Raw genomic sequence first — 1,023,234 nt, forward strand, 5'->3', positions numbered from 1 at the left:
GAGAAAGTTTGTGAGACGGTTGTATTTTGCTAAAAATCCAGCAATAAAGTTAGATGAATTGAATAGGGCTCTGTTCCGTGGATCGGTATCAGATGTAGAGAAGGTTACTGATGAAATTCAGTTTTGTTACTTTGGTCCAGAACAAGAAAGTGCAGAAAAGGACACAGTAAATGAGGAAGAAGTGGAAGAGAATGTAGAACCCTCTGTAAGTAAGGCATTTAATGATCACATAACAAAATTTGCAATAATCTCTAATGAAAGACCAAATATTACTTGTATTTGTTGCCGCAGAACTCATTATAGAAAACAAACCAGGAATGTTGATCTCTACAGAAAAAGTGAAAATGAAGATAATTATAAGTGGAAGGATTTTGCCACATATATATTTCTTGAAAATTGTTTTGAATTGGGTGAAGATCAGCGTATTTGTAAATACTGTTACAACAAGTTAGAGGAAAATAGAATGCCGACCAGAGCTGTACATAATAATTTAGAATTGGATGCTATTCCTGCCAAACTTTCTGAATTAAATACATATGAGTCTATACTTATTCAATGTGTTCATCCTTTCCAGACCATAGTACGTATGGAGCCCAAAACTGGTAAATTACCTCCTTCAGATTTACTGAGAGGTTTAAAAGGTAGAGTGGTGTATTTGCCCTTGGATTTGAAAAAAAATATGGAAACTATTGATGCAGATACTTTGGAAACTGAGCCATTAGTTATTTTGGTTAATGGTGTACCTATAAAGAATAAGAAGATTTGGCAGGAGCTGGTAGATGTACGGAAAGTACAAAGAGCAAATTTGTATTTGAAAAGGAATAACAAATAGTATGAATCAATTTATATAGAAGAAGAAGAAGAAGATTTACAAGAAGACACAGAAACACCAACTGGACAAATTGAAAAAGTGGACAAGTCAAAGGAAGAAGAAATTTATGAACATTTTAGCATACATCCTCTTCATTCAAAAGAAGTTATGGGAGACAATATTGATCTGTTTCAGATGAAGAAAGCAAAAGGAACTCCCGTGAGTGTATGGGAGGAGAGCTTGGAAGCTCGATGTTTTCCCCAGCTGTTTCCTACAGGAAAAGGAGGACGATACGATGAACGTCCAGAACAGATTCCAGCTTCTGAGTATCGAACTACAAGACTATATGCAGAAGATCCCAGATTTCGACAAAGTATTCCTTATTTGTTCCATCTTTTATTTGAAAGCGACTTGTCTGCATTATCATATGCAGTAAATCACATTTTAAAAAGTGGAGTACATTTACAAAATGTGTCTGCTAAGGATTTTATGGAGAAAGTGCAGCACCGAGATGATCATTTGGAAACACAACTGATCAATCTGATGGCTTGTCAGCGTGGGACAAATGAATATTGGTAGCGACGCCATGGTGAATTAAAATGCATGTTACGGAATTTAGGAACACCAACATGGTTCCTTACCCTAAGCTGTGCTGAGTACGCTTGGGATGATTTACTGGATTTTCTACGAGAGGCAAATTCAAACATTAAAAACATCGAATACAAGACAGCAGGAGAACTGTGCTCATTGGATCCGGTTAATGTTTGCAGATATTTCAATCATAGATTTGAGGCTATGATGTCCTTCATCTGCAATAAAAAAAATCCACCTCTTGGAGAAGTAGTGGATTTCTTTTGGAGAAAAGAGTACCAGGCAAGAGGTGCTCCTCATATTCATATGCTGTTCTGGATCAAGGATGCCCCAAAGTTTGGAACAGATACTGATGAAGCAGTGTTATCTTTCATTGAAGAATATGCAACATGTGCTATACCAAAAAGCACAGAAGAGAAAAAGTTAAAGGAGCAAGTTTTACGTTTCCAAAGTCAACGGTGTGGAAAATACTGTCGACGGAAATACAAGAGCAAAGATAAATACTACACTAAATGTCGATTTGGATTTCCTAGACCTGTTCTTTCAAATGGAAGAGTAAACAGTTTTATGTCATCTGTGAGACATACTATTACAAGAAAATCACCTAAGAATACCTACAACCTTAAAAGAAAAGAAGAATCAAAAAATATAAATGACTACAACCCAGTCATTTTATCCATGTGGAATGCTAACATGGATATACAGTATGTAGCTGACAATTCCATTGCTGTTGCTCGATATGTAACGTCTTACATTACTAAATCAGAAAAAACTGAATTGAAAGAAATGTGGGAAGAGATTTCTCACGAGAAGACTGTCAGTAAGAAGCTGTACAGTTTCAGTTTAAAGATGTTATCGCATCGAGAAATTGGATCCTACGAATGTTCAGATAGGTTATCTTCTGCAAGTCTCTACTCGAAATCAAGAAGAATAATTTGGGTAGTTTAGGCCTTGCAGCAATGATAAATCGGGTACTGAAATGTGTTGGAGAAATTGAATATTTGGCCGAGAATGACCCAGAAAGTACAGATATTTTGAAATCAAACATGTTGGACACATATTATCCCAAGAGAAGTCTTCATCTTGAGAACATGTGTCTCTATGAAGTGCTGCAGAACTACATTTATTCACGGAAAGCCACAGAAGACATCAACAATGGAAAATATAAAGTCATTGGTGAGGAAGGATGTTTGGTGAAGCAAACAAAAGGAAGTTTGATAAATCACAGGAAGCTGAGTTGCGACACTACTGACAAAAAGGAATTTTACTACTTGGCTCTTTTACAGCTGTTTAAACCATGGCGTACAGAGGATGAACTACTGGGAGAATTTCAAAGCTATGAAGATTCCTTTAATGCTTGCAAAGACAGCATAGAATGCAGTACTTTCACAAATTATGTGCAAATGTTAAATGAAGAAATTGAACAGGAAACTACAATTGCAGCTGAAGTAGCTAGAGACAGTTCTCAAGACAGCCAAAATTCAGGAACACTCAGTCAAGATCCCCTAGGACAACCAATCGTTGAAAATGAAGCTGCAAAAGCCATGAATGAAGTGGAAACGGCTATGAATCAAGCTCAAGAAGAATTTATAGACTTACCAAATTTGGAAAGACAACTGAATGAAGAGCAGCAACAAATTTATGAAGAGATCAGAAACAAAATTGATCACGGATTACTACATGAAAAAATAGTGCTCATGCACATCATTTCATCCAATCAGGATGTATGTAAGCGGACAAGCTGGAACTGGAAAAAGTTTCTTAATAAAAGTCATCAGAAGCTACCTACAGCAAAAAACGGATTCAACTTTGTCTTGTGTGGTTACTGCTCCAACTGGGTTAGCAGCATATAACATAAAAGGAATCACCTTACATCGTTTGCTAATGTTACCAGTGGAGCATGAGAACAAAATACAATACCACAAGCTAACTGGAGAAGCATGCTTGGAAGTTTCAAGAGTATTGAAGAAGATGCAAGTTCTCATTATTGATGAGGTGAGCATGGTATCAAACTTAATGCTTGCCTTTGTGCATTTAAGAATGCATCAAATTCTAAGGACAGACTATGACATGTTATTTGGTGGAAAACATGTCATAGTTTTTGGGGATCTTCTACAGCATACTCCAGTTAAAGGACAACCAGTGTTTAATACTGTGACACATGAAGACACAAAGAAGTCATTGGGAAGCATTGGTAATGCAAATATTTGGTCCTTCTTTGAGTACAAGGAACTTACTACTAATATGAGGCAAGCAAACGATGAAGAATATGGAAGTATTCTGAAAGATATCAGAATTGGACTACTCACTGAAGCTGGCACAAAAGCATTACAGAGTCGGTTGCTACATAATTTATTTCCAAAGGAAGAAATAGTTGCAGAGAAGATATACAAGAACATTGCAGAAAAGAAAAGTGTCATCTGCTTAATGCCAACTCTACGTGAATGCTCAATATTCAACGAGGAGCTTTTGAAATTGGAAAAGGAAGAGATTAGGAAATTGCAAGCAGTTGACAAAATTCAGGATGGAAGAATTACTATCACATTAACAGGCAAACTGAAAAATAAATTGGATTCACTAGAGAAGAACATTTCCAAAACTGCTGGATTAGAAAAAAATCTATATGTTTGCATGAACTGTAGAGTATTTTTAAGGAGAAATTTGGATGTTGAAAAAGGCTTAGTAAATGGAGCTATGGGAAGAGTTGTGGGTTTTATTAATTATCAGAAAAAAGATGGAATTGAATGTTTAAAAATAAAATTTGATCAGATAGAAGAAGTTATAGACATTTGTCGTTGTACAGTTCGTTTCATGCTTGTGAAAGACTTATATGTACAAAGGAAACAGTTTCCGTTTTCTCTAGCATATGCTGTAACTATTCACAAGTCTCAAGGATTGACTGTAGATTGTGCATTTGTAAACATTGGTTCAACTGTGTTCAAAGAAGGTATGGCTTATGTAGCTTTGTCACGAGTGAAAACATTATCTGGTTTATTCATGATAGACTTTGATGATTCAAAAGTTAGTGCTGATACAAACTGTGTAAAGGAGTATAATAGATTAAGAAGAACCTATGCTCCTCATTTAGGTCAGTATCCTGTGTTGGAGAAACGTGTAGTTTCTCGAAAAAGGAGAATTGAGAATATCTGTAATGAGGATATAGAGAGGAGGAAAAAAAAGAGGAGTGAAAAAATTGCAAGCAAAAAGAAAAAGGAAAATGTTGAAGAGGTTGTAGGTTGTCATTTTGAAAATAGCTCCGGTGTCAACTGCTACGCTAATGTAGTGCTGAATGTTGCATTTTATCTGGAAAGTTTGCAAGAGCAGATAATAGTAAATCAGACAAAAAGATTCTGTTCTGAGTTGAGTCTCCTTTTTCAAAAGCTGAGTAATGATAAAACTCAAATAGAAAGTGCTACTGAAATTAGAAAACTTTTAGATGTATGTTCAGGACGAACACAGTTTTCTCAAAATGTACAGCAAGACGCACAGGAATTCTTGATGTATTTTCTTCAGGTACTGGAAGAAGAAGGGGTGCCAATTGAAAATATGTTTGGTGTCTCTTATAAATGGGAACATAGTTGTGAAAACTGTTTCAATACATGTGGCTCTAATGTTGATTCTGAAAGGTTTATTTATTTAACATTGCCAGACAGTAAAACAGTCACTTTTGCTAAATTAGTTAAAGATGCTAATCATAGCATGGAATGCGGTGAGTGTAAATCTGACATGTTTTCAACGTTAATTTTAAAGGAATACGGACAGTATGTAATTTTAATGATGCAACGATGTAAAGCTGATGGTTCAAAATTGGATACTTTAATAAAGAAGTTTATAGGACAGCAATTATCAATTTCAGGAAAAACTTTTGTAACAGTTGCAATAATTTTCCATGAAGGACCTACTGTAACTTCTGGACATTACACAGTTTATCTTAAATGTGAAAAAGGCTGGACACTGTGTAATGATTCCCAATTGATTTTCAAGCAACGTTTGCCTTTTGATTTAGCAAATTCCTATCTAATCTTCCTGAAACCTAAATTTTAGAGAGACTTGGCAAGATCTGTACAAAACAATTTTACCATTTTATTGGATTACCATTGGAATTTACAAATAAAAAGATTTTTCAAATTACCATTTGGCCTAAAGGAAAGGTAACCAATTGTATTGTGGACTTATTTAATTCCTAATTAATCTTTCGGAAACCAAAAATTTTAGAGAGAATCGGTAACATCTGTACAATTTAAATTTTGGAATTTTATTGGATTACCATTGGAAATTTCATCAAAAAAGATTTTTAAAAATACCATTTGGCCTAAAGGAAAGGTAATCAATTGTATTGTGGACTTATTTAATTCCTAATTAATCTTTCGGAAACCAAAATTTTAGAGAGAATCGGTAACATCTGTCCAATTTAAATTTTGGAATTTTATTGGATTACCATTGGAAATTTAATCAAAAAAGAATTTTAAATTACCATTTGGCCTAAAGGAAAGGTAACCAGATGTATTGTGGAGTTATTTGAGATATATTATTTTTGTGATTATGCTTCTGTAACAAAATTGTCAGACGGTATTTTAAAGAAATAGTTATTGTTATTAGATGAAATTTTTTTTGAATATTTTGCATTTCTATAATGTTATGTTTTAGTGAGAAGAGATTCTGGGCTTTTTTAAAACAATCTTTGAGATTGTTAATTTTTTTTTGCCCGCTGTTAAGTGATGAATGCAATTGCTTTCACGATTTATAGTAACATGCAATATATTCTGAAAACAGCAAAAAAAAGGCAAAAAATTGTTTTTTGGAAAATATGTAAATACGTGTACTGTATTATAAAATGTTTTATTAAATATTAATACTTTTTTCTTTTTTTCCAGATTGAGAAAGAACATTTTCGAAAAATAAAGCCATTTTTATAAGCAATTTCAATTAAATTTAAAATTAAACTAAAATTTTTGGGTGGGTCAGGTAAGTCAGAAATTAGATGGTCCCTTTCTTCCACTTCTCCTCAAACAGATTTTCAGTATTTAGTTATTAACCCTCAAGGACCTTGTAATGTGATAATTGTTTTTTAGTGTTTTTTTTAAACACGCGTACGGTAAAAAAAAAAAAAAAGTTTTTAAGAATTTTTTTTTAAAAGTTGAGAGGTAAGGTTGGCTCTTAAAAGAGCCGTTGTGTTCATGCAGGGACAGAGGAAAGGAAGAATGGGAACATTAGCTGGTAGGACAAATGTGCTGGTCTATTTTGTTGTTAATGAGGGGAAGACTGGTCTCCCTATGAACAATTAGACCATGGCAAAATGAACACCGCATAGTAACCCTCGCAAACCGATGGTTAGTTTCCACAGGACCAGAAAGAGGTGAATCTGCCCCCACAGATGAAGGGCTCTGCTGAGCTTCCGAAGAAGGACTCGGCTGAGCTGCTGTGGATGTGCTTGCTCGACTTACTGAAGGGTTGCCTCTAGTATGTCGTGCATGTGTCCTAGGATGTACATCCTCAAGGTGTCTCAACATAGTGTGATTCCCGAAGGAATACTTCTTGTTGGGATTACCTCTCGAAAGTACACGCTGGCACAGCTTGCAAGTCACCAAGGCAGCATTGACTTTTTTCTCGCCCTCATGAAAAGTAAAATACTCCCATATAAAAGAGCTCTTCTGTTTCCTCTTTCTCTGCCTGATGGTGGTGCTGCTAGCCTCACTCTCAGCAGAAGAGTGCTGGTCTGCCATTGTATCCCAAAGACAAGTCAGCTCCTTCTCCTAAGGGATCACAAACAGAAATGAGGGGAATGGGTGTGGTGTAGGAGAGTTCTAGAACTGAAACTACTTTGAACCAATCAAAAGATTTGTTTCTTGATCACATGACCCACCGTGCGCGTACGTTACGCTTACGGTGCGCTTACGGAGCGCTTACGGAGCGCTTACGGAGCGCTTACGGTAAAAGTACGCATGCGCGTAAAAAAGACACGCGCTCGCGCGCATGCGCATAACGGGCACGCCCCAACACTTCCGCATAACGTGAGCGTGTAGCATACACGCTTACGCGCCACGTACGCAGTACGCACGGCTACGTAAATTGCGTAACCATACGCAAAAAGAGTAGAAAAATTACGAACATTACGCAAACCGTACGCTTACCGTAAGCTTACCGTACGCGCACTTAAAAAAACAAAAAAAAAAGGAAAAAAAGAATCTCTATGTTATACTAATATATCTTACCTGTTTGGAAAAAAAAATGAGAAAAATTAATATATTGCAGAAGTTTTTTAAAATTAAGCATAGTGTTTTAAGAGAATATAAAGTAAAAAAAAAAACAAAAAAAAACACTTGCAAATTAAAAAAAAAACACGTTTAATATAAGAATTTGTAAAAAAAAAAACATAAAAAATCAATGAAAAAACCATGGGAATCACACATGTTATAGGTAAGAATTAGCATTTAAAAAACCATACAAATTCACTGAAAAAACCATGAGTTTCACACACGTTATAGTTAGGAATTAGCATTTAAAAAACCTTGCAAATTCACTGAAAAAACCATAGGTTTCACACACGTTATAGTTAGGATTTAGCATTTAAAAAACCTTGCAAATTCAGTGAAAAAACCATAGGTTTCACGCACGTTATAGTTAGCGGACATTTCACTCATAAAAAACCATTGAAATTCCCCCGTTATAGTTAGTTAAGCTAACTATAACTCGCGCACTCGCAATCCACTGCTGATGACGTAACATATTACATCACTCATGACATGGTCAGTGACATCACTCATGACATCACTGATGACATCTCAAATGACATCACTGATGACATCATCCTTGTGACAGAGTGGTAGACCTCCTCTCACCCTAATATAACCTTTGATACAAACATTCAAAAATAGAGACTGAAATTTTCAAAAAAATGGACATACCAATATCAGTTACAACAACCTATTCAGTAATTCTAAGATCCACATACACATCCACTCATTCACCAACAGTCCTGTACAGTCACTCATACATGTACTCACTCATCATATGTACTCATACACCTATACATCCTGTTACACATTGTCACTCATCCATAGAGTTACTCACACACATAGTCACTCATGCTAATAAAGAGTCAAACATCCATTTACTTGCATATTCAGTTATACACACACCTCATCACGTACTTCTACAGAAACTTACACATACTTACTCTTTTAAATAATCACTAATAAAAAAACATACTTATTCATACAGGAACTCTTTCAATCTCTCACTCTCACATATACTCACTTATATACACCAATAGTCACATATACTAGTTTAAAACATATGTAGTTACTCATAAAGACACTATTGAGACAGCCATTCACTCACTAACACACCCATACACACACTCTTCCACCCATACAGTCCTGCACATATGCTGTCTTCAACACATACAAACAGTGAGTCACTCATTCATGCACCTATGCACTACGTAATACCCCCCACCAAACCATATAGACACTGATACTCAAAAAACCAACTAATAACCTATATAGACACTCATGTAGCTACTCACCAACCCATGCAGCCACTTATACACAAAGTGAGAGACTGATACAGATATTTACATATTTAAACATTACTCACTAAGCCATGTATTCACTATGATACACTTAATCAGTCAGTTACACAATCAATTTTTCAAAAACAAATCATCCATTTAGACACTTATATACCCATTTATTCTTCCATCGACCTTGAGATATACATATATAAAACATATTTAATTTTCAGAAAAACACACATTCACTGGATGATGTCATGAGTGATGTCATGAGTGATGTCATTTGAGATGTCATCAGTGATGTCATCAGTGATGTCACTGACCATGTCATGAGTGATGTAATATGTGACGTCATCAGCAGTGCATTGCGGGCGCGTGAGTTATAGTTAGCTTAACTAACTATAACGGGGAAATTTCATTGGTTTTTTACGAGTGAAATGTCCAGCTAACTATAACGTGTGTGAAACCTATGGTTTTTTCACTGAATTTGCGAGGTTTTTTAAATGCTAATTCCTAACTATAACATGTGTGAAACCTATGGTTTTTTCAGTGAATTTGCAAGGTTTTTTAAATGCTAATCCCTAACGGTTGTGAATACTGTGCATGATTCCACAGGATAACCAGCTGGCTGTGTGCTAAGAGTCTGCTTCTGCATACAAAAAAATGGCTCCCCCTTTCCATCTAATACAAATGTAAAATCACCAGAGCAATACGCAATAAATCTCTGCCTGTAATTCCTATTTACACACAGAGTCATGTTTTCACATTAGTCACAAAACGAAATTTCTTTGCCAATTTGAAAGCACACTTACTACTCTTTTTTTTGGCAAGTGATAAACACTTTTACAGACTGACACATTATGAATCCACTTTTCAGATTCTGATAAAAGCACATGTCCAAACTGCTTTTTCAGACCAGCACCATGTGTAACCTGGGTGACTGACTACACTCCTGCAAGGGCAACCAGCCTTAGTGATGCTCAATGTATTTGCATTACTGACTGAAACCTCAAACCCCACTCGGTTGTGATACTATCCATGATTCCACAGGATAACCAGCTGGCTGTGTGCTAAGAGTCTGCTTCTGCACAAAAAAATGGCTCCCCCTTTCCATCTAATACAAATGTAAAATCACCAGAGCAATACGCAATAAATCTCTGCCTGTAATTCCTGTTTACACACAGAGACATGTTTTCACATTAGTCACAAAACGAAATTTCTTTGCCAATTTGAAAGCACACTTACTACTCTTTTTTTTGGCAAGTGATAAACACCTTTACAGACTGACACATTATGAATCCACTTTTCAGATTCTGATAAAAGCACATGTCCAAACAGCTTTTTTCAGACCAGCACCATGTGTAACCTGGGTGACTGACTACACTCCAGCAAGGGCAACCAGCCTTAGTGATGCTGAATGTATTTGCATTACTGACTGAAACCTCAAACCCCACTCGGTTGTAAATACTATGCATGATTCCACAGGATAAGCAGCTGGCTGTGTGCTAAGAGTCTGCTTCTGCATACAAAAAAATGGCTCCCCCTTTACATCTAATGCAAATGTAAAATCACCAGAGCAATACGCAATAAATCTCTGCCTGTAATTCCTATTTGCACACAGAGTCATGTTTTCACAATAGTCACAAAACGAAATTTCTTTGCCAATTTGAAAGCACACTTACTACTCTTTTTTTTGGCAAGTGATAAACACTTTTACAGACTGACACATTATGAATCCACTTTTCAGATTCTGATAAAAGCACATGTCCAAACTGCTTTTTCAGACCAGCACCATGTGTAACCTGGGTGACTGACTACACTCCAGCAAGGGCAACCAGCCTTAGTGATGCTGAATGTATTTGCATTACTGACTGAAACCTCAAACCCCACTCGGTTGTAAATACTATGCATGATTCCACAGGATAAGCAGCTGGCTGTGTGCTAAGAGTCTGCTTCTGCATACAAAAAAATGGCTCCCCCTTTCCATCTAATGCAAATGTAAAATCACCAGAGCAATACGCAATAAATCTCTGCCTGTAATTCCTATTTGCACACAGAGTCATGTTTTCATATTAGTCACAAAACGAAATTTCTTTGCCAATTTGAAAGCACACTTACTACTCTTTTTTTTGGCAAGTGATAAACACTTTTACAGACTGACACATTTTGAATCCACTTTTCAGATTCTGAAAACAGCACATGTCCAAACTGCTTTTTGAAACCAGCACCATGTGTAACCTGGGTGACTGACTACACTCCAGCAAGGGCAACCAGCCTTAGTAATGCTGAATGTATTTGCATTACTAACTGAAACCTCAAACCCCACTCGGTTGTGAATACTATCCATGATTCCACAGGATAACCAGCTGGCTGTGTGCTAAGAGTCTGCTTCTGCATAAAAAAAACCTCCCCCTTTCCATCTAATGCAAATGTAAAATCACCAGAGCAATACCAAACAGCTTTCTGAGACCAGCAACATGTGTAACCTGGGTGACTCACTACACTCCAGCAAGGGCAACCAGCCTCACTGATGCTGAATGTATTTGCATTACTGAGTGCAACCTCAAACCCTTAAAGTATTCCTTATTTTTACCAGTACACCTTAAATTTTCGTGAAAACATAGTCCATATTATTTTACATGTTCCTCACATTTAAATTTCTCCCAAAACAGAAAATAATAAACACAACTTCAACAAAAGGAATTCCAATTCTATTATTCATTTCTTAATTTACCATATACATCCCCTCTCAAACTCTAAACTCACCTTTAAAATTAGTTAGTTGTGAAAGAAATGTGGCACTCAAACAGCAGATTATCAGAGCCAGGATCTCTCTTCTGTACACCTCTCTCCTCTAAGCAGAACCAGATAATGGCAAACTTTCCCTCTCTTTTTCCACACATATACATGTTAATTTCAAATCTCAGTGCTTCCCCCTTTTTTTCAAATGTAATCACACATTTCTATTGGTTTAAAACCAACCCTTTTCCAAAAGTACCCTTCCCCCAACTTGACTTCTGCCTAGTACCCTTCCCCCAACTTGACTTCTGCCTGCTACCATAGCAACAGCTCTTGAAACACTGCTGTGTAGAGTCAGGTCAGAAGTTCACCAAACAATGTTTCATTTCCAAAGAGCAGGAGTGCTTGACTTTTCAAACCTAACAGCAAATCCATAGTACTGTTCTTTGGTAACACATTTTTCTGTACCAATACAAAACATGCTTCTATAAATTTACACATACAGCCTAGTTTTTATTCTAGAATGGTATGAAACAGCCAATCAGTTTAAAAAAAAAAAATATCTGTATGCCTCCATTTCCAAACTGTCTTTCATTTCTTTTTACCATTCTACTGAATTACATCTCCTGAGTGCATCCAGTTCTCCTTTGAAGATGTTCACAGTGTGGATTGTAGGGCACAGCTATGTCTTCTGGAGTGAAAAGTATGCAGAGAAAACAGATATGGTGAGAGACCTTGCTTTGCCAAATGTAGACATTAAATGGATTGGTCAGAGAGGGTTAAAGTGGCACCAATTGATGCCATTGGTGAAATCCTTCATGCAAATCCAACACCCTGACCTCATAATAGTGCACTGTGGTGGCAATGACCTAGGCACTTTGACTGGGGTAGGTCTGGAAATGCTTATGAAGGAGACCTTTGCACAACTGTTTTCACTTTTCCCTAAAACTGCCTTTGTGTTTTCTAACATATGCCAAAGGCAAAAATGGAACTGGTCCAATCATTTCTGTCCACAGATTGACAAAGCAAGAAAGCACGTCAACAAATCTGTTTCTGCTTTCCTCCGAGACTATGGTATGGGTTCCATTTACCACAACAACTTGCGTTACGACATGCAAGACATTTATAGAGGAGATGGTGTGCACTTCAATGATGAAGGGAACAGAGTTTACCTCTTGAACCTTAGACTCTGCATCGGTACTTACTTGTAGGTACCACTAAAAAATCACTTCATAAACACAACGGCTCTTTTTAGAGCCCCCTAATATCTAAACACTTAAATCTGAATTTTATTTCTTTTTTTATTTTTTTTTTCTACCGTACGCATACGGTAAGCTTACGGTAAGCTTACCGTATGCGTACCCCGCGATTTTTAAAAAAAATTAATAAATGTTTTTTTTGTACTTTTCTGTCCTTCTTTGACCCCCTTTCAAATGTTAGGGGGTCTGTAACTCTCCTCCTTGCCCCCTTTTCAAGTTATCACCCTTTTTTTTCTGTGTGAAACACACAAAATGGCGGCCGCCGCTTCCTGGTTTCGACCGATTCGAATGTTTACTAAGATCTAACAGCCAATCAGAATCGCGCTCGCGCACGTCACCGTACGCGTACGGTAAGCTTACCGTAAGCGCACCGTAAGCGCACCGTAAGCTGCCACAGATATATATATTGATTTAAATGCTATTTTCTCAGGAACTACTGAACAGATTTACACCAGACCTACAAGAGGCACTTCCTTGACCTGAGGACAACCTCTCTGCCAAATTTCAAGAAACTCTGTTCAGCCGTTCGGGCTGTAGCTGTGTCTAAAGGTCCTATGGAAAAATGCATGGGAAAAACGCGTTTTGGGACCCCCCTTTTATCTCAGCCCCCGCTTGACGAATCCCCCCGAGACTTTCAGGGTAGGAGCGGAGCGTAGCGCCCCACCTATTTTGAAAAATTCGCGAGGATTCGTCAACCGGCGCCAAAGTTATTTAAAATAGAATGTTGCGGTTTTCCTATGGAAACAGGGTCCTAACTAAAACTACCTACTGGCGACTGCCAGTAGGTAATATATATATATATATATATATAATTCACTGAAAAAACCATACGTTTCACACATGTTATAGTTAGCTGGACATTTTACTGATAAAAAAACAATGAAATTCCCCCGTTATAGTTAGTGCAGGCAACTATAACTCACGCAACCGCAATCCTCTACTGATGTTAATACTGTATTTAGACACTTATTTGCCCATGTCTTCTTCCATAAAATTTTAGCTATACATATATTACAAATATTTTTTTTTCATAAAGACACATATGTCATCAGCAGAGGATTGCGGTTGCGTGAGTTATAGTTGCCTGCACTAACTATAACGGGGGAATTTCATTGGTTTTTTTATCAGTAAAATGTCCAGCTAACTATAACATGTGTGAAACCTATGGTTTTTTCAGTGAATTTGCAAGGTTTTTTAAATGCTAATTCCTAACTATAACGTGTGTGAAACCTATGGTTTTTTCAGTGAATTTGTACGGTTTTTTGAATGGTAAGTTACTTTACGCCATTCGCGGCGTGCGCGCCCAGTTAACGCAGTTCGTTCCGTGCGCGCACGGTGCGCTTCGCGCACCGTGCGCGCACAGTGAGCACGCGGTGCGCTTCGCGCACTGCGCGCCCACTTTACGCAGTTAGTGCCGTGCACGCACGGCGGTCACGCTGTGCGCTGCACGCACCGCGTGCCCACGTTACGCGGGATGGGCCATGTACGCACGATGCGCTTCGCGCACCGTGCGCACATGGAGGACATATTATGCGCTTCGTTGTGAAAGGTAATCTTTCAGATTTTTTGGTTAGTGATATGCCATGCACAAATAAGGCCCTTCGGGCATCATTTGCACACGGGGTGGGGATAGTGTGGATAGTTTTTTTTTTTTAATTAATTTTTACCGTACGCGTACGGTAAGCGTAATCGGCGATTTTTCGAAAAAAATTCAAATTGAATTTTTGGTCTTGGGGGTTCTTTGGGGACAACTACATCAATGCTAGGTGGGTAGGAACTGAATACACTGCCCTTTTAGATGTTTATTTCCTTTGTTTTTGCAGCCCCACTCAGAGTGTGAGAGAGAAAATGGCGGACGCCGCTTCCTGGTTTCGACCGATTCGAATGTTTACTTAGATCTAACAGCCAATCAGAAGCGCGCTCGCGCACGGCACCGTACGCGTATGGTAAGCTTACCGTAAGCGCACGGTAAGCGCACCGTAAGCTGGCTCAGATATATATATTGATTTAAATGCTATTTTCTCAGGATCTACTGAACAGATTTACACCAAACCTACAAAAGGCACTTCCTTGACCTGAGGACTACCTCTCTGCCAAATTTCAAGTAACTCTGTTCAGCCGTTCGGGCTGTAGCTGTGTCTAAAGGTCCTATGGAAAAATGCATGGGAAAAACGCGTTTTGGGACCCCCCTTTTTTCTCAGCCCCCGCTTGACGAATCCCCCCGAGACTTTCAGTGTAGGAGCGGAGCGTAGCGCCCCACCTATTTTGAAAATTTCGCGAGGATTCGTCGACCGGCGCCAAAGTTATTCCAAATAGAATGTTGCGGATTTCCTATGGAAACAGGGTCCTAACTATAACTATCTACTGGCGACCGCCAGTAGATAATATATATATATATATATATATATATATATATATATATATATATATATATATATATATATATATTATCTACTGGCGGTCACCAGTAGATAGTTCTAGTTAGGACCTATTTTCCATAGGAAATCCGCAACATTCTATTCCCAATAAGTCTGGCGCCGATTGACGAATCTTCGCGAAATTTTCCAAACTTTTGGCCAGCTTCGCTCCGCCCCTATCCTGAAAGTTTTGTGGTGATTCGTCAAGCGGGGGCCGAGAAAAAAGGGGGGTCCTAAAACATGTTTTCCCCATGCAATTTCCTATAGGATCTGTTGTCGCAGCTACAGCCCGAACCGCTGAACGGAATGACACCACATTTGGCAAAGAGGTAGTCCTCAGTTCAGACTCGTGCCTTTTGCATAAATGGTGTGAATCTGTTCAGTAGTTCCTGAGAAAATTAAGGTAAAAAAGTTAGTGATATCTATGGCCACGGAGGATCCGCGGACCGTACATGCACCGTAAGCACACCCTCCCCGAACCAAGCGCGCACCCTCCCAATCGCGTGCTGAATGCTAATTGGCTGTCAAGTGTCTCTCTACATTCGAAACCAGGAACTGTTGGCTGCCATTTTCTACCTCGGTAGAAGCGAGGCTGAAGAAGCAAGGGGAATAAGTGTGTAAAACATATAAAGGGGGAAGAGTGGAAATACTCTGACACTCTACAGGTGCTTAGGGGGTCCCAGAAGGACCCCCAGGGGCCCCCTTTTAGAAAAAAAAAACGGCAAAATGGGCGCACGGTGCGCGCATCCTAACGCGTTGGGTGCACGGATTCTCACGCGGTGGGTGCGCAGATCCACGGCAATGTTTTTTGAAAAGGGAGAAGAAATCATTGGTTGTATGACTACTTTCTACACTGAAAGGTAGGGTGTATATTTCTGTTTTTTAAGGTATGTTTCTTATTGGTTAACAAAAACAGATTGTACGGAACATTATATATGATAAGCTGATATGTTGAAAAGTCAAGCACACTTCCTGTCTTGTTTAGTAATATTGTGTGCTGAACTTGTGACCTGTGAGCTCAGTGCAGTGTTCCATGACCTGTTTCTATGGTAACAGGCAGAAGGCAGATTGGGGGAAGGGTTGAAATGTATTTCAGTTGGAAAGGGTTGAAATGTTTAACCAATAGAAATGTGTGTTTGCTTTTGAGATTATGTGTGAAGGATTGTGATTTGATGTTTACATGTATATGTGTGGAAAATGAAAGGGAAACTTTTCCATTCTTTGTTTTTGCTGAGTGGTGAACAGTGCAGAGATTCTGTAAAAGAAAATATGGTGAGTGATTGATATACTTCTTAATCTACAAAAGAACTTGAAAGATGAGTTATTTAATTGTGAGGGGATGTATGTAGACTATTTTGATTTTAATCAGACTAATGTATTTCTCCTGCTAAAGTGTAGGGTGTACTTTTTTTCTCTACAATGTGTGTGCATGTAGAAACCATTCTGTGATAAGCATTTGTATTTTTCATGTGTTTGTAGACAGATAACTGTGCTGTTTTTATATTTTGGTAGAATTAGAAACCAGTCATTGTTTATGAATTTGTGAAATGAGTTATGTTATGTTTCTATACTAAAATGTAGTACTACTTCTAGATGAAGATATGTGTTTTGGTATACTGCAAGGGATAGTGTTGTTTGTTTAGAATCACACAGTGAGTCTATGTGCATTTGGGAACCACTGTGAGAGAAGCATTTGGTAACATTGTGAATTTGCTGACAGATAACTGTTTTAACTTGTCATGTTGTGAAGTTTTAGTAGGATTAGAAGACAGTTATGGCTTATGATTTGACTAAATGAGTCAGGCTTTGACAGAAAAGTGCAGTCCTGAAATATGTAGATTGTGTGCAGTTCCCTTACCACTTGCACTGTAGTGAATGAGTTTTGGTAAACTCCTAGGGATAGTGGTGCTTGTCTAGAATCACACTGTGAGTCTGTGTGCATTTGGGAACCACTGTGAAAGAAGCATTTGGTAACATTGTGTATTTGTTGACAGATAACTTTTTTAAAACCTGTCATGTTGTGAAGTTTTAGTAGCATTAGAATCCAGTCTTTGCTTATGCGTTGATTAAATGAGTCATGCTTTGACACTGATGTGCTGTACTTAAATATGTAGATTGTGTTCAGTACCAGTAACTCTTCTAGACTAGTGAATGAGGTTTGGTAAACTCCTAGGATAGTGTTGATTGTCTAAAATCACACAGTGAGTCTGTGTGCATTTGGGTAAGGATTGTGAGAGAAGCATTTGGTAACATTGTGCATTTGCTGGCAGATAACTGTTTAAAACCGGTCATGTTGTCAAGTTTTAGTAGCGTTAGAAGCCAGTCTTTGTTTATGCTTTGATTATATGAGTCAGGCTTTGACATAAAAATGCAGTCCTGAAATATGAAGATTGTGTACAGTTCCCTTACCACTTCCACAGTAGTGAATGATTTTTGGTAAACTCCTAGGTATAGTGGTTGTTGTCTAGAATCACACTGTGAGTCTGTGTGCATTTGTGAACCACTGTGAGAGAAGCATTTGGTAACATCGTGTATTTTCTGACAGATAACTAATTTAAAACCTCTCATGTTGTCAAGTTTTAGTAGCATTGGAAGCTAGTCTTTGCTTATGCATTGATAAAAATGCGTCGGGGTTTGACACTAAGGTGCAGTACCATGTACTATTCTGTTCACTGTGGCAGAACTGAAAATGTAAAAGTTTTACCTAAGCATTGTCCTAGAAGTAGTCTGATTATTTAATCAGTTTCTAAGTACCAAATAGATTGCTTCAAATGTCTATGCAGTATGCATGTAGTGTTCTAACATACTATACACTTGTCTTTTACACCTTCAATTCCCTAGTCAGTATCCATACACTTCCAGGAAACATCCTGTCACTTCCTTTGCAGTCCTCTAGAGACCCATTCAACAGCATGTACTAATCCATTCACTGTGCCAAAACCCAAACACTTATAAATTCACCAAGACACTCTCTTTCCAGTGTTCTAATGATTCAGTCACTGCCTAAGTATTCATGCACTGAGCCAGGTCTTAGCACATGGACTTCTTCAAACCCCTATCCACTATGCATGCAGTCCTCTAACCACCTACACACTCGTCTTTCACACCTTCAATTCCCCAGTCAGTATCCGTTCACTTCCAGCAAACACCCTGTCACTGCCGTTGCACTCCTCTAGTGACCCATTCAGCATCATGTACTAATCCATTCACTGCACCAAACCCTAATAAATTCACCCAGGCACTCTCCTTGCAGTACTCTAATCATTCAGTCAGTACCCAAGTACTCATCCAGTGACCCAGGCCTTAGTATATGGACTGCTTCAAACCCTTACCCACTATGCATGCAGTCCTCTAACCACGTACACAATTGTCTTTCACACCTTCAATTCCCTAGTCAGTATCCATACACTTCCAGGAAATACCCTGTCACTCCCTTTGCAGTCCTCTAGTGACCCATTCAGCACCATGTACTAATCCATTCACTGTGCTAAAACCCAAACACTTATAAATTCACCAAGATACTATCTTTGCAGTACTCTAATCATTTAGTCAGTGCCTAAGTATTCATACACTGAGCCAGGCCTTAGCACATGGACTGCTTCAAACCCCTATGCACTATGCATGCAGTCTTCTAACCACCTAGACACTTGTCTTTCACATTTTCAATTTCCTAGTCAGTATCCATACAGTCCAGCACTTGTCACTGCCTTTGCACTCCTCTAGTGACCCATTCAGTACCAAGTACTAATCCATTCCCTGTGCGAAAAGCCTAGCACTTATAAATTCACCAAGGCACTCTCCTTGCTGTACTCTAATCATTCAGTCAGTACCCAAGTAGTCATGCAGTGAGCCAGGCCTTAGCACATGGACTGCTTTAAATGCCTATGCAGTATGGATGCAGTCCTCTAATCACCTACACAGTTGTGTTTCACACCTTCTATTCCCTAGTTAGTATTCATAATGTTCTAGCAAACACCCTGTCACTCACCCAGTGTGTCTCCTTATAGTACTGTAATCATTTAGTCAGTTATCATGTAGTCTTTTAGTGAGGTAGGCTTTAGGGCATGAACTGCTTCAAAGTAGTATGCACTATGCATGTAGTGTTTTAACGATCGTCACACTTGTGGTTCAGGGCTATAGTTTCTTAGTCAGTTTCTATATAAAATGTGTTTGTACAGTAATGGAATAGTATAAATTTGAAAGTTATTAATATACATGTATTTGTGATTCTTTTTTACAGATACAGAACAGGAGTGTTTCTCATCTGTTTGCACTCTTCTCGTGCAAGATTGTTTGGATGAAGGGTCCTTAGGTGTTTCATCATACTTGCTGTGCCGCACGAGTATTTTTTGTTAGGATCCCCTTGTAACAGAACTCTTTGGCAAATCTTGTGAGTGACGAAGGTGGCATTGGTCTTTGTTTGCCCCTTGGGAAAAGTTAAAAATGTCCTCACCACTGAAGAAAAACGTTGTGGGCATGGTGCCTTCTGCAAAAAAAAATCCTCAGATTCGGTAAATATTTTAAAGCGGCAACATTTACAGTTTTTGTAAGTTAAACTTATAAAATGTTGTTAGCTCTATGCATTTTATATATCTGTGATTTGTTTCTTGTGGTATTTTGTTGAGAATACCATGTTGTTTTTTTTTTAACAATCTTTCTGATTTTCCAGGTCTGTCGTCGACATCCATGGTCTCCACAGGAGTGTTCCGCCTTGCTGTTTTATATTATTGTTGTTACATTTTGTTTATTAGTTTATTGTTCATATATATGTTAATAAAAAAATAAAGTTTGAAAATAGTTTATCGTTTATGTATTTATTATTATAAAAAATAAAGTTTGGAAAAAAAATTAATAACGTTTTTGGTTGTTCTCTTAACTGCTGTGTGACTCTGTCTTGTTCTTATTACTGTTCTTTGATGGAGTCCACCATGGTGTTAAATTTTGGGGCACTTATCGATGGAATACTGGTGATATCTGTAGTTTGCACCAACTTCTGAATAGTGTGTTAGATTTATCTCAACTTTACTTCCGTTAAAGTGCTGATAATGAAATGGAGAGTAGCCGTTCCCGTGCAAAAAGACACAAGGTGCACCTTTCCGATTTATTCTAAATACTAAAATCCTGTATTGAATTGCACTGAGGTATTGGCTGCACTTACAGTGTACACACAAAATCTATTAAGAAATCTCATTGTATTTATATTGATTGGGAATAGTGTGTCAGGTGCTGGATCTTGATGAGATACACTGCTCAGTTCGTATATTGTTCTGCACACGAAAAAAATCACATCACAACTTTCACACCAATTGCAATACGAAACAAATTCCGGCGATAAGACATGTTAGCACCAGGGATTTTACACCTGCTTTCTGCTGGTGTTAAGCAGGACAACTACCTGCACCATGAAAGGGAAGACAGCCAAGAGCCACACCAGAACACCCACAGGTGCCATAGAATCAATGATCATGATACAGGGATACCCATGAGGGCCAGAAGACTCATCTCAACAACTCCAGGACCGCCAATGCCCCCCAAACCCACATCTTAGTAAGTGTGTCCCTGTGGTCATTGTCTTAGCATGATAGGCACGAGCCCTGCAACATCACAGTGTGCTGTCACCTCAGCGTTGGCAGTGAGCCTGCATGTGTAGATATGTACGCATCCTCCTGCATGCACAACTGGCTTGTGCTGGTCTGGAGTTCCCCGGTCAGTGCAGTGGTGTGCCTATCTGGCAAGGGAAACGGGGTGTCTCGGACATGTCCGTGTACAGGAAGTGCGGTAAGTGTGTCTCTGTGTTCTGGTGTGGCCTGCTACAAGAGCCACAGCAGTCGATGTTATAAAGTGGCATGCACCACCTTCAAAAGGCACTGTGATGTTGTAGTTGGAATGTAGCAGGACATGCGCAAATAGGCATTACAATGGTGTGCCGTACGAGTGCACGAGATACAACAGCGCACCGTACAAAAGTGTGGGGGCTCGTGGGAGGGAGGAGCAGCCATTTGGCAACATAACACACAGTGAACTCGACCATGTGCCACATGCTGGGCATCTCATCCATGATGACCACGGTCGCAGACAAACCACAACACCAACGACTGGCCTTTGTACACATCCTGTATGAATGCAGTGTGGTTTTCACTTCTATGCTCGTTCAGTGGTGTGATTTTGGCGGGTTGTGTGACTTGTGCTCCTTGTTGGTGTGTTTTATTTTGGCCATTGTTAGTCTATATGTGTGTTGTACTTAATTGTGCATGTGTGCCATTCTGCCCATCTCCCCCCTCCCCCACTCCCTGCTTCTTCCTCTTCCTAGTGCTGTTGTGTCTATAATTTTGTTGCTGCACACATAAATACATGTAAAGAATAAATTAGAATAGTTCCTTGATTCTTTTAGGTTTCAAAACTTCTCTATTTGTTTCTTTTTAATTTTCCATATGAACCGTTTTTTTAATATTCAACAACACATAGAAGTCAGAAGTGCAACGTATTCTATCAACACACTTTCTAGAACATTCTACAACACGTGCAGGTTAAAAGTTCATCAATTTTTTAAAACTTAACTATAGTTTTTTGTAACATTTTCTTGAACATTTAACGACACATGCAGGTTAAAAGTTCACGATTGTTTTAAGTTCGAACAGTGCCTTCCAAATGCAAGGTTGAGCTGAGCAAATTTTATCCTATGATATGTACTCCACGTTGAAACTGCTTTTTCTTAACCAATCACAAAGATGCTTTTCCACAAAACTAATGTGCACCCTACTTTAAAAAAAGAATGCTTTTCATGATATCTTTAGAGATAAGTTATAGATAGGAATTAGCATTTAAAAAACCTTTGAAATTCACTGAAAAAAACATAGGTTTCATGCACGTTATAGTTAGGAATTGGCATTTAAAAAACCTTTGAAATTCACTGAAAAAACCATAGGTTTCAGGCACGTTATAGCTAGGAATTAGCATTTAAAAAACCTTAGAAATTCCCTGAAAAAACCATAGGTTTCAGGTGCGTTATAGTTAGCTGGACATTTCCCTCGTACAAAACCCTAGAAATTCCCATGTTATAGTTATTTCAGCTAACTATAACTCGCGCCCCCACAATGCACTGCTGATGACGTCACAGATTACATCACTCATGACATGGTCAGTGACATCACTGATGACATCACTGATGACATCTCAAATGACATCACCAATGACATCACTGATGACGTGATCTATGTGATAAATTAGTGCATCTTCTCACACCCTAATATAAACTTTGATACACCGACTCAAAATTTCAGATGGCCATTTTGAAAACCATAGATACTCCAATACGAATAACTACATACCCACTCATTAACTCTTAGGTCTACATACACCTCCACTCACTCACCTGTACAGTCACTCATTCTTACAGTCACTCCGTACAAGACTATCATATGCATTTATACACCTACATAGACACTCACACACCACCAATCATCCATAGAGGTACTCTCACACCTAGTCAGTCATGCAAATAATTAATCACACTCCCATTTACTCACCTACGCAGTTATACACACTCAAGTTCACTTACTCATAAAAATAGTACCACATTCTTACGCTCTTATACAATCATTGATACAAGCACACGCTCATCCATACAGCCACTCTCACAATCACACACTCACATATACCTTCTTATATACTCTTACACGCATATATACTGCCTTTCACATATGTAGTTAGTCACACATGTACCACTGAGATATACATTCAATCCCTAACACACCCATACATACAGTCACTCAACCATACAGTTCATCACAGATGCACTCTTAAAACCAATCAATCAATCAATCAATTATATCATTTGCATAGCGCGCTACTCACCCGGAAGGGTCTCAAGGCGCTGGGGGAGAGGGGTCCGTTACTGCTCGAAGAGCCAGGTCTTGAGTTGCTTCCTGAAGGAGAGATGGCCCTGGGTTAGCCGAAGGTGGAAGGGGAGGGAGTTCCAAGTCTTGGCTGCCAGGTAGGAGAAGGATCTTCCTCCGGCGGTGGCTCTGCGGATGCGTGGTACGGTGGCGAGGGCGAGGCTGGTCGATCGTAGCTGGTGGGTGGGCGTGTAGAAGGTCAGGCGGTTGTTGAGGTACATGGGGCCCAGGTCGCGGAGAGCCTTGTGTGCATGGGTGAGGAGCCTGAACTTAATCCTCTTGCTGACGGGGAGCCAGTGCAGGTCTCTCAGGTGGCCGGAGATGTGGCTGTGTCGGGGGATGTCCAGGACTAGTTGTGCAGAGGCGTTCTGGATGCGTTGGAGTCTTTTCTGAAGTTTGGCTGTGGTTCCGGCATAGAGGGTGTTCCCGTAGTCCAGTCGGCTGGTGACGAGTGCCTGGGTGACCGTCCTCCTGGTTTCGGTGGGGATACATCGGAAGATCTTACGGAGCATGCGCAGGGTATTGAAGTATGATGATGAGACGGCATTGACTTGTCTGGTCATCGAGAGGGAGGAGTCCAGGATGAAGCCCAGGTTGCGTGCGTGGTCCGTTGGCTTGGGAGTGGTGCCCAGGGCAGGGAGCCACCAGGAGTCGTCCCAGGCGGAGGTCGATGATCCCAGGATGAGGACTTCCGTCTTGTCTGAGTTCAGTTTTAGGCGGCTGTTCTTCATCCATTCGGCGACGTCTTTCATCCCTTCCTGGAGTCTGGTTCTGCCAGTGGTGGGGTCGTTGGTGAGGGAGAGGATCAGCTGGGTGTCGTCGGCATAGGAGATGATGTTGAGGTTGTGTGGGCGTGCGATCGCTGCGAGGAGGCTCATGTAGATGTTGAAGAGGGTAGGGCTGAGTGATGATCCTTGTGGTGCGCCGCAGATGACTTCGGTGGCGTCGGATCTGAATGGGGAGGCACCCATAGAATCACCCACTCACACATCTATGCATAGAGTCACACACACCCTACCCACACAAACACTCAGGCACCCATACAGATACTCAGACAACCAATCAATAACCCATATAGACACTCATATAGCTATTTACAAAACCATGCAGCCACTTATACTCCTACACACAGACACATACAGACATTCACACAGTTTCGTCACCAGTCTGCAGTAAGATACATTTAAAGACTCACTTATAGAGTCAGTTACGCACTTAGAAAATCATCCATTCACACACTTGTACACCCACTCATTCTTCCACAGGCCTTTCACTATAAATATATAAAACATATTTAAACTTTACAGAAACACACAGTCACTGGATGACGTCCTCAGTGATGTCATCAGTGATGTCATTTGAGATGTCATCAGTGATGTCACTGACCATGTCATGAGTGATGTAATATGTGACGTCATCAGCAGTGCATTGCGGGGGCGCGAGTTATAGTTAGCTGAACTAACTATAACAGGGGAATTTCTAGGGTTTTGTACGAGGGAAATGTCCAGCTAACTATAACGCCCTTGAAACCTATGGTTTTTTCAGTGAATTTCTAAGGTTTTTTAAATGCTAATTCCTAACTATAATGTGCCTGAAACCTATGGTTTTTTCAGTGAATTTCAAAGGTTTTTTAAATGCCAATTCCTAACTATAACGTGCATGAAACCTATGGTTTTTTCAGTGAATATATATATGGATAACATCTTCGCTCACCCAGGCTTGTCGAACACTTGGCGGGTGCTTCCAATGGTGGGGGTGGACCGCATCTGTTACACAACTACTACGAATCGCGGAGCACTTTTGGGAGTTTAAGGAGATTTTATTGCACAAATGCATTTCAGCATAGGCCTTCTTCAGTGCATAAAATCATTTCAATTTGGCACAGCTTGCGTTCTTCTTTTAAGTTTTCATATGTTCCCTATTGGTGGAGTTTGGACCAATCATAGGGCGGCATTCCTGTGTGTGGAAAATATCTATGGCAACCTGGAAAGGCATCAATGTCCCATAATGCAATGTTATTGTTCAATCATGTTCCACATTGGTATGCTGTGCTTATTGCTATTTCCCATTGTTAAATATTTTGCCGCCTCTGTAGTCACTCCCATCTGCTCGCTGCACCTATCTTCCTCGCCTGCAGGTAATATATACATACGTATATATCACCCACTGTCGGTCGCCAGTAGGTAATTATGAAAGTGTTTTTTCTTTTGCATATATCCTTGGCGCCGTTTGCCGAATCTTCGCAAAATTTTGAAACTGATGGGGCGCTCCGGTCAGCTCCTGTCTTGAAAGTTTCAAGGAGATTTGTCTAGCAGGGGCCGAGGGAAAGGGGGGCCCTAAAACGCATTTTCTCCATGTTAAATTCCATAGTAAACTTTAGACAAGGCTACAGCCCAAACTGCTGAACAGAAATACACCAAATTTGCCAAAAAAGGTAGCTCTTGGTTCAGAAAGTGACCTTTTTTTTTAAATGGTGTAAATCCGTTCAGTAGTTCCTGGCAAATTCATATTTAAAAAAACATTAGTATCTGGTGACCGTGGTGTTTCCATGAACCTTCCCGATCACAACCTTGACTCTGATTGACTGCCAACACTCAAAACCAGGAAGTGTTGGCAGCCATCTTGTGACTCGTGTGAAGCGAGTCACAAGAAAAGAGGTGAAAAAAGAAGAAAAGGGGGCAGGGTAGAAACACCGTGACCCCCTAGTCCTGCTCAGGGGTTCCCACAGGGACCCCGAGGGCCAAAAAAGCATATTTAAAAAAAAAACTCAGCAGGATTCATGTAAGGTCCACAAATTTATCTGAAAATGAAAAAAAAACGAAGTGCAGTCTAGCGAACTTTGTTTTCTTGAAGCCCCCGGTGGGCCAGGTCCCCGGGGCATTACCAAATTGTGATGCGGGGCACTGCTGGGCCCCTGCAGCCCCAGGGGCCACCACTACCCCGGGCTTTTTAGTAAAAAAAAGCCTGGACTGCTCCTACCCCCCACGCTGCCCAGGCACCATCACCACCCCGGGGCATTCTATAATTATGGTTGGGGGGCCTCGTGCCCCCTGCAGCCCCGGGGACTGCCACCTCCCCAGGGCTTCAATTTCTAAAATTAAGTGTGCCCCCTCACACTGCCCTAGGGACCACCACCTCCCTGAGGCATTGATTAATTAAAATGTGGGGGTCCGTAGCGGACCCCCAGCTCCGGGGACCACCACCTCCCCAGGGCTTTGAAGGTGTTGGGAGGGGGCCGAGAGGCCCACCTCCAGCAGCCCTCCTTGGCCCTGGGGACTGCCACCCCCCAGGGCTGGCTCCAACAATGTCCTGGTGTGCCCACCCCGGGACACTGCAGTTTGCTATGGCAGGGCGGGAGTGCTCCCACCCTTCCATAGCAAGCGTCTGCTTTGCTTCATGGAAGCTGGAGCAGAAAAACTGCTCTTGCTTTCGTCAAGCGAAGCAAATTTGCTTTTGGGCAAAGGGAGCCGCATGTTAGCAACTCCCTTTGCCCAAAAGAAATACCGGCTCCCGCAGGAGGCGGGAAGCCGGCAGGGACCGCAGGGGCATTGGGGCTCCTCCCCTGGACCCCAATGGTAGGACATGCCCTGGGGAATGGGGTCCCCGAGGCCAAAAGTGACCCGAGAGGGGGGCCACTCGCTCTCCTCCCTTTTTAAATCTTTTATTACTTAAAGAACGTAAGGTAGGCCCCTGGGGATGTGGTCCCTAGAGCCAAAATAGGCTTCAGGAGGGGGCCATACGGCTACCCTCCAAATTCATTTTTAAAAAGGCTAGACAGGCTCAGGGGGATGGGGTCCAAGGGGCTAAAAGTGGCCCAGGGAAGGGGGGGCCACACAGCCCCCTTCCATAAAAAACATACAAAGAAAGAAAATGGCCCAGGGACCATCCCCTCCCGGGGAGGGGGGGCCACTTGCCCCCTCCCTATTTATAAAAAAAATGCATCAGGCCCTGGGAGATGGGGTCCCCGGGGACTAAAAGGGAAAGGAGCGAACCACACAGCCCCACTTCCTAAAATAAAAAAAATAAAAAGAAACTGGCAATGCGACGGAGGCCCCACCCCCTCCCTGCACAACTCTACAAACGCACCTCCTGGCATGCTCTGGGTTGGGAGATGAAGTCCCCTTTGATCCTAAGGGACCTTAGGGGCCAACTAGCTTACCAGGGACCTCGAGTAAACCCCACACAGCGGGATTGCTGAGAGGCGGTAGGAGGCCACGCCCCTTTTTTATACCACTCTGCAAACACACCTCTTGGTGAACTGCTTGTGGGGTGATGAGGTCCCCTTGTGTCCTGAGGACCTCTGGACTAAAGTGGACTAAATACCCCAAGCAGAGTGGTGTAAAAAGGGTGCGTGGCCTCTGACCACTCCCAGCAATCCAGCTGTGTGGGGCTTAATAGAGGTAACAGAAGAGCTAGTTGGCCCCCAGGGACCCTCAGGGGCAAGGAAACTTCATCCCCCAACTAAGAGCGTGCCAGGAGGTGTGTTTGCAGAGTGGTGGAGAAAGGGGGCATGGCCTGTGTCCACCTCGCAGCAATCCCACTGTGGGGGGCTTACTGGAGGTAACAGGTAGGCTAGTAGGCCCCTAAGGACCCCCAGCAGCAAAGGGGACTTCAATCCCCATCCAAGAGCTCACCAGAGAACACGTTTGCAGAGTGGTGGGAAAAGGAGGTGTGGCATGCTATGAGAACTTAGCAATCTTGCTGTGTGGGACTTACTGGAGGTAATAGGAGGGGTAGTTTGCCCCCAAGGATGTCCCTAGGGGTAACCTACCCCTCCTGTTACCTCTAGTAAGTCCAACACAGTGGTATTGCTAAGAGGTCATCGGAGGGCCTGCCCCCCTTTCTCCACCACTCTGCAAATGCGCCCCCTGCACCCTACTGGTTGGGGGATGAAGTCCACTTTACCGCTGAGGGACTTTGGGGCCAAGAAGCCATCCTGGTACCTCCTGTAAATGCTATGTAGCGGAATTCCTGAGCGCTGGTCAGAGGTCCAGCCTCTTTTCTCCAACACTCTGCAAACACGACTATTAGTTAAAGAAGCATATGGAATGTAATAGGTGTAGGAGAGTAGGGGCTGCTTTCTATGTTCACCCCCACTTTTTGCTTTTTGCTTTACTGGTTTTCGACTTAGATGGGGCTGTGGGCCTGCTAATCAGACCCACAGCCCTGCTGTTCTCTCTCTAAATTAATACTATGTACTTTAGGTGCATAACCCAATTGGATAGGATCACCTTATTGGCCCCTGTACAGTGTACCTTAGGTACCCAGGGCATAGGTGTACCCTAGGCCTACCAGGGGCTGCAGCATGTATTATGCCACCCCTGGCCTGGCCTTCTATTATGACACAACTGGCTGATCACTCAGCTGGGGCAAGGTCGTGTAATCACCCCTTGCTTAGGTGTAGTATTCCTATACCTACCTTATATATAGACACATGTGTACCTATCAGCCACTCCTATGGCAGGCCTTAACAATCCTGGAGGCAGAGTGCTTGGTAACATGTGAGATAGTGCTCTAGCATGAGCTGAGCCTGTCTGCAGCTTTCGGAACCATGTCCTTATAGCTGTTCTATGATATAGCCTACCATAGACTCTTAAAGTGCCTTATAATCTTAAACGGTTATGGTAACTATGGTTTGGCTTTATCAAAACATGTCGTGTAAGGTGCCTAACACTTTGGAATAATACCCCCATCCCATTTCTGGTGATGAGGATATTATCCCTTCCTTCTAGAGGGAGAAGACATGTTGCAACCTACTTACCCGGTTAAAGTTAACCAGAGCCCTAGCATCACAAAATGGATGCTGCTGCCACGACACAAGTCTGACCTCCTGCTGCTGGGAGTGATCCCGGCACGGGAGGCTTGGACAATAGGTTTCCTGCCTAGGGAGGTGCGAGCACCACCCCAGACAGGTCTTAGTGTATTGGGGCAGGGAGGGATGAAAGAAACGAGACACTGCCTGGGGCACACAAGGTGTCCTATGCATAGTCCAGTTCAAACCGGTGCTGGGGCACTCCAGCCCCAGTCCTGGCGCGAAACTGGACAAAGGGAAGGGGGTGTAACCACCCCCCTCCCAGGTCCCACCCATAAGGCGTGACCTAGCAGGCAACCCAGCCCCCCAGATTAGTATAAGTGTGGTAGCTGGGCCCCAGGAGATTAGATTATCCTGAACCTGCATCTTGAACAGAAACTCTGGACCTTCGACATTCGACGAAAGAAGAAGACTGAAGAATCTCCCTTGTGGCCAAGGAGTGGCCACCCTGTGCAAACAGGCACCATCAAGAGACTTACCCTTTGCTTTGCTGAAGTTCTACGAGCGACCGACTGCAGAGCCCGTCCAGAGCCTTGACTTCCAGACTTCTCCAACCCTGATCCACATCCACAGCCGAGCTGAGATCCGTGGAGTCGACGAGAGACGTGGGACCGGCTACCTGGGAAAAGTGGCGAGTATCTTCCATCGCAGCTTCTGAGGCACCCTCGAAGTTGTGCACTGGGGATTGAGAAGCCCCAACCCCAAGCACCATCTGCACCGAAGATCAGCCCCCCATACTCCACGAGTCTTGCGTGGGGCCCTTCTGCATTTTCCTGCTTGCCGCGTCTGTCCGGTTGCTTGCCCGCTGGCTAGTAACCTTTGTGACGACACACCTTCAATTTTCCACTGCTGGTTTGGCTCCTCCAGACTGTCTCCCGCTCCTCTGCAAAAGAGAAGCACCCCAGACCTTCCTGGTCGGCACCAGAAGCAAGTCCTCCTTTCTGCGTGGGTTCCGCTTACCAAGGCTTGGTGAGTCCTAGTTCGACTTCGACGCCGCCGACAGCACGAGCCTTTGTGGGACAGCTCGCCTCCTGGTCCTGGTCGTCCTCGACATCTCCTGGTACCCGTGGCTGCTGCGACAAGCTTCACCTCTTCACCTGCAATCTCCCGACATCGCCTGGTTCCTTTCTGGTTCCACGTGGTCACTGGCTAGTGACCCAGACTCTGTCCCTTCTGCTTGCAGGTATCCTTCCTTCTTGATCCCGGCCTTGGGATCCACCGGACACTCTCAACTGACTGCCTGTCAGCATCTTTCCTTCAGGCATCCATAGGAGTCAATGAAGAAACCCGACGCAAGTTCACACCTATGCACCCGCAGCCCGTGGGCTAGGTAACTCGGGTACTCCGGTGCTCATCAGGGTATTGACTATCCTAGTGTCTAGTTTTCAAGTCTCGACTTCCTAGTTACTCCAGAAGTGTCCTAAATCTTAATAATCCTAAACTGTACTATTTCTATCGATTATACGCATCACGCGTGAGTGTTTCCACTCTGCACCTGAATCCCGTGGGCCTCCCACTTCCTAACTGTTGGTAGTGTAGTGTAGCCCCAGCGATTCCCTAGGCCTAGGCCTATCCTATTTCCGTGACAGTGGTCCTTATACCACTTATTTAATATATGGTTTGCATGGCCCCTAGGGCCTAACTGTATTACTTACCTGTGTGATTTAATGTATGCATAATTAAGACTGTGTTGTACTTACCTCGAATCTCATAAAGAGTGCTGAGGGTTTGACTAGAATAAATACATTCTATTTGTTGGACAGGCCACACGAAGGGCTTGCTCCCTCCCCGCACGACAGGGCCCGAGCTCCGGCCCACCAGGCACAACCCACGAAAAGCACCTGTACCCCGTCTCCCGACGGATCTTCTGCCCTCGGACCTCTACTCATCACGGGGCCCAGCCCCACCGGCTCCCCCGGCCGGTTCAAGCCGCCATCTTGGGCCCTGCACCACGAGGCCGCGTGGCCTCGGCCCGACCCTAACCCCGGGCCTGGCCGGCCCCGACATCCCGGCACCACCCTCCACCCAGGAGGTGAGCGGACCACTTGGCAGGTCAATGGGAGAACGAAGTGTCAAGAGCTCTTCCCCCGCCAGGTGCCGATCGCCTCCAGCTCCCCCAGGCGCTGGCTCCACCCCCTGCTGGGTGTCTGGACACCTTCATCCCGGGCCCTCCGACCTCCAAGTGCGAGGGTCCGGACATCAAAGGGCGCCTGCCCTATAACTGGGGAAACTCCGGAGCAGGAAGGCAGTTGTATCCTGGAGTCGAGAGACACCGAGAGAACTCAGCCTTGACGGACTACTGGCGCTGCCGTAGCCCGCTCTTGTGAACCATCGTCCTGCCTGCTGGCGCTGCCGCGGCCTTCTGCAACATCCATCCTCATCGGGACCTGCTGGCGCTGCCGCGGCCCGTTGTAACGACCATCCTCGTCGGGACCTGCTGGCGCTGCCGCGGCCCGTTGTAACGACCATCCTCACCGGGACCTGCTGGCGCTGCCGCGGACCGTACATCGACCATCTTTCCGGGACCTGCTGGCGCTGCCGCGGACCGTGTACCGACCATCTCAACCGGGACCTGCTGGCGCTGCCGCGGCCCGTACCAACTAAACCACCAAGCTCGAGGATTGTGAGCTAGTCATCATCTCATCCGAACTACCTGACTGGTAGACAGACTGTCCCGCTACCCCTTACCCTGCTTTGAGAGACTTGAATCGAGGGGACCCCTGAGTCCAGACCTCCTTGTACCATTCAACCGTACCTTAAGAAGTGCTTATAAAGAACACTGAACCTTATCCGTGTGTGGTATCTGTCTGTGGGGGGGAAGTTACTTGTCTGTACGATCGCTGGAGACGGCTCTCCCCGGAGACCTCTCCTCCTGACCCCGGCCGACCCTCCCGGTCCGTCTACCCTTTCTAACATTGGTGGCCAGCGGCACGATCCGAATCAACGCGTAATCGTACAGAGAGTAGCTCACCCCACGACAAAAACACGATGTCAGCCAAAGATAGCAGCTCCACCGAGAAATTCCAAATGGATAAATTAGAAGAATACAACCACCGCGAACTGAGACAATTCTGCATAGAACTTGGCTTTGCTACCACCGGCCTGAGTACCAAGGATGATCTAAAGCACGCCCTAGAGTCGTGGACAGAAACTGGGGTCGCCGGACCCTCCGACCAAAGCAGCATCACACCAGAGGGGAACGCCACGGCTCCCGAGGAGCGGGGAACGGGCCTCTCGCAGGAGGAGATCCGAGAAAGAGAAAGAACCAGATTGCACGAGTTGGAAATGGCACGACTCAAGATGGATGGGGAACTCAAGTTAGCTGAACAGAAACTCAACCTCGAGCATATGCGGCTCCGAGATGAACGAGAAGAGAAGCAGAGACAGAGAGAGCTGGAGGAGAAAAAAATAACGCTCGAGCACGAGCGCCAACTAGCGGAGATAGAACTTCGGAAACAGAATAAAGAACTGGGGGTGCCTGAGCGACCACACACCCCGGGGCCAATCGAGAAAAAGGTCCACATCCCCAAGGATGTTGTCCGCGAGTATGTCCGAGAAGACGACATACAACAGTGGTTTAAGGCCTACGAGATCGCCATGACCTCCCACCGGATCGACCGGAGTGATTGGGGAGCCGGACTTTGGGGGAGGTTTATCAACGAGGGTCGCGATGCCCTACTGCAGCTCCCAGATCACCAAATGTCGTCCTACGACCACATGAAGGCTGCCCTCCTCACCCGCTACGGCCTCACACCCGAGATGTACCGCCAGAGGTTCAGAGATTGCACCCGGATCCCAGGTACAACTTGGGTAGAACACGTGAACTATTTCAGCCGTGCCTTCGAGGGTTGGATAAAGGGGAGCCATGTCACCACCTACGAACAACTCTTTAACCTTATGGTATGGGAGCACCTGTCAAACAACTGTTTCGTCGAGCTCAGGCAGCACCTCCTCGACAGTAAGCTGACTGACCCCCGGCAGCTCGCCGCCGAAGCTGACCGATGGGAAAGCACCCGAGTGGGCCGGAGGGGGCCACACGAACAGAACAGAAGCAACCAAGGCCAGCACCGTCCTCGGGGAGGAGGAGGGGGCCAGGGGCGAGGGAGAGACGCCTTGCCAGCAACACCCGTGGTCAGCACCCCGCCTCCGGCCGGCCGGGGACACCCCCCGTGGCGTCCTGGGGTCCGAGCCAACGTCACGTGCCACCGATGCCAGCGAGTCGGCCACTACGCCAATGACCCGAGCTGCCCGCAGAACCAAACACCCAAGCCCCGCCAGGTAGCTGCCGCCGCCCTGGGGGAAGAGCGATCATCGGAGGAACCAGAAGAGTATGAGCCGGCCCAGCAAGAGTGGGAACCGGCCGCCATGGTCCTGGCGTGCTTAGGGGGAAGAGACATGGTCCCGCGGGCTCCCCTACCCGCTAACACCAGGAAATACGGTCAGTGGGTGACCATTAATGGACAGCGAGCCGAGGCCTTGCGTGACACAGGCGCCAGTGTGACGGCCGTCCGCTGTCACCTGGTGAAGCCCGAGCAGATCCTGCCGAACATTCTCTGCCCCGTCCGCTCGGCAGACAACTCTGAAAGTATGTGTCAAATGGCCTGCGTCCCATTCGAATGGGGAGGGGTCTCCGGCCTGTTGAAGGTGACGGTCCGGGACGATGCCCCCGTGGACTGCCTCCTGGGGAATGACCTCGAGAGTTCCCCGTGGGCCACCATTGAGAGAAGAGAGCACCTGGGGATGCTGGGCCTCCCGGACTGGGCCTGCATAACCACCCGGTCCATGGCCGCCCGTGCCGTCCCTCGATCAGAAGAACCGGAATGGCCAGCACCTCCGCCCCCGGTCGCCCCAGTAGAAGACAACGACGAGGCCAGCCTCCCAGACCCGACGACCGAAGGGGACGCGCAACCCCAGGACCTTCCTGACCTGGCTCAGTGGCGTCAAGAAGGGGGGCCCACCCAAGAACAGTTCCGCCAGGAACAAAAGACCTGTCCCTCCCTCGAGGGACTCCGCCAACAAGCCAGCGCCCACAACGCAGGGGACTCCACCGGAACTCACTGGGTCTACTGGGATAACAACCTGCTATACAGCGAGCCAAGAATCGCCGAGCTGGGGGCCGGTCGAGTACTGGTGGTACCTCTCCGCTTCAGAGACTTTCTGCTCAATCTGGCCCACGATGTCCCCCTGGCTGGACACCTGGGCCAGGACAAAACGTACAGCCGCCTAGTGACCCACTTTTTCTGGCCGAAAATGAGGAACGACGTCCTGAACCACTGCCGATCTTGCCCCACATGCCAAGCCAGCGGGAAGAGTGGTCGGAAGCTGAAAGCCCCTCTGCAACCCTTCCCTGTGGTCACCACCCCGTTCGAGAGGGTGGGGATAGACATTGTGGGGCCTCTGGACCCCCGCACGGCACAAGGACACAGGTTCATCTTAGTACTGGTGGACCATGCCACCCGCTACCCCGAGGCGGTGCCCCTACGGACCGTGACAGCTCCGGTGGTTGGCCGGGCCCTAATGGGGATCTTCTCCCGGGTAGGCTTCCCCCGAGAAGTCGTCAGCGACCGAGGCACGAACTTTATATCCAAATACATGAAGTCCCTCTGGCAACAATGCGGGGTCACCTACAGATTCACGACCCCCTATCACCCCCAAGGGAACGGACTAGTGGAGCGTTTTAACCGCACTCTCAAAGGGATGATTGGGGGATTGGAAGAGCCCCTCCGTCGCCAGTGGGATGTACTCCTCCCGTGCCTCCTCTTCGCCTACCGAGAAGTTCCCCAGAAGTCCCTCGGTTTTAGCCCTTTCGAACTCCTGTACGGGCACCCTGTGCGAGGGCCCCTCAGCCTAGTAAAAGAAGGTTGGGAGATGGCCCCCCTAAAGACCCCTCCAGACGTCTTCAAATACATCCTGGCCCTACGCAATCAGACCCGGCGCTTCAGAGAGATGGCCAAGGCGAACCTCGAGGCCAGCCAGGAGGACATGAAGAGGTGGTATGATCACAATGCCTCCTCCGTTGAGTTCGAGCCTGGACAACAAGTATGGGTGATGTCCCCCACCGAACCATGTGCCTTGCAAGATAAGTGGACGGGGCCCTTCAAAGTGGTCGAGCGCAAAAGCCCCGTCACTTACCTCATCGACCTGGGGACCTCCCGGAACCCCCTCCGGGTCCTCCACACCAACCGACTCAAACCACACTTTGTGCGCTCAGAACTCAGCCTCCTGATGGCTACGGACAGTGGGGCAGAGGAAGACTCCGAACCCCTCCCGGATCTTCTGAAGACTCAGGAGAATGACGGCTCCGTGGACGGGGTCCGGCTCTCTGACGCCCTCACTTCGGAGCAACGCCAGGGCTGCCGGAACCTCCTGCTGCAGTTCGCTACCCTGTTCTCCCTCACCCCCGGGGTCACCCCTTGGTGTTTGCACGACGTGGACACCGGGGACAGTCCCCCTGTCCGACACCGGGCCTACCGCGTACCAGATCGGGTACGGGCCTGCATACAGGAGGAAGTGGCCAAGATGCTCACAATCGGGGTCATCGAGCCCTCGGACAGTCCCTGGGCCAGTCCGGTTGTATTGGTTCCCAAAGCCGCTGCCCCCGGCACCGCACCTGAACTGAGATTCTGCGTCGACTACCGGGGCTTGAACGCTGTCACCCGGACCGACGCTCATCCGATTCCCCGAGCAGACGAGCTGATCGACCGGCTGGGGGCCGCCCGCTACCTTAGTATCTTCGACCTAACAGCGGGCTACTGGCAGATCGGCCTCACACCCAGGGCTCAGGAACGGTCAGCCTTCTCTACCCCCGATGGCCACTACCAATTCAAGGTCATGCCTTTCGGCATGAAGAATGCCCCCGCCACGTTTCAACGCCTCGTGAACCAGGTCTTGGCGGGGCTCGAAGAGTTCAGCGCTGCCTACCTGGACGATATCGCTGTATACAGCCGCTACTGGCCCGACCACCTCCGTCACCTCCAAAAGGTCCTACAGGCCCTCCAGCGGGCCGGCCTCACAATTAAGGCCGGCAAGTGCCAAATTGGCCAAGGGTCTGTGACCTACCTTGGGCACCAAGTGGGAAGCGGGCTGGTGGCCCCGCTACAACTTAAGATTGCTGCCATCCAGTCCTGGCAGCCCCCCGTCACCCAGACCGAGGTCCGAGCCTTCTTGGGGCTCACCGGCTACTACCGGCGGTTCGTGAAAGACTACGGCAGCATCGTGGGGCCCCTCACGGGTCTCACGTCCAAGAACCAGCCGAAGCGGATTAACTGGACCCCCGATTGTCAAGCGGCCTTCGAGAAGCTGAAGGCCGCCCTGTGCACCGCCCCTGTGCTCCAGGCCCCCGATTACAGTCGGGAATTCGTGGTACAGACCGACGCCTCCGACCACGGCATCGGAGCCGTCCTTTCTCAGTTAAACCCCGAGGGTCATGACCAGCCGGTGGCCTTCATCAGTCGACGTCTCCTGGCCCGAGAACAGCGCTGGAGCACCATCGAGAGGGAGGCCTTCGCAGTGGTGTGGGCCCTCAAAAAGCTCCGGCCCTATCTCTTCGGTACCCACTTCCGGGTACAAACCGACCATCGACCCCTGCAGTGGCTGATGCAGATGCGGGGGGAGAACCCAAAACTCTTGCGCTGGTCCATTTCCCTGCAGGGAATGGACTTCACTGTGGAGCACCGACCAGGCCAAGACCACGCCAACGCGGATGGCCTGTCCCGCTTTTTCCGCCTCGACGAAGAGAGTCCCCAAGGAGATGGGTGACTCTCCCCGCCTTCAGCTGGGGGGGACGCATGTTGGACAGGCCACACAAAGGGCTTGCTCCCTCCCCGCACGACAGGGCCCGAGCTCTGGCCCACCAGGCACAACCCACGAAAAGCACCTGTACCCCGTCTCCCGACGGATCTTCTGCCCTCGGACCTCTACTCATCACGGGGCCCAGCCCCACCGGCTCCCCCGGCCGGTTCAAGCCGCCATCTTGGGCCCTGCACCACGAGGCCGCGTGGCCTCGGCCCAACCCTAACCCCGGGCCTGGCCGGCCCCGACATCCCGGCACCACCCTCCACCCAGGAGGTGAGCGGACCACTTGGCAGGTCAATGGGAGAACGAAGTGTCAAGAGCTCTTCCCCCGCCAGGTGCCGATCGCCTCCAGCTCCCCCAGGCGCTGGCTCCACCCCCTGCTGGGTGTCTGGACACCTTCATCCCGGGCCCTCCGACCTCCAAGTGCGAGGGTCCGGACATCAAAGGGCGCCTGCCCTATAACTGGGGCAACTCCGGAGCAGGAAGGCAGTTGTATCCTGGAGTCGAGAGACACCGAGAGAACTCAGCCTTGACGGACTACTGGCGCTGCCGTAGCCCGCTCTTGTGAACCATCGTCCTGCCTGCTGGCGCTGCCGCGGCCTTCTGCAACATCCATCCTCGTCGGGACCTGCTGGCGCTGCCGCGGCCCATTGTAACGACCATCCTCGTCGGGACCTGCTGGCGCTGCCGCGGCCCGTTGTAACGACCATCCTCACCGGGACCTGCTGGCGCTGCCGCGGACCGTACATCGACCATCTTTCCGGGACCTGCTGGCGCTGCCGCGGACCGTGTACCGACCATCTCAACCGGGACCTGCTGGCGCTGCCGCGGCCCGTACCAACTAAACCACCAAGCTCGAGGATTGTGAGCTAGTCATCATCTCATCCGAACTACCTGACTGGTAGACAGACTGTCCCGCTACCCCTTACCCTGCTTTGAGAGACTTGAATCGAGGGGACCCCTGAGTCCAGACCTCCTTGTACCATTCAACCGTACCTTAAGAAGTGCTTATAAAGAACACTGAACCTTATCCGTGTGTGGTGTCTGTCTGTGGGGGGGAAGTTACTTGTCTGTACGATCGCTGGAGACGGCTCTCCCCGGAGACCTCTCCTCCTGACCCCGGCCGACCCTCCCGGTCCGTCTACCCTTTCTAACACTATTTTTATATATATCTGTTGTGGTGTCCTTTCATTTGGTATTCAAGGGGTTACATATGGTATAACAGCTGGCTTCACATGCCATTCAGAGTTTAGCCTAAGACTGCTCTTGTCCATGCTACCACTAGGATAGCTGGTCTATAAGGTTGACTTTACAACCAATCACCATAAGGGTTGTTTGGACTGATACAAGGTGTACACTAGAACTAGTGACATCATATATCAGGCCAACTTCTCACAATAGGTCTCACATTTGCGAAAGTTAGATCTGTTGGTGTTGTAAATGTAAAAGTTTTGTACTAATGATTTTTTGGAGTGCAGTGGATGTACGTTGTGTGTAGTGGAATTATGTGGTATGTTGTGCAGTGAAATTATGTGGATAGAGTATGTGGTATTTAGTGTATAGGATTTATGTAGAGTGGGGTGTGGAGTAGTAACCTCAGGTTTAGTCTTTCTTGTTTCCATTGAAGCTAAGATATAAACTCAATGAGACAAAAAAAGAAGGAACCACTGAGGAGCACTTCTGGACCTAGTCAGAGAGATGAGCAGGGCCACTGGAATCATGTGACTGTTTGACTTCACTGATTTTTGCATAATTAGACATTTTCCGCATTTGCCACACAATCCATCACCTGCTGCATAATCTGCAGATTTGAACCAAAAAAATCTTTTTTCTTGCTCAAACCGCTCAAACTTTATCAAAAATGCAGCGACAAGTGTTACAGGGAGGTTGAAGGCCATTTGCAAACCTGGAATCGTCACCTGTTACTTATGGCTAAATGTGGGTGTTAAATTAGTACTAATGGTAAACAAACCACTCTTGCTTGTTTCTGTGCCTCTCTTGCCTCTGTCTGTAGTTCTCTTCCTTCTTTGTGCACCTTTCTTTCTTTTTCTGTACCTCTCTTGCCTCTTGCTCCACATCTTTTCTGCTTTCTGCACCTCCCTTCTTTATGTACCTCTCTTGCTCCTTTCTTCTGCATCTCTCTTGCCTCTTTCTGCACCTCTGTTGCTTCTTTATTCACTTCTCTTACCTCTTTCTGTACCCCCTTCCCTCTTTCTGCACCTCTCTTGCCTCTTTCTGCTATTGTCTTCCCTCTTTCTGCATTTCTGTTGCTTCTTTCCGCCCTTCTCTTGCTTATTTCTACACCTCTGTTGCATCTTTCTGCACATCTCTTGCTTCTTTCTGCACCTCTATTGCTTCTTTCTACAACCCTATTGCTTCTTTCTGCACTCCTCCTGCCTATTTCTGCACCCCTCTTCCCTTTCTGCACCTCTGTTGCCTTTTTCTGCACCTCTCTTGCCTCTTTCTGCAGTTCTCTTGCCTCTCTCTGCACCTCTGTTGCTTCATTTTGCACTTCACTTGCCTCTTTTTGCACTCCTCTTGTCTCCTTCTGCACCTCCATTGGTTCTTTCTGATCTTCTCCTGCTTTTTTCTGCATCTCACCTGCTTCTTTCTACACCCCTCTTACCTCTTTATGTACCCCTCTTTCATCTTTCTGCACCTCTCTGCCCTGTTTCTGCAACTCTTTTGCATCTTTCTGCAGTTTTCTGCCTCCTTCTCCACCTCTGCTGCTTCTTTCTGCACTTGTCTTGCCACTTTCTGCACCCCTCTTGCCTGTTTCTGCACCTCACTTGCCTCTTTCTGTACCTCTTTTGCCTCTTTCTGAACTTCTCTTGCCTCTTTCTGCACCTCACATGCCTCTTTCTGCACTTCTATTGCTTTTTTCTGCATCTCCCTTGTTGTTGTCTGCAACTCTTTTGTCTCTTTCATCACTTCTCAAGCTTCTTTCTACACCTCTGTTGCTACTTTCAGCACTTTCCTTGCCCCTCTCTGCCCTTTTCTTGCCTGTTTCTGCACCTGTCTTGCCTCTTTCTGCAACTCTGTTGCCTCTTTCTGTACCTCACTTGCTTCTTTCTGCACCCCTCTTGCCTCTTTCTGCACCACTTTTTCCTCTTTCTTTACCTCTCTTGCCTCTTTCTGCAACCCTGTTCCCTATTTCTGTACCTCTCCTGCCTGTCTCTGTACATCTGTATCTTCTTTCTGCACCTCTCTTGCCTCTTTCTGCACACCTATTGCTCCATTCTGTACTTCTCTTGGCTATTTCTGCACCCCTCTTCCCCCTTTCTGCACCTCAGTTGCTTCCTACTGCGCTTCTTTTGCTTCTTTCTGCATCACTGTTGCTTCTATTTGCACATTTCTTCCCTCCTTCTGTACCTCTGATGCTTCTTTCTGCACTTCTCTTGCTTCTCTCTGCACCTCTCTTGCTTCTTTCTGCACACCTCTTCCCTCTTTGTGCCCCTCTCTTGCCTCTTTCTGAACCTCTCTTTCATCTTTCTGCAGTTCTCTTGCCTCTTTCTGCACATCTTTTGCATCTTGCTGCACTTCTGTTGCATCTTTCTGTACCTCTCTTGCCTCTTTCTGCACCCCTGATCCCTATTTCTGCACCTCTCCTGCCTGTCTCTGTAAACCTGTATCTTCTTTCTGTACTTCTCTTGCCTCTTTCTGCACCCCTCTTCCCGCACATCGGTTGCTTCTTTCTGCACTTCTCTTGCTTCTTTCTGCACCCCTGTTGCTTCTATTTGCACTTCTCTTGCCTCTCTCTGCACCTCTCTTGCTTCTTTCTGCACCTTTCTTCACCTCTGACGCTTTTTTCAGCACTTCTCTTGCTTCTCTTTATACCTCTCTTTCTTCTTTCTGCACACCTCTTGCCTCTTTCTGCACCCTCCTTCCCTCTTTGTGCCCCTCTCTTGCCTCTTTCTGCACCTCTCTTTCTTCTTTCTGCAGTTCTCTTGCCTCTTTCTGCACCCCTCTTGCCTGTTTCTGCACATCACTTGCCGCTTTCTGCACCTCTTTTGCCTCTTTCTGTACTTCTCTTGCCTCTTTCTGCACCTCACGTGCCTCTTTCTGCACTTCTGTTGCTTTTTTCTGCATCTCCCTTGTTTTTGTCTGCAACTCTTTTGTCTCTTTCATCACTTCTCAAGCTTCTTTCTACACCTCTGTTGCTACTTTCAGCACTTTCCTTGCCCCTTTCTGCACATTTCTTGCCTGTTTCTGCACCTGTCTTCCCAACTCTGTTTCCTCTTTCTGTACCTCACATGCTTCTTCCTGCACTCCTCTTGCCTCTTTCTGCACCTCTCTTTCCTCTTTCTTTACCTCTTTTGCCTCTTTCTGCAACCCTGTTCCCTATTTCTATACCTCTCATGCCTGTCTCTGTACATCTGTATCTTCTTTCTGCACCTCTCTTGCCTCTTTCTACAGACCTATTGCTTCATTCTGTACTTCTCTTGGCTATTTCTGCACCCCTCTTCCCTCTTTCTGCACCTCAGTTGCTTCCTACTGCACTTCTTTTGCTTCTTTCTGCATCACTGTTGCTTCTATTTGCACCTTTCTTCCCTCCTCCTGTACCTCCGATGCTTCTTTCTGCACTTCTCTTGCTTCTCTCTGCACCTCTCTTGCTTCTTTCTGCACCCCTCTTCCCTCTTTGTGCCCCTCTCTTGCCTCTTTCTGAACCTCTCTTTCATCTTTCTGCAGTTCTCTTGCCTCTTTCTACACATCTTTTGCATCTTTCTGTGCTTCTGTTACATCTTTTTGTACCTCTCTTGCCTCTTTCTGCACCCCTGTTCCCTATTTCTGTACCTCTCCTGCCTGTCTCTGTAAACCTGTATCTTCTTTCTGTACTTCTCTTGCCTCTTTCTGCACCCCTCTTCCCACACCTCTGTTGCTTCTATTTGCACTTCTCTTGCCTCTCTCTGCACCTCTCTTCCTTCTTTCTGTACCTTTCTTCATCTCTGACGCTTCTTTCTGCACTTCTCTTGCTTCTCTTTATACCTCTCTTTCTTCTTTCTGCACTTCTCTTGCCTCTCTCTGCACCTCTCTTGCTTCTTTCTGCACCTTTCATCACTCTTTCGGCACCTCTGATGCTTCTTTCTGCACTTCTCTTGCTTCTCTCCGTACCTCTGTTGCTTCGATTTGCACTTCTCTTGCCTCTCTCTGCACCTCTCTTGCTTCTTTCTGCACCTTTCTTCCCTATTTCTGCACCTCTGATGCTTCTTTCTGCACTTCTCTTACTTCTCTCTGTACCTCTCTTGCCTCTTTCTGCAAACTCCTTCCCTCTTTGTGCCTCCCTCTTGCCTCTTTCTGCACCTCTCTTTCTTCTTTCTGCAGTTCTCTTGCCTCTTTCTGCACATCTTTTGCATCTTTCTGCACTTCTGTTGCATCTTTCTGCACACCTATTGCCGTTTCTGCAGCTCTATTGGCTCTTTCAGCACTGCCCTTGCTTTTTTCTGCACCCCTCTTCCTTCTTTCTGCACCTCTCTTGCCTCTGTCTGTACCCCTGTTCTCTCTTTCTGCACCTCTTTTGCCTGTTTCTGCAACGCTCTTGCCTCTTTCTGCAGTTTTCTAGTGTCTTTCTGTACTTCTCTTGCCTCTTTCTGCACCCCTCTTGCCTCTTTCTATACCTCTGTTGGTTCTTTCTGTACCTCTTTTGCTTCTTTATACAACCCTTGCCTCTTTCTGCACCACTCTTTCCCCTTTCTGCACCTCCCTTGCCTCTTTCTGCAGTTCTCTTGTCTCCTTCTGCACTTCTGTTGCTCTTTCTGCAATTCTCTTGCCTCTTTCTGCACCCCTCTTGACTGTTTCTGCACCTCACTTGCCCCTTTCTGCACCTATATTCCCTCTTTCTGCACCTCACCTGCCTCTTTCTGCACTTCTCTTGCTTTGTTGTGCCCCTATCTTCTTTCTTTATGCAACTCTCAAGTCTCTTTTTGCAGACCTTATGTCTCTTTCATCAGTTCTTTTGCTTCTTTCTACACCTCTGTTGCTTCCTCTAGCACTTCTCTTGCCTCTTTCTGCACTTCTCTTGCCTGTTTCTGTACCTTTCTTGCCTCTTTCTGCACCACAATTGCTTCTTTCTGCACCCCTCTTGCTTCTTTCTTCATGTTTTTTTGGTTCTTTCTGCACTTCTCTTGCTTCTTTCTGTACCTCTATCGCTTCTTTCTGCACCCTCTTGCCTCTTTCTGCACCGCTCTTCCATCTTTTGGTACTTCTCTTGCTTCTTTATGTACTTATCTAGCTTCTTTCTGCACTTCTCTTGCCTGTTTTTGTACATGCCATGCCTCTTTCTGAACCTCTGTTGCCTCTCTCTGCACCTCACTTGCTTCTTTTTGCTCCCCTCTTGCCTCTTCCTGCACCACTCTTTCCTCTTTCTGCACCTCTGTTCCCTCTTTCTCCACCTCTCCTGCCTGTCTCTGCACATCTGTATTTGCACCCTTCTCTTGCCTCTTTCTGTACCACTGTTGCTTCTTTCTGCACTTCTCTTGCCTCTTTCTGCACCTCTCTTCCCTCTTTCGGCACCTCCGATGCTTCTTTCTGCACTTCTCTTGATTCTCGCTGTACCTCTCTTGCTTCTTTCTGCACCCCTCTTGCCTCTTTCTGCACCCTTCTTCCCTCTTTCTGCACCTCTCTTTTTTCTATCTGCAGTTCTCTTGCCTCTTTCTGTACCTCTTTTGCATCTTTCCACTCTTCTGTCGCCTCTTTCTGCACCTCTCTTGCCTCTGTTGCACCCCTGTTCTCTCTTTCTGCACCTATTTTGCCTGTTTCTGCAACTCTCTTACCTCTTTCTGCAGTTCTCTAGCATCTTTCTGTACTTCTCTTGCCTCTTTCTGTACCCCTCTTCCCGCACATCGGTTGCTTCTTTCTGCACTTCTCTTGCTTCTTTCTGCACACCTGTTGCTTCTATTTGCACTTCTCTTGCCTCTCTCTGCACCTCTCTTGCTTCTTTCTGCACCTTTCTTCACCTCTGACGCTTTTTTCTGCACTTCTCTTGCTTCTCTTTATACCTCTCTTTCTTCTTTCTGCACACCTCTTGCCTCTTTCTGCACCCTCCTTCCCTCTTTGTGCCCCTCTCTTGCCTCTTTCTGCACCTCTCTTTCTTCTTTCTGCGCTTCTCTTGCCTCTTTCTGCACCCCTCTTCCTGCACCTCTGTTGCTTCTTTCTGCACTTCTCTTGCCTCTTTCTGCACCTTTCTTTCTTCTTTCTGCACTTCTCTTGACTCTCTCTGCACCTCTCTTACTTCTTTCTGCACCTTTCTTCCCTCTTTCTGCACCTCTGATGCTTCATTCTGCACTTCTCTCTGTACCTCTGTTGCTTTGATTTGCACTTCTCTTGCCTCTCAATGCACCTCTCTTACTTCTTTCTGCACCTTTCTTCCATCTTTCTGCACCTCTGAGGCTTCTTTCTGCACTTCTCTTACTTCTCTCTGTACCTCTCTTGCCTCTTTCTGCAAACTCCTTCCCTCTTTGTGCCCCCTCTTGCCTCTTTCTGCACCTCTCTTTCTTCTTTCTGCAGTTCTCTTGCCTCCTTCTGCACCCCTCTTGCCTGTTTCTGCACATCACTTGCCGCTTTCTGCACCTCTTTTGCCTCTTTCTGTACTTCTCTTGCCTCTTTCTGCACCTCACATGCCTCTTTCTGCACTTCTGTTGCTTTTTTCTGCATCTCCCTTGTTTTTGTCTGCAACTCTTTTGTCTCTTTCATCACTTCTCAAGCTTCTTTCTACACCTCTGTTGCTACTTGCAGCACTTTCCTTGCCCCTCTCTGCACATTTCTTGCCTGTTTCTGCACCTGTCTTGCCTCTTTCTGCAACTCTGTTTCCTCTTTCTGTACCTCACATGCTTCTTTCTGCACCCCTCTTGCCTCTTTCTGCACCACTCTTTCCTCTTTCTTTACCTCTTTTGCCTCTTTCTGCAACCCTGTTCCCTATGTCTATACCTCTCATGCCTGTCTCTGTACATCTGTATCTTCTTTCTGCACCTCTCCTGCCTCTTTCTGCACACCTATTGCTTCATTCTGTACTTCTCTTGGCTATTTCTGCACCCCTCTTCCCTCTTTCTGCACCTCAGTTGCTTCCTACTGCACTTCTTTTGCTTCTTTCTGCATCACTGTTGCTTCTATTTGCACCTTTCTTCCCTCCTCCTGTACCTCTGATGCTTCTTTCCGTACTTCTCTTGCTTCTCTCTGCACCTCTCTTGCTTCTTTCTGCACCCCTCTTCCCTCTTTGTGCCCCTCTCTTGCCTCTTTCTGAACCTCTCTTTCATCTTTCTGCAGTTCTCTTGCCTCTTTCTGCACATCTTTTGCATCTTTCTGCACTTCTGTTGCATCTTTTTGTACCTCTCTTGCCTCTTTCTGCACCCCTGTTCCCTATTTCTGCACCTCTCCTGCCTGTCTCTGTAAACCTGTATCTTCTTTCTGTACTTCTCTTGCCTCTTTCTGCACCCCTCTTCCCACACCTCTGTTGCTTCTTTCTGCACTTCTCTTGCTTCTTTCTGCACCCCTGTTGCTTCTATTTGCACTTCTCTTGCCTCTCTCTGCACCTCTCTTGCTTCTTTCTGTACCTTTCTTCACCTCTGACGCTTCTTTCTGCACTTCTCTTGCTTCTCTTTATACCTCTCTTTCTTCTTTCTCTCTGCACCTCTCTTGCTTCTTTCTGCACCTTTCTTCACTCTTTCGGCACCTCTGATGCTTCTTTCTGCACTTCTCTTGCTTCTCTCTGTACCTCTGTTGCTTCGATTTGCACTTCTCTTGCCTCTCTCTGCACCTCTCTTGCTTATTTCTGCACCTTTCTTCCCTCTTTCTGCACCTCTGATGCTTCTTTCTGCACTTCTCTTACTTCTCTCTGTACCTCTCTTGCCTCTTTCTGCAAACTCCTTCCCTCTTTGTGCCCCCCTCTTGCCTCTTTCTGCACCTCTCTTTCTTCTTTCTGCAGTTCTCTTGCCTCTTTCTGCACATCTTTTGCATCTTTCTGCACTTCTGTTGCATCTTTCTGCACACCTATTGCCGTTTCTGCAGCTCTATTGGCTCTTTCAGCACTGCCCTTGCTTTTTTCTGCACCCCTCTTCCTTCTTTCTGCACCTCTCTTGCCTCTGTGTGTACCCCTGTTCTCTCTTTCTGCACCTCTTTTGCCTGTTTCTGCAACGCTCTTGCCTCTTTCTGCAGTTTTCTAGTGTCTTTCTGTACTTCTCTTGCCTCTTTCTGCACCCCTCTTGCCTCTTTCTATACCTCCGTTGGTTCTTTCTGTACCTCTTTTGCTTCTTTATACAACCCTTGCCTCTTTCTGCACCACTCTTTCCCCTTTCTGCACCTCCCTTGCCTCTTTCTGCAGTTCTCTTGTCTCCTTCTGCACTTCTGTTGCTCTTTCTGCAATTCTCTTGCCTCTTTCTGCACCCCTCTTGACTGTTTCTGCACCTCACTTGCCCCTTTCTGCACCTTTATTGCCTCTTTCTGCACCTCACTTGCCTCTTTCTGCACTTCTCTTGCTTTGTTGTGCCCCTATCTTCTTTCTTTCTGCAACTCTCAAGTCTCTTTTTGCAGACCTTATGTCTCTTTCAATAGTTCTTTTGCTTCTTTCTACACCTCTGTTGCTTCCTCTAGCACTCCTCTTGCCTCTTTCTGCACTTCTCTTGCCTGTTTCTGTACCTTTCTTGCCTCTTTCTGCACCACAATTGCTTCTTTCTGCACCCCTCTTGCTTCTTTCTTCATCTTTTTTTGGTTCTTTCTGCACTTCTCTTGCTTCTTTCTGTACCTGTATCGCTTCTTTCTGCACCCTCTTGCCTCTTTCTGCACCGCTCTTCCATCTTTTGGTACTTCTCTTGCTTCTTTATGTACTTATCTAGCTTCTTTCTGCACTTCTCTTGCCTGTTTTTGTACATGCCATGCCTCTTTCTGAACCTCTGTTGCCTCTCTCTGCACCTCACTTGCTTCTTTTTGCTCCCCTCTTGCCTCTTCCTGCACCACTCTTTCCTCTTTCTGCACCTCTGTTCCCTCTTTCTCCACCTCTCCTGCCTGTCTCTGCACATCTGTATTTGCACCCTTCTCTTGCCTCTTTCTGTACCACTGTTGCTTCTTTCTGCACTTCTCTTGCCTCTTTCTGCACCTCTCTTCCCTCTTTCGGCACCTCCGATGCTTCTTTCTGCACTTCTCTTGATTCTCGCTGTACCTCTCTTGCTTCTTTCTGCACCCCTCTTGCCTCTTTCTGCACCCTTCTTCCCTCTTTCTGCACCTCTCTTTTTTCTATCTGCAGTTCTCTTGCCTCTTTCTGTACCTCTTTTGCATCTTTCCACTCTTCTGTCGCCTCCTTCTGCACCTCTCTTGCCTCTGTTTGCACCCCTGTTCTCTCTTTCTGCACCTATTTGGCCTGTTTCTGCAACTCTCTTACCTCTTTCTGCAGTTCTCTAGCATCTTTCTGTACTTCTCTTGCCTCTTTCTGTACCCCTCTTGCCTCTTTCTGCACCTCTGTTGTTTCTTTCTGTACCTCTCTTGCTTCTATATGCCCCCTTGCCTGTTTCTGCACCCCTCTTTCCCCTTTCTACACCTCCCATGCCTCTTTCTGCAGTTCTCTTATTTCCTTCTGTATCTCTGATGCTTCTTTCTTCAATTCTCTTGCATCTTTCTGCACCCTTCTTGACTGTTCCTGCACCTCACTTGCCCCTTTCTGCAACTCTCATGTCTCTTTTACCAGTTCTATTGCTTCTTTCTACACTTCTGTTGCTTCTTTTAGCACTTCTCTTGCATCTTTCTGCACTTCTCTTGCCTGTTTATGTACCCTTCTTGCCTCTTTCTGTACCTCTCTTGCATCTTTCTGCACCACAATTGCTTCATTCTGCACCCCTCATGCCTCTTTCTGCACCACTCTTCCCTCTTTGGTACTTCTCTTGCCTCTTTCTGCACTTCTCTTGCCTCTTCCTGCACTGTTCTTGCCTCTTTCTGTACCTCACTTACCTCTTTCTGCACTTCTCTGGCTTTTTTATGCACCTCTCTTGTTTCTTTCTGCTACTCTCATGTCTCTTTCATCAGTTCTCTTGCACCTTTCTACACTTCTGTTGCTTCTTTTAGCACTTCTGTTGCCTCTTTCTGCACTTCTCTTGCCTGTTTCTGTACCTTTCCTGTCCCTTTCGGCACCTCTATTGCCTCTTTCTGTACCACAATTGCTTCTTTCTGCACCCCTCTTGCCTCTTTGTGTACCCCTCTTCCCTCTTCTGGTAACTCTCTTGCCTTTTTCTGCACCCCTCTTCCTGCACCTTTCCTGCCTGTTTCTGCACCTCTCTTGCCTGTTTCTGCACCTCTGTTGCCTCTTGCTGCACTTCTTTTGCTTCTTTCTGCACCTCTATTGCTTCTTTCTGCACCACGCTTGGATCTTTCTGCATCCCTCTTCCCTCTTTCTGTACCTCTGTTGCTTCTTTCTGCACTTCTCTTGCCCCTTTCTGAACCTAACTTGCTTCTTTCTGCACTTCTCTTGCTTTTTTCTGCAGCCCTCTTGTTTCTTTTTGCAGACCTTATGTCTCTTTGATCAGTTCTTTTGCTTCTTTCTACACCTCTGTTGCTTCATCTAGCACTTCTCTGGCCTCTTTCTGCACTTATCCTGCCTGTTTATGTACAATTCTCTCCTCTTGCTGCACCACAATTGCTTCTTTCTGCACCCCTCTTGCCTCTTTCTTCACCTCTTTTGGTTCTTTCTGCACTGCCCATGCTTCTTTCTCCACCTCTGTGGCAAATTTCTGCACCTCTCTTGCTAATTTCTGCACCCCTCTTCCCTCTTTCTGCACCTCTCTCACCTCTGTCTACACCCCTGTTCCCCATTTTTGCACTTCGCCTACCTGTCTGTACACCTCTGTTGCCTCTTTCTACACTTCTCTGGCCTCTTCCTGCACCACTGTTTCTTCTTTCTGCACTTTTCTTGCCACTTTCTGCACCCCTGTTCCCTCTTTATGCACCTCGCCTGCCTGTCTGTGCGCCTCTGTTGCCTCTTTCTGCACTTTTCTGGCCCTTTCTGCACCTCTGTTGCTTCTTTCTGCACTTCTCTTGTGAATTTCTGCACCCTTTCTTCCCTCTTTCTGCATCTATTTTGCTTCTTTCTACACTTCTCGTTCCTCTTTCTGTACCCCTCATCTTGAACATCTGTTGCTTCTTTCTGCACCTCTCTTGCTTCTTTCTAAACCATCTTTTCTCTTTCTGAACCCTTCTTCCCTCTTTGTTCACCTCTTTGCATCTCTCTTCCTCTTTCTGTAGTTCTCTTGCTCTTTCTGCACATCTTTTGCTGCGTTCTGCACTTGTGTTGCATCTTTCTGCACCCCTCTTGCCTCTTTCTGCAGCTCTGTTGCTTCTTTCTGTACCGCTGTTGCTTCTTTCTCCGCCCCTCTTCCCTCTGTCTGCACCTCTATTGCCTCTGTCTGCATCCATGTTCTCTCTTTCTTTACCTCTTTTGCCAGTTTCTTCAACTCCCTTGCCTCTTTCTGCAGTTCTCTTGCCTCTTTCTGCACCTCTGTTGCTTCTTTCTGCAATTCTCTTCCCTCTTTCTGCACCCCTCTGTAGGAGAGTAGGATCTGCCTCTTATGGTTACCCCCACTTTTTGCTGCTGTAACACTGTTTTTCGACTTTAGTCTGGCTGGGTCCCTGCTATTCAGGACCCTGATAAATGCTGTCCACTAGTTCTAGTGGGCTCCTTGAATCAGTCCAAACAACCCTTATGGGGAATTGGTTAAAGACAACATTTATTGAAAGCTATCCTAGTGGTAGCTATGGAGAGCAGCCTTCAGGCTAAGTCTTGAAGGAATGTAAAGCAGCATGTTTTACCAGACTATAATCTCTTGAATGATCAAATGAAAGGACAACCACACCAGGTATATATTTTAAATATATGTATTTAAGATAACACACACCCCTCTAGTCTCTTTATGAGACTGGAGTTCAAAGTACTTAATTTACAAGTTAGCAATCAACGGTAATAGCACAAATACACATTTGGGTCCTAGGGGCCTACCAAACCATATACCAAAAAAGTGGTATAAGAACCACGACTGAACTAGACACAAGGCCTAGAGCCTGTAGAATCGCTGGGACCCCAAGGAACCACCCAAGGTAGTGACACAGGGGACCCACGGAGGCCGTGTGCAGTGTTTAAACACAACCGTGGGTTCCCGTTAGCTTCTATGGGCAATGTCACGGTCAGAAATTTAAAGATTAGGGACACTTAGAATCGAGTCAGGACAAAACCCTTTTGGACTTAAGAAGTTCTAGGGCTAGCACCCACGGAAGCACTGGAGTACTCGAGTTACCTCACCCAGGGAAGCCGGGTGTATAGGTGTGGACCTATGCCCACAGATATCGGGTGCTTCAGGTGAGTTGATGGGTGTCTGGACTCTTCAGCCACGAGGTCCAGGAGGCATCGACAAAGTCCTCGAGCTGGATTCTAGCTGCTCCACAAAATGTCTGTCGAGTGCTGCGATGTCAGCGACCAGATTGGACCCAACAAGTCTTGGCAACGGCAAGTCTTGTGGAAAGAGAAGAAGGATGTCGGTGCAGTCCAGCAAGGTCTGAGGGACTCACCCAGCGAGGGTAAGTCAGGGCACGTCTGGAGCAAACAGGAAAGCCCAAGCAGAAGAGGAGTTGCCTTCGTGGGGACCTACTAGCCAACAGGCTAGCGATCGCGAAGGAGCCTCGAGCGGTCACGCTTGAAACTGGCCCACGGGTCACTCGTGGAGTGGAGACCAGCAATCTTCAGTGCAGGAGGTGCGCAAGGCTGGGGCTACTCGGAATCCAAAGCACAACTTCAAGGAAGTTCCAGAAGATAGTGTTGCTGCAAAAGTTCACGGTCTCCAGGGGTCACGGTTCCACGTCACCCATGATAGCCACGGGCCTCAGCTTTGCTGTGGACTCAGAGTAGCCTCGGGAAGTCTGGAAATCTACCTCTGGTGATGCAAAGACTTTGGCATCCGGCTGGAGCTTCAGTGATGCAGACCGGTCAGTTGCTTCTTTGGTGCCTGCCAAGCAGGGGAGTCACTCCTTGACCCCAAGGGAGGTTTCTTCCATCTTCTTGTCGAGATAGAAAGTCGAAGGTCCAGGATATATGTTGCAGAGTTTCGTCCAGGGTAATCTAAAGTCGCAGGGACTGGGTTCCCATACTTATACTAAGTTTGGGGGTTGAACATACTCTAGGGACCCACCTATGGGAGGGTTTGGAAAGAGGGGTGGTTACACCCTTTTCCTTTGTCCAGTTTCACACCAGAGCAGTGGCAGGTAGCCCCTGCAACCGGTTTGAACTGGACTGTCCACAGGGACACCAAGTGTGCCCCCAGTGCAGGACTTCAAAGCACCAGTGAGTGCTCCCGCCCAGACCCAATACACATCTGCCTGTCTGGGGAGGCAGTTACACCTCCCTCGGACAGGAAACCTATTGTCCAGGCCTCCCCTGCCGGAGTTTCGGTCAGCAGCAGTAGGCCAGAACCGTGTCTGTGGCAGAGACATCCATTTTGTGATGCCAGGGCTCAAGAAAGTCCTACCGGGTTAGACCAGTGTGAACATGTCTCTCCCTCTAGAAGGGTGGAATGCTACCCCCGCCACCAGAACTGGCGGGGGGTAGTATTCCAAAGCGGTTGACACCAAACACGACATAGCATATAGATATCCCGGCACTCCAAAGTGATACCCTCTTTCGACCTGTATACAACCATTATAAGCAAACTGTATTTGATTTTTATCAGTGTCTCACTGGCAACACACAGAAATGGTTTTATACAAAAATATTCCTCTTAATATAGAAAATGCATCATATCGAAATCACAGTTTTACAAAATAGGACCATAAAAACTTTAGTAATACTTCCCCTGAGGCGGAAGCCGGGGGCTCTAGCTTTTCCTCTTGTTAAGTGAATGAAAATAGTTAATTTGGTGGTGTAGCTATTTTAAAATTGTATATATTTTACCTTGCCTTTTTAAAACGACCGGATATTCAGGTGCGTGATACGAGCTGAGACGAGGCTCCTGCACTCGATTCCTCACTCCCGCCTCAGCAGATTGGTGCTGACGCCATAGGGTCAAAGGGCGCTAGCCGCCACCTTACTGGGATTAAACGGGTTGCGGTCCAGCTCTAGGACGCTTCCCGCACTCCCAGGATACTTAAGGGACGTGTACCTCTTAGTGTGCAAACTTTAGTAATACTTCCCCTGAGGCGGAAGCCGGGGGCTCTAGCTTTTCCTCTTGTTAAGTGAATGAAAATAGTGAATTTGGTGGTGTATCTATTTTAAAATTGTATATATTTTAACTTGCCTTTTTAAAACGACCGGATATTCAGGTGCGTGATACGAGCTGAGACGAGGCTCCTGCACTCGATTCCTCCCTCCCGCCTCAGCAGATTGGTGCTGACGCCGTGGGGTCAAAGGGCGCTAGCCGTCACCTTACTGGGATTAAACGGGTTGCGGTCCAGCTCTAGGACGCTTCCCGCCCTCCTCTGCACAGTATAAATTTCCATGCCTTCCCGACCGCGCAGCGGGCGGGGGCAGCGGGCACGCCGTCAGCGCGCCGAAGGCGCCCCTAAGGCAAGCCCGTCTGCGCCCGTCCGCGCCGGGTTCCGGCCGTGAGCCAGACCCCCTGGTTCAAGCTTGCAAGGGACCCAGATCACTTATTCTTCGGACTCCTTGCACCAGCTCAGAACCGGATACACTAACGGGTGTTCCCTCTACGATCCCGAGTTGGTGATTGGAGATGCTGTCATTAGATGTCCAGAATGTAAGTGCATCTCACCATTCAGAAGTAATATAAGACATGGAAGGGCTGGAAAAGAGACTAAAAATATCGTTGTGGCATTAATTAACGCACGATCAGCTGGTAGGCAGAGACAAGAAATAGCGGAACTAATCCAGGATAATAGTATAGATATTTTATTTATGACAGAAACTTGGTTGGACGATACTTCTGATCCGGACTTAGTGATTGCAGTCCCACCGGATTACTCCATCCAGAGAATGGATAGGCGAGGAAAGAAAGGTGGTGGCGTAGCCATAAAAGCACGGTCTGAGTTCCCCATAAGAACTAATCCCATTCTCTCCTCATCCTGTGAAGCTCTACATTTTAACATCTTGCTCACACCTACATTTAATCTTAAAGGCATACTTCTATACCGGCCACCGGGCCCCCGCAATGATTTTCTGTCCAATTTTAGCTCATTGTTGGAAACCTTAGCTGTGGAAGATTCCTGTATGATATTAGGGGATTGGAATTTCCATTTAGACAAAACTGACGAAATAGACACGCAAACACTACTGGCAAACCTGGATGTTTTTGGCCTTTCTCGGGAGATCACCACATCTACACATGAGGCTGGCCACATTCTGGATGCTATTTTTTCTAATATCAATGGGCTAAGAGTTTATGATATTCTGCCACTTACGTGGTCCGACCATCATGCCATCTTGGCCAGGATTATCGTTAATTCTGTACATGGTAGGAAGCACATGCCCAGAAATCAAGAGTATTTTAAAATTTGGAAGGATCTAGATTATGTCGCTTTCAAGGAGCATTTAGAAATTTCACGCCCTAAGATTTCCCAAGAATCTAACACTGCTGCCAATCAGTACACCTTCTGGATTGGAAATGCAATTGATACCCTTGTACCCATAAAATCTATATCAAAAAACAGAACGACACCTTCTGCCCCATGGTTTAATGAGGAATTAAGAATAAAAAAGCAGCAATGTAGAACTCAGGAACGTCGCTGGCGTAGATCCTATGACAATGAGAGCAGAAGGAAATACACAGACATTTTACACTGTTATAAAAAAATGATTAACGAGGCAAAAACAAAGTTCTATGCTCAACAAATAGAGAATGCTAAGAACTCGAGCAAACAATTGTTTGGAGTAGTACAGCAGTTGGCAGGTAAAGCAGTAGATCTAGTTCCTCCCTCCTCGCAGAGTTTTTGCGACTCTTTAGCTAAATTCTTTTTTACTAAAGTAAATGATATCTACGTAGAGTTCGCTTCCAAGGATAAGGTAGATATTAATTTTTTTAATCACGGTCGGTTGAACTGTTCCTTGGACCAATTCAAAGATATAGATACTGCACTCATGAGGACCATCATCCACCAAATAAAATCAGGATCGGCATTGGATCCTTGTCCCCCAAAAATTATTCTTCCAGTCCTGGAAACAATTATAGAGACTGTTACCTTAGTCTGTAACACTGTATTCAGAACAGGGATCTATCCAGACAGCCTAAAAAACACAACCATCAAACCTCTTCTTAAGAAACCCTCGCTGGATAAAGAGGAGCTGAAAAACTACAGACCAATTGCTGGGCTACCATTCCTCGCAAAAATCTTGGAAAAAGCTATAAACTACCAGCTGGCAGAATATATTGAACAACATAAATTGCTGGATAACACACAATTTGGTTTCCGTAAGTTTCATGGCACGGAGACAGCCCTAATTAAAGCCGCAGATGACATTAGAGTCATCAAAGATCAAGGTGGGACAGCAGTATTAATACTGCTGGACCTCTCGGCGGCTTTCGACACGGTCAATCATTCTATTTTGATTGACCGTGTCGGATATCTAGGCATTCAAGAAAAAGCCAAGAATCTGCTTGCCTCCTTCCTATCAGGCAGGACACAGGTAGTGACGCTAGGCCCTTTTAAATCTGCTAATCTGGTGTTACCTTGTGGGGTTCCACAGGGCTCGTCTCTAAGTCCGACACTCTTTAATATCTATGTGTCGGACTTAGCTAGGGTTATTAAACAACACCAGATGAGCCTGACCTCTTATGCGGATGATACCCAGCTTGTGCTTGCCATTAAGAATGATGGGGAGGAGGTAGCGGCAAGGTTCCAGGTCGGTATGTTGGCAGTTAGAGATTGGATGGCAGAGAATTGCCTAAAATTAAACTCTGAGAAGACCGAGGTGATCATCTTTGGGAAATTGTTCCCAGAGTGGTCATCCGTCTGGTGGCCTCCAACCATGGGAACGGTGCCGACTCCGGTATCTAAAGTCAGGAATCTAGGTATTGTCTTTGATGACAAACTTAATTTCGCCTCTCATGCAAATCGGATGGCCTCAACTGCATTTCAGAAATTAAGGATTGTCAAAAAGGTCATCCCGTTCCTGCCTGAAAAGGCTGCTAAAACAGTGGTAAGTACTTTAGTTCTCTCGTCTCTAGACTATTGTAATGGCCTTTTTGCAAATGCCCAAACTTGGGTGATAGCGAAAATGCAGTCAATCCAGAATGCGGCGGCAAGATTGCTTTCAAAAACTCCCAAGTTTGCTTCTATCAGTCAAACCATCAGGGATTATCATTGGTTTACTGTCAAGAATAGGATTAAATTCAAGACCTTATGTCTCACCTTCAAAGCACTAAACAAACAAGGCCCACAAGTTTTTCAAGATCAACTAACTTTATCTTATCTTATCTTATCTTATCTTATCTTAAATGCAGCTTGTAAAGCGCGCTGACACCAAAGGCTTCCTGGCGCTGTTAAGACAGAAAGAGCGAGAGACGAGTAAGGCGAGAGTCACTTAGGTTAGACTCAAAGAGTGAAGAGGTGAGTTTTTAGTAACTTCCTGAAGTTCAAGAGGGAGGGAGTGGATTTGATGAAGAGAGGAAGAGGGTTCCAGAGATTGGGAGCCAAGTGAGAAAAGCGGCGGCCACCGAATTTCTTTGTTTTAATTTTAGGGGTGACAAGTAGGTGGCGATAAGCAGATCGAAGGTTGCGTGTTGGGTGATGAGGGATGATTAAAGATTTGAGGAACGCGGGGCCGGGACAGTGGAGAGCTTTGAATGTGAGGCAGGCCACCTTAAAGGCTACTCTCTGGCCTATTGGTAGCCAGTGTAATTTATGAAGTAAAGGTTTGGCCGATTGCCATCTGGGGGTTTTGTAAATGAGACGGGCCGCTTGATTCTGAGCTACCTGAAGCCGATGTAACAGAGATTGAGGGAGGCCATGATAGAGGGAATTCGAGAAGTCCAGCCGGGAAAGCACAAGTGAAATGACGACTTGGGTGAGTGCGGCAGGTGGAAGTAGATGACGAACTTTACGAATCTTCCGGAGCTGATACATGCATGATGAAATGACCGCACCCACTTGATTTTTAAGGGATAATTCGGAGTCAATAATCACTCCCAGGCTCTTCACTGATTTGACCGGGGCTGGAGGGAGACCAAGCTCCGAAGGCCAAAACAGTGGGCCCCAGTGGATGTGACTGAGTCCAGGGAGGAGAAGCTCAGTTTTTCCGGGATTTAGCTTCAATTGATTCTGGTTCATCCAGGATTGAATATGGATCATCACGGAATGAAATGTTTTGATGTCGTGGGGGGAATTAAGAGAAAAGATAATCTGAAGATCATCGGCATAGTTGTAGACAACTGCGTCCCATTTCTGAAGGGATTGAATCAGGGGCCTAAGGTATAAATTAAACAAGAGCGGTGAGTGGGAGGAGCCCTGAGGGACTCCACAAACCACGGGCGTTTTGGTTGCAGTGTAAGGGCCTAAGCGGACGGCCTGAGTTCTGCCAGTCTGAAAGGACTCAACCCACTTAAGGGCGGAGCCCTGGATGCCCGCTTGCCTGACACGGTGGAGAAGGATGTCATGGTCCACCGTGTCAAATGCGGCGGACAGATCCAGAAGTACAAGGGCCTGAGAGACTCCTGCATCTGCGTTCCTCCTGAGAGTCTCCAAGACTGCCAAAATGACAGCCTCAGTAGAGTGGGCAGGCCTGAAGCCGGCCTGATTAGGCGCAAGATAACCAGAAGATTCAATAAAATTGGAGAGGCAGCAAGTGACATGAGCCTCCAAGAGTTTTGAGAAATAGGGGAGAAGGGAAATGGGACGATAGTTCGACGGTTGTGCAGAATCAGCACCGGGTTTCTTAAGGAGGGGCAAGAGGGTAGCCTCCTTAAAAGAACTGGGGACAATGCCTCTGTTGAGCGAGCCATTTAGCAGGGGTAAAACACAGTCAGGTAAGCTGAGACAGATACTCCGCAATACGGAAGGTGGACATCTGTCGTTAGGAGAGCCTGATTTCACACGGATAGCGAGTTCCGCCAGTGAGGGTGCGTCCAAGGTAGGGAAAGTAGAGAACGTGAGGGAATTGTCCGAGGGAAAGTTCAATGTGAGTGACTTGGGTGGAGAAGGTATAGAGTTTTTAATTTTTTCGATCTTTTCCCTAAAATAGATATTGAGGGTGTCACAGGCTTCTTGTGTGGGGGTTTGGGCTGGGAGAGTCCTGTCGTCGGTAGTGAGTTCGTTCATTACCTTGAACACCTCTTTTGATTTATTTACTGCGGACGAAATCCTGATAGAGAAGTGTTCTGTTTTTGCTGCAATGATGGCCGATTTATATTCCCTACGTGCAGTCATATAGGACTGCCTGGCTACGTTGGAATAATCACGTCTCCAGATACGTTCCAGCTGACGGGTTTTTGTTTTCTGTTGCTTAAGGTCAACAGAAAACCACCGGTGGGAATTGTGATGTCTAGTGGGGGGGAATTTGGTTAAGGGGGCATAAAGGTCACTGGCTGACTTCAGCCAGGAACCGATGTCTTGTTCTATTCCTTCGATGTTATCAGGGGAGTTAAAAGCTGGCCGAGTGTCGGCCAAGGTTGTGAGAAAGCCCTGAGAGTCGAAGGTACTCCATTTGCGTGAGGAGCCGCCGGCCATCAGGGGAGCAAGAGTCCGGCCAGCAATAGTAATGATGGTATTTACTAAGTGGTGATCTGACCAAACACAAGAAGAAATAACTGGCTGGGACAGGGCCAGATTACAAGTCCAGATCTGATCCAAAATATGGCCCTTAATATGGGTGGATTGGGTGACCTGTTGAGTGAGGTTTAGGCTAGTAAGAGTCTCAAAAAGCTCTAAAGCATGAGGTCCGGCACTGATGTCATTGAACCAGTAATTTAGGTCACCTAGAAGGGCAAAACTGGAATGCTCCGTTAAGAGGTTGGAGAGGTGTTCACTCAGAATAGTGGAGAAAAATGGCATAGGGTGTGGAGGCCGGTATAACAGGAGGAAAGTGAAGGCACCAGTACCGGTTTCCACGCTAATAAGTAGATTGTCTACCTCTGGGAGTGGGAGGGAAAGGGATGAGATGGTGTCCAAACGCTTAGATATAATGGCTGCCACCCCGCCGCCGGGCCGGCCATCGGGGCGGTCGGCATGATGGATATAATAATCAGGGGGGAGGGCGGCCAAGATATCAGGGAGAGACTCAGACGTGAGCCAAGTTTCTGTAAGCAGAAGTATATCGGGTCTATTATCCGTCAACAAGATAAAAATATCTTCAGCATGTTTCACTAAGGAACGAGTGTTCAAATAGGACATACTGATAGATGTAACATTTTTAGCCGGATTTGCTGTGTTTGTGTCTCGACCTGGAGAAGGTAGACCAGGGCGCATAAGGCCGGCAGTATGTGCACGACGGCTAGTGGTAGGGGACAGTGGGGGAGCAAAAGGCTGTAATTTTTTAAGCTCGTCGAGCGAGTACGTAATAAGGTGACTAGCGAGGTGTGCCCTAGGGCCCGGCCTGGCGCGGACGGGCGCAGACGGGCTTACCTTGGGCGCACCTTTGGCGCGCAGACGGCGCGCCCGCTGCGCTCGTCCGCTGCGCGTCCGGGGAATGCACATTATATAGGGGCGTGAAGGGGCGGCGTCAGGGGCGTCGCCTCAGAAAGGGGCGTGGCCTCCGTCCTCGCCGGGATGGCGAAATGAGCAAGTTTGCAGGTTCTCGGTCAGCGGCAGCGCTGTGGAAACAGCGTGACAGCAGGTAAGCACCAAGAGTGCGAGTACAACACAATTAGTAAAATTACAATACAAGTGTTTTTTAAAAAGTCGAACACAAGACGCTCTCGGCTTCCGCCTCAAGAGCTCAGGTCTGTCTAACACGCGGTGCTGGTTGGCAGTATTATTTATAGGGGCGGCGTCAGGGGCGTCGCCTCAGAAAGGGGCGTGGCCTCCGTCCTCGCCGGGATGGCGAAATGAGCAAGTTTGCAGGTTCTCGGTCAGCGGCAGCGCTGTGGAAACAGCGTGACAGCAGGTAAGCACCAAGAGTGCGAGTACAACACAATTAGTAAAATTACAATACAAGTGTTTTTTAAAAAGTCGAACACAAGACGCTCTCGGCTTCCGCCTCAAGAGCTCAGGTCTGTCTAACGCGCGGTGCTGGTTGGCAGTATTATTTATAGGGGCGGCGTCAGGGGCGTCGCCTCAGAGAGGGGCGTGGCCTCCGTCCTCGCCGGGATGGCGGAATGAGCAAGTTTGCAGGTTCTCGGTCAGCGGCAGCGCTGTGGAAACAGCGTGACAGCAGGTAAGCACCAAGAGTGCGAGTACAACACAATTAGTAAAATTACAATACAAGTGTTTTTTAAAAAGTCGAACACAAGACGCTCTCGGCTTCCGCCTCAAGAGCTCAGGTCTGTCTAACGCGCGGTGCTGGTTGGCAGTATTATTTATAGGGGCGGCGTCAGGGGCGTCGCCTCAGAAAGGGGCGTGGCCTCCGTCCTCGCCGGGATGGCGGAATGAGCAAGTTTGCAGGTTCTCGGTCAGCGGCAGCGCTGTAGAAACAGCGTGACAGCAGGTAAGCACCAAGAGTGCGAGTACAACACAATTAGTAAAATTACAATACAAGTGTTTTTTAAAAAGTCGAACACAAGACGCTCTCGGCTTCCGCCTCAAGAGCTCAGGTCTGTCTAACGCGCGGTGCTGGTTGGCAGTATTATTTATAGGGGCGGCGTCAGGGGCGTCGCCTCAGAAAGGGGCGTGGCCTCCGTCCTCGCCGGGATGGCGGAATGAGCAAGTTTGCAGGTTCTCGGTCAGCGGCAGCGCTGTGGAAACAGCGTGACAGCAGGTAAGCACCAAGAGTGCGAGTACAACACAATTAGTAAAATTACAATACAAGTGTTTTTTAAAAAGTCGAACACAAGACGCTCTCGGCTTCCGCCTCAAGAGCTCAGGTCTGTCTAACGCGCGGTGCTGGTTGGCAGTATTATTTATAGGGGCGGCGTCAGGGGCGTCGCCTCAGAAAGGGGCGTGGCCTCCGTCCTCGCCGGGATGGCGAAATGAGCAAGTTTGCAGGTTCTCGGTCAGCGGCAGCGCTGTGGAAACAGCGTGACAGCAGGTAAGCACCAAGAGTGCGAGTACAACACAATTAGTAAAATTACAATACAAGTGTTTTTTAAAAAGTCGAACACAAGACGCTCTCGGCTTCCGCCTCAAGAGCTCAGGTCTGTCTAACGCGCGGTGCTGGTTGGCAGTATTATTTATAGGGGCGGCAACAGGGGCGTCGCCTCAGAAAGGGGCGTGGCCTCCGTCCTCGCCGGGATGGCGGAATGAGCAAGTTTGCAGGTTCTCGGTCAGCGGCAGCGCTGTGGAAACAGCGTGACAGCAGGTAAGCACCAAGAGTGCGAGTACAACACAATTAGTAAAATTACAATACAAGTGTTTTATCAACCCACCAGATCTTTAAGATCCGCGACTAATTTACAAATCACTGTTCCACGCACAAAAACGGTGTCTTGGGGAGACAGACGTTTTGTGGTATCAGCTGCTAAAATGTGGAATATGCTCCCTCCACATATCAAATTAAGTCAATCCCTTTATCAATGCAGAAAATTACTAAAAACTTGGTGGTTTAACCAATAATCATGCCTACTGTATCTGCTATATTTTCATTCTCTTTATTACTGAAAGTTATAGCGCCAAGACGCCCACGTGTTGTAATTTGAAACGACGATGTGATTAAGCATTTACTAAAGACATGAATTCTCCTCCTCAGAACATGTCTCTTTTGTTATGTTGACTAAAGTCTGGACTCCATTTTGTATTGTCATGTCTCCACGTGCTCAACACAAGAAGAGTCCTATCTTTGTGTTAGTTGCTCTTGCAATCTGCCTAGTAACAGTCTACAAATAGCTCCTTTGTCCGTCTGGCGCATGCCCAGGCTTGACCACATCTGTTATCAGTTAGTCCTTGCTTGACCATGTTTTCGCGGGCTCAAGGAGTGTGTCAGCTCCGCCCACATATTGATCTTGTATCGAAAATGTCCATAAAAGGTAATATTCTTTGCCTCATGTTGTATCCACCCACTTATGAGCCCCTCTGTTGTGTATAAAAGGGGACCGTGTACGCAAGTTCTGGGTGCTACTCTATGCAATACTGAAGGGTGCTGTATGGATTGTAGGACCACCCTTAAGGGTTAATAAACTTTGTCTTTGTACTTTGCAGTTTCCGTGCCAACTTCCTTATAGATTCCATTGCAGGAGAGCGAACCCTTGTGTCCTCCGGGCCTAGCTGGGGCCTGTATTCGTCAATTGGCGCCCGTCACGTGGGGCTCATCGGCGACTCGGATGCTCGAAGGACTGGTCGCGACGAAGGTGAGGAATTTGGCCGGGGACGTGATCACTGCCAGAGGCACTTTAGTCCTGGCATCCCGAGGTTTTCTTCCTTCCCTTCCGAGCTGACCATCTGGGTGGCGCCGGTCCTCGACTGAGACCTCTTCTGTCGGTCCTGCCGTGACAGCCGTTTGGGCGAATTTTGGAGCTTGGCAGTTGGAATCTGGACCCTTGATTGGTAAGAACCGTTGTACGGTACTTGCTCCGAGTTTTTGAAGCCTGGTTTGGCTATTTGAGTTTGATTTGTGATGACCGGTCATATCTTGTATTGGCTATTGTGAGAATATATGCGTTGCAACACATATAGGCAGGTAATGTGGAGATATTTCTCCGGAACTGTGTAACTTTGAACGGCACAAAGTTTAAGTGACATTTCTGATAATACTGCATATTTTGCATTATTTTTGAGCATGCCTGCTTTTAGCGCACTCCGTAAGTGGTGCTGCTGTTTTGGAAACCGGTTAAACCTCGAGGAATCTGCCCCAGCCCCCCCAGAGGGGACTCCTAATAGGGATATGTATGTGAAGCATGGTCTTTCCTCTATAATGTACAGCACGATATGGAGGAAATACACCAAGAAGGATCCTGAGTTGCGATGGCCTTTGTATGGATCGTTTGATATGCGTAAGATTGAGTATGTGGAACAGTGTATGTGTAAACGGCGTGCTCGTCAAGACATGTTTGAATGTGTGCGATTATGGGTGAAGGAAGTGCGTGAGCGAGAGAAACGTGAGAAAGCGCTGTTTGATAAAGAGCAACGGAAGAATGATCATGTGCGAGCACAGGAAGCGAAGCGTCGGGAGGAAAGAGAACAGACGGAGAGACAGGAGAAAGAGCGTAGGTTGCAAGTTTCGGGTCAATATGCTGTCCGTCAGTCACTTTATCCTGTCCTTAATAATCCTGACGATGATTTTTATTTACTAGATCGCTCTCCGCCCCCTTATATTGGAGCGTCTGCCCCAGGACCACCGGATTCTGGATCGGTGTCGGGTAAGGTAGACACGCGGTCCATGTTATCGGCTGACCGAATGGGTGAGCTTCGGCAAGTTTCCTATCGTGCACTTAAGGGCAAGGTATCCCTTGCTGAGTTGTTGAATTCTTGGGAGAAGTGGCAGGATAGAGAGAAGTTGTATTTTTTGGGCCACTTTTCTGATGAAGTGATTGCTGCTTTCCGGAAATATTCCAGTGTCTTTGAGCCTGACGATGTGGTATCAGATGCTAAAGCATTGCGTAATGGTGTTTTCTCTCCCTCTACGGCGCCTGATGCGGTTCGGCGGCTGTTTGCATTGCGGGACGCGGTGAGGGACCTTAAAGAGAAAGCACGCCAACAAGCTGAAGAGGAGAAGCAGTCGGATTCGCATACCGGAGATGGCCACTCATCCACCTCCCAGTCAGATAAGAGCGACCTAGTGCATGCTAAACCAATGCGAGAGGCGGCACCTTTGTATGTTCCTCCTAAAGGAGCGGGGACTAGTTCGGATATTACCCCCGCCGATGCTAAGGGATATTTTGTGTACAATTGGGTTTATACTCCCTGGCATAGGGCTGATGTCATGGCATTAAAAAATGCATTGCCTGATCCCCGCAAGAATCCAGCGGCCTTCTACGAAGAAGTGGAGGGGGCCCTGAATTCTTGTACTATGACCTTAGCAGATATAGATCTGTTCTTTGGGCTTATTTTACCACCAGATATGTGGCGATCTGTGCGGAAGGTGGACGATGTTGCCGCTTTTAAAGCCCGGTGGTCTGAGCTGGAGGATGAGGATAGGGAGAGGAAGCCCGCGCAGAAACCACCTCAGCTTATCTTAGATCTCCCTGCTGCTATTCTGACTAAGTTGAAGACAATCATCCCCCCTAAAAAGATTGACTGGAATATGCTAGCTTCGTGTAAGCAGAAAGTTGACGAATCAGTTGCAGATTTCTTTACGCGCTTTGAGGAGACGTTTCATGATTTTAGTGGTCAGTCACTTGCGGATGATACGGGTCGGCACCTCTTTGCTGATAAATATGTGGCGAATTTATTACCGACGATCACAGCCCGCTTAAAAGCGAGTGAAAGTTCTTGGTCCACTGCGACCCCGACAGCCCTCCTGACTATAGCTCAGTATTATGAGCGCCAGGAGCAAGAAGCGAAGGGACAGGAGGAGAAGAAATCGAAGGATTTAAAGACGAAGGTGATGTTAGCGCAAGTATATGGTCCGCCCCGTCGGGGTGTCAATAGAGGTAGGAGAGGATTTTATGGTCCTCCCTCGGGCCGATCTGATTTGAACAGGAATCAATGTGCGTATTGTAAGCAATCGGGACACTGGGCCAGAGATTGCCCGGCGTTGCATGCTTCGCGTCAGGGACATAATCAGGGTGGCCCGAGAGGTAGAGGGGGTTTCTCGAATTTTAGAGGGAATGCTAATGATCACGCTCGTTTTGACCCTGCCGGGCAGCAACGAGATAGGCCTAATGTTTTCGATCGACAAAACCAGTATCAAGTGTCGGGGATTGACCGTTCTGGGTACCATGATTCTCAGCATGCATAGGAACGCGTTGGATGGGGGTTAGAATCAGTTGAGGTGCCGGTTGATCAGAAGGGTCCTTACGTATTAGCTGAGGTTTTGGGTTCTACTGATCAGTTCCTAGTGGATACAGGAGCGACTCGTAGTGCGCTGTCTAAACAATTGGTTCCGAGGGCTCCCCCATCTGGCTTAATGGTTACATCGGTAGGGTTTGACGGTACACTCTCCCGAAACCCTCTTTCGCGGCCCCTCACATTTCAGGTTGATTCTTTTTCTGCACCCTGTCCGTTTTTGCTTGCCCCGAACACGCCGGACAACATTATGGGCCTTGATATTTTAAAGCACTTCAGAGCTACAATCCGCTGCTCCCCTGCTGGAGTGCGGGTGATATTAAATGACAATTACCCTCGGTCTGAACGGATGTGTGTGGTTGCAGAGGATGCTGCGTTAGCTACTCTCCCTCGCGCTTTGTGGGCCACCTCGGATACTGATGTGGGACAGATGGTGATTCCGCCTGTTCACATTAGTGTCCAGGAGGGGGCGGTGTTACCACGCCTCCCACAGTATCGTATTTCCCAGGAGGGGGAAGAGGCTCTTATACAGATTGTGCAGGATTTGATTAAGGTGGGAGTAGTGGAGGAAGTTCCCTACAACGTCTGTAATAGCCCGATTCTACCCATTTTGAAAAAGGATACGGATGCCAAAGTCTATCGGTTTATAATTGATTTGAGAGAAGTAAACAAGATCGTGATACTTCAGTACCCAGTGGTTTCTGATATCACGACGTTGCTTACTTTGGTCCCACCTACGGGGACCACGTTTTCAGTTATTGATTTGAAAAATGCTTTCTTTTCGATTCCTATTCACCCCGATAGCCGATACCTTTTTGGTTTCACTCTAAATAATAGGTCTTATCGATTTTGTAGAATCCCTCAGGGCTACACGGAAAGCCCTAGCATTTACAGTCAAGCTTTGAAAAGACAATTGGACTCCTTTGTTCTTCCCGAGGGTGTCGCCCTCATTCAATATGTCGATGACATCTTGCTGGCGGCCGACACTCCGGAGTTGTGTGAAACGAGTACGTTGTCCTTGCTTTCCTTTTTGGCATCCCACAATCACAAAGTATCTCGGAAGAAATTGCAGTTCTGTAGACCAAAGGTGACTTATCTGGGTCACCTTTTGTCTAAGGAGGGGCGTGCACTCACACCAGATCGTATTCAAGTAATTTTGGACACGCCAGTGCCTTCCACGCAGAAGGACGTGCGTGCATTTTTGGGTCTTGTTTCTTTTTGTAGGCAATGGATACTAGGGTTTTCACACATAGCCAAGCCATTGTTAGCCCTTTTGACAAAAGACACACCTATTCCGCTTCCTTGGTCAAATGAGTGTGACACTGCCTTCCAGAAATTGGGACAGGCCCTTTGTTCAGCACCAGTGTTAGGGACTCCTGATTATACAAAACCTTTTTCGCTGTATGTGCATGAAAAAGATGGATGTGCATTATCAGTTTTAGTGCAGATGCACGGCGACAAGCAGCGCCCTTGTGCATATTTCTCGGCTGTACTTGACCCTGTTGCCCGAGCGTTGCCTGGTTGCTTTCGCTCGGTTGCGGCGACAGCCGTGTCAATACGCCAAAGCGAGGGAATTGTGTTATCTCATAAGTTGTTGGTATTAGTCCCCCATGCTGTTGATGCCCTGCTTAATCAGACAAAGACGCAGCATTTGACCAGCGCCCGTTTAACGGGATATGAGCTGACGCTCTTGGCTCCTCATATTACGTTAAAGAGGTGCGTAACGTTAAATCCGGCCACATTGTTGCCATACCCCGAGATTCAGTCTGAAGCACAGAAAGCACATGATTGTATTCTTCTGACTGAAGAACAAACAAAGGGTCGTATTGATCTCCAGGATACGCCCTTTCCAGATGTGGATGGAGAACTGTGGGTGGACGGGTCATGCCTGAAGCTACCAGATGGTACGACTTCAGCAGCGTATGCAATTACCACATTGCAAACAATAGTGGAGACAGCACGCATTCCACAGAAATCAGCTCAAGCAGCGGAACTGATAGCATTAACACGAGCATGTGAGCTCAGTACAGGATTGTGTGTGAATGTTTATACAGATAGCCGGTATGCCTTCGGAGTAGCGCACGATTTCGGCCTGCTCTGGAAGGAGAGAGGGTTTTTAACATCACATGGAGTACAAATAATGCATGGGGAGTTAGTTCACAATCTTTTAACTGCATTGACATATCCGAAGAAAATTGCCATCGTTAAATGTAGCGCCCATAGGAGAGTAGTCGATAAAGTTGGAGAAGGGAATGCGTTAGCAGACCGGGTGGCACGGGAGACTGCGATGCAGCCCGGTGCTACTGCCATGTATGTAGTGAAGTCGCAAGTAGAAAGATGGCACGATGCGAAGGAAGAAGTGCGAGAAATACAGAGGACCGCTTCTGATAAAGAACGGGAGCAATGGTCCAGTGAGGGAGAATTGGACAATGAGGGTTGCTGGAGAAATAAGCAGATGGATAGATGGAAATTACCCACGGCTTTTGTACAACCTATGGTTCAGATGGCACATGGGCTAGCACATGTTGGAGCTTCCGCAATTGTAAAATTGCTTACCCAAGTCTGGGAGCATCCAGAGATTGCTAGCACGGCAAAGAGGGTGGTGCAGACCTGTATGTTCTGCCTGAGGTACAACCCAGGAAAGGGTACTCGAACTCCAGCAGGAGGATTTGTAACACCTACTGCACCCTTTGAGGTTTTGCAGATGGATTACATCCAGCTTGAGCACTGTAACAATTTCAAGTATGTTCTAGTAGTGGTTTGTGCCTTTAGCAAATGGGTTGAGGCATACCCTACGAAAGACAATACTGCAATGACTACCGCCAAGATGCTGTTGAAGGAGTTCTTCCCTCGATATGGCGTTTGTAGACTTCTGTGGAGTGATAACGGACCCCACTTTATAGCGGATGTTATAAAGTATGTTTTGAAGGGTCTGGGCATCACCCAGAAGTTCCACGCAGTGTTTCACCCTCAATCTGCGGGACTAGTCGAGAAGTATAATGGTACACTGAAGCTCAAGATCGCTAAAATCCAAGCTTCGACGTCTTTGACTTGGCCAGATGCTTTACCGCTGGCGTTATTGTCAATTAGATCGGTACCGCACTCTCGAACCGGTCTTACACCGTACGAGATTGTCTTTGGACGCCCAATGAATATTTGGGGTCCACCAAAACCTAAGACTGTGTATGATGTACCTTGTGTAATGATGAATGATTATCTGGCGCAGTTAACGGATAACTTGGTTTCTATTCATCAACAGGTCCGGGAGGCGCTCCCAGATCGGTCCACCGGTGAAGGACATAGTCTCCGGCCTGGCGACTATGTCATGGTGAAGATCTTTGACAGGACGAACAGCTTGGAGCCGAGATGGGTTGGTCCTGAGCAGGTCCTACTTGCAACGAGGACAGCTGTGCGAGTGTCCAACAGAAAGAATTGGATCCATTCCCTGCACTGCCGCAAAGTACCGCCCGGATTGGTGGAGTCTGCTGTATTGACCGATCAACGAGAAATTCTGGCTGCAGAGAAAGGCCGTGCTGGGGAACAGAACGACACTAAGGAGCTCTTCCCGGACCACGCGACTCCTGGAGGAAAGCGATATCATCTCAGGCCAAGGAAGTGAATTCTTCAGTACCGGGACATGTTGTCAGAACGGCCCTTGGGTTAGTGAAACGGAGAGCCAATGAGGCAAGGGGGGGGATCAGCCCTGCATTAGTGTAGCGACACCCGTCTTGGCCCGTTGGTGAAGAAATCGACCGCTGCCTAAGGGGAAGAGTTCTGACAAACCTTTTAGTTTCAGGAAGATATTGATTCTTATTTCTGACATGGAGAAGAAGAAAATCCTTTGTGCAACAGGTTTTATGCTTACAGTAGCTATTGTGGGGATAACCACATGGTTCGTGGAGGATGTGACTCCTGCTCGAAAGTTACTTGTGTTGACTACTCCCGTGCCTGAGGAGCACTACTTCTATACCCTTTCGTATCAAGAATTGAAGCATCGTCAGTCTTATTTGAATAACACTTTCATCCAGATGTTGCATCATACCCACGTTGCCACGAATGCTACGAACTGTTGGATATGTGGTATGATGCCAGCTCACCAGAAGAAAGGAGGAACGCCATTCATACCTCTTCCTTTCTCTCATAATGGCTCTTGTAGAGCATGGTACACTTTGCTTTTTGCCACCCGGAAGCCCACAGTGGGACGATTACTCTTCAGACTCAATAAAGAATGTCATCAGGATAAAGATGGATATCCGCAAGCGAATGGGACAATTTGGGAATGGGAAGAGTATCGACCAGACAATGAATCGATTCCTTATATTTTCACGAACACCAGAGACACTGTGGGAAAAGACAGATTTGTGATTCAAGTGGCACAAGCTCAAGCGGACCTGTGTGTCCAGAGTGTGGGTTATATTCCTGTTGGTGTTAGTGATTGCATTACCATATTAAACATCGATGGGTTGAATAACAGTACCTTTTTAGCATCCCATAATACATACTTCGTATGTGGAAATAAAGGTTATTACCGTTTGCAAGCCGGTTGGTCTGGGGTATGTTATGTAGCCTTCCTATTGCCCCCTGTATTTTTGGCACCTGCATCTTATCATAAGGATTTGAAGTTGTTAAATAATGTGACTGTAAATAGGTATAAACGTACTCTATCAATTGATGATGTGGATCAGACTGACACTAGTCTGCAGCAGTATATTGATTTTAATTTAGGATTGTTTTTCTTCGTTGGAGCTGCCCTAAATAGTAGGAAAGTTCGAAGGTTAACAAGAGTGGTAGAGGCCGTGACAAACCAAACCGCTGCTGCTCTTGGGAATCTTACGGAAGAATTACAGATTACTAGAATTGTTGCATTGCAGAATCGTATGGTGCTAGATGTTATGTTAGCCGACCGAGGTGGAGCTTGTAAAATTATCGGAAGTAGTTGTTGTGTGTTTATCCCTGACCACACGCCGTCACTTTATAATGCTATCAACAGGTTACATAAAATTGCAGCTGAAATCCATACAGAAAACGGCACTTGGTCCTTTTCTGGATGGTTTTGGGCATTGATCACTGCTTGGGGGTGGAAGGTTGTAACTGGTCTTGGTATAATCGTAGCAGTTCTGTTTTCTTGTTGCATCTGTGTCCAATGTGGTCCCTTGCTCTGTTCCTTATGTGTATCATTCTGTATTCCCGATAAGAAAGCTATTGCCGATGTCACTTATCAGAAACATTTAGCTAAAGAAGTAAAAGAAATGATGACAATTGACATATATGATGATTATCCTAACAAACCGGATGTCTTCAGTAAATGCTGAAAGGGTCGTCTGTTGTAAATTGAAACGACGATGTGATTAAGAATTTACTAAAGACATGAATTCTCCTCCTCAGAACATGCCTCTTTTGATATGTTGACTAAAGTCTGGACTCCATTTTGTATTGTCATGTCTCCACGTGCTCAACACAAGAAGAGTCCTATCTTCGTGTTAGTTGCTCTTGCAATCTGCCTAGTAACAGTCTATAAATAGCTCCTTTGTCCGTCTGGCGCATGCCCAGGCTTGACCACATCTGTTATCAGTTAGTCCTTGCTTGACCATGTTTTCGCGGGCTCAAGGAGTGTGTCAGCTCCGCCCACATATTGATCTTGTATCGAAAATGTCCATAAAAGGTAATATTCTTTGCCTCATGTTGTATCCACCCACTTATGAGCCCCTCTGTTGTGTATAAAAGGGGACCGTGTACGCAAGTTCTGGGTGCTACTCTATGCAATACTGAAGGGTGTTGTATGGATTGTAGGACCACCCTTAAGGGTTATTAAACTTTGTCTTTGTACTTTGCAGTTTCCGTGCCAACTTCCTTATAGATTCCATTGCAGGAGAGCGAACCCTTGTGTCCTCCGGGCCTAGCTGGGGCCTGTATTCGTCACACGGGCAATCGCTACGCTTAATAAATTGTAAAAATAAATAAATAAATAAATAACCCAACAAACATAATATTTAAAGGACTGTTTTTAAACGATGTCTGTGGCTTTATGGTCTTGGTCCACATGCGCAACAGCCGACACGTGTTTCGTCACACCAGGTGACTTTCTCAAGGCTGTAAAGAAATAACATATTCTCATATATGTTGTTCTGATTAGTATATAAAACATAACCCCATTTGTCGGGTATTAGTTCCACCATAGGACTCTTAAAAGTCTTTAGGTACAATAAGCATTCGTGTCAAGAGCAAGAAGAAAGTGCTCCAGAGTGAAAAAGAGAGAAATTGTATTCCCCAGGAGGCACCGAATTGTGATTTCCCTATCCAAATGAAAGAAGTGACCACAAAGAAGAAACAAAGACCCACTATGTTACTGTAAAGAAAATTCAAAGTGACTATAAACTCCCACTGATCACCAGTGCATAAAATTTGGAATGGCTGACCTTTTAGAACAATATTCCTTTTAGTGATTATGCTGTTTCTATTCCTGCGAGAAGAATTTGCGTGATCCCAATCCGACCAATAGTCTGTGAAAAGATAATCACAGCACCAAAAAAGTATCTTTAACGAATGTTACATACCCAAATCCTTGGTATTGAAGATTTTCCATTGAATATGCCAAGTAAACTCACTTCCTAATTTATCAAGGATGTTCATATATCCATGTATTTAGGATATCAGAGATTTACCTAAAATGGTGGTTCCAAAAATATGTCCCATATGACTCTGATTGACGAAAAAGAAGAGGTACAATTTGAACCACCCATCCAGAATGTGTACATATTATAACAATCCGATTCATGAGATCTTATCGTACCTGTTTATGTGCTCGTTTTATTCCTTCTCTACAACTGACATGTGTATACAAAGACCAGAGGACAGAATCCGAGATGTGTTGATGCCTTTCGTAATTTCCACGTGCCGTACATTAGTTTATAAAGGTATATGTGACCCACTAAAGTTTTAAAACGTAGTGGCCAAGCAATATATAAATAATCGTACCTAGTGTAGTAATAACTGCTGACCTCCCCCAATTGGAGATCCACTTACTTTGGGATAACTCGTATAGAACAGCCATTTATTTAGAATGTCTTGCAGGCTATAATAGGCCCCTGAAAAGATGTGACAAAAAATAATGAATCATAAACAAATGGCCACATATAGGTTGAGAGAAGATAAGTATAATAACATATAGATCAAAACAGAAGGTTGCTTATGGGAAAACTTGTTTTGTTTCATAATTGCCATTGTCTTTTTTGTGTGAAATGCTCTTAGTTAACCGCTACATGTACAAAGAATCCCCTGTCAGCTAAGAAGCAACAAGAGTTGCATATCGTTTGTCAAACAGTACCCGTTTTTCTTTTTGGAATTTTTTTTGGCAACGATGTTCCTAATTATAAGGACCATCAGCTGTCAATCCGAAGTACAAAATAAGAATATGTTGGTAACCCGATAGATGTCTAACCATTTCGCCTATTCAAACTAAGATGCCAGTACCCAACCGTGAGCCAAAACGGATGAGAGCAGATCAATATCCGTGATACATTAGAGTCAAACACCACCAAATGCCGTTAAGACCGTTTACCGATCGTAAGTATGATAGTATTGGTCATATTGTATTTAATGGAAATTCATATTTCCCGGCAGTGTTGTGGCAACTCACCGTATCTTCAAATTGTAAATCAGAAGGCGTAGACCTCGCGGTGGGCGTTTCGTGCAAGGAAATGCGGGGTTTGGCGTTCCCTATATACTTAGAAAAGACCGGAAGTGAATTCGAGTGGTGACTGTTAGTCCCCTTAACTATTTCTCTTCTCTCATTTGCTACCTACATTGTATGTGGCGGCCATATGTAAAGAGAAAGTAATTCCAAAAAGTATATTTGGAGTAGCAGTTGTTGTACTCGTATTGACTCATAGAAGTTTTTTTTTAGAGTCAAAACCTGTTTCGTATAATTAATAAAGATGTAAACTGAACAAATTATGGTTATTGATACTAAACATTCTTTTTATGCATATTATGTACTATGTACTACATTTTAGTTGACCAATGCAGGAAATGCTATTCAATAAAGGCACCTAATATAATTGTTTTTTTTAAAACTGTGTTTTTAAGAAGCGAAATGAGCCAAGAGAGAGATCCCTCCACCCTTGTATTTATCAAGGAAGAAAGATAGAAGTATATAAAGTAAGATGAAGGGGAAAGTCATATTAACGACTATAGGCTGTTTCAATGTTCTTTCCTTATATCAGCAAATATTTTGAATTTCTGATATTGTGCAAAGTGTGGCTTTCATTGAAGTGTACCGCAAAGGGGTAGCTGCAATTGTTGTTGCATACTGCCCTAATGTGTTCCTGTATCCTCTCTCTCAGAGGTCGTATAGTGCTCCCCACATAAATGAAGAGTTAAGAACAATGGTTCAAGTATGGCCCAAAAGGGTCCAATAGAAAAGGTGACCCAGGCAGGGTCACTCATAGGGAGCAGGAGACAAAGTACGCAAAGGGTCATGTAGGTCAAAAGATAGCAGGTATTTATTTAAACAAAGTCAATTTTAGAATGCTCACAAAATAAGAAAAGCGTGGTGTGAAATAGTGATAGTAGTTTTAAAAAGACATCGCATTGACAACAATATAGTAGTTGAATTCCATAATTGATCTTTACATGTTATAAGGAATTCATTTTGTGGGGTGGTCGACGGCGTTTCGAACCCAATTATTGGGGTTCATCTTCAGGACAGTGGTGTGCATGTATTTTGAAGTTAAACTGCCCGTAAAGTTCCTAGAGTCTCCAAAGTGGGAGGCAGGGGCTTCAAAGGTTAATTATTTGAAAACAAGCAGCTTGGCAGTACATAGATCCGCCTGGAGAATGTAATTTTCTTTAGAGGGGCGACAGGGCAATGAATGGGAGCCTGAGGCCGAGCAGTCAGAGACGTCCATTCATCAGCCAGCCCCAACAGCTGCAGGACGTCTCTGACTGCTCGGCCTCAGGCTACAGTTTCTTTTGAGTCTTGTCATTTCCCCTAAGGGAATGGAATTTATTTGGGATTTTGGATGAGCCCTGCTTACATGCAGCACTGAGTTGCAGGCTGTAGGTTTCCTAAATAGTCTTGATACAATCTTGTTTTCTTTTATGTATAAGACAACATCCAAGAATTCCATTTCTGATTTGCTGATCTTGTGAGTAAATTTTAAGTTGTATGTGTTGTTGTTTAGATGTTCCAACAACTCACGGAGACGTTGGTCACTACCCAACCAGATGATAAAAATATCGTCGATGTAACGACCCCAATACATTATATTTTCTGTGAGCTTGATGTTTGACATTTTCCATAAATGCTGCTGTTAAAAAAAAACATATATAGGTTAGCATAGGACGGAGAACATTTCAATCCCATGACTACTCCTATATCTTGTCTGTACCAAGTGTCCTGGTGTAGAAAGACATTGTTCTCTAAGATCAGACGGGTTAGATCTAGTAACATCTGAGTGTGTTGGTAAAATGTAGTGTTCCTACATGAGAGGCATTCTGTTAAGGCCTGTAGACCCTTTCCCAAAGGTATACAGGTATACAGTGAACAGACATCCATAGTAACAAATGAAACATCACTAGTCCAATCCACATCTTCCAATTTACTCAGAAGATCCCCCGTGTCTCTTATGTAAGAGGGAAGATTATATACTAGGGGTTGCATAAACAAATCTATATATTCCGAGATGTGCTCAGAAGGTGACCCGATCCTGGACACTATTGGACGTCCCTGTGGAAAGATACCTGGTTTATGTATTTTGGGTAAAATGTATAGACATGGTGATCTAGGTGTCTGATTGTAAAGATATCTAAATTCGGTCTCCGTGATTTGGCCTTGTTCTCTCCACTCTGTGAGTCTAGTGCATGGGTACTCGTAGTACGGCCCAGCAAGCCTTCCTTGGAGACCCGCGGACCTTGCAGACATCATACCTGTGTTTTTTAAATCGCCGGTTGCAGCAGCGCGGAGCTATGGGGGCCGGGCGATTCTTTTAAAGACCATTCACTTGTTAATGAGGCTTTGTTGTATTTCACCTCTTCTTAGCACCCCTGCATCTCCACTCTGATTGAGTGGAGTGGAGATGCAGGGGTGCTAAGAAGAGGTGAAATACAACAAAGCCTCATTAACAAGTGAATGCTCTTTAAAAGACCTGTGAATTACTTGGGTGCGGCGGCTGTGTGTGTTCCCGGGAAGCTGTCTCAGTGCGGGTTGAGGTGACAGCAGGTGACGAGGACAGCAGGGTGAGGTGACGGAAGGCAGCAGGGAGAGAGAGCAGCGGGTGAGGTGACAGCGGGAGAAAGACAGAGTGCAACAGAGGGAGGAAGACAGAGGGAGGGAGAGAGAGAGGGAGGAAGACAGAGGGAGGGAGAGAGAGAGGGAGGAAGACAGAGGGAGGGAGAGAGAGAGGGAGAGGGACACAGGGAGGGAGGGAGTGTGGGAGACAGAGAGAGAGGGACACAGGGAGTGTGGGAGACAGAGAGAGAGGGACACAGGGAGTGTGGGAGACAGAGAGAGAGGGACACAGGGAGTGTGGGAGACAGAGAGAGAGGGACACAGGGAGTGTGGGAGACAGAGAGAGAGGGAGTGTGGGAGACAGAGAGAGAGGGAGACAGGGAGGGAGGGAGTGTGGGAGACAGAGAGAGAGGGAGACAGGGAGGGAGGGAGTGTGGGAGACAGAGAGAGAGGGAGACAGGGAGGGAGGGAGTGTGGGAGACAGAGAGAGAGGGAGACAGGGAGGGAGGGAGTGTGGGAGACAGAGAGAGAGGGAGACAGGGAGGGAGGGAGTGTGGGAGACAGAGAGAGAGGGAGACAGGGAGGGAGGGAGTGTGGGAGACAGGGAGGGAGGGAGTGTGGGAGACAGGGAGGGAGGGAGTGTGGGAGACAGGGAGGGAGGGAGTGTGGGAGACAGAGAGAGAGGGAGACAGGGAGGGAGGGAGTGTGGGAGACAGAGAGAGAGGGAGACAGGGAGGGAGGGAGTGTGGGAGACAGGGAGAGAGGGAGACAGGGAGGGAGGGAGTGTGGGAGACAGGGAGGGAGGGAGTGTGGGAGACAGAGAGAGAGGGAGACAGGGAGGGAGGGAGTGTGGGAGACAGAGAGAGAGGGAGACAGGGAGGGAGGGAGTGTGGGAGACAGAGAGAGAGGGAGACAGGGAGGGAGGGAGTGTGGGAGACAGAGAGAGAGGGAGACAGGGAGGGAGGGAGTGTGGGAGACAGAGAGAGAGGGAGACAGGGAGGGAGGGAGTGTGGGAGACAGAGAGAGAGGGAGACAGGGAGGGAGGGAGTGTGGGAGACAGAGAGAGAGGGAGACAGGGAGGGAGGGAGTGTGGGAGACAGAGAGAGAGGGAGACAGGGAGGGAGGGAGTGTGGGAGACAGAGAGAGAGGGAGACAGGGAGGGAGGGAGTGTGGGAGACAGAGAGAGAGGGAGACAGGGAGGGAGGGAGTGTGGGAGACAGAGAGAGAGGGAGACAGGGAGGGAGGGAGTGTGGGAGACAGAGAGAGAGGGAGACAGGGAGGGAGGGAGTGTGGGAGACAGAGAGAGAGGGAGACAGGGAGGGAGGGAGTGTGGGAGACAGAGAGAGAGGGAGACAGGGAGGGAGGGAGTGTGGGAGACAGAGAGAGAGGGAGACAAACAGAGAGAAAGTGAGACCGAGACCGAGAGATAGATAGATAGATAGATAGATAGATAGATAGATAGATAGATAGATAGATAGATAGATAGATAGATAGATAGATAGATAGATAGATAGATAGATAGATAGATAGATAGATAGATAGATAGATAGATAGATAGATAGATAGATAGATAGATAGATAGATAGATAGATAGATAGATAGATAGATAGATAGATAGATAGATAGATAGATAGATAGATAGATAGATAGATAGATAGATAGATAGATAGATAGATAGATAGATAGATAGATAGATAGATAGATAGATAGATAGATAGATAGATAGATAGATAGATAGATAGATAGATAGATAGATAGATAGATAGATAGATAGATAGATAGATAGATAGATAGATAGATAGATAGATAGATAGATAGATAGATAGATAGATAGATAGAGTGATGTGTGAATGCCGGGTCTGGTGGCTCAGTGGATGAAGGCGTCCGCTGCAGGGGCCTGTGTTCAACCTCATGGTCATAGTTTTTTTTCTCTAGCCCCTCCCCCACTGCCCCCGCCCCCACCGGTGCGGCCCTCAGCCACAAACCAGACTGTAAATTTGGCCCCCGAGAGAAAGTTTGTGAGTACCCACGGTCTAGTGTGTATCAATGATGTGATTTCCTTTAATGGATTAGATTTAAGTCTAATATAAGACTGATCTCCAATTAATTGTCTCTCAATTTCCTTTATGTCATCAGCATCTCTCATAATGACTATGTTTCCTCCCTTATCTGCTTCCTTGAAAATCACATTTGGTTGAGCAGCTAGATTTTTTAAAGCTTTGTTTTCTGCTTTGTAAAAAGTGTCCACTAGATTGTCAGATTGTAGCGTTGGAGTGAACACGGATTTGCGTTTAAGTCCACTATCTAAATTTATATCTGGCATCATGTAGGAGAGTAGGATCTGCACTCATGTTGCCCCCACTTTTTTCCTGATGTATACACTGGTTTCTGGCCCTAGTCTGGCTGGGTCCCTGCTAATCAGGGCCCCAGTCTCTCTGTTCTCTCTAAACGACTTGGTGTGCATATTAGATGCACTAGTGATTGGATACTGTGGTACCTTATGAGCCCCTAGTATATGGTACCTTAGGTACCTAGGGCATTGGTACTTCACAGGCCTACCAGGGGCTGAAGCATATATTATGCCACCCCTGGGAAGCAGACTCAATCTGACACCATAGACCTGCTACTGCAGCCTGTGTGAGGTAGTGTTAGCACTCCTCACAGAGGTATAGGTTCCTATATCTCACCATACACACACATATAAACCTATCAGCAACCCCTATGGCAGGCCCTATCAATCCTGAGGGCAGGGTGCTTGGTTTACTATGTGAGGGGGTACCTCTGCATGAGCAGGACCCCTTGCAGCTACTAGAGTCTATTCTCTATGGCTGCTTGTGGATGCGGTTAAACCATATACTCTTAAGTGCATTATAACCTTGCGGTAAATGCTAACTTTGGAGGACTGCATCAAAACATGTTGTGTTTGGTGTCAAACAACTTGGAATCATACCCCCACACCAGTAACTGGTGTGGGAGTATGATCCCACCCTTCTAGAGGGGATGACATGTACCCACAGTACTAAACAACAGAAATCTGAAAGAGCCCTGGCATCACAAAATGGATGCCACCAGCACAGACACTGGGCTGCCCTCCTGCTGCTGACTGAAACTCGCAGTGGAGGGAGCCCAACAAAAGGCATCCTGTCACAGGGAGGTGTCACCACCTTCCAGACAGGATTTAGTGTCTTGGGGCTGGGAGGGTGCACTCCTAGAGTGCTTTGAAGTCCTGCACTGGGGGAGCCTTAGGCTCCTCTGTGCATATGCCAGCTCAAACCGGTTCAGGGGCAACCTGCCCCTGCTCTGGCGCAAAACTGGACAAAGGGAAGTGGGTGTAACCACCCCCTACCCTGACCCTCCTAGAGCAGTGGCCATAGAGCTAGTCCCTCCCCTATCTTCACTATATGATAGCAAGCATTGCCATTGCAATTCAGATAACCCTGGACGACGCTCTACAAAGAAGAATCCTGGCCCTTTGATGTTCCACTACCTTTGGAAGATGAAGAATCTCCCTTGGAGTCAAGGAGTGACTCCCCTGCTTGGCAGGCACCAAAAACCTTAATCAATGGTTGCAAACTTTCCCGCTCCCGCCAGAGTTCCAAGTCCCTGCTGCCCCGGAATTAGATTTCCTAACTTCTCGACAGCCATTGTGAGTTCCCAGCGAAGCTGTGGTGAGTGGACCCCACAAGTGATGAGGAAAAGCAATACCCGGGGACCGTGCACTTTTGTCGAGTGAAAACCCTGAACAACGTTCTATGAACTTGTGCATTGGACAATTTGTGGCCCAAGCCTCCAGCAGGTCTTGCACCAAAAATCAGCAGCCTACCCCATCCCGAGTGACCGTGGGCTCCTGTGAAGCATTTCCTGAAGAGGCGTCTTTGCGATCAATTGCCCATTAGCTAGTGGGTCCCCCGAAGACTTTTCTATCAACTCAAAGGGCTCCCCTGGTTGCTCCAGGCCTGGTCTCACTTACCTTTGCTGGGTGAGTCCCTCAAACCTTGCCGGTCTGCACCACCGACTTTCTTCAGTCTACACGAGACTTGCAGGTGCCAAGGCTTGTTGGCTCCAATCCAGTTGCTGACACCGCCATCAGCCGCAGACATCATGAGACACTCCGAATCCAGCCGTTGGTCATCGTCGAACAATCCTGGACCTCGTGAGCGAAGAGTCAAAACACCATCGATGACCTGAAATCACCCGACATCCGTGGTCATCCATCTTCCTGGCCACCGGTCACTGGCAAGTGACTTTGAACACTGTCCCTTCAATTTTCAGGTCTTCTCCATCTTGAATCCAGGCTTGGATTCCACCGGACACTTCTTCAGTCGATGCAAGCGGCAAGTATTCTTTGGTCTCCATAGAAAACAGTGACGCAACGTGACCCGGCACCAAAAGACACCTATGCACCCGGCTTTCCTGGGTGAGGTAACTCGTGCACTCTGGTGCCCTAGTGTGTGTTGGCCTTCGAAGTACTTACCTTGTAAGTGGCTTGCTTGTAGTCTTCCTCGAAGTACCCTAGAACTTTAAAAATCAAACCGCGACTTGCGCCATTGTAATCAATAGGGAGCCCGCGGCTGTGTTCACACACTGCACGCGTCTCCCGTGGGCCTGTTACTTACCTGCTAACACTGCAGTAGTGATGCCCCAGTGATTTGCCAGGCCCTAGGCCTTGTCATTTTGCAAGTCGACATCCTTATACCATTTTCTTAGTATATGGTCTGGTACGCCCCTAGGGCTCCAGCCATATTTGTACTTAATTTATTGTGAAACGTTGACATTTGAATGTGTACCTGGTTTCTAATCTCATAAAGAGATTAGTAGAGTGTTTCTAGTAATAAATACATATATATTTGATATATATACATGTGTGGTGTCCTTTCATTTGGTAATTCAAGAGATTATAAGGTAAAACAAGCTGCTTTACATTCCTCTGAGACTTAGCCTGAAGGCTGCTCTCCACAGCTACCACTAGGATAGCTTTCTTTAAAAGGTTGTCTTAAACCTATCTACCATAAGAGTCGAATTGGACTGGTGCAAGGTGGCCACTATAACTAGTGACCAGCATATGCCAGGCCAACTTCTCACATTGGTGGGCAGCGTGTGGGATTCCAGCTTGCCATTGTTTTACCAGAAAATCTCTATTTGAATTACTAACTGAAAACCACTAAAGGTACTCAAGGTACATATAAAGTCAAGCTTAGTATCAATATGTTCTACTGAACTTAGAGCTGTTTGTGAAGGGATAAGCACACCCTTGCTACAGCTCAAGTTAGGTTCAGTAGGCCACAGACTAGTGTAGGTAGTACAACACTGCACAACACTAGAATGTCCTTAAAAGGTGGATCCAGTGGGTCCACCCAGCCTCAGTACAAGGCCATGACCTACTTTGACTTGAAGGCCATGTGTGTTGAAAAACACCTGAAGCAAGGACAGAGTCCCTCCACACAACACCTGATAAATCTACTAGTAGCAGATGATCTTAGACTGGCTCTAGAAGCTGGTGGATCTGGATCAGGGGGTGGGTCAGCCATAGTCTCTGGGTCTGATGATAAAAATCAAGATGACCTGGAGTCTGTGATTGAAGGGCCAGACCCAGAAAGGTCTGAACAGGACAGGGGAATCCTCCCTAAGAGGGCTGATAGAGTGGAAGAAAGGCCTAGGTCCCCTTCAAGGGAATCTGACCATTCATATCACTCTAACAGAGAATCTGTCCTTCAGAGGAACTCATACTTACATAGAGAGACCTCCTCTGAAAGAAGGTACAAGATGCTCCAGTATGAGGAAGCTAGGCTTGCCCTCAGAACCAAGCAATTGGCCTTAGATAGAGAAGCCTTTAAGCTCCAGAGAACTTCTAGAAAAGAGGGGTTAGATACCCCTGGTGGCAGCAACAGTGTCCCTAGAGGCAGAGATTACATTCCAGACCATGGGAACCTGTCCAAGGTTGTTCCTCCCTACCAGAGTGGGGATGATATCCACAAATGGATAACTGCTATGGAGAGGGCCTGTAAAGTTCAACAGGTCCCACAGAAACAGTGGGCAGCAATCTTGTGGCTCTCCTTTTCAGATAAAGGTAGAGATAAGCTCCTCACTGTAAGAGAAGAGGATGCTGATGACTATGAAGCCCTGAAGAGTGCATTAATAGATGGGTTTGGCTTAACCACTGAACAGTACAGCTTGAAGTTCAGAGATACCCAGAAAGCACAGACTCGGGATTGGACTGACTTTGTTGATTGTGCAACCAAGGCTCTAGAAGGTTGGCTGGTTGGTAGTAGAGTTACTGATTTTAAGGGATTGTATAATCTTATAATGAGAGAACAGATCCTTAATAATTGCCAAAACTAGTTGTTGCATCAGTACCTGGTGGACTCTGATCTGACCTCTCCCCAAGAATTGGGAAAGAAGGCAGACAAATGGGTCAGAACCAGGGTGAGGCAGAAAACCCAGAACCAATGGGGTGACACCAAGAAGCAAGATCCTAAAGGCTCAGATAAAGGTGGGGATCAGTCAAAAGACCAGAAGTCTTCACAAGGGACCCACAATCTGCAACTGGTGGGGATTCACAGTCTAGAAAGGGAAAAGGCCAAAAGAAGCCCTTGGGCAATTTCTGTCCAAAGACCAAACCACCACCACTCCAGCCCCTAAGGCAAATGTTCCCCCTAGTGCAGTCATTGGTGGAGGTAATAATCAGAATAAGGGTGTAGTAGGGTTGACCCTGGGCTCTGATGTGGACTCTGGCCTAGTCAGAGTACCAACACAGGCATTGCTAGTTTGTGAGGGAGACTTTGGTATGTCCTTCCTAGGGAGCCCCAGTAATCTGGGAAAGTATAAACAGCAGCCTATCATAAATGGCAAAAAAGCTTTGGCATTCCGGGACACAGGTGCTAGTGTCAACATGGTGGCAGAGGATCTAGAGGACCCTGCACAGACCATCCTGGGTGAAATGTACCAGGTGATCAATGCAAGCAATGTCAGGACCAACCTTAGTCTGGCAGTTGTGAACTTCTCCTGGGGAGAGGTAACTGGCCTCAAAAAGGTAGTAGTGCTGGGAGTGCTAGTGGGTCCCATAAAGTTTATTGGGATGAGGGGCTCCTATATTCTGAGGCTAGAGATCCTACCCCTGGAGCCACCAGGAGGTTGGTAATACCTCAGAAGTTTAGGGGGTTCCTCTTGACCCTACCACATGACATCCCATTGGCAGGACACTTGGGCCAAAACAAGAACTGGGACAGGCTTGTCCCTCATTTTCATTGGCCACACATGTCTGAGGACACCAAGGAGTTTTGTCGCTCCTGTGTCGCTTGCCAAGCCAGTGGCAAGTCAGGTGGCACAACAAAGGCCCCCCTGATACCACTACCTGTGGTGGGGGTTCCCTTTGAAAGGGTAGGGATTGACATAGTTGGTCTCCTTGACCCTCCAACTGCATCTGGACACAGATTTATACTGGTGGTAGTGGATCATGCCACCAGGTATCCAGAAGCTATACCCCTCAGGACTACCACATCCCCTGTGGTAGCAAGAGCCCTCATTGGAGTTTTCTCCAGAGTGGGTTTCCCTAAGGAGGTCATATCTGACAGAGCTACAAACTTTATGTCAGGATATCTAAAAGCAATGTGGAAGGAGTGTGGTGTCAATTACACATTCACTACTCCCTATCACTCACAATGCAATGGGTTAGTTAAGAGATTCAACAGAACCCTAAAGGAAATGATTAAAGGCCTCCCAGAAAAGCTTAGTCGAAAATGGGACCTTTTACTTTCCTGCCTTCTGTTTGCATACAGGGAGGTTCCACAGAAGGGGGTTGGCTACAGCCCTTTTGAACTTCTGTTTGGGCACCCTGTAAGAGGACCCTTATGTCTGGTGAAGGAGGGATGGGAGTTACCTCTCAAACCTCCCAAACAGGATGTGATGGACTATGTACTTGGTCTCCGCTCCCGGATGGCAGAGTACATAAAGAAGGCAACTAAAAACCTTGAGGCTAGCCAAGAATTACAAAAAGCTTGGCATGACCAAAAGGCTGTCCTGACTGTTTATCAGCCAGGCCAGAAAGTGTGGGTGTTGGAGCCTGTGGGCCTACAGCTCTCCAGGACAAATGGAGTGGCCCCCATACAATTGTTGAGAAAAAGGGAGAAGTCACCTACTTGGTGGATATTGGAACTCCCAGGAGCCCCCTTAGGGTGCTCCATGTCAACAGACTTAAGTCATATGTGGACAGGGCTGACATGGGCTTGTTCATGGAAACTGATGAGGACCAGGAGGAGGAGAGTGACCCTCTCCCTGACCTGCTCTCACAGAACCCTGATGATGGGTCAGAGAGGGAATAGAAGTAAGGCATCCTTCGTGTTTTTGTCACCAGGAATTCTGCTTCAGTCTTTGAAATCCAGTTGTTAGTTTCAGCCTCATCGACCATTAGTGTGATGGTTCTTTGTAATCGCATTGTGGGATCTATAGTAATTACCTGATAGAATTTTTCATCAGAAAGTAGTTCAATGCATTGTTGGTCATATCCTTCTTTGCTGAGCAGTACGATCCCTCCACCCTTATCAGCAGGTTTTATTACTAGTTCTCCGTTCTTCCGTAGTGTGTCTAGTGCTAGTTGTTCTGAGTTTGAGATGTTCATAAAGGGTTTCCTTGTTTGGTCTTTAAAACCCTCTACTTCTTTCATTATTGCTTGTTCAAAAGCCAACATCTTCACTGGGGCTTGATGGTTCATTGGACAGAAGTTGGACCTACGAAGTAGTGTAGTATCGCCGTCTTTAGTTAGCTCTTCTTGATTGTTGAAGAAGGCTTTAAGTTTGATCTTCCTGCAAAATTCAGCCATTTCGCATTGGAGTTTGAAGATATCCAAGGGTGGTGTTGGAACGTAGCTGAGACCTTTATTCAGGATGTCTTCTTGTTCTCTTGTCAATATGATATTGGTTAGGTTGAAAACGAGGTTGTCGCGCTGGTCCCTGGTTTTGCACTCGTCACGCTTCTGGTGTGGACCTGTCGCAGTTGGTCTATCCAGGTCACTCCTTTCCGTATTGTTCTATGGTTGGTCTGGCCTCTCCCTAAAAAAGGTGGCCTGTGTGTATAGTTCTGACCCATATCTGGCGGTATTGGTGTCCCCATCGGTGGTGGTCCTGGGTAAAAAGAGTTCGCCCAGCCCTGAAGATTTGGGTTGAAAGCTTGGAAGGGTACTGATTGTGGTTGTGTGCCAAAGTAGGGCATGTACCATGTGTTAGGTCTCCTTCTATTCTGGCGTCTATACTGTCCTCTGTTTCTCCTTGGTGTCTAGAACTCATCTCCACTCCAATCTGAACCATTTGTTGAGGAACCTATACTGGAGTTACTAGAATTATTATCAAAGGTATCATCTGGAACTTTGTAATCATCTGAGCTGTAAGGGTGCATACGTTCCATCGATAACTTTTTGAGATCTTTCCCAAGTTTCTGTATTTTATTCTGTGTAATGTAGTCTCTAGTTTCGTTCATCTCTTTGTTTATTTCTTCTAGTCTTTTCTTGTATACGGTACGATGAACCGTATTCTTGAGTTTGGCTTCACTCATTTGAATTTTGATTGTGAGTTCCTCGGTCAGTCTTGTGGCTGTTTTTATTATCAAAACTAAATAGTCTCTTGTGCACTTCCAGGAGATGGAGGACCAGTCTTTCCGGAAGACTAGATCTTGGAGGAAGATACGAGGGGCATTATTCACCCAGAGTCCTTTTGGTGCCGCATTGGCACGAAGGTACTCTGTCATTATCACGCCATGAATGGCTGTGCGTACCTGTTCTTTTTTTATCTCTGATAGTTCATCCCAGTCAGTGGTTTGAGCTAGGGTTTTCGTCAGATGTTTATCTTGCAACAGTGAGGGAAGAGACAAGATAGCATTTATTTCCTCCGTCGAATAACTCAGGCCTAGATTCTCGGCCATGGTACTTTCCTTATTTAGGGGGAGGGGGCATATATTAATGCCCAAAAACTTTCGAAGAAGTAAAAAGTTTGAAGAGAACTCCCACAGCTGTACGCTGCTAAGACTCAGTTATAATCGAATGGGAGGGAGAAAGAAGAGCATGTGACCCACTCAGCTTCTTTTCTCAAATGTCAAAAAATTTAGGTGGAGAGTGGATCACTAGTCCTGAAAAAAACAGGGTTTGCAGTGTCAGTACAGTGTACCGTTAAGAAGCCCTCATTCACGTTTAACAGGTGGATTAAAGCGGTATATTTCGATTCTCCGCTCTGTTGTTATCAACGTGACAGCATCATCATTGGGCTAATTAATATGCTTCCTCCACCCGGAGGTTATCCCACTGGTTATTTCAGTAGTGATCTTAAAAATTGTGTGGTGAGGTGACGTGAAGTGATATATTATTTAAAAAAAATTTGATTTACCATAACAGAGCGAAATGATTACTGTTAAAAGTTGCCATTTTCTAGTTGTTGTACCGTTTGATGCTTTTAATTTATTTTATTTTATTAGCATTGATACAGCAAATGTACAAACTAAACAAAGTTTGTCCTTTCTTACTTCCTTCCCCCCCCCCTCCTTTTCATCAACGTAGGTTCAAATTGAACGAAGACAGGTGGAATAATCGTCCCACCTACTCACTGGAGACCCTACTAAGATAAGGGCCCCCTTCACTTTGCTAGGTCCTGAAGAAAGCCCACTTGACCCTTAGGGGCATTACAGAGGGCTGAAACATGTCGACCTTTTTATGGACACTTCACAGTGCACTAGACCATAATTAGTCTACTTTGTGCACGCCAAGCATTTTTTAACTATCTCGAACCCAGTCTAATTAAAAGTGCATACTGGTTTTACGAGTTTTTTTATAATATATCACTTCACGTCACCTCACCACACACAATTTGTAAGATCACTACTGAAATAACCAGTGGGATAACCTCCGGGTGGAGGAAGCATATTATTAACCCAATGATGATGCTGTCACGTTGATAACAACAGAGCGGAGAATCGAAATATACCACTTTACCTGTTAAACGTGAATGAGGATTTCTTAACCGTACACGGTACTGACACTGCAAACCCTGGTTTTTTCAGGACTAGTGATCCACTCTCCACCTGATTTTTTGACATTTGAGAAAAGAAGCTGAGTGGGTCACATGCGCTTCTTTCTCCCTCCCATTTGATTATAACTGGGCCATTGTGAGTCCCCAGCGAAGCTGTGGCAAGTGGATCCCACGAGTGATGAGGAACAGCAATACCCGGGGACCGTGCACTATTGTCAAGTGCAAACCCTAAACAACGTTCTACGAATGTGTGCATTGGACCATTTGTGGCCCAAGCCTCCAGCAGGCCTTGCACCAAACATCAGCAGCCTACCCCGTCCCGAGTGACCGCGGGCTCCTGTGAAGCATTTCCTGAAGAGGCGTCTTTGCGATCACTTGCCTATTGGCTAGTGTGTCCCCCAAAGACTTTTCTATCAACTCAAAGGGCTCCCCTGGTTGCTCCAGACCTGCCCTCACATACCTTTGCTGGGTGAGTCCCTCAGACCTTGCTGGTCTGCACCATCGTCTTTCTTTAGTCAACACGAGACTTGCAGTTGCCAAGGCTTGTTGGCTCCAATCCGTTTACCGACACCGCCATCAGCCGCAGACTTTGTGGGACATTCCGAATCCAGCCATTGGTTATCGTCGAACACTCCTGGACCTCGTGAGCAAAGAGTTAAAACACCATTGACGACCTGAAATCACCCGACATCCGTGGTCATCCATCTTCCTGGCCACCGGTCACTGGCAAGTGACTTTGAACACTGTCCCTTCAATTTTCAGGTCTTCTCCATCTTGAATGCAGGCTTGGATTCCACCGGACACTTCTTCAGTCGACGCAAGCAGCAAGTCTTCTTTGGTCTCCATAGAAAACAGCAACGCGATCGGACACCAAAAGACACCTGGGTCCCCTGGGTGAGGTAACTCGTGCACTCCGGTGCCCTAGTGTGTGTTGGCCCTCGAAGTACTTAACTTGTGAGTGGCTTGCTTGTAGTCTTCCTAGAACTTTAAAAATCAAACAGCGACTTGCGCCATTGTAATCAATAGGGAACCCGCGGCTGTGTTCACACACTGCACGCGTCTCCCGTGGGCCTGTTACTTACCTGCTAACACTGCACTAGTGAAGCACCAGCGATTCCCCAGGCCCTAGGCCTTGTCATTTTGCAAGTCAACATCCTTATACCATTTTCTTAGTATATGGTCTGGTACGCCCCTAGGGCTCCAGCCATATTTGTGCTTAATTTATTGTGAAACGTTGACATTTGAATGTGTACCTGGTTTCTAATCTCATAAAGAGATTAGTAGAGTGTGTCTAGTAATAAATACATATATATTTGATATATATACCTGTGTGGTGTCCTTTCATTTGGTAATTCAAGAGATTATAAGGTAAAACAAGCTGCTTTACATTCCTCTGAGACTTAGCCTGAAGGCTGCTCTCCACAGCTACCACTAGGATAGCTTTCTTTAAAAGGTTGTCTTAAACCTATCTACCATAAGAGTCGAATTGGACTGGTGCATGGTGGCCACTATAACTAGTGACCAGCATATGCCAGGCCAACTTCTCACACATTATGTCCAGATCTGTAAGAATATCTGTCATAGAAGGAGGTACATTGGAGCAATCATCTAAAGATAACAGTAGATGTATATCCTGTATTTCTTTTATTGTGTGTTTACAGGGTATAGAAACAGGGATTCTTGAATACAAGGGCACAGATTGATTTTCAAAAAACTTTTTCAATTCTAATTGCCGAACAAATTTAAATAGATCAACATGTACACCCATAAAGTCTGGTAATTTTGTGGGACAAAAGCTTAACCCCTTGCTGAGTACATTGATATAATTTCCAGAAAGAACAAAATCAGACAAATTTACAATAGAAACGTTATCCATAACAGAGGTTGACTGTACCATTTTTCTTGGTTCACAGGCCAAACTCAGTTCTTCAGATTCCGTGACACTGACCGGGTGGTGGCCCCTGTCCTTACGTTTATGTTTTGATCGCCCCCTCCTGTTTTTTTTGTATTTTGTTGGCCATAGTTGGTTCGATTGCCCTTTCGGAATCGTGCCATTTCCTCTAAAAAAGAGGAAGAGTTGGCTTTTGAGGATGGGCCTACAACGGCTGGTTCTGTGTCATCCTCATTCATAATTTCACTTTGTATACTGGAAACATCCGACTCACTGGTTGATGGTATGACAGTCGGCGTAGTTTTTGTCTTAGTCGGCATTGTCTGTTTCATCTGAGTGTCATCATATTTTTTTTGCAAAAGTGAACACTCTGCCACTTTTGTAATCGTTTTCATCTCTCTGTAGTTTCCTCATTTTTTCTCCTTAATATAGAGTTGGTGTGCACTCAATATATCTCTCAAAATCTTGTAATTCTTTGTTGTCGCTTCCTCTAAATTTAGACTTTTAATTTCTGACTCCAATTTTTCTAATTTCGTAATAGGATTTCCCTCTTCCTATCTGCGTGTCTTATTAATATATCCATCATGTTGTAAAAGGATGAGAAGATTAACTCCTCCCATTCCTTTAGTAAATCTGGGTCTAGATCTTCGAATGTGGGGAAAATTATAATCCATAGGCCACGCGGGACCTGTTTGATGTCTATATATCTTTTAAGGATTGTGGAGTCCCACCAACGTGACGCCTCCTGTTTGCGTGCTCGTTCTAATTTAATAAACTTTTGTTTAAGACCTTCTTGTTCAGCAGTATGACTCTTTTTGGGAACCCGCTCTGTAGAGCCAGTGAAAAGTTCCTGAAGCAATGCATTTCTTTCATCGTCCAAAGTATCCATTACCTCAAGGTGGTAATGTGTAGTTTCGAGAGAAAATATGTGTAGCCCTTCCGTTTAGTATCCTCAATCTGAAGAACTGAGTGACGACCTTTACATAAGTTGATTAAAAGAACACGAGAAAGGTAGTAATGTATGGCTAGTCGCACTTCAGAAAACAATGTACAATCAGATTGGGTAGTTCAAATGTTTTTTGTTATGGTGCCACTCAGGATAAGAATGTACCCTACTACCTTAGGTACAAACACAGATCCTGCGAACAGTCACTATATAGAACAATATAGCATATAGATATCCCGACACTCCAAAGTGATACCCTATTTCGACCTGTATACAACCATTATAAGCAAACTGTATTTGATTTTTATCAGTGTCTCACTGGCAACACACAGAAATGGGTTTATACAAAAATATTCCTTTTAATATAGAAAATGCATCATATCGAAATCACAATTTTTACAAAATAGGACCATAAAAACCCAACAAACATAATATTGAAAGGACTGTTTTTAAACGATGTCCGTGGCTTTATGGTCTTGATCCACATGTGCAACAGCCGACACGTGTTTCGTCACACCAGGTGACTTTCTCAAGGCTGTAAAGAAATAACATATTCTCATATATGTTGTTCCCATTAGTATATAAAACATAACCCCATTTGTCGGGTATTAGTTCCACCATAGGACTCTTAAAAGTCTTTAGGTACAATAAACATTTGTGTCAAGAGCAAGAAGAAAGTGCTCCAGAGGCAAAAATAGAGAAATTGTATTCCCCAGGAGGCACCGAATTGTGATTTCCCTATCCAAATGAAAGAAGTGACCACAAAGAAGAAACAAAGACCCACTATGTTACTGTAAAGAAAATTCAAAGTGACTATAAACTCCCACTGATCTCCAGTACATAAAATTTGGAACGGCTGACCTTTTAGAACAATATTCCTTTTAGTGATTATGCGGTTTCTATTCCTGCGAGAAGAATTTGCGTGATCCCAATCCGACCAAAAGTCTGTGAAAAGATATTCACGGCACCAAAAAATTATCTTTAAGGAATGTTACATATCCAAATCCTTGGTATTGAAGATTTTCCATTGAATATGCCAAGTAAACTCACTTCCTAAGTTATCAAGGATGTCCATATATCCATGTATTTAGGATATCAGAGATTCACCTAAAATGGTGGTTCCAAAAATATGTCCCATATAACTCTGATTGACGAAAAAGAAGAGGTACAATTTGAACCACCCATCCGGAATGTATACATATTATAACAATCCTATTCATGAGATCTTCTCATAACTGTTTATATGCTTGTTTTATTCCTTCTCTATAACTGACATGTGTATACAAAGACCAGAGGACAGAATCCGAGATGTGTTGATACCTTTCGTAATTTCCTCGTGCAGTACATTAGTTTATAAAGGTATATGTGACCCTGTAAAGTTTAAAATCGTAGTGGTCAAGCAATATATAAATAATCGTGCCTAGTGTAGTAATAACTGCTGACCTCCCCCAATTGGAGATCCACTTACTTTGGGATAACTCGTATAGAAGAGCCATTTATTTAGAATGTCTTGCAGGCTATAATAGGCCCCTGAAAAGATGTGACAAAAAATAATAAATCATAAACAAATGGCCACATATAGGTTGAGAGAAGACAAGTATAATAACATATAGATGAAAACAACAGGTTTCTTATCGGAAAACTTGTTTTGTTTCATAATTGCTATTGTCTTTTTTTTGTGAAATGCTCTTAGTTAACCGCTACATGTACAAAGAACCCCCCGTCAGCTAAGAAGCAACAAGAGGTGCATATCGTTTGTCAAACAGTACCCGTTATTCTTTTTTGAAAACATTTTGGTAACGATGTTCCCTAATTATAAGGGATGTGATTAAACAAAGAAGACTAGCTTAAGTTGACCAAAGTGATGCAGTACTCAAAGTAGTTCTGTCACAGACACCTTGTAGGTGTATTCATGAAGCCCTCACCCACCAACCTAGTTGGTGGCATGCTTCATCATCGTGCCCACCCAGTGACACCTAGTATGTCCCGGGTGTGCTACGACGCCTGATTACAGCGGAGCTGGTATATTGCTGAGAGTGCAGTGAGGTTGGGTGAATTGTGATTTAAAACGGCTTGGTGGTGGTCCCAGTACCCAAGGGTAAATTAAATTTTAATAACTGGGCCGACACCAGCGGTTAAAAGTAAGGCTACAGGACGTGTAAGGGTGGAGAGTTACTGCCCCCTGCGTCCTTCAGATGGTCGACATGTTTCAGCCAGTGCCTTAGAGTATTCTGGCTTTCCTCAGGACCGTTTTTAAAAGGGTGTGGTGAAAATAAAACAGACTTAGTGTTGTGGTACAGACTATGTGATACACTCACTAAGGCGTTTTTCTATGTGTGAGAGGGGGATTCCCTTCTCATGCATACCTGTACAAACAAACATTAAAAACAAGGACAAAACATTTGTAGAGAGAGTCAGTAGTCAATTTAGACATCCGGTCAACAATGCTTAGGTGGCCGGCACTATAGTGCATGGTGAGAGGACTATAGTCGGCTAGGTGTGATGGTACTGGTGGTGCCATCAGAGTGAAAGTACGCAACTAATTAAGAGCATGGTGTGGCTAAAACACGGAAATCACACTGAAGGCAGGTGACTTAGTGTAGCAGGGCGCAAGGAAAATGTTCTTACGCTTTGGGTTATTAGCCAAGGCTTCCTGGAGGGAAGCGGTAAGGGGAGGACCCTATGAGAGAAAAAGAGATAGGCTGTGGGAGTTAGGGACCTGTGAGGGAAGAAGCGCTTACCCAGTTTGTTGTTTGGAGGCTTGTCAGGATTGTCATACTCACAGTCTTTCTGGTCAGTGCCTGCCTTGTACCTGTTGTCCCGCCGTCGTCCTCCGGTAGAAAGAGCCTCTCGGCGTGTGGGCTTTTTATACTGAGGTTAACGAGGTAGCACCGCCCCTAGATGTAGTTGCTGCTCATGCTCGTAGTTTGCACACTAGTCTCTCGTGCATGCTCAGTGTAACAGCGGGTTATTGCTCATGCTCATAAATTGCACACTAGTTCCTCGCACATGCTCAGTGTGAGTGCTTGATTTACAATGTAGGAGATTTGCACACTAGTCTCTCATGCATGCTCAGTGTATCAGCGGGTTGTTGCTCATGCTCATGAATTGCACACTAGTTTCTCGCACATGCTCAGTGTGAGTGCATGATTTATAATGTAGGAGATTTGTACTCCTGCCTTTGGCATAAGCTCAGTTTGATAGCGCGATTGCGTGAAGGTATATGTAAAAACTAGATTATGAAAAAACTACAATATGCCGCCAATGATACGGGGTAGGGGGCAACACCAGTGTTAGGTGTGGCGTGGTCTGTGTGCGTTAATGCTGGGAAAACATGCCTGCGGGACGCGCCGCCTCCCAGAGTGGTTCGGCCCATGAATTACTGTTAAGTGCGCGCAGTGCGCTAAGGTTGACATGGCAGAATGGGTGCGGTTGAAGCATGTGCCCAAGATGTTGGCAGTTTGGTGGTACACACAAGAGGGAGCATGATCAATAATTGTGTCCAGGGGGACTATGGCACGGGGGCAACTGCGCACAGGCCAGGTGATGTGTGGGTTTAGGGTGTGACTGAGTTCCACGGTATGGCATCGTTGAGGCCATTGGTTTGGGTGGAAAGACGATATATCCAACGTTGTTCCTTGCTGAGTAATTTCTTCTCATTATCCACTGCCAGTTCCGGTAGTTGTTCAATGATGGTCCAGGTCAGGTCATTGGGAGTGTGTCCCTGGGTGATGAAATGACTGGTCAGTTTGCTAATGTTCTTCTTGCACCTGATTGTGCTCCTGTGTTCTGTTATTCTAGTTCTTATTTTTCGGGCGGTCATCCCAATGTATCGGAGGCCGCAGCTGCATGTAAGTAGGTAGATCACGTTACGTGAATTACAGTTTGTGTAGCTGCGTTGAGTCCACACTTTGTCTGGTTCTAATATCAGTGTTTTCGTATGGCTGGTGAGATGGCACACGCTACAATCATTGCATGGGTAGTGTCCAGAGATCTTAGGTAGGCCCCACGCATTCAGGATAGTATTGGGTTCTCTGTTGGTCAGGGGTCTGGGGCGGGTGCTCACAAGTTGGTCTTTCAGGTTGTTGCACCTTTTGTAGGCAAACCTGGGGGTTTCCCATTGTCGTTGTCCAGAGTTTAGAATTTTCCAGTTTTTGCGTATGAGTTTCGCCACCTCATTGGAAGCTGTGTTGAATGTGGTGACACACGTGATGGCTTGGTCACTTTTGTCCTTGGGTACCGTTTCCAGGAGAGCCTCCCTATTTTGGTTCCTGGCTCTTTTCTTGGTTTTGTTGATGATGGCACGGGGGTAGCCTCTTTCCTCCAGTTTCTTAGACAAGTCTGCCGACTGATTTTTGTAGTCAGTTACTTGAGTGCAATTTCTGCGTATACGCAGGAATTGCCCAAATGGTAGGTTTTCCCTTAGAGGGCGGGGATGGAAACTTGTGTAATGAAGGAGTGAGTTCCTTGAGGTAGGCTTGTAATAGGTCGTAGTGATCAGTTGGCCATCTTTGGCCCATATGTTCAGATCAAGGAATGCCAGGTGGCTTGCACTCGAGGTGCTTGTGAATTTCAGGTATGGGTCTCTTTCATTGAGCCAAGTGAGGAAAAGTTGTAGAGTTGTTTCTGATCCCTGCCAGATCATAAGGATGTCGTCTATATATCGACGCCAGGTGAGAATATTCCTGGTATAGGGATTGGTATTGGGAGTGATGTGGGTCTGCTCAAAGAGGTGGACATAGAGTCCTGCCACGCTAGGAGCGAAAACGCTGCCCATAGATGTTCCGTTGGTTTGGAGGTACAGGCTTCCTTCATACTCGAAATAGTTTTCCTTTAGTGCTATTGTGGCACATTGGAGGATAAAGTCTCTAGGTGTGCGGTGCGGCCATGGGGACTCCATAAGTACCTGTCTCAGGACTTGGATGGTGGCGTCCTGGGGGATACTGGTGTAAAGACTTTCGATGTCCAGGCCCACCAGGAGTTGGGTTTCAGGGTTGAATTCGATGTTGTTGATGACTTGTAGTAAGTGTTTCGTGTCCTGGATGTAACTAGGTGTTTGCTGGACCAGTGGGTTAAGAAAGAAATCGCAGTAGCGAGAGAGAGGTTCCAAAAGGGAGTTGATGCCAGACACTATAGGTCTGCCCGGGGGGGGGGGGGAGAATGCCTTTGTGTATTTTTGGTACAGTGTAAAAGTATGGTACTTTTATCTTTTGAGGGCAGAGGTACTCTGCTTCTTGTTTGGAGATATGTTCCGCCTGGTGGGCGGTATTCACTAGGGCCTGAATAGTGCCTTGTAGTGAGTTGGTTGGGTCATGTTCTAGTTTCTTGTAGTTTCTTTGGTCGCTCAGTAGTCGGCGGCATTCGGTGTCATAGTCCTGCTTGTCTAAGAGCACAATGCCTCCTCCCTTGTCGGCAGGTTTTATTATGATAGAGGGATTGTTTTTGAGTTCCTGGATGGTTTCTCTGTCTTCCTTCGACAGGTTGTTGAAATGGTTGGTTGGTTCTAGATTCTCGACATCATTGTAAACAGCCAGTTCAAAAGTGGTGATCTCAGGGGGCACTGTGGATGGTGGCGGGGTGAAGGTGGATTTGGTCCTCAGGCCTGTGATGTTAGGGTTTTCCGTGGGGATTGAGTCATCCCTCGAGGATTTCTCGAAGAAGGCCTTGAGTTTTAGTTTCCTCATGAACTCCGCCAGTTCCACGTGCAATTTAAATTTGTCCAATCTAGTAGTGGGTACGAAGGATAGTCCCTTTTCTAGTACTGAGACCTGTTTAGGTGTCAGTGAGATGCTTGAAAGGTTAAACACCATGGACTCATGGGTTGCTTGATTCATGGTTTGCTGGTTCCCGGTTGGCTGGGTGCCTTCTGGCGAGTGTTCGCGCTCACTGGGTTGCCGTCTTCGGCCCAGTGTACTTGTGGTTGTGGGTTGTGTCTTCTCCTTCCGCGTGTTCTTCTACCCTGTCCTAAAAAAGGAGGCCTGTGGGGTCCATGGTTTCCTGGGAATAGGGGCATGGGGCCAGGTGTATACGCTTGTTGGTATCCGAAGTAGGGGTTTTGCATTGGGCCAAAGTTAGTTGGAGGCCCGAAGTAATATCCAGGTGGTCCTCCCTGCCAGTTGTTTTGCCAGCGTTGTCCGCGGCGGCCTCTGCCACCCCGTTTGTGTGAGCTATTGCTAGAGTCACTAGATGCGGAACTGTCATCTGCTGAGGAGTCTGAGGCACTGGAATTATTGGCTGGTGGGGTGAAGTCTTCTTCAGAGTATGGAAAGACTTTGGCATAACTGAATTTTTTGAGGTCTTTCTCAAATTTCTTGATTTTAGCTTGTCAGGTACTCCTTGTACTCGTTAATTTCTTTATTTTGATCATCTAATTTCTTTTTGTAAGCTGTCAGGGTTGTTTTGAAGTGGCTTTCTGATAGTTGGATTTCAATTACAATAGCTTCTGAAAGACGTTTGGCAGTTTTTATAATTAGTATCATCCAGTCCCTGGTGCAATGCCAGGCGATCTGGGCCCAATCCTTCCTGAAGGTGGGGTCATCTAAGAAGATCCTGGGTGCGTTGGTGACAATCAGACCTCTTGGGGCCGTGTTGGTTTTGACATATTGGGCTAGGATCACTCCATGGAGGATGGTGCGGATCCTGTTTCTCTTTTTCTCAGTGAGGGTCTCCCAGTCAGTTGTTTGGGCTATGGAATTAGCGATGTTAAAATCAACTTGAAAAGAGGGGTCTGCGAGAATGTCGTTGACCTCCTCCTCCGTAAAGGTAAGGCCATGGTTCTCAGACATGGTGATGTGGTTAAACTCTTGCAGCTGTGCGCTGCCTATATATGCGTGTAACAAGAGGGAGAGAGAGGACTAGAAAGCTAGTCCATGTCCCCGAGGGATTTATATGTGATTAAACAAAGAAGACTAGCTTAAGTTGACCAAAGTGATGCAGTACTCAAAGTAGTTCTGTCACAGACACCTTGTAGGTGTATTCATGAAGCCCTCACCCACCAACCTAGTTGGTGGCATGCTTCATCATCAGGCCCACCCAGTGACACCTAGTATGTCCCGGGTGTGCTACGACGCCTGATTACAGCAGAGCTGGTATATTGCTGAGAGTGCAGTGAGGTTGGGTGAATTGTGATTTAAAACGGCTTGGTGGTGGTCCCAGTACCCAAGGGTAAATTAAATTTTAATAACTGGGCCGACACCAGCGGTTAAAAGTAAGGCTACAGGACGTGTAAGGGTGGAGAGTTACTGCCCCCTGCGTCCTTCAGATGGTCGACATGTTTCAGCCAGTGCCTTAGAGTATTCTGGCTTTCCTCAGGACCATTTTTAAAAGGGTGTGGTGAAAATAAAACAGACTTAGTGTTGTGGTACAGACTATGTGATACACTCACTAAGGCGTTTTTCTATGTGTGAGAGGGGGATTCCCTTCTCATGCATACCTGTACAAACAAACATTAAAAACAAGGACAAAACATTTGTAGAGAGAGTCAGTAGTCAATTTAGACATCCGGTCAACAATGCTTAGGTGGCCGGCACTATAGTGCATGGTGAGAGGACTATAGTCGGCTAGGTGTGATGGTACTGGTGGTGCCATCAGAGTGAAAGTACGCAACTAATTAAGAGCGTGGTGTGGCTAAAACACGGAAATCACACTGAAGGCAGGTGACTTAGTGTAGCAGGGCGCAAGGAAAATGTTCTTACGCTTTGGGTTATTAGCCAAGGCTTCCTGGAGGGAAGCGGTAAGGGGATGACCCTATGAGAGAAAAAGAGATAGGCTGTGGGAGTTAGGGACCTGTGAGGGAAGAAGCGCTTACCCAATTTGTTGTTTGGAGGCTTGTCAGGATTGTCATACTCACAGTCTTTCTGGTCAGTGCCTGCCTTGTACCTGTTGTCCCGCCGTCGTCCTCCGGTAGAAAGAGCCTCTCGGCGTGTGGGCTTTTTATACTGAGGTTAACGAGGTAGCACCGCCCCTAGATGTAGTTGCTGCTCATGCTCGTAGTTTGCACACTAGTCTCTCGTGCATGCTCAGTGTAACAGCGGGTTATTGCTCATGCTCATGAATTGCACACTAGTTCCTCGCACATGCTCAGTGTGAGTGCTTGATTTACAATGTAGGAGATTTGCACACTAGTCTCTCATGCATGCTCAGTGTATCAGCGGGTTGTTGCTCATGCTCATGAATTGCACACTAGTTTCTCGCACATGCTCAGTGTGAGTGCATGATTTATAATGTAGGAGATTTGTACTCCTGCCTTTGGCATAAGCTCAGTTTGATAGCGCGATTGCGTGAAGGTATATGTAAAAACTAGATTATGAAAAAACTACAATATGCCGCCAATGATACGGGGTAGGGGGCACGGAAAACCCTAACATCACAGGCCTGAGGACCAAATCCACCTTCACCCCGCCACCATCCACAGTGCCCCCTGAGATCACCACTTTTGAACTGGCTGTTTACAATGATGTCGAGAATCTAGAACCAACCAACCATTTCAACAACCTGTCGAAGGAAGACAGAGAAACCATCCAGGAACTCAAAAACAATCCCTCTATCATAATAAAACCTGCCGACAAGGGAGGAGGCATTGTGCTCTTAGACAAGCAGGACTATGACACCGAATGCCGCCGACTACTGAGCGACCAAAGAAACTACAAGAAACTAGAACATGACCCAACCAACTCACTACAAGGCACTATTCAGGCCCAACACCACCAAATGCCGTTAAGACCGTTTACCGATCGTAACTATGATAGTATTGGTCATATTGTATTTAATGGAAATTCATATTTCCCGGCAGTGTTGTGGCAACTCACCGTATGTTCAAATTGTAAATCATAAGGCGTAGACCTCGCGGTGGGCGTTTCGTGCAAGGAAATGCGGAGTTCGGCGTTCCCTATATACACGGTTTACTTAGAAAAGACCAGAAGTGAATTCGAGTGGAGACTGTTAGTCCCCTTAACTATTTCTCTTCTCTCATATGCTACCTACGTTGTATGTGGCGGCCATATTTAAAGAGAAAGTAATTCCAAAAAATGTATTTGGAGTAGCAGTTGTTGTAGTCGTATTGACTCATAGAAGTTAATTTTTAGAGTCAAAACCTGTTTCGTATAATTAATAAAGATGTAAACGGAACAAATTATGGTTATTGATACTAAACATTCTTTTTATGCATATTATGTACTACATTTTAGTTGACCAATGCAGGAAATGTCATTCAATAAAGGCACCTAATATAAAAAATAAAAAAAACTGTGTTTTTAAGAAGCGTAATGAGCCAAGAGAGAGATCTCTCCACCCTTGTATTTATCAAGGAAGAAAGATAGAAGTATATAAAGTAAGATGAAGGGGAAAGTCATATTACCGACTATAGGCTGTTTCAATGTCCTTTCCTTATATCAGCAAATATTTTGTATTTCCAATATCATTCAAAGTGTGGCTTTCATTGAAGTGTACCGCAAAGGGGTAGCTGCAATTGTTGTTGCATACTGCCCTAATGTGTTCCTGTATCCTCTCTCTTAGAGGTTGTATAGTGCTCCCCACATAAATGAGTCCACAACAACAAACAATATAATAAACCACATAGTTGGTATTACAATTCATAAATTGTTTAATACGATGTTTAACTGTCGTATTGTATTGAAAATCCAAGATCTTGTTCGCTGCGAACTGACAAATGTTGCAATTAGAAGATTTAAAAAAGCCTAATGGTTTAGACGGTAACCAAGTAGCCACTTGTTCTTTAGGAGGTAGATAGCTTGGACACAAAAGTTCTCTCAAAGTTGTGCCCCTCCTGTGTGACACGATGGGTTTGTTGGCAATATATTTTTCTACTGTTTTGTCTAGCTTCAGGATGTGCCAATGTTTCAGAAAAATATTGTAAATTTGGTGACTATGTGTATTGTAATCCGTTACTAAGGCAATTTTTCGCTCTTTATTTTTTTTCCTATCTCTCTTTCCTGATTTAAGTAGACATGATCTTGATTTTTTCTGTATTTTGGTTTTGGCACAATCCAATGTAGCCTGTGAATATCCTCTGCTTTGGAATCTCAGCTCCAATTTTTGCAGTTCCATGAGAAAGATCGAATCTTCGCTACAGTTTCTTTTGAGTCTTGTCATTTCCCCTAAGGGAATGGAATTTATTTGGGATGTTGGATGAGCACTGCTTGCATGCAGCACTGAGTTGCAGGCTGTAGGTTTCCTAAATAGTCTTGATACAATCTTGTTTTCTTTTATGTATAAGACAACATCCAAGAATTCCATTTCTGATTTGCTGATCTTGTGAGTAAATTTTAAGTTGTATGTGTTGTTGTTTAGATGTTCCAATAACTCACGGAGACTTTGGTCACTACCCGACCAGATGATAAAAATATCGTTGATGTAACGACCCCAATACACTATATGTTCTGTGAGCTTGATGTTTGACATTTTCCATAAATGCTGCTGTTAAAAAAAAAACATATATAGGTTAGCATAGGACGGAAAAAATTTCAATCCCATGGCTACTCCTATATCTTGTCTATACCAAGTGTCCTGGTTTAGAAAGACATTGTTCTCTAAGATCAGACGGGTTAGATCTAGTAACATCTGAGTGTGTTGGTAAAATGTAGCGTCCCTACATGAGAGGCATTCTGTTAAGGCCTGTAGACCCTTTCCCAAAGGTATACAGGTATACAGTGAACAGACATCCATAGTAACAAATGAAACATCACTAGTCCAATCCACATCTTCCAATTTACTCAGAAGATCCCCCGTTTCTCTTATGTAAGAGGGAAGATTACATACTAGGGGTTGCATAAACAAATCTATATATTCAGAGATATGCTCAGTAGGTTACCCGATCCCGGACACTATTGGACGTCCCTGTGGAAAGATACCTGGTTTATGTATTTTGGGTAAAATGTATAGACATGGTGATCTAGGTGTCGGATTGTAAAGATATCTAAATTTGGTCTCCGTGATTTGGCCTTGTTCTCTCCACTCTGTGAGTCTAGTGTGTATCAATGATGTGATTTCCTTTAATGGATCAGATTTAAGTCTAATATAATACTGATCTCCAATTAATTGTCTCTCAATTTCCTTTTTGTAGTCAGCATGTCTCATAATGACTATGTTTCCTCCCTTATCTGCTTCCTTGAAAATCACATTTGGTTGAGCAGCTAGATTTTTTAAAGTTTTGTCTTCCTCCCTAGAAAGGTTGTAGTGTATGTGGCCAGGATTGAGATTGTATCTGTCCTCTAGTTTGTATAAATCCAACGTTACTGCTTTGTAAAAAGTGTTCACTAGATTGTCAGATTGTAGCATTGGAGTGAACACGGATTTGCGTTTAAGGCCACTATCTAAATTGATATCTGGCATTGTGACCAGATCTGTAAGAATATCTGTCATAGAGGGAGGTACATTGGAGCAATCATCTAAAGATAACAGTAGATGTATATGTTCCTGTGCAGCCATCCCAAAGTTAGCATTTACTGCAAGGTTATAATGCACTTAAGAGCATATGGTCAGGCTACACCACAAACAGCATCAGAGGAGGTACTCCGAATGCTGCAGAGGGGTTCTGCTCATGCAGGGGCACCCACTCACATAAAAACCAAGAAATCTGCCTTCCGGATTGTTAAGGCCTGCCATAGGAGTGACTTATAGGTTTTATATGTTTGTGCAATGATAGTGATATAGGTAGCCTATACCACAGTAAGGGGTGCAAGCACACCCTAACCCAGGCTGCAGTAGCAGACCTGCGGTGCCATTTTGGAGTGCTTCCCAGGGGTGGCATAATACATGCTTTAGCCCATGGTAGGCCTCTGAGGTACCTATGCCCTAGGTACATAGTAGACCATATACTAGGGGCTTCTAAGGCACTCCAGAATCCAATTAGATATGTACCTAATGTACATGCAAACCATTTTAGAGAGGAAGCAGCTAAGCTGTGGTCCTGATTAGCAGGACCACAGCCAGACTAAGGTTGAAAAACAGTAAAACACCAGCAAAAAGTGGGGCTACCCATGTGAAGCAGATCCTACTCTCCTACACCCAGCCTAGCTGCTTCCTCTCTAAATTGATTCCATGTACTTTAGGTACACTCCAGATTGGATTCTGTGGTACCCTTGTGAGTCCCTAGTATATGGTATACTATGTACCCAGGGCAAAGGTACCCCAGAGGCCTACCAGGGGCTGAAGCATGTATTATGCCACCCCTGGGAAGCCCTCCAAAATGACACCACAGGTCTGGTACTGCAGCCTGGGTAAGGTAGTTCATGCACCCCTTACTGAGGTATAGGTTCACTATACCACACCTATCACTGCACATAGAAACCTATCAGTCACCCCTATGGCAGGCCTTATCAATCCTAAAGGCAAGGTGCTTAGTTATATGTAAGAGGGTGCCCAGACATGATCTGAGCCCCTCTGCAGCCTTCGGAATCTATCATCCGGGGTTGTCAGTGGTGCAGCCTGACCATATACTCTTAAGTGCATTTTAACCCACCGGTAAATGCTAACTTTGGACTTGCTGCACGGAAACATTTCGTGTTTGGTGTCAAGCACCTTGGAATCATACCCCCACACCAGTAACTGGTGTGGGAGTATGATTCCACCCTTCTAGAGGGAGAGACATGCCAGCACCGGTATACCCGGTACCAACTTTAAAGAGCCCTGGCATCACAAAATGGATGCTGCAGCCACAGACACAGGTCTGGCCTCCTGCTGCTGACCAAAACTGGGGTGGCATGGTGAGCAAAAGAATGATGGATTTAACCCAGATCTCTTGACTGGGGGTGAATGTTTTGATTTGTTCTGCATTTCGTCCATCAATTGTGTGTCTTTTGCTTTCTCGACCGAAACTCCGGCAGGGGAGGCCTGGACAATAGGTTTCCTGTCGCAGGGAGGAGCACTCTCAGAGTGCTTTGAAGTCCTGACCTGGGGGTACATTTGGTGTCCTTGTGCATAGTCCAGCTCAAACCGACTCAGGGGCTACCAGCCCCTGCTCTGGTGCGAAACTGGACAAAGGAAATGGGTGTAGCCACCCCTCTTTCCAAACCCTCCCATAGGTGGGTCCCCTGGCTTAGTCCAATCCCTTTCTTAGGTATAAGTAAGGAGCACCTGGAAACAGGACTTTAGATATCCCTGGACGAAACTCTGCAACTGAATCCTGGAACTTCAACGCTCTACTCAAGACTAGAGGACTGAAGAAATCTCCCTTGGGGTCAAAGAGTTACTCCCCTGCTTGGCAGGCACCAGTTAAGCAATTCCCGGTCTGCATCTTCGAAGCTCCCGCCGGACTCCGAAATATCTGCAGCCCAGGAAGAGGATTTCCAGACTTCTCAGAGGCCGACACGAGCCCCAGCAAAGCTGAGACCCGCAGCACTCGTGAGTAACGTGGAACCCCAATTCCTGGTCACCATGCACATTTGCAAGTGCATTGACTTCCCGAAATTTCTTGAAGACGTGCTTTAGGTTACTTGTAGCCCAAGCCCTGAGCACCATCTGCACCAAAGATTGTGGACCTACACTCCACGAGTGTTCTGTGAGCCCGCCTCTTGCATTTCCGCACGAGGCTCCTTCACAATCCCTGGTCCGTAAACTGGTGAGTCCCTGTGAATGCAACTCTGATTTCCTTGGGGCTTCCCTGGTTGCTCCAGATGTGCCCTGAGTCCCCACCACGTGGTGAGTCCCTCAGACCTTGCTGGTCTGCACCGAAGCATCTTTCTCCTTTCTGCGTGGGTTGCTGTTGCCAAGGCTTGTTGTATCCAATCCAGGCACTGACGCTGCAGCACTCGACATCCTTTGTGGGACAGCTCTAATCCAGCTCCTGGTTGTCCTCGACACCTCCTGGTTCTCGTGGCTGAAGAGTCAAGCTTCACCTTCTTCACCTGAAATCACCCGACATCGGTGGGCATTCGCCTATCGTGCCCCTGGTCACTGGCTAGTGACCCAGACTCTGTCCACACTGCTTTCAGGTTCTTCTCATCTTCAATCCAGGCTTGGATCTCTTCGGACACTTCGCATCTTCCTGGCAGCAGCACTTCTTCGCCAGCTCCCATTGAAAACAACCACGCAACCCGACACCATTTGAATCCTATGCACCCGGCTTCCCTGGGTGAGGAAACTCGAGTACTCTGGTGCTCCTGTGGGTGTTGACCCTAGAACTTCCTAAGTCCAAAAGGGTTTGGTCCTAGCTCATCTCTAAGTGTCCCTAATCTGTAAAAATCTAACCGCAACTTTCCCCATAGAAGCTAACGGGAGCTCGCGGCTGTGTTCTCACACTGCACACGGCCCCCGTGGGTCCCCTGTGTCACTACCTTGGGTGGTTCCTTGGGTCCCAGTGATTCTACATGCTCTAGGCCTGGTGTCAAGCTAAGTCGTGGTTCTTATACCACTATTTTAGTATATGGTTTGGCTCGCCCCTAGGGCCTAGTGAGAAGTTGGCCTGGTATATGCTATCCACTAATTATAGTGGGCAGCCTGTACCAGTCCAAACAACCCCTTATTGATGATAGGTTAAAGACAACCTTTATTGAAAGCTATCCTAGTGGTAGCTACGGAGAGCAGCCTTCAGGCAAAGTCTTGTAGGAATGTATAACAGCTTGTTTTACCAGTCTATAATCTCTTGAATGGCTAAATGAAAGACAACCACACCAGGTATATATATATAAAATATGTGTATTTATTCCTAAACACACCCTCGTAGTCTCTTTATGAGACTAGAGGTCAAAACACATAAGTTACACTTCAAATAGGACTATAAAATAGCACAAATACACATCAGCCCCTAGGGGCTAGCCAAACCATATGCTAAAATAGTGGTATAAGAACCACGACTTAACTAGACACAAGGCCTAGAGCCTGTAGAATCACTGGGACCCCGAGGAACCACCCAAGTTAGTGACACATGCGACCCACGGGGGTCGTGTGCAGTGTGAGAACACAGCCGCGAGCTCCCGTTAGCTTCTATGGGGAAAGTCGTGGTTATATTTTTAAAGATTAGAGACACTTAGAAATGAGTCAGGACCAAACCCTTTGGGACTTAGGAAGTTCTAGAGTCAACACCCACGGGAGCACTGGAGTACTCGTGTTACCTCACCCAGGGAAGCCAGGTGCACAGGTGTCAAATGGTGTTGGGTCGTGTCATCGTTTTCAATGGGAGCTGGCAAAGAAGTGCTGCTGCCGGGAAGATGAGAAGTGTCCGAAGAGATCCAAGCCTGGATCAAAGATGTGAAGAACCTGAAAGCAGAGGGGACAGAGTCTGGGTCACTTGCCAGTGACCAGGGGCACGATAGACGAATGCCCACCGATGTCGGGTGTTTCAGGTGAAGAAGGTGAAGCTTGACTCTTTAGCCACGAGGACCAGGAGGCGTTGAGGATGACCAGGAGGTGGATTTGGGCTGTCCCATGAAGGATGTCAAGTACTGCAGCGTTGGTGCCCGGATTAGACACAACAAGCCTTGGCAACAGCAACCCACGCAGAAAGGAGAAAGATGCTTCGGTGCAGACCAGCAAGATCTGATGGACTTACCACTTGGTAGGGAGTCAGGGCATGTCTGGAGCAACCAGGGAAGTCCAAGGAAAATCAAAGTTGCCTTCTCAGGAACCCACCAGTCGATGGACCAGGGATCGCGAAAAAGCCTTGAGAGGAAACACAGAATGGTGGCCCACAGGTCACTCAGGGTGACTAGGCTGACAATCTTCAGTGGATCCTCCGCTCAAGATAGGGGATACAAGTAACACCAAGCACGACTTCAAGAGACGTCGAGAAGTCAATGCACTTGGAAAAGTGCACGGTGACCAGGAGTTCCGGTTCTAAAATACTCGTGAGAGCTGCAGGTCTCAGCTTTGCTGGGGACTCGGGTCGGCCTCTGAGATGTCTGGAAATCCTCTTCCTGGGCTGCAGATACTTTGGAGTCTGGCGGGAGCTTCGGAGATGCAGACCGGCAAAATGCTTCGTTTGGTGCCTGCCAAGCAGGGGAGTCACTCCTTGACCCCAAGGGAGATTTCTTCAGTCCTCTAGTCTTTAGTAGAGCATCAAAGTTCCAGGATTCAGCTTCAAAGTTTCTTTCAGGGATATCTAAAGTCCTGTTGCCAGGGGTTCCTTACTTATACCTAAGGAAGGGGTTGGACAAGCTCTGGGGACCCACCTATGGGAGGGTTTGGAAAGAGGGGTGGCTACACCCATTTCCTTTGTCCAGTTTCAAGCCAGAGCAGGGGCTGCAAGCCCCTGAACCGGTTTGAGCTGGACTATGCACAGGGACATCCAATGTGCCCCCGTGCAGGACTTCAAAGCATTCTGAGAGTGCTCCCACCCAGCCCCAATACACATCAGCCTGTCTGGGAGGTGGTTACACCTCCCTGTGACAGGAAACCTATTGTCCAGACCTCCCCTGCCAGAGCTTTGGTCAGCAGGAGGAGGCCAGGTCAGTGGCTGTGGCTGTAGCATCCATTTTGTGATGCCAGGGCTCTGTTAAGTTTCTACCGGGTATACCAGTACTGCCATGTCACTCCCTCTAGAAGGGTGGGATCATATTCTCACATCAGGAATTGATGTGGGGGTTTGATTCCAAGGTGTTTGACACCAAACACGACATGTTTCCGTGCAGCCAATCCAAAGTTAGCATTAACCATTTTAGTTATAATGCACTTAAAAGTATATGGTCAGGCTGCACCACTGACAACACCAGAGAAGAGATTCTGAAGGCTGCAGAGGGGCTCAGCTAATGCCTGGGCACCCTCTCACATATAACCAACCACCCTGCCTTAAGGATTGATAAGGCCTGCCATAGGGGTGACGATAGGTTACTATGTGTAGTGATAGGTGAGGTATAGTGAACCACTTTACTCAGGCTGCAGTAGCAGACCTGTGGTGTCATTTTGGAGGGTTTTCCATGGGTGGCATAATACATGCTTAAGACCCTGGTAGGCCTCTGGGGTACCTATGCCCTGGGTACATAGTATACCATATAATAGTGACTCACAAGGGTACCCCAGAATCCAATCTGGAGTGTACCTAAAGGAGATGGAATCAATTTAGAGAGGAAGCAGCTAGGCTGGGGCCCTGAATAGCAGGGTCCTAGCCAGACTTATGTCGAAAAACAGTGAAACACCACCAAAAAGTGGGGGTAACCATGTGAAGCAGATCCTACTCTCCTACAGGCCTACCGTGTATTTTTGATATTTTACTGTAATATTTGAAGTGTAACATATTTGCTTTGAACTCTAGCCTCAAAAAGAGACTAGTAGGGTGTGTTTAGAAATAAATACATATTTTTTATATATATACCTGGTGTGGTTGTCTTTCATTTAGCCATTCAAGAGATTAAAGACTGGTAAAACAAGCTGCTTTACATTCCTTTGAGACTTATCCTGAAGGCTGCTATCCATAGCTACCACTAGGATAGCTTTCAATAAAGGTTGTATTTAACCTATCATCAATAAGGGGTTGTTTGAACTGGTGCAAGGTGCCCACTATAGCTAGTGGATAGCATATACCAGGCCAACTTCTCACACCCTCTTTCCTCTTTCTGCACCTCTGCTGGTTCTTTCTGCACCCCTCCTGCCTTTTTCTGCACCCCTCTTTCTTCTTTCTGAACCTCTCTTGCCTCTTTCTGCAGTTCTCTTGTCTTCTTCTGCATCTCTGTTGCTTCTTTCTGCACATCTCTTGCCTCTTTCTGCACACCTCTTGCCTGTTTCTGCACCTAACTTGCCTCTTTCTGCACCTCTATTGCCTCTTTCTACACTTCTCGCACCTCTTTCTACACCTCACTTGCCTATTTCTGCACCCCTCTTGTCTCTTTCTGCACCACTCTTCCCCCTTTCTGTACCTCTCTTGCCTCTTTCTGTACCCCTGTTCCCTCTTTCTGCACCTCCCCTGCCTGTCTCTGCTCCTCTGTATCTTCTTTCTGCACTTCTCTTTGCTCTTTCTGCACCCCTGTTGCTTCTTTCTACACTTCTCTGGCATCTTTCTGCACCCTTCTTCCCTCTTTGTACACCTCTGATGCTTCGTTCTGCACTACTCTTGATTCTTTCTGCACCCCTCTTGCCTCTTTCTGCACCCTTCTTCCATCGTTTTGTACAACTTTTTTCTTTCTGCAATTCTCTTGCCTCTTTCTGCACCTCCTTTTCATCTTTCTGCAGTTCTCTTGCCTCATTCTGCATCTCTTTTGCTTCTTTCTGCACTTCTGTTGCCTCTTTCTACACACCTATTGACTCTATTAGTACCTCTGTTGGCTCTTTCTGCACTGTTCCTGCTTCTTTCTGCACCCCTCTTCCCTCTTTCTGTACCTCTCTTGCCTCTGTCTGCACCCTCTTCTCTCTTTCTGCAACTCCCTTGCCTCTTTCTGCAGTTCTCTTGCCTCTTTCTACTCCTTTGTTGCTTCTTCCTGCACTTCTTTCCTTCTGCACCACGCTTGGCTCTTTGTGCATCTCTCTTGCCTCTTTCTGCAGTTCTCTTGCCTGTTTGTGCACATCTTTTGTTTCTTTCTGTACTTCTCTTGCCTATTTCTGAACCCTTCTTGCCTCTTTCTTCACCTCTTTTGGTTCTTTCTAAAATGCTCTTGCTTTTTTCTGCACCTCACTTGCTTATTTGTGCACCACTCTTGCCTCTTTCTGTACCCCTCTTCCCTCTTTCTGTACATCTCTTGCCTCTTTCTCCACCTCTTTTGCCTGTTTCTGCAACTCTCTTGCCTGTTTCTGTAGTTCTCTTGCCTCCTTCTGCACCTCTGTTGCTTCTTTCTGCACTTCTCTTGCCACTTTCTGCATTTTTCTTGCCTTTTTCTGCACCTCTTTTGTTTCTGTCTGCAATTCTCATGTCTCTTTCATCAGCTCTCTTGCTTCTTTCTACACCTCTGTTGTTTCTTTTAGCACTTCTCTGGCCTCTTTCTGCACTTCTCTTTCCTGTACCATTCTTGCCTCTTTCTGCACCACAATTGCTTCTTTCTGTACCCCTGTGGCAAATTTCTGCACCCCTCTTGTAAATTTCTGCACCCCTCTTCACCTCTTTTGTTTCTTTCTGCGCTGGTCTTGCTTCTTTCTGCACCCCTGTGGTAAATTTCTGCACTCCTCTTGTAAATTTCTGCACTCCTCTTCCCTCTTTCTGCACCTCTCTTGCCTCTGTCTACACCCCTCTTCCTCCTTTTTGCACGTCGCCTGCCTGTCTGTGCACCTCTGTTGCCTCTTTCTGCACTTCTCTGGCCTCTTTCTGCACCTCTGTTGCTTCTTTCTGCACTTCTCTTGCCACTTTCTGCATCCCTGTTCCCTCTTTATGCACCTCGCCTGCCTGTCTGTGCACCTCTGTTGCCTATTCCTGCACTTCTCTGGCCTCTTTCTGCACCTCTGTTGCTTCTTTCTGCACTTCTCTTGCCACTTTGTGCACCCTCTCTTCCCTCTTTCTGCACCCCTGTTGCTTCTTTCTGCACTTCTTTTGCTTCTTTCTGCACCTCTATTGCCTCTTTGTGTACCCCTCTTCCCTCTTTCTGAACATCAGTTGCTTCTTTCTGCACTTCTCTTGCTTCTTTCTACACTCCTCTTTTCTCTTTCTACACCCTTATTCCCTCTTTTTCCACCTCTTTGCATCTCTCTTTCCTCTTTCTGCAGTTCTCTTGCCTCTTTCTGCACATCTTTTGCTGCGTTCTGCACTTGTGTTGCGTCTTTCTGCACCCCTCTTGCCTCTTTCTGCAGCTCTGTTGCTTCTTTCTTCACTTCTCTTGCTTCTTTCTGCACCTCTATTGCTTCTTTCTGCACTTCTCTTGCCTCTTTGTGTACCCCTCTTCCCTCTTTCTGAACATCAGTTGCTTCTTTCTGCACTTCTCTTGCTTCTTTCTGCACCTCTCTTGCTTCTTTCTACACTCCTCCTTTCTCTTTCTGCACCCTTTTCCCCTCTTTTTCCACATCTTGGCATCTCTCTTTCTTCTTTCTGCAGTTCTCTTGCCTCTTTCTGCACATCTTTTGCTGCATTCTGCACTTGTGTTACGTCTTTCTGCACCGCTCTTGCCTCTTTCTGCAGCTCCGTTGCTTCTTTCTGCACAGCTCTTCCCTCTTTCTGCACCTCTATTGCCAATGTCTGCATCCATGTTCTCTCTTTCTTGACCTCTTTTGCCAGTTTCTTCAACTCCATTGCCTATTTCTGCAGTTCTCTTGCCTCTTTCTGCACCTCTGTTGCTTCTTTCTGCAATTCTCTTCCCTCTTTCTGCACCCCTCTGTAGGGGAGTAGGATCTGCCTCTTATGGCTACCCCCACTTTTTGCTGCTGTAACACTGTTTTTCGACTTTAGTCTGGCTGAGACCCTGCTATTCAGGACCCCAGTGTGAAAAGGTGGGCTGATATATGCTGTCCACTAGTTCTAGTGGGCACCTTGTATTAGTCCAAACAACCCCTTATGGTGAATTGGTTAAAGACAACCTTTATTGAAAGCTATCCTAGTGGTAGCTATGGAGAGCAACCTTCAGGCTAAGTCTTGAAGGAATGTAAAGCAGCATGTTTTACCAGACTATAATCTCTTGAATGACCAAATGAAAGGACAACCACACCAGGTATATATTTAAAATATATGTATTTAAGATAACACACACCCCTCTAGTCTCTTTATGAGACTTGAGTTTGAAGTACTTAATTTACAAGTTAGCAATCAACAGTAATAGCACAAATACACGTTTGGGCCCTAGGGGCGTAGCAAACCGTATACCAAAAAAGTGGTATAAGAACCACGACTGAACTAGACACAAGGCCTAGAGCCTGTAGAATCGTAGGGACCCCAAAGAACCACCCAAGGTAGTGACACAGGGGACCCACGAGGGGCGTGTGCAGTGTATAAACACAACCGTGGGTTCCCCATTAGCTTCTATGGGCAATGTCGCGGTTGGAAATTTAAAGATTAGGGACCCTTAGAATCGAGTCAGGACCAAACCCTTTGGACTTAGGAATTTCTAGGGCTAGCACCCACGGGAGCACTGGAGTACTCGAGTTACCTCACCCAGGGAAGCCAGGTATATAGGTGTCTGTCTTTTGGTGTCGGGTCGCGTCGTCGATTACAATGGAAGCTGGCGAAGAACTGCTGCTGCCGTGAAGAGGAGAAGTGTCCGAAGAGATCCAAGCATGGATCTAGGATGGAAGGAACCTGAAAGCAGAGGGGACAGAGTCTGGGTCACTAGCCAGTGACTGAGGGCAGGATGGCCCATTGCCCACAGATGTCGGGTGCTTCAGGTGAGTTGACGGGTGTCTTGATTCTTGAGCCATGAGGTCCAGGAGGCGTCGATGAAGTCCACGAACCGGATTCGAGCTGCCCCATGAAGTCTGTCGAGTGCTGCGGTGTCGGCGACCAGATTGGACCCAACAAGCCTTGGCAACGACAAGTCTTGTGGAAAGAGAAGAAGGATGTAGGTGCAGACCATCAAGGTCTGAGGGACTCACCCAGTGAGGGAAAGTCAGGGCACATCTGGTGCAACCAGGAAAGCCCAAGCAGAAGAGGAGTTGCCTTCTTGGGGACCCACTAGCCAACAGGCTAGCGATCGCGAAGGAGCCTCAAGGCTGGGGCTACTCTGAGCCCAAAGCACAGCTTCGAGGAAGTCCCAGAAGATAGTGCTGCAAAAGTTCACGGTGTCCAGGGGTCATGGTTCCACGTCACCCGTGATAGCCACGGGCCTCAGCTTTGCTATGGATTCAGAGTAGCCTCGGGGAAGTCTGGAAATCCACCTCTGGTGATGCAAAGAATTTGGCGTCCAGCGGGAGCTTCAGCGATGCAGACCGGTCAGTTGCTTCTTTGGTGCCTGCCAAGCAGGGGAGTCACTCCTTGACCCCAAGGGAGATTTCTTCCGTCTTCTACTCGAGATAGAAAGTCGAAGGTCCAGGATATATGTTGCAGAGTTTCGTCCACGATAAATAAAGTCGCAGGGACTGGGTTCCCATACTTATACTAAGTTTGGGTGTTGGACATACTCTAGGGACCCACCTATGGGAGGGTTTGGAAAGAGGGGTGGTTACACCCATTTCCTTTGTCCAGTTTCGCACCAGAGCAGGGGCAGGTAGCCCCTGCAACCAGTTTGAACTGGACTATGCACAGGGATACCAAGTGTGCCCCCAGTGCAGGACTTCAAAGCACCAGGGAGTGCTCCCGCCCGCCCCCAATACACATCTGCCTGTCTGGGGAGGTGGTTACACCTGCCTGGGACAGGAAACCTATTGTCCAGGCCTCCCCTGCCAGAGTTTCGGTCAGCAGCAGGTGGCTGTCTGTGGCAGAGGCATCCATTTTGTGATGCCAGGGCTCAAGAAAGTCCTACCGGGTTATACCAGTGTAAACATGTCTCTCCCTCTTGAAGGGTGGAATACTACCCCTGCTGCCAGAACTGGCGGGGGGTAGTATTCCAAAGCGTTTGACACCAAACACAACATGTTTCCGTGCAGCCATCCCAAAGTTAGCATTTACCGCGAGATTATAATGCACTTAAGAGCATATGGTCAGGCTGCACCACAAACAGCATCAGAGGAGGTACTCTGAACGCTGCAGAGGGGCTCTGCTCATGCAGGGGCACCCTCTCACATAAAAACCAAGCACTCTGCCTTCAGGATTGTTAAGGCCTGCCATAGAAGTGACTTATAGGTTTTATATGTGTGTGAAATGATAGTGATATAGGTAGCCTATACCACAGTAAGGGGTGCAAGCACATCCTTACCCAGGCTGCAGTAGCAGACCTGCGGTGCCATTTTGGAGTGCTTCCCAACTTTACCTGCATTCAGCCCCTGGTAGGCCTCTGAGGTACCTATGCCCTAGGTACATAGTAGACCATATACTGGGGGCTTAGAAGGCACTCCAGAATCCAATTAGATATGTACCTAATGTACATGCAATCCATTTTAGAGCGGAAGCATCTAGGCTGTGGTCCCGATTAGCAGGGCCACAGCCAGACTAAGGTCGAAAAAGAGTGAAGCACCAGCAAAAAGTGGGGGTACCCATGTGAAGCAGATCCTACTCACCTACACAACCCCCCCAAACGCAGGGACATTAAACTAACCGTGACTAGTTGAGTCTTCATGTTCTAAGTGGAAATACATAGAGAGTCCATCTGCATTGGCATGGTTACTCCCAGGTCTATGTTCCACTGTAAAGTCCATCCCCTGTAGGGAAATGGACCACCTAAGCAGTTTGGGGTTTTCACCCTTCATTTGTTTTAGCCATAAGAGGGGCATATGGTCTGTCTGAACAAGGAAGGGAGTACCAAACAAGTATGGCCTCAACTTCTTCAGAGCTCAAACCACTGCAAAGGCCTCCCTCTCAATGGCTGACCAACGTTTCTCTCTAGGGGTCAGTCTTCCGCTTATGAATGCTACTGACTGATCCTGACCTTCATCATTCAATTGCGACAGTACAGCCCCTACCCCCAATTCAGATGCATCTGTTTGGACAATGAACTTCTTGGAGTAGTCAGGACTCTGCAGAATGGGAGCAGTGCACATGGCCTTCTTTAGGTCATCAAATGCCTTTTGACAGCTAGCTGTCCACTGAACCTTTTTGGGCATCTTTTTAGAGGTTAAGTCATTCAGGGGTGTCACTATTGATCCATACCCCTTGACAAATCTCCTATAGTACCCAGTCAGGCCTAAGAAGGCTCTCAACTGAGTCTGGGTGGTTAGAGCAATCCATTCCATTATGGTTTGGATTTTGCTCTGCAATGGTTGAACCTGGCCTCCACCTACAAGTTGGCCCAGGTACACAACCTGACTCTGCCCTATCTGGCACTTAGTAGCCTTGATAGTTAGGCCTGCTTTTTGCAGGGCCTCCAGAACATTCATCAGGTGGACCAGGTGATCCTCCCAGGTGGAGCTCAAGACAGCAATATCATCTAGATATGCTGCACTGAAGTCTTCCAGGCCTGTAAGGACTTGATTCACCAACCTTTGGAAAGTGGCAGGTGCATTCTTCAAACCAAAGGGCATTACCACAAATTGATAGTGCCCACTAGGGGTAGAAAATGCTGTCTTTGGCTTTGCAACATCAGCTAGTCTGATCTGCCAGTATCCAGCTGTCAGGTCAAATGTGCTAAGAAACTTGGCTGAGGCAACGTATCTATTAGCTCATCTGCCCTCGGGATGGGATGGGCATCAGTCCTAGTGACTGCATTGAGACCCCTTTAGTCTACACAAAACCTCATCTCTCTTTCCACCACTGGTGTGAGGTTTAGGTACCAGGACTACTGGACTAGCCCGAGGGCTAACTGAGGGTTCAATCACACCCAAATCCAACATCTTTTGGACTTCTGCCCTTATACAGTCCCTGACATGGTCAGGTTACCTATAGATCTTATTCTTCACAGGTACACTGTCCCAAGTGTCCACTTCATGAGTGCACCAGGTGGTCTGACGTAGAGTCAGTGAAAACATATGTCTAAACTGGCTGAGAAGGTTTCTGCAGTCAGTTTGCTGCTTAGCAGTGAGGCTGCCTGCCAAGGCTACACCATCAACTGACCCATCATCAGGGTTCTGAGAAAGCAGGTCAGGGAGTGGGTCACTCTCTTCCTCCTGTCCTTCATCAGTAGCCATGAGCAAGCCCATGTCTGCCCTGTCAACATATGGTTTAAGTCTGTTGACATGAAGTACCCTATGGGGACTCCTAGGGGTTCCCAGGTCTACCAAGTAGGTATGGGGGCCACTCCATTTGTCCTGGAGGGCTGCTGGGGCCACAGGCTCCAACACCCACACTTTCTGTCCTGGCTGGTAAACACTCAGTACAGCCTTTTGGTCATGCCAGGCGTTTTGCAGTTCCTGGCTAGCCTCAAGATTTTTGTTTGCCTTTTTCATGTACTCAGCCATCCTGGAGCGGAGACCAAGTACATACTCCACTATGTCTTGCTTTGGAGGCTCGAGAGGTAACTCCCATCCTGCCTTCACCAAACACAATGGACCCCTGACAGGGTGACCAAACAAAAGTTCAAATGGGCCGTAACCAACCCCCTTTTGAGGCACCACCCTGTATGCAAATAAAAGGTAGGGCAAGAGTAGGTCCCATTTTCGCCTTAGCTTCTCTGGGAGTCCTTTAATCATGCCCTTTAAGGTTTTGTTTAATCTCTCAACTAAACCATTGCATTTTGAGTGATAGGATGTGGTGAACTTGTAGTTCACTCCACACTCCTTCCACATAGCAGTCAAGTAACTAGACATGAAGTTTGTACCCCTGTCAGATACTACGTCCTTAGGAAAGCCTTCTCTTGAGAACACACTCAAGAGAGCTCTTGCCACTACAGGTGCTGTAGTGGTCCTTAGGGGAATTGCCTCTAGGTACCTGGTGGCATGATCCACCACCACCAGTATAAATCTGTGCCCAGATGCTGTTTGGGGATCCATGGGACCAACAATGTCAATCCCTACCCTTTCAAAGGGCATCCCCACCACAGGTAGTGGTATCAGGGGTCCTTTGTAGTGCCACCTGCCTTGCCACTGGCTTGGCAGGTTACACAGGAGCGACAAAACTCCTTCGTGTCCTCAGACATGTGGGGCCTGTGAAAGTGAGGGACAATTCTGTCCCAAGTCTTGTTCTGGCCTAGGTGTCCTGCTAGGGGAATATCATGGGCTAGTGTCAATAGGAAACCCCTAAACTTCAGAGGTATAACCAACCTCCTGGATGCACCAGGCTTGGGGTCTCTACTCTGTGAGTATAGGAGTCCATCATCCAAATAAACTTTATGCATTCCCAGCAGCCTCATCAGCAGCATGCTTTCTGAGGGGTTCAAGAGAGGGGCAGGTTTTCTGCTCCTGGCTCAGATCAGACCTGGAAGGGCCCCCTGTCCACAATAACTTAACCTGGTCAGGTTCAAGCTCCTCTGGGACAGTTCCTTCTTCAGGCTCAAGATCATCTCCCTGAGGAGACTGATCAGCACTCTGAGCCAGGTGGGAAGGCTCTGCCTTAACTCTACTGCTCCTCCTCTTGTGAGGCACCTGGTCCATTATTCCAGACTCCAGGGCCTGTCCAGCTTTAGACATGTTGGCCTGTGACCTTGTCACAGCAAAGACATGAGCAGGGATCCCTAACATTTCTGAATGTGTCCTGAGCTCCACTTCAGCCCAAGCTGAAGTCTCTAAATTATTGCCAAGCAAGCACTGTACTGGTACGTCTGCACTTACCACAACCTTCTTAAGGCCAGTTACCCCTCCCCAGGAGAAGTTAACAACTGTCAGAGAATGGTCTGTTCTGACATTGCTAGCATTGGTCACTTGGTACATTTCACCAAGTATAATCTGCCCAGGACCCACAAGATCTTTTGTCACCATTGTGACACTTGCTCCTGTGTCCCTGATTGCCCAAGCTTCTACTCCATTTATCAAAGGCTGTTGTCTGTATTTGCCCAGATTACTGGGATTCACACAGGGGGACATATCCATGCCCCCATCACAGAGAATCACAGCCTGAGTTGGAACTCTGACTAGGCCAGAGTCCATCTCAGAACCCAGGGTCAACCCTACTACACCTTTATTCTGAACATTGCCACCACCTATTGTAGCTGTACTAGGGGTAACAGTTGCCTTAGGGGCAATGGTGGCTGGAGTAGATTCCTTGGCCTTGGTGCAGTCACTGGTCCAGTGAGTTTTCTGCTTACAGATTTTGCACCAAGGTTTCTTTTGGCCTTTACCTTTACTTGACTGTGACTCCCCATTAGAAGAAGATTTTTGGGGACCTTGAGAAGACTTCTGGTCTTTACCCTTGTCCCCACCCTTGTCAGTGTTCTTAGAATCCTGCTTCTTTGGGTCACCACCTTGGTTCTGTACCTTCTGCCTCACCCGGGTTCTGACCCATTTGTCTGCCTTCTTTCCCAATTCTTGGGGAGAGGTCAGATCAGAGTCTATCAGGTACTGGTGCAACAGCTGATTTTGACAGTTATTAAGAATCTGCTCTCTCATTATCAGATTGTACAATCCTATGAAGTCACACACTTTACTGCCTAATAACCAACATTCCGGAGCCTTAGCAGCACAGTCAACAAAGTCTTGATTTTGTGCTTTTTGGGTATCTCTGAACTTTCACCTGTAGTGTTCAGTGGTTAGGCCAAACCCATCTATCAGTGCACTTTTCAAGAACTGGTAATCATCAGCATCCTCTTCTCTTACAGTGAGGAGCTTATCTCTACCTTTGTCTGCAAAGGAGAGCCATAAGATTGCTGCCCACTGACCTTGAGGGACCTTCTGTACTTTACAGGTCCTCTCCAAGGCAGATATCCATTTGTGGATGTCATCCCCACTCTGGTAGGGAGGGTCAATCTTACTTAGGTTTCTATGGTCATAAGACCTCTCCCTATCTCTAGGGAAATTGCTGCCACCAAGGGACTCTAGTCCCTCCTTTTTACTAGCTCTGTAGAGTTCTAGGGCTTCCCTATCTAAGGCCATCTGCTGCTTTCTGAGGTTGAACTTGTCTTGCTCATACTTCAGCAGTCTCTCCCTCTCCTCTCCTGGGAGGTTTCCCTTCCTCTGTGGGAAGAGACAGAGGTCCCTATAGAAGAGTTAGACTTTACAGATCCCCTTGACAGAGATCTATCCCTTCTAGCCCTACTTTCAGTTCTACCTGGAGGAATAAAGCAGGAAGCATTGTTGTCATCCTCCTCATTCTCATCCAGGAGAGCTGGGTTCACCAGATTCTGGTCATTGTCACCAGTCTGGTTAGCATTAGAGGTAGGGTCAGGGGAATTGCTACCCCTACCCCCACCCTCACCTGCTGCCCTACCCACACTGCCTACTCCATCAGAACCACTAGGTCCTGGGAGATCATCCAGCTTGAGTATCTTTATGAGATGCTGGGTGGTTGGGCGTTTGCCTGTCTTCAGCTTCCTAATGGAACATAAGGCCCTAAGCTGAGCAAAGGAGAGATCCTCATATCTCTAGGGGAAGAGCTCACTGGCTCCTGGCAGGGACCCACTGGTTCCTGGCTGACTAGACATTACTAATGTGGTGTGGTGTATTGCACTACCTACACTAGTGTGGCCTACTAAACTCTCTTGAGTTGTAGAAAGGGTGTGCTATCCCTTAACAGACAACTCTAAGTTCAGTAGAACTTACTGTAGCTAAACTTGATATTATATGTACCTTAGGTACCTTTAGTGGTTTTCAGATGATCAATTCAATTGAGATTATCTGGTAAAACAATAGCAAACTGGAATCCCACACGCTCCACACCAATGTGAGAAGGTGGCCTGATATATGCTGTCCACTAGTTCTAGTGGGCACCTTGTATCAGTTCAAACAACCCCTTATGGTGAATTGGTTAAAGAAAACCTTTATTGAAAGCTACCCTAGTGGTAGCTATGGAGAGCAGCCTTCAGGCTAAGTCTTGAAGGAATGTACAGCAGCTTGTTTTACCAGTCTATAATCTCTTGAATTATCAAATGAAAGGACAACCACACCAGGTATATATTTAAAATATATGTATTTAAGATAACACTCACCCCTCTAGTCTCTTTATGAGACAGGAGTTCGAAGTACTGTAGTAATCAAGACGAAGGTGAGTAGAGTTGAATTGAGGTTTATTAGAACAAAACTGCACAGCAGACAAGAGCCAGGACAACTGCCTCCCACACCAACCGCTTCTCCTCTCTTCTCAACTCCCCACAGTTCTATCCCTCGTAACTAGGCAACCCAACATTCCACACTATTAATACAGGCAAAGATAAACAGCTGTAAACAGGTGATAGATACAGGTGTAGAGTATAACATATCCTCCTTTCTCAATAATAACAAAATATACATTGTACTCAAGAACAGACATACCACAATCAACCCAGAAAACAAAAGGGAAAAAGAAAAGGGAAAAAAGGAAACCAAAAAAAACACAGAAAATTAATACAATTAGTACTACATTCCCATTTCTTCAAAAAAACGATAGTTCCATATAATTCTATCCATAGAGGAGATAACAGAAAATTTCTAAAATATTACACTTAAAGCGATATATAGAGTCTCTGAAAGAAAGAACAAAACATTACACAGCAGTACGGTATCTCATGGGAATCACCCTAGGTCTTGATCTTCTCCTCAGAGCAAAAGAAGAAGAAACAGCACTCTTGCCATTACCTAAACCAGCAGGAGTAATACTCCCACCGCTGCTGTAAGAATGTGTACCAGTAGAAGAAACATCATGAGTAATTCTAACTTTAACAATTTTGCTGGCATTCCACCATTTACCTCCTTCCACTTGCACAGAGTTCCTACCCAACCTAGTGACAGATATAGGAGAACCGAATTTGCTTTCCCCCTTTCTTACGTGCACTGGCGATCTAACACGAACAAGATCACCAACCTTTAGAGGCACACTTTTCACACCTCTCTTGCTGTCGAACCAAGATTTTTGTTTGGACTGAGAGTTGGAAACGTTCTCTTTGACTAACAACATGAGACTGTCAATATCCGGCACAGTTTTAATCCACTTGTTCATCCAAGCTGGCTTAAAACTAGTATTAGGCTTCCTTCCTCTCAGTAGGTCGAAAGGAGACACTTTAGTCGTTGAATGCGGAGTGGTCCTGTAGAACCACAACATACTATTAAGGGAATTCAATATATCACAGTTACTTGACTTAGCCCATTTGATGCAATCACCCAAAACCCTGTTCAGTCTCTCAACCAAACCATTCGACTGGGGATGATAAAGTGAGCTCCTAGTGTGTTGAATGTTGCACGATTTTAGAAAAGAATCAAATTCACTGCTAGTGAATTGTGAACCATTATCTGTAACCATACAACCAGGAAAACCCTCCCTCAAAAACAAATCCTTCAAAAATAGAATAATGTTCTTGGTGGAAGCTTCTTTAACCAGTTTTATCTCAGGCCATTTCGAAGCATAATCAACAAGGACCAGGATAAAACGACATCCACCAGGAAGAATTTCTAGAGGTCCCATAACGTCTAAGCCAACCTTGGACCAAGGTTCTGATGGACATTCAATAGGCAAAAGAGGAGGAGTAAAAGTTTTTAAACCTTTGTCAGCAGACCTACAAATGTGACAGTGACTGACCACACTATCAATATCGCTATCCATAGCGGGCCACCAAAAAAAATCACGAACACGTCTTTTCGTGAGAGTGGAACCCAAATGTCCCTCATGAGCCTTAAGAACAATGTCATTCCTAAGACTTTGAGGAGCTATAAGCTTCTGCCCCCTTAACAAAATACCACCTTCAAGAGAAATCTCTGTTTCAATTTTCCAAAAGGGCTGTAAAGAATAAGGAAGAGACCGTTCCTTAGGCCAACCTGATTTAACAAAACCACACACACGTTGGAGGATATCGTCATCTGAAAGAGCTCTAATCCAACTTTCAGCAGATTGAACCCCATGTTCAACTAAATCAAGTGAGGCTACTAAGCAATCGTCGGAATCTTCTTCACCAATTTCAATAGAAGACTTCTCATGTTCCACATCTTTAACAGGGAAACGAGAGAAAAAAAATCTGCTCTGAGATTCCTACCTCCAGCGATATGTACCACATCAAAATGGTACTGCATAAGACGTGAAACCATACGGAGGATCCTCGGGGAACAACATTTATTACTTCCACCCCCGAGAATAGAAATAAGCGGTTTATGGTCAGTTCTCAATAGGAACCGCTTACCCCAAATATATGTTCGAAATTTTTCGATTGCCCACAAACAAGCTAACAGTTCTTTCTCTATAACTGAATACTGGAGCTCGCCATCTCTCAAAACCCTTGAAGCAAAGGCGATAGTGTTCTCCCCTTTTGAACTATTCTGTGTGAGCACAGCGCCTAGACCAACTTGACTGGCGTCGACCGTGATACAAGAGGATAACACCGGGTCAAAAGGCTTCAAAGCATTACTCTTAACGAGGGATTCCTTTACAAACTGTAAAGCCGTTTCACATTGAGGCGACCATTCGAAAGAACAACCTTTTGAAAGTAAGGAACTGATGGGCCTAACAATGGTCGCATAATCTGGTATAAACTTTGAGTAAAATTCCAACAAACCAAGAAGCGACTTTACACCACTTTTATCACACGGCGTTGGAGCGTTACTTATAGCATCAAGCAATCCTTGTCTTGGTTTGATCCCCTCACCTGAAATGAGATGACCTAGATATTCAATTTCCTCAGTAAGGAACATGCACTTCTCTGGCTTGACAACAACACCATGATTTTGGAAAGTCAACAATACCTTTTCAAGAATAGAGTTGTGAGTTATACTGTCTTTAGAATGTATCAGGACGTCGTCCTGAAAAACAAGTACACCGGATATCCCTCCTAACATGTTCTGCATGACCCGCTGAAAGACTGAAGCCGCAGAGGCCAGACCAAAGGGCTTTCGTTTGTACTGAAAAGTACCTAGTGGAGATACAAACGCAGTAAGTGGACGAGATTCAGGTTCCAATTCAACCTGGTGGTAAGCACTTGCTAGATCTAGTTTCGAGAAAAACTTGGACCCTCTAACACTAGCAAACAGATCAGAGATCTTAGGTAACGGGTGAGAATCAACCCATATTTCTTTGTTAAGGGATCTCAAGTCAATGCACACACGCAGTTTCCCACATCTCTTGCGTGCAACGACCAAAGGCGAAAGCCAAAGAGACGATTCAGTGGGCTCGATGATTCCATGATCGCACAATGACTTAAGTTCCCTCTCAAGATCTTCTCTCACACTGAAGGGCACACCTCTTAACTTATGTTTGATAGGTAGTGCACCATCTTTTACTAAAATCTTGTGCCTGAACCCTTTAATAGTACCTAATCCCCCACTAAAAACCGAGGGAAAACGTTTACTCCATTGACACAATTGTGTATCATCAGACACCAGGAGCACTTGCTCAGAAGCACCAGGCCTGAGCATCATCTTAAAAAGACCCTGATGGTACCACCCTAAAATATTGAGACCATTTACTGCCACATACACCTTTCCGGTAATTGACCTATCTTTGAATACCAAGTCATCCTCAAAAAACCCCAAGAGATCTATTTTCCGTCCCTCATAAGAGACAGGTGAACGGTCTGGAGGTTGTAGAGGTCTTTCTCCCCAAGTTTGAAGAAAAAGATCTTGCGTGATCATGGTAATTTTTGCACCAGAATCGACTAAGAGATTGAGTGTTTTTCCCCCCACAATGATTTCAGCAATAGGATCTACACATTCCATTGATTCATCAATGGTGCCTACAAATTCATTAATGACGGATACCACAGATACAACTTCAGGATCTGAGTCTTGATCTGACTCCATAACACAAGCAACTGACCTTCTGCTAAATTTACGCTTCATGCATACTTTTGCGAAGTGTCCAATCTTCTTGCAATAGTTGCAAGTTACATTAGCTCCGGGACACTTAGCACCCTTAATGTGGGGTGGATTACCACAACGATAGCACATATGTTTTTGATTTTGAAAATCAACATTACTTTTACCAGAATTTTGAAGTTTTTGAGCACTGCTCTTGGGCTTATTATCAATAGTTTTGACTTTACTATTAGAAGAAACAACATTAACAGCATCAGTGGGTTTATCTTCTAGCTCCTTCAAAGATGTTTGCGAAGTTTCAATGCTCTTCGCAATCTTCACTGTCTCATCCAGAGAAGGATTAGCTAACGAGAGTAGCTTTTGACGAATTTGCTTGTCTCTACAGTGGCAGACAAATTGATCACGTATGAGTTGATCAGTGAATGCTTCAAACTGGCAAACGGAAGCAAGTCTGCGTAAAGCAGAGATATAAGAGTCAACGTCTTCACCTTCATTTTGGTACCTTTTCAGAAACTTATGACGTAGAACCATTAAACTGGGTTGTTTGTCGAATCTTGTCTTTAACTTTGTTAATGCATCTTGATAAACATCGACTGGTTCATCAGGCACATAAACAATTTCTGGCAAGTGTTTGAAGATGGAGCGCCCCTCAAAACCAAGTGAATGAAGCAATAGCCATTTTTTCCGATCATTGCTAAATCTTGAAGCACCTATTGCTCCTAAATACGTTTCAAACGCATCAAACCAAATTTCCCATCTTACTGGTGGTTCCCCTGGAGATTCAAGGAAAGAGGGAGGAGGAGCAACAGATTGCATGGTGAAAACAGTGAATAAAAAAAAATAAATAAAATAAAATAACTTTGAGCTAAATGCTGATCTGAAATGTAAACGAAGGTGAAATCACCAATGCTTAAAGAGGAGAAAACTAGGAACTAGATTCAGCGCGTGTAGGTATATATAAAAAAAAAATAAAAAAAATAACCCTGAGCACTATCGCACTTAAATGAATACTTGTTTACTAGATTGTGAATTGTAAGAAAGGTGTGCGAATCACCGTAGATCGGTTAACCCACAACGAAATGTCTTAGTGTTGTAGAAAGGTGTGTGAATCACCGTAGATCGGTTCACCCACAACAAAATGTCTTGGGATTGTAGAAAGGTGTGTGAATCACCGTAGATGGGTTCACCCACAACAAAATGTCTCACGATTGTAAACGTAGACACAAAGATCAGCTGAGCGTTGAGTTGAAGAGATGTTGCCTGGTAGAACTGTGACTCTATTGAACAAAACGTGGTTGGCAAAACCCTCGGGGATGGCAACTGTCTGTAAAAACAAAATGGCGGCACGTTAAGCACGTCGTACCGGGTGGCTCTCGGCACGCAGAAACAGCTCGAAGAACAAACAGCAGCAGAGAGGAATGCACGGACTGATGCGGAGGACGCGATGCGTTGTCAGGCAACCACAAGAGTAACTCAGCGGTGAGGAATGCACGGACTGAAAGGATTCTTTGGAAGGACGTGATGCGTTGTCAGGCAACCACAAGAGTAACTCTGCGCATGCACCTGCGCGTGATGTTGATACGTTTAAATATGAAAACTCCTTAAAACAATAATAAATGACTTATATCTGCACCGATGGGACTGCTGGCGCTTCTGCGAGACATAAGGGCATGTACAAACGAGAAAAAAAACAGAGTTCTTGCGATGAGACGTGAAACACCCTTTTCGTCCAAACGGAACAGATTTAACTTTTTTTCCGAGAAAGACGCGTACAGCAGCTGATTTCCGTTTAGATTAAAACGAAAAACTTGAACAGTCTTACCGCCAGGCAGGTTGAAAACGAGGGTAAATGGCCTTCAAAGCTTGCGTTGCACGCAGGGTAGAGCGTGTTGCTGTGCAGTAGAAACGATCGTCGCCAATAAATTGTAGTAATCAAGACGAAGGTGAGTAGAGTTGAATTGAGGTTTATTAGAACAAAACTGCACAGCAGACAAGAGCCAGGACAACTGCCTCCCACACCAACCGCTTCTCCTCTCTTCTCAACTCCCCACAGTTCTATCCCTCGTAACTAGGCAACCCAACATTCCACACTATTAATACAGGCAAAGATAAACAGCTGTAAACAGGTGATAGATACAGGTGTAGAGTATAACAAGTACTTAATTTACAAGTTTGCAATCAACAGTAATAGCACAAATACACGTTTGGGCCCAAGGGGCGTACCAAACCATATACCCAAAAAGTGGTATAAGAACCACAACTGAACTAGACACAAGGCCTAGAGCCTGTAGAATTGCTGGGACCCCAAGGAACCACCCAAGGTAGTGACACAGGGGACCCACGGGGGCCGTGTGCAGTGTGTAAACACAACCGTGGGTTCCTATTAGGTTCTATGGGCAATGTTGCGGTTGGAAATTTAAAGATTAGGGACACTTAGAATTGAGTCAGGACCAAACCCTTTTGGACTTAAGAAGTTCTAGGGCTAGCACCCAAGGGAGCACTGGAGTACTTGAGTTACCTCACCCAGGGAAGCCGGGTGCATAGGTGTCTTTTGGTGTCGAGTCGCGTCGTCGATTACAATGGAAGCTGGAGAAGAACTGCTGCTTCTGTGAAGAGGAGAAGAGATACAAGCCTGGATCTAGGATGGAAGGAACCTGAAAGCAGAGGAGACAGAGTCTGGGTCACTAGCCAGTGACCGAGGGCAGGATGGACCAATGCCCACAGATATCGGGGGCTTCAGGTGAGTTGATTGGTGTCTTGACTCTTCAGCCATGAGGTCCAGGAGGCATCGACAAAGTCCACGACTTGATTCGAGATGTTCCACAAAGTCTGTCGAGTGCTGCTTGTTGGGTCCATATTGGACCCAACAAGCCTTGGCAACGGCAAGTCTTGTGGAAAGAGAAGAAGGATGTCGGTGCAGACCAGCAAGGTCTGAGGGACTCACTCAGCGAGGGTAAGTCAGGGCACGTCTGGAGCAACCAGGAAAGCCCAAGCAGAAGAGGAGTTACCTTCGTGGGGACCTACCAGCCAACAGGCTAGCGATCGTGAAGGAGCCTCGAGCGGTCGCGCTTTAAACTGGCCCATGGGTCACTCGTGGAGTGGAGGCCAGCAATCTTCAGTGCAGGAGGTGCTCAAGGCTGGGGGCTACTCGGAGTCCAAAGCACAACTTCAAGCAAGTCCCAGAAGATATTGTTGCTGCAAAAGTTCACGGTGTCCAGGGGTCACGGTTCCACGTCACCCACGATAACCACGGGCCTCAGCTTTGCTGTGGACTTAGAGTAGCCTCCGGAAGTCTGGAAATCCACATCTGGTGATGCAAAGACTTTGGGGTCCGGCGGGAGCTTCAGCGATGCAGACCGGTCAGTTGCTTCTTTGGTGCCTGCCAAGCAGGGGAGTCACTCCTTGACCCCAAGGGAGATTTCTTCCATCTTCTAGTCGAGATAGAAAGTCGAAGGTCCAGGATATATGTTGCAGAGTTTCGTCCAGGGTAATCTAAATTCGCAGGGACTGCGTTCCCATACTTATACTAAGTTTGGGGGTTAAACATACTCTAGGGACCCACCTATGGGAGGGTTTGGAAAGAGGGGTGGTTACACCCATTTCCTTTGTCCAGTTTCGCACCAGAGCAGTGGCAGGTAGCCCCTGCAACCGGTTAGAACTGGACTATGCACAGGGACACCAAGTGTGCCCCCAGTACAGGACTTCAAAGCACCAGGGAGTGCTCCCGCCCAGCCCCAATACACATCTGCCTGTCTGGGGAGGTAGTTAAACCTCCCTGGGACAGGAAACCTATTGTCCAGGCCTCCCCTGCTGAAGTTTCGGTCAGCAGCAGGATTCCAGACCAGTGTCTGTGGCAGAGGCATCCATTTTGTGATGCCAGGGCTCAACAAGGTCCTACCGGGTTAGACCAGTGTGAACATGTCTCTCCCTCTAGAAGGGTGGAATGCTACCCTCGCCACCAGAACTGGCAGGGAGGGTAGTATTCCAAAGCATTTGACACCAAACACGACATGTTTCCGTGCAGCCATCCCAAAGTTAGCATTTACCGCAAGGTTATAATGCACTTAAGAGCATATGGTCAGGCTGCACCACAAACCGCATCAGAGGAGGTACTCCGAATGCTGCAGAAGGGCTCTGCTCATGCAAGGGCGCCCTCTCACATAAAAACCCAGCACTCTGCCTTCAGGATTGTTAAGGCCTGCCATAGGAGTGACTTATAGGTTTTATATGTGTGTGCAATGATAGTGATATAGGTAGCCTATACCACAGTAAGGGGTGCAAGCACACCCTTACCCAGGCTGCAGTAGCAGACCTGCGGTACCATTTTGGAGTGCTTCCCAGGGTTGGCATAATACATGCTTCAGCCCCTGGTAGGCCTCTGAGGTACCTATGCCCTAGGTACATAGTAGACCATATACTAGGGGCTTATAAGGCACTCCAGAATCCAATTAGATATGTACCTAATGTACATGCAAACCATTTTAGAGAGGAAGCAGCTAAGCTGTGGTCCTGATTAGCAGGACCACAGCCAGACGAAGGTCGAAAAACAGTGAAACACCAGCAAAAAGTGGGGGTACCCATGTGAAGCAGATCCTACTCTCCTACATCCAGCCTAGCTGCTTCCTCTCTAAATTGATTCCATGTACTTTAGCTACACTCCAGATTGGATTCTGGGGTACCCTTGTGAGTTCCTACTATATGGTATACTATGTACCTAGGGCATAGGTACCCCAGAGGCCTACCAGGGGCTGAAGCATGTATTATGCCACCCCTGGAAAGCCCTCCAAAATGACACCACAAGTCTGCTACTGCAGCCTGGGTAAGGTAGTTCATGCACCCCTTACTGAGGTATAGGTTCACTGTACCTCACCTATCACTGCACATAGAAACCTATCAGTCACCCCTCTGGCAGGCCTTATCAATCCTAAAAGCAAGGTGCTTGGTTATATGTGAGAGGGTGCCCAGCCATGAGCTGAGCCCCTCTGCAGCCTTCGGAATCTATCCTCCGAGGTTCTCAGTGGTGTAGCCTAACCCTATAATCTTAAGTGCATTTTAACCCAACGGTAATTGCTAACTTTGGACTTGCTGCTCGGAAACATGTCGTGTTTGGTGTCAAACACCTTGGAATCATACCCCCACACCAGTAACTGGTGTGGGAGTATGATCCCACCCTTCTAGAGGGAGAGACATGCCAGCACCGGTATACCCGGTACCAACTTAAAAGAGCCCTGGCATCACAAAATGGATGCTTCAGCCACAGACACAGGTCTGGCCTCCTGCTGCTGACCAAAACTGGGGTGGCATGGTGAGCAAAAGAATGATGGATTTAACCCAGATCTATTGACTGGGGGTGAATGTTTTGATTTGTTCTGCATTCCGTCCATCAATTGTGTGTCTTTTGCTTTCTCGACCGAAACTCCGGCAGGGGAGACCTGGACAATAGGTTTCCTGTCGCAGGGAGGTGTAACCACCTCCCAGACAGCCTGATGTGTATTGGGGCTGGGTGGGAGCACTCTCAGAGTGCTTTTAAGTCCTGCCCTGGGGGCACATTTGGTGTCCCTGTGCATAGTCCAGCTCAAACCGGCTAAGGGGCTACCAGCCCCTGCTCTGGCGCGAAACTGGACAAAGGAAATGGGTGTAGCCACCCCTCTTTCCAAATCCTCCCATAGGTGGGTCCCCTGGGTTAGTCCAACCGCTTTCTTAGGTATAAGTAATGAGCACCTGGAAACAGGACTTTAGATATCCCTGGACGAAACTCTGCAACTGAATCCTGGAACTTCGACACTCTACTCAAGACTAGAGGACTAAAGAAATCTCCCTTGGGGTCAAAGAGTTACTCCCCTGCTTGACAGGCACCAGCGTAGCAATTGCCGGTCTGCATCTTCGAAGCTCCCGCCGGACTCCGAAGTATCTGCAGCCAAGGAAGACAATTTCCAGACTTCTCAGAGACCTAAACGAGCCCCCTCAAAGCTCTCGTGAGTAACGTGGAACCGCAATTCCTGGTCACCATGCACATTTGCAAGTCATTGACTTCCCGACATTTCTTGAAGACGTGCTTTGGATTACTTGTAGCCCAAGCCCCGAGCACCATCTGCACCAAAGATTGTGGACCTACACTCCACGAGTGATCCGTGAGCCCGCTTCTTGCATTTCCGCTCGAGGCTCCTTCGCGATCCCTGGTCCGTCGACTGGTGGATCCCTGTGAAGGCAACTCTGATTTCCTTTGGGCTTCCCTGGTTGCTCCAGACATGCCCTGAGTCCCCACCATGTGGTGAGTCCCTCAGGCCTTGCTGGTCTGCACCGAAGCCTTTCTCCTTTCTGCGTGGGTTGCGGTTGCCAAGGCTTGTTGTGTCTAATCCGGGCACTGACTTTGCAGCACTCGACATCCTTTGTGGGACAGCTCAAATCCAGCTCCTGGTTGTCCTCAACAACTCCTGGTCCTCGTGGCTGAAGAGTCAGGCTTCACCTTCTTCACCTGAAATCACCCGACATCAGTGGGCATTCGCCTATCGTGCCCCTGGTCACTGGCTAGTGACCCAGACTATGTCCCCTCTGCTTTCAGGTTCTTCTCATCTTTGATCCAGGCTTGGATCTCTTCGGACAATTCGCATCTTCCTGGCAGCAGCACTTCTTTGCCAGATCCAATTTAAAACAACGACGCAACCCGACACCATTTGACACCTATGCACCCAGCTTCCCTGGGTGAGGTAACTCGAGTACTCTGGTGCTCCCATGGGTGTTGACCCTAGAACTTCCTAAATCCAAAAGGGTTTGGTCCTAGCTCATCTCTAAGTGTCTATAATATGTAAAAATCTAACCGCGACTTTCCCTATAGAAGCTAACGGGAGCTCGCGGCTGTGTTCTCACACTGCACACGGCCCCCGTGGGTCCCCTGTGTCACTACCTTGGGTGGTTCCTTGGGTCCCAGCGATTCTACAGGCTCTAGGCCTTGTGTCAAGCTAAGTCGTGGTTCTTATACCACTATTTTAGTATATGGTTTGGCTCGCTCCTAGGGCCTTGTGAAAAGTTGGCCTGGTATATGTTATGTTATGTTATGTTATGTTACTGATTTTTGTACCGCGCACAGCTGCCCCAGCCAAGGGGCGTCCTGGCGCCAAGAAAGGTGAACACAACAACACAGAATGCAGCAGGGTTAGTTAATTTTGTTAAAAAGAAACGTTTTGATGACACCTCTGAACCTGGTTAAATCTTCCACAGCACGGATGTCGGAAGGAAGAGCGTTCCAGAGCTTGGCGGCTACAACTCGAAAGGAGCGGCCACCCGTCCTGTTCAACAGAAAACGGGGAACAACCGCTAAGTTCTGGCCCAACGATCTCAAAGAGCGAGAAGGGATGTACGGAGTGAGGAGATTCGTGAGAATAGGTGGAGCCAAGCCTTTCAGGATTTTAAAGGCCAGGCAAAGCACCTTAAACTCAATACGCCGCGCAACAGGCAGCCAGTGGAGAGTATGCAGTACTCCGGACACTGAGCGACATTTGGGCAACCCAAATATTGCTCTAGCGGCGGCATTCTGCACCCGTTGTAGCCGCAAGAGTTCAGCCTTGTTCGTGCCTGCAAGCAGAGCACTGGCATAGTCTATCCTAGATAATACCGAGGCCTGGACCACCAGCTGTCTAGTACTGGCATCCAAAAATTTGAGCACCGGCCTAATGCTCCTAATAATGCCGAAGCAGGAGGCGGCCACCTTCTTAGTATGGCAGGTGAAATTTAGTGAAGGGTCCAGCCAAACCTCAAGGTTCTTTAACTCCATTGCAGGAGAGGGGATCATTCCTAGCTCGGGGGGCCACCAGCTATCATTCCAACATCCAGGAAGCTTACCAAACACCATCACCTCTGTCTTCTTTGTGTTCAATTGGAGACAGTTCTGATTCATCCAATTGGCCACCGAGCGCAACCCCTCACAGAAGTTGAGGGCATCCATAGCTGAGTCCCCACTTAGTGTGACCGCCAGCTGCGTGTCATCCGCGTAGGAAACCATTGTCAGGCCCCAGCTTTTGACTACAGCAGCCAGCGGCCTCACGTAGAGATTAAAAAGAGTGGGGCTCAGAGATGAGCCCTGAGGAACCCCCAACGTGAGCGGGTGAGAGGTGGACTTACCGGGTGGTATCGCAACCTGAAAAGATCTGTTGGAAAGAAAGGAGCGGAACCAGCCTAATGCCAACCCCCTAACCCCAGCATCCTCTAACCGCCGCATCAGGATGTCATGGGACACCGTATCAAAGGCGGCACTCAGGTCTAACAAGAGGAGTGCCGCTGTCTGTCCGGAGTCCAGCACGGAGCGCAGGTGTTCAGCCATATATAGCAGGGCAGTCTCCGTGCTGTGGGCTTTACGGAAACCATTTTGCGTGGGGTCCAAGATGTTAGCTTTATCAAGATGATCCGCCAGGATCCCATTCACGTGGGTTTTGATGACTTTAGCAGCCCACGGCAGCAAGGAGATGGGGCGATAGTTCTCAGGTTTAGTGGGGTCGAGGGTAGGCTTTTTCAGGATGGGAGTGACTACCGCTTGCTTCCACTTGGTAGGAACGGTCCCTGAACCCAGAGACATATTGATAAGGGAAAGCAAGGGAGCACGACATGTGTCCTGCATGTTTTTAAATAGGGCCGGTTTGAGGGGGTCTGCCGGGGAGCCAGATTTAATTTTTTGGCTCAAGAGATCAAAACCCTCCTCCGATAGGGGGGACAGACAATCCAGGATCCTATCCTTGAACTCAGGACAATCAACTGGATTCGAGCAGTGCACGGCAGTAGGGAAGGTGTGGTAAATAGCTTGCACCTTCTGAACAAAGAACAAGGCCAGGCGCTCGCAATGAGAGTCTGTGCAAATTTCAGCCGCAGAGGTCCTCTTAGTTATGAGGTCCTTTAGGACCTTGAAGATTAATTTGGAGGGGTTCGGGCTGTTCCGGAACTCCTGCGCATAGAAAGCGGCACGTGTACGGCACACCGCTCTGTGATATGCCTTGGATATAGTGAGGTAGCAGATCTTAAGCGCGGGATCATAGGCTTTCCTCCATCGCCTTTCCGCTTGCCTACACTCTCTCTTGAGAGACGCCAGTGTCTCATCATACCACGGGCTATGAGCCTTGGTCCGGCACTTGGAACGTACACAGGGGATAAGAGAGTCCAAGGCCGTGCCAATCCAAGTGCAGAATGCATCATACCCACCGTCCACATCAGAGAGGAGGGGTAGGGGTGTTTTTCCTAATAAAAGGTAAAAATCTTCAAGTTTTAATTTACCCCACTGGCGGGACAGAGATGTTTTATTCAGTGCCACGAAAAGAGGATCTGCCACAGGGACAACTGCTTTCACCAGCATATGATCTGTCCAAGACAGCTGAACAGGGTGGCATAAAGTAATCTCCTCTAAGGAGGTAAAAAACGGGTCCAGTATGTGACCACCGGAATGGGAGGGGGACATCACTCTCTGTGTGAGCTGTAAAGCTTCCAGATCTGCTAGACAGCTCTTAATAGAAGATTGGGAAGGACAGTCAAAGTGCAAATTGAGGTCACCGACCACATTAAAATTAGCACAGCCAAGAGCTTCTATACTAATGACGTCCGGGAGAGCAGCCCTAAAGGCCGCATCGCAGCCCGGAGGCCGATATATTAAAAGACCTGAGAAGCTAAAGCAATGAGACAGAGAGATTCTAAAACGAGCACATTCACAACCTGGAAGTTTTAATTCTTTCCATTCACAAGGAAAGCGACGTTTCACCGCCATTGCAATTCCACCACCTCTCGAACCGCGATTGAGAGTTACCACGGTATAGTCAGGGGGGAAGGCAAGGTTTAAAATCGCAGTGTCAGCGTCTTGTAGCCATGTCTCAGTCATAAAAAACACATCAGGGGAGTCATTGGTGACCCTATCAAAGATCTCCGCCTGATGTTTGACCAGAGACCTGACATTTAGGCTATATATGCTGGCCGCATTCCCCTCCGACGCGCTGAACTGCCGAGATGGAATATGGCTGGAGCGAACGCGAGAAGGGGGCGGCAGGTGCCAGCAGCAACAAGTGCACCGATAAGGGCCCCTTAGTGGTGCTACAGGCGGGAGTGGACAGACAAAGCAAAGGTCACGTACGGCCAGTAAGTCAGCTCTACCGTACCTGTAAGACGGAGTAGCCATAGTGAAGATGTAAGATTCTGCCGCACCCCGCACTTCCTTAGCGCTGACGGGCGCAGACGGGCAGACTCTGGCTTGACTCAGGCGCGAGTCAGGCGAGTATATGCTATCCACTAATTATAGTGGGCAGCCTGTACCAGTCCAAACAACCCCTTATTGATGATCGGTTAAAGACAACCTTTATTGAAAGCTATCCTAGTGGTAGCTATGGAAAGCAGCCTTCAGGCTAAGTCTTGTAGGAATGTAAAGCAGCTTGTTTTACCAGTCTATAATCTCTTGAATGGCTAAATGAAAGACAACCACACCAGGTATATATATAAAATATATGTATTTATTCCTAAACACACTCTCCTAGTCTCTTTATGAGGCTAGAGGTCAAAACACATAAGTTACACTTCAAATATGCCTATTAAATAGCACAAATACACATCAGGCCCTAGGGGCTAGCCAAACCATATACTAAAATAGTGGTATAAGAACCACGACTTAACTAGACACAAGGCCTACAGCCTGTAGAATCGCTGGGACCCCAAGGAACCATCCAGGTTAGTGACACATGGGATCCACGGGGCCGTGTGCAGTGTGAGAACACAGCCGCGAGCTCCCGTTAGCTTCTCTGGGAAAAGTCGTGGTTATATTTTTAAAGATTAGAGACACTTAGAAATGAGTCAGGACCAAACCCTTTGTGACTTAGGAAGTTCTAGGGTCAACACCCACGGGAGTACTCGTGTTACCTCACCCAGGGAAGCCGGGTGCATAGGTGTCAAATGGTGTTGGGTCGTGTCGTCGTTTTCAATGGGAGCTGGCAAAGAAGTGGGTGGCTTCACCCATTTCCTTTGTCCAGTTTCACGCCAGAGCAGGGGCTGGAAGCTCTCCCACCCAGCCCCAATACACATCAGCCTGTCTGGGAGGTGGTTACACCTCCCTGTGACAGGAAACCTATTGTCCAGGCCTCCCCTGCCAGAGTTTTGGTCAGCAGCAGGAGGCCAGATCTGTGGCTGTGGCTGTCGCATCTATTTTGTGATGCCAGGGCTCTGTTAAGTTTCTACCGGGTATACCAGTACTGCCATGTCTCTCCCTCTAGAAGGGTGGGATCATATTCTCACATCAGGAATTGATGTGGGGGTTTGATTCCAAGGTGTTTGACACCAAACACGACATGTTTCCGTGCAGCCAGTCCAAAGTTAGCATTAACCGTTTTAGTTATAATGCACTGAAGAGTATATGGTCAGGCTGCACCACTGACAACACCAGAGAAGAGATTCCGAAGGCTGCAGAGGGGCTCAGCTAATGCCTGGGCACCCTCTCACATATAACCAAGCACCCTGCCTTAAGGATTGATAAGGCCTGCCATAGGGGTGACTGATAGGTTACTATGTGTAGTGATAGGTGAGGTATAGTGAGCCTATACCTCAGTAAGGGGTGCATGCACCAACTTACTCAGGCTGCTGCAGCAGACCAGTGGTGTCATTTTAGAGGATTTTCCATGGGTGGCATAATACATGCTTCAGCCCCTGGAAGGCCTCTGGGGTACCTATGCCCTGGGTACATAGTATACCATATAATAGTGACTCACAAGGGTACCCCAGAATCCAATCTGGAGTGTACCTAAAGTAGATGGAATCAATTTAGAGAGGAAGCAGCTAGGCTGGGGCCCTGAATAGCAGGGTCCCAGCCAGACAAAAGTTGAAAAACAGTGAAACACCACCAAAAAGTGGGGGTAACCATGTGAAGCAGATCCTACTCTCCTACAGGCCTGCCGTGTATTTTTGCTATTTTACTGTAATATTTGAAGTGTAACATATGTGCTTTGAACTCTAGCCTCAAAAAGAGACTAGTAGGGTGTGTTTAGAAATAAATACATACATTTTATATATATACCTGGTGTGGTTGTCTTTCATTTAGCCATTCAAGAGATTAAAGACTGGTAAAACAAGCTGCTTTACATTCCTTTAAGACTTAGCCTGAAGGCTGCTATCCATAGCTACCACTAGGATAGCTTTCAATACAGGTTGTCTTTAACCTATCATCAATAAGGGGTTGTTTGGACTGGTGCAAGGTGCCCACTATAGCTAGTGGATAGCATATACCAGGCCAACTTCTCACACCCTCCTGCCTCTTTCTGCACCCCTCTTTCTTCTTTCTGAACCTACCTTGCCTCTTTCTGCAGTTCTCTTGTCTCCTTCTGCATCTCTGTTGCTTCTTTCTACACTTCTCTTGCCTCTTCCTGCACACCTCTTGCCTGTGTCTGCACCTAACTTGCCTCTTTCTGCACCTCTATTGCCTCTTTCTACACTTCTCGTGCCTCTTTCTGCACCTCACTTGCCTATTTCTGCACCCCTCTTGTCTCGTTCTGCACCACTCTTCCCTCTTTCTGTACCTCTCTTGCCTCTTTCTGTATCCTTGTTCCCTCTTTCTGCACCTAATCTGACACCGGACGCACCTTTTCCCTCCTGAGGCGGAAGCCGGGAGGTCTTCTGTCTTTCCCTTTATTTTTAATCTGTTTTTAACAGCGTTTGTACTCGCCATCTGTCATTCTCCACACCTGACCCTAGAGGTGTGTTGAGATCCCCCAGCGCCCAGCTGCACCCAGAATCCATTCTTACCCGTCCCTGCTGCTCCGGGGCTCGCTCTCGGCTGAGAGCACCGGGCGCCGGTTTTGGCGGCCATCTTGGGTCGGGTTGGGTTGGGGAGGCCATTGATAGCATTATAAAAGGCGCCAGGTGCAGGTAATCGGCAAATCTGACACCGGACGCACCTTTTCCCTCCTGAGGCGGAAGCCGGGAGGTCTTCTGACTTTCCCTTTATTTTTAATCTGTTTTTAACAGCGTTTGTACTCGCCATCTGTCATTCTCCACACCTGACCCTAGAGGTGTGTTGAGATCCCCCAGCGCCCAGCTGCACCCAGAATCCATTCTTACCCGTCCCTGCTGCTCCGGGGCTCGCTCTCGGCTGAGAGCACCGGGCGCCGGTTTTGGCGGCCATCTTGGGTCGGGTTGGGTTGGGGAGGCCATTGATAGCATTATAAAAGGCGCCAGGTGCAGGTAATCGGCAAATCTGACACCGGACGCACCTTTTCCCTCCTGAGGCGGAAGCCGGGAGGTCTTTTGTCTTTCCCTTTATTTTTAATCTGTTTTTAACAGCGTTTGTACTCGCCATCTGTCATTCTCCACACCTGACCCTAGAGGTGTGTTGAGATCCCCCAGCGCCCAGCTGCACCCAGAATCCATTCTTACCCGTCCCTGCTGCTCCGGGGCTCGCTCTCGGCTGAGAGCACCGGGCGCCGGTTTTGGCGGCCATCTTGGGTCGGGTTGGGTTGGGGAGGCCATTGATAGCATTATAAAAGGCGCCAGGTGCAGGTAATCGGCAAATCTGACACCGGACGCACCTTTTCCCTCCTGAGGCGGAAGCCGGGAGGTCTTCTGTCTTTCCCTTTATTTTTAATCTGTTTTTAACAGCGTTTGTACTCGCCATCTGTCATTCTCCACACCTGACCCTAGAGGTGTGTTGAGATCCCCCAGCGCCCAGCTGCACCCAGAATCCATTCTTACCCGTCCCTGCTGCTCCGGGGCTCGCTCTCGGCTGAGAGCACCGGGCGCCGGTTTTGGCGGCCATCTTGGGTCGGGTTGGGTTGGGGAGGCCATTGATAGCATTATAACAACAGACAGTGATGGCTCCGCGCAGCGGACGCGACCAGCGGACGCGCCGGACCTGCGCCGGAGTCGTGCCAGAGTCCTGCCCGTCTGCGCCCGTCCGCGACACGGCAGCGGACGGCGCGGCGGCAGGCTCTGGCCATAGGCTTACTTACTCTGCAGCGGATCTACTCTCATTTAACCTTAATACCGCTACCTGTCGGTATGTCTTTCCTGGCCGATTCAAAGGTAAATGCTGCTGTCCAGGTTGTGGATGGTATCCCAACATATACCGGGCTTCTGAGGGTTCCCGTCCACTCCCTCATAAACAGTTTAAGTGCTTATTGCTTAACACCCGTTCATTACATAGGCACGCTTTGGACATCTTTGAGCTACTTACCTCTGAGAATCCACTCTGTCTCTTGCTCACAGAAACATGGCTCTGCGAGTCGTCTAATCCTGACATCGCAGCAGCCTTTCCGCCAGATTATATTGTTTACAGACAGGATAGGACAGTGGGTAAAGGTGGTGGTGTTGCACTTGCAGTTCTAAGATCTTTTGCCTGCACAATTATTCCATCTCTGCCTATTTCTGGCTGTGAATCCCTCGCCTTTTCCATTGCACTCTCCCCGCATCAATCTTTTTCTGGGCTTCTTGTCTACAGACCTCCGGGTCTGCGGGGTTCCTTCTTCGATGACCTTCAATCTGCTATCACTGCTCTTTGCTTGAAGGTGGAAAATTGCATAATGTTAGGGGACTTTAACATCCATATGGACGTTGAGTTGGACAGTGAAGCGGTCAAAATCAAGGACATCACTGTTCCTCTTGGTCTAACTCCTTACATCTCAAGTGCGACTCATGATAAGGGTCACACGCTTGACCAAGTGTTCTCCACCTTTCCCCTTATTATGTCCCATCCCACCCCTGTTCTCTGGTCTGACCATTCTTTGATTAGTTTTTTAATTCAGGGCAGAAGTAAAACATCTTATATTAACTCAGACCACCTTGGGCACCCCAGAAGACCTTTGCATAAAATTACCCCTGAGAATCTTGCTCAAGCGCTTCACGAATATCCCTGTATCCTATCCGGCCATCTGGAGAGGGACCTTGAAACTTTCCAGGAATGGTTAGTTGAAAGGCTTGATGATCTTGCTCCTCTTTCTACCCCCTCTTCATCTGTCAAGCGCAGTTCGGCTCCTTGGTTCTCTAAGTCACTTGCTCTGGCACGGCGTAACTGTAAGTTAGCCGAAAGACTCTGGCGGAAGCAATATGACCAAGAAGCTAAGTCTGCCTATAAACTATCTATTAAATCTTACCACTCTGACATTCTTGAGGCCAAAAAGAACTATTTTGCAAATAGAATTGAGTCTGCGTCAAATTCCAGTAAAGAAATTTTTACCATTGTCAAAGAGTTTATCTCTCCCAAATCTAGCATAGTCCAGCATAAGTTCTCCGAATCTTGGGTAAAGGAGCTGGCCATCTTCTTTAATACGAAAATCAAATTGATTCAAGAATCTTTTCCACCAGCTGCCCCAAATGCATCATTGCATGACTCCAATCTGACGACTTTACCTTCTGATTCCTGCCCCATTCTATCGGAGTTTCCTCCTTTATTGGAATCTAATTCTCTGGATCTTTTACTCAGGATTAAATCTGGCTCTCCGCTTGACCCGTGCCCGGCGAGCTTTTTAGCCAGGACTGCCAAGATTCTGAATTCCTTAATTTCTCCTGTTTTGAACCTATCTCTGTCCTGCGGCATTGTTCCGCCAGCCTGGAAGAAGGCAATGGTCGCTCCCCTTCTAAAAAAACCAGGCCTTGACCCAGAGATACATGCTAACTATAGGCCCATTTCTCTCCTGCCCAGTTTGGCTAAGATCGTCGAGAAGCACGTCCACTCTGTGCTTTCTTCCTTCCTTGAAGACCATGGGTTACTCCACTCCACCCAATCTGGCTTCCGCTCCAATTTGAGCACTGAGACCGCTCTTTTGGAAGTTAATGAAGCCATTAAGGAAGTTCTCGACACAGGTGGAAGAGCAATGCTGGTGATGTTGGATCTGTCGGCGGCCTTCGACACCGTCCCGCATGAGGCCCTCTTGAGAAGACTTCACGAGATCGGTCTCAGAGGGACGGTGTTGAGCTGGCTGAGATCTTACCTAGCGGGTCGTCGACAAGTGGTCTGGGCCCCCCCGTACTCCGCCGAGGTGCCGCCTATGGATGTCGGAGTCCCACAAGGGTCGGTGCTGAGCCCGACCCTTTTTAACATCTTCATGACTCCATTGGCGGTACTGGCGGAGTCGATGGGTGCCCAGATCATATCATACGCTGACGACACCCAGCTCCTCTTCACCTGCAAGAAGGGCATGGAGTTCGACGGGGAGAGCATCCGTGGTTGCCTTGGGGCTGTCTTCAACTGGTTTCAGCGGAGCAGCCTCAAGTGCAACCCTGATAAATCCGAGGTGCTCTTCTTCGGCTGTCAGGCAGAACCGCCCTGGCAGGAATGGTGGCCGGTTTGCATGTCCCCCCTTCCTCTTCCTCTTTGGTCGCTAAAAACCTTGGGGTCAAAATCGATAACACCCTGGCTTTGAAAACACAGATCACAGGTCTCACGGGTACCTGTTTTGGTCTGCTAAAAATGATGCGTAAATTCCTTCCTTTGCTCCCTTTAGCCCATAGGAAGCTGACAGTACAAGCTCTGATTTGTTCCAGGCTTGATTATTCAAATGTCCTCTACCTGGGTTTGCCGGATTATCTCTTGCACAAACTCCAGGTTGTACATAATTCTGCGGCAAGAGCCATCTTCGGCCTACCCCGGCAAGCCAGATCATCTGAGTTGCTTTCCTCCCTTCACTGGCTTCCGATCAAGAAGCGAATCACATTCAAAGCTCTTACACTGGCCCATAAGGCACTCCATTTGGTGGGGGCCTCCTACATTCAGAAACGGCTTTCTTTCTACAAACCCACCAGATCTCTCCGGTCGGAAAGTCTTGGCCTGGCAATGGTGCCTCCCATTAGGAAAGTCAGAATAGGTGGACGTTCCTCTAAATATCTCGCCCCCAAACTATGGAACTCCCTTCATGTTGATCTCCGCCGCATTCCCAACCTGTTTGCCTTTAGAAAGGCCTTGAAAACCTGGCTTTTTAATCAGTAATTCTGTTATGTTTCTGTTGTCTTTTCTCCTTTTCTCAGTAATGGGTCAGAAAGCGCCGGGACACTCCTTGGAGTAGCCGTGCGCTATATAAGTCACCCATTAACATAACATAACATAACCTCTCCTGCCTGTCTCTGCCCCTCTTTATCTTCTTTCTGCACTTCTCTTTGCTCTTTCTGCACCCCTGTTGCTTCTTTCTACACTTCTCTGGCATCTTTCTGCACCCTTCTTCCCTCTTTCTGCACCTCTGATGCTTCTTTCTGCACTTCTCTTGATTCTTTCTGCACCCCTCTTGCCTCTTTCTGCACCCTTCTTTCCTCATTATGCACATCTTTTTTCTTTCTGCAATTCTCTTGCCTCTTTCTGCACCTCTTTTTCATCTTTCTGCAGTTCTCTTGCCTCATTCTGCATCTCTTTTGTTTCTTTCTGCACTTTTGTTACCTCTTTCTGCACACCTATTGACTCTTTCTCCACCTCTGTTGGCTCTTTCTGCACTACTCCTGCTTTTTTCTGCACCCTCTTCCCTTTTTCTGTACATCTCTTGCCTCTGTCTGCACCCTCTTCTCTCATTCTGCACCTCTTCTGCCTGTTTCTGCAACTCTCTTTCCTCTTTCTGCAGTTCTCTTGTATCTTTCTGTACTTCTCTTGCCTCTTTCTGCACCCCTCTTGCCTCTTTCTGCACCTCCATTGGTTTTTATGCACCTCTCTTGCTTCTTTATACACCCCTTGCCTCATTCTGCAGTTATCTTCCCTCTTTCTGCACCTTTGATGCTATTTCCTGCACTTCTCTTCCCAATGTTCCCCCTTTTCTGCACCTCTTTTGCCTGTTTCTGCAACTCTCTTGCCACTTTCTGCAGTTCCATTATCTCTTTCTACACCTTTATTGCTTCTTCCTGCACTTTTCTTCCATCTTTCTGCACCACTGTTGCCTCTTTCTGCACCCTTCTTCCCTCTTTCGGTACCTCTCTAGCCTCTTTCTGCACACCTGTTCCTTCTTTCCGTACCTCTCCTGCCTGTTTTTGCACCTCTCTTGCCTCTTTCTGAACCCCAGTTACTTCTTTCTGCACTTCTTTTGCTTCCCTCTGCACCTCTCTTGCTTCATTCTGCATCACGCTTGGCTCTTTCTGCACCCTTCTTCCCTCTTTCTGTACCTCTCTTGCCTCTTTCTGCATCTCTCTTGCCTCTTTCTGCAGTTCTCTTGCCTCTTTGTGCACCTCTTTTGCTTCTTTCTGTACTTCTCTTGCCTCTTTCTGAACCCTTCTTGCCTCTTTCTGCACCTCTGTTGCTTCTTTATGCACTTATGTTGCCCCTTTCTGTACCTCACTTGCTTATTTCTGCACTTCCCTTGCTTCTTTCTGTACCTCTCCTGCTTCTTTCTGCACTCCTATTCCCTCATTCTGCACCTCTAGTGCCTCTTTCTGCACCTTTCTTGTCCATTTCTGACCTGTTGTACCGCTTTCTGCATGTCTCTTGCCTCTTTCTGAGGTTCCCTTGCCTTTTTCTGCGTTTCTTTTCCCTCTTTCTGTACTGCTTTCCTCCTTTCTGCACCTCTGTTGCTTCTTTCTTCACTTCTCTTTCTTCTTTCTGCACCTCTATTGCTTCTTTCTGTACCCATCTTGCCTCTTTCTGCACCCCTCTTCCCTTTTTCTGTGCCTCTTTAGCCTGTTTCTGCAACTCTCTTGCCTCTTTCGGCACCCCTTCTGCCTCTTTCTGCACCTCCATTGGTTCTTTCTGCACTGCTCTTGCTTCTTTAGGCACCTCTCATGCACATGTTTGCACCTATCTTGCCTCTTTCCGCATTCCTCTTCCCTCTTTCTGCACCTCTCTTGCCTCTAAATGCACCCGTTCCCTTTTTATGCACCTCTTTTGCCTTGTTCTGCAACTCTGTTGCCTCTTTCTGCAGTTCTCTTGCCTCCTTCTGCACCTCTGTTGCTTCTTTCTGCACTTCTCTTGCCCCTTTATGCACCCCTTGAGCCTCTTGTTGCACCCCTGTTGCTTTTTCTGTACTTCTCTTGCCTCTTTTTGCATTTCTCTTGCTTCTTTCTGTACTTCTATTGCCTCTTGATATACTCAACTGGAAAGTGCAAGCTGTCAAGTTTAAAGGTCTGTGTGCTCTCGTGACTGAGGTATATGTCTACTTGTATATGTATTCTCACATGTGTTATGCATCTGAAGATGGTAGCTTAAAAAGCGGGTAGCTTGTCCTATAGGTGGTTAAATGTTCTCAGTTCTGCTCTGTCATTTGGTTGCACAGGCAGACATGTCTTATGTATATAGGTTTTATAGAGCCCCTCAAATATACTATTGAATACCCATGTTCCCTTTATTAAGAGCAGAAAGAAATACATACACCTTTTTTTACACAAATTTACAGAGTATGCTGTTTGAATCGCAGGTATTCAAGTATTTGTATGTTTCTTTTTATGTAAAATGTCACTAGGTAAAACCAGAGACACACGCATGCATACCTTCACAAGCTTGGTCAGATTTACAACAGTGATATGGTTAGGATTGCTGTTTTATATTTGGTAGGCCTAACATTCTGATCAGTCGATGAATAGTGAAACTTCAAGAGAAAAGTGAGGTTTACTACATCTTGGGAGAAGGATTAGTGATTAGACTACTTTGTATGAGTCTGTGGTAAGATACAGTCAAAGTAGGCCTCTTTCTGCGCCTCAATTGCTTCTTTCTGTACCTCTCTTGCATCTTTTTGCACCTTATTTCCTCTTTCTGCAACTCTCTTGCATCATTCTGCACTTCTCATGCTTCTTTCTGCGCCTTTCTTCCTCTTTCTATACATGTCCTACCTATGTAGGCATAGTTAAAAATTTGCATTTAAAAAAACCTTAGAAAGTAAGTGAAAAAACAGAGGTTTCAGGGATGTTATAGTTAGGACTTAGCATTTCGGCTGTCATTTGACTCATACAAAACCAGAGAAATTCAGCCGTTATAGTTAGCTGAGGTAATTATAACTCATGCCCCTGCAATGCACTGCTGATGACATCACATGTATCCTCACTCTTGACATGGTCAGTGACATCACTGATGACATCACTGATGACATATCAAACATCACTGATGACATCACTAATGATATCATCCACTTAACATCTGATACACCTCCTCACACCCTAGTATAACATTTCATACATCCACTCTAAAATACAGACTACAATTCTCAAACCAGAGACACACCAATACCAGTTATTCATAGGCCTACACACATCCACTCCCTCACCCATACAGTCACTCATACATGCAGTCACTCATCAATACAGCCACTTATATATGCACTCATACACCCATACAGACACTCACATACCACCACTCACCCATAGAGTTACTCACACACCTAGTCAGTCACCCAAAGAATCAATCACACTGGCATTTACTCACCTATACAGTTATACACACGCCACCTCCTTTATTCTCTAACCTGCCATCTCATTCGGAGGGGGCTCCAGGATTAATGACTGGGCACCACAAGATGGTACAAGAGCTTGGAGAGTGCACATGACTAACACACATTAGTTTTACGAATCCCTCTGCAAAGAAGAGGGATGTCAAACAACGGGCCTCACAGTTATGGAGGAGGCTTGTATACTTTCTCTTTTTCACTTTAACTACTTTTTGCAGAGTGACTTGATAATATGGGTCCTGACGAACGCCTTTTGGAAGAAACATGTTGACCTTATGAACTAGGGTATATCTGTTGAATTCCTAACCCTCTGGCATTTTAACCATGTCACTGTGACCACCAAATAAACTTTCAGTGGACTCAGATATTTTTACATCACTCTTTATCACAACTTTCTGCACTCTGCCCCTCATTCATCTCTACTTCTATGCTCACCTTCTGAGAAAACACCTCTGCTCCTCGGGGAGTCGTAGCCCACAATACGGTGTGAGGAGGGAATGCATATGATGAAGCATGCCACCTTATGGTGAGTGAGGGTTTTTGTCCTGAGGGAACTCTCCCCCCTCTGTTCCTACATAGCACTCGTTCTTCATTTTCACTCCCCCTTTTTTTCCACTGACACATACTCAGATGTACTTCTATGTGAATAGTGCTCTCTCAAGGGATCAGTACCCTCTGGCTTTCACAGATCCCCAGAGATCCTAAGGGTGTATATGGCTAATTTCTATTTTACCTGCATATACATTTCTTTATGTTCATTGTTCAGTTGTCCAACTAACTCTTCCTAATCAACACGTTCCTGTCTCGCGTGTTGCTTTGTACTTTCAATCACAGTCATGGCTATTGCAGCTTCATTTTCAAGAATTAGTTGTCCAAGAGGATCTTGACTCAGTGGTCCTGAACTTTGGCTGCTTTGTGAACTCTCCTTAGATATCTCAGCAGCAATTGTTTCTTCCTGTTCATTCTCATCCTTTAGCATTTATAAATTGTTTGGAAAGACTGAACACTGAATGCTGTGTTTAAAAGGGTTGAAAGAAACTTCGGACCAGTCATAGTTTTAAAGTTATTTCGATTCAGAATGCCAAGACTTCAAGAGTTATAAAAGTGCTAAATAGAAAAACTCTCTTTTGTCTGAAGTTTGGCAAGTACATTTTCTGTGGTTAATAAGATTTCCTTTTGTATGTCTGACCAAACAACAGTCACAACCAACTACTTGTATTTCCCTTCTTCTACATTTTCTGTTATGTTGCTTCTATATCTGTAGTACTGAAGTATTTCATAAAGGCACATGTTTTCTAGGTATGGACTCCTTCTAGAATAGTATGTATCTAACATATTTGATTTCACAATGTCTGTACTTTTTGGGTCAAACTCTGCTAGGTACTGAATTTCAGGGAAAGACTTAAACACTCTATGTTATGTGCTAGCAAGGCCTAGACTTACCCAAACAATTCCCCTTGACTTTGAGTACAAACTGGCTGAGCTCAACCAATACCAGCATTATTAGGAGCCCATCTCTCTATGGAAAAGCGTTTTCAAGCTGAAACTGTACAATTCCTTGGTAGAGTCTTTTCTGCAGAAATCTCCTCCCACATCTCCTTTATCTCTGTCTTCTCTGATTTTGTAACATATGAAGTGTTGGAACGAGCAACAGTGATGGAGTTATCTGCAACACATTCTATATCTATATTAGCATTCCACGTTTTGAGACTCACAGGGTTATAGTCAATAATATAATTGGAGCTCTCTGTTCCTTTCAGATTGTATGCGTTTTTCTGTGATTTTCTTTTCAGTGTATATCTGACTGCAGATAAAAAGCTGTTCACTCTTCCATGGGAAATGACAGAACGTGGAAATCCAAAACAACACCTTGTGTAAAATCTTCCTTTACATCTGTATTTCCAATGACAGTACTTGCCACATTCATATGTTTGAAAGCGCAAAACTTGGTGTCTTAGACCTTTTTCACCAATGGTTTTGGAAAGGAGCATGTCACATACTATTCTATGAAAGAAACTACCGGCTCATATGTGTCTTTTATAGAGTTTGGTGCATCTTCAATAATTAATATAAGGAGCACCTCTTCCTTGGTACTCATCACGCCAAAATAAATCAGTCATCTTGCCAAGAGGAGGATTTGTTTTGTTGCAGATTAAAGATAGTATGACTTGAAACCTGTGGTTAAAATATATACAAACATTAGCAGGATCAATAAAGCACAGTTCTCCCACTGGTTTTACATTGATGTCCTCAATGTTTTAATTTGCTTCTCTCAAAATCTCAAGTTAGTCAACTCACGCATACTTTGCACAACTGAGTGTTAGACACCATAGTAGGTGCACCTAGGTTTTTCAATCTACATGTCAGTTCTCCATGATGACAACACCAATACTCGTTGGCACGCCATCACATTGATCAAATTGTATTCCAACTTCCCATCCTTCCCATTAACTTTGTAAGCAAATTCCTTTGCAGAGAGATTTTGTAGAATAACTCCTGTCTTCAGTATATGGAAACTAAGACACAAAGAGGATTGAGGCAATGATCCTGCACCTGTCACTAAGAGTGGCTTAACAGTATGGTGATGGAGCTAAAAACCAGGAAGTGCACCCCTCTCCACTTCCTATTGGGTTCGACCCCAAAAACAATCACGGAAAAAATGGAATTAGCACACATCAATTATAAATCTTATTTAAAGTTCATTAGAACATCGAGTATCTGTGATGATTTGAAGAAAAAGCAGGTCCAGATTATTCGTATGATCGCAAAAATGTTTCTTTATTGATAAATATGTTCAGTTGTTAAAATCCAATATTAAAAAAATTCATTTAGCCAATGCGTTTCGTCTTAGGAGAGACTTCTTCAGGGCTCAGAATTATATACATGTTGTTTATTCGTATTGTAGGACACAAATAAATATAGTGCCAAGGTAATCATCTTAGTATGATGAAGATAATGCAGACGGTAGACTTGTTTGTGTATCCATCATTGTCTGTTTGGTGTCTTAGTGTATATGTCAGTGTATGCCTTGGTGTGCTACTGTATGCATCAAAGTGTACCTGGATGTGCCTGCATATATATCACTGTCTGCCTGGGTGTGTCAGTGTATGGATCAGTACGTGCCTGGGGGTCTTAGTGTATGGATCAGTGTGTGACTTGGTGTGTTAGTGTGCGCAACAGTGTATGCCTGGGTGTGTCAGAGTATGCATTAGTATATGTGTGGCATTGTTACTGTATGCTTTACTGTGTGCCTGGATGTGTCAGCGTATGCATAAGTGTGTTCCTGGATGTGTCAGTGTATGCATCAGTGTGTGCCTGAGTGTATCAATATGTGATAATGTGTCTTCCTGGATGTCTTACTGTATGTATCAGTGTGTGCTAAGGTATATTAATGTACACATGAGTGTGTGCCTCAGTATGTTAGTGTATGCATCATTGTGTGCCTAGGTGTGCTACTGTATGCATTAGTGTGTGTCTGGGTGTGTCAGTGTACGCATCAGTGTATGTCTATAACCTGCATTAGTCTATGGCCTACCCTAGAGGTCACTTATATCTAGAAAAAAGGAAGTTTAAGGCTTGGCAAGGGATATTGAAGGCCTACTCAACCTATCAGTTAAAATGCACACACAGTCTCTACAGTAGCAGGCCCAGCACATGTTTAAAGGGAAACTTGTCTGCATGGGTCATTAGCTGTATCAGTACTTCAGTACTGATACATCTTACGGATTGCTTACAGCCTGTATCAGTGAGTCTAGGGATATGAAACTGTGTGTGCAACTGGCTCTGCTACTGCTAGAAACATAAGTGCTGTATGGGCATGTGATTGAATGTCTCAGTGCCTCTGCCTGACTGGCTGGATGAGTGTCAATATGTTTTTTTAAATACATATGTGGGTTGCAGAATAAGTTAGACACTGGGGGGCAGATCTACTAGGAAGCCCTTTGGCAGCACCATGCTTCAGCACTTCCGAAGCACAGGAATGCGACATATTTACAATAATATGTCAGGTTCCTGTGCTGTCCCCTGCACTGGCGCACAAACTGCAGCCATGCGCTGGTGCAGGCACCCTTGCACCATGGTGCAAGGATGCCTGCATCATGGGGAGATTGTTTTTGTGTAGGAACGGCCACCTTCGTGCACAAAAACAATCACAAGGGGCTTTTTCCTCTTTCAATGCGTGCTGTAAATTGCAGCACACTTTGATAGAGGAAAAAACGAGGAGAACTGAAAACATTTCTCCTCGTTGCGCCTCGCTACACCTCCCCTTGGGAGGCATAGCATTGACACGCATTTCCAGATTTACGATTCCTCGTAAATCTGGAAATGTGTCTTGTTCCATGGGTGTTGTGTGGGAACACCCACAGCAACACCCATGGAACACCACTTACACGCAAAGTGATGCGTGAGAAGGGGCCATATTTACAAGGAGAGGAAAAGTCACACAGGGTGGCTTTTCCTCTCCTTGTAAATATGGAGAAGTGAACTGCGCCTCCAGTACATCACAAAAGGTGATGTACTGGTAGCGCAGGGGGCTTGTAAATCTGCCCCTGGATGATTACCTGGGCATGTGGGTCTATCTTGAGTTACGCATCTGACTCACTGAAACGTCTAAGTACATGTCTTAACTTTTAAGCACATAGCATCCTGCCCTGTGACCTACATACACCCTACCTTAGGGGTGACTTATATGTAGTACATGGGAAGTTTAAATCTTGTCAATGAGTTTTAAATGCCAACTCAACCTAGCAGTAAAAATACTCACACAGGCTCTCAAGCAGACCCAACACATGTTTAAAGGTCTACTTGTCTGCTTGGGTGATTAGCAGTATCAGTACTTCAGTACATAATTGACTGTATAGGTTGCTTAAAGGCTGTATTAGTGAGTCTAGGGTATGTAACTGTGTGTGCAACTGGCTCTGTTACTGCTGGAGACATAAGTGCTATATGAGTGTTTGACTGAATATATCAGTGCCTCATTCTCTGTCCGACTGGCTGGGTGAGTGCCTCTCTGCTTTTTATAATATGTATGTGAGTTGCACTATGGTCGGGACACTGGATGTTTAACTGAGCATATGGGTCTGGAAGTGCACATATGACTCACTGAAACTTCTAAGTACATGTCTTACCTTTTAAGCACACAGCAAGCTGCCCTATGGCCAATGTATACCGTACCTTAGGGGCAATTTATATGTAGTACAAGGGAAGTTTAACGCCTAGCAAGGAGTTTTAAATGGCAATTTAACCTAGCAGTAAAAATGCACACAGAGGCTCTGCGGCAGCAGGCCCAACACACGCGTAGAAGGCTGCTTGTCTGCATGAGAGATTAGCAGTATAAGTACTTCAGTATATATCTATAAAACAGTATCTGAACCTCTCTGGGTGTATCACTGCATATGTAAGAGACTATTTCTATATATGCCTAACTGTCTTAGTATTTCTATGGGTTTCTATATGTGTATGTAACTGGCTGTATGAATTGCTTACTGGCCATATTAGTGAGTGTTGGGGTATATAACTGTGTGTGGAACTGGCTGTTATCGCAGGATACATTAGTGCTGTATGGGCATGTGACTGATTGAGTAAGTGTTTCTGTCTCTATCTAACTGGATGTGTGAGTAGCTCTATGTTTTTGTTAATCTGTATGTGAGTAACAGTATGGGTGGAAAATTGGATGTTTAACTGTATATATAGTTCTACAACCGTGCATGTCACTCACAGAAACCTCTAAGTACATATCTTACCTTTTAAAAACATAGCACTCTGCCATATGGCCTACCTAAATCCTACATTAGGGCTGACTTATATGTAGTTGAAGGGAAGTTTAAACCTGGCAAGGATTGTTAAATGTCAACTCGAACTGCCAGCAAAAAATGCAGACACAGGCTCTGCAATAACAGACCAAACACGTTTGAAGGATTATTAGTCTGGATGGCTGACTGTGAATATCCAATCGACAGTATAAATCCAAATACGTGTTTCAGTCCCTCTCTGGGTGTGTGGCTGGACGTGTAAGTAACTCTGAGGCTTTATGACTAACTGGCCTGATACATGTTTAAAGGATTTCTCCTCACACACCTACACTCAGACCCAGAGAGACCCTCACACACTCGCTCATACTTCTACAGAGACACTCACATACCCATTCATAAACCCACAAAAACACTTACACATCCACTCACAAATCCCCACATATGCTATCAATACTTTTGTATATATCATACACACTTTCATCTACCTTATGGGCAAACATATCTTTTCAACCACATTTGTTAAGCTACGCTGTAATTCACATACCTGTTAATTGAGTTGGTTGGTCAGTAATCTCTTTTGACGTTATCAGTTACACTGTACTCCCACAGAAAATGTGAAAAAAAAGCATTAGAATTGTACACCACTCTCTTATAAAGCAACAATTAAACGCAGCCGTTTCCACTTATGCTCTCAGTGACACCGTGGTAGTTAGCAAATGAATGCGTCCCCTTCATATTTTACTTTTGTTATTCTACTGTCAGGACTGTCAGACCTCTTTGCAGGAAAAGACCGTCAGTGAACACCGTAGTGGTTGAAACTAGAGGAAGAATCAGGAAGGCTAAGGGGCAATGCAAATTACTGGCAAATACAGATTCAAAGATGGCCGCCAAGAGTCAACAGTTAGGTCAGCAGGTTAGCGCTCTAGCGCTCGCTCTCAATCATGAAGATCCAGGTGAAGCGCCCATGCTGTGGCGCACTTCACCTGAGAACTGAGGAGGAGAGAAGTTGTTTCTGAGGAGCACCGCGAAAGATAGTTAGAGAAAAACTTCGTCGTGCATCACAAACCTTGAAATTGGGCAAGTTCGGAATTCCTGTGGAAGACGTCTGTGAAGCGCTGGAAGACTGTTCCGTGAGAAGTATTTGAGGGGCATGTGCAAGGAGATACTTGGAAGTGTCGCGTGTGCGGTCATGCGCATTTATTAGAAAAATACTGAGAGGCTTAGAACGTGCACACTGTAGAACCACAATAGTTTTTTTTCTGAGAGAGAGAAAAGCAGAGTCAGCACAGGTTTCGAGTTAACCCATAACAGTGCTGGTAGACTTCTAAATACCAATAAAGAACAGATACTGAGAGAATTATTACTGAGTAAACATACCGGCTGGTAGAAAATTTATAGGAAAGAGTTGAGTAATCCAATTAACAAGTTCTTATTGGAGTTAGTAATACCAAGGCAGAATAGAACTAAACTAACATAGAATTATATACCTCAAGTAAGGTGAAGCAAGACTTGATATAATTGATACTTACCTACACAGAATCCAAATATACGCCCCAGCTGTTTCCCTGAATAGGTGAGGAAGCTGTAAAAGAAAAAGATAATATAAGAAAGGGAGAACAACAACCAAGTATTAACACAATATAACCTTTAGTTACAGCACACAGAAGCAAGAATAAATACAAATAGAAGAGAGGCAAAGGTCACACCAAGACGGGGTAGGTGTACAAGTTTAGATCAAGTTAGTTTGGATGAATAGCAGATAGGGTACATAATTAACAAGTGTCATTTATCTTACAGTCTTTAAGAATTCGTGTTAGCCTGAAGAAGACAAGAAGAAGATCAGAAGCAGTGTGACTGTCTCTTCTCTGTTCCATCCCCTTTCCCCCCTGGGGTTTGTTTAGTATACACGCTACAACTTGCATGTTGCTGGAGAACCCTGGTGAGGCATTGGGAACTTGCGACATTCTGCTCCTGTGCATTGAATCGAGCGTGGTTTGACATCTACTTCTCAATGGTCAGTGTTTCTTAACCTTTTCTTGCACTTCTGTAAAGAAGCTTAATATCGTAGTGTTTTGGGCGTATTCCTGAATTTGTTGTAAACCCTCAGCGCGAACACCCATGTAACTTTGCGACGAATTTGAGAATACTTATGGGAGTCTGAAAAACTATTAGGTATTCTACACTTAATAATTTAAAACAACAATAAACTTTATAACATAGGCCCTGATTTCAATGGTGGTCAGTCGGACCACCGCCCGCTATTGCAGCAGTCAGGAGACTGCCCGACCAGCAGGCGGTGGTCTAACTGATGCATTTCAATTTGACCACTGCTCTGGCAATCGGAAAGTGCTCCGTATCATGCAGCTTGTGCTGCTGCCATGTAATAAGGAACGTAACACAAGCCGCTGAGAAAAAGAGCACCTCCTACTCGCCCATGGACCATGTGTCATGCACCATGTTGTGCATGGCACATGGTGCATGGAGGCCCCCAGGGTCATTTTGCAGTGGCCCACAATGGATGGGTGCCCTGTTTGGGGCCCCCAAAATCCCTCTTCGATAGCCTTTACATGGCAGTGTTTCGGCCATGAACAGGCTGTGGAAAGGGATATCCAAATCTCAAAGGCGGAGCCTGGCTCAGCGCCATTCAGGGCCACTACTCCGACCGCCGCCCCTTTGGAATCGAAGATCCTGGCAAAGGCAGCAGTATAGAATCCGACCGGTGCAGTTGACCGCCAGCATTGAAATGCATTAGTCAGACAGAAGGGTTGTCAGCGGTTGGATTGTCACTGACAACCTGTCGGTGGTCATCCAACTGTCATCATAATGAGACCCATAGTTCTGGTTAAGAAAATGAACCCTCCTTAATTAGTAGTGACTCTAAAACTACTCTAACTTTGACTAATCGACTACAGTCTGCTTAATGCCCTTACCCTCACAGTCTCTTAGCTGAGTTTCCATAGCAACACGCTCTAGAACACACTCTCTTCAACCAGTAGTTCAAAAGTTCACAAAACATTCTGTAAGGAGCATACTAGCTTCAAAATCAAGTGCAGTAGGTTTGGTTGACTGCTTGAATGAAAAGAATATCCAACATTCCATTTATTTTGTATTTTTACCATAACCAATCACAGATCTACTTACTTCCCCTTAAAAATCATTACCTAATTATAGATACTTGCATATTTCTACCATCCAATCAAATATCACCTTTTTTAAACCACACCCTGTCCTCCATTTTAACTGCCTTTCATTTTTAAAATTGTCTCATTCAGCCACAACCTTCACCTGTGTGCTCCTCCTCCTTGCCTTCAAAACGGTTAGAGTGTGGATTATGGGTCATAGCTTTGTGTTTTGGGCTAGAAAGTGTACTAGAAAGAGTGGCATTGACAGGGACTTGGGTTTGCCTACTTTGGACATTACATGGGTTGGCTAGAGAGGGTTTAAGTGTCATCAATTGCGGCCTTTGGTTGAAAGCATTATTGATTGCCAACATCCAGACCTCATGATTGTGCACTGTGCTGGCAATGACCTAGGCACACTTACTGGGGTAGGACTGGAAATCCTAATGAAGGATACCTTTGCTCAGGTAATGATACTTTTACCTTATACTTCCTTTGTTTCTCCAAAATATGCCAAAGGCAGAAATGGAAGTTGTCAAACAAAATCTGTCCACAGGTAGACAAAGCCAGGAAACATGTCAAATAAACTGTTTCTGCATTCCTCAGACACCATAACATGGGTTCTATCTATAACAAACGTACCCTTTGACATGGATTGTATCTTCAGAAGTGATGGAGTTCATTTCACAGAGAAAGGCACAGGGTGTTCCTCAACAACTTGAAACATTGCATCATGTTTTATGTGTAGTTATCATCTGCACACAATAATCACAAAGGTTCGTCTCTGATCCACCCTATTTACCAAACACTGGTTCATTTTCTTTTAAAATCCCTTTTTTCAAATTTGCAGGTGTGTTGCAAATACGCAAAACAAAGGGAACCATTCAATAAACACCAGCACATTTTAAACTCTCAACTGTATAAGTCACTCATTGCATCTGAGTGGGGTCGTCAGTGTCTGAATGGGTCTATGAGTGGATGCATGAGCCTCTGAGTGGATGAGTGACTGTGTGCAAGAGTATTTGAGTTGGTCTATGAGTCAGTGTTTAAGTGAATGAGTGGGTCTCTGAGTGAGTCCATGAGTGTCTGAGTGGGTCTGTGATTGGGTGCCTAATTGTCTGGGTGGGTCTGAGTGTGTCCATGGGTGTCTGAATGGGTATGTGAATGGATTCATGAGTCTCTGAGTGGGTGAGCTAGGGGATGCATGAGTGTCTGAGTGGGTCTGTGAGTAGGTGCATAAGTGTCTGATTAGATCTGTGAGTGGGTGTGTGAATGTCTCAGAGTTTATGTGAGTCGGTGATTGTATCACTGTGTGCTTCTCTGAGTGTATGCATGAGTGTCTGAGTGGATCTGTGAATGGATGCATGAGTCTGTGAATGGGCCTGTGAGTGGATGTGTCAGTGTCTGAGTGGGTGCATGAGTGTCTCAGTTGGTATGTGAGTAGTTGTTTTTGTCTCTGAGTGTGCCTATGAGTGAGTGCATGAGTGTCTAAGTGGGTCTGTAAGTGTGTGCATGAGTGTCTGAGTGGGTCTGTGACTGGGTGCATAAGTGTCTGATAGGGTCTGCGAGTGGGTGTTTGTGTGCCCTGAGTGGCTCTCTGAGTGAGTTTATGACTGTCTGACTGGGTGAGTGTCTCAGTGGAAATGGGATTAGGTGTTTGTGTCTCTGAGTGTATCTGTGAGTGACTGTGTGAGTGTCTGACCTGGTTTGTGAGTAGGTGTGTGTGTGTGTGAGTGAGTCCATGAGAGGGTGTATGAGTGTCTGAGTGGGTCTATGAGTGGATGCATAAGTGTATATGTGGGTTTGTGAGTAAGTGCATGAGTGTCTAACTTAGTGAGTTTTTGAGTGTGTCTGTGAGTTGGTGTGTGAGTGTCTCAATGGGTAGGTGGGAAGGTGCAAGTGTCTCTCAGTGGGTCTACAAGTGGTTGCATGAGTGTCTATGTGGTTCTGTGAGTAGGTGCATCAGTGTCTCAGTGTGCATGTGAGTGGATACATAAGTGTCTGAGTAGGTCTGTTAGTTGGCATAAGAGTGTCTGAGTGGATCCATGAATTGGTATGTGAGTGTCTGAGTGAGTGTCTGTCTGAGTAGCTGTATGGGGTACGTGAGTGGATGTGTGAGTGCCTGTATAGGTGAGTGAGAGGCTGGGTGAGTCTCTGTATGGTCGAGTGAGTGGCTTTGTCAGTGACCACATGGGTGAGGAAGTGAGTGTTCAACTGAATGTATGGGTGAATGTGTACCTGTGACAGTGACTGTAGGTGAGTGAGTATATGTTTTAGTATCTGTATGACTAAGTGAGTGGGTCTGTGGGTATCTGTGTGGGTGAGTGAGGGATTGTGTTAGTGGTTATACGAGTGTGTGAGTGGGGGTGTAATTAGCTGTATTGGTGAGTAAGTCAGTGCGTGGCTGGCTGTAAATCTATATGACTGGGTGTTTGATTGGCTGTATTGGTGAGTGGATGAGTATGTGGGTCGCTGTATAGGAGAATGAGTGAGGATAATATTAGCTGTATAGATAACTGTGTGGCTGTCTGAATGGCTCTATGGGTGTATACATTGTTGTGTGAATAATTGTATGGGTGAATAAATGGTTGTATGACTGGCTGTATGAGTTAGTGAATATGTGTATGAGTGCCTGTAACAATCAGTAAGTGGTTTTGTGAGTACTCATATGGTTATGAGAATGGGTATGTGAGTAGTTGTGTAAGTGTGTAAGTGGGTGTCTGAGATGTTTATATGGGGGTGTGGGGAAGGTGTGAGTCATTAGGCAGATGATGTTAATAGTGATGTCATTTGAGATGTCACGAGTGATGTCAATGCCATGTCATGATTGACGTAATATGTGAGATCATAAGCAGTGCATTGCAGGGGTTTAATTTAAAGTTATCTGAGCCTAACTATAACATCCCTGTAACCTTTGTTTATTCAGTGAAATTCAAGGTTTTTTAATTCTATTTCCTAAGTATAAGGATGTCATTCAACAAGTCCCCCTGAGGAGAGTGTTCAAAATGAATTCCCCTCACACGGGGACAACCAAGATCGACTAACATTACTACCCTGTGATCTCCACATTAGTGGATGTTGAAGTCCCCAGCAATCATAAGGTTTTAGAGAGCAGCATTACAGTGATGCCTTATGAAAGAGCCTAACATGGTGATATCACACACACCCTTAGAACTACGCACCCGTCTTGATCATGGTGAGACCGCGGCGCTTATTCTTTTAGATTTAAGCGCCGCATTCGACACGGTCTCACACCCTATTCTTCTGAGAGCCCTGAGAACGGCTGGAGTGACTGGCCCTGCTCTTGCTTGGCTGGCCTCTTTCTTAAATCACCGCACCTTTCAGGTTGTTTCTTCCGGATCTTCTTCCTCTGTTCGCTCATCTGCGTATGGTGTCCCGCAGGGGTCTTCACTGAGCCCTATGCTCTTTAATATCTTTGTGAGACCCCTAGCTACCATCGTGGAAGACTCAGGCCTCTCCCTCTACTCATACGCCGATGACACTCAGATTCTTTTTTCCCTCTCCTCGGCCGCAGCAAACGCTCCATCTGCTCTTAAACTAGGATTTAGCCGAGTGGCAGAGTGGATGCAGGCGAACCTCCTGAAATTTAACGGAGATAAGACGGAGGGGCTCATTCTGGGCAAGCAAAAGCATCTCTGGAGCCCCGCACACTGGCCGTCAGAAATGGGCCCACCACCCCTTCCAGTGACCCAGGTTCGCAATCTTGGCTTTGTCCTGGATGATTCGCTTTCCATGCGACATCAAGTGGTTAAGGTGGCAGCCACTTGCTTCTCCATCCTGGGGTGGCTCCGAAAAATGTTATGGATGCTCCCAGTATGGACTAGACGCTCGGTGGTCCAGGCTTTAATCACCTCTCGCCTGGACTACAGCAATGTGCTTTACCTAGGAGTTACCCTAGAGCTTCAGAGGAGACTTCAGCTTGTACAGAATTCAGCCGCTCGCCTCCTCTGTAAGGTCCCGTGGAGATCTCCTATTTCACCTTTTCTTAGAGACCTTCACTGGCTCCGTATTGTTAACCGTGTCAAATTTAAGGCCCTTTGCTTTCTGCATAAAATCAAGCAAGGGTCGGCCCCAGGTTAACTTAAGGCTCTTGTCCAACAATACTCTCCATCCTGCCCCCTCAGGACATCTTCTCATGGCAACTTTCTGATTCCGCGCTTCAAACTGATGAGAATGGGCGGATGCTCTTTCTCTTGCGTTGCCCCCAGGTTGTGGAACTCTCTCCCGGCTACGCTGAAACTTGAACCATCTCTGCTAAAATTTCGCAAAGACCTTAAAATCTGGCTCTTCTCTCACTAACAACTGCAATGCGTAATCATTAACTCTATTGGCGCCGAGAGACCCTGTGTGGGTAGCTGCGCGCCCTATAAATTCAATTACAAATACAAATACAAATGGTGAATTGCAAAACTTAATGCAACCCAGTTTGTTAGACCCCTAACTTAGTACCAAGGACTGTATACACAAACTAAATGTGGGCAAGACCTCTATCATGCCTTCCACAGCTAGAGATATATAAATTGCAAGACCAGCCTTTGGTCTGCCTGCCAAGGAGGGGGATGCTGAAACAAAAAAAGACCTTTATCCCTCTACAAAGAAACTACAGTCCATCAGCCATGTTTCCTGCAAACATATCACACAAAATTGCTTCAGAAATGTGATCCACAATGGATACGAAAACTTATTAGCTAGACCTGCAACATTCCATGATATAAAGTTGTTAACATGTTCACCCAAACACCCCTGGCTTTGCTGTGAAAAAGCCAGCTGATAGTTGAATTTCTCTAAGTCCATGGAAGAGGGGCCACCAAGTCAGTCAAAGGCATCCGTCACGGAGAGCGGGTTAAAACGATTTGACAGCTCCTGAGAGGGTAGACCAAAATCCTATCATCTTAATCGCATCTGATTCAGGTGGGCTAAGGTGGAAGGCAGATCCAAGTTAGCATTCCTGATGGGTCAATCTAACGACAGCAATCTGTTAAATGGAGCCATGTTGACGTTATTAACTTTATTCAAATGGTTACGCCCCATTGACTCTGGTTTATAAAAGAAGCCAAGGCGTAAGGCCATGATGGTCGACTTGTGACTGGAGGGAGAAAGGTGTAAATCTGTAACTAGGATCCTATCTGCGATCTGGGATCTGTTAAAATGTATAATAACACAGTCACTCGTAGGTTTTAAAGAGCTGCCGATCCAGTTGACCCTTTGCACCATGTTAATATTTTTCTTCATCCTCAATCCTATGGTGGTGTTATAAGACAACCAATGTAAGACTTTGTTCTTTAGTCGGGAAACATCCTCCTTTGTACCCAGGGGGAGAGTTGGCACATTCCCCAATATTACAATGTAGGGAGTAGATTCAGCTGACAAATGGATGACTGGTAGATTCTCCATAGGGGCGTTCCATCCCCCTTTGTGAATGCCCCCCTGATAGATGGTTCTCCGACGCCAACTGTTCCCATGTGGCCAGCCTGTCCGTATAGCCATCGTTGACCCCTGAGGCGGGCACTAGGCGGCTATTGGGTACCTCTCCCCCTGCCAGCTGTGGATTTCCCCTGGTGTGTATAAGTGGACCTATTGGGATGGGTCTCTCTGAAATTAGAGGGACCACTGGGGGACCTGGTTCTAAAATAGCAGCTACTTCTCCTGTTGATACAGTGTTTGAGATCAAATAAACCTTTTTCAATCGAGTTCAAATATTGGGTTAGCGAACCCAATTTGGAGTCCAATAAAATCCCCATTGACTCCCGAAAAGCTTCCAGAGCGACCGTCAATTCTGCCTTAGTCAGTGTTTGTGTGGACGACGACTCAAGAGGTATCAGATTGGGTCTTGATCTTTTGGCCTCCCCCCCGTAGATTGATTTTACCTTTTTATAACTGTCTCTGAGCTGCCCGGCTAAGCCACTATTGAACTCCATTGTGTTGCAGAGCCAGCGACTTTCAAGTTAACTGGATGCTTGCTGAGAGTAACTACCCTGTGCCATTGATTTGAGGGAACGTTACCGTCCTCCTGGTTGTGAATTGTAATTAGGGCTTCCGGTTTTATGGTATTTATATTTTTACCATTTCCATCTGTATTTATCCAGATTTATTTTTGTCCCAAGCAAGTGAAGATGCTGCAGCTGGTATTTTTTCACATTTATGCGAGAGGGGCTATGGAGAGATTGTAATGGCTCCACGCACATAGAAAATTACTAAACAAAAATGAAAACACTGGAAGACAGAACATTCTATTTTAAACAAAAAGTGTGCATTTATTGTAATGACTTCTGAGGAAGATTAAGCAGGTATCCTTTAACAGATCGTTCTAAGAGGGAGTGATGTTGGGTGCAGCCTCTCTGTTGGCAATGTTTGAAATAGTTGTTATTGTGGTGGCATCAAGCACGCACTGTGGTACAAAATCTCTCCTGAAAGTTACCTGCAACATGTTCTAACCCTTTGTGATGCAGAGAGCAAGCACAGCATTAATGAGGAAGATTTGAAAAGGAATGAAAAAGGCATGAGAGCTTTGGAAATTACTTTGACAAAGGCAACATCAAAAAAGGAAAGACTGTGAGCCACACCGCTCAATGGAGATGGCTAATTGCACAAAGGCAGCTGGCATTCCACATGTAAATAGTTTAAAACAATTGTGTTTTCTTTAAACGGGGTCTCCATAATGTTTGTACACTGGCAGTATGTTAATTTTTTAATTCCTCAAAGTCTGCCACCTGCTGTTGCGCACACCACTACCTGCTAACAGGCCTCTCTGCCTTGTGCCACTGATAGCATTCACAGGCTACCTTATTAGCGCTGACCCCATCAGGCCCCGCCAGATCATGCCTAAATTTCTCTCAGTGAGCCGGCCTCCTAATGCACAGATTAACACCTCATGCTTGGCTATTAGGCATTACTAGAATGGACACAGTGCTGCTTTAAAGGTCAAGTACTTGCATTTCTTACAGTGTCCCCACCCGTTTAACATGCAACACCTACTACCACCTGCTGTTTTGTGATTCTACCTTAGCAGTTCTCTTAAAGGAGTCTAAGTGGTGTAGATTAGTAAGAGGAGTGTGGCGAGGTAACCCTGGGCAGGAGTGAGGCTGCGGCGTACAGTTTGTCAGTAATTTTCCGTTTATAAGCTATAAATACAAAGGAAAAATAGTTTTCCGTCTGTATTTATATGTAAAAATCAGTTTAAACAGAAAACCGGGAGCCCTAATTATAATGGCCGGGGGAAAAATGTAGCTGTTGGGATAAAGGATGGCTGTTTGTCCCAGTTAAATTCTGTGTGGTCTCTCGCAGCCCAGACATGTTTGATAGATCCCCATCAGCTCTAGCCAAAGACGAATGAGAGTTTGTGGGCAAGAGGGGTGGAGAATGACAGGGGACCTGGAGAGACATCGATTTACCAATTTAATCTCCTTGTCCAACATGGCTGCAGCTCGTTGGAGGAACAAGTCCATGGTTACCACTGGGGCTGTGGTTCCTGCCGGAGTCCTCCCAGGAGCTAAGGTCGCCTTGCGCCTCACCATGTTAAGTCCAGATTAATGAGCTTAATAGCAGCGCTGAGGACTCAAGACCAAAAGCTGTTTAAAACTACAGTTGATTGACTTAATTGGCTTATATGAGTTAAAAAGGTGTCTTTGAGAAATCGAGGTGCCGAAACCCCCAGCTGACAGACACGCCTCGTACTTGATACCAAGATCAGTACAGTACAGGAAAGGCAAACTGTCTTCCTACCTTATCCTTGTCCACTGCAAATATCACTGAGGAACAGGCTGTAAGGTGCTCGGGGCGTTGAGTCAGGGCACAAAGGTATCCAAGTGAAGTGGTGACGGATATCCAGTGGCAAAACCAAGGGTATATGCCCAGTCCAGCCTCGTGCAGTCACGGACGGGAGCCAGCGCCTGTTTTTAAAGTGCCTCCAGGTGCTGGGGATTACGTGGGCATCAGCAGGCCCCCTGAAAGTCTGGAGCTTGTAGTCCCAGGCAGCAGAAGTGGTGCAGCAATGAAAATGGGCTTCCTGCGCTGTGGGAGCCTGCATCGTTTTTAAAGCACCTCCAGACGCTGGCGATTACGTGTGCATCAGCAGGCCCCCTGAAAGTCTGAAGCTTGTAGTCCCAGGCAGCAAACGTGGTGCAGAAATGAAAATGGGCTTCCTGGGCTGCGGGATTTTGCGCCGGTTTTAAAACGCCTCAAGGCGCTGGCGATTATGTGGGCGTCAGCAATCCCCCTGGAAGTCTGGAGCTTGTAGTCCCTGGCAGCAAAAGTGGTGCAGCAATGAAAACGGGCTTCCCGCGCTTCGGGAGCCTGTGCTGCTTTTTAGGTCTCGGCTCGAAGGCTGCGCTTGCGCAGTCTCGATCCGAGATTTAATGACTTGGAGAAGAGGGGCTTGAACCCGCCCCTCTTCTCCCCTGTTCTCCATTGGCTGGCCTCTTCAATGCTGGCCAGCCAATGGAGAAGAGGTCCCGTCACTCCGATCAGGCCCCGTCCTTTTCGGATCGGGGGCGTGTTTTTTTCAGAAAGTCTAATTATCTCCTCCAGCCAATGGCAAGAGGAGATAACAGCAAAACACGCCCCCGAATCCGAAAACGCCGCTGCGTTTCTCCGAGGCATTTCTGCTCTGCCTCGGAGAAAGGCAGTGGTGTGCTTGTCCTCTCCCCCTGCTCTCGGCTCCTGCCCTTTAAATCTGAGACCACAGTATCAGAAGCAGTCAGCTGTGCTCTACATTTCTCCCCGCAGGCTTTGAAAGGACCTTCAGAAGCAGGTACCTATTTTAAAGAGCTCGCCACATTTCTCACATCGCCACAAGCGCGTTCGGCTCGGCTGCTAAAAGAACAGCAGGCTGTTACCATAGAACGCAGATGTTTCGTGGCAGGAGCGGAGCAGGGCGATAATTCTGTATTTTTACGTGGCGCCGTGGCATTGTAAAGTGCAGGCACTTAAAGTACTTATTAACCTTCTTGGTAGAACAACTGCCATTGTGCTTTCCATGAACTCAACAACATGGCGGAAATGCTGCTGTTCTTGCCCAGCTTGCGAGAGTGCCAGGAGAATGCGGCTTTGTCGAAGAACCTAGCCGATATTTTGTTTGGCCCTGTAGAAGGTTCGCCCTGTGAACAATGTACCATCAAACGTGTAAAATCCTTACAAGTTTCGTGGTTGTAAATAAGGTATTGGGCCCTCTAACGGGGAGTCTACTAAATGGTGAGAGTACTGTACGTTTGTGCCGCCCCCGGTGCTGCAGTCAACCCCCACCCTGCCCCAGCCACGGTCCTGCACCCACCCTGCACCATGCTCCCTGCATCGAACCTGAGCCAGTGCCGGGCATGCACCGCGCATGCGTAGAGAAATTACAGCCTGGTGCGAGAAGAAAACAGGATACACCACCAACCGGAAACTGTTTATGTGCGCTTCGGACCGAGCATGCCTCAGTGAGTAGTGTCTTTCCCCGGAGCATCATCAGCCGTAATTATCCTCCAACCCCTCCCACCCCCGTCTGCTGCCATCCACCTATGTGCACTTATGACCCCTGACAACGCACCACCATGCGCGCCGCTGCCTTTTAGCTAAGCATACATACATACAACATGCATGATCTCCATGGTTTCACCCCGCAGAGTGCCTGTATCATAATATCCAGCCCCAGTCCCGCGAGGTTCGCCCTGCCCCCCTCCCCCCTCCTTTCATTCCTGCACCTTGCCCCGGCCTGCATCAGTCCTTATCCAGTGCCGGTTATTGCACCGCCCCCGGTGCTGCAGTCAACCCCCACCCTGCCCCAGCCCCGGTCCTGCACCCACCCTGCACCATGCCCCCTGCATCGAACCTGAGCCAGTGCCGGCCATGCACCGGCACCGTTAGCTGCACTCAGCCCCCATCCTACACCATGCCCCCTGCACCAGCCCTGCACCGCCCCCGGTGCTGCACTCAACCCCCACCCTGCACCGTCCCCGGGCCTGCCCCCCAACAACAATAGGCCTGGTTTGGTATTCCAATACATAAAACTGGGAATTAAATTAATTATAGCTATTATTTTCGTAGAGCGGAGAATCGTAGTTAAGTATCGCCGTTCTCCTGCTTTGGAGACTCCGTGTCAGAGGACATAGTGCGCGAAAATACACCTGCACGCGAAGAATTTCTAAGTGGATCGGAAGAACTATGAGCAGTCAGGAGTCAAAGAAGGTGAGTAATCCTCTCTAATTCTCTGTAAACAATTTATAGGGAATATTGTGTTCTCGTGCGGGCCCAGGCCCAAAGGGATTACACCGTCTGCAACCTGCACCTTTAACTCTTCATCTGTTTTGTGTTGGTTACTGTCTCCAGTCAAGTAGCCCAGGCTTAGATTTAGTGTTCTGAGTGCTGATGCCACCTCCTTCTCGTAATAGATGTTGCAGAAAATACATACCTGTTAACTTTTCAGAATCAAATTGAACAATATATTTACGTGGCGCAATTAATCCGTATTGCAGGTGGACCTAGTAATGGCGAGGCCCTAGATAGAATTTTTGGAAGAAATATGTATTTTAAAGCACAATGGGCACACATGGTTATTGTGTTATATTGCATTGGTGCATAAGTATAGTACTTGATACCCATTGCCACTGGAATTATGCAATTCTGTAGCCGCTGCTTATCTCTCATAGTTATGGATTTACTGGATGCGCCGTATAATACTTCATCTGCTCCATAATCTGTAGATTTTAACAACAACAAAAATAGTTTCCAGCTGAAATGGATCAAAAGTTACTAAAAATGCATTGAAATGTGCTTTGCGCGCATTTGAAACTCTTTCACAGAGGTTAGCTGCTCATCTTTCAGTTGCTTGTTTCTGTATTTGGTTGAAAACTGGTACAAATAAAGGTGAACTCTTTATCCAGACAGTATTACCATGTGTAAACGTTACAAAATAATGCAGTAATACTATCAAAACTGGTGCTGCAATATGCCACATAATTTGCCTTTTCTTGCAGCATAATTTAGTCGACTCTACCACATAATTCCAGTGGCCCTGTTCTTACCACAGCCAAGGACGGAAAGTGCTTTGATTTGCATTGGCTTCTTAGGCACCCTTTTGGTGTGTATGGTTGGAAAGATTTTGCATATATAATATTCAGTATCGGTAATGCTTGAAATAAAAAAAGTTACTTGAGGGATGCCACACGTTTGGCCTTAAGTCGTGGAATCAGAAAGAGTGCGGTTTATGATGAGTGGAATCTGATAGCCATCATATGCATTTTTTTTTAAACTCTGTTTCCCAAAAATGGACATGATAGCAAATCTTGTTCTGACTCACTTAATTGCCACAAACATACTGCATTTTAAAATTATGTATGTGTTAAGGCACTGTCCTTGATAAATAAATCAACGTGTCCTTTTTGGTGTTGTGCATTCCGCACTTGTTAAGGGCATCTGACGGTTTGTACAGCGCCTTCGACGCACACAGGGCCGGCTTTAGTGCTGGTGGTGCCATGTGCGACAATGCTTCAGCGCATCCCCCCCCAAACCTTTCCTTCTTCCCTCTCTTTCTGTCTAGCAGCTCTTCTCTTACTGAAAACCTTGACTTCAAGATAGGGTTCTCACCAGCAGCGATCCGTGGAGGGAGTTCTGTGGGGCGGAAAGGCAGGGCGGGGGAGGGGCAGGGTGGGGGGTACTAAACACCGGAACATGGATAATTGGAGGTAAGTAAACAATTAAATAAATAAAACGAATTTCGTAGTGCGCGCTGCACCGCATTTTGTGATGCAGGGCGCGCTACGAAATTCGTTTTATTTATTTAATTGTTTACTTACCTCCAATTATCCATGATCCGGTGTTTAGTACCCCCCACCCTGCCCCTCCCCCGCCCCGCCTCTCCGCCCCACGGAACTCCCTCCACGGACCGCTGCTGGTTCTCACTCTCTTTCCTCTACTTTCTTTTATTTGCTCCCCTGTGAAATGGATCCAAAAAAGAACATCTTTTTTGTTGGAAATGTCATATTTTAATTCTAAGGTGCAGCATCTGGAATAAAAGGTTAAAAATATGAAAAATAAATAAATAAAGTAAGACAGAGTGGTAGCAAACTGGCCAGATTGATTTTATTCACACCCAAACACATTAGCGCCACTTTTACAGAGTTTGCCAGTGAAGCGCTATTTTTGTTGTCTTGTCTTTGTTTTCCCTGGGCTTGCATCTAGTGCACCATTCCAGGAGGTACTGCAAAGTGTGGATCGGAAAACCAAAATGTGTACTGCGGCTCTGCGTCCAGGGATGTGGTCTTTTTACCATACTGCTAACGTTTTGTAAGGATATCAGCAATGGACATTGAAATGGGACCATTCAAGGCCCCTTTCAGGCAAAAGCACTCACTGATTTCCGAATAGTGAGTGTAAAAGCGTTAAGGTTACAATGTTGTTCCTGCTTGCATTTCACATGGTTTGCTAAATTTTGCATTCCCCTATGAGTGTTTGCTTTTTCCAGGATGATGTTACTTTTTTTTGTAGGCCGCATATTGCTCTTGTCTATTGCGTCATTTAAATTGAGCCTCATCCAGGTGTTTATAGCCGGCAGCAATTGGGTTGTAGTGGAAGGCAGTGTGAGTTTTTCTCAGTGGGACAGTATGGTGTTCAGTGGGGGAGAGGATGTGGCCCTATGGCCACAGCTGCTGAATTTGGAACTGTGTCCTCATAAATTGTGTATGGGAGGCTCTATGTGTGTGTGGGTGGCTCTGTGTGGGTGGCTTTTTTTGTAGGTGACTCTATGCGTGGGTGGCTCTGTCTGTGTGTGGGTAACTGTGTGTGTAGGTGGCTCTGTGTGGATGGCTCTATTTGTGTGTGGGTTGCTCTATGTGAATAGCTCTGTGTAGGTGGCTCTGTGTGGGTGGCTCTGTGTGTGTGGGTGGCTCTGTGTGTGTGGGTGGCTTTGTGTGTGTGGCTTTGTGTGTGGGTGCAAATGCAATAGGTCTCGCATTTGGGAGAGATTCAGCTATTGACATTGTAAATAACAATGCTGTTTCTTTAAATGTTTTAAAAACAAAAACATAAACAAAAATAATGTCATGAGCAATGCCAATAGCTCTAACTTTAACAATGCCGAGACCATTGCATTGCAAATGCTTGTTAAAGTGCCTCCAGGTGCTGGCAATTATGTGGGCGTCAGCAGGCCCCCTGGAATTCTGTAGCTTGTAGTCCCGGCAGCAAAAGTGGTGCAGCAATGAAAACGGGCTTCCCCAGTTCAGAATCCTCACAATGAAGTTAAACTATTGTACCGTGGCGACACCATTGTCAAACAGAAGAACCTGTTCGTGGAGGTAGCTTTTTCTGTTTATCTCCAAGATTGGGAGCAGATGTACGACCATTCCTTTTTGCGAGTCGCAAATTGCGAGACATTGCAACTCGCAATTTTCAACTCGCAAAAATGAATGTACAACAGTGTCTCAGACACTGACGATTCCCCATGGGGTCTCAAATTGCATGCCTCATTAATATTCCTGAGGCTGTCGCAATTTGAGACTCCATTGGGAATGGCTGGCCCTCCCAGGTATGGTGGCCTGCTTGGCTCAGCAGACCTCCATGTCTGGGACTGCTTTTAAATAAAGCTATTTTTTTTAATGCAGCCCTTTTTCCTTAAAGGAAAACGGTATGGAGACGTGGGGGCGCGCTGCTGACTCCCGTTGCTTGTCCTACCGGCTGTTCTGGTCTGCTGCTCATCTGTCCTCCGCCGCCGCCAACACCAACGCGGCCGCAGAGTGGGGACTACAATTCCCAGCTGCCTGTGCGGCCGGAACCCGTCGACAGCGTTTCCCGCGCCAGGAGGCGTTTAAAAATCAGGCACTCCCCCGGCAGAGCGGGCTGTTTGTCTGGAGATGTGGGGGCGCGCTGCTGAATCCCGTTGCTTGTCCTACCGGCTGTTCTGGTCTGCTGCTCATCTGTCCTCCGCCGCCGCCAACACCAACGCGGCCGCAGAGTGGGGACTACAATTCCCAGCTGCCTGTGCGGCCGGAACCCGTCGACAGCGTTTCCCGCGCCAGGAGGTGTTTAAAAATCAGGCACTCCCCCCGCGACGCGGGACGCGCGCGGGCGACGCCGGGCTAAGCCCGGGCAAAGGGCGGGCCCTCTGAGGCCCTCAGAGGTCACCAGTGGTCGGGCGGGCCACCCTTCTAAGATGAACTATCGGGTGATCACCAGGTGAGAGAAACGGAAAATGTCTGTCAGTGGGAAGTGTTCTGCAAACCAAATTGGCAAATTGGCATTGACACATCCCATCATACCTTCATCATTAGAAAGCATGTTGGATAATGCCTTTAATATTGTCGCAAATGAAATTGCGAGCACAGAGAGACGGATGTCATTGGGGCTCCTACGCACACATTCTGAGCCCGGGGACTCCAGTACAGACTACTCATTACCCTTATCCCCAACTGTTATAGTTACTAAGCCCAATACGTTTCATCCACCATCTACTACCCCTGAGGAGGAAGGTGACACCATTATCCTTGATTCTCAGCTTGACGTCACTGAATACGTCCCTATCCCCCAGGCATCTTCGAAAACCAAACCTACTGGAGGGACAAGGAAAAAAGGCCCCCCAAAACAGTCAACTAACAAAAGGAAACCAGCCACATGCAATAAGGATCAACCCACACCACAGAGTATGTGGACTAGAGGGAAACAAAAAACAATAGAGGGTAGTAATGCCAGGACTGAACAAGTGCACTTGGCTGAAGGACCCTTGAATACTACCCCCCTCAGAAACTGTATAAACTGTACATGTACACAGACTGATCCTGTTAGTGAAAGTTCCACACTTAACAAGTCAAATGTAAATTTTATGGAAACTATAGTGGACACCATTTTTAAACAGTTAGAATCTCAAATGATCAAACAGTTTAATAATATTTTTAAAAGATTAGATCGTATTGAAACCATGATTAAAAATGAAGACGTAAAAAGGAAGGGGGCCATTAGCCTTGACCTAACAAGAGGTGAGCGCTTTATTAAAGACCTAGAAGCTGCAAATAGGGGCACTTTGATTGAAAGACAAAATGCTTCTAACAAAACGATCACCCCTAGTACCGCACCCAGAGGCGTTAACAAAGCTACAGAATCAACACGCCACATTAGTCAGGGCAGTAATACGTTAAATGATGCTCCCACTCTGTCTTCCATAGGGAGGAAGGCAGATTCAACACGCCATATTAGTCAGGTTAGTAATATGTCTAATGATGCCCCCACCTTGTCACCTATAGGGAGGAAGGCACCTACTACCACTGGACTAGATAAGGGCCACACAACTACTATTAGGCCAATAATGCATTCAGGGCCCGTACTTCATCTGCCCCCCGACGCCTGCCCCTATGTAATAATCTTGGCAGGCGTACCACAGTTAAGGGAGGGGCAGAGCGAGTCATGGATGCAACTAAACAACAAATGTACAGACTGGCTATGCAAACATAAAGGGGTAGGCCCTAACATTATGAGAGAAATCTTGACCACTAGACGGGTGAGTTGGGTTGGGCCATCACCCAAGAATATAGAAGGGTATTGTATTGTCATCAATTTTAGGAATCCCTCTACAGTCAAATTTATCCTTGGTAGTATTAACATGCGTTTCCCCCTTCCCAGTGACATAACCTCTTTACCATTGGGCTATTTTTATAGACCGCATCATAGATTACCTAGCCTTACTTTACCACCTCTTCCCTTACACAATAGGTACAGTGCATTGTCTGACCTGGGTACTCTGGACTGACCATCAACTATCTTTCCTGACCCACTGAGCAGAAACCAATCCAATATACCTGATCCAGCAGGGGATCTATCTTTGGATCCAACCAAAACAACTGCTAATGCTGCCAAGGCGGTTAAGGGTAAGAGTTATGTTCCCCCCTTGGTAACACCTATTAATAACCTGACAATCCTGAGCTGGAATATAGCAGGTTTAAATCCCAAAGTAACAAATGGGGATTGGGTGGACTGGGTCAAGAAACCTGGTGCACCACTCCTTTGTTTTTTGATGGATATAGTTGCTTCAACCAAACCGCACCAATTCCTGTGTTGGGCAGACCTAATGGGGGATTATCCATATGGGTTAAAATAGGCGCAGACATCAAAATTGAACCATTGGAAACACATGACAGGAACTTCCAGGCATTGCTTCACATCAGTAGTGTTAGAATATGTTTAATAAATTTTTATAATAATGATTTTAAAACACATCCCAATATGAATTTTATCAGGTTGTTTAATTTTATCGATGACATTTTAGAAGGACAAAAGTGCGGTAAACTTGATGGGATATGTGTAGGAGGAGATTTCAATGCACACATTCACCGTCAAACCCCTCCCTGTAAAAGAGGCATAGAATTATCCAATCATTTGGCCACAAGGGACTTAATTAATGTTATGGAAAAGGTCAACATCATGGAAAATAACTGTCCCGTGGCCACCTATGTCGGGCATGGGAGTGCATCTACAATTGACTATGTATTCATGACCTCCGCACTTGTGGATCTTTTATTAGAGGCTAAAGTAGCTAGGTCTGTACACAGTGACCATCACCCGATTTTATCCACTCTGAAACTTCCCCACAAGAGGGTGAATCGGATTGAAATAGGGGCAAAAAACCTAGTCGCATCAACTGACAAACTCAGGGTGGTCTGGAAGGGGATTGACAACAAGGGGGTGTTAGCTCGAGTCATCAAATCCGAATCCAGATTAGTATTCACCTGTTTATCTTTCGAGTGCCCTGATCATGCGATTATTGAAGCATTCACGGAGCTGTGTAAGACCATAAAAAAGGAGATATCTAAGCCAGTTATAATCAACTCTGATATTAATCCCAGATGGTTCGATAACTCCTGCTCTAGAGCAAATAGAGATCTGAGAGCTGCTCTAAAAGCTGATTCACCCAATCAAGCATTGGTGAGGTCTCTGAGGATTAGCTATAAACTAACCTTAAGAAGACGATCTGAAGAGCTACTAAAAACTCATTGGGATTCACTTGTACGTACTGCAGCAACAAAGGATGTTGCTGGGTTTTGGAACGAGGTCAAAAACTTGAAGTCATTTGGTTCCAATATTACTCCCATAAATTGCAGTATATCAGGGGATGTATGGGTGAAGCACTTCACTAATATCTATATGGCATCGACTCCTCCCACTGAAAACCGCCAACCTTTTAAGTTCCCGAATATTTTAATAACAGAAGTGGAGGACGCAATCTTTCAAAGCGCAGGAAACAAGGCGCCAGGGCCTGATGGAGTATCCATCGACTTAATAAAATCAGAGCCCGACCTATGGTCCCCATTACTGTGTAATGTTTTTAACAATTTGTCCACCACCTCATTGCCCGATACCTGGTCAAACAGTACAATCGTCCCTATTTTTAAAAAAGGTGACAGACTCGACCCTGGCTGCTATCGCCCAATATCACTGATTGATAATACACTGAAGATTTTGGGCAGGGTTATTTTTAATAAGATCAGTACTTGGGCCGAGGAAAACAAAATTTTACACCCTTGCCAGCTAGGCTTTAGAAATAACGTAGGGACGGTTGAGCAGTGCTTAAACCTAAACCTAGTTTTAGATAAATATATCATAGCAAAAAAATCCCCACTTTACCTAGGTTTTATGGATTTAAGCTCCGCTTTTGACTTTGTCAACCGATCTCGTCTATGGACAGCCTTGCTGAGCTATGGTTTAGATGAATCTTTGGTCCAATTTCTGGCCCACCTACACAGAGATTTAAAGGCTCGTGTTCGCATTAACAACGATGGTGAGGTTTCGGACGAGATTTTAATTGGCAGGGGTGTAAGACAGGGTTGCGTCCTGGCTCCCCTACTTTTTATTTTATATATAAATGAATTAAGTTCATCACTAGACAAACTAACTACCGATGTCCCGCTCGTCAATGGCAATTCTTTACCCGTACTTCTTTATGCCGACGATGCGGTACTCATAGGCCGTACACCCAATGCACTCCGCACTTTAATTTCAGGCTTTGTTTCTTTTATGGCCGATCTCGACTTATGTACAAATTTTAAAAAATCTTATATAATGTCTTGTGGGCCAAAGAAACATAAAATTCGCCATATAATGGCAGGGAATAATACTCTAGACAGCACTTGCACTTTCCCTTATTTGGGCTTGCTGTTCTCTGATTTTGGATCCTGGCAACCACATGTTGCCAGAGGGAGGAACAAACTGGGTAAAGCCATTAATTCCTTAATTACTTTACGCAAACCAAGGCACGCCGAGGTCACCTCATCACTTTTACAAATTTATAAAACCCAGTGCGTCCCTACAGGAACTTATGGCGCCGAGGTGTGGGGATACTCAAGTTGCACCAATATTCAGGTAGAAGAAAATAAATTCTGTAGGAAGGTACTGGGGGGGGTCATTTCGGCTCCGTCATATGTATGCCACAGAGAACTGAACCTCCCCTACATAGAAGATTTTATAAAATCAAGACCCGCTTTATTTTGGTTAAAAATCTGGCGTAACCAAGCTGCTTCATTGACCCGCGACATAATTCTAGATTGCTTAAAATGTGAGCGGGTAAATTACATCCCTTGGCTTAAAGCGGTACAGACGAGCTTAGAAAGTGTAGAAATGGGGCATCTTTTCTCAGCACCTGACACAATAAACCCATCACATAAGCTCATAGTGAAAAGGGCCTTATTTGATTTGTATCGAACGAATAGAGAAAACACTGAATTTAGAAAGCCAGCCATCCTTGGGTACCTACACATACAAGAACATTGTACTAGGCCACCTAACAAACCCCAAGGTTATTTGTGCAAGGTACTGGGCAGATGGAATAGGAGTTTGTTGTTTAGATTTAGGGATGGGAGCGTGGTAAATTTACTCTGTTTCCCCTTAGGTTACTCCTATAATTTAAGAAATTTACCCTGTCCATGCAACCAAGGTGGTAAGCAAAGTTTGATGCATTTCACATTGTTTTGCGGCTTCTATAAAAAATATACTAAACATTTTCTCATTCCTTATTTTAAAGTCAATGCCCTGACAGATTTCAAAGAGGCCTTTAGAATTTTGCGGACACCAAGCAATGAGGATGTAATTTATAGAGTCAGTCATTTTCTCCAAACTGCTGTCCGCTCCCGTGCCTCAATGAATACGACTTGAAGTATGTCTATACATACTTGTATAATGTCTGTTTATATATTATAATGAATGTGGCCTGATAGTCTGTTTATTATCTGTATGTTGCATTTCTGTTCATTAGGTGTACGACAATATGTGTCGAATATATGTTTTATTTTTTATTGTTCATTGGGATGATCTTTTTATATATTTTAACGATGTATTTTATTGAGCTTCTGACGTGAACAAAATGGATTTGGCCTGTTAGCTTTTAGAAGTATCCTTTGCATATTTGCACATTGACTTTGCACTTTTGTATAAAAATGCATGAAATAACTTGTATGTACTTTTATGGATGTTTTAAATATATCCGAATAAAGATCATTTGATTTGATTGATTGAAAACAAAAATAAAACCTTTTTGTTTTATTTTTTAAGGGCAGTTAGTGGTCCCTAGGACCACTGCCTGCCCATAAAAAATATTTTTAGAGCCAGTCACAAAGGGCAAGGGGTCCCCCGGGAACCCCTTCCCGTTTGTGAGTGGTTTACGACCCTTCTGTGAAGGGTGGTAAACTGCAACTGTTTTGCGACCGCAATTGCGGTTGCAAAACAGTCATACATGGCATTTGGGATCGCTATTAGGAAGGGAATGCCCCTTCCTAATAACGAGTCGCAAATCCTAATTAGTGAGTCGCAAATAAATTGCGACTCGCTAAAAAGGGTTTCTAAATGGCCCTATACGTTTTTGCATGCGCAAATGGGTCGCAAACCCGTTTGTGGATGCATAAACAGGTTATACATCTGCCCCTTGGTTCTTTCAGTTTTTTCATTCCATTATTAATGTTAATGTTAATCGTGGTTTCATATATGTTACAGGACGGTTAATTTGATACAAAGATATAGGAATTGCACCCACACACATCACGAATTTGGGAGGAAGCACTTATAACATTACAATTAAAACTGGCTTTTTTGTGAGTGATGGGGAGGTTTCATCTGGATCACAACTCCACATACAAGAAATAGGAATACAGGTATACTTCAAATGAATGACTTTGTTAGCCAATCATACTTTGATGGAAGTTCATTTTACTCTGCACTAGCAAGATTCTTTTTAGAAACAATTGTACATATGTGGGCAAACAACTCTTCTCCCCGAATTTTTGTACTTAATTAACCTAACCGGAAAAATGTATCCATGAACATCATTTCCCCTTAGCTTTTATTGCCTGATTGATCACAAACATATCTGCTTGGGGCAATGTACCAATGGCATTGTGTCATGTATTGGTTTTTAAAGTGTATATTTTGTGTGTTTTGTATCCCTGAAGAAGCCCTTATGGGCAAAAGGTCTTGGCTGCAGCAAAATAAGTGAAGAAGTTAAAATGAAAGTATGATGAATAATGAAGTCAACTTTTTAGAAAAAAGATTTTGGGAGTCTGCATTATGTGACTTTAGTACGATTCAAATTCAAATTGTTTATTGACTTGTGCATCACTAAGCATGTTGAATTTGAGTGTGTGCTGAGTCATATTCTTGTAAACATTGATGGAGTTTCTCCGGTTCGGAAGACTAAGATGGCTGGTCGTCTAGACTTGTGCACCACTGTGCTTAGAATATAATCACAACCCAGTAAATTGATAATTGCGATTTCTTTGCGCCTCAGACTCTTCTTTGTAAATTGCAAAATGATCAAATATGTTTTATAAAGATTTGATCTGTAATCCTGTACAGGGATTCTAGGCATCTCCCACATTATAATGGCTATTTGCCATAATTGGTTATTTAAATTGCAACAGTCTTTTTAAGTATTTTTCAGTCTTTTATTGTTTTTAGCAATAATTTTCATGAGGACAATTGTTTTTCTTTTTTATCATTGCCCCTCTTCTGCCTATTAGTGGCATGACTTTGTTCTGATGGAGTTGGTGCAGCTGCTGCTGTTGTTGCAGAGGCATCTGTTGGTGATGTTGCAGATGTTGGCACTGCGGTTGCACCAGCTGCTTACTGTCCTAGGGCATGTCTTGGTGATATTTCTTTAGTCTTTTGCTAGTTCATAATTTACATTTTGCAGGAGCCATGAAAAATAGACCTGAGGCACATATATCTGGATTTCTGTATGGTATGAAATTAGTATGTTGAATATTCAAATTATCTAACCAAAATATCACATTAACATACATCAATGCATGATAGTTAAATAAACTAACAGAAAATATTATGATTTCTGAATATTTACCTGAGTCCTTTAACCCCTTCAGTGCCACGCCCTTTACCCCTCCTGTGCCGGGCGTTGCATTAGTGGGTGGGGTTCATGACGAGATAGTCTCGTCATGGGCACAGTGCAACTGTGCTCCATGACGAGACTATCTCGTCATGGGCACAGAAGAGGTTAATATTATATAATATTTTGACTACTGGTGTGCTATTTGAAGGATGATACACATCTCTACACAAATTTGCCAGTTGTGTAATGTCCTTATGAAGGACTTACTGTGAAGTTGAGTCTCTATGACTCATCCTTTGTAAAATAATATTTATCACTTTTCAAGTTGACAAACAGAAAAATATAAAATTGAAAAACAAATTATAGCCATAGTTCAGTATGTTCTCTATCTTTAACCTAGTGTTGTACTTGAAATGTTTTTTTACATTTTAGTATGCTTAAAGCAATGCACAAAACTAATGTGTCTCTCTGTTTTATGTTAGATTATTACTTAACCTATATCCATGGCCTATTGCAACATTTGGTATCTTGCTTTGCACCATAAAAAAATACTTACTTATATCTTTTATAAATGCAGAACACACCATGTATATAAGTCGATTAATAGTGTCCATAATGTGTTGGAATTATTAGCGTAAACATTCTCAGTTGTTTAAAAGTAGTCAATAACAGTTGTCCCTTTATTCAAGTTTTGCATAAGATACAGTGGATGTGCACTAACTTGTGGGACATTGATAGGACATGCATTGCTTGTTGTTCTTATAAAGTGAATGGCAGTCTGATAGTCAAGCATACCTCACTTTATAATATTTTATTTGTTTTAGTCTGAATGTTTGACCCTGAGACCATCCCCACACTGATATAGCCAAAAATGGCTGTTTCTGTATCGATATATAATGAAACATAGTACTGTGGAGTTCCCATCACTTTAGACATGCAAAGGACACACCTAACATATGTTAAGGATGGAGTATGTATATTTATTTTGTTTTTGTGATTGATAAGTTGGGATAACATTTGTAAAGATGCTTTATGCACTGATAACGTAAGATCAGTAACCAATTTATAAACTCATTAAAGTGTGCCATCGACTACATCCTTAAATCATTTACATCATATTGATATGTGCTTGACAGCTGTAATTATGGTAAAAACATATGAATCACTCTGAGCTGAGCATCTATAAAACATGCAGTTGTAAGAACTGTTTATGTTCATTGAAATGTTACTTTGATTTCATGTATGTAACAAGGATATTGATGCTTTTTTTGAACTCTAAAGAAACTTGTGAGTAATACAAGTCCACGGGAAAAAAAGATTAAAACTTTGAGTAAAACATTTTGATTGTGTAAAAGACGATTTTTGAAAACAATTGCATATCATAAATAGTAGTGCATTCCTGAGTCCAGCAGGCAGGTTAGCAGGCTGGCCCCCCCCTTGAGTTATGTTCAGGTGTGATAAGGTACACACCATCAGACACAGCACACTGATCGAAATCTTTTTGAATAAAATAAGGATATTATTTGTCAGAATAGGAGTGCGTAGACCACCCGTCATTTTTTTAACATTCATTGTCGACATGGGATTTCCACAAAAAACATGGGTGGTTGTATGGGAATGCCCAGGTACCAGCCATGGAATGACCCCTTGCAAAGTAACAGAAGGCAGTACATTATGCACATTTGAGTTACTTTGGGTTACTTTCCAACACTAATTAAGATTTGGGTTGGATATTAACACTTTGCAGTGTATTTGGGTAACAAAGGTAAGGAAAAGGCAACGCAAAGTATTGTTAAATGTAGGCCTGAATTCTAAAACTCAAACAGCATTTAGGCCTTGTACAATCGGCATTTTTTGTGTGAGCAGAAAAAAACCCAATAACAATTATACAATGTAATAATGCATACTTCAGAGCTATACTCAACAAGTGAGGATGGATCATTAAACGTAAAATGTCTTCCTCTGCAAAAAGGAGAGAGATACCTATAAGAATATTAACACACCATCAGAGTGATATAACAAATACAATATCCAATCACTTACATAGTTTTAATCACATTGAGCTATCATTATTACACAACACTAAATGTCCAGTTTAATGATAATACTTGCTGTAATAGAAAAAATAAAACATAGAATTAAAATAAATAACATATCATTAAAAATATATAATAAAAACTTAACACTTGCCCATCAATTTCTATTTCTATATGTTGCAGCAGGTCTGCCACTAAGGACAACATAACTGCCCACCGATGATGTGTATGCTGCACTGTTCGGTCTAAATTGGCACTTCAGTTAGGTGGCATCTCACACTCTTCCCACCTTCGGCATTTCTCTTACGTCATATAGCTGTGTCCCACATAGCCACTAGCAGCAAGCCTATGCTGCAGGTAAACCACCACAAGTCAGACTAGAACACCTACCTACCTCCTTCTCCTTGAAATTAGCTTGTTTGCCCTTACCCATCATCTTGTCTGTCCTACAATGAATAGCGCTTTCCCACATGGCCATCAGCAGCAATAATATGTGTCAGGTAGTGCACCACAAGCTAAACTAAAGCACCTACATCACTCTCCTCAAAATTACCTTGTCTATCCTTACTCATCATCTTAACCCTTAAAACTAGCCCCAACTACACAAACTAACTTGTTTAAGGTATTCGAACAAATGTTACACAAATAAAGACAACCAGATAACTTACAGGAAAATAACAATAACACACTCATTAAAAGACAAAATGCAGACAAACTTACACACTCACAGGCATAATCACAAGACACAGGCATTCACTACTCCTACAAACACTGGCAGCATCACCAAAACACCGCCCTACAAACCAACAATTGAAACATCCAAAGAAAAACATGAACGCACCCTTTTCGGATAGTGTTATGATGTTTTACGACCTACTGTGTGACCTTTGCTATGCAAATATATGCAAAATGTAGATGCACAATGATCTGTAAAAAATTGAGCATCTTGTATTTACCAAAATATTTTTTTATGTGTGGCAACCTGTACATTACATTTGTTAGGCTATATGTGCATGCACTTGACTATTGGTATGAATATTTTTGCATTACCCATTATAAAATGATTACGTAAAAGTTATTTTTTATTTTAACAATTGTATTTAAACAATAAAAAGTAACTATATATATTGAACATCCACTATTTCATCTAACTATGAAAATACATTTTATATAATTTTTCAACAATATTGCTTACATTAAACAAAATATGAACAGATGATGGGGGATATTTACTAAGACATTGCGCTGTGTTTGCGTCACAAAAGTTACGCAAATTGGAGCAAAATCTATTTTTTTCCAATTTTTTCCAGCGCTAAACTTCTTTAGCGCTAGTAAAGTAATGCGAAGCAGCGCATAGCACCACTTTACAGTTCCCATGCAACCATCCAAGGTTTCTCACGCTAATTTAATAAGTTAAGTAGATTGGGTTTAACGTGAGAAAACTGTGTCCTTTTCAAGTAGGCGCAAGGACGGAGAAATGCTTACATTTCTCTTCCTTTTCCGACATTGCATGTGTGCTGCACTGTACAGCACCCATACAAAGAGGGAAAAGGTTTGAAGTGAGTCTTAGCATAGTATTTTAAACTGGAAGGTTACCTTTCCAGTACAAAACCTATGCTAGACTCCCGGAGACACCCTTGACCATGGCGCAAAGGTGTCTACGTGGCGCACAGCAGCTGATTTCAGCGCCAGCGCTAGTGAGAGGGGAGGAGAGTTCCTTATTTTAGTAAATAGGGCACTCTTCTCCTCTCTCCTTTACACGTAACGCAGAGCAGCATTTGCGGGTGCTGCAGTGTGCTACGTGAAAGGTTAGTAAATCTCCCCCGAGGTCTTGCAAATGTCTTTTGTAGTTCAGTTCGCTTTCCTGGGTACAAGTAGGTGCAGGTCTAGCAATTCAAGTATATTAACATATCTGAAACAGCAGGTGCAGTTGTTTTTACGTTGGTCTACAGGTCCCAAATGTTCAGAAACTGGTGTGTTGGTGTGCCACTTTTATGCATGACAAAAAGCTGTGGAAGTGGACGACGTATGGTCTATACCTAATCATTGTACTAGTATTTTCAAAGGGTAAGCTTACACATTAAAACAAAAAAAAGAAATCATGTGTGCCTCCTGCTAAAGTAGGCCCATAATCACTATACCAAAGAGGTAGAAAGCCTTTGATCCTTGTGATGAGCCTGTGTGCCCAAAATGAGGTGTGGGCAGGTTAATCATCAGACAATTCTCTATGGTCAGTCAAAACAATTTGGGGATACAGCTTTCACACAACTGCTGTTTTGGAAGCATGAGTTTTGTTACAAAGGAAGGTCACAGTTCAGGTGTCATTGCATATCTGCTTGTGACAGGAGATGCCCCTTGTTGTAAAAATAAGTGCCTTGCTACAGTCACACTGGTCTTCTTGCCTGATAAAGTAAATGAAAACTCCAAACCATGCCCATTTTATGTATGCACATACACACACAAACACATGCATTTTTTTCACTGAAAAAAACAAAGGTTAAAGGGAAGTTATAGTTAGAGTCGGATTTGCTGAGCAGTAGCAATCTCAGTTTAACTGCTAGCAAGAGCACCGACAGGGAAATAAATGTGTGCACCCACCCAGCAGGAGCTTTTTTGCAGCTCCTACTGAGTGGCAGCACACATTTTTTCCCTGCCCGCGCTGTTTTGGGTAGGGGAACTGTATCCTATGTTTGGGCTTCCTGGAGCTCAACAACAGAGTCATCCCTTGGGAATGGGTTCCCCTGGGCCTTAGGAGGCTCAGGGGGACAGGTGCCCTCCCCTTTTACATAATTACGGTCCTTAAGGCTGGCGTCCCCGGGGGCCTTTGTAGTCTTGGGGAGGGGGGCTGAACACCAGCCTCCTCTCCTATATTTTGAGTTGCTTTAGTGTGCTACTTAATGTAGTGTTTTACATGTTGATGTCAAATGCCTATACATTTCCTACTTTAAAATATATTGTTTCCTGGGTTGTGGGCTATATGGCATATATAGTGTTATTCATTCAATATGAAAAGAAGAAGGTCACATGACAAAAAGGTTAATTATTTCTGGTTTAGCTGCGGAGTTAATACCCCAGCAGCCAGATTACAGTGTGGGAGTCAGAGTAGTGTTTTTCTTGTAACATTAGTGGATGGTAAAGTAGTGCTGTACTCCACATATCAATCAATCAATCATTTGTAAAGCGCACTACATACCAGCGAGGGTCTCAAGGCGCTGGGGGGGGGCCGCTACTGATCGGACAGCCAGGTCTTGAGAATCCTCCTGAAGGTCAGCAGGTCTTGGGTCTGTCGTAGGCACAGTGGGAGGATGTTCCATGTCTTGGCAGCGAGGTGGGAGAAGGATCTCCCACTGGTGGTTGTTCTGTGGATGTGCGGGACGGTGGCGAGTGAGAGGTCGGCAGAGCATAGCTGGCAGTTGGGGATGTAGAAGGAGAGCCGTCTGTTGAGGTAGGCTGGGCCGGTCTTGTGGAGTGTGGATGAGGAGCTTGAAGGATATCCTTTTGTTGACGGGGAGTCAGTGCAGGTTTCTCAAGTGGGGGTGATGTGGCCGTATCGTGGTATGTCGAGGCATTTTGGATGCATTGTAGTCATTTGATGAGCTTGGTCGGGGCTCCCGCGTAGAGGGCGTTTCTGTAGTCGAGTCTGCTGCTGACAAGGGCCTGGGTGACTGTCTTTCTTGTATCTGTCGGGATCCATCTGTAGATCTTGCGGAGCATGCGGAGGGTGTTGAAGCAGGAGGAGGAGACGGCGTTGACTTGCTTGGTCATTGAGAGCGTTGAGTCGAGGAGGATTCCCAGGTTGCGGGTGTGGTCGGTGGGTGTCGGGGCTGCCCCCAGTGCTGTAGGCCACCAGGAGTCATCCCAGGCTGAGGGGTTGGAGACGAGGATGAGGACCTCCGTCTTGTCCGAGTTCAGCTTCAGGCAGCTGATCTTCATCCAGTCGGCGACAGCCTTCATTCCTTCGTGGAGGTTGGCTTTGGCGGTGATGGGGTCCTTGGTGAGGGAGAGGATCAGTTGAGTGTCGTCTGCATAGGAGATTATTTTGAGGTCGTGCTGTCGGGCGACGTGTGCGAGCGGGGCCATGTAAATGTTGAACAGTGCTGAGGGAGGATCCCTGGGGTACGCCGCAGATGATCTTGGAGGCTTTGGAACGGAATGGGGGAGGCGGACACTCTGGGTACTGCCGGAGAGGAAGGAGGTGAGCCATTCCAGAGCCTTGTCTCGGATCCCTGCGGTGTGGAGACGTGCGCGTAGTGTGCGGTGGCAGACGGTGTCGAAGGCGGCGGAGAGGTCTAGGAGGATGAGTGCTGCAGTCTCACCGTTGTCCAGCAGGGTCCTGATGTCATCGGTGACGGCGATGAGGGCAGTCTCGGTGCTGTGGTTGCTGCGGAACCCTGACTGGGAAGGGTCCAGGATTCTGTTTTCTTTGAGGTATCGGGTTAGCTGTCTGTTGACGATTTTCTCGATGACCTTGGCCGGGAAGGGGAGTAGAGAGATGGGCTGGAAGTTCTTGAGGTATCTTGGGTCTGCCTTAGGTTTTTTGAGTAGGGCGTTTATCTCAGCGCGTTTCCGGCTCTCTGGGAAGGTCACAGTCTTGAGGGAGAGGTTGATGAGGTTGCGCAGGTGGGGTGCGATGGAACTGCTTGCTTTGTTGAAGACGTGGTGCGGGAATGGGTCTGATGGAGAGCCGGAGTGGATTGTGCTCATGGTCTTGATGATGTCATCGACGCTCACGCTGGCCCAGGCTAGCAGAGGGTTGTGGTCGATAGTGTGTGGAGGGTCTGTTGTGTTGCTGTCTGTTGGGGCTGTCTGGATGTTGAAGCTGTTGTGGTTGTCTGCTATCTTGCCGTGGAAGAAGGTGGCGAGGGAGTCACACAGGGCTTGCGATGGTGGGATGTCATTGGTGTTGGAGCTGGGGTTGGAGAGTTCGTTTACGATGTTAAAGAGCTCCTTGCAATTGTGTGTGTTGTTGTCGAGGTGGTCTTTGAAGGAGGTCCTCTTGGCTGCCCTGATGAGGTGGTGGTGGGTGTGGATGGCGTCTTTGTGTGCTGCGTGGCTGTCCGGAGTTTGTTCACTGTGCCATTCCTTCTCTAGTTTCCGGCAGGCTTGCTTGGAGGCAAGGAGTTCTGGGGTGAACCAGCTGGCCCTCTTGCTGGTGTCTCTGTGGGGTGGTTTCTTCAGTGGAGTGAGGGTGTTGGCACAGTCCTCGATCCAGCGTCTGAGGCTGTGGGCAGCGTCGTCGGCGTTGGAGGGTTCGGTGGGTGGGCTGAGAGCGAGGTTTGCATGTAGTTGGTCTTCGATGATTTTGCTCCAGCAGCGGCGGGGGATCTTTTGGGTGCGGTGGTGTGTGGTAGGTTTCTGGAAGGCAAAGTGGATGCAGCGGTGGTCGGTCCAGAGGAGTTCGGTGGTGTGCCTGACAGAGACGTGCGGGCTTGAGAAGACGGGGCCGAGTGTGTGGACGGCAGAGTGGGTGGGCGTTGTGACGAGTTGCTTCAGTCCGAGGTTGGCGAGGTTATCGATCAGGGTTGTGGAGTTGTTGTCTCAAGGTGAAAGTTCAGGTCTCCGAGGAGAATGTAGTCGGTGGAGGTCATGGCGTGCGTGCTGATGAAGTCGGCGATGGAGTCGCTGAACTGGGGATGGGGTCTGGGTGGTCGGTAGACGAGGGTGCCTCTGAGGGTGGAGTTAGGGTCTGTGTGGATCTGGAAGTGCATGTGTTCGGCGGTGCTGAGCGCGTCGTCGGTGCTAGTGGAGACCCTGATGCTGTTCTTGTGGACGATGGCGATTCCTCCTCCGACTCCATTGGTGCGGTCTCTGCGGGGGATCTTGTAGCCGTCTGGGATGGCTATGGCGATGTCGGATGCGCAGGAGTCGTTCAGCCAGGTCTCTGTCAGGGAGGCGACATTCGGGGATGTTGTGTTGAGCAGGTCCCAGAGCTCGACGGCGTGTTTGTGTGTGGAGCGGGTGTTCAGTAGTATGCAACGGCGGTGGTTGGGGTCTTTCTTGGCAGGTGGTTCGTCGGCTCTGAGGCTGGTGTAGCTGCAGTTCCGGCAGGTGAAGGGACCGTGTGTGCATTTCGGGGCGGCCTTGAAGCAGGTGTGGGTCCGTCCGGAGTTGAGAGCATGCAGAGTGCTGGCGTCGTAGTGGCGGTGGTCATCGTGGCGGGTGCGGGGGCCAGGGGTTCTGGCGCTGGGTGCGTTCCAGGCACGGACGGACGCAGACGTGCCTGCCCTAGGCACGCTTTCGGCGCGGCCGCACAGTGGCTGGCACATATGTGGAGGTGGGAGGGAGGAGCAGCTGGGAGGCGGGGGCAGCGAATGGGCAGTGGGCAGTCAGGGGGGCTGGGCCGCAGGGGACACAGCGGCAGGGGCGGTGAGGGACAATGAAGGGAACAAAAGGCAAAAGGGCACAAAAAACGAGGGAAAACGAGTGTCACAGAGGGCAAGATGGCACAGAAATACAGGAAAAACAAGTGGCACAGAAGGCAAAAAGGGCAGAGAAATACAGGAAAAACAAGTGTCACAGAAGGCAAGAGGGCAGAGAAATACAGGAAAAACGAGTGCCAGAGAAGGCAAAAAGGGCAGAGAAATACAGGAAAACGAGTGTCACATAGGGCAAGAGGGCCCAGAAATACAGGAAAAACGAGTGTCACAGAAAGGCAAAAAGGGCAGAGAAATACAGGAAAAACGAGTGTCACAGAAGGCAAAAAGGGCAGAACTTGTCTGTTATGAAAAATACTATGCCATTATATCAACATTAATTATGACAATTACAAATGAGAGAACGTAGATTTGTTTTTGGGCTCACAACAGAGGAACAGTGCCACACTGGGCAAAGTGTAAATAAGCCACTGGATCGAAGAGGCCCTTTCTCACAAGCAAATAATTAATTGTGTGATATAAATGTTTTCTCACACAAATAAAATTGTACATTTACATACACTATTTCAAAGTCAATTCTTAAACTGACAATGACAACCGAATTAACATGACTTTCATGCCTTATGATGCATTTGTCTATTTTGTATTATTAACATTCTAATGTCAATTTTGTTAGTTTAAATATGATTTTTAATAATTAACGAAGCAGGTAGTTAAAATCAACCAAAAATTTGAATAGATACAAAAGAAAAGCAACGGGCCATATGTACAACCATTTTATTTTGCGAGTCTCTAATTGCGATTTTTTGCAACTCGTAATTCGGGACTGGCAAAATTAAATGTACTAATGTGTCTCAAACACATTTTGCAATTCCCAATGGGGTCGCAATTGACCTGCCTCATCAATATTCATGGGAATGGCCTATAATCACAGGGATGGTGACCTATTGGGGTGAGCAGAACACCTTGTCGGTGATTGCTTTTTAAATAAATAATTTTTTTAAAATGCAGCCTGTTTTCCTTTAAGGAGAACGGGCTGCAGGCTGTATTTTAAAAAGAAAAATGAAAAGCTAGCTTTTTATTTTTTAAGAGTAGACAGTGGTTCGTGGGACTACTTCCCGCTCTTAAAAAATTTTGTCATCCACATTCACAAAGGAAAGAGGTCCTTTGAGGCCCCTTTCACATTTGTAAATGGGTTACCACCTCCTTCAAGGAGTTGGTAAAACATGAATGTTTTTCACATTCTGGTCCCAAAAGATCATACAGGCCCATGTGACTCAGTATTAGGAAGGGATGTCCTTGGCACACCCATTCCTAATACCAACTCGCAAACCCTGTTTTGTAAGTCGATACTAGGTTACCGATTCACAAAATAGAGTTAGTACATGCTGGAAGTTGTTTTAGCAGTTGCAAGCGACCCGATATTCCATTTGCAACTTCTAATAACGCTCATACATGTGCCCCAATATCCTTAATTTGTAAAACATTACATCTATGTTGGCTTGTGTATTATGTAACTTATGTGTTTAATACATTCACTCATGTTAGAACTTTAGAGCAATTTGTAAAAAAGTTTGGACAGATGTTAAAGTAAGTTAAAATAAGGTTGCTTTCAGCTGAAGGAGGATCACAGAGTAAATAAAATAATTTACATTATAAAATGGTTATGACGTCATCAATGATATCTTTAAACAAGTTGTAAGTGATCTGGTATGGGAGGCCTTAAGTAGTGCATGAAGGGATCAAAGATTGTAGTTAGTTCACTAAACAGACATATGTCTAGTTTAGAGATTATTCAAAGAGATTATTACAGATCAACGTACACCATTGTATGATAATAGTGAAACATATCTGCCATATGTTAGGGGTTCACCAAAGGTAAACATCAGTCTTTCACCCACAAGTAGCTGGGTTGGTAGAACATTCTAATTGTACCACTAAGGCAACACTAAAGAAATTAAAATATGACCGAATGTGTAATTGGGACAGGATGCATTGAGCATGTCTCCAGGGCATTTTCCTTATGTGAACCAATTTTTGGCCAAAAATAAACAGAACTCTGCTAGATATGTCAAGAGAAGAATAGAAAGAACAGTTTACAAAATTTAAAGCCACATCTCACCAAAATAAATGAGGGAAAGGCACAAAATTGTCAACAAGCATGCTACTACCAGGGAACAAAGTAATGATTGGGCACTGCAATTCTTCACCTCGCATGGCAATAAAATGTTAGCTAGATGGTAAGACCATCTAGTCGACATGTCCTAAAGTGAGTACAGATTTCACCTACCGGAGCACATCAGGAAAATGAAAAGAAGGCACTGTATGTTCAAGGCCACCAGAATCCTGCAATTCTGCAAGCTTTGTGCTTTCTTCAGTTATGGATTTGCAGCTTTTGAAACATAATCCATCATCTAGTGCATTTTAACGAACAAATATTGGGACTTATTTACACCCCAGTGCACAATTGAGTTTCCAGTGGCGTACAGTGCAGACCAATATCTATACCTGCATTGCTTTTAATGGCCTTGTAGATATGGTGTACGGTACGCAGTGCAGGTCAATGAGTAGCCCCGCAATGTCTCTGGAAGCCATGCTATAGGCAGGGGTGGGTGCTCCCACTCAACACCCATGGTTTTCAAAACATTTCCAGATTTACAACATAGCATAAAATTGGGAATATGTCAAAATCCTGCGCCTCCCTAGGGGTGGCATAAAGGTTTTTCTGTGTGAAGGAAGGTGTCCCTTCCTGCACAAAAACAACCTGACTTCAGTCAGCTTCCTCCACGGTGCAAGGGTGCCTACATTGGCTTTAGGTAGCCATTTGTGCATTAGTGCAGAATAAGAGGACAGGAATGTGCCATATCTCATAGAAACAGCGTATTCCTGCCCTTTTCTTTTGACACAGGGCAGCACAGCAAAGTGATGTGCAGCAGTGCCCTGTGTCAAATTGTTGGAAATTAGTCCCTTTGTGTCCAGCTCAAATGGATCAAAAGTTAATAAAAACATGGCAACACAAGGTGTGTTGCATAGTGGAAGGCCTTTGGCAAAAGTGTTCTAGTCATCTTTCAGGTGCTTATTGTATTATTCGAATGTTATACTGTCACTAATGATGTGGAACCTTTGCCCAGCAGTGCTAACTTGGAGAAAAGATAATGCAGTTGTACAGTCACAAAATGTGCTGTATTATTTGCTTTTTCTTGCTGCATAATTTAGGCAAGCTTGGGGTATAATTTGGTTCTCCCCTGTTGCATAATTATGGGGCCTTTGTGTATATCGCATTGATCTCATGCAAAAATGGGATAGGCCAGATCCATTACACTTAGTGCAAAGACATTGACAGGTGTTATACTCTGCCAGAAAAAGACACAAGTATTCCAGTTCCAGTGGGCCACTTTTTACTGGGCCACTAAAAGTGCTGGAGTAACAGCATAAATTCATGTTATTGGACTTATGCTGTTACTCCAACACTTTCCACATCTGTTTTCAGATGCTGTAGGTCATGCCACATTAAACCATCAATACAAAATAACAGAGCCTAAGAAGGTAATATATCAAACACAATATACACAATCCAAGTAGCCTTTAGTACAAAAGGCAGGCAGATAGAGGTGAAGACCAAACAATGGCAGACATGGGCATCACAGAACCATCCACAAGAGAAGGGAACTGGCATATAGTAGTGACATGAAATACTGACGGCAGTACAAGATCATGTATTGACTTCAGAAGATTTAATCATTTCTCCCAATTTGACTGCAATCCCACGCCCAGAATTCAGGAAGTGATGGAGAAGTTAAGAAAATAAGTGTATTTGTTGATTTTAAATTAACAAAGGGATATTCACAAATACCTTTCGTAGGGATGCAGAAGACTTATGCATGCCCGACTGTACTGAAGTCTGGATACCTAATACTGATTTTTGCTGTCACAGGCAAACACGGATCATGCGTGTGCGCCATGACGTGCGCCTGTCTCATGGATTGTGGTCTTGTTGGACCACTAGGGGTACCCAAAGAGATACCCTTATAGTGGTGGAAGGCTACTACCTTCACCAGGAGTTAGGCAGCACAAGCACGGTGGTGACAGCATACTGTTATGTGATCAGTAGGAGTGAACAGGTCCGTTTTAACCTATCACGGAAGTGGGGCCTGGAGCAGTTCGGGTTCCTCAATTTCCCTCTACTTCCACGGACAGAATGATTTCTCAGTCACACACACACACACACACATCATACGGTGGTGGGGCCCATAACACCAACATTCATTCTATCAAACTATCCGTGCCTACAAAGGGACATCAGCTCCGAACCAAACTGCTTTCCTTGATGGAAGAACCACTTTCCCTGAATCACCCTAACGACTCCTCCATCAATAGGTCGATCGAATCATTTAGTTGTTATTTAGTTCAATGATACCTTAACACTCTAAATCAATAAACATTTCAAAGAAATAATCACCCGACACATTAATTCAAATAATGATTTTCTTTTATCTAATTTAAATGCAGGTTAAATCTTAAATAATGCAATATTATCTTTTGTCATATTTACCTATTCTGGCTAATTGTCGTTTTCTAAGTCAGAACTGGTCCTCAGTAAATTCATCAGAGTTCTGTTCAATCATATAGAGTCACCGTCCTCTTCGTCAGCATATGGATCTCTGATCATCGGTTCTCCGTCAGTAGCTTCTTTTACCTCTCTAATCTACCAATATTTATACTAAAATTTACATATCAAATGTTACATTTCTCATTTCACAGGAATATGATTGGCTGAATTCAAATACATCTCGGCACATCAGGAAACATTTTTCGATTTTCCCATGCGGGAAAAGTCTCAAAGAGAATGTATGGGAAAGAGTAATCCGTGGTCCTAAATGTATCCGTTCGTTGAGAACAGGTCAGGTTCAACAGTTCATATTCTCAATTGTAACATTTTCTTCACGTTCAGGGGCATTGGCACCTCGCCCAGGGTAGTCTTCATGGGCATGGCCTGACAGGTCACACAGGGGACACGGTCGAAGTCAGTGCAGGCGCCTTTCTCCATTGTTCAAATGGTGAAGTAATGTACTTTAGTTAGGCTTCAGTCGGCGGCCATCTTTTGGTAGGCCAGAATAGTCAACTTAAGCAAAGAAACACAAAATCGTAATTAATACGTGGAAATGATTAAAACAGTGTTATTCCCTTGCTAATACCCTTATGTGTGTGCATTTATCTAGCCATATGCAACATCCAAAGCCGTTAATGCTGATTTTTTTAAGCACAAAACACAATAACATTACTCAAGCAACGTTTATCATTTTAATATGCATACAAACTTAGTTCACTTATTATTTTAGCCATGTAAATGCATTCCCACATGTATTCTTTCTGTTAATAAGGTTGGTTTAGTTCTTTCACATCAAACTATTAATTATTATAATTATTCATTAATCGTTTTAATATAAACATATATAAATGGATTGGGTATATAAAAAGAAAACATTTTACCCGCTCCATCAATCCCCCTTTGGTGATTTTATCACCAACAAAACCCACAAAATCAATTTATTTTCCCCTTTTATGGAAATTTGAAATGTTTTCTTGCTCAATTATAATTCTGTTTCCCCTTCATCTTCTCTTTTTGTTTTGTCATACATACTCTCCTTCCATTCTTCTAATTCTATTTCTTCAAAATCTCTTTCTTGTTTCTTTTCCTTCTTTTTAATAATTTCTCGTCTGATTTTCTTTTTATTTCTTTTGTGTCTGCAACACATACATCCTAGTCTAAGTATTAATAATATGAAAATTACACACGTTAATGGAAATAATATTTTCCCTAATATAATACTACCTAATTTCCCTAAGAGAGTCTTAATAGCAACCATTTTATTACTAATTTTAGTCCAGATACTTTCAACCTCCAGTGGTACTATTTCATCATGCAGTTCTGTAATATTCTTGATATAAACCTTTAGATCTTTACTTTCATCAGGAATGTAAGTGCAACAATGTTGAACTTTCAGCATTCCACAGACTCCATCCTCTTTTGCCAATAAGATATCAAGGGCAAGTCGATTTTGCATAATCATAGCACGCATAGCAACCATTTCGGTGTTTACCAAAAGAAATCCTCCAGCGGTGCTTGTTGACAAGCGATCCACTATGGTTGACAATTTCCGAATATTATTTGCATTCAAAGATATTCCCACTGCTGGTATCAAGGCTCCAAAAATATCGCCTACAATTTCTAACCAAGTTTCTCTTCTATTACGCATTAGTAGGTTATGTGATCCACTATTTTCTACTCTATCCATGTGAAAGATCTTTGGAAAGACCAGGCCAACATAACATGTGCCATACCAATGGTCGGGCAACCTGTAATAAGCCTTGTTCCCACAAATGTAGTATAATCCAGGAAAAACTGGATCTTCTCCGCCTCTAAATCCCCATCCAGATGCAATAAAATATGTATCATGACACTCACTTGTCCCTATATAATAATAATCATATTGGGATCTTTCCCTCATAATACATAATTAGCCTTTCTGTGGTGAATAAATAGATATTGTTGGTCTAACTTCACCCTTTGTCTCCTTTTTCCCGTCTATGTCCCAAACATTTTCCCCTACCTCATGTCCTTCTGCCTTTTTATGCATCTTCAATCTCCTTTTTTCAACCATGTCTAGAAATGTTTTCTCTTCTTTCTTCAAACTGCAAGTTAAATTGTTTCTAAAAATGTATTCTAATGTTAGTTCCTTAGTTTCTATAAAAAATCTCACCTAATACATTAGCAGTTTTAGCTGGATTCAATTCATTATTCATGGGCAATTGTCCAAGAATGTTATCTATATTAAACAGATTATATTCTAATTTCCCTACTTGATAATATATGCTTGTTAAAACGCTACATGTTATTCCATAAGTTGCTGGGAGGTGATGATAAGTCACCCCTTCTGAAACAGAGGCAGGTAACTGCATACATACGTAGCAAACCCTTACATCCATGGTTTTTACATATTCATACAATAATTTTGAAAATACATTGCTAGAAAAATCAGTTATAGACCTATCCTTATGTATATGTTCAGTGCTTGTTTTAAATGGAACTACTTTTGGTGAACTCTTCACTATGTTAGTCATATTCTCTGTATGCCCTTCTAGTGTATCTAAAGTTACCTTGAAAGAGATCAAAAGAGCGAGTACGCTCCATAGAAGCATTAATAATCCTGTACAGCAACAACACATATTGCACCATCTTGTCATAAAAGTACATCTACTCTTGTTATCATCTATGTTAGCCATCTTGTTAAATTGACCGTGTCTTTTGACTTAGCCTCTTCTACTCCACTCCTTGCTCCTTCACCTGAAAGAGCAAAGCACCTATCAGGTTAACCCAGTTCTTCAATTTCTTATTAAATCCTTTATATTTTCCACAATGATCTTCTTGAAATTACTCAGTTTGGCATCTCATCGTTTTTCACTTCCTTCTCATCGTCCACATACAGAAATTCCTGAATTTCCGCTTCTTCTCCAATATAAGATAGGATAACTCTCAGGATTTCCGCTGTTTCTTCTTCCTCCACCACTTTCAGTAAAGTCTCCTCTGGATTTCCTTGACTATCTACCTCTTCTCCTTGTTCAGGCAGTGCCACATACGTTCATTCAGGTGACTTATACTTCTGGTTGGGTTTTCTTGATCGTTTGTTTTCTTCAGACACCTCTGTCTCTCCCTCTTTTTCTTTGAGCTGACTAGTCACTTCATTCACTTGATCAGCTTTTGTGGGTTTGACTCATGTCAATCGGTATCTCAGTCTCTTTATTTTATTTGGCCAAAGGTCTCCTTTAGCATTTCTTCTTAGTTTACCTTCTTTACTGTTTCTTTCCTCGATTAAAGTTCTCTTTCTCAGAACTCGACCCTCTGGTATTTCAGTTTCACTGTCTTCAGATTCTGTCTCATTTGGCTTTTCCTTTTCAACAGTTTCTTTTTCCACCTCTTGTGTTCGCCCTACTTCTGTCCCTCCTCGGGTCTCCGACATGCAATCTTTCTGCTTGCTGCTTGTCCCTTCACCTAACTCAGTGTTGGATGTCCCTACACCTCCTCGGGGGTCTTCCGCAGAAATCTGTCCCTCTCTCTCTATTTCTGTCCCTTCTTCTCCTTCAAGAATTTTCTCCGGTGGAACTTCTCCTACTCTTTCATCTGGTGTGAATGTTACTTCTGTTGAGACGTTCTTTTCTTTTCTTTTCTTCTTTCTGTGCTCGCCACTGGCGTTTTGCTCGCCTCCAGAATCTGAACTCTCTGAAATCTGCAATCTCTTCCTCAGGATTTCTTCTCTTGGAGTTAGAACTAGTCTTGGCTCCTTCTCCCCCCTTTCGGGATTTTCTTTTGTATTTGAATTCTCATCATCTGAATCAGCACTTGATTCCGAAGCATCAAAATATTCTTTTCCAATGCTATCTGCTGGATTTGGAACTCTCAAAGTGTGACTTGCATGTATCCAATTTTTCAGTCCAGCACACTTCACAGCAGTTGTTGTGGTCAGGATAACTTGCCTTGGCCTTCCCCACCTTGGAACCAAGCAATTCCTTCTTCTGTGGACTTTTATTCTCACCCATTCACCTGAGCTCAGGTCATGGGCTGGTTTTCTCTCAAGGGTGGTGGCATCCGCTCCAACCTGGTGAAACACAGAATGGACTGCGTCAGCCAGGCCTTTACAGTAATCCAAAATCATGTCATCAGTTATTGTCATCAATTTGTTGACTGGAACAAATATGTGTCTCATGGCTCGTCCCATGATAATTTCGTGGGGACTCAAACCTGTAGTTCTGTCTGGAGCAGATCTGATTGTCATCAAGACTAGAGGCAAGACATCAGGCCATTTCATTCCTGTGGCTAAACACATTTTCCCTATTCTGTTTTTGATCGTACCATTCATTTGTTCAACCACACCAGAAGCCTCTGGTCGATAGGCACAATGTAGTTTTTGCTGTACACCCAATGCTTCACAAATCAAACTCATGATCTCATTGTAAAAGTGTCCTCCTCTGTCTGATTCAATGGTTACTGGGAACCCGAATCTCGGGATGAATTCCCTTAGCAATAGCTTGGCCACTGTGATTCCATCATTTCTTCTTGTTGGGTATGCCTCCACCCACCTGGAGAACAGACAAACTACCACCAGAACATACCTTAACTTGTTATAAGGGGGCATTTCAATGAAATCTATTTGCATTCTGGTGAAAGGTCCTCCCTCTCGGCCTATTGTGCCTAGGCTCACCACTGTTTTCCTTCCAGGATTGTATTGCTGACATATCAGGCATCTTTGACAGAGACTCTCTGCTATCAACCTGAATTTTGCATTGTACCAGGTCTGCTTAAAGGCCCTTATCATGGCATCCCTCCCTAGGTGCCCTTGGCCATGATACATCCATGCCATGATTGACATCATGCTATCAGGCATTACTGGTCTTCCATCCCGATAGACCCACACATGATCTTTCTCCCTTGGGGCACAACCTGCTTTTACCCACTGTTTCATTTCTTCATCTCCTGCTTCATCCTGCAACTGTCTCACTTCTTCCCATGTTCCCACAACGTTAGTAAACTTTATGGAGCAAGAAGACATTTCCTTTTCCTTGGCCCTATTGATTGAATACTTGTTTCGGGCACAATACTGAGCCATGTCGTTTGCGTATCGGTTCCCAGTAGTGATGTAATCACTACCTTGACTATGAGCAGCACATTTCACAACAGCCAGTTCTTTAGGCAACTGTATTGCTTCAAGCAATTTTCCAACCACTTCTGCATTCTTTAAAGGAGTTCCACTTGAGGTCAGGAAACCTCTCTGTAGCCAAAGTTGGCTAAAGTCATGGACAACTCCAAAGCCATACTGGCTGTCAGTTATCACAGTCACTCTCACATTCTTCCCAATTTTGCATGCCTTTGTCAGCGCCACTGGTTCTGCTACTTGAGCGGATTTAACTCCTTTCAAGTGTGATGCTTCCACGACTGCAGCAACTGTGCATATTGCATATGCTGCACTCAACAATCCTTCATCCGTTCTCAAACAAGATCCATCCACAAACATCACATAATCACTTTCTGGCAATGGTAAATCTTTTATGTCTGGTCTGGGTTTCGTGCAAAAATCAAGCACATCCAAGCAATCATGATCAACATCATCTCTTACCTCCACTCTCTCTGCATCTGGTAATAGTGTAGCTGGATTCACATTCACACATCTCTCCAGACTCACATTAGTTGCACCTAGAATGACTTTCTCATACTTAGTCAGCCGACTATGTGACATGAACTGTGATCGGCTCCTTGTTAAAAGGATCGCTACAGCATGAGTTACAAACACTCTTACTGGATATCCCATCACTATTCCTACACTTTGCTCCAGACTTCGACATGTAGCAGCTACTGCTTTCAGACATCCTGGCAGACTCACCGCTACTGGATCTAGCATTGATGAGAAATATGCAACTGGTCTCCTTAATCTTCCATGTTTCTGTATTAACACCGAGAGTGCACATCCGTTTCTCTCACTGCAGTACAACACAAACTCTTTCTCATAGTCTGGCATATCCAGAGCTGGGGCTTCACAAAGTTTGTCCTTCAATTGTCTGAAGGCTGCCAATTCTTCTTTGTTCAATTCAAGAGGATCTTTAACCTCACTTTTTGTCAATTTTACCAAGGGTTTGGCAATTAGGGAAAAGTTACTTATCCACTGACGACAGTAGCCAACCATCCCTAGGAACATTCTCACTTCTCTCTGGGTCATTGGGGCTCTCATCCCTCTGATAATTTTGATTCGGTCTATTGTCACTTTTCTCAGCCCTTTTCGATGTTATGTCCTAGGTATTGTACTTCCTTTTTGCAGAATTGCAATTTTGTCGGAGATTCTTTTAGTCCTCCATCTGCCAAATGATTCAGCAAAGCTATGGTATCTGTTTCACAAGCTTCACGCGTTTTCGATGCCACCAGTAGGTCATCGATGTACTGGACTAAAACTGAATTTTCAGGCATAGTTAAGCTTTCCAGAGATTTCTTCAGTAACTGATTAAATATTGAGGGGCTCTCTGTGTACCCCTGTGGGATTCGGCACCATGCCAAAATACGCTCTCCAAACCGAAATGCAAATATCGGCTGGCTGTCATGATGCAACAGAATGGAAAAGAAAGCATGACACAAATCAATTACTGTGTACCATTCTGCATCATGGGGAATCTGATACAAAATCACTGATGGATTTGGAACAATGGGACAGCAGGACACAACAATTTTGTTAATTTTTCTCAAATCCTGCACTATTCTGAACTTTACATTAGGCTTCTTCAGTCCCATTATAGGTGAGTTAAATGGGCTGCTCATGATTTCCCTCAAAACTCCTTGTTGAATCATTTTCTCAATTAAAGGTGTCACTCCTTCAATGATTTCAGGTGTCAGTCTGTATTGTGGAATGTTTGGATAAACTACTCCTTCTTTTAATATAATTTTTACTGGATCTATATTTCTCATGAGGCCTACATCTTCTCCAGTAAAATCCCAGACTCCTGCTTTCACAGACTGCTTCAATTCTTTGGGTAACTCATCAGGGTTGAATACTGCATAAGTTCCTATAACTTCATGCTCTTGATTAGCTATTGTCATTTTATACAGTACATCCTCATCTGGTGTCTCGAATGCTATTCCATCTGGGGTACAGAATATAGTGCAATTCATCTTGCACAACAAATCCCTTCCTAACAAATTCACAGGACTGGTATCACACACCACAAAGCGGTGCATGTCTGTGAATTTCCCTATTTTAACCTTTACGGGTTCCGTAAGGTATGTCCTAATCTGGGTGTTTGATACACCAACTACTTGGATTGTTTCATCCGAAAGAGGAAGATTCTTTACATCTGCTGACCTGACAGTTGATCGTGTAGCTCCAGTGTCTACTAGAAAAGTAATGTTTTCATCATTAACTTTCCCATCCACAAATGGTCCTGTCTGATCTATTTCTAGAGTTGCGCCAAGCACGCACTCTTCTTCCTCCCTTCGGCACCGTCAATAATTCTCCTCTAAATCACTCTCTTCATTTCGCAGCCAATATTGTGGAACAGCGCTTGCGCGTTGCGGCTTGTTTACCTGTTCTTCATTGTAGAATCCCACTTCTTTATTATATCTCTGGGTATTTCTGCTTTGTGGTAGTGGCGGTTTTGGCACCTGATTCTGTGGATTAACAGCCTTCTGCTGTTGCTGCGGCTGGCCACCCACCTCACACTGCACCTGTGGATTCAATGATGGATTTTCATTATTAGTGCTTGGTGGATATTTACACTCGGGTTTCCAATGCCCTAACCTACCGCAATTGTGGCATGGAAACTTCTTTTTAGCTTCTTCTATATTACCTTTTCCCTTTCCTGGGCCAAATCTCGGTTTGATTCCTGGGTTATTTGCTTGTTCGACTAGCTGAGCTTCCTGTCTTTCTGCGACTTTCACTTGTGCCCACATTGCCTTTTCTTTTAGTTTTCGCTGCTTTGCCTCAATCTCATCACTAAAGTATTTGTCATGCCTCAAGATCTCATCTATTTTCTTGCTTTGCCAATCTACAGTGTGCTGCTTGATCATTTCACTAATTTCGGGACGTAAACCATACACAAATCTGTACACAAAATGACTTAGATCCTTTTCTCCCAGATTTTCATCTCCACTAAACTGTTTGAAAGCTAGTATTAGCCTTTCATAGTAAGCATGAACTGATTCTTTCACTTCCTGATGCGTTCGATCTATTTTAACGCAATCTGTTTCTTTGGGAGGCACTTTGTTTTTCAAAAATACCATAACCTGTTCGTATTTCTTCATTACCTCGGGGTCTGGTGCTCCTGTTTCGGGATCTCTCGGGTATTCTTTAGCTGGCCAATCAATGACTATTTTGCATTCTGCCCATAAGTCTGCTGGCACTATTATATCAAATAGGCTATTTAAATCAATCCACAGTACTTTTGACAGCTTAACAAATCTGTCCACCTGTCTGTACCACTCGACGGGCTTTTCCCGCAATCGAGGGAAGTCATTTGTAAATGACAAAATGTCCTGTCTTGTCCACGGGACATGCACATATCCCCCTCCTGGAATCTCTCTCATGGGAAACTCTGTCACTACCTTTTCCTTTTCTCTCACAGGAAATGCTGGGAAAGTTCTGTCTGAGGTATCATCCCGCTTTCTATACCACCTGCTTTTCCATTTGTCCACATCTCCCCATTTCCTTAACAATGTGATTATATCCTTAATCTGCCCTATTCGTCCTGCAGTGTTCAGATTTTCAATATCCTTTTCCGTGAAATCCACTCGGTAAGGCTTCTGTAAAGCTTTTACCTCATCCATGTCAATTCCCATTTCACTTGCTATTTCTTCTAGCCTGTCATGTAAATTCTTTGCTCTCCAAGTGACACTTTTACATAAAAACAGTAGCTCCTCATCCTGGTAATTTTTCAGGTTTTCCATGGGGATTGTCCCTACTATTAATTCTTCTAACACCATTCGTAATTTTGCCACATCAATAGTTTGAGGTTATTTCTCTTTTCCCTGCAAACTCTTCAACCATTCGCTCAATTCATCTGTAGTTATACCTACTGATTTTTCCACATTGCTTGGTTCTGTCATTCTTTGTGGTTCTAATATTTGTCCTCCTACTATTCTGTCTCTTTCTACAGAAACAGGACTATAAAATGGGTTATTTGACATATTTAGTCCACCTTCACTCATTGTATGTCTCCAAGGATTCTCCCTTGCTCTCAGGGGGGGGTTGTTCCACTTGTCTATTGCTTACATACGGAACTGTTAGACTATGCTCGCTTTCTTTCTGCTTCTCAAAAATGGGCGTAACCGGACCTATGGTTACAGGGACTGTAACTGCTTCTAGATTCTTGGTCAATTCTCTTATTTTCTCTGTTAATTCTAACGTGGTTTTTTCTAATTCTTTTGAATTTTCACTTTCAGCCTTGTTTTCCATCTCTCTTTCCCTAAGGGAATTTCTCCTCTTTAGCTCTGGAGTCACAACCTCTGTCTTAATGATTCATAAGGTTTCCCTCACTGGAGTATCTGGGGTTAATATCTCTGATTCCTGTCTGTACGGAGGTGGGTTTTTGTAAAACATATCATCTAGGACATCGTCCTCGGATTCATTTGTTCCATACCTTCTAGGTTCTACATTATGTTTTTTCTCTACACATTTCCTTCCTTCATTTTCTCCTGCAGCTCTTACGGGAAACAGTCCTTCAGTCATACTTGCGTCTCGCCACCTTCTCATTCGATCACAATGAGTTTCACGATCATTTGGCCGTCCAAACATATATCTATACCTACTGCCATTTCTCTGTTTTTCTCGCTCATGCATCTCATCTTCCCACTCAGTCAATGCCTAAAATTGTGTAGGTCTGGGTCGGGGATCTAATCCCATCATCCTTTCACGTAGGTTCCTTAAAATCGCCAAATTAAATGAACCATGTTCTGGAAATGCTAAAACTCCGTCTTCCCTTGTGTACTTTGCCCAATTGTCTAACCAAATGCAAGTATGGTATCCATATTTCACAACCATGAAGGATGCGGGTGTCTTCGTCGGAGGAAGTAACTGTCCTTCCCTCGTCACAATCTCTTTGTCTTTCACAAACCACCCGTTTATTTTACTAAACAGGGAGTTTTTCTTCTTCTCAGCTGTATGGTAATACATCTTCCTTTCTTCCGTGAATCCCTAGTCTTTTCTACAACTGTACGATCTTTAGTCCAATAGCAGCGCGACTCTCACTTAAGCACCAATCCTGGAGCGTCTACGTCACTGTTACAATCCACAAATCCCAGCACGACTCACACTAACGCACCAATCCTGGAGCGTCTACGTCACCCTGTACTTCTTCCAATCCTTTCGCGGCACACACTAACGCACCAATCAGGGCGTTTCTGCTGTTCTGACCCACTGTCCAATCCCAGCGCAGTCTTTCTGACGTCAACAGTCGCTGCAGTAGCTCCTGCTCCTGTCTCCTGTCTCCTGTCTACCCCTCCTTTACAAAACTACTCGGTAGACTTTGTTTCAATTTTACGATACTGTTAGTCACAACATATAAACATCTCCATTGTCTGCTTCGCTAACCACAAAATAGCAATAGACCTTTCTCACGAGAATTCTGCCTTTCCTGAGAGCAGTGCTTACCTCTGCCCTACTACAGAATCATTACTTCCGTTGATATAGTAGCACATCCCTCTACTTCACCTTCTATCAAGCATCAATAAACTGTTTCTCCAGTTTTTAAGACACATAGTTGGAAACGCAATGCTCCTGAGAAATAAACCCAGAGTTTCACAATTAATCCGAATGCTATTTCATTCACGCACTTTCACACATGGGAAAAATGTAGTACATTCACACAGAATCCTGTCTTTTCCAAGAACAGCAAACAGTCTGTCCTACTACAGAATTATGACATACGTTAACAAAGCAGCGCTTACCTCTACTTTGTCCTTCACTCAAGCTCAGAGAACACCTGCTACCTTTTCAGTGATAAGCGTTATCAGTATGCCAATTGTTTTCCTGGTACTTAAAGACCAAAATTTCACAGGTACCCTTCGCTATCATACGCACTTCTTTCACACAGAAAATGTCTCTAATGGCAACACATGGCGATGTCACCGAATCGAACCCAGACAATGCGACGCGCAACTTCAATTGTTACACGTTTTTCCCTGTGTACCTACAGGTCCAACAATCCCGCCTTTCCCGAGAGCAGCGCTTCCCTCTGCCCTACTACGGAACTGTCACCGACTTCTTACATCCCAGAAGTCGTACAGACTACATAAAACTCAATACGACTTCAACATATAGTGTTAGTACACATATCAATACCAATCAATAATCAATAAGCTATATACAGGCAAAAATCATTAAACCTAACAATAAAAAACATCTCTAGCTACCAGAAAAACTGGTGCAGTTCGGGTTCCTCAATTTCCCTCTACTTCCACGGACAGAATGATTTCTCAGTCACACACACACACACACATCATACGGTGGTGGGGCCCATAACACCAACATTCATTCTATCAAACTATCCGTGCCTACAAAGGGACATCAGATCCGAACCAAACTGCTTTCCTTGATGGAAGAACCACTTTCCCTGAATCACCCTAACGACTCCTCCATCAATAGGTCGATCGAATCATTTAGTTGTTATTTAGTTCAATGATACCTTAACACTCTAAATCAATAAACATTTCAAAGAAATAATCACCCGACACATTAATTCAAATAATGATTTTCTTTTATCTAATTTAAATGCAGGTTAAATCTTAAATAATGCAATATTATCTTTTGTCATATTTACCTATTCTGGCTAATTGTCGTTTTCTAAGTCAGAACTGGTCCTCAGTAAATTCATCAGAGTTCTGTTCTATCATATAGAGTCACCGTCCTCTCCGTCAGCATATGGATCTCTGATCATCGGTTCTCCGTCAGTAGCTTCTTTTACCTCTCTAGTCTACCAATATTTATACTAAAATTTACATATCAAATGTTACATTTCTCATTTCACAGGAATATGATTGGCTGAATTCAAATACATCTCGGCACATCAGGAAACATTTTTCGATTTTCCCATGCGGGAAAAGTCTCAAAGCGAATGTATGGGAAAGAGTAATCCGTGGTCCTAAATGTATCAGTTCGTTGAGAACAGGTCAGGTTCAACAGTTCATATTCTCAATTGTAACATTTTCTTCATGTTCAGGGGCATTGGCACCTCGCCCAGGGTAGTCTTCATGGGCATGGTCTGACAGGTCACACAGGGGACACGGTCGAAGTCAGTGCAGGCGCCTTTCTCCATTGTTCAAATGGTGAAGTAATGTACTTTAGTTAGGCTTCAGTCGGCGGCCATCTTTTGGTAGGCCAGAATAGTCAACTTAAGCAAAGAAACACAAAATCGTAATTAATACGTTGAAATGATTAAAACAGTGTTATTCCCTTGCTAATACCCTTATGTGTGTACATTTATCTAGCCATATGCAACATCCTAACCTGTTAATGCTGATTTTTTAAAGCGCAAAACACAATAACATTACTCAAGCAACGTTTATCATTTTAATATGCATACAAACTTAGTTCACTTATTATTTTAGCCATGCAAATGCATTCCCACGTGTATTCTTTCTGTTAATAAGGTTGGTTTAGTTCTTTCACATCAAACTATTAATTATTATAATTATTCATTAATCGTTTTAATATAAACATATATAAATGGATTGGGTATATAAAAAGAAAACATTTTACCCGCACCACCAGGCCTACAGACTCACTCATTTTTAAAGTTCCTCTGATGTGTGCTTAACTCACCCTTAACCTACGACCGTTTGGTGTGATGTGCTTCACAGCGCAGGAGTGGTGTATCTGCACTGGGTGTATGTGTACCTGTGAGTAGTTCAAAACATGAAGGGTGCAGTGTTTGCCTATTAAATGCATGCACTAGATATATGTGTGACTAAGAGTGGTACAGAACATAAAGGATACAGTGCTGTGTGCAGTGCGTGCATGTTAAATGCAGCTGCTGGATGTATGTGAGACTATGAGTGGTACAGTACATGGAGGATACAGTACTGTGCAGTGTGTGTATGCTGTATACAAGTACTGGGTGTATGTGTGCCTGTGGACGGTTGAATACGTGGAGGGTTCTGGGTTTTATTTGGGAAGACCACGACCTGCATGGTAAAACATGGAGAGGAGGTAGAGATATCCCTCAAACAGATATGTGTACTGCTGCATTACTCTAAGCTGGGTGGGACACACTCTGGGGAGGGGAAGGACAGGCTTCCCTGTACACTTTAAAGGTGCTCTTAGATTCAGTGACAGGGCACAAGGAAAGTGCCTGGGCACAACTCAAGAAGAAGATGAAGCTGATAAGCGTATCACAAAGGGTAGGGCTGGGGCCATGGGCTAACCTTTTGATGAGCACATCACTGTGGCTGACATCCAGTTGTGAACTCAAGTCACTTACAAAGACTGTGTTGTGGTACTGTCAGCTTTGGAGTCACTCCTGCTGTCACATACTGCTTTTCAAGAGGAACAGAAAACAGAGATGTGGACACTTCAAAAGAAGCACAACCCCAAAATAAAACTTCAAAGTCCGAGATCCTAAATCACATTTGGTGTTTGGAAATAAACTATAAGAAGAGGAGTTTAAAAGCCCAAAAAGTTTCATCTGCCAAGCTGCTAGACATTCTGTGTGACGAGGGTAGAGGTGCAAGACTTCTGTTTGTGACTAGGACTTGGGGCTAAAGCCTGCTTTTCACCCTGCTGGGTGAGAGGACCTTACTCAGGAAAAAGCAATACCACCTGAAGACTGGGGCACGAGTGCCTGCCTGATTGCCAAGACCAGTGTGCCCAGTGAGAAATAAGAGAGGTTTAGAGGGAGGGAGGTCCAGTGGAAAGCCTTCTGGAGTGGATTCTCTGTGCCAGCCGTGAGGAAACAGTTGCAGCGCTGTTGTGTAGTTTCCACCAATCAGTAGGAACTGCACATTTGCATACGGCATAAAATTAGGATTGTGCCAGACTGATTCCATGCACCCCCATAGGATGTGTTATCCCTTAAATCAGCTATTTCACAGTGCCACTGTTAGCCCCCTTAAACCTGAGCACGGAGCGAACAGTTCTGGCAACCACTGAAAACGACAACTCTGTTCCCTCGAGAAACCCTGGTGACAGACTTCAAACTTTTCACTCAGTCGCTCGTGCCTCTTTACAAATATACAAAGAATACAGAGGGGAGTTTTCAATATTTATTGAACTGTATTTATAATTGCATAGAAATATGGGCTGCGAGGATTAATAGACAGAAACAGACAAAACGTATACTAAATGAATAGTTCTACCATTTTGTTGAGCCAACTTATAAATGCATACATATATGGTTATATAACTATGTACTGTACTCCTACGATGCAGAACCCTAACCTACGAGTCTAGGGTGCAGATTTATGTTTTGCCAAGAAACCCCTTTCTAGATGATCCAACCTCATTACTTGGTGGTTAAGAGTGTAGGTCTCCGTCTTGGTCGTGAACTGGACACCCCTCACAGAGATGTTGTTCAACTGCTAGGTGAAAACTTCAGCATGCAGAGACACCTCGAAGTCAGCAGAATTGTCTCCTCTGATTATGTTAGGAAACAAAGATTATATATAGAAAACTGTTTCCTTGCCCTGGGCCGAGATTGTGATTGGACTATCATTGTGTGTGTTTCACAGATAGCTTTGACACCATATGGACGTAATCACAAACCCTTTTGTGCCACGCACGTGAGGGCCTTGTCCCTAATGCCAAGGCAGTATGATAGTGTTCCATGCCAGCAAGGTCGGTGTTTCCAAGAAACTAATCCAAGAGTCACGAATGCAAATGTGTGTCAAAAATTGATGTGGCAAAGAGAAGCAACTTTAGAAATGTATCATGTACATGTAAAATGGCACTAATTCCTACCGGGCCTATCTCGGACACATGACAGCACCAATAAGGTTGCTGCCCATGTGTAGGACGGAGTTGACGACCCCCGTAAACCAGGAGAGGGCCACTGTTAACGGAGCAATGAGTGGCGCTGATCGATCAGGCTGGAGCACGTGGATAATGGCAAGTCAGCTACCCCGTGTGCTAGAGGGGGCCACTGTGAAACTGCCCTGTGGTTCGTAGCCTTTTATGGTAGTGGGTGGTGACCTCACATGCCTGCAGGGGCTGCCGCCAAAAATACTGCTATGCGGTAAGGGCCGTAGCTTAGTGCAGTACCAGGAGGTGACTCTATCTGCCAAGAAGGGTCGCCATGAAGGACTTCCCTGTGCCAATCAGGCAGGAGCTCTAGCACTGTGAGATACAGTGACCCGTATGCCAGAGGGGGTAACTGGGAGCATCAAGAACTGCAACCTGATCTGTGGGCTCCCACTGGAGAAGTTAGGATGCAGTGGGAGCACCTATACATCATCATCCAGAGGAGAGACCCAAGACTGTATCGTCGCAGGCACCTCTCACTTGGAGAGGAAGTGACATTTACCCCGCATGAGGAGCCACAGAGAGCCACTGGTCGCTTTGGGAGTGCGAGTGAGAAGCTCTGCACATGTTGAGTGTAGCCTGGGCCGTATTCGGCCGGCATACTTGAATTAAGCTGACGTGAATGGGGAAGACTCAGGAACTCCAGACACTTCACACCTGCTGGTGCGGGTAAGCTTGGTTTCAGGCCCATCAGCCCCAGGGGAACTTGTTGCTAAGTTAGCACGGTAGTGCTGGATTACTATTAACTTTAGATTAGAGTTAAAGAGGACTCTTTAGACTCGGACTGCTACTGGGGCATACCTTGGATGGTACAACTAGTGAATGGGGAATAACCACTATCATTAATGCAAGGAGGGAGTGGGGCCGGGAATCAACACAGAAACACTAGTGCCCCTACCTGAAGGGGACTGTGAAATTGTTTGTGTCATATTTCTTCTTTATGCTGGTAGCGGTAGGAAACAAAATACTTCTCCATTTTCATAAAAGTGAGTATTTGGCTGCACAATATTTTATTGATGGTGCTGTTACATGCCTTTTGAATTGTGTGCGGTGTTCACTGTCCTATATCTACACCTCACCCGAGGGAGCCTTAGACTTCTCGGACCATGCTATCTACAGAGTCAAGTGCAAAAGTGGTACTTGGCCATGTAGCAAGAAGGCGTTACGGGGCCCAACCGTGGGTGTTGAGGCCTTTTACTCCTGATGTTCCAGTGCCCGACTTACTATGGATTCTGAGTAACTTACTCCAAATCCATAGTAAGTGGGGCACTGGGCCATCAAGAGTAAAAGGCCTCAACACCCACGGTTGGGCCCCGTAACGCCTTCTTGCCCCATGGCCCTCTGAAATGGGTCATGACACATTTTAATCTAGCTGCATTTTCTAGTAAAAGTGGCTTATATCATTTAGAAAACCTAGCCTGGTGCCTTTATTAAGCCCTCATTTCCACTCCCCCAGTAAAAGAGTCACTCCATTCATTTTTAGGCCCTATCGATTATCAAAGCATGCTTATCGCTAACATTTCTAACCTGGATAGGTTCCCATACTGGTTTACTGTTCAAACACCAAGTTACCACACGTTTCTAAACACATATGAAGAAGGTGTCCATGCCTTTCATGATCTAAACCAGACTCTGTGTACTTAATCAGTGATAAACTGTTCACATTTTTCCAAAGTATTTCACCTGCAAATCGATTCATTCAGAGGTGGGAATGAGGGCAGTATTATCTCAGCCCAATGAAGAAAGTACAGCTCAAGCTATCTCAACAGTAGTTGCTAAATTCTTGTTGTGCCTGCAGGCAAGAGAAAGTAGTAGTGCAGTAATCCCTGGCAAAACAGTAAAAAAATACAATGTAGTGATAGATCAATGGTACCCAGAAATCAATGCAAAACAGTATACACAAAAACAATTCAGGTCCAGCAGGTATACACCTACAAATTAAAGAATAAACTGCCAGGATCTACTGTGTTTCAAATACATTATTGCATACCATCATCCTGTCCCCTACATCCTGCTTTTTGTTAACTACAGGAGATGATGCAAAAAAGAAAAAATACTGGATTTCTTTATTCTGAAACAGGACAGTCGCCGTACTCTTGATTTATTTTACTTGTTCAAGAAAATAACCCAAAAAATGGATGCTATCCTGATACAGAACCCTACCCCTGCTTCAGGCCACCAGCTACAGAAAATGAAGAAAAAGAACAAAAAGGAAATATTGAATTTTCCACAGGCTGACACCGACTTCCATTACCACTCACCCTGCCCCAGTCCAGCTGCCAGTGTGTTTTTTTTTTGCTGTGATCTGAAGCACGTGGTTGAGCAATACTTCCACTGGAGGACGATACTAAGGCAATCTTCCGATGCTGCTTCTATATGAACTTTGCGATGAGGGTGGTGGTGTTGTTACTATGCATTGCCCTCACCAGCACTGATGCTGGCTTTGGTTTTCGCCTGTAGGAAAATTAAAATACTATTGCAAACATTAACTAGCAGAGAGCACTTATTTGGTTCTCCTGCTACTCGTGGCAAATTGGTATGATCCTGAGTAGGTGTCATGTCCCCAGCAACACCTCCAAGATGGCTTTTACTCTAAAGAGGTTCTCCATTTTGCCTTTTCTCTCACTCAGCTGGTGCACACTCTGCAGCATCAAGTCACGGTCTTGCTGCAAACATAATGTCTTCTAACATGAGACAAGGATGAAGAGGTAGTTCACTTCCTCCTGAGATAACCAATAACTTTTCTGGTTGTTCTTCCTAGTCATCTTTTCTCTGGGAAGGCTTAGGCTTCAAAATGAGAAAAGCAAACAATAAAGACCTAAAGAAAAAGCAATCACGGGTAGGTACTAAGGAGTGTGCTATTGGACAGAGTCGGACTGGAACAGAAAATAGACCAGGTCATCAAAGTAAAAGTAGTCCTGTTTGTTAATAAGATAGATAAAAAAAGTAGCTCACGTTTGCAAACTTGTAAAGACATATTGTATAGGTTTTTTGCAAGGTATAGGAGACTGCATCCAAGTGTGCTTGCTACAGGAAATGTTTGTGGAAATATCAGGGAAATCAACAGTAAAAACAGGCCCACTAGACCAGAAAACAGGCCCACAACCCTTAAAAAAATGGCCCACACATTGACCTGTCAGACCAACCCATCGGGCACTGCCTGATTGCCCTGTAGGCCAGTCTGAGCATTACAGAGAGGCACAAATGGTCTCTAAGAGACACTCTCGGACACCTGGCAAAGGGAGACAGACTGACAGAAGTCTGTGTGAAATCTGCTGCAGGCCGGTGTGAGCGACTCTTCCTGCTGTCCAAGTAAATGGTAGGCAAAGAGCAAAAACTCACTCCATCGTGCCTAAGAGTTACAATGAATCAAAGCCTGTTTAATGTGGGCTGCCCAATATGTGAATTTAGCTTACAAACAAGCATTGGCAAAGGTCTGATATTGTTCCATCTTACTTTCCGTGTGTTCTGCATGCTCCTGCTTATGAATATGATGGTGCATGGAAAGTTGCTGTGTCGCCTGGAGAGTTGGTCTTGCAGTTGTATGAGTTAGGACCAGAAGCTAAGCAGAAAGTGCCATGTTCTTGGTGGGGTGGTAAATATACACCTGGAGCTGAGCCTGAAGCCTTGGATCTATCCTGGTGAAGAAATAAACAAGATACCCGTTTGTAGGTGGAGTCCAGAGTGGTTACTGCATAAAGGGACATTGCAACTGCTGATTTGCATTTCCAGTTTCAAGTCAAACTGTATGGGTAATAAGAGTACAAGCTTCATTCAGGCAAATCGGGAATAAAAAGTAATCAACAGTTTCACATAGTGAATCAGCTGCAACATTAGGGCATACTCGACAGCAACCTCTCTCAAGATGGCACTCTTATTCAAAATGGAAGAAATTGCATCACAGAGCAACCAGTGTTGGGAAAACAACAATCCATTCTTCAAAAAAGGTCTCCAGGACTGATGACAAGAAGGAAGGAAGTTGTACTCACCAGAATGGAGTTAGATAGTGAATGTCAGGAGAGAGGTAAGCTGACATATATTGCAGTGGAGTTCACGAGCAGATGAAATAAGAGGAAAGCCCAGCCAAGGCAAGGACGCCTACACAAAACATGTCTCAGATCCATGACCAGAGGTACCTCGGACTTTTCAGGGCAGCTTCTAAAGTGGTCGTGACAATCCACACCGGAGTCGGGATAATACTCAGTGCTCTTTCCTGTACCAGATAATGTTTCTAGCAGTAGCGGTCCGTGGAGGGAGTTCCGTGGGGCAGTGAGGCGGGGCGGGGGAATGTAAACACCGGAATATGGATGAACGGAGGTAAGTACACATTTAAATAAATAAAACGAATTTCGTTGCGCGCGCTGCATCGCATTTTGCGATGCAGCGCGCGCAAAGGAATTCGTTTGATTTATTTAAATATGTTCTTACCTTCGTTTGATACCAGCAAGTAGGCCAGCAAGATGAAAAGCCATGCTGTCAGAGTCTTTCTTAATTCGATAAGAAACGAGGTGGCTCTGATTTGTTGTGCAAAGTCATTCCATGATATAAGAGTGATGCACAGAAAGGCCTGACACTACCAATTCCCTGCTATGTTGTGTGAAGTGGCCCTTAGTTATCAAAGTTAACCAACACGTGTTTTGACCAGAAGAATGAATATATTTTTCCACGGCAGGTAAGTAAAAGAATCAGAAATTAGCTTGAAACACTGCTCACTTAAGCATGAGCTAACTCAGTTATCTTTCATCAATATAAGGAAAAATAAAATCTATAATGCTAGGTCAGTTGTTTTGAAGGGAGATGGGAAAATGTACAATTTTCCAGTAATAGTATTTAAGCAGCAAGGGACTGTGTGTCGATAAAGAGGTCAAGTTCTACAAACCAAAACAAGTGTAAAATGTATTTAAGTCTTGTAACTTGAAATTCTTCATCAAGCTGCTGAACACCTCACCTGCAGCTCAGTTCCCAAAGTACTGCAGAGTGACACACAATTTCCCCAGGTCCCTCCTGTCCTCGTGTCTTTCATAGTACTTATTGGTATGAAGGGGATGAGAACAACGATAACCGGAGAAAATTACCGGTAATTAATAAGACATTAGAACATTGTGGAGCTCTGGTAACATTGAGCCATCAGCAGATGACAACCTGACATGGGACCCTGGGGAATTATTTCACACTAATGCAACCTACTGGTGGACATCCTGGGGAATGTCACATTGGGATACACCCCCGATGAGAGGAAGATTTGGACAGAGAATTTAGCAATGCAGATTGGGAAAGGATGAGAAAGCACGTGGCCCAATACTCCAGAAAAGATAGATTTAAATTGATACAGTTTAATTATCTTCACCACAGTCTTATCATGGCATTGAGACTATGTAGAATATTCAGGACAACATCATGAGCCTGCCCTAGGTGCCACCCCCCTAACACAGCCTTCTTTGATATGGAATGAGATTGCGCACTGCTGACCAGATACTGGGACAAAATTGTCTATCGGGTTAATTCAGCTATAAAAAAAAAGCGAAAACAAAATTAGAGATGCACCACTTTGCAACAATATTTAGAAAAGTCCTTCGAATAATAATTCACTAAGGATCCACGCAGTCATTGTACACTAGTCAAGTTTTTCTTTTCCTTTATTTAATTCTTTAAAACGCAAACAGCCAACACGTTTCGTCTTAAAAACCAGGACTTCTTCAGGGTTGTAGATTAAAACATATAAAAGTTACTTTAACAATACAATACAAACATTAGTTCAAATGTATTCAACATTTGAAACGACATAGAAATACATAAAATCTGCTTTAACAATACAATACAAACATTAGTTCAAACTTATTCCGCATTTGAAACAACATAGAAACACATAAAATCATGAACAATATTCAACAGAGGTCACATATCTGACTTTACAGGAGAAGGAAAGGGAAAAACACACGTTCTGTGGCTGCAGTAGGCCCAGACATTTCGGACAACATACAACAGCTTATTAATAGACTTTTCCTGATTTTGAGTGTTATAGAAACACCGTCAACAAACTTTGATACATTGAATCATTAGATAACAATAGGTCAAGAAAGACCCAATCATCTCTAATATATCACTTATACAACATGATAAAATATGCGAGTACAAAGGCCCCATGTGACATATAACCCGCACCGTGCCCAAAAGGCAAAACACTATAGTAGATATATGAAAAAATTATGATAACGTTACCTACCAATGTTGGAAAATAGACGGCGGGTTTGGCGTAACTTTTGGACTCTACTGAACTTTTCAATGATCTTTATTGCAGCAACTTGGCCTAACAGATTATGTACAATCCGGAGACTTTCAAAGCGGACAGCATCACCATGTGTCCATCAGCAACAAATGTCTACATGTTGCACAGGGCAGCAAGGAATCACTGTCTTTTCTGGCCCAGTTTAATTGGGTTAGCACAAAGTCTGAATGACTGGAAGGAAAACTAACAATTGTCTTTTACTGCTGCCTAAAGGAGCAGGAGGAGTTAAAGGAGAGCCTTGGACAGGTCGCAAACCACCTCACGATTTATTGGGTTGAATCAATAGAGTTCTGAAGCTGGATCTTCCTTTTACTAAGCTCAGTGGTCAGAAAATGGGGCTCAGATCAACAGTGTTGACTAGAGAGGTTTTGCACAGAAACCTCTCTACAGAATTTCGATTCGTGTCCTGGGCCAATGCAGAACCTTTAGCTTTGTTTTGGGTTAAATGGGTAACAAGGTACAATCTGTTACTAAGTGGCCCAGAGCACTGAGTATAAAGATGCCAATAACTTTATTGGAAAATTGTCCCAACACAAAACATTGAGTAGTAATGTGATTAAGCGGTTTAGCTGTCCTGGTCAGTAAGAAAATAGACAGATCGGTACCCCTTCAACAATATGTACCCTGATCCATCCCAGCTGATTATGCAGGAGTCTGGCGAATCAGCCTAAATCTTGGGGGGCATGTTGTTCCAGAGGTATAAAACTACTTTTCAGGGCATCTGGTAGCCCATTACTCTGTCATATTAACCAATACAGAATGAAGCTTCACTATAACGATCCCCTGGCATTACGTAACCTATGCACAACCAACTGAGCAATACTGCATAGAAGGTGTTTGATGACAACGACCAGTCCCTTAAGATGAGCTCAGGAACAAAGTGGAAATCCAAACACTCTTTCTTTAAGGAATAACACACCGAAATAGCAACAAAATAAACAGGGTATGTATTTTAAAAACTATATATATATTTTAAAATCCTCATTAGTGCATAGTACATGAATGGTAACCCAACAGAAAATATTAGTAAAGTAACAAAGTAGGTTATGAGTAATGAAAACAATAAGAAAAAAACTAGCATTGTTGTTCTATAGTCCTAACATCCTGTTAAGGTTTCCTAGCTCTAAGCTTTAGCCAAATCTGTAAATTATAATTCTTGAGGTTCGGATGTGGTGTGCACCAGGAACTGTTGTAATGTTCTGGAACATCAAGCTTGCTATCTCCTGTCGCAGTTGTGCAGCGCTGGAACATAAATAGCGACTGGTGAAGGCCACTTCTCTCACTGTCGCCTTCAATTAAAGTGGGTGCTGCACTGGTGGGCCCTCGTCTGCGATAGCCCTGTTCCTAAGTTCCCCTCTAATATATAGGATAATACTGGGGTTTTTATAGGATCTACTCAGAGATCTTGTTGAAATGCCTTTAGTTCCAACAATAGAGAGTGGTTTAGTTGGAAGCACTTTAGATTAAACAATAAACACCAAAAGCTTTAGATATTATGTTGCTTTTGATAATAGTAAAACATGATGGACATCGCAGAAAATATTTTTGAAAATAAGAAGGTGTTATATATAATCCATTCGGCATATAGGATACATAATGCGGATGTGAATGCATCAGCTTGATTATCATGTTTGATACATTTATCAGATTAAAATATTCCTGAAAAGCAGCTCCACTGGATGCAAGCATGATCGAACATTTCCTAATTATCTATTAACATGCATTTTATATAAGAATTAAAAGTAGCTAAAAGTAATAAGCTCAGGGTTTACCTTAGAGGCAGCAGCTGTAGACCATTCAAAAACTGGCTTTCATGACGTTAGCCCTCCGGGGAAATGCCTGCACGGATACACAGCCAATCCGGCCCTGCAGGCCTTAAGAGCACAGCTGTTACTGCAGTCATGCACGGACTTTGAATTTATCGTCAGGTGTCATCACAGAAAGAGTATTGGGAGACCCGATTCTTTAAGCTGTTTACCGACCACTGTGAGTCTTCTGCTATGGTCGAGTCCCCTTCTGCTCTTCCATTTACAAGAATAGTCAATGCACGGACGTGCATGCAGACATCGCAGCCCAGAGCTGTGGATCACTCTATGTGGGTGCCCAAGCCCATGCCAAACACATCAATCGTCCTTCTAGCTTCAAGCCCCGTGTGGCGCAGGGGTGCAGGGTGCCTCTACAGAGACAATGACAGCACACATCCTGCTGCACTGCCATTGTCTCCTTAGGACAGTCACAGGCCTCCTTTTGGAAGGGTTCACAGGCTCACTCCCACGGAAGTCACTGGGACTCCCTGTGCCTCCTACAAAAGGTTGAGCTGGGAGCAGAACGGTCTGTGTGAAGCACAGTTAACGTATCTCTCAAGACCTCTGTGTGTATCTGTTGGAGGGTTGGTTTCTTTCTTTCTTTATTTCTTTATTTCGGCCTATTAGGCCATAAAAGATAAAATAAAATAATGTAATTCAACATAAAAACATCCACTTATATTAAGACCATTCCATAAAAATTGTAAAAATTCATTTGCATGGGGGTTCTAATCACGGGAGGGAATTACAGTTCATATCATCAACATTCAGTCTTTTAGTAATTTTCTCCTTATCTGCCAAATGGCCATTATGAATTTGGCAACTGCAAAAACTATATGGGGGAGGGTACTTGTTTTCAATATTCTGTACGAGTACAAGTGGCTCCTTATACCCAGGTTTCTGCATAGTGGCGCTAGCCAATATTTCCTTGGTCTGTTGTAAGCTGGGCAGAAGAACAGTACATGGATTTCCTCCTCATCATGATTACTACACCCTGGACAGATTTTATCATCCCTCTTTGTCCATTTGCAGGTAAAAGTTTTAATAGGCAAAGTGCCTAACCTCCATTGAATGAACAATTTTCTTGCTAAAATGGGGAAAATAATGTCCATAAAACCTTCAAAATGATAGGAATTTTTGGAGTCCAGGAATCGATCAGTTAGAATACCATTGTTGGATGCAGAGACCAGAGAAGCTAGACTTTTCTTCTTGTATATCTCCACAAGTCTTTTTCGAGGGACCCTTTGGCAGCCTTGTTCAGGAAGCTCCCATAGCTCAGGGAGTCTCAACCGATACAGTTCTTTCTTTATAAAGGCCAACCACGGGATTCTATCACGCTGGTTCAAGTTCATTACATGGATGAGCTCTTGCCTATAGTGTACAAGCTCGCCAGTGGACCAGAGCCTGTGCCAAAATCTTAATGGCATTAGTTCCAAATCCTCTCCTATAGAGGGAAGACCCATATCCAATCTTAAGGGGAACAGGGGTGTGCCACGAGGAAGGGCCAGGAGACATCTGAGGAAATTATTTTCTACAGTGACAAGTTCTGCCCCTGCTTTATACCCCCATAGCTCACCACCATAAGATGCGGCCGCTTTAGCTTGGGTTTTGTACTACTGCCGGACTGATGGGTTTAAAAGTAGAAGTGTTTACAACCTTCCAAATTGCCCCAGACAATTGAGACAACTTAAGCCGACATCTTGCTATTTGGGGTTCCCAAGATAGGTTCTCATGTAGGGTTACCCCCAAGTACTGGAAAGTTTTTACCCTCTCCAGTCTTACTGAACTCAGTGATGGGTTAGGTCTGGTTTTGGGTGAGGGGTTAACTATCATGAACTTGGTCTTCTCTGTATGGATCTCTAGACCATATTGACGACAGAAAAGACTAAATCCATCTAGAATCCGTTGAATCCCCATCGGGGATTTTGAGAGCAGGAGGGTATCGTCCGCAAACATGATGGCCGGTACCCTCCTGCCCGCCAAAAAGGGAGCGTCATTGTCCCCAACATTGTCAAGATGAGATATGACAATGTTAACATAGAGGCAAAACAGGGTTGGCACCAAAACGCAACCCTGTCTTACCCCTCTAAGGACTGGAAACCTAGATGACAGCGCTCAATCCCTCCCACACCTAACCTGAGCAAAGTTGTTGTCATGAAGCCTAATTATGGCGTATAATAGATGGGTAGGAACACCCAGCTCCTTTAGGACCTCCCATAATTTCTTGCGGGGGACCAGGTCAAAGGCTGACCTCAGGTCCACGAACACCATGTACAGCCTCCCCCCCTCGATCCTCACAGTTTTCCAGTAGAGGAGAACGAGGCGGAAAATCTGATCCATGGTGGACGTGTTTTTCCTGAAGCCAGCCTGGAGGGGGCTAAGGATTTCATTTTCCTCCATCCAGTCTAAAAGGTGGTCCAGGAGGAGGCGAGAGAATAGTTTTTGGGGAACATCTATGAGGCTGATCGGCCTGTAGTTGGCTGAGAGAAGAAGAGAGCCCTTTTTAAAAATAGGTACTATCTCCGCACCCAGCCAAGTACAGGGGATCTCCATACCTCCCACGATGGAATTAAAAAGAATGAGGAGGTAAGGGCCCCAGATCTCTGAGTGATGTCGAAAGATGTCACCGGGCAATCTATCGAGTCCCAGGGCCTTCCACATCGCCAGACCCTCTATTGCACTGACCACCTCGCCGAGGGTAAATTCCAATCCAGCTACAGGATTGGATATAGCATCGGAAGCCACATCATTAGCAAATTCAGAGGTTTCATGGTACAATTTGCCAAAGTGGGCCTCCCAAACAAAAGCTGCAATGTTTGGCTCCACTGCAGCTTTAGGTTCACCTGTGCCAGTATTTACCAAAGACCAAAATCTTCTCGAATCCCTCGCTTCTAATGCTAGGGAGAGGTCCTGCCATCTATTCCAATCCCATTCCGATCTTGCTAATGCCATGGCTTTCCTGTATTTCCGCCTGAGCTCAATGACCTTGTACTTGTCAGAACCTACTTTTATTGTGTTTATTAGATCTGTCTTGATCTTTTTACAGGAGGAGTTGTACCAGGTTGGGGTTCGAGTCTTTTTCTTCCGTGGTGGTACCACTGGGTAGAAAACTTCACCTAAGGTTCCCACTAAGTCTTCGTGGATTTGGGCTAGCTTCTCGTTAAATTCTAAGGGTCTGGGCTGGTTAATTAATACATCCAATTCTTTTAGCTTAGGGAGTGCTAGCTGATAAATTTTGCTTATACTCTCTTCTGAATTTACCAATTTCCCCCATTTTACCCTGCGTCTGTTGGAACTAAGAACCAAATTCCCTAGGTCCTCACTGGGCTCAACGGGGAGTGATCCAACAGCACATGCGGGTTGCACCATATCCAGTAGGAGTGTGTTGTGGTCACTGTCCGTTCTTACAATTACTCTAAAATCCTGGACCTTGGACCACAGACCAATGTCTACAAAAATGTAGTCCAGCCGCGATTCATGATCCTTCCTATTGAAGGTACATAATGAGGGAATGTCAGAAGGAGTGCGTCCATTGCAGGCCCTTAGCGCAAAGTTTAGTGTTAGGGACATAATTTGTACTGCGAGAGGGGACCAAGATTTGGGGTGGGGGGATTGACATGGCGGAACACCCCAAAAGTCATCTTCAGCAGTAAGGGCACCTTCCTTTAGACCTTCCAGGGGTTCGAAGTGACAATTAAAATCACCGCCCATCACTATCTTACAATCGTTTGGAAGTTGGCCCAGAAAAGACGAGAGATCATCTAGTGTGGGTGATTCCATAGCCGCACTGACTGGGCGAGAGTACACATTAATGATTGCCAGATTTAAAGCATTGGGCCACTTGAGTAGAACACACTGTATGTCCTGCGAGAGCGTAAGTACATTCTCCGCATTACACCCAATGTGACTAGCTACCCAAACCGCCAAACCACCTGAAGGCCTCCCTTTACCAGTCCAACTGGCTTTAATTTCAAAAACTGCATATCCTACTCTACACAGCGGTTCCCTGGCCCAGGTCTCTTGAAAAAGGCAGATGTCACTGTTGCCTACTAGTGAGTCCCAGTCATTTGTATATAATTTATTGGCAATACCCGCCACATTCCAAGTGAGAACCTTCAGGATTTCAACTGGAGGTTTTAATCCCAATCCCCCAGTTTTCTCAGGTGCGATGTCCAGTGATGAGACTAAGGGCCCTTGCAGTGATATTTCCAAAATGGATGGGGCAGTAGATGTTACATTGGGACCAGGCGGGACTATCGATGTTAAGTTGTGACCAGGTGGACTCTGAAGTAAATTGATTACTTGGCCCCGGGAGCTAATAAGAGTTAAACTCTCCCGACGGGGTGCATCAAATTCTCGGGTGATAGTATCTATATCACCTCTCACGGTCCCCTGTCCTAAAGGTTTACTAGTAATACCTTGGGTATGCCGTGAGGATGCCCCCTTATATAGTCAATCAACCTGGTCAAGAGAACTATACCTATTAGGGTGTATATAGTTGCCGTGAGCAGTGATAACATTACGGGTGGGCCTGTATCTAGACCCATCAACAGCAGATCCCACCCTTGTCCAGCCATCGTCCCTCATCGTAGTCAAGTCACGTGCGTTGGGGTAAAAATATGACAGATGGACCAATTCGATGGATGTGGCTCCTACACTCCCAAGCCAATTACAAATATAAGGCGCAACCTGCGGACTCTTAAAGCTTACAATTATACAATCCCCGACACTTTTCTTGACGGTGTACCCGACCCATGGAACCCTTCTAACCATAAGAATTTCTCCTCTTAGATTAGGTGGTAGAGGCCTTTGGATGTTTAACCAGCTAGTAACCTTATTACGTAGGGAATCATAGGATTCCACCACGTTGTCGGAGAGCTCTGGTACCCCCTTCAAAATCACAGTGTAGGTTGCCGCCTCTGGGGGCAAGTTAACTGTTTTTCGCCAGTTATGAGGACTAACTGACCGGGATGGGCAGTAAACTGTGTCATTTGCTGGTCTCTCCTGGCCTGGTGTAGAGGCCGGAGCAGACAGCTTCGACCTCCTGGCAGTTGGTGCCGGAGGCAGTTGCCTAGGGAGAGGTACAGGGGCAAGTTGTGGCAAGGGGACTATAGTGGTGTTTTCCCGGGAGGTAGCTGTTGGTAAAATAGGAGCCACAGTGATTGAATCAGTTGAGGTGTGAGGAGTCCCAGCATTTGTCCCATGGGCTCCGTGTGTACTTGCTCTTGGCCCTAGCTGATCACCACCCCCACTACCTAATCTTTCTATAGCTAGAAGTCTGGCCTCTATTGAGTCTAATTTGAGGGAGAGAGGATCCAGCAGGCTTTTGAGGATACCAGTAAATGAGCGGATAATGTGCTCTGAGATGTTGGGGGCAGCACCACCAAAAATAAATGGGCCGGTGTGCATGGGTATGGAGGTGGGGGGGGGGTCCTCACCGTTTCCGTGTCGTTCCCCGTGGTGGATGTTACAGGGGTATCCGGGCTATCTACAGTAACATTCATTATGGGATCAACTTTAGCCCTTTTGGTGCCTTTGGACTTCCTAGATCTCTTCCTTTTCGGGGAAGCGTCTTCTCTATGTCCCATACATTCCACTGGTGTGGCACCGTCCCCCAGAGCCCTAGATGGCACTAACTCAGCAATGGGGGGGGTTCCACCTCATCAATAATACGTACTGAGTCTCTGTCCCTATGAGAATTAGATGGTGACCTTATTTGATGTAGGACCGACTCTATGGTTTGATCAATGCTGTCCATGAGCGATAAGTGCGTGGCATCAAGTAGTAGCGATGATCCAACAGTGGACGGTGTCCCTGATGAAGCCGGATGCGAGTTTTCCAAACCCTCCGCAATTTGCTTTCCCAACACAGGGAGTCTCTTATTGACCACTGTATTAGCCTTAACCAGAAAATTATCCAAAGTACCTGAAACCATGGAAACAGTCTTACTTCTAGTTTCTCTAGTGGCCATTTTATTGAATCCAAGCTTCTTGACAACCAAGCGGAACTGTAGAGGCAACCTTGAAGGTAGGGCGTTTAGGAAACTGACCCAATCCGACCCAGCCTCCAACGGCCTCCAACGGCCTTTGCCCGGGCTTGGTCCTGCGCGCGTCCCGCGCGGGTGGCTGATGGATTAAATAGGAGATGTGGGCGGGAAGAGGGCGTGTAGCAGGCCAGATGCGTCAGTGTTCCTAGCACTGGCCTGTGGTCCTCGCAGTCCCTATGCCCTCCGGAACTCCTTCGGCGTTTCCCTCAGCGGTAAAATAAATAAGAGATGTGGGCGGGAAGAGGGCGTGTAGCAGGCCAGATGCATCAGGAGCTCCTCGCACTGGCCTGTGGTCCTCGCAGTCCCTGTATCCTCTGGAACTCCTTCGATGCTTGCCTCAGCGGTAAAATAATCCTTCCTTTGGCCCCCCCCCAAGTTTCTCAGGCTGCGTGGGTGCCAACGCACCGTGCCGCCCCCTCTCAGCACCGGCGGCGCCCCCAGCACGGCCTCGCCACCCCGGTTTCCCCCCAGCTGGCAGGTCCGGTGCGCGGGAGGATTCCGTCTGCCCGACTCAGTGCGCACAGAAGTCCGACTTTACAAAGAGGGGGTCCGTAGGTCCGTAGGTCAGGCTAGGGAGCAGGGAACAGCGCATAGGCCACAAAACAGCCGGGGACTCACTTAGCACCGTCCCGGGGCTCAATCCTTCACAGGCCAGTCCAACAGGGCACCCGGAGCACCGCTGACAATTCCACAGGTCCAGCAAAATCACTCTCGGGGGCCGGCGACACCACAAGCCGTTCCCCAGTGGCCAATACAGGGCTCCTCAGGATTCAGGAAGCGGGCGGACCCTCAGGGGTGGTTTCACTGCAGAGCACCTACAGTCCATCATAGCAGGAGGCAAAGAACCCCACTGTTCTGTGGTACAGTCTGCTGGAAGCCAATCAGACCCACTCTGCCTTCTTCCTGAGGTTGAACTCAGCTGCTCTAGCCGTGTGTCACCTTCTGGGTGGCAGCTGTAAGCGGGTCTCTCTGTAGCCTTTGTTCTCCTTGTGAGCCCACGGCGATGCTGCTGAATGCTGAGGTTACTGAATACCAAGGCTGTCCAATACCAACGTTGCATAGTCTTGATTCCACCACATGCCGTTCTCCCACCACTCTATACTTCCTGCTACTTCCTGTCTCGTTGGCTCACTTTTGTAGGTTCTTTTTTATCCCGGCTTTCTCACTTTGTCACTGTTTTCCAATCTTATTCTTTCTTATTTGTCGCTTCACAGTTTTTTATTTTTTATTTTTGCTTTGCGTCAAAGCATAAGGATAAAAATAAGTCCGGATGCCCTAATATGCGATCTGCTGCCCACCACCTGAAACCACAAATATAAATTAAGAACAGAAACCATGCCCCCGCAAATGAAAGAAACCCTCTTCTAGGGAAAAATATGAATTAACGTTTAATTAATATTTCTGTATCTGTAAGTGATGCAGTGTTTGAATCCACCTAACATCCCAAATTAAAAAATATGCAATCCCAAATTACATTCATTTTAGAAAAAGATATAGCAGTATATGATACCAGTGCACAGCTTCTACACAAATATGGATTGAGGGGCCTACAATACGCCACTGTGTTATTGAATATGGAAGTGTATAAGACATCACACCGTGTTCAAGATCACCGATTGAACCCTGAGGCCCACACAAGGGTGGCTGTGTAACAGGGACGGCACCTACCCTCATACCACCATCTCTGGGCTCAAACACAGTGGTACCCATACGTGGCACACACTGTGTAATGGTGCTCAAATCCTACTGTACATAAATCGAGGGGGCATTGCTGTTTAGGCCTGGCATACAATAACCCAGAGTAAATATTATGTAACATGGCTGCCGGTGCTGACGTTGTTACATTCTCATGAATTAACCCGGCGTAATACCTAAACATGGCTGTTTGCCCAATATCTGATAGTCCTGTGATAAGGACTTGCTTTGCAGACTGAATCATAGTGCGGGGCAATGAACTGCCTCTTCCACTGCAAATTTGAGTGTCTGTGGTGAACTTTACTATCACTTAATGCAAGCTTGTGCTTTCTGAAGCAAGAACAAAGGTTATTTACGTTTTTACGTCAGGATCATGGGACATGTCATATATATATTGCAGACTATGAAGGTCAGATAAGATACCAGGCCTTGTTAGAAGTACTGCCTGTGGCAGAGTTGTTTACTTCAGGGGCCAAATCAGGGCCTGAACACGAGGGGCTCGTTCAAATCTGACCTGCTCTAAACCTCTGTTTTACGCACAGGTCGGAATTACGAGTTGAAAGCTATTTAATGCATCCCGATTATAAATACCTCAAGCTTCGGTAAATTTTGGCAGGTCAAATCTCCCGAAGTTTTACAGGGGAAATGTGTACGTTATTTACCATACCACGTGATTTTTGGTGCATTAACCACCAAAATCCGCATGTTATTCCCCACAAACTTTGAAGTGGTGCTATTTATAATACCCGATAAATAACGTAAACCATTTTATCAGTATTTATCAGGTGCGATAAATAGCACCTACACTCGTAATCAGGGTATAAAAGTGCTAACTTAAGACCTGGGAATGTGTGGCAGAGTGAGCACTGGAATCCCTAGTTTAAGGACAGAGACCAGGGGCTGAGTCACAACATTATTTTGACTGGCACAATTAAGTTACTGCTTGGTCCAAACACCTTTTACAATTGTATTATGAAACAGAATTCAAGAGGTGATAATGTGTGACAAGAACTTTTGGTCATATTTACTGTGTGGCATTTTGTTGTGCTGGTGATGTGTTCTCTTATTTGTGCAGCTGTCTTTTAGGGATCAAGCCTGTGAGAGCATGTGCTAGCACATGCGTCTCTTTTGTGAGATACTGTTGTTAACAAATATGACTTGGAGCCCAACCATTGCTTACTATTTGTTGGCTTGCATGCAGTTGCGGCTGGCGTGACTCGAGGGAAGGAAGTCGTGTGGGGGAGGGCGTTATGGTTTAAATCTGTTTATTGATTTCAAGCAAACAGTGAACAAAAAAAAACACCCTCGATTCCAGAGGCACAATACCAATGAGGCAACGAGGTTGCCTAGCTTGTCAATACTACGGGCAATAGACATCAACTGAGGCCAAAAGATAAAAATAAAAACACATAATAAAATCATACAAACCCAAATGATACCTCCCCCCTCCCTTTCCCTCGTCCGTAAACTGATCAGGTGAGGACAGCCTCTAAGGATCAACGCCGCCGCTTGCGGCGATTCTGGGAAGTGGCGTTTGGGATCTGCGTGTCCGCTAGGCGCAATAACAGAAGATAGCGGGGACAGGTCAGCTCACGAAATTCAGACACCAATAGGGTGAGAAAGGGCCTCCATAGTTCTGGGAAGTCGGATCCTCTACCAGCTAAAGTGAGAGTAAGTTTCTCCATACCCAACACCACCCAGAGTCTCTGGAGCCATCCAGAGTGTGTCGGGAGCTGGGCCGAGCGCCAGTCTACTAGTATGTTTTGTGTCGCTGCGCCTAAGGCGATGGCAATCAGCCTGCCCCTCCGGGATTTGAGTGGGTATGTCAGCGGGTTGGGCAAGCCCAGGAGAACGTACGCGGGGAAGCGCGGGAGCTCTGTCTCGAAGTGTAGGTCAATTTCGTCCAAAACTTGGGACCAATATGGTTGTATACAGGTACAACTCCAGAGAACATGTTCTAGGGTGCCCACTTCTCCACAGTCTCTCCAACAAAACGCACTTTGGCGAGAGTCAAAGCGATGCAAGCGCTCCGGCGTATAATACCAGTAAGTGGCAATTTTGGTCAGAGTCTCTGTGAGTCCCATGTGGTATGCAGAGTGCCGTGCTCTATGATAGATACCTTCCCATTCCTTGTGGCTTAAGGATCGGCCCTTTCCCACCGAGCCTGACCTGCGTTATATGTGTGTGTGGTAGTGTCCAGGAGCATTTTGTAGAGGTCAGAGATTATTTTCTTATTGGACGTGCGCGTCATCAGCCATTTTTCATAAGGGGTCAGGAGACGCTGCGCCTGAGGCCTAACATGTTGGTGTAGCGCCCAATGTCTGACTTGTAAATACGGCATGCGCTCTGATTCCGGGAGGCCATAATGTTCCTTGAGCTGCTGAAATGTGATTATGCCATCAAAATCGAAGAGATGACCCAAGGATCTACAAGAGGAGGAGCGCCAGGTGCGAAAGGTCTGGGCGTCCGCGCCAGGACGGAACTCTGGATTGTCAAATATTGGGGTGAGAGGTGACGGAAAGGAGGTCAGTCGGTGGGCAAGGTTAGTGCGATCCCAGGAGTCCAGTCCAGTACCGTACTTGTGATATAGGAAGCGTAGAGATTGGGTGGCCTATGCTGTTTACGCAGGAAGGGGATGCCCTGCAGCGGTCAGGCCGCCACCGCTTGGTCTTGGAACAGCCAATGTTTCTCCGATTCCAATTGGTGCCATTCCACCAAGTATCGAAGCTGAGAAGCATGGTAATAAAGTTGAAGGTCAGGCACCCCTACCCCCCCCCCCCGTTCCGGTGGGAGAGTCGCTACTGCATTTCGGAATCGGGGTTTGCGGCCGTGCCAGATAAAGCGCGCTAGATCCGTCTGGGTTTGTTGGATCCAGCCGGACGGGGGGCGGAGGGGAAGAGTTTGGAAGAGGTACAAGATCTGCGGGAGGACCGTCATCTTGGCGGCCGCAATCCTGCCCAGCCAAGAGAGTGTGTAAGTTTTCCATCTGTTCAGTTCTGTACGAATGCGGGAGCGGAGGATAGAGTAATTAATGTCCGCAGTGGCCTGAAGGGTTGGGGCTAGGTGAATGCCTAAATAGGGGATCGAGGCAGATGCCCAGCTCAGAGTGTGCTCTTCCTGGATATGGGCCAGAGTGTGCGGGGAGAGTGAGATGTTAAGTGCTATGGATTTTTCCAAATTGATTTTGAACCCCGACCCTCGCGCAAAGCCATACAGTTCGATGAAAAGAGCACGCAGAGCCGGTATTGGATCCGATAGGGAGAGCAGAATATCATCCGCATAGAGACTAATGGTGTGGATGTCTCCTCCAAATTTAATCCCGGTGATGAGGGGATGACGCCGCACCCGTAGAGCCAAAGGCTCCATGTAGAGTGCGAACAGGAGGGGTGACAGGGGGCACCCCTGCCTAGTACCCCTCCCAATGGGGAAGCGGGAGGAGGTATAGCCATTCACTCGGACCGTCGCCATGGGGGAACGATAGCAGTTTAAGATCCTGGTACGTAGCTTCTCCCCGAACCCAGCGCTCACCAGGACCATCTCTAGATACGGCCAGTGCACTCTGTCGAAGGCCTTCTCTGCATCGATGGCCAGGAGCATGTATTCTCCTTGCGTACGGGATGCCTTTTCGATCAGATGTAAAATGCGCTTAGTGTTGTCACTTGTTTGCCGCTGTGGAATAAAACCCGCCTGATCAGGTTCAACCAGGCTGGCCATATGCGGCGCCAATCGAGGCACGATAATGCTAGTGTATAATTTAATGTCTATGTTCAACAGAGAGATGGGTCTGTAAGCGCTGCAAGGTGTCCGATCCTTCCCTGATTTGGGGATAACCACTATCGCGGCCTCTAGCATTTCACTCGGAATAGTTCCCGCTTGGTCGAAGGTATTAAATAAACTCGTCAGGAGAGGGGCCACTTGGTTGCAAAAAGTCTTATAAAAGGGAGCTGTGTAGCCATCCGGGCCCGGCGATTTACCCGGCTTAAGGCGTGAGATCGCCGAGACAACCTCCTCCGTCCGAATATCCCTCTCCAAGAGGTCTGCCTGCGCTGAGGTTAAGGAGGGCATGTGGGCCCCCGCTATGTAATCAGCGCTGACCTGGGTCTCCAGGGGGTCCCCGGTGTAGAGGTCCGCATAAAAGTCACAGAATGCCTCTGCTATATCTGCGTCGTCAGTTACAGACTCCCCCCCTGGTGTCCGGACCATGCGGACTCCCTGCTTTTGTCTGGTCTCCCGCAGTTTGTTTGCCAGCAGGCGGCCGCACCTATCTCCTCCAGTATAGTATGCGTGTCGGAGCCGGATTGCGGCGAACTCGGCCCTGTCCTGGTCCAGGGCTGCAAGCTGCTTTCTTTCTATGCAGAGCTGCCGCCAGGCCCGGGAGGCGCCGGTCCTCTGATGCATTTGTTCAAGCTCCGAGACACGTCTGGAGAGTTCCGCCCGTTTGCGGCTGCGCTCGCGGTTGTGGGCAGAGGATATGGCTATAAATTCCCCCCGTAGGACAGCCTTCAGCGCCAGCCACTGCGTCGCTAGAGTCGTATCCGGATTAGCATTGAGAGTGAGGAAGTTCGTGATGGCTTTCTGAAGCTGTTCGATGACAGAGGGGTGGTGTAGCAGTGTGTCACGCAGGCGCCAGTGTCGGAGAGGCTGCAAGGATGGCGGGAGCTGGAAGGTGGCCAGAACTGGGGAGTGGTCGGAGAAGGAGGCCGGTAAGATGTCAGTGCTCAATGCGTGTGCCTGAAGTGATGGGGAGCTAAGGAAGTAATCTAAGCGTGCATACGTTTTGTGTGCCCCGGAATAAAAGGTGTAGCCTCGATTGGTCGGGTGAAAGTGGCGCCACAGGTCCGATAGCCCCAGGTCTCGAAGGCGAGCTCGCCCGACAGCTGTAAGAACACCCGCCTGACCAGTTCTCTGACAGGAACGGTCCAGTGTGTTGTCAAAAACAATATTGAGATCGCCGCCCAGCAGCAGACCGCGGCTCGAAGCAGCGGCCGCTTCATCAAGGAGGAACGCAATCTGCCCTTCATTGGGTGCATAGATGGAGCCAGCCCCCAGGGTCACCCCTCCCAATACAAACTGATAGGTGAGTAGTCGACCCTTAATCTCTGCCCCTTTTTGTAAAACCCTGCCCGTGAAGGAGCGGGAAACCAAAATGGCCACTCCAGCTGTCTTGGAGTTGGCAGAAGAAAATATCTGTGTTGGGAAAGCTCGGGATTTCAATCTGTGTTGGTCCTTGGCCAAAAGGTGGGTCTCTTGTAGAAGGCATATATCTGCTTTCGAATGTTCCAGATAACTAAGGACTGTCCTTCGTTTGACGGGATTATTCAGCCCCCGCACATTTAGCGTAAAGACTTTAAGGGGGGTGTGTGGCATCTATGGTCCAGTGAGAAAGAAGGAGTCGCTGTAGGACGCTAGCTATCCTAAGCAAGTGCAAGTGACAACTCAGACCCTCTAAGCCAGTGTGCAGCAACCGTCGGGGTGCAGCAGGGGAAAGTGGACGAGGGAACCCATACCCAACAAAGAACCCCAAAACCCCCTGCAAAACAAATGTTCCAGTGAGAACAACACTGGCAAAAACCAACAACAAAGTCAAGATCCAGGAGCCAGGAGAACGTCGGCGTGGGGGCCATAGTGTGACCAAAAGGGGGAGTATCGGTTCCCCCCGCCGCCCGCCTCCCACCGGAGACCCCTGGACTAGGTGCGTGAAGCCACCGGTGTCCGCTGCTCACTCAGCACCGGAAGGCGCCCCGGCCAGTGCGTCCGTCGCCGAGGCCAACGCGTCCCGCTGGCTCTTAGCTATGTCTGTTTTGTAGGGCTTCCAGCCCCATCTGCTCCCTCCTTGTCGCCGCCATCCTGACGCCGAGGGCCCTGGCCCCGAGTCCGCAGCTCGACAGTCCTCCTCCCCACTCGGCGGCGCCAGGTCCAACACTCCGCAAGCCTCGGAGAGCGAGCGCAGCTGGTGGAGTTTGCCATCGAGGCGGAAGATGAGGCGGAATGGGTGACCCCACGAATATGGAATGCCCTTCTGCCGCAGATGGTCCGTGACAGGGCGGAACTGTCGCCGGCGTTGCAAAGTAATCAGGGCCAAGTCCTGGTAGAGCACCGGAAAGTGCCCCCGGTAAGAGACGGGGTGGAGGGCCCTTGCTTTCGCGAGGATAGCTTCTTTGGTTTTAAAGTCTTGGACACACACCAGTGTGTCCGCCGGAGGGCTGTTGGATGCCCGGGGTGGACCGACCCTATGTACTCTGTCCAGGACGATCTCAGCGCCATCCGGTGCTGCCAAGATGTGGCGGAAGAGGCCCACGACGAAGGCAGAGAGATCTGTGGTGTCGTCCGAGGCTTTCACTCCTCGAATCCGGATGTTATGTCTGCGGGACCTATTCTCCAAGTCCTCCAGATGGGTCTGGACATCGAGCTGCCGGTCCCGCAGGCGGAGGATCTCCTGCTGGATCGTATTCATGTCCGACACAGTAGCGTCACTCCTTTCTTCCAGTGTCGCTACTCACTCCCCTACTTCCTCCACGTCCCTGCGGATTTCTTTTATCTCTGCGGTGAGATCGGCCTTCACCGTCTGCAGGTCAGCCCGCAGAGTGTGGAAGAGGGATTCCGTGAACGCATTGGTGACCGGTTCCTCCCCAGCGCTAGGAGATTGTTGCGGGGCCGCCATCTTGGGGTCCGCGCCTGGATTGCTGGGGACAGGCTGAGTGCACCCGAATATGTCCTTTAGAGGCTTTGGTTTCCTCGTCTTGGATACGGGGATAGCGTAGTGTCCCACTGAATGACCAGCGCCGAGAGGCGCGTCGATGCCGCCACCGGGTGCCGGGGAGCACCAGGATATGAGGTCCAACAGAGGCAGGCACGCTCCTGAGCCGGTCGTGAGTTATCCTCTGCCGCTACCCAGCAGGCCCAGTGGTAGTGGCCCGGGGGGGTGCCAGTCCAGCAAGCACAGCACTCAGCAAAGGTCATGGGGGGGGGGAGCCACGTGCGTCTACAGGCCAACGGCTGGTCGTGGCCTACCTTCTATGTCGCTGGCAGTTCACTGGTTTTCCCCTCAGCTCCCGGGATTCGCCCCAGACGAGGGCCAGCTCGGTCTCCCCTCCAGGCGACACCTCTCCACATCGCGGGCCGGAGTCACCCCCCAGGCCCACCAGTGTCTCACCTCGGTCCGGCTCCGGCGCTCCTCAGGCTCTCCCCCTCCAGAGCAACCTCCTCGACTCCAGGCCGGGGCCGCGCTCCTGCACGCAGGGCGAACAGGCAGGCCTCAACTCGCCCCCAGCACAGCGTCGCATCTCGTCTCGCCGCCCGTATCACTCTGGGAGCAGAAGGAACTCAGCGCGGGAGCAGATCACCGGGTCCGGGCCGTGCCAGCGGTGTGCTCCAGCCGGGATCCGGACTAGGTCCAACCTCAGGAGGTCCAGTCCCAGCGCCCTCCAGCGCAGGGCAGCCTTCAATGCCGATGCAGGCATCGCCCACCCGGGGCCAGAGAGAGGTCCCGCTCTAGCGTGAGCAAGGCCCGGGACTCAGGCCCCGGAGTGTCCCAGGAGCCGCGCTGCAGGCCAGGTCCACCTCTCCTCCGCCGCCTGGGCCTCCGTAGTTTCCAGCGCCCAGCGAGGGCCGCCCGCAATCAGGGCGGCAGGTCGCCAGGCAGAGGCCGGTATCAGGGTAGCTGGCCTCGACAGACCTCACTCAAGGCCGCCGCATTGGTGAAGCCTCCACCGAGCGCCATCCGCCACAGGCTGGGTCGCCTCCCGAACTCCGTCACCGGGTCGCTAGCTGTGGCCGACCGTCGCCGCTCCTCACGCCAGTCGAGGCCAGCGGGTCACCGGGGCAGCCCTCCGCCGGTGTCGGCAGTCCTCCATGGGTCTCTCGGAGGCTATTAGAAGCTCTTTTCTGCGGGCGGCGGGCAGGAGCTCCGAATTGCGCGTCCTACCTCGCCGCCATCTTGGCCACGCCCTCCCGAGGGCGTTGAATTTTAAATACATTTAAAAAAAAATGTAACTTACTTTCGAGGACTTCCGGTCCTGTTCCTGCATCGCCCGCGTCCTCTCCTCCACACAGGAAGCAGGCAGTCTCCTTCCCCTCCCCTAAGCTAATCAAAAAGCTGCAATGGCAGTGTTGTGATTGACTGGGACGCCGACCGCCCAGGCATCAATGGGGAGGCTATTTTCTCCATGTAGGCTGCATGCAGCTGACATGGAAAAAAGGGCAGAGTGTGTATGACTGGTTTGGTTGGACCCTGGGCCAACCAAACAGTCGGGGCCAACAACAGTGGGCAAAGCCCCTCCTCCCCTGCCCTGGAGCAGGACCACCCACCCACCCGCTCGCCCCCAACCAAACCCTTCCACTTTCTCACAGTGCAAGAAGCAGAAACATAAAATGGTATTTATAATACCATTTGATGTTTCTGCTTCTCTTCCTGGGAGAAAACAGTGGGGTGACACTCCTTCGCCCACATGGAGGAGCCGCCCCTACTTGCATGCTTTGAAGAACAAAGGTCCCATACAGTTTAAACAGAAGCAATATCACAATTTAAGAAATCAAAATTGGACTTGTAAACGTAACAAAACCCCATTCTTTATTTTGTTACATTTACAAGTCCAATTTTGATTTCTTAAATTGTGATATTGCTTCTATTTAAATTGTATGGGACCTTTGTTCTTCAAAGCATATGTTCACCCTTGGTCCCGTCTGACCGATTGGGTCTCCTTGTTTTTTCATAATAGCCCCTGCTTGCATGGCATATTTCTTAACAGTCTCGTAATTCGTCAAGGCAGGCCTGACATTATTTCTGTTCCTCTCTGTGGATGAGAGACCAAGCATTGATTGATTCAACTCAATCAGAGCCCGTCCTCTGAGGTTTAGACTGAGGTACTATTTTATTCTGTTGAACTTTAGTGCTCTGCAAACAAAAGGCATGTGACAGGTAGAAGTGTAACCAGCAGGACAAACAAAATTGCAAAGATTAATTTTCTATGGTTAACTTTCTTCTATTTTGCCACGTTTTCTTTTCTCCCTTTGCACCCATGTTTTATTTTGTTTTTGCTCGTGGGCCCTGTTCTCAAAAGATGAGAAATATCTTATTCCAAAGCAAAATTGTTTTTCCTTTAAGAAATTTCTGAAATAATGCTTTAACTCATAATCGTGCAGTATGCCCAAATACACCCTACTCCAATCCACCCTCCTCCAATCCGCCCCACGCCTTTCCACCCAACCTCACCCCACACCAATCTACCCCACTCAATCCAATCCACCCCAGACCAATTCAATCCACGCTACTCCAATCGAAACAACTTACCTAATCCAATCCACTCCAATCCTCCCAACCCACCGCACTCCAATCTGCCTCATTCCAATTTGCCACACTCCAAAACACAGTTTGCCCCACTCCAATTGTATGCACTCTAATCTGCCCCACTACAATACAAAACAATCTGTCCCACACAAAAACAATCTGCCCCACTCCAATACAAAACAATCTGCCCCACTTCAACACTTCAATCTGCCCAACTCCAATCCACCCCACTCCAATACAAAACAACTTGTCCAACTCAATCCATCCCTCTTCAATTTTCCCCACCCAAATCTAAAACAATCTTCCCCACTCTAATTTGCCCCAACCCAGTCCACCCAACTCCAATCCAAAACAGTCTGCCCCACTCTAATCCACCCCACTTCGATCTTCCCCACTCCTATCCAAAACAATTTGCCCACTTCAATGTGCACCACTCCAAACCAAAACAATCGGCCCTACTCCAAACCAACAATCTGACCCACTCAAATCCAAAATAATCTGCCCCACTATAATCTAAAACAACCTGCACAACTCCAATCCAAAACAGTCTGCCACGCTCCAATAAAAAGCATTCTCTCGCACTCCGATACAAGACAATCTGCCCCAATCCAAAGTGCCCCACTACAATACAAAACAATCTGCCCCACTCCAATTAGCCCCATTCCAATCCATCCCACTCCAATCCAAAACAATCTGCCCCACTCTAATCCACCCCACTACAATCTGTCCCACTCCAATCCAAAACAATCCACCCCACTCCAATCCTTCCCACTCAAATTTGCCCAACTCCGATCAAAAAATAATCTGCCCCACTCAATCCATCCCACTCCAATCTGCCCCACTCCAATCTGCCCCACTCCAATCCACCCCACTCCAATCCAAAGCAGTCAGCCCACTTCAATTCAAAACAATTGGACCCACTCCAGTACATCCCACTCCAATCTTCCCCTCTCCAGTCCACAACAATCTGCCCCACTTCAGTCTGCCTCACTCTAGTCTGCCCCACTCCAATCTGCCCACTCCAATCTGCCCACTCCAATCCACTACAACCTGCTCCACACCAATCCACCCCACTCCAATTTGCTCAACTAGAATCCACCCCACTCCAATCCACCCCAAAGCCGTCTGCCCCACTCCAATCCAAAAAGATCTTCCTTACTCAATGCAAAACAATCTGCCCCATTACAATCTTCACCACTCTAATCTTCTCCACTCTAGTCTGCCCCACTCCAGTTGGCCCCACTCCAATCCAAAGCAATCTTCCAGACTCAAACCTAAAAATGTTTGCCCCACTCGAATCCAAAACAGTCCATCCCATTCCAGTCTAAAAAGCCCCACACAATCCAAAACAATCTGCCCCACTCCAATATGAGCCACTCATATCTGCCCCACTCTAATTCAAAGTAGTCTGCCCCACTCAACCCATCCCACTCCAATCTGGCCCACTCCAATCCCAAACAATCTGCCCTACTCCAATCCAAAGGAGTCTGCACTCTCCAGTCCAATACAATCTGCCCCACTCCAAACTAAACCAATCTGCCCTACTCAATGCAAAACAATCTACCCCACTCCCACAAAATACAATCTGCTCCACTCAGATCTGCCCCACTCTAATCTGCCCCACTTCAATCTGCCCAACTCCGATCCTCCCCACTCCAATCCAAAACAATATGCTCAATTCTAATCTGCCCCACTACAATATGCCCCGCTCATATCTAAAACAGTCTGTCCACTCCAATCTGCCCCACTCCAATCCCAAACTATCTGTCCAATCCAAATGTCAACTCCAATTTGCCCTACTCCAAGACGATCATCCCCACTCCAATTGGCCTAACTCCAATCCACCCACTTGAATCCAAAACAGTCTTCCCCACTCTAATCCCCCGCACTCCAATATGCTTCACTCCAATCAAAAACAATCTGCCACACTCCAATCAAAAACAATTGACCCCACTCCAAATCATCCCTCTTCAATCTTCCCCATTCCAATCCAAAATAATCTGCCCCACTCCAATCCAAAATAATCTGCTCCACTCCAATCAGATACAATCTGCTCCAATCCAATCTGACCTATTCCAATCTGCCCCACTTCAAAACAAAACAATCTGCCCCACTCTCATCCGCCCCACTCCTATCCAAATAATCTCCCCACTCCCATCCGCCCCACTCAATGCATCCCACTCCAATCTGCTCCACTCCAAACCAAAGCAGTTTTCCCCACTGTAATCTGCCTCACTCCAATCTGCCCTACTCCAATCAAAACAATCTGCCCTTTCCAATCTGCCAATTCCAATCCAAAACAATTGGCCTCACTCCAACACATCCCATTTCAAACTTCCCCACTCCAATCCAAAACAATCTGCCTGACTTCAATCTGCCTCACCCCAGTCTGCCCCACTACAATCTGCCCCACTCCAATCCGCCCCACTCCAATCTGCCCCGCTCTAATCCAGCCCCCCTTTAATCTGCTCAACTCCAATCCATCCCAATCCAATTTGCCCCACTGCAATCCACCCACTTCATCCCCATTCCCCACAATCCACCACACTCCAATCCAATGCACACCACACCAATCCAATACACCCCACTCACTCCTCAATCCACCCCACTCCAATCCAATCCACTCCAATCCAAAACAATCTGCCCCACTCCAATCTGCCTCACACCAATCTACCCTACTCCAATGCAAAACATTCTGCCCAACTCCAATCCACCCTGCTCCAATCCAATCCACCACACCCCAATCTAACCCACCCCACCCCAATCTATTTCACCCTACCCCAATCCAATGCACCCCAATGCAGCCAAATCCAATCTACCCCTCTCCAATCCACCCACCTCACTCCAATTCACCCTTCTCCAAGTATTCCACCTTAATCCAATCCACCCAATCAACCCAATCCACCTCACTCCAATCCAATCTACCTCACTCCAATCCAATCTACCCCACTACAATCTAATCTGCTCCACTCCACTCTAATCCATCCCACCCCACACCACTACAATTCACCCACTCCGTTCCACCCCATCCCACTCCATTCCTCTCCACTCCATTCCATCCCACTCCATCCAACTCACTCCATTCCACCCCACTGCATTCCACCCCACTCCAGTCCAGTTCACCTCACTCCAGTCCACCCCAGCCCAATCCAATCTAACCCACCCCGCTCAATATCAGTCCACACCACTCCAATCTAATCCATGGCACAAAGGTGCATGGATTGGTTCTAGGCTGCTGAAACTGTGCCAGAGAAAGGGGAAAAGACAGGAATGTACCATACTGGATAAATATGGTGCATTACTGCCCTTTCCCTGTGACGCAGGGCAGCGCAGTAAGATAACTTGCTGCGCTGTCCTGCGCCACAATACCCATAAATATGCCCTCCAGTCTACGACACTCTACTCTCCCAACTCCACTCAAGGATACTCCATGCCACTAACGTTTAGTCAAAAAAGCACATGCCTTGAAAGGTCCTATGACAAGCAACAATGTAACACTTTCTAAGGGGCATATTATCAAGGACCTTATCTCCGCTTTTTTGGCTTTAAAAGCCAAAAAGCGGAGATAATGTTTTCGCCCTATTTACAAGGCAGTGCTGGCATGCATTAGCGCATGTTTGCAGCCTTTTTACCGACGCCTCGCTTTGCATCTCTAATGAGATGCAAAGTGGGCGTTTCCACACATAACATGTAAAATATCGCTGACTTCACATCGTGATATTTACAAGCATTGCCCCGACACACATAGCGATGATAATATCCACGCTAACCGCAGTTATCGCCGTAAGCTAACGTCTGATAATTTTCAGACTTAGCTATCTTTATTAAGGGGGGCGGATTGTCATGCTAGGACCACCAGGGGATATTTACAAGGTTTTCCCTATCGCTACAGGAATTTCACTGGATTTCCAGCGATATTCCTGCATATCGCAGCTATTGCTGAAATTTATATCGCCTTGGAGAAACGCGTTGCTAATAACGCGCTATCCAGGCGATACATTCCAGCAATGGCCAGCGATAAGTGAAATAGCGCTAAGCGCGTTTAGCGATATTTTTCTCCGTTTGTTGGTAATATGGCCCTAAGTTAGTAAAATAGCACTGCTCCAACTTTTCAATCACTTAAAAAAATAGTCAGCTAAAAACTATGGCTGCCGTTAGTGCTAACTTCAGGTTATACGGGCCGGAGCAAGTAAAGCAAGCACTGAAAGCACTAAATTAGGACAGCGCTCTCCACAGTTTTGAACTGATTGGTGCTTTAAATATTTGAAGAGCTGGAGCAGCAGTATTTTACCCCCTTAGACAATGGTTTGTCACTGAAACTTTAAAACGTTTTTGCCACAGATTACTACCTCCACAAATCTGCTTTTATAGTATAGAGTAAAGATGTTTACACAAAGCGCTACATTACTCACGACCACAGACATGTAATAGTACAAGTTAAAAAGGTTTTCTGATCTCAAGCAGACCATAAAATACAGTTTATCACATATCAGATCCTGTCACGTTTGTTTCTGCAAACTATTTCCAAAATTGGTCCTGCGGTCGGTAATTTCAAAGATCTGTGAATGCAGGTTTGCCTCACCCTAAGTGTTTTGTGCGCAAAGAGCACATGGTGCTATTCGCCCTAGAGAGGACATCATTTGGTGTAGGATAATCTTCTCTAAGGTCCGTTCTCTAGTACTTAATGCAGGCCATGTATTCCAAGTGCATGTTGATTGAGCTCACCAAATGAAGCAACCCCCTCTTCCTATGCACCTACTTTCATAACTGGACCGTGCAGATGGTCAAAGAGGCCCTGGAGAATGCACGGAATATCCTCTACACGGAGGATCATTTGGAAGCCATAATGCAGGCTTCCTTCAGGGGCGAGGAGAAGACTTCAGGGGCAGATCTAAATGGAGATTTGGGCTATTCTAATAGGATGTGTGCATGCACATCTTGCATACAGGCTGTTTGGCGTGGCCTTTGGAGCCTGTCATCAGTGGGTGCAGCCTCTTGCCGCGGCTCCTAAAGGAGGCCTTCAACCCCTACTCATTATTTGAGGAAGCTGTCAGCACTCAGTCAGCAAATGATGGAGAATATTTCACCTGCTGATCCATGATGGTCCAATATATGTTACTGCGTGGAGGCGCCCACGGTTTCTCAGCACACCTGCACACGAGAATGTGATTTGTTTGTGTTAGATGAGTTCAGATACTCAGTGTGTAGGCTGCACTACCAGTGGCTGGTCCCCCACTATGTAAATAAGGTTCCTTACATGCTTTGAAATGCATGGGGTAGCCTACAATGATAATAGTAGATTTTGATCCTAGACCTTGTAGGGGGTTACTTAAAGTTTTTGTGCTTTTTATGATTGCACAAAAATAAATACTACTGCATTCACACATATATGAATCCCAACTCACACTTAAGAGTGTCAGTGTATCGTCAATGCCACCAAACAGCGGATCGCACTGCATTCAGAGAAGGACTGGGTCATTGCTGTACATTCAGCAAATATAGAAACGACAGGATTCTCATAGATCTAATGTTAAGAACATTGGATTACATAAATCCAAGATGGTCACTAGTTGCTCCATCTGGACTGTGCATATATAAAAGAGGCCATCTTGTGCGCTTTTGTTTTGTCACACCGCTGGATATAGCCAGTTAGCCAACTAAACCACACCGTGGTTAGCATAGCTAGAGTCTAATAAAATACCACAATCGTCAGTGTCTTCTGGAGCCAAGATGGCAGCCATTCTGGTGTCTGAGAGATATCACAGCTTCAGTGAAGCATTCTTCTCAGTGTGCTGTGCTTGCTTTTCTTACAGTCAGTGATAGAACAAAAATAAAGGGCAATCCTGCCAGTAAATTCAGCTGCTGTGCCCCAAAAAAGAATTTGCCCCTGTTTTGATGCAGTTGTTCAAGTATGAGGGGTGGGTGGCTTGAGTCGTTTCACAACTGTGTTACTTTTTCGTCATCTTTCACTTGGTGGGGAAGCACACTTTTAGGACAGAAGCACCAAAGGTGAGATGGGGACCTGAGAGTCCCAACATGGCGGCCAGCTGCGACCCACAAAAAGAAACCTTGAGTGGTCCTCCAGCCCTCATCATTAAAAAACACGAAAACAAGTAACAGGATGGAACCCATGAAAGCACGAGGAACAAACAGGCAGGGAGATGAAAATGAGCAAAATGTGTGGCTGAGGAGCATACGGAGTACCCTGTTTAGACATAATAGAAACACTCAGGGGCCAGTGCAGAGCTTTGGAGCGTCACTGGCAATGGTTTGCAAGAGTGCATTTCCTACACTGACGTCACCCAAAACAGGCTTCATTGTGCGAAAGTGCTGAAAATCGTGACAGAAACTTTGCCGTTTTATTTGAAAATATCAAATGTGAAGCCATCAATGGGTCAATTAGGATTTAATTGTTTACTTATCAGCAATACTGCTATGGTGAGTCGGTTGCTGCTCTAGAAATATACTATTTCCATAACCTTGGACCCTCTTACACAGGGGCAGGGAGAAAGGAAAATCGCATAGAGGGCCTCATGGGATGGTTAAAGTCCAAACCGTTTTTATGAGAATAGTTTTAAAGGAGCAAAACAGAAACTAATAATCAAGGCACTAAGGTGTATTTATACACTGCTGCCAAACAAACAGCATAAACTGTTACTTTGAAATATGTTCTAACTATACTACCTGGAGAGCATTACAGGAATATCTTCCAAGAAAGAGCTATTTCTTCTTTATCAAATGGACCAAAGGTAAAGCTAATAAAAGTGTCCTAATTTACGTTTGTTTTTTACAACATGCCATAAAATTACTTGAAAGGCTGAGTGTATTAGAATCATTTTCCTACATATAATTAGTCACCTATTTCCCACTGTGTGAAGAGAACAAGGGGAGTTTATTTTATAGAAAACAAAATCAGAAACTCGATGTAAAGACTGAGCAGGGCAAAGGCACAGAAAACATGATCTCTTACTAAGTAGGTTTAGATGCAGAAGATTATAAACCCATTTGAGGTTAACCCAGAATATCCATGTCCCTTGGATCAAAGAAAAGAGTTGAGCAGCTCTGCAAACCATACACTGAAGATATCGGAAAGCGCGACCGCTCTAGATGTTCGAAACTCCAAAACACTTAAAAAGGCATGGTTTGAGTGAGCACAACGAACTGGTCCAAAAGGAAAAACGCAAAACAAAAATTAAATTGAAGATCAGATGCCCATCCAGCAGTTTATTAAAGTTGGTGTTTTTTTTAAGGCAAATGGTAACAAATTTCAACAACGCTTTCAGCCATCCTAAAAATGAGCTCCTCTTAAGCCAAATATGTAAGTTAAGAACTATGGAGATCACGGTAGACATGAGCATTTCACAAGTTAGTAATGTTTGAGTTTAAAATAGTTAGTAAAAGCCCTACCACTGTGCAGTGCCTAACAGAAGCAAGGAAGAGTGGTGTTCATCTCAAATAGTTGAGGGCTAACTTCTGGATATTTCAGAAGATACATTACGTAGAAATTCGCTAAATGTCAATCTGTTACATAGTAAACTTGGCGTGACTGAAGCCATCTAATGTACGCCGTGGATTTACTTCTGTAAATGTGTGGCTCTAACACCCACAAAACTTGCAGTTTCCTTGCTGTAATTTGAGTCAGGGGAACCATCAGGTTAACAAAAGGTGGAACATCTGCTAGCTCCACCAGAGATAATTCATGACTTTTTGGCCCATCTGCCAAAGGGCGGCTAGGTCACAGTGGCAGTCGCCCTCCCCTATTGTAGGCAGGCTGATTGTTACTGATTTTCCCTGCTTGCGTCCACCATGCAAAGCTTCATGAACGCTGACAGACAAATTAGAGAATTGACCACACGAGCAGTAAGAAACCTCGCTGCCTGCTCTTTTTGGCCTGACTATGTAAATATGTAATCCCTATAAAATAAAAACACTTCATACTCGAGCTTGGAATACTCTCTAAAAGAATATCTGTCAGGTCTACTGATATATAAGCCAATATGCTTATAAAAGTAAATACATTTATATTTGCAAAGGGGCACACCAGAGTTCAAGAATAACTCACACATTTGAACGTCTGGGTCGAAGTTGTCCCTGACTCGCTTAGCTAAGCTTTGAAGGTTATCTCTTAGAAGAGAGGGAACTGAGTAAAACATTAATAAGTTCCTAGAATAAGCATGTGCAGTCATAGATGACCTGTGGCAATGTCAACAATACCACATCAAAGAGAACAAAACCAGAAGAGCTGTACGGCAAAGAAATACAACCCTCAAAGAGAAGCAAAAACATGTCAGTCACAAGCATTGACAATTGGATTTTTCTACAAAGGCAAAATGAATACCAATATTCAGAGATGTCACTCAAAGGCATGTATCTTTAGCAACACTTTAAGTAGAACTAATGCAGCAGTAATCCACCACCCACACATTTCTTTCAAAATAATCAGTTATTGCATGTCTGTCACTTGCGCATAAATGTATATCACAGCAACTGCCTCTAAAAAAATCTGTTATCTCTTCTCATTGTACAAATATATTTCTTGCCATATGTATGAATGTTATCTCTGAGCCAGTGTTCCTGCCAAATATGTGATCTTGTAGGGCAATGCTCGGTGCATGGGTAGATGATCCTTTAATAGGCTGCCATCCGCAGTCAACAATTTAATCTGAAATCTCTGATGCCATCTCAACCCTTGGTGGAGGGTAGAGATGGCAGAAGTTATTGCTATATTACCTCAAATATTTGCTGTAACAGCCTACTTATTTATAATTTTGTTACAGACTTGATTGTGTATTAAAGGATGTGTTAAAGTGCAGCAGGGTGCCAAGTAATGCATTTGGTTGAAAAACACACTTTCTTTCACGAAGAAGCTTGAGTCTATAATTTCAGCAGGGTCAGACTCGCCTATAGGAGCAATCAGGAAGTGCCCGATAGGCTGGTCTGGCCGATCAGTGTGTGGGCCAGGATTTTAGCAGTTTTGGGCCGGTTTTATTTCCAGGTAGAATATTTTTACTGCTAATTTCCTATATATTGCCATTTTTTAAACTATATTGTTTGGTAAAGTGGGCCACTGTTATTTTGTTGCCTGGGCCTATTTTGTCCCAGTCAGTGTAAAGGGTTGGGACACTAGGCCCCCATATAGTAATAATTAAGACACAGAGTTAGGGTACCTGGAACTAGTTCAGGGCCCCTGCCCGCCCCCTTTTATTAGCAGGGTCACATGTCCTGTGACACCTTTGATGGATGGGTTTGGGGTGGTAATGTAAGCCAGCCTTCGGGGAGTGGCTACCAACAATTGGGAACACTGCAACAGTGACCAGCCAGTCACTACATCCCTTCAAAACTTTATTAAAATGGAACAACAAGTGCAATCTGTGGGAGAGAACAAAACAACAACAGAAAACTCCACAGAGTCTATTCGGCTGTTTTCCAGACAGAATGAGTGTACAATTGCAGCTGTGATCACCAATTCTTATTGGCACAGCTCAGCGGTGCACTATAGATCCTGCCAAACATGGACTCAATGCATGGAAGTCTATAACCACTGTCTAAATATACAGGTTACTGTGACAGTGCATGTGGAGCGATAGTGAAGTCTGTGGATGTTACACTTTCAAAATACGTCCTGACTCCATGAACATCTAGCATCCTAAGATGGATGACACCCTGGGTCATTTTTGACGAGTCTTCCTCAGATGCCACAGTGCATCCAGCTGCATGATGTTGGAGTAATTTCCGACATCCTTCTCTCACCAGAATTCCCCTTTCATACTAGCATTCCCCTCTCACGGGATTCCCCTGAGGCCCTCTTCACCAAGCTTCCACGGGACTGTGTGGACTTCGCTATGTTGCTCCAATGCCAACCTATAGGCCCCTGGAGGAATCACACAAAGTCCCCCCTTTTAACTCACTCAATCTGCCGTGAGGGTAGTTTTTTCCAGATTGGATTACTCTTGCTTTCCAGACTCTGGTGCACCGACATTCACACAACTGTCTTTGGAGGAACCAGCTTCCGACAAGAGATCTTCTTGCCTCCTGGGACCTGCAGGGGAGCTGCTGCAGACACAGCTCTCATGTCGGGATTCCACTCTCTCCAGTAATCCCTGAGGCCCTTGCCCCCGGACTGCCACGGTCTGGTGTGGATTGGTCAGATCCTCTTCTAGACCCCATGATTGAGGTAATTCAGGATGACTGAGGTAAGTCAGGACATCTGAGCAGGACCACAATCCTTTCTCACGTGCGACCCCAAAGGTACTTGGTACAAATGTTCCAGCTTGCTCTGTTCCGCGGGCTTCAGGTTTGCTTGGTGTAACCGAAGACTTCTAGGCAGCCAGCTTCTCACGGTGCTACGGATACATTACTGACCTCTGGGTGTTACATAGGTGCAGTTCTTCACTCAAGATGTCCAACAGCTCCGGATTTGTTCTTGGATATGCACTTGAACTCAACAGCACTCACAGTAGGATGTGTGGGGGTGTCTATCACACACTGCTACCTTCTTCTTTCTTTGGAGTGATTACATGGTGACCTCATGCCACACTTCTTACTTTTCCTCTTCTGTTTGGTTTGGTCCCATTGTTTCTTACTCTTCTTCATCTTTTCTGACCAGGCCTCTCCATGTGTCGTGCACTTCACATGGGTCTCCCTGACCGTGTCCTGCCCTAGGACAATGCTTTCTCCTAGTCCAGTGACCAGACCTCTCGTTGTGACCTTCTCCATTTCACAATCTTCTTCCTGACCCCTCACAGGTCTTCCTCTCTGACCTCTCACAGATCTTCTCCGACCTCTCACAGTTCTCTTCTCTTGAGGACACACTCCTTGCGCCTCAATGCTATGCTGACATGACGCACTCTTCAGCCTCCCCTCAGGCAGGCTTTGCAGAGCCTATTACACCCTGCAACAACATGGGCCCTCTTCCTCGCAGGGCTCTCACTCTAGGGGCTCCAGCCCTTGCAGTCAGTGTCTCTAGTGCGAACTTTGGCACTCTTTTGTCCTTGCACCTTCTGTCCTTCACTTGAGGGTGCTTCTTCTGCTGGTACCTTTCACACCCTGTTCCTCGTCTTGTGGTGGCAACCTTTTGCCACCAGGGCACACATTCTTCTGTCCCTCGTAGACTTGCAGCTTACAGAATTGCTGTTTAGGTATTCTTGCCATCAGCAGACTCTTGCCTTCTTTCCTTGGCTTGCAACCTTGAACTTCTTTCTTGGTATTCTCTACCTTGGGCCTTTTACAGTAACTCACCCCTACAGAGCTCAGGCTCCTTTGTGCAGCCACCATTCCCTTGGCAGTTTTCCTTTTTTGGGCTCTTTTGAGCATCTTCTTCTTCTGGGGAACACAGTCCGTCCCTTCTTTCTCTCTGCACACAGCCCTTCAGGGCCACAGTATCCCCTCTTTATGCTGCAGGCCATGTCCTCCGTTCCAGGACAATGATTACTGCTGCAGTGACCATCTATGGCCACTAGGAGCCACTGCAGCCCTCCTCGTAGGTCCTGGCAACCTTGAGCTTATTGGTGTTTCCTTGAATTTGGACCCAAAGTCTTTCTCCCTTCTACGGACAGCCAGCCCCCCAGTATCATGTGGTGCCTTTTAGCATTTTCCTCTTATCACCGATGAGGCAGTCCCATTGCACACTTGTGCCATCTGGGGGTTTATTTTGAAAGCGGGGAAAAGGCTGCAGTTTGGGCTGCCCATTCATCTCATGCTGGGGCTGTCACTTTCCTTCAATTGACCTTTAGACTACAGCAGCCTTCCTCGTGCGGCAGGCCCTCTTTCTGTGCACTGTCTTCGGGCGCTGTGACTCCAATTGGCCAGTAGGTGGCAGTGCAGCACTATTCCCAGCACAGGCCCAGGCTGCGTTCCTGACGCTGCTGCCTCGCGCTGTCACCACTACAGAGACTGCGCATTCTTAGTCACAGTTCCAGCTGGGTGCTCTGATGCCACAATTCCTCACTCCAACACGGAGCCGACGCAGGTTAGACACATGGTCAGCAGTCGCAGCCTCACTTTGCATGCTGTTAGGCATGCTTCAGACAGAAACTTCTGCCTGTCCCCGCTGAAATACGTATATGGTTGCCGTGGTGTATTGCCCTCAAAACCTCATAAGCAGGAGCCGGGGCAGCACTTTTTCTGAGGCGGTGTTGTACTTTAACACATACCCCACAGCAGCCAGCCTGCTCCCTGGCACTTCAAATTCACCTTCTGCTCTGGCAGTCTCAACTTACCCCGGGACACACGGGGCTCTCGCAACCTGCAGGCACTGCCTCACACTGTTCCTCACACTTGCGGCAATTTCTTCCTCTACACCATTAGGTAAAACCTCTTTTTGCATCTCACATGTGTGGGGTGGGAATCAACTTCGGCACCTGGGGACAGTTTCCCTTACCCACGTGGGCACTTCCAAAGGCCCAACTGCTTACTGCTCAGACCCTCGGGCTCACCATCTCACCCGTCGTGTCGCTCAGGTCCCCTCAAGGTCTGCCACTGCTTCTCCGCTGCAGGTGGGGGTGCCCCCAGGCGCAGCTCAGATTTCCCCTATCCCACACAGCATATTGGGGCTACACCGCTCCTGCGCACGGGGCGGTTCCCGCTGGTTGCCAATGTAAACGGTTGGGGACCTAGGCTCCCATATAGTAATAATTAAGACACAGACACAGTGTTAGGGTATCTGGAGCTGCCCCAGGGCACGTGCGCCCGGACCCCTTTTATTAGCAAGGTCACATGTTCTGTGACACCTGTGATGGATGGGTGTGGGTGGTAATGTAAGCCAGCCCTCGTGGAGTGGCTGGTATAAACCAACCAATAGGAACACTAGAACAGTGATCAACCGGTCACTGCAGTCAGATCCTGAATTTCAGTAAGCAGGGCCAAATCTTGGTGTATCCAGCCCTCACAAACATTCAGGTATGTATTGTGGAAATGTATTTTGTTAGCAGTGAGAAAGTGTGGTAGTTTTGTATTGGCTGGTGAAACTTTTGCCTTCAGTCTGAGGGCCAATTATAAGCCTGTGTTTTCCTCTAAACTATCACAGAGCAGCAGGGAGGAGTGTGCTGTCACTGTGAAACATATCATCAGGTGATAGAGTGAGCAAGGACATTTTAAGGATTTTCGGGGCCCTGGGGCGAATTTATTTTGGGATCCCCTGTTCAAAACAGCTTTGAATTTATGATCCCAAATGAGCTCTTTCAAGCCCTCATTGGCCAGGTCACTGGCAATGCACAGACACACTCATCCCAATTCTAAATGTGTTTGCCTCTAATATTCATAGAAAGTGATGCGTTTTTCAAATATTGTATCACAGCGGCAGCTCACTAATATTACTGCAAATAATCTCTGTGATGCACTCCCTTTTCTCATATCTGAGATCCTGTTTTTATGCAAAAGAAACTTTTTTAACGGATGTTGCATGTAATATAAACACAACATTGTTCTGCAAAATGTCCATAATAGACTCAGACATCACCCACATTAAAAATAAATAAAGTGAAAAACGGTAGCTAAAAAAATCTGTTCAAGAAGAATTATTTAAGATCATCAGGGCAAACTCTCTGCAGATCAGAGCTGGTTCTATCAAGGGCCCCTCTGAAGGGCTGCGGCCCTGTGCCAGAGCCCGGTTTGCCCATGCCTTAAAACATCTCTGAGAGTGAGCACAAGGGGTCCATGGCTACTAGTTAATGGAACAAAGGCAACTGTATCTATGTTGCAATGTATCCACCCTCTATTTTCCTAAGTTGTGTCAGAACGAGTGAGAGTACCCCACACTGGTGCCCCTTCTTGACCAGCACTCATTATTGTATTGTATTGTATTGCAGCATTTATATAACTCTGACTACCCCTATATGGGGAACTGAAGCATTTGCCTTCATGAGTAGCAAACTACACCATGTAAGGTGTGTGGTTGGAAGAATGTTCCCTCGAGATACCAGCTGCATCAACAACTTCGTCTTCAACTACTTGTTTTTCTTCTCCATCTTCTCTTTTTCTTCATTTTCCCTGTGTTCATAATACTGTGCCATACTTAATATCACTGATGGGGAGGAGGTAGTCCAAGTCCTCTCCGAAGCCTGCAACTGAGTCGTGATCTCGGGAAGCAGGTTCGTAAGAAATCTGTTAACGAACAGTCGGACACCTCCCTCCATTGACAAGTCCTGTCCACTGAAGTCCAAGAACACACCTTCAAACCTAGTAAAAAAAAAATCAGACACACTCATCTTTATTCTGACGACATGCTGTTAACTCGTCCCAATCTACTCTTCTAGGTGAAATTAGAGAGTGCATGTAGGTAATAATGTGACCTGGCATAGCTAGTATCTCAGCCTTGGGCTACTCACCAGGCTTCCTCTCTTTATCCCATGCCATGGTCTCATCCCAAGTGCCACCCAACTCCACAACATGGTCCAATGTGTGCACCTGTCGCCAAGTATCAACAGGCACCAATAAACCGAAGAACATCTCAATGTCTGCCAATAACATCACCGTCGACGACGCAGCCTCTGTTACTTCTTTATAATATGCAGTTGGATTTTTCCTAGGGTCGGGTAACTGAGTCTTAAGAGACAAAACCTCACTCCTTTTCCAAGGACTATAAATCCATTGTTCCTAGAAACAGGCCTCTACTCGCTGTTTGACGACAGCATCCTGCTGATCTCGCAGCTCCGGTATCTCAGGGTGGAAAATAGGATGTACTTCCCTCATCGGAAACTGGGACACTGTTGTCGGGCTCTTCTGGTGCAACCTGCCTCGGTATCCAATCAACATTGCAACATTACTAAAGACGTTGTTAGGGGCCATGTCAGCGCAAACACACGGACCTGGATGTCATAAATAATCTGGGGTGTGACACCATTGAAATACTGCTCCCACAACCCAATCAGAGTAGCCGACATATGCTTGAGGGCATGCTGCTGGACAAATGGCTCACACTCTTTCAACACACTCCATACATCCTCCACACTGTAAATCGGATTCCAGGCCCACTGGGCAGCCTGGTTAGTTACCATCTTCATCTCTGAATCTCCCACATCAGACAGAATCAACACCCACCCCATTCGCACCAGCACAGTCACTCAGTCCCAGTCCCCCAGTCCACGCACCGGCGTTCCAATGCTCAACAAGGTCGGGGAGAGGAGATGTGGGGAAGGCACAACAGTCAAAGGGGAAGGCACCATAGTTATTAATGACTGTGTCGTAGGTGTAAGCAATGGAGAGAGGGAATAAGTTGAAACAATAGGTGTAGCAGGGAGACCTGCACTCGCTGCATGCACGACAGGTGAAGCCGAAGAAGAAAGAGGAGGCGCCGTAGCCGAGGCAGCCAGGTCAATAGCAGGAGAATCAGAGGCAGGGGCAGGAGAGGCAAAAGACTGGGGCTGTGGCACAGCAGGATATAGCCTCTGCGGAGTATATGGCGGCAGGGTCGGGTATCTAACAGACCCTCCACAAAAGTATCGCCTTTTTCTCAGTCAACATAAGATTTATCACATTGCAACAGAAAATTTCTATCGGCACCCTCTATACACTTCTCCATCTTTTCTCTATCGTACGCTACTGCTTTCTGGGTTACTGTCTGCATCTTTTCCCTTCAGGCCTCTTTTTCTGCTCTCATTTGTCTTTGCTTAGCTTCCTTTTGCCATACCTGGAGATAATCAAATATCAACTGCCTACTTCATTTTGCAAACAATTTATCCTGCAGGAAATTCAATTTTTGCTCATCAAAGGTACCTGTTAGCGGCCACTACAACTTGGCTTTGTCCCTCGTATATTTGTGCCATAGTGTTCTAAACATAATTTATTTATTTATTTATTTATAAAGTTTTATATAGCGCGAACAAGATCCCAAGGGATATCAGAGCGCTTTACAATCAAACTAGAACTGGAAACAACCACAAGTTAAAAACACAAATGAACCATAAAGTGCACGAAAATTCACATGGAAGTTATGTTAAACAAAGTACAGTGTAGCGAGAGAGGAACACAATATAACAAAAAAAAAAAAGTATAGTAATAAATGTTAGGGCCAAGGCCGTGCTTAACATACATATCGAAGTTTGGTGTGCCTTTCAGAGGCGCAGGCTGCCTCTCTTCCAATCGAGTATCAGCAGAACAACAACGGCACCCTAAATAACACAACTTGCTCCCGCCTGGCATTTTAAAAGGAAACAAGTTCACTATTCATGCCAGACGAATAATTTGCATATATCTTTTGAAAGATTGATCTTCAGACCGTGTAAAAACAAAGAAAACGAATAGCCTGTTCTTAGACTGCACCAAAGAGACAAACCAGAGTTGACACCACAAAGCCAAAAACCAGCCAGATCCCAGGCATTTTCAAAAGTAAGCCAAATCCATTACGTTGCCTGGCAGAGTGTCCGAAGACACTCTTTACCCAAATCGGTCCGGAGACCTACCAAGTGCAAATCGGTCCGCAGACCTACCAAGTATTATTCAAAGGGCGCCATATTCACAAAGAACCAAAGCGAACTCCCCTGGTGCACACAGGTCGGACACATTTATTCTCTACTGCCGACTCTTTGGACCAAACGGTCAGATCCAGGGGTTTTGCCTATTCAGGACCCCATCCAGGCTGACCTCTGGACGAGGCACCGCCGGGTCAGACAGGTAGGGCAGCTGGGATTACCAGGATCTATTGTGCATGGATCCCCGATCCGCCCATCCAACCCAACTTGGCCCCGTCCTCCACACCCGACTGCGGGCGGAGATGGTCACCCGATGGAGTCCCTGTTCGGGCGCCTACTGAAGGAAGTGTCCCGAATAGGGTCACCTGGGTCACTCGTGAACACATCTCGGCCTACCAAATAAATGAAAAGTCGGTCAGACAGTAGAGAATATTAACCTAAGTTATTTATTAGTATTGTGCTGCAACGGAGCCCATTCTGACCAGCCTCACGAGATGGCTGCCGAGGGACTGCCTTCCTCCAACATAACATCCAAAATTATACATTTCCAATTCCCTAAGAACACGCCCAGCCTGGAAATTTCCAGTCCAGGCACTAGCAAACAAAGGAGATACAGAAGGATGTGCTACAGTCCTGGCATTGGGTACATGTTATCTCTGCTCCAAGGTTACTCTGGCCATGCCCGCCATTCTAGAAGGTGGGAACAAGCCTATCTAACAGCAAAGGTATGCCATAATAGAGAGTACATTCATTAGTGCAGCTAAACTCGGCCTTGGAGAAAAACAAAGAAAGATGCATGGAGGCAGTTTTCTGTAGAGGCAAGCAGTATGAGGCAGGAGTTAGCTTCGATCATAGAACAAAAATGGCGGCTACTAATAAAATGGCGCCATGAATGCTAACTTAATACAGAACGAAATACTAGCAACGAGACAATAACATTTTCAATTCTAACAGATGCTTGTTTCAGGTCCAGGGAGGACCTGGCTTGGCAGTTCGGGCTGGAATGTTCCCACAAGGGACAGGGTCAAGACTTTTTTGCATATGGCCCGGTCCAAACTGGGGTGGCATGGTGAGCAAAAAATGATGGATTTAACTCAGATCTCTTGACTGGTGGTGAGTGTTTTGATTTGTTCTGAATTCTGTCCATCAATTGTCTGTCTTTTGCTTTCAGGATAAAAAGAGCAACATTAAAACACACTAGATCATCATTTCAAGTAAGCAGAAAATTCATAGCCACTTTATAATTCCTAATACTCTGGGCAACAAAAATACTGTTACCGGACTGGGGTGGTGAGGCGGGGGGAGGGGATATTTTTTTTTTAAAGGACTTACTTGAGAATAGCCAGCCACCGCCTCTCCTCCGTCCTCTTCTATCTTCCTTATTCCTGTCTCCAGTCCCGGGGGGCAGCAGGAAGCACCCAGGCAATGCAGCGTTGTGATTGGTCTGAGCGCCATGGTTCAGCACTCAGACGGGGACAGGTAGCCTGTGCATGTGCCTACCCAGGCTGTGCATTACAGCCTGGTGGGGAACATGCAAAGCGCGCATGAGAGTTTGGCCAGCCCAAGAGGGCTGGCCGAACAGTCATGCACACTTAGGGAGTAAACAATGCTACTTCCTCTGCTCTGGCCAGCCCCGCCCCGCCACTGACTGGAATAGGAAAATAAAATGATAATAACAATATGTTATTATCATTTTACTTTTCATTTTGAGCAGTGGGATGGCGGTCCTCCACCTTAGCTTGGAAGCTGCCACTGCAAAAATAGGTTTAAGGTAGTAGTGCCTATAGTCTGAATATAAACTACAGAATAGGATAAAGTGCAACATGCTCTGCTTACTCATACCATTGCATGGGCCGAGTCAACTCATTTGGACACAACTTAATTGTGGGAAAGGCTACCAGACGGTAAACAATACCAAACATGAACCTTATCAACACATATCGATGTTGATTGTTAGTAACTCAAGACTTAGAATGTTGGTAACCCTCCTCCAAAGAGAGAGACACGGACATGCCAACTGTCGATTTCCTCATCTCAGATTCCATACGATAATCTGTCCTGTGCCCAAGAAAAATACCTTTAATCAATTTATTAGTAAGTGACTGAACCTTAGAAGCATTGTCCCAAATTGACAAATTGAAAAAAGAACTAAAAGGGGAATTTAAATATGTCAGCCACAGAATGCTGCCTATATTAACCTAGGGTTAAACAATCTAAAAATAATTGATTTAGTAAAACTAGTTTCCCCTTTGGACCAGATGGGAAACTAAAGTAACAAAGGTCTAACCAATAGCAATGCCTCTAAATATTGTAGGCCAAGCTCATAATGGGCAATGCAATTTGAAGCAGAGGCAGGTAAACAGAGCATTTTAAACAACTATTTTCCTCAATTTGTAGTTGCTTACTGCAGGTGTAACCCCACAGGTTGACCCCATAGGAGGTAGAAGTCACCCCTCTAGCCTTAAATATCTTCACCATTTCATTTATCGGCCAGCTGCCCAATTTAGAAGAAAACCTAAAAACTCCATTGACATTTTTGGCCAGTTTAGATTTTGCATTAAGCACATGTTGGGCCCAACAGCCATTACTCGTGAATACAACTCCCAGATTACAAAACGAATTTGCTCTCATAATAGGTGTGTTATCAATTAAAAAAGACCTGACTTTTTTAGATTTCCGCCCACATAGCATTGTGTACGTTTTGGATTAATTAATCACCATATTCTTAGATATCATAAACTCCCCAAAGCCACTCATCATTTTATGTAGGCTCACTTGGGTCCTAGATAAGAACAAAGCGCCATTAGCATATAATAACACTGGTATAGGACGCCCAGCAATGCAGGTAGCATCAGCTTGTCTCGCCTGCAGGAAATTGTCTACCCCATTCATAAAAAGTGAAAATGATAGCAGGGCCAAAACACAGCCCACCTATAACATCGGCATTGAACACCCTGGTCAAAATAGGCCCCCATAATTCCTTAACGTTTTAAAAGCATCTACTGGCCTGAGGCCCTTCCTCCACACTATCATGCAAAGCTAGCATCACCGCTTCAATAGAGATATATAAATGAAGAAGGTTAGGCTTGAGCATCGCCCCACATGTCTCTATACCGCATTCCTCATGCTTACGGTGGAAGATGATTCACCCATGCTTCACATGAAACATGAGAAGTAAACTCAGGGGCATCATCGTTCATTAAAAAAAGGGTCATTAAGCGTATCCCAAAAACAGTTTATTATTGGTGGATTCAGCGACTCAAATCAACCTAGACCATGCCTCCTCCTGAAGCTTCTTTGTCCTAGCAGTAATAGCCTGCTTATATTCAAAACAAAGATTTTTAATAAATGTTTTATCCCTAGGGGAACTATGTAAAGCCATCTTCAAGGCAGGGATGCCAATGTGCATGGATGATCAAACCATTCCTTTTCTTGATCTGGGAAGGGTTCCCTTTACGCGTGAATAGTGGATTCATTGTATCAACTATATGGGTAAAATTATCCAATGACCTAGAGGCATTCAGTTCATTGCTTAGGCAATAACATTTCTAGTTCAGGCATCATAAATAAGGCTATTGGGGTCAATTCCTGCCCATTTAATTCTGACCCCATTGGGCCTTGTGGGGATAATATCATTAGCTGTTGAAAATATACAATTGTTCTTGCCCCAAAATAGAAACGGCAGCATAACAGAGTAATTATCACTTAATATGGACTGGACAATACTAGGAGTACCACACTTACAACATGCTGGGGGCAGACACCAATGCATGGCCAATAACTGTAGCAGCATTTCTTTCCCTAAAAGTAGGGATTTGTTCCACATTATCTCCTCGTTCACAGATCAATAACTGCAGATCATGTTTAGCAATGATTAAATTTAGTGCATCCCCATACTCACTATACAAAAATGTGGGGATCCCACCCCTACCTAGTCAGAGCATCAGCACACAGATGTTGCTTCAAAGGGGCGGGTCTGGCTATTAAAATCTCCTGCCCATAGTATTATAAAATTGAAGCGGATGGGACGAAGGAAAGCTCCCAGGCCAAGAGCGGGAGCATTGGCCACCATGCTAAGAGTAGGATCATACACATTATTGTAAAAATGTATTACCACCAAGTCACACGCTCCCTTGATGGATAACCACAATAACTAGGAGTGGGGTCCTAAAATGATGTATTTTTAATAGTTATGGGGGACTTATTATAAATAAGGATCTGGTGTTCCCTTTTAGACAGCCCAGCAAAAGAGGATATAGTGCATAGAAAGTACATAGAGAACCCTTCAACACGTATAGGGGTCACACACGATGTTTCCTGAATACAAAATATATCTAAATCAGATATAGTGCATGCCCACTTCTTATTTCCTATCTTATTTGATAGCCCTCCTACATTCCATGTTGCAAATATAAAACAACCATCCATGACTTGGTAGTAGAGCTGTAGGGTTCAAGCTCATTTCCCTAGAAGTGGCTACATTATTAATATTATTGATAGTACCATAAAACCTTGAGTTTTCATTATTGTTACAAACCCTCTCCCATGCTAAATCATGGTTAGACAAATCCATACCACCGTTAGGCCCAGTTCCACCAAACGTATTGTTGTGTTGGAATGTATTAGAATGATATTTGGCTGTTGTCCCTTCTCTGCCTCCTTAGTAGTAGAACCTTGGTTAAGTGTTTATGATGTATAATCGAATGCCGAGGCAGAGAAGGGAGAGAACTGCGAGAGCTACTGGTACGCTGTTGGCTGGGGTCATATTTCCATAATAAATCTCTGGCTTAAATTCAATTGAGTGGATCGTTTTCACTACAGGTATCAACGCTACCTGACATTACATTAAACTTGCAATACTTCTGTCAATCATTGCCTTGTAGGGAACTCAGGACTGAGAACCTATTGGTCATAACCAGAGGGGAATACAAGCTAAGGTTATGACTAGACATTCCCTGGGTATTATGATTCCCATAATAAGTTAGATCAGGGCTGGGTATATGACAATTCAAAAAACCCAATGGGAAAAGGATCATATATCTGACAAAAGCTGTATGCAATGATGAGTGGCCCAGGAGGAATCATCCAAGGAAGCAAAGTAGTCATCGGCCTTCTGACAAGTCGTTGCGGTAGATGCAGTTAGATATGGACTAGCAGCTGCCACCCTTCTGGACTTTCCCTTATGTTTGGCCACTGGTAAATGAGTCGGCGGAGTTGGGGCTAAGGGAGGGGAAACCATTTCAAGTTCCAAAGGCAACTCCTAAGAGGTATGATCTTCTAGGGCCACATGTTTCCCATTGATCAAACCCATTACTATTTCCCCTCCAAAGCCCAATCAATGTTCCCGATATCCTCCACATGTCCACATGGCCCAGTCATACCCAGGGATAAGAGGCATTCAGCTAAATCAATTTCTTTAAAGATGACACCCACTGCTCAAGCTAAAAGGAGTCAATAGTTGTACATTTATATCAACTGCCACCTTCAGGTTCCAAGCCATATGCTTGCCAATGGTTCCAAGAGGTCCACAGAAACCCTTGAGTTAAATAAATAAATCCCCCCACAATAAAGCTTCAACTAAAAAGGATTCACTTACTTTGTGCAGAAAGTCCAACAGCATACAATGGAATAGGTTGATAATTATGTACACCATATCAAGGGCCAAGAGAATGGGGCCCAGTCCAGCCTCGACAGGTCGCAGACTGGCGCTGCGGGATGCCTCATTCTAATTTATGGCTCTCTGACGCCTTTGGGCTGATGCAGCAACTGAATAAGCTGGTGGGATGTGGTCTCCTGCCGCAGCATGGTCCCGACAAAATCTGGAAGGCAGCATTGCAGGGCAGCAATGAATGTGTCACAATGGTGAAGGCAAGCAGAGGTCTTCGCTGGTCACGCCAATATGATAGAGGGAAAATGTTGTAGAATCCTGTTGTCCTATGATGCTGTTCTTCGAGCAAAGAGGCAACCAGGTCAACTCCTTCATTTTTGTGTGGAATGTCAGTGGAAAAACCACCAAGATCCGCTGCAGGCCTGTTGTTGTGCAGCCGCCTCTCTCTCTAGAGGCTCCAATGCGTAATTACCACTCAGTCAAGGCCAGATGCCGGAGCTCTTCGGCGCTTCCTCAGTTGCCAGCACAGGCCCAGTGCCCATGGCAGGCCACCACAGCAGTCAGGGCCCAGACCTTCGGTCAGGGTGCTGCAAGCATAGTTGGTGAGTCTGAGGCACCATGCTGCTGGTGGCGCCTCCACTGGTACTTCCTGTCTGGGCTCCAACACTCGTAACAGTTCCAATGTGGACTTAGTCGATAACTCCAGGTGATGGTCCGAGTTCCTCTACCGGGGCACCTAACCCCCATTTTTAGATAGAGGCCAACCCATGCCCCCAGGGAGATGGAGACTTCAATACTGGTTCAGCACACCGGGCAACAGGCAAACGCTGCAGAAGCATTACCATTGGGGGCACCAATAAACACCAAACAGCAATAAACATGAGGATTCCAACCAACCCATCTACGGGTGTCTATTAGACAACATGTATGGGAATAATTGATTTCCCAGTTTATTACTGACATGTTAAGTTGAAGGACCTCTGTTCCTTTATAGCAGACAGATTACTGGAGCGCATATGGTCCCTAGACCAGGAGGTCTACAAAGCCAAATCCCATGCAGAGGGTGAGAAGGCTGGACATCTCTTATTGTAGATAACTAGACCACCTAACCCGCAAGCAAACATCACGGCAGTCACAAACTGGGAGGAGGTAAAGGTAAAAAAGCAGAACAAGATTAACCAAGTCTTCCAGGTCCATTACGCATAATTATACTCGGCAACCCACAATGGCGGTAACGCCTCGGTTGCTACCTTCTTGCAGGACATGATCTTTACAGAGGAATCTGCAGAGGCAGTCGCAGTCTTGGTCACCCCTCTTACAGAACAGGAAATAAAAGGAGCAATCAGAGAACTTGCATGAGCAAAACGTTCACCACAGATGGCATCCCTAGGGAATTTTATGACCGACACACAGCCCTTTTGGCAGCAAAACTCTCAAAAGTGTACCTGGTGTTCCTGGTTGCGGAGGGCTGTCAACATGTATGACCAAAGCATTGGTTACTTCCCTCCTCAAACCATGTCGGGACCCATTGGCACTGTCCTCTTATAAACCAACCTCTATTCTCAATGCAGAATATAAAATTTTCTAAATGAATTGCTAGAAGACGGATGCCTGCAATTGTTACTGAGCCTCATACATGAAGACCAAAACTATTTTATCCCTCAACACTGTACGTCCCTCAACATACAGCACTTCTATCAAGTGTTGGAAGCGGCATGCCAAATGTGTCCTCAGACTGCCTGTCTCTCCCAATACCTAGAATATGCTTTTGATACCCTTGATTGCCAGTACCTGTTAGAGATCCAAACTCCGGCTTTTAATTGATCTAGCCCCTATACACATCACCGCGGGCACAAGTAAAAACTGGCAGACATATCTCCGAGACCTATCAAATAGCACAGGGCAAGTTGCAAGGGTGCCACTTATCCCCACTATTATCAACACTAGCCATAAAACCACTAGCCATAAAGCTTAGACTGAAGGGCCGTGGCTGGGTCCTCATGATAGATGGACACATGCATATAATTTCACTTCACACAGACTACCTGTTACTATATGATCGACTTACCACAAAAGGCCTTAACCCGTTCTGAACCATCCTGCAGGAATTTGGAGTGGCATTCAGTCACAAGTTCATTCACTCCATATCATACATCTTTCTCTTTTCGAGGGTCACACCGACAACCTCGGTGACCCTGGGATGCTAATAGGTACAGTGGGCCACACTCACATTTAGCTACCTGGTCACCCAAATGTATTATACTTATGTTATGTTATGTTAGGGTAGCTTATATAGCGCATGGCTACCCCAGCAACGGGGCGTCCCAGCGCTTGCAGACAAACCAGATACGCAGCAACCAAGCCAGGTGTGGGAAGAACTACAGAAAGCCGGGCCTAAGCAGTGGTAAATAGCCAAGTTTTAATTTTCTTTCTGAAAGACAAATGATTCGTGATAGCATGAGCTTCAAGCGGGATTGTATTCCACAATTTCGGGGCCAATTATCTGAAGGATCGGCCTCCCGCTCTTCTCCTCTGAATCATGGGAATGTGGGCCAGAAACAGATCTGCAGAACGGAGAGCCCGAGTAGGGACATATAGAAAACTTAGATTTTGCAGAATTTTGGGGCCCGAGGAATAGAGAATTTTATGGATGAGGCAAAGTGCCTTAAATTGAATAGGCTGCTTTACAGGCAGCCAGTGCAGATGGTGAAGGATGGGGGAGATGTGACAATTCTTTGGCAAACCAAACAGACTGCGTGCGGCCGCATTCTGAGCTCTTTGCAGTCTGTAAATCGTGGATTGATTGGAGCCCAGCATGAGGACATTGCAATAGTCAATGTTTGACAGTACCATGGCCTGAATGATCATCTGTCGGACATGGGGTTCGAAAAAAACCAAAATGGGTCTCAAAGACCGTAGACGGCCATAGCACATGCCTGCCACCTTTTTGGCGTGGGAGTCAAGGTCTAGTCGGTTATCGACCACAATACCCAAGTTTTTGACTTCCTTCTTAGGGGTGGATGCAGGTCCCAATGCAGATGGCCACCACTGGTCATCCCATTTTTGAATCTCCTTACCAACCAGTAATACCTCCGTCTTGGATGAATTAAGCTGGAGACGATTTTCAGTCATCCAGTTTGCAATGGCCGATAGATCTTCCTGGAATTTAATTTTGTCGGCGTTGGTATCACTGGAGAAGGAGAAGATAAACTGTGTGTCGTCCGCGTAAAATGTTAATTTGATGTTACGAGCTCTGGCCAATACGGCCAGAGGGCGGACGTACACATTAAATAGCGTGGGGCTAAGTGCGGACCCCTGGGGGACGCCACAGTGCAGCGGAAACCTTCCTGATTTATACGGTGGAGCATGGACCTGGAAGGAGCGGTCCGTCAAAAATGAAACGAACCACTCTAGGGCTCCATCTCGGACCCCGATCTCCCACAGTCTTCTTAAGAGGATCTCATGGGAGACCGTGTCGAATGCTGCACTCAGGTCCAACAGGACTAGTGCCGCTGTACCACCACGGTCCTGTACCTCCCTCAGTTGTTCTGTGATGGCTAATAGGGCTGATTCAGTACTATGATTCGCCCGAAAACCATTTTGGGAGTCATCCAAAATTCCATTGACCTCTAAATAGTTGATCAAAATGAAATTTACATGAGATTCCGCTATCTTGGATAGATAAGGTAGCAAGGATATCGGTCGGAAATATTCCGGCTTGGAGGGATCCAAAGTGGGTTTTTTTAATAGAGGGACGACCTTAGCATGCTTCCAGGATCTAGGTATTGTGGTTGATTCCAGGGTTTTATTGATCAGATTCAGACCTTCTAACAGGATGGGATCCTTATGAAGTCACGCCATTTCGGGTTTTACAGGATCCTCAGGGGAGCCGGATTTAATTTTAACAATCAGCCTATCCATATGGTCCGCAGAATTAGATGGAAGGGTGCAAAGAGCATGGGGAAGATCTTGTAGTGTCTCGACTATGGTAGAGTCGGGGCTTGCGACATTCGAGGGAAAGGACTTATAAATACCCTGTACTTTATTTATAAAGAAGGTGGCAATCTCGTTACAGTGGGCATTGGAAGTAATCGTATTACTAGGGCCTTCTGGAAGCTTAGTCATGTCTTTCACCATAGAAAATATTGTTTTAGATTGATTAGCACTTGACAGAATCATGTCAGTATAATATCTAGCCTTAGCTTTTTTTATTAGTTTATGGTACATTTTGGTTGCAGACCTAAATGTAATTTTGGCTTGGGGGTCGTAGGATTTTCTCCATGCGCGTTCAAGCAGCTTACATTGCTTTTTTTGTTCAGCAAGTGTCTTTGAGTACCAGAGATGAGGTTGTCCACGTTTGGATTTAGACAGTGTTACGGGAATCAGCTGGTCTAGCGATTTGTTAATCCACTCTCTGTACGCAGCATCTGCTTCCTCCAGATTCACCGACCAGACAGGGCACGTGGTCTTCAGGTTGTCTATAAACAGACTGCTGTCTAGTTTGTGCCATGGGCGCCTTGGGATAGGAGGGGGGGGCTGTCTTTTAAAATTAACAGCTACCTGGATGGAAATATGAACCAAAAAATGGTCCGTCCAGCTGAGAGGATTTGGAAGAAAGGCAATAATGGCCGGAATGTTTGAAAAAAACTGGGTCCAATAAGTGGCCTGCTGCATGGGAGGGCCCTTTAACAAGTTGTGTAAGTTGGCATGCTTCTAAATCATCTAGGAGACTGTTAAATAGTGGATTCTTCCATCAAAGATGAGATGAGAAGTTGATAGTTTCCACAGGTTCTTTATTTATAAGATTGTGAGTTTAACAGCTCAGCCACCCAACTGCCTCTCACTCTGAGATCTTTATTGAGATCCTTCTTAATCTCCTTGACACACTCAAGAGAGTGTTCAATTCTTTTGGCTACCACCAAAACTTCATCAAGAGAAGGCTCATCTTTGAGCCATAGTTCATCACAAATTTTTTCTGAAACACAGCCCAACATAAATTGGTCTCTAATTCTTTCCTCAATCAATGTATTAAATTTACACGTTGACGCTAATCGTCTAAGGTCAGTGACATAATTCTCAATACTCTCGCCTTCTTTTTGCATACGTCTACCGAAATGGTAACGCTCTAAAATAGTACTGACCTTAGGCAAATAGTGAGCATCGAGTTTGTAAATACAAATTTCAAATTCATTGAGACCAGTTGCAGCACTGTCGGGGACATCAGGAAGATGATCAAAAACATCTTGACCTTCTGATCCCAGGCAATGCATAAGTAACGCAGTTTTCCTCTCTACGCTGAGAGAAGTACCACACACACGGGCATACCGTTCGAAAACCTTTTTCCATTTGGACCATTTTATGGGAGGATCTCCTGGTGACTGTAAGAAAAACGGAGCTGCTGTAACATTTTGCATATCTGAAATTGGTGCCTACAACAACTTGGTACAATAAAAGGCAACAATAAGCCTAAAATTTCATTAAAAAAAAAAAATGTTACATTCAGCAATAAAAGAATGACTAGAGATTTGACAAATAGCTATGAGATAGGAAAATAAATAAATAAATACATTTCCAAATAATAACAATAATAATAGCACTTCACACTTGTAGAAATTTCAAATGTACAGCCAAGATTTAAGCACTGCGTATCAGCGTCGTGAATTTCACTGTGCCCAATCAAGTTCTAAAGCAATTTCACGCTGATGAAAACGAGCTGAAAAAATAAATAAATAACTAAATGTTAATAGAAGCACTTCACACTTATAGGAGTCTTCAAATGTACAGCCAAGGTTTGAGCTGTGCGTATCAACGTGGTTTTAACACACACAGAGTAAAAGAGAAAAACAATGTGTCAGCAGGATCACAACACAGTAAGATAGCATTGAGGGTCTCTGTGCTACACAGTACATCAAACACGCTAAAAATATACAAAAACTGTGCGTGTCAGCGTCGTGAGTTTCACTGTGCACAATGAAGTCCCAAATCAATTTCACGCAGATGAAAACGAGCTGTGCGCGTCAGCGTCACTAAAGAAGGTAAACAATTCCAACACTGGTCAATTCCAGTGTACGACGCGCCGTTGAAACATAGGCTTTGCGCGTCAGCGTTACCAAGTAACTTTGGAGAGGACGTCACCCAATAAACACACAGATGACAAACTCGTGTATGAGCTGAAAAAAAACGTCTCCTTGTCAGTGTGATCTCGCGTTCCAGTGACGATGTGAACACCGAGAAAACGTCAACCAATGTACGCTCAGATTACAAGCTTGCGCATAACTTGAGGAAAAGACGTCTTCTTGCTAGCATGACGCTGCGTTTCAGTGACGATTTAAACAATGGGGAGATGTCATCAGAGGCTCACGAGTATGCAACCACGCGCGTGAGGCAGAGGTAATTTAAACAAAAATAACTTCAACCGTTACCCGTTCCGTAGCGAAAACGGCATGAAAGTAACAACTTGGTTATCTAGCAGTCAAAAAACGGAAATAATGATATTCAATGAGGTTACTGTCTCATATCATCGCCGAGTGGAATCTGAAAAGCGCGTTTGAAATGAAGTAAAAAGTCTTACTTGATAGTCTTGGTAGTCTTGTATAAATACTGGATTCTAGGCGTAGATTACCTCTGCATTCGGCATCTCTGATGACGCTTTAGTGTGCAAGTAACTTTCCCCTTAATACGATGTAAAATCTTGGTTGAAACGGAGATTTTCAGGGTTGGAGTTGAGCTGCTTTCCCAGTCGTCGCCAGTGTTAAATAGTGGATTCTTCCATCAAAGATGAGATGAGAAGTTGATAGTTTCCACAGGTTCTTTATTTATAAGATTGTGAGTTTAACAGCTCAGCCACCCAACTGCCTCTCACTCCTCGCTTCAAGATTCTCCTTCTCCAGCCCACAGCGCTGACCCATTCTAGAACCCTCAGATGTCACCACAGCTAAGAAACACAGCTGACAATCTGACACATTCAATCTAATGAACAAAAAAATGGAAAATAGAAAGTATATGACTTTACAACAGAGACCTCTCACCGTGGGGGTCTCACTGCATTCAAAGTGAAGGTTTAAGTCTCCCAGTAGGCTAAAATTAGCGGAATTCAGAGTCATAGTGGAGACAGTGGCCACCAGAGATTCCCGAAAGCAACTTGCAGGGCCAGGAGGGTGGTAAATCAGAAGCCCGGTTAGAGTAAAGGTGTCCAGGATCTTGATCTTAAAAAGAGAGCTCTCACAGTCCACAATATTAGCCGGAGAGAGCGAGCAGGAAAAAGAGGATTTAAAAATCACTGCTAGACCACCCCCTCTCTTTACAGGTCTGTTCTGAATTTGTATTAAGTATCCTGGTGGGAGAGACAGAGTGGGGATGGCTAAAGTATCTTTAGTTAGCCATGTCTCCGTAAGAAACAATAGGTCAGGAGTCTGGTCAGCTAGAAGATCGTAAATATCCTCATAATGACTGACCAGGGACCTACAGTTCAAACTAAACACCTTAAGGTGTGTTAACTTATCAGGGGGTAAGGAGGTCTCAGTAGTCACGAAGCCACAGTGAGGGCATTGTACCACAGGAGAGCCAGGATGAAAGAGGTAGGGGGTGCAAACTGATTGATCCCGATAGGAGAGAAGCCCCTCCTGTGTATATGTTGGCATATTAGAGATAGACACACAGGGGGACTGGCAGCGTGCAGCGGACTTAGCGCGGACGGGCGCAGACGGGCTTGCCTTTGGCGCGCCACTGCGCGCGTCCGCGCCCTCGGTCAGATTAAATAGTGAGGGGGCGTGCGAGGCGTGCGAAGCTAGAACGCTAGCCTGCGATGTCCGGTACAGCCGGAAGTGAGTATTAGCCCCGACGACCCTCCGCTCAATCGGCACCAGCCGTGGCGGAACGGGGTCAGGGGCGGCGAAGCAGGCGAGGCAGCAGTTAGCAGAGAAGCAAACAGTATGAGGTAAAAACGATTTAGGATGATGTGCAAATATGGCATAAATCAAACATGTGCAAAAAAACTAAGTTAAAATATCACGAGCAGGAACAACAATTTAACAATTTAAAATAGAGCTTTCCACAGGTAAACTGGCTGAAGGAGACCAAATATCTAGCAGTGGCCCCGTATACTAAGCAACGCTGCGCTCGTCCGCGCCCTCGGTCAGATTAAATAGTGAGGGGGCGTGCGAGGCGTGCGAAGCTAGAACGCTAGCCTGCGATGTCCGGTACAGCCGGAAGTGAGTATTAGCCCCGACGACCCTCCGCTCAATCGGCACCAGCCGTGGCGGAACGGCGTCAGGGGCAGCGAAGCAGGCGAGGCAGCAGTTAGCAGAGAAGCAAACAGTATGAGGTAAAAACGATTTAGGATGATGTGCAAATATGGCATAAATTAAACATGTGCAAAAAAGCTAAGTTAAAATATCACGAGCAGGAACAACAATTTAACAATTTAAAATAGAGCTTTCCACAGGTAAACTGGCTGAAGGAGACCAAATATCTAGCAGTGGCCCCGTATACTAAGCAACGCTGCGCTCGTCCGCGCCCTCGGTCAGATTAAATAGTGAGGGGGCGTGCGAGGCGTGCGAAGCTAGAACGCTAGCCTGCGATGTCCGGTACAGCCGGAAGTGAGTATTAGCCCCGACGACCCTCCGCTCAATCGGCACCAGCCGTGGCGGAACGGCGTCAGGGGCAGCGAAGCAGGCGAGGCAGCAGTTAGCAGAGAAGCAAACAGTATGAGGTAAAAACGATTTAGGATGATGTGCAAATATGGCATAAATTAAACATGTGCAAAAAAGCTAAGTTAAAATATCACGAGCAGGAACAACAATTTAACAATTTAAAATAGAGCTTTCCACAGGTAAACTGGCTGAAGGAGACCAAATATCTAGCAGTGGCCTCGTATACTAAGCAACGCTGATTAGTTGGAAGGGATGGGGGGCAAGGTGGACCTTCCTGCCTCCTACAACCCCGGGATGCACAGCAGTGGCTAAAATGGTGATGTTCCCTCGTCCTTTTGAACTAATTTGTGAACCTACCACTACTCATACCAACATTCTACTTCTGACGTCTTGACCCATTATTGGTCGAGTTTATTTGTGCTTCAGGGAGACACATGATTAGCTTAGCCAAGCTGAAACTCCTGACTAACAGAGGAGGGATGAGAGCTCTAGACATTTGGTGCTATTATTACTCATCACAACTCTAATGGGTGGCACACTAGCAATTTTTCACCAGGGAGAAACACAACGTACTGCATTCTAATTCAGGAGAGGACATTTGCATAAACTACGTTTGCCATCAGTTACACCCCAGGCCCACACCATTCCCTTGTTTCTGAAAACAGCCTTAACAGTTCTAAACCACTGCATTCCGGATATACAAAATCAGTAGTACAATATGCCCCAACCATCCCTCTTTTGGGCCTCCTGATAGTGAATGGCTCACTCAATAATGCAACTTTTAGACAATGGAGAGCGGCAGGAATTACAACACTGGCCGATCTATATAAAGGTGGCATTCTCCAACCATTTGGAACCTTAACCGACATGATGGGCTTACTTGGGGCCCTGGTTCTGCTATATGGCAGGATAGTGTACACACTTGACCAGCTGTGGAAGGGAACAAGGGATAACCTTTTACCCATGCACTGATGGAGACCTTATACAATCATCATAATAACTTTTTTTCCATCTCCAGGATCATAAAAGTACAGACAAAACCTAAATTCATCACCATATCATACAGATGAATAAAACTAAAGATTAAAGGCCAGTAGTAGATAGTTATTTACATATTACACTCCAGTAATGCAAAACAAGGTTTATTTGACAAGGGGCTCCAAAATTTGACATTTGCAAGTTCAGATAGTTTATGCAATCCAATCGTAAATCAATTGCTAAGCTAAATGGTTGTTTATGATTCAGCAGACACTACCAGCCTTCCCCCAAAAAAGTATTTCGCTGAATTTTGGCATACTTATTAAAAGAATAACGTCATGTTGGGTTCCAGTTAAAACCCTATAAGAGCAAATGCATGATAAATTAGTTATCAAGGAACACAGAAACAAATTACAAACTGGACAAGTGCAGGCCTCCATCAGCTTTGGGTTGCAAATTAAAAAAAAATCAAGGATTTCAACATTTTTGTAACTTACATGATAAGTATAGCATGACGATATTTTTGACATCAATATTTATGTCACAATATTTTTGTATATCAGTGAACCACAACACCTCAGAAGACGCCATAGTTAACTCTAAATTTAGGAACCCTTTTGCTCAGATGGTCATGCTGTTTGGCATTTCACAGACACACAATATGCCCAGTATCCTTCAAGAGCAAGGCTAAAAATACAATATTCAACACGTACATATGGAATTAGATCAACTTTTGCAACACATTATAAAAGCTCGAATGCAATGACTGGTAAAATACAGTAATTTCAGAACTGCACCTGTGTATGTGCTAACTCAATTAAAAGAACCAAACATTGATAGAAGCAATATACAATTCCTACAAGTACACAGTTCCTATTAATTCTGGATACTTACAAGAAAACATAAGTGATGCTCGGTGTATAAACAAGCATTGGCAGAGCAAATAGGTCTAACCTTTAGCACCTATTGTCCTTGCCAATAGTTTTAGACATGTAGGCATGCACCAAACATGCATACAGCTATAAAATGGAGCAAGCATTTCTTTTTCATTTTGTTTATCGATCTTTGTTGATCATAGAAGAAAAAAGTAGCATGAGCAGGTAGGGTGAAATTACGCACGTGGGCAAAAGACATAGGTAAAAGAAGCAACACAGAAGGCTGGAGGAGAAACACAGGGGTACATAGGGGAAGTAACAGAATGTTCTGGTAAGGAAGCAAACCGATACAGAGCAATTTGAAAGTGAACCAACAAGGATGAGTGAAAAATTGAGCTAAAGCGCACACCTCAAAGGACAAAACTGTACAAAAGTAAAAGCATACATAAGCGAGGCTCGAATGGCAAAGCTGTTGAAAATGAATTTTTTATAATGCTATGAAAAGAAATGTGGAGAATGAAGCAGGCACACACGCCAAATGGTAAAAACACATGAACTGTAATGGAATGCTTAAGAAAAGGGTGGAATACGTTTCTTAAATAATGAAACGTGGGGGACCAAGGAGTACAAGATAGGGGTCAAGCTTTAGCGAGGCTTCCACTGCCCGCCATCCATCCATCCATCTATCTGTCCATCCACATCCTGCCTGACAGCTCTAGGTGCAGCAAACCTTGCTGGGCTCCAGACATGGAGCATGCCTCCACCGCCTTCCTGAAGTTCCTAAAGTTCAGGCGAGGTGGCTGGACCCACGCCGCAGAGTCCAACGTGTGAGCTGCTGGGACCAAAATGGCAACCGCCTCCGAGAAGCTCGCCTGCAGCCTGAGGTAAGCCGAACAGCGTGTTTCTTGGCTGACCGGCCTTAGAGGCTGGACCCTCTGGACATCGAGGGATCAGGACAGTGCCAGTGAGTGGACCCTCGACTTGCCGGGAGGAGCATCAGACCAGTGGGGGCACCCATGCGGCCTGGGATGGAGGTGGGAGCTGCAGGGTGGTGCAGTTACCCCCGCAGCGGATGACAGGAGTGGTGATTGGGAGCCCATCCCCCCGGTGGCGGTAAGGTGGGTTCTGTTCCCTGGGTCCCACTGGGAGCCTTGTCCTTTTGCTCTGCCGACTGAGGGGGTGGAGGCCGCGTTCCCGCACATGGTGGCAACCGCACACATGGTGCTGGATTTCCGGCCTGCTGATTAACTTCAAAGGGCCCTTCCATTCAAATCCTGGAGGCCCTGAACCCTGTGGCACTTGTAACTGAGTTGCGCCTTCAATACTTTGCTCCTTGCAGGCTACTGGCCGGTAGATCCCCCGGAACCATGTGGGGGTGCACGTTTGATGTTGGAGCTGCCCTTAAATTCAGGTCCCCAACTGAGGGCACTGGGTACCTCTTGAGACCGGCTGGCAGGCGGACTTGCTAAGTAAGTTGCGTGGGACATTGGAGCATCGCGCTCTGATGGGGGGACCAAGCCCCTGGGGGGGGTTGAGGGCTCCCCAATCCCACTTTTGCCATCCTCTATTAACGGCGAGGCATACATGTTCTGCGGATACCCTGCACCTGCTCTTCACTGTGCACTACATAACCCTAACGGACGACACCTGCATGTTTTTATAACCTGGATGCACTGTACTCCTTAGAGAGGTGCCTCAGTTGCTGGACTCCTACATCACTGCGAGTCAGGTATCATTGGGGGTGCCTGCGAGTATGCTGCCCAGGCACTGCTCGGAATGGGCCATGGAGAGCTGATTGATGTGAGTCGGCAAACTGGGGGAGCGCCGGGACATGGAGACACAGAGACCCGCCCCACTGCCGCTCCTGTAGCAGAAGTCCAAGAAGGGACACTTGTGATTGTAGTGTCGCGGTCTAGTGGACGCGCACTACATAGGCACGGAAATGCGCGTAGCGGCCATATTGGACGCTCCTGCGCATGCGCGAGACGCGCGAGGCGAATTAGAGCGATCGGAGCAGTTTGCCCGGCGCTCTCTTGAGTGTTAACGCTAAAATTAATAAAGTAGGGTTGAAACCTCTTCCTGACTGCATCTCTTCACTGGGGGAACCTAACCAACATTACAGTGGCGACGAGGGTGGGATGAATCGACCCTGAAGGACACCCAGAGGAGGAGAGACCCCCACCAGCAGGAGAGCCGGAGGGGACAACGCCCTACTGGAGCAGGTACACCAGGAGGTCACAGAAGAGACACCAGGACACCACGAGAGAGCGCGGCAGTGGCAGACGGAAGCCAGAGGGAGGCACGAGGAAAGCAAGGGTGCCAACCAGTCGCGAGGAAGCGTAAGCAAGCAGATCGGAGCAAGACATAGAGGAGGCCCTGGCGGAATCAGGGAGGAACAGCGCAGAAGGCACCGAAGAGGCCCGGACGACCCGAAATAGAGGAGAAGGGACGGAAGCGCCAGGCAGTCCTAGAAAACAAGCAGGAGAGAACAGGGAGCGAGCCAAAATGTGCACACAGGCGTCAGCACTAACAACACCAGTCCCGTTCCTACCAAGGCCAGGGGAGCCTCAAATGAAATGGGAGGACTGGAGAGAATATTTCAAAAATTACCTCGAAGCATTGGAAGACGAGAATGAAGAGGCGTTTTCCAGCAGCCAGAGGAAGAGGATACTCTTACATAATCTGGGACCAGAAGGCATACGAGTATTCCAAAACTTAACACTGGTCACCCGACCAGCAGCAGACGATGATGTGTTCAAACACGCCATCGAAGACTTAGACAACCACTACCGCCCCGCAGTATGCACATCTATCGACCGCTACAATTTCCAGCAGAGGAAACAAGAAGCGGGAGAAACGATAGACGACTACGTCGCAGCACTAAGGAAGCTAGCGATAACGTGTAAATTCGGAGCTCTACACGACGAATTTATAAAGGACCAAATAGTAATGCACACAACAAGCAAGACGGTGCAGGATAAATTGTGGGCAAGTGGAGATGCGACGCTAAAAGACGTAATAGCCATCGTAAAAAGGGTGGAACTAACCAAGCGCTGCGCAAACGCTGCGAAGAGAGAACAAGTCCCGAGACCCACGATAAACAAGGTGGAGGACGCCGACCAATATGGAAGAGGAAAACCGGCGCAAGGAGAAAACAAGGGAACACACAAAGGGAAAGGAAAACCAGGACAAACGTGGAAACAAGACAAAGAAGGAACGTCGAAGTGCTACAGGTGTGGGAGCCCGAACCATGCAGCACATGACAAACGATGTCCCGCCTTCAGAGCAAAGTGCGCGTTCTGCGGCCGGGTAGGTCACTATGAGAACGTGTGTCGAAGGACGTGGAAACAGCGCGCAGTGAAATACGTGGCACAAGACCCAGGAGAGGAAGAAGAGGGTCAAGAGGAAGAAGACGACGACGTCCTTTGCGTGGAAGACCAGGTGCTAGGCATTGACGGCAGAAGGTCTCACAAACCCCAGTGCGACATTCATATCGGAGGAGTGGAAATCACTATAGTAGCGGATTCGGGGTCCCCATACACGATCGTCCAAAGATCAGTGTGGAATGCGAAATTTGAACCTAAAGTAGGCCCACATCTGGAACCTCCAGACATACGACCGGTCACATACACGGGGGAACCTATCCCAATGGTAGGATTCCGAAGACTGCTCTTTCAGTTCAAAGAACGCAGCGCCCAGTGCAAATTGTACGTTGCAGAGAAAGGACCCTCGGTTCTAGGGTGGATGGACCAAGGAGAATTGGGAATGCAACTGAATCCGGGAGGAGACACCCAAGTATTAGTAACGTTGGAAGGAAAATGGTCTAAAGCAGCGGGACTGCGAAGCGAATACCCAAAAATATTTGGTGACAAGATAGGGAAATTGGGAAAATTTACCCACAAAATTGTGCTCAAGGAGAATGCCCACCCTGTGACACACAAAGTGAGAAACATACCGATCGCAGTGAGAGAGGCAGTGCAACAGGAGCTACACCGACTGGAGGAAGAAGGAATTATTGAACCCATCGACAGCGCGGAATGGTTGGCACCATTGGTGGTGGCCATGAAACTGACGGGCAAGGTGCGCTTATGTGTGGATCTCAGAGAACTCAATAAATGTATTGTGGTGGAGAAGTTCCCGCTACCACGCATAGAGGAAATGCTTGCACGAACAAAAGGAGTGAAATGGTTCTCCACCATCGATCTAAAGTTGGCATATCACCAGTTAGTCCTGCACCCCACGAGTAAGAAACTGACGTTATTCATAACACCATTTGGGTGCTATCAGTTCTGCCGCATGCCCTTCGGTCTGGCTTCCGCAGCAGCAGTCTTTCAAAAGCTAATGGCCCGTCTGTTCAGAGACATAGAGGGAGTACAATGCTTCCAGGACGACATTCTAGTGATGGGGAAGGAACAAGAAGACCACGACGAGAAGCTGGATGTGGTACTTAGGATCCTGGAGGAAAACGGACTAACAGCAGAGTTGGAGAAGTGCATGTCATCAGTCAGCTACCTGGGGCATGAAATTGGAGAACAGGGAATAACACCAAAAAAAGCGAATGTGACAGCCATCTGCGATGCTCCTCCGCCCACCACCAAGGAAGAAGTCAGATCCTTCCTAGGGATGGCGGAATACTACAGTAAGTTCGTCCAGCACTTTGCCACGAAAACACACCACATGAGGCAGCTCACGAGGGAGAAAACAGCGTTTGCATGGACGGAAGACACACAGGAAGAGTTTGACACGGTTAAAAGAGAAATCAGCCAGGCTATCCCGGTACAAGGGTACGATCCCCTAGGGAAATCTATATTGATGACGGACGCCAGCAAAAAAAGGGTTAGGAGCAGTGCTCATGCAAGAGAGACAAGACGGCATGAAGGAGATGATCAGCTTCGCGTCCAGGTCACTAACGAATTCAGAACAAAAGTTCAGCGTGATCGAGAAAGAGATGTTGGCAGTAGTATGGGCCATGGGGAAGTATCGCCAGTTCCTGTGGGGCACGAGATTCCTACTGAAAACGGACCACAAACCATTAGTGAAAGTACTAACGTCAAGCGGACATGCCAGCGCGACACCCCGCATAGCGAAAATGACGCTGAAGCTCTTGGAATATCGTTATGATGTGGAATACATCCCAGGCTCAAGAAACAAGATAGCAGATTATCTCAGCAGAGCGTCCGCAATGGAAAGTGCCACCAACGGCACAGAAGAAGAGGATGTGATGGTGGCCTTGACAGAAGATTCGGAACGGGCAATAAGCAGACGAGAATGGAGGGACGCGTATGAAGCAGATAGAGACCTGGAAGAAATCAAGAAATGCATAGTTCGAGGGTGGCCCGATAGGAAACAACAGACTCCTCAACTTCGACAATTCTACGAGGTCAGGGACGAGTTGTCGGTGGGAAATGATGGAGTGTTTGTGTACCGAGGAAACATGTGGTCCCACCAGCGGATGTAATACCATATCTTTTGACAATAATACATGAAGGGCACCTGGGAATCGTGAAGACTAAAGCAAGAACCAAAGAAACGTATTGGTGGCCAGGAATGGATCTACAGGTGGAGAGACATGTAAGAAACTGTGTGCAATGCCAAGGAGCTGACAAAATCCTGAAACCAATGAGACCCGCTCTAGGAAGGTTCACAAACCCCAGTAATCCCTGGGAAGAAGTGGCAGTGGACATCTTGGGGCCAGTACTTGACAACCAGGGAATCCCCAAGTACATATGTGTTATAGTGGACAAATACTCAAAGTGGCCAGAGGTACACATTCAAGAAGAAATGGACACTGACACAATTCTCCGATGTCTCACAACGGCATTCCTCAGGGAAGGCATCCCCAGAGCCATAATTAGTGACAACGGACCCCAATTTACTTCGGACAAATGGACCAGATTTGCAGAGAGGAATGGCATTCTACTCAAACACACGTCAGTATATCACCCTGCCAGCAACGGTCAAGTAGAACGCTTCAACAGGGTGATAATGGGCTCCATACAGGCAGCCATCTCCAGGGGCAAAGACTGGGAAAAGGAAGTACAAAGCACGGTATGGGCCTACCGCATCACCCTCACTAGCACGGGGTACTGCCCGTTTCAAATTCTACGAGGAAGGCAACCATTCACCAAAGACAATGTCGCATGGAAGGAGAAGACAATCACGAGAAAATGGTCTCCAGCAGTGGTGCAACACAACCTGGAGAAAGCACAGAGGATATATACATAACATTACAACCGCAGAAAAAACGTGAAAGAGACAACCTTAGAAAAAGGGGAGTGGGTCAGAGTAAAGTTGGCAGTACTCAAAAGAAAGGGAGACAGCAAATACTCCCCACCCCTAAGAGTGGAAGAGGTGTATGACCGAGCGGCGTTGTTAAGTGATGGAAATGTGTGGTCCCAGGACCGTATGGCCAAATGCAACAAAATCCTACAGTGGCCCGCGAGGACAAGGAAGGAACGACATCGCCAGAGGACACGAGAAATGAAATAGAAACCCCTCATGGAGAGAATGAACAGAGTGTTCCGGAAGACCTGAACAGCGAGAGGAAAGTACGAGAAGGACCAACAACGGAGGAAAGGACCAGGGAAGCGGGCGAGAATGGAGACAGAGAAGGAAAAGGTACCCAAGAAGGAAGAAAGGGGAGCCCAGTCGTAGAAGGGGGTCGAGAAGGACACACTACCCCAGTAAGATGCACCCGAGTTGGTCGAGCTGTGGTGAGACCCTCCAAGTTTAAAGACCATGAACTGGAATAAAGCTCACAGTTATGTAATTAGTTTTGTGTGGTATAAAAGGGGGAGATACGTAGTGTCGCGGTCTAGTGGACGCGCACTATGTAGGCACGCAAATGCACGTAGCAGCCATATTGGACGCTACTGCGCATGCGCGAGACGCACAAGGCGAATTAGAGCGATCGGTGCAGTTTGCCCAGCGCTCTCTTGAGTGTTAACGCTAAAATTAATAAAGTAAGGTTGAAACCTCTTCCTGACTGCATCTCTTCACTGGGGGAACCTAACCTACATTACAGTGATCTTGGTGAACGAGGACAGGTCGACAAGAGAAGGGCACATCGGGGTGGATTCAGCAGTGGTGGTACTGGATGAGATCCTTACGGATACCCTGTAGCTATTTTGCTCCCTGGATGAAATTTCCGCCTCATCGGCATGACTTGCACAAACTGTCTGAACAAAGGGTGATGGCCCCTAAAGGCACATGTCCAGTTGAGGTCATTTGAGTTGCTGGTACGAGATGCGAAATGGACCCTGTCTGTGTGAGGGGGGGGAATGAGATGTGTGTGTTCCATTAAGACTTTTGAAAAGTGTGTTGAGCCTTATGACTAAGTGTGCATTCTATTTGCTGGGAACTATCTAACCAAATTACTCTCTGAACACTGTCAGGCATAGTATCCGTCTTATGGGTGTGCACACTTCTTCGGAGTCCCCTGTGTGCTTTCTACTTGTGTTTTCTTTCATTTCCTTGTTATAGCTATGCCTCGGTTTGGGGCCACAGATGCTTCATGAGGAAGAGTATGGGGTGAGGGGAGTAGGGGGGAGGGACTTATGTCGGTCCTGATGGGATTATTTCTTTGTTATTACTTTTCAGGTTTTTACTCAAAGTGCCCATCAAGGTGATACCGTTGTTATTTTTAACTGTGCTTGGGGTTTCCTGGGCTGGGACCATTCAGGCCCTTAGAGATTCCCCAACTGTACTATCGCCATCACACCACACACTAACATGATCATGATACGCTCTTGGAATACCAATGGTCTCTTAGACCGCATCAAGACATCTGCTGTTTTGCTCTATATCAAACTAAACAAGCCAGATATAGTCCTGGTGCAGGAAACCTACCTGTTACGCACCCACTGGTCCTTTCTCGGCCACTTTGATTATGATAGGGATTTTCATTTGGGCTTTCCTAGAAGTTGCAGGAGGGTGGGCCTCCTATTGCATAAATCCCTTCAGTTGACAATAACCAAGATCCAGGAGGATCCCCAGGGGAGGTATGTAGGGGTTGAGTGCTGTATGGCCGCTGGACAGGACAACTTTGTCTTGTGTTACACCCCCCACTTCTGCTGCAGTTCACCCTCCAGGCTCTCTGATCCTTATTGGGGGCCCTTCCCCCAGAGAACAATCTAGTGGGAGGAGATTTTAATGCCATCCCGGACCCTGAACGGGATAGCTCTGCTGCTCCCCGCTCGTGGGACTCACTCGGCATGTCTGTTGACCTGGGCCGGCTCTGTGGGCCTATGTGATGCATGGCGTTCCTGGCACCCGTCGCTGAGGGCGTACACACACCGGTTTTCAGCTCACAATACTGAGTCTCGGACTGATTTGCTGTGGCTACCAGTGACGGACCTCCTCTCGCTGTATTCCATGTGAAGCCTCCCTCGTGACATATCTGACCACGCCCACCTACTGGCAAAGACTCTACATGCTATCTGGAGATTTGGTGCTTGGTATCTGAAGGCTCCTGAATGTGCCTTCTTTGTAGAGGGGGAGTTGCAGGCCTTCTTTCAAGCTAATGAAGGTTCTGCGTTATCGATGATGATGCTGTGGGCATTAAGCAAACCCTCCTTGATGGGACTGTTGAATGGCTATGTGAGGGGGCAAGAATCTGTGCAACAAGAGCGGGTGACTGACCTCGCAACCCAAATCCTTTATGTGGAGCACCGCTCCCAACAATCTGGCCATCGTAAAAAGGGTGGAACTAACCAAGCGCTGCGCAAACGCTGCGAAGAGAGAACAAGTCCCGAGACCCACGATAAACAAGGTGGAGGACGCCGACCAATATGGAAGAGGAAAACCGGCGCAAGGAGAAAACAAGGGAACACACAAAGGGAAAGGAAAACCAGGACAAACGTGGAAACAAGACAAAGAAGGAACGTCGAAGTGCTACAGGTGTGGGAGCCCGAACCATGCAGCACATGACAAACGATGTCCCGCCTTCAGAGCAAAGTGCGCGTTCTGCGGCCGGGTAGGTCACTATGAGAACGTGTGTCGAAGGACGTGGAAACAGCGCGCAGTGAAATACGTGGCACAAGACCCAGGAGAGGAAGAAGAGGGTCAAGAGGAAGAAGACGACGACGTCCTTTGCGTGGAAGACCAGGTGCTAGGCATTGACGGCAGAAGGTCTCGCAAACCCCAGTGCGACATTCATATCGGAGGAGTGGAAATCACTATAGTAGCGGATTCGGGGTCCCCATACACGATCGTCAAAAGATCAGTGTGGAATGCGAAATTTGAACCTAAAGTAGGCCCACATCTGGAACCTCCAGACATACGACCGGTCACATACACGGGGGAACCTATCCCAATGGTAGGATTCCGAAGACTGCTCTTTCAGTTCAAAGAACGCAGCGCCCAGTGCAAATTGTACGTTGCAGAGAAAGGACCCTCGGTTCTAGGGTGGATGGACCAAGGAGAATTGGGAATGCAACTGAATCCGGGAGGAGACACCCAAGTATTAGTAACGTTGGAAGGAAAATGGTCTAAGGCAGCGGGACTGCGAAGCGAATACCCAAAAATATTTGGTGACAAGATAGGGAAATTGGGAAAATTTACCCACAAAATTGTGCTCAAGGAGAATGCCCACCCTGTGACACACAAAGTGAGAAACATACCGATCGCAGTGAGAGAGGCAGTGCAACAGGAGCTACACCGACTGGAGGAAGAAGGAATTATTGAACCCATCGACAGCGCGGAATGGTTGGCACCATTGGTGGTGGCCATGAAACTGACGGGCAAGGTGCGCTTATGTGTGGATCTCAGAGAACTCAATAAATGTATTGTGGCGGAGAAGCTCCCGCTACCACGCATAGAGGAAATGCTTGCACGAACAAAAGGAGTGAAATGGTTCTCCACCATCGATCTAAAGTTGGCATATCACCAGTTAGTCCTGCACCCCACGAGTAAGAAACTGACGTTATTCATAACACCATTTGGGTGCTATCAGTTCTGCCGCATGCCCTTCGGTCTGGCTTCCGCAGCAGCAGTCTTTCAAAAGCTAATGGTCCGTCTGTTCAGAGACATAGAGGGAGTACAATGCTTCCAGGACGACATTCTAGTGATGGGGAAGGAACAAGAAGACCACGACGAGAAGCTGGATGTGGTACTTAGGATCCTGGAGGAAAAACGGACTAACAGCAGAGTTGGAGAAGTGCATGTCATCAGTCAGCTACCTGGGGCATGAAATTGGAGAACAGGGAATAACACCAAAAAAAGCGAATGTGACAGCCATCTGCGATGCTCCTCCGCCCACCACCAAGGAAGAAGTCAGATCCTTCCTAGGGATGGCGGAATACTACAGTAAGTTCGTCCAGCACTTTGCCACGAAAACACACCACATGAGGCAGCTCACGAGGGAGAAAACAGCGTTTGCATGGACGGAAGACACACAGGAAGAGTTTGACACGGTTAAAAGAGAAATCAGCCAGGCTATCCCGGTACAAGGGTACGATCCCCTAGGGAAATCTATATTGATGACGGACGCCAGCAAAAAAAGGGTTAGGAGCAGTGCTCATGCAAGAGAGACAAGACGGCATGAAGGAGATGATCAGCTTCGCGTCCAGGTCACTAACGAATTCAGAACAAAAGTTCAGCGTGATCGAGAAAGAGATGTTGGCAGTAGTATGGGCCATGGGGAAGTATCGCCAGTTCCTGTGGGGCACGAGATTCCTACTGAAAACGGACCACAAACCATTAGTGAAAGTACTAACGTCAAGCGGACATGCCAGCGCGACACCCCGCATAGCGAAAATGACGCTGAAGCTCTTGGAATATCGTTATGATGTGGAATACATCCCAGGCTCAAGAAACAAGATAGCAGATTATCTCAGCAGAGCGTCCGCAATGGAAAGTGCCACCAACGGCACAGAAGAAGAGGATGTGATGGTGGCCTTGACAGAAGATTCGGAACGGGCAATAAGCAGACGAGAATGGAGGGACGCGTATGAAGCAGATAGAGACCTGGAAGAAATCAAGAAATGCATAGTTCGAGGGTGGCCCGATAGGAAACAACAGACTCCTCAACTTCGACAATTCTACGAGGTCAGGGACGAGTTGTCGGTGGGAAATGATGGAGTGTTTGTGTACCGAGGAAACATGTGGTCCCACCAGCGAATGTAATACCATATCTTTTGACAATAATACATGAAGGGCACCTGGGAATCGTGAAGACTAAAGCAAGAACCAAAGAAACGTATTGGTGGCCAGGAATGGATCTACAGGTGGAGAGACATGTAAGAAACTGTGTGCAATGCCAAGGAGCTGACAAAATCCTGAAACCAATGAGACCCGCTCTAGGAAGGTTCACAAACCCCAGTAATCCCTGGGAAGAAGTGGCAGTGGACATCTTGGGGCCAGTACTTGACAACCAGGGAATCCCCAAGTACATATGTGTTATAGTGGACAAATACTCAAAGTGGCCAGAGGTACACATTCAAGAAGAAATGGACACTGACACAATTCTCCGATGTCTCACAACGGCATTCCTCAGGGAAGGCATCCCCAGAGCCATAATTAGTGACAACGGACCCCAATTTACTTCGGACAAATGGACCAGATTTGCAGAGAGGAATGGCATTCTACTCAAACACACGTCAGTATATCACCCTGCCAGCAACGGTCAAGTAGAACGCTTCAACAGGGTGATAATGGGCTCCATACAGGCAGCCATCTCCAGGGGCAAAGACTGGGAAAAGGAAGTACAAAGCACGGTATGGGCCTACCGCATCACCCTCACTAGCACGGGGTACTGCCCGTTTCAAATTCTACGAGGAAGGCAACCATTCACCAAAGACAATGTCGCATGGAAGGAGAAGACAATCACGAGAAAATGGTTTTCAGCAGTGGTGCAACACAACCTGGAGAAAGCACAGAGGATATATACATAACATTACAACCGCAGAAAAAACGTGAAAGAGACAACCTTAGAAAAAGGGGAGTGGGTCAGAGTAAAGTTGGCAGTACTCAAAAGAAAGGGAGACAGCAAATACTCCCCACCCCTAAGAGTGGAAGAGGTGTATGACCGAGCGGCGTTGTTAAGTGATGGAAATGTGTGGTCCCAGGACCGTATGGCCAAATGCAACAAAATCCTACAGTGGCCCGCGAGGACAAGGAAGGAACGACATCGCCAGAGGACACGAGAAATGAAATAGAAACCCCTCATGGAGAGAATGAACAGAGTGTTCCGGAAGACCTGAACAGCGAGAGGAAAGTACGAGAAGGACCAACAACGGAGGAAAGGACCAGGGAAGCGGGCGAGAATGGAGACAGAGAAGGAAAAGGTACCCAAGAAGGAAGAAAGGGGAGCCCAGTCGTAGAAGGGGGTCGAGAAGGACACACTACCCCAGTAAGATGCACCCGAGTTGGTCGAGCTGTGGTGAGACCCTCCAAGTTTAAAGACCATGAACTGGAATAAAGCTCACAGTTATGTAATTAGTTTTGTGTGGTATAAAAGGGGGAGATATGTAGTGTCGCGGTCTAGTGGACGCGCACTATGTAGGCACGCAAATGCACGTAGCAGCCATATTGGACGCTACTGCGCATGCGCGAGACGCACAAGGCGAATTAGAGCGATCGGTGCAGTTTGCCCAGCGCTCTCTTGAGTGTTAACGCTAAAATTAATAAAGTAAGGTTGAAACCTCTTCCTGACTGCATCTCTTCACTGGGGGAACCTAACCTACATTACAGTGATCTTGGTGAACGAGGACAGGTCGACAAGAGAAGGGCACATCGGGGTGGATTCAGCAGTGGTGGTACTGGATGAGATCCTTACGGATACCCTGTAGCTATTTTGCTCCCTGGATGAAATTTCCGCCTCATCGGCATGACTTGCACAAACTGTCTGAACAAAGGGTGATGGCCCCTAAAGGCACATGTCCAGTTGAGGTCACTTGAGTTGCTGGTACGAGATGCGAAATGGACCCTGTCTGTGTGAGGGTGGGGAATGAGATGTGTGTGTTCCATTAAGACTTTTGAAAAGTGTGTTGAGCCTTATGACTAAGTGTGCATTCTATTTGCTGGGAACTATCTAACCAAATTACTCTCTGAACACTGTCAGGCATAGTATCCGTCTTATGGGTGTGCACACTTCTTCGGAGTCCCCTGTGTGCTTTCTACTTGTGTTTTCTTTCATTTCCTTGTTATAGCTATGCCTCGGTTTGGGGCCACAGATGCTTCATGAGGAAGAGTATGGGGTGAGGGGAGTAGGGGGGAGGGACTTATGTCGGTCCTGATGGGATTATTTCTTTGTTATTACTTTTCAGGTTTTTACTCAAAGTGCCCATCAAGGTGATACCGTTGTTATTTTTAACTGTGCTTGGGGTTTCCTGGGCTGGGACCATTCAGGCCCTTAGAGATTCCCCAACTGTACTATCGCCATCACACCACACACTAACATGATCATGATACGCTCTTGGAATACCAATGGTCTCTTAGACCGCATCAAGACATCTGCTGTTTTGCTCTATATCAAACTAAACAAGCCAGATATAGTCCTGGTGCAGGAAACCTACCTGTTACGCACCCACTGGTCCTTTCTCGGCCACTTTGATTATGATAGGGATTTTCATTTGGGCTTTCCTAGAAGTTGCAGGAGGGTGGGCCTCCTATTGCATAAATCCCTTCAGTTGACAATAACCAAGATCCAGGAGGATCCCCAGGGGAGGTATGTAGGGGTTGAGTGCTGTATGGCCGCTGGACAGGACAACTTTGTCTTGTGTTACACCCCCCACTTCTGCTGCAGTTCACCCTCCAGGCTCTCTGATCCTTATTGGGGGCCCTTCCCCCAGAGAACAATCTAGTGGGAGGAGATTTTAATGCCATCCCGGACCCTGAACGGGATAGCTCTGCTGCTCCCCGCTCGTGGGACTCACTCGGCATGTCTGTTGACCTGGGCCGGCTCTGTGGGCCTATGTGATGCATGGCGTTCCTGGCACCCGTCGCTGAGGGCGTACACACACCGGTTTTCAGCTCACAATACTGAGTCTCGGACTGATTTGCTGTGGCTACCAGTGACGGACCTCCTCTCGCTGTATTCCATGTGAAGCCTCCCTCGTGACATATCTGACCACGCCCACCTACTGGCAAAGACTCTACATGCTATCTGGAGATTTGGTGCTTGGTATCTGAAGGCTCCTGAATGTGCCTTCTTTGTAGAGGGGGAGTTGCAGGCCTTCTTTCAAGCTAATGAAGGTTCTGCGTTATCGATGATGATGCTGTGGGCATTAAGCAAACCCTCCTTGATGGGACTGTTGAATGGCTATGTGAGGGGGCAAGAATCTGTGCAACAAGAGCGGGTGACTGACCTCGCAACCCAAATCCTTTATGTGGAGCACCGCTCCCAACAATCTGGCCATCGTAAAAAGGGTGGAACTAACCAAGCGCTGCGCAAACGCTGCGAAGAGAGAACAAGTCCCGAGACCCACGATAAACAAGGTGGAGGACGCCGACCAATATGGAAGAGGAAAACCGGCGCAAGGAGAAAACAAGGGAACACACAAAGGGAAAGGAAAACCAGGACAAACGTGGAAACAAGACAAAGAAGGAACGTCGAAGTGCTACAGGTGTGGGAGCCCGAACCATGCAGCACATGACAAACGATGTCCCGCCTTCAGAGCAAAGTGCGCGTTCTGCGGCCGGGTAGGTCACTATGAGAACGTGTGTCGAAGGACGTGGAAACAGCGCGCAGTGAAATACGTGGCACAAGACCCAGGAGAGGAAGAAGAGGGTCAAGAGGAAGAAGACGACGACGTCCTTTGCGTGGAAGACCAGGTGCTAGGCATTGACGGCAGAAGGTCTCGCAAACCCCAGTGCGACATTCATATCGGAGGAGTGGAAATCACTATAGTAGCGGATTCGGGGTCCCCATACACGATCGTCCAAAGATCAGTGTGGAATGCGAAATTTGAACCTAAAGTAGGCCCACATCTGGAACCTCCAGACATACGACCGGTCACATACACGGGGGAACCTATCCCAATGGTAGGATTCCGAAGACTGCTCTTTCAGTTCAAAGAACGCAGCGCCCAGTGCAAATTGTACGTTGCAGAGAAAGGACCCTCGGTTCTAGGGTGGATGGACCAAGGAGAATTGGGAATGCAACTGAATCCGGGAGGAGACACCCAAGTATTAGTAACGTTGGAAGGAAAATGGTCTAAGGCAGCGGGACTGCGAAGCGAATACCCAAAAATATTTGGTGACAAGATAGGGAAATAGGGAAAATTTACCCACAAAATTGTGCTCAAGGAGAATGCCCACCCTGTGACACACAAAGTGAGAAACATACCGATCGCAGTGAGAGAGGCAGTGCAACAGGAGCTACACCGACTGGAGGAAGAAGGAATTATTGAACCCATCGACAGCGCGGAATGGTTGGCACCATTGGTGGTGGCCATGAAACTGACGGGCAAGGTGCGCTTATGTGTGGATCTCAGAGAACTCAATAAATGTATTGTGGCGGAGAAGTTCCCGCTACCACGCATAGAGGAAATGCTTGCACGAACAAAAGGAGTGAAATGGTTCTCCACCATCGATCTAAAGTTGGCATATCACCAGTTAGTCCTGCACCCCACGAGTAAGAAACTGACGTTATTCATAACACCATTTGGGTGCTATCAGTTCTGCCGCATGCCCTTCGGTCTGGCTTCCGCAGCAGCAGTCTTTCAAAAGCTAATGGTCCGTCTGTTCAGAGACATAGAGGGAGTACAATGCTTCCAGGACGACATTCTAGTGATGGGGAAGGAACAAGAAGACCACGACGAGAAGCTGGATGTGGTACTTAGGATCCTGGAGGAAAAACGGACTAACAGCAGAGTTGGAGAAGTGCATGTCATCAGTCAGCTACCTGGGGCATGAAATTGGAGAACAGGGAATAACACCAAAAAAAGCGAATGTGACAGCCATCTGCGATGCTCCTCCGCCCACCACCAAGGAAGAAGTCAGATCCTTCCTAGGGATGGCGGAATACTACAGTAAGTTCGTCCAGCACTTTGCCACGAAAACACACCACATGAGGCAGCTCACGAGGGAGAAAACAGCGTTTGCATGGACGGAAGACACACAGGAAGAGTTTGACACGGTTAAAAGAGAAATCAGCCAGGCTATCCCGGTACAAGGGTACGATCCCCTAGGGAAATCTATATTGATGACGGACGCCAGCAAAAAAAGGGTTAGGAGCAGTGCTCATGCAAGAGAGACAAGACGGCATGAAGGAGATGATCAGCTTCGCGTCCAGGTCACTAACGAATTCAGAACAAAAGTTCAGCGTGATCGAGAAAGAGATGTTGGCAGTAGTATGGGCCATGGGGAAGTATCGCCAGTTCCTGTGGGGCACGAGATTCCTACTGAAAACGGACCACAAACCATTAGTGAAAGTACTAACGTCAAGCGGACATGCCAGCGCGACACCCCGCATAGCGAAAATGACGCTGAAGCTCTTGGAATATCGTTATGATGTGGAATACATCCCAGGCTCAAGAAACAAGATAGCAGATTATCTCAGCAGAGCGTCCGCAATGGAAAGTGCCACCAACGGCACAGAAGAAGAGGATGTGATGGTGGCCTTGACAGAAGATTCGGAACGGGCAATAAGCAGACGAGAATGGAGGGACGCGTATGAAGCAGATAGAGACCTGGAAGAAATCAAGAAATGCATAGTTCGAGGGTGGCCCGATAGGAAACAACAGACTCCTCAACTTCGACAATTCTACGAGGTCAGGGACGAGTTGTCGGTGGGAAATGATGGAGTGTTTGTGTACCGAGGAAACATGTGGTCCCACCAGCGAATGTAATACCATATCTTTTGACAATAATACATGAAGGGCACCTGGGAATCGTGAAGACTAAAGCAAGAACCAAAGAAACGTATTGGTGGCCAGGAATGGATCTACAGGTGGAGAGACATGTAAGAAACTGTGTGCAATGCCAAGGAGCTGACAAAATCCTGAAACCAATGAGACCCGCTCTAGGAAGGTTCACAAACCCCAGTAATCCCTGGGAAGAAGTGGCAGTGGACATCTTGGGGCCAGTACTTGACAACCAGGGAATCCCCAAGTACATATGTGTTATAGTGGACAAATACTCAAAGTGGCCAGAGGTACACATTCAAGAAGAAATGGACACTGACACAATTCTCCGATGTCTCACAACGGCATTCCTCAGGGAAGGCATCCCCAGAGCCATAATTAGTGACAACGGACCCCAATTTACTTCGGACAAATGGACCAGATTTGCAGAGAGGAATGGCATTCTACTCAAACACACGTCAGTATATCACCCTGCCAGCAACGGTCAAGTAGAACGCTTCAACAGGGTGATAATGGGCTCCATACAGGCAGCCATCTCCAGGGGCAAAGACTGGGAAAAGGAAGTACAAAGCACGGTATGGGCCTACCGCATCACCCTCACTAGCACGGGGTACTGCCCGTTTCAAATTCTACGAGGAAGGCAACCATTCACCAAAGACAATGTCGCATGGAAGGAGAAGACAATCACGAGAAAATGGTCTCCAGCAGTGGTGCAACACAACCTGGAGAAAGCACAGAGGATATATACATAACATTACAACCGCAGAAAAAACGTGAAAGAGACAACCTTAGAAAAAGGGGAGTGGGTCAGAGTAAAGTTGGCAGTACTCAAAAGAAAGGGAGACAGCAAATACTCCCCACCCCTAAGAGTGGAAGAGGTGTATGACCGAGCGGCGTTGTTAAGTGATGGAAATGTGTGGTCCCAGGACCGTATGGCCAAATGCAACAAAATCCTACAGTGGCCCGCGAGGACAAGGAAGGAACGACATCGCCAGAGGACACGAGAAATGAAATAGAAACCCCTCATGGAGAGAATGAACAGAGTGTTCCGGAAGACCTGAACAGCGAGAGGAAAGTACGAGAAGGACCAACAACGGAGGAAAGGACCAGGGAAGCGGGCGAGAATGGAGACAGAGAAGGAAAAGGTACCCAAGAAGGAAGAAAGGGGAGCCCAGTCGTAGAAGGGGGTCGAGAAGGACACACTACCCCAGTAAGATGCACCCGAGTTGGTCGAGCTGTGGTGAGACCCTCCAAGTTTAAAGACCATGAACTGGAATAAAGCTCACAGTTATGTAATTAGTTTTGTGTGGTATAAAAGGGGGAGATATGTAGTGTCGCGGTCTAGTGGACGCGCACTATGTAGGCACGCAAATGCACGTAGCAGCCATATTGGACGCTACTGCGCATGCGCGAGACGCACAAGGCGAATTAGAGCGATCGGTGCAGTTTGCCCGGCGCTCTCTTGAGTGTTAACGCTAAAATTAATAAAGTAAGGTTGAAACCTCTTCCTGACTGCATCTCTTCACTGGGGGAACCTAACCTACATTACAGTGATCTTGGTGAACGAGGACAGGTCGACAAGAGAAGGGCACATCGGGGTGGATTCAGCAGTGGTGGTACTGGATGAGATCCTTACGGATACCCTGTAGCTATTTTGCTCCCTGGATGAAATTTCCGCCTCATCGGCATGACTTGCACAAACTGTCTGAACAAAGGGTGATGGCCCCTAAAGGCACATGTCCAGTTGAGGTCACTTGAGTTGCTGGTACGAGATGCGAAATGGACCCTGTCTGTGTGAGGGTGGGGAATGAGATGTGTGTGTTCCATTAAGACTTTTGAAAAGTGTGTTGAGCCTTATGACTAAGTGTGCATTCTATTTGCTGGGAACTATCTAACCAAATTACTCTCTGAACACTGTCAGGCATAGTATCCGTCTTATGGGTGTGCACACTTCTTCGGAGTCCCCTGTGTGCTTTCTACTTGTGTTTTCTTTCATTTCCTTGTTATAGCTATGCCTCGGTTTGGGGCCACAGATGCTTCATGAGGAAGAGTATGGGGTGAGGGGAGTAGGGGGGAGGGACTTATGTCGGTCCTGATGGGATTATTTCTTTGTTATTACTTTTCAGGTTTTTACTCAAAGTGCCCATCAAGGTGATACCGTTGTTATTTTTAACTGTGCTTGGGGTTTCCTGGGCTGGGACCATTCAGGCCCTTAGAGATTCCCCAACTGTACTATCGCCATCACACCACACACTAACATGATCATGATACGCTCTTGGAATACCAATGGTCTCTTAGACCGCATCAAGACATCTGCTGTTTTGCTCTATATCAAACTAAACAAGCCAGATATAGTCCTGGTGCAGGAAACCTACCTGTTACGCACCCACTGGTCCTTTCTTGGCCACTTTGATTATGATAGGGATTTTCATTTGGGCTTTCCTAGAAGTTGCAGGAGGGTGGGCCTCCTATTGCATAAATCCCTTCAGTTGACAATAACCAAGATCCAGGAGGATCCCCAGGGGAGGTATGTAGGGGTTGAGTGCTGTATGGCCGCTGGACAGGACAACTTTGTCTTGTGTTACACCCCCCACTTCTGCTGCAGTTCACCCTCCAGGCTCTCTGATCCTTATTGGGGGCCCTTCCCCCAGAGAACAATCTAGTGGGAGGAGATTTTAATGCCATCCCGGACCCTGAACGGGATAGCTCTGCTGCTCCCCGCTCGTCGGACTCACTCGGCATGTCTGTTGACCTGGGCCGGCTCTGTGGGCCTATGTGATGCATGGCGTTCTTGGCACCCGTCGCTGAGGGCGTACACACACCGGTTTTCAGCTCACAATACTGAGTCTCGGACTGATTTGCTGTGGCTACCAGTGACGGACCTCCTCTCGCTGTATTCCATGTGAAGCCTCCCTCGTGACATATCTGACCACGCCCACCTACTGGCAAAGACTCTACATGCTATCTGGAGATTTGGTGCTTGGTATCTGAAGGCTCCTGAATGTGCCTTCTTTGTAGAGGGGGAGTTGCAGGCCTTCTTTCAAGCTAATGAAGGTTCTGTGTTATCGATGATGATGCTGTGGGCATTAAGCAAACCCTCCTTGATGGGACTGTTGAATGGCTATGTGAGGGGGCAAGAATCTGTGCAACAAGAGCGGGTGACTGACCTCGCAACCCAAATCCTTTATTTGGAGCACCGCTCCCAACAATCTGGCACAGAGGAGACACAGCATCTCCTAAATCTGTCACGAGCAGAGCTGCGGCAGTTTACCAATCTATGAGGCAAAGCAGTGGTGAAGGGCCTCAACCCAGAGAGTTTTTGAATCTGGAGACACATCGGGAAAATTATTGTACTGGCTGGTGACTCGCATATCTTCACCAGAGTGGTGCACACCATTAGTGACTCAGCTGGCGTTCTCCAGGAGGAGTTGCCAGCATTTGCCCAGATCTTTGCGACATTCTACTGCGACCTCTACGCACAATGTACCATGCCCCATTCAGAGATAGAGAATCCTATTGTCAGAGATATTCCGCTGCCCTCCATTCCATCTTCTTTGGCTCATGAATTAGACCAGCCTCTAACTGAGGAAGAGGTCGACCATGCCATATCTGGACTTCCGACTAGGAAGACCTCAGGCCTAGAAAGCTACCCTATTGAATATTATAAGAAGCTCAGTACCATTTTAATATCCCACTTGCTGAACTTCTATGCTGAGATGATACATCGAAGTTTGTTCCCCCCTGACCTAGACTGTGCCACCATTGTTGTTATCCCCAAGGAGGTCCTGCGTCCGGACCGATACTCCTCTTACCATCCAATCTAGCTTATTAATGCAGACATTATGATATTTGCTAAAGTTCTGGTGGCTCCGCTGTCTCGTACCCTCCAACATCTAGTTCACCCGAATCAAGAGGGTTCATTCAGGGCAGAAGCACATGTCACTGCATTAGTCAAGTGCAGACACTCTCTCCCAGTCAAAGGACCTGGATAGTACCTTGGCCCTTATCCACTTTTGTAAGGCCTTTGACATGGTCTCCTTGGAATGTGAGTAAATCAGTATTGGTGGAGGTAAAGGACACAATTGAGGGGCAAAGCTGGTGCCCAGCTGCCCCCGGACGGCGGAATTTGTTTAAATATTTAGGAATTCACATCTCTGTCCTTCTGTACCTGGCCTGGACTCTTAATTTTAAACACTTAGCCTCGGCCCTTGATAGGAACCTGTGTCGCTGGAATAGGCCACCTTTTAACCCCATGGGGTGTAGCGTGCTGCTTAAGATGTGTCTCCCTCACTATTTGTGTCTCTTAGTGAATTTCCTGTATCTCATACCCCGAAGAGGGTTATGATCTCTGACCTCCAAAGTCACCACCTTTGTTTAGGCAGGTGAGCACCACAAAGTGGCATTTAACTCTGCACAGAAATCACCCTTCGATGGGGGTCTGGGTGTGCTGGACATCTATGTGTACTACTGGGAAGCACAATTGGTGGCCATCAATGATTGGTTTACTGGAGATTGAGATTACCCTGCCTACTGCTTGGAACTCCACTTGAGTTTTGAGAAGCTTCTCAGCCAGCTCTGTGGAGGCCAAGTGCCCCCAAAGATGCCCTCATGTACACGAGTGGCTGTGCATTGCTGGAAAGCGGACTTGCGCCTTATTCGTTGAGACCAACGTTTATGGAACTGACCCACCTGTGGCAGGGCAAATGGCTTGAACAGGCCTCCAAATTAGAGAGCTTTCACTAGTGGGATCAAATAGGGATTACATATCTGAGACATATGTACAAGGGTAGTAACCTGTTGTCCTACCAAGATTTAAAAGATCAGAGAACCCACGCTAGCACTCAATATTTCTGCTTCCTTCAACTGAGGCACACCCTAAGGTCACATCTCCCTCTGGATACTCAACTTCCTAAATACATCCCCCTTGAGACCAAGCTCTTAATGGAGCACCTGGGGAAGGGAGCGATATCTCAGATCTACCATTCCACGATTATCCATGCCCCCACCCACCCACCCAGCCCGCCAAATATGCCTTTGGCATATGATTGTAGGGAGGCCTACCTTATCATGCAGGGGAATTACCTACACACGACCTATTTATCCCTGTGTAACATGCAACTGATGTTTTCTGCTGCTCCTGCTGCCTCTGCAGGCTGCACACTCCCTGCTGCTGACTTTTATCAAATGGCGTGGGACTGCCCAGCGCTACGATCCTTTTGTACTGAGGTGGAGCATTAGATCTTGCCAGTACTGGAGCGTCCGACCGAATTAGGTCCCCGAGCTGTTGTATTATTGGGACTTGTGGAGGAGTTGGGGGTCCACAATCTGAAAGGCTCTTTATAGCGGTGGCCTGTCTGGTAGCCAAAACGCATGTTGCCCAGCTGTGGAAGCAACCTACAACCCCATCGATGCAGCAGTGGCGAGCAGGAGTTGATTGGTGCGCCCAGCATGAGGCTGCCCTCATAAGCATTATAAAGTGTGGGGAAAGAGGTAGTCTTATTATGGGCTGTCCTCATGGAAGGGTTGGCTTCTAGCGGGGCCGTCTTGTCTACTGTTGTGACTGAACGCACAGTTTTTACTGCTTGCAATGTCTCATTGTGCCTTTGTATAAACAAAATAAAGTTGGGTATAACAAGAAATAATGAAATCTGTATGTAGAATTATGCGAGAGGCCCTAAATGAAATGATTTGGAATTTATAGTGCACAGGAGTGCAAGTAAAAGGGCGAAACTCTATAAAACTGCAAGCACACTGAGAGCTGCCCGAAGGAAAAAGGTGTTTAAAGTAGAACTTTTTAAATGTTATTAAGAAATGGGCTGAGAGGCGAGAAAAAACAAAGAACAGAGAAACACGTGTACTCAGAGTACTTTTAGAAAAGGAAAACAAATATTCTATCAAAACAGACACTTGTGTAAGACTAATAGGAGCTAAATAGCGAGAAAGTAAACATGCCATGCTCCATGGGAGGGATAAAGACTACATAGAAAAGCTAAAGCAATTAAAACCATTTAATGGAAAGCAAGAAAATAGTGACAAACCGAAAAGCAAACGAAAGACAATCAGCAGACCTGCTTTTCAGGTCAGCTATCCACCTGCACCAAGAAGTACTTTGCAACCAGACAGCTGTGCTGTTTGCCAGACTTAAAAATAAAAGATGAATGATGCATTGGAATTGTTCTAGAAACTACTATTTTTATTTCGCTAAAACAAATAAATTACACTTCACAATTCTGAAGATCCTATGGGGGTTCAGACAAAACAAAATGGTTACTTTTCGAAGAAGGGGTTTAGATGCATTCTGAAAATATTGATTTCTGTTTTTAGAGCATATTAAGATAGATTGTAGTCTTTCTTGTACAAATATTGTAATTACTTTTAGCATTTCGTCTACTCCGTATTGCACAGGTGTATAGGGGTAATATAACGCCTGCATTATCAGATGCAGGAGTGGGAACATGAATGCAGGAAGCACAGCAGAGGGAACGTAGCTGCCAGCAAACTTTTGTTGCATTATTCAACAGCTCGTAAAACAAAGAAATCCAGGTTACTGTCTGCGCAAAGCCCAGTTTTACGGTCTCTCTAGCGTTGCAGCGCGCATGCGTTGCTCCCTCTGTGAGACATATTGTGGTAGAGGAGATTTCAGGAGGAGACTTGGAGCCCCGCCCATTATTTTCCTTGGCTGGCGTCATCGTTTATGCTAAACGGTGGCCTCCGATTGAAAATTAGGCTTCTTTGATACCGCCCTGTTTCCTTTATGGACGGCCCATCCAGACTGGATCATTTGCTTGACGGCTGTCGTGAGGGTACTTCTTATCTAAAGTAGGCGTGTAGTGACGGATCATGTTTCCGAAGTCTTGTTACGACCGGAGTCTGCACAAGGAAGCATGCGAGAAGACACAATGCGCTCTCAATGCCTGGCTGCGGACCAGTGTCCTCACACAGCGCCTTACTCCGAATTTCCGATGGCTGATCGCCGCACCAGTTTAGCATTCCCAGAAAATTATACGAGCGGTGCTTTGATAAAAAATAAAGATTCTTCTCCGCGATTTATTGGTGAGTCGTGGCCTTTGTCCAGAACCTGACCCCATGAGTCAGTATTCTATACCGATGTCGCGCTCGCACACCAATACAGAAAAATTGACCAAGGGAGTGCCTCAGGGCTCGTGTTTGAGCCCAACTATGTTCAACATCTACGTTGCCCCCTTGGCCACACTGTTAAGGAGCCACAGGTTTGTCCCGATATCCTATGCAGACGACACCCAACTCACCTTCTCCTTTAATAAATCATCTCAAACAGCCCAAGCCTCCTTTTCCTCCGGCATGCTAGCCATCTCACAATGGATGAGTAACAACTTTTTACAACTGAATGCCAGTAAGACGGAACTCATGCTTTTCAGAGAAGCTCCGCTTCTATGGGCACCAAGCTGGTGGCCTAAAGAGTTGGGAACTTTTCCTGTCCCAAAAACTACAGCAAAAAATCTAGGGGTGCGTCTCGACCAGACTCTAACAATGAAGGAACATGTTACCCACACTGTTGGTGCATGCTTCCATGTGTTGGGCCTTCTGAGAAGAGTACTCCCCTACCTCCTGGACTCCTCACAAAAGACTCTTGTACAAGCCCTGGTACTGAGTAAACTAGATTACTGTAACGCTCTACTGATTGCAGCCAACGACTCTGCCTTAAATCGCCTACAGGTGGTACAAAACACCGCAGCACGCCTAGTTGCAAATGCACCTTAAAGGTCAGCCTCACTCCCTCTTCTACAACAACTGCACTGGCTTCCTGTATGGAAACGGGTGAAGTGTAAACTCTGCTGCCTGACACACAAGGCATTATGGGGAAACGGTCCCTCCTACTTGGCAGAGAGGCTCCAACAATATATCCCTCCAAGGGACCGGAGATCTCTGTCAAAATCCCTGCTCATAATCCCTAGGATAAAAAAAACACGAACAAGAGGAAAAGCCTATTCTTATCAGGCACCTCTAATATGGAATCAAATCCCTTTGGCCTTAAGACAATGCCCTGATTACCTGAAATTCAGAAAGGCCCTGAAAACCACCCTTTTTTAGTATAGCATACCATCACATTTCCTTCTGCTATTCCGCAAGTGCCGTGATACCCCTCTGGGGGTGATTCATGCACTATATAAGCTAAATAACATCACAACATAACATAACACCAGAGGGCACCCACAACACTTCCGGGGTGGGAGGGGCATACACACAAATTTGAAGACATGCGCACACACGCTTGATGACCGTGCTTGGGAAAATTAGATATTTGCCTGTATTTACATTAATTGTTTTCAAGTTTTTCTAGGCGCTTACTTCACCCGAAGGCAACATACGCCACAGATAAAAAGAAAACATTAAAATGTGGCTCCAGTTGGAACAGCAAGCACACTCACATTCAATCTGTGAGTCCATTCCAGTAATAAACATTAAAAGCGGCATCATTTGCGCAGTGCACAAGTGGCAGTCTTGCTGCAATGCAGATGCATTAGATGTACAAAGAAATGTCAAACGGGGGGAACGTCCGGCCAAGGGGCCTTGTATTGTGAAATGTGTGTTTACTGAGCTGAAGGCGGGCAGGGCGCAGTGACTTGAGGTCACACGCGGCTGTTTGTAAATGTATTGTTTATAAACACGAGGAGGGAGGTATTCTGAGGGCTCAGGGCTTGTTGGGGAGGGATCTCTGAAGCCCACAGCAGACTCCACACAGCACAGCGGCGGCTTCAGTGAGGATGTCATCACTGTAATGCAGGAGCATGCCACTACAATGCACTGTAATAAGTTACAAACCGTACAATTGTGTACGCTATAAAATAAAGTATAATATGGCCTGCCCTGAACAAAACAAAAGCAGTGGCATTCATTCTTCTGAGTCAACATATGGCTGCCTCGCACACACATAGTGGTCAAGAGCAACGCTGTCAGAGGGGAACGTTGTCTATAGGCACACATCAGTTACAAGCAGCCCAGTAAGTTCACAAGCTGAAACACAGTTGTGTGCGTTACAGTCCAGCACAGTCTATTACAAGCCTGATCCACACTTTAAGACACCCTTCGACTATATACTTCATAGCTACTGTTGCTTGCATGTTTGAAGCAACTCCACTGCCGACAGCGACATCACCAAATATTCATTGGAAGTGTTTGACATTGTGTGTGAGTTTATATGTGGTGTGTTTTCTCTGTGTAATTGTGTGTATGGTGTTTGTGTGCATTGTGTGTGCAATATGTGAGGGGGATGTGCGCTGTGTGTGCGTGTTAATAAAGGCTGGGCCTGGTGTGTTCATTTGTTGTACAACTTTGTGAGCGTGTGTGTGTGTCGTGTTTATGTAGTGTGTACATCGTGCGGGTTCTTGCGTGTGGTACGTGTGTGTTTACTTGTGGTGTTTATGTTTTGTTCCTGGTGTGTGTCTGTGATGGTCAGTATGTACGTGTAGTTAATGTGTGTGTTATGTGGCGTGTGGGTGCATGGTGTTTGAGCATGTGTTTGCATGTGTCTGTGTGCATGTATAAGTCTCTACAGATTGTGACTGTACGTGTGTTATCATCACTAGTTACTACAACCTGCTGATAGTTCCTTGCCTCGTGCTCCGTGACGTCGGTAAGCGCCTTATTTGAGCTCAGGGCATGGGTTATTTTCCTGTAACCCGCTAATATAACTGTGCCTCTGATAACGCAGGTGAAGCATCGAGGCAAACACACGTTGCAGCATATTTGCATACAGAGTATGTGCGTACAGGATCGAAGGAGAAATGGTCTACCTTCTATGTAACTTCTTTACCTAATTTACAACTGCAGAGTTCAGGAAAGATCGCTCTCCTCGCTATACATAGAATTCAAAATATTGCTGAAGTTTGGAAAAGTTGTAGGATAAACTTTGACATGAACCGTAACTCGTTTAGAGTGTTTGCGGGAGACAGAACTAGAGATTGGGGGTCTAATGTTCATTCAAGACACCAGGAAGTGTGCACAGGTCCCTTCATTTTGTGACAAACTATGTCTGCTTTCAGGTGAAGTTGCTGTCCGTTCAGTATTCTGAGGTGCTTTCAGCTGCGCCAGTCGGGGTGTTTGCTCTTTTACCTGAAATATCTAAAGCGCCCTTTCTGTTGGTATAGATGGTGAGGTTCATTACATTTTTAAAGCTATTAGTACTGTAAATAATAATGCCTTGTGTTTATGTTTTAAAACCCAAAACATAATTACAAGGCATTGTCATTTACAATGCCAATAGCTCAAAATTGTGTAAATGCGAGACCTATTGCATTGCAAATGCTTGTTTTCTGAAGTGTTGAAGGCCAGAGAGAGGGGCCATGAACTCATCCGTGTGACCTCAATCATTATCAGAAGATCAAAGGATGTCATGAGTATAGTTAGGAAATTAATCTTTAGTATGCGATAAGGATAGTTTTTGAACAATTTTTTAACTAAGCTTGTTGAATGAGAGGCTTAGGAAAATAATTGCTTTCATTTTCGATCAACTGTAGAAAATGCTTGAAAATGAGATGCAGAATAGACTTTAGTTTACAAAATAAGTAAACTGTAAAAACTGCAGTTGAAAAAGAACGTGCACTTTAGCAATTATGATCTGCACTTAATACACCACCCACCCAGCAAGGAAAACATTACTAATCAACAATTACAAAATAGAACAGAAACTTGGCGAAATGTAGGAATCTGGTTTTTTATGTAGTGTACCAAAACTAGGAACACTATGTAGAAAGTCCTGACGACCCTTATTTGTTTGCAGGGCTTAAATTAATAATCCCAAATGCTCTCTTTTGTGTTGGTGTGGGTGAGCAGTTTAGGCTTAGCAGTTTAGGCTTATTAGAGCTGTCAATAAATGAGACACACATTCAAGAAGACACTCCAGACCAATTTAGAAAAATAGCAATATATATATATATATATATATATATATATATATATATATATATATATATATATTCACTGAAAAAACCATAGGTTTCAGGGGTGTTATAGTTAGCTGGACTTTTCACTTGTACAAAACCATTGAAATTCCCCCGTTATAGTTAGTTCAGCTAACTATAACTCGCGCGCCCGCAATGCACTGCTGATGACGTCACATATTACATCACTCATGACATGGTCAGTGACATCACTCATGACATCACTGATGACATCTCAAATGACATCACTGATGACATCATCCAGTGAATGTGTGTTTTTCTGAAAATTAAATATGTTTTATATCTGTATCTCTCAAGGTCGATGGAAGAATAAATGGGTATATAAGTGTCTAAATGGATGATTTGTTTTTGAAAAATTGATTGTGTAACTGACTGATTAAGTGTATCATAGTGAATACATGGCTTAGTGAGTAATGTTTAAATATGTAAATATCTGTATCAGTCTCTCACTTTGTGTATAAGTGGCTGCATGGGTTGGTGAGTAGCTACATGGGTGTCTATATAGGTTATTAGTTGGTTTTTTGAGTATCAGTCTGAGTGTCTGCATGGTTCGGTGGGGGGTATTACGTAGTGCATAGGTGCGTGAATGAGTGACTCACTCTTTGTATGTGTTGAAGACAGCATGTGTGCAGGACTGTATGGGTGGATGAGTGTGTGTATGGGTGTGTTAGTGAGTGAATGACTGTCTCAATAGTGTCTTTATGAGTAACTACATATGTTTTAAACTAGTATATGTGACTATTGGTGTATATAAGTGAGTATATGTGAGAGTGAGAGATTGAAAGAGTTCCTGTATGAATAAGTATGTGTTTCTATAAGTGATTGTTTAAAAGACTAAGTATGTGTAAGTTTCCGTAGAAGTAAGTGTGGTGGTGTGTATAACTGTATATGCAAATAAATGTATGTTTGATTCTTTATTAGCATGAGTGACTATGTGTGTGAGTAACTCTATGGATGAGTGGCATTGTGTAACAGGATGTATAGGTGTATGAGTACATATGATGAGTGAATACATGTATGAGTGACTGTATAGGACTGTTGGTGAATGAGTGGATGTGTATGTGGATCTTAGAATTACTGAAGAGGTTGTTGTAACTGGTATTGGTATGTCCATTGTTTTGAAAAGTTTAGTCTCTATTTTTGAATGTGTGTATCAAAGGTTATATTAGGGTGAGAGGAGGTCTGCCACTCTATCACAAGGATGATGTCATCAGTGATGTCATCAGTGATGTCATTTGAGATGTCATCAGTGATGTCATGAGTGATGTCACTGACCATGTCATGAGTGACGTAATATGTGACGTCATCAGCAGTGCATTGCGGGCGCGCGAGTTATAGTTAGCTGAGCTAACTATAACGGGGGAGTTTCAATGGTTGTGTACAAGTGAAAAGTCCAGCTAACTATAACACCCCTGAAACCTATGGTTTTTTCAGTGAATTTCTGAGGTTTTTTAATTGCTAATTCCTAACTATAACGTGCCTGAAACCTATGGTTTTTTCTGTGAATTTCAAAGGTTTTTTAAATGCTAATTTCTAACTATGCCTACAGAGATAGGACATGTGAAGAAAGAAGAAAAAATGCACAGAAAGAAAAAAAAGAAGTGCAGAAAGAAGCAACAGAAGTCCTCAAAGACGAAGAAAAGTGCAGGAAGAAGGATAACGTGCAGAAAGAACAAAAAGAAAAGCAGAAAGAAGCCTTGTTGCAAAATCATCCTGTACCCTCAACTTTTTCAGACGGATACTGGTGGTAACTGAGTCTGACTAACCAGTCCTAGAGCCAGTTCTATGTTAAAAGACACTCAGAATACAGTGAAAACACCTACATACACTAGGGAACATTATGCGTTGGGGTCCCCCTGTGATTAGCATGACCTCCTCTGTAAACCCCTAGTATATAATAGGGCAGGGGGATTAAAACTACCTCTTAAAACAGGCCACAGGGCGTTTTTGCACACGTTAACTCAGGCCCCGCCCCTCCCTTCACCACTGTGTAAACACGCCCTGTGTCCGTTTTTAGTTGGGAGATTAAGTTCATTTGAATCCTGAGGGTCCCTAGGGTCCAACTAGCCCACTAGGTACCTCCAGTAAATGCCACAGAGCTGCGTTGCAGAGAGGTGTAAAAAGTGGCACGGACTGGACCACCTCTCTGCAATGCAGCTCAGTGGCGCTTACTGGAAGCACTTGGTGGGCTAGTTAGCCCCCAGGGGCCCTCAGTATTGAAGGAAAATTATATCCCCAATTTAAAACGTGCCATAGTGCGTGTTTGCACACGTCAACTCAGGCCCCGTCCCCTCCCTTCACCACTGTGTAAACGCGCCCTGTGGCTGTTCTAAGTTGAAAGATTAAGTCCCCCTGAAGCCTAAGGGTCCCTAGGGTCAAACTAGACCACTAGGTACCTCCAGTAAGCGCCACAGAGCTGCGTTGCAGAGAGGTGTAAAAAGGGGCTTGGCCTCAGAACACCTGTCTGCAGCGTAGCTCCCTGGTGCATACTGGAGATGCCTGTTGGGCTAGTTGGCCCTCAGGGACCCTCAGTATTGAAGAGGAATTAATTCCCCAACTTGCAACTCGCCAGGGGGCGCGTTTGCAGAGTGCTGCAAGGAGGGGGCGTGGCCTCCGGCACGATGCCAGTCTTTTATTTATTTTAATTTTTTAAGAAGGCGGGCTGTGTAGTTCCCCTTCTTATTCTAATTTATTGGCCCTGATGACCCCATCCCCCAGGGCCTGTCTCCTAATTATATTTTTTTGACCCCAATCCCCAGGGCCGGCCACTGTTTTTTATTATTTTTAAAAAATATATATTTATAGACACACCTAGGACATGCTGGACAAACCGTACGTACCTATCACCATGACGATTTGCGTGATATTCATTAAAAGGTGACTATGCATACAATGAATCCACGTGGAATGTATTTACACCACTGATGAAGCTCTGATATGTCTGATGCCCCACCGTGTCTAATCCCAGTAGACACCCTTGTCGTTTATTTATACAAACATGGGTAGCTATTGACGGGCACATTTAATACACATGCAACCAAGCCATTCAAAGGGGATTCGACAAAAATTCGACCAAAACTATGCAAGAAACCCCCCTCACGGTTAATAAAACACACATCCACTGCCGGATGTGTAATACTTTTTATTTTACTCTCTGGAAAGGGGACGAACATCACTTGAGAGTCACAGCGCGCTCCTGGCAGAGCCCAATGCTGTGTTACACCCACCATTGCCTGCTGAGTGCCACACACCTCTGTGTTGTATTCTACTAGCTAGTGCATATGCTATGACACTCTCTAGCCCATGTGCACTGTAACACCACCCCGTGAATATGTCATGCCACACTTGTCTTCGCACGGGTTATATTGCCCCATCTAACGTGCTTTCCTCGATGCCTATGTTATAACGCACAGTGCTATGCCATACATATTACAATCTGGGATCCATATCTTTGTCACAGTGCATATGCAACGTTACACTGGCCAGCACATATTTTATATTACAACTTTAGAGACTAGTTAGGTTACACAACACTGCCCTGTGCATATTACACTCCAAGGCACATATCGCATAGCACGCGCTAGTGCCTGTGCTATCTCACGCTCTCCAATGAATCTGTCATTGCGCACAATGTATTGCATATCATATTTCACGCCCGGTTCATCTTATATCACACTTTTTGGTGCACAGTTTATACCATACACTATATCTAGTTTTCATTTTCAATCGTGCTCTCAGGACTATGTTCTATATAACACTGTGTTCACCTACCCTTTTCACGGGCATTACATTTTGCGATAGGGGGTGGAGGGTCAGGGGGTGTTTCTGCCAAGTGAGCCCGGAGTCACAGTCACAAACGTCCTCTTCTTCCTGAATAAAAGTGAGATTATGCTGCATACTTGTTCATATTTTAAGTAGTTCGCACAGACACACGTTTTAAAAACAATAAAGTTCCTAATACCCGCCTTCTCTGAACAGTTAGCTTGCTGCCCCATCCCCCTCCTCCCTATCCTCTGTTGTGTGAATCCATGGACTAGCCTCCTCCCTCCTGCCATGCATGGTCTGATGTGCTGCCACTGCCCTCAATTTAGTATGATGTACCAGTCCACTCCTCCTGTCCTCCATTGCCCAATTCTATGCCCCATCATTGACCTCCTGCTTAAACTCAGTGCTTAGCTTGCTGCCCCTATTCTCCTTCCCCCTGCCCTCCGATGTCTTTGTGTATGCCCCTGCTCCATCCTTTTTGCCCACCATGTTCCATGGACCTGCCACTCCTATTTACTCTGAGTGTTCTGTTGAGCTGCCACTCCCCTCCCACCTGCCTAGCATTGTCAGATGACTGTAACCTGTCCCTGCCACCTCCACCCTGCCTGTCCACATGCCATGCCCCTATCCTCTTCCTCCTGTCCTACATGGTCCATTGTACTGCCACACCCTTCTGCCCTCCCTGGTCTGTTGTGCTGCAACTGCTCCTCCTGCTTGCCCCGTGCGGTCTGTTGTGAGGCCCCTTCCCCTGAACTTTCTTGTCTGTGCACAGGTCCTGACCCTCCCTTCTATCCTCCATCGTCCTTTGTGCATGCCCCTGCACCCTCCTTCTTGCCCATCATAGCCATTGTGCTACCACTAACCGTCCCACTTGCCATGCATGGTCTTCTATGCTGCCATGGCCCCTCCCACCTTCCCTGTGTGGTCAGTTAGCTGCCCCTGAACCCCTCCCACCTTCCCTCCATGGTCTGTGTGTATGCCATCACAGTCTCACTGTTGCTCTTCATGGTGTGTCTTGCTTCTAGTGCCCATCCTGCCTGACCTCCATGGCTATCTTGCTGCTCCTGCCCTGCCCCCTTGCCCCCAGCCCTCTGTTTACATGTGCAGACCCCTACTCCCTCCCTTCTGGCCTGTCTGTTCCATTGTAATGCCCCTGATCCATCCCTCCTGCCCTTTATGGTCTGTTATGCTGCAGCTTTCTCTCCTGTCTGTCCATTATGGTCCTGCCTCTTGCCCCTCTGTTCTCTGTTGTCCATGTGCATGGTCCTGTCCCCTCCCTCTTGCTTTCTATGGATTGTTGTGCTGCACTCCCATCCCGCATGCCCTGTGTGGTGTATTGTGCTGCTGCAAACCCTGATGCCTGCCCTGCAGGGTCCGTTTGGTGCACCTCTCCATGTCCCTCGTGTCCTCTGTTATCCAAGTCCATGTCCCTACCCCATTTCCTTCCATGATCCAATGTACCATACTTGCGAACATTTTGAACTTGGTAAGAGGGAGATTTTGAAAAACAACTGGGGTATTGATTTTCCCCTTTGAGTTACATTGAAAAAGAGGAGATTGTAGACAGGAGACAGATAAAATAAAGCCCATTTGAGCTTAAAAACATTGGACGTTTCCTGGCTGAATCGGGTCTCTTGGAATGTATGGTTGTACTACCATTGCCTCTTCCTTCTGCCCACAATGGTCTATCACATTGCCACAGCCTCTCTTGCAAGTCCTGTATTGTTGGTTTATTGCCCCTGCCCCCCTTTCCACTGCCCTCCATAGTCTGTTGTGCTGCCACGGCCCTTCCTGCCTGCTCAGTGTGGTTAAATTGTAGCCTTTGCACCCTCCTACCTGCCTTCAATTTTCAGAGTCCGTGCCCCTGGCCTCTGCCTCTCAACAGTATCCTAATGAACAACTAGATTGCTAACATTCCATATTTATTACAAAAGTGTGGGACGCCTGACGTCATCTTGATGTAATCAAAACTGTAATACCTAGAGCATTTCCTTTAGAAATTACATATATGAGAGGGTCTTATCGGCATCAAAATTATGGTTAGTGCTCTAAAAGACTAAAATAAGGACATATATTGTCTGAGTTTTCAAATAGCGAGAAAGCACTTTTAAATTATTTGTTACCTTTATGTTTTTTTATCCAGTTGACCACTTGATTAAATGTTGCACTTAGGGGAGAGGATGTGGTGTTACTTCCAGAACTGCAGACTTTGCAACTGGGGAACCAGGTTGGAGTTTCTGCTTCAGCTCGACATTCTGTGATTCTGGTCAAATCACTTAGTCTCCCCATGTCTACAACCAAAATGAATTTGTTCTTGTGTGATGTAACCAATGCTCACGTAAAGCACTCCAATACCTGACAAGTCTGCACTATATAACACTGCAAAAACACAAAATAATAAGTGTTTTGCACACTTCTGTCATTGGGCTATATTTGGGCTACATCTAGGTGATTTTGGGCTACATTTGGGCTCTTTTGTCTCCGGTGGCCATCTTGGGAGATTTATTTGTTATGAAGTTTCCTAATTTCCTCATGTACTGCAGTCTCCTCAGTAGGAAATGCTTTCAGGTTTTTTACTTTGATTCCATCATGAAGGTATTCAGATATGTCACACATTTGCCATAAATTCTGAATGTTAGCACTCTAGTTGCTCATTAGATCACTCTAGTAAAACTACCGTTCACCATGGAAGTCTGCTTCTGGTATTAAAAGTGCATGTTTCAGTCTGCATGTCAGAATATTTTAATGAAATAGAAGAGGATTTGAGAAGTCACTCAAAATGTGCCCTCATTTTCTTTCTTCAGCATTAATCATAATTTCTATGGCAAAATGAACCCCCTCATTGTGTTCCTTTTTAAATGAAATGTTTTACATTTTACCAGTTTATACCAATCAAGATGGCTTCAGGTGTGCCATACTTTTGTCATAATGAAGACAGTAAGCGCTCTAGTTGTTTTTAAGAACACTCTGGGACATTCTGTCATTGGGCTATACTTGGGCTACATCTGGGTGATATTTGGGCTACATTTGGGCTCTTTTGTCTCTGGTGGCCATCTTGGCAGGCTTATTTGTTATGAAGTTTCCTAATTTCCTCATTTACTGCAGTCTCCTCAGTAGGAAATACTTTCAGTTTTTTACTTTGATTCCAAAGGCATTCAGATGTGTCACACATTTGCCATAAATTCAGAATGTTAGCACTCTTTTTGCTCATTAGATCACTGTAGTAAAGCTACTGTTCACCAGGGAAAACTGCTGCTGGTATTGAAAGTGCATGTTTCAGTCTGCATGTCAGAATTTTTTAATGAAATAGAAGAGGATTTGAGAAGTCACTCAAAATGTGCCCTAATTTTTCTTTCTGCAGCACTAATCATACTTTTTATGGAAAAATGAACCCCCTCAAGGTGTTCCTTTTTAAATTAAATGTTTTAAGAGTTACCACTTTAATCAAAGCAAGATGGCTTCAGGTGTGCCATACGTTTATCATAAGTAGGACTGTTAGCGCTCTAGTTGTTCTTTGGAATACTCTGGGAAGCTGCAGTAGAACACAAAGGAATCAACTGACAGTCTCTGCCCTTGTTAGATGTACATGTTTTACTGAGAATGTCAGACTTCATTCTCACATGACTGAGAAAGATAATGTGAATTTGCAGAAAATAAGCTCTCAGTTTAGCTTATAGATCACCTTCCAAACCTCTGTGGGAAAAGCATGAGAAAATATTTTTCTCTCAATCATGATATCCCAGCAGAAGGCTTTTTCACATGGTGAAATCACCTTAGAACATACCACAATTCCTAAAATGAGTATGGTACCATCAACAAATGATTTATAATGTAACTAAAGTCTTAAAACCTTCTATTAACTGCAATGCTTTTTAATGAGGTGCTATCATGTATATTGGTCCCAAGATGGCTGCCAAAACTTCTTGGATGAAGTGCTGACAGCCAATCAGATCTCAGGATGAGATGTGTGGTTAGGCTCCGCCCACATATATATATGATTTTACTTTTGATTTTCTCAGGAACTACTGAACAGATTGACACCAGACCTGCAAAAGGCACATCCCTGACCTGAGGACTACCTCTCTGCCAAATTTCAAGTAATTCTGTTCAGCCGTTCGGGCTGTACCTTGGACTAAAGGTCCCTATGGAAAATTGCATGGGGAAAACGCGTTTTGGGACCCCCCTTTTTTCTCAGCCCCCGCTTGACGAATCCCCCCGAGACTTTCAGGGTAGGAGCGGAGCGGAGCGCCCCACCTATTTTGAAAATTTCACGAGGATTCGTCAACCGGCGCCAAAGTTATTCCAAATAGAATGTTGCGGATTTCCTATGGAAACACGGTCCTAACTATAACTATCTACTGGCGACCGCCAGTAGATAATATATATATATATATATATATTATCTACTGGCGGTCGCCAGTAGATAGTTATAGTTAGGACCCTGTTTCCATAGGAAATCCGCAACATTCTATTTGGAATAACTTTGGCGCCGGTCGATGAATCCTCGCGAAATTTTCAAAATAAGTGGGGCGCTACGCTCCGCTCCTACCCTGAAAGTCTCGGGGGGGATTCGTCAAGCGGGGGCTGAGAAAAAAGGGGGGTCCCAAAACGCGTTTTTCCCATGCATTTTTCCATAGGACCTTTAGACACAGCTACAGCCCGAACGGCTGAACAGAGTTACTTGAAATTTGGCAGAGAGGTAGTCCTCAGGTCAAGGAAGTGCCTTTTGTAGGTCTGGTGTAAATCTGTTCAGTAGTTCCTGAGAAAATAGCATTTAAATCAATATATATATGTGGGCGGAGCCTAACCACACATCTCATCCTGAGATCTGATTGGCTGTCAGCACTTCATCCAAGAAGTGTTGGCAGCCATCTTGGGACCAATATACATGATAGCACCTCATTAAAAAGCATTGCAGTTAATAGAAGATTTTAAGACTTTAGTTACATTATAAATCATTTGTTGATGGTACCATACTCATTTTAGGAATTGTGGTATGTTCTAAGGTGATTTCACCATGTGAAAAAGCCTTCTGCTGGGATATCATGATTGAGAGAAAAATATTTTCTCATGCTTTTACCACAGAGGTTTGGAAGGTGATCTATAAGCTAAACTGAGAGCTTATTTTCTGTAAATTCACATTATCTTTCTCAGTCATGTGAGAATGAAGTCTGACATTCTCAGTAAAACATGTACATCCAACAAGGGCAGAGACTGTCAGTTGATTCCTTTGTGTTCTATTGCAGCTTTCCAGAGTGTTCCAAAGAACTACTAGAGCGCTAACCGTCCTACTTATGATAAATGTATGGCACACCTGAAGCCATCTTGCTTGGATTAAAGTGGTAACTCTTAAAACATTTAATTTAAAAAGGAACAAAATGAGGGGGTTCATTTTTCCATAAAAAGTATGATTAGTGCTGCAGAAAGAAAAATTAGGGCACATTTTGAGTGACTTCTCAAATCCTGACATGCAGACTGAAACATGCACTTTCAATACCAGCAGCAGTTTTCCCTGGTGAGCAGTAGCTTTACTACAGTGATCTAATGAGCAAAAAGAGTGCTAACATTCTGATTTTATGGCAAATGTGTGACACATTTGAATGCCTTCTTGATGGAATCAAAGTAAAAAACTGAAAGTATTTCCTACTGAGGAGACTGCAGTAAATGAGGAAATTAGGAAACTTCATAACAAATAAGTCTCCCAAGATGGCCACCAGAGACAAAAGAGCCCAAATGTAGCCCAAATATCACCCAGATGTAGCCCAAGTATAGCCCAATGACAGAATGTCCAAGAATGTTCTTAAAAACAACTAGAGCACTTACTGTCTTCATTATGACAAAAGTATGGCACACCTGAAGCCATCTTGATTGGAATAAACTGGTAACACTTAAAACATTTAATTTAAAAAGGAACACAATGAGGGGGTTCATTTTGCCATAGAAATTATGATTAATGCTGAAGAAAGAAAATGGGGGCACATTTTGAGTGACTTCTCAAATCCTCTTCTATTTCATTAAAAAATTCTGACATGCAGACTGAAACATGCACTTTTAATACCAGGAGCAGACTTCCATAGTGAACAGTAGTTTTACTACAGTGATCTAATGAGCAACTAGAGTGCTAACATTCAGAATTCATGGCAAATGTGTGACATATCTAAATACCTTCATGATTGAATCAAAGTAAAAAACTGAAAGCATTTCCGACTGAGGAGACTGCAGTACATGAGGAAATTAGGAAACTTCATAACAAATAAATCTCCCAAGATGGCCACCGGAGACAAAAGAGCCCAAATGTAGCCCAAAATCACCCAGATATAGCCCAAATATAGCCCAATGACAGAAGTGTGCAAAACACTTATTATTTTGTGTTTTTGCAGTGTTATATAGTGCAGACTTGTCAGGTATTGGAGTGCTTTACATGAGCATTGGTTACATCACACAAGAACAAATTCATTTTGGTTGTAGACATGGGGAGACTAAGTTATTTGACCAGAATCACAGAATGTCGAGCTGAAGCAGAAACTTCAACCTGGTTCCCCAGTTGCAAAGTCTGCAGTTCTGGAAGTAACACCACATCCTCTCCCCTAAGTGCAACATTTAATCAAGTTGTCAACTAGATAAAAAAACATAAAGATAACAAATAATTTAAAAGTGCTTTGTCGCTATTTGAAAACTCAGAAAATATGTCCTTATTATAGTCTTTTAGAGCACTAACCATAATTTTGATGCCAATAAGACCCTCTCATATATGCAATTTCTAAAGGAATGCTCTAGGTATTACAGTTTTGATTACATCAAGATGATGTCAGGCGTTCCACACTTTTGTAATAAATATAGAATGTTAGCAATCTAGTTGTTCATTAGGATACTGTTGAGAGGCAGAGGCCAGGGGCACGGACTCTGAAAATTGAAGGCAGGTAGGAGGGTGCAAAGGCAACAATTTAACCACACTGAGCAGGCAGGAAGGGCCGTGGAAGCACAACAGACTATGGAGGGCAGTGGAAAGGGGGGCAGGGGCAACAAACCAACAATACAGGACTTGCAAGAGAGGCTGTTGGAGGGAAGATCTATTACGGGTCAAGGAAGCTAGGGGCAGTCCCCAGAGCCCCGGGAGCCACCACAGAACTGAGCAGGAGAGTGAGTCAGGGACAAAAGGGGCACCTTAATTTGAGCCGGGGTGCCTAGGAACGCTTGCTCCAAAAATGAAGAAAACAGACATATGAGACATGGAATTGGAGGCAGAATACAATGGCAGTTTAATGAGAAGATGCAACTTCAAAGAAACCGCAGAATAGAGACATAAAGTACAAAATACAGAATCCAGATAATCATACAGCTGTCATGATATTCTCTGTATCTCAATTAATGGACTGACAAAGAGAGAGAGAAAACACATCTATAAATGCATCATGAGAAACAAGTTACACCAAGGAAAATGTTACCTAGGGACACTCACATTTACTCTTAGAGCAAGCATTCCTGCAATTACAATACAACATCTTTTAAATGCAAAAGTAAAGAGAACAATGATTAAACATAACATGACATTTCATATAGGTAAAATAGAATAAGATACTTCAAGCAAAGCAGAGCAAGACATTTTAAGCAAAGGAAGACAAGAGCTCCCAGTTCTTGGGGAAAACCTGCACAGCCTGTTAACCTACATACAGACGGCGAGGTTGTCCGTCGATATCTGTGGGTGCTCCCTTTTTATATCATTTTGTGGGCTCCTTTGCACGCTACATCTACCTACGTATGCTACCCAAAAGCTTCGTCTGCAGATTTTACCAGACATTTCGTCATTTACCCACTTAATGCTGACAATGGACTGGGTGAAAAGGTCAGTCTCTCAGGCCAATCGCTTATCGTAAGTTCCATAGAGCAAGCAGAAAATAATGGGTATTGTACAGGAATTCAATATATTCATGTATAAAATCTCCTCAGTTCTCCTAACTTGACGCTCTGCGGTTGCCACTTCCTTAAAAGCGGGAAACCTGCCCAGGAAGCAAGTACCAGTCCAGGATGCAGCCTACTGTATGTCGACAGCTTCAGGGGGATGTTGAACTTTGATACCGAGCACGGAGCACTCGGGTAGGGTGGGGGCTACTAGTTTGGAGCAGAAGGCCTCGCAGACCTGCCTTCAGACTGCTATACACTAAAATTGCAGAGCTATGGTCAATTTAACAAAGAGGCCTACATATTGAACAGAAGGGCCTACACAGGGGTTTTATGCTGGCTGAGTGGTAAGGATGTCTCAGGATAATTATATAGCAACACAGGACCCGCTGGTCAATTTAATACGGCCTACAAATGCGGCTGGCAGGGCAAGGACAAGGGTCTCATACTTCAGGTGTGGACAGAACGGGCCAGGGGCCCCCTGTGATACAAAATCTACCCTCCTTCAAGGCTGTGGCAATGTAATAGACCATTGTGGGCAGAAGGAAGAGGCAATGGTAGTACAACCATACATGCCAACAGACCCGATTCAGCCAGGAAACGTCCAATGTTTTTAAGCTCAAATGGGCTTTATTTGATCTGTCTCCTGTCTACAATATCCTCTTTTTCAATGTAACTCAAAGGGGAAAATCAATACCCCAGTTTTTTTTCAAAATCTCCCTCTTACCAAGTTCAAAATGTTCGCAAGTATGGTACATTGGATCATGGAAGGAAATGGGATAGGGACATGGACTTGGATAACAGAGGACAGGAGAGACATGGAGAGGTGCACCAAACTGACCCTGCAGGGCAGGCATCAGGGTTTGCAGCAGCACAATACACCACACAGGGCATGCAGGACGGGAGTGCAGCACAACAATCCATAGAAAGCAAGAGGGAGGGGACAGGACCATGCACATGGACAACAGAGAACAGAGGGGCAAGAGGCAATGGTAGCTAGCTGACCATAATGGACAGACAGGAGAGAAGGCTGCAGCATAACAGACCATAAAGGGCAGGAGGGACGGATCAGGGGCATTACAATGGAACAGACAAGCCAGGAGGGAGGGAGTAGGGGTCTGCACATGTAAACAGAGGGCTGGGGGCAAGGGGGCAGGGCAGGAGCAGCAAGATAGCCATGGAGGTCAGGCAGGATGGGCACTAGAAGCAAGACACAACATGAAGAGCAACAGTGAGACTGTGATGGCATACACACAGACCATGGAGGGAAGGTGGGAGGGGGTCAGGGGCAGCTAACTGACCACACAGGGAAGGTGGGAGGGGCCATGGCAGCACAGAAGACCATGCATGGCAAGTGGGAGGGTTAGTGGCAGCACAATGGCTATGATGGGCAAGAAGGAGGGTGCAGGGGCATGCACAAAGGACGATGGAGGATAGAAGGGAGGGTCAGGACCTGTGCACAGACAAGAAAGTTCAGGGGAAGGGGCCTCACAACAGACCACACGGGGCAGGCAGGAGGAGCAGTTGCAGCACAACAGACCAGGGAGGGCAGAAGGGTGTGGCAGTACAATGGACCATGTAGGACAGGAGGAAGAGGATAGAGGCATGGCATGTGGACAGGCAGGGTGGAGGTGGCAGGGACAGGTTACAGTCATCTGACAATGCTAGGCAGGTGGGAGGGGAGTGGCAGCTCAACAGAACACTCAGAGTAGATAGGAGTGGCAGGTCCATGGGACATGGTGGGCAAAAAGGATGGAGCAGGGGCATGCACAAAGACATCGGAGGGCAGGGGGAAGGAGAATAGGGGCAGCAAGCTAAGCACAAAGTTTAAGCAGGAGGTCAATGATGGGGCATAGAATTGGGCAATGGAGGGCAGGAGGAGTGGACTGGTACATCATACTAAATTGAGGGCAGTGGCATCACATCAGACCATGCATGGCAGGAGGGAGGAGGCTAGTCCATGGATTCACACAACAGAGGATAGGGAGGAGGGGGATGGGGCAGCAAGCTAACTGTTCAGAGAAGGCGGGTATTAGAAACTTTATTGTGTTTAAAACATTTTGTCTGTGCAAACTACTTAAAATATGAACAAGTATGCAGCATAATCTCACTTTTATTCAGGAAGAAGAAGACGTTAGTGACTGTGACTCCGGGCTCACTTGGCAAAAACACCCCCTGACCCTCCACCCCCTATCGCAAAATGTAATGCCCGTGAAAAGGGTAGGTGAACACAGTGTTATATAGAACATAGTCCTGAGAGCACGATTGAAAATGAAAACTAGATATAGTGTATGGTATAAACTATGCACCAAAAAGTGTGATATAAGATGAACCGGGCGTGAAATATAATATGCAATACATTGTGCGCAATGACAGATTCATTGGAGAGCGCGAGATAGCACAGGCACTAGCGCGTGCTATGCGATATGCGCCTTGGAGTGTAATATGCACAGGGCAGTGTTGTGTAACCTAACTAGTCTCTAAAGTTGTAATATAAAATATGTGCTGGGGAGTGTAACGTTGCATATGCACTGTGACAAAGATATGGATCCCAGATTGTAATATGTATGGCATAGCACTGTGCGTTATAACATAGGCATCGAGGAAAGCACGTTAGATGGGGCAATATAACCCGTGCGAAGACAAGTGTGGCATGACATATTCACGGGGTGGTGTTACAGTGCACATGGGCTAGAGAGTGTCATAGCATATGCACTAGCTAGTAGAATACAACACAGAGGTGTGTGGCACTCAGCAGGCAATGGTGGGTGTAACACAGCATTGGGCTCTGCCAGGAGCGCGCTGTGACTCTCAAGTGATGTTCGTCCCCTTTCCAGAGAGTAAAATAAAAAGTATTACACATCCGGCAGTGGATGTGTGTTTTATTAACCGTGAGGGGGGTTTCTTGCATAGTTTTGGTCGAATTTTTGTCGAATCCCCTTTGAATGGCTTGGTGTGCATGTGTATTAAATGTGCCCGTCAATAGCTACCCATGTTTGTATAAATAAACGACAAGGGTGTCTACCGGGATTAGGCACGGTAGAGCATCAGACATGTCAGAGCTTCACTAGTGGTGTAAATACATTCCACGTGGATTAATTGCATGCATAGTCGCCTTTTAATGAATATCACGCAAATCGTCATGGTGATAGGTACGTACGGTTTGTCCAGCATGTCCTAGGTGTGTCTATAAATATAGATTTTTTAAAAATAATAAAAAACAGTGGCCGGCCCTGGGGATTGGGGTCAAAAAAATATAATTAGGAGACAGGCCCTGGGGGATGGGGTCATCAGGGCCAATAAATTAGAATAAGAAGGGGAACCACACAGCCCCCCTTCTTAAAATAAATAAAAGACTGGCATCGTGCCGGAGGCCATGCCCTCTCCATGCAGCACTCTGCAAACGCGCCCCCAACAGGCATCTCCAGTATGCGCCAGGGAGCTGCGCTGCAGACAGGTGTTCTGAGGCCAAGCCCCTTTTTACACCTCTCTGCAACGCAGCTCTGTGGCGCTTACTGGAGGTACCTAGTGGTCTAGTGTGACCCTAGGGACCCTTAGGATTCAAGGGGACTTAATCTCTCAACTTAGAACAGCCACAGGGCGCGTTTACACAGTGGTGAAGGGAGGGGACGGGGCCTGAGGTGACGTGTGCAAACACGCACCATGGCACGTTTTAAATTGGGGATATAATTTCCCTTCAATACTGAGGGCCCCTGGGGGCTAACTAGCCCACCAAGTGCTTCCAGTAAGCGCCACTGAGCTGCATTGCAGAGAGGTGGTCCAGGCCGTGCCACTTTTTACACCTCTCTGCAACGCAGCTCTGTGGCACTTACTGGCGGTACCTAGTGGGCTAGTTGGACCCTAGGGACCCTCAGGACTCAAATGAACTTAATCTCCCAACTAAAAACGGACACAGGGCGTGTTTACACAATGGTGAAAGGAGGGGACGGGGCCTGAGTTAACGTGTGCAAAAACGCCCTGTGGCCTGTTTTAAGAGGTAGTTTTAATCCCCATGCCCTATTATATACTAGGGGCTTATAGAGGAGGTAAGGCTAATCACAGGGGGACCCCAACGCATAATGTTCCCTAGTGTATGTAGGTGTTTTCACTGTATTCTAAGTGTCTTTTAACATAGCACTGGCTCTAGGACTGGTTAGTCAGACTCAGTTACCACCAGTATCCGTCTGAAAAAGTTGAGGGTACAGGATGATTTTGCAACAAGGCTTCTTTCTGCTCTTCTTTTTGTTCTTTCTGCACGTTATCCTTCTTCCTGCACTTATCTTCGTATTTGAGGACTTCTGTTGCTTCTTTCTGCACTTCTTTTGTTTCTTTCTGTGCATTTTTTCTTCTTTCTTCACATGTCCTATCTCTGTAGGCATAGTTAGAAATTAGCATTTAAAAAACCTTTGAAATTAACAGAAAAAACCATAGGTTTCAGGCACGTTATAGTTAGGAATTAGCATTTAAAAAACCTCAGAAATTCACTGAAAAAACCATAGGTTTCAGGGGTGTTATAGTTAGCTGGACTTTTCACTTGTACAAAACCATTGAAATTCCCCCGTTATAGTTAGTTCAGCTAACTATAACTCGCGCACCCGCAATGCACTGCTGATGACGTCACATATTACATCACTCATGACATGGTCAGTGACATCACTCATGACATCACTGATGACATCTCAAATGACATCACTGATGACATCACTGATGACATCATCCTTGTGATAGAGTGGCAGACCTCCTCTCACCCTAATATAACCTTTGATACACACATTCAAAAATAGAGACTAAAATTTTCAAAACAATGGACATACCAATACCAGTTACAACAACCTCTTCAGTAATTCTAAGATCCACATACACATCCACTCATTCACCAACAGTCCAATACAGTCACTCATACATGTACTCACTCATCATATGTACTCATACACCTATACATCCTGTTACACAATGCCACTCATCCATAGAGTTACTCACACACATAGTCACTCATGCTAATAAAGAATCAAACATACATTTACTTGCATATACAGTTATACACACACCACCACACTTACTTCTACGGAAACTTACACATACTTAGTCTTTTAAACAATCACTTATAGAAACACATACTTATTCATACAGGAACTCTTTCAATCTCTCACTCTCACATATACTCACATATATACACCAATAGTCACATATACTAGTTTAAAACATATGTAGTTACTCATAAAGACACTATTGAGACAGTCATTCACTCACTAACACACCCATACACACACTCATCCACCTATACAGTCCTGCACACACTGTGTTCAACACATACAAACAGTGAGTCACTCATTCATGCACCTATGCACTACGTAATACCCCCACCGAACCATGCAGACACTCAGACTGATACTCAAAAAACCAACTAATAACCTATATAGACACCCATGTAGCTACTCACCAACCCATGCAGCCACTTATACACAAAGTGAGAGACTGATACAGATATTTACATATTTAAACATTACTCACTAAGCCATGTATTCACTATGATACACTTAATCAGTCAGTTACACAATCAATTTTTCAAAAACAAATCATCCATTTAGACACTTATATACCCATTTATTCTTCCATCGACCTTGAGATATACATATATAAAACATATTTAATTTTCAGAATAACACACATTCACTGGATGATGTCATCAGTGATGTCATCAGTGATGTCATTTGAGATGTCATCAGTGATGTCATGAGTGATGTCACTGACCATGTCATGAGTGATGTAATATGTGACGTCATCAGCAGTGCATTGCGGGCGCGCGAGTTATAGTTAGCTGAACTAACTATAACGGGGGAATTTCAATGGTTTTGTACAAGTGAAAAGTCCAGCTAACTATAACACCCCTGAAACCTATGGTTTTTTCAGTGAATATATACATATTTATATATTAACACTAAGAAATTTGTATTTGGGTATGTTTTTTGAAATGTCAATGTTTACAGGCAAGTAAAATGTTAGCACAAATGAATTTTTACGCGGTAATGCTTTCCTATGGAGAAAAAGGCATATACTGCATACAGGTACTTGTAATTGTATTCCAGTGGTCCCTTTTAGGAGTTAAGGTGCTAGGGGGGCCATGGTCCACAGTACCACCAGCAGTTCGAGTTTACCTGCCCTAGAGTGTCGGGTGCAGAAGTGCTGGACAATTTAGTAGGCTGCGCGCTACACCGTAGGCAAAGAGGGGGCTACCTAAAAACAGGCTGCAGAGGGGGACAAGTCCGGGAGCTCCCACAGGGGAGACTAGTTTGGTGAGGGTCCAAGGAGCAGAGGGGCATTGCTGGTTGTCGTGGACACGGGCCGGGGAGCTCAGTGCAAAGGGTTTTGGTTGGCTGGGAACCTGAGCCAAAGGCACTCACGGATCTCGGTCGGGCCAGCTGAAAGGGACAACACTGGTCAGCTGGGCTACTCTAGGTGCTGGCCTCTGCAATTCTGATGTCCCTGGTCAGTTGTTTCGGCATAGCAGTCCGGATGGGACTCAAACAAGCATTGGCTGCTGCAAGGGTTCCGGTACCCTGTGTACACTTGATGGGGATACTGATCGCCTCACCACCTGGAGCACGTGATCTCCTGGGTTACTGCTGTGTGCGTGGACCTGATGAACAGCAGAATGGTGAACCGGACTTTTCAGTCGGTGCCTGCAGGCTGCTTGGTGAAGTGCTGGAGGCCCTCTAAGGCTTTTGGAGGATGCACAGCTGCGAAGTGTGTCCACCAGCAGTCCGCAGTTCTTACTTCTTCTGCTCTTCTTCGTCCTTCGTCTTGTTCGTCAGGGGAATGTGAGTTCCTGGTATCAGTGGGCCACCTAAATAGTGATTTAAAGGGTGTTAAGGAGAGAGAAGGGTAGTAGCCAATGGGCTACATACCCTTGGGGTCAATATGCCCCCTATATGAGCACTTCCTGTGGGAAGGGGGCATGACTCTGTCACAAAGCTCCTAACTGCTCCAAAATCAAGGTGGTGGAATCCTTCTTTCATGGGACACATCAGGTAGCCCACCTTAGGGGCGTGACTGGCCTGGTAGTGTACCGCGCCTTCTTGCAAAGCTAATTTTCTGCTTGTCCTGGTGCCAAATAGGTCCCAGTCCAGGGGTGGCATCTCCTGGGCCTAGGGGAAGTCAGGTCGCATATCAAAGGTGGCAGGGGCTTTAAAGTCCCTGGCCTTGGTATGCAGATTCACTAGGCATCCTGCTGGAGGAGGTGTAAACACCTTCCTCTGGAGCAGGCATTGTTTCTAGCTTCAGAGAGTATGGGCTATCACCTGCAGGGGGTCAGAAATATGTCTTTGGTGGCAGGCTGGACGAGACCAGTCAGCCAGAAAACTAAGAGATCTATTAAAAGTCTGGCGGTCCGAGGATCACCAGACTTGTGGGGCGCGGAAGTGGCGAACTGCCACAGCCCGCCACAGCCACCAGGGAACTGCCATTCCCTGGTGGTGTTGCGGTGGTAAAGAGGCACCCATATGCTTGGCGGGACCGCTATGGTCCTGCCAAGTATATTATGAGTTTCCTCTACGCCAGGGTTTACATGGAGGTTTTTACTCCATGATAACCCTGGCGGAGAGGAAACAAAGTCCCTACAGAGCCCCCTGTGCCTCTGAGCTCTGTGTATGCACACATGGAGGCACAACATGTGCCCCCTGTGTGCATGCACTCCACATCCTGCATGCCATGGACATTTCAGTCCATGCTGTGCAGGAACTGTTTTTGACGTTCCCATAGCAGTGCCTGTTTTTAAAGGCACCACTGTGGGAATGCCAAAAAAAGCCCACCAGACTGGAGGAAACTCCTAATCTGGTGGGCAGCCTCACCACGGGTTCGGCGGTGTGGTAGCAGGGCAGACCCGGCACCACACCACCAAACTCTTAATCGGGCACTAAGAGGCTGGTTGGTTTTCAGGGAGCACCTCTAAGGTGCCATCTGGGTGCATGTTTTAATAAATCCACTACTGGTATCAGTAGGGATTTATTAAGACTAGGTGTACCAAATACCATAGGTCTAAGGGAAGCCATCATGTAGCTGAGGAACTCATAATGACCAGTGCTCAGGCCATACACTCAAGATGGCTTCCCTGTTCACTTGCATTATCTAGCAATTGGACTAGACATCACAAGGGCATATCTGCTTATGCAGATATGCCCTCACATACAATATAACGCACCCTGCCTTAGGGCTATAAGGCCTGCTGTAGGGGTGTCTCGTATATTGCATGCAGTTTCTGTGGGTATTGCATACAGAGTGTGTGCCATGTTGTGTTTTCACTTTTGTCTGCATCATTTCACGCAGGATGCAATGGCAATCTGCATGGGTTTGGTGGTGGATCCCTTCAGGTGGCATAATACATGCTGCAGCCATTAGGGACCCTCTTAAGAACCCCTACCCTAGGTACCAGGGGTACTGTTTACTAGTGACTTACATGGGTGCTAAAGGTCTTGAAAATTAGGGAGCAATTGAACATTTACCTTGTTTTAGGGAAAGAGCCCTGACACTGGGGACCTGGTAGCAGGAACCCAGTGCACGTCAGTGCATCAAATACGAGGCAAAAAGTAGGGGGTGACCATGTCAAAAAGGGGCATTTTCCTACAAGGAAGAAATGACAAAATCCCATCTTAGAATGCTAATAGGTGCTGGAATGAAAATACATTTAGAACAATGGTGGAGGAAATTTACTAAGGATTTGCGCTCATGAGACACGAAGCTACTCAAAGCATTGTGTCTATTTTCTTACTATTTTAAGACTGTAGGCATAGTGCAAAAATGTGCAGGGCCGCACAGGTGTCCATGTGACTGTTAGCAAATCTAGTCCTTTGAGTTTTACAGAACTTCAATACAGAAGGCCATAAATAAACCAATCTTCAAGCCTGGCAGTCATGTCTGTGAATTTCCAAAATGGTCCCAACTTATGCACGGAGCACAGAAAGCAATGGGTTGCCACCTACAATATCTTTTGCAAAAACAACAGTTGATGGACAGAATGCAGAACAATGTCATACATTCACCCCAGTACAGAGATCTGGGCCATTGTTTTTCTGCTCACCATGCCATTACAGTTTGAACCCAGCCATATGCAAATCAGTCTTGACCCTGTGCCTCATGGGAACAGTCCAGCCCGAACTGCCAAGCCAGGTCCTCCCTGGTCTGGAAACAAGCATCCTAGGACCGGTTTCGGGGTTTCACCCCTCTTCAGCCAGGATAGCTTGATTCCAGTGGCATGGAGAGGACGGGACCCACGTCTGGGCATACCCGGTGAACCCCCGAAACCGGTCCTAGGATGCTTGTTTCCGGTCCAGGGAGGGCCTGGCTGGACTGTGCCCATGAGGTACAGGGTCAAGACTGATTTGCATATGGCCAGGTCTAAACTGGGGTGGCATGGTGAGCAAAAGAATGATGGATATAACCCAGATGTCTTGACTGGGGGTGAATGTTTTGATTTGTTCTGCATTCTATCCATTGATTGTGTGTCTTTTACCAACAATATCTTGGCAGGGTTTCATGAGAGGATATAATATCTAGCCACTTAATTGCAAACATTGGAAATAGGGGTCAGATGTATAAAGCTTTTTTGCAGTTGCAATTGGCCAGTTTTGCAGAATAGGGCAATTTGTGGCCGCTTAAAAAACATTTTTTAATGTTCAAGGCCCTCTTTGCGATTTTGGTAACCTTGTACCGAATCGCAAAATGGGTTTGCATTTTGGTTTTAGGAAGGGGGGTGTTTAGGGCGTCCCTTCCTAATATTGAATCGCAGTGGTATGTGTGAATGATTTGCGACCAAAATGTGGTCGCAAAACATTTGCATTTTACCATCTACTTCAAGTAGGTTGGAACCCATTCACAAAAGGGAGGGGGTTCCTAAGGGACACCTTCCCCTTTGTGACAGTTTGTAAAAACATTTTTTAAGAGCAGACTGTAGTTCCATGTACCACTGCCTACTCTATGGGCTACATTTATAACTAAAAAAAAAATATTGCTTTATTGAAAAGCAATCACCGACATGGTGGTCTACTGACCCCAGCAGGCAACCATCCCTGTGACTTTTGCGATTTCCATTGGGTCGCAAACCGAAACCCACCTAATGAATATTAATGAGGTAGGTCTTTTTGGGAACCCACTGGGAATCACAGAAAGCGTAAAGCGCACTTTCGTACATTGGTGTTTCTGATTACTAAATAGTGAATCTCAAAGATTTGCTGTTTGGTAATCGTAAACCTTTTTTCCTGCGTACATCTGGCCCTAGAAGATATAGGCTTAAATCCTGTATTCCCCATGTGATCCAATTTTTGTGATCTTTGGAAATTTAATTTTTACCTCTGTATCAGTTCAAGTATCTATAAAAAAAATTAAATGCTCACAAGCAATGCAATGTGTCCTGTAGAAGGAAATTATAGTGTGCACAATGAGGAAGTTCAAAACTTTCCAAGAAAGCTCCTCTTGTCCCAGTTTGGAATTGAGTAGTTCTTAGATCCTGATTATTAGGTCTGGCACAGAGACAGTGTTACGGTCTCTCCAAGCTCATATTGGCTTTTAAAATAGTATATTTTTTAATACATTAAAGAAACTCAGTCAGCTCTCAATTTTCATTTTTGCTTCTGCCCACCACAGCATACAGCATAGGGCAATGGGTTATTGCACAATATAGACTTTTCCTGCTCATATGCACACAAGCCGCAGAAAAAGTGTGCAATTCACTGCCAGGGCTGCATGTCTTTTTCTTTATTTTATAAACTGTTGCAATGTTTTTGTATATTGCATGTGTGTGCATAAACCACTTCCCAAGGCCATATGTATTGGTTTTGCCAGTGCTTATTACTATTCTTAGTATTTTAGTACGTCTTTGGTTTTTTCCATCCTTAAATACAGGGTTTCACACACCAGAATGCAAAGACGTAGCCAGGTCTGAAGGAGATAGTACCAGTGTGCACTGGGCATTTTGATGGTTCTGATATTCCAACTCCCCAGCACAGGGAGAAAGCCTGTCTGCCTACCTCACTGTAGACAATATTAGTCTCATACAGTCTAATTAATCTGTGAGTACAGTTTACAATGTTGCAAGGCAGCTGCAATCACGACCTATTCATTGAAACTAATTTTGCCCGATGACTCCACATCATCAGGGACACTTTGTTACAGTTTCATACATACATTTAACAATTTCATTCTTGAGGTTGCAACTCCGGCAAATTTGGTTCACCACAACTAAACAAACTGGACCACACTTTTAGATGAGCAAATTATTAAACAAAAATGTGAATATGCTGACAATAATAGTATGTAGTCATCTTAGACCTTACATATAGTAGATAAGAATGAAAAGAAAGTGTTTTTACGAAATGACAACCATACTAGTACTCGGGTAAGCATCAATTGCTGACATCTACATGACCTGCAGGTTTTAAGTTCAAATCTCATCATGGTCAACCTGTCCTTTCATCCTTTCAGTCCAGGAAATTAAGTGTTATGAAAGTGGGGAATATTAACATATGTTACTTACAAGACGTTCAAATGTCAAAAACTGTAGTATTAAAAAACAACCTAGACCTTATGTTACCTCTGGAAATGCTTCTAGAGTCAGAACCAAAAGGGTTTCATTACGGTGAGAATTTGGCCAGTTACACATGTAATATGACTATGGGGTGCGGAGTTCTGCCCCATCAATAGTTGGAAATCACCTGCACCGCTGGGTCTTACATTGGTTTGTTACATCCTTAGCTCTAAACAATGCAAAGATACAGTAGTCCTCTCTCCAGGGTTCACAAGGTTGTATAAAGAACAAATGCTGGAAATGCATCAAAGTATTATTATTTTCGTCAGCATAAAGGCGCCTCTTAAGAAGAACGTGATTTAAGCTGTGGCACTATAGATTGTCTGGAATAAATAGCATCATAAAAACTGCAGTCTATTCCAGTTCCTCTCATAACACTCAATACTGGGTTATTTTCTTGGCAAGGAGACAATTTGTTGGCTCAGGAGGTGCTTGTTAGAGTGTTAGATGGTAGCAGAGACTACATGGGGTGGGGGAGGGGGTGGATTGAATCAAGGGATGAGGCACCCTGCCACAATTTCTGTCCTAGGTAATGTGTAAAAAGCCAGAATACCTCTATCTGTTTGAGTTCTGTTGGTGGACAGCAAGGTTTATATAAAGTCTTGGGGGGGAAGTCACTGCTCCAAATGTCGCAGCATGCACTGAAGAACTGGGCAGCCCAGCCTAGAGCAATCATTTCTCATGTCTGTATCAGTGGAGCCACAAATGGAGTACCCACTGAGCCCAGAGTCCTGATCATGACCAGTTATGAGAGCAAGGCAAGTGTTCAACAACCTGTGCACACGCATTCTGGCCACAGCACCAGGAAGGTGCCAGTCTTGATATTCTGTCACGCAGTTTTAGTCAGACTGATTCAAGTGAGCAATTGTACAACCCACTCCTAATAGTTGGCACCAAGGTCCGCACAACAACAGTAGAATAGCAGCAGCACTCATGCCAACCCAAGTCAAGGATCATACTCCGGTTCTCAGAACCTTGTCACCACCCTACCATCACCATGCCATGGTCTAGCACCACCCTGGTGGCCCAGCAAGGCAGCAGTCAGGACAGCAACAACAGCAGGAGGCTCAACTTGTACACAAACCTTAGAGTATCCTTGTCAACTGAGACATAACAGTCTGATGCCCCAGTCGAACAAGCATTTGCTGCATAAGAGTCCTACAGAGCCTGGCTCATCAGAGAATCTGCACCGAGATTCTGGGTGGGCAGGATTTTGCGGAAGCAATTGTGAGCTTCTCCAACCTGATCAAGGGTGACACAGACAGCACACGTAACGTTGAAAAAAAATCTCAAATAGGCACAGCAACTTGGTGAGTGAAAGCAAGACCTTCTTGTTTGAGGAGTCAAAAAGTATGAGCTTCACCCAGAAGTGTCTTCTAAACACTTGACAAAACCAGAAGCCAAAATATCCTATTTGAACTCGGCAGTACCTTCTCAGCACTTAAAAAAATCGAGCAGTTTGAGCATCTTCTAGGGCTGTTTTCTCACTGATAAAGACTCCTCCCATCCAGAGCAAGAGCTTTATCAGTGGCTTCTCAGTGCTTTTGCAATGCCAAGTATAACAGCTTTCCAATGTAGTGCCTTCTTACTGCTAGAAGTCTCCAGGAGTATTACTTTCCAGAGAAAAGGAGTGTGCTCTTCCTCTAATGTTGATTTCTTGTGACTTTTGGTTAGAATATAGCACCAACTGCCTACCGCAGTTGGTCTCCAGCAGTGCTTTCTCAGTGAAATAACAGCAGCAGTGTGACATTTATTCAATAATGCCTTTGCTTTAATTTTAGTATCTGCCAGCTTTCCTTTTTTTAAGTTTAAAAGCTTTATTTGAACAATAACAAAAAATACAGAAGACCAGCAATACAAAGTAAAGCATATTAAAAAACATAACAAAATAATGGCTAGTACAAAAACAGAAGAGAAAGCTGTTTAAACTTTAAGGAAATAAGGGGAGGGAGGGGGAATGGAGGGGAGAGAAAGGGGGGTAAAGTACAAATTAATAACATGAGAAAATGCACATCTACAAAGGATGTGAGAGATAATCCTAATCAAACTAAGATATACAATAAGCCAATAAAGGTACAAAGCAAGGAACAGAGAAGATAAACATTCAAGGAGGTTTAACATTTTCAGCATTTAAACGAGAATTATCTGTTAACGCTAGAATATCTACATAAGTAGTAAGAGGTAACCAAAAGAGATCTCTATTAACAATTGGCCTACAGGAGGAGGCAAAAGCAATAGCAAGTCAATGAAAATGGCAAAGACTATTCCACTAGTGTTGTATAGAAAGTTTTGTAAGTTGTTTCCAGTTGAGAGTTATGTGTTGGAAAGCTAAAGCAAGCATAAGGTCAAAGAGAGCATTTTTGTGGGAGGGAAGATCTAAGTAATCGGATAGACTTCCAGAGAAAAGAAGTGGAATGGGATAAGGAATTAAAATATTAAAAAGGCGAGAAATATAGGACCAAACTTTCCCCCAGAAGGTAGAAACTGAAGGGAAAAGGAAGAGAAAGTGTAGAAGATCAGCATTAGCAGAGCCAGAGGTCCAACAGGTTGTATCAGTAGAATGAGAAAAACTAGCTATAGAGGCAGGGGTAAGATAAAGTCTATGGTAGAGGAAAAACATACATTGAGTGAGAAAAGCAGAACGATAGATTTTGAGAGAACGGGACCAAAGTTAGTCCCAGAAAATGATGGTCCATTCACATCCCAGGTTAGATTCCCAAGAAAGTTCCAATTTAGATTTAGTACTTTTTGGATTAGGAGCGGAGAAGTGTTTATAGATAAGAGAAGCTTTGGGTAGAAGAAGGATCTTAAGAAAATAATTTTGAACAGAGGGAAGAGAGTAAAAAGTATCAAGAATAACTGCCATTAGAATAGTGAATTTCTGTAGGAAGAAGCGGGGGCAATGAAATGTAGCTTGAAATTGGGGAAAGGAGCATGGAGACAAGCCATCAAAAAGGTTTTTAACCCAAATTAAACCCTTTAATCTCCAGGATTTCCAAATAATGGTTCTGTTATTGATAGTAATAAGGTAATTATGCCAAATAGGAGAATCTAAAAAGGATTCTCTAGAAAAAGACTTTGGTTGGATCAAAGGCTTCAATAAGGAACAGGTGTGTTTAAACGAGGGGAGAGAGGTATGAGGGGTTTTGGCAGAAAAGGCTAGAGCTTCCTTTAAAGAGAAGGGTAATAATAAGGCTCGTTCAATAGAAAGCCAAAGGGGAGTGAGAGGGGAAGGTTCAGAGAGGAGCCATTTCATGGCCTGGCGAAGGTGGAATGATTTATGATAAAGGCGAAAATCAGGAAAGTTCACACCTCCATTAGATCTTGTCTTGCGACGAAAAGATAAAGAAATCCTGGCCCTTTTGTTCTTCCAGAGAAATTTAGAGAGGCGAGAATCAATTTATTTAAAATAATAGGCAGGAATATGGACGGGAAGCATGGAAAGAGCATAAATCAGAATAGGGGTAATCATCATCCTAATTGAGTCTAAGCGACCCCACCATGAAAGAAAGAGAGGATTCCAGGAGGAAAGTAGTTTGTCAATCCGAGACAAGACCGCAGTCATATTTAATTTAATAGAAGAGGCAATAGAGTTGGAGAACCACATACCTAAATATTTGATTTTTGAACCATTCCATGCAAAACCACTGGAAGAAAAGGAATGTGGAAGACAAAGTTTAGTGAGAGGTAGAATTTCAGTTTTATCTGAATTGATTTTATAACCGGAGACAAGGGAAAAGGAAGTGAATTCATGTAATAAAGAGGGAATAGAGACTTCGGGAGCAGAATTAAAAAGTAGGATGTCATCCACAAAAGCGGAAAGTTTTAAATGTTGGTCACCATAAGAAAAACCAGATATAGAATCATTATTACGGTCTGAGGATAAGAAGGGGGGAGAGGGGGCAACCTTGACAGACACCGGGTTGAAGAGGAAAATAGGATGAAACACAACCATTAACCAGTACCGAGGCTCTGGGGGCAGAATATAATAAACAAATAAGTGAGATCAAGTTGGGCCCAAAACCATGCCACTTCAAAGATGCAAATAAAAAGGACCAATCAACTCTATCAAATGCTTTTTCAGCATCGACAGAAATGGCCGCTAAGGATGTGGAAAGGGAAGGAATTTTGTTTCAAACATTAAGAAAGAGGCGAGAATTATCTGAAGTCAATCTACCCTTGACAAAACCACACTGCTCTTTACCAACCAAATGAGGCATAAGAGGGTCTAAACGTAAAGCAAGTGTTTTGGCAAATAGTTTATCGTCTACATTGACCAGGGAAATTGGCCTATAGTTTTTACAAAACATAGGATCTCGTCCAGTGCTTAATTTGTAAAATATTAAGTGCCAGGGCTCTGACAAAGAGGCCACTGCAGGATTACACCACCTATTGCCCTTGTCATCACTGCCAAAACAACTGCTAATCATCTCTCTTGCATGAATATGCGACAGTTCAGAATATTCCAGGTCCCCAAAGTTAAAGGAATGGCTGGGGAGGCAGGTATTAGCAATTTTAATGTATATTGCATTCCTAAACTACAGTTATTCTGCTCATCTCTAAATTAGATGAACAGCGCCACCATGTGGTGGACTGTTCTAAGTATGGTGTTTACAATTAGGTGCCGGTGCTGAGCCTCGGAAACCAATTAGGTGCCGGTGCTTAGCACCGGAAAAGCCCCGGCTCAAATTAAGCACTGATCTCGTCCTTCTTTATGTATAAGGCAAATTGTGGCCTCCTGAAAGGTACCCTCTGTTTTACCGGAGATAAAGAATGAATGGAAAAGATTTAAGAGTTTAGGAAGTAATAAGTTAGAAAAATGTAAATAAAATTCTACTGAAAAACCATCCGGACCTGGAGCTTTCCCTTTCTTTAAAGCGTTTAAAGCAGAGATTAATTCATTAAGGGATAGGTCTGACTCAAGATCAGAAAGATTGAGATGAAAGTTAGATGGGGTTGGAAGGTTATTAAGATAGGATTGGATAAGGGAACTGGATGGATGAGAGTCTGGGGTGTGAAGATCTTTATAAAATAGTTTAAATTCGTTAAGAATGTCCTGATCTTTGTGAAGGACAGAACCAGTCAATCAGAGTAGGGTCTTCACGTGTTTTGAGATAGTTGGCTAAGAGTTTGCCGACTTTATTTCGACCACCGTAGTAACGAGCACTACTACCGAGAAGTATAGAAGACGCATTGTCAGTTGTAGTTTTATTAAATGTTAATTTGGCACGTATCAGAGCTGGTAGGACCGAATCCGCCGATGAAGTATAGAATTTATGTTCTAAGGCCTTAATATGTGCCAGGGTAGCTTTATGCTGTTGAAGAAAGCGTTTCTTTTATTTTTTAAACAAAGTCTATGATGAAACCTCTCATGGTAGCTTTAAAGAAGTCCCTTAATATATGGGGGGAGGAGGTGGGGGCACTGTTGAGGTTGAAATATTTGTTTGCAAAAGTGATGAAAGAGGAAGAGAAAAGGGGGTCAAGAAGAAGAGAGTTATTGAAACGCCAACGGGAGGACCTGGGATGTGGAGGGAGCAAGTCAAGGTCAGTTATAATTGGGGCATGGTCAGAGATGACAATAGGTTCAATAGAAGAGGATAACAGATTTTGAGATAAGGATTGAGAGAGAAAAATATAATCTAAACGGGAGAGGGAGTTGTGAGTAGGAGAGAAAAAAGTGAAGTCAAGAGTATCGGGGTGAGAGAGTCTCCAAGAATCAACTAGGTGTGTTTGGGAGATATTATCAAGAAAATGTATATGGGTTTTGTGAGGAGTGAAGCGAACCTGAGATTGACAGTCAAGAAAGGGGTCAACAACTTGATTGCAATCACCTCCTAGTATAAAGTAGTCACCCCTAAACTGCATACATTCCTGTGTAATCAGAGGCCAAAAGGAACAGTCAGGATGAGTCGGCCCATAAACATTAACAACAGTCAAAGAAATGTTATTAATTAATAACTTAGCTAACAACCATCTTCCTTCTGTGTCAATTTCTTGTGATATAATTTTACAGTTCAATTTCTTATGACATAAAATTATAACACCGTTTTTCTTATTGGAAGTAGGAGAGAATAAAACTGAACCCACCCAACCTCTCTTTAATTTGAATGCCTCAGCTTCTGTAAGGTGGGTTTCTTGTAAAAGAACCACATCAGGGTTATAAGAGGCAAGATGTGATAATATTCTCTGTCTCTTAATTGGGTTAATAAAACCGTTCACATTCCAGGAAATAATTCTGAATGCAGAACCATAATAAATGCATACAGAACAAAATATGCAATAGTAGAAAAGTGAAGTAAGCGATAAAGAGATAAAAGGGGAAGAAAATAGAAAACCACCGAGAAGGAAAATAATGTAAGTCAATTAAGGGGAAAAAGAGCATAGATACGACAAGGAGGGGAAGAAAGAGTAAGAACAAGAAGAGAAAGTACATGTCAAGACTATGACTGTAATACGTACCTTACTGGGAACAAAGGGATGGAATGAGAGGCGGCAAGGGACAACGGAAACAGCACACCCAACAAGGGGCAACACACCATACCAGGACATCAAATAAACACGAGCAGGAGCGGGAACATGGAACATGGAGAGAAGCATAGTAAATTATCAATGAACCTGTAAAAGGCAATAAAGAGTTATGTAAATAAGACAAGAAAGAACAGTGGAGTCCAAATATCAAGCTATAACATCAAAGTCAATGTAGTAGTATAACAAAGGAACACTTCAGTGAAGATCTAGAAGGAGGAGCTGTCTTCGATCGAAGCAGTAGAGTGAGAATGAATATATCTTCTGAGATCAGCCGGATCCTCAAAGGTGGAAGTCTTGTTGAGGAAGGTGACCTTGAAGAGGCAAGGATGGAACAAACCATATCTTGCGCCCTAGGAGCGAAGAGCCGGACGAAGATCCAGAAATTCTTTTCGCCGCTTGGCAGTCGCAGAAGAAACATTCTGGGAAATAAACACTTTTGTACCATGTCAGGATAGATGCTTTTTGGATTTAGCAGCATTCAGTACCAGCAGAAGGTCAGTAAATTGTAGGAATAGAAGAATTAAACCCCGAGGATTAGATGGAGCAACTGAGGAAGACAGACGAGGACTCAATCTATGTGCTCATTGTATGTTCAATTTGGTTGTAGAAGGGAGACCTAAAAACTGCGGCAAGAAAGAAGTAAAGTATGCAACCGGGTCATCTCCTTCAAGTCCCTCAGGAAGACCGTAAATGCGTAGATTATTGCGGTGATTCCTATTTTCCAAATCTTCGTCGCTCTTCTCAGTTGTAAGACTTCCTTTTCCAAAGAAGAAATCTTAGACTATGAATCCTTTACTTCCGTGAGGCGTTGTTCCACTACAGTGAGGCGGGATTGCATAGTCGACCATTTAGTGTCCAGGGTTTGTAGGCGAGCACTGGTTTCCTCAATGAAGGGTCGAAGGGCACGTATCTCCTTCAAAACAATGTCTAAGGAAACCAGAGAGACAGACTTAGGAGGAGAGGGAGGATCTTGTTTAAGTCTCTTTCTGGTAGTCGGAGATAATTGCGATTTAGATGCCATATTTGTAAAGTACTGTGCACTAGTATGACAGACCCCGTGCAACGGTAACTCAGATAAGTATGAGATTTTGTCAGGGGGAATGACATGGTGCCACAAGCAGTAGGAGCGTTCAACTTCAATTTTCTGTTGTGGTGAAGAAGGCATTTGCTCCTACCCATGTAGTATTAAATGGAAGGCACAGGAAAGAATTAGCATCATAGAAGAGAATGAATAAAAGTTACCTCATAAAAGACCCGCAAAATCAACAAATATTGAAAATCTCTACTGTTGAATAAAGTTATTCAGAGAATAAATGTGAAAATGCAGGAAAGGATGAAAAAATCATCTTGCAGGGTGCCAAATGAGTAAATATGAGGATAAAAACAGCTGAGAGAAAAACAAAATGGCGGCTGTAACAAAAAAGAATCACCTGCAAAATTCTATAATTCCTTCATGGAATAACAGGACAAAAGTGATAACATCTTGTAGAGCATATATTCCAATTCAGGAATATGCCATCATGCTGCGAGGAAGGGCATTGGTACCGCTTGAAAAGAAAACACGAAGTCCGGCGCAATGCGGAGCCCCATCATCAGGTGGCCATTTTAGGTTGTGGTTCACGCGACTCCATCAGCCAGCTTTTCTTTTCACTGTTTTACTTTTAAAACCTGTGGGTTTAAAGTTAACATGTTAGAGTGAATTTAAGGGTTTCCATAGCAAGGTCAGTGCTAATTTGAGATTAAATGGGATTTTCTCCTCGAGAATATCCCTAAAACCCCCAGAGCTGTAATGTCTCCTAAGCTCATGTGCATGTAGCGCTTCACCCATGCGGTACAGGTGATCAATTAATTACTGTGTGGGGTGTCAGGTGGTGGAGTAATGTTGATTGTGCTGTAGCTACTGCCTGCACCATAATCTATTGCAATTTCTGTGCTCCCCTCCAAAGTGGGGAAACACGTGCGACCAATTGCACAGCAACAGTCATTGGCCATTTTTTTCTTGTATGTACCAGAGTGGCACAAGTGAACGGGTAGATACAGAAATGTGTACACACATTACAGCCCAACCCAGCTGATCCCACCTTTAAATTAAGATCAATCAACAGGAAGTGGTATGTAGGCCACCAAGTAGCTTAGCCTATCTACTCACCAGACAGAAATTCACAGTTTGAATGGTGGCGTGACAGAACTAAAAGCATGACTGACTCGGTTTTGAACGTGCAAGTGCAAACAACGGGAAGTCCATACCAAAAAATTATTGGTGATAGTAATAGTGATGGTAATGGTGGCTAAAGGCAGTGGTAATTCTGGTGGTGGTAATAGTGGTGATAATGGGGATGGTGGAGGTGGTAATGGGGAAATTGGAGGTAGTGGTGGTGGTTATGTTGCCAATGATCGTGGTGGTGGCAATGTGGTAATATCGGTGGTGAGAATAATAATAAAAGTAACAGAAGTAATGGTAGAGATGGTAACGTTGATAGTGGTGATGGCTCTGGTAATTACAGAGGAAAACAGAAATGTGATGAGTGGAATGTGTGGATTAATCTCAGCCTCTGCTAATTACTACTACATTCCAGTCCATCATTTTTTTGCTCACTAAACGATCTCAGACAGTACCCAGCATAATGTAAATCAGTCTTGGTCTTGCTCCAGTAAGAACAGTCCAGCCCAAACTGCCACGTAATGGTGATGGTAGCCCTAATGCTTTTCTTAAGGGTGATAGAGGCTGTGATAATGATGGTAGCGGTAATGGTGGCAGTGGTCGTTTTGGCGGTAGTAATGATAACTGTGTTACATATTGAGATAATGGCAGTAGTGTAAATGTTGATAAAAAGCAACGGGTTTGGGAGTAACAGTGGTGGTGGTATTGGTGTTGATGGTGGTAATTTTGGTAGTGATAATAATGGAGGTATAGGTTGTGGTGGTAATGCTGACTAAAAATGTTTCTGGTGGTGGTAGTGGCAACCGCTTTGTAATTGTGGTCATACTGATAATGGAGTTGGCGGTGATAATGGTGGTAATAGTAATGGTGACAATGGTGGTGTAGGTAATGGTATGGTATTTGTGGTGGCAATTATTGTAGTGGCAACTTTTGCGGTTAATGGTTTAGGGCTATTGTGGTAATGATGGTGTTAGTTGCAATAGGGGTTATGTAATAATGGTGGTGACAATGACTGTAGAGGCAATAGCAGTAGTATATGTGGGAGGAAGAGGTAGTAAAAGTGGTGATTATAATGATGGTGGTGATGATAGTGATACGAATAATGGTAGTTTTTGATGCTAATTGTGGGATGGTCGTGGAAATGGTCATGGTAAATGTGCTGGTAATGGTAATTAAATTGGTAATGTGGGTGGTAAGGTTGGCTAAGGAGAGGGAGATGAGGTAAGGATGAAAGATAAATCAGTGAGTGGAAGCAGAGAGATGGGGAGAAAAGAACTGTGTCTAACGAGGCGCTGAGGGAGGGTGCCAATCCGAGAAAAACAGGAGCACGTGGACTCAAACAAATTGCTTCCACAAACAAAAGAAGCGCTTTCAAGCCGAGCAATTGGAAGTGTATACAAGCGCATAGCAGGACCACAATCCCCAAGCATAACAGGAGTTGCCACGTGATCTGACAAAGCACACAGAAGCCAGCAGCTGGAGAAGAACCTCAACCACTGTTAAAAGAAAGGCGAGTTTGAGCAAGAACCAGCATCTTCGCAGAAGGAATGGATATTTTGGGTCAGGCTGTCCCCATGTATAAATACAAAAAAGCAATTAGGTAGCCATCTTATGGTCAGGCTTCCAATGGAGTCCTGGAAAAAAAATTATACCAAAGACTAGAGGAGACAAATAAATTGCATATAAGGATTTCTTTCTTTATACAATGCACGTAAGAGGTAAAGAACAGAATGTGGGCTGATTGAGTGTATTTTTCATTCATAATATTGTTCCTCATATATTGAAATAGAAGCAATGCAAAGCACTACAATGATATACTGAAATACCAATGGCATGTGGTGCAAGGGTAATACTGCTCTGTATGTGTATTTTGTTTTGCCGAACATATTTTTAGTTGCGTTCAGAAAATTAAGAAAAGGTAATATCATACGATGTCATGTGGTTAAAGACACAAAATGTATACAAGAACACAAATAACCATCGTTTCCCTTTCTAACTGAGCAGTTTCTACAAAAACACAACCCCCCCAAACAACCCGACACAGATCCCACATCATGTGAGAAGTCATAAGTCATCCCAAAATTATTTCCGCAGGTACAGCCCTCTAGCAGTTCCTTGGAAAGCTTCCTGCCATGCTAAATCTTAGTAACTCAAGAGTCTCCATCTTGGAAGTTGCATAAGTGATAGTGTGCCAGTAGCAAAATATTGTTATAGCAGACCACACTGTTCTTAAAAGGCAAGAAGATGATCCCTGACCAAATTTTACATAACTAATATTGCCCGTGTTCTGGGAAACAACTGTGATATCAATGGTGGTTTGGTCTTTTTTCCATTGGAAGTTCATCACCAATTTCTTTGCTCCTAGGCACTATAGAGACTTATCCCATTCTAAATTAGTAACATGCTTTTGTTATGTGGTCTCAGTCCCAGAATGAATACCTTTGGATGAAAAGGCAGACATAATCCAATAGCCCCTTCTAGCATTTTCCACACCTTCACCCAGTATGTTGTTAGTTGTGCGCATTCACACCATTTATGTAGCATTTCACCAATTGCAATACACCCTCGCCAATAGACCTGAGAGGCCTTAGGAAACATCAGATTATTTTTTACTAGAGTATAGTGCCAACCATATTTTAATGTATATTAGAGCTTATATGGATGTCTCTCCTTAACATCCCCCTACTCTCTTTTGAGGAGAAGGGCCATCCAAGTTTTCCCTCCACATGTGTCCACTGTATGAAATTGGGCTTACTGGTTGAGGGGGGTGAAACCATACCTAAGTAGCAACCACAATTCTTGTCAAAGTGAAACCCAAGCAAATGCCAAAACAACCGCTGCTTAACTCTGATACTTTGACACAAAGTCAGGCATAACTTAGAGGCAATATGCAAATTATTTATGGAGGACATCAAGCAATAATCAAGCAAAAAACACAACACATGAATAATCCCACACCAATTTAGAAGGATAGCGAAAAATGTAATACATTATTTGAGATCAAAACGACAAAAATTCAAACTGGAGATATGCAGTTTTAAAGACGTAAGTGAAATCAGTGCTAAGAAGCACAAAGCGCCAACTGTGGTTATCTGGTACTGCTGGACCAAGACAAACTTATTAGTTCAGACCAAAAGAGAAGGAGCGAAGGCCGGATACAGAGACCAAGTTAGGACCAACAAACACCTTAAATCTGGGTTGCGGAGGGTAACAAAGTCATATGTTAAGGTAGCGTCGTACAGCCACGGCTGAAAGGTCCTTCGTTGAGGATGCATTGCGCAGCTGGGGTTCCAAGAAGCTGCGGGGCTGCAATGTGCAGCCCTGCATTGAGGATCCATCAGACAGCGGGATTCAGAGGAGCTGCCGGCTGCTGTGTTGGGGATGTGTTTTGCAAAGGTGGTATTGATGCAGGGCTATGCGGCAATACGTCCACAGCTCGGCTGCCTGAGCACCTTCAGGCCCAGTTCCAAGGGCCCAGGACTGGGGTGGCACCCCTTGGGGGACACGACTCACAACAGGCAGAGTACAGGTGCTGGGTTCAAGGTGGTTGGAGCCTTTTCTGTCCCTGAGGCTCTGATCAGGAGGCCAGCCAACATGCCCTTAGCTTCACTCTCTTGGTCCTGGGTTCAAGATGCAGGTCCATTCCTTCTCACTCGGGTAGCAGGGCAGCAGAGTAGCAGTCTTTTTTGCAGAGCAGCACAGCAGTCCTTCTGGGTCTTCCACAGACCCAGAGGTGTACTGAAGAGTTGGGTCTGAGGGTCTACTATTTATACCATGTGCGCACTTTGAAATAGGAGAAAGTTCTGGAGGTTTTCACCCCAGAGATGTTTGAAACTTCATGCCTCCCTGCCTTGGCCCAGCTTGCCTGAGCACAAAAGACTAATGTCAATACCTTTGTGCGTTTGCTCAGGCAGAGGCTTTGTGATGTGCAAATGTGGTAGGTGACGGCTCCTCCCCCTCTTCAACTCAGACATGGCCCATCCTGCCGAGACATATTCCCCCTTTGTCTTACTGTCTGTGAGCAATAACCAAAGACTAACTGCCAACTACACCTATTCATGTGACCCAGGATACACGCTGCAGGCACCAAACAGTAAAGAAAAGAAAATGCAAAGTTTCTAATAGTGGTGTTTTAAGAATTGTGAATTTACCATAAAAGAGTGTTTTAAATTACAGTTCTTTAGACACCACACTCGACATTCCCTACCTGCTCCTAAGTGAAAGTTATCACTTATGTACAAAATAACCCAATGTTATCTTATGGGAGTCGTAGGCCTCACAGTAATGAAAGACGAAATTTGGAGTTTTTCACTATCAGGACATGTAAAACTTAAAAGTACATGACCATCTTTTTAAATAGACTACAGCCTACCCTATTGGCTGTTTACAGCCTACCCTGTCGATGACTTATATGTGCTAACAAGCATTTGCAATGCAATAGGTCTCGCATTTACGCGAGTTTTAACTAATGGCATTGTAAATGACAATGCCTTTTATTTATGTTTTAAAAACCAAAACATAAATAGAAGGCACTGTCATTTACAATGCCAATAGCTCAAAGTCATATCAACGCGAGATTTATTGTATTGCAAATGCTTGTTACGTGTGGTGTGAGCCAAGAACTTTTGATTTTGCTAAATTTAATTTCTATAAGCTTCTATATCCAAGTATATTAAATATATATATATATATATTACCTACTGGTGGTCGCCAGTAGGTAGTTATAGTTAGGACCTAGGAAATCAGCAACATTCTATTCCCAATAACTTTGGCGCCGATTGATGAATCTTCGCGAAATTTTCAAAACTTTTGGCCAGCTCCGGTCCGCTCCTATCCTGAAAGTCTTGGGATGATTCGTGTAGCAGGGGCCCGAGAAAAAAGGGGGGTCCCAAAACGTGTTTTCCTCATGCAATTTCCCATAGGACCTTTAGCCGCAGCTACAGCCCGAACGGCTGAACGGAATTACACCAAATTTGGCAAAGAGGTAGTCCTCAGTTCAGACTCGTGCCTTTTGCTTAAATTGTGTCAATCTGTTCTGTAGTTCCTGAGAAAATCAAAATCAAAATCACATATATATCTGGGCGGAGCTTAACCACACATCTCATCGTGAGATCTGATTGGCTGTCAGCACTTCATCCAAGAAGTGTTGGCATCTTGGGACCAATATACATGATAGCACCTCATTAAAAAGCATTGCAGTTAATAGAAGGTTTTTTGCGAAAAAGCCTTCTGCTTGGATATCATGAATCATGTTTGAGAGAAAACTATTTTCTCATGCTTTTCCCACGGAGGTTTGGAAGGTGATCTGTAAGCTAACCTGAGAGCATATTTTCTGTAAATTCACATTATCTTTCTCAGTCATGTGAGAATGAAGTCTGACATTCTCAGTACAACATGTACATCCAACAAGGGCAGAGACTGTCAGTTGATTCCTTTGTGTTCTACTGCAGCTTCCCAGAGTGTTCTAAAGAACAACTAGAGCGCTAACAGTCCTACTGATGACAAACGTATGGCACACCTGAAACCATCTTGATTGGAATAAAGTGGTAAACATTTCATTTAAAAAGGAGCAAAATGAGGGGGTTCATTTTGCCATAGAAAGTATGATTAGTGCTGCAGAAAGAAAAATTAGGGCACATTTTGAGTGACTTCTCAAATCCTCTTCTATTTCATTAAAAGATTCTGACATGTAGACTGAAACATGCACTTTGAATACCAGCAGCAGACTTCCCTGGTGAGCAGTAACTTTGCTACAGTGATCTAATGAGCAACTAGAGTGCTACCACTCAAATTTATAGCAAATGTGTGATACATCTGAATGCCTTCTTGATGGAACCAAAGTAAACAAGCATTGAAAATGCAATAGGTCTCGCCCTTGTTTAAGTTAAAGCAATTCTGTTTGTAATTAGGTGGCTTTTTAGCTTTGCTTCTATTAGTGTTGGACAGTGACTCCTTAACCAGCGAGGTTTCATCGGATAATGAGAGTATTACCAGCATGGTAGTTATCGGTCAAAAGAAGATCCTTAATTTGGGAGAAGAGGTTGATTTTTAGCATTCGATCGACGCCAAACCCTGAGGCCGCGGAATCTGAACAAAAAACCAGAGCAAGGGAAAATGCACGCAGAAGGGAGTGGCGCAAGAAACGAAAGAGCGCCATTGAGAAAACCATATTGGCGCAGAAAATAAACACTGTTGACAATACTATTATCAACCTTTCTACTTTTACTTTATCACAAGCGGAGGAACAACTACTTAGCCTGGGACTATCTTTATGTCAGGTAAGTGACTTTAACTATTCACAAACTAAGGTGGACATATTCAGTTTTATTAGAAAGTTAAAACTAAAAAAGTTTTTTGTTATAAAGGAGGGGCTGAAAGAGATGCAGACCAGTGACATTGACAATGATGACAGTGGAAAAGTGCCCACTATTGAGTTAGAGGCATCAGACGCAACTGTATTGCGAGACTTATAACATCTAAATAATGAGGCCAGTATGGGGCTTGGAGTAGAAGGAGAGCTATGCTCCACGCAGGAAGGGCTGTATACCGAGAATATAACACAATTGGGAGCCGGTATCAGTCCATTCAAATCCAAATCCAAGTTTATGCCCATTATGCCTAAGGACGCAATCGATATCTATCATGAAGTAGTAATAGAAGATATCAAGAAATTATACCATTGCACAAACCATAGATAGCGTTATAAGAGCAAGAAGGAAGTGGAATATGCCAAGTTGATTAAAAAACTGGGCAGTAAACATGAGATCATTGTAAAACAATCTGATAAAGGGGGCAACATGGTCATTTGGCCCCAGAAAGAGTATATTACAGAGGCAAATAGACACTTAGAAGACAAAGAATGCTATGAGAAGTCCTCCCATACCAAATATAATGTGGCAAGACAAACTTTGAAAAAGTTATTAATGGCCTGGAAAAGGGAAGGGGTGATATCGATGGAGGAATTTAAATTCTTGAATATAGAACATCCAGTTTTAGCAAAACTTTATTTCATCCCTAAAGTCCACAAAAAACCTACACCGGTTCCTGGCAGGCCAATTGAACAAGTTACTTACCTTCGGTAACGATGTATCTGTAAGAAACATTAGTTAGTTGGATTCCTCACCTTAGAATATCCCCAGGCGTCAGACTGGATCCGGAAGATTTTTCGTCAGCAATACCCCTTGCGCGTCGCTAGGCGTCGTCTGCGGCTCCGTGTCCGTCGTCAGCGTCGTGCGCCGGAATGACGTCGTCGGAGTACTTAGACGCCGCCCTCGCGCGCTGACGTCAGTTCTTGTACACAGCTTTCCGCGCCAGGAACGCAGAGCCATGCAAAGACCGACACTGGTGCCAAAAATAAAATCTAGGGGCCTGAAAAGGACAACCTTAAAACTAGATGTCAGTTCGCAGAACGGGGAGGATGGGTGGGTCGGTGAGGAATCTAACTAACTAATGTTTCTTACAGATACATCGTTACCGAAGGTAAGTAACTTGTTCATCTGAAAGAAACACGTTAGTTAGATTCCTCACCTTAGAATAGATACCCAAGCAATACCATCCCCGGTGGTGGGTCTGCGAACCAAGATCACACCAGAAAGTCCTGGAGGACAGAACGGCCAAAGAAGCCATCCCTCCGGACTTGGCTGTCAAGGCAATAATGCCTGGCAAACGTGTGTAGCGAAGCCCACGTCGCCGCCTGACAGATGTCCTGCAAAGGGACACCCCGTCCCAAAGCAGTAGTAGCCGCTGTGGCCCGAGTAGAATGGGCGCGCAGCCCACAGGAGGGTCCTTTTTTGCCAAGGAATAACAAATTTTGATGCACAAAACGACCCACCGAGAGATGGTCCGTTTGTGCACGGCTTTCCCCTTCTTAGCACCCACGTATCCAACAAAAAGTTGGTCGTCCACCCGGAACTGCTTTGTGCGGTCCAGATAAAAGGAGAGCGCACGTTTTGGGTCCAGACGGTGGAGCCTCTCTTCCTCTTTGGAAGGATGCGGAGGCGGAAAGAAGGTGGGCAAGGTGACAGACTGCCCAAGATGAAAGGGGGTCACCACTTTCGGAAGAAAGGAGGGACGAGGCCGAAGGACAACCTTGTCCGGATGAACAGAGAGAAAAGGAGGCTTTGATGATAAAGCCTGGAGCTCACTCACCCGTCTAGCCGAGGTGATGGCTACCAGAAAAGCAGTCTTAAGCGTCAGCAGATGAAGAGGACAATTATGAAGAGGCTCAAAGGGAGCGCACATTAGAAATGTGAGAACAAGATTCAAGTCCCACTGAGGCATTACAAAAGGGACAGGAGGGAACGTGTGAGTAATGCCTTTTAGAAAGCGTGTAACTACAGGGGACTTGAAAAGAGAAGGCTGATCAGGAAGCCGCAAGAAGGCAGAGATGGCAGCAAGATAACCTTTCAAGGTGCCCAGGGCAGAGCCCTGCCGGGCCAAAGAAAGAAGAAAGAGGAGAACCTCAGAAAGAGGGGTGGAAAGGGGATCCACAGCCTTTGCTGTGCACCATGCCACAAATTTGTTCCACCGGCAGGCGTATACCGTCTTTGTGGAGGGACGCCTGGCTGCCAGAATGATATCACAGACTTCAGGAGGCAAGTCAAATGGCATCAACTGCCGCCGCTCAATCTCCACGCATGGAGATGGAGGCTGGACAGGTTCGGGTGGAGGACCGTCCCCTGCTGCTGCTGCGACAGAAGATCCTCCCGAAGGGGCAGATGTATCGGAGGATCGGTCAACATACTGAGTAGCTCGGGATACCAGTACCTTCGTGCCCAATCCGGAGCCACCAAGATGACTTTGGCCCGGTCGTGCCTGATCTTCTTCAGCACTCTGGGCAGAAGTGGTATAGGCGGAAAGGCGTACAACAGACCGCAACTCCACTTGTGACGAAAAGCGTCGCCGAGCGAGTGCCGCCTTGGAAATTCCAACGCGCAGAACTGCTGACATTGCGCGTTCTCTTCGGTGGCGAATAGATCTAACCAAGGCTCTCCCCACTGCTGAAAGAGACCTTGCGCCACTTCGGAGTTCAGACGCCATTCGTGATCCATCATGCACCGGCGGCTGCGTTCAGAGAGCCCGCCAGATGTTGAACCACTAGGGTGACGCCCTGGTGTTCCAGCCATGTCCAGAGGCGCAGAGCCTCCTGACAAAGGGTCCACGACCCCACCCCGCCTTGTTTGTTGCAATACCACATGGCGGTGGTGTTGTCCGTGAGCACGACACTTCCGCTGACAGAGGGAAGGAAGGCTTCCAGTGCAAGTCGGATCGCTCTCAACTCCAACAGGTTGATGTGGAGGTGAGACTCCGCCGGAGACCAGAGGCCTCTGATCTCCGCCTCTCCCATATGGCCACCCCATCCCAGGAGGGACGCACCCGTCACTACGACATGCTCCGGTTGGGGAAGGGAGAGGCTCTTGCCCGTGACCGAATCGCGGTCCGTGAGCCACCACTGCAACTGCTGTGCAGTGCCCTCCGAGATCAAGACATGGTCGGGCAGGTTGCCGTGATGCTGGGCCCACTGAAACTTCAGGTCCCACTGCAGAGCCCGCATGCGCTGCCTGGCGTGATGCACTAGTAGGATGCAGGAGGCCATCAGCCCCAGAAGCCGCAACACTAGCCTGACCGAAACCCAGGATAGAGGCCGAAAGATGGGAATCAGGGCCTGAATATCCCGGACCCGCTGTTCCGGTGGATGGACCCGGAACTGCGCCGAATCAAGAACCGCTCCAATGAAGAGGAGCTTCTGAGAGGGACTCAGGTGTGACTTCGGCACGTTGATGGAAAACCCCAGCAAATGCAGGAGATCTGCCGTAGTCTGGAGGTGGGAGACGACTGCCTGGGGCGAGCCCGCCTTCAACAACCAGTCGTCGAGATAGGGGAAGACTGGAACCCCTGATCTGCGCTGATGAGCTGCGACCACCGCCATCACTTTCGTGAACACCCGAGGGGCACTGGTGAGGCCGAAGGGGAGCACGGTAAACTGAAAGTGCTCTTGACCCACCGTGAACCGCAGGTAACGCCGGTGGGCCGGCAGGACGGGGATGTGGAAATATGCGTCCTGCAAGTCCAACGCTACCATCCAGTCTCCCGGGTCTAGGGCAGCTAGAACCTGAGCCAAAGTTAACATCTTGAACCTTTCCTTCCGGAGGAAGGCATTGACGTTCCGGAGGTCCAAGATAGGGCGTAGGCCCCCTTTGCCCTTCTTGGGAACCAGAAAGTAGTGGGAATAACAACCACGACCTACTTCTGGGCCTGGAACGCGCGCGACGGCCACCTTGGCCAAGAGGGCCAAAACTTCCTCGTGGAGAAGATTCAAATGATCCCCCGAGATACGGTGGTGCTGCGGTGGCATGGCTGGAGGGGTCGTCTCCAAGGGGAGGGAGTAGCCCCTTCGGACGATTTGCAGCACCCACCTGTCCGATGTGATGGACCGCCAGTGGAGCAGGTGATGGCGAACTCTGCCGCCCACTGGCGTGGAATGGGCCTGAAAGCTCGGACTAGGAAGGCTTTGAGGCGGATGCTGCCGGGGTGGATGTGGGCTGAACGCGTCGTCCTCCAGAACCGCCTCGGCGGAAACCACGTCCGTAACCGCGCGCAGGTTGGTTCTGCGGCTGGTGGCTAGGCGTAGGTGAGGAGGCACCCCTTCCTTGGACATGAAAGGGGCGAAAAGCAGAAGTTTGAGACCGCGGGGCCGAGAGGCCCAAGGACTTGGCCGTAGCCCGGGAGTCCTTAAAGCGATTCAGCGCACTGTCCGCTCTCTCACCAAAAAGGCGAGTGCCATCAAAGGGCATGTCCATGAGAGTGCTCTGGACATCACCCGAAAAGGACGTGGACCGCAGCCAGGCGTGACATCTAAGCGCCACCGTGGTAGAAATCTCCCTACCCAGCGAGTCCGTAGTGTCAAGCCCACATCGGATAGCATGCCGTGCTGCATCCCTCCCATTGGCCAGAGCCTGGGTAAGTCGTGTCTGGACCTCCTCCGGACACAGGGGCAGCACGTCCTCCACCGTATCCCACAGAGAGTGGGAATAACGGTCCAAGAGACAGGCGGTGTTCAAAGACCGCAGGCCCAAACTAAGGGAGGAGAACAGCTTTTTGCCAAACTGTTCCAGTCTCTTGGAATCCCGGTCCGGTGGGGCGGTTGGGAAGGAGGATTGGGAGGTAGAGGCCTGGATAACCAGGCTCTCGGGAGTAGGGTGTTGGGACAGAAAACTGGGGTCGCCCGGAGCAAGGCGGTGGCGCCTGGCGACGTTCCTGTCCACAGGAGGGACTGTGGAGGGCTTGGACCAGGCGCCCTGCAGAAAGTCAATGAGGGCCTCATTGAATTGCAGCAGAGGCTCAGTGGAGCTTGCTGCAGACTGAAGCACCTCAGTGAGGACGTTAGTCCTCACAGCCACGGCAGGTAGCTCGAGCCCAAGGGCTGCGGCCGCCTTGCGCAGCACCACAGAGAAAGCAGCACCCTCCTCCAAAGCCACAGTCGGAGGAGAGATGAATCCAGTGTCTGGAGAGGTATCCAGACCACTGGCCTCCCCCAGTTCATCTGCCCAGTCCTGTGACAGCTGAGCCTGAACGGCCATAGGATCCTCGGATCCCTCCCATCCGCCCCCGTCATCCGATTCCTGGTATGCAGGAGGAAGGATCGGAGCCGGGCGATAGACATAATGTGTCTCCAGCGGCGCCGAACGCGGCGTTCATCGACGCCGTAACGGTGCCGGGCCCGGAGTGGGGCTGAACCGGGGCTCGACGCCGAGCGGAGCCGGCGTCGGGGGTGGTACCGGTGTCGACGCCGGCGGAGGAGGCGTGACGAGGTCGACCGGCGTCGGCGGGGACTCGGGAACGGGTCCCTCGGGCACTTTTGGCATCGAGGCCGGAGCCGCCGGCAGGCAAGGTTACCCAGTCGGGTCCGCGGGGCCCGAAGGCGTGCCAGCGGGCGTCGACGGCGGAGCCAGGTTCCTCATGGCCGAGAGGAAGGCACTGACTTCTGCCGGCGTCGCGTCAGTCCTAGGGACCGGCGGGTATGGGGACTTGCGCGGCGCCTGCGGCTCCGTCGGAGCCGCGGGGGTGGAACCACCCTGACCCTCGGCCAAGTCGCGCGACCGGCGAGGGGAGTCCGAAGAGCGGTGTCGCCTCTTGGACTTCTTGGAGTGCTTCGACTTACCCGAAGACTTGGAGCCAGACGACCGATGATGACGTCGGCTGCGGCTCCGCGACCTATCCTTGGACCTCCTCCTGGACCGGGATCGAGAGGGGCGCGGAGCCGAGTGGCGAAGCTCGAGAAGCTTACGGGACCGCTCCCGTCTAGCCTTCGAGGTCAGGGCCTTGCAGTCCGAACACGACTCCGCATCGTGGTCGAGGCCCAAGCAGTAAAGGCACCGGCGGTGATGGCCCGTAACCGACATCAAGCGGTTGCAGTCAGCACAGGCTTTAAAACCAGGCATCCTACCGGCAACGGAGTCGAGACAAGATCAAAAAGGATCAAAAAAGTTAGTCAAAAAAGACTAAAAGGGGTAGCTCTCCCGGATCTGCGCTTACTGGCGCGGAAAAAAGAAGAACTGACGTCAGCGCGCGAGGGCGGCGTCTAAGTACTCCGACGACGTCATTCCGGCGCACGACGCCGACGACGGACGCGGAGCCTCAGACGACGCCTAGCGACGCGCAAGGGGTATTGCTGACGAAAAATCTTCCGGATCCAGTCTGACGCCTGGGGATATTCTAAGGTGAGGAATCTAACTAACGTGTTTCTTTCAGATATATCGGCCATTAACAGTCTAGGTGAAAACATTACTCAGTATGTGGACTTTTTTCTCCAGGATTTTGTCAAGAAATTGCCTAGCTATGTGAAGGAGACTGGTGATTTTTTAGGAAAGGTACAAGGTATTACATGGTCTGAGGATTTACTTTTTATCACGTTGGACATCGAATCCTTGTACACCAGCATTGATCATGTCACAGGTCTTAAGGCCATTAAGCATTTTTTAGATTCTAGGCCAATATAAATTTATCAACATAACAAGATGCTTTTAAATTTGATCTCATGGTGCTTGCACAATAATTATTTCTTATTTGGAAATGATATCTATTTACAGAAGAGAGGTGTTGCGATGGGGGCTTGCTTCTCCCCCAGCTAAGCATGCTTGCATGTAGGCTGGTGGGAGGAGCAGGTCCTCAAAGTTTTACATGCCACCATTTTTAATGAAAATGTTTTGTATTGGCTGCGTTACATTGATGATGTTTTTATTGTATGGCGGGTCAGTGAATCAAGTGCATCTGAATTTATAAAGCAGATAAACATCAACACTGCAAACCTTAAATTCACCTCAAATATTAGTAAGAGCAGCATTGATTTTTTGGACGTCAGGGTGTACCAAAATGAGGGGCAAATGTGTACCACTCTGTATGGAAAGAACACTGCTGGCAACGTAACTTTACATGCCAGCAGTGCTCATCCCAAGCACACGACTGACAATATTCCATCCGGAGAATTCCTACGTCTTAAAAGGATTTGTAATAATAACGAGGATCTAAATAGATGCACTGAGGAGGCCTATCAATAATTCAGACAAAGGGGCTACAGTGAGAGGATCCTCAGGTCGGCCATTAATAAAACCAAGGATCGATCTAGGGAATCCTTGCTCACAAATAAAGTAGAGGCAATAGTTAAGGAAGATTCTGCCTCAAGATTGATCACTGCTTTCAGCAAACAAGAGAGAAAAGTACGTGCCATTGTCAAACGCCACTGGCCGATCGTCTTGACAGACGGTGTGTTGTCGGCGAGATTACCAACTCAACCTATTGTCACCTATAGGAAGGGCATCTTAATGCGCACACAGATTGGGAAATCTTGCCCGGAGTTGGCAGCCGCTAAAACCTGGCTGCAACCCAAGAATGGCTTTACTAAATGCTCTACTTGTAGAACCTGTAAGTTTGGGAAGAATACTACACACTTATCTTCACCTTTCAGCCCAAACGAAATAGCCATCAGGGGCAATTTTTCATGTAGAACTGAGTTTGTAGTATATATCCTGACATGCACCTGCAGACTTAAATATGTGGGTAGCACCAAATTGCAGGTGCATGTCAGGATATTGCAACACCTGCGTGCCATAGTGAACAACGACCCCACCTACCCTGTAGATCGCCACTTTAAACAAACACACAACAATGATCTCAGTTGTTTGAGTTAATTTGTGGCAGCTGCCATCCCCAAACTACGACGTGGAGGGGATCGTGAAAAAGTCCTGAGACAGTTGTAGTCTAAAATGATTTTAGAGCTAGATACCAAATTTCCATATGGCTTTAATAATACGGAAGATCTGTATAACTTTCTATAGATATCTGGTTGGGATCAACCGATATCGTGTTTTAGTGTTTGCCCCTGTGCACCCACATTGTAATTCATGGATCCGTTTGTAAATAGGCATTAACCTGAGCAGCTGGCCGTTTTTACTTGGGTGCAATGAAGATTGGATTTTATTCAGTTTTTCTTGCACTCAATTAATAGTGGCCTAGATTTTGAGAACGTTTTTAGCATGTATATATTATATTTATGGTCAAAACACTTAAGCCATTTGCACTTTAATATTATCATTGATTTGCGCATGTAATATGCACTTTACACATTCGCACTTTAGGTCCAGTCTATAGTAAGGTACTGTTGTGTCCTGATTTTTTATTTTTTTTAAAGACGATTGGTGGAGTAGGTCGCAGTAGTGGTTGGGATTTACCTTACATTCATGCAGGCATTGGAGAGCAGCTCAAGGTGATCAATATCACTCACCTTTATTTAAGTGGAGAATCCAAATGAATATTCATTTTTTGGAGAATGTATATACACATAGTTTTAAATATATTATGTGATGCAGTGGTGATATTTTGCACAAACTGTGATGTTAAAGAACTGATCAATACATTTTCATATATTTATGTATTTATATATAGTTATTTATATTATATTTATATTATCCAAAATTATAGAGAAAAATGGCAATATTTATCGAAAGGATGTATTTATAAGGCCAAAGAAATCATTGGGACCTATCACCTTTTTATGGAGTAAGAAACAACGAGGATTGTATTATATATATCTTATGGACACAAAATTGACAAAGATGGAAAAAGAAAAAGAAAAAAGGAAAAAAGAGAAAAAAAAAAACAAGATAAAAAAAGAAAGACTGTGAGCCCTGACAGATATGTGTAGTTTATTGGCGGTGTTTGATCACGTGGTTGAAGCATTTCAAAAAATAGCGTTTTCACTCTTTGTTTGTAAGAACACGGGCAAGTGGTGCCTGAAACGCGTAACCAGGTGGAAACAGCAATAAATTATTGATTTGCCTGCATTTTGGTGGTTCGTGGTTCCTTTGTGGCAGAAGCGAGCGCTAACAACGCTGCGAGCAGATGAAGGATCTCTGGTGATTTGCATATATATATATGTGCATATGTGTGCATGTAGAGAGAGGTAGAGAGGTAGAGGGGTAGAGGTAGAGAGTAGTAGAGAGAGATGTAGAGAGGTACAGAGTAGAGGAAGAGTAATAGAGAGTAGAGAGTGAGTAGTAGAGAGTAGTAGAGAGAGTAGCAAAGAGTGAGTAGTAGAGAGAGTAGTAGAGAGAGTAGTAGAGAGTGAGTAGTAGAGAGTAGTAGAGTGAGTAGTAGAGAGTAGTAGAGAGTGGGTAGTAGAGAGTGGGTAGTAGAGAGTGAGTAGTAGAGAGGAGTAGAGAGGAGTAGAGAGTGAGTTGTGGAGTGAGTAGTAGAGAGTAGTAGAGAGTGAGTAGTAGAGAGTTAGTAGCAGAGAGAGTAGTAGATAGTGAGTAGTAGAGTGAGTAGTAGAGAGTAGTAGAGAGTGAGTAGTAGAGTGAGTAGTAGAGAGGGAGCAGTAGAGAGTGAGTAGTAGAGAGTGAGTAGTAGAGAGTAGTAGGGAGTAGTGGAGAGTGAGTAGTAGAGAGTAGTAGAGTGAGTAGTAGAGAGTAGTAGAGTGAGTAGTAGAGAGTAGTAGAGAGTAAGTAGTAGAGAGGAGTAGAGAGTAGTAGAGAGTGAGTTGTGCAGTGAGTAGTAGAGAGTGAGCAGTAGAGAGTGGGTAGTAGAGCGCGAGTAGCAGAGAGTAGTAGAGAGTGAGTAGTAGAGAGTGAATAGTAGAGAGTAGTAGAGAGTGAGTAGTAGAGAGTAGTAGAGAGTAGTAGAGAGAGAGTAGTAGAGAGTGAGTAGTAGAGAGAGAGTAGTAGAGAGAGTAGTAGGAAGTACTAGAGAGTGAGTAGTAGAGAGTGAGTAGTAGAGGGTAGTGGAGTAGTGAAGAGTGAGTAGTAGAGAGTAGTAGAGAGTGAGTAGTAGAGTGAGTAGTAGGGAGTAGTAGAGAGTGAGTAGTAGAGAGAGAGTAGTAGGGAGCAGTAGAGTAGTACAGAGTGAGTAGTAGAGAGTGAGTAGTAGAGGGTAGGGGAGTAGTGGAGACTGAGTAGTAGAGAGTAGTAGAGAGTGAGTAGTAGACTGAGTAGTAGGGAGTAGTAGAGAGTGAGTAGTAGAGAGTAGTAGAGAGCGAGTAGTAGAAAACAAGTAGTAGAGAGTGAGTAGTAGTAGGGGGTAGTACAGTAGTAGAGAGTGAGTAGTGGAGGATAGTGGAGTAGTGGAGACTGAGTAGTAGAGAGTGAGTAGTAGAGTGAGTAGTAGAGTGAGTAGTAGATAGTGAGTAGTAGAGCGAGTAGTAGAGAGTGAGTAGTAGAGAGAGAAGTAGAGAAGTAGAGACGGTGAAGTAGAGAGTGAGTAGTAGAGAGTAGTAGAGAGCGAGTAGTAGAGAGTAGTAGTGAGTGAGTAGTAGAGAGAGTAGTAGAGAGTGAATAGTAGAGAGTAGTAGAGTGAGTAGTAGAGAGTGAGTAGTAGAGAGAGTGTAGTAGAGAGTAGTAGAGAGTGAGTAGTAGAGAGTAGTAGAGTAGTAGAGACTGAGTAGTAGAGAGAGTAGTAGAGAGTAGTAGAGAGTGAGTAGTAGAGTGAGTAGTAGAGAGTAGCAGAGAGTGAGTATTAGAGAGTGAGTAGTAGAGAGAGTAGTAGAGAGCGAGTAGTAGAGAGTGAGTAGTGGAGAGTGAGTGGTAGAGAGTAGTAGAGAGTGAGTAGTAGAGTGAGTAGTAGAGAGAGAGTAGTAGAGAGTGAGTAGTAGAGAGTAGTAGAGTGAGTAGTAGAGAGGGAGTAGTAGAGAGAGAGTAGTAGAGAGAGAGTAGTAGAGAGTAGTAGAGTGAGTAGTAGAGTAGTGGAGAGTAGTAGAGAGTGAGTAGTAGAGAGTGAGTAGTAGAGAGTAGTAGCGAGTGAGTAGTAGAGAGTCAGTAGTTTAATTTAAAAGGAACACAATGAGGGGGTTCATTTTGCCATAGAAATTATGATTAGTGCTGAAAAAAGATAAATTAGGGCGCATTTTGATTGACTTCTCAAATCCTCTTCTATTTCATTAAAAAATTCTGACATGCAGACTGAAACATGCACTTTCAATACCAGCAGCATACTTCCCTGGTGTGCAGTAGCTTTACTACAGTGATCTAATAATCAACTAGAGTGCTAACATTCCGAATTTATGGCAAATGTGTGACACATCTGAATGCCTTCTTGATGGAATCAAAGTAAAAAACAAAGTATTTCCTACTGAGTAGACTGTAGTAAATGAGGAAATTAGGAAACTTCATAACAAAAAAGTCTCCCAAGATGGCCACCAGAGACAAAAGAGACCAAATGTAGCACAAATATCACCCAGATGTAGCCCAAGTATAACCCAATGACAAAATGTCCCAGAGTGTTCTAAATAACAACTAGAGCACTAACAGTCTTACTTATGACAAAAGTATGGCACACCTGAAGCCATCTTGAGTGGAATAAAGTGGTAACACTTAAAATATTTAATTTGCAAAGGAACAAAATGAGGGGGTTCATTTTGCCATACAAATTATGATTAATGCTGCAGAAAGAAAAATTAGGGCACATTTTGACTTCTCAAATCCTCTTCTATTTCATTAAAAAATTCTGACATGCAGACTGAAACATGCACTTTGAATACCAGCAGCAGACTTCCCTGGTTAGCAGAAGCTTTACTACAGTGATCTAATGAGCAACTAGAGTGCTACCATTCAGAATATATGGCAAATGTGTGATACATCTGAATGCCTTCTTGATGGAACCAAAGTAAACAAGCATTGAAAATGCAATAGGTCTCGCCCTCGTTTAAGTTAAAGCAATTCTGTTTGTAAATAGGTGGCTTTTTAGCTTTGCTTGTATTAGTGTTTTTCAAACTTTCATGTATATAACATGCATATGTATGCATATATGTATATGTATATGTATGCATGCATTTATATTTGTGTTTATATAGATATGCAGATTATATATATGTTTATATATCTATGTATAAATATATACACACACAAACATACATATATAAATGCATATGCATATATATGTGCATATGTGTGCGTGTAGAGAAAGGTAGAGGTGTAGAGGTAGAGGTAGAGAGGTAGAGAGATAGAGAGTAGTAGAAAGAGAGGTAGAGTGAGGTAGCAGGGTAGAGAGTGGAGAGAGAGTAATAGAGAGTAGAGAGTGAGTAGTAGAGAGTAGTAGAGTGTAGTAGAGAGAGTAGCAGAAAGTGAGTAGTAGAGATAAGTAGAAAGAGGAGTAGAGAGTGGTAGAGTGAGTAGTAGAGAGTGAGTAGTAGAGTGAGTAGTAGAGAGTAGTAGAGAGTGAATAGTAGAGAGTAGTAGAGAGTAGTAGAGCGTGAGTAGTAGAGTGAGTAGCAGAGAATGAGTAGTAGAGAGTAATAAAGAGGGAGTAGTAGAGAGTGAGTAGTAGTGTGAGTAGTAGAGTGAGTAGTAGAGAGGGAGTAGTAGAGATTAGTAGAGTAGTAGTAGAGAGTGAGTAGTAGAGAGTAGTAGAGAGAGAGTAGTGAGTGAGTAGTAGAGAGTAGTAGAGTGAGTATTAGACAGTAGTAGTGAGTAGTAGAGAACAAGTAGTAGAGAGCGTGTAGTAGATGGTGAGTAGTAGAGTAGTAAAGATTGAGTAATAGAGCGAGTAGTAGAGAGTAGTTGAGGGTGAGTAGTAGAGAGTGAGTAGTAGAGAATAGTAGAGTGAGTAGTAGAGAGTGAGTAGTAGAGAGAGTAGTACAGAGTGAGTAGTAGAGAGTAGTATAGTGAGTAGTAGAGAGAGTAGTAGAGAGTAGTAGAGTAGTAGAGAGTGAGTAGTAGAGAGTGAGTAGTAGAGAGCGAGTAGTAGAGAGTAGTGGAGAGCGAGTAGTAGAGAGTAGTAGAGAGCGAGTTGTAGAGAGTGAGTAGTAGAGTGAATAGTAGAGAGCGAGTAGTAGAGAGTGAGTAGCAGAGAGTGAGTAGTAGAGAGTAGTAGAGAGAGTAGTAGAGAGTGAGTAGTAGAGTAGTAGAGAGTGAGAAGTGGAGAGTAGTAGAGAGTAAGTCATAGAGAGTGAGTAGTAGAGAGTAGTAGAGAGTGAGTAGAGAGAGAGTAGTAGAGAGTGAGTAGTAGAGTAGTAGAGAGCAGTCAGTCAGTGTCAGTCAGTGTCAGTCAGTCAGTGTCAGTCAATCAGTGTCAGTCAATCAGTGTCAGTGCCAGTCAGTCAGTGTCAGTGTCAGTCAGTCAGTCAGTGTCAGTCAGTGTCAGTCAGTCAGTGTCAATCAGTGTCAGTCATTGTCAGTCAGTGTCTTGTCAATCAGTGTCAGTGTCAGGCAGTGTCTGTCAGTCAGTCAGTGTCAGCTAGAGCAGCTCTGCTGACCTGGTTCTCTGGCTCTACAACAGCTCTGCTGACCTGGTTCTCTGGCTCTAAAGCAGCTCTGCTGACCTGGTTCTATGGCTCTAAAGCAGTTCTGCTGACATGGTTCTCTGGCTCTAGAGCAGCTCTGCTGACCTGGTTCTCTCCCTCTGGAGCAGCTCTGCTGACCTGGTTCTCTCCCTCCAAAGCAGCTCTACTGACCTGGTTTCTCTGGCTCTACAGCGGCTCTGCTGACCTGGTTCTCTGGCTCTAGAGCAGCTCTGCTGACCTGGTTCTTAGGCTCTGGAGCAGCTCTGCTGACCTGGTTCTCTGGCTCTAAAGCAGCTCTGCTGGCCTAGTTCTCTGGCTCTAAAGCAGCTCTGCTGGCCTGGTTCTCTCCCTCTAAAGCAGCTCTGCTGACCTGGTTTCTCTGGCTCTACAGCAGTTCTGCTGACCTGGTTCTCTGGCTCTAGAGCAGCTCTGCTGACCTGATTTCTCTGGCTCTACAGCAGCTCTGCTGACCTGGTTCTCGGCCTCTAGAGCAGCTCTGCTGACCTGGGTCTCTGGCTCTAAAGCAGCTCTGATGATCTGGTTCTCTGGCTCTAGAGCAGCTCTGCTGACTTGGTTCTCTGGCTCTAAAGCAGCTCTGCTGACCTGGTTCTCTCCCTCTAAATCAGCTCTGCTAACCTGGTTCTCTGGCTCTAGAGCAGCTCTGCTGACCTAGTTCTCTGCCTCTAAAGCAGCTCTGCTGAGCTGGTTCTCTGGCTCTAGAGCAGCTCTGCTGACCTGGTTCTCTGCCTCTAAAGCAGCTCTGCTGAGCTGGTTCTCTGGCTCTAGAGCAGCTCTGCTGACCTGGTTCTCTGGCTCTAAAGCAGCTCTGCTGACCTGGTTCTCTGGCTCTAAAGCAGTTCTGCTGACCTGGTTCTCTCCCTCTAAAGCAGCTCTGCTGACCTGGTTTCTCTGGCTCTACAACAGCTCTGCTGACCTGGTTCTCTGCCTCTAGAGCAGCTCTGCTGACCTGGGTCTCTGGCTCTAAAGCAGCTTTGCTGACCTGGGTCTCTGATTCAAGAGCAGCTCTGCTGACCTGATTCTTAGGCTCTAGAGCAGCTATGCTGACCTGGTTCTCTGGCTCTACAACGGCTCTGCTGACCTGGTTTCTCTGGCTCTACAGCACCTCTGCTGACCTGGTTCTCTGCACTCACGATGCACACACCCGACTTCGCGAAAATATATTTAAAAAGTTTAATATAAGTACAAATATGTTATTTTTATGACTATCTTAGATAATCTCTTGCCCTAATATGTATATTAAAGACACATACATATCATTTTGGAACATAACATTTTTTTGCGGGAGTTGCGCACCCAGAGCGCCCCAGCACGTATATGACATCACGCGGGACCCGCTACCGCGCAAGCATCTCGTACCGTAATGCGCATGTGTCGTGAATGCGCGGGAGCAGGAGTCGCAGACTGGTCACATACCAATCGCGCCCATCACGTAATATTAAATGTATATGATGTAACTAAAAAACACGCAGCCGTCGCACACCGTATGCGGATCCTTCCCGACTTTTCTAAAATAGCAGCTAGAATCCGCGCACCCACCGTGATGTGTACTCTTTGAGTGCGCGACTCCGAATTTTTTGGGGGAAAAAACATTTTTTTAAAGAAAATATAAATATATTAAAATACTTTTTTTTTGTTGCAATTTTCAGAAAAATATATAATGTTATTTAATTAATAAAATATTTATAATTGAACAGTTAAAAAACTGTAGAAAATCAGTACAAAAAAATAGGTATAACTATCACACTTAAAAATGAGCATTTAAAAAACCTTTGAAATTCACTGAAAAAAAACATAGGTTTCAGAGACGTTATAGTTCGAAATTAGCATTTAAAAAACCTTAGAAATTCACAGAAAAAAATGAAGGTTTCAGGGGTGTTATAGTTAGCTGGCCATTTCACTTGTACAAAACCATAGAAATTCCTCCGTTATAGTTAGTTCTGCTAACTATAACTCGTGCGCCCACAATGCACTGCTGATGATGTCACATATTGCATCATTCATGACACGGTCAGTGACATCACTGATGACATCATTCATGTGACAATCTGATACACCTCATCATACACTAGTACAACCTTTCATCACTCACTGTAAAATACAGAGTACCATATTTGAAACCATTGACACACCAATACCAGTTACTACATACCCACTCACTGATTCCTAAGTCTACACACACAACTACCCATTCAACAACAGAATGATTTATACATGCAGTCACTAATTAATAGAACACTATCAAATGCACTTATACACATATATAGACATTGACACATCAGCAGTCATCTTAGTCGGCTATGCAGTCATCCTACTCACTCATGAAAAAAATTAATCACACTTACATTTACTCACTTACACAATTATCCAACAACACCTCATTTATTCAAACACATAGTTAATATGTTAAAAAATCACCATTACAATTATACACTCATTCATATAGTTACTCTCACAATCACTGACTCTTACACATACTTATTTATATACACCAACTCTCACATACAATGCCTTTTATTTTTTTACTGTGTTGAAGATGTACACCTAAAACATATATTCGCTCACCAACACACAAAAACACTCAGTCACCCAAACAACTGTTTCCACATGCACTCTTAAACCTATACACCTAGTCAATCAACCATTCACACATATATGCATAGAGTTACACACACCCCATCCAACAACACACACACTCAGTGTCCCATACAAATACTCACCCAACTAATCAATAACTAATATACACAATCATGTAGTTAGTGACCAACTGATACAGCATGTTATACAACAACAGACAGTGATGCACACATTCACATAATTTAGTTACTAATCCATGTATTAAGTGAGACACTTTTAATTACTCACTTAAACAGACAGTCAGACAGCTACTAAATTCTCCATCCAGACAGTTATATATCCACTCAATCTTCAATACAGATTGGTATATATATATATATAATACATATTTAAATTTCAAACTAAACTACATTCACTGTATGATGTCATCAGTGATGTCATCAGTGATGTCACTGACCATGTCATGAATGATGCAATATGTGACATCATCAGCAGTGCATTGCGGGCGCGCGAGTTATAGTTAGCAGAACTAACTATAACGAAGGAATTTCTATGGTTTTGTACGATTGAAATGGCCAGCTAACTATAACACCCCTGAAACTTTCGTTTTTTTCTGTGAATTTCTAAGGTTTTTTAAATGCTAATTTCTAACTATAACGTCTCTGAAACCTATGTTTTTTCAGTAAATATATATATATATATATACTTGGATATAGAAGCTTATAGCCAGCCCTCTGTATCCATTGGTCTATTGTTGGGTCAATCATATTTTACTTTTGCCACTGATAACATACAGCATGGGGAAGTAGAACAGCACACTTCAGCCATTTGCTAACCACTGCAAGTGACCGCATTCAGTTTTTCACAAGAGCACATCTGTACACATAGCAGCACATCCACACACAAAGTAGTTTCCTTCATTATAAGAGTTTACTGCAGTAATGTGTGCTGAGACCAAAAATATGTTTGCTTTCAGCTATTTTTCATATTGGCCAATTTAGTTTTCATATAAATTGACGCGGGCCCAGCATCATCCCAACTATAAAGAGTCAAAAACGCGACTACCCCACAAGAAACCAACGGTCCTCCGATGGCCACGATAGAAAGATGCAACCAAATAGCTTCCTTCTTTCACAAGAAAGTGACAGATATTTATGGTCTCTTCCAGAACACCACTCAGCCCGCTCAAGAAGAGCCCCACGTGAACAGCGTGCCAGTCTCTGCCCTTAGTCTAACACATTTTCCTTGGCTTGAGAAGGAAGCTACCCTTAAGCTGCTCAAGTCCATCAAATCAGGCTCCCCATTAGACTCCGCGACCACGCACGCTTTCTCAAGGTGACTGAGGCTATTCTTTTACCCCTAGTGAAGATTCTTAATAAGTCACTTGAGTCAGGGTCGGTCCCTCGAGCCTGGAAGCATGCCATAATAAGGCCTATTCTAAAAAAAATCCCATCTGGATCCAGACATACTCGGTATCCTACGACCTATTCCGTTTCTCCCCCTCCTTGGCAAACTCCTAGAAAGGCATGTCAATCAGACTTTAGTCAACTATCTGGAGGAGAACAAGCTACTCCACCTCACGCAGATGGGTTTCTGCACCCTTCATAGCACAGAAACAGTGCGCTTGGTAGTCACCGAGGAACTTACAGCCATACTAGACAACGGAGACTCAGCCGCCATAATATTGCTCGATCTTAGTGCAGCATTTTATACCGTCAATCATGCCATACTAAAAAACAGACTAAGGGAAATAGGTATCAGGGACAAAGCGATGGAGTGGCTGAGCTCCTTTCTTGACGACCGGTCCCTCCAAGTGATGGATCAAGACCATCTTTTGGATAGCCTGCCTATTAAATTTGGAGTGCCACAGGGCTCCTCCCTGAGCCTCACTCTTTTTAATATATATGTAAGAGAGCTGGCCACCATCATGCAGGAGTTTGGCATTTTAGGAGTATTGTATGCTGACGACACCCAGTTGATCGTCTCTCTGTCCCAAGATCACCACCAAGGCAATATTTAATTGGGGCCCTGCCTAAACAAACTGTCCCAGTGGATGTCAAACTGTTACCTAAAATTGAATGTCGAAAAGAATGAACTCATGATTCTAGGCAACAGGGTCATTCCCGGGCCACTAAATAACTGGCCATCTTGTATGGGCAACCCACCGGTTCCCAAACCGGTGGTAAAAAATTTAGGCATCTGGCTGGATTGCTCCCTTTCAATGAGCCAACAGGCCAACAAACTGTCTGGTATCTGCTTCGGACTGCTGAGAATGCTCAGAAAGATACTGGAACTTATACCAAAGCAGCTTAGGAAAACCGTCCTGCAGTCTTTGATAGTCTCATGTCCGGACTAGTGGAACTCTCTCTACTTGGGTTCTCCCAAGTATGTGATTAAGAGCCTCCAGACGGCGCAGAATGTGGCGGCTAGGCTCCTGCTTAATCTCCACAGACACACTTCAGCACGAGAATCCCTATAACAGCTTCACTGGCTACCAGTAGCTGCGAGAATAAAGTTCAAATCCCTGTGCATCGCTCACAGGGCAGTAAATAATAAAGGCACAGGAAAACTCAGACTTCTGATTGCGGCGCATGTACCCATCAGACTACTAAGGTCTTCCCATTTACACCTCCTCTGCACCACCCGAATTAAAAAATCCATATGGGGAGGCAGATCTTTTTCACACCGGATTCCAAAACTGTGGAATGAGTTACCTCTGGACCTAAGAGGGCTGCAAAGTGAAGTGGCATTTAGAAAGAAACTGAAGACCTGACTATTTCCTTTAAACCACTAATGGCTCCATCTCTTACCACAGCTTTCATCGCCAGCGACGGGAAGCCTTCGGTTAGCCATGCGCTATATAAATCCCCTAATCAAATCAAATCACATCAAGGCGTACAAACAAAAAACACTGACAAAGCTAAAAGGTAGGCAGCCAAAACCTGACCTACTAGCTTTGCCAATGCTTGTTTTGCTTATGTAACCTTCATGGACTATTAGTATGTATCCTTAGGGCTTTAAGTTGGCCGGGTCCCTCCGAGTCTCAGAAACCGAAGCAATTACAAATGGACATTAAAACAAGTCCCTAGCGGGCCCTATGTTCATTTCCATACTTTATTGGCAAAAGCACTGATGGATCTCTGAACACTGAAGGTAAAATACTTTACTTAATCTTGCATTCCCAAAGAGTGTTAGCTATTTCCAAGATGATTTTGTTTTTGTATTTTGTATCATTTAGTATTTTTTGCTTATGAAGTGCATACTTTGAACTGAGTCACCTCGAAGTGGTTATAACAGGACGGGTTTGAAAGTTCCAGGTTGAGGCTGGAGGCAGTGCAGGTTTCTCACAGTACCAGTCAGTGGGTCAAAAAAGATGTTCAGAATACATGATCATCCTATCTTTGACCTCCGTGCAGCACACAGAGCAATGCTGGTCAAGTATTCCAGTTGCAGTTGCGATTGTGTGCAAATGTGTGTGTGAAGGAGGTACACAGCTGTCAAAATATTGACAAGGCGATAGTGAACAAAAATGCAGTGCTTACAAGTGCGTGGGTGCGTTGTGTTTTTGATGGGTGATGAAGGGAATTACATGGCAGTGTGTTCAGGAGAGAGAAAAAAGATTGTGCTGAAGAGGAAAGAGATGGGGGTTAACATATGCTTACAAGTGTGTGGGTGCGTTGTGTGTTTGGTAGGTGATGAAGTGAAGGAAATACATGGAAGTGTGTTCAGTAGAGAGAGAAAAGAGGGTGATGAAGGAAATTATGGGATTTAAGATATGGCTGAGAAGTGAAGAGCAAAAGGGCTTATATATCTAACATAGAGGGAACATAACAGAACTAGTGAGGCACTTCCGAAGACCACTACCCCCTCCATAGGCCTCAGTAATGTTTAATTCACAGTCTCATCATTTCAGAATGGAAACATTTTCAATATTATTTACATTTAAATCATTGTTGGAACTCATTTATCTTAAACAGCTAACACCTACTGACAAAGCCAATAGTCCTGGCTGGTTTTAGCTGTATTTTAGTTGTTATATGTATAGCTGCAATAAAAGAACGCTCAGAGAGGAACCAAAATACTGATCGGGACATGGGTGGCACACTGTGGAAATCACAGAAACATGGCTTATGTGTTTAAGCCATGTCCTTGATTACATAGGTCATGTCCCTTTTAAAGCCTCACCTCCCCCAACTTTTTTCATCTCTCTTAAAGCCCTGGTGGCCTTCAGTTGTTCGAGCAGAGTGAGGATCCAGACAGCCCTACTGCCCCTTTAACTTGCTGCATCCCGTGCCGGGGAGAACTCCGCCGAGTACGTACTTGAATCTTCTCTAAAATGCCCTCTGCCCGCTCCAGGTAGGCACAGCAACTCTGCTGTGGGTTGCTAAGTGGCAGGTGACAGAAGCTGGAGTCTGGGAGATGCTAAATCAAATAACAAAGATGTGGGGTCCTTCTTCCAGGTAGGCCGCTCCCCCTCCGCACAGCACCGCCTGTGTGTCCCTGCCCCAGCTGCTGAGGAAGTTCGAGGTCCTCCTCCACCCGCAGGCTACCACCTGCGCCTCATCCCTGGTGGCCAGTGGTAGGCCGTAGGTTTGCTCATCTTCCATTGTACTGCCTGTATTTTTCATTGCTCTCGTTTCACTGCCTGTATTTTTTTCATTGCTCTCGTTGTAGTGCCTGCATTTTCGTTGTTGTGTCTGTGACTGCTGTTGTCTGTCTCCCCCGCTGCCTGTACGTGGTCTGTGCCCATTCTCTCCCTCTGTTCCCCTCGCTGCCCCCGTATCTCTCTTCCCGTTTTTGCCTTCTGTTGATTAGCTACCCCTGCATTTCTGTGACCTTTTGCCTTCTGTGCCACTCGTTTCCCCCCGATTTTTGTGACCTCTGTGCCCTTTCTTGTGACCTTTTGCCTTCTGTGCCACTCGTTTCCCCCCATTTTTTGTGACCTTTTGCCTTCTGTGCTACTCATTTCCCCCCGATTTTTGTGACCTCTTTGCCCTTTATTGTGACCTTTTTGCCTCTGTGCCACTCGTTTCCCCTGATTTTTGTGACCTCTTTGCCCTTTCTTGTGACCTTTTGCCTTCTATGCCACTCGTTTCCCCCATTTTTTGTGACCTTTTTGCCTTCTGTGCCACTCGTTTCCCCCCGATTTTTGTGACCTCTTTGCACTTTCTTGTGACCTTTTTGCCTTCTGTGCCACTTGTTTCCCGTTTTTTGTGACCTCTTTGACCTTTCTTGTGACCTTTTTGCCTTCTGTGCCACTCGTTTCCCCCTCAATTGTTGTGCCCTTTTGCCTTCTGTTTCCTTCGTCGCCCCTCACCGCCCCCGCCGCTGCATCCCTGCCCCCCTGACTGCACATTCGCTGCCCCCGCCTCCCAGCTGCTCCTCCCTCCCACTTCCCCATATATGCCAGCCGCTGAGCAGCTGTGCCGCTGGCGCGCCTAAGGCAAGCCCGTCTGCGCCCGTCCACGCATGGACCGTGCCAGAAACCCTGGCCCCCGCCACTATGACGCCAGCACTCTGCACGCTCACACCTGCTTCAAGGTCGCCCCGAAACGCATTCTCAAAAAAAAGAGAGTTTCCCAGGGACCAGAAAGGACTGGGTGTCAGATATTTTATTTTTCATAGGAAAACACTTATATTCAATAAAATCATATTTTAAAATTGCATTCAATATATACTCTGATTGGGTGCTCTGGTACACTCTTATATATGCTATCTAACAATTCCGTATTACGGTATCTATCTCAGAGTCACACACAGTTCAAATCATGTACTTTCAAAATTGCAAATTAAATACTACACAAATACATTTCATATGCTTTAAAAAGTCCCACTGTCGACGCGTTTCGGTGCATAGGTTACAATAGTAGCACCTTCCTCAGGACGGACGAGAATTTAAAACCAAAGTTTTGTTCTTCTTTTTTAAGTGTAGGTGTTGAAGTCCTTCTGTGGGTGTTCAGGACGACTTTATCACCTCTCAACTTTTGTGATTTTAGACCACTTGCATCATAGTCAGTGGAGTCATAGAATTTTTTAAAAAGTCACGTTGACACATGTTCAATGGTGTCTTAAAGCAGGTACGTCTTTCGATATGCACCGCCTGTATTCAGTTGTTTAGCTGTGCCAATAGGTTTTTCGCCTAATGTTTAAGTTCAGGCTGTCCTTCCCTGCACCTTTTCAAGTGGTGTCCTGATACCAGTTAGAGCCTGCAATATCTTGTGGCAGCCTGAATCTTGACAACGCTGTCTTCTTTTCTTTAAGCGCTGTCAGCCACACTGTAGGTTTTCTTGGGGGTGTTTTTACTTTTACTTTTACTCCCAACCTTTAAAAATCGGCGAGCCTGCTTGTCACAACGTCCTTCTTCCACCGCCCCGAAACGCACACACGGTCCCTTCACCTGCCCGAACTGCAGCTACACCAGAGCCGAGGAACCACCCGCCAAAAAAGACCTCAACCATCTCCGATGCATACTACTGAATACCCGCTCGGCACGCAAACACGCCGTTGAGCTCTGGGACCTGCTCAACACAACCTCTCTGGACGTCGCCTTCCTGACAGAGACCTAGTTGAACAACTCCTCCGCACCAGACATCGCCATAGTCATCCCAGACGGCTACAAAATCACCCGCAGACACCGCACCAACGGAGTCGGAGGAGGAACTCCATCATCCACAAGAACAGCATCAGGGTCTCGACCACCACCGACAATGCGCTCAGCACCACCGAACACATGCATTTCCAGATCCACACAGACCCCAACTCCACCCTCAGAGGCACCCTCGTCTACCGACCCCCCGGACCGCACCCCCAGTTCAGCGACTCCATCGCCGACTTCATTAGCATGCACGCCCTGACCTCCACCGACTACAACCTTCTCGGAGACCTGAACTTTCACCTTGAGAACAACAACGACAGCAACTCCACAACCCTGATCGATAACCTCGCCAACCTCAGACTAAGACAATGTGTCACAACGCCCACCCACTCCGCCGGCCACATGCTCGAGCCGGCCACACGCTCGACCCAGTCTTCTCCTCAAGCCCGGATGTCTCCGTCAACCACACCACCAAACTCCTCTGGACTGACCACCGCTGCATTATCCCCCACCGCTGCTGGAGCAAAATCACCGAAGACCAACTACATGCAAACCTCGCTCTCAGCCCACCCACCGAACCCTCCAAGACCGACGACGCCGTCCACAACCTCAGATGCTGGACCGAGGACTGTGCCAACACCCTCGACCCACTGAAGGACCCCCCCCCACCGAGACACCAGCAAGATGGCCAGCTGGTTCACCCCAGAACTCCTAGCCTCCAAGCAAGCCTGCCGGAAACTAGAGAAGAAATGGCACAGTGAACAAACTCCGGACAGCCACGCAGCACACAAGGACGCTGTCTGCAACCACCACCACCTCATCAGTGCTGCCAAGAAGACATCCCTCAAAGACCGCCTCGACAACAACCCACACGACAGCAAGGAGCTCTTCAACATCGTGAAGGAACGCTCCAACCTCAGCTCCAACACCAACGACATCCCGCGGTCGCAAGCCCTGTGCGACTCCCTCGCCACCTTCTTCCACCGCAAGATAGCAGACATCCACGACAGCTTCAACACCCAGATATCCCCAACAGACAGCAACACAACAGACCCTCCGCAAACCATCGAGCACGTCCCCTTGCTAGCCTGGACCAGTGTGAGCGTTGATGACACCATCAAGACCATGAGCACAATCCACTCCGGCTCTCCGTCAGACCCATCCCCGCACCACGTCTTCAACAAAGCAAGCAGCTCCATCGCACCCCACCTGCACGTCATCATCAATCTCTCCCTCGAGATCGCGACCTTCCCAGAGAGCTTGAAACACGCCGAGATCAACGCCCTACTCAAAAAACCCAAGGCAGACCCAAGAAACCTCAAGAACTTCCGGCCCATCTCTCTGCTCCTCTTCCTGGCCAAGGTTATCGAGAAAATCGTCAACAGACAGCTAACCCAATACATCGAAGAGAACAGAATCCTGGACCCTTCCCAGTCTGGGTTCCGCAGCAACCACAGCACCGAGACCGCCCTCCTGCTTGAACATCCTCCGCATGTTCCGCAAGATCTACAGATGGACCCCGACAGATGCAAGAAAGACAGTAACCCAGGCCCTCGTCAGCGGCAGACTCGACTACGGAAACGACCTCTACGCAGGAGCCCCGACCAAGCTCATCAATCGACTACAACGCATCCAAAACGCCTCGGCACGACTGATCCTCGATGTACCACGACACGGCCACATCACCCCCCACTTAAGAAACCTGCACTGGCTCCCTGTTAACAAGAGGATATCCTTAAAGCTCCTCATCCACCCACACAAGGCACTCCACAAGACCGGCCCAGCCTACCTCAACAGACGGCTCTCCTTCTACACCCCCAACCGCCAGCTACGCTCCGCCGACCTCTCACTCGCCACCGTCCCGCACATCCGAAAAACAACCAGCGGCAGGAGATCCTTCTCCCACCTCGCCGCCAAGTCATGGAACACCCTCCCACTGATCAGACGACAGTCCCAAGACCTGCTGACCTTCAGGAGGACACTGAAGACTGGCTGTTCGATCAGTAGCGGCCCCACCTCCCCCCAGCGCCTTGAGACCCTCGCGGGTATGTAGTGCACTTAACAAATGACTGATTGATTGATTGATTGATTGATTCTTTGCAATTCAAGTGCATGCGTCTGGAGGAAGGGAGGAGACTCACACTGGCGAGTTAGCTCAGTGGGTCAATTGTTCGATGTTGAGGGGACTGTGTATCCTGCTCTAAGAGATCTGTTGAGCTAGCTAGCTTTTTTGTGTCTGACTGTAAGTACAGTGTTCATGTGAAGGCCCGGGGGCCAGAACAAAGCCAGGATTTTAACAGAAGATATATTTACAAATAGCGGATCTACATATCTATCAATTATATAGCCAGCATTTATCTGGCCAGTCTTGGAATAACCCGACACCTCTGGACCTTGGTTGGAAGCCTTTGTGCTAGAATGTGTTTGGTACACTGATGCTTTCATTATACACATACACGCTATGCTCTTCTATGTGATATTTCTAATTGATTATAGATGCTTTTACTAAACCGACATCCCTCCCTTACAAGACCTCTGCGACAAACTCAGCACCTTTTTCCACCACAAAATCAAGAGCATCTACGACAACTTCGACAAAGACAACCAACACACTGAACCTCGCCAACCACCCCTGACACCCTGAAGCCAGCGATCAACAACTGACAGCCCTCACCACCGAAGAGACACTGAAGACGATGAAGTCAACCCGCTCCAGGGCCCCCACGGACCCCTGCCCCCTCCACATTTTCAACGGAGCCGCAGACACCATCGCACCCATGCTCTGCCACACCATCAACCGCTCCCTGACAACCGCCTCGTTCCCTGACAACTGGAAACATGCTGATATCAATCCCCTCCTGAAGAAACCCTTGGCAGACCCCACCGACCTCAAAAACTACAGACTCATCTCCCATCTCCCGTTCCCAGCGAAAGTCATCGAGAAAGCCATCAACAGCCAACTCACCACATTCATCGAAGAGCACAACATCCTCGACTCCTCCCAATCCGGCTTCAGAAGAAACCACAGTAGGGAAACCGTCCTCCTCGCCGCAACAGACGACATCCGTACCTTACTGGACAAAGGAGAAACAGCAGCCCTCATCCTCCCCGACCTCTCAGTGGCGTTCGACACAGTCTCTCACCGCACCCTAACACTCAGACTCCACGACGCAGGGATCCAAGACAAGGCCCTTGACTGGATCCGCTCCTTCCTCTCCGGCAGAACGCAGCGGGTCAGACTCCCCCCTTTCCCCTCAGACCCTACACCTACCACCTGCGGAGTCCCCCAGGGGTCCTCCCTCAGCCCTATGCTCTTCAACATCTACATGGCTCCACTCGCCCCCATCATCAGAACCTACCGGCTCAACATTGTGTCATACGCAGACGACACCCAACTCATCCTCTCCCTATCCAACGAACCCAACACCGGCAGACACAACTTTCGAGAAGGCATGGAAGCCGTCGCCAAATGGATGAAAAACAGCTGCCTACAACTAAATACCAACTCATCAGTACTCATCATGGGCCCAAACCCAGACACCTGGAATGACACCTGGTGGCCCCCAGCCCTCGGAAGCCTGACTACCCCCACGGACCACGCACACAACCTGGGATTCATCCTGGACTCAGAGCTCAAAATGTACCGCCAGATCAACTCCGTCTCATCCTCCTGCTCCACACCCTCCGCCTCCTACGTAAGATCTTCAAATGGATCCCCCTCAAACACAGAAAGACCGTCATTCACGCCCTGGTCACCAGCAGGCTCGACCACGGCAATGCACTCTGTGCCGGAATAAACAAAAACCTCACCCGCAAGCTACAGAACAACCAAAACGCCACAGCAAGACTGGTCTTCAACCTGCCAAGACACTGCCACATCTCCCAGCACCTGCAAACACTCCACTGGCTCCCCATCGAAGCTAGAGTCACCCTCAAGATGCTAACCCACGCTCACAAGGCCCTCCACGACACCGGACCAGCATACCTGACCAGCCGACTCAAATTCCACGTACCCCAAAGGACCCTACGATCAGCCCAGCTCTCCTACGTAGTGGTCCCCCGCACCAGAAAGACCAGAACCGGAGGTCGCACATTCTCCTTCCTCGTGGCCAGAGCCTGGAACGACCTTCCGCTCCCCCTCAGACAGATAACGTCGCTCCCTATCTTCGAAAGAAACCTCAAAACCTGGCTCTTCGACAGACCCCCTCCTTGATGGACTGGAACCTGCGAACCCCGCCCCACACCCCCAGCGCCTTGAGACCCTTACGGGTGAGTAGTCGCACTTAACAAACACCTGATTTGATTTGATTTAATGTTTGAATCTTTCGCAGTAGAATTATATTGGTCTCGCTCTTCTTCCACCGGCCCATGGTGTCAATCATTTCACATCACACCATTTCATCCTGCGTCAAATGCTGAAGCAGACGGCGTGTTAGTTATTTCCATGGAGAAGACTGAAGACACAAAAGTGCATCAATCAATCTTTTGTGGCGATGGTGTAAGAGGAAACAACATTTGCTAAATCACCCATGTGTTCTCAAAGGCATGCCATTTATATCCGCATTCAGGGATGTCCAGACAAGGGTTGGGTGGCCGGTGGCCCCTCCGATGAAGGGTTGTGCTCTGCCTGTTGGTGAAAGGCCTCCCTTCTCTGCGCGTTTTGTAGCAAAAACATCAGGCCTCGTGATCCTTGTGTAGTTGATCAGGCGCCGCTTCGCGTCTGTCAACTTTCGGGGCTGGTCTAATTTGCAGTATTGGGCCTGGTGCCACGCGGCCGCGCCTATTAAAAAAAAAGCATGGACACCGCTGTGGTGATTACTCTGCTGGCGTGTGTCTGCTCTGATGCAGAGACCGCACCCACAGCCATTTATTGTGCACGTCCCGCGCTAGGCGGAACAAACTAAACTTACAACGTAAGCGGGAGAGTTTGCCTCCCACCCCTGGGAAATGGCTATACCAGTGGACTGTTGCACATGGTATCGCGAGACACGACATAACATTCCTCCTAAACAATAAACAAAGCAAAAACAATCATCCTACATGAGTATATCATGTTATCATGGAGAAAACACGCTTTAACTACTCACGACCTTCCCACCAGCTTTCCAGCCCACATCAGCATTAGTTCAGCAGTGAAAGTCTCGAAGTTGACTGGAGGGTGCTGGATTTCTTCGCAGACTGTATTGAGTGTGTTCACCTCTGCACTTGACACTGTCCTTCGAAACAGCTGATGGTACTTCCATGTTGGGCTGTGATGCCCCCTCGATTCTTAATTGACCCTCGGAGGTCTTGGGGGACATCTCAGCATCTCTGGGACTTGGCAGGAGTGATTCACTCCCAGTCCATTCTTCCCATTGATGTTCCCCATCCTCAGACGTTTCTCTTTCCTGGGTATTGTACAGAGTCTTATGATAATTCTTGAAAACCGTGATATTTCTGGTAACCAGTTCCAATCCCTTCTTAGACGTGACCTGTGTACCTTGAATGCAAATGATGCGTCATGGGTCTTTCTCAAAAGATAGCTGGAATTTGCTTCCAGGATGTCTATTTTGAACCAGGACCATATACCCCACTCTCAGACTCGACGTCTTGGCCCACCGTCTTGTGCTTACTTGATCATTGGCATGCCTTTGCTGGCATTCCACGGCATTGTCATTGATCTCTTCGGGAGTCCATTGTGGGTGATGAGGAATGGAGTCGGTCATGACCCTCCCCATAGATAGATGTCCTGGAGCACGCATGGTGGTCATGTGGGGCGTCTGCCGGTAATCACGTAAGAACAAATATATCGACTGTTCTACCAGATCCCCACTAGCTACGGTAATGCGGATGACCTTGTTTAATGTCCTCATAAACCTTCGTCCTCTCCATTCGCCTGAAGCTACTTCGAGGTAATTCTCTGATGGATGATTCCTTGCGAGGTCATGTAGGGTGGGCCATTGTCAGTTCTGATTTCTTTGATCAATCCATGTGTCGCCATTACCTTTTCCAGTTTGGGAATTACCTCCCCTGCAGTTAACGAGGATAGCACCTCAATCTCTGGATATTTTGAATAGTCATCTATGACCACCATGGAGTGTCTTTCATCAGGGAGACTTCCAAAATCCATACTCACTCGCACCCAAGGGCCCTCCGCACGCAGCTCTGTTATGATGGGTGCTGGGGAATTCAGTTCACTGGTCACCTGACACCACCTACAAGACCTTACCACTTCCTCGACTTTGCTATCCATAAAAGGAAACCAAACTTTAGTCCGCAACCTGCCTTTCGTTTTAACCATCCCTTGGTGGCCGGCATGGGCCAGCACAACCACACGGTCCACCAAGGAGTTCGGAATCACCAGCTGGTGACCCCAAAGAAGGCACCCATTTGGGTTGACACCAAGTTCATTCCTCACTAGGTAGAGACTTTCAATCACCTTCCTTGCTTCCGGAGTAAGCCTTGCCTCTGAGTCCATGAGCGGATGCCATTTGTTCACCCTCACAGCCTCTAATACCTTCTGCAGACAGGCATCTTGACTGGTGGCTCGGCAAAGGTCATTTATGGAAATAGGACTTGGACGTGATCTGTCTAATATATACCTCACGTATTCTTCAGTCTCTTCAGCCTCATTCATTTCACTCCGCGTGGCAGCACAAGTATGTCGAGATAGATAGTCTGCAGGGTTACTGGACCCCGGTTGATACTCAATCTTGCAATTGTAGTTCTGCAATTGCAGCATCCACTTTTCGATATGAGGTGGTGGTTTGGATGCAGTCCCGGCAAATAATGGGGTGAGTGGCTTGTGATCTGTGGTGACCAAGAACGGTTTCCCGTAGACATACAGATGAAAATGTCAGCACCCCCAATGAACAGCAATATCCTCCTTCTCTTTTTGGGAGTACCATTGTTCAGTGTCCGTCAGGGACCGGCTCGCAAAAGCAACGGGAGCCCACTCATCCTCATCCGTATTTCGTTGCAAAAGGACAGCTCCTAGCCCTTTTGGCCCTGCATCAACTGCGACTTGAGTTTGTATTTGTGGATCGAAATATCTTAAGGTGGTAGAGCTTGAAAGAGCTTCTTTGGTGTTTTGAAACGCAGCTTGTTGTTCCTGGGCCCCAGACCCATGGGACAGCTGCCTTGGTCAGTTCTCTCAACGGTATTGTGAACTTTGACAGGTCTTTGATGAAACAACCACAATAGTTGATCATGCCTAGGAAACTGCGCATTTCAGTCACATTGGTTGGAGTGGGAGCCTCTTTGATGTCTCTGACCTTTTTGGGATCCGGAGTGATCCCCTCAGCTGAGAATGGTTACCTGAAGAATTGCAGTCTGCTTTGGAGGAATTCAGACTTTTCCTTGTGAAGTGTAGGTCCAGAGTCTTAAATTCGTTGGAGTACTTGTCTCAGTCGGCTGTTGTGTTCAGAGATTGACTTTGCATGGATCAAAATATCGTCACTCACATTGACGACTCCTGGGAGATCAACCAGAGGTTCTCTATGGTGTTCTGAAATGCCTCAGCGGCACTCGATATACCGAAGCTCAATCTTCATTAATGCCTCATTTCTACATTTGTCGAAAACGTCGTTATGTACCTGGATAGTTCATCTAGGACCAGTTGATGATATCCAGCCCTAAGATCCAACTTCGAAAACCAGCAAGCCTCGCTCAGCTCCCCTATGAGATCATCGATCCTCGGAGTCAGGTGCCGCTCTCGTTTGATTGCTGCATTGGGCATCCTCATGTCCACACAGATTCTTACCTCCCCCGGTTGTTTGGGTTTTCGGGCGACAACGATAGGTGACACCCAGGGAATCGGACCTTTTACTTTCTTCCAGCATCTTCAAGTTTCTGTAGTTCCTTTTCGACCAGGGGCCTCAGATGGAATGCGACTCGCCTGGGAAATCACAATACCAGTGGACTGTTCCACATGTTATCGCGAGACACGACATAACAATCCTGACACCACTTTAAGATGAAATGGCTAAATCTACAGTTACTGCAATCTCATCCAAAATGACACTTGGAAGAAAAAAACACTCCTGGTCAAAGCTGAGAGAATATCAACAAAGATAGGAGTATGCAGTTCCTAAGGAGGCTAACAGTGACTTTAAGGAATGAGTGCAAGTGATTAGCTACCAAGAAGGAGGATGGGAATTCCTCCTTTCGGAATTAGGGCCCTCACACACCCAGCCCGCTGGGTGTCATGCTTCATCATTCGGCATGTCCCTCGTCGGGTCGGCGCTGCAATACCTGACGGGCACCCTCAGTGTGGGCTCTTTGGCGGAGATCTTTTTTCCTTGCCATTTTGTGAGTGCGTGTAAGGGGCTCAGAAGTGTAGAAGTGTAGTGTTGTGGTTTCTAAAAAGACCAAGGGCCATATGTAGGTAGCCTAATACCGGTCGGTAACGGCCGATTTTCGGTAAAAATCCCGTTACCGACCAGTATTCAGGCTTTTGGTATGTAGGGGGGACATTTCAGGATTCGGTAATTTACCGAATCGGTAAAATTACCGATTTGGTAATTTTACCGATTTGGTAAATACCGAATCCTGAAATGAGATGTAGGGGGAGTGTGTGGGTGTTGTGTGGATTCGTTATTTACCACCAACTAAAAGTTGGTGGTAAATGACGAATGGCTTAGAAAAAGCAGTTTTTTGGCACTTAGAAGTGTGCAATGTGGCAGACATACATGGCCTTGTATGTGTGCCACATGTGCACACATGCAGGAATCAGGGGTGCAACAGGGTGTCACTGTGACACCCTGCCACCCTTGATTGTGCTCCCCCCATTACCGAATCGGTATTTACCGATTCGGTAATGGTAACTGGCTTCCCATTGATTCCTATGGGCCTCCTGGCCCATAGGAATCAATGGGAAGCCAGTTACCAATACCGAATCGGTAAATACCGATTCTAAATTACCGACCAATTCCGATTCGGTAATTTTTACCGACTGATTACCTACATAGCATTTACCACTTCATAAATACCGAATCGGTAAAATTCGGTTTTTATGAAGTGGTAAATGTTAGGCTACCTACATAAGGTCCCAAGTGAGTTAAAACAAGGAGAGGGAGGATCAGAGCAACAAATTTAATAATCCTGTCTCCCACCTTGATTAAAAGGAGTGATGGCGACTGTCTATAGTGATGTCATAGACACTTGCTCTATGCTTCAGGCAGTCAACATATTTCTTGCCCTAGTTGTCCCAAGAAGGATCAGGCGGCAGTTCTTCAGGATCTAATATGGGAGATAGAATTTACACTAAGTGGCTGATAATGAGGTATAATGACCTAGATATTACCAGTCTGGAGACGCCTGTGGCGTACGATGTCCGTGGGTGTGGTAGCCAATCTATAATATATTCAAGAATGGCCCCATCGGGTAGCGGCATCAAGTGGACACGTTCACTTAACATGCTCAAAGAACTTGCGCCCACTCGGCGGAGGACCTAACCTGCAGTGCCGGTTCTTGGAAGGTTCCTGACACCACTTTAAGATGAAACGGCTAAATCTACAGTTACTTCAATCTCATCCAAAATGACACTTGGAAGAAAAAAACACTCCTGGTCAATGCTGAGAGAACACAACAAATGGTCCTGCCACTGTTCACGTGAAAATAAAATAAATGTTTCTAACTTCTAGCCCCTTTTTCGAAATTTGGGAGGCATTGGTAGCGAGTGTTCCTGTTGTTAATTTATATCTTACCTTTTGTAAGATGCCAGCTTTCACACCCTTAGCTCCCCCTCCCCCACTCTCTGACATACTGATACTCAAACCCTTCGCCCTGCATCTGCCACCCTTATAGCAGGCTCCAAGGTCTCTGCGCACACCGGCCACAATACCTTTGTGTCCGGTTGATGCTATATAAAACTAAAAAAAAAAAGCCTGACCTCCAAAAGCCAGATGGGAGAAGGGAAGAAAGGCCATCACATGCTGTACTGTGTGATGGCCAACTAAAATGCTCTCTGACTGAAATCGCCGGAAAGATAGCTAAACACTCAAAGGAGGGACTTTTACAGAAATGCACCAGTAAGAAGCCAGCATTTCTGAGTGCCACACAGCGTCGGATTGGTAACGCGGGCACTCGGGCAATGCCCGAAGGGCCGGTATGCGAATTCCAGCCGTGGGCTGCTTTTAAAGAAAATCAGACTGGAGGGCCGATTTGGGCGGTTTCTACGTTGTTCGGATACCGCCAGCAGCCCAGTGGGTGCCTGAGTGGCCTTTCTGGAGGTAGATAGGCATCTGTTACCTCCCTTTCATCAACGGGCAGAGGTGTCACTCCCTTTCTCTTGCTGGGCCGGCCCATTAATATAAGCATATTGAGACGGGGGCAGGGGGCCTGACCATAGGTGGCCTCACTTTTCAGGTGTGTTTCACCAGTTTAAAATAATCCGTGGATTCACCCCCCCGCCACTTTTTTTTTAGCATTCCCGGGCCGATTTTCAATCCCAATCCAACCCTGATAGTAATCAATGGCAATTGGTGGGTTTGCCAAACCCCACAAAACAGATATAACAGGTGGTTTAGGCCTGGCAAAAGGTTTATTTTGCCAGGTCGAAATGGCAGTTTAAAACTGCACACACAGGCTGCAATGGCACACCTGAGACATGTTTAAAAGGCTACTTAAGGGAGTGGCACAATGAGTGCTGCAGGCCCAGTAAAAGCATTTCATGTAAAGGCTCTGAGTACATGGACTGCCACTTTACTAGGAACATGCAAGTACATTTAATGTGCTAATTGGGTGTAAGCCAATGTTACCAAGTTTTAGGGAGAGAGAACAAGCACTTTAGCACTGATTAGCAGTGGTGAAATGAGCAGAGTCCTAAAGCCAGCTAAAATGAAGTAAGCAAAAACAGGAGGATGGAGGCTAAAAAGTTGGTGGAAAACCACACCAAGCATGTCAAGTCCAAAAGCCACTCTTCGTGTGGGGTGGTTTCCATCAGCAGCGCATACAATCTGGAAATCATGTGTTTAATGCCAAAGAGTTTACCAAACACCTTTTCGAAGGGGATCTTTTCTCTGATGGCCGCTGATTTGTTTGATGGGTGAAGGTCCCTGTGGCACAACTGCCCATAGTGTAGTCTCTCACGTTCCTCCACGTGGAATTCTTTCTTGCATTGTTCAAAGGATTTGATGTCTGAGTTTTAAAAATGTTCCAAAATAATTTTGCACCCCCTGCTTTCTTCACTGGTCAAAGGGCCTGAGATCATGGCAGGTGTGAAATTCCTATTGAAACTTATCAGTCCAAATGTGATGGGAAAGTTGTGAGGATGTGATTCTTCTTTCTCTGATGTGATTTCTAATGCCTAACTATTTAATATACTTCCAGAACCAACAAAACATGAATTGAGCTTTGAGTACTTGGACTGGAGGAGCTGTTCAAGTCAGGGTCAGACTTTCAGATGTATCCATTTTAAGTTTATATCTAGAAACTACCTCACGGTTTTGAATGTACTATACCAAAAGCATGTAGGGTGGGCTCCAGGTCTCTTAATCTAAGTAGAACATTGTCTGCATAGAGTGTTATTTTATGTTTGTCTGGGCCAAACTCTATTCTTTATATTGCATCACAGGAGCAAAAGATTCTATACACACCACAAATGGGAAAGCCCTGGCAGGTCCTTCTCAAGGCAAATGGCCTGGATTAAGGACAGTATAACGAAGTTGTGTCTATGGCTCTTCCATAAATGGCCATCACTATTTACATATAGTGTTTTTGAAGCTAATGGACAATCATTTCTGAGAGAGAAATAATCCATCCACCTAGTTGAGAGCCTTCTCCTCACCAGGAGAGACTAGTTTTGCAGGTTCTTCTTTGTACTTTTTTGACTAGGTGGATCACTCATCTAGTATTATCATGTGTTTGACTCATGATAAAGTCAGACTGGACAGTGTGAATTAAACTAGCCACATTTTATCATACCTGTCTGCCAGTATTTTAGCAGGGTTTAGCATCTATATTAAGAAGGTCTATAGGCCTATATGTGGCAGAAGATTGAGGGAATCAGCCTTACTTAGTATATTATTGTGATGACAGCTCCAATTTGGTTATATGATTAAAAAGTATTTCAACGTTTTGGAGTGATTATTCTTAAACGGATTTTACAGAAGCCTTCTATAAACAGTCTGGTCCTGGGGCCATATTTCTTTTTAGATTTTTAACTGCTCAAGAGAATTCTTCCTTCGTGATTGTTGTCTTCAAAGTATTTCGATATGTGTCAGGGACTGTCATTGGGAAAGCATTTTGTAGGTATCTCTCATGTTGTTAGCGTAAATGGTTCTCAGCTGCCCTGATATTGTTTGAAATACAAGCTAGCAATAAAGGTTTTTGACTGTATTGTTTTTTCAGCACCCCCAACACCGGCTCCTGAGCTTCCCCTAATTTGTGCCATGAATGCCAGATAGTAACCCACAGTAACCGCTTTAAAAGCTTTAATGTGGTGAGCGAACCATTGATGGCCAAAGCATTGTATTGTTCGCGCAGTGCACATCAACGCTTAGTCCACCACTCTAAAGGAGAACACTTCATTTTAAACAAGCATTTGCAATGCAACAGGTCTCGCATTAGTTAGAGTTAGAGATTTTGGCATTGTTTATATTTTGCTGGATTTGTTTGTTGTTTTGTGTACTAACTACAGTTTTGCATGTATCTGTAGAGTAAGTATGTGTATTATACCTTTCGCACTGAATATTTGCTGGTGTAATATAATATTATGAACTAGTCCATACAAAACCACCAGCCGCTACAGATGACAACCAACTGACACTATGGGGCCACCAACGACCAACTGGACATTACCCCTGTGGCGATTGCGTATCATGCCAATTCACGGCCACCACAAAAGAAGTGGACATAGGTACTGAGCGACCATGGACTCAGAAGAACTTCTCTAACTGCAGCACAGAAAATGTAGTGTACCTACTCAAATGCCCTTGCCAACTCATGTATGTAGGCATGACTACTAGGCGTGTAAAGATCAGAATTAGTGAGCACCGGAGCACTATCAGAAGGAAGAAAGATAACACCAAATTAACAAAACACTTCCTTGAGAAAGAACACTCTGATAAAGATCTAAGATGGACGGTACTGGAAGTAGTACAGAAGCGCAATGGCTGCCTCTCACATGTCTTACATGTTAGAGAACAGCGCTGGGTGTTTCGCCTTGGGACATGGAAAAACGGATTGAACGATGATATCCCATGGCTACAAATGAAGTAACTTCCCTTAGCGCTCACTAAAACATACACTCTAACAGTACCCATTATAAAGACAAAAACACAAACAATAGACACAGTAATACATGTGAATAGAGCTATACGTAGTTTCCCTTACTCTCTAAAACTAGAATCATCTTGATCAGCAATCATGCGGTAGCTGTAAAATCAACTTGTGCACTAATTGTGGGTTTAACCACACCGTCACCCTGACTGTAAACAATCTGGGTTTGTTTTCTCTTCCTTTCTTCTGTGTAAATACTCGAAACTGCTCCCGTCATGAAATAATACTCATGAGCAGGGCACATGTTCCCCATATTTCTATATAAAGTGTCTACACACGTTAAATCACTCCCTTGTATCTCCAGAAACTATGGCAGGTGCTTTCATTGGACCACAGCTGGTCCCGCCCCACCCCAGGCAATCATCTGAGGTAAAGACGGGACACAGGAAGCGGTGTGTCATAGAGCAGCGCCATGTGCTTACACACCCCCACGAGGGTCAGGCAACAAACAGGCAACGTGCAGTCCTTTCTGTATGCTTCGCTCAGGACACAGGAAATGCAGCATCATCACTGTGCGCCACGCTCACCTGAAACCCATATCGCATGCCACGATCCCACCCAACAGTATAAAAGCTTGCTGCGCACTACACTTAATGTCACCGGGGAGGAGGCTGGACGCATGCAGCACTAGGTTTTCAAGCGGGGAGTACGCCTTGAACTGTAAGTCGTTGTTCTGATTTCTTCTTCCAACAGGTTGAAACTATAGTAGACCAAGCACGCCCTGACGGTTTTTTCTGCTAACTAATTCAGTATCTTTGATATACCTTCCCAACCAGTCTGGTTTTTAACCCTTTTGTCTTCATCCTTTATCGTCTCCCACCAGAATGTGGCCACAAGGATTTCCCCCCTACCCCTTCCATGGGGCAAATAGGTTTTTCCAATAGGGTAAGACTTCTATATTTTTTTCACATGAATGTCAGAGTGAACACAGATGCCTGACACTCATATACATTTTTCACCTTTTTCACTTTAGGAGAGAGCAGTAAGTATGGTGCGTGACTGTGACACATCAAGGTCTACCGAATGACAACCATTTTGAGTATTATATGTTTGTCTCACCCCCTCTCTCTTACAGGTTTCTCTAAACAGGTGGCAGCTGGCTATAGGCCTACGCCCCCAGTGGTAAGATTGGAGCCCAATACTTAAGGTCCTGATGAATGACACGTACCCAAGTGGACAATACAGGCAGAAACATGTTGACCCCCTATTAACAATCACTGATTCACAGCGGCGACGGGATGATAAGGTCCCCACTCACCGCACTTATATATTTTAATCCCACATAGTAACCCCATAGAATAAAAATTGTTCAGGTATACTATGATGGTTTTTAAATTCACTCACTCCTTTTTTTGTTTGGGCCCCCACTTAGTTTAGAAGTGCATCCCTGTCTTCAGGTGTATGCCCGCCCTCTATCAAACGCGGTTTTTAGAGGGCGAGGACTGGCAGATGATGAAGCATGACACCTGGTGGTGTGTGATGCCAGTCCGTCAATTTTTTGCCCCCACTAAATTGGGCATCTCTTAGACACTACTAGGGACGGTCCTTTCTGTGGTTCACATCGTAATATTACATGTAGCATTAGCTTGGTTACAATAATGTGTATTTGTAGTTGTGTTCTAGTATTATTTGTAGATAGTGTTGTGTTGTGAAATTGGTATGTGTTTGTGTTAATTAGTAGGTAGTGTAGTATATGTTTTTAAGCATTGTAAGCATAAGGGTTGCATAAATATGTCCAGCACAAATGTTGTGTTTTTATCATTTTTTTATTAGACATAAATTTTTGCTGCAATCAAGTAAATATTAGTAAATAGTTTCTGAATTATTTTAGAGACAGTTTTTATTATTAGCGGTACATTATATTTGCTCAATAATTTCTGTAATACATCCACGAAGAGAAACACACACAGAGACAGAGACAGAGACCAGAAAGACAGAGACTGAGACAGAGAAATACAGAGACAATGAGACATAGAAAGAGAGAGACACAGAGACAGAAACACATACACAGAAAAGAACACACGCAGACAGAGACACGCACACAGAGACAGAGACGTGCACACAGAGACAGAAATGCACATACAGAGACAGAGATGTATACATAAAGAGAGACGTACACACAGAGACATAGACACACAGAGAGACAGAGACACACACACAGAGACACACACACAGACTGAGACACACAGATACATACCGAGACACGTAGATACAGACACACAGACAGATACACTGAAACACATAGAGACACAGAGACAGAGATACACAGAAAGAGACATACAGACAGAGTCACAGAAACAGACAGAGACAGATACACACATAGAGAGAGAATAGGAAAAGGGGCTGGGGAAGGGTCCATCCATCCGGACTGCTGGTGAAGAGGCCAATGCGAGTGTCCAGCGAGACGTGCTCGACAAACGGGTGGCTTTCTGACTGAGCATTCACCCCAAAAACAAGCACAGGAGCAGCACAGTTTTGTTTAAAGACCAGAGTAATGGCGATATTAGCAGTTCAGAAACACCGAGCTTCTATTGCGCATGCATACTTCCTAAACATATGGTCGTAACATGTACTGCTCGGGGTACACATATAAGCCAGCAGATGTTGCCCTGTGGATAATTTATCGACCATGCAACTAAGGATCAAGAGTTCTAATCCCGGATTACCCGTTCTGTGATTCTGGTCAAACCACCTTATCTCCCCTTATCACCTCTGTTTCCTCATCTGGCAGACGCCGACTTTGACAGGTATAATTAAATAGTTTTTTCCTCTATCTGGATGAAGTGTTTTATATACATCTCGAAAGCAAGGTCTGTTTGTGGTGCCAGTCTATAAACATGTAACCCACTACCATTTTCTTTCCAGAGAGCCTGTGACAGCACCGGTGTAAGGGCTAATGGCACCCTGGGCAGGGCTGCGGACCGGCACACGTTCCACCAACTTGCAAGATCCCATCAGACGCGGGGCAAGCCCATGCGCTGCCCATCTCTGGGCATTAAGAAGAGACATTAATGCCACTGATCTCTTCCACGGCCTCCTCCCCTTCACCCACTGCGCGCGCAACACGTTTACTGCTGATATAGGCGTGAGAAATGAAAGGGAGTAAGACAATAGGGGCACATTGTGCGCCCCTCTTTCACACTGCTAATATGGTTTAGACATCCCGCCTACCCATCTCCACTGGGCTCCGCGCGGTGTGTGGCAGCGGAGTGAGTCAAGAGGTGTGTGGAAGCGGGGGCGCAGAGTAAAAGGAAAGAGGGCTCTTGTTCCCGGGTTTACCGGGCCTCTGTTCCACTGCATGCAAATGAGACAGTGTATGCTCGGGCTCTCCACAAATATTTACTGGTAAAACATGCCACCTGTTATGCTACCGCCTCGCAAGCGTTTGAGGGTAAATGTATCCCTCATACCTGCGCCCAGGTGGATGTGTTTAAAGAAACGGGGGGAGGAGGGGGGGGGGGGCTATAGACCATCTTTTGAAAACTGTTTGACCAAAGGCTGACCAGTGTCCTCCAGGCAGGTGCGAGATGCTGTTGGCGTTTCTCAAAGCATTGGATAATTCTTCAAAGGGGTGGGGGGGGGGAGGAATCTGACTTTAAGCCAAGTGGCGCAGCCTTGCAGGAACTGCCATGACACAGAGTTACACTGCACGCATCTACACAAGGTGATAGGGTGACGAAACCCAAATCTATGTTTATGCTTTGGCTAAAACACAATAAAAAGCCCATGCCATGTTTTATTCAAAGTCCCCTTAAAAGTATTCCTTGCTTAAACATGAGGCTCACTGTCAGGTAAACACCCTGCCCTTTCTGCAGACAATCCCAGCTTTTGGCAGGTGCCAAGTGCACCCAAACGTTAAATATATGGTGGACAGCGAGCCCACCATCACGGACAGCTTTGTAAGGCTGAGTGACAGATGATCCATACCGGTTATAAACCATCAGGCGTGTCGAGGAGGTCATATCCACCTTAACACACTGGTTACTCCGGGGGAAGGTCGAAATAAAGCCAATGAGCACCTCGGCTGTCTGCTTGTAGTGCCAGCAGCACACCTACCTGCTGTGGAAGCCTAACCCACCCTGCCTCTCACATGCCCGGGTCAGCATCAGTGCACCGGGCTGAGGTGTGGGGGCGATGGGCTTGTGGAGTTTGCTTTGGGACTTCCTGTGGACTCCCTGTAGCACAGCTGGACCTGCGGGGGGCCTCGGGAGGGGGCATCCCACAAGCGTGAAAAATGGGTCCCGGGAGACCTCGTCTGAAAACCGCAAAGACTGCAGCAGAACCGAAGAATAGAAGCCAGAAATGAGGGTTTTCACTTTGGCGCGGGGGACAGCAGAGTCAGGCTGAGAGGGGTGCGAGGGAGATATGGCTGCCTCTCACATGTCTTACATGTTAGAGAACAGCGCTGGGTGTTTCGCCTTGGGACATGGAAAAACGGATTGAACGATGATATCCCATGGCTACAAATGAAGTAACTTCCCTTAGCGCTCACTAAAACATACACTCTAACAGTACCCATTATAAAGACAAAAACACAAACAATAGACACAGTAATACATGTGAATAGAGCTATACGTAGTTTCCCTTACTCTCTAAAACTAGAATCATCTTGATCAGCAATCATGCGGTAGCTGTAAAATCAACTTGTGCACTAATTGTGGGTTTAACCACACCGTCACCCTGACTGTAAACAATCTGGGTTTGTTTTCTCTTCCTTTCTTCTGTGTAAATACTCGAAACTGCTCCCGTCATGAAATAATACTCATGAGCAGGGCACATGTTCCCCATATTTCTATATAAAGTGTCTACACACGTTAAATCACTCCCTTGTATCTCCAGAAACTATGGCAGGTGCTTTCATTGGACCACAGCTGGTCCCGCCCCACCCCAGGCAATCATCTGAGGTAAAGACGGGACACAGGAAGCGGTGTGTCATAGAGCAGCGCCATGTGCTTACACACCCCCACGAGGGTCAGGCAACAAACAGGCAACGTGCAGTCCTTTCTGTATGCTTCGCTCAGGACACAGGAAATGCAGCATCATCACTGTGCGCCACGCTCACCTGAAACCCATATCGCATGCCACGATCCCACCCAACAGTATAAAAGCTTGCTGCGCACTACACTTAATGTCACCGGGGAGGAGGCTGGACGCATGCAGCACTAGGTTTTCAAGCGGGGAGTACGCCTTGAACTGTAAGTCGTTGTTCTGATTTCTTCTTCCAACAGGTTGAAACTATAGTAGACCAAGCACGCCCTGACGGTTTTTTCTGCTAACTAATTCAGTATCTTTGATATACCTTCCCAACCAGTCTGGTTTTTAACCCTTTTGTCTTCATCCTTTATCGTCTCCCACCAGAATGTGGCCACAAGGATTTCCCCCCTACCCCTTCCATGGGGCAAATAGGTTTTTCCAATAGGGTAAGACTTCTATATTTTTTTCACATGAATGTCAGAGTGAACACAGATGCCTGACACTCATATACATTTTTCACCTTTTTCACTTTAGGAGAGAGCAGTAAGTATGGTGCGTGACTGTGACACATCAAGGTCTACCGAATGACAACCATTTTGAGTATTATATGTTTGTCTCACCCCCTCTCTCTTACAGGTTTCTCTAAACAGGTGGCAGCTGGCTATAGGCCTACGCCCCCAGTGGTAAGATTGGAGCCCAATACTTAAGGTCCTGATGAATGACACGTACCCAAGTGGACAATACAGGCAGAAACATGTTGACCCCCTATTAACAATCACTGATTCACAGCGGCGACGGGATGATAAGGTCCCCACTCACCGCACTTATATATTTTAATCCCACATAGTAACCCCATAGAATAAAAATTGTTCAGGTATACTATGATGGTTTTTAAATTCACTCACTCCTTTTTTTGTTTGGGCCCCCACTTAGTTTAGAAGTGCATCCCTGTCTTCAGGTGTATGCCCGCCCTCTATCAAACGCGGTTTTTAGAGGGCGAGGACTGGCAGATGATGAAGCATGACACCTGGTGGTGTGTGATGCCAGTCCGTCAATTTTTTGCCCCCACTAAATTGGGCATCTCTTAGACACTACTAGGGACGGTCCTTTCTGTGGTTCACATCGTAATATTACATGTAGCATTAGCTTGGTTACAATAATGTGTATTTGTAGTTGTGTTCTAGTATTATTTGTAGATAGTGTTGTGTTGTGAAATTGGTATGTGTTTGTGTTAATTAGTAGGTAGTGTAGTATATGTTTTTAAGCATTGTAAGCATAAGGGTTGCATAAATATGTCCAGCACAAATGTTGTGTTTTTATCATTTTTTTATTAGACATAAATTTTTGCTGCAATCAAGTAAATATTAGTAAATAGTTTCTGAATTATTTTAGAGACAGTTTTTATTATTAGCGGTACATTATATTTGCTCAATAATTTCTGTAATACATCCACGAAGAGAAACACACACAGAGACAGAGACCAGAAAGACAGAGACTGAGACAGAGAAATACAGAGACAATGAGACATAGAAAGAGAGAGACACAGAGACAGAAACACATACACAGAAAAGAACACACGCAGACAGAGACACGCACACAGAGACAGAGACGTGCACACAGAGACAGAAATGCACATACAGAGACAGAGATGTATACATAAAGAGAGACGTACACACAGAGACATAGACACACAGAGAGACAGAGACACACACACAGAGACACACACACAGACTGAGACACACAGATACATACCGAGACACGTAGATACAGACACACAGACAGATACACTGAAACACATAGAGACACAGAGACAGAGATACACAGAAAGAGACATACAGACAGAGTCACAGAAACAGACAGAGACAGATACACACATAGAGAGAGAATAGGAAAAGGGGCTGGGGAAGGGTCCATCCATCCGGACTGCTGGTGAAGAGGCCAATGCGAGTGTCCAGCGAGACGTGCTCGACAAACGGGTGGCTTTCTGACTGAGCATCCACCCCAAAAACAAGCACAGGAGCAGCACAGTTTTGTTTAAAGACCAGAGTAATGGCGATATTAGCAGTTCAGAAACACCGAGCTTCTATTGCGCATGCATACTTCCTAAACATATGGTCGTAACATGTACTGCTCGGGGTACACATATAAGCCAGCAGATGTTGCCCTGTGGATAATTTATCGACCATGCAACTAAGGATCAAGAGTTCTAATCCCGGATTACCCGTTCTGTGATTCTGGTCAAACCACCTTATCTCCCCTTATCACCTCTGTTTCCTCATCTGGCAGACGCCGACTTTGACAGGTATAATTAAATAGTTTTTTCCTCTATCTGGATGAAGTGTTTTATATACATCTCGAAAGCAAGGTCTGTTTGTGGTGCCAGTCTATAAACATGTAACCCACTACCATTTTCTTTCCAGAGAGCCTGTGACAGCACCGGTGTAAGGGCTAATGGCACCCTGGGCAGGGCTGCGGACCGGCACACGTTCCACCAACTTGCAAGATCCCATCAGACGCGGGGCAAGCCCATGCGCTGCCCATCTCTGGGCATTAAGAAGAGACATTAATGCCACTGATCTCTTCCACGGCCTCCTCCCCTTCACCCACTGCGCGCGCAACACGTTTACTGCTGATATAGGCGTGAGAAATGAAAGGGAGTAAGACAATAGGGGCACATTGTGCGCCCCTCTTTCACACTGCTAATATGGTTTAGACATCCCGCCTACCCATCTCCACTGGGCTCCGCGCGGTGTGTGGCAGCGGAGTGAGTCAAGAGGTGTGTGGAAGCGGGGGCGCAGAGTAAAAGGAAAGAGGGCTCTTGTTCCCGGGTTTACCGGGCCTCTGTTCCACTGCATGCAAATGAGACAGTGTATGCTCGGGCTCTCCACAAATATTTACTGGTAAAACATGCCACCTGTTATGCTACCGCCTCGCAAGCGTTTGAGGGTAAATGTATCCCTCATACCTGCGCCCAGGTGGATGTGTTTAAAGAAACGGGGGGAGGAAGGGGGGGGGGGGGGCTATAGACCATCTTTTGAAAACTGTTTGACCAAAGGCTGACCAGTGTCCTCCAGGCAGGTGCGAGATGCTGTTGGCGTTTCTCAAAGCATTGGATAATTCTTCAAAGGGGTGGGGGGGGGGAGGAATCTGACTTTAAGCCAAGTGGCGCAGCCTTGCAGGAACTGCCATGACACAGAGTTACACTGCACGCATCTACACAAGGTGATAGGGTGACGAAACCCAAATCTATGTTTATGCTTTGGCTAAAACACAATAAAAAGCCCATGCCATGTTTTATTCAAAGTCCCCTTAAAAGTATTCCTTGCTTAAACATGAGGCTCACTGTCAGGTAAACACCCTGCCCTTTCTGCAGACAATCCCAGCTTTTGGCAGGTGCCAAGTGCACCCAAACGTTAAATATATGGTGGACAGCGAGCCCACCATCACGGACAGCTTTGTAAGGCTGAGTGACAGATGATCCATACCGGTTATAAACCATCAGGCGTGTCGAGGAGGTCATATCCACCTTAACACACTGGTTACTCCGGGGGAAGGTCGAAATAAAGCCAATGAGCACCTCGGCTGTCTGCTTGTAGTGCCAGCAGCACACCTACCTGCTGTGGAAGCCTAACCCACCCTGCCTCTCACATGCCCGGGTCAGCATCAGTGCACCGGGCTGAGGTGTGGGGGCGATGGGCTTGTGGAGTTTGCTTTGGGACTTCCTGTGGACTCCCTGTAGCACAGCTGGACCTGCGGGGGGCCTCGGGAGGGGGCATCCCACAAGCGTGAAAAATGGGTCCCGGGAGACCTCGTCTGAAAACCGCAAAGACTGCAGCGGAACCGAAGAATAGAAGCCAGAAATGAGGGTTTTCACTTCGGCGCGGGGGACAGCAGAGTCAGGCTGGGAGTGGTGCGAGGGAGATAGAAGTAATAAACAAGCCCACGAGTGGTGCACGCGCCACAGCGAGACATGTGCTTTCAATTATCGTGCCCATGTCTGGGCACGATAATTGAAACCACATGACGGCCGGTGCGCGTAATAGACACCAATAGGCCATAGGCGGAGCAACGCGCCCGCATTTGGCCTATTGAGTGCTCTCTTAATAAACAAGCATTTGCAATGCAATAGGTCTCGCATTTACGAGAGTTTGAGCTATTGGCATTGTAAATGACAATGCCTTTTATTTATGTGTTGTTTTTTAAACAGATAAATAAAAGGCATTGTCATTTACAATGCCAATAGCTTAAACTCTCGCAAATGTGAGGCTGATTGTATTGCAAATGCCAGCGCCCATGCTATAAAAAAAATTAAAAAGCATTAGGAGAGAGCATGTCCTGCACTTTTTCTCGACAGTCTGAATTTTAGGACGGAGAAGGCAAGAAATGTGTATCTGTTGCCTGAACTGTATGTACTCTTTGTGGGGATTGCAAGGATGGGATACGAGTCTGAAATTGTTGTAGGCCACAAAGCACGGCTAGGATTGTGGCGTAATTTCGACTGAAATGTCATGCGCTGCAGCTTCTGACCCAGGCTGCAGCGATGGGTGCATGACGTAGCATTTAGTGCTGGAATCCGTCGCGCAGGCAGAAAGAAAGGCTTGTATGTATATTTACATAGCGCAACAACTATCAGTTACTTGTATATCTTGGCGCTTAATGAGGGGCTCGACTAATTTCAGTGGAGGCTCTCCATTGGTGCACTTTGGACCAGAACTGCGCTGGTGTAGATGGGTAGGTTGTAGTTTGCAGGCTGTCCTCGCGGAAGTGACCACATGAGAGGCCCGGTTCACAAATACCTTTGGATTACTACTGACGTGGTCCAGTGTTATTGTGAAATGACTGGGGCGGGCCGTGCTAGATACGAACATAACAAGCCTTGTCTGCTGTGCCTTTTCTTATCTTTTCACACCAATCAAGGAGGTGAGGAGCACAACAGTGATGCCATCTAATTACCTCCACGGCCCCCTCCCCCCCCCCCCCTGTTCCTGCAGACCCCTAGCCCTTTAATGGCCTCCTGCTCTTAAGCCGAATCCCCCCTCCCGCTGTTCCCGGGAAAGCACATCTGGCAAACTCGGTGGCTTGTGAGAAACATGGGGGAGAGCAGAAGTGGTGTTTGTGTGGGAAGGGGGTGTCAGAAGCCTGGTGATGGGAGAGAAAGCAGAAACAGGGAATACAATGCTTTGCTGACTAAGTGTATTTCACGTATGGCTGTTGACTCTCCTAGTCTCATAATAAGGGCTTTCGGACAGTACTGGTTTTAGAGAAAACCAAAGCATCCTGGGAATTGTAGTGTAATCATTCCTATTGGTAGCGTTGACAGTTCTCGAATAAACCAAGACTGTCTAAATCACATCCTTGTGACCTGCGGCCTCATTACCAGTCACACACACACACACACTTCTAGGCTGAGCAGAAATCCTTGTGTGCAGTCATGGAATATACCCTATATAAACAATAGGACAAGTCCTTCTGCAAGGCTCATATGTTGTAATGGGCTACGAGGCCCAGGCGGTGTAAGCCCTCGGATCTGTGTTTCAAAATATGTTTGTGTAAACTCTAAACTCTGACAAAACAAATGGATGTAGGTTGTGGCCCTGCATACATACACCCGGAAACATGCACAACTTCACGAGTTTGTGGGTATTCATAACCGTATTGGGGCCCTAGCGTGAAGATGTGTGCTAGAACTAGACAACGCAGAGCAGACCGCCTGTATTCAGCGTCTTCACGAAGGCACATACATTTAACTCGGAATTTCTCTAAGTTAATGTATGGGCTGCAGTGACAGTGAAGCTCAGACTCAGACAGAGGCTTTCGCTGCCTTCTGTTTCCGAGTTGTGTTCCCTGCATTTCGTGCACTAATTCGGTGAAATTATGAGTTAAATGTATGCACTTGGGAAACTACAAGAGGAAAAACAGACGAGCGCCCATCACTGGACTGTTCAGCACAGCTGTTTATGATCAAACCTTTGAAGATGTTTCCCACCCTGGAGATGCACGTAAATCTTCGGAAAAATGTAGAAGGCCCTTCCTTTCCAGGTGGAAAGGGGAAGGAAGCATGGACGTATTACATGGGCTTCTAGTTCTAGGCAAAATGATTTCTCAACAGGAGAACAGGGCAGTGTTACCAACAGCCATGCTGCGTCGGCACAGAGATGAATGCTTGTTTTGTTGAAATAGCAGGGCAAAAGGCTTGCACATTGAACTCGGAATTTCACGGATTTGGCGCATGAGTTCCACATATCACTGCTCAGATGGAGAGAGAGGCAATTACTGTGCGCTGTTTCTAAAGACAGAAAACGTCCGCGTTAAACAGGGGCACTTTAGACACTGCAAACGCAAAATAAAATGAGGCGCTATGCTCTGAGCCAGCACAGGTGTTGGTGATAATCTGAGGTGTTTCTCTTGCGGAGAGAAAAACAAATATGACCTGAGTTAAGCACCTTACTGCCAGGTTTAATCCAGTGAATTGTCTGAAGTGTTGACAATTATGAGGAAATTGCATTCTCTTTCCTAGGTGTGCGTAAATCGATGCCTGCAGGGCGGGAGGGGTGCACAGGGGATCTTTGCCGCAGCCTGGCTAAGGATTTCAAAACATAAGGGGAGAAAGTGCATTGTGCGTTGTCTGAAATTGTAACACTTGCGAATGGACAAATTCCTTTGAAAGCGGGCAAAGCAAACGTGTTCCATGCAAAACAAGCTAATTAAAACAAGTAGCAGGCGGCAGCGAAAGCGATTTTGCGATCGCTATTGTTGGTACTGGGGAGCCATGGACCAATCTCGGCGTCAGCTCAAAAGCCTGTGATTCTGGGCGAATCCCTTAATCTCCCAATGCCTAGAAATAACAAACACACGAAAAGAACAAGTGCGCACTGAAGCTGACGAAGTGGGAGGGGGAGTGGGGGCGGGCACGCAGGCTGCCAAATGGTGCGATGAATCACGGCTAAAGTGAAAGCAAACAAGTGGTTGCAGGACTCCAAATGGTGCGCGCGCCCGGACGGGTCACATGCACTGTAGTTGGAGGCCTGCAAAGCCACTGTTTGCACTTCCAAAACGCGCTTACTATAAGTCTCGCCAGAGCCAGCGCTAAAGCGCTGGTCAGGCGAGACCTAAAAAGACTACTGCAAACGCCAATACCATGGACCAAAAGGAATCGCACACGCACGAGCGTGTGCGATTCCAGGCTCCATTTTGGAACCCTCCACAAAAGGACTCTCGCTGCACGAGCAGTGCTTTGCACTGCATCTTTATCATGAGACCTAAAAATGATATTGAAACATGAGGCAAGAGCTTTCCTTGCGACTCAATATATTTTTTTTATTCAGTGTGACCTGCAACATGCTGATATTACACTGACTTAAAGCGAAAACAGTCCACTCGTAAAAAAGGGGAGGGGCAGCCCATATAGGCATGAAGCCGTGCCTTCACTTTATAAAAGTAACAAGCATTTGCAATGCAATAGGTCTCGCATTCACACGATTTCGAGCTATTGGCATTGTAAATGACAATGCCTTTTGTTTATGTTTCGGTTTTAAAACATAAATACATGGCATTGTTATTTACAATACTCATAGCTTAAACTATACCAACAGAAAGGGCGCTTCAGATATATTCAGGTCAAAGAGCAAACACCCCGACTGGCACAGATGAAAGCACCTTAGAATAGTGAACAGCAACTTCACCTGAACGCAGACATCGTTTGTCACAAAATGAAGGGACCCATGCACTGGCAGTATTTCATCTCAATGGAAGAAACAGGAGCTGTTAATAAAGTGCACAAACAGCAGCTGCTCTTCACACAGTTGTGCTGGTGCTTTTATTGGCAGCACTGGCAGGGGCAATAGGTGGTGCAATCTGCAGTGGCCTCCTGACGAGGGCCCTGTAAAACTGCACATTCTAAGCTGTACTCTATAACACACAAGCTGCTGCCGTTGGCTCTGCAGTAAAGCTTGAAACCTCTACCCTTCCCATAGCCAACACAATTAATGCCCAGCTCCCATAGCACAGTGTCTGGACACCCTCTGCAACTAAGGCACAAGAGGCAGTAAAATAGCAAAAGAAAAAAAACATGGGGAATAGCAAGGCAGGAAAGACAAGAAATCTTGAAAAATAAAAAGAATGAACACACTGGTTCTTCTCACCAACAGAAAATGTGATTGACACACACATACGTTCGTCTCATAGACGGGTGAGTTAATCTTTGTGAACAAGTAAATACATCCCTACTGATAACACAGATGCTGTAGATTCTTCATCACAGGCAAATCAGTTAATCTTCACAGATACACAAGCACATCCTCACACATATGCAAGTGCATCCTCACAGAGACATAAGTGCATCCCCACAGGCGCGTATGTACATCCATAGATACACATGTGCATTCTCACAGACACAATATGTAATTAATACAAGTGCACAAATTCATCCCTGTTGTCGTAGTATATAATCATCACATGCACACGTGTTTGCTACCACACACCTACAGTTTTTCTATCATATATTCACCTTTGTAGACACACGAGTTCATCATCAGAGATGCACAAAGTTCGCTTCTATGCACGCAGGTTCATCCTTGCAGACATTCCTTGGCACGGTCACAGAGAAGCACACACGAGTCCACTGTAATGGGTCATCCAGCTCTGCTCGAGACAGATACTTGTCTTCAATGCACTGTATGTTATCCTCACAAGCAGGAATTCAGTCTCAGAAATGCTTTACTTCACAGATGCTCACGAAAACCGGCCATACGTGGGCAAGCACAGCGTCTGCCTATCTAATATGTGAAAATACAGTACAGTAGCACGGCACAATTGTGTACCACCATAACACAACCTGCACTGCACTGGGTAGTGGTGTCCCTTGGGGGGTGGGGCAGATGGGGGCCCTTCCCCATAAGCATTGCTCGCTGAACAGCCCCAGCCAATCGGAAAGAGCAAACCCATAAACAAGCAACACAAGCATTTACAATGCAACTGTCTCGGCATTGTTAAAGTTAGAGCTATTGGCATTGCTCATGACAATGCCGTTTCTTTACATGTTTTAAAAACAAAAACATAAACAAAAATAATGTCATGAGCAATGCCAATAGCTCTAACTTTACCAATGCCGAGACCATTGCATTGTAAATGCTTGTTTTTGAACGTCAGGGTCCCCGGGCCGCTGGATCTGTATTGCCAGGGCTGGTGTGCGTTCGTAGTCCGGCCCTGTGAGAATGAAAGAGGACTATCGGGAAAAATGCAGGGAATAGGGGGAGGGCGATGACAAGGGGAGGGTGAGTAAGGTTGGAAGTGTGAGCGAGTAGAGGAAGAGGGAGTCCAGGAGAAGGACAGAGGAAGAGGGACTGCAGAGGAAAGAGAAAGTGCTGCCTTACGAAGCTGTTGCTAAGGTAACCATCTGGACCGCACGAACATACTGAAAACCCAGATGTTCTCTGCTGGGGAGTCCCTTTCAGTACCCGGTGCTGTTCACTCACCCATCTTATGTTTCACTTTAGAGGGTTGTGTTTGCTAAGAGACCTCCACATGTGAGTTTACTAAATTAGTGCAGCAGAACCTCATCAGTGCTACATACATCAAAAGTCCGTTTGCACAGCTATCTATACACGTAACTCACTGCAATGGTTTTTGCAGGAGTAAACTCATTTTATTTTCATACTAACCTACATGAATCAGTAAACTGACATTTAAAAGTTTCTGCTAGCCAAACACGGGGATAAATGGGAATCCCAAAACCGTACGAGGGTACTCAGATTAATTAAGCGCTTAGGTGCCATAAGCAATGGTAAAAGATGTTTTGCAAATGTCGATGACATCATTTGTTTCCATTGGTGGAATCTCACTCATCCTTCCATACCTGAGCCCCCAAGCCCTCCGCTTGCCAACCTCGCAAGGACGACTCAAGGAGCGCGCATGTGCCCCTCTGGCACAGGACACACTGCTGTGCGCCAGCAACAAAACACCTACCAACACACAGACCTGTTTAGCACTCTACCCTATGAGTCCCCGCAACTCACAAACACACACACACCCAAAACATAGACACAGATATCAGTGAATCCGTCCGTGTCTGACTTGCAGAAATGTACTGCAGATCGAAAATACACCCCACTTCGGATGCACCGAGCGCACATAAAGTCTTCAAGATCTATACGTAACAAAAATGTGACTGCGGGAGCTGTTATGTATTTGTTTTTGAAAAACACACACACAGTAGGAACCATAACTTTCTCTATCAGGAAGGAGAGCCGAGCCGCACGAGCTGTTAAATGCATTAGGCAATTTACAATTAATATAGAAGTCATTTCAGAGATATCTAGCCGAGAGTACAACAGGGCAATTAACCCGCTTAACTCTTTAAATTGATCCAAAAAACAGTAATCTGGCCAGCAATTTAAAACAAGAAGGGCTGGGCGAGAAGGGAGGGGGGAATGCCAGCAACAGAGGAGCCCGCGAAAGTGAAAGTGATCGTGATTACGATCGCTAGGGAGGAAAGACACATGGCGCTGCGCGCGTGCACGTTCACGTGCACTGTAGCTTTAGGCCACGGCAGCACTTTGAAAAACCCAGATATAAAATGTCTCTTTGAGCCTTTGGCTCACAAGACCTAAAAAGAACAGAGGATGGACGTTTTGCTGAACAAATCACCCCAGTCACAGATCTGGGTTTAATACATCCTTTTTGTACTCACCACGCCACCCCAGTTTGGACCCAGCCATATGCAAATCAGTCTTGACCATGCTTCCCATGGGAACAGTCCATCCCAAACTGCCAGGCCAGGTTCTCCCTGGACCAGAAATAAGCATCCTAGGACCGGTTTCGGGGAATTACCCATCATTAGCCAGTCTAGCATGAATCCAGTGGCACAGTGAGTACGGGACAGTTTAATACTCTTACCCATGAAGAACTGATGCACACTGTGACACATTCTCCTTCTGCATAGACATGTTATATGATATTTACAATTTTTAGAGGTTCTTTACTGCTATTTTCAAAACAATCTACTTTCTACATCTTATGATGAATTGTTTCTTTTGTTGAATCTTTAATTATGAGAGGTGGCTACCTATCTTGTTTTAAGCTTTTTTCTTTTTGCTATTGTATTATATTGTTGAGGTCTAAATCAATTTTATACAAAATCTAACTGAAAAACGTACAGCGCAGTGTTGGTTTCTCTGTTGGCCCCTACATGAAGCAGTCCTCTTTTCTTCTATTTAAAAAAAAATCTATTATGCAGAGCCACGCGGGAAGGTTCAGAGATTTCCCTCCATTTAGGGGTTAATATTCAATCTCCATGGGGGCGTGGCTTGGACGCCGAACAAGATGGCCGCCTGACTCCGGAGCTCCGCTGCACCGAGACGGACTTCTCTTCCGTTCCTGCTGTTTTCCGGCCGTTCCTGTTGACTTCTTTCGGCTGCCGCCTACGGACCGTGGTGTGCCTCCGATGTGACCGCCAGACTCGACCTTTGTGCGGTAATGCTCCGTTTTTTGGCTGGAACCGTAGATGCCTCAGCGCGTCCGCCATTTTGAGGCTGGCGTGACTTTCGCGCGCGGCCAATCTGTGTAATTTCTCCTCACACGGAGAATAGTTGATAGCGCCTGATGGCTCCTCCTACTCTCGCCCACTGCCTCTGAACATTTGCACCTCCTTTTACCTATATTTTTGATAGCTGCTTCTTACTCTTTCTCACGATATGCTGCAGCTTGTCTCCCTCACCAGCCATCATTCCCCCCTCATGGGTGACTTCTGCCTTTCTGCCCCAAGTATGAATACGAAGTTTCAGACTCTCCCGCTTTAGTTAATAAACAAATATATTCGGCATGGCTCCTGGATGTCCGCATGTCATTTTTGCTACTCTTTGAAGGTCAGCTCATCGTTGGTTGGGACTTCCTCTGATACCAGGTGTGCTGCTGCCTCTCAGTAAATATATCCGCTGGTTTTCCACACATCTCTATGGACCGTTATTGAGCTTTACCACACATAGTTGAACACTGTTGCTCCATTTTTTGAACTTTGTCATTTGTGGTATACGACGCTCGCCAGGGTCCTTTTCACTCTGTTTTTCTGCACGTTTGGGCTCTATGGGCAAGCTACGCAATCCAAAGTTCGTCTTTGTGCCCTCGAAGTCTTCTCCTACGCCCTCTTCCTCTTCTTCCTCAACAGCGGATCATTCTTCACTTACAGAGACAATGGCGGCAGCGGCTCCCAATCGCCCTTCTCCACCATCATCAGCCTCTAATAAAGCGTCTCCTTCTGCTACTTCTTCTAAACGCTTGAAACAGGACTCTCCTCCTCCCGATAAACCTTCGTCTCCTATCTCTATGGAACTACTGCTGGAGGAAATTCGCGCTTTACGCCCGTTTGTGGAAGAGACCAATGCGAAAATGCAACTTTTTGAGGCAAGATGGGCGACTATGGACACCCGAGTATCCTCCGTGGAGCAGCAGATTACAGATATCCATACTAACTCTCAATGTATTTCCTTGCTGGAAAAGTCTGTTCTCACACTTCAACAACACACTGAGGACTTGGAAAATAGAAACAGGAGGAATAACCTACGTATTTATGGTCTGCCGGAATCTTTGGAGGGAGATGACCCTGTTGCATTTTTCTCTTCTTTTCTTTTGAAACTTTTGGACATCCCTTCTACTACTTCTCTTAGTATTCAGAGAGCACATAGACTTGGTCCTCGTTCCTCAGGCTCAACTAAACCACGAGGAGTCATCATCCTATTTCTGAAGTTTACTGATCTCCTTCTGGTCCTTTCTGCAGCTCGATCCAAACGCCAAGTCTCCTGGATGGGCCAGAGGGTGTTCTTCTCGCAAGATGTCTCTAACGCTACTGCTGCGAGAAGAAAGGAATTTTTGAGTCTTCGACCTTCTCTACACTCTCTGGGTGCTAGGTATGGTTTATTCCATCCCTGCCTCTTCAAGGTGACCCATCAGAATCAGACGTGGACTTTTCATGACCCTGCCGAACTTAAAAATTTCATTCATATTCAGACTAATGCTGGCATGGATACCTCCAATTCTGCTAATGGTTGACTATTTTAACCTCTTTTCTTCTCTTGCAGGTTTTTTCGGTTAATGTTCTGGTGTGGGCTTTCCTTTGTCGCTTTTGTCGTTGTTTTTTATTAGCTGCTGGATTGTGTTTTTCGTTTCCTATGTATATTTCCTGCTTTCGTATTGTTGTTTTTTAGTCTAACTGTCTCCATTATCTTTTTCCTTCCCTAGATTGGCTGGTGTATTATTACTCTCCATCCCATGTGGTTCGTTTTGTTCCTTCCCCGTCCTGGTGCAGATGGCTCTCCTGGCTTTGGGTGGTCATCCTTGTCGAATCCTTCCATAACCCCATTATCTCCCCTTTTTCCCTCTCAGGTATGTCTCTTTCAGTCATCCTTTTTGGATATGTACTGTCTCTTCTTGCACTTTCTTCTTCCTGCCCTTCCTCTTCTTCCCCTTCTTTTTCGCTTCTCCTATTATTTATTCCTATTTTTCCTCTGCCTGCTCTATTATTACATCTTTTTTCTTATTCCCTTTTAACTGCACCTTTCATTCTTCTTTTTCCTTCTTCTCTTCATATGTATTTACTGGCATCTTTTTCTTATTTTCTGTTATTGTGGCTTTCTTTCCATGTTCATTAAGTTGAAAGCTGGGTGGGCACGGTTTTATTCTCTCCCTCTTCTAATAAAAAGAATGGTGTTGCTATTTTATGCCATAAAAGGTTAAAATGTAAAGTTGTTTCCCAAGATTCTGACACTGATGGTCGATGGGTATTAGCTAAGTTGTTAATCAATTCTGTATCTCTAACTGTTCTTAATGTTTATGGCCCTACTCACCCTGATTGTAATTTTTGGCCTGTAATTACCTCGAAATGTTTTCAGCATAAAGATACCATGTTTGTTTTAGGAGGTGATTGCAATCAGATTGTTGATCCGTTTCTTGACCGCAAATCTTCTGTCCGCTTTAACCCTCACAAATCACACAAACAATTTCTCGACACCATTTCGCAGTCGCACCTCATTGATTCATGGAGACTTTCACACCCTGACACCCTTGATTACTCCTTCTTCTCGCCTTCTCATGCCTCCCTCTCCCGCCTTGATTATATCTTTCTTTCTCAACCCCTTTCTCAGAACCTCTTATCCTCTTCTATCGAACCCATAGTTATTTCTGATCATGCCCCTATTGTCACGACCTTCGATCTTCTCCCTGCACCTCCTAAGCCTTCCCGCTGGCGATTTAACAATTCCCTCCTCACAGATCCTCTTTTCTCTTCCTCTTTTCTTTCCTTTGCTAATGAATTCTTCTTACTTAATTCTGACCCCTCTCTGGCCCCTCATGTTATTTGGGATTCTTTTAAGGCGACTGCACGGGGCTTTGTTATTGATTTTGTCTCTAAAAAGAAGAAGCACTTTCTTAAAAAGCAGGAAAGCGTGTTGGCTCATATTAAATCTTTAGAGCATAAATTCTATACTTCCTCTAGCAAGTCTGTTTTGCCAGACCTTATACGTGCAAAAATGGATTTTAACAAAACCACGACTGACAATGCCTCTTCAATTTTGCTTCGGAGTAGTGCTCGTTACTATGGGGGTCGCAATAAATCAGGTAAGCTTCTAGCTAACTATCTTAAAACCCGCAAAGAGCGTACCTCTATAGACTCCATATACTCTTCGGATAACCTACTTCTTCATAAGGAACAGGAGATTCTTAACCAATTCCAACTCTTTTATCAGTCCCTCTATACACCCGAGTCTCCTCCTTCCCCTTCTCTTCTTCAATCCTATTTTGAAAAGCTCCCTGCCCCCTCCACCTCCCATCTTAATTTCCCTGATCTTGAGCATGACCTTTCTATCATGGAATTGGATAGTGCCTTAAGGACTCTCACCAAAGGCAAAGCGCCGGGCCCCGATGGTTTCTCTGTTGAGTTTTACATGCATTTCTCTGACCTTTTGCTTCCTAAACTTCTATCACTTTTCCAATAATTTTTTCTCTCCGGCTCTGCAGCTGGCTCTTTCCATGAGGCCACGATCTGCCTTATCCCCAAGGAAGGTCGTGATCCCCAACTATGTAAAAATTACCGTCCAATATCTTTAGTCAACGTAGACTATAAATTATTTGCCAAACTCCTTGCCCTGCGTCTGGATCCTCTTATGCCCCATCTTATTGGGAAGGAACAGTGTGGTTTTGTCAAAGGTAGACTCACTTCGGACAACTCTCGCATTTTCCTTAACGTTTTAAATAAAGTCGCGTCTCTTTCCATTCCTCTTGCTGCTATCTCTGTTGATGCTGAGAAAGCTTTCGATAGGGTGGATTGGTCCTTTTTGTTTGCCGCTTTGCGTTGGCATGGCTTTGGTCCTAAATTTATTTCCCTTATCTCCTTGCTTTACTCGGCCCCTAAGGCATCTGTTCTTGTCAACGGCCATCTCTCTTCGTATTTCCCTCTCCAACGTGGTGTCCGTCAAGGTTGTCCTTTATCCCCGCTTCTTTTTGTTCTTGCCCTCGAACCATTTTTGACGTCTATTTGGAATAATGTTTCTATCTCTGGCTTTCTGTATGGCAAGACGCATCTGAAACTCTCCGCATATGCTGATGACATTCTTTTATTTATCTCTACCCCTGAACAATCTATTCCAGCTCTACTTTCTGAGTTTACCTCATTCTCACAAGTCTCTGGATATAAGATCAACTCTGATAAAACTGAGACTCTTCCCCTTACAAAATATTGTCTTCCACATCAGTTTTCTTCTACTGGTTTTGCATGGAACTCCTCTAAAATTAAATATCTTGGCATATGGTTCTCAAATTCCATCGCCGCGTCCATTCAATTGAATATGTCTATAGTTCTTTCCCGTATTGATAAATTATTATCATCCTGGAACCCTCTTTATCTTTCATGGTGGGGTCGGCTTGACTCGATTAAGATGATGGTATCTCCCATTCTCATATACACTTTATCCATGCTCCCTGTACACATTCCAGATGTCCATTTTAAACGCATTGATTCCTGTCTTTCTAAGTTTCTGTGGAGGAATAGGAGGTCCAGGATTGCTTTAGCCTTCCTTCGTAAACCTAAACCGAACGGTGGAGTTAACTTTCCAGATTTCCGTCTCTACCATAAGGCTTTCTCTCTGCGTCAGGCCTCTAGATGGCTTATCTCACAACCCTCTCCTTTTGACCCTCTTTGGCTTTCTATTGAGCGCTCACTACTCTCTCCGTTTTCTCCTCTTGAAACCATACATTTCTCTGTTAAAAATCCATTCACTTCTCTTCCCTTATTCAGATATACCTCCTCCCTTCTACATTCTCTTGTCTGCTCTACTCCTATTACTCGTGAATCCTTTTTAGAATCCCCTATTTGGTATAATTCACTTATCCTCTTAAATAGTAGACCTATTTATTGGTCTTCTTGGAGGTCAAAAGGTCTCGTATGGGTTAAACAGTTTTTTGATGGACTTATCCCATGCTCCTTTCCTAACTTTCGTCTTTTATTTCACTGTCCTCAGTCTTTCTTGCGCAAATTCACTGTTCTCATGACTCTCCTTCTCGATGTTTACTATTCCCTTCCTCCTTCATCAACTCCTATCTCCCAGCCTCCTCTCCTCCAAATCTTGCTCAATCTACCCAAAGCTTCTCTTATTTATAAATCCTTCTCGTCCCCTCCTCTGAACCGCTCCAAATCTAAGCTGGAGTGTGCTTGGGAGTTAGATCTAGGTTGTGACTGGTCGATTGCTCTTTGGGATAAAATCTGGTCCAGGTCATTGAAAACGTCTTGTTCTGCTTCCCTGACTCAGTCTTTATTTTTTCTTTATCACAGACTATATCTCTCCCTGGTTTCGATTTCTCGTTTCTCCCCTACTCATGGTTCTAATTGTTGGACCTGTGGTTCCTCTGATGCTGATCTTCTTCACCTTCTCTTTCTTTGCCCTTCTGTTGCTACTTTGTGGAGTGAGGTTTGGTCTTATGTTTCTCGACTATTTTCCATCTCTCTCCCCTACTCTATCCCTCTTCTTTTCTTAGGCAGCCTTTCTGATTCCTTAGATATCCCCTCAGACTGCTCTGGTCTATTAGATCTTATGCTTGCCCTGGCATTCCAACACATAGCCTTTAACTGGAAATCTCTCACTAATCTATCCATAAAATGCTGGTGGAACTCTCTTTGTCATCATCATAGGCTTGATGTACGCTTTGCTGCCTCCTCCACTCCCTCTCTTAATAGGGACTTGTTTTGGTTGCCCCTCACAACATACCTTGATCGCATGGCGTCGAGGCGCATTTCACACTGCTATTCTGAGAATTTTAAACCTCCATGAATGATTGATTGTTTCTGCTCTGTCCTCCTTATCATATCTCCCATATTGTTTATTTTCTCCTTTACTCAACTGACAATCGCTTTTTGACTTCTTTATCTGCTTGTTCTATTTGCCATGTTTGCTTCCTACCATCTTCATATTGTTTCCCTTTCTTTCTTCTTTTCTTCTGTTCTCCTTCTTCCTCTTTTCCTTTTCCTTTCTTTCTTTCTTTCTTTCTTTCTTCTTTCCCTCCCGTCTCATCCATAAAACCTTATAAAATGCTTTTTGTTTACTTATTAGATAGTATTGGCCTATTGTTCCTTTCATTCATCATCGTTAAGATCATACGTATTGGTCAGTATTTCTGTATTCTTTCAAGTTATCTCAATAAAGCATTTCAAACTGAAAAATATTCAATCTCCATCTCTTTTTAGTTTGGGCTACCTTTGCACCAAGGTCTGGCTGACAGCTTTCCCTCATTATGCTGTTTTTTAATTGGGTCAAAAAAGTTCGGCCAATACTCTATGTCTTATCTCCTCATATTTCTAGCCATTCTTTTACTATTTTCATCTTGAATTACTGCTTCTTTCCCTAAATTTTTAAAAATGTTTTATACTATGAAATATTATGTCTATTTTGCATATAATGCTATAGGCATAATAGGAGGAATACATTTTGAAATTCAAACGTTAGTCCTTTTGTTATATACAGTTTTTTAAACATTATAGAAGTCCTATCTTCAACAATTTTGAAGACAAAGGTGTTGTGTTGCTGGCTGATGCTTTATGGGGTGGCTGAGCCAGTGCTGATGAGGAGGTAAGACTGAAAGCCAATACAAAGACCTCCTAGGTCTTGATCTCCCTCACAAGATTTTATGTGCTCTAAACATAATGTAAAGAAATATACACAGAAAAAATATATTGTGTTAGAAAATGCCTGTGCTGTGACACCCTGCCCACCAAACTTTGTAAATTTTGCTGAGCTCCTAATCACCCAAAAATATGGTTGACTTTGAGTTCAATAAAGTGCACCCTGGTCTGCTTCAAAGCTATTTGCCTTGATGCTCCGCTCTTATTTTTGGTTGAACCGGGATGAGATTGGGCAATCAAAATCCCATTCTTAACCTAACCAAAATCAAACACATGCAACCTGCTACCCAGTTAAATACTGGTCTCTTCTCGGTGAGCTTTCACATGTTTAAAGAAGAATCTGTAAATATTTTAATAGACAAAAAAGGGGAATTCTGACATACCATAGAATGACACTACTTGCTCCCCATTCACAATGGTCTACTTTACACATGTTATTTTGGCCACACACCATTTCGAGAGCGGAAATGCAGGAGAAATCCTGTAAATTCCCTGTTATTAGCATTTCTGTTTCTTAAAGATATGATTTTTTTCCTTGCAATCTACAACGTTCCCTCAGCCTCGCATCATGATCCCTGCCAAAAGCCTGGCTGCCAGTATGCCCTGCCAGTATGCCACCTACTTCCTTCTGTGATCTTACCAAATCATGCACCATAGCAGTGTATTAACAGATAGATATAAAGACATTATTTATTTTGGTGAGAAGTAATCATTTTAGTCACTCTAGAAAACATACTTACAAAAACTAAAATTTTCATTGTTAGACATGCAAATACAAGGAATTCATTTTGCTTTCCAAACAAAATTGTGATTTGTTTTAACGTCTGATATTCCAGAACTCCAATGTATCCCAACCTTAAAAAACAAAGCAATCCAAAATATCCATAAATGAGGCAGAGAGTTAAAAACAATACAGTAATTCTTAATCAAAGAAGATTTAATGTTGTCAATTTTAAGTTCAGCGGAACCACCAACTATCGGGTGTTACTGTTTAATCCATTTAGTAGCTGATGTAACACTGCTAGGGATTATGCTCCAATGCGGTCACTTAAGTAAGCACTGCTTAAGAGCAAAATGGCATTACATCATTAATCTGGAAGCAAGATGTAGGTGGCATCAACGAGGAGAAAGGCACAGCTCATAAGTAGGTGGTATGTTGCCCAAACCACTCACTACAGGAGTGAGGTCAATGTCCTCAGGATCAACAATAGATTTCAAGTTGAAGTTCTGAAGGATGGTAGTAAAGAAGAGAAACAGTTCCATCCGGGCCAAGCCTTCTCCAACACACATCCTTTTCCCTATGAAACGGAGAAGTTCAGATTAGGAAAGTTTTTATGCACAACAAAGAGGAAAACCATAATCACTTTCTAATGGCAAGCCCCAAATCCTGAAAAAGGTATTGTCTAAAATGAAGGAGACTGTACTGCAAATAAAGACAGTTGGTGGTTGATTTTTCTCAAGTTAGAGTTCAGCTTCCATTTTCAGTCTCTCTCTCTCTCCCTCCATCTCTTTTTTGTTTTACTTTACACTTCAAGAAGCATTCAATCTCAGTATATTTGATTAATTATAAACGATTAGAACCAATACAAAAAAGATAAGACATATTAAAATAAGACAATCGGCCGCTTGATTAGATTCCAAAATCCAACTAACCACAAATGAAAGAAGCTAAAATGATATTACCCACAGTGGGAGTGAAAAACATCAAAACGAGACATAATATGTAAAGTAACTATAGTTCAGCAAATATATTTCGGATTCTCAGCTATTTCACTACTCAATTTCATGATTAAAAGTTCTATAAAATATTTTGTAAAATTTAAATTATAATGAATTGGAAGAGTGCATTCCCAGCATTCCGCTCATGAACTCTGTTTCCCACTGGCTTAAATGAGGAAGCTACAAAAAGAATTCTGCCAGCTGCAGAAATGTAATGAACTTGACAACTAATTTTGGCACTTTTTCATTGAAATGTAAATTAATTGCTTCCTTGCAGGTGGTAGAGGCTAACCTGAAAAAAGCCAAGTCCTCCAGAAGGAATGCAGCACATGTGGAGACAACAAGAATCAGAGATTTGTTTTCGATAGCCAAGAAGCGTGCGCGTCATGCTAACTCCTAGCTTCGATACTTGAATGAGCTCCTTCATATCTGGCAGCCCAAATTTTGCTCAGATAAAAAATTTTAGGAAACCACTTAGCTTATTAGCAGCATATGTAAGGAGTACCAAGGTTTTGCAAATCCAACATTGTCCTAATTAATGAATACCTTTTCATCCTGGTTATTAACTTCCTGTGTAAAATGGTTAATAGTGGAGGCCCTAGAATTCCAACATGCTCTAACATTAGAAGAGCCAATGAGTTCTCTATCATACTCTCATCATTTGCGGGAAGGGGCAGTGGATTCAAGGTGTTGTCTGTGTGCATTAGGCCTGTTCCTTAATACATTTTCCATGTTTTTGATCGGTTGCGAGTGTCACAATTTCCTGGACAACTTTTGCGGGGACCTTTGCTTTCCCACTGGGGGCTGCTTTGTAAATCAGTTAATGATGAAACAAGAGCAAGTAAGTTTGTCTAATTGTGATGGCAATATTAGAACATGTGGTGACCACAGTGTCAGTTGGGTTCAATGTCATTCAATGATTATGCACGGTCCATCTAAATCTGATTAGATTCCTGATGTATTTCAAACTAGAACAGTAAGTATTGCCAGGAACACGATGCCTAATTCCATACACAGCTCTGTGTGCTTTGATAACTCATTCACCATATGAATCGCACAGCTATCTCTAACCCTTTGTGAATCTGTGGAATGGAAGGCCGATTTCTGTTGAGCTCTCCCAAGCCAGTAGCTGTGCCAACTTTTGTATATGCAACAGGGTGGCATAGTGGGCATAATAGCAATATGATCAGAAAGAGCAACCAATACAAAGATTTACAAACAAAATATGGCTACAAAAACAAATACTACATGCACTTTATCAATATAAATTTACCAGAAGAGGGAGGTGATTTTCCGGGGTATCTTGGGGAAGTAGCAGGTGAGGAGCTATACGACATGGAAGGTACTGGCATACTAGATGGCAAGTCACCTAGGGGAGCATGGTGTTGTAAGAAGCATACAAATGGCATACACTATTTACTGCAGCTTAGAACTTTTTAGGAAAAAACAAAAGATTTTCAATGCCTTTTAAAAAAAAAAAAAAAGGAAGACAGAACTGTGAGACTACACTTAAGCATAAAAACACAACCAGAGAAACCACAGAGGGAAAAACAAGAAATTATATTAATAAAATATGCTTTTAAAAACGTATTTCTAAAGGGGTGTTTGAGAATAGATATTATTATATTTATCTTTTGAAGCAATAGTAGAATGAGTAAAGCAAAACGTTTGGGGGAAAAACCATATGTTCAAAAACGTTGCATTGTCCTGTATTCCCCTGGTATGGCTGTGTGTATGTGAATAGTGGAGATTTAAGACAAAATCTACTATGGTGTGTGAACTGAGCAGGATGTCGGATCTGGCAACAACATTTTCTACATGTCTGCTGAAGATTGAAGTGGATGCCACAATTGTGTCCCGGGGGACCCAACATCCTCAGGTACACTTTAAAACGACATTCTTCCTTAATGTAGCAGATTGCTGAATGAAAAGGTGCTGGCTGGCCTGGTGGATATGCTGTCCTGTTGGAAGACAGAGTCTCAGAGGAACCTAAGCCAGTGAGAGGTGGAATCCCTGTGCTCTAAGTAATGATTTCAATTTATATCTCACCCAAAACTGGCTTGATAAATTCAAGCTTCAATCCCGCATTTTCACTTTATCTTGATGAAGGCTATAAAGTTGGTTAATCTGAAATGTCTGATTCAGAAACAACAACGTGTATTCAAATTCAAGCTTTAGAAAAACCTTGAAAATAACTCAGCTGCCACATTGACCAAGGTCCTGTAAAAGCAAACGACCAATGCGGGTCTTCTGGATATGTCTGCGTTATAGTATCACTGACATTAATGTGACAGAATGGTTCAGATGGGACGTGAGACTTCTGAACACAAAAATGGTTACTTGTTTGAAACATTGTATCACTCTTATTTGAACATATGTATTTGTAATCAATAGTTAAAAAAAAAAAGAAAGAAGTTATGCAGGCGATTAATCAAAATGAAACAGCATTGTGAGATGTGTTAATATATAATGTCCTGTCTCATCAATAACCGTGTTAGTGGGAGAAATGTGAAGTCTAAAGTTCCATATGAGAGAGAGAGAGAGAAAAGTGTTTGTCCCTCTCGTGCTTTTCCCTTGTGATGATTATGTGTATGATTATGTATATGTCCATGTTCAACAGCTCAGCAGATAGTGCTAATGTAAGACAGAAATGACAGATGTCATTGTGTATTTCTGTCAATTATCCAGAGATACAAACTAGTCTGATGGACCCTGAATGTAGAGGATATCCAACCTGCAGGATATATCTTGTATACCTATAGTATTTATAAACTTGGTTTTCGCAGTACATGTATATTCAAACAACAAGGGAGTGAGAAGTATACAAGTTTGCTCCACTTCTGACTATATCAAATCCAATCATCAAAAGAAAGAGAACTCTTTTTAAAAATGTCTTTCTAGTCTCCCTACTGAAAAGAGCAGTGTGGGGTATCCCTATTTATTTGAAAGAACCCTCAGCCACTACCTAGTCATACTAGTGCTGTACGGCTTATACTTTCCAAAGTAAAAGTGTGCGTTTGCTGGACAACATAAACATCAGGATTGTGCAAGACTGATTCTATGCACACCATCAGGATATATACGGGAAAGTCCTGCCACCTCACAGCGCACCATCTGACCCCCTAACCTGACAAGGTAACAAATGGATTATGTAACCTCAGAACATGTCAACTCTCCAAGAAAAATCAAGTTAACAGATCTAGTAAATTTTCCTTTGGTACTCATGCATACCCAAAGACATACACAAGAAACACTCAGCAAGGCGTTTCAATATTTATTGAAGCATTATGATTCTTGTATAAAAGACATGCACTGCAACAATCAGTAGAAGGAAACATAATAGCATAATTGACATTATGAGAATGGTGAAAAAGATGAACAATTCAACCATTGTGCTATAACAGCAAATATATGCTGACATATAAGTACTATAATATATTGTACTCCTACCTAACCTAGTATGGGCATTCTCTAACTTAGTATGTCGAGCGTGGGTGAATCTACAAAATCACTGTAGGGTGATCCCACTCCCCATTACCTGTGGGTAAGTGTCATCAGGGTGCCTGTCTTGGTGTAGAGCTGGTGGGCATCCTGCAATCAGATGGGCTGGAACCCCAGTATGTAGCGACCTCGCAGTATCAGTAAAATGCTCCTCTAACTAAACAAGGAAGTGATGCTGCTTATATAATAAACATCACCCATGCTGCCATGCTGAAACTCCTGTCACTCCGTTATTGTTTATACTATTGTGATAGCTCTGTCGCCGAGCAGACAAAAATAAGTGACATCATTTTGCGTAGTGAACTTAGCCCTTTTACAGAATGTTCAAGGTGGTTGATAATATGCCTATGAAGTGGGAATGTAAGTAGAGCCAGTTCAGAGAATATTATCCTGTACAGGCATGCAATGAAATGTGTGTCAAATGTCAATGTACAGTTTTCAAGAAAAGATGTCAAGTTATTGTGAACATGTAAAATGGTGGCGTTCTCACTCGATTGGAATGTGACTGCATGACAATAGTTGCATGCTTCATCATTGGTTTTTCACCGAGGATACCTAACATATCTGGGTGGGCTCTACACTATGAGACAGCAGAGCTCTTAGGGGGAGATTTACTAAGCTTTTGCGTCGTGTTTGCGTCACAAAGTTACTGCAAAACGACTCAAACTCTTTTTTTGTAATTTACTTTCTAGCGCTACTTGTTTAGCACTGGAAATAACGTAAAAGTAATTCCAAGCAGCGCATTGCGTTGCTTTGCATTACTTTGTGCCATGGGGGCGTACCAAGGGTAGTGCATGGGCGTTCCCATGCAACCACCCAAAGTTTCTCACGCTAAACCCAATTTACTAAAACCAGCAGATTGGGTTTAGTGTGAGAAAACTGCGCCCTTTTCAACTAGGCACAAGGAAGGAGAAATGTTTTAATTTCTCCTTCCTTTTCCAACTTTGCATGCGTGCTGCATTGTGCAGCACGCATATAAAGTGGGAAAAGCTTTCCCTTGTGTCGAGCGTAGTATTTTGCACAGGAAGGATACCCTTCCTGTACAAAATCTATGCTGGACTCGTGCACACACCCTAGCGCTGCGGCACTAAGGTGTGTGCATGGCGCAAGGCAGCTGTAATCAGCTCCGGCACAAGGGAAAGGGGAGGAGAGAGCCATGTCTTTGAAGATATGGTGCTTCCCTGGTCCCTCCCTGTCGTGCAACGCAGCACAACTTCGCGGGAAGCTGCGCAACTTTTTTGTAAATCTCCCCCCAAGTTTGCATTATTAAGGGTTCAGTTCAGTTCAAATAACTTTATTCGATTGTAAAATTTAACAATCATAAAAGCACAATACATGGATAAACATTTCACAAATAAATTGTTTAAAAAAGCTGTCCAATACTTATGTATGATGGGCGAACTATGTAAACAATATGAGTAAAGGCATCAAGCAGGATAATCAGGTTAAGAATATAAATAATTTGTACAAAGTTAAAAATCGTTAGGGAATAGGACAATAAAAACAACATAATTATCCCTCCATACTTTTCCTGAAAGTAATAGCTAGTTTTAAAAAACTGCTTACATATAAAGTACAATCGCAGTTCAAAAGTTGAAGGAAATAAAGTGCTGGTTTAATCTGTGTGAATTTTAGTTTCTTTAAACAAGGCTTTAGATATAGCCTTCGAGGTACTGAATAATAAGGACAAAAAAATAAAAAGTGCTCCAAATCTTGCGGAGACTTTCCGTCGCAGCTGCAAGCAGGTAGCACTTGTCCACGATGGGACCCTCTTGGTACTGCCAGTAGGAGGTGGAACAGGTCAAATCGGAACCTGGTCAACAAAAATCGGTCGTAGCCAGATATAGGCCATGAGAGATATGGTTCCAAATGTAAGCATGTTTTAAGTAGAGCGTGTTTCCTGACACTGCATTTCACAAACTCGGCCTCCTCCCGGGCAAGGTACCTGGTTGTAAAAAATGCTTTTTTCACAAATGTGACATCAGCTTTTGTTATAGTGGATGGGGTTAAAAACAGGGCTGGCCGTCCAAGTTCAGTAAGGCAATCTTTTATATATTTCAGCCATGGGACCTTGAATCTACCGTCCCAGGTTAAGGCTTCTCTTAATATATCGTTGGTAAGGGGTATGTCATTATTCAACCACGAATTCAACCAACAAAGTATGGGATTTGCGGCTAGTCTATCGCTTAGAAAGGGCACACCGAACTCCTCGTGAACCGAGAAGTTGCCGGTGCCTCTAGGCAGCCTTAGGATCTTCTTTAAAAAAAAATTTTCTGTGACCTCTAGGTCTCGCGTCTGGCTATAGCCCCAGAGTTCACTACCATAACAGGCAACTGCAATGCTCTTTGCTTGGTATAATTTAAGCAAGGCCGCCACCGGGCTGTTGCCCATTTTTCTCGCAAATCCTAATATGGCTGCGTTGACCCGAGTCATTTCGTCCTTTTTTTTATGGACTGCTGGGCCCCAAGATAATTCGTCATCAAGAAGAATTCCAAGATATGAGAAAGTTTTAGATGTTGGAATTTTTTCCCCATTTATAGTAAAGGAATTTGGTTTTCGCGAACCATGGCCAATTTTCATGACAAACGACTTAGAGTTATTGATACTGAGGCCTCGAGACTCCATAAAAAGATAAAATGAATTTAAAAGTGTCTGGAGACCATTCGCTGTCCTTGAAATCAGGACGGCGTCATCTGCATAAAGCAGAACCGGAACTCCTCTTAGACCTACATGAGGATAATCCGTACCTGATCTCAACAAGTAGTCCTCTAACTCGTTGATATACAGGTTAAATAGGAATGGGGCCAAGATACATCCTTGTCTAACACCCCGATTAATTCTTATGTCCCCAGTCACTTTCAAATCTTGGGTGTAACGAACGTTCGCTCTTGTGTCAGAATGCAAATCAGCCAATAGATGGATTAGGTTTTGCTCGACACCCATCTTTAACATATTATCCCATAGTTTACCCCTATCCACGCAATCAAAAGCGGACGATAGGTCCATAAAAGCATTATTAAGGGATCTAGAGGCCATATGTACAAAAGTATGTGTGCGACCGCAAACAGCATGATTTGCAGAATCAGGCCATTTCCAAACGCAAAAATGCTTTTTTATATGTACAAAACACAAATTGCGATTGGGTAACATGTTAACGGATCACAGTTTGGGTTTAAATATTGAATGGCGGTGCCATGTATGAATGTTCTGTGACTGAATTTCGGTCAGAAAACATTCATTTTTTTACCGACACCTCAAGGGTGGTGGTAACCATTCGCAAAAAGGAAGGGGTCTCCTCGGACATATTCCCACTCGTGAATATTGAAACATATATTTTTTAAGAGTAGGCAGTGGTTTTCCTTTAAGAAAAGGGTGCTACATTCAATTAAAAGAAAAACATTGTTTATTAAAAAGCAATCACAGACGTGGTGGTCTGCTGACTCGAATAGGCCACCATCCCTGTGATGGCTGCAATTCCTAGTGGGTTGCGCACTGCAACCTACCTGATTAATATTCATGAGGTTGGTCTATTTGCGACCCCAATCGGAACCACAATTTAGGAAGTCTGTATTTTGCACATTTGGAATTGTGATTTCCTACCTGCGATTCGGTAAGAAGCCTAATTAGGTAATTGCAATCCCTAAATTCTGTTCATATGGCTCCTAATTTTAAAATTGCCTGCAGGTACGCCTTTGCTTCCGAATTTTACTAGGGGAACCCATGGCAAGCTTTAAAGCATAGATGTGAATATAACCAGAGTTACACTGAGCTCCCACATCAAGAAGGTCTATGGGCCGGATGTACAAAGAATAGGAATAGCGTTTTCCAAATAGCGATTTTATCCGAATAGCTATGAACTTTTTTGTTTCATACTTGCAGTTCCTAGTGGGTCACAAATCAACCTACCTCATGAATATTTTTAATGAGGTAGGTCGCTGTGTGTAACCCATTAGGAATTTCAGCCATCACAGGGATGGTGGCCTCCTGCGGTCAGCAGACCACCACGTCTGGGATTGCCTTTGAATACATTTTTTTGTTGTTGAAATGCATCACGTTTTCCCTAAAGGAATATGGGATGCGTTTAAACAATGAAAAATCAAATGTTTTGTTATAATTTTTTAAGAGCAGGCAGTGGACCGAAAGCAGTGGCCCGAAGGACCACTGCCGGGTCTCAGAAAAAATATTTACCCAACATTCACAAAGGGGAAGGGATCCCATGGGAACCCCTTCCAATTTGCAAATGCATTACCTCCAACTTTGAGTTGGTGGAAAAGTGCAAATGCTTTGCAACCGCATTTCGGTCACAAAACATTCGTAAATACCAATGAGATTTAGTATTTGAAATGGACGCCCTAAACACGCCCCTTCCAAATATTGGAACCGCAAAACCCAAATTGCGATTTGTTAACAAGTTATCGAATCTCAATTTGGGCATTGTAAATTTCAAAAAGCACTTTCCGGTTGCAAATGGGCCAATTCCGCAATTTGGCCCGTTTGCGACTGGAAAAATACTTCTTACATATGGCTCTTAATGTTTCAGCCATAAATGTTTGCCAAGTAGGTCAGATGGCTTTCTTCAGGACCACTAAGTTATATAGATCCCTAGTTGATTTATGTCCAAAAGTAAACAGTACTGATGCAATCTTAGCATGTTTGAGCACATATTAATTCTTGGTATTATCTGCATGCCTTACAGTTCAAGATCCATCATAAGGAACTTCCTCAATCACATATTTCCTTGTTTAGACTCTATTGCCCCATAGAGTCTAAGAGACGGACAGCCCCTATTGACACACTTCAAAACAAATAGGGATATCCCCACTGCTCCTTTCACTAGGGAGACTAGAGAGACGTTTTTATAATGAGTTCTCTCTCTTGTGATGATTGAATATCCCAGTAAATGCCCTATCGACACATTTGGATAGTTCCCCCTCTAAGTGGGTCTGACTGGAGCAACCTGTACAGGAGCTGGGGCATTATCTGGACTGTACGTTAAAAATACTATAGGGATAAGATATAATTAGGAGTACATCCAAGCATCTACATTCCAAGAAAATCCCTCAAGTTCACTAACAACCCCATTCACAACAGGTTGAGCTTGCTACAAGCATACACTTGGATATAGGTACAGAATCAAACGAATCCTCACTCACACTCCACTCCTCTCCATTCAGGTGCTCCAGCAACCAAGTGATATTTAATTCTTTCGGCAAAAAAACACAATCCCCATAGTCCGTTCATTTAGCCTCTTCCTTACTGTATATTTCTTCATAGTGCCCACATCACCTGGAACTACCTGCTAATATAAAATAATTTGTATCTGTTTCATAATTTACTTCAAGAGATCAATCCATTAAGGGCATCTTAGACTTAACTCTACCTCAAGCTCAATCAGCATCCTGTAAGCTATTCATCTTATCATCTAATGGGGCTCCAGATACTGCTTTACATTAGTTTGTTAATTACCAACACCAGTTCCATATATACCTTTTAGGAAAATCAGAGTACAGTGAAATGCTGGTCCTCTGACAACAACCTGGATAAGGACCACTCTCAGGGACTTATCTTAGCTTTGGTGGGCAGCACCTATCTTGGACACCAGATGCAAATCTGAACTTCTTGAGAACCACTTCTTTTTGCTCAACTCCGTTACTCAGCTCTGCTCAGGCTTACCTAGTGTGCATATAGACAGGACACCTTACAAGACTATTGATGATGCCTCCTAAACTAAACTGCAGGGGAAACATTTAAGGGTCCAGCTTGCTTCAAGGGCTTAGCGCAGAAAAGCACTGACTGGCATGTTTAGGTCCCAGCATTTTCTTATGTAAATATATCTAATTTAGACTATAAATACCTCTGAGTTGGCAACAGAAATGTCTATCTTGATTATGCAAATATACTTGCTAGGGTACAAGAATGAGATTTAAGTGGTGTGCGATACATTTTTGGTGACATTTAATTAGCTATAATGAAAGTCATGTGTGATCACATTTCTCAGGGAGGGAGCCCCAAACCCACTCAAAAAGAGTTTGCCTTATTTCTTTCACTATCCAGTAATCTGTAGACTGGTAAGAATGCTAAAATTATCTGACAAAAATATGGTAATTGCACAGTTTTCTACTTCAAGGCCAGCTACGCTAAAACATGCAGATTCCATTCTCATTTTACGGTGTTTTTATATCGACAGAATGGGATATAATATGTTATTAGCTTATTGCTCAAAAAAATAAATACGAGGCTCAAACCTGAAGAGAACGGAATGAAGGACTCATTCTTCTTGAAAGCTCCGGCTTCATCCAGAAAATGGCCAGGATCAAACTTTCTTGGGTTAGGAAACGATTCAGGGTCATTGAGGACTGTGGTAAGCAAGAGGAACACCGTGGTGTCCTGAAAACAGAAGAGAACAGCATGAACACATACAATACTAAATTGGCAGTGAAACTATCGAGAAAAACCTGGGAAAGAAGCAGGTACTTGCATATGAACCAGCATTAACAAAGCCAATAGGTCTGCTTGCATTTTGAGTCCAGACTAAAACAAAAAATCATTCTGTGCTGAAAAAACAAAAAAGTGATTGCTTTCTAAATATAATGCATCTATGAGAAAAATAAAGTAATTTTTGATGATTCTATATACTTTTAAAATGTAAAATGATACCTCATACATTGTATTGCAAGCAATTCATAGGATGCAGCGTAATAGACAATACCAACAGAATGGGGTGAAAGAGGTAAATACTCCTCTGAGTGGAGCCTAACCACTCTGTGTATATTTTAAAGAGCTGTAAAGAATGGACCATTTTAGTAAATGTGCAGGAAACAAGCAATGTTTTGAAGAGGTTTATTACCATGCTACATGAAAAGGAGCCAGAAAGGCAACAGCCAGCTCCAACAGAAACAGCTTCAAGAGTGAACACATATACATTCTAATGTTCCCAAGCAACAAGGAAAATTCTAAATAGAACATAAGTAATACATTTAATAGAAAAGCTTAAAGAAACAAGCTGCAAATGAAATAACACAACATAACATACTACATTACCTTTCCTTCTTCTTAAAAAAACATACAAAAAAATGTATTCTATGTACCTTGTAGGCTTAACAATCACCCGGGCACTCCTCTTAAGATTATCCTGTAGTGGATCTGTATTGGTAGTGACAACATTTTTGTTGTTAATTGAAAAAGAATGTGAGATATTTTGTCGAACTTTGGCAACTTTGCTCAAGTTCCACCAAAACCCACCGTCTACTTGCACAGTGTTCCCCACAATCTTTATAACCTTGACAGGTCTACCAAATTTACTTTCACCTTAGTTGACATGATACGACTTCCTTATCCTGATCATATCTCCAACCTCCAAAGGAGAAGTTTTGGAACCCTTCTAGGACTCATACCATGGCTTTTGCTTAGACTGTGTGGAAGACATATTCTCTTTAACAATGGACATCAACTTTGAAATATCAGACTCAGACTTTATCCACTTTGACATCCATCCAGGTCTGAAAGATGTATTAGCCTTCCTACCCCTCATTAGCTCGAATCGTGAGACTTTTGTAGAAGAATGAGAAGTGGTTCTATAAAAACAAACCATGCTATTCAAAGCACCACAAAAATCATGGTTGCTAGCTTTTGCCCACATCACACAATCACCAACAACGTGGTTCATCCTCTCTACAAGTCCGTTTTCTTGAGGATGATACAAGGAACTTTTGACATGTCTCACACCTGAAACAGATAAGAAAGATTGAAACTCATTACTGACAAACTGTTTGCCATTGTCCAAAGCCAGGACTTCGGGAAAACCCTCCCTCGACCAAACATCACTCAGAAAGTCAATAACGCTTTTAGTGTTAGGCTCCCTGACTAGCTTAATCTCTGGCCATTTGGAGGCATAGTCCATAAGCACCAAAACATATTTGGACCCACCTGCAAGCATCTCATAAGGCCCCATAATATCCACGTTTTACGCAAGGACCATCAGGACACTCAATAGGTATCAGGGGTGGTACAGAAACTTTGGGGCATGCATCAAAAGTTTTTGCGAGCGCAGGTGGTGCGATTCGCAAAATTCGGCCGTTTGCAATCACGAAATGGCCTTTTGCGATGCATCAAAGTGTTGGGAACGCGCAATTTAGGTAATCGTAATTTTTTGCGCTTTCTAAATTGCGATTGCATTAAAGTAATCGCAATTTGCGATTCCTTAAATGCAATGCAAGAACCACTTTTAAATATCGATTTTGCTATTTGGGGCAGCAAATTACAGAGCAATTAAACTGGTCGGTAATTTGCAAAAACTTTAAAAAATGCACTAAAGCGCATTTTTCAAAGTTTCATGTTGCACAGACACGTGCCCTTGGGGCATGTGTGTGCGCAACATGGGTGCACATCACAATTTCAGGGGTGCGACAGGGTGTCCTTTTGACACCCTTGCACCCTTTAAATTGCATGCGCAATTTGCAGTACCTATTGGCACTCGCAAATTGCGCATGCAATTTCCCATTCATTCCTATGGGCCTGTAGGCCCATAGGAATGAATGGGGAGCCATTCCTTAATTGCGACTCGCAATTTGCGAGTCACAATTAAGGAATGTTCAGGAATCACAATTTATATAGTGATTCCTACATGCATAGGCTTTTGAGAGTCCTTAATTGCGATTGCTTAATAATCGCAATTAAGGATTCGCAAAATCTTACCTTGATGTATGCACCTGTTAAAGAGTTTTGTCTGCTGCACTGCAAACACAACAAGTAGCAACAACATCATCAATTTTTGAATCCATACTGGGCCACCAAAAGGTATCACAAACACAATGTTTGGTGGGAGAAGATCCTAAATGTCCTTCATGGGCCCTTTCAGCAATCCCTCTCATGAAACCATGCGGAGGAATGAGCTTATCACTCCGCAAAAGTAGACCATCTTCCAAGGAAATTTCCCTCTCAACTTTCGAAAATGGCTGTAACATAGGAGATAAAAACTTTTTCTCTGGGCCATCCATTCCTGACAAGGGTACAGACTTCTTGGAGAACATTATCATCATGAAAAGCAGACCTCCACTCATTTTTTGAACAAAACTTTAACTCAGGTATTTCCATGGCTGCAACTAGACAGTCCTCACAATCTTCATCAATAAGATCCGCAAAGGTAAACCGATCATCTTTATCCACTTTGGCAGGGAAACGAGAGAGAAAGTCTGCCCTACCATTACTACCTCCAGAAATGTGTTTGACATTGAACTGGTACTGTAAAACCTTACTGACCATCCTCATTTTCCTAGGAGTACAACATTCACTCATGCTGCTACCCAAGATGTTAATTAAAGGTTTGTGATCCGTTTGTAGAAATACATGTTTTCCCCAAATGTATGGACAAAGCTTTTGAATCTCCCAAGAACAAGCTAAGAGTTCTTTCTCAGTCACTGAATACTGTAACTCGGCAGCCCTTAAAACTCTGGATGCAAACCCAATGGTATTTTCCACTCCATCCTCCACCTGCGTCAAAGTTGCTCCTAAACCCTACTTGGCTGGCATCAACAGTGAGACAGCACGATAGACTGGGGTCAAAGGTTTGAGGACAGCACTCTTTCCCAACAACAACTTAACTTGACTAAAGGCTGCCACACACTCATTGCACCATTCAAATTTAACCCTCTTCGTTAGGAGATTGCTGATAGGACGAACAATAGTAGCATAGTGAGGAATAAATCTCGAATAATATTCACACAAACCTAGTAGGGATTTAACCCCAGTCTTATCTGTAGGTGTAGAGGCATTGGCAATTGCTTCAAGTAGACCAGGTCTGGGACTAACCCCTTATTGAGTGAGAATATGACCCAAGTACTCCACTTCAGTACAACACAACGCCATATTCTTGAAACAATATAAGATGTTAGTGGAGTATGCAACCATGTGAATTGACATTTTTGGCGAAAATTAGAACATCGTCTTGAAACACCAAGACGCCGTCAACTCCTTTAAGAATGTTACTCATCACCCTCTGGAATACCGACGCTGCTGATGCTAAACCAAACGGCATCCATCGATATTGAAAGGTACCCAGAGGTGAAACAAAAGCGGTGAGATGACGGGAATCCGGATGCAGCTCCACCTGGTGGTATGCACTGGCGAGGTCGAACCCCATTAAATCTATTTTATGACCTTCATGTGATACAGGAGAGCGATCAGGAGGACACAATGGTTGGGAACCACTCCATGTCTCTTCGAATAACTTTTGGGTGATCATTGTTATCGTGGCACCAGAGTCAACCAACAATTTGATACACTTGTCTCCCATGGTAATGTCAACAATGGGATCAACACACGACGAAGGATCACCTTGAACTACATCTTGTATGAGAGTGGGATCAACGAAATTAGAATTGCTATTAGTGACAACTGAGACTACTTCCGTGTCTGAAGAGGAATCAGACTCAACAACACATACAACTGGTTTCTTTTGCCCTCTCCTTTTTAAACAAATTTTGTCAAAATGCCCCACCTATTTACAATAGTCGCAGGTAACATTAACTGCAGGGCATCTGGATCCCTTGGAATGAGGAGGATTACCACATCTAAGTCATAAATTCGAACCCATATTAAATGTGGCTTCAGGTTTGATGGACTTGGTAGGAGCATTTCCACTGCCTTTCACTGATTTCTTGTGTGGTTTGACAGAAGAATTAGTGTTAATAGCGTTGACGGAATCTAACACCTTGTCATCCAATTCCTTTAAAGAAACCATAAAAGTTTCTATGCTCTTAGCTAATTTGATAGTATCTCCTCAGGATGGATCACTCATGGTCAATAGTTTTTGCCTAATGTTCTTATCTTTACAGTGACATATGAATTGATCCCCAATGAGTTGGTCTGTAAAATATTTGAATTTGCAATCAGATGCCATCCTGCGCAAAACAGAAATGTAGGAATCAACGTCTTCTGCTTCAGATTACTCCCTTTTAAAAAACGTATGCCTGAGGACCATCAGACTGGGTTGTCTCTGAAATCTAAGCTTACGTTTGAGTACTGTTTCTCTATACTCATCATTTTTTACGCCTTCCTCTTGTGGTAAATCAGGTACGTGTTTGAATATAGACCTACCTTCAAACCCATGAGAATGCTAAAGTAAACATTTCTTTCTATCAGCACTGAATCTGGATGTGGCAATGGCCCCTAGGTAAGTTTCAAAGGCATCATGCCAAACCTCCCACCTAACAGAGGGTTCTACTGGAGTGTCAAGAAACACAGGAGGAGGATTAACAGATTGTAAGGCGCACATGGTGAAAATCCACAGTAATGATTAAGGACAAATTAAACAAAAATAAAGAGCAAAATTAGGATGCTTAAAAAAATGAAAGAACACTACACAGTACTGATGAGACACAATGGATGTCAAGGTGTGCACATCACCGCATAATGAGCACCAGCAAAATCCAAGGAGTTTTCAATTATTTGGCAAAATGACCACTGTACTGATCAGACAAAATAAAAGTTAAGGTGTGCACACCACCGCGTGATGAGCACAAGAAAAATACAAAATGGTTTTAACTGTGAAAGAGTGAAAGTGTGCACATCACCGCGTGATGAGCACCAGCAAAATCCAAGGATTTGTCAGTTATTTAGCAAATGCCCACTGAACTGATGAGACAAAATAAAAATCAAGGTGTGCACATCACCGCGTGATGGGCACAAAGAAAATCGGAAGTGGTTGTAACTGTGAAAGAGTCAAGGTGTGCGCATCACCGTGTGATGAGCACCAAACACAGGTATAACACGTTTGCCAATAAGTGGTTACAATGTAAACCACTAGGTTGATGAAGACGTGAGAATATAAACAAATCTTTATTAAAAAAAAAAATGAGTGCTGCCTTATGTTAATAAAAGTGAGCCCAAACAGTAATGGCCGCTGACGTGATAAGCTATTCCGGTATCACGTGACAGGTGAATATGAAGCGGGACGTCAGTAACGCAAAGATTAAGTCTCCACTGCCGCCAGGAACCATGAAGCTGCGCACGAGGTAATGGATTGTGTAGAGTGCACGCGAGGTACCAGCCAAGATGAAGCCCCTTCTGTCGTACACAGGACAGGAACAATGAAGGTGCGCGTGCAGACACGGCACAAGCCGTGTACTTGTGCGGTCTCAGTGCGTGATGCCAGGAGACTGTAACAATGGAGCTGCGTGAGGAGTCAGAGCGAGGTAGAGGCGCATGAGACCAGCACCAGAGTGGCAGTTAGAAGGACAGCGCAGGTAGTGATAAAAAAACATAAGGACAACAAAAACTCGGTACCTTGGTAGACTAGTAGGTTCTTGAGTATCAGGCAGGTATGCGGCTGATAAGAAGATTAACGGATCTGCTTGGTTCATGATGGCTTGAAGTTGTAGATGCGTAGATAGGCTTAAAACAAGTGCACGCTGGGTAGGTCCATGTAGCCAAGATTGTCGCCAATAAAATGTAGTAAATGCGCAGGAAACAAGCAATGTCTTGAAGAGGTTTATTACCAGACTACATGGAAAGGAGCCAGCAAGGAAACTGCCAGCTCCAACAGAAACAGCTTCAAGAGTGAACACATATACATTCTAATGTTCCCAAACAATGAGGAACATTCTAAATAGCATCAACTTGGGGCTGTCTTTTAGCCCCAAACAAGTGGCACTGCCAATGTTGCATTTGCAAATGTTCTCATTACTTTAACAATTTTTACTTCTATTAATTCCATGTTTCCTCCTTTTTTTTAAACGCTGTAAACCATTCAAAATCCGCATGCAAGGAGATGCAATTTTCTAAGTTTATCATGTTTCAGTGGGCCATCCGAACCTCTTCTCCAAAAACACGTACAAAAGCAAAGTTCATCAAAAAGCAGTTTATTAACACCCAATGCATTTCGGGCCTCTGGGGGCCCTTCGTCAGGGGTAACTGAAAGTGACAATAGGACATATATTAAAAACCTGCAGTGTATTTACACACAATCTGATTCAACTATGCTTATGGTACAAGTTGCACTCCTCTAAAAAGGACACCTTAAAACATCCGTAATGTTATTGGCTCTGTTCTGAGCCAATTGATTCTTTTCATTGATCAGCATACCTTCACTTTTCCCATAAGTGTATTACTCCCAGCCACTTGATCAAGGTCACCCTTCCGATAACTTCATTATCCTAATCGACCCCCATCACGTACTTCCATTTTTATGGTACAGGACCCTCCCGGTATATTATTCACTCGCCTCCAACCTCCCCTTCCTTAACAACCCTCATTCATATCCCTTCATCCCATTTCTTACTCTTTTCCACCCCACTAACTTCCTTCTTACTCAAGTTGTCAATTATCACACTTCGTAAAAATATCTTGCTGCCTAATTTTTCCTCTCCCTTAATGAGACTTTCACAGTCACCCCTCTCATGTTACCAAACAGCCTATCCTATTTTTCTTTCTCGCATACCTGCTGTTAAGTATTCATCCTCCTCATTTCTGCGCCAAAGAGATTTAACTTTACGTTTATCGCCGCCCAAATTTAAACTCAAACAACCTCCCCTCCCCCTTCTACCATGTGACATTTTACTCCTGAATCTATCTTCATCATCAAGCCTGCCTAGAGCACTCTAACTCCCAAAATGCACTCGAACTATGTGCTCAAAACATTACCCTGTTAAGTGTACTGATACATATAATAATCACTTCAACTTTGTTACAAATCCGTACCACAGCCATTTAAATACGAGCGATATAAATTGATAGTGCATTTGTCCAAAACTTTTTTCAGTGTTCATCTGACTTCCAGAACATAATAATAAGCATGCTTGATGAACTATGTTGTTCCGCCCTGCATGGGAAAAGAAATAACGATTTTTACAATGTTCTTTTTGATAACTCATTCTTTTATGTGGGTGCTGACCCGGTAGGGCAAAAACCATTGACAACATCATGAAGAAATGGGTTGCACACCTCGTGTTAAACCGATATTCTTTGTGTATTAAATGTCCAAATCCACTTTATGCGTGCTTAACACTGGTGACGTGCCTCGCCCAAACGCTCGTGTGAACTAAACAACATCAACTTGGGGCTGTCTTTTAGCCCCAAACCAGTGGCACTGCCAATGTTGCATTTGCAAATGTTCTCATCACTTTAACAATTTTTACTTCTATTAATTCCATGTTTCCTCCTTTTTTTTAAAAGCTGTAAACCATTCAAAATCCGCATGCAAGGAGATGCAATTTTCTAAGTTTCTCATGTTTCAGTGGGCCATCTGAACCTCTTCTCCAAAAACACGTACAAAAGCGAAGTTCATCAAAAAGCAGTTTATTAACACCCAATGCATTTCGGGCCTCTGGGGGCCCTTCGTCAGGGGTAACTGAAAGTGACAATAGGACATATATTAAAAACCTGCAGTGTATTTACACACAATCTGATTCAACTATGCTTATGGTACTGAGTTGCACTCCTCTAAAAAGGACACCTTAAAACATCCGTAATGTTATTGGCTCTGTTCTGAACCAACTGATTCTTTTCATTGATCAGCATACCTTCACTTTTCCCATAAGTGTATTACTCCCAGCCACTTGATCAAGGTCACCCTTCCGATAACTTCATTACCCTAATCGACCCCCATCACGTACTTCCATTTTTATGGTGCAGGACCCTCCCGGTATATTATTCACTCGTCTCCAACCTCCCCTTCCTTAACAACCCTCATTCATATCCCTTCATCCCATTTCTTACTCTTTTCCACCCCGCTGACTTCCTTCTTACTCAAGTTGTCAATTATCACACTTCGTAAAAATATCTTGCTGCCTAATTTTTCCTCTCCCTTAATGAGACTTTCACAGTCACCCCTCTCACGTTACCAAACAGCCTATCCTATTTTTCTTTCTCGAGTACCTGCTGTTAAGTATTCATCCTCCTCATTCCTGCGCCAAAGAGATTTAACTTTACGTTTATCGCCGCCCAAATTTAAACTGGTGGGGGAGGGGAGGTTGTTTGAGTTTAAATTTGGGCGGCGATAAACGTAAAGTTAAATCTCTTTGGTGCAGGAATGAGGAGGATGAATACTTAACAGCAGGTACGCGAGAAAGAAAAATAGGATAGGCTGTTTGGTAACGTGAGAGGGGTGACTGTGAAAGTCTCATTAAGGGAGAGGAAAAATTAGGCAGCAAGATATTTTTACGAAGTGTGATAATTGACAACTTGAGTAAGAAGGAAGTCAGCGGGGTGGAAAAGAGTAAGAAATGGGATGAAGGGATATGAATGAGGGTTGTTAAGGAAGGGGAGGTTGGAGACGAGTGAATAATATACCGGGAGGGTCCTGCACCATAAAAATGGAAGTACGTTATGGGGGTCGATTAGGATAATGAAGTTATCGGAACGGTGACCTTGATCAAGTGGCTGGGAGTAATACACTTATGGGAAAAGTGAAGGTATGCTGATCAATGAAAAGAATCAGTTGGTTCAGAACAGAGCCAATTACGTTACGGATGTTTTAAGGTGTCCTTTTTAGAGGAGTGCAACTTGTACCATAAGCATAGTTGAATGAGATTGTGTGTAAATACACTGCAGGTTTTTAATATATGTCCTATTGTCACTTTCAGTTACCCCTGACGAAGGGCCCCCAGTGGCCCGAAATGCATTGGGTGTTAATAAACTGCTTTTTGATGAACTTCGCTTTTGTACGTGTTTTTGGAGAAGAGGTTCGGATGGCCCACTGAAACACGAGAAACTTAGAAAATTGCATCTCCTTGCATGCGGATTTTGAATGGTTTACAGCGTTTAAAAAAAAGGAGGAAACAGGGAATTAATAGAAGTAAAAATTGTTAAAGTAATGAGAACATTTGCAAATGCAACATTGGCAGTGCCACTGGTTTGGGGCTAAAAGACAGCCCCAAGTTGATGTTGTTTAGTTCACACGTGCGTTTGGGCGAGGCACGTCACCAGTGTTAAGCACGCATAAAGTGGATTTGGACATTTAATACACAAAGAACATCGGTTTAACACGAGGTGTGCAACCCATTTCTTCATGATGTTGAACATTCTAAATAGAACATATGTAATACATTTAATAGAAAAGCTTAAAGAAACAAGATGCAAATGAGATAACACAACATAAAATACTACAGCCATGACGACAGCTTCACTGTGAGGATAGATCGCGGCAGGTGGCCCCATTAGCAAAGCTTAACCCCATATGAGAGCCTACGTGGTCTAAGAAAAAGAAATACAAGCCAAACAACTTCAAATACTGTGTTATGTGATCAATATAAAGGAAGAACTGGCAATCCAATGAGGTCTCTATAATCCACTCACATTGCTTTTTAACTCAGTTCATGTAGGTGGGACAACTTAATAGAAAATTATTCCACCAGTGGCGTAGCTACCAGAGGTGCAGCCAGCACAATGCACCAGGGCCCCAGGTGGGAGGTGGGAGGGAGGGGACCAAACTACAACAGCACATTGAGCACGGAGAGCTCACCTAAATAATCATGACTTTAAATGTTGTTTTTATATTGTCACATTTGCTGTGCGTGCAAAGACAAAGGTCAAATGTCAGTCTCGTCTTCTGACAAATTACTAATTATTTTAACATGGAGACTGGCGTTTCTCTGGCTTACTGCAAAGTGTGCAGATATTGTAAAGGGAATAATGTGAAACTCTTGCTGGTGTGAAGGAAAGGCTATAAAATATTGTTTTCTTCTAACACACAACAACATGTAAATAGCTGTAAATGAACTGCACCAATATTTTAAAATAAATATACAGGAAGGTACAAATTAAGTGTTTTTTTCCAATTCCAAAGTGTGATGGTGGAAACAAAGGTTTACTAAAGTCAAAAGAAATCAACACACTTTACTTGGTGATGCACAAATGACAAATATTCACTGACGTACATTTTCACTTGTGCTATATAGTTTCATCATTAAAATTGTCTGTGCTAAAGTAGTGCTCCTTTCAATGGAAAATGAGCTGTCTGTAAACTACAGTGGCTATCACACCATGCTTTAATAACATGTTTGTGACAGTGTGCTCCTAAATGCAACATCAGCTTCATACTACACCTGTACCATTCTCCCGGTGAATTGATGTAGCTCATTTGCGACACTTGTTCTTTGTGTGATGCTTGTTCTTTGTGTGATGCTTGGAGATCCTTATACATTCAGTGATGTAACATTGAGGTGTTGGACCTGGACATTTTTGCAGGGTTATCCCTAAACCTTTTACCTTCCTCCTGTATGTTTCTGATACTCTTTTTATTGGCTTTATGACTCTGGGCACCTTAGCACTGCTAACCAGTGCTAAACTGCATATGCTCTCTCCCTAAAATGTAATGGTAAATTGTTTTCTACATGATTGGCATATTTAATTTACTGGCAGGTCCCTAGTACAGTGCACCCTGTGTGCCCAGGGCCTGTAAATAAAATGCTATTAGTGGGCCTGCAGCACTGATTGTGCCATCCATATGAGTAGCCTGCAAACATGTCCCAGATCTGTCACTGCAGTGTCAGTGTCAGTGTATGCATTTTAAACTGCCATGTTGACCTGGCAACTGCACCAAATTGCCAGGACCAAGCCTTCCCTTTTATTACATGTAAGGCACCCCTAAAGTAGGCCCAAGATAGCCCCATGGGCAGGGTGAAGTGTATTTAAAAGTTAGGACATGTACTGTTGTGCTTTACATGCCCTGGTAGTGATATACTGCTAATTTCATTTTTCATTACAGCAAGGCCTATCTCTCCCATATGTTAGTATTGCAGCTGCCTTATACTATTTTACAAGGGTATCTGCCAAGTGGGAACTGGTAAAAAATTAGAGTTTAGTGTATTAGGACAATTTACAAATACATATTTTAGTGAAGTTAGTTTCTAAATTGCAGGTCTGAAAAAAACACTTTTATAAAGTTGGATTTTTCTTACTTTACCCATTCCGTGCCTCTGCCTGCCTCCAAATACACATTCGGGTCTGGATGACAGTTGAGCTGTTTGTACATTCACTCTAGACAGTAACACAAAGGGAGCAGTGGTGTGCCCTGCATATCCAAATGACCCATCACCAGGTTGATGGATCTTCCTGAGCTAGAGTGGTAGAAGGAGGTGATACTGACACCTGAAAAGGGCTGTGCCTGTCCTCACACAAATAAGTCTCCACCCCCTGTAGTGTGTCTGGAGCCAGGGCAAGGAAAGGCAGGGTCTGGTGCACTACAAAGACTTTTCTTTGAAGTTTGCCTACTTCAAAGGCTGAAACGGGTATAAGTACTGGACTGGAGACACTAAATACTCAGAAGAAGAGCGGGATAGCTGTCAGGCGGGCTAGACACTTAGCTGTTTGCTTTGTTGTGTTGGCCTGCTGCTTCGCTGCTTCTATCCTGGACGTGAAAGGACTGGACTTTGCTTTCTACATCCTGCTTCAAGTTTCTCCAAGGGCTTGAGTTGAGCTTGCCTCCTGTTAGGAAGTCTCATGGCTGTCAAAGATTTTACCTGCCAGTACCTGGCTCTTCTGTTGAGAGTCCTGACTTGCCAAGTGATGCCAAATCCAGTTCCTGGGCCCTTGTGAGTGAATTCTTGTGATTTCAAGGAGAAAATCCTCGCATCGACTCCCATTCCTTTACGATGCATCACTGCAAAATTCAATGCATCACCGCTGCCAGTGCTGAAGCGTGGTCCCCGCTTGATCCAAGGAGAGGTTTCTGTGTTTATTTCTGGTAATTCCCTGCTCTCCTCTCCCTTTACCCAGAACCTCAGGGACCCTCTTCAGTTTTTTGAGACCCCGCTTGACCCAACAACAGCAGCTTACAAAGCAGACTCCAGCTTTCTGTCGCAGCATGTCAGAAAAAATGCAGCTGCATGAGTTTACCGCATCACCGAAGTCTGTGATGCACTGCTCCGACTCGTATGCAGCTTTGTCGCCGTGGAATCGAAGCAGCGTGCATGGATTTTCGACACATTGTCCCTGGTTGCCGATTTCTTCATTGACATCGCAGAACAGTAAGTAACCAACACATCGTGTCCACAAACAACACATTACCTCCCCTGCAATAGTAAAGAACCGACGTATCACCTCCTCTGCCTAGCAGTAAGGAACCGACGCCTCACCTACGCTGTATCAGTAAGGAACTGACACACCAACTGCATATTGGACGCTTCACCTCCCCTGCACCTCGCATCGTCCTTGATTTTTGATGCATCTAAGGTACTCATTATCAGTGAAAATGCTCTCCCACCCTCGCACCTCCACCATTAAGTGAGGTCTCCCCCGAGTCCCCGCACTCTCGAGTGTTGGTGTTCGAGGCCCTCCTCCACCCGCAGGTTTACCTGCGTCTCATCCCTGGTGGTCCAGTGGACCTTTGAGTCCTTTCTGTCGCTCCGCTTTCCGCTCCCACTCATTTTTACCCTCTTTTTTAATCTCTTCTCTGCTTTGCTGCACTTTTCTGCTTTTTTCCACTTTTATTTCCTTTTATTCTTTTATTCCTCCTTATTCTCCTTATTCCTTCTTTCCCGTTCCCGCCTGTTTTCCCCGCCGCTGCTGCCCCCGTGGCCCCTCCTTCACCAGCACGACCGGCCCAATCCAGCTCCCCTCCCCTCTCCTGCCTCGCAGCTGTCCAGCCCTCCCCAACCCCTACTTATTGGCGTCTGCGTGCACACCTACAGCACCGCCAGGAACACGGACCCAGCACAACCCGACCACAAGAACACTCCTGAGGCGAAGACCCTGCAATGCATCCTCCTTAACGTCAGATCACTCCACAAACACGCCACCGAAATCTGGGACCTCCTCGACAGCACCGCCCCGGACCTAGCATTCCTCACCGAAACCTGGACCAACACCACCTCTGGACCGGACATTGCCATCGCCATTCCCCAAGGATACAAGATCTCCAGGAAAGACCGCCCCACCCACCCGGGAGGAGGAATCATCATCATCCACAAATCCACCCTCTGCCTGAGCACACTCCCCGCGAGACCACGAACCTGATGGAACACCTTCACTTCAAGATACCGGCCAGCCCTACCACTACCCTTTGAGGAACCCTCATCTACCGTCCCCCTGGACCCCGCAGACCATTCGCCAACTCCATCACGGACATCATCTCCCCGCATGCCATCTTATCCACAAACTACACCCTGCTGGGAGACTTCCACTTCCACCTTGACAACCAACTGGACCCCAACACCACATCCCTCCTGGACAACCTCCACAACATTGGACTCCGCCAGATCGTGACCAAACTCACACTCAGCAGGCCACACCCTCGACAACAGGAAACTCCATCACTTTCAGCCACACCACCGAACTCCTGTGGACAGACCACCGATGCATCCATTTCACCTTCAGAACACCCACCATCCACAGACACCAGCACCTGCTCCCTCGAAGAAACAGGAATAAAATCATCGACGACCAGCTCACCTCCTCACTCAGAAACTCTACCCCAACCATCGCCTGAAGACGACGACCCGAACACCACATCCCGAACTCTGCACAGATGGATCTCCGACAGCGCCAACACCATAGCCCCCTCAAGAAAAATAACAATCACGCCAAGAAAGCCAAATGATTTACCACAGAACTTTGAGAGTCCAGACGCAAGTGCCGCCGCCTTGAAAAGACCTGGAGGAACTCCAAATCCACAGAGGCCCACAACGACTGCAGAGCCGCCACCAACGCCCACCACCAACTCATAAAAAAAACGAGAAAAAAAGCAATTGAAAGCAGAATCTCCACACACGCGCGCAACAGCAAAGAACTCTTCAGCATCATCAAGGATTTTGCCCAACCCACCAGCGAGTCTACTGACATTCCTCCCTCACAAGACCTCTGCAACAAACTCAGCACCTTCTTCCACCTCAAAATCAAGTACATTTACAACAACTTCGATGAAGACAACCAACACACTGAACCATCACCAGCCACCCCAACACCCTGAAGCCAACGACTGATAACTGGACAGCCCTCACCACCGAAGACACACTAAAGACAATGAAGTCAATCCACTCCGGGGCCCCCATGGACCCCTGCCCTACCACATCTGCAACAGAGCCGCCGACACCATCGCACCCATGCTCCGCCACACCATCAACCGCTCCCTGACAAACGCCTCGTTTCCCGACGACTGGAAACACGCCGGGATCAACCCCCTCCTGAAGAAGCCCTAGGCGGACCCCACCGACCTCGAGAACTACAGACCCATCTCCCTGCCCCTGTTCCAAGCGAAAGTCATTGAAAAAGCCAGCAACAGCCAACTTGCCACCTTCATCGAAGAGCACAACATCCACGACTCCTCCCAATCCGGCTTCAGAAAAAACCAAAGCACAGAAACGACCCTCCTCGCCTCAACAGACGACATCCGCTCCCAACTGGACAGAGAAGAAACAGTAGCCCTCATCAACCTCGACCTCTCAGGGGCGTTCAACAGTCTCTCACTGCACCCTAATACACAGACTCCACGACGCAGGGATCCAGGACAAGGCCCTCAATTGGAACCACTCCTTCCTCCCTGGCAGAATGCAGCAGGTCAGACTACCCACTTTCCTCTCTGACCCTACACCTACCACCTGCGGAGTCCTCCAGGGGTTCTCCCTCAGCCCCACGCTCTTAAACATCTACATGGCTCCGCTCGCCCCCATCGTCAGAACCTATGGACTCAACATTGTGTTGTACGTAGATGACACCCAACACATCCTTTCCTTATCCAACGAACCCAACACCGTCAGACACAACTTTCAAGAATTAGAACAAACAGGGTTTGGACTCTTAATCAGCAAGGCAGAGCCTCAATATGAACGATAAACAACAAGATGCCAATACTGATTTTTCTTTTATACCTTATTTTCAATACGTCACAACGAGACAAAACAAAGTGACAAATAAAGTTTTTTTCTTTTTTCAATTAATGAATAAATCAATATTTATTTAAGCAACCAAATCAATTCATATCCTATTAAAAAATCCTAGTAATCCTTTTACATATCACATAGCTCCCATATTTCATTTTTACACAATTCTCTCATACTACCACTCATACGTTGAACACCTTTCTTAATTCAATTCACACTCAATCTTCACACATGACCACATTTAAACTAACAGCCACAATACCCCTTCATTCATACAAACCCTCATCACATACTACAAAAACGGATTTTATACATCACGACAATTTGGAAAAATATTACTTGAGAACAACAAGACCTAAAGTGAAAACATTTCAAATAAATTTTCCACAACTCCAAAGTATTTCACACTTAAAACACTCAAAAGGTCCGAAATCCAACCGGTCGACGCATTTCGAACACCCCAATTTAATTATTGGTGTTCTCCTCAGGACCGACAAGGCTTAGCTTATTTCAAGTTAATAGATCAGCCGATCTATTTCTCTGTAGAATGATTAGCACTTTTATTTATGCTGTTTCTTTTAAATTCTTCTACGACATTCTTAGAGCCCTTCCTTCAATAGTGCAAAAGTTCTCGCTTTAACGTCTACTCTAGAGTGGTTTGAACTGTAAATGAACTCTTCGCGGTTCCGTTCTTGCTACTTCCCACAACTTTCAAGAAGGCATGGAAGCCGTTGCCAAATGGATGAAAAGCAGCCGCCTACAACTCAACACCGACAAAACAGAAGTACTCATCTTGGGCCCAAACCCCGATGCCTGGAATGACACCTGGTGGCCCCCCACCCTCAAAAGCCCACCCACCCCCACGGACAACGCACGCACGCAACCTTGGAATCATCCTGGACTTTGAGCTCAAAATGGACCGCCAGATCAACTACGTTGCATTCTCCTGCTTCCACAACCTCCACCTCCTACATAAAACCTTCAAATCGATCCCCCTCGAGCACAGAAAGACCATCACTCACGCCCTCGTCAGACTCGACTACGGCAACGCACTCTACACCGGAATAAACAAAAACCTCACCCGCCAGCTACAAAACATCCAGAACGCCGCCGCAAGACTGGTCCTCAACCTGCCAAGACATTGCCACATCTCCCAGCACCTGCACACACTCCACTCGCTCCCCATCAAGGCTAGAATCACCTTCAAGATTCTCACCCATGCACACAAGGCACTCCATGACACTGGACCAGCATATCTGAACAGCCAACTCAAATTCCACACACCCCAAAGGACCCTACGATCAGCCCAGCTTTCCTACGCCATGGTCCCCCGCACCAGAAAGACCAGATCGGGAGGCCGCTCCTTCTCCTTCCTTGCAGCCACAACCTGGAACGCCGTCCCGCTCCACCTCAGACAGACATCGCTCCCAATCCTTGCGAGAAACCTCAAAACCTGGCTCTTTGACAGACCCCCCTCCTTGATGGTCTGGAACCTGCACCTCCCTCCTCCCCCAGCGCCTTGAGACCCTCACAGGTGAGTAGTCGCGCTTTAACAAACATTTGATTGATTGATTGTCCTAAACAAGTGCATCTATGGATTTCTATGGACTAAACTTACTTAACCTTTTTAAAATGATATTTTGACTTGTGTATGTTGGATTTTTTAAATCGGTTTGGTCCTGTTTTATTCAGACAAATATTAGCTATTTTTCTAAACTGATGTGGACTCCTGTTGTAGTGTTTTCACTGTATGTGAGTTCAAATTCTTTATACATTGCCTCTAAGATTAGTCTGACTGCCTGTACCAAGCTACCAAGTGGGTGAGCAGGGGTTATCTTAGCTGTATGACTCCCTAACCCGGACAAAAGTTAGGATCCCTACTTGGACAGGGTGCAAACCACTGCCAACTAGAGAGCTCATTTCTAACATGATGGCAGCACTACTAGTCTGAAAATTGTTCCAGCATCTCTCTCTACTAGGGCCAGAGGAGCTCTTACAGCTGTGGGAGCTTACTGTTAGCTCTGTCTGATTCCCTTAGCTGCAGGAATCAGACTCCGAGCAGCAGAATCTCCTGAAACTCTTGCGGGGGTATTGTAAAGACCTTATTGCATGCACACTGAATGGCGGAACAGTGCGGATGCTCACTATTGTAAATGCAGAGTGCTCAATTCGGTCCTGGCTGCCTGACACCAGCAGAGGTCAAAGAAAAAGTTATGCCCATGCTTCTCTGTAGCTTCTGAAGACAAGACAATAACAGTAATCACTGAATTCAGCCTGACGGGAGGTGGGTAGATGATCACAGTTTGGAAAAGAACATAGACTTTCATAGGACAGAGTACTGGAACTGGGAAAATGAATGATTTTAGCGTTGTTTGTTTCATTTTATGCTCAAACAAAAGCACCAGTAGCCAACATCTTGGAGTCGCTAATGCGCAATTCTACTTTTTTCAACCAGAAGTTGGAATATTTATCCTTCTGAGGGCTGCGGAAACTGATGAGAATGTTGGAAAACAAGATATTGCTCCTTAGGGTGAGACACCAAGAGAGGTGGAGCTTGAGTAACTGTAATGCACAGTACTGTAGTAGAGTGGGGCAAGTCAACAAATTAAAAGGGAGAGCGGAGTTAAGGTTCTGTCTTGACCCCAGCAGCCTGTCTTTGCTCTAGGAGCCCAGGCATGAGCTGAACCATGGACCATTTGGTATAGAAATCGTGCAATAAATATTATGATAAAAAGGGATACAGTGCATTTAAAATTCAACAAAAATATTTTTTGGACAAGCGTTTCACCTTAGTACATCAGATATCACTGCATTCAAAGGTAATCAGTTTTTAAATATTTATGCCCCCACCCCTCACTCTGCTGATAAATCAATTAGTGAACTCAGCAGCAAGTCGGTGGTTATGTGCACCCTGTGTTTGGGCAGCATTTTTATTGTACACGGCGCAACATTATAGTCCATTAAGTCAAACACAAGAGAGATTTTTTACAGCACTCATTCTCACGTATGTAAATTTTTCTCATATGCACCAATAAATAAATATAAGGCAGGTTAAAAAAAATTGCCTAGGATCGCTCATTTTGGTCAAAAGGTCAAGCCAGGCTTTAGGTCAAAAGGGCAAGCCAGGATTGATCAAAAGTTTTCTGCCTCACATTGTTTAATTCAGCCACTAGATTGGTATCCCTTTCTTGCTCCTGTTTGATAACAAAGTTTGATGCTTTATCTTTTATTCTTAGAGCATGAGGTTAAAGCAAGGGTAGAAGGCAGAAGCCAGAAGCTCATTTGGTGCATGCAGGCTCAAGAGGACTTTAAGCTGAACCTGAGACTAGCATCCGTCCTTGAGCCTCCAGTGGCTCAACCACTTCTAAACTTTAATCTGTTCCTGAATTACTCTTAGATGCTTGTGCCAGTGTGATACCCATTTTGTTTGTGAAGATATATCGCAGCTTGCACCGCTGATGTCCATCTTGTACCAGTGCTCCATGTGAGGGGAGCATACAGTGTGTGTAGACTTGGACTGCTGCTGTTGCTGTTAAGTTCTGTGCATGTGAGCAAAGCCTGCATTGTTTCTAACCACCTTGGTATGTGCTCTATGGATGTGAGGGAAGCATATACTCTGGTACAGTGCTGTACCATTTTTATGAGCAGAAATCTTGCTATGCGTGTGATTCAAGCTTGCACACCCATACCCCAGAGCTGTTCCTTATACTTGTATCAGATCTGATATGCTGCTTGTTGGAAGGTATTAAATGGTGCTGCCCAGTGCCACGCATGTTCCAAGCTTTAAAGAAAGCTTACAGTGGCCCTGCAATACAACACATGCTCCATGCCTTTAAAGGAAGGTTGAAAAGGCTGGCCTGGCAGTACCACATTTGTTCCATCTCTTTGAAGCAAGCTTGCACTGTCCGTGAGTACCCCACGTTTCATGTCTTTCAAGGTAACTTGCACTGGCTCTGCATTGCCACACTGGTTCCACATCTTTGAATGAAGCTTGCACAGGCCCTACAATACTACATTTGTTTCATGACTTTGAAGGAAGCTTGCACTTGCTGGCACTGCAGTACCACACTTGTTCCATGTCTTTAAAGGAAACTTCCACTGTCCTGCAGTACCACTCGTTTTATGTCTTTCAAGGAAGATTGTGGTGCTCTTGACCAGACCTTCATTTATTTTGGGAGTGAACTAAGGCCCCCCTGTCTCCTGCACCCTGTGCTCTATCAATTTCTGTGTGTTTTAAGTCTCAACAAAAGGCTGTTTTAGCTCTCTCAAGCCTCGTGTTTTCTTACAAATTATACATAACTTTGCTGAAAGAAAATGGGCTTTAGGTAATCCCACTTCAGATGTTCATCAGACAGACTGACAGTCACATATTAGTTCAGCCCTACAGAACAGCATACATACATTCGGGCAATGAATCAAACCTCTTCAGCCATTGGCTTTGCTGCCAATGTTTTCCTCTGCCTAGCAGATTAACGCTGGTCTTAAGGATATCAGGGAGTCTGAGAAACAGTATATTGCTAGCTTACTCTGTGCTGCTCTGCACATACAGAAGTCCGATCTCAGGAGTTATATCTTTTAGTTCATCCCTCAATAGCTCACCATCAAATACAGACCAGTGCTAGTTGAAACATGAGAGTACTAGCAGCTTCGCTGCAATTGCAACCAGACCACAACTGTCTTATGCAGAACACCAGGCATCACTGCTGTAAGCTTCAAAACCATGCCACTATCTTGAAACGGTATTCTGCACACTGTATCAGTTTTTAATATTCCAAGATGGCAGACCAATGCAAAGCTTTCATTAAGAAACAAATTTCAGCATTCCCTTATTTATTTCATAAATTTAACAGGAAACACTGCAATAGATTTTATATGGGTAACACTTTACATAACAGGTGGGATGTGAGGTGAGAGCGACTACATCTCACGGGTAATGCCTGAGTGATCACATAGTGGAGACGGCTATACATCTCTATTATTAAATTTATTTTATTGAAGTACTTGCCCTCCACATTTAGACATTGTTCTGCATTTTGGTCATCAATAGTTGTTTTTGCATTTGTCACCCCGAGTGGAACGGGTATGCCTAGACGTGGGTCCCGTGCTCTCCATGCCACTAGAGTCAAGCTATCCTAGCTGATGAGGGCTGAAAGACCGAGACCGGTCCTAGGATGCTTGTTTCCAGTCCAGGGAGGACCTGGCCTGGCAGTTCGGGCTGGACTGTTCCCATTGGGTGCAGGGTCAAGACTGATTTGCATATGGCTGGGTACAAACTGGAATGGTATGGTGAGCAAGAAACGATGGATTTAGGCCCAGATCTTTGTACTGGGGTGAATGTATGACATTGTTCTGCATTCTGTCCATCAATTGTTGTTTTTGCATTTGTCACCCCGAGCGGGACGGGTATGCCCAGACGTGGGTCTTGTGCTCTTCATTCCATTAGAGTCAAGCTATCCTGGCAGCTGAGGGCTGAAAGCCCACAACTGGACCTAGGATGCTTGTTTCCAGTCCAGGGAGGTCCTGGCCTGGCAGTTCGGGCTGGACTGTTCCCATTGGGCGCAGGGACAAGACTGATTTGCATATGGCTGTGTCCAAACTGGAATGGCATGGTGAGCAAAAAAACGATGGATTTAGGCGCAGATCTCTGCACTGTGGTGAATGTATGACATTGTTCTGCATTCTGTCCATCAATTGTTTTTGCACTCCACATTCAGATGGCATATTTTTTTCTTTTGTTTCTCTATATTTGTATCTTTATTTTCTTTTAGCATATGTTTTCACCAGAAGGAAACACCTGTTTTCTAGAGGACAGATGGAACTAGTATTTGATGTCTAGACTCTTCCGGGCTAAAAATCTACAAAGAACAGGCTCATATAGTTTGCGGTGCTGTTCCAGGTGTGGCTATGCCAACGTCTGTCCAAACTCTGCTCCATCCTAGTGAGTTGTGTTCCTGTGTGGGAGCAGTGTGCTCGTGTGAGTCCAAGAAAGCCACCATCTTTTGTGAGTGCATTGTGAGGGATGTGCCTGTGTGAATGCAGGATTAGCATTATCTTTTATGAGTGCGGGGTAAGTGGTCTAAAGTTTGAATGTTGTGCCTGTGTGAGTGCGGAGTGAGGCATATGCCTGGGTGAGTGCAGCATGAAGGATGTGCCTATGTGAGGGTAGCAGTGTTAGTGTGGGGTCCCTGTATATTATGTCTTTGTGTGAGTGTGCTTTACATGTCTCTTTCCAAACTGTAAGAAATTCATTTTTGTGATCCCAAGCTTATGTTAAGGTGTTAATGAAAAGTCAATACTATAGCCTTACAGCCCACTGCCAAAGAAGCAACTGGCTGCTAAAAGCCGTGAACGCTATTTATATGTCCAAGCTGCACGTGGGGCCCTATAACGAGGGAGAAGGCCTTAACAACTGGTACAGCCTGAGGCCAAAGTGCTATTGGAACAATTCACCCAATGAGGGTAGAATGTACTCATTTTAACAAGCAGAAATAGAGAAACAAAGCAAGAAACAATGGAATGTTTGAGCTGAAGGCCTATACCAGCCAGTAATTGGCCCTTCAATGGACCTTCCAACATTCCAGTGTTCTAATATAGGTTATCACTAACATGTAAAGCATTACAGTCATGGTGATTTTCAAAGCGATCTTCAGTTGGCCAACAGATTCCTTTTATGGAAAGCTGCTAAATCCAAAGCAGCAGCTTTCTATGTCAGTTTCTTAATAATTTTTAAAATAATGATAACCATGAGGCAAAGTGCCTAGGTGGCGGAAGGATGTCTCATGTGAAATCTGTGCATTGGGCAATAACAGCCATCAAAAAGATTCATTCAAAAATTAATGCACAAAATCAACCATATAAAGAAAAAAACAGAAAGTGCACAATGGACATGTACAATGTATAACAGTTTCAGCAATAGCCTTGTGTTCAAGTCCAATAACAATAGATTTACTTTACAGTCACACTACCTGACAATTTGTCCAAATTTCCTGAACTCCGTCTGCTGTCGCTAGATCACTTTCACTGCACCAATGACTGTGCAATTTTGCACTGGTGACCAGGTATTTTTGTTCTGTCTTTCCAGTAACTTGCTAGCGCAAAATTACATTGGAGCTGACCAATTATTGCAACAGGCTGAAAATGCAATTTTACATTGGTCAATCAGTGCAAATGCCAGTGCAAAATTGCTTGTCCACTGCTACAATGCAAGTAATCCAGTGACAAGATAGTGATTGATCTAAACAGTGAATTAAAATAGGATGCCAGGAAGACCAAGGTGTATATCAAGACCGGATCATCCAACCACCTAACAACAGTAAGAGGAAGCAAAGAAAAGAATGACAATCATTTATGCAAATAAAATGTCATGGTGATGCATCTCTTTTAAGAATGTACATTCCAATCTCAGCCTCCCTTATAGAAATCTATGCTGTAGCGGAGAAACTGAATCTATGTAATGTCCCCAGAAGACATTTTGTAGAACTGTCGAATAATTGACCAGGAGGATGCTGTGTTTGAAGAGAGATGTATTGATAACACCACAGTCACAGCAGAGGCACAGCTCTTTACTGGGGGAACACTCTCCTGATAGTTGGAATGTCTTGTTGAACGTTCTAAGGAACAGAGGGGAGCACAGGCAATGGGAGGAACCACTATGGAGGACACCACATATCCCTCTTTCATCACCGAACAAGATGCAAGGGTTAAAGGGAGAGGGAATGAGGAAGAAGGGAGGGGATGGCCCACACTGTGAACCAGAAGGATCGAAAGAAGGGATAGTCCTGAGATTAAACACAGATGGTGGCATAATACAATACAAAACAGGTGAGTAAACTTTTATATAAGATACAACTTGTGGGATACAAGGTACAAATGATAATACCTTTTATAATCCCAGGCATAATCTTGTGAACATATGTATAAAGTATGGGATCTAACACACTCAATGAAAGTTCCATTTTAATCCTGGACACAGTCTTTGAAGTATCTTGGTGGTCTGATGGGAGGACGTGTCCGTACTCTGCAAGGGAAACTCCCATTGGTATGATTGTTGTAAGCAGTATTCAATATCCCATTCCCTCTGCCAGGAGGAGTGTCGTTGCTCGAGTCTCCTCCTGCTGGCTGATGGTTGACATCCTTTCTGAAGATAGGGTGACTGAGTTTCGCCACCCTCCCCAAATTCCATATTCTAATATTGTCAGTCTTTATGTCATTGTGAAACAGTTGGATTATTTCATGGCTTTTGAAAACTTGGAGTCTTTGACACCTCCACTCAGAGACTTAGGGACCGATTACGATGTCAGTTGGGAAGCCTCTGACTGCTAGTCCGAAGCTTTCTAGCCGGAGTCAGAGGCTTTCCGACTGGCACGGTCAGCTTGGGGTCCGACCGCCCGATTCTGATGTTGATGCTCGGAACGTAAACCGGCCGGCCATTCCGACTCGGTTCCAATCGGCTCTTGGGAGTTTTCCAGCCGGTCGGAACCGCACCGTAATCCCCTATGGACGGCGTTTCCGCCGTCGGGATTACGATGTCGACTTCCCACAGCCTTTCCGTACCAGGCTTTCTGACATGGAAAGGCTGCCAGAAAGTGACTTTAGGGCCCCTAGTAGGGCCCCCTTCACCTTTCAGCCTACGGTTAGTGGTCGAGTGGGTACCTAGGGTACTCCCCCTGTAAAACCCTGCACTGTGTGGCAGGCTCGATGGGGAAAATGAGAAGGGAATTTGACCCAGTAACCCAGAGTAGAAACAAACTTTTGTGTAGCCTGGTTTATGACATTTGGTGTAGCCCTTTTAAGTAAGGATGGGTGAAATATTTAGTAAAAAAGAAAAGGTGTTATTTTTTTTAAATTCACCTGTGGAGCAAACTGGGCTGAAAGAAAGGGTCTAGAAAATTCGGAGCGGTCCTTGGAATGCTGGACAATTGTTTGCTACAGTATGACTTCTCATTTAGTTCATTGTAGGGAGAGGCGAGTATCATGAAAATGACAACTTGGCATCAGGATTCACATGTGCATACCAAGATCCAAGCACTGGTATCACACAAATATACCACAGTGCCTGAATCCTGACCTACAGGAATCCTCACTGTCCCACAATTTTTACCCACACACAGCTCTGAGGTAGAGAATACTATTGGTTAATATCACCATGTCTGACTATTCGTACGCCTTGCTTTCCCTTTACTGAAAAGTACTTACATGAAGGGATGAATGAGTTTATTAATCATGATGCAGTTAATTAAAACCATACTTGATGAAAATAGTATGGGTAAGAACAAAAAGTCAGATAAAAACAATAAGCAATAGGCTACGTGCCTAGTCAAAGGAGAACTTTTAAAAGCATGTTATATCAGATCTCTTCAAACTGTGCAAGATGTCTGAAAATACCAAAGAGGCCATTGTGACAGCTGATTATGCGTTCCAGAGAGCACTGCTGCCATTGTACCATTGCGGTGAATATTCAATGAAGGTGCAGTGCCACACAATTAAAGAGTGCAAAACCTATGGCACTTGTGGACACTGCTCTGAAATTTCACCTTTATTGTTACCACATGATAAGTCACAGGGACACAGTTGTTCTTGTCCTGGGCTACTGTCACCACTTCAGTGCATTCTGGGACTTGTAGTCACAGTTTATATCACTTGATCAGGCAAGGGAGTGATTGTAATGACGCCAGCCTTATTGGCATACTTTTGCTTTATGTAATTTTGAGTAATTACCCAAAATACCTGATAATGTGCGGTTGTGTAACAAGACTTCTGTTTTGGGCGAAATCCTATTACAAGATGTAGGGAGACACTTGTCACAAACACCATCTTCCCAACACAAACAGACGTTCTTTAATGCATGCAGTCAACCCAATCATTTCATGTAGATTTTTTAGCTGACAAAACCCTTTAGGTAATTTTTGAGTGTCAAACTACATTTCCAAATGTGAGCGCCAATGTTTTTAAAGTGAGCAATTGAAAAATCAACTCGAAAATACATGTTCGAGTCAATTTCAACACTAACGGACCGTTCGGGTAATATTAGAGCGCGAAAAGCATTTTTTTGTTTTTAAATAGGATCTAACAAAAAGAAATCCTTAAAAGGAGATTTAGCTTGCCATTACTTCCCATCCGTCTGCATTGAGAGAGCGTCACAGGTGTTAAGATTTGTAGGGGTGCACCATATTCACTGTTAGTCAGCACCCGTATATAACTCAAGAGTGTTTAGAATTATCATAGAAATATATTCGTTGATATAGAGATGTAGAAATGTAATCAGGCCTTGAAAGAAATAGTGGCCATCAGTTATTATGAAATGTATTTGTATTACGTTTAATGTTTTAGCTCTGCAATGATGTGATGAATTAAGTAATTGTAGGCCATGTTAAAAGTTAGAATGTAGGTTGCTCACGTATAGGTATGCTGAAATAATGATTGTAATGCGTTTTATTTTGCAAGGCCTAATTGTCTATGTAAAAGAGAAGGCCTCTTCGTTCCTTATTTTAGCTATGCTTATTAGGCTGACAGGGCTTTTAGTAAAGCTTAAATTGCAGTGAAATGTAAAACTTCATGATGTGTGGGTTTTTCCGTTCCTTGTTTTTGTTGCAGGTGCAAGGACATTTAGCTCATTAGTTAGAATAAGTCTTTGTTGTAGGAGTTGAGACAGAAGGAGTAGACTGGAGGGGAGTGAATTGGAATGTGAAATCGCAACTCCTAGTACGGAAGGAGCCTGGGACTCAAGGTCGAATTAATGAACAAAGAAACATGAAAAAGTCTGGATGGAAAATCACAGAAGGAATACCTGCTTGAAGGGGTGTGCTGAAGGGCGGGTACAAGGATTTTGGGGTTTCGTATTAGGGACAGTGCCCCGTGGGTTGGGCAGACGAGACTTAGGAGGGAGGCTAGAAGGAGCACCAGAGATCGAGCTCTCATTAAGTGAAGACTTCTTAGGAAGTTTCACTGCTGACACCTTTTATGCTTTTCTCACCTGAAAGGGAATGTTGTGTAGGGAAGTCACTTTAGAAAAGAGTAGGGACAGAAATGTTTTGATTAATGACTTTAAAATTTGACATCACGATAGCCATTTTGTACCTGATGCTTTTAGAAGCTGTAATCCTTTTTATCTTTAGTCGAATGCGGATACTTCGTAGAGTAGCATTTGTGTTAGTTCCCATTTATCTTTTGTACCTTGTATTGAGGTGCCTATATATTCAGATGTTCTTGCTGATAATAAAAGGTCAACTTCCCAGACTTTGAGTCATCCTTTACGAAGAATGTCAAATTGCGGTAAATACGTTCTGATAATTGTGTTTCTTCCCTCTACGCTATTAAGCAAGCAAAAAGATCCTGGCGACCTGAGTGGGTTCTTGTAGATCATTGGGTAGAATGAGAATCCGGCTTTCTCAGCATCATTATTACTTTTCTTAACTAATTTCTGATTCAGCAGCGTCTCCCAGGCGCCAGATCCTGCATCACTTCCGTTCCTTATACAAATTGATTTCTCTTAATTAGTGCCTGCCGGCTGCTCATGCAGTGACTGAGGTACTAGTTCTTCTCTTTTTAACAATTATTACGACCGAGTGATACTGGAGCACTTTACATGAGCACAAGTTAAATTGAACAAGGTCACATTCATTCTTTTAGCGTGTGCTTTTGGCTGCAGAGTTCCTGGGGCTTTATCCTTCAAAGCAATTGTGTAAGGACGACTCCTTGTGTTTGTATGCATTTGTCTTGTCCTTCTTTCCATGCCACTTCATTCCACTCTAATCTACTCCACTCCATTCCAATCCACTCCCTCCTAACCCACTCCACTCTTATCACTCCACTCTAATCTAGTCCACTCTAATCCACTCCATTGTAATTCACTCCACTGTTATCCACTCCAATCCACTCCATTTTAATCCACTCCAGTCTAATCCACAAATCTCCACTCTAATACACTCCAGTCCACTCTAACTCACTCCAATCTATTCCACCCTAATCCACTCCACTATAATCCACTCCACGCTACTCCCAATCCACTCTAATCAATCCACTCCAGTCTAATACACTCCATGCCACACTACTCTAAGTCACTATAATTCACTCCACTCCAATCCACCCTACTCTAATCCACTCCACCCAAATCCACACCACAACACCACAACCATTCCACTACACTCTTATCCATTCTACTCTATGCCACTCCAATAGCCCCTACCCCACTCCATGACACTCCACTATACGACTCTCCAATACTCTAAAATACTCTACTCCCCTCTATGCCACTCCACTTTACAACACTATACCACTCCACTTTACAACACAACACTCTACAACACTCCATTCTATAATGCTCCACCGCAGGACACTCTATGCCACTCTACGATAATCCCTTACACTCCTCTCCACCCAAATCCACTCCACAACACCACATCCATCCCACTACACTCTAATCCATTCTCCTCTATGCCACTCCAATACCCTCTACCCCACTCCATGACACTCCACAATACGACACTCCTATACTCTAAAATACTCTACTCCCCTCTATGCCACTCCACTCTACAACACTATACCACTACACTTTCCGCCAGAACATCTATGACACTCCACTCTATGACGCTCCACCGCAGGACACTCTATGCCACTCTAAGAGACTCTACTCCACAAACCTCCATGCCACTAACTTTTAGCCATGCTGAACAGCTGCCACACTGGTGTACAACAGGGCTAAAACACATTGCTAAAGCCAACAGCTCACGCATAAGCTTGACCTATTGGTTTTGCCAATGCTGGTTTTTAGGGGGTCTACCCAAGTAAGTTCAATGCAGCACTTTGGAAAACGTTTGTTGTTTTGTAGGAGGGTATGCACCAATACTTTTCTTCTTTTTTGTGCTTTTTTGGTTTTGTATTATTGTCGGTGGGTACGGGTCCATGTTGGATTAACCTTTTTTCAAGGGAAAATGTTTGCACATTTTTTGGATGGTTGAATCCCAAGGTTAAATATACCTTTTTGTTTATTTTCTTGTGTTTTTTTGTGAATTTTGTACTGACTTGTTTATCATTTTACAGTGATGTTGTTGGTTTTCTGTTTGGGGCATAATCTGCCCTACACTAGGCTCTTGGTGTACTTTTTATGTAGTTTCACATTTCTCACTGTTGCTGTGCTATATGTTTTTTAAAACATGTAGGAGCATGTGGATAGTCTTGCACTGAATGATTTATTTTTGTCTGCACGTACCAAATGGTGGCTATGGTGAGTTGGCTGCTAAAGTCCAGGCCCATGTAGGCAGATACCTTTGTTGTCAGCTACCTTCTTCCAAATGTGCTTGCCCACCGTGTGTGTGTGTGCGAGACATGGTGATATATTGTGTTTTACTTTTGTTCAGCCAAATGTAAAATTATTTTGCTGGGGTAATTCATGATGCGTTGGGTTGTTTGAGGTTGGGGAAATTTTAAAGTTAATTTAATTTTCGTTTTCGGCATTGCTAATTAAATAGATTTTTTTTTTGGGGGGGGGGGGGTCTCCAGGCAGGAGAGGGCAACTGTGCACTTTGTTCTCCATGTCTCCTTTGCTGACCATGCAGCGGTGGCCATTTTATGTAGTCTGTGCGTGTGTTCGCCATAGGCATCCCTCTGTTCTTCGTTTTTCATGCCTCCTCCTTTGCTGCCCATGTGGCGGTGGCCATTTTGTGTAGCCAGTGTGTGCGTTTCCATAAGCAGCCATGTGTTGGTGGTCATACGGCCCTGGCCATTTTGTGTAGCCAGTGAGTAAATGAATGGGTATGGCGGGCAAATTATTTGTTTTCCACACCTCCCTCTTCTGTGGTTATGTGGATTATGAGCTACCTTCCATTATTTTGTGTGCAGCCATTGTGAGTTTCAATCTTTTAGTCCACTTTAAAAGCCATTTTCTCGGAACATTGACGAAAGACCCCTATGAGGTTTCGGTTCATTTTTTAAATTTTTTTTTCCGATAAATGTATTTATGCTTGTAGCCGATTGTAGAAAATGTTGTGTTTTATTCATATATTTGATTTTTGCCTGCCCTCCCCATGCCCCTATAAAGAGCTTATGGGCACTGGATGGACATCAGCAATTATTTTGTTGATTTATTTGATGTTTCCCTGCATCACCTGCCTCCCTTAGGGGTCCCAAGGCCTTGGATGGACACCAACAATTATTTAATTTCTTGATTAAATTTTCCCCTGCACAGCCTTGCCTCTCCATGATGTTCCTGGGGGCTCTGCAAGGACACAAACAATTATTTAATTAATTATAAGATTTTTCCAGCACTCCCTGCCTTCTATAGGGTCCCATGAGCCCTGAATGGACACCAGCAATTATTTCATTCATTTATTTGATTATGCTCCGCACCCCCTGCCTCCCTTGGGTCCCAGGAGCACTATAGGGAGACAAACTAACCTATGTCTCTATAATTTGATGAGAAAAATATTTAGTATATGGATGGATTGTGTACACTATTCATTTTTCAATAACCACATTTTAGTAGGTCTAGTGTTACAAGGCATCATCCACCAATATTCATACATCACCATCACAGCAGCGTCAGAATACACTATTAAAGAATCACAATCAAGTCACATTTCTGATTACAACGGTAGCCAATGATATGCCCACCACCCACCCCATATCTTATTGTGCTTTTGGGGGCAGCCCATCATCTCATATATTGATTTTTCTTGGCATGTACAACAATGAACTCCTTTCCTCCGAGCCTCAAGAGAAGGAGACTCTGGCCGTTTGCAATTGCGCTCTTAGCCACTAAAGAGGCCACTCCTATGAAGATTCTTTCGCCTCTCATCCCCCCAGTTTCCTCCAGGAGACCCAACAGGGCCATCTGGGCACCCAGGTCAATGCGGTGTCCCAGCGCTTTGGAAATCGCAACTGAAGGTTTTAAAACAATTGCATGTGGCAGAAGCTATAGTGGTCTTGCAGTTCCTGAAAGGACATCAATGTCCCCTCTTGGCGAACATCACACAAGTATGTGATCACCATCTGGTCCCATAGGGCTAACCACGTAAGACTTGACACTTGCCCAAGCCAGGTACTCTTCCACAACTGTGTCATGTCCGTAAGGCGCCGATCCAATTGGATAAGGGGCAGAGTTGCTCTCCAACAAAGCAGAGACATCAGGGTACAGGTGGGAGCTGTTGGAGGCAGAGTACTATAGAACATGCCAAGAAGACAATCAAATCCCATGAGGGTCAGCTCGAGCTAATATGCAGGATCATCCCGCCCCCTGTAAACCACTTATTAATTGGAATGTGCTGCGAGGTTATAGCAATATACATCAGTCATGCCGAGGGGACCTCCATGCAGAGGCAAAGGCCATTCAATGTCACTAACCTGCCCTTACGAAGGCCGTCAATTTTGAAGTCAGGGATCGAAACCAAATTCAAGGGATTGGATGTGGAAAATATTTCCGTATATAAAGGTACCAGGGAAGACACCTCATCTTGAAGACTGCGATGCGACCCATCGGGTTCAGCAGCAGGTCGGTTGACCTACGTAGGTCCCTATCTAAAGTTGAGTCAAGAAGTTAAAAATTAAGGGATTAGGCCAGATCCAGGAGGCAGGAGAAAAAAAAATAGGTTTTTAAAGGAATTTTGTCACACCGGGGCACTAGTGCTGTCCAGAGGAATCTCCATACACTCCAGAGAGCGATTTGCGCACATTGATATGCAAGCCGGAGGCCTCACCATACAGATGGACGATTACAAGACATCTAGGGCCTGAGGACTGTGGGTCACCAAGGAGGAGCAGAACATCGTTTGCATAAACAGAAATGCGGTCCTTCACCCTAACCTCCAACTGCCATCCCAGAATACAAGAATGACATCTTAGCAGGCGCGCCAGCAGCTCTATGGCTACTGCAAACAATAGGGGGGGAAACGGACAACTCGATGCGTGCCTCTGAGGATGCGGAAGGGTTGAGAGAGGACACTTGACCCAGACCTGGGTGGCAGGGGTGTTAGACAGAAGGTCCACCAATCTGTGGAAGGAGGTTCTGAAGACTGCTTTGTGGAGCACGGCTTCCAAGAACAGCCAGGAAACTGTGTTGAAAGCCTTTTGGAAATCGACAAGAAGGAGTTCCAAGGGTTGGCTTAGGTGGTGTGATTGAGAAAGGGCCAGCTGCACCCTCCGAATGCAATGTCCGGTGCTTCTGCCCAGCAGAAAGTCACACTGGTGTGGGTGGATTAAATAAGAAAGTGTCTGGCTCAATCTGGTGGCCAATGCCGTAGTAAAGATCTTGATGTCCACATTAATGAGGGAGATCGGTCGGTATGAGAAGTATTGGTCTGCGGGCAGGCCCGCGTTAGATATAAACACAATACTGGTGTTATCAAGATCGGGGGGGGCCACACCCCAACGCTTTCTATAGTATTTAACGAATTTGATGGGGGACACGTCTGGTCCAGAGGTCTTGCCAGATTGGAAGTCAGCTATTGCAAATCCTACCTCCTCTGCCATAAGAGGCTGATCGAGCTCTCAGGCCAAAGAGTCAGAGATAGAGGGCAGAGGGATATCCTAAAAGAGGAGGAGCCTGGATCCCGCATTGTGGGCCGGGAGCGTTGTTTAGAGATCTTGGTAGAATGCCTCGATAGTTTGAACAATCGCTGGCAGGCCCTCACAGAGAGTCGCAGTCTCTAATAGCTGGCACAATCTTGCTAATGACCGGCCGAGTGAGGGGTAGGACAGACGCCGGTCCTCCACCTGGGGTTCCGACACTACACCTTAGTGTCTACACCGGCCGGTACTGTTGCGGCCCACAGCTGACCCTAACTGGGTTGTTGCTTTTTCTTAAACGCAGGTACCACCACTTTTTAGGGTGCTGTAACGGTGGTCACCACTCACAAACTACTGTTAGTGACCACTACCAAAAAGTGTAGGTAGTACTTCATAGGTCCTGAAGAATTGCCATCTACTTGATGTAAGGGCAAGAAACAGGTCGACCGCCATTCCTAGCGTAGAACCTCACACCATAGAGTGAACATACGCGCATTTACCTTTTTAATTAGGGAAGTGGCCATCTTCATTAACCTCTTCAGTGCCCATGACGAGATAGTCTCGTCATGGAGCACGGTTGCGCTGTGCCCATGACGAGACTATCTCGTCATGAACCCCACCCACTAGTGCAACGCCCAGCACAGGAGGGGGAAAGGGCGTGGCACTGAAGGGGTTAAAATTATCTTGAATGGACCATCTCTACCTATTTTATTCCACATTTCCCTACATATCACCTTCACCTACACTGCTCTAGGGCCCCCACACGCACATCACAGTACGGCTTCAGGAATAAAGATCTCTGCTAAGTAGGCCCCATCACGGGCACCTGATCGGGTATTGCAGCGCCGACCCGAGTAGGAGCAGACCCGATGATGAAGCAAGACACCTAGCTGGCTGGGTATGTGAGGGCCTTTTTCCGAAAAAAGAGAACACTCTCCACAGTTTCCACTCCATTTGGAGTATCTCTATTTTCACCAACAATCTGTTCTTACATTAGGAACTGCATACCAGTATTGTTTAGATGTATCTTAGGGCATGTATGCTGGACCTGGATAAACAATAGCCCTCCCCTTCCCCTGTTTGGTTCAACAATCCTGCTAGAGACATCACTGGTCACCAGCCAGTACAACAATTTGTCAGACTTATTCCCCGAGTCATACATCCACTGGGTCAACGCTCTCCAGCACTGCTTCACCTATTCCAGGACGACATGCCACAGTCTAGACAATGGCAGTGCCAGGCATTAGTCGACTGGACAATAATTTGAGCCTCTAGATCCGCCACATGTGCCACTTGGCAAGGTTCCTTTCTCCTCACATACTATTTAAGCAGGCCTGCTGGGTATACTTGCTCGCCGCCCATAAGTCCCAGCAGAGGATACCAAACCGTGTTTGGTTCGCAAGAAGGCCTGGAGTTCTTCCTCTATGATTTCGACATATTCCTGATCCATCAGGTGCCATGCATTAATTCTCCACATTGAACGGAGGGAGTTCAGCTGAGTACCCCATTCGAGAAGGAGAGGTGCATGATCAGATATGCCCCACGGCAGCATCTGAACAGTCTGCAGTGGGAGCAAGTCACAGGCTGGCAGCCAAAGGAGGTTAATTTTGGATTCAGTATTGTGGGCTGCGGACATGTGTCTATAGGACAGCTGCACGGGATCCCAAGAATGCGATACATCACAGAGACCAATGGAATCAGCCCAGGAGGTCAATCACGCAGAATGTGTCCCATGAGGCGTCTGGGACCGGATTGAAGTCACCATCTAACAAGTACGTCCCTACGGGAAAGGCTATCACCAGGGGCTGGAGCACCTGCAGAGTCGATTGCAAGAGATGCTGGGGAAAACAGCATGAGACAAAGGTATACTGTTTGGCTGCCAGGTGCCCTTCAATGTTCATGTATCTTCCCTGGTGATCTTCATGGACAGCAGACACCTCCAAAGGAAAGGAGATATGTAAGAGAATTGCGATCCCATAGAGAACCCTGCATGAAAGATGTAATCGTACCCAAACAGGCAGAGGAAAGGGCAGCTAGAGGTGCGTCTCTCGGAGCAAGACCATATCTGGTCTGCATCTCTTGGTAAAGCGCAAATCCACTACTCATTTGATACGGTCCAAATGACCATTCACATTCTAGGAGAAGACTAACCATCTGGTGGGGGGGGCTAAAGAGTGACGGAGCAGTCCAGGAAGGCCCACGGAAGCAGGGGCAGGTCAGTATACCATATAATGGAGTCTGGTGCCTGGCTAGGAACATTCACAGTGGAGAGCACTCGTAATATATGGCTAAAAAGAAAACATAGCAAAACATAACCCAATGCAAAACAACATACTTCTTTCCTAAATCCCCCCACCTCATACTTCCTACTTCGAAGCATGTGTTGCCCATAAAAATAATATAATACAAATAAATCAGGGGGAACAATTCGGTCAGGATCCCCAGTCACCCATGGAAAGGATAACAATGCCTGACACCAGTATCTAACAACTGAGATAGGAAATAGTAGGTTTGACAACAACATGAAGATCATCCCTATGCCTCTCCACTATTCCAACAGTCAAGGGAGCATCTCACCAGGAAGAGGTCTTTACAGTTCTAGGAGGTCAGATCAGTCTCCCTGGTAAATTTGGAGACACCAGGCCCCCCAGGAGTCGCCCAGCACCAATACCCTAGCTACCTGAGCATTTGGCACAACCAAGGCTTGTTGTGTGTCCAGTGCTGGCACCTTTGACGTTGAAACTGACCTGCCGACAAAGGACTTCAGGATCACCGAGGCCAACACCGAGAGTGGCCCTGCTGTCCTGTTTTCTCTACCTCTCCAGGTCACCAAAGCCAAGAGAAAGTCTCTAACCACAGTGAATCACCGACCAGAGTCCCTCAACCTAGGGTCACAGAAAGCAACTGTGTCCCTATGCTCCAGAGACCCTCAAGAGGCGAGCCCCCTTTTGGGTTCTGCTGCACTTATCCCCAAGTCCCCATTTGCAGCCTTTCATTTGTAGGTACCTTTGTCATTGATTTTACCTCATTGCCCAACTCTGCACCTGGACTCACCAGGGAAAGTAAACACGGACTTCTGGTGGATTCTTGGACCTTGTCCTCTAAACACCTTAAGTCTCTAACTGTATCCTTCAAAACTGCTTGCAAGTGTATCTATGCAGTGTATGTTTCCCCATAGTATAACATTACTACATTTGAGGCTATTACCTCAAAACCGTTATTTGAATATTTTCTATGACTGTAAAAATTCATATCTCCGAAAGTACTTACCTGATATTAGTGATCGTGGTGTCTAAAATTATATCGAAATCTGTGTTCGTTTTCTAAATTGGTCTTGGATTTTCTTCTTTACTGTGTGTCTCATTTATTTACTCTGTTTGTACAACAAATGCTTAACACTACCCTCTGATCAGCCTACGCTGCGTGACCACACTACCACACATAGTGCACTTGGGATTAGTAATTTAAACCCTCCAAACCAATAAGGTTCGTCAGAACTTTTTGCATGGTGTGCCCTTAGATTGGCTCTACTACAGAAAAAGCCAGCTTCCTACATTGGTGGATCAAAGTGGGGTACACAACTTTGCGTTTGCTGATACCACTTGGTCAATAGGTGTTTCCACGAATTTACATTAGTCAAAGCTATTTTGTTGCCTTTTTTTCTTTTTCAAAATTTTCTAACCTGATTTGTAAGGGCCTTGGGTTAAGTACCCCAATCCCTTACTGTAGAAATTCAAAAAGTATGATAGTATAATAGGCACTAAAAGTGTTTTAGAATTTTTTGTCAATTTCCTATGAAGGTCCCAACTATACTAAAAATGTCTGGCACAGAGGAGGTAGTCCAGGAACTTAACCTGACCCATTATCTTCATCTTAGTATGACGCAGTTAAGGAACCTCTGTGCAGCCAGCAAAATCTAAACCGACTCAAATCCTCCAAAAACACAGCTCCAAGAGCTCCTTGCAGAGTGTTATGCAACCCATCTAACAGAGGGTCCAAACACCCCTTTAGATGAGGAAGTGGACAGTGACCATAACAGTGGGGACAGTATTCCAGGAGATTGTCCCCCTAAATTGCACCAGAGAAGGTGATGATATACTCCCTCACCTCTACCCTAAGACTGTACCTCAAGCACCTTCCACTACTGAGGGTAGGTTATCAATTCAAGGTTCAGAGAAGAGCTAAATGAAGAAGCAATTCTTGAGAGGCTAGCCAGAAGAGCAGCCCTTGAAGCCAAAATCCTGGCTATAAAAAAGGAAAGGGCTGAGATGGGTTTAGAACCCTTGAGTGGTGGCAGCAACAGGCTAAATAGGGAGAGAGAGGAAACTTTTGACCCCAAAATCCCCAAAGGGATTGGCCCCAATATGTTGAGGTTGATGATATCGCAAAGTGGTTTACAGCCTTTGAGTGGACATGTAAGGTGAGGAAATTACACTAGAGACTCTGGGTCTCTCTACTGTGGGAGTTATTTTCAAGAAAGTGCAGGGATAGACTCTGGACACTGAATGAGGAAGATTCAGAGTCCTATGACCTCTTGAGAATACCCTATTGAGGGCTTTGGACTCACCACTGAGGAGTGCAGGATTACATTCAGGGATACTCACAAAACCTTGAGTCAGTCCTGGGTAGATTTTGTTGACTTCTCAGTTAAAACACTACCAGGCTGGATGAAGGGCAGTAAGGTGAATGATTATGAAGGACTCTATAATTTGATAATGAAAAAGCATCAGTTGAGTAACTGTACTTCTGAAAAACCGCATCAGTACCTAGTGGATTTTGGGTTATGGACTTAGGGTTAGGCTCTTCTCAAGAGTTGGGGAAGAAGGCTGACTTCTTGGTCAAAATGAGTGTGCCCAAATAGACCACGGTGGGTATGACCAAAGGAAAGGGGGTTACGACCCCCCCCCACCACCACCAAGGGAAAAGATGTGAGGCACAAAGGGGAAAAACCAAAAGAGTTTTCCAAAAGGCACCTAAAAATCTGTTCAGAAGGGTAGGGCCTGAGACTCTTCCCAATCTAAGGGTGGGTACCAGGGTAAGAACTGGGATCTCACGAAGGCATGGTCGCCAACCTGGGGGTTCTGACTGTCCGAAAAAGGTTACGTGTAGTCAAGCACCCAATAGGATTGCTAGTCTCCAGGTGGGATCTTGGTGTACGCCTGACCAGGTCAGAGAGTACAATGAAGCTAATTGAATCTCAGAGGGTGTGGTTGATATGGCTACCATGGCTGTCTGGACCAGTAACCTGGAGAAATACAGAGAAAAGCATCATATCGGCTTATATCGATGGGGTTAAAGTAGAAGCACTGAGGGATACAGGTGCAAGTTTCATCATGGTGACAGAAAAAATTATGTCCCCAGAGCAGTATACAACTGGACAAACATATCCAGTTATCACTGGGGAGGAGTTACTAGGCAAAAGAAGGTGGTCGTGTCCTCTGCAATTCCAGTGGAATGTCTACTTGGTAATGATCTGGAGATAGAGATGAGAACCCATGCAGATATGGGGGGGGAATACTTTAATGGGTGTGTGTGGAAACTAGAGCACAAAGCAAAGCCCAGGGTGAACAAAAGGCATTGGAGCCTGGAATAATGGCCCATTCCTCCAAGAGAAAAGGCAAGAAAACTGGGAAACCAACTTCTGAAAAGACACAAGTTAAGGTTCCCTCTCCTCAGGGAGGAGACCTTTCAGCCCATGAGGGAACTGAGCCTCAGGATCTTGGGCCTTAACTGGCAGAGCTCCTAGGACTAGGGGGGCCCTCAAGGGAAGATCTGTGCCAGGGACAGAGAACCTATCACAATTATGAGGCAGCAAGTGTGCTGCACAAGAAAGTGGGTATGTCAGTGGTTCCCACAGGACCATATTTCTATGTCGCCGGGAACACAAAAAATAAATGGCAGGCGCCGTACTTAGATAACCCTTCTAGGACGGCATGGTGTACTTGGCATATATTCTCTTTGAAATATCAGGAGAGGATCAGATGTAGAAGAACTATTGAATACTGCAGACCTGTGGGGCATATGTATTTATGTGAAAACGGTGCCAGGATTTAATTTATTCTCTGTAGTACCCACGGTTGACTTGAAGTGGAAGTACCATTTCTGAGATCAATTGATGAGGATATTGCAGACTACCACAACTTGCTTGTGACGAATTACATTTCTTACAATGTTCCTCTGATGCACACCATATCTTTTTGCCCTGATGAAGCCTTGTTAGGTGAAACACGTTGGCTCAGCTCCCCTGAACAAACATAAAATAGTGATCAAGATTGATTTCAACAATAAAGAACTACGAGTATTAACTCAATGCGGAATATGTATTATTCATTGTATTCTAAATGAGATATATGTGTTGCCTCTCAAACAATTCTTGTGTATAACTATTTCTTATTGGATGGTCAACAGGTAGCTGGCCATTGAGGTGGGAAGCACGTCTTTTTTTAATCAATTGAAGTGACTATTTCAGGCAGTGCAGCTTTAAATTCCCTGGCTGCCTTTTTCTTTTGTGTCTAGCCTATTGGGAGGATGAACTCCTTTACACTGAGGCCAGGGTTCCCAAACCTGATGCTACTAGGAGAGTGTTAGTGCCTCAGCAGTATAGTGTGTTCTTACTCACATTGGCCCATGACATCCCCCTAGCCGGGCATCTTGGCCAGCCTAAGACATGGAGTAGGTTGGTTGCCCACTTCTACAAGCCCAATATGTCCCACTAAGTCGGGCGCCTCCGCGTACTGGGTCCCCTCCGTCACTCGGTGTGCATGAGTTCCCAGAAAGAGGGGTAGCCTTCCTCCGGATTACTAGGGGCAGGGTATGCCGGGACACCCCTCCCGGGCTGGCGGTTCTCAGCCGGGGACCAGATGGGCTGGGCCCGGACCACACTTCCCCATCGTCCGGGGCTCCCTCCTCCGGCCTGTGGCACAGCAAAGTGCCTGAGACAGGCTCCATCTGTCCCAGGCAGTACTCCCCCGGGCGTTCAGGCCCCAGGAGCTCCTGCGGGCCTCCCCGTGCCTGAGACCCAGCCGGGGTCTCTGAGCCCCTGGGAAGCAGAGCCCCTGAGCCCTCCAAAGGGCAGGTGGGAGCCCTACCACGAAGGCTCGGGCGGGCATATGGGCATCCTTCAGTCCCGGCCATCTGGTCACGCCTTTTCCTCCTCGGCTCATTTGCCTCCCCAATCCGAGCCAGGGCTCCCGGAGGTCAGGCGCGTCCGCGCCTAGGTTCCCCTCAGTCTCGCGGTGCGCACGGGTTACCAGAAAGGGGGTAGTCTTTCCCCGGATTACTAGGGGCAGGGTATGCCGGAACACACCTCTTGTGCTGGCCCTCCGAGCCTGGGAGCCCCGGCTGGTTTCAGGGGCCCACCGGACCCCGGACCCCGGGACGGGTGCTCCAGCCCTGGGCTCCATCCCCCGGCTTGCAGTTCCGCCAAGGGCCCGGGACAGGGGTCCGTCGGTCCTGTGCAGGCCTCCCCCGCTTTGCTTACTTGTCAAGGTGTCTGCGGGTCCCGGTCCCGAGTCGGAGGGCCCGTCGGCTCCCCCTCGCAGCCCCCATGGCTGATGCCGTGCTGGGGCCCCGGGCCTAAGCCCTGCCACGCCACAGCGCCCGCTCACTCTTTCGTTGGGACACAGAGCGACCAGATGGCCTCCCTTTCGAGCCCAGCCATCTGGTCGCACCTATCCCCTCGGCCATCTGGTTGCACGCAATGCTTCCTATTGGGCGACCAGATGGCCGGGCTTCCCTGGAAGTCCCGATGAGGGCTCATTTGTCTCCCCGATCCCAGCAAGGGGCTCCAGGATGTCGGGTACATTCGCGCCATGGGTCCCCTTGTGTGCACGTATTACAGGAAAGGGGGGTAATTTTCCCTCCGGATTACTAGGGAGAAGGTCAGTCAGACCTCCGTGAGGTCCGGCAAGTCTGAAACAGGGGAAGGCAGAACCCGGGCCTGCCCGTTGGGGCCCCCAGGCGCCCGGGTATGCACCTGCCTCTCGGCCCCCTTCCTATGGTCCTTTCCTCTGAGCCTGCTCAGTCAAACCTCCGTGAGGTCCGGTGATTCTGAAACAGGGGAAAGCAGCACCCATGCCCGCCCGTCGGGGCCCCCAGGTACCCGGGTATGCACCTGCCTCTCAGCCCCTTCTCGATGGGCCTTTTCTCTGAGCCAGCTCGCCCCGGGAGCAGGCAGGGACACAAAGCCGGCATCCCCCTGCACAGGGTGGCCTGCCAGGGGATGCCCCGGCCATACTCTGATCGATTGGGCACTTAGTCTGTTTAGGGATGGATTGTTTGGCCATTCCCAGCTGATGATTCAAGGAAGGAGCTTCCACCCCACATGGTCCGTCTGACTCGAGGGCCTGCTGCCTGGCGGAAGGCCCTTCACCCTACCAGGCAGAGCGAAGGCCGAGTGGCCCTAGCAGCTCGTGCCCACCCAGTGGTCCGACCCGAGCGGAAGGGGTCAGGTGGCGACAGGCCCTCGGATGCTGCTGCCCAGCAGGTGCGTAGGCCCCGTGCCCCACGCCTTCACCCCTCTCCGCCCAGCACATTTCCATAGCAGCTCCGAACGACCGTTCCGAGGAGTGCCGCTTCCAGGCTCCGGCACCCCTGCGTCTCGCTCAGGCTGCGCCTCGGCCCACCTCTCCCTTCACGCCCGCCGGTGCCTATGCAACTACACTTCTCCACACCCCTCCAGCGAGCCCGACTGCCCAGATGGCCCTGCGGGCCGGGCAACCAAGTGGCCCTGTGGGCCAGATGACCAGATGGCCCTGTGGGCCGGGCGACCAGATGGCCCTGCGGGCCGGGTGACCAGATGGCCCTGCGGGCCGGGTGACCAGATGGCCCTGCGGGCCGGGTGACCAGATGGCACTGCGAGCTGGGTGATCAGATGGCCCTGCGGGCGGGCTAACTACAACTTTTGTCCTTCCCCAGAGTTCTGTAAGCCCCCACTACGTGGGAATAGTCGATAAACAAGGGCTCCCTGGGCGGGCCGGCGGGGAGAGGAAGTGGCCTGGGCTTAACCCTCCTTAGTTCCAGCCGAGGGTCTGGGCGCTGGGGACAGGGGTCCACTAGGGCCTGGGAAGGCTCTCCCCTGGCTAGGGCTCAGAAGCTGGGACCAAGCCCGGGGCTTGAGTTTCGTCCGGCAGGCCCCGTGGTGCTGGAGCCCCCCGTCCTGCAAGCCAGCCGAGGGTCCGTGCGCTGGGGATGGAGGTTCATCAGGGCCCAGGGAGGCTCTCCCCGGCCTGGCTAGGGTTTGGAAGCTGGGACGGGCCTGAGGCTTGAGCTCCATCCGGCTGCCCCGGGTGCAGGAGCGCCCTGTCCTGCAAGCCAGCTGAGGGTTCGGGCGCTGGAGACGGGGGTGACCCGGGGAGGCTCTCCCTAGCCTGGCTAGGGCTCAGAAGCTGGGGCCAGGCCCGGGACTTGAGCTCAATCCGGCGGGCCCCGGGGCACGGCAGCTCCCGTTTTGCAAGCCAGCCGAGGGTTCGGGCACTGGGGACAGGGGTTTATCAGGGCCCATGGAGGCTCTCCCCGGCCTGGCTAGGGTTTGGCAGCGGGGACAGGCCTGGGGCTTGAGCTCCATCTAGCAGACCCCGAAGCGCAGGAGCCCGCCGTCCTGCAAGCCAGCCGAGGGTCCGGGCGCTGGGGACGGGGGTCCACCGGGACCTGGGGAGGCTGTCCCCAGCCTAACTAGGGTTTAGAAGCTGGGACCGGGCCTGGGGATTGAGCTTCGTCCAGCAGGCCTCGGGGCGCGGGACGCCTCCAGCCCTGCAAGCCAGCCGAGGGTCCGGGTGCTGGGGAAGGGGGTTCCATCGGGGCCTGGGGAGACTCTCCCCTGGCCTGGCTAGGGTTCGGAAGCTGGGACCGGGTCCTGGGCTTGAGCTCCGTCCGGCAGGCCCTGGGGTGCAGGAGCCCCCCCTTCCTGCAAGCCAGCCGTGGGTCCGGTTGCTGGGGGTCCATAGGGGCCTGGGGCGGCTCTCCCTGGCCTGGCTAGGGTTCAGAAGCTGGGACCGGGCCCGGGGCTTTAGCTCCGTCCGGCGGGCCGCTTGGCGTGGGAGCCCCCGTCTTACAAGCTAGCCGAGGGTTCGGGGCCTGGGGAGGCTCTCCCTGGCCTGGCTAAGGTTCAGAAGCTGAGCCCGCCAAGAGCAGGCGGGATCCCTTCCGTTAAGGCGGCGGTTGGGCAGATGCGAGCGGGTGAGTGGATTTGTCGAGCCCTGGTTCAGCATGGTTCAGCATGTCTTGATGATATTGCTGGCTTTAGCTCAACCTGTCAGGATCACCTGATCCACATTGGAAAGCTCCTTGAGGCCCTGCAGAAAGCAGGACTCACTATCAAGGTAACCAAGTGCCATATAGGGAAGGGCTCAATTGTATACTTGGGTCACCTTCTTGGACTATTCTGGACTGGGAGGCTCCAACAAACCAGACCCAACTCAGGGCATTTCTTGGCTTGACTGGGTACTAAAGGAGGTTTGTGAATAGGTATGGTACTATTGTGGCACCCCCCACAGAACTGACCTCCAAGAACCAAAGAAAGTCAACTGAACAGTGAGCTATCAAACGGCCTTTGACACCCTGAAGGCAGCAATGTGATCAGCACCCATTCTAAAAACTTCAGATTATTCAAAGCAGTTCATAGTGCAGACAGATGCCTCTGAACATGGGAAAGGAGCGGTTCTATTCCAGACCTTTGATGATGGCCAGGACCAGCCTGTTGCTTTCATTAGCAGGAAGTTACTCCCCAGAAAACAATTGAGAGGGAAGCCTTCACTGTGGTTTGGTCCCTGTTTGGTTCTCACCTCCTTGTTCAAACTGACCACAGACCTCTCAGAAAGCTCATGCAAATGAAAGGAGAAAACCCATAACTGTTGAGGGGGGTCCATCTCCCTATAGGAAAAGGACTTTACAGTGGAACACAGAACTGGGACTGACCGTATCAAAGCAGATGGTCTTCCCAGGTTCTTCCACTTACAAATGACAATTATTTTGGGAAAGGTTAGCCTCATTCCCTTTTGTTTGAGCGGGGTGTAGTAAAGTGCCCTTTTTTGACATGGTAACCTGCACTTTTTGCCCTAGTACTGATGCTTTATGACTGACTTCGCACTGGGTCCTTGCTAACCAGGTCCTAGTGCCAGTGCCCTTTACCTAAAACAAGGGAAACGTTCAATTGTGACCCAATTGGCAAGTTCTTTAGAACCCCTGCAAGTCTCTAGTAAATGGTACCTATGGTAACCAGGGCATGGGTACTAAAGAGGGTCCTTAAGGGCTACAGCATGTATTAGGCACGTTAAGGGACCCACATAGAAAATACATGCAGACTGCCATTGCAGGCTCCATGAAATGGTGCCAAACATTCTAAAAACACAAAATGGCACACTCCCTGAGGGCCATGCCAATGTACACTGCATATACTATATGTAAGTCACCCAACAGCAGGCCTTAGAGCCTTAAGGCAGGGTGTATCATATTATATGTGAGGACATATCTGCATGAGCTGATATGCCCCTAAGGTGTCTAGTACCATTGCAAGATAATGCAAGTGATCAGGCAGCCATCTGAAGTATATTTAATGGGCACTGGTCATTAAGAGTTACACAGCTACATGATGGCTACACTGAAACTAATGGTGTCTGGTATCAAACACCTCGTCATAATAAATCTGTACTGATGCCAGTACTAGATGTATTATTACATGCACCCAGAGGGCTCCTTAGAGATGTCCCATGGAATCTACTACTCCTCTAAGGTGCTGGCTGACTGGTATCATCCAGCCTGCCACCACAGAAGAGTTTGTGACAACCTGGAGGTGGGAGCCCAGAGTCTCAGAGGCCACAAACAATGCCATCAGGATAGAGAGTGAAAACAGCATATCAGGGTTAGTGGCTTCAAAGCCCCTGCCTCTTTTGATATGCAACCCTGGCTTTCCCCAGTCCTGAAGAAAGCCACCCCATGCCCTGAAGCCCATTTGGCACCTGAGCAGGCAGGGAAATTACGAAGACGTGTCACACTTACAGGCTGGGCACACCCTTAAGGAGGACCACCTGAAGTAGATATTCAAAGAAGGGATTCACCATTTTGTTTTTGATGAAACAGGAAACTCTGGGTCAGGATTATTCCCACTCTCCACAAGAAGTGATCATATAGGGGTGTAGTCACCCCAGGGGTAAGTAGCCTATTGGCTATAACCATACACTCACCTTAATGGCCCTAGTGACAACCTGGAGGTGAGAGCCCAGAGTCTCAGAGGCCAGAAACAATGCCATCAGGATGGCTAGTGAAAACAGCATATCAGGGTTAGTGGCTTCAAAGCCCCTGCCTCTTTTGATATGCAACCCTGGCTTTCCCCAGTCCTGAAGAAAGCCACCCCATGCCCTGAAGCCCATTTGGCACCAGAGCAGGAGGGGAAATTACGAAGACGTGTCACACTTACAGGCTGGGCACACCCTTAAGGAGGACCACCTGAAGTAGATATTCAAAGAAGGGATTTACCATTTTGTTTTTGATGAAACAGGAAACTCTGGGTCAGGATTATTCTTACTCTCCACAAGAAGTGATCATATAGGGCTGTAGTCACCCCAGGGGTAAGTAGCCTATTGGCTATAACCATACACTCACCTTAATGGCCCTAGTGACAACCTGGAGGTGAGAGCCCAGAGTCTCAGAGGCCAGAAACAATGCCATCAGGATGGCTAGTGAAAACAGCATATCAGGGTTAGTGGCTTCAAAGCCCCTGCCTCTTTTGATATGCAACCCTGGCTTTCCCCAGTCCTGAAGAAAGCCACCCCATGCCCTGAAGCCCATTTGGCACCAGAGCAGGCGGAGAAATTACGAAGACGTGTCACACTTACAGGCTGGGCACACCCTTAAGGAGGACCACCTGAAGTGGATATTCAAAGAAGGGATTCACCATTTTGTTTTGATGAAACAGGAAACTCTGGGTCAGGATTATTCCCACTCTCCACAAGAAGTGATCATATAGGGGTGTAGTCACCCCAGGGGTAAGTAGCCTATTGGCTATAACCATACACTCACCTTAATGGCCCTAGTGACAACCTGGAGGTGGGAGCCCAGAGTCTCAGAGGCCAGAAACAATGCCATCAGGATTGCTAGTGAAAACAGCATATCAGGGTTAGTGGCTTCAAAGCCCCTGCCTCTTTTGATATGCAACCCTGGCTTTCCCCAGTCCTGAAGAAAGCCACCCCATGCCCTGAAGCCCATTTGGCACCAGAGCAGGCGGGGAAATTACGAAGACGTGTCACACTTACAGGCTGGGCACACCCTTAAGGAGGACCACCTGAAGTGGATATTCAAAGAAGGGATTCACCATTTTGTTTTTGATGAAACAGGAAACTCTGGGTCAGGATTATTCCCACTCTCCACAAGAAGTGATCATATAGGGGTGTAGTCACCCCAGGGGTAAGTAGCCTATTGGCTATAACCATACACTCACCTTACTGGCCCTAAATTCAGTATTTAGATGTCTCCCTGACACCAGAAACTCAGATTCGTCTACCTAGGAATGGAAGAACAGAAGAGAGCAGTCACCATGAGGACTTACCCTGAAATTGGCACCAAATCCTGCTTACCTGCTGGTACCTTGACAATTGCACTAACCAAGCTTGTCCAAAAGCTGTGCATCCTCCCAAGACTGTGGAGGACAGTCCAGCTCTTAAACAACCAAGCATCATCTCCTTTGGGATGGAGGAGCCATCCCCCTGGAGCTGAAGGGATGTACTGCACTTGCCCTGTACCTTGACGTGCAGACCACTGGATCCACCGAAGAAGCATCTCATTAGGAATATGTCTTTGCTGCTCTAGGAGGTCAGAACTATATCCCTGCTGAGTTTGGTGACGCCACGCCATCCAGGAGTGGCCCAGCACCAATACCTTGAGTACCGGAACATTTGCCGCAACCATGGCTTGTTGTGTGTCAAGTATGGACTTTACTGATGCCGAAACCGACCTGACGACAAGGGATTTCAGGATCACCGGGGCCAACACAGAGAGTGTCCCTGCTGTCCTGTTTTCTCGTCCTCTACAGGTCACCTAATTCAAGTGACAGCCTCTAACCACACTGACCCGCCGGCCAAAACACCTCTGCACCTGAGCCCCCTAGCCCGGGTTTACGGAAACTGACTGTGTCCCTGTGCTTCAGAGACCCTTAAGAGCTGAGCCCTCCTTCGGGTTCTGCTGAACTAGTCTCCAAGTCCCCACTTGCCGTCTTTCGTTTGCAGGTACCTTAGCCCGTGAGGCTATCAAGACGACCAGCACCTATGCATCCGGATTTACCAGGGCAGGTAAACCCGAACTGCTGGTGGTTTCTTGGCCCCTAAACACCTTAAGTCTCTATAGGTATCCTTCAAAACCGGTCATAAGTGTATCAATATATTTTATTAATGATTAAGATTTGGAACTCCTATGAGGTCCACATAAAAGTCCATCCATATTATTACATAAAATATTAAAACATAACGAAAACTCATTCCACGGACCATCATGAGTTATCAAAGGCCTGCTTAGCAGGGCTAGAATTCACTTGCATAACATTAGTCAATATTGTCCATTAACCTAATAGGCAAAATAACTAACGTTTTCAGCAATAATAATACCATTTAGCTCATAGGCAGAAACAGAGGCCCAAAGACCTCTACCAGAGGAGGTAGCGTATGTTTAGAACCATATTAAACAATAGCAGCTTAATTTAAATATAAAATAATATGCATCACCTCAGAGCTTGAATAAAAAAAAAAAAAAAAAAAAATTCAAACATTTGGGCAGCAGCATATGACCGCTTCGGCAGGAGATGGCGTTTGGGGTTAGCAACAGAAGGATTGGAGTTACAAAGTATATCGTAGAATGTGCAAAGGGCAATAAGTAGCAGCCAGTTCATGTACAAAATAGAGTCCAAAATTCAGCTTCGGCAGAAAATTCAATTTGAAATTAGCAGCAAGAAAAAGAAATAACAGAGCATAGCCTAACCTGTGCAGAAAGCAATTCAGTAGCAGCCAGTTCATGTGTAAAATACAATCCAAAATCCCACTTTAATTTAGTTTTGAAGTTAACAACAAAAGGAAAAGTGGGAGACGAGCACAGCATGTCCCTATTGTGCACAAAGAGCAGTAAACAGCAGCCAATCAATGTGCAAAATACAATCTGACAATGGAGAAAATATTAATACTCCGTATGAAGGTGACAGACAGGGGGGTTAACATCCCATTTAAAAGAATATATAAAAAATTTAAAATATACACATAAACTCCTTAAAATAATTAAATAGTTTTAGACACACAGCTTCATTTTTTGGGCAAAAGAGAAAATTACGGGCTGAAGCTACATTTTTAACACAATTTTGTAGAAACATCGGCCGAAGCCAGCGACGACAACTCAAGACCAAAGCTGGACAGGCAAACAAGACATGGTCCAGGGTCTGAATGCTCAGCTTACAGAAATTACAAGTTTTTCCAATTTTCAAATTCTGGGACCAGTTTGCTGTTAAGTCGTTTAAAGGTAAAAGATTCATATCACATAAAGTGAGCAATTGTCGAGTTCCATGTTCTAAATTCCAGAATAAATATTTTTGTGAAATTCTCGGTGAGTTTGTCCTGGCTATTAGCTTTAACCTCTCTTTAGAATTACAAAATGTAATATCTCTATTATAACTAATCTTGCCACTTAAGGTTTTTAAAAAAGATTTAAGTTCTAATGGTGGGAGGGTAATCATTGATTCTTCTTGTACACAATTTTTTTTAGTGCCAATGAGAAATCACGATTTCCAGCAAGGAAAAGTAAGAGCACCCCCACCATTTTCTCCAAGAGCCCCTTCTGATGATTTGGGAATGGATTGGACCCCGATCGAGTCTGAGGTGAAAAGAAAATGTTACTTACCCAGTAAGCATCTGTTTGACGCATGTATGGTTGTAGATTCACATGCTTAGCATAATCATGCCATCTAGTGCTGGGCTCGGGTGTGTGCAAGTTGCTTTTCTCATGTAGTACATGAGTGCTCCTTTAAGGTCTCATGTGTACAAAGCCCTTTCTGCAAGTGAGTCAGGTTGGGGGAAAAAGAAGTCATTAGGGTGGAAATGTGAGACCACCTTTGGAAGAAATTTGGGGTTGATGCGAAGTACAGCCCTGTCCCTATGTATTTGGAAGAAAGGTTCCTCTAACGTTAGTGCTTGAAGTTCACTGACATGTCTAAGCGAAGTGATAGCGACCAGGAATGTTACCTTCCACAATAAAAGCTAGAGGGGGAAGGAGTGGAGGGACTCAAATGAAGGGCCCATTATTCTTGTTCATACAATATTGAGATTCCATGTGAGAGCTGGTGGCACCCAAGCAGGAATTACTCTTTTGAGACCTTCCAGGAAGGTTTTGATGACTGGAGTTCTGAGTAGGGAAGTGTTTTGTCTATTTTGTAGGTATGCAGCAACCGTTGCAAGATGGAGCCTTATAGATGTGAAGGCTCAACCTGATCTGTGCAAATGAAATAAGTAGCAGACAATGTCTTGTATATTGGCTGCTAAAGGATTAATGTGTTTGAAATGACAATAGTGTAAGAATATTTTCCTTTTAGCAGCATAACCAGCCAGGGTAGTTGGTCTGCGTGCTTCCTTGAGAATGTCCATACATTATTGTGAGAGAAACATCGAACGGCTCATTAAATCAGTTATGGTTCCTTTTTTGTTAAGTTTTAAAAAGGCAATTTTATCAAATTGAAAAATACAACAAAATGTCATAGACAACATGTGGTTCTAATATCAAAAAGAAGGGAAGGGATAAATAGAAGACTAACAAAATCTGGTAAGCTGTACTAATTTACAACCATATATGTACCTTGGACAAACGCAGTTATTAGCGGTTATACAATTCGGAATGTTAAGGAGGCTTCAAAACTTCTTGTTCCATAGGAGTACGCATATCATAACGTTTCGCATTGATTTCATGGAATTGTGTGACAGAGGACCATAATAATAAACGCTTCATGGTGACAGATGCAAGGTAAACATAAGCTGTGTCTAATATGTGGTTGTGATAAAATGCATACCACCAAACCTGGAAAGATAGTTTAGACAGATCTTTCAAATTTTGGGTGATTTGTTGAAACGCGACTGCTATAAGTAAGTCCAGAATTCGTATACTTGAGGTATAATTGTCCCAGTCATCTGATAAGGAACCTAGAAAAATATTAGAGGAGGAAAAAGGAGCTGTGTAGACTAAAATTACAGTTATCTGATTCCAAACCTTTTCCCAGAAATCATGATCAAAACGACATGTGAAAAGTAAAGGTCTTAAATCAGCCTCTGCCAGAGAGCAGGACTAACAAGCATCTGATATATATCACTGTTCGTCCTATGTATGGTCATGGGGGAACGAAGGAGCCTATTATATATAAAGAAGAGTGCCTGAGTATTTGTAGGGAAGAAGGATCTGCTTCTTATGGTTACCCTCACTTTTTGCTTCATGGGATACTGTTTTTGACTAATCTGACTGGGATCCTGCTAATCAGGATCCCAGTCTATCTGCTTTCTCCCTAAATTGGTGATGTCATGTACTTAGGTACACTACAGATTGTTTACTGGGGTACCCTTGTCAGTCACTAATATATGGTACCCATGTACCCAGGGCATAGGTACCCCAGAGGCCTCCCATGGGCTGAAGCATGTATTATGCCACCCATGAGAGGCCGTGCACAATGGAACCTACAGGCCTGCCATTGCAGCCTGTGTTAGTTGGTACATGCATCACTTAAGATATAGGTTTACTTTATCTAAGGGTCACTACACTTAAAACCTATAAGTCACCCCTATAGCAGGCTTTAACAATCCTGAAGGCAGGGTGCTTGGTTTTAAGTGAGAGGGTGCCACTGCATGAGCAGGACACCCCTGCAGTCTATGGAGTCCATTCTCCCTGGTTGTTAGTGCTGCAGCCATTTACGACATATAGAGTAGCATTATGCGACTGTGTGATGACCAACTCTAAAATGGCTGAAAGTAACCCTATCGTGTTTGGTGTCAAACATTGTCGAATCATACCCCCACACTGGTAACTGGTGTGGAAGGTATGATTCCACCCCTCAAAACCGAGTTTCGGGAGGTCCCTGGTGTTCTCGGTACCAGCCTTCTAGTCCCAGGCAGCCCAAAAGGGTTGCTGCCGAACAGAGACACATTTCTGTTCTCCTGCTGCTGAGCCAAGCTCGGGGAAAAGACAGAACAATAGGCATCCTGTCACAGGGTGGTGTGACTACCTCCTAGACAGGATTTGGGGCCAGATGTACAACCATTTTTGCAGGCGCAAACGGGTTTGCGGACCCATTTGCACATGCAAAAACAGCATGGGGAATGTACAAACCCTATTTTGTGAGTCGCAGTTTTTTGAGACTCACAAAATAGGGTTTTGTGACTTGCCATTAGGAAATGGCGTTCCCTTCCTAATAGCGAGCGCAACCCTATGTAAGAATGTTCTGTGTCCGCAAAACACTCACAATTTACCACCCTCTTCAAGAGGGTGATAATGGGCTCGCAAAAGGGAAGGGGTCCCCAGGGACCACTGCCTGCCCTTGAAAAATGAAAAAGAAAACGTTTCATTTTTTTCTTTTTTCAATGCATCCCGTTTCCCTTTAAGGAAAGCTGGCTGCATTAAAAAAAAAAACCTGTGGTCTGCTGAGGCCAGCAGGCCACCATTCCTGGGAGAGCCTGCCATTCCCAATGGGATCGCAAATTGCAAGAGGCTCATTATTATTCATGAGCCTCTCAATATGCGACCCCAAAGGGAATCGCTAACAGTGTGTTACACGACGTGGTACATCCTAAATAGCATCTCGCAATTTGCGAGGTGCTATTTTGGCCATCCTACATCTGGCCCTTGGTGAATTAGGACTGTGTGGGTGTGCTTGCCACTGACCGAAAGTCTGTATGAGGGGCACATTTGGTGCCCCTGTGCATAGTCCAGTGAGAACCAGTCCTGGGAGCTGTTGACTCCTGCTCTGGCGCAAAACTGGACAAAGGACATGGGAGTAACCTCCCCACTGTCCAAACCCTCCCTTGGGAGGGTCCCCATAACCTGTCCAACCCTCTCCTGTGGGTACTTAAAGGCTTACCTGACTGTAGGACCCCAGATTGGATGTGGACAAGATTCTGATCAAGAAACCACTGAACTTCGACCGTCTGGACACTCTGAAGTTCATTTGCGCCCGACTTCGTCTCCCTCTCAGTTAAAAGTAACGTCTGTGCCCGTGCACCATACAAGCTCTGTGCAGGACCTGTGGAGCATTAAGGACAACCGAAGATATCTTCCTTGGAGTGAAGGAGTCACTTCCCTGCAACCGCTGACCAGTCTGCTGCTCCTGAGCTCCTACGGACTCCGAAGGGTCCAGCAACCAGGAGGTGGGTTTCCAAGTCCCTTGAGGTCCGAGCTGCCCCCTCATCAAGTTTGAGGTCAGAATACCTTGTGGGCCTGCAATACCCGTACCCCTGTGCACCACGTTCATTTACAAGTGCATATGTTTGTTGGCGTTTCCAGAACAAGTGCACTGGGCTCCGAGTAGTCCCAACCTCTGGCACCATCTCCTCCAAAGAACTCCGGCATCCTCGCACCGAGTGCTCCGTGGGCTATTGCTTTGTGAAAGTGCTCTAGGTCCCCTCGCGACCCCTGTGCCTCCAGCTTGTTGGTCCTCTTGATGGTCAACACTGCTTTTCTTGGGCTTGTCTGGTTGCTCCAGGCTTTCTCTGACTCCCCTGCGTTTGGTGAGTCTCCTGGACCTTGCTGGTCCGAACCGTAACCTTCCTTGACCTTCTGCCAGGGTTGCCGTTGCCAAGGCTTGTTGATGGTAATGCCGGATAACGACCCCTCAGCACTCAACATCATTTCTGCCACAGCTCCTATCTGTCTCTTGGTCATCCTCGACAACTCCTGGTCCCTGGGGCTGCAGAGTCAAGAACCACCTCAACGCACCTAAAGCACCCAACATCGGGGGCATTCATCTACCGAGCCCCTGGTCACTCCAGAGTGACCCAGACTCTGATTTTAGGTACCCTGCAACAAGAATCCACCTTTGGATTCCAACTGACACTTTTATCCCTTCCAGCAGCGGCTCTTCTTCAAAGTACTCTATTGAGTTAGAGAGCAGTTTCCGACGCCACTTCAGACCTATGCACCCAGCTTCCCTGGGATAGCTAACTCTGATACTAAGGTATTCTCGGGTGGGCTGGCTCTCCAACCTCCTAAGTTCTATGGGGTTTTGTCGAAATCCACTGGAAAGGGTCCTTAAGCTTTAAAACTTCAACCGCGACTGCCCCATAGAATTGTACATAGCACACGGTCGTGTTCCCACATTGCACCCGTTCTCCGTGGGGTCCCTACTTACTCACCTTGGGTGGTTCCTTGGTGTCCCAGCGATTCTATGTCCTCTAGACATTGTTTTGACTCATGTCATGGTTCTTATACCACTATTTTAGTATATGGTTTGGTCTCCCCCTGGAGCCCACTGTGTATTAGTGCTGCTTGCTATTGTTTCTGTGCTACAGTATTGTGTGCTTTGTGATTATCTTCGTGTAGAAGATACTTTTTTATACTAGAGAGGGTTATATTAATAAATAAATATTTTTTATAACTACTGTGTGGTTGCCCTTTCGTTTAACCAATACTATATAAGGTTGTACTCTGGTAAAACAAGCTGCTTAACTTTCCTTCAAGACTAAGCCTGAAGGCTGCTCTCTACAGCTACCACTTGGATAGCATTCTAAGGTTATCTTTGAACTCTTAAATCACCATAAGGTTTGTTTGGACTGGTGCAGGTTGCCCACTTTAATTAGTGGACAGCATATACCAGGCCGACTTCTCACAGCAGTGTTAGGTGCTCTGGAGGTTTTGCAGATTTTTGACCATATTCTATTCCAGATGGGGACTGACCATTCCTTACCAAAATCCTGTTTCCAGGTTAATTCTACATTTGATCACTCCATCTGTTACTTGGATAACTATGGTAATTCTAGAGCTAATACATGCCAACGATCGCTGACCTCCAGGAATGCGTGCATTTATTAGACCAAGACCGGGCTCACCCAGCCACTTTGGTGACTTTAGATACCCTCAGGCCTATTGGATGTCCCAGTGACTGCGGCGATACATTCCGATGTCTCCCCTATCAACTTTCGATGGTACTTTCTGTGCCTACCATGGTGACAATGGGAACGGGGAATCGGGGTTCAATTTCGGAGTGGGATCCTGAGAAACAGCTACCACATGGGTACTCACAAACTTTCTCTCGGGGGCCAAATTTACAGCGTGGTTTGCGGCCGAGGGCCGCACCGGTGGGGACGGGGTCAGTGGGGGAGGGGACGGGCTAGAGCAAAACAAAATTTGACCATGAGGTTGAACACAGTCCCCTGCAGCAGATGCCTTTGTCCCCTGAGCCAACAGACCCGGCATACACACATCTCTCTCTCTCTCTCTCTCTCTCTCTCTCTATCTCTCCCTCCCTCGCTCTATCTCTCCCTCCCTCTCTCTATGTCTCTGTCTCCCTCCCTCTCTCTATCTCTCTCTCCCACCCTCTTTCCCATTCTCTCTCTCTCTCTCTCCCTCTCTGTCTTCCTCCGTGTCTCCCTCTCTCTCTCCCTCCCTGTCTCTCTCCGTCTTCCTCCCTTTCTCTCTCTGTCTCCCTCTCTCTCTCTCTCTCTCTCTCTCTGTCTGTCTCCCTCCCTCCCTCTCTCTCCCTCTGTCTCCCTCTGTCTGTGTCTGTCTATCTCCCTTTGTCTATCGCCCTCTTCACTCTGTCTCCCTCTGTCTCACTCCCTCTGTCTCCCTCTCCGTCTCTCGGTCTGTCTCTGCCTCTATCTGTCTGCCCCTGTCTCTATCTGTCTCTGTCTCTATCTCTGTCTGTCTCTGTCTCTGCCTCTCTCTGTCCCTGCCTCTATCTCGGTCTCTTTCTCTTTCTCCCTCTGTCTCTCTCTCCGTCTCTCTGTCTCTGTCTGTCAGCCCCTGCCCTGTCTGTGTCTGTCCCTGTCTGTGTCTATCTCTGCCTATATCTGTGTCTGCCTCTATCTATCCCTGTCTCTATATCTGTCTCTCTCTCTGTCGATGTCTGTCTCTGTCTCTCTGCACCTCTATCTGTCTGTGCCTCCATCTGTCTCTGCTTCTGTCTCTGCCAGTCTTGTCCCTGTCTCTGCCTCTATCTAGCTCTCTCTGCCCCTGTCTCTATCTGCCTCTACCTGTCTCTGCCTCTATATGTCTCTATCTGTCTTTGCCTCTATCTGTCTCTGTCTCTATCTGTCTCTGTCTCTATCTGTCAGTCTGTCCCTATCTCTGTCTCTTTCCGTCTGTTTCTGTCCCTATCTCTGTCTCTTTCCGTCTGTTTCTGTCTCTATCTGTCTCTGTGCCTCGGGCAGTGCACACATACTGTGTCTACACGTCCCTGTCACCAGCCCAGAGACAGCCCCCCCGCTCTCCCTTCTCCCTGTGTAATGTAAAAGCCAGCCTGTTTTCTGAATTTGCTGCTTCGCGGGTTTTGTGTCCAACCACTGGGCCTGGGGTCACATCTGTCGCTGGCTTTAATTCTGACTCTCACCCCGAGCTGTCAGATCAAAGCCCCCCTTTGGCGCCAGTCACCCGTCCTTGTAGGTAAGCATGCATCAATTATATATAGCGCCAACCTGGCAGTGAGCATTTGTGCGCTGTGCTGCGAGAGCGGAGGCCAGGCCTGAGCTCCCTGGCCTTGGCTCAACCCTCTGACTACAGGCTGGCGGTAAACATCAAATCACAGGCTCTTAATGCACACCTCATCCGGCTCTCACTCCCTGCTGCCCTCCGTCACCTCACCCGGCTCTCACTCCCTGCTGCCCTCCGTCACCTCACCCGGCTCTCACACCCTGCTTTCCTCTGTCACCTCACCCGGCTCTCACACCCTGCTGTCCTCTATCACCCTGTAATTTCACAGCTTGGATCAAAGCGCATATAATTAATTGTCTTAAAACACAGGACTTATGTTTGTGTTCGTTTTCAAATTCTACACACCATTATCTTCATGTTCCAATTGGCGATTGCTATGTCTGTGATCGTGTTACTTGTTGCTGTTGATGGGCTGTAACTGGAAAACAAACTTTTATCTCTCTCTCTAACTCTCTCTCTCTCATTCTGTTTCTCATTCTCTCTTCTGCTATCTCTTTTCTTTTCATCTGTGTCCCTCTTTCTCTTTTCCTTATTTTCCTGCCTGTGACTGTGTTGCTCCATTTATTGTCTCTTTTCTAGATTTTGCTCTATCCTCCCCATCATTTTTAACAGGACACACTGACAGCTTGCATGACTCTTTTTAATGGACAATCCCAGTGAAATGCAGGGCCACATGGAGCATCACCTAGTTGGCTTTGACAATGTAATGATTATTCCATGTTTACTTTCTGACACACTTAATACGAAGTTAGCAATTTACCCCATCATTATACAGCAGCCCCGATTTCCTTTGCAGTTTGCCATCCACTTTCACTCTCTGTCACCTCACCCTGCGTGTGTGTCAGCCCGGGCTGAGACAGCTTCCCGGGAGCACACACAGCTGCACCCAAGTACTTCACAGGTCTTTAAAAGACCATTTACTGCTAACGAGGCTTTGTTGTATTTCACCTCTTAGCGCCCCTGCATCTCCACTCTATTGCGGGAATCGCCCAGCCCGCATAGAGCAGAGTCTCTTGGAGTCTGCGCTGCTGCAACCGGCGGTGTTTGCTGACACTATTTAAAAAAAAAAAAAAAACACAGGTACTATGTCTGCAAGGTTCGCGGGCCGCCAAGGAAGGCTTTCCAGGCCGCTGGTGGCCCGCGGGCCGTACTATGAGTACCCGTGAGCTATCACATCCACGGACAGCAGCAGGCGCGCAAATTACCCAGCCTTGACTTGGTGAGGTATCGACGAAAAATAACAATACAGGACTCTTGAGGCCCTGTAATTGGAAAGAGTACACTTTAAATCCTTTAACGAGGATCCATTGGTGGGCAAGTCTGGTGCCAGCAGCAATGTAATTCCAGCTCCACTAGTGTATATTAAAGTTGCTGCAGTTAAAAACCTCATAGTTGGATCTAGGGATCGAGTTGGCGGTCCACCGCCTGTCCCAGTCCCAGCCTCTCGGCGCCCCTTGATGCACTTGACTGAGTGTCCTAGGGTCTGAAGCATTTACTGAGAAAAAATCTGAATGTTCAAAGCAGGCCGTTCACCTGAACACTTCAGCTAGGAATAATGGAATAAGATTCCATTAATCAAGAACGGAAGTCGGAGATTAGAAGATGATCAGTTACCGTCGTAGTTCTGACCACAAACGATGCCGACTAGGAATCCAACGGCGTTATTCCCATTACCCACAGAGCAGCTTCTGAAAAACCAAAGTATTTGGGTTCCGGGGGTATGGCTGAAAAGCTGAAACTTAAAGGAATTGACAGAAGGGCATCACCTGGAGTGGAGCTTGCAGCTTAATTTGACTCAAAACTGGAAAACTCACCCAGACCAGACACGAAAAGGATTGACAGATTGATAGCTCTTTCTCGGTTCTGTGGGTGGCGATGCATGGTCGTTTTTAGTTGGTGAAGCAATTAGTCTGGCCAATTCCAATATTAAACAAGACTTCTCCATGCTACCTATTCACACGACCCCCAGAGGTCGGCGTTCGACTTCTTAGAGGATCAAGTGGTGTTCAGCCATTCAAGATCAAGCAATAACAGGTCTGCGATGACCTTAGATGCACAAATGTCTCTGGCTGCAGGGGAAGCTTTTCCCCGGCTCCTGATGCTGAAAAATAAAAAAGGAAATCTCTTGGCTGTAAACAGCAAGAGGGATCTCCTGAACGTGTGCAGAAGACAGAACGGTTCTGTCCTTCGCACATGCCCATCGTGCTGGAGGACAGAATCTTTCTGTCCTCCGCACAGAGGGGGTTAAAGAAAACTCTATGTTTCTAATCTGGTGTGGGATTCTTTTGCAGTGTGTTTTGACTACGTTACTGGTTGAAATGTTGCACACATACTTTACACATTGCCTCCAAGTTAAGCCCGACTGCTCTGTGGCAAGCACACACACACAGGGTTGAGCAGAGGTTCACTTAGGGTATGTCTCTGACTAGGATTGTGGTTGCCGCTTGACCAGGGCTCCCACCCCAGTCAACCAGCAACCCAATTTCGTATTTCAGTCATTATCCCGAGTAGCCAATAAAAATGTCCTTAAATACATGGATCCATTTAAATTCATCAGAGCACAGCCATTCTTATTTGTTGAAAGCCCTGTTGTTTCAGTCTTATTAACAGTCTCTTGATCAATCTGACTTGGCCTCCGTGATTTAGCAGATTTGATTGCTGAGAGGTTCATAAGTAAGGCTGAAGCATCCAGGACTTTCTTCACAGCTTTTCGGTCTAGATAGGTGTGGGTTGGCTTATTAGGGGAATTAGGCATGAGAACAAAGATAATCCCGCCACAGAACTCGCAGTGGGAACTCTAGCAATATTTTGGAACCTGAAAATGGCGGATCCTTTTGGAATCAACAACCATTAACCATTCTTAAGGAGAGGTTACTATCAACCCTTACCGGGCCACACCACATCCACAGGTGTTGTATGGTCTGAGCCAATTATTGTCAGAGGTCAAACAGGCAGTTATCAAATTACTTACTTTCAAAGTGCCTATAAAATGAATCAGTTGCAGAGGAAAAGGTAAATAGGCTAGACCATTTAGTTTATACTGACTTTGGGTATTCTTTGTTCACTAATTGTATTCTGATTGGTATAGTGTTTACTTTCCTAACAACCACATATCGCTTTTCATACAGCAGGAATTTATTAAATAAACAATGAAGCTATCCTCCACAGACATCAGTAAAGTATTAATCAGATATAGTCATCTGTCCTCGAGGAGGCTATCACATTTCTTGCAAAAAGGAGAATTAGTGGCCGCTAGTGAGAAATTAAACATTTTGCGATAAAAGTGTCTCCTTCAAAGAAGCCTTAATAGAATCATCAGGATGTATTTAGGTAAGAGTAAGGAGATAGCTTTCTCCGCAATCTCCTCGCCTGTCTGAACAGGCACGTTCACAAGTGAGTGCTACCCAGTCCGTAGCTCTTTAGCATGCGATTCCCCTTTCACATGTCCAGATTTTAGGAAGGACGACCAGGTCTTGGAGATGAGGGGAAAATACTATTGTCTGTGATAGGAACAGGGCAGATAAAAAAGGAAAGTTAAACACATGAAACTCTTCAGGTGCTGAGACATAATGAAGTCAGCAGTTTTCAGCAGTACTTGTCAGCATAGTAAAGGGAACAAAATAACAAAACATGTAAAGACAATCAGCAGATGGCATCAAAATCCTTTTCACTCCCCAAGAGCAGTCTGCATAGGCAAACAGCAGCCACCATTCAGTCTGCACAGGCAAGCAGAAGCCACCATGGCGTGGTCAATCACTCTACACAGAATCCCTGGTTTATAAACGCCCAACTCTTTGGCAATCTGTCCATACATCTGGCTAAAGCACAAATGCCCTACCGGACAGGGCACACTGTTTCATCCCTAGCTATCTCACTGACCCTAAATGTTCAATAATGAAAGGCACCCACATTTGTATTCAATACTGGTTAGTAAGTGTCAAAATGTCATAGCTTGTCACCTTCTAAACCTTTCGTTTTTTTTCTATATTCCTTATGATTTTGACTATTATTTTTAATATCTAGAAATCAGTAATAAACAAAACTCAGATTTTTGCTGGATCCCGGTGTATTATACTTTTTTGAACAGGTTCAAGAGGTTCTATAGTTAAAGACCCTTAGAAGCACTGGGTTCTGAGCTGCCCAATGAGACGTGTGGAAATTTGCAGCATCCAGCCTTAGCTACAAATGGGAACACCGAAGAAGATATGTTCAGAACAGGGCCTTTAAGGGGCCCAACAAGGATGAAGGCTAGTGTGGCCAGCAACAATTTCGAGCATAGGAAATATATCCCAACCAGTAATAATTAGCCAAACATCTCGCATAGCAAGCATATTTTTAGATGTAGAAACAAATAAAAAAAAGTCATTAAACAACCAGTATGTTGTGAAATGTAGTCTTGTGACAAAGAAGGTAATCTGGCCAAAAACTTGAAAACAAACATCTGAACATTATCCAAATGTTCAAGATAGTTTTATCGCACCACTATAATACAGCAATGGTTTAAAGAAAACTCCTATGTTTTAATAATGTTGTTACATTCCTTAGTAAGTTATGATTTACATGACTACTTTTGTGCAAAAATATTTAACTATAAAATTTAATAAAAGGTCATTTATTAGGTCTCGCCTACGCAGCGCGCATGCGTTGCATAGTAAAAAGACCTCATGTAATCGATTCAGTTTTGGCCCCAGAAACGTGCACGTGTTGCATTGCTTTCAATGACAGCACGTTTGGCGATTCCCATGCAGGAGCGATCTTTGAAACCATATGGTTCCTGCTCGCTCCCGCAAGGGAAACAGGCGCAGGCCCCCTCCTCTCTCCCCTCCCCGTTGCCGCCTCCTCTCCTCGTCAGCACGAGGCACGAGACTTCATTGGTGCGAGATTCTTAGTAAATTTAGCTGAATCGCTCAACATTCACACTTTGCCGTGCTGCAGATTTTCAGGAACAACTTTTAGTTAATTTGAGTCATAATTTCTTCACATTACCGCATTATTTTATGTGACATTTTTTTTCATTGCATTTACTTCCATTTCCTCCTGAGCTGCTGACCTTGAAGGAACTTACGTTTTTCCCTGTTTCTCAGTGCTCAAGTTGCTTTCGCGACAGTATCATTTGTAGTTTCTAAGAAAATGCATTTGCATACTCAGCCCATTCCACTTGCCGCATGACTGAAGGATGTGACAAATTTTACATGTACTTTAAGATCAGCCTGTCCAACAGGGAAGGAGTTAGTGACAGTTCACGTGCTTCTTACCAATTGTTTGCTCAGGTTTCGTAATCCTGTTGTTGCTTTATACCTGAATGCCCGCTGTAACGACATTGCCTTTTCGACTGCTTTCCCTGAAAGACTTATCTTTAGGCGTTTCTTGTATTTTTTTTCTTTTTACTAGGCGATTACAGTTAAAGGTGGCCGCTATTGGATACACTCTGACGTGCTCCTGTTACCATGGAAGCTGACCGACCGGAACATTGACTCCGGGTTCATTCCTTAAGGCGCCTTCGGAAAAGTACACTTGGCCCAAGACCGGAAAACGAGAACACGGATGGCATGAAAATTGGTATGTTGGCCTGCAGCTCTGCTTTGAGAGTTTTTCACAGCTTCACACAAACATTTTTGTCTTTGTAGCGCGCTGCCACAGCTGCTGTTTCTCTTTTTTTTAGTTTCCTCTCCTACAGCCGGCATTAAAAAAAATGTCAAGTGATGCCAAAAAATGTAAAAATCCCCCAAAGTTACATGCAACCTTTGTTACATTTTCTCTGATGCTGCCAACTCGACTAAATACGAAGGCACTAGCTATGTTTTCAATAATTACGAGATTTAGTCAAATTAACTTTTAATAAATCACATTTTCTTGCAATATATTTTAAATTTACTTCACTGCTTTTTATTTTAATTAATTATTGTCTCCTGTGGGACAGTGCAAGAGATGCAGCTGAATTTCCAGAGTAGCATTTGCACTTTGGAATTTCCAGAGGACACTTTTCAGGGGCGCACCCGAAGATATTGCCTGTAGCAAATACTTCACAGATTCAAGCCGTGGAAAAAAGAACATTCTCTCTTGAAACACAAAACTGAATTTAACCACCAAACTTCATGTTCTAACTGTTGCGTTACACTAGTGTTTTCTTAAGGTTTAACCTCTATTGAAATTGGGAAACACCGAAAGACCTCATACTTAGCTCAAATTAAATGAATGTTTGCCTTTCCTTAAAGGCTCACCTTTTACGAAATCTCTGTGTTCCCAGCGGCGGGTTCTTCCATAAACATGCAGTGCTTCTTGCCTCCGGTTTGAACCCGAGAGCCGCCTGGAGACGCTTCACCAACAGCCGAACATATTTATTTTATATTGTTGGCATCGGTCTCTCAGTCCCAAGGCTCTGGACAGTGTGCCTAACTACCTTCACCAGCATTTGGCTGCATAGAAGCGACAAAAAACCGTCTGATCTATGACTTGTTTGCTATTAACATAAAATAAGCTCTTTTTTTTTGAGGATTTAACCAGCACTTGATTACTTGCTCACATTGACCTTCAGCTTTTTCATTAAACTGTTTCTAGGATGTAAACTATTTACGTCACCTTTGGCAAAGTCTAATTCCGTTACTGTTAGTATTTGACTGTTCCTTCCAAAATCAACTGCTGAACTTGGAGGGCAGATGTTTGTGTTGTGAGAAGATAACACTTCAGAAAGTCTATGCACTGGTGACGTGTCGAGAGTGCTTAATTTGTAAAAAAATTAAAAAATAAGTGCAGGAGGCCACTTTTTTAAAGGACTTCTTCCAACACCGTTTTATGACGTGGCTGCTGATTGTAAGGCAGCCTTGTCTTGATTCCACCTCATGCTTATTTCTTCTACCACCTAGTACTTCCGGTCTCTTTTATCTCACTCTTTCAGGTTACTTTTCATTCCTGCTTTCTCCCAGTGTCACACTTTACAATATTTCCTTTCCTCTAGGTGTCTTTTTTGTTTTCTCAGACTTGCTCTGAGAAAAGTCTGATGATAAAAGATATGTCCACGTCTCCAAAAATAACTTCCAGTGCCCACCACCTGAAACGACCAATACAAACAAGCACTGGCATAGCCAATAGGTCTCCCCTTTGGGACCTTATAAGTGTTTAGTTATCCAGCACAATATCCTTGGTGCAACAACATTAACCGTGGCATGGCGAAACACTTATAAGGTCCCAAAGGCGAGACCTATTGGCTATGCCAATGCTTGTTTAATACGGCTGCTTACAATTCCCATAGTTAAAGAGTAAGATTTATCACTGAGTACCATTAATAATGAAAAATATACATACAGCAAAAGTCATACCTTAGGAATGAAGTATCCTTGGAACCAGATATCTTTAGTTGTACAGTGCGGGAGGCCTCCAGGGACTATATCAGCGAAACGCTGGATCTCATGGATCACAGCATCTGTGTACGGCATCTTTCCTCTGTCTTCCATTGCAGGGATCCGGTCTCGCCCAATCACACGGTCAATCTCCTCATGCATTTTTTCTGAAAAGAGGATACATTCAATATGCCGCTTTCTTTTAGTGTTCTAACACGCTATGGGTATATTTTGTTTCATCTCATCTTCAGCTTTGTACACCAAACCTTGTGTACTAACTTTTGGGTCATAAATACTCACTGACAAAGTTGTAGATATTTTTAAAATCAAATTCAGAAGCAAATATCTTCTAATGAGATCATACTTAAAAATGTAGCAATAGGGTGCTTACATCTGGTTCTTTGCTTCACCCAATACCGTTTAGTCATGGATGTACATTTTGCTTGAAAAACACCTAGTACGAGTTTCTACCTTTTATCAATTCCAACATACAGCTTTCCTTTTTTGTTACAGTAAATTTTGGGGAAAAAACAAAAACTACGGTTGTAAAATATACGGGACCACGTTCAACAGGACTCTTTGTAGCCCCTCTTGCATTCTTAAATTAATAAACAAAAAGTTTTAGACGATGCTTACTTCGTCAATAATTATAATTTTCTCATATCTTAATATATCACCGAATTGCTGACAAGCTTCTCCAGTTAATTTATGGTATTCCACCTTGTATGTAAAATCGGTGACATCCACAGGCAATGTTACGCCTTTTACTTTAAATGCTAATAGTCCAGAAAGAGCTATTACGAAATAGGAGAGTACTAGGCTAGCAATAGTATGGATAAAAGTAGTTAGTTCTATGGTAAGGAAAACTTGTTTTCTGGCCTTCATTAGTCAACTTGTGTGAGGGCTACAAACTACCACTTTGTATAGAAACCCCACGGAGCGTAACACACTCTTGAAATACAGCTCTAATCATCCAAGTGTTTTCAGAGATGGATTGCATTTTGATCATTTTTTCCATATACAGAGAAATTGCGAAAGGAAAAAGATTACTTTACTCAAGCAGAAATTCTGCTAAAAGAAAGTTCTGGCAAGGAGATACCCTTATCATTAGTGAAACATTCCATGAAAATTGGTTAATATAACCCCCAAAAGGACTTGATTACTCCCCTAAAAAAAAATACAGATAGAATTCTTCCTGATACTACTTCAAGTCCAAAAATCAACAAAATTGTTAAGGTAATAAAACTGATCATATTGAGGGCAAGTGAATTAGCATGAAGCCCATCATGTTTGCATTCAAAGGTGGAGCAGAGTGATCACATTTTTGCGTCCCCAAGAATCCAACTAATGCTTCTTGCTGAAGTTTATCCAGTAGTACGGAGCGCACTTCAAATGTGGAACCTATATGTGTTGCCCATTTACATACCACTAAACTTACAGACAATAAAAACAAGAATCAGTCAACAAAGCAGTTGGAAAATATACCATTTTACCAATGACCATCTTGTCACTCATTTTCTGGATGCGAATCATAGTGAAAGTGATGTTCGGGGACAAATAAGAGACACCATTCAAAAGAATCAAAGGGAATGCAATGAACACAAAGAGTAAATGTGATTGCAAACTTTCAAAACAGGCATGCCCCCTGCCTGGTGAACAGTTGTGTACCCCTGACCTGAGGGCCTGACTGCTCAAGAAACTAGTATACAGACTTTTCATTGGACCCTTCATTACAAGAATCTAGTATGTGCACTCAGAGGCCTATGCTTGTTCTTGGTAATGCAAAGCCAAGCAGCTCTTCTGTGACCTGGATGGGTCCCTGTACTTGGTGAATCACAAAGAGGGGGTTGAAGTGTACATAGTTTTTTTAATCATTTGTGTCACCAGACATTCTTCTCAGTGTCATAGAGAAGGTAGTTTATTGACCCCTCACGTAAATGTTCACTCTGATATGAACCTCAGACCACTGCGCTGACCTTCCCTCAGTTTGTTGAGTGCGTGTATGTGCAGCTAGTATGTAGCATATGTATGGTAGTAGGACTCCATTCAGCAGAAACATCTGAGTACTGCGACCAGTGGTATCCATTAGAGAAGGCTCATGTTTTAGCATGGCACAAGTGGAGGGTGGATAGAGCTTTCCCAGAGACTAGAAGTGTATTACTACATTGTAAGTTGCTGGAGGGTGGAGATCCAGATACTCAAGTGGTGAGGATGGAGACAAGCATTCCCTTATAAATACAGTGAGGACATTTGAGCAAAAGGCTACAGATTAGTTCTTCCTGAGCACTGCCCCAAGGTAGATGCCAGGGGTGAGAGGCGGGACTGCAGATTCTAATGTTCAGGGTATAAAAAGGTCTAGGTAGGACTGTCCTTTTGTCTTTTTACTACTTTAGAAGGCTCATGACAGCCAGGTGCAGAGATCTCACTCTTGTTTGTGCCCTTATTGCTACCTGCTATGAAAGCCATCACCAAGCACAAAGGCGGAGTCTGAAGGAAAGCCACAAAATGAGACTTGAAAGAGAACTACCCCAATTTAGGTCTGAAACCTTACACAGTGGTTCCACATCCTGTCTAGAGTATAAAAGTGGGATATAAACTAACCACGTTGTTTCAGTTCCAAGTTCTTCATGACAAAGAAAGCCGTTTAAAGTTCTTCACTGCTAAGGGAGGCAGTGCTTTAAAAAAGAACCTGAAGGAGGGCTGTGGCACCAGGACTGGTGTCTTTATGGCAGCTATTCTCCCAGTGGTATAGGGACATGCCCTTTCTGATGGACGAGTCTACATACCAGTCTGGCTGCTGAGAGAGGCTGTCCAGAACGAGAAGCCCAGTAAAGTCCAGTGGTGGGGGAACAAGACAGAGAAAGCATGACTGCGAGGGCATGAAGCCATGAGTGACCAGTATGTGAAAATTCATACCCTGTTAACCTGAATGGTTCTGGTTGGAAATTAAATGAAGACGTCTGTAGATATCAAGCATCAAGTGAAAACAGCAGTCCATGTTGACTGAGGGACTGGTGTTGCTGAAACGGACGTTGGAGTCCTACCAGGGACGGACTGGTCGTAGTGGGCACCTTGCATTTCCTCGGTGGGGAACCAGGGTGGGGGCCGGTTTTAAGCCCTGTTCTTTTACCATTTTTACCAGGGGCTGGCAATATCGGCCCCCTGTAACAAAATCGGCTGAAACAGGCCCTAGCAAACCGCTTGGCCAAACACCTCTCCTCCCACCAGGGGGGCCGGCTGAGCAGTTTGCCATGGCCGGTTTCAGTTCCAAATCCGGCCCTGAGTCCTACTGTTTCTTCAAAGCAGAGGTGGGAGTTTTTTCAGTCCAGAGGCAGCACTTGCCATACCACTGTCCCATCTGCATTTGGCCTAGGGAGGTCATAACTGCAGAAAACAAGAACTGCTGCAGGAACTGCGGTGCTGAGAACTATAAGTCGCTCAGTTCTAAATGAGGTTGTAGATGCGACCATGACAGCTCAAGAGTAGAAGCACAGGAGCAAAACAGCTGCATGTGTCCTGCTCCTGCACTCACCACCCTGGACTGCAGCTACAAGAATCAGGCAACCACAGAGCTTGAGAACTATGCGAGAATGAGAGACTAAATCATAGACAGAGGTCTGAATAGTGAACATAAGATATTGAGTAAATAATCATCTCAAGGTAAACTGGAACTGAACTATAGGGCCCTTCTGTGATTTGGGGTGATTTGAGAATACTGCACCTTTCACTAGTCCGTGTCTTGTGCCACATTTTATAGGTGGGGGGCACAAAATGTGATTGTTAATATATCTTATTTTTATTGGTATGGGGTAGATTTTTTATGTCTTTTGAATTATATTGTATGGCATATTATATTTTGGTCTTGTGTATGAATTGATCTGTATTTGATTTAATGAGGTTGTAGTAGAGCTTAGGGACCCATTGTCGACATTTGCTAACTTAGCATGAGCTTCGCTGCCCTGAGGCTGCTTTTGCGCACAACACAGCAAGCATATATTTCACAAGACTCTGTTTGTGCCCCATTCACATGAGAACTGTCTGCTTTTCGTGTTCTCTGCTGTGCTGAGGTTTAGTCTGCACAGGCTGTACAAGGTCGATCAACAATGCCCGTTGTTATTCTGTTCTGATCAGTCCCTCGCACCTAGACATAACATACTACTCACAGCTGCACTACTTGAAATTGTGTGCTTTAATATCACAAACGAAACACGTTTTTACACACTTGGAGAGACACCTTTCCAGAGAGAAGAGCTGTGCTTGTCCTGTGATGTGAACATAATATCATCTAGGCCTTGAGGTATGGGGGTCTGCTGACAAAGCCCAGAGGTCTTCCTTTTTATAATAAACTATTTCTTACAACAGGGGGGTGGTTAGGTCTCTTAGTCCCTTTTCCACTATCTTTATAACATGATATCCCCGTTTGCATTCTATGGAATTGTAACAATAATGACTATATTGTATTTATGCATTTTTCTGCTAGTAATGGCACGTGTACTGTACCATAGAGCGCGTTAGTTAAAATAAACATTTTAAACTAAACCGCGTCTCTGTTTATTCGTGTTGTGGACAAGTATGAGTGAGTGCGCGAAAGAGTTGTCTGGCTCCCACAATTCCCAAGATAGAGTGATGTGTTCTGGGTTGTCTCATCATTGGTAGGTTCTCTGTAGATGGAGAATGAATGAGACACTATAGCTAGTCGGTTTGGGATTTTGGGTACTAATGTGGTAGGCTGGTTCACCCCTATTCACGGAGGTTCAGTTTTCCTGTGCATAGTTCTGTATATGTGCAGAATCTATGCAACATGGTGCCACCAACGTTTGGTCTGGTTCTTATCTGTGAGACGCTTGAGTAGTGCTTGTCCACAATACCCTCACTTCTGCCTCCGGAGACGAGAAACAACCTTTACAACGCAGTCATTACATCGCACTACCTTTACATAGCAGTCATTACATCATAACATCGCATGTCATTACAACCCAGCCATTACATAGCATGTCACTACAACGCATGTCATTACAACGCAGGAAATACATCGCAAGTCATTACAACGCATAGTACCCTTCCACTATCCAACACTTACCCTACTGTTGCACTCACTGGAGTTAGAATAGTAATTTTTACCCCTACACTATCCAACACTTACCCTACTATTGCACTCACTGGAGTTAAAATAGTAATTTTTACCCCTACACTATCCACCACTTACCCTACTGTTGCACTCACTGGAGTTAGAATAGTAATTATTACCCCTATACTATCCAACACTTACCTTAAATGCAATGTAATGGTATGCATTGTAATGGTATAATGCGATGTAATGGAATGCATTGCAAAGGTAGTTTCTAAAAATGTGATGTAATGGCATGTGATGTAAAAGAATGCATTGTCAATGTATGCGTTGTAACGGCATAAATTCTCCAGAGACAGCTGTGACAGTTTAACCACCTATATTGACGTTTTTATAGGTTCTTTCAAGCTTGAAGTTTTAAAAAAGGTTTCTCTCTATACTTTTGGCCCTTGTTGTACTGACGAAATTTAAGTTGTACTCTTTACTTTTCTTGATGGGACATAACATTGCCGCACACAATCGTTCTCCACTCACTGATTTTTTATGACTTCATGGAGTCCCTGATGATGGGCTGGACCTGATTTTTGTAGTAGAAGCGGATCCAGCATACCGTTTCGAAGTCTTTTACTCCTGAGATACCTTTCCGGCAGTAGACGGGACTGATAACTTGTTCCATGAATACACTGCCACTGCTGTTCCGATTGCGTATCAGCCCTATCGGACCCTTGAGGTTCCCCTCACAGCTTGGCAACATCGTATTTAGTTTAATGGCGTCCTTCCACACTTGTTCACGCTGGTCCATTTAGGTCCTTTGTCTATTGACGGGCCACTTGGCTGGTGTTGGCTAGGCATACCCCTCACCCACGTGCATTAACGGCAGCTACACTGCCCGAACTACATTTGTTATATACTTCACTGATAACAGTAAATAGATCTGTTATTCAGTTCATGCCACACAATTACCAGGTGGCTCCACCTGCAGTTGTTGCGCAGCCTGCGGGACCTGGTGGTGTAACTATCAGTCCTGTCATGGTTAATTTGGTGATGGGCAAGCGACCGACAAATAAGAATGAATTACCTTATTGGACAGCTAGAAGCTGTTTTTCCTAATACATCTCCTGTAGAAAAACACCAGATTTTGACAATTAGTTTTCCTAAAGACTTAATTCCAGAGTTAGATAATTTTAACACCTGGGGCAAGCGGTTCGCAGCTGTGTTTTCGAAGTGTTTCGGCACTCCCTCTGGTAGTGTTCAACATGGTGGCTGATCTGATCCTTGCCAATGTCAAGGGCGATGCAGTAAGCTTTCAGGTCGCTAACAGCTTGGCGGCAATTCCTGAAGTAGACCACGCAAACTACCGATAATTATTGCAAAGGCTTATGCAACCACTGGCCGCAATAGTTTGAGGCTTACACCTTTTGCTCAGACACAAACACAGTCTCAAACACAACAGAAAGCTCAATCTGATACAGATGGGCATCTATTATTTTGTAAAAAGAACTGGAAGACTAAAAAGTGGGGGCAACAAAAGCAAGGGTCGCATGCTGGGTCACGACACCTGAAGCTTCTGAGCGTACTTATGACTTGCGCGACTGCACGAAAATTAAGACTCCTGATAGATTTAAGGTCCCTGATCAGCGTTCTCCTAGTTCTTCGCAGGACTCATCTGGCTTACAGATCGGGGCGGGGGGAGCGCCAGGATCGTGGTAAAAGTCATCCTGTGCCACAGGGACGTGATCAGCCTCATCAATTTGACGGCAAGGGGAAACAGGAGGAACAACCACGCTACGGTGCCCCCTTTCAAAAGAAAAAGGTTGCCGTTTGACAGCGAGATATGTCTCAGACGGTGAGAAGCCGACTGCTGGACTGGACTTGAGCAGTAACCCTGCTAGACAGGGCAGCGAAAGTTACAATAATGCGGAAGGCACTCCGTCCTTGTCTGGAGGCGACAGCAACTGAAACTTTCATTACTGTAAAAATGGCTGACACCCGGGTTGACCCCCGGATCGGCTGTATGATATGGTTTTGCGCACTGAGGGTGACATTGTACGTGTCGTCACAGGGATTTTTTGACCGCTTCATATGACATTATGTTAGCGGAGGCAAATTGCCCCCACCTTTTGTTCTAGCCACAGCGCGGGGGGGGGCGATGTGATTCTTCCAAGTTTTTTGCGTTACATCCTCAAATAACAGGCAGACGCTTTTGCAGCTGGGTGGGCTTTAGCCTTGGCTCCAGCACTGTACCATAGAGATTCACAGCCACACGAGATTCCATTGCGGTCTATGACTCAACCTCAACCCCGATATTCCATCCAGAGGGAAGCCAAAGGTCCCGTTTCTGATATTCTGGCTCAGTTAGAGTATTAAAGAGTCATTGAGACATGTGTGTCGCATATGAATAATCCTCTTTTTCCTGTATCGAAACCCGATGGGTCCTACCGCATAGTTTTGGATTATAGACATTTGAACTCACATTGTCGTACATTTGCAATACAGAATACCCATAGCTCTGCTCTTGTAGACGGATTAGTTCGCAAAAAATATAAAACAACACTAGACATTTCCAATGGCTTTTATAGCCACAACCTGTCCCCTGAATGAAGTCAATGAACCACCCTCACGTCCGGTGGAAATCAAAAAAAATAATTCCGGCATTGGGGTACAAGAATAGCCCTGGGGTTTTTGCCGCACGTGTTGTCTCTTTGTTAGACAGCATTGACCCAATGTGTATTCGTATGTTGATGACATTTATCTCACGGACGACGAATTATGGCCACATCTATGCCGTGTTGACCGCATAATTCTTGAGTTTGCGGACTACGGATATAAATGTAATTTTGCAAAATCACACATCGCATGGTATGCGGTGCTCTTTTTGGGCTATGAGCTCAATAACAAAGGTCGGGCTTAGCGCCTCACTTCCTGGTGAAATGTGCACGTTTGCAGTCTCCTACCACACTTAAAAAAACGTCAGTCTTTGCTGGGATTTTTGAATTTCGGTCGATCGTACATTCCCGAATATGCCCAGTGTATCAAGCCTCTCTATGCCTTGATACAACCAACCTTTTCAAAAGCCAGCTGGCTCCCGGAACATTCAGCTATTTTGCATTCTTTACAATCTGATTTGCTAGAATCTAAGTACTTATTGACATGTGATAACCACACAAACCTGGTGATACGAATCGTACCAGGCACGGAGGGTTTTCACTTACTTGACTTACAACGAAGGAGACACAGTACCTATCGCATACATGTCACTCTTATACACTTCTGCCGAGATGTGGTTTTCGACTGTTGAGAAAATTCTGACAGCTGTACAGATGGGGGTCCTGAAGGAACGCGCACTGGCACAGGGGAAACGCATTTTAGTGGTTACGCCTTACCATGCTTTAGAAGCAGTGATAAAGGCAAGTGTGCCAAACTCCAAAGCATTACATCCACATTGGATACAATGGTCTACTTCCTTGACATCTCCGGATGTCACGTTTATTTTTGACCCCTCTCTACAGACACAGGAGTTCTTGTAGTATGAACACGTTCATCCGCCTCCTCTGTCTTTGCTTTCTTTGGAGGAGTATGCATTTATCATCTATACCGATGGTTCGGCGCAACCGGTCACGGATTCTAAACATGCCTATTTGGTAGCTTATGCTTTTGTGGTTGGTACAATGGTGAATGGAGAGTTCAAGTCTAATATAGTGTATACACAGGCAATAGGTGACTGTACCGCTCAATTGGCTGAACTGCGCTTTCTGATTCTTGCTCTCCAGTTTGCAGATCCGAAGGTGTCGACTCTAAATTATATGTGACTCGTATTACTGTGTGCAGTCTTTCAATGACAACTTATTATTTTGGTCTCAATATGATTATCGAGATTCTAAAGGCAGCACAATTAAGCATAAAATGTTTTGGGTTCGAGTGGCGGATCTTAAAGCACATCTGCCACTCACATGTTAGCCATACTCTTGGCCACCCGCGTGTGGGAGCACACGCTGTTGGCAATTGTTTGGCTGATGAAGCGGCCAAGTCTGCAGTAGCCACGTGTTCCGTTGCAGCCGTTACAAGGTCCAAGACTAAGATTGCTAAGGATATTTTGGCAGCAATTGCTGCAACTTCAGAGGGCTCTAATTATCCACAGGGATTCCCTTCCAAGTATTCTTATCAGTTATCTCCCAAACAAGTTCCTTTTGCTAGTATACCTTACGTTGGAGATCGGCTGATTCCCAACGCAGACCACAGACACACTTTAATCAAAACTGCACACGAAGGCATGGCTTCGGCACATGCCGGAGTGTCTGCGACTGTTTCTATCTTGCAACAACGTTACTGGTGGCGTGGTTTATATAAACAAACCCGTGATTATGTACTTTTTTGTGACATCTGTCAGCAAATTAAGCCTTCTACGGTAACACGACCACCACAAACACCGCTTTGCATTGCCAAACACCCTTTTGCTTGTGTGTACCTAAACCACTGCGGTCCATTTTATTCTGATACTGCATATAAATACATTTTGGTTGCAGTTGATTTGTACACTAGATTCCTTTGGGTATGGCCACAACGCAGTGCTGATGCTCTAAATGTAATCAGGGATTTGCGTATCTTTGTAGGGGTTTTTGCCTGTAGCACCTTTTATTCTGACCAAGGTCAAGGGTTCACCACTAAGGCGTAGAAGGATGCGATGAAGTCTTTGTGGATGCTGGTGCAGTTTTCGTCTCCATACAGGCCTGAGGGCAACTCAATTGAGGAGCGAATGAACCGTGACTTTAAGCAATCCTTGACAGCTAGAGTCCTAGGTACTGGCAGGAACTGGTTAGCCCATTTGTATGGAGTCCAACGTGCACTTAATAATCTCCCTAGAAGACCTCTGGGTGGGCGGACCCCATACGAGATTTTCTTTGGCATTAAAATGTTTGTGCTAGACCTTGATGGTCTAGACGTTGCGGCGGCTGCCACGACCTTTCACATAGATAATCATTCTACTATGTTACAGAATCTACAAGAGACCCATGCCAGTCTTGCTACTTATTATTTTTCCTCAGCAACTGATGCAGCACTCTTGAATCCGGTTGGCTGGTTTCCTAAAGTTGGAGATCTAGTACGAGAAAAGGTGGAGAACAAAAAAGAATGGGGTCCCTCTTATCAGGCACCGGTTCCAGTGCTTGGCCTAAAGGGTACTCGAACAGTGATTTTACCTCCTCTTCCAGGTCGCAAAGACAACAGATACATTTCAGTAGACAACGCCTGCTAATTCATGCCCCACAATTACAAGAATTCATGAAAGTGGCCAGTACTGTATAACAGAAGGGTGTGCAGTTCCTAGAGGGGAAGGGAAGGTCTCTTCTTTCGTGATGCCCTCACACACCCTGAAGGATGTCATGCTTCATCATTGGGCCAAGCTCCTCGTCGGGCTGGCGCTGCAATGCCCGACGGGCTCTTTGGCGGAGATCTTTTGAAGAAGCCATAGGGTGAATGCGGGTGTGAGGGCAGAGTAGTGCACAGGGTAGTGAGATAAAGTAAGTCAAGATCTGTCCTATTCTTGTATGTCTTTATTAATGTGGTATCTCAGGCTTAAATAAAAGGTATTGAAGCCCCATATGGATGTAATGTACCTAAAGGGCTGTCAAGGTGTAGTGGGTCGACATGTTTCATGCCTGTTATGCCCCTAGCGGGTCAAGTGGCACTTCATCAGGACCATGGAAAATTAAAGGTGAGTGGTGCACTAACTAAAATGTCTGGAACTCCTAAATGCGGTTGATGACCAGACAGGGTGGAAGGTACCCTAGTAGACTATTACCAGGGTAGGAGACCTGCTGAAAAAGGGGGAAAAAGGGAGGGGGGGGGGACAAGGGAGGAAAACAACCAAGAGGATGTTAGGTGAGTCAGTAAATCATGTAGGTGCTAGGTAGATATAAGTACAGTCAAGTGGACTACAGACTCGAAGTGGTGAGCAGGGCACATGCATGTCCGGTTAGAAAGTAGCAGGGCCCCAGTGTGTAGTGGATGATCAAGGGATAAACTACGTGTGCCGTGAGGTATTCACTGAGATAGAAATTGGCACACCAGGTCGTGAGACCATCCAAGTATCCTAGACCCTAGGCTTAACCTGGTGCCATAATGATCGGTGAAATAAGGCGGGATGTCATAAGTATATAAAAAAATTATATAAAAAAATGTGTAGGCAGGAGGAGTGAGTAGTAACTAAAAACCAGTGAGTGCCGATAAAGGAGGCAACGGTTGCTAGCACTGGTAGCACGCAAGTTAGGCGTAAGCTAGTAGGTGTTCAGTTTGAAGTTACAGAAAACTGGTGCCCAAAGCCACATCAAAGCAAGAAACGGGTGGGGTCAGCAATTATACAAAGTGGGGAGACTATGCGTCATGGCGGTCGGCAAGATTAAAAAGCACTAGACAAGATGCGTGCTAGTCGGTGCAAGGTTTTCATTAAAGCAGGCGGGATGGCTAGAATTGAACGTGAGCTGGAATGGGCGCATGCTCGTGGGTGTCTAAATCAGAAAAGACAGAAGGCTGATGCCCAAAAGTGAAACTCACAACATAAGTGACACAAGTTAACAACAAGCGGATTGCGCATTCACCAAAATAGGCTGTTGGTAGTCAAACTGGAGCGCAGCCGTGGCGGCATTAAGGTAACTCACCCAAGGTAAAGTAGTCTACAGCTGACGGGGAAGGCAGAGCACATTGTTGCTCTGTAGCTGTAAGAACAATCAGAGGTCAAGGCAAGCAGGGGTTACGAAGCTTACCGGTATCAACGCGGTGTGGCAGCATCGGTGTACTCACTTGTGGGTGGCAGCCGGAATGCGTCTTTCCTTCCCTGCTCTGGGCCCCGTAGTGATGACTTCCAGTTGCAGAGCTTAAGTACTTGGTGAAGTGACCTCCGCTTGCCGGCACTAGAAAGTTAACCGTGGCGGCCAGGTTGGGAGTAATTTGTTAGGAACTAAACTTTATTGTTCGTGTTGGGAGAACACTAGCTGTAGACGGTAGTAGGTACAGTTAAGGGCCATGTCACGAATTGAATTGCAAAGGTGGGGGGGAGGGGGCGTGGGCAACCATCTAACATTGGAGCAGCTGCAGAGAGACGCAACAAATTTTACATGAGTGGCTGCTATGATCGGGCCAAGTGAAAAATGCATACATGAAGGCTAAAATTAGGGGGCAACCACCTACCATTGGTAAAAGTGAAGTAGCATGGATGCACAAGGAGGGTAATGTGCGTTAGGTGTAGCATTGAAGCCTACACTAGTGGTGGCTGTATGGGTAAGCCATATGCACTGCTGTCTGACTAGCACTGGTAGACACAGGCATGTGACGTTCCCAGAGACAAGAATGGGAAGAGGGGCAAAACCTACTTGGTGAGTCAAGATGGGCCTGGTGGAGATCGAACTAGATCAGCGTGGTGCAGCACTCTTGCTGGGGGCGGGGATTGGAGAGATGGTAGGTTTACATCAGAGAGGGCTATTGTGGGAGGTGAATAACCGTTAGTATAAGCCATGATCCCTGGGTGCGAGGGGCGATTGCCAGTGGTGAGTAGCCGCTGGTATGGCTGGTTGTGCCGTGATGCCTAGGTGCGAGGGGTGGTAGCCCAAAGGTGGAAGGATGGTACATGGCCTCATCTGTGGCGATTAAGTTCAGCCCACGGGATGTCGTCATTGAGGCCCCAGGAGACAGATGAAAGTTTAAAAGCCCAGTTTTGTTCCTTCCTGATTAAAGCTTCCTTTGTTATGTTGGGGAAGGCTTCCAAAATGGTCCACTGAAAGTCATTGGGATTATGGTTGTTTTCTACATAGTATGCACACATCTTAGTATTGGTCTTTCTGCATCTGATGTTGCTCCTATGTCCAATCATCCTAGTTTTAGCTGGACGGGTCGTCATACCTATATATTGTAGGTGACAGGGGCAGGTGATGAGGTAGATACAGTTGTGTGTGTTGCAGTTAGTATACCTGTTTTGCCTCCATGTCCTTGTTTCTGTTAGTGAGATTGTTTAGGTGGCTTTGGTAAGGGGACAGACTACACATTGTCCGCAGGGGTAGTGACCTGTTACTGGCGGAAGGTTCCACAGTGTGTTGGTAGGTGCTGTTGTAGTCTTTTTTGGTCTGGTGTTGATGAGTAAGTCTTTTATGTTAGAAGTGCGTTTGAAGGCAAACCTGGGTTTACAAAGGGGCTGTTCTCCTACCTGGAGGATTCTCCAGTGTTTATTGAAAACCTTTTTTATCATGTTTGATTCAGATGTGTAGGTGGTAACACATGTGATTAAGTCAGATTTAGGTTTGGGGTGTGTCTCAAGCAAGGCTGCTCTGTTGTTGTTACAGGCTCTTTTCTGTGAATTTGTTATTTTTCTGATGGGGTATTGTCTGTTTGCCAGGTGTGAGCAGAGCTCAGAGGCTTGTCTTTAAAAATCCTCTAAGGTTCTACAGTTTCTACGTAAACGTAAAAACTGACCATATGGGAGGTTTTCCCTCAGAGCTTTTGGGTGAAAGCTTTTGTAGAGCAATAGGCAGTGGCTGTCACTTGGTTTTCTATAGGCGACGTTCTCCAATCTGTCGTGTTTTTTCATGATCATGAGGTCGAGAAAAGGTAGATCTTGTGAGCTGTTGGCAGTAAAATTGAGATAAGGGTTAAGACCGTTTATCCAGGTTAGGAAGGCGTCAATGTCCCCTTTCCAAAACACCAGGACATCGTCTATGTAGAGACACCATAGTTGGACATTGTCCAAGAAGGGGTTGGATTCAGTGAGCACGTGGTTGCACTCAAAGTCTGACATGTAAAGACACGCCAGACTTGGGGCAAATGTGCTGCCCATAGAGGTACCCTGGGTCTGGTGGAAGAGACGTTCCTCAAATTGAAAGAAATGCTCTGTTAATGCTATATGGGCATATTCCATGACGAAACTGTGGAAATATGGATTTTTCTGGTCAGTTATGTCCACTATCTTGGACCCCAACGGTTCTATGTGCATGTTACAAGTACATGTATGTTCCCTCCAGTTCCAGTTATGAAGACGCAAATACATGTGCGTCCACCGTTAACATGTCCTCTGTCAGATCCGCCATGAATAGGCCGGATATTCCATTCCTAAGTATGAAAGGCCACCGGCTTTATATGGTTCACTTATGCCATTTTACAGTCCAGGCAAGTAGGCCCTGATTCTGTCATCAAACTCTTCTTGCCTTCTGCCTCTGAAAGCTCCAGTCTGAGCCTGCATCTGTGACCATGAACTTTGTCTCATTCCCTGCGCGGCTCACGAAGCCTGACATCAGCTTGCTGCCTGCCAAGAACTGTATTTCACCTTCGAAAATTATCTGCTCCGCTCCCTGCCCAATGCATTCCTGTCTAGTAGTTTAAGTAAACATTCTGCCAGCTACCGAGCAAACATCTAGTATAGACACTTAGACGCTTGTACACGCACTAACAGTCAGTATAGTCAGTATAGAATAAGATTCTACTCGAAGAGACCTCTCTTTTGGATAACTTAGTTCTTTAAACATAGGATGTTAGATATGATTTGGGATTAGGTTGACTTGACCCTCCAGACTTCTGTCGCCACATGTAGAGCTAAATGTCAAGTCCCCTTCACCCCCTAGTTGCACGTCAATTACACGTCATGCTGCTGCGCGCGCATATCTGTCAAGTATTTCTGCTGACATTGCGAAATTCTTTCATGTAACCGCCCTCTTATGACATCACATCTGGTGACGTTCTTTAAAATCACTCCCAGTTACGCCTATTTCTGCTACACATGTGAAATGTTATCTTTGCTATCAATTGTTACGCCTTTTGCATTGGCCTCACTGTAATGCCTATTGTATAAAAGTAATTGATTGTCAATAACGTATGTACTTCACTTCCTGAACCTTCGTGGTGATGGAACCTGGAGCAACCGATTATAATCGACCACTGGAATAAAGCCCATTCCGAACCTCTAATACCACGGATTCTGCCTCTTATTTACTGAGCTATTTTATTATGTTTCTGTATCAAATTAAGTCCCGGTAATTAAATTATTTACCACATGAATGGCGCCCGAACAGGGACACTTTCTCATCTCACGCGCCGGCGGTGCGTTGCAGGCCCGGTCTCCTGCCACAGCTGGACGGACAATAACGCGTACCAGCAGGATTTCCTGTATCTCCCTCCGGTCAAGCGGGGGCGACTGAGGCTGCGATCAACACCCAGACGAGGCGGTGAGAAGTGCGAAGTATCCCGACCAGAGCCTAGCTGAGAGAGCAAGATCCGAGGTATACAGAGGCCCACCAGTTTTCCGAAGTCCCAAGTCGAGTCCAGTGTCCGAAGTGTTCGAGTCGAGTTCAGTCCGGTTCAAGTTCAGTTCAGTTTCCGAGGCCTTCCGTTCCGAGCTACCCGGTGAGTACCATTACTGGGGAGGCGTTCTGGCGTGCACATAAGTTGTGCCGGTCCAGACGGGTTTGGGTACACAAATCCGGTCTGCACTGTTTCAGCAGTGTATCTGTACTGTTTAGCAGTATATCTAGTATATCAAGTATATAAATTCAGAATAATTCAGTTCAAGTCGAGTATTATGTTTAGTGATTAAGTTTTTCTTAGATCGTCATCATCATCGTTGCTCAGTTAAATGTTAAATGTTAAATGTTTTAAATACGTTCTGCATATTGTGGTGTGAATGACTGTTCATTATTGTGTTTAATGTATTAAGTTTGTTCAAAATCAAGTATCAGATCAGTTTTCAATATGCCGCTCTTTTCGAAATTAAGACAGATCACAACAAGAAAAGGGGTACTCGAAGAAGCCGTTCCTATTCCTCCTAGGGACACTCCAGGGCACTTCATGTATCATAAACATGGCTTAGACGCTATATTATTTCTTGATTTATGGGTAGACTACACTAAGGAATTACCAGAAAGTCAGAGGTGGCCCGCGGCTGGGACCTGGGATGCAGAGTGCATCGTGAAAGTAGAGGAAGAATTATGGAAAAGGAAAGCTAGACAATCACAGAAAGACGCCATTGAATTATGGCGTAAAGAATCGTATAGACGTACAGAAAAAGCACGTAGACAGGAAGAGAAGAGTAAAGAGAATTCAAATGAAGTCCGAGAAAATCTGTTAATTGAAGAAGGTGCACGAGTGAAATCAGAACAAGTAGACAGACAAAGAAATGCCCTTATGAATGGTATGTATCCCCTTCTGGCTGAAGGATTACCTAAGGCTACTCCAGGGATACCAAAAGACTTGCCAACCCCATTATTTCCAATAAAGGTACATCCTAAGGGGCATCCTAGAACCGCAGAAGATGTTTTTCTTTCCTCATATTTAGATGACGCAGCTCCCGAGTATGCTAATCCCGCCCCACATAGACCGCCTGCCAGGGAGGTTCAACGCCAAGATCCAGTACCCGTATCCCTACAGCAACAAGTTCTGACACAAGTTCCGGCAAGCACATCTGTTTCTGCATCTGTTCCTACAGCTACTTCTATAGCTGTATCCACACCTATAGTTGCTGTATCACGTTCAACGAATCCTTTCACACCCGATACCCCAGACGGGGCTACCGGAGGTGCTACCAATATCTTTTCTACGCCACCTAGAATAAATAAACTTACCTTTCAAGAGTCAGCACATTCACGTACCCCCAAACTCATAAATGCCCGTACGCTTAAGGAACTTCTTATAGATTGTAGATATGACCCTGTGCCCGGAAAAGAGGACGAAATGACCCTAGCATCATTACGTATCAGACGAGCCGCGGTGTATTTAGGGAAGTTACCAGGAATGACTGCGCATCTAGATAATATATACCATTTTGTCCAAACAGGGCGAGATTCTGAATGTATTAACAGAGCTATGGAATACCAGAAAGTGGAAATACAGGGGGAACTGTTACGTTTCCTCATAAATTGTGTGATCAGAAATCAAGACCGACCGGGGGTAGACCCGGAAGCAATGCAGATTCTTACCAGATGGAGCCAGAATATATCAGAAGGGAGACATGATAAGCAAAACTGTATAATAGCCATGTGCCGAAAGATCCGTAAAGAAATAGAACGCCTACACGAAGAAAGATTAGCGGTAGACCAGTTCGAACAAAGCGAGGAAGAAGCATCAGGACTGCCCACAGGACAGTCAGAAACTATAGCCTATGTAGGTAGAGGAAGATCTTGTAATAGTACTAGATGTCTTACTGATCCGATACGTCCGATATGTCTAGAAAATAACAGGAATTTTCAAACACCAATAATAAATATAAGGTCTAACGAGCATTCATTCCAAGCCGCTGACAAATTACTGCGAGAACGAAGGGGTTATCATTTTCTCGATTCTATGGATGAACAAGAATTAGCCAGGTCAGCTGTTCATTGGATTGACAGTCCCGGAAAGTATGATGATGATACAGTAGCACACACATTTTTGAATCTCCCCCCAGATGAACAGCGTTTAGCTGGGATTTATATGATTCAACAACTTCTTATACTATATAAAAGCCAACATTCAGATCCTGGTCCCTTACCTGATATATTGACTGAATTACTCAAGAATAGATGGAGAGGTTCAGGTACTAAGTTAATTAAAGAAATACTAGAATCAAGAAAGCAGTACATTCTTTTTATATGCCCAGAACATGTCTCACTGCCCATTAAGGAAAGAACCACGTATTACATGGACAGACAGAATCCCTTACGAGAAGTGCACCCAATAAAGGGCGAGGACAATCAGTTTAAACGTGTATATGTATATACGCCCATATCAAAAATAGAATTGTTAGAAATGAAGAAAGTGGTACCCAGTCATGACAAAGACCCAGCGGGTTTCCACCGAGAAATTAAAGACATGTTACTCATGGGAGAGTATACCTATCCCGACATTATGACAATATTAAAGGTATTAATGCCTGCTGGCATTTATGAAAAACTCAAGGAAAAAGAGTGGGAGGTGGGAGACCAAAAGATAGATTGGACAGCATTAGAAAATGAAGAAAAGGCCCGAGGTCCAGGTTCGGGGCTTGGGGACAAAACTAAAGCACTACCAGGTTTACTAGTACAGGTACTGCCACGTTTATTAACCACGAAAAAGGAAGACTGGGGTGCAATTTCAGCCTGTAAACAAAAGCAAGATGAAGACACTAGTGATTTCTATGCACGATTTGAAAAATGTTTCGGTATAAATAGTGGCATAAAAGCAAGTAGCGAATCATACCCACATCTGTTTGTGACAAAATTAGTTGAAAATTCCTTGCCCCAAGTGAAGAATAGAGTATTAAAATTCGAGAGTACCTGGCAAGGTAACACTCCATCACAAATGTTACAAATGTTACAGTATCATCACAATAGAATTAGAGAGGAACAAGATCATGAACAAAGACGCATGAAAGACACGAAAATGAAAATGCTAGTCTCCCAGACAGTTCCAGCTGAAGGACATAAAAAGGGTACGACACATTCTGGCGATTTAGCAGGACCTGTAAAAGGGACATGCAACTATTGTAAACAACTAGGTCATCATGTACACGATTGTCCAGTCCTGAAGCGTAATATCGCCACGGGTATTACAAAAGAAAGACCACGGCCACTTAGACAGGATCAGAATGAACAAGGAGCCTTGCAGCACGCACAGTCCATGCCAGCTCCACAACAGTCTATACAGTTTGTGCCAGCTGCACCAGCGCTGCCTGTTGCTGCCACGCAAACCACGACACGACAACTGTACCAGACCGCACAGTATGACTATCCTGATTATCAACGATATGCATGAACCAGCCTAGAGAGGGAAGTTGACTTACCCCTTATCGAGATCCCTGTAGATCAAGAAGGACCTTATGTACATAGTGAATTATTAGGCCAAGACAGAAAATTTTTACTCGATACAGGGGCAAGTCGAACAACTATAAAACGTAGTGAAGTTCCAGGGGCACCCCTCTCAGGCTCACAGAATATTTCCCTTGGTTTTTCAGGAAAACCTATTGTTAATGAAGTGTCACAACCTCTTCCACTTACGATAGGACCTTTGACCCGAACTACAGATTTATTGCTTACTAAATCATGTCCAGAAAACCTGTTAGGAATAAAGACATTGAAAGCTCTAGGAGCTATAATATGTTGTTCTCCGGAAGGAGTAAGATTGTTTTTACGTGATTTTAAAGGTCATTATGTGTCTAGAGACATGGATCCCCGATTACAGACTTTACCTACACATCTATGGGCACAAGGCCCTACTGATGTTGGTTGCATGAATATTACACCATATCGAGTTACACTAAAGGCAGGAGTGGTACTACCACGAATGCGACAATACAAGTTACCACCAGATGCTGTAGTGGCTTTACTACAAATCATTGACGAGCTCATTGCCCAAGGAGTGGTTGTAGAAACAGACTCCAATGTATGTAATTCACCGATAATTCCGATTCTCAAACGAACAGATCCGAAGGCCCCGCCAGTATATCGATTGGTTATTGATCTGCGCGAATTAAACAAGTGTATTGTGCCACAATTCCCTGTGGTCCCCGATATCTCATCATTACTGACAGCTATTGATTCCGAAGCAACATTCTTTACTGTAATTGATCTCAAAAATGCCTTTTTCAGCGTCCCAATAGATCCGGAAAGCCAATATTTGTTCGGATTTAGTTTAAATGGACGTAGCTTCAAATTCTCACGCGCACCTCAAGGATTTACAGAAAGCCCCAGCATCTATAGCCAAGCACTGAAACGAGAACTCGACAGTATTCACATGCCAGTTAACACTGCCTTGCTTCAATATGTCGAAGATCTGCTGATCACCGCTAGAAGCGAACCCGAATGTGAGAAAGCATCACTGACAGTTTTACGATTTCTAGCCGAAAAGGGGCACAAGGTGTCCCCTTCTAAGCTGCAATTCTGTGTCCAGCGAGTTGTTTATCTTGGACACTCGCTGTCCAAGGAGGGAAGGCAGCTTACACCCGACCGCATTCAGTTAATAGCTAACATGCCAATACCCAAGACACAAAAGGAGGTGCGGGCTTTTATAGGCCTCACTTCATATTGTAGGCAGTGGATCCCTCAGTATGCATTTCTAGCAAAACCACTCATTCAGTTGACAACACAGGAGGCAGCCACATTGACTGTTCTCCCTTGGACTCAGGAACATACACAAGCTTTTGAAAGCTTAAAGAAAGCTTTATGTCAAGCACCTGTTTTAGCAACACCATGTTACAGTAAACAGTTTACACTCTTTATTACAGAACGCGAAGGTACTGCCTTGTCAGTACTCACACAGGAACAAGCAGGAGCACACAAACCATGTGCTTATTTTTCTAGTACATTAGATCCCGTAGCTCAGGCTCTGCCTGCGTGCCTGAAATCAGTGGCAGCGACAGCTTTAGCAATCAGACAAAGCGATGCCATAGTGTTAGGACATCCATTGACAGTACAAGTACCACATGCAGTGGAGGTTCTTGTGAATCGAACGCAAACACAACATTTGACTATAGCAAGACTTACAGGGTATGAACTAACACTGTTTCAGCCACATATAGAAATCAGACGTTGTAACACTTTGAATCCTGCCACACTTTTACCTGTGAATGGAACAGACCCACTAGCCCATGACTGTATTGAAGTTATTACAATCACGACGAAACCCAGACAAGATTTAACCGATGTCCCATTATTAGACCCAGACCTGACGTTGTATGTAGATGGTTCATGTATGAGAAAAGGTACAGGAGAACTAGTGGCCGCTTACGCAGTCACAACAGACACTGAAATCATTGAAACAAATTGCATAAATACCTTGTCCGCTCAAGCAGCAGAGCTCGTCGCTCTGACACAAGCCTGTATTCAAGCCACAAATAAAAAAGTCAACATATACACTGATTCACGTTATGCATTCGGAGTCGTACATGACTTCGGCGTGCTGTGGCGAGAGAGAGGTTATTTAACTTCTCACGGTGCCCACATTCAGCACAGACCCCTCATTCATGCTTTATTAGATGCAATACATCTACCCACTGCAATATCAATTATGAAATGTAAAGCTCATACGAAAGTTACTGATATCATTTCTCAAGGCAATGATTTAGCTGATAGAACAGCTAAACAGACTGCTCAAACTCAAACATCCGACATGACAAAGACAATAGTCCCGACGCCAACACATTGTATGACGGTTAAAGATCCTACTCTTGACGTAATTGACATACAGACACATGCTACACCAGACGAAATAAAGAAATGGACTGAATTAGGAGGGATCCAAACCAATCAAGGATGGATGATGAAGGAAAAGTCTGTGTGGTTCCTTCCTGATTCAATGGTCCAAGTTATAATTAACACTGTACATAGTCCGGCACATCTAGGAGAAAAAGCTATGCTAGATAGCATTCAACACATTTGGTTTAATAAACATTTACGAGCTGCAGCCAAACAAAAAGTTCGTACCTGTATGATCTGTTGCCAGTTCAACCCAGGAAAAAGCGTTCCCGTAGAACAGGGTGGATTTCATCCTCCTGATCATCCTTTTGAAGTCCTCCAGATGGATTATATCCAGATGGAACGATGTAGAGGATTCAAATATGTTCTCGTAGTTGTGTGTGCTCTTTCCCGTTGGACGGAGGCATACCCGGTTTCAGATTACACTGCCCCGACTACTGCCAAACAGTTGGTTCGAGAATTCTTCCCACGATACGGTTTACCACGTGTTGTTCACTCAGATAACGGCCAGCCGTTCTCATCCGAATTAATGAAGCACGTTTCACTTTTGTTAGGCTATCAGTGGAAATTCCACTGTGTCCGACACCCCGAAGCAGCAGGTCTCGTAGAAAGACATAATCAGACTCTGAAAATAAGATTATCCAAAATATGCAGAGAGAAAGGTGTCGACTGGGTAGTAGCATTACCAGTTGCACTCTTTTACACAAGAATGGTAGCACACTCTCGAACAGGGCTATCCCCGTATGAAGTGATCTTCGGCAGACCACCAAATATGTGGGGGACGCCTATACCACGTAAAATAACTGATATTGACTGTAACATGCTGACAGATTACTTGGCTTCCTTGATGTCTGCACTACAATCTTGTCGTTCACAGGTAGCTGCAGCTTTTCCTGACAACACTGAGGTGAAACCCCATGACGTGGTTCCGGGAGACTTGGTCCTCGTGAGGAACTTTGATCGAAAGACTCAGCTGGAACCTAGGTGGAGTGTGGAAATGTGGATTTTCCTGATCAGTTATGTCCCCTATCTTGGACCCCAACGGTTCTATATGCATGTTACAAGTACATGTATGTTCCCTCCAGTTCCAGTTTCTAAGACGCAAACATATGTGTGTCTACCGTCGACATGTTCTCTGTCAGATCCGCCATCGATGGGCTGGATATTCGATTCCTAAGTATGAAAGGCCACCGACTTTATATGGCTAAGTTACTACATTTTTACAGTTCAGGCAAGTAGGCCCGATTCTGTCCTCAAAGCCTTTCCCTGCTCTCTGTCTCTGACAGCTTCAGCTTGAGCTCGCATCTGTATCCATGAACTTTGTCCTACTCCCTGTGCAGCTAACGGTGCCTGCCTCGGCTAGTTTTCGCCTGCCTGCCAAGAAGCTGTATTTCACCTTCGAATTATCTATTTTGCTCTTCAGCCGATGCATTCCTGTCTAGTGATTTAGGTAAACATTTCCTTTAGCTCACAGGCAAAGGACTCAGCCTTTCCGTCCTCCTGCAAGTGATTCATAGCCCTGCTGCCATGGAAAGTTTTCTGCCCCTCGCATCTCATATAGACACTTAGACGTTTGTGCACGCACACAGTCAGTATAGACTAGATTCTGTCCGAGAGTCCTTCCTTGTGGATAACATAGTTCTCTAAACATAGGATGTTAGATATGATTTGGGATTAGGTTGACTTGACCCCCCAGACTTCTCGTCTCCACATGTAGAGCTAAATGTCAAGTCCCCTTCACCCCCTAGTTGCACGTTACTCACACGTCATGCTGCTGCGCGCGCATCTATGCCAAGTATTATCTTATAGATCCACCTATGTCTGATAATCCTAACCAATCATGTTTCTTTTATTCCTTATTACGCCTAGTTTCGATTACGCACCTGTCATGTCACTTTTCTTATCAAATGTTACGCCTTCTACATTCGTTTCATTGTAATGTACTTATTATAAAAATGCATGTCTGTCAATAAAGTATTGTACTTCACTTCCTGAACCCTCGTGGTGACGGAACCTGAAGGCCGCGACTCGAGTCGGCCATTTTGAATGGAATAAAGCCCATTTAGAAAATCTCTTATACCACGGATTCTGCCTCTTGTTATTTTGAGCTATTTTACTTTATTTTAAGATTCCGTATGAAATTCAGTCCGGTATTTTATTTACCACATAATGGCGCCCGAACAGGGACACTTTCACATCTCACGCGCCGGCGGTGCGTTGCAGGCCCGGTCTCCTGCCACAGCTGGACGGACCATAAACGCGTACCAGCAGGATTTCCTGTAAGCTCCCTCCGGTCAAGCGGGGGCGACTGAGGCTGCGATCAACCCAGACGAGGCGGTGAGAAGTGCGAAGTATCCCGACCAGAGCCTAGCTGAGAGAGCAAGATCCGAGGTATACAGAGGCCCACCAGATATTTCGAAATCCCGATGTCCAGAGGGTCCGCTGTCCGCAGTCATCGAGTCCTGTCCATTCTCTGAGGCCTTCCGTTTCAAGGAGCTACTCGGTGAGTACCATCGCCGGGGAGGCGTGTTGACGCGCACATAGGTTGTGCCGGTCAAGACGGATTTGGGTACACAAATCCGGTCTGCACTGTTTAGCAGTGTATATGTACTGTTTAGCAGTATATCAAGTATTCCGAAGTATGCAGTTATTGTCAAGAATTCAGCGTGGTGATTAGTTAGGCAGACTGTCATCATTGTCGGTCGTTGTTAAAATGTTTAATGTTTAATGTTTAAAGTGTTCAAAATATTGTGGTATGAATGAGTGTTCATTGTTCACTGTTCATTATTCTGTTTTTTCGTATTAAGTGAGTTCAAGAGTAAGTATCAGATCAGTTGTCAATATGCCGCTCTTCTCGAAGTTAAGACAGATTACTACCAGAAAAGGGGTGCTTGAAGAAGCAGTTCCTATTCCTCCTAGGGACACTCCAGGGCATTTCATGTACCATAAGCATGGCTTAGATGCCATATTGTTTCTTGATCTATGGGTAGATTATACCAAGGGATTGCCGGAAAGTCAAAGGTGGCCCGCAGCGGGAACCTGGGATGCAGAGTGCATCATGAAAGTAGAGGAAGAGTTATGGAAAAGAAAGGTCAGACAGTCACAGAAAGACGCTGTTGAGTTATGGCGTAAAGAATCTCATAGACGTACAGAAAAAGCACGTAGACAAGAAGAGAGGAGTAAAGAAAGTTCAAATAAAGTTCAAGAAAATCTATTAATTAAGGAAGGTATCCGAGTGAAATCAGAACAAGTAAATAGACAAAGAAATGCTCTTATGAATGGTATGTATCCCCTTCTAGCCGAAGGACTACCTAAGGCTGCTCCAGAGATGCCAAAAGACTTGCCACCCCCATTATTTCCAATTAAGGTACATCCAAAAGGGCATCCCAGAACCGCAGAAGATGTTTTTCTTTCCTCATATCTAGACGACGCAGCTCCCGAGTATGCTAACGCCGCACCACATAGACCGTCTGGTGTAGGGGTTCAACGTCAGGATCAGGTATCTGTCCCTGTGCAACAGCAAGTCCCGACACAAGCTTCGGCAAGCACATCTGTTTCCGCATCTGTCTCCGCAGTCGACTCTACAGAGGTATCGACACCCATAGTTGCTGTGTCACGTTCAACGAACCCATTCACACCCGACGCCCCAGATGGGGCCACGGGAGGTGCTAGCATTACCTTTACACCACCTAGAATAAATAAACTTGTCTTTCAAGAGTCAGCACATTCACGTACACCTAAATTCGTAAGTGAACGTACGCTTAAGGAACTCCTTGTAAATTGTAGATATGACCCGGTGGTTGGTAAAGAGGATGAAATGGTCCTGGCATCATTACGTATCAGGCGAGCCGCAGAGTATTTAGCAAGGTTACCAGGAATGACTACGCATCTAGATAACATATATCATTTTGTTCAAACAGGACGAGATCCAGGATGTATTAACAGAGCTATGGAATTCCAGAAAGTAGAGATACAAGGGGAACTGTTACGTTTCCTCATAAATTGTGTGATCAGAAATCAAGACCGTCCGGGGATAGACCCGAATACAATGCTTATTCTTACAAGATGGAGTCAGAATATATCAGAAGGGAGACACGATAAGAAAAATTGTATAATAGCCATGTGCCGAAAAATCCGTAAAGAAATAGAGCGTATTCATGAAGAGAGATTGGGAACAGACGAGTTTGAGCAAGATGAAGTGTCCGAATCAGGGAATTCCGCAAGACAGTCAGAGACCATAGCCTATGTAGGCAGAGGAAGATCCTGTGAAAATACTAGATGTTTTTCTGATCCCATACACTCAGTATGCCCAAATAATAGCAGAACGTATCCGACGCCTATAATAAATCTGAAGTCTCCTGAACATTCGTTTCAAGCCGCAGATAAAATACTACGAGAACGAAGGGGTTACCACCTCCTCGATTCCATGGATGAGCAAGAATTAGCCAGATCAGCCGTTCACTGGATTGACAGTCCTGAAAAATACGGTGATGAGACCGTAGCACACACGTTTCTTAATCTCAGTACAGATGAACAACGTTTAGCTGGAATATATATGATTCAGCAACTCCTCATATTATATAAGAGCCAACATGCTGACCCTGGTCCTTTACCTGATATATTAACGGAACTACTCACGAACAGATGGAGAGGTTCTAGTAACAAGCTAATTAAAGAGATATTAGTGTCACGTAAGCAGTATGTCCTTTTTGTAAGTCCGGATTCTCTCTCGCTGCCCCGCAGAGAGAGAGCGCCGTACTATATGGATAGACAAAATCCTTTACGAGAAGTGCACCCAATAAAAGGCGAAGACAATGAGTTTCACCGTGTATTTGTTTACACACCCATATCAAAAATGGAATTATTGGAAATGAAGAAAGTAGTACCTAGTCATGACAAAGACCCAGCGGGTTTCCACCGAGAAATTAAAGACATGTTACTGATGGGAGAGTACACCTTTCCTGATATTATGACGATATTAAAGGTGCTTTTGCCTGCTGGCATTTATGAAAAACTGAAAGAAAAAGAGTGGGAAGTGGGTGACCAAAAGATAGACTGGACAGCATTAGCAGAGGAAGAAAGGGGCCGAACTGCAGGTTCAGGGCTCGGGGATAAAGTTAAACTGTTACCAGGTTTACTAGTACAGGTACTGCCACGTTTATTAACTACAAAAAAGGAAGATTGGGGTGCAATCACAGCCTGCAAACAAAAGCAAGATGAAGACACAAGCGATTATTATGCTCGATTTGAAAAATGTTTTGGTATAAATAGTGGTATAAAAGCAAGTAGTGACTCATATCCACATTTATTTGTGACAAAATTAGTGGAAAATGCATTGCCTCCAGTAAAGAATAGAATATTGAAATTCGAGAGTACCTGGCAAAGTAACACTCCGTCGCAAATGCTACAAATGTTACAGTATCATCACAATAGAATTAGGGATGAACAAGAACACGAGCATAGACGCATGAAGGATACAAAAATGAAAATGCTAGTTTCTCAGACAGTACCAGCAGATGGTCACAAAAAGGGTGTGACACATTCTGGTGATTCTGCAGTTCCTGTAAAAGGAACCTGCAATTACTGTAAACAACTAGGCCATTATGTACACGATTGTCCAGTCCTGAAACGTAATATAGCTACAGGCATTGCAAAGGAGAGACCACGATTAGTTAGACAAGATCAGAATGAACTAGGAACTATGCAGCATGGACAGTCCATGCCAGTTCAACAACAGTCCATGCCAGCCTCACAGCAACCCATACAGTTTGTGCCAGCTGCACCACCGTTGCCTGCTACTGCCACACAAACCACAACACGACAAATGTATCAGACTGCACAGTATGAATACCCTGAGTATCAGCGTTACGCATGAACAAGCCTAGAGAGGGAAGTTGACTTACCGCTTATCGAGATTCCTGTAGATCAAGAAGGACCTTATGTACATAGTGAATTATTAGGTCAAGATAGAAAATTCTTACTCGATACAGGGGCAAGTCGAACAACCATAAAACGTAGTGAAGTTCCAGGGGCACCCCTCTCAGGCTCTCAAAATGTTTCCCTTGGTTTTTCAGGAAAACCTATTGTTAATGAAGTATCACAGCCTCTACCACTTACGATAGGACCTTTGACACGAACTACAGATTTATTGCTTACTAAATCATGCCCAGAAAACCTGTTAGGAATTAAAACTCTGAAAGCACTAGGAGCCATAATATGTTGTTCTCCGGAAGGAGTAAGGTTGTTTTTACGTGATTTCAAAGGTCACTATGTGTCTAGAGACATGGATCCCCGACTACAGACTTTACCAGTACATCTATGGGCACAAGGCCCTACGGATGTTGGCTGCATGAACATTACACCCTATCGAGTCACACTGAAAGCAGGAGTGGTACTACCACGAATGCGACAATACAAGTTACCGCATGATGCTGTAGTGGCTTTGCTGAAAATCATTGATGAGCTGATTGCCCAGGGAGTAGTTGTAGAAACAGACTCCAATGTATGTAATTCACCGATAATTCCGATTCTTAAACGAACTGATCCTACTGCCCCACCAGTGTACCGATTGGTTATTGATTTGCGTGAACTAAACAAGTGCATTGTACCACAATTCCCTGTGGTCCCTGATATATCATCATTGTTGACAGCAATTGATTCCGAAGCAACATTCTTTACTGTAATCGATCTCAAGAATGCCTTTTTCAGCGTCCCAATAGATCCGGAAAGCCAATACTTGTTCGGATTCAGTTTAAATGGGCGCAGCTTTAAATTCTCACGCGCTCCCCAAGGATTCACAGAAAGCCCCAGCATCTACAGCCAAGCACTGAAACGAGAACTTGACAGTATCCACATGCCAGTCAATACTGCACTGCTTCAATATGTCGATGATCTGCTGATCACAGCGAGAAGCGAGCCAGAATGTGAAAAAGCTTCTCTGACAGTTTTACATTTTCTAGCCGACAAGGGGCACAAGGTGTCTCCTTCTAAGCTGCAATTCTGTGTCCAGCGAGTTATTTATCTTGGTCACTCGCTGTCCAAGGAGGGAAGGCAGCTTACACCAGATCGTATCCAGTTAATTGCTAACATGTCAATACCCCAGACACAAAAGGAGGTGCGAGCTTTCATAGGCCTCACTTCATATTGTAGGCAGTGGATCCCTCAGTACGCATTTCTAGCAAAACCACTCATTCAGTTAACCACACAGGAGGCAGCCACATCGACTGTTCTCCCTTGGACTCAGGAACATACACAAGCTTTTGAAAGCCTAAAGGAAGCTTTATGTCAAGCACCTGTTTTAGCAACACCATGTTATAGCAAACATTTTACACTCTTTGTTACAGAACGCGAAGGTACTGCCTTGTCAGTACTCACTCAGGATCAAGCAGGATTACGCAAGCCATGTGCTTATTTTTCCAGTACATTAGATCCCGTAGCTCAGGCTTTGCCTGCATGCCTGAAATCAGTGGCAGCGACAGCTTTAGCAATCAGACAAAGCGATGCCATAGTATTAGGACACCCATTGACAGTACAAGTACCACATGCAGTAGAGGTTCTTGTGAACCGAACACAAACACAACACTTGACCATAGCAAGACTTACCGGTTATGAACTGACATTGTTTCAACCACACATAGAGATCCGACGGTGTAATACATTGAATCCTGCTACACTATTACCCGTAATTGGAACAGACCCACTAGCTCATGATTGTGTTGAAATCATTGAAATAAAGACGAAACCTAGACAAGACTTGACAGACGTTCCATTGTTAGATCCAGACCTGACGTTGTATGTAGACGGATCGTGCATGAGAACAAGTACAGGAGATTTAGTGGCCGCGTATGCAGTCACAACAGACACTGAAGTTATTGAGACAAATTGTATAGATACTTTGTCAGCCCAAGCAGCAGAACTTATTGCTCTAACACAAGCCTGTATTCAAGCCACAAATAAGAAAGTTAATGTATACACTGACTCACGTTATGCATTCGGAGTTGTACACGACTTCGGCGTGCTGTGGCGAGAGAGAGGTTATTTAACTTCCCATGGTGCCCACATTCAGCACGGACCCCTCATTCATGCTTTGTTAGACGCAATACATCTACCCACTGCTATATCGATTATGAAATGTAAAGCACACACGAAGGTTACTGATACCATTTCTCAAGGCAATGATTTAGCTGACAGAACAGCTAAACAGACTGCTCAGAATCGCACATTAGACATGACAAAGCCAATAGTTCAGACACCAACACAGTGTATGACAATTAAGGATCCCGCACTTGACGTAATTGACATACAGACACATGCCACAGCAGAAGAAATAAAGAAGTGGACTGAACTAGGAGGGATCCAGACAGATCAAGGATGGATGACAAAGGAGAAATCTGTATGGTTTCTCCCTGATTCCATGGTTCAAGCCATTATAGCTACAGTTCACAGTCCAGCACATTTAGGAGAGAAGGCTATGCTAGACAGCATTCAGCACATTTGGTTCAACAAACATTTACGAGCAGCAGCTAAACAAAAAGTTCGTACCTGTATGATATGTTGTCAGTTTAATCCAGGAAAGAGTGTTCCCGTAGAGCAGGGTGGATTTCAGCCTCCTGACCATCCTTTTGAAGTCCTCCAGATGGATTATATTCAGATGGAACGTTGTCGAGGATTCAAATATGTTCTCGTAGTTGTCTGCGCTCTCTCCCGTTGGACAGAGGCGTATCCCGTATCAGATTACACTGCCCCGACTACTGCCAAGCAGCTAGTTCGAGAATTCTTCCCACGGTACGGTTTACCACGTGTTGTATATTCAGATAACGGCCAGCCTTTCTCATCCGAATTAATGAGACATGTCTCGCTTTTGTTGGGATATCAGTGGAAATTCCACTGTGTCCGACACCCCGAGGCAGCAGGTCTCGTGGAACGACATAATCAACTTTTAAAAATCAGATTGTCTAAAATATGTCAGGAAAAAGGTGTGGACTGGATAGTAGCTTTACCAGTTGCGCTATTTTACATGAGGATGGTAGCACACTCTCGAACAGGGCTATCCCCTTATGAAGTGATCTTTGGTAGACCACCGAATATGTGGGGGACGCCTATACCCCGTAAAATAACTGATGTTGACTGTAATATGCTGACAGATTACCTGGCTTCCTTGATGTCTGCACTACAATCTTGTCGTTCACAGGTAGTCGCAGCTTTTCCCGACAACACCGAGGTGAAACCTCATGACGTAATTCCCGGTGATTATGTTCTCGTCAGGAATTTTGATCGGAAAACCCAACTGGAGCCAAGGTGGAGACTTCCTAAGTTGGTCCTGCTGACGACCAGAACAGCTGTGAAGATCGAAGGGAGAAAAGGCTGGGTGCATTCCAGCCATATAAAGAAATTTCATGGACTTCCTCCTGACACAAACAGTACTCCCCGTGTGTCTTCCCCCATTGACTCAAAGCTACCTTTGGCTGAGGCCAGTAGCACCGAACTCTATAAGCAGAAACTCAGGTCCAGATCCAAACTGTCGGACGATTTGATTGTTTAAGTCCTCTCCAAGGTGAAGCGGTTGAATCTGTCCCGACATGTATCCCTTAGGTCTGAATGATGTAGAGTCCAGAATCATAATGAAACGACATGCTTATTGTAAATTACTGCGTAACCACTGTATTGTGACTTTATTAATTTTGTTTTCCTTGAGTTTTTTAATAGTTACTGCAAGTATATTGTTGCATATGTATTATCCTGTTTCTAAACGTGCTTTCAATATAACTGATGAACATTCTTTTAGTGAATTACCCCCACATGAGTTGTCCTATAGACTTGCGCTGCGCAACAACACCTTCATTAGTATGTTACATCATTCCCATCAGACTAGTAATGCCACCAATTGTTGGGTGTGTGGCCGACTCCCTCCCTATCAGAATAACAAAGGAGTTCTGCCTTTCTTTCCACATCCGTTCACACACAATGGCTCCTGTGGAGCATGGTTTAGTTTATTAAATTCCATAGACCCAGACACAGCAGTTTATCAACAACATTGGATATGGGGAAATCTGAATCTAGTTTTATTCAAAGTCTGTCACCCTAATAAGGAGGGTCACCCCAGTAGAACAGGAACTGATTTAGAAAATGAAGTGTATAAATTAGGTAATTTTACGCCTAATCTTATGATTTTGAATGTCAAATCCGAAGTTGAACTAATTCTGCCCACTATGTCAGTATTTCCAGTTAAGGGTGAATTATGTGTAAGAAAAGTTGGTTCCATACATATGGGCCATAGCCAATGCGTTACTACAGTAGAATATAGTGATCAAGGTAAATCTTCATTTAGAGCTTCTCGCCATTCTTACTTTATATGTGGTCAGACTGCATATATGCGTCTGCCTCTAGATTGGGATGGTACCTGTTACATAGCATTCCTTTTGCCACCTGTTTTCCTAGCTCCCCCTGATTATTATCGAAATGTTCATTTAGTACACAATAGAGAGCGAAGAGATCTCCCAGTTGTCGATTATACTGAGACGGCATGGGACAAGTATGCAGATTTCAATAAAGGTATCTTTCCCTATATAGGTACCATATCAAATAGTAAGCTGATACGCAGACTCACCAAGACTCTTGAAGCTGTAGTAAACGAGACTATAGCCGCCCTAGGCAATCTGACAGAGGAACAATCAGTGATGAGAATTGTTGTTCTCCAGAATCGTCTTGTCCTTGACGTCATCCTGGCCGATAGGGGCGGAGCTTGCAGGGTCATCGGATCCAGCTGCTGCATATTTATACCAGAAAATTCGCCATCTGTATATAAAGCTATAACACGCCTTCATAAGATTGTAAGCCAGATACACGAGAATCCAGGCACTTGGACGTGGTCCGAGTGGTTTTGGAGTGTGATATCAGCCTGGGGATGGAGAGTTCTATCCTTCCTAGGTATTGGCCTTCTTATGCTCTTCAGTTGTTGTTTATGCCTGCAATGTGGACCAGCGATTTGTGGTCTGTGTGCAACATCATGCATTCCATATCACAGTTCTCGTTCAAAATACCGGAAGAAGAAGGAAGAAGAAATGATGCTCCATGAGCAAATCGATGGAATGATGAAGATTGATATCTCTTGAAGGGCAAGTAGGGGACAAGGAGGGAATGTGGAAATGTGGATTTTCCTGATCAGTTATGTCCCCTATCTTGGACCCCAACGGTTCTATATGCATGTTACAAGTACATGTATGTTCCCTCCAGTTCCAGTTTCTAAGACGCAAACATATGTGTGTCTACCGTCGACATGTTCTCTGTCAGATCCGCCATCGATGGGCTGGATATTCGATTCCTAAGTATGAAAGGCCACCGACTTTATATGGCTAAGTTACTACATTTTTACAGTTCAGGCAAGTAGGCCCGATTCTGTCCTCAAAGCCTTTCCCTGCTCTCTGTCTCTGACAGCTTCAGCTTGAGCTCGCATCTGTATCCATGAACTTTGTCCTACTCCCTGTGCAGCTAACGGTGCCTGCCTCGGCTAGTTTTCGCCTGCCTGCCAAGAAGCTGTATTTCACCTTCGAATTATCTATTTTGCTCTTCAGCCGATGCATTCCTGTCTAGTGATTTAGGTAAACATTTCCTTTAGCTCACAGGCAAAGGACTCAGCCTTTCCGTCCTCCTGCAAGTGATTCATAGCCCTGCTGCCATGGAAAGTTTTCTGCCCCTCGCATCTCATATAGACACTTAGACGTTTGTGCACGCACACAGTCAGTATAGACTAGATTCTGTCCGAGAGTCCTTCCTTGTGGATAACATAGTTCTCTAAACATAGGATGTTAGATATGATTTGGGATTAGGTTGACTTGACCCCCCAGACTTCTCGTCTCCACATGTAGAGCTAAATGTCAAGTCCCCTTCACCCCCTAGTTGCACGTTACTCACACGTCATGCTGCTGCGCGCGCATCTATGCCAAGTATTATCTTATAGATCCACCTATGTCTGATAATCCTAACCAATCATGTTTCTTTTATTCCTTATTACGCCTAGTTTCGATTACGCACCTGTCATGTCACTTTTCTTATCAAATGTTACGCCTTCTACATTCGTTTCATTGTAATGTACTTATTATAAAAATGCATGTCTGTCAATAAAGTATTGTACTTCACTTCCTGAACCCTCGTGGTGACGGAACCTGAAGGCCGCGACTCGAGTCGGCCATTTTGAATGGAATAAAGCCCATTTAGAAAATCTCTTATACCACGGATTCTGCCTCTTGTTATTTTGAGCTATTTTACTTTATTTTAAGATTCCGTATGAAATTCAGTCCGGTATTTTATTTACCACAGGAGGTCACCTCAGCTGGTGTTGCTCACCACAAGAACAGCCGTGAAGATCGAAGGCAGAAAAGGATGGATTCATTCAAGTCATATCAAGAAATTTCATGGACTAAAATCAGATGTGAATACCTCACCTTTTGTGTCTTCACCCATTGACTCAAAACTTCCTTTTGTGGAAAAAAGTGATTCCGAACATTATAAATTAAAGCTCAGGCCCAATCAGTCGAGCAATTTGATTGTTTAAGTCCTCTCCAAGGTGAAGCGGTTGAATTGTCTCTGACATGTATCCCTTGGACCTGAATAGAGAAAGCACCCGAAAAATGTTGAAACGACAGGCGTACTGTAAATCACTGCGTAGTCATTGCATAGTGACGTTATTAATTTTATTTTTCTCAAGTCTTTTAATAATTACTGCAAGTATATTGTTGCACATATATTATCCTATTTCTAGACATGTTTACAATGTTACTGCTGAACATTCTTTTAGTGAATTACCTCCGCTTGAGTTGTCTTATAGATTTGCACTGCGCAATAACACGTTTATTAGTATGTTGCATCATTCCCATCAGGTTAGCAATGCTACAAATTGTTGGATATGTGGCCGACTCCCTCCCTATCAGAACTATAAAGGAATTCTACCTCTCTTTCCATACCCGTTCACACACAACGGCTCCTGTGGAGCATGGTTTAGTTTAATTAATTCTCTAGATTCGAATTCTGCAGTTTATCAAGATAACTGGGTATGGGGAAATCTGAACTTAGTTTTGCTTAAAGTCTGCCACCCTAACAAGGAGGGACTTCCCCAGAGAACAGGAACTGATCTAGAAAATGAAGTGTATGGATTAGGTAATTTTACGCTCAATCTTATGATCCTAAATGTCGAATCAGAAGCTACTTCAATTTTGCCCGCTATGTCAATATTTCCAGTAAAAGGTGAATTATGTATAAGAAAGAATGGTTCCATACACATGGGCCATAGTAAATGCACCACTGTAGTAGAATTTAGTGATCAAGGCAAGTCTACATTTAGAGCTTCCCGCCATTCCTATTTCATATGTGGTCAGACGGCATATGTACGTTTACCTCTAGATTGGGATGGTACTTGCTATATTGGATTCCTTTTGCCACCTGTTTTTCTAGCTCCTCCTGATTATCACAGAAATATTCATTTAGTATATAATAGAGTAAGGAGAGATCTCCCGATAGTCGATTACACTGAAACAGCATGGGAAAAATACACAGATTTCAATAAAGGTCTCTTTCCCTATATAGGTACCGTTACTAATAGTAAGCTGATACGTAGATTAACTAGAACCCTTGAAGCAGTAGTGAACGAAACTATTTCCGCCTTAGGCAATTTAACAGAAGAGCAGTCTGCTATGCGGATTGTTGTGCTTCAAAATCGTCTTGTCCTTGACGTCATTCTGGCCGATAGGGGCGGAGCTTGTAGGGTCATCGGATCAAGCTGTTGCATTTTCATACCAGAAAATTCGCCATCTGTATATAAAGCCATAACTCGTCTTCATAAGATTGTAAGCCAGATACACCAGAATCCAGGCACCTGGACTTGGTCCGGTTGGTTTTGGAGTGTATTATCTACCTTTGGATGGAAGGTCCTATCTTTCCTAGGTATTGGCCTTCTCATACTATTCAGTTGCTGTCTATGTCTACAATGTGGACCAGCGATTTGTGGTCTGTGTGCCACATCGTGCATTCCACATCAAGATTTTCATTCAAGATCCCGGAAGAAGAAAGAAGAACAAATGATGCTATATGAACAGATCAATGGATTAATGAAGATTGATATCTCTTGACGGGCAAGTAGGGGACAAGGAGGGAATGTGGAAATATGGATTTTTCTGGTCAGTTATGTCCCCTATCTTGGACCCCAACGGTTCTATGTGCATGTTACAAGTACATGTATGTTCCCTCCAGTTCCAGTTATGAAGACGCAAATACATGTGCGTCCACCGTTAACATGTCCTCTGTCAGATCCGCCATGAATAGGCCGGATATTCCATTCCTAAGTATGAAAGGCCACCGGCTTTATATGGTTCACTTATGCCATTTTACAGTCCAGGCAAGTAGGCCCTGATTCTGTCATCAAACTCTTCTTGCCTTCTGCCTCTGAAAGCTCCAGTCTGAGCCTGCATCTGTGACCATGAACTTTGTCTCATTCCCTGCGCGGCTCACGAAGCCTGACATCAGCTTGCTGCCTGCCAAGAACTGTATTTCACCTTCGAAAATTATCTGCTCCGCTCCCTGCCCAATGCATTCCTGTCTAGTAGTTTAAGTAAACATTCTGCCAGCTACCGAGCAAACATCTAGTATAGACACTTAGATGCTTGTACACGCACTAACAGTCAGTATAGTCAGTATAGAATAAGATTCTACTCGAAGAGACCTCTCTTTTGGATAACTTAGTTCTTTAAATATAGGATGTTAGATATGATTTGGGATTAGGTTGACTTGACCCTCCAGACTTCTGTCGCCACATGTAGAGCTAAATGTCAAGTCCCCTTCACCCCCTAGTTGCACGTCAATTACACGTCATGCTGCTGCGCGCGCATATCTGTCAAGTATTTCTGCTGACATTGCGAAATTCTTTCATGTAACCGCCCTCTTATGACATCACATCTGGTGACGTTCTTTAAAATCACTCCCAGTTACGCCTATTTCTGCTACACATGTGAAATGTTATCTTTGCTATCAATTGTTACGCCTTTTGCATTGGCCTCACTGTAATGCCTATTGTATAAAAGTAATTGATTGTCAATAACGTATGTACTTCACTTCCTGAACCTTCGTGGTGATGGAACCTGGAGCAACCGATTATAATCGACCACTGGAATAAAGCCCATTCCGAACCTCTAATACCACGGATTCTGCCTCTTATTTACTGAGCTATTTTATTATGTTTCTGTATCAAATTAAGTCCCGGTAATTAAATTATTTACCACAAAACTTATGGGTGTCGGGGAGGTCCATAAAGTATTGTGGAGGATTTCCTCTATTACCTCTAGCGTGGCTTGTTGAGGAATGTTGGTGTTGAGGGCCTCGACGTCTAATGTTAGTAAGACATCTGGTTGAGTGCCCTCAAGATTGGTTGCTTCTATCAGTCTGAGGACGTCTCTAGTGTCTTGCAGAAATGTGGGTATAGATTGTACCAATGGTTGAAATAAATGGTCGCAGAACTCGGACAGGGGTTCCAAGACTGACCCTATGCCTGAGACAATTGGTCTCCCATGGATGGGTTGTACCCCCTTATGGATTTCGGGCAAGGTGTAAAAATAGGGCATTCTTGGACTTTCATTGGTAAGGAAATTAGCCTCATTGTTGGTAAACCACCCCTCGATTAAGGGCTGAAGAAACCAATTGGTTGATGCGGGTAATGAGGCCTGGTGTAGGGTCCTCTGTTAGAGGGGTGTAGTAGCGAGAGTCCTGGAGCTGCCGTAGACATTCAGTCCTGTAGTCGTTGGTCGACAAAATTACAATTGCTCCCTCTTTTTCAGCCTCTTTGATTGTGATGGTGGGGTCGTTGGCCAAGGATTTGATGGCCTCTGATTCTTGTTTCGATGTGTTGGAAAAGCCTGCCGTAGTGTGTTTTTCAGCAATTTCCTTGAGAACAGCTCTTTCAAAGGTAAGGACTTCCGGGGGGACCATGCTGGAATTGGGGGTAAATGTGGAAGGTTTACGTAAACCGGTGTCGACTGGTAGAGCTTCTGGTTGGTTACCAAAGAAGCCTCTGAGGCGTATTTTTCTGAACAAATTTTGTAAATCATAGTTTGTGTGAAAATTGTCAAATTTGGGGGTTGGGACAAAGCCCAAACCTCGTTTGAGTATGGTGGTTTCCACATCCGTGAGTGCTCTTCCGGAGAGGTTCACGATTAGATTTTATTCTCCTGATGGCTTCTCAACTCCATGTGCATTTGTTGTGCTTGATCTTGCCATTGTAGTTGTTTGGGCTGGTTCTGGTTGCCTCTTCTTTTCTGCCTCGCCCTCTGCCCCAGCCTCTGCCTAAAAAAGGTTGTGGTTGAAAGGGGGCAAACAATGGTTGGGGTCCATGTTGGAAGTTAGGATATTGCCACGCCACATCGGCGGACCCTGGTAGGGAGGTGGCAGCGGACCCGGATATGATGGTGGTCCATATCCGTAAATCATATTCATAGAAGATCTTCATTGTTGGTGTTGCTGGTGTCCTCCTCGGCTGTCAGTGCTGTAGTTGCTACTTGAAGAGTAGGTCCTTCTGCGCGGATTGGTGCTGTCGTCAGATGAATTATCTTCGCCTCAGGGGGTGTAGTCATCCTTGAGGTATGGGTAAATCTTTTCTTTACTGAACCTTGACATGTCCTTTTGAAGTTTGGCTACTTTTAGCCTCATTAAGTAGTCTTTATTGTCATTAATTTCTCTTGTGATTTCAGCTAGTTTAGGTTTGAATGCTGTGTTGGCGATGTTGGCTTTTAGAGCCCCTTCCGCTATGATGATCTTCATTATGAGCTCATGGGCAAGGCGTTTGGATAATCAGAACAAGCAGGTCCCTGCTACATTTCCAGGCCACCAGGGACCATTCTTCCTTGAACTGTTTATCCTCAAGAAAAATTCTTGGCGTGTTGCTGACTATCAGGCCATTAGGGGCTATATTGGCCCGTAGATATTCCGTCATGATGGCGCCATGCATGATGATCTTCATTAGTTTTGCGTTTCATGTTGGTGAGTGTGGTCCAGTCATGACTTGAGCTGCTGGCAGCCGCTCCTCCATCCTGATCATTATAGATGGTGTACTAAGTATTTCAGAGACCAGGTCATCGCCGAACGAAAGTCCTTGGTTGTGCTCCATTGTAAATGACAAAGGCAAGCCTCTCAGGGGTTGAGGGCTGGGTAAGGTCCCGTGGCTGAGCCGCCGTGCTGAGTATATGTAAAGAAAGGTGGGGACCAGGAGCTGTATTTAAACAGGTCCTGCACACTAGCTCCAGTGTAGGACTGTATAACAGAAGGGTGTGGAGTTCCTAGAGGAGGAGCGGAGGTCTCTTCTTTGTGATGCCAAGCTCCTCGTCGGACTGGTGCTGCAATGCCCGACGGGCTCCCGTAAACGGGGCTCTTTGGCGGAGATCTCTTGAAGAAGCCGTAGGGTGAGTGCGGGTGTGAGGGCTTCTTCCAGTACACCATGAGACATTGTTATCGAGATGGAACCTGTTGACCCTTCTTCTGTTCCCACAGCTTCCTTCTACAATGCGGAGGTTGTATACACATATCCCACAAGTGAGTCATTGCAGGATTTGCCGGATAGTCCTTTGCACCATGGCAGTTTTTCCTATGACTCGTCTTCCACCTCCTCAAGTGGCCCAACCAAATTGACAATTTTTTTCTCCTGGTTTAAACAGACTTATTTGGTCCCTCCATGGACATATGTCTGGTTAGTCCTTATCCTGGTTTTTCTTTTCATGTCAATTGGATTTGTAACTGTTTTTTTCCTACTCATCAATTGTCACTATTTGCCTGAATGTTCTGCTGTGAACTTGGTTGATGGTATTTTGGCCCCCCCACTCATCTTCACACATCATGAAGCGTGACCAGACTCTTGTTAACATTTCTGCGTTCCCAATTTCTGATGGTATCGTCTGGGAAAAAGTAAATTATGAGGTCCATGGTCCGACTGAGATTATCAATGTACCACATCTGTTTTGTGTATCTATAGGCGATGTGGTGACACAGGACATACGTTCTGATGATTGGGATGTGCATGCAATACAGGCCTTGTTTTCTGATTTAAAGTATTATGCTGCTTTTGATTTGAAGATTTATATTTAAATTCGGCAAATTATGCCGATCTGTTCTGTTATCAACATTATGGGCATTATTTCCTGCACAGGACTAATTTATTACGTCCTGTGGTTAATTACACTCAATGGGAATATTGCCCGACATCGTTAAAAGGGAGCTCAAAGACACTTATAAATAAGTTTACATACTTTACAGACTTTGATAGGTCGAATCCTGAGTCGTATTATTTTAAACTGAGCAGTTCTTCCTCTACAAAAATCATGTTGACCCACAGTAAATTGATTTATTCTAATTCTTTCCGCCATGTTCTGTCCATAAAAGGGTAAGATCATTGGAAGGACACAGTTGATTTGAAATCAATCTGGGATTCTAAGAACTGGCAAGTGCGAGGCACTGAGGCCTTACCTGTGTCTGCCTCATCCCAGCCCAAATGTTATTTTTAAATACTACAGTATACCAAACTACATGCTTTGGATTTGGCTACTGAGAAGAAAATGAACACCCCTGCTATTCCCTCTTTAGCTGAATATAATGATTGGCGCTCATAAACAAATTATACCATTGAAGCATTACAAACTTTATTTCAAAATAATTCATTTAATGTATCTGGAATGGATCTCCCAGGGTGGTTTGGCAGTCAAATTTGAATGCCTGCCAACTCCGTTTTTATAACACTACTTTAAGTTATGTGCAAGACAGAACCAACCCAAAATTTCCTGATTCCCATTCTGTAACAACCTATTCGGTTGGTAAATTATGTCAACAGTGGTTGCAGCACTCTACTCTATCATCTGTTAACCTCTTCTATGCCCATGACGAGATAGTCTCGTCATGGAGCACGGTTGTGCTGTGCCCATGACGAGACTATCTCGTCATGAACCCCGCCCGCTAATGTAATGCCCGGCACAGGAAGGGGAAAGGGCGGGGCACTGAAGGGGTTAAACAAAATGTATTGTTGTTATCCAATAATACTAATTAGGCCGAATTTGTCATGGGACCGAGGGCTCCTAGGACAAAAAGATGGATATACGCTGCATACAATGCCATTTGGAAACTTTCACAAATTGAGGCAGCATCTTGTTTACGGGAGATAGACGAGGCTAACTTAGAAAACGTTTTAGCTGTTGTCGACAACAGTATTAGCACACTGTCTTCCTGCATTTATACATTAGACAATATTGTTTCTTCTGTTATTGACATTGTGCAAGAAGATGTGTCTCTGTTGTATCATGGCCAAAATCAGTTGCTTTCTGTGATGCAATTTGCATGGACTTTGCAAACTCTGAAAATGGGAAAAGTACAGTAGGATTGTTTGAATGCAACTGCTTTGTTTTTGCCATTTAATTTAACACACAAACAACAATTCATGTCCATGAAAGATGCTACATACACTTCTACACATTGAGAAAATAGATCCTTTGCCCTTCTCTGTAGCCGAATCTGACTCTGCTGTTTGGCTCATCCATGGGGTTATATCTCTACCTTTCTTGCTGTTTCAATTCACTTCCTGCATGAAAATATATAACCAAGAATGCTGCGGCTTGCTTGCTGGAATACCATACATTGTTACGGTTTCCCAGCGCGTAACTTGTTGCAATAATGTGCTTTTTCAACCCCCGCGTGGCCCGCTGGATAGTTCAGTTTGGCCTTCAAGACATACTTTGAAAGCAGATTTCAACAAGTTTAGCAGATTAAAGGCCCTTTCAACCCAACAAGAAGTACTCCTTACTACCGCGCGCAAAACCTTCAGCCTGCATGTGGCTTGCTCGGCTACTGAAGTTCAAATGCTTCTAAACACTAACCTACCACAACATTTTGGGGAGCTCATCCATTGCATATTTAATGCGTCTAATACTCAAGGCCTGGCACATTTTTTTAAAGCTGTAGGCTCTGGCCTTGTTCCGTCTTTTCAGACTATATTTGGTGTTCCATTTTTCCCAGCGTGTTTGGTGGGTTTCCTTTAGTATTGGCGTTAGTCGCTGGAATCCTGCTTCTACTGTGCCTGCTCCGCAATGGCTTCTCCTCTTGTGCTACTCCACAGACCGGGCCACCTCCAATTGCTCCGTGACCGAATGCATGGATGCTTCGGTACATTACCACTGACAACAATCAGTGTGTCTTATGGGTTTTCCTTCCGTTTTGCATACTTTAATTGCGTGCAACCAATATTTTCGTGCTTGAGATGTGATTTTGCATGGGCATTGGATGTATGCCTTTCCAATTCGCCATGTCCCGACTCAGATTTCGAACAGCTGATGAGCCCCTTAGAGGCCCATGAGCAGGACTGTTCTGGGATTGGATTAATGGCGTGTGCAGCTGCACTTGGAATTTTGGCACAATGGGATATCTGTGCTGCTGCACATAATCTCCTACTTCAGAGGTATATTGAATATTATGCAAGTTATCCAGCAATGCTAATGGAGGCATCCGACTATGAGGAACACTCGTATTAATTCGCCTTGTTAAATTGGATGGCGTCTCTTTTTTCTACAGACCACAATGATGTCCTTTTTGAGGGTGTTGCATTCTTTTGCTCCTACACCTTAATGGATTAAACGCATACATGGCCAGCCTGCATCATTCGGGTTTTGGATGCCTTATTCTCATTACATTACAAGAACTGTCTGCTTTTCGCGTTCTCTGCTGTGCTCGGAGGTAAAGTCTGCACATAATGTACAAGGTCGATCAACAGTGTCCCTTGTTATTCTGTTCTGGTCAGTCCCTCGCACCTAGACTTAACATACTACTCACAGTTGCACTACTGGAAATCGCGTGCTTTAATATCACAAACGAAACATGTTTTGACACACTTGGAGAGACACCTTTCCAGAGAGAAGAGCTGTGCTTGTCCTGTGATGTGAACATATCATCTTGGCCTTGAGGTATGGGGGTCTGCTGACAAAGTCCAGAGTCTTCCTTTTTATAATAAACTATTTCTTACAACGTGGAGGGTGGTTAGGTCTCTTAGTCCCTTTTCCACTGTCTTTATAAAATGATATCTGCTGTTTGTATTCTATGGAATTGTAACAATGCTGACTATATTGTGTTTATGCATTTTGCTGCTAGTAACAGCACGTGTACTGTACCATAGAGCGCGTTAGTTAAAATAAACATTTTAAACTAAACCACGTCACTGTTTATTCGCATTGTGGACAAGTATGAGTGAGTGCGCCAAAGAGTTGTCTGGCTCCTGCGATTCCCAAGATAGAGTGACGTGTTCTGGGTTGTCTAATCATTGGTAGCTTCGCTATAGACGGAGAACGAATGAGACACTATAGCTAGTCATTTTGGGCACTAATGTGGTAGGTTGGTACACCCCTATTCACTGCGGGTTCCGTTTTCCTGTGCATAGTTCTGTATATGTGCAGAATCCCTGCAACAAGGTATTATTGAAATATTAATCAGACATGTGTATGTATTTTATGTGCTTTTATGGACGAATAGCCCAAATAAAGACATCTTGACTGACTGAGGTGATGAATTAAAGATGCTCGGAAACTCACTTTGTGGCGAAGTGCATCAATGGGTGTAGTGTTGTTGCAGGCAGGATTACCATTCTAGGTCTGAGTCCCGTAACTTTGCTGGGTAGTATTACATGATGGTGTTTCATTAAAGTACATTCTTCTAAACCAAAAGAGAAGCACTGGGCAGGATAATACACTATTGTGTATTTTGGTTGACTGTTTAGTTCTGAGCTCTTGTTCCCCACACGACCTCCCTGAGAAGCATTTAACTACTTGCTATCCTGACTGTCAAATGCAGAAGCACTAGTAGGACAGACCCAGGATACCTGTGGGAACTGACTTCAACTACCACAATTGGTGCCCACTAGCCAGTTTGCCATCTGGCACTGCTGGCAGGATCTGACACAAATGCATAATGCACTGAAATGCAACTATGAATTATTTGAAAACTTCGGAGGAGTGAAACAGTGTAATTATTGTCTGCATCTTAAGCAGTTTGAGAAAAGCAGGCCGGAAAACGCATTAAATGTTCTTGATGACCTGTTGTGTATCAATAAAAAGAATACCAATATATCTCAATTAAAAAAAAAATATATATATATTTTTATTGTTTTTACTGATACACAACTGGTCATGAAAAATATTGTTGACAGCAATTCAACTACAAAAGTCATCATCTCCATTCTCTTTGCCCCTCCTCTCCTTCCAGTTGCACTCCTGCCACAGCCTTCTCCCCTTTCTGTACTCCTGGCTCCATTTCCCCTGCTACCCCCTCATCGGCCTGAAAGGCCTCCAACAACCACATCCACATTTCTAGGCGCTCCATTACCTTATGATCCATCCTTGACATCCCTGATGTGCTTTTCTTCAGTTAGGGCCCATTCAACCATATCCCTACTCCACAATGCCACCGACGGGACCCTCTGTCCAAATGGCGCTATCGCCACTCATCTCTTGGCAACCACCAGTGCCAACTGTAGGAACTTCCTGCGTATCATCCCCCACTGTGGCTTCCTTATCATACACAGAAGCAAGCCTTTTGGGGTCTCTTCCACCATAACACTTGTCACCCTTTCCACTCTGTCCCCTACAGTAATCCAGAATGCACGCACCGTCGGGCACATCCATGACATATGGAGGAAGGCGGACCCCCCGCACCACACCTTGGGCAGTTCATCACCCTACCCACATACATTCTGCTCAATTTAATCTGTGTCAGGTAAGTGCGGTGCAGATAATTGCAATGTATCAACTTGAACCTAGCATTCCAGGACTCCCAGCGGCAAAGTGCACTAGTCCCTTCCCAGTCTCTCTGTCATATTGTCATCCACATCTACCCACCAGGCCCGTTTAGCAGGAAAACTTTGCTTCACTCTGTCCCCTTTGAAGGCCCCATAGAACAATGACACACATTGCCGTGCACATTCAATCAATAATTGTATTTTGCATTTATATAGCGCTTACCTACCAACTGCAGCGTTTCAGACTGCTGGGGGCCATGGGAAACCCCGACCTGATCTCCCGACGTGCACCGGCAAGCTTAGCATACAGTAGAAACTGGCCAGGCCCCCACCATGCATTCTCAAATGAACTGAATCTCTAATCTGGCCACAAATTGCCCCGCGTTTCACAGCCCCCTTCTATCCAGCACTTCACTGACATTGCTTCGCTAATGCGCTTAAGTGGAACCAACGACCAAATGCTCAGTTTTCTCACGAACTGTGGACGTTTTAAAACCCTAGTAATCACTCTCCCATAGCTCCCCCATTTGCTGCACCAGATAAGGGTACTGCCTGGTATCCTGGTCCACCGCATTAGCAATTCCAACAAAGGTGATAGAGCGCTCAACGCTCTTAAATTTGTAAGGGGTGCATTAGATTCATGTACGAACTGCACTCGTATATATTTAATGTTTGGTTGAACTTTGGGCATATTAAAATGGAGTTTATATAGGATTGATTAGCATTTTGCACGTATTTAGAGAAATCATGTAATTGTGCATGTATATAATGATCAGTAGGTGAACCAAATGTATTCACTGTTCTAAGATTCATATAAAGGCCGGTGTAACGAGTGCATATTAAACAAAAGTTCTTAGGTTAGCCAGAAATGTACGCCTAACTTTCGTTTTCTTAAAGGTTTCATTTCTCCTCGTTTGCTCTTAGGTCAGGAGCTAATTAAAATTTATGTGTGTAGAAAGTTTTCTTTTCACCCCTACTGCAGGTGCAGGAATTTGATCTTGTTATTTTAGATTTGCGAAGATACATGGGAGGAAAGGAATGCCTTTGAAGAGCTCGTACAGAGAGATGGGAGGACACCTTCCATGCCTGGTGAAACTTGGGAGCCAAGGTCAGCGGACAGAGCTGTAAAATTAATTGGACTTTGTGGAAAGTTACTCAAAGAAGGTGTTCACGGAATAATGTACCATGTGACCCGTTAGGGGTGTAACTTTGTCTTTTTGTATTAGGCATAGGGACAGATTTTCAGGACTTCTGCTTTTGACTGAGGAAGGAGAGCATTTTAGAACAAGGTCTGTAGCTTTACGCTACTTGACCCATTAAATGTGAGTGCACTTCTTCAGAAGTCAACACGTGCTGGCACCATTTGGGAAAAATCCTTCTGGGAAACTAGGAAGGGATACCACTTTAGAAGTAGAGTAGGGACAGATTATTCTTTAATTCGGAAATACAAATGAAAAAGGATTTGGGCACAGTGTCTATAGTCAGCTGTGTTCTGATTTTGGAATTTATAGTTCTGTGCCTATTGTGCCGTATTAACTACATTCATAGATTGGGCTCTGTATTAGTCTTCATGTATCTTTGCACCTTGATTTTGAGGTGTGTCTATATTCTGTTGTTCCTGGCTTTGTAATAACTCTACAAAAGCTAAATTCAGAGTTCGTACTTATTGGGAGTTGATGGGAGGGGAAATATATAATTGGTAAAATGTTTTCTTCCCTCTACACTTCTTAGCAGGCAAGAAAGACCATCGGCCAGGTATTCCTGAGTAAATCTGGGATACGGAATTCAGCACCATCAAAGATGTGGTCCCACAAGTGTCTCCCAGTAGCTTCTTTCCCCTATTATCCTCCACTGTGGGCTATCGCGCCATGTACTGCAACTTAGCCGCATAATAGTACAGCTCCAGATCAGGCAATTCCATGCCCCCTTCATCGAGATCCAACTTCAGCTTTGACAAAGCAACTCTACAAGTCTCAACGTTAAAATGAATGGAGCGGGGGTCAACTTTTTGGAATTATGATTCGGTTATGCATTTATTCTTTTTAGTCTGTGTTCTGGAAAGATCTACAATAAAAAATGTATAGAAAATCATGCTCTAAAATTATAATGATAAATTCTGTTGGCTGTCTGCTTGGGAGACAGCGTACCTCTCGGACCCAAAGTCGTATTGGATATTATCCACTATTCGCCGTTAGTTCTTAATTGAACTGACTGGCCTTATATGTTTTTAGCTACAGTTATCATGCCATTCACTTTTGGACATCTTGTTATGGATACTGTTGGATATTGGCCACCGGCATAGCTTTATACTGTTTTCTTTTGGATTACCTGTGTAATATTATGTACAGAAACCACTCATTTGTAATAGCCTTCTACATGAGACAGCATTATTTGTAATAGGACAACAACAGTTCCGATCAGGCGTTGGCTGATGGCTTTTGGTCAAAATTTAATAAAAAAAAGTAGAAGAAAACACAACAATTTTGCATTAGCAGTGATTTTTTTGTACCAAATTTACGGACTTTTTCCGTTGACAATTTGTGGTGCAGAGCCAATCCAGTGGTGTTTGTATTACATCCCTTCTTAGAGGGGAGGTGCTCCAGGACAGGGGGCACATTTGGCTTTCAGCACACAAAATAGTCTACTGTTTATATTATATGGGTGATTGATAGTATCGGTGCTGCACTCTGTGTATGGTCCATTGTCCTTTGTTTGTTGGTTTAGATACATTTTGTATACTTCAACTGAATAATAAAATAAATAGTGCCCACGCCCACATCCCACCAATGAAACAGATGGTTAGTAATATATGCTTACTTTCTGTTTCCGGGTACTTCAACAGAATCAAAAATCCATATCTCAGTGTAGTACTGACTGTTTCTGTCCCGGCAAAGAACAAATTCAGTGTGGAAATCACCATGTTCTCATGCTGAAATTCAGAGTGAGTATTTGCCGATTCCTGAAAAGAAGAAAAAATATTTATGTATGTACGTTTTGCAAAATCTCTTTAGGATACATGACATCACTTGTCACCAGTAATAATAATATGGTACTTTTACCTTAAGGATATAGCTTTTTACAACATAGGTGTAACATCGCATTTGCAGAGTCAAGGCCCAGCAGATACTTTGCAAAGCAGCTTCCTGGTCAAAGCTTTTAATCACTATATAAACAATTAAATGTACCACGCAACATTTTCAGATCCCTTCTTCCTACCTTCTGTAGTAAAAAAAATCATGCATTTACTCAACAATTCAGGTACTTAAAAACCCACTCACCCACCCATCCATCCATCTACTCAACCATCTGTCCATCTACTCACTTACCGGTCTCCCTCACACACACCCCATCAATAAGTAAATATATTTACTCAAACACAGACCCATTTGCTTTGTAACTGATTGTTTCATATAGTTATATAAAATGTAATGAACACTTCAATGCCTGCCTCAGCAAGCATGGTTAAAAACCTCTTATAATAGCCAATGTGTTGTTTCACTGCAGCCCTGCACCACCGACCCCGCACTCCGGTGCATGGCTTTCAAAAGAGTTTGCAGAACTGTCCTGGGGTAGCATGTCTTCCCAGAAGAGTATAGAATTTAAAAACAGTTTACAAACTCATCCACTCACTTGCTCGCAATCTGTCCTTGTACTCATTGATCTATCCACAAATTCATTAAATCAGACATTTATTTGCCCTCTGTCCCACAGTCAGTCTTAAGTGCATTCACATATCAATCCACAGACACAATCCCACCCGCAATTTGTTCATCAACCCACTTTCTAAAATCTTTCTCTCAAACACACAAACACTTACCCCCAAACTGCCCCATAAAAAGCATTCCTCCACTTTATGAAGTTTGTTACATCAACTCACAAAACTACAGAATCCAGAATATGGATGGCTACTCTATTGCCAAAGTAAGTTCATATGGGTGAATACAGATTTACTATTCTTAACTCAAAAAACTGCCTTGACAACATAGCATATCATCAAGTCACATATGCATATTTAAATTATGTAAGGAAATGCCTCTTTCTGCATGTTTACCCCCACTTTGTGGACTGATGCTGTTGTTTTTTTTGGCTCTGAGGATGCACTGGGGCCTGCTAACCATACCTCAGAGCCAATGTTCTAACCCCTAATAAAAGATATGGCGAATTGGATATACCCAATTGGCAAGGACTGACTTACATTTAAGTCACTAGTATATGGCACCCAGGGCATGTAAGGCAGAGTTTACAAATACACCTGCAGCACTATTTGTGCCACTCTAAGTGTGACAAAGGACAAAATGGCTCCCAGGCTGCCACTACAGACTGGAAGGGCAGTGTGTACACTGCTAGTTCGAGTTTGCAATTAAAGTAAATGGAAAAACCACCACATCCCTTAACACTATTTGTAAATCTTCCTTAAAGAAAGCCTATGGTATCCTACGGCATGGTGGCTATATTCTTTTGAGTTAGACATATTTTTGATATGCCTTAAGAGTAACACTTCTAAAAGGGTGTTAGCCCAAAGGCGAGCTTCAAAGGTGAAGCTGCTTTTGAAGGGCCGCTGTGACAACACTCTCAGGCAGGATGCCTTTTGTTTCCTGCAGACAGAGTAGAGGCAGGCTTTAGGAGGGAAAACTCACCCCAAATTGGTTTTACCATGGGCGAGTAATCTTCAGGCAGCCACACCCCTAAGGTGGGCTATCAAGCTCCCTTCGGCCAAAAAGGGTTGTGCCATTTTGGAAGAGGCAAGAATGTGGCATGTGGGATCGCCAGATGTCAGACATCACAAAAACATCATCACTAGGTAGGAGGGGACCCAGTTGCCAATTGGCTAGTGACTGTGTGGTCCCCTTCGAGGCACTTTCCTAGGATAAATAAGGCACCCCTTGAGTACTCGCTGGACTTGGATGAAGGATAAGGAGAAGACCACTTTGCTCCCGCTTTATGTGCAAAAAATAGGCTGCGTGCCACAGCAACTGCACTTGCTGCACTTTGGGCTCGTAGGGTTTGAACCCTGTTTCTGCGGGCCTGGCTTGGGGAAAAGTAGATTCCCAGCCTTAGTCTGAAGCAGTGACTTTGAGGCTCAGTTGCACCATGACAGCTGTGTGTGTTCGCAAAAGCACAAGGTCTGCATCGGCAGCCCTTGGAACACGGCACAGATTACCAGTCACCCCCACTCACCTTTGGCGGTCATCTTGCAAAGGCTGTATCGTGCTTTAAAAATGCTTTTGGGGCCAGGGAACTGTCCTAAGTATCCTCTCTGGTCCCCTAGACCTTTTTCCGATTGGAATTGGTTGTCCAACCTGGGCAGGAGTTATCGAACTAACTGTTTCAAACTTTTCAAAAGTTTACAAACCTTTTCTTGGCCAGTGCTTGTTTGAGGTTGATTTAAAAGTTATTTAAATGTTCTAAAATGTGTATCGCTGGAACCCTCCAGTAGATTTTGCTCATGGAGTTCTTTAAAAATTCATAAGAGGAAGTTGGCCCTAGAGGAGAGAAAACTGGCCTTAGAAGAGGGCCAAGCTGGGGGATGAAACACCAGGAGAATGGTGGAAGCAGTTCTATAGATGCAGAGGTAATCACAGGTGGTGCCTATGATCCCAGGTTACCCAAGGATATTGTTCCTTACTAAACAGAAGGGTATGGCATTGATAAATGGCTGGCTTCCTATGAGAGAGCTCTTAGGATGAAAAGGGTGGGTGCACAACATTGAGGATCCTTACTTTGGGAGTTAGTACCAACAGTAGGTAGAGATGGCCTTCTTACACTAAATGATGAGGTGGCACAGTCATACCCACATGAAAGAGGCACTCATTAAGCGTTTTGGTCCAGACCCAGACATTATTGGATGTGGTTAATGCCTCTCTGTAGTCACTGGAGGGTTGGACTAAAGTTAACAAGGTAGATACCTATGAGGACTTATACAATTAGTTGGTAAAAGAGCACACACTTGCAAACTGCACCTCAAAGAAGCTCCACAAACATTTGGTAGATTCTAAGCTAAATCTAGCCCTATAGATCAGCGTAAGACAGCTTATGAACAGGTATGCACTAGGGTACCAAAGAAGTCCCAAGGTGGAGAACCTAAGAAAGGGGTACAAATCCCCCTTTCAGGGGGAAGTTGGGGGGGGTATCAGTGAAAGAACTTTGGTCCAACAAAAGCTGGGGTGTGCTATGAATGTAGACAGCCATTGCACAAGAAGGGAGATCCTACATGCCTGAAGAAATCACCCACTGGTGAAAGCTCCAAGGGAATTGCCAGTGTAGGGATCGGGGTGGAAGTTGGCCCTGGGGATTTACAGGGGTTACACTGAAGCCACATTAGTTTCTATGGATGGTGAGGAAATTGAACCCTTGGCCCACTGGCCTGCAAGTATGCTAAAGTATAGGCAGAGGCCAAGAATCAATGGGGTAAAAGTTCAGGCTCTGAAGAATACAGGAGCCACAATAACAATGATTATTGCCAAGCTGGTTTCCCCAAGCCAGATTCAACAAGATGAGGTGCATGAGCTAGATAACTCTGACATTGTTACGAGTCCCATTCCATATCTGTGTTAGACTTTGAGTGGGGAGGTGTAACTGGCCCTAAGAAACTAGCTGTGTTTCTTGCCATCCCAGTGGATTGTCTACTAGTCAACAACCTTGAAACATCCGCCTGGGCAGAGGTGGAGAGAAGGACTCATACAGCAATGCTGAGTCTCCCTGAGTGGGTTTGTGTTTCCACCAGGGCACAGAAGGTCTTAAGAGAAGGTCAAGGGACTGTGGATCTTGAAACAGTGAACCCAGTCTTTAATAACAAGATGAGAGGAAGGAAGCCCCACAGAGCCAGAAGGAGCCTAACCCCCAGAGGAAGGGCCTGGTCTCTGAAGGGGTGGTGCTGCATTGAGAGACTTGCCTGACTTGGAGAAACCTCAAGGAGCAGGTGGAACCTCCAGAGAGGACTTGAGTCAGGGACAAAATAACTATACCACTCTTGAAGGCTGAGACAGTTGGCTGTCAGAAAGGAGGAAGGAGATGTGAATATGTCATGAGTGGTCAGCCCATCTCTTGGGCGCTCTCTGGTAATGCATCCATGTATGGACATGCGTAGCATTTATGTACTTGGGCATTTGTGGTGCCTAGTGATTGCAGAATGAGTGAAACAAAAGACAATTCACAGACAACGTACAGGTGGCAAAAACAACTAATTGCAAAGATCATGATGTGATTGTAACATGTTGTATTGTACCAAGACACTCCATGTATAACTCGTTATGTGCTTACATTCAGGACTTGTTTACTGGCTGCACACTGCAAGGCTGCCATTATGTGCCAGTGCTGACTCTACCATTTAATTTTAAATGCAGCCACTGTCGTGTCTCACAGCCACAAGATCCCGCAAGACTTGCAGCTCCTGGCAGCCATGTTGAGTGAAGCAGCGTATAAATATGGGCCACACTTGTCAACGAGTGCTCATGATCAGCGCTACTTCTGGGCAGCAGCACTGGACCGCAGAACCTCTGTAGGGCGAATGCACTGAGTACTTCCTGCGAGGGCATAATCCTTTGTTCTTAGACACTTTGGAATTGGGTAAAGTAAGCAACACACTTAGCGGGCTTTGACCAGCAACTGTTGCATTTGGAGGCATCAGTGAGGTGCAGGAGGTGCACTCAAACGTAGATGACACATAAGACCTAATCAGAACAGCGCACTTCGAACTTTGGTAAAGACCATGGCTGGCATAAAAAAGAGTGTACTATTGGATAACTTGAACTGTGGCACAAAGTATAAAAGTATTGTGATACGACAATTGCTCTTTAGCTACAAAATTTGTTGGGAACAAGAAGCTTTGCACAGTGTCATAATTAATCATAACAGTGAAGGATAACTGTCATATCGATTTCTGCACTAAACTGTGAATCCTGAATTCTTATACTGATTGAAGCATTCAAGTGATATAGACAGTGAATGAATGTTCAGCATAAACATTGCAAACCTTTGAATCAATGTCTGTGAGTTAACAAATGAAAGTTCACCGCATCTTTAAATACCTGACAGGTAAGGATTGACAGTAACAGACCTTCATTATTAAAATAAGCTACACCTGTGGACAGAATACAGCATTAATCATTGTGCCTTCCTGGTCCAGGTCTCCCTCCCCGCAGTACCCGCCCCCAAAACCCTTCCCCTAATCCAGCCACTCCATTCCTCAGGTGTAATATATATTCACAGAGTTGGTGCTGCGAAAAGGTTGGCATTGGAGGATACTAATTCTGAGAGACTTGGTCCTGACAAAAACACAAGCCCAATGGTATTTAATTTCTCCCGAGCAGAACCACCAGAATGTCCACTCTAGAGGAAGTATGTAGGATTACGGCCACAGTACCGAAAGAGCTCGTCTCAGCCATATTGGATACTGCAGCATTAGCAAGCCAAGTGACGCGATTACAGGGTCAGGAAGGGGCCACAATATCACCTCATGCAATTACCTCAAGTCCAGCTCCTAGTCATCCCATAGTCTCCATCACAGTCCCTGCACATGTCCCATGGAATCCACCAGAGTGCTTAATAGGGGTCCCATCTGAATACAGACTTTCTTGATCCAAGTACCGCAGCATTTCCTGGTCAGGCCCACAGCTTTCCCAGATGCCCAATCAAGGATAGCTTGCCTAATTTCATACTTAGAAAGGGATGCTGCATTATGGGCAGTCCCTTTGGTCAATGCAGACAGGCAGTCCCTTTGGTCAATGCAGACAATACCCTGTTGTACAACTGGAGAAACTTCACAGCCATATTTGAAAAAATATTTCATTGCAGAACTATGACAGGGTCTGTGGACCAAGAGCTTTTAGAATTAAAGCAGGGCAACAGAGACCTTGTGATTTGTGACTTACTTAACACATTTCAACAGTCTTACCTTTAAAACAAATTGGCCCGGAGTAAAGCGGGCATCTCTTTACTATCAAGGCCTGCGAGATGATTTAAAAGACTTCCTGGTTTAAGTGGATCCACAACCAGAAACCTGTGATAATCTTTTAGCACTCACTTTACGAATGGACCACAGATTTTCAGACTGAAAAGGTTATAAGAAAAGATCCGACACGCTCATGTATGTGCGATCCAAAGACAAGGGATCCACTAGTGCTCAAGATTCCAGTGAACCAATGGCGATTGGAGGGGCTAGGAACCCCCATACTCAAGAGGAAATAAACACAGCAGAAGGGATGTTTATCCCTCTATCATGGAAAAAAAGGACATTTTGTTCGAGAATGTCCATACGACCAAATAACTCGGGAATAGAACCTCAACACTACAAACCCCAACCAACGAATCAGGAAACTAAAAAGCTTGAGGCACGCACAGGAGTGTACCTGAGACCCCCACCTTAAGCCTCCTGAGTAATCTGTGGCCAGTACTTTGCGATCATTGGCTCCTCATTTAACCTTAAATGCTCAAACAACAATTGCGACCAGAACTGAGGAGGTAATCTTGACAACTGACTCTGGAAACCCCGAAAATGTTATTGAGACGGATTATTGCACCAAGTTAAAGGTACCAACAGTATAAAAAGAACCCTCCGAAACTGTACGGGTCATGGATGGGACTCTTCTAACTTCAGGCCTCTTCTTACCATCGCACAATTCTCATAAAACTAAGTTGTTTTCAAGGTAATATTGTACACCAAGAACAATCAGGTTTGATGTGATGGCGGCTCCGCAGTTTGGAATTATCCCAAGTATGCCTTGGCTCACCACCAATAATCCAAGCATAGATTGGGCCAAGAGAAGTATAACATTTGACTCTGACTGGTGCTCACAAACATGTCTTTCCATTGAACAGACCAGTAAAACAGGTTTTGATCCAAGCCACCTCATAGCCTCTGCTATAGAGAAGCAATTGGGCTCAAAGCACAGTCATTTCATTGCTACTGCAGCAGAACAGGACACTAAACTACCTGCTGAGTATGAGGAGTTCCTCGAGGTATTTAGTGCCTCTAGTGCTGAGACTCTGCCTACTCACAGGACCTATGATTGTCAAATTGATCTAGTGCCGGGGGGGGGCAAGATCTCAAGCAGCAGGATTTACACTCTTACTGAGCAAGAAAACCAGTATTTGTGTGACTATTTAGATAAGTACCTGGAAAATAGCTTTATCCGTCCCTCAATGTCACCTGCTGCATCATGTCTCTTTTTTGTTCAAAGGCTAATGGCAAGCTGAGGTCTTGCATTAATTATAGCGCATTAAATAACATAACCATCAAGAACAAATACTCATTACCACTAATTCCCGTCCTCCTAGATCAGGTATGCTCAGCCTCTATTTAAACCAAGCTGGACCTCCAAGGCATGTACCATCTGGTGCGTGTCTGACCCAGCGAAGAGTGGAAGACCACGTTCCATACTCTGTATGGGTTATGTGAGTATTATGTGATGCCCTTTGGGCTTTGCAATGCCCCAGCGGCGTTCCGATTTTTTGTTAAAGATGTATTACCAGCATTTTTTGATAAGTTTGTCATTGCCTGTATTGATGATATCTTGATTGATTGATTTCTCATCTCCAGGAGAACATGTGGAGCATGTATGGCAATTTTAGCTACCCTTAGACAGCATTGGTTATTCTGTAAACTCACAAAGTGTGAGTTTCATGTTACGGAAGTGTAAATTATTTGGGCTTCATCCACACGCCACAAGGAATCAACATGGCTAAACGAAAAGTGCAAGCTATCAAAGACTGGCCAGGCCCCCAAACTGTTAAAGACATTCAGCGTTTTCTAGGTTTTGTGAACTTTTAATGCAGATTTACGGATCATTTTTCATCTTAAGTCTCTCCCTTAACCAGATTGCTCTCAAAAGGAGTAGTCTTTCAGTGGACTGCAGATACCAACCAAGCCTTTTTGCTTCTAAAGGACACCTTCATCCCAGCCCCAGTTTTACGGCATAGGACACAACACAACCTTTAACTAAGGAAGCGGATGCTTTCATCGGCACCATAGGAAAATCCTGTCTCAATGAGATGTGAATACTGTCCAGTTACACCATGTGGCGTATCCGACAAGAATGCATCCCAGCGGAATTAAATTACACCATAGCCGAGAAAGCACGGTTAGCAATTTGCTTGGCATTTAAGGAATGCTGCCACTATTTACTAGGGGCCAAGGGGCTGATTCACAGAACTAACTTAAGACAAAATCCTAAACTGACTACTTTTGGTATTCACAGAAGTTAGGATTTTGTCTTAAGTTTGTCTTAAGACAAACTTAAGACAAACTTAAGACAGACTTAAGACAGACTTAAGACAAAATCCTAACTTAAGTCTGTCTTAAGTTTGTCTTAAGTATGTCTTAAGTTTGTCTTAAGTTTGTCTTAAGACAAACTTAAGACAAAATCCTAACTTCTGTGAATACCAAAAGTAGTAAGTTTAGGATTTTGTCTTAAGTTAGTTCTGTGAATCGGGCCCCAAGTTTCCAAACACAATATTCACTGATCTCTGTAATTTGCAATTGTTGTGGTGTGCCGTGCCTTGACACCCAGAAAGAATTGCTGGATTTTGTTTTTTGAGGAGTCCGATTTCATTATCACTTTCTGCCCAGGAAGCTCTAACAACAAGGCGGATGCCATTTCCATAAAAGAATCCGCATAACAAAAGATAGATGCACAACCGGTACTGATGGTATTCCACGACCAAATCATTGGTGTAACCCACACAAATACCTTTTTTCACAAGACCACAAAAGCCATGCCTTTACCAAAGAAGATTCAATGGCAACTGCGGGAACAGAGGAGGGGCATAAAAGAACTTACCTTTTCAAAGAAATATGCTTTATGTACCCACCAAAAGGCTGCAGCAACAAGTCTTGGTGTCACGATTGTCCACTAACCGGACATCCAGGCCATACCAGAACACTGGAACTAGTTAACAGAAATTTCTGGCGGCCAAATTGGAGAAAACAAGCCATGCAATACATGCTAAATTGTGATGTTTGCAACAGGGCAAAGACAGACAGAGCCAAGAAGTGGGGTATACTTCATCCACTCCACAGCGAGTTTGGGAGGATATCTCACTTGATTTGATTACTGCTCTTCCAAAAGACCAGGGCACAGACTACATATTAGTGGTAACAGACAAACTATCAAAGAGAGCACACTTTGTGGCTTGTTCAGGAACAGCGTATGGTGGACGAAAGTGGAGATCGAAACCCACCAGAAGAGTTATGTTCGATGCGATCTCAAACCCGAAGTGCCCATTAGTAACTACGAGGGGTTAAAATACATGCCTTCCTAGGTGGAGTACTCCGAGTAAAGTGAAGAGAGGAGTGTTTTTTACAGTGAAGCACGCAATATTGCTGCACATGCGAGCTGTATATCAAGAAAGAACTACTATTCTCAGCTGGCATAATATCGCAGTGAAACCTTTTAGTGAAGGCTTCTTCTTACAGCTAATCTAAGAAGAGCCTCAGAATACCTAAATAATTTACCTTCGCCTGTGATACAAGTGAAAGGTTATTACTTTTCGATGATATACTGATTACTTCCTTTGTCCTCCTTTTGTGTTGTACAAATATATCAAATCACTTTTCAGTCCTGAAGAAGGTGGCTATAAAATCTTAAATACCACCAAAATGTGCATCGACTATTAATTTGTCGAGTCCGGTGCCATTACTCCAGAAAGAGAGAATTATAGAGACCCCAATGGTGTACTTTAGGACGCTGTGTCTGATTTTCGGGATTGGAGTATGATGAATGAACGTTTTGTAGTGAGTGGGATCCTCGTGGAGTGTGTGACAATGGAGGCGAAGTGGAGGAGTGTTTTGTAGTTTGAGCATTTTAATTTATTGATAAATTAGTAAAATGTTAAAATTAAAAATTGTACAACTCAGAGTAGGCAATGAAGAAATTAATATACATCTGTTATGTAACAAATAATGAATAATGTTTTTTATGTAAAGAATGGAAAAAAAGTCAATATTATAAATAAATAACATATATAAATAAATAATAAATGGCAAAGTAACATACTATCATAAAAACTTAGTGTGATCTAGTTCTGTTGGATTGGTTCCCTAGTCAAAGCAATATAGGTAGGTAGGACTCATGTTGTAAAAATATTGCTGTTTTCCCACTGGTCCTATGCCTTTATAAATATTCAAAGGGGGCTCTGGAGTATATTTTGGTTGTTCAGGAACCACAACAGATGCAGAATTAGTCGACCTACTCCTGAACCACATTGTACGCATCCACGGTCTACCAAAGACCATAGCCTCAGACAGCGGCTCCCAGTTTAATTCCAGTTTTTGAAAGGCCTGGTGCTCCGCCTTACAAATCCAATGCCATCTCTCAACCAGCTTTCATCCCGAAATCGATGGACAGACTGAGAGGGCCAAACAAGACCTAAAGCAGGACCTTCGATGTTACTTGTCAAATTCCTCGGCCTCTTGGATATCACTTTTGTGGGAAGCAGAGATCACATAAAACAACCTGCAACACTCATCGACAAAAATGTCACAATTTTTGCTAACTATGGGCAGCATTCCCACTTTCTACCCTTCTTGTCACCACAAGTTCAAGAAAACATGCCCAAGCTTTCCCAACAATTACAATAGGTCTCATAGTTGGCCTCTAAGTTGCGCACCAACATGCATACCGCTGCAGCAAGATTTAAAAGATTTGCAGACCAGAAAAGGCAGCCCGCTCCAGTCTTCCAGTTGCAGAATGAGTGAAACAAAAGACTATTCACAGCAAATGTACTGGCGCGAAAAATGACAAACTGCAACAAGCATGATATGATTTCAACATGTTGTGTGGTGCGAAGACTCTCAGTGTATAACTTGTTATGTGCTCACATTCAGGACTTGCCTACTGGCTGCACACTGCCAGACTGCCACCATGTGCCTGTGCGGACTATACCTTTTCATTTTAGATGCAGCCAGTGTCGCATCTTGCGGCTGTGAGATTTGCAGCTCCCGGCTGCCATGTTGGGTGACTCCCGTCAAGGAGCGCTCATGATCAGTGCTACTCCTGGGCATCAGCACCAGACCGCAGAACCACAGTAGGGCGAATATGCTCTCAGGGCATGGTGTGAGGGTATTGTACTTTTTTCTTAGACGCTTTGGAATTGGGTAAAGTAAGCAACACTGTTATTGCACTTTGACCAGTAGTGAGGTGTGCGTGAGGTGCGCTCGAACTTTGATGACACATGAGACCGAATCAGACCAGCGCACTTTGACTTTGGTGAAAACCATGGCTGGCATAAACAAGAGCGTACTATAGGATAACGTGAACTCTGGCACGAAGTATAAAAGTATTGTGATACAAACATTGCGCTTTAGCCACGAACTTTGTTGGGAAGCAAAAGCTTTGCACAGTGGCATATTGAACCCTAATAGTGAAGGATAACTGTTATACTGTTTGCTGCACTAAATTATGAACCCAGAATTTTTATACTGATTGAAGCATTCAAGTAATATGGACAGTGAAGGAATGTTCAGCATAAACACCGTGAAACATTGAAGGAATTTCTGAGACGTAACAAATGAAAGTACACTGTATCTTTAAATCTCTCACAGGTAAGGGTTCTCAGTAATATACTTTTGTAAGTTAATAAGTTGCACCCTTGGACAGGATCCAGCATTAATCATCGTGCCTTGCTGTTCAAGGTCCCCCTTCCTGAGGTACCCTCCCCAAATCCCTTCCCCTAATCCCGCCACTCCGATCCTCTGGTGTAATATATATTCACAGAGCTGGTGCTGCCAGAAAGAAGGTGGGCATTGGAGGGTACTGCTCCTGAGAAACGTGGCCCTGACAGAGTGGTACCCATAAGGTATACTGGGAGGAACGAATCCTGTACAATGAGGCAAGAGACCCCCACACCAGGTGCAACCACAAGAGGGGGGGGGGGTCCCTCAACAGTACAGAGAATTCCTCCTTAACCTGGCCCATTATAGCCCCTAAGAAGGACATCTGAGGCAGACCAAAACCTGGGATAGATTGGTAAATCACTTTTATTGGGCTCATATGTCAGAAAAGCTAAAGGAGTTTTGTCGCATCTGTGTTCCTGGCCGGCCAAGCCAATGGAAGCCAGGTAGCAATCCAAAGGTTCCCCGGATACCACGTCTAGTGGTCAGGACTCCCTTTGAGAGGATGGCGCTATAGCTTGTCCCCTAGATCACCCTACTGCCTCAGCGCAGAGGTTTATACTGCTGGTAAAGGACCACGCCACTACAGATCCAGAGCTATACTCCTTTGGACAGCAACTGCTCCAGCAGTAGCTAGAGCGCTACTTGGTATTTTTACAAAGGTGGGTTTACCTATGGAGGTAATTTCAGATAGAGGTACAAAATGTATGTCTTCTTATCTGAAAGTAATGTGAGTGTGGGGTGACGTAAGTTCACTGCACCTTATACACAAGGCAATGGCTTTGTTGATTCAATAAAACCACAACATTTATTTTCATGGGTTTACCAGAGAAACTCTGGAGAAGATGGGATATTCTGCTCCCATGCCTACTGTTTGCCTACAGAGATGTACCCCAAAACAGAGTAGGGTTCAGTCCCTTTATACTACTCTTTGGACACCCTGTGAGGGGTCCTTTACGTTTAGTAAGAGAAGGTCGAGAGAGAGCTCTCAAGGACCAGACCTTCGCTCCAGCATGGCAGAGTACATGAAAAGGGCAAACAAACTTGGAGGCCAGCCAGCTACTTGTCAAGCACAGGTATGACCAAAAGGCTTCCCTGATAGAATACCAGGCTGGTCAATTGGTTTGGGCGTTAGAGCCTGTGGCACCCAGAGTTCTCCAAGATAAATGGGCTGGCGCTTACCCTATCTTGGAAAAGAAGAGAGAAGGTACATACTCGGTGGACTTCGATAACGCAAGGAATCCCCACAGAGTGATTTTTGTGAATAGACTAAAGTTACATCATGACAGAGCTGATTTTACTATGCTCATGGTGACAGATGGTGGAGAAGAGGAAGAGAGTGAACCTCTCCCAGACATGATGTCAATAATGGTTTAGTGGAGGGAGTAGTTCTCTCTGACACCTTGACCAACCAGGAGCAGAAAGGTGGTTACAAACTACTTGGGCAGTTTGCTAAGTCATTTTCATTGACCCCCTGGGCTGACAAGGGTATGCACACATGATGTGGACAAGTGTGGCAGGTTACCTGTCAAAAGTAAAATTTACAGGTTGTCAGACCAGGTCAAGGCTAGTATTAAAACAGAGGTCGCCAAGATGCTGGAGTTAGAAGTGATAGAGACCTCCAGGAGTCCCTGGGCCAGTCCAGTAGTTCTAGTGTCCAAACAGAATCCAAATGGAGACAACCCAGAGTTAAGATTCTTTGTGAACTACAGAGGTGAAATGCAGTCACAAAGACTGATGCACACCCTATACTGAGAGCTGATGACCTCATTGATAAGTTCGGGGTTGCAAAATATCTGAGCACCTTTGACCTAAAGTGAGGTTATTGGCAGATACACCTCATCAAGGAGCCAGGGACAGATCTGCTTTCTCAACCCCAGAAGGCAGTTTAAGGTGATGCCTTTTCGATTGAAAAACGTACCCGACACCATCCAGAGGTTGGTGAATAGAGTACTTTTAAGCTTGGAAAGCTTTAGTGCAGAATATCTGGATGATATTGCTGTCGTTAGCTCCACCTGGGACGATCGCCTAGTCCACCTCAAGGAAGTGCTTCAAACCCTACAACAAGAAGGGCTGACTATCAAGCCAAGTAGGTGCCAGATAGGGCAAGGGTCTGTAGTGTATTTAGGCCATCAAGTAGGTGGAGGCCATGTACAACATCTCCAGGCAAAATCCAGACAATTCTAGTCTGGGAAGCTCTAAAGACTAAGACCTAACTCAGAGTCTTTTTAGGCCTGACTGGATTCTATAGGAGAACTGTCAAAGGTTATGGTACAATTGTAGCACCATTAATGGAGCTAACCTCCAGAAAACAGCCAAGGAAAGCCATTTGGCATGACTTATGTCAAAAGGCCTTTGACACCCTTAAGGAAGCTTTGTTCTCAGTACCTGCTCTAGAGTCATCCGACTTTAGTAAAGAGTTTGCTGTCCAAACTGATACTGCAGAACATGAGATTGGGGCAATTCTGTCACAGGTGAATGGACCAGACTCAAGAGCAACTAGTTGCCTTTATCAGCAGGCAACTACTCTCCAGAGAGCAACATTGCAGTGCCGTTGAGAGGGAAGACATTACTGTGGTTTGGCCCCTGAAGAAGCCAAGACCCTAGTTGTTTAGGACAGGCCACAGACCTCTCAGATGGCTTATGCAGATGAAAGGCGAAAACCCCAAACGGTTGAGGTTTTCTATCTCCCTACAGGGTTTGGACTTTACAGTGGAACATAGACCTGGGATTAACTATTCCTAAACAGATGGCCTTTCTAGATTTTTTTTACTTATATGATGAGAATCATCAGGATAGGGTTACGTTTCTCATTGCCTTTCGTCTGGAGGGTGCGGGCATGTAAGGAAATGCTTCTTTTTGCATGTTCACCTCTGCATTTTGGACTAACGACGCTGGCTTCTCGACTCAGAGTGCACCGAGGCCTGCTAACCAGACCGCAGTGCAAGTGTTCTAACTCCTAACAAAAGATATGCTTAATTGGATATACACAATTGGCAAGAACCAACTTACTTGTAAGTCCTTAGTATATGGTACCCAGGGCATGGAAAGCTGAGTTTCCACATAGGGTTGCTGAGCTATTTGAGCCGATCTAAGCGTGACGAAGGACATAATGGTCCCCAGTCTGCCACTGAAGACTGGAAGGGCTTTGTGTATACTGCTTGTACGACTTTGCCATTAAAGTCAATGGCAAAGCCACTACATCCCTTAACACTATAAGTAAGTCTGCTCTAAGGAAGGCTATGAAGTCCTATGGCAGAGAGCTGTATTCTGCCGAGTTAGACATATTTATTTCTGATATGTCTTAACAGCAACATTTCTAACTTGTCATTTTGCTGTGGATAAAGTTATAAGACCCATTGATTAGTACAGGGTTTGCCGGTTGGCAACCCAACCCGGTCTACTCTCTAATGGGACTACGTAATTAGGTCACATAAGGTATCAAATTAATTGTGACATTAAATGCGACATAATGGTCAAGTCGACATTTATGTCACTTTTCAAGTTTGCCAACTTAAGATAGTTGCCATTTTTGTGCTCAGCTAGTCCAGTGACTTCACATGGGCTTTAGCACAACGACAGAGATCAGTCTGACTGGGGAGACATGTGAACAACTCCTAGGCCAGTAACAAAGGCTGTTGCCGTGCTGGAAGGTGTTACCCCCTTCCACCAGATGGCTGCCCAAGGTGTTAGCCCAAAAGGTGAGTTTCAAAGGTGAAGCAGCCTTTGAAGGGCCACTGCTAGAAATCACTTTTGGCCAGGATGCCTTTTGTTTCCTGTAGACAGATTCGAACCAGGGTTTGGGAGGGAAAACTCGCCCCTAAACTGGTTTACATTGGGCATGTAGCCCCCTGGTAGCCACACGCCTAAGGGGGGCTACCAAGCTCCTTACAGCCAAAGAAGGGACATGACATTTTTAAAGGTGGCAAGCATGTGGTATTCTGGGATACCAGGTGCCACACTTCAAAGAATCTTTGCCACTAGTTAAGAAGGTGACCCAGAAGCCCAATGGCTAGCGACCACATCGTTCCCTCAAGGCACTTTCCTGGGATACATAAGGCACCCCTGGAGCCTTGCTCTTTATTAGTCGCTGGACTTGGAAGAAGTACAAGGAGTAGACCACTCTGTACCCGCTGGAAGTGCACAAAGAGAGGCTGCTACGCTGGAGAAACTGCACTTGCTGCACTTTGAGCTAGTAGAGTTTGGACCCTGTTCTGCATGCCTGGCTTGGGGAAAAGTTGGTTTCCAGCACTAGTATGAAGCAGAGACTCAGGGGGTCAGTTGGCTGACCTTCCAAACCGACACTGGAGACATTAAAGCTGAAAGAGCCCAAGTCGCATCTCCGGTAGCCTGCGCAGACTTTTTCTGGATGTCGGATGCCGGGCACCCCAAAGGACAATTCGGAAATAGTCAAAAGATGCACCCGTGTTTACTGGACGAACTGATAAAAGTATTGCAAAAAATCTCCGAAGGAGACCAGTCCGACCAGATCATAGTCGGTGGCGACTTCAACACGTTCCTCATTAACACAGACCACGACAACAACATTCAGCAAGAACTCAGCTCCGCGTGGGGCGTACCAAGACAAAGCATGGCTAAAACAGACAAATCAACAACCAATTCAAAAAAACTACTGAGACAGCTAGAAGACCTCAACTTAAGGGCACTGAACGGGCGATTTGCTGGCGACAATCCACCGGCCCCAACATTCCATTCTAATAATCATACCTCCCATCTGGACTATACCTTTACATCCTTAAACATGTTCCCAATGATAACAACATTTACGATAGGGGTCAACGACCTTAGTGACCACCTCCCTCAAGAAGTCTGTATAAAAGCAAGAGCACTACTAAACGTAGAACCATATACCGGCCCTAAGATAGACACAAAATCAAACCTAAGGCGACTCCGATGTAATTCGAACAACATCACTACAATAAGTCTTGACGTAAAATCTTTATACATTCAAACAGTAAAGTGCCTGAATACACCCTCAAAAGAATGGCAAAACTTTACCCAAAAAGTTGCCGTCAAATTATCTAAGGGTCCAGTAAAGAAGCTTCCAAACGGTAAAGGACACCTAAATAAAACATTACTCTCTCCAGGAATGAAGGCCCAAAAACGAATAATAAATCACACATTGAGAAAGATACGGCAAGATCAAGACAACAAAGACCTGCAGGCAACCCTGAGGGACGCAAAAAAATCACTAAAACAGAAGAAATGGGAGAAACAGAAAAATAAAAACGATCAACTGTGGGCAAAATTATTCCACGAGGCGAAACAAAAAAACAGCTCTAAATTCTGGAGAATGATTAAGGAAATAAAAAATCCTGACCATGGTGGCATAGATTCAAACATCACAGAAGAAGCGTGGACAAACCATCTAGCCAGTCACTTCAACAGCGAGGATACAACTAAAGAGGAAATGCCAAAGAGCTTGAGAACGGATGACGTGGAGGTAGGACCAGGCTATCACCAAAGAGAAGCAAACAACATACGCAGCACTTTCACCTCGAAAGCGAACAATTCAAAGAATGTCGCTGACACCTCAACAGTCTCAGACCCACAGATTTCGACGATCGGGACAGATGACATCAGAAGACAAATAGCGAAAGGAAGACCAACAGGAGCCCCCGGACCGAATGGCTTACCATCAATGCTTTACAAAAACGACGTAGAGATCTGGAGTGTCGCCTTAACACCTTTATTCAATTATGCAAAAATTACTCAGACACTACCAGAGTCATGGCACGGTTCAATAATTAGTCCAATCTATAAACATTCAAGCAAAACAGACCCAAAAAACTACAGTCTGATAGCGTTAATTGACGTAGAAGCTAAATACTTTGCAGGGAACATACTAGAGGAACTAACCTCATGGGCCACCGCAAACTCAGTAATCCCGAACACCCAAACCGGATTCCATCAGGGCCAGGGAACAACTACAAACATCATGGCCCTGACTCTACTGATGGAATCAGCAAGAGACAACAGTAAAACTTTATATCTCTCCTTCATCGACTATACTGCAGTGTTCGATCATGTTGATCGCAACATGTTATGGCAAAAACTGGCCAAATGGGGCATACCTGTTCATCTTTTAAACATACTGATAGCGCTACACTCCAACACCTGGATTAAAGTGAAACTTGGTGCAGGCACACATCTTTCAAAACCAATAAAAACAACAAAGGGCCTCAAACAAGGCTGTGTCCTAGCTCCAATGCTATTCAATCTCTTCCTAGCCGACCTGCCCGGCGAACTAGACAAAAAATTCTGCCATGCACCAAAGCTAGGGAAGACCACACTATCCAACCTGCTGTACGCAGACGATCTGGTGCTTATCAGCCAGACACCCATTGGTCTTCAGCACCTATTAAACACTACCTACGATTTTTCAAATAAAAATGCTCTGCAGATAAATTTTAATAAATCTAAGGTTATGGCAGTAAACTACAAAAAGAAAAGGGAACATAACTGGTACATAAACGGAGAACGATTGGAAAACGTAACAACCTACAAATACTTGGGCATAATACTGGACTCGAAGATCACCTTTAAACCTCAGCTGGACTCCCTGCGAGGCAAGGGAATGGCAACCTCCCTTGCCCTAAAATCCTTAAAAACTAAACTCCCAGATTTGACCTTCGATCCACTTCTCGAAGTACTTCGCGCAAAACTGCAACCAACACTTACCTACGGGAGCGAACCCCTTCAAGGGAAAGACGCCACCCTCCTGGACACAATCATATCAAACTCTTACAGGCTCATTTTCAACCTGCCAAAACAAGTCTCTTCCGCACAAATACGACTGGAATTTGGCATCGCGAAACAAACCTTAGAAAGACGGTGTGCATACGTCACTGCCTGGCACAAGATACGCAACGCCAACAACGATTCCCTAAATTCTAACATCTGGGATGAGACTCTTCAGCATCAAAAATCATCAGCGAGGAAGTATTTAATTGACTCCCTTGAAGTGCTGGGCCTATCCAACTTATGGGACATTCCAACAGACCACGTGACGTTTAAAAAAACAGCCAAAAAAGTAGTTAGACTTATCTCTACAGTTGAAGACAAGTAGGCCCTGACAAAAAAGCCCACGGTTGGGTAATCCTCAATGACTATGGTCCAATGCAACCACAGGCTTACCTCAACGTGGGCATGAATTTAAGAATGAAAGAGAAATTTTTAAAAATGCGACTGGGCGTAATCCCGGTATACCCTCACCTACCGCCGTGGATAAGAAAAAATCTTCAACCACAATGCCGTCTGTGTAAAGCAGGAAAGGAAGACCTTGTCCATGCAGTGTGCATTTGCCCCAAACTGAAAGACCTGAGATGCAAATTCCTGCGAGACTCCTTCAAATCTTACGGTATACGGACTTGCAGACAGGCAGTCAAACTTTGCTTTAATCCCAGCAAAACAAAACTAAACTGTCAGGTCGTAAAATTGTTTGAACTGGCCGGAGTCAGATACATTAGTGCTTGAGGACTTTTGGTTTTAACAACACTACACTTTAATTTGATTCAACTTGGCAAAATTACAGGACAGAGAGAACTTTAAACATCCTTTGGTTAATTGTCCTTGCAATTTTTAATTGTCCTTTTAATGTTTTTACTCGATTTGTAAAGATTTTAATTAATCATGTACAAATAAATACTTACTTACTTACTTACTGGACACTTGAGTGTTGGTTGTGACCGGATTTGCCAACCAAGGCGAACAACAGCCTCCACCAAAGATTTGCACTGTGACAACTGTTTTGCTAAAGTGCAAGGTCTGAATCAGCAGGCCTTGGAACCCTGCACAGAGGACTTTGTGGGACCCCGAGATCAGTGACTAGACTTGCCTGCACTTACCTGTGGACTGAGGACTTGCCTGGACGTCATCCCTTTTAACTGCACAGCTTCAGGAGCATCATTGAGCAACTTTAAGCCTGCATCCCTCAGCATGAGGACTCCTGTATTGTCGTCAACGCTTGTCGTTGATAAAGGCTGTATCTTGCTATAAAAATGCTCTGAAGGCCAATAAACTGTGCAAAGTATTTTCTCTGGTCCCTTAGACCTCTCTTCTATTGGAATTGGTTGTCCAACATGGGCTAGAGTAGTCGAACTAACTGCTTCAAACTTTTCAAAAGTTTACAAACCTGTTGTTGGCCAATGCTTGTTAGTGGTTCATTTAAACATTATTTAAATGTTCTAATATCTGTATCTTTGGAACCCTCCTGTGGATATTGCTCATCAAGGTCTTTAAAAATTGATACAAATATCCTTTATTTTTTATAAATTGTTGTTGTGTCTCCTTCTTGTTACATGACTTTCTTATTCTGTTGTTCGGTGCTGTTAAATAATTTACACATCATTCCTTTGCTAAGCATAGCTGCTCAGAGTCATAGCTTCCCAAGGTACAATACAAATACTGGAAGCATGTTGCTCCGGGAGGTGGTCCGCTCTATGTAGTTTTTGTTGACCCCCGCACTGCCTTCGATCTTGTGTCAAGGGAGGCCTTGTGGAAAGTTCAGATCAATCAACGTGTCAACATATCTTGTGGATGTCATCAGGAGGTTGCATCAGAAGGACTATGCACAGGTTAGATACGGCAAGCACAGGGAGCTGACACCATTGATACAGATTAGGAGGGGAGTTAGACAGGGCTGTGTCCTTGCCCCAACCTTGTTTCTATTATACATTAACTATGTGGTAGCTCATTTAGAGAAGTGTAACCATGATACCCCAAGCTTGGAGGGTAAGAAGATCCCGGCCCTCCTGTCTGCAGAAGACACCCTACTGGTATCAAAACCCCCTATGGGTATTCAAAATTCCTTGGACCAGTTTGGTGTCTTCTGTGGCATGATAGGGCTTGAGATCAACCTTCAAAAGACCAAGTATATGGTCTTTAATCCTACTCACACAACCCACCCAAGCCAGTCTTTGAATAGCTCCCCCATTCAAGACTTTTTCTCACCTTTGAGTATTTGGGTCTCACCCTTTTGGAGATTTTTGGATGGGCTGTACAGATCCATAAGAGCAAGTTGAAGCTTGAACATTATGCAGGGGGCATCTTGAGGGTTTTCAAGGGTTCTAGCTTTTAGACCAGTATCTCTGGCCATCCAAATTTGCAGCCTACAAGCACTAGGCAGGTCTTTATATGGGGGAGAATTGTAGGGACACGAGAAGGTCACTGTATTGGAGGTGGGTGAGAATCAATTCTTTTGATCTTTGGCTAATCTGCCAACAAGTACCCCACTTCTGCCATTACTGTTGGAGCTGGACCACAGGGCCATCGCCCATAAAGCAGCCCTTAGACCTTTGGTGTATTGGAGATGGCTGTGGGCTTCTGTGGACTTAGTCCCGTATTGGGTGGGAATGGAGGAGCTACTAAGTCAGCCTGGAGTTTACAAAATCCCCTTGTTTGGGCACATCAAGACCTAGTTGATAAAGCTGTGATGTGAACACCTGTGGACTAATCTGGGAGCTATGACTGGTGTGTCAAAAGCTGTACTTAAGGGGGGAAGTATATAGATGGAGAACTGAGCAGGAGTATGGGCGCTCTCACCCGAGCCTTCCTGGAATTTAAGGATGCTTTTCATGGAAGATTACATGGACTCCATTTGAACCCCCATTGACAAAAACCATGCCCATCAAATTTCATTTCCGGACTCTACCACAGCATACATTTGCTGCTAATTGGGGGCAATAGGATACCGACCCAGAAATGACCTGTCCTTTATGTCCCCAGGTAAAGGAATGTATTGATCATATTTGATTTTTCTGCCATTATTATAATCACAGGAAGAAGTGGGCAATACCACTCTGTCGTATTATGGGCATTAGGGACGTTAGGATTGTTGCTAGAATCCAGGGGCTGCTCCTCCGCTAAGGCGGAGGAGCATCGCCCCACTGCTCTCAGATCAGTGGGAAAGGGAAAAATTAAATGATAATAATAAGGATATTATCATTTTATTTTTGGGTTTTCTGTGGGGCTGGGTTAGGGCAGGGCTGGTGGCTCAAGGAGGAGGTGTGGACTGTGCATGTTCCCCACCCAGACTGCATTACAGCCTGGGTGGAGAACATGCACAGGCTTCCCGTCCCAGTCTAAGCCCCGAACCACGACGCTCTGAGCCCCGAACGACTATGCTCAGAATAATCACAGCGCTGCATTACTGTGATTGGCTCAGGGGAGCCTGTGTGCTTCCAGGCTCTTGAACAATGACAGAGAGACAGAGGCGGCCACGGCGCGAGGAGGTTAGTGTTTTGTTTTTTGTTTTTAATATTTTGTCCCCCCATCCCCCTTCCCCTCCCCTCCCCCCATTCCCTGCCAGCTGCCACTGCTAGAATCCTCAGATCCAATATACCACCCATGATCAAATTTGCTGAGTTCCATTTCTTATTTGGAGTGTGGGGAACCAAATGTGACAGTGTAGGGCTAGGAATACTGTATTACACTGACTCTTATTGTTGGTAATGTAACCCATTGGAAATATTTTAGACTTATCATGTTCACATAATGAATCACTCTAATGGACGAATGAGTGCGTTAGATTGGTAACTTGTCTTCTTACGTACCACACTGTTTTTATTTTGCTGCATTCCGAACTGAATAAAGCTCTTTAAGTTTGGCTATGCAGGCAACTTTAACTCACTTCACTTGAGCACCATTTATCACTACTGCTATAACCAGTGGGTCTACCTCCAGGTGGAGGATAGCATACCAAAAAAAAACAATGATGATGTCGTCACATTTATAATTAAGCGGACAATCAAGATATACCGTCCGACTACCTATGTACGTGAATGAGTGTTTTAAGACGGCCAGAATACCTGACCCTGGTTACACAGGTACAAGTGATCCATTATTCATTGATAATTGACCACACATAATGAATCACCAGGAAATATATTTCAACTCTTTGTTCAAGTTATAACCAGACTGGTATTTTTAAATATTACCTAGATTCCCTAGGTCTTTCTGATAAACCAGAAAAATTATCTAAATCGATTTTTAGATTACGGAGATTAAAAATATAATCTGAAACACCAACCCATAAAATTCATCAACACCAATTTAAACCAAGGGATAAAATCAAACTTATGTAAACGGATCACTTGAAATGGTGCACACAATTGCCTAGTTCTTTTTATGAAGTCTCATGACAGTTCATGAAAATTTCACAAAATTATGCTTTGCGAACAAACTGTGGTGTGACAATATATTGTGTGAGTTTTTTTAATGGGAGGGCACAGCTTCGGGGGAAAAAACTAATCTTGTGAGATATTAATAAAGAGGTTCAAGCAGAAAATTTTCCTCATGTTGTAGGTGAAACTCGCCACTGATGTAAGTCACAATAATTTTATAGGAGAGGTGTATGCTTACTTAGAGAAGCTGCTGTAAAAATTACCAATTGACAAATTCAAGACTTTAATATAAAAAAATTGTGTAAGGTCAAATTTGGGAACTTTGCATATTTTACGGGTTTAATTAGAGTTATAATTTTGTCTCTGCCTAATCATCATTATATAATCTTTATTTCTCATATGATGCCATAAAAGTCACATAAATAAAATTCACCTGAGAAAGTAAAAACGATAAAACCAATAAAATTGAACAATTATAAAAAGCAATTAATAAGCACTGCTTAGGTAGCAGCATAATCTGTAATCATTGGTAGTCATGAAATTACACTGAACAGGCTACAGCCGTATAGCTTGTACTTCTGGATATCAATAGAGAATTAGCACCTCATTAGAGCAGGCCATTAAGTTAGAAGGTGGAGCTAAAATATTTTCAATGGGTCACATTACCAACAACAAGGGTCAGTGCAATACAGTATTCATGGCCCTACACTGCTCCGTCTGTTTCCCCACACTACCAGTAAGAAAAGGGACACAGCAAATACGATCAAGAATGCCATATTGGACCTGAGGATTCTAGGAACAATCCTAAAGTCCATAATGCCCATAATCAGACACAGTGGTAGTGTTCATTCTTCCCGATATTATAATAACGTTGGCAGAAAAATAAAAAATGACTAATACATTCATTTATCTGGGGACCAAAAGGATAGGTTATGTCTGGGTTGGTATCATGTTGCCTCCATTTAGCAGCAAATGTACGCAGTGGTAAGGAGCCGAAATTATATTTGATATACAGGGTTTTGCCAATGGGGGTTCAATGGAGTCCATGTAATCTTCCATAACAAAGTATCTCTTAATACCAGGAAAGCTAGGTTCAGAGCACCCATAGTCCTGCTCACTTCTCCATCTATATACCTCCTGCAAATCTCCTTAAGTACAGCCTTTGACACACTAGTCATAGCACCGAGATTAGTCCACAGGTTTTCACATCACAGCTTTATCAGGGCGGTCTTGATATGCCAAATCAAGGGGATCCTGGAAACTCCAGGCTGCCTAAGCAGTTCCTCCAATCGCACCCAATATGGGACTAAGTCCACAGAGTCCCATAGCTGTCTCCAATACAGCAAAGGTCTAAGGGCTGCCTTGTGGGCGATGGAACTGTGGCCGAGGTCCAATCGTAATGGCAGGAGTAGGGTACTTGGTGGGAGATTTGCCAAAGATCATGAGAATTGGTTCTCACCCACCTCCAATGCAGTGACCTTCACACATGCCTACAAGCCCCTACACAACCCAGGAACAGAATATCTGAACAACCACCTCGCTTTCCACACACCTGCCAGACAAATCTGCTCCGCACAACTCATCCTGGCCTCAGTCACACGAATCCACAAGACCAGTACCAGAGGAAGATCCGTCCCCCACCTCGCCACCAAGACCTGAAACACTCCATCTCAGGCAATCTGCTCCTTTGACTCTGCTCAGGAAGAACCTCAAGACCTGGCTCTTCGAATGAACCTCAACACCTGACGGATCAGCAGCCCCTCCCAGCACCTTGCGACCCTCAAAGGTGAGTAGTCCCGCTTTACAATCCCCTGATTGATTGAATGAGGCAATAGTTTAGGTAACTAACACGTAGACTAAAGCAGACCTGCGTGTCCAGACTTATATGTTGTAATAGAACACTTGAGACTCTCATCCTCATTGTTTTTTTTATAGTAGGTTGTCTGGATTATGAATTAGAGATATTAAACTTGTTTGAAAATTATTTATTTATGAATGTATATTTGACTTCTTATTTTTATGCTACTTAAAAATACTGCAACTATTCATTTAGTCATTTGTTTTACCCATGATAAAAGCGAACAAGCATTTGCAATGCAAATAGGTCTCGCATTGGTGAGTTAAAGCTATTGACATTGTAAATGGCTATGTTTTTTTTCCTACACATTTTATTTTTGGAGTGAATGTATGTAGTGTGCAAAGTCCTTGGAAAGGTCCCACACTTCGTAATAAATATATTGAAAAATACGCAAAGTGTGGATTGTGTCAACAATTGCTTGGTACGGACCTCATGGGTTAAGTGTCGCCACACATGCACACCGTGGTGCTTTACTAATGCGAAACTCATTAATAAAAGTAGTGCTTACAGACTAACCAACGCGATCGGAGCATGTGAATCCGAATCCCGGCTTCTCTTTCATTTTCTAGGCTATTTGACTCACTCTCCTGCGTCTTGGTTATTCCCCAAACACTAGGAGGCAATGAAGTTTGCCAAGGGGGCAGGGGGGCTTCGGGGTACATGAAAATATATTCATTGCCTAGTTGTCAAAGGTCACCCGGTGCTATTAGTTAAAAGTGTGCAGATTTCATTAAGATAGTAAGAGTACTTTACTCGCATCTATGAGAAAATCAACATTAACTAAACAAAATGCGAATGTGTTTCAGTTTTCACAGTGTTTTAGACAGTACTGGTTGCCTAGTTTCATTGTGTTCATTTTTGTATTGACTCTTTTATACAGCATCCAAAGTAGGTTACCTAACCCCAAAGCCCCGAGTTGTTAAATGACTCATAGAAGGGAGTGTTTTACAGTTGAGCAAATGTGTCCAAATGTAATTTTGGTAGTGCCATGGAATGATCAGCCAATGAGGTATTCGATGAGCAGGGATTTAACTACACGTTCAAAATTTACGGTTTTGTGGCTGTTTGTTTGTACACAACCACCTCTCTGAATGTGTTTATTAACACAGAGCTTCATCTACCAGACAGTGCTCACAGAGGGGCGACTAAAGCACAGAACAAAATGTATTTATTTATGCTGAGTGTGAAGGCACCCGGAAGGCTTAGGTGCCTGCCCGGAGAGCCTAGGGATCCCAGCACTTCCACAGACTCTGCCGTGCTCATCTGCACCAGCAGGGCACAGCTCAGAATCTGCCACTTCTGCTACGAATAGGTGAGGAGGATGAGGTTGGGGCATGCGGGAGTTGCTGGCAGATTTCCAGGTTATTGAAAGTGATGATTCTGACGTGAGGCAATGGAGACTGACTTTGTCTGTCTACACCAGTCTATTTCTCTACCATCTACCAGGCTCACTGTCATGTATCCATTCATCTCTCTTTGTTAGAGGTGCGCGAGCCAATATATAAATTAACAGGTAGAGCCAGCCAGAGACGAGCCAAGCGTATACGAGCCAGTGGTCGATCCGTGAAAATGATCGGCATGTTAATCATACAGTAAACATGATGTAAATGTGCGATAACGTCTCTTCAGGATTCAAAAAAGTGCATTTCTTTAGCGTGTCACCTCAGTACACAAGAATATAACACTGAATTGAGAGGAAGTTATTAAAAGTGCTAGTTTTAAGCACGAGTTAAAACACTGCCGCTCCTCCCGCCCGAAAACAAGGCCATTTGGGAACTAAGGGGCATCAGTTGCCATATTGCCTAGAGTCCTATTATATTTAGAGTAACATTCAAATCTAGTTCATCAAACATGAGAAGCTTTTGTACAGCATGCCTCTTGAACTCGCATATTTCAAGGTGGCAATAATAAAGATGAAAATGGAAGTGCTGGCAGGCAAGAAAACACAAACAGGACAAGGGGGGGGTTCGACGAGGGTCAGAAGTCACAGACTGAGGGAGGGGGCGGTGGGGTGGGGAGACAGGGAAGAAAATAGTGTTTGGAGTAAAGGGGCCAATAGCCGTGGAAACATACAAATGATGAATGAGGAGGGACTAACAAGCCTTAAAACAATCAGAGGGCAGCATTTAAGACAAAATCCAATGGGCAGAGAGTGGGCGAAGCTTCCACAAAGCTTCCACACTATAGTATATACTGCATGTCTCGCAAAGCTAAGGCAGCGCATTCGCGCTGCAACGCTAGGCTAGACCTAAAAGAAAATAGTGTCAGGAGTAAAGGGGCCAATAGCCGTGGAAGGATACAAATGTTGAATGAGGAGGGACTAGCAAGCCGCAAACCAATCGGAAGGCAGTATTTAAGACAAAAGCCAATGGGCAGAGAGTGGGCGGAGCTCCACACTACAGTATATACTGCATGCCTCGCAAAGCGAAGGCAGCGCATTCGCGCTGCAACACTAGGTGAGACCTAAAAAGGATGCTGTACAGATTATTAGACCTCTGGAATGTTTGGTCATTGACTGATGCTTTATCAACTACATATTTTAGTATTTCCTTGTTAATGATATTTTATTCATTTGTTTATATTGCATTATTGGATCTATTTAGTAGTTATTTGTTTTCATTGCAAAATGAACTGCACTGTTTCAGTGCTGCACAGATGTATGCACATTTTAGAGCTGCTGAATATAGAAAGTATTTAGATGATAGAGAAGTTGACGTTTACGCAGCTTTAAGTTACCTGGCCAGATGGTAAAAGAACGGAATTTCATACAGATTTATTTGAACTATTTTTCATATCCTTGGAAGGCTTGTGGAACCTCGAAAAAGGCATACTAGTATACACTCACTGCTACTAACTTCGCACTAGGTCCAGAGTTTGATTTTGATGGTTTTGCCCATTGTTAAAAATATGTACAATAAGCAACAAATATAAACAAGCATTGGCATAGCCAATAGGTCTCGTTTTTGGGACCTTATGTTTAGCCAGAACTTTTGGCTATGTTGTAGAGCATTGTGGCTGCTGTGCATCATGTTGAAAAGTTATAATAAAAAGTGTTAATCATGTTTGTCACCTTTATACAAACCCAGACGACATTATATACAACTGAACAACCGGATTAAAAAAAGATTTTAACATTAAATTATGTGGTACTGAGTGTTATTATGTGCAGTGTATTTATGTTGTATTGAGTAGAGTGTAATTACGTGGTGTGTAATTATGTGGTACTGAGTGGTATAATGTGGAGTATATTTATATTGCATTGAATAGAGTGTAATTATGTGGCGTGTAATTATGTGACACTTAGTGGTATTATGTGGAGTGTATGTTGCACTCAGTAGAATGTAATTATGTGGCGTGTAATTATGTGGCACTGAGTGGTATTATTTGGAGTGTATGTTGCATTGACTGTGTGTAATTATGTAGCATATAATTATGTGGCACTGAGTGGTATTATGTGGAGTGTATTTATGTTGCATTGAGTGGAGTGTAATTATGTGGCGTGTAATTATGTCGCACTGAGTGGTATTTTGTGGAGTGTATGTTGCATTCAGTAGAGGGTAATTATGTGGCGTGTTATTACGTGGCACTGAGTGGTATTATTTGGAGTGGATGTTGCATTGAGTGCAGTGTAATTATGTAGCATATAATTATGTGGCACTGAGTGGTATTATGTGGAGTGTATTTATGTTGCATTGAGTAGAGTGTAATTATGTGATGTGTAACTATGTGGCACTGAGTGGTATTATGTGGAGTGTATTTATGTTGCATTGAATAGAGTAATTGTAATGTGTGATTATGTGGTACTAAGTGGTATTATATGGAGTGTATTTATGTTGCATTGAGTAGAGTGTAATTACATGGTGTGTAATTATGTGGTACTGAGTGGTATTATGTGAAGTGTATGTTGCATTCAGTAGAGTGTAATTATGTGGCGTGTTATTACGTGGCACTGAGTGGTATTCTTTGGAGTGTATATTGCATTGAGTGCAGTGTAATTATGTAGCATATAATTATGTGGCACTGGAGTGGATTTGTGTTGCATGGAGTAGAGTGTAATTATGTGGCATATCTTTAGAGCTCCATTGAGGGTGTCCAGGAGCTAGACGATAGAAAATAGGTCATGACAGATAGGCCACAGCAAACAAGGTGCCCAGGGCTGGGAGAATAGCTAGGTCTTTTAATGGTTCAGGATACTGATATGATACATCAAGCAATCCCAGAGCTAAATAGTATCTTCACCATAAATCACAGGCAATCCATGTGCCATACAGCATTCAGCTAAACACAAAGAAATATGGGAAAGCTGGCAATGTCAGACTTATTGATCAAGCATTACTTGTTTGTATATCGGTGTGATGGTACACTAAATGTCAATGACCTAAACAATTTATTGCAGCTACATAATCTACTATTGGCGTCATCATTTGACTGTAACAAAAAAAAATTGTTACAAGCCGTATTGAACAAGTTAATACAAAAACACCTCATGTGGTTACACACTGTGGCAGGACCCTTCCAAATGTTAACTACTCACCTTTCAGCTGACAATTGCTGTATTCAGGCACTACAGTGGTACGAATTAAGTGAAATAATAACTGAGACAGTATTAATGTGTTAGAATGGTAAAATAGTCCAATAAGGCTGCCAGAGATGATGCTATATTAAGCTGCATAATTTCTCTTTTCTTGCCGCATAATTTAGTCAACCCAACCAAAATATTTTGTCCATTATGCAACATTTTCAGCAGCCTTACTGTGATCCCCATCCTGTCATGAGGATTCCTTCATTCAACATTGGATGAGGATTCTAAACGAATTATGTATGTCCAAAAAAGTGAGGTGTACAATTTGCCAATACGATACCAGAGGATGGAGAGTGGTTGAGGCATATAGGTACATATGAAGGGTATTTTGAGTCTACATAGCTGTTTGACCCTGGTGTCCATAAAAGGCAGGTAGGCCGTCTATTCTTTATGCTTTTCTCTAAGCCGTGTAGTCTGTTTTTGGACAAGACCAGTTAGCTGGTGCAGTGTATGGGTCCCCTGAGTTATATTCTGGCAGCTGAAGTGGAGGATGTGGCTTGGCCTTCAGTTATAGGAGCAGCAAGTGGAAAAGACATTACAGTTACCTCTTCAATCTTTTACTCCTATTTTTCTGTCATCTCAAGAGTTGCGGTTAGCCCATGAATGCCAGCTTCCTCAACTATGAAAACCAGCCAACACTGCTTGGACCTTTAGGAAGCAGTGATTGCTGGAGTGCACACATTTGCAGGTATAAGATCATGTTGATCCGAGCTGATGTATCCTCATGAATGCTTTCACATTCATTAGTTGTCCATGCCATGGAAAACCGAATAAATGCCAGCTACGTGTTTACAATCAAATGTTGCCTGTGTTCATATGACATAATCGAAAAGCCCTACTACATTATTGTCTGGTAGTACTGTTCCAGTGTGGAAATGCATAGAACTAATTCTTAACTTACAACTAAGAAGACTGACAGAGGGCACCAGTGTTACACCTGAGTGAGAATGAAAAAGAATGACCTGCAATATGGATAATAAGTGATTATCATAATTGCACATGTGAAATCCAACTAAAAGAAAAGGTTCACATGGGGCATCAGTTGAACCACAGCAAGATGTGCATATTAAGCATCTAATCTTTAGCTCCTGTTAAGCCTAAATATTTGCCACAGCAGTGTTGATGTGCTCTGAACTCAGGTCGAGGCTGCCACCATGGACAATGAAGGACCCTGACGGCTACTGAGCAGGGCGAGCGAGGCTCAGGACTGAAAAGCCTCTCCTGTTTCTTGTTTACAACCACAATGCACTCAGATCAACGTCAACTATTGTGAACAAGGTCCATGAAGAACAGGGTAGGTGGCAAGGAGAGAGGGGGAGGCGAGAAAATGAAGATGAACTGCCACTCAGAAAATAAGGGGCAAACAGAGGAAGATTAGGAAAGAGAATGGTAAAATAACACAGGAAGAAAGGAGTGGAATAGGCCTAGGTTATGAGGAGAATTGGAAAACATAACAAGAGTAGAGAGAAGAGAAGTGAGGAAAAAGAGAGGGCAATTGATGGAGTGGAATTGAGGAACGGTGGATGAAGAGAGGCACGAATAAGCACAGGATAAATAAAGAACAAAAGGAGACAGTGGAGCGAGAGTTGAATGGAGAACAGAAAATGTGATTAAGTGGAATGAGGGGAAAAGTCAGAAAATTTGTAATAGACAAGGTAGAAAGGGCAAAAGAAGATAAAAGAAAAACGTATGAGTGGAGGATGAATGGAGCAGAAAGAAGGGAATGAACAACATTTGCAAAAGCACGGGGAAGGAAAATAGGCAAAAGGAGGATTACAGAGGACAGGAAACATGTGACAAAGGGAGTGTAGATAAGGTAGTTGGACAAGCAGTCCGGATTTGGCACGATATTGTATGTGCTTACAATATTCCGGAACTTCACGGACTGACGTATCTAGGGGGTAATCCGCGACTAGGATCCCTTTTTGACGACTCAGTTTGGAGAAGCTGGCAGCGTAGCGGAATCACTCAATTAGGGCAACTATACGACTCGGATGGTTTTAGATCCATTTCTTCTCTTAGAAGCAAATTTGGAGTTCCACATAACTCATTTTTTAAATATTTGCAAGTACGGGACCTTCTCATCTATGGAAAAGGCTTAGTTGCACTTAGTGGCATTAGTAAGGCTGCCTGCTCACTATTACAGGTAACTGGCAGGGGTTGCATAGGGAAGATTTATAGGAACCTCTTGATGGAGTCAAGGGATGATGGTGGTCAGGCCGTAGTAAAACTAAATCAATTCTTTGGGATTGTTGTGAGCGAAGAAGACTTATACAACTCACTGACTACTATCAACATGGCAGTTACTTCTATAAATTTAAAACTTCAACAAGATCGAATGTTGTTTCTTCTCTATTATACGCCTGAAGTTATTTAAAAATGGGCAACTTTTAAATCTTCACCTAAGACACACTGTCCTAAATGTCTACTCTACGCAGCCGATATTAGACATATGTTTATTACTTGCCCAAAATTGAATACATACTGGGTTCAGGTAACTGAGGAACTGTGTAAATTGGCAGGTAGGAACATCGTTATCTCTGAAAAAGAGACACTGACGGGTCTAATGGACAACTCTGGCCTAATACCTAACGCTCTTTTTTCTATTATCATGGCCTGCTGCCGTTTAGGTATCGCAAGGGCTTCGATTGACACGAAATGCCCTACACTTATGGAGATGCGGATAATACTGAGAGGGGTCTATGAGATGGAACTAGCGCTCGCCAAAGCCAGGGGTACCTCCTCTTGTGTTAAATTTGAACGCACCTGGTCTAGCCTTCATTGGGAATCATCAAACTTTGGTGTATTGCTAATATCTTAAATTGCAAGCTGTCATATTTATTATTATTTTGTTTTTTTTTCCTTTTTCTACGGCTTATGTAAAAATGTTATTGTTATTATTGGATTTGCAATTTATTTTGTGACTGATGTTTATATGCCCTCATGATTTTCTTGTTTGTTGAAATTATTGTTCCCTTTTTTCTCTTTCTTTATTGGTAAAATAAAAAAATAATAATAAAAAAAAAAAGACAAAGGGAGTGTAATGGGAGTACTGAGAAGGAGACAACGGTCGGGAAATAGAGGAGAGAGGCATGAAACTTACATTTGCCAGTGCAAGTAAAGTTAGTTCAGAGCGTGAAGATAAGCGAGAGAAGGTGAAGTGAGGTGTGGGTCCTGTTTGTGAGGCATTTACGTAAGTAGGCATGGGGTCCTCTTGGTGAATCTGGGGAGGGAAGTGTCAGCAAGGGCTGCATATAGCTGCCCTGTTCTATGTCGAGTTTCTCTCTTAGCACAATGGCCGGTTAGTGGTCGGCACAGCAGCAGAAACCACTGAAGCTCACTGCTAGGCTTCTGACCCTTTGGCATTCTCTTAGCCCGGGCAGCTTTCTCAACAAGAATTTAGTTTTATGCCTTGGAGGCATGCTGAGGTAGTTTACACTATAACAATTAATTCAGGCTAGAAGCGTCTCTGCTCTCCCTGTGAATGTAAATCTCAGTGCACTGCACCAAAAACAAGCCCTGGAATAATAATGCGCTGCGAAGTCTCAACTCCTTAACTATAACGGAGCATAAGCCCTTAATGTATGAGTTAGAAAGGGAGACGAAAATAGGGGCAATTTATGCATCTTCAGTCCAAGACTGACTTCTGTTAGAACGTGTAGTTGTAACACATTCGTCGTCCTTTCATTTTAGTGGAACTGTTAGATCGAGGCGCCAGGCACTGTGGATCAATGGGATTGTAACATGTGAGGAGCTTTACAGTCACGCTCTAAGACAAGCATTTGCAATGCAATAGGTCTCACATTTACACAAGTTGGAGCTATTGGCATTGTCAATGACAATGCCTTTTAGTTATGTTTTAAAAACTAAAACAAAAATAAAAGACATTGTCATTTGCAATGTCAATAGCTCTAACTCGCGTAAATGCGAGACCTATTGCATTGCATAGCCAATAGGTCTCACCTTTGGGACCTTTTAAGTGTTTAGCCATGCAACAGTTAATGTTGTTGCACCAAGGATATTGTGCTGGATAACAAAACACTTATAATGTCCCAAAGGCGAGACCTATTTGATATGCCAATGCTTGTCTAGCTATGTTGTAATGTAGCCTACTCTTTATCTTCGGAGTCTTGGTCTGGCTTTAAATAGTAACATGGCCTCGCACAGTGCTCTCCGACTCCAGGGTGCTAGAACTGACATTTGAGAAGATGTGGCTGTGATCATTAGGCCCACGTGGAGATGTGGATGAGATGTGTGTGCAAGTGACTGTGATGCCAGCAAGCAGGCGGGAGGGCCGTAAAGAAGCATGGGTGGGACTTGAAGGTGAGTGGGTACTGCCCAAAAAACAACAAAGTATTTAATCAATCTGATATTTTGGGTATTGACATCTGTCCACGTTTGATATTTTTAACACAATAATCAGCACACAAAGAGCTACATACTTCGCTTTCTCTGATATGCTTCCGGCTCTGGGGGAGGGGAGGGATGCTGCTTTTCAAATCTTTGGGATGCAGAACTTGGCCCAACCTCTAGAACCGGGACTGTCAGCAAGGGTGATACCGGCGTCATTGATGATTAATATGATGCTAGTGTGAATGACTGTGACATTATTGAGTGTTAAGAAGACTGCAAATGTGATTGTGATGTCATGGTGTTATTATGATGTCAGCAAGGAGGGGGTCGATGACATAATTGAGGGTTTCGGTGATGCTGCAAGGGAAGGTGCCTATGATGTTTGTGTGTGGGGGGGGGTGTCATGATTCCATTGAGTGTGGTTATGATCACAGCAGGGGTAATGGCTATACCAGTATTGATGCCAAAGAAGTCAGAGAGTGTGATGTTATTATGGGTAATTATGATGCCACCAAGGGTGGCCATTGTGTCAATGGGGGCTGCTGGTCACAACAATGTCAGTAGAGTACTGTGATTCTAGCAAGGTGGCTATGAAGGCACTGCGGGTTATTATTGTCTCAGTAAGGGTCAGTATAATGTCCCTGAGGGGCGCTATGATGTCATTGGGGCTGTTATGCTGTCAGCGAGGGTGATTTTATGATGCTAGTGTTGGTGAATGTGATGTCATGAATGGTTTTATGCTGTCATCAAGGATCATTAGACTACGAACAAGAGGGTAATAAAGGCAGTCATCATGACAATGGCGTCAGTGAGGGTGACAAATATTTTTTAAAGGGCGGATGTGATGTCAGTGAACATGGCTATGATGTTAGTGAGGGGTGAGGGAGTATATGAAACCGGTGAGGGTCCATTAGGGTGATGCCTACGACAGTGAGTGCTTTCATGAAGTAGGGATAAAAGGTGTCAGTGAGGTCGAAAGGTGTCTAGTCTCTGCTGGTGGGTCGATGTTCGACACTGCAAACCATTGGTCCAAAGGATGACAGGTGTGATGAGGCTGGAAGCTATCGGACCGGGGCCGCCTTACGTCAGACAAGAAAGCTGTGTAACGCCTTGGTGCTGATGGGCGAGGTGGATGGTAAGATTTGGGAGTGAGAGGCACGGTGAGTTCTAAGATGTGGGTGTGAGGTTAGAGGTCTGGTGAGAGGGGAGATCTGAGTGAGGACTGAAGTGTCCTCCGCATCCGGACGCACCTCTGGAAATGAAGCCGGGGCCTGGCTCTGCCGGCGTTGGGGAAGGGGAGCAGGTGGCACAGGAGACAGAAGACAGGGACTCTGCCTCGAGCTGAAATAACAATGTCTAATTGGGGTCCTCGGCGCACACCGTCTGAGGAGTGTCAGCACCATCACAGTTTTGAGAAGAAGAAACAGGGCAGCAGGCGGGGCAGGAGATGTGTGAGGGAAGAGAAGCGGAGAGAGGCGGAGTCTGAGGGGTGGAGAAAAGAAGGGAAGAGCAAGATCCGCAGGGAGACGGACCCGCAGACTATTTAACAAGCACAGCGCATGTGCTGTGAACGGACCAAAAATGTGGGTTTTCATTTCTTCTCAAAAGAAATAAGATATTAATGGATGCATGCTCGCAGACAAGAAACAGTGCTGATTTATTTTTTACACATTTACTCTCACAGAGTGACAAATCCCTCTTCTGACGATCTGCTAGCTGGGAGCCAGTGGTTTAAGATTAGAGCATGTTTTGGATTAACACACCCAGACCCAGAACAAGGGGCAGAGAAGCATGCGCTCTGGAAGAGCACCTCGGCGGGGGCAAGAAACGCTAGATGGCAATAAAAAGCAAGAGGAATTAAAGGAAAGGAAAGCGGGAGAGTGGACAAAAAGAAAACAAGCATGCGAGTGGTGTGTGCATGTGTGCGTGCGCTTTGCGCTAAAAGTAAAAAAAAAAAAAAGGGAGGACCGTCTGGCGAGTGGCGAGCGATGCGCTTAATGAGCCATGACGAGAGAGGAAAGCCAGATGGCACCAATGCGCGTAACCGCAAGCTTTAGGCCACAAGCGAAAGCGTGTAGTGAGCTTTTTAAAGCCCACTTACTAAATGTCTCGCCAGAGCAGCGCATGCGCTGGCTCAGGCGAGACCTAATAAAAACAGACTTGATTGATAGTGGGGTGGAAAGGGTAACCTACTGCTTCTGTCCGCTGTTTGCAGTGACAATCTCCAATCTAAACACAGGCCACCTCTCTCTCCCGGCACCGGCTCACACACAAGGAAGGGGCAGGGCTGAGCCGCGGGCTGCGTGCGTGTGTGAACCGAGAAGAGCGTCTGAAGCCAAGGACAGCCAAAGCGTGCTTGGAGGGGCCAGAGACAAAGCTAAACTACAGTTACACAATGTTCCAGAGACTCGCAAAAGAATCTGCAAGAAAACAGTCTCCATTTTAGAGTGAGAGTTTCGACACCAGACAAATGGTGTCCCTTCGAGTAACGCAGTCGGTGTGGTATAGGATGCTTGTAAACTCAATTAAGTGCGGCCACGGAAGTGAAAGCGACGAAAAACAAGCTTTTAAATGTGACCAAAACAGATGGCACACTGCGCACCTCTGCTCGTAACCGCAAGTTCTAGGCCGTAGGCGTCAACATTCTAAGAAAAGGTGGAACAAAAAGCTGCCTTTGGCCAATTGCGTGCGAAAGCCACACGCAAAGGCCAATGAAATGTCACTACTTCAACCACGAGCTTGCTCGAAGTCCAGAGTGATGCCAAGAGGCCGATTCCTAGAGCAACTCATGCGCGCTGCGCTAGGCTCGACCTGAAAAGAAGATTCTTTCCTCCATACCTTTGCCTTGCCAGAGCAGGCTAAAACAGAGAAATAAAATCTGTGCCAAGTCTTTTCCACTGCTCAATCAAACTATTCTAGACATTCATGTCTTGGCAGTTGTTTTAGTCGAAAGCTATTGATATAGTGATTAAATGGCTTGAGCAGGTGTAAAGGAATGTTACCATATTTAGGGGAACTGGTATACTATCAACAACAAGCTGTGGCTAGTATAAAAAAATGTATCTAACATTGTTCTATTGCCATGTGAACAAGACATGGCTGTGCTCCTCCCCCCTCCTCCCCCCAGCATGGACTATTTTGATAGAACCTTTAGAATATTGTATCAAGTAGCTACACACATCAAGGGTATATTAAAAACTATATGCAGGTGATGTTATAATAGTCGAAAACACCTGACACTTACTGGCTCAGTTATTGATGATATTATATTTCATGGCATGTTTTAGGGCTTATCCATCACTTTGAGGAAGTTGGAACTGTTTCCATTTAACATTTTAGTGTATATAAAACATTTGTTATGCATAGAACTAATCGCGAGTAGGGAATTATTCAAATTATATCATCACGATCAAGTAGCTGAAAATGGATGTAAGGAGGTTGATAAAACTGCCATTAACCATAATCTGTATAGTTCATCCACATAGATGTGTTGCATAAGCCATTAACTTGTATTTCTACAAACAATGTTGCACACTCAAAACATTTAACTGGGTGTAAAATCATGGTAAAATCATAAGAGAAATATTGAAATATGATGAGAGGTGTATTAGTCCCTGACATTGAAAATGACAATTTGCCTACATAGGACCATTCTGTTCCTAACCGGTTCTCACCCAAACGAAGTAAATACACAAAAAGTCAGTGCCTGCCTCTGCACAAGATGGAAAAAAGTTAAATACATGCAACTGTAACTCTCCAGTACTGGTATCTTTCATAGATTCACATGCTTGAATCATTCCCAGTGGTCAAAATTGAAGTCCCACGGTATAATTACAAAGCAGCAATGTGTTATCCATTTGCCAAACAAGCTGTAAAATAACATATTTAGTAACCAATTCACATTCTTTAAAAATAATTAAACCTCATCCAATCAGGCTGCGGCACCCTGGTTACCACTCCCCTGTGGAGCTACCATAATTCAGATTTCCAAGCACAAGTGTTAATAAGATCTTGCTAGGTATGTATGGTGAGCCTGTTAGGGAAGGAGGGTGGGACACATGTGAATCTATGAAAGATGCCAATACTGGAGAACTAGAGTTACATGTAAGTAACTTTTTTCCTTCTCCAGTATTGGATTGTTCATAGATCAACATGCTTGAATCAGAATAGTAAGCAGTTGATAATACATACATCAATAGTTTTTTAGCTACATTGAAAAGTGGATGCAGGGTAGATATAAAACAGTATATATTTTCTATTTGGCACATCTCACTGGAATAGATGCTTTAAAACTGCTCCCCGCTCCCCCTGCTGCGTCATTCTGCACTGTTAAATCCAAACAGCAATGCTGGATGGACGTTTGTCTATTTTTCCAAGTTGCTACTCTACAGATGTCTATCATAGACACACCAGCAAATAGAGCTGTCAATGTAGACATACTCCTGGTCGAATGTGCTCTTACTGATACAACCAAAGGGCTACCTGATTTATTATGGTAAAAGACTATGGCTGATGAAACCTAGCATGCTATGCTTTGCTTTGAGAAGGAAAGACCCTTATGAGAATTGTCATATGCTGTCAATAACTGGCCCGTTCTCCTGAATGCACTAGTTCTATCCATATAGAATTTTATGCATTGTTAAACAACTACAGTATGTAGTGTTCTCTGCGCTATGTCCTCATGGTTTTAGAACAATGCTTTTAATACTACTGGATCATTCAGAATTTTTCCTTAGAATTACTCGATCGCCCCTAACTGTATAAGGCTTATTGATGGTGAAAGCATGCATCTCACTCTTCTTGTCAAAGTGGGTGCCAGGAGCAATGCTAGCCTCCACAACACATATTTAAGGTCAACTTTATGAATAGGTTCGAAGGGACTCTTCATTAGTTGTGAGAGGACTGTATTGAGTTGGCAAGGAGTTGGAGGGTTCTTCAGAGGAGGATAACCCTTGAAAAATCATTTTAGGAATTCCTTTATAATTCTATTTGACTGCAAAGAAGAAGAATTCAAAGATCTCATATAACGAGAAATGGCCGCCAAATGCACCTTAACCGAAGAGTGAGAGGTTAGATTTCGATAGATATAATAGATACAGTAGTATCTTCAGAGGCTGTAATGCGATTGGATGAACTATGTTGTCCACTCACCAGAAACAAAAACGTTTGCACTTGAACTGATAAGTTGCATTAGTTGAGTCCACTCTGTAATTAGCTAGGATTTGTCTACAATTCGGCTGAATATTTAGAATTCATTAAATTCAGGAGCCATGCCAACAGGTTCATGAGTTTCTGGTCTGCATGAAGCACCTGATTGTTATTCATTGTGAGAAGAATGGAGATTGGTGTTAATTGCCAGTGTTTGACCTCTGATAGGGGAAGTTGCACAGTGAACCAGTAGTGACTGGGTCCTCTTGTAGCTATAAAAATTATTCTGCATGGTTCTCTCTTTGCCTTGTTCAAGACTTTGAAATTAAAGATATTGGAGGGAAAGCATAGGCAAATATTCCCATGCATGCTACCCAAAAGGCATTACCCCATGACTGTAGATGATAGTGCCAGCTTGCGAAGAATTGACGCTTTCAATTTTTGGCTGTATCGAAGAGGTCAAGATTTGATATTCCCCATGTTGCAAAAACTATTTTGAAATCCTTTTGGTTGAGCTCCCATTCATTTTTTTTCTTTGAATAAATTTGTTTATTGGGATTTTACATTTCATGTGACAAGTTTATACTGCATCATTAACACAGTATTCGAATGTTATCTATAATGAAGAATTCTAAAATCTCATTGTATATCAAACACATTGGATTGGATATCTTACGATAATCCGGGAGTTATCTTCTAGCTTAACTCGCCATACATTGGTATGTTTTGTGGTGTCTGGTTGGGTGGGTATCCCGGGAGTGTGGGTTGGTATTTTGCCCTCACCTCTACCTTTGTATATCGTCCCGAATAGGATTCATGATCGCATTCCCTGTCGGAATAATTCGGTTTCGGAAATACCAAGGGGGAGAACAAAACATAACTGTGGGGGGGAAACCAGGTGTGGGGGAGGCGGGGAGCAGTCGGAATATACATCTGTGTCAATCAGTGATGTGACTTGCTGTGGTTCAGTTTTACTGTACTGTTTTGAGCTCCCATTCATGACAAGAATTATTCATTCTGCTCAATGTATGCACCCAATGATTGTAATTGCCGGGAACATGTTCCACTTTCAGTTGAACTTGGTGCCTCAATGCCCATTCCATCATGCTTCTCTTGCTTGTTTATGTAGTGTCTTGATGTACTGTTTGTAAGTATCAGGACTAAAGATCTGGCTATTCTCAATATAAAAGACTCAAGGCTTGATGCTATTGCTCTTAATTCTAGCAGACTGACGCGAAGAGCTTTTTCTTGAACAGTCCATTTTCCACTCATCTCCAGGTCCTGTAAATTGGCTCCCCAACCATCTAGGAAGCATCTGTTGGTATTACGAATTGCAGTATTTTTTCTAAGAAGGTAGGTCCTGTAAATAAGTTTGATTCCTCCTTCCACGACGGGTTAAGAACTTTTATTTCTGAGGTAATATATATTTTTTTTATCATAACTTTTTATTAAGGACAATGTTTACACAACAGATGTCATACAATCAAGTTCTGAGGTAATATTTATGGTTTCGTTGAATGAACCTTCGATTTGAAGCCATTGTATGGCTAACTATTCCTGGAGACCCCTCAATCGTAAGCAGCAGAGAGGAATCAGGGTGATGCATGATGACATCATTACCAGCAAAGATGTGTAAATTCGTACCAAAAATAACTTCTTTTGTTAGGAATTTGCTTGTTAGTTGTATCAGTTTGCAGTGTCTGTCTACTATTGACAATGCTTTGTCTTTTATGGTATCTAGATCCACCCCCAGAAACGGGATGTTTTGTGATGGATGGAGAGAAGACTTCTGAGTGTTTAAAGTGAGGCCCAACTGGCTGAATGTTTGTAAACAGGCTTCAGTAGACTTTTTTACAACCCCAAAAGACTGAGCTTTATCAGCCATTTGTCCAGGTAAGGAAACACTTGATGGCCCTTTTTTTCTCAAATAGGTTGCCACTGGAGCTAGGCATTTTGTTAAAATTCAGGGAGCTGATTTCAATCCAAACAGGAGAACTTAGAATTAGTAATGGCTGCAGGCCACTTCAAACTAGATGAAATTCTGATGTTTTGGATGTATAAGAACATGAAAATAGGCATCTTGGAGATCTAATTTTGTCATATAATCTCTGTGAATAAGGAGCTGTAAGATCACTTGCAACGTGACCATACAAACATACTGTTTTTTGACCTGAGTCATGTCTTTGTCTTCAGTTTGAGTCTTTAGCTTGAGGTCTTTGCTTCCTTCGTGGAGCTTGCTTTGGGTAAGCCGCTGAGGGTGGCGGATGATATTGTTGCTGAAATAGTTACTGCTGTTGATAACTTTTCTGGTGAAAGTTATATAGTTCATATTTGTAAGATTGAAAACCTCCTTTATAGGAAAATTGTCCTTTACCTTTGATGCCTTGAAAAGGCTTATGTCTTTGATGTAAAATACCCAGTTACTTAGTAGTGTCAGTATCTGCTTTCATTGTTTGAAGTGCATCATCAACATTTTTCCTGAAGAGTGCCTCTCTGTCATAAGGCATATCAAAAATTTTGCTTTGGACCTCAAGTCTTAAAGATGTCGAGCTCAACCATCCCTGTCTTCTGAGAACCGCTGCTCCTGCTAGTTATCTAAAGCCTGTAGATGCAATGTCTAAGGCACAGTAAGTCATTCAGACAATACAGTTTCTCCTTCCAGGAGAATTTTCTTGCCTTTCACCGGTTTATCTTCTGGCAAGAACTCAAAAAACACTCTGATGGCAGACCACATTTGTTGATCATAGCTTTCGAAAATAGCCAGGGCGTTAGCTGCTCTTACTGTGGTTGATGCTATGGTAGAAAACCTCTAGCCTATATTATCGACACATCTCCCTTCCTGATCTGGAGGAGTGGTGCATAGTGTAGAGTTTCTTGAAAGGTGTGTGGCTGCTTGTATAACTACGGCGTCAGCTTAAGGATGACTAATAAAAACAAAAGTTGGGAGTGTTGTCTGGTGCTTTATATTTCTTGTCTAGACAAGGGATGATTGGTGACATAGTCACTGGATTTTTAATACTTTAATTCCCTCATTCCATATTCCAAGTCTATTATGGGAATCACATTCACTGACTTTTGTGATGGGTCTTTGAAGTCATAAAGAAAACAGTCAATTTTGATGAACTGGAATGAGAATATCAAATTTTTTGGATGTTCTCTCCAGAAGAGTATGAAACTCTTCTTTGCCATCCGGTGGAGAGTCAGCCGGTTTAGCAGCAGGTGGTGGAGAAATAGGAGCAAAACAGTAATCGCATTCTGAACCCTTATCCTGGTCATCTTGGAATTCTATCTCTGTTATCATCTGAATATACATCTTCCAGGGCATATGGCGAGATAGACTTAACTTGCGGCGTTTTAGCATTGGTACTAGTAATCTTGTGTCAGGTTTTGGGTGTTGATGGCTGAACCTTCAGAGAATGTGGTACCAAAGGTTGCTTTGGTGTTGAGGGCTTGGAAGGACCGGGAAGCCTTTTGTGGTGATCTGCGAGCACACATCTTACGTCTCCAACCAGTGCTCTAGGTACTTGCATCATCTCTTCCTGATGTGCATATTTCTGCTTTAATGGTTCATATCCGTGGAAATATTGAGGCGGTGTTGCTTTCAACTCCTGGAATTCCTGAGAGGGAGAATATTCACCCTCCATATAGTCATCATCCTGATATAGAACGTCTAGCCCAGTTGTGCTGCATGCAGGGCCAAATGGACCATCATTATCTTTCTCATCATCATTAAATTTCTCCATATCTAACAGGTAACTTAGTGGTAAAGGTGAGACTTTACTTGGAGATGTATGTTCACGTATTAATGGCATAGGAATATCCTTTTCTGAAATCAGGATTACTTTTTGTGTTGTCGATGATGTGGTGAACGATATTGTTGGTGATGTCGCTGACCATTTTCTAATCGTTAGGAGGATTGCCGGTGAGGTGGATGTTGTTGCCAAACAAGAAGTCGACATCGACAGTATTATTGTCGTCATCGACGTAGCTACCATCTTCAACATTGGTGTCTACAGTATTCTCGGAATATAGTATGGTTTAGTAATGAAGTCAATGAGGATTTCGTTGAGGCTGTCAATGTCTGAGGATTTGCTCATCGTCGACGATTATGTTGATAACGGGTTTTTTTAAAGTAATCAAAACCTTAACTGAGGCTCAGACCTGCTTTCTGAAGAATCCTCATCTTTGGAGTGCTTTGAAGATGTGCTTCGCTCTTCAGAAAGTCTGTGATCACACTTTTTTGAAGCATTTCTTGGACGTTCCTTAGTTTTGTGATGTCTCTCTTGTGAGATCTCTTGGAGGGTTCTGAGGTAGTTTCACTTTTCTCACCAGGGAGTATTGTGTCCTTGGTCTTGAGCTTCTCAAGCCACAGCAGTAGCTGTCTCTCAAAGGATGAGGAGAAAGTCCAACAGATTTTGCAGTCTTTCACTATGTCTAAAGGATATAAGCAATTTATGTATTCATCGTGGGGGTTTTCTGAATAAAGTATTTTCTTCCCTCAGGAACCACAAAGCCTGAAAAGGCTCTATGTTTAATTGTTTGACATAATTGTCTGTCAGAATATCTCTTGTCAGAGTTTGAGAGAGAGACTTTTCCCAAATATTACTAACTGTTGGGAGTTGAAATCTTGAAAATGAAACTCTTTTCTGAAGAAAATTGAGCAGAGCTCAAGGAGACTCCCTTCATACGACATGTGGTTGAAAATCTAAAGTATGGTAGCCCCTGATGGGAGTAGTTAAGAGGGTGCTGCAGCCTGACTGGCTGACCTTTAGTTCTGTTTAAAGAATGTGAATTGGTTACTATATATGATGTTTTACAGCTTGTTTGACATATGTATAACACATTACTGCTTTGTAATTCTACTGTAGGACTCCCACTTCGACAACTGGGAATGGCTAGCATGTGAATCTGTTTGTCTCGATACCCACACTCGTCTACGACCCAATAATAATCATAACTGTGAATCTAGCCGCCCGATGAGCGGAGAAGGTTCCCTTAAGTGCGTCTTGCTGAACACTAGATCCATGGTCAAACATAAACATGAAATTTCTGCTCTCATTATAGACCATGCTATCGATCTAATGTTTCTAACAGAAACATGGGCATCTGAGACCTCAGGGCCAGACTGGAATGACGCAGTCCCTGAAGGGTACCTGGTTGAATTTGTCAATCGGTCAGGAGCGGTGGGGGGTGGCATTGGGATCATTTATAAATCCCATCTAAAAGTACTTTCATTACCAGAACTGGGTCTAGCAGCAGAAGCCATGAGCTTTAAAATTAAAAGCAATAACTGTCTAATATTTACAGGCCTCCTTGTGTACCGTCCCCCCGGCTTAAGAGCACCATTCATTAGAGCACTACTCACTTTTCTAGAATCCACATCTGATTCTGCTTCCTACACCATCCTGGGTGATTTTAACTTTCACTTAGAAGCAAATAATGATCCAGATTCAGTCACTCTAATAGACAATTTTCTTAGTTTTGGCATGACTCAACTTATATCTAGCCCTACCCATACTGCAGGTCATACCCTTGATGGCATTTTCACCAACAATAGCCATATTAATGTTACCTTGATCCAAGCAGTCCCCTGGTCTGACCATAGTACCATCTTTTTTAACCTGCCTCAGAATAACCTGTTTAATCACCGTAGAGGCCTTCTACTTCCGGAAAAAACACGTCCTTGGAATAAACTTGAACCGATCAGTTGGGCTGACTCACTTACAAATAACCCCCCTGCCCTTGGCTCTGGCAACACTAACAGGGGAGCGATTAAATTTCAAAACTGGATCAGTCAGGCAGTCAATCAACTGGCGCCTGTTGAAATAAAATAAAAAGCTAGAAGGCGATCTGTAACTGCGCTATGGTATTCCGTAGAGGTAAAGCACATAAAAATGAAATGTCGACGACTTGAGCGGTTGTGGCGTTCGGATTATAGTGCTTTAAATAAATCAGTATATACAAAAGCCCTACAGGAGTACAAGTCAGCAATAGTTCAGGCCAAATCAGTATATTTCACAAATAAAATTCAAGCAGCCTCTAATACTACCAGAGAGCTATTAAAAAATGTCACTCATTTGACTAAGACCCCCCGTGACACTGTCTTTAGCCCTGATCAGAACCTCGTGACCAACATTGCTACCTTTTTCAGGTTCAGAATGTGTACGACGATCTTAGTTCATCTGCACTAACTTTGCCCAATGACAACTATGACACTGCCCCCCTGCCTGGGTCTAGCTATTCCTGTTTCCCGCTGTTAGAGGAGATACAGGTGGCAGACCTAATTGTTCAGATGAAGTCAGGGTCCCCTTTAGATCCATGTCCGCCACGCATTTTACACACGATTCCACAGACGGTGGCAGCTGTCCTGACCCCTTCGCTAAACAATATTATCTCGTCCGGTGACTTCCCTAGCTGCTGGAAAAAAGCCTGTATTCGGCCGATCCTCAAGAAGGACTCGTTAGATCCAACGGTACTCAAGCACTACCGACCAATATCCTGTCTACCCCTGCCAGCTAAAATTCTCGAAAAAGCCATAAACCAAGAATTGATGAGGTATGTTGACCATAACAAACTCCTAGACTCCTCTCAACATGGCTTTCGCCCCTTTCATTCAACTGAGTCCGCCCTGATCATGGCCACTGAAAACATCCGAAGGAAAATGGACGAGGGTGGTAGAACGGCCCTGATCTTATTAGATCTTACGGCGGCGTTCGATACCGTGAACCATTCGATCCTATTAAACAGACTAAGAACTCTAGGCCTTACTGGTACTGCACTAACATTGTTAACATCCTTTTTGGGGTCTCGAATCCAACAAGTACACTGGGAAGGTCTTCAATCTGATGAATTCTCCCTCCCAGGTGGGGTACCTCAGGGCTCGGCGTTGTCGCCCACCCTGTTTAACTTATATGTTACTCCCTTAGCTGCCTTGATTCAATCTCATGGCCTACAATTAGTGTCTTATGCCGACGACACTCAAATTATAGTGTCATTATCCCAGACCATTGAAGCCACGGCAGAGCGTTTCAAAAACTGCCTTCTTGACGTAAAAAACTGGATGAGCTGTAACTTCTTAAAACTAAATGCGGACAAAACCGAGATAATTGAATTTGGTCAGAAACTGTCTGTCTGGAGCAACCTTTGGTGGCCTCCGGAGGCAGGCGCCTGTCCTAGTCCTGTCGACAAGGTCAGAAATCTTGGCTTCTTGGTGGATAAAGATCTTTCCTGCAAAGCACAGATCAACCAGGTTACTTCCACCTGTTTTTACACCATCAAGGTTCTTAGGAAAATCCTACCCTATATCCCTCCAACGCTAAAAAAAACTGTAATGGCTGCCTTGGTAATGTCCCGAGTGGACTATTGCAACTCTCTATACTTGGGAACAGGTGAAAAGCAAATTAACAAACTTCAGGCAATTCAAAATGCCGCAGCTAGGGTTTTGCTAAACCTACCCTACCGTCACCCCACGTCCAAAGCCATCAAGGAACTTCACTGGCTCCCAGTTAGAGCCAGAATACAGTTTAAGGCCCTCTGCCTGGTCCATAAATCTTTGTATGGTACGGGACCAGGTGACCTGTCCAAACTTCTCCCTCGTTATGTGCCATCGCGTACTTTACGGTCAGCCAATCGTGACCTGATATGCCAGCCAAGAATAAGAAGAATGCGATGGAGCGGCAGGTCCTTCTCGTACCAAGCCTCTAGATTATGGAATTCTCTGCCCTCTGACTTACGCTCACAAAAACCCAAACAATGCTTTAGAAAGGCATTGAAAACCTGGCTTTTCTCCTCACATTAAGATCCACCCCCATCGCTCTCTGTGTCACCATAGCGCCAAGACGCCTCGGCATTCGAGCGCTTTACAAATAATTCAGTATTCAGTAAAGATCCAATACTGGAGATACATCCTTGAAAATTAACACAAACGATCTGGAAGAAATTACACAAAATTGAAGGACTGGCATATTCCCAATGCTATCCTTCCACTGGGTATTCAGGCTACCTTTGGGTAAAGTAAACTTTCAGATGGACAGTGGCTATATTATGTCTTTTGTATGAATACCAATCTTTTTCTTGAAAAACGTTTTACAGTAATAGACAAGATTCACAAAAAAGGAGCAAACACCACATGAGATATCCTGATGCAGGATTGGTGCCACTTTAGTTTTCAAATTCAAGGCAATGACATATTTTGAGAATATTAATATACTGAATGTGTTAGTTTACTGGTTACTAGAAGGTAGCGGGATCTTGATTTTGAGCACACACTATGACCATTTAAATCTGCGCACTAAATACACCATATCTCAAATAAGTTCCCCTTTGTTATATCAAAGTAGGTGTTATAAGGTTATCTCACATATCCTTGTGGGTATTCAATATATGTATTCAATGGTTTGAAATGATGCTAGACAGTTAGAAGCACCTGGGATTTTAAGCATAGCTGATGAAATTACATTTGCCATAACGCATCTGGTCATACATGTATTCCTGTTGAATTTTACAAATAATTCTAGAGACCTCCACTCACTCTGCTGTACGAAGAGTTGCTGGGAAGCTGGATTCCACCCTACCACAACTTGAGAGGCTCTCATCACTGCATTCATATAGCAAGTCAAAGTCCAGCATAAAAGGCCTCACATCCTCCGGCTATTTTAATCAGGCGAAAGTGGACACTAGAGGATTTCGTACCCATGTGAATCATCTGCTTTCTGTCAGTTTAAGTGGGGTATTAAATTGAGGTATTAAATAGTTTGTACATATTTCAACTTTAAGGACATTTTGACACAAAGGGTCCCTGGAGTTCGGAGAGAGAGGGTAGTATTTCGTAAATCCCTAGTCGTTCTGCTATCCTTCCTATATAGTACACCTCCAACCAACAGAACCCACCCTGAATGCCTCACTGGCCTGGAGAGATGAGTAGGGAGGGGAAACAACCTTTACAACACAGTCATTACATCGCACTACCTTTACAATGCAGTCATTACAACGCAACATCCTTTACATCGCAATGCATTTCAAAGCAGCCATTACATCGCATGTCACTACAACGCGTGTCATTACTTCGCATGTCACCACAGCGCATACCATTACAACGCATAGTTTTTACCCTTACACTATCCAACACTTACCCTACTGTTGCACTCACTGGAGTGGGAATAGTAATTTTTACCCCTACACTATCCAACACTTACCCTACTGTTGCATTCACTGGAGTGGGAATAGTAATATTTACCCCTACACTATCCAACACTTACCCTACTGTTGAACTCACTGGAGTGGGAATAGTAATATTTACCCCAACACTATCCAACACTTACCTTAAATTCAATGTAATGGTATGCGTTGTAATGGTATAATGCGGTGTGTTGGAATGCGTTGTAAGTGTCTTTTAAAAAAATGCGTTGTGATGGCATGTGATGTAAAATCTGTCAAACAGACAGCAGGCAGTAGCAATTCCTCCGTACCAGTCGGAATTTGCTCCGGTACCTTTCGGGGTCCCACAAGGGTCCGCAATAAGCCCAATACTCTTCAATATTTATATGCAACCTCTGCTGGGCATCATCAAGACTTATGGTATCAGCGTGATCAACTATGCGGATGACACGCAGCTGATGATTTCCCTTGATGGTACTCAGGCAGACTCACTCGAAACTTTCCACTCCTGTCTGCGGGAAATGACATCATGGCTCAAACAGAACTCTTTGCAATTCAACAGTGAAAAAACCGAAATAATGCATTGCAAAGTTGGCAGAGTCACCAGAAGTTTTCCCTCAGACTTCTGGCCTCTGGAGCCCAGGAAGTCATTGCCCCCGGTAAAGGCAGTAAGGAACCTTGGAGTGAGCTTCAACGAGAATCTGAGTCTCGAGACCAATGTTAACAAGCAGGTAGGCAGCTGCTTCGCTCTACTAAGAGGGCTGCGTAAACTGTTGCCTCTCCTACCAACACAGGTCAGAGCCACTGTAGTAAGAAGCACTATTCTCAGCCGCCTAGATTATTGCAACTCCCTATTATTGGAGTCTCCTGCTTACTTGATCTCTAGACTTCAGACTATTCAGGCAGCCGCGGCCAAACTGACTCTCTCTCGAGGGCGAAGAGCCTCCACTACCATTGCCTTGGCGGACCTCCACTGGCTTCCTATACGCCAGAGAATTCTGTTTAAATCCCTATGCACTGTTTTTAAAGCAGTACACGGGATGGGCCCTCGTCCACTTCAACACAAATTTAAGTGGTATGAACCCACTCGGTCTCTTCGATCATCCTCTTCCAGACTTATTGACACCCCTAGGTTCAGGAAAGTCACCTGTGGTGGGAGAGCCTTCAGCATAGCGGCAGCACATCTGTGGAACAGCTTACCTATCGACATCAGGAAAACAGATGAACTGATGGCCTTCCGAAAAAAAGTGAAAACCTGGCTCTTTCCCAGAACCTAACTGTTCAGACTCATAAGACTCCCTTCCTTGCTCTCCCTGTTGCACAAAGTTTTTAGCTATTGTACACAGCGCCAGGATGCCCGTAGGGTTACAGAGCGCTTTATAAATGCCATAAATAAATAAATAAATAAATGCTATGTAATGGATGTTGCGATGTAAAACTGCGTTGTAAAGGCATGCGTTGTAAATGTTTGAGTTGTAAGGTCATACATTCAGTAGGGAGTAGTCCTTAAAAACCCTGTTTTCTAGCGTGCTCCTCAGTCTGCAGAGAGGCTGTTTACATAGAGATTAGCATTTCAAAGCTTGGACAGCTTCAGGCTGTTTTATCACACTATTGTATTTGGCACTTCTATGACATATGCAACTGGAAGCTTCTCCTAGAAAGGGTATAAACCCTCATGAACAGTCCGACCGCGGTTTAGGTTAAAGGCCAGTATTTTTTCTTGCTTACATTTTCTAATTTTTTTTTATTTTGATGGTTTTGTATAGAGCGAACAGGACCCTTGCGGGTATCAGAGCGCTTTACAGAGCAAATGCAGGAAAAAGACATATACATATAAATACAATGAATTATGTGAATACAGTACTGGTAACAGTTAGAGATTAGCACATAACTACAGGAGTGTATAGGACGAGTTCAAGTGAATTTGGACATGAGAATCGATTTCACTTCTTTTTTTAAAAAAGCCGCAGATGGATTTAGTCTTGTTTCTGGGGGTAAGGCATTCCATATCCTGGGGGCCATTCCTGAGAAGGTACGATTGTAAGTTTTCTTCTTGGAGAAACATTGTGGTTTAAGTAGAAGGTTGTTAGAACTCCTGGTACACCTGTTACCACCTGATAGTACTAGTTTCTCCGCTAGGTACCTCGGGGTTTTGTGATGTAATGCCTTATGTGTCATACAGGCGATTTTTAACTGGATTCTGGCCTCAAAAGGTAGCCAATTGAGGGCATGAAGGTCAGGGGAAATGTGGCCGTTTTTTTTGGTGCCTGTAACAAGTCTGGCGACTGTATTGATTCAGGCTCTGAGAGGAGCAGTCGTTGATTTGGGAAGACCACAGAGAGCGACACTCCCATAGTCAACTCTGGGAATTACTAGAGTTTGAACTGTCTGTTTGAAGTCATCTGCGGTATGAAGGGTTTCAATTTTCTCAGTGTGTTTATCTGAAAATGTTCTCCTTTTGTTGCAGCGCTAATGTGCTTCTGCATGTTTAGCTTATTATCCAGGGTTATTCCTAGAGATTTAGCGGAATCAATGATGAGAGGTTGACCGTCGAGTGCAGTTAGGTGCTTCATCCACTTGCGGATGATAGTTGTTTGGTTGGGGGAGCGATTAAGAGGAATTCTGTTTTTAGTGTGTTTAGTTTTAAATGGTTTTTAGCTAGCCAGGTCTGTGTTTTTTGGAGCGTTGAGTTAAGGGACTTGATGTCTTCAAGAGATTGAACCTTAACCCCTTCAGTGCCCATGACGAGCTGGACTCGTCATGGGCCGCGGTGGCGCTGTGCCCATGACGAGTCCAGCTCGTCATAGACCCCGCCCGCTAATGCAACGGCCGGCACTGGGCGGGGAAAGGGGCGGGCACTGAAGGGGTTAATGTAGAGTTGTGTGTCGTCGGCGTACATTTGATATTGGATATTTGCGAAGTAGAGAAGCTCTGTGAGTGGTTCCATAAACAGATTGAAGAGTGTTGGGGAGAGGGAAGAACCCTGAGGTACTCCCAAAGTGACTGGGGTGAGGATGGATAAAGATTGGTTGATCTTGAATCTTTGTGTTCTGTTTTGGAGGAAAGAAGTGAACCAGTTTAACACTGTTCCAGATAGCCCCATTCTATGCTTCAGGAGGTCAAGTAGGTTGTCGTGTTTGACTGTATCGAAGGCTGAAGAAAGGTCAAGTAGGATTAGCAAGCAGGCTTGGTTTTGATCCAGTATTTGTAATGCTTCATTAATTATGTGGGTCATGGCTGATTCGGTACTGTGCCCTGATCGAAAGCCTGATTGGAATTGGTCGAGCAGGTGGAAGTGGTCTATGTGGTTACTAAGCTGCATGTGGACACATTTTTCGTATAGATTGGCCAGGGTTGAGATGTTGTATATTGGGTGATAGTTATTCAGGTCTGATGGGTCCGCTGATACTTTCTTAAGGATGGGGATACCTGACCAGCTTTGAGGATGTAAGGGATGGTTCCTTGCATGAGAGAGGAATTTATGATCCTAGTCCATAGGGGCACTTGCAGTGGCATGAAGGTCTTTAAGTGGGATGCTGGGAGGGGGTCTGTGAAATGATTGGAAGGATTCAGAGTAGTGAACGTGTTGAGGATAGTTTCTTCGCTGTAGAGGTTGAAGGTAGTCCAGGAGGCATTGTTCTTGAGGTCGAGTATTGTGGAGCAGTTAAGCGGGGTCCCTGGTGTGGTCCGTGAGGAGATTGTGTGTGTATCGGTAAGGGATAATAGATCGTTAAGTAGGTCTGTCTTTAATTTATCAGTCTTTGTTGTGAAAAAGGAGGCAAGATCCTCTAAACTGGGGAGTGTATCTGGATTGGTTTGGGGGGAGCAGGGGACACCCTTAGACTGAGTTTTGATTATTTCGAACAATTTTTTGGGGTGATTCTTAGCTTGGTCTAGTTGTACACATATGAAATCAGCTTTTGAGCATCTAATCCTTCTGTGGTAGGCATTTCTGGTGCTTCTTAGTAATTTGAGGTGGGCAGTGGATGGGGCGGCTCTCCATCGTCTTTCAATTGCTCTCAATGATCTTCTGTCTTTATTTAGTCTACCATCATACCAGGGGTTTGATTTCTTTGTGGTGACTCTTTTTAATTGTAGGGGGACTAAGGTGTCAAGTACCCTGTTCATAGAGTGGAAGTAGTGATTAGTCATATCCTGTACATCCTTTGATCCATCCGGTGGGGGCATGAGGATGTGACTAGCAGATGCGAGATTGACCGGATTGATGTTTTCTAGGTTCCTCTTCCAGATTTTCGTTCTTGTGGGTTGGACAGAGAGTAGTTTAACTACTTCCTTGATATGGAAAGTGATAATGTAAAGGTCAGACCAATCGCAAGGGAGAATCAATTCTAGCTGGGTAGAGTCTGCTTTGGAAATTACTAGATCAAGGATTGAGCCTTTTACGTGGGTGGGGCTGTCACAGATTTGGGACAAGTTGAGTTCAGATAGGAAAACTTTGAGGCTATTGACCTCTGGGTCTTCAGGATCGTTCCAGTGGAGGTTGAAGTCCCCCAGGAAGATCTGTGTATTCTGTTGTCCGACATTCCAGTCAAAATTGCGGCTTTTCTGTGCATCTAGTGTCTGGAATAGCCCCACGGGCCCCAAGTCCTATACTATCTGAAGGGAGGCAAGCTGTATTTAGTGATCTTCTTAAGTGCTGACTCCCTACACTGCCCATTCATGCCAGTGCCTCTATCGTGGGACCCTGTGTTATCTGGAACGACTGTGATACTTGCATTTGTGCAGTCCTGAGGGAGCTCTCCCTTCCATATCGCATGCACATTAATGGCTGTGTGTTTTTACAGGTTTTCAACCTGCAGTTCACAGGAGTCGCTCCTGGACCCCATAACAGGGGCAAAACATGTATCTACTAAATCGTAGAAACCTATATTTTTAGGCAATTTATTTTACAATTTCTTTGGAAGAAAAAAAGGTTTCTTTTTGGCAATGGAAATTGTTAGCATAATGAAAAGATTGTAGAAACTTGTAACTGATTTTACGCTTGATATGACTACATGAACAAATAATATATATTCAAAACTGATATTTGAGTATTTCATGCAGAGTTGTGGAAATGTTTTGCTTTCATTGTTCTTTAGCGCCAGGGGACAGTGGCTGCTATGGTTGCAATCTCATTACTCACACAAAGGCCTTTCATATTCATAAATCCTTTAATTACATTACTCTTGCTAGCCCTCCTCGGTGTCATGTGGTGGTCACTTCAAGCAATATTACAGGCGGTGGTTATTATTGTATTCTTGTTACAAACATAATAATTGCTAGTAGCCTGAATGTGTTTCATTGATCAGATGTAGCTGTCATTATGGAGAAGGCTTGAGACCATGGCCCTTCTACCTGTCTTTTTAAACATTGATATCCCTCTATTCCTCCACCTTAAACATCTATGATCCAGGGGACATCGAATAGTCACCCGATCCATAGATGATGGGAGCATACTGTTAAAGGGAAATAATCCCAGGACTGTGGGGGAGCACAGGCAGAGGTGAAGAGTCCCGTAACAGTGAATAAAGTGACTACAACTTCCAGATGGGCTCCCTGGCAGACTTAAGAAGGCAGGTACCCTGGTTCTGGAGTGGAGGACCTGAGAAGCGTAGACTGGGTGGAGAGACCGGCTGGGAGAGTAGAGCCAAAGTAAGCTGGTAGCAAAGTGGTGAGTGGGCACACCGGAGCACACTTATCAGAGTGATCACAACCTGCTGGAGGACCGCTGCCTCTGTGCCCTGAGCCTGGTGTTCTCTGGTCTGGAAGTGGGGTTCTTGGAATTCCCTGGGGGACGGGGCACCCTGTGGGGAGCTCAGGAGACCGCTATCAACACAGTTGTGTTTGTGCTGGCTGGGCTTTTGAACCCAGTGGGGTCGCGCAACCCAGGACAGTTAGCGGCGGAGGCCTAGCCCAATCCAAATTGGGGGGCGTGGTTTGCTGAAGAAGCATCCCTTCTCCCCACATTCAAGTACAGCAGCCAGGCCCATCTAGCCATGCCATTGAGTCAACTCTGAGGGCAGACTAGAGGCGGGCTCAGGGAGCTACCTCCACAGCAGTTCTTAACTACGATGGGTTAGGCCACAGCCATACCTGGCTCACCTCACGGTAGTGACATGGAATACAGCAGGGTCAAGAATGTGGCACCCCGGCAAGCTGAACCTGGGCAGAAGCTGACTTTGGTGAGGTGTGGTCCACAATCCTTGCACCACTATACTCTAGACTTAGGCCCAACGAGCAGAGCAAGACACTAGTGGTGAGGTCAGGTGGCCATCCCTCCGCAAGAAGGATACTGCCCATGAATGGAGATGGGGAGCACACAGGAACACTGCAGCCATGTAGAAGTGAACATCAGAGTCTTGGGCACAGGCCTAGCAATTACCAGGGCACCGAGCTGAGGACTACCCTGCTGGCCACTGAGGATCATACCGGAAGACCCACACTGGAGTAGGCACACAGCAATGGCAACTTCCCAAGCAATAACTGTGAAAAAACACTCAATAAAAGAGTTGCTCTACCACCTTTGGCAAAGGGGAAAAGAATCGCAACCAACCAGTAGAGTCGGTCTCACAGTCTTATGGGTGCCAGGAGGCCTTGAAGGACTCCCAAAACTCACAATCTCTCTCAACAAAAGCAGACACCCTTTTTCTACTAATGGAATTCGAAAGGACATTTCCTGCGTGCGCCAAGACTTCCAAAAAGTTATTACCGTCCTCGACTAAATGATACAAAAAGCAGAACACAGACTGGACCAGGATGAAACGTCGCTCACTGATCAGGCCCATGATACCGATGAATGAGACCTCAGACTGGATAAACTACAGGCACAACAACTTTGGCTTGATAAGAAACTAGAAGACTATGAATATCGATAAAGACCGAATAAAATCCTCATTAGGGGTTTAGAAAAGAATATTCCTAACATTATGCTGGAAGCCCATGTCCAAGACTTGTTTTGTCAGCTGCTCTAACTCCAGCCGATTCTGAGGTACTTTTAGACTGTGCCCATAGGGTATTCTTGCCTTCAATAAAAAAAAAAGAAACAGAACCTAGCCCCAAACGTCTTGACACGGATACACTACTACAAAGTCTTGGAATCCATCATGGCTGTGTTGCGGGACCAAGATACAATTTTGAGATGGATTCAAGCATCCTGGCTGATGGGGGGGTGTTACCCTGAACACGGTCCCAGGATGTTTGTTTCCGGTCTATGGAAGACATGGCTTGGCAGTTTCGGCTGGACTGTTCCCATGAGGAACAGGGTCAAGACTGATTTGCATATGGCTAAGTTTGAACTGGGGTGGCGAAGTGAGTTGAAGAACGATGATGGATTCAACCCAGATCTGTGACTCGGGGTGAGCGTCTGAAAGGTATCAGGACTCCATCCATCATCTCCTTGTGTTTACAATTTTGAGATGATCGGATTGAAATATTACAGAATGTCTCCTCGGCAACCCTAGCCTGTCTTCGTGACTCTAAAGAGGCGACAACCCACTTCCGAAAGAAAAAATACCCTACTAATGGAGGTAGCTCTTTCAGCTCTGTATCACTGAAAATTGCAAGCAATTTTGAATTGAATTGAATCAGCATTTCTAGAGTGCGTGGTTACCCGGAGGCATGCCAGCGCTTGAAGCAGTCCAATCACGAACTCCGTAACAGTGTTTAGGGGAACAGTTTTTATGAGTTTTCGAAAGGCCAGATGGTTGGTCTCAAGACGAATATGGAAGGGGCGATAGTTCCACAACTTGGCGACATTATAAGAGAAGAGACGCCCCCCGCTTCGTGATCTTTTTATTTTAGGGACTGCTGCCATATGTTTACTATCCGAACGCAGAGCCCTATTAGGATGGTAGGGTGAGATCATGATACGCGGTCCATTAGCTGACATTGCCTTGTGAGCAATGCACAAAGCCATAAACTGGACTCTCTCCTGAATGGGGAGCCAGTGAAGGGTGGCAATGGAGGACTTTGCTGATTGACGACTGGGGATATTCAGGAGCAAGCATGCTGCGCAGTTTTGCACAGTCTGCAATTTTTTGGTGGTGAGACAAGGGGCTCGCAGGTAAAGGGCATTGGCATAATCAAGCCGGAAAAGAATCAATGCCTGAACCATCAGTCTTCTGGCATGAAAAGGCAGCAGAGGGAGGATTTTCCGTATCATCCTGAGAATCCCATTCAGCTACCTGCCACCTTCCGAGCTTGCTCCCCAAAATCTAGATTGCGGTCAAGCCATATGCCCAGGCTCTTAATCTGTTCTTTGGTGTGGGAGGGGGATTGGAACAAAACAGCTGGGCCAGGGCAGGCTTACGTTCAGAAAGGGAGATTTACCTAGAAGCATCAGCTCCGTCTTGGCCCCGTTGAGTTTCTGGTACGAGCCTTCCATCCAGATTGACACCGTTTCTAGACACCCGGCTACACCAGGCCCAGTTTTGTCAAGCTGGTTGAAAGAGACAATCAGCTGTGTGTCATCTGCATAGGTGACAATCTGGATACCAAACGGCTTTACTACCTCTGCCAGGGGGCTCATGTACTAATTAAATAGAGTGGGGCTCAGGGACGATCCCTGCGGGATCCCACATCTAAGTGGCATACATTCGGAGGTAATTTCATCTTCAAACATCTGGAATGATCTGTCCTCCAAAAAGGATTGCAGCCACTTAAGAGCTATCCCCGCCACTCCTACCTCCCTGAGTCTTTGAATGAGCAACTGATGGTTGACCGTGTCGAAGGCTGCGCTGAGATCTAAGAGAACAATAGCAGCACAGCCTCCATCATCTAAAAATGTTCTGGCTTCTACTACTATTGCCAGAAGGGCAGTCTCCGTGCCTTGTTGAGGTCTAAGTCCAGTTTGTGAGGGATGGAGACAATTATTTTGATGATTCCTGGCAGTAAAGAGCTGGGATGGTAATTCACCAACACCTCTGGGCCCAGGTTCGTTTTTTTAAAAAGAGTTTTAACCATTGCTCGTTTTCACAAAGGGGGGACAAGTCCCATAAAAAATGTGGCATTAATCAGGTATCAATGACTTGGTTTAAAATAGTACAGCAACAAATACCACAAGAAGCTAGAAGACTACTCCACTTGCCAATCCCTGATGCCGATTAGGCCTGAGTGACCCGAACCTCAATGACGTAGGTGGGAGGAGGATGGAGAATCCCCTGCTTAAGCAAATCGCAGAGACAAACACGCAAACAACGGCAACAGTGAGAAAGAAAACGCCTCTCCCAATTGTTGGATGAAGGCTGATGGACAAAATTAATGGGCACGGGTGAGACAAGAGCGGGGAAACTCACCTGCAAGAAGTTGTCGGTTGCATTGCATTGCAACCTCACAGGGGCCACTTGACTTTTCCCTTACTTCCGTTCCCAGCAGTGAACTGCTACAACCAATCTGTAAGAACATGCCTCAATTGCAGTCCCCGGAGATCCACAACAGTACCCAGATGCTGCCCCACCACGACCTACTACACTTAAATCTGTGGCTTATGTTTGTATTTGTGTATTGTTTCATTAGACATCACTTGTCGATGTCTATGCTATTCCTCCTTACACAATGTTCAAGAAAATGTACCATGAGACTAACATTTGTACACCTAGAATCTCAACACCCAATAAGAATGTCACACACAACCATAGTGCTACATCAGCGACACCATGGATACCCCCCAAATCAATATACATGGCCACAATTCTCCTACAAGAACGGGAGCTATACAAAAAATGGGCACACCACAAAGAGGTAGTCATGCTATTCCTACTAGAGATGCACCTATTAGATAGGGACATGCAAAAACTACTCTAATATTGGTATCTCAGCCAATACCATGCCACAGCCCTCACCAAAACCAAAGGAGTAGCAATTCTAGTGAGAAGAGGTCTGCCATTCATGTTACATGCACAACTGAAAGGTAAAGATTGCACGTATCTGGGTCTGGATTATTCAATCAGACCTGCGAGACTCACACTTCTAACAATGTATGGCTCAAATGACCATAAGCAACTTTTTTAGGATTACCTATTCCCTCGGACTGTGATATGTAGGATGAAACCCATAATCCTGGGAGGTGATCTCGATGTAACCATAAATCTTTGTCTCGAATGTTTTACTCCAGGGAAATATCATTCCAACGCCCCTCCAGCACGTCGTTAGGGGATGGCAGCCCTAGCACTGGTAGTTGTATGGCGCTCCTAACACAAGGATGAACCAGATTACACCGGTATACTGGTTTTCCAGCATACATCGATAATTTTCCGTATTGACTACTTTCTTGTAGAAGACAGCCTCGCCCCTATGTCCTTGACATAAACATAGGCACATAAGTCTTGCTAGACCACTCATCGGCTTCCCTACAGCTATATTTGACACTTTCCTGATGACCCTCATCATGCAGATGGGCAATTAATATAATCGCCTTCCACAATCCCAGCCAACACAAATCAATCCGCAAAGAGAACTAGTTCAAAGAAAATGGTAATGGGGACGTATGATAGAACATGATATGTGCCACGGCAGTCATTGGCGGATAATGCATCTCTCATGCTTCTTGATTCACTCGACTCGCAGCCCAGAAGAACACTGACTTAGAAAACCAGATCCAGATCCTAGAGCTTTGCCAAAAACAACCAGGTTCTTCACAAACATCTAGAGAATAAAGAACTGAGCATGTGGAACTAGAAGACCTTCTCAGGAACGAGACCGCAAAGGAAATGCTTTACACAAACCAAATATACTACGAGAAAATCAACAAAGCATATAGGCTACTGGCTTGCAAACTGTGGAAGCGCCATATCAGAAATAATATTTCGATAATAAAAACAGACGAGGGTCAAGCCAACCCCACCACAACTGAAACAGTGCAGGCATTCTGCTGGTACTATTCATCCCTCTACACAGCACAACCACTGAATGCAGAAGCCTAAGCTCCTTACCTGGAGTCCCTACACTTCCCAGAAGCAGGCGACCTTGATCCCTCTGTGGTTGATGGCCATATCACACGCGATGAAGTTAGAGCAGCTATCAAATGACTTAAACCCAATAAAGCACCAGGCCCTGACAGGCACTCAGCATCTTCCTACAAAGCGTTTTCTGCTCTCTTGGCAGTCCCACTCACAACATTGTACAACTCTTTCTTGCAAACAGGCCAGCTTAATCCCATGATAACAGATTTTACTCTAACCCTGCTACTCAAACCTGATAAAGACTCTACTTCCTGCAGCTCATACAGACCGATTGCTCTGTTAAATTTAGATGTGAAGATTTTCATGTCCATTCTGGTGATCCGCATCCAAGATTCATAGCCGCTACTGATATCGCCCAAACAATCCAGATTCATAAAACAACAAAAGGCAGCTGATAATACCCCTCTGGCATATACTTTAAAAAATTTGGCAAATAGACACAAAACACAAACGGTCCTTCTCTCGCTGGTTGCGGAGAAAGACTTTGATAGGTTGAATTTGAAGTTCATGGCAAAAACTCAGGCTAAAACAGGAATGGCCCTAACTTCTATAAGTTTATCTTGAAAAACTTTAGGCAACTCACAACACAGTTTAAAATCAATGGCGAAATTTCCAACACACTAACATTAACAAGAGGCATGAGACAGGGATGCCCACTATCCCTGCTAATTTTTCCCTTACAATGGAACCCTTAATACAAAATTTAAAAGCCATTTACACACTCTGAAGGATCAAGGTGGGCCAGGCAGAATACAAATTGTCATTTTTCAAGGATGACGTATTTTGTTTCCTGACTGACCCGGACAAATCCATTCCAGAAGTGGCTAGAGATTTGGCAAGCTTTTACAAAGTCTCATGATTCAAGGTTAACTACACAAAATCCTCCACTCTGGGGATCTCAGATCCCCGAGAACGCTCTAAGCCAAACATACAGAGAAAGGGTTTTTACTGGGAGGACCATTCAATCCGATATATAGTCATCATACTAACAAAGGACACAGAACATATTTACACTGTTAACCTCCCTCCTTTATTAGACATACTATTTCAGGACCTCTATAGTTTGGGGAAGCTGGAACTCTCATGGGTGAGGAGAATAGCAAGCTCAAAATTAACTTTCTACTCAGACTGTTATACTTTCTCCAAGCACTCCCACTCATATTCCTTCTACCGGTCATCTCACAAGTCCACCAGAAAGTTCTTGAATTCATCTGGGGTAATAAATCAACAAGACACATAATGTTTAGGAAACCAATAGAGGATGATTTAGTCTTACCAAATATTACTAATTATATAAAAGCAGCTCAGCTGTGCCCAGCGCTTGATTGACATTAGATTACCCACTCGCTAAACTAAGTAAAACTCCCATTAGGCAACATATGGTGGCTACCACGCAGGCATAGACCGAAACCACACACTATGCTCCACTTAACCGCGATCCTCCTAGAACATTGGGACACTGCAACCCGCAATTGCAGACTGAGTTCTTTCCCGTCCCCCATGACCATGATTACCCACAACCCAGAATTCCTACAAGGCAGCAGGACCCAGGTTACCTACGAACATGATTAGGCAACTTCTCTTCCAATGGGACCCTAGCAGATAGAGTCATATGCATAGAACGCTTCCACCTCCATTAACACAGTGACTACAGACTAACTCAAGTGTTACATTGGCTACAAGATGGGGAAATACAAGGTAAAGCTTTCAAAGGAAAGACACAGTTTGAACAGCTGTTTAATAACAAAATGAAAAAAGGGACCTCTCTTTTATACACAACCTTGAGTCATTCATTCATGGCTTACCCCGCCTACATCTCAGCATGGAATAGGGACTTAGGTCACAAACTATTAGACGGTGCATGGCAATACATTTGGACTCTGGCGGTGAGGCCATTGATCTGTGTGCAACACACAGAAATCCATACAAAATTTTAACTGGATGGCAATTCATTCCCGTATGGTTAAAGGCTATCACGGGTTTTTCAGACCAGGAGGGGCTGCAGAGAACCAGGGGATACAATTCACATGTGGTGGTCATTCCCTATAGCTCAGGCATATTGGAAATTGATACTGCAAGAGGTAGAGGTGATCACAAAAGTCAAACTTCCAGTGGACCCACTCATCCTGCTGATGGGAGCCCCGGAAGGCAAATCCACCTATCCATTAACTACCCCAGAGGGTAAACTTCGCACCCACTTACTACTGGCAGCTCACCTCACAATTGCACAATTCTGGAAACAGCCCCTGTCCCCTCCACTCCATATCTGGTGGTCCACTGTGTGGTCAATATGCGCAAATGAAAAACTCACGGCATTGATTTGCAACACCACACACAAATTTGAGCGAACATGGGACCCATTCCAAACCTTTATGAAGTCTAGAAAGTGACATAGGGAAGGATCATTCAGGTTTTGACTTACCTAACCCTCAGCTCAATGGGCACACACCCTTGCGAATGCTCCAACCTCACTATTAAAAGGACATGGAACTCTGCTAGTCCCAAATGATCAACCTCCTCCCCAGGAAGTATTCACCACCACAAAAGACCCCACGGACTTACACCGAGGCCCTCCTTCTCCGCTCGCCTTCCCTACACACCCTCCACCCCTCGCCCAACACTCAGACTTGGCTGCACGACTGGATTATATATCTCTCCAGTTGCACCTTCTCATTTCTGAGCTACATGACCTGAAAGTCCTCTCAAATTATCTTTTTCCTGTGATCAGCTCTCTCCTCACCTCTGCGAATTTGGCCAGAGCTTCCACTAGTGATAGAGATCGCATGGGTCAGCCTTTATCCCCCTCCATTTCAAAATCTATTCCCCTACCTTACACCCCCGTCCCAGAAGATGTGAGAGTCAGCCTTTAAGCCCCCTCCAACTCGAAGTCCATTCTCCTACCTAACGCCCCCTCCCGCCCCAGAAGACGTGTGACCCACCCGGCGTCCTTTGATCTCCATGACATTCACAACTCTTACTCTACTTGGTCCAACTCTAACATGATCCCACCAAGACAAATACAATACATCCTTTCTAACCCGAACAGAGAACCTCCTCGCAATCTTAGAGGCAGCAATAATGACAACCTCACTCATGTGAACGTCACCCAGACTCCTTCCCCCTAATCCGTTACGACTTAAATGTGTACTACTTAATTGCAGATAAGCCAGTAAACACGCCTTCGATATCTTCAACCCCATCCAACACAATGATTTAGACATTATCATCCTCACTGAAACTTGGCTAAATCCAGTTTCCACTCCTATCTTAGACCTCCTAGTACCTCCCACTCATGACATAATTAGTCTAGACAGAGCTCAGAAGTTGGGTGGTGGCCTAGCCTGAATTCATAGGAACACACTCTCGCTTTCTCACTTAGAGTCCTCTACGCCTTCCTCCTGTGAATACCTTTGTCTCAGCATCTCAAGTAAGAACCTACTGGTTTGCAAACTTCACACCTTCTACCACCCGCCGGGCGACAATCTCTCCGTCATTAAGCAACTAATGGAAATCATCTCTGTCAATGCTGACTCAGCCATGTCCCAAATCTTCCTATGGGATTTCAACCTTCACTGGTCTAACCCCAACAACCTCGCTGTATCTTGCCTTAAATCATTCTTAAATGATCAAGAACTGATTCAGCACTGTGACAAACCAACTCATATTAAAGGAGAAACTTTAGTCCTCATCATCTTGAAAGCGCAGACCATCACCCTGGATTCCATTACCCCGTGTGACTGGTCTGACCACCAGGGCATCCTCTTTTATATTAACAGGGAGACAGGGCTGGCTTTAGCACTGGTGGCACCCAGTGCAACAATAATTTGTGTCGCCCCCACACCCATTACTGCCTCCTCGGATTCCCTCTCTGCCACCGAGAAAAAGGGCCCCTCATCTCTCCAATCATAAGTTATTGCTAAACACAGTGCCCCCCCTGAGATCAGCACCCTGTGTGGCCGCACCTTTGGCACTGCCCTAAAGCCGGCCCTGCAGGGAGGTGTCGATGAGGAAGGCTCAACCAACGAAATCAAAGATGTGGAAAAGGGACCTCAGATCAATACATTCTAATGAACTAGCTGCCCACTGTAAATCTGCACTCTCCTCCAAAGCTGACTTGGTTGAGGTGCAGTCACTCACCGACTCCTACAATTTGACCATCTCCAACATTATGGATGACATTGCTCAATTACAACAAAAAAATGCCTCAACAAAAACACGGAACGCCGCAACCTTAGGACAGTTGAACGTTCCTGGTGACCCATTCCCTCTTCGGACCAACTAAAACTACTTAGAGATGTTAGGAGCCTCTACAACAACCAAATCAAGAGCGCTAAGGCTGACTACTTCAGACTCCAACTGGATCAAGCGCCCCAAGAAACTTTTCGAATTAGTCAAACAGCAACCTATTGTAAGTTCAAATCACTCTGACCCTGGTGGCAGCCCACCCTCATGCGACAAACTTGCTGCTTTCTTCACTGAGAAATTAAGACTCATCTCCATTGACCTCGCCTCTAAGAAGGCTCTATTGCCTTCCTCCAGGGCCGCATCACCCCTTGACCTCTTAGAAAAGGGCAAATCTACCAGCATGAACACCAAGAACAATGCGGCAAGGGGCACCTTTACCCCATTTAGTGAAAAAGACACCCACAAGATTCTTCAGAATATCAACCCATCCAACCACTTCAGTGACCTCTTGCCCCCAGCCATCTTCAATGAAATCAAGAATATACTCATCCCCACCTGGACAAGGATTGTAAACACATCTTTATCACAAGGCACAATCCCCGACTGCCTAAAAGCAGCTCAGGTATCACCTATACTAAAAAAAACTAACACAGACAAAGCTGATCTCAATAACTTTCGCCCTATCTCCAACATCCCCACCCTAGCGAAACTCCTAGAAAAATGCATACAATCCCAACTTTGTGCTCACATGGAGAATTATCAACTCCTAGACCAGCATCAATCCGGCTTTCGGAAGTGGCACAGCACCGAATCGGCTCTCACTCAAGTTATGGAAGCCATTTTTAAAATGCTTGACCAAAATGAATCCTGCCTACTGATCCTCCTTAACCTTTCCTCCGCATTCGACACGATTAATCATGACAACCTCCTATCCATTCTGTGAAACAGGATGGATTTTTCTGGTCAGGTTCTACAATGGTTCTCGTCCTTCCTCCACCACGGATCTCAAAGAGTCATGGCAAACCACTCTCTCTCTCAGCCTTCTCCAGTACTCATGGGGGTCCTCCAAGGGTCCGCCCTATCTCCTATCCTCTTCAACCTGTTCTTGGAACCATTAGCTAACTCACTAAATTCCACAAACATTCTCTTCCATATGTATGCCGACGATACGCAACTCTATTTAAAAATCTCCTCCCCGGAAAACATCATCTCACTCACCACTACCCTAACGTCTACTCAAAACTGGTTAACTGAGAACCATCTCCTGTTCAACACCTCCAAAACAGAATTCCTGCTCATCTCCCCTTCGAACCACATCCCCAAGCTAGACCTTTGGCTGAATCACCTCACTGCTTTCACCTGCACTCCTCTCATCAGAGACTCAGCCAAATCTCTCGGAGTCACCATGGACAAGCACCTGAATATGATAAATCATATCAGCAATGCGTGTAAGGAAGCAAACCACTTGATAAGGACACTCAGAAATATCAAACCTTTCCTTCCATAAAATGAATTTCAAACAGGTGGTCCAAGCGCTTGTCTTGCCGATGCTAGACTACGGCAGCGCTACCCTCTGTGGCCTTCCCGAATACACCCTGGCTCCACTAAGGGCATCACTGAACGCTGTGGCTAGACTGGTTACAGGCACCAAATGAAACAAGCGCATATCCCCAGTCCTAAAATCTCTTAAATGGTTGCCCTACGAAGCACGAATTCAGTATAAGATTGCCGTTCTGGCACACAAAGCCCTTCACTTCAAAACTCCCAGGTACCTTAGGCAAAAACTTGAACTATCCTGTGGTGTATGAGCCTCAAGAAGCGCCAATACTTTCCTCTTGAAACCACTCCTCCTTAGCAAAAAGAGAACGTGTCACCGAGCATTCTCAGGCGCTGCCCCAAAGATATGGAATTCTCTTCCACCGGAAGTACGCAGAAATACCTCAACGACTGCGTTCAAATTGGAAGCCAAAAGATTCCTAATGAATAAATTCTTACCTTAATTGGACTAGGCTCACCTGCTCGAAGACATTGTTCCTACCACCATTGTACCATCATTTGATACTGCTCTTCTTTACCGCATACTGTGACCCCCTTCGTTGCCCACTTATACCGGTTTATTGTACTACCCTCTATGGTGCATTTGTCCTGTGATCTATGATCATTCCTGTTTTTCTACTCCTACTTGATGTCAATATTGCATTTATGTCCTTCCTTCCGTCCTAATGTAAAGCGCTCTGATATCCTTCGGGATCTTGTTCACACTATATATAACTTTATAAATAAATACACCAATAGACCCCCCCATCCTCCAATGCTCAGACCTAGATGGAATATCTTTGACCTCAGAGATCAAAAACCCAGACACAGAACAAGAACACATGGAAAACACATGAACTTACAACAGCCCACATATCAGAAGCTCAATGCCCCTTTTCTCCACAGATCCCCACTGAAAAGTTCCGCTACACCACTTCTTACACTGCAGACCCATATGATCACTGCTATAAGTACTTGTGATAATGGTAAACTAAGTGAATGTAATACTTTGATGTGTTCATAGATTCTTAATCCATTCTATCAAAGCTGTATTTAAAAACTTGTGAAACTAAATAAAAGCTTTAAAAAAATACAAAACAAATGTGCGCCAAGCAGAAGGATTGTGCTTGTGCTGTTGGTAAAAAACCCATAAATATTTTATGTAATTCCTATATTTGAAATTACAATAAGGTTATGATACAATACCTCAGTAGTAGAAAATATTTTGTCATTTACCAGATTTTTCACTCTCCCTGGGTATGTCCAGAGAGATAATATAAGTTTCATCATGACCAATTAGTAGATCTTCTCACTGATATCTTTTCAAACCCATCAACACTGATCACAAAATCCCCCACAGAAAAAATATAAATATAACATTTCCGAAGAGGATCTCTTCCACTCCTGACCTCTAACACACCTTTCATTGTTAAGGACAATTCTCAAAAGAGTAGTAGCTAATCAGTCTGATCTCCACAAACATAACATACCTAATAAGCATGGGTTTTGGCTCTCCAGTGGTATAGACAATGCCACTATCCAAACAGCAAATGATTTTCTTTCAATCGATAATGTTTGCAAAGTTCACTCTTATAGCTGCTTGGCCAGTCAGTAGCCTCTAGTACCATTGTCCTCCAGAAATTGAAGTTCCCGAACAGTCATCATGGATTAGTGGGTCACACAGGCTGGCAGATGACTTATTAAATATCTTACACATGATTTGTATTAAGTACCTTTTCTTCTTGTAATCCAAAGCTGTAGCATTGCAGCTACCCTCCAAAGATTATTATTATTACAAAGCATTACAAGAATGCAAACAGTCCTTTAATATGATGATTACAAGCCATCCCTTTACCCCCATCAAGCTATGGGTCAACTTCCAAAAGTGGAAAGGACAATGAACCTGTACAGACTAAAAGGGTCGATTTATATGTTTAGCGGACGGAGGTCTAATTTGTAAGGGCGATGGAGTAAGTTACACATTCACCCTGATGGAGCCTCCGCTCGCTAAATTAGGAAATTACCATCACGGCAGTTCATGTCAATGCTTTTTTATGTTTGACACATGGCTCCGTCAACATAATGGAGCTGTCTATCAAGATTATTTAATTTTAATTTACAATACGAAAAATACGAAAAATACGAAGTGGAATTTTCTTCTTGAAAATAAAAAAAATGCCTACCTTGCCAAGGGAGTTATCTCCCATGGGGAGGGGGGCATTAGACAGTTTACACTGTCACTTACTGCCAGGACTTTCCAGGCAGTGATGGGCATTGAATATGGGCCGGTATGTCTGCACATCTTAATTAGGTGGGATGACAGATATCAACCTCCGATGCCCGATGGAATAAGGGCCGTTGGAGTGGAGATGGAGTAACCTTCGCCACGGTTACACCAAAGGTCAGCCCACAATTAAATCGGGTCAGCAGACCATTATGTTGGTGGTAAGGATACTCCATTGCAAAGGAGTATTCCTATCACAAACATATAAATTAGACTTGATCAATGCTGAGATACTATTACCTGCTCCATCTTGAGAAGGAAGCAGTCGATGAAGTCCCTCGGGCAGTTGGGATCCAGAGTGTCCTGATGTGCTTTAACACGTTCTGAAATGAAATTCTTCACCTCGGTGATATGGTTGTTTATTATATGGAATGGTCCGGGAAGACATTGCATGAGACGAGGAAAAGCGTTCAGCAGCTGTAAGAAGTAAAAAGGAAGCATCTCATTACAAGTTAATTCTGGGATCACGATCTAGTCAGACAGATTACTTAATTTCTGACCTGACACCATTTAATAATCCCAGTGGTAGGGGGAATTTTCTGAAATACCCATTAAAGCGTGAAAGATAATGGTATAGAACACGTTGTCAAAATGGGCCAAGAAAGTTTATTCCTAACTTGCTTTTCCTGTTTTGTGTTTTTTTTCCTTATTCACGTTTCAGCCAAACACAATCTGTGATCTACTTAATAGCTACTATCCTACATCACTACAGATATAGTGCTTTGATCAAAGTAGCTGATATAAATGCACCCTCATTCGTTGTACAGTGATAAATTGTGTGTTTTGGCTAATATCACTGTCTGTTGCAACTAATGTATTTATAATTCGGATGGATGATGTGATCTTTTGTAGAAATAGGTGAGTTTAAGGTGTCTGCTGATATGTTTAAAACAAAATGAATAAATAAGTACATTAATTACATTCTGAAAAGGAATTCAATGATTCAATCTTACAATTATTGACCAATTACTCCTTAAATAACCAAATAATTCAGTAATGAGGAAAGGAAATCAAGCAAATAATTATCTAAACGCAACATTCTCAATTACCAAAATAAATACAATGAATAGAATTGCTGAGCAATCATATTTATATACTGTTTGTAATATTAAATAACTATATTTGTGTTATAAGTTCAATTATTCTCACACTGCATATAGCCATTTAAACACTGGTTTAGTTCATCATCATAAACGTTATACTTTTTTTAGAAAAACATATACGCACATGTTATAAAAACCTATACTTACTGTTTGAATAAAGCAAAATGATATATGCATCTAAATCAAGTATCTTCAATAAGGTTCTATATAAAAAAACAATATACGTTAAAAATACACTTAACATATATGCAATCTCCTCTTAATATTGTCAGGGTCTATCCTGCTACCCTTTTCATTAAGAAGTGCAATATTGATCCCCAAGCTCTTTCAAATAAATAAGGTGTGACATTTATAAGAGGAAACTTTAAAGTAGACCATATCTGACTGCAATTGCAGCAAAAAGGAATGAGTAGGAGAACATTAACTAAACCCATATTTCCTTAGTAGAGGTTTACTAAAAACAGTTTTTGGGGCGTCATAAAAACAACAGAAAAACAAAGTGCAAGGTACCTTGTTTGATAAATTGTCACATGGACTACTAGATAATGCTCTTGCCCAGTCGTTATGCCTGTGAAAGGTGACCATGCGAGGAAATAGTTTAAGTCTAAATCTGTGTTGAAAGTCTACAATTTTGACCTATTATTGTTGTATGCCTTCTTTCGCGGGATAAATACAGATACAGGCCAACACTGTGTTTGTGTCAACCCAAAGTGAACCTCTCCTCTTCAGACAGCAGAAGACACATATGCTTTAGCTCTGCCTTTTCCACCCGAGTTAAGGTTTACGAGTTGTCAAATCAGTATGGTCTCTCCAGCTTAGCACATAAAAGTTTTGATGTTCCTGAACCAAGGAATGGAGAGTGCCCTATCCACCACCAAGCAGTCCTTCAGTATTAGTCTGATCAGCAAAGCCTGCTTGTTGATCCGAACCTTGTGCTACAGCAGGAGTGGAATAAGCCTACTAAGATCTTCAATGAAAAGCACACCCAATTCCCTGTGACAGAGATAGGGCGAACATCTGGTGGGAAATGAAAGCAATCTACATAAACAGCCATTTTCAGATAACTGTAGCGTTGTTGTCTCTGCAGGTCTCCATATGCCCATACCAAATGAGGTAATCAAGAGACACTTTTCCTGGAAGATCATACACATTTCCCACAAAGGCTTTAGTCCCAGCAAAGGTGAATAGTAATAATGAGCCCTTCACAAATTGGTCATTTGTTTAAGATCAACACTGTTAAAATGTTATCAACAGCAGTTGCACGAGGTGATACTGCATGCCTTAATAAAATATTTTATTCAGGTAGACCTTGAGATCCAGATCACCTATAAACTTCACATAGGTATTCAATACGGATTGCCGGGCTTTTGGAGAGTGAGCCATCAGCACCACATCATCCATGCACAGGGGTGCTTTGAAGGGGTGATGCCAATCTGAGGCATGTTTCTGCACTTCCTCAACAACACCATCTGTGAGTTATTTATGTAAGGGGTGAAAAGGAAGGGTGCAAGTACTCAGCTATGCCTACCCACCCACTATCAATTTGGAACTCTTTGGAGCACTCCCAACCTATGCCATATCTAATTTTTGCAGTGGAAATGGTATACATTTGCTTATTAGATTTATGATTGACTTATCCACCCCCACCTCCTCAATAACTCCCCATAACATGCTACTCAGTACTCTAAGAGACTACTCTGAGCACTATTCCTTTTAGCATAAATACTGCTAAAATCCAGAACCCGTTCATGGCCCGAAATAACCAATTCCAGGGAAGGTGCAAAATAAGGGTGTTCTAAAATATGCCAAAATGCTGTGCTGCCTTTATCCTTACTAGCGGTCACTAGGGCATCCAAGGCATCATTTTTAATGCCATTCTTCTTATTATCAGTATATAGTTCCTTCTGCAATCAGCTATCTCTGCCCATGATCTAACCTGTTTGCTCAAGGCTAGTGTTTGGCTGCATGTGCTTTTGAGCACTTATTTCCAAACCAACCATTTGACTTGGAAGACCGTATTGAAATGGACCATGTGAGTTTGTCCTCATGTACCAAAAAATTTCTTCAAAGACTGTCTTTACTTCTGAGTCATCAGCGTTTTCATCCAGACAGATGCCTATATTGAGTTTAATAACTCCAACTGACTACATCAAGAACTCCTTGGACTAACCATGTTGCAGCTCATTCGAGGGCCATTAGATCTCGTAAACCTATTCCCTTTGCCTATATCTGGGCATGTAGATGGTTCCTCCAGCAGAGTGGAAAATATCTCAATGCTTTAGGGATAGGAATCACTCAAGCAATTAATATGGGTCCGGGAATTTTTAAGAATTGGGCTCAGGTATCGTAGCATTTTCTTTATTTGCAAAAGCAAAATTTGATTTGGCGAGGTGGTGGTTGATCAGGTTGCAATAATCATCATGTTTTAAGTACATCAATTCATTACCCTCTGTATTGCAAAACCCATAAACCTATCTGGCTGGTAAGTTACATAGATATACATTTAAATCCCCACCCTAAAAACAAGTAGAATTTGTGGCCTCTCCTCTATATAAAGTAATTTAAATATTTTTCCAACGAGTGTAAGACACCTAAGAATTATAAACATTATCATAAAAATGAGCAAAAATTATATGAATGCCTCTAGTGTTCTCTAATCCGATTATTTGGATAAAAGGGTTTCCCGACAAATACTTAAAAACTCACCCTTCTACCATGGTGGAGATATGGATGGAGCGACTTCCTTTAGCTCTCCTGGAAGTGGTGCGTACAGTGGGCATCATGAACCGATTAATATGCAAACAGTTGATAGACTATGTTTCTTGGATTCATAGAATTGGGAAACCTCCAATGAAGTTTTTGCAATCGTCATTGGTCATTTATTCTTGAGACTGGTCAAGTTTGAATAAAAAAAAATTGCAGCTTATTCATAAAGCTCTCAGCTGCTACTCGCTCCTGCTTGATGCCAATTGAGTTCAAGCCTGAAACTAAATGGACTGTGGGCTCTTGGGGAAATGCTCTAACATGTATCCCACACACCATCAAGCATGATCCTACAGGTATGTGGTCGCCAGTTGATGCACAGAGACAAATATTGTCAAATGAATGACTCTTAATCTGAACACCATTCTCCTTACACTATAGGTCAATTTATATTTATACTTGCCTCTTGGAGGTATTTAAGGTCAGCTCTCTGGATATCACAACCTATAAAGCTCTTCCTAGGAGCATTCAGAGCATTTGAAATAGGTAGGGGGCAAATAGGTGGCTTAATTGTCATCACCACTTTCTTCTACCTCTTGAGTGATGGAGACTGTCCAACCACGACTAACGCTGCAGACAGTGTTAGGGGTTTATGGTTTATACAAGAATCCTCCTCTTATTTTTTTTTAACAAAACATTTTATTTGGTTTTTCCTTGGAAAGATGGGCGAAAGGCCTACAATGACCTGTAGGAGAAAATGACTTAAAACCACTATAATTCCCGCATTTCGACAAAATTCCAACACCTGACCAACATGCAGGGGATAAAACACAAACAGAATGCAGACAATGCTAGACCTCAGGACGTGCGTACATGTTAAAATAGCATTGGGATCTATTTTCAGCTTATGCAGGATGTTCCAAAAGTATACATTAGAAAGCAAGGCACCAATCAGGGGTGGGTAGGTGGCGGGGGGGGGGAGCTCAATTCCTCGATATGACGCCCAACGGGTCCACATTTTTCTATGTTTAACAGGGCAACCACGAGCAAGGAACACTGCCATTTCGGCCACCATACATCTGTCCATTTCGCTCTTCCATTTACCCATCGCCATGGGAGACGTCCCTTTCCATAATTGTGCTATGTCTCTCTGGGCAATAGTGAGGGCTAAAAACAGTAAATGCGGTTTATACACATTTTCCCAATGTACCTCCTGGAGACAGGACCTAACTGTATGTAGTAAAGTCCGCTCCTCTTGCTCACACAGCAGACATGTGGAGGATTGATTCACTCCCATCCACCAGAGTCTAGTCTGTGTATTGTAAGCCCTGTGCAGATATTTAAACTGTATCAGGCGGTATCTAGTAGAGACCGCCGCACCCCGTGGGCTAGCGATGGCTTCGGCTCAGTCGTCGTCAGTCAAGTCAGGGATGTCGGCCTGCCACGCCTGCTGCGTCTTGTCGAGTGTTGTCTGTGTGTGAGTCGTTAGGGTCTAATATATAAGTCTATCTTGTGGAGGCCTAAATCTCCCATTAACAGATGGTCTTCTAACGGATGGAATTCTGGAAGGGTCTCAAGCGGTCGAATCAGGGGGGTGAGTGCATAGCGCAGACGGAGAAATTTGTAGAATTGTGTTTTGTGCAAGTTGCATTCCGTTTGCAGTTGGTGGTTGGATTTCATGGTAGTGCCCCACATCGCCAAGGGTCGATATCCCCACCAGGTCCCATCCCCGGAACCCCCCTCCAAGGTGGCCACCGGGTGGCGGTACGTTCCCTGCCATAGTAGGGTTGCCCGGGTAAGCTTACCGTGCCATCCCATCTGTCGGACTATAGCCCGCCAGAGCAGTATTACCACTTTACCTGCTGGAGGCATAAAATCCAGGCGTGCAGCGCTATATAAGAGGTGGAGGAGAGAGGTCCGCTCCATTGCCACATGCTCGATCGCATATGCCAGATCAGTAGGGGAGTTACACCACCATTCGTTTACCACGAGTAGATGTGATGCAGTGTAATATGAGTAAATGTCTGCCGCCGCGATTCCTCCGCAATAAGTAGATTGCACACATGTTCGAAGAACGACCCTGACAGCTCCACCGTTCCAGAGAAATTTGTTTTGTATGGCATTGACCTGTGCAAACCATGAGCGTGGGATATGATGCGGGGAATTTTGGTCCTCCTCTTATTTTGGTACCTTCTCCCTTGTCCAGAATTATGCTTTTCCCTGTGCTAGATAGTACTTCCGGTTCGGAGCTGGCAGCTAGTGAGGCCTCCAGTCTAGCCTCAGTGCTGCAAATCTCCGTGTGTAATGCCCCCCATAAAGGTGTAGAGAAAATTTGCATGGGTGTTTTTGGATACATGCTTTAGCCAGAGCAGGTGTTATCAGTTTGCTTTTACCTATTTGAGATGCACAACAATAGACCCAGAGAGGTGGCCCAGCCCACCTCCTCCCAGCCAGGTCCACACAAAGACAAGTCTTGCACAGTGGGAAGTAAGAGCACTCATTGTAGCGCGAAGACACCTGTGCTCCACTTTCTCCTCCACCTGAAAAGCAAGAAGGATTCTGGTCTTGATAGTACTGAAGCAGTGTCAGTTAGTCCCAATAATACAGTGAAGCGTTTAGTTAATATATGAATAACTGAATACATAAATTGGCATCTAATGAGTGTAAAGCTCAGCTGCACACAGGTACAGAGAGCTAGAGCAATTTGTAGCCACATCCCTGGGTGTGTTGTTGTCTATGCAGAGGCTGCTACAGGGTATTCATCTTCTCAGATGTGCTGATACCATATTAATACCCTCCGCACAGGTTACATTCTCCACCCCATGGAATGTGAAAGAGGGAAGAAGGGATTGTGTCCTCTGTCTCACAGACAAATCCCTTTAACCATTTTGGCTGTTGCTACCTTTTGCACGAGGCCCCTTTGTGGCCTAAAACATAGTGTGCCTGCGTGGAGCTGGGTAAAACTGTGTCCTGTCCTGTGTAGAAAAGTCTGGAAATTGTGCTCAAGTAATCACAAGATTTGCTTGAGCTCTTGCAGCATTTGGCTAAAGTCACAAGGTGCAGTAGCCATCGTGGGTAGAACCATCCAATAAAAGGCAGCTATGCCCCCTCCAACCACCAGGCAATGTTGCTTTTGTTTCAGAGCTGTTGCACTCAAGGAATAGCATCTTGCAGTGACTTCACCTTTGAGAAGTCTTCAACCGGAAGTCAGCAACTGAAGAAAGCACTGCACAAGTGTCAGGGCTACTGTTATACCTGAAAGACTGAGTGGTCTTCCTCCAACTTTTACCATACCTCCACATATTTGCTGACCTCGTTTTTGCTGATATCAGGACTCTGTGAGCTCTTACCACTGCTAAGCAGTGCTTAAGTGCTTGTGCTCTCTCCCCTAAACATGGTAATATTGGATCATCTCCAATTGGCATACTTGATTTACTTATAAGTCCCTAGTAGAGTGGTACTACAAGTGCCAGGGCCTGTAAATTAAATGCTACTAGTGGGCCTGCAGCAGGAATTGTGCCACCTACTTACGTAGCCCTCTAACCATGTCTCAGACCTGCCATTATAGAGCCTGTGTGTGCAGTTTACACTGTAATGTCGACCTGTCAAAATAAACCTTCAGCAAGGCCCAAACCTTCCCTTATTAAATATAAGCATATAAGTAATACCTCTAAGGTGGGCCCTAGACAACCCTGAAGACAGGGTGCAATGTATTTGTTTTAAAAGGCAGGTCATTGACTTCTAATTTTTATGTCAAGGTAGAGAAAAACTCTTTATTTCGTTTTTCACTACAACAACGCCTATATCTCCCATAGGATAAAATAAGAATTATCTTATTACATTTTATGAGTAATTTACAAAATCAGAAAATATAACTGATTCAAGTTTGGTGTCTCTGGAATCACAATGTAAAATCCAAACTTATGGTGAAGTCGGATGGTAAATTGCAATTCTGAAAATGCCACTCACACAGAATCAGGGCATTTGACATACCTGGGGTCAATCGATCATCATTCCTTTACATAAGAAGGGCGATAAGTCAGAGGCCTCTAATTATCGCCCAATTTCATTACTGGATGCTTCTGTAAAGGTGATGAGCAGGATTTTGCTGAAGAGGCTAGAAGACTGGGCAACTGATTTTAACATCTTAACTAAAGTCCAATACGGTTTCCGCAAAGGTCTGGGTACACTGGACCAATGCGTAAATCTAGACCTTTTAATCAGTAAATATACTGTGGCCAAAAGTGGCAACCTCTTTTTATGTTTTGCTGATTTGAGCAGCGCTTTTGATTTGGTTAACCATAGTATTCTTTGGGAGGTTCTGCTTGATGCAGGGGCACCAAGGGAAATAGTGTATTTTTTAGCCAGATTATACGAAAAACTTTCATGTAAAGTCCGCTATGGCACCCTTGGCGAATGTACCCCGTTCTTTAAAGTGTCTCGGGGCATTCGTCAGGGTTGTGTTTTAGCCCCGCTTTTATTTTCCCTTTTTATTAATGGTGTAGACCGATCCTTGACCAATATTTTAGCAGATGCCCCCCTGATTGGTGGTAAACCTGTTCCGCTGTTACTTTATGCGGATGACGCTGTTCTTTTATCTCGAACACAGTTGGGCCTACAGCGCCTTATTGATAATTTCACGCAGTTTATACAAGCTAGGCAGCTTCGTGTGAATAAAACTAAGACATACGTAATGTCATGTGGTCAGGCAGCCAAGCAGGTAAAACATACTTTCTTTCTAGATAAGGGAAAACTGACCTCTGTTAAATCTTTTTGTTATTTGGGAATAACATACAGTAATAGTGGGTCCTGGAATGCGGAATTTGATGCAGTAAAAATAAAAATGTTACGGTCCACTAGCAGTATTTTTCGTTTTGCCTCTAAACTTGGCTCACGAAGCATCTATGATATGATGAACATATATAACGTATGTTGTGCTTCCTCTGCTCTGTATGGGGCAGGGGTATGGGGTCACTGTGAGGGTATTTCCCTGCAGAAGGAGGAAAACAAGTTCTTAAGGAGGTTATTATGTGTTCCCCCTTCCGCCTCCATACAGTTGATCCATGATGAAGTTGGGATCGAGTACATCTCTGACTTAGCAGCAGTTCGGCCACTTTTATTGTGGCGATCTATTTGGGCTAAACCGGAGACCCGATTCACTCAGGATATTATCCTTGACTGTATAGGTTTGGATCATTCCTCACGGGTATTATGGTTAAGATACATCCATCATTGGTATCTACTTTTGTTCAACATTAATGTGTTCCGTGAGCCGGAAAAGGTTGTATCCATTTCAAAAAAAGAAATTAAGATAACGTTCCTTAATTTTCGTAAGGCTGAGCGAGACAAAGCTGTTGGAAATCTTGCTACTTTGAAATTTTACAAAGATTTAAATTTAGCTTCTGGACTACAATCCTATCTTGTATTTGTGACCCGCCCTTCCCACCAGTATGTATTAACACGGGTCAGATTGGGTATAGTACACCACTTGGTTGCTTTTCCAATCACAAAGACTAGTTCAAACACACCTTGTCCGTGTGACGGTACTTCTCGTCAGAGTAGTTGCCATTTTTTACTTTTTTGTAAATTTTATCAGTATTTTAGGCTTAAATACCTTAAACCAATTTTTATTAAATACAACATTTGTACCACACAAACAGCATTGATATTTTTATCTTTACTAGTGAACGAGGAGATTTGTTTCTTCTTGGCTACTTTTATTTTAAAATGTACAGCTGCCAGGAAAAGTATTGTACTGTAATGTTGTTTACTGACCAGTCTGTACTTGTGTTATACAGCTGCCAGGGTTTATTCATGATGAAATTAATGTTATTATCCCTGTCTGTATACATATGTTTTATTTCTCTTTGAATTTCATACCAATGTCTGTATTAAGGTATTTATGCAGTGCCCCACAGTATAGAATGATTATTTAATAATTTTAATATACAGTTCCCAGTAAAGGCCTAGTAAGTAATTTCTACTGACTTCCAGTTAGTCTATGTAAGAACGTCGTACATTTTATAAAAACATGTTGATCTATAGAGGCATGATTACTTTTCACTTGCTGCACTTTAGCTTTTTCCATTTTTTAGGAAAGATTATTTGGTGATTTTAATATTTCAATTATGTTTTTGCTTGTATGATTTGTATGTAGAAATCGAATAAAAGCTTTTGAACGAACGAACGAACGAACGAACGAACGAACGAACGAACGAACATATACAGGAAAAAAACAATGGTTCTGGTGGGAAAATACAAAAATGTTTGATAATTAAGCACGATGGCTTGTTAAGGATTCTGAAAGAGAGACACTCATAATAAAATGCAATCAGGAAACCAAATACTTTTAGCACAGAATCATATCTAGTTTTTTTTAAATCACAAATTGTGCTCAGTGTACTACGCGAAAATAGAATAAAAACACTTTGAGAGACAAAAATGTGACATACAACAAGGTTTCTTAATACAAGGAAGTGACCATTATCAATTAAACACTAATGATTAAATAGTTTTGTTATTATTTCAAAAAAACTGGAATGGTTCGTTTTTTTAAGTCATTGATGTTTCGACCCCACTGTTACTGGGAGGTTCTCATCAGGACCTGACAGTGAGGGACACCTGAAACACAATAATAAAAAGCAACTGAGCAGAGGTATAGAAGAGACCTGAGAAAATGAATGAGTAGGAAAACCTTTACTACCTGAAAAATCTCAACATTCTGCAGACTTAGTGGGTGGGGTGCACATAAAACCCCGAGAGAAAAGGGGAAATTTACTCACATGGAAATAGAGACACAGCATTAGATTCTAAAAAATGATCACTTGGAATATGATCTGTTCATTAACGTCGTGACTTACCCCAGTGAGGGGAAGTGGCGGGGATAAATCCTGCAGAATGTAGAAGGGCACACGCTAGTTACTGGGAGCAGTGGAGACAATCAATCAAAGCCTCCAACTGCTGCTTAAAAAGTTAAAATAAATGACGTGAGCCTTGTGCTAAAAGGAAGGAGAGAGTGACCCAAAACGTGCACATTCGACGTGTATGCACTCACCCGAACAAGGTCGTATAGTCAGTTGCTTTGTGCGTCTTAGTTAGACACAAATCCAGAAAGCACCAAAGTCCATTGCACGTCACAAGATTAAGTGACTGTGCCCCGTAATCTGGATGACCGTCAGGGCCTGCCTCGCTCCAGTAGCAAATGCTGCGTGTACCCGGCCCATCTTCCACACGCTAGTTACAGCGTGGAATGACGTGCAGTGAAGAGCGTCTGATCGAAGTATCCCGACAGCACTATGGGAGACTAGCACGAGCAACCGGGCGTCTCTGAAATTATGACTAGAACAATTACCTGAATAAGGAAATGGGAAAGTAAGGTGTGCATTTACAAGGCATGAAAGGTCTTCAGTAGCTCTCAATTAGGGTGAGATAAAAGGACATGTAATAAATCAAGTAGATCCATGGCAATGACAGAATAAGGAAGAAAAAGGATATATACATACAGATACATCAACGATTTGTAACTACACAGATTAAAAGGACAAGATAGCAATAAACGCAGTATGTCCAAGGTACGTGCATTATAGCATTTATTTACATCATTATGAAAGGTCCGACAATAATTCCATATGACAAATCAAATTACATCTATTTCAGTTTGTGAGAATCGTCACAAAGCTACGCCACTTTTTCTGGGGGATTCAGTCCATATGATAACTCAATCCACATCTGTTTCAGTTAGTAAGAGTTGTAAAAAAACTATGCGATTCCTCTGGGGTATTCAGTCCTTGGTCAATAGAATTGCACCGTTCCATCCACTTAGATTCCATGCTTTGTAGAATGTGTGTAATGCCACCTCCTCTTTCTCGGATCACTGACATGTCAATCACCTGTCATTTCAGCTGTATGTGTTTTGTCAATGAAACGGGTCACCAATGGTGCATTAAGTACAGCTCACCATATTCTGCTTCGTGTTGGCAAATCCTGGCGTTTATAGGCTGTGAGGCTTGGTCAATAGAGGGCAAACGAAAGGGACACCAGACACAGTATATTACATTACGTGAATTGCAATTTGATACAAAATTCAGTTCATGTTTAACATTGTTATGTTCAAAATATTTATTGTAAAAAAGGTGCAGGCAATGCAGTGCCCACAACAAAAATGACCCTTTAATGGTGGAAGGCCCCATGCTATTTCTTTAAAGTTCTGGATTTGGAGATATTGGGGCGTTGTGTAGATGAGTGAACCAAATGGTCTTTGATATTTTTGCCATGCTTGAAAGCATACATCAGGATTTGTAGTGAGGGATCTAGGTTTATTAAGTTAGCATTTTCTCACTTTAGCCATTTGGTGCCTGCTGCCTGTCCCTGATCACATGCCTGGGGTGGGTGATAGCTGGGTTTTGTGTATTCCCTCTAGACAGTCACACACAATGGGAGCTTAGGTGTGACTTGATGGGCCAACCTGGCAGGATCGGAGGGAGGGGATGGACCCAGCCACACCTACACCTGAATAGGTTGTGTCCCATCCTCACATGAAGGGCGGCATACCCACATGTATTGATTCTGGAGCCAGGTTAGGAGGGAAGAGCCTCTGTGCACTTCAAAGATATGTCTTTTAAGACTTCCCCACTTCAAATGCACCACTGGGTATAAGTACCGGACCTTAGACACCACCAAGATAGTACACTTTTGGACCTGTGGATACTCTGCCAGGAAGAAGGACTGCTGTGCTGCTGAAGGACTGCCACTGTGCTGGACTGCTGCTTTGTTGGACCTTTGCTTTGCTGACCTGCCGCCCTCTGCCTGGGTGAGAACTGGACCTGCATCACTTAACCCCAGAATCCCACTGACTCTAAGGGTTAGTTGGCTGGTCTCCTGATCTGTAGTATCAGGGACATAAAAGACTTCCCAACCCCTGCATCTGGACTTTGCCACTTGTGAGTCTACTCTGTCAAGCATCTTCTCTGCTGAGCGGTGCATCCTTGAGCAGAACTGAGGCATCCTCTCGGCTGAGCTCTGGATCCCAGATCATAACCGATGAATCGGCGCTCTTATGTGGATTGGACCTGCTGTGAAAGTCTCACTTCACTGCAGAATCCCACATCTGAGACCAACGCATCGCCTTCGAAACTGCCATTGGTCAACACTTTTCCCAGCACAAAGTCCTCGCATCCCTTGTCAACGGCAGTCTCTACAATGCCGCAGAAATAAAACATTGCTCCTTCAATGCTCATTGGAACTGGTGCATTGTCCGTCCTGCGCCTGTCATCCTTAACAATGGACTTCACATCGCAAGCCCCATCGTCAGGATCCTCAACGTCGACGCATCAGGACCTCGCACAGCAGCCATGTCGCATCTCGGAATCGGAGCATCTACTGCACTGCACATCTTCGAAGTGGATCCACACAATGCTCCGCAACCAGGATTGATGTTCATCTGGGTAGCTGTAGCTGCCCTGCGCATCAACACGGTCAGCCGGAAGTTGTGACTTTTCACGGTCTGGCATGACCAGATAGCCCCAATAGCCTTTTTTGCTTCTTGCCACTATTTTTACTCAAAACATTGACATTCAATATCTCCAGTTCTATTTATTGTATTTTTGTCATTGTGGTCTTGTTTTATTTATTAAATTAAGCTCTATTTTCTAATCTGGAGTGGAATCTTTTTGTGTGTTGTTTTCACTGTTTTACTGTTTGAAGTGTTGCACAAATACTTTACAAATTGCCTCTAAAGTTAAGCCTGACTGCTTTGTGCTACACTAACAAAGGGTGAGCACAGGTTAATTTAGGGCTAGCCATACTCTTAGCCTGACTAGAACTGTGTTTACTGTTTGACTAGGGCTCGTACCTCTGTCTATCAGGAATCCAATTTCTAACATTGGTGAGCAGCGATGAGGATAGGACTTGTGTTTGTGCAGTGCATTGATTTGGTGTACAGAACTAATCCACATCCTAAACAATTTTGAATCTGCCTAGGCTGCCACACAGCAGACATGTTGCTGGACCCCTGGGTAGAGAGCCATCCGCTCTCCCAGGCCTGCAACAATGCACATCCTGGGCGAGGTGCTAGGTCTCCTCCCCCAGGATGGGTAGGGAAAGCTTCAAAGGCATGCCACCTTTGTGAGCTTCTCCAGGCCACTTGCTGTACTCAGCAACTGGCCCCTACCGGTTCTGACCCCCACCCTGGGGGGAAGACTGGCGGGAAACCCCAAGGAAGGAAAGGGGGTGTGCCAGCCTCTGCCAACCCCACCCCTCAGGTGGGGGAGGCGAGGTGAAACACATCTCCGGGAATTCGCCATCTTGAAGATGGGAAGCCCTGCCCAATTAGGACTAGGCTATTGCCCCCCTCCCACAGGAGAGTGGCAGGATAGGGGGTGTACCTACCCCAGGGAAGGGACCCATTGGTCCCTGCCTTTTACCTACCAGTAACGTCCCTAAATGTAGTATTTAGGGGCACCCTGAACCTTCCTTCCTCAGATCCAGATTCCGAAACAAGAAAGAAGATCAAGAAACTAGAAGACCTGCCGTGCAGCTGCTAACAAGAGAAAGATACCAACTAATTTGGCCCCAGCCCTACCGGCCAGTCGACCCTCAAACCTGCTCCTGCTAAACCCCGGCGTCTCCAGTGGTCAGCAACCTCAAAAACCCCGGAGGACCGGACTGCCTTGTGACTCTAACTAACTGGGACTCCCATGAGCAGTGGTACTGCTCAAAGCAAGTAACAAGCCCTGGCATCAGCCAGGAACCGCGAACCCTGCACACTCTGCACCCGCCAAGCCTGGCCTGTGCCGGAGTGAACAAAGACCACGAGGACGTCCCCACCGGTGAATGTGACCCCGAATCCAGCACCCAAGGACCCACCTCGATGCTCCTGATGATGCCTGCAGCCTCAGAACCAGGGACCCCTCCAACCGCGACCAGCAGAGGGTAAGATTTCCCGAAGCCAAAAGGCACCCCTGCACCCGGCGCCCTGTGGCCCCCTGTGCTCAACTCCTGGGTGCCTACCTATCCTCCAACTACCCAACTTACCTCTCGAAGTGGTGGTCGCACCTGAAGAATCTTCGTCCCCGAGCTTGCACCCTTTGTTCGTTCTTGAGCTCCTCCTTTGAAATCCATTGAGCGCCCGACGGCTCAAAAGCACCCTGCACCCAGCCGCCCGACTGCCCCTGGAGTGAAACCTCTGTCCTAATCTACTTCTCAATTTGCCCTGAGCAAGTGACCAGGAGTCCATCTCCCACAGCCGCGTGGCCTGCTAGCTGGCAGCCACCAACCAAAGGCCCCCTGCCTCCCATAGGATAACATTGGGCCTATATCACTCTGCACCCGGCTGCCCCTGTGCCGCTGATGGTGTAACAACTGTACTTACCTGACCCTGAGAGACCCCCGAGTCTATGCCCAGAATCTTAACTCTGCCAGTCGAGTACTTACCCAAAAGCCGATAACTCATTTTTCTTCCATAGGGTAACATTGACTGGTTTCACCTGGAAATTCTTCTAAGTGTCGAGTTTTGAAACTTTAAAATATTCATCTAAAATCAGCCAAATTACGAAAATGAATTTACTCACCTGTTATCAGAAGAGATCCCAGTGCTGGATCTTGGTGCCCAGCACTGACCCTGCAAAGTAATTACAACCATAATTACCGCTAACTTGATTTTCCTCTATAGCAGTGGTTCCCAAAGTGTGCGCCGCGGCACCCCTGTGCGCCGTGATGAGAAGCCAGGGGCGCCGCGCCACCGCTCAGGATGTGGGTCGTGGAAATTGCAGCCGCAATGCCTCCCCCTCCTTTGTGCTGCTGCCAGGTCATGATCCCAGCCCTCGCCCTCTGCATCTCAATGGCTCCATTAACGTTTCGCTCATCAGCCCCAGCGCCTTACCTGCTCCTGCTGCCCCAGTGGCGAGCTGCTTATTACTGGACTCCCATTGTCCTTGCAAATAAGGCCGGCCAGGGCGAGGCCTCCTGTGCAGGGGGGCTCTGTGATTACAGCTAATGGGCCCAGATGAGTGGTCACTCCCCAGATCAAGGGCGCCTCTTTAATCGGACCCCCAGGGGGGGGGCTTGGCTAGATAGAAACATCTCTGGCTTCAGAGCAGCGTAGAGTTAAACGAGGCATCCTTCGGAAATGCAGAGGTGAGCATTTTATTGTCTGACTGGAACAACACCGAGAAATCAGTAAACTCCTCTCTCACGCCAATAACTTCAAGAAAGCCGTATGTTATTCTGTGATTGAAAGAACTTTGTTTTCTGATAAGAATAATCACCGAGCAACCAGCCTTTTATTCTCTGACAGAAATACATTTACTGAGAGACACGTCCTTCATTGTTGGTGAAACGGGAATCAGCAAGTGACATTTTTCCTTGAAGACAAATAACTCTTTCAGAGATGGGCGTATCGTTTATTTTTCCACGACGATTTACTTAAAATCTTTTAAACTATTATTATTATTTTTCATTAGAAACTTTATGATGTCCCCGGAGCGTCTGCTTAAAGGTGCGCCATGGTGCAAACAGTAAAAGTGCACCCTTTCTGTAATAAGGCCCATGGTCTCTCTTTTATTCAGGTAGGGACTTTTTCATCCTTTCTTTCCTATGCCACAGTTTTCCGATTTTTTCCTGCTTGTTTCTCCCTTTCCTTTCTCTCTCTCTGTTACTCATAGAAAAAATCTGGCGATGAAAATTAGAGCCAGGTTTTCAAAAACGAGTTCCTGCAAGCGCCATGTCAATCCACCTGCACAATCTATGCACTGACAGGTGCTGTAGCTACTCCAGCGGTAAATATCGTGCGTCATTGGTGAGGATTCAATGTGTAAAAAACTGGAAAAGAGAAGAACGGAAGACATTGCAAAAATTGGAATGAGTGCAACATGGTATAATAAAAAACACAACAAACAAGAAAACAAACAGTCTTCCACCCGAGAATAACTCAGCTGGGAAACTGAATCAAGCAGATCTAAATTATGAGGACAGATGTGGTATCAAGATAGCTGAAAGAATATTAAGGCCAAGCGCAAGGGTGATTGTAAAATGAGAAAGATGCGCTGTGCAGTTTTACTTCTTTGCAGACACTGAGAGCCGTAGGTGGACGAGGGTTTTGTTTTGCGCAAATTAAAAATGAAATATAATTTTCCTACAGTATATATGAGCAGTGAGGAAAGCAACAAGTTATTGATTTATAATATATGATGCTCATGATGGGTCATTAGCAAATTAGCTTTAGCGCGATTAGCAAGGAATTTACTGAACACTCAGCTCCTACAAGTAAACACATTCAGAAGACAGGACAAGCATTTCTAACAGACACCAATGCACTGGCCAAGTTCTTCTACTGAAAGGGAGACTGACCCCCCTGCTTCAGAACGTGGTCTACAATTCCATTCAGACTCCACGTTTAAAATAGTAGAAACATTTTTAAATGCTCGTCATAGTTTTCCCACGGCGGTCTTGGTGTTCACTCGCTGCTCGGGGGCTGTCAGTCCCTTTTTCAGTGGAATAATTTGACCAGCGTATTGGTGCCAATGCTTCAAGCCACATACAAGTGGATCGCAGTTCTGTGTCCTGAGGAGAACCCCAGCATAAAGGATGATGTAGTGGGTTCGAAACGCAGTACCTAATGTTACAATTATTATTTGAAAAAAGAGAAAAGAAAAAAAAAGAAACTTTATGATGAGTCTCTTTGGAGTTACCTCAAAGGCAGTGAAGTGACTGCTACAGAGTTAAGATTTTTTTTTCATCCTGGGGCTGAAGGCCAAAATGGAGAGCCCGATAGGGACCCATCTTGACACCTGCTTTTTAGAACTGCACCGGCAGGACCCAGCCCACTTAAAACACTGGGTAGATGGGCTCTGGTGAGCCACTTTGGGTTCATCAGAGCCCACCCCACGTAAACTTCTTGTAACGCCACAGAGCTCCTTGAGCCTCTCTAGCAATTGAGATGTACTTTATAAGATCTTTGTGATTGCAAATAAAGTTTTATGATGGTGATGGCTACTTTCTGAATCCTTCATCATGTCTAGGCTTGATTCTTCATGTAGACCAGTGGTTCATAAAGTGTGCGACGCGGCACCCCGGTGCGCCAGTTAAAAAATGGTGGGGAGCCACGGCCAACTGCCAATTAGGTCAAGGGAGCCACAGGTCAAAAAAGTTTGGGAACCACTGCTCTATAGGATAACATTGCCTGGTTTTTGCCAGAAATTCTTCTAAGTGTCGATTTGCAAACTTACAAATATTCATAAAAAAATCGCCTGTATAACAAAAACACATTCTTTCAACTGTTTACAGGAGAAGCACCAGTGCTGGATCCAGGGTCCAACAGTGAGTTAGAAAAAGTAACAACAACCCCACTTACCTACTAAGTGAATTTCCTCCCATAGGATAACATTGGTGATTCTATGTGAATTTGTTTTTGAGTTTGAACTTTTAAAATACAATAATATTCCTCAAAAATCACAACTGTAACCAAAATATTTTTACTCAACTGTTTACAGGAGATGTCCCAGGACTGAATCTAGGATCCAGTCCTGTGGCAAGAAAAGTAATCCAAAAAGTAATCAATTGCATTTAACTAGAAATTCCCATTGAGCTCAATGTATAATTGTGTATGAATTGTGTTGCCAAATGCAACCAACTGTAACTATTGCATTCAAAAGTCAATTACCTATTGAAAAGTATTTAACTAAAGTATCTCATTCTGAGAAAGTATATTTTGAAACCTATTGTTGGTTCTAAAATAAAACAACTATATATTTTTATATACAAACCATTGGCCTAGAGTTCACTTCTGGAGTGTGTGAGACCATTTGCTGACTGAGTGTGTACAACAAATGTTTTACACTGTCCTCTGATACTGCCTTACTGCTACCACTTTAGAGAGTAAGGTTATATCTAACTTTAGCCTCTGCCAAACCTCTGGGGACTGTGGACTGTGCACACTGTACCTATTTGGGAAAAGTATATACAGAGCCACTTTCTTACAACAGTTTACCATGAAACATGATACTAACAGCATTGCCTTTCTTGATCTGAATATTGAGGTTGGCATCGGTAAACGTTACGCTACCCTACATAGAAAGCCTTGAGAAAAACTCACTCCTTATGTATTCCAGCCACCATCCGAGAGCACTTCAGGATAACTTTCCTTATGTGCCACTCTTGAGTCTGTGGAGAAATTGTTCATTGAAGACCGATATCTTCCACAAACCTGACTTGTTAATATATAGGGGGCACATGCATCAAGCTATTTTGCGATGGCAAAAATTGAAAATCGCTAAAAAAGGCCGTTTGAGATTGCAAAATAGCCCTAAGCAATGCATCAACAAAAATCGCAGAATTTTCTTGCAAATCGCTACATTTTGTGATTCCCAAAATTGCAATTTTTAAATTACCGAATCTGTAGTTGCCAATCACAAATTGGGAATCGCAAAGCAATGCATGACAAATCGCAAATTGCGATTTTGTGGGGATTCGCTAATTTGCGATTGCAAAATACCTAATTATTAAATCAGGTGGTAACCAGCTGAAAACAATCTAATCAGGTGAGAAACATCGGTAAAGTATTTAAACAGGCCCAGAAGGCCTCAGAATGTTTCACAATGGCAGCGCGGCTACAAGCAGCAGCACAGAGAAGAAGGATACAGGAGCGCATTTTTAGAGTGTGCATTAATTTGGTGGGGCAGACAGAGGAAGAGATCTATGACAAATATAGCTTAAGTGCAGACATGATCTATGATCTGATTGCTGAATTAGATCCCCCTACTGCAGCGTCAGACTCGCAGGACACATGCCATTCCCACTCATGTGCAGGTCCTATGTTCCCTGCACCTCCTAGCATCATGTAGCTTCCAGGGTGTAGTAGCTGTAGCTGGAGGGGTGTCAAAAAGTACCCTATCGCGCTTTTTCAAATCTTTCATTGACGCCATGTTGAGCAGGATACACCACCACATTAGCTTCCCATCAACTCCACAGGAATTGCTGCAAACAAAATTAGGCTTCTTTCAGGTAGCCCGGTTTCCCCACCTAATTGGTTACATTGATGGAACACATGTAGCCATTTGTCCCCCCTCAGTGAATGAGTACATTTATAGGAACAGAAAATCTTACCATTAACTAAATATCCAAGTCGTCTGCAATTCCAGAAACATCTTAACTGACATAGCGGCACAATTCCCTGGCAGCACACATGAATCATACATATTCAGACACAGTGGCATACACACTCGTCTCCTTGGGGGTGAATGTGGTGAAGTATACCTGCTTGGTAAACATATGTTACAATGTCTTGCATACTCTGGACAAATGGTGATACATATCAGTGGGTAACCTGTTGCTTACTACCCTGTAGGTGTGTGTGCATACGCCGTGCGCTCTTAAATCCTGATGCCATACCTCAACCCAAGTACCCCAAGTGGGCAGCGTTACAATGCAGCACACATCTCCACTCGAAACATCATAGAGTGCACCTTTGGCCTACTAAAAAGTAGGTTTCACTGCCTCCACAAGACTGGCGAGGCATTGAGTACCAACTGGATACCTGCTGCAGAATTGTGGCCACTTGTGCCATGTTGCACAACATCGCAACTAGGAGAGGTATACTCCTGGAAATGTCTGACAGCGAGCCTGAGGAAGACAACCAGCCAGGGCAACCACCACAAGCAGCAGCTGTGGCGATCTTAGCAGCGGGGAGACAGAGATGTGCTGAAATAACACAGCATTATTTTTAAGGTGGGTAATGATGAGACTAGACACTGCATGGTTTAACTGTAGCGGATGTTTATTATGAAAAACATGAGGTAGTGTTAATGCACACATACCAGGTGCTAACTAGCATTGTGACTGTAAAAATAACACATGACATTGCCATTGAACTTGTATGTCAGCCAAGACAAATGGCATGGTACTGGTTACATCACAATATTAGAGTTTGTCTCTCAATGCCACACTACTTTTTGCAGCCACCCACTCCCAAACGCCTTTCTGTGGGCTCTGTCACATCCCTTGTGGAGCCTTCTGATGCAGTGATACTCCTAGTATTGCGTCTCCTGCATGTGGTCACTGGAGCCAAGAGACTACTAAGGCAGGACACCTCCTCACTATGCCCTCCACCCAGTACATTGCTGCCCCCAGAAGAAGCAGTCTGAAATTGCTCCACTGCATTGGTGACCTGGATGAGTCCCCTGGCCACATCCCTACAGCAATGGCTCATTTCTACCTGCATGAACACCGAATGATGGGACAGCAGAGCTGTGTTGGTGCTCAGCCGGTTGATAGCTCTAGTGTAGCCATCTAAGCGCCCTAAGAATTGGTGATGCCTTCTGTGTTGTTCCTGCATCACCCTGCATAGCTCATGTATGGCTTCATTTGTCTGTCTATGTCCCTCCACCACTGCTGTGTTGAGCTCCTTCAAGCAGTCCATCATGTCTGCCATGTTAGTATATACTTTACCAAGTTGTGCCTGTATTAAATGCATGTTCTTGCCTTGCAGGCGCTGCACCCTCAGCATTTAGCTCTCCAGCCCACCCAAGATATTTGGACTATCATCTTCTGCAGCTCCCAACTGTGCCCTTGACCTGCACCTCCGGTTGTGGACATTGCTGTGCCACACCTGTGACTGGGGTCTTGGTGTGGAGATTAACCCAGCCTGGGATGTCTGAGGAACAGGTTGGCTCTCCTCCTCTACTTCCATGGCAGGTAGTGGTGGCACTGTGGTTCTGCGTCTTGTGGGTGCAGGTATTAGGGTTTATGGGGCCAGTTGTGTCTCCTCTCCTGACTGTGCCTGAGTCTCCGGGGTGTAATCACTTTCACTTTCCTCTGACTCCTGCGCACCTGCATCTGTGATGTTAAACAGTGCAATTTTAGTTTAGTTTTTAGAACATGTATGTCACATTTTGCATTGGTTTGTTTAATTAAATTAGATAATAACACACAGTGTCTATATGTTTCACTTGCTTGTTGTACTTGTAAGCAACAATGCTGTCTTGCTCCCTACTTGGCTGTCCTATTGGAGTTGCTGTCTGCTAATCCCATAATGCATTTGTGTGTAGGAAGTAAAATGTGGTGTTGAGTATGATTTGGAATATTAAGCAAGATCTAACTTGAGGGATTGTTTGTTAGAGTTTGTATTGAATGGTCATTTGCATGCATCGTACCTTGTGAAGTACTGGCCGGTGCAGAGTTGTCTAACTGCGTCACTCCAAATACAGCTTCAGGCTGAAGTGTGGACTCCACAAGGTCCTCCAGGGGTGTATTAGCAGTTTGGGTCAGAGGTCCTCCTCCAGTTTTCTTGGCCTCCTTAAGCCCGGCATCAATCATTTCCTTTGCACTGCTGTGCAGGTCATACCAGCACATGCGCAGATCTCCTATCGTGCGGTGTGTGACCCCCACTGCGTTTACTCTGGATTGTATTCCAAGCCAGATTTTGGGTTTCTCCGATTCAGGGACCCGGAGTGACTGCTTCCCAAAAACTTTATCATGCCTCCTCACAACTTCCTCAATGAGGACTTCAAGCTCCTTTTCGCTGAACTTCAGCTTCCTCTTTGGGGAACATTATTAGCAACATGGACACTATCTTGATGAACTTAAATGGCATGTGATTGAGGTACTGACACACAAACCCAGAGGAGGCTACCGTCAAGCTAAGTTGATGCCCCATGAATCTAAATGGATAAAACAGCTGAAATCAGTAGACAGGGGCCTTCGCACCAACAAAGAATGGTATCCACTACCAATGATGGTGACTTGAGTATCCTAAGTTGTCTGATGCTCATATTTCCTGAATACCATTTGGTGTATGTTACCATTTTGTTCTTCTCAATACTTCTCCCTTTCCCCATATTATGCTTTATGTTTTGTTCATTGCCTGACCCTGTTTTTTTCTTTTCTTTTACTTTATTGAGTGGTAACAGCTGATATGCAAACCTTCCTGGAGAGTGCCCAATTGGACTGGCTTTGGTCTTGGTACCCCATGTGCATGAATGGATTGGATTAGTTTCTCCATTTCTATGGCTAAAGGGACATTGTAATCTACCTTTCTCTTGGCTCTTTATCTCATGGACATTTGTTAATTGGTTACGCTTCTTTCTTTTTTATGTATATAGTAAGCCATTTTCTCCCCCAAATCTATGATATGGGTGTTTGTGAGACTGTTCCTTCATCCTTTCAATACTTCAAGCGGTGACCTCTCCTTGGTGGGGTCCACTTCGTTTTCTTTGCTGGATACATATAAATATGACACAACCCTGCGTTGTATTGAGGTATGAACCAGCTTTTTCTGCTTTACATTAATATTACATTTTTGTTAATATACAATTTACTTTCCATGGGTATTGCCTTATGTTGTTCTTTAAAGATGGCGTCTTTGTTTCCATCCAAGAGGATTGCTCGGAATTCCTCTTTTCATAGACTCCTTTAAACTTTTGGTCACAGTGAGCACCGTGGTCTGTTTTTTTGGAATTCATTGGACGGACTGACCAGTGAGGTTGCGGTCCTGCAGGTATGTTGTCTCATGAGTTTCTAATCTAACTTTTACACCTATATCCCTGTCCCTTGGCTCCTGCTAATTTGGCCCTGTTTTTAGCTGATCTTTTGTAGGAAATCTTTTGGATGCTTGCTGTTTGCTTTCCGTGACTTCCCCCTAATTTGAGAGGAGAATTGTTTCATATGTGTTATCAGTAATGATTTGATCTATCAGATCACCAATCTATTAGACTTCCGCAATTACCACTTACAATGCAGAATGTATACGTGGAGTATATATAGGGGATATTGACAGTTTTAATATGCTCCGGTGGTTTCCACTTCATTTTTGAGTAGGTGCATGCCAACTCCTAAGGCTTTTTTAACTGGGTGCCTTTGAAGTTATTAATGGATTCTCTATCAAAACTCACTTTGCATCAACATTGTATTTAAATTATTGCCCTTTGGAACACTTTTTTTTGTATATTAATTGCCTTTATATCCTACTTCAATTGGATCATAGGGTTTCACTCATGGTATATTTGATCATGCTATACCTCTGGCAGGACATCTAGGGCAAGACAAGGCCTTTGCCAGGCTCCCTGCCCACGTTTTGTGGCCCCGGATGAAGACTGCCTCAGATGCATTCTGTAGGTCCTGTCCCACCTGCCAGGCCAGTGGGAAATCTAGAAAAAGCAAAAAGCACTCCTGATCCCATTACCAGTTGTTGTCACCCCCTTTGAAAGGGTAGGCATCAACATAATTGGACCCTAGGACCCCAGGATAGCCTTGGACAATGCCACCCAGAGGTCATACCTCTGAAGTCAGTGACCGCAGCTGTGGTGGCTAGAGCTCTGATTTTTACCCGAGTGGGGTTCTCCATGGAGGTAGTGTTTGACAGAGGTACTAACTTCATGTCTGTATACATGAAGTCCATGTGGGAGGAGTGTGGGTTAACTTGCAAGTTCACCAGACTGTATACAACAAAAGAACAAGACAGTGGACCATAAGTGGTCACACGTATTTTAATGCAAACTTGATTGAAAGGAAACTTTCAGAAACCTCTTATGCCAACATACTGATCACCAACATGTCACAATTAAATATACATGATACCATGATACATATCATACACTAATTACATCATAATTAATGTTAACAGTGGCAGGGTATGGAGAATTTTAAATCATATTTATTTTCAATTCAGTTTATCAGAATCTATAATGCTAACAAATAGATGAGGGGAAAGGGAAATTAAACAGAGCACATTAATAAATATTCATTTTGCATGGTATACGCACCTGTGCCCCACATGGGAGCAACAAATGTTGAGATGAAGCCTTAGTACCCATAGGGGCATAACACCATGCCTAAAAAGGCAGTAAGACATACATAAATCCAATACGTACCATATTCTGTTAGGTGATCTGGTCCTCTAGTATAAATCTATTAGCATCCACTCACAACCATGCGATATTCCTTACATCGATGGGATAATCTCATAACCAGATTAGAACATCGATTTGGGAATGGTTTGAGCTTATCCACCTGTGGTTGACACCTAGCAACACAATACAATACAATAAATATCATACACGCTCAACGGTAAGTTGCAATGCGAAAAATTTAATGTATCTATCATATACATCAATATGATAGTCCACCCAGGACTCCTAAAGATTGCATTGAAGTAGTGAACCATGGCAAGAGCAAATAAATGCCTCTAGATATTACATTTCACCTCCACCTCCTAGCGGCATCAAGTTCTCCCATACCCGTGTTCAATAGCCGTGCCATAAAAGGCCTAGGAAAACACAAGAATAACAGGACATTCTAATACAAACCCACCCAAGACCAACAAAAAGGAAAATGGAAACACCCATTGTTGACTGGGCATTCAAGACATATGAAACACCCATGAACAGACAGCAGATAACTTGGAACTAAAGTTGTTCCCGCAATGATATTCAAACAGGAATCAGAAGTATCACAGTATTATCTTAGTTCTGATACAATACATTCATAAAACAATGACACAAAACCGAAAGCTGACAACTAAGGCAGGCTGGTGACACCTGTCAGGTGAGATCAGCACCCCAATTAGACCCTATTTAAGTTCATTCTCAACCCGACCTTACTGTAGAGTTTTTGTGGGGGGATTGTGGAAGGGATGTGACATCATCACCCAAATGGTGCATAGCTCATGGCAAGTTGCAAACAGACAGTATGGAACAACAACCAACGCTTATGTTTTGGAGAGCTGCAGAGGCCGCGTTTCTGCTAAACCAAAAAGTTACTCACTTCGAATGACATACATCAAGCAGTACCTAGAAAGCAGATTTTTTCACAAACCACCCCTAGCGAACCACAAATACCTAAGAGGCAATATGCAATGGGGAACAGGATGCCACAAGTTAGCAAGCTGCACTACTAAAATCATGACCCTCCAATCATATCTACTTTAACTGGTGCCGTTAGCTGTACAACCATACTTCTTTTCACATCCCATGAAATGAACAAATGAATGAAACCTGGCTGTTACTTCACGTCCCCATTTAATGGAACCCTAATTATCCAAACTATTCTCACTTGTTCACAAGTAGGTCTACAAGCTTGGGTGTATTATCTGGCAAAAATGTTGTTTTTTTTAAACGAGTCAGCCATCTTAAAAAGGAGCCATGCGCCTTTCATAAACACCTGAACAATTGTCCAAACATCCACAAGCACACGATAAAAAGTTTGTGCACAAAAAAATAATACGCCAAGCACATAAAAATATACATGCCAGTTCACATTGTACCTGCTAATCAGGGTTACAAAGGTATGTAAACTTTCTAAAGTTGTGAAACCAGGATCGAAAGATGCCTGCAATCAGGATCAAAATATGCCTGCTATTGGGTCGGCTATATTTTAGTGTAGAAATATGCTTCACGAAATAGGGGGAAAAAACCACCCAATTCACATAGATCACCCAAAAAAGATCGCCCATCAGGTACATTTCAAGAATATACCCGGATGTACATTAGTTTACCAGAACCTATTACCCCCAAACCAATGGTCTTGTGGAGAGATTCAAGAGCCTTTAAGGGCAAGATTAAGGGCCTGCCTGAGCCCATGAGACGTGAGTGGAACATCCTCCTGACATGCCTTATCTTTGCCTACGGGAAGGTGTAACAGAAAGAGTAGGGTGTAGACACTTTGTAATCCCCAATGGCTATCCCGTTATGGCACCACTGAGCCCAGGAAACTCCCCCAGGATGTGGTCAGCTACATGGTGGCCCTCTGCAACCAGATGCATTGCTTCTGGATGAAAGCAAAACGTAATTTGGAGGTTAGTCAAGAAGTCATGAAGCTTTGGTATGATCAGAAGGCCACTCTGGTGGAGTTTCAACCTGGCCATAAAGAATGTGTAATGGAGCCAGGAGAGCCCTGGGCTTTCCAGGACTGCTGCACCGGCCCATACGAAGTACAGGATTGGAAGGGGGAGCCCACCAACTTGGTAGATCTACAGACCCTTAGGAACCTTGTAAGGCTGCTCGATGTGAAGCGTCTTAAGCCTCACTTCTAGAGGTCTGAAGGGAGCATACTCCTGGTGACAGATGAAGGAGTGGAAGAGAAAAGCAAGCCTCTCCCTTACCTCCTCTCTGCCCAGGAACACAATGGATCAGTGGAAGGTCTCAACCTCCCTTCTTCCTCGACCCTAGAGCAGCAGACTGACTGTTACCAGTTACTGGGACAGTGTGCCTCTCTGTCACCCCCACCCCCCCTTCCCCAGACACACACACACCTGTGTGCCCATGATATTGATAGTAGACACAGCTTACCTGTCAAAAACAAAATGTACAGGTTATCAGATTAAGTGTGGGCCAGCATCAAGAAGTAGGTCTCCAAGATGCTGTGGTGCTGGTACTAAAGGCTGCCCCACCAGACACCACTCCAGAACTCAGGTATTGAGTGGACTACAGGGGTCTCAATTCCATAACCAGGACACACCCCATCTCCCAAGCTGATGAGCTTATTGACAGGCTGGGCTCTGCCAAATTCCTCAGTACCTTTGATCTGACATCAGGGTCCTGGCAGATCACACTGACTGAAGGGACCAAAGAGAGGTCAGAATTCTCAACCCCAGAGGGCTACTTTCAATTGTGGGTGATGCCATTTGGCTTGAGGAATGCCCGTGCCACATTGCAGTGGTTTGTTAACAGGGTCCTGGCAGGCAAGGAGGGCTTTTATGCCACCTACTTAGACAACATTGCTGTCTACCGTTCCAGCTGGGAGGAACACCTGCATCACCACTGGGAGGTGCTTCAGGTCCTGAAACAGGGAGGACTGACTATCCAGGCTAGTAAGTGCCAGATAGGGCAGGGTTCCGTAGTGTATCTGGGTCACCTGGTAGGTGGGGGCAAGGTGCAGTCTATTCGGCGCAAGACTGAGACTATCCTGGCCTGGCAAGCACCTAAAACTCAGACAGAGGTGAGAGCCTTTCTGGCCTCAAAGGATACTACAGGACATTTGGTAAGAGATATGGCACCATTATTGCCCACTTAACAGAGCTAACTTTTAAGAAGCAGCCCAGACTGGTGACCTGAACAGAGGATTGACAGAAAGCCTTTGATACACTCAAGGAAGACATGTGTACAGCACCTGTACTCAAGGCACCTGATGTCTCCAAACCATTCACAGTCCAGACGCACACTTTAGAGCAAGGCATAGGGGCAGACTTAGCACAGTTGAATGAAGAGGGCCTAGACCAACCGGTAGCCTTCATTAGCAGGAGGTTACTGCCACTGGGAAGAGAGATGGAGTGCAATTGAGAGATGTTTTTGCTGTGGTCTGGGCAACGAAGTATTTGAGACCATACCTGATTGGGACTCACTTCGTGGTTCAGATCAACCATGGGTCCCTCAGATGGCTCATGCAGATGAGGAGTAAAAACCCCAAACTGTTAAGGTGGTTCATCTCTCTACAGGGAATGGACTTTACGGTTGAACAACTTCCGGGGTCAGACCATGTGTACTGCTCGATTTTCCCCGCCTTTTTGTGTTAAAGGGTGACTAGTGTGACTTCAGTCTCTTACCATCCAAGTCTAAGGGTTAGAGTAGTGAATGGAGCCTATTTACTAGGCACTTCGACATGATCCTGTGTTCTTCCCCATAGATCAGGGCTTGGACACATATTCTAGGGGATAGATTTGTTAGTATTAGGGATAACCTGTCCTGTAGTGAGGGTATTTCATGGAGCCGTGCTGAATTCAGGCCTGGTAGGCCTCAAACGGGAGAGACTCCATCTTTCTTTCTGCTCCGGCAGCTTGAGATGCTTCTAGGTTAAGGGTAATGTTTTAGTTATGAGGTGTTATTCGCTTGGAGAGAACCGGTTCAGGCCGGCCCTTATCGAAGGATTGTATTTTTCTTCATGCCGAAGACACTACATCAGGCCGGCCGGCTGGGAACGTGTCCTTGGTACGGGGAGGTACAAGAATTTGGTGGGCGGCAGGTTACGGGCCGGAATTTTCCATGAGGAAATGCACCTCTATATTAGTGAAAGTCTGAGGCAGATACTGGCACTTACTTCAGTCCGTAGGCGGCATCTAGCCGTTAGCAGTAAAGCTACTACTTATTCCAGGGAAGACAGATGACAAACTTGAAGGCGGAGAAAAACCGAGAGACAGATACTCTTCTAGCAGAATAGCCAGAGAGGAGAGAGTAGCCGATGAGGAAGAGGTCCCAGTGACTCGGAGAAGGGAGAAGGGAACAGATCCGTGACTGCGGAGGTGTGACTTCCAGGCGAGCCGAGGCACAGACGAGAAGGGAACCTAGATGACCATTGAGTGCAGGCTACACACGACTAAGGTGATGTCGACCCCTTTCTTATAAGAGTGTACAACCTAATCTTTCACTTTTCTTTGCAGGTTATGTGTTACATAGTAATGTTATGTGATTGCGTATGTAATGAGTAATAAAGTACCCAGTTTGTAGTGAATCAACATGTGCTGCGTGTTCTTGTATAAGAGGGTAGCCTATTCTTCTAGTCAGCTGTGACTTGACATGAACAGATGTTAACCCTGATCAGGTAAGTGGTAAGTGAATAAGGGAGAGAGGAGCCCCTCGAACCAGAGAACAGGTTGTGCTCAAACTGGCAGTTCTTGTGTGATCTGATAAATAGTTGTATGTTATGGTAATCATAGGATGAACTTGTGCTGAGGCTGCCGTCTGGGTAGGAAGTCCTGGGTCCGTTTGGGACCGCGAGGCTGAGGCTGCCGTCTGGGTAGGAAGTCCTGGGTCCGTTTGGGACCGCGAGGCTGAGGCTGCCGTCTGGGTAGGAAGTCCTGGGTCCGTTTGGGACCGCGAGGCTGAGGCTGCCGTCTGGGTAGGAAGTCCTGGGTCCGTTTGGGACCGCGAGGCTGAGGCTGCCGTCTGGGTAGGAAGTCCTGGGTCCGTTTGGGACCGCGAGGCTGAGGCTGCCGTCTGGGTAGGAAGTCCTGGGTCCGTTTGGGACCGCGAGGCTGAGGCTGCCGTCTGGGTAGGAAGTCCTGGGTCCGTCTGGGATCGCGAGGCCGCCACTTGTATTATAAGAGGTCTTGATAGATATATATATATATATATATATATATATATATATATATATATAGTAGGAATTTCCTGTCCTTAGGTGGTATATACACGTGGTTACTTGTTGTGAATAGGCCCTAGGGAGGGGGTAACGTTCTGGCTGGGTTAGAGAGGCTCTGCTGAGCGGGTTCTATCTGATCCGAAGACCCAAGCAGAACATTTTGGCGTCACAAACCGTTTTCGAAACCTGTGTGCGTCGTGTTGTATCGTGTTTGCTTTCGGCGTGTGCGTGGTTTTGTTTGTATATTCTTTGTGGTATACTTGTGTGTCTAGCTTTTCTTCTTCTTTCTTTTCTTTTTCTTTCTTTTCTTCTTTCTTTTTCACGATGTTTTCTAGAAAATCTAAATCTACTTTTAAGTTGCCCGTTGATATTCCCGGATGGGATTCAACGCCTTATGAAGCCTTAGCCCGTGAGTGGGCTGATTCTACTGGTTTGAGTGAGAATTGGAATTCTTCTTTGGAGCTGGCGGAGCCGGCTAATGTGATTACTTGTTTACAGAAGGCACCCGTCTCGAAGGGTGAGGAGATTCCCATTTTGGGGCGCAGAGGTTGGATTGTTCTGTCTGCGTACAGGATTCTGCATGAGAGGTTGTTGAAGTTACAGATATCTCTTAAGGATGTGGAAGCGCACTTTCTTGAGATTCAGAATTCTCATACTTTGTTGCGGTGTCAAAATAAGTTGCTTGCTGACAAACTTGAGACTTACCAAACTATTGCCGAGAGGGCGGCTGTGCGAATTGCTCGTTATAAATACAAGAATCGGCGTGGTCGGGTTTCGACGCGAAAGGTGCGTCTGGTCGTGGCGAAAGCCGGACTAGATTGGAATCCTGATGAATGGGATGGTAATATCTGGAACTCGAGTGATTCTTGTTCCTCGGGTGAGGAGTTTGTCAAGCGCGAGTCCTCTCGCTCCCGCCATGATTGTAAGCCTGCTTCTCGCACCTCTGATGGTGCACCCCGTGCTTGCGCTCGTTCTTCGAGTGGGGTCGATGCCTCGTACACTGATTGTCCCTTTACGAGTACTGATCGGGCTCCTTGTGATGCTCGTCCCGCGGTCTCAGTGCATCCAGTTTTTCGTCGGAAGTTGCAGCAGTCTCCCGCTGCTCCGCAGGGTGTTTCTTTAGACTCTTTAGAGGACTTTACTCAACAAGAAATTAGTGATATTTTGCAGCGATTTCGGCAGCGAGCTGGTGAGACCTTGCTCACATGGATGGTGCGCCTTTATGAACTGGGCGCTGCTGGCATTATGTTAGATAATGGCGATTGTTTGAAGTTTTGTTCCTTGAGTTCGGATTCTACTGTACAGGATCATTTTCGTAACTATAATGGTGGTGGTCAAATTTCTTTACTTCAATTGGCGACTGAGGGTTGTAATCAAAAGTATCCTACTGAGTCTGATTGGCCTGTGAATGACAAACCGTGGTATACTTTGAGGGACGCTGCACAACGTCTCAAAGAGGAGGTGATGAAAACGGCAATTTTTCTGGGTACTGCTGACAGGTTGCTTGATGGTTTGTTGACATCTTCTGTGCGGAATCGTATCATTCGTTCTTCCCCTGTTGCCTATAAGCAGGTCATGATGACTTTATTGATTAATCAGACTGGTAACGTGTTATCTACGGTACTGGAATCGGTACGCCAACTCGGTGAGTTGGGTGAGTGGTTTAAACCTGAACGTCAGTCCCGGCCTGACACTCGTACTCCTGGTGACAATAAACTTACTAGACGTGATATCTTTTCTAGTCTTCTGGCCGATGGTGTGCGGAGGGAGGACATTGACGGTGAGACTACTGCTCGTTTGTGGGAGTTGTTTCGCAAACGTGGCTTGGATCGGAAGGAGGGTGCCCGGCGTGTTCGGACGACTGAGTGTGATCGTGGTGGTTCTGACGGTAGCGGTGATGACGACCGCCGTGGGCGCTCTGTTCGTCGTGATGATCGACGTTATGTACGTGATATGTCCCCCCGTCGTGAGAGAGACGGAGAGAGAGAGGAGGTAAGAGAAAGGGGGAGAAATGATTATGTTTACAGCAGACGTAGAGATGATAGGGATCAATCCCCTGAGTTGAGGAGGAGAGAGGATCGTCATAGTTTGGCCGATCGAAACCCGCAGTACAATGCAGAAGACATGAATCCATTTCGTACTGGGAATAGATATGAACAGGAGGTACCGATACCTAAGAAACGTGAGAGTCTTTATCCTGATTTATCCTGGTACACAGAATGCAGTAAGCATGACTAGGAAATAGGTCAAGCTCCAGTACACAGATGGGCTCACAGAGATAATAGACCCTATGTAGATATTGATATTTATTGGAGACATCGTAATATCCAAAGGGCCCGAGCATTGGTAGATACAGGAGCGGAGGCCACTCTTATTCATGGAAAATCAAAGAAGTTTACAGGTCAGCCTTTTACAATTACCGGATTAGGTGGAAAGGAAACTCCTGCAGTTCAAACTTTACTTGAAATGAGAATAGGTAGAATCCCTAGAAAAGAATACTCTGTACTAGTGGTGCCACTCTTAGAATTCATAATTGGAATTGATATTTTGAAAGGAATGACTTTGCATTTAGATGATGGATGTTACCAATTTGGAACTACGCATTATATATCGTCTAGGCCTATACGGGTTGGTCGTTTAAGAATGCCCCCCATAAAAGTTCCTCAGGCGACAAAAGTGGTTTGTCAGAAGCAGTATCGTATTCCAGGTGGTCATGAGGAGATTAGTACCACTATTCAGGAGTTGGTGGATGCAGGTGTTATAACCCCAGTTACTTCTGCTTGGAATAATCCTGTTTGGCCTGTACGTAAGAGTGATAATTCTTGGCGCATGACTGTTGATTATCGAGAATTGAACAAACACACACCCTCTTTGACTGTTGCAGTACCGGATGTCATTACTTTAATTGAAAGAATCCAAAAACATCCAGGTACATGGTATGCGTCCATTGATATTGCTAATGCTTTCTTTTCGATTCCGATTGCCCCTGAGTGTCAGATGACGTTTAGAAGTCTTCCTCAGGGCTATGTGCATAGTCCTACGATATGTCACCGGCTGGTGGCAGAGCATTTGGCTGAGGTACCGGTTCATCCACAAATTCAGATGTGTCATTATATTGATGATGTTTTGATCCAAGGCGAAACACAAGAGGAAGTTCAGACCCAATTGGACAGAGTCATTGAGTGCCTGTGTGAGAAAGGTTGGGAAATCAACCCGGATAAATTACAAGGCCCGTCCCAGGCTGTAAAATTTTTGGGTATTAATTGGCATGAAGGGCACCGTGAAGTGATCCCTCAGGTTAAACAGAAAATTCTTGATTTTGCAGTTCCGAGGAATAGGAAAGAAGCCCAAAGCTTCATTGGTTTGTTTGGTTTTTGGCGTCAGCATATTCCTCATTTGAGTCAAATATTAGCCCCCTTGTACCGTGTCACTCGTAAAAAGAATGCATTTGAATGGGATAAACCACAGCAAGATGCGTTCAACCTAGCAAAAGAGGCAATTCAGCATGCTTTGGATTTATGGCCCGTACGTGATGGTGATGTGGATTTAAATGGGTCTGTACAGGGCCTTTATGCGAATTGGAGTTTGTGGCAGAAGCAAGGCAGGAGTAGAGTACCGTTAGGTTTCTGGACCAAAAAGTTACCTGATGCTGGTGAGCGTTATACACCTTTTGAAAAACAGTTACTTGCATGTTATTGGGCTCTGGTGGATACCGAGCAATTGACTTTGGGACATGATATAGTTTTGCGACCTGAAATTCCTATCATGCAGTGGGTTATGAGTTCGCCGAAAACTCACCGAATTGGACATGCTCAAGAGGCAAGTGTGATTAAATGGAAATGGTATATACAAGACAGGGCGCGTGTGGGACAAAAAGGAGTTGCATCTTTACATGAGCAGGTGGCGCGAGCGCCATCGACTGAGACTGAGAGTGAATGTTCCGTACCTTTAGTACAGGAGTCTCCTGTCAAGTGGGGTAGACCTTTTGATGATTTGTCCGCAGAGGACAGAAACCATGTCTGGTTTACGGATGGTTCAGCAAGGTTCATAGGGACGAAACGGCACTGGAAGGCGGTGTCCTATAATCCGATCACACAAAAACTGCTGAGCACAACTGGTGAAGGTAAGAGCAGTCAATTTGCTGAACTTTATGCTGTTTATCAAGTTTTGAAACAAGAGTTACCTGGCACATGTCATATTTTCACCGATTCTTGGTCTACTGCCAATGGACTGGCATTTTGGTTACCGACTTGGCATTCCCATAATTGGAAATTGCATTCAAAAGAATTGTGGGGAAAAGAATTATGGCAGGAGATTTGGGAGATGCTCCCACAGAGTACTGTTACAATCTTCCATGTGGATGCTCACACCCCGATAGATTCTCTTGACAAATTTTTTCATAACATTGCAGATGAGAAATCTAAAATTGCTGAGGCAGTGGTGGACAGGCAAGATTCTGATATTGCGGGATTGGCGAAATGGGCCCACCAGAAGGCAGGACATTTTGGAGAGAAAGCCACTAGCAGGTGGGCTGCTGATCGAGGAATTTATATTCCCCTAGATTTAATCAAAAATGTTATTTTACATTGTCCCGTTTGTCAGCATATCAGACAGCGCAAAGTGCCCCAAATTGTTAAAGGTCATTTACATCGCGGGAAACTGCCCGCTCAAATTTGGCAGATTGATTACATCGGTCCACTTCCTATGAGTAGGAATTGTCAATATGTTTGCACTATTGTTGACACGTACAGTGGCCTGTTGGTGGCCCTTCCCTGTAAGCAAGCTACCCAATTGAATACCATTAAAACCTTGGAATTGATTATGATGTATTATGGTGTGCCATTCCAAATTCAATCTGATAATGCATCCCATTTTCGTGGAAGATTGGTACAGGAATTCTGTGTGGAAAACAATATTGAATGGGTGTTCCATATACCGTATTATCCACAGGCCTCGGGTCTTGTGGAGAGGTTGAATGGCTTGCTGAAGGACCAACTGCGCAAATTAACAGATGACAAGTATAAGAATTGGCGAGACTTTTTGCCCCAAGCGCTATTGATTTTGAATAACCGTCCTTTTCTCAATGCTGAATCTCCACTTATGCGTTTGTTTCCTCCGAACGTTAATGCTCAACCTAATGAAATCAGAGAGACTGTGATGTACTGGGAAATTACTCCCGGAGCTTTGGCTCCATGTAGAGCGACCCCAGGGTCGGCAGGTTTAGACTTGCATGCCATGGATGACACTGCTATAAAAAGTAAAGATCGGGTCATCATTGCAACCGGTGTTGGTGTTCATATACCAGCCGGGAATTTCGGATTAATCGCCCCTAGATCGGGGCTGGCTGTAAAAGGCATTCAGGTGCTTGGAGGAATCATTGACAGTGATTATCAGGGAGAGATTAAGGTGCTCCTGCTGAATAGCAGTGAGGTTGACTTACTGATACATCAAACTGACCGAGTGGCTCAATTGCTAATAATGCCTGTTTTCAGTGGTGAGATGACAAAAGGCACTGCCCCAACGTTGCTAACTGTACGAGGCCAGAAAGGTTTTGGCTCCACAGATAACCCTGGGGCCAGGGTTTGGGTGCAGTCGCCTAAGAATCCCCCTGAACAAGCAGAGGTCATTGCCACCGGTCACGACAATACCATTTTAGTTATGAGACCAGGGAAAGATAGCTGGGAAGCGGTCCTGGCTGACAAATGTTGTCCAGAACAATATGACTTGCAAGAGTTTGGTAGTTACCCCCAGTCATTATCGCACGATGTAACTACCTGCCGGATGGCTTTTCTCATGTGGTAATACTTCCTGGCCATATGTCCCCGCAAATATTTCTGGAGGCCCTTGTGCCATTACGAGACTCAGTTTACTGATGTTCTCGTCACATCCGGATGCCAATTCTCGTGTGATTCGAGATGCAGTGATGTTACAGGAGGATTGTGACTCGTCTTTGCATTTATATTCCAAGTCTGAATACCTTAGCCTGGCTATTTCAATTATTGGTGTTCCTGCTTTGGCAGTTTATAATGCCAAATCTATTGGGAAAATGGCCTGCTGGATGGTGAAATCCATTAATCATACTTCTACAGTCCTGTCGGACATGCTATTAGACGCCCAGGGTGAACATAGAGCTATCTTGCAAAATCGAGCGGCCATTGATTATCTTTTGCTTAAACATGGACACGATTGTTCTGATTTTGAGGGTCTTTGTTGTTTTAACTTGTCTGATCATACACAATCCATTCGCGCTCATATTGACAAGTTACATGACTTGACGGAAGAAGTTAGAAAACACATTGACCAGGGCTGGTTTGACTGGCTCTTTAATTGGTTACCTGATTTGCATATGTTACGTCAAATATTAGGAGGTATTCTGATTACTATCGCTGTTTTGATTTCTATCTGTTGCTTTATTCAGTGTATTCCTTCACTACTTCAATTCCGCACACTTGGTACTAGACATAGATCAGTTAGTTTTGTTTCATATTATTCTTCCACCGATGTTAGTTCTGTTTAATGAATGTATAATAGACTGAAGTCAAGGGTGAAATGTACTGCTCGATTTTCCCGGCCTTTTTGTGTTAAAGGGTGACTAGTGTGACTTCAGTCTCTTACCATCCAAGTCTAAGGGTTAGAGTAGTGAATGGAGCCTATTTACTAGGCACTTCGACATGATCCTGTGTTCTTCCCCATAGATCAGGGCTTGCACACATGTTTTAGGGGATAGATTCGTTAGTATTAGGGATAACCTGTCCTGTAGTGAGGGTATTTCATGGAGCCGTGCTGAATTCAGGCCTGGTAGGCCTCAAACGGGAGAGACTCCATCTTTCTTTCTGCTCCGGCAGCTTGAGATGCTTCTAGGTTAAGGGTAATGTTTTAGTTATGAGGTGTTATTCGCTTGGAGAGAACCGGTTCAGGCCGGCCCTTATCGAAGGATTGTATTTTTCTTCATGCCGAAGACACTACATCAGGCCGGCCGGCTGGGAACGTGTCCTTGGTACGGGGAGGTACAAGAATTTGGTGGGCGGCAGGTTACGGGCCGGAATTTTCCATGAGGAAATGCACCTCTATATTAGTGAAAGTCTGAGGCAGATACTGGCACTTACTTCAGTCCGTAGGCGGCATCTAGCCATTAGCAGTAAAGCTACTACTTATTCCAGGGAAGACAGATGACAAACTTGAAGGCGGAGAAAAACCGAGAGACAGATACTCTTCTAGCAGAATAGCCAGAGAGGAGAGAGTAGCCGATGAGGAAGAGGTCCCAGTGACTCGGAGAAGGGAGAAGGGAACAGATCCGTGACTGCGGAGGTGTGACTTCCAGGCGAGCCGAGGCACAGACGAGAAGGGAACCTAGATGACCATTGAGTGCAGGCTACACACGACTAAGGTGATGTCGACCCCTTTCTTATTAGAGTGTACAACCTAATCTTTCACTTTTCTTTGCAGGTTATGTGTTACATAGTAATGTTATGTGATTGCGTATGTAATGAGTAATAAAGTACCCAGTTTGTAGTGAATCAACATGTGCTGCGTGTTCTTGTATAAGAGGGTAGCCTATTCTTCTAGTCAGCTGTGACTTGACATGAACAGATGTTAACCCTGATCAGGTAAGTGGTAACTGAATAAGGGAGAGAGGAGCCCCTCGAACCAGAGAACAGGTTGTGCTCAAACTGGCAGTTCTTGTGTGATCTGATAAATAGTTGTATGTTATGGTAATCATAGGATGAACTTGTGCTGAGGCTGCCGTCTGGGTAGGAAGTCCTGGGTCCGTTTGGGACCGCGAGGCTGAGGCTGCCGTCTGGGTAGGAAGTCCTGGGTCCGTTTGGGACCGCGAGGCTGAGGCTGCCGTCTGGGTAGGAAGTCCTGGGTCCGTTTGGGACCGCGAGGCTGAGGCTGCCGTCTGGGTAGGAAGTCCTGGGTCCGTTTGGGACCGCGAGGCTGAGGCTGCCGTCTGGGTAGGAAGTCCTGGGTCCGTTTGGGACCGCGAGGCTGAGGCTGCCGTCTGGGTAGGAAGTCCTGGGTCCGTTTGGGACCGCGAGGCTGAGGCTGCCGTCTGGGTAGGAAGTCCTGGGTCCGTCTGGGATCGCGAGGCCGCCACTTGTATTATAAGAGGTCTTGATATATATATATATATATATATATATATATATATATATATATATATATATATATATATATAGTAGGAATTTCCTGTCCTTAGGTGGTATATACACGTGGTTACTTGTTGTGAATAGGCCCTAAGGAGGGGGTAACGTTCTGGCTGGGTTAGAGAGGCTCTGCTGAGCGGGTTCTATCTGATCCGAAGACCCAAGCAGAACACCATGCCAATGCTAATGGTATCTCCAAGTTTTATCGCCAAAGTGAAGAGGGGTTGGATAGCTCTCCCCACTTTCTGCTGGCAAGGTGGGCACTTGTTAGACCTGAAAGCCTTAGGGTGGTCTCCCTCCACCAACTTGTTGCCTATTGGTTCCACTTTTCTGACCTTGGTTTTGCTGGTATTAGGACTCTGTGCACCTTACCACTGCTAACCAGTTCTAAGGTTCTTGTGCTCTCTCCCCTAAACATGGCAATATTGGTTCACTACCAATTGGCACATTTAATTTACTTATAAGTGCCCAGTAAAGTGGTATTACATGTACCCGGGGTCTGTAAATGGAATGCTACTAGTGGGACTGCACCACTGATTGAGCCACCCCCTTAAGTAGCCCTCTAACCATGTTGCAGGCCTTACACTGCGTAGCCTATTTGTGGAGTTTACACTGCTGTGTCGACCTGGCAAAATAAACCTTTTGCCAAGCCCAAACCTTCCCTTTATATACATTTAAGTTACCCCCAAGGTAGGCCCTGGACAACCCGGAAGGCAGGGTGCAATGTTTCTACAAGGCATGCCATGTACTTTTACGTATTACATGCCCTGGCAGTAAAAAACTCTTATTTTTCACTACAGTGAGGCCTATGTCTCCCAAAGGATAACATTGGGATTATCTTTCCACATTTTATAGGAGTGATTTCCAAATGGGAAGATATAACTGATTCAAGTTTCGTGTCTCAGGAATCACAATTTAAAATCCAAACTTATGGTGAAGTCGGATTGTAAATTACAGTTCTGAAAATGCCACTTTTAGAAAGCTAGAATTTTCTTACTTTAGCCATTTGGTGCCAGCTGCTTGTCTCTGATCACATTTCTGGGGTGGGTGACAGATGGGCTTTGCATATTCCCTCTAGACAGCCACACACAATGGGAGCTTAGGTGTGACTTGATAGTGCATCCAGACATGATGGAAGGGAGAAGCGCTGGACCCAACTGAATAGGCTGTATCTTGTCACACACCAAGGGCTGCACACCCACTTTAGTGAGTCTGGAGCCAGGGTAGGAAGGGCAGGACCTCTGTGCACTTCAAAGATCTGTCTTTGAAGTCTCCCCACTTCAAGGTCGCCACTGCTTATAAGTACTGGACCTCAGGCACCATTAAGACAGTACACTTCTGGACCTGTGGATACTCTGCCAGGAAGAAGTGCTGCTGTGCTTCTGTAGAACTGCTACTTTGCTGTACTGCTGCTATGTTGGACCCTGCTTTGCTGTGCTGAGCTGCTGCCCTCTGCCTGGGTGAGAAGGACTGGACCTGCATCACTTGACCCCAGAACCCAGAGTGACTCCAGGGCCGGACTGGCAGTAGCGGGCACCATGCATTTCCCCGGTGGGCCGGTTTTGGCCCCTGGGGGGCCGTTTTTGTTACCGGGAGCTGGCAATATCGGCTCCCTGTAACAAAATCGGTCGAAACCGGCCCTAGAAAACAGCTCAGTCGCAACCCCACCACCCCCAAGGGGGCAAGCTGTGCGGTTTGCCAGGGCCGGTTTCGGTTCCCAGTCTGGCCCTGAGTGACTCCAAGGGCTAGTTGGCTGGCCTCTTGATCTGAAGTCTCAGGGACATGCACCTGGACTCTGCCATCTGTAAGTCTACCTTACCAAATGGTGCCACCCCAGTCCTGGGCCCTTGGAAGTGGGCCTAAGGTGCTTGCCGGTGGAACTGATACATCATCTCTACTAAGTGATGCATCCCCGAACAGAACCAATGCACCTCCTCAGCAGAGCGGCGCATCCCTGAGCAGAACCGACTTATCGCCGCTGCTGCATGGATTGGACCTTTCGCAAAAGACTTGCATCGATGCAGCCTCCTTCATCTGGGACCAACGCATTGCGTTCAGAACCACCGCTGCTTGACGCTTCTCCTGGCGCATGGTCTTCACAAACCTAGTCGATGGCAGCCTCAATGACGACGAAGAAACTCCACATCGCAGCTTCACCGCTCTTCCAACTCCTACATAGTCAATGCTGCGCCTCGCATTCTCGAGACTGGACTTCCCATCGCAAGCCCTTTCGACAGGATTCTCGACATCGATTCATCACCAACTTGCACAGCAGCCTCGTCGCATCTCGGAACCGATATATCACCTCTGCTGCACAGCGCATCTTCAACGCGGATCCACGCAATGCTCCAGAATCAGGATTTAAGGTACTTTGTTCAACAAGCCTAACTGGGTCCCTGTAGCCGGTTTGTGCTTCTTAGTGCTATTTTTCCTTACAACTTTGAAAGTCAATATCTCCAGTTCTACTGATCTGCTTTTTTCATTTTTGATCTTGTTTTATTGATTAAACTAAGCTCTATTTTTCTAATCTGGTGTGGAATCTTTTTGTGTGGTGCTTTCACTGTTTGACGTGTTAAAGAAATACTTTATACATTGCCTCTAAAGTTAAGTCTGACTGCTTTATGCCAAGCAATCAGTGGGTGTGCCTAGGTTAATTTAAGGTTTGCCTGTCTCTTACCCTGACTAGGACTGTGGTTACTGTTTGACCTGAGCTCAAACCTCAGTCAAACAGGAACCCAATTTCTAACGGCTACCTTTAAATTAGCCAAGAACCAATGTATTGGTAATCAGCATGTCTCGTCTCAGGACCTGGAGAAGGAGGGGTGTGGTGACCCGTTCCCTCCTTACATATCCCCGGTGCTTTGTTTTCAATCACCCTTGGCAGAAAGCGGTAGCGGCCCCTTTAACTCTCCATGGTTCCAGGAGACTGACCCCCATCACATGCTCCAACAAGCTTCGGAGCAAACGAGGAAGTGGGTTTTTCAACTGAGCTGGAGGCAGCTGAGGAAGAGAGCCTGACAATTGTGGACGCCGTGGGAGCAAGTCGAGAACACCTGGAGGAAAGGAGCAGTGCGTTCACCAGGGTACCGGAGATGAACAGGAGACCACACCAAAGGCAGCGGAAGCTCCGGACCCAGAACAGTAGAAGAAGGAGCCGGACCTTCTCCGGCAACACCAACAAGCCAGCCACGCTCCTGGAGTAGCGTGGCTATCAGAGGTACGCAACTGCGTTCGTGGGTGGTTCGGGAAAGGGGAGTCCAATGACAAAAGACCCTTAGTCAGGGTGGGGGAAACGCTAAGAAACCGCATCTACAAAGGTCCCTAGCTGGATACCCTTTCCCTGCTTGACACGCAGCAAGTGACACATGGTGGTGGTGCAGCATGGTGGTGTCTTCCCTCACTCCTTTTCCCTTTTTGCCATAGAAGTGGAGACTGAACACCTCCCTAAAAGTTTGTATTCTTTTGTTTCTCTCTCTTTGGTCACATGCTCCACGGATCGAGGCATATATTCATTAATTGTTCATCACTCACTTCTCATTTCTAATTTTTCCACATCTGCATAGTTCGTTCATCTTGACTCCATCGCCTGTCTCACTTTGTCATTACAGTCTAGTTCTTGTTTCAATATGGCCATCCCTGTTGTCATAACCAGTTCCGTTTTTTCCCCTATGATTCATACCTATATCGGAGATGAGCCGACCTGCTCGGCGTCTCATCACCGCTATTGAACATAGTTTCCTGTTCACATTAACGCACTTTATAGATGGTAAACACTTTATACTACTCGGATGTTTATTTATTATCGTCCGAAGTCTCTACACTCCACATCCTTGTAATTTTGTGCGGTTAATACACGATCCTCAACTCTTATTTTTTCCACATTTTTTTCATTAAACACAATCACACTTCCCTCTCTTTTTTGAGGGGGAGGTACTTTTTTGTTCACTCTCCTTTTTCTATTGTTTAACTGCCGCACATCTTGCTGCTAATGCAACAATTGTCTGCTCCACACTGTTCATCTAGTCTAGTTCCCAATCTAACATGGCCACCCGCGCCGTGATCCTCAGTCCTGCTTCTTTTTTCATTATTTTAGCACGTATCTAAGATGACCCGCCGGGTCCGGTGTTACCACTAACGCCATCGAATCCAGTTTCGCGTTCTACCTTGACTGACCGTGTACACGGTAAGAGCTTTATCGTCCGAGTTGATTTCACTCGGATCTCTATTCACGACCGTTCGGTTCACTAATCTTCACATCTTCTTAATTTCCTGTAGTTTATACGAGATGACCAACTGACTCCGTTTAACTGTCCCCAACCCTAGCAACCTACTCGTCTGACGGGGTAAGTTTCCCCATTCAACAGCATTTTTCCTATAGGCTTTTGTTTTTACAATAACCTTACAATACTACCGTTCCTTTTCTCATTTCTCCAGCTTATGCTTATGGACCATCTTCTTGATACCTAAACTTTTCCTTGAGGTGAGCATTCTCTCACATATAAATCAACTGCATTTTTCTCTAAACTTTTGTTTTCTTTTTCTTACGGTACTGGTTTCTTTCCCGATGAACACTTTTTGGTTTCACACCGACTCACAGCTCCTCCCTATTTCATCCTACTCAGGAGACTTTTCCCTTCTCCTTTATCTCCAGGGATGCACACTACTAACACTAACCATGGTTAACATGACAACTGAACACGTAATTATTTACTTCAGAACCCACTTCTAGTTGGTTATTAACTAACTCATACCAAGTTAGCACGTTGCTATGACTGGGTCTCCAACAGGGTGTAGACTTGTAATCCTATATCCAAACAGCCATGTAATGTATATATATATATATATATATATATATATATATATATATATATATATATATATATATATATATATATATATATATATATATATACACATTTTATTTACAGATTGCCCCTGACGAAGGGACGTGTCAGTCCCGAAATGCATCGGGCTCATCCAAACACATTTCTGTATAGTGTTTACACGCGAAGATGTTGATGTATTCAATTATGTATTAGCCAATAATGTACAGTGGCGCGAAACTTTTATTTGTTTGTTGATTCTAACACATTGCACTGTTATGAAAAAGAACGATTTGCGACAAATGTAATTGTCATATACTTGACTGGTCAAATTTGTCTATCTGTTTCACAAGAGGAATTGTACTATGAGGGTTCTCTAATAACCCATAGGTATTGTGCACAGTGTACGCTACACTACTGGCTAGTATCCCTTTTGTCCCCCTTCCCTAGGCCACTTCCGGCCCGGGGACCCCATCCCCCAGGTCCTGGCCAACCTTTATTTTTTAATTTCAGATGGGGGCTGCGTGGCCCCCCTCCTCAGGCCACTGTTGGCCTCGTGGACCCCATCACTCGGGGCCCGGCCATTTTTTATTAAAAACAGGGAAACAGGGACACCATCCCCCTGGGCCAGCCCTTTGCGTTGGGAATCGTGGGGGGAGCCCCAATGCCCCCACTGTCCCGCCGGCTCCTGGCACCCTGCTTTTGCACAAGGGGAGCTGCTAACATGCAGCTCCCCTTGTGCAAAAGCAATTCTGCCTTGGTTTTTGGAAGCGAGAGCAAGTTTCCTGCTTTCGCTTCCAAAAACCGAAGCAGAGTTTGCTATGACAGGGTGGGAGCACTCAGCGCGACCCGGCCGAAAATTTCAACAAAAAAAATGCTTTTTTTGTGCCTGGGGGGTCAGGGTGCTTTTACCCTGCCCCATTTTCTTGTTTTTAATCTTTTTTTGTTGACCTTTTTCCTTCTCCCTCAGTCTGAAGCACAAGATGGCTGCCAACGCTTCATGGTTTGAAGTGTTTGCAGCCAATCAGAGGCAAGCTCGTGCTCGGGAGTGCTCAGCCAATCAGATCTCAGAATTCTCAAATATCAATATCTGTAAATCTTTAAATATCTCAAAAACTAGTGAACCGAATCACACCATTTAAAAAAAAGTGTGCGTTCTGGACCTAGAGCTATCTCTCTGCCACATTTGGTGTAATACCGTTCAGCAGTTCAGGCTGTAGCCGTGTCTAAAGTTTCCTATGGAAATTAACATGGAGAAAACACGTTTTGGGACCCCCCTTCTTTCTCAGCCCCCCCTTGACGAATCACCACGAAACTTTCAAGACCGGAGCTGACCTCAGTGAACAATTTATTTTGAAAATGTCGTGAAGATTCGTCAAATGGCACCAAAGATATTGGCAAATCAAAAAACGCTTTTTCTATGGTAACTAGGTCCTAACTGTAACTACCTACTGGCGCCGTTTGACGAATCTTCACGAGATTTTCCAAAAAACAAGGTTGGACTGCTTAGTTTGTGTGTTGGCAAGTTTCGGGGTGATTCGTCAAGTGGGGGGGTTGGGAAAAAAGCGGGGTCCCAAAGCGCCTTTTCTCCATGTAAATTTCCGTAGGAACTTTATAACAGGCTACAGCCCGAACTGCTGAACGGAATTACACCAAATTTGGCAAAAAGGTAGGTATTGGTTTAGACTGCACCCTTTTTGTTAAATGGTGTAAATCCATTGAGTAGTTCCTGAGAAATGTAAAAAAGAAAAATATCGATATCTCAGCACGAGGAGGGTTCGTGAACCCTCCAGGGCACGAGCTTCACTCTCAAACCAGGAAGTGTTGGCAGCCATCTTGTGACTCGGTAGAACTGAGTCACAAGATAACAGTGAAAAAGAGGTTAAAAAACAAGAAAAGGGGGCAGGGTACAAACACCCTGATCCCCTAGGCCTGCTCAGGGGGTCCCAAAAGGACCCCCAGCGCAAAAAAAAGCCTTTAAAATAAAACAATCGGCTGAATTCACGCTGGGGTAGTGAATCGGGGCGAGAAAATTTTAAACAATGAAGCGCGGGGTCCAGCACTTCATTTAAATGAGCCCCCGGTGGGCCAGGGCCCGGGGGAATGCCAAAATTATGCCCCGGGGACCGCCACCTGGGTGATTCACTGGGTGTATGGGTTCAAGACTGCATCCGTGAAGGGCTGTATGGGTGGGTGAGTGTGTGTATGGGTGTGTTGGTGAGTGAATGGATGTCTCAGTGGTACATGTGTGAGTAACTACATATGTGAAAGGTAGTATATGTGAGTGTTAAGAGTAAATAAATGACTATACGTGAGAGTGAGTCATTGTGAGAGTGGCTGTATGGATGAGTGTGTGTGTGTGTGTGTCAGTGATTGTATAAGAGAATAAGTATGTGTTAGTATTTGTATAAATAAGTGAGGTGGTCTGTGTATAACTGTATAGGTGAGTGAATGGGTGTGATTGATTCTTTGCATGACTGAGTAGGTGTGTGAGTAAGTCTATGGATGAGTGGCAGTGCGTGAGTGTATGTATAGGTGTATGAGTGCATATGATAGTGCTGTATTAATGAGTGACTGCATGAATGAGTTACTGTATGGGTGAATGAGTGGATGTATGTGTGTAGACCTAGGAATCACTGACCGAGTATATACTAACTGCTATTGGTCTGTCTATGGTTTCGATATTGGTAGTCTGTTTTTTAGACTGGGTGTATAAAAGGTTTTATTAGGGTGTGAGGAGGTGCATCAGATGATCACATGGATGATGTCATCAGTTATGTCACTGACCTTGTCATGAGTGATGTAATATGTGACTTCATCAGCACATCAGCAGTGCATTGCGGGGGCGCGAGTTACAGTTACCTCTACTGACTTTAACGGCCGAATTTCTCTGTTTTGTACGAGTGAAATGTCCAACTAACTAGAACGTCCGTAAATCCTATATTTTTTTCAGTGAATACATATATATAGAAGAAAACAACAAAAGAGTGTGATAATAACAGGACTAGTGATTCCTAATAACAAAAACTATCGTGACACTGCAAGTCAATCTGAAGTTGTTAGTGAACCCTCACTCATCAACATAGTTGATGACATGCTTCATCATGGGGTTCTCCTGGGGGTACCTTGTGTACCACCAGTGTGCTACGACGCTATGTTAGGGCGGAGCAACAAGGAAAGACTAAAAAGTACGTGATAATCAGTGAAAATGGGGAAAAAAATTATTTAAAATGTCAAGATTCATCCACCATTCAATTTAATTAGGATGAAGCTTAGACGTTAAAAACAGTGACGGATGTCTAATCTCGACTATTAGTGAGTCAGCAACATCCAGTGGTGGTCATCTTGGTCGACATGTTTCAGCTTCTTATGTATGATTTACAGAGCTTTCATCAGGACCTAACCAGAAAAAAGGAATACACCAGGGCGGTATAGGCTTACTAAAGCCCACCCTAACCTCAGGTGTTGGAAACCGATACACTCACGGTTCTCGTTGTGTGCCTTCCGTGATCTCGAAAGGATACCTGTATGGAAATAATCACATAGAGTGCAACACATCAATCAATGACTCTTAATTATGTGATGCTGTATATTATAAACAGATTGAAGTAGTGTTATGCGTGGAACAAAAGAGTCCATTTGATTATGTTGTTCCCACAGACTGTACTCTAATATTAAGTATGACTGAAAAAATAAATGCTAAATGCATATATACCCTATTTCAGGAGACTACTCAATTCGATGCATTGACCAACGAGTTTTTACAAAATATACCAGACCAGTGTTATTGCATTAAAAGGCACTTGTAACCAAATGAAAATACGGCACTCACATGTAAAAAGAAAGAGCTGTACTCCTTAGGCAGACGGTGGGTGGCGGGACTACAGGACAACTGTCGGGGATAAACGGGAAGAGTATAAGTAACCCGAAACCCAAGTTAGTCCGTCATGTCAGTTTACGCGACGAGCCAAAAGGAAAAAGAAGAAAGACCCATCCTCGGTACTCACATCTTCCAAGTCACCTGCCTGGCTCGTGAACCTAAACGAAACCACCTCGCCTGGAGTCAGCGTCAATACGATCTTCGCGGTAAAAATAGGCAAGATCCCCACATTAACCGGAAATCCGGTTTGCGTAAGGAAAAAGGAAACAAACAACGGACTCATAGAAAGACTAGAGCGCTGAGTGTTTTCCTGTGTTTGAAATATTTAAAACTTTATACGTCGATAGAAAATGAACAGACAAATCACAACTGCAGACTCGGGACATTAACTAATCGTATAGTTTTGGTGAGTAATCGGTATTGCAAACGACAACCAAGCATCTAGTTAACATCAGACCAGGTGATGTATAATATATCATTTCTATGCTAAACCCCGATTGAACTGATATTATGCGGTGCGCATCTGTTAGATATTCTAATCAGCACCTCGGTGATCAAGGGTAGCATATATACTGGAGTCATCGTTAAGCTCAAGAATAGGATTAGCCTATATTTAAGTACCAGGACCACTCATTTGCGTCTTAAAACGGTGCCCCATGGGATATTATCGTTAAGACCAGTTACATGTGTAGAAAGACGGTAAATCCAACGTTGCTCCTTCTCGAACAAAATCGTTGGATTAGCCTGTTCAATAATAGTCCAATGCAGATCATCCACTGTATGGTTAAAACGTAAAAAGTGTTCAGTGAGTTTAGTAGTACTTTTCTTGCATCGAATGTTGCTTCGATGCTCACCAATACGTAACTTCACTTTACGTGTCGTCATTCCCACATATCTTAGGTCGCAAGGACAAGTAATTAAGTATACTACATCAGCAGTATTACAGTTGGTATGACTCCTTTGCGTCCAGATTTTCCCTGCTTCCAAGGTTAAGATTTTGGTTGTAGAGGTAAGATAACAGATGCTACATGACCCGCAGGGAAAATGGCCAAAAACAGGTGGAAGGCTTAGGGGGACTAAGAGTGTGTCTTGACCCTCTCTCTCTTGTTGTTCGCAATTATTCTAGGCAGCGCACAGCTGTGAGAGCACAACCAAATCCAGTTTTGCTACTTTTTTGGCACGACCATGGAAAATACAGGCCTCTCATACACAGATGCAGAGGTGGACGCACTACTTGCGGACCCCTCTCTCTTTGCCGATTCGTCGATAGCACAGACCATATCACAGACTAATGAGTGGGACAAATTAACTGAACAAAAACGTAATCGCATTCGCACAATCCTTCATGGAACCATACTCACTGAGTACTTACGCAATAATGTGGCCCCTAAAGGGCTACTGGTGACGAATGCCCCTCGGATCTTTTTGGAAGACCCAGCTTTTAGGAGGGATTGGGCACAGATCGCGTGGCACTGCACGCGCGACTGGCTCGTCCTTATTATTAAAACAGCGTTACGTCTTTCCGAGGCCCTTATGGTGGAAATTCAATTATCTGAGACACATTTTCGCACTACTTTGACTGGCTACAAAAAGAAATTGGATGAACTTAATAAAGAGATTAATGAATATAAATACACATTAACACAGTCCAAAGCCTTGAAGTTTCAGAAGGACCTGAAACGTTTCTCTTATATTAAGATCTACCCATATGCTAATCCAGACTATACAGTGCCGGTGTCTACCAATGACCAATCTGAGACCACTGACGACAATGACTCATTTTCAAGTGGGTCTAGTACTGACAGCAACAAGTCCAGACAGCGGGGCAGAGGTAGAAATAGACCTTACTCATACCAACCTGTGTGGCAACACCCCCCCCCCTCTAATCAGGGCAATTTGGGTTATCACAACCATTTTCAACAAGCACAATTCCCAATGATGGGTTGGAACCCAGGCTTTGTACAGCTCCCTCCTTACCCTCAACCTTCATTTCGTCCTCCTTTTTTGGACAGAGGCAGACGCGGACGAGGGAGAAGAAGAGGACGCAATCAGGTTCATTGGGAACAAGAGGAGAATATGGGGAACAACACACGCAGCAAGGGCGCAGCCAACAACATACAAGTTTAGTTACTAACTTATCCTCTGTAGTTCTCACTCAGAGTGAGAGTGATGTCCTTGAAAGGGGGTTAGGATTTGTCCCTACTGCACGTTTTGACCGATTCAAGTTACATTGTGAACTATCTGAGTTTTTTAGAAAACTGAAACTCAAATTCTTTTTTGAAAAAAATCAATCTGAAGTCCTTGCAGATCATTCCAGTGATACTGGGTTACGCTTGAAATCAACCTTTGTACCTCCACCACACACAATACCAGCGGAGATAACTGCGTTCGAACAGGCAGTTTTTAATGATGTGGAAACCTTCCAAAACCAAGGGACCTTTAAAAACATGAGTTCCATTGATTTTCAGGCTCTTCAATCACTTCGATCCAATACCCTTATCGTGATCAAACCCGCAGATAAGGGTGGTGGGATCGTAATTCAGAACAGTACTGATTATGACCTGGAATGTAAACGTCTACTTGGCAATACTAAGAACTACATTCCACTGACCACTGATCCCTCTTCTTTGTTGAAGGCCACTATTTGTAATCTGGTGGAACATGCTGAATATAACGGTTATATCAGCAAACAGGAAGCAGATTTTTTGTCAAAGGGTAAGGGGATAGTGCCCTACTTTTATACCCTCCCAAAGACACATAAGAACATATCACCTCCACCAGGCCGCCCGATAGTATCGGGTATTGGCTCTCTTTTAGAGCCTCTTTCAATTTACTGTGATTATTTTTTTAAACCTATAATCCAGAATACGGTCACTTACCTGAGGGATACAAAAAGTTTTTGGGCATCCCTTCAAGATTTATCATTTGACAATGACAACACCATTCTTGTATCATTGGATATTGAGAGTCTTTACACCAGTATTCCCCAAGACGATACCATCAAGGTCATTGGGGAAGCTTTAGACTCTATTGACTGGAATTTTCAAACATCAAAAAGCTTTGTGATTGATTGTGCAACATTGGCCCTGAAACAAAATTTTTTTGAGTACCAAGGTGCATTGTATCTCCAGTGTACGAGGACTTCTATGGGCAGCACATTTGCGCCTAGTGTGGCGGGACTATATGTTTACGATTTTGAACGCAAACATATCCTGGACCCTACCAATCCGTTCTCTTCGTATCTCTCCTTTTGGAAGAGATACATAGACGACATTTTCATCGTCTGGCAGGGCCCTGAGAATATCCTACGCGAATTTTTTGTATGGATTAACACACGTGATCCCAACTTGCTATTCACTTACACCTTTGATAGCCATGAAATGATATTTCTGGATGTGATTGTGTCCAAGGTCAATGGGACGCTACTGACCAGAACATATCACAAACCTACAGCAAAAAACAACCTCCTTACATTCTCCAGCTTTCATCCACGACCGTTACGGGAGAATCTACCGTACGGACAATTTTTACGGATCAGGCGTAACTGTAGTAATCTGTCTGATTTCCGTACGCAGTCTCGGGAACTCTCTGAGAAACTGCATCAAAGAGGTTATCCTGATAAGATCGTGAAAGCCAGTTGTAAGAGGGCCAGAAATCAACCACGTGAGAATCTACTTTGTGATTATCCCAAACCATCTCAAACTGTTCCACTTACCTGTGTGACAACTTATAATGCTGCCTCCAATGCTATTTCTAAGTCCATCAAGAAACATTGGCGTATTTTGGAGAGCAACAACATCAAATGGGACAAACCTCTATTTGCGTACAAAAAAGCGACCAGCCTAAAGGATTCCCTTGTCCACACTAGACCACGGAATTCCGATATACCCACGGACAGGTCTGTCCTGAATGCTTGGGGCCTTCCACCTGTTTTTGGCCATTTTCCCTGCGGGTCATGTAGCATCTGTTATCTTACCTCTACAACCAAAATCTTAACCTTGGAAGCAGGGAAAATCTGGACGCAAAGGAGTCATACCAACTGTAATACTGCTGATGTAGTATACTTAATTACTTGTCCTTGCGACATAAGATATGTGGGAATGACGACACGTAAAGTGAAGTTACGTATTGGTGAGCATCGAAGCAACATTCGATGCAAGAAAAGTACTACTAAACTCACTGAACACTTTTTACGTTTTAACCATACAGTGGATGATCTGCATTGGACTATTATTGAACAGGCTAATCCAACGATTTTGTTCGAGAAGGAGCAACGTTGGATTTACCGTCTTTCTACACATGTAACTGGTCTTAACGATAATATCCCATGGGGCACCGTTTTAAGACGCAAATGAGTGGTCCTGGTACTTAAATATAGGCTAATCCTATTCTTGAGCTTAACGATGACTCCAGTATATATGCTACCCTTGATCACCGAGGTGCTGATTAGAATATCTAACAGATGCGCACCGCATAATATCAGTTCAATCGGGGTTTAGCATAGAAATGATATATTATACATCACCTGGTCTGATGTTAACTAGATGCTTGGTTGTCGTTTGCAATACCGATTACTCACCAAAACTATACGATTAGTTAATGTCCCGAGTCTGCAGTTGTGATTTGTCTGTTCATTTTCTATCGACGTATAAAGTTTTAAATATTTCAAACACAGGAAAACACTCAGCGCTCTAGTCTTTCTATGAGTCCGTTGTTTGTTTCCTTTTTCCTTACGCAAACCGGATTTCCGGTTAATGTGGGGATCTCGCCTATTTTTACCGCGAAGATCGTATTGACGCTGACTCCAGGCGAGGTGGTTTCGTTTAGGTTCACGAGCCAGGCAGGTGACTTGGAAGATGTGAGTACCGAGGATGGGTCTTTCTTCTTTTTCCTTTTGGCTCGTCGCGTAAACAGACATGACGGACTAACTTGGGTTTCGGGTTACTTATACTCTTCCCGTTTATCCCCGACAGTTGTCCTGTAGTCCCGCCACCCACCGTCTGCCTAAGGAGTACAGCTCTTTCTTTTTACATGTGAGTGCCGTATTTTCATTTGGTTACAAGTGCCTTTTAATGCAATAACACTGGTCTGGTATATTTTGTAAAAACTCGTTGGTCAATGCATCGAATTGAGTAGTCTCCTGAAATAGGGTATATATGCATTTAGCATTTATTTTTTCAGTCATACTTAATATTAGAGTACAGTCTGTGGGAACAACATAATCAAATGGACTCTTTTGTTCCACGCATAACACTGCTTCAATCTGTTTATAATATACAGCATCACATAATTAAGAGTCATTGATTGATGTGTTGCACTCTATGTGATTATTTCCATACAGGTATCCTTTCGAGATCACGGAAGGCACACAACGAGAACCGTGAGTGTATCGGTTTCCAACACCTGAGGTTAGGGTGGGCTTTAGTAAGCCTATACCGCCCTGGTGTATTCCTTTTTTCTGGTTAGGTCCTGATGAAAGCTCTGTAAATCATACATAAGAAGCTGAAACATGTCGACCAAGATGACCACCACTGGATGTTTCTGACTCACTAATAGTCGAGATTAGACATCCGTCACTGTTTTTAACGTCTAAGCTTCATCCTAATTAAATTGAATGGTGGATGAATCTTGACATTTTAAATAATTTTTTTCCCCATTTTCACTGATTATCACGTACTTTTTAGTCTTTCCTTGTTGCTCCGCCCTAACATAGCGTCGTAGCACACTGGTGGTACACAAGGTACCCCCAGGAGAACCCCATGATGAAGCATGTCATCAACTATGTTGATGAGTGAGGGTTCACTAACAACTTCAGATTGACTCGCAGTGTCACGATAGTTTTTGTTATTAGGAATCACTAGTCCTGTTATTATCACACTCTTTTGTTGTTTTCTTCTAATTGACTTAGGGGGACTAAGAGTGTGTCTTGACCCTCTCTCTCTTGTTGTTCGCAATTATTCTAGGCAGCGCACAGCTGTGAGAGCACAACCAAATCCAGTTTTTCTACTTTTTTGGCACGACCATGGAAAATACAGGCCTCTCATACACAGATGCAGAGGTGGACGCACTACTTGCGGACCCCTCTCTCTTTGCCGATTCGTCGATAGCACAGACCATATCACAGACTAATGAGTGGGACAAATTAACTGAACAAAAACGTAATCGCATTCGCACAATCCTTCATGGAACCATACTCACTGAGTACTTACGCAATAATGTGGCCCCTAAAGGGCTACTGGTGACGAATGCCCCTCGGATCTTTTTGGAAGACCCAGCTTTTAGGAGGGATTGGGCACAGATCGCGTGGCACTGCACGCGCGACTGGCTCGTCCTTATTATTAAAACAGCGTTACGTCTTTCCGAGGCCCTTATGGTGGAAATTCAATTATCTGAGACACATTTTCGCACTACTTTGACTGGCTACAAAAAGAAATTGGATGAACTTAATAAAGAGATTAATGAATATAAAGACACATTAACACAGTCCAAAGCCTTGAAGTTTCAGAAGGACCTGAAACGTTTCTCTTATATTAAGATCTACCCATATGCTAATCCAGACTATACAGTGCCAGTGTCTACCAATGACCAATCTGAGACCACTGACGACAATGACTCATTTTCAAGTGGGTCTAGTACTGACAGCAACAAGTCCAGACAGCGGGGCAGAGGTAGAAATAGACCTTACTCATACCAACCTGTGTGGACACCCCCCCCCTCTAATCAGGGCAATTTGGGTTATCACAACCATTTTCAACAAGCACAATTCCCAATGATGGGTTGGAACCCAGGCTTTGTACAGCTCCCTCCTTACCCTCAACCTTCATTTCGTTCTCCTTTTTTGGACAGAGGCAGACGCGGACGAGGGAGAAGAAGAGGACGCAATCAGGTTCATTGGGAACAAGAGGAGAATATGGGGAACAACACACGCAGCAAGGGCGCAGCCAACAACATACAAGTTTAGTTACTAACTTATCCTCTGTAGTTCTCACTCAGAGTGAGAGTGATGTCCTTGAAAGGGGGTTAGGATTTGTCCCTACTGCACGTTTTGACCGATTCAAGTTACATTGTGAACTATCTGAGTTTTTTAGAAAACTGAAACTCAAATTCTTTTTTGAAAAAAATCAATCTGAAGTCCTTGCAGATCATTCCAGTGATACTGGGTTACGCTTGAAATCAACCTTTGTACCTCCACCACACACAATACCAGCGGAGATAACTGCGTTCGAACAGTCAGTTTTTAATGATGTGGAAACCTTCCAAAACCAAGGGACCTTTAAAAACATGAGTTCCATTGATTTTCAGGCTCTTCAATCACTTCGATCCAATACCCTTATCGTGATCAAACCCGCAGATAAGGGTGGTGGGATCGTAATTCAGAACAGTACTGATTATGACCTGGAATGTAAACGTCTACTTGGCAATACTAAGAACTACATTCCACTGATCCCTCTTCTTTGTTGAAGGCCACTATTTGTAATCTGGTGGAACATGCTGAATATAACGGTTATATCAGCAAACAGGAAGCAGATTTTTTGTCAAAGGGTAAGGGGATAGTGCCCTACTTTTATACCCTCCCAAAGACACATAAGAACATATCACCTCCACCAGGCCGCCCGATAGTATCGGGTATTGGCTCTCTTTTAGAGCCTCTTTCAATTTACTGTGATTATTTTTTAAAACCTATAATCCAGAATACGGTCACTTACCTGAGGGATACAAAAAGTTTTTGGGCATCCCTTCAAGATTTATCATTTGACAATGACAACACCATTCTTGTATCATTGGATATTGAGAGTCTTTACACCAGTATTCCCCAAGACGATACCATCAAGGTCATTGGGGAAGCTTTAGACTCTATTGACTGGAATTTTCAAACATCAAAAAGCTTTGTGATTGATTGTGCAACATTGGCCCTGAAACAAAAATTTTTTGAGTACCAAGGTGCATTGTATCTCCAGTGTACGGGGACTTCTATGGGCAGCACATTTGCGCCTAGTGTGGCGGGACTATATGTTTACGATTTTGAACGCAAACATATCCTGGACCCTACCAATCCGTTCTCTTCGTATCTCTCCTTTTGGAAGAGATACATAGACGACATTTTCATCGTCTGGCAGGGCCCTGAGAATATCCTACGCAAATTTTTTGTATGGATTAACACACGTGATCCCAACTTGCTATTCACTTACACCTTTGATAGCCATGAAATTATATTTCTGGATGTGATTGTGTCCAAGGTCAATGGGACGCTACTGACCAGAACATATCACAAACCTACAGCAAAAAACAACCTCCTTACATTCTCCAGCTTTCATCCACGACCGTTACGGGAGAATCTACCGTACGGACAATTTTTACGGATCAGGCGTAACTGTAGTAATCTGTCTGATTTCCGTACGCAGTCTCGGGAAATCTCTGAGAAACTGCATCAAAGAGGTTATCCTGATAAGATCGTGAAAGCCAGTTGTAAGAGGGCCAGAAATCAACCACGTGAGAATCTACTTTGTGATTATCCCAAACCATCTCAAACTGTTCCACTTACCTGTGTGACAACTTATAATGCTGCCTCCAATGCTATTTCTAAGTCCATCAAGAAACATTGGCGTATTTTGGAGAGCAACAACATCAAATGGGACAAACCTCTATTTGCGTACAAAAAAGCGACCAGCCTAAAGGATTCCCTTGTCCACACTAGACCACGGAATTCCGATATACCCACGGACAGGTCTGTCCTGAATGCTTGGGGCCTTCCACCTGTTTTTGGCCATTTTCCCTGCGGGTCATGTAGCATCTGTTATCTTACCTCTACAACCAAAATCTTAACCTTGGAAGCAGGGAAAATCTGGACGCAAAGGAGTCATACCAACTGTAATACTGCTGATGTAGTATACTTAATTACTTGTCCTTGCGACATAAGATATGTGGGAATGACGACACGTAAAGTGAAGTTACGTATTGGTGAGCATCGAAGCAACATTCGATGCAAGAAAAGTACTACTAAACTCACTGAACACTTTTTACGTTTTAACCATACAGTGGATGATCTGCATTGGACTATTATTGAACAGGCTAATCCAACGATTTTGTTCGAGAAGGAGCAACGTTGGATTTACCGTCTTTCTACACATGTAACTGGTCTTAACGATAATATCCCATGGGGCACCGTTTTAAGACGCAAATGAGTGGTCCTGGTACTTAAATATAGGCTAATCCTATTCTTGAGCTTAACGATGACTCCAGTATATATGCTACCCTTGATCACCGAGGTGCTGATTAGAATATCTAACAGATGCGCACCGCATAATATCAGTTCAATCGGGGTTTAGCATAGAAATGATATATTATACATCACCTGGTCTGATGTTAACTAGATGCTTGGTTGTCGTTTGCAATACCGATTACTCACCAAAACTATACGATTAGTTAATGTCCCGAGTCTGCAGTCCCGAGTCTGCAGTTGTGATTTGTCTGTTCATTTTCTATCGACGTATAAAGTTTTAAATATTTCAAACACAGGAAAACACTCAGCGCTCTAGTCTTTCTATGAGTCCGTTGTTTGTTTCCTTTTTCCTTACGCAAACCGGATTTCCGGTTAATGTGGGGATCTCGCCTATTTTTACCGCGAAGATCGTATTGACGCTGACTCCAGGCGAGGTGGTTTCGTTTAGGTTCACGAGCCAGGCAGGTGACTTGGAAGATGTGAGTACCGAGGATGGGTCTTTCTTCTTTTTCCTTTTGGCTCGTCGCGTAAACTGACATGACGGACTAACTTGGGTTTCGGGTTACTTATACTCTTCCCGTTTATCCCCGACAGTTGTCCTGTAGTCCCGCCACCCACCGTCTGCCTAAGGAGTACAGCTCTTTCTTTTTACATGTGAGTGCCGTATTTTCATTTGGTTACAAGTGCCTTTTAATGCAATAACACTGGTCTGGTATATTTTGTAAAAACTCGTTGGTCAATGCATCGAATTGAGTAGTCTCCTGAAATAGGGTATATATGCATTTAGCATTTATTTTTTCAGTCATACTTAATATTAGAGTACAGTCTGTGGGAACAACATAATCAAATGGACTCTTTTGTTCCACGCATAACACTGCTTCAATCTGTTTATAATATACAGCATCACATAATTAAGAGTCATTGATTGATGTGTTGCACTCTATGTGATTATTTCCATACAGGTATCCTTTCGAGATCACGGAAGGCACACAACGAGAACCGTGAGTGTATCGGTTTCCAACACCTGAGGTTAGGGTGGGCTTTAGTAAGCCTATACCGCCCTGGTGTATTCCTTTTTTCTGGTTAGGTCCTGATGAAAGCTCTGTAAATCATACATAAGAAGCTGAAACATGTCGACCAAGATGACCACCACTGGATGTTTCTGACTCACTAATAGTCGATATTAGACATCCGTCACTGTTTTTAACGTCTAAGCTTCATCCTAATTAAATTGAATGGTGGATGAATCTTGACATTTTAAATAATTTTTTTCCCCATTTTCACTGATTATCACGTACTTTTTAGTCTTTCCTTGTTGCTCCGCCCTAACATAGCGTCGTAGCACACTGGTGGTACACAAGGTACCCCCAGGAGAACCCCATGATGAAGCATGTCATCAACTATGTTGATGAGTGAGGGTTCACTAACAACTTCAGATTGACTCGCAGTGTCACGATAGTTTTTGTTATTAGGAATCACTAGTCCTGTTATTATCACACTCTTTTGTTGTTTTCTTCTAATTGACTTAGGGGGACTAAGAGTGTGTCTTGACCCTCTCTCTCTTGTTGTTCGCAATTAATAATACATATATATAACCTAGTTGGTAGTTCTAGTTAGAACCCAGTTTCCATAGGAAAAGCGTTATATATATATCCCTCTCCCTGCTGCATGTTTTGGTGCATAACAAGGTGAAGAGTCGACATGACACAGATCCCTGTGTGACATGCCTACAACCCACAGCCCTCGTATAGGTCAGTCACCCCTCTAGCTGGGTGCACTATACCAGTGGTGAGGGTACAGGTGCATGAACCCTGTACCCCTACAGTGTCTAGACCAATTCTTAGACATTGCAAGTGCGGTAATGCCATTAAGAGTATATGGTGCTGGGAGTTTGTCATTACGAACTCCACAGCACCACAATGGCTTTACAGAAAACTGGGAAGTTTGGTAACAAACTTCTCATAACATTAAACCCACACTGATGCCAGTGTGGGATTTAATGAAAAATGCACTCAGAGGGCATTTTAGAGATGCCCCATGAAAAACAACCAGCGTCTGGTGGGTTCTCTGACTGGTATACACCAGCCTGCCACCACAAGATATGTTTCTGGACCCCTGGGGTGGGAACCTTCACTCCCTAGAGCCGAGAAACAGATCTTTCCTGGGCAGAGGTGTTCACACCTCTCCCAGGCCAGAAAGAGCCATCAGTGGCAGGGGAGCTTCAAAGGCCTTGCTGCCTTTGTAATGCACCCCCAGCCTCTCCTGCTAGCAGGAGCAGGCCCCCTTCCAGTCTCTCTTCCTTTTCAGCGGGAAGACAGGCGGGAAAAATTAGCCAGCCCAGAGGGTGTGTCCACCTCTGCCAACCCCACCGTTCAGGTGGAGGAGGTGAGGTGAAGTCCATTCTTCAGTGCCCGCCATATTGCAGATGGCAGGCACTCTCCAATCTGGATTAGGGATTGTGCCCACTCCCCCACGTGGGGTGAGCACACCAAGGGTGTAGTCACCCTAAAGTCAGTAGCTCATTGGCTACTGACCTTGAGACTGCTAAAGCGCCCCCTAAATACAGTATTTAGGGGGCAGCCCTGAACCAAGAAGACGGATTCCCGCAATCTACGAAGGAGGAGGACAAAAGAAGACGCCCAGCAGAGGAGACTGCAGAGAAGAACTGACTTGGCTCCAGCCCTACCGGCCCGTCTGCAGTTACCAGAGATCCAGTGGAAAAAGTCGCCTTGTCCTGCAGCCAGCGACCTCCAGAACCGTGGGAGGACTGACTGCCTTTAACAAAGACCGGATCTCCTGTGAACAGCAGCTCTGTTAAAAATAAACTCAGAAAACAGACTCTGAGCCTGCTGAGGACAAAGAAACCAGACGCCTGGAAACACCATTGCACCGGACGCCTACGATCCGAATCTGGGTGGCCCACAGGTCCCAGCAAATTCCGCAGCGCTTCATAGTCCGAGTCCACCATGGGATGACCCCTCCAGAACTCACTGACGTCGCCTGCAGCCTCTGCACGGAGACCCCCCTCAACCTACAGTGGCCAGATAAGGTGAAATCCGACCTCAAAAGTCACCCCTGCATCCAGCTGCCCTGCGCCCTGGAGAAGAGAACCCGAGGTGCACCTACGTCCCTGAGCCCTCCAACTTACCTGCCCAGCTGTTGGTTCCTCCCGGAAGTCTTCCTGGACAGAGCCTGCAGCTAAAAACCAAAAACGGCAATCCCCATTGAAAAGAGGGCACCCAACGCCAAAATAGCCCCCTGCACCCAACAGCCCCTGCGTCACTGTGGGTGAACTTTGGGTGTTAACTCGGATCTCCCTTTGCCCTGAGCCTAATACCAGGAGCTTTGCTCTCTCAACCCAGTGGCCTGCTCGTGAGCAGCCACCAATTGGAGGCCCCCTATCCACAATTGGATAACATTGGGCTCAGGACTCGGCACTCGGCTGCCCTAGTGCCGCTGATGGTGTTTTGAGAGTGCATCCTTGACCCTGGGGGAACCCTCCTTCTAACCCCAGAAACTCAACCCCAACAACCAAGTACTTACCTGTTACCCGATAACTTCATTTCTCTCCATAGGAATACATTGATTGTGTTTCCTTGAAAAATGTTCTGTGTGTGGAGTTGATTTGTATGAAAACCTCAAATACTACAACTGTATAAAACTGATTTTACTTACCTTTTCTCTAGAAAATGTCCCAGCGTGATATCTTGGCACATCACACTGAGTAGAAAAAGTAACTTAAAAAGTAATCTGAAAAGTAATTTTGACATTTCGACTTACCTGTATTTCAATCAACTTATGTGAGCCTGCATTCAACTGTAAAACACTGCTTAAGATTTGGCAAAGTATTTATTTCACTTAACTGGGCCAGGCTGGGCTTGGTTCTAGAAATAAAATAACTAAACAATATTTGTATACAAAACAAATTGATCTGAGTTCAGTCTTCGAGTGTGTGACATCATTTGCTGATTGAGTGTGTACAACAAATGCTTAACACTACCCTCTGATAAAGCATTACTAGTCACCCACACTACCACAAATAGGGGATAAGGGGCTATCTACTTTTACCTCTGCCTACCTTTGGGGTTCTACTGGACTCTGTGCACACAATACCTCATTTTGGTATAATATATACAGAGCCAGCTTCCTACAGTGGCACAATCTGTGCTGCAAGCCCACTAGTAGCCTTTGATTTACATGCCCTGGAAAACTTATTGCACTTTACTAGGGGCTCACCAGTAAATCAAATATACCAAGCATGGATACACCAGTCCATTACACAATTTTTAACAGGAGCTCTTGCACTTTAACACAGAACAGCAGTGAGAAAGCGTGCAAGACACTAAACCAGTAAAAATTGGGAGGTCTGAAAGCAAAAAGGGAGGGGAAACACGTCAAAAGATGCCAAGTCTAACAGCTGGTAAGCTCGAAGAGCAGACTGGAGGGCAGACTTTAGCTCAAGCTTTTCCAATGTAGAACGCTGGAACAGTCTTTTTAAGTGTGCTCATAAATTATTCAACAACGGCATTTCTGGTGGCCAAAGAGGTGTGCTTTTCTGATACTTCACATTGAGATAATCAAGAAAGTCCCTGAATTCTGAACTGTTGAATGGTGGGCCATTATCAGACTTTAGAATTGAAGGAACACCCCATGTTGCAAAAATGCCATCTAACCTCTCGTGGACTCTTGAGGTTCCGTGTGAGACGGAACGACACTTTTTGAGTGGTGACGAACATGGATGAGTTTGGTGTCTACGAACCGCAAATGACGAGTATAGTGGGTGTACGCAGTTTCGCTATGCAACCACGTATGGTTCGTCTCATTTTTGGGTTTGTTCATCCGAACCCTCGGGTTCTATTTTAGATACGGCATCCATTTTGTTTCTTGCCCTCAAGTAGCCAGCGAACGGACTTTGTCCGCTTCGTGACCCTGGGACTCCCAAGCTTACCCGAGAGACACGTGTTTCTTTGAGGGTGACTTTTACGACAAGGGAAATGACACGGCGAGGGCAGATGGCCCCGCTCGTGGCTCATCTTGCCGTGCTAGTCTATTGTTTGAGTCATGCATGCATTGGACACGAGGTCTTTGATCCTGTTATCAAGTTTCCTTTATTACTCCCAACACCCTTTTTCTAACCTGTTGTGCATCCTTGTCCTTTCTCTGCATCTGTTTTTGTCCCCTCTCCTAATATGTTTACGGTCAGAATGGAATGTGTTTTATTGCAGAGAAGAGATGTTTTTACAGTTGGGAACCGGCAATGCTGCTGTAATTATGTTCCGGTCTCCTGAAACATGAACACGACTCTTTTTGAAGTTTATTGTGGGAACTGAGTTGTAACCTTTGTTCGCCATACTGTGTAATGGCAAAAACGTGTATAAAAGGAGCGATCCACTGTTGCAATTTGAAGCAGTCTCCGAGAACCTACAAGTTGTGTACTTCTTGTGATTTCTGTATCCCTGCAGTAAATAAACGCTGATATCTGACGTCGCTGGAAGTGTCCCGTGTCTCTGTGTTTTGTACGCCAGAACAGGTAACCCACGAAGGTTTCAGGTGTTGTCCCCTGGCACCGCTGGGTCTTAGAATAACCCAGTCCTTCACTCTTTCTTGCGGGGTCAACAAGAGATCTACCAATGGAAAATTATAGTATTCATCGATGACTACCATCAAGTGATGTCCATTGTCAAGAGGACCAAAAGAAATCAACAGCGATTCTATTCTATTGGTAAATCTGACAAGTTCACTGTATGTTGATTGGTCTTGGGAAATAAGCAATTGCATAAATGAAGGGCTTTCAAATCTCTTTCGACTGTCTTGTCAAGATGCAAAAAAACAGTATTGGATAGCTTATTTAGTGGCAACAATTCCACAATGTCCTCATGGGCCACTTCAATTACATTTTGTCACAGACTCTCCGGTATGACGATTATTGAACCCCGTAAGACAACACCTTCTTGTGTAAAGGACAGTTCATCTTTCAAATTTTCTAACTTTTGAAATTCACTGTCATGTGTGAGAGGTCGAGCTTGCTGTTTCCAGGATTGATGTGCAAAAATGTAATTTAGTATCAACATGTTACTATATTAGTTTGTTGCAGTAATGATTTGTACCTCCGAAATAGCAGCAGTTGTACTGGACTTTCCGATGAAGTTAATGTAGGCGTCAGCTGCATTGGAAAGGGTACCATGACACTGCACTGGCACTCCTGAAAAGTATTCACCAGGGTTTTGATCTATTCCTGCTCGGTGCACAATCTATCCCTGCTCGGTGCACAAAGTGTATTCATATTACTGTAATCGCAAGCCTCAACCTTCAATTTTAAGAGGCATCTTGGCTTTTGGGTTGATGATCTGTTACAAGAGTGAAAGGTTTTTCATACAAGAATACGTGTAAATGTTCACAATCCCTCACCACTGCTAAACTTTCTTTCTCCGGTTCTAAATGGGCAGGTTCAGTTTGTGACAATCTTCTCTTTGCATATGCCACAATATGCCTTCGAGCATTTGGGTGTCCACTGTTTTGGGCAAAGATCACGCTCAACCCAACTGAGCTTCAATTAGTAACAACCTCTTTATGAAGCTTCAGATTAAAGTAGGTCATTTCAGTGGCGTTCTCAATTGCATGCTTTATTTTCTTAAAACTTTGTTCACATTCATGTGTCCAGTAAAATGAAGCATTTCTTTTTGTTGAGTCTCTGAAGAGAGCACTTGCTGTGGCAAAGTCACAAATGTATCTGGAACAGTAACTGGCCTTGGCAAGGAATGTACATAACATGGTAACATCTTGTGGGGGATCGGTGGCTGACAATGTTTGTACTTTAGCTAGGCCAGGCTTCATAACCCCATCAAAAAAAGATATGGCCGAAGAATTTAAGTTTTGGTTTCTGGAACTCACATTTATCAGCATTCAAAGGTAGACCTGCATCAGCAAGTAAAAGTCACACGTGTGTAAGAGCTTTATCATGTTCCTTTTCGGTAGCTGAGAAAACTAAAATGTCATCACTATAATTGAAAACATTCATGACTGGTGGTATGGTACGTCGAATGGCTTCCTGAACACATTCTGCAACCGATGACACATCAAAACGCGATCATTTATATCCTAACAAACCAATATGGGTAGAAAAGGTGGTAATGTACTTGCAAATTTCTTTGCGTTCCAATTGATGATATCCTTTGTTCAGATCAAGGCAAAAGAAGTCTTTGGCACAGTTTAGCTGTGTGATGAGGTTGTTATTCTCTTTCAATTGCCTTTTTAGCTTGAAATATGTCAACACAGATGCGTAAAGCTCCTTCACTGTCCTTTTTGGGCACTACCACAATGGGCGAAACCTACGGAGTAGGACCAGTAGATCGCTCAATGATATCATGCTTTAGTATTGTCTTAATCTCTTTCTCAACAGCTTCTTGTAGATGAAATGCAATTCATCTATGTCATTGAGCTACTCGAAGAACCTCCTCATTGACATGCAGTTGCACTTTCATGGTCTTAAGTTTTTATAAGCCATGAAACGACGACAGAAACTGATATACTATTTCATGATGAGCATTCATGTTATAGTTCACAGATATCAGTCCCATATCAGCAGCGGTATTGAAACTGAGTAAACTGGCATTTGACGCAGTCCCTTGACGTACATGAATGTGTGCTTTTACTTTTGTCTTTTTAGGAAATGTATTGTTTTTAATATAAACTTAAAAGGGACTTACATACCACATCCTCTCTTTCCTGGCATTTCATTGGTTCCTGAGCATGCCACTTACTTTTCCTCCCTTTCTATTGGCTTTAGCATTTTTCCCTGCATTTACCAATGCTTGTCCCTCGTCTGCTTCTATGATCTGTTTCTTGTAGCCAAAATACTGTTAACATCTACTTTGGAAGAACTATTTTTTTCATACATTTTTGCCTCTTTTTGCTTTTTTTCGTCTTGCAGCACATTTATAAAGCAACTTATCAACCGGAGAAAGTGATTTGCCTAGAATCACAGGAAGATGTGCTGCCGAGACTGAAACTGGGATCCCCAGCTCTCACGTAAGCAGCTCTGGCTGCTGCGACACATCCTCTCCACTCCCGCGTTACTTCTCAGGGAGCTCTTTCCTTCGTCCCGGATGATGGTTGGTAAAAAAAGCATTTTATTCATCACATAGGTGAAGCCAATGCATTACCAGTGCTTGTTTGCTTTTCAACGTTTCTACAAATGAACCTTGACTCTTTAATGGTGCTGATGCAGCCCATGTATACACTGTAGTCTTCAGTGGTGTGGGACTGGGCAATGGAGACAGTTCATTATATTTCTGCCCAGGCATAATGTTTATCAATGCACCACTGTCAATGAAAAAGGTATGGAGCAACCGTTTACTTTCAGTGTAATTTTGGGACAATGGTTGAATGACTTTTGGGATTTTACTCTTTGACTTTTATTGTTTACTGCATGCAACCAGTCCAACATGTGCATGGTTTTCTGAGGTAAACATTGACATCGCACATCCGTCTTCTTAATTGTCACTTCACAATGAAACAGAAAAAACTCTTAGACAAAGATTTAGATGACGATTGACTTTGTGTGGTGTTGATTTGCCTCAACTGATGTTGCCGCTTGGCCTTGGGGGCATGCATAGAAAGTTGCTTCTGGAACGTTCGGGCATCCATTTTGTTTTCCCATCGTGATGCACTTAGCTTTTCCTTGGCCTTGCAAACAGTTACAAAATGGTTCTCCTTCCCACAGTCCTTGTGAACTTGTCCAATGGTGGGGCATTTACCTTGGTGTAGAAACGAAAATCCACATCTAAAGCACAGATTCTTCTTTTTTGAAGACATCACTTTGTGTACTTTACCTTTATGTTTCTGCTTACTTTTCATGTTCATGACTGACTCACTCTGGGCACATCCAGCCTCCATCACAGCCGCTTGTAACTGATATTCCTCAACTCTGGCAGCCATGAGAACTTGCTCCAGACTAAGATTTTCCCTCAACATTCACCGTCTGAATGAATATAACAGACATCCATTGATAACTCAGTGACATATAGCTTCTTTATCATTGAATTCACAGAACATACAGTGTTTGATGAGTGTAAGTCTCAACAAATTTGTTGATTGTTTAACCACCTTTGTACTTGCTGACTGAAAATATATCTTTCGTAATCGGCATTCAGCATTGGACTAAACTTGAAATTTTACACTTCTCTGACTGAACGGTATGTGACTTCGTCAGTTTGCAGCAGCTTCTTTATTACCTCTTTAACTTCTTCACTGTCAAGACTTTTAAGGTATCTGACAATCTTCTTGTGTGTTTCTTCCATCAATTGAAACATTAAAATTTCTATCCAGGCAATCCATCTGCTACCAATATTTTGCTTTTTAGCAGTATTGAAGGAAGTGCTGATTTTAGGAAAACAGCAGCGCCGTATCTTGTGCTCTTTTCAGCAGCCACAGAAAAAGTCTGCTTTTTCGACCGCCAATCATGGCCTTGCAGTCAGGTCTGACATGATTCAACAGCTTCTTAAGCGCAACCCCTGTACTTCGGCTTGATCGGCAGTGTCTGGTGCTGACGCCCAATGGCTCTCTTTACTCAGGATCTGGTAAGCATGATCATATTGTCTGTATGTCTGATTATCACTGCCTCTAATGTTTCTCTGTCTTTCGCTGCTTCTCCTCACTGCGTTCTGTTGCTCCTGGCTGTCGCTGCTCATTGCTTTTTACATACCTGGTTGTAGCTACCTTTCAATATTTCTGTGCCTCAAAAATGCTTACTTTTTTAGCATTTCTTTGTGCTCTGCAGCCACAGTATTTCTGTACCTGCTCATCGCTGACTTTAGCGTTGTCGTTCTGTATCATTTATAGGTCAGCATTGCGTAGTGATGCAGTACCTCTTTCACAGCCTTACTAGCAGGTTTCAGACAATGATGAGTAAACCTCTCAGTGAGGCTTTTGTTATCTTCAAATGCTTCACAGGGGCAGCAGTGGCGCTTTGACTCCACATACGCCAAACATCGATCTTCACTTTGACAGAGGAAAGTGTGTCAGGCATGATAAGTTTGATGAACCTCAGCAAACTCTCTGGGAGATCACCGTCGATCTTCGGGTTATGTATCCCTAACTCATAGCCATTCGTACCATCCTCCCCAGCCTGGGTACTCGCAAATTAATACACCACACAAATAGCTTGGTATTGCATATCTTTATTCCGCTGCATGTAACTGTGAACTCAACAATCTAAACATCAACTCTATTTATCACACCAGAACACTAACGTCACAGTTCATCAGGAACCAAAAGGGTCCCGTCATCATTAACTCACAAGGCACTACAATTCTGTGCATCAAAAATGTATTGGATCATTGCTAGAAACCTATGGCTGTAGTTTTAAAAAATGTCTTAGTTGGTACAGTTTCCATAGTACATGCCAACCCAGGCAGCCTTTAACCAAGGAAAATATAATATTCCTCAAAAGGTAAGCTGCATGTACACTAACATAAGTCAGAAAAGCATAAATATACAGCAGTACGTTGCATAGTAAACATTAAAAAAAACTAAGCTTAAATTATACAAGATCAAATAAGAGAAACAAGCATTGAAAATGCAATAGGTCTCGCCTTTTATTAAGTTAAAGCCATTTGCTTTGCTAATGGTATTGTATAGCAAAGCAAATGGCTTTAAATTAATAAAAGTCTTTCGATAACAGGCAGCTAAAAGCGGTGACTAAAAGGTTCATCCAAGATGCGATTGTCAAGGTTACAAATAGATGACTGATGGTTCCAGAGCATATGAAGCCAATGGCTGAATGAATTAGACCCAAAACCCCTTCAAGTAAATATAGGGCTCAATATGTTGGCCATGAATGCATGCATACATTATACACTTCACACCAAAAATGTAATATGCTTAAAGCAGACAACTGAACCATCTTCATAAAAATACACACAAAAAACATTAAAAGAACAAGTACTTCAGCACCCCATCTGCATACAGAACACACCTGAAATTTTTCCTAGATCAACTCATTTTGAAACTAAACACTGAACAAAGTACTTACCACAAACGACCAAACACTAACAAAACAGACACTATCAATTGATACTTCCTCCAGTCTCATCTGCTTACAAGATCAGCTCTATAAAAATTAGAATATGACGTGGCTATATTCTAAGACAGGAAAGAGATGGAAGGCAATCAACAGAAATTAAAAACCCAAGGAATCAGACCACCGAGCAGGACAGATATCTGAATTATGTCCTATTCTTTTAGGCATAGGAACATAAAGCCTGAAGTTAGTAGCCTCCCTACCACCCCTTAGAAACCTAGAATTGCGTAGCATAAAAGCATTTTGGGAGGTGTCTCGAATTTCCTGCATCGTAACAAACAAGCTCCCACGCAACTGACTTATAGTCGATAAAAGCATGACTTTACAGGAAATGATCAGGCCAGTCTCGTTTTACCAAAGCCAAGCCCAGCAAAGCTTTCAAACGTCTAAAATGGAGAACACACCCTGAATAAAAGATCAGATCTCAACACTATAACCTGAAACCAGGTATCTGGTGATAGTGAATAGCCTTCTTAAATTAAATATCTCCACAACGGCAACCTGCACTGTTATCTAGAGATCTTCTTTTGTTAGGCTTTCCGTTTTATTTCCTCTCCTCTAATACAGTTGAATGTACAGCAAAATTTAACTAGACTATTTAGTTATTGAAATAAATAATGTGTAAATGAAATGCTATTGGACATTGTTTTGTACATACGTGCTCCCTCGTTCATACTATATATTCCTGTTTACTCTGCAAATGTAGCAGGAACAGCTTACACAGTCTCCAAGACCAGCCAGGCCCGTCCAGCGTCAGTTGACAGCACAGGTAAGGAACTGCAAGTTCTGCAAACTACACTTACCTACAGCAACGATCCCCAAGGGTGATCGTTGGTTTAGAGTCATGAACATGCTGTAGCGCGGCCTACTTCGGGGCTCGGAAATGCTAATAGGCCCGACTCGCGGAGTCGGCGAACACACTCAGCCCACAACAGTCAGTCTGTTTGGAGACCACGCCCCCGAGCGGGCGGCTTCTTTTATTTGTGACCCCGCAGGCCACGCCTGGCCCGCGGATGCAGTGGGACGGTCTTTTGGGCAACTAGACCGTAAGACATTACATCCCTATCAAACTCGGTCAATGAAAACAACATTACAACTCAAATAGTTCAGACAGTTCAACCACAGAAGTGGTGGTACTTGCGTGTCTGTCGCCTGCCACCTCGGGACGTCTTCAGCAGGCGAAGTCCTTTAACCGCTGGCTGGGGCGAGGATTCGGCCTCAGGCTGTAGCGTTGCGGAGAACATCGCAGTCGCGGACTGGTGGGAAGTCCGCTCTCCGGGGCTGGGCTGGCCACAGATCCAGTGGTGGTGGTCTCCGTGGTCTCGGGTGCTTGTGTAGGTGCGCCACCTGTTGGTCCCTCTGTGTGCCTCCCGGGGTGTTCTGGAGACACTTCCTTGAACCAGGACACGTTTCGGGATACTTCCTCTCCTCCTTTTTGGGCGGTTACCATTGTCCCGTGATTCGCGGTGACTGTCCATGGCCCTGGTTCATAGTTCATTCGGAAGTTTCCTCTGGGTCGGCGGTCCTTCAGGAGGACAGTGGCCCCCGTGTGGAGTATCCTCGGTGTGGCCCGGCGACGGAGACTTGCTCGTTGATTTCGGCGGGCTCTCCGGTCTTGCACGTCCTCGGCCTCCATTGGGGGTGGCGACCACCCCGGGCAGGTGGGAAGTAGATCTCTCCGTGGGCCATGAAGCATCAGTGCCCATGGGCCTCTCTGGGTGGTGCAGTGTGGCGAGCTCCGATTTTCCCGTAGGAACTCGTGGAGTCGTTTTTCCGGGTCCGCTTGTTCTACGCCCGCGATGCGAAACACTTTATTTAGTGTGCGCAAAAAGCATTCAACATCACCATTGGCTTGCGGCCACTGAGGGGATATCCGCCGGTGATGTATTCCTCTGTCTTAGGAAGGTGGAAAACTCGGCTCCCTGAAATGGCGGCCCGTTGTCACTGCGGATTTCATGTGGGAACCCGAACATGGCAAATACTTTCTCTACGATGGGTTCTATATGGGCGAACGCTGTGGATGTCACTGGTTCTACGACGGGGTACTTCGAGAACGCATCCACGAGTACCAGGGTGTGTTTCCCTCCGGGGAAACTCCCAAAGTCTATGCTTACTCTTGACCATGGAACGGTGCACGGGTCTTCGGTGATCACCGGAACAGGTTTTTACGGGCTGCTGGTCAACTGGCACAGCCGGACATCGCCGGACGTATTCTTCCACCATGTTTTCCAGCTCTGGGAACCAGACCTTCTCCCTCATCCTGGCTTTAATTTTTGTGATTCCTTGATGCCCTCCGTGGGCCAGCTGCGTCGCCTTGTGCCGTAGGGCTTGCGGTATCACCAGCCTGGGCCCTCGGAGCAGGAGCCCGTCGCTTGTGGCGCTGAGTTCATTTTGTATATATTTGCCACATTTTCGCTGTGTGTTCTCGCTCTTCCGGGCTCCAGGAGTTAGCTTGTCGCAGATAATTTGTCCACGATCCTTCTTGGACTGCCTTCAGGGTCTTGTTGTATACCGCATCTGTGGTAGCGGCCTCTTTGATATCCTCCAGAGTCATGTTCAGGGGACAGGCCACTGTGGATACTAGGTGCACGTACTGTTCGACGTCTTCCGTGTCCTCCTGGGTGTCATCCGGGATGGGGTGTCTGGATAGAAAATCTGCAAGTTTTTTGGCTCCTGGCCAGTATACCACCTCCATTTCATAAGGTTGCAGCTGAACTGCCCGTCTCTCGATGCGCGGGGGTGGTGAGGCGCCGTCCCTTTGAAGAGTGACACTAGTGGTTGGTGGTCTGTGACCATTGTGAACGGTTGTCCTTTGAGGTATAGATGGAAGTGGTTGCAGGCCCATTTGATGGCCAGCGCTTCTCGTTCAATTGGAGCGCATCTGGTTTCGGTGGGTGTCAGGGACTTACTAGCGAAGGATAATGCTGCCCAGTGACCTGGTTCGTGTTCCTGGGCCAGCACGGCACCGAGCCCCACTGGGCTTGCATCCACGAGTAGTTCAGTTCGCTTCGTTGGGTCAAAATAGGCCAGCGTGGCTTCTCCTAGAAGGGCATCTTTTATTCCTTGGAACGCCTCCTCTTCTTTTTGCCCCCATTGCCACTTTGCGTCCGATCGGGTGAGGGCTTGTAGGGGTTCCGCTCGAGTGGCCAATCCTGGGATGAATCTCCCGCAATATGTTGCTATACCTAGAAAACTGCGCACTTCCGTTGGTGTTGTCGGTGCGGGTGCGTCCTTGATGGATTGTGATTTCCTTGGGTCTACCTGGATGCCTTCTTGGTTGAACACGTACCCTAAGAACTCTAGAGAAGGCTGGCAGAACTGGCACTTGTCCTTATGTAAGGTCACCCCGTGTTCTTTGAGGCGTGTCAGTGTGTTGCAAACGTGTTTGTAGTGATCCGCGGCCGTCGCCGAGTGGATTAAAATATCGTCGCTGACGTTTAACACACCGGGTAATCCTGACAGCATTTCCCGTATTGTGTTTTGGAACACCTCCGCTACTGAAGATATTCCGAAGTTGAGTCTTTTATATCTTCGTAGCCCTAGGTGGGTACTGAACGTGGTGATGTAGCTGCTTTCCTTGTATAACGGGAGCTGGTGGTATCCCGCATTTAAGTCGATCTTTGAGAACCACTTTGACCCGTTTACATCTGCGATGATATCATCCATTGTTGCTGTGATATGGCGTTCCCTCCGTATTGCTTTGTTAGGCAACCTCAAATCGATACAGAGCCGTATCGCTCCTGGCTGCTTCGGCTTTTCTGCGATGACCATTGGGGACACCCACGGTGTTGGTCCCGACACCTTTTCAATGACGCCTTGTTTTTCCAGGGTCTCTAGCTCTCTTTCTACCAGCGGCCGCAGGTGGAATGGGACTCTCCTGTGTCGCAGGGCGACTGGGACGACTGTTTTGTCAATGAGTAGTTTGACTGCGTTGCATTTGATGCGTCCAAGTCCTTTGAACAGCTCAGGGAATTGGTTAAGCAGCTCCTCTACTTGGTGAGTCTGGATACTCCTTGCGAAAGAAATCAGCCCAAGGTCTTCTGCGCTGTGGCTGCTTAGTAGGGTGTCGGCTTCCCTATCGATGATGTGGATTGTTGTTGTTACTTCCAGGTCGTCTGCCTTGACGGGAACTGTGATCTTCCCTTTCAATGGAAGAGGGGTGTCCGCTCCGTAGGCGTAGATCTTGGTTTTGGATGGCGTCACTGGAGGGCAGGGCCTTAGGCGCCGATATTGTTGAAGGCCCATCACATTAACTGTGGCACCCATGTCGATGACTGCTTTCACTTCCGTCCCCGCCACGTGGACTACACACGTTGGTTGAGGCCTGCAGCGTAGCTTGAGTTCCCGCGCAAACGAGATCAGGTACGCTTCTCCGTCGTCATCGTCCGAGTCTTCACTTGCCTCTTGGTATCTCCTGCCCTTCCTTTTCGAGTCTTCTGGCGGCAGTTCTTCTGTTACTGACAGTTGCCGTACCGCCTTTGTTGGGGGTCTTCGGTTTCGGAACTCACGGCCTCTGGTGCGTCTTCGACATACGGAGGCGAAGTGGTTGGGTATTCCACAGTTGGTGCACGTTTTCCCTTGCGCGGGGCAGTCTTTTGCAGCATGTGGTTCATGTCCACAGTACCCACACCTTGGCTTGGTTCCCTCCGGTTTTGAACTTCTGAATGAGTCTCCTCTTGGCTTGACTCGGAGAGCGTCTGCCCGTTCTGTTTTGATAGTTTCGGACTGTCCCTGGGGTTTGATAAGTGCTTGGTCCATCTCGTTTGCTCTGGCTGCTGAGAGGTCGTGTGACCTGGCTAGTACTAGCATATCTTCGAGCGCGATCTTCGGTTGGTGCAGAATGAGCCCTCTCAACGTCTTGTCTCGGCACCCTTGGATCAGTTGTGCGCGTATCTCCTTTGGCTGGTCATCTTCTGTGCAGGTGCTGGCGAGTTCTCGCAGCCTGGCATAGAATACGTCCATCGACTCCCCTTCTCTCTGCCGAGCTTGTCGTAATTTGAACCGTTCGAAATCTGGGTTCAACTGAGGATCAAAATGGGCGTCAGGGCGGCCACCGCCGCGTTGTAATCGGCGGCTGCTCCTGTGTTGGGCAAATGCTTGAATAATTTGAAGATTTCGTCCCCTGCGTAGTGAAGGAGCAGGGACCTTTTTACTGCGTCGTCTGTCTCCCTGGTCGCAATAAAATAGTTGTTGAGCCATTCTATCCAGATCTTCCATCGGGGAGATGCTGTCGCGGGGTCTTCTAGTTCACTGAACGGGGGTAGGACTACCAATGCCATGTGTTGGAACGGAATGTGAGCTGGTGCTACTGCTCGGCCTGGTGCGGCCCCTGGGCCTGGTGCTGCCCCTTGGTCGTTGTCGCACATCGTGCTTACTATTGGTAGCTGCCTTGTCCTTGTGGGGCAGGTGGCGTGTCCCTCCTCTGCTTGCTTGCTGTGTCAGGTGTGGTGCCCCAGTGTGAGTAGGGAGGCCTCTTGCTCAGCGACCCTTTGGTATTGTGGCCCTGTTGCAGTTCGATGGCAGTGGGTCTATAAAAGAGGTGTGCTGTGGGCTTGTATTCCTTAACAGTTCTGGTTCTCTTTCCCCTCTTTTTTTTTTCTCTGTCCCACCGCTTTCCCTAGGGTTCAGTTCACTTTTAGCCTGCTTCTGTTCGGGTTATTTTGGCCTTGTGGTCGCTTGCAGCTCACAATATCATCAGGCTGGCTGTCTTGCAGGGTAAGCGCTTGAGGAGGCACTCAACATGTGGCTGTAACTGATATCGGCGGTGCCGCGTGGGGCACTCTGCTAGGCCTGGTGCACGTGCGCACGGACTGATCTCCGGCGCTCCGATTTTCCGTGCACAGACTTTGGGGTGCAGCGGACGCTTGTCCGCTGGTGCGCGGGTCGTTATCTGCCCCTCCTTTATCGCCAGTGTAGCGCGGCCTATTTCGGGGCTCGGAAATGCTTATAGGACTGACTCGCGGAGCCGGCGAACACAATCAGCCCACAACAACCAGTCCGTTTGGAGACCGCGCCCCCGAGCGGTCGGCTCCTTTTATTTGTGACCCCGCAAGCCACGCCTGGCCCGCGGACCGTCTTTTGGGCAACTAGACCGTAAGACATTACACATGTGAGTGCCACCTGATCGACGGCGCGGTGTGTGATCTCCAGCATCTGGCTTTCACCTTAACATGTAGATCACCCAGTTCTTTCTTACAAAAACACCGTGCTGATGAAACTCATTTCATTCAGACTTTGGGAAATGCACTCGCTTTACAGTGCAAGGATCATGCGGGAAATAAGGCCTCGGAGGAAATGTGCCAGTTTTAGCTGTGGTCCACACAATCTAATCCCAAATTTCCCACTGCACCTTTTGTGTGATCTTGGGAAACTCACTGTACTGAGGTTCTGTAGCGATCCGAACCCGTGAATTCGGTATCGTAGTACTGACACGATTTCGGTACCAATGAACCGCAAATGATCCATTGTATACATGACAGTGTTTTCGCTGCGCAACTAGCATGAATTCACTGGAAAATAGGGCATTCTGTCGTAAAAGTCATGGCATCCATTTTAGTTACTTATTTTGTTAACAAAAGTCCCTAGCTTATTTTTAGTTAGGAAGTCATAATTCTACATAGACTTCAATGAGACCTATGTGAGTTCCTCCTGTGTCCAGCCGGACAGAGGAGCATTTAATCTTAAATAGTCAAGGAAATATAAGCAAAAATTGAAAGGGCTGATGAAACAAGGGCACAGTCCTGTACCAAGTTTTCAACAGAGAGAGGAAAAGAAAGGCCAAGAAGTTAGAGGCAATTACAAATTGGTAACAGGCAAACACATTTTGGAGCAATCATGGGGGCTTACAATACAATGAGCGACTTCAGGTAAGCTCTAGCCAATAGTATCCACGGTACATTTAAACAATTGCCATAATGTGGAACTATTAAAACAAGTCGACGTAACGTTTCGATCCCAAGCTCCTAGTATACAGGGATCATCATCAGGACTAAAGGATATGTCAACAAAGTAATGCCTGGTAGAATTATAACACCTAGGGGGGGGGGGGCATTGCCGACTGTCTTGGACTCCCCATTGCGGCAGCAAGACACGAACGAGAACGCGGACAGCCATCGTAGCTGCCGACTGGAGTTAGACGTACCTCAGCAGTCCTCCCTTTCACACATGTGTGCCGCTTCTATCTTCCCGATCACGCGGTTTAAATACAACGCACAGCGTAACCAGCTGCCACCCTGCTTCAAGATTTTGATGCGCCTTCATTTCCTGATCCCACAGCGTGTCTTCCCTTTTTTCCCCCCTTGTCTCGACGCGGTCCGAACACTACGGACAGCACAATCAGCTGCCACCCTGCTTCAAGACCCAGACGCGCTTCCCTGACTCCAAAGCGTGCCTTCCCCTTTCAACGATATCGCAACGCGGCTGTCCATACTAGCTGCACTCACCTGGAGCAAGAAGGATATCACCTCCTTTGAGACCTGATTCACCAGCCCCCCCCCCCCCAGGCGTTCTAATTCTACCAGGCATTACTTTGTTGACATATCCTTTAGTCCTGATGATGATCCCTGTATACTAGGAGCTTGGGATCGAAACGTTACGTCAACTTGTTTTAATAGTTCCACATTATGGCAATTGTTTAAATGTACCGTGGATACTATTGGCTAGAGCTTACCTGAAGTCGCTCATTGTATTGTAAGCCCCCATGATTGCTCCAAAATGTGTTTGCCTGTTACCAATTTGTAATTGCCTCTAACTTCTTGGCCTTTCTTTTCCTCTCTCTGTTGAAAACTTGGTACAGGACTGTGCCCTTGTTTCATCAGCCCTTTCAATTTTTGCTTATATTTCCTTGACTATTTAAGATTAAATGCTCCTCTGTCCGGCTGGACACAGGAGGAACTCACATAGGTCTCGTTGAAGTCTATGTAGAATTATGACTTCCTAACTAAAAATAAGCTAGGGACTTTTGTTAACAAAATAAGTTTGTACCCGTGGTCCTTAGCTACCTCTACCGGGTTCCCTTGTTACTTATACTAATCCATTTTAGTTACGGCATCCATCTTGTTTCTTGCCCTCACATAGTCAACGAACGGACGATGACCCCGGCAGAGTCACCTGGTTAAGGACACGTAAGCTCGAGCCCGAGAAAGGCTGACGCTGCATGACTAGGCAGAATCAAGCTGCCTCCCTTGCCTGAGGCCAGTCCTGCTATACTGGTTCTCGTGTCCGTTGTCCTGACTGAAAGGCCGAAGACGGTAGCCATGCCCGTTTATGATCCATAAACACCTCTTATCCTACATTTCAATCCTTTGCACCTGGCTCTGTTCCTTTCCTTCTGGGCTTTTACAATGGGGAGGTTACGATTTTTATGATGGGGAGGATCGGGCGAAGAATGGAAAACTGTCGAGAGAACCTGATCGAATACCGAAAACCTACAACTAATTATTGTTTGATGTCAAATTTACTGTTTGTTTGGGATACCGGGTTGGGCATGAGAAATATTCGTGTAATGTTGCCTAAAGACATTTTGCGTGTATTTAAAGAGTAACCCACTTAATGCAATTCGAACAGTCTCGTAGATTCTGCCTCTGTGTGGTTCCTATGATTTCTGTGTCCCTGCAGTAAATAAACCTTGGTCTTTGACACCACCATCGAGAAGCCCGTGTCTCTGTTTATTTGTGCACCGAGACAGGAGGAACTCAGGGGTCTTCGGGTGTTGTTTCCCTGACACCTCTGGACTCTTAAAAGTCCAGAACCTCAAATTGGCGCCCAACGTAGGGCGACGTCATCCAGTACCGGTCCAAAGCCTGAAAAGTTCGAGAAGTTTCGTGTGAAGACTCCGGAGGGAGGTACCCCGCTTCATCGATCCCTGCATGTCGTAAAAGTGGCCAGACGATTTCTTCCATGAGGGTTCCCGTTCCCAGACGGCTACAGAGGACCGCTGCCCTGACTGTCGCCCTGTCTTGGACCCGAGGTGCAGACCTTAGTACGGCGAGACGTAGACGGGTTCTCCTTGGTGACGTCTTCCATATTTCAGTTAAGTATTTAGTTACGCTCGATTTGGTTGTTCCATGTTGCTCTGGTTTGATTCGTAGATTATCATTGGTTGCTCTTGTTTAGATAATCTTTGTTTTGGTATTGGTTCATTTTGGTAGGCCTAAGTTCTCTGCGCATTTTGGTTGGAATTTGTTTTTGTTGTCATGACTACCAGTAGTAATTGTTTTTTGTCCTGGTTACGTTGCAACGGGGATTCCCGGTTGGAGGATTCGTGTTCGGTTCCTCCGATTGGAACTCCTACATATGAGCTCTATTGTAAACATGGTGTGGGTCCTATTACGTATAATTAAGTATGGGTCCATTATACCAAAAAAGATGGTGTCCTTAGTTGGCCACCGCATGGTAGCTTCGAAACGGAAATACTAGATAATCTAGAAATGAAGTTGTTCAAGAAAAAAGCCCGGCCGGCAATGTTTGATTCTTTTCGCGTATGGCGCAAAGAAGCCAAACAGAAAGAAATTAGGAAAACGAAGAAAGAACAGAAAGAGAAAGGGTTGACTTTAATGGAGTCTGCTAGGCAGTTGCATGTCAACGAGACTGAGAAAGCAATGGAGATGGCGAATAGAAAACATAATTTGGCAATTGATAAATGTTACCCTGTATTGCCATCATGTCCTGCTAAGCCGATGGAGGATCATGAAAAGGATCCTCTGTTGTCTTACCTGTTGAATTCACCTCCACCGTATGCACAGGGTATTACAGTACCACAATTGCTACCTGTTGTACAACCAGCTGCTGGTCAGCCTGGAATAGTTGCTCCACTTCCTTTGATTCCAGCTCCTATCCTTCCCGTGGTTAATGTTCCTTCAGCACCCCCTCTTCCTGGGTTGCCCATTCCGCCTTTGCCGGTCGTTTCGCAAACTGCTTTACCTGCTACTCCCACCCTTACTATTTCACCTGCTCCAGCTGCCCTGCTCCCGAACCCTGTGAATATTCTGACTCCGCTTTCCGTTCGTCGGAAAATAACCGACTCTGTAACTAATATCTTAACTCCTCTCTACAGGTCTTTAATTGGGACCCCCGTTTCTGACTCTATACAGAGACGTAGCCAGCTTCCTGGTTCCCAAGAACGAGACAATTTAGATTCGACAGCTCTTAGGTGGATGTCGAAAGCTGTGAAGTATGATGCACGAAGAGTGTTAGAAACATTTATGCAATGGAACGAACCAACTCAACGTTATGTTTTTGACGTGATGTGTTCTCTTGTGCGTGAAGAATGGGAAGATGATGATTTAGACTCCGTCCCCACTGACCTGATAAATATTCAACAGAAATTTGCCGCAGGAATGGTGATAGGTCCAGAAGTAAGGGGAGCGATAGAACTGATTTTAGCTTATAGGGATGAGTCCCCTCTTCGAGCGACAAGAGACCCTGATGGTTCACCGATTACTACTAGGAAACGACGAGGACAATATCCAATGAGGGAAGTTCCACCGATATGGCGTGATGCAGTTCAAGCTGATGCGGCTCATAATATTGCAGCTGCCCCGGCACATTTCCAAAGAGTGTGGATACACATCCCTTAGAAACGGGCTGAAGTATTAGCAGTAAAACAAGCATTACCAGACCCACGTAAAAATCCTGCTGGTTATTACAAAGAGTTAACGCAGACAGTTCAAGCGTGTGTCATGAATTTGGCAGACATTGAAATGTTGTTTGGTAATGTGGTGCCACAGCCTATATGGGCCAAAATTCGGCAAGAGAACCACCCAGTCGCCTTAGGAGGTGATTGGGCAGTTATTATAGCGGCAGATGCGCAACAAGTTGGCGGTGCTAAACCAGAACCTCTGATTGCTGCCTTACCTGGCAGAATAATTACTCTGATGAAAACGCTGATGCCAGCGTTACGAGTCAATTGGGATAAATTATCGGCATGCAAGCAAAAGAAGGATGAAAGCGTCTCTGACTTCTTCACTAGATTTGAAGAGACCTTCGTAGATCACAGTGGGCAAGATATGAGTACCGAGGGAGGCCAGAGATTGTTTGTCGACAAGTTTGTGTTTAATTTACTACCTGAGCTTAGTAACAAGTTAAAGGATTCTGAAAGTGCATGGGCAGTATCGACGACAGCAAAGATACTTGCAACTGCTCAGTATTACGAGAATAGAGAGAAAGAAGAGAAGGAAAAATCAGAAAAGAAAACAAAAGATTTAAAGACCAAAGTTCTTTTGCAACAGGCGTATCCGCCTCGTTCGAATCAGTCAGATTCACAGCAACGACCTCAGTTTCAGCAGCAGCCACAATTCCAGCAGCCACAATTCCAGCAAGGGATGGCCCAAAGATTTAATTATAGTTTTCCCCGACAACAGTTAGCATGGAATCAGTGTGCTTATTGTAAAAAGGAGGGTCATTATAAGAATGAGTGTCCAGTTCTGCACCCACAAACTAGTGGTGTCCCAGCTCAGAGAGGTAATGTTGGGTTTATGCAAGCTCCTAGAGGTAGAGGGCGTGGTATGATGACACCACAGACTGATCGCCAATCGAATTATTTCGATCAGCGAAATATACAACCTACGCAACCAGGTAGATCTCCACAGTATCATGTTGAAGATTACTATGATCATAATGAAGAGATTCAAAGAAGCGAGCAATAGGACAGCCGCAGGCAGAGAGAGGGAGTAGTATCAGTTCCAGTTGATCAGAGTGGACCTTATGTCACAGTAGTTACCGCAGGCGTGGTCGAACCGTTTCTGTTGGATACTGGTGCGGCAAAAAGTTCAATTATGCATGCGAAACTCCCTGGCGCACCTTTGTCTGGCTTAACGAACACTTCGGTAGGATTCTCAGGCGCCCCTGTTCACAATCCTGTTTCTAGTCCTTTGTCAATTTCTGTTGGGCCATGCGAACTAGGAGCACCCCTTATCCTAACAACCGGTTGTAATGAGAATCTGCTTGGTTTAGATCTGTTGAAACGCCTGCACGCGACACTGTACTGTTCTCCTTCGGGAGTACAGCTCACATTAGGCAAACGAGTCATTTCTCCAATGTATATGTCGATGGATAAGCTCCCACCGGAGCTGCGTTCTCTCCCTGATACTCTTTGGGCGACTGGTCCTAACGATGTAGGCCTCTTGGAAATTCCCCCTTATGTGGTAAGTCTGAAAGCGAATGTTAAATTCCCACGAATCCCACAGTATCGGATTTCGAATGAAGGTGAACGAGCACTCTTGCTGATTGTGAAAGACTTAATACAGAAAGATGTGATTGAGGAAACTAGAGGAAACGTCTGCAATAGTCCTGTTCTGCCGATTTTGAAACGTACTGACCCTACCAAACCTCCAATTTACAGATTTGTGATTGACCTCAGAGAGGTTAACAAAATAGTGATTCCACAGTTTCCTGTGGTACCAGATATCACTGCATTACTGACGTTGATTCCTGCCTCAGCTTCATGGTTTACAGTGATCGACTTGAAAAATGCCTTTTTCAGCATTCCCATAGCCGAAGAAAGTAGAGACATTTTCGGTTTCTCCTTAGGAGGTCGCAGTTTCAGATTCAAACGTGCTCCACAAGGTTATTGTGAGAGCCCTTCAATTTACAGCCAAGCATTAAAGAGTCAATTAGATGCCCTTGTACTTCCTCATGGTGTTGCTCTGATCCAATACGTAGACGATCTTTTACTGGCAGCTGATGATAAGGAAACTTGCAAAGCAGCTACAATTTCTTTGTTGCGTCATTTGTCAGACTTACATCACAAGGTGTCACCTTCTAAACTGCAATATTGTTGCCAAGAAGTGACCTACTTAGGTCATCTTTTGTCAAAGGAGGGAAGAAGGTTGACCCCAGAGAGAATCAAAGCAATTTCGCAGATGACTGTACCAAGCACACAGAGAGAAGTACGTGCGTTTTTGGGTATTACGTCATACTGCAGGCAATGGATCCCACATTTTTCTCTCATGGCGAAACCATTGGTAGCCCTGACTGGAAAAGGTGTTCCGAGCCCTTTGCCATGGTCTGATGAATGCCAACAGAGCTTCTCCGACTTACGTGATGCGCTGTGTTCAGCTCCTGTGTTGGGTACTCCTGACTACAGTAAGCCGTTTACTCTATGTGTCCATGAAAGAGAAGGTTGTGCGTTGAGTGTATTAACGCAACAATTTGGTGACAAACAGCGGCCTTGTGCATATTTCTCATCCACATTAGATCCGGTAGCCAGAGCGTTGCCAAGTTGTTTGAGAGCTACAGCAGCAGCTGCAGTGTCTATTCGACAGTCTGCTGGACTAGTCATGAACAACATGTTAGTAGTCATGGTTCCACATGCTGTGGATACACTCATGAACCGAACGAAAACTCAGCACCTCACCAGTGCTAGACTATCAGGCTATGAGCTGACGCTTTTGGCAACTCACATTCAGATTAAGCGATGCAACATCTTGAATCCAGCAACGCTGTTGCCGACTACTCAGGAGTCGAGTGATTCAGAGCTCCATGATTGTTGTTTCAGAACTGAGGAAGAGACAAAAGGTAGGATTGATTTAAAAGATACTCTGTTATTAGACCCAGACGGCACTTTATATGTCGATGGGTCTTGTTTTAAACTACAGAATGGTGATGTGACGGCCGCGTATGCAGTTACGAGTTTGAGTACGATTGTTGAGACTGCAAGAGTGAGTCAGAATTCTGCCCAAGCTGCAGAATTAATTGCATTAACAAGAGCATGTGTTTTAGCTGAGGGAAAGAGAGTGAATGTGTTTACTGATAGCCAGTACGCCTTCGGTGTTGCACACAATTTTGGGCGTCTCTGGAGAGAAAGAGGTTTTCTCACGTCCCATGGGACTAAGATCCAACATGGACAGTTAGTCAGCGATCTATTGGAATCCCTGACTCTACCGAATGAAGTTGCAATTGTGAAGTGCAGTGCACATCGAAAGATTACGGATGATGTTGGCCGTGGGAATGCGTTTGCTGATGAGGTCGCTAAAGAAACGGCCAAGAACATGACGAGCCGAATGTACGTTGCAACGTCTGCAAGATGGATTGCGGAATCAGGAATGTGTGAGAATACGATTGAAAGTGTGAAAGCAATCCAGAATGAAGCAACTGAAAATGAGAAGAATGAATGGAAGGAGAAAACGGGTAAAATGGATTCAAGTGGATGTTGGGTCGATTTGTCTGAGCAGCAACGTTGGATGTTACCTGATGCGTATGTACTTGCAGTAGTCACGATGGCGCATGGAGCGGCGCACATCAGTTCGAAAGGGATCTGTAAAATGTTAGCTCCAGTATGGAAGAACGATGGAATTACTAAGTGTGCAGAAAGAGTGGTGAAAAATTGCATGATATGCCTGATGCATAATCCTGGCAAGGGAACCCCAACCCCAACTGGCCATTTTGCTCCCCCTTCTTGTCCCTTTGAAGTGATTCAGTTGGATTTTATCCACATGGACAGGTGTAACAATCTCAAATACGTTCTAGTGGTAGTCTGTGCCTTCTCAAGATGGATTGAGGCATATCCGTTAAAGGATAACACTGCTATGTCCACTGCCAAAATCCTCCTCAAAGAATACTTCCCTAGGTATGGTATGCCACGGATTGTTTGGTCGGACAATGGAAGTGAGTTTGTAGGGAAAGTTATGAAGAGTGTGTGTGCGGGTCTGGGTATTTCCCAGAAATTCCACAGTGCGAATCACCCACAGTCAGCGGGTTTGGTTGAAGGGTACAATGGCACCCTGAAGCTGAAACTTGCGAAAATTCAAGCTTCCACTGGTCTCTCTTGGCCAGACGCACTGCCTTTAGCTTTACTGTCCACCAGAGCGACTGTACACTCTCGAGTAGGGCTTAGCCCATATGAGATTGTGTTCGGCCGCCCTGCTAATGTTTGGGGAGTCCCTAGGCCAAAGGAATTCAAACAGATTGAATACCCAATGTTGATTGATTACCTTCATGATCTGACTGCTAAATTGAGCCTTATTCATCAACAGGTATTCGAATCTTTGCCTAAACTGCCGGAGAGTCCAGGCCACACGTTGAAACCCGGCGACCAGGTTGTAGTTCGGAACTTTGAACGTACTCGGAACCTCCAGCCAAGATTCGTGGGCCCGTTTCAGGTCCTCCTCGCAACCAGAACTGCAGTACGCCTAGCTGGCAGGAAAAATTGGGTCCAGCCATACGAAGCGTGTCCCTCTTCCACTCCCCTATGACAACTGGGTTAGACAGGGAATTGGTGTATCCGAGACAGAACCTGTTCCTAGGCACATCCCTTTCAGTGATGCAGAGTACCTAACGGACCACCCACGAACGGAAACACAGAACTTTGACACCTCAGTAGGAACCGCTCCTTTGAATCCAGAACCGAGTATTGTACAAAGTGAACACTTGTCACCTGTGGAGTCGAGCATTTCCGCACCTGTAGACCAGCTATTCCAAGACCAGACAAGACCCGGGAAGTACAGATATAACCTACGTTCTCATGTGATGAACTAATGACATTGCATTATTACCTCTCTGTTTGAAAACTGTAAAACTGTTTTGATCGTATTGCATTCCATTCAGTCAGGAAGTTTGCTAGAATTTTTTTATCTTTTTAGTTTTTCTGTTTCTCTCACCTTACCATCTGGGTTACCGTAGGGTCGTAACGTGTGCCTTGTTTTAATTTGCAGGGAATCAGACACTAGGTCGGTTTCTTCTGTTTGTCTTGGGAACTCCCAGGATAAACAGAGGCAAGTTTTTAACAGGTACAAACCATCCGTTGCGAACGGTTGTAGAAGATGGAGCTTCCTGAATTACGACGGGTTAATGTCATAAATGTGCACAAGACAAAACTATGCGACATATTGTACAGTAAATGTTTCCTAATGCAATGTACTCTGACACTTCTGATTGTCTTAATAACTTTGGTAGGCGGAATTATTTTTGGTATTCAATTGATCTTTACACCTGTTACATCTCCAGTATCTCCCCATGCTCCTGTCTCTCCGACTGTTGTTTCTCTTCATTCTTTCCATCCTTTTCCTGCCCACGAGCAAGCTCGACGCTCTGAGTTTATAAATAACACTTTCATTCAGCTCTTGCACCAACATCAACTAGTGGTCAACACAACAAACTGCTGGGTGTGTGGCTTGATACCACATACCATGGACAAGGGCATCCCTTATCTGGTTCTGCCCTTTAGTTATAATGGATCATTCTGGGCATTCCAGACCATGTTCGCTTATGCCCTAGAGACCTATCCCCCACGACCTCCGCGTTCCACCCGGTATAACTCTGCTAATAGAGCCTTGGTAAAAGGAATCACTGACATGGTGAGAGATGTCAATAACACTCCGTACATTCCCAAGGATGAATTGCGAGTTTACATGGGTTGGAATGTTACGGAATACGGCATTACTCTGGGTGAGAACAAACATAAGAGCTCAACTCCGATCTGGGTCGTACCCCACCAAGGTCAAGTCTGTTTGCAAGGAAATGGGAGGAATCCGAAAGCTCGACTAGGGAAGAGTGACTGTATCGAAACATATGTTTTCCCGTCACAGTCTTCCCCTGCATTCTTAGCTGCTAAGGGTACCTATTTTGTTTGCCAAGACAGAGCATACACATGGCTGCCTGCTGACTTCTCAGGCTCATGTTACATCGCTCAACTGTTACCTCCGACATACACTGCTGCACCGGACTATCACAAAACTAGAGTTGTGAGAGGTGTTTTCAGTAAAGAAGATACTGCTGGCCAAGAGGCAGGAGACTTTTTCAAGGGTTTCCTCCCATTCTGGGGGCCTATGGCCAATAGTAGAAACTTACGTCAACTAACACGGGTAGTTGAATCCACCATCACCGAAACTGCGGGTGCCCTTAGTAACCTGACAGCTGAGCTTCAAGCGGATCGCCTCATGACGTTACAGAACCGTATGGTTCTTGATGTGTTACTTGCAGATCGAGGTGGAGTATGTAAGATGATCCAATCAAGTTGCTGCGTTTTTATTCCAGATAATGCGCCAACAGTATACAAGGCCATCTCTAAGTTACATAAGATTTCTGACTCTATTCATGTAGAGGAAGTTGACTGGTCATTAATGGGATGGTTCTGGAGCCTGTTGTCCGCGTGGGGATGGAAGGTTCTAATAGTCATTGGTGTTGCATTAGTATTTTTATTTTCGTGCTGTCTCATTGTTCAGTGTGGTCCTGCCTTATGTAATCTCTGCATTTCTACATGCGTAAGAAGACCACCTGTTTTTAGAGATACGCCACAAGATAGAGTAATGCTGCAACAACACATCAGTGACCTGATGAACATAGAAATGGACTCTGACATAGAGTGAGTTATTGCCTATGTAAGGGCAAAAGGACGGTCTGAGGTTCTGTAGCGATCCGAACCCGTGAATTTGGTATTGTAGTACTGACACGATTTCGGTACCAATGAACCGCAAATGATCCATTGTATACATGACAGTGTTTTCGCTGCGCAACTAGCATGAATTCACTGGAAAATAGGGCATTCTGTCGTAAAAGTCATGGCATCCATTTTAGTTACGGCATCCATCTTGTTTCTTGCCCTCACATAGTCAACGAACGGACGATGACCCCGGCAGAGTCACCTGGTTAAGGACACGTAAGCTCGAGCCCGAGAAAGGCTGACGCTGCATGACTAGGCAGAATCAAGCTGCCTCCCTTGCCTGAGGACAGTCCTGCTATACTGGTTCTCGTGTCCGTTGTCCTGACTGAAAGGCCGAAGACGGTAGCCATGCCCGTTTATGATCCATAAACACCTCTTATCCTACATTTCAATCCTTTGCACCTGGCTCTGTTCCTTTCCTTCTGGGCTTTTACAATGGGGAGGTTACGATTTTTATGATGGGGAGGATCCGGCGAAGAATGGAAAACTGTCGAGAGAACCTGATCGAATACCGAAAACCTACAACTAATTATTGTTTGATGTCAAATTTACTGTTTGTTTGGGATACCGGGTTGGGCATGAGAAATATTCGTGTAATGTAGCCTAAAGACATTTTGCGTGTATTTAAAGAGTAACCCACTTAATGCAATTCGAACAGTCTCGTAGATTCTGCCTCTGTGTGGTTCCTATGATTTCTGTGTCCCTGCAGTAAATAAACCTTGGTCTTTGACGCCACCATCGAGAAGCCTGTGTCTCTGTTTATTTGTGCACCGAGACAGGAGGAACTCAGGGGTCTTCGGGTGTTGTTTCCCTGACACCTCTGGACTCTTAAAAGTCCAGAACCTCAAATCCCGCACTGCTACTCAGTTTTTTTTGCAGGGATTGTTTTAAACGTGAAACACAACCAGTATCAACACCATTATTAAAACAAGACAACTTCACCCAAAAGTTTGGAGTGCGAGAAATATTTTCTACAGCCACTTTAATGGCGCAGAAATGTGGTGTGTATTAATGAATTGCAAAAACGTGATAGCGTGTGGAATCGATTTTAAATTAACAAATGCAACCTCTAAAACAGACACCTTTCACTTGAGGCTTTTTGATCATGGCTGCCAACAGGCTGATACCTTATCTGTGTAAACAAATTCAAGGCAGGGGCCTAACTCCGCCCCAGCGGAAAAACCTTGTAGTCACCAATAAACACAGCTCCACTAGCTCAGTACCATTTTCACTAACTAACTTTCTCTAAACTTGCATACATTATGACACTAGTGGAGCGCCGCTCAGCTCAGTGTATGACCTCGGGGAGCTTTGGTGGGTGGTGCAAACACTTCCTGTAAACGATCATACAGGTTTTCATGGGGTGTCCCAGCCTTGAATAATACCTTTCGGCCACTAGAATGTGCTACTTTTAACATAAATGTTAAAAAGGTACCCACGTGAGCAACACTGTGGCCTTCAGTGAGTGGACTGATAGATTCATACAATGTAGACAACTCTCACCCACTACAGTGCTAAACCAGCAGGTAACATATTCAGAAGAAAGCAAAGCGCTATAACAATGTAATACACAATGGAACAGGGCGAGCTACTAATACAATGGCTGGAGCTGCACATATGATGTGGCTAGCTGGGCCGTGACATTCTAAGTGAAGGCCTCTCCGGGGCAGGATCTCTGGGCCTGGCACCCGCTTCTGCTCCTGAGTGGACCCAACCCAGTGCCCATCACAGCTAGTAATGCAGAGTTACAACTGATAACCTAAAATGGGACGCTCTGGGGCCCGATCACGAAGACTTCCTGACACCACATTTTAAAGAAGTGATTGTAAATTCCAGCACAGTACCATCTAAAGTCAACCCCGTGTCCGGAGTACCGGTGGGAGGTCCAGGAAGCCAGACACCGATCACTACCCCGGTGCCTGGACACTATTAATAGCGGGGGTTGGCTGGGATGTGTCAGCAGTCAGTGCCCGGACACTATTAACAGCGGCGGTCAGTGCTGGGCCCATACACTCGATGCACCCGGACACACACCTCCCTCTTCACAGCGCTACGGTACTTCCGTTTGCCCGGGGCTTCTGTGGAAGCAGCGCAGTCACGTGAAACCAGCCGAGCCTGCCGATGGAATTTAAAGGTGCAGTGCTCCACTCTGTACAGCTATCTCCCTTACAAGAATAACAAGAAGAACTTACAAGAATAACATGACGAGGCCCACAGACAGGGGATTTATGAGTGTTCTCTACCCAAAAAAAGCCTTTGCAATGTAATCGGTCCGATTGCATTGCAAATGCTTAAGTTTAAAAATGAGTGTGGCGCTGCTTCACGGACACCGCGCTCGGTTTCTTTATATATTTCTTAAATATAACCCTGAGCGCAGTGTTCTTGAAGCAGTCGCTGCGCTCAGGGTTAAAGTTAAGAAATATATAAAGAAAACCGAGCGCGGTGGCCGTGAAGCGGCGTCGCGCTCAGATTCAAAGTTAAACAAGCACTCGCCATGACGTTTTCGTTCGGCTTTTTTCTGCCGTCCCACTTGGATGGCCTCGCCTGCTGAAAGGTATCTTATCTTTATGGGGCCATGTGTTTGAAACACATGGCCCCATAAAGATAAGAAACCTTTTACCACACACGTAAGTCAAGCGAGCCAGTCCAACTGGGACGGCTCTAAAAGAGAAAAGTGTACGTCACTGGAAGCTGTTTTCCAATGCCTTGCCACCATTTAGCATAAACGGTGACGCCAGCCAATGGAAAAGAGGGGCGGGGTTTAAACCTCGCAAGTGAAAGCTACCCAAAAACATAAAATCTCGCCAGTGAGACTGCGCATGTCTGCGCAGCCTACGCTAGCTGAGACCTAAAAAGGAATAAAAGAGAAAGGAGAGTTATGAGAGAAAGCGAACTGGCAAGATGAGGGCTCACTAGAAGAGGTAGAGAAGGGTGAGAGGAAGGACAGCATATAAGGTAGTTCCATGGGATATTAGATAGGTGAACTTTCTGGTATATATGAAAATTTTATAACATTTATTTGAAATGGAAAGAAACGTATTCCTAAAATAGTTACTTGACATGGGTATGTCTTTCTTGGTTGTTGGTCTTTATGATGTGCTCACCCAGTGGCGTTGTTAATCCTCGCTTTAGCAGCTTAAGAGGGGGGTAGGCATTGTACCCGATGGCCTTGTTTGCAATCTGTGGCCCACTAAAGGTCTTCTCTGCATGTCTTTCGAGTCTTTAGTCTGCACTCTGCAGAGAAAGGCTACTACATGAGCCACGTTCAATGAAGGAGACAGAAATGAAGAAAACATCTAAACAGGAAAGACAGCACCAAACAGAGCAATGGGAAAATAAAAGGCAAGAAACAAACAATGTCAGGAAAAAAAACGGGAAAGAAGGGCGAAGGAAGAGAGGGTCAAAGGTGAAAGGTAAAAAATATGAATGAAACGCCAGGTTAAAGGAAAAGTGGAAGGAAGGTAGGGTGAAAAGAACAAAGGGAGAAAGGGTGCAATGCTGGATGGTAGGAAGGATGAAAGAAAGGATAGATTGAAGTGTGAAAGGACCAGTTGAAAGGATGGTAGAAAGGGTGGTAGGATGTATTGATAGGTCGATGGAAGGATTTACAGACAGGGAAAGGATGAATGGCTAGAACAGTGAAAGGATGGATTATTGATGTGTGAACGATAGATTATTGGATGTACAACTGCATAGATGGAAAGGTAGTAGAACGGATAGGTGAAAGGATGGAAAGGTGTAAGATGAATGGATAGGACAGAAAAAGGATGGATCATCGACTTGTGAACTAAATGATAAATGGATGAATGGATAGAAAGGAGAAAAGATGGCTGGGTAACAGGATGGATGGGTGAAAGGATGGATGATGGAAAGGTGAAACAATAGACGGGTAAAAGGATGGAAATGTGAATGGATGAGCAGTGAAAGAATGGATGATCGAAATGTGAACTTAATACAAAATGGATGGATGGATAGAAAGGGGAAAACATGGATGGGTGAAACAACGGATGGGTGACAGGATGGAAGGAAGGGAAGATGAAAGAGTGAAGTAGACTAGTCTAGGAATGCTGGGCTTACTTGGTTTGGTCATTCGGTGTCATCAGAAGTTTAGTTCAAAGTGGGGAGTGTGTTAATTTTCTGGCTACCCCTTGTGCTAACCCACATAATATTGTACCATTTTCATGAGGATAAAGTTAGGATGCAGGAGAGAATTACTTTTGCTGGGACACAAATTGTTATGTGTGTCAGCATATAAAGGTGAGCAAATAATGCTTTTATCCCACTTTGGAAGGTATTCAGGTTACAGAAAGTGGTATAATCTATGCAAGTGACATCTCATTGTATTCCATGATCCTCTAGTTTAAAAAACTGTTCAAGGTTGGAAGGGTTAAACACAAGCACTGGCTTAACATGGTCCAAGTACTGCAGTCTTCCCTCATGTCAAATTCCTGTGAAAAAGTCGGTTCCCAAGTACCCCAAGTGTCCATGCACACACTTGGGGTACACTTTTTATTGGGAGAAGAGTGGTAACTCAGTATGGACTTTTGCTATTGGCCACAAACCTTCATCTTTTCTGGTCCGCAAGTCTAGAAATGTAGTTTTTTTTCTTTTCAAATGAACTCAACACTATGCATTTTGCATTTAACTGACACCGCTGTTTCCCAGTATTAGAAAACCCTCAGGAGCGGGATAGAGACTGCACACAAGCAAAAGGAGCATTACAAAGGGTCATTATATGACTATTATAAAATGAGACAAAAGGCAATGGAGAATTGTGGGAGCCAATAGGGTGGGGAATACCTAAAAATGCATGGGAGCTTGGTGGCTGATCCTACCTGACTGCATAAGCTTTACAATACCTGGGAAGGTGAGGCAAATGGATTTACTAACATAAGGCCATAACACATAATATACACTGCAAAATATAAACTGTGATTACCGTAGCAAAGGAAGAGTTAAAAAGGCGAAAGAGTTCATTGATGAGCCGAAGTAAGGCAAGAAACTCTTTATCCTCATATTCAAAACGATTCCCAAAGACAATAGAACAGATGATGTTGGAGACCGTTCGACTGAAAAAGAAGGTGGGGTCAAAAGGTTGACCTGGAACAGAAGCAAGACAAAACAAAATAGAGGTTAACAAAATGGTTGAGGCCACTTAACTAAGTGTGCTACATCTTTCATGTTGAACTAGATCTATACTTCTTAAGAATCTAACAATGATCCTCAAAGTAGTTTAATGAATAATCACTTTTGTTTTATCACTCCCCATTAAATATCACCAATTGCTGGTGTTAACAAATTAGTGTATTGGTTTTATTTAATGTATCTATATGGTCCACAATCGCTGGAAGGCAACTGGAGTTTTACAAGCTGGATGAGAGATTGTAAAAAGTGCACTGGATTTAATTGTTAGCAGAAACTTATTATCAGTCATTAAAAGGGAATTGATCAAATTGTTCTGTTTTATCTGAAGGAGAGTAGGGTAGGGGTTAGGGGGCAAAGAATAGCCCTACAGGAAGGGATTCCTAACCAATTTGGGATTCACATCAAAATGCCTGATTCATGGTGTTTGACTTCCCTCACATTTAGAGTTCTAAATTGTTTTTTTGTATTTATTAGTTTATTACGGCAATACTCCTATAAATTACTTACAAAAAGAATAGAACATTACAAACATAAAATCAAGTAAATTATTAAAACACAAATTTCATATTACATAATTTCTTTAGATAACATCTTATTGTACAAAACACATCAAAATAAAGCATTTCTGCTAAACTCTGTTGAGAATGTGCTTGAAACAATATCACATTTAAAAAATCTACAATGTAGTGAAATATCCTCAATCATACATTTCCATCCAATTGAAAGACCACAGTACCCTCTACTACACAAATGCACATTACCAAAACATTGATACAAATAATGAAAATTCAGCCCCATACGTAATTTAAAAATCTCACTTCTCATGCTAGGATTGGGTAATTTCTCTAGATATGGGATTTTTTGTCTTCTTTAAATGTTAAATACCCTTAACACTGCCTGCTTAACATTTACATAATCAACAGTTCTTAGCTGTAATACCATTGCGGACTAAGATTTCAGCTCAAACTTTGTGCACAATAAAGGGGCTTCCAGGTTTACACAGACAAAATTATGATTCCCTTTTATGCTGGACAAACATTTCTTTACAGTTTTCAATTTAATAATTCAAGTACACAGAAACAAAGTGATATTTTGTTACTGGTAGATAGCAGCAATGTATTCCAATATTGTAACGTTTGTTAGGAAGCTAGGTCCAACCATGGATTAGTTGCACTCAAGTCTTCAGAATTGAAGCATCGCTCCTCTTGGGAATGCAAACAACTATTTCAAGCACCACTCTGTACACCTGTTCCAAGCTGAGAAAGCCATTCAGACATAATACCCCTACATCATAAAGTACATGGGGGTAGGACCTTCGCATGATGTGCCTTCATTAACAATATCATAAAATGTCCACCATAGTTATTATTACATCTACATAAACCATTACTGTTGACATGGCTCTCATTTCTCATAAGTTGTGATGCTTCCGCATTTTAATTTTTTTCAAATTTAACACCTATGCACGTATAGTTGCTCACCTTAAGTTTGACATTCTCCAAAACAAGTATATTAGCTACTCTTTTCACCAAATGCTAGAGCTTTTATTTTATTTAAATTTACTATTAATAAACTTTGCCTGCAGTACCAATCAAATGCCTGTAGCTTTCCTTGAAAAACAATGAGCTTTTGATACATTAAAAACAGATCATCACTATCCAGCTGGCACGGGATATAATCGCTCCTAGTTTTGGCAAGCATAAATTTACACCAGCCAACACTGCAGTTAGACTGGCTTAAATTAGAGAATAAGGTAGGGGCTAATACACATCCCTGCCATAGACGATTTTCATCCAATAAGAATCCTTCATTATGTATTCCTACCATAAGCAGTTAGCAAATTATTGCTTTAAAATTGCCAATACAAAAAAGGGGATGGGAGTTTTCAACAGCTTTTCCCATTAAATATTGCAATCTACCAAGTCAAATGCTGCTCTAAACTCTGTGAATCACCAACCATACACCAAATACATTTTCCTTTTTGGTCAATTGCTGGGAGCAGGCATTTCCTTCTACTGAATGTTTTAGCTTTTCTAAAAACAATTTTGAGTAGACTTTAACTTCTATAATAATTAAGCTAATTAGAGAGTAATTTTTTGGCAGCGTAGTTTTGCCCTTTTTTAAATATTTGCTTCATTAGTGCACCTGTCGAAAAGGAGAGGATTTTTTTTTTAATTGGAAAAACAGCATGAAATTCACCATCACAATACAATACATTAATATCAACAACACAAACGACCAACGCTAATAAAAGCACAGGATGCCCAGAGAATATCCCTAACAGATATTAAAAGTCGATATATAAATACATTTAATCAAATCCCGTCCCCTGCCACCCCATCCATTTCCCTTAGCTTGCTAAAAATAGTGTCCATAATTTGCAGAATTTTCTCGTAGTGCCCAGAGAGTACATTCAATTTTTTCTATACCTAGTACGTGCCATAGTCGCTGGTACCATCCGGAGTGTGCAGGAATACGGGGGATTCTCCAGTGAGTTAATATGTTCTGAACTGCTGTGCCAAGTGCTATAGCTATCAGCTTCCCACGCCTAGATTTCAATGGGTAAGTGAGCGGGTTGGGCACCCCCAATAGGATATAAGCAGGGAGCCTAGGGATTTCAGTGTCGAGGTGCTTGTCCACGTCATCTAGAATGTGCTTCCAATAGACCTGAAGATATTTGCAGTCCCATAATAAGTGGATCAGTGTGCCTCTCTTCCCACAACCCCGCCAACAGTCAGGACTTTGCGCCGGGTCAGTTTGGTGGAGCCTCACCGGTGTGTAATACCAGTGATAAACCAGCTTGGTAAGTGTCTCAGTGAGGCCAATGTGTGTTGCTGTATGACGCGCCCGATAGCAAGCACCCTCCCACTTTACAAGGCTAAGGGAACGACCCAGATCTCCCTCCCAGCGCGCGCGCACCCGCATGGTGAGTGTGGGTGTATCTAGACAGAAGCATCTTATAGAGGTCTGAGATTAACTTCTTGTCGGAAGTTCGCGTGATGAGCCAGCATTCGAATGAGGTGAGGAGTCTAGTGGCCTGGGATCGGTTTTCAGGGTGCATGGCCCAGTGTCTAACTTGTAAGTAGTGCATACATTTGGATTCCGGGAGGCCATAGTCTGCACGAAGCTGCGAGAAGGGGATGATGTCTCCCTTGGCGAACAAGAGACCTAGTGCTCAACAACCGGCTTCCCGCCACAAGCGGTAGGGCTGATGGCTCATCCCTGGGCCAAAGTCAGGATTGTCCACCAATGATGTGAGTGGAGATGGGAAAGTCGTAAGGCTATGACGTATGTTGGTCCGGTCACAGACCGTGAGAAGTGAGCAAGTCACTTCGGAGGCATAAAGATTGGGAGGGCGGTGGGTCTTCGAGAGGAAGGGTAATTTAATGAGAGACGTGACGGCCATGGCTCGGTCTTGAAAGTGCCAATGTTTTTCAGATTCAGCCCGGCTCCACTCTACCAAGTATCGGAGCTGTGTGGCGTAGTAATACAGCGTGAGATCCGGGACCCCCAAGCCACCCTCGTGGGGCAGGAGAAATCCAACCGTCCGTTTGAGTCGTGGTTTACGCCCTTGCCAGATAAAATGGGAAAGCTCCGACTGCACCCTATGAAGCCATCCGGTTGGGGGCGGCAGGGGAAGTGTCTGAAATAAATAGAGAGTTTTGGGGAGTATTGTCATCTTGATAGCTGCCACTCTCCCCAGCCATGAGATCTGATGGAGTTTCCACCTCTGCAGCTTGGTGCGGATGTGAGAGTGAAGGAGGGAGTAGTTAGAGGTACGCATGGCCTGTAAGGCCGGGGCTAGTTGTACACCCAGATAGGGGACGGGATCCGCTGACCACTGCCGGGGATAGCGAGCCAGCAGGGCCTCCAGCTCCTGGGGTGACAGGGAGAGATTCATCGCTGTAGATCTGATCAGGTTAACCTTAAACCCTGAGGCGTCAGCAAAGACGTTTAGTTCCTCCATAACAGGCCCCAGCGTCTGCTCAGGGTTCTGTAGGGTGACGATCACATCGTCGGCGTAGAGGATGATGAAGTGCGTGTCCCCTCCAAAGCGGATGCCCGTAATCCGAGGGCAATCTCTAACCCTCTGAGCCAAGGCTCCATATAGAGCGAAGAGCAGGGGTGACAAAGGGCATCCCTGCCGTGTGCCTCTATTGATAGGGAATGGGGTAGAGGTGTGCCCGTTGATCCGTGGTGGTGGGCAACCTGTAAGAGTTAAAAATGTGTGTCCGCATTTTTGCCCCAACGCCGAAACTGGCCAACGTTTGTTCAAGATACGGCCAGTTGACCCTATCGCTTCTATGGCAAGGAGCATATATTTCCCGGGGATGCGAGAGGCCTTCTCTATGAGGTGCGCGAAACGTTTTGTATTGTCGCTGGTCTGTCGCTGCGGGATAAATCCGGCCTGGTCGGGATCCACTATCCCCTGCATGTAGGGTGCAAGCCTGCTAGCCAAGATGGCGGTATAAAGTTTCAGATCTACGTTTAAGAGGGAGATTGGCCGGTATGACCCACACTCTGACTTGTCCTTCCCTGGCTTAGGGATAACAGCTATCGCCGCTTCTAACATGGAGGCTGGGATCGCCCCAGTCGTTGCAAAGGAATTGAAAAGCCCGGTGAGCAAGGGGGCAAGGGTCGAGCAGAACTGCTTATAGAAAGCAGGGGTGTAGCCATCTGGGCTGGGTGACTAGCCCAATTTCAAGCGGGAGATGGCCGCAATTACCTCCTCCTGGTCTGATTTCCCTCTCAATATGAGCCGCTTGATCTGGTGTCAAGGCGGGAAGATGGGCCTGAGCGAGGTACGTCTCAATGTCGGCTCCATCAAGAGGTTGTGCATCATAAAGTTGAGCATGGAAATTACCAATGGTCTTGGCAATAGCCGTGTCCTCCGAATGTAGTTCCCCCGCATTGTCTCGGATTTCCCGGACACCTTCACACAGTCGCTCCCAGAGTCTATTTGCTAGGAGACGGCTGCACTTGTCCCCTCCCGTGTAGAAAGAATGGCGTAGCTGCATCGCTGCATATTCTGCCTTGTCACGGTCGATGGCTGCCAATTGTGCCCGGGCAACCATCAGCTGCCGCCATATGCCCCAGTATGCTGGTGCATCTGCTCCAGTTCCCGTACCTTCTGGGTCAGATCATCCCTCTTTGTTTTGCGGTCCGCATTGTCTGCGGATAAGATGGTGATGGCCTCTCCTCGGATAACTGCTTTGAGAGCCTCCCATCGCGTAGAAAGGGCAGTATCTGGGTTATCGTTATGTGCGAGGAAGTCCTCTAGGGCGTTTTGTAGTTGGGCCACTGTGTCAGGTCTGTGCAGTAGAGCATCTCGGAGGCGCCAATGTCGGGCCGTTGAAGGTGTGGGAGGGCTAGAACAACTTTCATCAGGGCATGATCGGAAAGGGCAGCCGTCAGAATGTCAGTTGAGAGAAGGGCATCACGCAGTGCCTTAGAGCCCAGGAAATAATCTAGCCTAGCATAAGTTTTGTGGACGTTGGAGTAGTATGAGAAGGCTCGGGACCGGGGGTGTTGGTGTCTCCAGAGATCTGTGAGATCTAGATCACTTAGTCTGGAGAGACCCGCGGGTGAAAGGGCGCCCACCTGACTTTTAAGCTTCGCTGACATATCTAAGTCGTTGTCGAACAACAGGTTAAGATCCCCCATATCAAAATAAGACGGTCGTGTGTTGTCATAACCTCAGTAAGGGTTTCGTGCAGAAAACGTTCCTGACCTTCATTAGGTGCATATATGGACCCCACATGCAAAACATGGCCCCCCCACGAGAAACTGGCAAGTGAGCAGTCTACCCTTTATCTCCACCCCTTTCTGTAGCACCTTCCCCTGGAGAGCCCTAGAGACCAGAATCCCTACCCCTGCCGTCTTGGTTAACTTGGAGAAGATTTGAGTCGGGAAAGCACGGGACCTAAGACGGTGGCAGTCCTTAGCGAGGAGGTGTGTCTCTTGAAGGATGTAGATGTCTGCCTTTGTGCTCTCTAGGTAGGAGAGAAGAGATCTGCGTTTGATGGGATTATTAAGCCCTCTCACATTGAGCGTGAGTATCTTAACGGAAGCCCCTCGCATCTAGTGTCCGACAGTAGGTTGATGCCGAGCAGGGGCAGCAAGATAGCGTGGACCCCACAGCGCCAGCGCAGGTGATAGAAGATTATGGCACCCCTTGGACTGTGTCCCCCCCAAAAGAAAGGAATAGATAGCGAAAAAGAACAGAAAGAAGAACAGAGCAAGAACCCACAAACGATAAGCCCAGAGAACTAAGGCACAACAGGTGCCAGTGAGAGTCTTGAGTTCAGTCATTAGTCCGTCATCCAGGGATGACCAGTAAAGAAGTCTACGGGGATGTGGAGTGGCCTATGGGAACCCCAACCCCCTCCCCCCAACCCGGACAGCGGCAAAACACAAAGGAAATAGCATAGTGGACAGGCACAGTCATTTGCCGATGTCTTTGCCAGGGCGCCGGGCAGAGCCTTCAGAGTGGCCTGCTGCTCTTGCTTGACCACTAGCGGGTCTGGCCGTCAGATGTTTCACCGCCACCAATGCTGCGGTCTCCATTTTGGGCGGTCGTTGCTGGGCCTGGAGCGGTGCATTCGTCGTCCTCTGTATCCTCTGGAAGAGAGATCCCCAGTAATTTGCTGGCCTCAGACAGGGAACGAAGCTGGAATAGTTTCCCATCGTGCCGGAAGACGAGGCGGAATGGATGTCCCCAGGAGTAGGTGATGTTTCGCTGGCACATAACCTCTGTGATGGGCCGGAAAGTCCTACGCTTCTGGAGTGGGATGGCAGCCAGATCTTGGGAGACGGCCGGCGACTGGTTGCGGAAGGTGATCCGTTGAAGCAGTCTGGCTTTACGTAGGATCTCTTCCTTAGTGCGGAAGTCCTGGACGCAGACCAGGATGTCTGCCAGGGGCGCCGACGGTGCCCTCGGTGGGCCCACCCTATGAGCTCTACCCAGTTTCAGGTCAGAGTCCGGCGGATTGCCCAAGATGTGGTTAAAGAGTGCACGTACGTATCCAAAAATGTCCCCGGCCTCCTCATCGGTGCCCACTCCCCGGATGCGTATGTTGTGACGGCGAGAGTGGTTTTCGAGATCTTCTAGGTGGGATTGGACATCTACCTGCTGCTCGTGGATGTGGAGAACTTCCTGTTGCATGGCCACCAATTCGGTGTCACGAGCGTCGCTTTTGTCTTCCAAGGACGCCGCCTTCTCACCGATGTCATCAACATCTTTGCGTATGTCCTTTATATCCGCTAGAGGTCTCGTTTCACCATCTGCAGATCATCGTGCAAGGCTGCAAACAGGGATTCCAGGAAGGCCCACGTCACCGGTTTGTCCTCAGCAGTGGTCATTTGTGTCGCCATGCCCTGCCGGCCAGGAGTTGTCTGGCCGCCGCTCTGCACACGGGCAAAGAGGTCCTTAAGGGGGTTCTCCTTCGTGGCCGATTTGTCTCTCTTGCCCCGGGATGAGGACATGCTACGCTCCCCACACCGCGTTGGGCCCGTCAGTCGTGTAGCAGAGAACGTGGTGACCCGCTATGTCTACGCTCCACCCAGCCACGGTGGACACACGTCGGGCAGCAAGATGTCCAATGGAGCTCCGCGGGGCCCCTCCGTTGTAACGGGGTGTTGCCGCCCTCGGGCTTTCAGGATGGCGCAGTATGTACCCGGCTGCCACAAGTGCTCCAAACCATACTTCGTATGTCCCCCCCAGCAGGATGCAAAGGGGGCGCGAGGAGAACTCAGGGCCGAGAGGCACCAGGGTCCGCAGGACTCCAAAGAGCAGGGGTTCCTGGGAGCGTGTGGTATGGAAGTCGGGGGCCTCACCAAGCAGGAACCTGGGCCCGGGAGTCCGTCCTGCAGTTGCAAGATGAGCAGGGGTGATAGGCCCGCTCCGGGCAGCTACAGCTCCAAAGTCACTGCTTCTCGTGGACTGGTCGTCTCTCAAGCAAGGCCCTCCGGGGGCTCCAGGTGACAGGGGCCGGCGCAAGGAAGTGGGGCAGCAAAACTCATCGCCGCTGGTTTCAAAGCGTCTCGCGTGCCGATGGCCGGTGTATCTTCAGATCCTGACTCCCTGCGGAAGCAGCCGCATTCCCCGGGCGCGCCTCGACTAGGCCGCCTCACCGCACCGGGCCTGTGCTTTGGGCTGCTGCCGGTCACCGTCACTGCTGCTTGCTGGCCCCAAACAGCCACACCGTAGCTTGTGTCGCAGCGCCGTCGGCTCCGATCCCAACGGCCACGGCAGCATCTCCCCCAACAACTCGCTCATGTCAGAGGGGCAGGCCCGGCCCGGGCCAGGAGCCGCAGGAATGCTCGCCGGGGGTCTCAGGAAATTCGGCAGAGGGATCGCCGGGCGTCACCAGGCAGTTCAGGGCTCAAATCTGCCGTCACTGATGTGATTAAAGGCCGATGCTGGTGCTTATGGTGCGGCGGGTGGAGGACAGAAGGCAGGACACGTCCTAACTCTCTTCCATCTTGGCCACGCCCCTTCCCTTTCTTATGACATGGTCCCCAGGGATATGCTATGGCCATCCTTAAAGGAACTTGGGGTTCCAGGTGCCCTTTTTGCCCATATAATTAGCCTTCCCCAGAGCAATTTGGCCAGGATTGCTGGAGTCCTGGAGGGCAACTGACTGATAGAATCCCATTAAATAGGGGAGTGAAGCCCTCTTTTCCCTATACGCCAACAAAGTAGTGGAGACTCTTTTACAAGGGAACATAGATGCACCTAAATTGGATGAGTATTTTGAAAAAACAAGACACACCAGGCTACGTGCACAGATAAATTAACAAAAAGCTAAGCAACTCTAGAGACACAGCAGTAAATAGATACAAATATGTAAAGAGATTTTTTATAAAACTGTATTTTTATTAATGTTCTTTTTGTTTTTGTTATTTTTTTGTATATAAAGGATAAATTAATTTTATATGTGTAGCTAATCTAGATCTAGACAGCCTATATTTATCATTCTATATATCGTATATCTGGCAATGAACATGAAATTATCATTGTCTGAGCCGTAGCATGAACATTTAATCCTAAATTCTAATCCTGGGGGGTCATGAGCAATACCGGTCTTTCACCTTAACTGGGGTGCACTTCATAGTGTAGTGTTGGTCTACATTTCAGTTTTTTCTTAGCTGTATTCAGTAGCAATAAGATGCATTTTGTATCCCGTTCGAGACAGTATTCAAAGCCATTGATATACACTTCAAGATGGCCGCGATATTCTCATTTAACATTTAGAGAATTAACATGCGCCTTCTAATCACGTCATAGTTAGGGGCTCGCCGCGTATGTTGAACCATATAAATTACACAACATGGCGGTCGTTCATTTCCCTACAGCGCTAGAAGTAAGGCAGACTCGAACATCCACACTCCTTTTTTTCGGTATGTACTATTCAGTTTGTCTATCGTTATTTGTTTAGAGAGGTATCTAGCGCTTTTCAATTACGTTTAGTTAGGAGTTCGTGTTGTGTGTCAAATTATATAAATTGTAAATCATGGTTGGCATCTACTACCTTATAGTGCCAGATTTAAGGTGGCGTTTACTATCTTGAAGCGCTGGATTTAAGTTAGTTTTTAACTTTTACTTTTATATTTTTGTTTTGTTCATGGATATTGGTCGGGACCATGAGTATATATATATATACCTTGTTACTCCCTGTCTGTTTCCATGCTATGGGAATCGGAATCTATGATCTTTGTTAATCCACATTAGTAACTGGTGTTGTATTTCAGTTTTTTTAGTGCATAAAGTTAAAAAACGAGCCCCTTAGATAGTCAACATATATTTAGTTACTCTTGCAAGTAACTTCATGTGTGGCTTTCACTTCAGTTATAGTTTAGGGCCACAAAATTTTTTTTTTGCTAAAGATAACAATTCAGGTCTTTATATATTTATGCCCTTCATATTGGATAGAATGTTAAGTATCTCGTATATGTCATGAATCTCATGTTTTATTCGTAGAAGATATCGTGAACGCCATACGATCCGTATCACAGGAATCGAGGCACAAGGTGCATTTCTATTCTATCACAGCGTGTGACACTATTTTAAACCTACCAGTGGATCTGGGATGTCAGACGAGTCATACCACTAATACTTGAGATTATGGTGGATATTTAATAAACTGCAGCTGAGAATCCATTGGGAATTTAGTCACAGTTGTTAATATTGGGTATGTATGATTAGTCATTTTCATTCTCAATTAAAATCATGAATAAGACACCCTGTTGCTATTCAGTGAAGTTCCCCATTGTAAAGTAGCCGTAATACGGTTATTATGGGCATTAGATATAATTGTGAGGTAGAGTTTTCATTATTCATTATAGGAATTCTACTAGTTCCCTCTTTCCACTATCAGTGTTCCCTTTATTCATAAAGGCCAGTAGTCTATTATATAATCAAACCTCTATTGATAATCACTTAAAGAAATATTTGTCTTTATTCTTGACTTTATAGTTCTTCTTTTCAAATATCATGTGACATTAGCAAATCTGAAATAAGAGGAAGTAAATAGAAAACTTGCTATAATAGCAATTTATGTTATTTTTACAGAATCTCATATCCATTGAACCTGTATGAAATTTTAAAGTAATTCCATCTAGACAATCTACCTAGTCACGTGACAGCACTTATCAGTTACGGTAAGAGTTTGTGTAACATACTAGCGTTTCATCATTCTTTTCATCAGTTGGTTAGTTATGATATATGTGACATCTCATTCATCTTTCTTTTTCTCTTTCAAGAACACTAAAATATCACTTGTTCCATGATTAAGGAATTTCTTGCTAATTTTATTTCTTTCTGTACATGATTAGTATACCTTGATGTTTTCATTTGTTAGTTTACTTCTTTAAAATTAGAGGCTTCACGACGTTACTCAAATCGAGTTTTCTCAGACATGTTCAGTGTATGTTTCTGTTTTACATATAAAATTATCCCCACCCGTTTGAGTTGTCTTTTAGATTTGCTAATTAACTTGCTAAAAAAGCATTGTAACTCTATAGCGGAATCATGTTTATGGATAAAAAACTGTTTTCTATTTTTTTCTCCAAAAAAAATTCTCTTTTCCTTTTTTAGTAATCACTGACAAGAATATCCTGAAGAAGGCTTTGCCGAAATGCGTCGATATTTCGTGCACTTGTCCAGTGTTATTTGTCATTGAATTGGTTTTTACCATTTGTTTCAGTCATTAATTCATGTGATGATTTCTAATTGTATGATTATTGATTATTTTATGTATGTGTATTCTATAACAAATTCATCTTTTGATTGAACATCAATAGCTACACATATAAAATTAATTTATCTTTTATATACAAAAAAATTACAAAAACAAAAAGAACATTAATAAAAATACAGTTTTATAAAAAATCTCTTTACATATTTGTATCTATTTACTGCTGTGTCTCTAGAGTTGCTTAGCTTTTTGTTAATTTATCTGTGCAGGTAGCCTGGTGTGTCTTGTTTTTTCAAAATATTGAATTCCTTGCTAAGGCTTATCCTTTCTGCAGGGGACCCCATTCATTTTCCAACCTAAATTGGATGAGGCCAGGGTGCCTGCATTCTTATTCGCTGATGACACCCTTTTAATCTCTCAGACTCTGATGGGCCTTTAAAAGCTTTAGTAAATTTTAATGCTTTTTGCTCATCTGAGGGCCTTGAGATTAATATTTCAAAAACTAACTTTATGACAGTCAGACCATACTAAACATTTAAGCCTGCTTTGTACCTGGCTAACGAAAAACTTGGACGAGTCTCCAGAATTGAGTATTTGGGTATAATGCTTGGTAGCAGATTATCATGGTGTTCACATATCGAGAAGAGGACTGTGATATAACATCAAGACTCAGCTATTTAAAGGAGGTTCCTGGGAACTGCTACGCGAGCCTTGAAGTGAAAGACCATCTATAAAATGAGCCAAAGCCACCCTATTTATATTAGGAGAGAAATTATAAAAAATTCTAAAAATATTCTAAAAAGATAATATCAATGTTCATCCTTAGAGGTGTTTAATTTCTCTGTTCTAAGGTATTTCCCAGAGCTAAGAGTATTCCTTACACTCTGATCATGAGTCTGCCATGCCAAAAGTGTTGCTGCAAAGTCACTCTCTTTGTATATTTTTTGCAGCTAATTAGAGTTTTGTACATTAGTCAAAATAAAAGTCCAGAAGAGCCAATTTTGCTTCTTCTAATGCTTTCCTATTCTCTTCTAATTCCAACCTCAAAAATTAATTATATTTATCATTAATTTGGCTAGTCAATAAAACTCCATCCACTTTCAAAACTTTAAAATGAGCTGGATATAGATATGAAAAAAGCACGCAGAGAACATTTCATGGCATCCCATACCATGCTTATAGATGCTCTACTCTTTTTACTTAAAAAAATCCTTTCAATTCCCACTTAACATGCTCCAATCCTGCTCTCATCTGCCAAATACATTTTATTAATCACCTATCTTTGTCGTTTGGGCACCCATTTTCTCCCCATTATCCCATGCTCCCAATCCCAGTTCAGAATGGTAAGAAAACCCATTCGGTATCATATTTATATGTTTAAACCTAACTGTAGATGAGGTAAAAAGAAATCAATACACATCACAGTTTTGTAGCTACCAGAGAAGCAAGTAAACTCCTTTCTATATGGAAACGCCATTCTCCAGGAATTAGTTAGTCCATAAATTCTTGTAAACTCCCCAAGGACTTTCGCTGTCTCAGGTTTGCACTGCTTCTTATTGCTCATATTATTATCTAACCCGGGCTTTTGCAGAAAATTAAAATCACATCCTATAATGATTTCCCATTCAACTGTGGCTAATGATTGACACAGCCTACAAAAAGGACCTGGGTCATCCTCAATGAGTGCACTGACATTTACTAATGTCAATTGTAAAGAGCTTATTGAACATTTCACCCAGCACTATTGCCCTCCCGTATTGGCATGCCATGTATGTATATTAATTTCACATTCTTGTTAATATAAATCGCTACCACTCTGTTGGCCACACCACCTGAGGAAAAGCATTTAACCCCACCACAGCTTTAAACATAAGAAACTTGTTTAACTTATTCAAGGTGATATGGGCCTCTTGCAGGAAAATTTCTGTCAGATTATGCCCCTTAATCCAAGTTTCTATCGCCTGCTTTTTCCTCCATTATTCAATCTATTAATGTAAAATGAAAGACCTTGCGCCATAACCTCATTTTCACAAAATCCATATAGATATTAACTTGTGGCATACTAATATTTGTCTAAATAACTTCCTCTGTGCAAATCCACAAACAATCACAACCGGTCGTAGATCATCCGCTCTCTAACAAATACAATAAATCTGCCCTCAAATAAATACAATAAAGAGAAAAGTGAATCGTAATATAGCAGCAATAAACAATCCCCTCAAAGCACACCCTCTTACCCGACTGATAAGCAGCGAAAAATGTAAACCTTGTAAAGTGTAGAAAGATTGTGCAATCCTAATCAGCCCAATCAACTCTCACTTGGTTTTCATTCTTCACCTTGCATAGCTACCCTGCTAACTGCATCTAACTAGGCTCCTCTCAGGTTATTAAAGTCATTTTCCAAAATCTTATAATAAAATATATATTCTTTACCACCTTTTTCTCAATGCACACCCCAACACCTACAATCCTCCACCCATCCACCCCCTTGCCATAGCAGGAGAATCATCCCTCCTCCCACCCCAAGCGCCCTCCCCTATACCCTGGGGCAACCAACACCATGACAGGGTGTTATCAATATTCAATTTCTGGCAGAGATCCCAGCCCCCTCAAACAACACCCACATTTCTCCTTACATCAAGCCCACTCTGTGTTAAGCACCCATTGTTTGACAGTTTCTATACGCAAAACAGAACAAGTGACCCTCAAACTTCTCACAGCTCAAACAGGAAAGGAATCTGATTTATCTCAGCCAAGAAGGCTTGTGCCTCTACTGCCCGTGAAAACAGACAAAAACATCCTTTATGCAATACTTTTAACTCTGCCATTTGGCCTATTGAGGCCTGGCCACTGCCGTCTAAAATGGCACAATCATTCTCTTAAATTCCCTCTGATGCTAACCTGTTTCAAATGTTATATCAGAGAACAGCCGAAAAGTACATTCATTTTCCATAGCAAAAGATTTCTCCTTGATGGTTTTAAGCAGTTCTTTTCTTTAATCTGATAGTCCACAAAGTTAACGAAGATACTACAAGGGAATTTAGCTTTAGACAGATAGTCAAATCCTATGAAAATTCTGGGAGGACATAGGACTTTAACAGAGACTCCACATAAGCAATTGGCCCCACTTACTTTCGGGGAACCCAACAATTCTGAGGTTTGATCATCTAGAATGGTTATCCATTTGCTCCTGCTTTTAAAAAAGGAGCTTAATCTGTTTCTCAAAGTGCAACTGAAGAGGGAAATTAATTGACCTGTCCTAGTAAACCATTTAAAGAATGGTATAAGCATATTCACCGACCAATCAATATTCAACTTAATTACCAAAGGTGAATATATCTATCAGTTGAAAATCACACAGGTAAACCACAGGTGCATTGGGGAGCCCAGAAGTACTACATAGATCACTCAAAATGTCTTCCCTAATTCTTCAGGGATATGGCACCAAAGTGACAACTGGATATTCAACCCATGGACCACTAACTTCCAATATCCCCTACTATCTTTAGTATTTACAGCTGAAGACGTGCAACCCCAACATTTACTAAAATACTCTTCTATTTTGACACAATAACTATTCATGTTGTTATTTCTAGCCCAAATATAACTTATCCTTGCCTTGTGATTATTAACTCTTTTTGAAATGATATGCATGTTCCTTAAATACTCTTTTAAGCTTCGCAAAAAAAGTCAAATCAACATTTTTCCTGAGTATATATTAGCCCTTGCTCCTTCATTTAAACCTGGCACAACACTATCTCAACTTTCAAACATGCCACCACTTATTCAATCATTCTGCATTATCCCCGACCAGTTACCAGTTTGTTTTCAATAAACCTCTGCTTGAAATTGCATTAACTGTAAAGATGGTCTTCATCAATATTATTGTTAAACGCCATGGAAAATCAACATTCACAGCTAAAAACTTTTACCTCAAAGACGTGAAGTTCACCTGGGTAGAACCTGTAGGGGGAAATGATCACTTCCATCCAGGGTTAATATTTTAAAGTCACACGCCAAATCAATGCACCATAATACAATAAAGACATATTTGACAGGACACAACTGCACGCCATGTCGGAATGTCTGTGCCACAGAAGAGTCCTCTGAGAAATACTCATGTAAGCAAACCAATCCAAAAGAGGCCAGTCAGTTGTGTATCATTCATATCATTTGTTAATTTAGAAAATATCTGTAGGTTAAAGTCCCCTAAGAATAAAACTCCAGTGTTAGGAAAGGATGACTTCTCTCAGTTAGGTTTTAGACTCCCTTAAGCCTCCAAATTAAATTCTTGTTGAAAATACACATTTATAATTATTAGACCCAATATTCATTGCTTCTTGGGCTATAGCTCCTAATTTCTTCTACATTCCTGTGAATTGTTGATAAAATTATGGTCAGCAACTCCCTAGGGACGTGACCGCGTGGATTTTTAAATGCATGCAAGAACAATGTGATAAATCCATCTATATCCGGATTGTCTCACATCCATGTCTCTTGAAATGCCTATTTATCTTATTTGGCTAGACCTCCTCAAAGTAACCCTTTCTAAGTACACCCTTAGCCCAAGAATATTCAAGAAGGTTGCATGAAAAATGTACCTGCTTGTAAACATCACTTTTGTTCTCCACACCATCCAGTTGACACATCTTTATCAAGGAATACAAATCTGTTTGAGAGCACTGGATACAAAAACTGGTGAGGGGCACAATTTAGTGTGACTACTATTCTGAGATCATCTACTATTCTGAGATATTTTTCCATATCAGCCCTGAGCATTTTTCTAGTAGTATGTCTTCCTGCGAGTAAAACTTGATTATTCCATAAACCACTTGGTTAGGCAACCCATTTCTGTGTGTGGGAGGTTTAACAATCTCAAACTCAGACAGGACATCTACCCCCAGCTCAGAAACTTCTGTTATAATTATATAATCAACTCTTTTACTTAAGTACAGTGGAAGATGACCTTCATAACTTCTTTGCCTATCTTACTGCTGAAGCCCACAAGATCCATATCTATAGCTCTCACAGCTTTTAAACAGGTCTTCATTTTTTACCCGACTACTTGTACCAAAGTACACTATTATGTATATTCTTCTTACTGAGTTCCACTTCCTGTTTAGAGGGTTTTCAGAAAGGATGTACTTCATGCTGTCTTCATTAGAGGAGAGGGCTTTGGATTCAGATGAAGTTTTCCTGTTTCCTTGCTCACATTTTGACAAGGGTTTCTTTATTACAGGATTAACAATGATCCCGGTAAGGGGGCAAGGATGCATTCTCTTATTTACATTTGCTACCTTTATTACACGTTTCGCCTTAGAGCATACACAACCCTTTTGAGATGCGTTTGCAGATCCATTCTGCTCTACCCATATCCAATGTAAGTTTTCCTTCCTAGCTATCTTAAAACTAATACATCTTAAGTATTTTGGGGTTTGTGGTTCTAATGCCCCTCTGCCTAAAACCGAAGCAAAAAGCATAATTAGCATTGGTACAATAACAATGATTCCTCCTCCTTATCAACACTGGAAATATATTCTGATGGAAATTGGTAGATACTTCCTGATTGAATGCAGCTATAGGGACTTCAACCTGTGGAAATGTCTCACTCTTTTGAACTTCGTCAACTTGTCTATGTTCAGCAAGCACTCCGTTATAACTAAAGTTGGAAAACATTGCTTTTAAATAGCCAGTATGGAATTTGATGACAGTAATTGCATATAAAGTTTCAAAATTCCATGTTGCATAAAAAATAAAAGATCAAGCATTAATCTTGAAGGCATCTTTGATGTATTTTATTCTGAAACGTTAAGGGTGTTGACACTTCCTGATAAGCATGACACTGCACCCTTTTACTCTCCCTCAAGTTTGAGAGGCACACAAACATGGAGATGTTCAGGTCTGAGAGCTTTAGACACTCCAAAAGTGATATTCCAGTGCTCACACCCAGCAAGGGAGAGAGCCAGTGCTCTTTCTGGTTAAAATCCAGATGCTTACTATCCCCATTTGCGTTGGATTCAGTTCAGATCTAAATCTAGATGACCAGTTCCTTACTCCTCATTCTCGCAGTACGAAACCTTTGATGAGGGCTAAAATTGGAAGGCCATGGAAGCCAATGCCTTAGTTTTATTGACTCTTTTAAAATGCTTATTCACATAATGTCTTATATAAGCCATTTGAAGATCCTCCACATTAAGGTGAACCTTTTGTAAGGATTCATCTGAATGGCAGGATTGTGGAAGCTCTCGTCTTTAAAGAGCTGCTCCACTGATATGTCTAGACTGAAGCCCAATTCAAGGGTGCTTTGGATTTTCCTTGGGTGAAATTCTCCTGAAATGTTTAATTGCCAGGACATGTTTTGGCTTGCTCTTCTTGGCCGTCCTTATAGCGGCCTTGGTGCAAACAAAATAACCCTGATTTGTTTAATTTAATTAAGTTAGTTTTGACACCTCAAAAGGTATCTCGTTCATTGACAATGATGGGTCAAGTGATAATAAAAAAGTCGACAAATGCCAGAAGAGATTACGAGATGAATTGAAAAATCGTTCAAAGACTCACATGCTTTCAAGTACGAAACTCGCCTGTTATTGAGTGCTATTAGTTATTAAGATAACAGTTTAATCATCAATCCCCATTAAAACTCATTCTTATAGAGTTTATGACATCTAGGAAATCTGTGGGGGTTGTTGAATTCCACTACCGCACCCAGATACTTGCCCTAACAAATAGTAATGGCTTAAGCAGCTAAGAATATCGTGTTTAGTTGATCTTATTTCATTTAACCACCCATTACGCAACAACACCTTGATGCACATTTTGCTGTCCATTTTCTTATTCTAGTTTTTAACATTGGTGACCAGGCTAGTATGGAGTGCTCAAACTCCTCCTGCTCTATAATCCAATGAACCTGTTCAGTCAATCAATCGATTGCCCCTTTATCCCAACTTAAGAGCAGGCATTAGCATTTTTTAAAAGTCATCATATGTCAAATCTACCTCAGTGCAACAAAATACAAGGTTACAGTTACTTCTTCGTTTATCAGAGCACGTTGCCCGGTCCCCACGCCTTGTATATCAGACCTGCGGCTGCTACAGCAATAACCCCAGTCTACTGCACCATGCTGTAATAAACCATCGAGATGATCCCCAGCCCAGCACCCCATGCAGCTGATCACCTCTGTGCTATGAAATAGCTATAATGAAGATGTGATGCAGTAAGGCTGAATAGCTAAGCTGCCACAACAAACAGAAATCAGGGAAGAGACCATCTAGAACAGTTAGTTTAAGTGTGCCATGCCCCTGGGGGAAAAAAACGGCCCAGTGGTCTTACGGACTAAAGACTGCAAATAGAGAAAATGTAGATTTTCCTCAGCTTTGATGGACAGAAAATCTGGATTTTATTAAAGACACAGAGAGCACGATAGTTCAAAGGTTCTGGAAAAATGGCTTGAATTGTTGAAGACAACAGACCAACAATCCTTGCCATCGTTCTCAAGGATATTGTTTCCATCAACAAAACTCTTCGAATCTCCTTTCTTTTCCTCTTTATTTTGTTCCATCAGCAATCTCAGCTAACCCTGAATTGTGTTTATCAAAAAAAAAAAATTGTATCTCTTGATTTTTCTCTGTTTACCACAAACCCGAGCTTCTCCAACAGTTTAACGCCAACCTTGTGTGACCCTCTACTCTCAGTGTGTCCTGATCCATAATTAAAATGTGATCCAAATATATAATCGGACAAATTCCTCTCTCCATCAAGAAGGCTAGCAAAGGATGAAGCATCTTTGTGAAACGCCATGGGGCTGAGGATAACCCGAAGGGGAGACAAACAAACTTACATAAATTTCCTTCCCACCTGAATCCTGGAAATCTCTGATGCTCTTTCCAAATTGGGATAGTCAAATAAGCGTCTTTCGAAGAGTCATCCAGTCTCCTGACTGTAACACATCCCTCAGCATATGCATTCCTTCCATCTTGAAATTATGGTACTACACCCAATTGTTTAATTGTTTCAAGTTTATAACTGATCTCATACCTTTTTCTTTCTTTTCCACAAGAAATATATTGCTCACAAAACCCGCACAGCAGTCCATTTCCTCTACAATGACACCTTTCTTTTCCAATTCTCTCACTTCCGTATCCACTAATTCTGTTAACTTTGAATTGAACCTTATTATATCCGGACACTGATACTGAACCGGTTCCTCTATGAAACGTATATGGTAACCAAAGAACTTCTGAAGAACCCACGGGTCCTTTGTTATCGCATTCCAATATTGATAAAATTATGCAAGTCTGCGGCCCAACTTTACATGGATAAAAAAAGGACCTTGACTTGTATGTTCCTCTAGTCCATCTATTTCCTCTGATATTGGCTCTCTGTCTTTGTGGATAAAAGTTTTCAGGTTGGTAACCACGCTGAGCCTGGTACTGATAGGGTCTGAACCCTCTAGAAAAAAGAGGTCCTTGTGATCCCTTGTCCACGGCCGGGGAATCAACCTCCAATTCACCCGGCCCCACCAAAAACACGACGATCAAATACTTTTTTGATCTCTCTGTGATTTTTGTAGAGAGCTGAATGCTCCAACATACTTAGACATTTCCTTAATAAATGCCTCTCCAAGTAACATCCCATTGGCCTCCAAGCCACCTTTATTTTTAGCTAACTCCGCTAATTCTGGATCATTTTTGAGAAGAATACCTTTCCTTCTCTCCACCGAAATAGCATGCGTTACCTAGCAAACAGACTGCCCTCTGAATCCACTCTCTCTATTGATCCACATCCAAAACTTTCTTTCCCACATAGGCCTCTTCGGCCGAGTCAAAGATTTTTGGGAGTGGTCCAGTCAAATCCAACAGCCTATCTTGACACATTCTTAGGCCTTTGTCCAGTCCTTTCCTCAGAGCACGACCACCTTTCCCAATGAATGCTATAATTTTAGCATCAAGATCAGGGGTCATGACTATTTTCTTAGCTAAATTAGGACGTGTACATTCAGAAAGTAGCCTCATCCTCACATCTTTTGGAATCTGTTTACTTAGCCACAATTCCACATATTTCGCCACATGCGGAGACGGACTCCATTCCGGAGCAAGAGGATGCTTCAACAACATTGGGTCAAACCTTGACTCTCAAAGGGGATCAGTCACCATGCCATGGCCATCCACCATGTCAGCAATTTTGCTGTCAAATGACTTATCTTTCTCAACAATTTCAACTTCAGAATCAAATTCAGAAGAGCAACTTAGCTCAATTTCTGCACTCCCTGAAGAATAATCACAAAGAATAGTAGTATGCCTTCTACTACTTTTAGTTCCTGATTCTGATATAAATGGACCTCTACAATGGTACCCTTGTGTGTCCTCGACACTACCATGTTTCGTACTGTTACGAAGACCACCATCTGCATATGCAGTTTTTGTTTTCTTATTTTTAAAACCATCAGCGTCCACATTTTTACACTTTCTACTAACTTTTCCTCCCTTTTTGATCACTGGTCCCTCACCTGCTGACCAAAAACGCTCTTCCTGGGAGGAGATACCTCTATTCTGAAATAGGTCATCAAACCTTTTCTCCATTTTTTTATCGAAATCAGTGGCAAACCTATTTAACATATTGCCAATTCTTTCCTCAATACTAATGTCTGCTTCTCTATTGACATTATCTTCAGTCATTTTAACGGACTAGGTAGTTTCTAAAAATCGACAATTTGCCACTTAAAATATCAACCAATATCTTCTGTCACAACAATTTGCCACTTAAAGTATCATCCAATCACTTGTGACACAACAACAGAATTTTCCAAAATAGAAAGTTCACCAAAAGCCTTGAAATCAACAATATCCAACTTACAATACCATCCGATATCTTTTCCCTTTATAAAACAACCTTTTACCCTTTCACAAAACTTGCTACATTAACTTCTTCTTTCCTGTCAGTTTCCAAAGCGGTAACTGACACCAATGCTTGTGCACATGTAAAACTCAACGTGCAAGCGCAAGCGCAAGCGTCAAACGCCATTCCTCGTATAAACTGAGGAGGTAGAGCGACAACTCCACTCCGCCCAATATGGCCTCTCGGCATAACGTCTTCCCTTTATGATGCTTCTATTCCTTGCTTCCGGCACCTGACACACCGCTAACGGTAAGATATCTTTTTTGAAAAATACTTTAAGGATATCTTAAAATTAATTAAACTAAACTAACCAGAAAACTTCCTTCGCTATCGCACCTCAGTCCTAACCGTCGGGCATACCGAAAAGAAACAAAGAACCGCCCTTTCTTCAAATACGCCGTGTCAACTTCTCCAGACACGGCTGATTCAGCACCCGAGTCGGACATGCCATAGAGTCATCCCTCAAAAATCCGCACACATAATAAGGCTACAACAAAGAATTTGACAATCTCAAGGCGTCTAAGGTTATAAACCTCCCGTATCTAGTTTTAGATAAAATCCATTCCCGAAAAGGCGCTCATACTGAATGAGTTTTTTAACAGTATAACTTACATAACATTGTTTCTTGCACTCATTCCCATAAGAGAACGGTTTTATATTGTTCAAACAAGTACTCTCCTTATTTAAAACACTCCTTCATGCAACAACAGGAGCGACAGCACACATAGACTTACATGTTTGGGCAGCAACAAAAAAGAAGGGAGATGGCTGGAGGTTCTGACCCTTTGTTACATTCTTGGAACTTGGTTAATGTTCTAAATTCTTTAAAGGAGCAGCTGTGGGTGGCACAATAATGGGAGATTGCAATAATCTTAGCCTCTGGTCTTGTCATAAAATGACAGTGCACTAGCCTTTTCTCCAGGAGTGCCAACATTCCTCTCAGCATCCTCATGCAAGCACAACACTGAACAACAAATCGAGCTGGACAAGCACACAGCAGACGTGTGGAGAGCTCAATCAAAGAATGTAGAGCATCAAGGAGGGGAACAGGCATGACACTCACTCACGCTTGGTGTAAATGTACTCGTACTGCACTTTTTTGTCTGGATCCTCCTGTCAAGTACAGATTGTCTTAACAGTAGGACTGCTTGACGTGTACTGTTTTGCAGGTAAAGCAGCACACTAAACTAGAGCTGAGCATGCTGGGGCAGCCATAAAATAGGGGGCAATATGGTCTAAATGTTTTAATCATTTATTTGAATGGAATGGCCATCTGGGGTACGTTTTGTAGGATCTATATGGGTAACAAATTAACAAAAAAAAATTCTGTAACTGCAGGAAATGAGTGGTAGACATATGTCAAGGTAGATGTCTGGCAGGAAAGCAGTGAATAGTTTATGTAGAGTGGATTCTGTCTAGCAGTGTTTTTTTAACATTTTTTTTACAGAAGACGTGTGGAAAATTCTCCACCCCAATGATGGAGAGTACACTTTTCTCTTTTGTCTCCATGATACTTCCTCACAGTTAAGCCTGGTCCCAGAGACGAAATGGCCGTATCGGGCATTTCCCTGGGAGGCTGGAAGGTGGGGGCCAATTTTTACAGCGGTGGAGCCGGTTTTTGTTATTGGGGGCCGATTTTGCAGTCGTGCTGCAATATCGGCTGCCAGTAACAAATGCAGCAGTGCTTTAAGCTTGCAGCCCCCACCCCCGAGGGCTAGTCTTACAATTGTCAAGGCTGCTTTGGGTTTCCAGTCCGGCCTTGCTTGGTCCCTGTGCAGGGCCGCTGTAATCTGATGTTTCGCACAGCTACTTCCTAGAGGGTGGGATCACCGACCATGCACCTGTGCAGCAGGTTCCTGAAGTAGGACATATTGCTACAAATACCCAAAAGTTATTACATTTTTTAGATCACACATGCAAAATTTTATGATAGGAATGTTGGGTTCAGTCTCTTTCACACAGACGATATGTGGCAGAAAAGACCACGTGGAGCTGAATAATAATGGGAGACTCAGCACTTGCTAAACATAAGGTTAGAGTTGAACAAGCAACACTGGAGTAGGTTGTCAGTTATCTGATGTTGCACTTTCACAAGGACCCCTCTCCTACCAAGAGAGATCTTTTCTAAAGAGCTACGCTCACACTGAATACTTTCGTCACAGACAAGGCTGTAAAACTTGTGAAATTGAAGTATAGATACTATGAGCATAGAGAAAAAGGGAATAGGTTGTTTTTAGGGCAGCTGAGCAAATGGGAATTGCAGACCTGCCTTCCAGCCGTCCATTTAAGAAGACCCGTGTACTCATCTATCACCTCAATATAGCTGAGACGTTTGATGGTTCAGAGAAAGTTGACCGTAGGCTTCAGACTGTGTCACCAGAAAACAGGACCCAGCTCACTGGGGTGAAATCAGTAAGGAAGATATAGGACAAAACGTTTTGGCTCTCTCAAAGAGAAGGTCACCCAGGGAAGACTGTTTCTCGTTTGAATGCTATAAAATGGGTGCACCCCTACTGGATACCTTGCAATGAACAGCATATAAACAAGCAGAAACAACTGGCTCCTTTGGCCCCACCTCCAACAACGATGCCATATTTCTGATATGTAAAGAAAGTGAAGACACACTTGCCTGCTCTATCGGTCCATACTTTTGATCAAAGTTGAAATAAAAATCTTGGTTAAGATTCTGCTGACCAGCAAACGGTGGGTCACTCCTTCACGATGCAAGCATCGCAAGTGGGTTTCGTTCCAGGCTGCCCTGTCCAGACACCAAATCCGAACACAAGCTATTTGATAAAAGCATTTGATAGCATAGAATATGGGTATTAGAAATGGGGGTCTCTAGTTGGCAGAGGCAGGTACCTTCGTCCAAGTAGGGACCCTTCTTCCTAGTCAGGGTAAGGGAGTTCTGTCCTCTCTGGCCCAGCTTCCCAGCAAAAGGTGGAGACAGCATTGTGTAAGGCAGACCAGGCCCCGTTATGATTCACAAAGTACCCCATTATAGACCTGGGTAGTCTCCTAACCTTTCACCTACATTTACCCTGCCATTGTACTACATACCAGGTTTAGTGCTGACTTTTACCTAGAGTTGGTCCTGTATAAATGTTGTGTGGTTTTCTCCGAAAACTAGCCTCATTTATTATGCATGAGGATTCTCAGTAGCACAGCAGGATTACCGTCTTCTCCAAAATACCCATGTATAAGGTTCATCACTATTGTCATCCTCAGCCGACATGACACAGCAAGGCATATAAACACCGTATCTTTGCTGGGACAAGCAGAGGAGAAAGACTTCCATGCTGACACACTGACGCAAGATGCTGAGGTTCCTGCATGCAGACACTCCAGCACGCAATGGTCTGACATCCCTCGCGGGGTGTCCATCTCGAGACCAAGACAGGGTGCTTCATTCTCTCACAGCAGGTAATGGGGTTGGTTACATCCTAGGGGGATTCTTGGCTATACACCTACATACACTCTAGGTACATTTAAGTACATCTAGTTAGGTTTAGCATTGTAGGAGTACGCAGAATCACTGTCATGTATTTATATACCTACATATAATCATCATTTTAGCACTATTGTAGAAATCTACCATCCTTTTACTCTATTAGTGCTTATAATCATTTATATCAGTTTCTGTTTTAAGGGCTGTTGCAGCACACATCTTACACTAGAATGACGCTGGTTCAATAAATGGTTATTGAAAAACGTTCCAATCGTTTATTCTGTGTATCTCTCTGAGACAAAGTGAGCACAAGTGACTGAGCGAAAACTACTGTACTGTTTCCACGATCCCTGAGGAGTCAGGGCTGTCATGTTTGATAGATGCCAGAAAACTATTCTCTCCTTGGTAAGAGGGGTTCATAGCGGCCCTGTGATCTAGCTGGTATACAGGTGAACATATCCGGTGGGGGTGTCTGTTATCAGTCTAGACACCACTCCCACAGTTTATGTTGTCTAAATGCACAGATCCAATATAGATTTATAGGAACTACACGACAGCTCATTCAGGTGCAAGGAAATTTCCCACTACTCTAAATGAAGCCCAGGTCTATTCAGCCCAGCCCTAACTCATCCAGGAAAGGCAGGACACACCTCAACCCCCCCCCCCCCCAGTGGAAGGACATCCCCAACCCCTGTCGTTCCAAAGCCAGACAGTCAATCCACAAACCCAGCGGAGGAACACATGATGGCTAAGCAAGAAAATACCTACTTTCTATAAGTGGCATTTTCAAACCCAGGACTTAAAAATCATCTTTACCAAAAGATGCATTTCTACTTTCTGAGTCCAGGCATACCAAACTCCATTTCCCGATCTTGTCCCAATGGGATGTTATGCTTATAAGATGTTGTAAGCAAACTCTCATGCTATCCTGTGAGACGGATAGCCTTTACATAGTTAAAAAAGAAATACACTGTAATTCACTACCAGGACAAGTCATAAACACCAGTGCATGTTCTACCTTTAACATACACTGCACCCTTCCCACAGTGGTACCGCGGGCCTACTTTAGGGGTGACTTACATGTAAGAAAAAAGAAGGTCAGGGCCCGGCAAGTGGGTGCACTTGCCAGGTCGACATGGCAGTTACAAACTGCGCACAGACACTGCAGTGGCAGGTCTGAGAACCCTTATCAGGGCTGCTTGGGTGGATGGCACAACTAGTGCTGAAGGCCCACTAGCAGCATTTGATTTACAGGCCCTAGCACTCTCAGTGCACTTTACTGGGGACTAAATAGTAAATCAAATATGCTAACCATGGAAACACCAATCCAAAGCACAATTGACAACAGGAGCACTTGTACTTTAACACTGAACAGCAGTGAGAAAGTGCGCAAAGACATAAAACCAGCAAAAACAGACTCAAAACCGGGAGGTCAGAAAGCAAAAAGACAGGGGAAACACATCAAAAGATGCCAAGTCTTACAGTGGGTATATGTTCAGGAATCTCAAGAGAGCCAGGGGTTGTGATGTCTTTGTGACTAAGGTCCATCGGTTGTTTGAGCGGCCATCTGTAGTTGATAACTGTAATGGGTTTCAGCCCAGGCCAATACAAATAGAGTGCAGCACATTGTTTGCACAATGGAAGATACTGATGCACTTTTATAGTTTGTTTGCACAATAGAACAATTGTTTACTGCAGGTTTGCACTTTAATATACAATGATCCAGTCTCTGTCTTAATCGATTTTATAGTTGATTTGTTCAATGATTTATAAAGTTAACTGGATTTTAATGCATAGATATGACTGTAACTATAAATTGTTAAGGATACTAGTGTGGATGTTTTAAATAGATGTTCACAAATGGTTTTATAGTTATGGTATGGCCTATAACTACAGATTTGTCCTTTTATACAGGTGTCTATTATCTACAGGAGTGCAGCATTCAACAGGGGTATCCGTTATTGACTTTTTATTCCCTTTTGATCTAGAACCCTTGTCGAAAGCAATAAGCCAATTGCTTGATATGTATGAGGGCCAGATGTTCTTATATAGAGATGACATTCTCCTCATGTTGTACAGGCCTGAACCCTTCTTGTCTGCTGAGATGTCCCAAATTCACTCTTTTTCAGGATTCTAAGCTACAGATTCAACTGGGGGAAAAGTGAAGTCATGCCCATGTAACACACCACAAAAAGTGTCACCCTTGTGATTACACTGTACAATGGATAACAAAAGGTCTCAAGTACCTGGGAGTTTGCTTTTCTCTGGTGTGAGCAGATGGTATAGGATAATTTGATGCCCCTCATAAGCAAAGCTAAAAGTGATTTTGCAAGATGGTGTGATTTTAATTTATTGATGCGAGGCATAATGTAGAAAGTTAGAGTTGCCTAGGTGTAATTAAATGCATGAGATGCTGCCAATTCAAATACATGAATTGATGCTTACCCAAATAAACACGGATATTAAACCATACTTTTGGGAGGGGAGAATACCTAGACAGAAGCCCCAGAAACTACTTGCACACTACATATCTGGAGGTCTTCTCCTTCACCTGGCCTGTATGGTAAGTAATTTATCACATCTATCCTACTTTTTACCACAAGCGCGAGAATCGTCAGAATGGGTGGGCATTGAACGGATGATACTCAGTTGCCTTGAAGACATCTTTGTGGTCTATACGTGCAAATCACTGTCCTTAAAGATTGACAACCTGAGACTTAAATCAATGTTTGGTGCCAAGAAACTTGCCAATAGATGGCAGCTGAGGATGCACTGGATGGTACACCACTATTCATCAATACAGCATTATTTGGGCATAAATGTCCGTGAGAGGCTGCCTGACAGGGCAAAATGTTCAAAGAAGGGAATCCTCTCTCCTGTCCATATATTCTGAGTCAACTCACTCAAAATGTTCCAACGCCTTTGCTTAGCAGTTTCAGTTTGACAAATCTTAAAGTAGTTAACGTCAACAGCTTTTCAATTGCCTACAGAGATGATTCAGCTTACCCACAACCCAACTGTAAGTGCACTCATTCATGCAATATCTTAACCAATGGTGTATCTTCCAGGCCCTGATATCAGGCATATATAGTAACTGTGTTACATAATTGCATTGCAAGTCGGCCATGTGCAGCTCTAGATTGCACTGACAGAGTTCCTGGGAAAAGAATACTTACTGGAATGTTGGTCCTCCCTCCTCCTGGAACATGGAATAGCAGCAAGGGAACCCAAACTGCAATTTCTGTGCTACTAAATCATTCAAATCCCCCCCTATAATTGTGTTATCACAGCACTCTAACTGCTGGAGGTGTGGCAAAAGGGAGTGATTTGTTGCATGTCCTGTGTGGGTGTCCAAACTTTCAACCATCTTGGACGATGGTATGGCCTTGACTATCACACGTGTCAATTACTGATCGTCTAGGTAACGTGGACTGATGAATCTTGTCTGGTAGATAAGGCTTGTTGAATCACAAAACCGAACAAAGCAGGAATTGGCAAGCAGGTAGAAGAAACTTCACTTTTTTAGAGAAAATCTGAAGACAACAAAATCCCTCGGATAACCCAGGCCGAAACTATACTGCTGGAATCGCAGGAAATAACCTGGAAGCAGGATGTAGCAACAGGAAAAAGCAAGACAGGGGCCTACTGGGGTGCACAGCAAGCAGGATAAGCAATGTTGGGATGCGTTCAGCCAAATTTACAGTCTGTTTTTATATGCTAGTAGGTAATAGACATGGAATGACAAAAAGAACACAATAGTAAGGAATTCACCTCCATATTAAATTGAGCAGGAAAGAGCAGACATTTGTACCAAAATAAGGTAGTCCCAAAGTGATTTCAGCGCAGAACCCAAATAATTACTACAGGTAAGCATCAGGATTCAATGCCCCAAAGGCTATGGCAACTGCTGGTTATAATGCCAACTGGATATGTCCAAGAACAAACTGTCAAAAATGAACTCATCCAATGTAGTTCAAGATTATGGCACACAAAGCGGCATGTGCCAAACATCTCCAAGATATACTCAGGTATATCAAAGTAGTGGACACAGATGCACCATATGAGAGAGGTTCAGGTGTTCAAGGCAATGAAAAGGGAAAATGCTTGGTCCTGCAGTTTATCCTACAAGATGGGAGACAAAGTGAGCATAGCTACTGTCACTTTGTGAGCACACCTAGACATCTTGCATGGTAGAAGGGATGTCAATTAAAAGGCATTGGTGCGTAGGAACTTCTCTGGCAGCGTCAAAGATCTGTATCATGCAAAACTGGCCCAAGATCACTAGCTTTTCTTTTGATGAAAGGGTAATTGTTAGAAATGGGGTCTGTAGTTGGCAGATGTTTGCACCCTGTCCAAGTAAGTCTGGCAAGGGTAAGTCAGGTACACAGCCTAAATTAACCTGTGCCAGGGTATGTAGAGACGGTGTAAGTAGTACTACTAATTTAGTTAGCATTAGTGAAGAACCACAGGCTAGATCTAGGCCTAACTATCCAAAATGTGTTGTACTTATTGACAACAAACCCCTAGAGATGTATGCAGACTCATGTTCCCCATTTACGTTGGAAAACCTTGTAGACTTTGAGAAATCCCTTGGTTGCAACAGGTCTACGTTGGTTCCTCCTGATATTTCGCCCGAAGGTTACACCAGAGACCCCATTCCCTTGGTGGGGATGGTTAATAGTCACATAGACTTCAAGGGGAGATCCATTGTGGGTAGGGTGTATGTTGTTGAGAGGGGGGAGAACCTTTTGGGATGGCAACACCAGAAGGAATTGGGAATCATCCTAGACCCCAATGACAAAAACCAAGTCATTTTAGTAGATATTCCTAACAGCAACAAACTCCTGCAAGATGCTTTTCCTAACCTTTTTACTGAGAGGTTAGGTAAATTAAAAGATTTCCAACACAAAATCAAAGTTAGGCAAGGAGCGAAACCTGTAGTGAACAGAGCACGACCTGTACCTTTTTGCCTTAGAGAAACCCTCAAAGCTGAATTAGACAAATTGTGTGACATGGGGGTCATCCAACCTATAGAAGCATCCGAATGGTTGGCTCCTCTTGTTCTAGCCTCAAAAGCTAATGGGAATGGTATCCGCCTCTGTGTGGAACTCCACAGTCTCAACGAGAATATCTGGTTAGAGAGGTTTCCCCTCCCTAATATAAACAAGATGCTAAGCACCATGGGGAGGGCTTGTTTTTTCTCGGTCATTGATCTGTTGATGGCCTACCATCAAGTTGAGTTGCACCCAGAATCAAGCCCTCTGACAGCATTTTCTTCGCCGTTTGGGGCCTACATGTTCATCAGGATGCCGTTCGGCCTTTCCTCAGCGTCTTCTATTTTTCAAAAGGTGATGCAACAGATTTTGGAGGGCGTCAACAATACCCTCTGTTTCCAGGATGATATACTTATGTATGGTTCGACGGAGGAGGAACATGACGTCACCCTTAACACAGTGGGCCAAAGACTGTTTAAAGCGGGGTTAACTGTGAAACTTGACAAATGCAAGATCAAAGTGACTTCAGTAGATTATTTGGGTCACACCATATCCAAAGAAGGTTTCAAGCCTAAGTACAGCTTAATTCAAGCAGTCAAGGATGCCCCATATCCGTCTAATAAAGATGAGCTCAAATCATTTCTCGGACTGGTGGAATACGTGTCCAAGTTCATAAGAAATTTTGCTGATTTATGCGATGGATTGCGTGAGCTTCTAAAAAAAAAAAAAGAATTTGTATGGGAGGAAAAACACAACAAGATGGTGGAGACAATAAAAGAACGTATTCTTGAATCACCAGCTTTAGGATCTTTTGACCCCAAGAAAAAAAACATACTTACTACGGATGCATCCAATAAAGGATTGGGAGCGATGCTTTCTCAAAAAGGAGATGGACAAGAAACTGTTATAGCATTTGCTTCATGATCCCTCAACTCCGCAGAAAGAAACTACTCAGTCATTTAAAGAGAAGCGTTAGCATGCTTCTGGGCAGTGAATCATTTAAAAATTTTCTTGTGGGGGATAAAATTCGTTATGCACACTGACCACAAGCCTTTGACTTTCATGTTCTCATCCAAAAATGTGCATAACAATTCTCCACGCATAACAAAGTGGGTTTTTGGCCTAGAAAACTACTGCTTCAAGGTGGAATACCTTCCAGGTCCTGAAAACGTAATTGCCGATTACCTATCCAGGTCTCCACTCTTGAACAATCCAGGTGAGGATCAGTTAGAAATTCCAATTTCAGCCATGCACCTCCCATCATTAACTAAAGAAGAGTGGGATGAGAATGTGAGGAAAGATAAAGACATGGGTGTTCTCAAAGAGCTCATCCTCAATGGGTGGCCTAAGGCTTTTGGGAGGTAAGGTATGAACTTTCTTTGTTGTCGGATGTGATACATCGAGGGGGAAGAGTAGTCCCACCTAAGGAACTGAGGAACAAAATAATCGACCTAGCCCATGAAGGACACTTAGGCAGGAGCCTTACGAAAAACAAAGTCAGGGGTTGTTTTTGGTTTCCGAGAATGGACTCTATGGTAGAACTCAAGGTTAAAGAATGCGCTAGCTGTGCTAAAAGTGCCAAAATTAAAATTCCACGCAATGCTCCTCTGTCTCCTGTCGAAGTTCCGGAAGTTCCGTGGACAAAACTTGCAGTGGACATTATTGGTCCCATGGATGTTCTGGGTCCACAAAATAAGTTTATGTTCATCCTTGTAGATTACACCTCCCATTGGATTAATTTTAAATTCACATCCTCCACCACGACAGGAAACCTCATCTCATTTTTGAAAGGTATTTTCGTCTATGAAGGCATTCCAGCCACATTGGTGACAGACAATGGGGTGCAATTTACTTCAGAGACAATGAAAGCATTCTTGGAAGATCTAAACATAAGGCATGAAAAAACTGCACTCTATTGCCCTAAAGCGAATGGGCTAGTAGAGAGGGCGAATCGGTTAGTGAAAGACCACATCCAATTGGCCATCACCAATGGGTTCAATGTTGAAGATTCCCTAAGAGAGTGCATTTGGGCATACCACACCACACCCAATCTTATCACTGGAGTGTCACCCTTTGTTTGCTTGAGAGGTAGGGAACCCTGTATCAAAATGAATCCACATTGGTTGGGCAGTGGAAAAAGGGTAGTGCCTGATCTAGAGCGGAGTAAAGAGAAGATCTATCAACACCAACAAAAATATAAAAGTTGGTATGACCAAAAACATGGTGTCAAGGACCACGAGTACAAGGTTGTTACCACAGTGGTCGTCAAGAAACCCACACATGTGCAACCGGGTTTGAGCAAGTAGCGCCCTCCCCAACGAGTGGAAAGAAACGGAAAGAATGTGGTTCGCCCAGAAAATAGACAGACTTGGAGTAATGACAGACTGGTGGTCTTATCTTAAATGTACTGCACTGCCTGTCTTTTTGTTTTCCCTATATAAGGAGATGTGTTGTAATCTCTTAGTGTAAGTGTTTTTCATGTTATGGTACATTGCTTCTCCCCCCTCCTTTTCCTGCCCCTTTGGTACGTCTTGGTTAGAGTTCATGATGGAATGTTGACGTGCTCCTTGTGGAGAGTGGATGATCGGATTAAACGGACTTACATCTTACCTCGTGTAATGTGCCATCTTTTATGAATACAACACTAACCCATGGGAAATCTTTCTCCTTACCAGGGAACCCAATCTGTGTAGCACCTAACCTTAATTTGCTCACAGATGCATCCTAGTAGGCAGACAGTATCACCATGGCCAACATAGTAATATGGCCCATTCCACCCGTTGGGTCTGAAATCTGTCCCCCAACCCAAGAAAAATTCTGTCTACACGGACAGCACCAACAGAGCCCACTGACAGTTGTCAGTGTCAAGAGCCAGGTCCCATGGCGTCCTGTGGTAGCCTACAAGATGAGTAGGCCTCACAGCAGTGAAAAACAAATGTAGCTGTTTGTCACTACTAGGACATGTAAAACTTAAAAGCACATGTCCTGTCCTTTAGTTACACAGCACATTGCACTTAGCATTACTTCGGGTCTACCTTAGGGGTGCCTTATGTCTAATAAAAGGGGATTTTAAGACTTGGCAAGTCGTTTTGAATGCCAAGTCAAAGGAGCAGTAAACTGGACACATAGTCCCTGCAATGGCATGCCTGAGACAGGTTTAAAAGGCTACTTCTGTGGGTGGCACAATCAGTAGTGCAAGCCCACTAGTAGCATTTAGATTACAAGCCTGGCTATGAAATACCACTTTACAAGGAACTTACAAGTAAACTAAATATGCCAATTGTGTACCCACGAATGTCACCATGTATAAAGAAGAGAGCACATGCTCTTTAGCACTGGTTAGCAGCTGTAGAGTGCTCAGAGTCCTTAAGCCAACAAAAAGGTGGTCTGAAAAAGAGGAGGAGGAAGGCAAAAAGTTTGGGGTAACCCTGAAAAAAGGGCCATTTCCAACAGTAATGAATCTCCACTGATCATATTGTGTACAATATTAGGGACCAGCTTGATGTTTTCAATAATGTCTGGGGTTCTTTCATTAAAGATGCAAATGAAGACAGACACTAGTGTCTTACCTACAATGTTCCTTGGATCCCATTTTCCTAGCATATGTACCCGATGCTTGACTGCATACACACTTTGCATTTCCTCCAGCAATGTGTTGCCATGCAGGTATGACAGACCAGGGTTTGCGGACTACAACATCCAGAATTCAACAAATTCTGGTGCAAACGTTTTGCCTGACATTCCACAACTTAGGACCTCCTTTTGCAAGCTGACATAGTAACATATTGGCTCACACACATGGGCCTGAGAGTTGAGGATTGAGGACTGGTCTGCTTGGACACTCCTACATACATCCTGAAACAGAGCCAAACAACACAAAGGCAGACTGGTTACCACAGAAATCCCATCCAGCATGGATACTGTCTTAGGCCCAGTTGCTCAGCATCATTGGGCACACGTACCATCTTTCTGTTATACGTCACATTGAAAGTGACCCATACAAACCCAGAGCCTGCTAAATTCCAATGTGGACTGAAATATGCATCGAATGCCAGACAGAAGAGACTTGCGGAAACCTACACCTGGTCTACCTGTATCAAATCTGGTACACATACCTCTATTCATACTCAATTTAAATCTGGGACTAAAGAGGGGATGCCATTTCATATGTTTGGGGGTGATATGTGAGATTGCCAGGAGAGTTAGCACACATACCTTATAATTACAGAATCTGATTTCTAAATGGGAGCTTCTAAACTGAATTGTTTTGTTGGAATGTTTTCTAAGTAAGCAATGTTTATGACAATTATGATATTTTTACTATTCTTTATGTTTATATCAGCATCCATCTTTTAGACCTCTCCAGCATTGTCAATTTGTATTTTCTGCATCAAAACCATGTATGGCTCACTGGGAAAAAAAATCAACAAATAAAATAACTGATGCAAACAAAGATACATTTTTAACTGACCATTAGTCAATTCTAACGGAAAAGGAATGGAATAGATTACATTGGTATAATGTCTTTCTTAAAGACACCTATAATCATTGGGAGATGTTTTATGAACCAAAAGGCTGCATTTAAACTGAACTTTGACTTAGAATCTATCTTGCAACATTGTTCATTCTCATCTAATAGCATGTACTTCGAAAAAGTTGATTAAAGTATTTCAACCCTAAGTTAGGATGAATTGTAATATGTATCTAATATATGCAGATGGCCTGATGAAGGCTGAATACACAGAACAGCCGTGCATGGCAGGGGGTTGGCTTTACGATGGTAACTAAATAGTGCTTTACATTAAAATAAAATCTAGCAATTCACTGAAAGAAAACATAGGGTAAAGTGACGTTATAGTTAGGATTTGTAATTATATCTTCCATTACAATAAAAAACCTTAAAAATTCACTGAAAAAAAACAAAGGTTAAGTAATGTTACAGTTAGGTGAAAATGTCCGTGACAAAGTAACGTTTTTAACATAAATACCACTGAAATTCATCAGTTATAGTTAAAGAAGAAGTCATGAGTGATGCTGTTTACTCCACATTACATCGTTCATTACATCTTCCTTGACATTATTGATAATATCACTGAACCATTTGCTATGAAATTATTGATGAGGAGACTCTGCATGGCGGGGGCGCGAGTTTCATTTACATTAGGGCAAGCGTTATAGTTACTTAAGCCAACTATAACTGGTGATTCTCTGTGTTTTTTTAATGTTTACAACCTTTGTATTTTTTCAGGTAATATATATATCGCTGCTGTGTAATTATATTTAGGTCAGAATTTCAATGACACATTTTTATTTTGCTAATAATTATGGTGTTATTTGACAAATCTGTACAAAGTGTTACAAAAAAAAAGTTCAACCACCTCAGCTGCTTCATGGAAGGTAACACATTGGTCCATCAAGCAGAGGCCAAGAAAAGTTTTTGGTGTGGTGGGGTCCAAACCTTAATTTTCAATATTAATTCCCATAGGAAGTTTTGCTCTCCGATACAGGGAAAACAGCTGAATCAAATTTGGCAGTGCAAGAAGAACAAATGACTTACCATTGGTAATGCTTTATCTGGTAGAGACGCCATCTAACCACAGATTCCTTACCTTAGAATATTCCATAGGCAGCAGACTGCATTCGGAAAATCTTGAGCACTACCTCTGCACACCAGTAGGTGGAGCCAATAGGCTCTGCATCAGCAACATTGGCATCGTCAGCTTCGGATGTGACATATGTGCAGCCTAAATAGACGCCACCCTAGCGCGCCAACATCAGTTTCTCTATGTGACTCTTTCCGCAAAAGAAGCATGGAGCCACATCTAAAGGATTATTGACCAGTGTGTAGAAACTAAGGGCCTTCAGGGACCTTTCTAGGTCACAGGTTCACAGATGTTGGGAAGGTGAGTACAGAATCTGTAGCTAGATAGAGTCTCTATCACATAAAGTGTTACAAAAGGTATATAACTCATTCATCTGATAGAGACTTCGAGCCACAGATTCCTTACCTTCAAATAGATAAAAAGCAATACCTCCCCGTGAACTGGTTCAGACCAAAATGTCCGGGAAGACCCAATGGGTAAAGTGTCTATCACGACAGACCTGCCTGTCAAGGAGGTAGTGTTTGGTGAACACATGCAATGATGCCCACGTCCCAGCCTGAGAGACAGAAACACCACAAGCTTACACGGTGGTCATAGCTTTGCCTTTTGTGGAATGAGCCTGCAAGCCCTCAGGGGGCTGCTTTTTGGCCACTGTGTACCAGATCTTAAAGCAGAGTACAATGCATATAGAGGTGGGACCTCATCTGCACTGCTTTTCCCTTCGTAGCCCCACTGAACCAAACAAAGAGCTGACCATTCACCTGGTGTTCTTTGGTGCGATCAATATAAAATGAGAATGCTCTTTTTGGGTCCAAGTGACAGTCTCTCTTCCTCCTTGGAGGAGTGAGTCGAAGCAAGAAGTTGGCAGTGGGATGCTTTGGCCAACATAGATAGATGTCCCCAACTTCGGCAGTAAAGCGGCACAAGTGAAGAGAACACATTTGTCTGGGAAGAAGCTGAGTTAACAGAAAGTGCCCTGTAGCTCACTGACTCTCCTGTCCAATGAGATGGCCATGAAGAAGACTATCTTGATTGTCAGTCTGTGCATAGGCCAAAAGCAAACATATTAAGAAGGTTAGAACCAAATTAAGGTCCCATTAGGCCATAACAAAGGGTTTGGGGGAAACATATGTTGGAGGCCCTTCACAAAACATGTCACCACAGGTGCCATGAACAGGGAGGGTAGATTGAGCATCCTCAAAAAAGCCAAGATAGCCGAAAGACACCCCTTAACTGTGATCAGAGCAAGGCCTTGCCAGACTAAAGACAAAACAAACAGTAACACTTCAGATTAGAGTGCAGAAAAAAGGTCAACATTTTTGTCAGTGCACTAAGCCACAAACTTGTCCCACACGCAGGCATATACAGTCTTTGTGAAGGGACGCCTGACAGCCAAGATGACCTCGCACACTTCAGAAGGAAGATGAAAGACTCAGCAGCGTCACCGAAATCCAGAATAGAGGCTAAAAAATCAGAATTACAGCCTGAATATAATGGACTCAACTTTCCAGAACACAGAATGGTACTGAGTCCAGATTGGCTCCCACGAAAGGGAGCCTCAGAGGGAGTCAGGTGTGACTTCAGCACTTCCTGATTCAGAAGCGAATGGTTGTCCTTCGTCAGCTGATCTGAGGACAGTTGAACGGGCTGCGTGATTTCCATGAATGGAAGGGCATAACACCGCTGAACAATGTGAAGCACCAATTTGTCTTAAGTAATGGACTGCCAGTGGGACAGGTGTGGCCTGATCCTGTTACCAACCAGTTGTCTGTGATGTTGAGAAGGAATATTTAACAGGCTTGGATGCAGCAGCTTCCAGGGACGGTTGCGGACGGGGCAGATGTCTGACTTTGAGTCCAATATGACTTGTGGGAGCCACGTCCATGGCCACGAAAGGACTGGGGAACCTGCTGGTGGTGTTAGCTGGGTGGAAATGAAAGCTGGCAGGTTGCCCCTGAACACGCCACTGAAGGCAGAAGAGGGCTGGCGTGGGGTAATAGAGAGTCTCAACAACCGGGCGGTGGCCTTACTCTCCTTGAAGTGCTTGAGCACTGAATCTGCCTTGTCACCAAACAGGCGAGTGCCATCGAAGTGTGTGTCCATAAGGGATGCCTGACATTCCTTGAGAAGTCAGTAGACATCAGCCAGGCATGGCAATGAAGCACAATTGATGAATCAATTGCTCTACAATTGGAAAACATAGCCTAGGCAAGGTGATAAAATAGTAGTGTTAAATAGGCAATGAGTCTAGTTCATCAAAGATTCCGAAATAGCAAATACGTAAATACTTACTAACATTTGTTTAGTTTATTATTTAGAAAAATATATTTTTGATTTTTTGTTGTCTTTTGTTAAAAGATATGTGAAGTTTTCATTGAATTGCATATGTGTTTACAGGGGCCCTGTAGTTTTCCAGATGAATCCATTGCTCTATCCAGCAAGTCTGTTGTGTCTAGTGAACTTTGCTGAGTCCCTGCCAACGGCAATAGCCCAAGTCAGGATGACTCGAGTCTTCCCGGAGACCATGGGCAGCACCTGCATGATGAGTTCTACACTGCATGCAAATACATGCTCATAAGGCATGTGGTGTTCACTGACTGCAGTGCAAGGCTGGTGGAAGAGAAAATCATTTTGCAAAAGGTGTCCAGGCTCTTGGATTCCCTATTCCATGGTGTGGTAGGGAATACCTAGAGTTAACCTTGGGCGTGAAGGCCTGCATGACCAGGCTCTTACAGGTGGGGTGCTGAATGAAGAAAGCTGGGTTCCCAGGAGCAGGGTAGTTGCGGCCGGTGACCATCCTATGCACAGGAGAGTCTGTGAAGGGCTTGGCCCCAAGCAGGACATCAATAAGAGCTTCATTAAAGGAGAGTAGAGGTTCTGTGGGTGCTACAATAGAACTGAAGCACCTCTGTCAACACAGTGGGTCTTGACTGCCACCGAAGACAGTGTGTGGTCCAGTACCTCAGCCACACTCTGTAACACCATGGCAAATGAAGCCCCCTTTCTCCATATCTACCCTAATAGGAGAGACCCGGCAGGTGTCTGTTATGGTGTCTAGACCACTGGCATCAGCCAATTATTCATACCAGGTATCATAGGTCAAGGGCTCCTTAAGGGTGTCCGGATAATCATAAGGATCCTCAGATCCGTCCCCATCGTATTCTCCTCAGGGCCTGTCAAAAAACGAAGGCACTGTCTCTAACCCAGAGAGTCATGGTCCAGTCAGCGCTGGAGCAGACGTCGACTGCCCAGCTCCGCATCAGAGTTGGGAATGACAATGGGGTTGGCACCTCCAAGGTCTGTCAGTGTCACCTGGAACAGCAGCAATTGATGGGACTCTGGTGAAGGTCATGGATTTGTGGCCATAGCCTTTCCTCATCCAGGAACAGATGCAAAGTACCCAACTCATGCACAGTCAAGCCCACCGATGAAAATCCAGGCCGGGCTCCTTCCGAACCCAATGGGCCCAAAGGCACTCCAAAAGGGGGTGGCTCACCAAATATGAGGTGTATGGCCTCATATAATTTTTTCTATTTGATGGGGGTCACTTTGGCTTCGGGCAATTCTGGGCGGCGCGTGGCGGACCCAGACTCATGCTCCGAGGGAGGTGTGAGAGCGGGCCTAGACTTGTGGCATCATTCCAATGCCTCATCCGATAACTTGGATCGGCGTGGTGAAATCGAAAAATGCTTCCACTTCTTTATCTTCTTCTTCTAGTAGGGCTAACATGATGGAGACTCAAACCTCGATGACGACCACGGGAATGACTTCAAGAGCAGGCCTGGGACCTTCCACGCTAGGACCTGGAATGGTGCAGAATCATCCAGTGCCGAGCGACCAGGAGCTTCACCACAGGCTCCCAGACTGCTTGAGGTTCATCACAGGACATTCAGTGCGGCCCTTGTAGTCGTGGTCTGGCTCTAGGAACCACAAGCAAACCAGGAGAGGGGTCTGTGACAGACATCTGCCTATGGCAGGCTCCACTGGTTTTAAAACCCACAAATCCCCAAGGCATATAGCTTATAAAGCACTGATAAAAAGTCAAAAACAGCAGTCAAAAATGACTCAGGTAACTATTTCGGATCAGCACTGATGGCGCAGAAAGAAAAGAACTGATGTCTACATGCTGGGGTGGCGCCTATATTAATATTGGAAAATTCGATATCAATGCACATCATGATATATGTACGTATAATAACAAACTCGCATCTTAGTTGTTGAATTCACCCGATATGACCTCTACCTCAACCCCGAGTCAGAAGTAAGGGGTCAGGCAGTCCCGGAGACCTAGGCCTGAAGCAACTGATTGACAGATCATATGTGGGGTGACACTTAACCCTTAGACAAACGTGTGAACAGGAAAATCCTGAACGACCCCACAGATAGGTAGACACCACAATGGTCTTAGGACATTAGGCCCAGTAAAACACTTTTGGCCAAAGGGTGCACATTTCCAAAACACCATAAAGTCAGATGCCATACTAGGTTAGGAACACACAGCTAATCAGAACACCTCATGCATGCTTCATGCAGTGATCACACGCTCCCCATCCTGGACATCTGGACACATATGCACTGGCCCGCATGATGTCCACGCTGGTCAAGACCCACCTGCGCTTCTCATCAAAAGATCCAGATTTATGTCCCTTTGACTATGCCCAGATTCCTGTCTCCAAAGGAATGTACAAATCGCTTTATGATTCTTCGTGTAATCTATAAAATGACGGCCAAAGCCAATGTGCTTTGAGACAGTCTTCAGACCCCGACTCTGTTGTCCGCTGTTTGGGACACTGCATTTAATTAAACCAAGTGTTCCTGTTTAGCCAAACGTCCCCTGTCTTTTAATTCTTTAAAGGTTAATCCACATTTGAGTAGTAACGGCACTGCACACGTCAAATCCGATGCAGATGTCGCAGGTCGGAGCCGATCCGCACCACCTACCAGCGCACAGATATACTTCTTAAGATTTTACACATCCAGTTTAACACCTGGAGAATATCCCAAGGTAAGAAATCTGTGACTAAAAGTCTCTATCAGATATTGGATTATTAACTGGGGTGAATGACTACCCAGCTCAACTAATAATCACAACCCTTGTCAAGGTGAACCTAATGTCAATAAATTAAGCTGAAATCAACGTTCTGGTAGCTATGGCACAGAGCAGGCTTAAATAGAGCAATGTGTAAAGTATTTATGCAGTAACAAAACAGTAATAAATTCAAAATGTAAAAAAATACAAATCCTAAACTGAATTAGAAAATAGAGTAAAACTAAACAAATAAAAATATCAATTTTTCAAGTTTTAAGTTCAAATAGCGTCAAGAGGCACAAAGCGATAATGATTGACAAAGCATGCAGTAGATCATAACCCAAACGTAATTTGAAGCTGACCGTGACGGCGCACGGATAAGAAAAACCAACCAGGTTTTTCCTAGACAAAGATGTTTGGGTCTGACTTGAGTCCTTTAAATCTAAATCGGCCACAGGACACTTCTAATGCCCCTGAGGACCTGAGGGGAGGCACTCAGAGACTCCCAGGGTGTCAGGCAAGGTCCAGTCCAGGTCTCCTTCCACTGGTCATCTGGGCTAGGCAGGAAAGGCCTGTTGTAGCATGCTTTATCCCTGTAACTTGAACAAGTTGTCAGCTTTATGACCCACTTTTTTGCCCTGGGTACAAGAGGGAGCAGGAGCAGTCCATAAGGGCTCCTTTCATGTCACAAACAGCAGGTCTAGTCCTCTTGTGTTCTGCCTCAGGTCCAGGAGTATTCTTAAGTGGTTGCTTGGAGGTGCCACATTTATTCCTGGTGGATGAATTATGGAACCATGCATGCCAATTGCTTTGCAGCGAAAATGTAACTATATAATAGGTAAGTGAAAACCCTTATATAATGTATGTATGTGTGTGTGTGTGTATATATATATATATATATATATATATATATTCACTGAAAAAAACATAGGTTTCAGGGGCGTTATAGTTAGCTGGACTTTTCACTCGTACAAAACCATTAAAATTCCCCCGTTATAGTTAGTTCAGCTAACTATAACTTGCGCGCCCGCAAAGCACTGCTGATGACATCACATATTACATCACTCATGACATGGTCAGTGACATCACTCATGACATCACTGATGACATCATCCAGTGAATGTGTGTTTTTCTGAAAATTACATATGTTTTATATATGTATATCTCAAGGTTGATGGAAGAATAAATGGGTATATAAGTGTCTAAATGGATGATTTGTTTTTGAAAAATTGATTGTATAACTGACTGATTAAGTGCATCTTAGTGAATATATGGCTTAGTGAGTAATGTTTAAATATGTAAATATCTGTATCAGTCTCTCACTTTGTGTATAAGTGGCTGCATGGGTTGGTGAGTAGCTACATGAGTGACTATATAGGTTATTCGTTGTTTTTTTGAGTATCAGTATCTGAGTGTCTGTATGGTTCGGTGGGGATATTACGTAGTGCATAGGTGCATGAATGAGTGACTGACTGTATGTGTTGAAGACTGCATGTGTGCAGGACTGTATGGGTAGATCAGTGTGTGCATGGGTGTGTTAGTGAGTGAATGACTGTCTCGATAGTGACTTTATGAGTAACTACATATGTTTTAAACTAGTATATGTGACTATTGGTGTATATAAGTGAGTATATGTGAGAGTGAGAGATTGAAAGAGTTCCTGTATGAATAAGTATGTGTTTCTTTAAGTGATTGTTTAAAAAACGAAGTATGTGTAAGTTTCTGTAGAAGTGTGTGTGGTGGTGTGTGTATAACTGTATATGCAAGTAAATGGATGTTTGATTCTTTATTAGCATGAGTGACTATGTGTGTGAGTAACTCTATGGATGAGTGGCGTTGTGTAACAGGATGTATAGATGTAGGAGTACATATGATGAGTGAGTACATTTATGAGTGACTGTATAGGACTGTTGGTGAATGAGTGGATGTGTATGTGGATCTTAGAATTACTGAATAGGTTGTTGTAACTGATATTGGTATGTCCATTGTTTTGAAAAATTTAGTTTCTATTTTTGAATGTGTGTATCAAAGGTTATATTAGGGGAGAGGAGGTCTGCCACTCTATCACAAGGATGATGTCATCAGTGATGTCATTTGAGATGTCGTCAGTGATGTCATGAGTGATGTCACTGACCATGTCATGAGTGATGTAATATGTGACGTCATCAGCGGTGCATTGCGGGCACGCGAGTTATAGTTAGCTGAACTAACTATAACGGGGGAATTTCAATGGTTTTGTACGAGTGAAAAGTCCAGCTAACTATAATGCCCCTGAAACCTATGGTTTTTTTCAGTGATTTTCTAAGGTTTTTTAAATGCTAATTCGTAACTATAACGTGCCTGAAACCTATGGTTTTTTCAGTGAATTTCAAAGGTTTTTTAAATGCTAATTTCTAACTATGCCTACAGAGATAGGACATGTGAAGAAAGAAGAAAAAACTCAAAGAAAGAAAAAAAAGAAATGCAGAAAGAAGCAACAGAAGTCCTCAAAGACGAAGAAAAGTGCCGGAAGAAGGATAACGTGTAGAAAGAACAAACAGAAGAGCAGAAAGAAGCCTAGTTGCAAAATCATCCTCTACCCTCAACTTTTTCAGACGGATACTGGTGGTAAATGAGTCTGACTAACCAGTCCTAGAGCCAGTGCTATGTTAAAAGACACTCAGAATACAGTGAAAACACCTACATACACTAGGGAACACTATGCGTTGGGGTCCCCCTGTGATCAGCATGACCTCCTCTGTAAGCCCCTAGTATATAATAGGGCATGGGATTAAAACTACCTCTTAAAACGCGCCACAGGGCGTGTTTGCACACGTCACCTCAGGCCCCCGTCCCCTCACTTCCCCACTGTGTAAACACGCCCTGTGGCTGTTTTAAGTTGAGAGATTAAGTCCCCTTGAATCCTGAGGGGCCCTAGGGTCCAACTAGACCACTAGGTACCTCCAGTAAGCGCCACAGAGCTGCGTTGCAGAGAGATGTAAAAACGGTCCCTGAAGGACCCCGAAGGCAGAAAAAAACATTTAAATTTTTATTTTATTTTTAAATCGCGGAGGTGCGCGCATGGTCTGCACACGGTGAAAAACAAAAAAAAAAAAAAAAATTTAATACGTAGTTTATTGAAAAAAAATATATAAAAAAATATAATACATACATAACTTAGCATTTAAAAAACCGTACAAATTCACTGAAGAAACCTTAGGTTTCACACACGTTATAGTTAGGAATTAGCATTTAAAAAACCTTGCAAATTCACTTAAAAAAACATAGGTTTCACACACGTTATAGTTAGGTGGATATTTCACTCGTAAAAAAACAATGAAATTCCCCCGTTATAGTTAGTTATGATAACTATAACTCACGCGACCGCCACTCTATCACAAGGATGCTGTCATCAGTGATGTCATGAGTGATGCCACTGACCATGTCATGAGTGATGTAATATGTGACGTCATGAGCAGACGATTGTGGGCGCGCGAGTTATAGTTATCTCAACTAACTATAAGGGGGGAATTTCATTGTTTTTTTTACAAGTGAAATATCCACCTAACTATAACATGTGTGAAACCTATGTTTTTTTAAGTGAATATATATATATATATATGTGTGTTTTTTTTAATTTTACTTTTTTTCACTGAAAAAACCATAGATTTCAGGGACGTTATAGTTCGAAATTAGCATTTAAAAGACCTTAGAAATTCACTAAAAAAACCATAGGTTTCAGGGACGTTATAGTTAGTTGGACATTTCACTTGTACAAAACCAGAGAAATACGAACGTTATAGATAGTAGAGCTAACTATAACTCGCGCCCCCGCAATGCACTGCTGATGACGTCACATATTACATCACTCATGACATGGTCAATGACATCACTGATGACATCTCAAATGACATCACTGATGACATCATCCAGTGAATGTGTGTTTCTGTAAAGTTAAAATATATTTTATATATGTTAATGCCAAGGTGTATTGAAGAAGGAGTTGGTGTAGATTGGGGGGGGTGGAGGATTTAATAGGTGTGTGACTGACTGTATAAGTTAGTGATTAAATATGTCTTACTGAATGCATGGGTTAGTGACTAAACTGTGTGAATGTCTGTATCAGTCTCTCAGTTGTTGTGTAAGCTGCTGCATGGGTTGATGATTAGGTACATGACTGTCTATATGGATTACTTATTGGTTGCATGAGTATCTGTATGGGTGCCTCAGTGTTTCTGTGTGTGAGTGGGTGGGCAGTGTGTGACTTTCTGCCTACATGTGAGTGGCTAATTTACTGGGTGTATGGGTTCAGTAGTGCATGTGAAAATAGCTGTATAGGTGAATGAGTGTGTATATCAGTGTGTTGGTGAGTAAATGTATGTCTCACTGGTATATGTATGAGTAACTACATATGTGAAAGGCAGTATATGTGAGTGTTGGAGTATATAAATGACTATATGTGAGAGGGAGTAATTGTGAGAGTGGCAGTATAAATGAGTGTGTGCTTGTGTCAGTGATTGTATAAGAGAGTAAGTATATGTTAGTATCTGTATGAATAGGTTAGATAGTGAATGTATAACTTTATAGGTGAGTAAATGGCAGTGTTATTGATTCTTTACATGTCTAGCTAGGTGTGTCAATACCTCTATGGATGAGTGACAGTGTATGAGTGTTTGTATAGGTGTATGAGTACATATAATAGTGCTGTATTGATGAGTGACTGCATGTATGAGTAACTGTATGGGTGAATGAATGAATGTGTGTGTATAGCTAGGAATTAGTCAGTGGGTATATAGTAACTGCTATCGATTTGCCTATGGTTTCAAAAATGGTAGTCTGTATTTTAGAGTGGGTGTATCAAAGGTTATATTAGGGAGTGAGGAGGTGCATCGGATTATCACGTGGATGATGTCACTGACCATGTCATGAGTGATGTAATATGTGACGTCATCAGCAGTGCATTGCAAGGGTGCGAGTTATAGTTAGCTCTACTAACTATAACATTCGAATTTCTCTGGTTTTGTACGAGTAAAATGTCCAACTAACTATAACGTCCCTGAAACCAATGTTTTTTTTTGTGAATTTCTAAGGTATTTTAAATGCTAGTTTCTAACTATAACGTCCCTGTAACTTACGTTTTTTTCAGTGAATTTCAAAGGTTTTTTAAATGCTAATTTCTAATTATAATGTTCATTAAACCTATAGTTTTTTCAGTGATTTTCAATTATCATTCCATTCTCAACCTGGTGAAAACAGCCGATATCGCCAGTTTTCCAGCAACAGATTCCGCAAAAAAAAACCGCCACAAATGAGACCAACAACCAACGCTAATAATATGCAGAGTAGGCGTTCCTGTGCAAAACTAACACGAAAACACCACTTCCCGATATTTTCAATGAGCAGCCAAAACGGAGGTGCGATCCAAAAACAGGCGATTAGCTGCGTTAGCACTAGGAATGTAACATCTGCCTTTTACTAGTGTAAAGTAGGACGACTACCTACAGTGTGAAAAGGAGCCCAGCCCAGGATCACATCTGAAGACCAACACATGTCATAGAGCTACTGATCATGCACCACCGACCCCCAAGAAGGCCACCACCCTCAGGACCTCCCCCCGGACCACCCCCTCCTACTACCACTGAGGCAACGCACAACAGGACAGCGGACTTTCCAAAAACGGCATGGCCCCTCAGCTACACAATAGCTGAATGTTGGGAGATGTAGCAACTAAACGTGTGAAGGACGCAAGTCACCCACCAATAATAATGTACACTATACCAAGGGTAGCGGTGATGTGCTGGACAGACCTCACTATGCAGAGCACAAACCTCTCCATGTGTACATATACTGCTGGTGCTTGTAGTGTTGTAGACAGTGGACGCAACCATGTTACTTCAGGCAGTGGGGAAGATCTCGATCATGTACCTGTGTCGTCGTCCCCTGTAAGCGGAAGTGCAGTGGGCTGGTTCAACGTACGCCACTCCAGCATATACGTGTGAATAAATAGGCCGGGGCTCTGGGTGTGGTTCACTTGTGTGAATGCCAACACGTCTGCCAGAGCAGCAGCCCTCACCCTGCCACGTGGCTGCCATGACCGCGGGCCTCCTTGACACAGGCCCCCTGCGAACACAGCGGCACAGCACCGCAGACTTATGTCTGTACAGACTACTGCCTTCGATCTACACTGCGGACAGCAGGGCTCACAATTCAGATGGACTGGCGATTGCAGAGGACGCAGTCCAGTAGGCAATACACATTGCTCCCAGTGCGGCCCGCCCGAACCACGCATCATCGCAGGCTGCGCACACGCTGAGCGCCAGAGGTACCACTAACTCAGTGCACCACAAGTCAACGCCATGTGGCCTAATTAAAGTTGAATTCATTAGACAAAAGACATTGCTACCAGTGCGACCCGCCCGGACCACGCATCATCACAGGGTGTGCACACGCTGAGTGCTTCAGGTGCCACTAACTCATTGCACCACAAGTCATCGCCACGTAGCCTTAAGGCAGAATTCATTAGACAAAAGACATTGCTACCAGTGCGGCCCACCCGGACCACGCATCATCACAGGCTCTGCCCATGCTGGTTGCTTCAGGTGCCACTAACTGTGCAGGTTAACTCAACGCCCCCTGACTGTGGGCCCTTGCTGACCCCTGCCTCTGGCCTACACTGCGGTCAGCAGGGCTCACAATTCAAATTCAGTCTTGATTCATTAATTTCAGAGACCAGTAGGCAACTAACTATAACGTCCCCGAAACCTACACATTTCGACAATGTATTCCATACATATTTCATCTTTTGTTACCTACACTGCGGTCAGCAGAGCTCACAATTTACAATGAGATATGATTTATTAATTGCAGACGGAATTGTACTCTATGTCCTCGGATTTTGTCAGGAGGAAGTGACAAAAAGCATTCCTCGATGTCTGTGCTGACTACTGCCTTCTATCTACATTGCGGACTGCAGGGCTTACAATTCAGATTGAGTTGCAATTGCAGATGATGTAGTCCAGTAGGCAACAGACATTGCTACCAGTGCGGCCCTCCTGGACCACGCATCATCGCTAGCTGTGCACACGCGGAATGCTTTTGATGCCCCCTCAGTGCACCACAACTCATTGACCCTTTATGATAGAATCTTTTGTGTATGATTTCAGATCTGCTGCTCCTACCTCAGTGTACCACAAGTCATGAACCCTTTACAATAGAATCTTCTGTGTATTATTTCACATCTGGTGCCCCTAACTTAGTGCAGCACAAGTCATGGACCCTTTATGATTGAATCTCTGTGTGTGATCTGATGATTATTGTTGTACTTGTTACCAGCACCAACCATTCCTGGAGGGCTGGCTTACACTCACCCCACACACATCCAGCTCAGATATCACTGGAGATGTGACCCTGGTAATAAAAAGTCTAACTCACTTGCCCGTACCCAGTTACACTATCTATCCGTGTCCGTGTGTTCATTGTGTATGCAAGATGCTGCCCCTGGGCCCTACCACGTAATATTGTGCTGTGGACAGCGTATGCAACGATGTTACCTCTGGCATTGGGGGAAATCTTCGGTTATGTAACTTTGTCTCAGTCATTGTACAAGTACGTACGTAGAGACTGGATCATTAGAGTACTGCAAGGAGAGTGTATAGTGAATTTATAAGTGCTTGAGGATTGGCGGATTGATTGTATAACTACATGTGTTGGCGCAGCCTAACCCCGAACATAAGATTGGCTCTAATTGGCTGCCCTCCATGTGCCAAAAACTGAAACTTGAACTTTCCATGGCCCTGTATTGCTACAGCTGCAACACTCCACTGAATGTGTAATAAACATTCATTCCTACACAGATGTGTCATGTCCACCATCTTTCATGTGTGGAACTATGGATGAATGTAGGGTCAGTGATTCCCCGTACCTTCAATGTTGGCCATGTTGTGGGACTTGGCTCACAGAGTGACACACTGGTGCTTGCGACCCGGTTGACGGCAGCACTGCAACACGGACACCCGCATCAGTTGATTCCTCATACAGCGCACGACTGAGCCACACCCATAGCTCTGGAGTCATTCTTCCCAGCCTCACGCAGGACAGGCATACACCAGGCCAGCCCTCCCCACTCCGCTTACGCTTACAGGGAAGGGCAACAACACTACATGGCCCAGGTTATCATTGCAGTGATCTGCTGGTCACAGGCCTAGTTGTCAGTATGCCACAGCCACTCCCTCATAGCTGGTATACACCCACACCCATTCAGCACAGATGTCACAGGACACGTGAACCTGCCAATAAAAAAGACCGGGCGCACGTGCTCTACGCCATTTTAGAGTTGCTCACAACAGATAAACTGCGGCCGGCACAGACACACCGGCATGGGACGGTGACTTTCGGTCCAATGAGGTACGGGTACCGTAACTGCTGAGCGGGTGTGTAGCCTGCGGCAATGGCCCGTCCTGGCGGTCTGAAAAGCTCAGGTTTTGTGTGCCCTGCTGAACCGCAGTGTAGGCCTGAGCCATCAGACAGCGCAGGCCTACCGCCACGTGGCGTCATCTCGCTAGTCACTGAGTTAGTGGAACCGTAAGGGATGAGCGCGTGTGCAACCTGCGATGAAAAACCGAGTGCACTGGTATGTCCTCTGCCATGGCGAAATCAAGACTCAGCACCAAATGTGAGATCTGGTGGCTTGCGGGGCTTCCTGATATGGAGGGTGCCCTTTCCGCGGTCCCCAGGCTTACAGCAGCACGTGGTAGGCCCTATTTTCTACACGCAGGTTTTGCGAAAGGTGACCAGAGAGGCTTGTTTGCACAGCGGCGGGCAGTCACCTCCGGGCAGTGGTAGTGCATGGGGTGCAGCTGCCTGGGTGCGCAGCGGCGGGTAGTCACCTCCGGGCAGTGGGAGTGAATGGGATGCAACAGCTTTGGTGCGCAGAAGCGGGCAGACACCTCTGGGCAGTGGAAGTGGATGGGGTACAGTAGCCTGGATGCACAAAGGCGGGACAGCGATATAGGCGTGTGCAGTTGTATGTACTCTGTCATTATTCCATACTATTTTTCAGATGACTAACCTTGAGGGCTGCACTATATCCCGGCACGTGGTTGGAGATACATCGGTGGCAGAAAGGTGAGCTGTGAGGATTTTCTCCACAGTGTCAACACTTACTCTCCCTCTCTTCCTTTCTGGCACTCACACTCTCTCTTTATCTGTCTCTTCCTCTCTCTCTCATTCTTTCTCTTTCTCTCTCTCTCTTTCTCTGTCTCACTTTCTCTCTCTCTTTCTCACTTTCTCTCTTTCTTCGTCTCTCTCTCTCTCACTCACTCTTTCTATCTTTCTTCCTCTCTCTTTCTTTTATGTCTCTCTCTCTTCCTCTCAGCCTGGGTGCACAGGAGCAGGCAGACACCACTAGGCAGTGGGAGTGGATGGGGTACATCCTCCTGGGTACACAGCAGCGGGCAGACACCTCTGGGCGGCCAAAGTCAATGGGGTGCATCAGCCTGGGTGCGCAGGGGTGAAACAGAGAATTAGGCGTGTGCAGTTGTATGTACTCTGCCATTACTGATTCTATACTACGTTTCAGATGACTAAACTTGAGGGCTGTACTATGTCCCGGCATGTGGTTGGAGACACACCGGTGGCAGAAAAGTGAGCTGTGAGGATTTTCTCCACAGTGTCAACACTCACTCTCCGACTCTGAAACCCATCCACCGAAGCATTCCGATATGTTCATTATTTTTAAAAAAAAACGAGAAGAGGACCGCGTCGGCCCCCCTCCCATGGCCAATTCCGGCCCCGAGGACCCCATCCCCCGGAGCCGGCATTGCTTTTCCAGACGTGGAGCTGCTGACATGCACCTCCCCGTGTGGAAAAGCAATCTGCTTTAAGTTTTGGAAGCGAGAGCAGGATCCCCAAGCTCTCACTTCCAAAATCCAAAGCAAGTTTGCTATGACAGGGCAGAAACTGCACGGCTCCCGCCCTGTCATAGCAAACAGCAATGTCCCAGGGGTGGGCACCCTGGGGGGTGGCGGTCCCCAGGGCCATCATCAGGAGGAGGGCCGCGAGCCCCCCTTCCAACATGAGTGAAGCCCTGCGGATGTGGTGGTCCCCGGGCTGCGGGGGACCCCGCGGGCCCCACGCTATTATTTTTTAAGAAATGCCCCTGGGCCCTAGCCCGCCCGGGGACCTCATTAAAATAAATCACAGGAACCCGCGCTTCATTGTTTTTTTAACAATGTAGGTGGAATTCACGACCCCAACACGAATTGCGCCGAATTTGGTTTAAAAAAATAAATAAATTGGGGGCTCTAGGGTCCTTCTGGGACCCCCTGAGCAGGCCTAGGGGGTTTCTACTCTGCCCCCTTCTCTTGTTTTATATCTTTGTTTCTCTGTTTTCTGGTGACTCGCTTCTACCGAGTCACAAGGTGGCTGCCAACACTTCCTGGTTTGGTTCATTAGAATGAAGCTAGTGGTCATTGCAGCCAATTAGAATGAAACTCGTGGTCAGGAGGGGTCGCGACTTCACCGCTGCACTAGATCTCGAAACGTATTTTTTGGACTTTCTCAGCAACTACTGAACGGATTTACACCATTTAAAAAAAAAGGTCGCTTTCTGAACCAAGCTCTTCTTTTTTGCCAATTTTGGGGTAATTCCGTTCAGCAGTTCGGGCTGTAGTCTCAAAATTTCCTATGGAAATGAACATGGAGAAAACTCATTTTGGGAACCCCCTTTTTTCTCAGCCCCTGCTTGATGAATCACCCCCAAACGTTCAGGATAGGAGCTGACCTGGATAGACTTTGTGTTTTTGAAAATTTCACGAAGATTCGTCAAATGGCACCAAAGTTAATAGCAAATCAAAAAATGCTTTTCCTATGGAAACTAGGTTCTAACTATAACTACCTACTGGCGACCACCAGTAGGATATGTATATATATATATCCTACTGGCTGTCGCCAGTAGGTAGTTATAGTTAGGACCTAGTTACCATAGGAAAAGCTTTTTTTGATTTGCCAATATCTCTGGCGCCGTTTGACGAATCTTCACGAAATTTTCCAAACAACAGGGTTGGACCACTCAGTTTGTGTGTTGAAAGTTTCGGGGTGATTCGTCAAGCAGGGGGCAGAAAAAAAGCAGTGTCCCAAAGCGCTTTTTCTTTATGTAAATTTCCGTAGGAAGTTTATTACAGGCTGGAACGTATGTGGGGACCCAAGGAGGCTTCAGGACTTTAATTAAACCGGGCATACCACGCCTTGCCTTGCATGACACCAGCCCTAATGGTTTCAACTCTATTTCCCCACGCAACACCGGCCCAACAGTGATGCATCTTGGGAGTTGCAGTGCCTACGGTGCTGCACTTGGTGGGTAAGCACATGACTGGGGATTGATGGTTCTTATACCAATGGGAGGACTGCAGGAACATTCAAAGGTGGAGGCGTGGCTATGTTCCTGGTTAGCAGCGGCGTCTGAGGAAGGCCTTATGGCCGAAATGCATCATGCCGGTATGCTGTCCAATTAAAGCTTCTACTTGGACTCCCCGTGTGGCCTCTCCCTTCTGCTTGCTGGTAGGGTTTTTGTATATATATATATATATATATATATATATATATATATATATATATATTCACAGAAAAAACCATAGGTTTCAGGCACGTTATAGTTAGGAATTAGCATTTATAAAACCTCAGAAATTCACTGAAAAAACCATAGGTTTCAGGGGTGTTATAGTTAGCTGGACTTTTCACTTGTACAAAACCATTGAAATTCCCCCGTTATAGTTAGTTCAGCTAACTATAACTCGCGCGCCCGCAATGCACTGCTGATGACGTCACATATTACATCACTCATGACATGGTCAGTGACATCACTCATGACATCACTGATGACATCTCAAATGACATCACTGATGACATCACTGATGACATCATCCTTGTGATAGAGTGGCAGACCTCCTCTCACCCTAATATAACCTTTGATACACACATTCAAAAATAGAGACTAAAATTTTCAAAACAATGGACATACCAATACCAGTTACAACAACCTCTTCAGTAATTCTAAGATCCACATACACATCCACTGATTCACCAACAGTCCTATACAGTCACTCATACATGTACTCACTCATCATATGTACTCATACACCTATACATCCTGTTACACAATGCCACTCATCCATAGAGTTACTCACACACATAGTCACTCATGCTAATAAAGAATCAAACATACATTTACTTGCATATACAGTTATACACACACCACCACACTTACTTCTAGGGAAACTTACACATACTTAGTCTTTTAAACAATCACTTATAGAAACACATACTTATTCATACAGGAACTCTTTCAATCTCTCACTCTCACATATACTCACTTATATACACCAATAGTCACATATACTAGTTTAAAACATATGTAGTTACTCATAAAGACACTATTGAGACAGTCATTCACTCACTAACACACCCATACACACACTCATCCACCCATACAGTCCTGCACACATGCTGTCTTCAACACATACAAACAGTAAGTCACTCATTCATGCACCTATGCACTACGTAATACCCCCCACCGAACCATGCAGACACTCAGACTGATACTCAAAAAACCAATTAATAACCTATATAGACACCCATGTAGCTACTCACCAACCCATGCAGCCACTTATACACGAAGTGAGAGACTGATACAGATATTTACATATTTAAACATTACTCACTAAGCCATGTATTTACTATGATACACTTAATCAGTCAGTTACACAATCAATTTTTCAAAAACAAATCATCCATTTAGACACTTATATACACCCATTTATTCTTCCATCGACCTTGAGATATACATATATAAAACATTTAATTTTCAGAAAAACACACATTCACTGGATGATGTCATCAGTGATGTCATTTGAGATGTCATCAGTGATGTCATGAGTGATGTCACTGACCATGTCATGAGTGATGTAATATGTGACGTCATCAGCAGTGCATTGCGGGCGCGCGAGTTATAGTTACCTGAACTAACTATAACGGGGGAATTTCAATGGTTTTGTACAAGTGAAAAGTCCAGCTAACTATAACACCCCTGAAACCTATGGTTTTTTCAGTGAATTTATATATATATTCACTGAAAAAACCATGGGTTTCACACACGTTATAGTTAGGAATTAGCATTTAAAAAACCTTAGAAATTCAATGAAAAAACCAAAGGTTTCACACATGTTATAGTTAGCTGGACATTTCACTCGTAAAAAACCAATGAAATTCCCCCGTTATAGTTAGTTCAGCTAACTATAACTCGCGCGCCCGCAATGCACTACTGATGACGTCACATATTACATCACTCATGACATGGTCAGTGACATCACTCATGACATCACTGATGACATCTCAAATGACATCACTGATGACATCATCCAGTGAATGTGTGTTTTTCTGAAAATTAAATATGTTTAATATATGTATATCTCAAGGTCGATGGAAGAATAAATGGGTATATAAGTGTCTAAATTGATGATTTGTTTTTGAAAAATTGATTGTATTACTGACTGATTAAGTGTATCTTTATGAATACATGGCTAAGTGAGTAATGTTTAAATGTGTAAATACCTGTATCAGTCTCTCACTTTGTATATAAGTGGCTGCATGGGTTGGTGAGTAGCTACATGAGTGTCTATATAGGTTATTAGTTGGTTTTTTGAGTATCAGTGTGAGTGTCTGAGTGTCTTCATGGTTCGGTGGAGGTTATTACGTAGTGCATAGGTGCATGAATGAGTGACTCACTGTTTGTATGTGTTGAAGACAGCATGTGTGCAGGACCGTATGGGTGGATGAGTGTGTGTATAGGTGTGTTAGTGAGTAAATGACTGTCTCAATAGTGTCTTTATGAGTAACTACATATGTTTTAATCTAGTATATGTGACTTTTGGTGTTTATAAGTGAGTATATGTGAGAGTGAGAGATTGGAAGAGTTCCTGTATGAATAAGTATGTGTTTCTATAAGTGATTGTTTAAAAGACTATGTATGTGTAAGTTTCTGTAAAAGTAAGTGTGGTGGTGTGTGTATAACTGTATATGCAGGTAAATGGATGTTTGATTCTTTATTAGCATGAGTGACTATGTGTGAGTAACTCTATGAATGAGTGGCATTGTGTTACAGGATGTTTAGGTGTATGAGTACATATGATGTGTGAGTACATGTATGAGTGACTGTATCTGATTGTTGGTGGATGAGTGGATGTGTATGTGGATCTTAGAATTACTGAATAGGTTGTTGTAACTGTTATTGGTATGTCCATTTTTTTGAAAATTTCAGTCTCTATTTTTAAATGTGTGTATCAAAGGTTATATTAGGGTGCGAGGAGGTCTACCACTCTGTCACAAGGATAATGTCATCAGTGATGTCATTTGAGATGTCATCAGTGATGTCATGAGTGATGTCACTGACCATGTCATGAGTGATGTAATATGTGACGTCATCAGTAGTGCATTGCGGGCGCGCGAGTTATAGTTAGCTGAACTAACTATAACGGGGGAATTTCATTGGTTTTTTACGAGTGAAATGTCCAGCTAACTATAACATGTGTGAAACCTTTGGTTTTTTCATTGAATTTCTAAGGTTTTTTAAATGCTAATTCCTAACTATAACGTGTGTGAAACCCATGGTTTTTTCAGTGAATTTCAAAGGTTTTTTAAATGCTAATTCCTAACTATAACGTGTGTGAAACCCATGTTTTTTTCAGTGAATTTGTAAGGTTTTTTAAATGGTAATTTTTTTTTTTCTTTTTTTTTAACATATTTTGAATATAATTTTCTATCCTTTTTTAAAGACTATGGTTAAATTTTAAAAATTCTACAATATGTTTTTATTTTACCATTTTTATAAAATAAACAGGTAAGATTTATTAGTATAACTTTTTTTTTTTGTTTTTCCATTTTTTTTAATTTTTTTTTTTAAAAACGTACGCGTACGGTAAGCGCACGTGTTGCTTTAACCTCTTGTGTGCCCGTGACGGAACCACGCCGTCATGAGCCACGGGCGGCGTGTGCTCATGACGGCGTGGTTCCGTCATGGAGCGGCCGCTCCTCCCACGCGGCTCGAATTCCCCGCCTTTGCGGGCGAATTAGAGAGTGGGCGGAGTCGTGACGGAACCACGCCGTCATGAGCACAGCTCGCCCGTGACTCATGACGGCGGGGTTCCGTCATGAGCACCGCGCCACCGTGCTGCCCCCAACCCCCCCCCAGCGCTGCGGCGGAATTCGCGCCGCAGCGAAGGGGTTAATTACGTTAGATTTCTACGCTGTTTGCGTTTGTTTACGCAATTTGCGTATACGCATGTCACACGCGCACAGCGCGTAACGCGTACGCTGCACGCGCACGTTACGCAGAAGTGAAGGGGCGTGCCTGTTGTGCGCATGGGCGCGTGCACGTGTCTTTTTTACGCGCATGCGTACTTTTTGCCGTAAGCGTACCGTAAGCGTACGGTAGGTCATGTGATCATGAAACACAACTTTTGATTGGTTGAAACTACTTTCAGTTCTAGAACTCTCCTACACCACACCCATTCCCCTCATTTCTGCTTGTGATCCCTTAGGAGAAGGAGCTGGGTTGTCTTTGTGATACGATGGCAGAACAGCAGAGCTCTTCTGAGAGTGAGGCTAGCAGCACTACCTTGAGGCAGAGAGCGAGGAACCAAAAGACCTCTTTTGTATGGGAGTATTTTTCTTTTCCAGAAGGCCAGCAAAAGGTAAATGCACCCTTAGTGACTTGTAAGCTGTGTAAGCGTGTACTTTCAAGAGGGAATCCTGACAGGAAGTATTCCTTTGGGAATCACACCATGATGAGACACCTTAAGGATGTACACAGAAGGACACATGCTCGACTTACTGGAGGTAACCCTTCAGTAAATCAACCAAGCACATCCACAGCAGCTCAGCCTGGACCATCATCTGCAGGGCCGAGTCCTTCTTCTGCAGGTCAGGTGAGCCCTTCATCTGTGGGGGGAGCATCTCCTTTTTCTGGTCCTCTGGAAATTAACCCTCGGTTTGCGAGGGTTGAAGTACGGTGCGCCACTTGTCATGATCTAATTACTTATAGGCAGACCAGTATTTCCCTAGTGAACAATAAAATAGATCAGCACACTTGTCGTACCGTCTAATATTCCCAATCTTTCTTTCCTCTGTCCCTGCATGAACACAACGGCTCTTTTAAGAGCCAACCTTACCTTTCATCTATTTTTTTATATATGTTTATAAAAACTTTTTTAATTTTTTTTTTTACTGTACGCGTACGGTACGCGTAATTTAAAAAAAAACACTAAAAATCAATTATCACATTACAAGGTCCTTGAGAGACTACAATTAAAAACTGAAAATGTGATTGTAGAGAAGTGGAAAAAAGGGACCATGATATTATTGACTTACCATACCCACTCAAAAAAATATTTATTCATTAACATTTTTTTTTAATTGCTTTAAAAATGGTTCTAGTTTTCGAAAATTTTCTATCTCAATCTGAAAAAAAAGAAAAAAGTATTAATATTTAATAAAACATTTTGTAACACAGTACACATATTTACATATTTATCAAAAAATATTTTTGCCTTTTTTTGCTGTTTTCAGAATATATTGCATTTCACTGACTACACTCCAGCAAGGGCAACCAGCCTTAGTGATGCTGAATGTATTTGCTTGTGAATACTGTGCATGATTCCACAGGGTAAGCAGCTGGGTGTGTGCTAAGAGTCTGCTTCTGCACCAAAAAATGGCTCCCCCTTTCCATCTAATGCAACTGTGAAATCACCAGAGCAATACGCAATAAATCTCTGTCTATAATTCCTCTTTGCACACAGAGTCATGTTTTCACATTAGTCACAAAACAAAATTTCTTTGCCAATTTGAAAGCACACTTACTACTCTTTTTTTTGGCAAGTGATAATCACTTTTACAGACTGACACATTATGAATCCACTTTTCAGATTTTTTAAAAAGCACATGTCCAAACTGCTTTTTCAGACCAGTACCATTTGTAACCTGGGTGACTGCCTACACTCCAGCAAGGGCAACCAGCCTTAGTGATGCTGAATGTATTTGCATTACTGACTGAAACCTCAAACCCCACTCGCTTGTGAATACTGTGCATGATTCCACATTGTAAACAGCTGTGTGTGTGCTAAGAGTGTGCTTCTGCACCAAAAAATGGCTCCCCCTTTCCTTCTAATGCAACTGTGAAATCACCAGAGCAATACGCAATAAATCTCTGCCTGTAATTCCTATTTGCACACAGAGTCATGTTTTCACATTAGGCCCTTTAACGAAATTTCTTTGCCAATTTGAAAGGACACTTACTACTCTTTTTTTTGGCAAGTGATCAACACTTTTACAGACTGACACATTATGAATCCACTTTTCAGATTTTTTAAAAAGCACATGTCCAAACTGCTTTTTCAGACCAGCACCATTTGTAACCTGTGTGACTGCCTACACTCCAGCAAGGGCAACCAGCCTTAGTGATGCTGAATGTATTTGCATTACTGACTGAAACCTCAAACCCCACTCGCTTGTGAATACTGTGCATGATTCCACATTGTAAGCAGCTGTGTGTGTGCTAAGAGTGTGCTTCTGCACCAAAAAATGGCTCCCCCTTTCCTTCTAATGCAACTGTGAAATCACCAGAGCAATACGCAATAAATCTCTGCCTGTAATTCCTATTTGCACACAGAGTCATGTTTTCACATTAGGCCCTTTAACGAAATTTCTTTGCCAATTTGAAAGGACACTTACTACTCTTTTTTTTGGCAAGTGATCAACACTTTTACAGACTGACACATTATGAATCCACTTTTCAGATTTTTTAAAAAGCACATGTCCAAACTGCTTTTTCAGACCAGCACCATTTGTAACCTGTGTGACTGCCTACACTCCAGCAAGGGCAACCAGCCTTAGTGATGCTGAATGTATTTGCATTACTGACTGAAACCTCAAACCCCACTCGCTTGTGAATACTGTGCATGATTCCACATTGTAAGCAGCTGTGTGTGTGCTATGAGTCTGCTTCTGCACCAAAAAATGGCTCCCCCTTTCCTTCTAATGCAACTGTGAAATCACCAGAGCAATACGCAATAAATCTCTGCCTGTAATTCCTCTTTGCACACAGAGTCATGTTTTCACATTAGTCACAAAACGAAATTTCTTTGCCAATTTGAAAGCACACTTACTACTCTTTTTTTTGGCAAGTGATAATCACTTTTACAGACTGACACATTATGAATCCACTTTTCAGATTTTTTAAAAAGCACATGTCCAAACTGCTTTTTCAGACCAGCACCATTTGTAACCTGGGTGACTGCCTACACTCCAGCAAGGGCAACCAGCCTTAGTGATGCTGAATGTATTTGCATTACTGACTGAAACCTCAAACCCCACTCGCTTGTGAATACTGTGCATGATTCCACATTGTAAGCAGCTGTGTGTGTGCTATGAGTCTGCTTCTGCACCAAAAAATGCCTCCCCTTTTCCTTCTAATGCAACTGTGAAATCACCAGAGCAATACGCAATAAATCTCTGCCTGTAATTCCTCTTTGCACACAGAGTCATGTTTTCACATTAGTCACAAAACGAAATTTCTTTGCCAATTTGAAAGCACACTTACTACTCTTTTTTTTGGCAAGTGATAATCACTTTTACAGACTGACACATTATGAACCCACTTTTCAGATTTTTTAAAAAGCACATGTCCAAACTGCTTTTTCAGACCAGCAACATTTGTAACCTGGGTGACTGCCTACACTCCAGCAAGGGCAACCAGCCTTAGTGATGCTGTATGTATTTGCATTACTGAGTCCAACCTCAAACCCTTAAACTATTCTTTTTTTATACCAGTACACCTTAATTTATCGTGAAAACATAGTCCATATTATTTTACATGTTCCTCACATTTACATTTCTCCCAAAACAGAAAATAATAAACACAACTTCAACAAAAAGAATTGCATTTCTATTATTCATTTCTTAATTTACCATATACATCCCCTCCCAAACTCTAAACTCACCTTTAAAATTAGTTAGCTGTGAAAGAAATGTGGCACTCAAACAGCAGATTATCAGAGCCAGGATCTCTGTTCTTTACACCTGTCTCCTCTCAGCAGAACCAGATAATGGCAAACTTTCCCTCTCTTTTTCCACACATATACATGTAAGTTTCAAATCTCAGTGCTTCCCCCTTTTTTTCAAATGTAATCACACATTTCTATTGGTTGAAAACCAACCCTTTTCCAAAAGTACCCTTCCCCCAACTTGACTTCTGCCTAGTACCCTTCCCCCAACTTGACTTCTGCCTGCTACCACAGCAACAGCTCATGGAACACTGCTGTGTGGAGTTAGGTCAGAAGTTCGCCAAACAATGTTTCAATTCCACAGAGCAAGAGTGCTTGACTTTTCAAACCTAACAGCAAATCCATAGTACTGTTCTTTGGTAACACATTTTTCTGTACCAATACAAAACATGCTTCTATAAATTTACACATACAGCCTAGTTTTTAGTGTAGAATGGTATGAAACAGCCAATCAGTTCTTTTTTTTAAAAAAAAATATGTATGCCTCCATTTCCAAACTGTCTTTCATTTCTTTTTACCATTCTACTGAAATACACCTCCTGAGTGCATCCAGATCTCCTTTGAAGATGTTCACAGTGTGGATTGTAGGACACAGCTATGTCTTCTGGAGTGAAAAGTTTGCAGAGAAAACAGATATGGTGAGAGACCTTGCTTTGCCAAATGTAGACATTAAATGGATTGGTCAGAGAGGGTTAAAGTGGCACCAACTGATGCCATTGGTGAAATCCTTCATGCAAATCCAACACCCTGACCTCATAATAGTGCACTGCGGTGGCAATGACCTAGGCACTTTGACTGGGGTAGGTCTGGAAATGCTTACGAAGGACACCTTTGCACAACTGTTTTCACTTTTCCCTAAAACTGCCTTTGTGTTTTCTAACATATGCCAAAGGCAAAAATGGAACTGGTCCAATCTTTTCTGTCCACAGATTGACAAAGCAAGAAAGCACGTCAACAAATCTGTTTCTGCTTTCCTCCGTGACTATGGTATGGGTTCCATTTACCACAACAACTTGCGTTACGACATGCAAGACATTTATAGAGGAGATGGTGTGCACCTCAATGATGAAGGGAACAGAGTCTTCCTCTTGAACCTTAGACTCTGCATCGGTACTTACTTGTAGGTACCACTAAAAAATCACTTCATAAACACAACGGCTCTTTTTAGAGCCCCCTAATATCTAAACACTTAAATCTGCATTTCATTTCTTTTTTTTATTTTTATTTTTACCGTACGCTTACCGTACGCGTACCCCGTGATTTTTTTTAAAATCAATAAATGTTTTCTTTGTACTTTTCTGTCCTTCTTTGACCCCCTTACAAATGTTAGGGGGTCTGTAACTCTCTTCCTTGCCCCCTTTTCTTGTTATCACTCTTTTTTTTCTGAGTGAAACACACGAAATGGCGGCCGCCACTTCCTGGTTTCAACCGATTCGAATGTTTACTAAGATCTAAGAGCCAATCAGAATCGCGCTCGCGCACGCCACCGTACGCGTACGGTAAGCGTACCGTAAGCGCACCGTAAGCTGGCTCAGATATATATATTGATTTAAAGGCTATTTTCTCAGAATCTACTGAACAGATTTACACCAAACCTACAAAAGGCACTTCCTTGACCTGAGGACTACCTCTCTGCCAAATTTCTAGTAATTCTGTTCAGCCGTTCGGGCTGTAGCTGTGTCTAAAGGTCCTATGGAAAAATGCATGGGAAAAACGCGTTTTGGGACCCCCCTTTTATCTCAGCCCCCGCTTGACGAATCCCCCCGAGACTTTCAGGGTAGGAGCGGAGCGTAGCGCCCCACCTATTTTGAAAAATTCGCAAGGATTCGTCAACCGGCGCCAAAGTTATTCAAAATAGAATGTTGCGGATTTCCTATGGAAACAGGGTCCTAACTATAACTACCTACTGGCGACCGCCAGTAGGTAATATATATATATATATATATAAGAATCCAAACAGCTATCTCCCACCTCCAGCCAGCGAGGAAGAAGCACACGGACACCAGATCGTGCTTCAAAGGTATTTAATGTTATTCAGCACCCACACAGCACGCCATTACGCGTTTTGGCCACCAGATGGCCTTGATCACATGAAGTAACTGCTGAAACATTATACTTTTATACTTCAAGAGCACTCTGACATCTCGTGATACTTGTGTCCATGGACATGGAAAAAATACTACATTGGTTTCTAAGTTTGTTATACAGTGATGGAAAGCATGTAACAAATACACATACATTGGCAAGTGAACCCCCTTTTATCTCAGCCCCCGCTTGACGAATCCCCCGAGACTTTCAGGGTAGGAGCGGAGCGTAGCGCACCACCTATTTTGAAAAATTCGCAAGGATTCGTCAACCGGCGCCAAAGTTATTCAAAATAGAATGTTGCGGATTTCCTATGGAAACAGGGTCCTAACTATAACTACCTACTGGCGACCGCCAGTAGGTAATATATATATATATATATATATATATTCACTGAAAAAACCATAGGTTTCAGGCACGTTATAGTTAGGAATTAGCATTTAAAAAACCTTAGAAATTCACTGAAAAAACCATAGGTTTCAGGGGCGTTATAGTTAGCTGGTCTTTTCACTCATACAAAACCATTGAAATTCCCCCGTTATAGTTAGTTCAGCTAACTATAACTCGCGCGCCCGCAATGCACTGCTGATGACATCACATATTACATCACTCATGACATAGTCAGTGACATCACTCATGACATCACTGATGACATCTCAAATGACATCACTGATGACATCATCCAGTGAATGTGTGTTTCTGAAAATTACATACGTTTTATATATGTATATCTCAAGGTCGATGGAAGAATAAATGGGTATATAAGTGTCTAAATGGATGATTTGTTTTTGAAAAATTGATTGTATAACTGACTGATTAAGTGTATCTTAGTGAATACATGGCTTAGTGAGTAATGTTTAAATATGTAAATATCTGTATCAGTCTCTCACTTTGTGTATAAGTGGCTGCATGGATTGGTGAGTAGCTACATGAGTGTCTATAAAGGTTATTAGTTGGTTTTTTGAGTATCAGTATGAGTTTCTGAGTGTCTGTATGGTTCGGTGGGGGGTATTATGTAGTGCATAGGTGCATGAATGAGTGACTCACTGTTTGTATGTGTTGAAGACAGCATGTGTGCAGGACTGTATGGGTGAATGAGTGTGTGCATGTGTGTGTTAGTGAGTGAATGACTGTCTCAATAGTGTCTTTATGAGTAACTACATATGTTTTAAACTAGTATATGTGACTATTGGTGTATATAAGTGAGTATATGTGAGAGTGAGAGATTGAAAGAGTTCCTGTATGAATAAGTATGTGTTTCTATAAGTGATTGTTTAAAAGACTAAGTATGTGTAAGTTTCTGTAGAAGTAAGTGTGGTGGTGTGTGTATAACTGTATATGCAAGTAAATGGATGTTTGATTCTTTATTAGCATGAGTGACTATGTGTGTGAGTAACTATTGATGAGTGGCATTGTGTAACAGGATGTATAGGTTTATGAGTACATATGATAAGTGAGTACATGTATGAGTGACTGTATAGGACTGTTGGTGAATGAGTGGATGTGTAAGTGGATCTTAGAATTACTGAATAGGTTGTTGTAACTGGTATTGGTATGTCCATTGTTTTGAAAATCTTAGTTTTTATTTTTGAATGTGTGTATCAAAGGTTATATTTCGGGGAGAGGAGGTCTGCCACTCTATCACAAGGATGATGTCATCAGTGATGTCATCAGTGATGTCATTTGAGATGTCATCAGTGATGTCATGAGTGATGTCACTGACCATGTCATGAGTGATGTAATATGTGACGTCATCAGCAGTGCATTGCGGGCGCGCGAGTTATAGTTAGCTGAACTAACTATAACGGGGGAATTTCAATGGTTGTGTAGGAGTGAAAAGTCCAGCTAACTATAACGCCCCTAAAACCTATGGTTTTTTCAGTGAATTTCTAAGGTTTTTTAAATGCTAATTCCTATATATAACGTGCCTGAAACCTATGGTTTTTTCAGTGAATTTCAAAGGTTTTTTAAATGCTAATTTCTAACTATGCCTACAGAGATAGGAGATGTGAAGAAAGAGGAAAAAATGCACAGAAAGAAAAAAAAGAAATGCAGAAAGAAGCAACAGTAGTCTTCAAAGACGAAGAAAAGTGCAGGAAGAAGGATAATGTGCAGAAAGAACAAACAGAAGAGCAGAAAGAAGCCTTGTTGCAAAATTATCCGGTACCCTCAACTTTTTCAGACGGATACTGGTGGTAACTGAGTCTGACTAACCAGTCCTAGAGCCAGTGCTATGTTAAAAGACACTCAGAATACAGTGAAAACACCTACATACACTAGGGAAAACTATGCATTGGTGTCCCCCTGTGATTAGCGTGACCTCCTCTGTAAGTCCCTAGTATATAATAGGGCAGGGGATTAAAACTACCTCTTAAAACGCGCCACAGGGCGTGTTTACACACGTCACCTCAGGCCCCCGTCCCCTCCCTTCTCCACTGTGTAAACATGCCCTGTGGCCGTTTTAAGTTGGGAGATTAAGTCCCCTTGAATCCTGAGGGTCCCTAGGGTCCAACTAGACCACTAGGTACCTCCAGTAAGCGCCACAGAGCTGCGTTGCAGAGAGATGTAAAAAGGGTCACGGCCTAGACCACCTCTATGCAATGCAGCTCAGTGGCGCTTACTGGAAGCACCTGGTGGGTTAGTTGGCCCCCAGCGTCCCTCTGGATTGAAGGGGAATTATTTCCCCAACTTAAAACCTGCCACACGGCGTGTTTGCACACGTTAACTCGGGCCCCGTCCCCTCCCTTCACCACTGTGTAAGCGCGCCCTGTGGCCGTTCTAAGTTGAGAGATTAAGTCCCCTTGAATCCTAAGGGTCCCGCTGGTCAAACTAGCCCACTAGGTACCTCCAGTAAGCGCCACAGAGCTGCGTTGCATAGAGGTGTAAAAAGGGGCGTGGCCTCAGAGCACCTGTCTGCAACGCAGCTCCCTGGCGCATACTGGAGATACCTGTTGGGCTAGTTGGCCCTGAGGGACCCTCAGTTTTGAAGGGGAATTAATTCCCCAACTTACAACTGGCCAGTGCTGCAAGGACGGGGCGTAGCCTCCGGTGCGATGCCGGTCATTTATTTATTTTATTTTTGTAAGAAGGAGGGCTCTGTGGCCCCCCTTCTTTTTCTAATTTATTGGCCCTGGGGACCCCATCCCCCAGGGCCTGCATCCTAATTTTTTTTGTTGAAAAAAATAAATTTGGCCCCCCCAAGGCCTTAATCGACCCCGGGGACCCCAGCCCCCGGGTCATGGCCTTTTTTTTTTTTTGATTCTTTAGGAGGGGGGGCTGCGTTGCCCCCCTCCTCAGGCCACTTATGGCCCCGGGGACCCCATCCCCCGGGGCCGGCCTTTGTTTTTTATTATTTAAAAAAAAAATATATTTATAGAAACACTTAGGACATGCTGGACAAACCGTATGTACCTATCACCATGACGATTTGCGTGATATTCATTAAAAGGCGACTATGCATACAATGAATCCACGTGGAATGTATTTACCCCGCTAGTGAAGCTCTGACGTGTCTGATGCCCTACCGTACCTAATCCCGGCGCCCCCGCCGGTGGGTACTCTCCAAGTAGACACCCTTTTCGTTTATTTATACAAACATGGGAAGCTCTTGACGGGCACATTTAATACACACGCACACCAAGCCATTCAAAGGGGATTCAACAAAAATTCGACCAAACTATGCAAGAAACCCCCCTCACGGTTAATAAAACACACATCCACCGCCGGATGCGTAATACTTTTTATTTTACTCTCTGGAAAGTAGACAAACCTTACTTGAGAGTCACAGCGTGCTCCTGGCTGAGCCCAATGCTGTGCTACACCCACCAGTGCCCGCCGAGTGCCACACACCTCTGTGTTGTATTCCACCAGCTAGTGCGTATGCTATGACACTCTCTAGCCACACTTGCCTTCGCACTGGTTATATTGCCCCATCTAACGTGCCTTCCTCGATGCCTATGTTATAACGCACAGTGCTATGTCATACATATAACAATCTGGGATCCATATCTTTGTCACAGTGCATATGCAACATTAAACTCCCCAGCACATATTTTATATTACAACTTTAGAGACTAGTTAGGTTACACAACACTGCCCTGTGCATATTACACTCCAAGGCGCATATCGCATAGCATTCGCTAGTGCCTGTGCTATCTTGCGCTCTCCAATGAATCTGTCATTGCGCACAATGTATTGCATATTATATTTCATGCCTCGGTTCATCTTATATCACACTTTTTGGTGCATAGTTTATACCATATACTAGATCTAGTTTTCATTTTCAATCGTGCTCTCAGGACTATGTTCTATATACCACGGCGTCCACCTACCCTTTTCACGGGCATTACATTTTGCGATGTGGGGTGGAGGGTCAGGAAGTGTTTCTGCCAAGTGAGACCGAAGTGACAGTCACAAACGTCCTCTTCTTCCTGAATAAAAGTGAGATTATGCTGCATACTTGTTCATATTTTAAGTAGTTCGCACAGACACACATTTTAAAAACAATAAAGTTCCTAATACCCACCTTCTCTGAACAGTTAGCTTGCTGCCCCATCCACCTCCTCCCTATCCTCTGTTGTCTGAATCCATGGACTAGCCTCCTCCCTCCTGCCATGCATGGTCTGATGTGCTGCCACTGCCCTCCATTTAGCATGATGTACCAGTCCACTCCTCCTGCCCTCCATTGCCCAATTATATGGCCCATCATTGATCTCCTGCTTAGCCTCTGTGCTTAGCTTGCTGCCCCTATTCTCCTTCCCCCTGCCCTCCGATGTCTTTGTGCATGCCCCTGCTCCATCTTTTTTGCCCACCATATTCCATGGACCTGCTACTCTGAGTGTTCTGTTGAGCTGCCACTCCCCTCCCACCTGCCTAGCATTGTCAGATGACTATAACCTGTCCCTGCCACCTCCACCCTGCCTGTCCACATGCCATGCCCCTATCCCCTTCCTCCTGTCCTCCATGGTCCATTTTACTGCCACACCCTTTTGTCCTCCCTGGTCTGTTGTGCTGCAACTGCTCCTCCTGCCTGCCCCGCACGGTCTGTTGTGAGGCCCCCTTCCCCTGAACTCTCTTGTCTGTGCCCAGGTCCTGACCCTCCCTCCTATCCTCCATGGTCCTTGGTGCATGCCCCTGCACCCTCCTTCTTGCCCATCATAGCCATTGTGCTACCACTAACCCTCCCGCTTGCCATGCATGGTCTTCTGTGCTGCCATGGCCCCTCCCACCTTCCCTGTGTGGTCAGCTAGCTGCCCCTGACTCCCTCCCACCTTCCCTCCATGATCTGTGTGTATGCCATCATAGTTCCCCTGTTGCTCTCCATGGTGTGTCTTGTTTCTAGTGCCCATCCTGCCTGACCTCCATGGTCATCTTGTTGCTCCTGCCCTGCCCCCTTGCCCCCAGCCCTCTGTTTCCATGTACAGACCCCTATTCCCTCCCTCCTGTCTCGTCTGTTCCATTGTAATGCCCCTGATCCGTCCCTCCTGCCCTTTATGGTCTGTTACGCTGCAGCTTTCTCTCCTGTCTGTCCATTATGGTCAGTTAGCTACCATTGCCTCTTTCCCCTCTGTTCTCTGTTGTCCATGTGCATGGTCCTGTCCCCTCCCTATTGCTTTCTATGGATTGTTGTGCTGCACTCCCGTCCCGCATGCCCTGTGTGGTGTATTGTGCTGCTGCAAACCCTGATGCCTGCCCTGTCGGGTCAGTTTGGTGCACCTCTCCATGTCCCTCCTGTCCTCTGTTATCCGAGTCCAGGTCCCTACCCCAATTCCTCCTGCCTACCATGATACAATGTACCATACTTGCGAACATTTTGAACTTGATAAGAGGGAGATTCTGAAAAAAAACTGGGGTATTGATTTTCCCCTTTGAGTTACATTGAAAAAGAGGAGATTATAGACAGGAGACAGATCAAATAAAGCCCATTTGAGCTTAAAAACATTGGATGTTTCCTGGCTGAAACGGGTCTGTTGGCATGTATGGTTGTACTACCACTGCCTCTTCCTTCTGCCCACAATGATCTATTATATTGCCACAGCCTCTTTTGCCAGTCCTGTATTGTTGGTTTGTTTCCCCTACCCCCCGTTCCACTGCCCTCCATAGTCTGTTGTGCTGCCACTGCCCTTCCTGCCTGCCCAGTGTGGTCAAATTGTTGCCTCTGCACTCTCCTACCTGCCTTCAATTTTCAGAGTCCGTGCCCCTGGCCTCTGCCTCTCAACAGCATCCCAATGAACAATTAGATTGCTAACATTCTATATTTATTACAAAAGTGTGGAACGTCTGACGTCATCTTGATGTAATCAAAACTGTTATACCTAGAGCATTTACTTTAGAAATTACATATATGAGAGGGTCTTATTTGGATCAAAATTATGGTTAGTGCTCTAAAAAACTAAAATGAGGACATATTTTCTGAGTTTTAAAATAGCGACAAAGAACTTTTAAATTATGTGTAATCTTTATGTTTTTTTATCCAGTTGACCACTTGATTAAATGTTGCACCTAGGGGAGAGAATGTGGTGTTACTTCCAGAGCTGCAGACTTTTCAACTGGGGAACCAGGATGGAGTTTCTGCTTCAGCTCAACATTCTGTGATTCTGGTCAAATCACTTAATCTCCCTATGTCTACAACCAAAATGAATTTGATCTTGTGTGATGTAACCAATGCTCATAAAGCACTCCAATACCTGACAAGTCTGCACTATATAAAACTGAAAATACACAATAAATAAGTGTTTTGCACTCTTCTGTCATTGGGCTACATGTGGGCTACATCTGGGTGATATTTGTGCTGCATTTGGGCTCTTTTATCTCTGGTGGCCATCTTGTGAGATTTATTTGTTATGAAGTTTCCTAATTTCCTCATTTACTGCAGTCTCCTCAGTAGGAAATGCTTTCATTTTTTTACTTTGATTACATCAAGAAGGTATTCCGATATGTCACACATTTGCCATAAATTCTGAATGTTAGCACTCTAGTTGCTCATTAGATCACTGTAGTAAAGCTACTGCTCACCACGGAAGTCTGCTGCTGGTATTAAAAGTGCATGTTTCAGTCTGCATTTCAGAATTTTTTTATGAAATAGAAGAGGATTTGAGAAGTCACTCAAAATGTGCCCTAATTTTTTATTCTTCAGCACTAATCATAATTTCTATGGCAAAATGAACCCCTCATTGTGTTCCTTTTTAAATTAAATGTTTTAAGTGTTACCAGTTTATTCCAATCAAGATGGCTTCAGGTGTGCCATACTTTTGTCATAAGTAAGACAGTAAGCACTCTAGTTGTTCTTAAGAACACTCTTGGACATTCTGTCATTGGGCTATACTTGGGCTACATCTGGGTGATATATGTGCTACATTTGGGCACTTTTGTCTCTGGTGGTCATTTTGGGAAACTTATTTGTTAGGAAGTTTCCTAATTTCCTCATTTACTACAGTCTCCTCAGTAGGAAATACTTTCAGTTTTTTACTTTGGTTCCATCAAGAAGGCATTCTGATGTGTCACACATTTGCCATAAATTCTGAATGTTAGCACTCTAGTTGCTTATTAGATCACTGTAGTAAAGCTACTGCTCACCAGGGAAGTCTGCTGCTGGTATTGAAAGTGCATGTTTCAGTCTGCATGTCAGAATTGTTTAATGAAATAGAAGAGGATTTGAGAAGTCCCTAAAAATGTGCCCTAATTTTTCTTTCTGCAGCACTAATCATACTTTCTATGGCAAAATGAACCCCCTCATTTTGTTCCTTTTTAAATTAAATGTTTTAAGAGTTACCACTTTATTCCAATCAAGATGGCTTCAGGTGTGCAATACGTTTGTCATAAGTAGGACTGTTAGCGCTCTAGTTGTTCTTTAGAACACTCTGGGAAGCTGCTGTAGAACACAAAGGAATCAACTGACAGTCTCTGCCCTTGTTGGATGTACATGTTTTACTGAGAATGTCAGACTTAATTCTCACATGACTGAGAAAGATAATGTGAATTTACAGAAAATATGTTCTCAGTTTAGCTGATAGATCACCTTCCAAACCTCTGTGGGAAAAGCATGAGGAAATAGTTCTCTCTCAAACATGATTCATGATATCACAGCAGAAGGCATTTTCACATGGAAAAATCACCTTAGAACACACCACAATTCCTAAAATGAGTATGGTACCATCAACAAATGATTTATAATGTAACTAAATTCTTAAAACCTTCTATTAACTGCAATGCTTTTTAATGAGGTGCTATCATGTATATTGGTCCCAAGATGGCTGCCAACACTTCTTGGATGAAGTACTGACAGCCAATCAGATCTCACGATGAGATGTGTGGTTAGGCTCCGCCCAGATATATCTATCTTTTTAACTCTAATTTTCTCAGGAACTACTGAACGGATTTACACCATTTAAGCAAAAGGCACGAGTCTGAACTGAGGGCTACCTCTTTGCCAAATTTAGTGTAATTCCGTTCAGCAGTTTGGGCTGTAGCTCCGTCAACAGATACTATGTGAAAATGCATGGGGAAAACACGTTTTGGGACCCCCCTTTTTTCTCGGCCCCCGCTTGACAAATCACCATGAAATTTTAAGGATAAGAGCGGACCAGAGCTGGCCAAAAGTTTGGAAAATTTCGCGAAGATTCGTCAATCGGCGCCAACGTTATTCCAAATAGAATGTTGCGGATTTCCTATGGAAAATAGGTCCTAACTATAACTACCTACTGGCGACTGCCAGTAGGTAATATTTATATATATATATATCATCAGTGATGTCACTGACCATGTCATGAGTGATGTAATATGTGATGTCATCAGCAGTGCATTGCGGGGGCGCGAGTTATAGTTAGCTAAACTAACTATAACGGACGAATTTCTCTGATTTTGTACGAGTGAATTGTCCAACTAACTATAACGTCCCTGAAACCAGTGTTTTTTTCAGTGAAATGCTAAGGTTTTCTTAAATGCTAATTTCGAACTATAACGTACCTAAAACCCATGGTTTTTTCAGTGTATATATACACACACACATATAGTGTAACGTAATAAGACGCTGGTCTTGTGCTGGGCTGCTTGGGCCTTTTTGGGGCCGTGGAATCCTGCTGGAGGCCTTGGACCTAAGGGCGCAACTCTTACCTCCCCTTGTTTCGTGCACTGCTGTGCGGCTACATACTCTGGTGGGACTCCAAGTCCCAGAGTGCAACATGTGTCCTCCTGCCCCCACAGCTGAGAGGGAGGTACCATCTTCGCGCTCAAATATGTTGCTCAACACCCACACTGTGAGAAGTGTGCAGGCCACGCCCGGGTCAAGGGCAGGCTCGTCCTTGCCCTTCATCGCCCGGAAGAGGCTGGGCTGGGCCACCCCCCTAACATCCACAGCATATGGACGTGGGCTGTGAGCTCCAAGGTACCGATGCTGGAGTGGGTGGTGCCACTAAGAAGAGACCTAAAAAACGGTCCCAGCCTTTTGGGTCGGACACCGGGGAGGGGGCTTCTGGAGAGAGAGTGCTAGGTCGCATTGAGACCTTAGTTGTTGATTGTGAGTGGCCTCTCACATCACCTGTCTCAGCTTCAGATACCAGTACCACTGGTAACACTTCTAAACCCTGATTCCATCTAAGACGACTGGTTCTAGTAGAACAGGGCATGGGAATATTTCCACCTTATTTAAGAAGGTAGTCAACAACAAACCCCCACCAACTACGATACCTAAATTATCCTCAGAAATATCAACAAATTGTAACATCTTGGGTTCCTTGAGTGAATTGAGCGAGGAGTGTTCTTCTGAGGTTGCTATATTGTCTGATCTTCTGCTGAGCAATCGTTATGCCCCTCTCGTGGATAATCAGATCTTAAGCGACTCACACAAAGATGAGGATAGGGAACAGATAAGCATATCCGACCCAGGGCCAAATTTTCTTCCCTTACAAGGCCCAAAGGTTGATGACAAAGAACTCATACCATCTTACTCTGATCTCCAAAGGAAAATAGTATCCATAAAAAGCTCTTTAGTGAGCCTGACAACCCTAGTATCCAAAATCTCCCTTGAGTTAGAAGAATACACCAGACACATGCCCCCTCCACTTGCGCCTTCTTTTGATCCAACTCCTTTTAACCACGACCAAGCAAGGACAGGGTCTGTAGTGACCTTTACTAAACAAATTGGTACAAATAACTTGACTAATAATAGAGCTCCTTAGCCTGGCCTACGTGATTGTACTGTCAGGGCCACCAATTGCAGGCCTCAGGCTCACCAGGGTAGTATTATCAGGGGTGCACCTTGGGCTGCAGATGGGCAGGGTCCACTGAGTATGCAAACATCCAAGGAATTGAGCAGAGGTTGTATTAAGGGCATTTTCTTGTCCTCTACTCCTCAACAAACTTTCCCATTGCAAACTACCCCCGCATCTATTCCCATTTATTTGATCAAGGTACCCAAGGTGGCCAGCACCAGTCTAAGATACGAAAATGGAGATACTCTTATCAATAAAGCCATCCATTGGTTAAGACACACCAGAGGCTGCAGATCCGTAATAGGGGATGATATTGTCGAGGACAAAAGATGCGTCCTTGATCCTGGCCCAACAGATGACTTAGAGCTCATTTTGGTCAGTGACCATTTGGCACATAACTTAGTGGCTTTGGAAGGTAGATCTTATCCTCCTCACTCCACTAATATTCAAATTAAATTAAATATTCCATCATCATTTGATCGTGTAGCAACTGCCCCTATGCCCATGGGGCTTCACCTCTCTCTGCGTTATCCTAGAATGATTGACTCATCCCTCTATCTCCTAACAGGGATCTTCTGTATATCCCCAGCACAGGCTTGGAGCATACTTCCCCCCTAGTATATAACAACCCAGGGACCCCTTCTCAAGAGATCGAGAACACATTCTTAAATCTACTGCTAGTTATAGACACTGCTAGGGCCAAGAAAACATGGTCAAGCTAGCGGGCAGTTGGATTTAACTTTGTAACACTTGAATCAAACCTCCAAAATAGTCCTTCATCTCCCCAGGCCCAACAACTAGAGGCCAAAGGCACGACTCTGAAAATAGTGTCTTGGAATGTGACAGGGATAAGGGGGAAATTAGATGACCCACACTGGCTCAATCTCATTAACGAACACGAGATTTGCCTTTTACAGGAAACATGGAGCCAGACCCCGAAGCACATCATTGGGTTTATGTCCTATCACAGGCTAGCTATTCCATCCAAACATGGCCGGCCAGCTGGCGGGCTGCTCATATTACTTAGCACTTCACTTAATTGCATTGTTAAGGTATCGGATACCAACAGCCCAGATTTTCTAGGGGTCCGGATTAATAGTGGCAAGGGAAAGCCTGTAGAAGTCTACAATATGTATGCTAGAAGTGCAAGAGGAGGTAGCTCTCCAACTCTGACTGCCCTGGACTGTCTTTTGGAAGCAAGGTTTAATGATTATCCCTTACTAGTGGGCGGCGATTTTAATGTCATCTTTGAGCCGCTCGATTGGGTTGAGTCTCATGATGTGAGTGCAGAGGATAATGTGTGGTCGGTAGCACCCTTAGAGCTAAGCCCCATTAAAAAATGGTTGAACGCAGCCCTACAGTTGAATGCTATATCCCTAGAACATAGGCTAAGGGCTGCTAATGGGAGAACTAGCTCTGATAACAGAGGGAAGATGACCTTTTGTGGGCCGAAAGTGTCTAGTAGGATTGACTATATATTAGTGGACTTGACTTTATGGCCATTGGTACAGGATATGGTCATCAATCCTACCTGTGAAAGGGATCATAATCCCCTGAGCCTGACCATTTCGCATCCCTGGGGGGGAAGGGAGAGGGGTACCTCGACTCCATTGTATACCAAGGAGGTACTTCCCACTAATGATGGATGTCGGCTTAAATGGCCCAATATCCTGGCAGATGAAACCAGGACCAAATCTATTACAAATGATCTGGGAATGCATTTGGAGATTCTGGCTGCAGACACTGGTAATAAGACTATGCAGTTTAGCTGCAGCCTCCGGCATAGTGATGTAACACTTGGCCAGTTATTTTCACACCCAACAGAACAAGGCCAGGGAAAAAAAGTGGAGACCATTAGGCTCAAACTTGTGGTTTAATAGGGAGTGCAGGGTGCTGATAAGGATGTTCTCGGCAGCTATACGAAACAGGGATGTCCTAAGGATCTGAGGGGTTAGGAAGGAATACAAACAGGCTCTAATCAAAGCTAAGAAAGATTGGGAAGAAAGGAGATCGGAAGATCTAAGGGAGGCTATCCTGCATCCCGATGGCAGGTTGTTCTGGTCCCTTTTGTCTAAGGGCATATTTGAGAGATCGCCCCCTCTGGCCAATAATATTCCTGCGGTTAAATGGCATAAGCACTTCAGTGATCTGTATACTTTTGTCAACCATCATGCCAGACTTCAGCCGCCTTGTAAAATGGGCCATCCTATATGCAACCTCTCTTTCACGAAAGAGGAAATTCTATCTTCTATAAATGCCATTATGCCTGCAAAAGCCCCAGGCCTGGATGGTGTCCCTGGTGATCTCTTCCACGAGGACAGGGACAACTGGGCACTATATGGCATTGGCTAATGATATTGCTGGTGGGGGGAGGATCCCTGACTCATGGAGAGGGACTGAAGTAATACCAATCTTTAAGAAAGGGGATAGGTCAATGCCCTCCAACTATCGACCAATCAGCCTGATCGATTTTGCCCAAAAAGTCTTCTGCCGCTCGCTCCTGGCCAAAATACAGGACTGGGTGGATGAGAACAATATTCTCTCTCCACTCCAGGCAGGCTTTCGGAGGAGAACTGGCACAATCGATCAGGTGTTCCGGTTTGTCACCCTATATTGGAAAGTTGTTGTGTTGGCCAAAGGTGGTTTATATCTTGCCTTTATCGACCTAAAAACAGCCTTCGACCTCGTTTCCAGGGATTCGCTCTGGCGGGTACTCAGGGATATGGGAATGCCGCTAGCAATTGTAGAAATCTTTTATTCGGTTGCAATAGGGACATTTTGCCCGTGTAAGATGGGGGGACCAGGGACAGACTACTGATCCTTTTATGATCCAGTGGGGGCTCGACAGGGATGTGTTTTAGCCCCCACACTCTTTTCCCTGTATGTCAACCAGGTAGCCGACCTTCTGTTCTCCATCCCTGCCAACGCTTCAACCTTGGCGAACAGCAAGGTTCCAACATTGTTAATCGCCGATGACACCTTATTGATATCTAAAACTCCCATGGGTCTTCAGAGATTGGTAAATCAATTTAAGGCCTTCTGCGACAAGAGGGGCTTGGTTATCAATACCACCAAAACCAAGATAATGATGCTGAACCCTCACAAATCCTTCAAGGGTACCTTGACGCGGGACAATGCTCTGCTTGAGAGGGTCAGCTCATTTGATTACTTGGGGACGCTTTGCTGCCATAATTGTTCCTGGTGCCCTACAATCGCCACGAGGGTGTTTTTCGAGGGAAATGAGACGGTCCTTGCTGCTGGACGCTCCTCGTTATTGCTGATTCCCAATTGCTGCCGTGAGGTGAACGGCCCACACGTACTACAACTCCCAGCACCACCCGGATATCGGCGCTTGCGGTGACGTCACCAGGCTGCGCCGGAACACTACATAGGCCGCCTGGTGACACCGCAGCATGGGACGCGCGCGGGCAGCGGCCGGGCGAAGCCCGGGCCAAGGGCGGGCCCGTCCTTGCCCGTCACTGCCCGGAGCGGACTGGACTGGGCCACCTCCTTAACATTGCTATACGTGCACCACCAGGAAAGGTATATTTGTTTGTCGAGTTGGCTCTGGACACAAGAGCAGTGTATAACGGATTTGGTAGCTGAGGCTTGTGATCCTTTTGCATAGTTCATTGGAAGGCAGTTTTGGGTTTTGACATTTGGATTACTGCTTTATTGTTTCAGCTCATTGACAATACTATCTTGATTGCGCTGTTATAGGGGCGTATACAGTATAGGATGGCAGGCAAGGGGAAGCGCTTGGGAGGAGGTGGGTCTGTGTCTGGCACACTTGATCATTTTATCACTAGAGCAGTTTCTGTTCTAGAACATGAAATGGCAATTACAGAGCGGAGGCTATCCTCCGAGTTAATACAAGCCAGGCGTTCATCTTTGGGATTACTTGCTTTAGCAAAATCCCCTAGGGATTTAGTTTTGCAGCCCGTGGGAAATGCTGTGCAGGAGCGGGACATAGGGGACAGTACTATTATATCACTCGGCCATAATGATCCAAATGATCTTCCGAGTGAGGTTGCCCCTTTAGTCACTAACGTTATAATTCACTCTAAACCTGTTCCAACTCACCCACAGACAAGAGCTACCAAAAAGGGGGCTAAAAGTGTTGTCTCAAAGAGGAAGAGAGAGGGGCTGACTCAGGGGGGGAACAGGCTAAGCATTCTAATACCATGACATATCCACCCCTAGAGACCGATGAGGTCCAGGTTGTCGATAATTCCCCTGTGGATGAAATTTCTAACAGGCCTCTGGACCAGTTTCAACTTAGTGATTTGATGTCTCAGATCGAACAAACAGTCCGCTCCCTACTATTGCCACTTCTAGAAAGGGTAAAGGTGGTTTCTGATAAAGTTGATCGACTTGAGCAAACTATTCTAGACAATTTTTGCTCATTAAAAAATGTCATTAAATTAGCCAACAAGGATAGTGTTAACCCCATCAAAGTGAACCATATTCTTCCCGCCCCGTCACTTTCTCCTTCCATCATTGACACACCAACTATAGCTAACTCTAGGGTAATTCCCCCTAGAACCCTGCCTTCAGATAATACCACCTCTCGAGGTGATACTCAGGTCAGGATCGGCTTAAGGGATTCACCAGGAACGAAATCTGTTAGTAGGGGTACACACATAGGATTAAAGACAGATACCAGGGATAGAACAACTAAATCCTCTAATATCCATATCCACCTACCACCTGATTCCATTCCTTATGTCATTGTCTTGACTGGTGTCCCGGAACTGAAAATTGGTATATAGGAATCCTATCAACAACTCAAAAATAAAGTTATTTTCTGGCTTAATCAAAAGAGACCAATCCCGAACTTCTTGGACGGGAAGATTCTCTTTGCCAGAAGAGTTAGTTGGGTGGGTCCCAGACCAAAAAACGTTTCAGGGGATTGTATTATTATTAATTTCAAGGACACTCGAGTGGTGCGTTTTATTTGTGATCATTCATTTAGTGGAGATAGGTCGTAAATAAGGGCTCATGATGTAAGGCACTTTTATAATTTCCATCCAAACATCATGGAAAGCCTTGGTCAAACCCAGGAAGGTAGGGGATTTAACCCAAACTCTCCCTCACTCCCCTGCGAGTTTAGCGAGAATACATACCACCCGGGTGCTTTAGCCTGACCGGGCCAGGAGGGGTCATCTCTTAGTATGTCTTCCCCACTAAACACTTTGATAGTCAGAACTGAGGAAAAGGGAGTTGCAGCTATAGAGCCGTATGACTCCTCCAAAAAAAATACCTGTAAAATTTTAAGCTGGAATGTTGCCGGTATTAGACTGAAAAGTAAGGATGAGCTATGGGTGGGTTACGTTGTGTCCCGTGATATCATTGCACTGCAGGAAACCTGGGACACAGCAAATAGCCTCTTTCTGGACGGTTATGCCCATTTTTATATCCCAGCTACACCAAGCTTGGTGGGGAGGGCAAAGGGGGGCCTCGCATTATTGGTTTCATTAAGTCTGAAAGGATCCGCCAAACAGGTAGACTCTGGCTCCCAACACTGCTTGGCTGTAGAATTAGTGGTGGCAAATTCCCCTTCTTTGCTTTTGATTAATTTTTATAATTCTAAAGATTCTGTCAGTCCAAACCAGCACCTAGAATCTCTGGGGGAGGTTCTGGATAATTACAGAGCGTCACACGACAGTTTTGAAGTCATCCTAATGGGTGATTTAAATATCCATCCCTGCAGCCTAGGTTGTATTTTGATTGACGAGGATGGATCTCCCTATTCATCACTCACACATTTTGAACATACCAAACAAGGCGAGGCTTTGGAGAGTCTACTGGCTTCCGCAGACCTCTCTGAACCTGGTTGCTGCACGGATGGGCAGAGAATGTGTACTTTTAAAGGCCCTGACTCAGGGTCAGTCATCGATTACATTTTTGTTTCTTCTTTGTTTTCTTCCTTGATTTTAAATTACAGGGTGGAGGACTCCGCATTTAGTGACCACAATCCAGTGATAGCTGAGGTTGCCTCGGAAGGGTTTTGGGTCTTTAAAGACTCAAGAAATTTGGGTACCAGAGCCCTTGTAGCTAAAGATCAGGGCAGGAGGTTAAAATGGGCCCAGGTGACTCCGATCACTTTCTTACAAGAAGTTCTGTCTAAAGTTGAACCGGAGATGGGTACTTGCCTAGACCATGCGAATACCAATTCCAGTATAGTCGAGGCCTTCACTACCATTTGCCTACATATAAATGCGGCCCTCTTGGTTAATTCCAAGTCAGGCTCCCATATAGGCAAAAAATGGTTTGATACCAAATGTACCAAGGCCCATTCTGCCCTTTTGAAGGCAATTAAGGGTAAACCAAGAAACAGACATATGATTGCTTTTTTGAGAAAACAGTATAAACTGGCAATTAAAACTCTTAAAAAAGAGATCCAGGAAGAAGCATGGAACGATCTACTATCACCAGATACCATGCGGGATAGCTCCAAATTCTGGGGAGTGATAAATCACTCTTTTTTTTCCGGTAGCGAGAACCAGGCTATGGAATGTTGTATTCCTGACGAGCAGTGGTTAGCCCATTTTGGAAAAATCTACAGTTCAGTCTCGTCTGGGCATTTAGAGGGGCTGTTACCCTTGAACCAGGTTGGTCCAGTCGCTGCCTTCAAGGAGGAGGATGTAGAAAAAGCTATCCTAGAGACATCTAAGAGTAAGGCGCCAGGTCCGGACGGTGTTCCTGCAGATCTATATAGGTCTGCACCTAAATTGTGGGCCAAAATATTTACAAATGTCTTTAATGCCGCAAGATATAAGTATATCCCCGAGTCTTGGGCAAAATCTATAATCATCCCAATTTTCAAAAAAGGCCAGCGGGAAGATCCGGCCTGTTACAGGCCTATCTCCCTAATTGACTCTTCCGTTAAAATCCTAGGCAGAGTCATTTTGGGAAGATTGAATACCTGGCTCGAGGGTAGCGGCATATTATCAGACGCCCAATATGGCTTTAGGGCTAATAGGAGCACGCAGGATCAATGCTTAAATCTTCACTTACTTATCTCCAAATACACGATTGCTAAGGAGGGGTCTCTGTATATGGCCTTCATGGACCTCTCCTCAGCTTTTGACCTGGTCAACAGGTCAAAACTGTAGAGGATTCTTTTGGATATAGGGGTTGATCCACCTCTAGTTGGATTTCTGGCAGATCTCCATCGCGGCCTACTATCCTCAGTGAGAGTTACCCAGGGGGGAAGGTGCACCATCTGTTTTAAATCGGAGAGGGGTGTAAGGCAGGGGTGCATATTGGCACCTCTCCTTTTCACATTATATATAAATGCCTTGGGTCCAGTCCTGGCCAACGCAGTGGTGGATGTACCTCGTGTAGGAGACACTAAGATCCCAGTTCTCCTATACTCGGATGACGCCGTGCTTTTGGCGCGCTCAGGGGTAGCTCTTGACAGACTACTGGCCTCTTTCGGTGATTTTATGTCATCATTAGACCTGAAAATTAACACTCAAAAATCACAGGTTATGGTCACCGGTCAGGCCAGTAGGAAAAAGAAATCTAAAATCTTTTTTTGTCTAGGTAACGAGGTCAAAAGGGTCCCAATTTTCACTTACCTGGGTGTCATTTTTGATGAGAAAGGTACATGGGGCCCACACCACAAATTAAAAGGCAACTCTCTGGCTAGATCGGCTGCAGCTATATTTGGTTTTGCCAAAAGGTTGGGAGCTCGCCCTCTGGAGGCTATTCTGAAAGTTTACAAAGCAAAATCGTTGGCAATAGCCACCTATGGCTCTGCCATATGGGGCTATACTAACACCGACTCCATAGAGAGGGTGGAAAATAAGTTTTTAAGATCTTTGCTGTTTGTCCCCCAGTCTACACCCACTTTTACAATACACACAGAACTGGGTATGGGGTTTGTCGCAGACTTAATTAAAGTGGCCCCTGTGATATGCTGGTTAAAATCCTGGCTTAACCAGGAGATTCCTCTAACACATCGGATACTCAAGGATTGCCTTGCCTTGGATAGAGCACTGAGAATCCCATGGTTAGTATATGTTAAAAAGATGTTGGTAACAGCAGGTAGACCAGAGTTATTTAATTCCCCGGATTGTATTAATAAAAAGGACATCATGGGGATCAAGACTACTTTACTGACACGCTTTATGGCCGATAGGGAGGACATAGAATTAAATAAGCCGTTAGTGAGAAGGAACTACGGGCTAATAACTGTCCCCGGTCTTGAACCTTACCTGACATTTGTAACCACCCCACTTCATAGGTCTCTCCTTACCAAGTTCCGTTTAAACTTGATACATTTTGTGCTAGGATTTTATCCCACATGGGTTACTCCTGATAATGCTACCCCATGTGATTGTGACAATTTCTCCTGTCAAGACACATTACATTTTATTATGTTTTGTGAACATTATGCACAGATTAGGGCAAAATATTTGTCACCTATACTTAAAGGGGCTGGCTTTGTTCAGGTTAGGCCAGAGCTTCTGTTCTTACAACTGCTGCCCAATACTACTATTGCTTTCTATGTAGCAAACTTTTTAGTGGCAGCCGTACGCATTAGCAAGAAGTGTCTCAGTGTACGGCCTAGTTCTAGCATAACTGATGTGGTTGTGACGGAGGGTGGCCTTTAGGTGTGGAGTTTTCTATCCCTGTTAGACATTTTAATTGGAAATTTTACTTCTATATCCTATTTATTATTTTTATCTTAGAACTGAACATATGAAATAAGTTCTCTTCAAATTTTTAATCTTTGTCAATGTCATTATATTTGTAATTGATGAATATGTATTTTGTTTTTTATGTAATGTGACTATCTGTTTGTATTGACTCTTTTTTTGATCTTTAATTGATCGAATAAAAGTAATTGACTGACTGACTGATTACTTGGGCATCAAGCTGTCCGAGGGCATGGGTTGGAAGAACCATTTAGGAAGGGTACTGTTGAAACTCTCATATCTCACGGGGGCACTGAAGTGAGAGCACTATCAATCTTACACCAAACCAGTGGCTCCTGTCCTTAAATTGTACAGCTGCAAGGCCGTGAGCAGTGTCCTTTATGGGGCCGAGCTTTGGGGAACTGCATCTATTGGCGACCTTGCAGCTGTGGAAAATAAGTTTCTCAGGAATTTAATATCCCTTCCTCAGAGTACCCCTCTACTTCCCCTCAAGCTAGACTTGGGTATCAAGTCTATTAATGACCTTGCGAAGCTCTGTCCCTTGCTGTTTTGGCATAGATTGACTACCACACCCAAATTGGCATCTTATGCCGCAGCTTTGAATGAGGTCATAAATCTTGATACCTCAAGAAAAATCGTTTGGATAAAACAGGTGGCTGGCTTACTGTCCAGCATCGGGCTACCGGGGAAGGCTAACAGCCTTGGCTCATTCACACCCACTCAGGGTTAGCACTCTAGCCTTCACCCTCCCTCGCGCCTATAAAATCTATGCTGCAACGGACGTGCAGTGGACACGTGCAGTGGGCGAGCCACGGGCGTGCCGAAGGCGCGCCTAAGGCAAGACCGTATGCGCACGTCCGCGCCCGACCGTGGCCAGAGGCCAGGACCCCTGGCCAGACAAGGTGTTATTCAAGGGGAGAATTGTTAAGTTTGAAACCTTTGTCCTCTGGGATTGCTCTCCCGGTGCAAGTCGGTAAGGTGCTGCTAGCTGAGAATCTTTTTTTGGCAGTAGACAGTGCTTTGGTACTGGCGCGATTAGAGGCTCCCTTGGGCTTGAGGACTGACTTACTAGATCTCTCACTAAGCATAGCCTTGAGGTTTTTACTCTGCTACAAGAATCAGAGGTGGACATATTGGCACCCTCTGAAACCTGGCTGGATGAAACATCAGCGCCAGATTTAGTGGCTTTCCTCCCCCCTGAGTTCACCGTCTGGACTTGTAATCACCAAGGTAATAAAAGAGGCGGATGGGTTGCGCTGTTTAGTCGCAGGACTCTTGCTTCGGAGAAAATAGTGGAGGAAAGTGTGGATGGGGCTGAAGTTTTGGAAATCAAGCTTGGACTAACTTCTTTTTGCCTTATAGTGATAGTTGTGTATCGCCCTCCCAGACCCTCGCCCCTATTCAATGATTTGTTTTTCAAAGTAATGAGTGATCTTCGGACTAGATACCAACATATTTTGGTATTTGGAGATTTCAACTATCATTGGGACCTGTCACCGAGAGAAGGTGCGACTTGTAAGTTCGATCATGCCATGATTACTTTAGGGCTACAGCAAATCGTGAAGTCCTCCACACATGAGAAGGGTTATACCTTGGAGCTCATTTGGACTACGTCTGCGGCCCATCTTCAGGCTGACTGCACACCTTGCAGCTGGTTTGATCATTTATTGGTTAGCTTCCTCCTCCCGATTGATAGTCGCCTCAAGCAGGCGCCAGTGGGGTGGAAGTCATTTCGGAATTGGAGTAAATTAGAGGCTGCCATCCTGGAAGACACCCTGAGTAGGACGTCAGCTCCTAGGCCCTTGGACCCAGATTTAGAACTTGCAGTACTCTCATTTCGGCTGAAGACAGCCATTGATGAAGTTATTCCTACCCGGAGGATCAAGATTTCGCATAGTTCTACTAGGGTTCCATGGTACACAAGTAAGCTTAGAGGGGAAAAACAAGTTCTCCTTCAGGCTGAACGCCTATGGCGGAAATCTCTTGCTCCAGGTGACAAGGAGATGTTCAAATCTAAACTAGCCCACTATAAGGCCTCTCTTATCAGAACTAAATCAGCCTATTATGAAGCCAGGATTAGTGAGGCAAGCGATACGCAAAAAGAGACATTTATTATACTCAGGGAACTGAGTAGGCTGTCCGAACAAAAACCGATCACTAATCAAGCTGAATGTGATAAAATTCAGAATTTCTTTTTAACTAAAGTTGAAGACATCATCTTGGCCATTAAGAATACGCACATTGCCCCCTGCACACAACCAGCTGAGGAGGAAGAGCTTTCCGATTCCTTGAATGTTCCCTTTTCTCAGTTCCCAGTGCTTGAACCAGAGGATTTGGCTCGTACAGTGGCTAAGGTGAAATCCGGGTCTCCTGAGGACCTTTGCCCTCCTATGGTGTTCAAAATGATCATCCCTCTGGTTGAGGCTGAGGTGCTGCCTGTCCTGAAGTCATCTTTGACCTCAGGAAAGGTCCCTCAGAAGTTTAAGGAAGCAATAGTACTCCCACTGCTGAAGAAAGCAGGGGCATATGTTAGAAATCTGAAGAACTTCTGCTCCATTTCCCAAATCCTGCTCCTGGCTAAAGTCCTTGAACATCATGTGCTTAGAGCTCTTGCATCATATATTGAACAACATCACTTGCTGCATCATCAGCAAGCTGGGTTTCGGGCGTATAAGAGCACTGAGTTGGTGATGCTTTCAGTCCTGGACGATCTACGTCTTGCAGCAGATAAAAAGATCCATTAAGCTTTAATTCTGCTCGACCTCTCAGCCGCCTTTGATACGGTGAATCATGGGCGGTTACTTACTCGTATGCAGCGGTTGGGAGTAACAGGGATGGCCCTTCAGTGACTCACTTCGTTTCTGGAAGATAGCCAACAGAAAGTCCAGTTGAGTGACCTCATGTCTAAACAGGCCACTCTTCATTGGGGGTTCCACAGGGTTCGGCATTATCCCCGCTGCTTTTTAACATCCATCTCCAACCCCTGATTGAGGCCCTGGCTAAGTTAGACTGCCAGGTGTTTAATTATGCGGACGATACCCAGCTAATAGTCCGCATTGATCACACCTGTGACTCACAACGGAATGTTCAGAACATTCTTAGGTACACCATGAACTGGATGACCTTGAATTCTGTAAAGGTGAACCCAGATAAGACCAAAGTCTTGGTACTCCTTCCAGACTCCTCTCCTTGGTCCAGCCTGATCTGGCCTCAAGAGCTTGGCACTACTCCTACGCCAGTGCCGACCGTGAAAAGTCTAGGTATTAAACTAGACACCGGACTGACCATGAAGAACCAGGTTTCCGCTGTGGTGGGAAGCTGTATTGGATTACTGCGTCAGCTCCGAAAATTATCCGTCCTTTTGTCATCTACTACCATGCAGGCGGTGGTAACTGCTTTAGTATTGTCTCGTCTAGACTATGGTAATGCAGTTTATATTGGCCTCCCTGCATCACTCTTGAGGAAAATTCAGGTGGTCATGAATGATGCAGCAAGGTTGATATTTAGGCTGCCTCGAAAAATGCATGCTACTCCCTTGCTGCGCCATTTGCACTGGCTACCTATTAAACAAAGAGTAAGCTTCAAGGGCTTGTGCATTGCACACAAGTCCCTGTTTGGCGAAGCCCCCAAATATATTAAAGATAGTTTGAAGCCCTATGTACCAGGTCGTCATCTTCGTTCCTCGCAGGCCAATCTTCTTACTTACCCCGTTTTAGCATGACGACACTTGGTGGCCGAGCCTTCTCGGTCTTTGTACCCCAGATGTGGAACAAGCTCCCAGAGGATCTGCGCAGGGATGCAAATCTACTCCCATTTCGGAGGAGACTGAAGACCATGTTATTTCTGGAGGCTTTTGCTTAGGCTTATTAGGATTAGGCTAACTTAGCGCTGTTGCTATGTTAGGTCTGTCGTTTATGAGGCAGCGCTTAGAGACCTTTAGTTATTAGCGCTCGTCCTTTGGAAAGGTTTGTGGTGGTCCACCACTGCAGAGAGCGATGGGCACGACCGTCTACCAACACCAGATCTGTTATTTGACCTTGAGCCTGGTTCCATTGGCGTGCTAGGCACTCTTGGAGAGGACGCATCTGGAGTCTTGCATGAGGTACTATGAATATGCAAGAGGCCATCATCCCTATAAGTTGCATAAACACTCGGGCTGGAAGAGCGTGTTGAGGTTGAAATTTGGCACGAAGAGCTTGTATGCTTGCTATCCTGGCAAGGCTGGGGTAGGCTATGGTGGCACCGAGGTATTGTTGTACGTGGAAGGGATGCTGATGGGACTTGGCGTAGTTTACTGTGAAGCCCAGGTCGTGAAGTAGTTAGATTGTGGCGTGAGTGTGTTGTACACACTGGCTGTATGAGCTGGCTTTTATAAGCCAGTCGTCTAGATATGGGAAGACGTGGATGTGTTGTCTTCTCAGGTGTGATGCCACTACTGCTAGGCACTTGGTAAACACTTGTGGCGCTGTGGTGACTCCGAAGGGGAGTACTTTGAATTGGTAGTGGTGACCGTCCACTACAAATCTGAGAAACATCCTGTGAGCAGTGTAAACGGGAATGTGGAAATAGGCGTCCTTGAGGTCTATGGTGGTTAGGAAGTCGTTTTGGGAGAGCAGAGGAAGCACCTGCTGGAGTGTGACCATGTGAAAATGGTCTGAGTGTATGTATTGGTTTAGGGGTCTGAGGTCCAGAATGGGCCTGAGAGAGCCGCCCTTCTTTGGTATGAGAAAATATAGGGAGTAGACTCCCTTGTTTTGTTGGTGGGCAGGAACTGGTTCTATTGCATTTTTTTTTGTAGGAGGGAGATTACCTCCAGCTTCAGAAGTGACAAAGGTTCCTGTGACATTGGGCGCTGTTTGGGTGGAATGGTTGGGGTGTAGATGTTAGCTCTAGACAGTAGCCTGATTGGATTATTTGTTGCACCCATCTGTCTGAGGTGATGGTAGCCCAGACAGGAAGGTAATCGTGGGGAAGTGGAGGGAAGTCACTGGGTGGGGGTGGAGGCAGAGCGGGAGGTGTTAGTTGTGCCTCTGCCTTTGTTATTGTTACCTCTGGAACTGTCTTTTTGATAACCCCTAGTGAAGGTGGATTGGTTAGGGGTTTTGTAGGAAGTCGAGGCATTGTCGGAGGAGTATCCTCTGGTATTGCTTCTAAAGGAGGAACGGCAAAAGGAGCGCCTGGGAGCTTGCGACTGCAAGGCTCCCATAGATTTTGCTGTGTCTGTGTCCTTCATTTTCGACACTAGGAACAAACAGATGTTTCTCATCAAAGGGGTGATTGAGGATGAAACTTTGAACCTCAGGCTTGAACCCTGAGATGCGGAGCCAGGCATGCCTACGCAGAAGGGTGCTGGTATTTATTGGCCTGGAGGCGGTGTCAGCTGCATCGAGGGCACAACGGATGGAAGTGTTTGGTATGGTTTTACCCTCTTGAATCAATTTGTTGGCTTTTTGTTTATATTTTTCAGGGAGGTGTTGCATGATTGACTCCAGCTCATCATAATGTGCCCTGTCATATCTGGCTAGGAGCGCTTGTGTATTAGCGATACGCCAGATGTTGACCGTCTGGGACGCTGTCCGTTTGCCAGAGGCGTCTAGGAGTTTAGACTCTTTATCTGGCGGTGGAGCCTCACCTGATGCCTGGGAATTGGCACATTTCCTGGCATTGGAGACTACTAGGGAGTCTAGTGGTGCAGGGCCTTTAATATAGGGTGGGTCTGGTGGGGCGGCTTTATACTTTCTCAATTCATGGGTTAATGACCCTGGCTCTAACTGGGTCTTTAAAAACCTCTTTTGCGTGCTTAAGAACTCCCTTAAGCATTGGCAGAATTGAGGTGGACCTCTGCGTAGTGTCGAATGTATCTAAGAGGAAGTCCTCATCTATGGGGTCTGTGTGGAGATCAACCCCGTGGTACTGGGCAGCACTATGGAGTAGCTGGTTAAAGCCCATGGTGTCCTCTGGGGGGGTCTGGAAGGGTAAAGATCATCCTGCGCGATGTTAGGGACGTCTCAGATGTTGTAGTCGTCCCATGGATCTGGGGAGCCTGTAGGAGTAGGGTCCCCTGTGGGTTGGTTGTCCGCCCCGTCCCCTGTGTCGTATATAATGTCAACATCATCATCCTCATCTGGAGCTGGTGTAGGAGAATGATGTGGTGGGGGAGGAGGAGGAGGTGGAGGAGGAGATGAAGGAATCCTCAAAGGGGAGGTGGCAATGTCTCTCCTTTTTGGTGGTGGAGCTGCTGCAGGTTTGTCGAATGATCTTTTTCTGGTGCTAAGCGACAAATGCCCAGTCTTTGGATCCTTTACTAGGGTTTTTTGGTAAGGATCGGGTTGAAACAGTTAGTCTGTAAGGGGCAGATCCTTCGGTGCCGATGGTGTCGGAGCCGTGGGTTTTTTCGGCATCGATTCGGCACTGGTTCTTGGTTTCGAACCGTGGGGCTTAGCAGTGTCTTTTAACTTCCTCGATTCCAAGGTGGCTTTCGGCTTCGAGGTCTGGGAGTCGAGGTTTTTTGGCTTCTTGCTTGGCTCCGAGGGTGTTATTGGTGCCGAGGAGCCGGTGCTAGTCTTCGGTGCTGAGAGCTTCGGTGTCAAGCTCGGCGCGTACATAAGGGTGTTTTCTTTTTCGGTGTCGGTGCCGAGGACGTTTTGTCGGCACCGAGGGTAGGCTGGCTCGAGCCCGAGCTGCCTGAAGGCTTGATGGGCTTCTTAACCGGGCTCGAAAGCAAGGTATGGGAAGCAGTCTTTTGGTGCATACCTAGGCGCGAAGGCGTGACCGAAGCCTTTTTGAATGGCGTGGAGGGGGGTTTAGGGTCGGGGTCGACGTCTGTACTCTGTGCCGGAGTGATGTCCTCGACGTCGGAGTCATCAGCTTCGGAGGCGCTGACGAGGCCTTCTTCGGTGTGCTGTTCCGGGACATCGACGCCTTCTTCAAAGATGTCGTCTGGGATAGAAGTCGACGAGTGAGCCATTGTTCTCCTTGCTCGTCGGTCCCGGATCGTCTTCTTCGATCGGAAGGAGGCGCAAGCTGGACAGTCCCTTGCCTCGTGTTCTGGTGAGAGGCAGAGGTTGCACACCTCATGGAGATCGGTGTGGGGAAACTTTGACCCACATCGAGGACACTTCTTAAATGGAGTCCTTTCCATCAGCCAGTACCGGAGTCCAGTTAGGCCTGAAGGCCTTCGTCGACGACCGGAATCGAAGACTTAGATTGTTGGAAATCGTGTCGAGTGTTGGAGAAACACGATCGAGATAATAGCACGCCGAACAGGAGAACTGGAACGGTTCTGAACTGGAGCGCGAAGAACACATCCGAGCCCGATGGCGGAAAAAAACAATCTGAGGATGGAGCCGAAGCCCATGCGCAATATGATCCAAAGGAGGAGTCAGATACCTTGTGACTTCCAAAGACTTTCCAAGAGAAAAACAACTGCAACATCCGGGCCCAACACCAGATGGGGATCTATGCACAGTGTGTAATCTGCAGCTCATATGCCTTGAACAGTGGGTTTCTGTTGCAGTACCCCCCCCCCTTTTTGCCAGACTACTGATACACTTTTTCTTGGTGTGCCCTGGGTCCCTGCCAATGTTCTTTCCCCAAAATTAACTCAATTGGCATCTCTGGCCACATGTCTGCCCCTGGTAAATGGTACCACAGGTACGCAGGGCACTGTGACCACAGAAGGCCTCTAAAGGCGGCAGCACTTATTGTGCCACCCTAAGAGGTCCTGTACCCTGACACTCGCACACTGCCTTTGCAGGCTGCGTGTCTTGGTGCAGAACAAAGTGAAGAGTCGACATGGCACACCTCCCTGTGTCTCAAACAAAATAGGGGCACTTGAGGGCGTGATACGGGGTCCAGCAAACGTGCCCTAACAGTACTAAATAAGAAAGGTATGCTGTTCCCACGGGGCGGACAAAGAGAAGGAGGGGTTAAGCAGGGGGATCCTTCTTGTCGGAACTAGAGTCCTCACACACCCAGCAAGCTAGGTGTCAGGCTTCATCATATGGACTTGCTCCTAGTCGGGCCGGCGCAGCAATGCCCGACAGGCACCCTAAAAGGGGCTCTTTAGTGGAGATCTTTAGTTCCTGCCGTTTGGTGCGTGGGAGTGAGGGCTCTAAAAACGGTGTAGATGTGGTGCAAGTGGGTGATGTTAAAAAAGGTTGGATAGTCCGCATAAACTCTTTATGAGATTGGTAATACACCTTCTTAAAAACAAATTGAGTGGCTGCTCTCTGGCTCAAAAGTCCAGTGGAGCACAGATCATCTCATGTGGGGTGGTCGACATGTTTCATGCGTCGCGGTCAATACTGATTCATCGCATTTCATCAGGACCTATTGTATTTAATACTATCTACATGTGGTGGTGGTGGGCAAGACTGCTCCTACCTACCACAATCCTTGGATGCAAGCTGGAAGTCCTGTCAATCCCAGTGGTACCTAGCTATAGGAGATAACTCACTCTATTCGGTAATGGTCGGGGCTTCAGACACCCGAGTGGTGGTGTCCTGTCCACTTCGGATGTGCGCTGGTACACCTTCCGCGCGTGGGACCGCCGAAAAACCGGATCACACCCACGCACCAAATGGCAGGAACTAAAGATCTCCGCTAAAGAGCCCCTTTTAGGGTGCTCATTGGGCATTGCAGCGCCGGCCAGACGAGGAGCAAGTCCATATGATGAAGCATGACACCTAGCTTGCTGGGTGTGTAAGGACTCTAGTTCCGACAAGGAGGATCCCCCTCCTTAATTCTTCCTTCTCTTTGTCCGCCCCGTGGGAACAGCATACCTTTCTTGTGGAGTACACATCCCTGTGTGCCATGCCCACAAAACCACTGCCCTGGCATAGATCAGTCACCCCTCTAGCAGGGTGCACAATGCCAGTGGTGAGGGTACAAGTGCATGAGCCCTGTACCCCTACAGTGCCAAAATCCATTCTTGGGCATTGTAAGTGCAGTGCTGCCATTAAGAGTATATGGTGCTTGGAGTTTGTCATTACTAACTCCACAACACCATAATGGCTCCACTGAAAACTGGGAAGTTTGGTATCAAACTTCTCAGCATATTAAACCCACACTGATGCCAGTGTAGGATGTAATGAAAAATGCACAGAGGGCATCTCAGAGATGCCCCCTGAAAACGAACCCACCTCTAGTGACCCGACTGAGTGGCTGCTTAGGCTGCCATCAACAGACATGTTTCTGGACCCCTGGGTCGAGAGCCTGCTGCTCTCGGGGCCCTGAAACAATGCACATCCTGGGACGCGGTACCAAGTCTCCTCCACCAGGATGGGCAGGATTCACAAAGGGGAAGCTTTAAAGGCATGCCTTTGTGAGCCTCCCAGACCATTTGCTGCTTTCAGCAACTGGTCCCCACTGGTTCAACCCCCCCACTTTAGGTGGGAGAAGCGGCGGGAAAAACAAGTGAGGGAAAGAGGTGTGCCCACCTCTTCCAACTCCACTTCCTAGGTGGGGAGGCGTGGTGAAGCACAACTCTGAGTCCCCGCCATCTTGAGGATGGGGGACCCAACCAACCAGGGACAGGCTCCTGCCCTCCTCCCACTGGAGAGTGGCACGATAGGGGGTCTACACACCCCAGGGAAGGGACCCATTGGTTCCTGCCCTTTACCTACCTGTAACACCCCTATATTTAGTATTTAGGGGGCACCCTGAACCTTGCTTCCTCAGATCCAGAAACGACAAGAAGAAAAGAAGAAGGACCGAACATCCGTGCAGCCAGCTAACAAGAGGAAGACATCCACTGACTTGGCCCCAGCCCTACAGGCCTGTCTCCCCTCGAACCTGCTCCTGCGAAATCCCAGTGCGTCCTGCAGCCAGCAACCTCGAAAACCGCGGAGGACCTGCCTGCCTTCACTTCCAAAGACTGCTTCTCCCATGAACACCGGATTTGTTCAAGTGCAACCTCTGGCAGCGGCCGGAGACAGCAAATCCAGCCAACTCTGCACCCGACGAACCGGGCCCGAGCTCGAGTGGAAAAATACCACGAGGAGGTCACACCGGGGATCCTGACCCGAGATCCGGTGACCCCTGACCTGCCTCAAGCCTCCAGCCGACGCCTGCAGCCTAAATCCAAAAGGCCCCCCTGACCCGACCCGGAGCTGGCAAGAAGATCCAACCCCAAAAGACACCCCGTCACCCGACGCCCCACGGCCTTGTGTGCCCAAACCGACGGTGCTTAACCAACCCTTACCTTTCCAACTTACCTCTCCAAGTGGTGGTCGCACCCAGAAGTCCTTCGTCTCCTTGTCTGCAGTGCTTTTGCAAGCTGGAGGTTCTCCGTAGAAAACAACAGGGCGCCCGACGTCGAAACAGCACTGCACACGGGCACCCCAGTGCTGCTGAGGGTGCACCTTTTGTGCTACTTTGTTTCCCCATTTGTCCTGACCTAAACCCTAGGAGCTTTGCTCCCACAACCCAGTGGCCTGCTTGCCAGCAGCCACCAACTGAAGGACCCCTATCCCTCATTGGATAACATTGGGCCTCAACACTCTGCACCCAGCCGCCCTAGTGCCGCTGAGGGTGCAACAACAGTGCATCACTGACCCTGGGGGACCCCTTAATCCAACCCCAGAACCTTAACTCCCACAGTCGATTACTTACCTATGAACCGTTAACCTGTTTTTCCTCCATAGGATAACATTGACAATGTGGAGTTTTGAAATCTAAAAATATTCTTTAAAAATCGCACAAATAACCAAAACGTATTTACTTACCTGTTTGCAAGAAATCTCCCAGTGCTGAATCTAGGTATCCAGCACTGAGTTAGAAAAGTAACGTAAAAAGTAACTTACCTGTAATTTATTGTAAAAGCCTATTCATTTCAATGTAATGTATTTGCTAAAATGTTGCAACCTACTGCATCCCCTGTAAACCAAACAAAGTACAATTTCTATTGCATTTTCAAACTGTTCTATATTCAGCAACTTATTACTGAAAAGTATTTAATGCTTACCTGTGCCAGGCTTGCTTGGTTCTAAAACTAAAACCACAGTATAATTTTTTATACAAAAACAATTGGCCTAGAGTTCAGTTCTTGAGTGTGTGAATTAATTTGCTGACTGAAGGTGTACATCAAATGCTTAACACTGTCCTCTGATACTGCCTTACTACTCGACCACTCTACCACAAATAGAGAGTAAGGTTCTATCTAACTTTATCTTCTGCCTACCTCTGGGGTCACCTGGACTCTATACACACTATACCTCATTTTGGTGTAGTATATATAGAGCCAGCTTCCTACATCAAATGAACTAAAAAATTCTCTTCCACCACTCGGAAGGGCATGGTGGTGATATCAGACAATAATTCGGGTCTCGGAAACCACATGGTGGGAAGTTTCCAATAGATTATAAGTGCTTGTTAGAAATACTGATGAAAATGCCAAATAACTACTCTTCCTATTTATTTGACATATAAGGGGAGTCTAAAATAGCTTGGCAAAGAATGAGGTTAATACAGCATTAGGTTTCTAATAACTAATGCACTATTTTGAACTACAGAAGAACGAGGTGCGATGAGGCTGAGGTTCCAGGTGTGGTCGGTCGGAGTGGGTGAGGATCCTAGTTCAGGCGGCCACCAGGCATTGCTCCACGGGGAGATGATGTTCTCAGAAATCATCACTTCTGTCTTGTCAGTGTTGAGTTTGAGGCGGTTGTCTTTCATCCAGTCAGCGACGTTCATCATGCACTTGCGAAAGTTGGTCAGCATGGCGGCGGGGTCCTCTGGTAGCTAGAGGATGAGCTGGGTGTCATAGGCGTAGGGTATGATGTTTAGTCCTTGTGTCCTGATGATGTTGGCAAGGGGCGTCATGTAGGTGTTGGACAGAGTAGGGTTGAGGGGTAGACCTTGAGGGATGCCGCAGATGGTGTTCTTAGGTTCTGAGATGAAGGGAAGTAGGTGGATTCTCTGGGTTCTCCCAATGTGGAAGGAAGTGATCCATTTGAGGGCATCTCCTTGGTTGCCAAAGTGGTGAAGCCTTTTGCTGAGGGTGTGGTGAGCTACTGTGTCGAACGATGCTGAGAGGTCAAGGAGGATTAGGGCCAGCCGATTTTCCCTTGTCAAGGAAGGATCTGATGTTGTCTGTGGCTGTGATTACAGCTTTTTCAGTGCAGTGGTTGAGAGTTGTCCAGAAAATTGTTGATCTCCAGGTAATCTGTGATGTGGTGGTTGATGCCCTTCTTGAGGACTTTGGCGCGAAAGGGCAGCAGGGAGATGGGGCGGTAGTTCTCAAGTTTGTTGGGGTCAGTGGATGGTTTCTTGAGTAGGGGTTTCGAATTCTGCATGTTTCTATTCTTTGGGAAGGTGGCATAGTGAAGGATGTGTTTAAGATGGCTGTGAGTTCATTTCGGATTGTCTTGCTCCAGAGGTCAAATATCTGATAGGGACAGGAATCGGAGGGCGCTTCTAAATGGATTGAAGTCATGATGGCCGTGGTGTCTTGTGTTGTGGATTGGTCACAGGTGGTGAGCAAGTGGTCATCTTTATCATTCGTCGGGGTGAGAAGGCTGAGAATGTCAGTGGTGGTGAGTTGGGGTTAGAAGTTTCTGCAGATGGTGGCGATCTTGTCATGGATATAGTCACCCAGGGTGTCGCAGAGTTCCGGCACAGGGTAATGGTATTTTCAGTGGCTGAGGGGTTGAAGAACTCTCGGACTATGTTGAAGAGTTCTTTGCGGTGATTGAAACTTGCTTCGATAAGGTCAACAAGGCTGCTCCTTCAAGTCTCTTTCAGAAGTTGGTGGTATTGGTTGAAAAATGTCTTGAATGTTGCTCGGTCTGTGGGCTTGTTTTGAGTCATTTGCAGTTGAACTTCATAGTTCTTAGCTTCGCAGTGTGCCAACTGGGTTGTTTGGAGGGTCTCATGAATTTGGTGGTTTTAACAGGGTGACTCTGTAGGCACAATTGGTGACCGATGTGGAGAAGTCCTTGACAGCTTGTTCTAGGTTGGTTGTGGTGTGTGGGTGGGATGTTTAGGGCATCAGTCCATTGGCTCTCTGAGACTTTGTTCCAGCTGCGATGTGAAGTGCTATGAGGCTTGGGGAAGGTGCTAGGGAGTCCCAAGATGGTGAAGTGGATGATGGCGTGATCTGTCCAAGTGAGCTCGGTGGCATGTCTGAACTTGATCTGTTGCTGGCCATGAATATCTTGTAGCCGTGGGGTGTAGCTGTGGCGATGTTGGGCGTGGGGGAGGCATTGAGCCAGGTCTCAGTGAGGAAGAGGTCATCGGTGTAAGGGAAGTGATGGTGTCCCAAATCTCGGGTGAATGTTTGCAGAGAGATCATACATTGAGCAAAAGGCAGTTGAGTTGTCAGGGAGTAGTCGTGGTCCATGTGGTGGTGCTCAATGTGCACTCCCAGTGCTTTGGTGCTGAAGGAGAAGAGACAGTGTCACCAGGTGAAGGGTCCAACCGTCTTCCGTGGAGAAGTGCGGCAGCAGTAGGTGTTGCAAGGTTGATGGTCCAGTGCTTGGGGGAGGAATATCTTCGGTAGGTGGTAGAGCCAGAGTTCCTGGGGCTGGGCGCGATCCAGGCGCAGATAGCCACAGATGGCTTGCCTTTGGCACGCAAGCAGTGCACCTGCTGTGCAGCTGTACTGCGGCCTCCATTAAGTAGATCCTGGGAGAAGGGCAGGAGGGAGAGAAAATGGCATGAAAATACTGCAACCAAGAGGTGAGGTGCGGATGGTACAACAGGGCAAAAAACTGGGCAAAACAGAGGAAAACAGGTGCAACAGGAACACTTCAGGCAGAACAAAACACAGCAATGTAAGGGAGAGAGCAAACAATCAGGAAGTATGGCAAGCGAAGGGATGTCAAACGGGCAATATTGCAAAGAAGGGAAACCTAGTGAGGCCACAAGGCTGAATGATGACAGTGACAAACAGGCACTACAAAAAAGAAGGAAAAGACAACCATGCAAACAATCAAAATACAAATATATCACCATAATCAGTTCAAATTTTTTCAGAAAATAAACACATTGGTATGCATAATTGATTAGGTAAACAACGTTTACCACGAAACTTTTTCCCCGCAGGGAATCACAACGCGGTCGTTAAAACGACCGCGTGATTCCGCATACCATGCCATACCAATACCATACCGTTGTTCCGCAAGTCGGAACAACGACTTGCGGAGGGGGTGGGGGGGAGGTGTTGGATTTACAATCCAACACCTTCCCTAGTGTACGCACAGACTGGAGTTGGAATAGTAAATTATACTATTGCAAAATCCAGCGCCCCCCCTCCGCAAGTCGTTCTTCCGATGCAATGTTTTACAAAGGCCTCTCGGAGCTTAAGGGGATTTAAATCCCCTCAAGCTTCGAGAGGCCTTTGTTTTTTTGTTAGAACATTCTGCCCTCTAGTGGCAGAATATTCTAATAGCCTTATAGCCCTTCGTAGCAGGGCTATACCGGCTATTAGAACATTGGAATGCTGGGAGCTCCATGCTTTAACAGGCCGGTAAAGGCCTGCAAAGCAACATTCCAATGTTGTTTTCAAAAGGCCTCTCGGAACCCGACGGAATTTAAACCCCTCGAACTCCGAGAGGCCTTTGTTTTATTTGTTGGAACATTCTGCCCTCTAGTGGCAGAATGTTCTAATAGCCTTATAGCCCTTCGTAGCTGGGCTATTAATGTCCTGCTCCCTTGTTAAAGTCCCTCGCCTTCAGCTCTGGCCTTTAACGCTGGAGCAGGCCTTTAATAGCCGGTATAGCCCGCTACGGCGGGCTATAAGGCTATACTATTATCAAACGTACATCTGTATTTATTACCTAATCATGAACATGTTACCAATACTTCAGCTATTTATCTTAAAACAAGTTATTAAATAAAAAACAAAATTCACTATAATAAAACAGGCTCTAGTTCATCATTATTACATCTATATAGAAAAACAAACACTCTACAAGTGGCACTAAAATCACTCATGATTTGGGGATCAACAATGTAAACTTATACCAGTCGTTTCTTATATGGCCCATGTACATTCCGATTATAGTAAAAACTACTAATTGTGCCTTTCAGGTCATTCATACCTCACATATCTATTAAACTACTCTCTTACACGGTGGAATCAAACCACCACTCATTCCAACGTCATTATAGGTTTTACTTTTCGCGTTTCACCCACCCAGCTTGTCTAATTAGGCCCTATGATATTAAATAAAAAATGGCGGTTTAACTATTCTAATCGAAACTCAACAAACAGGCCTTCTAATTGGTCCTTGTTATGTATATTTTTCTTCCTATTTTCCGTTTTCAATGTTGATGTGGATCTCTAACATACAATAAAATGATCCAAAACAAATACTGCAACGAGGGGAATCTCAGCTCCCGCTGGTTCAGTCTAGGAGGGAAATATAAGCAAATACGTCACCCCCCGTTCCTCATTATTTCGGGATCACCAATAATAATTTTTATCAAATAATTTTTCTTAAGGTAGCTTGTGGTTCTCCAACTTTCATCTTGGATGGAATCTCACTTTGCAATAGGTTACAGGGGATTTGTTAAAGGGATTCCGCCTTCAGGAATCTTGGCTAGCTCTAGCACAAGGGTGCGGCCACTCGTTGCTTCATCAGGCATCCCACTACCTCTAAGTAAATGTTGCATACACCATTATTATAAACAACACCCCGATGGGGAGACAAGCGCTGGCACAGGTTTACCCCCTCCCCCATGATGAGGCAGGATATTGTCAGAGCAATTTCAACCCCGATGATGGCCCATCATCAAAACCTCCCCTCTCAGGTCAATTCCTCCTACCTCGTTATACAATCGCAAGCCGCGTCTGTAAGTCCTTTTTTTCAACTGTTTCACAAACCGCCATATTTCGGAATTTATGTACAATACTTTTATGCTTACAAGCTGCCAATAAAAAGCGCCGGGACACTCCAATGGAGTAGCCGTGCGCTATAGAAATCAAAAATAACATAACATAACATAACATACTATTGGTGCAACGTCAGTGCGTACGACCTTACATGATCACCTGTTCTCTAATCTAGAAGAGAAATTGTGTTTGTAAAGTTAGCACCATTTTGTAGGGAGTTCTGTTCGTATTAATTGCTGATTCATAGTCATTGGGCCCCCTATTTTTTTACACATATGGACCGCGTACACAACTATTGTTCATGTGTATAGGATAAGCCCAAGAGCTAAAGCTGCCCTAGTAATTCAATCGCCGCCCCCTATATTAAAATCAGCCATGTCATATCGTAGCCTAATCAAACAACCCGACCAATCATCCAGTGTCCTTGTATCATCCAAGAACAATGGCCTGGTATTCCTATAGTGGAACCTAGACAATACGTTAAGGACCTGTCCACTATCATGTCTTGTATTACATCTTGTTCTATTATTCTGTAGATCTCTATAGTGACTTGCCAGATGGCCTGTATTGTATTTCAACCTATCCACTGTCCTATCTTGTGTTACATCCTGTTCTGTTGTACAAGTATCCCTAGTGGCTTACTGAATGACCTATATTCTGTTAAAACTGTTCCCCATCCAAATTAAGTATAAGTATAGTATGCACCCAAGCCGTACAGTTCTGCTGGTGCAGTACTAAAGTCAAAAAAGTATCATTGCTTCCAGGTTAGCACCATTATCCTACTATTGATGGATTCTCCTAGCCATCAATAAGTGAATGTCATCCAATATTCCCTTGAGTTAAGTCTTTTCCTTACAGTGTTGAGCCTAGAGATGTACCACTGTTCTCTTAATTTTCTTTTCTGTTCTAGACAGCCACCCGCTTGTTCCATGTGCTTTTTTCTAAAAGAAACCAGCGGAACTCCAGATGTCCACGTTTGGCTTGCGTGTAGCGATCAACCAAGGAGGCATTCTATTTGCCCATTTTCAATGCTGACTAATATTCCAGCAAGCACAGTCTCAATTGCCGGCCTGTTTCCCCCACATAGCCAAGTCCAATATATTTCTGTTGCTTTGAATTTGGAGAAAACACCTCAAAATTAGAGTAGAAAGCTCCGGAGATATATCACCGTGATTGGAGAGATGGCATAACATTCAACCAGAGCAAACTCTAAAATATGAATGCTGTTGAAAGAGGTAAACTGCCTCAGATCTTCTGCAAGCCTCATACGGCTCTGAGTGGAATAGTTCCTATTAAAAGGGAGACAGAGAACAAGTGTGGGTGCCTTAGTCTTCCATCCTACTAGAAAGAGATGGTGTGGAAGGTTATCAGACTCTTCTTTCCCTCTGAGGGCCTGATTTACAGTTTGGTGGATGGGATACTCCGTCACAATTTCCAGTCCACCGTATTACACGTGTCAAAGGATATAGTGCATATGTGGTGGAGTATTTCATCTGCCAAACTCTAAATTAGGCCCTTAATCTCAAACCTTACCTTCTCCCATTTGGGATGAGTTGTGGTGTTAGATAGCACAAAAACTAAACCTTCTACTTTGGTTAGAGTGATGGTACATTAGGAAATTATGAATGGGAGAGTTAAAGCAAACTAAATTTCCACTTACAAGGACTCCAGCTCACATCATGTACAACCAGCATGGTAAAAGTATGTGAGTGTCTAAATAACGTACATGAAAGCTAAAGAGGCCCAGGAAACAAAACACCTTCAGAATAGTGATTGGCTTTCCTGAATTGGCATGATGCCCTAGCATGCGGACAATAATCTCAGTGGGGGATTAGAGGTATCAAAAGAAAACTGAGACAGCAAAATAATCACAAAAAGGATATGATTCAAGTTTGCTGCCCTGTGGCACCACCATCCATGCTGCCCAGATTACTGATGAGGTCCAGGACGGTAGAGAGAACCTATGAGAAAACTTGAGTTTCCCCATTCTGGCTGATGGGAGCAGGGGATCACCTGCACTAGTACCCGATGTTGGCGCAGGGCCAACTGATGGGCTGGCTAATAAGTTCAAAAAGGAGCAGTGAACCCAGTTAGAGCGCAAGCAGTTGCAGTGTGGGTAGCAAGCACAATGACCAGCAGCACAGCAAGCAGCAGCATGACTGGCAGTTGTGTGACAAGAGCACGGACAAAATGTGAGACTGTAGGACTTGGCCTTTTGGCTAAAGTTCCCTAAACTTTTTGCTTTCCCCCTAGACCGTTTTCCTGACATAGAGTTGCCAATTTAGATGCTTGGGTGCTTTGCCACTGCTGATCAGTGTCAAAGTACAAGGGTTCCCTAAGTAAAGTGTAGTGGTAATTGGTTGGCCATGATTAGTATGTTGGGCTTACTAGTAAAGTCCCTAGTGATGTGCACTGTCTGTGCAGGGGCTAGTAATGCAAAGGCGCGCAGAGAAGGGTACTCAGGCCTTCAGTGTAGGGCCTGCGCACAGAGTGCTAAGTTAGCATGTTGTCCTGACAAGTACAACCACTTGTCAGGCCTTACTTTACCTTTTTCATACACAAGGGGCACCCCTGTGGTAGGTCGTAGGTAATCCCTGGGCGGTGTGCAGTGTAGGTAAAAGGCAGGACATTTACTGAGGTGTGTGTTATGTCCTGACAGTGAAAAACACTCTATTTCGTTTTTCTCTGCCAAGAGGCCATTCTGCCCAGAGGATAGAATGGGGAGGGATGGGTGTTGTGTTTTGGTTAGCCTAGTTTCCTGTAAGTTTATAAGGGAGAGGTGAAGTTTAGTAGGTATGAACTCACAGCGTCATAACATATCTTTCTGTGAAGGTGGGTTTGTCACTGTATGTTCATAAACCACTCTTTTAGAAAGTGGCTGAGTTTTGTGCTTTACGCATTTCTGTGTGTCTCTGCTGAATGAGGATTGACTGTCTGGATCTGTGAGGTGAGAGGAGCTGGGAGAGGTCTTGACTCAGGGAGGGGTTGAGATGGCACCAGGCTGCCCTGCATCTGGAGAGTGATTAAGGATCCAGACCCCTAGTATCAAAGGGAGAAAGGTGACACTGGGAGGGAGACACCCAGAACTGATTTAGCGAAGGGTCAGGGACCCCTGAGCACAAAGAACTTCAAAGACATGAAGAGGTATAACTAAGAGAACTGAAACCCCTAGAATTTGCTGTCGTTTTGAATGGCGAAATGGACAGGTCGAGTCTGCAGAGGCTGTGACCTTTTTCATGGTCAAGAAGAACCTCTGCCAAGGAAGAAGTTGTTGAAGAGACTGCTGGATATGACTGACCCTTGCTTCGTGACCTGGGGCTGGCCTGTAGTTTGTAGCTTTTACCAAGGAAGAGACTGAAGGGACATTGCATTGGGTGGAGTCCCCCCCTTCTTGAACAGGACTGTGCTTTGTCCTGTGTCCTGCACCCCAAGGGCCCGAGGTGAGCTGGTTCCCTGTTTGGAAACACAGGAACATAAAAGTTTCCGGAGACGTCCCAAGCAAAGCGGTGTGCGCGTGATTTGCAGCGTGTGACCCTCAGAAGTCGTGCCTTGGGATCGTGGGAACATGGGAGTGAACTGAATTGCGGAGGCGCAAGGGGTGTGTTGTGGTGCAGCCAGGGCGTTGGTGAGGAGCGCCTGGTCGTTGTGTGCACCGAGCGAGGAAGTGAAACTCGGATGCGCAAGCACAGTGTCGTGGTGCAGCCGTGGCGTTTGTGAGGAGCGCCTGGCCATTGTGTGCACCAGAAGAAGAGAGGAGACTCGGATGTGCATGGTGTGTGTCATGGTGCAGCCGAGGCGTTGGTGAGGAGCGCCTGGTCGTCGTGTGCACCGGGAGAAGAAGTGAGTCTCGGACGCGCATGGTGCGTGTCGTGGTGCAAGCAAGGGTGTTGGTGAAGAGCGCCTGGTCATTGTGCGCCCCGGGAGAAGAGGTGAGACTGGGTCGCGCCTGGTGCGTGTCGTGGTGCAAGCTGGGGTGCTGGTGAAGAGCGCCTGATCATCGTGTGCACCAGAGGAGTGGCGAGTCTCGGACGTGCTGAGTGCGTGTCGCGGTGCAACCACCGGCACTGGTGAGGAGTGCCTCAGTGGTGTGTGCACCGAAATTGAAGTAGGTCTCCACAGTGCTGAGGGCAGGTCTCGGTGTCCACTGAGACCACCAGATCAACAGGCCCTCGGAGTGAAGCAGTAGTGGTCCGGACCGGCAGCCCTGGAGGAGCTGAGCCGCCAGCCCGAGTCCGCTGTACCCATTTGAAGGAGTTCTGGATCAAGGCCCAAGTCACTGAAGGACACTCTCGGCCTCTTGCTTGTGTCAGCTGCGCGGGCCTGTTGCCTCAGCTCGGATCTAGGCCCGTGCTGGCCCAAGGAGGGACAGTACAGGGACTGGAGTGAGAAGCGGTACTTCTGTGTCAACTCTGATCCATGATGTCGTATTACACTTTGCATTACTGCTGCTAACAAACTATCGAACTGTCGCATGACGCCTGGTCCAATTTGTGCCTGATGAACTACATGCTGGGTGCGCTACGTACTGCGTTATTTTTCACTTGCAGAGTACATGATTGTAACGTGGCCCCTTGCATTGTTTTTCCATTGCACAAGTATATGGTTGTAGCGTGACACATTGCTTTGTTTTTTCCTTGCACAGGGCATGCTGGTAATGATACGCATTGCATTATTCCTTCTGTTGCAAAGTTCGTGATTGTGGCATTATATATGACATTGTTTCTCTAGTGCACAGTACGGGGATATATCGTTACGCATTGCAGTATTTCTTTTCTTTTGCAACATTTGTGATTCTAGCAATGCGACTTGCCTAACCTTTTGGGAACAGTTAGAAGTAAACGTGACTGTTGGTTAGAAGCGATGGTTGGGAATAGAACCTACCAATCCAATTGAAGGAATAATACCCATTATTATATTTGGTTTTGTATCTGAGGAAATATGAATTTTATGATCAGTTATGTCCCCTATCTTAGACCCCAACGGCTCCATGTGCATGTTACAAGTACATGTATGTTCCCTCCAGTTCCAGTTATGAAGACGCAAATACATGTGCGTCCACCGTCAACATGTCCTCTTTCAGATCCGCCATGAACGAGTCGGATATTCCGTTCCTAAACATGAAAGGCCACCGACTTTATGTGGTTCACTTTCCACGTTTTACAGTTCAGGCGAGTAGGCCCTGAATTCTGCCATCAAGCCTTTTCCTGCCTTCTGCCTCTGAAAGCTCCAGTCCGAGCCCGCATCCGTATCCATGAACTTTGTCCTACTCCCTGCGCGGCTAACGGTGCCTGATCCGGCCTGTTGCCTGCCAAAAACTGTATTTCACCTTCAAGATTATCTGCTCCGCTCCTCATCCGATGCATTCCTGTCTAGTAGTTTAGGTAAACATTCTTCCAGCTACCGAGCAAAGGGCCAGGCCTCACTGTCCTCATGCAAGTAATTCATAGCCCCTGTTACCATGGAGGATTCCTGCCCCCTCGCATATCATGTAGACACTTAGACGCTTGTACACGCACTAACAGTCAGTATAGAATAGATTCTGTCCGAGAGACCTTTCCTTTTGGATAATACAGTTCTTTAAACATAAGATATTAGATATGATTTGGGATTAGGTTGACATGACCCCCCAGACTTCTGTCTCCACATGTAGAGCTAAATTGTCAAGTCCCCTTCACCCTCTAGTTGCACGTCAATCACACGTCATGCGGCTGCGCACGCATCTCTGCCAAGTATTTCTGCTGACACTGCAGGATTCTCTTATGGATCCACCCACCTGTGACATCATGTTTAATGACGTTTCTAGTCTACGCCTATGTTTACGCCTTTTTACATTACGTATGTGTATTATTATCTATATTATCAGCTGTTACGCCTCCTGCATCTGTCTTAATGTAATGCTTTTCATATAAATATCTTTACTTGTCAATAATGTATTGCCTTCCCTTCCTGAACCCTCGTGGTGATGGAATTTGATGCCTATGGTTCGAACCATAATTCCTTGTAAGGAATAAAGCCTTTCAGAACCTCTAATACCACGGATTCTGCCTCTTATTTTTACTGAGTTATTCTTACTAGACTTTACCGCATGAAAAATAGTACAGGTAATTAAATATTTACCACATAAATTGGCGCCCGAATAGGGACACTTTCTCATCTCACGCGCCGGAGGTGCGTTGCAGGCCCGGTCTCCTGCCACAGCTGGACGGACGACAACGCGTACCCGCAGGATTTCCTGCATCTCGCTCCGGCCAAGCGGGGGTGACTGAGGCTGCGATCAACACCCAGACGAGGCGGTGAGAAGTGCGAAGTATCCCGACCAGAGCCTAGCTGAGAGAGCAAGATCCGAGGTATACAGAGGCCCACCAGGTTCCGAAGTTCCGAGTCCAGTCGAGTCCAGTCCGGTCCGGTCCAGTTCAGTTCAGTTCCGAGGCCTTCCGTTCCGTGCTACCCGGTGAGTACCGTTGCTGGGGAGGCAGTTAGACGTGCACATTAATTTGTGCCGGTCCTGACGGGTTTGGGTACACAAATCCGGTCTGCACTGTTTCAGCAGTGTATCTGTACTGTTTAGCAGTATATCTAGTATGTCTTGTATATAATCCAGTATTATCTAGTGTCAGTATTATGTCAGTAACTAGTTTTCTATTAGTTATCATCGTTCGTTAACTGTTAAATGTTAAATGTTTTGATACATTCTACATATTGTGGTGTGAATGATTGTTCATTATTGTATTTATTGTATTAAGTGTGTTCAAGATTAAGTAATAAGGTCTAAAATGCCGCTCTTTTCGAAATTAAGACAGATCAAAACTAGAAAAGGGGTACTCGAAGAAGCTGTTCCCATTCCACCTAGGGACACTCCAGGGTATTTTATGTATCATAAGCATGGCCTAGATGCCGTATTATTTCTTGATTTATGGGTGGACTACACCAAAGATTTACCAGAAAGTCAGAGGTGGCCCGCAGCTGGGACTTGGGATGCAGATTGCATCATGAGAGTAGAAGAAGAATTATGGAAAAAGAAAGCTAGACAGTCACAGAAAGATGCCATTGAATTATGGCGTAAAGAATCATATAGACGTACAGAAAAAGCACTCAGACAGGAAGAGAAAGGTAGGGAAAATTCAAATAAAGCTCGAGAAAATATATTAATTGGGGAAGGTACCCGAGTAAAAACAGAACAAGTAGACAGACAACGAAACACTCTTATGAATGGTATGTATCCTCTTCTGGCCGAAGGGTTACCTCAGGCCACCCCGGAAATACCGAAAGACTTGACACCTCCATTACTCCCGATAAAAGCACATCCCAAAACAGCAAAAGATGTTTTCCTTTCTTCCTATTTAGATGATGTAGCTCCCGAATATGCTAATGTTCCGCCACGCACACCGCCTACCGATGGTGCTCAACGCCAAGATCATCCGTCTGTATCCCCGCAACAACAAACTCCAACGCACATTCCCACAGGTCCATCTGTTTCTACCGCTTTTCCCACATCTACAGTTTCTATCCTACATCCAACAAATCCTTTCGTGCCTAGCACCTCAGATGGTGCGACAGGAGGTACGACAGAAATTTTTGCCACGCCACCCCGAGGAAATAAATTATCCCTTAGAGATTTAGCATACGAACGTACACCCCAACTAGCAACTTCCGACATGTTTAAAGAACATCTAGTGGATTGTAGATATGATCCTGTGCCCGGTAGACGGGACGGTATGCTGCTGTCATCACTACGTATACGACGAGCTTCAAGGTATTTAGCGACACTACCAGGAATGGTGGCACATTTAGACAATATATACCACTTTGTCCAATCAGGGCGAGGCCCTGAAAGTATTGACGAAGCCATGGAATACCAGAAAGTGGATGTACAGAGACAACTGTTACGCTTCTTCATAAACTGTGTGATCAGAAACCAAGACAGGCCTGAGGTAGAGCAGAAGGAAATGCAAGTACTTACCAGATGGGGTCAGAATATATCAGAAGGGAAACATGATAGACAGACATGTATAGTAGTTATGTGCCGAAAGATCCGCAAAGAAGTAGAACGAATACATAAAGAAAGATTAGAGACAGACCAACATGAATCAGAGGGAGAGGAGGACGAAGAATCAGAAATGCCCACAGGACAATTAGAAACGATGGCTTATGTAGGTAAAGGAAGATCTTTTAATAATACCAGATGCTTTAATGATCCAATACGTCCGATACGTCCAGAATGTAACAGAAATTTTCAAGCCCCTATGTTAAATATAAGGTCTCCTGAACACCTATTTCAAGCTGCTGATAAACTACTCCGAGACCGAAGGGGGTATCATATGCTCGATTCTATGGATGAACAAGAATTAGCCAGGTCAGCAGTACAATGGGCTGACAGTTCTGAGAAATACAGTGATGATGCGTTGGCACACACGTTTTTGAATCTTACCCCAGACGAACAGCGTTTAGCTGGTATATACATGATACAACATCTCGTTATATTATATAGAAGTCAACACTCCGATCCCGGTCCCCTGCCTGATATATTGATAGAATTACTCACGAATAAATGGAGAGGTTCAGGTACTGATTTAATTAAAGAAATTCTGGAATATCGACACCAGTACATTGTCTTCATATGTCCGGAACATGTTTCAGTTCCCCCCCAGGAAAGAAAAACGTATCACATAGACAGACAGAATCCCTTACGCGAAGTGCACCCAGTCAGAGGTGAGGACAATATTTTTAAACGCGTGTTTGTGTACGCGCCCATAACTAAAATTGAATTATTAGAAATGAAGAAAGTAGTACCTAGCCATGACAAAGACCCAGCAGGTTTCCACCGTGAGATAAAAGACATGTTACTCATGGGAGAGTATACTTATCCCGACATTATGAAAATATTGAAAGTTTTATTGCCTGCCGGTATTTACGAGAACCTCAAGGAAAAGGAATGGGAGGTGGGAGACCAAAGGATAGACTGGACAATATTAGAAAACGAAGAAAAGGCCCGAGCTGCAGGTTCAGGGCTTGGGGAAAGGACTACAGCATTACCAGGATTATTAGTGCAGGTACTACCACGTTTATTAACTACGAAAAAGGAAGACTGGGGTGCAATCTCAGCCTGTAAACAAAAGCAAGATGAAGACACTAGTGATTTCTATTCCCGATTTGAAAAATGTTTTGGTATTAATAGTGGCATAAAAGCAAGTAGCGAGTCATATCCACATCTGTTTGTGACAAAATTAGTTGAAAATTCCCTACCACAAGTTAAGAATAGAGTATTGAAATTCGAGAGTACCTGGCAAGGTAACACCCCGTCACAGATGTTACAGATGTTACAATATCACCACAATAGAATTAGAGAAGAACAAGAACATGAACAAAGACGTATGAAAGACACGAAAATGAAAATGCTTGTGGCTCAGTCAGTTCCAGCTGATGGTCACAAAAAGGGTGATTCCGCAGGTCCGGTGAAAGGGGCATGCAACTATTGTAAACAACAAGGTCATTATATACACGATTGTGCAGTTCTGAAACATAATATCGCCACGGGTAAAACCCAGGAAAGACCACGTCCACCTAGACAGGATCAGAACCAATCACAAATCCCTCAGCATGCACAATCTAGGCCAGCTCCACAACAGACAGCTCCACAACAGACCGTAGCAACACCACAAGCGCAGCCTATTGCTGCAACACAAGCAACGACACAACAGATGTACCAGTATGCACAAACTGATTATCCCGATTATCAGCGATACACATGAAATAGCCTAGAGAGGGAAGTTGGCTTACCACTTATCGAGGTTCCTGTAGATCAAGAGGGACCTTATGTACATAGTGAACTATTAGGGGAAGACAGAAAGTTTTTACTTGATACAGGGGCAAGCAGAACAACTATACGACGCAGTGAAGTTCCAGGGGCACCCCTCTCAGGCTCACAGAATATTTCCCTTGGATTCTCAGGAAAGCCTATCATTAATGAAGTATCACAACCCCTTCCACTTACGGTTGGTCCATTGACACGAACTACAGATTTATTGCTTACTAAATCATGTCCAGAAAACTTGTTAGGTATAAAAACATTAAAAGCTCTAGGAGCTATAATATGTTGTTCTCCGGAAGGAGTACGATTATTTTTACGTGAATTCAAAGGTCACTACGTGTCCAGAGACATGGATCACCGGCTGCAGAATTTACCTGCACATTTATGGGCACAAGGCCCTACTGATGTTGGTTGCATGAGCATTACACCATATCGAGTCACACTAAAAACAGGAGTGGTACTACCACGAATGCGACAATATAAGTTACCACCAGATGCTGTTGTGGCTTTGCTGCAAATCATTGACGAGCTCATTGCACAAGGAGTGGTTGTGGAAACCGACTCCAATGTATGTAATTCCCCGATAATTCCGATTCTTAAAAGAACGGATCCAAAAGCACCACCAGTATATCGATTAGTTATTGATCTGCGCGAATTAAATAAATGTATTGTACCACAATACCCTGTGGTCCCAGATATCTCTTCATTATTAACGGCCATAGATTCAGAAGCAACGTTCTTTACTGTAATTGATCTCAAGAACGCTTTCTTTAGCGTCCCAATCGATCCGGAAAGCCAATATTTGTTCGGATTCAGTTTAAATGGACGAAGTTTTAAATTCACACGCGCACCTCAAGGATTCACAGAAAGCCCCAGCATCTATAGCCAAGCACTGAAACGAGAACTTGACAGTATCCACATGCCAGTTAACACTGCCCTGCTTCAATATGTCGATGATCTGCTGATCACCGCCCGAAGCGAACCTGAATGTGAAAAAGCATCACTGATAGTTTTACAGTTTCTAGCCAAAAAGGGGCACAAGGTGTCCCCTTCTAAGCTGCAATTCTGTGTCCAGCAAGTTGTTTATCTTGGGCACTCGCTGTCCAAGGAGGGAAGACAGCTTACACCCGACCGCATCCAGTTAATTGTTAACATGCCACCACCCAAGACACAAAAGGAGGTGCGGGCTTTTATAGGCCTCACTTCATACTGTAGGCAGTGGATCCCTCAATATGCATTTCTAGCAAAACCACTCATTCAGTTGACAACACAGGAGGCAGCCACATCGACTGTCCTCCCTTGGACTCAAGAACATACACATGCCTTTGAAAGCTTAAAGAAAGCTTTATGCCAAGCACCTGTTTTAGCAACACCATGTTACAGTAAGCCTTTTACACTCTTTGTTACAGAACGCGAAGGTACTGCCTTGTCAGTACTCACTCAGGAACAAGCAGGATCACACAAACCATGTGCTTATTTTTCTAGTACATTAGATCCCGTAGCTCAGGCTCTTCCTGCGTGCCTGAAATCAGTGGCAGCAACAGCTTTAGCAATCAGACAAAGCGATGCCATAGTGTTAGGACATCAATTGACAGTACAAGTACCACATGCAGTAGAGGTTTTCTTGAACCGAACGCAAACACAACACTTGACTATAGCAAGACTCACCGGTTATGAATTAACATTGTTTCAGCCACACATAGAAATCAGACGTTGTAATACATTAAATCCTGCCACACTTTTGCCAGTAAACGAAACAGATCCATTAGCACATGATTGTATTGAAGTCATTACTATCACGACGAAACCCAGACAAGATTTGACAGATATCCCTTTATTAGATCCGGATCGGACATTGTATGTAGATGGTTCATGTATGAGAACAAGTACAGGAGAGTTAGTGGCAGCTTACGCAGTCACAACAGACACTGAAGTGATCGAAACAAATTGTATTGACACTTTGTCAGCTCAAGCAGCAGAGCTCATCGCTCTGACACAAGCCTGTATTCAAGCCACAAATAAGAAAGTCAACATATACACAGATTCACGTTATGCATTCGGAGTCGTCCATGACTTCGGCGTACTGTGGCGAGAGAGAGGTTATTTAACTTCTCACGGTACCCACATCCAACACGGACCCCTCATTCAAGCTCTATTAGACGCGATTCATCTACCTACTGCAATATCGATTATGAAATGCAAGGCCCATACGAAAGTTACCGATATCATTTCCCAGGGTAACGACCTAGCTGACAGAACAGCTAAACAGACTGCTCAGAACCAGACTCATACAACTGACACGACAAAGACAATAGTTCCGACACCAACACATTGCATGACAGTTAAGGATCCCGCCCTTGATGTAATTGACATACAGACACATGCTACACCAGAAGAAATAAAGAAATGGACTGAATTAGGAGGGATCCAAACGGATCAAGGATGGATGACAAAGGGAAAATCTATATGGTTTCTTCCCGACTCCATGGTTCAAGTCATCATTAACACAATACATAGTCCAGCGCACCTAGGAGAAAAAGCTATGCTAGATAGTATTCAACACATTTGGTTCAACAAACACTTACGAGCAGCAGCTAAACAAAAAGTACGTACCTGTATGATATGTTGTCAGTTTAATCCAGGTAAAAGCATTCCCGTAGAGCAGGGTGGATTTCAACCTCCCGATCACCCTTTTGAAGTCCTCCAGATGGATTATATCCAGATGGAACGTTGTCGAGGATTCAAATATGTCCTCGTAGTTGTATGCGCTCTTTCCCGGTGGACAGAGGCGTATCCCGTCTCAGATTACACTGCCCCGACTACTGCCAAACAGTTAGTTCGAGAATTCTTCCCACGGTATGGTTTGCCTCGTATCGTGTACTCAGATAACGGCCAGCCATTCTCATCCGAACTAATGAAACACGTTTCACTTCTGTTAGGTTATCAATGGAAATTCCACTGTGTCCGACATCCCGAGGCAGCAGGTCTCGTGGAGCGGCATAATCAAACTCTGAAAATTAGATTGTCCAAAGTATGTAGAGAAAAAGGTGTCGATTGGATAGTAGCCTTACCAGTTGCGCTCTTTTACATGAGAATGGTAGCACATTCTCGAACAGGGCTATCCCCGTATGAGGTGATCTTCGGTAGACCACCAAATATGTGGGGGACGCCTATACCTCGTAAAATCACTGATGTTGACTGTAATATGCTGACAGATTACCTGGCTTCCTTGATGTCTGCACTACAATCTTGTCGTTCACAGGTAGCTGCAGCTTTTCCCGAGAACACTGAGGTGAAGCCCCATGACGTGGTTCCAGGTGACCTGGTTCTTGTGAGGAATTTTGACCGGAAGACCCAGCTGGAGCCCAGGTGGCAGTCGCCCAAGCTCGTCTTGCTGACCACAAGGACAGCCGTGAAGATTGAGGGATGTAAAGGGTGGTTGCACTCGAGCCATATCAAAAATTTTTATGGACTACCGTCCGATGTGAACACTCAGCCCTGCATTCCTTCTTCACAGACAGACTCAAAGCTCCCCTTGGTTGAAAGGACGGAGACTGAACTCTATAAACTGAAACTAAGGTCTAGCAAGTCAGACAATTTGATTGTTTAAGTCCTCTCCAAGGTGAATCGGTTGAATTTGTCTCTGACATGTATCCTCTAGACCGAAATAGAGAGAGAAATAGACAGATACAGCTTAAAAAACATGCGTACTGTAAATCGCTTCGTAGTCACTGCATAGTGACATTATTAATTTTGTTTTTTCTAAGTCTTCTGATCATCATTTCTAGTGTATTGCTACATATGTATTACCCTATTTCTAAGCGTGCTTACAATGCTACTGCTGAACATTCTTTTAGCGAATTACCTCCGCATGAGTTGTCTTATAGATTTGCGCTGCGCAACAACACTTTTATTAGTATGTTACATCATTCCCATCAGACCAACAATGCTACCAATTGTTGGATATGTGGCCGACTTCCTCCCTATCAGAGCTATAAGGGAGTTTTGCCTCTCTTTCCGTATCCGTTCACACACAATGGCTTCTGTGGAGCATGGTTTAGTTTGATTAATTCCCTAGATTCAAATTCAGTAGTTTATCAAGACAACTGGGTATGGGGAAACCTGAACCTAGTTTTGCTTAAAGTCTGCTACCCTAACAAGGAGGGACTTCCCAAAAGAACAGGAACTGATCTAGAAAATGAAGTATATGGATTAGGTAACTTTACACTTAACCTCATGATTCTGAATGTTGAATCCGAAGCTACACCAATCTTGCCCGCTATGTCAGTATTTCCAGTTAAAGGTGAATTATGTGTAAGAAAGAATGGTTCAATACACATGGGCCATAGTAAATGTACCACTGTAATAGAATTCAGTGATCAAGGCAAGTCTACATTTAGAGCTTCTCGTCATTCCTACTTCATATGTGGCCAGACTGCATATATACGTTTACCTCTAGATTGGGATGGTACCTGTTACATAGCATTCCTTCTGCCACCTGTTTTCCTAGCCCCTCCTGATTATCACAGAAATACCCATTTAGTACACAATAGACAGCAGAGAGATCTCCCGATTGTCGACTACACCGAAACAGCATGGGAGCAATACACAGATTTCAATAAAGGTTTCTTTCCCTATATAGGTACAGTCACTAATAGTAAGCTGATACGTAGATTAACTAGAACCCTTGAAGCAGTAGTGAATGAGACTACTTCCGCCCTAGGCAACTTAACAGAGGAGCAGTCTGCGATGCGGATTGTTGTGCTTCAAAGTCGTCTTGTCCTTGACGTCATCCTGGCCGATAGGGGCGGAGCTTGTAGGGTCATCGGATCAAGTTGCTGTGTTTTCATACCAGAAAACTCGCCGTCAGTATATAAAGCCATAACTCGCCTTCATAAGATTATAAGCCAGATACACCAGAGTCCAGGCACCTGGACTTGGTCCGGTTGGTTCTGGAGCGTGTTGTCAGCCTGGGGATGGAGGATTCTATCCTTCCTAGGTATTGGCTTTCTCATACTATTCAGTTGCTGCTTATGTCTACAATGTGGGCCAGCGATTTGTGGTTTGTGTGCCACATCGTGTATTCCGCATCCAAGTTTTCGTTCAAGATCCCGGAAGAAGAAAGAAGAACAAATGATGCTATATGAACAGATTGATGGATTGATGAAGATCGATATCTCCTGAGGGTCCGTAGGGGACAAGGAGGGAATGAGGAAATATGAATTTTATGATCAGTTATGTCCCCTATCTTAGACCCCAACGGCTACATGTGCATGTTACAAGTACATGTATGTTCCCTCCAGTTCCAGTTATGAAGACGCAAATACATGTGCGTCCACCGTCAACATGTCCTCTTTCAGATCCGCCATGAACGAGTCGGATATTCCGTTCCTAAACATGAAAGGCCACCGACTTTATGTGGTTCACTTTCCACGTTTTACAGTTCAGGCGAGTAGGCCCTGAATTCTGCCATCAAGCCTTTTCCTGCCTTCTGCCTCTGAAAGCTCCAGTCCGAGCCCGCATCCGTATCCATGAACTTTGTCCTACTCCCTGCGCGGCTAACGGTGCCTGATCCGGCCTGTTGCCTGCCAAAAACTGTATTTCACCTTCAAGATTATCTGCTCCGCTCCTCATCCGATGCATTCCTGTCTAGTAGTTTAGGTAAACATTCTTCCAGCTACCGAGCAAAGGGCCAGGCCTCACTGTCCTCATGCAAGTAATTCATAGCCCCTGTTACCATGGAGGATTCCTGCCCCCTCGCATATCATGTAGACACTTAGACGCTTGTACACGCACTAACAGTCAGTATAGAATAGATTCTGTCCGAGAGACCTTTCCTTTTGGATAATACAGTTCTTTAAACATAAGATATTAGATATGATCTGGGATTAGGTTGACATGACCCCCCAGACTTCTGTCTCCACATGTAGAGCTAAATTGTCAAGTCCCCTTCACCCTCTAGTTGCACGTCAATCACACGTCATGCGGCTGCGCACGCATCTCTGCCAAGTATTTCTGCTGACACTGCAGGATTCTCTTATGGATCCACCCACCTGTGACATCATGTTTAATGACGTTTCTAGTCTACGCCTATGTTTACGCCTTTTTACATTACGTATGTGTATTATTATCTATATTATCAGCTGTTACGTCTCCTGCATCTGTCTTAATGTAATACTTTTCATATAAATATCTTTACTTGTCAATAATGTATTGCCTTCCCTTCCTGAACCCTCGTGGTGATGGAATTTGATGCCTATGGTTCGAACCATAATTCCTTGTAAGGAATAAAGCCTTTCAGAACCTCTAATACCACGGATTCTGCCTCTTATTTTTACTGAGTTATTCTTACTAGACTTTACCGCATGAAAAATAGTACAGGTAATTAAATATTTACCGTCATATCGTATATCTTCTTGTATAAAGATTATACTCGTTTTATAAAAACTCGTGTGGAGTCTATTTGTGGTGACATCAGTGGGTTACTGTGAGTGTGGTTGCACATACTGTACACTCGTGCCTTGGAGATAAGCCTGGATGCTCGTGCCAAGCTACTAACGGGGTGAGCAGGGCTATCTCAGACGGTGTCCTTACTTAGCCTAACGTTGAAACGAGGGGTCCGGATTTCACACCTGGCAACAGCGGTGTGGGACAGGGACTCCCACCTCCAGCATTTGGTGGTGGCAGTGAGTGACTAGGACCCCCATTTCGAACAGAGACCAACATGATAATACCCAACTGACACCTTTAGCAAGGTCCCAATTAGTGCCTCATCATTCCATGATACTTGGTCTGAGCAGTCAGGTACATAGACTGGCTACTACCTGTGACATTCTGAGACCAACTGCTGAATTGGCACTAGAGACCCTAAAAACGTGCCAGACCCAGCAGATTAATCTCTTCTCCCAATAATGATAGCGATTCTCTATTTCCTTTTTAGTATTTGTGCAGATGCTGTTCTGCATCTAAAACGCCAAAGACAGTATCTCAGTCTAGAAGGGGGTAGAAGGGTTATCATGCACGTTTCCCTGATCCCAGCATGACCTCTTGATTATCACCAGTTTCCCATTATAAGAGAATATTTGCAGAAATTCAGAGAGGAATTACAAACTGTTATTGAATGTTATCATTTTAATTGGGCTGCTGTATTGCTTGTTATTAGGCCTGTAAAATGTGCAGCAATTGATCAGAGTTCTACTGGCCAAATCAAAGGTCCTATGGATAATGCTATATTAGCAAATGCTATTGATGGTTTATTAAATGCTAGTACAAAGGATTGCTCTAAAAAGACAGAATCGGAAAAATAAAAATTTTAAGCAAAATAAGTGTGAATCTTCTGCTGTTTACCTTGATATATTTGACTATCAGTCTGGTATTGAGAATACTGTGGCAACAACATTTCTGCAATGGTTGTCGACGCGTATGCAAGAGCATCAGGAAACAGGCTTTACAATGAGGTTTTTACCATCGTGGTTGACGACTCTCCGGACATAGGACTATCCTGATACTTACTCGAAATAATCTACGGACTCGGAAATGCCTGATACGATAAGCGCAAACACCTTTTGATCTATATTTTAACTCTTTTAACAAAGGGTACTATAGTGTAACACTTGATTAACCAGAGGAATTACATGCGTGACCAAGGAACGGTACAAGTACAGTTGTATGCTGGCGGTTCCCACCTGGACTTCTTGGATAGCGCTTACTTAATACATTGCCCTGAAGAAGTTGGCTGTGCCTACTTGTCAAAGAAACTTAAGAAATAAAGAATCTTTCTACGTACACAAGAACTTAGTGAAAGAACTATTATTGAACATTGAAGCATCCCGTATAATTTGTATTGCCTCTCATCTTTCTGTCTAAAGAGGTTTTTACCAGGTTTTGCCTTTACTAATCATGTTTCACCACGTACATGCATTTACAAAACATGCCTTTACCACACATTTAAGGTAAGTTGGGGGACGTGGGGGGTCTACCCCCACAAATACATTGTTTTTATATATATATATATATATATATATACAAACAATGTGTGGTAATGGCATGCATTGCAAAAACAGATGCTTTGTAAAAAATGCGTTGTAAAGGCATGCAAAGTATTTCCTTGCGCTCTGCCCAAAAACAACCAACAGCATCTAATGACAATATGTGTTAGTTGACAAAATATGTTTCTGTGCCTAATCGTGTAGCTGTACAAGAAAGAGAGAAACATTTATAGAATTCAAATGTATATCTTTGCTACTGCTGTTTAACAAACAAACGATCAAAGAGATGGGCAGAGCCGGACAAAGAGGTGGAAGGGAGGGGATTGGCCAAGGATAGGAAAGGAGAGAGTTTATTCAGACTGTTCAATTGTAGTTAGCTGGGAGACTGAAAACTTTCAGAATACTATTTCATAATTAGATTCTTGTAGGATATTTTTGTAGTCTCGATTTCATGATTGTGTTTTACATCAAACCACGTATAGGGTCCATTAATAAGGTCATCAAGCAGCCTTTAAAATACTGTATATTAACTTATACTAGTAGTGAATTGCATGTCCTGCAAAAACATGTTTAAAACTTCCTTTTGACAACAGTGTTCAAATCTCTGAAAGACATCTCTCATCCCCCTATTCATTTCCCCAACCCTAATACTTTAGTGTCTCACTCATGTCATAGACTCCACTGCTGGAGTATTGACATTAATCCTCCCATAACCCTAAATACATTTCATATACCCATTGTCTCTCGTTTTGGTTCCACATGCTTTAACAATGAAGAGGGACTCCCTGGGTACATTCTTTAACTTTGGAGCTTTACTTGGCCTCGTGCTACTTAGGACTCTCTCTCAAGACATTTCTAAGCTTCTTAGTTTGAAATTGCCAGTTTGCACACTTGTTTTCAATTTAACGTTTTTCATGGTTAAGCATGGGAAAAATGCTTTCTTCGTGGTATACAATCCCAAGGAAAATCCACCATTCAGGGATCTGATTCCTCCTCAGCAGACACAACCAAATATGGAAAGAGTGGAAAGTATCTTGCACCTGAACATGGACTATTCAAAGTGTACCCGCCCATCTTTCTTGCCCATGCCTTGAGGGATAATCTGTGTCAAAATGTATTGTGATTGGCTGCCCAGCATTGCATCAGAATCGCCTGAACAGTGGTTATTTATGAATGGTTAATAAATACCTAATCTGAATTGTTGATGTTTTAGCAATTATGCCTGGACTAATAATGAGAATGAACATCTTTGTTTAAGTCGAGTGGCTACTTGACAGGCAATCAGAATATCCTATAGTCCGCATCGGATATTCTGGAAACACCAGCAGTTTTCCATGTTTGCCAGCTAAATTCACCTCTTTCTGCCCACTCCACCTGGAAGCAGATTATCAATATTTCAAGAAAAATAACCGAGTTAGAAAGCTAACAAACAAGCATTGGAAATGCAGTGGGTCTAGCATTTGCTTGAGTTAGAGCTATTGGCATTGTAACTGACAATGTCTTTTATCCATGTGTTATGGAGTGTGTGTATGTGGTGTGTAGAGGAGATATGTGGGTTGGACTGGAATTTCTGGTTGTGGAATTGTGTGGCATGGAATTGTGTGGTGTGGGGTGCATTAATGTAATGGAATTATGTGGCAAGGTGTGCAGTGAAATTATGTGGATAGTAAATATGTGCTTTTGAGTGTACTAGAATTATGTGGAGTGGGATTGTGTGTTATGGAGTGTAATTATGTGGAATGGTATTTTGTGTCCTTGAGTGGTATGCAGTGGAGTTTAATTATGGGGTGTGCTGTTGAATTTTGTAGCATGATGTGGAATTCTGTAGTGTGGATTGGATGTATTGTGCTGTGTAAATCTGTTGTTGAGTAGAATTATGTGGTTTGGTGTTGAATTGTGTGGTGTGGACTGGAAATGTCTAGGGTTCAATTTTGTGGTGTTGAATAATGTGGCTAGGTTTTCTTTTTCGGTGACGAAAAAACAAATAGGTAGGAGCTAAGCTGCAGATGTGCATCTTTGGGTGTTAAAAAAAAGAGGAGGGGGACAAAAGGTACACATAGGGAGAAGCAATGGGTGGAGAAGCAATGGGTGTCGGGAGGAGGTTGTGGAAAGCAATGGGGGTTTGTAGGTGGGGAAAATCAATAGGATACCCCATTCTGTTTCCCCCAACCTTAGATAAGAGCTGTGTTGGATGAAGTGAGAACAGAGAACTCAATAGGACACCGGGGGTTCACTACCCAAAAGCAACAGAAGAGCTAGCAATGACGAAAGGCCGTGTAGCCCATGGAAAGATGTGCTCTAACATACACACACACACAAGATTCCAGCCCCCAAAAACCAGTCTAGGAGTGCTACTTTCACTCAGCTTAAGTAATTTTTGCCCATGCACCCTGGATGTGGCAAGCTTGCATTGGGGTGCAATTCCCAAATAGTCATTACATTGGTTATTGGCTTGTTCAGTAGATCTTGGCATTCTATGACACTCTTAATGTGTATGTGCAGAGATAGGAACTTCTTAAAGATTATGTGTGTACAAACCAGGTCACATGAACCTTATCAGGTTGTTCAACTGTAATAATGGCTGGGCATGCAACCCAAACAGTGCATGTTCCTCTAGTTTTACAAATAAACCTCAATGCATGTACACACTTTCTAAGACATCTGAACTGGCACCCTGTGACTAACATGCTTTCTGCGAACTACTTGAGGCTGAGGGCAAAAATGGAGAGTCCGATAGGGACCTGTCTCGGCACCTGCTACTATAGAACTACCAGTCCTGAGCACCAGCAGGTTGCAGCCCACTTAAATCCCTGCATTTACGGAAATACTGGCAAGTTCCTATTAGTAATCTATCTTGCTGGTAATACTCAAGGCCTTTGTCAGGTTCATATATATGTATACCATCTTTGTTAAGCGTTCTGCTGCCGCGAGACGTAGCACGAGACAGGTAGAAAATTCTAAACTAAAACAATCTATGGAGTGTTTACTCTTCTGGGTGAGTGGTTTTTAATTATTAAAGTGTGTCCACTGTCTTGGCCTGGTAGTTAGTGTCTGTATGCAGCTCTTTGCCATGTTGCAGGCTGGGAGGGAGACAGAGGAAAAGTGAACGGGCGGGTGCGATACAGTGATGAGGCATGTACACAGGAAAGTTAAATAAGAAAGACTTTAAACAAGCATTGGCATAGACAATAGGTCTCGCATTTGGGACCTTATAAGTGTTTAGTTATCCAGCACAATATCCTTGGTGCAACAACATCAAGTGTTGCATGGTTAAACACTTATAAGTTCCCGAAGGCGAGACCTATTGGCTATGCCAATGCTTGTTTTGAGTGAGTGGCTACCACCACCACCACGTCCACCACCACCACCATGTCCACCACCACCACCACATCCACCACTACAACATCCACCACCACCATGTCCACCACCACTACGTCCACCACCACCACCACGTCCACCACCACTACCACCACATCCACCACCACCACGTCCACCACCAACACATACAACACCACGTCCACTACCACCACCATGTCCACTACCACCACCACATACACCACAACCACCACATACACCACCACCACGTCCACCACCACCACGTCCACCTCCACCACCACGTCCACCTCCACCACCACATCCTCCACCACCACGTCCACCACCACCATGTCCACCACCACCACGTCCACCACCACCACCACGTCCACCACCACGTCCACCACCACCACGTCCACTACCGCCACCACGTCCACCACCGCCACCACATCAACTACTGCCACTACGTCCACCACCACCACTACGTCCACCACCACCGCATCCACCAAAACCACCACGTCCTCCACCACCACGTCCACCACATCCACTACCACTTCCACCAACACCAACACGTCGTCCACGTCCACCACCACCACGTCCACCACCACCACATCCACCATGTCCACCACCCCCACGTCCACCACCATACTCACCACCACGTCCACCACCACTACTTCCACCACCACAATTTCCACCACGTCCACCACCACCACCACATCCACCACCACCACGTCCACCTCCACCACCACCACCACCACATCCACCACCATGTCCAACCCCACCACCACGTCCACCACCACGTCCACCACCAGGTCCACCACCATGTCCACTACATCCACCACCATGTCCACCACCACCATGTCTACCACCACCACATCCACGTCCACCACCACCACCACGTCCACCACAAACATGTCCACCACCACCACATCCAATACCACCACCACATCCACCACCACATCCACCACCACATCCACCACCATGTCCACCACCATGTCCACCACCATGTCCACCGAAATGTCCACCACCACCACATCCACCACCACGTCCACTACCACCACATCCACCACCACGTCCATCACCACCATGTCCACCACCACATCCACCACCACCACGTCCACCACCACATCCACCACCACCACTACCACGTCCACCACCCCCATGCCCACCACCACCATATCCACCACCACCACCATGTCCACCACCACCACCACGTCCACCACCATGTCCACCACAACATCCACCACCACGTCCACCACCACCATGTCCACCAACACGTTCACCAACACATTCACCACCACCACATCCACCACCAAGTCCACCAACATGTCCACCACAATGTCCACCACCACTACCACGTCCACCACCACCACGTCCAGCCCTGAGTCCACCACCACGTCCAGCACCACCACCACCACATCCACCACCATGTCCACCGCCACCACCACGTCCACCACCACGTCCACCACCACCACATCCACCTCCACCACCACCACATCCACCACCATGTCCACCACCAGGTCCACCACCATGTCCACCACATCCACCACCACCATGTCCACCACCACCATGTCCACCACATCCACCACCACCACATCCACGTCCACCACCACCACCACATCCACCACCAACATGTCCACCACCACCACATCCAATACCACCACCATGTCCACCACCACATCCACCACCATGTCCACCACCACATCCACCACAATGTCCACCACCACCACCATGTCCACCACCACCATATCCACCACCACCATGTCCACCACCACAACCACGTCCACCACCACAACCATGTACACATCCACATCCACCACCACCATGTCCACCACCACTGCATCCTCCACCACCACTTCCACCACCACGTCCACCACCACATCCAACACCACGTAAACCACGTCACCACCACTACCATGTCCACCACCACCACGTCACCACCACCACCACATCCACCATGACTACCACATCCACCACCACCATATCCACCACATCCACCACCACCACCACGTCCACCACCACGTCCACCACCACCATGTCCACCACCACTACGTCCACCACCACATCCACCACCACAATGTCCACCACCACCATGTCCACCACCACATCCACCACAATGTCCACCACAACATCCACCAAAACATCCACCACCACGTCAACCACCACCACGTCCACCACCACCACGTCCACCACCACTACGTCCACCACCACCATCACATCCACCACCACCACCACATCCACCACCATGTCCACCACCACCACGTCACCACTACATCACCACCACCACATCCACTACGACTACCACATCCACCACCACCGTGTCCACCACATCCACCACCACCACCACCACATCCACCACCACCATGTCCACCACCACTACGTCCACCACCACCACAATGTCCACCACCACCATGTCCACCACCACGTCCACCACAATGTCCACCACAACGTCCACCACAACATCCACCAAAACGTCCACCACCAAAACATCCACCACCACGTCCACCACCATCACGTCCACCACCACTACGTCCACCACCACTATGTCCACCACCACTACGTCCACCACCACCATCACATCCACCACCACCACCACATCCACGTCCACCATCATCACCACGTCCACCACCACCACCATGTCCACCACCACCACCATGTCCTTCACCACCACCACGTCCACCCCACCACCAGGTCCACCACCACATCCACCACCACATCCACCACCAAGTCCACCACCAGGTCCACCACCATGTCCACCACATCCACCACCACCATGTCCACCACCACCATGTTCACCACCACCACATCCACCACCACCACCACATCCACGTCCACCACCACCACCACATCCACCACCACCACCATGTCCACCACCACCACCACCACTTCCACCACCACAACATCTACCACCACCATGTCCACCACCACTACGTCCACCACCACCACCACATCCACCACCACTACCACCACGTCCACCACCACCACGTCCACCACCACCACGTCCATCACCACCACATCCAACACCACATCCACTACCACCACCATGTCCACTACCACCACCACATACACCACCACATACACCACCACCATGTCCACCACCACGTCCACCTCCACCACCACGTCCACCTCCACCACCACATCCTCCACCACCACGTCTTCACCACCACGTCCACCACCACCACATCCACCACCACCACCACCACGTCCACCACCACCACGTCCACTACTGCTACCACGTCCACCACCGCCACCACATCCACTACTGCCACCACGTCCACCACCACCACTACGTCCACCACCACCGCGTCCACCAAAACCACCACGTCCTCCACCACGTCCACCACATCCACTACCACTTCCACCAAGTCGTCCACATCCACCACCACCACGTCCACCACCACCACATCCACCATGTCCACCACCCCCACGTCCACCACTATACTCACCACCACATCCACCACCACTACTTCCACCACCACCATTTCCACCACCACCACTTCCACCACCACGTCCACCACCACCACGTCCACCTCCACCACCACCACATCCACCACCATGTCCACCCCCACCACCATGTCCACCACCATGTCCACCACCATGTCCACCACCAGGTCCACCACCAGGTCCACCACATCCACCACCACCATGTCCACCACCACCATGTCCACCACCACCACATCCACCACCACCACCACATCCACGTCCACCACCACCACGTCCACCACCAACATGTCCACCACCACCACATCCAATACCACCACCACATCCACCACCACATCCACCACCATGTCCACCACCACATCCACCACAATGCCCACCACCACCACCATGTCCACCACCACATCCACCGAAATGTCCACCACCACCACATCCACCACCACGTCCACTACCACCACATCCACCATCACAACGTCCACCACCACGTCCACCACCACGTCCACCACCACGTCCACCACCACGTCCACCACCACCACCACTACCACGTCCACCACCACCATGCCCACCACCACCATATTCACCACCACCACCATGTCCACCACCACCACCACGTCCACCATCATGTCCACCACCACATCCACCACCATGTCCACCACCATGTCCACCACAACATCCACCACCAAGTCCACCACCACCATGTCCACCAACACGTTCACCAACACATCCACCACCACCACATCCACCTCCAAGTACACCAACATGTCCACCACAATGTCCACCACCACTACCACGTCCACCACCACCACGTCCAGTACCGAGTCCACCACCACCACGTCCAGCACCACCACCACGTCCACCACCACCACCATATCCACCATCACCATGTCCACCACCACCATATCCACCACCACCACCATGTCTACCACCACAACCATGTCCACCACCACTACCATGTCCATCACCACCACGTCACCACCACCACCACATCCACCACGACTACCACATCCACCACCACCATGTCCACCACATCGACCACCACGTCCACCACCACGTCCACCACCACCATGTCCACCACCACTACGTCCACCACCACCACAATGTCCACCACCACCATGTCCACCACCACGTCCACCACAATGTCCACCACAACATCCACCAAAACGTCCACCACCAAAACATCCACCACCACGTCCACCACCACCACGTCCACCACCACCACGTCCACCACCACTACGTCCACCACCACTACGTCCACCACCACCATCACATCCACCACCACCACCATATCCACCACCATGTCCACCACCACCACGTCACCACTACGTCACCACCACCACATACACCACGACTACCACATCTACCACCACCATGTCCACCACATCCACCACCACCACCACATCCACCACCACCATGTCTACCACCACTACGTCCACCACCACCACAATATCCACCACCACCATGTCCACCACCATGTCCACCACAATGTCCACCACAACGTCCACCACAACATCCACCAAAACGTCCACCACCAAAACATCCACCACCACGTCCACCACCATCACGTCCACCACCACTACGTCCACCACCATTACGTCCACCACCACCATCACATCTACCACCACCACCACATCCATGTCCACCACCATCACCACGTCCACCACCACCACTATGTCCACCACCACCACCATGTCCTCCACCACCACCACGTCCACCCCCACCACCATGTCCACCACCACGTCCACCACCATGTCCACCACCAGGTCCACCACCAGGTCCACCTCCTTGTCCACCACATCCACCACCACCATGTCCACCACCACCATGTCCACCACCACCACATCTACCACCACCACCACATCCACGTCCACCACCACCACCACGTCCACCACCACCACCATGTCCACCACCACCACTTCCACCACCACAACATCCACCACCACCATGTCCACCACCACTACGTCCACCACCACCATGTCCACCACCACTACCACCACGTCCACCACCACCACGTCCATCACCACCACATCCAACACCACATCCACTACCACCCCAATGTCCACTACCACCACCACATACACCACCACATACACCACCACCACATCCACCACCACCACGTCCACCACCACGTCCACCTCCACCACCACATCCTCCACCACCACGTCCTCCACCACCATGTCCACCACCACCATGTCCACCACCACCATGTCCACCACCACCACGTCCACCACCATGTCCACCACCATGTCCACCACCACCACGTCCACTACCGCCACCACGTCCACCACCACCACCACATCCACTACGGCCACCACGTCCACCACCACCATTACGTCCACCACCACCGCGTCCACCAAAACCACCATGTCCTCCACCACGTCCACCACATCCACTACCACTTCCACCAACACCACCACGTCGTCCACGTCCACCACCACCACGTCCACCACCGCCACATCCACCATGTTCACCACCCCCATGTCCACCACCATACTCACCACCACGTCCACCACCACTACTTCCACCACCACCATTTCCACCACCACCACTTCCACCACCACCACCACGTCCACCACCACCACGTCCACCTCCACCACCACCACATCCACCACCATGTCCACCCCCACCACCACGTCCACCACCACGTCCACCACCAGGTCCACCACCAGGTCCACCACTAGGTCCACCACATCCACCACCACCATGTCCACCACCATGTCCACCACGACCACATCCACCACCACCACCACATCCACATCCACCACCACCACCACATCCACCACCAACATGTCCACCACCACCACATCCAATACCACCACCACATCCACCACCACATCCACCACCATGTCCACCACCACATCCACCACAATGCCCACCACCACCACCACATCCACCATCACAATGTCCACCACCACATCCACCACCACGTCCACCACCACGTCCACCACCACACCCACCACCACCACGTCCACCACCATCACCACCACTACCACGTCCACCACCACCATGCCCACCACCACCATATTCACCACCACCACCATGTCCACCACCACCACCACGTCCACCACCATGTCCATCACCACATCCACCACCATGTCGACCACCTTGTCCACCACAACATCCACCACCACGTCCACCACCACCATCTCCACCAACACGTTCACCAACACATCCACCACCACATCCACCACCAAGTACACCAACATGTCCACCACAATGTCCACCACCACTACCACGTCCATCACCACGTCCAGCACCGAGTCCACCACCACCACGTCCAGTACCACCACCACATCCACCACCACCACCACCACATCCACCATCACCATGTCCACCACCATGTCCACCACTACCACATCCACCACCACCACCACATCCATGTCCACCACCACCACCACATCCACCACCAACATGTCCACCACCACCACATCCAATACCACCACCACCACATCCATCACCACATCCGCCACCATGTCTACCACCACATCCACCACAATGCCCACCACCACCACCATGTCCACCACCACATCCACCGAAACGTCCACCACCACCACATCCACCACCACGTCCACTACCACCACATCCACCATCACAACATCCACCACCACATCCACCACCACGTCCACCACCACGTCCACCACCACATCCACCACCACCACGTCCACCACCACCACCACTACCACGTCCACCACCACCATGCCCACCACCACCATATTCACCACCACCACCATGTCCACCACCACCACCACGTCCACCACCATGTCCACCACCACATCCACCACCATGTCCACCACAACATCCACCACCACGTCCACCACCATGTCCACCAACACGTTCACCAACACATCCACCACCACCACATCCACCACCAAGTACACCAACATGTCCACCACAATGTCCACCACCACTACCACGTCCACCACCACGTCCAGCACCGAGTCCACCACCACCACGTCCAGCACCACCACCATATCCACCACCATGTCCACAACCACGTCCACCACCACAACCATGTACACATCCACATCCACCACCATGTCCACCACCACCGCATCCTCCACCACCACTTCCACCACCACATCCACCACCACGTCCAACACCACATAAACCACGTCACCACCACTACCATGTCCACCACCACCACGTCACCACTACGTCACCACCACCACCACATCCACCACATCCACCACCACCATGTCCACCACATCGACCATCACCACCACGTCCACCACCACCATGTCCTTCCACCACTACGTCCACCATCACATCCACCACCACAATGTCCACCACCACCATGTCCACCACCACATCCACCACAATGTCCACCACAATGTCTACCACAACATCCACCAAAACGTCCACCACCAAAACATCCACCACGCCCACCACCACTACGTCCACCACCACTACGTCCACCACCACCATCACATGCACCACCACATCCACCACCATGTCCACCACCACCATGTCACCACTACGTCACCACCACCACATCCACCACGACTACCACATCCACCACCACCATGTCCACCACATCGACCACCACTACCACGTCCACCACCACGTCCACCACCACCATGTCCACCATCACTACGTCCACCACCACCACATCCACCACCACAATGTCCACCACCACAATGTCCACCCCCACCATGTCCACCACCACGTCCATCACAATGTCCACCACAACGTCCACCACAACATCCACCAAAACGTTCACCATCACAACATCCACCACCACGTCCACCACCACCAAGTCCACCACCACTATGTCCACCACCACTACGTCCACCACCACTACGTCCACCACCACTATCACGTCCACCACCACCATCACATCCACCACCACCACCATGTCCACCACCACCACCACATCCACCACCACCACCATGTCCACCACCACCACCACGTCCACCACCACCACCACATCCACTACCACCACATCCATCACCACGTCCACCACATCCATCACCACGTCCACCACGTCACCACCACATCACCACCACCACCACGTCCACCACCACCATATGGTGGTGGTGCAATTGGTGGTGGACGTGGTGGTGGTGGATGTGGTGGTGGTGGATGTGGTGGTGGTGGACGTGGTGGTGGTGGATATGGGGGTGGGGGTGGACGTGGTGGTGGTGGACATGGTAGTGGTGGATGTGGTGGAGGACGTGGTTGTGGAGGGCATGGTGGTGGACGTGGTGGTGGTGGTGGACATGGTGGTGGACGTGGTGGTGGACATGGTGGTGGACATGGTGGTGGACATGGTGGTGGACATGGTGGTGGTGGACGTGGTGGTGGTGGACGTGGTGGTGGTGGTGGATGTGGTGGACGTGGTGGTGGATGTGGTGGACATGGTGGTGGACGTGGTAGTGGTGTTGGTGGAAGTGGTGGTGGTGTTGGTGGATGTGGTGGTGGACGTGGTGGTGGATGTATTGGTGGTGGACGTGGTGGTGGTGGACGTGGTGGGGGTCATGGTGGTGGTGGTGGACGTGGTGGTGGTGGACATGGATGTGGTGGTGGTGTATGTGGTGGTGGATGCAGTGGACGTGGTGGTGGTGTAATGAGGAAAGGGGCCGGGAAAGGACCAGAGATACGAGAGACGAGGCAAAATGCGAACTGTATACCTGTGGGAGACGGGGTGGAAAATAACTTGCAGTTGTAATTGAATAGTGCACTTATGGGTTAAAAATGTTCTTTTGTTATAGTTTTTTAGGTGTAAAGAGTTGAGCTCAGTATTAGGAAGGACGTTGCATTTATAATTGTTTGCGTCTATTTTTAGCGTGTGATATCAATCGCACTAAACACAAATTTGCATGTAGCATTAACAAATTTTAAACACAAAGCGAGTAAGCGTGTCTTTTTAACCGCTGGGAATATAAACAGGCGGTCTTCAAAAAGGAGACAGAGAGGGCGGAGCGAGTGAGTGGCCGGGATGTGTGGGCGAGGAGAGAGAGAGGGAGATGAGGTAGGGAGCAGGAGGTGAGCCCGCGAGTGGTGCACGCGCACGCTTGGGAGAGCAGTCTTCACTTTTCAAGCACTGCACTCGTGATTGTGGCGCCGCCACAAGCATGAGTGCAGTGCTTCAAAAGTGAAGACCGATGGCTAAAGGCCCCTCCTAGAGCAGCGCATGTGCGCTGCCTAGGCGAGACCTAAAAACTAGAGAAAGTCACAGTGAGAAACTCAAGGAGAGGTGTACAGAAACGTGCATGGCTATGTCCCCCAAACTCATCCAGTCAAGCACCGACAGATACACTTGCAGGGTCCATTGCACACCCGTTCACTCACGTGAGGGATACAGTCACAGGGATTGAGACACGAGGCCTCTGATTACCTAAAAAACGGGGTACTAAAATCCTGTTTCAGCCAAGCAAAGAGATTCCTAGGGTTCGAAATTAGAGACCGGGGTACACGCAGACCTCGACTTCGGAGCAGAGTGCTCTGAGACCCGCCAACTGACTGCTCAACTCCACAGCACACCAAGACTCCAGTACAGACTTACACCTGGGGACCCGTGTCACCACACATGTGACAGGCTGAACTATCTCAGGCCGGAGCCGATCCTTCGACGGAGACTGTCACCTACCTCTGCAGAGACCACCAGCTGTCATCCCTCAGACCCTAGGCCAGGCTTTGCCCGGACTTTGGCAACTCTCCTGCCCCGCCCGCCGCTCACCTCTCCTGCACACAATAACCAGGAAACGTGTCACTCTGCAGTAGGTTTGAGTGAAGGAAGAGGCCAGGCTGTAGAGGCAGAGGGGAGAAGGAGGGGTTAAGGAAGAGAGGGGGGGCTTGGAGGACAGACAGAATAACTGGATAGGAGCAGAGAGAGGCAAAGGAAAGGGACAGTCACAGTCACACAGAGGGCACGAAGAATCAAACGATGGGAGGGACAGAGGAGGGTGGAGCAAGGAACCTTTGTGCGTGCGATAAAAGTGCCTCAATAAAGAAAAAGTTCAGGTCTCGTGTAACAACCAAGTAAAGGAGCCAGTAGGCATGGGAGGATACAAATGACGACAAGGCCGTACTAGGGAGGAACTAACAAGCTTATTAAGGAATCAAACGCCAGCATTTACGAAGGACTAAGACACAAGCCAATGAAAAATATGGGCAGGGCTTCTCCTCCGTACTCTACCTACAACAGATCGCCAGAGCAGCGTTTGCGTGCTGGCTCAGGCTCGACCTATAAAGGGTCGGATTCTGCTATGATGGCATATTGGCTAGTAATTAACACACCCTTACTTACAGTGTGCAAGGACCATGTACAATCACCAACCTTTAGTTTTTTTAAGTTCTGCCACCAGACACTCAGCTTCTTCCTGGATCCGCTCCTCAATGCTTTTTTTACCCATCCCAAAATTTCTTAGAGTCGTGAGAGTAAAACGACGTAGCTGCTTCCAACGCTCCCCATTGCTAAAGATGATACCTAGAAAAAATATTGAAACTATAAATAACAGTTTCTCATTCCCAAACATTTTGGTAAAAGACATTTAACACAATTCGGAAAGCATGGTCATGTTCTGATCATTACCAAAACATTTATAAATACATGTTTATGAGAAGTTAAAGAGGCGAGGAAAAGAAAGGGATCCTGATTGAGACGAGGAGAGAGGGTGCATATGTTGCAAGGAGAATGGTGCAGTCTTGATTAAGAGTGCAGACACTGGGCTAGGCACTGGAGTGAAGTTCACCTTTTTGTTAAGAGACCTCCCTCACCCTCACCTTTCTCAACTCAACCTAAAATTAAGCCTGCAGCGCTACACAGAGTTCCGACAGCAGCGGAGTGTGTTAGGGTCATGCCATTTGCGTTGATTTTCAGCTGCACGGGAATTGTCCAGTGCTGGAAAATCATCGCAAATGGCACCATGTACAGCGCAAGAGAGTGCTGCTTTCTTTCTACTGTTCGGGTAGATTATCTACACGAGCGGCAGCTTTCTGAACGTCCACGGAAGGTTTCTGTATACGAGCAGTCATGAGCATACAAGCCCACTAGCATTGAGAAATAGGACTACCCATGTTGAGAAATCTCACCAGGCGGTTGATTTTCCTTGTTGCGCTCGCCAAATAGATGTTGACGAGCACAAGCGAGGGAAAAGAACTCTGCGAGCGGAGTTCACTGCCCAGGCATAATGATTCTGTGGAATGGTTATGCAGGTCATAAATTCCTAATGAGGCCCTTTTTTTGCATGAAATCTATTTGTTCCATAGAACAATACAAGACATGGTCATCAATGCTGAGGCCAACCACAATTACATAGTACATATAATAGCACAGTTGCAAGCAGTAACACACGATCACACGAGCGGTAAAGGTGTTACAGGCGCAAAATACGCTGCAAGGGGAAGCCTAAGGCAGATATACATGTCATAAGTCTAGAAACATTGAAACCAAACAGTATAACTAGTGAAGGTCAAAGATGCATATCATGAAGCCACCAAGCAAAAACTGTGCCCTCTGGTGGCACATGAGTGGGCCTCTTTGGTAGAGTGGGGTAGTGAAGGGGGGAGAGAGGTGCTGGGCAAGGGTCAAGCACAGCAACCACCACCACGGTGTCTGGTGAAGCTACTAGTCAAAGAGTTGTAGTGCTTTAAGCTTGGGTGCTGTGAAGCAGGTTTACTCAAGACGAGAAAAGCAAACAATAAGTGGTTGCCAGATATGGGTGAATTCGGCGTCAGTCTGGGCCAGTTTAAGGGACAGAAGCTTCCTTGCCATAAAATGCCAAAGGCTAGTGAACCATTGAGCAATGGGTGAGGCCATGGTCTTCTTCCAGGCTAGAGCTATAAGCTGTTTTGCAATGCATAACATGTGGATAATGAGCCTCCAGTCAGTGTGCGTCAACGCCTCTAGGTAAAGAAATTGGATACCCAACATGACTGTGGTGTAGGAGGCAGGGATTATAAATCCTACAGGGCCTTCTATGTGACCCAGGATCTCCATCCAATAAGTAGTAATGAGAGAGCAAGACCACCAAATGTTGCAGAAGTCTCCGGGTTCTGCTCCGTAACGCTAACAGAGAACAAAATGAAGTTGCGTAGATAGTGTACTGGTGTGTCGGTGTGTAGTGCCACTGTGGCATGATCTCTTAAGCTGTCTCTCATTGGGGTATACTTTTGTAGGTTTTGGAGATGTCACATCAAAGTGTTTCCCATTGCTTTTGTGAGATGCTCTCTAAAGTGCATCTGCCAATGTGTTCAGTATGTGTGTGTGCGGTAAGGCATAGAGTGTTCATGCACTTCGTAGGTTCAATATATCAAGCCCTAGTTTCATTGTATGCCCTAACCAATTTCTTGAAGGAGGTGTAGGCCCGCGGGCTCCCCGCACATAAGAGGGGTGGAGCACCCGGCAATGTGGTTGATGGTATTGTAGACACATTGAATCTGGGACTTTGAAGTCTGCTTTGCTTTGATCAAAGGGTTTCATAGTGCCTCCAGAGAAGAGTAGTGCAAGGTTCTACATTCACCGGTATCTCAGCTGTGCAATGTATGGAGGCCGGGGTGAAGTTGGGATTACAAGCAATTGATGTGTTGGGGGAAGGAAAGGTGATGAGACCCCTACTTAGCTCCAGTTTGTCCCAAATCTCGAATACCATATTTGTAGGGGTAGCGACATATGTACTCCGGGGTTGTGTGTGTTTGGGGAGCCAAGCTTAGTCCCATAGAGGGTGACAAGTCACCGCTTGGTCCATGTGGAACCAGTGTTTATTGCTTTCACGGACAAACCACTCAGAGACATATAAGAGATGGACAACCCAACAGAATTGGAGGAGATTAGGACAAGCTAGACCACCGCTGTCTCTGGGCAGCATTAACACAGAATTAGATAGCCATGGGCATTTACCTCTCCAGATAAAGAACAGTATGTCTCACTGTAGGATCAAGAGATCACTGGGCGGGATGGAGGTAGGAAAGGCTTAAAAAGGATATAGATCTTGGGGAGACGGCTCAGCCATAATAAAGGTAATGGCGTCTTTTCGGCTAGGTGTCTTTCTGACTGGAAGCTACCATTGAGCACGTTGTAGCTCTGCTTGTGATGGAGGTGTCTAGAAGTGCACCGTGACAAGGGTCAAGGGGATCCAGGTTGCAGTTGCGTAAGGATGCGTCTATCAAGTCCAGGGGAATATCGTCTAGTGTGTAGAGGGTTTGGAAGCAGTTGTGAAATGTCTATTGCTTTTCCATTTCGGAGTTCGCCCAGGTCATATCACACATCCGAACTTTAGCAATATAGGCCTTAGCTTGGTGTTATCGCAGTTTACGGGCAAGTCAGGTGCCAACCTAGTCCCACCCTTCATAGTATTACGGTTTCAAAGCCAGAAGGGAGCGTTCAGCCTTATTGGTCCTATGGACTCTCAACTGTCCCAGCAAAATTTGCAAGCTGTCTCTTGGTGCACCTGTTGGGGGCAGACTGGTCAAGGCACTCAAGTGGATTAATCTCAGTCGCCAAGCCTGTCTCCACCAACCGGAACTCCCTCACTCCTACAATAGCTATGATCGAGATCACCCCCTTGATGGTAGCCTTGAACCCATCCCAAAGTGTGGGCGGTGATATGTCTGTAATGGGCGTTGAGTTCAAAATAATCCACAATCCCCTTTTGGATCTCCGCTGTCTCTACAGGGTTTCTCAGTAGTAGTGGCGGCGGGGATAGAAATCAACCACAGCAAACCTTGACCCGGGCAAGTGTTACTTACCCATACCAGCTCCACATGTGAATGGTTGAGCTTGAAATATCTGATATGGCTGCTGTTTCAAGGTTGTGGAGCAGGGAGTGAGTGAGGAAGAGAAAGTCAATGTGGGAGTGTGAGGCATGGACGTGAGAGTAGAATGAGTAATCATCGCACATCAGGGCATTTATAGTGCTTGGAGCCCACCAACCCCAAGTCCGTGACGTTGCGCTTAAGCTGAGCAGACATCACTCCCATGCCTTGGTAGGAACGCATGCTTAGGTCTAGATCCGGGTCCCAAACCAGGTTATAGTTGCCACCCACTATATTATCACCCACCTTGTTTGTCAGCTGGTCCCAGAGCATTTCCAGAATGCAGGGGTCCTGTGCCTGATTGTGTGTGTAGATGCTAAGCAGTGTTAGTTGGAATGTGCTCCACAGGATGTTCACTTTTGAAAAAATCCTATTCCTGTCCTTAGTAGACTTCAGGACCGTGGAGCAGAAGCCTGCCTTGCACATAATGGCTACTCCCAGTGTTTTATTAGAAGCGAAGGCCAAAAAACTATGGGGATATTTCAGGTAGGACATGCGGTGGCTATCCCTCATGGGGGTGTGTCTCCTGGAGGAAGATGACATTTGGCTCCTGTTAAAAAATGCATCGCTAAACTTGCTTGCACTGGTTAGGCGAGTTCAGGCCTCAGACATTGAAGAAGAGTAGTTTAGTGTGATGTGCAGTATCCATGGTGAGGACAAGTGTATGTAGCTACTGCGCCCAAGATAGTGGTTGTCAGAGTTGCCCAGATGAAGGGCTCCCACATCCCGGGTGATGAGTAGTCAGAGAGCCAGGGGTCTCCCTAGGATTTTGCATAGGCAGGGGGAAACAGAGAAGCCATATTATCAATGCAGTGCATCCCTATAAGTGGAGCTCTGACCAGTAAGAAGGGGGTATTCATCGCCTGACTAGACACCTGACAGGAAAGAATAAAAAACAAATAATGAATACAAACAACGGTGAGCCAACAGGGTCCAACATCACCATCCGGGCCATGTATAGACCAGAGCAGGAATACATTGATTCCGCAGGGGGTCTCACCCTCATGGATTAAGAATATAGGTGGGTGGGCTGCAGGCAACGTTCACTGTCCCATAAAATGGAGTGTGTGTTAATGGACGTAGCAGTGGGGTGAACATGAGAGTGCAACAAGTTTGGTCCTCTGGATTCTCGCGTCCTGACTCAAACGGGGCTCAAATCCCTAAGGCCACCAAGGATGCATTTTGTCACGGGGTACCCTCTTCATGGGCATGAATAATCTAGTCAGTGTCGCTATCAGTCAATACTGGACATTTGCAGGGGACGGGTCATTCCCCATGTTTTGCAGGTGAGTGATAATGTCTTGCTTGGCCTTTTGAAGTGCTTTCTCCTTTTTGAGCGTGTCGTGGCACCGGATGCGTACTGTGCGCCAGACCGGGAGCTACCCTTCCAAGCTGTGGAGCAGGTTGGTGATGCGTATCTGCTACATATGTGGTCAAGAATGTCGTATCTGCTACATATGTGTTCTGGGAATGCCCATCAACTTCTCTGTTTCAGCCAGACAGCATAAGGATCAATGCTTCCTCTTCCAGTGAAACATAAAATCGAAAGGGTGGCCCAACTGGTAAAGGGTATTTAGTTCCCTTAATTTATCGGTGATCCGCTTTAAATCATGTCGCTTGTGCAGCGTAACTAGGGAGGGATCCAGAAAGAGTCGAATGGTGTGGCCACAGAACATCGAGTCTGCTTTCCCCCCCCCGTATACTTGCAGGATGGCTTCTTTTTCAGTGAAGAAATTAGACCTCCTGAGGATATCTGGAATGACATTTGGATGTCACAGCACTGGGGACACTCCATGGGCTCTGTCCAGGATCGGCAGGGGACTTCCATGTTGCCCCGCTCAGATATTCATGCTTTGTGACGGCAAGATGTACTCTGTTATTTCCCAGTAGATATAATTACAAAAATGACAAGGGAGTACTCCTTATAAGTAGTATGGAGCACTTAGTCTACCCTGGCTTCCACATTTTGGGAGCACCTTTGGCTTTTGAGATGCAGTTCTTCCTCATGCAACGAAGAGTTTTGCTCCGTTCTCCAATTTGTCTTTTAGAAAGGTATGAACAGCATACAGTTCGGTAAGCCAGGGAAACCTTGATTTTATAATACCCTTTCACTTTGAAATGGCTTTAATTATAAGTCCTACTCGCTTAACTAGATCATCAGAGACTTCAGGCATACTTTCGGTTATAGTAACTTGAGAAGCTGGTTCAATACTGTTAAAGGGTATGTAACATATGCCTTATTAAAGGCTTTTGGCTTCATACTTTTTACTTTCGTTCACCGGTAAAGGAGACATATTTTCGTACTGGGGACTGAGTGAGTTATACGCTGAATAAGAGCTGCTTCCACAAATATGAGACACTAGGTGTTTTCTGATTTTAGACACCAGTTTCCAAATACCGTAATCATGCTGAACATACGTGTATTGGTGATTCTGTGTTACTATGCTTTATGAAAAAGTGGGGAATTAAATAATGGTGTACATGGTGCAGGGGAACTGGGTCTAGTGAAAAGATCCCTTACAGTGCATGGCAAGCATAAAGCCTTCTTACCATATTTTTTTCTTTTGTTTTTCCCAAATATTTCCTACTGAGCTTAGAATATAATATAATGATGGTTCTCTTTCTGTTTCAGAAAGATCTTGTACATAATAATATCAACTTTTGGTAAGGGTTCCAATGAAGATTAATCATTTTTTTCTTGCTGGGTTTTTAACATCCATTCTTAGTTAATTTGTAAATATTACTTAAGTCCTCATGATTGCGCTTGATTTATGATGTAGGAGCGGCACCGAAGCTAGTTGACTTCTACTTGCGTGAGCCACCAAAATAAATAAATAAATAATAAATTAAAATAAAATAAAAGGGCAGATAGGGATATGCAGGGAGGCAAGTTATATGTTTTTATTAATGCCATTACACAGTTAGAATAAACTTACAAATGTCCTGCAGGTCTATGACATTTCTGAACATTATTTTTGTTCAGTGCCCATGTCTACATACAATCATTGGGCTCATATTTGTTTTTGTGCTCTGCCAGATAGGGGTACCCCCAGATCAGTAGCGTAAGACAACAGCGCTCAGGGCAACCCATACGGTTGTCACAAATGACACATAAGTTAGATAAACATCTTTGATTGGCTCTGTTTCACATGTCTTTTACAAGCATTTGTCTGGGCTTCTCAATCCTGCAACAAGGAGATTAGAAGGCTCCGTTAATTTTTATCTTGAGTGGTATAACTTTGTAATTTATACTTTGCCAAAAAGGCATCTATAGTATTTATGAGCTACTGCCTTAATACTAACTGAATTTGCACAAAGCAAGACCAGATTCGGCATGGTCTTTTTTCTGTACGTGCAAAATTATTATTTACCTGTTAAGGAGCAAATCTTCACTTCAGATGCAATCTTTAACACCTAGCCTACTGATGGATAAATCACTAGATTTTCGGGGGGCGCTAGAGGGCACACTGCGGAATGGCTGCCTCTTAAGACAGTTCCGCCGGTCGGGATTAATATCGGACAAAAAGGAGCGCGATGCGGATGCCAAACTAACTACAAAGCAGTCCACAAGGCGTTGGAACCACCAGACAGTGGAAGAAATGCACTGTGAAGCTCGTAAAATGCCCAGAACAGTCCGGAGTTTCCAAAATGGCGGCGCCCAGTGTACTAACGGCTCGGAGTGGCTAAAACTTGCGGTGAAGACTAGTCGTGTGCCTGTCATCGCTAAATGTAATAGCTAGCACTGCTGGCGCTGAACGGAATTCGATGGGACAGCTGCTGGGGCAATTTGAGAGACTGAAACCATGAAACAGGCTTTGCTACTTGCACGATAGGAGGCACACATTAGGGCATTACAAAATGGCGGGACCGCACATCGGATGAGAAGTTGGAGGTACAGTCGCCTAGGACCGGTGCGCAGATGTGGGGGCACAGGGGAACGTACAAGATAGCAGTGCCCCCCGCATGTTGGTTTCTGTTGTGCTGCATGAATGCGCTGTCCTCCCCCCTACTGCGCATACTGAATGGGGAGTGCCATAGCGGCTGACCCTATAACACCTCGTGGTGCGATTGCGCTCCGGATACGTTGATTGCCTACAGCGACTGATTGTCTGCAGATCCCCCACATTGCAAAGCTGAGGTGGTTAATCCAGGCGGTGAGGCTTGGCGGGGCGGGCAATGGGCTGTTGTGTGTGTGCCCAAGATCCCACTCCACGCTAGGCTGGCAGCGCCACTAATGATCGGTGGTATTGATATCTTTCAGGCACTATATCACATGAATGCCTGCATCGGTAACTCGCGATGGTACACCCTGTGGACGCCTTGCTGACACTGATAAGGACCCTCTGAAATACCTGCCGATGGTGCTGCACTAGGGACATAAAACCTGTGTGCCTTAGAGATCTTTCCAGCGCACTGAAGGGAAATACACAATATTTGACATTACATTACAGCCTTCCAGGAGGCCCATGTATGCACAGACTGTGATTGATTCTGTACTTTCCTACTGCGCTATCATCATATGACTGTCAGCTGCTATAACATTTGACTGCGAATCATACCATTGGCGTTAAGTACGGCGCGCCCGCCCAGGGGTACCCCAAGACTACAGAAGTGGTGCTATATATAATTCGCCTGCTGTGCCTACCTGCGGGGCTGACTTTTGGGCGCAATGGGTAAACCAGATAGACAGCAGTCGAAACTAACTTTTGAAACTAAGCGCAACACTAAAGGTGCGACGGCGCATTCAGATACAGAACTTGAAGCGGAAGCGGAAGGCGCGTCGAGTAAGGCCATGGAAAATGTCCTCCACGCAATACAGCATAGTCTCCAAGACATCAATGAAAAATTAGATTCACTGACCCAAAGGGTAGATAATATATCCACGAAGCTGGACAAAGAGGGTGAAGGTCTAGACGCGGCCGAAGATCGCATAACTGCAGTGGAGGATGAATCGCACACTACGACCTGCAAATGCACGGAAATGGAGAAGATCCTGGAGGTTATAAAGAACAAAGCTGAGGATTTAGAAGCGAGATCACATCGCAATAACGTAAGAATTGCGGGTGTTCCCGAGACTACGAACACGGGGAAGATGGAAACGTATGTGGAAGCCATGTTGCATGACATCTTTGGCACCGACAACCTCGATGATACTACTCATAGAGCGGGCGCACAGATCCTTAGCCCCAAAACCGCCGCCAGGTGCTCCGCCTCGCCCCATCATTGCAAGGGTCCTCAACTACAGAGACCGGGATGCAATTCAGAGGATGGCAAGGGAAAAGCAACAAATCACCTATCAGGGCAACACCCTATCCTTTTATCCAGATTTTACGATGATGGCACGTCAGGACTTCAACCCTGCAAAAAAGAAAATTTGTGAGCTGGGTATCGAATATGCAATGCTCTACCCGGCTAGACTGAGTGTGACACAAGATGGGCGGGCCACGGTTCTTAGGACTCTAAAAGCGGCAATGGACTTAATAAAAAAGGTAATGAATAAGCGTAAGGAGCAGAAGCGCGCTGAACAGGATTAAGATATTGAATAATCCATGACAAGCTGGGATACTCTCCTCAAATCAACATCGCCATGGATGACTGGAGAGACCGGAATTGATTACAGGAGATATCATATTTCATGAGCCACCTGATATCGCGTTTGAGATGGACAAAATGTTGAACTAATCGGTCGATTATGCACTGTTGCTGTGGTCTAGGCGATAGAGGTGTAATTCCTCTGCACCACCTCTGCTGATGGACGACATAAGAAACGCGATCTAGCCGCTGTAAAGACAAAATGCGCTGACCTCCGCTGGTGGTAATGTATGAACTGTGCATGTATTAACACATTCCAGCTAGGAGTCAAGGACGCTAGACATGAGGTCAGCCTGGCCTACTCACTATGATCGCCGCCCTAAGGCTGCGTTGGACAAACCTGTGATAGAACATAATGTTGTCTCAGATAGGGTACTAGACTTGGGTGGAATTGTAAGGGGTGGAATAAGAAAAAACAAAACCCAAAGACTAAAAACAACTGTAAACCAAACTAGTGCTACAGCTTTGCATGTGTACCACAATTACTGCAACTGGGAATGGCCCTTGCGGATTGGTATAGCACATCTTTTACGCAAAGTAAATAGATTCGTAATGATTGTGGGGTCTGTACTGTGTATTACCCAGTACGACAGTCAAGTCCGAATGATGGCTGTACATCATACAATAGATGTCAGGATTAGGGAAGCATTTACATCTGCATTATTACCGTAACACCCGACCACATCCACTACGCTTGATGAAGTTGTGTGCTCTTGGCGGATCCCCCCAGGTGGGTGCTCCCCACCAAGTGTTTGTTCTGTTGATGTTGCAGTTAAGGGTATGGCTTTGGCAGGGTTGAGATGCCAAAGTGGGAGGGAATTGGGTGGGTTGGGATCGAGGAATGTTCTGCAGACTGTGGTGCTTGAAATGCATCGCGGATATCCGGATTACTGCTAGTATGTTTATTGACACCATGATGCTAATAGCAGCAATAGATGCACACACTGCGAGAAATAGACAGCAATACCTTATAAGATAGCTCCTGACACCAGCTGTAGGTAGACTACAACCAACGCACATAAACCTGGTGACATGGAATGTTAGGGGACTTAATAACCCAAAAAAGATACACCAGATATTTGCTTATTTTGACAGACTTCATATTGATATCGCCCTCCTCCAAGGAACTCATCTCGCCCCTACACACAAGAGTAATATTGGAAACAAATGGACAGAAACGGTTCACAGCTCTTCATATTCTACATACTCTAGGGGAGTACTGATTTTGGTAAGAAAAGGGATGCTGTTTCATATACATAGCACTATCATAGATGAACTGGGCCGATATGTCATTATAACAGGACATATCAGGGGGCAGCGGCTGGCTTTAATAAACACGTATGGCGCAAATGTGGACGACCCTGATTTTTTCAAATTAATTTGGCGTAAAATTAATGAGCTACCCGAAATGGCACTGCTTTGGGGTGGCGACTTAAATCTAGCTTTAAATGACAACTTGGACAGATCGGGCAGTTCAAAAGAGCCACACAGACGAGCTGTGGGAATGTTACAGGATATTATGTCTGACACGCACCTGATTGATCTTTGGAGAGCCCGGAACCCTGGGTCTCTGGAGGCCACTCATGCCTCATTAATACATAACAGTTGGTCCCGTATCGACTACTGGCTAGGAACAGAGCAACTAGTGTCCTGGACACAAAACATACGCCATCTGCCTAAAACCCTTTCTGATCACAACCCTGTGCTATTGACTATAGACCTTCCGCATTACACACCCCCACCGTATGTCTGGAGATTCAACACAAATGCATTACTAGATTCAGTATACACTGAAACTATCAGCCAGGCTATCACTGACTATTTCATGTTAAATCAGCCATCCACTGACGACCCTAGTTTCCTGTGGGAAGCCTCTAAAGCCACTATAAGAGGTATATGTATTAGCACCAGCGCGGGAATATTAAAAGACATACGCATTCAACTCAGCAAGCGGAGGCCACACTAGTAGCACTGGAACGTGAATACGAACGCACGCGCAGCGCAAAGACACTGGGTGATATTAGAAACGTCATGACGGAATATCAGTCATGTGCAGATGACGAACTTAAATATCTAACGAAACGCCAAACTGCACGCTCTTACGGTGAAGGGGGTAGACCAGGTCGTGTTCTACAGAACAAAATTTGCTCTGGCTACACGCCACAAACGGTCATGGCCGTTAAAGATAATAAAGGTGAGCTCCAATACGATACACAGAATATACTACATGCGTTCATGGAACATATAGTGAGCTATATGCATCATAAAATACTGCTCCACCCTCTTAAATTATGACTTATCTGGAAGATGTGGCAATAGCATGGCTATTGGACACGCAGAGAGAATATCTTTCCCTGCCGGTAACAGTAGAGGAAGTAACTGAAGTAATTAGATCCCTCCCAAATGGTAAAGCACAAGGACCAGACGGCTTTACCTCCAAATTTGCAGACCAACTGGTGCCCCACCTCGTAGAAATGTACAGAGACGCCCATGACAAACATATATTACCTCCCACATTGAGAGAAGCCATGCTTATCGCCCACTTGAAACCGAACAAAGACCCGGAACAATGTGATTCATATAGGCCTTTGTCCTTAATAAATGCCGATACTAAAATACTGGCCAAACTTCTTGCAAAACATCTACAGCCGCTAATGACTAATCTCATACTCCCAGATCAGTCTGGATTTATACCCAGTAGGTCAACAACCCATAACACAAGAACACTATTTGCGTTGTCACACTACCAGAACCCCGAACACGAAGGCTGCTGCAGTCCTTTTGGAGGCAGCAAAAGCCTTTGATTCAATCGAATGGCCCTATCTTCACACCGTATTACAACGAATGGGGTTTCCACCAATCTTCCTACAGTGGATTCAAATACTTTACACAGCATCTACAGCACGAGTCAAGGTTAACAAGTATGTATCAGATGCCATACCAATTGCACGAGGCACAAGGCAGGGATGCCCATTGTCCCCATTGCTTTTTGCAATAGCCCTTGAACCATTGGCGTGCAAAATACGACAAGGTCATCACACTCAGCACTTCAATTCCCACAAAGGCCATTGCATATCTCCCTATATGCGGACGATATGGTACTATATGTACGTGACCCTGATATATATTTGGCCCCTTTGCTGAGAGAATATATCAAATTCAGCCGTCACTCTGAGCTCCAAATTAACTGGTCCAAATCTCTCATTATACCCCTAACAGACACTACACAGCCCCATCCCACAGAGTTTCCACTTGAATGGCAAACAGACCCCGTCAAGTATCTAGGCATCTGGTACCACCGAGATCCAGAAATAGTGATTCGTACAAACTACAGGAGAGCGATAGGTTCAATGGTGGACAAAATAGGGCGTTGGATTCAACTTCCACTTACATTGGCGGATCGCCTGGCCATTGTTAAGATGGTTATTTTACCTAAATTTCTGTATCTTTTTAATAACATTCCTATCACACCTCCAGCAGCTGTATTTAAAAGACTGAATGCCATGGTAACACAACAGATATGGGCGGGTAAGCAGCCCCGAATTGAGATGCATTCCCTTGTCCTGCCCTACTCCAGAGGGGGTTTCAGGGTTCCGGATTTCCTTCTTTAATATTTATGTGCGCAAGCGCAATATGCGCACTACTGGTATCACAGTGTCCCCTACCTAACACACGTGGCAATAGAAGAAGGTGATGCACATCCAACTCCACTGACGGCTATCTTATCTTATCATCGGCCCCCACTGCACTCCCGAGACATTAATACCATTGACGCCACTAATGCAGCATGGTGAAAGATGGGCAGGTGGGCACGCAAACTGCCACTCTATGCCCCTGCGATGCCTCTGCATCATCATCCGGAACTATCAGTCACTCAGGAAGACGTAGGAATAGGACTACTCAGGCAAGTGGGTATTGATAAAATGGGAGATCTGTGCAATGAGGGCGCCTTCATAGAACCTAAAGACCTCACATATATTAGTAATCAGACATTACTCTTTAGATTCACGTATTATAGGTTGCAGGGAGCCATCAAGAAGCTATATCCCTCTTACCCCGCTGAACCGCCACAATTAACGCTACAATTGCTGATCACTGAACCACGTCACACACATATGGTGTCGAAACTATACATTAAATTGCAGGAGGACATAGATGACAATACGCACAAGGCTTTAACGAGATGGAATGATGCACTTGCCTGGTACTGTGGGCCAATAAATGTATATTGGGTAAAAGCTGTAGAGATGCTGGGGGAAATGGTGGATGTCACTACTGAATGCACAATCCGTACATGTCTGTTGGGTCTCATCCAGGATGTACGCGCTACTAAGCGTAAAGTTTGCGTAATAGCCTTACTCTTAGCCAAACACAGAATTTCGCTATGCTGGGGCAGTAGGAAAGCCCCAAACAACAAACACTGGCTTGAACATATGGCCTATTGTCAAGATGCTCTAAAAACATATGAGGAGGAGCTGCCCACTGGCTCCAAGCCAAGAGACTATTGGAAATATCTAGTTGAATATCTACGAGTGAATCAAGCTGCTTAACAGTGCATCAATTTGTAAATTGTAATCTGTTCTTATTTAAAAGGTGTCACTGTGTATTTGCAATGTACTGGATGATGGATGTAGTAGTACTACAGTCTGTATGTTGTCAACTGTTCTGGACGTTGTAAATCCTGTAAAATGCTAATAAATAATAAAAAAAATAAAAAAAATCACTAGGTTTTCTACATTTGCTTCTTGTCATTGTTGGTGGAGCACATCTATTGAATTCCAGAAACTGAAAAAAAGCAAGACCTCTAGAATCTAAATGAGTTGACGAGATCCATGCCCCTTGGCACAAATGAGATGATTCCATTTCCATTAGCCTGCAGAATTGTTGTTAGCAGGCTATGTGGTACAAAGTAATGATTATGTGATCTGCTGATGCAACTCCAATTAGGTCTTCCACAATGCAACAAGTGTTTGGTTTTATTCACTCACTTGGTGTCTTCTGAACTTTGATTCCAGCTAGCCTTCTTTTCATTCTTTTATACAAATCAATATTTTTTATAAAAACATGTATAAGTTCACCAGTAAAGGTGTTTTTTAAATTTCTCCTTTGCCCCTAATCTCTTTTGCTACTTCTTTATTCCTATTGAGTGTGATCTTTGCTGCTGTATGCAAATTACTGAACTTTTGGTGGCCTTCCTGAACTAACCCAGTCAATAAAGAAAAGGTGTTTAGTTTATATGCTTCTGAGGGTCCATGTGATGGTTTACTGATTATGTTCAACCATACTGGAAACTTTTACTCAAACTCTAACTGACTAAGCATCTCCAACATATGTTTTATTTGTATTTTAGAAATATGAAGGAAGAAACAAGGGGCGGGTATCAGAGAAAAATAGATAGGTGACAAAATGTCTGCAGAGGATATCATACTTAACAAAGCTCATGGAGTCCTCTGTAACATTTAGTAAACCAGACAAACTAACGGCTCCAAGATGGAGAATTCAAACTAATGGTGACTAGTTGCACAAGACTCTATTGAGTTATTTCTAACATGCTTTTTTTACTTTATTTTTTTAAACTTATTTTTATTGGCATTTCTTATATCACAGTTCAGCACACAAACAGTAAATAAATCTACAGACAGTACCCTACTCAGAGTAAACATGGTCTTACAGGATATATCACCCCAAGAGGGCTCCACTCAGTGATTTGCATGTTTATCGCCATACTGCATTCTAATAATCAAGTAGGTAATATTTTCAGGACCTTAGTGTACAATGGTATCTTCTATTATAAAACATGCATTTTGTCTTTCACATTAGCGGTCCGTAGTTTCACATTAGGGTATGACAGAATAGCATAATATATAAAAAGTTTACATTTTTAAAGAAGAGCAACGAAAAAAAGTTTGCAACAGACTAAAATCTGTGCAGTGGAGTGGTAAAGGTTAGAAATCAACTATTCTTATCTAGGGTATCTGAGCTTAGGGAGAGTTAGCCCACCGGTGTATAACAAGCAAGAAGGAGAAACTTCCCTCCCCAGCATTGTCACCACAGTAAATAGCTCGAGGGAAGCAAGATGTACACCCCTATCTATGCAGAGATAGTAACAAACCATCACGGATCAACGTCATCATTCAGGGCTATTGAGCTATTTCTATGCTTAAATTTAGGAAGCATTGGGACGAATTTATAGTGGACCAATTCATGAAAGTTCTGATCAGAAACCAGAGAGAATATCAGAGAATATCAGATTTTAAAAGTGAACAGAAACATGAAGGGAACTGTAAGACCGGACAGCCTTAGGGGGTCTTCTCCCAACCCTTTTGCCTGCTTGCCTCCAATTTTGCTGATTTTGTTTTTGCTGGCCTTAGGACTCTGTGCACATTACCACTGCTAACCAGTGCTTGTGCTCACTCCCCTAAACATGGTTTGATTGACATATGCCCAATTGGCATATTTTATTTACTGGTAAGTCCCTTGTTAAGTGGTGTACCATATATTCAGGGTCTGTAAATTAAATGCGACGAGTGGGTCTGTAGCACTTATTGTGCCACCCTCTTAAGTAACACTTTAAAACATGACTCAGGCCTGCCAGTGCAGCCTGAATGCAGTGTAACACTGCAATGCCGACTTGGCATTTAGAACCCCTGGCCAAGCCTTAAACTCCCCTTTTATCACATATAAGTTACCCCTAAGATAGGCGCTAGGAAGCCCATAGGGTAGGATGCGAATAGGACACGTTACAACGCAAACATTTACAACGCATGCCTTTACCACGTGGTTTTTACATCGCGACATCCATTACAGCGCATGATTTTATAACGCATGCCATCACAATGCATTTTTAGAAACAACATTTACAACGCATTCTCTTACAACACATGCCATTACAACACATGATGCTTTTAGGGCAACAGTAAGCTAAGTGTTGGATAGTGTAGGGTTACAAATTACTGTTCCCCATTACTTACCTTATAATGCGTTGTAATGGCATGCGTTGTAGTGACATGCGTTGTAATGGCATGCGTTGTAGTGACATGCATTGTAATGGCTGCGTTGGAATGGCATGCGATGCAAAGGCTATTGTGTTGTAATGACTGCATTGTAAATGTAGTGCGTTGTAATGACTGCGTTGTAATGGTTGTTTCCCATAGGATGCTATGTAAGTAAAAGGGAAGATATGTACTTTTAAGCTTTACATGTCCTGGTAGTGAAAAACTCCGAAATTCATTTTTCACTACTGTAAGGCCTACACATCTCATAGGATAACATTGGGGGTTCCTTAGTTCATTTAATACGCTGTAATTCCTAATTGCGAGGGGATGGAGCTATCATGTTTAATACCTATGGAATTGTAATGATAAATCCTCTTTAACGACAAAGTCGAATTCATCGTTACGGTTTCAAAAATGTCACTCTTACAAAGATGCACTTTTTCTGTTCTTAGCCCTGTGGGCCTGCAGCTGGTCTCCAACACACATCTGGGGTGGGTGATAGCTGAGCTTTGTGCATTCCCTCTACACAGCCACACACAAAGGGAGCTTAGGTCTGACTTGATGGGCCATCCACATCCTGATGGGCCATCCTGGCAGGATGGGAGGGAGGAGCTGGTCACAGCCTCAACTAACACCTGAATTGGCTTCATCCTGTTGACACACAAAGGGCTACTTAATTCCTTGTAGTGAGTCTAGAGTCAGGACAGGAAGGGAGGACCTATCTGCACTTCAAAGCCCTTCTTTTAAGTCTCCCCACTTCAAAGGCACCACTGGGTATAACAATTGAACCTTTAACCCTACCACTTCAGTCCACTTCTGGACCTGTGGATACTCTGCCAGGAAAAAGGACTGCTGCGCTGCTGAAAGACTGCCACTCTGCTGGACTTCTGCTCTGGAGGAACTATTTTCTTGCTGTGCTGTCCAGCTGCCTGCTGTCCTCCTTCCCTGTGTGAAAAGGGGTGGGCCCACATCACTTAAACCCTGAACCAGAGTGACTCCAAGGGCTTGCGGGTTTGCCTCCTGATTGAAGTCGCAGGGACATAAAAGACTTCCAACTCACATGCTACAGCACCTGGACGTCTGTGAATGGACCATTCCTAGTGGTGCCAATCCAAGTCATGAACCCTTGGAAGTGGGTTTAAAGTGCTGATCCAGCAGTATCCACGCTTCGCCATCGATGCAAAGACTTGGAACCGGCACATCTCCTCCACTGCGGAGGCATTGCAGCTGTTGCGAGGATCGACTCAGATGCATCGCCGACTGCGTAGAGCATACACCCTGTCCTCGAGGCATCACTGCCGTCGCGTGGCTAGTAACTGACGCATCGCCTCCTTTGTAGGCCTACAACAACGCATCGCCTCACCTGCACCCCGCATATCGTCTTCAAAGCAACCAAGGTACTTTTTAGCAAGCCAAGGCTGGTCCCTGTTTCCGACTCCATCGTGGCTGGCCAGAATGTTTGAATTTGACCCGGTCTAGCCCGACCAGATAGCCCCCTGTTGTCGCTTAATGCTTATAAGCACTACATTTCAGTTTATTATTTTAAAAATTAATAAGTCCAGATCAACTAATTGGATTTTTGTAGTTTCGGTTTTGTTTTGTTAATTAAATTAAGCTCTATTTTTCTAACCATGTTTGTATCTTTTCCACTATTTTACTGTTTGAAGTGTTGCACAAATATTTTAAATAACTTTACAATCTCCAGATCAACTGAGTGCGGAGATTCCGCTAACTTTTAAATGTGTTTAACTGGAGATTAATCACCACTTCATGAGGGAATTTATTAAGACCTGATTAAGCACTGGGTGTCGAGCTTCAAAAAGGAGATCTTAGAATTCGATTCTATAGGTACAAAGTGCCAAAGGAATGAACTTCTACCCCATCATATTACATTTTTAGATGTAGAGTTTGACTTTCTCACTAGCTTTGATAATCGCGCACTTCACTTGGTACTTGGATTCCAAGTAGTTTTGCATCTAATGCCAGTGGCATTTGATTAGCTCTGGTAGGTTAGGCAGAACCTAAAATGATACATGCTTCTTAAACAAAAGAAGAAGGCTCGGTGAGGGTCAGCTATATCAACACTCTGTGAGGAAATAATATGTAGACTTCTGTCCTCTTCAGAGAGGTGTCATTGATGATGGATCAGTTATCTTTAAGACACAATCAGATTAGACGCTTTCCTTCTTATTAAGAGACAAACACACAGTCACTGGCATTCTCGTGTTACATCCCTGAACCATAAACTATTCTCTTACCATATCCGTTGAAAAGAACCCGTGGTACAGGAATGTCTCCTCTTCCACTGAATGCGTCTCCTGGGTCAACAAGAGCTTGTTTCAGAACTTCGGGTCCACACAGTACTACTACCTGGTTCATTCCCAGGGAAACTGTGAACACTGGCCCATACTTGTCTCTGAGCTGTTGATAAAAATGCACAGGCATTAGGAGAATACATGCACCAGGGTTCTCTCTTGCACACTATAAGAAGGAATACTATGTACAATATGCTTTGCTGTGGCTTATAGACAGTATTGTTTTTATCATTGTTCACTAGTATCACATAGTCATTTGCACTGCAAAATAAACTTCTGTTGACAGAACTAAGAGGTCATATTGGCTAATTATTTGATATTACCATCATATAAAATAGTGAGCTAAAATCTTCAAATGAATCTTCAAATTCCTGATTGCAGATGAGTTGCAGCATTGCATGAATTTAAATATTGCAAGTTATTTGCACTCATAAAGAAAGGCAAACTCAAGTTTACAAAAATGATTTCATTGATTTGAGGTTCAAAGTAGAAATCATATCCAGGAAGATTTGCTATTTTTAGTTCTACATCAATAAAACCATCTTTGGACACTTCTGTGTGGCGTTTGTCAATAGTTGAGACCGAAAGACCCAGTGGATTGGCACTTGCCAAAACTCCCATATTAAAATGCACCACAAAAAGGTTGTGATCAGAATTCACATATCTTTGACGACCGTGCAATGCCTGCATTTTTTTATTATTTCAATTGAGTAATCACTTGGCTATTCCTCTGAATAGGTTTGTGGAATGATGACCCTTACATGAGTAGTCTATAGTCGGGGTGTAGATTATTTCTCTAAACGATAAAGCAAGGTGAAGTTTACTGAGATCAGAGGAGGATGGTCAGTGTCTACAAAACAATCTGAAAGTGAAAACAACCGCACACTCTGAATCATCAACCTTACTCTCATCCACACTTACAACAAGCATTGGCATAGCCAATAGGTCTCGCCTTTGGGACCTTATAAGTGTTTAGCCATGCAACAGTTGCATAACTAAATACTTATAAGGTCCCAAAAGCGAGACCTATTGGCTAAGCAAAGCGAAAGTGAAAGTGATCGTGATCACGATCAAACATCAAAGCGGCCGTGCGGCCGCAAAAGTAAAAGTAATCGCGGTAAAGCGTGGCGCGCGCGCCCGCGCACATGCACTGTAACTCTAGGCTGGCCTGGTAGCACTTTTTGGAGCCCTCTCAATAAGTCTTACCAGACCAGCGCATTCGCTGGGTCAGGCGAGACTTAAAAAGGACCTCTCTCTACATGCACTCTACCAGCACACTTTTCCTACACGCTGTATACTACATTATAGCCTTATAGCCCGCCGTAGCGGGCTATACCGGCTGTTAAAGGCCCGCTGCAGCGTTAAAGACCCGAGCCGAAGGCGAGGGACTTTAACAACAGCAGCGGGACTTTAAAAGCCGGTATAGCCCTGCTACGAAGGGCTATAAGGCTATTAGAACATTCTGCCACTAGAGGGCAGAATGTTCTAACAAAACGAAGCCTTCAGGGAGCGCGAGGGGATTCAAATCCCCTCCGGCTCCCTGAAGTCTTTGTTCACAGCCAGAGCTGTGAACAAAGACACATTGGAATGTTGGAGCTCCGGGCTTATACCAGCCATTACAAGCCCGGAGCACTCCATTGTTTTCAATGGAGCTGCCAACATTCCAATGTTCTAATCCACATTAATGTTCCGACAGGATATGTATTCCATTAGCACATTAAAAAAGCAATGTACAATAAAGCAAAAATGATGTCAATGATGGAGACTTAAACGGTCATTACGGTTATGTTTAACCAAAGCCATATATAGAGATCAATAATTTCCGTAGTTCGCACACTTGCTCAAAACAGACATTATATTTTTTGATGGCTGTCATATTCCATATTTCAAGCCCCTAAAGAACTTTTATGTCTAGTTCTAGAAATCTCTGTTCTTGCTGTGAGTTGGGCATTTATAATAAATCTGAACTTCACAGCTAAATATCAATTTGGTTTCTACCACCACCTGAAAAGAGGCTTTAAGAATTATAATCCATTATACGTTTAAAGTGGTTGTACGATGTTTGTTCAATTGATTGCAGTTGCTCTAGTATCTTCCCAAAGATTGCAAAACTTCCAGAAAAAGATAGATATTCTAGTAATACTTTCGCAAATCTAAAGCAGATGGTATAAAGCACTTAGAATATAATCTTATATAAGGATGTGTTTCCTCAACAATAATTTCTCTGCTTGGCAACTTTCCATTTTCCACATATCTTTGTCCTGTGCTAACATGTAAGGCACTTTCCGTCACACATCTGGTCATCATGCTTTAGAGATGCTAGGCATTAGGGGCATCACCCTCGCCCCTTCTTATTTCGTCATACCAGTTGTTTTTCTGGTCAATCTTTCTTATTCACACAATGTGTCAATGACGTGTAAGTGAAACATCCAGCTTCCTTCAAATTATACTTGGCACTGTATACCTTTAAAATGGCACCGACGCTTGAGCACTGGTGATGGTTGATATATTTTAAGCACATTACAGGCCCAGCAGAAAGACAGATATTTCTGCATGAAACATCAACTGCCTCAAAAGCACGCCTCGTACTATTTTGAAGAACAGAAAATGGTGCAGTAAAATAAATTACCGACCTCTGTAATATTCCCAGAGTTCATTGCGACATGCGAGCACAACATCTGGCTACACCAATTTGTCACTGAACCTATATAAGACAACATCTTACCCCTAGATGCACTAGTAGGCCACTAAAATCTGTCCTGCATTCTCGGGCATTGATTATCCTAATTGTATAAATACAGACGGAACAAAAATATTTTTCCGTCTGTATTTATGTGTAAAAATCCTTTTAAACGGAAATCCGGGAGCCTTAATTATAGTATACTGCTTGACAGGCGCGCAACACCCATTGGACTCAAAGGGCTTCAGCCCCCCCCCCGTCGTGTGTGGCAGCCCGGGATGAGACACCTTCCCGGGCAAAAAAGCAGCCGCACCCGAGCACTTCACAGGTCTTTAAAAGACCATTTTCATGTTAATGAGGCCTTGCTGTTGTTTCACCCCTTCTAAGAGCCCCTGTAGCTCCACTCTGCCTATTGCTTAAAGTTCAGACCCCCCCGAAATTTTTGCTCAGCCCCCCCCCCAATATTTGGCTCTAGTTGCGCCTCTGTTGCTTGAGTATTGCTGTTTCGCAGTTACAACATTTCATTTTGTATTGTGATGCTTGTGTGTCTATCGTTCCTCTTTGCAACATCTGATGGCCTAAAATTAAATAAAATCTGTTTATCAAAAAATAATCTGTCCTGCAGCCTTTCTTTGGTGCTAGACATTGCCTAATGACGCTAATGTTCTAAGAAAACGACTTTGCATTGCAAACCAACTAAAGAAAGCATCTTTTCAACCCTTACCAAGTCGCTTTCTTCCCAAACTAATTCTCCTCTCAAGTGTAAAATAACCTGTAATTTCCCGCATAAATGTCGCTGTGCAGGCTATCTGCTCAATAAATACTCTTAACCTGTCCATTACTTCAACCTTTTCTATTTCAGATCAAAATCCTCTGAAATAACATTAAAAAAAGCGCTATCCACAGTACTTACTAGTGCCTGATAAGCACAATCAACTTTACACTCTGAATCATCAACCTTACTCTCATCCACACTTACAAAAAATACCTCTACATGCACTCTATCGGCACACTTTTCGTACAAGCTGCATACTACATTCTCTATTAATAATGAGGCAAGGGGGTGTGGCCAAGCAGGTGACCAAGATGGCCGGAGGACACTGAAGCTCTGAAGACATCGCCCGCAACTGCTATCCCCGAGCCTGCATCCACCCTTAATATGCCCAGGACCAATTAGCCTGCGGTGCGCGGTGTGGTTCGCCTGCTTCCACTGCTCCTCTGACCCACCTGTAGCGGTCTAGTTGCCGCTGGGGCCGGTAACACCCCGGACCCCTTTAGCCCGGATGGCCTTACACACAATGTATCACTCTCTGGCCAGGCGTGGCCAGAGAGTATAAAATAAAGGGGCAAAAGTCGCTTGTGGCTTCCCCGTCCATACCAGTAAACTCTGTGCTTCGTGTTAGTGATTATGTCCTGACCTTTGTCTTTTCCTCATGTGCTAGAGTCTAAGCACATCCCACTACACTGGCAACGAGGGCAGGCATTCGTCACCCACTCGCGGCAGCAGGCACCCTGCCAAGGAACTGGCACCGGAGGTGCGAATACTTACATCTCCGCATTGACTCGGCGTGCGAGATCGGCAGAAGCTGGGCCCCAGCTGCCACAATGAGAGCCCCAGTGCCGTCACGCCTCCAGGTCAGTGGCGCACCCAATGGGAGCCTGGGGGGCGGCCGAGCACAGCGAGGTCTGCCCCCCGGGCAGATTTGGAGGGGGGAGGGGGGGAGTGGCCGAACGGCCATTTTGAAATAATTGGGCTACATTTGGGGATAGCCCAAATGTAGCCCAAATCCAGGGAAGTAGCCCAAGGGGTATTTAGGGAGTTTGCGCACTCGCCCAGCCACCATTTTAGGCTCGGTGACCTGGTGGCTGGGAGCGCTAGTTTAAAAGTTTCCCCTCCCACCCACCCTAAGGTTAGGGGTTAGAGGGCTTTAGTTTACGGGGTTCGGGATGGCAATTAGGAGACATGGGGGCAGCATTTGTTGGAACAGGTACATAGGGGCAGTCGGATGTATTGTCGCTTGGAACAGGTGCAAGCGGGGTGGTTGACAGTTGGCCGGGATTGGCTAGAGTTTGTTGCTATAGGTTTAGTAATTTGGGTCCAGGGACAGGTAAAGGGTATCCAGGTTGGATAAGTTTAGATTAGAGGTTGGATAGTTACAGTTGCACAGAAGGCAGGTAGGGGTTACGGTCAGGGGAGTTTGGGAGTTGGGAAAGGCTATATGGTGTAGGATTTGGTTATATGTTGGTTATGGTATGTTATGCTGTATTTTGGGGGATGGGAAAATGATGTGGGGATTGTAGGGGTAGGGGGGAAGACACAAGGGGTCAGGAAGTTATTGTATAGCGAGGTGTTCGTTTTGTAAGGCAGTGTCCAAGGAGTTTAAATTGTGATAAAGCGGCCTTTTTCACACACAATAAAGTGGTCTGGTGTTGGCTTGCCCCCCACTCCCCCCTTAATCTCCCAACTACAGCCATAGCACTTCACCGGCCAGAGTGTCTCCGAGTGCCCCACACACTGAGACGGCAGCTCGCCACTGACAGCCCAGTCCCTGTTGGCTAGCAGACCACGCGGTGGTGTGCGCATGCGCAGACCCCCACTACTGCTACGATCGGCTCCGTGTACACGGAACGCGAGCCGGCTGCGCTTCAGAAAGTCCCAAAGCCGGACTCGCATCCCGCTTCCCTGGACATCGAGCAGGAAGCGCTTGGTGGCTCACTGAAGGGTGAAGCCCCAGCTCCCAGTGGATGAACTACAGTAAGATTAAAAAAAATAAACACATAAAAGGACACAAAAGAGGGGGACAGTCAAGAACAGACTTTCACAAGCAGGAGAGTCTAAACAAACTGCAGAACAGACTCAGGCAAAAGGGTCAAAAAGAGAGAGTGGATTAGCCCCACACAACCCAGCACACAAAGGAAATATGCCTGATCCGGGAGCACATGCAGCACCACCCCAGTCACAACAAGCCCAGAACCCAGGACCTCCACCAGTGCAGCAAGTGCCACAACATTCCCAGATCAATGCCTTACCTCAGTGAGCTTATCGACCCAGCAACAGTGTCGCCCAGATGGACACTCTGGGTAAGCCGACTAGACAACTACTTCACTGCAACGCAGGAAACGGATGGCACAGTCAAGAGGTCCCTCCTGTTACACTTTGCAGGTTATGAGATCTAGAAGTTGTTCGCTCATCTACCCAACACTGGTCTGCCCAATGACTACAACGCGGCCGTGGCAGCCTTAAATGCACACTTTGACCCTCAACGGAACCCCGGCTACGGGAGGTTCAAACTGCGACAGGCACGTCAGAGAGAAGGGGAGTTGATGGATGCATTCCATGCATGGTTGCGCGAGCTGGCAAGTACATGCACAGATGATGACCAACACAAAGAAGTGCGGGCCCAGATGATCCAAGGGTGCCGAAATAAGAACCTTCAGACCCTCATCCTGTGTCAACCAGGCATCACTTTAGAGGATATTCTCATCCTGGTGAGGTCACATGATCTGTCCGATGCCAGGTCAACAGCGATGGAGGCCGCGCTAACCCAGCAGGCAGAGAAGCCAGACATGGTGAAAACAGAGAGAGCAGATGCGGTCCGCAATCAAAGCCGAGGCAATCGCGGCCAAAGGCCAGGAAGAAGCACGCAAGGGTCATCTTGCGGATACTGCATCAAAGAAGAACACCCTCAGACGGAATGCCCGGCACAAGGGCACACATGCTCCAGGTGCGGGGTCCCCAACCACTTCGCAGTGGCATGTAAGGGAGGGGCGCAAAACCGAGGGGCAAGAGGGCGATAGCCCCGTCGAAGGCAGTGAGACACCTCTCACTCGAAGATTCTGAGAACCCGAAGCCAACCCACATAGCAGTGCGACCAAGGCAATATCTGGAGGACTCGTCAACAGATGAGGAAGGCAAGTGCTACCTCATTTTGTTCTGAATCGGAAGAGGCGGCTGCAGCCCACGTGCACCATCAACATCGCCGGTTCCGAATCCACCGCGCGTCCGTCAATGTAATGGGGTCCCAGCAGTACAAACGACTGAACCCGAAACCTGCGCTGTCTCCATCCCATGTACGAATCCTCACATATGGCAGCCAGACGCCACTGCCACTCAAGGTAAAAATGACGATCCAGGTGAAAACAGAGGGAAACGAAGTTACCACCACGTTTCATGTGATCGACAGGGAGGCGGACATCCTTGTAGGGAGCCACACGGTAGAGGACCTTGGCCTGGTCACGTTTGCCAACGCAGTCAAAGACCTGCAGATAGAAGAACTACTAGGATGCTTTTCCCAACTCTGAGGGGCTTGCTTGCATCAAAAAGGCCCTGATCAGATTACACATTGACAAAGCTGTGAAACCGGTAGCTTTGAGGCAAAGACGCGTGGCATTCCATCACAGGCCACTCGTCGAGAAGGAGCTCCAACACCTCGAACGACAAGGAGTCATCGAGAAATTCACAGGGCCAACACCATGGGTGTCACCCATGCCCATCGCAGAGAAGCCAAAACAACCTGGCAAGATTCGACTCTGCATCGACATGCGTTTGCCTAATCAGGCGATCAAACGTGAAAGGCACCCCGACCGTTGAGGACATCCTAGCTGACCTGAATGGATCCCGCTGGTTCTCCAAACTCGACCTGAACACGGAGTACCATCAGCTGAGGTATATCACGACCTACGACCTACTCGACCCACATCGGGCTTCGGCGTTACCGCAGGCTGAACTTTGGAATCTTGTCAGCGGCAGAAATATTCCAGAACACCGTCCGGGAGTTGCAGTCAGGACTCTCTGGAGTGCTAAATGTCAGTGATGACATTCTGATACATTCAGAGACCATGCAAGAACATCAACGCCATTTCTGCACCACTCTCCAGTGTCTAGCAGAACACGGAGTCACCCTCCATCTGGAGAAATGTTCATTCTTCCAGCGATCGATTGACTTCTTCAAATACGTGTTCAGTCAGGGCGGAGTCATGGTAGACCCGAAGAAGTCACAAGCCATCATGCAGGCCCCGGCTTCGAAGACGGCATCGGAAGTTCGAAGCTTCCTTAGCATGGCCACCTACTGGGGAAGGTTTATACCAAACCTGGCCACGTTGGCGGAGCCATTACGTGCTCTGACAAAAAAAGACGCAACGTGGACGTGGGGCCAAGTAGAAGAAGACGCCTTCCAGAAGATCAAGGCGGTTCTCCTGGGAAAAACGACAATGGCGTACTTTGACACCACCTGAATGACCGAGCTCATAGTAGATGCCAGCCCGGTAGGACTAGGAGCACTCCTGACTCAAGAGACAGAGCTGGGAATGTGGGCCCCACTGGCGTTCGCAAGCAAGGCCCTCACACCAACTGAAGCCAGATACTCTCAAATCGAGAGAGAAGCGCTAGCCATCAAGTGGGCGTGCAACCACTTCCATCTATACGTAAGTGGAAACCCATTCTGAGTGGTGACGGACCACCAGTCACTGGTGCCATTATTCAGGGGCACCGCCTCTCATACCCCTCCGCGGATCGAGCGCTGGGAGATACAACTGCAGCAATACCAAATGGAGGTGGTATATCGCCCAGGGGCGAAGAACCCGGTGGACTTTCTGTCACGACATCCGCCAGAAGCAGCGACCCATGGTGGCACCCAGGACCTGAAGACTGAGGAGTTTGTCAATATGATATCTCAGTGGGCCTGCCAACAGCCTCTTACTATCGACGAAAAGACTGGCAGTGATGCGGTGCTCATGCCCGTACTACAAGCGCTCCAGAAAGGGTCATGGGAAGAGTTCCTACGCGGGGCGAACTGATGGAACCAGATAGACCGGGACCGACTGGGAACATTTTGGAAAGTAAGAGACGAGTTGAGCACGGCGTCTGATGGAGTAATACTACGAGGATCCCGGTTAGTCATTCCGGCAAGCCTGCAAGAACGTGCCACTGCCCTAACCCACGAAGGGCATCAGGGGAACACCCGGATGAAATCCCGCATGAGAGAAAAGGTGTGGTTCCCAGGTCTTGAAGCTGCAGTTGACACACTAGTAAGGAACTGCAGACTCTGTCAGCTCACCAGCAGTCAAGAGTGCCCAACGCCTGTCATAACCGTCTCCGTGGTCACGCCTCAGTCTAGACTTTGGAAGTTTTCCAGATGGCCAGACAACGGCAGTGGTGATTGATGCGTTCTCCAAGTACCCCATCGTGGAGGTGATTGCATCCATGTCTTTTGCCGACCTACATACAACCAGTGCTGGAGAAGACGTTTGCACTCTTTGGTTTACCTCATGAGATTAAAACCGACAACAGGCCTCCTATTCAGGGGACTGAGTTCAGGAGCATGCTGGAGCGCCTAGGGGTGCATCACCACCGGATCATACCTCAGTGGCCACAGGCCAATGCAGACACTCAACATGGTCCTACGAATTGGGGTGTCCGAACAGGTTGACCCGTAGGCAGCAATGCACAAGTTCTTACGTGAATATCGCAGCACACCACACTGTATGACTCAAAGCCCCCCGTGGTCTTTCATGTTGGCAGGGCCCCAGAGAGACTCTTCCTGCTGCTGATGGCTGGACTCCAGAACAATATGACCCCACCAATGCTCAAGCCAGAAGGGCCACGACCAATGAGCAGGCAAACAGGAAGAGGAGAGCCAAGACAAGAGTCATTCTACCCGGACATACAGTGCTGGTGAGGAACCGCTGCGGCGGACAAAAGTTCTGCACGGCGTACAAGCCCGGAACTTGGACAGTAGTGAAGACCAACAGAACAGCCATCACAGCGCAGAAGGGCAATGAGGTAATCACCCGCAACATATCATGGTTCAAACAGGTGCAGGATGCTGGCTCACCGCAACTCCGCTCCAACCAGGGAGAACGAGGAGATAACCCCGGGGATGATCTGCAACTGCAACCTCTCCCAGTGGATGAGCAGGCTACAGTAGACACACTGTCACCTGCAGGCAATGACGCTGAATCACCGGTGGCCCCTAGTGCGTCGCCCAACCGCAACACCCCAGTGGCTCGCACAGATCGTCACTAAAGATACAACCTGAGACCAAGCCAACGACTCACAGACTTAATGTGTTGATTTTTGTTTATTACGTTTGAACACTGACTTGGGATGGGATGTAACGGTCTAGTTGCCGCTGGGGCAGGTAACGCCCCGGACTCCTTTAGCCCGGATGGGCTTACACACAATGTATCACTCTCTGGCCAGGCATGGCCAGAGAGTATAAAATAAAGGGGCGTAAGTCGCTCGTGGCTTCCCCACCCATACCAGTAAACTGTGTGCATCGTTTTAGTGGTTATGTCCTGACCTTCGTCTTTGCCTCATTTGCTCGAGTCTAAGCACGCCTCACTACACCCCCAACGCATGCTGCCTCGGCCACAGATCTATAACTGGGACCAAGTCCTCGAAGGCCCCGTGGAGACAGGGTCCGCGGGATAACTTGAAGGCAGGGCAGCAGCATGCATGACCTGAGTCTGCGGCCTAGTGGCCTCCTGAGACCCAGACGCCCTCCATGGATCGAGTAACAAAAAAACAATGTCTCAACTGGTAATCAAGTAAAGGAACCACTAGATATGAGAATGAATCATAAAGCACAAGAAGGGACAAGGGAGATCAAAGGGAGGATGAAGGGTTGTTATTTTGTAGATAGAAGCACAAAAATACAACTAATTTACAGTAACCATAACAACCATATGTGCACTGAGGGTGTAGTGGTGAGTGAACGGCGCAGTGACATAAGTATTTAGGCAACAACGTGGAACGGCGAAGGACAGATAAAAATGAGGATCAAACAAAAGTATTTACAAAAGAATTTACAATTACAAACATGATTACTCTATTTATGAATGACCCTTTTCAATGCCGCAATTGGCGTTGTGGAGTCAACGACGTTTCAACCTCTTTACATTGAGGTCATCATCAGGACTATGGTTACGATGATTCAGAGGTACTTCTGGAGTAAAGGGATGGTGAAGGTCTGGGGAAAGAAACCACACGGAGCGCGGTAGCGTCAGAATACCAAGGGATTTTGACTGCGATATGGATCAATTGTGAAGAAGGTAACTAAGCGGTAGAGTGTGCATCGAAATCAGCACTTTAAAGTTGCAAGGAACGGGATGAATCGTCACTTTGGTTAGTCTGCATTCCTAAGAGTGCGTTCAGGTAGGGATAAGTCGGTCAGTTGGGTAGAACCGGGATAAGTCCAGGATGAGCAAAATCACGGGACTTATGAAATGAAATACCAGCATTTGTAAAGCGCACAGCTACCTACGGAGAAGTGTCCTGGAGCTGGGGGCCGTCGGGAAGATTAAGCGAGCTATTGCCCAGGGTCACATGGTGCTGGGCTAACATGCCGCCGGCACCGGGGATTGAACCGTAAACCCCGTGGTCCGGAGTCAGGCACCCTGGCCGCTGTGCCACACCTTGCAGCTTAAAGACTAAGGGACTCATTTATGAAAAGTGACGCATAGTTGCGAGAAAACAGCGATGCGTCACTTTTCATTGCACCCTCCTTGTGACACCAATGATGCGTCATATTCACAGTATGATGCATCATGTCAAAAGGAGTTACAGATACGTCAATATTTCTGACGTATCTGTAGGCGCAAATATTGACGCATTGCTGGAGTGTGTCACAGAAGTGATGCAACTCCAGCAATGGGTCATTACACATGGGCAAGTCTCATGTTAAATATGCCTGCGTCAGTCTTACGCCTGCCATGAGGTAGGCATGAGATATTGACGAATTTGCGTCCTAGAAGTGGCGCAGTGAAATATTATAGATTTCACAGCGTCACTTCTACGACCTTTTTTTGCGTCGGAATGCCCCCCTGCATACATTATACCTGGTGCAGGCATAATGTGGCACAAGGTTTACAAAGTGACGCATCTACCTAGATGCGTCCCTATGTAAATATGGTGCATTTTTTACACAGCTAGTGTGTCACAAAGAGAAAGGCACCGGCGGCGCAAAAGTGACGCAAGGGCCCATAAATAAGCTCCTAAGTACCGTTCTAGACTGGATGTGGAGCACAACCTGAGGATGGCAGTAGCAAAAATCCATCCACAGATTGATCGTCTCTGTGGCGAAAAACAGGCACACCCGTCACATTAATAATGGTGATATTATTAATAATCTATGTCAAATTTTTGTTATTTATATGTGTAAAACAAAGCATTCTAGTAAAAACAATTTCCGCACATTTTATTTTGTAAAATTGTGTTTTGAACTGTGTAATAAGCCTCTATCATTTTACCACATCCACTCTCAAACATGCAGTTTACTTAACACTCTTACTGTATTTAACATTATTTGCCTGATATGACCTGGGATATGCTGATGGTGGACGATTATGTAGAGTACCAGGTTCCAGACATTTATGTCAGGAGGTGGGGGGGCCGGATATATAAAAAAATACAGTGGGGGACCTCAACCTAAAAAAGTTTAACCCCTTGAGTGCCCATGACGAGCTGGACTCGTCATGGGCCGCGGTTGCGCTGTGCCCATGACGAGTCCAGCTCGTCATAGACCCCGCCCGCTAATGCAACGGCCGGCACAGGGCGGGGAAAGGGGCGGGCACTCAAGGGGTTAAAGACCTCTGCTTTAAGCATTAATATGCCTGAACTTCAAAGTCTTTCCAGAAGGTGGTGCTGTTGCCTAGAACTGCTTTTTACTTTGTTTTTTGCAGATTTCCAAAAAGTCGGAAATGAATGAAAGAGTTAACCTTTGTGTCATGCTCTTCTTTTCCAGGAGCTACAGGTAATTTCAGAAATGCTGAAGAGAGCAGCAGAGGCTGGTCTGCAGGGGCCGAGGGGATTCGGACGGAAGAACTGCGTATCTGGAGTCAGGTGAGTAGAAGTCAGCAACAACAAAGTCAAGCAGTAACTAGAAGCTGTTACACACACAGTCCTGGCTGCAGGTCAGAGGACAACAAAAGTAACAGTAGCAGTACCGGCAGTGAGCTTGAATGAGGCCAAGGCGCTGTTCAAGGCTTTGCTCAGCTGTTGCACTAAGCAGGAGACTGGGGAACTACAATTCCCATGAGCCCTGGTGCGTCACCGTTACGTGCTGGAAGGAGATAGAAATGGTATTTATCCTGCAGTAGCGGTGAACGCGGGGCAGATTATTCGAGCCGTGTGGTTGAGGATTTGTTTGGCTATCACCGCAAGCAGTTCCCTGAGTTGGTATCGGGTAAGGGTGCGCTCCGCACCGTTTGAAGCTGCATTCCGTATTCAGACATGCTGTAGTCTGTGTTGTTCTTCCAAGAACAAGTTCCCTGTGAAGCCGTTTGATTCCGATTTACTACCTGGCGTTCCTGTACCGGGTTACATGTGGGGTCCTGTAGAGGTTGCAGTAATTCCACAATTCATGCCTTTCTGTTTCAATGGTCTGTGGGCTATTCTAAAGCTGCAGTCCTTTTCAGTATGACATTTGATGTACGAGACAATGGTGGAGTATTCAAGAATACTGTTTGAGTGGCATTATTATTTGGTTTCAATTTGGACATGAACAGTTTACATATTCGGATGCATGTTTCTTGGAAGTGAAGATTGAAGAGGTCTATGACGCCAATAGCCTTCTATGACATAATTGTGCAATTTTGGGGAAAAGGATCTTTGTTTTACATGTGCTGATCGTAATTGTGGAAAGCACTTACTCATTCACGTGTTCGGATGTTTTCCTAATGGGGATTGTGAGTCCTGAGAGTTAAGGTTCATCCCCTGTGATGTGGGACACATGATACTGTTAGGTGGGTATGATAACAAGAAGGTTCATACTAAAAGAATAGCATGTGAGAAAGTAATACACCTAATATATACCTCCTTCCCTCATTTCAGATATTTCCTTATCTCCCTTCTTTCCTTCACCCAAGAGATTTCGTAATACACCTCTGTAAAGGATATGCCTTTAAAAAAAACAGAAGTTCTAGGTGGTGTTATTTTTCTTTACAGGTATGAGATTATAGCTTTATATGCCAAAAGGCGTAACAATGAGTGATAGCCATCTTGTTTATTTCTTCCAGGTCTCCCTCCCTGCTGTACCTTCCCTATCCTTCCCTCGCTTGATCACCTTAATCTTCCGTGCTTTTATAGAATTTCGGAATTGAGGCGGTCGAGAGGTGGACCTAATGAGCATCGAACCAGCTCTGAGGATACATTGTTCATATGAACACTAACAGAAGCACAGTGCAGTTTTAAATAGACACAGATGTACACATGTTGTGTCTTTCTATCAGTTGAGCCACTCATTGTGAAGGAGCAATTATAAAACAAAATTAGATGGCACAAGTTTGCAATACCTTACATGTTGCATGTTGATCATTAGGCTAATGAGGAGTTGCACGTTTCTAACTGTGACAGTTGAAAGGCTGACTGCACGTGTCATGATGTAAACTGTTGGCACGAGTACCACATGGTGCTTAGTCATTACATGAACAAGCATTGGCAATTGCAAAGTCAGTACATGAGCAACAAGCACTGGCAATTGCAAACCAAATACTGAACGACACATGAGCAACAAGCATTGGCAATTGACAACCAAATACTGAATAACAATGACCATAACCCCAAGTGAGCAAGGATACTCATGAATTATTGCTTGAATCAATGAATCATACATAATGCCATTTTCATTAGACAACATCATGTAGCTGACCATTACCCATGACATCTCTTGAGCTCACCCTTCACTTCCTTCTTACACTTCGTCTCCCCTTTTCATTCCTTCGGCTTCTCTTCCTAAAATTCTAGTTTCTTCACTCATTCTCAGACATCCTCTTCTCTCCCTCCTTTACCGTGGCCCTTATGCCCTCTCACACCTCATTGTGCTTATTCTCCACCGGTCTCCTCATCTTCCCTTCAGCCCATTCTCCTCCACAACTCCTCCCGATTTTGCCCCTCACTTTCTGGTCAGTCATTCCACTTCCCTTCATCTCTCTTTCACTCTCCCCTCCCAACCTTCCTTTATTCAATATGTACAAAAAATATAATCGATTTTGCATAGATGAAACCTTTTGGCTTTGCCAAGGGCTTGTTTATTATGTCAAGTGAATGTTGTAAGCCCTTTCTCAGTTTTACATACTCTCCGTGCCTATGTTCTGGTCATCCTACTCTCTCCGAGCATTTGTCGGGTGAATCCTGAAGGGAACTAGAAGGACGTGTATCAGTGTACAGATACCTATCACGTTGTTTAATCGTATTGCGGTTACGTAAATTATAACATTTTTCAGTGGACTCCAGTAGTGGAGATCCAACCTATATTTTTGCTTTTTACTTATTTTTCTGTTTGCTCCAGAGTATTTTTGAGATGACTCAGGTGCCTGTTTGGCATTATCCTTTCAGGATTGCCTTTAAATTGACACATATTTGGTCTGGCTCCCAAATTATCATAACCTATAGATGTATAGGTTTCAGTAATAGTTTTTGGTAACTCGCATTCTTGATCCACAATAGGAATCTTCACAAGGTGTTGGTTTACCGCCAGTACTGCTGCCGATTCTTTTAGATTACTTAAAATAATTGAGGAAACTGTGGCATAATCCCCAATTGATTTCATCCCCAAATCCAGCGCAGGGGCAGCCCACTATTAATTTTTAATCTGTTTTAGCACTTCAGGCAACACAGCAATAGATCGGGTATCATGTGTTATGTTACATATGGCAGCAAAGACTGTGTGCCCCAGGTGACACTGTCCTCTACTGAAGGAACCATACCAAGTTGTAGGCACATTGTGAGAATTCTAGGTTTGTCTTGGGGTCCCGTATAGGGATCCCATCCCCCGGGGCCTAGCCAGACTGGAACGGGGGAGGGAGGCACACAGGACCTGACCACATTTGTACAGGGGGAGGAAGCATGCAGCTCCTATCCCCGGAACTGATCTTGGCTTCTAGGACCCCATACCCCAGGGCCCGTCTTTATGTGCAAATGGCGGGTAAGCCGAGCGGCCCCCCTCTCTGAGCCATTATTGACCCTGGGGACCCCATCAACTAGGGCCAGGCCATAGGCTATGTACCAGGGTACCAACCCTGGGATATAGCGGTTTCTCTGCTTGCACTTGTGCGGGCAGGTAACAAGTTTTGGCTTGTGCATTGCAGGAGCATTTTCAAATGTTCCACCAAGTGGGAGCAAACACCAAGTCCACTCCCAGAGTGTGAAAGCTTGAAAAATGCTTCGGCCCGCTAGGAGAAGACTTGAGATCCGCTTCCCTGCCCACTACACTGTCGGCAGTGAAATGGGCAGGAAAGCAAATCTAAATATTGCGCCCACCTGAAGGGAGGAGCATTATAAGCTGTTCCCTCCGGGCGGGAGAAATGCCAACTCCCCCTGGATACGAGTAGCCGGCTGGGGCAGATGGGGCCTTGGGGTTTCCTCTGCAACCTCATATGTTACTGGGCCGGGGCCCGGAGGATGGGGCTCATGGGGCCGAAATCGGACAGGGAATGGGGATGTGTGCCCCCTCTCCCCCTACTTTCAGCACAGGGCCTCAGAGGTGGAGTCCCCAGGGCTGAAATCTGCTCTGAGAGGAGAGCTGCATGTCCCATCCCCCAAATATTAATGCCGGACACTGAGTAAGGGGGTTCCCGGGGCCAAAATCCACCCAGGGATGGGGGCCATGTGCCTCCCCTCAATTATGATGCCAGGGACATGGAGGGTCTGATTGCCGGGTCCAAGATAGGCATAAGGAGTGGGCCAAGTGCCACCTCCCTCTAATTTCAATGCTGGACTCCAGAAGATGGGGCTTCAAGACCAAAATTAGACCAGGGGCCGCGTGCCACCCTCCCCTAAATATTAATGCTTGGCCCGAGGGATCAGGCCTCCCGGGGCCTAAATCGGCTGGAGTAAGGGGTCATGTGCCCCCATCTGCTAACGATAACGGTGGGCCATGGGGGCTGGACTCTTCAGGGTTAAAATCAGGCCAGGGATGGGGGCCGTGTGTCTACCTCCCACTTATAATCACAAATGGGGCCCATAATGCCTGGGGAGGAATGGTTGCATCCCCCAACAATAATGCCAGGCCCCAGGTGGATAGGGTCACCAGGAGTGAAACCTGTGGATGGGGGCCACATGCCCTGAAAATATCACTGGGCCCCAGGGGATGGTGACACCGGGTCGAAATCAGCCTGGGAAGGGGAGTCATGTGTCCATGCCCTCAAATATCATGCCGGGACCCGGGAGACAAGGTCCCTAGGATCAGGGTCTGTGGACAACCACCCATAGCGCACGGCTGTAGGGTGGACTGGGCATGGCCCTTGCCATGCACTGCTAATTACCTCATATATTGCATAATTCATTAAATTTTTTATCACATTATTGATAATATCAGTGCAGCAATTGCAGTGAAATAGTTGATGAGAAAACTGTATGGCAAGTTATAGTTACGTTTGTTGCGTGTTTTAAGTTGGGGGATAAAGTTCCCTTGAATCCTGAGGGTCCCTGGGGTCCAACTAGCCCACCAGGTACCTGCAGTAAACGCCACAGAGCTGTGTTGCAGAGAGGTGTAAAAAGGGGCGTGGCCTGGACCACCTCTCTGCAATGCAGCCCTGTGGCGCTTACTGGAGGTACCTGGTGGGCTAGTTGTCCCCCAGGGACCCCCAGTATTGAAGGGGAATTAATTCCCCAACGTAAAACGCGCCACAGGGTACGTTTGCAGAGTGTTGCTGAAAGGGGGCGGGGCCTCCAGCACAATCACGTCTTTTTTTTTTTTAAGAAGGGTGGCCCCCCTGTCTTAGCTTTTTTTTGGGCCCTGGGGACCCCATCCCCCAGGGCCTGACCCCTATTTTTTTTTTTAAATGGAAGGGGGCCATGTGGCCCCCCCCCTCCCGAGGCCATATTCGGCCCCGGGGACCCCATCCCCCTGGGCATGGCCAGTTTTTTTTTATTATTTCTTTGGAGGGGGGCTGCGTAGCCCCCCTCCTCAGGCCATTTATGGCCCGGGGACCCCATCCCCCGGGGCCTGGCTTTTTTTTTTTTTTTTACATATATTTTTATTATGGGGGGGGGGCCGAGTGGCCCCCCTCCCGGGCCACTTCTGGCTCCAGGGACCACATCCCCCGGGGTGTGGCCACTTCCTTGGGGACCGTGGGAGGAGCCCCAATGCCCCCATGGTCCCTGCTGGCTTCCCGGGGAGCCGGCATTGCTTTTCCACATGGGGAGCTGCTAACATGCAGCTCCCCATGTGGAAAAGCAATCTGGTTTGGATTTTGGAAGAGAGAGCAGGTTTCCTGCTCTCTCTTCGAAAATCCAAACCACAGTTTACTATGGCAGGCCGGGAGCCGCGAGGCTCCTGCCCTGCTGTAGCAAACTGCAGTGTCCTGGGGGTGGGCACCCCGGGACACTTCAGGAGCCGGCCCTGGGGGGTGGTGGTCCCGGGGGCCCTGAAGGGCTCCAGGAGGGGGGCCGCAGGGCACCCCTCCCAACCAATGCACAGCCCCGGGGAGGTTGTCCGTAACAGACCCCCATATTTGCATTATAGTGCCCCGGGGAGGTGGCGGTCCCCAAGGCGCGTGGGGGGCACTAGACCCCCACACAGGTATATTTATTTTAAAAAAAACCCGGGGGTGGCGGTCCCCGGGGCTGCGGGGGGGCTGTGTGCCCACGCAAATAATTAATGAAAGCCGCGGGGGGTTGGCGGTCCCTGGGGGTTGGGGGGCCTTGGAGGACCCCAAACTTCCCCAAACCTTTAAAAAACAAGCCCGGGGGTGGCAGTCCCGGGGACTTAGTTAAACGAATTTCAGGAGCCCGCTCTTCGTTTTTTTATATTTTCAGCCGGATTTGCGCACCCAGCATGAATTTGGCCATTTGTTTTTTTTTTAATGCTTTTTTGGGCCCTGGGGTTCCTTGTGGTACCCCCTGAGCAGGCCTAGGGGGTCAGGATGTTTCTACCCTGCCCTCTTTTCTTGTTTTTTGCGCCAGTTTCCCTGTTTTCTTGTGCCTTGGTTACTGAGCTACAAGATGGCTGCAAACACTTCCTGGTTTGGGGTGTTGACAGTCAATTAGAATGCAGCTCGTTATCGGGAGGGTGCACGGTTCCTCCGTGTCTCTAAATATCGAAACTTTTATTTTTGATTTTCTCAGCAACTACTGAACAGATTTACACCATTTAAAAAAAGGGCGCTTTCTGAACCAAGGACTACCTTTTTGCCAAATTTGGTGTAATTCCGTTCAGCAGTTCGAGCTGTAGCCGTGTCTAAAGTTTCCTATTGGAAATGAATTTTTTTACCTCTATTTTTTGAATTTCTCAGGAACTACTGAACGGATTTACACCATTTAACAAAAAGGTCTCTTTCTGAACCAAGGGCTACCTTTTTGCCAAATTTGGTGCAATTCCGTTCAGCAGTTCGGGCTGTAGTTGTATGTAAAGTTTCCTATGGAAAATAACATGGAGAAAACACGTTTTGGGACCCCCCCTTTTTCTCGGCCCCCGCTTGGCGAATTACGCCGAAACTTTCAGCATAGGAGCTGACCGGAGCGGGACATAAGTTTTGAAAATTTCGTGAAGATTCATTAACCGGCGCCAAAGTTATTGGGAAAACAAAAAATGAGTTTCCTATGGAAACTAGGTCCGAACTATAACTACCTACTGGCGACCGCCAGTAGGTAATACACACACACATATATATATATATATATATTCACTGAAAAAGCCATAGGTTTCAGGGGCGTTATAGTTAGCTGGACATTTCCCTCGTACAAAACCCTAGAAATTCCCCCGTTATAGTTAGCTCAGCTAACTATAAATCGCGCCCCCGCAATGCACTGCTGATGACGTCACATATTAGATCACTCATGACATGGTCGGTGACATCACGGGGGAATTTCTAGGGTTTTGTACGAGGGAAATTTCCAGCTAACTATAACGCCGCTGAAACCTATGGTTTTTTCAGTGAATTTCTAAGGTTTTTTAAATGCCAAATCCTAACTATAACATCCCCGAAACCTATGGTTTTTTCAGTGAATTTCAAAGGTTTTTTAAATGCTAATTCCTAACTATATCAGGCTTGAAACCTATGGTTTTTTCAGTGAATTTCAAAGGTTTTGTAAATGACAATTTTGAATGTATTAATTGTTATACTGATTTTTTTTATACTGATTTACTATATTTTTTTAACTATTTATTTTTAGATATATTTTTTTAATTACATTATACATTACAATACAAAATATACTTTCTCAGAATGAATTACTTTAGTTTAAATACTTGGCAAATAGGCAACAGACTTTTAAGTACAGCAGTTACAGTTGCTGCAATGGGCAACACAATTTCAATCACAAAGCAACATTGAGCTCAATGTGAATTTCTAGTGAAATCCAATTAGTTACTTTATGCATTACTTTTCTAACCACAGGACTGGATCCTAGATTCAGTCCTTGGACATCTCCTGTAAACAGTTGAGTAAAAGCGCTTTGGTTACAGTAGTTATTTTTAAGGAATATTATTGTATTTTAAAAGTTGACACTTAGAAATGTTTTCACATAGAATCACCAATGTTATCCTATGGCAGAAAATTCACTTAGCAGGTAAGTAGTGTTATCATTACTTTTTCTTACTCAGTAGTGGATCCTGGATCCAGCACTGGCCAACCTCCTGTAAACAGTTGAAAGAATGTGTTTAAGTCATACAGACGATTTTTTAGGAATATTTTTAGTTTGTGAAAATAGACACGTTTCTGGTGAAAACCACACAATGGATTCCTATGGAAGCAAATACAAGTTACTGATACGCTTAGAATTACTCTTCCGGGTCAGTGCTGGGATAGAAATTGCAGCCCTGGGTTCTCTCCTGATAACAGGTGAGTAAATCGGAATTCGTAGTTCGGCTGATTTTAGAGGAATATTTGTACATTTCAAAAATGGACACTGAACATTTTCTGGTGAAAACCACACAATGGATTCCTATGGAAGGAAATACAAGTTACTGGTAAGTACGCTTAGAATAACTTTTCAGGGTCAGTACTGGGCTAAAAGATGCAGCCCTGGGTTCTCTCCTGATAATAGGTGAGTAAATCGGAATTCGTAGTTCAGCTGATTTTAGAGGAATATTTCTACGTTTCAAAAATGGACACAGAAAATGTTATGGTGAAAACCACACAATGGATTGTGGGTGGGAGCCACGAGGCTCCCGCCCTGTCATTGCAGACAGCAGTGTCCCAGGGGTGGGCACCCTGGGACACTGCAGGAGCCGGCTGGGGGTGGCGGTCCCCAGGGCCATCATTGGCTCCAGGAGGGGTGCCGCGTGGCCCCCTCCCACACAGACAAGTTGCCCCGGGAAGTGGTGGTCCCCGGGGCTGGGGGGGCCGTGAGCCCCCCCATATAGTATCTCTGAGCCCCGGGGGATGGCGGTCCCCGGGGCAGTGTGGGGGGGATTGGGACCCCCCCACACTTTTTTTATTTCTGCCCCCGTGGTTTGGCTCCCGCGCTTCTTTTTTTTAAATTTTCAGCCGAAATTCGAGCTGGGTGCGCGAATCTCGCCGATTTAAAAAAATATATACTTTATTTGGCCCTGGGGGTCCTTGTGGGACCCCCTGAGCAGGCCTAGGGGGTCAGGGTGTTTCTACCCTGCCCCCTTGTCGCGTTTTGCGCCTTTGTTTTTGTGCTTTCTTGTGCCACGGTTCTACCGAGGCACAAGATGGCTGCCAACACTTCCTGATTCAGAGTGTTGGCAGCCAATTAGCATTCAGCTCGTGCTCGGGAGGGTTTGGGAGGGTTCGGGGAGGGTGCGGGGAGGATCCGCGTGAGTGGGTGATTCTATGGGTGCATAGTTTTAAGAGTGCATCTGTGATGGACTGTATGGTTGGGTGAGTGTATGTATGGGTGTGTTAGTGATTGAATGTATATCTCAGTTGTACATGTGTCACTAACTACATATGTGTATATGTGTGTAAGAGTATATTACTGGCTATATGTGAGAGAGTGTGATTGTGAGAGTGGCTGTATGGATAAGTGTGTGTTTGTATCAGAAATTGTATAAGAGCGTAAGAATGTGGTAGTATTTTTATGAGTAAGTGAACTTGTGTGTGTATAACTGTATAGGTGAGTAAATTGGAGTGTGATTAATTATTTACATGACTGACTAGGTGTGGGAGTACGTCTATGGATGATTGGCGTTGTCTGAGTGTCTATATAGGTGTATAAATGCATATGATAGTCCTGTACTGAGTGACTGTAAGTATGTGTGACTGTACAGGTGAGTGAGTGGAGGTGTGTGTACACCTAAGAGTCAATGAGTGGGTATGTAGTTATTGGTGTTGGAGTATCTATGGTTTTGAGAATGGCCGTCTGAAATTTTGAGTCGGTGTATCAAAGGTTATATTAGGGTGTGAGAACATGCACTAATTTATCACATGGATGACGTCATCAGTGATGTCATCAGTGATGTCATTTGAGATGTCATGAGTGATGTCACTGACCATGTCATGAGTGATGTAATATGTGACATCATCAGCAGTGTATTACGGGGGCGCAAGTTATAGTTAGCTGAACTAACTATAACGGGGGCATTTCTAGGGTTTTGTATGAGGGAAATGTCCAGCTAACTATAACGCCCCAGAAACCTATGTTTTAAAATTTATTTTTATATTTTTTTAAAATATATTTTCAAAACTTTATTTTATTTTTTTGTCCATTTTTTTGGGATCCGCGCAACCTATGCGCACCCTTCTCGACTCCTACGCGTAAGCATCCGCGTACGGTAAGCGTTGGGTACATGCTTGGTGCGCGATTGCAATGCGACCGGTACGCAACTCCAAGCCTATACGCGACACGTACGATGCACGTTACGCAAAGCTTGAGCGCTTCCGCGATGCGTCATGTGCGTGCAAGACGCGGTGGGTGCGCGAAACCCGCAAAATATTTTACATTTTAAAAAACATATGTATATGTATTTTATGTGAATATTAATTGAAGACAAATTGTAAACTACTCAAAAGTAATATATTTTTACATGTAATCCAATATTCTTTTGAAATTCAATTTCGCGGATGCACGCTGGGTGCGTGCTGCGTAAGCGCACGGTGCGCGGATCCCATGTGACCTGAAAAAAAGAGATTTGATTGGTTCATTACACTTCCTGTTCTAACTATTGAAAGACCCCACCCATTTCAATCATTCTTCTTTGACCTTCTTTGGAGGAGCATCTCTTTGCAGAGAACAACCTTTTTTGACTAGGTTTTAACTTAGCTCAAACTTTTTTCGAACCAAACAATGGCTTCAGGGCAGCAGGCATCTCCTGGATCTCCTCATTCATCTGAGGATGATTTTTTGGAAGAACCACCACGCACACCACGTTTTTCGTCTGTGGTGTGGAAATTTTTCACATATCCAGAGGGGCAAACAAAGACCAATGCCACCTTGGTGACCTGCAAGATCTGCCAGAGAGTGCTGTCTCGTGGGGATCCAAACAAAAAATATTCATGCGGAACTGCGAGCATGATGAAACATCTAAGGACCCTTCATCCAGTAAACCTTGCTCCGGAGGAATGCCGAAGGATGAGAGTCGTTCCTGCTCCTACGGATTCATCACAGCCAAACCCTTCAAGAGCGCATCCTTCTGCACAAAATCTGGACATCCGTCCGCAGCTCCAAAATTTTAAAGTGCTCTGCATAAAATACAATGCTACTTTATGCTACGGGGAGCAGTCTATTGATCTGATCTGCCGCTAGCAAGAAAGTCACCATTGCCAGTTTTTGGGGGGTTTTTTTCCCCCTGAAGTTCATTGTTTTGTTCCTCCAGTTCTATTTTTTGCTTTTTTTTTTTCAAGAAAACCCCCCCAAAATTAAAAATTGTTCAAAAAAACAAAAAAAATCTAAGAACTAACTTTCCTGGTTAAAAAAAAGAGCTATATACTTGTTTGTTGGTGTGTGAAAGTTTAGATGAATGTATGTGTAGAACGTAATTCACTGAATGAATGCATTAATAGCGTATGGTGAATGTATTAGTGCAGAACTATGAGGAAGTGCTGCAGCATCACACAGTAACCTCTTTAACTGCAGTGTGCTATAGTACTTCCGAAGCACAGGGATGCAACATATGTACATAAATATGTTGCACATCTATGCTTCTCTCTGCACGGCTGCTTAAATTGCAGCCATGTGGTGACACAGGCACCCTTGCACCATAGTGGAAGGATATCTGTGTCATGTGCTGTTTGTTTTTGTGCAGAAAGACACACCTTCCTGCACAAAAACAATCAATAAACGCATTTACTCCTTCAATGTATGCTGAACATTTTAGCATGCATTGAAGATTTAAAAATGAGGAGAAAAGAAAAGAATTCTCCTTGTTCTGCTTTCGTACAGCAATTAGAGAATGGTGCAGCATTCACACACATATCGAGATTTAAGATTTCTGATAAATCTGGAGATGTGTCTTGTTCTATGAGTATTCAGTGCAATCATACACAACACTTATAGAACAACCTTTCAACGCAAAGTGGTGTGTATGATGAGGTTGTATTTCATGCAGTAGAAAAAGTACACAGAGCGCCTTTTCCTCTCTTTGTAAATATGAAAGAGTGTCTTGCGCAATAACTATGTTACAAAAAGTGACATATTTCTGTTTTAAAATTGTTTCCGAATATTAGAAGGTAAGCACAGAGTTTTGTCTGCAAAGATGCTCAAACAAGAATGATTGAAATGATTGCGGTCCTTCAATAGGTGCAATGGGAAATATTATGAACCACTCAGATCTGTTTTTTTGGAGTGCACATAATATCCGGTAACAGAGAGATTTCAATACTACATTGGTATAAACAGAGTGTTTTTAAAAACTTGTTCAATCTTTGTAGGTTCTTGCAGATATGCCCATTCTGCATATTAACACTTAGTTAAACTTACCTTCACAGTAATAAAAAGTAAAAATGGTATACATTTTTTTCAGATTTATTTTGCAATATAAATTGATGTAAACTGCTTATTTTAGAATTAGGATCTGTAAAGAAAAGAAAAAATAGTTATAACATGTAATAATACATTTTTTACAACACAGCATAATTTCAACAAAGTAATTGGTTTGCCTTTTTTGCTGTTCTCAGAATATATTGAATTTCACTAGAAATAGTGATTTCAATCGTACTCATCACTTAACAGCGGGCAAAAAAAAAACAATCAAAAAGATTGTTTAAAAAAACCCGACATGCTATTCTCAGTAAAATACCACAAGATACAAATCACACATATATGAAATGCTTATGGCTAACAAAATTTTATAAGTTTACCTTATAAAAACTGTAAATGTTGTCGCTTAAAAATATTCACCGAGTCAATGAGCACAAAAAAGTCCATAATTCAAACATATACCTTTCCTTGAGGCCAAATGGTATTTTTGCACTCATTTTTATGTAAATTGTCCAATGGTAGTCCTATTAAATTATAATAATAAATTTCTCAGAGAATGAATTATCTTCCTAAAACTTTGACTTTAAAAATATTAGGTAGGAATTAGGTAATTCCCTAGGTAAACGTTTTTTGAAAACCAACTGGGAATCATCACAAAGTGTCCAGCCTTTTTCACATTTTAGAGAGGCAGTGTAATGTCCAGATGTGGTGGAAGGACCATCATGGAAAATTATTGCAATTGCTACAAAAGTCCTTCCTGATAGTGATAGTTGTGTTGCTACAAATTGTTTTATTAAAGTATCCAATTTTCTTCCATCAGCTGTACAACGTCGCATCATTAATATTATGTATTGTCCATATTTTGTTAAAAATAATGTGGATAACATTTCTGATTTACATTGGCTACACTCCATGTTTTGATTTGCACCTTTAACTAATTTATTGAAAGACACTGATTTACATTCTGGTAATGTTAAATACAGAAATCTTTCAGTGTCGACATTAGTGGAACATGTATACATGTAATTTTCACAATGATGTTCCCATTTGTAAGAAAGGCCAAAAATATTTTCTATTTCTACACCTTCATTTTCAAAAATGGTAAGCACATACATTAAAAATTCCTGAGCATCTTGTTGGATATTTTGTGTAAAGTGTAGAACCAGAACACACATCCAAAAGATTACGAACAGCTGAAACAGATTGTATTTTAATTGTATCTGTTGTCCATTTTTCATAATCATAAACAGAATGCAACAGAGAACAAAATCTTTCTTGCCGATTCTGCATAATTAGTTCTTGCAAACCTTCAAACTGATAACCAACAACCTCTTCAACAGTGTCCAATATCTTTTTATTTGCAATCACATTATCTTGTTCTATTCCCTTCTCGACACCTTCAGAACAGATATTGTCAAACCTTCTTTTTCGACCAATCACACGCTTTTCAAATACAGGATATTGACCTAAATTTGGAGCATACACGCTTCTTAACCTATTATACTCTTTTACACAGTTTGCATCTGCAGTAACCTTTGTCTCATAAAAATCAATCAAAAACAAACCAGATAATATTCTGACTCGCGACAAAGCAACATATGCCATACCCTCTTTATATACAGTAGATCCAATGTTCACCAATGCTCTGTCTACACTTAATCCTTGAGATTTATGAATAGTCACTGCATATGCCAGAGAAAATGGAAATTGTTTCCTACGGACATATAAATCTTTAACAAGCAAAAAACGAACTGAACAACAACCAATTCCTTTAACATCTTCAATCTGATCAAATGTAATTTTTAAAAATTAAATTCCTTCTTTTTTCTGATAATTAACAAAATCCACCACTTTACCCATTGCGCCATTAACTAACCCTTTTTCTACATCCAAATTACGCCTTAAAATTACTCGACAGTTTACACACGCATACAGTGTCTTTTCTAAACCAGCTGTTTTAGATATTTTTTTTCTAAAGAATCCAGTTTTGTTTTCAACTTTCCCATCAAAATAATAGTGATTCCTTCATGCTCTATTTTATCGATGGCTACCATTTTTATAATTTCTTCATTTTCCAGTTTCAATAGTTCATTGTTGAATATGGAACACTCCCGCAGTGTTGGCATTAAACAGATCACCGATTTATTTTCAGCAATTTTCATGTACACTTTTGCAGGAACTACATTTTCATTTGGAAAGACATTGCAAAGTAATCGACTTTCCAAAGCTTGTTTGCCATGTTTTGTAAGAATTCCAATTCTTATATCTTGAAGAATACTTCCATATTCAGTATCATTTGCCTGTCGCATATTTGTTGTCAGTTCTTTGTATTCCAAATTAGTCCAAATGTTCACATTACCAACACTACCAAGAGACTTTCTGGTATCTTCATGTGCAAGTGTTTTAAATACTGGTTGTCCTTTTACTGGTGTCAGTTGCAGTAGATCTCCAAAAACTATGACGTGTTTTCCTCCAAATAACACGTCATACTCTGTTTTAAGAATTTGCTGCATTCTTAAATGCACAAAGGCAAGCATCAAGTTTGACACCATGCTCACCTCATCAATAATGAGAAGTTTCATTTTCTTCAAGACTCTTGAAACTTCACAACAAGCTTCTCCAGATAGCTTGTGGTATTCCAATTTGTTCTCATGCTCTACTGCTAATATTAGTAAACGATGTAAAGTAATTCCTTTAATGTTATGTGCTGCCAACCCAGTTGGAGCAGTGACAACACAAGACAAATGCGACTCAGTTGTTTTTCGCAGATAACTTGTAATTACTTTAATTAAGAAACTTTTTCCTGTTCCAGCTTGACCATTCACATACATTCGGAGAGGTTGAAATGATGTACAAGAGCACCCTTTCTTTTCATGAAGCAATCCATGGTCAATCTGCTCTTTCACTTGTTGATATATTTGTTTCTGTTCAACATTTAGTTGTTCTTCCAAGTTTCGTAACTGTATTACATCTTCTTGAGCTTGATACATTGCTGTTTTCACCTCATTCATGGCAGTTGCTGCTTCATTTTCAACAATTGGTTGTCCAAGTGGATCTTGACTCAGTGCAGCAGAACTTGACTGTCTTGAGAACTGTCTCTAGCAATCTAAGCTGCAATTGTAGCTTCTTGATCAATTTCATCATTCAACATTTTCACATAATTTGCAAAAGCACTGCATTGTATGCTATCTTTACAAGCATTAAATTACTCTTCATAGCTCTGAAAATCTCCAAGTAATTCCAGTTCTGAACGCCATGGTTTGAACATTTGCAAAAGGGCTAAATAGTAAAATTCCCTTTTATCAGCAGTGTCGCAACTCAGTTTCCTGTGATTAATTAAATTTCCTTTCCTTTGTTTCACCAGACATCCTTCGGAACCAATCACTGCATATTTTCCATCATTGATTTTCTCTGTAGTATTCCGTTTAAAAGTGTAGTTTTGCAGCACTTCATAGAGACACATGTTATCAAGATGATGACCTCTGTTTGGGTAATATGTGTCCAACATATTTGTTTTCAAAATATCTGTACTTTCTGGTTCTTTTTCTGCTAAATATTCAATTTCTTGAACAGATTTCAGTACCCGATTTCGCATTTCTGCAAGACCTAGACTCATCCAAATGATTCTTCTACTTTTGGAATATAGACTTGCAGATGATAACCGATCTGAACATACATATGCTCCAATTTCACGATGCGATAACATCTTCAAACTGAAACTGTATAATTTCTTACTTAGAGTCTTCTCGTGAGAAATCTCTTCCCACATTTCTTTCAATTACATCTTTTCTGATTTAGTAATGTAGGACGTTACATATCATACAACAGCAATGGAATTGTCCGCAACATACTGAATATCCATGTTAGCATTCCACATGGATAAAATAACTGGATTGTAGTCATTTATGTATTTTGATTCTTCACTTCTTAAGTTGTAGGTATTTTTCGGAGACTTTCTTGTGATGGTATGTCGCATAGCTGACATAAAACTGTTTACTCTTCCTTTGGATAATACAGGACGTGGAAATCCAAAACGACATTTGGTATAGAACTTATCCTTTGAATTGTACTTTCGTCAACAGTATTTTCCACATTGATGGCTTTTGAATCGTAAGACTTGTTGTTTTAAGTTTTTATGTTCTCTGCTATTGAGTACAGCACATTTGGCATTATCTTCAATGAAAGACAAAACAGTTTCATCTGAATCTGTTCCAAATTTGGGGGCGTCCTTGATCCATAACAACATATTTATATGAGGAGCACCACTTGCTTGATACTCCTTTCTCCAAAAGAAATCCACAACTTCTCCAAGAGGAGGATTCTTTTTATTGCAGATGAAAGACATCATAGCTTCAAATCTATGATTGAAATACCTGCATACATTAACAGGATCCAAAGAGCACAATTCTCCAGCTGTCTTGTATTCAATATTTTTTATATTGGAATTTGCCTCTCGAAGATTAAGTAAATCATCCCAAGCATATTCAGCACAGCTTAGTGTAACAAACCATGTAGGAGTTCCCAAGTTCCGCAGCATACATTTCAGTTCTCCATGACGACGGTACCAATATTCATTAGTCCCACGCTGACATGCCATCAGATTAATCAACTGAGATTCTAAATGATCATCTCTCTGATGCACTTTATCCATAAAATCCTTTGCAGTTACATTTTGAAGATGCATTCCAGTTTTTAAAATGTGATTTACTGCATATGAAAGCCCAGACAAGTCACTTTCAAACAGAAGATGAAACATATAAGGGATACATTGTCGAAATCTTGGATCTTCTGCATATAATCTTGTTGTCCGAAATTCAGATGCAGGAATCTGCACAGGACGTTCATCATATCGTCCACCTTTTCCTGTTGGAAACAATTGCGGGAAACAACGAGCTTCCAAGCTCTCTTCCCATACACTCATGGGACTTCCTGTTGGTTTTCTCATTTGGAACAACTCAATCGTATTCCCCATCACCTCTTTGGAATGAAGTGGATGCACACTGTAATGTTCATAGATTTCTTCACATCTAGACATGTCCACTTTTTCAATTTGTCCACTTAATGTTTCAGTATCTTCTGCTAAATCTATTTCTTCTTCTCCTACAAACACATTTCTATAGTACTCATTATTTTTTAACAGATACAATGATGCCTTTTGCTCTTTTCTAACATCTACTAACTCTTGCCAGACTTTCTTATTCTTAGTAGGAACATCATTAACTAGAATGACTAGTGGCTCATTTTCTGCATGGTCTACACCAATAGTTTCAATATTTTTCCTTAAATCTAACGGTAAATACACAACTCTTCCTTTCAATCCTCTTTGCAACTCTGATGGAGGTAATTTACCTGTTTTAGGCTCCATACGAACAATAGCCTGAAACAGGTGAACACATTGAATGAGAATAGACTCATGCGAATTTAAATCTATCAGCTCTGGAGGAATAGCAACCAACTCTAGATTATTATGAACAGCTCTAGCAGGCATTTTATTCTCATCTAATTTGTTATAGCAATATTTGCAAATACGCTTCTCAGATCCCAAATCAAAACAATCCTCTACGCTCCTAGTCTGATTTTTATAGTGAGTTCGCCGACAACAAATACAAGAAACATTTGGTCTTTCACCTGAAATTACCTTAAACTTTGTGATTTCATCCTCAAAAGTTTTTGTAATGACGGGTTCTAGATTGTCTTCAACATTTTGTTCTACTAATGTGTCAGTTTCTGCACTCTATTGCTGAGGACCAAATTAACAAAACTCAATATCATCACAAACCTTCTTCACATCTGATACTGAGCCACGCAAAAGAGCACTGTTTAACTCATTTAACTTGAGCGCTGGACTTTTCGCATAATACAATCTTCACACTAACTTCCGCATTTGAGTATGATGTACTACCAGCATCCTGAAATGGTGAAAAACACGTTGACAAACTTTCCTAGAAAGACAAGCCAGAGACTGACTTTACAAACCAGTATTTTTTTCTCAATCTGCAAGGGTCTAGTCCTTGCAACACCTTAATCTTTTGTTTAACACTTTTTTTACAATATGCTCGTAAAAAACTACATAATTTATCAATAGATGCCAGTCGTACACTACAAATACTACTGCAATCCCAAGTATACACAGGGTGGTTAGGACGTCTCCCTAGAACTTCATCAGCTATCACTTCTTCTGCATTTCTTTCAACCATTTTCTCTTTCTCAATTGGACAACCATCTCTAACTTCATAACCTCTACCACTGGTGTCAACTGCAAACAGTAATTTTTTGCTCTGTAAAAAACTCTGTTCATTAAAGAAAGGCTCTGAACTGGAACTGTGTTTCCATTCTTCCCAAAAAATATCACAAATCTTTTTTCTATTCATTAGTCTTTTCCTCCTACTTTTGGCCTTCATTAAATTGATTGGTTTATCTAGTGATCAAATTCTGTTTAATACTAAATTGAATAGTTTCCTTTTTACTTCAAAAGCCTTTTCAACAAAGTTTTCAATATGCTTCTTCTTTTTATAAAATAGAGCTCTCTTTTTATATTTCTTCACATCCTTCAGCAAATTATGTACTACTCTCTTGTAAAATATTTTTTTGCGTAATTCCTTATACTGATTTTGCCTTCTTTTACCATACTTTATCTCCTTTGACTGAACATTTGTTTTTTTGCTTTTCCTCTTATTTGGAATTTTTTTTGTAGTTGAAACATTCTTAGTAGTTTCAGCGTTCTGTACATTCTGCTTGTTCCTACAAAAATTTATAATAAATTGCTTTGTGATCTTACCAGAAGATGTTTTATTTTTACCCACATTATCTTGTACATTCAATACTTGTGGTTGATTTTTCTTCAAGTAATTCTCCTGTCTCTGTTCTTTTCTTTTTCTTTTTTTTTCTGGCATGATTTCTCTATTTTAACGTTGAAAAACAGTATCTGTAAAAAGGAATCACAAATAAAAGTATATTAATAACTTTCACATTTATACTATTCCATTACTGTAGAAACACATTTTAAATAAAAACTGACTAAGAAACTATAGCCCTGAAGCACAAGTGTGACGATGGTTAAAACACTACATGCATAGTGCATACTACTTTGAAGCAGTTCATACCTTAAAGCCTACCTCACTAAAAGACTACATGCTAACTGACTGAATGATTACAATACTATAAGGAGACACACTGGGCGAGTGACAGGGTGTTTCCTAGAAGTGTATGAATACTGACATGGATATTGATGGTGTGAAAGACAAGTGTGTAGGTGATTATAGACCTACATGCATAGTGGACACATGTTTGAATCCATCCATATGTTAAGGCCTGTCTCAGTCCAATACTACTTGGCTACTGACTGAATGATTAGGAGAGTGCCTGGGTGAATTTATAAGTGTTTGGGTTTGGCACAGTGAATGGATTAGCCCATGGTGCTGAATGGGTCACTAGAGGACTGCATGGGGAGAGACAGGGTGTTTTCTATAAGTGTATGAATACTGACTAGGGAATTGAGGGTGTGAAAGACAAGTGTGTAGGTGGTTAGAGGACTACATGCATACTGGATAGGCGTTTGAAACAGTCCATAGACTAACACTTGGATCACTGCAAAACTACCCGAGTACTGACTGAATCATTAGAGTACTACAAAAAGAGTGACTCGGTGAATCTTTTTAAGATTTTGGATTCTAGTGCAGTGAATAGGTTAGTGCTTACTGCCAAATGAGTCAGTGGAGGTGTGCAATTAAAGTGACATAGTGTTTATTGGAGTTTATAGATACTAACAGAGAAATTGAAGGTCTGAAACGCAATTCTGTTGGTAGTTAGAGGCCTCCATGCATACTGGAAACATGTTTGAATCAATCCATGTGCTAAGGCCTGCCTCACTCCATTAGTACGTAGGTACTGTCCGAATGATTAGACTATTGCAAGAAGCGTACCTGAGTGAATTTACAAGTGTTTGAGTTTTGGCACAGTGAATGCATTACTACATGGTTCTGAGTAAGTCACTGGAACACTGCAAGGGGAGTGACAGGATGTTTGCTGAAAGTACATGGATACTGACTGGGGAATTGAAGCTATTAAAGACTAGTGTATAGTATGTTAGAAGACTGCATGCATACTGCATAGACATTTGTAGCCCTCTATGTGGTAATGCATGGTTCACTACATGAGTACCTAGAAACTGACTGAATCATTAGACTACTGCTAGGAGAGTGCCTGGGTAAGACTTTTAAGTTTTTCAGTTTTGGCGCAGTAAAAAGATTAGTACATGGTACTGTATCAGTCACTGGATGAGTGCAAGATGAGTGACAGGATGTTTATTGAAGTATATAGATACTGACTAGTTAAATAAAGAAGTGAAAGACAAGTGTGTAGGTGACTAGAGGCCTACATGCATACTGGATAGGAGTTTGAAGCAGTTCATCTTGTAAGGCCTGGCTCGCTGCATGAGTACTTGGATACTGACTGAATGATGAGAGTAATGCAAAGAGAGTGCCTGAGTGAATTTATAAGTGTTTGGGTTTTGGAGAAGTGAATGGTTTAGTATATGCTGCTGAATGGGTCAATAGAGGAGTACATGGGGAGAGACAGGGTGTTTGCTGGAAGTGTATGGATACTGACTGTGGAATTATAGGTGTGAAAGAGAACTGTGTAGATGGTTAGAGAACTGTATGCATAGTTGATAAGCATTTGAATCAATGCTTGTGCTAAGGCCTGCATCACTCCGTTACTACTTGAATATTAACTGAATGTTTACAGTATTGCAAGGACAGTTCCTGGGTTAATACATAAGCAATGACTGCCTTCTAATTCTACCAAAAGTTGAGAACAGGAAAGTTTTTAAGCAGTTATGCGTATTCAAAGATATGAAGTACCCAAATGCTTCTCTCACAGTGGTTCCCAAATGCACACAGACTCACAGTGTGATTCTAGACGAGCAACACTATCCCTATGAGTTTACCAAAACTCATTCACTACTGTGGAAGGGGTAAGGGGACTGCACACAATCTACATATTTCAGTACTGCACTTTACTGTCAATGCCTGACTCATTTTATCAATGCATAAGCAATGACTGGCTTCTAATGCTACTAAAACTTGACAACATGACAGGTTTTAAAACAGTTGTCTGTCAGCAAATACACGATGTTACCAAATGCTTCTCTCACAATCCTTACCCAAATGCACTCACAGTGTGATTTTAGGCAAGCAACACTATCCTGGAGTTTACCAAAACTCATTCACTAGTCTGAAAGGGGTAAGGGGACTGCACACAATCTACATATTATCAGTATTGCACTTTAGTGTCAAAGCCTGACTCATTTTATCAATGCACAAGCAAAGACTGGCTTCTAATGCTACTAAAACTTGACAAAATGAGAGGTTTAAAAACAATTATCTGTCAGCAAATACATGATGTTACCAAATGCTTCTCTCACAGTGGTTCCCAAATGCACACAGACTCACAGTGTGATTCTAGACCAGCAACGCTATCACAAGGAGTTTAGCAAAACTCATTCACTACTATGGAAGAGGTAAGGGGACTGCACACAATCTACATATTTAAGTACTGCACTTTAGTATCAAAGCCCGACTCATTTTGTCAATGCATACGCAAAGACTGGCTTCTAATGCTACTAAAACGTGACAACATGGCAGGTTTTAAAACAGTTATCTGTCAGCAAATACATGATGTTAACAAATACTTCTCTCACAGTGGTTCCCAAATGCACACACAGTGTGATTCTAGACAAGCAACACTATCACTAGGAGTTTACCAAAACTCATTCACTACTATGGAAGGGGTAAGGGGACTGCATACAATCTACATATTTAAGTACTGCACTTTAGTGTCAAAGCCTGACTCATTTTATCAATGCACAAGCAATGACTGGCTTCTAATGCTACTAAAACTTGACAACATGACAGGTTTTAAAACAGTTGTCTGTCAGCAAATACACGATGTTACCAAATGCTTCTCTCACAATCCTTACCCAAATGCACACAGACTCACAGTGTGATTTTAGGCAAGCAACACTATCCTGGAGTTTACCAAAACTCATTCACTAGTCTGGAAGGGGTAAGGGGACTGCACACAATCTACATATTTCAGTATTGCACTTTAGTGTCAAAGCCTGACTCATTTTATCAATGCACAAGCAAAGACTGGCTTCTAATGCTACTAAAACTTGACAAAATGAGAGGTTTAAAAACAATTATCTGTCAGCAAATACATGATGTTACCAAATGCTTCTCTCACAGTGGTTCCCAAATGCACACAGACTCACAGTGTGATTCTAGACAAGCAACACTATCACTAGGAGTTTACCAAAACTCATTCACTACTATGGAAGGGGTAAGGGGACTGCACACAATCTACATATTTAAGTACTGCACTTTAGTATCAAAGCCTGACTCATTTTGTCAATGCATACGCATAGACTGGCTTCTAATGCTACTAAAACTTGACAACAGGACAGGTTTAAAACAATTGTCGGCCAGCAAATACATAATTTTACCAAATGCTTCTCTCACAATGCTTACCCAAATACACACAGACTCACAGTGTGATTGTAGACAGACAACTATCCCTTGTACAAAACACATTTACTAGTCTACAAGATCTAAGGTGACTGCACACATTACCGAAAACGTTCTACTACACATTAGTACCAAAATGCTTCTCTCAAAATGATTCCTAAATGCACACAGACTCACTGTGTGATTCTAGACAAACAACACTATCCCTTGCACTATACCAAAACACATTTCTTAATCTATGAGTACTACATTTTAGTGTAGAAACAGGACTCATTTCGTAAATACATAAACAATGACTGGTTTCTAATTCTACCAAAACATAAAAACAGCATGAAAAACACAAATGCTTATCACAGAATGGTTTCTACATGCACACACACGGTCAATAAGATTGTAGACAAAAAAGTACTCCCTGCACTTTAGCAGGAGAAATACATTAGTCTGATTAAAATCAAAATAGACCTCATACATCCCCTCACAATTAACCCCTTCGCTGCCAGGCCTTTTCCCCCTCCTGTGCCACACCCTTTTTTGGCTATTTGGGGTAGTGCGCGCTGAGGCCCCTGTAACTTTTAGACCACATAAGGTATCCACGCCAAATTTGCGTCCTTTTCTTCCAACATCATGGGGATTCTGAAGGTACTCAGGATTTGTGGATTCCCCTGGAGGGGTCACAGAAATGAACCAAAATACAGCAACATTTAGTTTTGTGGGGGGAAAATGGGAAAAATGGGCTGCAAATGAAAGCATCTGGGGTTTTCCCTGCAAATGTTATCAAAAAAAGGTTTGTGGGGCTGAAATCACCATTTTCCCAGCTTTTAGGGGATACCAGACTTTTGTCAGAAACCCAAAATCTTTTACACAGTTTTGGCATTTTTCTGGGACATAGCCTACTTTTGCTATTTTTTGTGCTTTCAACCTCCTTCCAGTTAATGGTAGAAATGGGTACAAAAGCAATAATGGATCCTGGAAAGCTATACATTTGAGAGAAGTAGACAAAATTCTGAATTCAGCAAGGGGTCATTTGTGTAGATCCATCAAGGTTTCTTTATAGAAACTAACAGTTAAATATAGGAAAAATTGAAAATTTGTTGAAAAAAAGCGCCTTTTGTGTCAACATTTTCACCTGTAACTTCTTCTAATCTTGACAGCTCTTTGAAAGCAATATACCGTTACATCCGCTGGACATTACTGGTTGTGGGGATATATAGGACTTGTAGGTTCACCAAGAACCCGACGAACCCAGAGCCAAAAACTGAGCAGCAACTTGCAATGGTTTTTTATTATGTACTGGGTATATAGTAATTATTCTGTAAAAATGTGTACATGGAAAAATCGGTACGAAAGACACCTATGTATTTCTGAAATGGGAACAAAATATAGAGTTTAGAAACAGTAGATATTTGCACATTTCCAAAATTGGGATACTCGTACTAGCATGAGAATTATCAGTCATTTTTTAGAATGACTTCTTTTTTACACAATGTCTTTCATTTGGAAGGCAGAAATGCATCGAAAGTCAATAGGTAATAACAGTTCCTTTACAAATCTGAATTACCCTAAGTCTCCCGATGAAAATGGTACCTCACTTGTAGGGGTAGGCATAGTGCCCACGACAGGAAATGGTTCAAAACCCAACGTGAACACACCACATTTTCACAATGCAAAATTACCCTTTTTTAGCAAAGTGCCTAGCTGTAGTTTCTTAACCCTAGCTCTGCCGGCACCTAGGGAAACCTAGCAAACCTATACATTTTTGAAAACTAGACACCCAGGGGAATCCAGGATGGGGTGACTTGACTGCCTCCCACCAGGTTCTGTTACCCAGAATCCCTTGCAAACCTAAAAAATTGCCAAAAAAAACACATTTTCCCCACATTTCTCTGGTGGAAAGTTCAGGAATCTGCGTGGATCCACAAATTTCCACCCACCCCGCGTTCCCCAAAGTCTTCCGAGAAAAATGGTACCTCACTTGTGTGGGTCAGCCAAGTGCCCGCGACAGGAAACGCCGCAAAACGTAAGGTGGACACACCTCAATTTCGTAGCGAAAAATGACCCATTTTTGGCAAAGTGCCTAGCTGTAGTTTTTGAACCATAGCTCTGCCGGCACCTAGGGAAACCTAGCAAACCTATACATTTTTGAAAACTAGACACCCAGGGGAATCCAGTATGGGGTGACTTGACTGCCTCCCACCAGGGTCTGTTACCCAGAATCCCTTGCAAACCTAAAAAATTGCCCAAAAAAACGCATTTTCCCCACATTTCTCTGGTGGAAAGTTCTGGAATCTGCGTGGATCCACAAATTTCCACCCACCCCGCGTTCCCCAAAGTCTTCCGAGAAAAATGGTACCTCACTTGTGTGGGTCAGCCTAGTGCCCGTGGCAGGAAACGGCGCAAAACGTAACATGAACACACCTCAATTTTGTAGCGAAAAATGACCCCTTTTAGGCAAAGTGCCTAGCTGTAGTTTTTGATCCTAAGCTCTGCCGGCACCTAGGGAAACCTAGCAAACCTATACATTTTTGAAAACTAGACACCCAGGGGAATCCAGGATGGGGTGACTTGACTGCCTCCCACAAGGTTCTGTTACCCAGAATCCCTTGTAAACCTAAAGAATTGCCAAAAAAACACATTTTCTCCACATTTCTCTGGTGGAAAGTTCTGGAATCTGAGTGGATCCACAAATTTCCACCCACCCCGCGTTCCCCAAAGTCTTCAGAGAAAAATGGTACCTCACTTGTGTGGGTCGGCCAAGTGCCCGCGACAGGAAACGGCGCAAAACGCAATGTGGACACACCTCCATTTCGCTGTGAAAAATGACCCTTTTTTGGCAAAGTGCCTAGCTGTAGTTTTTGAACCATAGCTCTGCCCGCACCTAGGGAAACCTAGCAAACCTATACATTTTTGAAAACTATACACCCAGGGCAATCCAGGATGGGGTGACTTGACTGCCTCTCACCAGGTTCTGCTACCCAGAATCCCTTGCAAACCTAAAAAATTGCCAAAAAACCCCACATTTTCCCCACATTTCTTTGGTGGAAAGTTCTGGAATCTGCGTGGATCCACAAATTTCCACCCACCCCGTCTTCCCCAAAGTCTTCCGATAAAAATGGTACCTCACTTATGTGGGTCGGCCTAGTGCCCGAGACAGGAAACGGCACAAAACGCATTGTGGACACACCTCAATTTCGCAGTGAAAAATGAACCTTTTTTGGCAAAGTGCCTAGCTGTAGTTCTTTAACCCTAGCTCTACCGGCACCTAGGGAAACCTACCAAACCCACACATTTCTGAAAACTAGACACCCGGGGGATTCCAGGGAGGTATGGCTTGCGTGGATCCCCCAACGTTTCCTTACCCAGAATGCCCTGCAAAACTCAAATTTAGCTGAAAAATCACCTTTTTCACACATTTTTGTGTGGGAAAGTTGTGGCATCACCGGGCTGACACAAATTTCCTACCACCCAGCATTCCCCCGGGTCTCCTGATAAAAACGGTGCCTCACTCGTGTGGGAGGCCCAAGTATCCGCTACAGGCAAGGGCCCAAAACGTATTGAGGCGACATGAAAATTGCCTATCTCAAAACGACCTGGTTTTGCAAGGGGGGTCACCTGGGTTTTTGACCCTGTGCTCGGCGGCCACCTAGGGTACTTGGGCCTCCCACACGAGTGAGGCACCAATTTTATCGGGAGACCCGGGGGAACGCTGGATGGTAGGAAATTTGTGTCAGCTCTGTGATGCCACAACTTTCCCCCACAAAAATGTGTGAAAAAGGTGTTTTTTTCAGCTAAATTTGAGGTTTGCAGGGCATTCTGGGTAAGGAAACCTTGGGGGATCCACGCAAGCCATACCTCCCTGGAATCCCCCGGGTGTCTAGTTTTCAGAAATGTGTGGGTTTGGTAGGTTTCCCTAGATGGTCGTCAAGCCCGGGGCCAAAAACTCATGGGACCCCCTTTGCAAAACCAAGTTGTTTTGTGATAGGTAATTTTGATGTCTCCTCAATAGGTTTTGGGCCCTTACCTGACGCGGGCACTAGGCCTACCCACGCAAGTGAGGTACCATTTTTCTCTGAAGACTTTGGGGAACGCAGGGTGCGTGGAATTTTGTGGCCCTATGCAGATTCCAGAACTTTCCACCACAGAAATGTGAGGAAAATGTGTTATTTTGGACACATTTTTAGGTTTGCAATGGATTCTGGGTAACAGAACCTGGTGAGAGCCAGTGAAGTCACCCCATCCAGGATTCCCCTCGGTGTCTAGTTTTAAAAAATGTACAGGTTTGCTAGGTTTGCCTACGTGCCAACTGCGCTAGGGCCCAAAATCCACAGGTATGCACATTGCTAAAAAGAATTCGGAGCCCAGTGGGCTTTCTGCCGCCCTGGGGGGGGAATCGGGGAAGAGGGTTTCATCCTGATATGCCCCTAAAGAGGCAGAAAGACTGTGGCTATTGTTTGTGGGGGTGGGGGCATTGGTATTACCATTTTGGGCAGCCCCCACCCCCACGCATAAAAAAAGCCTGTGTACTCGTTGGCGCCTAGTGGGCTTTCTGCCCCCCAGGGGGCAGATCAGGGGCCACTGCCACCATCTGCCCTCCTGGGGGGGCAGAAAGACTGGAATTTCTCTGGGGGTGGGTGGGGTATTGTCATGCCCATTTTGGGGAGCCCCTACCGCTACACTAATAAAACAAAAAAATCCATGGTTTCTAGTGGGCATTCTGCGTCCCCAGGGGGGGCCAGATTGGGGGCTACAGCTCCCATCTGCTTCCTGGGGGGCAGAAAGACTGTCATTTTTGTGGGGGGTGGGTGGGGGCATTGGCGTGCCCGTTTCGGGCAGGCCACACCCTAAAAACAATTGCGCGAAAAAAATCCCTGGTGTTTAGTGGGTTTTATGCCCCCCCCCCGAAGGGGCAGATTAGGGGCCAATGCCCCATCTGCCCCCTGGGGGGGCAGAAAGACTGTAATAATTGGGGGGTGGGGTGGGGGCATGGGCCTGCCTGTTTTGGGCAGCCCCCCCCCCTATTTTAATTTTTTTTACAATTACCTGGTGTCTAGTGGTCTTTTTGCCCCAGATTGGGGGCCAATGCCCCATCTGCCCCCAGAAAGGCTGTAATGGTGGCGGGTGGGTGGGGGCATTGGCGTGCCCGTTTCGGGCAGCCCCCACCCTAAAAAAAAAACTGAAAATAAATCCCTGGTGTATAGTGGGCTTGCTGCCCCCCCGAAGGGGCAGATTAGGGGCCAATGCCCCATCTGGCCCCCGGGGGGGCAGAAAGACTGTGATAATTGGGGGGTGGGGTGGGGGCATGGGCCTGACCGTTTTGGGCAGCCCAACCCCCCTTTTTTTTTTTACAATTCCCTGGTGTCTAGTGGTCTTTTGACCCCGGGGGGGCAGATTGGGGGCCAATCCCCATCTGCCCCCCAGGGGGGGCAGAAAGGCTGTAATGGTGGTGGGTGGGTGGGGGCATTGGCGTGCCCGTTTCGGGCAGCCCCCACCCTAAAAAAAATGAAAAGAAATCCCTGGTGTATAGTGGGCTTTCTGCCCCCCAGAAGGGGCAGGTTAGGGGCCAATGCCCCATCTGCCCCCGGGGGGGGCAGATAGACAGTGATAATTGGGGGGTGGGGGCATGGGCCTGCCCGTTTTGAGCAGCCCCCACCCCTATTTTTTATTTTTTCATAAATTCCCTGGTGTCTAGTGGGCTTCTTGCCCCCCCGGGGGGGCAGATTGGGGGCTACTGCCCCTATCTGCCCCCCGGGGGGGGCAAAAAGACTAAATGATGCCAAAAGTATTTGGTGGGAGCAAAGGCCCTTGCCCAAGGGGCCGCTACCCCTCCCTGGTGTCTAGTGGGTGGATCCCTGCTTGGGGATCGCCTCCTGTGGTGATCCCCAAGCAGGGATCCTCTGGGGAGTGGTACCATTGGAAAGGGGAAATTCTCCCCTTTCCAACGATACCTCTCCCGTATTTCTACGTGCTCAGGGGGCTGAGATAGCCCCCTGAGCACGTACAAAGTGAAACTGAAATGAGCCTCTTGGCTCATTTCAGTTTCAGTGTAATGACATCGGCGCGACGTGCGCGCTGATCGTCATTACACTGAAAGCAGGGGGGGGGCCTCGGGAGCTGGGGAAGCTCTTCCCCAGCTCCCGAGGCTATTTTCAGTAAAAGGGAATCCCTCTGGTGCCCGCACCAGAGGGATTCCCCAGGGAATGCCTCATGACGAGCTGGACTCGTCATGGGCACAGCGCGACTGAGCTCCATGACGAGTCCAGCTCGTCATGGGCACAGAAGGGGCTAAATAACTCACCTTTCAAGTTGTTTTGTAGATTAAGAAGTATATCAGTCACACATCAGATTTTCTTATACAGAATCTCTGCACTGTGCACCTGTCGGCAAAACCAAAGAATGGCAAAGTTTCCCTCTCATTTTCCACACATATACATGTAAACATCAAATCACACTCCTTCCCACATAAATTCAAAAGCAAACACACATTTCTATTGGTTAAAAATTTCAACCCTTTCCAAATGACATAAATTTGAACCCTACCCCCAATCTGCCTTCTGCCTGTTACCATAGCAACAGGTCATGGAACACTGAACTGAGCACACAGGTCACAAGTTCAGCACACAATGTTGCTAATCAAAACAGCAAGTGTGCTTGACTTTTCAACATACCAGCTTATAATATATAATGTTCCTTTCACTCCGTTTTTGTTAACCAATAAGAATCATGCGTTTAAAAAACAGAAACATGCACCCTACCTTTCAGTGTAGAAGGTTGTCAAAACAACCAATGATTTCTTGTCTTTTTTCAAAACTGCATTTTAGCCACCATTTTAGAAAAATCCTATTTTTCAAACTGCCATTTCATTTACAAAGACCATCTGAGTGCATCCAGACCTCTCTTCAAGATGCTTAGAGTGTGGATTGTGGGACACAGCTACATTTTCTGGAGCCAATGGTATGCCGAAAACAAAGGCATTCACAAGGACCTAGGTTTGCCAAATGAAGACATTAAATGGATTGGACAGAGAGGGTTAAAGTGGCACCAATTGATGCCATTGGTAAAATCCTTTATGCATATCCAACACCCTGACCTCATAATAGTGCACTGTGGTGGCAATGGCCTAGGCACTTTGACTGGGGTAGGTTTGGAAATGCTTATGAAGGACACCTTTGCAGAATTGATTTCACTTTTTCCCAAAACTGCCTTTGTGTATTCTAACATATGCCAAAGGCAGAAATGGAACTGGTCCAATCATTTTTGTCCACAAATTGAGAAAGCTAGGAAACATGTGAATAAATCGGTTTCTGCTTTTCTTCGAGACTATAGAATGGGGTCCATTTACAATAACAATCTGCGCTTTCATATGCAAGAGATGTATAGGAGTGATGGAGTACACTTCACTGATGAAGGAAACAGAGTCTTCCTCAACAACTTTAGACTCTGTATAGGTACTTACTTATAAGTACCAAAAACTCTCAATGAACACAACAGCTCTTTTTAGAGCTACTCAAGAACAAAACACTTAAGCTTGATGTTTATCTCCCAAAAATGTCAGTTTTTTTTCCTTGGATCCACGCACCCAACGCGATAGGAACCGCGCACTCCACGCGAGAGAAACCGTGCACCCAACGCGTTAGGATGCGCGACTCCTAAATTTACCGTAAAAAAAAAAAAATAGCCCCATCACAAATTTTTATTATCCCCGGGGACCCCATCCCCCGGAGCTTATAAAAAAACGTTGGAGACCGTGGGGGGAGCCCCAACGCCCCCACGGTCCAAGCCGGCTCCACGCGTCCTTCGGGAGCCTGCATTGCTTTTCCACATGGGGAGCTGCTGACATGCAATCGGAGTCAAAGTGCCACAAACACCTCCACCCTTGCCACTGTCTCGCAGCACGTTGTGCACTAATTAAAATATCGACACCTTCCATTTGCACCCCTGCCTCAGTCGGGCTCCTGTATGATGCTGTATTCGGTTTGCGAATATCAATTTCACGCCAGTGTTCATCAGCAGTGCACACCACCGCTATACATCATTTGCTGGAAGTGCCATAAAAAAGTGCAGAATGATCTATAATGATAGAATATATACATTAAAAGGGTGTATGGCTGATCAGAGTTTGGCTAAAAATGCTTTTTGATTGATAACGCGCTGCGGTTTTTTTCCGCGGAGCCTGTCAGGGGCTGACACAATGCTTGAGTTATTAGGGCAGAGCAGGGCAGCCATACATTTCCAACGTCAGGCAAAAACCTGCCTTTGTCTGCAAGATGGATGGACTTCTGTACGAGGCACCAAATACTTCGCATCACCCTTAACCCCTTCCCTGCTCATGACGGAACCACTCAGTCATGAGCCACGGTTGCACTGTGCTCATGACGGAGTGGTTCCGTCATGCTGCGGCTGTTGGCCGCCGCTCCGCCCACGCGACGCTAATTCCCCGCCTGTGCGGGCGATTAGCGCAGTGGGCGGAGACGTGACGAAACCACTCCGTCATGAGCACAGCTCAACCGTGGCTCGTGACGGAGCGGTTCCGTCACGAGCACAGCGCCACCGCGCTGCCCCCAAACCCCCCCCAGCGCCGCGGCGGAATTCCTGCCGCGGCGAAGGGGTTAAATGGGAACACATGTTTTGTGACCATAATTAATGTTTTTTAAATAGAAAGTTTGAAATGCAGCCTTATATTTCACCCTCATGACATATTTATAAAGCACTCCCTACATGCAAATATAATTATTGAAGGCGCAGGGATGACATATGGGCTCGAACTGCTCCCAGAGTGATTTTTTTAATTCCTTAATTTGAAGAGGGAGAAATTTCGAGGCTTGTCTGCTCTGATCAATAAAGTCGAAGGTGAAATTTGAGTGGTTCCTTTGCCGTCACATCCGCACTCCACACGAACTCGCGAGGAAGTTACTTTTGTTTAGCAATTCGAATTTAGCTTAATGAAGTGAACGCTCATTTCCTCCTACTGTCTTCTTTCTTCATTTTCTTTAAAAAAATGCAACTAGCAGGGGACACGGATCCCGGGGCTAGTCTGAGATATTCCACCCGTTTTACTTCACAAATGCTTTCTCGGAATTATTTCAAAGTGCAGAAAATAAGGCTTGAGGCGTCCTGGCTTTAAAAAAAAAGGAAACCGAACAATGTCACAAGGCATTGCTTGGGAGAAGTGGCAAGTAATATTAACTGATGAAGGGACGGACGAGTCGTTTTAAAAATAGCTCACCCCTTGTAATGCACTGCTGCCATGGTTCGTGTGTTTGTATTTTTGTAATTGTTGTTGTTTGCAAGGTAAATATCACAAACACAACCACCTCTGGCGCGAGCTCTGAGAGAGGAGAAACACCTATGCATTCATTGGTGGAGCATGATTGCACTCGCTGGGTGAAAATAAGTGGCATACATGCAAAGCACATGTGCCCTGGAAAATGCCTGGTTCTGCAGCCAACTTTGCCCTTTACCCACAAGAAAATGGTCAAAAATGAAAATGTATGTTTTCCTCAGAAATTAACATGTATCTGCCCATTTTTTTCTAGTGTTGTTGATGGGAGAAAGGGGGTGGTGGACCGGTGTCCCACCATTAAATGTCCCCCACATATACAGCCACGAGCGACCATATAAAGACATTTCCTTCAGCCTGGGAATGGTGATGTGATTCCTGGTTTACCTTTTATTTACTCTTGATTCAGTAACAGTAGTTTTCTTTTCCAGGATGGGGGTTCTGTAGTTTTTCTTTTTTCTTTTCCTGCAACATTTTTGTTCCTGTATGGAGTGTGCTGTGAAACGAGTCTCTTGGATGTGTCTGTGTAAGTTTAGGTTGTGGGTCTTGGAGGTGTCCGTGTGTAAGTTCAGGTTGTGGGTCGGTGTTTGTAAGGGGCCACGACTGAGAGCTGTGAAGCTCAGGCAGAAGAATTTCTCAAAGTGCCTGGCACTGGGTCAACCCGGGGGTTCGTAATACATGCTCATACAATCCTTGGCCTCTCTGCAGAGTGGTGTGAGCAAAGGTCACGTATGCCAACTGTATATGTGATTATATTGAAAAGTGTGTGAAGGACATACACAGCTGTCAAAATAAGGACAGAGCAAAAGTTAAAGCAAATACTGTGCTTACAAGTGAGTGGGCGCTGTGTGTGGGGGGAAGGGAAGGAGATGCGAGGAAGTAGTCGCAGGGGTGAGCGAAAAGCGCGCTCTGACGATGAAAGAGGTGAGGTATGAAATATACATTATTTCAGAAAAGATATGAGGAGAAATTGAGCTAAAATATCTAACAAAGAGACTGTAGGACAGAGTGTTGTGAAGACAAAGAAAGTGACTGAGGCTCCGAAGACCTTGGCCATACAAAGGTTTAATTCAAATTCTGCTAAAATATAAATGAAGGAGAGGAAGAGAGAGAGAGAGAGAGAGAGAGAGAGAGAGAGAGAGAGAGAGAGAAAGAGAGAGAAAGAGAGAGTGTGTGTGTGTGTGTGTATATATATATATATATTCACTGAAAAAACCACAGGTTTCAGGGACGTTATAGTTAGTTGGATATTTCACTCGTACAAAACCAGAGAAATTCAGCCGTTATAGTTAATTGAGCTAACTATAACTCGCACCCCGCAATGCACTGCTGATGACGTCACATATTACATCAATTCAATTCAAGGAAAGCTTTACTCGATTGTTATCGTACCAATTATAAAAACACATATTACATCATTCATAACATGGTCAGTGACATCACTGATGACATCTCAAATGACTTCACTGATGACATCACTGATGACATCATCCAGTGAATATGTGTTTCTGTAAAGTTTATATATGTTTTATATAATATATAAAATATATAAATAAACATTATACTACCTACTGGCGGTCGCTAGTAGGTAGTTATAGTTAGGACCTAGTTTCCTTCGGAAAAGTGTTTTTTCTTTTTCCCAATAACTTTGGCGCCGTTTGACGAATCTTCGCAAAATTTTCAAAACTAGTGGGGCGCTCCGGTCAGCTCCTGTCTTGAAAGTTTTGGGGTGATTCGTTAAGCAGGGGCCAAGAAAAAAGGGGGTCCCAAAACACGTTTTCTCCATGTTATTTTCCATAGGAAACTTTAGACAAAGCTACAACCCGAACTGCTGAACGGAATTACACCAAATGTGGCAAAAAGATAGCCCCGGTGTAGAAAGAGTCCTTTTTAGGTCTCGCCTGGCTATCGCGTAAGCGATCGCTCAGCGAGACTTGTGTAGGGGATTCAGCAAATGCTCCCAAAGGCTTCCCAGGCGGATCGGGTGGCGGTTACGTGCACAACCACGCGCATTCCATTTGCCACCAGCTACTTCCTGCGCGTGCGCCACCTCACGCATTCAGAGAGATTTAGTAAGGGGCACAAGACCTTAGGAATGCGGTTTATGGCCAGTGCATGTGAGGCATTCAAGCACGAAGCTGGCATCTGGCATTGGACTTGAAAGCAGCAGACTGCTTTCGCCAGCGCGCGCTCGGCCTCACTTCCTGCATCCCCTCTTACAACAATTAACTTTCATTATAACTCACACCCCATATGCTCATTCCCTCCCATCCTTCCTTTGATGTCCGCTTTTCTTGTTGTTTACAAACCACGCCACACACTGCTGCACGCCACACACTGCTGCACGCCGCACACTGCTGCATGCCGCACACTACCGCACGCCGCACACTGCTGCATTACACACTGCTGCATTACACACTGCTGCATGCTGCACACTGCTACACGCCTCACACTGCTACACAAAACACTGCTGCACGCCTCACACTGCTGCACGCCTCGCACTGCTGCATGCCACACACTGCTACACGCCACACACTGCTACACGCCACACACTGCTGCACGCCTCACACTGCTGCACGCCTCACACTGCTGCACACCTCACACTGCTGCACGCCACACACTGCTGCATGCCACACACTGCTGCATGCCGCTGCACGCCACACTGCTGCACGCCACACACTGCTGCATGCCACACACTGCTGCACGCCTCACACTGCTACACGAAACACTGCTGCACGCCACACACTGCTGCACGCTGCACACTGCTGCACGCCGCACACTACCGCACGCCACACACTGCTGCGCACACTGCTGCATTACACACTGCTGCATTACACACTGCTGCATGCCGCACACTGCTGCACGCCGCACACTGCTGCACGCCTCACACTGCTACACGAAACACTGCTGCACGCCTCACACTGCTGCATGCCTCGCACTGCTGCACGCCACACACTGCTACACGCCACACACTGCTGCACGCCTCACACTGCTGCACGCGTCACACTGCTGCACGCCTCACACTGCTGCACGCCACACACTGCTGCATGCCACACACTGCTGCATGCCGCTGCACGCCACACTGCTGCACGCCACACACTGCTGCACGCCGCACACTGCTGCACGCCTCACACTGCTACACGAAACACTGCTGCACGCCACACACTGCTGCACGCCACACACTGCTGCACGCAACACACTGCTGCACGCCACACACTGCTGCACGCCACACACTGCTGCACGCCTCACACTGCTGCACTCCACACACTGCTGCACTCCACACACTGCTTTTATGCGAGTTTATGCTACTGACATTGTAAATGACAATGCCTTTTATTTGTTTTAAAACCAAAACCTAAATAAAAGGCATTGTAATTTTACAATGCCAATAGCTCAAACTCTTATAAATGCGAGACTTATTGCATTGCAAATGCTTGTTGCTAAATGGTGTAAATCCGTTCAGTAGTTTTTGAAATATTAAAGGAAGAAAAAATATATATCTGGACGGAGCCTAACCCCCGAGCACGAGCTTGGCTCTAATTGGCTGCCAACACTTCTAACCAGGTAGTGTTGGCAGACATCTTGTGCTCGGACCGAGGGAGAAAGAAAAGGTGAGAGAAAGATTAAAAAAAACAAGAAAAGGGGACAGGGTAAAAACACCCTGACCCCCCAGGCCTGCTCTTCGTTTTCAATGCCCCTGGGTGGGCAAAGTCCCAGGGGCAATTTATTTATGTAGCGGGGGCCCGCGGAGGCACCTGCAGCCACGGGGACCACCACCTCTTGAAGCTTGTTTTTTTTGTTAATCTGTAGGGGGGTCTCCAAGGCCCCGCCAAGCCCTGAGGACCGCCACCCCCGGGGCTTTTCTTAAATATTCGCGAGGGCACACGGCCCCTACTGCCCCGGGGACCCTACCTCCCGGGGCTTGTATTTTTTATAAAAATAAAACCTGTGTGGGGGCTCGGGCCCCCCCGCATGCCCCGGGGTCCACCACCTCTAAGTATGTATGGGGGCACTACGTATGTAAATGCGGGGGTCCGTTACGGACCCATGATCCCTGGGGACCACTACCTCCCTTGGGCTTTAAATAGTAGGGAGGGGGGCCGCGCGGCCTCCCTCCTGGAGCGCTTGATGGCCAGGGAGCTGCGCTGCAGAGGTGGTCCAAGACCATGCCCCTCTTTTACACCACTCTGCAACGCAGCTCTGTGGCGCTCACTGGAGGTAGCTGGTGGGCTAGTAGGCCCCCTGGGACCCTCAGGACTCAAGGGGACTTAATACCCCAATTTACAATGCACCAGGGGGTGTGTTTGCACAGTGGTGCAGGGAGGGGGCGTGGCCTGGTGTGACAAATGTGCAAACGTGCCCTGTGGCGAGTTTAAAGTTGGGGGATTAAGTCCCCTTGAATCCTGATGGTCCCTGGGCGTCAACTAGCCCACTAGGTATGTCCAGTAAGCGCCACAGAGTTGCGTTGTAGAGAGGTGTAAAAAGGGGCGTGGCCTCGGACCACCTCTCTGCAACGCAGCTCTGTGGCGCTTACTGAAGGTACCTGGTGGGCTAGTTGGCCCCCAGGGACCCTCAGGATTCAAGGGGAATCAATGCCCCAACTTAAAACCTGCCAGGGGGAGCGTTTGCACAGTGGTGAAGGGAGTGGGAGGGGCCTGATGTGACATGTGTGTACTTATCCAATCACTCCTCCAAAACCCAAGCACTTTTAAATTCACCATGCACTCTTCTTGCAGCACTCTAATCATCCAGTCACTACCCATGCATTCATGCAATAACCCATGCACTAACTCATGCACTGCTACAATCCCCTGAGCACTACTGATGCAGTCCAGCCATCGCCTTGTCACTACCCATGCACTCCTCCAATCAACCAGCCAGTTCCATGTCCTTATCCAATCACTGTGCCAAACACAAGCACTCATAAATTCACCATGCACTCTCCTTGCAGTAGTCTAATCATCCAGTCACTACCCATGCACTCATGCAATGACCCAGGCACTAACACATGCACTGCTACAATCCCCTGAGCACTACTGATGCAGTCCAGCCATTGCCCTATCACTACCCATGCACTTCTCCAATCACCCAGCGAGCACCATGTACTTATCCAATCACTCTGCTAAAACCCAAGCACTTATAAATTCACCATGCACTCTCCTTGCAGTACTCTATTTATTTATTTATTTTGAAAGTTTTATATAGCGCGAACATGACCACAGGGGGTATCAGAGCACTTCACAGATTATGCAGTAGGACGAGTACATGGAAACACAAACAATCATCATATCGACAGGTACATATATTTAGAATGTCCAACATTCTCAAGAACCTAGAATCTAGGGCACAGAGCAGCGTCAAAAGGCCAGGGAGTCAAGTGGGGAAGGAAGACCGAGGCAGATATTTCTTCATCAAGAGCTCTTTAACTTCTGATTTGAACAGGGCAGAGGAAGGGATCAACCTGACTTCGGGGGGGAAGAGAGTTCCAGATCCTTGGTGCCATACCTGAAAATGATCTGTGCCATACCTGAAAATGATCGATTATAGGCCTTTTTTTTCTTGAATTTTTGTGGTTTGAGTAATAGGGTGCTGACACTTCTAGAGGCTCTTGAACCACATGAGAGCTCCAGTTTCTGAGCGAGGTACATTGGGGTCTTGAGGAGGATGGCTTTGTCTGTCATGCATGCAATTTTCAGCTGTATCCGAGCTTCATAGGGGAGCCATTTCAGAGCTAGCAGGTCCGGAGCAGTGAGGGTCACCCTAAGGGGAGCCGTTATCACTCTGGGCATGCCACACAGTGTAGCACTGCCATAGTCCAGCTTTGTGATCACCAATGCTTGCACTGCAACCTTTAGTTCAGGAGCAGGGAGATAAGGTTTGAGCTTCCTAATGATGCTGAGTTGGAAGTTCGCTCCTTTGGTGAGGGAACTGATGTGTTTTTGCATGTTCAAACTCTTGTCTAGTATGATACCAAGCGAGGATGCCGGGTCAATGGGTGAGGTCTGCAGTTAAGAGCCGTAAGCTGATTCAACCATTGTTCAATGTCCGGTGATTGCTTATGGACTGAGATAAGGAGGAATTCTGTTTTTAGAGCATTTATTTTCAGGTGGTTACGTGTCAGCCAGCTTTGTGTTTCCAGTAGGACTGAGTTGAGGGACTGAAATGTACTCTAATCATCCAGTCCCTACCCATATACTCATGCAATGACCCAGGCACTAACTCATGGCAAAATACAGAGGAGGTCATGCTAATCACAGAGGTACCCCAACACATAGTGTTCCCTAGTGTATGTAGGTGTTTTCACTGTATTCTAACTGTCTTTTAGCATAGCACTGGCTCTAGGCTTGGTTAGTCAGTCAGTTACCACCAGTACGCGTCAGCAGAAAGTTGGGGGTACAGGAGGATTTTCTGCTCCTCTGTTGGTTCTTTCTGCACATCACTTGCTTCTTCCTGCACTTTTGTTCATCTTACTGGACTTCTGTTGCCTCTTTCTGTATTTGTCTTGCTTCTTTCTGCGCTTTTCTTCCTCTTTCTTCACGTCCTACCTTTGTAGGCATAGTTAGAAATTAGCATTTAAAAAACCTTTGAAATTCACTGAAAAAAAAACAGGTTTCAGGGACGTTATAGTTAGTTCGACATTTCACTCAAACAAAACCAGAGAAATGTGGCTGTTATATTTAGTTCAGCTAACTATAACTCGCGCCCCCGCAATGCACTTCTGATGACGTCACATATTACATCATTCATGAAATGGTCAGTGACATCACTGATAACATCACTGATGACATCATCCACGTGATAATCTGATGCACATCCTCATACCCTAATATAACCTTTGATACACCCACTCTAAAATACAGACTGTCATTTTCGAAACCATAGACACACCAATACCAGTTAGTACATACCCACTCACTAATTTCTAGGTCTACACACACATCCACTCATTCACCCATACAGTCACTCATACATGCAGTCAACCATCAATACGACATTATCATATGCACTCACATATCTATACAGACACTCACACACCGCCACTCATCCATAGAGTTACTCACACACCTAGCCAGTCATGCAAAGAATCAATCACACTCCCATTTACTCACCTACACAGTTATACACACACCACCTTATTTATTCATACATATACTAACACATACTTACACTCTTATACAATAACTAATACACGCATACACTGATCTATACAGCCACTCTCACAATCACTCACTCTCACATATAGTCATTTATACACTTCAACACTCACATATACTGCCTTTCACATATGCAGTTGCTCACATATGTACCACTGAGGCATCCATTCACTCACCGAGGCATCCATTCACTCACCAACACACCCATACACACACTCACCCACCCATACAGCCCTTCACAGATGCACTCTTGAACCCATACACCCAGTGAATCGTGCACTCACACATCTATGCACAGAGCCACCACCCACACACACTCAGGCACCCATACAGATACTCAAGCAACCAATCAATAACCCATATAGATCCTTATTTAGCTATTCACCAACCCATGCAACCGCTTACACACCAACTGACAAACTAAACTGTGTTAATGTCTGTATCAGTCACTAACCCATGCATTCAGTAAGACACATTTAATCACTCACTTATACAGTCAGTCATGCACCTACTAAATCATCCATCCAGACACTCACTCATTCTTCAATACACCTTGGCATATATATAAATCATATCTTAACTTTATAGAAACACACAGTCACTGGATGAGGTCATCAGTGATGTCAATGACCATGTCATGAATGATGTAATATGTGACGTCATCAGCAGCTGAACTAACTATAACGTTAACGTTCCTGAAACCTGTGGTGTTTTCAGTGAATATATATATATATATACACACACACACACACACACACACACACACACACACACACACACACACACACACATATTTATGTATTGCCTAGTTACTTTGGCGGTTTGACTAATCTTCACAAAACATCCCCCAAAAAAGGTTCACCCACCTCAGCTCCTTCCTGGAAATGTTTGGGTTGATCCATCAAGCAGAGGAAAAGAAAAAAGGGGTGTTCCAAAAAGTAAAATCCCTATTCATTTTCCATTGACTTCTTCATACAAAGCTACAGTAAAAGCTAGATCTTGCTCCGCACATTGTGCTTTTTGTGATTTGGTGTAAACCCTTTAACTAGTTTGAAAAAATGTGCAGTTAATAATAGTTTTCTAATTTGGCAATTGGGGTCGCGAGAGTCACATGCGCGGGAAATTAAAAATGGAGCGCTGTGATTGGTCAACAGGCCTGTTTTTCCTGTGAGCCTTCACGCTCTCGCTGGAGGCTACAGCAAGTCATGAAAGTGCTTTGATTATCTAACTGATGGAATGTTAGAAATGAAATGGCTGTCATTGCAGTTTACTGTGAAAAATTGCACATGTTGTAGGAATTAAATAAAAAAGCTATATAAAAGGGCAGCAGAAAGGCATGCTGTCCCCCTAAGTTTAGAAAGGAGGTGTTTAAGGGATAACTACTGTGAAGAAAATAAATGTATATTGTTTTTAACTAACTTTTACGATTTTGCTGGTCTCTAGCAGGATTGTTTATTTATTTATTTTTATTTGCAGAGTTTTATATAGTGCTGGCTAGACCCGGAGGTATCAGAGCGCTTTACATGAGGATTAGCGAGTTACAAAGTTACAGGAGCCTAGTATAACATAGAACAATAAAACTGTGCTACACAGTAACATGAGTTACTAGAGCATAGCTTAACATATACACACATCCTATGGGGTATATAAGGAAGATGGGAAGAGTAAAATGGGGTTGGAATGAAGATCAGGTCAGGAAACGCCGGCAAGGGGGAAAGTAGTTAAGGAGAACCAAAAAGACAAAGTGAAAGTCAAACAATCCGGCTGATTCGTCGGAAGGCGGGGGAGGAAAGGCAACATAATTTAGTGATAGTTAAAAGGAGCAGATGAGTTCTCAATACACTCCTTTAGTAGGAATGCATATTGTTGTGCTTGTTTGAGAAAAATTGTGTAAGAGATAAGTAGTACGAAAAGTAGATGGTTAGTTTATTTTATGGGGTTTCTTCAACTTCGCAAGCATCCGGTGAGACTTGCATGGGAAAGCCTGCCATAAAGTGTTCACGATATCACGATTCTCTCGCAAGTTTTGCATGGAAAATTGATCGGCTTGCCATGAGATATTTTATGATCCCGCTGGAGTTTCATGAGATCGCATGGGGAGGAAAAAAACATAAAGGGCAAAGCTCAATCAATAGTTACCATTCTTATTACATGGTTGAAGAAATGCTGTGATGGGACTGGGTGCAGAACCAGAGATAGCTCAGTTTGCCCTTGGTGCTTTAGAGGAGAAGGAAGTTGGTTTGAGTTGTGCTCAGCAGAAGTGAATTTATTTAGAGGTGAAAGAGACAGGTGTTTATCTGTATTGAAGAAAGAACTCCAATTTCAGGTATTTAATATATTTTTATAAACTATGTTGAGTAGTGTTAGTAAGGGTACTTAGTCTACATTATGTTTACAGAGTGAAAAGCTACATGGGGAGGTGTAAAATTGTTAATATAGCATTTAAAAAGTACAAATGACAATGTAGAGAGATGAGATGAAGGTTTGCAGATTGTATTAAAAAAATGAAATTTTCCAACTGTATATACTTGTCAATAAAGGAAGCACTGTTTCTTATATTATGAAACAAAGAATGTTATGATACAAGCTCTACTGTTCTTAGAAATCTAATTGAATATATATATAAGCACTCAGATGTTTGAATGTTGATACTGCACTGTGGCGAGTGTTAGCAAAGGTGTGTCAAGATCGTTGTGTTACTTTAGAAACTTAAGAAAGCAGAGTTCATGTCACATTATAATTTATTTGAAAAAACATGAAAACGGACAGGTTGAGAGTGTGGTACTTTTCAGGCAAAAGGAATAAAAAGTTACTGGAGCATTAGAGGTAAATATGTGACTGTGGGTGAGAAAGGTTTAAAAAAAATACTGATGTGTCTCTTTCATCAATTAGTGACAAGTATGTAACTTTCATTTTTTGGTTATTTTGTTTATTTATTAGGAGGAAAATGGAAACTTGTCTCTGAGGAAATAATTATCTGCTTACATAAGCAGAAAAAAGAGCTTTGTTAACACAAACAGGATTACTGTGCTGTTCAGCAAAAAATACCTCTTGAAGCACAGTGTTTTCAAGTTGGAAGGATGGGACAGTAACAGAACAGTTGATCAGTTCAGCAGCACAAGCTAGCTCTGCATGAGCTAGACTTTGTGAACTGTAATTTATATATACAAATATATGACGTTACATTGCATGCCGTTACATTGCATGCCATTACATCGCATGCCATTACATTGCATGCCATTATAACGCGGTTGTTACAACACAAGTGTTGTTACAACGCATTGCTATTACATTGCAAACTTTTACCGCGCATATGCCTTTACCACGCATGCCATAACAATGCAAAGACATGCATGGTAAAGGCATACACTTGGTAAAAGTGCTTAAGGTAAGTAACTATATATATTTAAACATATATATATATATATATATATATATATATATATATATATATATATATATATTATCTACTGGCGGTCGCCAGTAGATAGTTATAGTTAGGATCGTGTTTCCATAGGAAATCCACCACATTCTATTTGGAATAACTTTGGCGCCGATTGACGAATCCTGGCGAAATTTCCAAATAGGTGGGGCGCTCTGCTCCGCTCCTTCCCTGAAAGTCTCGGGGGGATTCGTCAAGCGGGGGCCGAGAAAAAGGGGGGGTCCCAAAACGCGTTTTCCCCATGCATTTTTCCATAGGACCTTTAGTCCAAGCTACAGCCCGAACGGCTGAACAGAATTACTTGAAATTTGGCAGAGAGGTAGTCCTCAGGTCAGGGATGTGCCTTTTGTAGGTCTGGTGTAAATGTGTTCAGTATTTGCTGAGAAAATAGCATTTAAATCAATATATATATCTATAAGCGCGCTCCGAGCTCGTACGGTAAGCTTACCGTACGAGTATGGTGCCGTGCGCGAGCTTAATTCTGATTGGTGGTTACATGACTGTAAACGTTCGAATCGGTCGAAATCAGGAAGTGTCAGCCGCCATTTTGTGAATCTCACACTGATAAACAAAGGTGGAGAACATGAAAAGGGGGCAACGAAGAGAGTTGCAGACTCCCTAGCGTTTGTCAGGGGGTCCAACAAGGTCACAAAAGTATGAAAAATACATTCACATTTTTTTTTTTAAATCGCGGGGTGTGCGTACGGTAAGCTTACCGTACGCGTACGGCAAAAAAAATAAAAAATAGAAGAAAAAATGAAATTTAAGTGTTTAGATATTAGGGGGCTCTAAAAAGAGCCGTTGTGTTTATGAAGTGTTTTTTTGTGGTACTTACAAGTAAGTACCGATGCAGAGTCTAAAGTTCAAGAGGAAGACTGTTGCCTTCATCAGTGAAGTGTACACCATCTCCTCTATAAATGCCTTGCATGTTGTAACGCAAGTTGTTGTGGTATATAGAACCCATACCATAGTCTCTGAGGAAAGCAGAAATAGATTTGTTGACGTGCTTTCTTGCTTTGTCAATCTGCGGACAAAATTGGTTGGACCAGTTCCACTTTTGCCTTTGGCATATGTTAGAATATACAAAGGCAGATTGAGGAAAAAGCGACATCAATTGCACAAAGGTGTCCTTAATAAGCATTTCCAGACCTACCCCAGTTAAAGTGCCTAGGTCATTTCCACCACAGTGCAAAATAATAAGGTTAGGCTGTGGGAGATGTTGAAAGGTTTTCACCAAAGGCATTAATTGGTGCCACTTTAACCCTCTCTGACCAATCCATTTAATGTCTACATTTGGCAAAGCAAGGTCTCTCACCATACCTCTTTTTTCTGCATACTTTTCACTCCAGAAGACATAGCTGTGACCTACAATCCACACTGTGAACATCTTTCAAGGAGAACTGGATGCACTCAGATGGTGTCTTTCAGTAGAATGGCAATATGAAATGAAAGACAGTTGAAAAATGGAGGCATACATACTTTTGTTTAATAAAAAGAACTCATTGGCTGATTCAAAACATTTTAGAGTTAAAACTAGGGTGTATGTTTACATTTTTAAAAGCATTTTTAGTATTGGTTCAGAAAAATGTGTACCCACAGAACATTACTTTGGATTTGCTGTTAGGTTTGAAAAGTCAAGCAATCTTGCTCTTTGGATTTGAAACATTGTGTGCTGAACTTCTGACCTCTCTGCTCAGAGCAGTGTTCCATGAGCTGTTGCTATGGTAGCAGGCAGAAGTCAACTTGGGGGAAGGGTTCTGTTGGACAGGCCACACGAAGGGCTTGCTCCCTCCCCGCCTGACAGGGCCCAAGCCCCGGCCCACCAGGCGTGACCCACGAGAATCACCCGCACCCCGTCTCCCGAAAGGACTCCTGCCCTCGGACCTCCATGTATCACGGGCCCAAGCCACCACCGGCTCCCTCGGCCGGGTCAAGCCGCCATCTTGGGCCCTGCGCCACGAGGCCGCGTGGCCTCCCCCCGACCCTAACCCTGGGCCTGGCCGGTCCCGACATCCCGGCACCACCATCCACCCAGGAGGTGAGCGGACCACTTGGCAGGTCAATGGGAGAACGAAGCGCCAAGGACTCTCCCCCGCCAGGTGACGATCGCCTCCAGCTCCCCCAGGCACCGGCTCCACCCCCCCGCTGGGTGTCTGGACACCTTCATCCCGGACCCTCCGACCTCCAAGTGCGAGGGTCCGGACATCAAAGGGCACCTGCCCTATAACTGGAGCAGCTCCGGAGCAGGAAGCAGTTGTATCCTGGAGTCGAGAGACACCAAGAGAACTCAGCCTTGACGGACTACTGGCGCTGCCGTAGCCCTATCTTGTGAACTATCGTCCTGCCTGCTGGCGCTGCCGCGGCCTTCTGCAACATCCATCCTCGTCGGGACCTGCTGGCGCTGCCGCGGCCCGTTGTAACGACCATCTTCACCGGGACCTGCTGGCGCTGCCGCGGACCGTACATCAACCATCTTCACTGGGACCTGCTGGCGCTGCCGCGGACCGTGTATCGACCATCTTCACTGGGACCTGCTGGCGCTGCCGCGGCCCGCACCAGCTAGACCACCAAGCTCGAGGATTGTGAGCTACCCACCATACCACCTCAACTACCAGACTGGTAACCAGACTATCCCGCTACCCCCTTTTCCCACCTTGAGAGACTTGAATCGAGGGGACCCCTGAGTCCAGACCTCCTTGTACCTTTCCATCGTACCGTAAGAAAGTGCTTATAAAGAACGCTAACTCATCTCCTTGTGTGGTATCTGTCTGTGGGGGGGAAGTTATTTATCTGTACGATCACTGGAGACGGCTCTCCTCGGAGACCTCTCCCCTTGTCCTCGGCCGACCCTCCCGGTCCGTCTAACATTGGTGGCCAGCGGCGCGATCCGAATCAACGCGTAATCGTACAGAGAGTAGCTCACCCCACGACAAAACCACGATGTCAGCCAAAGATAGCGGTTCCACTGAAAAATTCCAAATGGATAAGTTGGAAGAATATAGCCACCGCGAACTTAAACAATTCTGCATGGAACTAGGCATTGCTACCACCGGCCTGAGTACCAAAGATGATTTGAAGCGCGCCCTTGAGTCATGGGCAGAAACTGGGATCACCGGATCCTCCGACCAAAACAGTGTCGCACCAGAGGGGAACGCCACGGCTCCAGAGGAGCGGGGAACGGGCCTCTCGCAGGAGGAGATCCAGGAAAGAGAAAGGAACAGATTACACGAGTTGGAAATGGCACGACTCAAGATGGACGGTGAACTAAAGTTAGCCGAGCAGAAACTAAATCTAGAGCATCTGCGGCTCCGAGAGGAACGAGAAGAAAAACAGAGACAGAGAGAGCTTGAGGAAAAAAGAATAACACTCGAACACGAGCGCAAACTGGCGGAAATAGAACTTCGGAAACAGAATAAAGAACCGGGGGTGCCTGAGCGACCGCACACCCCAGGGGCAACCGAGAAAAAAGTCCACATCCCCAAGGATGTTGTCCGAGAGTATGTCCGAGAAGACGACATACAGCAGTGGTTCAAAGCCTACGAGATCGCCATGACCTCCCACCGGATCGACCGGAGTGATTGGGGAGCTGGACTATGGGGGAGGTTCGTCAACGAAGGTCGCGATGCCCTGTTGCAGCTCCCAGATCACCAAATGTCGTCCTACGACCACATGAAGGCTGCCCTCCTCACCCGCTACGGCCTCACACCCGAGATGTACCGCCAGAGGTTCAGAGACTGCACCCGGATCCCGGGTACAACTTGGGTGGAGTACGTAAACTATTTCAGCCGAGCCTTCGAGGGTTGGATCAAGGGGAGCCATGTAACGACCTACGAACAACTCTTTAACCTTATGGTATGGGAACACCTGTCGAACAACTGCTTCGTCGAGCTCAGGCAGCACCTCCTCGACAGTAAATTGACTGACCCCCGGCAGCTCGCCGCTGAAGCTGACCGATGGGAGAGCACCCGAGTGGGCCGGAGAGGACCACACGAGCAGAACCGAAGCAACCAAGGCCAGCACCGTCCTCGGGGAGGAGGAGGAGGCCAGGGGCGAGGGAGAGACCCCCTCCCGGCAACCCCCGTGGCCAGCACCCCGCCCCCGGCCGGACGGGGAAACCCCCCGATGCGTCCAGGGTTCCGAGCCAATGTCACGTGCCACCGATGCCAGCGAGTCCGCCATTACGCCAATGACCCGAGCTGCCCACAGAACCAAACGCCCAAGCCCCGCCAGGTCGCTGCCGCCGCCCTGGGGGAAGAACGACTATCAGAGGAACAGGAAGAGTATGAGCCGGCCCAGCAAGAGTGGGAACCGGCCGCCATGGTTCTAGCGTGCCTAGGGGGAAAAGACATAGTCCCGCGGGCTCCCCTACCCGCCAACACCAGGAAATACGGTCAGTGGGTAACCATTAATGGGCATCGGGCCGAGGCCTTACGTGACACAGGCGCCAGTGTGACGGCCGTCCGCTGTCACCTGGTGAAACCCGAGCAGATCCTGCCGAACATTCTCTGCCCCGTCCGCTCAGCCGACAATTCCGAAAGTCTGTGTCAAATGGCCTGCGTCCCCTTCGAATGGGGAGGGGTCTCCGGCCTGTTGAAAGTGACGGTCCGGGATGATGCCCCCGTGGACTGCCTCCTGGGGAATGACCTTGAGAGTTCCCCGTGGGCCGCCGTCGAGAGAAGAGAGCACCTGGGGATGCTGGGCCTCCCGGACTGGGCCTGCGTAACCAACCGGTCCATGGCCACCCGTGCCGTTCCCCGACCAGAAGAACCGGAATGGCCAGCACCTCCGCCCCCGTTCGCCCCAGTAGAAGACAACGACGAGGCCAACCCCCCGGAACCAACGACCGAAGGGGACGCGCAACCCCAGGACGTCCCCGGCCTGGCTCAGTGGCGTCAAGAAGGGGGGCCCACCCAAGAACAGTTCCGCCAGGAGCAAAAGACCTGCCCCTCCCTCGAGGGACTCCGCCAACAAGCCAGCGCCCAGAGCGCAGGGGACTCCACCGGAACTCACTGGGTCTACTGGGAGAACGACCTGCTATACAGCGAACAGAGAATCGCAGAGCTAGGGGCCGGTCGAGTACTGGTGGTACCTCTCCGCTTCAGAGACTTCCTGCTCAACCTGGCCCACGATGTCCCCCTGGCTGGACACCTGGGCCAAGACAAAACTTACAGTCGCCTAGTGACCCACTTTTTCTGGCCGAAGATGCGGAACGACGTCCTGAACCACTGCCGGTCCTGCCCCACGTGCCAGGCCAGCGGGAAGAGTGGCCGTAAGCTGAAGGCCCCTCTACAACCCTTCCCAGTGGTCACCACCCCGTTCGAGAGGGTAGGAATAGACATTGTGGGGCCCCTGGACCCCTGCACGGCACAAGGACATAGGTTCATCCTGGTACTGGTGGATCACGCCACCCGCTACCCCGAGGCGGTGCCTCTACGAACTGTAACAGCTCCGGTGGTTGGCCGGGCCCTAATGGGGATCTTCTCCCGGGTGGGCTTCCCCCGAGAAGTCGTCAGCGACCGAGGCACGAACTTCATCTCCAAATACATGAAGTCCCTCTGGCGACAGTGCGGGGTCACCTACCGCTTCACGACCCCCTATCACCCCCAAGGGAACGGACTAGTGGAGCGATTCAACCGCACTCTCAAGGGGATGATTGGGGGATTGGAAGAGCCCCTCCGTCGCCAGTGGGATGTACTAATCCCGTGCCTCCTCTTCGCCTACCGAGAAGTTCCCCAGAAGTCCCTCGGTTTTAGCCCTTTCGAACTCCTGTACGGGCACCCTGTGCGAGGGCCCCTCAGCCTAGTCAAAGAAGGTTGGGAGATGGCCCCCCCAAAGACCCCTCCAGACGTCTTCAAGTACCTCCTGGCCCTGCGTAATCAGACCCGGCGCTTCAGGGAAATGGCCAAGGCGAACCTCGAGGCCAGCCAGGAAGACATGAAGAGATGGTATGACCACAATGCCTCCTCCATCGAGTTCGAACCTGGTCAACAAGTGTGGGTGATGTCCCCCACCGAACCATGTGCCTTGCAAGATAAGTGGACGGGGCCCTTCAAGGTGGTCGAGCGCAAAAGCCCCGTCACTTACCTCATCGACATGGGGACCCCCCGGAACCCCCTTCGGGTCCTCCACACCAACAGACTCAAACCACACTTTGTGCGCTCAGAACTCAGCCTCCTGATGGCTACAGACAGTGGAGCAGAGGAGGACTCCGAACCCCTCCCGGATCTCCTGAAGACTCAGGAGAACGACGGTTCCGTGGACGGGGTCCGGCTTTCCGATGCCCTCACCCCAGAGCAACGCCAGGGCTGCCGGGACCTCCTGCTGCGGTTCGCTTCACTGTTCTCCCTCACTCCCGGGGTCACCCCTTGGTGCTTGCACGACGTGGACACCGGGGACAGTCCCCCTATCCGACACTGGGCCTACCGCGTACCAGATCGGGTACGGGCCTGCATACAAGAGGAAGTGGCCAAAATGCTCACGATCGGGGTCATCGAGCCCTCGGACAGTCCCTGGGCCAGCCCGGTTGTATTGGTCCCCAAAGCCGCTGCCCCCGGCACCACACCTGAACTGAGATTCTGCGTCGACTACCGGGGCTTGAACGCTGTCACCCGAACCGACGCTCATCCTATCCCCAGAGCGGATGAATTGATCGACCGGCTGGGGGCCGCCCGCTACCTCAGTATCTTCGACCTAACAGCGGGCTACTGGCAGATCGGTCTCACACCCCGGGCTCAAGAACGATCCGCCTTCTCTACCCCCGATGGCCACTACCACTTCAAGGTCATGCCCTTCGGCATGAAGAACGCCCCCGCTACATTTCAACGTCTTGTGAACCAGGTCTTGGCGGGGCTCGAAGAGTTCAGCGCTGCCTACCTGGACGATATCGCTGTATACAGCCGCCACTGGTCCGACCACCTCCTCCACCTCCAGGAGGTCCTACAGGCCCTCCAGCGGGCCGGCCTCACGATTAAGGCCGGCAAATGCCAAATTGGTCAAGGGTCCGTGACCTACCTGGGGCACCAGGTGGGGAGCGGGCTGGTGGCCCCACTGCAACTTAAGATTGCTGCCATCCAGTCCTGGCAGCCCCCCGTCACCCAGACCGAAGTCCGAGCCTTCTTGGGGCTCACCGGCTACTACCGGCGGTTCGTGAGGGACTACGGCAGCATTGTGGGGCCCCTCACGGGTCTCACGTCCAAGAACCAACCGAAGCGGATTAACGGGACCCCCGATTGTCAAGCGGCCTTCGAGAAGCTGAAGGCCGCCCTGTGCACCGCCCCTGTGCTCCAGGCCCCCGATTACAGTCGGGAATTCGTAGTACAGACAGACGCCTCCGACCACGGCATCGGAGCGGTTCTTTCCCAAGTGAACCCCGAGGGTCATGACCAGCCGGTGGCCTTCATCAGCCGACGTCTCCTGGCCCGAGAACAGCGCTGGAGCACAATCGAGAGGGAGGCCTTCGCAGTGGTGTGGGCCCTCAAAAAGCTCCGGCCCTATCTCTTCGGTACCCACTTCCGGGTACAAACCGACCATAGACCCCTGCAGTGGCTGATGCAGATGCGGGGGGAAAACCCAAAACTATTGCGCTGGTCCATCTCCCTGCAGGGAATGGACTTCACCGTGGAGCACCGGCCGGGCCAAGACCACGCCAACGCAGATGGCCTGTCACGCTTCTTCCGCCTCGACGAGGAGAGTCCCCAAGAAGATGGGTGACTCTCCCCGCCTTCAGCTGGGGGGGACGCATGTTGGACAGGCCACACGAAGGGCTTGCTCCCTCCCCGCCTGACAGGGCCCAAGCCCCGGCCCACCAGGCGTGACCCACGAGAATCACCCGCACCCCGTCTCCCGACGGGACTCCTGCCCTCGGACCTCCATGTATCACGGGCCCAAGCCACCACCGGCTCCCTCGGCCGGGTCAAGCCGCCATCTTGGGCCCTGCGCCACGAGGCCGCGTGGCCTCCCCCCGACCCTAACCCTGGGCCTGGCCGGTCCCGACATCCCGGCACCACCATCCACCCAGGAGGTGAGCGGACCACTAGGCAGGTCAATGGGAGAACGAAGCGCCAAGGACTCTCCCCCGCCAGGTGACGATCGCCTCCAGCTCCCCCAGGCACCGGCTCCACCCCCCCGCTGGGTGTCTGGACACCTTCATCCCGGACCCTCCGACCTCCAAGTGCGAGGGTCCAGATATCAAAGGGCACCTGCCCTATAACTGGAGCAGCTCCGGAGCAGGAAGCAGTTGTATCCTGGAGTCGAGAGACACCAAGAGAACTCAGCCTTGACGGACTACTGGCGCTGCCGTAGCCCTATCTTGTGAACTATCGTCCTGCCTGCTGGCGCTGCCGCGGCCTTCTGCAACATCCATCCTCGTCGGGTCCTGCTGGCGCTGCCGCGGCCCGTTGTAACGACCATCTTCACCGGGACCTGCTGGCGCTGCCGCGGACCGTACATCAACCATCTTCACTGGGACCTGCTGGCGCTGCCGCGGACCGTGTATCGACCATCTTCACTGGGACCTGCTGGCGCTGCCGCGGCCCGTACCAGCTAGACCACCAAGCTTGAGGATTGTGAGCTACCCACCATACCACCTCAACTACCAGACTGGTAACCAGACTATCCCGCTACCCCCTTTTCCCACCTTGAGAGACTTGAATCGAGGGGACCCCTGAGTCCAGACCTCCTTGTACCTTTCCATCGTACCGTAAGAAAGTGCTTATAAAGAACGCTAACTCATCTCCTTGTGTGGTATCTGTCTGTGGGGGGGAAGTTATTTATCTGTACGATCACTGGAGACGGCTCTCCTCGGAGACCTCTCCCCTTGTCCTCGGCCGACCCTCCCGGTCCGTCTAACAGGTTCATTTGGAAAAGGGTTGAAGTTTTCAACCAATAGAAATGTGTGATTTAATTTGAAAAAATGTGGGAAGCACTGAGATTTGTAATTAACATGTATATGTGTGAAAAAAGAGAGGGGAACATTGCCATTTACTGGTTCTACAGAGAGGAGAGAGGTGTAGAGCTCCGATATTCTGACTCTGATAGTCTGCTGTTTGAGTGCCACATTTCTTTCTCAACTAACTAATTTTAAAGGTGAGATATGAGTTTGAGAGAGGATGTATGTGGTGATTTTTGATATAAATATTAGAATTAAGATTCTTCTTTAAAAGTTATGTTTTACATTTTGAGGTTTGGGAGATATTTAACTGTCTTGAACTAGTAAAATATTATGGAGTGTGTTTTCACCATAAGTTAAGGTGTACTGGTATCACTGAGAAATACTGTTTTGTGCCTAGAATCAAACCATGAGTGTGTGTGCAGACAGGAATTGTTGTCAGAGATTTTAATAGTGTTGGTCCGGTTCTGTAAGAATGGCATTTGTAGGAAAGGGGCAGCTTTTTGTAAATATGATTGCTCCATTCAGCATAAATCAGTAACACACAAATGGGAGGCAAATGCTAACACATTTGAAATAGATATAGTAGACTTTGCTACTAAACATGGAATGGGTGAGGTTGGTCCTACATATACAAAACTCCAATTAAACCTTGCCACACATGTACTTTTACATACATTACTACAATGTTTATGCTGTTATGGATGCATGCATGCATATGTCTCTTGCAACTGAAAATACACAGTCTGCAGAAGCAGACTCTTCGCACACACCCAGCTGTTTATCTTGTAGAATCATGCTCAGTATTCACAAGTGAGTGGTGTTTCAGGTAGCACTGAGAAACGCTAATACATTCAACATCACTAAGGCCGATTTCTTTTGCTGGAGTGTAGTCAGTCACCAAGGTTACACATGTTCATGGTCTCAAAAAGCTGTTTGCACATGTGCTGTTTTCTGTTTCTGAAAACTGTAATAAAAATGTATCAGACTGTTAGAGTACTTATCACTTGCAGAAAAAAACTGTAGTAAGTGTGCTTTGAAATTGGCAAGCAAATTTCGTTTTCTGCGTAGAATCTCAATTTGAGTCTGTGAGCACACAGGAATTGTTGTCAGAGATGTATTTCGTGTCACTCTGGTTCTTTTACAATTGCATTGGTAGGAAAGGGGAGGTTTTGGATGTTGTCAGAGATTTTATTTCTGTTGGCCTGGTTCTGTAAGAATGGCATTTGTAGGAAAGGGGCAGCTTTTTGTAAATATGATGGTTTCCATTCAGCATAAATCAGTAACACACAAATGGGAGGCAAATGCTAACACATTTGAAATAGATATAGTAGACTTTGCTACTAAACATGGAATGGGTGAGGTTGGTCCTACATATACAAAACTCCAATTAAACCTTGCCACACATGTACTTTTACATACATTACTACAATGTTTATGCTGGTATGGATGCATGCATGCATGCATATGTCTCTTGCAACTGAAAATACACAGTCTGCAGAAGCAGACTCTTCGCACACACCCAGCTGTTTATCCTGTAGAATCATGCTTAGTATGCACAAGTGAGTGGTGTTTCAGGTAGCACTGAGTAACGCTAATACATTCAACATTACTAAGGCTGATTTCTTTTGCTGGAGTGTAGTCAGTCACCAAGGTTACACATGTTCATGGTCTCAAAAAGCTGTTTGCACATGTGCTGTTTTCTGTTTCTGAAAACTGTAATGAAAATGTATCAGACTGTTAGAGTACTTATCACTTGCAGAAAAAAACAGTAGTAAGTGTGCTTTGAAATTGGCAAGCAAATTTCGTTTTCTGCATAGAATCACACTAAGAGTCTGTTTGCACACAGGAATTTTTGTCAGAGATGTATTTAGTGTCACTCTGGTTCTTTTAGAATTGCATTCGTAGGAAAGGGGAAGCTTGTTTTCTGGAAATGTGATGGTTAGCATTCAGCCCAAAACAGTATCTCAAATGAGAGGCAAATGCTAACATATTTGAAATCAACATGGTAGATTTTTCTTCCACTCGTGCAATGGGTCATATAGTTGCTACATGCTAAAAACTCATATTATCCCTTACCACACATGTAGTCTTACATACATGTTTACAGTGTTTATGCAGTTATGTAAGGGTCCATTCAAGTCTCTCTTGCACCTGACAGTAGACAGTCTCCAGAACCACACTCTTAGCAGAGAGCTAGCTGTTTTTCCAGTACACTCATGCTTCCTAATCAGCACTGTGTGCTGTTTTAGGTAGGAGTGAGTAACACTAATGCATTGAACATCACCAAGGCTCATTACGTTTGCTGGAGTGTAGTCAGTCAGCCAGGTTACACATGTACATGGTCTGAAAAAGCTGTTTGGACTTGTGCTCTTTTCTGCCTCTCTAAACTATAAGGAAAATGTGTCAGACTGTTAGAGTAATTATCAGTTGGAAAAAAAACATTAGTAAGTGTGCTTTTGAATTGCAAATCAAATATCGTGTTCTGCCTAAAATCACAGCAAGAGTCTGTGTGGACACAGGAATTGTTCTTAGAGATGTAATTCGTGTTGGTTTTATTGTGTTTTTCTCTTGAGGGAAAGGGGTAGATAGTATTATAAGATTTGAGAAGCTCATAAAAAATATAGTAATATATTTAAATTACAAAAAGGTATTTTAGTTTCTTTCAGGTATTGCTGCAGAGCAGTGAAGGAAATATAAGATGCCTATAAAATCAAGAAAACAAAAAGAACAGAAAAAACATGTATATTTGAAGACAAGTGGAGGACCCAAGTTAGTTGAAGATGCTCATGTTGGAAAAAAGAAAAAGTCTTCTGGTAAGCAGACAAAGGAATTCTTTCAAAATATATTCAAAAAAAGGAAACATTTTAAGAATGTCCCCATTGGAAAAACTGTTTCAAGTAGAAAACAACAGGACAAAAGTGAGAATTTACTAAATGCTAATGTACAAGCAGAAACAATAAAGATTGATTTGAAAAGAAAAACAGCATTTAAAGAGATCCGTAGGAAAATGTTTCACAGAAGAGTGATGTCCAATTTGCTAAAGGATGTGAAAAAAATATAAGAAAAAAGCGAAATTTTACAGGAGAAAAAAAGATATTGAAGCCATTGTAGCTAAGGCTTTAGAATTAAAAAGAAAACTATTCATTTTAATTTTGAACAGGATGCGTACATTAGAAAAAATAGTCAATGTAATGAAGTCACAAAGCAAAACGAAAAGAGTAGTGAAAAGAAATAACTTTTGTAAAGTGTTTTTGGGAGAATGGATGCATAGTTCAAGTACTGAACCATTTTTTAATGAAGAGAGTTATCTTCAAAGTAATAGTTTGCTGCATGCAGTTGACACCACTGGACGAGCCTATGAAGTGAAAGATGGTTGTATAATGGAAAAGGAAAAAATGGTTCCAAGAAATGAGGCAGAAGTGATTGCGGATGAGGTTATGGGGAGACGTCCTAAAGCCCCAGTGTATACTTGGAACTGTAGTAGTATTTGTACTTTGCGACAGGAATCTATTGATAAATTACGTGAGTTTTTAAGAGAATATAGTAAAAAGAGTGTTAAACAGAAGATTAAGGTGCTTCAAGGACTAGATCCATGCAGAGTGAGAGAGAATACTGGTTTGCAAGGCCACTCTCTGGCTTGTCTATCTAGGAAAGTTTGTCAAAGTGTTTTTCACCATTTTCGGATGCTGGCAGTTCATCATACTGAAATTAGAAAATTTGTGAGAAGATTGTATTTTGCTAAAAGTCCAGCACTAAAGTTAAATGAGTTGAATAGGGCTCTGTTCCGTGGGACTGTATCAGATGTTGAGAAGGTTACTGATGAAATTCAGTTAAGTTACTTTGGTCCGGAACAAGAAAGTGCAGGGAATGACACAGTTATTGAGGAAAATGTTGAAGAGAATGTAGAACCCTCCGTAAATAAGAAATTTGAAGAACAAATATCAAAATTTTCTATCATCTCTAATGAAAAACCAAATATTACTTGTATTTGTTGCCGGAGAAGCCATTATAAAATCCAAACTAGGAATGTTGATCTCTACAAAAAAAGTGAAGAAGAAGATAATTATAAGTGGAAGGATTTTGCAACATATATATTTCTTGAAAATTGTTTTGATTTGGGTGAAGATCATCGTATTTGTAAATACTGTTACAACAAGTTAGAAGAAAATAAAATGCCAGCTAGAGCTGTACATAATAATTTAGAATTGGTTGATATTCCTGCAGAACTTAGTGATTTAAATACGTATGAGTCTATACTCATTCAATGTGTTCATCCGTTCCAGACTATAGTACGTATGGAGCCCAAAACTGGTAAATTACCTCCTTCAGATTTACAGAGAGGTTTAAAAGGAAGAGTTGTCTATTTGCCATTGGATTTGAAAAAAAATATGGAAACAATTGATGCAGATACTTTGGAAACTGAACCATTAGTTATTCTGGTTAATGGTGTACCTACAAAGAGTAAGAAAATTTGGCAGGAGCTGGTAGATGTACGGAAAGTACAAAGAGCAAATTTATATTTGAAAAGGAATAATAAATGGTATGAATCAATTTATATAGATGAAGATGATGAAGATTTACTAGGAGACACAGACACACCAACTGGGTAAATTGAAAAAGTGGACAAGTCAAAAGAAGAAGAAATTTATTAACATTTCAGCATACATCCTCTTCATTCAAAAGAAGTTATGGCAAACACTATTGATCTATTTCAGATGAAAAAAGCCAAAGGAACTCCCGTAAGTGTATGGGAGGAGAGTTTGGAAGCTCGTTGTTTTCTCCAGCTGTTTCCTACAGGAAAAGGTGGACGATATGATGAACGTCCAGTCCAGATTCCTGCTTCTGAGTATCGGACTACAAGATTATATGCAGAAGATCCCAGATTTCGTCAAAGTATTCCTTATTTGTTCCATCTGTTATTTGAAAGTGACTTGTCAGCACTATCTTATGCAGTAAATCACATTTTAAAAAGTGGAGTACATCTACATAATGTGTCTGCTAAGGATTTTATGAACAAAGTGCAGCAGCGAGATGATCATTTGGAATCACAATTGATCAATCTGATGGCTTGTCAGTGTGGGACAAATGAATATTGGTACCGACGCCATGGAGAATTGAAATGCATGTTACGGAATTTAGGAACTCCTACATGGTTCCTTACTCTAAGCTGTGCAGAGTACGCTTGGGATGATCTTCTGGATTTTCTTCAAGAGGCAAATTCAAACATTAAAAACATCGAATACAAGACAGCAGGAGAACTGTGCTCATTGGATCCGGTTAATGTTTGCAGATATTTCAATCATAGATTTGAGGCTATGATGTCCTTCATCTGCAATAAAAAAAATCCACCTCTTGGAGAAGTTGTGGATTTCTTTTGGAGAAAAGAGTACCAAGCAAGAGGTGCTCCTCATATTCATATGCTGTTGTGGATCAAGGCTGCTCCAAAATTTGGAACAGATGCTGATGAAGCAGTTTTATCTTTCATTGAAGAATATGCAACATGTGCTATACCTAAAAGCACAGAAGAAAAAAACTTAAAAGAGCAAGTTTTACGTTTCCAAAGTCATCGGTGTGGAAAATACTGTCGACGGAAGTACAAGAGCAAAGATAAATTCTACACAAAATGTCGATTTGGATTTCCCAGACCTGTTCTTTGAAAAGGAAGAGTAAACAGTTTTATGTCAGCTGTGCGACATACTATTACAAGAAAATCTCCAAAAAATACCTACAACCTAAGAAGAAAAGAAGAGTCAAAATATATAAATGACTACAACCCAGTCATTTTATCCATGTGGAATGCTAACATGGATATTCAGTATGTGGCAGACAATTCTATTGCTGTTGCTCGGTATGTCACATCGTACATTACTAAATCTGAGAAAACGGAATTGAAGGAAATCTGGAAGAGATTTCTCACGAGAAAACTGTCAGTAAAAAGCTATACAGTTTCAGTTTAAAGATGTTATCGCATCGAGAAATTGGATCCTACGAATGCTCAGATAGGTTATCATCTGCAAGTCTGTACTCGAAATCCAGACAAATAATTTGGTTTAAGTTTAGGCCTTGCAGCAATGCGAAATCGGGTACTGAAATCTGTTGCAGAAATTGAATGTTTGACCGAGAACGACCCAGAAAGTACAGATATTTTGAAAACAAACATGTTGGACACGTATTACCCAAAAAGAAGTTGTCATCATGAGAACATGTGTCTCTATGAAGTGCTGCAAAACTACATTTTTTCACGGAAAGCCACAGAAGACATCAAAAATGGAAAATATAAAGTCATTGGTGAGGAAGGATGTTTGGTGAAGCAAACAAAAGGAAGTTTGATAATCACAGGAAGCTGAGTTGCGACACTACTGACAAAAAGGAATTTTACTATTTTGGCACTTTTACAGCTGTTTAAACCATGGCGTACAGAGGACGAACTACTTGGAGAATTTCAAAGCTATGAGGATTCATTCAATGCATGTAAAGATACGATTGAATGCAGTACTTTCATAAATTATGTGCAGATGTTAAATGAAGAAATTGAACAGGAAGCAACAATTGCAGCTGAAGTCGCTAGAGACAGTTCTCAAGACAGCCAAAGTTCTGAAACGCTCAGTCAAGATCCCCTAGGACAACCAATCGTAGAAAATGAAGCTGCAATAGCCATGAATGAAGTTGAAACAGCTATGAATCAAGCTCAAGAAGATTTAATAGACTTACCAAATTTGGAACAACAACTGAATGAAGAACAACAACAAATTTATGAAGAAGTTAGAAAAAAAATTGACAACGGATTACTACATGAAAATAAAGAGTGCACATGCACATCATTTGAACCAATCAGGATGTATGTGAGTGGACAAGCTGGAACTGGAAAAAGTTTCTTAATTAAAGTCATCAGAAGCTACCTACAGCAAAAAACAGATTCAACTTTGTCTTGTGTTGTTACTGCTCCAACTGGGTTAGCAGCATATAATATAAAAGGAATTACCTTACATCACTTGCTAATGTTACCAGTGGAACATGAGAACAAAATAGAATATCACAAGCTTACAGGAGAAGCATGCTTCGAAGTTTCAAGAGTGTTGAAGAAGATGCAAGTTCTCATTATTGATGAGGTAAGCATGGTATCAAACTTAATGCTTGCCTTTGTGCATTTAAGAATGCAGCAAATTCTAAAGAGAGACTATGACATGTTATTCGGAGGAAAACATGTTATAGTTTTTGGGGATCTTCTACAGCTTACTCCAGTTAAAGGACAACCAGTGTTTAATACTGTGACACATGAAGACACAAAGAAGTCATTAGGAAGCATTGGTAATACGAATATTTGGTCGTTTTTTGAGTACAAAGAACTTACTACCAATATGAGGCAAGCAAACTGTCGTAAATAAAATATTACGCGCTCAGAATTTCTATAATATCAATATGATCATGCATAAAGCAAGAGGCTGAGTCTGTGGTATCAGGTTCAAAAGGGCTTTATTCCAATAACTCGAGTTATAGGGAGAATAGTTCCATCACCACAAGGGATCAGGAAGGGACTTCTCAGAATAATTCTCAAACTTTATTCGCAGAGTACAGTATATATACATTTGATATTATACGTAAGCAGGAGTGCTTCAGGCGGAGCAAGAGAAAATGAGATAAGAGCATGTGGGTGTGTAAGTAGGCGTGAAGGTGGGCGTCCACTTGATGATAATAGGTGAGTGTCATAGGTGGGTGGATGCCTGGAGGGGGTTGCGTGATCAGCTGGAATGTTACTGGAACTTTGCCTTACTTGTGCTCAACTCGAGCATGACGTTTAACTGACGTGGGGAAGGGTTGCTGTGCAACCGGGGAGTCTGGAAGTGAGGCCTTCAGTGTCAGGACGACCAGCACATCTTGTATTATCTGATATCTAAAGTCTGGAGCAGGGACTGATTTGTGACATAGGTTGCCCATCACCAAGAGCCGATGTGGCATTTATTTCTTCATTCACTGCATAGGCCTTACATGGTGGCTATGGGCTGTTCGCTGACGTGAGCTTTGCAATCACACAAAAAGAGACAGAAAGGCTAGGCTTTCTCCTTTGCAGATGGGTTATGTTTATTCCTCCTTCTCCAGGCAGGAATGTGGTTCAGTAGGAGTAAGCAGATAACCGTGCTCAATACTGTCTCGGCACCTCGGACAGGGCCCCTTTGGCTGAGGCCCAAGTGTGCAAGGCCAAGGATACGCAGCTGCAGCTCTCAGAGCGTCTGAGGCCTGAAACCTCTTTTCGGCTCTGGCTGAGCCACAATAATGGGCTTTCATGAAAATGCAGTAAAACATGATGCAAAACGTGTAGGCCTCAGTGCAGATTTGTCGTTTCTCTCATGGGAGACTGGATGATGGCAGGCCACGTTTATAGTATAAGCATCATGATTGGCAGGCTATGGAGGGGATGGAGGGGAAATGCATGGGATACATGCATGTGTACATATATGACGGGGAACACACAGGGGACACATAAGCTTCTTAATTTTTATTTCCTCATTCCCTCCTTGTCCCCTAGTGGACCCTTCATGTCACATCTATTCTCATGAGACAGTCAATCTGTTCTTGCAGCATTATTTTTCCATTTTCAATGCTTTGTAAATGGGGATGTGGAACACATGCAGTAGCACACAGGCCGCAAATGGCCGGGCCACACTGCAGACATAGACAACAACTGAATATCATTAGTAGTATTAACCCACAGACGGTCAACACTTTCCATCCCCATGCCGATATTATTCCCCAGAGCCAACTGGACCAAGTCCACGTGCCTGGGTCTTGGTGTATGCTTTGGGCAATCTCGTGGAGCCTTGTTATTGCTTTGTATACAGACGGTGCGTTATTAGGAATAAAAACGCAACAGCTGGAGCCGATGATCCTACAGGCCCCGCCCCTATCCGCCAGGATGACGTCAAGAACAAGACGATTCTGAAGAACGACCATTCTCATAACAGACTGTTCCTGGGTCAAGTTCCCCAGGGCTGATGCAGTCACATTTGCAACTGTTTCTAGAATCCTTGTTAACCTGCGGATAAGTTTACTATTCTGGACGGGACCTATGAAGAAAAAGAATCCTTTGTTGAAATCTGTATATTGCTCCCAAGCTGTCTCAGTATGGTCAATGCCGGAGGCATCGAGCCCTCGTCTGTGTCTGATAAGTGCTAGTTGGAGATTTTGATGATAGCTCGATGGGGCCAAGAAAACGGGTGGTAAAAGAAATGATATGTAGCACGTTCCACCCCAGTCTAAGGGCAGTTGTACATAGGCTGTCTGGCCACAAATAAAGTAGGTGTGTCGTGATGCTCTGAAATAGGACTTTCCTTTGTCTTTAAACACTATTATAGTATTACACTCGCTGTGCCCCAAATGTACTGAGCCTTCTTTTCTGACACACAAGTTCCCTTTTACTGGCAGGACTGTAATTGAGGATGGACCTAAATTGTGTATGGGCTTGACATTCAACACTATAAAGTTGAGGGTCGCATTTCCTTGCTGGTACTCTTCATTTTCTAGATCTGTACCTTTTCTTTGGGGAAGACCTTCTTCATCTGGAAAACATGCTTCATTCATGACTTTATTCAAGTTACCCCATACCCATTCGCCCCTACACTCCTTGTCTTGACATTCTATGGCATCACTGTTGATGGATGTCATTAAGGCAAACCATGCTCCGCAAGAACCATTATGGGAGAACGGAAAAGGGAAAAGAGGCAACACCCCCTTCACCTTCTGATACGGGGGAAGTCGGCCACAGACCCAGCAGTCTGTAGCATTGCTAGCCTGATGTGAATGGTGCAGCATCTGAATAAAGGTATTGTTGCGTAAGGCATGTCGATATGATAGCTCATGGGATGGCAGATCACTAAATGTGTGCTTTATGGTATCATTAGTGGAGGAGTGTAAGAGTGAGGCAATAGGAGGAAAAATAGCATGTAGTATTAAGCTGATACATATTATCGTGATGCACAGAAGAGATAGAAAAATCAAAGTCACTATACATCTACCACGTAATATCTTACAGTATTTGCTTTTCATCTTGCTCTTTTTATCATTATCAGTGTTCGAGATCTTATGCAAGCCAGAATGCATGTTCAACCGCTTCACCACCTAGTGGACTTAATTGATCAAACGGGTTCTGACTTGTTAGATCTAAGTTTAGCTTTGTACTCCTGCTGGGGAGTCTCCTCTAGTAAAGGGGGCTCAAAGTCTGTAAAGTTCGTGTCCTTTTTAAAAGAATCGTTCTTCCCGAAGTAGCGTTTACAATGATGAAGATGAACCCATCCTTTCCGTCCTTCGACTTTAACGGCTGTCCTTGTGGTCAGTAACACCAACTTTGGCGTCTTCCACCTCGGCTCAAGAGGGCTTGATCTATCAAAGTTCCTTATTAGTACATAATCCCCAGGAGCGATCGAGTGTTCTTTGACCTGGGTGTTGTCAGGGAAGGCGGCAGCAACCTGCGAACGACAAGAGAGTAGTGCAGACATCAAGGAAGCCAGGTAATCTGTCAGCATGTTACTATCAACATCAGTAATCTTTTTAGGCATTGGGGTGCCCCACATGTTCGGTGGTCTACCAAAGACCACTTCATAGGGAGATAAGCCTGTTCTAGAATGGGCTACCATTCGCATGTAAAAGAGGGCAACCGGCAGGGCCACCATCCAATCTACACCTTTGTCTGCGCAAATCTTTGCTAGTTTTATCTTTAAAGTCTGATTGTGTCTTTCTACAAGGCCTGCTGCCTCAGGATGTCGTACGCAGTGGAACTTCCAGGTATACCCTAACAGGAGGGACACCTGTTTCATGAGTTCAGAGGAGAAAGGCTGCTTTTTGTCGGAATATACGACACGCGGTAATCCATAACGTGGGAAAAACTCTCGCACCAATTGTCTGGCGGTAGTTACAGCAGTATAATCAGGGACTGGATAAGCTTCGGTCCACCTCGACAGTGAACATACTACTACCAGGACATATTTGTAACCTCTACATCTGTCCATTTGGATATAATCCATTTGGAGGACTTCAAAAGGATGGTCAGGTGGATGTTCCATCGGTATGCCTTTACCTGGATTGAATTGGCAACAGATCATACATGTTCTGACCTTTTGTTTCGCTGCTGCACGCAGGTGCTTGTTGAACCATATATTCTGTAAGCTGTCTAGCATTGCTTTCTCTCCTAAGTGTGCAGGACTATGTGCGGTGTTTATGATCACTTGTACCATTGAATCAGGAAGAAACCATGTTGCTTTGCCCTTAGTCATCCAACCCTGATCAGTCAGTACCCCTCCTTGTTCCGACCATTTCTTTAATTCGTCTAGAGTAGCATGTGTCTGTATGTCTTGTACATCCCTGGAAGGATCCCTGACTGTCATGGCTTTGGTCATTGATGGTATCTGTGGGTTCGTCATGTCTAGTGGGGTCTGAGCTGTCTGTTTAGCAGTTCGGTCTGCCAGATCATTGCCTTGAGAAATGGTATCTGTGGCTTTAGTATGTGCTTTGCATTTCAGGATAGCTATGGCTGTTGGTAAATGTATCGCTTCCAGAAGGGCCTGAATAAGGGGGCCATGCTGTATCTTGGCCCCGTGGGAGGTCAAGAAACCTTTTTCTCTCCACAGTACTCCGAAGTCATGAACTACCCCATATGCGTATTGTGAGTCGGTGTAAATGTTTACTCTCAGGTGCTTAGCTCTTATGCATGCTTGTGTCAGGGCGATGAGCTCTGCTGCTTGTGCTGACAGTATGTCTATTCTTTTAGTCTCCATGATTTCAGTAGCAGTGGTCACTGCATACGCTGCCACTAATTCTCCCGCCCCCGTCCTCATGCATGAGCCGTCAACATAGAGTGTTAGGTCAGGGTCTGGGAGTGCAACGTCTGTCAAGTCTTGTCTTGGCTTAGTCACGGTATGTATCACTTCAACACAGTCATGTGGTGGAACGTTTTCTGTACTGGAGGGCAAAAGTGTAGCAGGATTCAGTATGTTGCATCGTCTGATCTCTATGTGTGGTTGAAATAACGTCAGCTCATAACCTGTCAGTCTCGCTACAGTCAGGTGTTGGGTTTGTGTTCTGTTCAAGAGAACCTCCACTGCGTGCGGTACTTGTACTGTCAGGGGGTGGCCCAGCACTATCGAGTCACTTTGTCTTATGGCTAAGGCCGTTGCTGCAACAGATTTTAGGCACGCAGGCAAAGCCTGGGCTACTGGGTCCAATGTACTAGAAAAATAAGCACAGGGCTTGTGTTTTCCTGCATGATCTTGTGTTAGGACAGATAGTACTGTTCCATCCCGCTCTGTCACAAAAAGCATAAAAGATTTGTTGTAATCAGGGATCGCTAAAACTGGTGCTTGACATAAAGCTCTTTTTAATTCTTCAAATGCTACAGTGTGTTCCTGTGTCCAAGGGAGGACATTAGTAGAAGCTGCCTCCTGTGTTGTCAACTGTATTAGGGGCTTTGCTATGTAAGCATACTGGGGGATCCACTGCCTGCAATATGAAGTGAGGCCAATGAATGCACGTACCTCTTTTTGTGTCTTGGGCTGTGAAAGGCCAGAAATCAATTGAATACGTTCTGGTGTCAGTCGCCTACCCTCCTTGGATAGCAAGTGCCCAAGGTACGCCACTTGCTGTTCACAGAATTGTAGCTTCGAAGGGGACACCTTGTGCCCCTTGTCAGCCAGGAAGTGTAAAACCGTGAGTGATGCATTTTCACAGTCACTTTCCGATCTTGCAGTAATGAGAATGTCATCTACATACTGTATCAGTGCTGTAGTGGTAGGCATATGAATACTGTCTAGTTGTCTTTTGAGTGCCTGACTGTAGATGCTAGGACTTTCCGTGAAGCCCTGTGGTGCTCTTGTGAATCTGAAGCTGCGGCCTTTTAAACTGAAACCGAAAAGATATTGGCTGTCTGGATGTATTGGGATACTGAAAAATGCGTTCTTCAGATCGATAACTGTAAAGAACGTAGCCTTTGCATCAATGGCAGTCAATAATGAAGAAATGTCCGGGACCACAGGATACTGCGGCACCACACATTTGTTTAATTCTCGCAGGTCCACAACTAATCTATAGACAGGTGATGTACTGGGATCAGTTCTTTTAAGAATAGGAAGAACAGGTGAATTGCATATGTTTGAATCTGTCTCTATCACCACCCCTTGTGCTATGAGTTCGTCAATTATCTTCAGTAACCCTATTTCAGCCTCAGGTGGGATTTTGTATTGTCTAATCCGTGGCAGCACTACTCCTTCCTTGAGGGTGACCTGGTGTGGTGTAATGTTCATGAAACCTACGTCAGTCGGGCCTTGTGTCCATAGGTGCTGTGGTACATTTTGGAGCCTGATGTCAAAATCTTTCATTACGAAATGTCCCTTAAAATCACGTAAATACAGTCGCACTCCTTCTGGCGAGCAACAGATAATTGCTCCCAGTTCCTTTAACGTCTTTATACCAAGTACGTTTTCTGGACATGATTTAGTAAGCAGTAAGTCTGTTGTATGTATTAGTGGACCAACTCCTAAAGAGACTGGTTCTGAAACCTCATTAATAATAGGCTTTCCTGAAAAGCCCAGGGATATACTCTTTGAGCCTGAGAGGGGTGCCCCTGGAACCTCGGAATGACTGATGGTAGTTCTACTCGCCCCAGTGTCAATCAAAAACTTTTTATTTTGTCCTTGTAAACGTGCATGTACATAGGGACCCGCTTGGTCCACAGGAACTGGAATAAGGGGCAAGTCGAATTCCCTCTCTGGGCTGCTTCATGAATATGCTTGGTAGTCTGGATAGTTAGTTTGAGCGTGCTCATACATTTGTGTTGTGGCGTGGGCTGGTGCAGGTGCATGGACAGGCGGTGGCGGCGGTGGAAACGTATCTGATGTCTGATGTGTATTATTATTTTCCTTGGGAGGATAAGGACGTGGCTTTGTTTTACCTATAGCTATATTGTGTTTCAGGACTGCACATTCATTGACGAAGTGGCCTGGCTTCTTGCAATAATTACAGGTCCCATTAGTTTGTTTTGTGCTATTCTTGTTCGTGTTCATGTTTGCCGGTGTCGATTGGGCCACCAGCATCTTCATCTTTGTGTCTTTCATGCGTCTCTTTTCCTGGTCTTGTTCTTCTCTAATTCTATTCTGGTGGTATTGTAACATCTGTAACATTTGTGAAGGGCTGTTTGCTTGCCAAGTACTCTCAACCTTAAGTACCCTATACTTTACCTCTGGTAGGGAATTTTCTACTAGTTTGCTCACGAAAAGATGGGGATATGAATCGCTACCGGGCTTAAGACCACTATTGATAGTGAAACACTTCTCAAACCTAGAGTAAAAATCGCTAGTGTCCTTGTCTGGTTTCTGTTTACAGGCTGAAATAGCATCCCAGTCTTCCTTCTTAGTAACCAATAATCTAGGTAAAACTTGTACAAGGAGTTCAGGTAAGTCTTTAGCTCGGGGGCCCAGACCAATCCCAGGGCCTCTTCCTACTTCCTCTCTTTCCAACAGATCCCAGCTGATCTTTTTCTCTCCCACCTCCCAGTCCTGTCCTTTAAGCTTCTCGTAGATACCAGCAGGCAATAGTACTTTCAATAACTTTAGAATGTCAGCATATGTATATTCTCCTAAGCGGAGAATGTCCTTTAGTTCTCGGTGAAAACCACCCGGGTCTTTATCATGGGAGGGCAACATTTTTTTCATTTCCAGTATCTCTAATTTTGACAAGGGGGTGTAGACATACACCCGTTGCAGCTCATTGTTCGTATCCTTTACAGGATGAACTTCTCGTAGGGGGTTCAGCTTGTCGTATACCTGTCCCTTACCCTGTGGTGGAGCGGGAAGCAGGGACCTAGTCACGTATACTATATATTTGTGTCGCTGATCCAGGATGACATTAATCAATTCAGTACCCATGTTCATCCACCTGTCTAGTATTATGTCGTCCAGCAACTTATACAATAGACCCGGACCAGAATATTGACTCTCATACAACGTAATCAAATGTTGGACCATGTAAATACCAGCTATGCGCTGTTCGTTTGGTGGGAGGCTCAAGAACGTCTGTGCTACGATATCATTATTATATATATCATATTGGGATACCCACAGGGTGGCTGACCTTGCTAATTCATTTTCGGTCGGGGTGAGGGGCTGATCGTTACCTAACCATTTATTCACGGCTTTTTCGGTGATTTGGAACAAGCTTTCAAGGGAATATCTTTCTTTTATAGCCGTTCCCTGTTTACGGTGATTGAGGCCCTTGGGCCTTTCGAATCGCCGGGCGTGGCCCACATAATTTATTCTGTCTTTGTCCCCTGCTTCCTCATCAGATGATAACTCAGCCTTTTCGTTAGGTCCTGCTTTGTGTGACGCTATTATTGCCTTTCGGATTTTGGTCAACATGTTGTCTGTCTGTCCTGATTTATCATGCTGACAGGCATCTATGCGATCACTCCAACCAATATAACAACGGTCTACGTCCCCGTCACCTTCGTCTTTTTCCCTGATCAGACAGTTAATCAGGAAGCGAAGGATATAGTTCTTAATAATTACTTTTCTGTTTTGTACAGCTTCTGCTATGCACTCAGAACCTTCCCCTGTTCTTATGAATGTGTACATTTTCTTTAGATGTTGATCCATATCTGGTAATTCGGGGATGTCTACTTTTACTGTTGGTCCCCTTCCTGACGCTGTCCCAGATCCTCCCTCCCCGCCGTCCTCGAGCTCCTGGAGCTGGGCTTGCGTTGGAGGTGCAGGGAAAGATCCGTCCACATATGCTGGTGGGGATTCCTCCAGGTAGGCGTTAATAAACGTTTCGGATGCTGTTTGTTTTATTTTTCGGGGTGCTTGCGGTGGCACTCTAATGGGTCTTTCTACTGGGGCCACTCTTGCTAGTTCCTCTGAAAGGACGGGATAAATACCAGCAACGACAGTATTTCTTTTCCTTTCAGTCTGCTCTCTTTTTACCCGTTCCCCTTCCTCCTGTAATTTCTCTTCTTTGGCTTTTTCGGACTCCTGTCTACTTCTCTCTGCTTTATGGAACTCTTTCTCTGTTCTTCTATGTGACTCCTTGCGCCATAACTCAATGGCGTCCTTCTGAGCAGGTCTAGATTTTCTCTTCCATATCTCTTCCTCTACCTTCATAATGCATTCCGCATCCCACGTTCCCGTGGTAGGCCATCTATATTTTGTCTCTAAATCCTTCGTGTAATCCACCCATAGTTCTAAAAACAACACGGCATCTAAACCATGCTTACAGTACATGAAATGTCCAGGTGTGTCTCTAGGCGGAATGTTAACTGGTTCCTCTAGTACACCTTTTCTGGTACATATCTTGCGCAGTTTCGAAAACAACGGCATGTTGGAATGTAACCGAAAACAAAAATCACAATGGCCCAAAAAACAAAAATCACAATGAAACAAACTTACATAAAAACCTGACACAATCAAACCTAACTGAACCTGACTAAGACAATAACATTCATACAGTTAAATCGGTGCACCTGAATACTTTGACTTTAATTCTTTAATTCTTGATGCATGCTCTTGAACATACCGGTCTCACAAGTGAGACACGTCTTTACCGTGTTCATTAAATGAACCCGTCTTGATTGCAACCCCCATGAAAAACTCACCGGGAAGCAGAACTTGAACTTGAAGGCCTCGGACACTTGACGCTGCGCAAGGAATGGCGTATCTTGGGTGGATCTCTAGAAACCTCGGACACAGCTCTCTCGCAGGTGGGCTCTGGGTCGGGACGATCCGCAATCCTCATCGCCTCGTATGGATGCCTGGTCGCAGTCCGTCTCCTTCGTTGCCCTGAGGGAGTTGGTGGGAAAAAACCCGCGACGTGTGCACTTGAAGTCCGTCACGGCTGTGGAAGGGGGCAAAACTGGACCTTCATCTCCGGCGTGTGGGGAAAGAGATTTGTCCCTGTTCGGGCGCCATTAATGTCGTAAATAAAATATTACGCGCTCAGAATTTCTATAATATCAATATGATCATGCATAAAGCAAGAGGCTGAGTCTGTGGTATCAGGTTCCAAAGGGCTTTATTCCAATAACTCGAGTTATAGGGAGAATAGTTCCATCACCACAAGGGATCAGGAAGGGACTTCTCAGAATAATTCTCAAACTTTATTCGCAGAGTACAGTATATATACATTTGATATTATACGTAAGCAGGAGTGCTTCAGGCGGAGCAAGAGAAAATGAGATAAGAGCATGTGGGTGTGTAAGTAGGCGTGAAGGTGGGCGTCCACTTGATGATAATAGGTGAGTGTCATAGGTGGGTGGATGCCTGGAGGGGGTTGCGTGATCAGCTGGAATGTTACTGGAACTTTGCCTTACTTGTGCTCAACTCGAGCATGACGTGTAACTGACGTGGGGAAGGGTTGCTGTGCAACCGGGGAGTCTGGAAGTGAGGCCTTCAGTGTCAGGACGACCAGCACATCTTGTATTATCTGATATCTAAAGTCTGGAGCAGGGACTGATTTGTGACATAGGTTGCCCATCACCAAGAGCCGATGTGGCATTTATTTCTTCATTCACTGCATAGGCCTTACATGGGGGCTATGGGCTGTTCGCTGACGTGAGCTTTGCAATCACACAAAAAGAGACAGAAAGGCTAGGCTTTCTCCTTTGCAGATGGGTTATGTTTATTCCTCCTTCTCCAGGCAGGAATGTGGTTCAGTAGGAGTAAGCAGATAACCGTGCTCAATACTGTCTCGGCACCTCGGACAGGGCCCCTTTGGCTGAGGCCCAAGTGTGCAAGGCCAAGGATACGCAGCTGCAGCTCTCAGAGCGTCTGAGGCCTGAAACCTCTTTTCGGCTCTGGCTGAGCCACAATAATGGGCTTTCATGAAAATGCAGTAAAACATGATGCAAAACGTGTAGGCCTCAGTGCAGATTTGTCGTTTCTCTCATGGGAGACTGGATGATGGCAGGCCACGATTATAGTATAAGCATCATGATAGACAGGCCATGGAGGGGATGGAGGGGAAATACATGGGATACATGCATGTGTACATATATGACGGGGAACACACAGGGGACACATAAGCTTCTTAATTTTTATTTCCTCAAAACTATGAAGATTATGCTAGTATTCTGAAAGATATCAGAATTGGACTACTCACAGAAGTTGGCAGAAAAGCATTACAGAGTCGGTTGCTACATAATTTATTTCCAAAGGAAGAAATAGTTGCAGAGAAAATATACAAGAACATTGCAGAAAATAATACTGTAATCTGCTTAATGCCAACACTACGTGAATGCTCGATATTCAATGAGGAACTTTTGAAATTGGAAAAGGAAGAGATTAAGAAAATGGAAGCAGTTGATAAAATTCAGCATGAAGGAATTACTATTACATTAACAGGCAAACTGAAAAATAAATTGGATTCTCTAGAGAAGAACATTTCGAAAACAGCTGGTTTAGAAAAAAATCTCTATCTTTGCATGAACTGTCGAGTATTTTTAAGGAGAAATTTAGATGTTGAAAAAGGTTTAGTGAATGGAGCTATGGGAAAAGTTGTGGGTTTTGTGAAATACCAGAAAAAAGATGGAATTGAATTTTTAAAAATAATCAGAATTGAATTTGATCAGATTGCAGAGGTTAAAGAGATTAGTCGTTGTTCAGTCCGTTTTTTGCTTGTAAAAGACTTATATGTACGTAGGAAGCAGTTTCCATTTTCTCTAGCATATGCTGTAACTATTCACAAGTCTCAAGGATTAACTGTAGATAGTGCTTTTGTAAACATTTGGTCTACTGTGTTCAAAGAAGGTATGGCATATGTTGCTTTGTCACGACTGAAAACATTATCTGGTTTATTCATGATAGACTTTGATGACTCAAACGTTAGTGCTGATACAAACTGTGTAAAGGAGTATAATAGATTAAGAAGAACCTATGCTCCTCATTTAGGTCAGTATCCTGTGTTGGAAAAACGTGTTGTTTCTCGGAAAAGGAGATTTCAGAATATCTGTAATGAGGATGTACAGAAGAGAAAACAAAATGAGACTCATGTGATTGCAAGCAAAAAGAAAAAGGATAATGTTGAAGAGGTTGTTGGTTGTCATTTTGAAAATAGCTCTGGTGTCAACTGCTATGCTAATGTAGTGCTAAATGTTGTATTTTATCTTGAACGTTTGCAAGAGCAAATAATAGTAAATCAGGATAAAAGATTCTTTTCTGTGCTAAGTCTCCTTTATGAGAAGCTGAGTATCGATAAAACAAAAATAGAAAGTGCTACTGAAATTAGAAATCTTTTAGATGTATGTTCAGGACGTACACAGTTTACTCAAAATGTCCAGCAAGATGCACAGGAATTCTTGATGTATGTCCTTATGGTACTGGAAGATGAAGGCATAGATATTGAAAATATGTTCGGTCTCTCTTATAAATGGGAACATAGTTGTGAAAACTGTTTCTACACATGCAGCTCTAATGTTGATTCAGAAAGGTTTATCTATTTAATATTGCCAGAAAGTAAAACAGTGAGTTTTAGTAAATTAGTTAAAGATGCCAATCATAGCATGGAATGCTGTGAATGTAAAGCTGACATGTTTTCAACGTTATTTTTAAAGAAATATGGACAATATGTAATTTTAATGATGCAACGTTGTAGAGCTGATGGTTCAAAATTGGACACTTTAATAAAGAAGTTTATAGGACAGCAATTATCAATTTCAGGAAAAACTTGTTACAGTTACAATAATTTTCCATGATGGACCTACTGTAACTTCTAGTCATTACACAGTTTATAGGACAGCAATTATCAATTTCAGGAAAAACGTGTTACAGTTACAATAATTTTCCATGATGGACCTACTGTAACTTCTAGTCATTACACAGTTTATCTTAAATGTGAAAAAGGCTGGACACTGTGTAATGATTCTCAATTAGTTTTTAAGCAACGTTTGCCTTTTGATTTAGCAAATTCCTATTTAATTTTTCTGAAACCAAAATTTTAGAAAAAATTTGCAACATCTGTACAAATCATTTTGGCAATTTTATTGGATTACCATTGGAAATTTCATCAAAAAAGAAGATTTTAAAAATTACCATTTGGTGATTATGCTTATGCAACAAAAATAATTTTAAGACGATATTTAGTGGAAATAGTTATTGTTCTTAGATGATATTTTAAAAAAATATGTTACATTTCTATAAAGGTATGTTTTAGTGAGAAGAGATTCTGGGCTTTTTTTAAACAATCTTTCAGATTGTTATTTTTTTTTGCCCGGTGTTAAGTGATGAATGCAATTGCTTTCACGATTTACAGTGAAATGCAATATATTCTGAAAACAGCAAAAAAAGGGCAACAAATTGTTTTTAAGTATGAAAATATGTGTACTGTATTCTAAAATGTATTATTAAATATTAATACTTTATTTTTTTTCAGATTGAGAAAAAAAATTTACGAAAAAATAAACTTTTTTTCTAGCAATTTAAATTAAGCATTTATTAATAAATACTTTATTTTGTTGGTCAGGTAGGTGTGAAATTTCTGTATTTATCACACATTTCGTTTCATGCTCCTTTTTTTTCACTTCTCCTCTCTCTGCTTTTCTCATTTCCGTTGTACTCCCTCAAGGACCTTGTAGGGTAAAAAAAATCTTTTTTAAAAACAAAAAAAAAAATACGCGTACCGTACTCGTACGGTAAAAAAAAATTAGAAATTAAATTTTTTCTAAAAAAAAGTTGTGAGGTAAGGTTGGCTCTTAAAAGGACCACAGATGTGCTGGTCTATCTTATTGTTTATTAAGGAAACACTGGTCTCCCCATGAACAATTAGACCATAACATCTGGTGCACCTCATTTGTACCCTCCCAAATCGAGGGTTCGTTTCCACAGAAGCAGAAGAGGGTGATGCTCCCACCGCAGAGGAAGTGCTCGGCTGAGCTGCCAAAGATGTACTCGGCTGAGCATCTGCAGGTGTGCTAGGATGACTTTCTGAAGGGTTTGCTTCAGAATGTCGATCATAAGTCCTTGGATGAACATCCCTAAGGTGTCTCAACATAGTGTGATTACCAAAGGAATACTTCTTCCTAGGGTTACCTCTAGATAACACACGCTCACAAAGTGAGCAGGTAACTAAAGGAGCATTTACCTTTTTCTGCCCCTCAGGAAATGTAAAATATTCCCAAATAAAAGAACTCTTTTGTTTCCTCCTTCTCTGTCTGATGATGGTGCTGTCCTGCTCACTCTCAGAAGAGGTCTGCTGCTCTGCCATTGTATCCCAAAGACAATTCAGCTCCTTCTCCTAAGAAATCACAAGCAGTAATGAGGGGAATGGGTGTGGTGTAGGAAGATTCTAGAACTGAAAGTAGTTTAAACCAATCAAAAGTGTTGTTTTTTGATCACATGACCAACCGTGCGCGCATGTTAAGCTTACCGAGTGCGTACGGTAAAAGTACGCATGCGCGTACGAAAGACACGCGCACGCGCGCATGCGCATTACAGGTACGCTCGTACACTTCCGCATAACGTGCGCGCATGCGTGCGCTTGCGAAGCATGCGCTTACGCGTCGCGTAGGAAGTACGGACGCGTATGCAAATTGCATAAGTATGCGCGAATGGAGTAGAAATATTACGCCCGCTCACCGTGCATAACGCGAAGCGTGCGCATACGTTAAGCTTACCGTACGCGCACGGTAAAAAAAAATAAAAGATGAAAAAGGTTTGTTGAAGATATTAACTATGTTATACAGCTATATCTAACCATTTATTTAAAAAAGGCGAATCTTTACAAATTGAAGAATGAATTTAAACCATGAATATATACATAGACAGAATAGTGTATAAAGGAAAAACTAAAAAGAAAAAAAAATGTAAAAAAACAATGAAAAAAAACAAAGGTTTCACACACATTATAGTTATAAATTAGAATTCAAAAAACCATGCAAAAACACAAAAATAATATAGATTTCACATGCGTTATATTTAGAAATTAGCTTTTAAAAAACCTTGCAAATTCACTGAAAAAACCATAGGTTTCACACACGTTATAGTTAGGAATTAGCATTTATAAAACCTTGCAAATTCAATGAAAAAACCATAGGTTTCACAAATGTTATAGTTAGCTGGACATTTCCCTCGTAAAAAACCATTGAAATTCCCCCGTTATAGTTAGTTCTGCTAACTATAACTCACGCGCCCTCAATCCACTGCTGATGATGTCACATATTACATCACTCATGACATGGTCAGTGACATCACTCATGACATCACTGATGACATCTAAAATGACATCACTGATAAGTTCATCCATGTAATAAATTAACACATCTTCGCTCACCCTAATATAACCTTTGATATACCGACTCAAAATGTATAAGTTCCATTCTCAAACCCATACATACTGTAATAACAATAACTGCATATCCACTTATCTTTTAGGTCTTCATACACCTCCACACACTCAGCAGTAAAGTCACTCATAGTTACAGTCATTCAATAAAAAAATGTCATAGTAATTTATACACCTATATAGACACTCATACACTACCAATGATCCATAAAGGTACTCTCACACCTACTCAGTCATGCAAATAATTACACTCCCATTTACTCACCTATGCGGTTATATATACTGAACTTCAGTTACTCATAAAAATAATATCACATTCTTACGCTCTTATAGAATCATTGATACAAGCACTCACTCATCCATACAGTCACTCTCACAATCACACACTCTCACATCTACCCACTTATATACTCTTACATGCATATATACTGCCTTTCACATATGTAGTTAGTCACAAATGTACCACTGAGATATACATTCAATCCCTAACAAACCCATACACACACACACCCAACAATACAGTCCATCACAGTTGCACTCTTAAAACCATGCACCCATAGAATCACCCACTCACACATCTATGCACAGACTCACACACAGCCTACCCACACTAACACTCAGGCACCCATACAGATACTCAGACAACCAATCGATAACCCATATAAACACTCATATAGCTATTCACAAAACCATGCAGCCACTTATACACCAACAGACAGAAAGATACAGACATTCTCACAGATAAGTCACTAGTCTGCAGTAAGATACATTTAATGACTCACTTATAGAGTCAGTTACGCACCAAAGAAACTCATCCATTTACACACTTATACACCCACTCATTCTTCAACTGGCCTTTCCCTATATATATTAAATATATTAAAATTGTTAAGAAACAGATACTCAATGGATGATGACATCAGTGATGTCATTTTAGATGTCATCAGTGATGTCATGAGTGATGTCACTGACCATGTCATGAGTGATGTAATATGTGACGTCATCAGCAGTGGATTGCGGGCGCGCGAATTATAGTTAGCTGAACTAACTATAACGGAGGAATTTCAATGGTTTTTTACGAGGGAAATGTCCAGCTAACTATAACATTTGTGAAACCTATGGTTTTTTCATTGAATATATATATATATATATATATATATATATATATATATATATATATATATATATATTGACGAAGCCGCAAGGCGAAACGCGTCTGTTGGGGGGGTTGAGGGGTCCAAATTAAAGCACTTTGTAAAGGGATACCAGTGTGCTCTCCTCATTCAGCATTATAATTACGCTGATAGTGTCCAGTTATATATATATATATATATATATATGAAAATTCACGCAAAGTGATTGAATAACGAGAAACATCGGAATCAGATATCACGACCGATGCCAAGCACTCAGGAGAAAAAGGGCCGTAACAGACCCCTCCACGTTCCCTTTTTTAGGAGGAATTCCAAATAATAAGACAAACCTGGAAGAGGGGAGGACGGGGCAAACCCCCAGAACGGAGGACTCAACAAAGAAGAGAAAAACAAGACGGGGAGGCTTCAACAAACACGGGTATCGCCTCGCAGAAAAGAAGCAAGAGGGGTACCAGGAAGTAGAAGACATTGATGAACTGACAATCTTAAATCTAACGCCAAGGAAATTATCAAAAATTGAAGAATCAACATTGAAAAAAGGACTTACGTTTTGCCCCACACAAAAGTTTGAATATACTCAATCACAGATTGACCTTTATTTGTTCACAAGGAAACTAAAATTGTTTAAAATTTTCAAACTACGAGGAACACCTAATGCACCACAAATACCGTCCTCAGAAACCATGCAAACTAGGATGGATGAACTAACGGGTGATGATCTAGATTTTTCACGGATATTAGCAGATGAGGCATCTATCTCAGAGACACAGGAAATAAACAACATTAAAAGCTTTGGGATCAACCAAAAAAGTGTGAAATCAGGCCTCAAGCTAAAATCTATATTCATCCCCAATACTCCATTCAACACTATTGATGCTTTTGAAGAAGCAGCGACGCTGGAATCGAAACAACGGAGAATGAAAAAATCAAAATGGACAAGAGGAAATCGTTCAAGATCTAATTTCTCTGGTGAACAAAGGAAGGCAATCAAGATAATTCAAGAGGACACAACTATTATATGCAAACCATCAGATAAGGAGGGCAATATTGTCCTGTTGACCAGAGATTATTATGTCATGGATGCATTGCGTCAATTGTCGGACACTACAAATTATACCAAAATTACGAAAGAGAGATACATTGAGAATATAAATGATTATCATGAACTGATACAAAAAAGGTCTACTCGAGAGATGCTTGATAATGAAGAAATATATTTTTTGAACTGTGCATATCCGGTTTTACCAACATTTTACCACCTACCAAAAATTCACAAGCACGCAAGCAAACCCCCAGGCCACCCAATTATTTCATCTACTGGGAGCCTGACAGAGCATTTATCTCAATTTGTAGATGTTTGTCTTGCCTCCCTTGTGAAGACACTGTCATCTCATTTCCGAGACACTACACATTTCATTAGAATTATCTCCAATATCAGCTGGGAACCGGACATGTTGATGGTAGTACTGGATATAACAAGCTTATATACAAGCATAGACCACAGTCATGGCATCAAGGCAATTTAATACTTTTTAAAAGGGTAGATCTTTACACCTAGCTGAACATAGCCAAATGTTAATTGAATGTGTAAGATTTTGCCTCAATTACAACATTTTCCTCTTCCAGCAACAAATGTATATACAACTGAAAGGTACAGCCATGGGAACCTGCTTCGTCCCCAGCTACGCAAATTTATTCGTAGGCTGGTGGGAGAAGCTGGTAGCCTGGGCAGATGAGCACCAGAAATGGGTTTCCTGTATAGTAGGGTGGCACAGCTATATAGATGACTTGTTCATCTTATGGAAAGGATCAAAACAAGAGGCAAGAGAATACATTACCATTCTTAATAACAATGAGGTATATTTACACTTCAGTGGGGATATAAGTACCACAGAGGTGAATTTCCTCGATCTTAAAGTATTCATTGCAGATTAAACTATTTGCACTTCTCTGTTTCATAAACCAACGGCTGAAAATTCGCTTTTAGAGGCCAGTGGCAATCATCCGACACCTCTGATTAAAAGTATACCCTATGGGGAATTTTTAAGATTAAAAAGGAACTGTACCAGACAGTCAGATTTCGAAAAATCAGCCATAGAAGCTTCACAGAGATTTAGGAGACGAGGATACTCGGAGGATACATTACACTCAGCCCTGGAGAGAGTTGAGAGAATTCCTAGGAAGGTTCTATTGAGGGACAGAAGACAGGACTTACAAAACTCAGATAATCTTGAGTTTAGATTAATCATGACTTTTACTGAAGAGGTTCAAAACACTTCCAAAATTGTAAAACGTAATTGGCATATTTTGAAAACCGACTCAGTAATAGGGAATAATTTATCTAACTATCCTAAAATTACATACATGAGAAGTAGATCACTGAGGGATAGTTTAACCCAAAGTCACCTGGATAGCTATAAAAAGAATCCACGTATAAGTGATCTGACTGTTTTTTATCCATGCACAAAATGTAAGGCGTGAAAAAATAGCACCAAAACAGTAGCCTACAAGGTATCTGGTCGAAACAAAATGAGAAAAATAACTACATTTCTCACCTGTAACACTCCATACTGTTTATATTGCTTATCTTGCCCATGTAATCTCCTATATATATGAAGTACAATCCACCCCACCAAAAAACGAATTTTAGAACATGCCCGAGCAATAAAGAGAAAGGATCCAACGTATCCAATTGCCAAGCACTTTGCCCAATCACACTCCAGTAATAGGAATCTTTTACGATTCTTTTGTATTGATCATGTTCCACCTAATGAAAGAGGGTGGAACGGGGAACTCCGCCTACGCAGATTAGAATCAAGATATATCATTGATCTGCAAACTAGGGTTCCGGGGGGGTCTAAACACAGAGGAAGAATTGGCCATCCATGTGGGCTGAGAATCTCCCTTTAGCCTGTTATCTATGATTCGAAGATATACTGCTAGTGATGTGATCCTTGTGTCACAAAAAGACAGATTTTGAATTTAAATTTTATTTTTGGGTTTTTGCTCTAGTTAATTGTTTTTTTTTAAAGAATCTGAGGACGAGCGCTGAAATGTAGTTTTGTGGTACAATTCTGAGTTGTAAATATCAGACAGTCACAAATGTGATGTTGATGAAATGTCATGCTTATATAGTAATACTCATACAGAGCGAGATTGTGATATATGCAATTACCATCAGAATGATGGCTCATCCAGAGCGGAATCAGTAGGGCATACAAACATGATATTGTATTGAATGTTAATTTTAAGTGTTATTAGAAATGCGACTGCTGCTAATGAATTGAGAAAATTATAAGTTGTAAATTGAAATTTTTGTTGATTGATAAGTTGAAGAGATATCATTCCAATGGAAAAATTTATTATTTTCATATTTAACAACATCCAGTGGATCTAAAACCCCACTCTAAAATGGTGCTCACCGTCAGTTTAAGGAGAGTAAACCTGAGTCCGCTTTCCACTGTCATGATTAAATGCATATGCGCATGTGCGATTGTATTATAAAATGGCACGTTGTTTTCGGTAAAAATTGTGGTCAAGGAAGGCATAAGCCGAAAAGCGTCCCGCCTTTATGGTCAAATATATGGATGAATTCACCCGTGAGTGCAGCGTCTTCTTTTTCTTGGATTTAGAAGTACGAGCTGACATATATATTTATATATATACACAATATATATGTATTTTTTATTTTATCCCCTCAAACTCTAACATTACCTTTACTACCCCAACACCCATACCCCCTAAAATCACCCTTTCTACGCCAATACCCAAACAAACCCTGTACCCCAAAATTTTCCCTAGCACCCCAAAACCAATACCCACCCTGAACCCAAAAATTAACCCTTGAACCCCAAAACCCAATCTCACCCTGAACCCTAAAATTACCCCCGGTACCCCAAAACCCAAACCCACCATGAACCCTAATATTATCCCTGGCACCCCAAACCCACACTGAAGCCTTAAATTACCCCTGGCACCCCAAAACCCAAACAACCTGAACCCTAAAATTAACCCTCACACCCCACAACCCATAACCACCCTGAACCCCAAAATAAACCCTTGCACCCCAAAACCCTAATGCAAACTGAACCCTAAAATTAACCATTGCACCCAAAACACACCCTGGACCCCAAAATGAACCCTTGCACCCCAAAACCCATACCCACCCTGAATCCCAAAAGGAACCCTTGAACCCCAAAACCCAAACGCACCCTGAACCCTAAAATTACCCCTGGCACCCCAAAACCCAAACACACCCTGAACCCCAAAATTACCCCTGACACGTCAAAACGCATACCCACCCTGAACCCCAAAGTTAATCCTTGCACCCAAAAACCTAAACACACTGAATACTAAAATTTCCCCTGGCACCCAAAAACCCAAACGCACCCTGAACCCTAAAATTACCCCTGACACCCCAAAACCCATACTAACACTGAATTCCAAAATTAACCCCTGCACCCCGAACCCAAACACGCCCAAACCCTAAAATTAGCCCTTTCACCCCAAACACACCCTAAAATTACCCCTGGCACCCCAAAACCAAATTCCACCCTGAACTCTAAAATTAACCTTGGCACCCCAAAATATGTACCCTTACACCCAAAAACCTAAACGCAACCTAGACCCTATACTTACATGCAAGCACATATGCCTTTACCATTTATGCCTTTACATCAAAATTTGTTGTAAAGGCATGCGTGGTAAAAGCATATGCACATTCTAATGCCATGCGTTGTAATGGCATTGCGATGTAAAGGTAGTAGCATTGTTACAACAGCATTGTAATGGTAATGTGTTGTAACATTCACGTTGTAAAGGATGTTTCCCATAAATACGGTGCGCTGCTGAAATTTTCTTGCCACCTAGCCTGCTAATAATACTTAAAACTGAAGACTCTTTGGCAGGCGAAGGTGGCTAAAAGACTGGACAAGAAGTGCTACATGAATACATGAGTCCACCAGTGAACCTGAACCATTTACAGTGGACAAAAGGGACTGCCGCCCTCTCAGGAATCCCTACATATCAAGGACATTACAGAGATCTGCACGGATCAATTACTCGTTAGTCCACTAGTGAATCATTAACAGTGGAAAAAAGGGATTGACGCCCACTAAGGAATACCCTCCTATCAAGAATATTACAGAATTAATCTGTTTTCAGTACAGCCAACCCCAGACATCCTTAGTCCTGAGGAGACCCTTTAATCCATAAAGGGTCGAAACCCCGCCGACATGATTTCAGAAGCAGACAATGTACTCTCATGTTGCTGATACAACAATTGAATTTTTGTATTCAGAATTGTTTTTCATTGTTACTGCTGCGTCTTTTCTGTACCAACCAACTACCTCATTTTGTTGACACTTTATATCACTTGTCCTGTGATTTCCTTAGTTCTGGTTTGTTCACACACCTGGGGTCTTTTTCAACTATATTTTCGACTTATACACCTTTCATTTAAAAAAGAATTGTGTGCCTGTTGGCTCTATTATGAATAAAACTCGGTTAGGCTGAACCGTGGTACATACTGGCTCAATTACCATTCTTTCTTGCAAATTAATTTGCCGTAATATTGTTATTGTTTGGATTTAGTCCACACAGAAAGGTCTGTGATATTTATACATTTCTCAAGAATGAGTTCCATGTGTATGCATATTTCAATGATACATGAATCAAAATTCAGTAGACAACTAAAGCAAAAGGGGGGGCATTTGTGCCTGCTGCCGAGTGTCAAAAAATGTTATGTCATATAGCTTTTTCGTTAGTTTAATAGTTGTTCATATAGTTTGTTCATAAAGTTGTTGTAGTTCTGTATGGTTGTTAAATTGTTCTGTTGTAATAAAAAAAAGTTTAAAGTTACTTAGATTTTTGTTGCTTAATTTATTTGCTTTACTTATTATAAATTTCAATTTGATTATAGTATTGCAATATTCACCAAAACTGCCAGTTCCATCTTCAGGGACTGTAACTAGGCTGATGCATGTATATGCATCTCTATGGTAGTACACACATCTTTTTTTCTAGAGACACTTGGTAATGGAGAAGGCAATTATTTTGTTATGCAGCTATGGTGATGTGTCATGCAACAGTAAGTTGTTAGTAGAGAGATCAGTCCTTGCCCACGCTGTAGTATAGGGATCTCTGAAAGAAGAGAGAAGTATTGGCACAGAGAGCAGTGTATCTTCATACTCTAATACGCACTCTTACTACCTGCTATGCCCACAGTTTTACGTATGACTGTCACCATTCATAAATTTTTGAGAGAGGCCAGTATGTCCCTAAAATCACGTATAGACGCCAGTTGTGCAAGACAGTTTTCAATAGAGAGGATACTACATTTTATACTCTACTATGGACATTCATCACTTTAAAGACCGGTTTGGGCAGATAGAACAGTCTCTACCCACAATCTACTTTGCACATGTTACTCTGGGGAGATTTCTTAGGTGACGGGGCAGTGTGTTGTCATACGATAGTCTGTTTAGTTGTTATGCAGTAGAGATTTACAGGCATAGAGGTAATTTCATCTCTACAACTTACTTGTACATCTGTTATCCTGGGTAGAGGTGTGACCAGAGAGATGAGCCCCATTTCACAGGCTGATTTGCACACCTCTCATCCAAGAGACAGGTCACAGGAAAGGATGTACTCTCCCCCCACATTGTAGTATGCAGACTTATCATGCAAGACTGATGAGTCAGCAAACAGGGTAGGTCCTCTCCACAGCCTATTGTGTATATCTGTAAGCATGGGAAGACGTATGAGCAAAGACATACATCTTTCTGAAAGCCTAATAGAGAAACCTCCCAACCTGGCAAGATGTAGTAGCAGACAGGTCACTCCCTTCCCAGACACCATTGTGTATTCCTATTGCTCTAGGAAGAGGTGTCAGCAGGGAGACCACTGCTTGCCCACACTGTACTGGACATTCATGTTGTCCTGGAGCTAGGATTTTTTGTATTTTTTACTTTGTCCTCATATCACCCATGTCTGCAAAATCCAGGACTTAGCGTGCAACCGATTCCAACTTCAGGCCTATAGCAATTAGGACTCTGGCCCTGCTGATCCAGTCCCACCAGATTCCTGGTTACTGGTTTCACACAGGTGTAATCATAGGTCAGCTCCTTAAGATGTTACAATTTCAAACCAACATTGGAAGTCGTCCCAAATCCGACTACTAGAGCCCCCCCAGCACCAATGTCCATTTTGCATATCGTTTTGAGTGCCTGCAGCCAATCGAGCCCCGGGTGGTGGGGGGGGGGGGGGGGGTAGGATTTGTCCATCATTTACGGATCTCTCTCCTGGCTAACAACATCAAATAAAACAAAAGGGCTCTCCTATCTGCCGATATGGCCTGGCTAGTGCGGTCCTCCAACCCTATCAGCTGAGCTCAATGTAATGTTCAGCCCACAAATACCCTTAACCACTTTCTCAACATCCTGCAAGCACACCTGTAGTTCTGAACATTCAAAGGACATATGTAGGTCATCGGCTCTTAACAGACCACATCTGCAGCACCTTGGGATTGGTTCTAAAATAACCTTGGCTAATTTCTGGGGTGACCAGTATAACCTGTTAATTGTAAAAAAGTGGTTCCATTTCAAATTGGCGGGTTTTACCACCTTATACAGAATTTTTACAGAAAGTTGCCATGTTAGTTGTGGGCAGTGCTTAATTTGAGACGGAGCTTTCCGGTGCTGAGCACCGGCACTTAATTGGTTTCAGGCGCTTGGCACTGGCACCTAATTGTCAACAACACACTTAGGGCAGTCTGCCACCAGGTGGTGCTGCTCATGCAATTTAGAGATGAGCAGTACAACAATTGTTTAAGAAAACAATATACAAAAAAAATTACTAATACCTGCCTCCCCAGCCATTCCTTTAGCTTTGGGAACCTGGAATAGTCAGAACTGTCGCATTTACATGCAAGAAAGATGGTTGTAGTTGTTTTGGCAGCGATGACAGGGCGATGGCTGGTTCAAGCTGCAGCAGCCTCCTGGTCAGAGCCTTGGCACTTAATATTTTACAAATAAAGCACTGTTTGTGGGTCTGTCATATGAATATCTCCTTCCCATATCGAGTTTGGTGCCTTCAGCTTCCTATCCTCGGCTTCTAGAAAAGTCCAATACTAATCGGCAACTTCCTTTTTCCTGGGAGCCTCGTCCTGCAATTTCGACTCAAATTCCCAAATTTCTCCGATCTCCTGTGCGTTGGTAGCCCCCCAAGATGACAATTGCAGATATTTGAATCTTGACAGGGAGTCACCTGTTTTTGCCACCAGAACTTCTCAAGGCAACATACCCTGCGCTGTGAGGAGATCCACCCATACTTCAATTCCCATCCTTCTCAATGGGAGACTCAGCCAATCTTGAAGGAACTCAAGCATACCTGGTGAGTCCCAGATTTGGCAGAAATCTGAAAAATAGCCCATTCCTAACATCTTCTTTACTCCCAGCCAAATAACTAGTGCTGCCTTTAAGATATTCAGCCTAACTTTCTTGAAGAAAACTTCCTTGCTCCAAACTTGTATAGGAAACCTTTAGAGCCCCACTCCCGTACCATTTCTTTCAGTAATCCTCCCCATATTGAGGGTCCTGGCTTGCCAAGCAGATTTCTAAAATTTTTAAACTGAAAGGCCATAGAATAGAGCTTTAAATCTGGGAAAGCCAATCCACCTTTCTCAAGCTTGCACCTGTTTCTTCCAGGCCAGCTGGGCTCCCTTTGATGGCCAGACAAAACTGACTAATTTCCCCTGTATCTTTTAAATTACAGACTTAGGGAACGTCAGAGGGATACATTTGAAAAGGTACATCAACTTGGGGAGTATCATAATTTTAAACAGGTTCACTCTCCCATATATGGTCAAGGGCAGGTTTTTCCACCTAGCTAGTAATAAACCGACCTCCCTTACTACTGTCTCCAAATTATACTTTGGGATTTCCTCTAATGATTTATTATACTTATTCCCAGTTATCTGAGCTCATTTTGTACTTCTCGCCTCCAATTCAGAACATTCCAACACATTATCCCAGACTTTGGGTTGTTGACGAAATAGCCTGATAGTAGGCCAAAATCTTTCACCACATTCTCAACCCTAGGGATGGTTGATACCGGGTCCGAAGTAGAAATTGCCAGATCATTCGCATACAATGAGACCTTGTTTTTTTAGGCGCCTGAGCTAAAGGGAATACCCTGAGCATCTTGTCGCAGTACCTGAGTGAATGGTTCAATATAAATATCAAACAGTAGGGAAATAGGATGGCCCTGCTGTGCACAATGGGACATTCAAAAATGTCTAGTAAGCAAGCCATTGAGAAGAATCCTGGCTGATGATTGCTCATACAGAGCTTTCAACATAGAGATAAAACAGGGACCAAAACCCATGATCACCAAAACTTCCCACTGATAGGCCCAACAGACACAATCAAAGGCCTTAGTGGCATCCAGTATGACTACAGCCAAGGGGATGGAGCGAGCAGTAGCAAGATCTATGCTACCAATCAATTGCTGAGTAAGTTCCTGGATCTGCCTCCCTGGAACAAATCCTTTCTGATCAGGATGCATAAGCTGGAGCACCAGTTTGGCCAGTGTCCCTGCCAAAATACTGACAAAAACATTGTCCGAGTAGCAGTGATACAATTAAATTACTGTTGAATACTAGGCGTAGTGCTGTTGCCGTCAAATTCAAAGTCATAGGATAGCCATGCATGAGGCTGCACTCACCGGGGCGATATTCCCATTGACGTCCTGTCTTACGACTGCTCAACTCTGGTCCGGCCGCATTTCGGTGGTGTTTCCTCGAACCGGCATCCTCACTGCTGGGATCGGGTCTCCTTGGATGGAAACCCCACAGCAAATTCTTGGTGACGGCGGAGCAGGCAATGAACGAATGAGTTCCACAAACGCTTTCCGCCTTAGAAATGCTGCTCGCAGCACAGTGGGTGCCGCAGCTCACGAAGGCGGTCTTGTGAAATAAATCACACCGATAGTCCGAAGACAAAGCTACGCATATTATAAATCCAATATTAATTTGTGCTACTCGAAACAAACAAACTGACAAATGTTTCGGCCTCCTGGCCTTTGTTAATGTCAGTCATGACAATGACAATGATCACAGGTCTCTTTCCTTGCACTGCCTGTGAGGCGCATAAAACCAGCACACAGGTAAAGGATTATCAGGTCCCAGGGAAGAAGGAAAGACGAAGTACCAATAAGTTATTTAATTGCAACTCCAGCTTTGAGGTATATTGTTTGTTGTGTCCGTGTAGTCTCTAATATATTGGAAGTAGAACACACCCAGCGAAAAAACGTATATTGGAACACACACGAGCGATCACCAACCATGACAATTCATACCCTGTGCAAGACATTTCGCCGAAACTCACAATGCCAGTAGTGACAAACTGTGTTACTTCTGCTTGGATCAGGTCCCCCCCAAAAGAGAGAGGAGGTGATCGAGTGAAGCTCCTTAGGCAGCTAGAGGTGAGATACATAGTCGATCTCAGAACCCGTACCCCCTGGGGTCTGAACAGAGAGATAGAACTATGGTCTTACATCGGTTGAGAGAGTTGGCATCCAACAAATGATGCATGTAGGGTTGATATTTGAGAAAACAAATTAGAAAAGGGGCCCATTTAGGGAGAGATATGCAATTAGGCTCTCCAAATGTAAAGAAAAGAATCAGATAAGAAGAAGAATGAATGATTATGCAACAATGAATTTAGAATTAATTGAATATTATTTTGGGAATGTAATGGATTACTGATATGATATCAGTCTGTCATTAGAGTGTTAATCAACTACAGTATTATTTACTTATTGTTTCTAGTATTAGGGATCTGTGACTCCTAACAGATCTGCTTGATATTATGCACTGTTTGAATTGTCATTGTGATTTTTAAAGATGGGCGACAACTTTCAATTATTTTTGCCACATTGATTAGCCCCATACAGGGAGAGATACAAATTAAGTCTAGTAAAGGAGCGAAGGATTACCATGTTATTTAACATCAGACATCCAGGATGAATTGAGGAATCATGTGAAAATGATCTCGGAAGCAATTGAATGTTAATCTGGGAATGTAACAGATAACCGACTTGTGTATTGTCTGTTTTAGATGTTTCAATCAGTATTAGTACTATTTACTTATGTGTTGGAATATTAGTGATTGGTGATTCGTAATGTATTTAGGTAATTCATACCTTTGAAATTGCCACAGTGATGTTAAAAGAAGGCCGACATTCTACATAATTTTTGCCACCCGTTTGTTGTTGTCCATCAACTATTGTCATTATTAAGCTGCTATCTAAAGAATTCATGGTATGTTAAAAGGTGTGATTTCACGAGTAGTGACTGACATTGACGAAGGCCAGGAGGCTGAAACGAGTTTGTCAGTTTGTTTCGAGTAGCACGAATAAATATTGGATTTATAAAATAGCCTGAGTGCACAGCTTTGTCTTCGGATTATCGGTGTGATATATATATATATATATATATATTATCTACTGGTGGTCGCCAGTAGATAGTTATAGTTAGGACCGAGTTCCCTTAGGAAATCTGAAAATTCTATTTTAAATAACTTTGGCGCCGGTTGACGAATCCTCGCAAAATTTTCAAAACTAATGGGGCGCTCTGCTCAGCTCCTACCCTGAAAGTCTCGGGGTGATTCGTCAAGCGGGGGCTGAGAAAAAAGGGGAGTCCCAAAACGCGTTTTCCCCATGCATTTTCCCATAGGACCTTTAGTCGAAGGTACAGCCCGAACGGCTGAACAGAATTACTTGAAATTTGGCAAAGAGGTAGTCCTCAGGTCAGGGATGTGCCTTTTGCATATATGGTGTCAATCTGTTCAGTAGTTTCTGAGAAAATTGCAGTTAAAAGTACATAAATATCTATATGCGCGCACCGTGCGTGCACGGTGCCGTGCGCGAGCGTAATTCTGATTGGTGGTTAGATGTCAGTCAACATTCGAATCGGTCGAAATCAGGAAGTGTCGGACGCCATTTTGTGTGTGGCAGTGAAAAACAAAGGTGGAGAACGTGAAAAGGGGGCAGGGTAGAGAGTTCCTGACCCCCTAGCCTTTGTCAGGGGGTCCCTAAAGGATCCCGAAGGGTGAAAAAAAACATTTTATTTTTTTTCCAAAAATCGCGGGGTGCGCGCACTGTGCGCGTGCACGGCAGCAAAAAATTCATAAGAAAAATAGAATCAAAAATCAAGTTTAAGTGTTTAGATGTTGGTTGGCTCTAAAAAGAGCCGTTGTGTTCATTGAGTGTTTTTTTGTACCTACAAATAAGTACCGATGCAGAGTCTAAAGTTCAAGAGGAAGACTCTGTTCCCTTCATGTGTGAAATGTACACCATCTCCTCTATAAATGCCCCTCAGAAGCATTGGTTCATAGTAGTTTCTGTTCCAGAATCTTCAAACATCACACCCTCTCCCCTCACTATTTCTTCTTATTTCCTGGGACAAGGAGCTGAACAGCTATCAATTTTACTTGAAAATGGCAGAAGAGCAGTCTACTTCAGGGAGTGAGGAGGAGACCTGGATGCTCTCAGAAGGTGTCTTTCATGTACAATGGCAATATGAAAAGAAAGATAGTTGTAAAATGGAGGCTTACATACTTTTTTTTTATAAATAGAACTCATTGGCTGTTTCAGACCATTCAACACTAAAAACTAGGCTGTATGTTTACATTTTTAAAAGCATGTTTTGTATTGGCTCAGAAAAATGTGTTCCCACAGAACATTACTTTGGATTTGCTGTTAGGTTTGAAAAGTCAAGCACTCTTGCTCTTTGGATTAGAAACATTGCGTGCTGAACTTCTGACCTCTCTGCTCACACTAGTGTTCCATGATCTGTTGCTATGGTAGCAGGCAGAAGTCATGTTGGGGGTAGGAATCATTTGGAAAGGGTTGAAATTTGCAACCAATAGAAATGTGTGTTTCCATTTAAAAGAAAGGTGGAGAACGTGAAAAGGGGGCAGATTGAAGAGATCCTGACCCCCTAGCCTTTGTCAGGGGGTCCCTGAAGGATCCCGAAGGGTGAAAAAAACATTTTTTTTTTTAAAAATCGCGGGGTGAGCGCACGGTGCACGCACGGCGGCAAAAAATTTATTAAAAAATTGAATCAAAAATCAAGTTTAAGTGTTTAGATGTTGGTTGGCTCTAAAAAGAGCTGTTGTGTTCATTGAGTGTTTTTTTGTACCTACAAGTAAGTACCGATGCAGAGTCTAAAGTTCAAGAGGAAGACTCTGTTCCCTTCATCTGTGAAATGAACACCGTCTCCTCTATAAATGCCTTGCATGTTGTAACGCAAGTTGTTGTGCTATATAGAACCCATACCATAGTCTCTGAGGAAAGCAGAAACAGACTTATTGACGTGCTTTTTTGCTTTCTCAAACTGCGGACAATATTGGTTGGACCAGTTCCACTTTTGCCTTTGGCATATATTAGAATATACAAAGGTAGTTTGTGGAAAAAGTGACATCAATTGCACAAAGGTGTCCTTAACAAGCATTTCCAGACCTACCCCAGTTAAAGTGCCTAGGTCATTTCCACCACAGTGCACAATTATAAGGTCAGGCTGTGGGAGATGTAGAAAGGATTTCACCAAAGGCATTAATTGGTGCCACTTTAACCCTTTCTGACCAATCCATTTAATGTCTACATTTGGCAAAGCAAGGTCTTTCACAATACCTCTTTTTTCTGCATACTTTTCACTCCAGTAGACATAGCTATGACCTACAATCCACACTGTGAACATCTTTCAAGGAGATCTGGATGCACTCAGAAGGTGTCTTTCAGTAGAATGGCAATATGAAAAGAAAGATAGTTGTAAAATGGAGGCTTACATACTTTTTTTAATAAAAAGAGCTCATTGGCTGTTTCAGACCATTCAACACTAAAAACTAGGCTGTATGTTTAAATTTTTAAAAGCATGTTTTGTATTGGTTCTGAAAAATGTGTTCCCACAAAAGATTACTTTGGATATGCTGTTAGGTTTGAAAAGTCAAGCACTCTTGCTCTTTGGATTAGAAACATTGTGTGCTGAACTTCTGACCTCTCTGCTCACACTAGTGTTCCATGATCTGTTGCTATGGTAGCAGGCAGAAGTCATGTTGGGGGTAGGAATCATTTGGAAAGGGTTGAAATTTGCAACCAATAGAAATGTGTGTTTCCATTTAAAAAAATGTGAGAAGCAATGTGATTTGAAGTTAACATGTATATGTGTGAAAAAAGAGAGGGACATTTTGCCATTTAGTGGTTTTGGTGAGAGGAGTACAGCTCAGAGATTCTGGCTCTGATAATCTGCTGTGTGAGTGGCACATTTCTTTCTCAACTAACTACTTTTAAAGGTGAGTTATGAATTTGAGAGGGGATGTATGTGGTGCATTTTGATATAAATAATAGAAATGTGTTTCTTCTTTTAAAGTTGTGTTTTACATTTTATGTTTTGGAAGATATTTAACTGCCTTGAACTTGTAAGATATTATGGAGTATGTCTTCACCATAAGTTAATAAATCTGAGAAAACGGAATTGAAAGAAATGTGGGAAGAGATTTCTCACGAGAAGACTGTCAGTAAAAAGTTATACAGTTTCAGTTTAAAGATGTTATCGCATCGAGAAATTGGGTCATACGAATGCTCAGATAGGTTATCATCTGCAAGTCTGTACTCCAAATCCAGAAGAATAATTTGGGTAAGTTTAGGCCTTGCAGGAATGCGAAATCGGGTACTGAAATCTATTCGAGAAATTGAATATTTAGCAGAGAACGAACCAGAAAGTACAGACATTTTGAGAAGAAATATGTTGGACACATATTACCCAAACAGAAGTCATCATCTTGAGAACATGTGTATCTATGAATTGCTGCAGACCCACATTTTTACACGGAATGCCACAGAAGACATCAACAATGGAAAATATAAAGTCATTGGTGAGGAAGGATGTTTGGTGAAACAAACAAAAGGAAGTTTGATTAATCACAGGAAGCTGAGTTGCGACACTACTGACAAAAAGGAATTTTACTACTTAGCACTTTTACAGCTGTTTAAACCATGGCGTTCAGAGGATGAATTACTTGGAGATTTTCAGAGCTATGAAGATTCCTTTAATGTATGTAAAGATAGCATAGAATGCAGTACTTTCACAAATTATGTAAAATGTTAAATGAAGAAATTGAACAAGAAGCTACAATTGCAGCTGAAGTAGCTAGAGACAGTTCTCAAGACAGTCAAAGTTCTGGTACGCACAGTCAAGATCCCCTAGGACAACCAATCGTAGAAAATGAAGCTGCAATAGCCATGACTGAAGTGGAAACAGCTATGAATCAAGCTCAGGAAGATTTAATAGACTTACCAAATTTGGAACAACAACTGAATGATGAACAACAACAAATTTATGAAGAAGTCACAAAACAAATTGATCATGGATTACTACATGAAAATGAAGAGTGCTCATGCACATCATTTGAACCAATCAGAATGTATGTGAGTGGACAAGCTGGAACTGGAAAAAGTTTCTTAATTAAAGTAATTAGAAGCTACCTACAGAAAAAAAACGGATTCAACTTTGTCTTGTGTTGTTACTGCTCCAACTGGGTTAGCAGCATATAACATAAAAGGAATTACCTTACATCGTTTGCTAATGTTACCAGTAGAGCATGAGAACAAAATAGAATACCACAAGCTAACAGGAGAAGCATGTTTTGAAGTTTCAAGAGTGTTGAAGAAAATGAAAGTTCTCATTATTGATGAGGTAAGCATGGTATCAAACTTAATGCCTGCCTTTGTGCATTTAAGAATGCAGCAAATTCTAAAGGCAGACTATGACGTGTTATTTGGAGGAAAACATGTTATAGTTTTTGGGGATCTACTGCAGCTCACTCCAGTTAAAGGACAACCAGTTTTTCAAACCCTTACACATGAAGACACGAAAAAGTCATTAGGAAGTATCGGTAATATGAATATTTGGTCATACTTTAAGTACAAAGAACTCATTACCAATATGCGGCAAGCAAATGATGATGATTATGCAAGTATTCTCAAAGATATCAGAATTGGACTACTCACAGAAAATGGCAGAAAAGCTTTACAGAGTCGATTGCTATGTAATTTGTTTCCAACAGAACAAATAGTTCCAGAGAAAATATACAAAAAAATTGCAGAAAAAAATACTGTAATGTGCTTAATGCCAACACTACATGAATGCTCTATATTCAATGAAGAACTTTTGAAATTGGAAAATGAAGAGATTATGAAAATGGAAGCCATGGATAAAATACAGCATGAAGGAATAACTATTACATTGACAAGCAAATTGAAAACTAAATTGGATTCTCTAGAGAAAAACATATCGAAAACAGCTGGTTTAGAAAAGAATCTTTATGTATGTATGAACTGTCGAGTAATTTTAAGACGTAATTTGAATGTAGAAAAAGGTTTAGTGAATGGAGCTATGGGTAAAGTTGTGGGTTTTGTTAACTACCAGAAAAAAGATGGAATTGAATTTTTAAAAATAAAATTTGATCAGATTGAAGAGGTTAAAAACATTAGTCGTTGTTCAGTTTGTTTTTTGCTTGTGAAAGACTTATATGTATGTAGGAAGCAGTTTCCATTTTCTCTAGCATATGCTGTAACTATTCACAAATCTCAAGGATTAACTGTAGATAGTGCTTTTGTAAACATTGGATCTAGTGTGTTTAAAGAAGATATGGCATATGTTGCTTTGTCACAAGTGAAAACATTATCTGGTTTATTCATGATAGACTTTGATGACTCAAAAGTTAGTGCTGATGCAAATTGTGTAAAGGAGTATAATAGATTAAGAAGAAGCTATGCTCCTCATTTAGGTCAGTATCCTGTGTTGTTTGTCGGAAAAGGAGAATTGAGAATATCTGTAATGAGGATGTACAGAAGAGAAAACAAAAGGAGAGTGATGTGATTGCAAGCAAAAAGAAAAAGGACAATGTTGAAGAGGTTGTTGGTTGTCATTTTGAAAATACGCTACGCTAATGCAGTGCTGAATGTTGTATTTTATCTTGAAAGTTTGCAAGAGAAGATAATACTAAATCATGAAAAAAGATCTTGTTCTCTGCTGAGTTTCCTTTATGAGAAGTTGAGTAATGATAAAACTAAAATAGAAAGTGCTTCTGATGTTAGAAATCTTTTAGATGTATGTTCTGGATGTACACAGTTTACTGAAAATGTCCAGCAAGATGGTACTGGAAGATGAAGGGGTAGAAATAGAAAATATGTTTGGTCTCTCTTATAAATGAGAACATTGTTGTGAAATCTGTATGAACACATGCAGCACTAATGTTGATTCTGAAAGGTTCATACATTTAACATTACCAGAGAGTAAATCAGTGACTTTTAGTAAATTAGTTAAAGATGCAAATCACAACATGGAATGTTCTCAATGTAAATCAGAAATGTAATATGGACAGTATATAATTTTAATGATGCAACGTTGTAGAGCTGATGGAACAAAATTGGACACTTTAATAAAGAAGTTTGTAGGAAATCAATTATCAATATCAGGAAAGACTTTTGTTGCAGTTGCAATAATTTTCCATGATGGACCTTCTATAACTTCTGGTCATTACACAGTTTATCTAAAAGGTGAAAAAGGCTGGACACGTTGTAATGATTCTAAATTGATTTTCAAGCAACGTTTTCCTGCAGAATTACCAAATTCCTACTTAATTTTTCTAAAACCAAAATTTTAGATACAAATTGCAGCATCTGAAGAAACCATTATTTCGATTTTATAGGATTATCATTGGATATTTCACCAAAAAAGGGTTTAAAAATTACCATTTGGCCTCATGGAAAGGTAAATGTTTCTATTGTGGACTTCTTTGACAGATATTATTTTGGTGTATGTGCTTAAGCAACAACATTTACAGACGTTATTTATTGCAAATAGCTATTGTTCTTAGAAGATATTTTTAATATATATGTTACATTTCTATCAAGGTATGTTTTACTGAGGATAGATTCAGGGCTTTTTTAAACAATCTTTCAGATTTTTTATTTATTTGCCCGCTGTTAAGTGATGAATGCAATTGATATCACTATTTTCAGTGAAATTCAATATAGTCTGAAAACAGCAAAAAAGGGCAAAAAATTACTTTGTTAAATATGAAAATATGTGTACTGTATTGTAAAATGTATTGTTAAATACTACTACTTTTTTTCTTTTTTTTCAGATCGAGTAAGAAAATTTAGGAAATTGAATCAATTTTTCTTGTAATTAAAAAAAACATTTATTTCTAATTAAGTTATTTTGTTGTTCAGGTAAGTTTAAAATATCTGTATTTCTCACACCTTCACTTTCATGCTCCCTTTTCTTCACTTCTCTTCACTCTGCTTTTCTCATTCCCCTTCCCTCTCTCTTCTTCCTTTACTGCTCTTTCGTAACTCCCTCACTCCTTCTCTACTACTCCCTTAGGTTTACTGCCTCCATCACTATTTTTTCAACCATGTTTCTCTCCCTGTCTCCATATGTCTCAGTCATTCAAACTGCCTTACTCCTTCTCAGTTCCTTGCTCTCTGTCTCTGTTTCTGTCTCTCTCCCTTTGTCTGTCTTACCCTTAATTTCCTTAACATCTCTGGGGCAGATTTAGGTTTCCTGGCGCATCCCTGCAAATCAGCAGGGATGCGCCAGGAAAGATGCGTCACGCAAGTTTATCCTTGCGCCACCACAGATGCGCCGCATTTACAATGCAGCGCATCGTGGCGCAAGGATAAACAGATGCGTGACGCATCTGATGGCGTAAGGGCGGCGCATTGCTGGAGTCGTGTCGCAAGCACAACGCAACTCCAGCAATGTTTAGGGCCTGCCCATACCTAACATGCTGCGTCATGCCTTATGCATGCTTCAAGCAGGCGTAAGGTTTTGACGCAGCAGCGTCGGAAAAGTGACTGAGTGAAATCTTGTAGATTTCACTATGTCACTTTTCTGAGGCTTTTTCCGCTGGAACGCCCACCCTGCATACATTAAACCTGATGCAGGTTTAATGTGGTGCAGGGCTTTACACCGTGGCGCATCTCCATAGATGCGTCACGATGTAAATAGGGCGCAACGTGGCGCAGGGTTTACGCCGCCGCTGAGTCACAAAAGTGACGCAACGGCGGCGTAAAAGTGGCGCAAGTCTAACATAAATCTGCCCCTTTGTTTCTACCACTCCTCCTCTCTCCATCACTCATTTTCTATCCATGTTAATTTTTTAACCTTCTCCGTCATTCTCCTTCCCTCACCTTCCCTAACTGTCACTATCCTTTACTCATAGTCACTCCTATTCTCCTACTTCACTTCCTCCTGTCTGTATCTCACACCCCTTCATCTTTTCGCATTCTTTCCTTCACTCTCCCTCACTCTCCTTTGCTCATTGAAATCCTGACTCCCTTTCTCTCACTCCAGTTTCCTAAATCCCTCCATCCCCATCTCTCACTTTCCCTTACCCCCTTTTCTAATCCTCATACCCCTTATCTCACCATCACTCCACTTCTCTTACTTTCAATCCCTTTACCCTGCTGTACTTCATCCTCTTCATCTGTTACTCCCTTTTCCTATCTCCGTCCCTTACTCCCCTTTTCTCACTCCCCCTCCATCACTCTCCATTACTCACTGCCATTCCCTTACTCATTCACTCTTCTTACCTGTATCCTCTACCCTTAGTCCTTTTGTTGCAGTCAGTCTTTCACTTCCCTATCATGACTGATCATACTTTCCTTTTCTCACTCATTCTGTCTGTCCTTTCCTCCTCTTCACTCAGTCATTTCAATCATTCATGTATACACTACACATTCATTCAATAAAATTACAACACAGTATATTAGGAATATAGCTCTTCTTGGAGAAGTGAAGTGAGTTCTGAAAAGAACTGTTTTTTTGTCTTTTTTGTTTTGTATTTTTTTTTAGTTTAACTATTTTGTATTTTTTTTAAAGCACCAAAAAAAAACTGGGAATTAAAAACTGTTCAACAGGAACAAAAACAATAAATGAAAAAAATTATGGGGTGGAGCATGTGTGCTGCTGGATTTTGTTCTCAATCAAATTAATGCTGCTCTCTCCGTAACAAAGAACAGCATTGCACACATTGCAATGTATGTGCACCTTCTTGAAAAGGGGGCGGATGTCCAGTTGCCTGGTGCACGGTGAATCTGCGGCCGCAGATGATGTGCTCGGCTGAGCAGCTGGAGGGTTGTCCCTAAGGGCTCTAGTTGTTTCTCGAGCATAGCGGATAGGATGCACTGTTCTCATGCCTCAGCATGGAATAAATATTAAAGGAGTATTTTTTGCTCGGATCTCCTCTAGACAGGACACTTCCGCAAATAGTGCATGTCACCTTCTTCTGGCCCTCTGGAAATGTGAAATAATTCCAGATGTAAGAGTGTTTTTGCTTGCTCTTCCTTGGTGGTTCCACAAAGGTCTCCTACTCACTCCCTGAAGTTGACTGCTGTTCTGCCATTTTCAAGTAAGATTTCACTCGAGTAGCTGTTCAGCAACCTTCTCCCAGGAAATAAGAAGAAATAGTGACTGGAGTGGGTGTGGTGTTTGAAGATTCTGGAACAGAAACTACTATGAACCAATGAAAAGTGTTGTTTCGTAATCACATGACTTGCCGTGCGCGCACCGTGCGTGCACGGAGCACGCACGGTGCGCGCACAGTGCCCGCACGCATGCACGCACAAAGCACGCATGGAGCACGTACGCATGCGCGCACGGAGCACGCACCCCACACGGCAGAAGATAGCCAAAGAGAAAAGTAAGAATGTGAAAACAAGTAACGGAAGACACTTCCTAATGTCCTAGGCCTTTTTATTTATTTTTTTAAAAATCGGGGGGTGCGCGCACGGTCCACGCACCGTGCGCGCACGGTGAAAAACACTTTAAAAAAAAAAACATTTTCAAATGTTTATAAGTTTATAGAAGATATTAACTATGCTGTTCAACTTTATCCAAATAAAAAAAAAAAGAGCAGAGCCATTCCATATTACAGCATACAGTCAATCTATAGCTATATACATAGGTAGTTTATTGTAAAATAAATATATACAAAATATAATAATACATACATAAATTAGCATTTAAAAAACCTTACAAATTCACTAAAAAAACCATAGGTTTCACACACGTTATAGTTAGGAATTAGTATTTAAAAAACCTTGCAAATTCACTTAAAAAACCATAGGTTTCACACATGTTATAGTTAGGAATTAGTATTTAAAAAACCTTGCAAATTCACTTAAAAAACCATAGGTTTCACACATGTTATAGTTAGCTGGACATTTCACTCATAAAAAACCATTGAAATTCCCCCGTTATAGTTAGTTCAGCTAACTAACTCGCGCGCCTGCAATCCACTGTTGATGATGTCACATATTCCATCACTCATGACATGGTCAGTGACATCACTCATGATAGCACTGATGACATCTCAAATGACATCACGGAGGACATCACTGATGACATCATCCAGTGACTATGTGTCTTTCTGGAAAAATGATTATTTTTTATATATGTTATCTAAAGGTTAATGGAAGAATAAATTGGTAAATAAGTGTCTAAATGGATGTTTCTTTTCTTGAAAAATTAATTGTATAACTGACTTATTAACAGTATCTTAGTGAATACAAGTATTAGTGAGTAATGTTTAAATATTTTTAAATATCTGTATCAGTGTCTCACTTTGTGTATAAGTGGCTGCATGGGTTGGTGAGTAGCTTCCTGAGTGTGTATTTGGGTTATTAGTTATTAGTTCATTATCAGTATGAGTGTCTGTATGGTTCAGTGGGGGATCTTACTTAGTGTATAGATGCATGAATGAGTGACTCACTGTTTGTATGTGTTTTGAAGACAGTATGTGAGCAGGACAGTATGGGTGGATGAGTGTGTATATGGGTGAGTAAGAGAGTAAATGACTGTCTCAATAGTGTCTTTATGAGTAAGTCCATATGTTTTCAAGCAGTATATGTGAGTATTGATGTATATAAGTGAGGATATATGAGAGTGAGAGATTAGAAGAGTTCCTGTATAAATAAGTATGTGTTTCTATAAGTGATTGTTTAAAAGAGTAAGTATGTGTACGTTTCCGTAGAAGTAAGTGTAGTGTATAGCTGTATATGCAAGTAAATGGATGTTTATTTGCATGTGTGAGTATGTGTGTGAGTAACTCTATGTATGAGTGTAGGTGTGTAACAGGATGTATAGGTGTATGAGTAGATATGATGACTGAGTACATGTATGAGTGACTATATAGAAGTATTGATGAATAAGTGGATGCGTATGTAGATTTTGGAATTACTGAATAGGTTGTGCTAACTGGTATTGGTATCTCTATAGTTTTCAAAACTTTAGTTTGTATTTTTCAATGTGTGTATCAAAGTTTATATTAGGATAAGAGGAGGTCTGCTACTCTTACACAAGGATGATGTCATCAGTGATTTCATCAGTGATGTCATTTGAGATGTCATCAGTGATGTCATGAGTGATGTCACTGACCATGTCATGAGTGATGTAATATGTGACGTCATCAGCAGTGGATTGCGGGCGCGCGAGTTATAGTTAGCTGAACTAACTATAACGGGGGAATTTCAATGGTTTTTCACGAGTGAAATGTCCAGCTAACTATAACGTGTGAAACCTATGGTTTTTTAAGTGAATATATATATATAGTTAGGACCTATTTTCCATAGGAAATTCACAACATTCTATTTCCAATAACTTTGGCGCCGGTTGACGAATCTTCGCGAAATTTTCAAAACTCGTCTGCTCCTATCTTGAAAGATTCGGGGTGATTTGTCAAGCGGGGGCCGAGAAAAAAGGGGGTCCCAAAACGTCTTTTCCCCATGCAATTTCCCATAGGAAACTTTAGCCGCAGCTACAGCCCGAACTGCTGAACGGAATTACACCAAATTTGGCAAAGAGGTAGTTCTTGGTTCAGAAAGAACCCTTTTTTTTAAATGGTGTAAATCCGTTCAGTAGTTGCTGAGAAGATCAAAAGTAAAAACACATATACATCTATGGCCGCGCTGGATCCGCGCACCCTCCCAATCACGAGCTTTATGCTGTTGGCAGCCATCTTGTGCCTCGGTAGACTCGAGGCACAAGAAAACAGAAAAAGTAAGGCGCAAAATGCAAAAAGGGGGCAGGGTAGAAACACCCTGACCCCCTAGGCCTGCTCAGGGGGTCCCATAAGGACCCCCAGGGCCCAAAAAAGCATAAAAAAATGTATATTTTTTTTAAAAGCGGAATGCGCGCACCTACCGCAAATTTCGGTCGAATATTTTTTTAAAAAACGAAGCGCCTGAGCTTCGTTGCTATTTAGCCCCCAGGGGCAATATTGTTATGTAATTGGGACCCAGAGGGGCCCCCCAGCCCCGGGGCTTTATAAAATTATGTGGGGGGCTAATTTGTAAAAATAAAAATAACCTGTGTGGGGGGCTCGAGCCCCCCCACACGCCCCCGGGGACCTCCACCTCCTCGGGGCTCTAAATATTATAATTGGGGGGTCCGTGACGGACCCCACAGCCCCGGGGACCACCACCTCCCCGGGGCTTTTGACATGTTGGGAAGGGGGCTGCGCGGCCCCCCTCCTGGAGCCCTTAATGGCCCTGGGGACCGCCACCCCCCAGGGCCGGCTCCTGCAGTGTCCCGGGGTGCCCACCCCCGGGACACTGTAGTTTGCTATGGCAGGGCAGGAGCAAACTGCTCTCTCTTCCAAATACCAAAGCAGATTGCTTTTCCACAGGGGGAGCTGCATCTTAGCAGCTCCCCGTGTGGAAAAGGAATGCCGGCTCCCGCAGGACGCGAGGAGCCGGCGGGACCGTGGGGGGATTGGGGACCCCCCCCATGGTCCCCAACGGAGAGGGGCCAGCCCCGGGGGATGGGGTCCCCGGGACTATTAGTGGCCCGGGAGGGGATATTAAAAATATAAAAATAAAAAATAAATACACAAAGGCCGGCCCCGGGGATGGGGTCCCAGGGGCAGATTATGGCCCAGGGAGGGGGGGCCACACGGCCCTCTTCCCGAATTTTTGGTTTATAAAAAAACAAATTAGGGGGCAGGCCTTGGGGGATGGGGTCCCCAGGGCCAATAAATTAGAAAAATAAGGGGGGCTACACAGCCCCCTTCTTAAAAAAAATAGTAATAAAAGACAGGCATCGCGCCGGAGGCCACGCCCCCACCTTGCAGCACTCTGCAAACATGCCCCCTGGCGCTTTTGCAGATGGGGAAAAAATTTCCCTTGAATGCTGGGGGTCCCTGGGAGCCAACTAGCCCACCAGGAACCTCCAGTATGCGCCAGGGGGCTGCGTTGCAGAGAGGTGTTCTGAGGCCATGCCCCTTTTTACACCTCTCTGCAACGCAGCTCTGTGGTGCTTAATGGAGGTAGCTGGTGGGCTAGTTGCAGCCCATGGCCCCTTAGTATTCAAGGGGAGTTAATCCCCCAACTGCGCAGTGGTGAAGGGAGGGGGCGGGACCTGAGGTGACATGCGTGCAAACACACCCTGTGGAGCGTTTTAAGTTGAGGAATTAATACCTCTTCAATCCCGAGGGTCCCTGGGGGCCAACTAGCCCACCAGGTATCTCCAGTAAGCGCTCTCTTCAACGCAGCTCTCTGGCGCTGCATTGCAGAGAGGTGGTCTAGGCCTTGCCCCTTTTTACACCTCTCTGCAAAGCAGCTATGTGGCGCTTACCGGAGGTACCTAGTGGGCTAGTTGGACCCTAGGGAATGTCTGGTTTCAAGGGGACTTAATCTCCCAAATTAAAACGGCCACAGGGCGCGTTTACACAGTGGTGAAGGGAGGGGATGGGGCCTGAGTTGACGTGTGCAAACACGCCCTGTGGCGCATTTTAAGAGGTAGTTTTAATCCCCCTGCCCTATTATATACTAGGGGCTTATAGAGGAGGTCATGCTAATCACAGGGGGACCCCAATGCATAGTGTTCCCTAGTGTATGTAGGTGTTTTCACTGTATTCTAAGTGTCTTTTAACATAGCACTGGCTCAAGGACTGGTTAGTCAGACTCCGTTACCACCAGTATCCTTCTGAAAAAGTTGAGGGTACAGGATGATTTTCTTTCTGCTCTTCTGTTTGTTCTTTCTGCACGTTTTCCTTCTTCCTGCACTTTCGTCTTTGAGGAGTTCTGTTGCTTCTTTCTGCATTTCTTTTTTTTCTTTCTGTGCGTTTTTTCTTCTTTCTTCTCATGTCCTATCTCTGTAGGCATAGTTAGAAATTAGCATTTAAAAAACCTTTGAAATTCACTGAAAAAACCATAGGTTTCAGGCACATTACAGTTAGGAATTAGCATTTAAAAAACCTTAGAAATTCACTGAAAAAACCATAGGTTTCAGGGGCGTTATAGTTAGCTGGACTTTTTACTCGTACAAAACCATTGAAATTCCCCCATTATAGTTAGTTCAGCTAACTATGACTCGCGTGCCCGCAATGCACTGCTGATGACGTCACATATTACATCACTCATGACATCACTGATGACATCTCAAATGACATCACTGATGACATCATCCTTGTGATAGAGTGGCAGACCTCCTCTCACCCGAATATAAGATTTGATACACACATACAAAAATAGAAACTAACATTTTCACAACAATGGACATACCAATACAAGTTACAACAACCTATTCAGTAATTCTAAGATCTACATACACATCCACTCATTCACCAACAGTCCTATACAGTCACTCATACATGTAATCACACATCATATGTACTCATACACCTATACATCCTGTTACACACTGCCACTCATCCATAGAGTTGCTCACACACATAGTCACTCTAATAAAGAATCAAACATCCATTTACTTGCATATACAGTTATACACACACCACCACACTTACTTCTACAGAAACTTACACATACTTACTCTTTTGAACAATCACTTATAGAAACACATACTTATTCATATAGGAACTCTTCCAATCTCTCACTCTCACATATACTCACTTATATACACCAATACTCACATATACTAGTTTAAAATATATGTAGTTACTTATAAAGACACTATTGGGACAGTCATTCACTCACTAACACACCCATACACACACTCATCCACCCATACAATCCTGCACACACTGTCTTCAACACATACAAATAGTGACTCACTCATTCATGCATGTATGCACTAAGTAATACCCCCCACTGTACCATACAGACACTCAGACACTCATATTGATACTCAAAAAAACAAGTAATAACGCATATAGACACTCATGTAGCTACTCACCACCCCATGCAGCCACTTATACACAAAGTGAGAGACTGGTACAGATATTTATATATTTAAACATTACTCACTAACCCATGTATTCACTAAGATACACTTAATCAGTCAGTTATATAATCAATTTTTCATTAAATAAATTATCCATTTAAACACTTATATACCCATTTATTCTTCCATGAACCTTGAGATATACATATATAAAACATATTTAATTTCCAGAAAAACATACATTCACTGGATGATGTCATCAGTGATGTCATTTGAGATGTCATCAGTGATGTCATCAATGATGTCACTGGCCATGTCATGAGTGATGTAATATGTGACATCATCAGCAGTGCATTGCGGGCGCGCAAGTTATAGTTAGCTGAACTAACTATAACGGGGGAATTTCAATGGTTTTGTACGAGTGAAATGTCCAGCTAACTAGAACGCCCCTGAAACCTATGGTTTTTTCAGTGAATATATATATATAGATATATAAATATCCCAGGAGCCCTCCTTGTCCCTTTCCAGATGCCATTCAGTAATCCCTTGATTCATCCCAGAGCATTGCTTTGTGTAGACACGACACTATTGTCTCTTTAATGGATAAATCCAACAGCCCAAAACTGTCTTTCATGACCAGACGCATGCAAAACATGGCTGATTATGACACAAAGGTAGGCAAGAATGATACTCAGGATGGTGAGAGACAGGAAGTCAACCAAGAGTGAAAACTCTACGCTTATTGTCGATTGACAATAGGATCAACTAGCTCTCTTCGAGAGTGGATATCATGAACTCCAACATGGATGCACATGAAAAACTCCTAACAACCACAGAACTATACATTTCAGTCATAAAACATGGCTTAAAGGAAAGAAACAAAAAACTTGAACACAGGGAAAGTACTGCAGCAGATCAAAGTGAAAAACAAAGATTTAGAAGCTACAAAGTGCAATAACCTTTGCCTGCTCAGAATACCTGAATCCACAAACACTGGCAGGCTTGAAAGATACGTTGAGACTTTGTTAATCACTATGCAATTTGTTTTGCCTTTTCACTGTTGAGCGAGTACATCAGTCTTTTCCCCTGAAACCACAACAGAAAGCCATGCTGTGTCCTGCAGTTGCTACCTTCTAAATTATGGACACACAGATACTGCACTTCGTCTGGCAAGGGAAAAGATAGACCTGTGTCATGACGGTAACTCCATATTCATATTCCCAGACTTTACACTTGCTGTACAAGAGGCAAGTCGAGAATACTTCCACTCAGAAAGAAACAGCAGCAAGCCGGCATTGAACATACTATGCCTTATCCTGCTCAGTTGCAACTATCTCTGCAGGGCAAACAACACATGTTCTCCAGTCCTCAAATGGTCACGGCATTTCTGAAGGAGGGGCTATTATTCTAAAAATGTGCGGTGAACACGAGTGCAGCCTCCGCCCTGATTGAAGGCGCCGATGTTGAAAAAAATATTATTCAGATGGGTCAGCAGTACAAATACAAGCTTGGTGCATTAATTCTATTAACTACTTCCATTACTATTCAGTGCCGATGATGTATGATACTGTTAGACTTGGGGGTCTCTAGTTGGCACAGGTATGCACATGTGACAAATAGAGACCTCCTCCTCTAGTCAGGGTAAAGGGGTACGCTCTTAAAATAACCCCTGCTTACCCCCTTGGTAGCTTGGCACAAGCAGACAGGCTTATCTCAGAGGCAGTGTGTAAAGCATTTGTGAACACATACAGTAATCAAATGACAACACTACAGATGGACACCACACAAGTTTTATATCAAAAATAAGTATTCCTTATATAGATTTATGACAAGACCATTAAACAACAAAAATCCACAATACTGCTACTTTAAGAATTTAGCTTAGTTCTCTTTAGTTCTTAAATGCGACACTTTAAGTCAATGTACCTTTACATGCGACACGCAGGGCAACGGAAAGTGTTGCGAAGATGATGTTGCGTTGAAATTTTGGTGCAAAGAAATAAAGATGTGAAGATCTTCCAGATGCGGCACGCTTCTCCGATGTTGCGATGAGACTCTGCTCGATGCGTCAGCTGCAGCAGCGACACCCTTTACTTGATGCGACGACAACAGCTTTGCGACGACACTCTTCTCCAACGTTTGCGAGACGCTTCCGCACAATGCGACAACTGCAGCAGCAACACCCTTTATGCGATGCTCTGATGGTGGCACGCTTCTCCGTGGATGCGAGGCTCTTCTCTTGATGCGGTGCGATGCGACAGCTATGATGGCTGCGATGGCGACATACTTCTTCGGCACTGCGAGACACTTCTCGGATTATGCGAGATGCTTCCGCACAATAGGGTAGCTGCAGCAGCGTCACCCTTTACGCGATGCGACAACAGCTCCGACGGCGGCACGCTTCTCCTTCTTGAGTCCCGCTTCCAGCTCCTTGCGACACGCTGTCCCTCAGAAGGTCCCAAAACAGCAGCAGGCACTTCCAGAGAACTTTGGAGAGCTGAGGGTTGAAGTCTGTTGTTCCTGAGACTTCAGCAGGAAGCAGGCTCTGTTCCAAGCCCTCGGAGATCCTTCACAAGTTGAGCAAAAGTACACACAAAGTTCCTTTTTCCTCCCTTTGGCAGTAGGCAACCACTGCAGGCCAATACCCCAGTTTCAGGGATAGTTTCTCCTCCGCTTCTTCTTGGTTTCTCTCCTCAGCAGAGTTTTCTTCTTGTTTCCCAAAGTGATCTAAATTCTTGGGATCAGGGTCCCAATTCTTATACCCCAAAATCCTTTGTCCTCTGAAGGCAGAGGGGCCCTTGCCTTGTTCAAACCGGTTCTGGTCAGTCCTGGAGCACTTTGTTTACCTGACTCCTCCTTTCCTTTCAGAGTGCAGGGCAGAGAAATCAGACGCACCACAGGAGGTGGAGCCAGCATTGTGGAGGTAAGACACAGCCCTATTCAGGTCCCAGGTGCAACTCCTCCCTCCCATCTAGATGCAGATCTCTCTATTCACCACTGGGACACCTCACCCTGTCTCCTGGATTTCCCCAGCACTGTCACTCAAACTCCAGACAAGGAATGCACAACCTAGCAGAGGCACGTTTGAATGGTTAGACAAGAAAATACCTACTTTCTAAAAGTGGTATTTTCAAACACAGAATGTTAAAACCAACTTCACTAAAATATGTGTTTTATCATTCTTAGTTCAGGCATACTAAATTCGAATTTCTACCATGTTCCCTGAGTCAGTTGGGATTATAAGATGTAATTGTCAAGAATTCCTGTCATACAAGGGAAACACGCCCTTATGTAAACAGGAGAGCTGTTACATAACTCAAGGGAAACACGCCCTTATGTAAACAGGAGAGCTGTTACATAACTCAAGGGAAACACGCCCTTATGTAAACAGGAGAGCTGTTACATAACTCAAGGGAAACACGCCCTTATGTAAACAGGAGAGCTGTTACATAACTCAAGGAAAACACGCCCTATAAAGGGAGGAACCGGGAGGTACAAGGCTGTCGGATATTGTGTTTACACCGACGTACCTGCTTCGTGAAGAGCAGTGTTCCGGAGTGGTGCTCCAGTAAGGCAAGAACGGAGGTAGGTCGAGTCGTTACTCCCTGGGCCGTGTCTTGCCCCATCGTCAACTGTGAAGGACCCGGAAGCTCTACCGGTCAACCATTGAGCTTCGCTTTTTGACTCGGCTGAGTCCAAGCGCAGTGGCGCTTTTGCTGGTTGGAGTCGTAACTCCCAGCCCGACCAGAGACACAGGGACTGCCAGCTGTAACGCACACCAGGAGGTGTTTGCCGCGTTACAGACTCGGAAGTCCACAGGATCGATCGAGCGGCTGCTCTCGGTTCAGTCTTCTTGCTTGTGATTGGGGTATCGGTGACGCATCACCAGGAGGTGACTCCGCGTCCCGGTGCAGTCTGAGGAAGAGGTTGAGCGGCTGCTCCCTTCAGGTAGAGACCCCGGCTGGGTGTTTCCCTGACTCCTCGATTCTCCCCAATACTCTTCGTGCCCCTCACAGCCTACCGATTGGCATTGTCGGCCATTTCATTTCTGCCCTCTGTTGGCATACGCCGGGATCGGCGTATATGCAGAGGACGGTTAGGACCATCCGTGCTGTGGGCTGGTAACGTACTTAGCCTGGAGGATTCCAGTGACTATAACTTTTGTTTGTTCTTTGTATTTTATTTGCCTTCATTAAAAGAACTAACCCTTCACAAGTGGTTGCGTCCTCATTGTCGTGTCTGTTAAACGATCCTGAGACGTTCAGGGCGTTACAAAATATCCGACCTTAATAACACTAACTGTCTCCCGGTCGATAACAGACATGGCAACACTTGATGATGTGCTGGCTGCTTTATTGGCCATGCAAGTTGAAGTGGCTGCCTCTAGGCAAGAAACAGCCGATGTAAAAGCCAGACTGGATGCTATCCAATTGGACCCGCTCACGCCCAGCACCTCCCTCACGAACCAGACCCCTGCGGTAGTAGTGGAAATGCCGGTAGCCATCCCCTTGGCAACACCAGAGAGGTACAGTGGGGATCCTAACACAGTGCAGGTATTCCTCACACAAGTGGCGCTACATTTATCGTGCAAACCAAAGGCGTTCCCCACGAGTCAGGCTCGTGTGGCTTTCCTTATATCCTATTTGGCTGGAAACGCGGCACAATGGGCCGTACCTCTGGTGAGCAGGGACGACCCCCTCTTATGTGATTGGGGTGCTTTTCGCAAGGAATTCCTGAAGGTATTCGACAGAAGGGCTGACTCGTACACGGCGGACCGTGAAATGCTTGAGTTGAGACAGGGATCCAACGACCTGGTGCAGTATCTCAACGCGTTCCGAAGGCTGGTTGCGGAAACCAAGTGGCCTGTTGCTAAACAGACGGCGCTCTTCCATCAAGGGCTGTGCGATGAGCTCAAGGACGCCGTGGCTCATATTGACCCTCAACCCAAGACATGTGAGGGCCTTATCAACCTGGTATTACGGCTGGAACATAGGCTAAGTGAAAGAAAGGGGGATCATGGGAGAAAAGGAAAATCCCTTCCATCCTATGTGACGGTGGGAAGTCCTGAAACTTCCACCGCATCCAAGGGAGAACCCATGGACATCAGCGCAATACGAGCGAGCCTCACAGCCACGGAGAAAGAGTCACGCCGTAAACAAGGATTGTGCCTATATTGTGGCAAAAAAGGCCACTACGTACATGAATGCCCTGCCAAACCGAAGACGTCACGTTATCGGGCCAACCGGTCGGTAACAGCCGTGGTGGACATACCGGCGGAAAACTAGAGGACTCCAAGACCAGAGAAGGGGCATCTCGGAGTCACTCATCTATCCCTTCACTTTCCAACTCGGTCACTAAGGGACAACGACACCTGTTTATCACGGTGCACGTGGGAGTGCATGACCAGTGGATACCCGTTGTGGCCATGGTGGATTCAGGGGCCACTGGCATGTTCATGGACCACAACGAGGCATGCAGGCTAGGGCTAGTGCTTCTTCCCAAAGCAGTACCCGAAGACGTCTATGCGGTAGACGGAAGGCGATTGGTGACGGGGCCCATCGGACAGCACACGGGGGTCCTTCCGATGAGATATGGGAGGAACCATTTGGAACAAATCGATTTTAACATCATCCGAGCGCCCCAATATGGCGTCATATTGGGATTGCCGTGGCTACAGAAACACAACCCCTTTGTGGATTGGCCAACACATCGCATCGAAATGACGTCACCGTATTGCATCCTGCATTGTGGAATAAGAACGGAATCCCTTGACGCAGATGAGAGCGGGAGTCAGACGGTGGCTACAGCGGCAGAAAAAGATGTGGCTCTCCCCCAGGCTTATCACAGTTTTGAGGATGTATTTGATGAGGTGAAGGCGGAAGTGCTACCACCACATAGACAGTTTGACTGCCAGATCGACCTGGTGCCAGGGGCCAGCGTTCCCAGCGGCAGGCTGTATGCCCTGACGGAGCCTGAAAACGTGCATCTCCGGGGGTACCTGGATAAACTCCTCAAGCTAGGATTCATCCGCCCGTCCAAGTCTCCGGCCGCCTCGCCACTCTTCTTCATCCCGAAGGCTAATGGGGAGCTGAGAGCCTGTGTGGACTTTAGGGCATTGAATGCGATAACCATAAAAAATCGGTACCCCTTGCCTCTCATCAGTGTACTTCTGGAACAGGTCAAGAAAGCTCGTATCTACACCAAGTTGGATTTGAAAGGGGCATACCATCTGGTGCGCATGAGGGACGGAGACGAGTGGAAGACCGCCTTTAAGACCAGGTTCGGCCTTTTTGAGTACCTCGTCATGCCGTTCGGTCTGTGCAACGCCCCGGCAGCCTTTCAGTACTTTTTGAATGAGGTATTCAGAGAGGAGTTGGATATCTACGTGGTCGTATATATCGACGACATCCTCATCTATTCGTCCAGTGTGGAGGAGCACGTACACCACGTCAAAGCTGTGCTCCAAAAGCTGAGGGAAAACATGCTGTTTTGTAAACTCAGCAAGTGTGACTTCCACGTCACATCCGTGGAATTCCTCGGAGTGATGCTGAGTCCAGAGGGACAGGAGATGGCAGAACGAAAGATCAAGGCGGTGAAAGAATGGCCGGTGCCCCAAAGCGTAAAGGACGTCCAAAGTTTCATTGGCTTCGCCAACTTTTACAGGCGGTTTATAGATGGATTTTCAGGAGTGGTGGCCCCAATCACACAGCTACTGAGGAAGTCCAAGGAGTTTGTCTGGTCCCCTGAAGCGAACAAAGCCTTTGAGGCCCTGAAAAGCGCCTTTGGTAAGGCGCCGGTGTTGGCTCACCCCGATCCGGATCTCCCCTACGTGGTGGAAGCGGACGCGTCGGATGTGGCGCTGGGGGCTATCTTGTCCCAACGCAACCACGACACAGGGGTGCTTCATCCCGTTGCGTACATGTCCCGCAAACTCAACGACGCCGAACGCAACTACCATATTGCGGAGAAGGAGCTTCTCGCAATCAAGGACGCCTTCACCGAATGGAGGCATTGGTTGATGGGGGCAAGACATGTGGTATCGGTGTACACGGACCATCGGAACCTACAGTTCATGACGGCCACTAGACACCTTTCTCCCAGGCAGCTGCGGTGGATGATCTTCTTTGCGGGGTTCAACTTCCGCATCACATATCGGCCGGGGACGGAAAACCGGAAGGCGGACGCCCTGTCCCGTCAATCTGCAGTTAAGGAACCATTGCCTGCAACCGAGCGTTCCATCATTTCCCCGAGGATGGTATTGGGGGTTATCCAACCGGATACTTTCCTGAGGGGAATAAAGAGAGGGATCAGGTCATTCGCATGGCGGAGGTGGCTCCTCAGTCACAGAGAATGGCAGCTGAAGGACGGGATACCCCTGAAGGGCAGGTGCCTATTGATACCCACGCCTAGGCTAAGGAAACAAGCATTCATCTGGTGCCATGACTCTCCATGCGCAGGTCATTTGGGCTTTGAAAAAACGGTGGCTAGCATGGGACGGCATTTCTGGTGGCCAACCATGAGAGTGGATGTCAGGAGGTGGGGACAGGAGTGTCCTACGTGTGCTACCATGAAGGCCGACCATGGCCGAACCCAAGGGCTCTTACATCCACTTCCGACCCCGGATAGACCATGGGATAGCATATCACTGGACTTCGTGGTGGGCCTACCGGTAGACCAGGGGATGACGGCAATACTGGTGGTGGTGGATTACTTGACGAAAATGGGGCACTTCATCCCCTGCAAGAGAGTCCCTACGGCCGGGGAATTGGCGTCACTACTCCTAAAGAATGTGGTACGACTGCATGGATTACCTGGGGTGATCGTGTCGGACCGGGGGTCGCAGTTTACTGCGCAATTCTGGAAGACTTGGTGCACTGCGCTGCATGTTAAGACCGCCCTGTCCACCAGCTACCACCCTCAAACGGACGGCCAAACCGAGCGCCTGAACCAAACGCTCAAACAGTATCTGCGATGTTTTGTGGACCAGGGCAGGGAAGAATGGGTCGACTTGCTATGGGTTGCAGAGATAGCCTATAACAACGCCACTCACAGCTCCACACAGTCATCTCCGTTCTATAGCAACTATGGCCAACATCCCAGGTTCTTGCCATTTCTACATCCGTTCAGAGAGGACAGGATTCCCGCCACAGCGGACAGGGTGGCACACATAAAAGACACGTTGATGCGCTCAAGGGCTGTCCTAATAGAGGCCAAGAGAAGATACAAGGCTGCGGCAGATAGGAAGAGAAGGCCCGGGCCACTGTACCGCACTGGAGACTACGTCTGGATATCCACAAGAAACATGAGGTTTCGAAAGAACAGTGTGTTCCATCCCAAGTACATGGGCCCCTATCGAATTACCAAGTGTATGGGTCCCGTGAACGTGAAGGTGTGCTTGCCCCAGTCTTTGCGGATACACCCTGTCTTTCATGTATCATTGCTCAAACCAGCACCCTCCAAGCCGTCTGGGACACCTAGGCCGGTATGCGTGGAGTCGGAGGTGGAGTATGAAGTGTCGGGCATACGGGCGTCCAAATGGCGCAGGGGGAAGCTGTGGTACCTGGTTGCGTGGAAAGGCTATGGCCCGGAGGAGCATTCATGGGAACCGGCTGAAGGGGTTCATGCTCCGCGCTTGGTCTCCTTGTTCCATCGGCGTTTTCCTGCCAGCGCTGGACCCGTGGGGAGCCGCTGAGAGGGAGGATGTACTGTCAAGAATTCCTGTCATACAAGGGAAACACGCCCTTATGTAAACAGGAGAGCTGTTACATAACTCAAGGGAAACACGCCCTTATGTAAACAGGAGAGCTGTTACATAACTCAAGGGAAACACGCCCTTATGTAAACAGGAGAGCTGTTACATAACTCAAGGAAAACACGCCCTATAAAGGGAGGAACCGGGAGGTACAAGGCTGTCGGATATTGTGTTTACACCGACGTACCTGCTTCGTGAAGAGCAGTGTTCCGGAGTGGTGCTCCAGTAAGGCAAGAACGGAGGTAGGTCGAGTCGTTACTCCCTGGGCCGTGTCTTGCCCCATCGTCAACTGTGAAGGACCCGGAAGCTCTACCGGTCAACCATTGAGCTTCGCTTTTTGACTCGGCTGAGTCCAAGCGCAGTGGCGCTTTTGCTGGTTGGAGTCGTAACTCCCAGCCCGACCAGAGACACAGGGACTGCCAGCTGTAACGCACACCAGGAGGTGTTTGCCGCGTTACAGACTCGGAAGTCCACAGGATCGATCGAGCGGCTGCTCTCGGTTCAGTCTTCTTGCTTGTGATTGGGGTATCGGTGACGCATCACCAGGAGGTGACTCCGCGTCCCGGTGCAGTCTGAGGAAGAGGTTGAGCGGCTGCTCCCTTCAGGTAGAGACCCCGGCTGGGTGTTTCCCTGACTCCTCGATTCTCCCCAATACTCTTCGTGCCCCTCACAGCCTACCGATTGGCATTGTCGGCCATTTCATTTCTGCCCTCTGTTGGCATACGCCGGGATCGGCGTATATGCAGAGGACGGTTAGGACCATCCGTGCTGTGGGCTGGTAACGTACTTAGCCTGGAGGATTCCAGTGACTATAACTTTTGTTTGTTCTTTGTATTTTATTTGCCTTCATTAAAAGAACTAACCCTTCACAAGTGGTTGCGTCCTCATTGTCGTGTCTGTTAAACGATCCTGAGACGTTCAGGGCGTTACAGTAATAATCAAACTGCCCATTCTGGCCTATGGAGAACAGGTAGCCTTGCAATAGTGAAAAACGAAAATGGCTGTAATTCACTATTAGAACATGCCACACACACCAGGGCATGTCCTACCTTATCCTTACAATGCACCCTGCCCTTGGGTCTACCATAGGGGTGCCTGATATGAAGAAACGGGCAGGTTTAGGGACTGGCAAGTGGGTGCACTTGCCCAGTCAGTATGACAGTACCAGACTGCACGTAGGCTCTGCAATGGCAGACCTTAGACACACTTCTACAGGCTGCTTCTGTGAGTGGCACAACCAGTGCTGCAAGCCCACCAGCAGCATTTGGATTTACAAGCCCTGGGCACTCCTGGTGCACTGTACTAGGGTCTGACAGGTAAACCAAACCAACCAATCATGGAGGCACAAATTCATACATCAATTTACAATAGGGAGAGCATATGCACTTTATCACTGATCAGCAGTGGTAAAGTGCCCAGAGTCATAAAACAGCCAACAACAGGTCAGAAAAAATATGGGAGGAAGGCAAAAAGTTCAGGGATGACCCTGCAAAAAGGGCCAAGTCCAACAGATACACACTATCTCACATGTCGATGCTCTAAAATGTGACTGAGTAAAGCCCTAGATTTGACACTGCTTTAACTGGCTATATCATAGTGCATAGTGATCCAGCATCTACATAAGGAATCCACGACCCAATAAACTGCACTACATAATATTTATATTTACTATATTGATGCACAATATAACACCTTCAGACCACCTCTGTTTAATGGTAGGGAGGACCAGTTGGAGCTGCGGCAGAACCCTTGAACAGTAAGCACCCACTTGTTCACAGTAATGTTGAGGGGGATAATTTTGTTGTATGATCTGATGTTAAGAGTTTATTTTGTTTAATTTGTAACAGCAATTGAGTAAAGGGTGTGTAGGAAATGGACACTTCATCACTTCACCACCTATACTATACTTATCAGAAAAGGTACCCTTCCTTCCATTCAATATGCACAGTGGTAGATTTGTCACAGTGCTGGGAATCTTGGGTGGAGTTTTCATAATAATTGCAAAGACATATGGCCCAACTGTAGATGACCCAGATTTTCTTTAAGGCAGTCTGGAAAATGATATAGTTATTCTTGACTCGAGTGCTGCTCTTGAGGGGGGAGTGGTGATAACCAGCGACAGTAGGCCATTTTTAATGTGGCAATTGTGTGGCTTGTAAATTCTGCATTAATGCAAATGTTTTTTCACACAGGAAAGTCACATGTTCACTGACTGGATTTTCAAACTGTAACACTCGGGATGTTATCAATGCAATATGGTGCCCTTGTGATATAATATCATCATCAATATATTTATTCAGTCTGATTTGGAATAGACCATAAACGCACATAGAAATATTGCACCTAGCCATGATCACACATACATTTTTTTAAATAATCTTACATTAAGAACAGTTAAAAAAGGTTATATATTCAAAAACAGCTTTAAAATTCCACAATACGTTAAATAACCATGCTTAAAATGAGCAAAAAGTGCAAGTCGTAATTACATTTTAAAGCACCATTGCATTTGTATAGAAAATGGCAGAGGTTTCAAAAGAATGATGGGAAAAGAGAGAGAACAAAAACCTCAAATCGGGTCTGCTATGCGCTCCTACTATCCCCGAAGTTAAACCAAAACATCTCAACCAAGCTCCATATACTAAACCACATTACACATATGATTCTAACAAATTCTCCTATCATAGTTTGTCTAGCCCTAATAGGGGCTTTTCAAAAAGGCACAGACACAGTAAACAGTTTCAGGTAAACTTAGGAATTGTAAGTGGAGGAGAGCTGGTCTACAGGGTCGGAAACCTAGCCTCAGTAACAGGGGTGTCAGAAAGTGCTTTCGTGCTCAAGTGTGCAATTTGAAAAAGAACATAAAGTGCAATAGTGTTTGTGCAGAGTGATTGTCACAGGGACAGATGGATACTATGTTTCCCTCTGAATCTAAAATCTTTTTAAAGTAAGGACCCAACGAATTGACAATGCTCTGAAGTGAAAGAGAAGTGACCGCTCCTATCTTGACAAATCCAGAGATAAGCACAAGGGAGGTTTACCTGTGTATGAAAGGCTACAGTAATTAAAAACCGAGGGTTTAGATAACTAATTTTTCAATCTTGTGTATGCACAACAGTCCTTAAATAATGTGTTCACCTCCTCCTTAGCGTTTTTGGAAACAGGCCCCATCGATCTATCTTGGGTCCGCGTTCGATGTACGGATTGGCTTGAACATGGACTCCCGGATTGTGCACATTAGACTATTACAATGTGATGCCATCTGAACTTGTTCGCTCTCCGGCAGACAATAAAGGAATACATCTAAATGTGACTTAAGTAAGGCTGCTAATGAGTTTTTAGGCTTTTTCAGGGGCCAAATGAATCTTAAGCCATCTGAGGAATGTTGTGTAACGGAGACTAGATTACGATTACGGTGTTAGAAATCGGATTTCTGGTTGGCTAGGGCATGAGCCTAAGCCAGGCAGAAACCACCACTCTAGTCAGGGCAAGGGAGTTACACGCTGAAGATAACCCCTACTCACCCCCTTGGTAGCTTGGCAGAGAATTCAGGCTTATCCCAGAGGCAATGTGTAAAACGTTTGCGCAACACACACACAGCAGCAACACACTAGGCACACCACAAAAGAAACTCCACACAAGGTTATATAAAAAATAGCCTTTGTATCACTCATAAAACACATTATAACACAATTAAATATATACACTGTGCCACCTCGCACTAGGTATTACTTTACAAGGATTATATACACTTATAGGGACAATCAGGCCACTGTCATAACCATTAGAACCCACAATGTAAAGTTAGAGAAAGCAACCATTAACTACTGGTAAAGGTGCTCTTAGCACCACACATTAGGCATACAGTTATTAGGCATACATCCTAAATTAGCACCAGTGCACCAAAATAAATGTATGCCGCTGTGCACACATCATGGTGATCATAGGACAATGGGGTAACTACCCCTAGATGGCACACAGCACATCAGAACGTTAGGGCACAACACCAACATTACTGCTAAGGCTGCCGTCATTCCCTGCGTAGGTTCCTGGAACACCTGTCCGCCTACTACAGCAAATGTGGTAAGGTTGAACTCGGGACCCAGTCCCAGGAGCGCGCCCTACGGACCTCTGGTGGCCACCAGCTGATGGGAAGCCACGGGGCTCGGCTTCCTCCGTCTCGTCTTTTCCCGGCAGGGGCCCCGCCCACAACCAGGCTCGGCCTCTGCCTGGCATCCGGTTTCCTCTTTACAGCTGGTGACCCGCCACTCCTCCTACTCAGCGGGGGGAGGCGGGAAGTTGCAGAATGGAGCCAGTGAGGCTCTGGCTCAAGCTCCCTGCAGACCCTGCCCACAGTCCAGCACGGAAACCACAAGGGGCTCTCCCTCTCCTTATGGAAGCCCTGCTCACAGTCGGGCGTCTGTTGCCTGGCTCCTGTCTCAATGATTCTTGGAGCAAAGTGTCCTTTGCTCCTGCAGCCTCCTCTGCTCGGGCTCAAGTAATGTCAGAAAAGTGCTGATTACGCACTTTAGCTAATTGGCACAGTGCAGAGGGGCACAACCACGGCAAGAGTGCTCCTCACGCACCAGGCTTCAGGCCACACACGGCAGAGCAGGGTACAGGCAGGCTAGCATGTAGGGACCCCCCAGGAGACTGCAGCTGGGTCCCGCGGCGGTTCCTCCTCATGCCCAGCAGTCCTTCTGTTTCCAAGCGGGTAACCAACAACATGGGGTCACAGACCCAATATTTATACTGCCAATGTTTTCGTTCTCCTCCTGGCACAGGGCTCTGTGCCCGGTCAGAACCAGTCCTGGGGGGCACTTAAACATTTCTTTATAGTGCACAACAACCTCCATTGTTACTATAACTCTGGCCCTATATACACAAAGGAGCTAGAGAGGGATATAGATCAGGTCGCCCCCCCACTCACAGTATTACAAAACAATATAGACCTCATCTTTCAGGTGAAGAAGGTACTTGGAAATCCCTCCATAATAGTTTGGTCACCCAGATTTGTGTGAATAAACAGCGGCTTCAACTACACCGTCTGTTCTAGGGAATCCATGTTCAACTTTTGTTTGAAAAGTTTTTGAACTAAGTCTCCCCCGGTCTGTACCACCCAGTGGTGTGGACGTTGAAAAATAAGAAAAAGTGGTGAAAAAAGTAGGCTGTGCCTCACGGGAGTAACACCATGGGAGTGTGCAGATTGGTTCTCACCTGCACCCTCAGGTTCTCATCATCAGCAACTGCCAACCTGCAACAGAAAAGTGTAGCAAAGTAAGGAAAAGAAACAACGTGCTCAGTGTGGTGTATCGGGATGTCGGCACTCGGGATACCTTATCCGCGTGCCCGACTGTACCAACCCTGTAAGGAGTAGCGGGATCTGAGCATGAATACCGCTATTCCAAGTCTAAAAGCGAGCTAGACATCCACTGGCTATCCTATTTTATTATGTGCTGTGGGTCTGCTCACATTAAAACCAAGACACACTGTTGCCTACTACCTAATTTGTTATAAAGGGCCATTATACTATAGCTTTGGCCCCCAAAACACAACAGGGGGCGGAGCCAGCATTGTGGAAGGCTGGCACGGTCCTATTCAGGGTTAGGTGCTACTCTTTCCACTACTCCAAATGCAGATCGGCCTATTCAGCCTAGCGCTGACTCGCACAGCCCCTCTGGGGCCACTGCACCACCCCAGCCCCTGTCATCCAGAGCCAGACATGCAATACACAACAGGCAGACACAAAGCCACATAGCACACAGAAATGCCCACTTCTAAAAGTGGCATTTCTATAATAGTGATAATAAATCTGCAAACACCATTACGCAGCATTTATTCCCACTATTCCAAACTTGATCACGCTACTCCTCTCATTTCAGGAATTACCGCTAAGACACATACCAGGGAAGGCCCAATGTATTCCTAAGAGAGGGTAGCCTCACAGTAGTTAGAAACCAAAATGGCTGTTTGTCACTCCAAGGACATGCCATACAGTTAAGGCACATGTCCTAACTTTTACCTACAGCGCACCCTGCATAGAGGGCTAGCTAGGGCCTACCTTAGGGGTGACTGACGTGTAGTAAAAGAGGAGTCACAAACGTTGGAACCACTTTATGTACCACGTCACAGCAACAGTAAACTGCGCTCGCAGGCCCATTCAGATCTCTCAAGTTTCCCAATTTCAAAATGCAACTCATCCAATTCAAGTGCTCTCCTGTACATTCTGGGATTTGTATCCTGTTTGACCAAAAGAATACCAAGACTACGAGCTGGATCAACTACTCCCAGGGGCATAGCTTCTGAGGGGATGTTTGGGGTGTAACACCAACACCCCTTTAATAAATGTATTTTCTGATAAATTTTTGGGTTCAGGTGTTTTAATTCAGGTAGGATGAGGTGTATGTTGGATTTCAACAGGAACTTTAACCTACATGCAGACAAAAACGCTTTTCACTCTGTTTTCAAAGTCTTCAACAATGTTGGTTTTTTTTAAAATAATGTTTTTTCTCTCACTTAGAACCCCTACCAATCCGTATTCGTCTCTCTTTCCATTGCCCCTTTAGCCCCTCTCATGGGCCCTGCTTGTTGTATAATCAGTGGTCAAAGTAGCAGAATGTTCCAAATGTGCTTAAAAGTGAAATCACAAGCAGTTGTCTCCGAGCCATGCAGTCTCTGTAATCAGCACTTCTCCTCCCTTGTATATTTTGCCTAGACTTGGGTCCCAGGCTCACTGTGCCACTGGATTCAAGCTACCCGGGCTGATGAAGGGTGAAACCCCTAAACCGGTCCTAGGATGCTTGTTTCCGGTTCAGAGAGGACCTGCCTTGGCAGTTCGGGCTGTACTGTTCCCATGAAGCACAGGGTCAAGACTGATTTGCATATGGCCAGCTCTAAACTAGGGTGGTATGGTGAGCAAAAGAATGATAGATTTAACCCAGATCTCTTGATTGGGGGTGCATGTTTTGATTTGTTCTGCATTCCATCCATCAATTGAGTGTCCTTTGCTTCCTCCCCCTAAGTGCGCCGGGTATGCCCAGACGTGGGTCCCGGGATCACTGTGCTACTGGATTCAAGCAATCCTGGCGGATGAGGGCTGAAACCCCGAAATCGGTCCTAGGATGCTTTTATCTGGTCCAGGGAGGACCTGGCTTTGCAGTTCAGGCTTACCTGGTCTCATGAGGCACAGGGTCAAGACTAATTTGCATATAGCCAGGTCTAAACTGGGGTGGCATGGTGAGCAAAAGAATGAGGGATTTAACCCAGATCTCTTGACTGGGGGTGAATGTTTTGATTTGTTCTTCATTCCACCCATCAATTTTGTCTCTTTTGCTTCCTCGCCTTATGTGCGCCGAGTATGCCCAGACGTGTGTCCCGGGATCACTGTGCCACTAGATTGAAGCGTTCCTGGCTTGTGAGGGGTGACACGCAGAAGCCGGTCCTAGGATGCTTGTTTCCGGTTCAGGGAGGACCTGCCTTGGCAGTTCAGGCTGGACTGTTCCCATGAGGCACAGGGTCAAGACTGATTTGCATATGGCCAGCTCTAAACTAAGGAGGCATGGTGAGCAAAAGAATGATGGATTTAACCAAGTTCTCTTGATTGGGGGTGAATGTTTTGATTTGTTCTACATTCCGTCTATCAATTGTTTGTATTTTGCTTCCTCGCCCTAATAGCACCAGGTATGCCCAGACGTGGGTCCTGGGCTCACTGTGCCACTGGATTCCAGCTATCCTGGCTGATGAGGGGTGAAACCCCGAAACTGGTCCTAGGATGGTTGTTTCTGGTCCAGGCAAGACCAGGCTTGGCAGTTCGGGCTGGACTGTTCCCATGAGGCACAGGGTCAAGGCTGATTTGCATATGACCAGGCTAAGCCAGGGTGGCATGGTGCCTAAAGAATGATCGATTTAACCCAGATCTCTTGACTTGGGGTGCATGTTTTGGTTTGTTCTGTATTCCATCCATCAATTGTGTGTCCTTTACTTCCTCCCCCTAAGTGCGCCGGGTATGCCAAAACGTGGGTCCAGGGCTCACTGTGCTACTGGATTCAAGCTATCCTGGCTGATGAGGGGTGCAAACCCGAAACTAATCCTAGGATGCTTGTTTCCAGTCCAGGGAAGAAGTGGCTTGTTAGTTCGGGCTGGACTGTTACCATGAGGCACAGGGTCAAGACTGATTTGCATATGGTCAGGTCTAAACTGGGCTGGTGTAGTGAGCAAAAGAATGAAGGATTTAACCCAGATCTCTTGACTGGAGGTGAATGTTTTGATTTGTTCTGCATTCCATCAATCAATTGTGTGTCTTATGCTTCCTCGCCCTAAGTGCGCCTTGTATGTCCGAATGTTGGTCCCGGGCTCACTGTGCCCTGGATTCAAACTATCCTGGCTGATGAGGGCTGAAACAATGAAATCAGTCCTAGGGTGCTTGTTTCTGGTCCAGGGAGGACCTGGTTTTGCAGTTCAAGATTGACTGGTCCCATGAGGCACAGGGACAAGACTAATTTGCATATAAAGCAAAACCAAAGTGGATGATGGACGGAGTGTTGAACATTGCAAGCACTCACCCCCAGTCAACTGATCTGGGTTTAATCCATCATCATTCTTTAGCTCACTCCGCCACCCCAGTTCAGACATGGCCACATGCAAATCAGTCTGACCCTGTGCCTCATGGGAACAGTCCAGCCTGAGCTGCCAAGCCATGTCTTCCCTGGACTGGAAACAAGCATCCTGGGACCGGTTTCGGGTTCATAACCCTCATCAGCCAGGCTATCTGGAATCCAGTGGCAAAGTGAGCAAGGGACCCACGTCTGGGCATACCCTGCCAACTTAGGGCGAACAAAGCAAAACCAAAATGGATGATGGACGGAGTGTTGAACACTGCAAGCACTCACCGAGTGCTTGCATTGTTCAACACTCCGTCCATCATCCCCTTTGGTTTTGCTTTGTTCGCCCTAAGTTGGCAGGGTATGCCCAGACGTGGGTCCCTTGCTCACTTTGCCACTGGATTCAAGATAGCCTGGCTGAGGAGGGTTATGAACCCGAAACCGGTCCCAGGATGCTTGTTCCGGTCCAAGGAAGACATGACTTGGCAGTTCGGGCTGGACTGTTCCCATGAGGCACAGGGTCAGAATGATTTGCATGTGGCCATGTCTGAACTGGGGTGGCGGAGTGAGCTAAAGAATGATGATGGATTAAACCCAGATCAGTTGACTGGGGGTGAGTGCTTGCATTGTTCAACACTCAGTCCATCATCCCCTTTGGTTTTGCTTAATTTGCATATAGCCAGGTCTAAACTGCAGTGGCATGGTGAGCAAAAGAATGATGGATTTAACCCAGATCTGTTGACTAGGGTGAATGTTTTGATTTGTTCTGCATTCCACACAATCAATTGTGTCTCTTTTGCTTCCTTCCCCCAAGTGCGCCGGGTATTTCCGAACGTTGATCCTGGGCTCACTATGCCCTGGATTCAAGCTATCCTATCCTATCCGAAATCGGTCCTAAGGTGCTTGTTTCTGATCCAGGGGGGACCTGGCTTTGAAGTTCATGCTTGACTGGTCCCATGAGGCACAGGGTCAAGACTAATTTGCATATAGCCAGGTCAAAACTGGGGTGGCATGGTGAGCAAAAGAATGATGGATTTAACCCAGATCTCTTGACTCGGTCTCAACTTTTTCAGGGACCAAACCACAGCAAAGGCCTCTCTCTCAATGGCACTCAACCTCTGCTCTCAAGGAAGAAGCCTCCTGCTTATAAAGGCAACCGACTGATCAAGGCCCTCTTCATTTAGCTGTGACAACACTGCCCCAATCCCGTGCTCATAAGCATCTGTCTGAACCACAAATTTGTTTGTGTAGTCAGGGGCCAGCAGCACTGGTGCTGAACAAATAGCAGCTTTCAGGGTGTCAAAAGCCTTCTGACACTCTGGGGTCCAATCCACCTTCTTGGGCCTCTTTCTAGAAGTGAGTTCTGTTAGGGGCCCCACAATGGTCCCATAGTTTTGAACAAACCTTCTATAATACCCTGTCAGTCCCAGGAATGCCCTGACCGGAGTCTGGGTAACAGGAGCTCTCCTATCCAAAATAGTTTGGATTTTAGCTTGGAGAGGCTGTACATGGCCCCCACCTATCAGGTGGCCCAGGTACACCACAGAACTCTGCCCTATTTGGCACTTACTTGCCTGAATAGTCAGGCCTGCCTGCTGCATGGCCTGAAGCACTTCCCTTGGGTGGCTTAAGTGATCCCCCCAGGTAGAACTGTATACAGCTTTATCATCTAGGTAGGCTGCACTGAACTGTTCCAACCCAGACAAGACACTGTTCGCCAACCTTTGGAAGGTGGCAGGTGCATTCTTTAAGCCAAAGGGAATTACCTTGAACTGATAATGTCCCTCTGGTGTGGAGAATGCGGACCTCTCCTTTGCTCCATCAGTGAGGGCAATCTGCCAGTAACCTGAAGTCAAATCAAAAGTACTCAGGCACTTAACAGCCCCTAACCTATCAATGAGCTCATCAGCTCTAGGTATAGGGCAGCGTCAGTCTTTGTGACTGCATTCAATTCTCTGTAGTCCACACAGAACCGTAACTCCTTGGGTCTCCCCTGAGGAATAAGTTTAGGTACCAGCACCACTGGACTGGCCCATGGACTCTCAGACGGTTCAATTACCCCCAATTCCAGCATCTTAGCAACCTCAGCTTTAATGCTGGCTCTGACATGGTCAGACAACCAGTACAGTTTTTTATGACAGGTAGGCTGCCACCAGTGTCAATGTAGTGCACACACCACTCAGTAATGCCTGGAGTCAAAGAGAACAGGCCAACAAACTGCCCCAGCACTAGGTTACAGTCTCTAGGCTGCTGGTCTGTCAACTTGGGAGAGAGCACAACTCACTCCACTGACCCATGTTGCACATTAGCGGAGAGGAGGTCGGGCACAGGCTCAGTGTCCTCCTCCACACCCTCATCAGTGGCCAGTAACATGGTCATCTCTGCCCTGTCATGGTGGGGTTTCAATCTATTGACATGCAGTACCCTATGAGGGTTCCTTGGGGTGCCAAGGTCAACCAAATAGGTAATCTCACCCTTCTTTTCTAAGATTGGATAGGGCCCACTGCACTTGTCATGGAGGGCCCTGGGAGCCATAGGCTCCAACACCCACAAGAACTGTCCTGGAGCATACTCAGGCATAGTAGCATTCTGATCATACCAATGCTTCATGAGCTCCTGGCTGGCCTCCAGTTTCCTGTTTGCCTTATACATGTACTCTGCCATTCTAGATCTCAGGCCTAGCACATAGGCAAGCACATTATCCTTGGCTTCTTTGAGAGGCTTCTTTAAAGACTCTCTCAGCAGGTTCAATGGCCCCCTCACAGGGTGTCCAAACAACAACCAAAAGGAACTGAAACCAACCCCTTTCTGTGGCACCTCCCTGTAGTCAAACAGTAAGCATGGGAGGAGAACATCCCATCTCCTCCTTTGTTTCTCTGACAACCCATTTATCATGCCCTTCAGGGTTTTGTTGAACCTCTCAACAAGACCATTTGCTTGTGGGCGATAGGGGGTGGTGAACTTTTAGTTGACACCACACTCATCCCACATAGCAGTCAGATAGCTGGACAGGAAGTTTGTGCCCCTATCTGATACCACCTCTTTTGGAAAACCCACTCTGGTGAACACACCAAGCAGTGCTCTAGCCACTGCAGGAGCATCAATGGTTCTAAGAGGGATTGCTTCAGGGTACCTAGTGGAATGGTCCACTACCACTAAGATATACCTATTCCTTGATACAGTAGGTGGGTCCAGGGGACCAACAATGTCCATCCCCACCCTTTCAAAAGGAACCCCAACCACTGGCAGTGGTATTAGGGGAGCCTTTGGCTTGCCCCCTGCCTTGCCACTGGCCTGACAGGTGAAATAGGAGCTGAAAAACTCCTTTACCTTTTCAGACATATGGGGTCTGTAGAAATGGTTCACCAACTGGTTCCATGTCATTGTCTGTCCCAAATGTCCTGCCAAGGGGATATTATGACCCAAAGTCAGGACCAACTCTCTGTACTTCTGGGGCACCACAAACCTCCTGGTGGCCCCCTCCTTGAGGTTTCTGGCCTCAGTATAAAGCAGTCCATCCTCCCAGTAGAGTTTGTGAAACCCACTGTCATCCCCCTCCTCTTCCTTAGAAGCAACCCGCCTCAAGCTCCCAAGGGTGGGACAGTCTCTCTGTACCTTACTGAACTCCTCTCTGGAGGGTCCACCTGCTCCTGTCAGTTCTGCCAAATCTGACAGCTCTGGCAGGGATGGAGTCCCTCCCTCAGAGGCCAGATCTTCCCCATCAGGGTTAGATTATTCCTGCACCTCTGGAGTTCCCTAGGCTGGCTCACCAGGCCCAGTACCCTTGTCCTTGGATGCTTGTTGTTCCTTTGTTTCAAGGTCCTAGTGTCTAGCCCCTTTCCTCTGAGCCCTAGTCACAGCACATACCCACTCAGGGAGCTCCAATATTTTCATATGGAGTCATCTCTCCACCTCTGACCACACAGAGGCTTCAAGATCATTGCCCAGTAAACACTGGACTGGGAGCACCTTAGACACAGCTACCTTCATAGGGCCTGTCACACCTCCCAATTCCAAATCCATCACAGCCATGGGATGGAGTTGGGTAGTGCTGTCTACATAAGCACCAGGTGAAACTCACCAGGTAGCAACCTTCCTGGAGGCACCAGCTCATACAGGACCATAGTTACACAAGCCCCAGTGTCTCTGATAGCCTCAACCTCAGTCCCATCCACTTTAGGCCTCTGCCTGTACTTGTCCATGTTTAGAGGTAAGGCAGCAAGGGTTGCAATATTCACCCCACCCAGGGACACTAAGGTTGCCTCCACCACCTGACTACCCCTCTCTGGGGTACCACTCTCCACCACTACACTTACACTGGTAATCCCTATGGATTGCCCCTTGGGGGGGGACCTTTTTGGCACAGACAGCATCTCCATGTTTGTGCCCTGGCTGGTTACAGTCAAAGCACTTACCCACTTTTGAGGGATCAAAGAACCTACCATTCTTTCCCTGATTCCTTTGAATTTGGGTTGGTTCAGGCCCCCCCCCCTCCTTGTGCAGGTTTTTGTGGGTCTTTGGAGGACTCCTTCTGGTTTTGAACTTTTTTCCCCTTGGGCTCTCCCTTGGGTAGGGACCTGTCCTCCTTTCTTCTGGTCACTCTCCTGGTGCTGAATGGAAACCCGGGTTCTTACCCACTCATCAGCTGCTTCCCCCAGCTCTCTGGGGTCTGTCAGCTCAGAGTCCACTAGATACTGGCGTAACTTCTCTTCTGCACAATGAGCCAAAATATGTTCTTTCAAATACAAATTATACAATCCCTGTTAGAAATGGGGGTCTCTGGTTGGCAATGGCTGGCCACTGTCCAAGTAGGGACCCTTCTTCCTAAGTCAGAGTAAGGGGGCTATACCCTTTGATAACCCTGCTCAACCCTGTGGTAACGTAGCACGAGCAGACAGGCATATCTCAGAGGCAGTGTGTGAAGCATTTACAACCATACACAGTAACACAGTGAAAAACACTACAAAGGGACACCACACAAGTAGGTATAAAAAAATAAGTATCTTTATATAGACTTATCACAAGACCCAAAACGACAAAAAGCCACAATACTGAAAAATGGAAATACTCCTAGAATGCTGCAAAAATAGTTCAAAGTGTGCAAAAAGAATTCAGTTCAAAGCAGTGGTCTCTGCGACCTTTTCTACTCACAAAGTAACTGGATTGACGGTGCAAAATAAGCAAAATGTCGCAATGAAGCTGTAGCGTCGATTCTTTCCACGCGAGGCCGGTGATGCGTCGATTCCTTGCCGCGAGGGAGGAGGTGATGCACCGATCTGCTGATGCGAGGGAAGGCGATGCGATGAACTTCTGCAGGCGAGGCCGTTTATGCGATGACTCCTTGCCGCGAGGGAGGAGACGATGCAACAGTCCGCTGATGCGTGCTGCGAGCAAGTTGCGATGCGAAGAAATGGCGCTCTACTCGGGAGCGACGATCCTGGTGCGATGCGATGGAGATGGCGGCCGCGATGCTTCCGCGCTGCAATGTTGTGATGCGCCGATCGCTGGGATGCGACGCTCTTGGTGCGATGCAATGATCTTGAGATTGCGAGCACTCAGCGGCAGCAGCGCGATGATCCTCAATGGCGCTCTCAGCTGCAGCAGCTCGCAAACATGTGTTAGCGGTGATTTCAGCCCGCGTTCTCAGTAGTAGAACTAGAGGCCCTGAAATTCTCAAAAGGCACCTCACCTGGAAATAGAAGTCCTTGCTGGGAGGATTCAGAAGGCTGATGTTGAAGTCTAATGTGCCTGAGACTCCAGCAGGAGGCAAGCTCAACTCAAGCCATTGGGTGATTGCTTCAGCAAGATCTGTAAAAGTTCTCTCCAAGTCCTTTCCCCTCTTCTTCCAAGTCCACTGGTAACCACTGCAGGCCAACCCCAGAAACAGCACACTGGCACAGGGGCAGTCCAACTCCTGCAGATTCCTTGGTTACACGGACAGAGGTTCGTCTTGACATCCAGAAGTAATACAAATGGTAGGGGTTTCAGCACAGATATTTATACCCCAAAAGTCTTTGTTCTAAAAAGTCACAAGTCACTGAACCCAGCCACAACCGGTTCTGCTCAGTCTTGGAGCACTTTGTTAACCAGGCTGCATCCTTTCTTTCAGAAAGAGGGGGTCTGCCATCTGACACAGTGGGAGGTGGAGCCAGCATTCACTTTGCCAGGCACAGCCCTATTCAGGTCAAGGTACCACCCCTCCCCTACTCCAAATGCAGATCTCTCTATTCAATCCAGGTCTGACTCAGCCTGCCCTGACCCTCCAAAACCAGACAGCCAATACACATAACAGCAGAGCACACTGGAAGGCTTAGGCAAGAAAATACCTACTTTCTAAAAGTGGCATTTTCAAACGTAGAATATAAAAATAAACTTTGCTAAAAGATGTAGTTCAATATTCTGAGCTCAGGCGTACTAAATTTGACTTTCCTACCATGTTCCTTGGGTCAGTTAGGATTATAGAATGTAATAATTAAACTACTCATTCTATCCTATGGGAACAGATAGCCTTGCCATAGTGAAAAACGAAATGGGGTGTAATTCACTATCAGGACATGCTACACATACCAAGGCATGTCCTACCTTTCACATACAATGCACCCTGCCATAGGGCTGACTTGCATGATGCCAAGGGAAGGTTTAGGGACTGGGAAGTGGGTTCACTTCACAGTCAACATGGCAGCCCTGGACTGCACGCAGACTCTGCAATGGCAGGCCTGAGACACACTTTACAAGCTGCTTCTGTGGGTGGCGCAATCAGCGCTGCAGGCCCACCAGCAGCATTTGCAAATCAAATGAGCCAATTATGGGAATACCAATTCATATAGTCATTTTACAATAGGGAGCATTCGCGCTGTGGCACTGGAGGGCAGTGGCACAGCATCCAGAATGTCTAATACCAGTAAAAACTGAGGAGACAACAGCGAAAAATGGAAGGGAGACCCACGCCAATGGTGCCAGGTCTTACAATCCCTCATATGTGTCAACTTTGATACCAACAATACAGCCTTTCAGTGCCTTGATTTACACGTCCACAGAGTCTACCCACAACTTTGAACTCAATTTCTGGGTGCCTCTAAACGTCACCCTGTACTGCTCTGTAGTCAGACCAAATTGCTTGACTAAGTATGCCTTCATCTGCTGGTATAATTCTGCATCCTCTCCCTTCAGGGTCAGGAGCCTATTCCTCCCAGCTACTGGAATCAACTCCCACAGGAGTGCACCCCAATACCTAGAGTGGACCCTACTCATTCTAAGGGCCCTCTCAAAAGCTGCTAGCCACCTGTCAATGTCATCCCCTTCTGTGCACTTGGGCACTATAACCTTGGGAAGTTTAGGATCAAATGCACCACCCCGGGACATCTCAAACTCTTCATCATTTTCACTGCCACCATTTCTTTTCAACGCCTCCTCCCTCTCCCATCTCTTCTTAGCCAATTCCAATTTCTCCTTCTCAAAGGCAATCAAAGGTAATTGAGCCTCAAGCTGTCTCTCTGCAAGGGACAGTGGTAGTTCCTGAGTAAGGGATCCTTCCCCACTCCCACCATCTGGAATCATAGGGCTAACAGAGATAATGGAAGAGGCACCATCCTCACCCTCCTCTTGGGTGAGTTTGGGGGGGTTTGAATCTCCTCAGCTACCCCAGCCCAGGCCTGTAGGGACTTGAGCAATCCTGCCTTCCTAATCTTGATGGAAGCAGGCAGCCCCCTAAGCCTACACTGTACCCTAAGATCAGCCATCCTGAACTGGGGCAGTTTAGCCAGGTCCAGCTCCATGGTTCCCTAGTTTTGGGTCACAACAACTAGGCACAACAGACTTAGAACAGTTTTGAAAAATCAAAACAATGGATAAAAAACAGCTTAGTCCAAATTCCAAAAATCAAACTCAAAAGTTTTGTTCTAAGGCAATTTAGAGGATTTTTATAATCTTAATTCACTTTACTGAAAAGTGTACTTTTTAAACACAAGTTCAAACCCAACTGCTGAGCACCAAATGTTAGAAAGTGGATTATTGGTAGGGGCAAATGTAGGTCTGCCACTGGTAATAAGGCCACTAACACAGTATAGGGCTCAGAATAGATCTTAGAAAATTGTTACCATGCTCAACCCTTGGTAGCTTGGCTGCGAGCAGGCATGCTTAACATCAAAGACAGGTATGTAAAGCATCTAAAAACACCAATTCAGTAAATATTTAAGACACAACACCTAATAAAAATACAACACCAATTTATAAAAATGGGAAACATTTATATCTTTAAAATGACACCAAAACGACAAAAATCCAATGCAGGGAACCGGAGTTATGAGTTTTTAAAGATTTATCACTTTATAGTACTTAGAAACTTATAGCACGATATCGGGATGTCTGGTCGCGATAGACCGGGTCAAAGTCAAAGTTTCAGGCCGACCGCGATGGAGCTCTGAGTGGCTACCCCTCGCGGTAGGTCTCAGTCATAGTTTTTACCTTCGGACTTAGAAACTTTTCTGGAGCTTTTTCTCATGGGGCCCCTCGATGCTCTTCACCAGGCCGGATTTGGTGAGGGTTTGCCGGCCTCGGATTCTTTTACTCCCGGTCAAACTCTGGAAGTTGGACCTACGGAGCTTTTAGCGGGACAAACCTGGATGCTTGGCCGGCTCATAGTTGAAGGCAGGCGGCTTGGCTGACCAGATTGAGTCGGTCCCCCTATGGAGCTTTTTTACAAAGTTGCTCCAAAGGTGTCCAAACTTCTGGAACTTCTTCCTGAAGTTCCCCAACGGGTCCCAAAGTGTCTCAAACTCACTCCAAGGGTCTGGAAGCTCCAAGATGGTCCTTGAAAGTTGGGGACTTCAGTTCCCACAATCCACTTGGACAAAATCCTTACAAATCCAATGGTAGTTCTCCTGGTTGATGATCCTTGGTGGTGATGTTCCAGGTGAGCTCTGTTAACCTGTAGCTTTCAGGGAGTCCACTCTTTAGTTCTTTTACAGCAAGGTAATCCACAGGGCTGTAGTTTCAGCTGGTGCAGTCTTCAGAGGGCAGGCCTTAGCATTTGCACCCCAACTTCTCAGCATGGCAACATTTTGCTTTCTTAAGTTTCAAGCAGCAGATCTGAGAGACTCTGCCCCTCTCAGATACTCATTCCAAGTTCTCTGGGTCAAGCAGGAGGTCACTCCTGACCAATGGGAGCAGGGCAACTCCCCAAGGATATGACCACATCCTGTAGAGTGTGGCATTATTTTGTCCCAGAGTGCACCAAATCCTCCAAATTCATAATGGCTAATTTTCCAGCAGGGAGACAAGAGCTGGCTAAACACACCCCTAGGATGGCTACTTTCCATAGCCTCTTCCCCCTGCATCTGCTCATTCCTTCCAAAAGCCTAGCTCTGGCTTTGGGTCAAAAGAGTGAAGTTGTAAATGACACTGAGGCTTCCCCGTCCCTTTGAAGACCATGGTTTACGACTCATCCCCCTGCTCTGGCATTCCTGTGTAGCAAAACCCTGCCCTCCCAGCAGAGCTGGTTAACCCCAGGGGCTCTTTATCACCTCTTCAAAGCAGCCTGGCTAATCCATTTAACTCTGACCAATCAGAAGAGACCACTGGAAGGCTGAATCTGGACTTACAAACAAGAAAGTTTTATAACTTCTTGTCTATACATTTTAGGAGAAATTTGGCAAAATGATATGAATAAGGGAGACCATGGGGGTTCCTAATATGCCAAAACATGGCAGGTTATCCATTTTTAAGTGCCCCAAACACAAAGGTCGAGTTTGGGCACAATTTACTTTTTTTAAAGCAGTCTTGCCACCCAGGGCTGCTTTTAAACTGACCTCAGGCTTCAGCAGTGCACACATGCAAGTGCAGAAAAAGCTGCTGGCCTCTAAACTGCCATGCCTTATTGTGGACTAGGGACTCCTAGGTAGCTTTAATCCCCCTGCCCTAATATTTAATGGGATCTGATAGGATAGGTCATGCCAATCACAGGGGTATCCCATACCATAGTGTACCCTATTGTATGTAGGTGTTTTCACTGTATTCTAGATGTGCCTGGTTAGACTTGGCATCTTTTGGCATGTTTTCCCTGAGTTTTTTGCTTTCTGACCTCCCGGTTTCGACTCCGTTGGTGCTGGCTTAGTGTTTCTACGCACTTTTCCCACTGCTGATCAGTGGTAAAGTGCAAGTGCTCCTGTGATAAAATGGGGGAACAACCCTTACAACGCATTTTTTACAACGCAAAATCCATTACAACGCATGACATTACAACGCATGACACTACAACGCATTTTTAAAAACTACCTTTACAACGCATTCCATTACAACGCATACTACCTTTACAACGCATACCATTACAACGCATAATATTACACTACACTATCTGGAGTTAGAATAGTAATTTTTACCCCTATACTATCCAACACTTACCCTACTGTTGCACCCCCTGGAGTTAGAATAGTAATTTTTACCCCTATACTATCCAACACTTACCCTACTGTTGCACCCCCTGGAGTTAGAATAGTAATTTTTACCCCTATACTATCCAACACTTACCCTACTGTTGCACCCCCTGGAGTTAGAATAGTAATTTTTACCCCTATACTATCCAACAATTACCCTACTGTTGCACCCCCTGGAGTTAGAATAGTAATTTTTACCCCTATACTATCTAATACTTACCTTAAATGCAATTTAATATTATGCGTTGTAATGGTATGCGTTGTAAAGGTAGTATGCGTTGTAATGGAATGCGTTGTAAAGGTAGTTTTTAAAAATGCGTTGTAGTGTCATGCGTTGTAATGGAATGCGTTGTAATGGATTTTGCGTTGTAAAAAATGCGTTGTAAGTGCATGCGTTGTAAAAGTGTGCGTTGTAACGACATACATCCGATAAAATGTGTTATGGATTGGTGTTTCCATGGTTGGCCTGTTTGATTTATATGTCAGTCTCTAGTAAAGTGCACTGCGTGTGCCAAGGCCTGTCTGTAAATCAAATGCCGTTGGTGGGCTGCAGCACTGGATTATGCCTCCCACACGAACAGCCCGTAAAAGGCAACTCGGGCCTACCATCGCAGAGCTCGTGTGCAGTCTGGTACCACTATGTCAACTGGCAAGTGCCCACACTTGCCAGTCCATCACCTTCCCATTTTTTACATGTTCACCACCCCCAAGGTAGGCCCAAGGTATCCCTGCGGGCCTGGTGAGGTGTATGTGAAAGGTAGGACATGCCCAGGTGTGTGTGGCATGTCCTGGTAGCAAATGATGTTCCCCATAGGATAGAATGGGACTTTTGTTTATAACATATTATAAACTGGCCTGGGGAGTTAGGTAAGAAAATAAATTTTAGCATGCCTGGACTCAGAATCTAAAGATGCATCTTTTAGTGAAGGTGATTTTTACATTCTGTGTTTGAAAATACCACTTCTCAGTCATCCTGTGTGCCTCTGCTGGAATGTGGATTGCCTGTCTGGGTTTTGGATGACAGAAGGCTGCGGAGCAGGAGTGGCTCTAGATAGTCTAGGTGGGTCAGGAAAATATGAATAGACCTGGGCTGAAATGGGGGAAGGGGGAGGAGATTTCCTTGCACCTCAAAGGGCCTGGTCTGCATCTGACAATGCCGTCCCCACCACCTGCCAGGAAGTCACACCAGAGAAGGCAGAACTGGTTCTTGCTGGGCACAGACAAACTCTGCCTAAGAGATCAAAGGATTTCCGGATATAAATATTGGGGTCCAGACCCCTGAACTCTAGAACTCTTTCGGACCAAGAAGACTGCCAAGAAGAACAGCCGGAGAAGCTGTGAGGAGGAACTACCACTTTGCTCTGTGCTTTGCTGTGTTGACCTGCAGTGGCAGCTTCTGTCTTGGGCAGTGAAAGGACTGGACTGAATTTTCTGCAATCTACTTTGGTGAGTTTATCCAAGGGCTTGAGGTTGAGCTTGCTCTCTGTTCAAGAAGTCTCAGAAACAGCAAAGACTTCAAGCTCTTCTGCCCTCAGCACTGGGAACTGTGTGTTTTGTGATGCAACCGAAAAAAAGCAACCCGACGACGTCTACGACGCCGCTGCCGACTCTGTGTCCTGAAGGCACCGCAGAGGGCACCGCCGCAACGTCACCATGGTCTTACTGACGATGCCTGTTGACGCCGCCACCCAGCCTTTGCTCGCACCGCGACCTGTAAGAACCGCACTCTGCACTGCCTAGCTTCACGACGCCGCCTTGGTATCCACGACGCTCCACAACAAAATCGCAGCTGCTGCTTGTACCAAGGTTTGAGGCCACCACTCGTAAAGTTACACGATGCACCGCCCTCATCCCGCACCGCAGCCTTGGCCTACCGATGCCAGCGCCAACGACAAGTTCGTCAGCCGACAACCGCGTTTCCGCAACAACGCCGCGGCTTGCACCGCGACCTCCCAGCACCGTGACAAGCACCGCATTTACTTCGCACCGTGACTCTAGTCTCAACGACTACACCATCTGATGCTGCTACCGAGCAGCTGCTTGCACCGTGACCTGAGAGCACCGCAGCACCCTACGCCTGCCGACGCCAGCGCTCCTGACTTCAACAGAGGGGAGTTCGACCTGCAACGCGGGTGACTTCAAGTGCCCCCGACGACTCCTGCACCAACGCCTGCGGACGCTGTGCTTTTGGAAGCTCAACGAGAGGTTGCCGATGCCCTACATTTCTAAAAGTTACAGTTTGCGCATCTTCCTGACACAGTAGCTGTCCTGCGACACAGCGGTCAGCTAAAACTATTTCGATTTGTTTGCTCACGACGCCGTGATAGACCCGGGCAGAGCTATCGACATCAAGGAACTAATTTTCAAGCATATTTTGATAACTGAAGATTTCTAAGTACTGAATTGTGGAATTTTATCGTTTTTGGTCTTGTCTTAAATATATAAAAATATTGGATATTTTTCTAAACTGGTGTGGTGTCCTTTTGTAGTCCTAGGTGAAAGAAAGCTTTCCCTTCCAGTCGCAATGTTTTGAACCGTGAGACAAGAAGCAGAGATTTAGTTCCCGATCAGAGAGGCCAAGTGGGTATGTAGTGGTTAAATTTCCTTGCAAGATAGCTGGGGCCTTTGCTGTTCAAGGCCTTTTGTACAATACAACAGATTTAAAATTTGTTTCGTTTACGTACCGGGAGCCAGTGGAGTTGTTGTAGGAGAGGAAGAGAGGCAGTTCTAGGGATAGCATTCAAGACAAGGCGCGCCGCTGTGTTTTGGACCACCTGTAATCTGCTCAGCGAAGACTCATTAGCTGAGACCAAAAGGGTGTTACAGTAGTCTAAGCGGCTTAGTACCAGTGCCTGGATGAGAGTTTTCCATGTGGACAAGGTAAGGAAGGGGAAGATTTGCCGTAATAAACCAAGTATATGGAAACAGCGGTGATAGCAGCGTGCTCTTTAATGGTCAGTGCCTGGTCTAGGCGTATGCTGAGGTTCTTGACTACGGTCTTAGGCTCCGGGGGATCACCTAGATCCCCTGGTCATCAATCTTTTGACCACAGCAATGGTGCGTCCCCCTCAGCAATTCTAGCATCCCACGGCAAGACTACATCACCCAGCAACTACGAGAACTCCACTGGCTCCCCGTCAAAAAAAGAGTGACCTTTAAGCTGCTCACTCACGCCTACAAAGCCCTCCACAACACCAGAGCCCAATACCTCAACAAAATAATCTCCTTCTACGTCCCCAAGAGAAACCTCCGCTCCCCTGACCAGGCCTTTGCCGAAATCCCCCGCATCCACAGAGCCAGAACAGGAGGCAGATCCTTCTCCTACATCGCGGCCAAGACCTGGAACGAACTCCCCCTCAGCATCAGAAGAAGCCCCACACTGCAAGCATTCAGGAAGAGCCTCAAGACCTGGCTTCTCAAATGACCGGAGCTGCCCAAATACATCCCCCCCAGCGCCTTGAGACCCTCAGTAGTGCGCTCTATAAATCCCCGACTGATTGATTGATAGGCCAACACAGTGTTTGTTTGAGTATTATCAAGAGGCCCTGCCATTGGTTTGGATGTCTGTAACTCTTACGGGTAATGAGTAACTCTTACGGGTAATGAAACGAGCAGTGCTGCCTTCTTTAATATAGACAGAATCTCTGAGATCAGCTTGGTTTGGCTTCACCTCCGAGAGCTACTTTGAGGGTGCTGGTGAGCTACCAGTAGCTCCCGAGCTACTGGTTGGAGACCCCTGCCTTAACGCTTTTACACTCATTATTCAGAAATCAAAGAGTGTTCTTGCCTGAAAAGTTAAGCACATGACTATAGGGTTAGGAAGGGACCAGTTTCAATGTCCATTGCTTATATCCTTATAAAACGTAAGCAGTATGGTTTAAAAAGATCCGCGGCACACATTTTAGAAACAAAAATAAGGAAAACAGCTAATAAGGATCACATTAAACGTTTTCCACTTTAGGCATCAACCAGGTGTTGCATGTAGTACCTCCAGGATTGGTGCACTTCCCCATCTAGGGAAAACAATGCTGTTCAAAGAAAGACAAGAAAGCAAAAGTATCGCGTTAACTGGCAAACTCTGTAAAGTGGCGCTAATGTGTTTGGGTGCGAATAAAACCAATCTGGCCACTTTGCGACCACTCCGTATTCCTTTATTTAGATAGTTATTTATTTTTCATATTTTAACCTTTTTTTCCTCTTTGTCCCGAAGCTGCACTTTGAAATAGAAAAATATAAGAAAAAGCCATTTCCAGCAAAAGCGTTTCTTCTTTTTGGATCCATTTCACAGGGGAACAGATTTATTTATTTGCAGAGTTTTATATAGCGCCTGGCTAGACCCAGAGGCATCAGAGCGCTTTACATGAGGATTAGCGAGTTACAAAGTTACAGGAGCCTAGTATAACATAGAGAAAAAAAAACTGTTACACAGTAACATGAGTTACTAGAGCATAGTGAGGTTCCGTGTGAATCGGAACGACACTTTTTGGGTGTGTTCGAATATGGACGAGTTTGGTATCTACGAACCGCAAATGACGAGTTTAGTGGGTGTACGCGTTTTCGCTACGCTACTATGTACGGATCGTCTCATTTCTAGGTATGTCCATCCGAACCCTCGGGTTCCATTTTAGATGCGGCATCCATTTTGTTTCTTGCCCTCAAGTAGCCAGCGAACGGACCTTGTCCGCTCTGTGACCCTGGGATTCCCAAGCTTTCACGAAGGACACGTGTTTCTTTGAGGGTGTCTTTTATGATAAGGGAAATGACACGGCAAAGGCAGATGGCCCCGCTTAAGGCTCATCTTGCCGTGCCAGTCTATTGTTTCAGTCATGCATGCATTAGGCACGAGGTCTTTGATCCTGCAATCAAGTTTCTGTTATTACTCTCTACACTCTTTTTCAATCTATTGTGCATCCTTGTTCTTCCTTTGCATCTGTTTCTGTCCCTTCTCTTAATGTGTTTACAGTCAGAATGGAATGTGCTAAATGTGGGGATAACGTGTTTTTACAGTTGGGAACCGGCAATGTTGCTGTAATTATGTTACGGGCTTCTGAAACATGAATGCGACCCTTTTTGAAGTTTATTGTGGGAACTGAGTCGTAACCTTTGTTTGCCATGTTGTGCTATGACCAAAATGTGTATAAAAGGAGCGATCCACTTTTGCAATTCGAAGCAGTCTCTCAGAACCTACACGTTGTGTACTTCTTGCGATTTCTGTATCCCTGCAGTAAATAAACGCTGATCTTTGACGCCGCAGGAAGTGTCCCGTGTCTCTGTGTTTATACGCCGGAACAGGTAACCCACGAAGGTTTCAGGTGTTGTCCCCTGGCACCGCTGGGCCTTAGAATAGCCCAGTCCTTCAGTTGGCGCCCAACGTGGGGCGACATCAGCGGTACCGGTCCAAAGCCCGACGATCGTGAGGAACTTCGTGTGAAATCTCCGAGGGAAGGTGCACCCCGCTTCATCGATCCAGTTGTCGAAATAAGTGGCCCGAAGACTTTTCCCGCGAAGATTCCCACCTCCTGACGGCTGCGACGGACTGATGCCCTGACTGTCGACCTGTTTTGGCGCCTGGCGTAGTCCTTTGTACGGCGAGACGATAGACGGGCCTTCCTGGTGACGCCATTGCTCTTTCAGTTAAGTATTTGTGGGTCGCTCCCAGGTTACTTTGTTGTTCGCATGGTTCCATTGCATTTGTGGTTCTTAGTTGTTGGTTCTTAGTTGTTGGGTTTTATTTGACGATTGCAATTGCCAAAAACCGAGGGTCTTGCATTTTTTGCGAGGACATCGTAATTCGATAGCCCTTGAAGTTTGTAAACTCGGTTAGTGTGCACGATGCCTGGCCGTAGTACTTTGTTTGGTTTCCTTAAATGTTGCAGCACGGATTCCCGACTGGAGGATTCATGCCCGATACCTCCAGTTGGAACTCCAATTTATGAGCTCTATAGTCGCCACGGTGTAGGTCCTATTGTATATAATGACTATTGGATTCGTTACACTAAAAATGATGGTGTTCTTAGTTGGCCATCACATGGTAGTTTCGAAACTGCAATATTAGACAATCTTGAAGCTAAATTGTTTAAAAAGAAGGCTAGGCCAGCCATGTTTGATTCCTTTCGATTATGGCGCAAAGAGGCCAAGCAGAAAGAAATCAAACAGATTAAGAAAAATAAGAGAGAAGGTGTCATTACGGTGATGCGAAATGCAGAACAGTATCAGCGAGACAAAGATGAGAAGGAGCAGGAAGTTAGTGCTAGGCTTCATCATATGGCAGTGGATAGATGTTATCCGGTTTTACCGTCTAGTCCAGATAAGACGGGAGAAGAAGTGGTGGAAGATCCCCTATTGTCCTATCTATTGAAATCACCCCCTCCCTATGCACCAGATACCGTGGGTCTTGTGATTCCTCCTGTTCCTCAACCTGTTGTTTTGGCGGCTGCTGGTCAGCCTGTCGTTCCTCCTGTTCTTCCGAATCCCCTTGTGCCACAAATTGTCCATCCTCCTTTACCCGCTCTTTTTCCTACTGCTCCTTTGCCAGCATCTCGTACTCCCGTTACCCCGACTACTGCTACTGTTTCTACGCTTACTCCTAATGTTGTTGCTCCTCTGCCTTCTTCTTCTTCCCCTTCTGTTCGTAGTCGTATATTTAATGCGGTCGCTACTCTCTATTCTCCGTTTTTTGGACCTGTACTTGGGTCAAATCTTTCTGATGTTGCTCAGAGGCGCAGTCAAATCCCTGATGGTAGGGAACGTGAGTCGTTAGTGAAAACGGCGCGTAAATGGATTAGGCATCCTGCGAAGTACGCTCCGTGTATAGTTTGAGACATTTTCTCAGTTTAATGAGCCCACACAAAGATTCGTGTTCGAGGAAATGTGTAAATCCTTGAGAGAAGAGTGGGATAATGAGGAGGTAGATAATGTACCGCCCGAGATCACTGAGCTTCAGAATCAATTTTCGACTGGTACGATTGTAGGTGATAACGCCCGACGTGCTTTAGAGTGTCTGTTATCTTTTCGATCTATAATGCAACCTCGAGCATTGTTTAAGGACGCCACTGAGGAATGGATGGCACAACCAGGTCAGTATCCTATGCGGGAAGTTCCCCCAGTATGGATGCCAGGTGATCCTAATGCTAATCCTGCTATTCTACCACACTTTCAGAGAGTTTGGATACACCTCCCATGGAAGCGATCGGAAGTTTTGCAGGTAAAGCAAACCTTGCCCGACCCCCGTAAAAATCCTGCAGGTTATTATAAGGAGTTGCCCCAATTAGTGGATGCTACAGTCATGAACCTTGCCGATATTGACATGTTGTTTGGTAATGTAGTACCTCAACCGATTTGGACGAAAATCCGTCAAGAGAATCACGCAGCTGAGTTAGGCGGTGATTGGGCTGCTCTTGCGGCGGCTGACGGACGGCAAGTTGGTGGGGCTAAACCTGAACAGCTCATTGAGAATCTGCCCCAGAGGATAATTACCCTTATGAAGACACTTATGCCAGCTATACGCGTTAATTGGGACAAATTATCTGCGTGCAAACAAAAGAAGGATGAAAGTGTCTCCGATTTCTTTACGAGATTTGAGGAGGCATTTATTGATCATAGTGGTCAGGATATGAGCTCTGACGGAGGTCAGCGGTTGTTTGTTGATAAATTTGTATCGAATTTGTTGCCCGAACTAAGCAACAAGTTGAAGAACTCTGAAAGTTTGTGGGCCGTTTCTACCACTGCTCAGATATTAGCCACGGCCCAATACTACGAAAATAGAGAGAAAGAAGAAAACGAAGGATCTTAAAACAAAGGTCTTATTGCAGCAAGCGTATCCTCCGCGCACGAATCAGAATGACTCTCAACAGCCACATCGCTTACAATCGCAGTTTTCTAGATCGCAGTCACGTAATGACTCCTCTACACCTCGCTTTGTGTTGGGATACAATCAATGCGCATATTGTAGGGGTGAGGGTCATTTGAAGTTTAATTGTCCAGTGCTGCGTGACCGCAACAATGGTGTTTCGGCTCGAGGAGGTCGTAGTGGTCCTCAACAAGCATCACGTGGTAGAGGTCGCGGCGTTACTCAGAATCAGAACGAGCGTCATGCCACTCCATCAGATTCGCAAAATTGCTTTGATCGGCGCGATCCATCGTCTGGTAGATCTGCACAGTATCATGTGGACGACTATTATGTCGAGCATGATGTTGGTGTTGACGGTAATTACTAGGACAGCCCTAGACAAGGAAAGGGAGTAGTATCAGTTCCGGTTGATCAGAGAGGGCCTTATGTCGCAGTTGCTACATTGGGCGTAGTTGAGCCTTTTCTGTTGGACACTGGTGCAGCGAAAAGTTCCATCATTCATTCGAAACTCCCTGGCGCGCCTTTGTCTGGCTTAACGAATGTTTCCGTTGGATTCTCTGGCGCCCCCGTTCGCAATCCAGTTTCTAGCCCTTTGCCCCTTACCATTGGGTCTCGTGAGTTAGAGGCTCCCTTGATTTTGACTACTGGTTGTGGTGAGAATCTTTTGGGCCTGGATTTATTGAAGCGGTTATATGCGACGTTGTACTGTTCTCCTGCGGGAGTGGAGCTTACATTGGGTCAGAGAGTGATCTCCCCCATGTATCTGTCGACTGATAAGCTCGCACCGGGATTGAGTTCTCTTCCTGATTCTTTGTGGGCGACAGGTCCCAATGACGTGTGCCTGCTGGATATACCACCTTATGTTGTTCAATTGAAATCAAATGTGCGACTGCCACGCATTCCCCAGTATCGTATCTCTCTTGATGGTGAACGAGCACTATTAGCGATCATTTACGATTTGATCGATAACGATGTCATCGAGGAAACACGAGGTAACGTGTGTAATAGTCCTGTGTTACCTATTTTGAAACAAACTGATCCATCTAAGCCTCCTGTGTATCGTTTTGTTATTGATTTAAGGGAGGTGAATAAAATTGTTGTTCCACAGTTTCCCGTGGTGCCTGACATTACAGCTTTGCTGACTCTGATTCCAGCTTCTGCATCATGGTTCTCGGTAATCGATCTGAAGAATGCGTTCTTTAACATTCCGATTGCTGAGGAAAGTAGAGATTTATTCGGTTTCTCATTAGGTGGTCGCAGTTTCAGGTTCAAACGCGCACCTCAGGGCTACAGTGAGAGTCCATAGATCTACAGCCAAGCTCTTAAGAGTCAACTTGATGCGTTTGTGTTGCCGGCTGGTGCGGCTTTGATTCAGTACGTCGATGATCTGTTGGTAGCTGCTGACACTGAACAGATTTGCAAAACTGCTACAGTGTCACTGTTACAGCATCTATGTGACTTACATCACAAAGTGTCACCTTCTAAATTACAATATTGTTGTCAAGAAGTAACCTATCTAGGTCACTTATTGTCAAAGGCGGGAAGAAGGTTGACCCCTGAAAGAATTGCAGCAATTGCTCGAATGACTGTGCCAACAATTCAGAGAGATGTGCGTGCCTTTTTAGGTATCACGTCATACTGCAGACAGTGGATTCCAAATTTTTCACTGTTAGCTAAGCCATTGATAGCTCTCACGTGCAAGGACGTTTCGACTGCTTTGCCATGGACGGAAGAGTGTCAGAAAAGTTTTTCTGAACTACGTGATGCGTTGTGTTCGGCTCCTGTGTTAGGTACTCCTGATTACAGTAAGCCATTTACACTATACGTTCACGAGAGAGAAGGTTGTGCGTTGAGTGTTTTGACGCAACAATTCGGTGGTAAGCAGCGTCCATGTGCGTATTTTTCCTCGACCTTAGACCCGGTAGCTAGAGCGTTGCCAAGTTGCTTGAGGGCGACAGCGGCAGCTGCGGTGTCTATTCGACAATCCGCAGGTCTGGTCATGGATAATATGCTCATAGTGATGGTTCCGCATGCAGTTGACACTCTCCTGAATCGGACAAAAACTCAACATCTGACGAGTGCAAGGTTGTCCGGGTATGAGTTGACCCTTTTGGCAAGTCATATACAGATCAAGCGTTGTAATGTGCTGAATCCGGCGACATTGTTGCCGATTAATATGGAATCAGATGATGTACCACCACATGATTGTTACTTACGAACTGAGGAAGAAACGAAGGGTCGTGTGGACCTGAAAAACACTCCGTTGACAGATCCCGATGGCACTTTGTATGTTGATGGTTCATGTTTTAAGTTGCCGAATGGTGATGTGACGACTGCATATGCTGTAGTGACGTTGAGCACAGTTGTGGAAACCGCGAGATTGAGTCAGAATTCAGCCCAAGCGGCAGAATTGATTGCATTCACAAGAGCGTGTGTTGTGTCTAAGGGAAAGCGAGTGAATGTGTTCACCGATAGTCAGTACGCATTTGGTGTTGCGCATAGTTTTGGTCGATTGTGGAGAGAAAGAGGATTTATGACATCGCATGGTACGAAGATCCAACACGGGCAGCTCGTGAATGATCTTTTGGATGCACTTACATTGCCTAAACAGGTAGCGATTGTTAAATGTAGTGCGCACCGAAAGGTTACGGATGATGTTGGTCGTGGTAATGCATTTGCGGACGAGATTGCCAAGGAAACGGCTAAGAATCTTGCAACCCGAATGTATGTTACGAGTTCAGTGAGGTGGCCGACGGAGACTGGTATGTGTGAAGACACTGTTGAGAGTGTGAAAGCAATTCAGAATGAGGCCACTGAAACTGAAAGAACCAAGTGGAAAGAAAGTACGGGAAAGTTGGACATGCATGGATGTTGGGTTGACTTGTCGGAACGTCAGAGGTGGATGTTACCGGATGCTTATGTATTGGCTGTCGTGACTATGGCTCATGGGTTGTCACACATTAGTGCGAAAGGTATAGGCAAGTTATTGTCTCCTGTATGGAAGAATGATGGTATTGCTAAGTGTGCTGAGAGAGTGGTTAAAAATTGTATGGTGTGTTTGATGCATAATCCTGGCAAGGGCACCCCCACTCCACCTGGTCATTTTGCTCCTCCTGCCTGTCCCTTTGAGGTTATCCAACTGAACTTCATCCATATGGAGAGATGCAATAATCTGAAGTATGTTTTAGTTGTGGTTTGTGCGTTCTCCAGATGGATCGATGCCTATCCTCTTAAGGATAATACTGCTCTGTCCACAGCGAAAGTCCTACTGAAGGAATACTTCCCTCGGTATGGAATGCCACGGATTGTGTGGTCAGATAACGGAAGCGAGTTTGTGGGAAGTGTGATGCAGAGTGTGTGTAAGGGCCTTGGAATTCGACAGAAATTCCATAGCGCCAATCATCCCCAGGCAGCGGGTTTGGTTGAAGGGTATAATGGTACTCTGAAGCTGAAACTTGCAAAGATACAAGCTACGACTGGGTTGTCATGGCCTGATGCCTTGCCTCTGGCTCTCCTATCAACCAGAGCGACTGTACACTCTCGAGTAGGGCTCAGCCCATATGAGATTGTGTTCGGCCGCCCTGCGAACATTTGGGGAGTTCCGAGACCTAAGGCCTTTGATAGTCTTGAGTATCCAATGCTGATTGATTATCTTCATGATCTGACTACTAAACTGAGGTTAATTCATCAACAGGTCTTTGAAGCTTTGCCGGCACAGACAGAAGGTCCTGGACATCGGCTCCAACCGGGTGACTGGGTCGTTTCCCGAAATTTTGGCTGGAAACGCAACTTGGAGCCCAGATTTGTGGGACCCTTTCAAGTGCTATTGGCCACAAGGACTGCAGTCGGTTGGAAGGCAGAAAGAACTGGGTACACGCCGGCCATACCAAGAAGGTGCCGATCCCTTCACCAACAGATAGTTGGGTGAGAACTGGTATTGCGGCAACGGAAACTGAGACCCCTCTATGCTTTGTGCCGTTTAGCGATGCTCAACCTGTAGGAGACAATTCATTGCAGCCAGACACACCTGTTGAGTCGACAGTTGTAGAGAATTCGAGGTCTGAATCATCATCCAATCGACTGAACACTGTTTCACCAGCTGAACAATTATTTGAAGAACAGACTCGACCTGGAAGAAATCGATATTTTCTTCGCCCACGTAACAGAGACTAATAACATTTTTCTTATATTTTCCTTTTCTGTTGCCACGAACACTACACACAATTACATCCTTTTTTGAGTTTCTTTTTATGTGCGTTTTTCACAGCTAAAGAGATTTGTACTGAGCCGAGTGTTTATGAAAACCTATCATCCCGGTTGACCGTAGGGCCGTGCGGGTACTCCCTTCTGTTTAGTAGGTTTCTGACACTAGGTTGGTTACTTTTATCGACTCCTGGGAACTCCTGGGAATTGGTAATCGCTACTCAGAACGAAGTGCGTCAAGTACGTCACGGACGGTTTTTAGAGGATGGCATTCTCTAAGCTGTTGGAAGTAGAAAGGATGTCGGCGCAAAGATCAAAATTGCACAAGATTGTACGAACGAAATGTTTTCTGTTTCAGGTATTCCTACTGTTTCTGACTGTGCTTATGCTATTGGTGGGTGGAGTGTATTTTGGAATACAGTCGTTACTGCCTTCCATTTCACCTACTCTTTCTCCTAAACCAAGCTCTATTACTACTGTTTCTCCACATTCCTTTCATCCTCTGCCCCAACATGAACAGGTTAGACGTGCGGAATTCATGAATAACTCCTTCGTTCAACTCCTACATCAGCATCAGTTGGTGATGAATACTACCAACTGTTGGGTGTGTGGGTTAATGCCACATACCATGGATAGGGGTATTCCGTATCTGGTTCTTCCTTATAGCTCCCAAGGGTCAGCTCGAGCATTCCAAACTATGTTCCGTAGTGCACTAGATTCCTACCCCAGTCGAGAGCCACGCGCTGCAAACTTTGGTCCTGGTCCATACCACAAGCCTTTGGCGATAGCGATTGCGGATTTAGATAGAGATGTTTTTGATGCATCGCTTATTCCAGATGAAGAGGTGCAAGCCTATAAGGACCCGAGTGAGGCTGAGTATAGTACGTCAGTGGGTGACAGACAGCTTAAGAGCTCGTCTCCAATATGGATCGTACCTCACCTCGGTAATTTCTGCTTGAAAGGTTTGGGTCGAAATCCGAGAGCACAGCTGGGGAACAGTGCTTGTACTGATACGTATGTTCTACCGATGCTCTCTTCCCCTGTTTTTCTGACTGCCAAGGATACCTATTTTGTATGTTATGAACGTGCATATACATGGTTGCCCCGTGACTTCTCGGGTACCTGTTATATTGCGAATCTTTTGCCACCGACTTTTACAGTTGCCTCAGACTATCACAAGACTAGAATTGTGAGAGGCGTTATTAGCGAAGAGGATACTGCCGGTCAAGATGCAGGAGACTTCTTTAAGGGTTTCTTGCCGTTTTGGGGACCTATGGTTAATAGTAGGAACCTAAGACAGTTGACCCGTGTGGTAGAGTCGACTGCTAACATAACTGCGAGTGCTCGTGGTAATTTAACAGCTGAACTTCAGGCGGATAGACTTATGACGTTGCAGAACCGTATGGTTCTAGACGTTGTTCTTGCAGATAGAGGGGGTGTGTGCAAAGTTATCCATTCGAGCTGTTGCATTTTCATTCCTGACAACGCTCCAACTGTTTACCAAGCCATCTCGAAGTTACATAAGATTTCCGAGTCCATACACGTGGACGAAGGTAATTGGACACTTCTAGGATGGTTTTGGGGCCTGATATCCACTTGGGGCTGGAAGATTCTGATGATCGTAGGGGTTGTTGTGACGTTTCTGTTCACGTGTTGTCTTTGTGTGCAGTGTGGTCCTGCCTTATGTAGTCTCTGTGCTACAACGTGTATAAGACGGCCATCTGTTACCAAGGAGACATTGATGAATAGAATGATGTTCCAGCAACAGCTGAACGATCTGATGAATATCGAAATCGATTCTGATCTCGACTAGTGCTTGCCTACATGAGGGCAAAAGGAGCGTCTGAGGTTCCGTGTGAATCGGAACGACACTTTTTGGGTGTGTTCGAATATGGACGAGTTTGGTATCTACGAACCGCAAATGACGAGTTTAGTGGGTGTACGCGTTTTCGCTACGCTACTATGTACGGATCGTCTCATTTCTAGGTATGTCCATCCGAACCCTCGGGTTCCATTTTAGATGCGGCATCCATTTTGTTTCTTGCCCTCAAGTAGCCAGCGAACGGACCTTGTCCGCTCTGTGACCCTGGGATTCCCAAGCTTTCACGAAGGACACGTGTTTCTTTGAGGGTGTCTTTTATGATAAGGGAAATGACACGGCAAAGGCAGATGGCCCCGCTTAAGGCTCATCTTGCCGTGCCAGTCTATTGTTTCAGTCATGCATGCATTAGGCACGAGGTCTTTGATCCTGCAAATCAAGTTTCTGTTATTACTCTCTACACTCTTTTTCAATCTATTGTGCATCCTTGTTCTTCCTTTGCATCTGTTTCTGTCCCTTCTCTTAATGTGTTTACAGTCAGAATGGAATGTGCTAAATGTGGGGATAACGTGTTTTTACAGTTGGGAACCGGCAATGTTGCTGTAATTATGTTACGGGCTTCTGAAACATGAATGCGACCCTTTTTGAAGTTTATTGTGGGAACTGAGTCGTAACCTTTGTTTGCCATGTTGTGCTATGACCAAAATGTGTATAAAAGGAGCGATCCACTTTTGCAATTCGAAGCAGTCTCTCAGAACCTACACGTTGTGTACTTCTTGCGATTTCTGTATCCCTGCAGTAAATAAACGCTGATCTTTGACGCCGCAGGAAGTGTCTCGTGTCTCTGTGTTTATACGCCGGAACAGGTAACCCACGAAGGTTTCAGGTGTTGTCCCCTGGCACCGCTGGGCCTTAGAATAGCCCAGTCCTTCAATAGCTTAAGATATACACACATCCTATGGGGTATAGAAGGAAGAGGGGAAGACTAAAATGGGTTTGGAATGAAGATAAGGTCAGGAAAGACAGACAAGGGGGAAAGTAGTTAAGGAGAACCAAAAAGACAAAGTGAAAGTCAAACAAGCCGGCTGATTCATCGGAAGGCGGGGGAGGAAAGGAGACACGGCGGAGAGACGAATGAAAGTCTGTCCAATGTCCGGCTGGGTAGGTGATGGCAGAGGGGGTGATCCACAGCCCATCTCCTCTATACCTACTTACGTAGCTCCACCAGGCATCGGACAAAGTTGCCAGGTCTGCTGCCCCACTATCTATGGGCCCTCATTATGATTCTTGTCTGAAATAATTTGAAATGGGTCCCAGGGTGGAAAACCTTAAGATGTGGAGGACAGGCAACTTAATTTAGGGAGATTCGGGGTAAAGTACGTCCACTTCAGAGTCTTGCAGCAGCTCCAGGGCATCGGGCCCCCCGCACCGGCGCCATCATGTCTTTGGCTGCCATAGGCTATATGGCTGATAAGGGCTGTAGATTAACAATAAGCGCCTACCAGGGGTGATTAGGCGCTGGTATCTGTAAGTATGCATCAGCTTAAGCCATCCAATAGGAGCCGCGATCGTACCAGCGCGTCTCAGGGATGAGTCTCTGTCGCCGGTTCCCAATCGAGTGACGAGGACCTGTGGAAGTCTGCACAGCCCCGACTGCAGCCACAGAGTGATTACACCAAGTTGCAGTCAAGAGTCCAGCCGAATCAATTGTCAGGTGGGTGCCAGTCAATGTGGTTGCACAGCATTTCAGTGGGATGCAGGTGCTGGATAAGGTGCGGGCGCGTCTGCCATTGTTTGAGTCGAGGGGCGAGCGTAGGCTGATAGTAGATTGATGAAGGTATACCTCGCAAAGAGTCTTTGGTGAATCGGGGAAGACCGATCCTAGGCAGTTACGCCAGCGGTATTCCAGTCCCATTGGGGCGGTCCGATATGGAGCCCCCTGGACTCATCCATTTTCAGGACAGAGGAAGGCCTTTGTTTCCCGGGGCAAAAATGAATACGGGGTGGTAAGAGACTCCAAGTGTGTGATTGGATTTAGGATGGTGTGGGTTTGAATGTGGATATAAAGCACTCTGGGCCCCCACTGTGCAGAGTCCGACGATCAGGCATGATTAGTGCCTGAAATGGTGGTCCCCTTGAGGTAATAATGTCACATGGCGGCCAAATTAAGGTCAGGCAATGGCTATGTGCACCTGTGTATCACTGATGCTGTGACTTCTTCACATCTGCCCAAGGCATTACAGGGAGCCTTACTTCAGTCCTCCTTACCCCCATGGGACTACAGGGAAGCATCCTGCACTCCTCCTGTGTGAGGGATGGTGACTGCCATTTTAGGGTGAGGCAGGCAGAGATATGTGCTATTGCTCCTTTACTGTGGCCGTGTTCTTGTACCCCCTGCACTCCAGAGGAATATGCCCAGCGCTGGTGAGTCCCGGGGGCTCCAGAAGCCAACTCACCCCTCCGTGGTCACTTTTATTCACGGCCGCCGGGCCCTCCAATGCTCGCGACTCCCACAGCTCTTCTCCGGTTTCCCGCTTGCTGGACTCCTGGGATCGTCCCTACTTTGTCTCCAAGAGGTGCCGTGGGGTCTCTGCTCAATCCAACTCGGACCTGTCTCGGTCCCTGCCCCCGGCCCGTGGCTAGCCGCGGAGCGTTGGTCAGAATAGAGCCATCTTGGGTCGCGCCGCATCGGTCCACTGTCCGACGAATTTCTTCATACTGCGCGGATGCCGAAGGTTCTTCTTTAAACCTCCTTTCCATAGGATCGGTGCGACCTCATTAATGTTTGCCATGTCGGTGTGGGCAGCCGCCAGCGCAGCATCTCATGTTATTCCCCCAGGCTCCAGCATGGCAGCGGGAGGGACGGGAGACTGGAGCTGAAGCGGTAGCTTTGTTCCTCCGGGATCAGGTTTCTGCAGACCCCCCCTGCCAGTCGGACAGGCCCTCCAACACTTCAGAAGGAGAATTGCCCCCCTACAAGGACGGGTTTCCTGCTAATTTTGGGCCTGACCCGGCGGAGCATCAGCTTCGAGCTGTTACTCCGCCGCCATCTTGGAATTCTTCAACAGATGAAAGAAAGGAGAGGGAAGATAGAGTAAGTGTAGTGGTGGACTTGTGAAGCATCGCGCGGTTAGCGCGCGATGTAGTTTGTGTTTGTTCGAATGTAGTCAGATGCATGGAGTGTCCACGGGCGGGGATTCGATGTCGGTAAGACAGTTGCCGTTCATCGCCTGCCTGAATGAATAAAGACTTATTCATACATCTGGAGATTGCGTCCTTGTTATCATCATTACATTTGGCGACGAGCGACTCCACCCACATACCCACGCAAAGGAGGATTTCCGAATTTTACGAATAAGCCATCGTACCTGTATCCTTTCGCCGTCTTCGAAGCAGGAGCTGCAGAATCGCGTTACAAGTCAAGAAACGCTGGCCTGCCGCCTGTGTGGTGAGGGTACAAGGAGGTACGTGGTCTTTGTCTAGTAATTTGTGCGGAGCACTCGGAGCACCCAGCCGGCACGCGCTCAGCTCCCAGACGTCACTTCATGTACTGTGCGCTGGTGTCTGATTCGGCGGATCGACGTCATCACGTGCCGCGACGCCATCTTGAATTGGGAGCATTGGAATTGTGATTACCGGCAACAAGCACAATGTACAAGTAGAAAAAATATTTTCTGAGTTTAAAGAGGTTTTTAACGAGAAAGTGGGTTTGGTCAAAGGATTTGAATATCACATGAGATTAGTCCCCGGTGCCCAGCCAATCACGCATAAAGTACGCTCTGTTCCTTTGAGTGTCAAGGACGAATTGAAGCATACTTTGCAAAACCTATGTGATCAAGGGATTATTGAGGCTACCGACTCTTCACAGTGGGTGGCTCCCATTGTAGTAGCACGCAAGAAATCCGGCGAGGGGGGAGGAGCCTAGCGCTTGACCAAGATGGCCGCGTGAGCTTAGGGCTCCCGAGACCCTCGCGCCCTCCGTCGACTATCCTGTCTTTAATCCTGTCTGCATGCATGGCATCGTGTAGATGATTGGTCAGGAAGCCGATTGATGCTACCCGCGGTCGGATCGTCCACCGGGAACCGGACTTACACCTGGCGGAAGACTGCGGCCTATCTCCCGGGGAAGCCAGGGGCTAGAGTTGGCTGGATGCCCGACTCCTAGTTGAACAACAACGGCCAGGCGAGGTGTGAACTGCCGGACGGAGGTCCCCGCACTTTCACTTTCGATTTCGCTCCCTTTGTCAGCCCTGCTACTGGAGAGCTCTGGATGGCTTTATTACCCCGGGGACGCTCTGTAGGCTACTCTGGCGGTCCACGGTAGAACTGATCACTCCTTATTCCTCTCCTTGAGAGGGACCCGTCTTAACTGAACCGACCTGCTTGGAGTCAACCATGTCGGGCAAAGCAGAAGGGGATCGGCAGAAGCCTAAGTCTACCAGGCGGGGAACCTACACCCAAGTCAACAGCATGGACCGATATGCTCTGCAAAAGGGATCACCGAGTGGATCGAGCCAGGTGCCGGATGCCCAGAAGGAGGACTCGCCTGTGGCCCCGGAGCTCTCCCTGCAGGATGTCATGGGCGCGCTCGAGGGGATGCAGACTTCGATTGGGAGGCAGTTTGAGGCCCTGGCGCATAAGGTGGATGTCAACCTGATCCGTGCGGACTTGGGCAAAACGAATGAACGGGTTAAGAACTTGGACCTCAAGACCACGGGCCTCACTGACGATGTTACGGAACTGCAGACCGAGGTTCGTAAGCTGAGGTCCGAGAGTGATCTCGTCGCCCGCCGGCTGGAGGATTTTGAGAGCCGGGCCAGGCGCAACAATGTGCGCGTTATCGGGGTCCCGGAGTCCTCGGATGAGGCTTCGGTTGACCTGCTTGTTGAAGACCTGGTCCTCAACCATCTGAAGCCCAAGGGCCTTGGGAAGTTCTTTGCGGTGGAAAGGGCCCATAGAGTGCCGGGCGGGAGGCCTAAGGCGGGTGCCCCGCCGAGGCCGATCGTGGCCCGGCTCTTTCACTTTCGAGATCGGGACGCTATTCTGCAAGCATCGAGGGTGACGGGCCCGGTCCCCTTCCAGAACGCGTCGGTGAATTTCTATCCGGACTTCACCCAGCAGGTGCAGAGGCAGAGACAGGGCTTTCTGGGGGTGAAGCGGCGGCTCCGGGAAAGAGACCTGAAGTATGCCATGCTCTTCCCTGCCAGACTGCGGGTGGTGCACGATGATCGGACATTCTTTTTTGACTCTCCTGTTATGGCCGACGAATGGCTGGACACTTTGCCCCGGCGACGGACGGGGGACGACACAGCCGAGGATGGAGACAGTGGCCGGGATGGGCAGGGCTGACATCTCGGGGCCGGTCTGACTTGATTTGACTATACTTGAAGACTTGCATAGAGTGCAGTAACTGTGGAGGGTTGCGGGAGGACGAGGGTTGCTCTTTTCCTCCCTTAGGGTACTTTTTGTAGACTTTTTGTTTTTGTAGGGCGACAGGCACACCGCAAGTTGGGGGGGCTTTGTAAGCTGCAGCAGGGGTGCAGGGTGGGGGGAGTTTTAGGGATTTTGGGGTTGTTGTTGGGGGGTTTATTTCTGCAAGGCATGATGCTTATATCCAGGGCTGTTCCATGGTGGCTCCTCGGGTGTGGGGTGGGCCTCTTTTCGTTGGAGGATGGGGGTAGGGGCTTAAGTGTTATAAGCTGGAATGTTAATGGGTTGGGGGGATCGCATTAAGCGGGGGATTGTTTTGCAATTTTTGAAACGATCAATGCCGGATGTTGCCCTGCTGCAGGAGACGCATCTTATAGGAAATACGTGCTATGCCCTGAATAGGAAGGGGTATAAATTCGTTGCACATTCAGGATTCTCATCTGGGTCCAGGGGTGTGGGCATCCTAGTTAGAGCTTCGTTGCCATTTGAGGTGGACTCCACCATTGCTGATGATAGGGGGAGGTTTGTGGCGGTGGCGGGGCGGTGGGAAGGACGGACTGTGGTTTTAGTTTCGGTTTATGTCCCGCCTGCCCTGCAGGCCTCCACTTTTGCAGATCTGGGTAGGGCCCTGCTGGATCTCCCGGGGGGAATGCTTGTGGTGGGAGGGGATTTCAACGCTGTTTGCTCCGGCCTGCTGGATAGACACCCGCCCAGAGACACAGGGGGGGCTCAGAAATGGCTTCCAGACTTCCTAGACACGCTTGGTCTGATAGACTGCTGGCGGCTCCGGCACCCCACACAGAGCCAGTACACGTTCCACTCCGGGGCACGTGGTAGCCTCTCCAGGATTGATTACCTGCTCACTCTGGCCGCGCATGCCTCGTTGGTATCCGAGGCGAGGCACATGGCGCGCGGTATATCTGACCACTCGCCAGTGTGGATCCGGCTGGATCTAGGTCGGGAGGGAGGAGGAAGGGTGGCCCCTATCAACCCTTGGTATTTCCGAGACCCCAAGATGCGCAGCGCCCTGGTTAAGAAGGTAGAAAAAATTTTCAAGGACAATCAGGGAACCGTTGACTCGGCAGTGTCGCTGTGGGAAGCTTTTAAGACCGTGCTTCGGGGGGAGGCCCTCTCCCTAGTAGTGGCTGCAAAGAGGCGTAGAGATGGTGAGATTCTGCAGGTGGAGGAGGAGATCGCGGCTCTGGAGGGAGCGATGGAGGAGGAGGTTACAGAGTCCTCACTGCATGAGCTTTGTTTGAAGCAAACTGAGTATAAAGACCTGGTGACGAACGCCGCTAAGACCCTCAGTAGGGAACAGCAGGGCCGACTGTATGATGTTGGTGATAAGGCAGGGAAACTCCTGGCGTGGCTGGACAAAAAAGAACGGGTCAATAGAGTGGTGCCAGAGTTGACGGGAGAGAGGGGAGAGGCGATTGTGGAACCTGAGGGGATTGTAAAGAGCTTCTCGGACTATTTCTGTAAGGTTTATGCCTCTGCGTCGGATAGCCCAACCGAGGACTCGTGTGACCTCCTCCGTGATATCGAGTTGCCCTGCCTCTCTGCTATAGATAGGGACGATCTGGATGGTGACATAACGGTCGACGAGGTGGCGGGGGCTATCCGCGCGTTAAACTCGGGTAAGGCTTCGGGACCGAACGGCTTGCCGATCGACCTGTACAAGCTGTTCCCGGATAGGGTCGCCCCTCACCTGCGCGCCATGTTTTTGGAGGCGCGGGGGGGTGGGGCCCTCCCGTTGGATCAGCGACTGGCGGCGATTGTGGTCATACACAAAGAGGGTAAACCCCGCGATAAGTGCGCCTCATATCGGCCTATTTCACTTCTTAACGCGGAGCCAAAAATTCTGGCTAAACTCCTGGCGACCCGTTTGATTAGGGTACTTGGCGACTTAGTCCACCCGGATCAATCCGGCTTCATCCCGCACCGAAACACAGCGCTGAATCTTAGGCGTCTTCATGGCGTAATCGCCAGGGCGGGCACGTTGCGTGAACCGGCTATTGTGGCGTCTCTTGATGCCACGATGGCCTTTGACACGGTGGAGTGGGCATACTTGTGGGCCGTGCTGGCCAAGTTCGGTTTTGGCAGCGGTTTTGTGAGCTGGGTGAGGTTGCTGTACGAGGGGCCGCTAGCTAGTGTTGTGGTGAATGGACGGGCGTCGACTCCGTTTCAGCTTGGAAGGGGTACTCGGCAGGGTTGCCCCCTGTCGCCTCTGTTGTTCGCCCTCGCCCTTGAGCCGCTGGCTGCGTGGATACGTTGGCACCCGGATATACGGGGCCTTCGGTGGTCGCCTGAACACGAGGACCGTATTTCGCTCTATGCCGATGATATCCTGTTGTATCTTGCCTCACCCAAGAAGTCACTTATAGTGGTCTGTGACGTACTCACATCTTTTGGTAGGAACTCGGGTCTCGTCATCAATTGGAGCAAATCGTACTTGTATGTTCTTAGTGGCGAGGTTCCACCGATCCCTAGAACATGTTCGATACAGATCGCCCAGCAGGGTTTCGTGTACTTGGGGATCTTTATCTCCATGGACTCGGCTGTGCGCTATGAGAAGAATCTGCTCCCCCCCCTGGCACGCCTGAGGCGCGATGTTGAAGGTTGGCGGAGGCTGCCGCTCTCCCTCGTTGGGCGTGCGGCCCTGTTCAAAATGATGTCTCTCCCCCGCTTTCTCTACGCCTTACAGAATACCTTGGATTGGGTGCCGGCCATATACTTTCGGGAGGTCGAAGGCCTCCAACGGACGTTGCTGTGGGATGGGCGGCCGCGAATTGCTATTGCAAAGCTGACGCTTCCATGGTACGACGGGGGCATTGCGCTCCCAGATATCCGTCGGTACTATTGGGCCACACAGCTGAGCGCGATCAATCATGGGCTTTATGGCCCTGCTCTCAGCCCTGGGTATGCCATGGACAGGTGGTTGCTGCGTGCTGGTAACTATTACAGGGCGTTGTACTCGCGATCCCTAGACTCGTCCCTCACGGGGCCCACCGCTGTGGCAGTGCGGGTGTGGAAGATGGCAACTGACTCGCTGGGCTGGAAGGATAAGCTCACCCTCGCTACCCCGTTGTTTGAATCGGAGAGATTGGGAAGGCTTTGGCATTCAAAAGGTTTTGATAAGTGGGACCTGATTGGCATCTCCAGGGTGGGTGATGTGCTGCATAAGGGGAGGGTGAAGTCCTTTGAGGAGTTGCAGACTGAGTATGAGCTGGGGCCCTCCGAGTATTTCAGATACATTCAGATGCGCCACGCCCTCCGATCAGTCCTTGTGGAGGGTGAGAAGGTGCCTGAGTCCTCTCCCTTGGAGGACCGGGTCTTTGATGGCCACATGCCCGAAAGCACAATCTCGCTCATATATAAGAAACTTATAAACGTCCGGGCGGACATGCTTCTGGGGCTGAGGGACCAGTGGACTAGTGATGGCCTCGAGTTAGATGATGAGGATTGGCAGTCAGCTGTTTCTTCCCCTAAGGAGGTCGCGATCCCGTCGCGCCTGAGGCTGGTGCAGCTTAAAATACTGCACCGAGTGTATGTGACGGGGCCAAGGCTGGTCCACATGGGGTTCTCGGAGGACGGCCTGTGCAGGAGGGGGTGTGGTATGGTGGGTACTTTCCTGCACATCATTTGGGAGTGCGGTGTCATTGTGGATTTCTGGAGGGGAGTCCATGCAGTAATGGGGGAGGTGACAGGCATTGCTCTGCAGCCGGAGGCGCGGTGCTGTCTCCTGAATATCTGGGGGCCCACTGACCTCGATGAAGCGCGGACCCAATGGGTGACACTGGGTAACATGGTCGCTAAGAGGGATATCGCGCGATTGTGGGGCTCCTCGGGGCCCCCCACACTGACTGCGTGGAAAGAGAACATGGACTGGAGCATGTTTAGGGAGAAGACAGTCTACTGCTCTAGAGGCCGCCCCCGGAAGTGGCACGCCATCTGGGGGCGGTGGAATCAATACAGGGGGGGAATATGTCTTGCCCCTGATCTGGAACCGCCCGAGGAACAGCTTTCCCCCTGACCTTCTTTCCAGCACAGACTGATTTGTGAATTATTTGGGCCTCTGCTGTCCCCCCTCTTCCTCCTTACACTATCTTGTAACTGGTAGATGAGTGGGGTCTGGCCTCCCCTCGGGGCTCTCACCATGGTTTTTTAGTGTTCTTGCCTTGCTGGGGTTTGCTGTGCTTTTTATGTTTGTTTAAAATTGAACCTTTGCAATTCTCTTTGTACTTTACTGGGGACGCATCACTGTTTCTAATCATCGATGCTGCCGAACCTCCGGGTTGTCGGCCGAATAGCTGTGTCCTGATTTTTAAATAAAGGTTTTTCAAAAAAAAAAAAAAGAAATCCGGCGAGATTAGACTCTGTGCCGACTTGCGCGCGCTAAATAAAAATGTTATTGTGGATTGCCACCCACTGCCGAAGATTCACGAGTTGTTAGCGAATCTCGGGGGGGCCAGATGGTTTTCATTGATAGATTTAAGATCGGCGTACCATCAGGTAGCGTTGACGAAAGACTCGCAAGAGCTAACAACTTTCGTCACCCCATTCGGGGCATTCAAGTTCTTACGTTTACCGTTCGGTCTTGTCTCCGCTGGCAGCGTTTTCCAGAAGCTTATGGATACCCTTTTTCGTAACGTTGAGGGAGTTCAAGGTTACTTGGACGACATTTTAGTTTTCGCAAAATCTGTGAATGACCATAATGTCATTTTGGGGAGAGTACTTTCTATCCTGAAGTCTAGAAACATGACCGTCCGTGCGGACAAGTGCAAATTTGCCGTGCAGGAACTGGATTATTTGGGTCACTCCATATCAAGTTTTGGAATTAAACCCAAGTTCTCTGTAATCAGAGCTATTGAGGACGCTAAGCCTCCTTTAGACAAGGATGCCTTACGTTCCTTTCTTGGGCTAGCTGAATATTATGCTAGGTTCGTACCTTGCTATGCCCAAGCTGTAGAACCTTTGCGCACACTGCTTAGGAAGGGACAGAGTTTCAATTGGTCTACTGAGTTAGACAACTGTTTTGAAGATGTAAAAAAAATGGTGGTGTCAGCTCAGGCGTTACACGCTTTCAGAGATGACTGCCTCTCTTGTATAACAGTAGATGCTAGTATCCATGGGCTCGGGGCAATTCTCAGTCAAAAGGTAGAGGGTCAAGAACAGACTGTAGCGTTTGCCTCACGATCCTTGAAATCGTTTGAGCAACAGTACAGTACCATCGAGAGGGAGGCACTGGCATGCGTATGGGCTGTTCACAAGTTCAGAATGTATATTTGGGGACGTAAGTTTGAGTTGGTTACGGACCATAAACCGCTCGTTTACATTTTTAGTAAAGTAAATTCACCTAGCATGTCGGCGAGATTAATGAGATTGGTATCCAAACTACAAGAGTTTTGTTTTGAGATTAAGTACATACAGGGCGGTAAGAATTTTCGTGCCGACTGTTTGTCTAGATTATTAATGCACAAAGATGATGACGAAGATTCGGTCTCTGAAGAGATTGAATGCGTAGCTATTGTGGACGCAATTCAAGAATATAAGTCTGCTCTATCTGAATCCGATTGGAGTTCTGCGAGCGAAAAAGATTTGGTTTTACAGAAAGTGGTAGAGTATTCCTCTCATTCTTGGCCTGATGCTAGGTGCTTGTCTGGGGAATTGCGTGTGTTTGCTCAGGTTGCTGCTGAACTTTCGGTGGAAAATAAGATTGTTCGGCGCGGTGACAAATTTGTTCCTCCGACCTCCCTTCGGCCCTCAATTATCAACGAGGTGCATCTGGGACATTTAGGGGTGACTAAAACCATAATGAAAATCAAGCAGCATTACTGGTGGCCATCATTAGATACCCAAGTCAAAAAGATGATTGATTGCTGTTCCGTCTGTTTGCTGTCAGACAAGCATTGGCGCACCATCAAATCTCCTCTACACCCCACAGAGTTTCCAGGTAGCCCGTGGGAAAAAATTGGTCTTGATTTTTCAGGTCCTTATTCTATTCTTAATAAAGACGAAAGGTATGTGATTTTAGCGGTAGACTATTTTTCGAAATGGATGTACCATAGTTTTGTGGCATCTCCGGACACTGATGCAACTATCAATTTTTTGAGGAAACTTTTTCATTTGGAGGGTTTTCCGAAAACGATAGTTCCCGATAATGGCACACACTTCGTTTCAGAGAGAATGTGTTCATTTTTAAAGGATTCCGATGTCAAACATTTGAAGGTTGCATTATATTCCCCCACATCCAACGGGTTGGTTGAGCGTGGTAATAAGGTTCTGAAAGAGGGCATTCAATCAGCACTTGCTTCTGGGTTAGATGCGACATCCTTTGTTGAACAAAAGATTTGGAATTACAATACTTCCCCACATTGTACCACTGGCGTAGCTCCTTTCACTTTATTAAGGGGTAGAGAAGCACACACTGTTCTTTTTCCTTCTTGGCTACAGAAGATTTCTGGTGAAAATAAGGTCAACTTTAATGAAATTGCGGAGAGGGTAAAGTCAAAACAGGTCGTGATGAAAAAATGTGTTTGATAAAAAATGTAAATTGCATTGCATGGATGTGCTGGTTGGAGATTGGGTGTTGATCAAGAACCCAAACTTTGTAAGGAAAGGTGAATCGAAATTTCTTACTCCTGAACAGGTGCTTAAAGTCAGTAAGGGGGCTGCTTTTGTAGGTAACAAAGGTTGGTGGAATAAAAGGCATCTAGTTAAAGTTTCTCCGCGTCAAGCAGAGATCATACACGATAATCACAAGAAAGTGGAAGATGATTCGGAGTGGAAACAGTGGTTAGATTCAGGGAAGGAAGCCGCGGGTTCGGTTCCACCTGTTTTAACACAAAGTGTTGAGCATGGGTCAGTCATTAACACCCAATCTGTTTCCTCCACATCATGTCATAATTCTAGTGCCTGTACCTCTAGGGGTCGGGCACTGAAATTGCCCAAGAAATTTGAGGGTTTTATTAGATATTAAGTATGTTTAGGATTTTACTTTAAATGTTAAATACATTTTGTTTTGTGTTTTTAAAAGGGGGAAGGTGGTGTAGTGGTGGACTTGTGAAGCATCGCGCGGTTAGCGCGCGATGTAGTTTGTGTTTGTTCGAATGTAGTCAGATGCATGGAGTGTTCACGGGCGGGGATTCGATGTCGGTAAGACAGTTGCCGTTCATCGCCTGCCTGGGAGGACGCTCCGTGTGTGTTAAATGAATAAAGACTTATTCATACATCTGGAGATTGCGTCCTTGTTATCATCATTACAGTAAGAGCAGTTTCTTGAAGTCACGGTTTTCAGCAAGTGAGGAGGAGCAAGGCAGAAAGAGAGGATAAAAGAGGAAAGGGGGCAGCTGCCAGCGACAGAGCCGCAGAAGTGGACACTGTCCTTGTCTTCTCTGGACAAGAAGAAAAAGAACTGCCCACCCCGCCCGTCCCTGAACGTCTAAGCCCTATCTATTGGTCTTGGCTATTTCTGCCATCGTGAGACGCATTTTTTAAATAAAAAGTTGGGGCAGGCTGTGACCTGCCAATCTCGCCCACTTCGACCACTGCGTAAAACAAGGGGCGCAACTATACCCGAACTTTGAGGGGGGCTGAGACTCCCAGCCAGGGCTGGCCCTAGCACTAGTCGCGCACAGTGCAACAGTCTTTTTTGACGCTTCTCCCCATTTCCTCCTTCTCCTTGAATTCCCTCACTACAACTCACCAACATTGTACCTCATCTCTCTATAGACCCTTTCTGACAAACATTTCATTTTTTTTATAGGGCTACTCGTAGTTTACTCACACTCAGTTCTGTGATCTGCATGGTACACATTCTTTGTAGCAGACAAATTAACCCTCTGCACTGTGTGGGTGACAGGATTGCCCATGTGAGTGCACGGTGAGCGATGCAACAGTAGGGTGGGAGGAGTGACTGCAGGGTGATTGAGGTGACCATATGAATTTAGGTACGGAGGTAAGTGCAGAGTGGGATGAATGAATGAATGGTTAGTGAGGGGCTTGTTTGAGTGAGATTGCAGAGTGAGCAGTGAGGGGGACAGATGAGTAAAGTGTCACATGCGTGCAGGGCGAGTAGTGTGCTTGTGTGACTGCAGGGTGGGGTACAGGGTGGACAGCGCAAATGCACTAAGAGTGCAGAGTGATCACTGTGAGTGCAGAGTGAGCGGTGTGCTCATGTGACCGCAGGGTAAGTGGAGGGAGAACTGTGTGAGCTCATGGCAAGTGGCATAATTGCAATGTGGTCACTGTGAGTGCAGGGTGAACAGTGTGAGTGCATGGTGATCACTGTGAGAGCATCGTGATTGCTGTGAGTGCAGGGTGAATGGTGATCAGTGTGAATGCACTGTGATCTCTGTGAGTGCAGGGTGAGTGTAAAAGTGAAGGGCGAAAATGAGGAGTGACTTGTCTGAATGCAGGGTGCATTCCCAGACGCTTGAAGTAACTCAGCATGTTATTGAGAGCTGGGGAAGGGTTTCAGATGTGTTAAACTATTGCTATTATGGCATTATTAAGTGTCAGGGCTGGACTAGCCGTAGCGAGCACCAGGTGTTTTCCTAGTGGACAGGAAGGGTGGGTGCCGGTTTTGGACTGGTGGGGGACATTTTTGGTACAGGAGGGCGATTTTGCAGCAATATCGGCCCCCTGTACCAAAAGCTGCTGCAGTGTTTTCCACGCGCCCCCCCCCCCCCACCCCCCCCCACGCAGCAGCCAGTCTGACTCAATCGCCAAGGTCGGCTTGCGTTCCCAGCCCGGCCCTGTTCAGGGATCGAAGGGGGAGGAAATAAATATTGTGTTCATCCTGCAAAAAACTTCCAGTCTTGTGATGAGGGTTTGCCAGCTCATTATATTGATGTCCCAGGCTGTACAAAAATAAGAAGTCACCTAAAGCCTATTTTCAGCACTTATCTGTGCATACTTGGAACAGCAAATATAAATAGAAAGCATTTTTAATTCTGTTCTAGGGCTGCCTGAATGATCCATGTCTAATAATTAAAGGGAACAAAGACAGAAAAGTCACATTAGAAATGAATACATACTATTTTGTTTATACGTCATGAGGAGGCTTTGGCAGGCTCTTTAAACAACAAATGGCTGGCATTTTTCTTTTGGGAACCCTACTTTATATTCCCTTTCATGAAATGCAGTCCCACACTATGGCAGTAAAAGTGAAATACAAATGTAAGGAATAGGCAGAGTGACGGCCCAGGGGGGCAGGAAGCAGAAAAACAACTAAGCCTCCATAACCGGTTTACAAAGGAATGCGAAAAACTCGGGCGTGCCGGAGATAACACTCCAGACTTGGCCCAGCCGAGCCCACAGCAGCTCGAACTGCATCAGCCGGGCTGAGACAGACAGAGGGCCAGACATTATACGCCCTATGGGCGTTGCGCGCCTGGTGTATAATGTAGTCTAACATTATATGCCAGGGCAGTTGTTGGAAAATGGGAAGCTCCCCCCACGCCCCTGGCCACTCCCGCATGAAAACTTGAATACTCTGGGGAGTCCCATCCTCCGTATCGGTTCACTAATGACAATCAATAACTCCTACCCAAGAACCTGCCTGACAAAACAACCTTTATGCATGAAAAAGGAAGAGGGGCTCACCTGCAACAAGGCCTGGGTTAAGGTTTTTCCACGGAGCTGCAAGATATTCCCGACCAGTGGCAAGGGAGTGGGGCCAGGGGGCAGACGAAGAGCCTGCCCTCTTAGCTTTTGCCGCCAGGCCAGCAAGCAGGTCAAACCACACAGAAGAAGGAGAGTTGCTGCTACCCCCAGCAGCTCCATTGCGCTTCTTTAGTTCACCCTTTCAGAAACAACCGTGCTTTGGAAAGAAACTAGCGTGCCAGGCAAAGTTCACCTGGCGAGAGAGATACTGCTCTGTTTTTAAATCACCCGCACCTCCGCAGACGTGAAACAAACACGGAAGAAAAATGCCCAAACTAAGCTGAACCCACACAACAACGGCACATGCTTACAAAATTTGACACTCCGTGTAAATAAACAAATTGGTTGTTCGTTATTGTTCTCTCTCTCCCCTTACTCTTTTTTCCCCAGAACACTGGTTAGCCCTCGTTAATGTTGTCATCTTTTCTGCCCTCTTCCTTGGCAGCATAAGGACTTGTAAGCACGATTACTGGAAGGTATATGCTCTGGGGTGTTTGGTGATTTCTTAGGTGTCACTACGGTGCATTTTGTGGTATGTTTCTCTGTAACAATATTTCTGCAATCGAGATCACACTGTTGATGCACAGACGATGGGACAAATAGGTCGCTAAAACAAGACATAGCAAGTTACATTTTGCAAAGATCTCTACAATTTAGGTGCATTAGCCTTCGGAACTACCTCCCTACAATAATGACCTACAGGTTAAATATACATAGTCCCATTATGGCACCAGGCCCCACCCTTACCACAACAGAGTATGCATGCATAAATAAATACACAACACAACTTTTGTTTGGGAAAAATATTGCTGCAGGTTTAGTCTATACAAAAGTATGCAAGTATGCAATATGGTGGGTTATCTTACGGGCGATCCAAGGGCAGGCAGCTGTATAAACCTATGCTGCCCTGCCTGCCTGATGAGCCACGCACTGTGGAGAAACCAATCAGCGCTACCCTTATGGGGGGTGATCCCCTTACTGGATCACGGGTGATCCCCGTACTGGATCATGTGACACATTGGTCCCTTATTACTCACGCCCTTTTCAGGGCGGAGCGTAGCAAGGCAAACCCCCGGTTGTTCAGGCCCACAACCGCCCGAAGGACTAACAGGGCGCTGACGTAGTTGTTCCAGGGCCCTCCACACGAGGTTCCTGTGATTTGGCTCTGGCACCCCTATTGTGCTCTTGCAGAGGTAAAGTTTCTGTACCCATATGCTTCCAGATCGCCCTGTAACTCCGCCTGCAACGACAAAGAAAAACATTACAAGGCATAAATACCTCCCCCTCCTCTTTGTGCCGGAAGTGACGTATCTGGCCAGGGGACTCCTCCTATAGTCCCCCGTATTAGTGAGGGTGGGGAGTGCCAAAAGCGACTAAGGGTGGCCGCCCGCTTAGGGTGGCCCCCTGCGGGGGCCGCGGGCAGCCGCATAGTCCCATTATGGCACCAGGCCCCACCCTTACCACAACAGAGTATGCATGCATAAATTAACCTCTTGAGTGCCCATGGCGAGATGGTCTCGTCATGGGCCGCGGTTGCGCTGTGCCCATGACGAGACTATGTCGTCATGAACCCCGCCCGCTAATGAAAGGGCCGGCACAGGGCGGGGAAAGGGCGGGGCACTCAAGGGGTTAATAAACAACACAACTTTTGTTTGGGAAAATATTGCTGCAGGTTTATTTCATACAAAAGTATGCAATATGGTGGGTTATCTTACGGGCGATCCAAGGGCAGGCAGCTGTATAAACCTGTGCTGCCCTGCCCGCCTGATGAGCCACGCACTGTGGAGAAACCAATCAGCGCTACCCTTATGGGGGGTGATCCCCTTACTGGATCACGGGTGATCCCCTTACTGGATCATGTGACACATTGGTCCCTTATTACTCACGCCCGTTTCAGGGCGGAGCGTAGCAAGGCAAACCCCTGGTTGTTCAGGCCCACAACCGCCCGAAGGACTAACGGGGCGCCGACGTAGTTGTTCCAGGACCCTCCAAACGAGGTTCCTGTGATTTGGCTCTGGCACCCCTATTGTGCTCTTGCAGAGGTAAAGTTTCTGTACCCATATGCTTCCAGATCGCCCTGTAACTCTGCCACAGCTCTGGAGGCAGCCACCGTCTCCTAAAGAGCCCCCCCACCAAAACAGTTCCTTTCTCACTGCCACCTGCAACTTCCCGGCCATATTCATGTCCTGTAAGAACAGATCCAAGCCCACCTGTGCCATGTGCATCCCAACTTTGTCACAATAAGCTTTGGGGTTCACCCGGCATGGCTCATGCCTGATGAAGCCAAAGCCCCTTGCCCTGCGAATTTGCGCATGGAGCGGTGCATGCTTCTCTGGGAATGACCAGTGCCTCGCATGCCCTGCAAGGATGTGATGGCCTCACAGGAAGCACATAAGAACATACCTTTGGCCATAAGAAACTTGAATAATGTCAGGAGCCATTCCAATAGCTCTAACTTTAACAATGCCAAGACCATTGCATTATAAATGCCTGTTTTTGTTAGGCGCGGGGAGATTAATTGATTTGCCCAGAATGACAGGATGTTCAGCGTCATTGCCGAGACTCGAATTAAGTTCCCCAGATTCGAGGCCGACGGCCCTAGCCGTTAGGCCAGCTCCTCTCCGTTTACTTTGGCAGGGAGCAAATCGTTGAATCTGACATTCTACCCTAAAGGGTGGAACTACATAACCCACAGGACCACAGACTCATGTGTATATTACCAGTGATACTCTTAGAAATTAAGGTTCCCAGTGTCAAATGAGGGCTGTTCCGCCATGGACTGAGACATGGTCACTGGGTTTCCCACTTGACCCCTACAGGGTGGTGATACTAACATCCCCCAGCAAAATCTGAAAGTCTTTGGTTGCTGTCATACCACCTGTGTCCTTTGAATCACCCCCATTTCCTCCCTGCAGTAGTTATACTGGTAAGTGGGCAATCAATTCACCATCCCTCCTTTCCTGTCAGACTGGTGCCTGTTCGGTTTTATCTGTGGTGGCTGTCCACAGACTTCCTAAGCAGCCGTACTGCTAAAATTGTGAGCAGTTGCTAACATTGATGGGAACTCACGCTTGCAACTACAGTGAGTATTTAAATTATTATGATCCGAGTGTCCGGTCGAACTCTGCACAGGTAATTGGCACTCTCCCACGTGTAGTCGCTGTGAAACGTTTGAAATAGTCCATCAAATTCAGCCAGTCACCCTCCTAGGTGGAGACTTACCCTCCCAACTACTGCTAGTCTAACCCCCAGTCATACCCCCTGCTCAGTTGAATTTAGAAATTCACGACACTGCCAACCCCAGGGACCTATTACTGGGCTGTGTATATGCGGCCCCAGATGACCTTAAACAATTTGCTTTGATTGGATGGGGGTTACCATGGACTGGCTGCCAATCTGCCTGCCGCCCCGGCTAAGTGCGGGTGAATATGTCTAACACGGGCTACCTGCACCCTGCCCTTGCATGCAGAGGGCACCTATAGCTGCATCTACCATACCTAGCAAGACACAACAAGATAGCTAGCCCTATCCACACACAACCAATATTAAAACATGGTCCCTCAGGGGCCGAAGCCTTGACTTTGCCCTCAGTTGTGTGACCTGGATTGCTCAGACCGGGCGACATGAGGGCACAAAATCATGTGTACCCGTTCTTGTGCCACACTTGCAGGAGGATTAGTATGCTCCTTGCCTGTTTGCTTGGAATTAGTGATGGTCCCTCGCGGGGTGAAAGCTCAGGGCCTTATCCCTGAAGCTTGTCCATCTATACTTCCCCAGGAAATCTAGCTAATCGTACGCCTGCCTAATACCCAGGGCTGGCTGGTTTAATGCTTTCCAAATTAAACTGTCCAACCAAATGAGGCCATGTACTAAAACTTTACTGGGTTGTCTCAGGTTTCTTTTAGCGCTAGAAACGCCCCCAATTGTACATGATACCTGTTTCTATATGGTGCCAGCAGATGTTCCTAAAGGCCCTTGTAGCCCATTGCCCTATGCAGTCTCAAAACATTTCGCGGCACCTCTTATGCGTTGTAATTGCCCAGAGTAAGTGTAAAATTATACTATCCCACCAATGGGCTGGTAACCGGTGGCCAAGAAAGACAGAAACCGGGCATAACCTCCCCGTTTCCTACAGTAATGCAATGATTCTCTTGCACCAGTATGAACTGTGCCACATGCATCCATGCCCTATCATCAGTTGCTATGCAGCTGGCAATCCAATTCAATGACTTGTATGTCTGTGGGCAACCAATTCCACATGCTGGGATTTCACCACTACTATCTATGATGCTGAACCTGGACTTGCAGACAAACCTGAATCGACGATCGTCCCATGCTAATCGCCATATTTCCAACCCCTCAATATCGTCTGACTTACTGAGGGCACGACGAGGACTCGTGGGACGGAATAACGGTCTGAAGCATTAGCGCCAATTAAGAAACCGCCAGGAAACATCGACATCATGCCAAAGGGGGGGGCCCTTCCCTGAAGAACGGCCCCCTACCCAGTACACCCCCATAATACTGCAACCCCGACGTACACCCAGGGAGCCAACATGCGACTTTGGTAAAGGTGAAAGAACGTGCAGCTTACATCCCTGCAACCCAGTCATAATACTAAGTTATTCCCACAGATCAATATAGGCGACCAAAAGGACCGGCGAGCCCAGCTGTGCCACATCCAAGAAGAACCATCTACAGTTTGAAGACCACTGAGCTAGGGGGAGGTGAGGGCAGAAAACAAAGACCCACTGATGCCCCGGGTGGGCTTGCATCCCTAGTCTTGGTGGGAGCACACACAGCGTCCCTGGGAAAAGCTGGCTCGACATACCCATAGCAAACCGTGCCCATCGCGCCTTGCTGCTGCACGCATGCCACATGCTCCGCACAGCCCCCAGAGCTGAGGTGTAAGCATACTCCACGCTCCTGTAGGGGCAATCGGCAGCTGAACTAGCTGTTGCTGTGTTAAAGTATTGAAAGCCCGACCCCGTCCGCGCATATTGGATGGAATCCTTCGGAATTTGGGCCAGTGTGTCTATTTCAGTTGGGTATGGTGAGGTGTCTGTCGGATTTCATCTGAGGTTTTCACTTACTCACGGACAAAAACACACACACTTGCCGGCATGTCTCTGTTTTGAAGTTCTTTCAAAATGATGGTTAGTTTGAAAAATATTGTGTTTATGTACATATCAGGCCTAGCTCAGAGTGGTTTCCATCCTAATTCACTACCCCTTAAGCCCCACTCACGCCCTGCTTCTCATTTAATGTATTTCCACATGATAAACCAGCGTAATTGTAGGGAAATCTGAAGTTCTTTCTTACTGATCAAGCTGAGGCCCTGAGACCGACACAAGAATAAGCAATGGCAAAGATGATAGGTCGGCACCATGCATGGTGCATAATACACGTTGACACTGGGATTGTTCTCCTGGGATCAAATGTTCTCTGGTAGTTTTAGTACAAATCGTACATTTTGGCAAAAGGACAATTTCGAGATGCAAATTTTTTTCATCAAATGATTTTGTTTCTGTATACCACTGTTAATGACATAGGATTGCAAACATTTTCACTAATCATGCATTTAAAAAATCTTAGATATAATTAGAAGCAGCATAGTTTGTTAAATGTTATGTTAATGTAACATACAGAAGGGAAGGAGAGATGCACATGAATTGCGTAAATGGTAAGCAAAAGCGGGGTTATTTCTGAATTGAGATGTTATACAATAGCAATTTTACATTTTTTGAAGTAAGGTGCCTATGTGGAAGGCTTTAGGGCAAGCACGCCTTATTAATTTGAACTGTAGCATATGCTGAGGTAGGATTTTAAAAGATGTTCAAAAAGTCAGTAGTGCGCATGCCGCACAAGCAGGTGTGTAGCTGTAGACAATGTTCGAGGTGGGTATCTTCTATGAGATGTACTATAGAGAAAAGCCAACTCTGTTGGCATTGTCAATGCCGTTAAGACCAAGCTGAAATATGTAGGCCCATAGGGAAATCAGGAGATTGCTTCAGAGCCCTGCTTGTCATCCAAAATTGTAAAGTCCACCTGAAAATACTAGATATTCCATAGCTCTCTGCGTGCCAGAGGTGTGCCTGATATTTAACTGACATGATCCAGCTCTACTGCCTTGTCAAATGTCACCTGTAAACATATATGACTCCTTAGCTCTAAGATCTTACACATGTGTTTTTAAATGTGATTCGCTCTAACCATGTCCTTCTGGCGTGTCAGAGATGCGTCTAATGTATTATAAATCTTCCTTTATCATGCCAGCCTGATAAAGGTGCACATGATATGTGACTGTTACTTCCCCCGTGTACCTGGTGTTATAAAGGATTGTTTGGCATGTGGCTGATTTTGTCTCCGTCATTGTGGCTCTTCTAGGGTTGGGTACCTTTGCCCAGTACTGTCAGGTGTGCGCCTGCTATGTGACTAATTCCGATTCAACCCCGCAGACTCCATGTCAGAGGTGTGCTTCACATGACTGATCCTGCCCAAGTCGTAATGGCCAGTACAGAGATGTTTTTTACAGGTGACTAAATATGCCTTAATTCCACAGACTTGTGGGCAAAAAATGATGAATTTAACCTAGATCTCTTGACTTGGGGTGAATGTTTTGATTTGTTCTGTATTCCCTCAATCAGTTGTGTGTCCTTTGCTTCCTCGCCCTAAGTGCGCCGTGGATGCCCAGACTTGGGTCCCAGGCTCACTGTGCCACTGGATTCAAGCTATCCTGGCTGATGAGGGGAGAAACCCCAAAACAGTTCCTAGGATGCTTGTTTCCGGTTCAGGGAAGACCTGGCTTGTCAGTTCGGGCTGGACTGTTCCCATGAGGCACAGGGTCAAGACTGATTTGCATATGGCCAGGTCTAAACTGGGGTGGATTGCTGAGCAAAAGAATGATGGATTTAATCCAGATCTCTTGACTGGTAGTGAACGTTTTGATGTATTCTGCACTCAGTCCATCAATTGTGTGTCTTTTGCTTCCTTGCCCTAAGTACGTGTCTTTTGCTTCCTTGCCCTAAGTGTGTGGGGTTGGCCCAGACGTGGGTCCCGGGCTCACTGTTCCAGTAGATTCAAGCTATCCTGGCTGATGAGGGGTGAAACCCCAAAACCGGTCCTAGGATGCCTGTTTCTGGTCCAGGGAGGACCTGGCTTGGCAGTTTGGGCTGGACTGTTCCCATGTGGTACAGGGTCATGACTGATTTGCATATGGCCAGGTCCACACTGGGTTGGCATGGTGAGCAAAAAAATGACGGATTGAACCCAGATCTCTTGACTGGGGGTGAATGTGTTGATTTGTTCTGCATTCCATCCATCAATTGTGTGTCTTATGCTTCCTCGCCCTAAGTGCACCGTGTATGACCTGACGTTGGTCCCGGGCACACTGTGCCCTTCATTCAAGCTATCCTGGCTGATGAGGGGAGAAACCCCAAAACAGTTCCTAGGATGCTTGTTTCCGGTTCAGGGAAGACCTGGCTTGTCAGTTCGGGCTGGACTGTTCCCATGAGGCACAGGGTCAAGACTGATTTGCATATGGTCAGGTCTAAACTGGGTTGGCATGGTTTGCAAAAGAATGATGGAATTAACCCAGATCTCTTGACTGCGGGTAAATGTTTTGATTTGTTCTGCATTACATCCATCAATTGTGTGTCTTTTGCTTCCTCGCCTTAAGTGCGCCGAGAATGCCCAGAAGTGGGTACCGGGCTTACTATCACACTGGATTCAAGCTATCGTAGAATAGGGGGGAAACCCAAAACCAGTCCAACGATGCTTGTTTCCGGTCCAGAGAGGACCTAGCTTGGCATTTCGGGCTGGACTGTTCCCATGAGGCCCAGGGTCAAGATTGATTTGCATATGGCCAGGTCTAAACTGGGGTGGAATGGTGAGCAAAAAACGATGGATTTAACCCAGATCTCTTGACTGGGTGTGAATCTTTTGACTTGCTATGCATTCCGTCCATCAATTGTGTGTCTTTTGCTTCCTCGCCCCTCGTGCGCAGGGTATGCCCAGACATGGGGCCCAGTCTCACTGTGGCACTTGATTCAAGCTATCCTGGCTGATCAGTGATGAAACCCCAAAACAGTTCCTAGGATGCTTGTTTCCGGTTCAGGGAAGACCTGGCTTGTCAGTTCGGGCTGGACTGTTCACATGAGGCACAGGGTCAAGACTGATTTGCATATGGCCAGGTCTAAACTGGGGTGGATTGGTGAGCAAAAGAATGATGGATTTAATCCAGATCTCTTGACTGGGGGTGAACGTTTTGATTTATTCTGCACTCAGTCCATCAATTGTGTGTATTTTGCTTCCTCGCTCGAAGTACGTGTCTTTTGCTTCCTTGCCCTAAGCGTGTGGGGTTGGCCCAGACGTGGGTCCCGAGCTCACTGTTCCAATAGATTCAAGCTATCCTGGCTGATGAGGGGTGAAACCCCAAAACCGGTCCTAGGATGCCTGTTTGCGGTCCAGGGAGGACCTGGCTTGGTAGTTTGGGCTGGACTGTTCCCATGAGGAACAGGGTCATGACTGATTTGCAAATGGCCAGGTCCACACTGGGTTGGCATGGTGAGCAAAAATGACGGATTGAACCCAGATCTCTTGACTGGGGGTGAATGTGTTGATTTGTTCTGCATTCCATCCATCAATTGTGTGTCTTATGCTTCCTCGCCCTAAGTGCGCCGGTTAGGCCCAGACGTTGGTCCCGAGCTCACTGTGCCCTGTATTCAAGCTATCCTTGCTGATGAGGGCTGAAGCCTCAAAATCAGTCCTAGGATGTTTGTTTCTGGTCCAGGGGGGACTCTCGCTTTGCAGCTCAGGCTTGATTGGTCCCATGAGGCACAGGGTCAAGACTAGTTTGCATATATTTAACAAAGAGAGGGAGTGAAGAGGATTTCTGGTAGAACCTTCCTCCTATGTCAGACTACAAATAAACAAGGTGGTTCTACTCAATGTGATATAAAAATATATTTTTGTATTTTATTATTTTAAATAGTGAATAAATAAATAAAGCAGTGCCTTCCGTAATGTCAGATAAAGGCACTTGATGTTTTTTTAAAATACCCCTCACACACTATGAATTCCCATAGTGTCATGCTTCATCATGGGGGTCTTCCCGTCCCTCTACGGGGCGGGGCGTGCTTCGACCAATAGATATATGGGAGCACTGTTGTTAGGTGAAGGAAGAAAACTATGTGTAAAGTGGTGGTGAGTGAGATAGGGTTAGTGAGTGAAATATACAAAAAATTAAAAATCCTCTAGCTAGTGGAAAAAACAAACTTTATTAAATTCCCTAGCTGAGAATGGTTAAAAATTGGGGTTGCGTAGGGGGTGTATACCAATTAGATACTCCCTACTGGGTCAACATGTTTCGTAAGCAGGCCCCACTGCTTTACTCATCAGGACCAAAAAATATATATGTCCCTACTACACTCAAAATATATGGATAGGGTAGTATGCCTATTCGTTAGTTTTAAGTCCTCCCAAATTGGGGAATTTTTAAAGGTACATTGACCTTTCTTGATTGAAATGGCGTTGCTTCGTTATCTGTAAATATAAAAAAATGAATGAAAAACAATCCTTGAGTTGTTCATATAAACACATCTTCATACTCTGCATTTTTCTGCTAGCTGAAAAAGAAAATCGTGATATATTTTTCTTCATTTCAATGGTTCTTAGTACACCGATTATTCTGGCTTTTATTTAGCCAGCACACGTGTTTACACATTTGCAATCCTTCCAATTTCTTTGCCATGAAACGTGATATATTTTTCTGTGGATAAATGCTGGGTATTATTTCACCAGCAGATTATCAAAGACCAATTTGCAATGTGCAAAATATACTTGTTCTTTCATTCCGAGAAGATAGCACACACACATTCATACACCTACTTTCATTAAAAAAACCTCATTAAAATGATAGCCATCTGACTCTGTTCTAGTAAAGAGAAGTTGCTTTGTAAACTATTAGCTTGTGCGAGCTCACAACTAAACACGTAATGTCATCCATGCTGTATTTCATAAACTCGTCATAGCCTGATTTACATAACGAAAATATATACATACTTCATTGGGGATGATTATCCGATCTCATGAGCTTGCATCGGAGAAAGGGGGGAACTTCTACCAAGCACTGTAGATAAGGTAAACTGTGTTTAGAAGAGTGATTGTCGAAAAAATGAGGTAGTTGTTACTATCGCCGGAGCGTGAGAGGGAGTAGATTCAGTGATGCCTTTTTTAAAGACTTAGGCTGGTCGTACTTACATTTTGGTGAATCTTTCCTCACCTCAGCTTTCCACCGTGCTGCTCCGTTCAGCGCCTTCTTAGTACTGAGGTGTATTTCAATCTAAGCTATTCCCGAAAGAGGCGCGTGAAACAGGAAAATAAGGACCTCGCCAAGAGAGAAACAGGGGAAGAAATCGGAGAGGAAACAACGTCCATTGGGCCCCGAGAGAAGAGGATCAAACAAGAGTATCAACCAGGAGCATGACAAGAGCAACCACGAGCAAGAAATGAACCTTGTTGTGAATCTAACCGACATGCAGCTAACCCCGGAACAAATCTCCGTTTTGGAAAAAGGCCTGGGTTTTGTGCCAACGTCAAACATGGATAAATTTCTTCTATGCAAAGAGATACAAGAGTTCATGAGGAGATTGAAATTACAAGTCTTCTTCAAAGACAAAGAACCTTCCTCCTCACCAGAAGGAGATACAGGTTTGAAACCGAAATCCAGTTTCACACCATTAAACTGCACTCTTCCAATTGAATTACTTGCTTTCGAAAAAGCAGTCATGAAAGATCTGGAAAATCTTGACAAAACAACAAACAAAACTTTTCAAAATATAACAAAAGAAGAAAGACATGCAATACAAGAACTAAGTAACAACGACGATTTGGTGATAAAACCTGCGGATAAGGGAGGAGCTATTGTTTTACAAACAACGGAACAATATGACAACGAATGCAGACGACTGCTTCAAGACAGGAGAAATTACAAGGTCTTAAACCAAGACCCTACAGAAAAAATCAAAACCAAAATAAAGAACTTGGTAGAAGAAGCTCTTGCCCACGGATGGATAACGAGAAAAGAGGGGGATTTTTTAGTCCAAGAATCCCCAATAACACCATACTTTTATACCATCCCAAAGATACATAAGAAATTGGAGAATCCCCCAGGTCGTCCGATTGTATCGGGAATAGGATCGATTTTGGAACCTGTCTCGAAATTTGCAGATGCATACTTAAGACCTATGGTGCAAAAAACATCCACCTACTTGAAAGACACTAAAGATGTCCTGATATTATTGGAAGATCTCTTTTTTAACCCACAACAACAACTACTAATCAGTTGTGATGTAGAAAGTTTATACACGAGTCTCCCCCACACCGAGACTTTGGACATTATCGAAGAAGTTCTCTTCGATGTTGATTGGGAATATCAAACTCCTAGAAATGTTGTCATGGAGTGCTGCAGTCTAGCTCTAAGAGAAAACGTTTTTGAGTATAAGGGTACACTCTACCTCCAGAAGCACGGGACCAGCATGGGGAGCGTTTTTGCTCCTAGCATAGCTGGTCTCTATGTGCACCATCTTGAGACCACCAAGATTTTACATCAAAGCAATCCTTTTTTCAAACATATCAACACCTGGAAGCGGTATATAGACGACATCTTGATCATTTGGGAAGGTGACGAAAGCACCGCTAAAAGTTTTATTACGTGGTTGAATCTCCAAGACAATTTCCTGAAATTCACCAGCACCATTTCTAAAAAAGAATTAGTATTCCTTGATCTCAATATATCGCCAAAGGATGGCAGACTCATGACCACCACCCATTTCAAAACAACATCTAAGAATTGTCTCCTTCTGTACAAAAGCTTTCACCCTAGACATCTGCTCGATAATCTTCCATATGGACAATTTTTGAGACTCCGACGAAATTGTACAGAAGTCAGTAATTTCAAAATTCAATCAAAAGCTCTCACCGACAAACTTGAAAAAAGGCAGTATCCAAAAAGAATCATAGAGAAGGCCTACAAAAGAGCTCGCAATAACTGCAGGGAAAGTCTTCTTGAACCCACCAATCCTAAACCTGAGGAAGAAAGAAGACCATTCTGCTTTACGACATACAACACCAATTCCAATCAGGTCACCAAGATCATCAACAAACATTGGCGTATCTTGAACAGTGCAGATCTGAGTCTACCAAAGCCAGTCTTCTCACATAGAAGAGGAAAGAGCATTCGAGATATGATCGTACACACAAGACCACGCAAAATTGAAAATACACAACAATCAACTGCAATGGCAAATATACACGGGCACCACCCATGTGGCAAATGCAAAGTATGCCCACTTACCAAAAAAAGTAAGGAAATCATTTTCCAAAATGGAACAAAATGGGAACAGAGAAAATTCACTTCCTGCAATAGTAACAATGTAGTATACCTAATTTCCTGTCCATGCAGGCTTGAATACATAGGCATGACGACCAGACCAGTAAAAGTCAGGATTGGCGAACATAAGAGCAATATTAAATGCAAGAGAGGAACAACGAAAATGTCATCACATTTTCTTGAATTTGGCCATAAACCAGAAGATATATCTTGGACTGTTATTGAACAGATATCAAATGAGAAATACCTGTTTGAAAAAGAGCAACGATGGGTGTTCCGTCTTAAAACTAATGTCAAAGGATTAAACGATGACATCCCCTGGGGCCAGTTATAAAAAGATCCTAATTACTAAACAACTCTATGTCAGTCTTTCTTTCTCCAGTCCAGCCATAACAACTCTTTTATTTGAACAGTTTGATTTTAGAAAATGACCTCGAGAATGCCACTTCTATACAATCATGTTGCGTAACTATGAATACCAATAAGGATAAATTTTGATCTCTCACCCTTGCACATTGATTGACTCCCCATTTCAAGTAAAACGAACTGTTGAAAGATCAATAGTCACTTTTAATGAAAACTGCCCTCAGTAATTTCGCCACCTGCTCGGTAAATAATATTCTAGCTGGATATTATAAAAAACATGTGAATATTCACTAGAGTAAAACCGGCTTTTGAATCTGACACGAACGACAGAGTCTTAACAGGAAGTGAGTATATATTAAGACAACAAACATCCCAAATACGGGAGGCCATTTTGAAAACGGGTCGCGCACTAGCTTATTTTCCTGTTTCACGCGCCTCTTCCGGGAATAGCTTAGATTGAAATACACCTCAGTACTAAGAAGGCGCTGAACGGAGCAGCACGGTGGAAAGCTGAGGTGAGGAAAGATTCACCAAAATGTAAGTACGACCAGCCTAAGTCTTTAAAAAAGGCATCACTGAATCTACTCCCTCTCATGCTCCGGCGATAGTAACAACTACCTCATTTTTTCGACAATCACTCTTCTAAACACAGTTTACCTTATCTACAGTGCTTGGTAGAAGTTCCCCCCTTTCTCCGATGCAAGCTCATGAGATCGGATAATCATCCCCAATGAAGTATGTATATATTTTCGTTATGTAAATCAGGCTATGACGAGTTTATGAAATACAGCATGGATGACATTACGTGTTTAGTTGTGAGCTCGCACAAGCTAATAGTTTACAAAGCAACTTCTCTTTACTAGAACAGAGTCAGATGGCTATCATTTTAACGAGGTTTTTTAATGAAAGTAGGTGTATGAATGTGTGTGTGCTATCTTCTCGGAATGAAAGAACGAGTATATTTTGCACATTGCAAATTGGTCTTTGATAATCTGCTGGTGAAATAATACCCAGCATTTATCCACAGAAAAATATATCACGTTTCATGGCAAAGAAATTGGAAGGATTGCAAATGTGTAAACACGTGTGCTGGCTAAATAAAAGCCAGAATAATCGGTGTACTAAGAACCATTGAAATGAAGAAAAATATATTCTGATTTTCTTTTTCAGCTAGCAGAAAAATGCAGAGTATGAAGATGTGTTTATATGAACAACTCAAGGGTTGTTTTTCATTCATTTTTTTATATTTACAGATAACGAAGCAACGCCATTTCAATCAAGAAAGGTCAATGTACCTTTAAAAATTCCCCAATTTGGGAGGACTTAAAACTAACGAATAGACATACTACCCTATCCATATATTTTGAGTGTAGTAGGGACATATATATTTTTTGGTCCTGATGAGTAAAGCAGTGGGGCCTGCTTACGAAACATGTTGACCCAGTAGGGAGTATCTAATTGGTATACACCCCCTACGCAACCCCAATTTTTAACCATTCTCAGCTAGGGAATTTAATAAAGTTTGTTTTTTCCACTAGCTAGAGGATTTTTAATTTTTTGTATATTTCACTCACTAACCCTATCTCACTCACCACCACTTTACACATAGTTTTCTTCCTTCACCTAACAACAGTGCTCCCATATATCTATTGGTCGAAGCACGCCCGCCCCGTAGAGGGACGGGAAGACCCCCATGATGAAGCATGACACTATGGGAATTCATAGTGTGTGAGGGGTATTTTAAAAAAACATCAAGTGCCTTTATCGGACATTACGGAAGGCACTGCTTTATTTATTTATTCACTATTTAAAATAATAAAATACAAAAATATATTTTTACATCACATTGAGTAGAACCATCTTGTTTATTTGTAGTTTGCATATAGCCAGGACTAAACTGGGATGACATGGTGAGCAAAAGAATGATGGATTTAACCCACATCTCTTGACTGGGGTGAATGTTTTGATTTTTTCAGCATTCCACCCATCATTGTGTCTCTTTTACTTCCTCGCCCCATGTGCACCGAGTATGCCCAGACGTGTGTCCCGGGCTCATTGTGCCACTAGATTCAAGCTATCCTGGCTGATGAGGGGTGACACGTGGAAACCGGTCCTAGGATGCTTGTTTCCAGTCCAGGGAGGACCTGGCTTGGCACTTGAAGCTGGAGTGTTTCCATGAGGCGCAGGGTCAGGACTGATTTGCATATAGCCAGGTCTAAACTGGGGTGGCATGGTGAGCAAAAGAATGATGGATTTAACCCAGATCTCTTGACTTGGGGTGAATGTTTTGATTTGTTCTGCATTCCGTCCATCAATTGTGTGTCTTTTGCTTCCTTGCCCTAAGTGTTTTGGGTTTGCCCAGATGTGGGTCCAGGGCTCTCTGTCCAAATGGATTCAAGCTATCCTGGCTGATGAGGTGTGAAACCCCAAAACCGGTCCTAGGATGCTTGTTTCCAATCCAGGGAGGACCTGACTTGGCAGTTCGGGCTGGACTGCTTCCATGAGACGCTGGGTCAAGACTGATTTGCATATGCCCAGGGCTAAAGTGTGGTGGCATGGTGAGCAAAAGAATGCTGGATTTAACCCAGATCTCTTGACTGAAGGTGAATTTGTGATGTGTTTTGCATTCCGTCCATCAATTGTTTGCATTTTGCTTCCTCACCCTAAGTGCGTCAGGTATGCCAAGACGTGGGTCCTGGGCTCACTGTGCCACTGGATTCAAGCTATCCTGTCTGATGAGGGATGAAACCCCAAAACCGATCCTCGGACTGTTCCCATGAGGCACAGGGTCGAGACTGATTTGCATATGGCCAGGTCCATCCTGGGGTGGCATGGTTAGCAAAGGAATGATGGATTTAACCCAGAACTCTTGACTGGGGCTGAATGATTTGATTTGTTCTGTGTAGGAGAGTAGGCTCTGCTTCTTATGGTTACCCCCACTTTTTGCTGATGTTTCACTGTTTTTCGACTTTAGTCTAGCTGCTTCCTCTCTAAATGGATTCCATGTACCTTAGGTACACCACAGATTGGATTCTGGGATGCCTTTATAAGTCCCTAGTATATGGTATACTATGTACCCAGGGCAAAGGTACCCCAGAGGCCTACCAGGGGCTGCAGCATGTATTATGCCACCCCTGGGAACCCACCCAAAATGACACCACAGGTCTACTACTGCATCCTGGGTAAGGTGGTGCATGCACCCCTTACTGAGATATAGTTTCACTACTATATCCAACCTTATCACTGCACATATAAACCTATCAGTCACCCCTATGGCAGGCCTTATCAATCCTGAAGGCAGGGTGCTTGGTTTTGTGTGAGAGGGTGTCCATGCATGAGAAGAGCCCCTCTGCAGCCTTTGGAATCTCTTCTCCGGGGTTTTCTGTGATGCTTCCTGACCATATACTCTTAAGTGCATTATAACCAAACGGTAAATGCTAACTTTGGGATGGCTGCACGAAAACATGGTGTCAAACAACTTGGAATCATACTGCCACACCAGTAACTGGTCTGGGAGTATGATCCCACCCTTCTAGAGGGAGAGACATGGCAGCACCGGTATACCAGGTACAAGCTAACAGAGCCCTGGCATCACAAAATGGATGCTGCCAGCCACAGACATGAGTCTGGCCTCCTGCTGCTGACTGAAACTCCAGCAGGGAGGCCTGGACAGTAGGTTTCCTGTCACAGGGAGGTGTTCCCACCTCCCAGACAGGCCTTAGTGAGTTAGGGCTGGGTGGGAGCACCCCAGGAGTGCTTTGAAGTCTACACTGGGGGCACATTTGGTGTCCCTGTGCATAGTCCAGCTCAAACCAGTTGCAGGGGCTACCAGCCCCATCTCTGGCGTGAAACTGGACAAGGGAAATTAGTGTAGCCACCCCTCTATCCTGACACTTCCATAGGTTGGTCCCCAGAGTATGTCCATCCGCTTCCTTGGGTATAAGAAAGGAACCCCTGGCTACAGGACTTTAGATTACACCTGGATGAAATTCCGATACAGAAATCCCGTAACTTCAACGTTCTACACGACTAGATGACTGAAGAATCTCCCCTGGAGTAAAGGAGTTACTCCCCTTCTTGGCAGGCACCAAAGATGCATCTGTCCGGTCTGCATCTCCGCAGCTCCCGCCGGACGCTGAAGAATTTGCAACACAGGAGGTGGGTTTCCAGACTTCCCAGAGGCTGACCCGAGTCCCCAGCAAAGCTGAGACCCGTAGCCACCGTGGGTACCGTGGAACCGGAACCCCAGGACACCGTGCACATTTGCAAGTGCATCAGCTTCTCAATGTCCTTAGAGGCTGTGCATTGGGTTACTTGTAGCCCAGACCCCGAGCTCCTTTTACATCAAATATTGCTGGCCTACACTCCACGAGTGTTCCCTTAGCCCAGCCTTCGTGTTTTCGCTCGAGGTTCGTTCACGATCCCTGGTCTGTTGACTCGTGGGTCCCTGTGAAGGCAACTTTAACTTTATTTGGGCTTTCTTGGTTGCTCCAGATGTGCCCTGACTCACCATTGCTTGAGGAGTCTCCAGGACCCTGCTGGTCCGCACCGAAGCATCTTTCCTCTTCCTGCGTGGGTTGCTGTTGCCAAGGCTTGTTATGTCCAATCTGGGCACCGACACTGCAGAACTCGACATCCTTCATGGGACAGCTCAAATCCAGCTCCTGGTCATCCTCAATGCCTCATGGTCCTCATGGATGAAGAGTCACGCTTCCCCTCCTCACACCTGAAGCACCCGACATCGGTGGGCATTCGACTATCGTGCCCCTGGTCACTGGCAAGTGACCCAGACTCTGTCCCCTCTGCTTTCAGATTCTTCACATCTTTGATCCAGGCTTGGATCTCTTCGGACACTTCTCATCTTCCCGGCAGCAGCACTTTTCTGCAAGCTGCCATTGAAAACGACGACGCGAACCAACACCATTTGACACCTATGCACCCGGCTTCCCTGGGTGAGGTAACACGAGTACTCCGGTGCTCCCGTGGGTGTTGGCCCTAGAACCATCTAAGTCCAAAAGGGTTTGTTCCTAGTCCACTCCTAAGTGTCCTTAAACTTTAAATTTTCAACCGCGACTTTCCCCATAGAAGCTAGCGGAGCTCGCAGCTGTGTTCTCACACTGCACACGTTCCCTGTGGGTCCCCTGTGTCACTACCTTGGGTGGTTCCTTGGGGTCCCAGTGATTCTACAGGCTCTAGGCCTTGTGTCTAGTCAAGTCGTGGTTCTTATACCACTTTCTTAATATATGGTTTGGTTTGCCCCTAGGGCCTATCGTATATCGTGCTAATTTACTGTGATATTTGAAGTGTAACATATGTGCTTTGACATCAGGCCTCATAAAGAGACTAGTAGGGTGTGTTTAGAAATAAATACATATATTTTACATATATGCCTGGTGTGGTCTCCTTTCATTTAGCCATTCAAGAGATCATCGACTGGTAAAACAAGCTGCTTTACATTCCTTCAAGACTTAGCCTGTAGGCTGCTCTCCATAGCTACCACTAGGATAGCTTTCAAATAAGGTTTGCCTTTAACCTATCATCAATAAGGGGTTGTTTTGACTGGTGCAAGGTGCCCACTATAACTAGTGGACAGCATATACCAGGCCAACTACTCACATTGGTGTGCATGCGGTTGGGATTTAAGCTTGCCATTGTTTTACCAGATAATCTCAAGTGAGTGACTAACTGAAAACCACTAAAGGTACCTGAGGCACATATAAATCAAGCTTAAATTACAGTAAGTTCTACTGAACTTAGAGTTGTGTGTCAAGGGCTTAGCACACCCTTTCTACAACTCAAGAGAGTTTAATAGGCCACACTAGAGTAGGTAAGTGCATACACCACACCTCAATAGTGAGGTCTTCAAGGCCAGGAACCAGTGGGTCCCTGCCAGAAGCCAGTGGGCTTCTAGCCTCCAAGTATGACAAACTCCCATTCTTGGAATTGAGAGCATTGCGTAGTACTAGGAAGTTGAAGACAGGAAAAAGTGAAAACACCCAACGTCTCATAGAGGTACTCCTCTTAGATGATCTGAAAAAGTCCTCAGGGTCTGATGGGGTAGGCAGAGTGGATGGGGCAACAGATGAGGAAAGGCCTAGGGGTGAAGATACCCATGACTTGACCTCTGAAGCTGACCATGAAGATGACAATGATCTTAACCTGGACAATGCAACTCCTCTAGAAGATGAGGAAGATGGCCACAATGGCCCTCTCTTTACTCCACCTGGGAGAGTTGGGAGTGTGCCTAGATGGTCATGATCTCCTTCCCAGGAGTCTAACCATTCTGACACCTCCATAGGGACCTATGTTTCCTCTCATAGGAGGGAATTCTCTCATGAGAGCAAAGAGAGACTGCTCAAGTATGAGAAAGCTCAGCTTAGAATCAGAAGAGAGCAGATAGCCTTTGAAAGGGCGTCCCTAGACCTTCAGAAAGCTAGAAGAAAATTGTTAGGGAGAGGTCTCATGACCATAGAAACCTAAACAAGATTGTCCCTCCCTACCAGAGTGGGGATGACATCCACAAATGGATTACTGCACTGGAAAGGGCCTGTAAAGTTCAAAGGGTCCCCCAGGAGCAGTGGGCAGCAATCTTGTGGCTCTCCTTTGCAGACAAAGGTAGAGATAAGCTCCTCACTGTAAGAGAAGAGGATGCTGATGATTACCAAATCTTGAAAAGTGCACTGATTAAAGGGTTTGGCCTAACCACTGAACAATATAGGTTAAAGTTCAGAGATACCCAAAAGGCACAGAATCAAGACAGGGTGGACTTTGTAGATGGTGCTACTAAGGCTCTAAAGGGCTGGTTACTTGGCAGTAAGGTGTGTGATTTCAAAAGATTTATACAACTTAATTATGAGGGAGCAAATCCTTAATAATTGTAAAAATCAGCTGTTGCATCAGTACCTGGTGGACTCTGATCTGACCTCTCCCCAAGAATTGGGAAAGAAGGCAGACAAATGGGTCAGAACCATGGTGAGGCAGAAGGTTCAGAACCAAGGTGGTGACCCAAAGAAGCAAGATTCTAAGAACTCTGACAAGGATGGGGACAAGGGTAAAGAGCAGAAGTCTTCACAAGGTCCCCAACAATCTTCTTCAGGGGGAGTCCCAATCTAACAAAGGTAAAGGCCAAAAGAAACCATGGTGTAAAATCTGTAAACAGAAAACCCATTGGACTAGTTACTGTACAAAGTCCAAAGACTCAATTCCAGCCACCATCGCCCCTAAGACAACTGTTCCCCCTAGTGCAGCTACAATTGGTGGTACTCAGAATAAGGGTGTAGTAGGGTTAACCCTGGGTTCTGAGATGGACTCCGGCCTAGTCAGAGTTCCAACTCAGGCTTTCCTGATCTGTGATGGAGGCATGGACATGCCCTCCTTTGTGAGTCCCAGTAACTTGGGCAAATACAGACAGCAGCCTTAATAAATGGTAAAGAGGCTTTGGCATTCAGGGACACAAGAGCAAGAGTCACAATGGTGACAAAAGATCTCGTGGCTCCTGAGCAGATTATACTTGGTGAAATGTACCAAGTGACCAATGCTAGCAATGTCAGGACAGACCATTCCTTGGTAGTTGTTAATTTCTCCTAGGGAGGGTTAACTGGCCTCAAGTAAGTGCAGACCTCCCTGTTGAATGCTTGCTTGGCAATGATCTAAAAACTTCAGCTTGGGCAGATGTGGGGTTCATGACACATGCAGAAATGCTAGGGATCCCTGCACATCATCTGCTGTGACCAGGTCACAGGCCAAAATGTCTAACACTGAACAGGTCCTGGAGCCTGGAAGAATGGACCAGGTGTCTCCCAAAAGGAAGAGGAATTGGGTTACCCCCTGACTCCGAATACAGATCAGCCTCCTGAGGGAGATGATCTTAGTCCTGAAGAAGGAACTGTCCCAGAGGAGCTTGAGCCTGATCAGGTTGAGTTCATGGGAACAGGGGGCCCTTTCAGGGGAGATCTGAGCCAGGAGCAGCAAAGCTGCCCTTCTCTTGAACCCATCAGAAAGCAAGCTGTTGATGTGGCTGCTGGGAATGCTAGTGGATCCCATAAAGTCCATTTGGATGATGGACTCCTATATTCAGCGAGTAGAGACCCCCAAGCCTGGTGCCACCAGGAGGTTGGTAATACCTCTGAAGTTTAGGGGCTTCCTATTAACACTAGCCCATGACATTCCCCTAGCAGGACACCTGGGCCAAAACAAGACTTGGGACAGAATTGTTCCTCACTTTCATTGGCCCCACATGTCTGAAGTCACCAAGGAGTTTTGTAGCTCCTGTGTCACATGTCAAGCCAGTGGGAAGGCAGGTGGAACCACAAAGGCCCCCCCGATACCACTACCTGTGGTGGGGGTTCCCTTTGAGAGGGTGGGGATTGATATAGTTGGTCCCATGGATCCATGAGGTGTCACGGAAAACACTGTGTTTTTAAAATACCCCTCACACACTATGAATCCCATAGTGTCATGCTTCATCATGGGGGTCTTCCCGTCCCTCTACGGGGCGGGGCGTGCTACTACCTACGAATACGTGGGAGCACTGTTGTTATGAATAGATAGGCTATGTGTAGTGAAGGGATGTGAGTGTTAGGGTTATGTGTAAGATATAAAAATTAAAAGGACCCTGGCTAGTAGAAAAAACAATGTTATTCGGTTCTCTAGCTGGGAGCGTTAAAAATGGGGAAGAGTGTAGGAGGTGTCACAAATTTGTGGCTACCTACTGGGTCAACATGTTTCGTAAGCAGTCCCCACTGCTTTACTCATCAGGACCGACAATTAGTAATCCCTATTGCACTCAATAGAATTAGTAATATGGTTTGTAGGCCTATTATTCTGATACACCAGACCTTTAAAGGTTTTGTAGATCTGTGAACAAGGGTACAATGACCCCAGTGATATAAGACCAAATTGGTATTTTAGTTAGGCGTAATGTTCAAGCTTCATGAGCACACACTGGAGGGGAGGGTGCCTGGTTTAGTCAGATTTTCAGGATCATTCTTCACTTCCATGTACCTCCGTGTTGCTCCGTGGTCTTATATCACTGGGGTCAGTGCTTTGAGGTCCGGTGAGATGTGTACATTTCTTTTAGAACCAGTGATGAGTCTCGCTGCGGCATTGATTGATGCTCTTAGCGGTGCCGTGGTTGCTATGGGAAGGCCACAAAGCGAGACGCTTCCGTACTCCACTCTGGGGATAACTAGTGCTTGTACATCTTGCTTGAAGTCCTTACTTGGTAGAAAAGGTTTCATCTTCCTCAGTGTGTTTATCTGGTAGTTAGCTCCGTTTGTAGCATTGCTGATGTGTTTTTGCATATTGAGGTTACTGTCAAGAGTTATTCCCAGTGAAACTCCATTTCTGGCCTTTTAGGACCCGGTTGAATATATTCAAAGTGACAGACCCAGGCATCCTCTCCCACGTTTATGTCTAGGGACGGGTCAATTGCGGTTTTAAAATACGGGGCATTTATCAATCTCCAAAACTCCGAGCTGTTCCCTAATTGGGGGGCTCTCCCTAGGTCTGCCCATAGTTTTACCCTGATCTCCCTCTCTCTGGTTTTCCTAGCTTCTTTATATGCAGCACGCAGACTATTTATATGGGCCAGGTTTCTAGGTTTAACCTTAAGCTCTCTATGCAGAGTAGCCCTTGCCTTTATACAAGCAGCGTCAAACCACCCTTTCTCAACTTCTTTAGCGCTTTTTTTGGCCTTAGTAATAGTGCTCTTTTAATGTTTCGCAAGATTCCACTGAAAGCCTGAACTACATCAGAAGGGATCGTTTCTTCTTCCTACTACGGGGTTACCGACATTTCTAGTAAGCTGTCTCACTTGGTGGGCAGACTTCAGCTCAAATGAAACTATGGCATGGTCGCTATAGATGTTAAAGACATAGCTAACCTTACATACCGTACGGCTTAGTGAAGGGGTTAACAGAATATAATAAAGCGTTGTCTCCACTTCGTTCCTCCTAAATGTTTTCGCGATGCTTCCAGTCCCTGGGGTGTCTTGACATACCATGTCCATATTTAACTCTGTGACCCCCTGGTTTAGTCTATCCCCATACTCATCATGTGCAAAATGATGGGTTGCATTGCCCCTTGCATCTACCACGCCACATATAGAGGGTACTTTGTTTTTACAGGGGTGTATGTTAAAGTCCCCCTTCCATATTATGTTGTTGATAACCCTTCTGGTCTTGTACAGTATTGTAGTAATCTCGTTCTCAACCTCCCCCACCAGATGATGCATCAGTGGTCCGAATCTATTATTGTAATAGTTGACTAGCAGCCATATCCCTTCTTGCAGTATTAGAATATGAAAATTTGAGTTATGATTATTCTGCATTGTCACAGTGATCAATAGATCATTCTGAATTAAGGTTAATAAACCCCCTTTTACCCTCCCTGAAAGAGATGGAGTTGCTTTGGTTTGGAAGGATCTATAGCCATTTACAAAGACCTGGTCCGTAGCCCAAGTTTCTTGAAGGCACACTATCTGGTGATCCTGCCACTCCTTCAACCACCCATTGTCACTCAGCTTATTTGATAATCCTGCACTGCAGCGTTCCAGGAGGCAATGTTTAGATTGTCCCTTTGAGCCCTCAGTCCCAGTGGGGGTTGACACGAGATATCATTTACGTTGTTATTAGTTAGCGGTGCCTGGCCCTCTAGATTACTTTCAGCACAGTTGGCTTGGAGTCAATCACACTCCTCTAAATCAGATAGAGGTGCAAAACGGTTCTGATGGTTCATAACTAATAAGCGCCTAGTACCATCACCTCGCTGGGGGTTCGTGCCCTGATCGGCAGTATACAGCATCTGTGGCTGCATTCTCTGTGCTCTGGGTGGCCTATAAAAATAACCCAGAGGTAAAGGTACAATGTTGGAAATACTTGGGGACATCTGGCCTAAATGTGTTAAAATAGAACCTGCTACATGCCTACTATTAAAATTCACAACCACACAGTGCCCCTCGCAATGCTTACTTGTGGGCCCCACCCATGCAACCCTTCTTGCCATCAATATTTGATTTGCTACCATCCCTCCCAACGCTCCTGTTTTATTTAGAGTTTGATTTAACCAATGAAGGGCTTTCGATATCAACTGTGGGGTAGACTCATCTTGATCCCTCCTTAACTGAGGAACATTTCCCAATATTAGGACCAGAGGTGCCGCTGCTGGTGGGAGATGTAGAGTTTGATCCATCCTCACCACCCGCCCCTTAGTCAAACCTGTTTCCCTCCATACAGCATCCCACGTTGACCCGCTAGCGTTGGTGCCTCATCCATTCCCAGTAGACTGGTAGCTCTATTATTATTATATCCTAGTGTTGTAAATTGGCAGCGATTGGCTTAGCATTAGCGGAAGCCATCTAGTATTTAGAGGCTATCTTGTCCATTTAGTGGAATCCATTTGGTATTTCTGGCAGCCATTTTGTTTGCCATGTGCTGCCACGTGCTCACCATGTGCTCTGTCCTCCCTCAGTGTTGACTGCTCTTGTAATCTGCCTAGAAACGAACTATATTTAGCATCTTCCACCTTCGCACATGCCCAGTGAGTTTTCAGCTGTACTTGCAGCTGTTAGTAGTATGTAACTGTCAGGATGTGTTTACTAGCATTGGCAAACTGTTAACTCCTCCTACTTGTCGACTGTGCATTTCTATATGACCTTATATGTACATAAAACCTTCTCCTGTACTTGTACCGCCCTCTTTTGAGCCCCTGTGTGGGTATAAAAGGACCATGCTCCTTCTGTTCGGTGTGCTACTTCATTCAATACCGAAGGGTGCTGTGTGAATGTAGGTCCACCTCATGAGGTTTATTAAACTTTGTATTTTCTATTCCAGTTTCTGTGCCAACTTCTTCCGATTGGGCAGAGAAGGGCTAACCCCTTGCACTGGTAGGCCTAGCTGAGGTCCACTTCTACAAATTGGTGCCCGACAAGTGGGGCTCATCGGCGACTCGGATGCCCAAAGGATTGGTCGCGACGAAGGATTGGAATCTCGCTCTGGACGCGATCGCTGCCCGATGAGACCCGAGTCTTGGCAACCACTGCGTTTTTCCATTCTTTCTGATCTGACCATCCAGGTGGGGCCGGTCCTCGACTGATATCTCTTCTGTTGATTCGCCGTGCAGTGACCATTTGGTCGATTTTAGAACTTGGCAGTTGGAACCTGGACACCAAGTGATTGGTAAGAGTCGTTCTGCGGCGCTTGCTGTTGGTTTTTATGCCTGGGATTGGTAAGGTAGTTAAGTAACACTTACTGCGGCTTTTGTATTTTGGAATTTGTGTTGGCCAACTTGAATTTCTATGTGATTCATATATAAATTACAATTTATATAGGCAGATACTGAGGAGAATTGATTTGAAAGGCACATCATACTAAAGGTACCTTAAGTGCTACTTTGATTATAATACTGCATATTCTGCACTATTTTTGGCATGCCTGTTTTTAGCACACTTCGTAGGATGTGTTGCTTTTGTAGTGGTACCAATTTGAGACTCGATGAAGCACAACCGCCCCCCCCCCGGAGGGGACGCCTAATAGGGATATGTATATTAAGTATGGTCTTTCTTCTATAATGTACAGCACATTATGGAATAAATCCACTCGTAAGGATCCTGAGTTGCATTGGCCTATGCATGGGTCATTTGATTTACGAAAGATTGAGTATGTGGAACAATGTATGTTTAAGCGAAAGACTAGGCAAGATATGTTTGACTGTGTACGAATGTGGGAGAAAGAAGTGCATGAACGAATGAAGCGTGAGCAAGCCTTGATTAAAAAAGAACAGCGAAAGAACATTTATGCGAAAGCATTAGAGTTGAAAAACAAAGAAATAACAGAGTTAAAAGAGAGAGAAGATAGGGAGCGCAATTTACAGGTAACTGGCCAATACGCTGTTCGGCGGCCCCTTTATCCTATACTTAATAAACCACAAGATGATTTCTTATTATTAGATCGTCCTCCACCTCCGTATATTGTTCCTTCTGCCCCTCATGAGTCAGATAAGGACTCCGGTTCGGAGGAACACAAGGCACGAGAAACTTGTTCTATGTTGACCGCTGAGCGTGCGTCCCAGCTTAGATCTGCTGCTCGTAAAGCAGTTCGTAGCACTGCCCCCGCCTCTGAACTTCTAGATAGTATGAAAGGGTGGCCGGAAAGGGAGCAGCTGTATTTTACTGAGGTGTTTGCCGAAGAGGTCCTTGAGCTGTTTAGGAAATATTCTGAGGAGTTAGAGCCCGAAGATGTAGCAGATAATTGTAAGCATATGCGTGATGGTCTTTTTGTTTTCTCCCAGGTGACTGATACAATCAGGCATTTGGTTAAACTGCGTGTTGATGCAGTCCGTTTGCGAGAGGAGAAAAAGGCTGCAGACGTAGCTGCACAGACATCTCAGACCTGCATGGCACAAGCTTCTATCTTCAGAACAGATAAGACTATGATAGTTCATGCGGAACCTATGCGGGAGGCCGCGCCTTTGTATGTTCCACCTAAAGGAATGGGTACAAGTGATGATAAGGCTTCTCTCGATGCAAAGGGTTATTTTATTTATAATTGGGTTTACACTCCTTGGAATAGGACGGATGTCATGGCACTTAAAACTGCATTGCCTGTTCCGTGGAAAAATCCAGCCGCTTTTATGAGAAAGTTGAGGGTGCTATTAGCTCTTGTACTATGACTTTGCCTGATATTCATCTATTTTTCGGATTGATATTACCGCCTGATATGTGGAGAACTGTTCGTAAAATTGATGATCGTGCAGCTTTTGGGGCGTTATGGAAAGACTTAGAACAAATGGATGTAGAAAGGGAACCCACACAGAAGCCATGTCAGTTAATTTTAGATCTTCCCGCAGCTATATTAGTTAAGTTAAAAACGATTATTCCCCCTAAAAAGATAGATTGGACTGTTTTAGCGTCTTGTAAGCAAAAGGCGGATGAATCGGTCTCTGATTTCTTTACAAGCTTTGAAGAAGCATTCCAGGATTTTAGCGGGCAGTCATTGACGGATGACACAGGCAGACATCTGTTTGTCGATAAATATGTCGCAAACCTGTTGCCAGGAATAGCTAGTCGCCTGAAAGCTAGTGAGAGTTTATGGACTACCTCTTCTCCGGTTTCTCTCTTGACTATGGCTCAGTATTATGAACGCCAGGAATTAGACGCAAAGGGTAATGAGGATAAGAAGGCTAAAGAATTAAAAACGAAGGTTATGTTGGCTCGGGCTTATGGTCCGCCTTTTAGAGGTAGTGATGGAGGTGGACGTGGATCTTATGGTTCGTCTTTCCCTTCTTATACTCGTTCGAATTTGTCTGCTGACCAGTGCGCGTACTGTAAGAAATTTGGGCATTGGGCTTCCGATTGTCCAGCACTGCGTGCTCAGCAGTGTCCACGTGGTCGGGGACAAATGAGAAATCATTCAGGATATTCAGGGCCTAGAGGAAGCACAGGTGATCGTGCTAGGTTTGATGCTAATATACGTGGGAAGGATGGGTTTAACACTTTTGATAGAAGGAACCAATATCAAATGTCCGACTATGTGCCGTCTGATTTTCAAGATTCTGCTTATGCATAGGATTGCCTAGGATGGGGTAAGGAATCAGATGAAGTTCCAGTAGATCAGAGGGGTCCCTAAGTTACAGCACATGTTTTGGGTTCTACTGATCAGTTTCTGGTTGATACAGGAGCTACTCGTGGCACCTTGTCTAAACAATTGGTTCCAAGGGCTCCCCTGTCTGGCTTAACCATTACATCGATAGATTTCGATGGAACCCCTTCCCTTGGCCCACTGTCACAACCACTTGCATTCCATGTTGATAAATTTACTGCTCCATGTCCATTTTTGCTTTCCCCGAATACACCAGACAATATTGTGGGTCTTGATATGCTCAAGTATTTCAGGGCTACGATACGATGTTCTCCAGAAGGTGTACATGTTATCTTGAATGACAACCATCCTTTGACGGAGAGAGCTTGTCTTTTTAAAGAGGATATTGCATTAGCTTCACTCCCTAGTACTTTGTGGGCTACTTCAGACACTGATGTAGGGCAAATGGTTATTCCACCAGTACATATTAGGGTCAAGGAGGGCGCTGTGCTGCCACGTTTGCCTCAGTACAAAGTTTCACAGGAAGGCGAAGAAGCACTAATACGTATTGTCCATGATCTCATTGAAGTGGGGGTTGTTGAGGAAGTTCCTTACAATGTTTGTAACAGTCTGATTCTTCCTATTCTGAAAAAAGATACTGACACTAGGATTTACTGATTCATTATTGATTTGTGAGAAGTTAACAAGATTGTAGTACCACAATACCCTGTGGTTTCTGACATAACACTTCTTACTTTGGTTCCTCCGACAGCAACTACATTCTCTGTGAAAGACTTGAAGAATGCTTTCTTTTCGATCCCTATTCATCCTGATAGCCGATATTTGTTCGGTTTTACTTTGAATAATCGATCGTATGGATTTTGTAGAGTTCCTCAAGGCTATACTGAGTATCCTAGTATTTACAGTCAAGCATTAAAAAGACAACTTGATTCTTTCGTTTTGCCTGAAGGTGTGGCTCTCATACAATATGTCAATGACATCTTGTTGGCAGCTGATACCCCTGAACAGTGTGAAAAATGTACTTTGTCCTTGCTTTCTTTTCTTGCTTTCCATCATCACAAAGTGTCACGAAAGAAATTGCAATATTGTAGACCGAAGGTAACCTACTTAGGTCACCTTCTGTCTAAGGAGGGACGTGCACTCACACCAGATCGCATTCAAGCTATTTTAGACACACCAGTGCCCCGTACTCAGAAAGATGTCCGTGTATTCATTGGTCTTGCTTCTTTTTGTAGGCAATTGATATTAGGGTTTTCACACATTGTTAAACCCTTGCTAGCACTTTTGACTAAAGATACTCCAATGCCCCTCCCATGGACAGATGAATGTGAGACTGCTTTCCGACAGTTACGACAAGCTCTTTGTTCAGCACCAGTGTTAGGTACTCCAGATTATACGAAGCCTTTTACACTCTATGTACATGAGAAAGATGGATGCGCATTGTCAGTTTTAGTGCAGACACACGGTGACAAACAGCGTCCCTGTGCATATTTTTCAGCAGTACTTGATTCTGTTGCTTGTGCGTTACCTGGATGCTTCCGTTCAGTTGCAGCAACAGCTGTGTCAATACGTCAGCGTGAAGGGATAGTTTTGTCACATTAGCTGTTGGTGCTAGTACCCCATGCGGTTGATGCCCTTTTAAATCAGACGAAGACACAGCATTTAACTAGTGCTCATCTAACAGGATACAAATTGACATTGTTGGCCCCTCACATTACACTGAAGAGATGTGCGACACTAAACCCAGCCACTTTGTTGCCATACCCGGTGACTCCGTCACAGGAGTCTCATGATTGTATATTCCTTACTGAGGAACAGACAAAGGGTTGTGTCGATTTGCAAGACACGCCACTTTCAAGTGTTGATGGGGAACTATGGGTTGATGGGTCATGTTTGAAGTTACCAGATGGTACAACGTCAGCTGCATATGCAATTACAACACTTCAGATGGTAGTTGAGACAGCTCGTATTCCACAGAAGTCAGCTCAGGCAGCTGAGCTAATAGCATGGACACGAGCGTGTGAACTTAGTACTGACTTATCTGTGAACATTTATACAGATAGCCGCTATGCTTTCGGAGTGGCTCATGATTTTGGGCTACTCTGGAAGGAGAGGGGCTTTCTTACATCCCACAGGATGCAAATAATGCATGGAGAATTAGTACAAAATCTCTAGACTGCTTTAACATATCCGAAGAGAATAGCAATTGTTAACTGTAGCGCACATAAAAAAGTAATTGTTAAGATAGGACAAGGCAATGCTTTTGCAGACCAAACAGCCCGTGAAACTACAATGCAGCGAAGCGCCATGTCTATGTATGTAGTGAAGTCACAGGCTGAACGCTGGCATGATACCAGACAGGAAGTGCTAGATATGCAGAGATCTGCTTCTGCAGAAGAAATTGAGCAATGGTCTAAGGAGGGAACATTGGACGATGAGGGCTGTTGGAGGAATAAAGAGATGAGCAAGTGGAGATTGCCTACAGCCTATTTACAACCTATGATTCATATGGCACATGGGCCGGCATGTCAGGTTCCTCCGTTCCGATGTCCCCGGGGCTGTGTTGATGCTCTAGGGGGGCCCACCTCTGGATGACCCCAAGTCCGGCGTGTGTGTGTACACGGACTTTTGGGGTGATCGAGCGGGGGAAGGAAAGGATGGGGACTGCAGGGAGGGAGATCTGAAAAGCAAAGAACACAAGACACCTATGAGACCCTGTTCCTGGTAAAAGGAAACACTTGCGTTATCTAACCAACAGCGTTTGCAAACCTAGATTGTCCCCTCAGCTGTAAAGTAAAAGAAGGTACGTCACAGACATATATGGGAGAGTAAGAGGCAGTGACCAGTGGTCTCAGGCAACTAATACAAATACAAAAGGGAGAACAGATGTATAAAGTATCGCTGCAGCGCCAACACTGAGAACATCACATCTCTGCAGAACCTTCTGTTTACATGTACCCACTTGCGAAACCTTTTTATGTTCTAAGCCACCGGAGTTGTCACCACCCTGTCTGGACGAGGCTCTCTCGTATGTCTGAATGGAAATAGAAAAGAAACATTTATGAAGACTGGCGGTGGGGGCTTGTTTGATCGCCCGACTCACTATGCCAGCAATATTCTCTATTCACCACCTTACTCCCCTCATTCGTTTCAGCACTCTTGAGGGCGTACGACTTTTAGTTACACAAGACTAGGTACCCACAGGCTGTGCCTTGCCCCCATAGGATTCCAGTTCCTTTGGTTCTCTCACACGCCACAAACTGACTTGTTTGTTTGCATGCGTTTACTGTACGTGGACTTTGGCCAAGGTTTTGTCACTGCTCCTCTGCATGAGACCCGCCGGTCTCTCCAACAGAGGGGCGATTCAAATGCAAATGTTCCGGGAGCTTCCCTTCAACGGATAAGGTTTACTGAGACTTCATCTCTCGGTTTAGCTCGTGGCAGAGCCGAAAGGAGAAGTCGGCTGACAACACGCCTACCTCGGTAGTTATGACTCCGGGGACTCCGGCGTACCGCTTCCTACTCTCTCGTGCTGGCTCCGTTTCCCGTCACCGATACACCGTGCTTCCTGGTCGCTTCGGGATACAAGAATTATCGGCTCCGATGGATTCGACCTTTCCCCTCTTACGTTCTCGACGGGCGTGACGCGAGTCACGTGCTGCGTCTCTCGCAACGCCCGTCGGGATGTGTAGTCTGTCTGTGAAACGTACTCGGCCCTCAGTAAGTCCTGGCCGGCGGTGCGCTGTTCCGTGGGTCCTGACACGGCACATGTTGGAGCCTCCTCAATAACGAAATTGCTCACGCAAGTTTGGGAGCATCCAGAAATTGCCGGCACAGCTAAAAAGATGGTGCAGTCTTGTCTGATTTGTCTTCAGCATAATCCTGGTAAAGGGACACAAACTCCTACAGGAGGGTTTACTACGCCAACCGCACCTTTTGAAGTTTTGCAAATGGATTCCATCCAGCTTGAGCGCTGTAATAACTTAAAGTATGTTTTGGTAGTGGTATGTGCCTTCCGTAAATGGATAGAGGTATACCCTACGAAGGACAATACAGCTCTCACTACAGCAAAGGTGCTTTTGAAGGCATTCTTCCCTAGATTTGGTGTTTGTAAACTTCTGTGGAGGGATAACGGACCCCATTTTATTGGGCAAGTTGTCGAATATGTCCTGAAGGGATTAGGGATAAAGCAGAAATTTCATGCTGCTTTCCATCCACAATCAGCAGGGCTAGTGGAAAGGTAGAACGCCACACTTAAATTGAAACTGGCGAAAATACTGGCTTCCACATCCTTGAATTGGACAGACGCATTACCTTTGGCATTGTTGTCCATTAGATCAGTGCCACATTCGTGATCTGGTCTTACACCATATGAGGTGGTGTTTGGAAGGCCTATGAACATTTGGGGAATTCCTAAACCACGTCCCATACATGATGTACCATGTGTGTTGATGAGTGACTACCTATCACAATTGACTGACAGTTTGATTTCTATTCATCAACAGGTTCGAGAAGCTCTTCCTGATAAGTCTGCAGGTGAAGGCCATGGACTTCGACCTGGAGACCAGGTGATGATCCGATCATTCCAGAGGTCGAGCAGCTTGGAGCCGAGGTGGCGCGGCCCGGAGCAGGTGCTCCTTTCAACGAGAACTGCGGTCCGAGTGACGAACAGGAGGAACTGGGTGCACTCCACCCACTGCAAGAAAATGCCGTCTACCTTGGTTGATCCTGCTGCCTTAAGCGACCATCGGGACATCCTGGATACAGAGAGAGGCCAAGCCATATCACCTGACGAACCTGAGGAAGTCTTCCCGGACCACATGATTCCTGGAGTATCCCGATACCAACTGAGACAACGGAAAGAGCCTGCATCGTCGAAATAGACTGGTTGAGCAACGGAATTCTGATGTGGCAAGGGGGGGGATCAGTCATGTATAGTGTAGCGACACCCGTCTTGACCCTCGGTGAAGAAACCAATGGCTGCCCAGGGATAAGAGCTCAAACGATTGTTTTCAACGACAAACTGATCATGTCCACAATGAGATCAACTGTTGTTAAGAGAAAGATCATTTGTGCTATAGGGTTTGTTGTTGCTATGGTGGCTGTAGCAGTAATAACCTGGTTCATTGAGAAAGTGGCTCCTGCTTGAGAGCCTTTGATCGCCACTACTCCAGTATCAGTTGAACACCACTACTTTACGCTTCCCTACCATGAGCAGAAGCATCGACAATCTTATTTAAATAATACCTTTATCCAGATGTTGCATCATACTCATCATGCCACAAATACTACCAACTGTTGGGTGTGTGGGATGATACCTGCACATCAAAAGAAAGGAGGAATACCTTTTATTCCTCATCCCTTTTCTCATAATGGTTCTTGTCAAGCTTGGTATGCGCTTTTGTTTGCATCTGGAAGACGTACAGTAGGCGGGCTTCGTTTTCGCCTTAATAAAGTATGCTACCAAGATAAAGATGGTTATCTTCAAGCCAAAGGGACCAAATAGGAATGGGAAGAGTATCAACCGGACAATATTTCAACACCATATGTCTTCACAAATATGAGCACTTTTACCAGTAATGAACAATTTGTGATTTCTGTTACTAGAGCTAAAGCAGATCTATGTGTAAGCAGTATTGGAAGAATTCCAGTGGGGAAAAGTGAATGTACTGTAATTCTGACTATTGAAGGTGTAAATAACAGTAGTTTTATAGCCTCACATAATACCTACTTTATCTGTGGTAGCCACGGATATTATCAACTACCTGCTGGGTGGTCAGGTGTGTGCTATGTGTCCTTTCTATTGCCCCCTGTGTTTCTGGCACCTGCATCATACCACCGGGACCTTAAATTATTCGACGATATCTCTAGAAATAGATACAAAAGAACATTAAGTGCTGACGAAGTAGACCAAACTGATACCACTCTGCAACAATATGTCGATTTTAATTTAGCTTTGTTCTTCTTTGTGGGTGCTGCATTAAACAGTAGGAAAATAAGATGATTGAATAGAGTTGTGGAAGCTGTTACCAATCAGACAGCTATGGCACTTGGAAACATTACGGAGGAGCTGCAAATTGCAAGGATTGTAGCTCTCCAGAACCGAATGGTTCTAGATGTGGTTCTGGCTGATCGAGGTGGTGCATGTCACATCATCGGTAGCAGCTGTTGAGTATTCATACCGGATCACTCACCTTCAGTATATGACGCAATATCAAAACTGCATAAGATTGCTGCAGAAATTCATCCAGAGACTGATACTTGGACTTTTGCTGGATGGTTTTGGTCTCTTGTTTCTGCTTGGGGCTGGAAGCTACTGACTATCCTGTGTGTAATGATTACGATACTTTTTACATGCTGTGTATGAATCCAATGTGGTCCAATGCTTTGCTCCATTTGCATCTCTGCCTGTATACCTGTCAAAAGGAATGTTGCAGAAACAAAGGCCCAACAAATGTTGAATAAAGAGGTGGCCAAAATAATGCTAATAGATTTACGGGATGCATATTTCAATTACCCCAGAGGAACAAATGTCTTCAGCTAATGCTAAAAGGGTCGTCTGTTGTAAATTGGCAGCGATTGGCTTACCATTAGCGGAAGCCATCTAGTATTTAGAGGCTATCTTGTCCATTTTGTGGAATCCATTTTGTATTTCTGGCAGCCATTTTGTTTGCCATGTGCTGCCACATGCTCACCATGTGCTCTGTCCTCCCTCAGTGTTGATTGCTCTTGTAATCTGCCTAGAAACGAACTATATTTAGCATCTTCCACCTTCGCACATGCCCAGTGAGTTTTCAGCTGTCCTTGCAGCTGTTAGTAGTATGTAACTGTCAGGATGTATTTACTAGCATTGGCAAACTGTTAACTCCTCCTACTTGTCGACTGTGCATTTCTATATGACCTTATATGTACATAAAACCTTCTCCTGTACTTGTACCGCCCTCTTTTGAGCCCCTGTGTGGGTATAAAAGGACCATGCTCCTTCTGTTCGGTGTGCTACTTCATTCAATACCGAAGGGTGCTGTGTGAATGTAGTTCCACCTCATGAGGTTTATTCAACTTTGTATTTTCTATTCCAGTTTCTGTGCCAACTTCTTCCTATTGGGCTGAGGACTCTGTGCAGAGAAGGGCGAACCCCTTGCACTGGTAGGCCTAGCTGAGGTCCACTTCTACACTAGGTTCTTGTCTTTGTGGCCCCCTGGCGTCTTTGCATTCAGGTCTTCTGAGGTGTTTGAGTCTAGATTAGACCCTCTTGATCTACTAAATCTATGATCAGTTTGCCTCACTTCCATGGCCGGGGTTGAGGAGGGGGGATCCTGCCTCTGTATGTTTTTCCTTAGTGCTTCCGTTGTATTATGTAGTTCCAATATGTGCACCCCGAGACCACTAATTTTTTGGTCCATCTGGGTCAGCCTTTCTATGATCGGATTTAACAATGAGGAAACCAGCGTTTCAAATCCAAGCCATGATGCTTCGTCGAGACCAAGATTTGTAGCTGGATTTACATTATTTGAAATATTCATCTCACCATGACTACTCCCCCCTCAACATCTCCCCCATCCTCACACATACTTTTAATCTTATTGAAATTTGGAAACTTTTGCTGCATTTGCCCTTTGCGGACACCCTCCCTGCTTTCTTTTTGCCCCGTGTCCAGTTTGCTTTCCTGGGATTTTTTCCTGGTTTGGGCCCTTGTGGAGGTCTTCTGTATGTTCTCACTGGGTGATATTAATTCGGGGATTTGCAATGTCACATCCTCCAGGGCCACCACTATAGCTTCCTCCGAGGCCATTTCGATAATCTCGTGGCCACCTAAACCAATATTATTTGCGAATGTTCCTAGCGAAGATCTTTTCCGGGGTAAAAATTCTGCCGAGAGACGGCGCTCGGTCATCGCTATCTCATTTTTCAAGATATTTGTCGCTCTGGTCAGGAAAAAATCCAGGGTATTCACTATCTTCCCTGTCATCTGGGGCTTCGCAGGGGTTACTGCACCTCTAGTACTCATTGTGGCTTTCAACGCCAATTTTCTAGCAACCCCTCTCTCAAGTTTTAATTGACACCCGGGGGGTCCCACTTTCAAGGTGTTGGTCAAGAGGGCCAGATAGGTAAAATATTTATGGGTTATTACACTTGTTTCCACGCTTGTCCCACCGGTTGCACCAACTTATTAGGTGTCCCACGCTGACCTGGGGCTAAGCCTATTTTCTTAACTAGATGCAGGAGTTAGAAAGTGGGCCCAGCCCGGCGTCGTCCAGGCTCCGACGGCGCATTTGCTTTACGTGCTTCCTGCACGCGAGGTGTTCCGGGGATTGTAGGCTCGACCAACCGCTGTCCTGCCCAGTCCTTTGCCTCAGCTACCTTGACGGGCAGTTTAAGGTCCCAATCCACTCACTTCATTGTTCAGACAGACCATAAGCCCCTCTTATGGCTAAAACAGATGAAGGGTGAAATACCCCAACATTTTAAGGTAGTCCATTTCCCTCCAGGGGATGGACTATACAGTGGAACATAGACCTGGGAGTAACCATGCCAATGCAGATGGACTCTCCAGATATTTCCACTTAGAACATGAAGACTCAACTGGTCAAGGTTAGTTTAATGTCCCTGCGTTTGGGGCAGTAGTGTAGGAGAGTAGGCTCTGCTTCTTATGATTACCCCCACTTTTTGCTGATGTTTCACTGTTTTTCGACTACTATCCAGAAACCCAGCCTAGCTGCTTCCTCTCTAAATGCATTTCATGTACCTTAGGTCTCCTTTCATTTAGCCATTCAAGAGATTATAGACTGGTAAAAAAAGCTGCTTTACATTCCTTCAAGACTTAGCCTGAAGGCCTCTCTCCATAGCTACCACTAGGATAGCTTTCAAATAAGGTTGTCTGTAACCTATCATCAATAAGGGGTTGTTTGGACTGGTGCAAGGTGCCCAATATAACTAGTGGACAGCATATACCAGGCCAACTTGTCACATTCTGCATTCTACACAATCAATTGGGTCTCTTTTGCTTCCCCCCCATAAGTGCGCCGGATATGCCCAGACGTGAGACCACTGTGCTACTGGATTCAAGCTATCTTGATTTGCATTTGCATATGGTCAGGTCTAAATTGGGGTGGTATGGTGAGCAAAAGAATAATGGATTTAACCCAGATCTCTTGACTGGGGGTGAATGTTGTGATTTGTTCTGCATTCCATCCATCAATTATGTCTTTTGCTTCCTCGCCCTAAGTGCGTGTCTTTTGCTTCCTTGCCCCAAGTGTGTGGGGTTTTCCCAGACGTCAGTCCAGGGCTCCCTGTTCCAATGGATTCAAGCTATCCTGGCTGATGAGGGCTGAAACCCCGAAATCGATCCTAGGGTACTTGTTTCTGGTCCAGGGAGGACCAAGCTTTGCAGTTCAAGCTTGTCTGGTTCTATGAGGCACAGGGTCAAGACTAATTTGCATATAGCCAGGTCCAAACTGGGGTGGCAAGGTGAGCAAAAGAATGGTGGATTTAACCTATATCTCTTGACTGGGGTGAATGTTTTGATTTGTTCTGCATTCCACCCATCAATGGTGTCTCTTTTGCTTTCACGCCCTATGTGAGCGGAGTATGCCCAGACGTGTGTCCCATGCTCACTGTGCCACTAGATTCAAGCTATCCTGGCTGATGAGGGGTGACACTTGGAAACCGGTCCTAGGATGCTTGTTTCCAGTCCAGGGAGGACCTGGCTTGGCACATCAAGCTGGACTGTTTCCATGAGGCGCAGGGTCAGGACTGATTTGCATATAGCCAGGTCTAAACTAGGGTGGCATGGTGAGCAAAAGAATGATGGGTTTAACCCAGAACTCTTGACTTGGGGTGAATGTTTTGATTTGTTCTGCATTCAGTCCATCAATTGTGTGTCTTTTCCTTCCTCGCCCTAAGTGCGTGTCTTTTGCTTCCTTGCCCTAAGTGCGTGGGGTTTGTCCAGACGTGGGTCCAGGGCTCCCTGTTCCAATGGATTCAAGCTCACCTGGCTGATGAAGGGTGAAACCTAAAAAACGGTTTGTTTCCAGTCCATGGAGCACCTGTCTTGGCAGTTCAGGCTGGACTGTTTTCATGAGGCACAGGGTCAAGCCGGATTTGCATATGGCCAGGTCTAAACTGTGGTGGTATTGTGAGCAAAAGAATGATGGATTTAACCCTGATCTCTTGGCTGGGGGTGAATGTTTTGATTTGTGCTGCATTCTGTCCATCAATTGTGTTTCTTTTGCTTCCTCGCCCTAAGTGTGCCGGGTATGCCCAGACATAGGATCCAGGCTCACTGTGCTACTGGATTCAAGCTATCTTGACTGATGAGGGGGAAACCCTGAAACCAGTCCTAGGATGCTTGTTTCCCATCCAGCGAAGACTTGGCTTGTCAGTTCGGGCTGAACTGTTCCCATGAGGCACAGGGTCAAGAGTGATTTGCATATGGTCAGGTCTAAACTGGGGTGGTATGGTGAGCAAAAGAATGATGGATCTAACCCAGATCTCTTGACAGGGGGTGAATGTTTTGATTTGTTCTATATTCCATCCATCAATTGTGTGTCTTTTTATTCCTCACCCTAAGTGCATTTCTTTTGCTTCCTCGCCCTACTGCGCCTGGAATACCTAGATGTGGGTCCTGGGTTCATTGTTCCGCTGGATTCAAGCTATCCTGGCTGATGAGGAGTGAAACCCCAAAACTGGTCCTAGGATGCTTGTTTCCAACCCAGGGAGGACCTGACTTGACAGTTCGGGCTGGACTGTTTCCATCAGGCGCTGGGTCAAGACTGATTTGCATATGGCCAGGGCTAAAGTGGGGTGGCATGGTGAGCAAAAGAATGCTGTATTTAACCCAGATCTATTGACTGGGGGTGAATGTTCGATGTGTTCTGCATTCCGTCCATCAATTGGTTTTATTTTGCTTCCTTGGCCTAAGTGCGCCAGGGATGCCCAGACGTGGGTCCTGGGCTCACTGTGCCACTGGGTTCAAGCTATCCTGGCTGATGAGGGGTGAAACCCCAAAACCGGTCCTCGGATGCTTGTTTCCAGTCCAGGGAGAACCTGGCTTGGCACTTCAGGCTGGACTGTTCCCATGAGGCACAGGGTCAAGACTGATTTGCATATGGCCAGGTCCAAACTGGGGTGGCATGGTGAGCAAAGGAATGATGGATTTAACACAGATCTCTTGACTGAGGGTGAATGATTTGATTTGTTCTTCATTCCGTCCATCAATTGTGTGTCTTTCGCTTCCTCGTCCTAAGTGCGCCGGGTATGCCCAGACGTGGTTCCCAGGATCACTGTGCGACTGGATTCAAGCTATCCTGGCTGATGAGGGCTGAAACCCCGAAATCGGTCCTAGGGTACTTGTTTCTGGTCCAGGGAGGACCAAGCTTTGCAGTTCAAGCTTGTCTGGTTCCATGAGGCACAGGGTCAAGACTAATTTGCATATAGCCAGGTCTAAACTGGGGTGGCAAGGTGAGTAAAAGAATGGTGGATTTAACCCATATCTCTTGACTGGGGTGAATGTTTTGATTTGTTCTGCATTCCACCCATCCATGGCGTCTCTTTTGCTTTCACGCCCTATGTGAGCGGAGTATGCCCAGACGTGTGTCCCATGCTCACTGTGCCACTAGATTCAAGCTATCCTGGCTGATGAGGGGTGTCACTTGGAAACCGGTCCTAGGATGCTTGTTTCCAGTCCAGGGAGGACCTGGCTTGGCACATCAAGCTGGACTGTTTCCATGAGGCGCAGGGTCAAGACTAATTTGCATATAGCCAGGTCTAAACTGGGGTGCATGGTGAGCAAAAGAATGATGGGTTTAACCCAGATCTCTTGACTTGGGGTGAATGTTTTGATTTGTTCTGCATTCAGTCCATCAATTGTGTGTCTTTTGCTTCCTCGCCCTAAGTGCATGTCTTTTGCTTCCTTGCCCTAAGTGCGTGGGGATTTCCCAGACGTGGGTCCAGGGCTCCCTGTTCCAATGGATTAAAGCTCACCTGGCTAATGAAGGGTAAAACCTAAAAAACGTTTTTTTCCAGTCCATGGAGCACCTGTGTTGGCAGTTCAGGCTGGACTGTTTCCATGAGGCACAGGGTCAAGACGGATTTGCATATGGCCAGGTCTAAACTGTGGTGGTATTGTGAGCAAAAGAATGATGGATTTAACCCAGATCTCTTCGCTGGGGGTGAATGTTTTGATTTGTCCTGCATTCCGTCCATCAATTGTGTTTCTTTTGCTTCCTCGCCCTAAGTGCGCTGGGTATGCCCAGACATATGTCCCAGGCTCACTGTGCTACTGGATTCAAGCTATCTTGACTGATGAGGGGGAAACCCTGAAACCTGTCCTAGGATGCTTGTTTCCTGTCCAGAGAAGACCAGGCTTTGCAGTTCAGGCTGGACTGTTCCTATGAGGCACAGGGTCAAAACTGATTTGCATATGGACAAGATAAACTGGGGTGGTATGGTGGCCTAAAGAATGATAGATTTAACCCAGATCTCTTGATTGGGGGCGCATGTTTCGATTTGTTCTGCATTCCATCCATCAATTGTGTGTCCTTTGCTTCCTCCCCCTAACTGCGCCGGGTATGCCCAGACGTGGGTTCAGGGATCACTGTGCTACTCGTTCAAGCTACCCTGGCTGTTGAGGGGTGAAACCCCGAAACCAATCCTAGGATGCTTGTTTCCAGTCCAGGGAAGATTTGGCTTGTCAGTTCGAGCTGGACCTTTCCCATGAGGCACAGGGTCAAGACTGATTTGCATATGGTCAGGTCTAAACTAGTGGTGGGTAGAAAACTCCACTCTGCCAGTGGAGCGGATAAAGCCAGCCACCCCCACTCCCTGGCCCGGTCCCTGCTTCTGAAAGCAGCCAGGCTGGAGAGAGCCTCCCCAGGGCCCGGTAGACCCCTGTCCCTAGTGCCTGGACCCTCAGCTGGCTTGCAGGATGGGGGCTCCTGCACCCTGGGACACTGGGACGGAGCAAGAGCCCCAGGCCCGGTCACAGCTTCCGAACCCTAGCCAGGCCGAGCCTGCCCCGGACACCGGTGGACCTCCCTTCCCCAGCACCTGGACCCTCGGCTGGCTTGCAGGAGGAGGGCTCCAGTACCCCGGGGCCCACCAGAGCACGAGCCCCGGGCCCATCTTCCGAACCCTAGCCAGGCTGGGGAGAGCCTCCCTGGGCCCCGTGGATCCCCGTCCCCAGTGCCGTGACCCTTGGCTGGCTTGCAGGATGGGGGGCTCCTGCACCCTGGGACAGAGCATGAGCCCCGGGCCCGGTCACAGCTTCCGAACCCTAACCAGGCCGGGCAGAGCCTCCCTGGGCGCTGGTGGACCCCCGTCCCCAGTGCCCTGACCCTCGGCTGGCTTGCAGGAGAGGGGGCTACCGCACCCTGGGACAGAGCACTAGCCCCGGGTGCGGTCCCAGCTTCCAAACTGTAGGCAGGCTGGGGAGATCCTCGCCGGGCCCCGGTGGACCCCCATCCCCAGCGCTCAGACCCTTGGATGGCTTGCAGGATGGGAGGGGGCTCCAGCATCCCATGGCCTGCTAGACAGAGTTCAAGCCCCTAGTCCGGTCCCTGCTTCCGAACCCTAGCCAGGCCTGGGTGAGCCTCCCCGGGCCCTGGTGGACCCCCTGTCCCCGGACCCTCGGCTGGAACCAAGGAGAGCTAAGCCCAGGCCACGGCCTCTCCCCGATAGCCTACACGGGGAGCCCATTTTTCTGGACCCGTGGGGGCTTACAGAAGTCTGGGGAAGGACAAAAGTTGGAGTCAGCCTGGCCGGCCGGCCATCTGGTCACCCGGTCTGCAGGGCCATCCAGTCACCCGGTCTGCAGGGCCATCCAGTCACCCGGCCCGCAGGGCCATCCGGTCACCCGGCCCGCAGGGCCATCCGGTCACCTGTCCCGCAGGGCCATCTGGTCGCCTGGCCCGCAGGGCCATCTGGTCGCCCCCGGCCCGCAGGGCCATCTGGTCGTGCAGCAAGGCGACCAGATGTCCTGGGACGACCCAGCCCCCACGTGGCCTCGGAGGGTGCCATACTCAGTCGCCCTTGCAGTACGGCGATGGCGAGGGTGGCCAGGCACTCCGAGGCAGCCGCTCGGGAGGCTCCTTCCCTGGGGCTGCTCCTCGCCTCCCTGCCCGACAGCAGCGGGAAAGGGGGAGGCCCAGCTGGCCCAGGCCATCTGGTAACCCTGCCGACCCGTGAGGGATGGTGGCCCCTGTCCCCGTACCCCAGTGGGGCAGGGACAGGAGGGGGAGGCCCCCATGCCAGAAGTCATGTGGTGGAGGCGGCCTCCCGCAGGTCTGCGTTACCCCCTCCGTGTCCCTCCCGCCGGCAGAGGGACCCACCCCTGGGTGTGGTGGAGGAAGGCGTCTGCGGGCGCCCATGCACGGAGAGACAAAAGCTTGGCTCAGAGGATGACTTTCAATAGATCGTAGAGAGGTAGCTGCTCTGCTACTTACGAAACCTTGACCGAGAATCAGGTCATCTACGAATGATTTAGCACCGGGTGCCCCACGAACATGCAGTGCACTAAGGGCAATGGAGGCGGCCCCCTTCCGTCCGCGATCTGGTTCCCAAGCGAGCAGCTCTACGCACCGGCTCCCTGAGAGAGGCCGGCTATCCCAGGCCAACCGAGGCTCCACAGCACAGCGGTATCGTTACGGTTTAGGGGGGATTCTGACTTAGAGGCGTTCAGTCATAGTCCCACAGAAGGTAGCTTCGCCCCATTGGCTCCTCAGCCAAGCACATACACCAAATGTCTGAACCTGCGGTTCCTCTCGTACTGAGCAGGATTACTATTGCAACAACACATCATCAGTAGGGTAAAAATAACCTGTCTCACGACGGTCTAAACCGAGCTCACGTTCCCTATTAGTGGACTGGGACAGGTACAGACTAATTTGCATGTAGCCAGGTTCTGAGCTGGGATGGTGCAGTGAGCTAAAAAACGGTGATGGATTAAAACCATGATCTCTTGACTTGGTAAGAGTATTCTGCATCATTCAGAAACTCTGTCCATCACCACCCCCTTTTTCCCAAATGATTTTATCCACACTCAGTGTGGGAGGGTATGCTCAGACGTGAGTCCCTTGCTCATTGCACCATCAGGATTCAGGCAAGCCGGGCCGACGAAGGCTGTGATGCCAGAAACCGGTCCCCGGAAGCTTGTTTCCTTCCCAGTATAAGAATTGGCTTGGTAGTTTGGTTTGCCCTGTTCCCATCATGCACTGGGACAGGTACAGACTAATTTGCATGTAGCCAGGTTCTGAGCTGGGATGGTGCAGTGAGCTAAAAAACGGTGATGGATTAAAACCATGATCTCTTGACTTGGTAAGAGTATTCTGCATCATTCAGAAACTCTGTCCATCACCACCCCCTTTTTCCCTATTAGTGGGTGAACAATCCAACGATTGGTGAATTCTGCTTCACAATGATAGGAAGAGCCGACATTGAAGGATCAAAAAGCGACGTTGCTATGAACGCTTGGCCGCCACAAGCCAATTATCCCTGTGGTAACTTTACTGACACCTCCTGCTTGAAGCCCAAAAAGTCAGAAGGATCGTAAGGCCCCGCTTTCACGATCTGTATTCATACTGAAAATCCAGATCAAGCAAGCTTTTGCCCTTCTGCTCCGCGGGAGGTTTCTGTCCTCCCTGAGCTTGCCGTAGGACACCTGCGTTATCATTTAAAAGGTGTACCGCTCCAGTCAAACTCCCCACCTGCCACTGTCCCCAAAGCGGGTCACGCCCGGCGGGCACCGGGCGCTTGGAGCCTGAAGCGAGAGCCCCATGGGGCTTGGCCCGCCGCCTCATTGGGTAAGTGAAAAAACGATGAATAGTGGTATTTCACTGGCGGCCCGAAGGCCTCCCACTTATCCTACACCTCTCATGTCTCTTCACAGTGCCAGACTAGAGTCAAGCTCAACTGAAGCTTCTTTCCCCACTGATTCTGCCAAGCCTATTCCCTTGGCTGTGGTTTCGCTAGATAATAGGTAGGAACAGTGGGAATCTCGTTCATCCATTCATGCGCGTCACTAATTAGATGACAAGGCATTTGACTATTTCTGTACCACCTCGCGGTGGCTTATTCGGGGTTATTATGCTTCCCATCAGTGTCAAATCGGTTTTTCTTCCAACAATACAACATTCTTTCACTCCGGAGTACAGCCACACAGAATGCTGTCCTCACTGGAACTGGGATCACATATAGGCCAGAGATAGTACACCCTGCAGTACTATTCCAACAATTTAAAATTGTCTACGAACAGTCCTGAGAAATTAAAGTATGATTAGCAGGACATCAATAATCAATGTGTGGTAATTATGTGTATGTAATTTTTTGAGACCTATTCATCATTCAAGACATTTCAATAAGTATGATGTACACAATTATATCTAAATTGTTATAAGCACACATCAATACAAATACACATCTACAAATTGCACATCTAACTAGAAAATGCATGACTATAAAATTCTAAAAATTCACATCTATAAAATTCACATCTATACTAAATCTTGTGTCAACTATAAACTGATATGTTAAAACAATATGCTTTATAAGGGTGACATGTGTGCTGTAAGAAAGTGTACATCTCAGTATAAGCTTGATACTCAATTGTCCATGAATACTTGGCACATTTTAAGAGTGTCCATTAATGTAGTCAGGCAAACATTTTTCTTGAATGAGAATGACATTTGCAGACCTAAATCAGCCAGAACAACATCATTACATTGAGGCCAAATGCCACGACATCCAATGAAAAAGCCATGACATTTTATAGTGTTACATTTGGTGAGATCTTTGATTTGCTGTGACAGATCCTGATAGTATTTAACTTTACTCTCAAACGCTAATTCAAGGGAATTCTGTGAGTTTTCATAACGAATTGAAATATCAATCACTACAGCTGTACCATTTTTGGTAAACACTACATCTGGTTTTCGTGATTCACCTTAATTATTCTTAACATGAGGTTCCCTATATGCCATCCAACCAGACCTTTTTGCTCTATCAATGAGCAATTCCAGAATTTTATTATGTCTTTTTATCCTAATGTCCTTGGTTTTAGGACATGCGCCTGAAATATGTGAAATTGTTTCGCAAACATAATTACAATACCTAAATGTAGCAAATGTACCATTTCTTCCCCCTAGTGATGGTTTCTCTAGTATATAAAACATTTGCTCTTAACATCAGCGCAGCTATGACCTGATTTTCTTTCATTTTGTTATGCTTGCTGATCCAGAAGTTTGAGGTTGGATTACTTGCTAAGTAGTTTATACCATCACCTTGGACAGGGAGATTTGCCCATTTCTCAAATTCTTCTTTTCTCCAATCATATGTTGCTAACAAATTCAAATCATAACTCAGAAACCTACTTTCTATAATGTTGAGTTTGTGCGTTTTGATGAGGTTATATTGACTTTATTTAGACCAATTGTTGTACATTGTTTTGGTATACTGAGGCCCCCAAATGATCTTTTCGAATATTTGAGACCATCACATGTGTATGCAGGAAGGTATAGAAAATGTTTGACATGCTTTTTTATTGTTTGATCCAGAACATTTAAAGTTTTAGCTTCTGTTCCTGTCATTTCCAATTTAAATGACAATTTAGGGACCAAGTACTGACATAAAATTTATTTTTTCTGCGTGGGCTTAAGTGGTAGATTATCAAGTTTTTGAGCTCAATTAACAAGCACCTCATTAATTTTGTTGTTGCTTTTATGGCCAGTGTGTGGATCAAAGTTCAATCCGAGGTATACTTTCTCCTGGATTAATGTTTTCAATATTTTCTTTTTCAAACTGCCATGGTTTACAGTTGTTAATCAGGATTTTATCTTTATGGTGACTGATCTAAAATCCATATGTCTTTTTCACATTAAGTTTTAATCCAGTTGTTTTACTGAATTTTTCAATGATTTTCAGATTTGTACTCATTCCTTCCCAGGTGCTGCTGAGTACTGCGATGTCATCGGCAAAGGCTAGAGCGGTGATTTGCTCAATAAGACCATCTGATTCGAATGTGAAGCCCTTGCCGTTTTTCTCAAGATCACAGATCAGAGGATCCATGGCAATGTTAAATAGCAGTGGTGATAAAGAGTTACCTTGTTTAACCCCAGATTTCATTGTTATTTCAGGAGTTGATTTGTTGTTTTTTCCCTTGAAAAATTTTGTTGAGTCAATGTATAAGTTTTATTATGTCTCTGATGTATGATGGAATTCTGTGCCTTGCGAGACTCTGTATAATGTGACCATGGCGGACAGAGTCGAAGGCTTTTGAGATTTCTATGAACACTACTGCTAATGAGTGATTGTTTCTTCGTGCCGCCTTTAGTGATATTTCGCAGAAGAATCAGATTCTCGAGAAAACCTCTCACCTTTATGAAGCCTTTTTGTCTCGTATACAATTCAACAAAAAATTGGAGTCTTTTAGTTCATATTTTTGTGAATAACTTCATGAATGCAGTACCGATGGTAATTGGACACCACTTACTGATTTTTTTAAGTTCACTATTCGGTACATTCTTGGTTATCAATATTGACCGGTTCTTTTTGATTCTTTCTGGTACTCTTCTCATCGATAACCAAGACAATAACATTCTGGGCAGCAGTCTTGGTTGCCTGCTATGTACTTTATTCAAGTCATTCAGACCAATCTCATCAGGCCCCACTGCTTTCTTTAAATCAGAGTCATCGAAGGCATTAGTTATTTCGAGCACTGTGATTTCTTTACATACATTTCTAATTTCCCATTCATCGGGTATCCGATCAATCGGCATGAATTTAAGGTTTTTTTGGTTTTCTTTTTCAATCATGCTTGTGTAGTATTGGAAAATTTCATCAGCACTGATTTGGCAAGTGGCATCTTCTGCCCCATCAGTGATAATCCTGGCAATTTCCTTTTTGTCTTTTTTAAACATTGCCTGGTATTCTTTATAGCTGTTCTTTGCTTTTGCATAATTTTTGTTGTGTATTCGATTAAGCCTTCCATTTTTCTTGTCTTTTTTCGTTATCTTGATTTCCACTGAGGCATTCTGGTGCTCATCTTGAGCAGAGTTCATTGGCTCATTATTGAGTTCACTTGCTGGGTCACTACGATTTGCTGGTACAGGACTTATCATCAGTGGTGTTTTCTGATATATAAGTCACTATCTCATCCATCAGATCCATAGCAGCATCGTGTTGCTCTATGTTTTGGGTGTACTTCTAGACTTCTGTGATTCTATCATCCAGCTCATCAATGTTCTTGATTTGCGATTGCTAAAGTCTCTGTGCTTTTCAGTTGTTACTTCCACTGTAACCTCTGGTTCATCGCAAGAGTCATTTTCAGAAACATTTGATGCTTGCAGTACATCTTTTGCTGATTTTTCTATTCTGTTGTTGTTGTAGTACTTTATTCGACATTGACAAGAATGTCATAAAAGTTCAGCACAATGTATATAAAAGACAGTTTAAAACAAACCATACTACAACAAACGACTTCAATTCATACAAAGTTAAAAAAAGATAAAAGAGTTCATATATGCTTATATTATGTTCACATGTCCTCTAACATTAGTAATGTAAACAGAATAGGTTGCGAATTCAAGTAGGTGGATGGTGTACTTATAAATGATACACCTTGAGCAACCTACGTCTTAACCTCCAGGCCCAACCCAGGTACTTGGCGGTCCCACAGATTATACTTGGGACAGATGTTTCATATGTCAAAATGCGCAGTGCCACCCTTGCAGACCTTATACCCAGATTTTTGCAGACAGGTTTGAGCCACCTTAATCTGGGTTGCCTGTACGCCTGGCAGGCAAACATAAAGTGGCCAATGGACTCTGTGGGCGAGGCACAACCAGGGCAACCTGTTGGGTACGTATTTACCTTGTTCCAACTGGATTGGAAATCATGAAGAGAGAGGGTACCATACCGGAGTTTGAGATATAGTAATCTGTCATGGGGCGATTCAATAAAATCCAAAAAGGGCTCCAATTTCGGAGCTGGTTTCATGTCCAGAAAACGCACCGTGAGGACACCATCCTGACTTCTTAAGTTTTCGACCATAACACAATCCCAATAAATTTTTTTTAGCATTAGTTTGGTGGGTGGGACCTGGGTCGCCCAGGCTTCTTCCAAACCAATCTTCTGCAGTTGTTTTTTCAAGTTCATTACCCAGGGGATCTTATGGTCTGCACCCAGATTTAATAACTCATCCAGGGCTGAGGCATAGTGGTGGAGTGCGGGGGACCTTCTGATCCTCGACCAGAATAATATAGGACGCAGCCTGGCCACGTTGCTAATGTTATGTCTGCCAAAGTCGCTACGGAGTGGAGCTAGTGGGGTAGACAGGGGGAGAGAGGCTAGGTCTCTGAAGAACTTGTTCTCAGATATAAGTAACTCTGACAAGTTTTCAAAACCCCACAGTTCCGCCCCGTAGAGGGGTGATGACAGTGCCTTCCCCTCGTAAACCTTAACGGCCGCCGCTAATGGCCTACTATGTGAGAGCCTCTGATGTTTCAATATTGCCCCTGCAGCTCTTTTGTGGGCAAGGAGCATTTTAGAAAGATGGGGGGCCCATTTGAGCTTGTTATTGACCCTCACTCCAAGGTAATCAAAAGCGTCCACTAGCTCAAGTGTAGTGCCGTTGAGGTGGATGTTATTCCTAAAATTTTTTGAGGGAGAGAGCGCCATCAACTTAGTTTTTGATGTATTTATTTTCAGCCCCCTGGTGTCACAAAACTGGGAAAAACGGGACAACAGTGTTTGTAAGCCCATGGGGCTTTTCGAAATCAAGAGAGTATCATCAGCGAAGAGCAGGGTAGATATTTTTTCCCCGCACAGGGTTGGGGCATCGACCCTGTCGCCTCTCAAATAGTCTGCCACACCATTTATATAGAGAGAGAACAGGGTCGGAGCCAAGAGACAACCGTGCCACACTCCTTTCTCGACTGAAATACTCTCTGTAAGTTGTCCCTGCGGACCCCACCTGACTTTGGCGAAGTTACCTACGTGGAGGCGTTTGAGGAGGTTCAGGGTTAGGGGAGGGATACCCAGGTCAAGTAGTACCTGCCACAGCTGTGATCGTGGGACCAGGTCAAAGGCTGTTTTTAAATCAATAAATGCCAAATAAAGCCTGCCTTTTTCGATGACCACAGATTTCCAATAGATAGTACAAAATCTGAAGACCTGGTCAACAGTACCTACTCCCTCCCTGAAGCCCGCCTGCAGGTGACTCAAGATACCCTCCTCATCTATCCAGGCCTTAAACCTGGTTAGGAGGACTTTGCCAACCACTTTTTGAATTACATCGATTAAACTAATCGGTCTGTAGTTGGCAGGGTCCCCTCTATCACCTTTCTTAT

General features: G+C 45.1%; 1 protein-coding gene and 1 pseudogene across 1 annotated transcript; both read right to left on the bottom strand.

Moving 5' to 3' along the window:
• Positions 1-381,811: 381,811 nt before the first annotated feature.
• On the bottom strand, positions 381,812-974,796 carry LOC146798068 (cytochrome P450 2G1-like). Its single transcript, XM_085625289.1, has 9 exons — positions 974,483-974,796; positions 804,238-804,400; positions 785,917-786,066; positions 657,835-657,995; positions 568,745-568,921; positions 501,510-501,651; positions 454,637-454,824; positions 392,613-392,754; positions 381,812-382,445 (listed from the first exon to the last, which is right to left on the bottom strand). The coding sequence occupies exons 1-9, from the start codon at positions 974,660-974,662 to the stop codon at positions 382,264-382,266; spliced, it is 1,485 nt and encodes a 494-aa protein (XP_085481415.1). The 5' UTR covers positions 974,663-974,796; the 3' UTR covers positions 381,812-382,263.
• A 41,479-nt stretch (positions 974,797-1,016,275) lies between these two features.
• On the bottom strand, positions 1,016,276-1,017,829 carry LOC146798069 (28S ribosomal RNA; annotated as a pseudogene).
• Between the last annotated feature and the right edge of the window lie 5,405 nt (positions 1,017,830-1,023,234).

The sequence above is a fragment of the Triturus cristatus genome, chromosome 9 (assembly GCF_964204655.1).
Source record: "Triturus cristatus chromosome 9, aTriCri1.1, whole genome shotgun sequence".
Classification (NCBI taxonomy): Eukaryota; Metazoa; Chordata; class Amphibia; order Caudata; family Salamandridae; genus Triturus; species Triturus cristatus.

Excerpts from the sequence above, each read along its gene's own strand:
- LOC146798068 (XM_085625289.1), bottom strand. The coding sequence starts at position 974,662 with ATGGAGCTGCTGGGGGTAGCAGCAACTCTCCTTCTTCTGTGTGGTTTG. Across the intron at positions 657,996-785,916 it reads AGAACTTAAAAAAACTAAAG|GTCAACCTTTTGACCCCACC; the intron begins GTTGGTGATTGT and ends CTTCTGTTCCAG. Across the intron at positions 454,825-501,509 it reads GAAGTACCCGGAAACAGAAA|AAAAAATGCATGAGGAGATT; the intron begins GTAAGCATATAT and ends TCCTCTTTTCAG.